The following is a 1153433-nucleotide window of genomic DNA, read 5'->3' as shown; positions in this document are numbered from 1 at the left end:
AGAACCTTTGTATGAGGGACTAGACAGAGCTTAGAGACAGAGAGAGAAAAAAAATCCAGTTTTGAACAGGTACAGAGAAGAAAGCTGTGGAAAGCGGCCTGAGAGGTAATGAAAGTTGCCACCGAGGCAGGCTTTGGAAAAGGATTCTGAACAAATGTCCCTAACAAGAAAAATGTCTTTGTAAATGCAAGTATTGCCTTGGCCTGTCTGTCAAGTGGCATGAGAGCAGCATGGTTATTTAAAGTGATGTTTAATGGGAACTAGTGTGTTTAGGTTAGGGGTTTCCTCCGGGTGCTCCGGTTTCCTCCCACAGTCCAAAGATGTGCAGGTTAGGTGGATTAGCCATGATAAATTGCCCATAGTGTCCAAAATTGCCCTTAGTGTTGGGTGGGGTTACTGGGTTATGGGGATAGGGTGTAGGTGTTGACCTTGGGTTGGGTGCTCTTTCCAAGAGCTGGTGCAGTCTCGATGGGCCGAATGGCCTCCTTCTGCACTGTAAATTCTATGTTAAACTGCATGTTAGTGTTCGAGCTGAAGTCAAAGTTTAAATGTTTTATTTTCCTTTGTTGTAATGAAGTTTGATTATAAAATAATCATGCCCCATTTCTTATATTACCACCCCTGGAACAAATTGATCATTCCGCATCACATTAAGATTTTAAAACATTATGGCATCTGGTCCAGTCTTTTAGCCACTGTTAAGAGCTGACCAGGTGTCCGTTAATATCTCCCAACACTGACACGTTCCTCTTCACTTCACCCATTTGTAAGGTATCCTTCATTATGGTGCAAAAATACTAATGAATCATAGGAATGAGAACAATAGATTGAGAAAACAAATATAGAGTTGCATTTATAAACTTTTGTGTGTGCATCAATGCAGTGGCAAGGCAAAAGGTGGACAATACAGCTGGAGTCTCTGACAGATCCTTGTCTATCTCCAGTCAGAAGGAATGTAGAAGGTAGAAGTGCACCTCTCCAAGAGTAGACAGTGACTCCCAACTCTCTGTAAAGAATCTCTGAATTGTGTATGTATGAGCGTATCCTGAGTCTCCCTTGCACTTAACGCATTGCACATTCCGTCCTATCCTTCATGTCTTTCCATATGCTACAGCTTGTCATCAGTTTTCTCATCATCCTCCTCTTCTGAAGATGCCCCATGCTCCATTTTACATACTCATAGACCAGGGCCTCCTCTCTCTGCACCACGAGGTTCTATGGAACACAGTAATGGTGTTACAAAGCTGAAGTTAATGGCCTGGATCTTTGACAGCAATTGTGCTCAGTGGAGCTATGGTGTTCATTTTGTTCAGTAAGCAATGAACAACAGGTAGCATGAGGCCATAAACTTGGTTCCTTATGACTCACTCACTTGAAAGAAACAACTACTAACCTCAGACCAAATTTTCCAGATGAGTTCCTCAACAGAATCTCAGCCATTGAATAAGAAGAACTGGAAAGACCTCTTGGGGAGAATGTAGAAAATTCTGACCATGAACTGGCTTGGATCATCCTCCATGGACAATTCTGAGCTTGCTCCAGAACCATCCACCACAGACAACTCTGAGTCAATGGATCAACACAACATGGAAGATCCTGAGCAAGTCCCAGAACCATCCAACATGTATGGCCCTGAGGTGGCCCCTGGACCATCCATCCCTGAGCCAACCTGTGGATCATTCAACATGGACAATCTTGAAACATCCCCAGGACCATTGGATGATCCACTACAGATGAACCTAAATCTGATGAGGAACATCATTCTGCCAGACATGCAAGAAAGGTGGCACAACAGGATATTATACAGCCGCCAAGCGGATAATGGCACACAACACAAAATTACTTCTGGCTGTTGATATTGGAGGTGGTGTGGCTGTCCCAGCGTCAGCATTTGACTGCAGGAAAAATGACTCATCAAATGTGTGGTGTGGCGCGGACCGCAGATAGGAATGACTACACCATTAGAACTCCTAAGGGGATTGTGAAAGGCAAATTTACCTTTGTATTTTTGCAGTACTGTGGACTGAATGCCGAAGAACTTCCATCAGAACAACTCAGCTTTTGTGAGATTATACATGCTGGTGTTGGGCAAGGCTTCAAGAGATGTCACTGCAGGAGTAGCTTCTTATCAAGACAATGTTCCTGCTTCAAAGCAGGTCTCCTCTGCAATGGTTCTTGCATTACCCGCAAGTCCTGTGACAACGTTGACCAGCGCTGGCATATTAAATATGTATGAATTATATTGATGCTGTTTTTGTAAGCATCGAAATATAAGCAATTTGAATGACTTCAGTGTAAATTGAATGAAATATACCAGAACATAAAAAAGATTTTGAAATGTTTGGATTTCACAATGAGTCTGAAATGTACATTGAATAAAGGCACATTATGCATTGTGAATTGTTCTTTTATTTGCTTTTGCTGCGTAGTATTCATTGATGAATATAAACTCTATCTGAATGGTTTGGTTACAATACTGGATGAAACATAAGAGAACAGGAAACAGAATTAAGCAGATTCTACATGTGTGAATGACATTTTAGTTTTTGTTCATAGAAGTTGGCCATTTTATGAACTGGGTAGTCAAACTGCCTGTTTCACGAACTGTGCCCATTTCAGGAAATGAGCAATAAAAACAGAAAATGCCAGATAAACTCTGCATGTCTGGCAGCAGGAGAGAGCAACACGATTAACGTTTCAAGTCCATACGACCCTTCTACAAAACTGAAAATGGACAAAAATGTAATGAATTATATAATTGGAGAGGGAAGTGGGCAGAATGGAAAGTCAGTGATAGATCGGAGCTCAGGACAAAGCAATGGGGGTGAACATGGTAAAAGTGAAAAACGGAAATTCGTTGGAGAGAGCAGAACCAGGACGGCATTCCTGGAAGATAAATAGCAGTGAATTAAACATTCAAGTAAAAGAAAAATACTGTGGATGCTGGAAATCTGAAATAAAAATAGAAAATGGGCAATTTGATTGGCCATTTCATGAAATAGACAGTTTCCCAAATTGGGTGTAATATATAAACATATATATACTTGCATATTATACAAATTGAAACTCATTATATTATATTGATGATGTGTTCCACAATAGTCTCTTGGGTGGTTGATGGCAGAAGGTAATTTTTTTTGCTCGACTCATTATTTAAGAAACAGATTTTTAAAACACATTTGTTATGATCCTGGACCAGACTCCCAGGTTTTGAAAAAAAAACCTTTCGGTCAGACTTTTGGTCAAATCTGGTGATAGACCAACAATGTGTTGTGAAGAGTTTGAGATTCAGGGCACCTACAAGATACTATGGATTTTGAACAAAGAAAAACAAAATTTACTTTACAAGGTCGCAACATAAAACAATTTACAAGATCTATCTTTTACTCCAATATTCAGGGTACATTTCATGTACATATGAATTAACAGGCAAAATGTGGTCAAACACACCACACTGCACAATAAATAGCAGATCCAACCAAGACAAACTTCACGGATTTCTCAACAGGTGTCAGAAAACACTGAGTCAACCAATCTAGTTGAACCATTGTTTCTCTCACGAGGAATTCCAGTCTTCCCCTGCACAGATCTAAAGTTTCCCCAATTGGATGGTATCAACGACAATTTGCAGGGTTTTGTCGCTCAACATTCTGTTGGCCAGGGTTCCCAAGTATGTACTCAAGAACCAACTTCAGCTCTTTGGCCGCACCAAACAGAGTACTCCTGCTCCAAGGAGGTACCTTCATCACAAACAGCCCGGAGCACAAAGGCACCAATCTTCTTAGACGTTAAGGGCTTTTCCTGAGCCATCTTTGATTGTCAGTGCTTCTCCTGAGGCCTGCCCACTTGAAGTCTTTAAACTGCAACCCTGTTTCTGCTTGGAGCCTCTTCTTATGACCCCTTCCTTTCTTAATTTAACTGAGACCTCTCCCTGTCCCATACTCTGTCCCCTGCCTGAAAATTCTCTTTTAGGGCCTTTTCCTGTCCCCATTGACTTTGCGATTCCGCCATGTCCCCTAGCCCTATCCCCTACCTGGGATACTTGTCTGCAATGGTGCACCACTCACAGTCACATGACACAGGTTTGTGCACTGTTTCCAGTTTTACACAGGTGCACTGGTATCAGGATATCTGAGCCCTTTAACTTCCGGAGGAGAAATACAAAGCAGAGCGTTTGTGCCATACCCGCTGTTGCTCACTGTGGATGCACCAAAATTCATGGCCTGCTAGGAATTGTAGTTCTTTACTCAAAGAACAGAAAATGCTGAATTGCACATATGCAGCCCACCCCTGGTCAATGCCGTGGATACACTAATGTCTGTTGGGACTTGGAGTTCCTAACTGCTCTCGCTGAGAAGGTAAGTTGGCATTTGTAACACAATGTGGAGCCTATGGGTGCAATCTACTGGCCGTGTTGCGTTCTTGCTTGAGCGCAATGTGGCCGGTAGATCCTGGGAGTGGCCTCCCACGGGCTTCCAGGCAGCTTTCACACGTCGTGGGATATGCCCAAATCCCACGAGGTGTCAAAATCAGAATCCCACCTAAAAGGGGCATGGCCAAATGGCACACGCCTGAGTAGGGTTTAAATCTACTTAGGTGAGTTCACCTGATATCTATCGGTCTCACAGGACCTACTGGCCTCCCCAGTGGGGTACAGCCGGGCGCCGTTCAGTACTGATCCACACAAACGTGGAACTGGCAGAACGGCACCTGAGGGGTCTCCCAGACGATCGGAGGCCCCTTGGTGGTCAGTGCAGGGTGGTTCCCTGGTCCTCCCCCTGAAACGCGGCCTCCTTGACACTGCCCAGCTGGCACATTGCCAAGATGCCCAGGTGACACTGCCAAATTGGAAGGAGCATTGCCAGGGTGACAGTGCAAGGGTGCCCAGGAGTCAGTGTGGCACTGCCAAGGGTCAGGACCCGAGCAGGGCCATGCCCATGAAAGGAGGGTGGATGGGGGTTTGAAGGTTGGGGAGGGTGCATGACATGTACTCAGGGGCCTCTGGGAGGTTGGGGGGTAAATGGTGGGAATCCTGGAGGGGGAGGCCTGTAAGGGGCATGGGGGCCTGAAGAAGTGGAACCCATACCGGGGTGTCCTGACTTGGGGTGGGGTGTGGGGCAATGGCTATCCACAAGCTCACTTAGAGATGGGGACACCCTTTCAAAATGGCGATCCTGGAGAGGGTGGGGGGGGGGGCTTGTAAGAGGGCATGAAGGCCTGAAGAAGGGCCTATAGCAGGATATCCTGATTTGGGTTGGGGGTGTGGGGTAATGTCCATGTGTGTGAGGGTGACATTGCTCATGAGTGGGGGACCCACAAGCTCACTTAGAAATCGGGGCACCTTTCAAAATGGCGGTCCAATCTCCAGAGTTCAGCTCCCTAGTGTCGAAAAAAATTCGAAGTGTGGGCTAAGCCGGTGAGAAATCCCCCAGGGCCCAAAAAGGTGACTAAGCGTCATTTATTAGTGATGTGGAATTCGCCGGGGAAACTCCTTGCAAAACCTGCCACAATGAACTTGGAAATTTTTCCATTAAATTTCCCCTATTTTAAATTCCCCCTATTTATGTCTCATTGGCTGATATCAGGACTGTTACTGAGAGAATGTTTGAAAGCTTTTCTACCTCAGGCATTTCAGGATGAGTCATGTTCTAAACACTGCTTTCCCAGTTGGGCTGTTTATTTAAGATATGCAACTTTTAGGAAGGATGTGGAAGCTTTGGAAAAGGTGCAAAGAAGATTTACCAGGATGTTACCTGGAATGGAGAGTAGGTCTTACGAGGAAAGGTTGAGGGTGCTAGGCCTTTTCTCATTAGAACGGAGAAGTATGAGGGGCGACTTGATAGAGGTTTATAAGATGATCAGGGGAATAGATAGAGTAGACAGTCAGAGACTTTTTCCCCGGGTGGAACAAACCATTACAAGGGGACATAAATTTAAGGTGAAAGGTGGAAGATATAGGAGGGATATCAGAGGTAGGTTCTTTACCCAGAGAGTAGTGGGTGCATGGAATGCACTGCCTGTGGAAGTAGTTGAGTCGGAAACATTAGGGACCTTCAAGCAGCTATTGGATAGGTACATGGATTACGGTAAAATGATATAGTGTAGATTTATTTGTTCTTAAGGGCAGCATGGTAGCATTGTGGATAGCACAATTGCTTCACAGCTCCAGGGTCCCAGGTTCGATTCCGGCTTGGGTCACTGTCTGTGCGGAGTCTGCACGTCCTCCCCGTCTCTGCGTGGGTTTCCTCCGGGTGCTCCGGTTTCCTCCCACAGTCCAAAGATGCGCAGGGTAGGTGGATTGGCCATGATAAGTTGCCCTTAGTGTCCAAAATTGCCCTTGGTGTTGGGTGGAGGTGTTGAGTTTGGGTAGGGTGCTCTTTCCAAGAGCCGGTGCAGACTCAGGGGGCCGAATGGCCTCCTTCTGCTCTGTAAATTCAATGATAATCTATGATTAATCTAGGACAAAGGTTCGGCACAACATCGTGGGCCGAAAGGCCTGTTCTGTGCTGTATTTTCTATGTTCTATGTTCCAGAGTTTTTGGTGACAAATTAAGTTTTCCACCGTGACTCAGTGATTCGCCTGTCTCGTGTTTGCACTTTCCATAGGGATCTTTCTAATCTGTTCAGGAAGTGAACCCTGGAATGCTCCTGGCAAAGTATTCTTATCAGTCTATTTCACAATATATTCCGATTCTGAAAAATAAATTTGGCTCTTTTGCAGTGTACAGTAGTAACTGAATTGGAGCAATGGGGATACAATAGCTTACTAATATTGTCACTGGACTAGTAATCCAGAGATCTAGGGTTCATGCTCTGGTGACCCAGGCTTGAATCCCACCATATCAGTGGTGAAATATGAATTCAATAAAAATCTGGAATTAAAAGTCTAGTAAAGTCACCATAGTGCCAGATGACCAAAAGCTGCTTTTTCCTTTGAGGGGGGAGAGCTGACTGGTGGTGATTTAACCTAAGGGTCACCATTCCTCAGGTGAGGGGCAAGGTTGAGAAGGCGGGGCATTCATGAATAACCCCAGCTGGTACAGGCCCCTGTCTAATGATGACTATGAAACCAATTGTGATAAAAACCCTTTGGTTCACTAATGCTGTTTAAGGAAGGAAAATTGTCATTGTTAACTGGTCTGGCCGACATGTGACTCCAGACCCAGAACAAGGTGGTTGGCTCTTAAATATCCCCTGAAATGAGATTTCCGGTGACGGCGGGCGGGAGGCAGCAGCATACTGGAGGGCTCCCACTCGGGAATAGGAATTTTGGAGTTTTAACACCCAGTCCCGGGAGCAACGGAGGCTGAAAAGGCTGTGAGAAGGCACAGGGAGGAGAAATGTCCAAGTTTGGGAGGAAAACGGCCATGAAAAAGGGGGTTAATGAAAGTCCGCCGGGGAGTGAAAATGTCAGCGCAGGAACTGTAAGGAAAGCGGAGGCTGGAGCACCAGGGGAGGCCGCATGGCTCACAGCAGAAGAAATGACCAAGGTGATGGCTGTGGAACTTGAAAAACAGGTCACAAAACACATGGAAGCGATGAAGAAGGAATTGAGGGCGGTATTGAAAGTGCTGGTGGAGGAGGCGATTGCCCCGGTGTGGGAGACGGTATCAAGCGCAGCGGCGGAGGTGCGGGAGCAAGGTGAGACACTGAAGGAAGTGGAAGAGGCATTATCGCAGCACAGTGATCAACTCACCTCGATGGGGAAGGAGATGCGGAAGGTGATAGAGACTGTCATGATATTCAAACACACACATCATGATGGACACACTAACAGGCAAATCAGAGTACACAACACCACAACCAATCACAGACAAGAACACCAACCACATAAAAAGCATGAGCACGACACCTGGTGGTCAGTAGGTCTGGGGAGAAGGGAACAAGAAAGAGCTGTTAAAACATCACAAGCAGGGAACCCCCACGTGCAGAGTGCAAAGACCAAACTGTAAATAGTAAGTTTAAATAAAATAGCGTTGTACCATATGCAATCATGTTGGCTCATCTGTGTGTCAGAACACCCAACACCACAGAGACCAAGAAGGGTCTGCGAGCCAAAATGGAAGACCTGGAAAACAGATCCAGTCGGCAGAATCTGAGGATTGTGGGTCTGCCCGAAGGGGTGGAAGGCCCGAGGCCGACGGAGTATTTTGCCACGATGTTGGCGAAGCTATTGGGGGAGGGGGACAATCCCTCCCGATATGAGCTGGATCGGGCTCATCGGTCGTGGAGGCCTATACCAAAGGCGAGTGAGCCGCCAAGAGTAGTAACTCTGTGTTTCCGTAGGTATTGCGCGAAGGAGAAAGTCCTGTGCTGGGCAAAGCAGAAGCAGGTGGTGCAGTGGGCTGGAGATGGTGTATGCATATACCAGGACTTTATGGTGGAGCTGGCGAGGAGGCGGGCTGCCTTCAGCTGGGTTAGAGAAGGCACTGTACATCAGTAAGGTGCAGTGCGGCATAGTATATCCAGCTAAGTTGAGGGTGACCTACAAATCCAAGGACTTTTATTTTGGGACGGCGGAAGGAGCGGAGGAGTTTGCGAAGGCAGAAGGACTGTGGCTGAATTGAGAAGTGGCCATGTACCGATGTAGCCTCATGTAACTTTATTTTTTCACTGCGTGTTCGTGTATGTACTAAATGAGTAGTGCTGTATATATTTGGACAAGGGAAGAGATGGGACTTTCATTTGCAATGATGGTTCTTTGGGGCTTGGGTATGTATATTGGGATTGTGTGCTAAAGAAGATTTCTTGGTTTTCCTGGGACCGGGCAAGGGGGAAGGAGACCCGGGCGGGGGCCTCCACGCCGGCCAATAAATGGGAGTGAGATGGGGGAGGGGCTGCGGCCATCGGAGCCTGGTAGAACAGGTTTCGGTGAGTCCAGCCGGGGTGAAAAGTTGGGGGAAGGAACCGAGGTTGGGGGGGAGGAGTTTACAAGAGGAATTGGAGGGGAGGAGCCTGGGAGGGGGGTTAGGGGGGAGTGTCTACAATTCATGGGTGTCATTCACGGTACTCTTTCGGGGATTGGATGGCATTGCATATTGCGGGGGGGGGGGGGGGCGGGGCGTTAGGGGGTGGACTGTATATGTCAATGGTGACCACAGGCGATTCCTGATTCCTTTTTCTTTTTTCCACCTTGGAAGGGTTTGTTTTATTTGATGCTTATATTGTCAGGTGGGTCGTTGTTTGGGAAGGTGGGAGGATGGGATCGTTGTTGTTGATGAGGGGATTGACATTGTATTCGGTACCGTTTACTGTTGGGGTGGGGTGTAAATTTGAAGAAACCGTGAAAATGGAGAATAAAAATATTTATTAAATAAAAAATATCCCCTGAAATGGCTGAACAAGCCACTCAGTTGAAGGGTAATTAGGGATGCACGATAAATGCTGACCTAGCCAGTGACACCAACATCCCATTAATGAATTTTAAAAAGCTAGACTGTGACAACTGTTTTTCAAATGACTCAGACTACTTAAACCATCTTTTCCATTCCCGAGAAGACTTTCTCCTGCATGGGGACATGCTATTCAATGTAGTAATTTCATACAAGGTGTTTTATCAGCAATCTCACAGGGTAGAAAAATCAAACGACTCCTGAACAACAAAATGGAATGATTCAACTGAACTGTCAATGAGAGGTTTTGGAACCCTCAGATGTCTTTGTGTGACAAAGCTATTAAGAGGCAGGGTACAAAGACTGAATGGTTAGGAATTGTACCTGTGGGCCAAGGACTGGCCTAGGAGAGGTTATGGCTGACCGGCAGGGGAGGGGGGTGCGGTTCCCCCCCGACTAGGCTGGTCACGTGGAACGTTCGCGGGCTAAATGGGCCGGTCAAAAGGACCCGTGTGTTCGCACACTTGAGACAACTGAACGCGGACATGGCCATGTTGCAGGAGATATTTGAAGGTGGGGGATCAGGTTAGGTTTAGGAAGGGATGGGTCGGACATTTGTTCTATTCGGGATTGGACTTTAAAACGAAGGGGGTGGCAATCCTGGTCAATAAAAGGGTGGCATTTGAGGTGGGGAGGATAGAGGCGGACCTGGCGGGGTAGATTCATCATGGTTAGTGGGAAGCTGGAGGGAATGGCCGTGGTATTGGTGAATATATATGCCCCAAACTGGGATGAGGTTGAGTTCGTTAGGAGGGTGCTAGGGAAGATCGACTGATCGTGGGGGGAGACTGTAACACGGTCCTGGATCCGAGACTGGACCAGTCGAGTCCCAGGTCCGGAAAGGTGTCAGCTATGGCAAAAGAGCTACGGGGGTTTATGGAGCGCATGGGAGGGATGGACCCGTGGCCAAGGAGTAAGGAGTTTTCATTCTACTCTCATGTGCATAAGATGTACTCCCGGATAGATTTCTTTGTGCTGGACATAACGATGCTGGCTGAGGTGGTGGACACTGAATATTCAGCAATTGTGGTGTCAGACCAAGCAAGGGTAGACCTGCAAGTGAGCAAAGGGAAGGCCCAGCGGCAGCAATGAAGGTTAGATGTATAGCTGCTAGCGGAGGATGAGGTGTGTGAGTGGGTGAGGGAGGCCATTCGGGGATACATAAGGATCAATGATACAGGTGAGATCTCAGCAGGGGTGGTGTAGGAGGCACTGAAGGCGGTTATCAGGGGGAACTCATTTCAATTCGCGCCCATAAGGAGAAGGCTGAATGGGTGGAATTTGTAAGGCTGGTAGGTGAACTTTTACAGGTGGACAGGAGGGATGCGGAGTCTCCGGATGAGGGGCTTCTGAAAGAGCGTCAGAGACTGCAGCTGGTATTTGGGCTCCTGTCCACAGGTAAGGCGGAGGGACAGCTGAGGAGGGTGAAGGGAGCGGTGGATGAATACAGGGAAAAAGCCAGCAGGATGTTGGCGCATCAGCTGGGGAAGCAGGAGGCGGTGAGAGAAATTGGGGAAGTAAAGGATACAGGGGGTAGGCGGTGGTGGATCCGGTGGGGGTGAATGATGTGTATCGGGAAGTTTATAGGAGACTATACAAATCGGAACCCCCAGCTAGGAGGAGGGTATGAAGCGATTCTTGGGGGGTGGGGGGGGGGGGGTGCTAGAGTTCCCGAGGGATAGATGCGGAGTTGGTGGAAGGCTTGGGAGGCCCAATCGGGCTTGGGGAGATTATCGACGGATTGCGGGCGATGCAATCGGGTAAGGCTCCAGGACCTGATGGATACCCAGTCAAATTCTGCAAAAAGTTTTCCGGGCTGTTGGGGCCGCTCCTGGTAAAGGCTTTTAATGAGTCCAAGGAGATGGGAGTGCTCCCCCCAATGTTATCGCAGGCTTTGATTTCCCTTATTCTGAAGCGGGATAAGGATCCAGAGAACTATGAATCGTATAGGACGATCTCCCTTTTAAATGTAGATGCAAAATTGCAGGCAAAGATCTGGGCCACGCACATAAAGGATTGTGTCCCGGAGGTGGTAAGGAAGGACCATCACAAGGAAGGTTTGTGACAGGACATCACCTGACATCCAACATTAGACGGCTCTTAAATGTGATAATGATGCCAACGGAGGAGTGCGAAGTCGAGGTAGTGGTAGCCATGAATGCAGAAAAGGCCTTTGATTGGGTTGAGTGGAAGTATCTGTGGGATATCCTGGGAAGATTTGGGTTCAGGCAGGGATTCGTTGACTGGGTCCAGCTGTTATATCAGGCACCGGTGGTGAATGTAAGGACCAACCAGGTCCGGTCAGAATATTTTAGTTTATGTAGGGGGTGTTATGGGTGAGGGTTTAGAGAGCCCCAAAGTGTATCATGGAGTTCACCTGACCCACAACTTTTAATAGATTGTGGTATGGGGAGCACACAGCCCACTCTACAGGTGTGGGACAGCAGAAAAGGACAAGTATTTTTTAAATCAAAACAATGTTTATTCTATGAACGCAAGTTAACCTTTTTTAAAACAAACAGTGTACATCTAAGCAACCATTAATTCAAATACAACCCCAAAGACTACAACCCTAAGTAACCCTGTAAGCTGTCCTTTTAACATCCAAAATACTTAACAAACCTTCAAACAGGAGCACATTAGGTTTACATTCAATACTGAGACCTTTTACAATTCTGAGTTCATCAAATGATCCATAGATAGTGTTTGGATGGCAGAGATCAACAGTACAACTCTTTGTTTAAACTTCAGATGCAGCTCACTGAAAAACACAGACGCACCCAAGCTTTTCTCAAACTGAAACTAAAAAAGCAGAAGTAGAGCTCAGCTCCACCCACACTCTGACATCACTCCAGTAACATGAGCAGCTCCATTTCTTAAAGGTACATTTCTGAAACACCCATTTCTTAAAGGTACTCTCACATGACAGGGGACAAGACAGGAGTGTACACTCTCCCCACTACTGTTTGCCCTGGCCATAGAGCACTTGGCAGTGGCGCTTAGGTCATCGAACATCTGCCGCAGGATAGTGAGGGTGTGTGTGGAGCACAGGGTTTCACTTTATGCGGACGACTTGCTCCTTTGCATAACAGACCCGTTGGAGGGGATGGCTGGGATCATGGAGATATCGGAGGAATTTGGTCAGTTCTCAGGCTACAAGATAAACATGGGTAAGAGTGAGGTGTTCGCGATTCAGGCACGGGGCAGGAGAGGAGACTGAGAGAGTTACCGTTTAAAATGGTGGGAAGGAGCTTTAGGTACCTGGGGATTCAGGTGGCTAGGGACTGGGGTCAGCTCAATAAATTAAATCTGGGCAGGGCGGTGGAGCAAATGAAAGGGGATTTCCGCAGGTGGGACATGCTCCCGCTGTCATTGGCGGGGAGGGTACAGACTGTGAAGATGGCAGTCCTCCCGAGATTGCTATTTGTGTTTCAATGTCATCCAATTTTTATCCCTAAGGCATTTTTCAGGAAGATGAACGGGGTGATCTCGGGTTTTGTATAGGCTGGTAAGGCCCCGAGGGTGAGGAAGGTCCTTTTGGAACGGGGGCTCGGGATGGGGGGGTTTGGCCCTTCTGAATTTTATTAATTATTACTAGACAGCGAATATATCGATGATTAGGAAGTGGGTAGTGGGGGAGGAGTCGGTGTGGGAGAGACTGGAGGCAGCATCGTGTAAGGGTACGGGTTTGGATGCTTTGTTAACAGCACCTCTGCCGTTCTCGCAGGCTCGGTACTCCACAAGCCCAGTGGTAGTGGCAGCCCTGAGGGTGTGGGGGCAATGGACGCAGCACATGAGACTAGAGGGGGCATCGGTGTGGTCACCGATCTGTTCTGGGAGGGCTGGACAGGGGCTTTAAGAGGTGGCAGCAGGCAGGGATTGAGAGATTTGGTGATCTCTTCATTGAGGAGGGCTTCCCGCGCCTGGAGGAGCTAGAGGAGGAGTTTGAGTTGCCGGGTGAGAACGGGTTTCGGTACCTGGAGGTCCGGGACTTTGTCCGGAGGCAGGTTCCAAGCTTCCCTCGCCTCCCTCTAAGGGGATTACAGGATAAGGTCATGTCAAAAACAGGGGTTGGGGAGGGGAGGGTCTCGGAAATATATAAGGAATTGATGGAGTGGGAAGAGGTCCCAATCGGGGAGGTGAAGAGGAATTGGGAGGAAGAGTTGGGAAGGGAGTTGGAAGTCGGGTTATGGGAAAAAGGCCTTGGAGGAGAGTCAATTCATCCTCGTCGTGTGCCAGGCTTACCCTGATCCAGTTCAAGGTGGTCCACAGGGCTCATATAACTGTGGCCCGGATGAGTAGGTTTTTTGAGGAGGTGGAGGACAGGTGTGGACAGTGTGGGGGAAGGCCGGTGAATCATGTACACATGTTTTGGGTGTGTCCGAAGCTGAGGGGATTCTGGCAGGGATTTGCGAACGTCATGTCAGAGGTCCTGGAAGGGAGGGTTACTCCAATCCAGTGTAAAAGTAAAAATGGGAAAATATGCCATTTGAAACATGGAAGTCTGGCAATACCTGACCTAAGGGTACTTGAGAAAATGTAGGGAAAAATCCCACGAGGGTTAACAGCAGCTGCAAAAGAAGGTTTTGAAATGCAGATAGCCTTTATCAAACAGGCGTTAATAAAACAGCTTGTGACTATTCAGGCTGTAAACCTGATGCATGTCTTTTAAGTCACAGCAGATTGAACTTTTAGTTATATGGAAAAAAGCAATATTTCACACCTTTGAAGTTAATTATTTTAGTAAGCAGCTAAAAAAGAATTGCTAGGATCTTCAGTTGAATTGGGTAACAAATGTTTAGGTGTGAAATTCTGCTGACACCAGGTGAATATGGGAAGCTGGAGACAATGTGTCCACGAGAACACACGTTAACCCCAAATCAGAGTCAGAGTTCTGAGCTAAGGGCACTATTTGATAATAAAGCAACTTTAGAAGTGACAGGTACCAGATGTAATACCCCTCTAGGATCAAAGCACTTTTGAACATCACAAGGGAAACAATGTAATCAGAGTTCGATGAGCTGAGTCACGCTCAACATGAATACATACTCGTGTTAGAAATAATTCTGATTAAAGGTACCTTGTACAATCAAGAGTAAAATAAAGTTACTTTACGATAATGTCATATAAACTTAGTAACTGCTAGCCCTGAAAAGGGGGACAACCAGCAGAGTCAGCTCTCATAGCTGCCCTCGGTCATGGTAAGGATAGAGCACAGAAACCGAGCGGAACAGCGAATCCATCTGAGGAAGACCAAAAGCTAAAGAAGAGAGATTGTCAAGGTAGACCTGTAGGTATTTTCAACCAACCAGGAGAATCCAGAAACAAGATCTTTTTACTTTTCTGTAAAGGCAGTGATTGTATCTTTTAAAAGAACAAATATTATAATAAAATAACTTAAAAGTTTTTACCTGAAACAGTGGTTATTACAAAGTCTACTTTACTTACTTAGCAATGTGGGACCCAGGATCGATGCAACTAAGTGGTAAGTAGATAAAATTCTTCTATGAAGATATGGATTATACTGGGGAATAACTTGAAAATATAGATTGACCCGAATAGCACCCACCTAAGTCTGCGTAGGAGTCAGGGAGTGAGAATCCCTGTTCACCATTTAGAATGTCTTATTGACCCTTTTTGGTATAGGGGGAATTCTAAGAATAGTGGTGAGTTTTTTACTTCACCAGAGATGACAATATTTGGGGTGTCGGAGGATCTGGGGACACAGGAGGGGAGAGAGGCCGAAGTTTTGGCCTTTGCCTCACTGGTGGCCTGGAGACGGATTTTGCTGGGATGGAGGGACTCGGAGCCTCCAAAGTCATGCCTTTCAGCCCAAAGTGTTGGGTGTGGGCCAGTGACATGGCGGGGTTTCTCAGGCTGGAGAAGATTAAGTTCGCCTTAAGAGGTTCAATTCAGGGATTCGCTCGGAGGTGGCAGCCGTTCATCGACTCCTTTAAGGAAAACTGACCGTCAGCAGAAGGAGTGAGGGGTGGGTGGAGGCATGGCATTGTAGAATAAGAATAGGGAATCTAATATGCGGGCAGTCAGTAGGTAGGGTGGGGGTATGTTGGGTATGTTATTGTGATGTTGTTGCATGTGTCGGACCGCTCTGCTGCTGAGAATATTTAAATGTTAAAATTATAAATCCTTCAATAAAATGTTTTCTAAAAAAAAAGGAATTGTATCTGTTTTCTTGATCAGCAAGTCTGAAGGCTCCGATGATTGTTGCTTCTTACTTCTATATATTTTAATTTTCCACTATGCAACACAATGTTATCTTGATATTTCAGTATCTCAAAAACTTACAAAAGCAGCAAGATTGAGTGAAATAATAGATAAATAGACAAATGCAACAAGACCGAAGTTAATTGCAAAGGTTCTTGAGATTCATGTACAGTGCAAAACAGATTGTTTAATTCAATAATCGCCCATTATACACTTCTGCCAATATCACCCTACAAAGTCTGCTCAGTAAACTTTCATTAGTGATAAATTAAACAGAATACCAGCCGTGATTCCATGATCTGTTCATGAAATAATTATGGACGACAAAACCCATTTAACCCAGCTCATCTCATTTATCCAGTATGACTTCAAAAGTCCCCCATTCACTCACAGCATCCAATTGGCTGTAAAATGATTCCAGGGATTTCAAACTTAACATTTTTTTGACCAGTTCTCCGGCGAGCTATTGAACAAAAATGGAACCATGTGGCTGCACAAAGATGAAAGGCAAAAGTGAAGCACTATCAGTGAAACAGACCTGAAAGACTGGCTTTAAAACAGTCTTAGTAATACCATGGTAAAAGATCAACTGGCAAATAGTGATCATAATATCATTGTTAAGTTTGAAAGACTCCTATCACAAACAAGAAAACAAGAATCCTAAACTTAAATAAAGAATTGGCGAGGGTTGATTGGGTAATTAGACGAAAATATGTTGATGTAAATAAACAGTGGGAAGCATTTAAATAAACAATTTAAAATGTTCAACAAAAGTACATTCCATTGAAAACCAAGCAAAGATGATCCATGTGTGATTAAAAAAGCTTATTAAAATAGGAAAAAAGCACGAGCACATTAGAAGATTGGAAATGTTTCAGACATCAGGAAAGGGTCACGGAAAGTTTAATAAAAAGGGAAAAAATTGAATATAACTGTAAATTAGCCAAAAATACAAAAACAGGTTGTAAGAGATTTTGTAAGTATGTAAAAAGGATGAATAGCTAAAGGAAACATTGGTACCTTTAGAAGCAGAGACAGGATATATTATCATGGGAAATGAGGAAATGGCAGAGGCATTTTTTGTTTTCACAAGTTACATACCAGAAATAGACAGTAATCTAGGGGTCAAAACAAAGAACCAAGAATAAAGAACAAAGGACAAAGAAAATTACAGCACAGGAACAGACCCTTCGGCCCTCCCAGCCTACGCCGATCCAGATCCTTTATCTAAACCTTACTTCTATTTTTCAAGGGTCTACTTCCCTCTGATCCCCGCCCGTTCATATATCTGTCTAGATGCATCTTAAATGATGCTATCGTGCCCGCCTCTACCACCTCCGCTGGCAAAGCATTCCAGGCACCCACCACCCTCTGCGTAAAAAACCTTCCACGCACATCTCCCTTAAACCTTCCCCCCTCATCTTGAACTCGTGATCCCTTGTAATTGACACCCCCACTCTTTGAAAAAGCTTGTTGCTATCCACCCTGTCCATTCCTCTCATAATTTTGTAGACCTCAATCAGGTCCCCCCTCAACCTCCATCTTTCCAACGAAAACAATCCTAATCTACTCAACCTTTCTTCATAGCTAGCACCCTCCATACCAGGCGACATCCTGGTGAACCTCCTCTGTACCCTCTCTAAAGCATCCACATCCTTCTGGTAATGTGGCGACCAGAACTGCACGCAGTATTCCAAATGTTGCCTAACCAAAGTCCTATACAACTGTAACATGACCTGCCGACTCTTGTACTCAATACCCCGTCTGATGAAGGCAAGCATGCTGTATGCCTTCTTGACAACTCTATCGACCTGCGATGCCACCTTCAGGGTACAATGGACCTGAACTCCCAGATCTCTCTGTACATCAATTTTCCCCAGGACACTTCCATTGACCGTATAGTCCTCTCTTGAATTAGATCTTCCAAAATGCATCACCTCGCATTTGCCTGGATTGAACTCCATCTGCCATTTCTCTGCCAAACTTTCCAATCTATCTATATTTTGCTGTATTCTCTGACAGTCCCCCTCGCTATCTGCAACTCCACCAATCTTAGTATCATCTGCAAACTTGCTAATCAGACCACCTACACCTTCGTCCAGATCATTTATGTATATCACAAACAACAGTGGTCCGAGCACGGATCCCTGTGGAACACCACTAGTCACCTTTCTCCATTTTGAGACACTCCCTTCCACCACTACTCTCTGTCTCCTGTTGCCCAGCCAGTTCTTTATCCATCTAGCTAGTGCACCCTGAACCCCATGCGACTTCACTTTTTCCATCAACCTGCCATGGGAAACTTTATCAAACGCCTTACTGAAGTCCATGTATATGACATCTACAGCCCTTCCCTCATCAATTAACTTTGTCACTTCCCCAAAGAATTCTATTAGGTTTGTGAGTTATGACCTTTCCTGCACAAAGCCATGCTGCCTATCACTGATAAGTCTATTTTCTTCCAAATATGAATAGATCCTATCGCTCAGTATCTTCTCCAACAGTTTGCCTACCACTGACGTCAAGCTCACAGGTCTATAATTCCCTGGATTATCTCTGCTACCCTTCTTAAACAAAGGGACAACATTAGCAATTCTCCAGTCCTCCGGGACCTCACCTGTGCTCAAGGATGCTGCAAAGATATCTGTTAAGGCCCCAGCTATTTCGTCCCTCGCTTCCCTCAGTAACCTGGGATAGATCCCATCCGGACCTGGGGACTTGTCCACCTTAATGCCTTTTAGAATACCCAAAACTTCTCCATTCCTTATGCCGACTTGACCGAGAGTATTTAAACATCCATCCCTAACCTCAACATCCGTCATGTCCCTCTCCTTGGTGAATTCCGATGCAAAGTACTCATTAAGAATCTCACCCATTTCCTCTGACTCCACGCATAAATTCCTTCTTTTGTCTTTGAGTGGGCCAATCCTTCCTCTAGTTATCCTCTTGCTCCTTATATACGAATAAAAGGCTTTGGGATTTTCCTTAACCCTGTTAGCCAAAGATATTTAGCCCTCATTATTGCGCGTTTGAGATTTGTCCTACTTTCCCGATATTCCTCCAAAGCGTCATCAGTTTTAAGTCGTCTGGATCTTATGTAGGCTTCCTTTTTCATCTTAGCTAGTCTCACAATTCCACCCACCATCCATGATTCCCTAATCTTGCCATTTCTATCCCTCATTTTCACAGGGACATGTCTGTCCTGCACTCTAATCAACCTTTCCTTAAAAGACTCCCACATTTCAAATGTGGATTTACCCTTAAACAGCTGCTCCCAATCCACATTCCCTAGCTCCTGCCGAATTTTGTTATACTTGGCCTTCCCCCAATTTAGCACTCTTCCTTTAGGACCACTCTCGTCTTTGTCCATGAGTATTCTAAAACTTACGGAATTGTGATCGCGATTCCCAAAGTAATCACCGACTGAAACTTCAACTACCTGGCCGGGATCATTCCCCAATACCAGGTCCAGTATGGCCCCTTCCCGAGTTGGACTATTTACATACTGCTCTTAAAAACTCTCCTGGATGCTCTTTACAAATTCTGCTCCATCTACGCCTCCAACACTACATGAGTCCCATTCAATGTTGGGGAAGTTAAAATCTCCCATCACGACCACCCTATTGCTCCTACATTTTTCTATAACCTGTCTACATATTTGTACCTCACGCTCGCTTTTGGGAGGCCAGTAGTAAAGTCCCAACAATCTTACTGCACCCTTCCTATTTCTTAGCTCTACCCATATTGCCTCAGTGCTCGAATCCTCCATAGTGCCCTCGTTAATCACAGCTGTGATATCATCTCTGACCAGTAATGCAACTCCTCCACCCCTTTTACCTCCCTCTCTATCCCTCCTGAAGCATCTTTACCCTGTTGCTATTTAGTTGCCAATCTTGCCCTTCCCTCAACCACGTCTCAGTAATACCAATAACATAATATTCCCAGGTACTAATCCAAGCCCTAAGTTCATCTGCCTTACCTGCTACACTTCTCGCATTAAAACAAATGCACCTCAGACCACCTGTCCCTTTGCATTCATCATCTCTTCCCTGTCTACTCTTCCCCTTAGTCACAATGAGTTTATTATCTCGTACCTTACTGGCTTTAGTTGCTGCCTCTTTACTGACCTCTAACTTCCTAATCTGGTTCCCATCCCCTTGCCACATTAGTTTAAAACCTCTCCAACAGTGTTAGCAAAAGCACCCCCTAGGACATTGGTTCCAGTCCTGCCCAGGTGTAGACCATCCGATTTGTAATGGTCCCATCGCCCCCAGAACCGGTTCCAATGTCCCAAATATCTGAACCGCTCCCTCCTGCACCATCTCTCAAGCCACGTATTCATTCTGACTATTCTTGAATTTCTACTCTGACTGTCTCGTGGCACTGGTAGCAATCCTGAGATTACTACCTTTGAAGTCCTACTTTTTAACTTATCTCCTAACTCCCTATATTCTGATTGTAGGACCTCATCCCGTTTTTTACCTATATCGTTGGTGCCTATATGCACCATGACAACTGGCTGTTCACCCTCCCCCTTCAGTATGTCCTGCAGCCGATCTGGGACATCCCTGACCCGTGCACCCGGGAGGCAACATACCATTCGGGAGTCTCATTTTCGACCACAGAACCGCCTATCTACTCTCTTTACGATTGTGAACAAATATATACAATGTGTGCTCCAACCTCTGTAACTAAACTGTGGCCTGGATCCGTACCAACCTAACTGGTGTCTAACTTCCTGGCCTTGCAGGCCCTAAAGCTACGTCTTGATGGATCCCCAGATGGTATAGCAGAAGTGGAGACGGCCTGCTGTGATTTCCGCCCTGCTGCCTGGGTCCCCGTTGGCGGCTATATTTTGGAACGACCGGGCCTGGATGGGTCATGCAGTTGCTCGGGTGTCCCGGGTGGACAGGAATGGGGGAGCCCATGTCTGTGATGTTTCAACACCTCCCCTGCGGGAGTCACCGGCACGGGCCCCAATGCCACCTCCTCCCTCGGGGTGCCCGATCGTCCCTGGGCTACTCCATGGGATGAGGGTGCAAGCGGAGCTATCCACTGAGGCTGCCAGTCCTGGAGGCCCGCTCTGGGCTCGACCAGGGTCTGCACGCTCATGGCCATTGAGCACAGGGAGTGAACCATCTCCGTCTGGGATTGCGCCACATCATTGACTGCGCCACCACCTTCTGGGTTTGTGTCTAACATCAGCCAGTGACTGCGCCATCTCCCTCTGGAACTGGGCCACCTCTCTCTGTGTCTGCGGCATGTCGGCCAGCACCTGGGCGATGCTGCCGACATTCCCAGCCATGGCCTGCTGTGACTGGACCACGCTAAAGAGTGCTGCTGTGAGTTCCAGGTGGTTCTTGCACATGGTTGCCTATGAGGTGGCAACCCTGTCCTGGGCCTTGGCCAGCGCCTGCACAGAATACCCCAGGACTTGGACATGCTGATCCATAGTCAAAACCGTCGCCCCCAATGCATTTACCGTGGACGCCACCTGTGCAGTGTTGGCCTGGGTGGCACGCATGGTCGGCACCACCGCCTGCTCCTGCGCCCGGTTGGACTCCTCCAACTGCACCTGCAGGTAATGGATGCTCGCCAACAACCCCTCATGTCATCCCTGGCTCTACGACTGATGTAACGGAGCATCTGTGTGGTGCGCACCAGATAGTGTCCCAAGAGCCTCTTCACCAAATTGCCCAACCAAGGTGAATGTCTCTGGGATGGTGGAGGGTGTTAGAGACAGCTGTGACGGGAAGTCAGTGCCATCCTCAGACTCGAGCTCCGGGGTGTACGAAGTCTTGGGTCGAGGGCTGCCATCCGAGCTGCTCTCGCCGTTCGTGCTCGGCTCGTGGAGGTGCTCTGGCTGGGGCAGGGGACACCAGATGGACCCTGCCCATTTCCAGCGGGTTCTACAAGACACAAGACAAGGCACATGGTTAGACTGCGGGCCAGGAAGTGGTGGGATGGTGAGGGTGGGGGTGAGGGGTTGGTGGGGGTGGGGGGGTGAGGGTGGGGGTGGTAAGGATGGGGGTGATGAGAGTGGAGGGTGAGGGTGATGGTGTGGTTTAGGGGTTGGCGAGGATGGGGGTGAGGGTGGAGTTGAGGGGGTGGTGAGGGGTAAGGGTGGGGTTGAGGGTGGTGTAGGGGTGAGGGTGGATGTGATGGTGAGTGTGATGTGGGGTTGGTGTAGGGGTGAGGTGGTATTCGCGGGGGTTGACACGGGGAATCACAACTCAGCAGAGTCTTGCTTCCTCGCCCGCAGCTGAACACCACCCCGGCGACCTCCCTTTCCTCCGGGCTGTCGACTATGTCCAGGGCTCTCTGCTCTGCCATGGTCAGGGGCCACAGGTCCAGCAGTCTCCCTCCAGTCTTCGCCCGCTCCTGGCGGTTATGGGCGGTCTTCTCCTAGAGGGAGGAGCAAATGGAAAACGACAGTGTTCGTCAGCCCAATGCATGCAGGCCTGGGGGTGGGTAGCTGGTGGCCTCAGTGGCCAGGGCACCCGGCCATGGCGGCCGGTATGGGTGCTGGCATGTGGTGCAGGTTGGGGGTTCCGCCCCCCTCCGGGTTGAGGGGGGTCGGGTGACGGGTGTGTGGGACGGAGTTAGTGCTAGGGGCCCAGTGTTGCCTACACACCCTGGCAGCACTTAGGAGGTTGTGCAGTTTCTTCCGGCACTGCTGGCCGGTCCGGACAGTGTTGCCCATGGCGCTGACCGCCTTCGCCCAGGCATGATTGACAGCGGCTGACAGCCTCCTTCCCAGGTCGGGATACAGGGTCATCCGCCTCTCCTCTGCAGTGTCCAGGAGGGTCTCCAGCTCGGCGGCGAAGGGTGGAGCTGGTCTCCTCTTTGCCATCTTGTTGGCTGGGATGGTGTGTGTGGGGAGTGCAATGTATATATATATGCGGCTGTAACTTGTCAGCCTCCTGAGTATCAATTGCAAAACCTACAAATCCCGCACCGTTTTTCATTGGAATCGATTGTGTTCCATGTGGCGCATCCGGTGTTAGCCCCTCAACAGTAGCAGAATCGGTCCAGGTGCAGCACCGGTTTTGCTGTCATGGATCTCTATGTTTCCTGCGCCGGCATCAACACTTACGGCTGAATTGTCCGCCGTCGGGATTCTCCATTTGGCCGGCAGCCTGGGGGTTTCCCGACGTTGTGGGGCTGCCCCACAGTGGGAAATCCCATTAATCAGCTGGCGAAACGGAGAATCCTGATGGTGGAGAAACCCGCCCTTAAGTCTCTGAAATGGAGAATCCAGCCCAAGATTCTTTTAAAAACAAGATCTACGAATGTTTGATTTCTTATCTGCCTCCTTTTGCATCACATGCTGGAATGGGTATTAACGGTGTTGGTTTGATTCGTGTCTGAGGTTACCCTATTACCAGACATGTGTGACATGTACAGCAAAATTCAACTACATCTTTATGCAGTCACGGTCAATAAAAATATTTTAAAATGTTTGCTTGAGTTTTCCATACTCCTAGATGATCCCGTACTGTAACCTCATGCGCTATCTGTAAGACATCCTTTCTATAGCCCCTGGTAATACCACTTGATGAACTTCTGACTCTTGGCAACCGGAGTGCTTTCCTCCAAGAAGTCACCGTCATTAATGAAAAACATTAACTCGTGATGTTGCTAACTTGTGAGCCTGACAAATCTTAACTGTTTGTTCCAAACACAGCTCCGATTCTCTCAGCAACCATTCCCTCAGCTTAATTTTATTCACACCAAACACAATCTGGTCCCGAATCATGGAAGATTCCACCGCAGAAAAATTATAGGTTTTAGCTTTTAACTTTAAATCAGTGGTGAAATGATCTATGGACTCTTCTGTCTTCTGTAAACGTGATCTAAACACATAGCGTTCATGAATTAAATTTTTTCTGGGAGTGCAATGTGCAACAAATCATCGAATCACTTTGTTAAATCTTCATCATTTGCAAATGTAAACATATTAAACCCAGCAATTGCTTGGGCCCTGCCGCTGTCAGGAGTATCGCTACCTTATGCAAATCTGATTGATTTCCTAAATTTACTGCAGTGAGAAACAGATTACATTGTTGTTTAAACACACGCCAATTGCTATCCACATTACCATGAAATCTGAAACTCATTGGTGGCTTCAATGACTCCATGTTGTAAATTCTTGCAGTCTGCAAAATCTTCAAATCTCTGTGGACCTCTGGCAGGTTGTTTCTCAGGGTTTAATACCATCCAACTCTGGTACCATGTAATGTTCTTGTCAGATGGCCTGATTTATATTACAAGAACACTTGTAGCTAAAGCTGTAAACAATTTATTAACATTAATGTGGTCAAATATATACAAAACAGATGAATAACAGTATTAACATGCACAAGCAACCTAGTCAGACTCTAACATTCACGTATATACTAATGAGACGCCTCGTGGTCAGTCGGAGAATTGCAACACAAACCATGATATCACTACAACACCCACCTCATAAAATCCACATCATCCCCAATTCAGGGCATAAACATTTACGAGGACCATTGGCATCCTCTCCAGTTTCCCATTGACCACCACATATCTACCCCCCGATCGGCCACAATACTCCCCATCTCAAATGTCACCCTCCTGTTAATCAACACGGCCACCCCTCTCGCCTTCACATCCAGCCCCAAATTAAACACCCGCTGTGATGAATGATATCTGTGTACACATGTACCTTTAATGTGTATGCCCCTTTAAGACCGGGTTTGGAGCCCTGGGGGACTCCGCCTCTGGCTCCGCCCCCAGGGAACTGTATATAAGTTTACGTTCAGTGGGCAGCGTGCAGTGAGCACACTTCTCGGCAGCTGTCTGGTTCTCTGATAATTAAAGCCTTTGAATTATCAATCTTCTCTCCTAAGTCGTAATTGAGGGTATCTGAATTTACTAACCAGACTACATCAAGATGGACAGCGGTCTAAAGCCGGAGAAGCTCAATTTGGACGCTTGGTCGACGGAAGCCACTGAAATTTTTAAATGCTGGCTCCGGTGCTTTGAGGCCTATCTGAATTCCTCAGAGACTGAAGTTGACGGACCTCGCAAGCTGAGCTACTACATGCCCGGGTGGGCCACCGACTATCCTCCGTGACCGAGAAAGCTACGACGTACAAAACGGTGGTCGAAATCCTACGGAAGCACTTCGTGAAGCCGATAAACGAGGTACACGCCAGACATTTGCTCTCGACCTGCCACCAGCGCTCCGGAGAAACGCTAGATGAATACATGGAGAGACTCACCGCGCTCGCCAGGAACTGCGACCATAAAGAGGGGACGGCAGAAGTCCACATGAACTTACATATTTGTGATGCTTTCGTGTCCGGTATCCGATCCACGTACATCCGGCAGCGGCTCCTAGAAGACGGAGCGAAGGACCTCCAAGGCACGGTAACGCTCGCCTCTTCTCTGGATGTGGCCCACCATAATCTACGCACGTACTCCGCGGACCTTGCAAACCCCAGACTCGGCCACGCTACAGGCCTGCGCCGCACGGCGACCCGCTCACACCGGGGGCCCCCCATGCTATATCTGTGGACAAGGCCAGCACTCACGCCAGCGTTGCCCGTCCCGCTCCGCTATCTGCAACGAATGCGGAAAGAAGGGGCACTTCGCGAAGGTCTGCCTGGCTGGGCCCAAAGGCCAGAAACAAAAGTCTCATCGGGCCCAGAAATCGAACTCCCTGGACCACAGGCCCCGCAACGTTTTCTCCACGGTCGACCTAAAATCTGCTTATCATCAACTCCCTATCCGCCCAGAGGACCGCCCCTATACGGCCTTCGAAGCAGCCGGTCGGCTCTTCCACTTCCTCAGGGTCCCTTTTGGTGTCACAAACAGAGTCTCCGTTTTCCAAAGGGCGATGGATCAAATGGTGGACCAGTACGGCTTACGGGCTACATACCCGTACTTGGACAACGTCACCATCTGCGGCCATGACCAGCAGGACCACGACGGAAACCTGAGGAAGTTCCTCCAGACCGCCCGGGCCCTCAATCTGACATACAGTAAAGAGAAATGCGTGTTCCACACAACCTGGCTAGCCATCCTCGGCTACGTCGTGGAAAACGGGGTCCTAGGCCCAGACCCCGACCGCATGCACCCCCTTAAGGAACTTCCCCTCCCCCGTAGCCTCAAGGCACTCAAACGGTGCCTGGGACTCTTTTTCTATTATGCCCAGTGGGTTCCCAGATATGCGGACAAAGCCCGACCACTCATTAAGACCACGGTTTTTTCCCTGACGGCTGAGGCTCAGTCGGCCTTCAGTCGTATCAAGGCCAATATCATTAAGGCCGCCATGAATGCGGTAGACTAAACTATTCCCTTCCAGGTAGAAAGCGACGCATCAGACATCGCCCTGGCTGCTACCCTCAACCAGGCGGGCAGACCGGTAGCGTTCTTCTCCCGAACCCTCACCGCTTCGGAAATTCAACACTCTGCAGTCGAGAAGGAGGCACAAGCCATAGTGGAGGCCGTGCGGCACTGGAGGCACTACCTAGCCGGTAGGAGGTTCGCCCTCGTCACCGACCAACGGTCGGTCGCCTTTATGTTCGATAACGAACAATGGGACAAAATAAAGAATGATAAAATTCTGAGGTGGAAGATCGAACTCTCCACCTACATGTACGATATTACATATCGTCCGGGGAAGCTCAACGAGTCCCCAGATGCCCTGTCCCGCGGCACGTGCGCCAACGCACAAAAAGGCCGCCTGAGGGCCACCCACGATGACCTCTGCCACCCGGGGGTCACCCGGCTTGCCCATTTCATCAAGTCCTGCAACCTACCTTACTCCACCGAGGAGGTCAAGTCCATGACCAAGGCTTGCCTAATCTGTGCGGAGTGCAAACCGCACTTCTATCGACCAGACAATGCTCGCCTGGTAAAGGCCTCTGGGCCCTTTGAGCGACTAAGTGTGGACTTCAAAGGGCCCCTCCCGTCCACCAACCGCAACGCAACAGTTATTTCCTCACTGTCATCGATGAATTCTCCCGCTTCCCCTTCGCTGTCCCGTCCCGATATGACCTCGGCCTCCGTAATCAAGGCACTGCACAGCATCTTCACGCTGTTTGGTTTCCCCGCTTATATCCACAGCAACCGGGGTACATCGTTCATGAGCGATGAGCTGCGTCGATGTCTGCTCAACAAGGGCATCACCTCGAGTAGAACGACCAGCTATAACTCACGGGGAAACGGGCAGGTGGAGAGGGAGAACGCGACAGTGTGGAAGGCTGTCCTTCTAGCCCTACGGTCAAGACGTCTCCCAATCGCTCGCGGGCAGGAGGTGCTACCTGATGCCCTACACTCCATTAGGTCGCTCCTCTGTACGGCCACGAACGAGACCCCCTCACAACCATTTGTTTGTCTTCCCCAGGAAGTCCACCTCTGCGGTCTCGCTTCCACGTTGGCTGACGACTCCGGGACCAGTTCTACTCCGGAGGCACGTTAGGAGCCATAAGACAGATCCGCTGGTCGAGAGGGTCCAACTACTACACGCAAACCCTCAATACGCCTACGTCGAGCACCCCGACGGCAGGCAGGACACCGTTTCCCTGCGAGACCTGGCACCCGCTGGCTCGCCCACCGATGCCCCCCCCTCTACCGACGCTCCCCTCCCCGTGCCGTATGTCGACTCCGACAGCGCCCCCCCATAGCGCAACCCTCCGCCCAGCCGGCACGGCATCAATCACCCTAGTCACCCCGGATACCCCGCCTGCTCCAACGCGGGCAAAGGCTCAGACAACCGTGGTCCCGGATATACCACCACCGAGGACGACCGTATCCACTGCACCACCACCGGAGCTGAGAAGGTCGACATGGGCAATCAGACCACCCAAAAGACTGAACTTGTAATTCTCCTTCACCCCCGATGGACTATGTGTTTTTTTTAAACAGGGGGTGAATGTGATGAATGATATCTGTATACACATGTACCTTTAATACCTAGGCCCCTTTAAGACCGGGTTTGGAACCCTGGGGGACTCCGCCTCTGGCTCCGCCCCCAGAGAACTGTATATAAGGTTACGTTCAGTGGGCAGCGTGCAGTGAGCACACTTCTCGGCAGCTGTCTGGTTCTCTGAGAATTAAAGCCTTTGAATTATCAATCTTCTCTCCTGAGTCGTAATTGAGGGTATCTCACCCGCCCACTCATCCCTTCCTCAGTCTCGTCTGATCCCCCAACTTCAGGTGTGTCTCCTGTAAAAAACACCACGTCCGCCTTCAGACTCCTCAAATGCATGAACATATGCGACTGTTTAACTGGCCCATTCAGCCCTCTCACCATCCACGTGACCTGCCTGGTCAGGGGGCTACCCATCGCCCTCCCCTGCTGATCAGCCATACCCCTTTTTGAACCAGCCCCCAGCCCGCATCATGCGCCACTGTCCAGGCCTTCCGTCGGATATCCGCCGCCATCTCTCCCTTCCCAACTGCGCCACACCAACTGCATCCATGTCAGCAACCTTCCTCTTTCCGCTCCCCCCACCCCCAAACAAAGAACCAACCCCCTCCCCCTCCATGCCTTCCTCTTGACAACCAGCCAACTTCAATTTCATTAACTAGACCGCCCAGCTAGCATGGTGGTCCCCGCCCAAGGCTTCTGACTTTCCACCGCCCCCCCTCCAGTCCACTCTTGACCCCAACTCCCAGCCACCAACAAACAAAGAAGAACAAAAGGCACACTCACCATTGCCACTCTCCTGTTCAAACCAACCCCAAAATACTGACCCCATACACTTTAACATAAGCACAAAGTTCCTCTCCAAAGTTCAGTGTCCTCACACTCCTCCCAGTCCATGGTCCCTCATAAAGTCCATCGCGTTGTCTAGCGAGCCAAAATAAAACTCCTGTTTCTATGATTCTAAATAATTCAGCGATCACAATATAAATTGCCTCTAAAGAATGAATGTCCTGAGTAAAGGGAACATTGATTTATGATTTTAAAAAAGCAATCCCAGTTTAAAACAACATTTTTTAAGATTGTAACTCAATGAATAACTGAAGGTTATTTTTTCAACATTTTTGTGACATAATTCTATGTAGAAGATATTATTTAAGGAGACAATTCATTCATCTGGTATAGTATTGAAGTTGTGAAGTGGAGACTGATAATGTTATCTGACATTTACTCTTAGTCTAAAGGGCTCATGCTTTCAGACAGCACACTGATGTTATAATATGACGAAATTCATAGGAATGTGGATGTGAAGATGAAAAAATGTAGCCAGAAGGGTGGAGCAGAAAGATTTAAGATTGAATGCAGATTTTTTAAACATAAAAAATCCTTCAACATGCAACTATGATTAATAAGAATGTTTGGTGGTTTTATCAGATGTAAAACTCAAATCAAAGAAAGCGCTTTTAACTGTGCTGTATTATTGGGTGGGATTCTCCTGCAATCGGCGGGATGACACGAGGCTGGCGCCAAGAACGGCGCGAACCACTCGGGCGTCGGCCCAACCGGAAGTTCCGTAAACCTCCGACCCAGATGGGGCTAGCAGCGGAGTGACGCCATTCGCGACGACGTCACCGTCACAGATGCGCGCCGTCATTGTCAACACAAATGTGCGGAGGCTCCTCAATGTGATTATGATGCCCTCGGTGGAGGGGGAAGCGGAGGTAGTGGCAGCTATGGACGCAGAGAAGGCCTTTGATCGGGTGGAGTGGGAGTATCTTTGGGAAGTGTTGTGGAGATTTGGGTTCGGGGAGGGGTTCGTCAGTTGGGTCAGGCTGCTATATAGAGCCCCGGTGGCGAGTGTGGCAACGAACCGGCGGAGGTCGGAGTACCTTCGGCTGTACCGGGGGACGAGGCAGGGGTGCCCCTTATTCCCCTTGTTGTTTGCACTGGCAATTGAGCCGCTGGCCATGGCACTGAGGAAGTCCAAGAAATGGAGGGGATTGGTCCGGGGGGGAGAGGAACACCGGAAGTCGTTGTACGCCGATGACCTGTTGTTGTATGTGGCGGATCCAGTGGAGAGGATGGCGGAGGTCATGCGGATCCTTAGGGAGTTTGGGGACTTTTCAGGGTAAAAACTCAACGTAGGGAAGAGTGAGCTCTTTGTGGTGCATTCAGGGTACCAGGGAAGGGGGATAGACGAGCTACCGCTGAAGAGGGCGGAAAGGAGCTTTCGGTACCTCCGTATCCAAGTAGCTAGGAGCTGGGGGGCCCTGCACAAGCTCAATTTGACACGGTTGGTGGAGCAGATGGAGGAGGATTTTAAAAGATAGGATATGCTGCCACTATCACGAGCGGGTAGGGTGCAGTCGGTCAAAATGACGGTCTTCCCGAGGTTTCTCTTTGTGTTCCAGTGCCTTCCCATTATGATCCCCAAGGCCTTTTTCAAATGGGTAAGCAGGAGCATCATGGGATTTGTGTGGGTGAATAAGACCCCAAGGTGAAGAGAGTGTTTCTGGAACGTAGCAGGGACAGGGGGGGGGCTGGCGCTGCCGAATTTGTGTGGCTATTATTGGGCAGCCAATGTGGCGATGATCCGTAAGTGGGTAATGGGGGGAGAAGGGGCGGTGTGGAAGAGGCTAGAGATGGCGTCCTGTGTGGGCATGAGCCTGAGGGCGCTGGTGACGGCACCGCTGCCGCTCGCGCCGACAAGGTACACCACGGGTCCGGTGGTGGCGGCGACGCTGAAGATCTGGGGGCAGTGGAGGTGACACAGGGGCGAGGTGGGAGCCTCGGTTTGGTCCTCGAATCGGGAGAATCATCGGTTCGTCCTGGGAAGGATGAATGGGGGGTTTCTGAGCTGGCATCGGGCAGGGATTAGGACAATAGGGGACCTGTTCATTGATGGGACGTTTACAAGCTGAGGGGCGCTGGAGGAGAAGTTTGGGCTACCCCTGGGAAACGCTTTCAGGTACATGCAAGTGAGGGAGTTTGTGAGGCGGCAGGTGAGGGAATTCCTGCTGCTTCCGGCACGTGGGATTCAGGACAGGGTGATTTCGGGTGTATGGGTCGGAGAAGGCAAGGTTTCGGCGATTTACCAGGAGCTGAAGGAAGAGGAGGAGGCCTCGGTGGAGGAGTTAAAGGGCAAGTGGGAGGAGGAGCTTGGGGAGTAGATAGATGAGGGTCTGTGGGCTGATGCCCTGAGTAGGGTTAATTCTTCCTCCTCTTGCGCCAGGCTCAGCCTAATACAGTTCAAAGTTACTCACAGAGCGCATATGACAGGGGCAAGGTTGAGTAGGTCCTTTGGGGTGGAGGACAGATGTGGGAGGTGCTCGGGGAGCCCGGCAAATCACGTGCCGGCACTGGATGGGTTTTGGAGGGGTTTTGTGAGGACTATGTCCAAGGTGGTGAACGCCCGGGTCAAGCCGAGCTGGGGATTGGCATTATTTGGGGTATCGGACGAGCCGGGAGTGCAGGAGGCGAAAGAGGCCGGTATTCTGGCCTTTGCGTCCCTGGTAGCCCGGCGTAGGATTTGGCTTCTATGGAAGGATGCGAAGCCCCCTAGTGTGAAAGCTTGGATCAATGACATGGCAGGGTTCATCAAGCTGGAGAGGATAAAGTTTGCCTTGCGAGGGTCTGTGCAGGGGTTCCTCAGGCGGTGGCAACCGTCCCTAGACTATCTCGTGGAGCGTTAGGAGGAGGTCAACAGCAGCAGCTCGGGAGGGGGGAAGGGGGGGAGCGGGGGGTTGCTTTTGGGGTGGCGTTTGGGTGAAGGTGGGGGTTTTTCCCTATTTGTGTTTTTAAATGTTATATGAGGGTTATTGTAAATGGGGGAAATCCAATGTATAATTTCTGATTGTTGTGTTCTTGTTTCTTTCTTTTTGTTGTGGGGGCGGTTTTGTTGAAAATTTGTTGAAAAATTTGAATAAATATATATTTTTTAAAGTTGACCAATTAACGTTGTGTTGCGGTGATGGTCCTGCGGGGCCAAGCGCTGGACTGCTCACAGCTGTTGCCGCTCACTACCACACTTAAAAGGCGCAATCCACTGGCCGCGTTGCGCTCTGCTTGAGCATGATGCGGCCCGTGGATGCCAGGAGAGCCCTCTCATGGGCTTCCGGAAGTCTTCACGCCTCGTGGGATTCAGAATCCTGCTCACAAGGGGCAGGACCAAATGGCGCGCGTGAAGCTGGTTTTGAATCGACTTTGGCAAACTTACCCGATATCTACCAGCATTATGGGATTCACTGGCCTCCCCAGCAAGGCTGCAGCCGGGCGCCATTCAGCACTGGTCCACAGAAACGTGGACCAGGCAGAATGACACCCGGGGTGGTTAAGGTCAGTGCAGCGTGGCTTCCTAGCCTTCCCCCTGGAATATGGTGCCCAGGTGGAGCACTGCCAGGGTGCCAGAGCAAGGCTGCCCAGATGCCATGGTGACACTGCCATTGGTCCAGACCCAAGGGGGTCACCCTACATGGAAGGAGGGTGGAGGAGGGGTTTGATGGGTGGGAATGTGCAGGGCAGATAAGTAGGGGCCTCTGGGAGCTTGGATGGGTTATGAGTGGGGATCCTGGAAGGGGGGGGGGGTCACCTGTAAGTGTGCATGGGAGAGCCTGAAGAGGGGGGTCCCCAGGGATCACATAGCAGGGTGTCATCACTTCGGGGTGTGTGGGATAGTGCTATGTGTGTCAGGGGTGACATTGCCCATGTGTGGGGCAATGGGGGACCCACATGCTCACTTCGAGATCAGGACACCCTTTCAAAATGGCGCCCCGATCACTGAGTTCAGCTTCTCAGTGCTAAAAAAAATTCAGTGGCTAAACGAGTGAGAAACTCCCTAGGACCAAAAATAGTGACTCCTGGTGCGATCATCTCAAAAGGTTTCTAAGTTAATTTGTGGCGGGTTTTTCAGGGAGTTTCCCGCCGGCTCTGCCAGTGAGTTCCACACCGCTATTCAGTGACACTTAGTCACTTTTTTGGGCCCTGGGGAGTTTTATTCTTAGCACTGAGGAGCTGAACTCAGAAATTGGGCCGCCATTTTGAAAGGGTGCCCCAATCTCTAAGTGAGCGTGTGGGTCCCCACACTCCTGGGTTCCCCCATTCTTCAGGCCCCTTACAGCACCTCTCCCTTCTAGGCTCCCACCCGTCACCCCCATCAACCTCCCAGAGGCCCCTACGTACCTGCCCTGCACCGCCCCCCCCCCCCACCCTTCAAATACCCCCTCCAACCTCATTTCATGGGCATGGCCCCCCTCGACCCCGGGACACTGACAATGCCACCCTGGTATCCGGGCACCCTTGCACTGCCACTCCTGCCAACTTGGCAGTGCCATTCAGGCACCTTGGTAGTGCCAGATGGGCAGTGCCAAGCTGTCCAAGTTCCAGGGGGAGGGCCAGGCGGCTACTCAGGGGTCTCTGATGGCCCGGGGGACCGCCCTGAGTGCCGTTTGAGGGATAGAGAGAAAGTAAGCAAAGTTTGAAAGACTGTTAAAAATTGTACCGCTTGCTGAGGTGAGGGCTGCCAGGGCCAGGGGGAGTAGCAGGGAGTGACTCAGTGACAGCTCCTTGGATTCAGGAGTCGGGATTCTCCAATCCTGCGGCCAAGTTCTGACGCCGGTGTGAAAAGTGGCGCGAACCACTCTGGCGCAATGGGCCTCACCTGGCAGCTATCCACCCCTTCCTAGGGGGCTAGTACAGCGCCGGAGTGGTCTCCGCAGCTCCACCGCCCGAAATCCAGCGCGAGTCCGCGCATGTGCGACACGGGCGGCATGAGTTTGCGCATGCGCGCCATGGCCGGCGCGTGTTCGTGCATGCGCATGGGATCCCGTGTCCGCGCCAGCCCCCGGGCAATATGGCGGAGCCCTACAGGGGCCCGGCACGGAGGAACATAGGCCCCCACGGAACCAGCCCACCCGCCGATCGGTAGGCCCCGATCGCGGGCCAGGTCACCGTGGAGGCCCCCCCCCCCCGGGGTCGGATCCCCCCCCCAATCAGGACCCCGCAGACAGAACTCCGGGGTCCCGCCAGGTGGGACCATACGTAACCCCCGCCGGCGGGACTCGGCTGAACTCTGCGGGCACTCGGCCCGTCGAGGCCCGGAGAATCGCCGGGGGGGGCACTTTCAACGGCCCCCGACTGGCGCGGCGGTGATCCTGCGGGCACCCAAATATCGCCGCTGGAGATTTGGCGAGCCGGCATCGGGGTGGCGTGGCGTGATTCCCGCCGGGTAGGAAAGTCCCGGCCAGGGTGTCCCTCTTGGGATCAGACCCTGGCCCTGGCTACCTTTACTGCAGTATTTGTTTCGAACACACTCATTTGGTCCAAGTTACAGGCCCCTGGCGTCTCACTCTTCTGACTGCTCACTGTTTCCTGTACATGTTGACAGAGCTTCTGGGCATTTGGAAGTCCATCACGGACTCCTTCTGGAAACCCTCAGGCCCCAGCTGACCCATCAATGGGGTGGGCCTGGCCCAGCTTAATCAGTGGTACACCAGGAGCTGGCACTCAGTGCACTCATCAGAAGCGCTGTCCCATTGCAGGGGAAGCAGGAGAATAGCAGAGCTCATCCCAAACAAAGGACACATGCACCGTGGCCTTTGGCCCCCTCCCTGGCACACTGCCCCTCTCAGGGCAGAGGCCTCACCAGTGACACTGTCAGCTGTCCCACACCGCAAGACCACCAGCTGTCACTGAGCTCTGTCTGTCCACCGCGTCCATGCTCCTATCCATCCTGCCCTATGGTCAGGCTGTCACAACCTGTCTGTCATGCACAGGACCCACATCACACTGTAGTTAAGCACCCAGCAAGGACGTTCGGAGGCAGCCATGAGCTGAGTAGTCGCACGAAAGGTGGCTCTCTCTTGCGAACCTCTTACCAGGCTCTTTTAACCCATCAAAAGGACACAAAAACACCAGGAAATTCCCCAGCCTCCCCCTCAATCAATATCCAACCAACCAAAATGCTGTTGAAACAACCGTGGAGCCGAAAAACAGCAAAAGTCGGGAAAGGAAGACCCCAACCTCAGAGGGATAAACAGTGCGAAACCGAGCGGAGGGTGGTGGACACATCTGGGTCGCCAACACATATGCTGCCCACCCGTCGATGGAGAAACTTATGGAACTTCTCTCAATGGACCGCCAGAAACACAGAGACTCAATAAAAGAGAACCTTATGTTGGCCATGAGGTCGGCAATAGAAACTGCACTGGCCCCCATAAAGGAAGCGATAGACTGAACGGAGCAGAGACTGGAGGTCCAGGAAGCGATGGGGCTGGAGCTGGAGAAACCGCATCGCCTCTCTCAAAGCTGAGGTAGCAAGATTGGTAACGACCCAGACAATGCTCAAGGGGAGAGTTGACGATCAGGAGACCAGGTCTCGTCAACAAAACCTGAGAATTGTCGGGTTACCAGAGGGCACAGGTGGCAGGAACCCAACAGAAACATCCTGAAGAGCTTGGGAAACTGATCGTAGAGGAAGGCTTCGTGAAACCCCCAGAGGTAGACCGGGCCCACAGGACATTGCGGAAAAAGCCCAAATCTGGAGAACCACCACGGGTGATAATCGAGAAACTATATACGTTTCAGGACAAAGACCAGTTTCCTAACTGGATGAGGAGCACGCAGTCATATAAGTGGGAAGGACACACAATCTGCATCTACCAAGACATTGGAGACGACCTGGCCAAGCAGAAGGCGGAGTTTAACAAGGCCAAATTGGCACTTTTAAAGTAAGGTACGGTTTGGCATGTTGTACCCGGTGAGACTTTGGGTCATGTTCTACAGCAAACAACTCTACTTCAACATGCCAGAGGAAGTGAGCGCGTTCATTCAAAAGAACGGACTTGGAAAGCAGTGATAAGAGACAATCAGGAACTCTTAACATTGGCTTTCTTTGTAATCCTTAAACCTACCCAATCTAAGGAGGGGAAAGGGCACCTGTACTTAGGGATGAGAAGGGGATGGTGGAGATGAAACGGAAAAAGCGCCGAAAGAGCTGCTACCAGGGGGACCCCCACACTAATGTGGGGGTCCCCCTGGTAGCGATGTATCTCCCTAAAGGGAGGATGCGCCTGGTAGAAGGGGGGGGGGTGCAAAATCGTAATCCGGGGAGAGTAGGGGGCACGGAGGAGGCAGATTGGGGGGGAAGGAATAGGGGCATGGGGAAAGGGTAGAGTGCAAGGGCAGATGGGCTTGGGGGGTCGAGGATTAGGTGGGGGGAGTCTAGAATGTTGGTTACAACAGGTTGCACGTGGAGATGGCTGGAAAGAGAAAAAAGACAGCGGTCATCCTGGATGATCCATGAACAAAGGGAATCCCCGGCATGCAGGAGCACGTCCACCAGGTAAGCAAAACTGATCCCACAGGAGGCGGGGGGCAGAAATCCCCCATCAGGATAATTACCTGGAATATGAGTGGACTAAACGGGCGAGTGAAAAGATCCTGGTCTGGATTCTCCGTTCTGGAGAGTAAGTCTCCACGCCGGCGTGAAAACGGTGGTGTTTTACGCCAGGAAAACTGGCGCAAAACTGCCACCAATTCCCTGTTCCGGGGGGGGGGGGGGGGGCTAGCAGCTAGGCAGCATCGAGCACCCGGCTGGAGAATCACCGGGTCTGTGGCCGCGCCGTGCTTCATGGCAGACGCAGCCCGCGAACCCGGCCCGTGAAATAGTCCCCCCCTCTTCGGTCGGCTCAATCGCCCCGGACCGCCCCACCACAGTGCCCCCAGCCCAGAATAATGCCCCACCTGCCCACGGATTGGCCCTCCTCCGACTGTGGTGGCACTGGACTGAGTCCGCAGCCGCCGTGCTGAGTTCCCGAATGGGGATAGTGGTGGTGGAGGGGGTATGTGGATGGTGGTGTTGGAGGGGGGTATGGGGATAGTGGTGGTGGAGGTGGTATGAGGATGGTGGTGGTGGAGGGGGGTATGGGGATAGTGGTGGTGGAGGTGGTATGGGGATGGTGGTGGTGGAGGGGGGTATGGGGATAGTGGTGGTGGAAGGGGGGCATGGGGATGGTGGTGGTGGAGGGGGGTATCGGGATAGTGGTGTTGGAGACCCAGACTGTAGGGAACTCGGCTGGTCGGGGACGGAGCAGGCGGGGCGGGCCTCAGCCCATGTTCGGAGGCCGTGGATACGGCGCGCGGCGCACTCTTAGAGTACGCCACCTTTCAGCGGGCGGAGCATCGCGAACGTGACACCGCCCCCGATTTCGTCATCATCAGGGATTCTCCGTCCTGTCGCCGAACACGATTTTAGCGTCGGGGATCGGAAAATCCAGCCCCCCGAGACTTCACCCAACTAAAAAGCCTGAGGGTCGAAATAATCTTCCTTCAAGAGACACAACTGAGGGAGAATGGCCGACTGAGGGAAAGAAAAAGCCGGATGGGACAGACGTTTCAGGCATGTTTTGAAACAAGGACAAGGAGGTTGGTCATACTATTGAACAAAACGACAGCCTTCACAGTGACAAACAGTGTGACTGACCCAGGGGGCCAGTATGTGATGGTGAGTGAGATCCTGGAAGTGACACTGGTGGTTCTTGTGAATATGTACACCCCCAACTGGGATGACGGTGACTTCATTGAAAAAGCAATGGCAGAAATCCCCAACCTCAACTCCCACCAACTCATCATGGGGGGAGAATTCATTTGTGTACAGAACCCAATGACAGACCCGAATCAGGGAAAACAATTGGGCATGGGGAAAGAACTAAACACCTTCATTGAGCAGATGGGGTGTTGGACTCGTGGAGGTTCAACCACTCAAGGGAAAAGGAGTTCTTCTTCTCCCATGTGCACAAAGTCTACTCCCGCATTGGCTTCTTTGTCGTTGGTAAATCAGTGCTTCCAGAGATAGTAGGGGTGGACTACTCTGCAATAGTAATCTTGGACCATGCGCCAGATTACATGAACGTGAGGTTAGAGACGGGTTGGACCCAGCAACCCCCCCATGGAGGCTGGACACAGTTCTTCTCACCGACAAGGTTTTCTGCGATGAAATGTCACAAGCTACTGACATTTAACTTGCAAGGTATTTAATTTGCAACCAAAATGGGGAGGTCTCACCCTCCACATTCTGGGAGGCACTGAAGGCAGTGATAAGGGAAGGGAGAAATAAAGCATACAGAGCTCTCAAGGAAAGGGCGGACTGATTCCATATTGGAAATGGGTCAACGGTACTCCACTTCCCCAACCGTGGAGCTGCTGGGGGAGAGGAAAAAACTACAAATGTAATTTGATCTGCTCTCCAGTGAAGTGAACCAGCTCCGCCAAAGACGGAGGACCTTTTATGAGCATGGATACAAGGCCAGCCGCCTGCTGGCTCACCAGCTGAGAAAGCAGGCAGCCACAAGGGAGATAGAACAGGTGCGGTACAGGAATGGCAGGCTAGTCACAGCGCCAAATAAAATCAACCTTTGCAAACTTTAGCCGGGAGGCCCCCGGAGGGGGACTCGAAGATGAAACAGTTTCTCCACAGGCTGGACATTCCAACTGTGGGGAGGAAAGCAAATGGACTGGAAGCACGCTAGGACTGGGGGAGGACATGGAGAGCATCAACTCCATGCAGGCGGGCAAGGTACTGGATCCGGACGGATTCCCAATGGACTTCTATAAAAGTAGTGGCCCTGCACCTATGCTGTTCTCTAAATCTGAATAAAGATTGTAGACTTCCAGTTAACACAAATACTTTATTCAGAGGGTTCGTTCTGTTTCCAGAGCTCAACTAGATGTAATACAGTCAAGAGATATCACCAGTGAAGCTCAGGTAAACAGCCTATGCTGAGCTGTCTCTGTGTGCTGCTGCTCACTAGCCCTGTGCTTCTTAAAGAGGCGGATCCTCCCTTGGGTCGGACCCTTTATACCCGTCTCTGATGCTGCCCTCTAGTGATGCTGTGGCTGTTACATCTGTCAGCAGTCCCTGGTGTACGTGCAGATGTACAGATCACTACAGCGCCTGCAGGAGATGTCAATGATTCTCTGTCGAGAGGGGCCCTGTCCCCAGGCCTCGATATCGCTGATTTCTAAAAGCGATAAGCCAATGGAGTGTATGTCACACAGACCCATCTCGCTTCTGGACACTGAAAAATCCTGGCGAAGGCAATGGCGAGGTGACTGGAGAGTTCCTTTCCAGAGTTGTCGCGGAAGATCCGATGGAGTTTGTCAAGGGCAGACAGCTAAGGGCGAACATCAGATGGTTGCTGAACATGATTATGATCCTTCCCGGGGGAGAGGCACCAGAAGTGATCATTTCCCTAGGCACAGAGAAGGCCTTTGACAGGGTTGAATGGAGGTACCTCATGGGGGTGTTGGAACGGTCTGGGTTTGGACCAGTGTTCACCATGTGGGTGAAACTATTGTATAGCACTCCCATGGTGAATCTATGGACAAACGGCATCAACCCTGAATACTTCCTACTGCAAAGAGGCATGAGACAGGGATGCCCATTGTCCCCACTGCTATTTGACCTGGCAATCAAGCCACTGGTTGTCGCCCTCAGGTCATCAGAGGGGTGGAAAGGTGTCCATAGGGGAAAGAGAGAGCAAAGAGTTTCACTCTACTCAGATGACCTGGTCCTTTATGTCACAATCCCCGAGCCAGCATGAAACGAATAATGGAATTCCTAAGGGTGTTCAGAGCCTTCTCGAGTTACAATGCTAACCTGAGCAAAAGTGAAATCTTCAAGAACGGCATGTGGCGCAGTGGTTAGCACTGGGACTGCGGTGCTGAGGACCCGGGTTCGAATCCCAGCCCGGGGTCCGTGTGGAGTTTGCACGTTCTTCCATGTCTGTATGGGTTTCACCTCCACAACCCAAAGATGTGCAGGTTAGATGGATTGGCCACACTGAATTGCCCCTTAATTGTAAAACAAAAATAATTGGGTATTCTAAATTTTAACAAAAAGTGAAATCTTCCCTGTGAACCCCCAGGAGGGAGAACCAGAGCTGCCGTTCAAACTGACCCAAACCAAGTATTGATACCCGGGGATCCAAATAGCCCATGACTAGACACAAATCCATAAGTGGAACCTGTTGAGTTTACTGGAGGAGGTAAAGAGAGACCTGCGGGATGGGACTCATTCCCACGTTCCCTGACGGGACGAATGCAGACAATAAAAATGAACGTGCTGCCAAGATTGCTCTTCCTATTTAGATCTCTCCCGATCTTTACTCCAGGGCCTTTTTCATAAGGTAGACAAATTATTTATGGCGTTCTGTGGGCAGGAAAAATCCCCAGGATCGTTAAAGCGTCCTGCAATGAAGGAGGAATATGGGGTCTTGGCTATGCCGAACCTCCTATTGTACCGTTGGGCAGCAAACGCAGAAAGGGTATGGGGATGGGTAAGAAAGCCGTAGGCAGAATGGGTGCGAATGAAGGAGACCTGCTGTATGGGGACAGCCCTCTGAGCACTGGCCACGGCCCCATTCCCATTGCCCTGCAGCTAAATACTTGGCAAACCCGGTGGTGGTGGCTACGCTAAGGACCTGGAACCAGCTCAGGCACTGCTTCAACCTTGGTGCAATGTCGGCTGCGGCCCTCATCTGCAAAAATCATACTTTCATCCCAGCAACAATAGACACCTCCTTCAAAACGTGGACACGGGGCGACGGGCTAGTGACAGTAGAGGACCTGTACGGACATGGTAAAATAGCGCTCCTGGGGAATTATCAGAAAAGCTCCAACTCCTGAAAGGAAACAAGCTCCGATTGAGGAACTTCCTCCGCAAGGAGACAGAAATATTCCTCCAGGTACCTGGACACACCCAACCTCTACTGGACAGACTGCTAGCATCGGACAAATTTGGACAGCACGGGACCTCCGGTGGCGCTCGTGGGCAGAGCGGCCGCGTTAGGAAGAGGATCCCGCCAGTCAGTGATATCCCGGTCTTTTTCGGGGGTTTCCCCGTTGTTTTTTGAAACCGGATTTCTTCGGCGTTTGGGGCCTGAGGGGCAGGTGCCGGGTCGGGCCTGTTTGCAGCCGGTGAGGTGCCCCTCGGGAGTGTCTGGCAGCCGGAGGAGCAGGGGCATCGAGCCCGAAGTGAGAGGCGGGGATGGAGCTTGGCACGAGGTGAGGCCCGAATCCAGGACACGATGTAGAGGGGGAGCAGAGCAAATAGGGTGGCTCCCACTGAAAATGGATGTTTGAGAAGTTCGAAGGGTCCGGTCCTGTGGGAAGAGATTTTTTTCCCCAATTTTTGGAAAAACGCGGGTTCGTCGTTGAATGAGAGGACCAGTAAAAGCGCTGACAAGGTGGCGGATGCCAGGCCGCGTGGTGGGGCCGCACTACTTATGGTGGAAAAGATGACCGAGGTGATGGCGGTGAAGCTGGAGAAGCGGTTGGCAAGGCACATGGAGGCGTTGAGGAAGGAGATGGCAGTCGCACTGAAACCATTGGTGCAGGAGGCAATAGCCCCGGTGAGGGTGGATGTGGCAAAGACATCGGCCGAAGTGAGAGAACTAGGTGAAAAAAGGAAGGAAATGGAGGAGGCCGTGTCGCAGCACAGCAACCAGCTCACCTCAATGGGGGAATGAGCTGTGGAGGGTGGTGGAAGTCAACAGAGGACTCGGGGCAAAGCTCGAGGACTTGGAGAATTGTCGAGGAGGCACAATCGGAGAATTGTGGGCTTGCCCAAAGGGAAAGAGGGCTCGAGGCCAACAGAGTACTTTGCTAAGAGGCTGGCGGAGTTGATGGGAGTGGGTGAAGGCCCCTCCCGGTATGAACTGGACCGAACTCATCGGTCGTTAAGGCCGAAACCCAAAGTAAATGAGCCGCCAATGAAGTGTTGGGTGCTCTGAGATACAGATGAACCAACACGGTTGCGATTGGTACAACGCAGTTTTATTCCTTTAAACTATTTATATAACAAACTTGGTACTCAGCACGTGGTGATTGTGTGAGTCTCTGGCTTTGAGGTCCTTGCCCTGTGCCGTCTCCTGATGGACTGCCCAGGAAGTGTCGTGTTTCTTGTTTTGTACTGTGTATGCTCTTGTCTGTGATTGGCTGTCGTGTTATGTGTGCTAATTGGTCCGTTGCTCTGTCTATCATTATGTATGTGTGTATGTGCTGTGATGTTCACCTGAATACCATGACAGCCAAGAGCAGTAATTATCTGTTTCCATAAATACCACATGAAGGAGAAGGTGTTAAGCTGGACGAAGCAGAAGCTGGAGGTGCTGCTGCTAGAGTTCGGATGTACCAGGACTTGACGGTGGAGTTGGCGAAGAGACGAGCGGCGTTCAGCCGAGTGAAAGGCGGCACTGTACAACAAGGGGCTGCGATTTGGTATGGTATACCTGGCAAAGCTGAGGGTAACGTACAACGCCAAAGACTTTTATTTTGAAATGGTGGAGGCAGCTGAGACGTTCGTGAAGGCTGAAGGCTTAGGACAGAAGTGAAGAGTGGAGCTGGAAGAGAGATTGTAGACTGTGATCGGGGAGCTGAAAAATGTTATAACTTTCTTTTCACTGACCTGTATTGTAACTTACTTGACTTCACATTGTTATAGAGTTTAAGTTTTTCTTTGGTTTGATTGGCACTTTTGTTCCCTTTTTTATTGTTGCAACGGTTATATGTTATTTTATTGAATTGTATGGGTTAGATTGTTTTTCTTTTTCTTCTGGAACATGGTGGGAGGGGAAGGTACGCCTGGGGGGTGGGGGGACAGTGACACCCACGCTAGCTAACTAAAGTCGGCTAGTGAACGGGAGGGGAGGTGAGAGGAGGGCTGCAGACATTGGAGTCTGGTTAGCAGGTTTCGATGGGCCTACGAGGCGAGCAAGTGAGGGGGGAGGAGCGATACTGGGGGAGATTTTTTTTGAGGGGAAGTATGGGGGGGGGATTCTGGGAGGGGATTCATGTTAATAATGGATAGGGGCGGTTCAGGCTCATCGGGCAGGGCCCGGTGGTATGATGATGGTGGATAAGAAGGGGTGGGGGGGGGGGGTGAGACCCCCAGTTAGGATAGTCATGTGGAACGTGTGGGGGTTAGGAGGTCCGGTCAAGAGGTCAAGGGTGCTTGCGCATCTTCAAAGTTAGAAAGCCGATGTAGCAATGCTGCAGGAGACTCACTTGAGGGTGAAGGACCAGGTGAGACTTAAAAAGGGCTGGGTTAGTCAGGTGTTTCACTCTGGATTTGACGGAAGGGCTCGAGGGGTAGCGGTAAGGGCGAGCAAAGGGGTATAGTTCCAGATGGAGAAGGTGGTTGCTGGTCAGCGGGGTAGGTATGTGATTGTGACAGGGGCATTGGAGGGGAGGTTAGTGGCGCTGGTAAGTGTATTTGGGACGATGTGGGATTCGCAAAGAAGGTGTGTGGGGCTGACTTGGACTCACACAAGCTGATAGTGGGGGGGGACTGGAACTTGGTGCAGGAGCTGAGGTTCGACAGGTTACGGCCGCGCTCGTTGGTCCCGTCAGGGGGGGGCAAAGGCATTGGCTGGAAATGGTGGAAATGGGAGGGGTGGACCCTTGGAGGTTTCTGCACCCGAGGGAACGGGAGTACACATTTTTCTCAGTGGTCCATAAGGTGTGCTCGCGGATTGACTTTTTCGTGGTGGGGAAGGGGCTGTTGGCTGGGGTTAAGGGATCGGAGTACTCGGCAATTGCAATATCAGATAATGCTCCGCATTGGGTGGATATGGAAGTGGAGCAGAGGGTGGTATAGAGACCCGGGTGAAAATTAGATGTGGGACTGTTGGGGGAACGAGGGTCCTGTGACAAAATTGAAAAAGTAATTGAGGAATATGTAGGTTTCCATTGCACGGGTGAGGTGTCGAAGGCGGTTATCTGGGAGGCTCTAAAGGTGATGGTGAGGGGTGAGGTGATCTTGTTTAAAGCTAGGCTAGACAAAGAGGAGAGGTTGGAGCGTCAGAGAGTAATAGATGAGATGCTGGAGTTGATAGGAAGCGTGCAGAAGATGGGGACCCAGCGAAGAGGAAGGAACTACAGGCGAGCGTTGACCGACTATCTACCAGGAAGGCTGTATGCCAATTGCGGCGAGCAAGAGGTGTAGTTATGAACATGGAGAGAAGGCGGGGCAGCTCCGGAGGGAGGCTGCGGCAAGGGAAATTGTCCAGGTGCGGGACAGGGCAGGGACGTTGGTGGTAGCTCCAGATCAGATTAACAATGTCTTTAAGGAATTCTATGAGAGGTTGAACAGATCAGAGCCACCTGGGTGTGGTCGGGAGATGCAGGAATTTCTAGATGGGCTGGAGTACCCGAGGTTAGGGGAGGGGGATAGGGCTACATTAGAAGGGGTGATAGTGGAGCAGGAGATAAAAGATGTGATTGGGAGGATGCAGTCGGAGAAGGTGGCAAGGCGGATGGGTTTCTGGTGGAATATTATAAAAAATTCAAAGATAAGCTGATGGTGGGGATGTTTGAGGAGGCGATAGGGAAGGGGGTGTTACCACAAACCTTGGGGCAGGCATCGATTTTCCTGTTGCTTAAAAGAGATAAGGATCCGATGGAGTGTGGGTCGTATAGGCCCATATCACTTTTAAACGTGGACGCAAAGATAATGGCGAAGGTTCTGGCAGGTAGGCTAGGGGACTGTCTCCCGAAGGTGCTAGGTGAAGATCAGACAGGGTTTGTGAGAGGGAGGCAGCTCTTTTCGAACATTAGGAGGGTATTGAACATGGTTATGGCACCAGTGAAGGGGAAGGAAACAGAGGTGGTTATGGCATTGGACGCAGAGAGAGCGATAGAATGGGGGTACTTGATGGCAGTTCTGGAGCGGTTTGGGATTGGACCAAGATTTGTGGACTGGGTAAAGTTATTATATAAGGAGCCGAGGGTGAGTGTCCGCACAAATAACATCAGCTCGGGATACTTTCCTCTCCACCGTGAGACTAGGCAGGGATGTCCTATGTGCCCCCTGTTGTTTGCACTCGCGATTGAGCTGTTGGCCATCGCATTGAGAAGTTCGAGGGTATGGAAAGTGACAGTGTGCGGGGGGGTGGTGGGGGGAATGAGCATAGGGTGTCCTTGTACGGCGATGATTTGTGTTATACATGTCAGAATCGAGTGTGTCAATAGGGGGAATACTGGAGCTGCCTCAGGTGTTTGGGTCTTTCTCGGAGTACAAACTAAATCTAGACAACAGTGAATATTTTATGGTGTCTCGGCCGGGGGTGGGGGCGGGGGTGGGGGCAGGGGTGGGTGGGGGGTTGCCAAATCCGTAGGGCAGGGACTCACTTTAGATACCTGGGGGAGCAGGTTGCTTGGGATTGGGGGGGTCTCCGTAGGTACAACATTTCTAGTTTGGTGGGGAGTGTGTAAGCTGATCTGGCAAGGTGGGGTGGTCTCCCTAAAATGACTGTGTTGCCGCGATTTCTGTTTATTTTCCAATGCCTGTCGATTTTCCTGCCAAAGGCATTTTTTAGAGAGATTGAAGGGATGATTACCTTGTTCATATGGGGAGGAAAGTGGCCAGAATTAAAAAGGTGCTGCTACAGAGAGGATGGCAGGCAGGGGGTTTGGGTCTTCCGAACCCGATGTATTATTACTGGGCGGCAAATGTGGCGAAGGTACGGAGCTGGGTCAGAGGGATTGACTCCCAGTGGGTCAGAATGAAGGAAAGTTTGTGTAGAGGGTCGAGGTTAAAGACAGTAGCAACAGCATTGCTCCCGACGGAAATATTTAGGGAGTCATGTAGTAATATCTTTGTTGAGAATTTGGAGGCAATTTCGGGAGCACTTCAGGTTGGGAGCAGGGCCAAGAGAAATGCCGATTCGCGGGAACCATAGATTTGAGTCAGGGAAGTGGGATGAAAATTTTCGGAAATGGGAGGAGAAAGGAATTAGGATACCAAAAGATTTGTTTCTTGGGGGTCGGTTTGCAGGATTGAAGGACTTGGGAGTGAAGTATGGGTTGGAGCAGGGGGAAATATTTAGATACATGCAGGTTCAAAACTTTGCCAGAAAGAAGATACAGGGCTTCCCGGTAGAGCCGGCCTCCACTTTGCTGGAGGAGGCGCTGACGACAGGGGGACTGGAGAAGGGGGTAGTGTCAGTGGTTTATGGGGCTATTTTGGAAGAGGAGAAGGCCTGCTAGATGGGATCAAGGCAAAGTGGGAGGAAGACCTGGGAGAAGGTATGGAGGTGGGGTTCTGGTGTGAGGTACTCCGGAGGGTGAACGCCTCCACCTCGTGTGCACCTCACATGAGGGGCTGATACAGCTGAAGGTGGTGTATAGAGCGCACCTCAAAAGGGCGAGGATGAGCCGGCTCTTTGAGGGGGTAGAAGATGTGTGTGAGCGTCGCACGGGGGGCTCCGCAAACCACGTTCATATGTTTTGGTCCTGTCCAAAGCTGGAGGATTACTGGAAGGTAGTTTTTAGGGTAATCTCTAAAGTGGTGCACGGGAAACTGGACCCGGGCCCTCGGGAGGCCATATTCGGGGTGTCGGACCAGCCAGGGTTGGAAACGGGTGCGGATGCAGATGTTGTAGCCTTCGCCTCGTTGATCGCCTGAATGCGGTAGCTGTTGGGATGGAGAGAAACCTCTCCACCCTGTGCCCTGGTATGGTGGGAGGATCTGCTGGAATTCTTGACTCTTGAGAAGGTCAAATTTGAACTGAGGGGAAGGATGGAGGAGTTCTACAATTCATGGGCGTTATTCATTATGCACTTTCGAGAGTTGGATTACATCGAACATTGGGGGGTGGGAGCTGGGGGGGGTTGGGGAAGGGGGACGTACTGGATGTGCTAATGGTGACTATGTGCGGTTCCTGATCCCTTTTTATTATTTGTTTATGTTAACATGCGGGCTGCTGTTTGGGGGTTTGGTGGGAGGATGGGATTGTTGTTATTGATATGGGGATTGACATTGCATTTGTTACTGATTATTGTTTATTGTTGGTGGGTGTAAATTTGGGAGAAAATGTGAAAAAGGAGGAGAATAAAAATATTTTAAAAAAAAGAATTAGGGCAGCACGCACGATGCCTACATCCTGGCGCACTCGTTAATCAAGTTCAAGGATAGGCCCAGGTAGGTCACCATAGTCTTGACCCATGGCTGGCAGCACAGTAGCATGGTGGTTAGCACAATTGTTTCACAGCTCCAGGGTCCCAGATTCGACTCCCGGCTTGGGTCACTGTCTGTGCGGAGTCTGCACGTTCTCCCCGTGTGTGCGTGGGTTTCCTCCGGTTGCTCCGGTTTCCTCCCACAGTCCAAAGATGTGCAGGTTAGGTGGACTGGCCATGCTAAATTGCCCTTAGTGTCCAAAATTGCCCTTAGTGTTGTGTGGGGTTACTGGGTTATGGGGATAGGGTGGACATGTGGGCTTGGGTAGGGTGCTCTTTCAAAGAGCCGGTGCAGACTCGATGGGCCGAATGGCCTCCTTCTGCACTGTAAATTCTATGTAAATTCTATGGCTGTGACTTTTTGACCCAAGGCTTCCACCACGAATGTCACCCATTCAATATTGGCCTGGGTACCATGCATTGCCGGCACCGTCTCCTGTACCTGAAGGTGGTTGGACTCCTCCAATTGCCCTGCAGGCGCTGGCAAGTTGCTGACACCCTCCTATGTAGGTCCTGACTCTGCGTATGCATCTCCACCAATGATGGGACCATTCTTTCCTGTTCAGATTACAGCTGGTCCTCAGATTCGACAGCTCTCCCTCTGTCCGCTCCCTCAGGAGTTCCTCCCTCCATCTTATATGTTGCAGCATGTGTGACGTGTGCACCAGAAGCTGACCACTGAGCCTCTTCACTAAAATTCTCCAACGAGGTGATAGCCTCTGAGATGGTGGAAGGTGCAGGTAGCAGCAGTGTCCAGGGGCGAGATTCTCCGACCCCCCGCCGGGTCGGAGAATCGCCGGGGGCTGGCGTGAATCCCGCCCCCGCCGGTTGCCCAATTCTCCGGCACCGGAGATTCGGCGGGGGCGGGAATCAGTCCAGCGCGGGTCTAGCCCCTCAAGGTGAGTTCAAGATGCGGAGGATTCCGCACCTTTGGGGCGGTGCGATGCCGGACTGATTTACGCCGTTTTTGGCGCCGGTCGCCGGACATCGCGCCGATGGTGGAGAATTTCGCCTAGAAGTCAGTGTTGTGCCAAGACTTGTCCACCAGGGTGTGCTGGGGTTATAACTGGGGGAGAGGTACCCCAGATGGGCCGGCTTGGTCTGATGGCGATCCCGCAAGACAAAAGACAAGAGACATAGTCGGATCTTGGCAAGGAGTGGTCTGGGGGAAAGGGGTGACTCACTTGCTATAGAGATATCATTTTGCATTAGGGGCTCACTTGGTTGTCGCATGCCGACCTCTGCCTCAGAGATAGCCCTCTCCTGAACCTCCCCAGCTATCTCCACCGCTCTCTCTGCTCTGTGGTTGTTAGAAGTCTGGGACAGCCTCTCTGGCCTTAGCCCCATCCCTTCTGATATGGGCCATTTTTGCTCCCTGTGGCATGTCCTGAATGGCGTCCCCAACGGGAACACGAACGCGAACCGCATGCAGTTCAGTCTCGGCATCAACACTTCGAGGTGAATCCTCCGCTAGTGGGATTCTCCGTCCCGTTAGCAACGCAGCCCTGCCTGCAGGTTTCCTGGTGGTGTGGGGTGTCCACAATGGAAAATCCCATTGATAGGAATGGCAAATCCTGCTGCCAGTGACAGCACGCCGCTGAGAAACACGCAGCTGGGGTGGCGGCGAATTCAACCCTTAGTCTCCCAAATGGAGAATTGCGGCCCTTGTACTTCTCATATGAGGGGTGTACATTTTTTGTCTTCATAAAGGATGTAGGAAGGTCTTGCTGTGAATGGAAAGTTCATTCGTCTCCCACTGTCAAATACTATGCCAAATATAGCTCACCACTTATGCAGAGTAAAGCTTTGATTTAAACTCGGTTAAAAAAAATGCGCTGTAGTCCCAGCCTCTGAAACTTGCTCCCAATTGGATTTTTCTATTTCCATAATTTTCTATACAGCCATCAATATGGCCTGTCAGAGAAATTGTCAACACATTCAGAAAATTTGGATACTTCTTAGAATATAGATTCATGAACATTCTGAAGTGATACAAAGCCTATTCCAGGATACAGGAAGCTCTCATCCCAGTGGTTTTGCTTGGAATGAAACTTTGATGAAAAGATTAAGGCATGATCTACCGGTTGTTCACGCCGCAGTGATATTCCGGTCGAATGGTAAATCCCGCTGGCAGGATGCCTCCGCTGCTGAAAAATACACGAGGGGTTAGTCGATAAATCCCGCCTTTTGTTCCAAAGAACAGTATACCCAATTCTCTCATCTAACACCAATAGTGTAAGTACAGAAATGATATAGAAACATAGAAAACAGGAGCAGATGGTGGCCATTTGGCCCTTCGAGCTTGTTCCACCATTCATTATGATCATAGATGATCATCAAGTTCATTACCCTAATTTCGCCTTCCCCCCTTGATCCCTTTAGCCCCAAGAGCTATATCTAATTCCTTCTTGAAATTACACAATGTTTTGGCCTCAACTCCTTTCTGTGGTAGTGACATTACTCTCTGGATGAAGAAGTTATTCCTCACCTCAGCCCCTTATCCTCAAACTATGACCCTAGTTCTGGACTCCCTCGCCATCGGGAACATTCTTTCTAAATCTACCTTGTCTAATTCTGTTAGAATTTTATAAGTTTCTGTGAGATCCCCTCTCACTCTTCTAAACTTCAATGAATGTAATCCCAACCAACTTGTCTCTCTTCATAGGACGGTCCCACCATCCCAGGAATCAGCCTTTTAAACCTTCGCTGCACTCCCTCCATAGCAAGATCCTTCCTCAGATCAGGACACCAAAACTGCAAACAATGCTCCAGGTGTGGCCTTATCATCAATGCCCTATTCAATTGCAGTAAAACATCTCTATTCCTATACTCAAATCCTCTCACTATGAAGGTCAACATACCATTTTCCTTCTTTACTACCTGCTGGTCATGCACGCTTACCTTAGCGACTGATGCACGATGACACCAAGGTCTCACAGAGTATCCACCTCTCTCAATTTTTGCTATCGAAGCGGATAATCTCACATGGATCCACATTATACTGCACCTGCCATGCATTTTTCCACTCTCAGCTGGTCTAAATCTCCCTAAAGCATCTCGGCATTCTCCTCACAGCTCATCCTCCCATGCAACTTTGTATCATCTGCAAATTCATATGAACATTTCTGACATGCAAGAAGAGGGTTTTTGTGTCAATGCAACTCTTGTGTGGTAATCAAGGCCATTTAAAAAATGATTTTACCATATTATTCAGCCTGTTTAAGCCCTAACTTCGTAAGTGGTTCTCTGTTGATATTACAATATGTTTCATTAATTTCTTTAGAATATTTTTATTTAATCACTATGGCTTGGGTTCTAACCCCGTTGGAGTCATTTTGATTTCTTCTGTGGGATGAGCTAGTTTTTCACAGCAATATTTGAGGGAGGGGGAAGTATGGGGGTCATAGCTACCCACTTAAAATTCTAACCATGTGCAAAATTATTTTGCCTGAAATAGATCAGTCTAACTTCCAGTGCACTGATGTGAAGCTAAATTAATTAAAATGAGCTCATTAATATAAACTCACTGAGAATTTATGCGTGTGATATTGAATATCAGACTTAATTCATGATTCTAATTCAACCTTAGCGATTATAAATAGCAGAAATAAAACTTTGCCTTTAGATCAAAAAAACCCTTTATTTTAACAACGTGCCTTCCACCACATTGTCTGTTTCAGGGGAATGATTTTGCTTCTGCTTTATAATCGGATTATTTAAGAAATAGCTCTGTTGGAACACTGCAGTTCCTGGAATGGCCCATTTGAAAACTTCCCTTTCACAATGGCCCGTTGTCTGTTCCTGCCAAGTAAACGCTGTGTCAGCTGCTGTATTTTAAACTTGTAATGTGTTGAGTTGCTGTTTACAACGGGCCAGATGTTGCTGGGGTAGGGCTTAACTTTCTGCAGTGTGCCCCAATAGATGTTTACTGCGCTTTAGTAGACCATGAAGGGAGTCCGCACAGAGTTGTTGAAAGAAATAAAGTTTTATAACTATTAATTACAAGGCACAAAATATCCCACACCCCCCTTGAATGGGAGAGCTCTTTTCAGCAAGGCTTTAATAGGTTTAAGGTGAGAGGAGAGAGATTCAACAGGTAAGGTAAAGTCACCAGAGTCCCAGATGACCATAGGCTGCTTTCCCCTTTGAGGGGGAGAGCTGACTATTGCTGATTTAACCTGAGAATCACCACACCTCAGGCGAGAGGCAAAGTTGAAAAGGCGGGGCCTTCATGAATCACCTCATCCGGTACAGGAATTGAACCTGCACTGCTGACCTTGCTCTGACATCACAAACCAGGTGTCCAGCCAACTGAGCTAAATCAGCCCCAACAACCTGGAAGCTGAAAGCTGTTTCTGCACATGTTTGAAAACCATTTCCTGTGACCTGCGCCATGCTCTTTCTTGGTCTTTCTTCAAAAGTAGGTGCAGGGGGCCATCATTGTCGCGAGATTCGGGGTGAATAGTTCACTAACCCTGTTCACTTCCATTCCCTGGATTTCCTGCACCCCTCGTTCAGCACTTTCACGTGATAGGGTAATTTGCACACTTACTGCAGGTTTAAGGACCGATCGTGACATCTCGCTAGATCTCGTCTCATGGGGCGTAACGATCATCGGGAATTCCGGGACAGGCCACTCGCGGGATTTACCGACCATGTCCTGTCCCGATTCCGGCGGGACACGATGGATTAATCGCACCCATAAAATAAAGAGAGAGTGAGAGGGAGAAGAAACAGAAAAGACAAGTAAGACTAAAATGTAAAGCTTTAAATTTAACCTTTTAAAAATATTTACCAACAATTATTTACATGAAAGAATGAGTCGAACAGTTTGAATGATTCCCTCTAGCCAGAGAGATTGATAGACATTCCGTTCATAATTACCATGCTGTTAAAAAGGTACTTACAATTACATAGACTTAACTTTCTGTGCAAGTTTAACAGGTGATTAATGTGCAAATGTAACAATTCCTTTAAAATAACCAGGAGACTAAGGGTGGGATGGTGTTTAAAGAAAATGCCGGTGAGGCATAGTTGACCAGGTTCGAGAGACATGCAACTCGTGGCTTAAACTGTCTTAAACTGGCTGGCCAATTTGTACATTAATCATGATGCACATCCTTTACACACCATTATTTCTGAAGAAAGATCTGGTAAGTCCTTGTTGATAATCTTTTAGTGACGAATTATATCACAGTGCCAACCTCTCTCTTTCTCTTTCTCTCTCGCCCTATATAACATATGGTAATATATCTGGGTTAAAATTTCACCAAAGCCTGTAAAGTTGTATTTTTCTTTTGTTAAAAAAAACTCAAATTGCTTGGATGGGCACTATTGCAAGTGAATCTCCATCTCTTTTCATACTGAAGGAAAATAAAGATGCATAAATATAAATTGAAAAAATACCTTTAACATAATAGCAAGACTTGAGATGAAAATGAAAATGAATGAAAATCGCTTATTGTCACAAGTAGGCTTCAAATGAAGTTACTGTGAAACGCCCCTAGTCGCCACATTCCGGCGCCTGTTCAGGGAGGCTGGTACGGGAATTGAACTGTGCTGCTGGCCTGCCTTGGTCTGCTTTAAAAGCCAGCGATATAACCCAGTGTGCTAAACCAGCCCTGAAAAGCTGAAACTCTCGAGACAAAAGTCCAAAAATGCATTGTTCAAAATGAGAGGCAGTTTCACTATGAGTGACTCTTATTTATGCACTTCTGCATTAGTGTTGGAAACCTAGTGCTTCTCAGTGAACTTATGCTTCAAATTGGAAAGTGATCAATGATTTCTGGAAGATATCTCATTTAATTAATCGTGACCATTTTCATGGCACAGGATAGAAATATTAAACAAACACCTCTGCTGGCTAACAATTTACTGCAATGTGGCTCACATGTGACACATTGGAGATCTGCCTTCTTTCAAATCATAAAAATATGAGGGGTACGAAAGTGGAATTGTTATCACATGTTTTTTGGTTGATATGTGTGTCGTTAGAACAACAAAATGGCATCTGCAGTGCACATATATGCTTACTAGGGCTGTCAACACTGCAGAATTGCCTTGGAGTCTCCAGGAATTGCAGGTCCATTTCTTAGGATACTGCTTTGAGAGACACACAAGATAAAGCAATCACACAGATGTTAAAAAATGTGTTGGGTGGGATTCACCATTGGCTGACACCAAAATCAGGAAACACGATTGGGCAGAGAATCGGTTCCGACACCAAAATCGCGGCGGGCACCGATTTCACGCCAAATCGCAATTCTCCGTCGCCTCGACATTGGCGTCAATGCATTCTAGATGCATGTACAGTAAACAACGTTGACTTATCATTAGTGGGCCTGACCAGGAGGCCTCTGCGATTCTCTGCCTCCAATTCCTGAGGCGAGGTTCACTTGTGCTTTTAAAAATTGTGAAACCGACGTCGTGGCTGATAGGGAGAGAGAAGGGATCAGACACAGAGAGGCGTGACCACGGGCTGTCGGGCCGGACACTGACTCAGCTGGCTGGAATGGGGGAGGGGGGGTGATGGGGGAACAGGCCGTGTGGCCGGGGTGATGGTCCACGAGACTGGGGCGGTGCCCAGGCACCGACCGCCATTGCCACGGCCTGCAAGGCAGCCATCTTGCTGTGCACCGCACTGACCATCCACCTTGGCCCTGGTTCTGCAGAACGACACTGGCCATATGGGTGCCCCCACCCTGCCACCTCCCCACCCTCACATCACAGCTCCACCAAACCCTCCGCCATACCACCACCCCAGTGCCACCCGCTGGCGGGTTATCACGCGGCCCACCCCAGGGCGACGCTCACAGTAGCACCGAAGTGGGTGCCGGATGGGGCCGTGGAGCGTACTGCTGACAAGGGCAGTGGCAGTCAATGGTACGACCTGGAGCTGCCCGAGGAGGAAGCTGCAGCAGCGGGGCGTACCCCAGAGGAACAGGAGGCAGCCGCCCAGGATGGAGAGCCGGCCGCCCAAACGGCTGAGAAGGAAGAGGTGCAAAGGAGGCATCGCACAAGGCCTCGCGTGTACCGGCAGTGCCTGTTAGATGAGGACCTGCCAGGCTCTGGCTGAGCAGGGGGAGAGTATAACATATCTGACAGATCATGGAGCACCTAGTACCGCAGGGGGTATGGGGGAGGACACCCGCTCCAGGTGGCTATCAAGGTGATGGTCACCCTGGGTTTTATGTCATGGAGGGGGTCCTTCCAGGTGTTGAGTGGGGACCTGTCCGGAATCTCAGACAGCTCGGTGCATGCATCCGTGCTATCACGGAGGCCCTATATGCCCTGTCAACACAATACATCCACTTCAATGTGGACTGTGCCCACCAGGATGACCAGGCAACAGGGTTCACTGCAATCGCCTACATGCCCAGGGTCCAGGTGGTGAGCGACGGGCTGCGTGTCCCCCTATAAGCACCTGCAGATGACGGGCCGTTTACACAAACCGAAAGTGGTTCCACTCGATGAATGTACAGCTCATATGTGACCATCAGATACGCATCAGATACGTCTGTGCCCGATACCCGGGCAGTGTGCACAACGCCTTCATCCTAGCACACTTGACGATTCCTAACATGTTAGAGATGCCCCCCCCCCACCCCCCGGGCTGGGGGGTTGGGTCCTGTTTGACAGGGGTTATCCACTGTTGTGGCTGATGGCACCTATCCGGAATCCACAGATCGGCGCTGAGACCTGCTACAATGACGCCCATGCAGCGACCAGGGTTGTGACCGAGCGGTGCTTCGGCATCCTGAAGATGCGGCTCAGGTGCCTGGACCGCTCTGGAGAGGTCCTCCTGTATGGCGCTGAGAGGGTCGCCCGCATCGTGGCTGTCTGCTGCATCCTCCATAACATCGTGCAGCAGAGGGGTGATGTGCTGGAGGAGGAGGATGAATGTCAGGCCCTCTCCGACGAGGAGGATCCGGGACAGGACGAGGATGCGCAGACATGGGGTACGGGAGGCCGAATGACATGTACACCAGGATCAATGCGTACGGGACGCTTTGATTGCCTCCAGGTTCACCGACTGGTGGGTGGGGGGGGGGGGGGGGGGGGGGGGAGACTGGCAGGCACAGACACACCATATACGAGTTTGTGCCCTAGCCTTTATAACTTAAACTGTGCCCTGCACCCGTGCCAACTTAGCTGGTGTCTAACTTTCTGGCCTTACGGGCCCTAACACTACGTCCAGGTGAATCCCTAGACTGCACATCATAGGTGGAGACGGCCTGCTGCGATTCCTTCCCTGTGACCTGGATCCCCATTGGCAACCGTCTTCTGGTTCGATTGGGCCTGAATGGACCTGACTGCTGCTCGGGCGTCCCAGGTGGCATGGAGCTGTCCTGTTCTGCCTACTGCCCACTAGATTCGCCAGGGATAGGGCGGGGGAGTCCGAGATGCTGCAGTGTTCCGGCACCTCCACTGCAGGAGTCACCGGAACAGGCCCCATGACCTCTTCCTTGAACATGCTGATTTCCAGGCTTTGGACATGCTGATCCATAGCCAAAATTCTCGCCCCCAATGCTTCCACCATGGTCGCCACCCATGCGATGTGGCCTTGGTGGCACGCATTGTTGGCACCACTTCCTGCTCCTGCAGATGATTGGACTCCTGCAACTGCACCTGCATGTTCTGGCTGCTCGCTGACAACCCCTCATGTAGTCCCTGGCCCTGTGACTGCATCTCCACGATCAATGGGATTGTCATGTAGTCCCTGGATCTGCGCCTGCATCTCCACAATCGATGGGACTGTCCGTTCCAGAAGCCCGAAACCCGTCTGGAAGGCAACCAGTCTCTGGGGTTGGCCTGTCGTCCGGCCGTTCACCCCCTTGGGTGTTTCTACCTCCACCTGATGTACCCGAGTAGCTGTGTGATGCGCACCAGAGGGATCCCAGGAGCCTCTTCACTAAAGTGCCCAACTGATGTCTCTGGGTGTTGAGACAGCTGTGACGGGAAATCCCTGCCATCCCAGGACTCGAACTCCAGGGTGTCCTGGGTTATGGACTCCCATCTGTGCTGCTGCCCTCGTCGCTGGTCAGCACACAGGGGGAGGGCTCAGGCTGTGGCACTGGCTGGGGGCAGGGGACACCAGAAGGACCCGCCCCATCACCAGCAAGTCCTGCAAGACACAAGACAAGATGCATGATTAGACCCTGGGCCAGGGAGGGTGAGTACGGGTTGTGGGGGTGCTGGTGGTGGGGGTGAGGGTGAGGTTGAGGGTGGTGTGGGGGTGAATCTTTTTGGACATCCTCCACTGTACTTCTAGGCTGTCAATATCTCTTTGCAATGTTATGCCATCATCGAGGCTGTAAAAATACCACCTAACTTTGTATCATCTGCAAATTTGGATATATGATTTTCTAAGCTATCATTCAAGTCATTAATGAATAGTGTGAATAATTGAGCCCCCTGTGGTACACAACTAGTCCCCTCCTGCCAATTAGAGTTATTACCCATTATCCCCACTCTCTGTTGCCTGCTACTCAACCAATTTCCTAACCATGTCAATAACTTCCACCTTAGTTAACAGTCTCTGATGTGGGACTTTATCAAATGTCTTCTGGAAGTCCATATAAATGACATCCATGCTGGCTCTTCCTGATTAACTGAACATTTTTGAGGTGTTCAGTTACCTCATCCCTGATTATAGGCTCCAGCAATTCCCCCACACAGATGTTAGACTAACATGTCTGTAATTCCTTGGTTTCCCCCTTTCAACCTTTGTAAAAAGTGGAGTGACATGAACAATTTTCCAATCCAGAGGGACAGCTCCTGAATCTAGGGAACTCTGGAAGATTATAGTTAGAGCATCTACAATGTGTTCCCCTACTTCCTTTAATACTCTCGGATGGAAACTGTCAGGTCCTGGGGATTTGTCACTCTTTAGTTCGATTAATTTGCTAGTTACTGAGGCAGTACTGAGGACAATTGTATTAAGAACCTGTCTTCCATAGACTATTAATTTTTTGGGGACTTCTGGCAAATTATCCTCCTTTTTGACTGTAAATACTGAGGCAAAGTAGTGTGGTGGTGTGTATTAGGGGTATTAAGGTACCCTGTGATGCCGAGAGGCTATTGGTGGATAGACGCTGGGTCCCGATTGGAGCAGCCGCCTGCTGGCTCCACCCAGTAAGGCGGAGTATAAGAGCCTGGGTTCATAGGGTAGTAGTCATGGGCGACTTTAACTTCCCAAATATTGAGTGGAAACTCTTTAGATCAAATAGTTTGGATGGGGTGGTGTTTGTGCAGTGTGTCCAGGAAGCTTTTCTAACACAGTATGTAGATTGTCCAACCAGAGGAGGGGCAATATTGGATTTAGTACTGGGTAATGAACCAGGGCAAGTGATAGATTTGTTAGTGGGGGAGCATTTTGGAAATAGTGACCACAATTCTGTGACTTTCACTTTAGTAATGGAGAGGGATAGGTACATGCAACAGGGCATGGTTTACAATTGGGGGAAGGGTAAATACGATGTTGTCAGACAAGAATTGAAGTGCATAAGTTGGGAACATAGGCTGGCAGGGAAGGACACAAGTGAAATGTGGAACTTGTTCAAGGAACAGGTGCTACGTGTCCTTGATATGTATGTCCCTGTCAGGCAGGGAAGAGATGGTTGAGTGAGGGAACCATGGTTGACAAGAGAGGTTGAATGTCTTGTTAAGAGGAAAAAGGTGACTTATGTAAGGCTGAGGAAACAAGGTTCAGACAGGGCATTGGAGGGATACAAGATAGCCAGGAGGGAACTGAAGAAAGGGATTAGGAGAGCTAAGAGAGGGCATGAACAATCTTTGGCGGGTAGGATCAAGGAAAACCCCAAGGCCTTTTACACATATGTGAGAAATATGAGAATGACTAGAGCGAGGGTAGGTCCGATCAAGGACAGTAGCGGGAGATTGTGTATTGAGTCTGAAGAGATAGGAGAGGTCTTGAATGAGTACTTTTCTTCTGTATTTACAAATGAGAGGGGCGATATTGTTGGAGAGGACAGTGTGAAACAGATTGGTAAGCTCGAGGAAATACTTGTTAGGAAGGAAGATGTGTTGGGCATTTTGAAAAACTTGAGGATAGACAAGTCCCCCGGGCCTGACGGGATATATCCAAGGATTCTATGGGAAGCAAGAGATGAAATTGCAGAGCCGTTGGCAATTATCTTTTCGTCCTCACTGTAAACAGGGGTGGTACCAGGGGATTGGAGAGTGGCGAATGTCGTGCCCCTGTTCAAAAAAGGAACTAGGGATAACCCTGGGAAATACAGGCCAGTTAGTCTTACTTCGGTGGTAGGCAAAGTAATGGAAAGGGTACTGAAGGATAGGATTTCTGAGCATCTGGAAAGACACTGCTTGATTAGGGATAGTCAGCACGGATTTGTGAGGGGTAGGTCTTGCCTTACAAATCTTATTGAATTCTTTGAGGAGGTGACCAAGCATGTGGATGAAGGTAAAGCAGTGGATGTAGTGTACATGGATTTTAGTAAGGCATTTGATAAAGTTCCCCATGGTAGGCTTCTGCACAAAGTAAGGAGGCATGGGATAGTGGGAAATTTGGCCAGTTGGATAACGAACTGGCTAACCGATAGAAGTCAGAGAGTGGTGGTGGATGGCAAATATTCAGCCTGGATCCCAGTTACCAGTGGTGTACCGCAGGGATCAGTTCTGGGTCCTCTGCTGTTTGTGATTTTCATTAATGACTTGGATGAGGGAGTTGAAGGGTGGGTCAGTAAATTTGCAGACGATACGAAGATTGGTGGAGTTGTGGATAGTAAGGAGGGCTGTTGTCGGCTGCAAAGAGACATAGATAGGATGCAGAGCTGGGCTGAGAAGTGGCAGATGGAGTTTAACCCTGAAAAGTGTGAGGTTGTCCATTTTGGAAGGACAAATATGAATGCGGAATACAGGGTTAACGGTAGAGTTCTTGGTATTGTGGAGGAGCAGAGAGACCTTGGGGTCTATGTTCATACATCTTTGAAAGTTGCCACTCAAGTGGATAGAGCTGTGAAGAAGGCCTATGGTGTGCTCGCGTTCATTAACAGAGGGATTGAATTTAAGAGCCGTGAGGTGATGATGCAGCTGTACAAAACTTTGGTAAGGCCACATTTGGAGTACTGTGTACAGTTCTGGTCGCCTCATTTTAGGAAGGATGTGGAAGCTCTGGAAAAGGTGCAAAGAAGATTTACCAGGATGTTGCCTGGAATGGAGAGTAGGTCTTACGAGGAAAGGTTGAGGGTGCTAGGCCTTTTCTCATTAGAGCGGAGAAGGATGAGGGGCGACTTGATAGAGGTTTATAAGATGATCAGGGGAATAGATAGAGTAGACAGTCAGAGACTTTTTCCCCAGGTGGAACACACCATTACAAGGGGACATAAATTTAAGGTGAAAGGTGGAAGATATAGGAGGGGTATCAGAGGTAGGTTCTTTACCCAGAGAGTAGTGGGGGCATGGAATGCACTGCCTGTGGAAGTAGTTGAGTCGGAAACATTAGGGACCTTCAAGCAGCTGTTGGATAGGTAAATGGATTACGGGAAAATGATATAGTGTAGATTTATTTGTTCTTAAGGGCAGCACGGTAGCATTGTGGATAGCACAATTGCTTCACAGATCCATGGTCCCAGGTTCGATTCCGGCTTGGGTCATTGTCTGTGCGAAGTCTGCACGTCCTCCCCGTGTCTGCGTGGGTTTCCTCCGGGTGCTCCGGTTTCCTCCCACAGTCCAAAGATGTGCGGGTTAGGTGAATTGGCCAATGATAAATTGCCCTTAATGTCCAAATTGCCCTTGGTGTTGGGTGGAGGTGTTGAGTTTGGGTAGGGTGCTCTTTCCAAGAGCTGGTGCAGACTCAAAGGGCCGAATGGCCTCCTTCTGCACTGTAAATTCAATGATAATCTATGATTAATCTAGGACAAAGGTTCGGCACAACATCGTGGGCCGAAGGGCCTGTTCTGTGCTGTATTTTCTATGTTCTATGTTCTCCCAGCAGCCGCATTCTGTAACTGTGCTGCTGGGGAACAAGTCTGCATAATAAAGCCATCATTCGACTCCTTCACATCTCGTCTCGTGAGTAATTGATTGTGCTACAAGTAGTTGTTCAACATGTCTGCTATTTCCCCAATACCACTGACAATATCTTAATTTTCAGCTTTTAGTGGGCCTACATGGCTCTTCACCACCCACTTTTCCTTTATATAACTGGAACATTTCTTCTTATTGATCTTGATGCCCTTGCAAGCTTCCTTTCATAATTTCTTTTAGTAGCTCTTATGAGCTGCTTTGTGACCCATTGCTGGTCCTTGTACCTATCCCATTTGTCCGGATCTGTGCTCCGTCTTGCATTTTTGCAAGCTCTTTCTTTTAGTTTATGCTGTCCCTAACCTCTTTAGTTGTTCATGGCTATTTTCTTGTTAAGTGGAGCCTTTTCCTCATGGGTATATACTTGCTCTGTACCTCATGGAATATTTATTTAAATATTCTCCATTGATCTTCAGTCGCTTGACCCATTAGCAGACCTTACCAGTTCACCGTGGACAGTCTCTGTCTCATCCCGTTAACGTCAGCCTTACCCAAGTCGAACATTCTAGTATCTGAAACGTGCTTTTCACTTTCAAACGCTACACTGAATTCACTGAATTCAATCATGTTGTGATCACTATTTGATAAATGTCCGCGCACAGTTAGGCTACTAATTAAATTGGGCTTCAGTCATAACTAAATCTAATATTGCCTGTACCCTTGTTACGTCTAGAACATATTGCTGCAGGAAACTATCCCAGACACATTCCAGAAATTCACTCCCTTTATGTCAGGTGCTTGTCAGCCTCTCCCAATCTCTGTGTAAGTTAAAATCTCCCATTAATACTACACTGCCTCTGCTACACACTTGCCTAATTTCCAACTTTATACAATCGAGCACCTCAGAACTGCGACCAGGAGGTCGACACACAATACCCATTCCTCAGTTAATTCCTCAGTTCCACCCATGTGGTCTCCACTGAATGCTTTCCCCTCATTATATCCTCCGTCACCATCGAGGTGATAATATTTTTAATCAGTAAGGCTGCTCCACCCCCTCTACCATACTTGCGGTCTCTCCAAAAACTTTATAACTGGACATATTAAGTTCCCAGTCCCAACCATCCTGCAGCCATGTCTCTGTTATGGCTACTACATCATAATGTTCAACTTACATTTGCGCCAGCAACTCATCTAGTTTATTTCTTACACTCTATGCTTTTGAATAAAGAACTCTTAATTGGTCCTCTGATCTGTCCCCCAGCACTGATGTCTTATTTGCTTATTTATTGTTTTTCACTTTTGGTTTAACCAGTATACTTGTTGTAGTTTGCAATTAGCTGCAGTTCCTGATGTTAGGTTCCTGACTATTTCTTTACTCTCTGCCTTACTACTTGTTTTTTGAACTGTATTGCGTTTCCCTGAGGTCCCCCCCCCCCCCCCCCCCGCCACCCCTTGCCACCCCAATTTTCTACTTAAAATCCTTGTGACTACTCTTTATTCTTTCCGCTAGAACATTGGTCCCAGATCGGTTCAGCTGGAGACGGTCCCAACGTTACAGACCCCTCCTGTTCCAATACTGATGCCAGTGCCCTATGAAATGGAATCCCTCTTTCCCGCACCACTCCTTTAGCCTACTTTCCTAATTTTCTCATCTCTATGCCAATTTGCACGTGGCACGGGAAATAATCCAGAAATTATAACCTTTGAGGATCTGTTCTTTAATTTTGTTCCTAGTTCCTAATATTATCCAAACAGGTCCTGTTTCCTAGTCTTGCCTGTGCTGTTTAATTATAGAATTTTCACTGCAGAAGAAGGCCATTCGGCCTATCGAGTCTGCACCGGCCCTTGGAAAGAGCAGTGTACTTAAGTCAACACGCCCACCCTATCCCCGTAACCTAGTAACCCCACCTAACTTTTTTTTGGACACTAAGGGGCAATTTAGCATGGTCAATCCATCTAACCTGTACCCGGAGGAAACCCACGCAGACACGGGGAGAAAGTGCAAACTCCACACAGTCACCCGAGGCCAGAATTGAACCCGGGCCCCTGGAGCTGTGAGGCAGCAGTACTAACCGTTTGTCTTAACGTGGACCACAAAAACTGGATTCTCCCCCTCCCACTCCAATATTGTTTCAAGTTGGTTAGAGATGCCCTTCATCTTGGCACCGGGAAGGCTACATAACATGCGGGACTCTCGGTCCTGCTTAAAAAGAATTGTAATTATAGAATCCCCTACCACTTGTCTTTTTGCTTCGCCCGCACTAGCCAGAGTACGGTGGATACCAGGACATTGATTAAATTTAAGGAGGAGATAGACAGATTTTTAATTAGTAATAGGTCGAAGTGTTATGGAGAATGGGCAAGAAAGTGGAGTTGAGGCCATGATCGTATTGAATAGTGGAGCAGGCTCGAACGGCTGAATGTCTACTCCTGCTTCTAGTTCTTGTGGTCATTTGTTACAGCTGCATTGCAAGCAGTGCAGGCAAACTTTAAATGGTACTGATCACCATTCTGTTGACCCATCCAGCTGGTGAACAGCAAGGTTAATATTGGCTGCCCACAGTAATCAATGAAATGAACAAGCAGCAAGAACGAGTGTGGTCAATAGTATTTCACTATTCTCAGACTTATTTTCAAACGGATCCAATTTAGCCCCGGAGATCTTAAATTTCTTGATGGGAGTTCATAGCATGCCCATATTATTACCGTCTCTTAATGGTCTCCTGAACTTACTGCAAGAACTGTCCATTTCTCTGCATTGGACAAACTGAACAACTTAACAAAAGTAATGCCCACTTCAAAGGGGTTCAGCGACCCTGACTAGGTGACTTGCTAAATATGTATCACAGATAACTGTAAATAACATTCTGAACCAGTTATCATTAGTCCGTCAGAAACTGGCAGGTTTTTCTGCAGCTAAGCTGCTTCAAATTGGAAGAGACATCCAGAAGAGAAAATGTCAATATTTTGGCCATTTGATCAAAGCTGAAAGGTTACAGGGATCTCCTCTAGAGGGTAAAGTGGAGGGCAGCTGAAAGAGGGTCAACCTGGGCATTGTCGAATGATGGATCTCACAGAGCGATAGTGGACGTGTGAGATCCAAGGCAGATGAGTGTAGCATACCACAACAACAGATGTTGTAGCAGCAGTAGCTACAAGCAGCAGCAGCAGCAGGTTGTGATGTGGGTCAGAATGTCCTGAAGTTCCCCCAAGGTGTTATATAAATCTACATTCTTTCATCATTTGCAATAATGCTTTCAAAGTAAAAGTGACTTTTTTGCAGTATTTATACATTTCATTCATTAGCCAGACCCTCTCTCAAAGATGTTATCCTGTTCTCTGTGGGAAGTATTTTATAAAAGGAGGAGTTAAAACCATTAATGTTTCAAACACAGCAGAATACCACTTGGCCCACTGTATTTTACAACTCCTTTGACAGAGTAATCCAAAACTAACCCCAGAAACCGGCTCTCTCCCTATTACCCTGGCACCTTATCTTGCTCAAAATATTCATCCATTTTCCACCTCAAAGCTGCCTTGATATCTGCTGCAACCACACTCTGTGGCAATGCATTGTTTGCTCCACTCAGAATCATCACAACCTCTTTCCAAACTTTCTAAATGACAAGTTTCAATGAATGACTCATAATCACTGACTTTCCAACTTGACACAATAATCCTTCCTTCGTGACTCGATCAAAACCCTTCATAATTACAAAACAAATTATGGGTTGCATTTTATGGCTGTGGGGCGGAGGGTGGGCGGGGGGTGATGCTTAGAGGGCATACTGCTTGCCCCACCAGCCCCTCTCCCTGCCAGAAGAAAATCTGATTGGTGGGCAGCTCTACATGTCGCAACCGCACCAGAACTCAGCAGCAGTGCTGCTGGGTCTGCCAACAGGCCCATGGACATCAAAGATAGACACCAGACCCAAGTAAGTCCTGGGATTATAGGGTAGGTTGGATCCAGTACCCTAGAGAGGGGTGCAAGAGGGGTGGGGGTGGATTTTGAAGGCCAAACAGAGGGTCATAAGATGAGGAGGGGGGTAACATCTAGATGCGGAGGTGCCCTTAATTCTCAGCACCAAATATGTTTTTTAAAAGCCTTCTCATTCTTGCCTGCTTGCCACTGTCCAGCACAGCATGGCAGTGGAGGCATATTGAACGCCTTATGTGGGCAATAATTGGCTACTTAAGGCTCTCAATCAGTCTAAGTGCAGGTGGGCTGGTGGGCGACTTACCTACTCCCTGCTATTAGTTCATGTGGCGAGACAGCTGGTTTGTGATGCAGCGCGAGGCCAGCTGCGTGGATTCAATTCATGAAGGCCCCTCTTCTCAACCTTGCCCCTCACCTGAGGTGGGGTGATCCTCAGATTAAATCACCACCAGTCAGCTCTCCCTGTCAAAGGGGAAAACAGCCTATGGTCATTTAGGACTATGGCAACTTTAACTTTACCCTGTATTACACAGATCAGGTTATGAATGGGTGGGAAAGTGAAGGACTAGCTATCTGACGTATTTGATGCACCCCTACCCTTTTGAAAAACAGTGTTATAAGTTCCGTTATCTTAATTATGTCCCATATGTTCTGGGCGTGTTCAAGACTGAGGGGGCTCTGGCAGGGGTTCTCGGATGTTATGTCCAGGTACTGGGTGTGGGGGTGGCCACAAGTCCGGAGGTGGCGATATTTGGTGTGTTGGAAAATCCGGGCATCATTGTGGGAGGAGAGACAGATGTATTGGTCTTTGCCTCCCAGAGATGAATTTTGTTGTGTTGGCGGGACTCGGAGCGGCTGACGTTTGTTGTGTTGGCGGGACTTGGAGCGGCTGAAGTTTGTTGTGTTGGCGGGACTCGGAGCGGCTGACGGCATGGGTGTGGGTGAGCCACCTGGCAGAATTCCTACGATTGGTGAAAGTAAAGTTTGCTTTGCGGGGGTCAGTCGAGGGGTTCACCTGGAGGTGGAAACCATTCATTGATTTCTTCAAAGAGGATTGAGGAGTCAGTAAGGGAGGGGGTGGTTGGGAGGGGAAGAGGGAGTAAAAATCGGGAAGGCGGATTGTGAGGGGTTGTGGGTATTGGGAGAGGTTGGGGATTTATGGTTGATGTTTTGGTCTTCTGATATTTTGTGTATATATGTAAATAACTTTGAAAGGGGCAGCACAGTGGTGCAGTGTTTAACACAGCAGCCTCACGGCGCGAGGTCCCAGGTTCGATCCCGGCTCTGTGTCACTGTCCGTGTGGAGTTAGCACATTCTCCTTGTGTTTGCGTGGGTTTTGCCGCCACAACCCAAAGATGTGCAGGGTAGGTGGATTGACCACGCAAAAATTGCCCCTTATTTGGAAAAAATAAATTGGGTACTCTTAAGTTTATATGAAATGAAAAAATAAAAAGCATTGAATAAATATATATTTTTAATTGAGTGGCATTGCCTTTCTAAAATAGCTTCCATTCGACATGCACACATTTCAGTAATGTGGCCTGTCTCCTACGGCTCTGTTTCTTGTATTTTTAAAAAATAATCTTTATTGTCACAAGTAGGCTTACATTAACACTGCAATGAAGTTACTGTGAATAGCCTCTAGTCACCACATTCTGGCACCTGTTCGGGTATTCAGAGGGAGGGAGAATTCAGAATGTCCAATTCACCTAACAGCTTCCCGTTCGGGACTTGTGGGAGGAAACCGGAGCACCCAGAGGAAACCCACGCAGACACAGGGAGAACGTGCAGACTCTGCACAGGCAGTGACCCAAGTGGGAATCAAACCCGGGTTCCTGGCGCTGTGAAGCAACAGTGCTACCCACTGTGCTACCGTGCTGCCCATCACAACTTTATTCTGAGCTTTGCTGCTCCTCCCCACCCCCCTTTTTCAAAGGAAGAGGAATCTGGGCAGGACATTTATTTTGATCGTCTGTATTCTCCCTGAGAGGGAGAGTGGGACTGAGCCCAACCTTTGCAGGTCTCCTTGAATTTCCTCCATCAGACTCATCAAGTTCCATTTGTGGATCCATGTCCAGTCGTAGGCTACTTGGATCCCCAGGTACCGGAATTTGGTTTGAGCTTGTGTGAGCAGTGGTCTCTCCAGCTCTGTCCCTCTCCCTTGCGGATTCACCAGGAGGATTTCACCCGTGGTCAGGTTGGGTTTGTTGCCCGAGAAGGCTCCAAACTTCTTTAGGAGCTTTATAATCTTTCCCGTGCTGGCCTGGGGGTTTGAGATGTTGAGGAGCAGGTCATCCGCGTAGAGTGAAACTACGCTCTCTGTCCCCCCTCTGGATACCTCTCTAGCCTTTCATCGTTCTGAAGATGATCAATAGTGGCTCGATTGCCAGAGCAAACAGCCGTGGGGACAGCGGGAATGTCTGCATTGTGCGCCTGTGCAGTTGGAAGTATTTCGAGCTGGTAGTGTTTGTCCATACGCTCGCCATGGGAACGCTGAACAGTAGTTTCACCCAAATGGCGAACCCTGGTCTGAATCCAAACTGTTCCAGCACCTTTATGAGGTACTTCCACTCAACTCTGTTGAAGGCCTTTTCGGTATCCAGAGAGATGATCACTTCTGAGGTTCTCTCCACGTATGGGATCATTATCACATTCAGGAGGCGGCTGACATTCAATGTTGTCTGCCTGACCTTGACAAAGCCCATCTGGACCTCCGTGACTACCTCTGGTACTCAGCTCTCCAGCTGCTTAGTCAGATTTTTGTCAGGATTTTTGCATCTATACTGAGCAGCAAGATGGGCCTGGAGGACCTGCACCCAGTCAGGTCTTTGTCCTTTTTGGGTATCAGCGATATTGAGGCTGGTGCGAGTGTAGGAGACATGGATCCCCTTACTAGCGTGTTTGCGAACATCTCCTGCAAGTGCGGGGCCACTGCTGTCGCGAATTGTTTGTCAATGTCTGCCGGGAATCCATCTGGTCCTGGTGCCTTTCCCACCTGCATAGAGCTGATACTCTCCATGACCTCTCCCAGTTCTAATGGTGCTGCCAGGCCCATCTCCTATCCTCTCCCACATCTGGCATGTCCCGTCCGAACTGCTTCATCCCCGAGTCCCCGGTTTGGAAGCATACAGCCCCAAGGGGTAGAAGGTCTCGGAGGCCTCATTGATCCTTTCCAGCATGGCGACTGCCGTTGTCCCAAACCAGCGCTATTTCTTTTGTGGCTCCTGCTTCCTCAGCTGGTGAGCCAGCAGGCGGCAGGCTTTGTCTCCATGCTTGGAAATGGTTCCCGTTTCTGGCAGGGGTGCATTGCCTTCTTCGTGGAGAGCAGGTCAAAGTCCATTTGTGGTTTCTTCCTCTCCACCAGTATCTCTACAGTCGGGGCTGCAGAGTACTGCCGCTCCACCTCCAGTATGAAGTCAAGCAGTTGTTTCCCAGCCACCCTCTCCTTCCTAACTCTACATGCTTTGTATGCAATAATTTCTCCCCTTCAGTGTCTTGCAGAATGTGGAGGGCGAGACCTCCCTATTTGGTTGTTGGTAACGACCCTGTCCATGGCCTGTGATATCCTTTTGTAGAAAGCCTTATCGGCAAGGAGGGCCATGTTCAGCCTCCATGGGCCCGGCCCATCTCCAACCTCACATGCATGTAGTGTGGATCATGGTTGGAGATTACGATTGGGGAGTACTCCAATCCCACTATCTCTGGAAGCACCGCTTTCCCCACTACAAAGAAGTCAATCCTGGTGTAGATCTTTCTCCCCCGGATGTGTGAACCTTCATGGGTCCCATCTTAGTTCCTTTGCTATGTTTGATTTTTTTTCCCCAATTTGGGTTTTGATTTGTCTGTCCATGGGTCCTGTACACAGTTAAAGTCCCCGCCCCATGATAAGTCGTTTGTGTCTATGGCGGGGATTTTGGCCATGGTCTTTTTCACAAATTCCGCGTCAGCCCAGTTGGGAACCTACACGTTTACAAAGACCACTGGTGCCCTTCCAGGACACCATGAACCATGACGTGCCGCCCCACTTGGTCCATAACCATATCGCCGCTCAAAATGCTTTTCTCTTACTGAGCAGTATGGACACCGCACCCCCCCTCCCCCTCTCCACCTCCCCCCCCCCCCCCCCCCCACCCCCACCAGCCCATATCCCGTAGCACGAATGATACGTCTGTCCCACCCAGCTCTTTCTTACCCGCAGTTGGTCCTTCTCCTTCAGATGGGTCTCTTGGAGAAAGACTATGTTGGCTTTCAAACTTTTCAGATGGGTGACGGCTCTGGATCTTTTCACTGGGCCGTTAAGCCCCCTGATATTCCAGGTGACTATCCTGATGGATGGTTTCTGCCCCCTGCCTCCTGCGGGATCAACCATGCTTACTTACCTGGTGGATATGCCATGCAGTCCGGGGTTTCCCCGTATTAGGGGGCCTCCCAAAATGGCCGTGGTCATGGTATTCACCATAAGGCCAGGCCCCTGCGCTGCGGGATTTCCCTTTGTGCAGGGACTACCCAAGATGGCCACCAACTATGTATATGCCATGTGGGTAAGTCCCTGAACTCTGGGTTTCCCTTTGTTTGGGCACCCTCCAAAGTGGCTGCTTGCGATGCCTTTGTGTTCCTTGCTGCCATATGCGATCTGTCATAGCCTGAGTCCCCTGTCACTCTGCTATCCCCACTGGGTCTGTCTCCCTCCCCCCTTCCTTCACTCCCCCCGTCCCTCTGAGTGCCCCCCTTAAGCCATTCCCCTCCTGTTTACCCACCTGTTCTCCCCCATCTGTAGTGTTCTCCCCCCCCCTCCCCCTCATCGCCAGGCACTCTTTCTCCGACAGGAGATGTGCCGTGGCTCCCCCCTCGCTCATACTTCCTAGTTCTAGCTTACCTGCTAGTTTGGTGGTCACCCCAGGGGCCCCCCCAAACGCTGCATGTCTTCTCACCCTTCCTCCTCCTCCTCACCCCATCCCGCACCATGCTGCTCTCGCCCCCTCCTTTCGGAGGCTTAACTCCAGAATTCAAAACGAGGCGATACAGTCCGCCGCAAATACTTTCTCAGTCTCGATGCACTGAGGTATCTGGTTCAATGCCGGTTCCATTGTTATCTTCCCAGCCCATGTTTGTGGACAAACCCATCTATGTCTGCCGGTGCAGTGAAATAATCTTCCTTTTCCTGCAAAGCCATCCAGAGCTTGCTAGGAAAAAAACATGCCAAACCATACATCTTGATCTTCGACTTTCCCTTTTAGTGTCCCTGCGTCGCCACAAACCTAGTCATCTTCATCTTTAGTTCGGTGATCAGGTCGTTCTGGTTGGTCGACGCCTTCTCCAGCTCCTTGATAGTTGCTTCCTGAGTCTCCAGCTGCCTTCCTACCTTTTCATGTGCCGCCTGGAGGGTGACCAGTGCCTCCGCTATTGCCACTTTAACCGCTGCCATCATCTCTATCTTGATGGCCTCATTGAGCTCCTGGTGTTTTTGTGCTTGGAACTCCCTCCATCAGGGGGAGGAGCCTTGTGTGTGATCTGCCGGTCCTTCCCGTTCAGCTGTGGCCGGGACAAGAAGCCCCGTGTGCTTGCTATTGCCTCGGTCTTTCTCTCCTAGCTTTCACTGCTTTTGCTGTCTTTTTGGCCCCTGGAGTTGCCGCCACTTGGCATGTCATGTCCTGGTGGTGTTGGAGGAGGGTGAGGGGTTTTTCTCCCAGTTTTAATGGGCTATTTTGGGTTTACAATACCTAAATTCGAGTTTTCAGGAGGAGAGCCATCTTCCGTGTGTCCGCTCAGCACATCCCCGTCACCGGAAGTCATGTCGCCATTTTACAGCTCAATGCTCCAGCATACTTAATCTCTTAACCACATACAGCTGAACATGTAGAACAGCAGAAGGACCCCTTGCTGCCTGACCCAGCAGTTCTATTTAAAAGGTGAGTTGTTGATTGATTTCAACTTGTTGTTGCTGTGGTTAGATGTGTATTTGTTGGAAGTAAAAAGGAAGTGGCATGACACATACTGAAGGAAGTTGCCCTGACGTCAAGGCGTTTGCACAAATTATTGGTTTACAAAAATGGGTGCAGTACTTTGCATCTCCTTGGACTACCACAGAACAAAATAAATGAGCACAGGGGACGCAGAACAGGACAAGCTGCTGGAAGAGAAAGGAGGTGGTGGGAGGGAGCAGGGTTTTGAGGAGGAGGCCATGTCCACCCTGGGTGTTCAAAGAGCAATTCTCTTACCTGGATCTCAGAGAGCACAGTGTTGCATCCGCAGGGCAAGGTCGGCATTGCCAATGGCTGTGTAGTTGAACATGCCCATATTTTTTATGCGTCTTGCTCCTTCCAGATTCAAGCTGGGCAGGTTGCAACATTCCAGCATAAGGGAAGTCACTGAAGTACTGTATTCCAAGAAAGCTGAATACATTTTAATCTCTCTTCCCAGAAAGAAGTAGGCAGAGCAAGCATGTGGTTACAGAGGATTGTGGGCTTCAACATGGTGCAGGGTACCATTGGCAGTGTGCACATCATAGGTGCTGCATGTCAACACTGAGGAAACTGAAAGGGATTCATTCCGTTACGGTAACCCCTCCAAGACCTTTAGACAACCATCTGTTTCTTTTTTTTTAATAGACATTTTATTGAGGTATTTTTGGTATTGTAACAACAACAAAATAAACAATGTACATGAAACTATAAACATAGTGCAAAAGTGTCTCCCTTTCTTACAGGTCCCACCTTTATTAACCCCCTACTCTAAGCTAAACTAACCCCTCCCCCCTCCCTTCTGCTGATGATTAATTTTCCACGAAGAAGTCGACGAATGGTTGTCACCTCCGGGCGAACCCTAACAGTGACCCTCTCAAGGCAAACTTGATTTTCTCCAAACAGAGAAAGCTAGCCGTGTCCGATAGCCAGGTCTCCGACTTTGGGCGCTTTGGGTTCCGCCAAGCTAATAGTATCCGTCTCCCGGAAACCAGGGAAGGAAAGTCTAGAACATCTGCCTCTTTCTCCTCCTGGATTCCCGGGTCTTCCGACACCCCGAAAATCGCCACCTCTGGACTCAGTGCCACCCTTGTTTTTAACACCGTGAACATGACATCCGCAAACCAAAATCCCCTAAGCTTCGGACATGTCCAGAACATGTGGACATGGTTCGCTGGTCCTCCCGCACATTTTGCACATCTGTCTTCCACCCCAAAGAATCTGCTCATCCGGGCCACTGTCATGTGAGCCCGATGAACGACCTTGAATTGCATCATGCTGAGCCTGGCACATGTTGCGGACACATTGACTCTACTCAATGCGTCCGCCCAGAGACCATCCTCTATCTCTCCTCCCAGCTCCTCCCCCATAAATTCCTTGTAAATGTCAGAGACGCTCCCTTCTCCTACCCACCCTCTGGAAACTACCCTGTCCTGAATCCCCCTTAGCGATAGGAGCGGGAAGGTTGACACCTGTTCATGCAGGAAGTGCCGCACCTGCAGATACCTGAATTTGTTTCCCCTCGCCAACCCAAACTTCTCCTCCAGCACCTTCATACTCGGAAAGCTCCCCTCTATAAACATATCCCCTTCCTCTCAATCCCTGCTCTCCGCCATATCCGGAACCCCCCATCCATACTTGCCGGGGAAAACCAGTGATTATTACAGATTGGGGACTAGACCGATGCTCCCTCTGCTCCCACATGTCTCCTCTATTCCCCCCAGACTCTCAGGGCCGCCACCACCACTGGACTGGTGGAGTACCATGCCGGTGGGAACAGCAGAGGCGCAGTTACCAACGCCCCCAGACTGGTGCCCTTGCATGAAGCTGCCTCCATATGCTCCCATCCCCTACCCCACCACCACTTCCTGATCATGGCTATATTCGGACCAGCCCCTTGAGGCTCTCAGAGCAATTGCCAACGGCTCTAAAGCAAGCGCGAACAACAGTGTGGAGAGGGGGAATCCCTGTTTCGTCCCCCGGTGCAGTCTAAAATAGTCCAATGTTGTGCTATTCGTCCGTACGCTTGCCACAGGAGCCTGATACAGCAACCTGACCCAGTAAATAAAGCCCAGCCCAAATCCGAACTGTCCCAGTACCTCCCACAGATAATCCCATTCTACCCGATCAAAAGCCTTTTCTGCATTCATTGCGAACACTACCTCCACCTCCCTACCTTCCAGGGGCATCATGATCACGTTTAATAACCTTCTTACATTGGCCACCAACTGCCTACCCTGAACAAACCCCGTCTGGTCCTCCCCAATAACTCCGGAACACAATCCTCAGTCCTGGAGGACAACATTTTGGCCAGCAATTTGGCATCCACATTCAACAGGGATATCGGCCTGTAGGACCCACACAGCTTTGGTACCTTGTCCCGCTTCAGAATCAGCGAAATCGTGGCCTGTGACATCGTCGGGGGCAACACCCCTCTTTCCCTTGCCTCATTGAACATCCTCATCAACACCGGCCCCAATATCCCAGAGAACTTTTTATAAAACTCCACTGGGTACCCGTCCGGGCCCGGGGCCTTACCCGCCTGCATGGCCTTCAGACCTCCACTATCTCTTCCAACCCGATCGGGGCCCCCAGCCCTTCTACCAGCTCCCCGTCCACCTTTGGGAAATTCAGCCCCTCCAAGAAGAGCCTCAACCCCTCCGGCCCCGTAGGGTGTTCCGACCTGTACAGCCTACTGTAGAAATCCCTAAACGCCTTATTCACCCCTGCTGAATCTCCAACCAGGTTCCCATCTCCAACATTTACTCACCCTCAGGCAACTGGACACGAACATGACCAGTTGGGGCCAGCTCGGGTAGATCCGTGGCATGAGCGTCGTATGTGGCCTTCTGTTGGGCCCGTGACTGCTGTATTTTCTGTAAGACCGTGAGGTGGTCAGGGTCTGGAACATGGATGGCTGGAACTGTGGTCCTCAGAGTGCTAGTCATGAGCATCTGCGCTGGAGACAACCCAGTGGACAGTGGGGTTGCCCTGTATGCCAGCATTGCCAGGTTGAAGTCAGAGCCTGAGTCTGCAGCTTTGCACAGCAACCGCTTTACAAATTTGGACCCCTTTCTTGGCCTTCCCGTTTGACTGCGGGTAGTGAGGACTGGAGGGTACGTGACAGAAGTTGTCGGACTGTGCAAAATCAGAGCATTCCTGGCTGTAAAAGCAAGGACCATTGTCGCCCATTACCGTGAGCGGAATCGCATGCCTGGCGAACGTTTCTTTGCAGGCTTTGATTAACGCTTTCGATGTGAGGTTGGACAGTTTCACCACTTCTGGGTAACTGGAGAAGTAGTCGACTAGGAGCTCCTTGGCGAGGAAAAGGTCTACACCTACTTTGGACCACGGAGAGGTCACGATCTCTTGCTGTTGCAGCGTTTCCTTGGGTTGAGCTGGTTGAAACCTCTGACAGGTAGGGCAGTTGAGGACTGTGTCGGCAATGTCCTGGCTGATGCCCGGCCGATAGACCACCTCCCGAGCTCTGCGTCGGCATTTCACGACCCCAAGGTGACCCTCATGGAGTTGGCTCAACACCATAGCCCGCATGCTCTGAGGAATTACGATCCTATCGAGTTTCAGAAGGATTCTCTCCACCACAGTCAGGTCGTCTTTTACGTTATAGAACTGGGGACACTGTCCCTTCTGCCAGCCATGGGTAAGGTGCTGCGTCACGCGCTGCAGCAGAGGATCCTTGGCCGTCTCCTCACGAATTTGGACCACCCGTTCGTCAGAGGCCGGAAGGTTGGTGGCACACAACTGCACTTGCGCTTCTATGTGGCAGATGAAGACACTTTGTTCACAAGGTGTGGTAATGGACCTGGATAGGGCATCTGCAACGATCAGCTCTTTGCCTGGCGTGTAGACAAGTTCGAAGTCGTAGCGGCGTAGCTTAAGAAGAATTCGCTGTAACCGAGGTGTCATGTCATTTAAATCCTTCTGGATTATATGGACTAGAGGCCTGTGGTCCGTTTCTACCGTGAATTTTGGCAGGCCATAAACGTAGTCGTGAAACTTGACTATCCCTGTCAGGAGGCCCAGACATTCCTTCTCAATCTGAGCGTACCGTTGCTCAGTGGGCGTCATGGCCCTGGAGGCACACGCCACTGGAGCCCAGGATGAGGAGTCATCGCGCTGAAGGAGCAGCGCCCAATGCCGTCCTGGCTTGCATCAGTCGCTATCTTGGTTTCCTTGGTTGGGTCGGAGAACGCTAGAACCGGGGCTGTGGTGAGCTTTGCTTTCAGCTCACACCATCCAAATGAGCACTTGGCCCTGTTGAGCTGGAGACCATGTTCATGAATTCTCTGGAATATCTTCTTGAGGCGAGCGATGTGTTCCTGGGGCATTGTGGACCAGATAATTACGTCGTCAACGTATACTCGCACCCCTCGATGCCCTCCATCATCTGCTCCATGATGCAGTGAAATATTTCGGAGGCAGATATGATCCCAAAAGGCATCCGGTGGTAGCAGTAGCGACCGAATGGGGTGTTGAACGTGCTCAGCTTGTGTCTGGACGCGTCCAGCTGTATTTGCCAAAAACCCTTGGAGGCTTCCAGCTTAGTAAAGAATTTGGCATGAGCCATCTCACTGGTCAACTCTTCACGTTTTGGTATCAGGTAATGCTCCCGCATGATGTTGCGGTTTAGATCCTTGGGATCAATGCAAATGCGAAGCTCCCCTGACGGATTGTTTACGCAGACCATGGAGCTGACCCAGTCTGTTGTCTCTGTGACCTTCGATATGATTCGCTGGTCTTGGAGGTCCTGTAATTGCTTCTTCAGACGATCCTTGAGGGGTGCCGGCACCCGGCGTGGTGCATGAATTACAGGGGTGGCGTTCGGCTTGAGCATGATTCTATATCGGTATGGGAGCGTGCCCATTCCATCGAACACACTGTGGTACGGCGTGATAATGTCATCTATGTCGGCTTGCAAGTTTCGATCAGGCGAGGCCTTCGCCGATAATAATGACATGGTGTGGACTCGCTGAACCAGGTTCAGGAGCTTGCAGGCTCGAGCACCGAGCAGGGACGCTCTGTCAGGCCCGACGATTTCAAACTGCAGTGTTGCCTTGACCGCCTTGTTGGATACCCCTAGTTGACAGGAGCCACTGGCAGCTGTAGCATTGCCTTTGTAGTCAAGGAGCTGGCAGGCCGGTGGAAGAATGCTTGGTCTGGCGCGGATGGTGTCGTGGTCGGATTTTGAGATGAGGTTCGCTGATGCGCCGGTGTCCAGTTTAAATCGGATGCGAGCCTTGTTAACTGAGAGGACAGCACACCACTCGTCGTCGGGATCCACACTGAGGATCGAGAGGCGTTTCGCCGTTGTGGTGGAAGGCAGCGCATGTGTAGTTATGATGCCCACCCGGTATGAGGACTTGAGGCACTCAGCATCAATGTCTGTTGGGCTGTCGGGATCGGAATCTGGCATGCCTTGTTGTACTGAGCGGACACTTCAGCGCCGCAGCTGGGATCGCTGGCTGCTGAGCGGTGGAGCAGAATTGGAAAGGGCTGCGTAGTGGCCAAGGTTGCCACACTGTAGACACCGCCGTCCTTTTGCCGGACATTGCCGCTTTAAATGGGCGGAGCCACAATTCGGACACGTCATGCCGGCGATGTCAGCGCGTTCCATGCGCCATCGCGCATGAGCAGTGCGGTTGGTCGATGTATGCACCTGCGCAGTCGGGTTGTCGGGCTCGTCGTCCACTCGGTTGTGGCGTGCATGCGCAGGGACCCGGGAAAAGCGCGTGAAATGGCCACTCTTCTTGATGTTCAGGCCCTGCATTTGTGCAATGGCCTGCACCTGTTCTGCCTCGTGGGAGGCCAGCTTTGCAGTTTCTGCCGCCCTGACGTGGAAATAACGATTCTTAGCATGCTCATGGACATCACACGTCTCGATAGCGACCGAGAGGGTCAACTGTTTGACTTTCAGGAGCTGCTGCTGAAGGGAGTTGGAGTGGACCCAGAAAACGATCTGATCCCGGATCATAGAATCAGCCGTCGAGTCATAGTTACATGACTGCGCTAGGATGCGGAGATGGGTCACGAAGGACTGAAAAGGTTCATCCTTACCCTGAAGCCTCTGCTGGAAAATGTACCGTTCAAAGCTCTCATTCACCTCAATGTCGCAGTGGCTGTCAAACTTCAGCAGGACTGTTTTGAATTTTGTTTTGTCTTCGCCGTCAGCGAACGTAACGGAGTTGTAGATGTGGATGGCATGGTCCCCCGCGGTGGAGAGAATAGCGCGATCTTCCTGGCATCCGATGCTGCTTCGAGGTCGGAGGCCTCGATGTACAAAAGGAACTTCAGCTTGAAGATTTTTCAATTGGCGCTGAGGTTGCTGGAGATGCGGAGCTGCGGAGGAGGCTGGATGTTTTCCGTTTCACCGGATGGCTGCTTGCTGGTCAATGCTGATTCACTCGAGGTAGGTCCGTCAAGATCAGTATCACGCTGGTACTATGATGTGTTAGGCAGGTAGGTTCGCTGTGGACTGCACTCGATGCAGGGAAGCTAGAAACAGACGTCTAACACGGGAGAAGATCCAACACTGTTTTATTCAACGATAGAACTGATATACATATTCAGCTGTGGGTCGACACTATACTGAACTGACTGGAGACCTTTTAGTAGCCTGACTAGACTTACTAGCTACCGCATGGTGTTTGCACTTGCTAGCTCGTGGATTCTGACTGTCTCAGGGGCTGGGTCCCGAGAGAGCGGGAAACCTAGTGCCCTCTGACTTTATAGTGGTAGTGTCCTGTCTGGTGATTGGCACTGTGTTGTGTGCTTACTGGTCATCCTGTGTGTCAATCACTGCCTGTCTGCATCTCATTATATACATGAGTGGCTATAATGACACAAGCCAGGGTCAATAACTGTTTTAAAGTCCCCTCCCATGACCAACTTATGCGAATCCAGGTCCGGTATCTTCCCCAGCATCCTCTTTATAAACTCCACATCATCCCAATTTGGCGCATACACATTTACTAATACCACCTGCACCCCCTCCAGTTTCCCACTGACCATAATGTACCGACCTCCCACATCCAAGACTATTCTACACGCCTCAAACACCACCCGCTTATTGATCAGGATCGCGGCCCCTCTAGTCTTGGAGTCTAGTCCCGAGTGAAAGACCTGACTGACCCAGCCTTTCCTCAAACTAATCTGGTCAGCTATTCTGAGGTGCGTCTCCTGCAACATTACCACGTCCGCCTTCAGTCCCCGAAGATGCGCGAACAGACGTGCCCTCTTGACCGGCTCATTTAACCCTCAAACATTCCAGGTGATCAGCCTAGTTGGGGGCCTCATTGCCTCCCTCCCCTCGCCAATCAGCCATCCCCTTTTTTGGGCCCGCCTCCAGCCCATGCTCCGCGCCATCACCGGCCCGCCCCCAGGCAGCCGCCGCCCCCAACCTCCTCTCTGTCCTTAAGCCCAAGTCCCTTCCTCATCAGCAGAACATTTACCCCCGCCCCCTCCCCTAGTAACAACACTCTGGAACCCAACCCCTTTGTGGTAAACCATTGTTGCCCCCTGTATTAGGTGATGGATCCCCTGTATTAGGTGATGGACGATAGGACAGGTTCACCGGTAGTCCCTGCCTGCTGGCTCCACCCAGGAGGCAGGGTATAAATATGCGTGTCCTCCAGCCAGCAGCCATTTCACCAGCTGCTGTGGGAGGCCACACATCTGATAGCAATAAAGCCTCAGTTGGATTCAACTATCGTCTTTTGTCCAATTGATCGTCCCTCGATTTATTTCTATCAGATGTGTGGCCTCCCACAGCAGCTGGTGAAAATGGCTGCTGGCTGGAGGACATGCATATTTATACCCCGCCTCCTGGGTGGAGCCAGCAGGCAGGGACTATCGGCGAACGTGTAGTACAGGTCCTAAAAAAGAACAGAAAACCAAACAAAAAAGCATGAACGTTGCAGCAAAGTTCAAAAGTTCTCAGTCCATCACCAGTCCTTTCCTTTTCGCGAAGTCCAGCACATCCTCAGGCAACTTGAAATGAAAGTGCTGTTTCACGTACGTGACCCAGAGACGGATCGGATACAACAGTCTGGACTTCACCTTTTTCTTAAAAAGGATCGACATAATCTGGTTGAAGCTTGCTCTTCTCCTGGCTACATCCACACTCAGGTCTTGGTAAACCCGCAGGATACTGTTGTCCCACTTACAGCTCCGTGTCTGCTTGGCCCACTGTAGAATACGCTCCTTATCCAAGTACCTGTGGAATCTCACCACCATTGCCCTCGGGGGGGTCTCCCATTCGCGGCTTCCTCACAAGTGCTCTGTGAGCCCTGTCCAGCTCCAAGGGCCGGGAGAATGCCCCATCCCTCAGCAGCTTCTCAAACATGTCTGCGATGTATACCCCAGGGTCCGCTCCTTCGGACCCCTCCGGGAGACCAACGATTCTCAAGTTCAGCCAGCGGGACTTATTCTCTAGGTCCTCCACCTTCTCCAGGAGCTTCTTCTACTGGTCTCTCAGCATCTCCACCTCCAATTCCACCGCAGTTTGATGTTCCTCTGCTCAGCCAGCACCGTCACTACCTTCTGATCTTGGGTGTCCAATCTAAGCTCCAGCCGCTCAATTGACTCTTTTATCGGGTCCAAGCAGTCCCGTTTCTGCTTAGCAAAGCCTTCCTGAATAACTTGCATCAGCTGCTCCGTTGACCGCTGGGTCGACAAACCAGAGTTCCGGTCCTCCGACATGCTGTTTCCTGCTGCAGCTTCAGCCCAAGCCTTCTCTGTCTTTCTGTTTCTGCCTTTACGAGCACTTCTCTTCCTTCTCTCCATGCACTGATGTGGGAATTCAGTACACAATTATCTCTGTCATCAGTTTTACAATTCAAGTCCGGTAGAAAATCGGGGGAAAAGGTCCAAAGGTCCGATCAGCGCGGGAACCACCAAATGTGTGACTTACTCCTTCATAGCCGCCACCGGAAGTCAACAACTATCTGTTTCTCACAACACCACTGCCTCGATGGTGAAAGAACCTGTTAGAGAACTAAGGCGTTCCACCGGACCTCAGTCGTCACCTAATAAGCTGACCTTATGAAAGACTGTAGCCTACCACCCCATTTTGTGTTGCTACCCTCATTGTAAATAGTTACCCGTTATCTTGTATCTAACATATAGCATTGTGGAACTTCAGGGCGGAGGGCGGAGGATGTGGTCCCTTTAAGGGGCAATCGTTCACGGGTCACGAGACCCACCCAGGGCCTATCATGGGGGAGAATGCAAACCATGGGCAATAGGAAGAAAGTGTGGGGCTCGGTGAACAGGGGCTCATTGAGTGTGGGCCCGGGAGTCAAGGAATAACGTATATTTCAACTGCTGTTCCTGTACATTATTTAACTTTGATGTTTAATCAAATAAGTCACTTTGTGATTCAAGCAGCTCCTTGTTGATATCTCGCGCTATTACACTGTATTACTAAGCTTCAAATCTAATTATTTTAAATAACCATTATCTAATTTCTCGTTTCTGGCAATAACACGTTTGTAGCACAGAAAATGGAATATTTTGTTGTCTCACACATTCTAATTAATGGATGTAGCATGAGAACATTAGAGAAATCTGTTGTTGCCTGGATGATGTAATTGTGAGCCAATCACAACAAATAAGCATCAGGTGATTTGTAGACAGTCACTGGTTTATAACAAAAGCAGAAAATACTGGACAATCCCAGCAGGTCCGACAGCATCTGAGGAGAGAGAATTGGAGCTAACATTTCTAGTCGGGATGATTCTTTGTCAAAGCAGGCGGCACAAACCCACTGGTTTATAGGTTGGTTGCTTAGGTAGTTGAGAAATCAATTTGAAGGGCCAAGCCTCATTGAGCAAGACTTCACTGGAATTGAAGAGAGTAGGAGGGAAGACAAAGGAAATAAAGAGATAATGATTAGATAACACAAGGTTCATTTTTTTTTAAAGTAGTTAGTTTTACTTAAATTTTCATTCCAGCAAATAAAACTTTATCTGCCATTGACATAATGTCAACAAACATATTTTTGTAATGAATAAAATTACTATCAAAAGCATATCCTGATGTGCCTGAGTGCAGTGCCATTGTGAAGATCCTGGCACTGATTTACTGCCATTCCTCTGGGGGTTTACAATAAGACCTTTGATCAATTAATACAATTTATGTGATATATTGAGTGGTTGGAATATAGTAATTAAAAAGAAGTTTCCCAAAGCATGCGGCATGGTGGCACTGTGGTCAGCACTGCTGCCTCAAAGGCAGCACGGTGGCACAGTGGTTAGCGCTGCTGCCTCATGGCACCGAGGTCCCAGGTTTGATTCTAGCCCTGGGTCTCTGCCGGGTGGAATAATTTTTTTTTAAAAGCACTGCTGCCTCACAGCTCCAGGGTCCTGGGTTCAATTCTGGTCTCGAGTGACTGTGTGGACTTTGCACTTCCTCCCCATGTCTGCGTGGGTTTCCTCTGGGTGCTCCAGTTTCCTCCCACAATCTAAAGATGTGCAGGTAAGGTGGATTGGTCGTGCTAAATTGCCTGTTAGTGTCCAAAATATTAGGTGGAGTTTCTGGGTTACAGGGATAGGGTGGAGGCATGGGCTTAATTGGGTGCTGTTTCCAAGGACCGGTGCAGACTCAATGGGCCGAATGGCCTCCTTCTGCACTGTTATTCTATGATTCTATCAAGCAGGCATCATGTATTCTTTCAAAACAGATGATAACAATAAATTTAAAAATCATAGAATAAACTGCCAAATCAAGGTCTTGTGCTTTAATAAATGCTAAAGCACTACCCTCAATATTTGTTCACTGTGCAGATGTAAATTATTGATCTGTAAGTGGCTGAATAATTTTATTGATATTTCTTAATTAGGAAACAGTAAACACGATGCAAGCAGATTCAATGCCTCACAGTATGAATACACTGGTAGCAATGCATGTATAAAGAACAAATCTAAAGTAGTGTTTCTTTAAAATATGAAGTGTATGAATTTTGGAAAAGAACTTGTAGGCCTTCAAACTATATTTTCCATCCATAATTAGATTTTTTTAAATGTGCAATGGCTTGGTAGAGAAGCCAGAGCAAGTTCAACAATTTACCGCCTCAAAGAAGAGTCTTGAAAATAACATGAGGATATGAATCTCCAAGCAGCCATTTATCTAAGTTTCTGAGTAACACAGATTTGAAGAGCATTTATATTGTTATGAGTTCAAAGACTGTCTCCTCTAATGTCTTTATTGAACTGAATGTAAGATAGTTCCTCCTCGCCCTGGTCCTCATGGCAGAGATCACATGACTACAGCACACCAATGAGGACATGTAGTAATGATTGCATTTCAAACTCAAACAGCCCTCTTTTCATAACTAACAGCAGACACAAACATCCCCCTTTTCCAAACAAACAAAAGGCAAATTTGCATGCACCATCATGCAGAACTGTGAGTTACCCAAGTTACCCACTATACTACAATTATTCACATGCACTATCAAGCTGTTCATTATTCTTCTCAGTCTCTGCACATGCATTGCACACATAGTTATTAAATCGTGCAGGTTCATGGAATTAGATAATGTCTCTATTTCAATTGTACAAGATGCCATCCTGCATTGTCAATTCATTCTGATATGCCAAACATGCTCTTGTTACCACAGGTATGTCCTTGATGCTCCCAGGCTATCTTTTCATCACAACCTTGTGCAATGCTAGGAGCATCTTGTTGGGTAGTTTGCTTGATTTCAGCAAGATGCTTGTCTCTCAGATTAGTTGGGTGCGATTTAATGGGGAAAAAACAGAGTTCCATTTTCGGTGCATTTAGTTGGGTGTTTCTCAGCACTTGCAGCACCGAAAACAACCCCACTATTAAACAGGACTTACATTCATTTCCTGCACTGACAAGTTCAGCTCATCAGTTCAGGAAGAGAGCGGGGTACCATTTTTAAATGCTGTCCCGATCTCTTGACCCCCCCGACCACCAAGGACCCCAGCCACCCCAACACCCTTACTTACTGATAACGGGGTCCTCGAGCCCCCCTCCCCACCTCATAAGGGCAGGGTGCTCCAGGGTCTGATCCCTGGCAACTTGGCCCGCTGGCACTTCCAGCCTGGCACCCTAGAGTGCCCTAGTTGGCCTGGCAAAGCCAACTGACTGGCCTGGCAGTTCCCAGGGTGCCTGTGTGGCACTGTCAGGGTGCCTGGGTGGCACTGCCAGGGTGACAGGTTGGCAGTGCTGAGGTACCTGAGTGGCATGGGGGGTGCCAAGGTACCACCCTGCCCAGAGCACGACCACCCAAGGGCCTCCGATTCCGAGGAGAATTCCCCCAGGTGCCGTTACACCTGGTCCATGTTTGTGTGGGCCAGTGGGTAAATGGCATCACGGCAAGGTCTCCAAGGAGCAGGCGTTTGAACCCAGGCCTTGGGAGACTCCAGCACGAACATATTTATGTGAGCTTAACTGCACATTTCAATATGCAAATCTGGATCCCGCCCACTGAGGGCCAGATCCAGATCGTGGTCTTGCAAGATCTTGTTAGATATCATGAGGCGTTTTGAGTGTCGTAAATCTTGCGGGGGGCCTCTTTGAGGCGGGGTTTACTGGCCTCCTTGTGTCACGGAATCAGGCTTGACAAAGCTGTACAATCATGGCCAATGTCTCAGCAGGGTTTGTGATTTCCAGATCATGTTGAGCTGCTGATTCATTCTGAAACTGGAAGATTTCACATTGTGTTGTAGCATCCTTAACTTTCTTCATGGGGGTACTGCTCTCAACAGCATTTTCGTGATATACATATGTTTCCCGTTCTGTTTGTTTGTCATGTCCAAATACAAATACTACCTCTGTGAACAAAGTAACATTCTTTGCAGACAGTTTGAAGCCCATAGTAGTGGTCTGAGAAAAATGCTTTAAAGTGTCTTGTGGTTGGACTTCACTGTTAGTGTATCTCTCCCATGCAGATTTGGCGAATCACTCAACAAAAACAATAGCCAGGCAGTTTTTCTTGATCTGAGCGTAGAGTCATTCCGTTTGGGTGCCAATGACACTGGTTATCCTTACTGCGTTAGGGTTGCTCCAAGACTTGTCTCACTGGCATCTCACTGCAAGGTGACTTCTTCATTGTCGTCATAATACTTCAGCACAGACGTTGTCACCACTTGTTGTTTGACTTTAGTGAACGTTGCTTTTTGTTCTGTCCCAATACTACTTTGGCAATGAGCTTCGTAATGGTCTAATACTGACGACAAATTAGGCAAAGATTTTTTCACGAATCCAATAAACTATTGCACTTTCAAATCTATTGTGCATTGCTGCTGCAGACCTCACCTTGTCAGGATCTAAGTGAAGACCTCTTGCCCTCCGTACATGACCTATGTACTTGACTGCAGACATCTTCATAGAATCCTTACAGTGCCGAAGGAAGCCATTCAGCCCATCGAGTCTGCACCGACCCTCCGATATTCCAGTTTCAATCTTCAATTGAAATTTTTTCTTCTTTACCTTCATCTGGAAAGTCCTTGCTAGCAGTTGTAATGAATCCTGATCATGGTCAGCTTTGGCTACTTCCACTGTCTCCACATCCAGAGACTAGTAGATCACCCACTATGGCATCCACACTGGGCAAGTTCACTGGCTACCTGACACTTTGTCAGCTTCTGGAGCCATGGAAATGCTAAATGTCATGCACAACCATTTGTATCTCTTGAATGTAGTTAGAAAGCTGCCGCTTTCATCCAGCTTTACATAATGACCATCCTTCGTATCGAGTGCAGTAAAGATCTTTGCTTTGGCAAGTTGTGGCAAAATTCCTTCTCTGGTTGACATGGGGTAATGCGATCTATTCAGTGCTTTCTTTAGATTTTTGGGCCTGAGCATACTTGCCGCTTTCCAGGTTGATGCTGCCATGCTGCTAATCCAGTCTGCAGGAGTTGTCACTTTCTTGATTACTTCCTTCTTTTCTAGCTCTTATTGTTTTTTTAGGCTTGACTTGAGAGTAGCTGGAACTCTTCTTGGCAGATGTTGACTTGGTCTTACACTCTCATATGCAAATACTTTTGAAATGGTATTCATAGAATCCCTACAGTGCAGAAGGAGGCCATCAAGTCTGCAGCGACCCTCGAAAGAGCACCCTTCCTAGGCCCAATCCCCCACCCTATCCCTAACACTTGGACACAGGGGGAATTTAACATTGCGAATCCACCTAACCTTCACACCTTTGGACGGTGGGAGGAAACCGGAGTAGCCGGAGGAAACCCACGCAGACACGGGGTGAATATGCAAACTCAACACCGACAGTTACCCATGGTCAGAATTGAACCCGGGTCTCTGACCCTGGCAGTGCCACCATGCCGCCCCTCCTGACATCCAAATCCTCTAAAATCCTCTAGCATCTGTTCAGCGGTCAATGGTCTTGTGTGCTGTGACATGTTGTAAGTCTCTTGTGGCACGTTTAGGATTACCAGTCCAAGCTTTAGACTTGCTCCAGCTGAGATGATTGGCTTCTGTGTATCATCTATGATCTGGAACTCCAAATCTTCATTCTTGCCATTGCATTAAGCGTTCAGGTTGATTTGCCCTATTAGTGTGAGTAGTGTGCCATCATACAGCCACCAACAAGGTTGCACAGTGGTTAGCACTGTTGCTTACAGCGCCAGGATCTCAGGTTCGATTCCCGGCTTAGGTCACTGTCTGTGTGGAGTCTGCACGTTCTCCCCGTGTCTGTGTGGGTTTCCTCCGGGTGCTCTGGTTTCCTCCCACAAGTCCCGAAAGACGTGCTGTTGGGTAATTTGGACATTCTGAATTCTCCCTCCGTGTACCCGAACAGGCGCTGGAATGTGGTGACTAGGTTCTGTTCAAAGTAACGTCATTGCAGTGTGAAGGTAAGCCTACTTGTGACAATAAAGATTATTAAAAGATTCTTCTTATTATTATTATTAACCTTACTTTCAAACCCTTCCCTTTTGAATTGCTACATTGAGCTACTTTGTACAGGTCTATGAAGGCCATAATGTTGCCTGACACACGAGAGTCTATCTGATGCGTCACATTCATCTTGATTCTCTTCTCCTGCGGTCATCATTCTAACAGCCACAAACCATTTATAACCTATAGATTTGATGGAACCAACCTGTTGGTTGAGCAGCCTTCTCAAAGGTCAACCCTCGGAAAGCAACTGGCCCGGATGGGGTACCCGGACGGGCACTCAGGTCTTGCGCAGATCAGCTGGCAGGAATATTTGCAGACACCTTCAACCTCTCTTTACAACAATCTGAGGTCTCTATCTGCTTCAAGAAGACGACCATCATCCCTGTACCAAAAGAAAGCCAAGGAGCGTGCCTTAATGACTATCGTCCAGTGGCTCTGACATCCATAATTATGAAGTGCTTCGAAAGGTTAGTCATGGCACGAATCGATTCCAGCCTCCCGGATTGCCTTGATCCATTGCAGTTTGCCTACTGCTGCAACAGGTCGACAGCAGACTCCATCTCCATGGGCTGCACTCAACACCAGAACAGCAAGGTAACAAAGACACCTATGTCAGACTCCTATTTATTTACTACAGCACAGCCTTCAACACCATTATTCCTATGAAACTGATCTCCAAACTCCGTCGTCCCCAAACTGCGACTAGATCCTGAACTTCCTAACCCACAGGCCACAATCAGTAAGGATAGGCAACAACACCTCCTCCACGATCATCCTCAACACCGGTGCCCCACAGGACGTCCTCCAGGACGGCCCCTACAAACTTACCTTCCAAGGTCCCGCTGTGTGTGTGGTGAGTAATCCATGCTGGCGGGACTGGACAAAACTTGTCGGCCACTCGGCCCATTGGGGCCCGGAGAATCACCGTGGGAGGCCGCTGTCAAAGGCCCCTGACCGACATGGCGGCGACCCTCCCGTTGCCCGAAAAACGGCACCAGAGAATGGGGAAGCCGGCATCAGGGCGGCAGGACGGGATTCACGCCACCCCCCCCCCCCCCCCCCCCCAGGGATTCTCCGACCCGGCGCAGGGTCGGAGAGTTCCAGCCAAGAAATTAAACTATGTTCATAGTTTCCTTTTGAACAAATGCATTGCTGGTGAACTCTGAGGAGTGTTCCCGTAAGATGTTAGGAATTTGTTCATTCTTCTTGTCAATGCCCCTTGGACCTTTGACACTTTGATAGAATGTTCAAAGAATGAACAAAACGCTCGGCAAATCCATTTGTTGCAGGATGGTATGGAGCTGACTTTATGTGTGTATACCATTTCCCTTCAAGTCGTCTTCAAACTCCTTCAAAGTGAACTGAGTATCATGATCACTTACAATCTGCCAGATGTTCTGAATATTTTGTCCAGTCTTTCAGTGGTCTGTTCAGTCATCGTTGACTTCATGATCGTGACTTCAAGCCAGTTAGAGTATGTATCCACAATCACTAAGAACATATGTTCCCCCCCACTGGACCTATATAATGTGTTCTCTGCCACGGCTGTGTCGGCCATTCCCATGGATGTAATAGTTGTAACGGTGAAGTGCTCCTTAGTTTTGCACAGGATTGACATTGCCGTACTTTCTCTTCAATTTGAGAATCTAATCCTGGCCACCAAAAATAACTGTGCACTAATTCCTTCATCCTCACCACACCAGGATGTCCCTCATGCAGTTGGTCAAGGACTTTACTACGCAAGCACAGAGGAATAATCAAATGGATTCCCCACAATGCTGCACTGTCAATTCAAGTTGCCATGTGATGTAGGGCTTGAGATCTGGATTTTTCCTGTGAACGTCTGGCAGCATTCCTTTCTGGACCACGTCCATCACCTTCTCCATCATTGGATCAGTTCTTGTGTATCTCTGAACTTGAGATGAAGTCACAGGTACATTATCCATGAACAGGAAATACAGGATGTTCACAAAATGTCCTTCAGAGTCATTCTTGACTTGTAATGGCAATCCAGACAAAGCATCAGCATCTGCATGCAGCACTGACTTCTGTAAGGCATCTTGGGCGAAATTCTCCTACCCGCCCCGCCACATTTCTGCCCCGACCGGCCAGCGGGAGTCTCCATAACACCGGCCGGTCAATGGGGTTTCCCATTGTGGGGCAGCCCCACGCCGTCGGGAAACCCCCAGGCGCCGGCAAAACGGAGACTCCCACCGGCGGAGAATGACGCCCCATTTATCTCATTGTATGCACTTTTGTATTCTTCTGACCAGTGTCATGCCTGTTTGGCAAAGGTGTAAAGGTTTCAATCATGTTGCTAACCATAATAATTGATCAATTCTAAAAGCACCCTTAATTGTGCCGCATTTCAAGGACTTTGTGCTTCTAAGATTGTTACCACCTTCTTCGGTTCCTTGTGTAAGCCATCTTTATTGATGATATGACCCAGATATTTTATGGATGACTTGGAAAAAGTCACACTTTTTCTTTTTAACTCTCAGGTTGTGGCTCTGTAACTGCTTCAGGGTAGCTTCTAAATTGTTCCTGTTCATCTGAACCGATTCCTAGTATGTCATGAGGCCGGCATGGTAGCATCGTGGTTAGCAGTGTGGCTTCACAACGCCAGGGACCCTGGTTCGATTCCCGGCTTGGGTCACTGTCTGTGCGGAGTCTGTGCTCCGGTTTCCTCACACAGATCCCGAAAGACGTGCTTGTTAGGTGAATTGGACATTCTGAATTCTCCCTCTGTGTACCCGAACAGGCGTTGGAATGTGGCGACGAGGGGCTTTCACAGTGACTTCATTGCAGTGTTAATGTAAGCCTACTTGTGACACTAATAAATACTATATTATCTAAATAACATTGCACCCCATTCAGCCCACTTAGAATTTGATCCATAGATCTGGGAATAAGTGCAGGAGCAGATGCCATTCGAAAATGAAATTTTCTGTAATGAAACAGCCCTTTGTGCGCCATGATGGTGAGTAGTGGCTGTGATTCGGCAATCACCTTCCTCTGCAGATACACCTGTGAAAGATCAATTAGCAGTTCCCTATAAATATAGCTGACCAGTGCAGTAATAGCTTGAGGAGTGAAGCAGTAGGGAAGTGCTACTACTGTATATATGTAATTGTAAATAAAGTTATTTCTTTTGACTCTACAAACTCGTGCTGGATTCTTCGTGGCCCTCACACATTATTAGTTTAGTCTGTAATCACACAGTCCCAGATAATCCTCTCTCCAGATTGTCAGACCGATCGTATGACCCAAGATGCAAGATGGGACCCAGCACAAGTTCCATTGCCCTGACATCCTAAGGGAATTACCTGGGAAGATTGAACTTCCAATGGACCATTCCCCTACTTTCAGGGCCCTCCGTGAGAGTGCCTGAGCTAGAGTTGGAGATTTCAGACAGTTCCGTGGGACTTACCTGTGTAATTACCCAGGAAATTCTCAACACATAGAAATCCTCATCTAACTCCTGAGTAACTACAGAACTGACAGTCACATCCATCACTCCATCAATCCAATTAGACCTCGCCCCAACTGTCGAACTACCCTCGGCCAGCCCTGACGACCCACTCAACTGACTAGCTCCTGGCCTCACTACCTGACCTGACCACCCACCTCTGGAGCCACCGAACACCTTCCCAACTCTCACATTGCTCAGCTGCCTACCCACCCTGTCATCCACTCATTCATCCATTCATGAACATTCATCCATTCACTAACTTTCAAACTGAACCTTTCGACTTGCCATATTGCTGGTGCCGAAAAGTGGGATATCTTATCTTTCCCTGGCGCTACAATGCTGTGACAGGGGTCTGACTGGTCTCTACATTTTTGTAGGTGCTGGGCTTGGGAGATCCAACAAGAAATGCAGAGCAGTGTCTCGACAAGGAAAAGTACAAGCACATCAGCAATCTAACGATGACTGCCATTTTGCAGAAGATTCAGGCCAAAGTATTTGGTCTTGAAGACTGAAAATATCAGGAATTCAATGCTAGAAGGCATATTCCTTTTTAACTAATATTATCTTCTTCGCTTTTGTTCTTTATAACCCATTAAGATTATCAACTCAGTATAACCTCATTTTCAATGCATACAATGAGATGAGTTGGCCTTCCTCTGCATCAAGTTCCTGTAAAGGCCTTCATAAATTGTTGCAACATTGAGTTACATATGGATGCCCTGAATAATACATTGGCAGAACTCAATCACTCAGAAACCTTTTGCTCACTTCCTCTGGGAACTGGATTAAGATTTTACAAGTGGGTGGGTAACGACTTCACAAAGTTTAAGCTATCTGACATATTTTGCAATATTTGCAGCATTGGCCTCCCTCAGCTGATGCCAACCCCAAAGTAAATTTACTGGATTTCTTCAGGCTAACAATCAGAATGAATCGTTATTTCCTGTTACTTTCCTCTGGCAAGTTTTTTTTAGGGTTGATGATAGCTACACAAATCCCATGGCTCGGGGAACAGAGGAACCTCGGAATAAATAATAGGCTATTCTACCCCTTGTGGCCTGTTCTGCTTATCAGTTAAATTATGGCTGATCTGTATTTTAACTCTATCTTGCCATCTTTGTTCCATAACCCTGAAAACCCTTGTACAGTAAAAATCTATTAATTTCAGTTTTCAGAATTTCAATTGACCCTTGGCCTAAATCGCTTTTTAGAGAGGAAGTTCCTGATTTCCATTACCCTTTCTGTGAAGAATTGCTTGCAAGCATCGCCCATGAACGAGCTAGTTCTAATTTTAGTGACATGCCTCCTTGTGCTGAACTCTCCCTTCAAAGGAAATAGCTTCTTTCTAACTGCACTACCACACCCTTTAGACATGCTGAACACCTCAGTTAGGACCCATGATCTTCTATCGTCAAGGCACGACAAACCTACTCGATGCAGCCTATCCTCATAATTTAACCCTTGTCATTATCATTCTGAGCCTCATTTAATCCAATATGAAAGGAGTTAATGATGATAATATCGACCACCAAAAGAGATGATGGCCGTTTGGTTACTCCAAAACAGTGGGGCACAACACGGGCAGGGAGTGCATATTGGGAAATCAGTCATGTAGTTTCCTGAGGATGGTTTCAACACAGTTAAAAGTTATTAATAGCTGAAATTGTGCATTAAAGCTAAATAGTAATGACAGATTACTTTTGATTCTTCCTCAGTAGTTTCACTGTGACTAGTTTTACTGTGTGTCCTCAAAGGGGAAGTATATTCTATTGAACTTCCCTATTATCTAAAATGCCAAAAATGAAGAAACTGTTACAGTACTGCCATCAATCAGTTGGTCACTTGTATAAATTTGAACTGTAGCTTAAAAGCAGACTTTAAATTTTTTTCTCTATTTGTTTTTTCCACCCGCTTCCCCAGGCTTGACGGCACATACACAAGGTGGGTCGGATATGCGTGAGTACAGCCATGTGCTATCAACCTCCGTCAGCCACTATCAGGCTGCCTCCTTTTGAGTAGACTCCGGCCCAACCTTGCTAATTAACTAATTTAATCACGACAAATGTTGTGCCCTGTAAGTTGTTTGGAGTATGTTGAATGTGTACTGCAGCTCTGCTCTCTTAATTGTTTGATCCTTCTTACCATTTCATATTCCTCTATGAGGCCAAAATAGTCAAATGTTGCCCCAAGATCTAATGGATTCCAACAAGAATTTACACCACGTGCTAAATGCCCAAATTCTTCAAATGGTATTTGACACTTGCTGACATTTCTCAGCTGAGCCTTGATCTCCAAGTCCTGAACCAGTAATTATTAGGGTGCCCCTTCAACTGGCCCAAAAATGCAGTCATTGACTCCTCCTAAAGCCCTCCCCTGGCGTTTTTTTTGCAAAGTTATTTTTCGACTGCGTCATTCCATCTGGCTGTCGAATACAATTCTATTTCGAGACCATCTTCCAACCTTCTCCTGTTACCATCCAAGACTCTCCTATTCTCCTCCGTGCTCACCATGTCCCTGCTCCCCCCCCACTTGAATCATGAAGCCCATCATTCTTGTCAATATTCTTGTCCACAGCATTGAACCATTTTCTCCCGATGTCCCCATGTCGACCTCACCCCTCCCCATCTTGAGGCCTTATGCACAGTGACCTACAGGGATACTCTCTCCATGAGAGAATCTACTGCCCCCTTCTTATTTATCAGTTGCCAATTTATAGGCTGAAAATGTCGCCCTGAGGACCTAAATGTGTGAAGGCCTGACCACGCCCTGAACACCATGCTGTGCATGGCATAGGCAGGCATTCCATCCTCCTCTTGGACCAGGAACAAGACATGTGTGCCAGGCATCGCCCTGGAGCATGGTCCTCACTGCCCCAAGGTTGGCTTTAAATTCTGCCCCCAACAATGTGATCCGCACAGCCCCAAGACTGTCTTTACATTCTACCCCTGACAATGTTGTCCCGCTGCCATCAATGGGTTTTTCTGTTGTTTGCACCCTCAGCCGCCGGTGAACTCTGGTCAGTTTACAATTGGAGCCAGGCTATTAGAATAATGAAATGAAAATGAAAATCGCTTATTGTTATAAGTAGGCTTCAAATGAAGTTACTGTGAAAAGCCCCTAGTCACCACATTCCAGCACCTGTTCAGGAAGGCTGTTATAGGAATTGAACCGTGCTGCTGGCCTGCCTTGGTCTGCTTTCAAAGCCAGCGATTTAGTCCTGTGCTAAACAGTCCCAACAAGCCATGTGTGAGATTCTATTGTCCATTATCACTTCCACACAACTGCTCTGGCACTGAAAATGAACTGTTATATTTGTGGTGCATATCTTTTAGGTTTGAGATTTTTTTCAAAGAAAACAAAATAGTTTTAAACTTTTTAGTTCTCTCTCTCTTAATCCAATCCTTTTCATTTATTTTTCTGTTCCTGATTTGACATTGAATTCATAATTCTAACCTGCAATTTCGTACTTTTCATTTCATCACTCCTTCAAGCTGATTGCAGTTGCCTACCCTGTTGAGTCAAGTTCAAAATAGCCCGTAGAAGATGCTGCATTGTTTCCAACTCATATTTAGAGCAGTATTTTTGTGTAGATTAAATGAGCAAGGGCAACTCTAACAGATGTTTGTCGGACTAGAACAAAGAACAATACAGCACAGGAACAGACATTCCGGCCCTCCAAGCCTGTACCGGTCATGACATCAACTTTGGCCAAAACCCTCAGCACTTTCTTGTGCCATATCCCTCTATACCCATCCTATCCATGTGTTTGTCAAGACGCCTTTTGAACGCCGTTAATGTATCTGCTTCCACAACCTCCATCCTCTGCGTAAAAAACCCGTCTCACACATCTCCTCTAAACTTTGCCCCACTGACCTTAAACCTATGTCTCCTGGTAACTGACCCCACCACCCTGGGAAAGAGTGCCTGCCCACCCACTCTATCCATGCCCCTCATAATCTTGTAGACCTCTATAAGGTCACCCCTCACCCTCTTGTCGTTCTAACGAAAACAGTCCGAGTCTATTCAGCCTCTCCACATAACTAACACCCTCCAGACCAGGCAACATCCTGGTAAACCTCCTTTGCACCCTCTCCAAAGCCTCCACATCCTTCTGGTAATGTGGCAACCAGAATTGTGCGCAATATTCCAAGTGCGGCCTTACAAAGGTTCTATTCAACTGTAGCATGACTTGCCAGTTTTTATACTCGATGCCCCGTCCAATGAAGGCAAGCATTCCGTTTGCTTTCTTGACTACCATGTCCACTTGTGTTGCCACCTTCAAAGATCTGTGGACCTGCACGCCCAGATCTCTCTGACTTTCTATATTAATTTACCATTTACAGTATATTTCCCCTCTACTAGAGGGGAAATTAGACCTACCCAAATGCATTACCTCATATTTGTCCGGATTAAACTCCATTTGCCATTTTTCTGCCCAAGTCTCCAACCTATCGATGTCCTGCTGTATCTTCTGACAATCCTCAGCATTATCTGCCACTCCACCAACCTTGGTGTCATCCGCGAACTTACTAATCAGACCGGCTACATTTTCCTCCAAATTGTTTATGTATACCACAAACAACAGAGGCCCCAGCACCGTCCCTGTGGAACACCACTAGTCACAACCTTCCATTCAGAAAAACACCCTTCTGCTGCTACCCTTTGCCTTCTGTGACCGAGCCAGTTCTGTATCCATCTTACCACCTCATAACTGATCCCATGTGACTTCACCTTTTGTACCAGTCTGCCATGAGGCACCTTGTCAAAGACTTTACTGAAGCCCATGTAAACAACATCCACCACCGTCCCCTCATCAATCATCTTGTCACCTCTTCAAAAACCCGACCAAATTAGTGAGGCACAACCTCCACTTCACAAAACCATGCTGTCTTCACTTATGAGTCCATGTGTTTCTAAATGGGTGTACATCCTGAACCTGAGAATTCTTTCCAATAATTTACCTAATACCCACATGAGGCTCACCGGCCTATAGTTTCCAGGATTATCCCTGCTACCTTTCTTAAACAGCGGTACCACATTAGCAATTCTCCAGTCTTCTGGGATCTCACCTGTAGCCAATGAGGATACAAAGATGTCAGTCAAGGCCCCAGCAATTTCCTCCCTTGTTTCCCTCAGTATTCTAAGATAAATCCCATCTGGCCCAGGAGACTTTTCTACCTTAATATCTTTTAAAAGATCCAATACCTCTTCCTTTTCGATGTTAACATGATCCAGACTGTCCACACACCTTACCCAAGAATCATCTTCCACAAAGTCCCTTTCTTTAGTGAACACTGATGCAAATTATTAATTTAGTACCTCGCCCATTTCCTCTGGCTCAACACATAGATTCCCCCCACTGTCCTTAAGTGGTCCAATCCTTTCCCTGGCCACCACCCTGCTTTTTACATATGAATAAAAAGCTTTGGGATTCACCTTAGTAGGAACTTGCCAAGGACTTTTCATGACCCCTCCTAGCCCTCCTAATTTCCTGCTTCTGTACCTTCCTACTTTCTTTATACTCCTCAAGGGTTTTGACTGCTCCCACCCTTCTAAACTGTACAAACGTCTCCTTTTTCTTTTTGACGAGGTTCACAATATCCCTCGTTATCCAAGGCTCCCTAAACTTACCTACTTATCCTTCATTCTCTCAGGAACGTGACTTTGCTGAATCCTAATCAACTGTCGCTTGAAAGATTCACACATGTCCAATGTTGATTTACTATCCAACAGCCGCACCCAATCCAAATTCTTAAATTCCTGTCCAATGTTGTCATTATTTGCCTTTCCCCAGTTTAGCACCTTAACGCGAGGCCTACCCTCATCCCTGTCCAAAAGTACCCTAAAACCTACGGAATTGTGGTCACTACTCCCAAAATGTTCCCCTACTGAAACCTCAACCACTTGTCCAGGCTCATTCCCCAATACCAGATCCAGTACTGCCCCTTCCTTAGTTGGGCAATCTACATATTGCATCAAGAAGGCTTCCTGGATACACCTTACAAACTCTGCCCTATCCAAACCTCTAGCACTAAGTGAGTCCCAGTCAATATAGGGGAAATTAAAATCCCCGCCCACAACAACCCTGTTACTTTTGTACCTAAAACAGCGTTTTTTGAGTTATCACATATTCATCGATACGTTCATGAGATATAGGGGCAGAATTGGGCCATTTGGCCCATTGAGTCTGCTCCACCATTCAACCATGACTGATCACATCCTAGCCTTAACTCCAACATCCTGCCCATTCTCCATAACCCTTCAACCCATCACCAATTAAAAATCTGTCCAACTCCCTAAATTTACCCGTTGTCCCAGCATCCACCGCACACTGGGGTAGCAAATTCCACAGATTCACAAGTAGTTTCTCCTTAAATTCATTTTAAATTTGCTACCTCTTATCCTGAGACTCGTTCCAGATAAATATATGCTGATCCAATTTCTAAGCTTTAACGTAATTTTATTGAATACATAGCTTATCTATTAATCAGAAATGTCACCACTGCTTTTGAAATGAAATGAAATGAAAATCGCTTATTGTCACAAGTAGGCTTAAAATGAAGTTACTGTGAAAAGCCCCTAGTCGCCACATTCCGGTGCCTGTTCGGGGAGGCTGATACGGGAACAGGCAAAATTTTTAAGACTCTTTCATCCTTTTCCAATTATGTGGCCATGGCATGGGATTATTTTCTTGCCTGTTTAGTTCAGAATATCCCAGTAAGAGTGGGGGGTAAATCGAAACATCAGCTCTGACAATTAAATTTAGATTTAAATGTAAGTTTGTATCGAGACCACCCAGCCAGAAGAAACTTGGTACAAAGATTAGCTCAAAATAATTGATTTGCTAATTAAAGGCATTTCAGAATTTCATTAGTTTCAAAATAATCTTTGTTTTATATACTAAATTAGCGTTATGTTAATGTTGCACCATTGGATTATATTGAATTATTAATAAGATGTTTTATTATTGTGGAGAAGTGTGAAGATACTGATGTTGTTGTACTTTTCAATACTCCATATACACCAGAGGCCTTCTCTAGGGCAGCATGGTAGCACAAGTGGATCGCACTGTGGCTTCACAGCACCAGGGTCCCAGGTTATATTCCCTGCTGGATCACTGTTTGTGGGGCGTCTGCACGTTCTCCCCGTGTCTGTGTGGGTTTCCTCTGGGTGCTCCGGTTTCCTTCCAAAGACATGCAGGTTAGGTGGATTGGCCATGATAAATTGCCAAATAAAGGTGACCAAAAAGGTTAGCTTGGGTTACGGGGATAGGGTGGAAGTGAGAGCTTAAGTGGGTTGGTGCAGGCTCGATGGGCCGAATTGCCCCCTTCTGCACTGTATATTCTATGTTCTTTCTATCAAATGTTGTCAACTTTTGTAAGCTATTAAATACTATTTATGTGGTAGTGAGTTTTGTTGGTTGGTATCTCTGTTTTGCTCTATTAGCTTTTCTGTGCAAGCTGGCTATTTTAAGAATTTAAGTAGAGTGTTTCCTGTTCTGTGCTCTTGCAATGACGAGCATAATTTCAAGGGCTTTGCTCAGGTTTCCTGAACCCGTTTTGGATTATGTGGGTGGGTGTTTGAGCTTGACATGAACTCACATGATTCGCTTCTGGGTTTTTTTCACCTCAACCTTGCTTAAATGAAAGAATAGGTGCAGCAGTTCTGTTGTGAACACACTTGTGGCTGCTTACTTTATCTTGACCCATCTATTCACTACGTTTTTCCTTTGGTTTGCTTTTGGGCCAGCAGGTAAATGGCCTTTTTCTTTATTCTCCTTTTAATCCTTCATGGAAAGTGATAGAAAGTAGGAAGGGCAATTTTACGAAATCTGACTTCAAAGAGGCTGATTATACAATCAACTGGAAAATCTGCTACAATTTCTAAACGTGGCACTCCTGATGTTTGCAAACAGGGATAAACAGTTGTGTATATCTCCGATGAGCAGGCAGGCTGACAAGTGATGGTTTCGTTAGTTACCTGAAATTCAAAAGTGTGGAAACAGAATTTCAATTTTCAGTTCCCCGACCACAAGTCTCATTGCACAAATTGTGGAAGTGAAAATTTTGAGAGAACTATCGCACAAATAGATGTAATTATCAATCTTTTGTGAATGTTTATACACCACTTCATGTTTTCTTTTTGTCTCTTTCAGTTGTGGTCAGTCAATCTCAGTTTTGCGCAAGTGCTACAAACAGCTGATTGCATTAACAGTGTTACATTACAAAAATGTAGCAAAATGCTTCATAAGTTCATTAAATGCTCATAAAGTAAATCAAAGGTGTTTTGGTCATAAAAAAACCTGGTGATTCCAACAATTCGTTGTCTTCTGTTTTCCCCACAAATCCACTTGTAAGTCCCTATCTTCCAAACACTGTCTCAACACAAGTTTGCCCGTTGTTTGCAGCACAGAGGGCTAATTTGTCTTGGTCCAATTTTCAGATCGGTGCTCCTCTGCTGAATTTGGATAGGCTTCAATCATGAGGAAAGCTTGCCCAAAGAATTTTACATGTTGCATACTTGGCTGGGTATCAAAAAATCTGGGAACACAGCTGCACTTCAAGGTTTACAGTTAGTCATCAAAATGCAAGCTGTCGTGGGCGCGTAATGCTTCAGTTGAAGTTTGGGCAGCAATGCTTCATCACTTGCAGAAGAGTAAAAGGCCTAGTTACCATAAATGCTCTCCAGGAGAGTGATTCAATTTGGTGCTGAAGACCACCATCCAGGCAACGGACAGTTGTAAGCTGCAGCAAGGAAGGTTACTGACAAGAGTCCATGCAGTTACCCATGTCTCCTGGATATGATGGAGACATTTCCTGGAGGAAGGCACAAGTGAATGTGTTGCTCCACTTTGTACATTTTCTTGTCTTTCTCATCGAGCACAGCCCTAAGTTTGGGAATTCCTGCACACTCAGAGCTAACACTGCAAATATTATGTACCACCCTTCTTCGAGGCAATGTCCAAGGTTGTGGGGGTGAGGGTGGAGCTGTGCCGAGAGTGGCAATCTTCGGGGTATCAGAACAGTCAGAGCCACACATGGGGAAGAGGGCCGATGCCCAAGCTTTCGCTTCCCTAATCACACGCCAGAGAATCCTGCTCGGCTGGCGATCAGCAGCACCACCCACAGCTGTAGACTGGCTGGCAGACCTGCCGGAATCTCTCCATTTGGAGAAGATCAAGTACACCATCCGAGGGTCGGAAGAAGGCTTCCTCAAAGCATGGGGGCAGTTCGTCGGCCTGTTCCAGGACCTGTTTGAAGCCAACAGCGACTAGGGAAAAAGCGAGAGACAGGAGAAAGCAGACACGGATACACAACTCCAAGGGGAAGGGGGGAGGAGGATACTCATGGGAACTACAGGAAGAAGCGTCGGGGTGGGAAGGGGGCAGGAAGGCCCCCCCCCCCTTGAACCCACAAGGCTGGCAACAGAAAACATAAAGGGGGGAGGAGAGAATAGGAGCTGGGGAACACAACACCCTGAACAAAAGAGGGGGGTGCCAAGGAGGGGGGGCAGGGAGTGGGGAAGGGGGGTTGGAAACACCAAGAACGATTATATGTACATAAGAACAGCATGTGCTGTAAATATTGAATGTAAAGTTTTACTGTGCATAATTGGAAATGCCAATAAAAATATTTTTAAAAAAGTATTATATACCACCATGGTACTTTTGCACACATCCTTTCATTGTGCCAAAGACCACTTGGCAGTGGAAGTGGCAGCTGCTTAGGTTTATATTGAAGACATTCCTCTACAATTTGGGGGATTCTCTTGCATATCCCTTTTTTGCCATTCCCCTCACCACTCCCGCATTTATTTATGAAATAAAAATGCGGATCCTGTGTAACTTCAAATGAAGGCATCATGGTTGCTTCCTGGATAGCAGGTGCTGACATATATGTATATAGTGACATTTCTGTGATCAGATACCCACTTGACTATTAATTGATGTAACAGGTCATCAAACCGCTTTTCGGAGCTCCAATGCTCACATGGAGGGCAACTGTGACCTCTTCTGTAATTGGGGGAAGCCTATCATCTGGTGAGCATTCTGCATTTGTCCACCTGGTATTTCACAGGAAAAGTGATAAAGGTGTTGCCCTTTTTAATTACCATGTCTACCCGTTGTTTAATACAGATATGACTGTCCCAGGTGTTTGGAAAGATCTGATAGGAGAATATGTTTATGCTTGGGTAGCATTACTTTTACAGGAAGTGCTGTTCCTGTTCCAAATGCTTTCTGCAGATGATCCTACAGCAGATGACACAACAGAGTCTGTCTTGTGGAGTGGGAGTAGTAAATATTGGCTGGGATTCTCTGTTGCCTGATGCTACAATTGGGAAAGGCGGTTGGGCGGCGAGTCGGCCATGATGCCAAAGTCGTGGGTGGCGCCCGCCAGAATGCCATGCTCCAGTGCTTCGACAGCAGCATCAATGCGTTCTACTCCGCACTGTTGATGCCGCCCATGAGTGCCAACCAGGCTAACACCATACAGGTGGCATCCACAGTGGAGGCATTGGGGTCGAGGTTGGGGCTATGGATCAGCATGTCAAAGGGCTGGGACATTTTTTGCAGTCGCTGGCCGAGGCCCAAGTCAGGGTTGTTGCCTCACAGGCAGCTATGTGCAAGAGCCACCTGGAAATTGCAGCGTCGGTTCTGAGCGTGACCCAGTCACAGCAGGCCATGGCTGAGAACATCAGTGGCATTGCCCAGGCGCTGGCCAACGTGGCGCAGACAAAGAGGAAGGTGTCTCAGTCCCAGAGGGAGATGGTGCCGTCACTGGCTGATGTGACACAGATAGGGAAGGTAGTGGCACACTCAATGAGTAATGTGAAGCTGTCCCAGATGGCGATGGTTCACTCCCTGTGCTCCATGGCCATGAGCGTGCAGATCCTGGCCGAGACCACAGCAGGCCTCCAGGACTGGCAGTGCCTGGGCGTGAGGGAGCCTCAAGGATAGCTCCATTCACACCCCCATCCGATATAGTAGCCCAGGGGCCATCAGGCACCCAGAGGGAGGAGGAGGTGATGGGGCCCATGCTGGTGACACCCGTAGGGGAGGTGCTGGAACATCGCAGCACATCGGATTCCCCCCCACCCCCTGTTCCTGGTTCATCTGATGTGCAGCGGGCAGAACAACATGGCATCATGCCGCCTGGGACACTCGAGCAGCAGCCGGGCCCATCCAGGCCCAGTCACCCCAGAAGGCGCCCGCCAACTGGGACCAGGTCACAGGGCGGCAATCGTTGCAGGCAGCATCCACGCCAGATGTACCGTCTGGGCATCCACCTAGATGTAGTATTACAGCCAATACGGCCAGAAGGTTAGACACCACTTAAGTTGGCACAGGTGCAGGACACAGTTTACTTAGATATGTGGTGTCTGTTCCCCTGGCCAGTTTCCCGCCCCCCCCCCCTTCCCCCACCCAATTGGTGAACCTGTAGGCGATCAGAGCGTCTCATACGAGTTGGCCCTGGCGCACACGTCGTGCGGCCTTCCGAGCCTGCCTGGGCTCCATCTCCTGCTCATTGCCACCCTCCCCCACATCCTCCTCGTCTAAGAAGCTTGGGTTCCATCCTCCTCCTCCGGCACATCACCCCTCAGCAGCGCGATTTTGTAGAGAATGCAGCAGGCCGCCCTCTCAGCTCCATACTGGAGGATCCCTCCAGAGCGGTCCAGGCCCCTGACCACATCTTCAGGAGGCCGAAGCACAGCTTGATCATACCTCTGGTCGTTGCATTGGCGTCATTGTAGAGGGTCTCGGCATCGGTCTGTGGTCCCTAGATTGGCGTCATCAACCATGACTGCACTGCTGTGGATAGCCCCTGTTGCACAGGAGCCAAACCCCCAGCCGAATCGTCGAGTGCACCAGAATGAAGGCGACATGCACACTGCCCAGGTATCAGGCACAGGCGTGCATGATGTGCAGCTCATGGTCACATGTCAGCTGCACGTCCATCGTGCACAGTGGGCTAAACAGCTGGCTTGGAATGCAGAACAATGGCAGCAGCGCAGGTACAATTCCCGTACAGACCTCCCCGAACAGATGCCGGAATGTGGCGACTAGGGGCTTTTCGCAGTAACTTCATTGAAGCTTACTTGTGACAATAAGTGATTATTATTATTATGATCGAGTGGAACCCCTTTCGATTGACAACTGCAGGTGTTTGTCGGGTGACATGCATCCCTTCGATCACTCCCTGGACCTGGGGGCATGTCGGCGATGGCGGCAAACACTGCGGCTCGGGCACCTTGGTGGGCTCGGTCCACATTGAAATGGATGTGTTGAGCCGACTGGGCATTTAGGGCCTGCGTGGCGATGTACCTGTGCACCAAGGTTAGTGAGATCCTGTACAGGTCCCCACTCAGCGGCTGGAAGTAGCCCGTGGCATAAATGTTCACCTTGATGGCCACCGGGAACGGATGTCATTCCCCCATTGCCAGGTGTGCCATGATCTGGCAGATATGTCGCACTGTCTCCCTGCTCAGCCGGAGCCTTCAGCGGCATGCCCGGTCCGGCAGATCGTTGAATGACAGGTGCGGCTGGTACACGCGAGGCCTCATGCGGCGCCTCCTTTGCACCTTCTCCTCCTCGGCCTGTTGGGCAGCCGGCTCTCCATCCTGGGTGGCTGCCTCCTGTTCCTCTGGAGCACAGTCCACTGCTGCACGCTCCACTGCTGCAGCCTCCTCCTCCTCGAGCAGCTCCAGCTCGTACAGCCGCAGGGCATCCCCAGGGCTGCAGCAACTAGCAGGAAGGCCACCATTGCTGGTTGAATTCCAATAGCCATTGTCTGCGGGAGATGAAAGGCCGACTTGTTAACATGGTGCCTGGCGCCGTGGGGGCCTCTGGCCCTGGCGCCCATCCCTGATGCCAGAGGTACCATTGGCTGGCACTGCCATTGCAAGCGGTACACTCCACGGCCCCCGCCCGGCACCCCCATAGGGGTACAGTGGCCGTTGCCCTTGAGTTGGCCGCCTGATGCCCTGTCTGTGGGTGGCAACCGGATGGGGGTTATGGCTGAGGGTGGGTTGTGGGGTTAGGGGCCGGTGTCGCTCAACAGAACCAGGGGCCAAGATGGGTGGTCAGTGTGGTGCATAGCAAGATGGCTGCCTTGCAGGCCGCAGCAAAGGCGTTCTGTGCCTGGACATCGCCCCAGTCCTGTGAGTGTGTGTGTGTGTTTGGGGGGGGCAGGGGTCACCCGGGGGGGTGGGGTCATCCAGTGGGGGGGTCACCCGGGTCACCCTGGCCACTTGGCCTGTTTCCCCATCATGCCAGCCCCTGGCCTGGCTGGGCACCCCCACCCCAGCCAGTGTCCGGCCCGGCAGTCCACAGAATCTCCTCTCTCTCCGTCATCAGTCACACTGCCGGTTTTGCGATTTTTAAAAGCACAAGTGCACCACGCCGTTGGGAACTCGGCCCATTGGAGGCGGAGGATCGTAGAGGCCCCGGAGAATACTGAGTCAGGCCCGCAAATGATATGCAAACGGTGTTTACTGTACATGTTTTCGGGACCGCATTGATGCTGCTGTCGAGTCGAAGGAGAATAGCGATTTGCGTCAAATCGGGGCCCGCCGCGATTTCGGCGTCGCAACCGATTCTCTGCCCAATCGCGGTTCCTGATTACGGCGTCGGCCGACAGAGAATCCTGCCCCATTGGTTTAAGTTGGGGGAGATGGATGGGATGTACGGGAAGTGGAGGGAGTCGGGCTTCGAGAGGGTGAGCAACTTATATCTGGGCGGACAATATGCAGGTTCAGTTGAGCTGTGGGAGAGGTTTGAGTTGCGGAATGGGAGTGAATTTAGATATATGCAGGTGCAGGACTTTGCAAGAAAGGAGAGGAAAATGTTTCCCAGGTTGCTGGGGTATACTCTGCTGGAGCAATTGGTGCTCCCGGATTAGTCGGGAGAAGGTAGGAGTGGAGATATATACAGTGTCATGATATGCACTCATGCACATAATGAGATACAGACAGGCAGTGACAGACACCCAGTACAGCCAATCAACACACAGGACAGAACACAACCAATCACCAGGCAGAACACTAGAAGGTGGTCTCCCACTATAAAACACACGAGGCATCAACACTCTGCCTCTTTCCACCGGTGACAACTGGAGTGACAGTCAGGGTGTATATATCAGTTAGCACCTTCTACATGTGGCTCAGAGCTAGCCTGGTCTAGTTAGTATTAGTAAGCACACTAAGATTAGTCGAGTGTCAAACCCACAGCGAACTGTGTGCACTGCTTAACAAGTTCAATAAAACGTATTGAACCAGCACCAAAGTTTGGAGTCTACTTTCAAGTACAACTGCATCCAGTTGCAGTCCGTGTTACCCCAGGGTGATTAACACGGCACGGTACCAGTAGTCTGCTATCTCTAAGTGGTTTACCTCGAGTGATTCCGTGATGACCAGCAAGTGCCTTCCAGCGGTATGGAGAAGATCCAAGCCCCTCCACAGCTACGGATCTTCGACAATCTCGGCGCCAATTGGTGGGTCTTCAGGCAAAGGTTCCTTCTCTACATTGAGGCCTCTGACCTCGAGGATGCGTCCGATGCCAGAAAAATCGCGCTGCTCCTATCAACTGCGGGGGACCAAGCCATCCAGATTTTCAACTCGCTTAATTTTACCGATGGCCAGGAGAAGACCAAATACAAGACCGTTTTGGAGAAGTTTGACAGTCACTGTGAAGTCGAAACAAACAAGACCTTTGAGCGCTACATCTTCCAGCAACGCCATCAGGGTAAGGATGAACCGTTCCAATCCTTTCTAACTCATCTCCGTATATTAGCGCAGTCCCTCAATTATGCTGCAACCGCTGATTCCATCATCAGGGATCAGATCGTGTTTGGGGTGCACTCCGATTCATTGCGGGAGCAACTCCTCAAAATTAAGCATATGACCCTGCCAGTCACAATCGAGACGTGTAAAGTGCATGAACAGGCGAGAAATCAGTACTCCTGTTTCAAATCGGCAGAATACGAAAAACTTGCCTCCCACGAGGCAGAGTGTGTACAGGCCATCGCCCAGATGCAGCGCCTCAGTATCGGTGAAAGCGGCCATTTCACGCGCTTTTCCTGGGGCCCCACACATGCGCAACACAAACGGGAGAACGAAGCGGCCTAAATCCAAACTGCGCAGGTGCAAACGTCGGCTGACTGCACTGCGCATGTGCGACGACGCACGGAGCACAACGACATCAACGTCATGACGTGCCCGAACTGCGGCACCACCCACTTAAAGTGGCAATGCCCTGCAAAAGGCAGACGATGTTTAAATTGCGGGAAGCCTGGACATTATGCAGCCTTGTCCAGCGCTCCCATTTCCAACGCAAGCGCGTTCGATGTGTACAGCAAGGTTTACTGGATTCTGACCCTGGTAGCACTACGGATCCAGAGGACGACTGCCTGGAGTCCCCCTATCGTGTGGGCATCATCACTACATGTGAGTATGCCTCTTCAAATTCAGCAAGACGCCTATCTATCCTCAATGTGGAGTCCGTGGATGAAAGGCGTGCTTTCATACAAGTTAATCAATGCAGCATCCAGTTCAAGCTGGACACTGGTGCTTCTGCCAATCTCATCTCTCAAGCTGATTTTGACCACATTAAAAAGCAACCCAAAATTCTTCCGCCAGCCTGCCAGCTCCTCGATTATAATGGCAATTCCATAACTGCACTAGGATCTTGTCATCTATTCGTATCCAACAAGACCATCAATGTCACACTGCGATTCGAAATCGTCAAGCCTGATAAGGCATCCCTGCTCGGTGCCCATGCATGCAAGCTACTCAACCTCGTACAGCGGGTCCATGCCATGTCTTCTTCCAACGTGGATCTTCAGGCTGACATTGATGACATCTTTGCTCAATATCCGGATGTGTTTGATGGAATGGGCACTCTGCCATACTACTACAAGATCCTACTCAGGCCTGATGCCACGCCTGTAATCCATGCACCATGCCAGGTGCCAGCTCCTCTGAAGGAACGTTTAAAGGCGCAGCTGCAGGAGCTCCAAGACCAGGGCATTATCTCCAAAGTGATGGAACCGACTGACTGGGTCAGTTCGATGGTCAGTGTGAAGAAGCCCTCAGGAGAATTGCGGATATGCATAGATCCCAAAGATCTTAACCGAAACATAATGCGGGAACACTATCCGATCCCAAAGCAGGAGGAACTGACCAGTGAGATGGCACATGCCAAATTCTTCACGAAGCTAGATGCATCGCGTGGTTTCTGGCAGATACAACTGGACGAGTCCAGCTCTGCACGTTCAACACACCATTTGCCGTATGCCGTTCGGCATTTTCTCAGCCTCTGAAATCTTCCACAGGATCATGGAGCAGATGATGGAGGGCATTGAGGGTATGCGTGTCTACGTAGATGATGTAATCATATGGTCCATGACCCCCGAGGAACACATATCTCATCTCAAACAAGTCTTTTGACGTGTCCATGCAAACGGCCTCAAGCTGAACAAGGCCAAGTGCTCCTTTGGCATGTCAACCATCAAGTTCTTGGGCGACCAGATATCCCAGCAGGGTGTGCGACCAGATTCGGACAAGGTCAAGGTCATTCACGCTATGAAGACCCCGGAAGACATGAAGGCGGTACTACGCTTCCTCGGAATGGTGAACGTCTTGGGAAAATTCATTCCCAACTTGGCCTCACATACCACGGCTCTCAGGCATCTGGTGAAGAAGTCGAGTTAAAGGCAAAGCTCACCACTGCTCCGGTACTAGCGTTTTTTGACCCAGAGCGGGAGACACAAATCTCCACGGACGCAAGCCAGGACGGCATTGGTGCGGTGCTCCTCCAGAAGGATGACTCCTCGTCCTGGGCTCCAGTTGCTTATGCGTCAAGGGCCATGACTCCTACTGAACAGAGGTATGCCCAAATAGAAAAAGAGTGCTTTGGCCTCCTAACCGGCATTGTAAAGTTCCATGACTACGTCTACGATCTACCAACCTTCACAGTGGAGACTGACCACAGACCCTTGGTCCATATCATTCATAAGGACAGGCTTCAGCGCATTCTCCTTCGACTCCGAAGGTACGATTTTGAGTTAGTATACACACCAGGCAAGGAGCTGATAATTGCGGATGCCCTGTCCCGCTCCATCACCTCGCCCTGTGAACAGATTGACTTCATCCACCAAATTGAGGCACAGGTGCAGCTGTGTGCCAGCAACCTCCCGGCCTCAGATGAATGATCAGCATTCTTGAAGAGACTGCCAAAGACCCTCTTCTGCAGCGAGTAATGCACCAGCTTGCAAATGGCTGGCAAAAAGGGCAATGCCCTCAGTTCTTTAATGTGAAGGACGACCTGACAGTTGTCGAGGGGATCCTCCTCAAGCTAGATTGTATTGTTATTCCTCACAGCCTGCAGAGCTTAGTGCTCAAACAAATCCACGAGGGACACCTAGGTGTCGAAAAGTGTAGGTGCAGGGCCCGGCAGGCTGTCAATTGGCCTGGAATCAAACAGGACATATCCAACATGGTCCTCAACTGTGCGACCTGCCAGCGTTTCCAGCCTGCTCAAACAAAAGAAACTCTCCAGCAACACAACATCGTGACCTCTCCGTGGTCCAAGGTGGCAATCGACCTTTTTCACGCCAATGGGCGTGACTATGTGCTCATCATAGATTACTTCTCAAATTACCCGGAAGTTGTGAAGCTGTCAGACCTTACATCAAGGACAGTCATCAAGGCCTGCAAGGAGACATTTGCCAGGCATAGTATTCCACTCAGTGTCATGAGTGACAATGGTCCCTGCTTCCACAGCCAAGAGTGGTCCAATTTCGCCAAGTCGTACCAATTCAACCACATCACCTCAAGCCCACACTACCCACAGTCCAACGGGAAGGTCAAGAAAGGGGTCCATATAGTGAAGCAACTGCTCTGCAAGGCTGCGGACTCTGCTTCTGACTTCAACCTTGCGCTGTTGGTGTACAGGGACCCCCTCTGTCCACCGGTATGTCTACGGCTCAACTCCTCATGAATAAGAGACCTGCGGACGACTGTTCCAGCCGTACACTTACCAGACCTGGATCACCTCCCAGTGCTGCAAAAGGTGCAGCAACTCAGGAACCGGCAAAAGCTGACATACGATGCTCATGCTACCGATTTGCCTGTGCTATCTCCGGAAGATGCTGTTCGGATCAAGCTACCTGATGGAGGCTGGTCAGCTCCAGCTGTTGTTGTTCGACAGGCTGCTCACAGATCATTTGCAGTTTGTATGGCTGATGGCTCCATTGTCAGGTGCAACAAAAGGGCGCTGCGCAAAGTTGCCTGCCCACCACCAGGTCCTACCTAGAACATAGAACATTACAGCGCAGTACAGGCCCTTCGGCCCTCGATGTTGCGCCGACCTGTGAAACCACTCTAAAGCCCATCTACACTATTCCCTTATCGTCCATATGTCTATCCAATGACCATTTGAATACCCTTAGTGTTGGCGAGTCCACTACTGTTGCAGGCAGGGCATTCCACACCCTTACTACTCTCTGAGTAAAGAACCTACCTCTGACTTCTGTCTTATATCTATCATCCCTCAATTTAAAGCTATGTCCCCTCGTGCTAGACATCACCATCCGAGGAAAATGGCTCTCACTGTCCACCCTATCCAATCCTCTGATCATCTTGTATGCCTCAATTAAGTCACCTCTTAACCTTCTTCTCTCGAATGAAAACAGCCTCAAGTCCCTCAGCCTTTCCTCATAAGATCTTCCCTCCATACCAGGCAACATTCTGGTAAATCTCCTCTGCACCCTTTCCAGTGCTTCCACATCCTTCCTATAATGCGGCGACCAGAATTGCATGCAATACTCCAAATGCGGCCGCACCAGAGTTTTGTACAGCTGCAACATGACCTCATGGCTCCGAAACTCAATCCCTTTACCAATAAAAGTTAACACACCATATGCCTTCTTCACAACCTGAGTGGCAACTTTCAGGGATCGATGTACATGGACACCGAGATCTCTCTGCTCATCCACACTGCCAAGAATCTTACCATTAGCCCAGTACTCTGTCTTCCTGTTATTCCTTCCAAAATGAATCACCTCACACTTTTCTGCATTAAAATCCATTTGCCACCTCTCAGCCCAGTGCTGCAGCTTATCTATGACCCTCTGTAACTTGTAACATCCTTCCGCACTGTCCACAACTCCACCGACTTTAGTGTCATCTGCAAATTTACTCACCCATCCTTCTACGCCCTCCTCCAGGTCATTTATAAAAATGACAAACAGCAGTGGCCCCATAAACAGACCCTTGTGGTACACCACTAGTAACTGGACTCCAGTCTGAACACTTCACATCAACCACCTTCTTCCAGCTAGCCAATTTCTGATCCAAACTGCTAAATCTCCCTGAATCCCATGCTTCCGTATTTTCTGCAGTAGCCTACCGTGGGGAACCTTATCAAACGCTTTACTGAAATCCATATACACCACATCAACTGCTTTACCCTCATCCACCTGTTTGGTCACCTTCTCAAAGAACTCAATAAGGTTTGTGAGGCACAACCTACCCATCATGAAACCGTGTTGACAATGTCTAATCAAATTATTCCTTTCCAGATGATTATACACCCTATCTCTTATAAACCTTTCCAAGATTTTGCCCACAACAGAAGTAATGCTCACTGGTCTATAGTTACCGGGGTTGTCTCTACTCCCCTTCTTGAACAAGGGGACAACATTTGCTATCCTCCAGTCTTCTGGCACTATTCCTGTTGACAAAGATGACTCAAAGATCAAAGCCAAAGGCTCAGCAATCTCCTCCCTAGCTTCCCAGAGAATCCTAGGATAAATCCATCCGGCCCAGGGAACTTATCTATTTTCACCCTTTCCAGAATTGTTAACACCTCCTCCTTATGAACCTCAAGCCCTTCTAGTCTAGTAGCCTGAATCTCAGCATTCTCCTCGACAACATTGTCTTTTTCCTGTGTGAATACTGACGAAAAATATTCATTTAGCGCCTCTCCTATCTCCTCGGACGTCAAGCACAACCTCCCACTACTGTCCTTGACTGGCCCTACTCTTACTCTAGTCATTCTTTTATTCCTGACATATCTATAGAAAGCTTTAGGGTTATTCTTGATCCTACCTGCCAAAGACTTCTCATGTCCCCTCCTGGCTCTTCTTAGCTCTCTTTTTAGGTCCTTCCTAGCTAACTTGTAACTCTCGAGCGCCCTTACTGAACCTTCATGTCTCATCTTTACATAAGCCTCCTTCCTCTTGACAAGTGTTTTGACTGCCTTAGTAAACCACGGTTCCCTTGCTCGACCACTTCCCCCCTGCCTGACAGGTACATACTTATCAAGGACACGCAGTAGCTGTTCCTTGAACAAGCTCCACATTTCCATTGTGCCCATCCCCTGCAGTTTTCCTCTCCATCTGATGCATCCTAAGTCTTGCCTCATCGCATCATAATTGCCTTTCCCCCAGATATAACTCTTGCCCTGCAGTATATAACTATCCCTTTCCATCACTAAAGTAAACGTAATCGAATTGTGGTCACTATCACCAAAGTGCTCACCTACCTCCAAATCTAACACCTGTCCTGGTTCATTACCCAGTACCAAATCCAATACGGCCTCGCCTCCCGTTGGCCTATCTACATATTGTGTCAGGAACCCCTCCTGCACACATTGGACAAAAACGGACCCATCTAAAGTACTCGAACTATAGCGTTTCCAGTCAATATTTGGAAAGTTAAAGTCTCCCATAACAACTACCCTGTTGCTTTCGCTCCTATCCAGAATCATCTTTGCAATCCTTTCCTCTACATCTCTGGAACTTTTCGGAGGCCTATAGAAAACTCCTAACAGGGTGACCTCTCCTTTCCTGTTTCTAACCTCAGCCCATACTACCTCAATCGACGAATCCTCATCAAACGTCCTTTCTGCCACCGTAATACTGTCCTTGACTAACAATGCTACCCCTCCCCCTCTTTTACCACCTTCCCTGAGCTTACTGAAATATCGAAACCCCGGCACCTGCAAAAACCATTCCTGTCCCTGCTCTATCCATGTCTCCGAAATGGCCACAACATCGAAGTCCCAGGTACCAACCAACCCATGCCGCAAGTTCACACCTTATTCCGGATGCTCCTGGCATTGAAGAACGCACACCTTAAACCACCTTCTAGCCTGCCGGTACACTCCTGCAACTTTAAAACCTTACTCATGACCTCACTACTCTCAACCTCCTGTATACTGGAGCTACAATTCAGGTTCCCAAGCCCCTGCTGAACTAGTTTAAACCCTCCCGAAGAGCATTAGCAAATTTCCCCCCCAGGATATTGGTACCCCTCTGGTCCAGGTGTAGACCATCCCATTTGTAGAAGTCCCACTGAGCCCAGAATGAACCCCAATTATCCAGAAATCTGAAACCCTCCCTCCTGCACCATCCCTGTAGCCACGCATTCAACTCCTCTCTTTCCCTATTCCTCGTCTCGCTATCACGTGGCACGGGTAACAACCCAGAGGTAATAACTCTGTTTGTCCTAGATCTATGTTTCCACCCTAGCTCCCTGAATTCCTGCCTTACATCCCTATCCCTTTTCCTACCTATGTCGTTGGTACCTATGTGGACCACGACTTGGTGCTGCTCCCCCTCCCCCTTAAGGATCCCGAGAACACGATCCGAGACATCACGCACCCTGGCACCTGGGAGGCAACACACCAACCGCGAGTCTCTCTCGTTCCCACAGGATCTCCTATCTATCCCCCTAACTATGGAGTCTCCAATGACTAATGCTCTACTCCTCTCCCTCCTTCCCTTCTGAGCAACAGGGACAGACTCTGTGCCAGAGACCTGCACCCCATGGCTTACCCCTGGTAAGTCCCCCCCCCCCCAACAGTATCCAAAGTGGTATACTTGTTACTAAGGGGAACGACCACAGGGGATCCCTGTACTGACTGCTTCCTCCCAGCCCCTCTCACCGTCACCCATCTATCTTTATTCTTCAGAGTAACTACATCCCTGAAGCTTCTATCTATGACCACCTCTACCTCCCGAATGATACGAAGTTCATCCAGCTCCAGTTCCCTAACGTGGATTCTGAGGAGCTGGAGATTGGTGCACTTCCCACAGATGAAATCAGCAGGGACACTGTCGGCATCCCTCACCTCAAACGTACTGCAGGAGGAACATTGCACTACCTTCCCTGCCATCCCCTCTCGATAAAAAAAGAAAAAGAAAGAGCTTACCTGTTATTCACTCTCCTTCTCAGCAAGCACTCACTCAGCAACCTCTGCGCCCTGCACGATAACACCTGAGGGAAAATAAAATAAAATCTACTTACCAGTCACCAGCCAATCCCTTACCTGTAGGCTGTTGCGTCACGGTTCAACTTCTTTCTACTTCTACCTGACCTCGAGCCTTCCTCTTGATCTTTACAGCATTTGGGTTTTTTTGGTTAGAGGAGGGGGCAGGGAGGGAAACACTGAAGAAGTGTTTCGGGTTTAAGTGTCACTTGACAACAGCTCCTCCACAAACCACCTTCAAGTTAGGATGACCACAACGGAGGTATGCAAATTTCCCTTGCAACAGCCAATCAGCAGCTCCGCTCTACTGCCGTCTGCTGGATGCTTGTCTTCACTCGAACAGCTAGGGTCTTTTCCATATGTTGTTGTCCCTCCTCCGGACACCTCGCACCATGAGGCCACCAATCTGGCAGCAAGCCCGCCTGTCAAGGCGCCGTTGTCCCCACCTCCACCTCTCAGGTGGTCGACAAGGATCAGACGCAAGCCCCAAAGATTGGACTTATAGACATTCATCTTGTAAATTTTGTTCTGTATCCGCACGCTAGACACCTCTTATGTATATATTCATCCACTCGCTTTCATCCACTCGCCATTGAATGTAAATAGTTCTACATGTAAATACAGTTGCATATGCTCCAAGCAACCAACATTTTTTTTTTTAAAAAGGGGAGATGATATGCACTCGGAGAATACTGAGTCAGGTCCGCTAATGATATGCAAACGGTGTTCACTGTACATGTTTTCGGGACCGCAATTGATGCCGCTGTCGAGTCGAAGGAGAATAGTGATTTGCGTCAAATCGGGGCCGCCGCGATTTCGGCGTCGCAACCAATTCTCCGCCCAATCGCGCTTCCTGATTACGGCGTTGGCCGACAGAGAATCCTGCCCCATTGGTTTAAGTTGGGGGAGATGGATGGGATGTATGGGAAGTGGAGGGAGTCGGGGTTCGAGAGGGTGAGCAACTTATATCTGGGCGGACAATATGCAGGTTCAGTTGAGCTGTGGGAGAGGTTTGAGTTGCGGAATGGGAGTGAATTTAGATATATGCAGGTGCAGGACTTTGCAAGAAAGGAGAGGAAGACGTTTCCCAGGTTGCTGGGGTATACTCTGCTGGAGCAATTGGTGCTCCCGGATTAGTCGGGAGAAGGTAGGAGTGGAGATATATACAGTGTCATGATATGCACTCATGCACATAATGAGATACAGACAGGCAGTGACAGACACCCAGCACAGCCAATCAACACACAGGACAGAACACAACCAATCACCAGGCAGAACACTAGAAGGTGGTCTCCCACTATAAAACACACGAGGCATCAACACTCTACCTCTTTCCACCGGTGACAACTGGAGTGACAGTCAGGGTGTTTTTATCAGTTAGCCCCTTCTACATGTGGCTCAGAGCTAGCCTGGTCTAGTTAGTATTAGTAAGCACGCTAAGATTAGTCGAGTGTCAAACCCACAGCGAACTGTGTGCACTGCTTAACAAGTTCAATAAAACGTTTGAACCAGCACCAAAGTTTGGAGTCTACTTTCAAGTACAACTGCATCCCGTTGCAGTCCGTGTTACCCCAGGGTGATTAACACGACATACGGGAGCAGTGACAAGGATCAAGTGTAAATGGGAGGAGGAGCTGAGGGAGGGGGATAGATGAGGTGTGTTGTGAGGCTGTTAATGCTACGTCCTCCTGTGTGCTGACGAGCTGGATTCAGTTTATGACTTGGGCAAGGACGAGCAGACATTTTCATGGGGTTACTGACGAATGCGAGAAGTGCGAGCGGAGGCCGGTGAACCATACGCACATGTTCTGGGGCTGTGAGAAGTTGGAAAGGTACTGGGAAGCGGTGATTGGCACGTTGTCCAAAATTGTTGGGGTGAAGTTCAGGCCGGACCCAACGGTGACGATCTTTGGGGTATCGGAAATGCCGCTGCTGATAGAGGGAAGGGGAGCTGATATTGTGGCCTTATGCTCTCTAATTACTCGGCGGATGATCTTATTACACTAGAGGGTGGATACCAGGGGTGGCAGCCTGGCTAGGGGACCTGTTTTGCTTTCTACAATTGGAAAAGATCACATTTGAGTTGAGGGGATCAGAGGAGGGTTTTAAGGCACGGTGGGGTTTGTCCATGACAACCTTTGAGGAATTATTCATCATGGGGTAGGGGGTGGGGGAGGGTTGGGGTAAAATGGAGAAAACTGTACAAACTGTAGGTTATTGATTGCGTTATTGTGTATGTTATTGTTATTTTTATACATGTTTGTAATAAAATACATTAAAAAAAGTGGAGACCTGTCCTGGATCTCACAAAGCTCGGTGCACACATGCATCAATGCCATCACGGAAGCCCTATATGCCCGGTCGGCACAATAATAAAAATAATCTTTATTATTGTCACAAGTAAGCGTACATTAACACTGCAATGAAGTTCCTGCGAAAATCCCCCAGTCATCACACTCCGATGTCTGTTTGGGTACACTGAGAGAGAATTCAGAATGTCCAATTCACCTAACAGCACGTCTTTCGGGACTTGTGGGAGGAAACCGGAGCACCCGGAGGAAACCCACGCAGACACGGGAAGAAATTGCAGGCTCCACACAGCCATGACCAAGCCGGGAATCGAACCTGGGACCTAATGCACGATCAATTACACAAAGATGAGAGTAGGATGTAATCAAGGCTTTATTACACTGAGATGTGTGGCCTCCTACAGCAGCTGACGAAATGGCTGCTGTACTGGGAGCACACATATTTATACTCCGCCTACTGGGCGGAGCCAGCAGGCAGGGATCTACCCCCGTACCTGTAGTACAGGGGCCTTACCGTAAAGCACCAATATCAACATCCTACATATACAATATATACATCAGTGGTGACTACCACATTCACCCTCTGTTAAAAAAAATGAGTCTGGCGGGGGTGGTGGAGAACTATATACAGAAAGTTGTGTTTTAAAAGTACAGATAATATTACAAATTCAGGCGGTCCGGTGCCTTGATCTGTCGCTGAGCGTGCCGCAGTGCTGGTGGCGACTCAGGCAGCAGCTTGGTCTTCGGTGGCTCCGGGAGCGTGTCGAAATCCTCTTCATCCCCGGGTGTGAGCAAGGGGTGGACGGATTGTCCCGGAGCGGGGGCTGCAGTGGGGTGCGCCGGGGGAGGGGAGGGTGGCGCCGGGGCGGGGGAGGTGTGTGTGGAACCAGCTGGTGCCAGGTCCCTGAGGGAGACTGTCTTGTCAGCCGTCGGGTTACGCTACGTAGGCGTACTGCGGGCTGGCGTGAAGTAGCTGTACCCTCTCAACCAACGGGTCCGCCTTGTGGAGTCGAACGTGTCTACGGAGGAGAAGGGGTCCTGGAGCTGCCAGCCATGTCGGGAGTGAAACCCCGGAGGTGGATTTCCTAGGGAAGGCCCTCCAGACCGTCCCATTCTCCCTCTCCATCTGCCCGTTTCCCCTGGTGTTGTAGCTGGTCGTCCTATTCAAGGCAATGCCCCTGTTGAGCAGGTACTGGCGCAGCTCATCATTCATGAATGAGGATCCCCGGTCGCTGTGGACGTAGGCGGGGAAGCTGAACAGAGCGAAGATGGTGTTGAGGGCTTTAATGACAGTGGCAGGCACCATGTCGGGGCATGGGACGGCAAAGGAGAATCGGGAATATTCATCGACCACACTGAGGAAATACGTGTTGCAGTCGGTGGAGGGGAGGGGCCCTTTGAAGGCCACGCTGAAGCGTTTAAAAGGGCGGGAGGCCTTCACCAGGCGCGCGGTAGAAGTGCGGTTTACGCTCTGCGCAGACCTGGCAATCACTGGTGATTGCCCTGACTTCCTCGATGAAGTAGGGCAGGTTGCGGGCCTTGATGAAATGGTAAACACGTGTGACTCCTGGGTGACAGATGTTGTCGTGCAGGGTCCGGAGTCGGTCCACTTGTGCGCTGGCACATGTACCTCGGGATAGGGCATCGGGGGGCTCGTTGAGCTTACCGGGGCGGTACAAAATCTCGTAATTGTAGGTGGAGAGCTCGATCCTCCACCTCAAGATTTTATCGTTTTTGATCCGCTGTGTGTTATTAAACATGAAGGCAACCGACCATTGGTCAGTGAGGAGAGTGAATCTCCTGCTGGCCAGATAATGCCTCCAATGCCGCACAGCGCTAACAATGGCTTGGGCATCTTTTTCGATGGAGGAGTGCTGAATTTTGGAGGCATGGAGGGTGCGGGAAAAGAATGCCACGGGCCTGCTTGCCTGGTTGAGGGTGGCGGTCACAGCGACGTCTGATGCATCGTTCTCGACTTGGAAGGGGAGCGTCTCGTCGACCGTGTGCATCGCAGCCTTGGCTATGTCAGCCTTGATACGGTTAAAGGCCTGATGAGCCTCGGCCGTCAGAGGAAAAACAGTGGATTGACTGAGTGGGCGGGCCTTGTCCGCATAGTTTGGGATCCACTGGGCATAATACGAAAATAACCCCAGGTATCGTTCGAGGACCTTGGGGCAGTGGGGGAGGGGGAGTTCCATGAGGGAGCACATGCAATCGGGGTCGGGCCCCAGAACTCCGTTCTGGACCATATAGCCGAGGATGGCTAAGCGGTTTGTGCTGAACACGCACTTCAGGCTACTAGACTAGAAGGGCTTGAGGTTCATAAGGAGGAGGTGTTAACAATTCTGGAAAGGGTGAAAATAGATAGGTCCCCTGGGCTGGATGGGATTTATCCTAGGATTCTCTGGGAAGCTAGGGAGGAGATTGCTGAGCCTTTGGCTTTGATCTTTAAGTCATCTTTGTCAACAGGAATAGTGCCAGAAGACTAGAGGATAGCAAATGTTGTCCCCTTGTTCAAGAAGGGGAGTAGAGACAACCCCAGTAACTATAGACCAGTGAGCCTTACTTCTGTTGTGGGCAAAATCTTGGAAAGGTTTAGAAGAGATAGGGTGTATAATCAACTGGAAAGGAATAATTTGATTAGACATAGTCAACACGGTTTCGTGAAGGGTAGGTCGTGCATCACAAACCTTATTGAGTTCTTTGAGAAGGTGACCAAACAGGTGGATGAGGGGAAAGCAGTTGATGTGGTGTATATGGATTTCAGTAAAGCGTTTGATAAGGTTCCCCACGGGAGACTACTGCAGAAAATACGGAAGCATGGGATTCAGGGAGATTTAGCAGTTTGGATCAGAAATTGGCTAGCTGGAAGAAGACAAAGGGTGGTGGTTGATGGGAAGTGTTCAGACTGGAGTCCGGTTACTAGTGGTGTATCACAAAGATCTGTTTTGGGGCCACTGCTGTTTGTCATTTTTATAAATGACCTGGAGGAGGGCGTAGAAGGATGGGTGAGTAAATTTGCAGATGACACTAAAGTCGGTGGAGTTGTGGACAATGCGGAAGGATGTTATAAGTTACAGAGGGACATGGATAAGCTGCAGCACTGGGCTGAGAGGTGGCAAATGGAGTTTAATGCAGAAAAGTGTGAGGTGATTCACTTTGGAAGGAATAACAAGAAGACAGAGTACTGGGCTAATGGTAAGATTCTTGGCAGTGTGGATGAGCAGAGAGATCTCGGTGTCCAGGTACATAGATCCCTGAAAGTTGCCACTCAGGTTGAGAGGGTTGTTAAGAAGGCGTACGGTGTGTTAGCTTTTATTGGTAGAGGGATTGAGTTTCGGAGCCATGAGGTCATGTTGCAGCTGTACAAAACTCTGGTGCGGCCGCATTTGGAGTATTGCGTGCAATTCTGGTCGCCGCATTATAGGAAGGATGTGGAAGCATTGGAAAGGGTGCAGAGGAGATTTACCAGAATGTTGCCTGGTATGGAGGGAAGATCTTATGAGGAAAGGCTGAGGGACCTGAGGCTGTTTTCGTTAAAGAGAAGAAGGTTAAGAGGTGACTTAATTGAGGCATACAAGATGATCAGAGGATTGGATAGGGTGGACAGTGAGAAGAATAAGGAGGGAGGCAAAAGAGGCGGGGGAGTGGCACTGTTAATTAGGGAGTGCATCACAGCTGCAGAAAAGGAGGTAGCTGAGGAGGGTTTGTCTACTGAGTCAGTATGGGTGGAAGTCAGAAACAAGAAACGAGCAATCACTTTATTGGGAGTTTTCTACAGACCCCCCAGTAGCAGCAGAGAGATAGAGGAACAGATTGGGTGGCAGATCTTGGAAAAGTGCAAAAGTAACAGAGTTGTTATCATGGGTGACTTCAACTTCCATAATATTGACAGGAACCTCCTGAGTGCAAATGGCTTGGATGGAGCAGATTTTGTCAGGTGTGTACAGGAAGGGTTCCTGACTCAATATGTAGATAGGCCAACTAGGGGGGAGACCATATTGGATTTGGTGCTCGGCAACAAACCAGGCCAGGTGTCAGATGTCTCGGTGGGAGAGCATTTTGGTGACAGTGACCACAACTCCTTGACCTTCACCATAGTCATGGAGAGGGATAGGAACACACAGTATGGGAAGGTATTTAATTTAATTATACTGCTATTAGACAGGAGCTGAGGAGCATAAAGTGGGAACAATTGTTCTTGGGGAAATGCACAACAGTAATGTGAGGGTTGTTTAAGGAGCACTTGCTGTGCGTGCTGAATAGTTTTGTCCCACTGAGGTGAGGAAGGAATGGTAAGATGAAGGAGCCTTGGATGACAAGAGAAGTGGAGTTTCTAGTCAAGAGGAAGAAGGAAGCTTACATAAGGTTGAGGAAGCAAGGATCTGACTCGGCTCTCGCGGGTTACAAGGTAGCCAGGAAGAAACTCAAAAATGGACTGAGGAGACCTAGAAAGGGGCAAGAAAAAGCCCTGGCGGGAAGGATTAGTGAAAATCCCAAGGCGTTCTACATTTATGTGAGAAATAAGAGGATGATCAGAGTGAGAGGAGGGTCGATCAGGGATAGTGGAGGGAACTTGTGCCTAGAGTCTAAGGAGATGGGGGAGGCCCTAAATGAATACTTTGCTTCAGTATTCACTAGAGAGAGGGACCTTGTTGCTCATGAGAACAGTGTGAACCAGGTTAATAGACTCGAACAGGTTGATATTAAGAAGGAGGATGTGCTGGAGATTTTGAAAGCATCAGGATAGATAAGTCCCTTGTGCCTGACGGGATATACCCAATGTTACTATGGAAAGCGATGGAAGAGATTGCTGCGCCGTTGGCGAAGATCTTTGCGTCCTCACTCTCCACTGCAGTAGTACCAGATGATTGGAGGGAGGCAAATGTTGTTCCCCTGTTCAAGAAAGGGAATAGGGAAATCCCTGGGAATTACAGACCCATCAGTCTTACGTCTGTGGTGAGTAAAATATTGGAAAGGTTTCTGAGAGATAGGATTTATGATAATTTAGAAAAACATAGTTGAATTAAAGATAGTCAGCATGGGTTTGTGAGGGACAGGCCATGTCTCACAAGCCTCATTGAATTCTTTGAGGATGTGACGAGACACATTGATGAAGGTCGGGCAGTGGATGGGTGTATATGGATTTCAGTAAGGCACTTGATAAGGTTCCCCATGGTAGGCTCATTCAGAAAGTTAGGGGGCATGGGATCCAGGGAAAGTTTGGCTGTCTGGATACAGAATTGGCTGGCCAAAAGAAAACAGCGAGTGGTAGTGGATGGAAAGTATTCCGCCTGGAGGTCGGTGACTAGTGGTGTCCCGGAAGGATCTGTTCTGGGACCTCTGCTCTTTGTGGTTTTTATAAATGACTTCGATGAGGAAGTGGAAGGGTGGGTTAGTAAGTTTGCTGATGACACGAAGGTTGGTGGAGCTGTAGATAGTGTTGAGGGTTGTTGCAGGTTACAACAGGACATTGACAGGATGCAGAGCTGGGCTGAGAAGTCGCAGATGGAGTTCAACCTTGATAAATTTGAAGTGATTCATTTTGGAAGATCGAATTGAATGCTGAATACAGGGTTAAAGGCAGGATTCTTGGAAGTGTGGAGGAACAGAGGGATCTTGGGGTCCCCGTACATAGATCCCTCAAAGTTGCCACCCAGGTTGATAGGGTTGTTAAGAAGGCGTATGGTGTGTTGGCTTTCATTAACAAAGAGCCGCGAGGTTTTGCTGCAGCTTTACAAAACCCTAGTTAGACCACACTTGGAATATTGTGTCCAGTTCTGGTTACCTCATTATAGGAAGGATGTGGATGCTTTGGAGAGGGTGCAGAGGAGATTTACCAGGATGCTGCCTGGACTGGAGGGCATGTCTTATGAAGAAAGGTCTTTTCTCACTGGAGCAAAGGCAGAGAGGTGACTTAATAGAGGTGTACAAGGTACTGAGAGGCATGGATAGAGGGGATAGACAGAGACTTTTCCCCAGGGTGGAAATGGCTGTCACAAGGGGACATAATTTTAAGGTGATTGGAGGAAGGTATTGGGGAGATGTCAGAGGGAGGTTCTTTACACACAGAGTGGTGGGTGTGTGGAATGCACTGCCAGCAGAGGTGGTGGAGTCAGAGTCATTAGGGACATTTAAATGACTCTTAGACAGGCACATGGACAGCTGTAAATTGAAGGGGTGTAGGTTAGGTTGATCTTAGATTAGGATAAGTGAAGGGCCTGTACTGTGCTGTACTGTTCTATGTTCGAAATGTTAAATTTCAGTTTTTTCATCCCCGCATGATTTTGCTTTGGTGCCTGTCCAGTTTTCTGGCAGAACTGGAGATTTTCAAACGCTTCTTCATGGGACTGCATATGTTCCTGAAAATTTCCAGAAGGAAAATAGAATTTGAATTCTCTCTCTTTTGTGTGGCAGGTTCCACTGAACGTTCCTGTGAAGCCAATTATTGAATGTTAATGACACGGTATAAATTTTACATCAGACTGTTTCGCTTGTTCAGCTAGCTTGATGCTTAATTATGATTCCTTTCTATATCCCCTCAATTTTCTCCCCTTTTTTCACTCCCTCTAGCATTGGCAGGTGTGGGGGCTGGCAGGTGGATAGAGTGGTAGATGGGTGAGGAGGCTAGGCAGGTGAGTGGAGTAGTGGGGTCAGCAGGAATAGTCAGATTGAGTAGTCGGGTTGGGTGGAGAGGTAGTCGGGTGGTCTGGGGGGATAGCATGATTTGAAAGGGTACCAGGGTCAGGTTAGGGTGATAGTCAGGGAATCCAGGATGGAGGCTGGTGGTCGGAGTGAGGGTTAGTCAAGTGCGTGAGGGTATAGTCAGGTCCGGTTGAGATGTATTCAGGTAGTCGGAAGGGGAGGATGGTTTGGGAGGGGTAGTCGGGTAAGGGGATAGTTGTCAGAGGGTCCGGGTGTAGTTGGATGGTTAGGGGCATAATCAGGTCATCAGGAGCTGTGGCTGAATGGGTGAGGTCTTTGTGGGTGGTCAGGAGTGGTGGTAGTTGGGGGGTTGGGGGTTAGTCGGATGGTCAGAGGTCAGTCAGGTCATGATGGGTTGTGGAGTCGTCAGGGCATGTGGTCAGGATATGTTTGGTAGTCATGGGCTCAGGAGATGAGTTGAGGTAGTTGGCAGGTCAGAGGTTAATTGAGCGTGAGTGATTGTTAGTTGCCCAAGAGTTAGTCTAGGTTTAAAGCTGTCTGACGTTTCCTGCGTAACGAGACAGAAAAGTCCCGCAAAACTGTTCTCTATCTTAGAATTGGAGACACTCGCAGAGTGTCCCAGAGAGCAGTGGATTACCCATCGAAAGTTCAAACTTCCTGGGAAATTCCCACAGAGGTCAGCATATCAGGATTTCTACAAGGTCCAGATGCACATATTGGGTCAAACATCTGGGGCGAGATTCTCCGACCCCCCGCCGCGTCAGAGAATCGCCGGGGGCTGGCGTGAATCCCGTCCCCACCGGTTGCCGAATTCTCCAGCCCGGATGGGCCGAAGTCCCGCTGCTAGAATGCCTGTCCCGCCGGTGTGGATTAAACCACCTCTCTTACCGGCAGGACAAGGCGTCGCGGGCGGGCTCCGGGGTCCTGGGGGGGGCGCGGGACGATCTGGCCCCGGGGGGTGCCCCCAGAGTGGCCTGGCTCGCGATCGGGGCCCACCGATCCGCGGGCAGGCCTGTGCCGTGGGGGCACTCTTTTCCTTCCGCCTTCGCCACGGTCTCCACCATGGCAGAGGCGGAAGAGACCCCCTCCAATGCGCGGGGATGCCGTGAGCGGCCGCTGACACTCCCGCGCATGCGCCGCCCGGCAATGTCATTTCCGCGCCAGCTGGCGGGGCACCAAAGGCCTTCCCCGCCAGCTGGCGGGGCGGAAATCAGTCTGGCGCGGGCCTAGCCCCTCAAGGTTAGGGCTCGGCCGCTCAAGATGCGGAGGATTCCGCACCTTTGGGGCGGCGTGATGCCGGACTGATTTGCGCCGTTTTTGGCGCCGGTCGGCGGACATCGCGCCGATTACGGAGAATTTCGCCCCTGGTCTCAAACGATCTGGAGATCGGAAGATCTGGGCCAATGTCTTGGAAAATGACAATTAATTGTATCACTGATGTTCAGGATTATTTTTCAAACCATTCTTGTAACATCAGAACAATACGGTGATCCCCCTTGTGGACAATTTTGTAAATCCACTTACTGTATTGTGTTGGTTGTCAGTATGGTTGAAGAGGATAGCTCACTGAGATTTGTTACAGACCACATACATACAGGCTCAGCGTGACTTGGGGCAGGCAGTCTAGTTCTCTTACTTGCACTGTGTGATGATGTAACAATGTCCTTGGTTAAAAATATGATTTCCTATCATGGAAAGTTGTTTCCCATAAAAATGCATACTTATCCAAATTTCTATGAAATTGTATTTTTGTTGCTGTCAGATTCTGGGAGATCTGTCCATGTGCCAGTTCCTATCACCATTCTAAATCTAGCTTTCCATTCCAGGAACAAAATTGCAGACTTAGGTTTTTGAAGTCCATAGCACTCTATTCTTGAGATGACACGAGAATATTTAGGGATGTCTCGCATTTATGTAAACCAGTTCTCTCAGAAATGCCTCACAGTTCTTAGCAATGAACATATTTGAACTTCAGTGCCTGCAACAAAGGCACCTAAAAAGGTATTTGAACATATTGTGCCTGCATCAACATAGAAGGCTTGAAATAAATCTTGCATCAGGCAAAGTAACCTTCTCAGACACAATCCTGGAATAAGAGCATTTACACAAGGTACCATCCATCAGACTCAGATTGGTTATTTCCATGGAGCCTTGTTTTACACCTAAAAATATATTTTATAAATGGCATGTTGGAATGGAAGAGTCAAATATGAACTGTCGGGGTGGAAAGAGGGGGCACCGGTTAAAACTAGTAAATGAAAGATTTGAATTGATGTCTGGAGGTGCTCTGCAGAGGATGATCAACATGGGAATAGAAGTTCAGATAGAGCAACAAAGGAGGCACGGGAGGTAATTCTAGGTGGCATATTAAGATCAGTTGAGTGGCCTTTCTCATACAATATGGCTGTAAGAAAAGATTTCACAGTATTTAAGTTGGAACCGGGGTTTTAATTGTTTAATAGATAGCACTTATTATTTAATAGACTGCATCAATATATGAAGGGGATACAGGTGGCACTGTTTTATTGTTGGAGAAGTGATTACTGAACACAATAAACTGGGAGTCAAAGAAGTCAAGACGTGTTTCCTACTTATTATATTGTTTAAAAATTTTTTTTTAGAGTACACAATTATTTTTTCTCCAATTAAGGGGCAATTTAGCGTGGCCAATCTACATCATAATTGAAGGTTCTTTTGTTTTTCTGCCTCCGTAGATAGTTCAGGCAATGTCCTATTTGGCCCCCCTCCATCAACATCCCGACTCCCTCCCTCCCCCCCACCCTCCTTGTAGCACCATCGATCACACACGAGGCGAGACGTAAAGAACTTCAATCGAGGCTTTATTGAGCAGACTTGTTCAGACACGTTCCCCAGCAGCTCAGTCACAGAATGCAGCTGCGGGGATTAAACCCAGGTTCTTATACCCCTCCTATCTGGGTGGAGCCCAGTAGGTGGAGGATCCAATCGGGATCCAGCATCTGTCCTCCAATAGCTCCTCGGCATTCCTGGTGTACCGTATTACCCCTAATACATACCACCACATTCTCCCCTTGTTAAACAGGAACGCGGCGGGGTGGTGGGTGGTATGGTGGTCGGGGTTTACAGGGTCGGCTCCTTAACCATTGAACTATATACAATCTTGCCGCTTTTACTGGGCCACCGAATTATTCACATTTTACCCGATTTGCAGCGTTAACTATTTACAACAATGCCGCTTTACTGGGCCACTGAATTATATACATCTTAAGTCGATTCGATGAGTCGAGATGGTGCTCTGGTCGCCCTTTCCGATCGTCTCAGCCCGGGTGGCGGTGGTGGTGCTGGCTCGGGTCCGGTCGACTCTGGGAGCATCGCGCTGTCCCCTTCTGTTTCCTTACTCCTGGACAGGCCTGGGAGGAGGACCGATCCCCCCGGGAAGGGGGTGGCTGTGGGGTGCATCGGCGGGAGTGAGGGGGATGTGATTTGTGTTGGGAGGGGGTGGGGAGCTCCGGCGGGCGCCAGATCCCGCAGAGAGATCGTGTCCTGTCGGCCGTCTGGCCACGTAGGCGTACTGCGGGTTTGCGTGGAGTAGATGTACCTTTTCCACCAGTGGGTCTGATTTGTGCGCCCGCACATGCTTTCGGAGCAGGATGGGTCGCGGGGGCCGCCAGCCAGGTCGGAAGTGATGTTCCAGAAGCGGACCTCCTAGAGAAGACAAAGAGGCGCTCGTGAGGCGTTTGGTTAGTGGTGGTACACAGCAGGGACCGGATAGAGTGAAGGGCATCCGGGAGGACTTCCTGTCAGCGGGAAGTTGGGAGACTCCTAGACCGTAGGGCCAGTAGGACGGTCTTCCAGACCGTTTCGTTCTCCCTCTCTACCTGCCCGTTCCCCCGGGGGTTGTAGCTGGTCGTCCTGCTCGAGGCTATGCCCTTGCTGAGCAGGAATTGACGCAGCTCGTCACTCATGAAGGAGGACCCCCTGTCGCTATGGATGTAGGCGGGGAAACCGAACAGGGTAAAGATGGTGCCGAGGGCTGTAATGACCGTGGCCGCGGTCACGTCGGGGCAGGGGATGGCGAAGGGGAAGCGGGAGTATTCGTCAACGACGTTAAGAAAGTACGTGTTGCGATCGGTGGAGGGGAGGGGGCCTTTGAAATCCAAACTGAGGCGTTCAAAGGGACGGGACGCCTTTGTCAGGTGCGCTCCATCTGGCCTGAAAAAATGCGGTTTGCATTCTGCGCAGATTTGGCAGTTCCTGGTGACTGTTCGGACGTCCTCGACGGAGTAAGGGAGGTTGCGAGCCTTTATGAAGTGGTAGAAACGAGTGACCCCCGGGTGGCAGAGGTCCTCGTGGAGGGCTTGGAGACGGTCCACTTGTGCGTTGGCACAAGTGCCGCGAGATAGGGCATCGGACGGCTCGTTCAGCTTTCCGGGACGGTACAAGATCTCGTAGTTGTAGGTGGAGAGTTCGATCCTCCACCGCAGGATCTTGTCGTTTTTTATCTTGCCCCGCTGTGCATTATCGAACATGAAGGCTACCGACCGTTGGTCAGTGAGGAGAGTGAATCTCCTACCGGCTAGGTAATGCCTCCAATGTCGCACAGCTTCCACTATGGCCTGGGCCTCCTTTTCCACTGAGGAGTGGCAAATTTCCGAAGCGTGTAGGGTCCGGGAGAAAAAGGCCACGGGTCTGCCTGCTTGGTTGAGCGTGGCCGCCAGAGCTACGTCGGACGCGTCGCTCTCGACTTGGAAGGGGAGGGACTCGTCGATGGCGCGCATCGTGTCCTTTGCGATATCCGTTTTGATGCGGCTGAAGGCCTGGCGGGCCTCTGTCGACAGGGGAAAAGTAGTGGACTGGATTAGTGGGCGGGCCTTGTCTGCGTACTGGGGGACCCACTGGGCGTAATAAGAAAAGAAGCCCAGGCAGCGTTTCAGGGCTTTGGTACAGTGGGGGAGAGGGAACCCCATGCGTTCGGGGTCGGGGCCTATCACTCCATTACGCACTACGTAGCCAAGGATGGCTAGACGGTCGGTGCTAAACACGCATTTTTCCTCGTTGTAGGTGAGGTTGAGGGCGTTACGGGTCTAGAGGAATTTGCGGAGGTTGGCGTCGTGGTCCTGCTGATCGTGGCCGCAGATGGTGACGTTGTCGAGGTACGGGAACATGGCCCGTGCTGGTAGACCATTCGGTCCATATCTCGTTGGAAGACCGAGACTCCGTTCGTGACGCCGAATGGAACCCTTAAGAAGTGGTATAGCCGCCCGTCTGCTTCGAAGGCAGTGTACTTGTGGTCACCGGGGTGAATGGGGAGCTGGTGGTAGGCGGACTTAAGGTCCACGGTGGAGAAGACCTTGTACTGTGCAATCCAATTGACCATGTCGGATATGCGGGGAAGAGGGTACGCATCTAGCTGCGTGTACCTGTTGGTGGTCTGACTGTAGTCTACGACCATCCTTTGCTGCTCCCCTGTCTTCACTACTACCACCTGGGCTCTCCAGGGACTATTGCTGGCCTGGATTATGCCTTCCTTCAGCAGCCGCTGGACTTCGGACCTGATAAACGTCCGGTCCTGGGTGCTGTACCGTCTGCTCCTAGTGGCGACGGGTTTGCAATCCGGGGTGAGGTTCGCAAACAGGGAGGGCAGTTCGACCTTGAGTGTCGCGAGGCCGCAGATAGTCAGTGGGGGTATAGGGCCGCCAAATTTGAATGTTAAGCTCTGGAGGTTGCATTGGAAGTCCAACCCCAGGAGGGTGGGAGCGCAGAGGTGGGGAAGGACGTACAGCCGGTAATTTTTGAACTCTCTGCCCTGCACCGTTAGGTTTGCGATGCAGAATCCTTTGATTTCAACGGAGTGGGACCCCGCCGCCAGGAAAATCTTTTGGGTGCTTGGCCGAATTATAAGGGAACTGCGTCTTACCGTGTCCAGGTGAATAAAACTCTCCTTGCTCCCCGAGTCGATCAAACACGGCGTCTCGTGGCCGTTCACCAGCACCTTTGTCGTTGTCGTCTGGAGCGTCCGGGGCCGCGACTGGTCGAGGGTCACCGATGCCAAACGTGGTTGGTGTATCAGATCGTTGTCTTCAGGCAGTGTGGAGCCGTCCACGCCGGGGTCCTTGCCTGTCAGCCAAGCTGGCGGCGTCCATGGATCGCACGCGGTCGGGGGTGGACAAAATGGCCGCTCCCATGAGTCGCACGCGGCCGGGGGTGGACAAAATGGCTGCTCCCATGGATCGCACACGGCCTGTGGGTAGGAAGATGGCGGCACCCGTCCCCCCCCTCGTGGTGTCCGGGGTCCAAAATGGCGGCGCCCTTTGGCCGCCCGTGAGTCGCTGGGGGGGTTGAGCCCGTGGTCCCATTTGTTCCCCGGAGATAGCGGCGACCCCACGGGACTGGCACACCGCTGCGTAGTGCCCCTTTTTACCTCAGCTTTTGCAGGTGGCCGAGCGGGCCGGGCAGCGCTGGCGGGGGTGTTTTGACTGCCTGCAAAAGTAGCAGCGGGGCCCCCCCGGGTGGTCTGGAATTCTGGCTGCGCACGCTTGCAGAGGGGTTGGGGTTGCCGGGGGGTCGGTCGCGGCGGGGGTCCACGGAGCCCAAGGGGTTGCAGCTCGGTCGGGGGCATAGGCGCGGGCGTTTTGGGAGGCCACGTCGAGGGAGGCTGCGAGGGCCCGTACCTCTCTGAGTCCGAGAGAGTCTTTCTCTAAAAGTCTCTGGCGAAGTTGCGACGATGCCAAACCATCGACGCATACGTAAGCGTCTCTGATCAGGAGCTCCGTATGTTCATTCGCCGTAACCGCTGGGCAGTTACAGTTTCGTCCCAGGATCGTTAGAGCGTTGAAGAAATCGTCTAGCGATTCCCCGGGGATTTGTCGTCTCGTCGCGAGCTGGTAGCGTGCGTAGACCTGGTTGACGGGCTTAATGTAGATCTCCTTCAGCAAGTTGATCGCCTCTGGGAATTCTTCCGCGCCCTCGATGAGTGAGTAGATTTCGGGACTCACCCTGGAATGCAGGACCTGCATCTTCTGGTCTTCTGTTGGTCTGCCGGGGGCCGTTCGGAGGTATCCCTCAAAGCACGCCAGCCAGTGCTTAAACGCGGATGTTGCGTTTGCTGCGTGGTGGCTGATTTGCAGGCACTCCGGGGCAATCCGGAGCTCCATAATCCTTTTTAAGTCTGCTCAATAAATTGTAGCACCTTCGATCACACACAAGGCGAGACGTAAAGAACTTCAATCGAGGCTTTATTGAGCAGACTTGTTCAGACACGTTCCCCCAGCAGCTCAGTCACAGAATGCAGCTGCGGGGATTAAACCCAGGTTCTTATACCCCTCCTATCTGGGTGGAGCCCAGTAGGTGGAGGATCCAATCGGGATCCAGCATCTGTCCTCCAATAGCTCCTCGGCATTCCTGGTGTACCGTATTACCCCTAATACATACTTTAGTTTAGTGCCTGTACTATTTGTTTTTTGTAGAAATGTGTTGTGAATTGTTCCCCTTACATTGGTACTGAAGGGAGGATACCCTGGGCATGATTCTCTGCTCCCGCGCCATTTCAGAGAATCGCCTGGGTCGCTAAATTTTCCCGCGATGCCGGTCTGACGCCCTCCCGCGATTCACGGAAGCAGCCAGATCGGCACAATCGCGTTTTGCGCGGCGCGGTCCAGTGAATCGCCTGAGACAGCCAAAATGGCGATTCACCGGTACTCCCGCGATTCTCAGTGCCGGATGGGCCGAGCGCCCTGCCCAAAATGCCGGGTTCCCCCCGGCGCCGTCCACACCTGGTTGCTGCCGGCGGGAACAGCGCGGGAACACTGGGGGGGGGGGATCCTTCACTGGGGGGGGGGGGCCTCAAATGGGATCTGGCCCGTGATCGGTGCTCACCGATCATCGGGCCGTCCTCTCTGAAGGCAGACCTCCTTTCTTCCGCAGCCCCGCAAGATCCGTCTGACATCTTCTTGCGGGGCGGACTCGGGGAGGACGGCAACCACGCATGCGCGGGTGACAGCAGTTATGCGGCGCCGGCCGCGTCATGTATGCGGTGCCGCCTTTACGCAGCGCCAAGGCCTGGCGCGTGTAAATGATGCGGCGCCGCTCCTAGCCCATTATCGGGCCCTGAATCGGTCGGGATAGGGGCCGTCTCGCGCCGTCGTGAACCTCGACGTCGTTCACGACGGCGCGAACACTCTTGTCTCCATTTCAGAGAATCGCGCCCCCTGTTTCTCCAACACAAAATTAATGTTTGTACTGTTTGGCCTTGTAAAATTTTTTTTTACTGTTTAAGATATGGCCAATCCACCTAACCTGCACATCTTTGGGTTGTGGAGGTGAAACCCACGCAGTCATGGGAAGAATGTGCAAGCTCCACACGGATAGTGATCCAGGGCCGGGATTCAAACCCAGGTCCTCAGCGTCGCAGTCCCAGTGCTAACCGCTGTGCCACATACCGCCCTACTTATTATCTAGTTACCATCAGAGCTTAACAATAGGTCTCAGGGCAGCACGGTGGTGCAGTGAGTAGCACTGCTGCCTCACGGTGCCGAGGTCCCAGGTTCGATGCCGGCTCTGGGTCACTGTCCGTGTGGAGTTTGCACAGTCTCCCCGTGTTTGCGTGAGTTTCACCCCCAGAACCCAAAGATGTGCAGGGTAGGTGGAATGACCACTCTAAAAATTGCCCCTTAATTGGAAAAAAAGAATTGGGTACTTGAAATTTTTTAAAAAAACAATAGGTCTTGACATTTTTAGCTAGTGAGCAGTGATTATAAGAACATAAGAACATAAGAACTAGGAGCAGGAGTAGGCCATCTGGCCCCTCGAGCCTGCTCCACCATTCAATGAGATCATGGCTGATCTTTTGTGGACTCAGCTCCACTTTCCGGCCCGAACACCATAACCCTTAATCCCTTTATTCTTCAAAAAACTATCTATCTTTATCTTAAAAACATTTAATGAAGGAGCCTCTACTGCTTCACTGGGCAAGGAATTCCATAGATTCACAACCCTTTGGGTGAAGAAGTTCCTCCTAAACTCAGTCCTAAATCTACTTCCCCTTATTTTGAGGCTGTGCCCCCTAGTTCTGCTTTCACCCGCCAGTGGAAACAGCCTGCCTGCATCTATCCTATCTATTCCCTTCATAATCTTATATGTTTCTATAAGATCCCCCCTCATCCTTCTAAATTCCAACGAGTACAGTCCCAGTCTACTCAACCTCTCCTCGTAATCCAACCCCTTCAGATCTGGGATTAACCTAGTGAATCTCCTCTGCACACCCTCCAGTGCCAGTACGTCCTTTCTTAAGTAAGGAGACCAAAACTGAACACAATACTCCAGGTGTGGCCTCACTAACACCTTATACAATTGCAGCAGAACCTCCCTAGTCTTAAACTCCATCCCTCTAGCAATGAAGGACAAAATTCCATTTGCCTTCTTAATCACCTGTTGCACCTGAAAACCAACTTTTTGCGACTCATGCACTAGCACACCCAGGTCTCTCTGCACAGCAGCATGTTTTAATATTTTATCATTTAAATAATAATCCCTTTTGCTGTTATTTCTACCAAAATGGATAACCTCATATTTGTCAACATTGTATTCCATCTGCCAGACCCTAGCCCATTCACTTAGCCTATCCAAATCCCTCTGCAGACTTCCAGTATCCTCTGCACTTTTTGCTTTACCACTTATCTTAGTGTCGTCTGCAAACTTGGACACATTGCCCTTGGTCCCCAACTCCAAATCATCTATTTGGATTATAGATACAGAGGAGTAGATACAGAGGAGGGATGTTTGGAATGGTTATGATGATTATAGACCATAACCTTGAGACATTAATGTTATTTTCACTAATATAGTCATTATATTTTCCATTATAAACATATGTAGGAGCATTTCCTTTAGCATTCATAGTAGTCCTGCTGATTATGATAGTTGTGGTACGAAGTGGGGATGTGCGATAATAAAGGATGTTGATACACCATAGGAAACTGTTTTGCTTTTTGTCTTCGGTTTTAGTGTACTATCTAGTCCAGAAAGCTCAGCATGCTACACTTTGTTATGGGATCTTGGTCAGATGGTCAATGATCTGGGTAATGTGGCATATATTTGTCCCTAAAATACTTCAGTGTAGCCAGATGGATTTTTAAAGATAATCTGATTACTTTGTTTTCACTTTTACTGACACCAGCTTTATAGTTCGAGTTTCTAAAAAAAAACAGACTTCTAATTCTCAAATTGCCACAGTGGGATTTGGATTCAGACTAACATACTAGCCAAGTCACATAAACACTGTTGCAGTACAAAAAAAATTAAATTAGATTTAAGCAATCAAAATAAATCTTCTTCCATTCCAATGTAACAGTCTCTACTTCTATATTCCCTTAAAACCTGGCACTTTTGTTTCACTGAAGTCAAACTGTTAACATGAATTTTATATATTAGATACAATCCTTGTAAATTAATTACAAACAAGCAACATACTTTGAAGAACAAAAGCTTAAATGTGTAAAAAGTGTGTTCAGAGAACAGGCAATGAAAAAGTAGTGGCATAAATATCCTTTAAAAATCCATTCATTTTTATTTACTAATCCCCTTCTTCCCTGTTCCATTGCCGGTTAAAGTGTTAGTATTGGGGATGGAATCTTCCCATTGCAGTCACCCAGGGTCAAGATCACGCGCTCCTGGGTTGGTACAGAATACATTAGATGTGAAGCTGATATGTACCTCAGTTTTATTTAGTAGTCACCACTGTTGTATTATATTGTATATACTGCCCTGCATACGAGGGTATTACGGTAAGCCCCTGTACTACAGGTACGGGGGTCGATCCCTGCCTGCTGGCTCCGCCCAGTAGGCGGAGTATAGAAGTGTGTGCTCTCCGAACATTCGGCAGCAGCTGTAGGAGGCCACACATCTCTGTGTCATAAAGCTTTGATTACTCTCTACTCTCGTCTCGCCGTAATTGATAGTGCATCAATTTACCAATCTTTGTTTCATATCTTTACCAAAGAAATGGATTAATCTGTCTTGAAAATTTCAGTTGAACTCCAACACTCACAGTATTTTGAGGCTGGTCAGTTCCAGAGTCTTGATGTGTTTTTGAGTAAAGAAAATGTCTCCTAATTTCACTCCTTAATGGCCTGACTCTAATGTTAAGACTTTGGCTATGGATTCTCCAACCACATGACTGTAGATGAGACTATTATAGATGTGATGATATGCATAATGTAAGTTTGTACATAATGTTACGCATGACCTCCGACCACTAGATGGCGATGTAAACTCATCACGTCACCATGTGCTCTGGAGTAGGGGGTTGATTGTGCTGGCATATTTGCAGTAGTTCCACAAGAGTTGTTTCGCATTAGTTGCCTATTAGTTAATTTATCCTAGTTATCTTATCACACAAATAAATTATTTTAAACACTATGTTCTGTAGTATATCCTTCATTTTGGCCAGACTGCAGCACATGACAATAGATAATGTGGCAACAGCTGACTTGCCAAATGAATACTTTGAACCCATTTTCACAGCAGAGGAACAGAACAAAATACCAGCAGTACAAGGGAATCTGTAAATCACAAGAGGAGGAACTGAGGGGATTAAAATTTGTAAAGATGGCAAATGGGTTTTACAGTTGTTATGATCACAACCGGTGCTATTGTTGAGCAAGGCAAACCTCAGAGTAAAGTCTGACTCACTAATCAGGTGGGGTGTCGGAACTGGGGGGAGGGGTACCCCTGCAAGGCTGGGTCTGGGTGTTTAAATAGTTACTCTAGAGTTTGCAATCTATTTCTCTCTAACTCATTCAGATTAACTATCAGGGTAAAACTGGCAGAACCATCCAAAGTTAACGATTTAAATTGTTTCTGTCAGCTGGTTCCCAGCCCAGTACATTTGTCTGGAGTAAATTCTCTCTTCTGGGCAATTGGAGGGTTAACCCTTGCATGGGAACTTCCGAGAGGGATTCCCAAGCACACCATTGGGGTATCCCCCAAATGCGACATTGGGGAACCAGGAAGTTGGGGAACCAGGACGTTGTGGGCCTTTGAAAGGTTTATTAAAAATAAGAAGATCTTAGAAGGTTTTTAGGGTAATCTCTAAAGTGGCGGACGTGAAACTGGACCCGGGCCCCCGGGAGGCCATATTCGGGGTGTCGGACCAGCCGGGGCATGGAAACGGGTACGGAGGCAGATGTTGTAGCCTTCGCCTCGTTGATCGCCTGAAGGTGGATCCTGTTGGGATGGAGATCAACCTCTCCACCCTGTGCCCTGGAGTGGCGGGGGGACCTGTTGGAATTCTTGACTCTTGAGACGGTCAAATTTGAACTGAGGGGGGAGGATGGAGGGGTTCTACAATTCAAGGGCGTTATTCTTTATGCACTTTCGAGAGTTGGACTACATCGAATATCAGGGCGGAGTGGGTTGGGAGAGTTGGGGGGAGGGGGGCTGTATATGTTAATGGTGACTATGGGTGATTCCTGATTCCTTTTTGTCATTTGTTTATGTTAACATGCGGGCTAATGTTTGGGGTTTGGTGGGAGGATGGGATCGTTGTTATTGATATGGGGATTGACATTACATTCGTTACTGATTATCCACCCTGCATGTATCCTCCAGGATTACAGGTACCTCCAGGATATACAACATTCTTCCAACTGATGCTCTCGCCGCATCCTGAAAGCCACACACAGTGCAATGCGCCACCACATGAAGACACTCGACATCTCTCTCCAGCAGCACCGTCTTACTCTCTGTCAAAGCTGTCCCTGTCCCCAGTTTCATTTCATCCTTCGCATCATTCAACGTCTTAACTAGAATCTTTTCCTGTTTCTTACAGATGGTAAGGAACGCAAGCTTCAACAACTCATCAACACCACAGCCCATCCTAGGCCCTGCACCAGTCCCAATCCCTCGTACCCCATTTCTCCCAGTATCAACACCACAGCCCATCCCAGGCCCTGCACCAGTCCCAATCCCTCGTACCCCATTTCTCCCAATATCAACACCACTGCCCATCCTCGGCCCTCCACCAGTCCAATCCCTCGTACCCCATTTCTCCTAATATCAACACCACTGCCCATCCCAGGCCCTCCACCAGTCCCAATCCCTCATACCCCATTTCTCCCAGCCCCAGCCCTTGCCGCGTGTTCATCATACCCTCCGACCTTCCCCTCTCTGAGGCTGAGCGTGCTGTTCTCCGCAAAGGACTCAGCTTTGTACCCTTACGTCCCCACCTCAATGAATTCCGGGCTCGACATGATGTTGAACTCTTCTTCGCCGCCTTCGTCTCCTTGCCCACTTCTTTGGGAAAGAATCCTCTACCCGTTCCACTGATCCTTTCATGTTCTTCCAACATTCTGCCTCCAAGTGGGCACCCCCACCCCCCCCACCCCCCACCCCCGCCCCACCGCCGAGGACAATTACCTGCCCTTGATCTTTTCATTGAGAACTGTTGACGGGACATTGGCTGTCTTAATTTTTCTGCCCCCCTCGCCCATTCCAACCTCTCTCCTTCCGAACTCTCTGCTCTTCACTCCGTCAGGTCTAACCCCGACTTTGTCATCAAACCTGCCGACAAAGGGGGTGCTGTTGTCATCTGGCGCATTGACCTCTACCTCGCAGAGGCTGAGCGCCAACTCTTAGATACTTCCTTTCACCTCCCCCTGGACCACGACCAGACCACTGAACATCAAGCCATTATCTCCAACGCCGTTAGCGACCTCATTTCCTCCGGATGCCTTCCCCCTACGGCTTCCAACCTCATAGCCTCCCAACCCCGGACAGCCCGCTTTTACCTACTTCCCAAAATCCACAAAAAGGACTGTCCCGGCAGCCCCATTGTGTCAGCATGCTCTTGCCCCACTGAACTTATTTCCTCTTACCTTGACTCCATCCTCACTCCTCTGGTCCATTCCCTCCCCACCTACACCCGGGATTCCTCTGCTGCCCTGCGTCATATTGACAGCTTCCTGTTCTCGGGCCCTAACCGGATTCTATTCACCATGGATGTGCAATCTCTCTACCCCTCCATCACACACCAGGATGGCCTGAGAGCTCTTCGCTTCTTTCTCGAAAAGAGGCCCGGCCAATTCCCATCCACCACCACTCTCCTCCGCCTGGCTGAACTTGTTCTATCTCTCAACAACTTCTCCTTTAACTCATCTTACCTTCTCCAAGTCAAAGGTGTAGCAATGGGTTCCCGCATGGGTCCTAGCTACGCTTGCCTTTTTATGGGGTATGTGGAACATTCCTTGTTCCAGGACTATCCAGGCCCCCTCCCACAACTCCTTTGCCGATACATCGATGACTATTTTGATGCCGCTTCATGCTCTCGCCCGGACCTGGAAAAATTCATCAACTTCGTTTCCAGTTTCCACCCCTCCATCACTTTCACCTGGTCCATCTCAGACACTTCCCTTCCCTTCCTTGATCTTTCTGTCTCCATTTCCGGCAATAGACTATCCACTAATATCCACTACAAGCCTACTGACACCCACAGCTATCTGGACTACAGCTCTTCGCACCCTACACCCTGTAAGGACTCCATCCCCTTTTCTCAGCTCCTTCACCTCCGTCGCATTTGTTCCGATGATGCCACTTTCCAAAATGGTGCTTCGAAAATGTGTTCCTTCTTCCTCAACCGTGATTTCCCACCGACAGTTGTGGACAGGGCCCTCAACAGTGTGCGGTCCATCTCCCACGCCACTATCATAGAATTTACTGTGCAGAAGGAGGCCACCCGGCCCATCGAGTCTGCACCGGCTCTTGGAAAGAGCACCCTACCGAAGGTCAACACCTCCACCCTATCCCCACAACCCAGCAACCCCACCCAACACTAAAGGCAATTTTGGACACGAAGGGCAATTTATCACGGCCAGTCCCCCTAACCTGCACATCTTTGGACTGTGGGAGGAAACCGGAGCACCCAGAGGAAACCCACGCACACACGGGGAGGATGTGCAGACTCCGCACAGACAGAGACCCAAGCCGGGAATCGAACCTGGGACCCTGGAGCTGTGAAGCAATTGTGCTATCCACAATGCTACCCCCTCCACTCCCTCCACTCGCCCCCACTATCCTCGCCCCCTCCACTCCCTCCCAGAACAAGGATAGAGTCCCCCTCGTTCTCACATTTCATCCCACCAGCCTCCGTATGCAAAGCATAATCCTCTGCCATTTTCTTTTTTTAAAAATTATTTTTATTCAAATTTTTATCAAAACATAGCTTTTGCATAACCATTTGCAACATTTAACATAACAAAATAAATGTTAACCATATATACAGAGAAAAGAACAATATTACGTAACAATTAACCCCTCCCCCCCCAGGGCGCTGCTGCTGCTGACCTTTACTGCTCTCCTTGAAAGTCGAGGAACGACTGCCACCTCCGAGAGAACCCCGCCATGGACCCTCCCAAGGCAAACTTTATTTTCTCCAGACTGAGAAACCCAGCCATGTCACTAATCCAGGTCTCCACACTCGGGGGCTTCGAGTCTCTCCAGATTAAAAGGATCCGGCTCAGGGCTATCAGGGAGGCAAAGGCCAACACGTCGGCCTCTTTCGCTTCCTGAACTCCCGGATCGGCTGACACACCAAAGATCGCTATCTCTGGACTCGGCACCACCCGCGTGTCTAAGATCTTGGACATTGCCTTAGCGAATCCCTGCCAGAATCCCTTAAGAGCTGGGCATGCCCAGAACATATGGACATGATCTGCAGGACTTCCCGCACACCTTGCACATTTATCCTCAACCCCAAAGAGCTTGCTCATCCTGGTTGCCGTAATGTGTGCCTGGTGGACCACCTTAAACTGGATTAAGCTAAGCCTGGCACATGAAGAAAAGGAATTGACTCTGTTTAGTGCATCTGCCCACAGGCCCACATCCAGCTCCCTGCCTAGCTCCTCCTCCCACTTGCCCTTAAGTTCCCCCACTGGGGCTTCCTCCACCTCCTGTAGTTCTTGGTAGATGTCCGACACCTTCCCCTCCCCTACCCAGGTGTCGGAGACCACCCTATCTTGTATCCTGCGTGGGGGTAGCAGCGGAAATGACATCACCTGTTTTTTGAGAAAGGTGCGTATCTGAAGGTATCTGAAAGCATTTTCAGGGGGCAAACCAAATTTCTCTTCAAGCGCTTTCAGGCTGGGAAAGGTCCCGTCTATGAACAGGTCCCCCATCCTTTTAATGCCTGCCCTATGCCAGCTTTGAAACCCTCCGTCTATCTTGCCCGGGACAAACCTGTGATTGTTGCGTAACGGTGTCCAAACTGAGGCTCCCTCCACCCCCCTGTGCCTTCTCCACTGACCCCAGATCCTTAGTGCCTCCACCACCACCGGACCTGAGGAGTAACGGGCCAGCGAGAATGGCAGAGGTGCCGTTACAAGTGCCCCTAGGCTGGTGCCTTTGCATGAGGCCGCCTCTAACCGCTCCCGTGTCGACCCCTCCCCCAATACCCATTTCCTAATCATGGCTATGTTAGCCGCCCAATAGTAGCTGCAAAAGTTTGGCAGCGCCAGCCCCCCCCCCCCCTCCCCCATCCCCTCTAGTGGGTCCGAGATGTACAGGAGCAGATCATCCGCACAAAGCGAGACCCGATACTCCTCCCCCCCCCGAACCAACTCCTGCCAGTTCTTTGACGTCCGCAGCGCAATAGCCATCGGCTCTATCGCAAGGGCGAATACTAACGGGGAGAGGGGGATCCTCCGCCATTTTCGCCAACTCCAGCGTGATGCCTCCACCAAAACCATCTTCCCTTCACTCCCTCTGTCAGCATTTCACAGAGACCATTCCCTCCGAGACAATCTAGTCCACTCCTCCACCATACCCAGTACCTCTCCTATCACTCATGGCACCTTCCCATTCAATCGCAGAAGGTGTAACTCCTGCCCCGTTACCTCTTCCATGCTTAACATCCCAGGCCCAAAACACTCATTCCAGGTTAAGCAGCGTTTCACTTGCATCTCTTCTAATTTGGTCTAGTGCATTCGCTGCTCCCAATGTGATCTCCTCTATATCGGAGAGACCAAATGCAGACTGGGTGATTGCTTTGCTGAGCATCTTCGGTCTGTGCGCATTCAGGACCCAGACCTTCCCGTTGCTTGCCATTTTAACAAAAGACCCTGCTCCCATGCCCACATGTCTGTTCTTGGCCTGCTGCAATGTTCCAGTGAAGCACAACACAAACTGGAGGAACAACATCTCGGGCGCAATTCTCCGACCCCCCGCCGGGTCGGAGAATCGCCGGGGGCTGGCGTGAATCCCTCCCCCCGCCGGTTGCCGAAGTCTCCGGCACCGGATATTCAGCGGGGGCGGGAATCGCGTCGTGCCGGTTGGCGGGGCCCCCCGCGCGATTCTGCGGCCCGAATGGGCCGAAGTCCTGCCACTAAAATGCCTGTCCCGCCGGCGTAAATTAAACTACCTACCTTACCGGCGGGACAAGGCGGCGCAGGCGGGCTCCAGGGTCCTGGGGGGGGCGCGGGGCGATCTGGCTCCGGGGGGTGCCCCCACGGTGGCCTGGCCCGCGATCAGGGCCCACCGATCTGCGGGGGGGCCTGTGCCGTGGGGGCACTCTTTCCCTTCCGCCTCCGCCACGGTCTCCACCATGGCGGAGGCAGAAGAGACTCCCTCCACTGCACATGCGTGGGAAGCTGTCAGCGGCCGCTGACGCTCCCGCGCATGCGCCGCCCGGAGATGTCATTTCCGCGCCAGCTGGCGGGGCACCAAAGGCCTTTTCCGCCAGCTGGTGGGGCGGAAATTCATCCCGCGCCGACCTAGCCCCTCAAGGTTGGGGCTCGGCCCCCAAAGATGCGGAGCATTCCGCACCTTTGGGGCGGCGCGATGCCCGTCTGATTTGCGCCGTTTTGGACGCCAATCGGCGGACATCACGCCGTAACCGGAGAATTTCGCCCCTCATCATCCAGTTAAGCACACTACAGCCTTCTGGCCTGAACATCGGATTCAACAACTTCAGATGATCAGCTCTACTCCACCTCGACCTATTTGTTTTCATTTCATTTAACTGTCTTTTACCATTTCTTTCTTTCCCACCTTTCCTTCACCTTTCTCCTCTTTGCTTCCCCCTTCCCCTCCCCCCACATCTACAGTTCATCCTCTGATGTTAGTTTCCCTGCCGTTTGACCTTTCACATCTTTTGTTCTCTCTGGGGACTGCCATTAGCACTCTTTCCCCTTGGTTTCTGTGGCTATGACTCATCTTTCATTCTCACTCCACAGTATAAATATTTCCCACTTTCTCTGTCTGTTTGCTTTGACAAAGAGTAATTGGACTCGAAACGTTAGCTCTTTCCTCTCCCTGAAGATGCTGCCAGACTTGCTGAGATTTTCCAGCATTTTCTCTTTCGTTACTGATTATTGTTTATTGTTGGTGGGTGTAAATTTGGGAGAAAATGTGAAAAAGGAGAATAAAAATATTTTTTAAAAATAAGAAGAGTTTAAACATGCAAGATCAAAATTACACAGTTTAACAATCTTACAGAACAACAACCCCTCCCCACACTCCCAAAAAGTACACAATTAAACTACATTTTGGCAACAAGCGCCATTAAAAATCCAGTTTTATTTCCTAACTAAAGGAATTGTTGTCACTTTAATCAAGGTACATCTGACGACTTCCAATCTGGCACGGAATTCCGAAAGGAGATTCAAAAAGAAACTTTTCTAAAAAACAAATACTCTCCTGGCTGCCTGCGCTTCAACAGCAGCAGCTCACACACAAAGGAATTGGTCTTCTGGGATTTCCCCCACAGCCTCCCCAACTCAATTAAACATCCTTCCTTAAATATCTTTTTCTTCTTTCATCCCAGTTTCCATTGACCTCAAACAGCTTTTTGAACTTAACTTCTCCAAATATGAAAATATTTAATGTTTTCTATTTTGTCCGGACTTGAGTGTCAATAAAATTCCACTGTTTACACATGAAACCGTTGTGAGATGCAAATGTTCCTGGTCACCTCTGAACTCCCTTTTGAAATTCAACAGCTGAAAACGCATTTCCCACTTACCTCACAATGCAACATTTTACAATCAACTAACTTACATATCACTCAGACTAACCTTAATCGCCTTCTCCACTGTAAGGATTCTATGGAAAAATTGGAATAAAAGATGAGTTAGGAAGGTAAACTCCCCCCCCCGCCCCCCCCCATGACACATGCTACGGAGAACGAATAGGCTAGGTGGACGTGAGCAACGAAAATCTGCCTGCAGAACTGATTAGACAGCTGTCTGTGATAAATGAGAGGCTGAAGCTCGCGTTGTTGCCTTGTGTGTGACGGAATCAAGGTAGCTGCTGAAAATGCGGTTGCAAAGTATGCATACAGGAAACGCCCATTCGTAGAAAAATGGCGGGTTTTCTATTGTGGGCCCTTTGATGAAAAAGGTGAGCGATGGAGCTTCTATACTGCGTGTTTTGACTATTTTTCTCAGGCAAACAAAATGGCAGAAGATAGTATGGTGCTCACTTTCCTGAGTGTGATGGGGAGGGGGTGAGAGCATTTAATTTCCTCCATAGTTATTGCAACCTGAAAAGCCAGGCATTAAGACATAGAAGCCGATAGTAGATTTTTCGCTGAGACTCTTGGCAATTGCAGAGCGCTTTAGATTCCATAAAAGAAACCAATAAGACAGGGATGCAATTTGTGGCTATGCTTAAAAGACGTGCAAAATATTGTGAGTTTGGAGATATGCTGAATTACATTATTCAGGATAGATTGTTTATGGTTCACATAGCGAAGCAACACAAATATTTGCTAAATTAGAGTAATCTTAACCTGCAGAAGGCTATGGAAATTGTTGTTTCATGGAGCTGACTGCAAAGGAAGCTCAGGAAAATGGCTGCTGAATCGACACCCAAGAATCTCGAGATTTGTACATGTTAACGATGTGCGAAGCGAGGGCATTCTGCCGCTGAATGTTGGTGTAAAGACATGATATCCTCAGTATAGTGTCCTCGGCCCAACCATCTTCAACTGCTTCATCAATGACCTTCCTTCCATTATAAGGGAAGATGTGGGCATGTTTGCTGATGATTGCACAATGTTCAGCACAATTCACAACTCCTCAGATAATGAAGCAGTCCATGTCAAAATGTAGCAAGACATGGACAATATCCAGGCATGGGCTGACAAGTGGCAAGTAACATTTGCACCACACAAGTGCTAGGCAATGACCATCTCCAATCAGAGAGAATCAAACCATCGCCCGTTGACATTCAATGGCATCAATGAATCCCCCACTATCAACATCCTGGGGGTTACCATTGACCAGAAACTGAAATGGACTAGCCATATAAATACTGTGGCTACAAGAGTATTTCAGAGGCTAGCAATCCTGTAGCGAGAAACTCACCTCATGACTCCCCAAAGCCTGTCCATCACCAAAAAAAGCACAAGTCAGGAGTGTAATGGAATACTCCCCACATGCCTGGATGACATGTTCGACACCATCCAGGACAAAACAGCCCACTTGATTGGCATGCCTTCCACAAACATTCAAACCCTCCACCACAGACGCACAGTAGTCAGTAGCAGGAGTGTGTACCATCTACAAGGTGCACTGCAAGAATTCACCAAAGTTTCTTAGACAGCACCTTCCAAACTCACAACCGCTACCATCTAGAAGGACAAAAAGCAAAGTCACTCACCATCCTGGCTTAGAAATATATCGCCGATCCTTCACTGTCACCAGGTCAAAATCCTGTAACTCCCTCCCTAATAATACCTACACCACATGGATTGCAGCGGTTCAAGAAGGCAGCTCACCACCACCTTCTCAAGGGCAAGTAGGGATGGGAAACCACTGCTATCCGAGCCAGCAAAGCCCACATCCCAAAAACATTATTTTTTTTAAATGTCAAAGCCGTTGTAAAAAAGGACACAAAGAGCATGGCTGCAGGGAAAGAAAGCAAGTTCTTAGTAAAAATAAGGGGCAAGAACAAATTACGACAGCATTTAAACAAAATAAAAGGAGAAATGTCCATGCTGTCCAAAAGGATCAAGGGAAACAAAGTGACTCACAATGAGAGAAGGAATTATTACTGAATGTGCTAGCCGTAGTACACATCAACATAATGGATAGCCAGTAAGGATGGAAGTTGACACTGGGGCAGCAGTTACATTGGTGCCAGAGATTGTTTACAAGGAGAAAATAAATATTCCCTTAAGGCCGTCAATGAAAGTGCTGAAGCCAGACACAGGAGAAGTGGTTCCACTGAAAAGCTGCATTAAAGTAGCTGTGTAACTTAATTGGCAAACAGCAGATTTACATGTAGTAAAGGGAAGCTATCCAGCGTTGATGGGTCTAACATGGCTGGAGCCGAGTCAATGGACCTGAGCCAAAGTAAACATGATGACCAATGGAGAATCTGGCCTTGTGAAAATTTTAAACAAGCACGTTGTTGTTTCAATGGTGCATGAGGGAGCATGAAAGACATTACAGTTAAACTGAAAATAAAAGAAGGAAGCCAAGCAAAATGTTTCAATGCAATATGCTATTAGGCCAAAGGTAGAGGCTGACTTAGAGCACGGGAAGTCCGGAGTCTTGGAATCTGCCAGCATCAGTGAATGGGCCACGCCAATAGTTCCAGTCATCCAGACAAATGGATCTGTGAGGATTTACGGGGACCTCCAGGTCACCATAAATCCAGTGTTATGTGCTGAGCAATACCCATGACCTCACACTGTTTGCGGGATTGGCAGGAGGCCAACATGTCATCAAAGTTGATCTGAGCCAAGCTTACTTACAGATGAATGAGGACAAGAAGTCACCGAAACTTCTGAGAATTGGGACACAAAGGGTTGCGCCGGCAGCGAAGATTGCCATTTGGTATCGCACCAGCTCCTGCATTTTTTCAAAGAGCAACGGATCAGATCCCGTGTGAACTGTACAGAGTCCAGTGCTACCTGGATGAAATCCATCAGTGGAAGACATGAAGAGGAATACTGTTAAAATCTGGATGTCACTCTCCAGAGATTGGGAAACTATGGTCTGAGAGTCCGTAAGGACAAGTGTGAGTACTTCCAATCCTCCGTTCAATATTTGGGACATGAGATTAACGCTTTCACAAATCTCCTTCAAAAGTTGAGGCCATGACAGAGGCGCCTGCATCTCAGGTTACATCATAACTGGTTACTTTCCTTCCTGGGATTGTTGAACTATTATGCAAGATTTGTCCCAAACTTGGTAACAATTCTGAAACAATTATAACCTCTTGTACTAGAACAAGAAATGTAAGTGGGTGGATCATTGCAATAACGCTTTCATGCATAGCCAAAGAAGCGTTACTTAAATTTGAAGTTCTCATGCACGTTGATCCTACACTACCCTGACAGCTTGTTGTAATGCACCTTCTTATGTTGTAGGAGTGGTGGTCTCTCACATCTTGCCATCAGGTGAAGAAAGACCCATTGATTTTGCTTCTCGAACCTTGAGCAAAACTGAAAATAACTATGCCCAGATTGAAAAGGGAGCATCAGTGATACATTTTGGAGTAAAGAAATTCCATCAATCCCTGTACCTGAAAAAATTCACATTATTGAAAGATCATCATTCATTAACTATCATTTTTGGACTACACACAGGAATTCTGTCACTTGCCGCAAGTGGAGTGCAAAGACGGATATTGCTTTTGTCTGCACATACTTATACCATTAAGCATCAACAGTCAAGTCTACATGGTAATGCGGATGGATTTTCAAGGTTACCACTGCCAGCTGGTTTGTCAGATTGTTCAAATGGGAATATCTTCTACCTTGAACAAGTAGACAACACACCAGCTACTTTCCTCCAGTGAGGAAACATACTCAGAGAGATCAGATACTCTCAAAGTGATGGATATGGTGTTACGAAGGAAGATTTCAGAACCTAACCTGAAAACGGACTACGACAGGAGATTGGAGCTGTCAGTACAGTCAGGATGTCTTCTATGTGTGCTCAGAGTAATTATTCCGCCACCATTGAGGTGTTAGAGAAGCTATATGAGGGTCATTGTGGAGTTGTATGCATGAAGGAAATAGTGTAAAGTAATTTCTGGTGGCCTGGACTGGACGCAGAAATTTAACAGAAAGCTAGAACTTCCTATGCGAAGGTAAGAAACCTGCCACCTTTAGCACGGCTGCACCCATGGGAATGGCCTGAAGAGGCTTGGCAATGCATGCATGTGGATCTTGCAGCACCTTTTGCAGGGCATATGTTCTTGGTAACAGTCATGGTCGAGGCACATACCAAGTGAGCCAGAGGTTGCTGTGATGAAATCTACCTCATCAGAGAAGACCTTTGCGAAGCTAGAGGAAGTGTATATTTGTTTTGGATATCCTGAACAACTGATAAGCAACCAGGGACCTCAATTTGTCTCACAAGAGTTCAAAGGTTTCTTACAAGAGAATTGTATTCAACATGTTAAGTCTGTACCGTACCACCCTGCTACTATTGGATTAGCAGAACGTTTAGTCCAAACTATGAAACATATCTTCAGAGCAATCAGGGAACAATGTTCACTGATCAAATGTCTTAACAAGTTCCTTCTAGTGTATAGGAATACTGCACATTCCATGACCAAGGCCTATCCTGCATTACTAATAGTGAAAAGACAATTACGTCTGCGTTTGATCTGTTGAAACCTCCGAAAACACAAAGCAATTGGGCAATTGCAACAGCAAGTACAAATGGAACAGTGGGAAAGCAAGGCAAAGCATCACGTTTTCACAAAAGACAAGGAGTTTTGGCTAGGAATTACTCCACAGGGGAGAAATGGGTTCCCGCCACAATCTTTGCAAAGACTGGACCAGTCTCTTAAACTGTCCAGACCAGAGGTGACGTTATCTGACCAGTTGCTGGCTGGAAGGAGGAATTGGGGTCTGCAGAAGATCTAGGTTCGATCCCACAAAATCATGAATTGACTTTCCCTACGGCCCTGACACTAACAGATATTGTTGAGGAAAGCAACACCTCACTTCTGATCAGACACAGGGACAACCTCTAGTTCCTACTTCAACGGCAGTTAAACCATACCACCAATGTGAAGAAGATGCCAGAGGTTCACTGTCAACTGTTCCAAGAGCGGCGATCTCCAGACCATCTGACTTGACCATTGTTCATGTTGAACTTGTTTTGAACTTGCTGGGAATGTTCAATTTAAGGGGGGAGAAAATGTTATGTACTTACATTAATTCTTATTAGCTCCATTGAAGCTCTGTTGTATTAATGTATTCACCGGAAGTGATGTCATCAGTCCTAGCGAGGGAAAGCGAGAGAGAAGAACTGCCATGGAAGAGATAATACATTGTAAATAAAGCTTCTTGTTTTAAACCTCCGTGCTCTCTAGTTTTGCACTTCTTTTTTTTTAGAAAACATTTTATTGAGCATTTATAATTTTAACATTCTAAATAGCAGAGCGGTCCGACACACGCAAAAACCCCACAATAACATACCCAATTTCCCCCCGCCCTAACTCCTAGCTACCCATATATTAGATTCCCTGCACTTATTCTTCACTTCCATGCCTCTCCTTTCCCCCCACCCCCACCCCCACCCCATTCCCCCACCCCCCCCCCCCCCTTCTGCTGACAGTCAGTTTTCCTTAAAGAAGTTGATGAACAGCTGCCACCTCCAAGCGAACCCCTGGATTGAACCCCTTAAGGCGAACTTAATCTTCTCCAGCCTGAGAAACTCTGCCATGTCACTGATCCACAGCCCTGATTTTGGAGGCTCCGAGTCCCTCCATCCCAGCAAAATCCGTCTCCGGGCCACCAGGGAGGCAAAGGCCAAAACGTCGGCATTTCTCCCCCCCCCCCCTGGGCTCCCGGATCTTCTGACACTCCAAATATTGCCACCTCTGGACTCGGAGTCACCCTCCCTTCCAGGACCTCTGACATGACATCTGAGAATCCCTGCCAAAATCCCCTCGGCTTCGGACATGCCTAAAACATATGTACATGATTCGCTGCACTTCCCCCGCATCTCCCACACCTGTCCTCCACCTCCTCAAAAAACCTACTCATCTGGGCCACAGTCATATGAGCCATGTGGACCACTTTGAACTGTGGAACAGGCTAAGCCTGGCAAACGACGAGGATGCATTGACTCTCCTCAAGGCCTTCTCCCAGAGTCCGACTTCCAACTCCCCTCCCACTCTTCCTCCCACTTCCTCTTCACCTCCCCGATTGGGACCCCTTCCCACTTCACCAATTGCTTGTATATTTCCGAGACCCTCCCCTCCCCAACCCCTGTTTTAGACATGACCTTATCCTGTAGTCCCCTTAGAGGGAGGCGAGGGAAGCTTGGAACCTGCCTCCGGACAAAGTCCCGTACCTGCAGGTACCAAATCCGTTCCCACCCGGCAACTCAAACTCCTCCTATAATCTCTCCAGGCTCGGGAAACCCTCCTCAATGAAGAGATCCCCAAATCTCTCAATCCCTGCCCGCTGCCACCTCCTGAAGCCCCCGCCTAGCCACCCCGGAGCGAACCAGTGATTGTCACAGATCGGTGACCACACCGAAGCCCCCTCCAGTCACATGTGCTGCCTCCATTGTCCCCACACTCTCAGGGCTCCAACTATCACTGGGCTTGTGGAGTACCGAGCCGGCGCGAATGGCAGAGGTGCAGTTAACAGAGCCTCCAGACTCGTGCCCTTGCAAGATGCCACCTCCACTCGCTCCCACACCGACCCCTCCCCCACTACCCATTACCTAACCATCAAAATATTGGCCACTCAGTAGTAGTTAATAAAGTTCCTCCCTTCCCCCGTCCTCACTCAAGAAGGACCTTCTTCACCCTCGGGGTTTTCCCGGTCCATATAAAACCCGAGATTGCCGCATTCATCTCTTAAAAAATGCCTTAGGAATGAAGATTGAAAGATACTGAAACACAAACAGCAATCTCGGGGGGACTGTCATCTTCACAGTCTGTACCCTCCCCGCAATGACAGCGGGAGCACGTCCCACCTACGGAAGTCCTCTTTCATTTGCTTAATCACCCTGCCTAAATTTAGTTTATGAAGCTGACTCCAGTCCCTTTTGTGGTGAATGTATAATTACGGATAATTCACCAGTGCACTGTGTTATGTTATTAACCCTGTGGGCTCTACCTATGGGCCATTGTGTGGCTTCACCCACAGGGGATATGTTGGGGCATGTACGAGCACCGCCCATGGCTCCACCCCCTTTACAGGAAGTATAAGAGCTGCTGACCTTCGGGGCCGCCTTCAGTGTTGTACCGGTCACAGGCAGGCTCAGTTCTAAGCTGATTAAAACCACGGTTTACTTCTCCACGTGTCTTCGAGTGAATTGATGGTCGCATCACCCTTGCCACCTGAATCGCCAGGTACCTAAAACTCCCTCCCACCACTTTGAATGGCATCTCCCTCAGTCTCCTCTCCTGCCCCCTTGCCTGGATCACGAAGACCTCGCTCTTGGTCATGTTCAGTTTGTAACCTGAGAACCGGCCAAATCCTCCAGCATTCCTATAATTCCTGCAATCCCCCCAACGGGTCTGTTATATCAAGTAGCAAATCATCCGCATAGAGCGAGACCCTATGTTCCACCCCTCCCTCTCACTATCGCCTGCCAAATGTTCGATGCCCTCATCGCCATTGCCAAAGGCTCTATGGCCAGGGCAAACAGCAGTGGGAGAGTGGACACCCCTGCCTTGTCCCCCTACCCAGACTAAAATACTTTGATCAAACCCGGTTGGTCCTTGCATTCTCCACCGGTGCCTGATATAACAACAGGACCCAATTCACAAATCCCTGCCCAAACCCAAACCTTCCCAGGACATCCCACAGGTAGTTCTACTCCACCTGATCAAAGGTCTTTTCTGCATCGATGGCCACCACCACCTTGACATCACGTCCCTCCGCAGGCATCATTATCACATTTAGGAGCCGTCTAATATTGGATGTCAGGTGTCGTCCCTTCACAAATCCCGTCTGGTCCTCCCCGATTCCCTCCGGGACACAATCCTCTATGCACAGAGCCAAAATCTTTGCCAGCAATTTTGCATCCACATTCAACAGGGAGATCGGCCTATACGACCCACAACCCTTATCGTGCTTCAAAATAAGGGAAATCGATGCCTGCGATAACGTTGGGGGGAGCACTTCCAGCTTCTTGGACTCATTAAAAGCTTTTACCATGAGCGGTCCCAACAGCCTGGAAAACTTTTTATAAACCTCATCCGGGCATCCGTCAGGTCCCGGGGCCTTACCCGATTGCATCGCCCACAGCCCGTCTATAACCTCTTGAATCCCAATTGGCCTCCCAGACCCTCCACCAATTCCTCAATATCCTCGGGAACTCTAGCCCCCCCAGGAATCGCTTCATACCCTCCTCCTTGGCTGGGGGTTCTGATTTGTACAATCTATTGTAAAATTCCCGAAACACATCATTCACCCCCGCCAGATCCAAAACCACCTTCCCCCCTGTACTTTTACTTTCCCAATCTCTCTCGCCGCCTCCTGTTTCCTCAACTGATGCGCCAACATCCTGCTGGCTTTTCCTCATATTCATCCACCGCTCCCTTCACCCTCCTCAGCTGTCCCTCCGCCTTACCTGTGGACAGGAACCCAAATACCAGCTGCATTCTCTGACGCTCCTTCAGAAGCCCCTCTTCCGGAGACTCCGCGTACCTCCTGTCCACCTGTAAAAGTTCACCTACCAATCTGTCTAACTCCGCCCGCTCAGCCTTCTCCTTATGGGTCCAAATTGAGATGAGTTCTCCCCTAATAACCGCCTTCAGTGCCTCCCAGACTACCCCAGCCGAGACCTCACCTCTGTCATTGATCTTTCTATATCCCCGAATGGCCTCCCTCACCCGCTCGCACACCTCCTCCTCCGCTAACAGCCCCACATCCAACCTCCATTGCGACTGCTGGGCCTTTCCTTTGCTCACTTGCAGGTCTACCCAGTGTGAGGCGTGGTCTTACACCACAATTGCTGAATATTCAGCATCCACCACCTCAGCCAGCAGCGTTTTGTCCAACACAAAGAAGTCTATCTTATATACCTTGTGCACATGGGAGTAGAATGAAAACTCCTTACTTCTTAGCCTCCCGAATCTCCACGGATCTCCCCCCCCCCCCCCGCCCCTCCCCCTCCGCCGCCCCCCCCCCCCCGCCCCCCACCACCCCGCCCCCCACCACCGCGCCCCCCCCCCCCACCCCCCAGCATGCGCTCAATGAACCCCCGCAGCTCCTTTGCCATAGCTGATACCTTCCCAGACCGGGAACTCGACCGATCCAGCCTCGGATCCAGGACCGTGTTCAAATCTCCCCATAATCAGTTGATGTGAATCCAGGTTCGGGATCTTCCCCAGCACCCGGCTGACAAACTCAACATCATCCCAGTTTGGGGCATATATATTTACCAATACTATGGCCATTCCCTCCAGTTTCCCACTAACCACAAAATATCTACCCCCCGGGACCGCTTCTATATTCCCCACCTCGAATGCCACCCGTTTATTGACCAGGATTGCTACCCCCCTCGTTTAAAGTCTAATCCTGAATGGAACCCCTGCCCAACTCATCCCTTCCTTAACCTAATCTGGTCCCCCACCTTCAAATGTGTCTCCTGCAACATGGCCATGTCCGCCTTCAGTTGCCTGAAGTACGCGAATACAGGGGCTCTTTTGACTGGTCCATTCAGTCCCCGAACGTTTCATGTGACCAGCCTGGGCCCTGCCACCCCCCTCCACCCCCACCTGCCCCCCATCCCTCCCACCCCCCACCCCTGCCGATCAACCATAACCTCTGCTATGCCAGTCTGCAGCCAATGTCCCGCACCTCCCCTGGCCCGCCCTCAGGCAACTACGGTCATCAACCCTCCTCCTCCTCCACCTTGAAAGTCCCCTCCTGTCAGCTGTCTAGTCCCCCCCTTCCCCTCCCCCTCCATTCCCCCCCCCCACATCGGTCTTCAGCTCACGCATCTTACCCCTCACTGGTTCCCTTCTCCCCCGCTGTTAGTGCAAACAGTTGAAACAAAAGGCAAGAAGCAAAAACAAACAAACGATCCTTCCCAAGGTCTGAGCACAGAGGCCCACCCCTCCTCCCTTAACAAATTACTAGATACCAGCCTAACCCCAAACAGAACCAAAAAAACCGGAAAGAAACATGCAAAACCCCCGAAATAAGTCCGAACAATACAAACCCGAAGTTTTACAAAACATATTTCAGTTCTCTTCAGTCAAAGTTCACGGTCCTCCTTCTCCTGTCAGCCTATTCTCCTTCATAAAGTCCGCAGCCTCCTCCGACGAGCCAAAGTACAACTCCTGGCCCCCATAGGTCACCCAAAGGCGGGCCGGGTACAGTAGTCCAAACCTTCTGCCCTTCTTGTACAGGGCCGACTTGACCTTATTAAAGCTTGCCCTCCTCTTCGCGAGCTCTGCTCCCAGGTCTTGATACACCCGAATCTCAACATCTTCCCACGTACACCTCCTCGTCTGCCTGGCCCACCTCATAATGCATTCCTTGTCCAGGAACCAATGTAATCGTACCACCATCGCCCTCAGCGGCTCAACCCCCTGGGGCTTGCGCATCAGTGCCCTGTGGGCCCGGTCCACCTCCAACGGTCGATCAAACGCACCTTCCCCAAGCAGCTTCTCCAACATCTTCCCCACATATGCACCAACATCTGATCCTTCAATTGCCTCCGGCAGACCCACGATCCAAATGTTCTGCCTCCGAGAATGATTTTCCAGGTCCTCCACTTTCTCCAGCAGCCTCTTCTGCTGGTCTCGCAGCATCCCAATCTCTGCTGCCATCGAGGTGGACTGTTCCTCCTGCTCCCCCGCCAGCTCCTCCAACCTCTGGATTGCCTGTCCCTGGTCTTCCAGTCTCATTTCCACGCGGTCAACCACCGCCTTGATCAAGTCCACCGCCCGGGCCAGCACTCTCCCACTGTAGGGTGAACCTCTCATTTAAGACCCTCACCAACTGGTCCATTGACCACTGAGCTGACGGGGTCCGACCCTGTTCATCTGCCATCCCCACACGCGTTGTCCGTTCCTCACTCACCATCATCTCCTGGTTCGTTCTTTTCCGATTACTTCTGGACCGCAGCTCCATAAATTAGGGGTCCCTTTCTTCTGTTCCTGCTTCTACACCTTTCCTCTACAAAAGTTCTGCAACAATCCGGCGTAAAGGCCACAAAAAGGGCACCATGCACGGGATCTGCCAAATGTGCGACCACTCACTCCATGGGCTCCAGCGGAAGTCTAGTTCACACTTCTAAAACACATCCAAAATGCATTGCTATTATGACTCTGCTCTTTCCAGTCAATGCGAAAATGAAAATTTCCCATTATAACTACACATTTTTTTGTTACATGCTCTCTTGAACTCCATACTTATTAATCTCTACCACTATATCATTCCTGTCAGGACTCCCACATCACTCTTGCATTCTTTGCAGTTGTTATTTCTACCTAGAGAGCAGAATTTAATCCAGGCAACAGGGGTCTCTCCTACTGGTTAGACAGCCTCTGTTGGAGAAACTCAGGTAATATGCACTCAGTGCCCATTAGGCATGTAACTAGCAGCAGCAGGCCTTCCCCAGGATATAGGACCCCAGAACAAAACTCGCCCCCTCCCACCCGCCCGAGAACTGTTGGCCTATCAGAGGCAGAATCTCTCCATCACCTGTCAGCGCCACTGGGACTGATGGAAAATGGTGGCAATGCACCCACCAAAGGCCTGGGATTGTCAAAGGACCTAGCCCACAAGTAAGTGAGGGCAAAATGTGTTTTGCAGGGAGGGGCTGCTGGTTGGTGGGGGTGGTGGGGGATAAGTGTTGCTGTGTGGTAAACCACTGTGTTCCGGTAGAACCTGCACTACAGGTTCACCTGGGCCCCTGCATGCTAGCTCCTCCCAGGAGCCAGGTTATAAATATGCGTGGCCTTCAGCTCGCAGCCATTTTGTCAGCTGCTGTAGGAGGCCACACTTCAGAGACTAATAAAGCCTCAGTTTGAATTCAACTTCGTCTCCAGCCAAATTGATCGTGCCTCAATTTATTAGTATCTTATTCAGAAGATGGACCGCTGGATTAAAGGTAGACAAGTCTCCTGGCCCTGATGGGATGCATCCCAGAGTGCTAAAAGAGATGGCTAGGGAAATTGTAGACGCACTAGTGATAATTTATCAAAATTCACTAGACTCTGGGGTGGTCCCAGAGGATTGGAAAGTAGCAAACGTGACACCACTGTTTAAAAAAGGAGGTCGGCAGAAAGCGGGTAATTATAGGCCTGTAAGCTTAACTTTGGTTGGAGGGAAAATGCTGGAATCCATCATTAAGGAGTAAATAGCGGGGCACCTGGAGGGAAATTGTCCCATTGGGCAGACGCATCATGGGTTCACAAAGGGTAGGTCGTGTCTGACTAATTTGGTAGAATTTTTTGAGGACGTTACCAGTGCAGTAGATAACGGGGAGCCAATGGATGTGGTATATCTGGATTTCCAGAAAGCTTTTGACAAGGTGCCACACAAAAGGTTGCTGCATAAACTAAAGATGCATGGCATTGAGGGTAAAGCATGGGTAGAGGATTGGTTAACTAACAGAAAGCAGAGAGTGGGGATAAATGGGTGTTTCTCTGGTTGGCAACCTGTAACTAGTGGGGTCCCTCAAGGATCAGTGTTGGGCCCGCAGTTGTTCACAATTTACATAGACGATTTGGAGTTGGGGACCAAGTGCAATGTGTCAAAGTTTGCAGATGACACTAAGATGAGTGGTAAAGCAAAAAGTGCAGAGGATACCGGAAGTCTGCAGAAGGATTTGGATAGGTTAGGTGAATGGGCTAGGGTCTGGCAGATGGAATTCAATGTTGCCAAGTGTGAGGCTATCCATTTTGGGAGGAATAACAGCAGAATGGATTATTATTTAAACGGTAAGATGTTAAAACATGCTGCTGTGCAGAGGGACCTGGGTGTGCTGGTGCACGAGTCACAAAAAGTTGGTGTGCAGGTGTAACAGGTGATTAAGAAGGCTAATCGAGTTTTGTCTTTCGTTGCTAGAGGGATGGAGTTCAAGACTAGGGAGGTTATGCTGCAATTGTATAGGGTGTTGGTGAGGCCGCATCTGGAGTATTGTGTTCAGTTTTGGTCTCCTTACCTGAGAAAGGACATATTGGCACTGGAGGGAGTGCAGAGGAGATTCACTAGGTTGATCCCAGAGTTGAGGGGATTAGATTATGAAGAGAGGTTGAGTAGACTGGGACTGTACTCATTGGAGTTTAGAAGGATGTGGGGGAATCTTATTGAAACATATAAAATTATGAAGGGAATAGATAGGATAGCTGCGGGCAGGTTGTTTCCACTGGTCGGGGAAAGCAGAACTAGGGGGCATAGCCTCAAAATAAGGGGAGGTAGATTTAGGACGGAGTGTAGGAGGAACTTCTTCACCAAAAGGGTTGTGAATCTCTGGAATTCCTTGCCCAGTGAAGCAGTTGAGGCTCCTTCTTTAAACGTTTTTAAGAAAAAGATAGATACCTTTCTAAAGAATAAAGGGATTCGGGGATATGGTGTACGGGCCGGAGAGTGGAGCTGAGTCCATAAAGATCAGCCATGATCTCATTAAATGGCGGAGCAGGCTCGAGGGGCCAGATGGCCTACTCCTGCTCCTAGTTCTTATGTTCTTATTAAACCAGATCGACTGCAGCTGGATCCACATACAAGCGATGCCAGAAAGGACTTCCAGCACTGGCTAGCTTGTTTTGAAGTGTATATCAACGCGGCGCCGACCCCTGTTCCAGAGGCTCAGAAGATTCAAATCTTGTACTCCAGACTCAACTCTAAAATCTTCCCGCTGATCCAGGATGCGCACAATTACGCTGATGCTATGACTCGACTCAAAGAGAGTTATGAGCAGAAGACGAACACGCTCTTCGCCAGACACGTGCTCGCAACGTGTACTCAACTACCTGGTGAGTCAATCGAGGACTTCTGGAGGGCCCTGATCCTACTAGTTCGGGACTGTGACTGCCAGGACATTACAGCTAAGGAGCACTCAGATCTCCTTATGAGGGACGCTTTTGTAACTGGGATTGGGTCCGATGTTATCAGGCAGCGGCTCCTAGAAAGGGCCACGCGCGACCTCGCAGAGACTAAAACACGAGTGCTTTCCAAGACGGTCGCCCTGCGCAATGTACAGTCCTACGCCCCCAACCGCGCGGCCCACTCCTCCTACACTTCATGGGCCCCACAGGCAGCCGCCCCAGCGGGGGCGCTACCCACCCCGTAGGCCTGCGCTACGCGCCAGCCAGTGATCTCCGGGGGGCCCCGATGCTATTTTTGCGGCCAACAAAGACACCCCCGCCAACGCTGCCCGGCCGTGCTGCCCTTTGTAAGGCCTGCGGGAAGAAGGGCCACTACGCAGCGGTGTGCCAGGCCCGCTCAGCGGCAGCCCCCACCCCCCCCCCCGGTCATGGACAATGGGCGCCGCTATCCTCCGCAGGCCATGTGCGAGCAATGGGTGCCACCATCTTCTCCCCTGCACAACACGTGCGTTTCATGGGCGCCGCCATCTTGCTCCACCCCTTTAACGTGCATTCCATGGGCGCCACCATTTTGTGACTCTCAGGACCTCCGGGCGCCGCCATCTTGTCCACCCCGCAGCAAATGGAGACCAACGACGTTTCAGGACCCCGACGCAGTGGCCGCCTCACTACCCGACGATCCGCCACGACTCACATCCATGGTAATCGACCAGTCCAGACCACACACTCTGACCAACGCATCCACCACTGTGAAAGTCAACGGCCACGTGACCTCCTGCCTACTGGACTCCGGGAGCACCGAGAGCTTTGTACATCTTAATACGGTAAGGCGCTGCTCCCTTAAGGTACACCCTACCAATCAAAGTATCTCCCTGGCCTCCGGATCCCATCGCGTAGCGATCCGGGAGTTCTGCACGGTCACGCTCACTGTCTAAGGCGTAGAGTTCCACGGTTTTCGCCTCTACTTCCTCCCTAACCTCTGCGCTGCACTTATCCTTGGCCTGGATTTTCAGTGCAACCTCCAGAGCCTGACCCTTAAATTCGGCGGACCCTTACCACCCCTCACTGTGTGCGGCCTTGCAACCCTAAAGGTCGATCTTCCTTCCCTCTTTGCCAATCTAACTCCAGATTGCAAACCCGTCGCCACCAGGAGCAGACGGTACAGCACCCAGGATAAGGCCTTCATCAGGTCCGACGTCCAGCGGTTGCTTCAGGAGGGAGTCATCGAGGCCAGCAACAGCCCCTGGAGAACTCAAGTGGTAGTGGTTAAGTCTGGGGGAAAAAAATCAGATGGTCGTGGACTACAGCCAGACCATCAACAGGTATACGCAGCTCGACGCGTACCCCCTCCCACGCATATCTGACATGGTTAACCAGGTTGCACAGTACCGGGTCTTCTCAACGGTGGACCTGAAATCCGCTTACCACCAGCTCCCCATCCGTAAATCGGACCGGCCATACACTGCCTTCGAGGCAGACGGCCGGCTATATCACTTCCTTAGGGTCCCCTTCAGCGTCACCAATGGGGTTTCGGTCTTTCAAAGGGAGATGGACCGAATGGTCGACTGGTACGGCTTGCGGGCCACGTTTCCGTACCTCGACAATGTGACCATCTGGAGCCATAATCAGCAGGACCGCGACGCCAACCTCCCTAAATGTCTCCGCACCGCCATTCTCCTCAACCTCACGTATAACAAGGAGAAGTGTGTGTTCCGTACAAACCGCTTAGCCATCCTCGGCTACGTGGTCCAGAACAGAGTTCTGGGGCCTGATCCCGACCGCATGCGCCCCCTCATGGATCTTCCCCTCCCCCACTGCCTCAAGGCCCTCAAACGCTGCCTGGGGTTCTTCTCGTATTACGCTCAGTGGGTCCCAAACTATGCGGACAAGGCCCGCCCACTCATACAGTCCACTCATTTCCCCCTGGTGGCAGAGGCCAAACAGGCCTTCGCCTGGTTCAGAGCTGATATTGCCAAAGCTGGAATGCACGCTGTAGGCAAAACACTTCCTTTCCAAGTAGAAAGCGATGCATCGGACGTCGCCCTTGCCGCCACCCTCAACCAGGCAGGCAGGCCCGTGGCATTCTTTTCCCGCACCCTCCAAGCCTCCAAAATTCAGCACTCATCCGTCGAAGAGGAGGCCCAGGCTAACGTTGAGGCTGTGCGACATTGGAGGTATTACCTGGCCGGCAGGAGATTCACTCTCCTCACTGACCAACGGTCGGTAGCCTTCATGTTCAACAACACACAGCGGGGCAAGATCAAAAATGACAAAATCTTGCGGTGGAGAATCGAGCTCTCCACCGATAACTACGAGAATAAGTATCGCCCTGGCAAACTCAACAAGCCCCCAGACGCCCTATCCCAAGGTACATGTGCCAGCACACAGGTAGACTGTCTCCGGACCCTGCACGACAGCCTTTGTCACCCGGGGGTCACACGGTTGTACCACTTCATTAAGACACAAAATTTGCCCTACTCCGTCGAGGAAGTAAGGACAATCACCAAGGACTGCCAGGTCTGTGCGGAGTGCAAACCACACTTCTACCGGCCGGACTGCGCACACCTGGTGAAGGCCTCCCGTCCCTTTGAACGCCTCAGCATGGATTTCAAAGGCCTCCTCCAACCGACACACGTATTTCCTCAGTGTGATCGATGAATACTCCCGTTTTCCCTTCGCCATCCCATGCCCCGGACATGACGTCTGCCACCGTCATTAAAGCTCTTAATTCTATCTTCACTCTGTTCGGTTTCCCCGCCTACATCCACAGTGACAGGGGATCCTCATTCATGAGTGATGAGCTACGCCAGTTCCTGCTCAGCAGGGGTATCGCCTCCAGCAGAACGACGAGCTACAACCCCCGGGGAAACGGACAGGTAGACAGGGAGAATGGGACGGTATGGAGGGCCGTACAGCTGGCCCTACAGTCCAGAAATCTCCCAGCCTCCCGCTGGGAAGAGGTCCTTCCTGATGCACTACATTCCATTCGCTCATTACTTTGCACTGCTACTAACAGTACACCGCATGAACATCTTTTTGCCTTCCCCAGGAAGTCCACATCCGGGGTATCACTCCCAACTTGGCTCACAGCTCCGGGAACCGTGCTTCTCCGTAAACATGTGCCGCTCCACAAGGGGGACCCGTTGGTGGAAAGGGTGCACCTGCTCCACGCAAACCCACAGTACGCCTACGTGGCGTTCCTCGACGGCCGCCAGGATACCGTCTCCCTCAGGGACCTGGCACCAGCAGGTTCCGCCCCCACACCACCTCCGTCGCCCCTGGCGCCACCCTCCCCTCCCCCGCCACCCCATTACCCCCCCAGGACTGTCCGTCCTCCCCCTGCCCACCCCCGTTGATGAAGAGGATTTTGGCACGCTCCCGGAGTCAACTTCGACCACGACAGCACCAACATCGCCGGCTCCACTTCGTCGATCCCAGAGGACGATCAAGGCGCCGGACTGGCTGAACCTCTGACCTGCCCACCGGATGGCCAGAGACATTTTTTTTCACTGTCCTGTAAATATTAAAGATTGCGAATTGTATATAGTTATCCATCACTCCCGCCGGACTCAATTTTAACAGGGGGTGAATGTGGTAAACCACTGTGTTCCTATATTATGGTCTGTACGGTAGAACCTGCACTACAGGTTCACCTGGGCCCCTGCATGCTAGCTCCGCCCAGGAGCCGGGTTATAAATATGCGTGGCCTTCAGCTCGCAGCCATTTCGTCAGCTGCTGTAGGAGGCCACACATCAGATACTAATCAGGCCTCAGCTTGAATTCAACTTCGTCTCCAGCCAAATTGATCGTGCCTCATGCTGTAAGAAAGGGCAGGGGGTGGCTTACAGCAGGCCACTCTTCCCGATACTGGGTCTTTCAGACACAGAGTTCCTTTGAATGAGGGATCACCCCATGGGAGACTGCAGGCAACCCTGACAGGTTTTTGCTTTTCCCCTTTCCCACGTGGCCACTCCGCTGCCCGCCATTAGTTGTACACCAGTGGTATTAATTATCAATTAAGGGCCTCAATTAGTGACTGGGCAGGAAGGCCATCCATGAGCCTTCCAATCCTGGACTTCAAGGCAGGACAGTAGCAGGGTACCACCCTCATCAACCCACCCAATTGAATGCCCCGACTCCAAACTTGCCACTGGAGGAGGGCATTAAACCTCACCCTTTGTGTATCCCATGCCTGCTCATCTGCTCTGAAATATTTTCTTTCCAGTGCTGATTGAGTGGGCAGAAGCTACCTGTCTTTGAAGTTTTTCTGTCATCAGGAATAAATGCGGATCCCAATCCGATGTTCGGGCAGCCACCACCTATAATGAACATTCCCCGTGGCAGCCAATACCAAAGCCGCCAGTAGAAGCACCGTCCAATTAAGGGCAATGCTTGATCTGACCCTATCTCTGGCAATATCACCCGGAGGTGACATGGGATCAGATAACCGATTTGATGTACAAATTTACAAATGTCCTCCCAATTTCCCCCCTTCTGAACCAGTTTCCATGGGCTGGAAAGATTCTACCCTATGTCCTTTCTTAATATCACGATTCCTCTTTCTTTCCAAATTTCCCTGTCCTTTCTGAAGATCCCACCGCCTGGAATATTTATCACCTCGTTGTGGCCAGTTCTATAATGGCTCTTACTTCACATCTTTTAATTGGGTAAATACTTGAAGAAGAACAATTTTCAGGGAGATGAAGGTAGGAGAATGGAACATAGAACACAGAACATACAGTACAGAAGGAGGCCATTCAGCCCATCGAGTCTGCACCAACCCATTTAAGCCCTCACTTCCACCCTATCCCCGTAACCCAATAATCCCTCCTAACCTTTTCTGATCACTAAGGGCAATTTAGCAAGGCCAATCCACCTAACCTGCACGTCTTTGGACTGTGGGAGGAAACCGGAGCCCCCGAAGGAAACCCACGCAGACACGGGGGGAACGTGCAGATTCCACACAGACAGTGACCCAGCGGGGAATCGAACCTGGGACTCTGGCGCTGTGAAGCCACAGTGCTAATCACTTCACTGGATTGCTATTCAAAAGAACCAGTATAGATTCAATGGACCAAATGGCCTCCTTCTGTGTTGTACCAATCGATGATTCTAATTTAGCTCAGAAATGTATGAGGATAAGGTCAAGACTGGACTATTCAGCACCTCCAGACTGTTCCAGCACCCAACCAGAGCAAGGCTGATTTGCAGCCCAGCTCCACTCACCAGCCCTGGCTCTGTCCTCACCCCCAAATATATCTATAGTTAGCCTCTAATTTAGTTTGGAATTGTATAATCATAAGGATAAGATGAGACAATTTAGCCCCTTAGCCCTGAATAATTAAATCATGGTTGATCTATATCTCAACTCTATCAACCTATTCAATAATCCATTGACAAGGGAAAGCACGGTCATGATGGAGCACATGCATCGTTACATCATTATCTAATGTTGGCCCAGTGAGCAAAATGTATGATGGCAGGAGCAGACACAAAATAAAAGCATTTCTTTTTTTAAAAAAAATAATTTTATTGAAGTATTTGCAAAATTTTTATAACAACAAACACAATAATAACATAAACATCAACATGGTAAGAAAAATACATTTCCCACCCAACCCCTTCTGTACATCCCTCAACCATATTGCGCCTACCCCGCCGCACCCCCCCCCCCCCCCCCCGCCCCTTTGGAATACTGCTTCTGCTGACATTTTAATTTTCCCCGAGAAAATCGATGAACGGCTGCCACCTACGGGAGAACCCCAGCATTGACCCTCTCAAGGCAAACTTTATTTTCTCCCGTCTGAGAAACCCAGCCATGTCACTGACTCAAGTCTCCACACTCGGGGGCTTCGAGTCCCTCCGCATTAACAAGATCCGTCTCTGGGCTACCAGGGAGGCCAAGACGTCAGCCTCTTTCACTCCCTGAACTCCCAGATCTTCTGACACTCCAAAGTTCGCTCCGGACTCGGCACCACCCGTGTGTCTAGCACCCTGGACATTGCTTTTGCAAATCCCTGCCAAAACCCTCTAAGCTTCGGGCATGTCCAAAACATATGGACATGGTTAGCTGGGCTTCCTGCACACCTCGCACATCTATCTTCTACCCCAAAAAACCTGCTCGACCTCGCCGCCGTCATGTGTGCCCGGTGGACCACTTTAAACTGTATTAAACTGCGCCTGGCAAATGATGAGGAGGAATTAACTCTGTTGGAGGCGGAGGAAACCCCGGTGGAGGAACTGAAGGGCAAGTGTGAGGAGGAGCTAGGTGGAGAGTTCCCGTACCAGCCCTCCCGAACAGGCGCCGGAATGTGGCGACTAGGGGCTTTTCACAGTAACTTCATTGAAGCCTACTCGTGACAATAAGCGATTTTCATTTTCATTTTCATTTCTTAGGCCGTCCGCCCACAGACCCACCTCTAACTCTCCACCTAGCTCCTCCTCCCACTTGCCATTCAGTTCCTCCACCGGGGTTTCCTCCGCCTCCAACAACTCCTGATAGATATCTAATACCTTCCCCACCCCCACCCAGGTACCGGACACTACTCTGTCCTCTATCCCCCGTGGCGGCAACAGCGGGAAAGTCAACACCCGTTTCCTCAAAAAGTCCCGCACTTGCAAGTATCTGAAACCATTCCCCGGCGGCAACATGAACTTATCCTCCAGCGCCTTCAGACTGGGAAAACTCCCGTCTATGAATAGATCTCCCATCCTTCTAATTCCTGCTCTCTGCCAGCTCCGCTACCCGCCATCTATCCTGCCAGGTGCGACCTATGGTTATTGCAAATCGGGGTCCAGACCGACGCACCCTCCACCTTCTTATGCCTCCTCCATTGCCCCCAGATCCTCAGTGCTGCAACCATCACCGGGCTAGAGGAGTAACGGGCCAGCGAGAACGGCAGAGGTGCCGTTACCAATGCTCCCAGACTGGTGCCTTTACATGACGCTGCCTCCAACCGCCCCCATGCCGACCCCTCCCCCATCACCCACTTTCTAATCATCGCTATATTAGCCGCCCAGTAGTAATTGCAGACGTTCGGCAACGCCAGCCCACCCTCCCCCCGACTGCGCTCCAACAACACTTTCTTCACTCGCGGGGTTGTATTCGCCCACACAAAGCCCAAAATAATCTTGTTCACCCGCTTGAAAAAGGCCTTAGGGAATGAAGATGGGGAGGCACTAAAAGACAAACAGAAACCTGAGGAGGACTGTCATTTTCACGGCCTGTACCCTCCCCGCCAACAATAGCGGGAGCATAGCCTATCTTTTAAAGTCCCCTTCCATTTGCTCTACCAGCCGGGTTAGGTTGAGCCTGTGTAATGCCTCCCATTTCCGAGCCACCTGTATTCCCAGGTAGTGAAAGCTCCTCTCTCCCACCTTGAGCGGCAGCTCCTTCAGTCTCCTCTCCTGCCCCCTTGCCTGGATCACGAACAATTCACTTTTTCCCATCTTCAATTTATACCCTGAAAACCTGCCAAATTCCCCCAAGATCTGCAGAACCCCGAACGAACAGCAACGGGGAGAGGGGGCACCCCTGCCTCGTCCCTCGGTGTAGCTTAAAGTACCCCGACCTCAGCCGGTTTGTGCACATGTTCGTTACAGGCGCCTGGTAAAGCAATCGCACCCAGTCAATAAAAGCCCTCCGTCAATAAACCCAAACCTTCTCAGCGTCTCCCACAGATACTCCCACTCCACCCGATCAAAAGCCTTCTCCGCGTCCATCGCAAACACCACCTCCGCCTCCTCTCCTTCTGAGGGCATCATAATTACATTTAAAAGCATCCGGACATTAGCATTGAGCTGTCTGCCCTTAACAAATCCAGTTTGGTCTTCCCCTATCACCCCCGGGACACAGTCTTCTATCCTAGTGGCCAGAATCTTAGCCAGCAGCTTGGCATCTATGTTCAAAAGCGAAATCGGCCTATATGACCCACATTGCTCTGGATCCTTCTCTTGTTTAAGAATGAGTGAAATCGAGCCCTGCAACATCATTGGGGGGAGGATTCCCTTCTCTCTAGCCTTATTAAAAGTCCTCACCAGCAATGGGCACAACATCTCTGAGGACTTCTTATAGAATTCTATCGGATAACCTTCCGGCCCCGGAGCCTTGCCCGACTGCATGCCCTCCAGTCCTTTAATAATTTCCTCTGCTTCAATCGGGGCCCCCAGCCCCTCCACCAGGTCCACCTCCACCCTCGGAAACCTCAACTGATCCAGGAACTGCCTCATCCCTTCTGCTTCAGCCGGGGGTTCCGACTCATATAATTTGCTAGAAAATTCTTTAAAAACTTTGTTCACCACCCCGGGTCCAAGACCATGTTACCCTCCATATTCTTTACTCTCCCAATCTCCCTGGCCGCCTCTCCCTTCCTCAGCTGGTGCGCCAGCATCCTGCTCGCCCTTTCCCCGTACTCATACACCGCCCCCTTTACCTTCTTCAACTGTTCCACTGCTTTCCCTGTGGTGAACTCAAACTCCGCCTGTAGCTTCCGCGCTCCCTCAGGAGCCCAGCGTCCGGGGCCTCCGCATATCTCCTATCCACTCGAAGTATCTCCTCCACTAATCTCTCCCTCTCCGCTCGTTCCTCCTTTTCTCTATGGGACCGAATCAAAATTAGTTCCCCTCTTACAACTGCCTTCACAGCCTCCCAAACCGTCGCTGCTGATACCTCTCCTGTGTCACTTGTTTCCAGGTAATTCTGGATGGACTTATTCACCCGCAGACCGCTTCGTCCACTAACAACCCCACATCCAGTCTCCACAACGGGCGCTGCCCTCTCTCCTCACCCAACCGCAAATCCACCCAATGTGGGGCATGATCAGAAACTGCAATTGCCGAATATTCCGTCCCCGCCAATAAAAGCATTTCTGTGGTCAGGTGAAACTTGCCCTCTTCAGCTGCCTTCCAAAACAGTCAACGATGCACAGGTAACAAACTGTTCGTCAGAGAATAAATTCTTCCTGAATACCAGGCGGATGAGTCAATGTACATTAGAGCACGGGACTGTCCCACCTCCCATCCACTCTTCACACGCTGATTAAATATCAGATAACACTCACATCGGAAAGCAATTGAAATGAATGATGCTGATAATCTAACTTGTGACAGTGAAGTCCTTTAGACAATAATTCTGGTAGTAACTTCCTCATATCAATAACTGAATTTACCTCAACGTTAACTCATGATCATATTGTCTCTCATCGACTTGGTGCTCAGTGAACATGACTAGAATTATGACCAGATTACTGCAGTAGAAGGCTCTGGCGCATACAGGGTTAATGTGGGACTGAGTACAGTACCACCCACGTGGGACTGAGGGGTGTAAGAAGACACCTGACCCAGGGCCAGCCTGGAGCTGGACACAATTGGGTGAAGGCCAACAATGGGGTCAGATCCATACCTCTACCTTCTACTATAAATATTTACATAGTTATGAGTTATTAATAAAGACTTGCTGTTAACATACTTCAGGCCATGAATTCTACTTCCTGGTGTCCGAAGAAAGATTCTTCAATTATAGAACTCCTTTTTAAAAAATATTTTTATTAAAGCCATTTTGCATATATATGTAGAAATATCAGAAACGAAAGCAACAGACACACAAACACCAGACAACTGATAACAAGCTTGCAGCTCACCCAACCCCCTTATTCCCTCCCCGAAACAAAGGAAAAACATGAAACCCCTGACCACCTGTGGTGAACCACGTATTGCTACTATATATATATTTACCATTACTCGCTTTTCGTCCTATTGTTATCCACCACTGTATATATGTTCACTGTTGTTCTTATTCACTGTTACTTACTGTTGTTGTGTTGATGCTTCTGTTGGTTCCGCCCCTCGGGGGAGGTATATAATTGGCAGACCTGTGGCCAGCTCTCAGTGCGGGAGCAGCAGCAGGCTGGCATACTTCTTAGCTTATTAAAACCACTGTTCTCTTCTCCAACTCGACTCGTGTGAATTGATGGTCCATTACCACCACATACCCCCGCTGCTGATGCTTTAATTCATTTTAAAGAAGTCGATAAACGGCTTCCATCTTAGGGTGGACCCCTTCTCCGCTCCCAGTAAGGCAAATTTAACCTTTTCCAAGTGCAGGAATTCTGCCAGATCGCTCACCCATATCTCCGCCTTTGGTGGCTCCGAGTCAAAAAAGTCTGTCTCCGGGCTATCAGGGAGGCAAAGGCCAAAACTTCGGCCTCTCTCCCCACCTGGACTCTTCCAATACTCCAAACATCACCACCTCCGGACTCGGGGCCACCCCTACGTCCAAAATCTTGGGCATGACATCAGAGAACACCTCCGAATCCCCTCAACGTTGGACATATCCAGAACATATGAACGTGATATGTAGCATCCACCCCCACCCCCCACATCAGCCACATCTGTCCTCCATCAAAGCATTCCAAACTCGTCCTGTTTGTCCAGAAACTTGCCATCGGCGCCATGTACAGCAGCCGAAGCCAATCCATGAAGCCCTGCCTCAAACCAAACCTGCCCAGCTTCTCCAATAATTACGCCCATTCGACCCGATCAAAAGCCGCCCCTCCGAGTGCACCATAATAACTTTGAGCAACATGTCCACATTTGTCATCAGCTGCCGCCCCTTATGGTCCTCCCCTATCACCCGCGGCACACAGTCCTCTATCTGCTTCACTAACACCTTCGCTAACAACTTTGCATCCACATTTAACAGCGAAATCGGGCGGTATGACACACTACTCTGGGTCCTTATCCTTCTTTAAAATCAACAGAACAAATGTCTGCGACAACATGGGGGGGGGGAGCATCCCCCTTATGCTCGACTCATTATACATCCCCACAAGCAGCTCCGCACCAAACGTCTGATAGAACTTGGCTGGGAACCCATCCAGCCCCAGAGCCTTCCTCGTCTACACCAAATCCATGCAGTCCATCACCTCCCTCAACCCAATTTGGGGTCCTAATCCTTGCATCTTTTCCTCCTCCACCCTCAGGAACTCCAGCCTATCCAAGAACCGTCTCATACCCTCCTCCCCAGGCAGAGGCTCCAGCTCATAAAGCCTTATGAAAAAGGCCTCAAATAGCCCATTCACCCCCTCTGGGTCCAACACCACCTTGCCTCTCTCATCTCTCACCCTTCTGATCTCCCGCGTCACTGCTTGCTTCCTGCTGGCTTTTCCCCCATACTGATACACTTCCCCTCTGGCCCTCCGCAATTGCTCTATCACCTTTCCTGTGGACGCCAACCTAAACTCCATCTGGATCCTTTGTCGCTCCTTTAATAGCGCATCCTTTGGCACAACCGAGTACCTCCGGTTCACCCTCAAAATCACCTCCACTAGCCTCACACTCTCCTCTTGTTGCACTCTCTCTCTCTCTGTGCCCAAATCAAGATGAATTCACCCAGTGAGGTGCATGGTCAGAGACCATGATCGCCGAATACTCCGAATCGGTTACACCCGCCAACAGGGTCTTATCCATTATGAAAAAAGCAATCCGGGAGTACACCCGGTGCACGTGCAAAATGTATGAGAACTCCTTTGCCCAAACCGCCACGGGTCTGCGCCCCCTCCCCAATACAGTCCATGAACCCCGCAACTCCTTCGCCTAGCCGAAACCTTCAAAGACCTGGGACACAACCAGTGCTACCTTGGATCCAGAATCATGTTAAAATTGCTCCCCATTATCAGCCTGTGTGTCCCCAGGTCTGGAATCTTCCCCAATATCCGCCTCAAGAAATCCAGATCATCCCAATTGGGGCATAAACGTTCACCAGAACCACAGCCAGCCCCTCAAGCTTCCCACTAACCATCATGTATCTGCCCCTGGGGTCAGATTCAAAACTGCCGAACTTGAAGGTCACTTTCCTGTTGACCAGCACCACCACCCCCCTCGTCATCATGTCCAAACCCGAGTGAAACACCTGCCCCACCCATCCCTCTCCCCCACCACACCCCTTCCCATAACCTAACAAAGAACTAACCCATTCACCCCCACCCCAATGCAAACAACAAGGGGGATAAGGGGCACCCCTGCCTCGTCCCCCGGTACAGCCGAAGGTACTCCGACCTCCGCCGGTTCGTAGCCACACTCGCCACTGGGGCTCTATATAGCAGCCTGACCCAACTGACGAACCCCTCCCCGAACCCAAACCTCCGCAACACTTCCCAAAGATACTCCCACTCCACCCGATCAAAGGCCTTCTCCGCGTCCATAGCTGCCACTACCTCCGCTTCCCCCTCCACCGAGGGCCTCCGCACATTTGTGTTTAGCTGCCTACCCTTCACAAATCCCGCCTGGTCCTCATGAATCACCCCCGGGACACAGTCCTCAATTCTCGTAGCCAGCACCTTCGCCAGCAACTTAGCATCCACATTGAGGAGTGAGATTGGTCTATACGACCCACATTGCAATGGATCCTTGTCCCACTTCAACATCAAAGTAATCAGCGCCCTGGACATTGTCGGGGGCAAGGTCCCCCCCTCCCTCGCCTCATTAAAAGTCCTCACTAACAACAGGCCCAGCAGGTCCATGTATTTCCTGTAGAATTCAACTGGGAACCCATCCGGCCACGGGGCCTTCCCCGCCTGCATACTCCCCAATCCTTTAACCAGCTCCTCCAGCCCAATCGGCACCCCCAAACCAGCCACCTCCTCCTCCTCCACCCTCGGGAACCTCAGCTGATCTAGGAATCGTCGCATCCCCTCCTCCCCCGCTGGGGGCTCAGACCTCTACAGATCCCCATAGACGTCCCTAAATACCTTGTTTATTCTCACCACACTCCGCACCATATTCCCCCCTCTATCCTTAACTCCACCAACCTCCCTCGCTGCCTCCCTCTTACGAAGCTGATGTGCCAGCATCCGACTCGCCTTCTCCCCATACTCATACGTCGCCCCCTGCACTTTCCTCCACTGTGCCTCTGCTTTCCCTGTGGTCAACAGGTCGAACTCCGTCTGGAGGTTCCATCGCTCCCTGAGTAGCCCCTCCTCGGGGGCCTCTGCATACCTCCTGTCCACCCTTAAAATCTCCCCCACCAACCTCTCCCTCCCCTCTCTCTTCTCCCTGTGGGCCCTAATGGAGATTAGCTCTCCCCTGACCACCGCCTTCAACGCCTCCCAGACTACCCCCAGCTGCACCTCCCTGTTGTCGTTGGCCTCCAAATATCTTGCAATACACCCCCGCACCCGCCCGCACACCCCCTCATCCGTCAACAGTCCCACATCGAGGCGCCACAACGGGCGCTGGTCCCTCTCCTCCCCCAACTCCAGCTCCACCCAATGCGGGGCGTGGTCCGAGATGGCTATGGCCGAATATTCCATTCCCTCCACTTTTGGGATTAGCACCCTACTCAAAATGAAAAAATCTATCCGGGAGTAGGCTCTCTGGACGTGGGAAAAGAAAGGAAATTCCCTGGCCAGCGGCCTGGCAAACCACCATGGACCCACTCCCCCCATCTGGTCCATAAACCCCTAAGCACCTTGGCCGCAGCCGGCCTCTTACCCGTCTTGGACCTAGAGCGATCCAGTGCTGGGTCCAGCACCGTGTTGAAGTCCCCCCCCCCCCCATTATCAAGCTTCCTACCTCCAGATCCGGAATCCGACCCAGCATGCGTTTCATAAATCCGGCCAGTTCATCCCCAGTTCGGGGCATATACGTTTACCAGTACCACCCGCACCCCCTGCAACCTACCACTCACCATCACATATCGACCTCCATTATCCACTACAATATTCATTGCCTCGAACAACACCCGCTTCCCCACCAGTATTGCAACCCCTCTGTTCTTCGCATCCAGCCCTGAATGAAAGACCTGCCCTACCCATCCTTTTCTCAGCCTAACCTGATCTGCCACCTTCAGATGTGTCTCCTGGAGCATAACCACGTCTGCCTTCAGTCCCTTTAAGTGCGCGAACACCCGGGCCCTCTTGACCGGCCTGTTCAGGCCCCTCACATTCCAAGTTATCAGCCGGATCGGGGGGCTACTCCACCTCCCCCCCCCCCCGCGCGCCGACTAGCCATCTCCTTTTCTAGGCCAGCCTCCACCCCCCCTCTTCCTCCGTGGGGCCCTGCCCCTCCAACACCGACGCGTACACTCTCCCACAGCCCACACATCAAACCCATTCACCCATCCCCACCCAGCACTCAAACAAAAAGAACATTCCCCAAACGCGGTAAACACAGTAAACATCCCCCCACGACAAACCCTCAGTTTGAGTCCAACTTTTCAGTCTGTATAAAGTTCCATGCCTCATCAGGCGTTTCATAATAGTGGTGCCGATCTTGGAACGTGACCCACAATCGCGCTGGCTGCAGCTTCCCGAACTTCACCCCCTTCCGATGGAGCACCGCCTTAACCCGGTTGAAACCCGCCCTCTTCTTAGCCACCTCCGCACTCCAGTCCTGATAAATTCGGATCTCCGTGTTCTCCCACCTGCTGCTCTGCTCTTTTTTGGCCCATCTCAGGACACACTCTCTGTCCATAAAGTGGTGGAACCTCACCACTACAGCCCTTGGCGGCTCGTTGGCTTTGGGTCTCCTTGCCTGGACCCAATGAGCCCCATCCAGCTCCAGGGGCCTCGGGAAGGCTCCCGTGCCCATCAGCGAATTGAGCATCGTGCTCATATATGCCCCGGCATCGGGCCCTTCCACTCCTTCAGGGAGACCCAGAATCCGAAGATTCTTCCTCCTCGACCTATTCTCCAGGTCCTCGAATATTTCCGCCCACCTCTTGTGCAGCGCCTCGTGTGCCTCCATCTTCACCGCCAGGCCCAAGATCTCGTCCTCGTTCTCCGAAGCTTTTTGCCGCACCTCCCGGATCGCCGCCCCCTGGGCCTTCTGGGTCTCCACAAGCTTCTCAAGCGCCGCCTTCATTGGCGCCAGCATTTCTGTCCTCAGCTCCTCAAAGCAGCGTTTCAGAAAATCCTGATGCTCCTGCGACCACTGCGCCCACGCTGCTTGGTTTCCACCCGCCGCCATCTTGCTTTTCCTCCCTCGCACTTTTCGCTGCATCAGGATCACTTTTTAACCGCTCCACTCCTGGTCCAATCCATATAATGTCGGGGGGACCTTGCTGTCACCTTCCCACACTGGAAGCCGTCGAACAATTGCCGTTGGGGCCCCTCTGAAGAGCCCAAATGCCCGTTCCTGGCGGGAGCTGCCGAACGTGCGACCTATCTAGGCATAGCCGCAACCGGAAGTCTCTGTGCCCACATTTCTATGCAAAGCACAACTCCAAAGTTCAATGTCCTCACATTCCTCCCAGTCCATGTTCTCTCATAAAGCCCTTCGCTTCCTCTGGCAAATCAAAATAGAACTCTTGTTTCTGGTACGTGATCCACAGACAAGTGGGGTACAGAACCCCAAACTTCACTCCCTTGTAACCTGCTCCCAGGTCCTAATAAATATGCAACTCGCTCTCCCAGGTGCGCTTCTTTGTTTGCCTCGCCCACTTCATAATCTGCTCTTTGTCGTGAAAATGATGCAGCCTCACCACCATTTGTGGTAGTCGCCACTGTTGTATTATATTGTATAGATGGATATTACGGTAAGGCCCCTGTACTACAGGTACGGGGGTATATCCCTGACTGCTGGCTCCGCCCAGTAGGCGGAGTATAAATGTGTGTGCTGCACGAACAGCAGCCATTTCATAAGCTGCTGTAGGAGGCCACACATCTCTGTGTAATAAAGCCTCGATTACATTCTACTCTCGTCTTCGCGTAACTGATAGTGCATCAATTTATTACACAGAGATTTTTCAGAGATGGACCTCCTCATCAAGCCGGATCGCCTGCAGCTGCATCCTCAAGCAGAGAACGCCAAAAAGGACTTTGAACATTGGCTGGCTTGCTTTGAAGCATACATCGGGTCGGGGCCAGACCCAATCTCAGAAGCACAGAAGCTCCAGATTCTGTACAGGCGGCTGAGCTCCAACACTTTTCCCCTCGTCCAGGACGTGCCTACCTACGCAGGTGCCATGGCGCTACTGAAGGAGAATTACGCTCAGCAGACTAACAAGATCTACGCCAGGCACCTCCTATCCACGCGGCACCAACTTCCCGGTGAGTCTGTGGGGAAGATATCTGGCGTGCCCTGCTCGCCCTGGTGAGAGACTGTGATTGCCAGGCCGTTTCGGCCACTGAACATTCAAACCTCCTGATGAGAGACGCATTCACTACAGGCATAGGGTCTGACTACATCCGCCAGCGCCTCTTAGAAGGGGCCACGCTTGACCTCGCAGCGCCCAAGAAACTAGCGCTCACGCTCACGGTCGCCTCATGCAACGTAGAGGCGTATGCCCCCAACCGCACGTACATCGTGGATCCCGCCAGCGGCCACCCCATCGTGGACCCCATCAGCGACCGCCCTCAGCCAACCCCACGCCTGCGCCACGTGGCAGCCAACCAATCCCGGGGGACCCAAGTGCTACTTCTGCGGACAGACAAAACACCCCCGACAGCGCTGCCCAGTGCAGAGCGTGCTCTGCAAGGCCTGTGGCAAGAAGGGACATTTCGCTGCAGTGTGCCAGGCCCGCTCAATCGCCGCTATTGTCCCGGCACCCCCTACGTGCGGCCAGTGAGCGCCGCCATCTTCCTCTCCTCAGACCACGTGCGGCCCATGGGCACTGCCATCTTGCTCCACTCACAACATGAGCGGCCCATGGGCGCCTCCATCTTGCTTGCCTCAGAACCAATAGGCACTGGCACCTTGCCTGCCCAAGGACACGTGCTGCCCATGGGCACCGCCATCTTACCCCTGCCCGTCGGGCACCTCATCGAACCGCTCATTGCCTGCAACTGCCCACGACCAGCCTATTCTCGACATTGTCACAATCGACCAGTTCAGACCGCACAGCCTCGCGACCGCTTCGACAAAGGTGAAGGTCGACGGGCACGAGATATCCTGCCTTCTGGACTCCGGAAACGCTGAGAGCTTCATCCACCCCGATACGGTAAGGCGCTGCTTCCTCGCAGTACACCCCGCTAACCAAAGAATCTTCCTGGCCTCCGGATCCCACTCCGTGGTGATCCGGGGGTACTGCATCGCGACCCTCACCGTCCAGGGCATAGAGTTCAGCGGCTTCCAGCTCGACGTCCTCCCCAACCTCTGCGCCTACCTTGGTACTCAGCCTGGACTTCCAGTGCAACCTCCAGAGCCTAACCCTGACATTCGGCGGGCCCCTACCACCCCTTACTGATTGCGGCCTCGCGACCCTTAAGGTCGACCCACCTTCCCTGTTTGCAAACCTCAACCCGGATTGCAAACCAGTCGCCACCAGGAGCAGACGGTACAGTGCCCAGGGCAGGACCTTCATCAGGTCTGAGCTCCAGTGGCTGCTGAGGGAAGGTATCATCGAGGCCAGCAACAGCCCCTGGAGAGCCCAAGTGGTAGTGGTGAAAACTGGGGAGAAAAACTGGATGGTCGTTGACTACAGTCAGACCATCAATCGGTACACGTAGCTCGACGCGTACCCCCTCCCACGCATATCTGATATGGTCAATCAGATTGCACAGTACCGGGTCTTCTCGACAGTGGACCTGAAATCTGCCTACCACCAGCTCCCCATCCGCAAGGCGGAGCGCCCATACACTGCGTTTGAAGCAGACGGCCGCCTTTACCATTTCCTTAGCGTTCCCTTCGGCGTCACCAACGAGGTCTCGGTCTTCCAACGGGAGATGGACCGAATGGTTGACCGGTACGGGCTGCGGGCCAGTTTCTCGTACTTGGACAACGTCACCATCTGCGACCACAACCAGCAGGACCACAACGCTAACCTTTCCAAATTTCTCCACACCGCCGCACTCCTCAACCTAACCTACAACAAGAAGAAGTACGTGTTCAGCATGAACCGATTAGCCATCCTCGGCTCTGTGGTTCAGAACGGAATTCTGGGACCCGACCCCGATCGCATGCGCCCCCTCATGGAACTTCCCCTCCCCCACTGCCCCAAGGCCCTCAAACGATGCCTGGGGTTCTTTTCGTATTACGCCCAGTGGGTCCCAAACTATGCGGACAAGGCCCGCCCACTCATTCAATCCACCGCTTTCCCACTGATGGCCGAGGCTCACCAGGCCTTCAACCGTCTCAAGGCCAACATCGCCAAGGCCGCGATGCACGCAGTCGACGAGACGCTCCCCTTCCAAGTCGCATCAGACGTCGCTCTGGCCGCCACCCTCAACCAGGCAGGCAGGCCCATGGCATTCTTTTCCGGCACCCTCCATGCCTCCGAAATTTGGCACTCCTCCGTCGAAAAGGAGGTCCAAGCGATCGCTGAAGCTGTGTGGCATTGGAGGCATTACCTGGCCGGCAGGAGATTCACTCTCCTCACTGACCAATGGTCGGTTGCCTTCATGTTTAACACACAGCGGGGTAAGATCAAAAATTATAAAATCTTGAGGTGGAGGATCAGGCTCTCTGTGGTATTATCGGGTATTGCTGTACCTAAGAGGCTGATGACCATTGGTTAAACCTAGGAGTTTATCAGGTATTGCTGTACCTAAGAGGCTGATGACCATTGGTTAAACCTAGGAGTTTACCATTGGCTGTTGATACGTAGCTCCGCCCTGACAGGCAGAGTATAAGAACTGGTGCCGTCCCAGCAGCCTTCACTTTCTGTACCGAAGCTGCTGGGGAACAAGTTCTAGTCGATTAAAGCCTATTAGTTATGAAATCACTTCATCTTGAGTGTAATTGATCGTGCATCAATTTAATCGACTAGACTTAAGCTGGAAGGATGGATCTCCGAATCAAACCGGAGTGCCTACAACTCAGCCCCCACGCGGAGAACTCGGCTGCAATATTTAAACACTGGCTGGCGTGCTTTAAAGGCTACCTCGAGACAGCCGGAGGCACCCCCTCAAAAGGACAGAAAATGCATCTCCTGTCCTCAAGGGTCAGCCCTGGGATCTACACCCTTATCGAGGAGGCAGAGGACTATGATGCCGCGATCGAACTGTTAAAAGGACATTATATCCGCCCTGTAAATCCGGTCTAAGCACGTCACCTGCTTGCAACTAGACGGCAAAGCCCCGGGGAATCGTTGGATGATTTCTACCGGGCACTACTGGTGCTGGGCCGAAACTGTGGCTGCCCGCAAGTTTCGGGGAGCGAGCACACGGAACTTTTAATCAGGGATGCCTTCGTAGCAGGTATGAGCTCCTCAGAGATCGGCAAAGGACTCCTAGAAAAGGACACCCTAGGACTTAGAGAGGCAGGGGCCCTGTCAGGCTCCATGGACGTAGCCACCCAAAACGCGCAGTCCTATGCACCTGACTGCGCAGCGGCCCCCTGGGCTGCGTGGCACCCCGCAGCGGCAGCCCCTCAGACCTTCCCCCTGACTCCGCAGGCCTGCGTTGCGAGATGGCCCGCTAACGTCGCCGGGCCCCGCTGTTTCTTCTGCGGGCAGGCAGATCATCCCCGCCAGCGCTCCCCGGCCCGCACCGTCACCTGCAAAGGGTGCGGCAAGAAGGGCCACTTTGTGGGGGTCTGCCAGGCCCGCGCCGTGGCCGCGGTCTCCAGCTACTCCAGACAGCCGCGGCAACCCCCCCTTCAGGCCCCGACCGGCCAGCGCTCACCGCCACCCCCCTATCCTAGGGCCACCTGCGACCCATGGTCGTAGCCATCTTGCCCCCCCGGACACCACGCTGGACGGGTGGGGGCCGCCATTTTGTCCATCCCCGCCGCCATCTTGTCCATCCCCGGCCACCATGTGCGACCCATGGGAGAGGCCATCTTGGATGGGGCCCCAGGCCCCCAGCACGGCCGACTACACGCTGCCCAATCAGAACTCGCAACTGCTTCATCTGGCCTCGGTGACATTGGACCAAAGTCGACCTCGGACACTCGCAACAGCAACAACGACGGTCTTCATCAACGGCCATGAGACGTCTTGCTTGATTGACTCTGGGAGCACGGAAAGCTTTGTTCACCCTGACACGGTAAGGCGCTGTTCACTTGTTACCCACCCTGTAAACCAAAGGATTTCCCTGGCCTCCGGGTCACACTCGGTGGAGATAAAGGGGTTCTGCCTTGCGAACCTCACTGTCCAAGGCAGGAGATTCAACAATTTCCGCCTTTATGTCATGCCGCACCTCTGCGCGGCTACACTCCTGGGGTTGGACTTCCGATGTAACTTGCAAAGCCTGACCTTTAAATTCGGCGGCCCTAGACCCCCCTTACTGTCTGCGGCCTCGCGACCCTTAAGGTCGACCCGCCTTCCCTGTTTGTGAACCTCACCCCGGATTGCAAACCCGTCGCCACCAGGAGCAGACGGTACAGTGCCCAGGACCGGACCTTCATCAGGTCAGAGGTCAAAAGGCTACTGGGGGAAGGGGTCATCGAAGCGAGCAACTGCCCCTGGAGGGCTCAAGTAGTGGTGGTAAAGACCGGGGAGAAACATAGGATGGTCATTGACTACAGTCAGACCATCAACAGGTTTACGCAGCTGGACGCGTACCCTCTCCCCCGTATAGCCGACCTGGTAAACAGGATCACGCAATACAAGATCTTCTCGACGGTGGATCTCAAGTCCGCCTACCATCAGCTACCCCTCCGTGATAGTGACCGCAAGTACACTGCCTTCGAAGCAGATGGGCGGCTCTATCAATTTTTAAGAGTTCCCTTTGGTGTCACTAATGGGGTCTCGGTCTTCCAGCGAGAGATGGACCGAATAGCTGACCAGTACGGCTTACGCACAACGTTCCCATATCTGGATAACGTCACCATCTGCGGCCATGACCAGCGGGACCACGACACCAACCTCCGAAAATTTCTCCAGACCGCGCACCTCCTTAATCTGACCTACAATAAGGAGAAATGTGTGTTTAGCACCGACCGTCTAGCCATCCTAGGCTACGTAGTGCGAAATGGAGTTATGGGCCCCAACCCGGAACGCATGCGCCCCCTTATGGAGTTCCCCCTCCCTCACTGCCCCAAGCGCTGCCTCGGGTTTTTCAGTTATTACGCCCAGTGGGTCCCGAACTACGCAGACAAAGCCTGACCCCTAATCCAGTCCACAACCTTCCCCCTGTCGACGGAGGCCCGCCAGGCCTTCAGCCGCATCAAAGCAGACATTGCAAAGGCCACGATGCACGCCATCGACGAGTCCCTCCCCTTCCAGGTCGAGAGCGATGCGTCTGACGTAGCTCTGGCGGCCACCCTCAAACAAGCGGGCAGGCCCGTGGCCTTCTTCTCCCATACCCTCCATGCTTCTGAAATTCGCCATTCCTCGGTCGAAAAAGAGGCACAAGCCATAGTTGAAGCTGTGAGACATTGGAGGCATTACCTGGCCAGCAGGAGATTCACTCTCCTCACGGACCAACGGTCGGTTGCTTTCATGTTCGATAATGCACAGCGGGGCAAGATTAAAAACGACAAGATCTTGCGGTGGAGGATAGAACTCTCCACCTTTAACTACGAGATTTTGTACCGTCCAGGGAAGCTAATCGAGCCTCCTGATGCCCTGGCCCGCGGCACTTGTGCCACTGCACAAGTGGACCGCCTCCGAGCCCTCCACGAGGACCTCTGCCACCCGGGGCTCACTTGTTTCTTCCACTTCATCAAGACCCGCAACCTGCCCTACTCCATCGAGGAGGTCAGGACAGTCACCAGGGACTGCCAAATCTGCGCGGAGTGCAAACCGCACTTCTACCGGCCAGAGAGGGCGCACCTGATAAAGGCTTCCCGTCCCTTTTAACGCCTCAGCATGGATTTCAAAGGCCCCCTTCCCTCCACCGAGCGCAACACGTATTTCCTGAACATGATTGACGAGTACTCCCGGTTCCCATTCGCCATCCCCTGCCCAGACATGACCGCAACCACCATCATCAAGGCCCTCCAGGGTATCTTTACACTGTTCGGTTCCCCCGCGTACATACACAGTGATAGGGGGTCATCCTTTATGAGTGACGAACTGCATCAATTCCTGCTCAGCAGGGGCATTGCCTCAAGCAGGACGACCAGTTACAATCCCCGGGGAAACGGACAGGTGGAGAGGGAGAACGGAACAGTCTGGAAGACTGTTCTACTGGCCCTATGGTCCAGGAATCTCCTAGTCTCCCGCTGGCAAGAGGTCCTCCCGGAGGCCCTCCACGCCACCCGATCACTGCTCTGTACAACTACCAATCAGACACCTCATGAACGTCTCCTTGTTTTCCCCAGGAAGTCCTCCTCCGGGTCCTCGCTCCCAACCTGGCTAGCGACACCCGGACCCATCCTGCTTCGGAAGCACGTGTGGGCGCACAAGTCGGACCCGTTGGTCGAGAGGGTCCACCTGCTGCACGCTCACCCCCAGTACGCCTACGTGGCGTTCCCTGACGGCAGGCAAGATACAGTCTCCCTCCAGGACCTGGCGCCCGCCGGAACCCCACGTGCACCCCAACCACCACCCCCACCCCCACCCACCCCACAGCACCTCACTGGAGGGTCAGTACTCCCGCAGCTCCTGCCTCGGCCTGCCCACCCACCGACCGCAACACGTACTTTCTTAATGTGGTTGACGAGTATTCCCGATTCCCCTTCGCCATCCCATGCCCCGATATGACATCTGCCACCATCATCAAAGCCCTCAACACCATCTTCGCTCTGTTCGGTTTCCCCGCCTACGTCCACAGCGACCGGGGATCCTCATTTATGAGCGATGAGCTGCGCCAGTACCTGCTCAACAGGGGCATTGCCTCGAGCAGGACGACCAGCTACAACCCCAGGGGAAACGGGCAGGTGGAGCAGGAGAATGGGATGGTCTGGAGGGCTGTCCAGCTGGCCCTACGGTCCAGAAATCTCCCGGCCTCTTGCTGGCAGGCGGTCCTCCCCGACGCAGTTCACTCCATTCGGTCGCTCCTGTGCACCGCGACCAACGAAACTCCCCATGAACGTCTCTTTGCCTTCCCCAGGAAATCCACCTCCGGGGTTTCGCTCCCAACGTGGCTGGCAGCTCCAAGACCCATTCTCCTCCGCAAGCACCTGCGGCTCCACAAGGCAGACCCATTGGTTGAGAGAGTACAGCTACTCTATGCGAACCCGCAGTACGCCTACGTAGCGTACCCCGACGGCCGCCAAGACACAGTCTCCCTCAGGGGTCTGGCATCAGCTGGGCCCTCCCCCTCCCCCCTGCCCTGGCGCCATCCACGCCTTCCCCGGCGCACCCCACCGTAGCCCCTGCTCCAGGGTAATCTGTCCTCCCCTTGCTCCCACCCGGGGATGAAGAGGATTGCGACACGCTCTCGGAGTCACCGAAGACCAAGCCAACGCTTGAGTCGCCACCAGCACTGCGGCGCTCTCAACGACAGATCAAGGCGCCCGGCCGTCTAAATTTGTAACCTTCTTTGTAATTTAAAATCCAATCTGTATGTATATAGTTTTCCACCACCCCCGCTGGACTCATTTTTAACAGGGGGTGAATGTGGTAATCACTACTGTTGTATTATATTGTATATATGGGTATTACGGTAAGGCCCCTGTACTACAGGTACGGGGGTAGATCCCTGCCTGTTGGCTCCGCCCAGGAGGCGGAGTATAAATGTGTGTGCTCTCCAAACAGCAGCCATTTCGTAAGCTGCTGTAGGAGGCCACACATCTCTGCGTAATAAAGCCTCGATTACATTCTACTCTCATCTCGTCGTAATTGATAGTGCATCACCATTGGTCCCCACTTGCAGCCTCTTCCTCAGGGCATTGTGCGCTCGATCCACCTGACGAGGATGGTCAAAAGCCCCTCCCCCATCAGCTTCTCCAACATGTTCGCCTCATATTTGGCAGCCTGCGCTCCTTCAATACCCTCAGGCATTCCCATCATCCAGAGATTTTGCCTCCTCGAATGAGGTCAATCGATCCATGTGATCCCCCATCAACTCCTCAATCTTCTGGATTGCCAGGTCCTGTGCCACCTGCCTCTGCTCCACCCTAAGTGACTGCACCACATTAGTCAGGCCTTGGAGGCCTCCTTCCTTTGCTATGGGAACTTGTTGTTGAGAAAGTTCACCCGCTGCTCTGTAAACAACTGGGCAGGCTGCGCTGTCCCTCCTTCTCCGCCATAGAACATAGGACGATACAGCGCAATACAGGCCCTTCGGCCCACGATGTTGCACCGAAACAAAAGCCATCTAACCTACACTATGCCATTATCATCCATATGTTTATCCAGTAAACTTTTAAATGCCCTCAATGTTGGCAAGTTCACTACTGTAGCAGGTAGGGCATTCCACGGCCTCACTACTCTTTGCGTAAAGAACCTACCTCTGACCTCTGTCCTATATCTATTACACCTCAGTTTAAAGCTATGTCCCCTCGTGCCAGCCTTTCCATCCGCGGGAGAAGGCTCTCACTGTCCACCCTATCTAATCCCCTGATCATTTTGTATGCCTCTATTAAGTCTCCTCTTAACCTTCTTCTCTCCAACGAAAACAACCTCAAGTCCATCAGCCTTTCCTCATAAGATTTTCCCTCCATACCAGGCAACATCCTGGTAAATCTCCTCTGCACCCGCTCCAAAGCCTCCACGTCCTTCCTATAATGCGGCGACCAGAACTGTACGCAATACTCCAAATGCGGCCGTACCAGAGTTCTGTACAGCTGCAACATGACCTCCCGACTCCGGAACTCAATCCCTCTACCAATAAAGGCCAACACTCCATAGGCCTTCTTCACAACCCTATCAACCTGGGTGGCAACTTTCAGGGATCTATGTACATGGACACCTAGGTCCCTCTGCTCATCCACACTTCCAAGAACTTTACCATTAGCCAAATATTCCGCATTCCTGTTATTCCTTCCAAAGTGAATCACCTCACACTTCTCTACATTAAACTCCATTTGCCACCTCTCAGCCCAGCTCTGCAGCTTATCTATATCCCTCTGTAACCTGCTACATCCTTCCACACTATCGACAACACCACCGACTTTAGTATCGTCTGCAAATTTACTCACCCACCCTTCTGCGCCTTCCTCTAGGTCATTGATAAAAATGACAAACAGCAACGGCCCCAGAACAGATCCTTGTGGTACTCCACTTGTAAGTGAACTCCATTCTGAACATTTCCCATCAACCACCACCCTCTGTCTTCTTTCAGCTAGCCAATTTCTGATCCACATCTCTAAATCACCCTCAATCCCCAGCCTCCGTATTTTCTGCAATAGCCTACCGTGGGGAACCTTATCAAATGCTTTGCTGAAATCCATATACACCACATCAACTGCTCTACCCTCGTCTACCTGTTCGGTCACCTTCTCAAAGAACTCGATAAGGTTTGTGAGGCATGACCTACCCTTCACAAAGCCATGCTGACTATCCCTGATCATATTATTCCTATCTAGATGATTATAAATCTTGTCTCTTATAATCCCCTCCAAGACTTTACCCACTACAGACGTGAGGCTCACCGGTCTATAGTTGCCGGGGTTGTCTCTGCTCCCCTTTTTGAACAAAAGGGACCACATTTGCTATCCTCCAGTCCTCTGGCACTATTCCTGTAGCCAATGATGACATAAAAATCAAAGCCAAAGTCCAGCAATCTCTTCCCTGGCCTCCCAGAGAATCCTAGGATAAATCCCATCAGGTCCCGGGGACTTATCTATTTTCAGCCTGTCCAGAATTGCCAACACCTCTTCCCTACGTACCTCAATGCCATCTATTCTATTAGCCTGGGTCTCAGCATTCTCCTCCACAACATTATCTTTTTCCTGAGTGAATACTGACGAAAAATATTCATTTAGTATCTCGCCTATCTCTTCAGACTCCACACACAACTTCCCATCCCTGTCCTTGACTGGTCCTACTCTTACCCTAGTCATTCGCTTATTCCTGACATACCTATAGAAAGCTTTTGAGTTTTCCTTGATCCTACCTGCCAAATACTTCTCATGTCCCCTCCTTGCTCGTCTTAGCTCTCTCTTTAGATCCTTCCTCGCTACCTTGTAACTATCCATCGCCCCAACTGAAACTTCACACCTCATCTTCACATAGGCCTCCTTCTTCCTCTTAACAAGAGATTCCACTTCTTTGATAAACCACGGTTCCCTCGCTCGACGCCTTCCTCCCTGCCTGACCGGTACATACTTATCAAGAACACGCAGTAGCTGATCCTTGAACAAGCTCCACTTATCCAGTGTGCCCAACACTTGCAGCCTACTTCTCCACCTTATCCCCCCCAAGTCACGTCTAATGGCATCATAATTGCCCTTCCCCCAGCTATAACTCTTGCCCTGCGGTGTATACTTATCCCTTTCCATCATTAACGTAAACGTCACCGAATTGTGGTCACTGTCCCCAAAGTGCTCTCCTACCTCCAAATCCAACACCTGGCCTGGTTCATTACCCAAAACCAAATCCAACGTGGCCTCGCCTCTTGTTGGCCTGTCAACATATTGTGTCAGGAAACCCTCCTGCACACACTGTACAAAAAAACGACCCATCTAATGTACTCGAACTATATCTTTTCCAGTCAATATTTGGAAAGTTAAAGTCTCCCATAATAACTACCCTGTTACTTTCGCTCTTATCCAGGATCATCCTCGCCATCCTTTCCTCTACATCCCTAGAACTATTAGGAGGCCTATAAAAAACTCCCAACAGTGTGACCTCTCCTTTCATGTTCCTAACCTCAGCCCATACTACCTCGGAAGATGAGTCCCCATCTAGCATCCTCTCCGCCACCGTAATACTGCTCTTGACCAGCAGTGCCACACCTCCCCCTCTTTTGCCTCCTTCTCTGAGCTTACTAAAACACCTAAACCCCGGAACCTGCAACATCCATTCCTGTCCCTGCTCTATCCATGTCTCCGAAATGGCCACAACATCGAAGTCCCAGGTACCAACCCATGCTGCCAGTTCCCCTACCTTATTTCGTATACTCCTGGCATTGAAGTAGACACACTTCAAACCACCTACCTGAACACTGGCCCCCTCCTGCGACTTCAAATCTGTGCTCCTGACCTCAATACTCTCATTCTCCGTTACCCTAAAACTACAATCCAGGTTCCCATGCCTCTACTGCAATAGTTTAAACCCCCCCAAAGAGCACTAACAAATCTCCCCCCCAGGATATTTGTGCCCCTCAGGTTCAGATGTAGACCATCCTGTCTGTAGAGGTCCCACCTTCCCCAGAAAGAGCCCCAGTTATCCAGAAATCTGAATCCCTCCCGCCTGCACCATCCCTGTAGCCACGTGTTTAATTGCTCTCTCTCCCTATTCCTCATCTCACTATCACGTGGCACGGGCAACAACCCAGAGATAACAACTCTGTTTGTTCTCGTTCTGAGCTTCCATCCTAGCTCCCTGAAAGCCTGCCTGACATCCTTGTCCCCTTTCCTATCTATGTCGTTAGTGCCAATGTGGACCACGAATTGGGGCTGCTCCCCCTCCCCCCTAAGGACCCGGAAAACACGATCCGAGACATCACGTACCCTTGCACCTGGGAGGCAACATACCAAACGTGAGTCTCTCACGCTCCCACAAAATCTCCTATCTGTGCCCCGGACTATCGAGTCCCCAATTACTAATACTCTGCTCCTCTCCCCCCTTCCCTTCTGAGCAACAGGGACAGACTCCATGCCAGAGGCCCGTACCCCATGGCTTACCCCTGGTAAGTCCCCCCCCCCACAAGTATCCTCTTGTAAGTCCCTCTTACAGTTACCCATCTATCTCCAATCTTTGGTGTAATTAATTCCCTGAAGCTGCTATCTATGACCCCCTCTGCCTCCCGAATGATCCAAAGTTCTTCCAACTCCAGCTCCAGTTCCCTAACTCGGTCTTGGAGGAGCTGGAGATGGCAGCATTTCCTGCAGGTAAAATCAGCAGGGACACTGCAGGGACGCCATCTTTTCCTGTGTCGCACATCTATTAATCTCTTGGTCAAGCTGCTGCCTCCTGCTCGTCACACTCCTCGTCCGGTAAGCCATGAATTGGTCCCACCAGAGGAATATTACATTCCCTCAGTACTCATGCACCTTTTGCCATCAAACACCCCTCAGATCAGGTGGGGAAGAACCAGAAAAATTATACCTCATGCGGGAGCCCCGAAATGTGTGGCCACTCACTTCATGGCCTCACTCATAGAGCTCTTAATTCTTTGTATTTTCTTACATCACGTCCATTATGAAGCTCGATAGGTTTTTACAAATTGCTTAGTTTTTTAAAAATTCTTTCACGGAAAGTGGACATCACTGGTTAGGCCAGCGTTTATTGTCCATCGCAGATTACCCTTGAAAAGCTGGTAGCGATCCCTTCTTGATCCATTCATGTGGTGTAGGAACAGCCACAGTGCTGTGAGGAAGGCAGTTCCAGGATTTTAACCCAAGCGATCATGGAGGAACGGTGATATATCTCCAAGTCAGGATGATGTGTGGCTTGGAGGGGAACTTGCAGATGGTGATGTTAACATGCATCTGTTCCCCTTGTCCTTCCTGGTGATAGAGGTCACAGATTTGGAAGATGCTGTCAAAGGAAAAGAGGAAAATATTGCAGCTGCTGGAGATGTGGAAAAAAGACAGAACATGCTGCTGATACTCAGCAGGGTCTGGTAGCACCTATGGAGACAAAAACAAATGAATAGTTTTGTCATGATATCCAGATCAGTATATCATGGTGCAATCACACACACACTGATGGACAGGTAGTTGGACCAACCAACACACACATAACATCGCAGCCAATCACCAGTGAGAGCACACGCACTATAAAACAGGAAACACCACAGTTCCTGCTCATTCCACCAGGAGATAGCTCAGAGCACAGAGCTCACAGCGGCCACTCAGACATACACCATGTTCTGAGTGCCTCATCAAGATAGTGATAGGGCTGGGTCCACACGTTATCTGGTGAAGCACAAACCTAAGCCAGCAGTTAGTAGTTGTCGTTGTTTAAGACAATAAAACAGAGTTGTACCATCTACAGCCGTGTTGGGATCATTTATGCATCGGAACCCCCAACACAACAAGTTTCTGGTTGATGACCCCTCATCAGAACTTTACCATTTCCACGCAAGGCAGGAAAATGGGCAGGCAAGGAAAGAACAAAAAATGTCTGTGACAGGTTGGAAGGCCAGAGTGTTACTAAACCACAAGAAGAATGAGAATGAAAGGCAAAAATCAGATGGTCACAGCACTGGTAAAGAAACATAAGGGGCGAGATTCTCTGACCCCCCGCCAGGTCGGAGAATCGCCGGGGGCTGGCGTGAATCCCGCCCCCGCCGGTTGCCGAATTTTCCAGCACCGGAGATTCGGCGGGGGCGGGAATCGCGCCGCTCCGGTTGGCGGGCTCCCCCCAACCCCCCCCGCGATTCTCCGGCCCGGATGGGCCAAAGTTCCGCTGCTAGGATGCCTGTCCCGCCGGCGTGGGTTAAACCACCTCTCTTACCGGTGGGACAAGGCGACGCGGGCGGGCACCGGGGTCCTGGGGGGGGGGGGGGGGGCGCGGGGCGATCTGGCCCCGGGGGGTGCCCCCACGGTGACCTGGCCCGCGATCGGGGCCTACCAATCCGCGGGCGGGCCTGTGCCGTGGGGGCACTTTTTTCCTTCCGCCTTCGCCACGGTCTCCACCATGGCAGAGGCAGAAGAGACTCCCTCCACAGCGCATGCGCGGGGATGCTGTGAGCGGCCGCTAACGCTCCTACGCATGCGCCGCCCGGCAATGTCATTTCCGCGCCAGCTGGCGGGGCACCAAAGGCCTTTTCCGCCAGCTGGCGGGGCGGAAATTAGTCCGGCGCGGGCCTAGGCCCTCAAGGTTGGGGCTCGGCCCCCAAAGATGCGGAGGATTCCGCACATTTGGGGCGGCGTGATGCCGACTGATTTGCGCCGTTTTTGGCACCGGTCAGCGAACATCGCGCCGATACCGGAGAATTTCGCCCAAGGTGTATTCTACAGGAGGTGTAAATGGGAAGGCAGAATCACCAACAACGGCTGTCATCCCCCCAAAAAAGTGGAGGTGTTATGATCTGAGCTCTGTGTCTGATCTGGAAGGCTGTAAAGTGCCTAAATAAAAGATGAGATGTTGTTGTTCAAGCTTATACTGACTTTCATTGGAAAAACGTAGGAAGCCAAGGTCAGGAATGTCAGAGTGAGAGTGCGGTGGACAATTAAAATGACATGTAATTAGACTTGTGAGCTGAAAAAGGTGTTCTGCAATGCAATTACCCAATCTGCATTTTATCTCCTCAATGCTGAGGAGATCATTTGTCAGCAATAAATATTGTGTATTAAATTTCATTGAATTTTCTTTAAATTTCAGCTGAAAACTGCGATAATAGCACAGTTGTAAACATTTCAAAAGTTAGAATTATTATAATGCTTTCAATATTAGATGAAATTACTTTACCTTTGCAAAATAATTATTTGAGTGACATTACTTTGTCTGCTATTTTAATGAAGACACTTTTGCAAATTCAATGTTGAGATGTGGACATCACCTGCAAGCCTGGTATTTACAGTCTATTCCTTATAGTGTCTTTCAGTCACTTGCTTGGTATGTCATGGAATCATAGAATTTACACTGCAGGGGGAGCACGGTGGCGCAGTGGGTTAGCCCTGCTGCCTCACGGCGCTGAGGTCCCAGGTTCGATCCCAGCCCTGGGTCACTGTCCGTGTGGAGTTTGCACATTCTCCCTGTGTTTGAGTGGGTTTCGCCCCACAACACAAAGATGTGCAGGGTAGGTGAATTGGCCGCGCTAAATTGCCCCTTAATTGGAAAAAATGAATTGGGTACTCTAAATTTATTAAAAAACAAAAGAATGTACACTGCAGAAGGAGGCCATTCGGTCATTGAGTCTGCACCGGCTCTTGGAAAGAGCAATCTACTTAAGTCCACACCTCCACCTTATCCTGTAACCCAGCAACCCCACTTAACTAAGGGCAATTTAGCATGGCCAGTCCATCTAACCTGCACATCTTTGGACTGTGGGAGGAAACCGGAGCACCTGGAGGAAGCACATGCAGACACAGGGAGAACGTGCAGACCCCGCACAGACAGTGACCCAAGCCGGGAATCGAACCTGGGACCCTGGAGCTGTGAATCAACTGTGCTACCGTGTCGCCATGTCAGAGGGCAGTTAAGCATTATTCACTTTTGAAGGGACTGGATCAGATCACTGGACAAGTTTCCTTCACTAAAGTACATTGCTGAACCATTAACTGTTGTTTATGTCGCTCCCTTTTGAAAAGGGACTACTTCTACCTGACCATCATGACTTCTCTTACTACCAATCTTCTGAGATGTTTAGGCCAGTGTTTTTTAAATGTTTTTCCCGGGACCCATTTTTACCAACCGGCTGACCTTCGCGACACATCATTTTTGCTTACCTTTAATACGACAGGTGAGCCTACTTGGTCCTCATAATCGCACTTGTTTTATCATTCAATGTTACATTCCTGCTAAGAACTTCGGCTGATGATTAAGTTCTCGCTGTATCCTTTGGAAAAAATCAAGCAATTTGTCCTTGAACTTGCCATGCTTAGTCTTGAAATGCTTATGATGTTTTGAGTACTTCCCTGCATATAACACACGTGGGCTCTGCATCCCAATTTGCATTGGCACAATTAACAAAGTCATACCTCAAGAAATCATCTTTATACTGCTTTGTTCCCGTTTTCAGGTTTTTTTTGTTTGAAATGATCCATCTTCAGTTCTTCACAGTCCTGTTGCCTTGCTTGCCCGCAGCTGGAGGATGAATATGTCCTCCTGATTTTGCATCAAAAGCACAGACGTACACGGCACATGACATTAGTGTACGTTCGGGCGCATGACCTGCTCTCTGCTGCCGCTTCTGTCCCAAAGTCTGTATCAATCCATTTAAAATTGACCGATCGCTCCACCCTCCCATGATTCGTAGTTTAAAAAACCCTGTTGTACATGGTCATTTGTAACTGCACACAATAGAATGAATTATGGAACTGTCTTGAGAAGGAGTGCATTGTAATAGTGCTTTTTACTGGTTTTTGGCTAAAAGAATGTGAAATGCAATTGGCAATTTTGGTTAAACTGCTGACTGGTACTGTAACTGCATGCATGATTGCACTGCTTTGGTGCATGTATTTTAAATGTTGGAAGAATATGGAAATTAACAGCATAATAACTCTGCAGTCAGTTAATAACATGCCCATTAGTTCCAATGGATTACGTTAACATTTTAAAAAACGAACTTCTTGCTGCTGTTGAGTCGGATTCTACATATTCCCAAGTGTTGGCAAGTGACTATCTAGAACATTATTTCACAGCACTTTGCCACAATTAGCTGTTTTGCAAAGATTAAATGTTGATGTACTTTACATCAACAGGATAATTATAGTGCAACTGAAGCCTGCAACCTCATTCTGATATGTTAATGGAAAGTAAAAGCTTTGATCTGCAACAGATCTATGAGGGGGAAAAATAAACATATAACAGTGACTAAGCAATTGAATGGATTTAGTAGCAAAAGGACTTTTTAAAAAAGATCTGAACAGAATAAATATAATTAACGAATTGAAACTTGCTGCAACTACAAACAATTCGAAACATTTTATTTTCTGTCATATATTTTACACTTTTATTTCACCTTCGTATTCAAGAGTAATTAATCTTTTCAATGGCATTTCAGTCCATCAAGTTTCAACTCATCAAGATTCCATAGATCCAGCAGTGTAATGTTACACACCTCAGCTACCATTAGCACACCGTTTTCAAGTGAAAGAATGATTGAAATGAATCAGTCACTGCAGATTTGCTGATTGTAGGCTACCTGTATCAAATCTACTTTGTCTGTACAAACCATTATGGATCAATAAAAACAGAAAATGCTGGTGTAGTAGTAATCTCACTGGATTCGTGATCCAACAGCCTAGGCTAATGTTCTGGGGACATGGGTTAAAATCCCACCATTGAAACTGGTGCAATTTAAATTCAATGACTACATCTGTAATTATTATAAAATGATCATCGATTATCGTAAAAATCCATCTGGTTCACTAATGTTCTTTAGGGATGGAAATCTGTCAGACTCCCAATAATGTGGTTGACTCCTAACTGCCTCCAAAATTGTCTAGCAAGCCATTCAGTGCAATTAAAGATGGGCAACAAATGCTAGATTTGCCAGTGACACCAACATTCCTTGAAAAAAAGCTTTCCCTTTTCATACCTCTTAGTCTTGGCCAAATAAATCGACATTGAAAGAAACAGTTCAAAGAAAGAAAAACTTATTATAACATCAAAGGGATCAATCAAAACAAATACTCCATTAACAAACTCCGACTGAACTAATGCACTAGTGAGTCTTGGAGCTCAGCCAATTAGTCCATTTGTGAACTGATGGCCAGGCTTCTATTTTTCCAGATTATCTTGTTAGAAATGTTTGGCTGAGCTCCAAGAGCTATCAGTCTATACAGAGATCACAACAAAGGTCACAGACCTGAAACCTTAACTCTTTCCCTCTCCACAGATGCTGTCAGGCCTGCTGAACATTTCCAGCATTTTCTATTTTTACTTTATATCTTGAGGTATTCAATTTGCAGAGATGTTGCAAATATTTAGCGTGCACATTTTTAAACATAGTTCACACATTGGCTGCTGTTGCAGAGGTTTTGTTCCAAGATCAAAATGTCTGCCCCCAGGAGTAAGCAGTCTGGTGGATCTCTGCATTGAAAACTGGAGAGAGCAGAACTCAGGTCTAGAAGTACTGGGAAAGAGATCCCAGCTCTGGGTCACTGTCCGTGTGGAATCTGCACATTCTCCTTGTGTCTGCCTGTGTCTCACTCCCACAACCCAAAGATGTGCAGGGTAGGTGGATTGGCCACGCTAAATTGCCCCTTACTTGGAAAAAAAGAATGGGGTACTCTAAATTTATATTAAAAAATAAAAGTACTGGGAAAGAATCTTGGTATTTCGAAACACAAGTGGAGACTCAGGACTGAGAAACACTGACAGAGGTGGGAAAACAGGATCTGCAACTATTTAAACTGACATTCCAGCATCTGGGAGAATTGAAAAGTAAATCCCAGTATTAAGGAGGAGATCCCAGCAGATGGGAAAACTTGTGGGAGACACCGTAGGCAGTGGTTGCACTAATCCTTGGAGGTTGTGAGTGTGGTGATATGCCTGTGCACAGTTCTGTATATAGTTAGCAATGTGACCTCCAACCAGCTGGTGGCAATAGAGATCTATCACTTGACTTGAGACACCCGACAGTTGGTAATAAGACGTACAAGAGGTTGGTCGCACCTAGAGTAACTCCAGGAGAATTCACTGAATTCATTTAGTATCCATTGTCAGTTTTGTGGTTCGTTGGTTATCTTTCCACATGTTTGTCAATAAATCACCTTTCTAGTTAAACAATGAGGAAGTTCTGCATACATCATTACAATGGTTGGATCACAGAACACAACAGTGAGCACTGGAAGAGGATTCCAAAACTTTAGTATATTTCTGGAATGGGGTATCATGGTCCCGGTCTCGTCAAAGGATGGGCCTGCTTTCAAAGGAGTCTGCAGCATTGAGGGGTGGGGAGATGAATGGGAAAAGTGGTATTTTGGACAATCTGTGCTATCTTGCTATCTGCCCCAAGTCCATTCTAGATTCCTGGATCCATGAGGTTTTTGCTTTAATTCCCAGCCTGTTGGCACCTCCTCAAAACCTCTTGTTGCATTTATTCCACAATTCACATAGTTGTCATTTACCAGAATATTTACTGTCTGATTGCAATGTTAAAACAAGTTATATAATTAATCTCCTTAACTGAAATGTTCAAAATTCCATGGACGGGATTCTCCGTAGCCCGATGTTGGAATCAAGAACCGCGATCGGGCGAAGAATGGCTCCCTACTACGAAATCGGGGCAGGCGCTGGTTTGACACCGGTTTGCGGTGCTCCGCCCCCTCCAAATTGGTGTCATCGGGACGGGCACCGTTGCAGTCGCAACCCTGTTGGAGCATCATCAGCTGCTCTGCCTTCGATGGGTCTAGTTTCCAACGGCGCGGGCCATGTGTGCTCCCAGCGCTTGGGAGCCTGGTGTGTCAGCTGCGGACACTGTCCAGCACCGCCACACTTGCCTGCGATCTGTGCCGCTAACCAGGGGGCTTCTGCTAGGGCTGGAGAGAGTGGTGGGAGGTGGCCAGGAAGTGGGGTCGGGGTGGGCGGGTACGCGGTCCAGCATGGATGGCGCCATGTTTTCCGGCTTGACCGGTGCGTGTGTGGGGGGTGTAGGCATGCGCGGCTGCAGCTTGTCAGCCTTACCCGTGTGCAGCCCGGGACCCGGCGATTCTCTGACCGTCTTCCGTGCATTCCGTGGGTGTTTCACGCAGCACCGTTGCTAGCCCCTCACCGGTACTGGAATTGGAGAGGGTTTCGCTCCGATTTTCCCATTGTGAAACACCACGGGTCCTTCGTCAGCACTTAGCCTCAGGAACGGAGAATCCAGCCCCTTGTCTTTCAAAGGAGAAAAAGGCACCCAGAAGTAAGCGCTCTGGGATAATATGCACAGAAAACAATCCATATTTCAAAATTATGTTAGTAAATCTGTGCATTGTTTCTCCAGTAACAGTTATTCCCACCCTGATTCTCTTCGACTTTGTCTGTGTCTCGACTAGAGAGAGATTGTTCATCATGCCACCTTGTACTGTTTCTTTATCAGAACAAGTCAGATAAAAGTACAGATTTTGTTTTCCGAACAAACAGAACTGATTTTTAGACTAGAAAAGATGATTGTATGCCCTCAGAAGTGGTAATTGTCCCATTGTGGAGTTAGCTCAACACAAGGTCATTTAGGTATACATTGTACTATTTGTATTGGTTGTAGCTTTGTTTCAGATTTGTATTCAGCTGTAAATAAATGTTGGCTATTTTAACCTGTGAAGTCTGATATGTGTTTGAAATCTCTAATGGTCCTATGTTTGACATGTTTTCAGTGACTTTTGTTGGAGTCTTCTCAGGTTGGGTTAACATCAGCTTTATTCAAAACACAACAAAGAATAGCTACATCTCGAATGAGACTGCCGTAACAGCCTCCCCGAACAGGCGCCAGAATGTGGCGACTAGGGGCTTTTCACAGTAACTTCATTTGAAGCCTACTTGTGACAATAAGCGATTTTCATTTCATTTCATTTCATTTCAGAGGGAACCCGATCGTATTGGCCATGTGATCTTAAATCACTTCCCCAAGATGATGTGAACTGTCTCATTTACATATCCTCATTAACCCTTTACATTACAATAAGCTAATTGATTGTGCAGAGTGAAACTCTATTTAGGTATTCAAGTCGAGAATTACTATAAAAGGGTGAATTGGTAATCTTCAAATTGTTTAACTGGAAAGGACAAATTATTGGTAGAAGTGCAACTTTTGAAACTTAAGAGACCAGGTCCGTTTGTGGGAATTAACATGAAACTACGTGGAGGCAAAACAATTCTGGAAGAAACGTCAGATTGGATGGGACAGGATGCAGGATTTCCACTTTGGCATAAACACACGGGCTAGGATTTTCCTGTCAGCAATGACACGGTGGGATTTGCCACTAACTGCAGAAGGATTCTGGGCAGGATTGTCCGTTGGCTGACGCCGAAATCGGGAAACACGATTGGGCAGAGAATCGGTTCTGACGCCAAAATCGATTTGACGCAAAAGCGCAATTCTCAGTCACCTCGACAGCAGCGTGAATGCGGTCCGGAACGCACGTACAGTAAACACCGTTTGCACGTCATTAGTGGGTCCGACCCGATATTCTGCGCGGCATTCACGATTTCCAGCCTCCCTGGGCCGAGTTCCCGACGGTGCGGTTCATTTGTGCTTTTAAAAATCGTGAAACCGGTGTCGTGGCTGATGAGGGAGAGATAGGAGGCAGGACACAGAGAGGCACGACCTGTCTGGCTGGAGTGGCGGGGCTCTGCCATGGCAAGGGGGACTGACCAGGGATCGGGCTGTGTGGCTGGGGTGACCCCCCAGGGGACTGGGACGGTGCCCAGGCATGGACCGCCAGTGCCGCACCCTGCAAGGCAGTCATCTTGCTGCGCACCCACTGACCACCCACCTTGGCCCCTGGTTCTGCAGCGTGACACCGGCCATATGGAGGCTCCACCCCCCCCCCCCCAACCCACTGCCATAACACCCCCCCACCTGACATATCTGCCAGATCATGGCACACCTGGCGCCGTGGGGATATGGGGGAGGACACCTGTTCTCGGTGGGCATCAAGGTGATGGTTGCCCTGAACCAGTATGCGACGGGGTCCTTCCAGATGACGAGTGGGGACCTGTCCAGGATCTCACGTACTACGGTGCACGTGTGCATCCGCAATGTCGTGGTGGCCCTATATGTCCAGGCGGATCAACACATTCACTTCAATATGGAACGAACCCATCAGGATGCCTAGGCAGCGGGGTTCGCCGCCATGCCTCGGTCCAGGGGGTGATCGATGGGCTGCATGTGCCCAGAGGAGCACCTGCAGATGACAGGCCGCTTTAGACAAACAGAAAGGGGTTCCACTCGATGAACATGCAGCTGATATGTGACCATCAGCTGCGCATCATGCATGTCTGCGCCCGATACCCAGGCAGTGTACACGACACCTTCATTCTGGCACACTCGCCGATTCCTGACATGTTTGAAATGCCTCCCCTGACTGGGTGTTTGGTTCCTGGGCGACATGGATTATCCATCCGGTCGTGCCTGATGACACCTATCCGTAGGCCACAGACCGACGCGAACACCCGCAACAACAGTGCCCATTCAGCGACCAGGAGCGTGCCTGTAACTCCAGTAAGATGCTGAGAGGGTCGCCCTCATCGTGGCAGCCTGCTGCGCCCTCCACAACATCATACAGCAGAGGGGTGACTTGCTGGAGGAGGAGCATGAACAACAGTCCTCATTCAACAAGGTGGATGTGGGGAGAGGGGAGGGTGGGCAGGTCATGGGGCCCAGGTCGTCAAGGAGGGCCCCCAGCAGGGTGTGGGGGGTGGTGTCCGTGCCCATGGCCAGTTTCAGCCCCTACCTACTCAGTGGATCTGAAGGCGATCAGAGCGTCCCGGGCATGTTGGCCCTGGCACACACATCGTACACCCACCTTGCCGACCTGGGCCCCCTCGCCTGCACCCCCTCCATGATACATACCTGCTGCACTATGGCGTGTGGGCCCTGGGTTGGCAGTAACAGTGAGTCTGGTCCATGAGATGGAGGATGATGACAACGCGCTCTGCGATGAGCTCTGGTGCTCCAATCGTTTGGCAATGTCTGACTCATGCCACCGTAGCACTTTCCACCGTTCCTGCATGGGGGCTGACAATTCCATCACAGTCCCACAGAAACCCTGGGGTGACAGTTGGTGGGGTGGGGGAGGGAGTGGCCACCCTCAATGTCTGCCCATCTCCCCCCACCCCATCCCCTCTGTGGCCAGACCAGCCCACCCCTCACACCCATCTGACAGAGCACCGAGACAGGTAACAGTGTGAACAGGTGTTTAATATGACAACATATATACGGATTTGTGCCCAAGGCCGTATCGCTAAACTGCCCTGCACTTGTGCCAACTTAACTGGTGTCTAACCTTCTGGCCTTACGAGTCCTAACGTTACGCCTTTCTGGATCCCCAGATGGTACATCAGGGGTGGAGGCCGCCTGCTGTGATACCCGGCCTCCGTCCTGGTCCCTGTTGGCAGATGTCTTCTTGTGCGATTGAGCCTGGATGGGCCTGGCTGCTGCTCGGGTGTCCCAGGTGGCGTTGTGCCACCCTGTTCTGCCCACTGACCACCAGATGCGCCAGGGACAGGAGGGGGTGGGGGGAGTCCGAGGTGCTGCGGTGTTCCAGCTTCACCCCTGCGGGAGTCACCGGCACAGGCCCGATCATAAGATCATAAGACATAGGAGCGGAAGTAAGGCCATTCGGCCCATCGAGTCCACTCCGCCATTCAATCATGGCTGATTTCAACTCCATTTACCCACTCTCTCTCCATAGCCCTAATTCCTCGAGAAATCAAGAATTTATCAACTTCTGTCTTAAAGACACTCAACGTCCTGGCCTCCACTGCCCTCTGTGGCAATGAATTCCACAGACCCACCACTCTCTGGCTGAAGAAATTTCTCCTCATCTCTGTTCTAAAGTGACTCCCTTTTATTCTAAGGCTGTGCCCCCGGGTCCTAGTCTCCCCTGCTAATGGAAACAACTTCCCTACATCCACCCTATCTAAGCCATTCATTATCTTGTATGTTTCTATTAGATCTCCCCTCAACCTCCTAAACTCCAATGAATATAATCCCAGGATCCTCAGACGTTCATCGTATGTTAGGCCTACCATTCCTGGGATCATCCGTGTGAATCTCCGCTGGAACCGCTCCAGTGCCAGTATGTCCTTCCTGAGGTGTGGGGCCCAAAATTGCTCACAGTATTCTAAATGGGGTCTAACTAATGCTTTATAAAGCTTCAGAAGTACATCCCTGCTTTTATATTCCAAGCCTCTTGAGATAAATGACAACATTGCATTTGCTTTCTTAATTACGGACTCAACCTGCAAGTTTACCTTTAGAGAATCCTGGACTAGGACTCCCAAGTCCCTTTGCACTTCAGCATTATGAATTTTGTCACCGTTTAGAAAATAGTCCATGCCTCTATTCTTTTTTCCAAAGTGTAAGACCTCGCACTTGCCCACGTTGAATTTCATCAGCCATTTCTTGGACCACTCTCCTAAACTGTCTAAATCTTTCTGCAGCCTCCCCATCTCCTCAATGCTACCTGCCCCTCCACCTATCTTTGTATCATCGGCAAACTTAGCCAGAATGCCCCCAGTCCTGTCATCTAGATCGTTAATATATAAAGAGAACAGCTGTGGCCCCAACACTGAACCCTGCGGGACACCACTCGTCGTCACCAGTTGCCAGTCCGAAAAAGAACCTTTTATCCCAACTGACAGCCAATCATCAATCCATGTTAGTACCTTGCCTCGAATACCATGGGCCCTTATTTTACTCAGCAGTCTCCCGTGAGGCACCTTATCAAAGGCCTTTTGGAAGTCAAGATAGATAACATCCATTGGCTCTCCTTGGTCTAACCTATTTGTTATCTCTTCAAAGAACTCTAACAGGTTTGTCAGGCATGACCTCCCCTTACTAAATCCATGCTGACTTGTCCTAATCCGACCCTGCACTTCCAAGAATTTAGAAATCTCATCCTTAACGATGGATTCTAGAATCTTGTCAACAACCGAGGTTAGGCTAATTGGCCTATCATTTTCCATCTTTTTTCTTGTTCCCTTCTTGAACAGGGGGGTTACAACAGCGATTTTCCAATCCTCTGGGACTTTCCCTGACTCCAGTGACTTTTGAAAGATCATAACTAACGCCTCCACTATTTCTTCAGCTATCTCCTTTAGAACTCTAGGATGTAGCCCATCTGGGCCAAGAGATTTATCAATTTTTAGACCTCTTAGTTTCTCTAGCACTTTCTCCTTTGTGATGGCTACCATATTCAACATTGCCCCCTGACTCTCCTGAATTGTTGGGATATTACTCATGTCTTCTACTGTGAAGACTGACGCAAAGTACTTATTTAGTTACTCAGCTATTTCCTTGTCTCACATCACTAGATTACCAGCGTCATTTTGGAGCAGCCCAATGTCTACTTTTGCCTCCCGTTTGTTTTTAATGTATTTAAAGAAACTTTTACTATCATTCCTAATGTTGCTGGCTAGCCTACCTTCATATTTGATCCTCTCTTTCCTTATTTCTCTCTTTGTTATCCTCTGTTTGTTTTTGTAGCCTTCCCAATCTTCTGACTTCCCACTACTCTTTGCCACATTATCGGCTTTCTCTTTTGCTTTGATGCATTCCCTAACTTCCTTTGTCAGCCATGGCTGCCTAATCCCCCCTCTGAAAACCTTTCTTTTCTTTGGGATGAACCTCTGTCCTGTGTCCTCAATTACTCCCAGAAACTCCTGCCATTGCTGTTCTACTGTCTTTCCCACTAGGCTCTGCTCCCAGTCGATTTTCATCAGTTCCTCCCTCATGCCCCTGTAGTTACCTTTATTTAACTGTAACACCTTTACATCTGATTCTACCTTCTTTCTTTCAAATTGGAGACTGAATTCTACCATATTATGATCAAATAATGATCATCTCATTATGGGATGGGAACCGATGCAGGAAGTTGGAAGGTAGTAAAACAGGGACAGAAATAAAAGGCAGTAAGGGGGAAAGTGTAAGGCAGAGAAGCCATAGTCAAAAATCAAAAAGGGCGACAGTACAAGGTACAGTGACTGAGGGGAGCTCAGTGAATAGGACCAGGAATACTAAAAGGAATAAAACGGGAAGTGAAAACATTAATGGTAAGCGACACGGCAGGTTGTTACAGGAAGATATGGGTTCGACGACAAGGAAAATTAGGAGAAAGGTTAAGAGGAAATATAACTTGGGAGAGGTTACTGATCGAGGTGTTAAGATTCAGAACAGAGGTAAAAAAGCCAACATAAGTGTACTTTACCTGAATGCTCGTAGTATTCGGAATAAGGTAAATGAGTTGATGGCGCAAATCATCGTGAATGACTATGATTTAGTGGCCATTACTGAAACATGGTTAAAGGATGGTCACGACTGGGAGTTAAATATCCGAGGGTATCAAACCTTTCGGAAGGATAGAGTGGATGGTAAGGGAAGTGGTGTAGCTCTGTTATTTAAGGATGACATCCGGGCAACAGTAAGGGATGACATCGGTACTATGGAGGATAAGGTTGAATCCATTTGGGTGGAAATCAGGAATAGTAAGGCGAAAAAGTCACTGATAGGAGTAATCTATAGGCCACCAAATAGTAACATTATGGTGGGGCAGGCAATAAACAAAGAAATAACAGATGCATGTAGAAATGGTACAGCAGTTATCATGGGGGATTTTAATCTACATGTCGATTGGTTTAACCAGGTTGGTCAAGGCAGCCCTGAGGAGGAGTTTATAGAATGTATCCACGATAGTTTCCTAGAACAGTATGTATTGGAACCTACGAGGGAACAAGCGGTCCTAGATCTGGTCCTGTGTAATGAGACAGGATTGATTCAGGATCTCATAGTTAGGGATCCTCTCGGAAGGAGCGATCACAATATGGTGGAATTTAAAATACAGATGGAGGGTGAGAAGGTAAAATCAAGCACTAGAGTTTTGTGCTTAAACAAAGGCGATTACAATGGGATGAGAGAAGAACTAGCTAAGGTAGACTGGGAGCAAAGACTTTATGGTGAAACAGTTGAGAAACAGTGGAGAACCTTCCAAGTGATTTTTCATAGTGCTCAGCAAAGGTTTATACCAACAAAAAGGAAGGGCGGTAAAAAGAGGGAAAATCGACCGTGGATATCTAAGGAAATAAGGGAGAGTATCAAATTGAAGGAAAAAACATACAAAGTAGCAAAGATCAGTGGGAGACTAGAGGACTGGGAAATCTTTAGGGGGCAACAGAAATCTACTAAAAAAGCTATAAAGAAGAGTAAGCTAGATTATGAGAGTGAACTTGCTCAGAATATAAAAACAGATAGTAAAAGTTTCTACAAATACATAAAACAAAAAAGAGTGGCTAAGGTAAATATTGGTCCTTTAGAGGATGAGAAGGGAGATTTAGTAATGGGAGATGAGGAAATGGCTGAGGAACTGAACAGGTTTTTTGGGTCGGTCTTCACAGTGGAAGACACAAATAACATGCCAGTGACTGATGGAAATGAGGCTATGACAGGTGAGGACCTTGAGAGGATTGTTATCACCAAGGAGGTAGTGATGGGCAAGCTAATGGGGCTAAAGGTAGACAGGTCTCCTGGACCTGATGGAATGCATCCCAGAGTGCTAAAAGAGATGGCTAGGGAAATTGCAAATGCACTAGTGATAATTTACCAAAATTCACTATACTCTGGGGTGGTCCCGACGGATTGGAAATTAGCAAACGTGACACCACTGTTTAAAAAAGGAGGTAGGCAGAAAGTGGGTAATTATAGGCCAGTGAGCTTAACTTCGGTAGTAGGGAAGATGCTGGAATCTATCATCAAGGAAGAAATAGCGAGGCATCTGGATGGAAATTGTCCCATTGGACAGACGCAGCATGGGTTCATAAAGGGCAGGTCGTGCCTAACTAATTTAGTGGAATTTTTTGAGGACATTAACAGTGCGGTAGATAACGGGGAGCCAATGGATGTGGTATATCTGGATTTCCAGAAAGCCTTTGACAAGGTGCCACACAAAAGGTTGTTGCATAAGATAAAGATGCATGGCATTAAGGGGAAAGTAGTAGCATGGATAGAGGATTGGTTAATTAATAGAAAGCAAAGAGTGGGGATTAATGGGTGTTTCTCTGGTTGGCAATCAGTAGCTAGTGGTGTCCCTCAGGGATCAGTGTTGGGCCCACAACTGTTCACAATTTACATAGATGATTTGGAGTTGGGGACCAAGGGCAATGTGTCCAAGTTTGCAGACGACACTAAGATAAGTGGTAAAGCAAAAAGTGCAGAGGATAGTGGAAGTTTGCAGAGGGATTTGGATAGGCTAAGTGAATGGGCTAGGGTCTGGCAGATGGAATACAATGTTGACAAATGTGAGGTTATCCATTTTGGTAGGAATAACAGAAAAAGGGATTATTATTTAAATGATAAAATATTAAAACATGCTGCTGTGCAGAGAGACCTGGGTGTGCTAGTGCATGAGTCACAAAAAGTTGGTTTTCAGGTGCAACAGGTGATTAAGAAGGCAAATTGAATTTTGTCCTTCATTGCTAGAGGGATGGGGTTTAAGACTAGGGAGGTTCTGCTGCAATTGTATAAGGTGTTAGTGAGGCCACACCTGAAGTATTGTGTTCAGTTTTGGTCCCCTTACTTGAGAAAGGACGTACTGGCACTGGAGGGTGTGCAGAGGAGATTCACTAGGTTAATCTCAGAGCTGAAGGGGTTGGATTACGAGGAGAGGTTGAGTAGACTGGGACTGTACTCGTTGGAATTTAGAAGGATGAGGGGGGATCTTATAGAAACATATAAGATTATGAAGGGAATAGATAGGATAGATGCGGGTAGGTTGTTTCCACTGGCGGGTGAAAACAGAACTAGGGGGCATAGCCTCAAAATAAGGGGAAGTAGATTTAGGACTGAGTTTAGGAGGAACCTCTTCACCCAAAGGGTTGTGAATCTATGGAATTCCTTGCCCAGTGAAGCAGTAGAGGCTCATTCATTAATTGTTATTAAGATAAAGATAGATAGTTTTTTGAAGAATAAAGGGATTAAGGGTTATGGTGTTCGGGCCGGAAAGTGGAGCTGAGTCCACAAAAGATCAGCCATGATCTCATTGAATGGTGGAGCAGGCTCAAGGGGCCAGATGGCCTACTCCTGCTCCTAGTTCTTATGTTCTTATTTATCTCCTCCTTCCTCGGGGTGCCCAATGGTCCCAGGTCTACTCCATGGGATGCGGGTGCGAGCTGAGCGATCCTCCGAGGCTACCCCACCACCTGGCACTGCCAGTCCTGGAGACCCACTCTGGTCTCGACCAGGGTCTGCATGCTGATGACCATGGAGCACAGAGAGCGGGCTATCACCATCTGGGACTGCGCCGCATCACCCATTGACTGTGCCACATTAGCGAGTGGCTGGGTCATCTCCCTCTGGGCCTGGGCTACCTCCTTCTGTGTGTGCATCACATTGGCCAGCGCCTGGGCAATACCGTCAACATTCCCAGCCATGGTCTTCTGTGACTGGGCCATGCTTGGGAGCGCCGCTGCAATTTCCAGGTTGTTCTGGCACATGGCTGCCTGTCTGGGCCTCGGCCAGTGCCTGCACAGAATGCCCCAGGCCTTGGGCATGCTGTTCCAAAGCCAAAACCCTCACCCCCAATGCTTCCACTGCGGACACCACCCATGTGGTGTTGGCCTGGGTGGCACGCATGACCGGCACCACCCGTTGCTCCTGCACACGGTTGGACGCCTCCAACTGCACCTGCAGATACTGGATGCTCGCCGCCAACCCCTCGTGTAGTTCCTGGCTCTGCGACTGCATCTCCGCGATTGATGGGACTGCCCGGTCCAGAAGCCCGAAACCCGTCTGGATAGCAGTTAGTTCCTGGGGTCGGCCTGCCCTCCGACCGTCCGCCTCCTCGGGAGTTCGTACCTCCACCTGATGTACTGGAGCAGCTGTGTGGTGCGCACCAGATAGTGTCCCAGGAGCCTCTTCACTAAAGTGTCCAACCGAGGTGAGTGTCTCTGGGATGGTGGAGGGCATTCAAGACAGCTATGACGGGAAATCTGTGTCATCCTCCGACCCGAGCTCTGGGGTCTCCTGAGTCTCGGTCCAAGGGTTGCCGTCCGAGCTGCTCTCCTCGTCACTGGGGGGAGGCACACACACCGGGGCAGAGGGATACTGAATGGACCCGCCCCATCACCAGCAGGTCCAGCGAAACACAACAGGACACATGGTTAGACCATGTGTTGGGGGGGTGGTGGGGGTGAGAGTGGTTTGAGGGTGAGGGCGGAGTGGGGTGAGGGTGAGTGCGAGGGTGGTGTGGGGGTGAGGGTGAATGTGAGCGTGGTGTGGGGGTGGTTTTGCTGGGGGGTTGACACACATGGCATGGTGAACTGCAACTCAGCAAGGTCTCACTTCCTTGCCCGCGGCTGACCTCCACCCCAGTGACCTCCCTTTCCTTTGGGCTGTCAACCACTACCAGGGCCCTCTGCTCTGCCACAGTGAGGGTCTGGCAGTAAGCCTTACTCTAATGTGCAGATTCCCAAGGTAGCCGAGACTTTGGGATTCAATCCCTTTGCCTCGGGGACCTCGAGGGAGCCCCATTTGCTACTGGTCCTCACAAATGGAGAACAGCACTCGTGGGGGTCTCCAAGGGGATCGGAGGCCTCCAGCTGCATGTCCTTCCTCGGCACTGTGAGTGCTGGGCAACACGTGGCTACACGCGTTCGCTAGGGGACATTGTTCCCTTTTGGGAAGATCACGCCCTTAGTCTCCGGAACGGAGAATCCCGCCGCCTGTACTTACCTGAATCGTCGGCTGCTAGTTTCTGAACGGTGAAAACTTGCTTTGCTTGTTGTAACGGTGCTGAGGGTCGTCACAGTGAGGGTTTCCAGTGTGGCGCAATGCGGTGAAGCCATATCCCCAGTGACATTACCTGCTTGATGACAGATGAATTTTTAAAATGATCTTAAATATTTTAAAAAGCTGTGGCACTTTGTAAAGCTATGATCAACTATGATCAAGGATGTGCTGGCCTTGGAAAGGGTCCAGGGGAAGTTCACAAGAATGATCCCTGGAATGAAGAGCTTGTCATATGGGGAACGATTGAGGACTCTGGGTCGGTACTTGTTGGAGTTTAGAAGGACGTGGGGGGATCTTAATGAAACTTACAGGATACTGCTGGGCCTGGATAGAGTGGACGTGGAGAGGATGTTTCCACTTGTAGGAAAAACTAGAAGCAGAGGACACAATCGCAGACTAAAGGGACGATCCTTTAAAACAGAGATGAGGAGGAATTTCTTCAGCCAGAGGGTGGTGAATCTGTGGAACTCTTTGCCGCAGAAGGCTGTGGAGGCCAAATCACCGAGTGTCTTTAAGACAGAGATAGGTTTTTGATCAATAAGGGGTTATGGGGAGAAGGCAGCAGAATTGGGATGAGACAAATATCAGCCATGATTGAATGGCGGAGCAGACTCGATGGGTCGAGTGGCCTAATTCTGCTCCTTTGTCTTTTATTTAATTTAAATATTTCTAAAAGTTTTGTAACTGTATTAAAAGTCTGTCAGGGTCAGTCCCTCTCCTTTATCCCTCACAGCTCCTCTTTCCCTGCCCTCCAGTTCATTCTCCCTCCCTACCTGAACCTCCTCTCTACCATCCACCTCCAAAACCACAGAAAAATCTCCTCCAACAAATGCTGTTTCTGCCACTGGCAACACGGAGGATCCAAGGAGGAGGGGTGAGGAAGAATATTTTTATTGCCAATGATAACAGTCAACAACAAAGCCTTGGATTTCATTGCTGATAGTTTCATGTACACTGCCTGATTAATTTACTTTCCCTTAAATTTTTACTGTGACTGCTAAATACAAACAAAAACTGTTTTTTGAAGTAACATACCCGGCCGCTTTACGAATCGAAGTGGGGCAATCCGCAGGGGTTCCACACAACCTCTGGATTTCGGTACAAGTGAGCTTGCTGGAAAACTGCTGTCACTGTGTGCCTCAAAAGTGCCGAACGTGTCTTTGTACACGGCTTTCGAGAAAGGAAAATCCAAGGCGGAACATAACCCACGGTGGCACAGTGGTTAGTGCTGCCTCAGAGCTCCAGGGTCCAGGGTTCAATTCTGGCCTCAGGCGACTGTCTGCATGGAGTTTACACTTTCTCCTCATGTCTGCGTGGGTTTCCTCCAGGTGCTCCCACAGTCCAAAGATATGCACGTTAGGTGGATTGACCATGATCAATTGCCCCTTCGTGTCCAAATGGGTAAGTTAGGTGGGGTTACTGGATTAAGGGGACAGTGTGGGGGCCTGACCCTAGGTAGGGTACCGTTCCAGAGGGTCGGTGCAGACTCAATGGGCCGAATGGCCTGCTTCTGCACTGTAATGATTCTATGATTCCATAACCCACCCTTATTACATGTGTCTTGTAGAAAGATGCTTTTCAGTTGAACCAGTTTTGTTTAGCGTGCTATTTTTAGGAATGCATTGGGATTGCTAAATGCGAGATAGCTTTATTGATAAAATTGTCGTCAGTCCAAAGATGTGCAGGTTGATTGGGGTTATGGGGTGCGGGGATAAGGCAGGGAGTGGGCCTGGGTAGGGTACTCTTTCAGGTGGTCGGTGCAGAACCGATGGGCCGAACGGCCTCCTTCTGCATTGTAGGAATGATTCTATAATTAATTCTCTGACCTGAATGCTAATAGAAGACCTTTGGAATAGTTTTTAAAAGTTCAGATATTTAGGTGAATGTGGCGATTGAAGGAGATAACATAATGGCAAAGTACACTAATGTACCGGGACAGGGAAATGTAGATTTGTCTGTGCCCATGACTCTTCCAGACTGTAATAATGCTTTGTTTCATCATCAATTAAAAGTAGTCTGATGAACCCAGGCATTTTTCCATTTGAATAAACTTTGAAACTGTTAAGCTACAAAAACATAATTGAAGTTGATCTTCTGTTCTGTCTGTCCAATTTTGGGTGGGTCAGAAGTGGTGAGGGCAGAAAATCAGATCGAAAAGGCATTCTATAAACTCACCTCCTGCCATATGTACTGGATTGCTCTGTCTAAAGAATGTGTCGGTCTCAATATAGACATTGATGTTCAAATGATGTATTGTGATGGGAAAATGTATTGCAGCACGTTTCCTGTCATTGTTGTCAGTGATATTGGACTGGAGCAATATTACTCATGTTGCCATCCAGCTTTGTAACCTGATGTGTTGGGTATGCTGGGTCTGCGAGGACTGCGTTTACCAGAGCAGTGAGAGAGACACGCTACCAACACTTGTAGAAGTACAAATCTATTTTATTTAGCTATGAGCTGTTAAACATACTTGCACTGTGGGTTGACACTATGTTAGGTTGACTGGAGACCTGAGGCTAACCTGACCAGCCTATACTGCTAGCACATGGTAGATGTCTCAGAGGCTGCATCCCGAATGAACGGGAAAACTAGCGCCCTCTGGCTATATAGTGGCCGTGTCCTGTCTGGTGATTGGCTGCTGTGTTCTGTGTGTTGTTTGGTCTTTCAGTGTGTCAGTCAGTGTCTGGCTCTGCACCATCATATACTTGTGAGTATATTATGACATCTCCCCATTTTTGAAAAAAAAAATGTGTACGTGGCAATAAATAGTGGGGTATGTGAACGTTCCTGACTATGTGGAGAATATGTGAGCATATTTACAGGACTATATACAAAAATTCTAACATATTTACATGGGAAGGTGTCTAGTTTTAGAGAGTTCATAAATTCAGGCAGTTCATAAATTCAGTCTCTGTGGTGGGCGACGAATTCTGGTTGACCGCCGCAAGGGTGGGTCAGGGGCTGCCTGCTCTGGAATGGGCGGGACTGTGTGAGTCGCAGAGGGTGGCAATAGAAGAGGCAGATCTGTGAGCTCTTGGACGGGCCTGTCCTGAGGGCGAGGCAGGGCATCACGATCTGGTGGCGAGCGTGGAAGGAGCCGCAGTACCCGCCTATTTCAGTGAAGAAAAGAGCCATCCTGCATACGAACCAGGAACGACCTGGGGGCCACTTGCTTGATTACCACCGCGGCGGCAGACCAGACACCTTCAGGAAGTTGTACATGAACCTGGTCATCAGGAACGAGAGCAGGGAGATCTGTGGCGCGGGCGTCGTGCGCTGACTTGTGTTGGGCCCGAGACAGTTGCATTCGACGCAGGACCGGAAAATTGTCCAAGTCTGGGGCGTGTATTGCAGGCACCGTCATTCGTAATGTGTGGGTCATTAACAATTGAGCTGGTGACAGGCCAGTGGACAATGGAGTTGACCTGTAGGCAAGTAGTGCGAGGTAAAGGTCGGATCCCGCATGGACCGCTTTGCACAGGAGTCGTTTGACAACGTATACCCCCTTCTCAGCTTTGCCATTCGACTGGGGGTAGTGGGGACTTGAGGTGACGTGCGTGAAATTATACCACCGGGCAAAGTTGGACCACTCCTGACTAACAAAACACGGGCCATTGTCGGACATGACCGTGAGTGGGATGCCATGGTGAGCAAAAGTCTCCTTGCACGCACAGATGACCACTGTCAACGTGAGGTCATGCAGCCTAACTACCTCTGGGTAGTTAGAGAAGTAGTCCACTATGAGGACATAGCCCTGGCCTAGTGCATGGAAAAGATCAATGCCAGCCTTGGTCCAGGGGGACAACACCAGTTCATGTGGCTGCAAGGTCTCTTTTGGCTGAGCTGGCTGGAACCGTTGGCATGTCGGGCAGTTGAGAACGGCGTTGGCGATGTCATGGTTGATGCCAGACCAGTACACTGCCTCACGGGCCCGCCGTCGTCACTTCTCCACCCCCACGTGACCCTCATGGAGCTGCTCAAGGACGAGCTCCCGCATAATGTGCGGGATGACGATCCTGTCCAACTTTATCAGAATTCCATCTACCACTGCCAGGTCATCTTTGATGTTGTAGAATTGCGGACATTGGACCTTGAGCCATCCGTCTGTAAGATGGCGCATGACGCATGGGAGCAAAGGATCATTGGCTGTTTCACGACTAATCTGGATGAGTCGTTCGTCTGTGGCGGGCAAGTTAGATACGCAGAACTCAACATGAGCATCAATTTGGCACACGAAGCTCGACGGCTCGCAGGGCGTAGTGACAGAACGGGAGAGTGCATCGGCGACGATGGGCTCTTTACCCGGGGTGTAGACCAGTTCGAAGTCATACCGCCTGAGTATAAGGAGGATGCGTTGCAGGCGTGGCGTCATATCGTTAAGGTCCTTCTGTATAATGTTGACCAGTGGCCTGTGGTCCGTTTCGACCGTAAATTTGGGGAGTCCATAGACGTAGTCGTGGAATTTGACAATTCCCGTGAGGAGGCTCAGGCACTCTTTTTCGATTTGCGCATAGCGTTGCTCGGTGGGCGTCATTGCACGCGATGCGATTGCGACTGGAGCCCATGAGGAGGCGTCATCGCGTTGGAGGAGCACTGCTCCAATGCCGGACTGGCTCACATCAGTGGAGATCTTCGTCTCCTTGGCAGGGTCGAAGAATGCTAATACCGGGGCCTTGGTGAGTTTTGCCCTGAGTTCACGCCACTCTTGCTCGTGGGCGGGGAGCCATTGGAATTCGGTTGTCTTCTTCACCAGATTGCGGAGAGCCGTGGTGTGGGATGCGAGGTTGGGGATGAACTTCCCCAGGAAGTTGACCATGCCCAGGAAGCGGAGGACCGCCTTCTTGTCCTTCGGTGTCTTCATGGCATTGATTGCCGACACCTTGTCTGCATCCGGCTGCACACCAAACTGTGTATGTGGTCGCCGAGGAATTTTAGTTCTGTTTGACCAAAGGAGCATTTGGCTCTGTTGAGGCAGAGGCCATGCTCATGGATTCTCCGGAAGACACGTTGGAGGCAATCAATGTGTTCCTGCTGGGTGGTAGACCAGACGATGATGTTGTCTACATATACCCGCACCCCTTCGACGCCCTCCATCATCTGCTCCATTATTCAGTGGAACATCTCCGAGGCTGAGATGATGCCAAACGGCATCCGGTTGTAACAAAACCGGCCAAATGGGGTGTTAAAGGTGCAGAGCTTCCGACTGGATGCGTCAAGTTGTATCTGCCAGAACTCCTTGGATGCGTCCAGCTTTGTGAAAAATTTGGCGCGAGCCATCACGCAGGTGAGTTCTTCGCGCTTTGGGATAGGGTAGTGTTCCCTCATGATGTTCCGGTTCAGATCTTTGGGGTCGATGCAGATGCGTAGTTCTCCGGATGGTTTCTTAACACACACCATGGAGCTGACCCCGCCAGTTGGTTCTGTTACTTTAGATATGACGCCCTGGTCCTGGAGCTCCTGCAGCTGCTGCTTGAGGCAGTCCTTGAGGGGCGCCGGTACCCAGCGAGGTGCGTGAACCACAGGCGTGGCATTTGGTTTTAAAATAATTTTGTACGTGTATGGGAGTGTGCCCATGCCCTTGAAAACGCTGTGGTAGCGAGTGATGATGTTCTTCAGTTGTGTATGAAAGTCGGCGTCCGGCGATGCTGAAGCCTCAGCGGGTGACATGAAGTGAACCCTTTGGATGAGGTTTAGGATCTTGCATGCCTGAGCACCGAGCAGGGAAGCTTTAGTGGCCCCTACAATCTCAAAGGGCAGGGTTGCCTTTAAGGAATGGTGCAACTCCACAAGCTGGCATGAGCCACTGGCAGCAATGGCATCGCCATTGTAGTCGAGAAGCTGGCAGGCGGATGGAAGGATGATCGGCTTAACGTGGAGGCTGCCCAGGTCAGACCGCACAATGAGGTTGGCTGAAGCGCCGGTGTCCAGCCTGAATCGGATGCGTGATTTGTTGACCGTGAGGGTGGCACACCACTCATCGTCCGGATCAATGCTCATCACTGGGAAGGGCTTGGCCTTTTTCTTTTGAAGCACTGTGTGCTTGGTGATGATGCCCACCCAGAATGGGGATTTGTGATCCTCGGTGTCAGGGTCTGGAACCATGTCGGAGTCGGAATCGGTGACCGGTTGTTGTACGGTTCGGACGTCCCTGCGCTGCTGGTGGGAGCGACAGGAGGCAGGTGCTTGAGCAGACCTGCACAGGGCTGCGTAGTGGCCAAGCTTGCCACACTGGAGACAGTGTCGTGATTTCGAGGGACATTGCCACTTTAAGTCACAGTTGATCACAGTTTAAAATTTAAAAAAACATTTTATTGAAGTTTTTACAAAATATCAACAACAAAATGAAAAAGGAACCCAATAGAATGAAATACAAAACAAAATAAAACAACCCCCCATGCCCCCTCCCCTATACATAAATAATAAATTAACACCCCGAATTAACACATGGCAAACATAGCAAATATATACACCCCCTCAGATCCCCCAGTATAGACAAACAAAAATAAAATAGAACCCCCCCCCCCACTCCCCCCCGGGTTGCTGCTGCTGCTGCTGCTGACCAATGTCTACCGTTCTGCCGGGAAGTCCAAGAACGGTTGCCACCGCCTGAAGAACCCTCGCACCGATCCCCTTAAGGCAGATTTCACCCTCTCCAATTTAATAAACCCCGCCATATCGTTGATCCAGAATTCCACGCTTGGGGGCCTCGCATCCTTCCACTGAAGAAGAATCCTTCGCCGGGCTACCAGGGACGCAAAAAAGGCCAGAATACCGGCTTCTTTCGCCTCCTGCACTCCCGGCTCCCCTGCGACCCCAAATATTGCGAGCCCCCAGCCAGATTTGACCCTAGATCCTACCACCCTCGACACCGTCCTTGCTACGCCCTTCCAAAGTTCCTCCAGCGCTGGGCATACCCAGAACGTATGGGTGTGGTTTGCTGGGCTCCCTGAGCACCTAACACACCTGTCCTCACCCCCAAAGAACCGGCTCATCCTTGTTCCGGTCATGTGAGCCCTGTGCAGCACCTTAAACTGTATGAGGCTGAGCCTTGCGCACGAAGAGGAAGAGTTCACCCTCCCAAGGGCATCTGCCCATGTCCCCTCCTCGATCTCCTCCCCCAACTCTTCCTCCCACATAGCTTTTAGCTCCTTCACCGAGGCCTCCTCCTCCTCCTGCATCACCTGGTATGTTGCTGAGATCTTCCCCTCTCCAACCCACACCCCTGAGAGCACCCTGTCCTGTACCGTGCGTGGCAGCAGCAGCGGGAATTCCACCATTTGCCGCCTGGCAAATGCCCTTACTTGTAGATACCTCAAGGTGTTCCCTGGGGGGAGCCCATACTTCTCCTCCAGCTCACCCAGGCTCGCGAACTTCCCATCCACAAATAGGTCCCCCAACCTTCTTATCCCTGCCCTGTGCCACCCTGAAAACCCTCCATCTATTCTCCCTAGGTCAAACCGGTGGTTCCCCCATAGTCCACACCGAGGCCCCCACTTCCCCCATGTGCCGCCTCCACTGCCCCCAGATTTTGAGGGTAGCCGCCAGCACCGGGCTCCTGGTGTACCTCATTGGAGGGAGCAGCAGCGGTGTCATTGCCAGCGCCTCCAGACTCGTACCCTCACAAGACGCCATCTCCAGCCTCTTCTATGCAGCCCCCCCACTCCATCACCCACTTGCGCACCATCGCCACATTGGCAGCCCAGTAGTACCCACAGAGTTTGGGCAGTGCCAGCCCCCCCCCGATCTCTACTCTGCTCCAGGAACACCCTTCTCACTCTTGGAGTTCCTCGCGCCCACACAAATCCCGTTATGCTAGGAGCCACAGTTGTCGCACATCGTGACGTCAGAACGCTCAGTCCGCCACCGCGCATGCGCGGTGCGGTGCGGTCGTACGTAGTGCGCGCCTGCGCAGTTCGGTCTTCGGCCTTGCCGTCCCCTCGGTCTTTGCGCGCATGCGAGGGAGCCCGGGAAAAGCGCGCGAAGTGGCCGCCCTCATCCAGGCTTAGGCCCTGGAGCTGTTTGACAGCCTGCACCCGCTCTGCTTCGTGGGGGCCTTGCCACGCCGCCTCTGCCGCTTGAATGTGCGAGTATCGGTTAGTGGCGTGCTCATGCAGAACGCAGGTTTTGATGGCTATAGCGAGGGTGAGCTGTTTAACTTTGAGGAGATGATGGTGTAGGGGGTCAGAGTGCACACCGAAAACGATCTGGTCGCGGATCATTGAATCGGAGGTGGAGCCGTAATTGCAGGATTGCGCGAGGATGCGAAGATGGGTGAGGAAAGATTGAAAAGGTTCATCCTTACCCTGCAGACGATGTTGAAAGACGAAGTGTTCAAAACTTTCGTTGACTTCGATGTCACAGTGGCTGTCGAATTTGAGCAGGACTGTCTTGAACTTGGACTTCAACAACCTTCAGCGAATGTGAGGGAGTTGAAAATATGGATGGCGTGGTCCCAGGCCGTGGAGAGAAAGAGAGCAATCTTTCTGGCATCTGAGGCAGCTTCCAGGTGGGTAGCTTCGAGGTACAGTTGAAACTTTTGTTTAAAAATCTTCCAGTTCGCACCGAGGTTAAACAAAGAACAAACAAAGAAAATTACAGCACAGGAACAGGCCTTTCGGCCCTCCCAGCCTGCGCCGATCCAGATCCTTTATCTAAACCTGTCACCTATTTTCCAAGGATCTACTTCCTTCTGTTCCCCGCCCGTTCATATATCTGTCTAGATGCATCTTAAATGATGCTATCGTGCCCGCCTCTACCACCTCCGCTGGCAAAGCGTTCCAGGCAACCACCACTCTCTGCGTAAAAAACTTTCCATGCACATCTCCCTTAAACTTTCCCCCTCTCACCTTGAAATCGTGACCCCTTGTAATTGACACCCCCACGCTTGGAAAAAGCTTGTTGCTATCCACCCTGTCCATACCTCTCATAATTTTGTAGACCTCAATCAGGTCCCCCCTCAACCTCCTTCTTTCCAACGAAAACAATCCTAATCTACTCAACCTTTCTTCATAGCTAGCACCCTCCATACCAGGCAACATCCTGGTGAACCTCCTCTGCACCCTCTCTAAAGCATCCACATCCTTATGGTAATGTGGCGACCAGAGCTGCATGCAGTATTCCAAATGTGGCCGAACCAAAGTCCTACACAACTGTAACATAACCTGCCGACTCTTGTACTCAATACCTCGTCCGATGAAGGCAAGCATGCTGTATGCCTTCTTGACCACTCTATCGACCTACCTTGCCACCTTCAGGGTACAATGGACCTGAACTCCCAGATTTCTCTGTACATCAATTTCCCCCAGGACTCTTCTATTGACCGTATAGTTCGCTCTTGAATTAGATCTTCCAGAATGCATCACCTCGCATTTGCCTGGATTGAACTCCATCTGCCATTTCTCTGCCCAACTCTCCAATCTATTTATATTTTGCTGTATTCTCTGACAGTCCTCCTCGCTATCTGCAACTCGACCAATCTTAGTATCATCTGCAAACTTGCTAATAAGGCCACCTATACCTTCGTCCAGATCATTTATGTATATCACAAACAACAGTGGTCTGTGCACAGATCCCTGTGGAACACCACTAGTCACCTTTCTCCATTTTGAGACCCTCCCTTCCACCACTACTCGCTGTCTCCTGTTGCCCAGCCAGTTCTTTATCCATCTAGCTAGTACACCCTGAACCCCATACAACTTCACTTTTTCCATCAAACTGCCATGGGAAACTTAATCAAACGCCTTACTGAAGTCCATGTATATGACATCTACAGCCCTTCCCTCATCAATTACCTTGTCACTTCCTCAAAGAATTCTATTAGGTTTGTAAGACATGACCTTCCCTGCACAAAACCATGCTGCCTATCACTGATAATCTATTTTCTTCCAAATATGAATAGATCTTATCCCTCAGTATCTTCTCCAACAGTTTGCCTACCACTGACGTCAAGCTCACAGGTCTATAATTCCCTGGATTATCCCTGCTACCCTTCTTAAACAAAGGGACAACATTAACAATTCTCCAGTCCTCCGGGACTTCACCCGTGCTCAAGGATGCTGCAAAGATATCTGTTAAGGCCCCAGCTATTTCTTCCCTCGCTTCCCTCAGTAACCTGGGATAGATCCCATCCGGACCTGGGGACTTGTCCACCTTAATGCATTTTAGAATACCCAAAACTTCCCCCTTCCTTATGCCGACTTGACCTAGAGTATTTAAACATCCATCCCTAACCTCAACATCCGTCATGTCCCTCTCCTTGGTGAATACCGATGCAAAGTACTCATTAAGAATCTCACCCATTTCCTCTGACTCCACGCAAAAATTCCCTCTTTTGTCTTTGAGTGGGCCAATCCTTTCTCTAGTTACCCTCTTGCTCCTTATATACAAATAAAAGGCTTAGGGATTTTCCTTAACCCTGTTAGCCAAAGATATTTCATGACCCCTTTTAGCCCTCTTTATTGCGCGTTTGAGATTTGTCCTACTTTCCCAATATTCCTCCAAAGCTTCATCAGATTTAAGTCACCTAGATCTTATGTATGCTTCCTTTTTCATCTTATCTAGTCTCACAATTCCACCCGTCATCCATGGTTCCCTAATCTTGCCATTTCTATCCCTCATTTTCACAGGGACATGTCTGTCCTGCACTCTAATCAACCTTTCCTTAAAAGACTCCCACATTTCAAATGTGGATTTACCCTTAAAGAGCTGCTCCCAATCCACATTCCCTAGCTCCTGCCGAATTTTGTTATACTTGGCCTTTCCCCAATTTAGCACTCTTTCTTTAGGACCACTCTCGTCTTTGTCCATGAGTATTCTAAAACTTACGGAATTGTGATCGCTATTCCCAAAGTAATCACCGACTGAAACTTCAACCACCTGGCCGGGATCATTCCCCAATACCAGGTCCAGTATTCCCGAGTTGGACTATTTACATACTGCTATTAAAAATTCTTCTGGATGCTCCTTACAAATTCTGCTCCATCTACACCTCCAACACTACATGAGTCCCATTCAATGCTGGGGAAGTTAAAATCTCCCATCACGACCACCCTATTGCTCCTGCATTTTTCTATAATCTGTCTACATATTTGTACCTCTACTTCATGCTCGCTTTTGGGAGGCCTGCAGTAAAGTCCCAACAATCTTACTGCCCCTTTCCTATTTTTTAGCTCTACCCATATTGCCTCAGTGCTCGAATCCTCCATCGTGCCCTCCTTAATCATCGCTGTGATATCATTTCTGACCAGTAATGCAACTCCTCCACCCCTTTTACCTCCCTCTCTATCCCTCCTGAAGCATCTATACCCTGGGATATTTAGTTGCCAGTCTTGCCCTTCCCTCAACCAAGTCTCCGTAATACCAATAACACCACATTCCCAGGTACTAATCCAAGCCCTAAATTCATCTGCCTTACCTGCTACACTTCTCGCATTGAAACAAATGCACCTCAGACCACCTGTCCCTTTGCGTTCATCATCTCTTCCCTGTCTACTCTTCCCCTTAGTCACATTGAGTTTATTATCTAGTACCTTACTGGCTTTAGTTGCTGCCTCTTTACTGACCTCTAACTTCCTAATCTGGTTCCCATCCCCCTGCCACATTAGTTTAAAACCTCTCCAACAGTGTTAGCAAAAGCACCCCCTAGGACATTGGTTCCAGTGATGTAGAGCGGCGGGGGAGGGCAGACGCTGTCCATACTACCGGATGGCTGATCGCTGGTCGAAGGCAGATTATTTGAGGGTTGGTCCATCAAACTCTAACATCACGTACTGGTACAATGATGTGTTGGGTATGCTGGGTCTGCGAGGACTGCGTTTACCAGAGCAGTGAGAGAGACAGGCTACCAACACTTGGAGAAGCACAAATCTATTTTATTTATCTATGACCTGTTAAACATGCTTGAACTATGGGTTGATACTATGTTAGGTTGACTGGAGACCAGAGGCTAGCCTGACCAGACTATACTGCTAGCACAAGGTAGATGTTCGTGTTACTGATCATGGGCTCTGGCTGTCTCAGAGGCTGCATCCCGAATGAGCGGGAAAACTAGTGCCCTCTGGCTATGTAGTGGCCGTGTCCTGTCTGGTGATTGGCTGCTGTGTTCTGTGTGTTGATTGGTCTTTCAGTGTGTCAGTCAGTGTCCGTCTCTGCACCATCATATACTTGTGAGTATATTATGACATAACCCACAAGAGTATAATTGCAGACTGATTCGCCACTGATGGTCCTAGGTTTGAAAGATTTTGAAAACATGAATTCGGGCACAGAGGAATCGGCTCAGGTTTTCCTGCAACTGCCTATCCCAACTCCACCCGTTCACACAAATGTGAATCCCAACTCCACCCGTTCACACAACTGTGAATCCCACCTCCACCCGTTCACACAACTGTGAATCCCAACTCCACCCGTTCACACAACTGCGAATCCCAACTCCACCCGTTCCCACAACTGTGAATCCCAACTCCACCCATTCCCACAACTGTGAATCCCAACTCCACCCGTTCACACAACTGTGAACCCCAACTCCACCCGTTCCCAAAACAGTGAATCCGAACTCCACCGTTCCCACAACTGTGAATCCCAACTCCACCCATTCCCACAACTGGGAATCCCAACTCCACCCGTTCCCACAACTGTGAATCCCAACTCCACCCGTTCCCACAACTGTGAATCCCAACTTCACCCGTTCACACAACTGTGAATCCCAACTCCACCCGTTCCCACAACTGTGAATCCCAACTTCACCCGTTCACACAACTGTGAATCCCAACTCCACCCGTTCACACAACTGTGAATCCCAACTCCAACCCGTTCCCACAACTGTGAATCCCAACTCCACCCGTTCACACAACTGTGAATCCCAACTCCACCCGTTCCCACAACTGTGAATCCCAACTCCACCCGTTCCCAGAACTGCCTATCCCAACTCCACCCGTTCCCACAACTGCGAATCCCAACTCCACCCGTTCCCACAACTGTGAATGCACAACTGCCTTTCCCAAGGCCACCCGTTCCCACAACTGTAAATCCCAACTCCACCCATTCCCACAACTGTGAATCTTAACTCCATCCATGCCCACAACTGCCTATCCCAACTCCACCCGTTCCCACAACTTTGAATCCCAACTTCACCCGTTCCCACAATGGTAAATCCCAACTCCACCCATTCCCACAACTGTGAATCCCAACTCCACCCGTTCACACAACTGTGAATCCCAACTCCACCCGTTCCCAAAACAGTGAATCCGAACTCCACCCGTTCCCACAACTGTGAATCCCAACTCCACCCATTCCCACAACTGGGAATCCCAACTCCACCCGTTCCCACAACTGTGAATCCCAACTCCACCCGTTCCCACAACTGTGAATCCCAACTTCACCCGTTCACACAACTGTGAATCCCAACTCCACCCGTTCCCACAACTGTGAATCCCAACTTCACCCGTTCACACAACTGTGAATCCCAACTCCACCCGTTCACACAACTGTGAATCCCAACTCCAACCCGTTCCCACAACTGTGAATCCCAACTCCACCCGTTCACACAACTGTGAATCCCAACTCCACCCGTTCCCACAACTGTGAATCCCAACTCCACCCGTTCCCACAACTGTGAATCCTAACTCCACCCGTTCACACAACTGTGAATCCCAACTCCACCCGTTCCCAGAACTGCCTATCCCAACTCCACCCGTTCCCACAACTGCGAATCCCAACTCCACCCGTTCCCACCACTGAGAATCCCAACTCCACCCGTTCCCACAACTGTGAATGCACAACTGCCTTTCCCAAGGCCACCCGTTCCCACAACTGTAAATCCCAACTCCACCCATTCCCACAACTGTGAATCTTAACTCCACCCATGCCCACAACTGCCTATCCCAACTCCACCCGTTCCCACAACTTTGAATCCCAACTTCACCCGTAACCACAATGGTAAATCCCAACTTCATCGGTTCCCACAACTGCCTATTCCAACTCCACCCGTTCCCACAACTGTGATTCCCAACTCCACCTTTTCCACAACTGTGATTCCCAAATCCACCCGTTCCCACAACTGTGAATCCCAACTCCACCTTTTCCACAACTTTGAATCCCAACTCCACCCGTTCCCACAACTGTGAATCCCAACTCCACGCTTTCCCACAACTGTGAATCCCAACTCCACCCGTTGCCAGAACTGCCTATCCCAACTCCACCCTTTCGCAGAACTGCCTATCCCAACTCCACCCGTTCCCACAAATGCGAATCCCAACTCCACCCATTCCCACAACTGCGAATCCCAACTCCACCCGTTCCCAGAACTGTGAATGCACAACTGCCTTTCCCAATTCCACACGTTCCCACAACTGTAAATCCCAACTCCACCCATTCCCACAACTGTGAATCTTAACTCCACCCATTCCTACAACTGCCTATCCCAACTCCACCCGTTCCCACAACTTTGAATCCCAACTCCACCCGTTCCCACACGGTAAATCCCAACTCCATCGTTCCCACAACTGCCTATCCCAACTCCACCCGTTCCCACAACTGTGAATCCCAACTTCACCTTTTCCACAACTTTGAATCCCAACGCCACCCGTTCCCACAACTGCCTATCCCAACTCCACCCTTTCCCACAACTGTGAATCCCAAATCCACACGTTCCCACTACTGTGAATCCCAACTCCACCTTTTCCACAACTTTGAATCTCAACTCCACCCGTTCCCACAACTGCCTATCCCAACTCCACCCGTTCCCACAACTGTGAATCCCAACTCCACCCGTTCCCACAACTGTGAATCCCAACTCCACCTCTTCCACAACTTTGAATCCCAACTCCACCCGTTCCCACAACTGTGAATCCCAACTCCACCCTTTCCCACAACTGTGAATCCCAAATCGACACGTTCCCACGACTGTGAATTCCAACTCCACCTTTTCCACAACTTTGAATCTCAACTCCACCCGTTCCCACAACTGTGAATCCCAACTCCACCCGTTCCCACAACTGTGAATCCCAACTCCACCCGTTCCCACAACTGTGAATCCCAACTCCACCTCTTCCACAACTTTGAATCCCAACTCCACCCGTTCCCACAACTGCCTATCCCAACTCCACCCAATCCCACAACTGCCTATCCCAATTCCACCCGTTCCCAGAATTGTTTATCCCAACTCCACCCGTTCCCACAACTGTGAATCCCAACTCCACCCGTTCCCACAACTGCCTATCCCAACTCCACCCATTCCCACAACTGCCTATCCCAACTCCACCCGTTCCCAGAACTGCCTATCCCAATTCCACCCGTTCCCACAACTGTGAATCCCAACTCCACCTTTTTCACAACTTTGAATCCGAACTCCACCCGTTCCCACAACTGTGAATCCCACCTCCACCCGTTCCCACAACTTTGAATCCCAACTCCACCCGTTCCCACAACTGTGACTCCCAACTCCACCCGTTCCCACAACTTTGAATCCCAACTCCACCCATTCCCACAACTGTGAATCCCAACTCCACCCGTTCCCACAAATGTGAATCTCAACTCCACCTTTTCCACAACTTTGAATCCCAACTCCACCCGTTCCCACAACTGCCTATCCCAACTCCACGCGTTCCTACAACTGTAAATCCCAACTCCACCTTTTCCACAACATTGAATTCAAACTCCACCCATTCCCACAACTGTGAATCCCAACTCCACCCGTTCCCAGAACTGCCTATCCCAACTCCACCCGTCCCCAGAACTGTGAATCCCATATCCACCTATTCCCACAACTGTGAATCCCAACTCCACCCGTTCCCACAACCGTGAATCCCAACTCCACCCGTTCCCAGAACTGTGAATCCCAACTCCACCCGTTCCCACAACCGTAAATCCCAACTCCACCCGTTCCCACAACCGCGAATCCCAACTCCATCCGTTCCCACAACCGTGAACCCCAACTCCACCCATTCCCACAACTGTGAATCCCAACTCCACCCGTTCCCACAACTGTGACTCCCAACTCCACCCGTTCCCACAACCGTAAATCCCAACTCCACCCGTTCCCACAACCGCGAATCCCAACTCCACCCGTTCCCACAACCGTGAATCCCAACTCCACCCGTTCCCACAACTGTGAATCCCAACTCCACCCATTCCCACAACTGGGAATCCCAACTCCACCCATTCCCACAACTGTCAGCCCCAACTCCACCCGTTCCCACAAATGTGAATCTCAACTCCACCTTTTCCACAACTTTGAATCCCAACTCCACCCGTTCCCACAACTGCCTATCCCAACTCCACGCGTTCCCACAACTGTAAATCCCAACTCCACCTTTTCCACAACTTTGAATTCGAACTCCACCCATTCCCACAACTGCGAATCCCACTCCATCCGTTCCCACAACTGTGAATCCCATATCCACCTATTCCCACAACTGTGAATCCCAACTCCACCCGTTCCCACAACCGTGAATCCCAACTCCACCCGTTCCCAGAACTGTGAATCCCAACTCCACCCGTTCCCACAACCGTAAATCCCAACTCCACCCGTTCCCACAACTGCGAATCCCAACTCCATCCGTTCCCACAACCGTGAACCCCAACTCCACCCATTCCCACAACTGTGAATCCCAACTCCACCCGTTCCCACAACTGGGAATCCCAACTCCACCCGTTCCCACAACCGTAAATCCCAACTCCACCCGTTCCCACAACCGCGAATCCCAACTCCACCCGTTCCCACAACCGTGAATCCCAACTCCACCCGTTCCCACAACTGTGAATCCCAACTCCACCCATTCCCACAACTGGGAATCCCAACTCCACCCATTCCCACAACTGTGAGCCCCAACTCCACCCGTTCCCACAAATGTGAATCTCAACTCCACCTTTTCCACAACTTTGAATCCCAACTCCACCCGTTCCCACAACTGCCTATCCCAACTCCACGCGTTCCCAGAACTGTAAATCCCAACTTCACCTTTTCCACAACTTTGAATTCGAACTCCACCCATTCCCACAACTGTGAATCCCAACTCAACCCGTCCCCAGAACTGCCTATCCCAATTCCACCCGTTCCCACAACTGTGAATCCCAACTCCACCCATTCCCACAACTGTGAATCCCAACTCCACCCATTCCCACAACTGTGAATCCCAACTCCACCCTTTCCCAGAACTGCCTACCCCAATTCCACCCGTTCCCACAACTGCCTATCCCAACTCCACCCGTTCCCACAACTGCGAATCCCAACTCCACCCATTCCCACAACTGTGAACCCAAACTCCACCGGTTCCCACAACTGCCTATCCCAACTCCACCCGTTCCCACAACTGTGAATCCCATATCCACCTATTCCCACAACTGTGAATCCCAACTCCACCTGTTCCCACAACCGTGAATCCCAACTCCACCCGTTCCCACAACTGTGAATGCCAACTCCACCCGTTCCCACAACCGTAAATCCCAACTCCACCCGTTCCCACAACCGCGAATCCCAACTCCACCCGTTCCCACAACCGTGAACCCCAACTCCACCCATTCCCACAACTGGGAATCCCAACTCCACCCGTTCCCACAACTGGGAATCCCAACTCCACCCGTTCCCACAACCGTGAACCCCAACTCCACCCATTCCCACAACTGTGTCCCAACTCCACCCGTTCCCACAACTGTGTCCCAACTCCACCCATTCCCACAACTGTGAATCCCAACTGCACCCGTTCCCACAACTGTGTCCCAACTCCACCCATTCCCACAACTGTAAATCCCACCTCCACCCGTTCCCACAACTGTGTCCCAACTCCACCCATTCCCACAACTGTAAATCCCAACTCCACCCGTTCCCACAACTGTGAATCTCAACTCTACCCGTTCCCACAAATGTGAATCCCTACTCCACCTTTTCCACAACTTTGAATCCCAACTCCACCCGTTCCCACAACTGCCTATCCCAACTCCACGCGTTCCCACAACTGTAAATCCCAACTCCACCCGTTCACACAACTGTGAATCCCAACTCCACCCATTCCCACAACTGTAAATCCCAACTCCACCTTTTCCACAACTTTGAATTCGAACTCCACCTTTTCCACAACTTTGAATTCGAACTCCACCCATTCCCACAACTGTGAATCTCAACTCCACCCGTTCCCACAACTGTGAATCCCAACTCCACCCGTTCCCACAACTGTGAATCCCAACTCCACCCATTCCCACAACTGTGAATCCCAACTCCACCCATTCCCACAACTGTGAATCCCAACTCCACCCGTCCCCAGAACTGCCTATCCCAACTCCACCCGTTCCCACAACTGTGAATCCCAACTCCACCCGTTCCCACAACTGCCTATCCCAACTCCACCCATTCCCACAACTGCCTATCCCAACTCCACCCGTTCCCAGAACTGCCTATCCCAACTCCACCCGTTCCCACAACTGTGAATCCCAACTCCACACATTCCCACAACTGCCTATCCCAACTCCACCCAAAACTCAGGTTTTGCACTGAGTGCTGAATTTGGTGCTTTTTGAGTGCGATAGTGAGAGTTTGGTGACCGAGGGAGTATAAGGCTTCATTTTTATCTAAAGTTTAGTCTTTCTTTTATTTAGTTAATTAACTTAAAAGTTGCTGTTTGGTTTAGAAGAAGGTGAATTTTCAATCAGGTTTAAACAGGCTTCTACTTCTGGGCACTTGCAGCTGGAGCTTGTTAATTAGTTAATTGGATTAGGCCAGTTTTTCAGAGGCTAGATTCACAGTATAAAAGTGATCCCCTACAATGCAGACTTTGTTTGCACTGCGTGCTGAATTTGGTGCTTTTTGAGTGCGATAGTGAGAGTTTGGTGACTGAGGGAGTGCTGAATTTGGTGCTTTTTGAGTGCGATAGTGAGAGTTTGGTGACCGAGGGAGTTAGGTGAGGAGGGAGTAAGGTGCTCCTTTCATTTTGTTTCCGACATTTCCGCAAAGAGTGTGAAGAGAGCCAGGAGTTTACAGGAAGTGTAGCTGACTGGGAGCAGAGTCGGAGGGCGGAGATCTAGTTAGTCCACACAGCAGCTATATTCTGTAAGGTAAGAGGGGATGGAGGCTAGGCCAGTTACATGCTCCTCCTGTAGGATGTGGGTGGTGAGGGATACCACCGGTGTCCCCACTGACTATACCTGTGGGAAGTGCACCCAACTTCAGCTCCTCAAAGACCGTGTTAGGGAACTGGAGCTGAAGCTGGATGAACTTCGGATCATCCGGGAGGCAGAGGGGGTGATTGAGAAGAGTTACAGGGAGGTAACCACACCCAAGGTACTGGACAAGAATAGCTGGGTTACAGTCAGGGGGAAAAAAACAAACAGGCAGACAGTGCAGGGATCCCTCGTGGCCGTTCCCCTTCAAAACAAGTATACCGTTTTGGATGCTGTTGGGGGGGATGACCTACCGGGGGAAGGCCCTAGCGGTCAGGTCTCTGGCACGGAGTCTGGCTCTGGGGCTCAGAAGGGAAGGGGGGAGAATAGAAAAGCAATAGTTGTAGGAGATTCAATGGTTAGGGGAATAGATAGGAGATTCTGTGGTCGCGAGCGAGACTCCCGGAAGGTATGTTGCCTCCCGGGTGCCAGGGCCAGGGATGTCTCGGATCGTGTCTTCAGGATCCTTAAGGGGGAGGGTGAGCAGCCAGAAGTCGTGGTGCACATTGGTACCAACGACATAGGTAGGAAAAGTGGTGTGGAGGTAATAAACAAGTTTAGGGAGTTAGGCTGGAAGTTGAAAGCCAGGACAGACAGAGTTGTCATCTCTGGTTTGTTGCCGGTGCCACGTGATAGCGAGGCTAGGAATAGGGAGAGAGTGCAGTTGAACACGTGGCTGCAGGAATGGTGTAGGAGGGAGGGCTTCAGGTATTTGGATAATTGGAGCGCATTCTGGGGAAGGTGGGACCTGTACAAGCAGGACGGGTTGCATCTGAACCAGAGGGGCACCAATATCCTGGGAGGGAGGTTTGCTAGTACTCTTCGGGAGGGTTTAAACTAATTTGGCAGGGGAATGGGAACCGGATTTGTAGTCCAGCAACTAAGGTAGCCGATATTCAGGACGCCAAAGCGTGTAATGAGGCAGTGGGGAAGGGAACACTGACAAAGGAGAGTATTTGCAGGCATGGAGATGGGTTGAAGTGTGTATACTTCAACGCAAGAAGCATCAGGAATAAGGTGGGTGAACTTAAGGCATGGATCGGTATTTGGGACTACGATGTGGTGGCCATCACGGAAACTTGGATAGAAGAGGGGCAGAAATGGTTGTTGGAGGTCCCTGGTTACAGATGTTTCAATAAGATTAGGGAGGGTGGTAAAAGAGGTGGGGGGGTGGCATTATTAATTAGAGATAGTATAACAGCTGCAGAAAGGAAGTTCGAGGAGTATCACCCTATTGAGGTAGTATGGGTTGAAGTCCGAAATAGGAAAGGCGCAGTCACCTTGTTAGGAGTTTTCTATAGGCCCCCCAATAGTAGCAGAGATGTGGAGGAACAGATTGGGAAACAGATTTTGGAAAGGTGCAGAAGTCACAGGGTAGTAGTCATGGGTGACTTTAACTTCCCAAATATTGAGTGGAAACTCTTTAGATCAAATAGTTTGGATGGGGTGGTGTTTGTGCAGTGTGTCCAGGAAGCTTTTCTAACACAGTATGTAGATTGTCCGACCAGAGGAGGGGCAATATTGGATTTAGTACTTGGTAATGAACCAGGGCAAGTGATAGATTTGTTAGTGGGGGAGCATTTTGGAGATAGTGACCACAATTCTGTGACTTTCACTTTAGTAATGGAGAGGGATAGGTACGTGCAACAGGGCAAGGTTTACAATTGGGGGAAGGGTAAATACGATGTTGTCAGACAAGAATTGAAGTGCATAAGTTGGGAACATAGGCTGGCAGGGAAGGACACAAGTGAAATGTGGAACTTGTTCAAGGAACAGGTGCTACGTGTCCTTGATATGTATGTCCCTGTCAGGCAGGGAAGAGATGGTCGAGTGAGGGAACCATGGTTGACAAGAGAGGTTGAATGTCTTGTTAAGAGGAAAAAGGTGACTTATGTAAGGCTGAGGAAACAAGGTTCAGACAGGGCATTGGAGGGATACAAGATAGCCAGGAGGGAACTGAAGAAAGGGATTAGGAGAGCTAAGAGAGGGCATGAACAATCTTTGGCGGGTAGGATCAAGGAAAACCCCAAGGCCTTTTACACATATGTGAGAAATATGAGAATGACTAGAGCGAGGGTAGGTCCAATCAAGGACAGTAGCGGGAGATTGTGTATTGAGTCTGAAGAGATAGGAGAGGTCTTGAATGAGTACTTTTCTTCTGTATTTACAAATGAGAGGGGCCATATTGTTGGAGAGGACAGTGTGAAACAGATTGGTAAGCTCGAGGAAATACTTGTTAGGAAGGAAGATGTGTTGGGCATTTTGAAAAACTTGAGGATAGACAAGTCCCCCGGGCCTGACGGGATATATCCAAGGATTCGATGGGAAGCAAGAGATGAAATTGCAGAGCCGTTGACAATTATCTTTTCATCCTCACTGTCAACAGGGGTGGTACCAGGGGATTGGAGAGTGGCGAATGTCGTGCCCCTGTTCAAAAAAGGAACTAGGGATAACCCTGGGAATTACAGGCCAGTTAGTCTTACTTCGGTGGTAGGCAAAGTAATGGAAAGGGTACTGAAGGACAGGATTTCTGAGCATCTGGAAAGACACTGCTTGATTAGGGATAGTCAGCACGGATTTGTGAGGGGTAGGTCTTGCCTAACAAATCTTATTGAATTCTTTGAGGAGGTGACCAAGCATGTGGATGAAGGTAAAGCAGTGGATGTAGTGTACATGGATTTTAGTAAGGCATTTGATAAAGTTCCCCATGGTAGGCTTATGCAGAAAGTAAGGAGGCATGGGATAGTGGGAAATTTGGCCAGTTGGATAACAAACTGGCTAACCGATAGAAGTCAGAGAGTGGTGGTGGATGGCAAATATTCAGCCTGGATCCCAGTTACCAGTGGCGTACCGCAGGGATCAGTTCTGGGTCCTCTGCTGTTTGTGATTTTCATTAATGACTTGGATGAGGGAGTTGAAGGGTGGGTCAGTAAATTTGCAGACGATACAAAGATTGGTGGAGTTGTGGATAGTAAGGAGGGCTGTTGTCGGCTGCAAAGAGACATAGATAGGATGCAGAGCTGGGCTGAGAAGTGGCAGATGGAGTTTAACCCTGAAAAGTGTGAGGTTGTCCATTTTGGAAGGACAAATATGAATGCGGAATACAGGGTTAACGGTAGAGTTCTTGGCAATGTGGAGGAGCAGAGAGATCTTGGGGTCTATGTTCATACATCTTTGAAAGTTGCCACTCAAGTGGATAGAGCTGTGAAGAAGGCCTATGGTGTGCTCGCGTTCATTAACAGAGGGATTGAATTTAAGAGCCGTGAGGTGATGATGCAGTTGTACAAAACTTTGGTAAGGCCACATTTGGAGTACTGTGTACAGTTCTGGTCGCCTCATTTTAGGAAGGATGTGGAAGCTCTGGAAAAGGTGCAAAGAAGATTTACCAGGATGTTGCCTGGAATGGAGAGTAGGTCTTACGAGGAAAGGTTGAGGGTGCTAGGCCTTTTCTCATTAGAGCGGAGAAGGATGAGGGGCGACTTGATAGAGGTTTATAAGATGATCAGGGGAATAGATAGAGTAGACAGTCAGAGACTTTTTCCCCGGGTGGAACACACCATTACAAGGGGACATAAATTTAAGGTGAAAGGTGGAAGATATAGGAGGGATGTCAGAGGTAGGTTCTTTACCCAGAGAGTAGTGGGGGCATGGAATGCACTGCCTGTGGAAGTAGTTGAGTCGGAAACATGAGGGACCTTCAAGCAGCTATTGGATAGGTACATGGATTACGGTAAAATGATATAGTGTAGATTTATTTGTTCTTAAGGGCAGCACGGTAGCATTGTGCATAGCACAATTGCTTCACAGCTCCATGGTCCCAGGTTCGATTCCGGATTGGGTCATTGTCTGTGCGGAGTCTGCACGTCCTCCCCGTGTCTGCGTGAGTTTCCTCCGGGTGCTCCGGTTTCCTCCCACAGTCCAAAGATGTGCGGGTTAGGTGAATTGGCCAATGATAAATTGCCCTTAATGTCCAAATTGCCCTTGGTGTTGGGTGGAGGTGTTGAGTTTGGGTAGGGTGCTCTTTCCAAGAGCCGGTGCAGACTCAAAGGGCCGAATGGCCTCCTTCTGCACTGTAAATTCAATGATAATCTATGATTAATCTAGGACAAAGGTTCGGCACAACATCGTGGGCCGAAGGGCCTGTTCTGTGCTGTATTTTCTATGTTCTATGTTCATTCCCACAACTGCCTATCCCAACTCCACCCGTTCCCAGAACTGCCTATCCCAACTCCACCCGTTCCCACAACTGTGAATCCCAACTCCACCCATTCCCACAACTGTGAATCCCAACTCCACCCATTCCCACAACTGTGAATCCCAACTCCACCCGTTCCCACAACTTTGAATCCCAACTCCACCCGTTCCCACAACTGTGAATCCCAACTCCACCCATTCCCACAACTTTGAATCCCAGCTCCACCCGTTCCCACAACTGTGAATCCCAACTCCACCCATTCCCACAACTGCCTATCCCAACTCCACCCGTTCCCACAACTGTGAATCCCAACTCCACCCATTCCCACAACTTTGAATCCCAGCTCCACCCGTTCCCACAACTGTGAATCCCAACTCCACCCGTTCCTACAAATATGAATCCCAACTCCACCCGTTCCCCCAAGTGTGAATCCCATCTCCACCCGTTCCCACAACTGCCTATCCCAACTCCACCCATTCCCACAACTGTGAATCCGAACTCCACCTATTCCCACAACTGCCTATCACAACTCCACCCATTCACAGAACTGCCTATCCCAACTCCACCCATTCCCACAACTGTGAATCCCAACTCCATCCATTCCCCCAACTGTGACTACCAACTCCACCCGTTCCCACAACCGTGAATCCCAACTCCACCCGTTCCCACAACTGCGAATCCCAACTCCACCCGTTCCCACAACTGGGAATCCCAACTCCACCCGTTCCCACAACTGGGAATCACAACTCCACCCATTCCCACAAATGTGAGCCCCAACTCCACCCATTCCCACAACTGGGAATCACAACTCCACCCGTTCCCACATCCGTGAATCCCAACTCCACCCATTCCCACAAATGTGGATCCCAACTCCACCCGTTCCCACAACTGCCTATCCCAACTCCAACCATTCCCACAACTGCCTATCCCAACTCCACCCATTCCCAGAACTGCCTATCCCAACTCCACCCGTTCCCACAACTGTGAATCCCAACTCCACACATTCCGACAACTGTGAATCCCAACTCCACCCGTTCCCACAACTGCCTATCCCAACTCCACCCATTCCCAGAACTGCCTATCCCAACTCCACCCGTTCCCAGAACTGCCTATCCCAACTCCACCCGTTCCCACAACTGTGAATCCCATATCCACCCATTCCCACAACTGTGAATCCCAACTCCACCCGTTTCCACAACTTTGAATCCCAACTCTACCCGTTCCCACAACTGTGAATCCCAACTCCACCCATTCCCACAACTGTGAATCCCAACTCCACCCGTTCCCACAACTGTGAATCCCAACTCCACCCGTTCCCCCAAGTGCGAATCCCATCTCCACCTGTTCCCACAACTGCCTATCCCAACTCCACCCATTCCCACAACTGTGAATCCCAACTCCACCCGTTCCCACAACTGTTAATCCCAACTCCACCCGTTCCCCCAAGTGTGAATCCCATCTCCACCCGTTCCCACAACTGCCTATCCCAACTCCACCCATTCCCACAACTATGAATCCGAACTCCACCCATTCCCACAACTGCCTATCCCAACTCCACCCATTGACAGAACTGCCTATCCCAACTCCACCCATTCCCACAACTGTGAATCCCAACTCCACCCGTTCCCACAACTGTGAATCCCAACTCCACCCGTTCCCACAACTGCGAATCCCAACTCCACCCGTTCCCACATCCGTGAATCCCAACTCCACCCGTTCCCACAACTGGGAATCCCAACTCCACCCATTCCCACAACTGGGAATCACAACTCCACCCATTCCCACAAATGTGAGCCCCAACACCACCCGTTCCCACATCCGTGAATCCCAACTCCACCCGTTCCCACAACTGGGAATCCCAGCTCCACCCGTTCCCACAACTGGGAATCACAACTTCACCCATTCCCACAACTGTGAATCCCAACTCCACCCATGCCCACAACTGTGAATCCCAACTCCAACCATTCCCACAACTGGGAATCACAACTCCACCCATTCCCACAAATGTGAGCCCCAACACCACCCGTTCCCACATCCGTGAATCCCAACTCCACCCGTTCCCACAACTGTGAGCCCCAACTCCACCCATTCCCACAACTGGGAATCACAACTCCACCCGTTCCCACAACTGTAAATCCCAACTCCATCCATTCCCACAACTGTGAATCCCAACTCCAGCCGTTCCCACAACTGTGAATCTCAACTCCACCCGTTCCCACAATGGTAAATCCCAACTCCACCCGTTCCCACAACCGTGAATCCCATCTCCACCCGTTCCCGCAACTGTGGATCCCAACTCCACCCATTCCCACAACTATGAATCCGAACTCCACCCATTCCCACAACTGCCTATCCCAACTCCACCCATTGACAGAACTGCCTATCCCAACTCCACCCATTCCCACAACTGTGAATCCCAACTCCACCCGTTCCCACAACTGTGAATCCCAACTCCACCCGTTCCCACAACTGCGAATCCCAACTCCACCCGTTCCCACATCCGTGAATCCCAACTCCACCCGTTCCCACAACTGGGAATCCCAACTCCACCCGTTCCTACAAATATGAATCCCAACTCCACCCGTTCCCCCAAGTGTGAATCCCATCTCCACCCGTTCCCACAACTGCCTATCCCAACTCCACCCATTCCCACAACTGTGAATCCGAACTCCACCTATTCCCACAACTGCCTATCACAACTCCACCCATTCACAGAACTGCCTATCCCAACTCCACCCATTCCCACAACTGTGAATCCCAACTCCATCCATTCCCCCAACTGTGACTACCAACTCCACCCGTTCCCACAACCGTGAATCCCAACTCCACCCGTTCCCACAACTGCGAATCCCAACTCCACCCGTTCCCACAACTGGGAATCCCAACTCCACCCGTTCCCACAACTGGGAATCACAACTCCACCCATTCCCACAAATGTGAGCCCCAACTCCACCCATTCCCACAACTGGGAATCACAACTCCACCCGTTCCCACATCCGTGAATCCCAACTCCACCCATTCCCACAAATGTGGATCCCAACTCCACCCGTTCCCACAACTGCCTATCCCAACTCCAACCATTCCCACAACTGCCTATCCCAACTCCACCCATTCCCAGAACTGCCTATCCCAACTCCACCCGTTCCCACAACTGTGAATCCCAACTCCACACATTCCGACAACTGTGAATCCCAACTCCACCCGTTCCCACAACTGCCTATCCCAACTCCACCCATTCCCAGAACTGCCTATCCCAACTCCACCCGTTCCCAGAACTGCCTATCCCAACTCCACCCGTTCCCACAACTGTGAATCCCATATCCACCCATTCCCACAACTGTGAATCCCAACTCCACCCGTTTCCACAACTTTGAATCCCAACTCTACCCGTTCCCACAACTGTGAATCCCAACTCCACCCATTCCCACAACTGTGAATCCCAACTCCACCCGTTCCCACAACTGTGAATCCCAACTCCACCCGTTCCCCCAAGTGCGAATCCCATCTCCACCTGTTCCCACAACTGCCTATCCCAACTCCACCCATTCCCACAACTGTGAATCCCAACTCCACCCGTTCCCACAACTGTTAATCCCAACTCCACCCGTTCCCCCAAGTGTGAATCCCATCTCCACCCGTTCCCACAACTGCCTATCCCAACTCCACCCATTCCCACAACTATGAATCCGAACTCCACCCATTCCCACAACTGCCTATCCCAACTCCACCCATTGACAGAACTGCCTATCCCAACTCCACCCATTCCCACAACTGTGAATCCCAACTCCACCCGTTCCCACAACTGTGAATCCCAACTCCACCCGTTCCCACAACTGCGAATCCCAACTCCACCCGTTCCCACATCCGTGAATCCCAACTCCACCCGTTCCCACAACTGGGAATCCCAACTCCACCCATTCCCACAACTGGGAATCACAACTCCACCCATTCCCACAAATGTGAGCCCCAACACCACCCGTTCCCACATCCGTGAATCCCAACTCCACCCGTTCCCACAACTGGGAATCCCAGCTCCACCCGTTCCCACAACTGGGAATCACAACTTCACCCATTCCCACAACTGTGAATCCCAACTCCACCCATGCCCACAACTGTGAATCCCAACTCCAACCATTCCCACAACTGGGAATCACAACTCCACCCATTCCCACAAATGTGAGCCCCAACACCACCCGTTCCCACATCCGTGAATCCCAACTCCACCCGTTCCCACAACTGTGAGCCCCAACTCCACCCATTCCCACAACTGGGAATCACAACTCCACCCGTTCCCACAACTGTAAATCCCAACTCCATCCATTCCCACAACTGTGAATCCCAACTCCAGCCGTTCCCACAACTGTGAATCTCAACTCCACCCGTTCCCACAATGGTAAATCCCAACTCCACCCGTTCCCACAACCGTGAATCCCAACTCCACCCGTTCCCGCAACTGTGGATCCCAACTCCACCCATTCCCACAACTGCGAATCCCACCTCCACCCGTTCACACAACTGTGAATCCCAACTCCACCCGTTCCCACAGCTGCGAATCCCAACTCCACCCGTTCCCACATCCGTGAATCCCAACTCCACCCGTTCCCACAACTGGGTATCCCAACTCCACCCATTCCCATAACTGGGTATCCCAACTGCACCCGTTGCCACAACTGTGAATCCCAACTCCACCCATTCCCACAACTGTAAATCCCAACTCCACCCATTCCCACAACTGTAAATCCCAACTCCAACCATTCCCACAACTGTGGATCCCAACTCCACCCATTCCCACAACTGTGAATCCCAACTCCACCCGTTCCCACAACTTTGAATCCCAACTCCACCCATTCCCACAACTGTGAATCCCAACTCCACCCATTCTCACAACTGTAAATCCCAACTCCACCTATTCCCACATCTGTGAATCCCAACTCCACCCATTCCCACAACTGTGAATCCCAACTCCACCCGTTCCCACAACTTTGAATCCCCACTCCACCCATTCCCACAACTGTGAATCCCAACTCCACCCGTTCCCACAACCGTGAATCCCAAATATTTTTTATTTGTTCATGGGACGTGGATGTCGCAGGCTGTGGCAGCATTTATTGCCCTTCAGGAGGCAGTTAAGAGTCAACCACCTTGCTGTGGGTCTGGCGTCACATGTAGGCCAGACCGGGTAAAGATGGCAGATTTCCTTCCCTGAAGGACATTAGTGAACCAGATGGGTTTTTACGACAATCGATAATGGTTTCATGGTCATCATTACACTTTTAATTCCAGATTTTTATCAAATTCAAATTTCACCACCTGAGGTGGCGGGATTTCAACCTGGGACCCCAGAGTACTCTGTGAACAACAATTGTGAACCCCAACTCCACCCATTCTCACAACAACTAAAAGTATACCAAAATTATTTTAATTAGGAGGATTTGAAAAATCTCAGGATTAATCCATGGCTAAGTGTATGGGTGCTCAGGCCGCCCTGGCCAGGTTAAAAACATAATGGCTGCCTTGAACCTAACTGGTCCAAAAATCATATGACTAACTCTTACTACCTTTTAATAACTTACTGACAATTCTTACCTCCTGCTCAGCCACTCTCCCGGCTTGCCATTTCCATCTCACTTGCCCATCCTCCCGCCTATCAACCTGCCCCTTGTCATTTCAGCTCGCTCACCCCTCACTTTGAGCAAGAACTTGGAGAGGGATGGCGGGAGGGAAAGAACCGGAGAGTTGGGGGAAGAGGTAGTGAGTGGGAGGATCAGGAGAGGCGGGTAAGCAATCTGCAAGTGGGAGGTCAAGCAGGAAATAGCAAATGGGAGGTTGGGTGAGGAGGTGGGTCAGGGATGGAAGTAGTGAGTGGGAGAGTCAGGGAAGCAGGAAGGTCAGCGACTGGAAGGAAGAGTTGGGGAGGGTGGGTAAGTAGTAGGGTTGGGGAGGGAGGTGACAAATGGGGGAGAGAATTGATGGGTCGGAGAGAGAAAGTCAGAGAAGCAGAAGTTTGTTTTGAAAAGACTGACCATGCTTTGCAACTGCGCAAAAACAAAAATACCGGCAGCGCTTTTGGGCAATTTACTGACTCACCTGAGGAAGGAGCAGTGCTCCGAAAGCTAGTGATTCCAAACAAACCTGTTGGGCTTTAATCTGGTGTTGTAAGACTTCTTACTGTGCCCAATTTACCAGTCACACCAAATGAAAATGCACTAATAAAGCACGTTTTAAACAGGGAAACCATTACAGTGTGGGTTTTTTTAAAATTTGCAATTCCCTTTAACAGCCTCTAGGTGCCACACTTTGTAAATGGTCAATCAAATCTTTTGCAGTATGAGTCAGAAACACTCAATATCTCATGACAGAAGTTTGGTCCTGGATTCATATTTTTATTGCTGGATTTATAATGACTGTGAGCTCATTAAATTTCTGCCGAAAATCAATTGATGATTCATTTCAGTTGGCTTTTAAACCAGATCTGCACTAAAAAAAAAATTTACATTCCAAACACAGTCAACAAATCACAGTCAACCAAAGATGCAACCAAATTGCAAACAATTTGTCATTTTTCACTTTTCTCCCCATAATATTAAAAAAAAATTTTTTTATTCTAACACAATCAATGATTCAAACAGGAATTAGGAGCAAAAGCAGGCAATTCAGCCCTTTGAGCCTGCTCCGCCAATAAACAATATACAACCAAGTTACAGTTTGTCATTTTCCCCCTTTCTCTCCTTAACTAACACAACACCCGTCTCCCCCCCGCCACACCCCAAAATGCCCCACCACCACCCACTGGCGACAATCAGATCCTTAAATAGAGACAGAAAGAGCCTCTGTCTTACATAAAATCCTGCTTCTGATCCTCTAAGAGCGAACTTAATCTTCTCCAGTTGTAAGAACTCTGCCATATCCCCCAACCGTGCCAATACCTTCGGCAGTGCTGCCAACCTCCATCCCAGTAGGATTCGCCATCAAGCAGAGTGGCAAAGGCCACAAGATCGGGCTCCTGCCCCTCCAGCAGTTGCAAAACACCGAAGATCGGCACCAAAGGGCTTGGCCCCATCCTCATCCCCACAATCTCTGACAGTGTCTCAATAGCTCCTGCCCTGGGCATTCAACAGGAAGACCTCACTCTTTGCCACATTCAGTTTTTACCCGGATAAGGCACCAAACTTTTCTAGTAGGTTCATTATTTTCCCCATACACTCCAGAGGATTCGAAAAATATAGCAACAGATGATCTACATGCAGTGACACCCCAGCTCCCTACCTCCGCTTTTAATACCCTTCCACTCTCTTGATGCCCGGAGCACAATAGCCAAAGGCTCAAAAGCCAGCCAGGGACAGTGGACATCCTTGTCTCGTGCCCCTATGCAGCCTAAAATACCCTAATCTCATTGTGCTCATCTTCACGTTTGCCATGTGGTGGCAGACAGCAAATGCACCCATAGAATGAACGTTGGCCCAAACAAAAACCTCCCCTGGATCGCAACAGGTACCTCCATTCTACCCGGTCAAAAACCTTCTCCTCGTCTATTGATGTAAAAGCATTCAGTGCTTTACTCTGAGACGGAATCATTACGACATTCATCAGCCTCCTGATGTTGCTCGATCATTGTCACCCCTTAACAAAACCTGTCTGATCCTCAGAAACCACCTCTGGCATACACCCCTCCAGCCGCCTCACCAGCACCTTAGCCAGCAGATTCACATCAGTACTTAACAGGGAGATGGGCGATCAGGTTGGAACAGGAGTTCTGTAGGAGTTAGAGTGTGAGGGCTCTGGTGCTGACCTTGTTGTTGATGGCTCCGAGGAAGTATACGGGGACTCCGGTGGTGGAGGTGGCAAATAAGATCTGGAATCAGTTGAGGAGGCACTTTAAGCTGGGCCACATGTCGGTGCTGACACCACTTATAGGAACCGCAGGTGTTTAAGCCAGGAGTGATGGATGGGATGTACAGGCGATGGAAGGAGGAGGGGTTGAAGCGGGTCAGGGATATGTTCTCGGAGAGGATATTCGCTTGGTTGAATGAGCTGCAGGAGAGGTCTGAGTTACCGAAGAGGAGTGAGTTTAGGCATTGGCAGGTGCGGGACTTTGCGCCGAAGGAGCTACTGATGTTCCCCCAATTATCGGAGTACACGCTGCTGGAGAAGTTGCTGCTCCCAGATGAGGTGGGGGAGGGCAGGATCGGGGAAATATACGGGTGGCTAAGAGAGCAGGGCAAGGTGCTGGTGGAAAGGGAGGGAGAGTTGGGGAGGGGGATAGTACGGTGGCTCTGGTGTGAGGCGATGCGGCGAGTGAACTCAATTTCCTCCTGTGCTAGAATTAGCTAGAATGAGGCTCAGATAAGCGGGTTCTTCCTGGGGGGTAACAGAATGATATGAGCAGTGTGGCGGGGTCCAGCGAATCATGTTCATATGTTCTGGGGCTGCGAGAAGTTGGAGAGCTTCAGGGAGGCAGTGACTGGGACCTTATCGAGGATAGTGGGGGCAGAGGTGAAGCCGAACCCCACGGTGGCGATCTTTGGGGTCTTGGACATGCCGGAGCTGCTGGAGGGGGAGGGGCCGATGTTGTGGCATTTGCCTCTTTGGTTCCCCGGTGACGGATTCTCTTGAATTGGAGGTTGGATATGCCACCGGGGATTGCGGCTATGCTGTGGGATCTGGTAAACGTGGATTCTCCGGTCGATCGCTGAATGCGATTTCAGCATTGGCGACCAGAGTGTGCAGGGGACAGTTTCAAAGATTGTGGATGTCACAAAACGTGTCAGTGTAAACTGTGAGGGGACAGTGTAGAACTTAAAAAGGACAAAGGCAAGTTAGTGGAGTGGAAAGATAGGGGGTAGATGAAGTTCAGTGAGGAGACGTGTGGAGGTAATGCATTTTGGTCGGAAGCACAAGGAGACACAATGGGCGCGCTTCTCCCAAAAATTTCTAAGTTCATTTGTGGCAGGTCCTGGAGAGTTCCCCACCACTATTCAATGACACTTTTTTTGGCTTGGAGAGTTTCTCACCAGTTTAGCCCACGCTTAGAATTTTTTTTAGCACTGGGGAGCTGAACTCAGAAATTGGGCCGCCATTTTGAAAGGGTGCCCCAATCTCTAAGTCAGCTTGTGGGTCCCCCACACCCAACACCCATGGACAATGTCACCCACCCCCCCACACACACACACATATGGGCACTACCCAACACCCCCCACACACACACACATGGGCACCACCCCAAACCCCCCCAAGTGAGGACATCCCTCTAGGGGATCCCCCCTGTGGTGGTATGTATTAGGGGTAATACGGTACACCATGATGCCGAGGGGCTATTGGTGGACAGATACTGCGTCCTGATTGGATCTGCCGCCTACTGGGCTCCACCCAGAAAGGCGGGGTATAAGAACCCAGGTTCTCCCAGCAGCCGCATTCTGTGACTGAGCTGCTGGGGAACAAGTCTGCTCAATAAAGCCTCGATTGAGTTCTCTACGTCTCACCTCGTGTGTTATCGATGGTGCCACACCCCGCTCCACCAAGCTCCCTGACAGGCCCCTCCCCATCCAGGACCCACACCAGTCAATCCCTCCCAACCTCCCAGAGGCCCCTACATACCTGCCCTGCACACCCAACGCTTCCAACAGCCCCCTCCACCCTCTGCCCCTCCATCCTCCTTTCATGGGCATGGCCCCCCTGGACCCTTGTCAGTGCCACCCTGGCACCTGGGCACACTTGCACTGCCACCCTGGCACCCGGGCAGTGCTACTGCTGACTCCTGCCCATATGTCAGGGGGAGGGCCAGGGAGCCACACTGCACTGACCCTGACCACCCAGGGGTCTCCAATGACCCGAGAGACCCCCGTGGTCCTGTTTTACCTGGTCTACGTATGTGTGGACAGTGCGGAACAGCGCACAGCTGCTGCCTTGCTGGGGTGGTTGGTGGACGCTGCGAGGCAGATAGATCCTGGGTAAGTTCGCCGAAGTCTGTTTAAAACTGGCTTCAAACTATTTGGAGTAGTGGACGAGCCGGGAGTGCAGGAGGCGAAAGAGGCCGGCATTCTGGCCTTTGCGTCCCTAGTAGCCCGGCGAAGGATCTTGCAAATGTGGAAGGAGGCGAAGCCCCCCAGTGTGGAAGCCTGGATAAATGATATGGCCGGATTTATCAAGTTGGAGAGGATAAAGTTTGCCTTGAGAGGGTCTGTGCAGGGGTTCTACAGGCGGTGGCATCCGATCCTAGACCATCTCGCGGAGCGTTAGAGGAAGGTCGGACAGCAGCAGCAGCAACCCAGGGGGAGTGGGGGGGGAAGGGGGGGACATCGTTCGTTGGGGGGGGGGGGGGGGGGGGATGAGAGCAAGAAAGCACATGAATGATCCGGAAACTGACATGTACGGGAAGAATCCAATATACAAAGTTCTGTATTTTATTGACTTGCCATGTTCATGTCTTGCCACGCAAGTTCTTTTTCTTTTCTTCGTTACGGGGGGGGGGGGGTTGTTTGTAAGGTGGAAAATATTGTTATTGAAAAATCCTTAATAAAAAAATATTTTAAAAATGTTTTTAAACTGGCTTCAGGGCACACCTTTGGTCCCACCACTTCTGGGACGAATCCTGACTTTGACGCCTCGCTGGACTTGGGTGAATCCCGCAAGGCGTGAAGACTTCTGGGAAGCCTTCGAGTGGCTCTCCCAGGATTCGCCGGTCGCATCGTGCTCGCGCGAGAGCACAACGCAGCTGGTGGATCGCGCTCAATATAAAATAAGCGGTTAAATTCTTAAGGGGTGCAGGAGCAGAGTAAGCTCGATGTTGTGTGCACAGACCATTTGTGGCTCTGGCTCTGCCTCTGCAGGAGGGGGGGGGGGGAATTATGGGCGGTGAGATTCACTTGTGGTTTTAAAATGTGGGAAACAGGCGCCGTGGCTGATGAGGGAGAGAGACAAGGTCGTTCATGCAGAGGCCACCCATCCTGCTGCTGGCAGGGTTGGTGGGGAGCCCTCTGCCAGCCCCAAGGGGCGATGGGGGTCACCAGGGGATGGGCTGTGAGCTGGGGCTGACCCCCCCCCCCCCACCCCCCACAGGGCCGGGGTGTCCAAGCACGAACCACCATTGCGGTGGCCTGCAAAGGCAGCCATCTCGCTACGCACCCCACTGAACGCCCAGCGTGGCCCCTGGTCATGCAGAGTGACACTGGCTGTATGGGTGCCCCCATCCCACCACCCCCCGCATCCCAGCCACCCGCTGGTGGGGCAGCACGGTGCTCACCCAAGGCCAACGCCCACAGTAGCCCCTGCATGAAAGCGCGAACAGGGGCCGCGGTGCATATCACTGGTATGGGTAGTGCTAGCCACCGGTAGCCTTGGCAGCAGGAATGGGCACTAGGGCCAGAGGCCCCCATGGTGCCGGGCACCAACGGAGCCAGAGGTGCAGTGGGCAGAATGTCAGGGGAACGGCTGGGGGTGGGGATGAGAAGGGGGGAGAACGTGCAGGGGCAGGAGCTACAGTGCAGACCGGCACCACTGCGTAGCCCAGTGGACCTGGTTGGGCACAGGGGTACGCGCCATGATAACATGTCTGACTTTCTCCCCCTGCAGAAAATGGACTTTGGAATTCAACCAGGCCTTCATCCTAGTCGCCGCAGCCCTGGGGGATGCAATGAGGCAGTACAAGCGGGTGCTACTCGAGGAGGAGGCTGCAGCAGAGGAACCTGCCCCAGCGGAACAGGATAAAAGCAAATTACTGCGGATGCTGGAATCTGAAATGAAAGAGAAAATGCTGGAAAATCTCAGGAAGTCTGGCAGCATCTGTAGGGAGAGAAAAGAGCTAACGTTTCGAGTCCGATGACCCTTTGTCAGGAACAGGAGGCAGCCGGTGAGGATTGAGAGCCGGCCGCCCAACAGGCCGAGGAAGAGGAAGGCCAAGGGAGGCGCTGCATGAGGCCCCGTGTGTACCGACAGCGCCTGTCCTTCGAGCATCTGCCGGACCAGGCATGCCGTCGAGCAAGGAGACAGTAGGACATATCTGCCAGATCATGGCACACCTGGCACCGCAGGGGAATGGGGGAGGACACCTGTTCCCGGAGCCGTCAAGGTGATGGTTACCCTGAACATTTGCGCAACGGAGTCCTTCCAGGGGCTGAGTCAGGACCAGTCAGGGATCTCACAGAGCTTAGTGCACAGATGCACCCGCAACGTCACGGAGGCCATATGCCCGGTCGCTACAGCCCTGGCACATGGTTGCTTGTGATAAGGCAGCCCCCTGCTTTGCCTCGGTCACCACCCGCAGAGAGTGTCCAAGACCTGATCCACAACCGATACATTTTCCCCCAAGGTCTCCACCATGGACGCAACCCGCATGATGTTGGCATGGGTGGCATGCATGGTTGGCACCACCTCCTGCTCCTGCAGGTGGTTGGACTCCTCCAACTGCAACTGCAGCCTCTGGGTGGTGGCTGACAACCCCTCCTGCAGATCCTGGCTCTGCGACTGCATCTCCAGTATAAATGGCACCATCCTTTCCAGAAGCCTGAAACCCATCTGGACGGCAGCTAGTCCCTGGGGTCGGGACGCCCTCCGACTGTCCGCCCCTCAGGGGCTCATACCTCAATCTGCTGTACCACTACATGTGTGTGGTGCACACCAGACAGTGCTCCAGAAGCCTCCTCACTAACATGCCCAACCAAGGTGAGTGTCTCTTGGGATGGTGGAGGGTGTTGGAAACAGTTGTGACAGGAAGTCAGTGTCGACCCGGACTGGTACTCCTAGGTGGTCTCGAGCTGCGGGTCGAGGGCTCCCGTCCATGTCCGTGCCCTCCTCTCTGCTCTCCTCCTGGGATTGGGATTGTGGTTGGGGTCGGGGGCAGGTGGCATGGGAATTGCCCGCCTCATCGCCAGGTGATCTTGAAGACTCAAAACGCACAGAGTTTTAGACAGTCGGATGCATGCAGCACAGGGAGTGGGTGGACTTTGTGGCCAGGGCACCGGACCATGGCGGCCGGTATGGGTGCTGGCAGGTGGTGCAGGGTGGGGTGCGGTCTACCCACCTGGAGAGAGGGAGGGTTATGGGTGTGTGAGACGGGGTTTAGTGCCAGGGGCACAGTGCTGCCTACTCACCCTAGCCGCCCTGAGGTCATGTCGTTTCTTCCTGCACTGCTGGCCGGTCCTGGCGGTGTTGCCCACGGTGCTCACCACCTGTCCCACCTGCACCCAAACCTGGTGCATGGCAGCGGATGGAAACCATCTCCGCACCCTGGGGTATAGGGTGGCCCACCACTCCTCCGATGACTCGAAGGACAGGCGCTGCCGGTACACACAGGGCCTCATGCACCGCCTCCCTTGACCTTCTTCTTCCTCGGCCTGTTGGGCGGCCGGCTCTCCATCCTCACCGGCTGCCTCCTGTTCCTGACGAAGAGTCATCGGAGGAGTGGCGGGCCACCCGTCGAGTAGGGTCTCCAGCTCAGCGTCTGTGAATCAGGGTACTGCTCTCTTTGCTGCCATTCTGTTGGCTGGGATGAGTGTGTGTGGGGGGAGTGAGTGTGAGTGCTTATATGCGGCTCCAGCTGGTCAGCCTCTTGAGTGTCAATCCCAAATCCAGCGAATTAGATACAGTTTTTCATTTGAATTCGTCGTGTTCCAGATGCCGCTGGTTCTAGCCCCTTAACGGTCGATGGAATGATCTGGAACCGGCGCTAATTTTGCTGTCATGGAACACCATTGATTCAGTCCCGGTGTCAACACTTCTGGCATGGAGAATTCCATCGCATAACTTTTTTAAAACATGCGGTGCGGAAAGATCGAATCATTCCAGGAATGATAATATAAGAAATAGAGCTTGATTCTTTTATAAGCAAACTTTATTAAAATAAAATAAAACAATACTTAAAAACTTTTACTTCAGCTCTAACACTAACAGATTACATGCAGTTTCTTAACCTTAACACACTAGATCTCATTAGACTATATTATCAGAAAATGCAGCTCTCATGCCACTGTCTCAGGCAGTCAAAGGCAACACTTGCATTTATGAAGCAACTTTCCTTCTGGTAGAGACATTTGTTCTGAACCCTTTTCCAAAGCCTGCCTCGGGGTCAACTTTCATGACCTCTCTGATTAGTTTTGCATAGCCGTTTATTTGTAACTGTTCATAAAAGTATTCCTCTCTCTCACTCTAAACTCTGCCCACCCTTCAAACAAAGGCTCCCCTCAGAGATGGCCAGATTTTAATCCTTATCGTTATCTTGGCTGCTTGGTCACTCCCGCTTATACAAAAGAACAGAGCCATGCCATTCATATGCAACTAACCTCCTCCCGATGGACAAATAGATAATCAGACAGGCGATGGAACAATGGCTAGTCATACAAGGTTGTCCCAAATGACAATCGATCTTGAGTGGATCATCCTGGCTGAACCGGGGCATCCAATGTATTTCCACCAATGAGGCCAAGTCTGAATGGGACAAGGCAACTCAGGCTGTGGGTGTATCCCTCTGACACTGCTACTAGCAGTCTTTCTAACCCCCAAATTTCCTGCTACATCTTGGACCTCATTTCTGGAACCAAGCTCTTAATATCTCCCTATCATAACACTCATTGAAAGGCTTTTGCTCATAGGACTTGTTCCAAGAGTGAGCAATTAATGCCTTGGATACTGTTTCCAACTATAAAGATCCAGGAAGCCCACAAAGGTAAGTTAACTGGAGTTTATTTAACGTCAAGGAAACAGCTGCATACAGCACAAATAGGTTCCAGCTGGGACTATGAAAGTGCCGGTCCTAGTATGGGACGGCTTTGAATAATTATAATAATCTCTTATTGTCACAAGTCGGCTTCAATGAAGTTACTGTGAAAAGCCCCTAGTCGCCGCATTCCGGCGCCTGTTCGGGGAGGCCGGTACGGGAATTAAATCCGTGCTGCTGCCTTGTTCTGCATTACAAGCCAGCTATTTAGCACACTATGCTAAACCAGCCCCTATTGGCAACCAGTTGCAGCTGGGCAGGCATCTGCCCACTAATTGGGAAGCTCATATTCTACGGGTCCCACAGGGAGATCAATTAGTGTATCGCCGTGGGCCTCGAAAGGGTTATTGCACCAAACACTTCTTTGTCATTCCTAGTACTTTGGAGTCTACTTAATTTGATCCACACTTCCAACTTCTCAACTTTCAGTTCAGCATGGGAGCCACCTAGGCAGCTATAACCTGGATATCAGGCAAGGAGCAAGATGAGCAGCGACACCAACAGCAGAAAAGCAACATGCTCTTCAACAACCTGCCTGTTTACAGTGGAGAAGGGGGAGAAACACTCAAGCTCACAGGAGACTAGAACCATAATACATGGTTAATGGAGGATCAGCTTCCTAAAACATGGCCAGTGCCTCAGAAGGCTCAGGCTCTAGCGTTCGGTGGCCACAAGTCATTTGCAGCCTCTTGGAAAGCTATCTGCCCAGTGGATCAGCTGGAAATGCAGAGCCATTGGCACTCAGTCAGTCATCACAAGCCTTCATTTCTTCACCTTTGACTCAGTCGAGGGAACTGCATGCGATATTTGTAGAAGTTGCAACCCGGAGTCAAAAATACATCTCACATCTGGGACGAAATTCTCCTACCCGCCCCGCCACATTTCTGCCCCGACCTGCCGGCGGGATGCTCCGTTACACCGGCCGGTCAATGGGGTTTCCCATTGTGGGGCAGCCCCACGCCGTCGGGAACCCCCCGGGCGCCGGCAAAACGGAGACTCCCGCCGGCGGAGAATTAAGCCCCAGGAGTGATAGCATATTTGCCAGAGATGGCAGTTATGAGCAGTTTGACTGATAAAGCCAGTCAGATTGAGCCAGTACTTGGGTTTGCCACTCTGGTCAACCTGAAGGAGTTATTGACTGGACACATAGCAAAGAAAGCACCCTCAGATCACCAACCCGAAAGCATTTCACTCCATCAACATCCAGCTCAAATGCAGTCACAAAATGTCATTATTTTGTGAGATTCACAGGAAGCCGACCTGATGCTTTCAACTGGATTATTCAAAGCTCCTCAAGATCTTCACAGCTTGAAACAGAGTAGCAGGAAAGCTCCAGGGAAACAAGGGATAGTCTTTGAATACATGGCAAAAAAACACCTGTGAGGAGACAAGACAATGACACCCAGGAAAGGTACAATAAAAAACATCTGACTGTGAATTCTAATAATATATGGTAAAGGAATAAGTCTGAAGCTTGATTTTACCTTAAGCAAGTTTATTCTCAGAGCACAATAGCCACCTCCTACTACTTCCTCACACACAACTGTGTCCATTTATACTCTTTTGGAGATTGAGCCAATGATCACCATCTGTCTTTAACAATAACAATGTGATTTGCAAAGGATGCATTGACAGGCTCCCCTCGTGGCTGCAGGCTGTGTTTGTCTGTGTGGGGTCACCCGACCAGACAGTCTGCCCCTCTTCTGCAGCTCGTGGCTGGGTGTCCCTGGAGAGGGAGCATGCAGTGCCCACAGGCACCCTTGAGACCTTCTGTGCCCAGTGAGCGGCGCAGATGTTGGATTGCTTTATCGGCCCCTCTTTTGGCATTTTGATTTGATGTTTTATAAGTTTCTGTTGCTGTTTGTTATTTTTGGGCAGTGCCCCTACCAGGAGTAGGTGAGGAATCGTATGCTTACTATTGTGCTATTGCTGTTTACTGGCTAGAGGCGGTGTACTTGCCTCCAGCTTCTGGGCCTCAGGTAGCTGGAATCACTGCCAGCACTGGCGAGGCTGAGGAGCTGTTCTCTCTCTCTCTCTCTTCTGCCATGCTCCGTGTCAGGGTGACTTTTCCGGTGGATTGTTATGCTCATTCTTGGGCATCCTTCCACTGATGTGGGTCTATTGCTGGATCTGCGGTAAGTGTGTGTGGGGGGTGGGGGAGAGAGAGAGAGCGCATGAGTTGACTAGGATGCTGGTGACCTTGTTCTATTGTCGGTTGTTATTGATTTCTGTTTGGAGGCTGTGTGTTTGTCAGCCACACCCCCATTTATCTATGGTCTAGCATCTGGAAGGGTGAGCGCCCTCGTTCTTCTGCCATTCCCAAGGCCAGGTACCACGGGGGAGGAGGGGAGAGTGGCGGGTTGACTTTGCCACTGATGTCTTTCTTGCAGTGTTTCATGTCATTGGGCTGTATTTTACTTTGTTTTTTTGAACTGTTATTAAACCAAAATATATCCCCTCTCTTTCTTTTAAATTAAAGCTTTAGAAAAACAAAATTCAAGAACATATTTTTTTTTTTTTTTAAATGGAAACCGTCCTGTGCTTTCACATTATAGATCCCAATGCCCACCATCACATTTGTAGATGTACATAATTACAAAACAAATCAATTAGTTATAACATAGGACGCCCCTCTTCCAACACATTTGGCAATTTGTGGAGCAGACGTTTCTTCAGTAAATCAGTCTGATTCTGCCAACACATTGTATCTGACCTAGATATCTCATTTTACCTTCAACATTTTTTTATGCTAACCAGGTCGATTCTTAGCCTTTTTTCAGCTACACTTTTCGTTCAGTGGGCTAGCACTCTATGGGCAAACCTTTCTCACTTTTCCCTATAATAATAATAATCTTTTATTATTGTCACAAGCAGGCTTACATTAACACTGCAATGAAATTACTGTGAAAATCCCCTAGTCGCCACATTCTGGCGCCTGTTCGCACACACTGAGGGAGAATTGAGAATGTCCATTTCACCTATTCATAGCATAGAACATAGAACATAGAACAATACAGCGCAGTACAGGCCCTTCGGCCCACGATGTTGCACCGAAACAAAAGCCATCTAACCTACACTATACCATTATCATCCATATGTTTATCCAATAAACTTTTAAATGCCCTCAATGTTGGCGAGTTCACTACTGTAGCAGGTAGGGCATTCCACGGCCTCACTACTCTTTGCGTAAAGAACCTACCTCTGACCTCTGTCCTATATCTAGTACCCCTCAGTTTAAAGCTATGTCCCCTCGTGCCAGCCATTTCCATCCGCGGGAGAAGGCTCTCACTGTCCACCCTATCCAACCCCCTGATCATTTTGTATGCCTCTATTAAGTCTCCTCTTAACCTTCTTCTCTCCAACGAAAACAACCTCAAGTCCATCAGCCTTTCCTCATAAGATTTTCCCTCCAAACCAGGCAACATCCTGGTAAATCTCCTCTGCACCCGCTCCAAAGCCTCCACGTCCTTCCTATAATGCGGTGACCAGAACTGTACGCAATACTCCAAATGCGGCCGTACCAGAGTTCTGTACAGCTGCAACATGACCTCCTGACTCCGGAACTCAATCCCTCTACCAATAAAGGCCAACACTCCATAGGCCTTCTTCACAACCCTATCAACCTGGGTGGCAACTTTCAGGGATCTATGTACATGGACACCTAGATCCCTCTGCTCATCCACACTTTCAAGAACTTTACCATTAGCCAAATATTCCACATTCCTGTTATTCCTTCCAAAGTGAATCACCTCACACTTCTCTACATTAAACTCCATTTGCCACCTCTCAGCCCAGCTCTGCAGCTTATCTATATCCCTCTGTAACCTGCTACATCCTTCCACACTATTGACAACACCACCGACTTTAGTATCGTCTGCAAATTTACTCACCCACCCTTCTGCGCCTTCCTCTAGGTCATTGATAAAAATGACAAACAGCAACGGCCCCAGAACAGATCCTTGTGGTACTCCACTTGTGACTGAACTCCATTCTGAACATTTCCCATCAACCACCACCCTCTGTCTTCTTTCAGCTAGCCAATTTCTGATCCACATCTCTAAATCACCCTCAATCCCTCTGTCAGTACATTGGACAAGTAGACCGCTATCTCTAGTTCTTCTAGCACTGGCAGGTTTCAGCAGCCAAGGTAAAGTTTTCTTGGCTTCTCAAGCCAATGGGGTACATTTATTACTCTTTCCCACCAGGAGAATGATTAACCCTGTTGTGCTAGAATATCCACCTGGATATTTGAAGCATTACTAAAAATGATCAACCCCATGTCATTTGGTTCATCCAAGGCTGGAAACTTGAGTGTGCATTTCTCCAAATGTAATTTCTTCAATGTTTTTCTTGCTCTCAGAACTTTCTTTACCAGAGAATGTATCATCATAGCTCTCAGCTCCAATTCATGCTACAGTTGTATAGAGCCTTGGTAAGGCCGCAGTTGGAATATTGCGCCACACTACCAGAAGGATATTGAGGCATTGGAGAGGGTGCAGAGGAGGTTTACCAGGATGTTGCCTGGTCTGGAGGGTGTTAGCTATGCGGAGAGGATGAATAGACTGGGACTGTTTTCATTAGAACGGTGGAGGTTGAGAGGTGACCTGACAGAGGTCTACAAGATTATGAGGGGCATGGATAGAGTGGATGGGCAGGTGGAAGGGCCAGTCACCAGGGGCATAGGTTTAAGGTCCATGTGGCAATGTTTAGAGGAGATGTACGAGGTAGGTTTTTTTACGCAGAGGGTGTGAGTGCCTGGAACACATTGCCAGGAGAGGTTGTGGAAACAAATATATTAACGCCATTCAAACGGTATCTCGACAAATACATGGATAGGATGGGTATACATGGATATGGAACAAGGAAGTGCTGAGCGTTTTGGCCAAGGGTGGTGTGATGACCGGTACAGGCTTGGAGGGCCGAAGAGCCTGTTCTTGTGCTGTATTGTTCTTTGTTCATGCTAGTAATAGCATCAGGTCTAGTCTGAATGCACAGCTAGTTCAACTGTTCCATCAAACTTCTCAATTGATCAGTTTCTTCCCTGGACGCTGGATCCTTTTTCTGTGAGGATCTGACCCAATTTATTGGGATGCGACTGCTATTTTCTGGACAAGATTTTTGATTCAATATCACTCCTGACCTGTTTTACTTAATGTCTAAATCTATATATTTAAAGGCCCCTGAAGCCTGATCACCTATTTATCAAATTCTACAGAATATCCCAACCGTAAATCATCAACGTGCAAGATAAAGATACCTGCTCGTTTCTCCTTATGTTACCAATAGAACATCGTAGGGTGAACATATAACTGGAAACAGCTTGTTTTCAAAAGGATCAACCTCAGGGAAAAATACTATGGGTGGGATTCTCCATTCCTGAGACTTGTAAGTGTTGACGCCAGGGCAGGATTTGTGGACTACTACGATGGCAGAACTGGTGCCGCAACATTCAGCAGAAATAATACCAAGCCCGCTTTCTGGATCGTTTGGCGGGAAATTTCCCTGCCGAGGCCATGAGTTCGTCGATTTCCCATTGGGAGGAAGCCGGAACGGCTCCTCGCATATCGGGGCGCTATTTTGACCGGCAGCCCTGATCTCCGCAACCCCCCCCCCCCATTTTCAGGCCCCTCACATTCTCGAGAGCCCTGGAACCTTGCCTCTAATGAGCAGGCCCTCCACCCCAACCCGGACCAAAAACCTGTTTAGCACAGGGCTAAATCGCTGGCTTTGAAAGCAGACCAAGACAGGCCAGCAGCACAGTTCAATTCCCGTAACAGCCTCCCCGAACAGGCGCCGGAATGTGGCGACTAGGGGCTTTTCACAGTAACTTCATTTGAAGCCTACTTGTGACAAAAGCGATTTTCATTTTCATTTCACCTGGCAGTGACTGCCTGGCACCCAGGCACCTTGGCACTGCCAGACTGGCACCCTGCCAGTGCCCAGTTAGCTAGGGGGAGCGCAGGTTACCACCCTGCCCTCGGCCATCTGGGGGGTTTCTAATGACTTGCAAGATCCCCCCGCCCCCCCCCCCCCCCCCCCCAGCCCCACTAGGTGCCATCACACCTGGTCCACGTTTGTGGAAACTAGTGCTAAATGGCACACTGTCAAGGTCTTGTAGACGCAGCTGTTGACTCCCAGGCATTGGGTGTAAGTGGCGGCTAGGTATTTAAATATGCTCATTTAAATATGCAAATCTGGATAACGCTCAGTGAGAGAGGGATTCATATGGCACTGGGCGGAGCAAGTTGGATGACTCACGATTTGGGACTCTAATGGGATTCACTCAGCCAGGCGCAACGTGGTGGCTGGATCACACCCGTGGAATATTCGGAGACAAGGGTCCTGAATCTTAATGAAGGAAACTATGATGATATGAGGCACGAATTGGATTGGAAAATATTACTGAATGGCATTACGATGGATAGGCAATGGCAAGCATTCAAAGTGCGCATGGGTGAGCTGCAACAATTGTTCATTCCTGTCTGGCAAAAAAGTAAAACGAGAAAGGTGACAAACCATGTCTTACAAGGGAAAATAGAGCTGGTATTAGATCCAAGGAAGAGGCATACTCATTGGCCAGGCAAAAATAACAGACCTGAGCAGTTTAAAATTCAGCAAAAAAAAGGACTATATTGATTAAGAAGGGGAAAATAGAGTACAAACTGTGCAATAAGGCTGGCTATCACATCTGGCTTTTCAGTATATACTGCAAATTATTTCCAACTCTTTTTGGTTTGCTTCTTTTATCAGTTTATCTTCCAATTTATTAGCAGTCACTAAAATCTCTATCATAAAGGCTTCTGCTTCTAGTGACATTTCCAGCTTGTTCTATAGTTCCATTTCTTGTCAGGCTCCAACGCCGACTTGCCCCCTCTCTCTTCCTGGACAGCTGCGACATGACCTTTCCTGCAAGCGATCAGAGTCATGATTCAAATTTGTGATCTTTACTTGGGATCATGGCAGCTTTCCGGTTCAGTGTCAGAACTGAGAGCGTGCTTCCTGGCCTTGCACATCCTTACATCATTTTCCAAATCCACGGGTCTTATCTCCTGACCTTGATCCTGCAGGTTTAACCAATGTTTATATTTCCCAGTGGCCTTTCCTATAATAGTGGCATCTCTCCACACATTGGCCCTTTCTAGCATGTATGTTGCCTTTGTTCCCACTTTGAGTTGTCCTTTGTGTAAATAGCCTTCTCCTCCACTTCAGTGTCACTTTGTTCATTGTCAATCGGTTCTCTATTTTCGGTGTTTGGCGCCTCATCATTTCTCAATACGTGCATATGTGAAGTGCACAGCCTCTCTTCAGTCCTATATCATGTTCCAAATCTATAAAAGGTATAGTCAGTGCCAATCACCCTTGAAGAATGAGTCCTCTCAGTTGATTCCCGTGTTGCGCAATTACTATTTTTCCTTCAGTGCCTGTCACGTTGCCAGGGAATTTCCATTCTTCCACACTTCTCTTCTGTAATATACCCTGAGCGGGATTCTCCGTCGGCTGATGCCGGAATCGGGAAACACCATTGGGCGGAGAATTCGGCCGAAGTTCGAGGCCAGCACCGGATGCCCGACAGAATGTCATGCTCTGGTGCCGCGAGAACAGCGTGAAGGTGTTATACGGCACACGTACAGTAAACGTCGTTGACATATCATTAACGGGCCCACCCCGGTATTCTCTGGGGCAACCACGATGCTCTGCCTCCCCCAGTGAGGTTCGCTTCTGGTCTTAAAAATGAGGAAACCGATGCAGTGGCTGCTGAGGGAAAGAGAGGAGGGAGAAGGGAGATAGGACATGTGCCCAGAGGCACGACCATGGGCTGCTGGTCCTGCCGCTGCCATGGCTGGCTGGCTGGGGGGGGGGGGGGGGCTGGGGGGGGAGGGGGGGGGCAACTTCAAGGGCCTGGAATAGCAGCAGGTGACCAAAGGATGGGACATGGCATCGGTGGTGACCTCCGGGTCTGGCGTGTCCAAGCACAGACTGCCATTGTTGAGGCCTGCGAGGCAGCCATCTTGCTGTGCACCCAACTGACCACCCATCTTGGCCCATGATTGCACAGAAAAACACCGGCCATGCGTGTGCACCCACGAACCCCCACCCCAACCCCTCCCTCCACCCCCACCCCCACTTACCCCCCCCATCCCCAATCCCTCCCTCCACCCCCACCTACCCTCCACCCCAAATCTCTCCCTCCACCACCCCCCCCCCCCACCCCCAACCAGCACACCCCACCTAGGCGCAACCCGCCGGTGCGGCATCATGTAACCCACCCAAGCGCAACGCCCACGATAGCTCCTACGTGAGGGCACCGGATAGGGGTCACAGAGCATACCTCTGGCATGGGTGGCGCCAGCCACCGGTACTCCTGTTGGCAAGGATGGGTGGTGGGGGGCAGAGGCCCCGCGGTGCCGGCCACTGACGGGGCCAGGGCTGCAGGGCAGAGTGTCGGGGGAAAGACTGGGAGTGGGTGTGGGGGAAGGAGGGGGACATGCAGGGGCAAGGGCAGGCGTGCATGCTGGGGCCACTCTGTAGCCCATTGGACCTGGTTGGCACGGGGTTACGCACCATGCTAACATGTCTGTCTTTTACCCCTGCAGTCAATGGATTTCGGAATTCACCAGGAATAGTTGCCATTGTGCTCGCTGCCACAGCAGTGGGGGAATGCACTGAGGCTGTACGAGCAGTAGCTGCTCGGGGAGAGCCTGCAGCAGTGGAGCTCAGCCCAGAGCAACAGGAACCAGCCAGATGCCTGGGCAGTGCCACCATCATAGGGATGCCCGAGGTCCAGGGGGTGATCGACGGGATGCATGTTCCCCTACGAGCACTGGCACGAGGGGTGGTCGACACAACTGAAAGGGGTTCCACTCCATGAATATGCATTGGTGGGTGGCCATGTGATGCACATCATGCATGTCTGTGCCCGATCCCCGGGCAGTCTGCATGGCGCCTTCATCCTGGCACACTTGACGGTTCCCGACACTTTCGATGAGGGGTTGGCTGCTGGGCGACTGGGCTATCCACTTTGGTCGTGGCTGGTGACAACTATCCAGAGGCCACAGACTGATGCAGACACCCACTACAATGAAGCTGATGCCAAGACCAGGATCGTGATCAAAGAGTGCATCGGAGTCTCGAAGATGCGGTTCAGGTGCCTGGACTGCTCTCCAATGTAGGAGAGTCTCCCACATCGTGGTGGCCTGCTGCGCCCTCCACAACATCGCACAGCACAGGGGCGACATGCTGGCTCATCCAACAAGGAGGATGTGGGAGGGGGCCAGGATGGGCAGGGCATGGGGCCCAGGCAGGCACAGGAAGCTGCACAATATGTGCACCAGGGCCGGGGCGCACGGGATGTTCTAATCGCCTCCAGGTTCACCGACTAGGGGGCCTGGCCGACGGCAGCAGGAACATTCCATTCCACCCCCACACCCCTTCCCCCGCATATCCTACCTGCCTCACTATGTGGTGCGGGTACTGGGTTGGCAGGAACAGCGGCTCTGGTCCATGAGATGGAGAATGATGACAACCTACTTTGCAATGAGCTCTGGTGCTCAGAATTGTTTGACAACATCTGACTCTTGCCCACGGTTGCACTATCCACCGTCCACCTGGGTGGTCCCTGCATGCGAGCTAGCCATTCCATCACACGTTTCCACTGAACTCAGGGTGGCAGAGGTAGGGACATTGTGGTGGAGAGGGATGGGGGGTTTGGGTATCGGAGTGGGGTGAGCGGTGGCTGACCTGGGGGTCCTGGCTGCTATTTCCCACCCCCCTCTCCACCACCTGCAGGCAGCCCAGCCCATTTCTCACACCCTTCTGCCAGAGCACAGAGGCAGTTTGCAAAGTTTGGGAACAGGTGTTTATTGTGAACAGGTGAACATGCATCTACAGATTTGTGCCCTAGCCCCTAACACTATTCTGTGTGCTGCACCCGTGCCAACTGAACTCATGACTAACTTTCTGGCCTACGGACTCTAACGCACCATCTAGGTAGTTCTTGAGACAGTACATCAGGGTGGAGGTGGCCTGCTGCCTGGGTCCCCTTTGGCGGCCATCATTTGGAGCGCTCGGGCTTGGATGGGCCCTCCTGTCTCTCGGGTGTCGCAGGAGGAGTGGTGCCACCCTGTTCTGCCCACTGCCCATTCCAGCACCCCCCCAGCGGGGGTCACCAGCACGGACCCCACCACCTCCTCTTACCTCGTGGTGCCTTATTGCCCCTGGGCTGCTCCTTGGAATGGAGGTGCGGGCGGAGACAGATCCGGAAGCTCCCTCGCCACCTGGAGTCCTGCTCTCATCCTGACCGGGGACTGAAAACCCATGGCCTCCTTCTGGGACTGTGCCACGTCCCTCTATAACTGGCTGTCAGCCAGCGCCTGGGCAATGCCGTTGACGCCCGCAGCCATGACCCATTGTGACTGGGCCAAGCTCCGGAGCGCCGCTGCAATGTCCAGGTGGCCTTGGTGCGTGGCTGCCTGTGACAGGGCTGCCCTGTCTTGTGCCTCAGCCAATGCCTGCACCGAGCGCCTCAGGAAGCCCTCCACCATGGATGCCACCCTTGCAGTATTGGCGTGGTTAGCACGCATGATCGGCACCGCCTCTTGCCCCTGCAGGTAGTTAGATTCCTCCAACTGCACCTGCAGGCGCCGGATAGTTGCTGACAGTTCCTCAGGTAGTCCCCGGCTCTGAGCCTGCATCTCTAGCATTGATGGAACTGCCCTTTCCAGACGTCTGAGACCCATCTGGACAACAGCTAGACCCTGGGGTTGGGATGCCCTCCAACCGTCCGCCCCCTTGGAGGTTCCTATCTCCACCTGATGTACTGCTGCAAGTGTGTGGTGTGCACCACATAGTGCCCCAGGAGTCTCTGCATTAACATGCCCAACTGAGGTAGGTGTCTCTGGGATGATGGAGGGTGTTGGAGACAGCTGTGATGGGAGGTCGGTGTCATCCCAGGCCTGGTGTTCTGGGGTGTCGCGGGCTGGCATTTGGGGACTCGTGTCGCTGTCTGTTGCTGTCTCCTTGCTGGATGTATCCTGAGGTTATGGCCAGAGGTGGGGGCTCCGCAATGGTGAGGTCCGATTGGCGCCCCCCAGTCTTCTCTCTCTCGCTGTGGTTATGCGCCGCCTTCTCCTGGTGAGGGCGGGGGGGGGGCAGATGGTGTCATTTACGAACAGGGCAGCTGGCCATGGCGGGCGGCAAGGGTGCTGGTACATGCACAGGGTGGGCTACGAGCAGACTGCTGGCGGGTGGGGTTCGGTCACCCTCCGGGTGGGGTGTGTGGGCGGGTATGGTTGTGTAGGACTGGGGTTGGTGCGAGGGGCACAGTTTCTGCCTACTCACCCTGGCCGCATTGAGGTCGTGCAGCTTCTTGCTGGCCGATGCTGGCGGTGGGGCCCATGACTTTCATGGCTTCTTGCGCCCATGCCTGGTGTATGGCAGTGGGTGGTTCCCCGTCTCTCCTCCACGGCCTCCAGCAGTTTCTCAAGCTCCGCATCTAGGAACCGCGGTTCCTCCGGGTGTCAATCCGCACCCCGATGAAATAGGCACCGTTTTCCATTGGAATCGCTCTCGTTCCATGTGGCATCGGTGCTAGCCCATTAATGGATCCTGAATTGTACAGGACCTGCGTCGATTCTGTCATCGTAGAACACCATCGATTCAGTCCTGGCGTCAGCACTTAGTCTCTGAAACAGAGAATCCAGCACCAGGTCTCTTTGTCTAAACTTTATTCCTGTTGGCCTCATGTGCCGTTAAAATTTGCCGAATTTTCGAATTACTCCGAAATCTCAGCTTCAATGACAATTTTCGAATTACTCCGAAATCTCAGCTTCAATGACAATCTTTGTTTTCATGCAATCCATTCACATTAGTATAAATAGTAGAGCTTTTTGGAGCAAGGGAAGCATCTGATAGGACCAAGGGCAACATTCGATTCCAGTTATGCACCAACTGGTATGGACTGTACCCTCCAACCATTTGAAAAAAGTTATTTGCATGTACTGCCTACGTCAACACCATCTGCAATTTACAATCTAGTTGATGAGCCCATATTTTATGTAACATAGTATAATCGCTGCATGGTTTCTCTCACAGACCATGACTGAATGGACTCAGCTACAGTGTGCACAACTATGATGTTCAAATTTTCATGTGTCTCAAAATGGCAGATGGAATATAATGTGGGAAAAAAACACTTTGGTAGAAGGAACAGAGGTGCTGAGTACTTCAAAGTGTGGATGTACAAAGGACCTGGATGTTCTTGTCCACAAGTCACAGAAGGCCAACATGCAGTGCAGCAAGCTATTAGGAAGGCTAATGGAATAGGCCTGTGGTAGCTCAGTCATTGTGTGTGTTTAAAGAAAAGATTGCCACAAAGGTTTTGCCACAAAGGCAGCCCCTCTTTCCGAACACCTAAAAAAGCAAGCCCCATGGGAATGGCTTCCACAGCACACGGATGCCGTGGATGCATTGAAACGAGCCCTCAGCACAGCTCCCGCATTACAGGTCCCAGACCCACTCACCCCATACGCTATTGAGGTTGCAACCACCGACCGAACACTTTCGGCCGTGCTCCTCCAGGAAAGACGCGATCGTTTAGGCCCTGTAGCCTATGCCTCACGAGTTCTCGATCCAGTGGAGCAAGCATTTTCTGCCTGCGAAAGGCACTTGCTCGCAGTTTTTTGGGCTGTTCAGTACTTTGCGTACATAACAGGATTCAACCCCGTAACCATTTTAACAGAGCACACCCCAACCCAACTTCTATTGGACGATAGTCTAAAGGACGGCACAGTCAGCCACATTCACGCAGCACGATGGACCCTACTCCTACAAGGACGGGAAATTAAGGTTAAAAGGACTAAGAGACACACGTTTCTCGCAGATAACTTACAGTACGCAGGCACCCCACATGAGTGTGAGATCATTACCACCAGGCACAACACAGAACCCTTTGTACCCAAATCAGCTCCCCCGAACGACATCCCAGAGACCCCAGCCCACAGACACAGACGCAGCTCTTAGAATTTATGTGGATGGCTCCTCCACAGTTTTAAATGGTGACAGAATCACAGGTTGTGGTACCTATGTAGACACGCAGGGACGCACGTTAGAAGAAATCTCACTGAAATTGCCTGGACATCTAGCTTTGTAGGCAGCAGAATTAGCAGCTGTAGCGTACATTGTAGAGCACCCCGACTCGTTCCCAACCCCAGCCGACATATACTCCGCCAGCCTATGTGTCTGCAATAGTTTAATGGAATTCCTATGGGAATCTAGATTTTTTTCCGTGGATGGAAAACACCTACCCTCAGCCCCATTACTCCAGCATATTCTCAGGACAGCAAAAGATCGTAAATACGGTATTGTTAAAGTTCGTAGCCACCATCATTCTTCCCCCCCTGGTAACGTTAAGACAGATGCCCTAGCAAAGGCAGGTTCCAGACACGGTCACTTTTGGAATCCCCCCGAGAGTGCGGTCCAGGTCTCACAGACCAATATTCAAGATTTAGCTCAAGCTCAAAAGGAAGATGGAAAGCTCAGGGAACTTTTAAAAGGTAACTTTCCAGCCCTCTACGATAAGTACAGAAACGCTTTAACAGCACACGATGGCATAATTTTAAAAGACGGTATTTATGTGGTCCCCACCCAAGATAGAAACCAAATTATCAGCCAATTCCATGACAACCATGGACACCAAGGGATAGATTCAACCCTTCCCACCTCAGACCTCTCTGCTGGTGGCCCGATTTAAAATCCAATGTAACGCATTACATTGAGAATTGTTTGATTTGCGCCCAGAACAATCCAGACAGGTATGCGAGGAAAGGTCAGCTCAGTCGCACCCGCCCTGTTAATGGCCCCTGGACGAATTTACAGATTGATTACATAGGTCCCCTACCCCCCTGCAAGAATGGTATGTGTTGGTGGCAATCGACACCTTCACGAAATGGGTGGAAGCTTTTCCATCTATAACTAACACGGCTAAAACGACAGCCAAGTTTCTAATTCAGCACATTTTCACAAGCTGAGGCCTTCCCCATGGTATAGAGTCAGACCAAGGCTCACATTTCACAGGACGCGTCATGAAAAATGTCCTCACAATTTTCGGCATCCGACAAAAATTCCACATCGCCTATCACCCCCAATCAAGCGGAATCATAGAGAGAATGAATAGAACGCTCAAGGCAACCCTCAGGAAAATGGTGCAACAGCACAACACCACATGGGACACAGTTCTCCCTTTTGCACTCATGTTCATAAGGAACACGGTATCGACTTCGACAGGATACACCCCCCACACCCTCATGACCGGACGACCCATGAAGGGAACAGAATACTTGTTAGGGCTTGATTTGGCCAGCCCCACAGTCACCGTCCTCACCCATGAGAAAGTGGTACATCAGATCCTCAAAAACGTTAAAGCAGCTGTTAGGCTTGGCACACAAAAGAAACAAAGTAAAGTATGTTTTGCTAAAAGGGTACACCCCACAGAATTTTCAGTAGGACAGCAGGTCATGCTCTCCCTGTACAAACCCAGTTCATCTCTTTTCCCAAAATTCGCAGGACCCTACTCCATTTCAGATAAAGTCAGCCCCTCCGTTTATAAGATCACTTATCCTAATGGCAAGTCAGGATGGTTTCACATAAACCAGCTTAAGGCTTATGGCACACAGAGCAACCACTCCCACCACATCTCACTCGCAGCAGCAGACGAACACGCCCCGCCCATGGATGACCTATTCCTACCCTCCCCCAACCAGTTCAGCCCATCCTCGGACACCACTTCGACTCCACCCCCAGAGGCACGACTCCGCCTCTCCCTTCATTCGACCAGCACCGACAGCGACAGCACTGATACATTAGACCTCATGGAACCGCCACACAATCTCAATTCTGCACCAGGCCCCACTCCCAGCGACTCCAAACAGGATGCGTTCAACCCCTTTGAGACCACTTACATAAAACCCCCTGAACCGGACCCACCGCCCGACGACTATGGATTACCCCCTATCGCCTCCAACCTAGACACTAAGCATTGGCACCGCGACAATTCCTACAGACTCATCCGTAACGGTGAGATGGACCCCACATCGCCCCAAGCAGCCTTGGCACAGCTACTCCAGTCACGAGTGTGGCAACCGAGAGAAGATGATGACTCAGACTCTGACTCCCACCAGACGAGTCCCTTTGCGACTCTTTTTGCTATAGAACAATGAGGTGTCCCGATGATGGTAAAATGGAACCGATTGAGATTTACGGTGTCCTTCTTTCTGATGGAGCCTGCCCGTTTTGTTATTTTAGTTTGCTATTTTTAAAAAATGTTGAATGTTTGCATTGTGTACGACCCTTTGATAAAGTTTATTCATGGCCCCACGCCACATTTTGATACAGTCATAACTACTCTTCTGATTCAACGGCAATCACAAGGGGCAGTTTTTCCACGACGAACACAAATTCTTTCCGTTCTTGTCCGCCCTGCCTGAGGACCCCCATCTGGTCAGCTACGCTCGCGTAGTGCACCTACGGCACTGGTCACCCTCCTACCTGGGGATTCCACCCATTCTTGGCCCATTCGCACCCCATTCGGAGCTTTTGGTTCGAAACCCTTTAACTGTTCTTTTAGTCTGTGGTTTAAAGAACGCTCTTTGCCACAAGTTGTGTTTGTTTTTCGGCGACCCTTATGTCGCTCTCCCACATGCTATTTACATCCCCAAACACTTGGATGAAACAATTTGCTGCTGGATGGAGAAATTGTCCGCCCACCCAGTGCATCGACCACACAGGCTGCGAGATAGCTCGCACTGTGACAGTATTTTCTTTTTCGGATGTCTTGTCCCCAAAAATATTTGGTTTTAAAAAGAGAAATGTTTTAAATTGAGGGAGTCACATATGGTGACAATTCTAATGGGCAATTGATAATAAAAGGAGAGACAGACAGACATATGAGATCTTAAACAAGGTAATAACAGATATTATGCTTGTGTCCACAGGAAATCCAAAACAACAGAAGACAGAGGAAGACCAGGGAAAAGAAGAGAACATGAAGACGGACATCATGACCTACATTTGGATCTTCGCAGGATCCTGACAGTTGCGCGCGGACGTGACCCCCCTGACCCCTACCCCACAGACCGTGAATGTTTCCCATCCCTGCCATACACTACACCCAGAGACAGCCACTGACACACCAACCTGGTGCAACATCCTTATAAAATGGTATTCCCTTTCATACATCGTAGACGCCCTATTAGTGATAGCAATACTCTGTAGTGTCATCCAGACACTGAGACTTCGGAAATGGCGAAGGAAAGCCTCCCGCACTCCGGTATATACACTCAGACCCCCTTTTTTCGGACTCCAGCAAACCCCCCACTCTCTCTAAGTAAATAAAGTGCATCGACTAATTTTTGTTTGTTCTAATAAAGAAAGATGTGAAATTCTGTACTTGACTGCCAAGATACAGAGAAATAGAATACTGCTATTATATAGTTTATACTGTTTGTAAATCCTTTTGATTGACTAAAGATAGTTTAAAGAAGGATAGTTAGAGGTTCCCGTGTTTTAAATGAAAAAGAAATGTAATGCATGCTTGAATTTTATAGCGCCCCTTAGAATCTTATAATGATGTGATGTAAATAAAAGCAATTTAAGTAAAGGTTCGAATCCGTAGGCCAGAGTAGGATAGAACCTGTCCTTGATTGCGGCTGCTCGACTTAGGCAGAGAACAAAGAAGATGCAGTAATATGATCCTTCACGCTTCGCGTTGAGGATCACAAGGAGGGCGTGTAGCCATCTGGGATGGCCACTTTCAGTATATAAAATGGACACTCACAGAGCATACAGGGAAAATGGACAATACAAAGTAAACAAGAAGGCAGAGCCTGAATGTATATTTGGAAGGCAGTCTGCAGACGGAACCGAAACTCTTGGCCGATTTGCACATTGATGTACATTGATAAACAAAGAACTAGTGCTCAGGTAGCCGATGCCGTCCCAGACATTCCGGCGCCACCACCCCAGCAAGAAGACACAAACAAAGCAAGGCCAACGGCCACTTAGGACACGCCCAGCCATCAAGGCACCCGCCCCTTTATTGTCTCAGATCGATGGCAGTGATCAAGAAGCTGCCCAATTAATTGGGACCAAGTTTAAGGCCCACCTAAAAGTGCGCGAAGCCCCTCCAAGTATAAGTAGGAACCTCCGCGAAAGGTTCACTCTCTTGGATTTGGCTCTCAAGCGGAGAGACCCTTCCACCAGCACCACCAGAAGCAAGTAAGTTCAAGTTCAACGCTTGCTACCAGACAGACGACCTTAGCTGTACTCCTGTTATCTCTTCGAACCCAACAGCCTCAGATCTTAACAACGGCCATTGTTCCTCTGACCTAAGTGGGCACCCGAAGTTAAGTACAGGTGTTAGTGATAGATATAGTTTAGCCTGTAGTGTTATTGTGCATGAGTAAATCATACTGTGTGTAAATAAAGTAGTATTGACTTTGAACTAACTAACTGGTGTATTGGTTCTTTGTTTTGTATTCGGTTAAAACCTTGTGGCAGTATCGAGAGATACCTGGCGACTCTGAAATCATACTCATAATTAGGATTAAGAAAGGTGACCTTATTAACTGCCATATTTATAGCAAGTAAACAGAGCAACACCTTGTAGCAATTTCACAACATGTCGAGTATGATTGGTGGAACGTACATTTCTGTGAAGCAGAATGTATGAGGGAAGATCCTGGAGTAAGAAAAATGGTAGAATGCTTCCTTTTTAATAATAATAATCTTTATTGTCACAAGTAGGCTTACATTAACACTGCAATGAAGTTACTGTGAAAAGCCCCTAGTCGCCACATTCCGGCACCTGTTCGGGTACCCCGAGGGAGAATTCAGAACGTCCAAATCACCGAACAGCATGTCTTTCGGGACTTGTGGGAGGAAACCGGAGCACCTGGAGGAATCCCACGCAGACACGGGGAGAATGTCAGGACTCCACACAGACAGTGACCCAAGCCGGGAATTGAACTTGGGACCCTGGAGCTGTGAAGCGACAGTGCAAACTACTGTGCTACCATGCTCATCCGAGATACAGGTTTTCTACCCCTCGAAAGGGAAAGATGGAGCATCAGCCTGCATATCTGAATAAACCTTTCACGGCTTGTCAAAGACAAGAGAATTGCATTGCCTCATCAGGTCGCAGTCTTTCCTTGTATTGTAGGCTTCTTTTCCTGCAATCAAGAAGAGGTTGATAAATGTCTGAATGGTTTCCTGTGGCTTCCTACAGCAATTTTCAATTGGCAACTGATGGAGCAGTAGGCATTGGGAGAGTCAGTCATGATCCCATCTTCTAAGTGTGAGAAGTCATCCATGAAGTGGAGGGAATAGAGGGGGGCAGAGCATAAGGTGTCATTCTTTGTGGACGACCTGTTGCTGTATGTGACGGATCCTCTCTCCAGGGCAGAGGAGATAATGACACTTCTTGAGGGTTTTGGCTCATTTTTGGGGTACAAATTGAACCTGGGTGAATCACCAAGGAGGGGAGCCGACCTGGAGAAGTTGCCTTTTTACTTGGCCAGGTCTGGTTTCCCTTTTCTGGGAGTTCGAGTGCCCATGACTGGGCCTTGTTACTGAAGTAAAATTTTGGGGACCTGGTTAAAGCAATAAAGGAGGCCCAAAAGAGATGGGATAACCTCCCGTTGACTTTGGCAGTGAGATCAGTCAGTCGAAATGAATATCGCCCCAAGATTTCTATTTTTGTTTTAGTGCCTTCCAGATTTCTTTTCAAAATCTTTCTTTGCGGGAGTCAATAAGATGATCCCGTCTTTTATTTGGGCGGGTAGGACCCCACGGATCCGTAGAGGGCGTTTACAAAGGGATAGGTTGTCAGGGGGCCGAGCGCTGCCCAACCTGTTATGCTGCTATTGGGCGGAACATCACCCAATGTGAACATTGAAAAGGTGCGGGGATGGTATAGAGGGACGGACTCCATGTGGGGGTGGATGGAGAGTGGCGACAGTAAAGGCACCAGTTTGACAGCATTGGTCATGGCTAAACTTTGATTTCTCCAATGAAATGGGCTGCCAATCTAGTGGTGGTAGCTACCTTGCAAATATGGGGTCAGTTTCGACGGCACTTTAAATTGTGGGTTATGTTGGTGCTGGCCCCAATTTGTGGAAACCATCATTTTGTGCCGGAGGTTTCGGATTTGTTGATCGGAGTTTGGAGGGAGGAGGGGTTCGACTGGTTTGGTGACTTGTTTGTGGGTAGTAAGTTTGCCAGTTTTGAGGAGTGGCTGGAGAGGTACAAGCTACCAGGACATTACCAGTTTTGGTACTACCAGGTGAGAGATTTTTTTAAATTATAAATTTAGTGTACCCAATTCATTTTTCCAATTAAGGGGCAATTTAGCGTAGCCAATCCACCTAGCCTGCACATCTTTGGGTTATGGGGCGAAACCCACGCAAACACAGGGAGAATGTGCAAACTCCACACGGTCAGTGACCCAGAGCCGGGATCGAACCAGGGACTTTGGCGCCCTGAGGCAGCAATGTTAACCACTGTGCCACCGTGCTGTCCTCAGGTGTGAGACTTTGTGCATAAGGAGGTCGCTTCCTTCCCTTTGTCTCCCCCCCCCCCCCCCCCCCCCCCCCCCCACCCCGGCCCTCATTGATGGACAAAGTCCTCTTCGTGGTTGATGAGGGGGGAAGGAAGGAATCGGAGATCTGTGGTCAGCTGGTGTCGACAGTGCACGTCCTGTTGGATGGAATTAAAAGGAAATAGGAGGAGGAGTTGGGCCTGGAGTTTGAGGGAGGGGTCTGGAACGAGGCTTGACATAGAGTCAACTCTGCCTCCTCATGTGCTAGGCTTAACCTGATTAAATTCCAGGTTGTGCACAGGACACATTTCACTCGGGCGCGAATGAATGGGTTTTTTACAGATGTAGATAGGTGCGGACGATGCTCTTGGGGCCTGATGCGCCACACACACATGTTCTGGTCCTGCACTCAGCTCGTGAGCTTCTGGGTCTCCTTCCTCAGCACCCTGACAAGAATTATTGGGATTGATTTAGAACCAGGCCTTTTGTGGCTATTTTGGGGATCTCAGACTTACCGGAGTTGCACACAGTGGTGAAGACAGAGATTCTTGCCTTCACTTCCTTAATAGCCCGAAGGCGACTTTTGTTTGGTTGGAAGCGTTCGGTCCCACCCAGTGCCGTCACTTGGAAAACCTCAAGTATGTAATGAGGGGGGTCAGCTGAAAGGTTCTACCCGAGGTGGCAGCCATTTATTTCCTATTTCAGGGAGTTGGTGACCACCAGATATTAGGGGGGTACTGAAGAATGGTTGTTGTTTTTCTTTGGGTTGTTGGGGGGCTGCAAGGGTTATAACATTGTTAACTTTTGTATGTCTATGAATGTAAAGATGCTATACTGGATACACCCTGGATCTCTTTAGCGGGCCACTTATTTCCCTTACATTCCATGTGACCAGCCGGATCTTTTTGCCGACCCCGCCCCCCCCCCACTCCTGCACCGCACCAGAGTTAGCCATTCCTGCCTCGTGAGGCAGTCCAGCCAGCCTTCGAAAAGGGCTGTCCCTCGTAACTCACCCTTCAACTAAGGGGAACAGCTGTTCCCTATCCATGTCCCTCATAATCATGCACACCTCGATCATGTCTTCTCTGCTCCAGCGAAAACAACCCAAACTCTCTCTTCATAATTAAAATGTTCCATCCCAGGTAACATCCCAGTGAATCGCCTCTGCACCCGCTCCACTGCAATCACATCCTTCCTATAATGTGGTGGCCAGAATTGCACACAGTACTCTAGCTGTGGCCTCACCAAAGTTCTGTACAACTCCAACATGACCTCCCTGCTTTTGTAATCTATGCCTCGATTGATAAAGGCAAGTGCTCCATAAGCCTTTTTCGCCACCTAATTAACCTACGCTTCTGCATTCAGAGATCGACGGACAAACATGCCAAGGTCCCTTTGTCCCTCGGAACATCCCAGTGTCAGGCCATTCATTGAATACTTCCTTGTCAAATTACTCCTTCCAAATTACACCTCATGCTTGTCAAGGTTAAATTCAATCTGCCACTTTTCTGCCCATTTGACCATCCCATCTATATCTTCCTGTAACCCAAAACACTCAACCTCACTGTTAGCCACCGAGCTAATTTTTGTGTCATCCGCAAACTTACTGATCCCACCCCCCCCACATAGTCATCTATGTCGTTGATATAAATGACAAACAATAGGGGACCCAGCACAGATCCCTGTGGCATGCAACTGAACACTGGCTTCCAGTCGCTAAAGCAGCCGTCTGTCTCCTCCAGCTAAGCCAATTGTGAACTCACCTTATCAAGTTATTCTGTATCCCATGTGCATTTACCTTCTTTATAGGTCTGCCATGTGGAATCTTGTCAAAGGCTTTGCTGAAATCTATGTAAACTACATTAGCTGCATTACCCTCATCTACACACCTAGTCACATGTTCACAAAATTCAATCAGATTGGTTAGGCATGACCTCCCTCTGACAAAGCCATGCTGATTATTCCAGCTCAAACCTTGCCTCTCCAAGTGGAGATAGATTCTGTCCTTCCGAATTTTCTCCGATAGTTTCCCCAACACTGACGTGGGACTCATTGGCCTGTAGTTCCCTGGCTCATCTCTACAACTGGCCTGTAGTTCCCTGGCTCATCTCTACAACTTTTCTTAAATAGTGGGACCCCATTAGCTGGTCTCCAGTCCTCTGGCACCTTCCCCAGAGAGGAATTAAACATTTGGGGGTCTGTGTCCCTGCAATCTCCTCCCTCGCTTCCCACAGCATCCTGAGACACAATTCATTTGCACCTGGAGATTTCTCCATTTTTATGCTTGCCAACACTTCTTTTTAAAAAAATATATATTTATTGAAGTTTTTTAACAAAACAATGTTTTCCCCTCTTACAAACAATAAACACCGCCCCCCCCCCGAACAAAATAACACAAAATCGCCCTGAGCAAGATATATACATGGTAAGATGATATATTTACATAACTTTATACACTGGCTCTCGCCCATTCGTGCCAGTTTCCCCCACCCTCCATGTTATCCCCCGCTCATCCGTCCCCTCAAGCAATCTCTCGTTCCCCCCTCTCCCCCCACCCCCCCCCCCCCCCCCCCACCCCGCAGGGTTGCTGCTGCTGCTGCCCGACCTTCCTCTAACGCTCCGGAGGTAGTCTAGGAACGGTTGCCACCGCCTGTAGAACCCCTGCGCAGACCGCCTTAAGGCAAACTTAATCCTCTCCAACTTTATGAACCCAGCCATGTCGTTTGTCCAGGCCTCCACGCTAGGGGGGCTTCGCCTCCTTCCACATTAGCAAGATCCTTCGCCGGGCTACCAGGGACGCAAAGGCCAGAATGCCGGCCTCTTTCGCCTCCTGCACTCCCGGCTCGTCCACTACTCCAAATATTGCTAGCCCCCAGCTTGGCTTGACCCGGACTTTCACCACCTGAGATATTGCTCCCGCCACTCCTCTCCAGAACCCCTCCAGTGCCGAACATGTCCAGAACACGTGGACATGGTTCGCCGGGCTCTCTGAACATCTTCCGCATCTGTCCTCTACCCCAAAGAACCTACTCAACCTCGCCCCCGTCAGGTGCGCTCTGTGAACCACCTTAAATTGTATCAGGCTGAGCCTGGCACATGAGGAGGAGGAATTAACCCTACCCAGGGCGTCAGCCCACAAACCTTCCTCGATCTCCTCCCCCAGCTCCTCCTCCCATTTACCCTTCAACTCTTCTGCTAGCGCTTCCCCCTCTTCTTTCATCTCTTGGTGTATCGCCAAAACCTTGCCCTCCCGACCCATACACCCGAGATCACCCTGTCTTGAGTTTCCTGTGTCGGGAGCAGCGGGAATTCCCTGACCTGTCGCCTCACAAAAGCCCTCACCTGCATATATCTGAATGCATTTTCCGGGGGTAGATCAAACTTCTCCTCCAGTGCCCCTAGGCTCGCAAATGTCCCGTCGATGAACAGGTCCCCCATTCTTCTAATCCCCGCCCGGTGCCAGCCCTGGAACCCCCCGTCCATCTTCCCCGGGACAAACCGGTGGTTACCCCTGATCGGGGACCACACCGAGGCTCCCACTGCACCCCTATGCCGTCTCCACTGGCCCCAGATCCTTAACGTTGCCGCCACCACCGGGCTCGTGGTGTACTTTGATGGCGAGAGCGGCAGCGGTGCCGTCACCAACGCCCCCAAGCTCGTTCCTTTGCAGGATGCCATCTCCATCCTCTTCCATGCTGCCCCCTCTCCCTCCATAACCCACTTACGGATCATCGCCATGTTTGCTGCCCAGTAGTAGCTCCCTAGGTTTGGCAGCGCCAGCCCTCCTCGGTCCCTACTGCATCCAGGGACCCTCTCCTTACCCTTGGGGTTTTGTTCGCCCACACAAACCCCATAATACTCCTACCTACTCTCTTGAAAAAGCCCTTGGTAATCACGATGGGGAGGCACTGGAACACAAACAAAAACCTCGGAAGGACCACCATTTTTACCGACTGCACTCTACCCGCCAACGAGAGCGGCAACATGTCCCATCTTTTGAAGTCCACCTCCATTTGGTCCACCAACCTCGTCAGATTCAATTTGTGCAGGGCCCCCCAGCTCCTGGCTATCTGGATCCCTAGATACCGAAAACTCCCCTCCGCCCTCCTCAGCGGTAGGTCCCCTATCCCTCTTTCTTGGTCCCCTGCCTGTAGTACAAAACTTGCCAACACTTCTAATACCTTATCATTCCCTCTGAAAATGTTCTCAAGAACCTCACAGTCTCGCTGAGTTCCATAACTACCTCCTCATTCTCTTAGGTGAAGACAGATGTGAAATATTCTTTCAACACCCTACCAATGTCCTTTGACTCCACCCACAGATTTCTCCCTTGCTTCCTTATGGGACCTACTCTTTCCCTCGTTATCCTCTTCGCATTGATATACTTATCGAATATCTTGGGGTTTTCCCTACTTTTGCCAGCCAGAGCTTTCTCATATCTCCTCTTTGTTCTCCTAATTGCTTTCTTAAGCTCTGTCCCTCACTTTCTGCACCTCACTAATGCGTCCGTTGATTTGCTAAACGCCTCTCTTTTCCATCTGATCGTACCCTAAATTGCTTGGTCTATTACTTGCTGTTTGGCACACAAATAGTCCTGTGTTGTAGCTTCACCAGGTTGACACCCCATTTTTCGGTATGCCTGGTGCTGCTCCTGGCATGCCTCCTGCACTCTTCAAAGAACCAGGGTTGATCCCCTGGCTTGGTGATAATGGTAGAGTAGGGGATATGCCAGGCCATGAGGTTGAAGATTACGGTTTAGTTCAATTTTGCTGTTGGTGGCCCACAACGCCTCATGGATGTCCAGTCTTGAGTTGCTAGATCTGTTTGCAGTCTATCCCATTTCGTAAGGTGGTAGTATCACCTCAATGTGAAGACGGGACTTTGTCTCCACAAGGACTGTGCAGTGGTCACTTCTACTGATACTGTCATGGACAGATGCATCTTCAGCAGGCAGGTTGGGAGGAGGAGGTCAAGAATGTTTTTCCCACTTGTTGGTTCCCTCACCATCTGCTGCAGTCCCAGTCTACCAGCTATATCCTTTAGGGCCCGGCCAGCTCGGTCTGTGGTGGTACTACCGAGCCACTCTTGGTGATAGATATTGAAGTCTCCCACCCAGAGCATATTCTGCATCCTTGCCACCCTCAATGCTTCCTCTAAGTGGTTTTCAACATGGAGGAATACTCATTCATCAGCTGATGATGGCCATTACATGGTAATCAGCAGGAGGCTTCCTTGCCCATGTTGGACCTGAAGCCATAAGACTTCATTGTGTCCAGAGTCGATGTTGAGGACTCCCAGGGCAACTCCCTCCTGACTGTATACTATTGTGCCACTGCATCTGTCCTGCCGGTGAGACAGGGCATACCCAGGATAGTGGTGTCGAGGACGTTGTCTGTAAGATATGATTTCATGAGTATGGCTAGTCTGTGAGACAACTCTCCCAACTTTAGCACAAGCTCCCAGATATTACAAAGGAGGACTTTGCAGGGTGGGCAGGGCTGGGTTTGCTATTGTTGTTTCCGGTGCATGGGGTGATGCCGGGTGGTCCATACGGTTTCATTCCTTTTTTACATTTTCGTAGTGATTGAAATTGCTCAGCCAATATGAATACAACCGAGGGGCTTGCTGGGCCATTTCAGAGGCCATTTAAGAGTCAACCACATTGCTGTGGGTCTGGAGTAAGGATGGCAAATTTCTTTCCCTCAATGACATTAGTGAACCAGATGGGTTTTTATGCCAATCAACAATGGCTTCCAGATATTTTATTGAGTTTTAAATTCCACCACCTGATGTGGTGGGATTCGAACCCAGGTCCCCAGATCATTACCCTGGGTCTCTGGATTACTAGTCCAGTGACAATACCACTACGCCACCGCCTCCCTGATTCAGCGGACTTGAAAGTAGCAAATTGCTCAGCCAATATGAACACATTAAAGAACGACAACTAACCTGTAGCATAAACCTGCGTGCCAAAGGAGGTAACAAGTACGTTCCCCAATCGGAAACCATTGCTTAATTGAGGGATTGACGCCTTACTGAAGGCCAGGTCTGAGGCATTCAAGACTGTCGAACCTGACCTATACAAGAAATCCAGGTACGACCTCCGCAAAACCATCAGGAATGCCAAGGGACAATATCAGACGAAGTTAGAGTCACAGACTAATGTCACGGACTCTCTTTGGTTGTGGCAAGGCTCAAACAACGTAACAGGCTACAAAGCGAAGCTGAGTAGAATCTCCAGCAGCAGCGCACCCCTCCCCGATGAACTCATGCATTCTATGCTCTGTTCAAGCAGGAAACCATCAAACCATTGTCAACTGCCCCAGCAGCCTAGGACACACCTATACCTACTGTCACAGCTTCCAAAGTCAAAACGGCCTTCTTGAAAGTGAACCCTTGGAAAGCGACGGACCCTGATGGGGTCCCTGGTCGTACACTCAGGTCCTGCGTGGGCCAGCTAGCGGATGTGTTTGTGGACATCTTCAACCTTTCCCTGCTCAGTTTCGAGGACCCCACCTACTTCAAGAAGACCGCCATTATACCGGTGTCAAAGAAGAACCAGGCAACGTGCATCAATAACTGTCTTCCGGTGGCCTTGACATTGATCATTATGAAATGCTTTGAGAGGTTGGTCATGAGGCACATCAACTCCATACTCCCAGAATGCCTAGATCAAAGAACAAAGAACATTACATCACAGGAACAGGCCCTTCGGCCCTCCCAGCCTGAGCCGATCCAGATCCTTTATCTAAACCTGTCTTCTATTTTCCAAGGATCTACTTCCCTCTGGTCCCCACACGTTCATATATCTGTCTAGATGCATCTTAAATGATGCTATCGTGCCCGCCTCTACCACCTCCGCTGGCAAGGCGTTCCAGGCACCCACCACCCTCTGCGTATAAAACTTTCCACGCACATCTCCCTTAAACTTTCCCCCTCTCACCTTGAAATCGTGACCCCTTGTAATTGACACTCCCACTCTTGGCAAAACTCGTTGCTATCCACCCTGTCCATACCTCTCATAATTTTGTAGACCACAATCAGGTCCCCCCTCAACCTCCGTCTTTCCAATGAAAACAATCCTAATCTACTCAACCTTTCTTCATAGCTAGCACCCTCCATACCAGGCAACATCCTGGTGAACCTCCTCTGCACCCTCTCTAAAGCATCCACATCCTTCTGGTAATGTGGCGACCAGAACTGCATGCAGTATTCCAAATGTGGCCTAACCAAAGTCCTATACAACTGTAACATGACCTGCCGACTCTTGTACTCAATACCACGTCCGATGAAGGCAAGCATGCTGTATGCCTTCTTGAGCTCTCTATCGATCCTGCGTTGCCACCTACAGGGTACAATGGACCTGAACTCCCAGATCTCTCTGTACATCAATTTTCCCCAGGACTCTTCCATTGACCTTATAGTCCGCTCTTGAATTAGATCTTCCAAAATGCATCACCTCGCATTTGCCTGGATTGAACTCCATCTGCCATTTCTCTGCCCAACTCGCCAATCTATCTGTATTTTGCTGTATTCTCTGACAGTCCTCCTCGCTATCTGCAAGTCCACCAATCTTAGTATCATCTGCAAACTTGCTAATCAGACCACCTATACCTTCGTCCAGATCATTTATGTATATCACAAACAACAGTGGTCCGAGCACAGATCCCTGTGGAACACCACTAGTCACCTTTCTCCATTTTGAGACCCTCCCTTCCACCACTACTCTCTGTTTCCTGTTGCCCAGCCAGTTCTTTATCCATCTAGCTAGTACACCCTGAACCCCATACGACTTCACTTTTTCCATCAACCTGTCATAGGAAACTTTATCAAACACCTTACTGAAGTCCATGTATATGACATCTACAACCCTTCCCTCATCAATTAACTTTGTCACTTTCCTCTGTAATTTGCATAACACCACAACCGGTCCACAGCAGATGCCATCTCCCTGGCCCTACACTCATCCCTGGTGCATCTCGATAACAAGGACTCCTGCGCCAGACTCCTACTAATTGACCACAGCTCTGCCTTCAACTCCATAATCCCAGCCAAGCTCATATCAAAGCTCCAAAACCGAGGAATTGGCTCCTCCGTCTGCAACTGGATCCTCGACTTTCTGACCCATAGACCACAATCAGGAAGGATAAACAACAACACCTCCACGATAGACCTCAATACCGGGACCCCACAAGGCTGCGTACTTAGCCCCCTCCTTTACTCCCTAAACACACACGACTTGTGTGGCAAAATTTGGCCCTAACTCCATCAACAAGTTTGCTGATGGCACGGCAGACTGGGTTGGATCTCGAACAACAATGACTCAGAGTACAGGACAGAGATAGAGAACCTAGTGGAGTGGTGTAATGACAACAATCTCTCCCTTAATGTCAGCAAAACTAGGAGCTGGTCATTGACTTCAGGAAGCAGTGTATCGTACACACCCCTGTCTGCATCAATGGTAACGAACTGGAGATGTTTGACAGTTTCAAATTCCTAGGTGTGCACATCACCAACAATCTGTCCTGGTCCACCCACGTCGATGCTATGACCAAGAAAGCACAATAGTGCCTATACTTCCTCAGGAAACTAAACAAATTCGGCATATCCACACTGACTCTTACCAACTTTTACAGATGCACCATAGAAAGCATTCCCATCTGTTTTATTCACTTTTCCAACCTCTTTCATCGGGCAGGACATACAAAGTCTGAGAACATGCAAAAACAGCTTCTTCCCTGCTGTTACCAGACTCCTAAATGACCCTCTTATGGACTGATCTGATCTCTTCACACATCTTCTCTATGGAGTAGTACTGCACTCCTGTATGCTTCACCCGAAGCCTGTGTCTCTGTATTTTCATTGTGTATTTATAAATGTCATATGTTTTTTTTTTCATGTATGGAATGATCTGTCTGGACTGTACACAGAACAATACTTTTCACTGTACCTCGGTATACGTGACAATAAACAATCCAATACCAACCCAACGACAAGATAAAGCCTTCTGTGTCTTATTTTAAAGAAGGCTATGCAATTCCAAAATAATAACATTATTCACAGATTGCATTTGTATCAGGCTAATCAAAGCTGGTAGTTTCAGAAACTGGTAAATCGATTGAACTGTGTGTTCAGGTCTACACTAGGCCTCAAACAACCATGCACAATCAATTTTCCTCATTCCTCATTTTTGTTTATGCTCTTATTTCATTAATAAAATGTTGCATAAAACCGTGAACGCTTATTAGACTCTGTGTGTTTTCTGCCCCAGGCCAAGGCAGACCACAGCGCTACAACATCCATCACACAGTGACATACACACACCAACCGTCCCGCCATCTGAGCCAACCAGCTCCCCCAAGAAATCTGAATTGCTGTGGCACCATACACTTTTACATGCATGCAGTTGCCTGGGGCTATGGATAATGATGGTGGAGGCTCAAATTTCTATCACTTGGTTGACCAGTAATCTTTCCCGTTCTTACCGCCTATGTTTGATGTATGTTGGAAGAATTTACAAGTTGATACCAGTTTGGGGGTATTATGAACACAACTTCCTGAAGTGAGACTTGAACCTGGAGCTTCTGGCTAAGATGTAGATGTGCTGTCCACTGTGCCACAAGATCTCCTTTCATTAAAATAACATTTACCAAATATACACGTTTGTGAAACATTGGTTTCAGAAATAAAAGCACTGCAATTTACAATCTTCTCCTGACTTCAGCCACAGCTCCACCTTCATTAGCTGCACAATGTGAGCAATTGTAGGTTCAGTGCATGCTGTTGATAATTCTTGCTTAAACTAGGAAGCAGAACCTAACATATAATTACTGGCAACAATTGTTAATATCAGGTTTGTATGTTGTAATGATACAACATACCACTGATCTCTTCACAAATTTTCACTCAGCTGGATTGCCTGTGGGCCTGCTCATTTCAGTCATATCAGTGACTGGAATAGGTAATGTAGTGTCCAGAATTGGAAATAACATAGTGGGAAATTTATTTTGAAAAGTCTCTGAACTTTACAGATGTTCCAGTTGTAGCAGTGAAATGAAAGTAAGTACGTCTGCTATCTTGATAGCTGCTGCAATGTACTGGAAATGTAAAGAGAAGATTAGGTCCAGTACACCTATATCAATAACTTAGAATGAGTACAGTGATTAAAAGTAGAAAGGGGAGGACATATAGAAAAATAGTAAAACATGTTGTGCAAAATAATTTATCAAGGATCTTTTCTTTGTTGCGTTTAATAGGAACATAATGCCATTCTTGTCTAAGAGTGCAAAGTGCTTTTCCCTTAAAATGAAGCAAGCAATGAGCATTCTTATCCAGTAACTATTAAACTCAATGAAACAGTTAACTGGAAATGTATACATGAATTCAGCTTGTTTTTCATAAGGTAGAAAAGGCTATGATTTCCTTGGTTTGGTTGATGAAACAAGTGAAGTTATTGTTTGTTGTAAGTGATCATAGTTGGTATTCCTCATTCACTTACTGACAAATATGAGTGTTCTTTTATCTTCATACTTTGGATTATTACTGCATACCAGAAATATATTCACACACATAACATGCTTTGATTGTGATCCTTATTGTTACATAATATAGTTTATGTAGCCAGATTTCTCACTATCTGCAGCACATAAATATGGAGGAACTGCATTTATGTCTTAATATACTGACACCGTGTTTCCTCTGTATTTTACAACAGTAGAAACCTTTCACAAATATCCCTCAGAGTTGCACTATTTATGTTTCCAGGCTGTACGCTGTTCGTGCAATTAGTGTAATTTACACCCAAAAAAGCATGATCTAATAGCTTCCCCTATCATTTCAGAAAAGTGTAACTGAGGATATGACCAATTGAAGAAGGCAGCTTGTACATTAGTCAATGTTTTCTGCAAACTCCTGGGCACCACTTCAATGGCTACAATCATCTTTCTTGCTGAGAAAACTTTCTTCTCTGAAGTCTGTGTTCATATCTTCCTGGCAGGGCATGGATATGCGCTTATACCATCTGACTAACTGGTGTATTTTCCTCTCTTGCCATTGTCCTCCCATATCAGCCTCATGCTGGCTTATACTCTGTGTATAGAATCATAGAATTTACAGAGCAGAAGGAGGCTATTCACCAGATTGAGCCTGCACCGGCACTTGGAAAGAGAACCCTACTTAAGCCCACACGTCCACCCTATCCCTGTAACCCCCCCCCCCCAACCTTTTAGGACAACTAAGGGCAATTTAATCCGCCTAACCTGCACATCTTTGGACTGTGGGAGGAAACCGGAGCACCCAGAAGAAACCCACGCAGACACGGGGAGAACGTGCAGACTCCGCACAGACAGTGACCGAAGCCGGGAATCGAACCTGGGACCCTGGAGCTGTGAAGCAACAGTGCTAGCCACTGTGCTAGCGTGCCGTATTACCAGGTCACAGTCAGAATACCAAAATGTGAATGTTCCTGAACTGGTGCTTTGCAGATTTAAACTGCTTTTTGTGCAATGTCCAGATATACTTCTTTCTGGCACCTTCTTGGTCTTTAACTATGATGCATATAGTTAGATAGAGACAGAGAGAGCAATGAAGGTTCAAGGTGCCACCTTGAAGTGCAACTAAAGCATGGTTCTCTTTCTGCACAGGGGCTGTAAAATGAATTGATCTGCACCATATGGTTTGATTCCATTGAGTGAGATTAAGTGAATGAACTGCATGGAAAGTTAGACAAAAGTCTGGAGTTGGCAGCTTTAGATTCCCCAGCCCGTGCCTTCCTTTTATTCCCACCTGCGTGGGTATCTTGTGCTGTGCCAAAGGATAGAGATTGGTGATGCAGAGTGAGGCCAGCAGCACGGATTCAATTTCCGTACTGGTTGAGGTTATTCATGAAGGCTCCGCCTTCTCAACCTTGCCCCTTGCCAGGTGTGGTGATCCTCAGATTATATCACCAGTCAGCTGTCCCCGTCAAAAGGGGAAAGCAGCCTCTGATCTTCTGGGACTATGGTGACTTTACCTATACTTATCATGGACAATCTTCTGCATGCAAAAGAGAAAGATGAATTATTGACATTGGCAGGGTGATACATAATCATACCTATACATCAGCAACCTTCCTATTGTGGATGTGATTTCAGAAACACATATCAAGCTTTTAAAATCTTCTTCGGCGATCACCCGCTAATGAGTATGTTTGTTCACCTTAGAAACTTTGTGTCACTGGTCTTGGGTTCGGTAGATCCTTACATGGTTGATGAGCCTGATCCAGGAACCGCATCTTCGACAGCACACTTGACAGATGTTTCTGGGAGGTGGGATTGGTTCCTGGTCTCTCGATCGCTGGTACTCCTTTCTCCTTTTTCAGGTCTCCTCTTGCTGTCAGGTGCCCTTGAAGAATTGTGTCACATCAATCAGGAGAATTCTCCAAGCAGGTCTCTTTTGAGCAAGGATTTCCCAGGAATTAATGCCTGGAAGGAGAATAGGATTTCAGAGTGTTATGAAAGGATTTAGACAAACTTTCAAAATACTGTGAGAAAATAGTGGTACAAGAGTAGAGGTCACATCTTTCAGGACTGATAAGACACTAAAAGAAATCTTGATCTGCTTGCTCAAGTAGATGTAGGATCCCAGAAGAGCAAAGACTTCTTCCAATGCCCAAAGCAACATTTCTCCCTGAGCCTACGAGTGGGATTCTTCGGTTACCCGTCCACATGTTTCTCTGCAGCAGGAGGTGGCGCACCATTTGTTGGCAGTGGGATTCTCTGCTCTCGCTGCTGTCATTGGGAATTCACATGAAGCCACCCCAGCTGAGAAACCCATGGGTGGGGGTACACTGCTGGCAGCAGCAGAAAATCCTACTGCCAGTGAATGGATGGAGAATTCCAGCCTACATTGCCCTAAGGGGGTATTGCAATCATATTAATCTTGCTCTGGAAAGGTAGATCATCTTTGTTGGTGGTATATTCATCCACTTTGCGAGGCTCTTTAGAAAGATCATTCTTTGTCTCCCTCGATCTCTTTCACCATCAAAAATCAGACTTTCTTAAATCATGATTTATTATGACATGCCCAAGATATTCCCACTGTCTCTTCCTGATTTTGGTCAACAGAGTTCTTGTGATCGTAGATTTTACTGACATCTTTTCATTGATAGTGTAGCTTGTCCAGGATATCTCCATTCTTCACCTTAAAAACCAAACCTCTGTAGCCTCAATTCTTCCTTGCATTGCTTCACTCACTCTGTATGTCAAAATTGGTGTGACATAGCATTCCAGGATACTCAGCTTTGTTTCCATAGCTAATTTTGAATTGATTACACTTTTCATTTTTTTGAAATGCATCATTGGCCATTGCAATACCTTGTCTTATTTCTTGGCCACTCTTTTCAACTGATGTTAGCGTACTTCCTAGGTAACAATATTTGCCTATGTACTCTTTTCATTCTTCACTGTGATCATACATTCTGATAGGACTATTTTTGGTCACTACTCAACATTTTGTTTTCTTATAATTTACGCTTGGTCCTTTCCTCTCACTTTCACAAACTAATATATCCTAAATCCGCTGTAGTTTCTCTTTAGGGTCAGCAATAAGAAAAGTATCATCAGCATATTTTACATTATTAAAGTTGCAATCTGCCAATGATCCAGGAAGGTTTTCAATTTTTAACCATCCAAATTGAATAAATCTGTTTAACCTCGCTTTGCATGTGGGATCTTGCTGTGCGCAAACTTGTTGCTGCATTTTGCAACATAATAATGACTGCTCTACAAAAGGGCATGCAAGGTGGCATTGAACTGCCAGTTACTTTTCCCTACCTTAAACAGTTAACCGACTAACATATTGAATTTTGAATCCATATCTCTATAAAATGCAGGCTTTTACTTGTCAGTGTACTTCGTTTTTCTGGAATAATCTGAGGTGCTGGTGGGCAATCTACAGCACCAGCCACCCACCCACCCATCTCTGCTTGCCAGCCGCCTCTGCTCCAGCAACATTGTGGACGAGGGGGGCAGTCAGTCAGAGAGGGCTTCCTCCGACAAATGTAAATCTCCAAGCTGCTGCAGTCTCAGCACCAAGCAAACAACTCCACTTCCCGAAAGGCACTGGAGCCTGGGTTTGGGGCGGATCAGACATGATGTCATTGCGGGAGCGAGCTCGCTGTGTTGAGCATCCTCACCATGGACTGGGCGTCCTCCACTGGCGGAGAGCAGCAGCATCTCCACAGGCAGCAGCCAGTCTGCTAGCGGATTGTGTAGCCCGGTGGCTGCAATCGCACCACCCAAATGACAAAGGCGTTGCCAGCTGCAAATGGGCGAAAATTGCACCCGCTCTCCCGCGCCCCTCCCCCGAGGATCGCCAGCTTGAATTGACGCCGGGGTTTAGGTTTGTATGGTGGGGGAGTGCAGACCCCCAGTGCGTTGCTCTGCCTGCTGTACTGAGTAATGATGCGGAACGGGTGCATTGCTTTATTGCAGACACAATACATTCAGTGAGGTGGCAGGCTATTTGATCTGCATCAAGAAGACTGCATTGAGCAAAGCAAAGGGGACCGGCTATAAAACAAAGCAAAATGTCTAAAGCCAAGATTTGCGAATCCGTGAAGGTAGTTGTCAGGTGTCGCCCAATGAATGGGAAAGAAGATGCGGGTGCTTGTGACCAGATTGTGGACATGGGTGTGAAATTGGGACAAGTGTCTATTCAAAACCCCAAAACCATCCCCACGGAGGTGCCCAAGACCTTCACGTTTGATGCCGTGTATGATAGCAGTTCCAAGCAGAGCGACCTGTACGACGAGACAGTCCGCCCTCTTGTTGACTCGGTTTTGCAGGGGTTCAATGGGACAGTTTTCGCTTATGGCCAGACAGGGACTGGGAAAACATACACCATGCAAGGCATCTGGGCCGAACCGGAGAAAAGAGGCATCATTCCCAATTCATTCGAACATATTTTCACTCACATATCGCGCTCCCAGGACCAGCAGTATCTGGTGAGGGCTTCCTATCTGGAGATCTATCAGGAGGAAATCCGAGACCTTCTGAACAAGGATGAGAACAAAAAATTGGAGCTAAAAGAAAAACCAGAAACTGGTGTTTACATTAAAGGTAAAGTATGAATCTGTGTTTTTTAAGATTGCAAAATCGAACATCAATTCATTTTACGAAGTATACAACAGATGAATAAAATGTGCAAGCAGTAGGCAATGAGACTGTGTTATGTGTTATGATCCTATCTGTTTTCTTCACGAGATTGAGAGGAGGATGGAGAGGGGAGGAGTCAGTTTCATCAAACAATTGACATTTTGTTGAGAAATTGAAAGGGACGCCAATAATTCCACTCCAACCCAGCATATTAATCATCCCTGTTTTGGTTTCAGGACAAACCTTGAGTCACCATTTTTTTGGGAGTCACCTAGACTTTGCAGAATTATCATAGACACAGACACACATAAAACATTTAGTTGGTTAGAGGACCTGTAATTGATTATTTTCAGAGGATATCCAAAATCTTTCTGGCGCTGTGATGGTGAATCAAACATGAGAATACACTTTTCGCTCTCAATCTGTTTGCGAGGTTCAGCCATGAATCAGCTGAAAAATACAGTTTGAATAAATTGGTACTCATGACTGTCATTTCCTGTCAGACTATTCGATATAATTCGATGGCCTCCGCAAAATGCTGACATCATTATGAATGGTATTGGCTCATTACCTTCAATTAAATGTTTCACTAATTGGTGGAACTGTCAATTAATTTGAACAATGGCTCAACTAACTGCAGTTGGACTGAGTTTTTGGATTAATTCCTCTTATTTTTACAATCCCGTGTTTGCAGTTCTCTTCTGGGATTCGATTAAACTGGCCCATTATCATTGTCAATGCTTCAGGGTGAGAGGGAAGAAGGAAGGCCAACAATTAACTATTAACTATACCAGTTCTGAAGAAAGGTCATTGGCCTGAAGTGTTAATTCTTGCTTCTCCCTCCACAGATGCTGCCTAACTTGCTGTGCATTTCCAGCACTTTTTGTTTTTATTTCAGATTTCCAGCCTCTTCACTATTTTGCTTTTGAGTGACTATTCTTCACTTGGCAAATAGCTTTAGTGCTCATGGGTGACTTGTGCTCACTTGTTCCTGATCCTGAGTGGTATAGGTCCAACTGAGAAACAACATGTTTGCGTTGAACAAATGTATGACACACTGACATGCACATTGACTTGGCCAGGACAAAGAAGTGAAATCAGCTCCATTGTGTTAAACAGATGTGGGTATAAATTTGTTGCCTAAACATCTGTCAACACTGTAATTATGGGGAGTTGATGGATTAATGATACTGTCACTGGACTAGTAAACCAGATACCCAGAGTAATGCTCTGGGGATCCAGGTTCAAATCCCACCACTGGAGATGGTGAAATTTGAATTCAATAAAAATCTGGATAGACCATGAAATCATTGTCGATTGTCGTAAAAAACCAGCTGGTTCACTAATGACCTTTAGGGAAGGAAACCTGCCACCCTTACCTGGTCTGGCCTACATGTGACTCCAGACCCACAGCAATGTGGTTGACTCTTAACTGCCCCCTTGAGGGCAATTAGGAATGGGTAATAAACACTGGTCCCGCCTGCGACGCCCACATGAACACATTTTTAAGAAATTACCCATAACCTGGTGTAAATTTTATGCATATTCTAAATATTTACAGTCTCATTCAATTGTGCATATTTTTCGAGAGAGTTTTGGCTGAAAGTGATAGTTCAGAAAAGCATTGGTATCTTTCTCTGTAGAGATCAAAGAAAGTTCACAGAAACATAGGAAAATCAGTCTACAGTTTGGGGCATATTTTCATTTTTTTCAATCTGGAATTTATTTTTGATAAGTGCCAAGTAATTATTTTGGTTGTTTTGTTTATTCAGAAATGATAGTTTAGATATCAAACAGGATTCTTTAAAAAGGAGGGATCCTCATTACTTGTCTCCTTTGTTGTCGCAAGATTAGTAATGGCACACAATTTAAAACATGTAAAGAAAGTGAAGCCTGTAACAGCACGTTTCCCCAGAGTGAGGATTGTAAACTCTTTAAGTTAAATGGAGAAACCTTGTAATTTAGGAAAGCAGCACTTTTATAATGAATAGTGGACAATGGGCAGGAAGTAGAAGAGAGCATTTGTAGGCAGATTATGGAAATCTGCAGGACAAGTAGGGTTGTGATAATTGGGGATTTCAATTACCTTAAGGTAGACTGGAAGGAGGGTAGAGTGTTGAACACGGAAGGGGAGACATTCCTGCAGTGTGTGCAGGAGAACCTTCTGGAACAGTACATTTCCAGTCCTACCAGGGATGAAGCTGTGCAGGATCTGGTCCTAGGAAATGAGGCAGACCAGGTTATTGAGGAGAAAATATGGAACAAAAAAGAGGCATATGATACATGTCGGAATAATAATAGCAATAGAAATCAGGAAGAGTATCTCAAATGCAGGAGAGAGGCTAAGGCTGAAATAAGAAAAGCTAAGAGGAAGCATGAGGAAAGGATTGCAAGCTGCGCTAAAACAAATAGTAAAATGTTCTTCAAACATATTAATAGTAAAAGATTATCGAAGGGTAGAGTGGGGCCCATAAGGGACAAGGAGGTAAGCTGCTCACTGATGCGGAGAGTATGGCAGTGGTACTAATTGAGTACTTCGCTTCTGTCTTTACCAAATTAGAAGATGGTGACAATGGCCCAGTTGAAAATGTGGGTGTTGAGCAATTGAACAATATAGTGATAGATTTAAAAAAGTTGCTAAAAAGGCTGGCAGCGCTCCAGGTAGAGAGGTCGCCAAGCCCGGATGGGATGATTGCTGAGAGAGGTAAGGGAGCAAATTTTCCAGGCCTCTCTCAACACAGGACTAGTCCTGGGGGACTGGAGGATTGCAAATGTGATGCTATTGTTTAAGAAGCGGGCAAAGGATAACCCAGGGAACTACAGACCTGTTAGCTTGACATCAATAGTAGGAAAACTGATGGCCATAATATGGGAAAAGATAACTGCACACTTAAGAGAAAAATAAGTTAATATTGGACAGTCAATATGGCTTTGTCAAGGACAGGTCATTCTGACAAATATAATTGAGTTCTTTGACAAGGTGACACATGGCAGTAGATGAGGGTAGTGCTGTAGATGTTGTAGATTTGGACTTTCAGAAAGAATTTGATATGGTGCCACATGGCAGTTGGTTAGCAAATTAGAAATGTTTAGGATTGATGGGTCCTTGGCAGCATGGATTATAAGTTGGTTAAGAGATCAGAAACAGAGGGTAGGACACTTGGGCATTTCCCAGACTGGAGATGAGTTGAAAGTGGTGTTCCCAAGACACCTTATTTACCAAGATGGCGCCGGAGCGAGGCGACTCTCTGCGAGCTCTCACAAACAGATCCACTTTTTACTTAACTTATACTCGTTCTAATCTTTTAGTTACATTGTATATGTTGTGTTGCCCTATTATGTATTTTCTTTTATTCCCTTTTCTTCTCATGTACTTAATGATCTGTTGAGCTGCTCGCAGAAAAATACTTTTCACTGTACCTCAGTACACGTGACAATAAACAAATCCAATCCAATCCTTATTTAAGGAAGGTTGTTAAAGCCCTTGAGAGTGTGCAAAGGAGATTTACTAGAATGATACCAGAAATAAGAAATTTTAAATATAAGGAACGATTGGAGAAATTGAGCTTCTTCTCCTGAGAGCAGAGATGATTAAGAGGTGACCTTATTGAGGTGTTCAAAATTATGAACAATTTTGACAGGGTAAAGAAGGTATTCTGTTTCCATTAGTTGGAATGTCAGTCACAATTTCAAGATGGTCAGCACGAGAACTAGGAATGAGGTGAGGAGAAACCTCTTTACTCAGAAAGTTGTTGGGGTTTGGAATGTGCTGCCTGGGAGAGTGGTGGTGGCGGATTCCATAGGAGGTTTCAAAAGAGAGCTGGATACATATTTGAGGCTTTTTCCCAGGGTAGAGGGGTCAATTACTAGGGGGCATAGGTTTAAGGTGCGAGGGGCAAGGTTTAGAGGAGATGTACGAGGAAAGTTTTTTACTCAGAGGGTAGTAGGTGCCTGGAACTCGCTGCCAGAGGAGCTGGTGGTAGCAGGGACAATAGTGACATTTAAGGGACATCTTGACTGTTGACATCTTGACAGGGGCTGTTTAGCACAGGGCTAAATTGCTGGCTTTGAAAGACCAAGGCAGGCCAGTAGCACGGTTCGATTCCTGTAACAGCCTCCCCGAACAGGCACCAGAATGTGCCGACTAGGGGCTTTTCACAGTAACATCATTTGAAGCTTACTTGTGACAATAAGTGATTTTCATTTTCAGAGGGAGAAATGTGATGGATGTTATACTGTTTAATAAGAGGTGGTGGAGCAAAGTAGGAGGTCATAGATCATAGAATTTACAGTGCAGAAGGAGGGCATTCGGCCCATCAAGTCGACACCAGCCCTTACAAAGAGGACCCTACTCAAGCCCATGTACCTACCCAATCCCCGTAACCCAGTAACCCCCACTTAATGATTTGATGCATGGCATTAAGGGGAAAGTAGTAGCATGGATAGAGGATTGGTTAATTAATAGAAAGCAAAGAGTGGGGATTAATGGGTGTTTCTCTGGTTGGCTATCAGTAGCTAGTGGTGTCCCTCAGGGATCAGTGTTGGGCCCACAACTGTTCACAATTTACATAGATGATTTGGAGTTGGGGACCAAGGGCAATGTGTCCAAGTTTGCAGACGACACTAAGATAAGTGGTGAAGCAAAAAGTGCAGAGGATAGTGGAAGTTTGCAGAGGGCTTTGGATAGGCTAAGTGAATGGGGTAGGGTCTGGCAGATGGAATACAATGTTGACAAATGTGAGGTTATCCATTTTGGTAGGAATAACAGCAAAAGGGATTATTATTTAAATGATAAAATATTAAAACATGCTGCTGTGCAGAGAGACCTGGGTGTGCTAGTGCATGAGTCACAAAAAGTTGGTTTGCAGGTGCAACAGGTGATTAAGAAGGCAAATGGAATTTTGTCCTTCATTGCTAGAGGGATGGAGTTTAAGACTAGGGAGGTTATGCTGCAATTGTATAAGGTGTTAATGAGGCCACACCTGGAGTATTGTGATCAGTTTTGGTCTCCTTACTTGAGAAAGGATATACTGGCACTGGAGGGTGTACAGAGGAGATTCACTAGGTTAATCCCAGAGCTGAAGGGGTTGGATTACGAGGAGAGGTTGAGTAGACTGGGACTGTACTCGTTGGAATTCAGAAGGATGAGGGGGAATCTTATAAAAACATATAAGATTATGAAGGGAATAGATAGGATAGATGCAGGCAGGTTGTTTCCACTGGCGGGTGAAAGCACAACTCGGGGGCATAGCCTCAAAATAAGGGGAAGTAGATTTAGGACTGAGTTTAAGAAGAACTTCTTCACCCAAAGGGTTGTGAATCTATGGAATTCCTTGCCCAGTGAAACAGTAGAGGCTCCTTCATTAAATGTTTTTAAGATAAAGATAGATAGTTTTTTGAAGAATAAAGGGATTAAGGGTTATGTTGTTCGGGCCGGAAAGTGGAGCTTTGTCCACAAAAGATCAGCCATGATCTCATTGAATGGTGGAGCAGGCTCGAGGGGCCAGATGGCCTACTCCTGCTCCTAGTTCTTATGTTCTTATGTTGACAAATACATAAATAGGATGGGAATAGAGGGATATGGACCCAGGAAGTGGAGAAGATTTTAGTTTAGACGGGCAGCATGGTTGGCACAGGCTTGGAGGGCCGAAGGGCCTGTTCCTGTGCTGTACTTTTCTTTGTTCTTTGTTCTTTTGAAAGTGATGAACTTAGAGGGCTGCGGAGATAGGGCTGGGGAATGGAACTAACTAGGTAGCTCTTTCAGGCGCTGATGCAGGCACGCTGGGCTGAATGGCCTCTTTCTGTGCTGTAAAATTCTATGATTCTATGGTAAAATGTTTTTATTCTTAATTTACAGACCTATCATCATTCGTAACCAAGAATGTCAAGGAAATAGAACATGTAATGAATGTTGGAAATCAGACCAGATCAGTAGCATCTACCAATATGAATGAGTACAGCTCTCGATCTCATGCCATTTTTGTTGTCACTGTGGAGTGCAGTGAGCTTGGACTGGATGGTGAAAATCATATCAGAGTGGGCAAGTTGAATCTTGTTGATCTAGCTGGCAGTGAGCGTCAGAGCAAAACTGGAGTTCAAGGAGAGCGTCTAAAAGAAGCTACTAAAATCAATCTTTCTCTTTCTGCTTTGGGCAATGTAATATCTGCCCTTGTGGATGGCAAGAGTACTCATATTCCTTACAGAGACTCAAAACTAACCCGCCTATTGGAAGACTCCTTAGGTGGTAATGCTAAGACAATTATGGTGGCCACTATTGGCCCGGCATCTTGCAATTATGAAGAGAGCTTAACAACATTGAGGTACGCCAACAGGACCAAGAATATTAAAAACAAACCAAGGATTAATGAGGACCCCAAAGATGCTTTGTTGAGGGAGTTTCAAGAGGAGATTGCACGATTGAAGGCCCAATTGGAGAGAAGAGGGATGCTGAGCAAGAAAAGAAGAAAGAGCCAAAGAAAAATCATTCTGGAAGGAGAAGAGATCACAGAGGAAGGAGAGGAGACTGAAGATAACATAGAGAGAGACATGGAAAATTATCTAAAAGAACAAAAAGAGACATTGGAAAAAGAGAAGGTAGCAATACAAGATGATCATAATTTGGTAGCAGAAGAGAAACAGAAATTGCTAGATGAGAAAGAGAAAATGATGGAAGATCTGAAGAAGGAGCAAGAAGCCACAGAGCAGCTCGCAGCCAAATTTAAGGTAGGCCAATGGACAACAGTGCTTTTAGATTTCAGCATTACAATCATATTGGATTTTTAAGTAAAACCTTACTAAAATCAGATTTCATGATACATTTAGTGGAGCATAGAAATTAGTGTTGTTTCACATCTTTTTTTACTTGCATTTGTTATCACTAATATCTCCAGTGTCTAATGTAGGGATCATTTTCAACTGTTGGATGTTTTTTGGATGTGACATTAAAATGGTATAATATGTGATAGTGGGCCGTTTAGCTTACATGGCTAGTATATGGTTCAGAATAACAGCCACGTCGGTTCGATTGCTATTCTAGCTAAGGTAAGCTTGAGAGTGGAAGGCAATGACAAACCACCGCTGAAAAAAACTGCCAAGAAAACAGCTTTGCATGCAGCATCAGCGGACAATGAGCCAATGACCTTTTGGCAGAGCACACATGAATGAATGAAATTAATATGTTATATGGAGGATACAGTGTTTCCATAACCAAATTCCATTATACAGTATTCCATTTCCAAGTACAATCTTGTAATCTTTTAGTGATGGATTATGCGTGTAATCCTTCAGTGACGAGGCGAATGTTCGTCTTCAGCTTCAGATGTTAATCTATTGAAGCTTCACACTCAAGGTTTATGAGATTGAGTCAATTCTTCTTAGAGATTGTTTCCCTGTAATCACAGTCACCTACAAATTGTTGTCTATTTCACAGGAAGGTGAACTCTGTTGAATTAACAGTGCATTTCTAAATTAGGCTTAGACTGATACACCGATTCAAAATGCTTACAGGATTTGTTTAGACAAAGTAAAATTCAAATTGTTTAATTTGTTTTGGCAAGTTGATGGTTTGTAGTTGGTGGTTTATGATTGATGATGCACTACTGCTGGAACTATATGTATTGAAAATAACAAAGCTGCATTACTCCCCTTCGCCTAATAATCCAGTATCAGTCAAATTGACAACACATTTCTGTCTTCATTATGATTTCACATGTTGGTAATGCAACAGACAATATACAGTAAAACATGATTTCTGTAAAATCCCACGTAGTATGGTAACCATGTTGTGTCCATCCTCTGGGAAATAAACTGCTATTTTATGATTCCCTTTTCACAATGATATATCTATAGATTTATTTCCTGATATATCTAAAGAAGTCCAACCTCTAAATATTTCACTTCAAAGATGTAGGGAGGGAGAGAATTTTAATACTTTTGAGAGCAGTAAACCAATCTGGTGTTAATAGGTGGGACTTCAGGCAGTGGTCTAGCAGCCATTTGTGGTCCAAGCCATAAGCCATATGGGTGGCTGATAGATTTCAAATGGTATCCTATATTTCCTACACTGCAATGTTTAGGTTAAATAGATGGCTCCTATTTCTTTAAGTGGAGTCTGTTTGGGAAAATATTTTTATTATTAAATTAAGATTTTATGAAGGTATGTCAGTTATGTATTTTGTACATGATTTCAAAGGAATTGCGATACCTAGGAGTGGAGTTTTGTTCCCACGGTAGAAGGGCATAGTTGGGAAATTTCCAAGCTTGCTGCCTCGGGGGAAAAGTGCCCTGAATAACGGGTTCTTAGTTTCGGGAGGGTGGGTGTGAGCTGGAGCCAGCTTGTTGTCTCTGGAAACAGCTTGGAAACAGCCACTGGGGCTACCAAGTGCCAAGGTGGGCTGGTTAAAAGATCCACCTCGGTGCTCTGGGACTTCATCCCAGTTGTTTTGTTTGATGTCAGACCCCCTACCCCTCAGCTGTCAGCCCCTCATCCCCCAACATGCCCATCCATGCCACTCCATGCCCCACCCATTCCCTTGGCCCCTTGCACCCTCCATGCTAAATTATGACCCACACATCTCTATGGGTAATTAAAGTCCCATCCCATCTTAGTGCCAATTCATGCGAACCCAAGCCATGCACACCATGCTTACATCCTCCATGCCAATTAACCCAGTTTTCTTTCAAGGACAAACATCAAGAGCCACACTGAGCTTTTTAAAAAATAAGTTCAAAGTGTCTATTACAGACTTCATTATGCACAAAAAAATTCCCTTTCATTAAAAGTCCTTTCAATACATTTAAATCCCCGTAAGTACTTAATCCTGTATAAAATCAAACATTTGAATTCATAGTTTGAAATCAAAGACAGCTATTCCCTTTATAACCTCTTGGAGATATAAATCAAACCGTGAATTTACAACCGCCCACTGTGATAATGATAGGTTATGGAAGCAGCCAAGCAATAATAGTACAATAATAATAGCCTTTAGGATTATGTCAACAAAAATCTATCTAAACTGCAAGCACTGATTTTCTTCATCTCGGGGGCACAGCAGGCTGTTTTCTTTTTAGAATATTAAGGGCAAGAGAACTAGATACCTGGAGAGTTCCACAGACCATATCTGACTTCTACAAGCATTCAATTGTGCTCTTAAAAATCGTAAGTCACATATTGTGGGAAATGGACCTTGCTCCAGCAGAAAAGAGGTGTGTTTGGACTCGGCGCTGAGTTCAAATGACCCTGCTGAGTTTGGATTTCCCATTTATGTGAATCACACCCGGTTTCCTTTCCCTTACCAGTGAAATATAATCTGACAGAAATGTGGATGAGACTTCCAGATCCAGAAAACTAACATCATTTTGGATAAGGTACTGAGTCACCACGACCCCGCGAAAATCCATGCCACAGTCCAGGGTCTTCTGATCCCATCCATGGTGGGAATTGGTGTGGCTGGGAGCAGAACATTTGGAGATCAAACAAAAATCCGTCGACTTTGGCTGGGAATTCCCAGTCCTGCCCACAGTCTTTCAAAATTTCTATCAGAGAAGTTGCATCTGACCCCCTTTGAACTTTGAATTCCTTCCAGCCTATGGCTAATTTACTTTACAGGTAGAACATTGCTTCATTCCACAGAACATAAAATAATCTTAATCTACTGTTAACAATCATATGATTTTTCTGTTTTGGGTTAAGACTTGAACAGGAAGCTTGCACTGGAAAGGTTTCTCCCCAGTGAATATGTTCTTGTTTGAACATGTCCTTACCTGCAAGTACCTCAGGGGCTTGGAAATGATTTCTGATTGTGCATCACAAAATGCTGCCTAAATGTTATGATGGAATAAGTAGTAGGCAACAAGTAATTAATATACATCAAAAATGTCACTCTTACTTAGAGCTTGCTCTAACAGTTGCTTAATACTTTTATTTTTAATGATGGTGTTCACATTTATCTTATTAATTGGAGCATATGGAAAAATATGGAAACTAGAACTAATTATTTGTGAGTTGTACATCTGCATCATGTATAAATATGATTGTTATGCCACCAGTTTTATTATCAAGTCAGCGGAATTTGGTGCCTCAGCATTTTCATATATATTGCTGACATTTTGCCATAATGCCATAAACCCCATCACGATATGTAAATTACATGGCGCTTAAATGAAAAGACTGAATGTATTAATAATGGTAAAAGATGCCTTCAGTACATTGGAAAGCAATTGATCAATACTTTTACACCAATTTTACAATGCTCTGAGCTGAGACTTCATTATTTATCTGCAAAGAATGATTAAGAAACTTGTGAGCAGTAAATATATAAAAGGATTAGAACTTTAAACAGTAATTTTTGTTTGAAAGTATGAAGATGGGTATCTTCCATCAAATCCTGGCATATAGAACTGGGTTTTGCCATAGAGGTGCCCAGGCTCTCTATCGGCAGGAGCTCAAGTCTGCAGCCATGTTCCCAGCCCTGGCTTATTTTCAGGGAGTTGGTTTTAGTGGGTGAAGCTATCCGCCCATGAAGGAACAAACTCAGCAGGTTAGGTAACATCTATGTTGAGTGAGAAACAGAGTTAGCGTTTCGGCAGCATTGAGAAAAGTTAGCGTTTCGGCAGAATTGGGAAAAGTTAGAGATATTTGTGCAAAGGATGGATGGGAAAAGAGCAGAAAGAAGGCCTGTGGTTGGTTGAAACTCAGGAGAGATTGAATGACAGAAAAACTAGACATCCAGGGCCAAAGGGAATGGAGATGGGGCCAGAAAAGAATCAAAGAAACAAAAGTCAGTGCTGCTGACTGAAAGAGAAATAAATTAAAGCAAGTGAAGAAAACAAAATGGAGGACCGGGGTTTACGGTCTGAAATTGGTGATTTTGCTGTTGAGCAAAGAAGGCTGTGAAGGGCCTAATTAAATTATGCCTCACAGGGACAGTGCAGTAGGCCAAGGACAGTAATGTCAGCCTGAGAGCAAGGTGGAGAATTTAAATGACAAGTTACCGGAACTCGGGGTCATGCTTGCGGACAGGACCGAGGTGTTCCGCAAAGCAGCCATACAATCTATGGTTGGTTTCCCCAGTGTAGAAGAGGCCACATTGTGGGCTGCGAAAACAGGAGACACGATTCAAAGAAATACATGTAAATCAGAAAGAGGAGGTGCAAGCACAGGAGATATAACACTTGCTCTTGTTTGTCCACTATCTTAGTTACCTTATTCTCTTTGGAATTTCTCTGCGGCTGTTCCCATCTTGTTTAAATTGACTCATTTAAAGCCAAGAATCGTTATCTTTGACTGCTTTGTATGATTTTTCATTCTTTCACTGGATGTGGGCATTGCTCGAAAGGCGAAAGGGATCTGTTTCCCACCCCTAATTGCCCTTGAGATCTCTTTTTCTCTGACTCTTTTCAACTGTTTGTATTGATCCTTGAAGTGATGTGTTCATTGGAGAGCATATATATGGAACAGAATTGATCTTCCTTTCATTGCTTCTCCTTTGGTCCTCTGTTCCAGTTTTGTGCTTTTAAATTGGCTTGTAATCATTACACTGCTACAGTAGTTTGGGGGTGTCAACATAAATTGGATGAAATGTTGAAAAAGCGTGCAACTTTCATATCAACCACAACAACTGAGGAGAAGCTGAAAATTAATGGAAACCTCAGCCTCCCTACTTCAAAATTAGAATATTCAAACAGTTTTAAAAGCAGCTGCTGGAGATATTGGGGCAATGTTTAACAACAATGATAACATTTTAGAAATCGTAATCAGGGACAAAATCAACAGATTTGTGTGAAGAAGAGCCAGCACAGCATGCTTGGCTAATTACAATTTTTGATGAAGTAACAGAGAAAGTTGATGAAGGGAATGCAATGGATGTTGTTGTGGTGACTTGAGTAACACACTGGAGGTGTCCAGTAGTAACAAAGGGGTATATTAACGAAAGGCAAAGGCTGGTAATTATACAGGCACAGAACATAATAGGATGGTCTTGACTTTGGCTCTGAGTTCCACATTGCCTGGCCAAAGGGCCTGTGCAAACTCACTATTGGCTGGGGTCACGTGCTCCAGCGAGATTGTCCCCGAACTGGTCACGTGGTATGCCAGGCCTGTCCCCATAAAAGAGCTGCACTAGCTTCTCTCCCTTCCTATGTCTTATTACATTTTACACAATAACTACGTACAGGTTCTATAAACATGGCAATGTGATTTTTGACACTCCTTTCATTAACATTCACCACGTGTGCCACAGGCCCCGACTGGGACACAATCCGTCTGGTTAACCATAGCGGCCCTGAGACAAAGTTACAAACCCAAACCAGGTCCCTCACCCAGAATGGTTTGTTGCCCCTCTGTGTAGCCAGTTGACATCTCTGGGACGCCTATCGTGCCTCCACTCCCCCTGCCAAGGCCAACACAATCTCCTGGGGTGGAGCTGGTACACTTTTCGGCAGGGGGAGTCGGATCAGTGCATCTACGTTTGCAATCTGTGTGCCTGGCGGGTGTTGGAACGGGTGTTGGGCCGCCAGCAGCAAGGCCCAACGCTGCACCCTGGCCAAGGCTATTGGTGGCATTGGTTTGTTTTCCCTCAAAAGGCCAAGTTGCGGCTTATGGTCGGCGACTATATCAAATCGCCACCTGGACACATATTGGTGGAATTTTTCACACTATAAATAACTGCTAAACCTTCTTTCTCGTTTTGAGCATAATTCCACTCCATTTCTGAATGGGTCCTCAAGGCAAAGGCGATGGGGCGCTCAGAACAACTTTTCATCTTGTGGGATATTACTGCACCCCTCCACTCCCACCCTGGGTGGCATGGTGGTGCAGTGGTTAGCACTGCTGCCTCACGGCACCGAGGACCCGGGTTCCATCCTGGCCCTGGGTCACTATCCGTGTGAAATTTGCACTTTCTTCCAGTGTTTGTGTGGTTTTACAACGGGTCGGGAGGATTGGCCATGTTATGTTGCCCCTTTGTGCCCAAGGGTACACAGGTTAGATTACAGGGATAGGGATTCCTCCAGATTAGACTGTACTCTTCAGGTGTGGTGCCGATGACTAACACGTCATTGAGGTAGACCATCACCGTGGGAATTCCTTGAAGGAGGTTTTCCATCATACGCTAGAAAATAGTGCAGTCTGACGCGATACCAAATAGACCATCATCCAAGGCTGGAATTGAACCCGGGTCCCTGACACTGTGAGCCAAAGTGTTAACCACCTTACCACCTTTAAGGTATTTATCGTGGCAGAATGATGGGACTCTTCGTCCAATTCTACAATTCTAATTGAAGTTATTCATGGCTGAGATCTAATTTCGAGTAGGTGATGCTTCCCGCCATCTTGGCGTAGGGGTCCTCAATCCGGGGGACCGGGTACCTATCCACTTGTGCAGCCTGATTTTATGGTTAATTTGTCGTTCCCACAGATTCTTAGGGAATGATCCGGCTTGAGAACGGGGACTATTGGGGCTGCCCACTCGGAAAACTGATTATGCCCAGTTCTTCTAATCTTTTACGCTCAGCTTAAACCTTCTGATGCAGGGCATCATACAAATTGCATTGAATCTGTATTGACATAGATTTTGGCTTTGACACCTTTAATCTGGCCTAGTTCACAGTGACGTCCTCATCTCAGGTCATCTTGAAGGGCACTGTTGTAAATGTAAACAATTTACAGTCAATTGAATCGGATTCGCTGTAACCAGCCCCTTGTACTGGGTCTGTGCCCTTCCACGACAATCGGGGGTAGATTGTCCTCGTGTTTTTTATAAGCTTCTGGTGTATTTGTGGTCTTAGGGATTTTCAAGGTTTCCCCAGTGTAATTGGAAAGCTCGGCTGTGATGCTGCTCAAATTCAAAGTTTGAGCTCCATCATGGATGTACTTGAAGGTCTGTTCCCCCAGAATGGTCACCAAGGCACTGGTGTCAACTTCCATTTTAAAAGCAAATTTCCGCGAATGCTGGAATCTGAAACCAAAGAGAAAATGCTGGAAAATCTCAGCAGGTAGGAAGAGAAACGAGCTAACGTTTCGAGTCCAGATGACCTTTTTTCAAAGCTTTGACAAAGGGTCACCTGGACTCGAAACGTTAGCTCTTTTCTCTCCCTACAAATGCTGCCAAACCTGCTGAGATTTTCCAGCATTTTCTCCTTAAGAACATAAGAACTAGGAGCAGGAGTAGGCCATCTGTCCCCTCGAGCCTGCTCCGCCATTCAATGAGATCCTGGCTGATCTTTTGTGGACTCAGCTCCACTTTCCGGCCCGAACACCATAACCCTGAATCCCTTTATTCTTCAAAAAACTATCTATCTTTATCTTAAAAACATTTAATGAAGGAACCTCTACTGCTTCACTGGGCAAGGAATTCCATAGATTCACAACCCTTTGGGTGAAGACGTTCCTTCTAAACTCAGTCCTAAATCTACTTCCCCTTATTTTGAGGCTATGCCCCCTAGTTGTGCTTTCACCCGCCAGTGACAACAACCTGCCTGCATCTATCCTATCTATTCCCTTCATAATTTTATATGTTCTATAAGATCCCCCCCTCATTCTTCCAAATTCCAATGAGTACAGTCCCAGTCTACTCAACCTCTCCTCGTAATCCAACACCTTCAGCTCTGGGATTAACCTAGTGAATCTCCTCTGCACACCCTCCAGTGCCAGTACGTCCTTTCTCAAGTAAGCAGACAAAAACTGAACATAATACTCCAGGTGTGGCCTCACAAACACCTTATACAATTGCAGCATGACCTCCCTAGTCTTAAACTCCATCCCTCTAGCAATGAAGGACAGAATTCCATTCGACTTCTTAATCACCTGTTGCACCTGTACACCAACTTTTTGCGACTCATGCACTAGCATACCCAGGTCTCTCTGCACAGCAGCATGTTTTAATATTTTATCATTTAAATAATCCCGTTTGCTGTTATTCCTACCAAAATGGATAACCTCACATTTGTCAACATTGTATTCCATCTGCCAGACCCTAGCCCATTCACTTAGCCTATCCAAATCCCTCTGCAGACTTCCAGTATCCTCTGCATTTTTTGTTTTGCCACTCATCTTAGTGTCGTCTGCAAACTTGGACAAATTGCCCTTGGTCCCCAACTCCAAATCATCTATGTAAATTGTGAACAATTGTGGGCCCAACACTGATCCCTGAGGGACACCACTAGCTACTGATAGCCAACCAGAGAAACACCCATTAATCCCCACTCTTTGCTTTCTATTAATTAACCAATCCTCTATCCATGCTACTACTTTACCCTTAATGCCATGCATCTTTATCTTATGCAGCAACCTTTTGTGTGGCACGGCTCCCCGTTATCTATCTCCTTGGTTCCATTTTAAAAGGTTTGCTGTTCAACTTTAGGATGATTTCAATTCGGGCCATCTTGTTCAACTGGACTGTGTAAAAATGGTACATTACGTCCCCCACTTCAGAGTTCCTCTCCACTATGTTCAGTGGCGCAGTGGACAGCTGATATTTTTTGCATTGGCGCGCTCTGCCTTGCGTGGTAACATGCTTGAATATGACCCCTACAATTACATCGGAAACACACAAACTCTCAACAACAGCAGGTCTCTTGGGGATTCTCCCCCCCCCCTCACTCCTCTGAGGACCGTACGTGTTGATCCTGCCACACGTCCTGTGGCCACAAACCAACAGATCGCGCAGCATATCACAAAGCGTGGTTGTGAACTCATCATGCTTAGCGAGTTGCTGAAGCCTGGCTATGAAGGCAGAGATGGACTTTTCAGGGTCTCTAACCCCAAAGTTGAACTTATGAAGTTGGAGGAAAAGCGAGGGCCTGGGGTTAGTGTTCTTTGACCAACTTGACTATCTGATCAAAGGTCTTTAAGTCGGATGCCTCCAGGGACGTAATGTTCCTTATTGGATTATAAATTTGGGCCCACAAACTGTTCACATTCTGCTTGTCTTTCCCTGTGATCACATTTGCAATGAAGAAATAGCCATTTAATGTACTGGCTCCAAATTTTAGCCACTGGTCCAATGGGCCCAGTTTCCCGATAATAGGAATTTTCACTCACGTTATAATAGTTGCCAACTCTCATTGGTCCTTCGTTCTTTTTCCAATTGCTCCTTCCTTCACCCCTCGAATCACAAAGTACTACTGGCTACGGTCGCACCTTTAACCTCGTTGCCAATATGGTGGCTCGAGAAACACACTGGAGGCTTCCATTGGTAATAAAGGGGTTTAGTAATGAAAGGCAAAGGCTGGTAATTATACAGGCACAGAACACAATAGGATGGGTCTTGTCTCTTAACTGCCTACCAGGGTCCACACTGCCTGGACCCCTTCGCCCAGGGCCATGCTCCAACTTGCTTTTGGCCAGGGTTTGTGCGCTCCAAAGCGATTGGACCTGAACCAATCATGTGGTCCACCAGGCCCGCCGACTTAAACGGGCCATGCCACCACAGTTGTCTTACTGTATTTTAAGAAAGGCTTTGATAAAGAACACATAAAAGGCTGGTTGACAAACTTGAGGTTCATGGACAAGGAGGGTCAGTGTCAACTTGGATGGAAAGATAGGCCTAAGGGCAGAAAACATTGAGTTGTGACAAATGTTTGTTTTTGAAAGTGACAGATGGTAGGATGGTAGACAGTGATATTTCCAAGGCTCAATGCTGCACTGGTGTTTTTGTCAATACATATAAATGACTTCAATATTGGTATGTAGAATGAAATTTCTAAATTTTCTAATTGCACCACATTTGGAAATGTGGCTAAAAACAAAATATATTGTTAAATTAGTGCAATGGGATATTGATTGACTAGAAGAACAGGCAGATGGAAAATTAATATGGAGAAGTGTGAGGTAATCCATTTTAAAGAAGGAATTGGGAAAAACAATATCGACTAAAGGGTGCAGTTTTAAAGTATGTACAGGGATAGCGGGATCTAGGGCTTCATATGCATCTTTGAAGTTGACAGGACATTGTGAGGGAGCAATTGGCAAAGCATATGGAATCTTGGGCTTGAATTAGAAAATTTGCTGTTTGAATTTTTCCAATTAAGGGCAATTTAAGTGGCCAGTCCACACACTCTGCACATCTTTTAAGTTGTGGGGGTGAGACCCATGCAGACACAGGGAGAACATGGGTGCAGGAGCAGAGGGCCCTGGGTGTATATGCGAGTAAGTCATTGAAGGTGGCAGGACAGCTTGAGAGAGTGGTTAATAAAGCATACAGTATCTTAGGCTTTTTTAATAGGTGCATGGGATACAAGAGCAACAATGATATGTTGAATTTGTAGAAGACATTTGTTCAGCCTCAGCTGGAGTATTGCATCCCGTTCTGGTCACTCCATTTTCAAAAGGATGTGAAAATATTGGAGAAAAGCTCCATGAGAATGATTCCATGGTTGAGGAGCTTCAGTTATGATGATAGATTGGAAAAGTTAGGGCTATTTTCTTTGGAGAAAAGAAGCCGTGAGGAGATTTGATACAGGTATGTAAAATCCTAAAGGGTCTGGAATTGATACTGATACTGTGAAAGGATCGGGATTGAGAGGGCACAGATTTGAAGTAATTGGCAGAAGAAGCAAAATCAATATTAACAAAGCTTTCTCACGAATCGAGAGGTTCAGGTCTGGAATGCACTAACTGAGCGTGCAGTGGAGGCAGGTTCAATCAAAGCATTCAAAAGATAATTAGACTTATCTGAGACGGAAGAAGGTGCAGGGTTACAGGGGGAAGGCAGGAGAAGGCATTAAGTCAATTGCTCACTCGGAGAGCTGCTGGAGACACAATGGGCCATTTGGCGGCCTGCGCAATAACAATCTTATGATTCTGTAATTCTGAATGCATAATTAAGTTCAAAAAAAGAAAATATAGGAGCTAAAATAGCCACAGTAGCAATGAAATTGAAACATGAGGGGGTGTGACATCAGCTGAGATGAATTTACATTTTGTAAAATTAATCCAAGTCCTCCATAGGTTGGATACCAAGAATAATTTTCATTTCTGCAACATTCCTCATGTGCTGAAACACATCTCCACATTCATTTTTATTGAGGAAAAATAGGAGACTTGAAACATGAAAAATAGAAAAGGGACAGGGTGAGCACACATTAAAAGGATAACATTTTGAAACCTGGAAAGGTGTGGGAAGGTGAGAAGATCAAGGGTCTTTTAGGAAAATTAAGGGATTTATGTTTGTATTAGTAAACATTTGACATGAAACATAGGTTTAAGTGGGTTTAATTTGCCGTTTTTGTGCTTGTATAATCTATAGTTAGATTCATGCTGGACAAAGGTGTTTGTGTGGGGGTTGGTTAAGTTCCAGCTGTGCTTCTATTGTGCTTAGAGAGGGCTATGGCATGAAGAATAAATTGGCCAGCAGAGGTATGCGGGCATTGCTTATCAACTGGGGCCTTGTAGGGTAGAGAAGCTTTTAAGTTTTACTTTAGCTAATTTGATTGCAGCACTCATAGCACTGTTGGAAGCAATTGATTTTAGAAGGCTAAAGAGGGAACATCTCTCTCAGCTTTTCCATAAGAAAAGCCATGCCATGGAGTAATGTTTTAGAGAACAGAAGCCGGAAATATAAAATCCAGCTGTTAAGGAAATTAGAGAAAAGAAGAGAAGTTTCCAAGAGGTCTGGAGATATGGAAAACTAGATTGCTGTTCAGTAATGCCACAGAGAGCTGGAAAGGTATTGGGTCATGAGAGGCCAGAAAGATATCTGCAGTAGTGCTAAGGTTTGTGAGGAAGTACTACAGTTTGGGATACTTTATTTGAAATAACTAGAAATCAGGGGCTGGACCTAAGAGTTTGTGTAAAAGCCTTTAAGAGAAAGGAAACCTGAAGGGAGTGGTGTAAAACTTTGATGGAAACAGCAGAGGGAAAGCATCATTTAAAAGAAGATTTGAAAGAGTGATATTTGAAAGCGGAATGTGAAAGCCGGAGTTCAGTGAGACAAGGTGGCTCACGGTTTAAGAATAACCTGGGGAGATTTGTAGGAGAAATCACAAATATTCACTTGGGTTCAGATGTGTCTTACCACAGTCATCTTGTGTGCTTAAAAGGGACTTTGTGTGTTACATGAGACCATTGTAGTTTAAGATGTGCATTGTAATCCATATTAACCTTAAAATCTGTGTGTAATTGTTAAGCTAAGAGGGGGGGAGTAAAGAAGTATTGTATAATAATCCAACTTTTCAGGTTTTCTTTGTGTTAAAATTAATTAGCGGTTCTGTGACTCCTCCACGTTTTATACAAAAGAAAGTAAATTACAAGGCGGTATTCTCCCCCCCGGTGGGAGAATCGTTGGGGCGCCGCGCGAATTGTGCCACGCCGCCCCGACCCCCGCACGCAATTCCCCCCCCCCCCCCCCACAGAAACCAGCGGCGTGCGATTCGCACCGGGCCGCTCGGAGAACCGGCGAGCGGCAATTCTCTGGCCGGATGGGCCGAGCGGCCGCTATGACACGAAGGTACCCGCCGGCGTCGTCCACCCCTGGTCGCTGCCGGCGGGAAATCTGCGGGAACGCTGGGGGGGCGGCCTGTGGGGGGGGGGGGGGGGGGGAGGAGGGGGCTCCTTCACCGGGGTGGCCTCCGATGGGGTCTGGCCCCTGATCGGGGCCCACCAATCGGCAGGCCAGCCCCCCCCCCACCCCCCCCCCCCCCGGGCCTACCTCCTTCCGCGCGAGGCCCCAGAACACCGGCTCCATTGGTGAGGGGCCGGTGTGCGAAAGATGTTCCCCGCGCATGCGCAGGATGGCACGGCCCAACTGCGCATGCGCAGGATGGGGCTGCGCCAACTGCGCATGCGCGGGTTGGCGTGGCGCCCATTTGGCGCCACGTAAGGACGCTGGAGTGGCGTGAATAGGTTGTGTCCGAGCCCTGTTTGCGCCGTCGTGAACGCCGTCACAACGCCGCGAACACTTGGCCTCAATATCGGAGAATCGCCCCCACAGTCTTTTAATCCAGGGTTCCATTCTGAGATCTTGACACCCAGTTATAACATCAACTGGGATTGTAACAGGTTCTTCCGAAGACTAGTGTGTATTGATGAAAGAGTGACCACTGATGGTAGAGAGCAAGAGATACCAGGGGTTTGTGAGGGACTAACTTAGTTTTTAACACTATTTTACCTGTTCACAGAACAACATTTTTGTGGCATTGTTAAATCAGTCATTTGATAATGGAGAACTTGAAGATTGCTGAAAAGAGACAAGGGGCTGTAATTTTCCAGCCATTGGGATTTTCTTTTCCCACTGGCAGTGCATCCCCGCCCATGGGTTTCCTAGCAGCATGAGGTGGCTTCAATAGGAAAATCCATTGACAAGCGGCGGGATTAGAAATCTCGCCGCCAGCGAATGCACGCCGCCGAGAAACATCCAGCTGGGCGTCCGGAGAATCCCATCCCATTTTCAAAGCTTTTTATCTTGCAGGATAAATGCAAGAATGTCAAATTTCAAATGATCAAAACAATTTATATCACAGAAAAAAAGGGATTCTGATCAGCCTGCATGCCAATTCATTGGCTAATGTAAGGTATTGCTATATGAAATTGAATAGAATATTTCATTTGAAAGGCTGTGAAGGGATTTAAAGCCCTTTTGAAGTGTATGTGGCTTTTGAGGAAGTGTGCGACACCTGTAACAGATGCTGCTTTAAACACATTTGTCTGAGACAGCAGTTTAGTGAAAATGTAGAGATTTTACACTGTACTGCCTGGACTGCTCTTCAGTTTTCAGGCAGGGGTGACTGATGGGGTGTCTGATGGGGGTCTCTGTTGGGGTTCTCTTGACGTTTCTGCTGTGGGTCTCTGATGAAGGGGTCTGATGGAGGGCGGTGATTGAGAGGGGGGGGGGGGAGAGGGTCAGTTGGGGGGTTGGTCAGGTCATCCATTATTACCAATCCATTATTTGGGGGGTGGGGTGCCCCTACTTGTAAGTGTAGGGGGGGTGGAGAGAAGAGGGTTTGCATTGTGGGGGGAGGGGGGCCTTCCAGTGGACTTGGGGGGGGGGCACCTCAATTATGCACTGATCCCCTTGACCCACCTCAGGGTCCACTGTGTCAGGGCCACGCTTTCCACGTTGTGGGGTTGGTGCATAATGGGGCGGTGATGAATTAGGCTTTTATTCTGGATCCTCCAGTCGCCATGGGTCGGGTAGCGCACTGAGACCTCCGGTAGGGGATCAGAGCATCGTAATGTCGCCAAACCTGTTTTTTTAATAACAATTATAATCTTTATTATTGTCACAAGTAGGCTTACATCAACACTGCAATTAAGCTACTGTGAAAAGCCCCTCGTCGCCACATTCTGGCGTCTGTTCAGGTCACAGAGGGAGAATTCAGAATGTTCAATTCACCTAACAGCACGTCTTTTGGGACTTGTGGAAGGAAACTGGAGCACCCGGAGGAAACCCACGCAGACACTGGGAGAACATGCAGACTCTGCACAGACTGTGACCAAAGCCGGGAATCGAACCTGGGACTCTGGCACCGTGAAGCAACAGTGGTAACTGCTGTGCTACCATGCTGCCATGACCCTTGTCTCTTGATGCGCTATTCTCCGCGGGAATTCCGATACCAACATCAGGCAATGGAGAATCCACTCCCAGGTATCATTCCAATAAATCAACATTACACTAGCTTCAAAGCCAGTTTATAGATACATGGACGATAGGAGCAGGAGGATGCCTTTTGGCCCTTCGAGCCTGCTCCGCCATTCATCACAATCATGGCTGATCATCCAACTCAACAACCTAATCCTGCTTTCTCCCCATAGTCTTTGATCCCATTCTACCCAAGTGCTATATCCAGCCGCCTCTTAAATATATTCAAAATTTTAGCATCAACTACTTCCTGTGGTAATGAATTCCACAGGCTCACCACTCTTTGTGAAGAAGTGTCTCCTTATCTCTGTCCGAAATGGTTTACCTTGAATCCTCAGGCTGTGACCTCTGGTTCTGGACACACCCATCATTGGTAACATTTTCCCTGCATCTACTCTGTCTAGTCCTGTTAGAATTTTATAAGTCTCTATGAGGTCCCTCCTCATTCTTCTGAACTCCAGCGAGAACAATCCCAACCTAGACAATCTCTCCTCATATGACAGTCCCGCCATCCCTGGAATCAGTCTGGTAAACCTTCGCTGCACTCCCTCGAGAGCAAGAACATCCTTCCTCATAGAAGGAGACCAAAACTGCACACAATAGTCCCAAGTGTGGTCTCACAAGGCCCTTTCCAATTGCAGCAACACATTCCTGCTTCTATACTCGAAACCTCTTGCAGTGAAGGCCAACATACCATTAGCCTTCCTTACCGCCTGCTGCACCTGCATGCTTGCCTTCAGCGAATGGTGCACAAGGTCCCGCTGCACACTCCCCTCTCCCAATTTACAACCATTCAGGTAGTAATCTGCATTCCTGTTTTTGCTTCCAAAGTGAATAACCTCACACTTATCCAAATTATGCTGCACCTGCCATTGGTTTGCCCACTCGCCTAACCTGTCCAGATCTTGCTGTAGGATCCCTGCATCCTCATCACAATTCACTTTCCCACCTAATTTGGTATCATCTGCAAACTTTGAGATGTTACATTTTGTTCCCTCATCCAAATCATTAACATATATTGGGGTCCCAGCACCGATCCCTGTGGTACCCCACTGGTTACTGCCTGCCAATTTGAAAAAGACTCATTAATCCCTACTCTTTGTTTCCTCTCTGCCAAACAGTTTTCTATCCACCTCAATACATTTCCCCCAATTCCATGCGCTTTAATTTTGCACAATAATCTCTCCTGCGGGTCTTTGTCAAACGCCTTCTAAAAGTCCAAATATACCACATCGACTGGCTCCCCCTTGTCGACTGTACTGGTTACCTCTTCAAAGAATTCCAATAGATTTGTCAAGCATGATTTTCCCTTCATAAATCCATGCTGACTCTGACTGATCCTGCCACTGCTTTCTAAATGTTTGGCTATAAAGTCCTTGATAATGGATTCAAGCATTTTCCCCACTACCGATGTTAGGCTTACTGGTCTATAATTCCTTGCTTTCTCTCTACCTCCCTTTTTGAATATCGGAGTGACATTAGCTACCCTCCAATCTGCAGGGACAGTTCCAGAGTCTATAGAATCCCAGAAGTTGACCACCAATGCATCCACTATTTCCAGAGCCACCTCCTTAAGCACTCTGGGATGCAGGTTCTCAGGTCCTGGGGATTTATCCGCCTTCTATCCCATCAGTTTTCCCAGCACCATTTCTCTACTAATGTTGATCTCCCTCAGTTCTTCCCTCTCACTAAACCTTACATTCTCCAACATTTCTGGGATCTGATTTGTGGCCTCATTTGTGAAGACAGAACCAAAGTATGTATTCAATTGCTCAGCCATTTCTTTGTCCCTTATTTTGCATTCCCCCATTTCTGTCTGTAGTGGGCCTACATTTCTCTTTACCAATCTCTTTCTCTTCACATATCTGTAGAAATTCTCAGTCTTTATGTTCCCTGCAAGCTTCCTTCTGTACTGTACTTTCCCCTTCTTAATCAATCCCTTTGTCCTTCTTTGCTGAATTCTAAACTGCTCCCAATCCTCAGACCTATTATTTTTCTTGGCCAATCTGTATGCTTCTTCCTTGTATTGGATACTATTTCTAATTTCCTTTGTAAGCCATGGATTGGCCCTCTTACCCCCTTTGCTTTTGTGCCAGACAGGAATGAACAGTTGCTGTAGTTCCTCGATGTGTTCCTTGAATGTTTGCCATTGTCTATCCACTGTCATCCCTTTAACTAACTCTCCCCAATCTATCAAGGCCAACTCACGCCGCATATCTTCACGGTTTCCTTTATTAAGATTCAGCACCCTAGTCTCCGAATCAACTACTTCACTCTCCATCTTGATAAAAAATTCTATCATGTTATGGTCGCTCACCCCCAAGGGGTCTCGTACAGCCAGATTGGCAATGATTCCCTTCTCATTACACAGTACCCAGTCTAAGATGGCCTGCTCTCTACATGGTTCCTCCACATATTGGTCAAGAAAACCATCCCGTATACACTCCAGGAATTCCTCCTCTACGGCATTGTGGCTAATTTGATTTGCCCAATCTATGTGAAGATTAAAATCACCCATGATCACCGATATTCCCTTATTACATGCACCTCTAATTTCTTGTTTAATGCCATTAACAACCTCACCAGTGCAGTTTGGGGGTCTATATATAACACTCACTAATGTTTTTTGTCTCTTGGTATTTCTCAACTCTACCCATACAGACTCCACACTGTCAGAGCTAATATCCTTTCTCACTATTGTGTTAATTTCCTCTTTAACCAGCAGTGCCACGCCACCACCTTTTATTTTACAACTGTCCTTCCTAAATACTGAGAACCCTGGGACATTCAGTTCCCATCCCTGGTCACCCTGCAGCCATGTCTCTGTAATCCCAATTATATCATACCCATTTATATCTATCTGCTTGATTAGTTCATCCACTTTATTGTAAATGCTCCGTGCATTAAGGCACAGAACCTTTAGGTTTGTCTTTTTCACAATGCTCGTCTTGCTCCCAATATTTTTCTCTACTGCCCTGTTTGAATTTTGTCCTTGGTTTTTCCACCTATCTGTTTTCTTTTTCACTTTTCTACCTTTTGCTTTTGTCCTTGCTCCCTCTTTCTCTGACTTCTTGCGTAGGTTCCTACCCGCCTGGCATATTAGTTTAAACCCTCCCCAACCGCTCTAGCAAATAGCCCCCCTAGGACATCAGTTCCAGTCCTGCCCAGGTGTAACCCATCCAGTTTGTAGAGGTCCCACCTCCCCCAGAACCGGTCCCAATGCCCCAGGAATCTGAAACCCTCCCCTGATCTTCTAAAGTGTGATTTCCAAAACTGAACATGTTCCAAATGTTGTCTAACCAGGGCTTGGTATTGCCTTCTACCCCCAGGTATTCCAGTCCTCTGGATATCCAATATTCCACCAGCATTTTCGATTATTTTCTGTACCTGTTCATGACAATTAATGATCCAAGGACCTGTTCTCAAGTGTCTTTGGATCTTTACTGTTGTTAGCTTTTTTCCAATTTAGAAAGTAAACTGTCCCATGGTTTTTATAATTTAAAGTGTGTAACCTTTCATTTGCCTGCATTAAAATCTATTTGTCACAGTTTGCCCATTCACTTTAACAAAGGGTCATCTGGACTCAAAACATCAGGTCTTTCCTCGCCCTACAGATGCTGCCAGACCTGCTGAGATTTTCCAACATTTTCTCTTTTGGTTGTCCATTCACTTAACCTATTAATAGTTCTGTAATTTTATGCTTCCATCTACATTGCTTACAGTATGTAAGTTTGTGTCTTCAGCAAATGTAGATATGTGGATTTCTATCCCAACATCGAAGTAATTAAGAAGTATGGTAAATCATTGAAGCACCCATTTGATTGGGACATCACTCGCCAATCATTCCAATTTGAATACCTACAGTCTCCGTGCACTCTGGCCAGAATCTTTTGCCAGTGTCTGCCACGGGTGAAAAAAGCGGCCCCGGTGGAAAATCCCATGAGGCCGCTGAAACAAGTTTTTAGATTTTCCCTTCTTTGGTGTGTCTCCTGCAGCAAGATCTCCAATGTCCCCTCATCAAATCCCCTCCCTGCCCGACTTACCACATATTTGTTGTGTAAATCATCAAGTAACATTTCTGGCACCATCAGCAATTCCGCTGAAACAACACGCTGCAACCTTTTAGGGCAGCTACCTCACCTGATTTTAAATGTCAAGCCAAATGTTTAAAGAAGATTCCCTGCTGCAGCCATCACAATGGCTGCTGGTTGGCCTAAGGGAGATATTTGCTGATAGTGCCAAAGCATTCCACAGCACCAGAGGAAAGCAAAGTATCATTAAAGAACTGGAGCCCTGAAAGTTTGCCACTAACTTTATTGATACTGACGAGGATCTAATGTCGGAGGCCACAATGCAGAAGAGGAAGGTCACCTTGTCGTGCAGCAGAGGCACTTCGCTGATGTTCAGCATCAGCTCCCTCTTCCTCTTCTTTTCTTATCTCCTGTACCTTCTCCTGACTGGGTGAGCTTGTTCCTTCCAGGACCTCAGCGTCCCCTCTGGAGGGACAGGTTATAGAGTGAAACAGACCACCACAATCCACGGTGGATGGTATTACAGGGCAGCAGTGAACCAGTCCAGGTGCCGAACTGCATCTTCAGAAGCCCAAAGGCTCGAATGGGGGTTGGAGTGAAGATCTGAGTTAGCTTGGACTGTTAGAGGAGGAAGGAGTCATGGCAGCTGCCAGAAAAATGAACACACACCTGACCAGTTAAACATTAAGGAAGTTGAAGTGTTTCCTTTTGATAAACCTCAGTGGGAAGCCATTGGGTAAATAGATGGCCTGTAATCAACAATGCCCTGCACCTGTGACAGTTTACCAATGGCAGAAATACCGTCTGTCCCTGCAAGGTCTTGTACATTGTGAACTGTCTAGCCCTGGCAAAGTGACCTGTGAGATGCAGTGCTATGCAGCCATTTATGTGATGCTACTAAGGACTGCATCTGATCTGTGGAAGGAGTCAGAAGTGAATAAGTTCATGGCCGCAATGACTTTGGTTACTGGTAGGCCATGGCAACCAGTACTATGAGAAGGACATTTTAGGTGATGAAGTCACTGATGTCTGTAGCTATCTGCTTGAAGTGATGCAATTTCTTGGGTCCTGGTCACCTTCAGGTCATTTTGTTGTCAGCATTTGATCTTTCTAAGGGAATGGCCTCCTTTGCCTTTCTACCCAGCCTTCCTCTACCATGCTCTCCTGCTGCTCAGGGTTCTGTCTTTCCTGTAGAGAGTGTTGCTCCTCATTGTCACTGGACCCAAAATCTGGCTATTGTTCCCCCATTGTCAGCTTCAATCTTCCATCTGAAAAGGTGACAGCTTCTTGCTCTTCCAATCCCATGATATCACAGGGAACTGACCCCATTCAATATCCTGGCAATGAGCGTCGACTCTCTCTGCCAAGTATGCAGCGCCAGAGGCACCTCCTTCTCAAGTGCTGAGGTTCCATTTTCCCCATTGAGCCTCCTATTGGGCCTGAATGTTGTCCTGTGGCAGCCTTGACTAACTCCTCACTCTGTACCCGCCTACGTTCAGTTGATTGCATACTGATAGCGACTGAAACCCATGCACCCTCTTAGATTTTCCGCCCTCGTTCTCCAACATGCTCTTAACGAGCTTTTTAACAAACTTAGTTGGCCTCAATTGAAATGAGAAGAGAATTCCTGTTCCACCCTTTTTTGCACTGGTGAGAATTCGGAGCACTAGAATGGTGTCTGCAAATTGACACGCCATCTGGTGTCAGTATTTCTGGTCTCCACCTTTGCTCTTGTCTTTTGCGAGGGCCAGCAAATTCAGCCCGTGCCTTCTGTATCTGAGCTCCAAGTTGTACGTGTATTTGCCATGCCTTCCATTTTTTGGAAGACGGAGATGTCACCCAGCAAGGATGTGCATATCAAAACATCAATTGCTGACGACTCAAATTTCCACGAGGTGCATCTGATGGGGAAGGCTCCCAAGTGAGGTCACGTTGGAAAATAGCCCGGTGTGACTTCTCATTACCATTTCATCAGTGAAAACCAATACATTTCTATCTCACGCTTATAACTGGGAGCTTATGCTCAACTACAATTTTTTGAAGCATTAAATCCACCACAGAATGGTGGGTGGCGTAGATAAGATGGCAGTTAGAACATAGTGTGCAGAAGGAGGCCATTTGGCCCATCGAGTCTGCACCGACCCACTTAAGCCCTCACTTCCACTCCATCCGCATAACGCATTAGCCCTCCTAACCTTTTTTTTGGTCACTGAGGGCAATTGATCATGGCCAATCCACCTAACCTGCATGTCTTTGGACTGTGGGAGGAAACCGGAGCACCCGGAGGAAACCCACGTAGACACGGGGAGAATGTGGGAACCCGCACAGATAGTGACCCAGCGGGGAATCGAACCTGGGACCCTGGCGCTGTGAAGCCACAGTGCTAGCCACTTGTGCTACCGTGCTGCCCAATTCCTTCATAAATTTTTGACTATGTTAAATATAAACAAGAAACTTGAGCAGCTTCTAGTTGCAGAAGTGTACCGGCAGGCAGGAAGGTGGTTTAAAGTGTGTCTTCTTCAATGCCAGAATCATCCGGAATAAGGTGGGTGAACTTGCGGCCTGGGTTGGTACCTGGGACTTCGATGTTGTGGCCATTTCGGAGACATGGATAGAGCAGGGACAGGAATGGTTGTTGCAGGTGCTGGGATTTAGATATTTCAGTAAGCTGAGGGAAGGTGGTAAAAGAGGGGGAGGTGTGGCATTGTTAGTCAAGGACAGTATTACGGTGGCAGAAAGGATGTTTGATGAGGACTCGTCTACTGAGGTAGTATGGGCTGAGGTTAGAAACAGGAAAGGAGAGGTCACCCTGTTAGGGGTATTCTATAGGCCTCCGAAAAGTTCCAGAGATGTAGAGGAGAGGATTGCAAAGATGATTCTGGATAGGAGCGAAAGCAACAGGGTAATTGTTATGGGGGACTTTAACTTTCCAAACATTGACTGGAAACGCTATCGTTCGAGTACTTTAGATGGGTCCGTTTTTGTCCAATGTGTGCAGGAGGGTTTCCTGACACAGTATGTAGATAGGCCAACGAGAGGCGAGGCCATATTGGATTTGGTACTGGGTAATGAACCAGGCCAGGTGTTAGATTTGGAGGTAGGTCAGCACTTTGGTGATAGTGACCACAATTCGATTATGTTTACTTTAGTGATGGAAAGGGATAGGTATATACCGCAGGGCAAGATTTATATCTGGGGGAAAGGCAATTATGATGCGATGAGGCAAGACTTAGGATACATCGAATGGAGAGGAAAACTGCAGGGGATGGGCACAATGGAAATGTGGAGCTTGTTCAAGGAACAGCTACTGCGTGTCCTTGATAAGTATGTACCTGTCAGGCAGGGAGGAAGTGGTCGAGTGAGGGAACCGTGGTTTACTAAAGCAGTCGAAACACTTGTCAAGAGGAAGAAGGAGGCTAATGTAAAGATGAGACATGAAGGTTCAGTTAGGGCGCTCGAGAGTTACAAGTTAGCTAGGAAGGACCTAAAGAGAGAGCTAAGAAGAGCCAGGAGGGGACATGAGAAGTCTTTGGCAGGTAGGATCAAGGATAACTCTAAAGCTTTCTATAGATATGTCAGGAATAAAAGAATGACTAGGGTAAGAGTAGGGCCAGTCAAGGACAGTAGTGGGAAGTTGTGCTTGGAGTCCGAGGAGATAGGAGAGGTGCTAAATGAATATTTTTCGTCAGTATTCACACAGGAAAAAGACAATGTTGTCGAGGAGAATACTGAGATTCAGGCTACTAGACTAGAAGGGCTTGAGGTTCATAAGGAGGAGGTGTTAGCAATTCTGGAAAGTGTGAAAATAGATAAGTCACCTGGGCTGGATGGGATTTATCCTAGGATTCTCTGGGAAGCTAGGGAGGAGCTTGCTGAGCCTTTGGCTTTGATCTTTAAGTCATCTTTGTCGACAGGAATAGTGCCAGAAGACTGGAGGATAGCAAATGTTGTCCCCTTGTTCAAGAAGGGGAGTAGAGATAACCCCGGTAACTATAGACCAGTGAGCCTTACTTCAGTTGTGGGCAAAATCTTGGAAAGGTTTATAAGAGATAGGATGTATAATCATCTGGAAAGGAATAATTTCATTAGAGATAGTCAACACGGTTTTGTGAAGGGTAGGTCGTGCCTCACAAACCTTATAGAGTTCTTTGAGAAGGTGACCAAACAGGTGGATGAGGGTAAAGCAGTTGATGTGGTGTATATGGATTTCAGTAAAGCATTTGATAAGGTTCCCCATGATAGGCTACTGCAGAAAATACGGAGGCATGGGATTCAGGGTGATTTAGCAGTTTGGATCAGAAATTGGCTAGCTGGAAGAAGACAAAGGGTGGTGGTTGATGGGAAATGTTCAGACTGGAGTCCAGTTACTAGTGGTGTACCACAAGGATCTGTTTTGGGGCCAGTGCTGTTTGTCATTTTTATAAATGACCTGGAGGAGGGCGTAGAAGGATGGGTGAGTAAATTTGCAGATGACACTAAAGTCGGTGGAGTTGTGGACAGTGCAGAAGGATGTTACAAGTTACAGAGGAACATAGATAAGCTGCAGCACTGGGCTGAGAGGTGGCAAATGGAGTTTAATGCAGAAAAGTGTGAGGTGATTCATTTTGGAAGGAATAACAGGAAGACAGAGTACTGGGCTAATGTTAAGATTCTTGGCAGTGTGGATGAGCAGAGAGATCTCGGTGTCCATGTACATAGATCCCTGAAAGTTGCCACCCAGGTTGCGAGGGTTGTTAAGAAGGCGTACGGTGTGTTAGCTTTTATTGGTAGAGGGATTGAGTTTCGGAGCCATGAGGTCATGTTGCAGCTATACAACACTCTGGTGCAGCCGCATTTGGAGTATTGCGTGCAATTCTGGTCGCCGCATTATAGGAAGGATGTGGAAGCATTGGAAAGGGTGCAGAGGAGATTTACCAGAATGTTGCCTGGTATGGAGGGAAGATCTTATGAGGAAAGGCTGAGGGACTTGAGGCTGTTTTCGTTAGAGAGAAGACGGTTAAGAGGTGACTTAATTGAGGCATACAAGATGATCAGAGGATTGGATAGGGTGGACAGTGAGCCTTTTTCCTCGGATGGTGATGTCTAGCACGAGGGGACATAGCTTTAAGTTGAGGGGAGATAGATATAAGACAGATGTCAGAGGTAGGTTCTTTACTCAGAGAGTAGTAAGGGCGTGGAATGCCCTGCCTGCAACAGTAGTGGACTCGCCAACACTAAGGACATTCAAATGGTCATTGGATAGACATATGGACAATAAGGGAATAGTGTAGATGGGTGTTAGAGTGGTTTCACAGGTCGGCGCAACATCAAGGGCCGAAGGGCCTGTACTGCGCTGTAATGTTCTATGTTCTATGTTCAGGGCCTCTGAGCCTCAAGACAGAATTGTTGACTATAGCTTACTACAAATGTTTTTTTCATTTTGTATGATATATGTGACATGTGTTGGACACTGGTTGTAGTTGATCTTTTATTGAGGAAGAGGGATGCTGGTGCTGATGTTGCTCTCTTTGGTTGGCTCTGAATATGGCGGTCAATATGGTCGCCTTCCTTAATTCTAATTACGTTTGCTCTAGAGTCGCCAGGTATCTTTTGATACCGCCACAAGGTTTAAAACCGAATACTGATCAAAGACTCGGTACACCAGCTAGTTAGTTCAAAGTCAATATTATTTATTTACACACACAGTTAATATCTACTCAAGCACGAAACGCTACAGACTAAACTATCATTACCGTTAAAGCCTATACTTAGCTTCGGGTGCCCACTCAGTCAGAGGAACAATGGCCGTCGTTCAGATCTGAGGCTGCTGGGGGAGGAAACCGGAGCACCGAAGTGGTGAAGGAGAACAGCTAAGGTTGTCTGACTGGTAGCGAGTGTTGACCTTGGACTTACTTGCTTCTGGTGCAGCTGGTGGAAGGGTCTCTCCGCTGTGAGAGCCAGGTCCAAGAGAGCGATTCTCTCTTGGGGGCTCCTTCTTATCCCCAAAGGTGCTTCGCGCTCTTTTGGGCGGGCCTTGAACTTGGCCCCAATCAATTGGGCCATTTCTAGATCATTCCTATTGATTTCACCCAATAAAGATGTGGGTGCCCTGATGGCTGGTTGTGTCCTAGGTGGCCGTTGTCCTGCTTTGTTACGGTCTCCTCTGGCGCCGGGGTGTCTGCCTTAGTATCGGTTACTCAAATGTTACTCTTTTGTTCCCGGAGATGGGCCATTAGTATGCTAACGGACCTACAGTTTTGGTCTTGTCTGGGAGCTGCGGCTCCAATACACAGACAAACTCTGAACCTGCTTGTTTTCTCAGCATTGTCCATTTTCCCTGCAATCTTTGCAAAGTGTCCATTTTGTAATCGGGAAGTGGCCATCCCAGATGGCTACACTGGTAGCTGTCAGCAGGTGAGATCAGTATGGAAATATGAAAGTTTTATGTTTCGAATGTTAGATATGGAATTAAGTATATATGAGAACAATTTTGGCATGAGTGGCTTAAATTCTTATTATGTTTATTATATTTATTATATCTCTGTTTTGTGCTGTTTTCTTTATAGCTAATCTGAAGGGGCACTAAATTCAGATTGTTCATGCCAATTTGTGGACACGAAGAGCTGCAAAATGGCATCCTCAGTCCGACACACGTTTGTGATGAATTGCGCCAAATGGCAGCCGGATGTATGCTGAGTGACATATCATGACATCAGAAGCAGATAATACTGATCTGATCTGATACTTGTGCAATGGAGTCCATGCTTCAGCTAAAACCCTCCCTAAACTTAGCACATTCCAGCTCTGTTTAAAGGGATTGTCAACTACTGGCAGATTAGTTACTGGTGGTAAGGTTAAGTCACCGTAGTCCCAGGTGACCATGAGCTGCTTTCCATTTGAGGGGAAGTGCTGACTGGTGGTGTTTTAACTTGAGGATCACCACACCTCAGGCAAGGGACAAGGTTGAGAAGGCAGGGACTTCATGAATAACCTCAGCTGATACGAGAATTGAACCCGCGCTGCTGGCCTTGCTCTGCATCACAAACCAGCTGTCTAGCCAAGTGAGATAAACTGCCCCCCAGGGTAAAAGAGTGTACGGAGCACAGGGTAAAAGAGCGTGAAGAGAGCAGCAGAGACACAGGATAAACGAACGTGAGAAGACTGGCAGAGACACACGGTAAAAGAGTGCGAGGAGAGCGGCGGAGACACGGGTAAACAAGCTTGAGGAGAATGGCGGAGACACAGGATAAAAGAGCACGAAGAGTGCGGCAGAGGCACAGGATAAGAGAGCGGTGGAGACACCAGGTAAGTCTCCATGGAGCGGAATCGGAGGCTGGAGCCAGAGAAGAATCCACAACATCATCTCCCTTGTCTGGAAGGGAGTATGCCTGATGGTCTCAGAGATTACTTAATTGTGACCACCTTCAAGAAAAGAGATTACAGAGGGATTTCCCTACTCTCCACCACAGGAAAGTTAATCGTGAGAATACTCCTTAACCACCTCCTCCCAGTGGCTGAAGATCTCCTTCCTGAGTCTCAGTCTTCTCCATCTTCCTTGCAGCAACACTCCACCCCGTCACCCTGAAGCTCCCCTTGGAGTGGAGCTAACCTACCAGATAAGTGGGAAACTGTTCAACCTCCAACACTTCCAGGCCAGAGCCAATACCACCCCAACCTCTCTCATTGAGCTGCTGTACGCACACGATGCCTGTGTGTGCGCACATTCAGAGGCTGAGCTACAAACCCTCGACGCATTCACCGAGGCATATGAGAGAATGGGCCTCAGACTAAACATCTGGAAAAGAAACGTTCTCTACCAGCGCTCTCGTGCCACACCAAACTGCCCCATACCATCAAGATCCACATATGTACAAGTGGCTGGGGGAGCAGGGAGGCGAGCGGGTGGTGGAGATCAAGGAGAAATGGGAAGCGGAGTTGGGAGGGGAGATCAATTGGTGAGAATGGAGTGAGGCATTAAGTAGGGTAAAAGGGACCTCCTCATTTGCAAGGATGAGCCTGATACAGATTTTTTAACAAACAATTTTTAATGATGTATTTTTGGCATAACTAACAACCAAGTACAAAAACAATAGAGTACAATGAACAGTAATCAAAAAGCAACCGCCGACATCCGTCCCTCCAAGGCCCGCCTATTTAACCCCCTACTCTATACTACCCTAACCCCACTCCCCCTGCTGATGATTAATTCCCCACGAAGAAGTCAATGAATGGTTGCCACCTCTGGGTGAACCCTGACACTGACCCTTCTCAAGGCAAACTTGATATTTTCCAGGCTGAGAAAGTTCGCCATGTCGGTTAACCAGGCCTCTGACTTCGGAGGCCTAGACTCCCTCCAAGCCAGTAATATGCGTCGCCGGGCTACCAAAAAGGAAAAAGCCAGAACATCCGCCTCTCTCTCCTCCTGGACACCCGGGTCATCCAACATCCCAAAGATCGCTACCCCTGGACTCATTTCCACCCTGGTCTTCAATACCCTGGACATGACATCCGCGAACCCCTGCCAATATCCCCTAAGTTTTGGGCACACCCAGAACATGTGGACATGGTTCACTGGTCCACCTGACACACTTGTCTTCCACCCCAAAAAATCTACTCATCTGGGTCGCTGTCATGTGCTCCCGGTGCACCACCTTAAACTGGATCAAGCTGAGCCTTGCGCATGCAGCGGTAACGTTGACCCTGCTCAGCGCCTCCGCCCATAGGCCGTCCTCCATCTCACCCCCCAGTTCCTCCTCCCACTTACGCTTCAGCTCCTCTGTGTGCGTCCCCTCCATCCCCATTAATTCTTTGTAGATGTCCGAGACACTCCCCTCCCTCACCCATCCCCTAGACACTACCCTATCTTGAATCCCTCTTAGTGGCAGGAGTGGGAAGGATGGTACCTGCCTGCGCAGAAAGTCCCGCATCTGTAGACATCTGAAGTCATTCCCTGCTGCCAACCCAAACTCCTCCAGTGCCCTCAAGCTGGGGAAGCTCCCTTCCAGAAACAGGTCCCCCATCTTCTCAATTCCCGCCCTTTGCCATACCCGAAATCCCCCAGCTAGGCTCCCAGGAGCGAACCGATGGTTGTCACATATTGGGGACCAAACCAATGCACCCACTGCACCAACGTACCTCCTCCACTGACCCCAGATCCTGAGAGCCGCCACCACCACGGAACTGGTAGAATATCTCACCGGCGGGAGCGGCAGCGGTGCCGTTATCAGCGCCCCTAAGCTGGTGCCCCTGCATGAGGCCGCTTCCATCCGCTCCCAAGCCGCCCCCGTCCCCACCACCCACTTCCTTATCATCGCAATATTGGCCGCCCAGTAATAATTACTAAACTTTGGCAGGGCAAGCTCCCCCCTTCCCCCCCCGATTCCTCTCGAGCATCACCTTTTTCATCCGTGGGGACTTACCCGCCCAAACAAAGCCCAAAATGATTTTGTTGATCCTCTTAAAAAAAGCCTGTGGGATGAAAATCGGGAGGCATTGGAACACAAATAAAAATCTCGGCAATATCGTCATCTTAGCCGACTGCACCCTCCCCGCCAGTGATAGCGGGAGCGCATCCCATCTCCAAAACTCGCCCCTCATCTGCTCAACCAGCCGGGACAAGTTCAACTTGTGTAACCAGCCCCAGTCGCACACCACTTGTATCCCCAGATATCTAAAATTGTCTCTCACTAACCTGAACGGTAACTCCCCCAGCCGACCCTCCTGACCTCTTGCCTGGACTACAAACATCTCACTCTTCGTCATATTCAGTTTGTATCTCGAAAACCAGCCAAATTCCCCCAGAATCGTCATAATCTCCCTCATCCTTGCCCCTGGATCCGCCACATGTAGGAGTAAATCATCCTCCGCATACAGCGATACCCTGTGCTCCAGCCCCCCACCCCGAACCAGCCATTTCCAGCCCCATGAAGCTCTCAGAGCAATTACCAGCGGCTCTGTGGCTAACGCAAACAGGAGAGGGGACGCCACTGTCTTGTCCCTCGGTGCAGCCTAAAATAGTCCGAGGTCATCTTGTTCGTCCTTACATTAGCTTCCGGGGCCTGGTACAACAGCCTGACCCAGTCGATAAAGCCCCTACCAAACCCAAACCATCCCAGCACCTCCCATAGATAGTCCCACTCTACCCGGTCAAACGCCTTCTCCGCATCCATGGCCACAACTACCTCAACTTCCTTTCTCTCCGGGGGCATCATAATCACGTTAAGCAGCCTTCTTATATTGGCTACCAACTGCCTACCCGTGACAAATCTGGTTTGGTCCTCGATAATCACCTCCGGCACACAATCTTCAATCCTGGAGGCCAACACTTGGCCAGCACCTTAGCGTCCACATTGAGCAACGAGATCGGCCTATAGGACCCACACAGCTCCGGGTTTTTATCCCGCTTCAATGTTAACGAGATGGTGGCCTGTGACATCATCGGGGGCAGCAGCCTCTATCCCTCGCCGTGTTAAAAACCTTAACCAGCAATGGCCCTAATATCCCCGAAACTTTCTTGTAAAATTCCACCGGGAACCCGTCTGGCCCCGGACCTTTACCCGACTGCATCGCCTTCAAGCCCTCAGATATTTCTTCGGCCCTAATTGGAGCCCCCAACTCGTCCACCAGCTCCCTACCCACCCTTGGGAAAGTCAACCTGTCCAGAAAGCGTTTCATCTCCTCGGGCCCTGTGGGGGGGTTCCGAGCGAGAGAGTCCGCTATAAAATTCCCTAAACACCCTGTTTAGCCCAGCCGAGTCCCCTACCAGGTTTCAACCTCCGTCGACCACCTTATCAATTCCTCTGGCCGCCTCCCTCTTCCTCAACTGCTGTGCCAGCATTCTGCTGGCCTTCTCTCCATATTCATACAGCGTCCCCCTCGCCTTTCTAAGCTGCTCTACTGCCTTGCCCGTGGACAGTACCCCAAACTCCGCCTGCAGCCTCCGACGCTCCCTTAACAGTTCCGCCCCTGGGTCACCACATACCTCCTGTCTACCCGTAGGATCTCCTTGATCAGTCGGTCCGTTTCTGCCCTGTCCGTCCTGTCCCTATGAGCTCGGATTGAGATCAGCTCCCCTCTCACCACTGCCTTCAGCGCCTCCCAGACCACCGCTGCTGAGACTTCCCCTGTGTCGTTGACCTGCAGGTAGTGCCGCATGCACTTCCCCACTCTCTCGCACACCGCCTCGTCCGCCAACAAGCCCACGTCTAATCGCCACTGCGGGTGCTGGAAGCTCTCCTCACTGGCCTGCAGTTCCACCCAGTGTGGGGCATGGTCCGAGATAGTGATGGCCGAGTCCACCACCCCGGCCAGCAGGTCCCTACTCAAAATTAAATAATCGATCCGGGAATACACTTCATGTACGTGCAAGTAGAAAGAAAACTCCTTCCCCGTCGGCTGCCTAAACCTCCATGGGTAAAGCTCCCCCATCTGCTCCATGAACCCTATCAGCTCCTTTTCCATCACTGGCACCCTCCCTGTTTTCGAACACGACCGGTCCAGGCCGGGGTCGATAACCGTATTAAAATCCCCTCCCATCACCAACTTGTGCGAGACCAGATCCGGTATCTTCCCCAGCACCCTCTTGATGAATTCAACATTGTCCCAGTTCGGCGCATTGACATTAACCAATACCACCTTCCTCCCCTCCAGCTTACTGCTCACCATAACATAACTGCCCCCCCACCATCCGAAACTGTTCTGCCGCCTGGAATTGCACCCGCTTATTAATTAAGATCGCCACCCCTCTCGTCTTGGTATCCAGCCCCGAATGGAAGACCTGACTGACCCAGCCCTTCCTCAGCCTAACTTGATCCGCCACTCTCACGTGTGTCTCCTGCAACATCACCACTTCAGAGCCCTCAGGTGCGCCAACACAGGGGCCCTCTTAACCGACTCATTCAGCCCTCTAACGTTCCAGGTGATCAGCCTGAATGGGAGGCACCGCGCCGATCAGCCATCCCCCTTTCTGGGCTCGCCCCCCGCCCATGCGCCGCACCGCCACCTGCCCACCTCCAGGTGGCCCCCACCCCCGACCTCCCCTCCATCCCCGAACCCAGGTCCCTCCCTCGTCAACAGAGTAACTTCCCCCCTCGCCCCCCTAGCAACATCACCGTATAAGCCAAACCCTGCCCCGTATTGAACCAATACCCCCCCCCCCCCCCAACTGTGCTTCCGTGGACTAGCTCACCCAGCTAGCCTGGTGACCCTCGCCTCCGGCGCCACAAAGTCTCCCACCTATTCCCTACTCCCCTCCCCCGCCCATCGAAAACTGCTTCCCGCATCAAACCAAAACCGAACAATCTCCTAATTACCATCAGAGACAGCCCAAGAGAGACAGAGACCCCCACAAGAAAACCCCTCCATCATACAATTTAAAGTAATGAAAGATTTTTAAAAAAAACCACCAACCTTCCCCATCAAAACACCGAAAAACCCAACAAAAAACAAATATCTTTTACTCCCCCATCTTCACCCCAAAAAAAGGGCAACAATCAAGCCATATATACATCGTTCAAAAAAAAGGAGAAAGATACCGCCGCTTAAGTCCAAAAAGTTCTCAGTTCTGCGTCAGACCCTTCTTCTTGGCAAAATCCATCGCCTCTTCGGGCGACTCGAAGGAATGGTGCTGGTCATCATGGGTGACCCAGAGGCATGCCGGGTAGAGGAGCCCGAACTTCACTTTCTTATTGAACAGGATCTCCTTCACTTGCCTGAAGCCTGCACTCCTTCTGGCCACCTCCACACTCAGGTCCTGATAGGTACGCAATATGCTATTGTCCCACTTGTAGCTCCTGGTACGTTTGGCCCACTAGAGGACACACTCTTTATCCAAAAATCTGTGGAATCGAACCACCGTCGCCCTTGGGGGATCCCCCGGCCGTGGCTTCCTCGCCATCGCCCTGTACGCCCTGTCCACCTCCCAACGGCTGGGGAAAAGCCCCTCCCCCAGAAGCTTCTGAAACATACTCGCCACAAACGCACCAGCATCAGCCCCATCAGGGAGACCGACAATTCTCAAATTCTGTCGGCGCGCTCTCCAGCTCTTCCACTTTTTCTAACAGCCTCTTCTGCTGATCCTACAGCATTCCCACCTCCAGCTCGACCACCGTTTGGTGCTCCTCCTGGTCCGCCAGCGCTTTCTCCAACTTCTGGATCGTCCGATCCTGGGCATCCAGCCTCTGTTCCATCCAATCAATCAACTCCTTTATTGGGTTGAGACAATCTCGGTTCTGTCTGGTGAAGCCCTCTTGAATGACCTGCATCAGCTCCTCCATCGATGGCTGGGCCGTCGCAGCAGGGGTCGGAACCTCGGCCATGTTAACTTCAGCAGCCACTTCTATCCAGCCCTTGCTTATCTTTCTGTTTCTTCCCTTACGGTCCCTTGGGGTTCTCCGTTCCATGCACCACTGTGTGGATCTAGTGCTTAAATGCCCGCACTTTGCAAATCAAGACTCCAAACCACGAAAATGTCAGGGAAAAAGGTCCAAAAGCCCAGCCAGAGCGGGAGCCACCAAGTATGCGACCTATTCCCTCATAGCCGCCACCGGAAGCAGCCTGATACAGTTTAAGGTGATGCACAGGGTGCATATGAATCTGGCGAGAATGAGTGGGTTCTTCCAGGGGGTAGCAGATGAGAGTGAGAGGTGTGGGCGTGGGCCAGCGAATCATACGCACATGTTTTGGGGTTGTGAAAAATTGGGACAATTCTGGGCGGGAGTGTTCGCGGTCTTAGCCAGGATACTGGAGGAGGAGGTGGACTCGAACCCTTTGGTGGCGATATTTGTGGTTTCAGAGAAGCCGGAGCTCATGGAGAGGCGGAAGGCCGATGTCTTGGCCTTCGCCTCTCTGATTGCATTGCAGCGAATTTTGCTGGAGTGGCAGTCGGCATCGCCACCGGGGACAGCGGCATGGTTGGGTGACCTGTATGACTTCCTGCGGTTAGAGAAGTTAAAGTATGAGTTAAGGGGCTCTTCAGGGGGGTTTGAGGAAAGGTAGGGGATGTTTGTGACAGTGTTTGAGGAGCTGTTCGTTGCGGGGGAGCAAAGGGGAAACATTTGTACAGACTGTATGGTTGATTGCTGAGAAGTATGTTTCCAGGGCTGTTTATTCGCTGTAACCTGTTTTGATACATGTTTGTAATAAAATTCATTTAAAAAAAAGAAAAAGAACCATCAAGATCCACGGTAAGCCCTTGGACAATGTGGATCATCTCCCGTACCTCGGGAGCCTCCTCTCGGTGCGAGCAGACATTGACGACGATATCCAACATCGACTCCAATGCGTCAGTGCAGTCTTCGGACACCTGAAGAACAAAGTATTTAAAGAGCGAGACCTCCAACCCAGCAACATGCTCATGGTCTACAGAGCAGCCATGGTCCCTGGTCTCCTGTGTGCATCAGAAACATGGATAATGTACAGCAGACACCTCAAATCCTTGGAGAAATGTCACCAACACAGCCTCTGCAAAATTCTGCAAATCCGCTGGCACGATGGGCGTACCAACATGAGTGTCCTCTCCCAGGCCAATATCCCCAGTATCGAGGCACTAGTCACACTCGACGAGCTGTGATGGGTGGGTCACATTGCCCACATGTCCGACACAAGACTCCCAAAACAAGTGCCTTACTCCGAGCACTGCAATGATAAGAGATCACTAGGAGGGCAGAAGAAATGCTACAAGGCCACCCTGAAAGCCTCCCTAAATGCACATCCCCATCGACACGTGGGAATCACTTGCCTTAAAAATTATCTGCGCAAGTGTCAGTCCCTTCGAATGCCACAGAGTGGAATACAAGGAGGCCAAGCATAAACAGCGAAAGGAGCGCACAGAATCCAGGGTGTCCCACCCACCCAGCTCATCAAGCACCACCTGTCAAACCTGTGGCAGAGTCTGTGGATCCAGGATTGGACTATTGAACCACCGCAGAACCCACCTCCCCGGAGTGCAAGCAAGTCATCCTCGACACTGAAGGACTGCCCAAGAACATGTTGCGGATGGATTTCTTCTGGCTGTTGCTGCAAATCCCTGAGGATTTTATGCTTTTTCCTTGTTCCAAGTTGGAAAGGTCCACTGGGAGATGTTTAGCAGGTGCTGAACATCTTTTTGTTGATTTTATAGCATTTATTGCACAAACCACTTGCTCTCAGATATGACTGCGCTAGTAAATGATCCATTTGAAATAAAACAAGGTTTGCAAAATTAACCGAAGGCATGCAGATCAGGATAAGCCGTGGGAAGAGTGAGGAGGATGGAGGGGGGGGGGGGGGGGGGGGGGGGTGGAGAAGGTCTTTCAGCAGGAGGTTACATCTATCCAGGATGTCCAGGAAGCAATATGCTCGCTGAACTTCAGTGAAGGTAAATTCCTGAGTTGCCTACACTTCAGTAAGGATGTCCTGATTGAAATTGACCACCGTCATGATGCCTTCATTCTGCGGCTCTCCATTGTGCCATTGGGGCCACGATAGAAAACTAAAAGATAGCTAGTGGGTATCAGGAGCTAACTGCTGACCACACACTGCTGATGATTCCAATCCACTCTTCCCCAGGTTGTGTCAATCTTTACTGTTTTCCTAGTTAGATTCACTTCCTGCATGATTGCCAGCAGCTACTCCAGTCACAATGCAGCTTTCCTTATGGACATGCAGGTTAACTTTAAGCAGTGCAGGCTAGCTTTAAGCGGTACTAGCAAATCGCCAAATTGGCCCTCTGCTGTCCAGCCAATCAAAGTGCGATTAGCACTGACTGGAAGCTAAAAATCATTGCATTGAAGCTGGTTGTGCTGCCTACATTGTAATACTGATATTTTTAAAGTTGCTCATTCTCGCTGAAACCTTGGTTTCCCATTATTTCTGGAATGTATTTTGTATCTTCTACCATATTAAAGCTTCTGTCTGATGTGTTTGGTAGGCTGGGTCGATGTGGACTGCACGTGATGCAGTGTGGCGAGAGACAGACCTCCAACACTTGATAAGATGCAACACAATTTTATTTAACATCTAAACTATTATACATGTTCAACTGTGGGTTGACACTACGCAGACTTGACTGGAGACCTGATACTAGCCTAACCAGACTTACTAGCTACCACATGGTGTTTGCATTGGCCAGCTCACTAACTCTGACCGTCTCAGAAGCTGGGTCCCGAGAGAGCGGGAAAACTGGTGCCCTCTGGCTTTATAGTGGTCGTGTCCTGTCTGGTGATTGGCTGCTCTGTTCTATGTGCTTACTGGTCATCCTGTGTGTCAATCACTGCCTGTCTGCACTCCATTGTATACATAGATGCATATTATGACACTGTAATTTCCTTATTCCCCATTATAATTTCACTGGTCACTACCTCGAATGGGCCCACATTGACCCCTTCCCTGGGTCCGGGCCCCCAGGTCAGCCACCGCTCACCGCCCCAGTACCCAGCCCCACCCCATCCCTCTCCACCCCAAACCCCCTAATCCCCCCACCCCCCTACTTCCGCTCTTTCCTTTAGCAGCCACTGCGCCTATTTCCCGATTTTTAAAAGCACAAGCGAACCTCGCCGTCAGTAATTACTTCTGGAGGCAGAGCATCGCTGAGTCCCGGAAAATACCAGGACAGGCCATTAAGGATATGCCAATGGCATTTTCTGTACCTGCGGCATAGACTCCATTAAGCAGCTGTTGAGGAACTGGAGCGTGGTATTCCGCTGGGCGCCCGCCTCGATTTTCAGCTGACGCGCGATTCCCTGCCCGATCGCGTTTCCCTATTCTGGCATTGGTCGGAGAATCCCATCCAATGTCTTGCTCACAGAAAAACTTACCAAGTTGCTTAATGAAAGGTGGAAACGGGATAAAAATGGACCTTGAGCCAAAGGAGATATTCGGTGGAGTGGACCTGGCCAAACAAATGTGTTTTAAGGTGGAACTTCAAACTGGAGAGAGAGTGAGAGCGTGTTGGGCTGGAATTGCTACTAATGACCACTAATCATGGGCAAAGGAGTGGAACAGAGAATTATGGTGATATAAGACTGCTGCAGTAGGTTCCATTGGTAAAAAGATTTAAAACAAGGACAAGAGTTTTAAATTTGAAGCATTGCAAAACAGGAAATCAACGCAGGAGCAAAGGGTGAGAAGGGCTGAATGCGATGAGCGCGAGCTTTGGCTGAATTGAAATACCAAAATACCAAATCCAGAAATGTGGCACATGGAAGGTCGTGAATGAATAGGAATCGTCGAGTGTGGGAGTACAAAAGGCATAGGTGGTTATTAACCTATGTGGTTAATTGTCTAAAATACTAAGGTGGAAGTAAGTCACCTTGCTGCTGGAGCAGTGAGACGGTTCGAAACCAAGCTTTAAGTCTAATAGTACACTGAGGTTGCTTACCAGTCTGGTTCGGCCTGCAGCAGCGACGAGGAAAGGAATAATATCTGTAATAAGGGCATAGAATTCACAAAGATGACAGTCTATATTTGGGGAGAATATGCTCATGCACCTTCCTCGTTCCCATCTTAGTCTCAGGCTCAGAAAGTTAGTGTGACTTTTACTTTCTAAATGTTCCGGTGACCACATACACAACTGCCTAATAATTATTTTCAGAATGGACGCTGTTTACATACAAAAGCCTCGCAAAACATCAGCACAGATATGGGGGCTGAACTCAAATAAACTGGAAACCAAAATTCCTGTCTGAATTTTAATTTAAAACTATAAAGAACGGCTCAGTAGGTTTTAATATAAAGGAGGAATTAGGGATGACTGCACATTGCAACACTCCTAAGGAGAAGTGACACTCACGGGAATTGCATTAGGGGTGGGGCGGGGGGGGGGTAAGATTAAGGGGATTTGGGGTGGAGAGGGATGGGTTGGGGCTGGGTACTGGAGCGGTGGCTGACCTGGGGACCCATAAGTGGGGGTGAGGGCGTTCGGGGCACTGAGCTGTTCTCGCACCTCCCCTTTGGGGGTCAATGGCATGAGCCCCATCACCACCTCCTCCCTCAGGGTGCCCAATGGTTCCCGGGCTACTCCTTGGAATGGGGGTGTGGCCAGAGCAGGCTGCAGGGGCTCACCCGCCACCTGACTCTGCCAGTCTTGGAGGTCTGCTCTCGTCTCGACCAGGGTCTCTATGCTCGCTTTCATGGAGCACAGGGACTGGGCCACCTCCCTCTGGGACAGTGGTATACCACTCCGTGACGGTGCCAGGGCCATTTGTGACTGGCTCAGGTCAGCCAATGCACTGGCAATGCCGTTCACATCCACAGCCATAACCCATTGTGACTGGGTCAAGCTTTGGAGCGCCGCTTCACTGTCCAGGTGGCCCTGGTACATAGCTGCCTGTGACCGGACATCCCTGTCCTGTGCCTCAGCCCCCTCCCGCACGGTGTGCCCCAGGCCTTGGATATCTTGACCCATGGCTGATACCTTTGTCTCCAAGGCCTCCACCACAGGCGCCACCAGTGCAGTGTTGGCATGGGTGATAGGCATGGTCGGCATCATCTACTGCCCTGCAAGCGGTTGGACTCCTCCAATTGTACCGACAGTCGCTGGATGGTTGCTGACAACCCCTCATGTAGTCCCCGGTTCTGTGTCTGCATTTCCAGCATTGATAGCCTGAGACCTGTCTGGATGGCAGCTAGTCCGACCCGGGGGTTACTACCCACATTTGATGTACTGTTGCATATGTGTGGTGCGCACCAGATAATGCCCCAGGAGCCTCTTCACTAACATTCCCAAACGAAGTAGGTGTCTCTGGGATGGGATGGAGGTTGTTGGGACAACTGTTACGGAAGGTCAGTGTCGTCCCTGGACTGGTGCTCCAGATTTTCGCAGGGCTGGTGCTTGGGGGCTTGCATCTCTGTCCAGTTCCACCTCCTCACTGGACATGTCCTGGGGATGTGGCAGAGGCAGGGGACCCCAGAAGAGCTGGCCTTGTTGCCAGGTGACCCTGCCATACATGACATATGGTTGGATCCCAGGTTGGGGTGGTGATGTGGAGTGGTGGTGTGCTGGGGTTGGGGTGGTGTGGGGGTGGTGGAGTGGTGTGGGGAAGGTGGGCTTTGGGGTGGTGGAGGGAAGGTGGGGGGTTGGGGTGGTGTTGGGGAGGTGGGGGGCTGGGGTGGTGTCGGGGAGGTGGGGGGTTGGGGTGGTGTCCTGGAGGTGGGGGTTGGGGTGGTGTCGGGGAGGTGGGGGGTCGGGGAGGTGGGGGGTTGGGGTGGTGTCGGGGAGGTGGGGGGTTGGGGTGGTGTCGGGGAGGTGGGGGGTTGGGGTGGTGTCGGGGAGGTGGGGGGTTGGGGTGGTGTCCTGGAGGTGGGGGTTGGGGTGGTTTTGTAAGGGCCCCGAAGAATCCAGCACGAGTTTTAAGGATACAAAATAATAACGTTTATTTACTATAACAATATATACATAACAGTAGCAGTAACTTCCCTTGCTACCTTCTCCTTCCTCCTGGTTCCTGGACTGGCCAGCTTATTTATAGTAGGAGTTTCTCCGCCCCCCTCATTGGGGAAGTTCATACTCCCATAGGATTGTGGGATAGTCATTAGTCCCCAGCCAATCGTCAGTAGGCAGGTTATAACATCCCTCCCCCCCAAAGTCCAAGGAATCCACCGTAGGCCCTGGCGAAGGAAGGCGTCAAACTCGTTTGGCCGCAGGCCGGACGCCATTTGAACGCGGCGCTAGATCTGGCGGCGTATAACGAGACGGAGACCGGCGCTTCCGTGATGAACGGCGCGGTTGTACATCCACGGCCTGTGGACCCGAGGATTCACCCTCTGATTCATCCTGTGTCTCCATCTCGGAGTCAGAGTCTGCTGCCTCCGTCATGTCAGCGTCTCTATCCCCATTCGGTCCCGTCACGACCTGCGCAGGCTTCGAGTGAGGCACCAGTGGAAGATTTGGAGGACTACTTTCCCTTGTTTCTGGTCTTTGCCGCTGTTGAACTGAGCTCCAGGGGCGGGGAATCTTTTGCGGGGATGATCTTCTGGACCGGACGTGGTCTACATGTTTTCGCTGGAGACGACCCTGGGCTTGCACTTGGTACGATATAGGGCCCGTTTGGCGAAAGATTACACCAGGAACCCATTGGGCACCACCAGCAAAATTCCGCACGAATACTGGGTCACCGGGCGCAAACTGCCGAATCGGACGATGCCGAGACAATCCCGGTCCCTGCTGTTCTTGTGTGCGGCGTACTTTTGCGCCAATGTCCGGGAAGACCATACTAAGGCGGGTGCGAAGTCTCCGGCCCATTAGGAGTTCTGCGGGAGCTACCCCAGTCACTGTATGGGGGGTGGTCCTGTACGTAAACAAAAACCAAGCCAGTCTCGTGTCCATTGATCCGGAAGACTGCTTCTTTAGGCCTCTTTTGAATGTTTGCACTGCATGCTCTGCCAACCCATTTGAAGCCGGGTGGTAAGGGGCAGTGCGGATATGGCGGATGCCGTTCATCTTTGGCGGGGGCGGTGTAGGGGAGGCGGGGGCGGTGGAGGGGAGGCGGGGGCGGTGGAGGGGAGGCGGGGGCGGTGGAGGGGAGGCGGGGGCGGTGTAGGGGAGGCGGGGGCGGTGTAGGGGAGGTGGGGGCGGTGTAGGGGAGGCGGGGCGGTGTAGGGGAGGCGGGGGGCGGTGTAGGGGAGGCGGGGGCGGTGTAGGGGAGGCTGGGGTGGTGTAGGGGGGGCGGTGTAGGGGAGGCGGGGGCGGTGTAGGGGAGGCGGGGGGCGGTGTAGGGGGGGCGGTGTAGGGGAGGCGGGGGCGGTGTAGGGAGGCGGGGGCGGTGTAGGGGAGGCGGGGGCGGTGTAGGGGAGGCGGGGGGCGGTGTAGGGGAGGCGGGGGCGGTGTAGGGGAGGGGGGTTTGGGGTGGTGTAGGGGAGGCGAGGGCGGTGTAGGGGAGGCGGGGGCGGTGTAGGGGAGGCGGGGGCGGTGCAGGGGAGGCGGGGGGCGGTGTAGGGGAGGCGGGGGCGGTGTAGGGGAGGCGGGGGCGGTGTAGGGGAGGCGGGGGCGGTGTAGGGGGGGCGGTGTAGGGGAGGGGGGGCGGTGTAGGGGAGGTGGGGGCGGTGTAGGGGAGGTGGGGGCGGTGTAGGGGAGGCGGGGCGGTGTAGGGGGGGGGCGGTGGAGGGGAGGCGGGGCGGTGTAGGGGGGAGCGGTGGAGGGGAGGCGGGGGCGGTGTAGGGGAGGCGAGGGCGGTGTAGGGGAGGCGGGGGCGGTGTAGGGGAGGCGGGGGCGGTGTAGGGGAGGCGGGGGCGGTGTAGGGGAGGCGGGGGCGGTGTAGGGGAGGCGGGGGGCGGTGTAGGGGAGGCGGGGCCGTGTAGGGGAGGCGGGGCCGTGTAGGGGATATCAGTTCTGTGGTTCACAAATACATATATTTCATCATGTCCTGAAAACTCAAATTGTCTGTCATTGTTTTTTGCTGTGCAAGAGTTAAAGCCAGACATGGGAATTGTCCAGTTAAGAAATCACTGACTTCAGGTCTGATGTCTGCTCAACATTAACACCTGGATAAACCAAACATTCAACCAGGTTAATGCCTGAATTGAAATATTAATAGATATTACAGCGAAAAGTAACAATGGACACAATTGGTAAATCACTGTAGAACTGTGAATGTGGTTTGGTATTTTGGGTTATTTAGAATCATTGTAATTAGCTTTTTGCATGAGAGGAGAAGGTAATTAAAAGTGCACATCTATCGGCACTTTGGAATAAAAAAACTACAATGAACAGATGTCTGTTGGTAAGTCTGCACTTGGAATTTTACATACAATTCTGGTCGCCACACTACCAGAAGGATGTGGAGGCTTTGGAGAAGTGCAGAGGAGACTTACCAGGGATGTTGCCTGGTCTGGAGGGTGTTAGCTATATGGAGAGGCTGAATAGACTCGGACTGTTTTCATTAGAAAGACGGACGTTGAGAGGTGACCTGGTAGAGGTCTACAAGATTATGAGGGGCATGGTAGAGTGGATGGGCAGGCACTCTTTCCCAGGGTGGAGGGGTCAATCACCAGGGGGCATAGATTTAAGGTCCGTGGGGCAAAGTTTAGAGGAGATGTGCAAGGCAGGTCTTTTACGCAGAGGGTGGTGAGTGCCTGGAACGCATTGCCAGGGGAGGTTGTGGAAGCAGATACATTAATGGTGTTCAAAAGGCATCTTGACAAACACATGGATAGGATGGGTATAGAGGGATACGGCACAAGCAAGTGCTGAGGGTTTTGGCAAAGGCTGGTATCATGACCGGTACAGGTTTCGAGGGCCGAAGAGCGTGTTCCTGAGCTGTATTGTTGTTTGTTCATTGTTCATGTGGTCTAGGTATGCCCACAGTGCTGGTAGGAAGGGAATTCCAAGATTTTGACCCAGCAACAGTGAAGGAATGGTAATATAGTTCCAAATCAGGATGGTGAGTGACTGAGGGTAACATCCAGGTGTAGAATCCCGACAGTGCAGAAGGGGGCCATTCGGCCCACCAAGTCTGCATTGACCCTTCAAAAGAGCACTTCACCTATGCCCATTGCCCTGCCCTATCCCTGTAATCCTGCACATTGATCATGGCCAATCCATCTAACCTGCACATTTTTGGACTGTGGGAGGAAATCGGAGCACCCGGAGGAAACCCACGCTGACACGGGAGAACATGCAAACTCCACAAAGTCACCAAAGGCCAGAATCAAACCTGGGTCTCTGGGGCTGTGATGCAGCAGTGCTAACTACCCTGCCGCCTGATAGTGGTAGTTATGTTCCTGTATATCTGATGCTCTTGCCCTTCTAGATGATAGAGGTCATGCGTTTGGAAGGTACTGCCTCAGGAGCTTTGGTGGGTTCCTACTTCAAAACTACTGAAGAAAATAATTTGAGCAAAAAGGATACACATGCTGATGAAGCCAATTATTACCATTGTTATGATTCCTGTGGGGGATCCATAAGTTTAGTAAATGACACCCCCAAATGACAAAATTACCAACGAGATTCCACTTTTTGTCGCATTTACTTTGACGTGAATCAGGACCAATGCGAATTGAACATGAATTAACCGGCTAATGATACTTTAAATAGAAGGGCAATTTCACTTTAACTTGTCGATACAACAAACATACATCCTACACAGTCACAAGCACCCCTATTACCTCCCACACAAGTGTGGTACCATGTGCATCAGGCAGAATTCTCTGTTATTATGACAGTGTCAAACTCAGGCGGAAAAAGCGGGATGCAGCCCGCTGACTTCCCTGCTGGCTTTTCCCATCAGATTTCCTGACACTAGTCAAACAAAATCATGGAGCTGGATCCCACGATGTCACGTTGGTGGGATGGGCCCTGAATGAGCTCATTCCCCCAGCAACATGGGCCTTCAAGAGATCAGGCTATTCCTTGTTATCTAAGAAAATTACAGTTGATTCCTTTTCAGTTGGTGCAAACTCTCAAACTTTTCAAACATTCTTAAAAACAATTACGGTCTCCACAGATATTTGAAAGAAATTTCTAATTTTCCTGACGACTGGTTCTGGTTCAAAGGCTATTACAGTTACCAGTTTTTAAAGATGATAAAAAAAACAATAACTGTTATTTCAATTCAACTTTAAAATCGTTTAAAAGTACTATTTGTGCTTTTGCAGTGAGCCTTGATGAGGGCTAACCCGAAGTTGCAGATAGGCTGGCACTAAAGTGCTACATCGACATCAGAGGAGAGACAAATCATTAACTGTAGGGTGCTTCAATTTCAAGTGTGCGTATTCTGTTCGACACGCCATCGGGCTTAGAAACTCACTCAAGCGTATACCTCAGTAATCAACACTCAGGATTTAAACAAAAAGCTATTTTGTGTTAACTGATAGTGTCTCCAGCTTCATATCGCAATGTACTGATGAAAGTGAGTTGCAACTTCAAATTGCTAAACAAATGATTAAAGTTGATACTATCTGCCTGACTCCAAGACTGAAAGGGAATATCAGATGTGGGTTATGGCTTGAAGTCATGGTTTGAGGTCAGATTACGCTGTTATCCTGTCTCAGTAGTTAATAAATGCCTCGTACCCCTTTGTGTTGGGCAGTCTGGATTCCTTTGTGATTGCGGGCAGCGGGAAATTAGAGAAAGAGACACAGGTTCACAATAAGCTCACAGGGGAGCAGCTAGGAGTTACTGGGGTAACTTTCACCTGCAGTGATTATGTTGTAGACTGGAGAATGGATCGCTAGCTTATTGTAGAACCCATGAAATGTAGGAAAGCACTGGATGGTACTTATTTTGTGCTTTGAGTGAATCCAGACACAGCTATTTCTCTGAATGATCACACGCTGTAGAATAAGACAATTGAACAATTCATATTTGGCCTTATCTTCCAGTTGTTCTCTTGACCTGCCATCAAAGAAATTGGTGACGCACATGAGCACATCCCCCTGACAACCCTGTGGTTGACCCTGCCCCCAAACCAGCACAACATCATGCCTCTGCCCCAGCATACCCTGGCATCCAACAACACACCCCACCCATTAACAGTAGCGGTGTCCAAGCCTCCCCCCCCCGCATGAAGCCTGCAGCTCACAATGCTCTCTCTGTCCCTGCAGGAGAAGTTGGCCTCCAACAGCTAGGAAAGGGCCAGACGAGCGGCGGGGTGGTGCCGGATATCAGAGTCCTCATCCCCTGCGAGGGGCGGGCCCTGGAGGGCACAGGGGGGCAAAGGACAGAGGGGTTATTGACATTTGAGTTGGCCTGCACCCCAGAGGTGAGTATCCACCGGCCCCCACCCAGATGACCTGTCACACCTGTGTTGTTCATGCCAGAATAATGATCCTTTCCTCCCAATGACCATCTGTTCAATCTCCTGCAGGATCTCCATCTGATGGTGCTGGCCCATCTGGGGTAGCACCCCCCCACACCACTACCACTACGCCATCCAAGTGAACACCTCGGAGAAGAGCTCTGAGGACGCCAACTTTGAGGCGTCACAAATGTCATCCCCTCCCCACCAGCCACACACGCACTCGGTTGATTAAAGTAGTGGACAGGCTTCAGGGGCACAACACAGCTGCTGATGTATCAGGTGGAGGCAGGAACATCCAGGGGAGACAGCAGTCGGAGGTCTGCTGGATCCCAGGACCCAGCTGGGTCCCAATCCGATGTCAATCTGGGCAAGGTTATCCCAGAGCTGATGCAAACGCTAGTCTGCGGCCGTGAGATTCAGAGGGGGATGTCAGTGACACTCCAGCGGGTCCATAGCCGATTGGAGGAGTCCCAAAGGCTACGGGCTCAGGAGATGGCGCCGGCAATGTTAGGGTGGTGACTGCAGTGAAGCCTGGAGCACAATGTCAATACCGCGAGTGGTGGTGTCTAAAGTGTTGTTCAGTCACTGATGGCCATGGCTGAGGGCCTCGACTGCATGTCCCAATTGCTGAGGAATGTGCCCCTGATGCAGGTGGACATTGACGAGGTGCTGCAGAGCATGGCCTGGTCACAAGAGGGGCGTCCCTGAGGCGTCGACACCGTGGTGCAGATATTGGGCAGCCACCAGCGCTGGCAGAGCCAGATGATGCAGGGACCTCTAGAGCTCACTCCAGCCGTCCTTCCATCCCAAGGTGACCCCCAGGGACAATGGGCACGGGCAATCCGGAGCCTCCCAAAGATAGATGACGGTGGTCACCTGCTCTCTCGAATCACTCCCTCCTTTTTTGTTCGTTCATGGGATGTGGGCATCACAGGCAGTGTCAGCATTTATTGCCTGTCTCTAAGGGGGCAGTTAAGGGTCAGCCACACTGTTGTGGGTCTGGATTCACATGTAGGCCAGACCAGGTAAGGACAGCAGATTTCCTTCCCTAATGGACATTCGTGAACCAGAATGGGTTTCAAGGTCATCATTAGACTTTTAACTGCAAATATTTATTTAATTCAGATTTCACCAGCTGTTGTGGTGGGATTTGAACCTGGGTCCCCAGAGCATTACTCCGGGGCTCTGGTTAACTAATTCAGTGACAATAACGCTATGCCACCCCCTCATGACAATGACTTGTTCCCCGGCGGAAACATTACTTGGACCGGGCGCATTTCCCTGCCCGGTTCACACACTCACCCTCTGGCTGTGAGGATGTCCCCAGTGTTGAAGCCAGCTCTTGGGTGTGAACATAGAACATAGAACATTACAGCGCAGTACAGGCCCTTCGGCCCTCGATGTTGCGCCGACCTGTGAAACCACTCTAAAGCCCATCTATACTATTCCCTTATCATCCATATGTATCCAATGACCATTTGAATGCCCTTCGTGTTGGCGAGTCCACTACTGTTGCAGGCAGGTCATTCCACGCCCTTACTACTCTCTGAGTAAAGAACCTACCTCTGACATCTGTCTTATATCTATCTCCCCTCAATTTAAAGCTATGTCCCCTCGTGCTAGACATCACCATCCGAGGAAAAAGGCTCTCACTGTCCAAACTATCCAATCCTCTGATCTTCTTGTATGCCTCAATTAAGTCACCTCTTAACCTTCTTCTCTCTAATGAAAACAGCCTCAAGTCCTTCAGCCTTTCCTCATAAGATCTTCCCTCCATACCAGTCAACATTATGGTAAATCTCCTCTGCACCCTTTCCAATGCTTCCACATCCTTCCTATAATGCGGCGACCAGAATTGCACGCAATACTCCAAATGCGGCCGCACCAGAGTTTTGTACAGCTGCAACATGACCTCATGGCTCCGAAACTCAATCCCTCTACCAATAAAAGCTAACACACCGTACGCCTTCTTAACAACCCTCGCAACCTGGGTGGCAACTTTCAGGGATCTATGTACATGGACACCGTGATCTCTCTGCTCATCCACACTGCCAAGAATCTTACCATTAGCCAAGTACTCAGTCTTCCTGTTATTCTTTCCAAAATGAATCACCTCACACTTTTCTGCATTAAACTCCATTTGCCACCTCTCAGCCCAGCGCTGCAGCTCATCTATGTCCCTCTGTAACTTGTAACATCCTTCCGCACTGTCCACAACTCCACCGACTTTAGTGTCATCTGCAAATTTACTCACCCATCCTTCTACGCCCTCCTCCATGTCATTTATAAAAATGACAAACAGCAGTGGCCCCAAAACAGATCCTTGTGGTACACCACTAGTAACTGGACTCCAGTCTGAACATTTCCCATCAACCACCACCCTTTGTCTTCTTCCAGCTAGCCAATTTCTGATCCAAACTGCTAAATCACCCTGAATCCCATGCCTCCGTATTTTCTGTAGTAGCCTACCGTGGGGAACCTTGTCAAACGCTTTACTGAAATCCATATACACCACATCAACTGCTTTACCCTCATCCACCTGTTTGGTCACCTTCTCAAAGAACTCTATAAGGTTTGTGAGGCACGACCTACCCTTCACAAAACCGTGTTGACTATCTCTAATCAAATTATTCCTTTCCAGATGATTATACATCCTATCTCTTATAAACCTTTCCAAGATTTTGCCCACAACTGAAGTAAGGCTCACTGGTCAAGAGTTACCGGTGTTGTCTCTACTCCCCTTCTTGAACAAGGGGACAACATTTGCTATCCTCCAGTCTTCTGGCACTATTCCTGTACACACAGATGACTTAAAGATCAAAGCCAAAGGCTCAGCAATCTCCTCCCTAGCTTCCCAGAGAATCCTAGGATAAATCCCATCCGGCCCAGGGGACTTATCTATTTTCACACTTTCCCGAATTGCTAACACCTCCTCCTTATGAACCTCAAGCCTTTCTAGTCTAGTAGCCTGAATCTCAGTATTCTCCTTGACAACATTGTCTTTTTCCTGTGTGAATACTGACGAAAAATATTCATTTAGCATCTCTCCTATCTCCTCGGACTCCAAGCACAACTTCCCACTACTGTCCTTGACTGGTCCTACTCTTACCCTAGTCATTCGTTTATTCCTGACGTATCTATAGAAAACTTTAGGGTTAACCTTGATCCTACCTGCCAAAGACTTCTCATGTCCCCTCCTGACTCTTCTTAGCTCTCTCTATAAGTCCTTCCTAGCTAACTTGTAACTCTCGAGCGACCTAACTGAACCTTCATGTCTCATCTTTACATAAGCCTCCTTTCTCTTGACAAATGTTTCGACTGCTTTAGTAAACCACGGTTCCCTTGCTCGACCACTTCCTCCCTGCCTGACAGGTACATACTTATCAAGGACACGCAGTAGCTGTTCCTTGAACAAGCTCCACATTTCCATTGTGCCCATCCCCTGCAGTTTTCCTCTCCATCCGATGCATCCTAAGTCTTGCCTCATCGCATCATAATTGCCTTTCCCCCAGATATAACTTTTGCCCTGCGGTATATACCTATCCCTTTCCATCACTAAAGTAAACTTAATCAAATTGTGGTCACTATCACCAAAGTGCTCACCTGCCTCCAAATCTAACACCTGTCCTGGTTCATTACCCAGTACTAAATCCAATATGTCCTCGCCTCTCGTTGGCCTATCTACATACTGTGTCAGGAAACCCTCCTGCACACATTGGACAAAAACGGACCCATCTAAAGTACTCGAACTATAGCGTTTCCAGTCAATATTTGGAAAGTTAAAGTCCCCCATAACAACTACCCTGTTGCTTTCGCTCCTATCCAGAATCATCTTTGCAATCCTTTCCTCTACATCTCTGGAACTTTTTGGAGGCCTATAGAAAACCCCTAACAGGGTGACCTCTCCTTTCCTGTTTCTAACCTCAGCCCATACTACCTCAGTAGATGAGTCCTCATCAAACGTCCTTTCTGCCACTGTAATACTGTCCTTGACTAAGAATGCCACCCCTCCCCCTCTTTTACCACCTTCCCTGTGCTTACTGAAATATCTACACCCCGGCACCTGCAACAACCATTCCTGTCCCTGCTCTATCCATGTCTCCGAAATGGCCACAACATCGAAGTCCCAGATACCAACCCCTGCCGCAAGTTCACCCACCTTATTCCGGATGCTCCTGGCATTGAAGAAGACACACTTTAAACCACCTTCCTGCCTGCCGGTACACTCCTGCAACTTTGAAACCTTACTCATGACCTCACTACGCTCAACCTCCTGTATACTGGAGCTACAATTCAGGTTCCCAAGCCCCTGCTGATTGTTAGCTTCTGCCTCTGTGGTGTTGACGCCTCCAGTGTTCAGGCAAAGTGTCCGGGTCTCATTGTTTATTTGGGGTGCCAAGCAATAATACTCGCCTGTGACCTGGCATGTCTACCCATAAAAATCCACTTGGGATCTGTGGAGGGCTCACATTACTAACATTGCCAATTCCCTATTAGCGAAAGTCATCAGCTGTGCTGTCAGAGGCCACCATGGTTAATGGGAGTTAAAGTGACCTGCACCATATTACCACGAACAGGACTGTCTTGGGGGTCTTCACTGAATGGACAGGCGGCAGCTGAAGTTGCCTCTGGTATGCGTGTACATGATTTGGGGGGTGGCATGTTGAATCCACGGCTGCTGAGCCTCTCGTTCCCCCATCTCAGAGGTGACCTACCACCAATGGTGGCCAGCCCCCTTCCCCTCCCCTCCAGGCCTGCCCCCTCCCTGTCCCCCCCCACCACACCTGGGGACTCCCTCACCTGCCCCAAACGCTGGGGCAATAGCCCCAGTGCCCCTGGGCTGATTGCCCGGTTCCCAAGATGGCTACTCACCTTTTCTGATGCCCACAGCAGCTATTGCACTTGGTTCGTGCTTTTACAAAGGTGTGCTAAAGGATGTCCCCGTGACCGCTCGCTGGGGAGCTGGTTAGATCACGGGAGGGAATTCCATAGGGGTCCTTCCCATTAATGGGATGGAATTGGCCTTAATTGGTGATTATTGGCTTCTCGCCACGTCACGTAGAGATCAGGATCTCGCCAATGGGAGTGGGCCGGTTAGATCAGAAACCAATTGGCGCCTGTCGTGGTTTCTGATTTTGGCCTCTCCTGCAATCTAACCGGCTCACGCGGATTCGCGCCCGGCTCGACCCGGCTGTCAGATCACGCCCTCCATTTCCACAGATGCCTGACCTGCTGAGAATGTCCAGATTTTTTCGTTTTTATTTCAGATTTTCAGCATCTGCAGTGGTTTGTTTTTATGATAGATAATGGGCAATATGGACACACCTAAAATGTAAGATGTTCGACCATTCACACAGATAACAAGCATTATTGTAGATTGTCTAAGACAAGTCCCGTGACCTACAGATGTTTTAACAGCTGACAGGAAGCCAGTGTGGTTTGCAGCCCTGTACAGCAGATTAAATTGGAGGGAAATAAAACGAGAAATGCTGGGTAATCTCAGCAGGTCTGGCAGCACCTGTGGTGATTCAAATCCTTATGGCCTAAGCCTGACCTGCTGAGTTTATCCAGCATTTCCTGTTTTTACTTCAGATTTCCAGAATCTGCATGTTTTGTTTTTAAATTGGAGGTTAAACTGTTTTGAACTACCCGGCCTCATTTGAATGCATTTGGTCAGCTGCTGCCCCACCTCCAGAAAAAAATGGGAGCTGGCCATGTTGGAGAACATGGGTGGGATTCTCCGAACCCCGCTGGGTCGAAACATCGCCGGGGGGGGGGTGGGCGGCGTGAATCGGCCGGCTGCCGAATTCTCCGGCGGCGGGGTTTTGATGGGGGCTGGAATCGCGCCGCGCCAGTCGGCGGTCGCTGGCAGCAGCCCCTCTGGCGATTCTCCGCCCCGTGATGGGCCGGGCGGCCACCTGTTTTCGGCTGGTCCCGCCGGCGTAAAACAAACCAGGTCCGTACCGGCGGGACCTGGCTCTGCGGGCAGCCAGCAGAGTCCTCGTAGGGGCACGGGGGGATCTGGCTCTGGGGGGTGCCCCCACGGTGGCCTGGCCCGCGATCGGGGCCCACCGATCCGCGGTCGGGCCTGTGCCATGGGGGCACTCGTTCCCTCTCCGCCGGCTGCTGTGGACCTCCGCCATGGCCAGCGTGGAGAAGAACACCCCTGCGTATGCGCTGGGATGATGCCAGCACACACTGGCGCTCCCGCGCATGCGCCAACTCGCGCCGGCCGGCGAAGGCCCTTCAGAGCCGGTTGGCACGCTGCCAAGCCCTTCCGCGCTGGTTGGCACGGCATCAAACCCGCCGGCGCCAGCCTAGCCCCTGAAGGTGCGGAGGATTCCGCTCCTTCCGGGCAGCCCGACGCAGGAGTGGTTCACCCCACCCCTCCACGCCGGTAAGGCCCGCCCCACTGGGTAGAGAAGAATCCCGCCCCAGAGGTTCAAAGGCTGCCCAGCAGCTACAGAATAAGATTGTCAGAACCCTGCTAATTCTGGGAAGGGAGAAGTGAGCATTGTTACAAGGATCTGACGGTAGATTTAGACTTGCCTTGTAAGGCCAGTAGGGGTAATCTCGCTCGTCTGCACTCAAGGAGGAGGTTTTATTTCATGCACCTTCAGTGGCCTTGCTGACGTCCCTACAGCTTCACTAGGCAAGGTGGACTTACAATCTGAGTCACTCCTCTCCTGTTCGGGGGATTCTCAGGAGCATCAGCAGCTATGAATGCAGAGGTTTTCTGAGGGAGATTCCCCAAGGGAGTTTTCAGGGAACCCAGTGCTGGCTATGGTAAAAATATGGAGGCAAATACAGCACCACTTCAAAGCTGAGAGGGTTGAGGAAGATACTGATCAGGGACAACCATATGCTTGAGCCAGGAAGGGTGAATGCCAGGTTTAGGGGATGGGAGGATAACGGGGTGGCGGTTATGATGGATTTGTTCCTGGAGGGGCGGTTTGCGACTTTGAGAAGTTAGTGGAGAAGCATGGACTCGCGCATGTGGAGGTGTTCAGGTATTTGCAAGTCCGAAATTTTGCGAGGAAAGTTTATTCGAGTTTTCAGGTTGCACCGCCCGTGTCGTTGGTGGAGTGGGTACTATAGCTGGCCGGGTTAAAAGAGGGTAAAACTTCAGGCATCTGTGGGAGGCTGCTGGCAGTGGTTGGGGCCTTGCTGGAAGGGATTAAGGAGAAATGGGAGGAGGAACTATGGGGTGAAGTGGAGGAGAGGTTGTAGTGTGAGGCCTTATGAAGGGCGAACGCCATGTCATCATGTGCAAGGCTCAGGCTCATACAGGTGGTGTTTCGGGCACACTTAATGAGGGCAAGGATGAGCCGGCTATTTGAGGGGATAGACGATAAGTGCGAGCAGGGTTCTGTCAGAGACAGCTGCAGTGCCTCATAATTGGCATAAGACAGGTGGCAGTTAGGGCCACCAATCATGTTAACTTTGCCTGTGATGATTTGAATCAGAATAAGTTGGTGCTTGGGACTGTGGCTCTGGCTGGCTCCCCATAGGTGCTGCATGCATGAGACAATTCTATCACCCAAAGATCACCAGGAGTATTCCTCAATCACGAGGGCTTTCACTCCAATCAAAGTACAGCTGGAGATTTCTGGACGCGTACATAAGATTGCCAAGGATCTTTGGCTGTTTGGATACGGAATTGGTTGGCCAAAAGAAGACAGCGAGTGGTAGTGGATGGAAAGTATTCCGCCTGGAGATCGGTGACCAGTGGTGTCCCACAGGGATCTGTTCTGGGACCTCTGCTCTTTGCGGTTTTTATAAATGACTTGGATGAGGAAGTGGAAGTGTGGGTTAGTAAGTTTGCCGATGACACGAAGGTTGGTGGAGTTGTAGATAGTGTTGAGGGCTGTAGCAGGTTACAACAGGACATTGACAGGATGCAGAGCTGGGCTGAGAAGTGGCAGATGGAATTCAACCTAGATAAATGTGAAGTGATTCATTTTGGAAGGTCGAATTTGAACGCTGAATAAAGAGTTAAAGGCAGGATTCTTGGAAGTGTGGAACCGAGGGATCTTGGGGTCCACGTACATAGATCCCTCAAAGTTGCCACCCAGGTTGATAGGGTTGTTTTTTAAAAATATATATATTTATTAAAGTTTTTTAACAACACAATTTTTCTCCCTTACAAACAATAACCCCCCCCACCCCGTAACAAAATAACAAGAAATCGCACTGAGTAAGATATACACATGGCAAAATGGTATATTTACATAGCTTTATACACTGGCTCTCTCCCGCACGTGCCAGTTTCCCCCACCCTTCATGTTATCTCTTTGTCATCCATCCCCCCAAGCAATCCCCCATTCCCACCTCCCCCCTCCCCCCTCCCAAGAATACTGGCCTCTTTCGCGTCCTGCACTCCCGGCTCGTCCACTACTCCAAATATTGCTAGCCGCCAGCTTGGCTTGACCCGGACTTTCACCACCTGAGATATTGCTCCCGCCACTCCTCTCCAGAGCCCCTCCAGTGCCGGGCATGACCAAAACATATGGACATGGTTCGCCGGGCTCCCTGAGCACCTTCCACATCTCTCCTCTACCCCAAAGAAACTGCTCAACCTCGCCCCCGTCAAGTGCGCTCTGTGGACCACTTTAAATTGTATCAGGCTGAGCCTGGCACATGAGGAGGAGGAATTAACCCTACCCAGGGCGTCAGCCCACAAACCTTCCTCGATCTCCTCCCCCAGCTCCTCCTCCCATTTACCCTTCAACTCTTCTGCTAGCGCTTCCCCCTCTTCTTTCATCTCTTGGTGTATTGCCGAAACCTTGCCCTCCCCAACCCATACAAAGAACAAAGAAATGTACAGCACAGGAACAGGCCCTCCGGCCCTCCAAGCCCGTGCCGACCATGCTGCCCGACTAAACTACAATCTTCTACACTTCCTGGGTCCGTATCCCTCTATTCCCATCCTATTCATGTATTTGTCAAGATGGCCCTTAAATGTCCCTATCGTCCCTGCTTCCACCACCTCCTCCGGTAGCGAGTTCCAGGCACCCACTACCCTCTGCGTAAAAAACTTGCCTCGTACATTTACTCTAAACCTTGCCCCTCTCACACTAAACCTATGCCCCCTAGTAATTGACCCCTCTACCCTGGGGAAAAGCCTCTGACTATCCACTCTGTCTATGCCCCTCATAATTTTGTAGACCTCTATCAGGTCTCCCCTCAACCTCCTCCGTTCCAGTGAGAACAAACCGAGTTTATTCAACCGCTCCTCATAGCTAATGCCCTCCATACTAGGCAACATTCTGGTAAATCTCTTCTGCACCCTCTCTAAAGCCTCCACATCCTTCTGGTAGTGTGGCGACCAGAATTGAACACTATACTCCAAGTGTGGCCTAACTAAGGTTCTATACAGCTGCAACATGACTTGCCAATTCATATACTCAATGCCCCGGCCAATGAAGGCAAGCATGCCGTATGCCTTCTTGACTACCTTCTCCACCTGTGTTGCCCCTTTCAATGACCTGTGGACCTGTACTCCTAGATCTCATTGACTTTCAATACTCTTGAGGGTTCTACCATTCACTGTATATTCCCTACCTGCATTAGACCTGCATACACCCGAGATCACCCTGTCTTGAATTTCCTGTGTCGGGAGCAGCGTGAATTCCCTGACCTGTCGCCTCACAAAAGCCCTCACCTGCATATATCTGAATGCATTTCCCGGGGGTAGCTCAAACTTCTCCTCCAGTGCCCCTAGGCTCGCAAATGTCCTGTCGATGAACAGGTCCCCCATTCTTCTAATCCCCGCCCGGTGCCAGCCTTGGAACCCCCCGTCCATCTTCCCCGGGACAAACCAGTGGTTACCCCTGATCGGGGACCACACCGAGGCTCCCACTGCACCCCTATGCCGTCTCCACTGGCCCCAGATCCTTAACGTTGCCACCACCACCGGGCTCGTGGTATACTTTGATGGCGAGAATGGCAGCGGTGCCGTCACCAACGCCCCCAGGCTCGTTCCTTTACAGGACGCCATCTCCATCCTCTTCCATGCCGCCCCCTCTCCCTCCATAACCCACTTGCGGATCATCGCCACATTTGCTGCCCAGTAGTAGCTCCCTAGGTTTGGCAGCGCCAACCCACCTCGGTCCCTACTGCGTTCCAGGAACCCTCTGCTTACCCTCGGGGTCTTATTCGCCCACACAAACCCCATTATACTCCTACCTAAGCTCTTTAAAAAGCCCTTGGTGATCACGATGGGAAAGCACTGAAACACAAACAGAAACCTCGGAAGGACCACCATTTTGACCGACTGCACTCTACCCGCCAGCGAGAGCGGTAACATGTCCCATCTTTTGAAGTCTTCCTCCATTTGGTCCACCAACCTCGTCAGATTCAGTTTATGTAGGGCCCCCAACTCCTGGCTATCTGGATCCCCAGATACCGAAAACTCCCCGCCGGCACCCCTGCCTCGTTCCTCGGTACAGCCGAAAGTACTCCGACCTCCGCCGGGTCGTCACTACACTCGCCACCGGGGCGCTGTAAAGGAGCTTAACCCAACTGATAAACCCTCCCCCGAACCCAAACCTACGCAGCACCTCCCAGAGGTACTCCCACTCTACTCGGTCAAAGGCCTTTTCCGCGTCCATAGCTGCCACTATCTCCGCCTCTCCCTCCTCCGATGGCATCATTATCACGTTTAAGAGCCGCCGCACATTCGTGTTTAATTGCCTGCCCTTTACGAATCCCGTCTGGTCCTCATGGATCACCCCCGGGACACAGTCCTCAATCCTCGTGGTCAGCACTTTTGCCAGCAACTTTGCATCCACATTGAGGAGCGAGATCGGCCTGTACGATCCACATTGCAGTGGGTCCTTTTCCCGCTTTAGGATCAAAGAAATTGTCGCTTCCGACATTGTTGGGGGCAGGGTCCACTCCTCTCTTGCCTCATTAAAGGTCCTCACTAGTAGCGGGGCCAACAGGTCTATGTACTTTCTGTAGAACTCCACCGGGAACCCGTCCGGCCCCGGGGCCTTCCCCGCCTGCATACTCCCCAAACCCTTGCTCAGCTCCTCCAACCCAATTGGTGCCCCCAAACCAGCCACCTCTTGCTCGTCCACCTTCGGGAATCTCAGTTGGTCTAGGAATCATCTCATCCCCTCTTCCCCTAAAGGGGAGCCGGGATCTGTACAGCTCTTCATAGAAGGCCTTGGATACCTCGTTTATTTTCGTCGCACTCCGAACCATGGCTCCCCTTCCATCTTTGATTTCCCCCTATTTCCCTCGCTGCCGTCCTCTTACGGAGCTGGTGTGCCAGCATCCGACTAGCCTTTTCCCCATACTCGTAGGTCGCCCCCTGCGCCTTCCTCCACTGTGCCTCCGCCTTCCCTGTGGTCAACAGGTCAAACTCCGTCTGGAGCCGTCGTCTTTCCCCAAGTAATCTTTCCTCCGGGGCCTCTGCGTATCTCCTGTCCCCTCTCAAAATCACCCCCACTAACCTCTCCCTTTCCATGCCCTCTGTCTTCCCCCTATGAGCCCTGATGGAGATTAGCTCTCCCCTGATCACTGCCTTCAACGCCTCCCATACCACCCCCACTCGCACCTCCCCGTTGTCGTTGGCCTCCAAGTATCTTTCGATACACCCCCTCACCTTCCCACACACCACCTCATCTGCCAGCAGTCCCACATCCAGCCGCCACAGCGGGCGTTGGTCTCTCTCCTCTCCCAGCCCCATTTCCACCCAGTCCAGGGCGTGGTCCGAAACGGCTATGGCCGAATACTCCGTCCCCTCCACCCTCGGGATGAGCGCCCTGCCCAGAACAAATAAATCTATCCGGGAGTAGGCTTTGTGCACGTGGGAGAAGAAAGAAAATTCCCTGGCCTGCGGTCTTGCAAACCTCCATGGGTCCACTCCCCCCATCTGATCCATAAACTCCCAAAGTACCTTGGCTGCCGCCGGCCTCTTTCCAGTCCTTGATCTGGAGCGGTCCAGTGCTGGGTCCAGCACTGTATTGAAGCCCCCTCCCATTATCAGGCCTCCTAGCTCCAGGTCCGGAATGCGCCCCAACATGCGCTTCATGAATCCAGCATCATCCCAGTTCAGGGCGTATACATTTACCAACACCACCCACGTCCCTTGCAACCTACCATTCACCATCACATATCTCCCTCCATTATTCACTACGATAGTCTTGGCCTCAAATGACACATCCTTTCCGACCAATATTGCCACCCCTCTATTCTTCGCGTCCAGTCCTGAGTGGAATACCTGTCCTACCCATCCCCTTCTTAACCTGACCTGGTCCGCCACCTTCAGGTGTGTCTCTTGGAGCATAGCCGCATCTGCCTTCAGTCCCTTCAAGTGCGCGTCCATTCCCTTTCGGCCAGTGCAGCAGCAACCCTTCCCCACCCCCCCCCCTCCCCCCCGCTAGACCCCTGTCTAGCTTTTTTGCTCCCCCATATCACTCCCGCAAGTCAGCTGACACCTGCTGACCCCGGCTTCCTCCGCCGTCCCTTTGGCCTCCCCGTGTGGGAGTCTCCCAGTCAATATGCATTCCTTCGTTACCCTTCCCGCCTTTCTTCCCGCGCACGGGGAAAACCCCACGCTTTCTAAAGCCTGCTACGCCCCCTCTGGCGCAGCTCCTATCGCGGCCTTGTCTCTCTCCCCCAGCCCATGTAACATTTCCTGCGCGTGATTGACCCCCTATATACAACAACCATCACACATCAACCCTCAAACATCCCCCCCACCCTCACAAACCCTCAGTTAGAGTCCAACTTTTCAGTTTGTATGAAGGTCCACGCCTCTTCAGGCGTTTCGAAGTAGTAGTGTTGGTCCTTGTATGTGACCCACAATCGCGCTGGCTGCAGCATTCCAAATTTCACTCCTTTCCGGTGCAGCACCGCTTTGGCCCGGTTGAAACCCGCTCTCCGCTTTGCAACCTCCGTGCTCCAGTCCGGGTATATTCGGATCTCTGCATTGTCCCACTCGCTGCTCCGCTCCTTCTTGGCTCATTTCAGGACCCTCTCTCTGTCCGTGAACCGGTGAAATCTCACCACCATCGCCCTTGGCGGCTCATTTGCCTTGGGCTTCCTCGCCAGCACCCAGTGTGCCCGGTCCAGCTCCAGCGACCTCGAAGGGGCCTCCGCGCCCATCATCGCCCCGATCATCGTGCCCGCGTATGCCACGGCATCGGCCCCCTCCACTCCTTCTGGGAGACCCAGGATCCGCAGATTCTTTCTCCTCGACCTGTTCTCTAGGTCTTCGAGTCTTCCCGCCCACCTCTTGTGTAGCACCTCGTGCCGCTCCACTCCCACCGCCAGGCCCAAGAGCTCGTCCTCATTCTCACTGACTCTTTTCTGTACCTCCTGGATCTTCACCTCGTGAGCCTTCTGGGTTATCCCTAGTTCTTCAATTACCGCCAGCATAGGTGCCAGCATCTCCTTGCACAGCTCCTCGAAGCAGCGCTTGATGAATTCCTGCAGCTCCGGCCCGCACTCCGATTTGTCCCCGGCCGCCGCCATTTTGATTTTTTCCCCTCGCTTCTCCCGCTGCTCCAATGCCGCTCCCCTGGCCGCCGCACCCCTGGTCCGGTCCACAAACGTTGTAGGGGGACCTCTCTCTTCACCTCCCCACGGGTTGTCCTCAAAAAAATTCCGTTGGGGCTCCTCCAATGAGCCCGAAAGTCCGCAATAGCGGGAGCTGCCGAATCGTGCGGCCCAGCTCCGCATAGCCGCAACTGGAAGTCTGATAGGGTTGTTAAGAAGGCGTATGGTGTGTTGGCTTTCATTAACAGGGGGACTGAGTTTAAGAGCCATGAGTTTTGCTGCAGCTTTATAAAACCCTGGTTCGACCACACTTGGAATATTGTGTCCAGTTCAGGCGCCTCATTATAGGAAGGATGTGGATGCTTTGGAGAGGGTACAGAGGAGATTTACCAGGATGTTGCCTGGACTGGAGAGCATGTCTTATGAAGAAAGGTTGAGGGAACTCGGGCTTTTCTCACTGGAGCGAAGAAGGAAGAGACGGGACCTGATAGAGGTGTACAAGGTGATGAGAAGCATGGATAGAGTGGATAGCCAGAGACTTTTCCCCAGGGTGGAAATGGCTGTCACGAGGGGATATAATTTTAAGCTGATTGGAGGAAGGTATAGGGGAGATGTCAGAGGTAGGTTCTTTACACAGAGTGGTGGGTGTGTGGAATGCACTGCCAGCAGAGGTGGTGGAGTCAGAGTCATTCGGGATATTTAAGCGACTCTTGGACAGGCAGTAAATTGAAGGGGTATAGGTTAGGTTGATCTTAGATTAGGATAAATGGTCGGCACAACATGGTGGGCCGAAGGGCCTGTAGTGTGCTGTACTGTTTTATTTTCTATGATCTGCTCTGATTCCTTTGTCTTGCAGCAGCCCACCCTCCCGGACCTCCTCATATGTGCAAGCAGAGGTATCAACTGGCTGCTTGGACTCAAAGGATACCCACTTAAAAGATGACTGATGACACCTCTCAGAAACCAAAGGAATTAGGCCCAGGTGTGATGTGATGAATACCATATCATCACAAGCTGTGTGATTGAACAGGCCACAGGCATGCTGAAGATGTGCCTCAGGTGCTTGGACAGATCTGGACGTTCAGAATGATTATGGTGTGCTGCACGCTGCACAACATGGTGCAGCAGCGAGGCCTGGACAGGGAGGAGAAACAAGATGCAGAAGACATACCCTCTTCAGATGATTATGAGTAGGAAGAGGGAGAGAAGGCGGAGGTGGAATGTAATACAGGCAGGACACCTCCAGTGATGCACATCGTTGACCGTGATGCCCAGATTACTGTGAGGGTCACTTAGGTTCCACCAGTGCAACCAACCAACAGCCATTTACACAAAACACTCCTACAAACAAACAAGCCTTCCTTTCACATCTCTCATTACTCATGTCTTCCCATTCATCATCACAAAACTGCCAGCCAGAACCGAGAATGAGCAAAATGGAGAAGTGATGGAAAGGAATAGCATTTAATTAAGTTCAAATCGACAACATAAACTCACTGTCATGTGTAACTCACCCATGTGTACACACATATGCAACTACAAATCCATAGCCTTCCTTTTTCTAGCACTTAAAAGTCCAACCACTGTTGTTATGGGCCAGGGCTTAGAAACTCCAAAGTGTATTATGAAGTTCACCTGACCTACAACCATTATGTTGAATTTGGCTAGGATGAGCACAAAAGCCTTCACAATTAGAAATATAAAGACACCACATAGCTACAGTAATCTATGTATAACACTTAATGAATTCCCCCTTGCTGTTCCAATTCAACAACAAAATCCAGTTGAATCAAATCCCCTTTTCAAGGGCATCGCCCAGCACATTGTATTCTCACTTGAATGGGACTGGTCCTTTTCCTGAAATATAATAATAATCTTTATAATAATCTTTATTGTCACAAGTAGGCTTATATTGCAATGAAGTTACTGTGAAAAGCCCCTAGTCGCCGCACTCCGCGCCTGTTCGGGTCACAGAGGGAGAATTCAGAATGTCCAAATTACCTAACAGCACGTCTTTTGGGACTTGTGGGAGGAAACTGGAGCACCCGGAGGAAACCCACGCAGACACGGGGAGAAAGTGCAGACTCCACACAGACCCAGCTGGGAATCGAACCTGGGATCCTGGCGCTGTGAAGCCACAGTGCTAACCACTGTGCTACCGTGTTGCCCATCCAGTTCCAACTAGCAGATTCAAACTCCTTCCAAAAAGCAACTATATCTTCTCAAGTTACAAAGGCATTCGCCACAACCAATGTGCTCTTTACTGGAACAGCTTTTAAAAGGAAAAGAGCGAAAAACAGGGAAACACTCCTTCTGCAGTCCAAAGCAGTCAAACTGAAACTAAAACCCTAAAAAAAAAACTCCCACCTGACAGCCACAGCCCAATGTGCTTCAAGTCATATGATACGAGACTAAACCTTTCTTAAATGGACACTCATATGACACTGTGGCTTCAGCAGAGGTAGTGACAGGCTGTCACATCCAAGCTCCTGGTGGCTGAGATGCTCTTAGCTGACATTATCTTGGCACCTGTCAGGAGATACAGCTCCACCTGCACCTATGAAGGGACACCAAGTCAGGAGGCAGTATATTGGGTACTGACTGAGGGTTGGGGTGCAATGGACACAACATACTGCCTTCTATCCAGTTGTTGGCTCAGTCGTTGACAGACATGGTTCATTTACTTTGGGGTTTCCCACTCTCTACCCTCCCCACCCTCATCACCTCCACCCCACCCATGCCGCTGCTCCCTGTGCATCTTCCCATTTCATCAGCCCAGTCTTTCATCAAGTGGCAGCAGTTCAGAATAGTTCATGCCCCTTTTCTATTGCAGCACTGTGGAGAGTGTCTCCTGCAGCAGCATAACTGAAACTAAGGCCCAATTTGAAGGCAGGGCCCAAGAGCAGTAGGCCAGACTGAGCGTGACGTTGATATCACGGTGCGCAAGAGGCAATGGGAAGTTTTCACTCTCTGGATCTAATATGGGAACCAGTTGGTGGCTGATGACTGGCAGGAGACTGTTGACCCAGGTTCATGGCTGAGGCTGAGGGGTGGTCGGGAGGTGATCATGTGGGGCAGGGAAAGAAATGTTTCTGCCCCAACTGATCTGCAAGGAAACCAGCATTTTAAAAACACTTCGCTTCCTGAGCCCCTTCTGTTTGCTGCCAAGTTTCTCTTGAGATTAAATTGCCTCCAGGTCCCATTTGCACGATACAACATTGCCTGTTTCGCACTTCTGAGGCTCTTGAATGCCTGTGGCCAATATCTTTCATTCCTCCTGAATCCTGGGAGTTGAATTGATGATGAATTGAAGCAGGTGGGGGTTGGGTTTGAACTACTCTGCCCTCACTTTATAATAATATAATAATTGCTTATTGTCACAAGTAGGCTTCAATGAAGTTACTGTGAAAAGCCCCTAGTCGCCACATTCCAGCGCCTGTTCAGGGAGGCTGGTACGGGAATTGAACCCGCGCTGCTGGCATTGTTCTGCATTACAAGCCAGCTGTTTAGCCCACTGTGCTAAACCAGCCCCTTTAACAATTTTCAACTGCATCTTTATATGATAACGTGGCACCAAACTAAGCCCTTTACAGCTGGCAGTATTGGTGTTGAAGCTCTGGAGAAGATCGCCATCTGTTTACCCAATGTGTCAAATGAAGATGCACTTCACAAGGCGAGTCGGAGAACCTATTGATATTTCAATGAATTTCTACATATGAAATTAGTATCGTGAAACAGAATAATTCACAATGCAATCATTTCACAGAATAATAAGTGCATTAAACAGCAGCATGGTAACAGTGACGGATCTAATTATTTCAGAATGTTACAGCAGCTAACATTTTTGGTGGAGACAAAGTTCATGTCCATGAGACATCCCTTTGTATCTATTTTACCTTGAGCTATCTGGTGCTTTATTATCACTGCGGTAGTGGTGTGATTAATGTGGGTTTGTTCTGTGTTAGTCTTATTGTTGGCTTTCTGAATTCCAACTGCATCACATACCGCTCGCATTCAGAACTGAACAAAGGTATCACATTTCATGACTGCAGTAATGGTGGCACAATTACAAATAAAAGCAGCTTTATTTCATTGCATGGCGCCATGTTCTGCTGACAACCGATATTGTGGTAAGAGCTAAGTTACATTATCTTTTCCACCCCCAGACAGAGTCTGACACATACATATCTTGACAATCATCAGTCGGTTAACCCTTTGAAGAGCTGAAGTGGCATTTCTGTACCAATATTAAATTATGTAAGCTGTTTTAGGTGGACACCAGGTGCTCGCCTGGTTAATCGTGAAACTGTTTCCCTGTACATTGTCCCACATCCCTCTTGCATGACGTAATGTATGCTATTTTTCTTTACCTTTCCCTCGTGAGAGACCCTGTGATAGTCCATATTTTTTATTGAGAAACAGTCCCACCAGCAAAAACAAACAGAAAGGGAATGTGAGCAGCCCCCACTTTATTGCCGCCATAATTAGGCCAGAGACGGGTGTTGGGATGGCTGGGATGAACATCAGACATTGTCCGTTTGAAGCCCAAGTTATTTTAACTCCTGGACTTCGCCTTTACATCCTGCTGCTCACCAGAAAGAGGCAGCTGGCTGGCTTCGAGCAAGTAAGGCAAAATGCCAGGGTCTGTGTAGCACAATCAATCACTCACGCGATGAGATGAGAAGGAGTCAAATGATGGCTTTATTACGCAGACTTGTTCCCCAGCAGCACAGTTACAGAATGCGGCTGCTGGGAGAACCCGGGCTCTTATACTTCGCCTTACTGGGTGGAGCCAGTAGGCGGCTGATCCAATCGGGACCAGGCGTCTATCCATCAATAGCCTCTCGGCATCACAGGGTACTGTAATACCCCTAATGCATACCACCACATTCACCCCTTGTTAAAAAGGAACCCGGCGGGGGTAGTGGGCCGTATGGTGGTAGGGGTTTACAGAGTCGGTACCTGGGATGCCACTAACACAGCGGCTATGCTCCGATATCAAACTACTAGCTCTATTTACAATGCTGCTTTTACTGGGCAACTGAATTATTTACAGAGGCATTTCTTGCTTTGTTATAAAGATTTGATGAGTCGAATGGGTGCCCTGGTCGTCCTCCCCGATCGTCTCAGCCCCGGTGGTGATGCAGGCGCTGGCTCGGGCCCCGTCGTCTCTTCCTGCTTCACTACCCCTAGGCGGGGCCGGGGAAAGGACCGATCCACCCGGGAAGGGGGCGGCTGTGGGGTGCGGCGGTGGGAGGGAGGGGGTGATTGGTGGAGTTCCGGCGGGCGTCAGGTCCCGCAGAGGGACCGTGTCCTGTCAGCTGTCGGGGTACGCCACGTTCTGAGGGTTTGCATGGAGGAGATGAACCCTCTCGACCAACGGGTCCGATTTGTGCACCCGCATATGTTTTCGGAGCAGGATGGGTCCCGGGGCTGCCAGCCAGGTCGTGAGTGACGTTCCGGAGGAGAACTTCCTAGGGAAGACAAGGAGGCGTTCGTGAGGTGTTTGATTTGTTGTGGTACAAAGCAGCGACTGGATGGAGTGGAGGGCGTCCGGGAGGACTTCCTGCCAACGGGAGACTGGGAGATTTCTGGACCGTAGGGCCAGCAGGACAGTGTTCCAGACCGTTCCGTTCTCCCTCTCTACCTGTCCGTTACCCCGAGGGTTGTAACTGGTCGTCCTGCTCGAGGCAATGCCTTTGCTGAGAAGGAATTGACGCAGTTCGTAGCTCCTGAAGGAGGACCCCCTATCGCTATGTATGTAGGCGGGGAAACCGAACAGTGTAAAGATGGTTCAGAGGGCTTTAATGACCGTGGCCGCGGTCATGTCGGGGCAGGGGATGATGAATGGGAAAAGGGAGTACTCGTTAACCACGTTCAGGAAGTACGTGTTGCGGTCGGTGGAGGGGAGGGGGCCTTTGAAGTCCAGACTGAGGCACTCAAAGGGACAGGATGCCTTTATCAGGTGCGCTTTATCTGGCCTGTAGAAGGGTTCGGAGACGGTCCACTTGTGCGTTGGCTCATGTGCCGCAGGATAGGGCATCGGAAGGCTCGTTCAGCTTTCCGGGACGATACAAGATCGCATAGTTATAGGTGGAGAGTTCGACCCTCCACCGCAAGATCTTGTCGTTCTTGATCTTGCCCCGCTGTGCATTATCGAACATGAAGGCAACCGACCGTTGGTCAGTGAGGAGAGTGAATGTCCTGCCGGCCAGGTAATGCCTCCAATGTCGCACAGCTTTCACTATGGCCTGGGCCTCCTTTTCCACTGAGGAGTGGCGGATTTCTGAGGCGTGGAGGGGGCGTGAGAAAAAGGCCACGGGTCTGCGCACTTGATTGAGGGTGGCCGCCAGAGACATTTCGGACGTGTCGCTCTCGACTTGGAAGGGGTGGGACTCATCGATCGCGTGCATCGTGGCCTTTGTGATATCCACTTTGATGCGGCTGAAGGCCTGGCGGGCCTCTGTCGACAGGGGAAAGACAGTGGACTGAATTAGCGGACGGACCTTGTCCGCATAGTTGGGGACCCACTGGGCGTAATAAGAGAAAAAGCCCAGGCAGCGTTTCAGGGCCTTGGAGCAGTGAGGGAGGGGGAACTCCATAAGGGGGCGCATGCGTTCAGGGTCTGGGCCTATAACTCCATTTTGCACTACGTAGCCGAGGATGGCTAGACGGTCGGTGCTAAACACGCATTTCTCCCTGTTGTATGTGAGATTCAGGGCGTTTGCGGTCTGGAGGAATTTGCGGAGGTTGGCGTCGTGGTCCTGCTGATTGTGGCCTCAGATGGTGACGTTATTGAGATACGGAAGCGTGGCCCGCAAACCGTACCTGTCAACCATTGGGTCCATCTCCCGTTGGAAGACCGAGACTCCATTAGTGACGCCGAATGGAACCCTTAAAAAGTGGTAGAGCCACCCACCTGCTTCAAAAGCAGTGTATTTGCGGTCGCTCGGGCGGATGGGGAGCTGGTGATAGGCGGAATTAAGGTCCACCGTGGAAAAGACCTTGTACTGTGCAATCCGATTGACCATGTCGGATATGCGGGGGAGAGGGTACGCATCCAGCTGCGTGTACCTGTTGATGGTTTCACTATCGTCTATGACCATCCTCTGCTTCTCCCCGGTCTTTACAACTACCACCTGAGCTCTCCAGGGACTATTGCTGGCCTGGATTATGCCTTCCCTCAGCAGCCGCTGGACTTCAGACCGGATAACGGTTCGGTCCTGGGCACTGTACCATCTGCTCCGGGTGGCGACTGGTTTGCAATCCGGGGTGAGGTTCGCAAACAGGGAAGGCGGGTCGACCTTGAGGGCCGCGAGGCCGCAGATAGTGAGTGGGGGTATAGGGCCGTCGAATTGAAACGTTAAACTCTGGAGGTTGCACTGAAAATCCAACACCAGGAGTGTGGCAGCGCAGAGGTGGAGGCGGATGTAAAGCAGGTAGTTCTTGAACTCCCTCCCCTGCACCGTGAGGTTCGCGATGCAGAACTCTTTGATCTCTACAGAATGGGATCCTGCTGCCAGGAAAATCTTTTGATTACTTGGGTGGATCGGAAGAGAACAGCGTCTTACCATATCGGGATGTATAAAACTCTCCGTGCTCCCAGAGTCGATCAGGCAGGGCGTCTCGTACCCGTTTATGAATACCATCGTTGTTGCCGTTTGGAGCGTTCGGGGCCGCGACTGGTCCAGGGTCACCGACGCCAGTCGCTGGTGCTGCATCGGGGCGTTTTCCACAGGCTCCGTGGGGCCGTCCATCCCAGGGTTCTTAGCCGTCAGCCAAGATGGCGGCGTCCACGGATTGAACACGTTCGGGGGTGGACAAGATGGCACCGCCCATTGATCGCACGTGGCCGGAGGAGCACAAAATGGCGGCGCCCATCCCTCCCTCATGGAGTCCGGGACCCAAGATGGCGGCGCCCGTTGGCCGCACATGGATGGTTGGGAGGGTTGAGTTTGGGGTCCTGGTTCTCCCCCGGAGATTGCGGCGACCCCCCCGGGCCTGGCACATTGCTACAAAGTGCCCCTTTTTGCCGCACCCTTTACAGAGGGCTGAGCGGGCTGGGCAGCGCAGTCGGGGGTGTTTCGCTTGTCCACAAAAGTAGCAGCGGGGCACCCCCAGGGTGATCTGGCACTCTGGCAGCCAGGCCTGCGGGGTGGGGGGGGGGGGCGTTCGGTCGCGGTGGGGGTCCACGGTGCCCAAGGGGCTGCCGTGCGGTTGGGGGCATAGGCACGGGCATTCTGCGATGCCACATCGAACGAGGCAGCGAGGGCCCGTGGCTCTTGGAGGCCTAGTGCATCTCTTTCCAGCAATCGCTGGTGAATTTGGGAAGAAGGCATACCTGCCACGAAAGCATCCCGAATCAGCAGCTCCGTATGTTCATGAGCCGAAACCGGTGGGCAGTTGCAATTTCTCCCCAGTATTAACAGCGCACTGTAGAATTCATCCAGCGATTCCCCGGGGATTTGCCGTCTCGTCGCGAGCTGGTGGCGCACGTAGACCTGGTTGACGGGCAGAACGTAGATTCCTCTCAGCATGGCGAGCGGCGCCTGGAAATCGTCCACGTCCTCTGAGAGTGTAGATTTCCGGGCTCATCCTGGAATGCAGGACCTGCATTTTCTGGTCTTCTGTAGGTACGCCAGGGGCCGTTCGGAGGTATCCTTTAAAACATGCTAACCAGTGTTCAAAAGTGGCCACTGAGTTTGCCGCGTGGGGGCTGATTCGCAGACACTCCAGAGTGATTCGGAGCTCCATGTTCTTTAAAGTCTGTGTAATAAATTGTAGCACAATCAATCACTCACGAGACGAGATGAGAAGGAGTCAATCAATGGCTTTATTACGCAGACTTGTTCCCCAGCAGCACAGTTACATAATGCGGCTGCTGGGAGAACCCGGGCTCTTATACTCCGCCTTACTGGGTGGAGCCGGCGTCTATCCACCAATAGCCTCTCGGCATTACAGGGTACCATAATACCCCTAATGCATACCACCACAGTCTGGAAATGCTCATCATAGTGGTATTGTCACTAGATTAGTAATCCAGAGAGCCAGGATAATGCTCTGGGTATCCAGGTTTGAATCCCATTAAGGCAGATGGTGAAATTTGAATTAAATAAAAATCTGGAATTAAAAGTCTAATGATGACCATGAAACCATTATTGACTGATGTTAAAACCCACCTGGTTCAGTAGCGTCCTTTTAGGGAGGGAAATCTACCATCCTTACCTGGTCTGGGCTATTCGTGTCTCCAGATCTACAGCAATGTGGTTAACTCTTAAATGCCCTCAAATATCCCAATAATACAAGATACCATAAAACATCCCCAGGCACCTCATGGGAGCAATTATCCAACAAATGTTTACATTCGAAAAAGTGACAAAAAGCTCGGTCAAAGAGGCAGTTTTTAAGAGGGAGTGAGAGGTGGAGAGGAGGGGATGTTTAGGGAGGAAAACCTACAGTTTAGGCCCTCAGCAGCATAAAATGTTTATCCCCATCTATCCTATCATTTCTTTTCAAAATCCTAAACCTTAATCTTCTCAGGGAATATAAGATTTGAAAGATTGTGGCTAAAGCAGTTGCAATTTCTTCCCATACTATATTTCAAACCCTGACGTGTAAACCATTAGATCCTGGGAATTTGTCCGTCATTAGCGCCATAATATTTTCGAATACTATTTTATTGCTAATGTAATCTTTCGTAAATTCCAGCCTTTAATTCATTATTAATTTCCCTGGCATGTTAAGTATTGTATCCTCTCCTTCTACTGTGAATACTGACAACAGAAAGTAATTACTGTAAGTCTGCCATTTCCTTATTCTCATTTGTAATATAACCTGCATCTGTTGTTAAAGGGTCCACAGCAGGGGCTGTTTAGCACAGGGCTAAATCACTGGCTTTGAAAGCAGACCAAGGCAGGCCAGCAGCACGGTTCAATTCCCGTAACAGCCTCCCCGAACAGGCGCTGGAATGTGGCGACTAGGGGCTTTTCACAGTAACTTCATTTGAAGCGTACTTGTGACAATAAGCGATTTTCATTTTCATTTCATTACCCCAATTACCATTTTTCTTCTAATATAGTTGTAAAAATGTTTTGATCTTAATATCTTTTGCATGTTTCATATTGCTTTTTGCAGCTATTACCATCATCTTTGTCTTCCTTTGTTGTTCTTTACAGTTCTCCCAGTCCCTGTGTGCACACTATTCTTTGCACTTGTATATTCACTTTATGATATCTCTAACCTCTTCTGTCAGCTGGCTGTTTTATTTGGTAAATAGAGCTCTTTCCATTGGGGAAAGAATGCAGTGATCCTATTGAGGCACGATCAATTGAACAAAGACTAGAGTTGGATACAACTCCGGACAAATGTGAGGTAATGCATTTTGGAAGGTCTAATGCAGGTAGGGAATATACAGTGAATGGTAGAACCCTCAAGAGTATTGAAAGTCAAAGAGATCTAGGAGTACAGGTCCACAGGTCATTGAAAGGGGCAACACAGGTGGAGAAGGTAGTCAAGAAGGCATACGGCATGCTTGCCTTCATTGGCCGGGGCATTGAGTATAAGAATTGGCAAGTCATGTTGCAGCTGTATAGAACCTTAGTTAGGCCACACTTGGAGTATAGTGTTCAATTCTGGTCGCCACACTACCAGAAGGATGTGGAGGCTTGAGAGAGGGTGCAGAAGAGATTTACCAGAATGTTGCCTGGTATGGAGGGCATTAGCTATGAGGAGCGGTTGAATAAACTCGGTTTGTTCTCACTGGAACGAAGGAGGTTGAGGGGAGACCTGATAGAGGTATACAAAATTATGAGGGGCATAGACAGAGTGGATAGTCAGAGGCTTTTCCCCAGGGTAGAGGGGTCAATTACTAGGGGGCATAGGTTTAAGGTGAGAGGGGCAAGGTTCAGAGTAGATGTACGAGGCAAGTTTTTTACGCAGAGGGTAGTGGGTGCCTGGAACTCGCTACCGGAGGAGGTGGTGGAAGCAGGGACGGTAGTGACATTTAAGGGGCATCTTGACAAATACACGAATAGGATGGGAATAGAAGGATACGGACCCAGGAAGTGTAGAAGATTGTAGTTTAGTCGGGTAGCATGGTCCGCACGGGCTTGGAGGGCCGAAGGGCCTGTTCCTGTGCTGTACATTTCTTTGTTCTTTGTTTGTTCTTTGTTCTTTATTGCTCTAAGATGTGTGGCCTCCCACAACAGCTGGAGAAATGGCTGCTGAATGGAGGACACGCATATTTATACTCTGCCTACTGGGCGGAGCCAGCAGGCAGGGACTACCAGCGAACCTGTGGTACAGGTCCTACCTTACATCACCTAATATAGGTGCAACAGTGGTTTACCATATTCACCCCTTGTTAAAATTGAGTCCGGCAGGGGTGGTGGAGAACTATATACAGCAATGAATTTATATTTACAGTATTTGATCAGAAAAAAAAATGTCTTTTGAAGTCCGGTGCCAGTTAGAGGTTTAACCGGTCTGGTGCCTTGATGTTCCGCTGGGAGCGACGTAGCGGTGGCGGCGATGTCGATGCTGGCCCGATGTTCGGTGACTCCGGGAGCGTGCCGAAATTCTCTTCATCCTCGGGCGTGGGCAGGGGAAGGACGGATGGTCCTGGTGGGGTTAATGCTGGGAGCGCTGGGTGAGAGGAGGGTGGCACCGGGACGGCGAGGTGTGCTTGTGTGGAACCTGTTGGTGCCAGGTCCCTGAGGGAGACAGTATCTTGGCGGCCGTCGGGATACGCCACGTAGGCATACTGGGGGTTGGCATGGAGCACCCTTTCCACCAACGGGTCCGCCTTGTGGAGGCGGACGTGCCTACGGAGCAGGACTAGTCCTGGAGCTGCGAGTCAAGTCGGGAGTGACACCCCGGATGTGGACTTCCTGGGGAAGGCAAAAAGATGTTCATGGGGTGTGTTATAGCGATGCACAGCAGTGACCGAATGGAGTGGAGTGCATCAGGGAGGACCTCCTGTCAGCGGGAGGCCGGGAGGTTCCTGGACCGTAGGGCCAGTTGGATGGCCCTCCATACCGTCCCGTTCTCCCTCTCTACCTGCCCGTTTCCCCGGGGGTTATAGCTGGTCATCCTGCTGGAGGCGATACCCCTGCTGAGCAGGAACGGACGCAGCTCATCGCTCATGAATGAGGATCCCCTGTCACTGTGGATATAGGCGGGGAACCCGAACAGAGCGAAGATAGTGTTTAGGGCTTTGATGACGGTGGCAGATGTCATGTCGGTGCATGGGATGGCGAAGGGGAACCTGGAGTACTCATTGACCACACTGAGAATATACGTGTTTCGGTCGGTGGAGGGGAGAGGCCCTTTGAAATCCACGCTGAGGCGTTCAAAGGGGCGGGAGGCCTTCACCAGGCACGCACGGTCCGGCCGGTAGAAGTGCGGCTTGCGCTGCGCACAGACCTGGCAGTCCCTGGTGATTGTCCGTACTTCCTCGACGGAGTAGGGCAGGTTACGGGCCTTTATGAAATGGTACAACTGTGTGACTCCCGGGTGACAAAGGCTGTCGTGCAGGGTCCGCAGTCGGTCTACTTGTGCGCTGGCACATGTACCTCGGGATAGGGCGTCTGGGGGCTCGTTGAGTTTGCCGGGGCGATACAAAATCTCGTAATTATAGGTGAAGAACTCGATCCTGCACCCCAAGATTTTATCGTTTTTGATCTTGCCCCGCTGTGTGTATTGAACATGCCCGCCTCGAAAGTGGTGCTTCTGCTGGCCGCAGATGTAACATCGGGACCCCTGGGGTGCGTGGGCTGGCGTGTGGTGCAGGCGTACTGGCTGGGTAAAGCCCCCGCTTGGGTGGCCGTCTGTGGGGTCCACGAGGGGTAGGAGGGGTGGGCCACGCGGCTGGTGGGGTAGGCCTGAATGTTACGTGAGGCAACCGTCATGGCGAGTGCTAGCTTCTTTGTTTCAGCTAGGTCGAGCGTGGCCCCTTCTAACAGTCTTTGGCGTATGAGGTCCGACCCAATCCCCGTTACGAACGCACCCGCATAAGAAGGTTGGAATGTTCGGTGTCCGTAACAGCCTGACAGTCACAGTCCCGGACGAGTGGGAGTCGGGTCTGCCAGAAGTCTTCTATGGACTCACCAGGGAGTTGAGAGCGAGTGGCGAGTATGTGCCTGGCGAAGAGCGTGTTTGTTTTCTGTGCGTAGTTTTCTTTGAGAAGCGTCATGGTGTCGGCGTAGTTCGGGGCGTCCTGGATCAGCGGAAACACGTTGGAGCTCAACCTTGAGTACAGGATCTGTATCTTCTGAGCCTCCGGAACAGGGGTGGTCGCTGAGTTGATGTACGCCTCGAAGCAAGCTAGCCAGTGATTAAAGTCCTTTTTGGCGTCACTTGATTGCGGATCCAGCTGCAGGCGATCTGGTTTGATTCGGAGGTCCACCTTTTAGAAAATCTTAGAGCAACAAACAGGCACGATCAATTGAACAAAGACTAGAGTTGGATACAACTGGGGCTTTATTGCTCTAAGATGTGTGGCCTCCCACAGCAGCTGGCGAAATGGCTGCTGAATTGAGGACACCCATATTTATACTCCGCCTACTGGGCGGAGCCAGCAGGCAGGGACTACCGGCGAACCTGTAGTACAGGTCCTACAGGTGCAACAGTGGTTTACCACACGTATATTAAGCTTAAATTCTTTTTTTTGAACATCTTCCACTGTTCATCTGTGGTTTTACACAAGAACAGTCTTGACCAAGTTACTGTCATCTAATGGAAGTAGCCTGAGCAAAATCCAGAATCTGAGTAACTTTTCGAAACTAACATTGAATTTGAACACATTATGATCACTACTGGATAAATGTTCCCTTTCTGTGAGATTATTAATTAAGCCTGGCTGATTGTTCCTATTATGAACTCTAATCTGGCTACCCTCTTGTTGATTCTAGAATGTATTGTTCCAGAAAACTATTTTGAATGCAGTCAAGAAATTCACTACCTTTCTGACTTGATCACCTGCTCATGCCTAGTTGTATGAAAATCCAAGTCTCCCAATATAGCAACTTTGATCTTGCTACGAGCCTCACTCATGTTTAAATTAATGTATTAAGTCATTTCATTGCTGCTACAAAGAAGTCAGGAGACAACGTCATTTACAGATTTATTCCTCAATTCTAACCATAAACTCGCTGATGATTTATTTCCCTTACCTACATGCTCACTTACTAATGCTGTAGTATTATCTGTGAATAATGAGGCTAACCCTTTTCCTCTTCCAGTTTCACTATTCTTTCTTAAGCCCTGATCACGTGGACTTTTTAACTCTCGCACAGTGATTTTCAAACATTTTTGCCCGTGACCCATTTTTACCAAATGGCCATCCTTCGGGACCCACGGCGGCCGACCTTCGGGACCCACGGCGGCCGACCTTCGGGACCCACGGCGGCCGACCTTCGGGACCCACGGCGGCCGACCTTCGGGACCCACGGCGGCCGACCTTCGGGACCCACGGCGGCCGACCTCCGGGACACACGGCGGCCGACCTTCAGGACCCACGGCGGCCGACCTTCGGGACCCACGGCGGCCGACCTTCGGGACCCACGGCGGCCGACCTTCGGGACCCACGGCGGCCGACCTTCGGGACCCACGGCGGCCGACCTTCGGGACCCACGGCGGCCGACCTTCGGGACCCACGGCGGCCGACCTTCGGGACCCACGGCGGCCGACCTTCGGGACCCACGCCAGCCGACCTTCGTGACCCCACCATTTTCTCTTGCCTTTAATGCGAGAGTTGAGCCTGGGCTAATATTCTACAGTCTACAGTAGCGAAGAATGAGAAATGACCCCATTGAAACAGGCATTATTCTCTCAGGATTCTACAGAGCAGATGCAGAATGTACATTTTCCTCAGATGGGTGGTTTACTGCCTGGGGATATAGTCTGCAAATTACAATGCGACGATTTTAGACATAATGAGGAGGAATTACTTAACACAAAGTATTGTGAATCTTTTTGATCTCTAAAATTCACTAACAAAGAGAGTTCTGCAGGCTCAGCCATTGAGCATATTCAAGGCAGATGCAGGAAGAAGTCCCAAAAGATGTGCTGTTGGGTAATTTGGACATTCTGAATTCTCCCTCTGTGTATCCGAGCAGGTGTCACAATGTGGCGAATAGGGCTTTTCACAGTAACCTCATTGCAATATTAATGTAAGCCTACTTGTGACAATAAAGATTATTATTATTATTATTATTATTAATTGAATTTCATAAAAACTCTTCTCCTGGGGCACGCATGAGCAGCGCGCCCGCATTTCTTTTAGCCGGTCGCGGCCGTCATTTTAAAAACTGCCCGCAGACAGCATTTGCGCCTGAATTCACGATCAGGACTGCTGCAATGGATAGCCCCATGACCCACCCGACACCCATCGGCAACCCACCCGCGGGTCGCGACCCCCACGTTGAAAATGCCTGCTCTAGCATGACTATTTTGCAGTCACGTCTCCGTAATGGCCACCATGTTACATCTTCTCAGCTGTATTTGGACCTCTAAATCACTCAGTTTATTTTTTATTCTGTGAGATTTTCATGTGGACAAGAAACCCCGACCTGTACTTCTGCCTTGATGTTGCCTTTCTTGGACCATTTAACTTAACATATTTCTTGGGTGGGATTTACCGACTGCCCCGCCACGTGTTTTTCGACAGGGGAAGTGGCCCGCCAGTGGGATCTACCGGATTTCCCGTTGACAGCACGCCTCGCCACCGGGAAAACCCATGCGCCAGTGTGGGACCGGGATTTCCCACCGGGGCGTGACCAGCTGGTAATTCCCCCCTCTTATTTGTCACTGCTGCAGTAGCTAGTTTAGTAATTTTAGTAATTACTTCACCTAGAAGTAAAGAACGAATGTAAAAAAAACAATGGCCTGATTCTTTTGAGCAGCTGCGCACCATGGTTCTCCTCACCTGCAGATGTTGTTCATCTCTTCCGGGATCTTGCGATCATGGCTATTGCTGAAATGCACAGCGCACGTCATCACGGGAGCTCTGTTGGAGTTCTGTAGAGACAGGGGAAGACAGGGCACACCCCTTTTTACAGGACTAGCTGCCGTATTCTCTCTGGTAAGTTTCAAGATACAGGGTGGGATTTTTCAGCCTATCCTTTTTTTAAAAAATGTATTTTATTACAAACATGCATCAAAACAGGTTACAGCAAATAAACAACCCTCAGGAAACATACTTCCCAGCAATCAACTATACAGTCTGTACAAATGTTTCTCCCTTTTTCACTCCCCCCCCCCCCCCCCCCCCCACTTGCGACAAACAGCTCCTCAAATACAGTCACCCCCCCAACTTTTCACAAACCCCCTGCAGAGCCCCTGAACTCATACTTTATCTTCTCTAATCGCAGGAGGTCATACAGATCACCCAACCAAGCCGCTGTCCCCGGTGGCGATGCCGACCGCCACTCCAGTAAAATTCGCCGCCGTGCAATCAGAGAGGCAAAGGCCACGACATCGGCCTTCCTCCTCTCCATGAGCTCCGGCTTCTCTGAAACCCCAAATATCGCCATCAAAGAGTCCAGATCCACCTCCTCCTCCACTATCCTGGCCAAGACCGCGACCATTCCCGCCCAGAATCTTCCCAATTTTTCACAACCCCAAAACATGTGCGCGTGATTCGCTGATCCCCGCCCACACCTCTCACGCTCATCTGCTACCCCCTGAAAGAACCCACTCCCTCTCGCCCGAGTCATATGCACCCTGTGCACCACCTTAAATTGTATCAGGCTCGTCCTTGCACAAGAGGAGGTACTGTTTACCCTACGCAGTACCTCACTCCACACTCCCCAATTGATCTCCCCTCCCAACTCCGCTTACCATTTCTCCTTTCCTGCCGGCAGGTCATCCAGTCCCGCTGAAGGTGACCCCCACCCGTGGTGGTTCCCAGAGGCTGGATGAGCGAGCCATGAAAAATGCCACAGACATCAGAAGGTCCAGAAGACCTTGCCGCCAGCCAATGGCAAGCTGCCTCTGCTGCCAAAAAACACGCCGGGGCGAGGTCGAGGGCGAGGGGGGGAGGAGATAATCTTGCCCACAGTGTGTGGACAGGGAACAGATGAGTGGAATGAGTAAGTGGGTGGTGAAGTGAAGTGTGCAGGTAGTAGGATTGCTAACTGCAACCTTTGGGGAGGATTGCACCCACCACATGGAGCAGATGCTCTAATTTGCCAGTCATTAAATAGAGAGTTCCTTTGTCCCCAGCCAACAGACCTTGTTTCATGTCTCCACATTATGCCATCTGCTGTGTATTACCAACTATCTCCTCCACATCTCCCCAATACCCTGGACACCCCCTTATAAGCCCCCACATGGCATGATATTAGGTTGGCACAGCATATCAGACTCCAATCCACTACAGTGGCTGCATGGCTAAGGCAAACACTGTGAGACTACCCTTCCAGCATGGCTTTTCATTCAAGGACAATTTGAAATCTGAGTGCAAAGAGATGCACCTGATTTGAATCACACCTAGTATTAACATAATTTGGAGAAAACTTACAAAATGTATGAAAGCAGAAGATCTGTGAGTACTTACCTTGGTTCAATTGTTCTCTAAGAATTGTTCAGTAGCTTTCTGTAAATCTACTTTATTACCTTCATTATTACAGGGATGACAGGGAATAATGTTTGGAGGTGTTCAGTGAAAGGTGATCTGTGTGAAAAGATCAAAAGTCCTGCCAGTCTTCAAAGTGCTGAAGGGCTGAAATCCGAATACCTTTGTGGAGGAGGGGGATTGTAGAAGAGAAGGGGTTAGCTGTGATGCTGTAAGAATTGGCTGAAATGTTTTTAAAATCTGTTTTATAAAGGAGGCCATATTTTCATGGAAATTAAAGATCTCTGCCTGACTCCATGTCTCGATCTTTCTGAATATGATGTACGTAATATCCCGCATGGAACGTACGGAGTGGGAATGCTTGCCTTTCTTGTTCACTTTGCGGAGTGCGAACTCCCCCTCCAGGGGCGGGTATCTCAATTACATGTATAAAAGGTCGGCCAACAAGGCAGCGACCAAAAGAGGAACTCAGTAGGGATCTACCGGGTAGTGTACATATCGTTTGTGTAAATAAAACTTTGTTTCTTATTTTACTTGGTGTGGACTCGCTGTGTCCTCATTAAAATATATTCATTTTATATTTAGTAGTTCTATCAAATGTAAAAGTAAGGTGATAATATCAAATTGGCACATCAGAGTGTCAGACCACTGCGCCACAGAGCAAAAGGTTTCAGCTGCTTCCCTACGGAGAAGCATTAACTTGAAGGGCTCATTTTTCCCTCTCGGGTGAAGTGGCGGAGGAGAAATTGACTGTTAATGGCAGAATTACCTACTGTGTGCTAGGTTAAAAGAAGTATTATGAGAGGCAGAGAGACAAGCCTTCCTCCTGAGCTACTTGGCTGCAAGTCTTATCTATAGAGAAAATGGTGAAAAAATGGAGGGTATTTAACTGGACATAAAATCATATGTCAAGGGAGAGCAGCTATTGTTGGTTTCATTTTTTAATTCCATACATTGCAGAGTAGTCCGAATCAATAATTTATAACTACTTTGGTTATTTGTTTTTTAAATTGAAAGCAATTTAAAGAAAAAAATTAAAATAATTTACAAGACACTCTCTGATGCTGAAAGTCTGTTGGTTGCCAAAGTAACCAACCATTAACCTGCTGACATGGTAGCTTCCCATTCCTTTTCAGGCTGTGTTTTCTACTGTATATAAAATTCAACGGAAAAGTAGATGCCTGTAAATCGAGTGCAGATGGAAGCTAATAATGGATCTCACTTCGCTTTTTGCAGCGTGTTTAATCTTCCTGTTACACTAAAATGTGTTTTGAATAGTAGTATAACAAAGACTGCTTTTAAGGACCAGCAGGACCATGGTAACTCAAGCACGAGGAAATCTCGTAGGACCATCACAGGAAGAAGGGAATAATGGGGATAAATAGAAAGATAAATTGGGTTAATGTGTTCAGAACGTTTATAATTATTTGAAGAAAGGGCAAGATTACTTTGTGTTAGTTCAGGATGGAAACACAATAGCACATCAACAAATAAATGACTTGAAGATAATGAAAATCTCAGTAAAATTGTGACTATTTTCCCAAAATGAATCGAAGCTTTCTAACAAATCATATTGTTGAGATTCTCTTTTCCCACTGGCCCACCCACAGGTTTCCCAGCGAACGACAAGTCTCCGAGAAACACACGGCTGGGAGACCGGAGAATCCAGACCGATGTCTTCATTTACAGGTGGCACAGTGGTTAGCACTGTGTTTGATTACCGGCTTAGGTCACTGTCTGTGCGGAGTCTGCATGTTCTCCCCGTGTCTGTGTGGGTTTCCTACGGGTGCTCCGGTTTCCTCCCACAAGTCCCGAAAGACATGCTGTTAGGTGATTTGGACATTCTGAATTCTCCCTGTGTGAACCCGAAAAAGCGCCGGAATGTGGTGACTGGGGGCTTTTCACAGTAAGTTCAATGCAGTGTTAATGTAAGCCTACTTGTGACAATAAAGATTATTATTTCTATGTAGTTCTTATTTGAGTGTTTTAAGAGAATATTAATGCCTAATGAACAATTACAATTAGATAATTCATGAATATTTGTTTGAAATTCACTGAATGTATGATTTCCAATAGGTAACCACAGAAGCATGGTAAATTCTGGGGCCCAGTGCATCAAAAACATTTGGTTCTTGCCCCCAATACAGGAATAATAACTTATCTCCCCCCCCCCCCCACCTCCCCAATCCACTAAAATACCATCATGTAATCAAATGCATGAAGAATCACGGCCACAGAATGTTCACTCAGCACATTAATAATATGTCATACCAAAAAATACTATGCTTAAATGAAACTGTTTGATATTTTGCTCCAGTGATTGTAAGCAGGTTTTCTGCATTTTGATGAGTTTTTCCAAAGTCTCCATATTTAGCTGGAGCTCCTTGGCAAAGGCTTCTTCGACTTGTACCTTAATCCACCCTGGACAACTATCTGATTACAGTTTCCTGTGCTATAAAGTCAATGCCTTTTTAAAATATTCATCCCCATGGTGTGTTGCACGTTGTCTGGGCGAATGTAATGTTGGGCTTTCTTCTTGAATCAATGTAGTCCATGTGGTGAAGGTACACCCATCGTGCTGTTAAGCAGGAAGGCAGTGCATATTGACACAATGATGAAGGAATGGTGTGGAAAGGTTTGGATAGTGTGTGACCTGGAGGCTATCTTGATATTAACATGCGCCTGCTGCACTTGTCCTGCTGGGTGGTGGAAGGAGAAGGTTTGGGAAGTGCTTTCAAGCTTGTCCATCAGTGCATAATGAAAATGTGAAACGCAAGATTGAAATATAATTTGTGCCGTAGGGTTGTATAAAATAGTATGAACTTCCCAGCAATCTCTGGTACAATAGGTTCCTTGTACTGAATGTGAATTCTGCTTTGATATATGATGATCATTGATGTATTAACTTGATCTAGATTAACACAAACAAAACTGAGAGGCAGGCACAGAGGTTGGAATCAGAACTTTATTTGAGGCTTCTTCTTGCTGCTGCGAGGTGTGATATTGACTGCGACAGATTGATGAAGATGGTTGCTACTTGACATTGCATCACTCCCTTTGATGATATAACTAATTCCATAAACATACCACAATGATTATATTCAAAATGTTAACAAACAAACTATATCTTAACATCCTCCTTTCCTTAAATAGTAACTCTATATAGTATTTATATCATTTATATGAATATGAATAAGCACATCTTATAAAAAATGACAACCATCACACATTTTAACATGAAACATTGAACTCGTAAAAGAAACATTTAGAGTGCCACTTTTCAAGCTGTTGCCTCTGTTTCGTATTGCCATCATTTTTCAGTAACAGCAGCAGCACATCTGTGGACGAGCATGCACTGCACCTTTTCAGCCCAAGGATCTTTATTCCCATCCCTTGTTTTCTGCACTCCAACATTTTTCTCTTCAAGTAGCCATTTTCCTTAATTTAGTGTGCTATTACCTTTGCCATAAGTCTCTTATGTTTTACATTACTAAATGCTTTACGAAAATCCATGGAAGCTACATCCCGAATGACAATGGATTCATCAACAGTGTCGTTAGATACAATGGCAGTCAGTAATATAATTGAACGCAAAACCTGGAGCATGAATTTTGAGCAGAGATTGTTGGATTGGTGTTGTAAAATGAGATGTTTGTTCATCCCTGAGCTCACTTGTTGCACAGTGATGCTTCCTTTACTTAGATCGTTAATAAAGCAAATATGCCACTTTTAGAGGGACAACTGCAATGTATGGTACTACTGCATTAGAAACAAGTGTGTTACAAAGTAACAACACCTATAGACTTGCTGATGATGTAATAAACTGTGAGAGCTATGAATTCATCTAATCCTGTGGAGCTGCCTTGAAACACAGTTATGCTTTGTTCTGCTAGCAGAGCTGAGGGGTGATCTGGCAGTCTGCAGATGCTGCAGACTATCACATGCCTCAGTGATAATACTTCATATGCCTCCAGAGTTACTAAAATAAGTGACTCATGCTGCAATGTATTGGTATTTTATCTCACTGTTTCAGAAAGCACCAAAGGGTAGATTTTCATCTTCACCGCCTGCCCAGTAACCCACCAGGGAAGAGTGCCTGCTTTTTATAGAACCCACCTGATTTTAATTCTACTGATCCCTGTAAAGGGAACATTCTCTACTTCACTAGTGTATCCCCCGTGGAGTAAAGCGGCAAAAAAAAAAAAAAATCAAAGGTGACATGTGGCTAAACTTTTTTACTCGGCGAGTGATTAAGATCTGGCACTGCCTAGAATGTGGTCGAGGCAGATTCAAACGGTGGATTTCAAAAAGGAATTGGATAACTACCTGAAGAGAAAAACATTGCAGGATCACGAGAAAAGGCAAAGAAGTGGGACCGGATGAACTGCTTTTCAGAGAGTTAAGAACATCAGGACGTGCTGAATAATCTACTCTACTCTGACCATTTTATTCCTTTGTATACCATAGAATTTACAGTGCAGAAGGAGGCCATTCGGCCCATCAATTCTGCACCAGCCCTTGGAAAGAGCACCCTACTTAAGCCCATGCCTCCACCCTATCTCCGTAGCCCAAATAACCCCAGCTAGCCTTTTGGACACTTAGGGACAATTTAGCAATCCACCTACCCTGCACATCTTTGGACTGTGGGAGGAAACTGGAGCACCCGGAGGAAACCCACGCATACATGGGCTGCAAACTCCACACAGAAAGTCACCCGAGGCCAAAATTGAACCTGGGTCCCTGGAGATGTGAGGCAGCAGTGCTAGCCCTGTAATGTTCTGTATGGGATTTCGTACAGGTCAATTTGCACAGACCACACTATGTAATTCGTGACTTAGGCTTCTAAATCATGTGATGCACAACTCTATTTCAAACAAAATAAATACTAAAGTCATGTATCTTTTTTATTGCATCCTTCCTGCAGCAGACTGTTAGATCACATTGAATTTACTTTTGAATGTCCTCAACTAGCCAAATGATTGTTTGTTCCATCCCTTTATTCCTCTGATAGTTTTGGATAACTAACGGAGCAACAGTGGACAGCCACATTACCGCCCCTTCCCCTCCTTCACCACCACCACCAAACAGCCTGCTCCACCCACCCACTGCGTGATCTCTACTTTACTGAGGCATTGCATTTATGAATCGAGTAAATTTACTGTAAATTGCACTTTCACTGACTTCATTAGAAACAACAAGGGTATTTATTAATAAGAAACTGTACAACAGTACAGCAGCCACATGGCTGCCCATAGTCTCCTTCATGTCTTTTACATGTCTATTTCCTAAGAGAGGACTCCATCCCCTGGGGTGATTACCCACTCTCAGTTCCAATTGGTTCCACAAAGCTTAAAGGGACAATCACCACAAATCACCACATCACTCGCCCTTTAACTCCTTCATCCAATCTTTAATAACTAAGTTACTCAGTCTGAAATTCTGACTGAACATCACGTATATGAGTTGAACAATTAGAAATAGAGGGTGGGATTCTCTCAGCCCAGGGCCGGGCCAGAGAATCCCCGCGACCGGCGCGAATCACCATTGGCGCCAGCGTGTTTGGCGCGGCGCCAGTCGGAGGCCGCTCCACGCGGGCCACCCCCCCGCCGATTCACGGCCGTCGTAAAAAACCCGAGTCCCACCGACACCGTCCACACCTGCTCTCAGCCAGCGGGAACTCGGCATGGAAGGGTTGGGGGGGAGAGGGGGGGGGGTCTGAGTCTGGGGGGGGCCTCCGATGTGTCCTGGCCCACGATCGGGGCCCACCGATCGGCGGGCCTGCCTCTCTGGCTGGGGGCCTCCGTTCTTCCGCGCCGGCACCTGTAGCCCTGCACCATGTTGCGTCGAGGCCGGCGCATTGAAGGGAGCCACTGCGCATGCACGCGTTGGCGCCGATGCCACTGTGCATGCGCAGATCCCGCAGTGCCTTGTTCACGACAGGATCAGCAGCTGGAGTGGCGAGAACCGCTCCAGTGCCGTGCTGGCTACCTGTAGGGGCCAGAATTGCTGTTACTGAGGCAGTGTTGACGCCGTCGAGAAACGCGACAGCGTTTGCGACGGCGTCAACACTTAGCCTCGGGATCACAGAATCCCACCCAAAGTCTTTGAGGATTTTTACTGTTTCTTGTAGAGCAACATAATTCTGCAATCTGAGATGCTTCTATAGGATTGACATTAACAGGAACTACAATAACCCCTTCTTGCACAAGCAGCTCATTACTACCTGCTTGGTAGCACAGTGGTTAGCACTGTTGCCTCACAGCTCCAGGGTTCCAGGTTTGATTCCCAGCTTGGGTCACTGTCTGTGTGGAGTCTGTACGTTCTCCTTGCATCTGCGGGGGTTTCCTCCGGGTGCTCCGGTTTCCTCCCACGAGTCCTGAAAGACGTGTTAGGTAATTTGGACATTCTGAATTCTCCCTCCGTGTACCCGAACAGGCGCTGGAATGTGGCGACTAGGGGCTTTTCACAGTAACTTCATTGCAGTGTTAATGTAAGCCTATTTGTGACAATAAAGATTATTATTATTATTCTAAAGAGACATCAGTTATGTCTACGATAAATTGGATCAGGTTCTTCGATGCTTACAGATTCTAAAATATTTCTTCATGGCAACACTGACTGCTAGAGCACCTCTCCACTCCTCAAGTGGTCCACGTGTTTATGAACAATCCGTCCCTCCATGCCCATTTGGTATGATAGGACCAAACTGTTTTGGCATCACCGTTGGTAAGGTCTGTCTCTGACAAAGTGTTAACTTGCTTCCATTCTGCATTTATCTCCTTGCCCGCCTTCTGGTATCTTGTGGTATTCACCACTATTGTATTGTATATGCCGCATTCGAGGGGTATTACGGTAAGGCCCCTGTACTACAGGTAAGGGGGTAGATCCCTGCCTGCTGGCTCCGCCCAGTAGGCAGAGTATAAATGTGTGTGCTCTCCGAGCTGCAGCCATTCCGGCAGCAGCTGCGGGAGGCTACACATCTCTGCGTAATAAAGCCACGATTACACTCTACTCTCGTCTCGTCGTAATTGATAGTGCATCAATTTATTAGGCAGAGATTTTACAACGATGGATCTCTGCATCAAGCTTGATCGCCTGCAGCTGCACCCTCAAGCAGACAACGCCAAGTCGGCCTTCGCACATTGGCTAGCTTGCTTCGAAGCATACATCGGATCTGCAACAGAACCACCCTCAGAGGCACAGAAGCTCCAGATCCTTTACACGCGGCTGAGCTCCGATATCTTTCCCCTCATCCGGGACGCGCCAACCTACGCAGAGGCCATGGCGCTACTGAAGGAGAACTACACTCAGCAGACCAGCAAAATCTACGCCAGGCACCTCCTGTCCATGGGGCACCAACTTCCCGGTGAGTCTGTGGAAGATTTCTGGCGTGCCCTGCACGCCCTGGTGAGAGACTGCGATTGCCAGGCCGTTTCGGCCATTGAACATTCTGACCTGCTAGATAGAGACGCGTTCGTTACGGGCATAGGGTCGGCCTACATCCGCAAGCGCCTCTTAGAAGGGGCTACCCTCGACCTTGCGGCGACCAAGAAACTAGCGATCTCGCTCACAGTCGCCTCACGCAATGTACAGGCGTATGCCCCCGACCGCACGGCCCACCCCTCTGGGGCATCGTGGACCCCGCCAGCGAACACCCCATCGTGGACCCCATCAGCGACCGCCCCAGGCCTGCGCTACGCAGCAGCCAACCAACCCCGGGGGACCCAAGTGCTACTTCTGCGGACAGACAAAACACCCCCGGCAGCGCTGCCCGGCGCGGAGCGCGCTCTGCAAGGCCTGCGGGAAGAAAGGACATTTCGCTGATGTGTGCCAGGCCCGCTCGATCACCGCTATTGTCCCTGCACCCCCCACGTGCGACCCGTGGGCGCCGTAATCTTCTTCGTCTCAGACCACGTGTGGCCCGTGGGTGCCGCCACCTTGCGCGCCTCACAAAGCGTGCAGCCCGTGGGCACCGCCATCTTGCTCGTCTCACAACACGTGCGGCCCGTGGGCACCGCCATCTTGCCTGCCTCAGGACATGTGCGGCCCATGGGCGCCGCCATCTTCCCCGCCTCAGGATCCCTGCTCGTCAGCCACCTCATTGGGCCGCTCATTGCCTGTAACCGCTGCCGACCAGCCGCGTCTCGCCTCCATCACGATCGACCAGTACCGGCAGCACAACCTCGCGACCGCTTCGACAAAGGTGAAGGTCGACGGGCACAAGATATCCTGCCTTCTGGACTCCGGGAGCACTGAGAGCTTCTTCCACCCCGATACGGTAAGGTGCTGCTCCCTCGCGGTACACCCCATTAACCAGAAAATCTCCCTGGCCTCCGGATCCCACTCCGTAGCGATCCGGGGGTACTGCACCGCTGCCCTCCCCATCCAGGGCGTAGAGTTCAGCGGCATCCGGCTCTACGTCCTCCCCGACCTCTACGCTGCCTTGCTACTTGGCCTGGACTTCCAGTGCAACCTCCAGAGCCTAACCCTGAAATTTGGCGGGCCCCTACCACCCCTTACTGTCTGTGTTCTCACGACCCTTAAGATCAACCTGCCTTCTCTGTTTGCAAACCGCACCCCAGATTGCAAACCCATTGCCACCAGGAGCAGACGGTACAGCGCCCAGGACAGGACCTTCATCAGGTCTGAGGTCCAGCAGCTGCTGCGGGAAGGTATTATCGAGGCCAGCAACAGCCCCTGGAGAACCCAAGTGGTAGTTGTGAAAACTGGGGAGAAAAACAGGATGGTCATTGACTAGAGTCAGACCATCAATCGGTACACGCAGCTCGACGCGTACCCCCTCCCACGCATATTTGATATGGTCAATCAGATTGCACAGTACCGGGTCTTCTCAACAGTGGACGTACAATCTGCCTACCACCAGCTCCCCATTCGTAAAGTGGACCGCCCGTACATCGCGTTTGAAGCGGACGGCTGCCTTTACCAGTTCTTAAGGTTCCGTTTGGCGTCACTAACGGGGTCTCGGTCTTCCAATGGGAGATGGACCGAATGGTTGACCGGTACGGACTGCGGGCCACCTTCCCGTACCTGGATAACATCATCATCTGCGGCCAGGACCACGCGCTAACCTTTCCAAATTTCTCCACACCGCTAAACTCCTCAACCTAACCTACAACAAGGAGAAGTGCGTGTTCAGCACAAACCGATTAGCCATCCTCGGCTATGTGGTCCAGAACGGAGTGCTCGGGCCCAACCCCGATCGCATGCGCCCCCTCATGGAACTCCCCCTCCCCCACTGCCCCAAGGCCCTCAAACGATGCCTGGGCCTCTTCTCGTACTACGCCCAGTGGGTCCCTAACTATGCGGACAAGGCCCGCCCACTCATTCCCTTCACCGTTTTCTCCCTGACGGCCGAGGCTCACCAGGCCTTCAACCGTATCAAGGCCGACATCAGCAAGGCTGCAATGCATGCGGTCGACGAGACGCTCCCCTTCCAAGTCGAGAGCAATGCATCAGACGTCGCTCTAGTCGCCACCCTCAACCAGGCAGGCAGGCCCGTGGCATTCTTTTCCCGCACCCTCCATGGCTCCGAAATTCGACACTCCTCCGTCGAAAAGGAGGCCCAAGCTATCGTTGAAGCTGTGCGGCATTGGAGGCATTACCTGGCCGGCAGGAGATTCACTCTCCTCACTGACCAACGGCCGGTTGCCTTCATGTTCAACAACACACAGCGGGGGTAAGATAAAAAATGATAAGATCTTGAGGTGGAGGATCGAACTCTCCACCTAAAATTACGAGATTTTGTATCGCTTCGGTAAGCTCAATGAGCCCCCCGATGCCCTATCCCGAGGTACTTGTGCCAGCGCACAAGTGGACCGACTCCGGACCCTGCACGACGATCTCTGTCACCCAGGGGTCACCCGCTTTTATCACTTCATAAAGGCCCGCAATCTGCCCTACTCCATCGAGGAGGTCAGGGCTGTCACCAGAGAATGCCAGGTCTGCGCGGAGTGTAATCCTTACTTCTACCGGCCAGACCGTGCGCGCCTGGTGAAGGCCTCCCACCCCTTTGAACGCCTCAGCGTGGACTTCAAAGGGCCCCTCCCCTCCACAAACCGAAACACGTACTTTCTTAATGTGGTCGACGAATATTCCAGATTCCCCTTAGCTGTCCCACGCCCCAATATGACGTCTGCCACCGTCATCAAAGCCCTCAACACCATCTTCGCTCTGTTCGGTTTCCCCGCCTACGTCCACAGCGACTGGGGAATCCTCATTTATGAGCGATGAGCTGCGCCAGTACCTGCTCAACAGGGGCATTGCCTTGAGCAGGACGACCAGCTACAACCCCCGGGGAAACGGGCAGGTGGAGTGGGAGAATGGGACAGTCTTTAAGGCCGTCCAGCTGGCCCTACGGTCCAGAAATCTCCCAGCCTCCCGCTGGCAGGAAGTCCTCCCCGACGCCCGTCACTCCATCCGGTCACTCCTTTGCACTGCGACTAACGAAACTCCCCATGAACGTCTCTTTGCCTTCCCCAGGAAGTCCACCTCCGGGGTTTCGCTCCCAGCGTGGCTGGCAGCTCCAGGACCCATCCTCCTCTGCAAGCACGTGTGGCTACATAAGACGGACCCGTTGGTTGAGAGGATACAGCTGCTTCACGTGAACCCGCAGTATGCCCACGTAGTGTACCCTGACGGCTGCCAAGACACAGTCTCCCCAAGGGACCTGGCACTAGCTGGGTCCCCCCCCCCTTTGCCCTGGCGCCACCCTCCCTCCCCCCCAGCACACCCCACCACAGCCCCCGCTCCAGGACGATCCGTCCTCCCCTTGGTCCCACCCGGGGATGAAGATGAGGTCGACACGCTCCCGGAGTCACCAACGACCGAACCGACCCTGAAATCGCCACCAGAACTGCGGCACTCGCAACGACGGATCAAGGCGCCCGGTCGTCTGAATTTGTAAACTTTTCCTTAAAATATTAAACACCTGAATGTAAATAGTTTTCCACCACCCCGACTGGACTCTTTTTTTAACAGGGGTGAATGTGGTAGTCACCACTGTTGTATTGTATATACCGCATACGAGGGGTATTACGGTAAGGCCCCTGTAATACAGGTGCGGGGGAAGATCCCTGCCTGCTGGCTCCGCCCAGTAGGTGGAGTATAAATGTGTGTGCTCTCCGAGCTGCAGCCATTTCGGCAGCAGCTACGGGAGGCTACACAGCTCTGCGTAATAAAGCCTCGATTACTCTCTACTCTCGTCTCGTCGTAATTGATAGTGCTTCAGTTCTTTAATTGCCCTTCTGGGGTCTTCCAGTGCCTCCTTTCTGAGGTCATTGTTGCCTTTTCCTTGAGCTCTTTATTGCTAATGGACCTTTTTTGAGAGTTGCCCTCTATCTGAGGTCTTCTCCCATATACTTGTCATATATCTGGGCGGCACGGAGCACAGTGGTTAGCACTGTTGCTTCACAACGCCAGGATCCCAGGTTCGATTCTCAGCTTGGGTCACTCACTGTCTGTGTGGAGTCTGCATGTTCTCCCCGTGTCTGCGTGGTTTTCTTCCCACATGTCCCGAAAGACATGCTTGTTAGTTGAATTGGACATTTTGAATTCTCCCTCTGTGTACCCAAACAGGCGCCAGAGTGTGGCGACTAGGGGATCTTTGCAGTAACTTCATTGCAGTGTTAAGGTAAGCCTACTTGTGACACTAATAAAGATTATTATCATAGCAGTTTGTTCCTTCTTATGCTTGTAGCTTAAATTCATTGCAACTTTAAATGTATTACCTCATTAAATGCATTGCTGCTTTAAGATTGTAATTGTTAAAGTCAACTGTCAGCAGCTGATGGTTTTCTCACTAAATGCGATTTTACAAAAAAAAAACAAGAGTCCCGTTGTGGACAAGTGCCAGGAACGACCCCGCTATCGAGTGCGATGTTATTTTCTCGGGCCTCGGTGGGGAAGGTCTTGCCGAGGCCACAATTACCTTCACTTCCTCCACTGAGGAGCTCCATGTGGGCAAAATGCCATCTTTGCACTGCCAGTTAAACACTCTGGCAGTGCCCCTGCCAGCAGTGCCTCCTGGACTCCTTGGCAGTGGCAGGCTGGCACCTAGGTGGCACTGCCAGGATGCCTGGGTGACGGTGCCAAGGTGTCCGGGTGGCTTTAGCAGTGCCAGGGTGCCACCCATGGACCTCCAATTGCCTGGGAGACCACTCCCCCCCCCCCCCCCCCCCCCCCCCCCCCCCCCAAACAAGTGCCGTTCCCATTTGTGGAGACCAGTGCTAAACGGCGCCCGGCCGTGATCTCCAGGGTTGGGCCATTAGATCCCACATTTAAATATGCGCTGAAGGCTGTGATTAGGGGAGAAAGACCTGGACACAGAAAAGGCCTTCAACAGACTCGAGTGAAAATACCTGACTGAGGTTCGACAGCAGTTTGGGCTAGTAGCAGTGTTCACCTCATGGGGAAACTCCTATACAATGCGCCGAAGCTGAGCCTATGAACCTACACCACCAGCTCTGAATACTTCCAGCTGCACAAACATTGTTGGAAGAGATATTGCTAATCATGAAACTTCCAAAGCTTAAATTAAAGCTGTTTGTGCATTTGTTCAAAGATGTAAATTATCTGGAAGAATTGATTCTGCATTATCGGCACAGTTTGGAAAAGAGTGTTCTTACTGGAGGGAAGGGCTGAGAAGTGTTGTCACAGTCAAACTTCTGTCTTCTCTGGGACTGCCTCTAAGACCACATGCTGATTTGTCAAATCAAAAAAGTAATTTTTTTGGCTCCCTTGAACACCTGAGCGATTTTGACGAGTTTCTCAAAGAGCATTTGAAAAGTTATCAATATTGGGGCTCAGGGAAGACCAGGGGCGGGATTCTCCCACACTTGGAGCGATGGCCCGGCGCCAAGAAGGGCGCGAACAACTCCGGTGTCGGGCCACTTGGAAGTTGCGGAATCCTCCGCACCTCCGGGGGCTAAGCCGGCGCCGGATGGATTGGCACCGTGCCAGTGGCGCCGAAGGGCCGTTGTGGTTCCGCGCATGCGCAGAAATGCCAGCGTGTTCTGGCGCATGCACAGGGGGTTCTTATCCGCTCCAGCAATTGGCCCCAATCGCAGGCCAGGCCACCGTGGGGGGCTCCCTGGGGCCAGATCCCCCAGAGGACTCCACCAGCCGGCCTCCCAGCCAGGTCCCGCCGTGTGGGACCATGTCCATTTCACGCCGGCGGGACTGGCCGGAAACGGGCAGCCGCTCGGCCCATCGGGGCCCGAAGAATTGCCGGAGGGGCTGCTGCCAACGGTCCCTGACCGGCGGGGCGTAAACCCCGCCCTCGCCCGAAAACCGGTGCAGGAGAATTCGGCAGCCGCAGCGGGGGGGGGGGGGGTTCACGCCACCCCCCGGCGATTCTCCGACCCGGCGGGGGGTCGGAGAATCCCGCCCCTCATTTTTAATGCACCAAATCTGCAATGACTTTGTCACTATAATGGCAGAAAGCTCAGAAACCAATTCACTGATGAAGTAAAAGATGGCAAGTACCATTCCATAATTGTTGATTAGGCATGAATCATGTGGACCAATTAACATTCATTTTAAGATATGTGACCAGCGATGGTGAAGTTGTTGTGCAATTTATTTGTTTTGTCCAGCTACAAGCCCACACTTCTGAATGTCTGGAGGCAAATGTTTTGCAAATCATTGCAAATTTAGGTTTGGATATCAAACATTGTTTGGACAGAGCTTTGATAATGCCGCAAATATGGCAGGAAACTATTCAGGTCAAAAGCAAGACTGAACAATACAAGCCCCTGTGCATTATTCATCCCACGTTCCAGTCATTCCTTGAATTTAACCTGCAATGCAGCAGCTGAATCCTGTGAAGGAGCTGTGCATTCTTTTGACTTAATTCAAAACGTGTATGCCTCTTTTTCGGTTTCCACACATCGGTGGAGTATGTTGAAATCAGGCTTTGAGCAGGCAAATGGAAAACATTTGATGGTCAAAAGAATTTGTGACACCAGATGGTCTGCTAATGCAGATGCTGTTTTGGCCTTGAAAATTAACTTTGCTGACGTGAAGAAAACCTTATCAGGCACAGCTACAATAAATTCAGAAAAACAGCATGCGAAAACTGAAGAGAAGTTGGAACAGTGTGATATTGCTCTTTTTACTATTTTGTGGAATTGTTACTTCAAATAATTAATGATGTCAGCAAATTGCTCCAAAAAATGGAAAATAAAATATTGAATGCTGCACAACTGGAAGCCTCTGTAAAAAGTGTTGTCATGGAAGTTCAAAATAACTATAGCTTGGATGAAGCAGAGGCACAAACATTAAAATAGTTTCTTCTGAGACATTTGATGAGAAGGGAACAAGATGCAGTAAGATATTTTTGCTAGAACTAGAGACAATGGGATCAATTTAAAAGGGAAAAAGAAGATCACCGTTGAGACTGTCAGCATTATTTTTGACACAGTCATGATGCAATTGCACAATAGAAGTGAGTCTTTAAAGAAAACTCTTGATTCATTTTGCGAGCTTTTTGACAATAGTGTAGTCAAAAGTGCTGAAAGCCACTGCAGTAAAAAATTAAGTGACTCTACTGGGTCGACATAGAGACATATCTTTTTGAAGGTGACGTGAAACAATTTGATAACTTTATCAAAAATGTGAGCTCTGTGCTTTGAGATCACCAGCTGATTTGTACAGACTAGTTTGTGATGCTTTGCAGGCAACCTTTAACTCTTTCCAAATGCGGAAACCATTCTGAAAATATTTTTTATAATACCTGTCACAAATGCTTCCGGTGATTGTTCTTTTCCTGCATTGAAAAGAGTTAAGTTATTTTGCAAAGTACGATGAGTCAGAAACATTTGAAAAATTCAGCAATATTGACAATTGAAAGCGCTTCTTTACAAGATATTACCAACAATGATGTGATTGATGATTTTGTAAAGAATAAGTGTAGAAAAATGGTATCTAAATTGACATGCCAACAAGGGATGAAACAGGAAAGTCTTGACAATCTGACCCTTTTTCAAAATGGACAATTGCTGTGTTGATGCAATGCCTGCAGCTGTTCTTATGCTGGTAGTTCCAACCACCATCTCGCTCAAAACTGGCCTTCAGAAAGCATCTAGAACAAGGAACAAAATCCTGCCAGACAGAGCCACCTGACTTGGAGTCATTTGACTCTATTCACATGAATCTATGCCAGGAACCTTTTTGATTTTTCTAGAGGATGTTAACTTTTATCTTTGAAACTGAATGAGACTCTGTGAAAAATAATGAATGGCAGCCTACGTATCTTATTGATTGGAGTATTTGCTCCTGCACTGGCTCATTCTGAACAAATCCTAATTGTGATGCATGAATTTTTTAAAGAAGAGTTGCTAAGCAATGTCTTTACTAGCTTTACAAGTCACTTATAACTTTCAAAGCAAATGATTTGACAAAAGACCTCTGACCATTCAAAGTTCTTCTAAATGCATAGCTTTCACTTCCTTATAGACCATAAAAGGACACACAAAATAATTGCAAAAGAAAAGAGCACTTTCAGATTCCTGCGGTAATAATTCTTTGTAACAGTTTGGGCTTGCTGCCTTGGAGCTCTCTGTTCGCAGTGATATCATCAGTTGATTCCTCCATCTTGTTTCTTGTCAGAAAGTCCCGTGTTTGCTCCCCTCAAAATTCACATTGCATTATTAACCATCTTTGCCATCATTCAGACAAGAGGTCAGCTTGGATTTCAGCAAAACAATTATTCACGCGGAAATGTTTTTACAAGTGAAGAAGCAGCGATCAACAGGTATTATTTTGTGGCTTCCACCTTCAGGTTCTGGGAGGTGGGAATGTGGGATGGGGGATGGGGTGAGGTTGGCAGGGGGAGGCCCAGAAATATCCCCACTAACTGTAAATCTGCCCTCTGTACACTCCCCAATGACCTTCAGTGAATCCTTATCCAAACGTAGCCTAACCGTTCTTAGCGTACTATTTGCTTGCCCACTCTTATGACACAGCTGTCATAGAGCTTCTGCAACTCACATCCTATAATCATGCAAAGTGAAAGGAACATTACCAGTAAAATTCGGACTATTTTTAGATACCACTTAAATAAGGGAAAATCAATGGGTGAGGGCCCTAATCAAGCAGACACATGGTAAATGAAGCTTTGGAAGCTCAGTATCACTTTATTTTTACAATTTTATTATGTGTGGATAAAATGTTACATCAAATTAGAAATCTATCTGCCTGAGTGTTGGACTGTATTCGTTGCACAACTAGAGCTACTGGTCCATTCCAACAATTCAGCCAGAAGTATAGCGGGTAAGGCAGATAAACTTAGAGCACTTATTAATACTTGGAATTACGATGTTGTGGCTACCACAGAAACGTGGTTAAAGGAAGGACAGGATTGGCAGCTAATCGTTGGAGGATATAAATGCTTCAGGAGAGATAGAGGGGGATGTAGATGGGAGAGTAGTATTACTGGTTAAGGAGAATATTATAGCCGTATTACAGGAGGACACCTTGGAGGGCTCATACAATGAGACAATCTGGATAGAGCTCAGGAACAGGAAAGGGGCAATCACAATGTTGGGTGTTTATTACAGGCCCCCAACTGCCAGTGAGAGATAAAGGAGCAGATAGGTAGAGATTTTGGATAGATGCAAAGGTAACAGGGTTGTTGTGGTCGGGGATTTTAATTTCCCCTATATTGACTGGGACTCACTTAGTGCTAGGGGTTTGGTCGAGGCAGAGTTTTGAAGGTGTATCCAGGAAGCCTTCTTGATGCAATATGTAGATAGTCCAACTGAGGAAGGGGCAGAACTGGATCTGGTATTGGGGAATGAGCCTGGACAGGTGGTTGAGGTTTCACTAGGGAAACATTTTGGGAGTAGTAACCACAATTCCGTAAGTTTTAGGGTACTTTTGGACAGGGATGAGGGTAACCCTTGCTTAAGGTGCTAAACTAGGGAAAGGCAAATTAGGATAACGTTAGATAGGAATTGAAGAATTTGGATTGGGTGCGGCTGTTGGATGGTAAATCTACATCGGGCATGTCTGAGTCTTTCAAGCGACAGTTGATTAAGATTCAGGAAAGTCACGCTCCTGAGAGAATGAAGGATAAGTATGGGAAGTTTAGGAAGCCTTGGATAAAGAGGGATATTGTGAACCTCGTTAAAAAGAAAAAGGAAACTCTTGTACTTTGCATTAGTGTTCACTAAAGAAAGGGACTTTGTGGAAGATGATTCTTGGGTAGGGTGTGTGGACAGTCTGGATCATGTTAACATCGAAACAGAGGAGGTATTAGGTATTTTAAAAGAAATTAAGATAGATAAGTCTCCTGGGCCAGATGGGATTTATTCCAGAATACCGAGGGAAGCAAGGGAGGAAATTGCTGGGGCCTTGATTGACATCGTTGTATCCTCATTGGCTACAGGTGAGATCCAAGAGGACTGGAGAATAGCTAATGTGGTACCGTTGTTTAAGAAAGGTAGCAGGGATAATCTTGGAGCCTCACTCCGGCAGTACGTAAATTATTGGAGAGAATTCTCAGGGACAGGATTTATACCAATTTGGAAACAAATGGACTCATAAGCGATAGACAGCATGGATTTGTGAAGGGGAGGTCATGCCTCACTAACTTGATGGTTTTTTTTGAGGAGGTACCAAAGATGATTGATGAGGGGTGGGCGGTGAATGTTGTTTACATGGACTTCAGTAAAGCCTTTGACAAGGTACCTCATGGCAGACTGGTACAAAAGGTGAAGTCACAGGGGATCAGAGGTTTGGTGGTTTGATGGATACAGAACTGGCTCAGTCACAGAAGGCAAAAGGTAGCAGTAGAAGGATAGTTTTCTGAATTCAAGGTTGTGACTATAGGTGTTCCACAGGGATCTGTGCTTGGGCCTCTGTTGCATGTGGTAAGTTTGCGGATGACACCAAGGTTGGTGGAGTGGCAGATGTTGTTGAGGATTGTCAGGAGATACAGCAGGACATAGATAGGATGAAGACTTGGGCAGAGAAAGAGCAAATGGAGTTTAATCCAGACAAATGTGAGGTAATGCATTTTGGTAGGCCTAACATAGAGGGGAAATATACAGTGAATGGCAAAACTCTTAGGAACATAGAAAGTCAGAGGGATCTGGGTGTGCAGATCCACAGATCTTTGAAGGTGGCAACACAAGCGGACAAGGTAGTCAAGAAAGCAGACAGAATGCTTCCTTCATTGGACGGGGCATTGAGTATAAAAACTGGCAAGTCATGCTGCAGTTGTGTAGAAGCTTGGTAAGGCCGCACTTGGAATATTGAGCACAATCCTGGTCGCCACACGACCAGAATGATGTGGAGGCTTTGGAGAGGGTGCAGAGGAGGTTTGCCAGGATGTTGCCTAGTCTAGAGGGTGTTAGCTATGAGGAGAGGCTGAATAGACTTAGACGGTTTTCATTAGAAAAACGGCGGTTGAGGGGTGACCTGATAGAGGTCTACAAGATTATGAGGGGCATGAATAGAGTGGATGGGCAGGCACTCTTTTCCCAGGGTGGGGGGGTCAGTCACCAGGGGGCATAGGTTTAAGGTCCGTTGCAGGTTTTTGACACAGAGGGTGGTGAGTGCCTGGAACGCATTGCCAGGGGATGTTGTGGAAGATCCATTAACGGCGTTCAAAAGGCATCTTGACAAACACATGGATAGGATGGGTACAGAGGGATACGGCACAAGAAAGTGCTGAGTGTTTTGGCAAAGGTTGGCACCATGACCGGTACAGGCTTGGAGGGCCGAAGGGCCTGTTCCTGTGCTGTATTGATCTTTGTAATCCAACCATCCCAGTTCCTGTTATTTAAATCATTTATTTATCTTAAAGGGGTACAGTCACTTTTGCTGTTTGCTAGTGTTTTGGGAAGAAAACTCGCTGACTGCTAATGTAGCAGTAGTCGTCAAACTTGCAAAAGAATTTACTTGCTGGATCATCTTCTGAATTGCCACCACAAACTTAAAAGTTCCTACTACAGCAGGTCTGTTGAAAATAAAATCCTCACTAGTGTTCTGATTGGTGCCACACACAAAAGATTAACTGGGAAAGTCAGTTAATGGGTCAGGCATCTTGACAGTCCATTGCTACTAATGATTTCAAGACTCCAGTTGTAGAATGTTGATTTTTTTTTTACATGGAACTATCCCTTCTGATAACGCAAAGAGACATAGGTTATGCTAGTCCCATGCTCTGAGAATGGATTTTGTTCTGCAATGGTATGCAGAATAACGATCATAATGTCTGAACTGATCTACAACACTGCCGTCTTTGTGGTGTGGAGCGGATAATGAGACTTTCACAGCAGCTGCAGAGGAGGCTGCATCATTAGCGCAAAAAACTGTTTTGAATGACCTTATTGCTGAGCACACTCAAAGAAACTCTTTTTTGGGTGCCAGCGTTCTACAGGCTAGAAGTGAAGGCAAGAGAAGTGTCAAACAGCATAACAGCATCCAGAACCAGTAAACATGATTGATCCAAACGCACTGGATGGCCAGTGTTAAGAAAATCATAGAATCACTACAGTGCAGAAGGAGGCCATTTGGCCCATCGGGTCTGCCCCGGCTCTCTGAAAGAGCACTCTCTGTTTCCCCATAACCCAGTAACCCCACATAACCTTTCCAACACTAAGGGGCAATTTACCATTGCCAATCCACCTAGCCTGCACATCTTTGGACTGTGGGAGGAAACCAGAGAGCCCAGATGAAACCCACACAGACAGAGGGAGAATGTACAAACTCCACATAGAAAGTGACCCAAGTTTGGAATTGAACCTGGGCCCCTGGCGCTGCGAGGCAGCAGTGCTAACCACTGTGCCACTGTGTCGCCCAACATAAATACTGTAGCTGACACAAATACAGCTGTGTGCCAAATGTGATTTACAAAATACCTGCATGAATAACTCCTTGACAGTGAGGGCCATTATAGGAAGGTATTAATCAGTCTTTTAAAGGTAAGATAATTAATTTAGTTGCCAGTGTTGCCATTGTTCCAAGAAAGACCAGGTGCGGTTGCAGCACTCAAACAGAGCACCTGGTCTTTCTCGGAAGCCCTCCAGAACAGAGACAGCCTCTTTTTTAAAAAGACTGCAGTTAGAAAGAACACCTGTTGAAAACAGGAAGCACTTCAGAGTTAGTGGACCCCTGCAGAGCTATAAAGCCAAACAATGGAAACCCCTCCATTGAAATTGCCTGGACCTGTCAATCAAGAGACTTATAAAAAAAGGTAATGGACCGTTAAATTGAAGATAAACAATGCAATTCAAAGCCTTTAGGCTTCTAAACATACACAGAGGCTTGCAAAAGTAAAAGGGGAATGAAATTGATTGTGAAAAAATTACTTCAAAGGTATGCAACATATTAAAGGGAAGGCTTTTACCTTCACCTGACAGTGCATTGATTTGACATGCTGGGGGAGATATCAAAGGGTTCCAACCTTTGAGGGGGAAGACTTTGAACTACAACTTGACACGCTGAAAGAGTTTAATAAATTTCAAAACTACAAAGGTGAGACCTGCCAAATGACCCCCATTCCTGGGAAAAACACCCGACCTGAGCCCCTCCAGCCCAGCCCAAGCCCACCTCTCCTGACAGCCCCACTCGGCACTCTGGAGTTAAGTGTAGAGAGGATGCTCACCCCTTGCACCCCCCCCCCTTCTTTCAGAGCTCAAGGATCCAGGTTGTCATTACCAAGGGATGGGGTCTGAAGGAGAGTACAGAGGGAAGTGGGGGGCTGAAGGGGGAGGGACTGAGGAGAGGAGGCCTGAACGTAGAGGGGTGTTGGAGGGAAGAAAAACCTCAAAGTCTGTTCTCGACTGCATGATGTTTGTAAAACTTTGTTTAATTCGGAAAAACTGTGTGCACACAGGAGAGATAGATTCTGCGACTATCCTGTAGCTTGCAAAAGTCAGCTCTGCCTGTCCTCAGAATTACAGGCATATATATTTAAAGTTTTTCGGAGTCACAAGCAGGTATTGACGTCACTGAATCATTCGGAACAATACAAAGTGATCAGTATGCATATTTTCTGGTGCCCGTAATGGGAAAACGATTAAAGAATACAATGTTTCCTTACAATCTCATGGGTTTGTACTTAACATATTTAACTTCTAGAAGAGGTGTGAATGTGTTGGACAGTGGATCCCTGAGACTTACTGGGGCCTCCTGTGTTTCCCTTTTCATATTCAAATGCTCTGTGAGATGATTAAATCATTTCCAATGTGGGTGACTTTAACCCCTTGCTTGCTGGTTTTCCCTTGGTATATGTTTAACCCCTTGCCTGCTGGGTTGCCCTTGACCTGTGCCATTACAATACTTTGAGACATCTTTATTATACAAATGCTGACACATATAGCAATTATTTCCACTAACAGGGGGGAGGGGGGTTGCTGAGCGGAGGCTGAATGGAGAAAGGGTCTGAAGCGGAGGGGGCATTTGGCAAGCACGTAACAGGGTGTCGCTCACTTGTGGCGATTGCCTTGCTAGCAATTGAGGGGGGAGGGGGAGGAGAGGCGAGCCTTCCAGTGATTGGAAGGGAGAGGCGGGAGCAGCAAAGCTATTCTGAAAATCGCTCCCCGATCTCTGAGTATCAGGCCTGTCAGTAAGTTTGTGCTCCACCCCTCCCAAATTCAGAAAAAAACCTGACCCTCACAAAAAAAGTTTCTAAGTATCATTGAATGGCACCTGAGCAGCATTCCCAGTGCCAGGAGGAAACACACCCGATTCCCCGCTGGCGGGAGCACTTCAAATCAAAACAGGAGAATCGCACCCCCTGTCTGTAAGAGAACACTGTGCCTGTGATGTAGGTAGTACTGGGTTGGGGTGGGGAGAAAAATTACTTCCCTGTTCTTGCACATTAACATTCAGGTGAAACAGCATTTAATTTAAGGGATAAAAATTGTTTCTGCTTGATTTGCATAATTTCTCCCAATTTCTCCCATCACATTTTCAAGTCTTTCTAGTTACTCGTTTTTTGGAGTACCTACATTTATTTGCAAATGACAGAGTGGATTAAGAGTTGGGAATTTCTTAGGTTTGTACTATGGGTGGATGTACAATCTGAACACTGTGGGAGTGAAACACTTCTTGTCGGCCTTATTAAGTGGATGTCCTGTTGACGCCATTGATTGAAACTTCCTGCATAGACATAGAATTTACAGTGCAGAAGGAGGCCATTCGGCCCATCAAGTCTGCATCGGCCCTTGGAAAGAGCACCCCACTTAAGCCCACACCTCCATCCCATACCCATAATGCAGGAACTCCACCCACCCCCTTTGGACACTAAGGTCAATTTAGCATGGCCAATCCATCTAACCTGCACATCTTTGGACTGTGGGAGGAAACCGGAGCACCCGGAGGAAACCCACGCACACACGGGGAGGATGTGCAGACTCCGCACAGACAGTCACCCAAGCCGGGAATCGAACCTGGGACCCTGGAGCTGTGAAGTGACAGTGCTAACCATTGTGCTACCATGCCGCCCACATCTGTGACAGTGGCCGCCCTTGATGTCAAACGCTGCCTGATGTCAAGGGCAGTCACTGTCACCTCATCACTTGAGTTCAACTCTTTTGTCCTTGTTTGAATCATAGAATTTACAGTGCAGAAGGAGGCCATTCGTCCCATCGAGACTGCACCAGCCCTTACAAAGAGCACCCTACCTAAGCCCTCATCTCCACCCTATCCCCGTATCCCAGTAACCCCACCTGACCTTTTTGGACACTAAGGGCAATTTAGCATGGCCAATCCACCTAACCTGCACATCTTTGGACTGTGGGAGGAAACCGGAGCATCCGGAGGAAACCCACGCAAACACTGGGAGAAAGTGCAGACTCGGCACAGACAGTGACCCAAGCCGGGAACTGAACCTGGGACCCTGGAGCTGTGAAGCAACTGTGCTAACCACTATGCTAACCGTACCCCCCTTGAATGAAGGCTGCAGTGCAGTCAGAAGCAGAGCCCTGGCAGAACCCAAACTGGGGGCGTTAGTGAGCAGGTTATTGTTGAGTAAGGGCCACTTAATACCACTGTCTGTGTCCCCTTCCATCACTTTGCTGATGATCAAGTGTAGACTGACTGGTAATTGGCCGGGTTGGATTGGTCTTTTTGTGGACAGGGCATATCTGGGCAATTTTTCACATTGCCAGATATGCCAAAGTTGTAGCTGTACTGGAACAGTTTGGCTGGGAATGCGGCAAATTCTGGAACACAAATTTTCAGTACTACTGCCGGAATATTGTGGCATCCAGTGCCTTCAGCCATTTCTTGATATCACGTGGAGTGAATTGAATTGGCTGGTCTGGCATCTGTGATGCTGGGGACCTCTGGGATAGGCCAAGATGGACCATCCATTCAGCACTCTAACTGAAGATTGTTGCAAATGCTTCAGACTTGTCTTTTGCCCTGGTATTCTGGGCTCTCCCATCTTGAGGATAGGGATATATGTGGAGCCTCCTTCTCCTGTTATTTGTTAAATTGTCTACCACCATTCACAGCTGCATATTGCAGGACTACAAAGTTTAGATCTGATCCGTTGTGGGATTGAGTAGCTGTATCTATCACATGCTGCTTCCTCTCTTTGTTATGCAAATATTCCTGTTGTATCACCAGGTTGACACCTATTTTTCGGTATGCCTGGTACTGCTGCTGGATGCCCTCTTGCGCTCTTCATTGAACCAGGGTTGATCTCCCAGCTTGATGGTAATGGTGGACTGGGGTATATGCCCAGCCATGAAATTGCAGATTGCTGTTGTATACAATTCTGCTGCTGATGGCCCACAGCGCTTCATGGTTGCCCAGTTTTGAGTTGCTGGGTCTGATTGAAATCTATCCCATTTTGCACGGAGGCAGAGCCACACGATTCGATGGCGGGTATCCTCAATGAGAACAGGGGACTTGGTCTCCACAAGGACTGTGCAAGGGTCACTCCTACCAATAATGTCATGGACAGGTGCATCTGAAACAAGTAGATTGGTGAGGATGAGGTAAAGTAGGTTTTTCCCAATTGTTGGTTCCCACATTACCTGTCGCAAACCCAGTCGAGCAGCTATGTCCTTAAGGACCCAACTAGCTCAATTATTGATGGTGATACCAAGCCACTCTTGGTGATGGACATTGAAGTCCCCCAGCCAGAGAACATTCTGCACTCTTGCCACCCCCACTGCTTCCTTCAAGTGGTGTTCAACATGGAGGAGTACTGATTCATTAGCTGATGGTGGATGGTACGTGATAATCAGCAGGAGGTTCCATGCCCAAGTGCCCATGTTTGATCTGGTGCAACCAGACTTCATGCAGTCAGAGTCTATGTTGAAAACTCTCAGGGCAACTCACTCCTAACTGCATACCACTGTGCCACACTCTGCTGAGTCTGTCTTGCCGATGGGCCAGGATATACCCAGGCTTTCTGATGGTGGCGTCTGGGACCTTGTCTGATAAGCATGATTCTGGGAGTACGACTATGTCAGGCAGTTGCTTAACTAGTCTGAGATAGCTTTCCCACTTTTGGCACAAAACGTTCGGAGGGGAGGACTGTGCAGTGTCGACAGGGCTGGATTTCCAGTTATCATTCCTGGTACCGCGATCGATTCAGAGTGCTCAGTCCAATTTCATTCCATTTTGTCGACTTTATAGCAGTTTGATACACCTGAGTGGCTTGCTAGGCCATTTCAGAGAGTGCTTAAGAGTCGACCACATTGCTGTGGTCTGGAGTCACATACAGGCAGACCAGGTCAGGGCAGCAGATTTCCTTCCCTCAAAGATTTTATGAACCTATTTCTGCAAATTAAGCTATGAGTAGCAGAACTTTGGATGACCTAAAGTTTACGAAGTATAGAATGTGGGAGACCAGCCAGGAGTGGTAACAAGGCGTAAATCACCATTTCAGCAGTAGATAGGTTGCTTTGGGGTAAAATTGGTCAATGTTAAAGAGGTGAATAGGCAGTCATATTGATGGCACGAGTATGAGGTCGGGAGCTCATCTCAGGATCAAATGTGACATCAATGTTTTGAACAGATTGGCTTAATCTCAGACTGTTGCCGGGGAAATGGATGGAGTCAATCAGACTGTTGCCAAGGAAAGGAATGGAGTCAATCAGACTGCTGCCTGGGAAAGAGATGAAGTCAATCAGACTGTTGCCAAGGAAAGGGTTGGAGTCAGTCAGACTGTTGCCAGGGAAAGGGATGGGGTCAATCAGACTGTTGCCCAGGAAAGGGATGGAGTCAGTCAGACTGTTGCCCAGGAAAGGGATGGAGTCAATCAGACTGTTGCCAGGGAAAGGGATGGAGTCAGTCAGACTGTTGCCAGGGAAAGGGATGGAGTCAGTCAGACTGTTGCCCAGGAAAGGGATGGAGTCAATCAGACTGTTGCCAGGGAAAGGGATGGAGTCAGTCAGACTGTTGCCCAGGAAAGGGATGGAGTCAATCAGACTGGTGCCAAGGAAAGGGATGGAGTCAGTCAGACTGTTGCCCAGGAAAGGGATGGAGTCAATCAGACTGTTGCCAGGGAAAGGGATGGAGTCAGTCAGACTGTTGCCCAGGAAAGGGATGGAGTCAATCAGACTGTTGCCAAGGAAAGGGATGGAGTCAGTCAGACTGTTGCCAGGGAAAGGGATGGAGTCAATCAGACTGTTGCCGAGGAAAGGGATGGAGTCAGTCAGACTGTTGCCAGGGAAAGGGATGGAGTCAGTCAGACTGTTGCCGAGGAAAGGGATGGAGTCAGTCAGATTGTTGCCAAGGAATGGGATGAAGTCAATCAGATTGTTGCCAGGGAAAGGGATGGAGTCAATCAGACTGTTGCCAGGGAAAGGAAATGGTTAGGGGACGAAGTTCGGAGTGGGGACCAAGAACAATATCTTCAATGTTCACAATAATTAATTGGAGGAAATTTCTGCTCATCCAGTTGTGTATGTCAGTAAAGCAGTCTGCTATCTCTCGAATGATCCCAGTTTTATGTTTCCAATTGGAGCAAAAGGAGATATTTCAGCGTACATTGGTAATGAATTACATCATTATACTGCCATATCAATAAAAGCCTTCTGGAATTCACTGGGAATTCACTGAGTAACGTTCTTTTATACATCAAAATATATAAAGAAATGATTTGTTGCAAAGCTTGTTGTTTTTGGAATGATTATTCTAATTCTGCAGTTGGGTGCCAGTCATTGATCTGAAAGTGCACGGTGAGTACCAGCATGCAATTTTACAGAACTCAGCAATTAGACTTCAACCGCAGACTTCAGGAAAGTAGATTAATAAGACCTGTCAGTCAAGCTCCTAATTGGCTCCCAGTTTTCTGTATTACATATGTCCAGCAAGGAGCCCACTCATGGGAGTTTTTTTTCTTGCCCACCTGGGGAACCTGCTGGACAGGCAGTACGGATCAACAGCTGCAGTTCCCCGCTGACCTCCCTTATAAATATCACAATCTTTAATTTAATCCCGTTCTCCTGAGCAGGCCAGATTGTTAGCAGACTGAAATTAGCAAGGTCCTTCACTAAATCTACAGATCAGAATCCCATGATACCACTGGCCCCTCGTTCTCCCCGTGTTTGCATGGGTTTCCTCCGGATGCTCCAGTTTCCTCCCACAAAGTCCCAAAAGATGTGCTTGTTAGATAAATTGGACATTCTGAATTCTCCTTCTGTGTACCCGAACAGGTGCCGGAGTGTGGCGACTAGGGGCTTTTCACAGTAACTTCATTGCAGTGTTAATGTAAGCCTACTTGTGACACTAATAAAGATTATTGAACTCTTCTTCTGTCGCCTCTGTCTCCGTGCTCACTTCTTTGGGCAGGAGTCTTTCCTCTGTTCAATGGATCCTTTCATCCGCCTCCAGTCTCCTCCCTTCACTTGGACACCACCCCTCCTGCTCTTGATCTTTTCATTGAGGACTGTCGGTGTGACCGTGGTCACCTCAATTTCTCTGCCCCTTTCACAGACTCCAGCCTGTCTCCCTTGCTGCACTCCGTTCTCCCAGGGCCAACACTGACCTTGTGATCAAATCTACTGAAAAGGGTGGCGCTGTTGTCACCTGGTGAACTGATCACTACCCCGTAGAGGCTGAACATCAACTCTCGGATGCTTCCTCCGACCTCCACCTGGAACATGACCCCACCAGTGAACATCAAGCCAGGACGGTCACTGAACTCACCCCTTCTGGAGTTCTTCCCTCCGCAGCCTCCAACATTATAGACCCCAACCCCAACTACCTCCTTCCCAAAATCCACATACAGGACTGTCCTGGCTGACCCATCATTTCAGCCTGTTCCTACCCCACTGAACTCATTTCTTCATTTCTTGAGTCCATCCTCTGTCCTCTTGTCCAGTTGCTTCCCACCTACACTCATGATTCCCCCATACCCGGCACTCACCCCACCCCGTCCCCGGCACTCACCCCCCCCCCCCCCAGGCACTCACACCCCCCCCCGTCCCCGGCACTCACCCGTCCCCGGCACTCATCCCCCCCCCCGGCACTCATCCCCCCGTCCCCGGCACTCACCACCCCCGTCCCCGGCACTCACCACCCCCATCCCCGGCACTCACCCCGCCGTACCCACCACTCATCCCCCCCCCCCGCCACGCACACACCCACACACACCTCTCCCCCACACACACAGACTGCGGCCACGCCATCACCTCTCCTGCGGCCACCCCCCAGGCCGTGACCTACCTCCACGCTGGATGGCGTCAACCATCAGCACCGGTTGATGGCATTAAAAAGGCGTTGGCGGGACTTCGGCCCATCCAGCCGGGAGAATATGGGCAGCCCGGGAGTCCATTGTCTCGCGCGCCCCCCCCCCTGCCATTCTTCGAGGCGGGCGCCGCAATTGACGCCCTCCGGAAGGCCGCTGCCCTAGACTCGACGTGTATGCTCAAGCCGTCAGGAGTCGCGTTAATGCCAGATTCATCAGTCGCATTCACAAGACAGCCCCGAACGTCACCCAAGCACAACGCAATGCCATCCGCGCTCTCAAGACCAACCGCAGCTTCGTCATCAAACCAGCAGACAAAGGAGGGCACCCTACGTGCTCTCATCCCACGTTCTCCCCGCATTGGAGATCTCTACTGCCTCCCGAAAATACACAAGGCGAACACACCAGGCCGCCCTATCGTTTCAGGCAATGGGACCCTGTGTGAGAACCTCTCTGGCTACATCGAGGGCATCTTGAAACCCATCGTACAAGGTACACCCAGCTTCTGTCGCGACACGACGGACTTCCTACAGAAACTCAGCACCCTGTTGAACCAGGAGCATTCCTCGTCACAATGGACGTCTCGGCACTCTACACCAGCATCCCCCATGACGACGGCATTGCTGCAACAGCCTCAGTACTCAACACCGACAACTGCCAATCTCCAGACTCAATTCTGCAACTCATCCGCTTCATTCTGGATCACAACGTCTTCACCTTCGACAACAAGTTCTTCATCCAGACGCACGGAACAGCCATGGGGACCAAATTCACACCCCAATATGCCAACATCTTCATGCACAAGTTTGAACAAGACCTACTCACTGCACAGGATCTTCAACCGACGTTATACACCAAATACATCGATGACATTTTTTTCCTTTGGATCCACGGCGAAGAATCACTGAAACAACTACACGATGACATCAATAAGTTCCATCCAACCATCAGACTCACCATGGACTACTCTCCAAAATCAGTTGCATTCTTAGACACACTCATCTCCATCAAGGACGGTCACCTCAGCACTTCGCTTTACCGCAAACCCACGGATAACCTCACGATGCTCCACTTCTCCAGCTTCCACCCTAAACACATTAAAGAAGCCATCCCCTATGGACAAGCTCTCCGTATACACAGGATCTGCTCAGACGAGGAGGAGCATAACAGACATCTACAGACGTTGAAAGATGCCCTCGTACGAACGGGATATGGCGCTCGACTCATCAATCGACAGTTCCAACGCGCCACAGCAAAAAACCGCACCAACCTCCTCAGAAGACAAACATGGGACACAACCGACAGAATACCCTTCGTCGTGCAGTACTTTCCTGGAGCGGAGAAACTACGACATCTTCTTCGCAGCCTTCAACACGTCATCGATGAAGATGAACATCTTGCCAAGGTCATCCCCACACACCCACTACTTGCCTTCAAACAGCCGCGCAACCTCAAACAAACCATTGTTTGCAGCAAACTACCCAGCCTTCAGAACAGTGACCACGACACCACACAACCCTGCCATGGCAATCTCTGCAAGACGTGCCAGATCATCGACATGGATACCACCATTACACGTGAGAACACCACCCACCAGGTACGCGGTACATACTCGTGCGACTCGGCCAATGTTGTCTACCTCATACGCTGCAGGAAAGGATGTCCCGAAGCGTGGTACATTGGCGAGACCATGCAGACGCTGCGACAACGAATGAACGGACATCGCGCAATAATCACCATGCAGGAATGTTCCCTTCCAGTCGGGGAACACTTCAGCAGTCAAGGGCATTCAGCCTCTGATCTATGGGTAAGCGTTCTCCAAGGCGGCCTTCAGGACACGCGACAATGCAGAATCGCCGAGCAGAAGCTTATAGCCAAGTTCCGCACACATGAGTGCGGCCTCAACCGGGACCTGGGATTCATGTCGCATTACATTCGTCCCCCACCATCTGGCCTGCGAAATCCTACCAACTGTCCTGGCTTGACACAATTCACACCTCTTTAACCTGGGGTTACCCCATCTCTGGATCTGTAAAGATTTAATCACCTGCTAATGGTCGCATTCCAAGCATTGTCTGGCATCTTTGAATTTGTCTATCTATATGTTTCTGGAACATACCTCTTCATTCACCTGAGGAAGGAGCAGCGCTCCGAAAGCTAGTGACATCGAAACAAACCTGTTGGACTTTAACCTGGTGTTGTAAGACTTCTTACTGTGCTCACCCCAGTCCAACACTGGCATCTCCACATCATGGCTTTAATCATTTACCATTGATAGTTTTTATTCCAGGTAATTATCACAGTTCTGTGCAGCACACATTTTAATAATAATAATCTTTATTCTGAATTCTCCCTCTGTGAACGCGAACAGGTGCCGGAATGTGGCAACTGGGGGCTTTTCATAGTAACTTCATTGCAGTGTTAATGTAAGCCTACTTGTGACAATAAAATATTATTATTATTATTAAGTGGGCTTACATTAACACTGCAATGACGTTACTGTGAAAAGCTCCTAGTCGCCATATTCCGGCGCCTGTTCGGATCACAGAGGGAGAAATTAGAATGCCCAATTCACCGAACAGCACGTCTTTTGGGACTTGTGGGAGGAATCCGGAGCACCCAGAGGAGACCCACGCAGACACAGGGAGAATGTGCAGACTGCACCCAGACAGTGACCCAAGCCGGGAATCGAACCTGGGACCCTGGCGCTGTGAAGCAACAATGCTAACCACTGTGCTACCTAGCCTAGTGCATTTCACTTAGCACAGAAAGATTTAAATTGTTCGGAATTGTGTAACTTTCAGCACTGTATGCCAATGAATAAACTTGAACAATTATGGTTTAGTCAGAGCTGGCCTTGTTTCACATAGAGGTTACGATGAGTGGTGCAGCGTGCAAGTGCGATCAATATGATATGCATTTGGAATACATTTTAACCAAACTTGTAAATATTTTTGGCAGTTGTTCTGTGTTGAAGGAAATTGTGGATTTGAAGTTGTGAAAATCAATGAGGACATCAAAGGTGCAATGTAGAACATTCATGTGCCAGTGTTCAGCTCAACAGTTAAATTACTCTATTAAGGCATTCTGCACAAATCAATAGTAAATAATACATGCGATAATTCTGCTTTAGATGCAACTTATGAACCAGCGCACTTTTCAGATAGGAATCTAGTTATGATCTTCAGTAGCTATGCATGAAGGAGCAATGACATCTGAATTTGATGTGGAAGATTTCCTCATATAAATCAGGGAAATATTGCAGGTTAAAGGGAAAGTTGAAAAATTGAGTGTTAAAATGCTGGATGCAGTGATTTATGAATTTAATTGGCCAGTGTTGCCATGGTAAAATATCTTTTGAGCTATTTTATCAGAGACAGCACAGCACATAATTGATATGTTAGTGCATAGCCAATTGTATCTGGAGCTGCAGCTTTTTTTGATAATCATTGTACAAGTTATAAAATAAATTGTGAACCCACTAAAAAAAAGAGATTTCAGCTGTTGCGTACCCAACCCGACAAGCCTGAACTGAAGCTTTTTGACTAAAAGGCAAAGCTTCTTGGAAATCCTCTAATGTGTTTCACCAGGGTAGGACTCGGGGACAGATTTACAATGAAATGCACCGTACCCAGGGACAGGGCTTCCAAACCACCGGGGGCCCTGAAATGATGAGCGAGTCTCTCCTAGTCAGTCAGGGACAGAACTACATTGTAATCGCTTCCAGAGTGTACATGCCGATCACTCTGCTGAACCAATCACAGAGGAGGGGGCAATTTTCTTAACAATTCACAGGTGGGAAGTACATTCCCCATGTGGCTGAAGGTGCTGTGTAATTCGGAGTGGCAGTACATAATAAGGGGAGACCCAGCCGGCAGTGCCTGATCGAGTTGTAGTTCTGACATGCACAGCAGCTGTTGCCACCCATCTTTCGGGAGTTCGATTCTGAGACAGCGTGAAGCCGAGTAGCTGTCATGTGGGTGGGCTGGAATTGGAGGTGAACATGTGTAAATCCCATCTGGGTGGCAGCAACCAGGAATGCTGCCGTTTACCCCCCTCTACCCCAATCCCCCTCCCTCATCCCCCTCCGTTACCCTAACCCCCCTCCTCATCCCATCCTTCATTCCCCCTCCTCAGCCACACATCCTCCCTCCCTACTCCCAACCCCACCTTCACATCCCCAAACCCCTCCCTCACAGGAAGCGAGGCCCGACCATCCATAAGGTTCAGGCCTATGTTTCAATATTGATTCAGGTGATTATCAATTTTGTCTGTGTTGATATTCACCCTCTCTCCCCCTACTATTACATATCTTCCTCACAATCACTGTGAACCAAATTATGTTTTAATAACACTATTTTCACAAATTATGCACATTCCAGCTATACCTTCAAAAGAGGTGTGGAAAAGCGAAACTGGTATGAAACAATCAGTGGGAGCTGTAAATTATTGGAATACATGGAGGACATTTTTCATTGTACTCAAAGAATTGGTTCCTTGCACTAATAATTAGCTCAACAGAAAGCAACAGGGAAGGTTTTTAAATACTGTTCGGTCTATTATAGTTTCTGATGATTACATACTGATTACATTATTTATCCAAGAAACTGCAATTAAAAATGGATTAATTACTAGCATCAGATTCATAATATTGAATAAGAGCTCATTCAGAATGGAATTAGCATGATAAAGTTTTGTCGGTGAGAAATAAGACCTGCCTCTGAAAGCATATGCATCTAGTGCATTGCCCATTTATTTCAATGGAGAATGGATGATTGGGTATTAAATGGATGAATATGTGACAGCCACCTCTCTTTCTTGTTGCACTTGTGTATCTCCCATTATCCATAATTGGAAGAGTGCTGGCAGTAGTAAAGATACTTGGGCTCTATACGCACATATTGAAATCCATACAACGTATATTTTTCATTCTTACTTGATTTCACGGGGCTGGAGTTTCATGAAGAAGGCAGGAAGAGTGAATCAGGAACGTTCCAAACCTATCTATGTTAAGGAGGTCCATACCTAGCATATTTCTGCTCTGGGGAGACCAGGTCAGGATGCAATCAGATCCGCGGTCTCCAGAGACAGGTCTGTGGCAGCAACAGAGCCTGATGGCGAGGTTAGCAGGCACAAAGACCTCTTCTGTTTACTGGAACATTGACCCAGATGTAATCATGACTGTCAGGCCCTCAAACCCGCAACCTTCTGGAAAAACTGACCAAGTTCAGTCTGCTTTTGTTGATATAGTTGCCAGATGGCTTAATAATAAATGCTTGGCTAAGCTCGAAGAAAGTCTCATGAACTTAGCTCAGTATGGAATATTACACAGTTGCAGACAGCTCACTTACTTTGTAATAAGTTGTTCATTGATGTGGTTTTTCAATTCCTACATACGTTTATTTACACAAAATTGAGAGGTGTGAGCTTTTTTGTCATTGATACTGTAATGATTGTAATTCATGGACAGTTTTGCGACTCCTCTGTGATACCATGAGCCATGTCTACTAAAGTAACAAGCCTGCTCCATAAAATTTGTGGAGGGTTAAAAATGCCCATCCTGGCAATGGAGCCAGCAAGGACAGGAGTGTTCAGGAAGGGTTGGCGACCCGTACCCTTATTTCCGTACAGGCTGAGGCTATTCATGAAGAGCCACCTTCTCAACCTTGCCCTCGCTTGAGGTGTGGTGATCTTCAAGTTAAATCACCATCAGTCAACTGTCCCACTCAAAGGGGAAAGCAGTCTATGGTAATCTGGGACTATGTCGACCTTATTATCCCATGTCAGCCAGAATTGCCATAAATGGGAAGGTGGAGCAGGAATTCCGCAATTGAATCCAAACCCCACTTTATGCCCACTTACCTCTGCTCCAACCTGGATGGAGGCATAAACACCATATGTAGATTAGGAGCTGGATTCTCCGTTTTGGAGACTGGTGCATCCGCCGGCACAGACCAGTGGTTAGTCTCCGCTGGTGCTAGGCATGGTGTCCATGTGTGATTCCGTCTCCTTTATGCATGGAGGAGAGCTCACCAGATTCTGTCGGAATCCTGTTATCAGGCCACCATTTTGAGCAGGTAGCCCCATACCGAGGTTTGGTGGCAGTCCCACCTCCCCCAATACCGCAAATCCTGCACTCCCTATCTTCTGACAAGTAAGGCATCTTCTCCTCCCCCCCACTCACCCTCATGCATGCATACTCCCCCAGAGCATGCACACAAGAGGGTGACCGAACCCTCTATGCTGACCCCCCCAAGCCCAAATCAGACCTCCCCATCAGAGACCAGTCATCAGACTCACCGTCAGACCCCCCCAACAGAGTCCCATAAGTCCATAAGATACAGGAGCAGAGTTAGGACATTCAGCCCATTGAGTCTGCTCCGCCATTCGATTATGGCTAATACGTTGCTCATCCCCATTCTCCTGCCTTCCCCCCGTAACCCCTGATCTCCTTATTAATCAAGGACATATCTATCTCCGTCTTCAAGGCACTCAGTGATTTGGCATGTGAAGGCACTAAATGCAGCAAAGGCTATGGGCCAGACAACATCCTGGCAGTTGGACTGAAGACTGGTGCTCCGGAACTAGTCTCGTCCCCCAGCCTGGGTGAACCAGCAATGCAAACAACATCAATCCGCCAATGTGGAAAATTGCCCAGGTAGGTCTTGTCCACAAAAAAACAGGAAAAATCTAATCTGACCACTTATCAACCCATCATTCTACTCTCAATCATCAGCAAAGTGATGGAAGATGACATCGACAGTACTATGAAGTGGCACTTAAGACCATAATAACCGTCTGCCAAAGTGGACAATTTCATATTTTCCCACATTATAGTCCTCTACCAAATTTCTGCCCTTTCACTTAACTTATCTGTATCCCTTTGCAGACTCTTTACCTCCTCTTGACAACTTAGGTTCCTATCTATATCAGTGTTGTGGGGAAATATTAAAACTAAGTTTTGAAAATATTGTAACTGTGGAAAATTCAAATAAAGAATTAGTTGGGTTATAGATGAAATACAAGCTTGTATTGTTCTGAGTTGTTATAACCTGCCTGCTTACCATTGGCTGGGGAAGGATCCAGACTGCAAATGTGCAGTACGTTAGATACCAACGTAAGTGCTGGTATGGAGCACCATTCAGATGTCACAATTCAAAACTTGTAAGCCAATTAGGAGCAGAGAGGGGGCGGTTCCAGAAAGTGCAGGTAAAAAATTCTTGGTGCTTGTGGTGCTTGCTCTCTCTTCTTTATCCTCTGATCAGCCTTAATCTTTGCCTTGTCTTGCCCCTTGTCCAAGCTGTTGGTCCGTACAAATTTGTTTGCCTCCGCCGGGGTGTTGGAATAGTTCTCTTTGTTCTGGTATGTGACCCACAGATGGCTGGGAACAGCATTGCACCCCGTTCTTGTACAGGTTCGACTTTACCTGATTAAAATCAGCCCTGCGTTTTGCCAGATCTGCCCCAATGTCTTGGTAAACTTGGATTTCAGCGACGTAGTCCGCTGCATCTCTGCCCTTGATACCTTCTGACAGGCCCACAATCCAAATGTACTGACGTCGGGACCTATTGTCTTGGTCCTCGCCTTTCCCCTTTAAACTCCCTTGGGCCACCACCAACCTTTTCACTTCTGCTTCCAGGGCAACGATCCTGTCGGCTCTGGTCCGTCGAGGCCTTCTCCAGGTCGGGGATTGTCTTTTCCTGTGCTTCTGAGATGGTTATCAGGTTATGCATATTTATTTCTATCTGTACTAACTATTCAACCATTTTGTTTTGAATGCTGCATGCATTCAGATACATGCTGCAGGATTGTCCGTCGGCGGGATCCTCTGCTTCGCCGGCAGCACACCTAAGCCCATGTTTTTCCCGATTGGCCACAATGGGAAACCCCATTGGTCGGCTGCCAAAATGGAGGATCCTGCTGACGGCGAGGGACCCCGCCAGAAAATGGGGTTGGCAGGATGGAGAATCCTGCCCAGGGACTTTATCTCTCTTTTTACCAATATTACTGTCATAATATACACCACTATATCATGGTGCAGACACACACTGATGGACACACAGTGGGACCAATCAACATACACAACACCGCAGCCAATCACCAGTGAGAGCACACGCACTATAAAGACAGGGGGCATCAGAGTTCCCGCTCATTCGAGTAGCAGCTAGCTAGGAGCACAGAGCTCACAGCCTGCAACACAGACATTCACCATGTGCTGAGTGCATCAACTGGTTAGGACAAGGCAAAGATCTTTAGTTAAAGCTGGTATCGTATTTACCCACAGTTCAAGTATGTTTAAATAGTTAACCTTTTAATAAAATAGTGTTGCACTACTTCAAGTGTTGGTGACCTGTATATGATCCAGAACACCCAACACAGCAATTACTATCTCTGGCCTTCTCTGCTGTTGCATTCTTCAGTTTGTACTCTCTATCCCTTCCTGCCACGTTCTAGTTATCTTCATCCTAACTGCTGCACTACTCTAGTACCTTGTTGTTACCCTTTGATTTAGCACATCTCCTCTCTCACAATCCCATCCCCTGACTATTTATTATTAAAAAGCCCTCTCTACTCTCCTTAGTTATACAGTTCTTTACCACACTGTGTGGTGGTGAGTCGTTTTAAGCATCAATTGTTCTTTTCGAGAAGGTTTGAACTTTATATCTTGCCTCTCTCAGCAGAAAAGGCTTATGTTAGCCATTGTGCTCCGCAGTAGGCACGTTTTCAAATAAGACATGCAGCAGTCACAATGGAAGCTGAGCCCATCAGCAATCATTGACCCTTAATTTATTTAACTGTGGAAGGTCAAAGAACAATCTGCTGCCTATAAGTTGCCACCTGCAGAGGAATAAATTGCGTTGCTTCAGTAACCTCTGGAGAGCGATGATCCCAGAGGTGTGAGAAAAAGATATTCAATTAGAAACTACACAATGCAGGACAATTTTTCAAAAAAATAGACACGGAGCAGGAAGCCATTGGAGGAAAAGCAAAATAATCATAGTAGCCTCTTTGGATCCTTTGGGATTGATGGAGAGATATACCGCGAATGAATGAATAAATAATTCAGATGAAGAAACTCATTTTTGATCAAAACACACGGATGGGGAAGTGGTGGGGGAGAGGGATTGGTGGGATGTGATACATTCATGTCTAACATTTGATTCGCTTTCGCACTAACTCGCACTTAACTGGATTGTGTTCCCGTTAGTGCTGCTGATACATTGAGTTTTTATTCAAACAGGAACACAGCAGCAATGCTCTTCGTAGGTTTTATCCTCAATGAAAGGGGCAGCATTGGTGCCAGATCAAGGGAATCAAAGTGACTGTTCAACAGCTTGCCCGCATATAGAAAAGCTTCTCAGTCTTTTATTACTCAAAATTACTTGCAAAGAACTTTGCAAAGTCAGAGCCATTGTTTTGTACAGTAAGACTACAAAATTTGTTTCTTTATTGAGCGTAATAGTGAAGTGTTAGAAGCTTGGTGCTTCTGAGCAATTCTCCCAAGTTACTTTTATAATGTGGAAGGGGATTTTTAAAAATGGCAGGGGGATTTCCTGTTCTCGCCAGTGGAATCTTGTGGCCCCACCGATGGCGAATCCCCGCCACGGGTTTCCCGGAGTCGAGGGAGAGGATTCAATGGTAAATCCCATTGACAGCAGCAGCACCAGAACATCCTGACACCGGCCACTGTCGCGGGCTGCCTCCCACCGCCAAGAAACACGCCGCAGGGGCACAGAAAATCCCTGTACTGTAAATGGAAAGCATTCTGAGTACAGATATTTTCTTCACTGTTATCATTGGTGCAACAAGTACTGCCACTTCTAATGGCTACTTTCCGCACACAGTATGTTGCCTTCTGCACATGTATTGCTGACACTTTCATTTCATTCCCATTTTTACTCTGAAGCACTGCCGAGGAATGTAATGTTGCTAAGTCCTAAGCCATTCCCTCCAGCATTATGAATAATAAAAATTTGCAGATACGTTGTGCCAAGTTGCATTTAATGAGAAAGAGCAAAGCATTGCAAATACTGTAAGTCTATTGACATGTGTCCAATTCACCCCAGCTCAGTACTCTTGGGACCAAATTCCAACCAAAATGCAGGTACAAATATCTTCCTGCAGAAATGTTAATGCAGAAGTCAGATACAACCTGAAATATAATAGGAGACTTCATCTTTAAATGTAATAATTTACCTGCAGCATTAACATTTAGAACGAAGCAGTGTAAATAAATGTAACAAACCCTCACTTGTATTCAGAAGGTCCTCTGTTGTGCACAAGACAATCGGAATTAATAACTCGCGGCAAAAAGTCATTGTGGTAGGGGATACACTGCACAATGCAACTATATTGAATAAGTACTGTGCCGTTGCTTTTAGTATACAATGCATTTTCACCTCAATGTAACTCGGATGTAATGTCAGAGAGGAAAGCAAAAAAACTGCTGACAGTTAAATCAGATATCATACTTTCTTACAGTGGCAAACAGGAACTCAATCACTGAGGAAAAATCATGAGTTTCAATTCCTACTTGTTCCTCTGGACTTGTTACAGTTCAAGGAAGTCTGAACAAAGAATACACATTTTCCACAGTCAAAGCTCGTGCCAACTGAGGTGTTTCCACATGCAGAATTTGTGATGGTGAACCTGGACTCTGGGAGGTTCCCTAATATGTCCACAGGGTTGATGTTAGGAGGCACCGAGGCTGACAGACTAAAGGAGCTTTATTAACAAGGTGTGTTGTACCAGCTGCTTCTATACTCTGCACAGTTACTCAAGCTGGCGATCGGTGACATCACCGGACCGCCATGCATATATCATTATACAGTGTTCAATGCAGCTTCAATGCTGCTTCTCAGAAATCAATATAAATACATAACACCTAATTAATCAACAAATGGCAAATCCCTGTGCCACGACGAGCTGAGTGTAAGGTGCCTGTCATGGAACAGATGTCAGTACTGTATGATATGGATGCCTAGGCTGCAGGGAGGGAGGTGGGGGGGGGGAGGGGGGAATAGTTCAGTGTTCCCTCTCAAACACAGATGTCCCAGGGGTCATCTTACACATAGGATCACAATTAAATCTTTAATTCTTTTTAAAAATGGCTTCTTTATCCAGGGTTCAAGGCTTCCCTATATCTTGTAGTTGCCAAAAGTTTGGAATAATTACACTTGTAGACACAAAACATTAAAACTTTCTTTGAATTTAGTTCACAGATCACACCACATGTGTGTCATGATATCCATATTAACATATCATGGTGCAATCACACACACACACTGATAGGTAGACGGACCAATCAACACACACGCAACATCACAGCCAATCACCAGTGAGAGCACACGCACTATAAAACGGGGAACACCACAGCTCGTGCTCATTCCACCAGGAGATAGCTCAGAGCACAGAGCTCACAGCGTGCCACTCAGACATACACCATGTGCTGAGTGCCTCTCTAAGATAGTGCTAGGGCTGGGTCCACAGGTTAGCTGGTGAAGTACGAACCACAGCCAGAAGTTAACAGTGGTTATTATACAGAATAATAAAACAGAGTTGTACCATCTACAACCATGTTGGTTCGTTTGTATATCGGTACACCCAACACGACATGATACCAGGATTGGAAACTCGCCAGCAACTGTGAGACCTACCTGCACCTCTTCAGAGATCCGCCATCCTGCGCCATGGACACCATCAGCCCGCCGCAGCCGCTCCGAATCGCTGGAAATCGCGGCGTCAACTGGAAGCTGTTTAAACAGCGCTTCCAGCTCTTCCTAGAAGCCACAGACAGGGAGAATGCACGGACACCAGGAAGATCGCCCTCCTCCTCTCCACGGCGGGGCAACACGCCATCCACATCTACAACTTCCTAGCATTCGCGGAAGGCGAGGACAAGACAAAGTACAAGACGGTCCTTCTAAAACTTGAGCAACACTTCTGCTTCAAAGTGAATGAGAGTTTCGAGAGGTACCTCTTCCAGCAGCGACTGCAGGGTAAGGATGAGCCTTTTAAATTTTTTTTGACACACCTCCATATCCTCGCGCAGTCCTGCGGCTATGAGGCCACCTCCGACTCCATGATTCGGGATCAGATAGTTTTTGGGGTCACCTCGGACACCCTACGCCAGCAGCTCCTCAAAATAAAGAGCCTCACCCTAGCCACCACCATCGAAAGCTGCGTCCTCCACGAAAACGCGACCAGCCGGTACTCCCAATTCCAGGCGGCCGAATCGGCACGGCAGGGGTCCAACGAGGCCGAGCGGGCCCAGTCGATCGAGTTCCTCCCGGCCCGCGGCCTGGATGAGGGCGGCCATTTTGCGCGCTTTCCGAGGCCTCCCGCGCTTGTACGCACCAAAAGAGGGGATGTCGACACAGAGGGACATGACGCACAGGCGCGCTCTATGCAGGACCGAACTGCGCATGCGCGGTGGCGCAACGAATGCCATGACGTCACGACGTGCGGCAACTGTGGATCCGCACACTTAAAGCGGCAATGTCCAGCCAAAACTCGACAATGCCTCCGCTGTGGCAAGATGGGCCACTATGCTGCCTGCTGTCGAGCAGCTCAAGCTGCCAACGCTCCGCAATTCTGCCAGCCTCGCAGGGACATGCGGACCATTCAGCCTCCATACACCGAGTCATACCCTGACGACGTACAGACCGGTGATACCGATGACCGGGAACCCTTCCGCGTTGCGGTAATAGACAGAAATCGGATGTCCCCGAATAGGACCCACCAGCCGATGCCAGTGCACAGCATTCATCCGGGCGATGAATGGTGTGCCACCCTAACGTTCAACCGATCACCAATCACATTCCGCTTAGCCACTGGTGCCTCCGCCAATCTCATTGCATGGTCAGCCTTCTACACCTTGAAGGTCAAACCACCGATTCGGCCATCCCACTGTCAGTTGGTCGATTACAACGGTAATGTTATCCCGGCCATGGGGTCTTGCCTGCTCGAGGTTGCACACAATTCATACACAGCCACACTGTCTTTTGAGATAGTTGGATCCTCGAAGGACTCTCTGCTAGGCACACAGGCGTGCAAGATCCTCCACCTCGTTCAGAGGGTACACACTCTGTCTCCAGAAGGCATGTCCGATTTCCCGGATGCAGACCTTAGGGCACAGCTCCACTCGCTTCTCGCCCACAACCAGGAGGTTTTCGAGGGCATGGGCACACTGCCCTACACTTACAGAATACGGCTCAAACCGGATGCCACCCTGGTCGTTCACGCACCTCGTAGAATCCCAGCACCACTCAAGGACCGCCTCAAGCAGCAGCTGCAGGACCTGCAGGACCAAGGAGTGCTTTCCCGGGTCACGGAGCCAACGCCATGGGCCAGCTCCATGGTGTGCGTAAAAAAGCCCTCCGGCAAGCTCCGGATCTGCATCGACCCGAAAGACCTGAACAACAACATCATGAGGGAACACTACCCCATACCCAAACGGGAAGAAATCACAAGCGAAATGGCCCGGGCTAAAATTTTTACCAAGCTTGATGCCTCAAAGGGCTTTTGGCAGATTCAGCTGGATCAGTCCAGCAGGAAGCTGTGCACCTTCAACACTCCCTTTGGCAGATACTGCTACAATAGGATGCCGTTTGGCATCATCTCGGCATCCGAGGTGTTTCATCGAATCATGGAATCGCGTGTCTTTGCGCGGATACGGGAACACGGCCTGTGCCTCAACCGAGCCAAGTGTTCTTTTGGCCAAACTGAGCTAACGTTTCTGGGGGACCACATATCCCGGTCAGGGGTGCGTCCGGATGCCGACAAAGTGACAGCTATTGCAGCCATGCCACAGCCGGTAGACAAGAAGGCAGTGCTATGCTGTCTCGGGATCGTCAACTTCCTGGGGAAGTTTATTCCCAACCTTGCCTCCCACACAACGGCTCTTCGCCACCTGGTGAAGAAGACTACGGAGTTCCAGTGGCTGCCCGCACACCAGAAGGAATGGGAGGAGCTCAAGATCAAGCTCACCACCACCCCGGTATTGGCGTTCTTTAACACTACTCGAGACACAAAGATCTCGACTGATGCCAGCCAGTCCGGCATTGGGGCGGTACTCCTGCAACGGGATGACACTGCATCATGGGCCCCGGTCGCCTATGCCTCGTGGGCCATGACCCCCACAGAACAGCGCTATGCGCAGATTGAGAAGGAGTGCCTGGGTTTGTTCACCGGCATAGATAAATTCCACGACTATGTATATGGTCTTCCGCAGTTCACCGTGGAGACCGACCATCGCCCCCTGGTCGGCATCATACAAAAGGACCTCAATGAGTTGACCCCTCGCCTCCAGTGCATTCTGCACAAGCTCCGGAAGTACGACTTCCAATTTGTCTACACCCCGGGGAAGGATCTCATCATCGCAGATGCTCTGTCCAGGGTGGTCAACACACCGCCCGACTCGGAGGGGTTCGTCTGTCAGGTCGACGCACATGTGGCCTTCACATCGGCCAATCTGCCAGCTACTGATGCACGTCTGGCTCACATTCGCCGTGGGACTGCGGCTGACCCCCTTCTACAACGTGTGATGCGCCACATGACGGAAGGGTGGCACAAGGGGCAGTACCCACAATTCTACAATGTCCGGGATGACTTGGCCGTCATTGATGGTGTCCTCCTAAAGTTGGACCGGATTGTGATCCCACACAGCATGCACAGGCTTGTCCTCGAACAATTGCACGAAGGCCATCTTGGGGTTGAAAAGTGCAGGCGGAGGGCCCGAGAAGCTATGTACTGGCCGGGCATCAGCGACGACATCGCCAACATGGTGCTCAACTGCCCCACCTGCCAGAGGTTTCAGCCGGCACAACCCCCTGAGACCCTTCAGCCCCATGAGTTGGGAACGTCCCCCTGGGCAAAGGTGAGTGTGGACCTTTTTCATGCGCTCGGCGGTGACTACGTCATTATAATTGACTATTTTTCCAATTATCCGGAGGTCATACGCCTGCACGACTTGACATCATCAGCTGTAATCAGAACATGTAAAGAAACCTTCGCTTGCCATGGCATTCCGCTTACCGTCATGTCGGACAATAGGCCCTGTTTTGCGAGCCAAGAATGGTCTTCTTTTGCCGCTTCATATGGCTTCACACACGTGACGTCCAGCCCTTTGCATCCCCAGTCGAATGGCAAGGCGGAAATGGGCGTCCATATCGTGAAGCGGCTCCTCTGCAAGGCTGCTGATGCCGGACCTGACTTCTGTTTAGCCCTGCTGGCCTATCGCTCGGCCCCACTGTCCACAGGCCTCTCACCAGCCCAGCTGTTGATGGGTCGCACCCTCAGGACTACTGTGCCGTCCATTCATGTTCCTAAACCCGACCATGCTCTAGTACTGCAAAGGATGCGACAGCAGCGTGCTCAGCAGAAGGTGGCACATGACACCCGGGCAACTGATCTTCCTGCCCTGGCGCCTGGAGACAACGTCCGCATACACCTACCAGACAGTGGCTGGTCGGCAACTGTCAAAGTTCTCCGCCGCATGGCTCCCTGCTCGTTCCTGGTTCGCATGCCTGATGGCTCCATTTGCCGGCGTAATCGGAGGCCCTTCGTCTGGTTCCGAGCTCGTTATGAGATCATGCACCGGTGCCACGCCCTCCTGTTGTCCCTGATGTCGACTTCGTGGAGCTTCCTGCCACTCTGCCTATTCCTCTATCACCCGTGGCCAGGCCCATTCCTCAGCTGGTGGATCCTGACCAAGCCTTGAGGCGGTCAACCCAAATTCATCGCCCACCTACTAGACTGGACTTATGAGCCTGTTTGCACATTGTTGCACAACAATTCAGTGAGTCCAATGTTAATGTGTTTCTCTTTTTGTCGTTCCAGGAGTTCTTTTTCGATATTTGATGATTGCACTTGTTTTGTTTGTGGTACAACCTCGTTGCTCTGTTGCACCTGACACCTTCCTATGTATATAGTTTAGCCTCATGTACATGTTGTAAATATTGCGCACACATACTCAGCCGCACTCAGTACACACCAATATTTATTACCACGTAGGCACATATTCTTGTGAAAAGGGGGGATGTCATGATATCCATATTAACATATCATGGTGCAATCACACACACACTGATGGACAGGTAGTTGGACCAATCAACAAACACACAACATCACAGCCAATCACCAGTGAGAGCACACGCACTATAAAACAGGGAACACCACCGCTCCCGCTCATTCCACCAGGAGATAGCTCAGAGCACAGAGCTCACAGCGTGCCACTCAGACATGCACCATGTGCTGAGTGCCTCACTAAGATAGTGCTAGGGCTGGGTCCACAGGTTAACTGGTGAAGTACGAACCACAGCCAGAAGTTAACAGTTATTATTGTACAGAATAATAAAACAGAGTTGTACCATCTACAACTGTGTTGGTTCGTTTGTATATCGGAACACCCAACACGACAATGTGCAAACTGATCTATTGTTGCTCAGCAACTGACTGTCATGCAACAGTGAGTGATGTGGCATTCTGGATATACCTGCACATAAAAATATGGCCGCGATTCTCCCCCAATGGCCTCCTTCTGCACTGTAAATTCTATGATTCTAATCAACGGGCGGGCTGTACCGGCGCCAAAGAGTGGCGTGAACCACTCTGGCGTCGGGCCGCCCAGGAGTTGCGGAATCCTCCAGCCTGCGCTGGAGTGGTGGCGCCACGCCAACCACCGCCGAAGGGCCGACGTGGCCGGCACGAGTTGGCGCATGCGTGGGAGTGCCAGCGTGTTCTGGCGCATGCGCAGAACCGCAGGTGTGATACCTGCGCATGCGCAGGGGGTTTCTTCTCCGAGCCAGCCATGGCGGAGCTTTACAGAGGCCAGCGCGGAGGGAAAGAGTACCCCCATGGCACAGGCCCGCCTGCAGATCAGTAGACCCCGATCGCGGGCCATGCCACCATGGGGGCGCCCCCCCAGGCCTGATCCCACCACGCCGCCCCCCCCCCCCTCCGAGGACTCCGCAGGCTGCCCTCAGAGGCAGGTCCCCCCGGTATGAACCTTGTTTATTTCACGCCGGCGGGACCGGCCAAATACGGGCAGCCGCTCGGCCATCAGGGCCCGGAGAATCGTCGGGGGGGGCCACTGCCAACGGCCCTCAACCGGCGCGACTTGATGCCCGCCAAAAATCCGGCACCGGGGAATTTGGCAGCCGGCGTTGGAGCGGGATTCACGCCCCCCCACCCCGGCGATTCTCCGACCCGGTGGGGGTCGGGGAATCCCGCCCATAGTTTCCAAATCTTTATAAATTATAGAACTATCTAATATCCCTGTTACCTCTTTGGGCGGGATTCTCCCAACGGGCAGCTATGTCCCAACGCCGGAGTACAAACGGGAGCCACAGCTGCCAATCCCGGCCTGAACCCAGCGCCACGGGGTCCATGCATGTGCAGTTGAGCCGACGGCAACTAGCGAATGCGTAGTGTCCTTCCCCGCGGCGTCCCCAACGCCAAATGGCGCAGGGCTACAGGAACCAGCGCGGAGGAAAGGAAGTCAGGGGCAGAGAGTCCGGCCCGCCGATCAGTGAGCCTCGATCGCGGGGCAGGCCACTACGAAGGCCCCCCCCCCCGGAGTCGGACCCCCCCCCCCACACACAGGCCACACCCGGAGCCTTCAGCGCTGAGCTCCCGCCGGCCCACAGCAGGCTAGAACGGCGCCAGCGGGACTCGGCTTTTTGTTGATGGCTGCTCGGCTCATCCGACCTGGAGAATCGGCGCACCGGTCCGGGCCAGAGAGTCGGTGCATACCCCGACCGGCGCCGCGCCGACTACGCCAGCGCCGATTCTCTGACCCGGCCGGGGGGGGGGGGGGGGGGGGGGGGTTGGAGAATTCCGCCCATGATGCCTGTATATATCCAGACATAATGTCCCAATCATTAACTTTTTTTATATTCAGTCTAAGCTAAGGATTAATGATCGATATTTAGAAAACTGAAATCCCTAATAATCTTTTATAGGTTTTATTCTTTTCTCAAAATAATTATTCACAATATTGCTTTGGTTGCAGAATGTTGTGCCGCTATCTCGTGGTTTTGGCATTTATTACTCAGACAGGAATGCATCTGTGCATAATTAATGAGGTTCCAAGCACTGATTCTTGTGTGGGATCCTGTCATTCGGCCAGCGGGAAAGGTGCTGCATGAGCTGCTTGCCAGTGCGCAGAGGGGAACCCCGTTTCACCGATGCGGAACTCGAGACCCTGCTAGATGCCGTGGAGGAGAGGGGAGTCACCCTGTTACCCGGAGAGCGAAGGAGGCTGCCACCCGTTGTCGTACAGCAGGCCTGGGCACAGGTGGCACAGGCTGTGAGTACAGTGGGTCCCACTGCCAGGACCGGCCAGCAGTGCCGTAGAATGCTGCACAATCTCCTCAGGGTGGCCAGGGTGAGTAACCAGCGATGTGCCCTGGGCACCAATCCCTGTTCCCCCATCCCCCCCCATCTTCTCCTCCCCCCAGCCCCCCCCACACGCACGCGCACACCCAGAAAGCAACCAAACTACACCCGCTAGCAGTCTACTCGCATCCCACCCTGCACCGCATGTCAACGCCCATATCGCCTGCCGTAGCCGGGTGTCCTGCATGCACAGGCCACTAGCTGCCCACCCCCTGTGCTGCCCGCATCCTGTGCATTTTCTGTCCCCCACCTCAGGAGAAGGTGGCGACAACCTCAGAGAGAGAGAGCAGACTCACCAGACCTGCAGCCCCTCACCACCATGGAGCGGTGGGCGTTGGATCTGGTCAATGGGCCCAGAGAGCGGGCAATCACCGAGTCTGAGGTCAGCATCGGGGAACCAAGTGGGCCCCCGCTGAGTTGCAGTATCCCGATGGCACGGGTGGCACCACCCCCACACCATCTCCACACCACTCCCCCACCTCCCCACCAAAGCTCCACACCACCCCTCCCCACTCCATCACCCCACCACCTCACCCCTCCCCAGCAACCCACCACCTCCACACTGCCCCTCCACCTCTCCATCAAAGCTCCATACCAACCCTCCACCTCCCCACCCCAGCGCCCCGCCACTTCCACACTGCCCCTGCACACCACCCCTCTACCACCCCACCCGCAATCCAACCATCCTGTTAGTGGAAAATACTACTACTGGAAAGTATAGCCCCGCATAATGGCAATGCAAAAACAGATTGCTCAACATTTTGTTCAAATTTGTGAGATACTTTGCCTTTCTGTGATAATCTAAGACCAACAAGCACTTTTCTGGTCTGAAAGTGGCAGTTATGGCCCATTTGCAAGTTTGTATGATACACAGTGATCATACACAGTGATCAATGATCTGATCGGGGTGTTCATCATTTTGCAGCATACTCCATTTCTTCCTCGCGCTTTCAAAGTGAGCAAATGGCTGGGGCCCTGTTTACAAGATTGCTGATAAACCAAGCTTATAGCAGGTGGAGCTAGAGGAATCCCAATGTGTATATGGACTAGTGAAGGTAGACTTGCAGCAGATAGTAGTGGAGAACCATTACAAGATTTCTCAATTAGCACATCAAAGAAAGGGAGTTCATTAGACTGCTTCATCTCAAAAATGAATTTGAGCGCCGGATGGAGTGGATTAAGATGTTTAAGGAAATCCTTACACACAGCTGTGGATTCAAAGATTGTGAGTGTATCTATCTGTCAAAAATATTCATGGGGTAGGAGGTAGGAATCATTCAATTAAAACCGCATTTCTGGTGGCAAGTGAAAAAAATGTTAGTGAGTGCTGGACATAGAGTGGATCGCACGGCTACACCATCTATTTGGGCATACATGGTGTCATTAGAACTGAACTTGACTGCACGAGTTGCTGAGTTCATAAGTTCAATTAATACACCACATTACAGTTTTCCCCACGGCTCTGGCAAATGATCAGTCCTCAACCAGCATCATCAAAAAATAGCAATTCTCAAGTCACTTACTCCTTGGGGAGCTTGCCTTGTGCAAACTAGCTGCTGCATTTACATTACAAGTGACTGCAGCCCAAAAACACATTGATTTTAAAGTACTTCGGGACATCCTGAGATTGTTAGATGGTATAATATAAATGCAAGCATTTATTTTTCCTTTTACATAATAACAGGGTCAGTCAGGTCAGATTTTCTATTAGTTTTCTTGTTCTTTGTACTCTTGATAATTGAGTTATTTGTAGTAAGCAGAGCCCTTGCCCTCCTTATTTTTACAGAGTGAAAAGTCTCCAAACAAGCTCCCCAATTCCTCCTATTTTTACCATCTCCAGGAAAGATATTTGCTGGACAGGGATATTTACCTTTTAGACTTACAAAATCTCTCAAGCCAACAAAGCAGTGTGCCAAAGAAGAGAACCAAAAGCATAAAATGGTGTAAATTTCAGATAGAGTACTTCAGTGTTCGTCTTGTGTGTGTTACAACAGTCATAAAATGAATAAACTACACTGAAAACAATAGAGTAAAGTATGTATTTTCAATGTTTCATGCCAGGCTTTGTCCTATGCAGATTGTGACAGATAATCAGAATGTGGTTATTTGAGTCTCCATTATAAATGGGGAAGATTAGTATTTCCATTGATGATCAAAGAGCAATAATGGAATCAGAATATCGAACAGGAGAGAAAATAGACTCTTCGGGTGGGATTTTCCACATGCCCCTGCGACGGTGGAGGAGGTCTGACGGTGGGGTAGCATGGATTCGATTCCGACCTCGGGTGGACTCTCTGTATGCAGTTTGCACATTCTCCCTGTGTTTGTGTGGGTTTCCTCCGGGTGCTCCGGTTTCTCCCCATAGTCCAAAGATGCGCAGGTTAGGTTGATTGACCATGCTAAATTGACCCTTAGTGTCCAAAAGGTTAGGTGGGAATCGACTCACCCCACTTTTCTCCAGAGCTCTGCAAATGTTTTCAAAAAATGAACAAAACCAGAAAGGAATTAATTACCAGTAGAACAACCTATAATCTGCTGAAAAGATTGTCGACTGAGATGATCTTTACATCGAGTAATAAAAAAAAGGTTGAAGAAATGAGGGAAACAAAGAACGTCCAAAAAGCCAAGGCATTGAGAGCTGCACAAAAGGACAAAGCAAGAATGGCACAACCCAAAACATTAATTTGCTTGTTGATTCCATACATGCTGACTGATCAACTGTTATTCCAGCACATTCAGATTTAGCTTTTTGGAAAGAAATCATATGTTGTTAACATTGATTTCAACATTAATTTGAGGGCCATTGCTGCCTATTTTGGTTTTCAGTGTCAGTTCTGCAGAAAGTCAACAGCAGTTTATCCCCCGACGCTGTTGTCATTCTTTTGTTGCGGACTGCTCATCGGTACACACTAATTCAGTGAGAACTCTATTTTCACGACTGTCATATTCTCAATGTGCCACAAGGTATGGAAGTGCCACACACTTGGGTTTCTCCCAAACACGATGCAAAGTTTATTCGGGAGATGTTGCTCATACAATACTAAAATGGAGAACTAAAGCCCACTCAAACACCCTGCTGACATCACTACAGATCATGTGACATTCCACCACCAGGGATGCATGACTTAAGTACACAACACCACTCCCTCTTTACTTCAGTACAAGTGACTATTTTTCTTAAAGTTAACATCAGACCAAATTATACATTAGAAACATTACTTTGCACCATTATCTATTTACATATATAACTTAACAGGACAGTCTCTCAGGTGGACGTCTGTTTCTTTTGGCTTTCGCGTTCTGGAATCTGTTTACTTGAGACTTTTGAAGTGTCTTCTTTTTCTACAGTAGGCGGTACTTCCTGTGAAGTTACTTCAGTGTCTGTCTCCATTGATGTTGAAAATTCCTCAGAAACAGAGGGTACAATTTGACAGCCTTGTCGTACCTGGTGAGAATCCATGTAAGCCAGTTCGATTGCGGGCACGGCCTAAATTGGGAACCTCATCAGGCGCCAAGTGATTTGCGATCAAACCGGCTCGCTCCCATTGGCAGATTCCGGGACTCGCTTAGGTGCGGCAAGAAAACAATAATCACCAATTAAGGCCAATTTCCATTTCATTAACAAGATGGTCGTCAATCCATCGGCCTCCGGGGAACGAAAAGACAGATTTCTGAGGAGCTGATCTAGCCAGCAAGCGCAGCTCCTCAGTGCTGAAAATAATTCTAAGTGTGAGCTTGCCCGGAGTGGAACTCGCTACGGGCCACAAAAATGACCAAGTGCCATTCGATAGTGTTAGGAGCTTGCCAACTTGGTCATCGAGGAGCTCACAGAAAACCTACCTCGCTACCGCACTTAGAACTCTGGGGCTGGTTTAGCACAGTGGGATAATTAGCTGGCTTGTAAAGCAGACCAAGGTCAGCAGCGCGGGTTCAATTCCCGTACCAGACTCCCCGAACAGGCGCCGGAATGTGGCGACTAGGGGCTTTTCACAGTAACTTCATTTGAAGCCTACTTGTGACAATAAGCAATTTTCATTTAATTTAATTTCAAATCGCGTCTAGAATCTGAATTTGGCTCTGTGTTTACTCTCTGATCAGCAGTATCACTGCTTAGATAAGGAATTACTTCTTGGGAAGTTTCAGTAATTTCACTTTGTGAAGCTAGTAGTTGGTCAGTTTGACGTCGCCAAACTCTTTCACCATCTATTTGAACGGTGTATAATATTGGACCTGTTTTTCCGAGGATAACTGCAGGTACCCATTTCTCATCGGTAGAGTAGGTTTTTGCTAGCACTCGCTTTCCCTGAGTGAATACTCGCTTTTTAGAATTTTGTTCCCTCCTAGCAATCTGTGCTTGTTGTCGTTTGACATCTCTGAAGTATCAGGTGGTACGAAACGTTGTCCTTAGCTTCCTTTAGAAAAACATCGTTGCTGGTGAACTCTGTGTCATTGAATGTGTGATGTTTCGTCATGTTATCAAGTTATTTATTCGTCTTGACAATGTACCGTGGTCCTTCGATGCCTTGATAACAATGTTTAAGTGACTATGAATCACTCGGCCAATCTATTTGTTGCATGATGGTCTTTATGAGCTGTATATATTTCCTTTTAAGTTGTCTTTCAACTCCTTGGAAGTGAACTGAATTCTATTGTCACTTATGACCTGCTGTAGTCTGGCAAATCTTTCAAATATTTAATCTAATTTCTCAATAGTTCTGTCATCATGGATTTCACAATCACTACTTCTGGCCATTTAGAGTGGTGCATTTGCAATCACTCGGAACATGTGTCCCTTGATTGGACCAGCATAGTCTATGTGTGTTCTCTGCAATGGTTGCGTTGGCCATTACAATGGATGTGTGCTGCGATCACCCTTGGGACACACTGTTCGAAGTCGCCGGTCGGTGCTGCGTGTGTCAAACATTTCATACACGTGGATAATGTACCTGTGACTTCCTCTCAAATACAGAGGTACACAAGAATGGATCCAGTGATGGGGAAGGTTATGGACCAGCTCGAAAAAGGAACAATAACAGATGTACATCGTAGAAATCCAGACCCCAAGCCCTACGTCACAAGAAGACTTGAGTTGACAATCCAGAGTGGAGTTTTATTAAGGGTAATCCAAGTGATTATTCCTCTCTGCTTGTGTAATAAAATCCATGACCAATATGAGGGGTATCCTGGTGGATGTGGATGAAGGAACTGACGCGCAGTTATTTTTGGTGACCAGGATTAGATGCTCAAACTGAAGAGAAATCTTGACAAAGCATTAGTATTTGCATGTTGCTACAATTTACAAAATTGAATATTATAAGTGTGCGGCAATAATATCAAAGACCATCTCTGTAATCTACAAGCTACTAAAGAAAGAATACCTTTATACGGTGCCAAAATTTCCGTCAAGGGTCGGTGATCTTCAAGAGTGTAAAATGACATCCATAAAGGTAGTGGTGAAACTTTCTTATTCCGAATGTGTTGCTGAAAGCTTCTTTTTCTAGCTGAGCATAATTCATTTCTGCGCTAGTAAGAGTTTGTGAAGCAATTGCTATCAGCCGTTTCTCTCCTGAAGGGATAATATGCGAGACAACTGCACCAACCCCATAGGCTGACACGACACAAGTAAGTTGTAACTTCAGCTTGGGATTGTACGAACCAATATCCACAACTTCTCTAAGGTTACCTCTTTATATGCATGTTCGCATTCTGTCCAGCGCTGTAGCTGTTTGGCACATAACAAAGTGTGTAAAGGCTTCAATCACGTTCTTAAATTTAGGACAAATTTACCGTAATAATTTATTGTTGTGTCACATTTTTACGTGGTGCTTCTAAGATTTCTATCATCTTTTCCGGTTCCTGATGTAAGCCATCTTTATCAATGATGTGACCCAGGTAGTTTATGGATGTCTTGGAGATTACTGTTTGTAGACGTTCCAGTGGAACTTCCAAGTTCTTCAAATGCTGCTGTTCACTTGAGCCAGTGATGAGGGTGTCATCTAGATAACGTTGTACTCCATTTAACCCACTCAGAATTTGATCCATGGATCTCTGAAAAAGAGTAGGAACAGATGTTATCCTAAATGGAAATCTCCTGTAAAGGAACGGAGCTTTGTGCGTCCCGATAGTGAATAGCGGCTATGATTCTGCAGCAACATTCATTTGTAAATATGCCTGTGATAGGTCTATTTTACTGAATTTCTGACCTCCAGCTAGTCCAGCAAACAAGTCTTCAATCAGTGGCAGTGGATAGTGGACTGTGCACAATACCAGTTTATAATTGTCTTAAAATCTCCATAAATCCTTACTGAACCATATTGTTTTAGTACAGGAACTATTCATGTAGCCCAATCATTTGTAGTAACTGGTTCAACGACTCCTGTTTAGATAGACTTTCTAGTTCTTCTTCGACTTTTGGTCTATGGCGTATGGTACGGTTTGGGCTTTGAGGAATTTTTTGGGACTGTTTGGCTTAATTTTGAGTTGGACTTCAACTCCTGTCATTGAGCCCAATGGATTTTCAAACACCATTTTATACGTTTCCAGAGGTTATTGTAGGTCAGGGGTATCAGGGGTGAGCTGGCAAGATGGATACAGAACTGGCTAGGTCATAGAAGGCAGAGAGTAGCAATGGAAGGATGCTTTTCTAATTGGAGGGCTGTGACCAGTGGTGTTCCACAGGGATCAGTGCTGGGACCTTTGCTCTTTGTAGTATATATAAATGATTTGGAGGAAAATGTAACTGGTCTGATTAGTAAGTTTGCAGACGACACAAAGGTTGGTGGAATTGCGGATAGCGATGAGGACTGTCAGAGGATACAGCAGGATTTAGATTGTTTGGAGACTTGGGCGGAGAGATGGCAGATGGAGTTTAATCCAGACAAATGTGAGGTAATGCATTTTGGAAGGTCTAATGCAGGTAGGGAATATACAGTGAATGGTAGAACCCTCAAGAGTATTGAAAGTCAAAGAGATCTAGGAGTGCAGGTCCATAGGTCATTGAAAGGGGCAACACAGGTGGAGAAGGTAGTCAAGAAGGCATACGGCATGCTTGCCTTCATTGGCCGGGGCATTGAGTATTAGAATTGGCAAGTCATGTTGCAGCTGTATCGAACCTTAGTTAGGCCACACTTGGAGTATAGTGTTCAATTCTGGTCGCCACACTACCAGAAGGATGTGGAGGCTTTAGAGAGGGTGCAGAAGAGATTTACCAGAATGTTGCCTGGTATGGAGGGCATTAGCTAAGAGGAGCGGTTGAATAAACTCGGTTTGTTCTCACTGGAACGAAGGAGGTTGAGGGGAGACCTGATAGAGGTCTACAAAATTATGAGGGGCATAGACAGAGTGGATAGTCAGAGGCTTTTCCCCAGGGTAGAGGGGTCAATTACTAGGGGGCATAGGTTTAAGGTGAGAGGGGCAAAGTTTAGAGTAGATGTACGAGGCAAGTTTTTACGCAGAGGGTAGTGGGTGCCTGGAACTCGCTACCGGAGGAGGTGGTGGAAGCAGGGACGATAGTGACATTTAAGGGGCATCTTGACAAATACATGAATAGGATGGGAATAGAGGGATAAGGACCCAGGAAGTGTAGAAGATTGTAGTTTAGTCGGGCAGCATGGTCGGCACGGGCTGGAGGGCCGAAGGGCCTGTTCCTGTGCTGTACATTTCTTTGTTCTTTGTTCTTGTCATTCTTTGAATCAACCAATGGATTCACCGCTCCTCAGTTGAGTTTGATTTTTTCCAACCATGTTATTACGGTGGCGGAGAGGATGCTAGATGGGGACTCTTCTTCCGAGGTAGTATGGGCTGAGGTTAGAAACAGGAAAGGAGAGGTCACCCTGTTGTGAGTTTTCTTTAGGCCTCCAAATAGTTCTAGGGATGTAGAGGAAAGGATGGCGAAGATGATTCTGGATAAGAGCGAAAGTAACAGGGTAGTTATTATGGGAGACTTTAACTTTCCAAACATTGACTGGAAAAGATATAGTTTGAGTACAGTAGATGGGTCGTTTTTTGTACAATGTGTGCAGGAGGGTTTCCTGACGCAATATGTTGACAGGCCAACAAGAGGCGAGGCCACTTTGGATTTGGTTTTGGGTAATGAACCAGGCCAGGTGTTGGATTTGGAGGTAGGAGAGCACTTTGGGGACAGTGACCACAATGCGGTGACGTTTACGTTAGTGATGGAAAGGGATAAGTATACACCGCAGGGCAAGAGTTATAGCTGGGGGAAGGGCAATTATGATGCCATTAGACATGACTTGGGGGGGATAGGTTGGAGAAGTAGGCTGCAAGTGTTGGGCACACTGGATAAGTGGAGCTTGTTCAAGGAACAGCTACTGCGTGTTCTTGATAAGTACGTACCGGTCAGGCAGGGAGGAAGGCGTCGAGCGAGGGAACCGTGGTTTACCAAAGAAGTGGAATCTCTTGTTAAGAGGAAGAAGGAGGCCTATGTGAAGATGAGGTGTGAAGTTTCAGTTGGGGCGAGGGATAGTTACAAGGTAGCGAGGAAGGATCTAAAGAGAGAGCTAAGACGAGCCAGGAGGGGACATGAGAAGTCTTTGGCAGGTAGGATCAAGGAAAACCCAAAAGCTTTCTATAAGTATGTCAGGAATAAAAGAATGACTCGGGTAAGAGTAGGGCCAGTCAAGGACAGGGATGGGAAGTTGTGTGTGGAGTGTGAAGAGATAGGCGAGATACTAAATGAATATTTTTCGTCAGTATTCACTCAGGAAAAAGATAATGTTGTGGAGGAGAATGCTGAGACCCAGGCTATTAGAATAGATGGCATTGAGGTACGTAGGGAAGAGGTGTTGGCAATTCTGGACAGGCTGAAAATAGATAAGTCCCTGGGGCCTGATGGGATTTATCCTAGGATTCTCTGGGAAGCCAGGGAAGAGATTGCTGGGCCTTTGGCTTTGATTTTTATGTCATCATTGGCTACAGTAATAGTGCCAGAGGACTGGAGGATAGCAAATGTGGTCCCTTTGTTCAAAAAAGGGAGTAGAGAGAACCCCGGCAACTATAGACCGGTGAGCCTCACGTCTGTAGTGGGTAAAGTCTTGGAGGGGATTATAAGAGACAAGATTTATAATCATCTAGATAGGAATAATATGATCAGGGATAGTCAGCATGGCTTTGTGAAGGGTAGGTCATGCCTCACAAACCTTATTGAGTTCTTTGAGAAGGTGACTGAACAGGTAGATGAGGGTAGAGCAGTTGATGTGGTGTATATGGATTTCAGTAAAGCGTTTGATAAGGTTCCCCACGGTAGGCTATTGCAGAAAATACGGAGGCTGGGGATTGAGGGTGATTTAGAGATGTGGATCAGAAATTGGCTAGCTGAAAGAAGACAGAGGGTGGTGGTTGATGGGAAATGTTCAGAATGGAGTTCAGTTACAAGTGGCGTACCACAAGGATCTGTTCTGGGGCCGTTGCTGTTTGTCATTTTTATCAATGACCTAGAGGAGGGCGCAGAAGGGTGGGTGAGTAAATTTGCAGACGACACTAAAGTCGGTGGTGTTGTCGACAGTGCGGAAGGATGTAGCAGGTTACAGAGGGACATAGATAAGCTGCAGAGCTGGGCTGAGAGGTGGCAAATGGAGTTTAATGTAGAGAATTGTGAGGTGATTCACTTTGGAAGGAATAACAGGAATGCGGAATATTTGGCTAATGGTAAAGTTCATGGAAGTGTGGATGAGCAGAGGGATCTAGGTGTCCATGTACATAGATCCCTGATAGTTGCTACCCAGGTTGATAGGGTTGTGAAGAAGGCCGATGGAGTGTTGGCCTTTATTGGTAGAGGGATTGAGTTCCGGAGTCATGAGGTCATGTTGCAGCTGTACAAAACTCTGGTACGGCCGCATTTGGAGTATTGCGTACAGTTCTGGTCACCGCATTATAGGAAGGACGTGGAAGCTTTGGAGCGGGTGCAGAGGAGATTTACCAGGATGTTGCCTGGTGTGGAGGGAAAATCTTATGAGGAAAGGCTGATGGACTTGAGGTTGTTTTCGTTAGAGAGAAGGTTAAGAGGAGACTTAATAGAGGCATACAAAATGATCAGGGGGTTAGATAGGGTGGATAGTGAGAGCCTTCTCCCGCGGATGGAAATGGCTAGCACGAGGGGACATAGCTTTAAACTGAGGGGTAATAGATATAGGACAGAGGTCAGAGGTAGGTTCTTTACGCAAAGAGTGGTGAGGCCATGGAATGCCGAACCTGCAACAGTAGTGAACTCGCCAACATTGAGGGCATTTAAAAGTTTATTGGATAAACATATGGATGATAATGGCATAGTGTAGGTTAGATGGCTTTTGTTTCGGTGCAACATCATGGGCCGAAGGGCCTGTACTGCGCTGTATCGTTCTATGTTCTATGTTCTACCAAATAAAGCAGGAACGTTTCCACGGGCTATGTGGAGAGGCAGCTCTGCTGTTTCTCCGTTTACTTCCACTTTTACCATAATGTAACCTTTTAGTGATACAACCTATTCTGTGTATGGCCTTAGGATAACATGTGATGTCTTTAATGGCAGATGCTTTAACTTCAGGTTCTAGATCGTCTCCGGTAGCAAAGATATAGCCGCACCTGTATCCACTTCCATTTTTGCAAGTTTTGGGAATACCCAGAAATGCTATCGGTCACCCTGTAATGACAAGAAACCTCGGCAGGGATTCTCCGCTAACCGGCGGGGCGGGCCTTACCGGCGTCGGGCCGCTCGGAAGGTGCGGAATTCTCCACACCTTCAGGGGCTAGGCCGGCGCCGTAGCAACCGGCGCCAAAGGGCCTCCGCCGGCCGGCGCGAGTTGGCGCATGCACTGGAGCGCCAGCGTGTTCTGGCGTGATCCCAGCGCATGCGCAGAGGGGTTCTTCTCCGCGCGGCCACGGCGGAATGTTACAGCGGCCGGCGCAGAGGGGAAGAGTGCCCCCACGGCACAGGCCCCCCCGCAGATCGGTGGCCCCGATCGCGGGCCAGGCCACCATGGGAGCCACCCCCCCCCCCCCCCCCCCCGGGGGCCAGATCCCCCCGTGCCCCCCTGAGGACTCCCCAGGCCACCCACAGAGCCAGGTCCCGCCGGTAAGGACCTTGTTTAATTTACGCTGGTGGGACTGGCCGAAAATGGCAGCCACTCGGCCCATCACGGAGCGGAGAATCGCCATGGGGGCCGCTGCAAATGGCCCCTGACCAGCGCGATGCGATTCCTGCCCCCGCTGAAAAACTGGCGCCGGAGAATCCGGCAGCTGGCGGCGGGGCGGGATTCACGCCGCCCCCCGGCGATTCTCCGGCCCCACGGGGGGTTCGGAGAATCCTGCCCCTAGTTTCAGCTCCTGAAGTTGTTTGGGTACATCATTTCCTGAGGGGTCTTGAACTTTATCTATCATCTTATAGAATCGACTAGTAGGCTTAGGTTTTCTTCCTTTTATATCATAGATTATTATAGAATTTACAGTGCAGAAGGAGGCCATTCGGCCCATCGAGTCTGCACCGGCTCTTGGAAAGAGCACCCCACCCAAGGTCAATACCGCCACCCTATCCCCATAACTCAGTAACCCCACCCAAAACCAAGGGCAATTTTGGACACTAAGGGCAATTTATCTTGGCCAATCTACCTAACCTGCACATCTTTGGACTGTGGGAGCAAACCGGAGCACCCGCAGGAAACCCATGCACACACAGGGAGGATGTGCAGACTCGGCACAGACAGTGACCCAAGCTGGAATCGAACCTGGGACCCTGGAGCTGTGAAGCAATTGTGCTATCCACAAGGCTGCCCCATGCTGGTATATCTTTGTGCTGGTGAAGTTTGCTGTGACCAGCATGCTTTGGCAATATGCTCTTTTTGCCACAGCTCTTGTACTTACTTTCTAGACTGAGTGTCCAACTTAAGCACATAGATGGCATTGTTGTACCCTTGCAGACTTGTTTTTGGCAATCGCCATCTTGTTGATCTTCGCTCCAGCTCCTATCTATGAAGCCTCTTTTGCTGCTAGCTCCATTGACATGGCAATTTCTACAGCTGATTTATGAGTTAAGTTGCTTACAGGAAGCAGCTTCCTCTGAATAGCTTTGTTGCGGTGTCTCGTGTTGCACCAAACCCACAATGTTTTGCTAATCTTCTTCAGGTCGCCACAAATTGTAAGATGCTTTCACTTTCCTTTTGGCTATGGCAGTGAAACCGAACCCTTTCTGAAATTATAAGTGGTCTGGTGAGAAATTCCCTTCAAGAATCTTCATCAGTTACTTGCAGCCTTATCTCCCAGCTTTGCTGGATGGACCAAGGTTTGCAGTAGCAGAAATGTTTTACGCCCTATCGAACTGAGAAATGTTGCAACCTTTAGGTTCTCCGATGTTTGATTAGCAACGAGGTAAAGTTGAAATCTCTCTTCACACGAGTTCAAAGTCTCCTTGTCTTCGTCAAATGCATCCATGGTGGACCTTTGCCCGTTATTTCCTATACCGGCTCCCAGGGTCTGTACTTCTTTCAACTTTTTTTATGTGTGATGCAAGAGGTCTCTTAATCCATAATGCAAAATAAAAATGTTTTTTCTTTTGCCTGGGCTGTGGTTTGTCTAATTTGAGCAGTAGCTTGCACAGAATCGGAAGACTTTTGAATCCCCATTCCCACAGCCCGTTTCACATCGCCAACTGCGTGATTCCTGCAGCCTGGAGTCTACCCACTTCCAACGGCAAGAAAGGTTTAGAAACTTCTGGAAACTTCCTCACGATTGTGCTTCGTTTTTTTTCTTCAAACCTTTCTGCATCACGGCTTTTCCTTTGTTTGACATTTGAGTCTGGTCACGAGAATCTTCTCCTATGCTCTCTTTGTTGCCGTTTTCACTTTTCTCGTTAACAATTTTAGTGCCTCGCCAGTTTTCTCTTGCCTCAATCCTCATCGCCAGTTTTCTCCTTTCTTATTTTCTCAATGTGCCGTAAAGAAAAAAGGTATGGAGGCGCCCCGCACTTGGGTTTCTTCCAAACATGATGCAAGGTTTATTCAGGAGACATTGCTCATACAACACTTAGGATGGAAAACTAAAGCCCGCACACACGCACTGCTGATATCACTACAGATCATGTGACATTCCAACAGGTGGGTTGCACTACTTAAATACATAACAATGGCATTTTAAGCACTTGATTTTAAAACAATTACAATGTGGCTAGTCATGAGTACAGACAATTCTGCGGCAGTAAAATTGATATCAATGTTTACAATTGGGCTTTGAATTTTTGTTTTCTAAATGACAATACATTTCTGATTATGTTTCTGAACTCTCATTACTAACCTGGAAAATTGTCTCTTTACCCTGTGCTAAAATTCTCAGTATCCTTCAGCCACACAGAATAAAGGATAATGCACAAATTACTGATGATGTGTTCTGCAGGGCATTTCTTTAGGATGGTTCTCTAACGCTCACCCATAGTACTTGGGGAGGGGTGGGGGGGTGTTTTAGGGCTTTTATCATTGTGAAAGAATACGAGTGAATTGGCATTTGCCGCAGTGAAGTACTCAGTCTGTATGCTTTCTGTAATAATTAGAATATTATGAATCACAAAATCCCCATTCCAAGCACTGTGTTGCGGCATCTGTTCCTTTCCCCTCCTATCAGGCACTTCTTCCATTGAGATATCTAATTAAGCAGTTGAGGCTACCAGTCAATTCAGTGACATGTCTAATTAGGGTCAGAGAATGAAAGGTCCTTGAGATGGAACTTGATGAAATGATCATTTCTGTCATGCTTTTGCTTTTGGAAATGTTTGGATTTAGATTTCCTCTGACAATTAACATCTTGTGCTGCAGCAGTACACAACCAAGCCTGGAAATTGCACTGTGCAATATGATTCCATGAAAAAGTAGCACATCTAGATCAAACTATTCTCGCTGCTACTTTAATAGAGCGGCTAATCTACAAAAACCAAAATTTTAAAGGAGTAGGGTAACACTGTCATTACAGTGAGTACTGCTCAATTTCTTAACCCCAAAGCTCATCCTACCCAAATCTGACCACATCCTTCCCTGATGTTCACATTTTTGTGCGTTTAAGTAGAGCCACTCTGGAAAGCGATCGGAAGTGATTTATTTCTTCCCACTCACTGATCAGACAGTGACCTCAGGTGCTACACTTACAGGAGTCATCAGCTTAGGACTGAGGCTTATTCCAATTAAATCATTAAGATCAACAACCAAGCGCCCTATTCAGTGTGGTTTACAGAGTCACTGCCAGGCTGCCCTTCTCACCTTCTATTTCTCGCTCGATTGAATTTTACTGACATTGAGAAATGTTTACCGTCTGTGAGAGGTTGACAAAAAAACCCTGAAGCATTGACTAAAACAAAGCAGAAAGCATAGAGCTTTTGAAAGTGAGCCATAATATGCTCTGGGCGACACATAAACCCAAGCCAAGGGAATTAATAATTGTTGAGACAGCCACTTTCTCCATTCCCAACCTGACTCCACAGTACAGGAATCACCGTAACCATTGGAATATTTGATCAACGATGTTGATAATAACTTTAAACTAACTTCAAATTTTTTTGAACTCGATTTTTTTTTGAAAGAATTAGTTGATACGGAATCAACTGGCTCAGCTGGGAGACTTGCACGTGTGAAAAACAAATCTCCTAATTTCAGTTCTTATTTAAGGTTTTGTTAATGATTAAACTGAGCCCTACAGTTCTATACTCCCAGTCCAAGGTATATAATTAGTTCAAGAAACATTGAGAGATAAAAACTCCTGGACTGCTAAATCCAATGTTAATAGATTTTTTAAAGACCAATTGTTAAGGCCACTCAGCAATGATAATAGGATTGATTAAAGTTGGGCGGCTCACCTGAAGCGTTTCCTTTACAATTGTGGCAATGGAAATGTAAAAATAAAACCAGAATATCTTTCTTCAAAATACACCTGTGTGTCAGAGTTCACTTGCTTCTACCCTCATCATATTCTATCTAAAAACTACATTTAATGTTGTCTCACCAGGCTGAATTTTCTTAGTCCCGTGGAGACAGATTTGGAGGTGGCAAGAACTAGGAAAATGAGTAGCTTCCCAATGCCTCTGAGGGAATTTCCCAGGAGTGGGCTAGAATAAAAATGGCAGCCTGCTCCATGGAAGTGAGCAGCTAATTAGATCAATTCAGGCCATATTCAGGGGCCATTTTCCAAACTTATGGGCGTCTGGCCAGAGGCTCCATGACCCAATAAAGGAGTTGCCAGAATGAAAGGCTGTGGCGAAACCAATCCTGTGGACCCGTTGTTGGCTGTTCTCTGCTGTGGACCCTCTGATTGAGCTTCTTGCCTCAGGTGAATGTTGAGGTGACCAATTAGCAGGTGCCTCCTCAAAGGTTGCACTGGTGGGTGCCCTGATGACAAGCCTGGGCTCAAAACATCACCGTATTGTCCCAACATTGGGGTCCTGTGCCTGCTGGACCATTAAGCTCTGAGTGTCTGTCGCAATAAGAGATTGACTAGAATCATTTTTCAAAAAGTACTCATGCCTGCATACCTGGTTCAATTGTCCTTTGCTCTCAATTCCACTTAAAATAAGGACTACATTTTATGCAACAACATGAAAGATTGACTGGTAACCTATTAAAAATCTTGGGCGGGATTCTCCACTCCCACGCCGAAGTGCTCACGCCGTTGTGAACGCCGTGGAGGTACACGATGGCGCGAAACGGCCCCGATCCTGACCGATTCAGGCCCCGACAATGGGCTAGGATCGGGGCCACGTCATCTACATGTGCCAGGCCTTGTCGCCGCGTAAAGGCGGCGCCGCATAACTGGCGTCACCTGCGCATGCGCGGGTTGGCCGGCGCCAACCCGCGCATGCGTGGTTGCCGTCCTCTCTGAGTCCGCCCCGCAAGAAGATGGCGGACGGATCTTGCGGGGCCGCGGAAGGAAGGAGGTCCTCCTTCAGAGAGGACGGCCTGACTATCGGTGGGCACAGATCGCGGGCCATCCCACATTTGAGGTACCCCCCAGTGCAGGATCTCCCCTCGCCCTCCGCAGGCCACACCCCCCCCCCCCCCCCCCCCCCCCGCAGTGTTCCCGCGCTGTTTCCGACAGCATCGACCAGGTGTGGACGGTGCCGGGGGGAACCCGCCGTTTTGACCTGGCTGATCGGCCCATCCGGGCCTAAGAATAGCGGGGGTGCAGGAGAATCGCCATTTTGGGTGTCTCCGGCGATTCTCCGGCCTGCATCCCGCGGAACTCGACCGGGTCGTTCCCGCCGCTTGGGAGAATCGCGGGAGGGCGTCGGACCGGCGTCCCGGGAAATTTTGGCGGCCCAGGCGATTCTCCCAACCGGCGCGGGAGTGGAGAATCTCGCCCCTGTGTCCATGGGCGAAATTCTCCTACCCGCCCCGCCACATTTCTGCCCCGACCGGCCGGCGGGAGTCTCCGTAACACCGGCCGGTCAATGGGGTTTCCCATTGTGGGGCAGCCCCACGCCGTCGGGAAACCCCCCGGGCGCCGGCAGAACGGAGACTCCCGCCGGCGGAGAATGACGCCCCATATATATGACGGAAACTGCTAATGTATACTTGTACTCTTGCCAATACCTTCTTCGACATAGTGTGCTGTAGTGTGCAAATTTTGTTTCTCTCAGCTCCTCAGCTGGTTCTATAAAAGAAACCTCTACAGTTCAACCAGTTCTGTTGTTTTGCTCCTTTTACACTTAACAATGATAATATTACATGAAATAAGGACAAAACATTGGACTTAAAAATGTGTAGATGAATTACATCACTGCATCCCATTTTATTAATAACCTCCCCCTCTAACCACACTTCACCTAAAGTGGACCCCAGAAGAAGTCAATTATATTTGTATTTGTGTATGTGGGTGTTAGGCATAAGATATAGCTTTAAGCTTAGATTTAATTTGTATTTCTGTATTTGTGTGTTAAGAAAGGGGGCACTTGAGTTCACTTTAAAAGATGCCTGCATTCTGATGAGGATTTACGATTCTTTTGTAAGGGCCACGAAGAATCCAGCAGGAGTTTTAAGGATACAAAATAATAACGTTTATTTACTATCACAATATACACATAACAGTAGCAGTAACTTCCCTTGCTACCTTCTCCTTCCTCCTGGTTCCTGGACTGGCCAGCTTATTTATAGTAGGAGTTTCTCCGCTCCCCTCATTGGGGAAGTTCATACTCCCATAGGATTGTGGGATAGTCATTAGTCCCCAGCCAATCATCAGTAGGCAGGTTATAACAGATTCTTAAAGGGAAGGTAAAACAAACACAAAGTCAAACAAAGCTGTGTTGTTGCTGAACAACAGGGAAATGGAGAGAGACTCACAGATGTACAAGGTGACCAGAGGAAGCAGCATTCCACAGTAAGTGCAAGAACAGGCAGGACATGGAAAAGGACAGATAGCAAGTCTCGAACTAAAGAAAAAGCCAACATCAGAGAGTGAGTGAAACAGGAAAAATATCAGAAGAACATCAAACATACGGTGCAGAAGGAGGCCATTCGGCCCATCGAGTCTGCACCGACCCACTTACGCCCTCACTTCCACCCTATCCCTGTAACCCAATAACCCCTCCTAATCTTTTTTTTAGACACTAAGGACAATTTAGCATGGCCAATCCACCTAACCTGCACGTCTTTGGACTGTGGGAGGAAACCGGAGCACCCGGAGGAAACCCACGCAGACACGGGGACAACGTGCAGACTCCGCACAGACAGTGACCCAGCAGGGAATCGAACTTGGGACCCTGGCGCTGTGAAGCCACAGTGCTATCCACTTGTGCTACCGTGCTGCCGTGCTTTGACTAGAAAGAAGACTTTCTAGTTAATGCAAAAAACAGGATTCTGGAACCAGTCCTGTTAAGTAAAGTGAAGAGTGAGAAGCAGAGGAAGGCTCCAAGTTTGAAGAGAGAGCTGCAAGGAACAGACTTAAAGCAAAGAGGCTTGTGAGAAGCCAGTAAATCCAAAGAGACAGCCAAAGGTCTGAAACTCTTTATTACGGGCCTGTGAAGCAGTGTTGTTCTGTTGGTATGGCTGAGTATCTGAGAGCGGAAGGCGAAGCTTGAATACACACGGCACTCCAGGGGCGAGGAACATCAGAAGGAGAGGTTGAAAATCTGGAGATGGACCCTTGGCAAAGACACCTGAGAGAAAGCATCATTTAGGAGAAAATTCCAAGCCGTCTCCTTCGAGAGTGGTGATTGGAAACCGTTATGTGACCAGTGAGACCAGTTCGCTCACAGTATGACAAGCATCTGGGGAGTGATCCGTAGAAGTTGTTTTGGGTGAAATCTGCCACTTGGTTTCAGGGCGAAATTCTCCGGTATCGGCGCGATGTCCGCCGACCGGCGCCAAAAACGGCGCGAATCAGTCGGGCATCGCGCCGCCCCAAAGGTGCGGAATCCTCCACCTCTTGGGGGGCCCAGCCCCAACCTTGAGGGGTTAGGCCCGCGCCGGACTAATTTCCGCCACGCCAGCTGGCGGAAAAGGCCTTTGGTGCCCCGCCAGCTGGCGTGGAAATGACATCTCCAGGCGGCACATGCGCGAGAGCGTCAGCGGCCGCTCACGGCATTCACGCGCACGCGCAGTGGAGGGAGTCTCTTCCGCCTCCACCATGGTGGAGACCGTGGCGAAGGCAGAAGGAAAAGAGTGCCCCCCACGGCACAGGCCCGCCCGCGGATCGGTGGGCCCCGATCGCGGGCCAGGCCACCGTGGTGGCACCCCCCGGGGCCAGATCGCACCGCCCCCCAACCCCCCCCCCCCCAGGACCCCGGAGCCCGCCCGCGCCGCCTTGTCCCGCCGGTAAGAGAGGTGGTTTAATCCACGCCGGCGGGACAGGCAACCTAGCAGCGAAACTTCGGCCCAAGAATCGCGGGGGCCCGCCAACCGGTGCAGCGCGATTCCCGCCCCCGCCGAATCTCCGGTGCTGGAGAATTCGGCAACCGGCGGGGGCGGGATTCACGTCAGCCCCCGGTGATTCTCCGACAAGGTGGGGGGTCGGAGAATCTCGCCCCAGATGTCTGGGTGTCTGACCACAGTTCGCCTATTGGTTTACATGGACTGTGTACTTACTGTGATCAATAGAATATAAGATAGATTTGGTAGCTTGCGTCATCCTTACAAGCCTGTGTATGTCTGTAAAGGTATAGTTAGGGTGGAGTAATGTATTATGGCTCATCTTTTCTTGTTAATAAATGGTTTATTCTTTTGTTAAAAGTACTTCAGCTGACTCCTATGACTCTGTTCAGTAGCTATTCTCCACGTTTCTAAACAAAAAAATAACATTAGGATCAATCAAGCTGGGTTCCATCCTAGGATCTGACTTGTCTGGTAGTGACATCAGCTGGGATCGCAACTGCATAGATAAGTTCAGAACAAATAGCAGTTCTTTAAAATTAATGTGGACAATATGCTTGTGTCCAATATTTCACCTGATTATACTGAGAACAATTAGGTTGTGGTGAATCCTGAGAAGTTTAATTTCTAATTGCAGCAGACTGCATTGGACCTGGATGTTAGGAGCTGCCATCAGCAGCGTTTAAATGTGAGGCTTTGGTTGAAATCCCAAATAGGTCCTGTGGAAAAGGTTGCTAACGTTTTCAATGTTGTTATTTTCTATTTACTTGAAACTACTTAGTTTACAATAATTGTGGATCTATTCTATCACCTATTATTTATTTGTAATTGGGATGAAAGAAGAATTGTGATTAAAAAACTGAATAACTGTGATGACATCCATTTCAGAATCTAACTCCCATGAATTGCCTTGTTAAATCTAGGGCAACACCTACTCCCTCCATTCTAATAATAAACCGAAGGGCTCAGCAAAGGACCAGCGAATCTCTTCGAATAGTCATTACACTGGGGGTGCTATTAGTGAGGTCAACATAATCTCCTGTGTGCTGGGTTCTCTGGAAGATCTGAATTGGACGAGCATTTTGCGTTGAATACTAAACGGCACTTCAGGGGCGGGATTCTCCGCAATCGGCGCGATGCCCGCCGACCGGCGCCAAAACGGCGCGAATCAGTCCGGCATCGCGCCGCCCCAAAGGTGCGGAATTCTCCGCATCTTGAGGGGCCGAGCCCTCACCTTGAGGGGCTAGGCCCACGCCGGATTGATTTCCACCCCGCCAGCTGGCGGGAAAGGCCTTTGGTGCCCCGCCAGCTGGCGGGAAATGATTTTGCCGTGCGCTGCATGCGCGGGAGCGTCAGCGGCCGCTCATGGCATCCCCGCGCATGCGCAGTGGAGGGGGTCTCTTCCGCCTCCACCATAGTGGAGACCATGGCGAAGGCGGAAGGAAAAGAATGCCCCCACGGCACAGGCTCGCCCGCGGGCCCCGATCGCGGGCCAGGCCACCGCGGGGGGTCGGAGAATTCCGCCCCATGTCTTTTATGTTTTTTTAGTAGTAAATGAAAGGCTAACAGTTGTCCATATTAAGTTAGGACACTGCCATTAAAATTAAGACTACTTAAAAATCAGTCTGCATATGAATCTTTCTCACTTTACACATCCAATCTTAAACAGGTTTTATTTTAAAAACTTTTTCATGTGCTTATAAATGGAAGGTTTTGCTTTGTGATGGGGCCAAATTCTTCAAAATACTAATTTAAAAATAGTCATCAACTAGAGACGCAAAATTGTACTTCTATTGCAACCTTTAATGAAAGCTGCAGATGTGTGATCGTGAGGTGAATTTTACTGGTGTTTTGGGGAGTGGAAGAGGTATATTGCTCACCCCGACTCCTTTTAGTAAAGTCAGTCTTAAACTGACCAAAGTTGAAAAAGACTGTCGGAGAGTGATAATATGCAGAGAGTGGGACCTACGCCCCTCGGGGATGGGAGATTCAGCCCTCGAGGGCTGCAGGCCAATTTGATTGGCCGGCAACTGAGTAGTCCTTAGTGGGTGCTGCTGGGAATACAACAGTTTTGAGGAGAAGGAACATGAATGCTGGTTGGGAAGGTGAATGTTTATTTTGGTCAGGGATGGATTGATGACCCTAGGTAGGGGGGAAGGGAGGGTTGAGGAAGAGGGGTGTCAGGTTCTCGAAGCCAAGGGGGAGGCATGAGGGAGGGGGCCATCTTGTAGTTTGCTCTCAATGGGCACAGCCCCCCCCCCCCACACACACACATAGGTTGTTCCCTCCCTTCTTTCCTGCTTTTAGCCATGGTCGGTGAAAACAAATGGGATGGTCTCTGTTATAACCCGCAAGAGACCAACGGGGTCAGACTCCCCATGAGTCTCATTGAGTACGTGTTTCCCCATGAGGAGTCGAGTGATGATATTGTTGACTGCCTGTGCAGCATCCATTTTCAGTGTAATCAAGAGACCAACATACCGTGTGTCTCCAGACATGAAAACATTTGAGGAGTTGATCATGTTAGTGGCAAACCATTATGACCTCAAGCTATCGGATACTGTTTTAACATGGCCGAAAGACGCCATGGGAGTCTGTAACAGAGTTTCTGACGGATCTGAGGAAACTGGCTGAGTTTTGTAAATATGGCCCTTCTCTTTCCGAAATGCCATGGGACAGATTGGTCTGTGGTGTGAATGACTTGGTGACTCAACGGATGTTGCTTGGCGAGCCACCGATGAATGTAAATAAGACTGTAGAGATCTCTCTCTCAAGAGAGAGTGCTGAGAAGGGTGTGCAAGAGTTGTAGGGAATGAAACTCCTGGTGTGCGGCACCCCCAAAGATGGGAAGCCCATCCTGGATGGAACACCACCGAGGTCAGGGCCAATGGTCCAGGGCCGAGTCGACCAGGCAGTACCCATCCTCTGAACCCGAAGAGGAAGAACATAGAACATGGAACATACAATGCAGGAGGAGGCCATTCGACCCATCGAGTCTGCACCGGCCCACTTAAGCCCTCACTTCCACCCTATCCCCGTAACCCAATAACCCCTCCCAACATTTTTGGTCATTAAGGGCAATTTATCATGGCCAATCCACGTAACCTGCACGTCTTTGGACTGTGGAAGGAAACCGGAGCACACGGATGAAACCCACGCAGACACGGGGAGAACATGCAGACTCCGCACAGACAGTGACCCAGCAGGGAATTGAACCTTGGACCCTGGCGCTGTGAAGCCACAGTGCTATCCACTTGTGTTACCGTGCTGCCCCTATAGACTCTGGATAATGCGGAACGTGTGGCCGAAGAATCCACAGGGAGCAGAAACCACGGGGCATTCAGTCAGCCCGCCGCTCCAGTAGAAGTAGGTGTCAATCCAGATCCCGCATCTTTCTCTTGGAACAGCCAAAGGATGAGTTCATTCAACTGAATTGCATGGCGGCACCCAAATTTCCCCCATTAGAGTCAGTCACCGTTCAAGCGAACAGCCATTCCTTGGAACTGGAATTGGACGCAGGAGCCGCAGTCTCAGTCAATGTGGCAGGCCAAAATTTGAGAAAATTAAATCGGGATTACAAAGTCTTCAATTACGAGTAACTGAGGCAAGATTGGCCACACACATGGGAGAAGCACTGGCCATAGCGGGGACTACGATGACCCCCAGTAGTCTACAAGCAACAGTCTGTAAGGTTACCACTGATTATACTAAAAGGACATGGGCCCAGTTTGCTAGGTCGTGACAGGCTGCAACATCTCCACCTTGATTGGCAGATATTGGGGAAATAGCCCAAGGTTTTCCAGACCGGCTTGGTGAAAATAAAACGAGCCATGGCGAAAATCCATGTAGACCCTGATGCACAACCAAAGTGTTTTCGGGCTCACCCAATTCCCTAAGTGCTGCGACAAAAAGTTGAGGCTGAACTTGAATGCCTGGAAGACTTGGGGATCATCCGGCCAGTTAAATTTGCCAACTGGGCAGCTCCGGTAGTCCCTGTCCTGAAACGAGACAAAGCTGTTCACCTTTGTGGCGATTATAAACTGACTGTGAATAGGGCCTCCAGATTGGACCGGTAACCGATTGAGGACTTACATACAAAATTGGCTGGAGGTCACTTGTTCACAAAGCTCGATGTGAGTCATTCTTACCTCCAATTGGAGTTGGACCCTGTGCCTCTGCAGTATGTAACAATAAATACCCACAGGGTGTTATATGAGTACATGAGACTGCCTTTCAAGATATCATCGGCATGTGCCATTTTTCAGCGAGTTATGGAGAATGTTCTGTGGGACTTGTCACGCGTGGCGGCCTATCTGGATGACGTGCTGGTCACAGGCATGACGAACCGTGAGCACATGAGCAATCTGGATCAGGTACTGCGTCACTTCTCAGAGACGGGCGTACGCCTCAAGAGAGTGAAGTGCTTTTTTTCATGGCAAAGAGGTATCCAGGGTATCGAGCAGACCGGGAGGGTCTATGCCCTGTGGAGGAAAAGGTGCGTGTCATTAAACAAGCCCCCACACCAGAAAGCACCACTGAACTACGATCGTTTCTGGGACCAGTGAACCAGTATAGAAAATTCATCCGGGGCCTCGCAACCATGTTAGTCCGCTACACGTCCTGCTTAAAAGAAATCAGGAGTGGCAGTGGAGAATGCCGCAAGAAGAAGCCTTCGCTAACGTAAAAAATCAGCTGACTTCATCCGGCCTGCTGACGCACAATGATCCCACTAAACTTCTCCTGATCACGTGTGACTCCTCGCCATAGGGCATCAGTGCCATTTTGTCACATAGGATAGACGGCGGTAGGGAGCAGTCGATTGCATTCGCCTCCCGAACACTGGCGTAATTATGTGCAGATTGAGAAAGAGGGTTTAGCCATGGTCTTTGCTGTCAAGACATTCCATCAGTGGGCTGAATTCTCCCGTTCCCCAGCCGCGTGTTTCTCGGTGGTGTGCCGTTTGCGGGGGCGGGAACCTCGGTTTCTGCTGCTTGTCAATGAGCTTTCCCATTGTAGCCACCCCACACTGCCGGGAAACCCGGTAAACTGGCACATGGCTATTCTTAGCCTCGACAGCCACAGGGTCAAAAGTAGGGTGATGGGAAGTCTTGGACATACGGAGCAACCAGAAGAGGAATTTTGGCAATTAAAGTGGGAAACTGAAAGAACGCGGATACACAGAGCAGGCACAAGTGGAGCGAATTGGAAGCAACGAGCAGACAGGCAGAGGCCACATCATTTTTAAAGATGAACTTAGATGCTCAGGGCGTTTCAGAATCATGATGATGGGCAATTTGTAGTGAGAAAAAAAGGTCAAATAGTCTCCTCTTTAAAAATTACCAGTAACGAATGTATGCAGACGTAAGCTATTTTCCTTTTCCAAGCCTGTTTTAATGGTGCTTTTCTGGTACATTAATCAAGTATTTCCAAACACAAACCACGGGATTCTCCGACTCCCCGCCAGGTTGTAGAATCCCGGGCGGAGCGGCGTGAATCCCATCCACCGCTCCGACGCTGGCTGCCGTATTCTCCGGCGCCGGTTTTTGGGCAGGGGTGGGGATCACTCTGCGCTGGTCAGGGGCCGTTGGCAGCTCCCCTCCCCCCGGCAATTCTCCGGGCCCTGAATGGCCGAGCGGCCGTCGGTTACTGGCCAGTTCGGCCGGCGTGAATTGGACATGGTCCCACACGGCGGGACCTGGCTGGTAGGCCAGCTGGTGTGGTCCTCAGGGGGGCGCGGGGGGATCCAGCCCCGGGGGGGCCCCCACGGTGGCCTGGCCTGCGATCGGGGCCCACTGATCTGCAGGCGGGCCTGTGCCGTGCGGCACTCCTTCCTTCTGCGCCGGCCTCTGTAGGGCTCCGCCATGGCCGGCGTGGAGAAGACACCCCCCTGCGCATGCGCTAGAATACGCCGGCCGGAAGCGCGGGACCACACGCGGCGCCAACCCCTCCGGTGCCGGCCTAGTCCCCGGAAGTGCAGAGGATTCCGCAACTTCCGGTTGACCCGACACCGGAGTGGTTCGCGCCTCTTTTTACCCCGGTGTCAGGCCATCGTGGGAATTCGGGAAAATCCCACCCAAAAATGGAACTTGGATACTCAAGTGTGATAGGTTCCTATGGACGGAATTCTCCAGCCATTGGGATTCTTTGTTCCCGTTTGCAGCACATCCCTGCCTGCAGGTTTTCCCGATAGCGTGAGGTGTCTTCAATGAGAAATCCCATTGAGAAGCAGCGTGAACAGAGAATTGCACCGCCAGTGAACGGCGCGCTGCCAAGATAAACGCAGCTGGGGGAACCAGAAAACCCAGCCCGATGTATCAACCATTGAACCCGGAGGTTTTCACAATAGAGCTATGAGAACAAGTTGATGGACTTCACTTGGAATGCCCTTAAACCCAAACAAAGCAAAACGGGAGGACCAAATAAGTTCATTTTGAAGTTTCATTTAGCTTTGATGGGCCTATGTATTGCCTGCTGACAAGAGAACTCCCATCACGGTAAAGATGGGGAAAATATTCGGAGATTACATTCATAGACTCGCAGTGCTTTGTGAGAAAAGGCTCACAGCAACTTCGTACTTGGTGGTACAGAACAACTGGACTGCTTTATTGTGCACAAAGCAGCATTTATCTGATGGATGGAGCAATGTGCATTGTGTAACTCATTGCAGCACACAGCCGATTTTCAGTTTAGGTGGGCATCAACTGGGCGAGGAAATTGCCTTGGCCTCCTGATGTTCAGGTCTTATTCCAACAAAATTTGTGAACTGACAGGGAGGGACAGGTTTAGAAAATCTTAATATACATCACAAAGCAGCGTCAGCATAGATAAGTTGGGTGTGAGTGGGGGCTTATACTGGGAGGGGATGAGGGATTGGCAATGGGCAGAACAACTTGAGTGGTGTGATTGAGGATGGTGGGCCAACATACAGTAACTCATGCAGGAAATTTTGAATCTTTTTAATGTGGCTTTCCGTGGTCTCTTGTCCAGGTGGCAGATCAGAATTGTACCGGTATCCTAAGTATGCCATAGCACCCTGACCTGAATGTTTCAATAAGGCTCGTCTGTCTCAGGCAACGGATTGGACATCTATTTCTGCTCCTAAACTGCAGTGAACGGGAAGACAATGCAAAGTATTATTTCTCTGGTATCTGTCTCACTATTAGTGCATGTTTTGGTGGGAGCATGGTGATAGTGAGATTTGAATCAACCCCATTATGTTATTCTCTAAGTCTGAATAAAGATTGTAGACTTCCAGTTAACACAAATACTTTATTCAGTAGGTTTGTTCTGTTTCCAGAGCTCAACTAAATATAATACAGTCAAGCGGTATCACCAGTGAAGCTAAGGTAAACTGCCGATGCTGAGCTGTCTCTGTGTGCTGCTGCTCACTAGCCCTGTGCTTCTGAAAGAGGCGGATCCTCCCTTGGGTCGGACCCTTTATACCCGTCTCTGATGCCCTCTAGTGATGCTGTGGCTGTTACATCTGTCTGCAGTCCCTGGTGTATGTGCAGATGTATGTACAGATGTACAGATCACTACACCCATATTTTGCAGGTAAAGAATACGGCAGTGCTGAGCTTGAAGCTTCCACGAGTCAGAATAGTCTCATTTTGCTGTATGTAAAACATTTGAGCCATTTTATATCCAAAGGAATCATTTACATCACCATGAAAGATAATATACTGCAGTACATATCTCTCCTTGGGAGCTTTCCGCTGCTGAAGCTGAGGAAGAAATAATCAGTTCTAAGTCACCCAGGAGCAATTATTGTGAAAACCTGTGAGTTCAATGGTTGATTGAGCAGCAACCTGGAAGTAATCAGCAATGCTGCATTGTCCACCGCAGAAGCTTCCTTTGTTTGGCCTCTTCATGGTTGGGATGCCGGATTGCAACCCAAGCTTCACGTGGGAGAAATTAACATGTCTTAGGGATGTTTTCATATTCATTGCTGCTTAACAAGTGGTGGATCAGTAAAATATGCAATAATGGCAAATTGCTGCTAAAAAAAGTTTTTTCTCCCAGGAGTACGGTACATGTGCAAAAATTAATTAATGGCAAATTATGGTCTGTAAGTCCATAGTCATATAAGCCACCCACTGTCTGTGCTGCTGCTGTTAGAAGACCACTGAAAGCACCAACACAGTCACATAGTCACAGCATCATGAAAGTCCTAGCACGGAAAGAGACCATTTGGCACCACACATTTGCTGAACAACCAGCACACAGTACAAAGCAAATTAACCCTCAGTTTTTTTTATTATTTGAATGTCACCTTGGCTCAACTAGAATGTGAGTTGAAGGTTGTGGACTCACTCCCCCCAGTCGCTTGTGCATATGGTCTAGGCTGTCACACTATTATAATAATGAAGGGATGCCGCATCGGGCAGGATCTTCCAGTCCTGCCGATAGCGATCAGACCCCCAATGGCGGCTTCCCCAGCTGCAGGATAGGTGAGCCGTGAAAAAAATCTAGACCTTGATGGGACCGGAAGATATCTCCAGCGACCAATGGCGAGCTACCTCCGATGTCTGAACCCGGGGGGGGAAATCCCAACCATCGCCATTCCCAGATGCACAGCCGAGTTTTCTCTCCAGATTTTCTGACGCTCTGAACAAAAATTTGGGTTTGTGGTTTACGCCGTCACTGTGGCAAGGTGGGGCCTGATAGAGTGGCAAAGTGGGCTCCCCAGAGATCTGGGCCCTTTCTTTAAACTCTGCATTGCTCCACACCCCACCCCCAATGGACATGGAGGACACCCGCGACAAGCACTGAGTTGTCTTCCTCCGCCCCCCACTCATAGCGCAAGCATCGGGGTCTCCCATACCCCACCCCTGCCCCCACCACAACAAAATCATCGGGGTCTCCCATTCCCCAGCCCTGCCCCCACCACAACAAAATCATCGGGGTCTCCCATTCCCCACCCCTGCCCCCACCACAACAAAATCATCGGGGTCTCCCATTCCCCACCCCTCCCCCACCACAACAAAATCATCGGGGTCTCCCATTACCCACCCCTCCCCCACCACAACAAAATCATCGGGGTCTCCCATTCCCCCCCCCACCACAACAAAATCATTGGGGTCTCCCATTCCCCACCCCTGCCCCCACCACAACAAAATCATCGGGGTCTCTCATTCCCCCCCCCTCCCCCCCCCATCACAACAAAATCATCGGGGTCTCCCATTCCCCACCCCTGCCCCACCACAACAAAATCATCGGGGTCTCCCATTCCCCACCCCTGCCCCCACCACAACAAAAGCATCGGGGTCTCCCATTCCCCACCCCTCCCCCACCACAACAAAATCATCGGGGTCTCCCATTCCCCATCCCTGCCCACACCACAACAAAATCATTGGGGTCTCCCATTCCCCACCCCTGCCCCCACCACAACAAAAACATTGGGGTCTCTGTGCCCTCCCCCTGTCCTGCCCCTACCAAAGCACAAGCATCATGGTTTCTCTTCCCTGCCCCCTTTCCACATGGGGCTTCCCCCCCCCGCCCCCTTTCCACATGGGGCTTCCCCCCCCCCCCTCCTCCCAGGGGAAACATAACAAGAATCCCCCTCTACCAATGGGGCTCCCCAGAGTGTCTGCACCTGGCACACCCCCAGCTCAGATTGGCACCGCCAGGTTGGTGCTGCCGGGGGCAGGGCCAACCTGTGCCGGGGGCATGTCCGTGTGGTCCTCCCCCCCCCCCCCCCCCCCCCCCCCCCACCTTCCCCCTGAAGCTGGGTCAATACTTGCCTTTGTACCCCAGGGCGATCCCCCGACCGATTCACACCTTTATACATCCGTTCTAAACCCCGCTGAGTTGGCGTCACATCGGCAAGGTATGAATATTAAGTCGGGGGGGGGGGGGGAGGGATTATGTGAGACGGGGTGGCTCATTAATCATAGGATCTCTTAAATGCATTGCAAAGGGTGACAACCCCATTCCATCACCTGTGAGGGTGGGGAAAATAAGGGATCGAGAGCCAGCGAGAATCCCGTTTCCCAACTGTTATAATAATTTACGTCCGCGTCCAATTTGTGATTGCGATGGACACCGATGTAAAATTACCCCAGCAAAGGTTTGGCCTCAATTGCTTTCTGTAGTAGAAGATTCCACTGATTCACCACTCTTTGGTGAAGAAATGTTTCCTCACCTCAGTTCTAAATGGTCTACCCCGTAAGGTGAGAATGTGACCCCTGGGGTGGGATTTTCCCCCACCCGGCGGGGCGGGGGGACCCGGCGGGATGGAGTGGCGTGAACCACTCCGGCATCGGGCCGCCCCAAAGGTGCGGATTTCCCTGTACCTTTAGGGGTTAGGCCTCCCCGGAGTGGTTGGCGCCCCGCCAGCTGGCGTGGAAGGCCACACCAGCTGGGGCCGAAGGGACTCCGCCGGCGGGAGTCCATACATGCGCGGGAGCGTCAGCGGCCGCTGATGTCATCCCCACGCATGCGCAGGGGGGGGCGGGTCACCTACCCGTCGGCCATCGCAGAGACCTACACGGCCGCCGCGTAGTAAAACAGTGCCCCCACGGCACAGGCCCGCCCACAGATCGGTGGGCCCCGATCACGGGCCAGGCCACCGTGGGGGTACCCCCTGGGGCCAGATCGCCCCGCGCACCCCCCCCCCCCAGGACCCCGGAGCCCGCCCGCGCTGCTAGGTCCCGCTGGTAAGGGACCTGGTTCAATTCATGCCGGCGGGACCGGCATAGCAGCAGCGGGACTTCGGCCCATCGCAGGCCGGAGAATCGCCGGGGGGGCCTGCCGACCGGCGCGGCGCAATTCCAGGCCCCGCTGAATCGCGGGTGCCAGAGAATTCGGCGGCCGGCGGGGGCGGGATTCACACCGTCCCGCGGCGATTCTCCGACCCAGCGGGGGGTCGGTGAATCCCGCCCCTGGTCTTGGACACCTACACCATCGGGAGCATCTTTCCTGAATTTACCCTCTCTAGTCCTGGTGGAATTTTACAGGTTTCAATGAGATACCCCCCCCCATTCTTCTAAACGCCAGTGAAAATAATCCTAACCGACTCAATCTGTCCTCAGCCATTTCACCCCCACCAAGCTGAGGGTCCCCCACCCACACCGAGCACTGGGGCGGCAATCCCAGCACCCCTTTGCACTTTGCTGGTCAGCAAACATGCCTACTCAGCTCCCCGCAGAAGCCCTTCCACCAGGTTCACGTTTTTTAAAAGGAGTATTAATCGGCGCCAACGTGAGCACTTACTGGGGAGGCCGTTGAATGACAGGAAGCCGTTGGATATGGGGGTCACTCCAGTTAATTGTATGGAAATAATTGGTGATAATTGGTTTCTCGTCACATTACGGCGAGATCCCAATTTCACCTGCAGGAATGGGCGGCTTGCATCGCAAACTGTTTGGCACCTGGCTCAGTTCTCGTTTTCAACCTCTCCCGCTATTCACTGGCCTCATTACGCTCGAGCGAGAGTGTTATGAGGCCGGAGAATTGCACCCGTAGTCTCCCAGATGGAGAATCCAACCCAGGGAATTTCCCCGGTATCATGAGCAGTATTTCTTTTTAGACTAATATCATCAATAACAGCTCAACTCATTTTCTCTGTGGTACCTGCTGTGTCAAAATTGGCTGCTGAGCTGATAGACCTAAAAATATTATTCACAGGATTGATTGATGTTCAAAAAGGAATTTATTTGCTGTGAAATGCTTTGTGATATACCTTGTACTAAAATCACGACCATTTAGAAGAAATACAATCGTTAAGTCTTGACATTCTTTTGGCTGCCTATTTTAAACCTCTTTCAAAATTTGAAACAGTTGAATAGATCAGGAAGATGTAAAATGAATGCAATAGTTTCTTGCTGTGCAGTTACAATTTCACACAGTCACAGAATAATACAGTGCGGAAGAGACCCTTCAGCCCATCGAGTCAGCACCGACCCATGAAAAACACCTGACCTGCCTACCTAATCCCATTTGCCAGCCCATAGCCTTGAATGTTATGCTGTGCCGAGTATTCACCCAGATATTTTTTAACGAATGCGAGGCAACACGTCTCTACCACCCTCCCAGGCAGTGATTCGAGACCATCACCACACTGTGGGTAAAAGGATTTTTCTTCAAATTCCCCCTAAACCTCCTGCCCCTCATCTTGAACTTGTGTCCCCTTGTAACTGACCCTTCAACTAAGGGGAACAGCTGCTCCCTATCCACCCTGTCCATGCTCCTCAGAATCTTGTACACCTCATTTGTACTACTCGTGTTTAATTGGAGGGAGTATTGAGAAAAAATGTATTTCAGTAGATTTTTATTCTGTGTTGGCTTTATTTCATCTATTCAAGAAATACAGTTTAGCATTCAGACAGAAATCCAATGTGGACATTCAATGCAGGAGTCAATACAAAGAAATCAAAAAGCCCTCTTTTAGCTAGTTTGACAATGGTTAATGACATGAACATGAAATAGCAGACGCAGAGTGAGTAAATATTTAATCAGTTGATCACTTATACACAAATTATTCCAAGTATTACTCAATTACTCTGCCACCAAAGGGTGCTACTCATTCCCTCTGATATTTCCTGTGAACATTCTGTAGGTCCATAGCTACTGGAGCTACAAGCAATGGTATTGCTGCCAGGAGAGCATTAAATGCACGGCCAGTCACATGCCCACTATATTGTACAAATCATAGCACAGAACAAGGCCATTTGATGCACCACATATGCCTTATCCAGTTGATCAGCTAGACCTATTTCCTGCCCTTTCCTCAATATCTTTAAGCACTTGTCCTCGTTCTTTACTCAGTCCCAGTCCCCTGCCTTTTCCCCATGCCCTTTGAACGTTTTTCTTTTCAAAAATAATCAATTTTTGTTTGTAATCCTTGTGCGTTCTGTTTCTAGCAACGTTTATGGGAATACTTCCAGTTTGGGTTATCCTCTGAACTGTTTTGGAGTAAATTTGGAGCAGGAAAAGGAATAAAATGTGTCCCTCACTAGTCCCTCAATCTGAAAATTTGCAGTTGGATTTTCCTCCTTAAAAGCATCAGCTCCGTCTAAGAACTGTCAGGAGTGCAATGTGTCTCATAATCAAGGATCAAGTAACAGAGCTAACTTCTTTGACCCATTTCCTCCCATGTCTGCCCTAACTAATTCCAAATCAAACCATGAAGATATCAGTGTCAGAGTTAAGCTGTCCTTGTGATAATCTTCCTCTCTTCACTTCTAAGTAATCATTTTTCTTCACAAGTGGATGTCTCTCTCCTGCCAAGATGTGGGGGGTGAAGAAGTGGCAGCAGTTGACATGTGGATCAGACAAATTTCCAAGTGAAGCTACCCAATAATCATTATAGCCAATCTCTTCATAGAAGACAACCCCTTATTATGTACAGCATAGAAGTTGTTGTTTAGCAGGGTGGGAGGGAAAATGGTGAGGATAACAGGGAGTCCACAAAGCGATGTACGAGTTGGGTGAGTGTGGGAGCATGGTGGATGGAAGATAATGTGGGAAGATGTGAGGTCATACACTTTAGTGGGAAAAATAAAGGAGCGGAATATTATTTAAGTGGAGAAAGACACAGAAGAGTTTGGTGGGCCTCGTGCATATGTCACAGGGGCTAGCACGCAGGTTCAGCGAGTAATTGGGAGGGAAGACAGAATGTTGGCCTTCATATCAACGGGAATGGAGTCTAAAAATAGGGAGGCCCTGCTAAAACTGCAGGGCACTGGTTGGACCATACCTGGAATGCTGTGAACAGTTTTGATCCTTTTATCGAAGGAAATATTTACTGGGATTGGAGGCAGTCCAGAGAACGATCGTTAGATTGATCCTGAATAAGGAGGGATTCTCTTAAGAGAAGTGGTTGAGTGGATTGGGCCTGTGCTCATTGGAATTTAAAAGAATAAGAGGAGACTTATTGAGACATATAGGATTCTCAGGGGGCTTGGCAGGGTAGATGCTGAGAGGATGTTTCCTTTTGTCGGAAGGTCTAGGGCCAGAGGGCATAATCTCAGAGTAAGGGGTCGCCCATTTGAGACAGAGATGAGGAGGAATTTCTTCTCTCAGGAAGTAGTGAATCTGTGGACTTCTTTACTGCGAAGAGCTGCAGAGGCTGGGTCATCAAGTATGTTCAAGGCTGTGGCAGCCGTTTGTCGACTTCTTTGGAGAAAACTAACTGTCAGCAGAGGTTGGGGGAGGGCGAGTTAGATTATTGTTTCGAGGAGGTGGGACTTGTAAGGGAGGGAGGCGATCTTTGCACTATATTTATATTTGTACTGTTTACTATTATTATTATAAAATTATAAATGCTTTAATAAAATGTTTTTCAAAAAAAAGTATGTTCAAGGCTGAGATAGACAGATTTTTAATCAGTAAGGGATTCAAAGTTAAGGCAGGTAGGTGGAGTTGAGGACTATATCAGATCAGCCATGATCTCGTAGAATGGTGGAGCAAACTCGATGGGCCTACTCCTGCTCCTACATCTTCTGGTCTTATAGCACACAAAGTGCAATTCTCCCTAATAGCAATAGTGTTTAAGTCATTGCATCATTTGAGAAATTGCATAAAGTTAAATCTATCCCAGTCAGCCAGCAAATTGCAATGTGTTGCCCCAGAATCGAGGTTGTTACTTTGCTATAGTCTGGACAGCTGACCAGAGGTGCCACCAGGACGAATGGTCACAGCCACAATATAAAAAAAGGTCAATGTGACTGTATCGTTATGATTGGTGAAGAATGTTTCCCTTCGCAACAGTTTTAGGTGTGTTGATAGGCAATTGGTATGCATGTAGCTGAAGATATAGCCAGCCAAATTGCATCAATCTCCCAATTAATTAGTTAAATTAGTAATTTTTTGACTACTTCTATTGTTGTGAACGAGCATTGAGAAACCGCCATTCTTCATTCGCCGGAGACGACTGTCAACTCACGCAGTAGAGCTGATTCCTGGTATCATTTTATTATTCCAGTAATTACAGACCTGGAAATCTGCTCCCATAGTATTTACTCTCAGAGATTCTTCTTTAATACTCCAAATATTTCATTTTCTAAACAATTCTGTGATGTATTATAAATGAATCTTCTTCATTATCTTCTCTAGGCTATGGAAAGCAAGCTGCTCATTGGAGGCAAGAACATCATGGACCACACCAATGAACAACAAAAAATGCTGGAGCAGAAGAGGCAAGAGATTGCAGAGCAGGTAACTGTTTTATTGACTATGGCTGCTCATGGAAAAGCATTACCCAAGTGTTTTGTTCGATTACTTTCATGAATAATGGATAAAATTTACAATATTCTTGACAATTAATGGTGAACAGAGTGTGTACAAGATACTGTTCATATAAATAATTTGAATTCTCCTGTATTTAGTCATGATATATAGATTTGCAAAGATATATTGATTAGCATTTCCAGTGACCTGCTGATCAGGCACTGCCTGGTCTCTCAGCCAGAGAGACGTGGACATGCCTAGTTTGTTTTTTGCTGTTCAGCAAGTTAATTTATCACTCTGGGAATATTATGTTTTGCTGCACCATCTGCTGACTAGCATAGGAGGTGCAAATCTGGCGGGTTTACCAGTCTTGGTTTTAGTTTATTCACCATTCCCCTCCCCCTCCTCTCCCCACCAATGGGAAATGTGCATGTGTGGATATTGGGGTTCATACTTCTTTGGGATGGGGCACATTTCCAGAATAAAAACACAGGGGGGAATTTTGAAGTTGGCAGGAGCCAGAAATCTCTGTTCTCAGCACGGGTTTAAGAATGAAATTTCATTTTTCATCTGCCGAGCTGGCAAGTTAGCACTATTCACTGTGGTTTCCACACCTTCTGCAGCCAGCTACCTGGATGATAGAGGGGTCCTGGCTTCATGGTCAATGGAGGAGTTCAAGTGGTGATCACAGGCATTTGGGATATCTCAGAAGATGGAATGTTGGTATAAATATATCAGTAACCTTTGCCAGTTGCACCAGCTTGCCCTTACAAAACACCGTGTTTTTCTGCCTCAAGAAGCAACCATCCCAACCGAGACACCTGCTGGATTTAGTAAAATGACACAACCTGGCCCGGTCAGTGACGTGTGTAAATACGGCAAATCTTGATTTCCCTCCCCGCATTTTGGATTTTCAAACCCAGGGTGAGGACAAGATTGTGTTTGGCTGACATTGTCCCCAATCAAACACTCACTGGCTTGACTCATGTATGAAATACAGCTAACTGGGTGAGGAGCATTGAGAGATAGCAAAATGCATCTCAGATGCTCTGGTCTGGAGGACAGTTAGGTGCTAAATGCTCTTGAACACTGCCATCAGACCTCCAATTTGTCTTTCTGGGTGTGTGGAGTCACTGATTCAAACCTGCCCTATGAATGGAGTATGCTTCATGTTCCAGTGAAACTGACACACCACTCCAGTGGTGCCTTCAATGCAGACACAGTGTCCCCAATACTGCTGTAGAAGGAAGAGTAACCCCAGTATTGCACTTTGTCGATCATTGATCTCCGAGTTTACACATCGGCGTGATACATAGTGGTTAGCACTATTGCTTCACAGCCCCAGGGTCCTAGGTTTGATCCCGCTTGGGTCACTGTCTGTGCGGCGCCTGCACATTCTCCCTGTGTCTGCATGAGTTTGCTCCAGGTGCTCCGGGTTCCTCCCGCAAGTCCCGAAAGACGTGCTGTTAGGTAATTTGGACATTCTGAATTCTCCCTCTGTGCACCTGAACAGGCGCCTAAGTGGCGACCAGGGGATTTTCACAGTAACTTCATTGCAGTGTTAATGTAAGCCTACCTGTGACAATAATAAAGATTATTATTATTATTGCTTAAATACCCCATGAGTTCTAGGCTTTATAGCTACAGAACCACAAGCAGCCTTCTCTTTGTCATCCAGTTTCAAGGGTGGCACATTATCACCAACCTCACAACTGTCTTATTCCTTCATGCTCTCCGAATCGCCTTGTGTCACATCCTTACTAATACTATCAAAAGTATTCTCTGGGTGAAGGAACTCTGAATTGGTGCAGAGAAATGAAGATCAAGCGAGACAGGGGTGGGTTGTGGCAGAGGAGTACCGGACACAAGGGGCATATTTCACAGAAGCAAGAGCGCATGAGGCAGGTGAATAGCGAGAGAAACCAAAAATGAGAGCCGCGCCGGGTGCCAAAGGTTCGCCATTCAATCGCCCGCTGCAGTAGGTGAAATTGGGATCCCGCTGTAGCGTGGCGAGAAACCAATTATCACCACTTACCCCTATTTCCGTACAATTAACAGGAGCCATCCCATATCTTATGGCATCCCACGATCCAGCGGCCTCCCCAGCAAGTGGTCACTGATTAGTACTCCTTTTCAACCTGGTGGGTGGGCTGCTGCGGGGAGCCGAGGAGGTGAGCAGCCATCTTCGCTCACTGGCAGTGAGCCCGCAGGCACTGGGCATACTGCCCCTGTGCTGGGGGTGTGGCAACCAGGGAGTTCAGCCCCAGTTGGGAGTGGGCTGCCATGGGGGGCAGGGTTGGGGGGAGGGGGTTCCATTGGGGGAGATGGGGGTGGGAGCACTGATGGGGGCGAGCGGTCGATCGTGTGTGGGTCCTCCATGCCAACCCTTGGACCATGTGATCTCTTTCCGGGGGCAACCCTCATCCCTGCCTGTTTGCCCAACGGCTCCCACTAACCAAGAGGCCTCTGGCTAATAGGGAATTGCCAATCTGGTTAAGTGGGCATTTCACAAGTGGATCGCCATGGGTGGGCGGGCCACCTATCATGCGGGCTCGTTGCGTAGCATCCCAATCACACCTTGATTCATGGGCCATGCTTGAACACTGCGGTAGACAGTACCACTGACTCAGTGGCGAAACTTTGATCGCCCAGGGGATAGGCCCCAGCCCCGGGCACATGTCCACGGCTAGGTGTGGCCATTCAGCCCATCGAGTCTGTATCGACCCTCCGAAAGGGGGGGGCAGAGCGCCGGGAATCTTGCGACGGTTCCCGCTCAATACCACACTTAGAAATCTTTTCGGAGAATCTCACCCAATGTTTAAACAGGAGCTGATTGTGGGTTTGGCTCTAATCTCTCCTCTTTCATCTTTGATGCACGATCAATTAAACTCAAAGGCGAGGTTGTAACATAACTGAAAGCTTTAATAGACTAGATCTGTTCCCCAGCAGCTTCGGTACAGAATGAGGGCTGCTGGGACGGCACCGGTTCTTATACCCTGCCTGTCAGGGCGGAGCCACATACCAAACAGCCAATGGTAAACTCCTAGGTTTATCCAGGTCTACAGCCTCTCGGGTACTGCAATACCTAATAATACCACATTCACCCCCTGTTAAAAAAGAGTCCGGTGGGGGTGGTGGCCAGTGGTTACAATTGCATCTAACATGGTATGATCAGATATGGAGGTACCGTGATACCGCCTTACAGGGTTGTCGAGAATATTTACAAGCGTGGAAGATATATACAGTCAGTGTTCATTTACAGTTTCAGTTGCAGTGAAGCAATCAGTCGGTTGGGTGGCCCGGTCGTCCTCCTGGATCGTCTGGGCTTCGGTGGTGATTTTGGTGGGGGTCCAGGCGTCTGCGACTCCGGGAGCGTGGCTTTGGCCTCCATGGCAGCTTCGTCACCCCTAGACGGCGCTGGTGGGGAAAACGGTTGACACGAGAGGGGGGCCCCTGTAGGGGGCGTCGGTGGGTGGGAGGGCCTAGGCAGGAGCAGCGGGATGACTGACCCCCCCCCTGTGAGGTGCTGTGGAGGGGGGTGGGGGGGGTGGGGACAATGGTTCGGGTGCGCGTGGGGTTCCGGCGGGCGCCAGGTCCCGGAGAGAGACTGTATCTTGCCGGCCGTCAGGGAACGCCACGTAGGCGTACTGGGGGTTAGCGTGCAGCAGGTGGACCCTCTCGACCAACGGGTCCGACTTGTGCACCCGCACGTGCTTCCGAAGCAGGATGGGTCAGGGTGTCGCTAGCCAGATTGGGAGCGAGGTCCCGGAGGAGGACTTCCTGGGGAAGACAATGAGACGTTCATGAGGTGTCTGATTAGTAGTTGTGCAGAGCAGCGACAGGATGGTGTGGAGGGCCTCCGGGAGGACTTCTTGCTAGCGGGAGACTGGGAGATTCCTGGACCGTAGGGCCAGTAGAACGGTCTTCCAGACTGTTCCGTTCTCCCTCTCTACCTGCCTGTTTCCCCGGGAGTTGTAACTGGTCGTCCTGCTTGAGGCGATGCCCTTGCTGAACAGGAATTGACGCAGTTCGTCGCTCATAAAGGAGGACCCCCTATCACTGTGTATGTACGCGGGGAACCCGAACAGTGTAAAAATACCCTGGAGGGCCTTGATGACGGTGTTTGCGGTCATGTCAGGGCAGGCGATGGCGAATGGGAACCGGGAGTACTCGTCAATCATGTTCAGGAAATACGTGTTGCGGTCGGTGGAGGGGAGGGGGCCTTAGAAGTCCATGCTGAGGCGTTCAAAGGGACGGGAAGCCTTTATCAGGTGCGCCCTCTCTGGCTGGTAGAAGTGCGGTTTGCACTCCGCACAGATTTGGCAGTCCCTGGTGGCAGTCCTGACCTCCTCGATGGAGTAGGGCAGATTGCGGGTCTTAATGAAGTGAAAAAAACGAGTGAGCCCCGGGTGGCAGAGGTCCTCGTGGAGGGCTCGGAGGCGGTCCATTTGTGCGGTGGCACAAGTGCCGTGGGACAGGGATGGGAGGCTCGTTTAGCTTCCCAGGACGGTACAAGATCTCGTAGTTGTAGGTGGAGAGTTCTATCCTCCACCGTAAGATCTTGTCGTTCTTTATCTTGCCCCGTTGTGCATTATCAAATATGTATGCCACCGACCGTTGGTCAGTGAGGAGAGTGAATCTCCTGCCGGCCAGGTAATGCTGCCAATGTCGTGCAGCTTCTACTGCTGGGACGGCACCGGTTCTTATATCCCGCCTGTCAGGGTGGAGCTACATACCAAACAGCCAATGGTAAACTCCTAGATTTACCCAATGGTCTACAGCCTCTCGGGTACTGCAATACCTGATAATACCGCAATCTTCCTTTTCATTATAACACTTGTCATCTTTTGTGTTATCAGTGGAATCCACAACCATGTAGTTGTACTTCTGTTCCCACTCGTCATCATCACTTTCCTCCTCCTCATCTTTCTCTTCTGTTCCCATAGCTACTTGCTTTCCTTATTGCAGGAAAGGAAGGCAAAAGCCAGGAATGAGTGACCAGTTACCGAGACAGAAAAGTAGTGGACCGTATACATGTGAGGTACTTCACAAGTGTGGGTATCCAGTCACTAAGATAAAGGTAATGTCGTCATAGTCCCAGATGACCATAGGCTGCTTTCGCCTTTGAGGGGGAGAGCTGACTGGGGGTGATTTAACCTGAGGATCACCACAGCTCAGGCGAGAGGCAAGATTGAGAAGGCGGGTCCCTCATTAATAACCTCAGGCACTAACCTGCTGCTGACGACATGCCACCCACCTCGCCATTCCGTACAGCAAAAGCAGAGTAACACCCACGAGCTCCCTGGCCTTATCCTCATAAAATCTGAGATAATTTCAGCTGCACATTTCTTGCAGCAAGAGTTTATAAATTAGCTAGCCATTGAGCTATGTGGCATGGGATCATGGGAGAGATGAAATACGAGATACGGTGCTATCAGTTTTTAAAGGGGAGCAAGGTGTGTTAGGGTTGTACTTCTGTTAGGGAAGAATGGTAGACATTTTGTAAGATCATGAGTCAGTGCATCTCCAAAGTGTTACAACCCTCATGGAGGTCACGGGGTGTGGATCATCAGGTTCCCGTGACCTCAGCTGAGTACGAACTTCCCCGATAACGCAAATTGGCCTCCCCTTAACAAGGAGAGCCTGCATAGTATAAAAAACCCCAGCCTAAATGAAGATCGTAGTACGAAGTCTTCCAACACCAGGTTAAAGTCCAACAGGTTTGTTTCGATGTCACTAGCTTTCAGAGCGCTGCTCCTTCCTCAGGTGAATGAAGATCGGGGCAGAAGAACCCTTTGGGGAGTGGAATAGAGAAATTGCCTTGTATCATTAAACCCAGTTTTGTATCCTACCTACTGTTTCTTTGTGGTCAGTCTGTGTGGATTCCACACAAATACCTTTAACCAGAGTGCATTATGAAGAGTTGGCTGTACGCTTGTTACTTTCAAAGAACACATTTGTGTCTGATTCGCCCGGAGGCAACCTGCTCTATTCGGGTAATTTAATGTCTTGTGGCACTGGTTTGCTGTTCAGGAGATGGGATGAGCGACTTGTCAATCCGTACCAGGACCACCGACCACCAGATGGCACAAGTGATGTTTCTGGCAAGTTTGCTGTAATGGACACCCAGAAGTCAGTGTCTTTGGATTTCAGTTTTGTCTAGGTAGGTTGGAAGTTAGAGTCTGCGATTGTCCTCGGGCTGTGTGCCGTATTTTGCTGCCTTGATTGCCTGCATGTGCCAGCTGCTTCTTTTTTAGACATTCAAGATGATTTATGAGACATGCAGCTAAGCTAGCTGACAGACAAGTGAGTGAGCCAAGCACTCTTCCATCACGGTTGCTACTGCATTCTTTATTCTTATACTTTTGAAGTCACAGCTTTGTGAAAACTGCATTCTAATTGTCTAATGTGGCTCATTAAACTACACCTATTTTAAATGGAACTTAAATCAGTCACTGCTGCAAAGGATGTGCAGCTAATGATGGCGAGATTATTGGAAAGTGCAAATCTTTATTTAATTGGCGCAAAATGGCACAACTCATCATCTTCAAATTTTTCTGTCAACATCTTTGTGAAAGGAGACAAAAATGTAGGAAGTTCAAAATAATAAACATGTCAGCAATGATAACACACATTTTAACAGAACCTGCTGTCAAGAGTGTGATTGATTTGAGTTGAACGCTCTGTACATCACGCATTCCAATGACATCTGGTAGATTGGGTTACATTAGGATTAGGGCAGATATCTTGCTTTAATCTCTTAGCCTTAATTTTGATTTTGATTTTTCTTTGAACCCCTTCCGTTTCTCATTTTACTTGCCCAGACAAATTCATTGCGATTTACTGGGCTTTCAAGATGTCTGTCCTGATCCAAAGCAAACTGGAGGGGGCCTGCCAGATCTGCGGCCCCTCACCACCGCAAAGCGGGCATTGGACCGGGTCAGTGGGCCCGGAGCGGGCCGAGGCGGAGATGGAATTTTGTCATCGGGGAACCATGTGAGCCCTGCTGCATTACGGTGTCCCTATGCCACACGTGACACCACCTTCCACACCACACCACCATCCCCAAACCATCCACCGCCCCCCACCCCAGCACATTCTCACCTCCGCACAATCCCTCCACCTCCCCACCCCAGCATTCCAACATCTCCACACCGCCACTCCACTATCCCCAGCCGCGATCCTACCATCTGTCATGTCTTGTGTCTTGTCCTTTTGGTCCCCTCCCCACCTCCAACCCCAGGACACGTTGAGCGATGAGGCGGGTGCGAACCCCAAATGCCAACCTGCAACACCCCGCAGCAAAAGTCCAGGGACGACACCGACTTTCCATCACAGCTGTCTCCAACACACGCCGCCATCCCAGAGACACTCACCTTGGTTGGGCATTCTAGTGAAGGGGCTCCTCTGGCACTATCTGGTGTGCACCACACATGTGCAGCAGTACATCAGGTGGCGATACGAACCTCTATTGGCGGACAGTGGGAAGGCAGCCTGACCCCAGGGACCAACTGCTGTCTCGGGCTTCTGGAAAGGGCGGTCCCATCGATGCTGGAGATGCACACACAGACCTGGGGACTACATGAGGAGCTGACAGCAACCATCCAGCGCCTGAAGGTATAGTTGGAAGAGTCCAACCGCCTGCAGGGGCAGGAGGTGGTGCTGACCATGCCTGCTACCCAGGACAACACTGAACCGGTGGTGTCTGCGATGGAGGCCTTGGGAGCAAAGGTATCAGCCATGGGTCAAGATGTCCAAGGCCTGGGACACTCTGAGCAAGCAATGTCCGAGGCACATGATAATACGGCCCTGTCACAGGCAGTTATGTACCAGGGACACCTGGAAATTGCAGCGGCACTCCAGAGCTTGGCCCAGTCACAAAGAAGGCAGAGGGGTGACTTAATTAAGGTGGACAAAAAAAATTTTTTTTTCTTTTTTTTTAAATTTAGAGTACCCAATTATTTTTTTTAACACTAAGGGGCAATTCAGTGTGGCCAATCCACCTAACCTGCACATCTTTTGGGTTGTGGGGGTGAAACTCACGCAGACATGGGGAGAATGTGCAAACTCCACACGGATAGTGACCCAGGGCCGGAATTCGAACCCGGGTCTTCAGCGCCGCAGTCCCAGTGCTAACCACTGCGCCACATGCTGCCCGAGGTGGACAAATTTATGAGGGGAAGAGATAGAGTGGACAGAATAACATTGTTTACCTTGGTGGAGAATTCTAGAACCAGAGGACATAGATTCAAGATAAGTGGCAGAAGGTGTCGAGCGGACGTGAGGAAGAACTTTTTTTTGCAGAGGGTAGTGGGAGTCTGGAATTTGCTGCAGGAGTTGGTGATGGAGGCAGAGGCCTTAAACTCATTTAAAAAGACCTGGATCTGCACCTTAAGCACTATACGGTACAGGGCTATGGACCAGGTGCAGAAAGGTGGGACTGGAAAGGGCGCCTGGGTGTCCTCGGGCTGGCATGGTCAAGATGGGTCAAATGGCCTCCTTCTGTGCTGCAACTTTTCCATGATCCTACCAGGTGGTGGGGGAGCCCCCAGAGCTCGCTCTGGCCACACCTCCGCCCCAAGGAGTAGTCGGGAGGTCATCAGGCACCCCGAGGAGAAGGTGATGGGGCCTGTGCCGGCGTCCCCTGCAGGGGAGGGGCTGGAACATCACAGAGCCTCAGACTCCCCCCTCCTTTATCTGGTGCATCTGATGGGCACGGGCTTAACAGGGTGGCACCACACCTGCTGGGACACCCGAGAGACTGCTGGGCCCATCCAGCCCAGACGCTGCAGAGGATGGTCACGAAAGAGGACGCAGGTCACAGAGTATCGAAGCAGGTTGCCTCCACTCCTGATGTACCGCCTGCGGAACCATCTGGATGGATCGTTAGGGCCCATAAGGCCAGAACGTTAGATACCAGTTAAGATGGCACGGGTGCAGCACACAGGATAGGGTTGGGGCTAGGGCACAAACTGGTAGAAACATGTGAACCTGTTCACAAAATCACCTGTTCACAAACGTTCCAGCCTGCCTCGATATTCTGTCAGAAGGGTGTAAGAGATGGGCTAGGCTGGGCTTGGCTGACTGTAGAGGGGGTGTTGGGGAGGAAGGGGATGGGCGGCTATTGGAGGTGGACACTGGCCAGTGCTCACAGGTCAGCTACCATACATCTCCCTGTACCCGGCCTTCCCTTCACGTTCCCTCCTCCGCCGCTCAAAGGGTTTCATGGGACCATGTGATGAAATGGACAGCTCGCATGCAGGGATCACCCAGGTGGACGGTGGAAAGTGCGACCGTGCGCAGGAGTTAAACGTTGTTGAACGCTCCACAGCTCATCGCAGAGCGGGTCATCATCATCCTCCATCCCATGGACCAGACACGCTGTTACTACCAACCCAGGGCCCACACCCTGTAGTGAGGAATGTAGGAATCACGGAGGGGGTTGCAGATGCAGGACGGGGGACGGGACCGGGGGGGGGGGGGGTGGCCATGGCGCACACCTTGTGTTACCTCCTGTGCCTGCCCGGTCCCCATGTCCTGCCCATCCTCCTCATCGGACGAGGTCGTTCATCCCCCACCTCCAGCACATCGCCCCTCTGCTGCGTGATGTGGAGGATGCAGCCGACCACCATAATCTGTGAGACTCTTACTGGACGGCCCCTTAAGAGTGATCCTGAACCACATCTTCAGAATGCCAATGCACCACTCGATCACGGGCCCGGTCGCAGCATGGGCGTCGTTGTATCCACATTAGTCTGTGGCCCACGGATAGGCATCATTCGCCATGATCGCAGTGGATAACCCCAATTGCCCAAGAACCAGCCCTTCACCTGGGAGTGCGCCTCGAATATGTTGGGAACCATCGCGTGAGCTGCGCATATGTACATCTCATGATCACACTCCAGCTGCACGCTTATGGAGTGGAACCCCCTTTGGTGCGTGAATTCCACCCCCTCATGCGCCCATGCTCATAGGAAGACATGCGTCCCGTCGATCACCCCCTGTACCTGGGGCATCCCGGCGATGGCAGTGATCCCTGCTGCCTGGGCAATTTGGTGGGCTCGTTCTACATTGAAGCTGGTATGTTGTACCGACCGGGCATATAGGGCCTCCATGATGGCATGGATCACATGTGCACCTCTGTGCCCAACCAGGTCCAACCGGCTAGACAGTGGTCCCAGCCTGCACTGCAGCCCCTGCCCCCGCATAATCCCCCTCCCGCCCTTGTCTCCCATCCCCAGCCATTTCCCCTGACACTCTGCTCTCCACACTGCACCCCTGGACCCATCAGTGCCTGACACCAAGATGGCCTCTGGCCCAGCACCCATCCCTGCCGGGAGGGGTACCGGTGGCTGGTGCTACCCATGTAAGCAGTGTGCTCTGCGGTGCCCGTCTGGCCTGAAGGACCTAATGTTGGCGTCCCCCTTGGGTGGGCCATGTGCTGCCCCGCCGGCAGGGTGGCGCCCGGTTGTGGGTGAGGGGGTGGGGGCACCCATACGGCCAGTGTCGCTCTGCTGAACCATGCGCCAAGGTGGGCAGTCAGTGACTGCCATGCAGGCCGTGGCAATGGCGGTCCGTGCCTGAAGACCCCAGTCCCAGGGGACACACCCCAACCCCACAGCCCACCTCCTGGTCACCCCCTGCTACTCCACCCGGCCGGCCCTGGTGGATGCTCCCCACCCCTCCCCCGCCAGCGCTGCCAGTGGCAGGACCAGTAGCCCATGGCTGCGCCATTGGGAACATGTCCTACCTCCTCTCTCTCCCTCAGCAGCCGCGGAGCCTGTTTCCCAATTTTAAAAACCACAATTGAACCTCACCATCAGTTATTCCTCTTGGCAGAGGCGGAGCATCGCGGGAGCCCTGGAGAATACCGGGGTGGCCATGTTAATGATATGCCAATGGCGTTTACTGTACGAGCGGCATAGAATGAATTCACACCGCTGTCGAGGCACCGGATCATAGCATTCCGTTGCCGCCGGCCTCGATTTTCAGATGATGCGCGATTCTCTGCCCGATAGCGCTTCGCAATTCCGGCATCGCTGGATGGAGAATCCCGCCCAAGTTTTTATGTCTGTTGATTATAGCACACTAGTTAATGCCCTGTCAGAACTTTGAGACATTCATTAAGCCTTTTAAAAAAACATGCACTGAAATTGAAGGCAAACTGGGCACTAAGAATAGCACAAAGAAATTTCAGGCAACTTTACATTCAAAATAAGCGCATGAAAGTCTGAGAAAAAGGGATAAAATGACAGGAAAGTGAAAATTTATGAAATTCTGTCAAATAGCCTTCATACAGAAATGGAAAATGCAGTATTTACCAGTAGACATTCTACTCTCTTTAAATAGAAACGGAGAGAACGAGAAATACAACAGCAGGTGTTGCTACGAGATGAGGAGACAATGGAACTGAAAGACACATACACCTCACTCCAACAAGAAGTAGAAATTAAAACCAAGAAGCTGAAAAAGGTGAGAAAAAAAGTAAGAAATGACTTAATTCTTTATCTATTACTCTGACATTTTTTTTCAATTAAATGTTATTGATTTTTCTAATGTGTTGGAAACCATTGTATAAAGGAGTTACAGCCTCCTTCATCAAATTACATGAAAAAAAACTAACCTGAAAAACTACAACATTTAGAGGAAGCAGTGGGGTAGTGGTATTGTCCCTGGATTAGTAATCCAGAGATCCAGGATGATGCTCTCGCGACCTGGGTTCAAATCCCATCACGTAGATGGTAAAGTTTGAATTCACTCAAAATCTGGAATTGAAAGACTAATGATGATCATGAAACTGTTGTCAACTATTGCATAAATAACAAAAACCTAGAATGCAAGTGCATTGGGTTATTGGGAAGGCAAATGGCATATTCCTTTATTTGAAAGGAAATGGTGGCATAGTTGGTTAGCACTGCTGCCTCAGAGCGCCAGGGACCAGGGTTCAATTCCGTCCTAGGAGACTGTGTGGAGTTTGTATGATCTCCCTCTGTCTGCATGGGTTTCCTCGGGGTGCTCCGGTTTCCTCCCGGGTATGGAGGGATTTTCCAAGGAGGAGAGGTTAAGTAAGTTGGGCATGTATAAATTAGAATTTGGAAGAGTAATAGGTGACCTTATTGAGACATATGGTATTCTCAGGGGGCTCGACAGGGTAGATGCTGAGAGGATGTTTCCACATGGGGCGAGTCTAGGGCTAGAGGGCATATCTCAGAGTAAGAGGTCGCCCATTTAAAATAGAGATGAGGAGGAATTTCTTCTCTCAGAAAGTAGTGAATCTGTGGAATTCTTTACTGCGAAGAGCTGTAGAGGCTGGGTCATCAAGTATGTTCAAGGCTGAGGTAGATTTTTAATCAGTAAGGAAATCAAGGATCATGGAATCAGACGGGAAAGTGGAGTTAAGGATTGTCATATCAGATCAATCGTGATCTCCTTGAATGGTAGAACAGTCTTGATGGGCCGAGTGGCCTACTTCTGTTCCTACGCCTTATGGTCTTATAGTCTGACTGGTGATGCATGCAAACCAATGTACCAAACGCTGTGATGAAGAAAATTTACAAGTTGTTGAAGTCTGCTCTATAGGTCACAAGCTTCAATAAATCTACAAAAATTATTTCAAGATCACACACATTGGATTCAGTGACATTTTCACCAGTTCCTCTCCAGCAGCTCATATATGAACATATATAAAATGGTCGTAATAGCATAGCTTGAGGAAGCTGATTATTTAAAGGTGAGTATAACATTTCATTGTTTCTGCAAAGTGGAATAACCCCCACGTGACCCACGGGGACGACCCGATTGATCACCCCATGGCGCTTATGGAATATGAGCTCCCCCACTGATGGGCGGAGGCCTAACAGTGGGGCTCGTTAAAACCTATAAGTAAAAGCCAGCCAGGAAAGGAACAGACTTTGGGCGAGAAGGGATGTAATAACCCCATGAGACCCAAAGGAATAACTCGATTGATATCCCCAATCAATAAGATCATGGCTGATGTGGCTGTGGTCTTAGTGTCACTTTCCTGTATGCAACCCCCCCCCCCCCCCCCCTCCCCCCATAACCCTTGAATCGCCTTGCCTCACAAAATCACTCTATCTCTGCCTTGAATAAATTGAAAGACCCAGCCTCCACTACATTCTGCGAAGAGAATTCCACACACCAAAGACCTTGTGGGAGAAAAGGTTCCTTCTCATCTCTGTCCTGAAGTGGAAACCTCTTATTTGCAAACAATGTACCCTAATTCTAGCCTCACCCACAGGATGAAGCATCCTTCAGGTATTCACCCTATCAAGTCCACTCAGGATTTTATATGTTTCAATCAGGTTACCTCCTATTCTTCTAAACACCAATGGGTAAAGGCTGAATCAGCTCAACTTTCATTCATAAGACAACCCCTTCATCACAGGAATGAGTCCAGTGAACCTTCCTGAACTGCTTTTCAAGCAATTATACCTTGTTTTAAATAAGGAGACCAAAACTGCACAGAGTACTCCAGATGTGGTCTCACTCATGTATTATACAGCTATAATAAAACTCCCCTAATTTTATATTCTTGCAATAAATGCCAAGATTTCACTTGCTTTTCTAATCACTTGTGTACCTGCACAATGACTTTCTGTACCAGAACATCTAGATTCCTCTTTACCGCCAAGTTCTTAAATTTTTCTCCATTCCTTTTTTATATTCTTCCTGCCAAGGTGAACACATTCACAACTGCCCTTGTTATACTCCATCTGCCAAACCTATGTCCCTTTGCTGACTCGCCACCTCCTTTTTGACAACTTACTGGAGTCAATGGGAATCAGGGGGGAAACTCTCCACTGGTTGGAGTCATACCTGGCACAAAGAAAGATGGTTGTGATGGTTGGAGGTCAATCATCTCAGCTCCATGATATCACTTCAGGAGTTTCTCAGGGTAGTGTCCTAGACACAACTATCTTCAGCTGCTTCATCAATAACCTCCCTTCCATCATAAGGTCAGAAATGAGGATGTTTAAGGGTGACTACAATATGTTTAGCACCATTCGCAGTCCATGACCAAATGCAGCAAGACCTGGACAATATCCAGGCTTGGGCTGACAAGTGACAAAATACTTTTGTGCTATACAAGTGCCAGGCAATGACCATCTCCGATAAGAGAAGATCTAACCATCGCCTCTTGACATTCAATGGTATTACCATCGCTGAAGCCCCACAATCAACATTTTGGGGGTTACCATTGATCAGAAACTGAACTGGACTAGCTATATTAATACTGTGGCTATCAGAGCAGGTCAAAGGCTAGGAATCCTGCAGCGAGTAACTCACTCACCCCCCCCCCCCCCCCCCCCCCCCCCCCCCCCCCCCCCAGTGTGTACCATCTACAAGATGCACTGCAGTAACTCACCAAGGTTCCTTAGAAACCCACGACCACTACCATCTAGAATCTAGAAGGACAAGAGCAGCAGATACCTGGAAACCCCACCACCTGGAGGTTCCCCTCCAAGTCACTCACCACCCTGACTTGGAAATATATCGCCCTTCCTTCACTGTCGCTGGGTAAAAATCCTGGAACTCCCTCCCTAACAGTACAGTGGGTGTATCTACACTTCAATGTTCAGTAAGGCAACCTTCTGAAGGGCAACTAGGGAAGGGCAATAAATACTGGCCTAACCAGCCATGCCCACAACCCGTAAATACATTTTTTTAAAAATTCCTACCTGGTGTCATCGGCAAATTCAGTTACCATATATCAGTGTCTTCAGCGATGGATTGTAAATAGTTAAGGACAGCACTGATCCCTGTGGCATTTCACAAGTTACAGCTTGCCAATGCACTGGGAATTTTCCAGAATCCAATGAATTTTGGGAGATTATAATCAATGCATCTGAAATATGTGCCTTTTGAGACCCTAGGATGCAGGCCATCCAGTCCTGGGTACTTGTGAGCCTTTAGGTCTAATAGTTTTCCAAGGGCCCTTTCCCTGGTGACAGTGATTGCATTAAGTTTGTCTGTCACATTCACCTCTTGATTTTCAGGAATCTTTGAGACATTTTCTAAGTCTTCTACCATGAAGACAGATACAAAATACCCAAATAAGTATCCTTATCTTCCTGATTTGACCATGTGTCCTTCTGGTTTAGCACAGTGGGCTAAATATCTGGCTCTTAAAGCAGACCAAGGCAGGCCAGCAGCGTGGGTTCAATTCCCGTACCAGCCTCCCCAAACAGGTGCCGGAATGTGGCGACTAGGGGCTTTTCACAGTAACTTCATTTGAAGCCTACTTGTGACAATAAGTGATTTTCATTCATTTCAAAGAACCTTTCTTTCTCTCTGGGACAAATATTTTCTGGGTGTTATTAATATCTCCTTAAAAGTCTGCCACTGGAACTATACTGTGCTACAATTTAACCTAGTTTCTTTGTTCACCTCAGCCACTCTCTTAATATTCTCATAGTTACTTTTATTTTGGTTTAAAACACTAGTTATGGACCCATATTTCTCCATTTAAAATTGAACATGAAACTATATCATGTGATTGTTGTCACCTGGAGGTTCCTTTTTCATGAGGCTATTGATTAATCCTGTCTCATTACACATTACTAGATCTAGGGCAGCCTGCTCCCTGATTAGCTCCAGAACACACAGCTGTAAGAAATTGTCCCAAAAACACTCTGTGAACTCAGTTTCCAGGCTACCTTTGCCTATCTGATTTTCCAAATCTACATGTAGATTAAAGTCACCCATAAGATCTTCTCTCTGTGCGGATCTAATGACATCCTTAATTAACAGCGCTACCCCACCACCTTCTCCTAGCTTCCTGCCATTTCGATATGTCAAATACCCTTCAACCTCAGGTTCAGTCTTAGTCAGTTTTCAGCCATGCCTTTGTAATGCCTATCAGGTCATACATATTTATTTCTATCTGTACGCACAATTCATTCCTTTTGATACAAGTGCTACATGCAACCAGATACAGGGACTTAAAATCATTTTTTTGTCATCTTTAGCTTCATCTGCTGGCTGTTTCTTACAATTGTCCGTGCTATCTCTTCTCGTCACGCTCTGGAACTCATTACCCAAATTGCTGCCTGTCTCTATTGCTTTGTTGTTTTCCTTCACTGGGGCTCAGCAGGTTAGAGGCAGAATTCCAGGCTTCAATAATCAGAATTTTTCCTGTCAACAAAAGAGACAGAAACTAGAGTTAGCAATGGCCATTTAATAATCTGCATCTCGTGTAATAGTAATAAGATTTATCACTGGAGTGAGCTGGTTCCAAGATTTCCCCAGTGTTGGACACTAGACCAAGGGTTTTCATTTCTGATGAACTCCTGGGTTATTCCCCTATATCTCTTCTCATTTTAATCCTTCTCCCTACTGTTTAGTCGCAAGCTCTCTGCACTGCCCTGGTTATGAGGTTCAAGCATGGTTCAGTTGTACAATTCGAACTTTCCCGCTTTCGTTCTGTGATGTTAATACAATTGATTGTCAAGTAGTGATGGTTCGATTCTCTCTTGTTGGAGAAGACCATTGCCGGGCACTTGTGTGGAATGAATTTTACTTTCCACTTACCAGCTCAAGCTTGAATCTTGTCCAGGTCTTGTTGTATATGGGCATGGACTGCTTCAGTATGTGAAGAGTAGCAAATGATTCTGAACATTGTGTGAATATGGGCAGCACGGTAGCTTCACAGCGCCAGGGTTCCAGGTTCAATTCCCCGCTGGGTCACTGTCCGTGCGGAGTCTGCACGTTCTCCCCGTGTCTGTGTGGATTTCCTCCGGGTGCTCCGGTTTCCTCCCACAGTCCAAAGATGTGCAGGTTAGGTTGATTGGACATGCTAAATTGCCCTTAGTGTCCAAAAAGGTTAGGAGGGGTTATTGGGTTATGGGGATAGGGTGGAAGTGAGGGCTTAAGTGGGTCGGCGCAGACTCGATGGGCTGAATGGCCTCCTTCTGCACTGTATGTTCTATGTAATATCCTCACCTCTGACCTTATAATGGAGGAAAGGTCATTGATGAAATAGTTGAAGATGGTTGGGTAGGGCACTACCCTGAGGGATTCCTGCACTGATGGTTGGGGACTGAGGTGATTGAGCTCCAACAATCACAACCATCTTCCTTTTTGTTAGATATGACTCCAACCAGAGGAAAGTTTCCCCCCTATTCACCTTGACTTCTGTTTTGTTAGGGCTCCTTGATACCACATTTTGTCAAATGCCGCCTTGATGTCGGGCAGTCACTCTCACCTCACCATGTGAGTTTTGCTCTTTTGTCCATGTTTGGACCAAGGCTATAATGAGATCAGGAGCTGAGTGGTCCCAGCGAAACCAAACTGAGCATCCATGAGCAGATTATTGCTGAGTAAGTGCTGCTTCGTAGCACTGTGATGACATTTGTCATCATTGAGGGTAGATCAATGGGGTGGTAATTGCTTGAGTTGGATTTATCCTGTGTTTAGTGTAGATAGATTATGGATTGACAAAGGAGTCAAAGGTTATGGGGGCAGACAGGAAAGTGGAGTTTAGACCACAATCAGATCTGCCATGATATTATCAAAGGCAGAGTAGGATCGAGGTGCTGAATAGCTTATTCCTGCTCCTAATTCTTCTCTTCTTGCTAGCTCCACATAATGCTCTTTTCCAAGTTGATGCCAAACTCCTCCATGCCCTTGACAATGCCAACAGGTTTTCTGGCAGGCAACTAAATGCACCAAGCGTTCATTGTACATTCCCATCAGTCTTTTCTGTATGCTGCCCCATTAAAGTCCTCATCTCAGTCTCCTGCAGCAGAATTTGTGTGTGACCCTCCCACCTTGGCACCGTCCCTCTCAAAGCTGCAGGCCACTCATGCCGGGTGGCTCACCACTTGCAGACCTCATCTTTATGCGGTGCCAGTATCTGAGCTGGTGGTTGTGAATGACAGTGTTTCATCATCACCAGTGTTCTGCTCCCTTTGTATCTCACCAGTCCATGTCCCTGAGGCAGTTTTTGATATTCTAGGAGGGTAACGATGAAATGAGGGAACAAGGGTAAAGTAAGAGGTTCTGGTAAGGAACATCTTCTAATGTTTCGACCCAGCCACACTGGCCGTAGCCTTAGTTGCACTATTTCATTGATGGCCAATACCATGTAGCGCAGCCAGTCTTTTGCTGGTTAGGTGTTGTTTTGTGGGGTATGTGCTATCGTGTCCTCCAAGAGAGAGGGATGTGTGTTAGTGATTGTGATGCAATTTGTTTGGATGATATGCCTGCCACAGTTGAATAGCTTGCAGTGTATTCTGGGTGGAGGTTTGCAGCAGTGTAAAATGTTTGTAAATGAATGAGGCTATGAATGAGTTTTGCTCGATGGAGACTGCCGGTAACGAAGTGAAGGTGGCAGGGGTGGTGTGGGTGTTGTGGTGAATCCTGCATTGCAACAAAGTCTTCAAACTAGACTGCAAACATTGACAATCTTAGCTGTCTGCTCCCTTTACCATTTCAGTGTCTGTCTGGTCGATGCCTGATCCTTTGTGGACAGAGGACCTCTATCTGCCTGTCTATCTCCTGCACCAGTGTCATGCCAGATAATTTTGAAGCACACTCTTTCGTCTGTAGCACCATTTGTTATCTTCATCCTTCTCAGAACCTCTTCCCCAGCCACTTCCAGTATCTGCTGTAGCCAAGTGCACCCACACCACTGTAAATGGTGCAGGTTATCTTCAAATAGAGTCAGCCTTGCACACAGATTGTTACCCCCCCCCCCCCCCCCTGCTGAGGTGTGCAGCTTCTCAGCAGCGTGTTTGGTGCTGGGTTACATGCAGCTGCCATTATGATTAGCTGGCTCCATATCTGCTGGAGTGTGGCTGAGTTTCTGCCAGGAGAGCTACAGCTTCAAATTGAACACCTATCAGCAGAGACTGTCATTTATGAAAAACAAAGGAGTCCAGCCAAGCAGCAACTGCTGCTGTGTCTGTCATCTTTCTCCAGTTGCACTAAAAAAAAAGTTCCCACTGCTGGCTACAGCAAACGAAAAAGAGCAAGAAACGTACCAAGAGAAACCTGCAATAATGATACTTGGTGCTGTCTGTCCGGACTGTTCGATAGGTCTGTGGGTTGATTTACTGGCCAGAGTCTGATGATCTGGACATACGTGAGATTTGCAGAGGACTGAATCGCATGGCACACCAATGATTCGTGGTTGCTGCAACAACAGAAACAGTGGGATGAGGCTGTGACACGAGATATTTAACACACTTCTGTTATGTAAATAATGTTAAAATTCTTACTGGGGGAGGGGAGAGGGGGCTTTGGGCGAATTATCTCTAGACCAATTCAACATATTCGGATCAATGCAATCATAGAGTCCCTAGTGCAGGAGGAGGACATTCGGCCCATCGAGTCTGCACCGACCCCCAGAAAGAGCACTTTACATATATCCACTCTCCCACCCACCCTGCCCTATCCCCGTAAACTAACCTGCTGATTCCCGGACACTAAGGGGCAATTTTGCATGGCCAACCCACCTAACCTGCGTAACTTTGGGCTTGCCTATAGTGCACAGAACTCAAAATGCTTCAATCCTGTAGTTGAGTGTTGTACTACTTTAAATTACTCTTGCTATGTATAATCAGTGAGAGGTCTATAACCACCCATCTTTCACCAGTTTCTCCAGACTTTTATTTTATTAAGCTGCAATTTAGCGTGGCCAATCCACCTTCTCTGCACATCTTTGGGTTGTGGGTATGAGACCCACGCAGACACAGGGAGAATGTGCAAACTCCACACGGACAGTGACCCAGGGCCAGGTTCGATCCCAGGTCCTCAGCACTGTGAGGCTGCAGTGCTAACCACCGTGCCACCGTGCTGCCCTTCAGTTTCTCCAGACTTAACCCAAGTTGGGAATGACAAAATCTATACCAGTTTTCACTGAATAAACATTTCCAAGTTCTTTGTCAGGCTATGTGGAAATCCCAGTGAGAAATGTTTGTCTGCGATTTTATAGTCATTGTGAGCTTTGGTTTGTGATCAGCCTCACTGGAGAGATTGTTTTTATCAAGGATAGAATGGGATTGCATGGGAGGGAAGGAAGGAATGAGCTGGAGATCATAGAAATTATAGAACCCCTATAGTGCAGAAGGAGATCATTCGGCCCATAAAGTCTGCACTGATCTTTGGAATGAACATACTACCTGTTCTCCCTGATCTATCCCCGTAACTCTACCTAACCTTCACATCCCTGGATACTAAGGGGAACTTTATCATGGCCTATCCATCTAATCTGCACATTTTTGGTTTGTTGGATGAAACTGGAGCACCCGGAGGAAACCCACGCAGACACAGGGAGAACGTACAGACTCCACACAGACAGTGACCCACGGCTGGAATTGAACCAGGGTCCCTGGCACTGTGAGGCAACAGTGCTAACCCCTGTACCAGTGGCATGAGCGGGATGCTTTTGCCAGAATGAAACGTTTTGATTCATTTAAATGATTGGAGTCTTTGATTAAAGAATAACCAGAAATCCTAGGCTGGATTCTCCGGTCGCCGACAGCAAAATCGCTTTCAGCAAATGGCCAGGGAATCTGAGTTCCCAACCAAATCGGGGGCGGCGCCGCTTTCGCGATGCTATGCCCCCTCCGAGTACGCTGCGTCACGTATTGACGGCCGCAGGACATTTCCTGAGGCCCGCCCCTGATGCTTCATCCTGACCGGCCGAGTTCCCGATGCCGTGGGTCGCGTGTGGTCTTACCCGTCGGGGACTCGGCGTGAAGGCTGCGGACTCAGTCCAGCGTCGCCACAGGCATAGGAGGGCCGACCCGCGGACAGGGTGGTGGGGGGGACATTATTCGGGGCTGGGGCCACTGTGGTGGAATCGTCCGAGGCACATGAGCCGGCCAAAGGGGGGAACTATTTTGCGGGCCAGGTCCGTGAGCAGCCGCCACCATGTTGCGCATACACGGCCACGAACCCGGCAATTCTCCGGAACGTATCGGCAGCTAGAGCCGGGTGCTCTACACTGCCGTTCTGCGAGCCCTCAGCAAAACGCGGAATCGGTGGCCATTTTGCGCCTTTTTTTTGGGTGTAAAACCCCACGGTTCTCACGCCGGCGTGGGGCCATAGCCCCAGAATCGGAGATTCCAGCCCCCTATGTTTGAAGAAGTGCTGTGTTATGATCACAGCAGATGTTAATTGCTGAGCAAATCCCAGAGGGTAACTTGGTTTACGGGCCTTACCCTTTTTAAAATACTGAAAACGAGAAGGAAATGTACTGATCCCTGCATGCAAGACCATAGAACATAGAACATAGAAAAATACAGCACAGAACAGGCCCTTCGGCCCACGATGTTATGCCGAACCTTTGTCCTAGATTAATCATAGAAGTCCAGTAACACTTTCGGGATTTAAAAAATTAAAAGCAAAGTATTTATTAACCAGTAAAAGTAAACCATAAGTACACAAGATTACAGTTACACAATTAAAATTAGACTTACAAAGCATTGCCCCGCCCCCCCCCCCCCCCCCCCCCCCCTCCCTCCACCGCCCCACTCAAAAAGACTCCCGACTTGCTGGGACTCACAAGTAAACACCTTCCAGGCAACACACTAATTTTAGAAATCCAGTAATATCACCTAAGGCAAAGTTAGTGTCACTTTAATAATGGCTTACCATACGACCTCTCAAATTCACTTCCACTCTGCTGTGGAAATCGAAGAAATCTTCAGACAAAAGACTGCTTTTCGCAGCCCAAGACTTTCCTGGCTCGACTGAAAAGCTGATTCAAACTTTTCATCTTCTCCCAGCCCAGAGCTGTTTCTAGCAGGTCTTCCTCACACAGCCAACCCCTAAGCTCTCCACAGTAACACTGAAAAATTTCTCCCCCCCCCCCCTTCATCTCAAGTTCCATTGTTCTCACACCTCTTTGAAACTCAAATCCTTCCAAATATGAACTCTTTCATGTTTCCATTTTGTCTCTGTTTTTGGGTCAATAAAATGAAATATGCTGGACTGGATTCTCCGCCAGCGGGATGCTCCATCTTGCCGGCAGCCTGGGGGTTTCCCGACGGCGCGGGGCTGCCCCACAATGGGCAGCCCTATTGACTGGCAGCGTAACGGAGAATCCCGCTGGCATGGTGAACCTGAAAGGTGGCATGGCGGGGCGGAGAATCCAACCCGCCCTCTTTGTTTGGAACTTCTGCAAGATGCAAAATGTTTCTCATCACCTCTGACTTCCCGTTGATATTCAAACAAACTCCCAATTTATCTAAAAATGCAAATCTTCGATCCAACTTATTTATTTGTACCTCAAAGCCATAATATCACATGACAAATCACAAACCTAACACTTGTATTTTATCATGTCCTAAACCTCCCAGACAATCTGTCTCTAGTAAACTTCCCCCAGCTTAATTAAATAATTTGCACACGCATACACAGACACGCACAGCCTTCTTCACAGATTAACACAATATTCTTCCAAAAGATTTTTTTTTAAATCCATTCTCACAACTGTTGTAATAACGGTACTAATTTTTGCCACAAATGTTTTGCTGGTCTCGGCTAGTGAGAGATTATCAAGGTCCAATGGTGCTTTGGTGCACTGCAGCGTCAGGATCTAGTGCCATAGTTTCAGTCTGCTACCTGCTGAGTTTCTGTTTTTAGCTGCACTGTAGATGAAAAAAATACTGGAAAAAGGGGTGAATAAATTAATGTTCCCCATGCCTTACTCCTGCAAACGCAGACCATACATAATGGCACTGGTGGTATCATCCTCCAGATGCAATGAAAAAGCTAAGAAGGCCAAAGAGAGCAAGTGTTCAAAGCTAATAATAATAATCTTTATTAGTGTCACACGTGGGCTTACATTAACAGTGCAATGAAGTCACTGTGAAAATCCCCTAGTTGCCACACTATGGCGCCTGTCCGTGGGAATGAACTTGCAGTCTGAAGCATTGATTCCCCAGCCACTCCATCATACTGTTTGGGGGGAAAAGTACAATTGGAGCATTTTTAATAAGGATTAGTATTTGGATGGCAATCATCAGTAATAATTCTCCTTCCCTAATCCATGTAGCAGTAACACCCCAATCATAACTCTCCAACTGCAGTCCCAGCACAGACAGGGTTCATCCCTGTTATGTGTATGATCCATCTGGATCGGTAGCCAATATCTAGCGAATGAAGTTATGAAAATACCTCATACTATAAACTCCACTGTTGCTTTCAAATCGGTATCCCGCGTACTTTTGATCTACAGACAGTGTTGCATTTTCTACTTTGAACAAGACAAAAAGTGTTTTGTGTGCCAGGTGTAAATAGCTTTTGTTAACTAAGGAATTTTCTGATTCAGACACAACAAAGGCACACACAGCCCAGTCCGCTCTGCAAAACCGTGCTCGCTAACACCTGGGGACTCGTGCCAAAATTAGGAGAGATGTCACAGAGACTAGTCGAACAACAGCCTGACATAGTTATACTCACGGATTCATACCTTACAGATGATGTCCCAGATGCCACCTACGCCATCCCTGAGATGATTGCTCCACAGTGGTTTTGCAAATGAGAGGGAATGGCCATGAGAGTCCTCAACATTGACTCTGGTCCCCATGAAGTCTCATAACATCAGGTCAAACATGAGTAAGGAAACTTTCTGCTGATTACCACCCACCGTCCTCCTTCAGCTGATGTATTCCATCATGTTGAACGCCACTTTGAACAAGTACTAAGGATAGGAAGGGCATGGAATGTACTCGGTGTGGGACACCTGAATCTCCATTATCAATAATTGCTTGGTAGCGCCACTAATGACTGAGCTGGCCGATTCCTGAAGGACATGTCTGCCAGACTGAGTTTCAGTAAATGGTTAGAGAGTTAAGAGGGAAACACCTACTTAATGTTGCTCTCACCAATCTACCTGTTGCCAGTGCATCAGTCCATCATAGTATTGCACAATCGTTGTGGAGACAAAAAAACATCTTCACACTGAACACACTCTTCCTCCATTGTGATGTGTGACATTACCACTATGCCAACGAGATAGCTTCAGAACAGGTCTAGAAGCTCAAACCTGGACATCTCTGAGATGCTTTGGGCCATCAGCAGACCTGTGTTAAACCACAATCTGTAACCACATGGCCCAGCATATCCCACAATTTACCATCGTCACATAGCCAGGGGTCCAACCTTAGGTCAATGAAAAGTGAAGGAGAGCATGCCAAGAGCAGCACCAGGCTATAGCTAAAAATGAGGTGCCAACGTGGTGGAGTTACAACACAAGATTACATGCATGCTAAACAGCGAAAGCAGTATGCTGTAGACATAGCTAAACAATTCTACAACCAATGTATCAAGGCTCTGCAGTCCTGTCACATCCAGTCATGAATGGTGTTGAATAATTAAACAATTGACTGGAAGAGGAGGCCCTATAAACTCCCCATTCTCAATGATGGAGGAGCGCAGCCCATCAGTGCAAAAGTCAAGGCTAATGAATTCCAAGCCATCGTCATCCAGAATAATTGAATGGGTGGATCCATCTCAATCTGGTCTTGACGTTCCCACCAACATAGACGCTAGTCTTCAACCATTTTTATTCAGTCCACATGATATCAATAAATAGCTGAGCACATTTGATATAGCAAATGCCATAGACCCTGACAACTTATTGCTGTAGTGCTAAAGACTTGTGCATCAGTGCTGTCTCTATCTCTAGCCAAGCTGTTCCAATACAATTACAACACTGGCATCTACCTGACAAATTGGAAAATTGCCCAAATATTCCCTGTCCACAAAAAGCTGGACAAAGGCCAGTCAATTTAACATCAGAGCTGGGTACGGTTTTAGAGGCAATAGTCAGGGAATACATTACCAGGCCCTCAGAGACGTATGAGTTAATTAAGGAAGCCAGCATGGTTTTATAAAAGGCAGATTGTGCTTGACTAATCAAATTGAAGTTTACAATGAAGTAACAGAGAACATTGATGATGGAATACAATGGATACTGCCTGTATGGATTTTAAGAAAGTGTTTGACAAAGTATCACATAAAAGGCTGACTAACAAAATTGAGGCTCATGGAATAGGAGGATCAGGTGTCAGTTTGGATAAAAATTGGCTTGAGGACAGAAAGCAGCAAGTCCTGATTATTTTTCAAATAAGAGTATGGTAGACAATACTTTCTTCAAGAGTCAGTGCTAGGACCACTGCATTTTTGATATATATAAATGACATGGGGCGAGATTCTCCGACCCCCCCACCCCCCCGCCGGGTCGGAGAATCGCCGGGGGCGGGAATCGCGCCGCTCCGGTTGGCGGGCCCCCCCGCGCGATTCTCCGGCCCGGATGGGGCAAAGTCCCGCCGCTAAAATGCCTGTCCCGCCGGCGTAGATTAAACCACCTACCTTACCGGCGGGACAAGGCGGCGCGGGCAGGCTCCGGGGTCCTGGGGGGGGGCACGGGCCGATCTGGCCCCGAGGGTGCCCCCACGGTGGCCTGGCCTGTGATCGGGGCTCCACCGATCCGCAGGCGGGCCTGTGCCGTGGGGGCACTCTTTCCCTTCCGCCTCCGCCACGGTCTCCACCATGGCAGAGGCGGAAGAGACTCCCTCCACTGTGCATGCGCAGGAATGCCGTCAGCGGCCGCTGACGCTCCCGTGCATGCGCCGCCCGGAGATGTCATTTCCGCGCCAGCTGGCGGGGCACCAAAGGCCTTTTCCGCCAGCTGGCGGGGCGGAAATTCGTCCGGCGCGGCCTAGCCCCTCAGTGTTGGGGCTCGGCCCCCAAAGATGCGGAGCATTCCGCACCTTTGGGGCGGCGCGATGCCCGACTGATTTGCGCCGTTTTGGGCGCCAGTCGGTGGACATCGCGCCGTTTCTGGAGAATTTCGCCCATGATATTGGATTCCAAAGGGAAATTTCATAATTTGCTGATGATGCCAAACTTGGAGGTGTGGCAAACAGTGAGGATGATATTAAGTGATTGCAATTAAATAGGTTAGCAGGATGGGCAGACAAGTTGCAGATGGAATTTAATACAGAGTAGCGTGACGTGTATTTTGAAAGGAGGATAGGGAAAGGAAATACATATTTAATAGCATAGTTTGAAAGAGTGTGCAGGGACAGAGGGGTGGTGGGGAGAGGGGAGTGCATGGTGGACGTCATGTGCATCGATCTTTCAAGGTGGCAAGACAGTAGTTAGCAAAGCATATGGAATCTTTGGCTTCATAAATAGAGGTATAGCGTACAAATGCAGGGAAGTTATTCTGATATGGTTATACTTCATAAAGCTCTGGTTCGGGTATTGTACCTAGCTCTGGTCACCATATTGTAGGAATGATGTGAAGGTTCCTGAGCGAGTGCAGAGGAGAACAGTTCCAGGGGTGAGCGAATTTAGCTATATGTTTGGGTTGGAGAAGCTGGGATTTTTCTCTTTGGAGAAAAGGAGGTTCAGGGGAAATCTGATAGATAAGTTCTTATAAGTTAAACATTAACGAATGACGCAAGGACTAGGGGACACAGATTTAAGGCTTTGATCAAAAGACATGGAGATACGGGAGGAAGAACTTTTTTTAAGCAAGTATTGACCTGCAACTCGCAACCCGCGAGTGTGGTGGAAGCAGAGGTAACAAATAATTTCAAAAGGAAACTACTGGCACTTGAGGGAAATAGACTTGCAGGGCAATGGGGATAGAGTAGGGGGATGGGAGCCAGCAGACTTGACGGGCTAAATGGCCCACTTCTGTGCCACATTTTGTGGGGGTGGCAGAAGTCCTGCATAACTGAAAGTGTGTGCGACCCCACATTAGCATGCCCTGGGCCACATTTTGCCAAAAACAGTCAATTGAGCGGCTGCTTCAGGGCTGCCGTCCCTATTAAGGATGGCAGACTGTGCCAAGAACTGCCAGGATTGACTGGTACCCCAGACACCATTGGTGAACCATGCTAGTAGCGTTGGCCACATTCACGATGCAATTCTGCAACTCATCAAGGCTTCTTTGCCAGCATTTCCCAAACCCACATTCTCTATCACTCAGAAGGCCAAGGGCAACAGGCACATGTGAACCTCCAAGCCACGCGCCATCTGAATTTGGAAATATATTGCCATGTCTTCATCATTGCTGGGTTTAAATCATGCAAACCCCTCCCTAACAGCACATACACCACATGCACTGCAATTATTCAAGCAGATGACTCACCTATGCTTCTTATCAGCAATGCCCACATTGTGTGAACCTAGTAAAAAAAATGTCCTTTTATATTTTCCACACAACCTACCTGACTTCTAATGAACCAACTGCTATCATTTTTGTTAACTTCCCCACATACCATTGAGCTTTGGGAGATTTCTGCAATACTTTTGGCTGTCATCCACCATCTGTTCAGGAGGTAAATGCTCATTATGTTAGTAATGATGTAAAGAAACCTGATGCACGATTAATTGAACAAAGACTAGAGTTGGATACAACTGAGGCTTTATTGCTCTAAGATTTGTGGCCTCCCACAGCAGCTGGCGAAATGGCTGAATGGAGGACACGCATATTTATACTCCGCCTACTGGGCGGAGCCAGCAGGCAGGGACTACCGGCGAACCTGTAGTACAGGTCCTACCTTACATCACCTAATATAGGTGCAACAGTGGTTTACCACATTCACCCCCTGTTAGAATTGAGTCCGGCGGGGGTGATGGAGAACTATATACAGCAATGAATCTATAGTTAAAGTATTTGAGCAGAAACAAAAATGTCTTTTGAAGTCCGGTGCCAGTTAGAGGTTTACCCGGTCCGGTGCCTTGATGTTCCGCTGGGAGCGACGTAGTGGTGGCGGCGATGTCGATGCTGGCCCGATGTTCGGTGACTCCGGGAGCGTGCCAAAAGCCTCTTCATCTTCGGGCGTGGGCAGAGGAAGGACGGATGGTCCTGGTGGGGTTAATGCTGGGAGCGCCGGGGGAGGGGAGGGTGGCGTCGGGCCGGAGGGGTGTGTGTGTGTGGAACCTGCTGGTGCCAGGTCCCTGAGGGAGACAGTATCCTGGTGGCCATTGGCATACTGGGGGTTTGCATGGAGCAATTGCACCCTCTCCACCAACGGGTCCGCCTTGTGGAGTTGCACGTGCCTACGGAGCAGGACTGGTCCTGGAGCCGCGAGCCAAGTTGGGAGCGACACTCCGGATGTGGGCTTCCTGGGGAAGGCAAAAAGACGTACATGGGGTGTGTTGATAGTGGCGGTGCACAGCAGTGACCGAATGGAGTGGAGTGCATCAGGGAGGACCTCCTGCCAGCGAGAGGCTGGGAGATTCTTGGACCGTAGGGCCTGTTGAACGGCCCTCCACACCGTCCCGTTCTCCCTCTCTTGCTGCCCGTTTCTCCGGAGGTTATAGCTGGTCGTCCTGCTGGAGGTGATACCCCTGCTGAGCAGGAACTGACGCAGCTCATCGCTCATGAATGAGGATCCCCTGTCACTGTGGATGTAGACGGGGAAACCGAACTGAGTGAAGATAGTGTTTAGGGCTTTGATGACGGTGGCAGACGTCATATCGGGGCATGGGATGGCGAAGGAGAATCTGGAGTACTCAACGACCACACTGAGAAAAGACAGTGTTTCGGTCGGTGGAGGGGAGGGGCCCTTTGAAATCCACGCTGAGGCGTTCAAAGGGGCGGGAGACCTTCACCAGGCACGCACGGTCCAGCCTGTAGAAGTGCAGCTTGCACTCTGCACAGACCTGGCAGTCCCTGGTGATTGTCCGTACTTCCTCGACGGAGTAGGGCAGATTGCGAGCCTTGACAAAATGGTACAACCGTGTGACTCCCGGGTGACAAAGACTGTCGTGCAGGGCCCAGAGTCAGTCTACTTGTGCACTGGCACATGTACCTCGGGATAGGGCATCGGGGGGCTCGTTGAGCTTGTCGGGGCGATACAAAATCTTGTAATTATAGGTGGCGAGCTCGATCCTCCACCTCAAGATTTTATCATTCTTGATCTTGCCCCGATGCGTGTTGTTGAACATGAAGGCTACCGACTGTTGGTCGGTGAGGAGGGTGAATCTCCTGCTGGCCAGGTAATGCCTCCAATGCCGCACAGCCTCAACAACAGCTTGGGCCTCTTTTTCGATGGATGAGTGCCGAATTTCTGAGGCATGAAGTGTGCGGGAGAAGAATGCCACGGGTCGGCCTGCCTGATTGAGGGTGGCGGCTAGGGCGACGTCCGATGCGTCGCTCTCTACTTGAAAGGGCAGTGTCTCGCCTACTGCGTGCATCCCGGCCTTGGCGATATTGGCTCTGATACGGGCGAAGGCCTGTTGTGCCTCGGCCGCCAGGGGAAAGTGTGTGGACTGTATCAGTGGGCGGGCCTTGTCCGCATGGTTTGGGATCCACTGGGCGTAGTATGAGAAGAACCCCAGGCAGCGTTTGAGGGCCGTGGGGCAGTGGGGAAGGGGAGCTCCATGAGGGGACACATGCAGTCGGGATCGGTCCCCAGAACTCTGTTCTGGACCACATCGCCAAGTATGGCTAAGTGGGTCATGCTAAATACTCACTTCTCCTTGTTGTAGGTGAGGTTGAGGAGAGTGGCGGTGTGGAGAAATTTGGCAAGGTTGGCATCGTGGTCCTGCTGGTCATGGCCGCAGATGGTGACGTTGTCGAGGTACGGATAGGTGGCCCGCAAACCGTACTGGTCGACCATTCGGTCCATCTCCCTTTGGAAGACCGAGACCCCATTAGTGACGCCGAAGGGAACCCTGAGGAAGTGATGGAGACGACTGTCCGCCTCGAAGGCAGTGTATGGACGGTCCGATTTACGAATGGGGAGCTGGTGGTAGGCAGATTTGAGGTCTACGGTTGAGAAGACCCGGATCTGTGCAATCTGATTGACCATATCAGATATGCATGGGAGGGGGCACGCGTCGAGCTGCGTGTACCGATTGATGGTCTGGCTGTAGTCCACGCCCATTCTGTGTTTCTCCCCAGTTTTAACGACTACAACTTGGGCTCTCCAGGGGCTGTTGCTGGCCTCAATGCCTTCCCGAAGCAGCCGCTGGACCTCGGACCTGATGAAGGTCCTGTCCTGGGTGCTGTACCGTCTGCTCCTGGCGGCGACGGGTTTGCAACTGCGGTTAGGTTTGCGAAGAGAGAAGGTAGATCGACCTTTAGGGTCGCGAGGCCACACACAGTGAGGGGTGGTAGGGGCCTGCCGAATTTGAGGGTTAGGCTCTGGAGCTTGCACTGGAAGTCCAGGCCTAGTAGTAGAGCAGCGCAGAGGTTAGGGAGGACATAGAGGCGGAAGCCGCAGAATTCTACGTCCTGGACCGTGAGTGTGACCATGCAGTACCCCCCCGGATCGCGACGGAATGGGATCCGGAGGCCAGGGAGATTCTTTTCTTGGCGGGGTGTACCGCGAGAGAGCAGCGCCTTACCGTATCCGGGTGTATGAAGCTTTCGGTGCTCCCGGAGTCCAGCAGGCAAGAGGTCACGTGGCCATTGATTTTCACGCTGGTCGAGGCAGTGGCCAGGTTGTGCGGACGAGACTGATCGATCGTCACTGAGGCGAGTCGTGGTCGGTCGTCGCTGGCATCGGATGATGGGGAGCCTGGGGGACCCAGGTCCTGGAATGCTGTCGGTGTCCATGCCCCTGGGGGAGACAAGATGGCGGCGCCTGACGATCCTGCGGGGGACAAAATGGCGGCACCCATGGGCCGCACGTTTCGGGGGTTGGACAAGATGGCGGCGCCCATGGGCTGCACGTGGACTGAGGGAGGGCAGATGGCGGTGCCCACTGGCCGTGCGTGGTCCGGGGAGATGAAGATGGCATAACGATGAGTCCGAATACAGGAGGGAGATAGAGAACCTAGTGGAGTGGTGTAGCGACAATAATCTCCCCCTCAATGCCAGCAAAACTGAAGAGCTGGTAATTGACTTCAGGAAGCAAAGTACTGTACACACCCCTGTCAGCATCAACGGGGCCGAGGTGGAGATGGTTAGCAGTTTCAAATTCCTTGGGGTGCACATCTCCAAAAATCTGTCCTGGTCCACCCACGTCGACGCTACCGCCAAGAAAGCACAACAGCGCCTATACTTCCTCAGGAAACTAAGGAAATTCAGCATGTCCACATTGACTCTTACCAACTTTTACAGATGCACCATAGAAAGCATCCTATCTGGCTGCATCACAGCCTGGTATGGCAACTGCTCGGCCCAGGACCGCAAGAAACTTCAGAGAGTTGTGAACACCGCCCAGTCCATCACACGAACCTGCCTCCCATCCATTGACTCCATCTACACCTCCCGCTGCCTGGGGAAAGCGGGCAGCATAATCAAAGATCCCTCCTGTGGTGTTGGGTGCTCTGGTGCACAGATGAGCCAACACAGTTGTATGTGGTACAACTCTATTTTATTTTAACTCTTATAATACAGTTCGTTCTGGATACTCTGCACGTGTTGGTTGCCACTGCCGACCCAGTGGGACTGCCACGCGATCCATTCCCTGTCGCCGTGGCATCCGCCGTCACCCTGAGCGTGCCATCACCGAGGCCGCGACACCGCCCGTCCGGAGCAAGGTCTGGCGTGCGCAAATCAGAGTCGGCGCTTGGCTGCTCCCCATCTGGAGTCCGGTCTGCCTTCCGTCGATGCCCCCCGTCCGGAGTGCCAACAGGTTCACTGGAGGCAGCCGAGATTCCCTGAAGCTGCACTTCTGGAGTCGGAACATGCAGGAATGCACCAACCAGTGGAGAGGGTCGAGCCATCGAGGGTGGAAGCGGTGCGCCGCCACCGCAGTCGTCAGTGGTCCCACCGTGATCGTCGAGTGCCTCGGTACGCACTAGGCGAGGTCTGTCACCTTGCACCTTTTGCATGGGAAGTGGGATGCTGTCGTCACTCGTCTCACATCCCGTGGATAGATCCTCATTAGCAGCTTGCTGTTCACTAGGGTTGGGTAAATTGTCAGAGTTTTCATCTGGTGGTGCACACCATGTCGGTGGACTGTCATTGTCTTGCCGTTGTCCTTCATTTGGGCTTTTCTTCTTTGGAATTTTAAATCTTCCCCCAGACATTGCAGAACCTTGTTTATTACCCCAAAATTCTCCCATATGTATGGTCTCGAATATAGGATCCAATGTTTCTATCGACATTGTACTATTTTCCAAAGAACATTCCGTTTCACTTTTCTTCTCAGGTACCTCATATGTATCTTTGTCTAATGTACATGCCTTCTTGCTGTTCACGTGAGCATGGCAGACTTGCATCGTCTGCCGCTGGTTGGTCAGGAGAGGTTGCTAGACCCTCATGGTCTTGTTCCTGCAAGGACTGCACATTGGAGTCTTGCGTTGCTTCTATCGTGGAGGCTGTCCACGAGCTCTCTGTGGAGGCTTGTGACACTGGAGTCACTTCTTGTTCGTGCAAGGACTGCGCTCTGGAGTCTTGCGTTGCTTCTATCGTGGAGGCTGTCCACGAGCTCTCTGTGGAGGCTTGTGACACTGGAGTCACTTCTTGTTCGTGCAAGGACTGCGCTCTGGGGTCTTGCGTTGCTTCTATCGTGGAGGCTGTCCACGAGCTCTCTGTGGAGGCTTGTGACACTGGAGTCACTTCTTGTCCGTGCAAGGACTGCGCTCTGGAGTCTTGCATTTCTGCAATTGTGGAGTCTGTCCACGAGCTTGCTGTGGAAGCTTGTGACACTGGAGTCACTTCTGGTTCATGCGAGGACTGCACTCTGGAGTCTTGCATGTCTTCTTTCATAGAGTCGGGAACGTTGAGCGGGACGTGGACCACGCTCTGTGTGGCAGCAGGGCACTCTCCGTGTGCTTGCACCGCTCCCTGTCTGTTAATGTCAGGCTGCAGCATCATCCGGTACTGATAAGTTGGAACGTCATATCTGCTGGATTGAAGATCCTCAAATCCGAAAAATGAATCCGCATCTGCGTCGGATTCAATGTGGGGGCCGCCAATGTGCAACACGAAAGGTTCGTCCGAGTCATAGTCGTATAGGACCACGGAGCTATCATTGGGCTCGCGAGGTCCGGAAACACTGTAAAGATCGTCATCGAAGTATTCAAGGTCGGAATCATCGGCTTGTGCGTAGGTAACTGCTTGTCGGAGGGTTCTTCGGAGGTCAAATTCATCTCCTGGGTCAATTTGCGGCAATGTGCTGTCATTCCAGGTGAGGGAAGGTTGTTTTACAGCTTTAACAGATTTTTGTTTTTTTGATTTGGGACGTTTCCCTTTTAAATTGGATTTGGGACATTTCCCCTTTAAATTGGTGCAGTCTGGGGCCTCTGACATCCTGACGCTCGGTATGTAGCACGTAGGAAGCGACTGCGCATGCTCAGATCGCTGTTCCTTTACCGATGGCCGTTTTCTTGACTGCGCATGCGCAGCATCTCGCGCATGCGCAAACGAAACTTCCGGTTCTGCGCACTGCTCGCGCAACTGTGCTAGCGTGATACCTTTAGCAAGATGGCCGCCAACCTCGGCCCAGCCCTCTCTCAGGCCCGGGATTTCGACCTCTGGGAATTCGGGCTCCGGGATCCCAGCCACGAGGTGAGTACTGCAGCTTTTCTTACCTTTACTTGCCGATTGGATTGCGTTTTCTTCACAGTACTTGGAGAATTTGTCCAGGACTGCCTGGTAATCGTACCTTTGCTGCCTCCTGAAGAACCTGAACCTTGTGAATATTTCTCTTGCCCTTGCACCGGCGATGGTGAGGAGAAATTCAATTTTTTCGCTATCATCCAGGTCTTGGAGTTCAGCTGCCACCAGGAACAATTCGAACCATTGCCGGAATCGCCGCCAGTTTTCGCGGAGATCGCCATAGCACTGGAGCGGCTGCGGAACCGGAAGCTCTATCATTTTGCCTGGGCACTGCTGGTTGTCTGTGTACACTGAGGTATGCCGGCAGGTATCGATCCACTCCTGTACCATGTGGTGTTGGGTGCTCTGGTGCACAGATGAGCCAACACAGTTGTATGTGGTACAACTCTATTTTATTTTAACTCTTATAATACAGTTCGTTCTGGATACTCTGCACGTGCTGTCTCCCTGAGTGTGTTTGGTAACAGATCTGTCCTGGTCCTCCTCTGCAGCTAATACTGACCACCGGGGGTCGTGTCTGTGCTTTTATATCTTTCTGTCATTGGTTGTGGTGTTGTGTGTTCTGATTTGTCTGTTGGTGTGTCTATCATGATGTGTGTGTTTGAATATCATGACACCTCCCACCCGGCTTACTCACTCTTCCAACTTCTTCCATCGGGCAGGAGATACAGAAGTCTGAGAACACGCACGAACAGACTCAAAAACAGCTTCTTCCCCACTGTCACCAGACTCCTCAACGACCCTCTTATGGACTGACTTCATTAACACTACACCATGTATGCTTCATCCGATGCCAGTGCGTATGTAGTTACATTGTGTGCAGGAGAACCTTCTGGAACAGTACATTTCCAGTCCTACCAGGGATGAAGCTGTGCAGGATCTGGTCCTAGGAAATGAGGCAGACCAGGTTATTGAGGAGAAAATATGGAACAAAAAAGAGGCATATGATACATGTCGGAATAATAATAGCAATAGAAATCAGGAAGAGTATCTCAAATGCAGGAGAGAGGCTAAGGCTGAAATAAGAAAAGCTAAGAGGAAGCATGAGGAAAGGATTGCAAGCTGCGCTAAAACAAATAGTAAAATGTTCTTCAAACATATTAATAGTAAAAGATTATCGAAGGGTAGAGTGGGGCCCATAAGGGACAAGGAGGTAAGCTGCTCACTGATGCGGAGAGTATAGCAGTGGTACTAATTGAGTACTTCGCTTCTATCTTTACCAAATTAGAAGATGGTGACAATGACCCAGTTGAAAATGTGGGTGGTGAGCAATTGAACAATATAGTGATAGATTAAAAAAAGTTGCTAAAAAGGCTGGCAGCACTCCAGGTAGAGAGGTCGCCAAGCCCGGATGGGATGATTGCTGAGAGAGGTAAGGGAGCAAATTTTCCAGGCCTCTCTCAACACAGGACTAGTCCTGGGGGACTGGAGGATTGCAAATGTGATGCTATTGTTTAAGAAACGGGCAAAGGATAACCCAGGAAACTACAGAACTGTTAGCTTGACATCAATAGTAGGAAAACTGATGGCCATAATATGGGAAAAGATAACTGCACACTTAAGAGAAAAATAAGTTAATATTGGACAGTCAATATGGCTTTGTCAAGGACAGGTCATTCTGACAAATTTAATTGAGTTCTTTGACAAGGTGACACATGGCAGTAGATGAGGGTAGTGCTGTAGATGTTGTAGATTTGGACTTTCAGAAAGAATTTGATATGGTGCCACATGGCAGTTGGTTAGCAAATTAGAAATGTTTAGGATTGATGGGTCCTTGGCAGCATGGATTATAAGTTGGTTAAGAGATCAGAAACAGAGGGTAGGACACTTGGGCATTTCCCAGACTGGAGATGAGTTGAAAGTGGTGTTCCCAAGGCACCTTATTTACCAAGATGGCACCAGAGCGAGGCGACTCTCTGCGAGCTCTCACAAACAGATCCACTTTTTACTTAACTTATACTCGTTCTAATCTTTTAGTTACATTGTATATGTTGTGTTGCCCTATTATGTATTTTCTTTTATTCCCTTTTCTTCTCATGTACTTAATGATCTGTTGAGCTGCTCACAGAAAAATACTTTTCACTGTACCTCAGTACACGTGACAATAAACAAATCCAATCCAATCCAATCCTCAATGAACAGAAAAAACAGATAATCTAGTCATTATTTACTCGGCCATGATCATAATGAATGGTGGAGCAGGCTCGAAGCGCCAAATGGCCTCCTCCTGCTCCTATTTCCTATGTTTCTATCACATTGCTATTTGTGGGAGCTTCCTGTGCGTAAAGAGGCTGGCATATTTCCTGCATCACAAGTGACTACACTTCAAAACACTTTATTGGCTGTAAAGTGCTTTTGGGCATCCTGTGGTCATGAAAGGTGCCACATAAATGCAAGTTTCCCTTTTGTACGTGTATAGCCGTTATTCATGTTGTACCCGAATGAATCATTCTTTCTCAGTTGCTGCACAGGCTTAATGATTCATAAAGGAACTGGCGCTCCTCATCAAATTAACTCATCTGCTTTAACACAATGCAAGTGGCACGGTCTGTTGCAGCTCTGTGGACAAGAAACGCTTGAGGATAATCTATCTTGGTTAGCGCTGAAATCAGTACTTAAGCCATTTTTCAATTTTACAGATGAAAGAATTAGGTCAGCTGCTTTGGCTTTCTCTTACAGATCAAATCCATGAGTGGCATGCATATGGTACTAAAGTTAGGAATGAACTTACAATCAGGGTTTGAAGGTTTTGGTGTAATTCTGCCAAACAAAATTCTGTTACACTTCGACAAGATGATCAGCCGTTAAATGCTTGTGCATCTGTAGGGGAAATCATATGAAAGCTTGCTGTTGAAAGTAAGCATTATTATAAATATGATCTGTAATTGCTTGTAAATACTTAGTTATCTGGAAAAAGATTAAAAGTTTGATGAATCATCTCATATTTTAGATTCTACTACCTTTTCGGAATATAATAATTAACACTGGTGAAAATGATTCCCTTCTCTCTCATTCTCATTATCCCACTAAAGCTCTTCGCAAAACTTCAGGCTGTGAAGACTGAGATTCAGGATCTACAGGATGAACATGTGAGGGAGCGACAGGACCTCGAGCATACACAGAATGAACTGACACGAGAGCTTAAACTCAAGTAAGTCTCAAGGTCTTTGGTGACTTTATCTCTTCAGATGCTGGCTTTCTTCACAATAGTGGGGAGGAACAGAATGACATTGCCCAAGATCTGTGCATCATTTGTTGTTGGGTACCTACGGCAGCAGTACTACTGCCATTATAATTAGTTCAACAATAATTAATGTCTCCCCCTGCTGGATCAATTTCTAATGTGCTTTGATGATAATGACCTTGATGAGTTCAAAACGTGTAAAAACATAGACCGCAACATTCAATTGAGCCAAGCTCTCACATTTTCCGTGCTTTGGTTGCAATTCTCATACCAAAATAGTGTCTGAGTATGTGCACTTCTGGTATGAGCTGCACTGGATGCATGTTGGTTATGTCATTGGCACGGGTGATGGGAGTGTGAGTTGGAAGTATGCAAACTTGACAGATCATTCAGTGTGTAGCCATTTTTGCATTTACTTAACCTCATGCATTCCTGAACATGCATTCAGGAGCAAAAAGGATCCCTAACTCCAGTACTACTTAAAGGGATTATCACCTAGTTTTATTTCTACTGGCTTCACTGAAATAGCAGAGAAGTGTTTGATGGTTTCTTCTGTTAGTTGAAATGGCCACAGTCTACAGGGAGTGATGAAGGCCTTGGTTGGAACGTCAAGGGTTCGGCTCAGATGATACACCCAGTCCTGGCTGTAGTAGTTTTATTCCCCTTGACATGCAGCATGACGGGGAGAATGAGCAGATGCAATGCGGAGGTGGACAAGCTTCTGAAAGTGGTAGGAGAAGGAGCAGGAGAGAAGTTCTCAGCTGGAGACCATATGCAGCTAGGGTCTTCAGGGAGAATCTCTCTTTACTCATCCTCAGCAAGACACAATGGGAGGGATTTTCTGCCCCCCCCCCCCCCCCCCCCCCACCCCCGTCCGATTTTGTAGTGACAGAGGCCGCTCGCCATTGGACGATGGCAGGATCTTCCAGTCCCGCCGCTGGCACTGGGGTTTCCCATTGTTCGCATCCTCTGCCAACGAGAAACCCACAGCGCGAGGAAGGGGATCACTGTCTGGCAGACCGGAAGATCCCACCGTGGGAATGTCCAGAAAATCCCACCCAATGTGCACGATATCTACATTTCAGCTGCAGATAGGGGTACTCACTGAAATGTACATTGCTACCTGAGAGCAAGGCTTTACAAACTGGTATCCACAACCATAATGGAAGCAATCTGTCTTTGTGTGCCGATAAATTGAAATTGCCTGACTTCAATTTGAACTTCCGCTGAAGATCCGTAACACTGGGTGGCTTCTGTTTGTGCTGCAATCCTCGAGTGCGCTCATAGAGTTGGTCACCACTACCACACTGGAATGAATGGGCTCCAAGCGCTGCACAAAGTCCTGTGCTCAGTTATATCCAAGCTCTCCATGCTCCTTGTTCAGTGACAGTCGGCTTTCTCACAGAGCTGCCAGTGCACCAAGTAATTCTGTGTGCATACCCATCAGCCTTTTTCTGTACCCACCTAATTTAAATCCATATGAGTCCTCAAACTCCTATGTGACCTCGTCACCTGGCAGGCTGGCATTTATTACCCCTTGGTATTGGCTACAGGCCACTCATTTATCAAAAAATCATTCAAGGCATGTGGGTCTCGCTGGCTAGGCCAGCATTTACTGTCCATCCCTAATTTGCCTTGAGATGTTGATGAACTGCCTCTTGAACCGCTGGAGTCCATGTGGTGTAAGTACACACAAACTGCTGTTAGGGGGGGTAGTTTTAGGATTTGACCCAGGAACAATTATATATTTCCAAATCAGGTGATGAGTGGCTTGGAGGGGAATTTCAAGATAGTAGTGTTCCCATGCATCTGCTGTCCTTGTCCTTCTAGCTGGTGGTGGTCATGGGTTTGGAAGATGCTGTCTTAAGGAGGCATGGTGAGTTCTTTGCAGTGCATCATGTAGATATTACTCACTGTCGCTACTTTGTGTCGATGGTTGAGGGAGTGAATATTTATGGAAGGGGTGTCAATTAAGTGGACTGCTTTGTCCTGGATGGTATTGGGCTTCCTGAGTGTTGTTGAAGCTGCACTCATCCAGGCAAGTGGAGCCTTGTATATTGTGGACAGGCTTTTGGGAGTCAGAATGTGAGTTATTTGCTGCAGGATTCTTAGACCCTGCCCGGCTCTTGTAGCTAGAGTATATATATATTGCAGACCAGTTTAAGTTTCTGGTCAATGGTAACCCCCAGGATGTTGATTGTGGGGGATTCACTGATCTTAATACCATTGAATGTCAGGGGACAATGGTCAGATGTTCCCTTGTTGGAGATGGTAATTTGTGAGGTGCGAATGTTATTTGCCCTTCATCAGCCCAAACTTGGATATTGTCCTGATCTTGCTGCATTTGGACATGGACTGCTTCCGTATCTAAGGAGTCACGAATGGTACTGAACATTGTATAATGATCAGCGAACATCCCCATTTCTGACCTTATGATGGAAAGGAGATTATTGATGAAGCAGCTGAAGATGGTTGGGCCTAGGACATTACCCTTAGAAATCCCAGAGCTGAGGTGATTGACCTCCAACAACCACACCATCTTCCTTTGTTGTGGAGAGTTTTCACCATGATTTCCATTGACTCCAGTTTTGCAAAAGCGCTTTAATGCCCCACACAGTGAAATGTGGCCTTGATGTCAAAGGTAGTCTCTCTCACCTCATCTCTGGAGTTTAACTCTTTTGTCCATGTTAGAACCAAGAATATAACAAGGTGAGGAGCTGAGTGACCCTGGCAGACCCCGAACCGAGCGCCTTTGAGCACTTTATTGCTAAGCAAGGGCTGCTTGATTGCACTGTTGATGACCTCTTCCATCACTTTACTGATGACCGGAAGTAGACTGATGGGGTAGCAATTGGCTGGGTTGCATTTGTCTTGTCTTTGTGTACAAGACATACCAAGGCACATTGCTGGGCAGATGTCAGTGTAGCTATACTAGAACAGCTTGGCAAGGGGCATGGCAGGTTCTGGAGCACATGTCTTCAGTACTATTGCTGCATTATTATCAGGGCCTATAGTCTTTGCAGTATCCAGCTTTCAGCATTTATTGATATTATGTTGAATGAATTGAATTGACTGAAGACTGCATCTCTGATGCTAGGGACCAACCACTTGGTCCTTCTGGATGAAGACAGTTGCGAATGCTTCAGCCTTGTCTTTTGCACTATGTTCTGAGCTCCCACATCTTTAAGGATGGGGATATTTGTGGGGCATCTTCCACCAGTAAGATGTTTAATTGTCCACCAACATTCACGGACGGATGTGATAGAACTACAGAGCTTAGATATGATAAGTTTGTTGTGGAATCATTTAGCTGTGCCTATCGCTTGTTTATGCTGTTTGGCATGCAAGTAGTCCCTGTGTTTTAGCTTCCCCATGTTGACACCTCATTTTTCGGTATACCTGGTGCTCTGGCATGCCCTCCTTTTCACTGAACCAGGGTTGATCCCCTCACTTGGTGGTAATGGTAGAGTGGGGGATATGATCAGATCACAAATTGTTGCTAAATACAATTCTGCTGCTGCTGATGGTGCACAGCGCCTCATGGATGCCCAGCCTTGCGCTGCTCGAAGTTTTCAATACAGCACAGCGGTAATGCCACACAACACGGGGTCACACCATGTGCACATTCCAGATGTAGGTCACCTTTTAAAGTTCATGCAGTGTCAATAACTGAGCTGGTGACTACAGGTTGTGAGATCAACTGTTCCTGATCATTGGTCTTTCCTGCCTTTTCCACTTCTTGTTGGGAGAGTTGGTGGAGATGTTTCGGATACCAAGGTGTAATGGGTTTCATTTTTGCAAATCAGGGATTTTGTGAGTAAGGAGCTGGCCACATTTCTGAGGTTGCTGCCCCATCATTGCTTGAAAAGATTGTGGTATGGATTCTCTGTTTTTGGGACCATGACCCACGCCGGCGTCAAAACTGTGGACTTTCGCGCCAGAAAAAATAGCATGAAAGGGCCACATATTCCTAGCCCTGCAGGGGGCTAGCAGGGACCCGGCAAAAAACTAGCAGCTTTTGCTGCAGATACCGGCCCCCACACTTCCAGGTGGCCTCCACCTAGTCGCCACACTCCGGCGCCTGTTCGGGTCACAGAGGGAGAATTCAGAATGTCCAATTCACCGAACAACACAGGTGGAATTCTCTGATAATGGGGCTATGTCCCCACGCCAGCGAGAAAACGGGCGCAAATCACGATTCTCCATTTTGAAGGGGGCTAGCAGAGCCCCGGAGTAGTTCATGCAGCTCCCACTGTCGATATGGAGCTCTACACTTCCGGCCGCAGGTTCGCGCATGCTCGTGGCTTATGCCTGCGGCGGCCCCGCGCAACATGGCGGACCCACACAGCGGGCCGGCCCCAACAATATAGCCCCCTCCAGATCGTGCACGCCCACTGATCGGTGGCCCCCGATCGCGTGCCTGGCCATCCTGGAGCACTCCCCCCGGTGACGGTCCCCCGCCCCCCCCACCAGGGCGGCCACGGACTCTGTCCGCAGCTGCCACTCCGAGTGCCCGCCGGGTGGAACCATGAGTGAACCACGCCAGCGGGAACTCGGCCAGTTGCCGGCAGAGAATCGCCATGGGGGCCTCTCTCAATGGCCCCCGACCGGTACCACGTCGACCGCACGTGCGCGATTGGCGGCAATTCTCCAATCCCCGGAGAATCGCGGGAAGGCGTCGGACCCAATCGCAGGTGTGACGCCCCATTCTGCGCCCCACGCCAAGTGGAATTGCGGCGCGGAGGCTCGAAGAATCCCGCCCCACGTCTTTCGGGACTTGTGGGAGGAAACCGGAGCACCCGGAGGTAACCCACGCGGGCACGGGGTGAACGCGCAGACTCCGCACAGACAGTGACCCAGCGGAGAATTGGACCTGGGATTCTGGAGCTGTGAAGCCACAGTGCTAAGTAGTTGCAGGTGTCAACGATGCGGGTTGTTTTGTTATGGGTTATCTTTGTTTTACATTATAATTATAAAGTGGGGCATGTGGGATGTTCAAAGGAATGGAGGTTTTTTGTATTGTGGCAAGGTTATAAAGATGATTGCTTCATGTGTTTTGTACATAAATTGAAAATGCCTCAAAAAAGAAGATAGAAGTTGCAAAGGAACTTGTAGGAGGAGTAGCAATTTACAATTACAGTGGGTCAGGAATATTTATTTTGAGGAAAGCAGGAATCACAGTGGTTTAGAAAGGTAACTAATGAATGTCAGTTGGCACGGGGTGGTGACAGGAAAGTAGAATAATGGCCATCGGTTTAATGGGAATGGAATCAAGGAGGAGATCCGTTTCCTGATGAGCTTGGAGGGGCAATGTGAGTGTGGTAGTACCAGGTATTGTGGTACCTGCGAGGCTGATGACCATTGGTTAGACCCAGGAGTCTACCATTGACTGTATTATGTAGCTCCGCCCTGAAGGCGGGGTATAAGAGATGGTGCCGTCCCAGCAGCCTTCACTTTCTGTATCGAAGCTGCTGGGGAAAAGGTTCTAGCAGATTAAAGCCTTCAGTTATGGAATCACTTCGTCGTGAGTGTAATTGATTGCGCATCAGTGAGAAAAACTCAAAACCGATGTGAGCTCAGGAATGAGAGAGCCTGGGGGAAGGTTTGGCTTGATGGGAAAGGAGAAGGCAGTGTGGAATGAAGTAATTTCGGGTTTAAAATACAAGCTAGGTCTGGTGATATAGAGTTAAATAAATTGTACACCATATATGTTCAAATCCTTATTAAGCCTGTACCCATTACTTGGCTTGATTTTTCTTTCCCTTCTATTTGGCAGTGTTTCTCATTTTAGCCATTTAAAAAAAAACAAATAGTGCCTCCGAAGACAATTAAATATTAAAATATATCTCTTAATACCAGCATTGCAAAATAACTGCTGTGTAAGCTGCTCAAAATCTCCCCTGTCCTCCTTGTTAATATTAGTCAAATCGCCTGAGAGCTATTCGTGTCATTTGATGATATACGTTTATACATACAACTGGTTTAAATTTTAGATTTTACTCAACATCAGGGGCTGGATTCGCATGTGTCCTTTGGGGCGAGCTCTTCGGGCTTTTAAGCAAGGCAGGGAAAGTGGGGAGGAGAGGGAAGAACTAATTATACCGTTGTGCTAGGATGAAAGGCAGAGAGATTAAATGACAAAAATTACAATAGTGAAACTTGAACTCGGTGTTGAGTGCGGAAGCTGTAAAACGGCTAATTGAAAGACGAGATGCAGTTCCACAACAATTTCAGATCATAACATAGAAACCTAGAAAATAGAAGCAGGAGGAGGCTATTCGGCCCATCGAGCCTGCTCCACCATTCATTATAATCAATGCTAATCATCAAGTTTAGTGCCCTGATTCTGCTTCCCCCATATCCCTTGATCCCGTTAGCCCCAAGAGTTGTATTTAATTCCTTCTTGAAATTATACAACATTTTGGCCTCAACTACTTGATGTGGAAGTAAATTCCACAGATTCACCACTTTCTTGGTGAAGACATTTCTCCTCATCTCAGTCCTAAAAGGTTTACACCTTATCCTCAAACTATGACCCGAGTTCTGGACTTCCCCACCATCGGGAACATTCTTTCTGAATGTACCCTGTTTAATCCTGTTAGAATTTTATAAGTTTCTATGAGCTCCCCTCTTACTCTGCGAAACTCCGATGCATATAATCCTAACTGACTTAATTTCTCCTCATATGACAGTCCTGCCATCCCAGGAATCAGCCTGGTAAACCTTTGCTGCACTCTATATCAAGAGCATCCTTCCTCAGATAAGGACACCAGAACTGTACACAATACTCCAGGTGTGGTCTCACCAATGCCCTATACAATTGCAATGAAACATCTCTATTCCTATACTCAAATCCTCTTGCTAGGAAGGCCAACATACCATTTGCCTCCTTTACTGCCTGCTGGAGCCGCGCGCTTACTTTCAGCAACTGATCCACAAGGACACTAAGGTCGCTCTGAGTGTCCACCTCTCTCAATTTACACCCATTCACATAATAATCTACCTTCCTATTTTTGCAACCTCACATTTATCCACATTATACTGCATCTGCCATGTATATGCCCACTCACTCAGCCTGTCCAAATCCCACTGAAGCATCTCTGCATCCTCCTCACAGCTCACACTCACACCCAACTTTGTATCATCTGCAAATTTGGAGATAATACGTTTAGTTCCCTCGTCCAAATCGTTAATATATAATACGAACAGTTGGGGTCCTACTACAGATCCCTGCATTAACCCACTAATCACTGCCTGTTTTTAATAGCAGCAGTTGGTGGTGACTCTACCTTCCCATTAACATCTCCTCAAACCACATATTTTGTTCCTTTAGTTGTCCCATTACCAACTGTTTCTGCTTTTGTCATTTAATATCTCCAGCCCATTACAGACCTTCCCATTTGCTCTTTCCTCCTCCTAATGCCTTTACCCGTCTTGCTTAAATTTTATAAGTACTGTCAGTTCTGATGAAGGGTCACCGGCCTGAAAATCGAACTGTTTCTCTCTCCACGGTTGTTGCTAGACCTGCAGTGTATTTTCAGCAATATTTGGACATATTATGAGAAAAACATACTTAACTTTTATCTTGTTTACTAATTAAATAATACAAATTTGTTTACTAATTAATAATAATGCATATGTAATTCGGCCTGATTAATAAGGTGGCCGAATGTAAGGAGCATCACCAAGTTAAAAGCTCATCTAATTTAGAAATTTAAATGAACAGGAACCTAATTTTCTGAGGAAGGTTTGACGATATTAATCCTTTAAATAGCGGTCAAACTCAACAAGTTATTTGCTTTTCTATAAATCTGAATAATATGCTGTACAAAATTGAACAGGTAATATACCAATTGAATAGGTATTCATTTGCAGAATATTGAGCGCAATTAAAGTCTATATAGTGGTAATTTAAGACCATAAGACATAGGAGCGGAAGTAAGGCCATTCGGCCCATCGAGTCCACTCCACCATTCAATCATGGCTGATTTCAACTCCATTTACCCGCTCTCTCTGCATAGCCCTTAATTCCTCGAGAAATCAAGAATTTTGTTTTTATATTGCTGCTGGAAACCTCCACAACTCAAAAAGTGCAAAGATCTGTTAACTTTGTTCCTTATTTGTAACCAGGTGGAATATAATATATGTCTAAAATAATTAATTTAAAAGTCTTAGAATTTCATGCTTTGAACAAGATCTTCCAAATTTGACAATGAGGTATTGAATTCTTGTGAGAATTCTCACCTGAAAGTGTTGTTTTGCAAAAATTGGCCTGGGTGCAGGGATACTAATAAAAGCCTTTCCAGTGGAACAGTTTGTCATTGATGGCATTTTATTTTTGTTGAGAAGTTCATTATCAAATGGGCTTATTTCTAAGAGTCTGAACAAAGAACAAAGAACAAAGAAATGTACAGCACAGGAACAGGCCCTTCGGCCTCTTCAAGCCCGTGCCGACCATGCTGCCCGACTAAACTACAATCTTCTACACTTCCTGGGTCCGTATCCCTCTATTCCCATCCTATTCATGTATTTGTCAAGATGCCCCTTAAATGTCACTATCGTCCCTGCTTCCACCACCTCCTCCGGTAGCGAGTTCCGGGCACCCACTACCCTCTGCGTAAAAAACTTGCCTCGTACATCTACTCTAAACCTTGCCCCTCTCACCTTAAACCTATGCCCCCTAGTAATTGACCCCTCTACCCCGGGGAAAAGCCTCTGACTATCCAGTCTGTCTATGCCCCTCATAATTTTGTAGACCTCTATCAGGTCGCCCCTCACCCTCCTTAGTTCCAGTGAGAACAAACCGAGTTTATTCAACCACTCCTCATAGCTAATGCCCTCCATACCAGGCAACATTCTGGTAAATCTCTTCTGCACCCTCTCTAAAGCCTCCACATCCTTCTGGTAGTGTGGCAATCAGAATTGAACACTATACTCCAAGTGTGGCCTAACTAAGGTTCTATACAGCTGCAACATTACTTGCCAATTCTTATACTCAATGCCCCAGCCAATGAAGGCAAGCATGCCATATGCCTTCTTGACTACCTTCTCCACCTGTGTTGCCCCTTTCAGTGACCTGTGGACCTGTACTCCTAGATCTCTTTGACTTTCAATACTCTTGAGGGTTCTACCATTCACTGTATATTCCCTACCTGCATTAGACCTTCCAAAATGCATTACCTCACATTTGTCCGGATTAAACTCCATCTGCCATCTCTCCACCCAAGTCTCCAAACAATCTAAATCCTGCTGTATCCTCTGACAGTCCTCATCGCTATCCGCAATTCCACCAACCTTTGTGTCGTCTGCAAACTTACTAATCAGACCAGTTACATTTTCCTCCAAATCATTTATATATACTACAAAGAGCAAAGGTCCCAGCACTGATCCCTGTGGAACACCACTGGTCACAGCCCTCCAATTAGAAAAGCATCCTTCCATTGCTACTCTCTGCCTTCTATGACCTAGCTCGTTCTGTATCCACCTTGCCTGATTAGGATCATTGGTGGCAGAGTGGCATACCAGCACCAGTCATGAAGTCACTACAGTAGGAAAGAGTCTTCAGAAGGACTCAGCCCTGACAGAGCAGTTCTGGGATTGAAGTGGCAGCATACAATTTTTGGTATGAAAGGCATCACTCAGATGTGCATTAACTTCCTAGAGCCACCGTTGTTATCTGCAGGGGAGTGTTACCCAATCAGTTCTATCTCATTTAAAGCAGAGCTCAAGTAATCTCTACCATCACTTCAGATATGGAACATCATTTGATGCTAGACCTTGCATTTACCGACACACTGGAAAGGGCTCAGCACTCCTGTGTGCAAGGAGTTAGAACATAGAAAATACAGCACAGAACAGGCCCTTCGGCCCACGATGTTGTGCCGAACCTTTGTCCTAGATTAATCATAGATTATCATTGAATTTACAGAGTTCGACCCACTGTTCTAGTCCAGACACCGTAAGTATGCTGAAAAATCATCCACATCACCAATTAGACATGGAAGTCCAGGCAAAAACACAATATATTATTCAATCGAGTGAATCGGGTATCGCTTTTGTGACTTAACATTGAAACCACTGTTAGTGTCTGACTATCATCAATGCTAATAATAATAACTATTCTGCTATCATCTTAGCTCTCCCTAACTCACGCAGCTTGTTAAGTGAAAATATTTCATACTGGTTAATCTGTTATAGCAACAAAATCACATTTAAATCATGCACAAACATAAACTAAAAAGTTGATTCTACCTAACTCTAACTTGACAAAACCCAGGAAGTCAGGCATTTAAAACATATTTACTCACCTTCCTGCAGATTCCAATCCAAGTTGCTGTTCTGAGTGGGTGAGAGGAATCTCCAAAAGGCAATGGGGAACTTCCCTAAATATGCAGATCAGGCTCCAATGTCATTATCAGGACCTGACTGTAATTTTCACTGTGGGCCCTGTGTTCTCGCCACTAGGTCAATCTGGCATCAAGAGGAGCTGCAGCCAGAAAATACTATGGTAGCTACTATTTTCTAAATTTGCTTGTGGACCAGGAGGAACAGGGGTGTTCTTCGAAGCCCCACGAGGAAACATGGGTGTCCTCTGCCTCAAGCTTCCCTCTTGACTGAGACCATTCCCTTGTGCCCCAGTAGCTCCTGCCTATTTACAGTGGGTTCAAGAAGGAAACTGATGGAACCTAGACCTTTGAGTTAAAATCTCTTGAACTTTGATCATAACATTTACAGAGCAGAAGGAGGCCATTCGGCCCATCGAGGCTGCACCGACCCTTGGAAAGAGCACCTTACCTAAGCCAATACCTTCACCAGATCCCTACACCACCACTCTATCCCCGTAACCCCACCTAACCTTTTTTTTGGACACTAAGGGGCAATTTAGCATAGCCAATCCACCTGACCTGCACACCTTTGGACTGTGGGAGGAAACCGGAGCACCCAGAGGAAACCCACGTAGACACGGGGAGAATGTGACCCAAGCCAGGAATCAAACCTGGGACCCTGGAGCTGTGAAGCAACTGTGCTACCGTGCTGGCCCATTTGTGTTGTGGAATGTTTGCGATTTCTGTCCAAGAACTTGGGTGAGTTTAGTACCGGCAGCAACCACTGCCCCCCCAGTGGTGCTGCTGAGCACAGAAGAGCTGCTGGCCTCTGATTGGCTGGCAGCTCTTGGCAGGAGGAATTTCAACCCCAAGGTTTTTGATTCCGTGGGAAAGCTCACTGCTGGCTTGAGCGGCAAAAGATGCAGCGGGCCTTCCCAAAAAGAGGGCAGTTGAGTCCCATGCAAACTCCACAAGATTCTGTCCAAAATGTTGATAGCACATAGAATGGATTTCGAAGTAGAATATTGTGGATAAAAATAAATGTATTTCTTTATTTTATTAAATTTAGAGTACCCAATTCATTTTTTCCAATTAAGGAGCAATTTAGCATGGCCAATCCACCTACCCTGCATATCTTTTGGGTTGTGAGGGCGAAACCCACGCAAACACGGGGAGAATGTGCAAACTCCATACTGACAGTGACCCAGAGCTGGGATTCGACCTGGGACTTTGGCGCCGTGAATTGTGGATAAAAATAAGTGAAACATTGTAGAAAAAGCAGGATAGGCAGTAAAGTATGTCTGAATGGACAGGAAAAATGGCAAATGACCAGACTGATTAGTACATAAGTTGCAATCTACCCACTTTATTTTTGTATCCTACCTCTTGCTCTATTATTTCCATCTTCTCTAGAGATCAACCCCAACTATACTTGTGACTCCTGAATGTTGTGCCCTACAGTGTGTCATACTTCTTTCTTTTCTTCCAGCTCAAGGATCTTCTCATTCTTCTTGTTCCAACTAATTTTCAATCTGTATCTGTAGCATCATAATACAAATACCTGGAGTCTTCTTCTTACTTCAGGATTCAAGGTCCAGTTTTCACATCTGTGTCACGTTGTTAAGCACATTTAACACTTTAAGCATTTTACTTCTTGTCACCAGCTTAATATTGCAACTGCACAGACACACTTTTGTTCGTCTCTTTTACAATTGTTATTCTCTGTTTAACTTCTTTGTTGCTTCAGCCATCTGATATTACTGAACTGTTGAAGTGAACTATTATTTTGACTTGCTCGACATCCATATTATTCACTCCCAAGGTCAATTTTTGAGGGTCCTCTTTTTTTGTGATTTACCTTTGTCTTTGCATTTATTTTGGATCCGTCTTACAAGTTTTGCTGACATATTTGCTGAAATAATTTGTAACGTATCCTTTGTCTCCATAATCAGTACTTTGTCATCCACGTCTACTACATCCCATAATTAATGCGATAAAAGTTATCCCAAGGTTTGATGCTGTACAACCCAAGAGGGAAAAGTTCAGACGGATCTTCAGCTCATCTCATGCCTTTGCCTTATTCAGGTACCTGATTATAGAAAATTTTATTCCACCGGAAGAGAAAAACAAGATCATGAACCGGCTGTGTTTTGACTGTGAGGAGGATCAGTGGAAATTCCTGCCTTTAGTGCCTGCTGAAAAGTGAGTGTAATTTGAAATAATGTAGATGCAGAAAACGTCCTTTTCATCTTTTAAAAAAAATCTGGAACGAATGAAACAAGAACAGAGCATTCGGGAAAAACTCAGCAGGTCTGCAGCATCGGGAAGGAGAGAAAGCAGAATTGACGGCTGGAATTCTCCGACTCTTTGCTTGGGGCGGAATTTTCTGGTCCTGCGGGCAGCACACCCCCATGACATGGGATGGCTTCACTGGGAATTCCAATTAACAGCCACGGGAGCGGCTAACTACGTCAGCAGCGAACGCCGTGCTGCCTCCTGCCACCAAGAAACACGTGAGTGGGCGAGAGAACCCCACCAGAATTCCAAGCACTTTTGGACTGACAGAGAGCCAAATGGACTCAAAACATTAACTCTGCTTTCTCTCCTGACTGACCTGCTGAGTTTTTCCAGCATTCTCTGTTCTTGTTTCACTTGCCAGTATATGTAGTATTTTGCTTGTTCTGGAATAAACGAATGCCGAAGAAAGAAAGGGAAGCAAATTGCAAGCACTGAGTATAATAAACGTTGTCCTTATTTTTTTTTTCATTTCCAAATAATTTTATTGAAGAAAGTTTGACATATCAAGGAAGCGACAGAAGTGTGTAGAAAAGCTGCTTGCAAATCACGTCCAGGAACATCAAAAATAAGACAATAAATGTATATTTTTTTTAAGTCACAAGAATTAAACTAAAGCTTCATCCAGGCTCTGGAGACAGTCTCTGATGACTGGTGTGCTTCATGTTCTGAAACAGCACAGAAATGGCAACTAAATGTAGTCATCCCAAACTCAGAGACTGGCATGCTGAGAAAGGAAGGTCCTTATCCTCTGCAAAAATACCGGACGGGATTTTCTCAGCCCCGGGCCGGGCCGGAGAATCGCCGTGACCGGTGTGAATCGCACCACGCTGCCCCGACGCCGGGACGCGAGCGGAGAATTGGTGCTGGCCAGGGGCTGGCCGAACGGCCGTACCAAAAAACCTGAGTACCGACGGCGCTGTTCTAAGCTCGTCTTACCCGGCGGGACCTCGGCGTAGAGCGGGGGGGGGGGGGGGGGGGGCGACCCCAGGGGGGCCTCCGCTGTGGCCTGTCTGATCGGGGCCCACAGATCGACGGGCTGGCCTCTCAGGCTGGGGGCCTCCTTTGTTCCGCGCCGGCCCCTGTAGCCCTACGCCATGTTGCACCTGGGCCAGTGCGGAGAAGGGAGACACGCGCATGCGCGGAAATCGCGCCAGTCCCACTGCGCATGCGGGGACCTCGCGGTGCCTATCTGACGCCGGGATCAGTAGCTGGAGCGGCGTTCATCACTCCAATGCCATGCTGGCCCCCTGTAGGGGGTCAGAATCGCTGCTCCTGAGGCCATGTTGACGCCGTCGGGTAACACGACGGCATTTACGACGGCGTCAACACTTAGCCTCAGGATCAAAGAATCCCGCCCACTATCTTCACACTGTCTGGCACTGGAGCTCTCCTTTTACGAGTGATTTCGGCCACCAAATCATCAACTGTACATCGACACAGTGTGCTTTCAACTGATCTGTCCATCCACATTTAGTGAGCTTTGCTCGGAGAAACTTTTTCAGGTGTTTTCGTTCTCATGTCTCTATAAAACGTCTGGTTTATTTTTGCTCAGAGTTGGGCATCTTTATTCATTTCAGAAACCTAGTAACTCTCTCTCTCCACAATACCGTTGTCCTAAATCTTAATTGTAACTCTAGTTTATAAGGCGTTGGGGGTAATTCTTCCAGGTCACACTCCTGAAGGGGAACATTTCCTGCTGGAGCTGACCATCTCCAATGATAGAGAATCTGACCATCTCCAATAATAGAGAATCTGACCATCTCCAATGATAGAGAATCTGACCATCTCCAATGATAGAGGGCTGGATACGCGCCCTCGCACCCTCGCGCCGAAACCGCAGCCGGCGCGGGGGCAGAGAATCTGTCCCCGCAAGAAATCGGGACCGGCGCCAGTTCCCAGATTCTGCGGGCCCCGAAAAGCGGCGTACTTGGGGAGTACACTGCGCCGCCTGCGAGCTACCTGGGGCCATTGCCAGAGGCCCACTCAGCCATGCTCCGCCCCCGAAGTCCTGACGGCATGTAACTAATGTGCACCAGCCAGTCGGGAAAGTAGGGTGGCCGCTGCGGACTTGGTCCGCGGCCGCACTGGTCGGAGTGCAGTGGTGGAGAGGCATACGGAAAGTAGGGCTTAGGCAACCAAAGGCAAACCGCCAATAATGCAATAAATATTGGCATGAATTCTCCGGCCAGTTCACTGGCTGCAACATTCTCTGGCTCGCTGGCAGCTCAACCCCACCCACGGGTTTCCTGGCGGCATGGGGTGGCTTCAATGGGAATTTCCATTGACAGTGGCAGGAGCAGAGAATCACGCCATTAGTGAATGGCGTGCCGCCGGGAAACGTGGAGAATGCTGCCCAATATTCAGGATGCTTAAGGAGTTAGAATTGGAGGGATTCAGATAACTCAGTGTTGTGGGGCTGGAGGGGATTAGAGGTAGGGAATGGCGAGGGATCCTGGAGGGATTTAAAAACAAGGTGAAGAATTTTAAATTCAGTGTGTTGCTTGACCAGAAGCCAGTGTAGGTCAACAACACGGGGGTGATGAGTGAACAGGATATAGTGTGAGTTATGTTGGCATCAGACTTTTGGATGACCCCATGTTTATGGAGGGTAGAATGTCTATGGAGATTAGAATGCTTCAATATTCGTCATATTGTTTTGGAGTTCAAATTACACACAGTGCACTGACTGCTGTTTTACTAAGGTTTTATATTGATTCACCATTATTTTTCATTCTATACTATTTTATATCTTTTGCTGTAGAACCCAGTATTTGTTTTTATGATCTTACCCATTTGATACTTTTCAGTCTATGAACCCAAGCCCTCAAATCTCTCTGTGTTTCACATCATCCAGCCTTCTCCATCTCACCATTACTGGCAGTAATATTGACTTTGGGTGTGGAACAGGTGATAGCCACTCAGCAACCCTTTGCACACATATTTTGATCATTTCTATTTCCATTAACATTAACAGAAAGACCCTTCCTGATCGTGATTGCTACACCCCAATTGGCACCGCTGCTACCCTCCTTTCCGGTCCCTTTCAAGGACTTCAATGAGGCTGCTTCTTGGGCTGCAGTTGCCCGACCTTTGAGTCCTCTTCTCTGGCAAGCTGCCTGGGGGTATCCGTTTGGTGTTTACAGCTCGCCAGCACAATAATAATGGAAGCCTGAAGCATGCTAATTTTTGGGTCGGCTCAATTTTCTATGCCGGAGAGTTTGATTGCAGGATTGCCATAAGTGTGGGCTTTGTTACCAAAACAGCAAATGTCGGAAACCCACAGAATGTCCTTCTGCATCTGTGAGTGAGCAGATAAGCTAAGTCTTTAGTCAGAACTAGACGAGCTTTGATGTTGTTCATTTTAACAGTAACATTTCAAGAGTTTATTGATAAAGTTTTATTTCGTTAATATTTAAACAAAATTAAAGGCCAGCCCTAATGTCAGCCTTATGAAAAGGTACTATCATTTCAGATCTGTTGGTTATTGTTACAGTTCAAATAATATTGTGAAAGCTTAATGTTGAAAATCCTTCAGTGAAATGCATGGGGCTGAGGGCTTCAGATCAGTTTTAAGAACTGTCATTACTCAACTCTTCTGTGATCTGTGTTCTTTTTATCAGCCATCAAATGAAGAAAAGATCTATGTCTGCAGTTGGCTATAAGCGACCAATCAGTCAGTATGCTAGAGTTGCTATGGCAATGGGTATTCATCCCAGATACCGGGTAAGTAATAAGTCATGTACTAAGAGATTAGCGGGACTGTGGAAGCCATTAAATATGACACAAAAACAGCCTTATTCATGCCAATCCAGAAGCTGGTGAACAAGACTTGCAAATTAATTGTTGAATAAAGAAAATCTATTTCACAATGTATGTTAAGAGGTTTCCATTGCTGTGAAATGCACATAAAAATTTGTTATCATACCAATATTAATATTGCACGCAGGCTTTCAAAATAGAAGCTCTTCAAAGGGATTAAAATATTTATCAACTCAACAAAGATCAAATAGAAATAGGTCATCCATATTATATGCGTTAAGAACAGCTTTACTGCAAATTGTTTCAGAAAATTTTCTGTTCATAATATCCTGGCACTTTGATTGTGGAGTACGTTATTTCTTGCACCCAAACCAATGGAGGTAATCAAGTTGCTAATGTTGACCTAATGCATCCTTGATCTTCCTGTGTACCATTTGTTATTGTGGGTAACGTGTATTTTGTAAGGGCCCCGAAGAATCCAGCACGAGTTTTAAGGATACAAAATAATAACGTTTATTTACTATAACAATATATACATAACAGTAGCAGTAACTTCCCTTGCTACCTTCTCCTTCCTGCTGGTTCCTGAACTGGCCAGCTTATTTATACTAGGAGTTTCTCCGCCCCCCTCATTGGGGAAGTTCATACTCCCATAGGATTGTGGGATAGTCATTAGTCCCCAGCCAATCGTAAGTAGGCAGGTTATAACAGTGTAAAACAATCTCGACAAGACGCCTGTGACACTTACACATCATACCAGATTACCTTTGTTGTCAGTGCTTGATGTATTATCAATGAAAATGTTTTAGTTTCTGTTCTGGAATTGTCACATGCACTGTAAACTGCAGTTCAGTTCCTGACTGCACTGTACTGGAACATAAGAACATAAGAACTACGAACAGGAGTAGGCCATCTGGCCCCTCGAGCCTGCTCCGCCATTTAATGAGATCATGGCTGATCTTTGTGGACTCAGCTCCACTCTCCGGCCCGTACACCATATCCCCGAATCCCTTTATTCTTTAGAAAGGCATCTATCTTTTTCTTAAAAACGTTTAAAGAAGGAGCCTCGACTGTTTCACTGGGTAAGGAATTCCAGAGATTCACAACCCTTTGGGTGAAGAGGTTCCTCCCACACTCCGTCCTAAATCTACCTCCCCTTATTTTGAGGCTATGCCCCCTAGTTCTGCTTTCCCCGACCAGTGGAAACAACCTGCCCGCATCTATCCTATCTATTCCCTTCCTAATTTTATATGTCTCAATAAGATCCCCCCGCATCCTTCTAAACTCCAATGAGTACAGTCCCAGTCTACTCAACCTCTCGTCATAATCTAATCCCCTCAACTCTGGGATCAACCTAGTGAATCTCCTCTGCACTCCCTCCAGTGCCAATATGTCCTTTCTCAGGTAAGACCAAAACTGAACACAATACGCCAGATGCGGCCTCAATTGCAGCATAACCTCACTAGTCTTAAACTCCATCCCTCTAGCAATGAAAGACAAAACTCGATTAGCCTTCTTAATCACCTGTTACACCTGCACACCAACATTTTGCGACTCGTGCACCAGCACACCCAGGTCCCTCTGCACAGCAGCATGTTTTAACATCTTACTGTTTAAATAATAATCCATTCTGCTGTTATTCCTCCCAAAATGGATAGCCTCACACTTGGCAACATTGAATTCCATCTGCCAGATCCTAGCCCATTCACCTAACCTATCCAAATCCTTCTGCAGACTTCCGGTATCCTCTGCACTTTTTGCTTTACCACTCATCTTAGTGTCGTCTGCAAACTTTGACACATTGCACTTGGTCCCCAACTCCAAATCGTCTATGTAAATTGTGAACAACTGCGGGCCCAACACTGATCCTTGAGGGACCCGACTAGTTACAGGTTGCCAACCAGAGAAACACCCATTTATCCCCACTCTCTGCTTTCTGTTAGTTAACCAATCCTCTACCCATGCTACCACTTTACCCTCAATGCCATGCATCTTTAGTTTATGCAGCAACCTTTTGTGCGGCACCTTGTCAAAAGCTTTCTGGAAATCCAGATATACCACATCCATTGGCTCCCCGTTATCTACTGCACTGGTAACGTCCTCAAAAGATTCTACCAAATTAGTCAGACACGACCTACCCTTTGTGAACCCATGCTGCGTCTGCCCAATGGGACAATTTCCCTCCAGGTGCCCCTCTATTTCCTCCTTAGTGATAGATTCCAGCATTTTCCCTACAACCGAAGTTAAGCTTACCGGCCTATAATTACCCGCTTTCTGCCAACCTCCTTTTTTAAACAGTGGTGTCACGTTTGCTACTTTCCAATCCTCTGGGACCACCCCAGAGTCTAGTGAATTTTGATAAATTATCACTAGTGCGTTTACAATTTCCCTAGCCAACTCTTTTAACACTCTGGGATGCATCCCATCAGGGCCAGGAGACTTGTCTACCTTTAGCCCCATTAGCTTGCCCAATACTGCCTCCTTAGTGACTACAATCATCTCAAGGTCCTCACCTATCATATCTTTATTTCCATCAGTCACTGGCATGTTATTTGTGTCCTCCACTGTGAAGACTGACCCAAAAAACCTGTTCAGCTCCTCAGCCATTTCCCCGTCTCCTATTATTAAATCTCCATTCTCATCTTCCAAAGGACCAACATTTACCTTAGCCACTCTTTTTTGTCTTATATATTTGTAGAAGCTTTTACTATCTGCTTTTATGTTCTGAGCCAGTTTACTTTCATAGTCTACCTTACTCTTCTTTATGGCTTTTTTAGTAGCTTTCTGTTGTCCCCTAAAGACTTCCCAGTCCTCTAGTTTCCCACTAATTTTTGCCACTTTGTATGTTTTTTCCTTCAATTTGATACTCTCCCTCACCTCTTAGATATCCACGATCGATTTTTCCCCTTTCTACCATCTTTCTTTTTTGTCGGTATGAACCTTTTCTGAACACTGTGAAAGATCGCTCGGAAGGTTCTCCACTGTTCCTCAACTGCTTCACCATGAAGTCTTTGCTCCCAGTCTACCTTAGCTAGTTCTTCTCTCATCCCATTGTAATCGCCTTTGTTTAAGCACAAAACACTAGTGTTTGATTTTACCTTGTCATCCTCCAACTGTATTTTAAATTCCACCATATTGTGGTCGCTCCTTCCAAGAGGATCCCGAACTATGAGATCATTAATCAATCCTGCCTCATTACACAGGACCAGATCTAGGACCACTTGTTCCCTTGTAGGTTCCATTACATACTTTTCCAGGAAATTATCCCGGGCACATTCTATAAACTCCTCCTCAAGGCTGCCTTTACCAACCTGGTTAAACCAATCGATATGCAGATTAAAATCTCCCATGATAACCGCTGTACCATTTCTACATGCATCCGTTATTTCTTTGCTTCTTGCCTGCCCTACCATCCTGTTACTATTTGGTGGCCTATAGACTACTCCTATCAGTGACCTTTTCGCCTTACTATTCCTGATTTCCACCCAAATTGATTCAACCTTGTCCTCCATAGCACCAATATCATCCCTTACTATTGCCTGGATGCCATCTTTAAACAACAAAGCTACACCACCGCCCTTACCGTCCATTCTATCCTTTCGTATAGTCTGATACCCTTGGATATTTAACTCCCAGTCGTGACCATCTTTTAACAATGTTTCAGTAATGGCCACTAAATCATAGTCATTCACGATGATTTGCGCCATCAACTCATTTACCTTATTTTGTATACTACGAGCATTCAGGTAAAGTACACTTATGCTGTTTTTTATGTCTTTGTTATGAATCCTAACACCTTGATCAGTAACTTTTCGCAATTTATTTTTCCTGTTACCCTTTCTCCTAATTTTCCTTGTCTTTGAACCCATATCTCTACATAATAACCTGTCACGTAAACTGCTGCCTTGATCTCCATTAACCATTATACTGTCCATAGCTTTACACTTCCCTTCCCCCAACTTGCTAGTTTAAAGTCCTTGTGACCAACCCATTTATCCTATTCGCTAGAACACTGGTCCCAGAATGGTTCAGGTGAAGACCGTCCCAACGGTACAGGTCACTCCTGCCCCAGTACTGATGCCAATGCCCCATGAAATGGAATCCCTCTTTCCCGCACCACTCCTTTAGCCACGTGTTAACTTCTCTAATTTTCTCAACCCTATGCCAATTGGCACGTGGCTCGGTTAGTAATCCAGAGATTATAACCCTGGAGGGCCTGTTCTTTAATTTAGTCCCTAGTGTTTGATAATCCCCAAACAGGTCCTCTTTCCTAGTCTTACATATGTTGTTAGTCCCAACGTGGACCACAACAACTGGATCCGCCCCCTCCCTCTCCAAAATCCTTTCAAGCCGATCAGAGATGTCCCTCACCCTGGCACCGGGCAGGCAACATACCATGCGGGACTCTCGATCTGGCTTACAAAGGATGCCATCAATCCCCCCAATTATAGAATCCCCTACAACTACCACTTGTCTTTTTGCTCCCCCCTCTTGAATGGCTTCCTGTACTACGGTGCAGTGGTCAGTCAACGCATCCTCCCTACAACCCTCTTCCTCATCCACACAGGGAGCAAGTACCTCATACCTGTTGGACAAGGTCAAGGGCTGAGGCTCCTCAACTCCTAAACTCAGGATCCCCCTACCTGCCTCCCTTGCAGTCACACCACTCTGTCCCTGACCACTGTCCGAATTAACAGTACTTATTCTACCAGGTGTGACTGCCTCCTGAAACAAAGTGTCCAGGTAATGTTCCCCCTCCCTGATGTGCCACAGTGTGTGCAGCTCGGACTCCAGCTAATCAATTCTGAGCCAAAGTTCCTTGAGCAGCCAATACTTACTGCAGATGTGGTCACTGACGGTCTCAATGGGATCCACCAGTTCCATCATCATATAGCAACAGCACATCACCTGTCCAGCCATATTCAACTAGTTAATTAATTTAAATATTTTTTTTTAAAAATTCTTTATAGAACCTCAAGGATAAACCCGAACACCAACAAAAACACAGTCCTCTCTCGCCTCTCACCCAAACTCAGTCACTCACCTAAACTCAGATGCACTCTGTTCCAATCAGCACTCAGTCAGTCACCTAAACTCAGATGCACTCTGTTCCAATCAGCACTCAGTCACTCATCTAAACTCAGATGCACTCTGTTCCAATCAGCACTCAGTCACTCACCTAAACTCAGATGCACTCTGTTCCAATCAGCACTCAGTCACTCACCTAAACTCAGATGCACTCTGTTCCAATCAGCACTCCGTGACTAAAGGCACTCCTGCCACACCTTTTGTGCACTCACCTCTCCCAGCACTGTCCCGGCTCTCTCCTCCCCCGCTTTTTAAATCTCCCGGCTCTCTCCTCCCGCGCTTTTTAAATCTCCCGGCTCTCTCCTGCCGCGCTGTATTCGCTGTCCCGGCTTTCTCCTCCCGTGCTTTTTAAATCTCCCGGCTCTCTCCTCCGGTGCTGTTTTCGCTGGAACCTTCTGCACTTGGCCTCAGAGCTTGCATATACTTGGTGCACTCTAATGCTGGCAGGAAATGTTGATATTCAGATAGGATCACGTTTTTAAAGGTGAGCCCCTTGTGGTTTGAATGCCCAGAATAGGTACCTGGCAACCTTCTGCTTCTCGGCTCCTTTACACTCATAATCTGTTTTCACCTGGTGGGCACACTTCAAATTTACCAGCCAAATCTCCTCATCTGGATATCCTTGTGCTGGTGTTTGTATGTTGAGAATAGCCTCTTCAGCCCCATCACGTTGGATGTAGAAATTTCCCATCATCTGGGAAAAGCAAGCTCAGCATTCGGCAATCTCAACCAGAGGCTGTGGAGAGTGAATCAAATTTGTCTCAAAACAAAGGACGAAAGTCTATCAGGCGGTAGTTTTCATTTGGGTTTTGAAATGCAATCATGTAAGAAAGCTCCTTTCTGACTTTCCATAGTCATGTGACCTCTGCCATGAGGCATAGGGCTGGGGAACAATCTTACATTTGGTTCAAGAAAGATATTGCACTGGAAGCACTCCACTTCCTTGAGCTCACAATCGTTCTGATATCACCTCTGTATGGCTGTGAGGCATAGTATTACATAAAGCAAGTAGATCAGTTCCACCTTTGCTTCATACGAACAGCCTGCAACATCAAGTGGCAGGGCAAAATCCCTAACATCAAAGTTCTTGCAAGATGCCACATACTTGGTGTTGTGATACTGCTCATCAGAACTCAGCTTTACTGGGTCAGCCATGTGTTTTTTATGGAAGATTCGCACTTATCAAAGGCAGCATTTTACAGCCAACTGAGTATGGAAACCCGCACCATCACAAACTCAGATATGAAGACATTCTGAAAGTCAACGTCAGAGCTTGTAAATTGGACACTGTGACATGAGAAGCATAACCCAGGACATATCCAAATGGTGAAGTTTTTGTTCTTAAGCACTCTCAGCATTTGCGAAGAACAGATCCTGGCCCCTGCTGGACAGGCAGGCATGTCGCCAAGCCAATGCCTTCACCCACCCCTCCGCAGGTGACTTGCTATGTAATATTTGCAATCAGATCTGAAAATCAACATTTGATTCAACATCACATGTGAGACGACGCTAACCCAGATGGTGAACAATTAATCTTCTTGCTGAAGACTCATTCATTCAAGTGACAAAACAATCCATTGATGTTCGCCACGGATGGAGTGGGTGCTACTTCGAGTGTTATGAGGTAATGGGTGCAACAGAGCCATACTCCAGTTTCTTTGGGGGCTTTGAAAGAAACAGAAGAAGACCATACATGGTGGCTGAAATGCAGGGCATAATTCTCCCGATTGGAGACTGTGCTCCCGCCAGCAGGAAAACCGGACTACTTTGTGTTGACGCTAGGAACTAACCCAACTTGAAAAAAATTAACCTATTACCGGGGTTTCTGTGTCATTCATTGGAACACCAGGGTTCCCACTGGACCTGAGAGTCTCTCTTGACGGGTCCCGCTTCTCAGAGATTGGAGCACTATTTTTAAAGCACGCCCCAATCTCAGAATGCTGTTACAGCCTCCTTCAAATTGCTGGCAATGCCCCCCGAACCTAATCACTGGCAACGACACCCTCCCCCTTAGTCCCCTCATTCAGCCCCATCCCCAGTCCACTCTCAGTCAGCCACCCCTCATTTCCCCCCTAACACCCCTCCCACACCCAACACCTGGAAGCTCTTGAGAACAAAGACATAACCTCTTAGTAAGCAATGCGATTAGAAAAACAGCAGCACTGCTGAGTTAATGGAACCCCTCTAGAACTATATAAATAAAGAACTATAATCCTCCCTTTGAAGCTGCCTGCACTTGTCAATCAAAAGCTTGTAAAAGGCAATGCTCCATGAACTAAATGTAAACAATGCAGTTCAAAGCTATTAGGCTTCCCAGCATACAAACAGGCTAGAAAGGTTAACGGGAAATTAAATTACTGTGAACAAATCACTTCAAACGTTTCCACCACGTTAAAGGGAATATTTTTACCTTCGTGTCACAGTTCTTTGAACTAGGCATACTGACAGACAGCTTAAAGTGTTAAGGCTGCAGATGGGAACACTGAGTATTTATTATTTATTATACACTGAGCTTTATTATCAGAGAACTGTATTTTAGAGATACTGACAGACCGGGTTTAAAGGCTGCAGATGGGAAGAGCAGCTAAATGACCCCCATCCCATTAAAGATCCCTGACCTAAGCCCTTCCAGCACAAGCCCCTCTGACCTGCATCTCCCAAGAAGGACCCCTCTCAGTACCCTGGAGGCAATTGTAGGGAATACTCACCCCCTTGCCACCCCTCGAACTGCAAGGTGCCAGATTCCTGTTCTTCAGGACTTTCACCAATTTACGCCATCAGGACTCCCAGCTGGGGAGGAGGGTTCCAGGTGGCAGGTGAATCGGGCGTCCTGCCCCTAAATTAGATTCAAAACAGATATAATTAACTATTTGCCTGTTCCCGCCGGGTCTGGGCGGGAACCTCGTTGGGGACATTGGGAAGGTCCTCAGAGACAGCGGGCCGGCTGGGAGAACTCGCAACGGATTTCACTACTGGGGTGAAACCTGTTTTTGGCGTATTCATCGGGAAGTGTTAGGGTTAGGTGATCAGTCGGTGTGATTCATATGACGGGATACGGGTTTTGGAAGCATATTTCAGGGTCGTGCAGGACATTGAAATTGTGAACAGTCTAAATCAGCCTGAGACAGGACCATGCAGGATACTGGGGTATTTGAGGGCTGAAGATGATCTTTAGTCTTTCCATCCTTTAGTGAAGCTATTGAGAGTTGGGACAGAAAAGGAAGGTTTTGTCTCACTTGGCAATGGCAAGGGAGGAAGCAACAGGAGCAACTGAACACCAGTGAAATCCATGAGGTCCTTGCAATAGTTGATAAGAGCACGAGGGGCGGTTGAATAGATGATAGTTACTGGTGAAATGAAGCCAAGGGCTATCTCTTCCTTCCAGATTGCTCTTCGAGTTATGGGCCATTTTGACAGAGAAATTGTCATTTAGATCTGCCCTTGGATGCCTAAGTTAGTGGTGAACTGAGGATGCTTCAGATTGCACCTCTTGGACTTGAGGGAACAAATATGGAGATCACACTAAAGGAAATTACTTAAATAAGAGATGGTGAAAGTAGTATTTGGAAGTAGGGTATCAAAAGTGGAAATTAAGGAGTGTAAGAGCAAATCGGCAGCACATATTATGAACGGAGAGTGAAAGGATAAGAGGTATTGAAGCCAGGAAAGCATTTGTGAACCACCAGGGAGAGTTTCTCCCAGGTGGATGCAGAAGGAAGTTGGCTTAGCGGAGGATGGCGAAGAATACAAGAGATAGACTTGTCATTAATCTTAGACCATGAGAGAGGAGAGGCTGCAGGGGAAGGCAAGCTTCAGGAGATGCCTGTGAACTGAACATGCACTGCTCAGGTTAGGTGAAGTGAGCTGTGAAGGTACAATATTCTTTGACCAACCAGAAATTAAGTTATGTGGCTGAATTGTATTCTTGCTCAGATGCACTGATTTGTAGTAACTCGAAGCTCCACTTTCACTAATCTATATGCAGCAATTTCACATTGCCTCATGCCCCACAGTAGTTCTACTGCCCTGTATTTCTGGTAAGCTTTGATACTGATGCTCTGCAATTCAAAAGGAGCACTGTGGAATAAAATGATTTCTGTGTTGTATTATAGGTACATCCTATAAGGCACAGTAGGCTTGTATGTAGGGTCATGAAACTGGCAAGCTCCCATGTTATTGAGTATATTTCACATGTTCATCAGAATATCGCAGGTAGTGCAGCAGCCACATGGGGAAAAAAAGCATTGAACGTCTATCAGTCCCCTTCACCATGACGCCAATCTACCTCAGCATGACTTCAGTTTCTTCTGGAGATTAAGCCCAGGTTAGACCTGAACCTCACTATCAACCCTGAAACCCCCCCCCCCCTCCCACCAACCACTCACCGCCCGACCCCACCCAAAGCACCCCTCACAGGTGGATTTACTTCCAGCGGCTAAGAATTCAAAATGGCTGCATTCATTAGGCATTGGGGGCCGGTTTAGCTCAGCTAGACAGCTGGATTTATGATGCAGAGCAAGGCCAACATTGCGGGTTTGATTCCCGTACTGGCTGAGGTTATTCATGAAGACCCGCCTTCTCAACCTTTCCCCTCACCTGAGGTGTGGTGATCCTCAGGTTAAATCACCACCAGTCAGCTCTTCTCCTCAAATGGGAGAGCAGCCTATGGTCACCTGGGACAATGGCAACTTTACCTTTTACCTAATTCCCTAGCAAAACCTATGTCAGAAGCAGAGGAATTCCTGGACTGCTCCTTACCTAAGTCACACCCTTTTGATTTGGGGGCTGATGTCCAAGTGAATGGAAATCACACCTTTGATAAGGTACCAAGGCTGCTCTCATCAGAGGCAGAGGCTTGAGGTTGTGTCTTGGCCTAATTCATAGTCCTGCTACACTCTTACCTGATTAATGGTGGAAATGCCCTAGAAGGCCTGTGGATCTTTGGACCCAATACATGTAATTGTCATATCTTTTAATGGTAACCGTGAGAAGAGTTTCTTTGAGATGCATCGAGCCCAGTTCGAAAATGCTAACTCTCATTCCAGAGCATGTACCGTTTCTTTTAACCAATTTAACTCTGACCCACTAGAGGGTTCAACCCGATCTCAAAATTAATGTAAAAATAACCAAAAGCTGTTTTCAAAATAGTCTGAAAACCATTACAGTGCTATTGAAGCACCTTCATTACAAAATAAAACTTGTATAATTAACTTGAAAAATTGCTGAGTTTTTGGTCATTTCATTCAAGGAATAACTGTTTGAATTTTAATGAAACCTTGGATAACATTTCCCAAATTAACAAAGAAGCTGATGCCGGTAAATTAGGAGCAGGCAAAGTTTTTTTTCAAAGTGTCCCAACTGGTTGTTATTCATGGTTTTTGGAATATGATTGCCCATATGCATCAATAAATTATACTGTATCAGCTTGGCCTTGCAAAGAGAACTGACATCTTTAAAACAGTATTGTATCGCAGACCGCTCTGGTTGCCGCTAGCAGCTGACCTCTGCTAAAATAACAACTCCCAGATTCTAAAAGGCTATTTATCTGACGCCACATGTTTTTTGACGATTTGTGATTGGAGCATCATGATCAATAACAGCAGAATTTCTGTCATGTCTTCCTGTTGGATAAGCCTTCCTGATCGATGCACAAAATCAGAAAACTCCGCCCTCCTCGATTTTGTCAGTGCAATACTCAAACTAGATTGGCTGTTGCTCCTCATAGCGGATAAGAAGAATAAGTGGCTGTTGCTCCAGCAAGTAACTGGAATCAGTGGGAACTATTGTGTGGGTTTGTTTATCTTGAAGATTGCTTTCTTTGTCTATCAGTGTTTATTGGGAAGCAGAATGAGATCATCCTTAATTTTAATCATCTTTTGTGTCTTGTTTTTTTTTCCTTTTGATCTGTGCAAATTTTGGCATGAAGATTAAACTTGTTTTCAGATAGGATAACCAATGAGAACAATTATGCCTAGGTATTGTACAGTGGCTGGTTAGTTATTGATTGGATACCGAAGGCACTTACAGAACCTGAAGTGGAATCAATTCAACTGCCACTTCCTCTGAGTCAGAAGGCCATGGGTTCACACCCCATTCTAGGTGGCTGGTTTTCACTCACTTCACCCAGCATTGGTGGGATACAACTACCTCAAAATGGGGGCAGTGGCCAAACTGATCAGTATGATGATGTTGGGCCCACTGGTAGGTAAACAAAGTGCCTGCCTGTTTCAAGCGATAGGCCCATTTTAACGTGCAAATCACGTGGGTGATGGAGCAGAAGAAGCCAGGCTACGATAAGTGTGATAGTTGTGAGGTCCAGAGAAACAGCAGCATCTGCAGAACATGACTTCTTCCACGATCATGACCATGCACCCTGCAAGTACCTTCTTGTTGGCTGAAGCAGCTGCTGTTGGCCAACCTTGATCCAGCAATCTACATCAGCCCCTTGTTTGCGTCCTTTCCTCACTGCCCATTGGACACCAATGATCTTCAAACCAACTTAAAAACCCACTTAAATGTGCTGATGCCGGATCTAACTGGCTCCCAGTATGTACCCGCCTCCTCAAGGAGACCCAGGTGCCATTTAGTACTGGTTCACACAAACATGGACCATGCGGAACGGCACCTGGGGGGTGGGGGGCCGGGGGGGGTCTGCCAGGACATTGGAGGCCCCTGGATGGTCAGGGATAGGACAAGGTGGTACCCTAGCTCTCCCCCTGGCACCGGGGCACCTTGGCACCACCATCCTGGCACCTTGGCACTGCCACCCTGGGTGGCACTGTGAGGCCAGCAGGAGTAGTGCCAGGGTGGCAGCGCCAGGGTGTACGGGTGCCAGGGTGGCACTTCCAAGGGTTGGGGCCTGAGGGGGGCCAAGCCCATGAAAGGAGGGGTGAGTGTCAAGGGTGAGGAGATGAACAGCGGGTATGAAGGGGCCTCCAGAAGGTTGGGGAAGGTGAAGGGTGGGGGTCCTGAAAGGGGCGGGGATTGCTTAAGGGGGTGTGGGAAGGCCAGAAAAGAGGGGGCCCTCTGCAACTCCATTGCAGGGTGTCCTCAATTGGGGGATGTGGGGTAATGCCCATGTGTGTGAAGGTTGACATTGCCCCCGGGTGGAACATGTGGAGAACCCTCTTGGAGATCAGGGCACTCGTTCAAAATGGTGGCCTGGTCTCTTAGGATCAGGTCTACCCAGCGAGTTCAGCTCAATGTGCCCCAAAAAATGACGAAGTGTGTTAGATAGTGGTGGGGAACTCAATGACAGAGCCGGGAGAAACTCCCGGCCAAACCCGCCTGAAAATAACACTTAGAGCGCGATTCAACTAATTGGGAACAAAGTTCCACAGCATCCGCAATTAGCTGCCTATTTCCCAGCACTCGCAACTCCGAGAAACACATGACTCGACAACGTGGCTCGCGTTGTACAAGGGGCCTCAGCAGGGAATTTTGTACACTGAGGTGCTCCACTCGCCGGAACTCCCCAGTGGAGCGAGAGATCAGGACGCTATTTGTAAATGGTATCCCGATTGCCGAGTTCCTGAAACGACCCACGGCACACCCCCCAGCCTGAATACAGGCACCCCCAGCCCGATTGTGCACAGTTAGAAAATGCCAGCTTGGCACCTTGGCAATGCCAACCTGGAACCCTGGCAGTGTTCATGCCAGCTTGCCAGAGCACCAGGCTAGCACTGTTAAGGTGTCAGGCTAGCACTGCCAGGGTGCCCAGGTGGCACCAGCAGTGCCAGGCCACCACCCTGCCCAAAGGGCAATGATGGATCTCTGTGTCTATTCGGAACCCTGGATATCCGTTATCCCTTCTCAGTTCCCAAATAACAGAGGTCAAGTCTGTGCTTTTTGGCAAAGTCCACTTGTACTTTATTTGTCAGCTGTGCCACTGGTAAACTTATTTTCAATACAACATTTAGGGAGTTCCGACTAGCCCTGCAGCAAGATAGTCAGGTTGATTGTCTTTAGCGAATACAGTAGTTGAGTTTTCATTCAATTACAGATCTTGGTAATTCTTCAAATCATAATACACAGGATAACATACCTAAGTGATTTAAACAAAAGAAAGATGGCGATTAGCAAAAGCAAGCAGCAAAGAAATAGGTTTCAGAAATATAAATAGGGTGATTCTGGAATGGGTTTTTCCAACCCAGTAAGTGATTCTTAAGGAGATTATTATCTTAATGTCTGGCCTTTTTACTTCTGATTGGCTTTAACTAATTTATAATTCACTCATTTCGACCAAACTGTCTGTCCATCAATTTAAGAGATATATGTATTTAAATATATTGGTGCCAATTTCCCATTCCATCGCTTGCCAATTTAATTAGAGAAACACAGTTTTCGTTAAGAAATTATGAGCCCTAGACTGGTTGCTACTATAGAAACGGGACTACTCGGACTGGACAGCCGCCCAGTTTTTACCATACAATGGGGCCTATTAGCTAGTTGACGTCAGTGACCTTGTAGCCTCAAGCAACTTGCAAAATGTGAAACCTAAGAAAGAAATTAAAGAGTATTATCTGGATTAACCCTTAGTGGATTCCCAGCTATTGTTGCACTGAAGTAATGCTTAATATGATTATAGTTAATTATTCTTAATGCGTTCTTAATTAAACCTCTATCATCTTCCCTTACTCTCATGGTTATAGCTGACCAGAAAAGTCAATTTCTATCAAAGTTGGGTGCTTCCAATCGCCTGCGAGACACCCACGAGTGCCATTTTGTCTGGTCCCTGTTTGTGGTGACCAGTACCAAATGGCGCTCGCCCAAGGGGTGGGATTCTCCGTTTCTGAGACTAGGTATTAATGCCAGCGCAGAATCAGCGGACTTCTACAACAGGAAAACCGGCGCCGCACCTGCACCAATTCTGCTACTATTAAGGGGCGAGCACCAGTGCCGCGTGGAACACAATCGATTCTAATGAAAAGTGGTCCGTGATTCGCTGGGCCCGTGATTGATACTTGGGAGGTTGACAAGCTGCAGCCGCATTGCATTCCCCACACACACTCATCCCAGCCAACAAGATGGCACTGGTTGTGCTGGAGCTTGCCCATACAGCTGATGGGTCGGCTGGCGCCAGAGGGAACCCAAGAGGGTGCCCTGGGGAGACACACATACGACCCGTGGCCCTAAGTGCACAGTGCGCTGTTCACGGTGTGCGCAACTGCATGGCTGCCTTGCCAGCTGCAGCAATGATGTTCTGTGCCCGTCCATCCTGACCCCACAGCTCACCTCCTGGCCACGCCCCCACTACTCCCCTTGGCCCTGGCAGAAGCCCCCCGGCCAGCAGCACAACTGTGAGCTGCGTAGATCCTGGGAGCGGGGCCAGCTTTCATTGGTGACGCTGAGGCGAGCTGACATTCAGGTGCATAGCGCCCATAGGTATTAGTGTACCTCCCCAACCCTACAGCCATTAGCAGGTACATTGACAGAGGCTTCTGGCAGCCACATCTGACCCCTAGACTTTTTTTCCTCTTTATTCTTTCATGGGATGTGGGTATCACTGGCAAGGCCAGCATTTGTTGCCCATCCCTAATTGCCCTTAAACTGCGTAGCTTGCTAGGCCATTTCAGAGAACAATTAAGAGTCAACTGCATAAAAGCAAATGACTGTGGATGCTGGAATCTGAAACCAAAGAGAAAATGCTGAAAAATCTCAACAGGTCTGGCAGCATCTGGAAGGAGAGAAAAGAGCTAACGTTTCGAGTCCAGCTGACCATTTGTCATTACAGATGCTGCCAGACCTGCTGAGATTTTCCAGCATTTTCTCTGCATCCCTGTTGGTCTGGAGTCATAAGTAGGCCAGACCAATTAAGGAGGGTAGATTTCCTTCCCAAAAGGTGCATCGGTGAACCAGATGATAGCTTCTTGCTCACTATTACTGAGACGAGCTTCATATTCCAGATTTATTAATTGAATGTAAATTCCACCAGCCTCCATAGTGGGATTTGAACTCGCGTTCCCCCAAGCATTAGCCTGGGCTTCTGGATTACTAGCCCCTTGACGTTACCACTACTCCTCCATCTCCCCCATGTGCTTGACTGCACAATCATCTCCCTGACAGAGTTTCAGCCCCATAAACATAGAGCCTTGAAACCCCTACCCACTTACTTTTGTTTACGGTTCGGTTGTTGTTGGGAGCTGGGTGGTGGCGTGGCCAGGACCAGAGAGCTGCTGGCTATTCATTGGCCGGCAGCTCTTGAAGACAGGCTGTGGTGGAAACAACAGAAAAAAATGAATTAAAAAAAAAACCACAAAACAAAAGGGTCTAAAATTGTTGGACTCATTGTTGAGCTCAGAAGGCTGTAAAGTGTCAATTTGAAAGATTAGGTGCTGTTGCGGAACCTTGCATTGAGTTTCCTGGGAACCCTGTGGCAGGCTGAGGACAGAAAAGTCAGAGTGAGAGCAAAGTGTAACATTGAAACGACGAGCAAGTGGAAACTCAGGGTCATGTTTGTTTTTTGCCCGTTCTGTTTTCTCTAGTCTTGTATAGATCTGAAAATATATCGAATGTGATAATGGTACATTACATGTTGCTTAATTATACTCTGAAAAGAGAAGATATCATGCAATTAAATACTTTGCTCAAAATCCAGTTCCAATCATTCATTCATTACTTGAGTCGTGCTTGGTGTATTATCACTGTTTCATATCCCAGTGCTTCCCCTGATATCGTAACCTCTTTGTAACCTCAGTTGCCTCGGCCCCAGGCTCTGGATTTCTCTCCCTAAACCCGCCATCTCTCTACATCTTTTCCTCCTTTAAGATATCGCTTAAAAGTCACTTCTTTGACCAAGTTTTTTATCGCCATCCCTGATATTTTATCAGGCTTGGTATCAGATTTTGTTTTGACATTGCTCTTGTGAAGTGCATTGGGACGTTTACTATGATAAAGGTACATGTTGTGAAGGAATGTGCTTGGGGATAGAGGTGCCTCTTGACTTCCTTTTGCTGGATAATAAATTCACACCATGTCTGACACTGTGGTGGTCAATTAGCCCTCGACCCCCTTCCTTCTGGTTCTCCATGGGTAACATAAATCAGACATCTGGATAACAAGGATGTTTATTCATCCCAGGAGACAAGCTTCCACTCAAGTTTCATAAAATGATGTACACTAAAAGTGCTCTGACATTACGATGAGATTTTCCCCATCCATAGGCTCTCCCCCTCCCCCTTCCATTCTAAGTGCGGGAAACACCCCTCGCTCCCCCGTCCCGGCCCTGCCCCCTCCAGTCAGCGCGGGAAAACCCCCGCGCTTTCCACCTACCCGGCCCCGCCACCTCTGATGCAGCTCCTTTTACAGGCCCAGTCCCTTCACCCCCGACTCGGGCCTCCCCCTCCCCCGCGGGGCCCCATCTCAATCTCACCTCAAGGCCGGCCACCACCCCTGTTCCGTTTACCTACCCCCCTCCAAGAGCCCCCACGACCAACCCAACCAAAACAGTGCCCAACCCGCCCCAACCATCCTCACCGACCTGAAAGAGAAAAACACAGAAAAAAAGAAACCAGGAGCAAAACAAAGGCCCCCCCTCAAAAAAAATAACATATCAGCTGCAGTCCCCGAACGCCCATCCCGACCCTCAATCTGTGTCCAACTTCTCGGCCTGAACAAAGGCCCAAACCTCCTCCGGAGACTCAAAATAATGGTGCCGGTCCTTGTAGGTGACCCACAGTCGCGCCGGCTGCAACATGCCAAACTTCACCCCCTTCCTGTGCAGCACCGCCTTCGCTCGATTGTAACCGGCCCTCCTCGTCGCACTCCAGTCCTGGTATATTCGAACCTCCGCGTTCTCCCACCTGCTGCTCCTCTCCTTCTTGGCCCACCTGAGCACACACTCCCGATCAACGAACCGATGGAACCTCACCAGCACCGCCCATGGAGGCTCGTTAGCCTTAGGCCTCCTTGCCAGCACTCTATGGGCCCCTTCCAATGCCAGGGGCCCCTGGAAAGACCCCGCTCCCATCAGCGAGTTCAACATGGTGACCACATAGGACCCCATGACCGGCCCATCCAGCCCCTCATCCGCAGATTCTTCCGCCTCGACCGATTCTCCATCTCCTCGAACCGCTCCTGCCATTTCTTGTGGAGCGCCTCCACCTTTACCACCAGGCCTAAGATCTCGTCCTCGTTGTCGAAGATCTTTTGTCGGGCCTCGCGGATCGCCACTCCCTGGGCCATCTGTGTTTCCAGCAGCTTATCAATAGAAGCCTTCATCAGCTCTAGCAGATCCGCTTTAATCTCTCTGAAGCAGCGCTGGATACCCTCCTGCTGCTCCTCCGCCCACTGCATCCACGCTGCCTGGTCTCTGCCCGCCGCCATTTTGTTCTTCTTCCGTCGCACCTTCTTCCGGTCCACCACCACCATTTTAGTTGCCCCGCTCCTAGTAGAAGCCATATACTATCGGGGAGCTGTTATAATCTCCTTCCCACGCCCGGAAACTTCGAAAAAGTCCCATTGGGGGCCTTGAAAAGAGCCGAAAAGTCCGTTTATGCGGGAGCCGCCGAATGTGCGGCTTAGCTCCGCATAGCCATAACCGGAAGTGATTGGGTCACCCTCATGTGTGCTGTGAGGGGTGTGACCCATTATTCCCAGGATGCCCCTCTTTGCGCTCCGTTCCCTACCCGATCAGGATTCCAGATCGGAGCAGCGTTGAAAAGAGAATTCCGACCAAAATATCTGTTCACTGCATTCCTCATTTCCTCATTTCCCATTATTAATTCTCGAAGCTCACTCTCTCGAGGAAACATGCTCACTTCAGTTACTATTTCCCTGTTCAAATACTTAGAACATAGAACAGGACAGCACACTACAGGCCCTTCGGCCCACGATGTTGTGCTGACCATTTATTCTAATCTAAGATCAACCTAACCACCCCTTCAACTTACTACTGTCCATGTGTCTGTCCAAGTGTCACTTAAATGTCCCTACTGACTCTGACTCCACCACCTCTGCTGGCAGTGCATTCCACACACCCACCACTCTCTGTGTAAAGAACCTACCTCTGACATCTCCCCTATACCTTCCACCAATCACCTTAAAATTATGTACCCTTGTGACAGCCATTTCCACCTTGGGGAAAAGTCTCTGGCTATCCACTCTATCCATGCCTCTCACTACCTTGTACACCTCTATCTAGTCACCTCTCTTCCTTCTTCGCTCCAGTGAGAAAAGCCCTTGCTCCCTCAACCTTTCTTAATAAGCCATGCTCTCCAGTCCAGGCAGCATCCTGGTAAATCTCCTCTGTACCCTCTCCAATGTTATGGGCCAGAGTTTAGAGAACACCAAAGTGTATCATGGAGTTCACCTGACCCACAACTTTTAATGGATTTCGGTTATGGAGAGCACAAGGGCCTACTTTACAGATGTGATGCAACAGAGATCTAAAGTACTTTTAAAACAAAACCATGTTTATTTATCAATCCTGTTAACATTTTATAAACTCACAGTTCCCACATAAACAACTATCAACACCAATAATCCGCACAGATACAATATTCTATAAGTAACCCTTCATAACTTTCCTAACAATGTCCATAAGACCAAAAGACCCTTTTACAGAAAGACAACAGGTTTAAATTCTCTGCTGAAACAGGTATTACTTTGAAATCCTCAAATGATCCGGAGACAGTCTTTAGATTGCAAAGAGAGATCCTTATACAGCTGTTTGCTTTGCCTGCAGCTATACAGCTCCCAAAATGAAACTAAAACACACTGGCTACTCAAAAACGAAAATAAAGCAGACACCCACACTGGCATCACTGCAGCTATTTGATAAACACTCATTTCTTAAAGGTACACCCACCACAGCTATTTGATAAACAGCCATTTCTCAAAGGTACTCTCACATGACACCAAAACATCCACATCCTTCCTATAATGAGGCGACCAGAACTGGACACAATATTCCAAGTGTGATCTAACCAGGGTTTTATACAGCAAAAGCTCACAGCTCTTAAACTCAATCCCCCTGTTAATGAAAGCCAACACACCATACACCTTCTTAACAACCCTTTCAACCTGGGTGGCAACTTTGAGGGACCTATGTACATGTACCCCAAGATCCTTCTGTTCCTCCACACTTCCAAGAATCCTGTCTTTAACCCTGAATTCAGCATTCAAATTCGACCTTCCAAAATGAATACTTCACATTTATCGAGGTTGAACTCCATCTGCCACTTCTCAACCCAGCTCTGCATCCAGTTGATGTCCAGCTGTAACCTGCAACAGCCCTCAACACTATCTACAACTCCACCAACCTTTGTGTCATCGGCAAACCAACCCACCCTATCACTTCCTCATCCAAGTCATTTATAAAAACCACAAAGAGCAGAGGTCCCAGAACAGATCCCTGTGGGTCACCACTGGTCACTGACCTCCAGGCGGAACACTTTCCATCCACTACCACTCGCTGTTTTCTTTCGGCCAGCCAATTCTGTATCCAGACAGCCAACTTTCCCTGGATCCCATGCCCCCTAACTTTCTGAATGAGCCTACCATGGGGAACCTTATCAATTCCCTTACTGAAATCCATATACACCACATCCACTTCCCGATCTTCATCAATGTGATCCGTCACATCCTCAAAGAATTCAATGAGGCTTGTGAGGCATGACCTGCCCCTCACAAAGCCAAGTGGACTATCTTTAATCAAACTATGTTTTACTAAATAATCATAAATTCTATCTTTCAGAATCCTTTCCAATATTTTGCTCACCACAGACGTAAGACTGACTGGTCTGTAATTCCCAGGGATTTCCCGATTCCCTTTCTTGAACAGGGGAACAACATTCGCCTCCCTCCAATCATCCAGTTCTCCTCCAGTGGAGAGTGAGGACGCAAAGACCATCGCCAGTCTGTAGAAATTCAAACTGTGTGGGCGGGATTCTCCGACACCCCGCCGGGTCGGAGAATTCCCGGGGGCAGCGTGAATCCTGATTCGACACCGGCTGCCGTATTCTTCGGCGCCAGTTTTCGGGCGGCGGCGGGGTTTATGCCACGCCGGTCGGGGGCCGTTGGCAGTGTGTCCCCCCGTCTCCCCCGGCAATTCTCCGGGCCCTGATAGGCCGAGCGGCATTGTTTCCTGGCCTACCCACCGGCGTGAAATCGACATGGTCCATCACGGGGGGATCTGGCTTGTAGGCTGGCTAGGTGAGTCCTCTCGGGGGGCGGGGGGCACGGGGGGATCCGGCCCTGTGGGGGGCCCCCCACGGTGGGCCACGATCAGGGCTCACCGATCTGCGGGTCGGTCTGTGCTGTGGGGGCGCTCTTTCCTTCTGCGCCGACCTCTGTAGGGCTCCACCATGGCCGGTGCAGAGAAGAACCCCCCTACACATGCGCAGGAAACATGCCGGCCGGTCTGCGCATGCACGGAACCACACTGGCGGTTCTTGGCATGCACCAACTCGCGCTGGCCCTTCAGCACCGGTTGGCGCAGCGTCAGCCCCTCCGCCGCCGGCCTAGCCTCCGGAAGTGCTGAGGATTCCGCACCTTCCGGTTGGCCCGGAGTGGTTCGCGCTGCTCTTGGCGCTGGCGTTGGGCCATCCGGCCAGTTGCGGGAGAATCCCGCTCTATGTTTTTATATTTCTAGCTAACTTTCTCTCATACGCTAATTTCTCCCTCCTAATTACTCTGTTAGTCATTCTTTTAAATACACTCTAATTTTCTGACCCATCTCTCATCTTCACAGAATTGTATGTCTTTTCTTTCAATTTGGTACGAGTGTTAGCGTCCTTCGTTAGTCATTCATCTCCTAGAGACTTTTTTACTGGAATGTATCTTAGCTGAGTGTTGTGATATATCTCCTAAAATGTCTTTTACTGCATCTCTACTCACCTATCCCATAACCTAATTTCTCTGTTCGTTTTAGCCAGTTCCAGCTTCATACCCTTGTAATTACCTTTATTTAAGTTTAGAAACTACCCTTAGGCCCATACTTCTCTCCCTCAAATTGAATGTGAAAATCAGTCATGTTATGATAACTTCTCCCTCGAGGCTCCTTTACTATGAAATAATTAAATAATCCTGCTTCATTGCACACAGCCACCTCTGGAATAGCCTGCTCCCCAGTTGGCTGTAGGGTGTGCTGCGAAGAAATTGCCGCAAAAACCTTCTATGAATTCATTTTCCAGGCTACCTTTGCCAATCTGATTCATCCAATCCATATGTAGATTGAAATCACCGATGATTATTGCAGTGTCTTTCTTGCAATCCCCCATTACTTATTCTTGTACAGCCCACTACCTGTCCTAAAATGATGATGTTAGGAGGCCAGAAATTATTCCCACAAATAACTTTGCTACTTTTTACCTCTAACCAAACGTATTTTACATTCTGACCTTAAGAACTCCATCATCTCACACTATTATACTAATGCCATCCCTAATTCACAGAGCAACCCCAGCACCTTGTCCAAGCTTCCTGTCCATCAGAAATGTCAAGTATGCTTGAATATTCAGGCCCCAGCATTAATCCCCTTGCAGCTAGATCTCTGTAATTGCTATCGGGGCATATATATTTATTATAATTTGAGCAAAGGTCCCAGGGACACAATGTAAGATCTTGGGCAAGAGATGCAGGGAGAATATGAAAAAGAGCTTTTTTTAGCAGCAAATGCTGATGACCTGGAATTCACTGCCCACAAGGCTGGCAGAAGCAGAAACAATCAATGATTTCAAAAAATTGGATGGGCACTTGAATGACATAAAGTTGCAGGGTTAAGGGAATCGAGCAGGAGAGTGTGATCGATTGGATTACTCCGTGGATAGCTGCTATGGATTTAATGGATTGAATGGTCTCCTTCTGTGTCGTAAATGACTCCATCTTGGATGCTCTCGGCGAAACTGAATGCAATGGGCTCAGCCATAGCTCTACCCATGAAGTTTGTGCGGCGCCTGTCACAAAGGGACTGGGTGCAGAGTAATCGCGCAAGGCGATTCCCAGCCCCAATATTGGACCAAATCAATTTCCAGAATTTGCTGTTTCTATGTCAGTTGCAGCATATGCACCATGTTTCTTTTGAATTATTTTATGTACTTGGTGTACTTTGAAATAACATCCAGATCATTGTGACCTCTGAGAACCATCATAGTGGAATATGAGAAATTGACTTTATCATCAGTACAGTGGAATTAAACCTTTACAAAAGTTAATTTAAGGGATGTGGGCCTCGCTGGCTAGACCAGCATTTATTTTTTACTGCATAGATGATCACTGCAGTTCACCAATCTAAAACCAAACCTGGATTCTGCAAACTTCATCTGAAAGCACATTTGCTTTTTTTGTTTTCAGCAATATAGATCTGTTGCTTTCTGCCAACAATATTGGATCATTTGACATCATGTCCACATTGCTGTATTTAGACCTGCTATCTTACAATTTGTTATGATGTGTCCCATTTGTCTCACCATTCACACATCGATATTTGAATACCAACCTGTCACTTAAGTGGCGTAGAGACATTGAATGAGATTTGACACAAAATTGGACAGTGACTTGCTCGCCTCCAATTTTGGCTTGTTTCAGAAATTACGTTCCATGTGTACATCTGTAAACAATGAATCATTCAAATGGCCCAGTAACAGTGTGTAGCTGTGCCAAAACAGTGCAATTCAGAAACACAGAAGTAGATTCACTTCTTTGCCAGTTGGTTAGCCACGAGGTACCATGGAGAGATGTTCAGTGCTCGTCAGCGCGTTGCTCACAGGAAAAGGACTTTTTTTGGCACGTCATCTTCTGTCTTTCACTGCTGTCTGGTTGAAGGACACAAATGGTGCACAATGTTTTCAGCTTACATATTGACCTGAATTTTCCCTCCTGGCCAGGAATGCAGAGTCAGGACAATCCCAAATCCAACGCTGGAGAGAATAGCCCAGAAAATAGCTTTTACATTCCTGGGTGAGTTTGGAGGGGGGAATGTTGGTGAAAATGGGAGTCGTGGCTACCACTCCCAGGAAGAGTTTGGAGGCTGCAGAGGCAGGCTGGGCAAAAGGAACCTCAATGCTCCTGAGAAAAAGGAATAAAACAAAATACAGCCCTCACACCCTCTCACTCCCCAACCCCCAACAAAATCCTCAAGGGGCTTGATAGAGTGGATGCCGTAACAGCCTCCCCGAACAGGCGCCGGAATGTGGCGATTAGGGGCTTTTCACAGTAACTTCATTTGAAGCCCACTTGTGACAATAAGCGATTTTCTTTTCATTTCATTTCATGCTGAGAGATTGTTCCCACTGATCGCTGAATCTAAAACATGGTTGCACAGTCTCAGGGTAAGGGGGCGATCATTTAGCACTGAGATGAGGAGGAATGACTCCAAAAGGTCGTGATTCTTGGAATTCTCTACCCCAGAGGGTTGTGGATATTTTAGAATCATAGACTTTTATAGTGTAGAAGGAGGCCATTCAGCCCATCGAGTCTGCACAGCCCCTGGAAGAACACACCACTTAAGCCCACACCTCCACGCCATCCCCGTAACCCAACCTAACCTTTTTGGACACTAAGGGCAATTGAGCATGGCCAATCCACCTAACCTGCACATCTTTGGACTGTGGAAGGAAACCGGAGCACACGGGGAGAACGTGCAAACTCCGCACAGCCAGTGATCCAAGCCAGGAATCAAACCTGGGACCCTGGAGCTGTGAAGCAACATTGCTAACCACTGTGCCTCCGTGCTGCCCCGTTTTGGACAGCTGAACTTAAACTTGTGTACAGTTGCTTCCATGAACCACCGATGTGCTGTCTAAAGCCCGACCTCTCCGCATTGCTTGTGAAATTAGTGATGGCTGAGTTCAGGGTGGGACCCCTGCACTCATTTTCACAAAGATGGAGAGTCTTTCCATCTGCGCTGATTCAGAGCTAAGCCAGTTGTTGGAATAATTTTACTCTTTCTTTTATAATTGTGTTCATCAGCATCAACTGCTTTATCTGGGAATCAGAAATGCAAACATAAAATACTGGAAATAGAGCAGGTCTGTCAGATTTGAAAAAAAGGGGCAGACTTAGTCAGAACCAGAGAATGGATGGAATATCGAACAGACAATGAATTAGGCACGATGACCTCTGCACCTTGATTTAAAATATTTCTACCCAGCAAGTAAAGCAAGTGCTAAATTCAAAAACATATTCAGTCGCACGCATAACGGAGATCTCAAATCTGTGTTCACTAGCTCCCTCTGCTGTGTAATGTGAGCACAACAGATCAAAGAACAATGTTGAGCTACACTATTAAAGAAAGTAAGAAAGAATTGAGTTCTGGGGCAGGATTCTTCGTTTGGAATTCTCCGTTTGAGAGACTAGTGCTGACGCCGGGACTGAATGGTGGGTGTTCCACTGTCCCGATGGGGGGGGTGCCTGCTGGAGCCATTCAGGACATGCTAGCACTAGCGCCAGATGAAATTAGTGCAATTCCAACACTGGCGTGTGATTCGCTGGGGGTGGGAATGGTACCCGAGAGGCTGACAAGTTGCAGCTGCATATCAGCACACATCACACACTCTCATTCCAGGCAAGAAGATACCACCCTGGAAAGCAGCACCCGAGATTCGTAGAGGCAGAGCTCGGATTATTGCTGGATGCCATGGAAGGGAGGTGGGACACCCTGTTCCACGGGGAGGGTAGGAGACTGCCACCCGCTGACGTCAACGGGGCCTGGGCGAAGGTGGCAGTGGCCATTAGCCCGGTGGGCCCTACTGCCAGGACCGGGCAGCAGTGCTGAAAGAAGATGCATGAACTCCTCAGGGCAGCACCTCCGTGTCCCTGGCGCCACCCCTGCCCCACACACCCCAACCCCGCACCTAGAAACCCCACACCCCTCCCCCACCCCCCATGTGGCCCCCACCAGGTGAACCGAAAGGTAGTGCTGGGTGAGGCCAACCAAGGTGAGTCATCACCACTACGCCCCTGGCACCACCCCCGCCCCATGCTCCCGTGGCCCATACCCCCACCGAACCCCACATGCCGGTAGTCTACTTGCGGCCAACCCTGCACCACACGTCAGCACCCATACCGCCCCCCCATGGCTGGGTGCCCTGCATACACAGGCCATTAGCTGCAGACCCCCTGTGCTCCCCACGAAACAAGTCTCACACTGTGCATCTCTGTCCCCCCTCAGGAGATGGCGGCCTACAGAAGACCTGAGGGGCCCCGCTGGACAGCGGCCCCTCACCGACGCGGAGCTGAGGGCGATGGGCCTGGTCGTCGGGGTGGGAGAGCGGGCAGTTGTCGAGGCCACGGTCGGCATGGGACAACCAAGTGCCATGCATTGCGATGTTCCTAGAGCACGTGACTCACTCCCTGCACCACGCTTACCCGCGATCTCACCATGCGACCTGTCTTGTGCCTTGCAAGGCCACCTCCGACAAGGCGGGACCGTCCAGGGTCGCTCGCCCCCAAGCCGCATCCCCGTGACTCACCTGGTGAGGAGACTTGTCCGTCCGGGGCCCCTAACCCCAATTCACAACCCCATAACCCCCATCACTGACTTCTCGTCACTGCTGTCACCATCCCAGAGACACTCACCTCGGTTAGGCATGTTAGTGAAGAGTCTCTTGGGGCACTATCTGGTTCGCACCACATACAGAACTGCATCAGGTGGAGGTAGGATCCCCTAAGGGAGCGGAGAGTTCGAGGGCAGCCCGCCCCAGGGATTAGCAGATATTGTGCTTCTGAAAAAGGTGGTCCCATCAATGTTGGAGATGCAGGTGCAGAGCCGGGGACGACATAGAATCATAGAAGTTTACAGCATGGAAACAGGCCCTTCGGCCCAACCAGTCCATGCCGCCCAGTTTTTACCATTAATCTAGTCCCAGTTGCCCGCACTTGGCCCATAACCCTCTATACCCATCTTACCCATGATAGACATGAGGGGGTGTCAGCAACCAGCGCCTGAAGGTGCAGTTGGAGATGTCCTACTGCTTGCAGGGGCAGGGGCAGTGCCGATAATGTGCGCCACCCAGGCCAACACTGCAAAGGTGGAGTCTGCAGTGGAAACCTTGGGTGCGAGAGTCACGGCCATGGGTCAGGATGTCCAAGTGTGCCCATGGCGGATGATGCGCAGGAGAGGGCAGCCATTTACCAGGGCCATTTGGACATTGCTGCGGCAATCCAGAGTGTGGCCCAGTCACAACGGGCCATGGCTGCAGATGTTGAGAGCATTGGTCTGACAGTGGCTAATCTGAACTAGTCACAGTGACTGGCAGGGTCACTGACTGATGTGGCACAGTGGGCTAGAGGGGTGTGGCACACTCTGTGTGCTCGATGGCTTCAAGCATTGAGACGCTGGTCGAGATGATAGCAGGCTCCAGGACTGGCAGCGCCAGTGTCGACAGAGCCACTGGAGTTCACTCCCACTGTGCCCCTGTCCCAAGGGGCAACCCAGGAGCCATCGGATACCCCGAGGGAGGAGGAGGTGATGGGGTCTGTGCCAGTGACTCCCACAGGGAAGGTGCCAGAACACCACAGCGCCTCTGAATCCTCCCCCATACCTGGCGCATCCGATGGGCAGCAGGGAGAACCACACCATCTGTGACACTCAAGAGCTCCGGGCCCATCCAGGCCTGGTTGCTCCAGAGGACGGTCGCCAAAGGGGACCCAGGTCACAAGAAACACAGCAGGCCACCTCCACTCCTGATGTATCACCTGGGGAGCCATCAAGATGGAGCATTAGTACATGTAAGATTAGAAAGGTAAATACCAGTTAAGTTGGCAGGGGTGCAGCACATAAGGTGGTGTTAGGGGCAGGGGCACAGTTATTATACACAGCACTGTCACAAATAAACACATGTGTACCCTTGTTCCAAACTGCCTCGGCCCTCTCATAGAGATTGCCATAGAATTTACAGTGCAGAAGGAGGCCATTCGGCCCATCGAGTCTGCACCGGCTCTTGGAAAGAGCACCTTACCCAAGGTCAACACCTCCACCCTATCCCCATAACCCAGTGACCCCACCAACACCAAGGGCAATTTTGGACACTAAGGGCAATTTATCATGGCCAATCCACCTAACCTGCACATCTTTGGACTGTGGGAGGAAACCGGAGCACCCGGAGGAAACCCACGCACACACGGGGAGGATGTGCAGACTCCGCACAGACAGTGACCCAAGCCGGAATCGAACCTGGGACCCTGGAGCTGTGAAGCAATTGTGCTATCCACAATGCTACCGTGCTGCCACAATCTATCTGTAAAGTGTGAGGGATGGGCTGGGTTCAAAGGGTTGGGGGGTGGGAGACTGGCGATGTGGGGTGCAGGTGTTTTAGAATGGCATGAGCCAGGGCCCCAGGACAGTCAGGGGTACCCCAGAGATCACCCTCAGAACAGGATCAGACATGTGGGGGCGCCATGTGGTATGGCCAACCCGGTGAGTGACGCCCCCCCCCCCCAGACCCCATCCCCACCCGCGCCTCCCCTGAAGGTCTGTGGGCCCGTGTGAAGGAGTGGCTAGCACACATACAGTGATCACCCGGGCGGACAGTGGAATGTGACACCAGGACAGGAGTCAGACTCTGGTAAACTCATCACGGAGCGGGTCGTCATCGACACCCACCCCACCCCAAGGACCAGATCCGCTGATACAGACAACTCAGGGCCAACACCCTGTGGGAAACTTGGAGTGGGGTTGAGGTGCTGGGGTGGGGGTGCTGGAGGGAGGGGGAAAGGGGGGCGGATGGCCATGGGGGTTGGATATGTCAGGATAACACGGGATGTTTGAGCTGCCGGTGACCAGGCCCCCGAGCCAGCGAACCTGGAGGCGATCAGATTGTGTCTTGCGAGGCAGCTGTGGCGCACATGTCGCGCGGCCTCCTGTGCCAGCCCGGGCCCCATGTCCAGCCCATCCTGGCCCTCCTCAGCATCCTCCTTATCGGAGGAGGCATGTGTTCCTCCACATCCACCTCCAGGATGTCGCACCTCTGCTGCGCGATGTTGTGGAGGAATCACCAGGCCACCATGATGCGGAAGACCGTCCGCGTGCTATATTGGAGTGCCCCACCAGAGCGGTGCAGGCACCTGAACTGCTCGATAACACAGTTGGTGTATGTCCATGGTTGTAACAGTTCTCCACATCAGTCTGGGGCCTCCAGATAGGCATCATTAGCCACGACCGCAGCTGATGTTGCCTCCCTGGTGCCAGGGTCCAGGATGTCTCCGAACGGGTAGAGGGCATCCTGAAGGGGGAGGGCAAACAGGCAGAGGTCGTTGTACATATTGGTACTAACGACATAGGCAGGAAGGGGCATGAGGTCCTGCAGCAGGAGTTCAGGGAGCTAGGCAGAAAGTTAAAAGATAGGACCTCGAGGGTTGTAATCTCGGGATTACTCCCTGTGCCACGTGCCAGTGAGGCTAGAAATAGGAAGATAGAGCAGCTAAACACGTGGCTAAACAGCTGGTGTAGGAGGGAGGGTTTCCGTTATCTGGACCACTGGGAGCTCTTCCGGGGCAGGTGTGACCTGTATAAGAAGGACGGGTTGCATCTAAACCGGAGAGGCATAAATATCCTGGCCGCGAGGTTTGCTAGTGTCACACGGGAGGGTTTAAACTAGTTTAGCAGGGGGGTGGGCACGGGAGCAATAGGTCAGAAGGTGAGAGCATTGAGGGAGAACTAGGGAATAGGGACAGTGTGGCTCTGAGCCAGAGCAGAAGAAGTTGCTGAACACAGCGGGTCTGGCGGCCTGAAGTGCATATGTTTTAATGCAAGAAGTATTACGGGTAAGGCAGATGAACTTAGAGCTTGGATTAGTACTTGGAACTATGATGTTGTTGCCATTACAGAGACCTGGTTGAGGGAAGGGCAGGATTGGCAGCTAAACGATCCAGGATTTAGATGTTTCAGGCGGGATAGAGGGGGATGTAAAAGGGGAGGCGGAGTTGCGATACTGGTTCGGGAGAATATCACAGCTGTACTGCGGGAGGACACCTCAGAGGACAGTGAGGCTATATGGGTAGAGATCCGGAATAAGAAGGGTGCAGTCACAATGTTCGGGGTTTACTACAGGCCTCCCAACAGCCAGCGGGAGATAGAGGAGCAGATAGGTAGACAGATTTTGGAAAAGAGTAAAAACAACAGGGTTGTGGTGATGGGAGACTTCAACTTCCCCAATATCGACTGGGACTCACTTGGTGCCAGGGGCTTAGACGGGGTGGAGTTTGTAAGGAGCATCCAGGAGGGCTTTTAAAATCAATATGTAGACAGTCCAACTAGGGAAGGGGCGGTACTGGACCTGGTATTGGGGAATGAGCCCAGCCAGGTGGTAGATGTTTCAGTAGGGGAGCATTTCGGTAACAGTGACCACAATTCAGTAAGTTTTAAAGTACTGGTGGACAAGGATAAGAGTGGTCCTAGGATGAATGTGCTAAATTGGGGGAAGGCTAATTATAACAATATTAGGCGGGAACTGAAGAACATAGATTGGGGGCGGATGTTTGAGGGCAAATCAACAGCTGACATGTGGGAGGCTTTCAAGTGCCAGTTGAAAGGAATTCAGGACCGGCATGTTCCTGTGAGGAAGGATAAATTCGGCAATTTTCGCGAACCTTGGATGACGAGAGATATTGTAGGCCTCGTCAAAAAGAAAAAGGAGGCATTTGTCAGGGCTAAAAGGCTGGGAACAGACAAAGCCTGCGTGGAATATAAGGAAAGTAGGAAGGAACTTAAGCAAGGAGTCAGGAGGGCTAGAAGGGGTCACGAAAAGTCATTGGCAAATAGGGTTAAGGAAAATCCCAAGGCTTTTTACACATACATAAAAAGCAAGAGGGTAGCCAGGGAAAGGGTTGGCCCACTGAAGGATAGGCAAGGGAATCTATGTGTGGAGCCAGAGGAAATGGGCGAGGTACTAAATGAATACTTTGCATCAGCATTCACCAAAGAGAAGAAATTGGTAGATGTTGAGTCTGGAGAAGGGTGTGTAGATAGCCTGGGTCACATTGAGATCCAAAAAGACGAGATGGGTGTCTTAAAAAATATGACGGTAGATAAGTCCCCAGGGCCTGATGGGATCTACCCCAGAATACTGAAGGAGGCTGGAGAGGAAATTGCTGAGGCCTTGACAGAAATCTTTGGATCCTCGCTGTCTTCAGGGGATGTCCCGGAGGACTGGAGAATAGCCAATGTTGTTCCTCTGTTTAAGAAGGGTAGCAAGGATAATCCCGGGAACTACAGGCCGGTGAGCCTTACTTCAGTGGTAGGGAAATTACTGGAGAGAATTCTTCGAGACAGGATCTACTCCCATTTGGAAGCAAATGAACGTATTAGTGAGAGGCAGCACGGTTTTGTGAAGGGAAGGTCGTGTCTCACTAACTTAATAGAGTTTTTCGAGGAGGTCACTAAGATGATTGATGCAGGTAGGGCAGTGGATGTTGTCTATATGGACATCAGTAAGGCCTTTGACAAGATCCCTCATGGCAGACTAGTACAAAAGGTGAAGTCACACGGGATCAGGGGTGAGCTGGCAAGGTGGATACAGAACTGGCTAGGCCATAGAAGGCAGAGAGTAGCAATGGAAGGATGCTTTTCTAATTGGAGGGCTGTGACCAGTGGTGTTCCACAGGGATCAGTGCTGGGACCTTTGCTCTCTGTAGTATATATAAATGATTTGGAGGAAAATGTAACTGGTCTGATTAGTAAGTTTGCAGACGACACAAAGGTTGGTGGAATTGCAGATAGCGATGAGGACTGTCGGAGGATACAGCAGGATTTAGATTGTTTGGAGACTTGGGCGGAGAGATGACAGATGGAGTTTAATCCGGACAAATGTGAGGTAATGCATTTTGGAAGGTCTAATGCAGGTAGGGAATATACAGTGAATGGTAGAACCCTCAAGAGTATTGAAAGTCAAAGAGATCTAGGAGTACAGGTCCACAGGTCATTGAAAGGGGCAACACAGGTGGAGAAGGTAGTCAAGAAGGCATACGGCATGCTTGCCTTCATTGGCCGGGGCATTGAGTATAAGAATTGGCAAGTCATGTTGCAGCTGTATAGAACCTTAGTTAGGCCACACTTGGAGTATAGTGTTCAATTCTGGTCGCCACACTACCAGAAGGATGTGGAGGCTTTAGAGAGGGTGCAGAAGAGATTTACCAGAATGTTGCCTGGTATGGAAGGCATTAGCTATGAGGAGCGGTTGAAAAAACTCGGTTTGTTCTCACTGGAACGAAGGAGGTTGAGGGGAGACCTGATAGAGGTATACAAAATTATGAGGGGCAAAGACAGAGTGGATAGTCAGAGGCTTTTCCCCAGGGTAGAGGGGTCAATTACTAGGGGGCATAGGTTTAAGGTGAGGGGGCAAGGTTTAGAGTAGATGTACGAGGCAAGTTTTGTACGCAGAGGGTAGTGGCTGCCTGGAACCCGCTGCCGGAGGAGGTGGTGGAAGCAGGGACGATAGTGACATTTAAGGGGCATCTTGACAAATACATGAATCGGATGGGAATAGAGGGATACGGACCCAGGAAGTGTAGAAGATTGTCGTTTAGTCGGGCAGCATGGTCGGCACGGGCTTGGAGGGCCGAAGGGCCTGTTCCTGTGCTGTACATTTCTTTGTTCTTTGTTTGTTTGATAACCCCTGACACCCAAGACCCAACCCCTCACTCAAGGGAATGCCACGAAGGTGTTAGGCACCGGTGAGTGTGCCAGGACAGATGTGTTGTCCATGCTGCCTGGTTACCGGGTGCAGATGTGCACGAAGTGCAGCCGGTGGTCACACACCCACTGCATGTTTATCAAGTGGAACCCCGTCCTATTGATGACCCCTCATGCACCGGTGCCCATAGGGCGACATGAATCCCATCGATCAGCCCCTGGACCTGGGCCATGCCTGTGATGGCGGCGAATCCCACTGCCCTGGCAACCTGGTGGGCTCAGCCACAGTGAAGTTGATATATTGTGCCGCCCAGGTATATAGGGCATCCATGACGCAGATGCACCTGTGCACGAATGGCTGTGATATCCCAGACAGGATCCCATGGTGTAAAGGTTAAGGGTGACTGCACCTTGATGTCCTCTGGCTGTACCCTCCATATCCCCGAGGTTCCACCTGCGCCATCATCCAGCAGAGATATCGCTCGGACTCCCTGGTCAACTGTAGTCATCGGCAACACACTCGGTCCAACAGCTTCTTGAAGAACAAGTGTGCCAACATACATGGGATGGGGGCTCCTTCCCCCTTCCTCCTTGGCCTGTTGACCCCTGCTCCTCTGGGGCAGGCTCCTGTTCTGTTGGGTACTTCATGAGCAGTTCCTGTTCGTGCAGCCTCAGTGCATCTGCAAGGACCGCCACAGCCAGGCAGATCCCAACCATTCCTGGCTGGACTCCAAAATCCATTGCTTGCAAAGAACCCTGACTGGAAGACCCTCAGATGATAGACCCCTGTCTGGAAGACCCTCAGAAGATAGACCCCTGTCTGGAAGCAAGAGAGCAGTCCAAAAAGAGGCAGTAAAAAAAATCACTGCTTTGACACTCACCTGTGCAATAGGCATCGCTACCTCATTTGCCTGGCTCAGGCAGATCAAATACACAAAGATGAGAGTAGGATGTAATCGAGGCTTAATTACACTTCTTTATTAGCCTCCTAAAGCAGCTGATGAAATGGCTGCTGTACTGGGAGCACACATATTTATACTCCGCCTACTGGGCGGAGCCAGCAGGCAGGTATCTACCCCCGTACCTGTAGTACAGGGGCCTTACCGTAAAGCACCTATATTAACATCCTATATATACAATATATACATCAGTGGTGACTACCACACTCACCCCCTGTTAGAAAATGAGTCTGGCGGGGGTGGTGGAGAACTATATACAGAAAGTTGTGTTTTAAAAGTACAGATAATATCACAAATACAGGCGGTCCGGTGCCTTCCTATGTTGTTGAGAGCGCCGCAGTGCTGGTGGCGACTCCGGCGGCGGCTTGGTCTTTGGTGGCTCCGGGAGCGTGTCGAAATCCTCTTCATACCCTGGTGTGAGCAAGGGGAGGATGGATTGTACCGGAGTGGGGGCTGCGGTGGAGTGCGCCGGGGTGGGGGGAGGATGGCGCCGGGTCGGAAGGGTGTGTGTGTGGAACCAGCTGGTGCCAGGTCCCTGAGGGAGACTGTGTCTTAGCGGTCGTCAGGGTACGCAACGTAGGCGTACTGCTCGTTAGCGTGAAGTAGCTGTACCCTCTCAACCAATGGGTCTGCCTTGAGGAGTCGAACGTGTCTACAGAGGTCAACGGGTCCTGGAGCTGCCAGCCATGTCGGGAGCGAAACCCCAGAGGTGGACTTCCGAGGGAAGGCAAAGAGACGTTCATGGGGGGTTTCATTCGTCGCGGTGCACAGGAGCGACCGAATGGAGTGAAGTGGGTCGGGGAGGACTTCCTGACAGTGGGAGGCCGGGAGATTCCTGGACCGTAGGACCAGCTGGACGGCCCTCCAGACCGTCCCATTCTCCGCTCCACCTGCCCCTTTCCCCTGGGGTTGTAGCTGGTCGTCCTGCTCGAGGCAATGCCCCTGTTGAGCATGGGACGGCAAAGGGGAATCGGGAATATTCATCGACCACACTGAGAAAGTACGTGTTGCAGTCGGTGGAGGGGAGAGGCCCTTTGAAGTCCACGCTGAGGCGTTCAAAGGGGCGGGAGGCCATCACCAGGCACGCACGGTCTGGCCGGTAGAAGTGCGGTTTACACTCCGCGCAGACCTGGCAGTCTCTGGTGATCGCCCTGACATCCTCGATGGAGTAGGGCAGGTTGCGGGCCTTAATGACATGGTAAAAACGTGTGACCCCTGGGTGACAGATGTTGTCGTGCAGGGTCCGGAGTCGGTCCACTTGTGCGCTGGCACATGTACCTCGGGATAGGGCATCGGGGGGCTCGTTGAGCTTACCGGCATGATACTAAATCTCGTAATTGTAGGTGGAGAGCTCGATCCTCCACCTCAAGATTTTATCGTTTATGATCTTGCCCCGCTGTGTGTTGTTGAACATGAAGGCAACCGACCGTTGGTCAGTGAGGAGAGTGAATCTCCTGCTGGCCAGATAATGCCTCCAAAGCTGCACAGCTTCAACGATGGCTTGGGCCTCTATTTCGACGGAGGAGTGCCGAATTTCGGAGGCATGGAGGGTGCGGGAAAAGAATGCCATGGGCCTGCCTGCCTGCTTGAGGGTGGCGGCCAGAACGACGTCTGATGCATCGCTCTCGACTTGGAAGGGGAGCTTCTCGTCGACCGCGTGCATCGCGGCCTTGGCGATGTCGGCCTTGATACGGTTAAAGGCCTGGTGAGCCTCGGCCGTCAGAGGAAAAACAGTGGATTGAATGAGTGGGCGGGCCTTGTCCGCATAGTTTGGGAACCACTGGGCGTAATACGAAAAGAACCCCAGGCAACGTTTGAGGGCCTTAGGGCAGTGGAGGAGGGGGGAGTTCCATGAGGGGGCGCATGCGATCGGGGTCGGGACCCAGGACTCCATTCTGGACCACATAGCCGAGGATGGCTAAGCGGTTCGTGCTGAACACGCACTTCTCCTTGTTATACGTGAGGTTGAGGAGAGTGGCGGTGTGGAGAAATTTGGCAAGGTTGGCGTCATGGTCCTGCTGATCGTGGCCGCAGATGGTGACATTGTCCAGGTACGGGAAAGTGGCCCGCAGCCCGTACCGGTCAACCATTCGGTCCATCTCCCGTTGGAGGATCGAGACCCCATTGGTGACGCCGAAGGGAACCCTAAGAAAGTGGTAAAGGCGGCCGTCTGCCTCGAACGCAGTGTATGGGCGGTCCGCCTTGCGGATGGGGAGCTGGTGGTAGGCAGATTTCAGGTCTACTGTCGAGAAGACCCGGTACTGTGCAATCTGATTGACCATATTAGATATGCGTCGGAGGGGGTACGCGTCGAGCTGTGTGTACCGATTGATGGTCTGACTGTAGTCAACGACCATCCTTTTTTTCTCCCCAGTTTTGACCACTACCACTTGGGATCTCCAGGGGCTGTTGCTGGCCTTGATGATGGCTTCCCGAAGTAGCCGCTGGGCTTCAGACCTGATGAAGGTCCTGTCCTGGGCGCTGTACCGCCTGGTGGCGACGGGTTTGCAATCCGGGGTTAGGTTTGCAAAAAGGGAAGATGGGTCAACCTTAAGGGTCGCGAGGCCGCACACAGTAAGGGGTGGTAGGGGCCCGCCGAATTTCAGGGTTAGGTTCTGGAGGTTGCACTGGAAGTCCAGGCTGAGTAGCAAGGCAGCGCAGAGGTTGGGGAGGACGTAGAGGCAGAAGCCGCTGAACTACACACCCTGGACAGTGAGAGTGGCGATGCAGTACCCCCGGATCGCCACGTAGTGGGACCCGGTGGCCACAGAGATTCTCTGGTTAGCGGGGTGTACTGCGAGGGAGCAGTGCCTTACCGTATCGGGGTAAATGAAGCTCTCAGTGCTCCTGGAGTCCAGCAGGCAGGAGATCTCGTGCCCGTTGACCTTCACTTTAGATCAAGCAGTCGCGAGGTTGTGTGGTTGACACTGGTCAATCGTGACTGAGGCGAGACGCGGCTGTTCGTTGGCGGTTGCAGGCGATGAGTGGCCGGATGAGGTGTCTGACGGGCATGGGTTCTGAGTCGGGTAAGATGGCGGCGTCCACGGGCTGCACGTGTTGCGAGTCGAGCAAGATGCCGGTGTCCACTGTCCGCACATGGTCCTCGGAGGGGAAGATGGCGGCGCCCACTGGCTGCACGTGGGGGGTGCCGGGACAATAGCAGCGATTGAGCGGGCCTGGCACACTGCAGCGAAATGTCCCTTCTTGCGACAAGCCTTGCAGAGGGCGCTCCGCACTTACCTTCATTTCCTGCTCGTCAGTACAGGAAGAGAACAGGGCGCCATTTCTAAATGCCGCCCAGTTCTCTCAAAGCCCCATCGCAGCCCCATCTTACTTATTAAGGGGTCCTTGAGTCCCTCTCACCCCAACTCATAAGGGCAGGGCACCCTGCCACCCAGGCACCTTGGCACCGCCAGCCTGGCATCCTGGCAGTGCCCTAGCCCGTCTGGCAGTTCCACCCAGAGTGGCACTGCCTGTGTCCCCAGGTGACAGTCCCAGGCTGGCGGTGCCAATGTGCCTGGCTGGCAGCGGGAGTGCCCCCAGAGCCCAACCGCCCGGGGACCTCCGATGGCCTGGGAGACTCCCCAGCTGCCGTTATGCCCGTGTCGAAGTATTGCAGGGCTGACACAGGAGCTCTTTGATTAAGTTTTATTGACGTACATATGGAGGGCAAAGCCGGTGGGATGCACTGGCCTTACTCTGAATTATCTTAGTAAGCAGAAACATTTACAGCTTGATTTAACCAATAGGATTAACAGATACATTTTAAGCCTTTAATTGATTGTCGCATATGCCAATAATATCACAGTTAAACTTGCATTTTAGACCAAGGAAAGGATAGTAATTCTAACCAATAGAAAGCGATAGAAAATAGGGCAAATGGACCAATAGAAACATTAGCGCTTTCTATCCTTCTTTCACATACTTATCTTCCCTTTGACCTGAAGGGAATGGTAGTTTACTGAGAAGTGCATCTTGCTATGACTACTTCCATCATTCTGTCTCCACAGACTTGCGTCATTCACTGAGAACCAGTTTAATGTGGATTCCATTCTAACTTATGTCCTTCACTTCTCCAGGATGCATGAATTTCATACTAACTCATGGCCCTTGCTCAGAAACAGTATATCATGGATTCCACACCTGGTCCATGTTTGTGTGGACCAGTGCTAAACGGCGCCAAAGGGCGGTCTGCCAGGTGCTGGCACTCAATCCCAGGCCTTGGGAGATTCTGGCGCAGACATATTTAGTCAGGCTAACTGCTTACTTAAATATATGTAGCGCACAAAGACTCCGAGAGACGAATAGAGTGAAGTCGATGAGGCTTTATTAAGCGTGACTGTTCCCCCGCAGTTCAGTAGTAGACTGGCCTGCGGGGGAGGACTCCTGGTTCTTATACTCTGCCTTCAGGGCGGAGCTAGAGGTCAACGGCCAACCAGGACCCGGGATCTGTCAGCCAATGACATCACGGCTTCACAGTCCCACATGACCCCTAATGCATACTACAACAATATACAAATCTGGATCCTGCCCAGTGAGGGCGAGATCCTGATCGCGACGTCTCGCAAAAATCTCATTTAAATCTCACGAGGCGTCCCGAGCGTTGCAAACGACCTCGTCACATCCCGAGTCATGCTGATGTTCTAACAATTTAGAACAATCCAACGTGTTATTTCATTTCCTGTTGCCTAACCACCTGTTAAAACGGGATGAATTTCTGTTAATTATTGGATGTAGGCTACATTGATAGCCATTGATACAATGGTAATAATGGGCTCACTCACACTGCCAGCACAGTTGATGGGCTTAGCACAATTTTCCAGTGTGAACCTTTGCCCTCTGATTAACAGGATACAAAGACAAGAACAGTTTGGTTTAGTGCACATGTGGTTAGTGGTACAAGTCCAACATATAACAAGTGACAATTAAAATGAAAACAGTAAATGTAGGAAACTCTCAGCAGGTCGGGCAGTATAGAGCATCAAGTACAACAGAAAATCACTGGCGAAGGTATAGGAAAGATTGACTAGAATTATACGAAAACTGAAAGATTGCACCTATCAGGAAAGGTTAGATAGGCTGAGGCTCTTTTATCTATAAAAGGGAAGACTGAGAATGACTTGATTGAAGTCTTGAAGATTATGAAATGGTTTCATAGGAAAGACACAGAACTGGATTTTGTTGCAATAACATGGGCCTTTCCCACTGGTTGGAGAACAAGCATGAACTGGTGTCACTTCTGAAGGGGAGTTCTGACACAATTAATTGCCAACCAGGCACTTAAATGGCTAGCACTGGACCTTCCAGGCAGTCCAGCACCGCAGTGAGGCAGCAATCCCATCCCAAGAGCAGCTGGTCAGTCAGCCAGCCATTAATGCACTGAAGCCCACTCCCAAGATCGATGCTGGGCCCCTGGACACAGGTGAGTGGGGAGAGGATTGCTGGCGGGAAGTGACAGGGGGTTTGGAGGCAAGAACAGGGGGTGGCTTTCTGCGCCCCCCCCCCCCCCCCCCCCCATCCCTCTTTCCCAATGCCAGGTTTATCAATCGGTCACAGAGTGCCTCAGAACATAGGACATCCTCCTGCAAGTTCACAGGTCAACCCAATAGAGTTCACTGGGTTTTCTTGAGCCACAGGAACATCATGTGAGGCTCGCTAAGTCTCTAATCTACTACTAAATTCTGGTGGACTCAGACAATTGGCTTTCGGTGGCTCATTTTATGAGCCAAATTGCCCTCCCAGTGCTGGCAAGTGGGATTCTCATTTTGGGGGCATCCTGCCCCCATGTTAACTGGGGACAGTTTTCCTGATATCAGGAATCCAATACAGGCGCTTCCACCAATTCTCTCAGCCTCCCCTGCCATCATACCTGCTCTGGTAGGTTCAACTAAATCCACCCCAGAATATTTCTATTTGCATGTGAGAGTAAAGCTAAAGGCCATACATATAAAATAGTCACTAATAAATCCAACAGGGAATTCCAGAGAAACATCTTTACTCAGAGAATGTTGGAATATGGAACCTGTACCTTGGACCTAAGACACATCCCTGAGCAGCTCTTGCAATAATATCCTGGGACTGAGGTGATTGGGCTCCAACAACCACAACCATTTTCTTTTGTGCCAAGTATGATCCAACCAGTGGCGAGTTTCCCCCTAATTCCCATTGATTTCAGTTTTGCTGGAATTCTTTGATACCACACTTGGTCGAATGCTGCCATGATGTCAAGGGCAGTCACTCTCACATTCACTTTGAGTTTAGTTCTTCTGTCCATGTTTGGACAAAGGTTGTAACTTGGCCAGGAGCTTAGAAAGTGCTGTCACACATTTACTACTGACAACACTTTCCATCATTTTGCTCATGATTAAGAGGTCACAGGTCACAGATATAGGTTGAGGCGAGAGTCATCAGTAACATAGTCAGGAGATTGTCAAGGCCCATTATCTTAGTGCCTTCAGCCACTTCTGGAAAGCACATGGACTGAATCAAATTGGCTGGATTGGAATCTGTGATGCTGGGAACCTCCAGAGTAGCCGAGATGGATCATTCACATGGTAATTCTGGCTAAAGATTGTTGCAAATACTTTAGCCTTGTCTTTTGCACTGATGTGTTGGGCTCCCCCATTATTGAGGATGGGGATATTTGTGGAGCCTCCTCCTGTTAGTTGTTCAATTATCCACAAGCATTCATGACTGAATGTGACAGAACTGCAGAGTTTTGACCTGATTCCTTGATCAATTTAGCTCTGTATATTGCACGGTGCTTGCACTGTCTGGCATACAAGTAGTCCCGTGTTGTATCTTCGCCTAATTCTTTGGTATGCCGATCCTGGGGTGCCCTCCTGCACTCTTCATTGAACCAGGGCAGATCCACCAGCTTGATAGTAATGGAAGAGTGCTTGCTGTTCTGCTGTTGCTGATGGCCCACAATGCCTCATGGATGCCCAGTTTTGAGTAGATCTGTTCTGAATCTATCCCATTCAGCACGGTAGGAGTGCCACATAACACAATGGAGGTTATGCCCAGTGTGAAGATAGGACTTTGTCTTCACAAGGACTATGCGGTGGTCACTCCTACCAATAATGTCATGGTCAGGTGCATCAGCAACAGATAGATTGGTGAGAGCAAGGTCTAGTAGGTTTTTCTCCCTTGTGATTGCCTCACCCATCTGCTGCAGGCCCAGCCTAGTATATATCCTGTAGGGCTCGGCCAGCTTGGTTATAAATGGTGCTATCAAGCCACTCTTGATGATAGACATTAATATAACCACCAGAGAACATTGAGTGCCCTTGCCACCCTCAGTGCTACCTCCAAGTTGTGTGCAACATGGAAAAGTACTGATTCATCAGCTGAGGGTAGAAGTTGGGAATCATCAGGAAGTCTCCTTGCTCATGTTTGGCCTTCTGACAAAAGATTTCCTGGGGTCCAGAGTCAATGTTGAGGATTCACAGGGCAGCTGCCTCTCAACTATATACCAGCTGCCATTCAGAGTTCTCCTAGCTTCATTTTGATGACTTTATAAGCAACAATTAGAGATTCTGCTCCCACAAAACCTTCCCAGAAAGCTTGCAGCTTTGTTGGTGCCTGGTGGATCATGGCCCAGCTAGTTTCTAAGCATTTTGTTGTTTTTCTGTAGCAAGTACAGTGGGAATATGCTAAAACAAGTGTGGTATTTTGTAGCACTGATGATGCAGTTCAGAAGTGATGCAGAACTGGAGTATAACTTGTGATTCTGTTCCCTATCTGGTTTAGGCTGAAAACATTCTTTTCTTGGAATTAGACATGGCAACACCAACAGTTTTTGAGCTGGAGATCCCACGGTCACGGTCACTACAAGGAGCAACTGGAGGAGAGCTACATCATAACAGTTCCATTTTTCCAGATCGGTCAGCCAGTGCAAGGGTTAGGAAATCAAGATCATGGTGAGAACTTCATAAATCGAAACAGTCGTTTCATTATAGAGTAAAATTCACTGAATCCCTTATGAGAAATGTTTCTCATGCAGCCAAAGAAGCAGAGGAATTTAGTCGCAATTATCATCATGTTAAGCTAGCGTTTATCATTCTTGCCTGAATTGCCAATGCCACCATTGTAAACTTGATAAAAGCAGCAGGAATCCAGGAAGTGTTTTCACAAGTCATGAGAAAATAAAATAAATTAGGTTCTGGAAAAGAACATTTAGTTCAATCAGCCTTTAGCTTGATTTTCAACTTCACTGAGCTACCTTCTGACTGAATCTTTCTGGGCAGCATGGTAGCACAGTGGTTAGCACTGTTGCTTCACAGCTTCAGGGCCTCGGGTTCGATTCCCGGCTTGGGTCACTGTCTGTGTGAAGTCTGCATGTTCTCAGTGTCTGCATGGGTTTCCTCCGGTTTCCTCCCACAAGTCCCAAAAGACGTGCCTGTTGGGTAATTTGGACATTCTGAATTCTCCCTCTGTGACCCGAACAGGCGTCAGAATGTGGCGACTAGGGGCTTTTTACAGTAACTTCATTGCAGTGTTAATGTAAGCCTACTTATGACAATAAAGATTACTTTACTTTCTGTTTTCACAGACATGGAAACCCTGATCTTTCCTTCCTGTCTCCTTGCACCCCCAGTCTCTGAACCAGATTTCCCGTCCAAACGACCTTGTTTGAACATAGCTATGCTAAATTCCCTCCATAAGGCTTTTTGTTTGAAATTGGTCCCGTTACGACCCATGGATCCATTTGTCTTGTCAATTGTCTTTCCTCTATAAGGGAATCAGTATTTTTAGATATTTTTGTGTGTTTATGTATGATCGCACCTGTGTGGGGGCGGGAATGGGGCGGGGGGGGGGGGGGGTTGCGGTGTAGTGAGCTTTGGTTGGCTAGAGATTTTTTAACATTTCAGATATACAATGTTTAAGGATTTATACATTTGGTCCTGCTTAAGAACAGGGACAGAATCCTTTTGGGAGATATTAACAGGTCACATAGATCAATTCAAGGGCCACATTGAACAGCAGCCCATGTGGAGCAGATAAAGGGGATAGACGGATCCATGTAGCTCAAGTGCTGCGTCAGCTCTGTGCTGCTGGGGGGCTGGGGTTCAGAGACTCCCCAGGAGCCATTAGCTCCATTCTGCGAAGAGTTGGGACTAAGGGAAACGCAGAAGCAAGAACTGCTCTGTGCTGCTGAGGAGATTGGGGCTTGGGGAAGCCCAGAAGCTGTTTTTGACAGCAGCACCATGGCTGAGAAGCTGGGACCTTGCTTGTGTTTAGACATTTTGAGTAACCTGGCCATCACAGGGGACGCAGTCACAATAGTAAGTCAGCTCAGCTGGGAAAGACATCAAGAAGGCTGGACCTGGGATTTGGAAATCTGGAAGGCAGATTTGAGAGCGATCTGGATTGGTGTGCCTTTTGGGAAGAATTATACCCATGGAACTAAAGTGGAGTAGAGCTGCTGCCTGATGAGGGTCAAACTTGCTCTTTGAAAGAGAAGAGCTGAACTCTCTCACAGGGGTGGGATTCTCCATTTGGGAGACTGTAGGCAGGATTCTCCATTGCCCGAAGCCGATATCATAATTGCTCCACTCCCGATGGGCCAAGTTCCCAACTGCGTGGGACACGTGTGGCCTCAGTGGTCGAGAGCCTGTCGTAGTGGCTGCGGACTGTGTCTAGCGCCACCATACTTGGCCGGGCTCCATGCCGATGGCCGGGGGGGGGAGGCTTCCGTGAGGGCTGGGGGGACTGGTTGAGGGAGGCCAGGGTTTAGCCTCTAGGATCGCAGATGGCACGTCAGTCCACGCACGGCCAGTGCCATGTTGCACGGCGGGACCGTAGCAGGCCGTCAGCCGTGTGCATGCGCAGCCCAGACCCAGCCATTCTCTGGCCGTTTTCAGCGCAGAAGCCGGGATTTGCACCCGGTGCTAGCCCCTCATTGGTCCCGGAATAGGTGAGGGGTCGGCGCCACTTTTTCTATTGCAAACCTCCTGCGAATTCTCCGTTTGAGCCGACACGTAGTCGCTAAAATGGAGAATCCAGCCCTATGTTCCCCACCGGAGTTGAATTACTACTGATTTGTGCTCTTGCTGGGAGATCAAGAAGGAATTCAATATCCTTTGCCATACATTTTGAGCAGGCAGCCCAATAGCGAGGTCCCGCAACTGGCCACCACCCCGCCCCCACATCGCGGATCAACCCCCCCATCCCCCCATCATTGCAAAGCAGCCCTCCAGCCCCGGATTTTCTGGGTGCACCCGTTCCCCCAATTACAGGGCTGACCTGACCCACCCCCTCCCAGGGAGCCCCTAAATAGGGAGACCTTGCAGGGACCCTCTAAATAGGGAGACAATGCCCCCCCCCCCCCGCCCCCACAGAGATCACCCAAGGAACTAACCCCCCAGAGAGACTGCCTAACTAAAGGGACCCCCCAAAGAAACCTCCTAACTAAAGGAATCCCTCCAGTGACTCCCTAACTAAAAGAACATCCCCATAGACCTCTAATTAAAGGAACCCCACCCCCACAATTCCCCCTCCAGAAAAGAGACCCCTGTCTGGAAATTAGAGAGCAGTCCACACAGGGCAGTGAAGAATATTCATGTTGTAACACTCACCTGTACATACACCTGCTGGCTCTGACACAAGAAACACCACATGTCAATTCCTGGAAAGATAGACACAGTGGCCTGTGTTTAAATCCTTCAGATCCTTTAGCTACAAGCCATTCATTCATTTCTCTTAGTGGGCTGTGATTGGCAGTTTCCACAAACACATATGTGAGCCTCGCTTCATTCATCTCCCTTCATGAATGAGTAACTCTGAAATGCTGTAACCACAATGTTTACAAACATTAACCACTTCAAAGAGAATTAAGTGCATTCCAATCACCTCCCTTCAGTTTTAGTGACTTTGAAGTGCTGAACTGGAAATTGACAGGGGTCTCCCTATTTACGTAGTCTCTGTGGGGGTCTCCCTATTTAGGCTCTGTGGGGTTTCCTTTAGTTAGGGTGTCTGTGTAGGTGGTCTCCCTATTTAGGGGCTCTCTATAGGGGTCTCTCAATTTAAAGGGTCTTTGGGGGTTGTCTTCCTAGTTAGAAGGTCCCTGAGGGGGTCTCTATTTAGGGGGTCTCTGGGGTGGTCTCCCATTTTAGGGGGTCTCTGTGGGGTAGTTGGTGGGTCTGATAGGGGAGGGGTGGGCAGTTTGTACATTGTCGGGGTGAGGATGGCCCTCAGATGGACCTTGGGGGAAACTTCCTTAATGCGTTACCCTCTTGGCCCACCGTGAGGTCCACCACGTCAGGGCCACGCTGGTAAATACCATTAGAGGTCCTCACCCATGCGATTCAGGGACCAGAGAATCATGCAGGCCTGGAAAATCTTGTGCCAGACCACTGGTGAGCAAGCGCGAACCCCGAGCCTATCGCCAGCGGGGCAGAGCATCACAAATGGATTGGCACTTACCGGCTTGAGTCTTTAAGGAAATGTGACTCACAGTGATGACTGACATCTGGGTGGGTTGCTGAGAAATTTGGGGGAACTTATCTTGGTTGTGTCTACCATTTAATATGTAGTTTACATAAGAACATAAGAACTAGGAACAGGAGTAGGCCATCTGGCCCCTCGAGCCTGCTCCGCCATTTAATGAGATCATGGCTGATCTTTGTGGACTCAGCTCCACTCTCCGGCCCATACACCATATCCCCGAATCCCTTTATTCTTTAGAAAGGTATCTATCTTTTTCTTAAAAACGTTTAAAGAAGGAGCCTCAACTGCTTCACTGGGCAAGGAATTCCAGAGATTCACAACCCTTTGGGTGAAGAAGTTCCTCCTAAACTCGGTCCTCAATCTACTTCCCCTTATTTTGAGGCTATGCCCCCTAGTTCTGCTTTCCCCGACCAGTGGAAACAACCTGCCCGCATCTATCCTACCTATTCCCTTCATAATTTTATATGTCTCAATAAGATCCCCCCGCATCCTTCTAAACTTCAATGAGTACAGTCCCAGTCTACTCAACCTCTCGTCATAATCTAATCCCCTCAACTCTGGGATCAACCTAGTGAATCTCCTCTGCACTCCCTCCAGTGCCAATATGTCCTTTCTCAGGTAAGGAGACCAAAACTGAACACAATACTCCAGATGCGGCCTCACCAACACCCTGTACAATTGCAGCATAACCTCCCTAGTCTTGAACTCCATCCCTCTAGCAATGAAAGACAAAACTCGATTAGCCTTCTTAATCACCTGTTGCACCTGCACACCAACTTTTTGCGACTCGTGCACCAGCACACCCAGGTCCCTCTGCACAGCAGCATGTTTTAACATCTTACCGTTTAAATAATAATCCATTCTGCTGTTATTTCTCCCAAAATGGATAGCCTCACACTTGGCAACATTGAATTCCATCTGCCAGACCCTAGCCCATTCACCTAACCTATCCAAATCCTTCTGCAGACTTCCAGTATCCTCTGCACTTTTTGCTTTACCACTCATCTTAGTGTCGTCTGCAAACTTTGCCACATTGCACTTGGTCCCCCAACTCCAAATCACCTATGTAAATTGTGAACAACTGCGGGCCCAACACTGATCCTTGAGGGACCCCACTAGTTACAGGTTGCCAACCAGAGAAACACCCATTTATCCCCACTCTCTGCTTTCTGTTAGTTAACCAATCCTCTACCCATGCTACCACTTTACCCTCAATGCCATGCATCTTTAGTTTATGCAGCAACCTTTTGTGTGGCACCTTGTCAGAAGCTTTCTGGAAATCCAGATATACTACATCCATTGGCTCCCCGTTATCTACTGCACTGGTAACGTCCTCAAAAAATTCTACCAAATTAGTCAGACACGACCTACCCTTTGTGAACCCATGCTGCGTCTGCCCAATGGGACAATTTCTCTCCAGGTGCCGCGCTATTTCCTCCTTTTGTGGTGTGTATGACCACAGTTTGTCTGTTGATTCATGCTAACCTCATGTTAATTCTGTATGTTAGAGTATTAGCTGTTTGCTTTGTTACCTTGTATGTCATAATATTTATTCTGTTTATTTAAAACCTTGGAATCTTGATGGTTTATTCTGTGGGACTTCCTGGTCTCCAACAGGATTGTGACAAAATTGCCGGTCTCACCATAATAAAATTTGTCTGGGATTGTAACAGCTCCCTATTTATTCCACATACCTGTAAATCAGGTATTTTCATGATGGAGCTGCCCATAAAGATAGTCAGACCATTGATAAACCTACATTGTCACTTTCATTCCAACCCAACTGCTAATCTTGAAGGAGAGAAACACTCAAGTGCAAGACAGGAGATAGGGGGCGGGATTTAGCACCGAGAAACACAGTGCTCCAAAACGACACCCACATTAGATATGGGGCCTCAGCAGGGAACGCGCGGTCAAGGCCACACATAGCCCTATTTTGTGCACTGAGGAGCTCCGCTCGCAGGAACTCCTCAGTTTAACGCGACATTGGATGCCATTTTTAAATGGCGTCTCAATCTCTGGAGCCCCCAAAGTGGCCCCCGACCACCCCAAGCCCCAAAGCACAGTGGGAGGGTCCCCGGGGTCCCACTCACTCCTCCCCCCAATATCCATGCAAGGCCCGCATCCCACATCAGCCCGCTCGTCACCACACAAATAAAATCTGGCACCCTGGCAATGCCCCTGCCATCTGGCAGTGTCACTTGGCCCTCGCCAAAGGTCTCCAAGGCGAAGGGGATAGATCCCAATGTCTTGGGTACCTCGGGAATCTGCACATTAAAGTGAGACGAGCTGTTTTGCTCTAATATGCAGATTTGCCAAACAGTAATCCTGCCCACAATGGGCAAGATTTACATCACAACATCTCACGAGGCGTTGCAAGATGGGTAGATCCTGGGAACCGTGACTATCGGCCACACCCCGCGACTTGCTGCTTTTTAGGCGAAGTGTGGCCGTTGGATCGTGCCCATCCTTTTAAATCATCTTGTCATCTTGAAAATAAAGAATGAAGCTAATTGTTTTTCAGACATGTCTTTAACAACCATAAGGTATTATGAAGCGCTTTACAACAATTAAGTACTCATAGTCCTATTTCTGTAGGGAGTACAGCAGCCAATTTGCACATAGCACGACCCCATGAGATAATGACCAGATCTTGTAGTACTGTTGGTTGAGGGATAAATATTAGCCAGGACATGGGAGTGGGGGGATAACTCCTCCTCCTCTTTGAATCATGCCATGAGATTGTTTATATCCATCTGAAAGGACAGGAGGATTGAGGCCTCATTTAATATGTCATCTGTAAGACATCACCTCCAACAGAGCAGTACTCCCCCAGTACTGCACTGGAGTGTTAGCCTAAATTGTGTGCAAGTAGGATTAATTTAAAAAATAAATTTAGAGTACCCAATTATTTTTTTTCCGATTAAAGGGCAATTAGTAACTTCATACCTGTGACAATAAAAGGTTATTATTATTATTTTATGTGGCCAATCCACCTACCCTGCACAACTTTGGGTTGTGGGGGTGAGACCCACGCAGACAAGGGAAGAATGTGCAAACTCCACACGGACAGTGACCGGGGGCTAAGATCAAAACCAGGCCCTCAGCATCGTGAGGCAGCTGTGCTAACCACTGCACCACCGTGCCGCCCTGTGCAAGTAGGATTCTTGCAAGTTTTTGGAATAAGTTGTATTTTATTTTGATAATGAAGCATGCAAAAATGAAATTAATATTAATTGTCACTCTTTATTTTCTAGGTCCAGGCCTGAGAGAAGAGTACCTTCCTCCTCTTCCTTCTCCTCACTGGCTTCAGGCCCTCAACTGTTCTCTCATTCACATGGGATGGTGCCACAATGAGGAATACTGAGATATCTGTGCCTGTTCTAACTCTTTATCTTTTTCTTCCCTTCATCCGATCTCGCTATATCTCTCTGTAAATGGGTCTTGTTTCTCATTTTCACCAAATATCGCTGTTATTTTCAATCTTTGTCTGCTTTGCTGCATTGTTTCACATCCTACACAGTGTGGTGCACAGCGTCGAAGAAACATGTTTTGAGACTTGTTGCCCTGTTCAGGCTTTATCAAGAATGACAAGAGTTTGAGAATCAAATGTTGTGAGCACTACCAGACCTTGAAATTGGTTCATAACAGAAGTAATGCTTGAATAATTGGTCATTTTTTTTCTTTTTTTATTTGCTGAACTTTCAAGCTCATTCCCATCTCTCCAGTATAATAGAGCCATTCGCCCAACACTATTTACTTTGAAAATCTGACCCGAAAAAAGATGTGTCCTGTCGAGCAGAAAGCAGCAGATTGCCTGCTAAGTTTATTTCTATGAACAGAAATGTTGCTTTGTAAATTTGTTGGACTTTGTTTCTTAATTGAATTGATGTTGCTGTTATTCCACAAACGATTTCAAGATATTTAGTCGCAGGTACTGTTGTAACTGAAAATGAGGGTACTTTACGTTATTGTGGATTAAAATAAATACGATGTACCCGAGAACTTTAACCTGCATTTGCATGACTTCATGTTTTTTTCCAAAAAGACTGAGGTTGTGATACAAATTAAATTGTCTAGATACAGGCTGATTGTGAAAATCCTACCTTGTGCAAGCAATTTGTTCATAGCGACCATCTGTAAAGTAATATTTTTGCTTTTGTCACTCACTATGTAACGCAACCGCCACTTCTTTGAGTAATTATTATCCATGCATTTTGGTAAAGCAGAAGAAACTGGTATAATTCTGTATTACTGAAACCGTGACATTATTAACAGGCTCAGACAGTTGCTTTGCAGTTCTAAAGAAGTAACTGCATGGTGCATTAATCTATTTCTGATTGTAGAATGTACAGTGTATCAAAACCAAAAAAAACTAGGCTGTGGAGCGAACCCAGTGTTTCTGGGATTTAGGAAGGAACTCAAACGTTGTGCTTTGTAGGAGCTTTCTGCCCAAGTGGCACTGTGCCTCAGACGGAGGATTGCATTGTCAGTTAAGTACATTTTCTACAGCTTCTGAGACAAAACTGTTCATACTTAAAGTATTCCATCAGAATGCTGGGAAAAACCTTTTCATGCCCATTGGCACCTGCAATATTCACTGCCTGACCTTTACAACTGTGGGAAGGTCACAGGTAGGACGGAGTCATGGGAGGTGAAAATAAGCAAGTATGTCAATATCGGCAAAGCAATAGTGCAGAATCATTTGATTTTATGAGAATCATACCAGTTGCAAGCAGCATGGTGTCCTGGATTAGTTGGATTTAGACTTGATTTTCCATTCTATTATCAAGTTCCTGGTCTTGAAAGCTTTGTCGCCCAAGTTTCCTAAACTCAACTCAAGCAGAAAATTCACCATTCTTACACCACTGCCAGTCCTCTTGGTGGACAACAAAAAGAGGCATTGCTGACATCATCTTGGCTGCAGAGGGATTGCTGACTCAGGAAAGAGAACATGGGGGAGGAAAGGGCAATCCACTTTCAATACAAAAGCAAGCTTGATTCAATGAGCTGTTAATATCGGCAGCCTGTTTTAGCTATTTTTGTATAACATTGGGCTTCTTTTATTTCCAATGTGTGGCGAATTTGCGGGGGGTGGGTGGGTTCTATGCCCTTTTGAGCATGCTTGAAAGAAGAGATACTGGGCGGGATTCTGGGCCGCGTCCGCCCGATGACCAGAGAATTCCACCCAAGGTCAATGGACTTCTCCATTGTCTCACCGTGGCGTTCTTGCGGCGGGCGGGGCAGAAGAATCCAGCCCACAATTTCTTTAAGTAGTTAGCATTTTGCTTCTTCACATTGCCAGAGTCGGTTAACAGTAAATGACACAGATTCTTTTCATAGAAGCTAGAACATAGAACATTACAGCGCAGTACAGGCCCTTTGGCCCTCGATGTTGCGCCGACCTGTGAAACCACTCTAAAGCCCATCTACACTATTCCCTTATCGTCCATATGTCTATCCAATGACCATTTGAATGTCCTTAGTGTTGGTGAGTCCACTACTGTTGCAGGCAGGGCATTCCACGCCCTTACTACTCTCTGAGTAAAGCTTTCATATTGCTGCTTTAAACTGTTACTCCGTGATTGTATATCCGTGACATACTGCAGAAAATTAATTCAATGTTTTTGCACATGCCCTGAGAGCATATTCTAGCTCTGACCTAAGCTTTCAATTTCAGTTACCATTTACTTCGATTACATTTCATTGGATCAATTAATCAAATAAATCGATGTCGACTGCACACCCTGGCATTGATCAGATGGACCATAAATGCACAATAAATACAATATTACAACCTACTGACTGATTCAAATTGTAAACTGTCAAAGAGAAAACATCATTTTGATTGTTCAGCAGAGGCTCATAAATATTGTGGTTTGATTTTCTTATGACAATATAAGCACATCTTTGAATAAGTTAGTTTACAAGGTAAAATGACTGATAATAGCTCACAAAAATATAATTCGTATGACATTCCTTTATTCCACGTTGGACAACTATTCAGGTGAACAAGTGAACAACACCTCCATTAAAATAGACTGAAACATCTGATAGACACATTTGGCAGGATCTACCGGCTGTTGAAGCCGGTGGGAAATTCCGGTCCTACGCCAGCGCACGGAATTCCCGGCGATGAGGGGTGCTGTCAATGGGAAATACTGGTGACTTGACAACGGTCCTGCTGACGCGCCGCTTCCACCCTCAAAAAACACGCAGCGGAATGGTCGGTAAATCTCGCCCATTGAGTGTTCATCCAATTTTATTGCACTTAATGTGACTAATTTGCAATCACAAGTGACTCATTTAGTCTGCTAAACGAAAACTAACTTTAATTAATTAAATATATCCCTTTCATTACAATGTCCACTTTTCCTCCCATTTTCTTTTTCGATTGTGGTATTTAGTTTTTCTTAAATTTGCGGTGCATATTTATTGAGGCTACCTGGTTACCATGACATCCTGTTTTTGCAAGGAATTATGGGTCCATCAATGATGCGTAGCCCTAAAGCTTTCATCTAATTATTTAAATGAGCATGCATTGAGTAACTAGGATGGGCTTTATACAGGAACAATGTTGCTGCTATAATTTGTCCTTGATTCTTAGTCTCATGTCATGGCAACCAAGATATGAGAAAATTTAGTAACCAGAAGAAGAAGGTACAACTTTGAGGAGGTATTGAGAGTTTTTCTGTAGAACAATCTGTCTTGGTGTAAAGTGTTTGTCACATTATTTTACAAAATAATACAGGATAATAGCAATGTTTTTGTGAAAGAAATCTTCATATCTTGCACTTAATCCAAGTGGATTTGTTTCACTGATGGAACTGTCACTGATTTTGTCTGGTGTGAATAATTGACCCCAGTAAAATTCAATTGCAATTCCAAAGCTGTAAGTTTCATTTCAGAAAAGCCTTCGCACAACCTCTTCTATAATTTCAGTCATGACCAATAGGACTTGCTTTGAGTGGAACCACACAGCTCAGCTAATGTTTAAGCATCCAGGTAATGCTAGAAAGGGAACCTGGGCGGAATTCTCCGCAATCAGCGCGATGTCCGCCGACCGGCGCCAAAAACGGCGCAAATCAGTCCGACATCGCACCGCCCCAAAGGTGCTGAATCCTCTGCATCTTGAGGGGCCGAGCCCTCACCTTGAGGGGCTAGGCCCGAGCCGGACTGATTTCCGCCCCGCCAGCTGGCGAGAAAGGCCTTTGGTGCCCCGCCAGCTGGCGCAAAACTGACTTTGCTGGGCGGCGCATGCACGGGAGCGTCAGCGGCGGCTCACGGCATCCCCGCGCATACGGAGTGGAGGGGGTCTCTTCCGCCTCCGCCATGGTGGAGACCATGGCGAAAGCGGCAGGAAAAGATTGCCCCCACGGCACAGGCCCGCCTGTGGATCGGTGGGCCCCGATCGCGGGCCAGGCCACCGTGGGGGCACCCCCCGGGGCCAGATCGCCCCGCGCCCCCCCCCCAGGATCCCGGAGCCCGCCCGCGCCGCCTTGTCCCGCCGGTAAGAGAGGTGGTTTAATCCATGCCGGCGGGACAGGCATTCCAGCAGTGGGACTTCGGCCCATCCGGGCCGGAGAATCGCCGGGGGGGGGGCCCGCCAACCGGCGCGGCGCGATTCCCGCCCCAGCCGAATATCCGGTGCCGGAGAATTCGGCAACCAGCGGGGGCGGGATTCATGCCAGCCCCATGAGAATCCCGCCCAAACTTATTTGCATCAAACTTTCCAAGGAACAAACCTTTTGAATACAAAGAATATAACTTTATGGAAAATGCTTCCGACCTCAATAACTTTCTTTCAACACTTGAGAGAAACAGGACTGAAACTTAATAAAGGAAATCATTTCACCATTATTTTTCCTTAATATTCATGAGCTCGCATTCAGTATCTCTACTCTCAAAGTTATTAAACTGAGATAAAGGGTGCAATTCTCTGGCTTCATTGCACTCTCGCTCAAGCGTAAAGAGGCCGGTGAATAGCAGGAGAGGTCAAAAACGAGATCTGCGCCAGGTGCCAAACAGCTTGCAATGCAACCGGCCTGCTCCCATAGGCAAAAGTGGGATCTCGCCATAGCGTGGTGACAAACCAATTATCACCACTTAAGCCCTATTTCCATACATTTAACGAGAGCGATCCCATATCCAACGGCCTCCCCAGCAAATGTTCACACTGACACCGATTAGAACTCATTTTGAAAAATGTGAACCTGGCGGAAAGGCTTCTGTGGGGAGCCAAGGAGGTGAGTAGCCATCTTTGTTCACAGGTAAAGATTCTGGGGGTGCTGGGCTTGCCACCCCAGTGCTCTGTGTGGGGTGGGGGACCCCAGCAGGTGTGGGTCATCATGTGGTGGGGGGCAGAGCTCTGGGCAAAGGGTCTAGGGGTCAGCTTGCATTGCAGAAGGAAGTGACAGGCATCATAATGGTTTTGCAAAAAGGTGTTTAATGTGTTGTGCAAATGCCACTCCAGATGGTGCCACCCCCCCCTCCCCAAACCCCACCCTCCTCCCCACGCCCTAACTACCCCCTGTGCTTTCAGTGATCCTCGACGTGCTGGCCCTTCAGGCTCCACCACTACTTCTTGCTGTTTCCTCAGGATGCACATCAGAGGTGGAGGCTGCTAGCTGCTTACTTCATCCCGTGGCCTTCAATGCCCCTAGCGGGGATCCTCTGGGGGCTCTGGGCTCACTTGTTGTCAGCACATGCACAGCTGTGCTGCCCTGTTCCATATACTGACTGCAAGACGCGACCTCATCAGAGGGATGGAACCTGGGGGAGCTGCTGGCCACTCCATGGGACAGGTCTGTTTTGGCACCCAACACCCTCTCCTCCCGACCAGTGCCCTTAAGTCCCTGGGGTTCACCTTTGGATAGAGGGGCAGCTGGTTCGAGCCCCGACTACCCTTGCATCAGCTGGCTCTGCCAGCCATGGCGGTTCCCCATGGTCTGCACCATTGTGCCAACACCCTCAGTGATGCTCCTCAGTGACTGGGCCATGCTCTGCAGTGCCTGGTCCACATGCAAGTGGAACAAGCTCCGCAGCACCTCAGCCATGCCCATCTGAGAGTGGGGCCTATCTGCAGAACCTCCTCAAAGTCAGCCTGGTGTTCGGTGACATCCCCCAGCATTCTGCCGAGACCCTTGGCCATGGCCATCATCGACTGGGCAACGCCTTGGACACCTTCACTCATGGTGCCGACATTGTGCACCAGGCTTTCTACTGCAGTCGTCATCCTAACAGTGTTGGCCTCGGTGCCACGCATTGCCGGACACATCTCCTGCGCCCTAGCCTCTGGGACTCCTCCAAGCGGCTATGGATCTGCTGGAGTGATGCTGACATCCCCTCTGAACGCCATGTTGGCCCCTATCAGCTCCGGGTACCTCTGTACCACAGGCTCAGCATCAGGCTGGGACCCAGCTGGTTCCTGGGATCCAATTGCTGTCTTGCCTGGGAGTTCCTGCCTCCACACCGAGGTATATGCATTTGCGCTGGTGGAGGGTGGGGATCACAGCTGAGCCGCAACAATGGTTGCATCCTCGGAGCTCTCCCCTGAGGTGTTCTCCTCAGAGTCAGGTTAGGGTGCCACACGGGATGGGCTAGTATTGTCGCCTGGAGGACCTGCGGGAGAATGGATATATGGTCAGTGGGAGGGATGGGTCAGTCAGTAAGGCAATAACAACTCATGTGTGACAGGACCTACGGATGGAGCCCGGTGGTTCCTCACCTCTTGGTTGACCCATCTATCCTCGACCACACCGGTCACCTCCAGGGCCCGCTCCTCGAAGGAGGTGAGGATTCTTCTGTCTGGCACCACTCCACCAGTCTGGGCCCTCTCCCAACGATTATGGGAGAGCTTTCCCTGAGGAGACACAGAGAGGGCATCATTAGCCACACACGTGGTTCACTGTGGTGGGAGAGGGAGTGTGAAGGCGGGGTAGGTGTGTTTGAGGGGGGGGGAGGGAGGGCTGGGGGTTACATGGGGAGTTGGGAGGTGAATGCTCTCTTGAGGTGGGAGTCGTTGGTGTCTACTCACTTGTGCTGCCCAGTGTTGGTCATTGACCTTCCTGCACTGAAGGCAAGTTCTCCTGGTCACACCCCCCGAGATGACAGCTGCTGCCACCTCATCCAGGCAGCACTGGCTGCCTTGTGGCTCTCCCTCCAGGACCCTCAGGGGAACAGGCCATCCCTCCTGGCCTCCACCATGTCTAGGGGTCTCCCCAGATCAGCATCTCCAAATCTTGGGGCCGGTCTCCTCGGCGCCGTTGTTGCGAGCTGGTTGAGGTTGTCTGAGCAAGTGCAGCTGAAGTGCTGCTCGCCCTTGTTAACAGGAGACTGGCGAGCGCGGTACCGGCGAATCAGCTGGAAAGCCTTCATTTGCGACGAGATGCCCGTGAGGCCTCATTAAGTGGACCAATTAACGTTGAATTGCGCTGCCGGCCTCGCTGGGCTGAGCACCGGGAAGCTCGCGACAATTCCCGCTCGTTACTATACCAAGACATTTTTCCAGAGAATTGCGTCCAAATGCTTTGAATCAGAACTGGAGAAATCTCCCAGTAAGTTTCGACCTGAATTATATCTTGGGTCTCCGTTGGGTGGAGAGGGGGTAACATTTTCTGTCATGAAAGCCAACCTTAACAGATTCAGTTGTCTTATCGTTGGTGTAATGGGCTATGCATGACTTACCTATCATAAATAAGCAGTATGGGTGTCATTATTATACGGCCAGCAATAGTGGATGTCCTTGTAAGACTATGCTGCCTGGTCTCTCAAACCCAGCACAAATCTTGAAATCTTTGGCTGCATTGCGCACAATCTTCAGTCCAGGGGCTAGTTTAGCACAGGGCTAAATAGCTGGCTTTTAAAGCAGACCAAGGCAGGCCCGCAGCGTGGTTCAATTCCTGTACCAGCCACCCCGGACAGGCACCGGAATGTGGCGACTAGGGGCTTTTCACAGTAACTTCATTTGAAGCCTACTTGTGACAATAAGTGATTTTCATTTCATTTTTTCATTTCCATTGAAATCAATGGATGGAAAAACACATGTCGAGGGTAAGCCAATTTCTAATATGTGTGGATTGCAGTTTAGGCTCCACCAGCAATGCACAGTCCTGCAACATGCATCCTTTAATCTAAGCAGATGAAGCAATTGTTGCTGAACCTTAAACCATCACAAACACAAACCATGAATTGGATTATTAACTGAAAGGGAAGAATGTGTAGGGCTATGGGAAGAAGGCAGGAGAGCAGCACTCGGTGAATCACTCGATGAGAGAGCAAGCTTTGACAGAACAGCTGGATGGTCTTGTGCTGTAACTATTCCATGCTATGGACAGTTTCTTAAGTTTGTAGTCATTCCATGGAATTACAAATTTGCAGCAGAAAAGGGCGATCATTTGGCCCAACACAACTTTAACAATTCTTTGGAATAACTATCTATTTAGTTCCATTCCTTGTCCTTACCCCGTTACTTTTTCATTTTCTTTTCAATGTGGTATCTACTATCCAATTAAAACCTATTATGGATTCTGCTTCCATTAGTGTTTTTGCTCATTGGGTATTATTCCATTTTCAAATTATTCTTTGTGCAATAATTCTGGAGGGGAATTGCTTCTTTGATCCAATTGGCAATTCCATTGCAAACTGAGCCCCAAATTATGCCTATTTTTAAAAATGTTTGATCTCCCAAGTTTCAGATCAAATTCATTTGTATATTGCTGAATGCAAAGCCTGCCATGAACTAGTGCAATTAAAAATAATTTAAAGAAGTAACATTTTACATTGAAAATAATTTGTTGACATGCTTAATGTGTCTGGGTTATGGGCTTAATATGGGGCTGGTTTAGCACAGGGCTGGCTTTTAAAGCAGACCAAGGCAGGCCAGCAGCACGGTTCAATTCCCGTACCAGCCTCCCCGAACAGGCGCCGGAATGTGGCGACTAGGGGCTTTTCACAGTAACTTCATTTGAAGCCTACTTGAGACAATAAGCATTTTCATTTCATTAATAGTAATAATTTGGTATTTGATATTTAATAAATATTTTTTGGTATTTAATCATTGAAACAAATAAACATCTTAAATCACGGTATCAATCAACCAACTGTCAGTAACTTAATTTTAAATCAGTAAAATGACTCATTGAAAATATATAAAAGAATTTTCTAGTTACACTGGGGCACAGCAGTTCTTTTTTCTTAATTCAATTAAAGACTTTTCAAAATGTAGCTTTTAGTGACCCTGTGCCCGAACAAGCACAATGGTGATTAATCTACCCTGGGGACGTGGCCAATTTTGTGGGTGAAGCCACCTTCTAGAACGATCTTTTTAAAAATAGTGTTAAATATTTCTGCATGTACAGTCAGGGACTGTATGTAGGTGCTCAGGAAGGTGACTCACCAACACCTTCTCAAGGGCACGTAGGGCTGGTCGATAAATGCTGTCCTAGTCAGTGACACGCACATCATGTGAAAGGATTTTTTTAAACGCTAGTTGCACTGAATGCAATTTAACCTTCACATTCTTTGATCATCTGCTAGTTATGCTGATATTAGGTGAATTGTGCCCAGAAACTCAACGCAAGTTGAGAGAAATCTCCAGGCCAAAATCTTCTAACTTTCCTTTTCATTTTCTTGGGATGATCTTAAATTTCTGCCCTCGAGTTACCGAATTGCTGACCACAGAGATTATTTTTTCATGTTTGCTTCATCAAAACCTCTTCGTATTTTGAACCTTTCTATCCAATCTCCTCTTAACCTTTGCTGATTTAATGTAGTTTTATTACTTTGTTGATTTCTTCCGACCGAATGATTCTGTAAAGCTGGTTGGAAAATTTATTTGTGTAATGTGTATTTGGGAGCATTAGATCCTTTAAACCCTTTCTCAAATCAGAAAGTCTGTGAAAATGCAAATGGCCGCTAAAAACATAAAACCCTTTCCCATGTTTTTCACCCTACCATGAAATACTGAATGTCCAAATTGGTATTTTATTTGAAAATATTCCCGGCAAAATTCTTTTGTCTTTTATTATCATCTCTGTTTGAGATGATGAAAGTGTGATCATGAGATATGGAACTGAAAAAGCAGGAATTAAGTCCTTTCACAAAAAATAAAATAGATTAAAGAATTTGAAGGGTAACTTTTAGAATGTTATTGAACATTCATGTATATGTTTAAATGCCTGCACACTTGTTTTTAGATATTGTTGCTCATTTATACTTTTGGTACTTGCTGCTGTTGGACAAACAGTCATACTTATTCTGTTCAAGATGCGAATCCTGGAAATCATGACATCTTTTAAGACAGAAAATTATTGTATGCCCTCGTCAAGGCCACACATAACCACTTTATGGAGATATGTGTGATACAGGAGCCCGCTGAGTAGGCAATGCGTTGGTTAAAATGCACTGCTGCGGGGAAAATAATGAAAAGAGATAGTAAGGTGAACTTTTTTTTAAAAATCAATAGTGAATTCCTTATTGCATTACCCATTAAATAAAATATCTGCCAGTGTTTACAAGTGGCTGAGATGTGGAAAGACGTAGTTACTTTGTAACAATTGTAAAAGAATATCATCAACATAGGCCAACATATGTTTTCACTGCGTTTTCAAACAGCACAAATAAAGAACAATTCTTCATTCATAAACATTCTTGATTTAAATTGCCAGTTCTATTTAGAGCATGATTCAGACTGGATAATGGTTAACCTCACAAAGTGCTTTTTAATTTAAAATGTATTCTTTGTAATACCAGAGTGTAAATACTGTATAAAGATGTTTGGTGTATTAATAATTTGTATTTTTGGCAGATTTGTAATAGTGACAGATTGTTCTTTTCTTTTAACATTATTTCTTTATGACGTGCGAACAAGAAATATTGTCAATGATCTTCAGACTTGTAATGAAATAAGCATATGCTGCATGTGAGCAAACGTGTACAGAGGGATACTTTGTGGGTGAGTACTTTGAGGAATTTTCATACAAGGAATCTCCTTAAAGACATACTAAATTAGAAAAACACTTTCAATAGTGAACACTTTGAAGAGAAAATTGTTAAAATGTAAACAGCTAAAAACAAATGCCATTTGTAAATTGTATGTTTTCTATTTGTTTTATGTTTTGTCAATTATAAAACTAGCACAACATGTTTTGTACTTCAAAAGTTATGTTTGAAGACGTGTTTTTTTTACTTTTTGAAACAGTTTAAGATATATTTTGATGTATCAATGAAATCATCAGCTTTCTCTTTCCTTGGTCCTTGAACTAGCCAACGATGTGCTCCTGTGCTTTGTACAAACTGGTGAAGTGACTTCCCATGTTGGAATGTCATCAAGTAATTGCACACGCAAAACAGGACCAACTGCAAAAGCAAGAAAACTTTACAAAATACTGGGAATTTTTCTAGTCGGTGTTTAACTGTAATCATTTTAGTACTAGATGTGGGGAGTTGGGAGGAGGGTGGAGTTTGCGGGGAAGGGATGGTTAGAATACTGATGTTAAGAACTGACATTGAACTAACTGGGGGGGGGAGGGGGGCAGTTTATTGGCTTGTCTCTGAAGTAAGGGCCTAGAACATGTGTGGTAGAGTACTAAATCTCAGCTCAACATCAAGAAACCTTAGAAAAGGAAAAATAAACTACATGGGAGTTCAATTGTGTAAGTTGACAAAATGCATCAAAAATAAAACTTTCTTATGGACATATATTTTCAGACCATCTTTTGCAGAACATGATCTCATGTGAAAATGAAGGCTTAAAAAAATATTTCATTTTCATGAGCGATACTGTTCTGGAATCAGTATCTTTAATAAGATGAATCAGATCCAGTCCAGTGGCAGACTACGTAATCCAAAATCCTGAACAAACCTCAGCAGAAGCATAAAACATTTAGAGGTGTCACTCTGAATACAACACTAACTGGGAAACATGATCATTCTTCAAAATATGAATAAACAAATAGCAAAATTGTGTAACATAATAAGTAGTACTGGTGTCCTTACTTATGTCCAGTCGTATAGTCACCAATTTCCAGAATTTTGGCAGTTTATTGAAAGTGAGTAATCATGTCTTCTTTAGGCATTTATATAATGCACTACAACAACATGGTTCTGGTTATTAATTAGACATTTCTATTTAAAACCAAGTTAATTATTCTGGAACTTGAGAACCAACAAACAGTTGTGTGACAAGCCTCAATCTTTAATTAATCACTAATTGGTTGACCGGTGTGGACAAACAAAACTGGCACTTTGTCACTGCACAGTTACAGTCGATCTTCTCTCTGTGGAATAGTCCAGTGTGAAAATTAAAAAGATCAAATAACCAAAAAGTTAAAGAACACAAAACACTGCCCTGGTCTAGATGCTGTTGTTTGTGTAAATCCAAAATTTTACCAACATATTAACAGTTGTGATTTCACCGTTGGGATATCCACTGTTCCAATTTTGCTGTAAGAGAACTAAATACTACATGAGAATTCTGCATTTATTTGTTGGCATGTACAATACCAAGAGAGTTTGCATACTCAGGAATTAACAATAGTGTTAAATATTTCTGCAAAAGTAAAGACTGTGGTAGTGTGAAATCTGTTTTATATTTTTCACCATTCAGTCTTAAAAGTGCTTATCATGTGCTGGTTGCACTTTTGCTGCATATTTATTTGTCTCAGGAGAATATGTTCCAGTCAGCAAGTGGTACATTTAAGCCACAAAACAAGCTGTGTGATAGATACCAATGATTTATTTGTCAAAGAGCCTGGTTGAGTTACAGTGTTATAATGGCACTGTAAGGTAAGTTCACATAGTCACAAAACAAGCTGACCACGTTTAATAATTAGGAGATGCCTTTTCCAACAGCATATCCTGTTGACTTGAGTTGATAAACCCTAGTTCAATTCTCACTTGAAGCATTGGAATATGTGTACTCATTCAAAGAAATGCAAACATTTGTTGTGAGTTAAGAGCCACATTTTAAATCTGTAAAGTTGACAGTCCCACAATAAAGTCTTAACTGAGCTAAATTAATTTGCAGTAACCTACTGAAAAAGACTAGACGTGGTAGAACACAGAGTCTGATTCTTTGCTGTTTACTACTAAAATGGTAAGAAGTTGACCTGTAATGTGTTATTCAGTTATGCAAAGTTTAATATAGGTGTTATAAGGTTCCTGTGCAAACAGCTATCCAAATTGATTGGGAGCGTGAAGCTGGAAACTCCAAGAACTGGGAGTTAGGTTCCAATGCCACCTGCTCTGACAAAGATTGTTCTGGAATATTTAACAGTCGCTTCAATACTTTGATATCTGCGTGAAAAACTTGAATTGGGATGTTTTGGTAGAAACACGGCAAGATACCTTTTGTGATCCAGAAAATCTGTTAGATTAGGAGGACATGATTCAAATCTGTTCCCTGCTAGCAACAATCCAATGCAACATTGAAATAAATTTCCCAAATTCAATCAGGCCACCTGGGTGCAGATACACCATGGGAATTAGTGCTACTATCACCATGAACAGTTAAAGCAAATGCACCACTGGTTCAGTGTAAGATGTGGTATGGTTCTTTTGGAATGGGAAAATCTGCTTTGAATTTATTGAGCTTATTTTGTAATAACTGACAATGTTGCAGTGTGCATCTGATGTTCTACAATTCTGTTCCTACAATTTCTGGTTGGGCCGAATGGCCTGTAACTGTTTCATATATCCAATTGTTCATCTTTTGCGTGTGTTGTTAAAAATAAGCCATGTATCAAATGAGGTGTACAGTGATTAGATTTCATGGCAGATGGGTATTTCCCCCTTGGCACTGTTTGTTATGGCCTGAACTTAGACCAAACATTTGCACCTGAGTTACTTGGATATGTAATAGCAATTGGCTGAGATTTTGTATGGTAGCCTGACCTTGTCCATTTCTGCTAGAATTTTACTCCCTTGTTTAACAACAATTTATTTACGCTGCCGTAAAGCTTGTTATGATGCTGAATGCTGGTTGGGACTTGAAATACCCTTTTAGCATTGGAAATAATTTGAGCAGAATAAAATCAGACAAACAATCAAAACGTCTCTGTATCTTCATGTCATTTTTTTTGGATTGGCTGTGGTACTGTATTCAAATATCATTGAAATATTTGTAAAATTACATATCTGGGGCGCGATTCTCTGACCCCCCACTGGGTCGGAGAATCGCCGGGGGCCGGCGTGAATCCCGTCCCCGCTGTGTCCGGAATTCTCCGCCAACGGAGATTCGGCGGGGGCGTGAATCGCGCCGCGCCGGTCGGCGGGAAACGCGCCGGTCTGCGGACCCACCCCCGGCGATTCTCCGGTCCGCGATGGGCCGAAGTCCCGCCGCTGTCAACCCACGTCAGCCGGCGTGGATTGAACCACCTACCGTACCGGCGGGAGCAGACAGTGCGGGCGGGCTCCGGGGCCCTGGGGAAGGCGCGGGCCGATCTGGCCCCGGGGGGTGCCCCCACGGTGGACTGGCCCGCGATCAGGGCCCACCGATCCGCAGGCGGGCCTGTGCCGTGGGGGCACTCTTTTTCTTCCGCCTTCGCCATGGTCTCCATTATGGCGGAGACGGAAAAGGCCCCCTCCACTGCGCATGCGCGGGGATGCCGTGAGCGGCCGCTGACGCTCCCGTGCATGCGTCGCCCGGCGAAGTCCTTTCGGCGCCGGCTGGGGTGGCGCCAAAGGCCTTTCCCGCCAGCTGGCGGGACGGAAATCACTCCGGCGCGGGCCTAACCCCTCAAGGTGAGGGCTTGGCCCCTAAAGGTGCAGAGAATTCCGCACCATTGGGGCGACCCAACGCCAGACTGATCCGCGCCGTTTTTGGCGCCGGGTAGCGGACATCGCGCCATTTGCGGAGAATCCCGCCCCAGGTTTGTAACTGGAAAGTCCCCAGGCCCGCCAGAAAATGGGCGAGAATCACTCCGGACTTTTTCCTTAAAAGTCCAGGGTGATTCTCCATTTTCCAGGTGGCTAGCAGAGCCCCGTCGTGCGTCCCGCAGCACTGGCTGCCGGCGGGGTCCTGCTGTCCAGACCGCGTGGCCGCACATGCGCATGGCAGCTGCAAGCGGGTCCGCGCATGTGCGCGGCGGCCAACCTCGGTGCGGATGCCACCGACATGGTGGAGCCACACAGCGGGCCTGCGCAGAGTAAGGTAGGTCCCCCCAGATCGCGATGGCCCGCCGCGGGTCCCAGCTCCCGCTCGGTGGTACGAGATGTAAACCACGCTGCCGGGAGTTCAGCCGGTCGACCGCAGAGAATCGCCATGGGGGCCTGTTCAAATGGCCCCCGACTGGCGCCGCGTCGACTGCGCGCGACTGGCGGGTCCACGGAAGCGCCGTTGCACCAGATTTCTGGCGTGAATGGCTATTCTCCACCCCCACTCCGGGTGCAATTCCGGCGCGGAGGGTGGGAGAATCCCGAAGTTTGTGGTCAGTGGCAAAACAAGGGTGTGTGCCATTGGCCTCACAGCAAGTGTTGCTGGGAAATCTAGTGATTGCTTTAGTGAGAATTTCACATCTATCACAGTGCAGAGATGCTGAGACTGAGTTCCGTGTTCTTCACAGGGCATTCCCAGTGTGGACATTCCCAGTGTGGACATTCCAAGTGTGGAACAGCAATGATGTCATCAGGATGTTTAACCAGCCAATCACATTAAAGGATTTTCACAGACACTCAACCAGGAAACCAAAAGCAGTAAAATAAAATCACATTTACAAATTTTTACATCAAACAAATTAAAGATTAGGACATACAAATGGGGTAAAGCTAGAAACTAAAATATCCTGACATTCTTTTAAGGAAAGGAAAAAAAGCTCAAAAATCTACTAATTAATAATTTAACACCTCTCCATGACGATAAAATTATGTTTTAGGGCCGATACAAATCTTCTTCAAATTTTAGTATTCACATCACCATTAAAAACTCAACTTCATGTGAATGGACAAGATGTAACTTTCCTTGGGTTTCTTACAGTGATGTGGACAGGTGGGAAGTTAAAATTCTCATGGATTTCTTTGCTCGTCGACTCCGGGTTTAGGACAGACACAATGCAGTCTATGTGCATGTCTAACATCCTGAACTTGCAGTCAGTATCAGGGGAGTAATGACGACAAATGCACTTCCAGTGGCTGCCATGGTGTGACCAATTGCACACAGGGTGGCTCCTGGGTGGAGGTGTTGGTTTTGGCACTTTCTGCCCATTTGATAGATGATTTTTGGTGACAGAATATGAGGAGAGAGGAGCGTTGTGGATTCTCCACCAATGTGGAATGAAGAATGTGGGCGGGATTCTCCGATTGCCGACGCCATAATCGTGTTCGGCGTTTGGCCGGAGAATCCCTTTTTACACTGATGCTCTGCCCCCGCAAAAACGGCACACTCGTACGCTGCATACCATTGGGATGGCCTCAGGACATCACCTGAAGCCCTCCCCCGATTTTCCGTCCCCTCTGGGCCGACTTCCCAATGGCGTGGGACAAGTGTCCTCTCAACTTTCGTAAACCTGGCCTGGCGATTGCGGCTGTGTCCAGCGCTACCACAGTTGGGGGGGGGGGAGCCATACCACTGGCAGGTGGGGCTTCGGGAGGGGTCTAGTGGGGGTTGGTCCGGGGGTGGCGAGGGATTGACAGGGGCGCAGTTTTTGACAGGCCGGGTCCACGCGCAGCTGGCGTGATGTTGTACGGTGCGTCCGCCGCAGGCCGCCGCCACGCACAATTGCAGCCACGGACCCAGCCATTCTGCATCCGTTTCAGCAGGTGAAGCGGGCTTTACGTGGCGTGGCTGCAAGCCCCCCACCGGACAGAACATTGGTGTGGGGGTGCCACTGACGTTTTGGTCGTAAGACCAGACGCATCCTCTGGACAGAGCCGCAGAATCAGAAAATCCAGCCCGAGGTACCACACCCAGAAAAAGTTGGTGAAAGCCCTAGCTCAGGAGTTGAAGGAGCCTCGTGGTGCAGCAGTATTGGGAAAGATGGAGGGGGTAGGAGCCACCATGCAAAGAACAAAGAACAAAGAAATGTACAGCACAGGAACAGGCCCTTCGGCCCTCCAAGCCCGTGCCGACCATACTGCCCGACTAAACTACAATCTTCTACACTTCCTGGGTCCGTATCCTTCTATTCCCATCCTATTCATATATTTGTCAAGATGCCCCTTAAATGTCCCTATCGTCCCTGCCTCCACTACCTCCTCCGGTAGTGAGTTCCAGGCACCCACTACCCTCTGCGTAAAAAACTTGCCTCGTACATCTACTCTAAACTTTGCCCCTCTCACCTTAAACCTATGCCCCCTAGTAATTGACCCCTCTACCCTGGGGAAAAGCCTCTGACTATCCACTCGGTCTATGCCCCTCATAATTTTGTATACCTCTATCAGGTCGCCCCTCAACCTCCTTCGTTCCAGTGAGAACAAACCGAGTTTATTCAATCGCTCCTCATAGCTTATGCCCTCCATACCAGGCAACATTCTGGTAAATCTCTTCTGCACCCTCTCTAAAGCCTCCACATCCTTCTGGTAGTGTGGCGACCAGAATTGAACACTATACTCCAAGTGTGGCCTAACTAAGGTTCTATACAGCTGCAACATGACTTGCCAATTCTTATACTCAATGCCCCGGCCAATGAAGGCAAGCATGCCGTATGCCTTCTTGACTACCTACATGCGAATAACATATGCCAGTAAACGGAAGCAGTGTGGTGGTGGTGGTTGCTATGAGTAGCCAGAGTGGGGGGGATGGAGGGGGAGGTTAGAGGTGGGAAGCAGAGAGGAAAGTGGGGATTGGGTTGGTGATGTAGATATTATTTAAGTTAGTGTTATAACCTGCCTACTGACGATTGGCTGGGGACTAATGACTATCCCACAATCCTATGGGAGTATGAACTTCCCCAATGAGGGGGGCGGAGAAACTCCTACTATAAATAAGCTGGCCAGTCCAGGAACCAGGAGGAAGGAGAAGGTAGCAAGGGAAGTTACTGCTACTGTTATGTATATATTGTTATAGTAAATAAACGTTATTATTTTGTATCCTTAAAACTCGTGCTGGATTCTTCGGGGCCCTTACAAAACTGGCGACGAGGATGGGATAGAGACGCTGACATGACGGAGGCAGCAGACTCTGACACCGAGATGAAGACACAGGATGAATCAGAGGGGGAATCCTCGGGTCCACAGGCCGTGGATGTACAACCGCGCCGTTCATCACGGAAGCACCGGTCTCCGTCTCGTAATACGCCGCCTGATCCAGCGCCGCGTGCAAATGGCGTCCGACCTGCGGCCAAATGAGTTCGACGCCTTCCTTTACCAGGGCCTACGGTGGATTCCTTGGACTTTGGGGGGGGGGGAGGGATGTTATAACCTGCCTATTGACGATTGGCTGGGGACTAATGACTATCCCAAAATCCTATGGGAGTATGAACTTCCCCAATGAGGGGGGCGGAGAAACTCCTACTATAAATAAGCTGGCCAGTCCAGGAACCAGGAGGAAGGAGAAGGTAGCAAGGGAAGTTACTGCTACTGTTATGTATATATTGTTATAGTAAATAAACGTTATTATTTTGTATCCTTAAAACTCGTGCTGGATTCTTCGGGGCCCTTACAAAAGTTAGACTCAGGGGAAGATGGAGGGGCGGCCATTTTGTATGTTCTCAAGTCTGTTGAGGAATAGATAGTTGAGTGGATCGTAGGTCAGGGGATGGTGGTGGGCCTCAATAGGTGGGGGGGCTCGAAAGCCCCCGGTGAGGATGGTAACATGGGATGTCCAAGGGCCAAACGGACTGATTAAAAGGTCAAGGGTATTTGCGCATTTATAAAGTCAGTTGTGGTTTTTCCGCAGGAAATGCACTGAACGGTAAAAGACCAGATGTAATTGAGGAAGAGGTGGGTTGGACAAACATTCCACTAAGGGTTTGATTTAAAGTCAAGAGGGGTTGCGACCCTGTTTAGTAAAACGGTGACATTGTAGTGTAAAGTGAGGTGTGAGACCCGGGGGGGTAGGTTTGTGATGGTGAGTGGGATGCTGGCGGGGGTGTCGGTGATTTTGGTCAACATGTACACACCCAATTGGGTCAACATGGATTTTATTAAGAAATTGTTAGTGTCCATTCTGGATTTGGACCCCAATAAGTTAATTATGGGTGACTTTAATTGTGTGCTGGAGCCCAGGAAAGAGTTAATGAGGCTTTTGAGGCCTTTTTGGAGGGATTATATAGTTCTGGCCTGGGGAGGGTGGGATACAGGGTACATTTTGGATGGGTTAGTGCAGTGGTTTTCAAACTTTTTATTCCCAGGACCCACTTTTATCAATCAGCCTAGCTTCGGGACTCACTGGCTGACCTTAGCGACACGCCATTGTTCCTTACCTTAAATGTGACAGATGAGCCTGCTTGGTCCTCACAATCTCACTTGCTTTGTCATTCAATGTTACATCTCTGCTAAGGACTTCATCTGGCGATTTAAGTTCTCGTTGCATCCTTTGAAAAAAAATCAAGAGGTCTGTCCTTGAACTCGCTGTGCCTTTGAAATGCCTTTGAAGCTTTGAGGATTTAAACATTCATTTTCCCGTACTTCCCTGCAAATAACACACATGGACTTTGCATCCAGAGGCGAAATTCTCCGTAATCGGCGTGATGTCCGCCGACCGGCGCAAATCAGTCCGGCATCGCGCCGCCCCAAAGGTGCGGAATCCTCCGCATCTTGACCGGCCGAGCCCTAACCTTGAGGGGCTAGGCCCGCGCGGGACTGATTTCTGCTCCGCCAGCTGGCGGGAAAGGCCTTTGGTGCCCTGCCAGCTGGCGCGGAAATGACATTGCCGGGCGGCGCATGCGCGGGAGCGTTAGCGGCCGCTCACGGCATCCCCGCGCATGCGCAATGGAGGGAGGGAACAGGGAAAGAGTGCGCCCACGGCACAGGCCCGCCCGCGGACCGATGGGCCCCGATCGCGGGCCAGGCCACCGTGGGGGCACCCCCCGGGGCAAGATCACCCCGCGCCCCCCCCCCAGGACCCCGGAGCCCGCCCGCGCCACCTTGTCCCGCCGGTAAGAGAGGTGGTTTAATCCACGCTGGCGGGACAGGCATTCTAGCAGCGGGACATCGGCCCATCCGGGCCGGAGAAACGCCGGGGGGGCCCGCCAACCGGCGCGGCGCGATTCCCGCCCCCGCCGAATCTCCGGTGCCAGAGAATTGGGCAACTGGCGGGGGCAGGATTCACGCCAGCCCCCGGCGATTCTCCGACCCGGCGGGGGGTCGAAGAATCTCGCCCCAGATTTGCATTGGCACAATCAACAAAACCACACTTCTGAAATCAACTTTATACTGCTCTGTTCCCGATTTCAGTATTTTCTTAATGGGTTGTTCACCAGAGGACCTGGAGGTCTGTAGAGAGCTAACAGTAGTGCTGATTTGTCCTGCCATGGACTCTCCTGAGCCGATCTCTCCAGCAGATTCAATCGTGAGATCCTGGCTTGTTTATGTCTCTGGCTTTCTCTTCCTTATAACAAAATAATCCATCTCCAGTTCTTCACACAGTGATGTTGCTTGCTTGCAGCTAGCTACAAAACGGAGGAATCTCACCTCCATGAATTCGCGCCCAAAGCACGGACGTACAGGGTGCATGACATCAGCGTACGTGACGGGTTCTCTCTGCCTCCGCTTCTGGCAGAAAGACTCCATCGTGGGGACTTCCGGGTGCGGCAATGACCAGCTAAGTCGCACGTTTCGGCAGCTCCCGGTGGAACGGACTTTTGGGCTCTTAATAGGAGCCCCAACGGCAATTTTAACGGCTAAAAATACTGTGCGGTAAACCAGAAGGGAATTCCCCCTGGACACAGATAGAAAAAGGAGAGGAAGGTGGCCGGATTGCGGAGGATCCTCTAGAGCAGCGGCAAGGAAAGCAAGCACAAAGCAAGATGGCGTCGGAAGGTGGCCATCTAGTATGGGGCCCTGACCAACAAGAGTTCCTGCGGCGCTGTGTGGAAGAACTTGAAAAGGAGATGAAGAAGGAGCTGCTGGCCCCAATATTACAGGCGATTGAAGGGCTAAAGGAGGAACAAAAGACCCAGGAGCAGGAGCTTCGGGTCGTGAAGGCAAAGGCCACTGATAATGAAGACGAAATACAGGGTGGTGAAGACAGAGATGCACGAGGCACAACACAAAAGGTGTGTGGAAAGGCTGGAGGTGTTGGAGAATAATGCGAGGAGGAAGAATTTAAGGATTCTTTGTCTTCCCGAAGGTGCGGAGGGGGCGGACGTCGGGGCATATGTGAGCACGATGCTTCACTCGTTAATGGGATCGGAGGCCCCGACGGGCCCATTGGAGGTGGAGGGAGCTTATCGAGTTATGACGCGAAGACCGAGGGCTGGAGAAATACCTCGAGCCATAGTGGTGAGATTTCTCCGATATAATGACAGAGAGATGGTCCTCAGATGGGCGAAGAAAACTCGGAACAGAAGGTGGGAGAACGCGGTGATCTGCGTATATCAAGATTGGAGTGCGAAGATGGCGAGAAGGAGGGCAAGTTTCAATCGGGCCAAGGCGGTGCTTCACAAAAAGAAGGTCAAATTTGGAATGCTGCAAACTGTAAGGTTTTCGGGCAATTCGGCCCTTTTTGGACTGCCCAAGAATAAAACCCAGAGACTGTAAACTGACTTTTCTGCCAAGAGAACGTAACCAGATTTCCCAGCAGGCTTGGTCCGCTGAGCTGAGTAGGGGCATAGGTATTTACAAACCCCCCCCTAGGAGCTACAAGGAAGAAGGAGCCAGACAACGAGATAAGATTAACACACAGACAAAGGGGCACGGGAATACACAGGGGGCCTGCCTGCAAGCAGGACAATGGGATGGTCATAGCCCCATGCAGATGTAAATGACTTGGCCTCCACCAGAGCAGAATCCAATTAACACCCCATCAACATAGCAAGGTGAGAATAGCAGCCATCTCCGGAGCAGCTGGAAGACTTTTGAAAATCTTCACAAGAGAGCTTAACCTTGTTATCCTAAAAAACAGACTGTCTGGGCTCAGTATCTTGCGCTGGAAAAGCCCCTTGAAGATAAGCGGTAGAAAACACCAAGTTGGAGGCGGACCTGGGGGAGGTACTCCAATCTTGACAGAAGCCACCGGCAGGAACTCACTGGGAGGAGGGGGCGGAGTCGGCGCCAAATTCAAATCGCGGCAGGTCTGCCTGGCTGGAAGGAGCGGACCTGCGAGGAATACCCGGAAGCAAACAGCTCTGACCGGCTCAAAGGGGGCGGGACCAGCGGGAACTTTAAACTTGGACTGATACAACGCAAAGGAGGAGGAAAACCCGGAAGTCGACAGCTCTGACCGGCTCAAAGGGGGCGGGACCAGCGGGAACTTTAAACCTTACCAATTCAATGCAAAAGGGGGCTGGCCGAACACAGGAAAGGGCCAGGTAAAACGAATATAAAAGGGGCTGTGTTTCGATTGAGGGTCTCTTGGCTTGACCTCTCCACCTTTGACTGTAAGTACCCTGCAGCAGCTTGCGAAACTCCCTTGACTTTGATAGTGGTTGAGGCTTTGGGGAAGGGGACTTGATTTGTGTTCTGTGTCATTGCTAAAACTGTGTAACAATAAGATTTTTCGTTGTGTCCGTTATAGTACTTTCTGAATAGACTTAGTTTGTGTTAGAGTTTAAGATTTTATTATAATTTCTTCTGTTTGATGATTTTGACCTGGGTTTTGCAATAAACCTTGATTTGCTGATAATTGGAGTCGTTTAAATTCTTCAATCTCTCACCAGCGATCTCTGACCAAGTCATTGTTAAAATATTCCTCACCTTAATTCCGGGTTCAAGAATCTAGGGTCATCTTGAGCGATTCACTCAGGACAGGCTGCTGGTTAGGTAATAAACAGCAGTGTCCTATTCTCTCTCTTGGGAAAGCTACTCCAGCGAAGTAGGAACCGGGTGGGTGTTGCACCACCGGCAAGAGAGAGAATCACCTGGGCATTGGTAGGGGTCTGGATATCTGTGTGATATAAGCCTCAGGCTTCCGGTTAGGGATAAACGGCAGGCTTGATTCAGTGCTCTCTTCCGTGGAGGTGTCCCAGTGCGGCATCCCCTGGCCTCTGAAGTTTCAGTGCCAGCTGGAGAGAGACACACACAGATACTCAAACCCCAGATATCGGCCCAGTAGTGGAGTAGCAGAGATGGCACCCTCTACAATGGCGACCGCGGCAGGACCCCGGTGGTTTGGAGTATGTGACTTGGCAGAGGGGGTGAGGGAACGAAGTAAAATGGAGGAGAGAATCTCCTCGTATTTGTGGCAAAAGGTCAACCTCACCAAACCTTGGGTCTCAGAACTAATCAATGCGGAGCAACCGGTAATGGCAGCGGCTGCATGGACAGAAAGTAAGGCGCACAAAAAACACTTGGAGAAGGCAGTTTGGCTGGTTTGCCTGTCTCAGCAGGTAGTCAACACAGATCAAAGGATCAAAGAGTTAGAGCAGGAGGCTAGCGCAGCGGAACGACTGCGGGAGGAATTGGCAGAAATGAAACAGGAAAGCGAGTCTAACCGGTGTGAGGACTATCTCCACTGCCAGATAGTGGAGGGTAAAGAAAAGGAACGGAGGCTCCAGGAACTCTATGCTCGGAGTACAGAGCAGTGTAGGAAGCTGGAGGGGAAGTTCCGGGACATCCAGGCAGCGTACCGAGTGGCTCGCGAGGAAGTAGGGGACTGTGCCCATGGGCCGTGCCAGGCACGAATAACGGAGTTGGAGGAGACCTTGTCCAAGTTCAGGGGACAGATACACCTGGTAGGTCCAGGGGGGTTCCCTAGGGGCAAGGTACTCCTCGCAGCGGATGATTCCCCAAAGGCCAAGGGGAATAGACCGCCTCCTAAGGCACCGGGATTGTGTCAGGGTCGGCAGGGGGGGATCGGACTGCACGTTCAGGGGCAAGTCCAAGGGGGGTCGGCAGGGTACCCCCAGCTGGCGGCGTGTCCGCCTGGTTTCGTATGTGGGTCCCCATGGGATGGGGACAGACCGCTGCCTGGGATGCCGGTGATGGGGCCGGGTCAGCAGGTAGGGTTTGGACCGCCCGGTCAGGGGCAGGTCCAAGGGGGGTCAGTGGTGTATCCCCAGATAGCGGCGTCTCCTATATGGGTAGTTAGCCCGGGGACAGGGGGGCTACCCAACGGGGCAGGAGAGCTGGACAGTGGGGAGGAGGAGCAGGAACCCCAGGTAGGGCGGATGTGCCCTGTCAGGCAGAGAAGGTATGGTCCCCCAGCGGGGCTGGCAGATAGGGGACTGGTTGAGGGCGACATTATCATTCCTCATGGGGCATCCGCGCTCAGGGGGATGGTGGCCCACGTTCCCAGGCTAACTCCAAAAGGGGATCCGTCGCTTCATTTTATGGAGGTGGAACAGGCAGCCAGCATTAATGACTGCGACGAGGGGGAGCAAATAAGGATGCTCCTGATGACCCTAGATGCACAGCTATGCAGGACAGTGACCTCTGGGAATGGGGGAAGACCTGACACATGGGCGGCAGCACAGACTGCTGTTCTGGAGGCGATGGGCTTGAATCTGGGGAGCCCTTTCATGAGGGTGGGGGAAACCAAGCAGCAACCAGGGGAATCTCCCACCATGTTCGCAGACAGGCTGTGGACTGTCTATATGGAGGCATGCGGGGTTCTCGCGGATAGACGGAATTTAGGGGAAAGAACCGCCCACTGGCTGAAGACCCTAGTTGCCAACTGTCTCCCTAACGTTAGGGCAAAAGCCGAACACTGGTTCGACCCGCAGACCCCGGCCCTTAATGAGGAAGAGGTCCTTAGGAAACTTACCCTCGCATATCGTAATGGGGAGAGGGGTGAGGACAAGCCCCTTAAGGGTAAGGTGCACGAAATCGTGCCAGCAGCCCCTAAGAGAGAGTGGAAGCATGAGGGCACCCGGACCTCCGACAAGAGACCGGTATGCTACGGGTGTGGTAAGGCCGGGCATTTCAAGAGGGAATGTAAAAACCCTAGCAAGCAGGAGAGGGCTCCCGCAGTAGAGAGTCAGACCCCGGCGGTAGGAGCAGCTGCCCCGGGAACCATCGAGATAAGTAAAATTTTAGCCCTTTTGCAAGGCTCAGGACAGGTGGCAATGGCAACGGGCCAGGGCCTGCCCGCACCCACACCACAAGAACCCGTATGACTACCCAGGGAGCAGCCTCAGGAAAAGGGGAGCGCAGGGGTAGTTCTAGCCCCAGACCCTGGTCCGGTCCAGGTGCAGGGTCCCATTCTGGAGGCTTCCTCAGCGGCTATTTGCAGTTTAAATCCCTTAAGGTGGGACCCATGCGAACGCCACATCAGTCAATTTAAATTGTTCCACCCCATAAGGGCAAGAAAGAGCAAGGTGGGGGGAAGACTGGGGGTGGTAGTGGAGAAACCCCCCGTAGAATTAACGACGGTGGGGGAGGTCCCTGACTCCACGGTCACACAACCGGTGACAAGGTGCTGTCCCGAAGGGGCTGTCCCAAAGAAACCGACCGTGCTGCAAGCACCCAGCCCAGGGACAGTAACGATTCCCAAGCCCTTACCTGTGGGTCAGGTAGCCTGCCTTAGTATAGAGGCTAAGGAGGCGGAGGAAGTGGAGGTATCACCTTGGGCTTGGGAACCAGTCGGGGGACGAAGGAGCAATCGGGTCTCCAAGCCCCCGGTAAGATGGTCCCCATCACACCTCCCTAGAACCCGGTCCCGCAGTAAGGGGGCCCGAGTAGAAGGGAGCGCTGAGGGATCACCGAACCCTGTTGGGGAAGGAGAGGCAAGGGGCAGCCCGAACCCCCGGGAGGGGACGGTCTGGCCCGAGCCGTTGGACCAAACAGGTGAACTGCCCCAGTTTAGCGGGGCACAGTTTTAATTTGGCCACCCGGAGACGGGTGGCATTGTATATATCATTTTCCCCCTGCTAGTTCTAATTAGTGTGTAGTGGTGTGTGGATTATTTAGGATTGTGGGATCACAGAAGCGCCTAGTGCAATGGTATAATGATGGAGCAGCAGGCACTAGGACCCTGGTGGAGCCGGGCTGTGGACACAGAACCACAGACAGGCTGCGGCAACTTCAAAGCGGGAGCTGCTGCTGCCGCCGGATAGCAGCAGGCACTAGGACCCTGGGGGAGCCGGGCTGTGGACACAGAACCACAGACACGCTGCGGCAATTTCATGTTGATTTCACAACTTCAAAGCGGAAGCTGCTGCTGCCGCTGGATAGAACCCATGCACTTTAAGGTAGGTAGGGCTGTAGAGGCAAGGATGTGTTTTGTCTGTTTTACAGATGGGGCACCCGACGATGTGGAGCTTGCTGATGATCTTGGCGATGGTGGGACCGGGAGAACTCCGCAGAGGCGAGACAGAAGAGTCCTTCGACTGACCGGGTTAGGGTGACTGAGGGCAGGCGGGTGTGTTTAACCTGTGAGGGGGACGTTCCTTTGGGGAGATGGTGGTGGCCCAGGAAGCTGAGGCTGGACATGAGGGATCGGTCCTCGGACTGGGAACGCCTGGACAACAACACCTACCGGACCATCACGGGGTCACCGGGTAGGATCACCGTTTGCTGGGATAAGTGGTGGGCTTCTGACCAGGGCATTTATTTGTGTTTATGGGGGTCTACCAAGGCATGTCCACAAGGGGCATCGATCACTTTTGTTAGGCGGTGGCAGAACCCAGGGAACGGGATGAATTGACCGCAGTGGGGAGGGATGTGTAACGCCCAGGGAAGGGATGACTGTAAAAGCTACCGAACTGCTGGTTCAGGTAAAGCGACCCCTGCCCACAGCCCAACCGATCGACCCTCACAACTGTCCGATCACCACCAGGGGGGCCTGAGAATGGTTTAGTGTTTGTCCCCACAAAGAAAATGTTGTACAAGGGGGTACATTATGCTGTCGCCTCAGTTGGACTAAACCTCTCAGCTGCAGGTATCGACGACGGAGGAAAAATGAAGAGCCTTCAACGGGAAGAAGCGAAGTGCAGCCCACAAAAGAGAAGCCGTCGTGTAATAAATAGAGTCACATGTAAATAATTGTATGGATTCGCGGGTTTCAGTTACTTGATTGTGATATATGTACAGGCACCCTTACGTTTGGGGTTCCGGTGAAATGTGTGTATGTTACTGTGTGTTTGAATTAAGTATGGTCTTGTCTTTCCCTTTCAATGAAATTAGGGGTAGCCTAGATTAAGGGAACTGTCTTGGGACTTGTAGTTTCGCATGTTGTTGAGGGGGGGCCTACGGTCCACACAAAAGGAAATAATTGCCCTTCACCTGTGTCGATACGGTCCAAGCAGGTAGGGACGTATCGAAGGGGCATCTGTAAGGTTTTCGGGCAATTCGGCCCTTTTTGGACTGCCCAAGAATAAAACCCAGAGACTGTAAACTGACTTTTCAGCCAAGAGAACGTAACCAGATTTCCCAGCAGGCTTGGTCCGCTGAGCTGAGTAGGGGCATAGGTATTTACAAACCCCCCCCTAGGAGCTACAAGGAAGAAGGAGCCAGACAACGAGATAAGATTAACACACAGACAAAGGGGCACGGGAATACACAGGGGGCCTGCCTGCAAGCAGGACAATGGGATGGTCATAGCCCCATGCAGATGTAAATGACTTGGCCTCCACCAGAGCAGAATCCAATTAACACCCCATCAACATAGCAAGGTGAGAATAGCAGCCATCTCCGGAGCAGCTGGAAGACTTTTGAAAATCTTCACAAGAGAGCTTAACCTTGTTATCCTAAAAAACAGACTGTCTGGGCTCAGTATCTTGCGCTGGAAAAGCCCCTTGAAGATAAGCGGTAGAAAACACCAAGTTGGAGGCGGACCTGGGGGAGGTACTCCAATCTTGACAGAAGCCACCGGCAGGAACTCACTGGGAGGAGGGGGCGGAGTCGGCGCCAAATTCAAATCGCGGCAGGTCTGCCTGGCTGGAAGGAGCGGACCTGCGAGGAATACCCGGAAGCAAACAGCTCTGACCGGCTCAAAGGGGGCGGGACCAGCGGGAACTTTAAACTTGGACTGATACAACGCAAAGGAGGAGGAAAACCCGGAAGTCGACAGCTCTGACCGGCTCAAAGGGGGCGGGACCAGCGGGAACTTTAAACCTTACCAATTCAATGCAAAAGGGGGCTGGCCGAACACAGGAAAGGGCCAGGTAAAACGAATATAAAAGGGGCTGTGTTTCGATTGAGGGTCTCTTGGCTTGACCTCTCCACCTTTGACTGTAAGTACCCTGCAGCAGCTTGCGAAACTCCCTTGACTTTGATAGTGGTTGAGGCTTTGGGGAAGGGGACTTGATTTGTGTTCTGTGTCATTGCTAAAACTGTGTAACAATAAGATTTTTCGTTGTGTCCGTTATAGTACTTTCTGAATAGACTTAGTTTGTGTTAGAGTTTAAGATTTTATTATAATTTCTTCTGTTTGATGATTTTGACCTGGGTTTTGCAATAAACCTTGATTTGCTGATAATTGGAGTCGTTTAAATTCTTCAATCTCTCACCAGCGATCTCTGACCAAGTCATTGTTAAAATATTCCTCACCTTAATTCCGGGTTCAAGAATCTAGGGTCATCTTGAGCGATTCACTCAGGACAGGCTGCTGGTTAGGTAATAAACAGCAGTGTCCTATTCTCTCTCTTGGGAAAGCTACTCCAGCGAAGTAGGAACCGGGTGGGTGTTGCACCACCGGCAAGAGAGAGAATCACCTGGGCATTGGTAGGGGTCTGGATATCTGTGTGATATAAGCCTCAGGCTTCCGGTTAGGGATAAACGGCAGGCTTGATTCAGTGCTCTCTTCCGTGGAGCTGTCCCAGTGCGGCATCCCCTGGCCTCTGAAGTTTCAGTGCCAGCTGGAGAGAGACACACACAGATACTCAAACCCCAGATATCGGCCCAGTAGTGGAGTAGCAGAGATGGCACCCTCTGAGATTTCTCCGATATAATGACAGAGAGATGGTCCTCAGATGGGCGAAGAAAACTCGGAACAGAAGGTGGGAGAACGCGGTGATCTGCGTATATCAAGATTGGAGTGCGGAGATGGCGAGAAGGAGGGCGAGTTTCAATCGGGCCAAGGCGGTGCTTCACAAAAAGAAGGTCAAATTTGGAATGCTGCAACCGGCAAGACTGTGGGTCACACACCAAGGGAGGCACCACTACTTTGAGACGGCAGAGGAGGCGTGGACATTTATTGTGGAGGAGCAGCTGGAATAGGCGGGCCAGAAAAAGAACGTTTGGGACAAAGTGGTGGTGTGATTACGTGGGGTGAAGGGGGGGGAAAAAGGGGGAAGGGATGATTTCTCAAGTTGTTAATCTTGCGACCCTGTAACTTTTTTCTCTTCCCCATGTCGTGGGGGGGGGGGGGGGGGGAGGGGGGGGGGGATGAGGAATTGTGGGCGCCGGCCATTAGGGGTGGGGCCAAGTGGGAAACGCGGGCTTTGTTCCCGCGCTATGGTAATCATGGCGGGAACAGGGAAGCAGGAAGGAGGGGGCCTCGCACAGTGGGGGCCGAGGTCACAGGGGAAGCCGAGGTCAGCCAGAGTTTGCTGACTTCTGGGAGCAACATGGGGGGGTGCAATTACGCTAGAAGAGGATCTAGCGGGGGGGGGGGATTAACTGGGTTGCTGCTGCTGGGGAGAAGGGGGAGCTGTTACGGGGTGGGGTGGTCGAGGCGGGAGGGTGCCGTCGGGGGGAGACACGGCTACGTGGGAACCGGGTGAGGAGCTGGATTAAAAAAGGGGATGGCTAGTCGACAAGGGGGGGGGTAAAGAGCCCCCCAACCCGGCTGATCACGTGGAACGTGAGAGGGCTGAACGGGCCGATTAAAAGGGCAGGGGTACTCGCACACCTAAAGAAATTAAAGGCAGATGTGGTTATGTTGCAGGAGACGCATTTGAAACTGATAGACCAGGTCAGACTACGCAAAGGATGGGTGGGGCGGGTGTTTCATTCGGGCTTAGACGCAAAGAACAGGGGGGTGGCTATATTAGTGGGGAAACGGGTACTGTTTGAGGCTAAGACCATAGTGGCGGATAGTGGGGGTAGATACGTGATGGTGAGTGGCAGATTGCAAGGGGAGGCGGTGGTTCTAGTGAACGTATATGCCCCGAACTGGGATGATGCCAATTTTATGAGGCGAATGTTGGGATGTATCCCGGACCTAGAGGCGGGAAAGTTGGTAATGGGGAGACTTTAATACGGTGCTGGACCCAGGGCTGGACAGATCGAGGTCCAGGACCGGGAGGAGGCCGGCTGCAGCTAGGGTGCTCAAGGACTTTATGGAGCAGATGGGAGGAGTAGACCCCTGGAGATTTAGCAGGCCTAGGAGTAAGGAGTTCTCGTTTTTCTCCTATGTCCATAAAGTATATTCACGGATAGACTTTTTTGTATTGGGAAGGGCGCTGATCCCAAAGGTGACAGGGACGGAGTACACGGCAATAGCTATCTCGGACCACGCTCCACATTGGGTGGACCTGGAGATAGGGGAGGAAAAAGAACAGCACTCGCCCTGGAGAATGGACATGGGACTATTGGCAGATGAGGGGATATGTTTAAGGGTGAGGGGGTGTATTGAAAGGTACTTGGAGCTTAACGACAGTGGGGAGGTTCAGGTGGGAGTGGTCTGGGAGGCGTTGAAGGCAGTGGTTAGAGGGGAGCTGATATCTATCAGGGCACATAAAGGAAAGCAGGAGGGTAGGGAAAGGGAGCGGTTGCTGAAAGAACTTTTGAGGGTGGGCAGGCAATATGCGGAGGCACCGGAGGAGGGACTGTACAGGGAAAGGCAAAGGCTACATGTAGAATTTGACTTGTTGACTACGGGTAATGCAGAGGCACATGGAGGAAGGCACAGGGTGTACAGTATGAATATGGGGAGAAGGCGAGCCGGTTGCTGGCCCACCAACTGAGGAAGAGGGGAGCAGCGAGGGAGATAGGGGGGTTGAGAGATGAGGAGGGAGAGATGGAGCGGGGAGCGGAGAGAGTGAATGGGGTGTTCAAGGCATTCTACGAAAGATTATATAAAGCTCAGCCCCCGGAAGGGAAGGAGAGAATGATGTGCTTTCTGGATCAGCTGGAATTCCCTAAGGTGAAGGAGCAGGAGAGGGCGGGACTGGGAGCACAGATTGAGATGGAGGAGGTAGTGAAAGGGATTGGGAGCATGCAGGCGGGGAAGGCCCCGGGACCAGACGGATTCCCGGTGGAATTTTATAGGAAGTATATGGACTTGCTGGCCCCGCTTCTGACGAGAACCTTTAATGAGGCTAGCGAAAGGGGGCAGTTGCCCCCGACTATGTCAGAGGCAAAGATATCGCTCCTCCTAAAGAAGGAAAAAGACCCGCTGCAATGCGGGTCCTATAGGCCCATTTCTCTTTTAAATGTGGATGCTAAGATTCTGGCCAAGGTAATGGCGACGAGGATAGAGGACTGTGTCCCGGGGGTGGTACATGAGGACCAGACTGGGTTTGTGAAGGGGAGACAGCTGAACACGAACATACGGAGGTTGCTAGGGGTAATGATGATGCCCCCGCCAGAGGGGGAAGCGGAGATAGTGGCGGCGATGGATGCCGAGAAAGCATTTGATAGAGTGGAGTGGGATTATCTGTGGGAGGTGCTGAGGAGATTTGGCTTCGGAGATGGATATATCGGATGGGTACAGCTGCTGTTTAGGGCCCCGATGGCGAGTGTGGTCACGAATGGACGGGGGTCTGATTATTTCCGGCTTTACAGAGGGACGAGGCAGGGGTGTCCCCTGTCTCCGTTATTGTTTGCACTGGCGATTGAGCCCCTGGCCATGGCACTGAGGGGTTCCAGGAAGTGGAGGGGAATGTTTAGGGGAGGAGAAGAACACCGGGTATCTCTGTATGCGGATGATTTGTTGTTGTATGTGGCGGACCCGGTGGAGGGGATGCCAGAGATAATGCGGATACTTGGGGATTTTTGGGATTTTTCGGGGTATAAATTGAACATGGGGAAAAGTGAGTTGTTTGTGGTGCATCCGGGGGAGCAGAGCAGGGAAATAGAGGATTTACCGCTGAGTAAGGTAACAAGAGACTTCCGATACCTGGGGATTCAGATAGCCAAGAATTGGGGAACCTTGCACCGGCTTAATTTAACACGATTGGTGGAACAGATGGAGGAGGACTTCAAGAGATGGGACATGGTGTCCCTGTCACTGGCGGGTAGGGTGCAGGCGGTTAAAATGGTGGTTCTCCCGAGATTCCTCTTTGTGTTTCAGTGCCTCCCGGTGATGGTCACAAAGGCTTTTTTTTAAGAGAATCGAGAAAAGCATTATGAGTTTTGTGTGGGCCGGGAAGACCCCGAGAGTGAGGAGGGGGTTCTTGCAGCGTAGTAGGGATAGTGGGGGGCTGGCACTACCGAGCCTAAATGATTATTACTGGGCCGCCAATATTTCAATGGTGTGTAAGTGGATGGGAGAAGGGGAGGGAGCCGCGTGGAAGAGATTGGAGAGGGCGTCCTGCAAGGGGACCAGCTTACAAGCAATGGTGACGGCACCGTTGCCGTTCTCACCGAAGAAATATACTACAAGCCCGGTGGTGGTGGCAACATTAAAAATTTGGGGGCAGTGGAGACGGCATGGGGGAAGGTGCGGTCCCCGATAAGAAATAACCATAGGTTTGTTCCGGGGAGAATGGATGGGGATTTGGAGCATGGCAAAGAGCAGGGGTAGTACAATTGAGAGATCTGTTTGTAGATGGGACGTTTGCGAGTCTGGGAGCGCTGACGGAAAAATATGTGTTGCCCCAAGGGAATGCATTTCGGTATATGCAACTGAGGGCTTTTGCGAGGCAACAGGTGAGGGAATTCCCGCAGCTCCCGAAGCAAGAGGTGCAGGATAGAGTGATCTCGGAGACATGGGTGGGGGATGGTAGGGTGTCGGACATATACAGGGAAATGAGGGACGAGGGGGAGATCATGGTAGATGAGCTGAAAGGGAAATGGGAAGAAGAGCTGGGGGAGGAGATTGAGGAGGGGCTGTGGGCTGATGCCCTACGTAGGGTAAACTCGTCGTCCTTGTGTGCCAGGCTAAGCCTGATACAATTCAAGGTTCTATACAGGGCGCATATGACTGGAGCACGGCTCAGTAAATTTTTCGGGGTAGAGGATAGGTGTGGGAGATGCTCGAGAAGCCCAGCGAATCACACCCACATGTTCTGGTCATGTCCGGCATTACAGGGGTTCTGGGTGGGGGTGACAAAGGTGCTTTTGAAGGTGGTGGGGGTCCGGGTCGAGCCAAGCTGGGGGTTGGCTATATTTGGGGTTGCAGAAGAGCCGGGAGTGCAGGAGGCGAGAGAGGCTGATGTTTTGGCCTTTGCGTCCCTAGTAGCCCGGCGCAGGATATTGCTTATGTGGAAGGAAGCCAAACCCCTGGGCGTGGAGACCTGGATAAATTACATGGCAGGGTTTATAAAGTTAGAACGGATCAAGTTCGTACTAAGGGGTTCGGCTCAAGGGTTCACCAGGCGGTGGCAATCGTTCGTCGAATACCTCACAGAACGATAGAGGGAATGAAAAGAAAGAAAGACAACAGCAGCAACCCAGGGGGGGGGGGGGGGGGGAGGATCCGGGCGGGCTCGTAGGGATGTCATTGTATATGTATAGACATTTGTTATAGGTAATGTATATTGGACTGTTGGATTGTACTTTTGGAGAGTAACTATTTTTGACAAGGCAGTTGTCATTTAGTTTTGTTTTTGTTTCTGTTTATATATTATTTATTTACTTGTTTAAAACTGGCCACTGTTATTTATATTGCTTTATTGTTGTTTAAAAGAAAAACCATGTACTGTTATGTTTGGCCAAAAAATCTTGAATAAAATATATTTTTTTTATAAAAGAAAGACTCCATCGTTTGTATTTTAAGGCTGGCCATGGCCGGCATTCTCAATTTAAAAGACGATCGCAGCAGGCATTCTTTTTCTTTGATTGAAACTTTATTTCCAATCCCTGATTTTTCCAAGTTTATGGCTTTTTCTACTGAAAATTAAAGCAACTTCACTTAATCATTTCCATCATTACATTGAGACCCAAACTTTGTTTTAAACAATTCCCATTTTTTTAGAAATTTAAACAAGTATCGAAACAAGCACAATATTGTTTTTACTTTATAAAATATGACTTTAGAAGAGATGAAGTAACTTGTCAAACATACTGTCACAATATTTCTTACTGGTTCCACTGCATTGCACTATCCAAATATCCAAGCCATCTTCTTCTCCATTCTCAACAAAAGCACTTACTTCCTGGTTTCCGGAGAGCGGCAACACGAAGTGATGACCGTGTAGATTTCTTCCAGTGTTGACAAACGTCAGCCGTTTTGGCTGGCCTCATTTGATCCATATTCCTCGCTGTCAAACCTGGCCTTGCTTCCCTCTCACTGTCCAGTAGCTGTTACTGTTGTCAGATGCATCCACCACAGTCACAAACTGCTGGTTACTTCCCGACCCATACTTCACACCGTGGGATTGCAAGTGGATGTTGTGCCGGCCATTGAGCAGCTTAGCCACAGCGCCGCAGGACACATACTGCTGATCAGTGGCAGAGGACGAGCCAAGCAGCGCGCAGAGGGCGAACGCCAGAACGGAGCTCCAAGCTGGAGCCACCACCGTTAGCATTGTGTGTGCACCTGCCGTTCCATCAACCCCTGTGTTGCCCCACCCCCACACGCGCGTGGTGACCAGCACACAGCCTACCCGCGGCTGGCATTCTTATAAGCCCATCATGGCTGTTGGACACTTCCCCCGTGATTGGGAACACATAGTGGAGGAAATGGGGTCGATGCAGTCGGGGAATATGCCGGGGCTGGATGGCTCCCCAGTCAAATTTTATAAACAGTTCTTGGGGGAATTTGCCTCACACCTCCTGAGTATGTTCAATGAGGCACTGGAGAAAGGGGAGTTGCCAGGTACGGTGGCCAGGTACCGTGGCACAGGCCTCGATTTCTTTGATTCAGAAGAAAGATAAAGTTCCATTGGATTGTGGGTCTTATAGGCCCATTTCATTGCTAAATAAGGGCGTGAATATTCTGGCCAAGTTGCCGGCAAGGCGATTGGAGAGGTGTGTGCTGGAGGTGATATCAGGAGATCAGACGGGGTTCGTGAAGGGGCGGCAGCTGTCTAGTAACATTAAGAGTCCAGCAAGGTTCCGGGGGTGATAGTATCAATGGATGTGGAGTAGCCCTTTGATCGAGTGGAATGGCGATATTTGTTTGAGAGTCTGAGGAGGTTTGGGTTCAGACCAGCGTTCGTGGCATGGGTATAGTTACTTTATGCCTCCCCATGGTGAGTGTGCGAGTGACTGGGATGGATTCAGGTTACATAGGAGAACGAGGCAGGGGTGCCCTTTGTTGCCATTATTGTTTGCGCTGGCCATAGAGCCTTTGGGGATTGCGCTCTGGGTTTCAAAGGTGTGGAGTGGGATTGTGAGGGGGGCAGAAGGTGTCGTTGTATACCGACAACCTACTGCGATATGTGGCGGACCCGTCGGAGAGCATGGGCAGAATTATGGACCTGCTGGAAAATTCAGGGCCTTCTCTGGGTACAAATTGAATGTGGGAAAGAGTGAGGTCTTCCTGGTGAATCATTTGGGAAGGGGGACTGATGCACTATCAATTACGACGAGACGAGAGTAGAGTGTAATCGAGGCTTTATTACGCAGAGATGTGTAGCCTCCCGCAGCTGCTGCCGAAATGATGCAGCTCGGAGAGCACACACATTTATACTCCGCCTACTGGGTGGAGCCAGTGGGCAGGGATCTACCCCCGTACCTGTAGTACAGGGTCTTTACCGTAATACCCCTCGTGTGTGGTATATACAATACAACAGTGGTGACTACCACATTCACCCTCTGTTAAAAGAGTCCAGCGGGGGGTGGTGGAAAGCTATTTACATTCAGGTGTTTATCATTTTAAGGAAAAGTTTACAAATTCAGACGATCGGGCGCTTTGATCCGTCGTTGCAAGCGCCGCAGTTCCGGTGGCGATTTTAGGGTCGGTTCGGTTGTTGGTGACTCCGGGAGCATGTCGACCTCATCTTCATCCCCAGGTGGGACCAAGGGGAGGACGGATCGTCCTGGAGTGGGGGCTGTGGTGGGGAGCGCTGGGGGGAGGGAGAGTGGCGCCGGGGCAGAGCGGGGGGGGGGGGGGGGGGGGGGGGGGGGAGGAAGCCAGCTGCCGTCAGGTCCCGGAGGGAGACTGTGTCTTGGCGGCCGTCGGGGTACGCTACGTAGGCGTACTGCGGGTTCGCGTGAAGTAGCTGTACCCTCTCAACCAACGGGTCCGCCTTGTGTAGCCGCACGTGCTTGCAGAGGAGGACGGGTCCTGGAGCTACCAGCCACGTTGGGAGCGAAACCCCGGAGATGGACTTCCTGGGGAAGGCAAAGAGACGTTCATGGGGAGTTTCGTTAGTCGCAGTGCAAAGGGGCGACCGAATGGAGTGAAGGGCGTCGGGGAGGACCTCCTACCAGCGGGAGGCTGGGAGATTTCTGGACCGTAGGGCCAGCTGGACAGCCCTCCAGACCGTCTCATTCTCCCGCTCCACCTGCCCGTTTCCCCTGGGGTTGTAGCTGGTCGTCATGTTCGAGGCAATGCCCCTGTTGAGCAGGTACTGGCGCAGCTCATCGCTCATGAATGAGGATCCCTGGTCGCTCTGGATGTAGGCGGGGAAGCCGAACAGAGCGAAGATGGTGTTGAGGGCTTTGATGACGGTGGCAGACGTCATATCGGGGCATGGGATGGCAAAGGGGAATCCGGAATATTTTTTTTTTTTAATAAATATTTTATTGAAAATTTTTGGTCAACCAACACAGTACATTGTGCATCCTTTACACAATATTATAACAACACAAATAACAATGACCTATTTTATAAACAAAAAATGAATAAATAATAAATAACAAAAATGAAAACTAACCCTAATTGGCAACTGCCTTATCACAAGTTTCACTCTCCAAAAATATAATTTAACAGTCCAATATATAATTATCTGTCGCAACGGCCTATACATATTATACAGTATATATTAACAACCCTGAGAGTCCTTCTGGTTCCTCCTCCCCCCCCCCCCCCCCCCCCCCCCCCGATCCTGGGCTGCTGCTGCTGCCTTCTTTTTCCCATTCCATCTATCTTTCTGCGAGGTATTCGGCGAACGGTTGCCACCGCCTGGTGAACCCTTGAGCCGACCCCCTTAGAACGAACTTAATCCGCTCTAGCTTTATAAACCCTGCCATGTCATTTATCCAGGTCTCCACCCCCGGGGGCTTGGCTTCTTTCCACATTAACAATATCCTGCGCCATGCTACTAGGGACGCAAAGGCCAAAACATCGGCCTCTCTCGCCTCCTGCACTCCCGGCTCTTGTGCAACCCCAAATATAGCCAACCCCCAGCTTGGTTCGACCCGGACCCCCACTACTTTTGAAAGCACCTTTGTCACCCCCATCCAAAACCCCTGGAGTGCCGGGCATGACCAAAACATATGGGTATGATTCGCTGGGCTTCTCGAGCACCTCGCACACCTATCTTCCACCCCCAAAAATTTACTGAGCCGTGCTCCAGTTATATGTGCCCTGTGTAATACCTTAAACTGAATCAGGCTTAGCCTGGCACACGAGGACGACGAGTTTACCCTGCTTAGGGCATCTGCCCACAGCCCCTCCTCGATCTCCTCCCCCAGTTCTTCTTCCCATTTCCCTTTTAGTTCCTCTACCATAGTCTCCCCTTCGTCGCTCATTTCCCTATATATATCTGACACCTTACCATCCCCCACCCATGTCTTTGAGATCACTCTGTCCTGCACCTCTTGTGTCGGGAGCTGCGGGAATTCCCTCACCTGTTGCCTCGCAAAAGCCCTCAGTTGCAGAGACCTGAATGCATTCCCTTGGGGCAACCCATATTTCTCGGTCAGCGCTCCCAGACTCGCGAACTTCCCATCCGCAAACAGATCTTTCAGTTGCGTTATTCCTGCTCTTTGCCACATTCCATATCCCCAATCCATTCCCCCCCGGGGCAAACCTATGGTTGTTTCTTATCGGGGACCCCCCCAAGGTTCCAGTCTTTCCCCTATGCCGTCTCCACTGTCCCCAAATCTTCAGTGTAGCCACCACCACCGGGCTTGTGGTGTAGTTCCTCGGTGAGAACGGTAATGGGGCTGTCACCATAGCCTGTAGGCTAGTCCCCCTACAGGACGCCCTCTCTAATCTCTTCCACGCCGCTCCCTCCTCCTCTCCCATCCACTTACTCACCATTGAAATATTAGCAGCCCAATAATACTCACTTAGGCTCGGTAGTGCCAGCCCCCCCCTATCCCTGCTACGCTGTAAGAATCCCTTCCTCACTCTCGGGGTCTTCCCGGCCCACACAAAACCCATGATGCTCGTTTCAATCCTTTTAAAAAAAGCCTTCGTGATCACCACCGGGAGGCACTGAAACACAAACAGGAATCTCGGGAGGACCACCATCTTAACCGCCTGCACCCTCCCTGCCAGTGACAGGGATACCATATCCCATCTCTTGAAATCCTCCTCCATTTGTTCCACCAACCGCGTTAAATTTAACCTATGCAATGTGCCCCAATTCTTGACTATCTGGATCCCCAGGTAACGAAAGTCCCTTGTTACCTTCCTCAACGGTAGGTCCTCTATTTCTCTACTCTGCTCCCCTGGATGCACCACAAACAACTCACTTTTCCCCATGTTCAAGTTATACCCTGAAAAATCCCCAAACTCCCCAAGTATCCGCATTATTTCTGGCATCCCCTCCGCCGGGTCTGCCACGTATAGTAGCAAATCGTCCGCGTACAAAGATACCCGGTGCTCTTCTCCTCCTCTAAGTACTCCCCTCCACTTCTTGGAACCCCTCAACGCTATCGCCAGGGGCTCAATCACCAGTGCAAACAATAATGGGGACAGAGGGCATCCCTGCCTTGTCCCTCTATGGAGCCGAAAATATGCAGATCCCCGTCCATTCGTGACCACGCTCGCCATCGGGGCCCTATACAACAGCTGCACCCATCTAACATACCCCTCTCCAAAACCAAATCTCCTCAACACCTCCCACAAATAATCCCACTCCACTCTATCAAATGCTTTCTCGGCATCCATCGCCACTACTATCTCCGTTTCCCCCTCTGGTAGGGCCATCATCATTACCCCTAACAGCCTCCGTATATTCGTGTTCAGCTGTCTCCCCTTCACAAACCCAGTTTGGTCCTCGTGGACCACCCCCGGGACACATTCCTCTATTCTCATTGCCATTACCTTGGCCAGGATCTTGGCATCTACATTTAGGAGGGAAATAGGTCTTTAGGACCCGCATTGTAGCGGGTCCTTTTCCTTCTTTAAGAGAAGCGATATCGTTGCTTCAGACATAGTCGGGGGCAGTTGTCCCCTTTCCTTTGCCTCATTAAAGGTCCTCGTCAATACCGGGGCGAGCAAGTCCACATATTTTCTATAGAATTCGACTGGGAATCCATCCGGTCCCGGTGCCTTTCCCGCCTGCATGCTCCTAATTCCTTTCACCACTTCTTCTACCTCGATCTGTGCTCACAGTCCCACCCTTTCCTGCTCTTCCACCTTGGGAAATTCCAGCCGATCCAAGAAGCCCATCATTCTCTCCCTCCCATCCGGGGGTTGAGCTTCATATAATTTTTTATAAAATGTCTTGAACACTCCATTCACTCTCTCCGCTCCCCGCTCCATCTCTCCTTCCTCATCCCTCACTCCCCCTATTTCCCTCGCTGCTCCCCTTTTCCTCAATTGGTGTGCCAGCAACCTGCTCGCCTTCTCCCCATATTCGTACTGTACACCCTGTGCCTTCCTCCATTGTGCCTCTGCAGTGCCCGTAGTCAGCAAGTCAAATTCTACATGTAGCCTTTGCCTTTCCCTGTACAGTCCCTCCTCCGGTGCTTCCGCATATTGTCTGTCCACCCTCAAAAGTTCTTGCAGCAACCGCTCCCGTTCCTTACTCTCCTGCTTCCCTTTATGTGCCCTTATTGATATCAGCTCCCCTCTAACCACCGCCTTCAATGCCTCCCAGACCACTCCCACCTGGACCTCCCCATTATCATTGAGTTCCAAGTACTTTTCAATGCACCCCCTCACCCTTAGACACACACCCTCATCTGCCATTAGTCCCATGTCCATTCTCCAGGGTGGGCACCCTCCTGTTTCCTCCCCTATCTCCAAGTCTACCCAGTGTGGAGCGTGATCCGAAATGGCTATAGCCGTATACTCCGTTCCCCTCACCTTCGGGATCAACGCCCTTCCCAGCACAAAAAAGTCTATTCGCGAGTAGACTTTATGGACATAGGAGAAAAACGAGAACTCCTTACTCCTAGGTCTGCTAAATCTCCACGGGTCTACACCTCCCATCTGCTCCATAAAATCTTTAAGTACCTTGGCTGCTGCCGGCCTCCTTCCAGTCCTGGACTTCGACCTATCCAGCCCTGGTTCCAACACCGTATTAAAATCTCCCCCCATTATCAGCTTTCCCATCTCTAGGTCCGGAATGCGTCCTAGCATCTGCCTCATAAAATTGGCATCATCCCAGTTCGGGGCATATACGTTTATCAAAACCACCGTCTCCCCCTGTAGTTTGTCACTCACCATCACGTATCTGCCCCCATTATCCGCCACTATAGTCTTTGCCTCGAACATTACCCGCTTCCCCACTAATATAGCCACCCCCCTGTTTTTCGCATCTAGCCCCGAATGGAACACCTGCCCCACCCATCCTTTGCGTAGCCTAACCTGGTCTATCAGTTTCAGGTGCGTTTCCTGTAACATAACCACATCTGCCTTAAGTTTCTTAAGGTGTGCGAGTACCCGTGCCCTCTTTATCGGCCCATTCAGCCCTCTCACGTTCCACGTGATCAGCCGGGTTGGGGGGCTTCCTACCCCCCCCGCCTTGTCAATTAGCCATCCCCTTTTTCCAGCTCCTCACCCGGTTCCCACGCAGCTGTATCTCCCCCAGGCGGTGCACCCCCGCCCATCCCCTCCCATACCAGCTCCCCCCTCTCCCCAGCAGCAGCAACCCAGTAATTCCCCCCTCCCACCCCCCCCGCTAGATCCCCCGCTAGCGTAATTACTCCCCCCATGTTGCTCCCAGAAGTCAGCAAACTCTGGCCGACCTCGGCTTCCCCCCGTGACCTCGGCTCGCACCGTGCGACGCCCCGTCCTTCCTGCTTCTCTATTCCCGCCATGATTATCATAGCGCGGGAACCAAGCCCGCGTTTCTCCCTTGGCCCCGCCCCCAATGGCCAACGCCCCATCTCCTCCACCTCCCCTCCTCCCCCTATCACCACCTGTGGAAGAGAGAAAAGTTACCACATCACAGGATTAGTACATAAAACTCCTCTTTCCCCCCTTTTTAAACCCCCTCTTCGCCCCCCACATTCGCCCCACCACCTTGTTCAAACGTTCTTTTTAATAACCCGCTCATTCCAGTTTTTCTTCCACAATAAAAGTCCACGCTTCATCCGCCGTCTCAAAGTAGTGGTGCCTCCCTCGATATGTGACCCACAGTCTTGCCGGTTGCAGCATTCCAAATTTTATCTTCTTTTTATGAAGCACCGCCTTGGCCCGATTAAAGCTCGCCCTCCTTCTCGCCACCTCCGCACTCCAGTCTTGATAAACGCGGATCACCGCGTTCTCCCATTTACTGCTCCGAGTTTTCTTTGCCCATCTAAGGACCATTTCTCTATCCTTAAAACGGAGGAATCTCACCACTATGGCTCTGGGAATTTCTCCTGCTCTCGGTCCTCGCGCCATCACTCGGTATGCTCCCTCCACCTCCAACGGACCCGCCGGGGCCTCCGCTCCCATTAACGAGTGCAGCATCGTGCTCACATATGCCCCGACGTCCGCTCCCTCCGCACCTTCAGGAAGACCAAGAATCCTCAGGTTGTTCCTCCTTGCGTTGTTCTCCAGTGCCTCCAACCTTTCCACACATCGTTTCTGATGTGCCTCATGCGTCTCCGTCTTCACCACCAGGCCCTGTATGTCGTCCTCATTCTCGGCTGCCTTTGCCTTCACGACCCGAAGCTCCCGCTCCTGGGTCTTTTGTTCCTCCTTTAGCCCTTCGATCGCCTGTAGTATCGGGGCCAACAGCTCTTTCTTCATTTCCTTTTTGAGCTCTTCCACACAGCATTTCAAGAACTCTTGTTGTTCAGGGCCCCATGTTAAACTGCCACCTTCCGACGCCATCTTGGTTTTTGCTTGCCTTCCTTGCCGCTGTTCTAAAGGATCCACTGCAATCCGGCCACTTTCTCCTCCTTTTTTCATCCGTATCCAGGGGGGATTCCCTTCTGGTTTACCGCACAGTGTTTTTAGCCGTCAAAATTGCCGTTGGGGCTCCTATCAAGAGCCCAAAAGTCCGTTTCACCGGGAGCTGCCGAAACGTGCGACTCAGCTGGTCATCGCCGCACCTGGAAGTCTGAATCCGGAATATTCATCGACCACATTAAGAAAGTATGTATTTCGGTCGGTGGAGGGGAGGGGCCCTTTGAAGTCCACGCTGAGGTGTTCAAAGGGGCGGGAGACCTTCACCAGGTGTGCTCGGTCTGGCCGGTAGAAGTGCGGTTTACATTCCGCGCAGACCTGGCAGTCTCTGGTGATAGCCCTGACCTCCTCGATGGAGTCGGGCAGATTGCGGGCCTTTATGAAGTGATAAAAGTGGGTGACCCCTGCGTGACAGAGATCGTCGTGCAGGGTCCGGCGTTGGTCCCCTTGTGCGCTGTCACAAGTACCTCGGTTAGGGCATCGAGGGGCTCGTTGAGCCTACCGGGGCTACACAAAATCTCACAATTGTAGGTGGAGAGCTCGATACTCCACCTCAAGATCTTATCATTTTTGATCTTACCCCGCTGTGTGTTGTTGAACATGAAGGCAACCGACCATTGGTCAGTGAGGAGAGTGAATCTCCTGCAGGCCAGGTAATCCCTCCAATGCCGCACAGCTTCAACGATAGCTTGGGCCTCCTTTTCGACGGAGGAGTGCCGAATTCCGGAGGCATGGAGGGTGCGGGAAAAGAATGTCACAGGCCTGCCTGCATGGTTGAGGGTGACGGCCAGAGCGACGTCTGATGCATCGTTCTCGACTTGGAAGGAGAGCGTCTCGTCGACCGCATACATCGCGGCCTTGGCGATGTAGGCCTTGATACGGTTGAAGGCCTGGTGAGCCTCGGCCGTCAGGGGTAAAACGGTGGAGTGAATGAGTGGGCGGACCTTGTCCGCATAGTTAGGGACCCACTGGGCGTAGTACGAGAAGAAGCCCAGGCATCGTTTGAGGGCATTGGGGCAGTGGGAAAGGAGGAGTTCCATGAGGGGGTGCACGCGATCGGGGTCGGGCCCTAGCACTCCGTTCTGGACCACTAGCCGAGGATGGCTAATCGGTTCGATCTGAACACGCACTTCTCCTTGTTGTAGGTTAGGTTTTTTAAAAATATATATATTTATTAAAGTTTTTTAACAAAACAAAACAATTTTTTCCCCTTACAAACAATAAATCCCCCCCCCCCGTAACAAAATAACACAGAATCGCGCTGAGCAAGATATATACATGGTAAGATGATATATTTACAGAGCTTTATACACTGGCTCTCGCCCGTTCGTGCCAGTTTCCCCCACCCTCCATGTCATCCCCCGCTCGTCCGTCCCCTCAAGCAATCTCTCGTTCCCCCCTCCCCTCCCCAGGGTTGCTGCTGCTGCTGACCGACCTTCCTCTAACGCTCCGCGAGGTAGTCTAGGAACGGTTGCCACCGCCTGTAGAAGCCCTGCGCAGACCCCCTCAAGGCAAACTTAATCCTTTCCAACTTTATGAACCTAGCCATGTCGTTTGTCCAGGCCTCCACGCTAGGGGGCTTCGCCTCCTTCCACATTAGCAAGATCCTTCACCGGGCTACCAGGGACGCAAAGGCCAGAATGCCGGCCTCTTTCGCCTCCTGCACTCCCGGCTCGTCCACTACTCCAAATATTGCTAGCCCCCAGCTTGGCTTGACCCGGACTTTCACCACCTGAGATATTGCTCCCTCCACTCCTCTCCAGAACCCCTCCAGTGCCGGGCATGACCAAAACATATGGACATGGTTCGCCGGACTCCCTGAACACCTTCCATATCTGTCCTCTACCCCAAAGAACCTACTCAACCTCGCCCCCGTCAAGTGCGCTCTGTGAACGACCTTAAATTGTATCAGGTTGAGCCTGGCACATGAGGAGGAGGAATTGACCCTACCCAGGGCATCAGCCCACAAACCTTCCTCGATCTCCTCCCCCAGTTCCTCCTCCCATTTACCGTTCAACTCTTCTGCTAGCGCTTCCCCCTGTTCTTTCATCCATTGGTGTATTGCCGAAACCTTGCCCTCCCCGACCCATACACCCGAGATCACCCGGGGCAGCACGGTAGCCTTGTGGATAGCACAATTGCTTCACAGCTCCAGGGTCCCAGGTTCGATTCCGGCTTGGGTCACTGACTGTGCGGAGTCTGCACATCCTCCCCATGTGTGCGTGGGTTTCCTCCGGGTGCTCCGGTTTCCTCCCACAGTCCAAAGATGTGCAGGTTAGGTCGATTGGCCGTGATAAATTGCCCTTAGTGTCCAAAATTGCCCTTAGTGTTGGGTGGGGTTACTGGGTTATGGGGATAGGGTGGCGGTGTTGACCTTGGGTAGGGTGCTCTTTCCAAGAGCCGGTGCAGTCTCGATGGGCCGAATGGCCTCCTTCTGCACTGTAAATTCTATGATAATCACCCTGTCTTGAATTTCCTGTGTCGGGAGCAGCGGGAATTCCCTGACCTGTCGCCTCACAAAAGCCCTCACCTGCATATATCTGAATGCATTTCCCGGGGGTAGCTCAAACTTCTCCTCCAGTGCCCCTAGGCTTGCAAATGTCCCGTCGATGAACAGGTCCCCCATTCTTCTAATCCCCGCCCGGTGCCACCCTGGAACCCCCCGTCCATCTTCCCCGGGACAAACCGGTGGTTACCCCTGATCGGGGACCACACCGAGGCTCCCACTGCACCCCTATGCCGTCTCCACTGGCCCCAGATCCTTAATGTTGCCGCCACCACCGGGCTCGTGGTGTACTTTGATGGCGAGAGCGGCAACGGTGCCGTCACCAGCACCCCCAGGCTCGTTCCTATGCAGGACGCCATCTCCATCCTCTTCCATGCCGCCCCCTCTCCCTCCATAACCCACTTACGGATCATCGCCACGTTTGCTGCCCAGTAGTAGCTTCCTAGGTTTGGCAGCGCCAGCCCTCCTCGGTCCCTACTGCGCTCCTCAAACCCTCTCCTTACCCTCGGGGTTTTGTTCACCCACACAAACCCCATAATACTCCTACCTACTCTCTTGAAAAAGCCTTTGGTGATCACGATGGGGAGGCACTGGAACACAAACAAAAACCTCGGAAGGACCACCATTTTGACCGACTGCACTCTACCCGCCAACGAGAGCGGCAACATGTCCCATCTTTTGAAGTCCACCTCCATTTGGTCCACCAACCTCGTCAGATTCAGTTTGTGTAGGGCCCACCAGCTCCTGGCTATCTGGATCCCCAGATACCGAAAACTCCCCTCCGCCCTCCTCAGCGGCAGGTCCCCTATCCCTCTTTCTTGGTCCCCTGCCTGTAGTACAAAAAGCTCGCTCTTCCCTACATTGAGCTTATGGCCCTAGAACTCCCCAAACTCCCTCAAAGTCTGCATAACCTCCACCATCCCCTCCATTGGGTCTGCCAGGTACAGCAGCAGGTCGTCCACGTATAGCGACACCCGATGCTCTTCTCCCCCGCGGACCACCCCCCTCCATTTATTAGACTCCCTCAGTGATATGGCCAAGGGTTCGATCGCCAATGCAAACAGCAGGGGGGACAGAGGGCACCCCTGCCTCGTTCCTCGGTACAGCCAAAAGTACTCCGACCTCCGCCGGTTCGTCACCACACTTGCCACCGGGACGCTGTAAAGGAGCTTAACCCAGGTAATAAACCCTACCCCAAACCCAAACCTACGCAACACCTCCCAGAGGTACTCCCACTCAACTCGGTCAAAGGCCTTTTCTGTTGTAGGTTGTAGACCATGCAGACGCTGCAACAACGAGTGAACGGACATCGCGCGACAATCACCAGGCAGGAATGTTCCCTTCCAGTCGGGGAACACTTCAGCAGTCAAGGGCATTCAGCCTCTGATCTCCGGGTAAGCGCTCTCCAAGGCGGCCTTCAGGACGCGCGACAACGCAGAATCGCCGAGCAGAAACTTATAGCCAAGTTCCGCACACATCCGGGACCTGGGATTCATGTCGCATTACATTCATCCCCCACCATGTGGCCTGCAAAATCCTACCAACTGTCCTGGCTTGATGCAATTCACACCTCTTTAACCTGGGGTCACCCCTATCTCTGGATCTGTAAACACTTAATTAACTGCAAATGCTCACATTCTAAGCATTGTCTTGCATCTTTGAATTTGTCTATATATATGTTCCTGGAACAGACCTCTTCATTCACCTGAGGAAGGAGCAGCGCTCCGAAAGCTAGAGTTTGAAACAAACCTGTTGGACTTTAACCTGGTGTTGTAAGACTTTGTACTGTTGTAGGTTAGGTTGAGGAGTTTAGCAGTGCGGAGGAATTTGGAAAGGTTAGCGTTGTGGTCCTGCTGGTCGTGGCCGCAGATGGTGACGATATCCAGGTACGGGAAGGTGGCCCGCAGTCCGTACCGGTCAACCATTCGGTCCATCTCCCATTGGAGACCGAGACCCCGTTAATGACGCCAAAGGGAACCCTAAGGAAGTGGTAAAGGCGGCCGTCCGCTTCAAACGCGATGTACGGGCGGTCCACCTTGTGAATGGGGAGCTGGTGGTAGGCAGATTGTACGTCCACTGTTGAGAAGACCCGGTACTGTACAATCTGATTGACCATATCAGATATGCGTCGGAGGGGGTACGCATCGAGCTGCGTGTACTGATTGATGGTCTGACTGTAGTCAACGACCATCCTGTTTTTCTCCCCAGTTTTCACAACTACCACTTGGGCTCTCAAGGGGCTGTTGCTGGCCTCGATAATACCTTCCCGTAGCAGCCGCTGGACCTCAAACATGCTGACGGTCCTGTCCTGGGCGCTGTACCATCTGTACCGTCTGGTCTTGGTGGCAACGGGTTTGCAATCCGGGGTTAGGTTTGCAAACAGAGAAGGCGGGTCGACTTTAAGGGTCGAAGACCGCAGACAGTAAGGGGAGATAGGGTCCCGCCAAATTTCTGGGTTAGGCTCTGGAGGTTGCACTGGAAGTCCAGGCCGAGTAGCAAGGCAGCGCAGAGGTCGGGGGAGGACGTAGAGCCGGAAGCCACTGAACTCTACCCCCTGGATGGTGAGGGCGGCAGTGGCCAGGGAGACTTTTTGGTTAATGGAGTGTACCTTGAGGGAGCAGCGCCTTACCATATCGGGGTGGATGAAGCTCTCAGTGCTCCCGGAGTCCAGAAGGCAGGATATCTTGTGTCCGTCGACCTTCACTGTCACCGACGCGGTCACGAGGTTGTGCGGTCGGGTCTGGTCGACCGTGATGGAGGCGAGACGCGGCTGGTCGGCGACGGTTACAGGCGATGAGCGGCCCGATGAGATGGCCGACGAGCAGGGATCCTGAGGCGAGGAAGATGGCGCCGTCCACGGGCCGCACGTGTCCCGAGGCAGGCAAGATGGAGGGGCAAGATGGAGGCGCCCACGGGCCGCACGTGTTGTGAGGCGAGCAAGATGGCGAGCAAGATGGTGGCGCCCACAGGCCGCACGTGTTGTGAGGCGTGTCATACTATCCACTCATGTATATAATGAGATGCAGACAGGAAGTGATTGACACATAGGATGACCAGTAAGCATACAACACAGCACAGCCAATCACCAGACAGGACACTACCACTATAGAGTCAGAGGGCACTAGGTTTCCCGCTCTCTCGGGACCCAGCCACTGAGACAATCAGAGTCCACGAGCTAGCAAGCACAAACACCATGCGGTAGCTAGTAAGTCTGGTCCGGCTACTACAAGGTCACTAGTCAGATAGTGTCGACCCACAGCTGAATATGTACAGCAGTTCATCTACTTGAACAAAACAGTGTTGGATCTTCTCCTGTGTTAGACGTCTGTTTCTAACTTCCCTGCACAGAGTGCAGTCCACATCGAACCAACCTGCCGAACACATCATGGTACCAGAATGATACTGATCTTGACGGACCTACCTCGAGTGAATCAGCATCGACCAGCAAGCAGCTATCCAGCGAAATGGAAAACATCCAGCCTCCTTCGCAAATCCGCATCTCCAGCAACCTCGGCGTCAACTGGAAAATCTTCAAGCAAAAGTTCCTCTTGTACATCGAGGCCTCCGACCTCAAGGCAGCATCGGATGCCAGGAAGATCGTGTTACTTCTCTCCACTGCGGGGGACCACGCCATCCATATCTACAATTCGCTTCCGTTCGCCGACGGCGAAGACAAAACGAAATTCAAAACAGTCCTGCTGAAGTTCGACAGCCACTGCGACATTGAGGTGAATGAGAGCTTTGAACGGTACATCTTCCAGCAGAGGCTTCAGGGTAAGGATGAACCTTTTCAGTCCTTCTTGACCCATCTCCGCATCCTCGCGTAGTCATGTAACTATGACTCGATGGCTGATTCCATGATCCGGGATCAGATCGTTTTCAGGGTCCAGTCCGACTCCCTGCGGGAGCAGGTCCTTAAAATCAAACAGTTGATCCTCTCTGTCGCTATCGAGAGGTGCGTTGTCCATGAGCATGCCAAGAATCGTTACACCCACATCAGGGTGGCAGAAACTGCAAAGCTGGCCTCCCATGAGGCAGAAAGGGTGCAGGCCATTGCACAGATGCAGGGCCTGAGCATCGAGGAGAGTGGCCGTTTTGCGCGCTTTTCTCGGATCTCTGGGCATGCGCGTCACAGCCGAGTGGACGACAAAACCAAAAACCCGACTGCGCAGGTGCGTACGTCGGCCGACCGCACTGCGCATGCGCGATGGCGCACGGATCACGCTGACATCAGCATCATGACGTTTCCGAATTGTGGCTCCGCCCACTTAAAGCGGCAAAGTCCGGCAAAAGGACGCAGATGTCTCCAGTGTGGCAAGCTTGGCCACTACGCAGCCCTCTGCAGATCCACTCCACAGCTCAGCAGCCAGCGATCCCAGCTGCGGCACAGAAGTATCCACTCAATACAACAAGGCATGCCAGATTCTGATCCCGCCAGCCCAACAGACCTTGATGCTGAGTGCCTCAAGTCTCCATATCGGGTGGGCATCATAACCACACATGAGCTGGCCTCCACCACACCTGCGCAACACCTCTCGATCCTCAGTGCGGATCCTGACGACGAGTGGTGTGCTGTCCTCACAGTTAACAAGTCTCGCATCCGATTTAAACATCTCACAATCTGACATCGACACCATCCGGGCCCGACCAAGCATTCTTCCACCGGTCTGCCAGCTCCTTGACTACAATGGCAATGCCTTAGCTGCCAGTGGCTCCTGTCAACTAGGGGTATCCAACAAGGTGATCAAGGCAACACTGCGGTTTGAAACCGTCGGGCCGGACAGAGCGTCCCTGCTCGGTGCTCGCGCCTGCAAGCTCCTGAACCTGGTTCAGCGAGTCCACACCATGTCATCGTCACCGGCGACAGCCTCGCCCGATGGAAATTTGCAAGCCGACATAGACGACATTATCACGCAGTACCACAGTGTATTCGATGGAATAGGCACGCTCCCGTACCGATACAAAATACTGTTCAAGCCGAATGCCACCCCTGTAATCCATGCACCACGCCGGGTGCCGGCGCCCCTCAAGGATCGTCTAAAAAAGCAACTACAGGACCTCCAAGACCAGGGCATCATCTCGAAGGTCACGGAGCCAACAGACTGGGTCAGCTCCATGGTCTGCGTAAAGAAGCCATCAGGGGAGCTCCACATTTGCATTGATCCCAAGGATCTAAACCGCAACATCATGCGAGAGCACTACCTTATCCCGAAACGTGAAGCGTTAACCAGTGAGATGGCTCATGCCAAATTCTTCACTAAGCTGGAAGCCTCCCGGGATTTTTGGCAAATACAGCTGGACGTGTCCAGTCGCAAGCTGTGCACGTTCAACACCCCGTTCGGCCGCTACTGTTACAACCGCATGCCTTTCGGTATCATATCTGCCTCCGAAGTGTTCCATCGCATCATGGAGCAGATGATGGAGGGCATCGAGGGGGCACGAGTATACGTGGATGACGTGATCATCTGGTCCACAACGCCCCAGGAACACATCGCTCGCCTCAAGCAGGTCTTCCAGCGAATTCATGAACATGGTCTCCAGCTCAACAGGGCCAAGTGCTCATTTGGTCAATCTGATATAATGTTTCTAGGCGACCACATCGCGCGGCAGGGTGTGCGGCCAGATGGCGACAAGGCCCTGGAGATCAACGCCATGAAGACCCCGGAGGACAAGAAGGCGGTCCTCCGCTTCCTCGGGATGTTCAACTTTCTCGCGAAATTCATTCCCAATATGGCATCCCACACCACAGCCCTCCGCCATCTCGTCAAGAAGTCAACGGAATTCCAGTGGCTGCCCACACATGAAGCGGAATGCCCCAAGGTCTTTGCTGAAGGCAAAGCTTACCACAGCCCCAGTTCTAGCGTTCTTCGACCCAACCAAGGAAACCAAGATATCAACTGATGCAAGCCAGGACGGCATTGGGGCAGTGTTCCTCCAGCGAGATGACTCCTCACCCGGGCTCAGTGGCATATGCCTCCAGGGCCATGACGTCCACTGAGCAAGGGTATGCCCAGATCGAAAAGGAGTGTCTGGGTCTCCTGACAGGAATAGTCAGGTTTCATGACTACGTTTACGGCCTGCCGAAATTCATGGTGGAAACGGACCACAGGCCTCTAGTCCACATAATCCAGAAGGATTTAAATGACATGACACCTCGGTTACAGCGAATTCTTCTTCGACTCCGCCGCTATGACTTCAAACTTGTCTACACGCCAGGCAAAGAGCTGATCATTGCAAATGCCCTATCCCGGTCCATCACCACACCATGTGAACAAGGTGACTTCATCTGCCACATAGAAGCACAAGTGCAATTGTGTGCCACCAACCTCCCAGCCTCTGACTAACGGGTGGTCCAAATTTGTGAGGAAACGGTCAAGGATCCTTTACTGCAGCGTGTGATGCAGCACCTTAGCCATGGCTGGCAGAAGGGACAATGTCCCCAATTCTTTAATGTTAAAGACGAGCTGACGGTTGTGGAGGGAATCCTTCTGAAACTCAACAGGATCGTTATTCCTCAAAGCGTGCAGGCTATGGTGCTGCGTCAACTCCATGAGGGTCACCTTGGAGTCGAGAAATGCCGACGCAGAGCTCGGGAGGCAGTTTACTGGCCGGGCATTAACCAGGATATTGCCAACACGGTCCTCAACTGCCCTACCTGTCAGAAGTTTCAACCGGCTCAACCCAAGGAAACGCTGCAACAGCACGAGATTGTGATCTCTCCATGGTCCAAAGTCGGTGTAGACCTTTTTCACGTCAAGGGCTGGTCGACTATTTCTCCAGTTACCCAGAAGTGGTGAAACTGTCCAACCTCACGTCGAAGGCGGTCATCAAAGCCTGCAAAGAAACGTTCGCCAGGCATGCGATACCGCTCACGGTAATGAACAACAACAGTCCTTGCTTTTACAGCCAAGAATGGTCTGATTTTGCACAGTCCCACAACTTCCGTCACGTTACCTCCAGTCCCCACTACCCGCAATCAAACGGGAAGGCCGAGAAAGGGGTCGATATTGTCAAGCGGTTGCTGTGCAAAGCTGCAGACTCAGGCTCCGACTTCAACCTGGCAATGCTGGCATACAGGGCAACCCCACTGTCCACTGGGTTGTCTCCAGCGCAGATGCTCATGAATCGCACTCTGAGGACCACAGTTCCAGCCATCCATGTTCCAGACCTTGACCACCTCACGGTACTACAAAAGGTGCAGCAGTCCCAGGCCCAACAGAAGGCCACATATGATGCTCATGCCACGGATTTACCTGAGCTGGCTCCAGCCGATCATGTTCGCGTCCAGTTGCCTGAGGGCGGTTGGTCAGCCACAGCTGTTGTTGTCAAACAAGTTGCCCCGAGGTCTTTCATTGTTCGCATGGCTGATCGCTCCCTTCTACGGCGCAACAGACGGTCATTGCGAAGAGTTCCACGCCCACCACCTGACCGCAGTGCTCCGCCGGCTTTCATGCTTCTCCGGACGTACCCTGCCACGAGGCCACCGATCTGCCAGCGATCCTGCCGGCCCACGCGACCACCGCAATGGCAGCGATCCCATCTCTCCACGTGCAGGCGGCTCCTGATCCACCTCTGCGGCGATCGACAAGAATTCGCGCCCGCCACAAAAACTGAATCTGTAGACTTCACCTTTGTAAATTTTTGTGAGTGAATCTCTTGTAAATATTGCTTAGTTTGCCAGTTATCTGCACTATCGACACCTTCCCATGTATATACGTTTGTTCAATCACCGTTTGTATATCGTCAGGCATATATATATACCTCAGTATTTATTTAATTTTTTAAAAAAGGGGAGATGTCATAATATCCATTCATGTATATAATGAAATGCAGACAGGCAGTGATTGACACATAGGATGACCAGTAAGCATACAACACAGCACAGTCAATCACCAGACAGGATACTACCACTATAAAGCCAGAGGGCATTAGGTTTCCGGCTCTCTCGGGACCCAGCTACTGAGACAGTCAGAGTCCATGAGCTAGTAAGCATAAACACCATGCGGTAGCTAGTAAGTCTGGTCAGACTATTACAAGGTCACTAGTCAGATCAGTATAGTGTCGACCCACAGCTGAATATGTACAGCAGTTCAGCTAGTTGAATAAAACAGTGTTGGATCTTCTCCTGTGTTAGACGTCTGTTTCTAACTTCCCTGCATTGAGTGCAGTCCACATCGACCAACCTGCCTAACACATCAAGACGAGCAAGATGGCGATGCCCACAAGCCGCACGTGGTCTGAGGCGAGGAAGATGGCAGCGCCCCCAGGTCGCACGTGGGGGGTGCAGGGACAATAGCGGTGATCGAGCGGGCCTGGCACACAGCAGCGAAATGTCCTTTCTTCCCGCAGGCCTTGCAGAGCGCGCTCCATGCCGGGCAGCGCTGCCGGGGGTGTTTTGTCCGCAGAAGTAGCACTTGGGTCCCCCGAGGTTGGTTGGCTGCTGCGCAGCGCAGGCCTGGGGTTGGCTCCGGGCGCTCGCTGATGGAGTCCACGATGGGGTGTTCGCTACCGGGGTCCACGATGCCCAGGAGGGGTGGGCCATGCGGTCGGGGCATACGCCTGTACATTGCGTGAGGCGACTGTGAGCAAAATCGCTAGTTTCTTGGTCGCCGCGAGGTCGAAGGTAGCCCCTTCTAAGAGGCGCTGGCGGATGTAGGCCGACCCTATGCCCGTAATGAATGCGTCTCTAACCAGCAGGTCAGAATGTTCAGTGGCCGAAACGGCCTGGCAATCACAGTCTCTCACCAGGGCGAGCAGAGCATGCCAGAAATCTTCCACAGACTCACCGGGAAGTTGGTGCCGCGTGGACAGGAGGTGCCTGGCGTAGATCTTGTTGGTCTGCTGAGTGTAGTTCTCCTTCAGTAGCGCCATGACCTCAGCATAGGTCGGCGCGTCCTGGATGAGGGGAATGATATTGGAGCTCAGCCGCGTGTAAAGGATCGAGTTTCTGTGCCTCTGAGGGTGGTTCTGTCGCAGATCTGATGTAGGCTTCAAAGCAAGCTAGCCAATGTGCAAAGGCCGACTTGGCGTTGTCTGCTTGAGGGTGCAGCTGCAGGCGATCAGGCTTGATGCGGAGGTCCATCGTTGTAAAATCTCTGCGTAATAAATTGATGCACTATCAACTACGACGAGACGAGAGTAGAGAGTAATCGAGGCTTTATTACACAGAGATGTGTAGCCTCCCGCAGCTGCTGCCGAAATGGCTGCAGCTCGGGGATCCCACACATTTATACTCCGCTTACTGGGTGGAGCCAGCAGGTAGGGATCTACCCCCGTACCTGTAGTACAGTGGCCTTGCCGTAATACCCCTCGTATGTGGTATATACAATACAACAGTGGTGAATACCACAGGTACGAATCTTGGGGCTTTGCCATTTAGGGTTCCGGTATTTGGGGATGCAGGTTGTGCATGATTGGGTAACGATGCACAGATTGAACTTATCAGGGCTGGTGGAGGGGGTTAAGGGGGATTTGAAGAGATGGGACACTTTGCCGTTGTTCTTGGCAGGGAGGGAAGCCATAAAGATGGCCGTGTTGCCTGGGTTCTTGTTTATCTTCCAATGTCTACCAATCTTTCTCCCGAAGACCTTTTCCTGGAGGATGGATGGACTGATCTCCAAGTTTGTTTGGGCAAGCAAGACGCCGAGGGTCAATAGGTCCCTTTATACAGAGGAAGAGGCAAGTTGGAGGAGGAGGGCGGTTAGTGCTCCCAAACCTGCTGCGCTGGGCAGTCAATGTGGAGAAGGTGAGACAATGGTGTGCAGAGGGGGGGTCGGAATGGGTGTGGGTGGAGAAGGAACCCTGTAAGGGGTCGAGTTTAAGGGCTCTGGGTTCCTACTTTTCCCAGGGAAATACACTAATAGCCCGGTGGTGGTGTCATCATAAAGATCTGGGGCGAAATTCTCCCCCAACGGCGGGATGTCCGCCGACTGGCGCCAAAGCCGGCGCCAATCAGACGGGCATCGCGCCGGCCCAAAGGTGCGGAATGCTCCGCATCTTTGGCGGCCTAGCCCCAACATTGAGGGGCTAGGCCGACGCCGGAGGGGTTTCCGCCCCGCCAGCTGGCGGAAATGGCGTTTGTTTCCCCGCCAGCTGGCGCGGAAATGCGGCGCATGCGCGGGAGCGCCAGCGGCCGCTGTCAGTTTCCTGGTGCATGCGCGGGAGCGTCAGCGGCCGCTGTCAGTTTCCTGGTGCATGCGCGGGAGCGTCAGCGGCCGCTGTCAGTTTCCCGCGCATGCGCAGTGGGGAGAGTCTCTTCCGCCTCCGCCATGGTGAGGCCGTGGCAGAGGCGGAAGGGAAAGAGTGCCCCCATGGCACAGGCCCGCCCGCGGTTCGGTGGGCCCCGATCGCGGGCCAGGCCACCGTGGGGGCACCCCCCGGGGTCAGATCGCCCCGCCCCCCCCCCAGGACCCCGGAGCCTGCCCACGCCGCCTGGTCCCGCCGGTAAATACCAGGTTTGATTTACGCCGGCGGGACAGGCAATTTCTGGGCGGGACTTCGGCCCATCCGGGCCGGAGAATCCAGCGGGGGGTCCCGCCAACCGGCGCGGCCAGATTCCCGCCCCCGCCCAATCTCCGGGAGCGGAGACTTTGGCGGGGGTGGGATTCACGGCGGCCAACGGCCATTCTCCGACCCGGCGGGGGGTCAGAGAATGACGCCCCAGGAGTCTGTTATGGAAGCATTTTAAGTTGGGGCGGGCGTCAGTACTGGCCCCGCAGTGCAGGAATCATGGGTTTGTGCCCGGACAGACGCGATGTATGAAAGGTGATGGAGGGCAGGGGTAGGGTGAGTGAGGGGCCTATTTTTGGAGGAACAGTTTGCAGATTTGGCGAAGTTTCAAAAAAAATTTGAGTTACCAAAGGGGAGTTTAGGTACGTACAGGTGCGAGACTATGTTTACCAAATACCGTTACTGGAAAAGCTGCTAGCGCCGGACGAATGGGGGGGAAGAGAAGATCGGAGACATTTGTGAGTGGTTGGGAAAGAAAGCAATCGCGTTAACAGAAAGGATTAAGGGCAGGTGGGAGAAAGAGCTGGGGATCGAGCTCGGCTGGGGGATATGGAGTGAGGTATTGCATCATGTCAATTCAACTTCCTCGTGTGCAAGGATGAGCTACATTCAATTCAACGTGGCGCACAAAGTGCACATAGGATGGAGCCAGATGAGAGTTTTTTTTTCCTGGGGTAGAAGATCTTTGTGAGAAGTGTGGGTGGGGGCCCAGTGAACCACACCCATATGTTCTAAGGGTAAGCAAAACTGGAGGGTTCAGGGAAGCGGTGTGTAAGACTCTGTCGGAGATAGTGGGGTTTGAAGTAGTGCCATGCCTCTTGGTGGCGAGTTTTGGGGTTTTGGAGTTGTCGGCACTACAGGAGGGGAATAGGGCCAATGTGGTGGCCTTCGCATCCCTGATTGCTCAGCGAAGGATTTTGTTGAACTGACAGTCGGCCATACCGCTGGGGGTGGCGGTGTGGTGGGGGGCCTACACGAATTTCCGAACCTGGAAAAGATCAAGTTCACTCTAAGAGGGTCAGAGGAAGGGTTTTATGCACAGTGGCATCCCTTCCTATCCATGATCAAGGACCTGTTTGTCGTGGGGGGAGGGGGTGGTTAAGGAGGTGGGTACAAGGGAAAATGGTTACAAACTATGTTTAACTATTGTGGTTGCAAGTGGTTTTTGTAAACTAACCTTGTTTGAGCTTGGAATAAAATATATATTGTTTTAAATGAAGGCAAATGCTGCCAGTTGACCATCAATGATCATCCACCTCCACCGACCCCCCCCCCCCCCCCCACCCCCCCCCACCACCACCACCATACACACACACACCCACCCACCACCAAACACCCGTAAAATATGGGGCGGGATTCTCCGACATCCCGTCCGGGGTCCTCAGGCGGGCGCGGGGGAATCTGGCCCCGGGAAGTGCCCCCACGGTGGCCTGACCCACGATCGGGGCCCACCGATCCGCGGGCGGGCCTGTGACATGGGGGCACTCTATTCCTCTGTGTCTGCTGCTGTGGTCATCCGCGATGGCCGATGCGGAGATGAATCCCCCCTGCGCATGCGGTGAGATGACACCAGCACACGCTGGCGCTCCCACACATGCGCCGGCTGGCAGAGGCCCTTCGGCGCTGGTTGGCGTGGCGTCAAGCCCCTTCCGCGCTGGTCGGCGGGGCTGCAAAGCACTCCGGCGCCAGACTAGCCCCTGAAGGTGCGGAGGATTCCGCACTTTCAGTGCGGCCCGTTGCCGGAGTGGTTCATGCCACTCCTTCCCGCTCCCGGAGTTGCCCACCCTGCCGGTTTTCGCAGAATCCCACCCATGGTCTATGTTTTTTTAAAAGACAAGAGTTATTTCTCCTCCTGCCACACTGAGCCACATCGGAGCAGTTAAGGCCTAGGTCTGGACTATGCTGGCTGATTTTTAGCAAGGACAGCGGTAGCAGTGCAAAAATATACGTGGCCTTTTGTGGTGAGTAAAAATAAGCCAAAACCTGACTGTAAGTGACCCCTGCTGGAAAGTGCTGGAAACTCACTCTGCGAAAATCAATTTAGAAACAGCTATAATCCAGCTGACATTGTTGTTGCAATGGGTTCTTGTACCAATGTCAACTGTTTGGGTTTTTGTGTAGATAGCCAGCTGCTTTAAAGTCCTGTTTGTGTAACAGCATTTTAGACTCCGTACTGTGGGCAGTACCTTGTAGTTCTTGTGCATTTGTGTAATTGTACATACTAATGCCATAGTTTCTATGCAACAGATTGTTTTGCCCTGACAAAATTTGACACAGAATCACACAGAAAATATTAGGGGACAGGTTTCAAAGATTGAGGGCTCAATTCAATTAAATGGGAACAAAGCCCCACACAATAATATTTATTGCCACAAGTAGGCTTACATTAACACTGCAATGAAGTTACTGTGAAAATCCCCTAGACCCCACACTCCGGCGCCTGTTCGGGTCACAGAGGGAGGATTCAGAATGTCCAATTCACCTAACAGCACGCATTTCAGGACTTGTGGGAAGAAACCGGAGCACCCGGAGGAAACCCACGCAGACACGCAGACAACGTGCAGATTCCGCACAGTCAGTGACCCAAGTCGAGTATCGAAACTGGGACTCTGACACTGTGAAGCAACAGTGCTACCATAGCGAGTGCATTTAGCTGCCTGTTTCCTAGCGCTTGCAGTGCCAAGAACACATGGCTATACAACGCCACTCACGTTAAATAAAGGGACTCAGCGGGGAATGTGCAGTCGAGGCTACACACAGCCCCGTTTCCTGCACTGTAGTGAGGGATCAGGACGCCATCTTTAAGGGCCCCCGATGTGAACACCGACTCCTCCCAAGCCCCAACACACTTGAGAGGGTCCACCCACCCCCCCCCCCCCCCGCAACACTCGCGCAGGGTACCCTCGGCCCGATCACCAGCACACAAAAATGCCAACCTGGCACCCTGGCAGTGCCCCTGTCAGCTGGCAGTGCCACCTGGGCACCTTGGCAAAGCTAGGCTGGCACTGCCAGGGTGCCATTCTAGCAATGCCAAGGTGCCCAGGTGGAACCTGTAGTGCCAGGGTACTACCCTGGCAAAAAGGCATGCACCTGGGAGCCTCCAGTCAGCTGGAAGACTCCCATAAGTGCCGTTCTGTCTGATCCCCGTTTGTGGGGACGAGTGCTGAAGAGCACTTACCCAAGGTCTTTGCGGCAAAGTGGATAGATGCCAACACCTCGGTTACCTCGGGAAACTGCATATGTGTGTGAGACTAGGGGCGAGATTCTCCGACCCCCCGCCGGGTCGGAGAATCGCCGGGGGCTGGCGTGAATCCCACCCCCGCCGGTTGCCGAATTCTCCGGCACCGAAGATTCGGCAGGGGCAGGAATCGCGCCGCGCCTGTTGGTTGGCCCCCCCCCGCGCGATTCTCCGGCCCGGATGAGCCAAAGTCCCGCCGGCGTAGATTAGACCACCTACCTTACCGGCAGGACAAGGCGGCACGGGCGGGCTCCGGGGTCCTGGGGGGGCGCGGGGCCATCTGGCCCCAGGGGGTGCCTCCACGGTGGCCTGGCCGGCGATCGGGGCCCACCGATCCGCGGGCGGGCCTGTGCCGTGGGGGCACTCTTTCCCTTCCGCCTCCGCCACGGTCTCCACCATGGCGGAGGCGGAAGAGACTCCCTCCACTGCGCATGCGCGGGAATGCCGTCAGCGGCCGCTGACGCTCCCGCGCATGCGCCGCCCAGAGATGTCATTTCCGCGCCAGCTGGCGGGGCACCAAAGGCCTTTTCCGCCAGCTGGCGGGGCGGAAATTCGTCCGGCGCGGGCCTAGCCCCTTAAGGTTGGGGCTTGGCCCCCAAAGATGCGGAGCATTCCGCACCTTTGGGGTGGCGCGATGCCCGTCTGATTTGCGCCATTTTGGGCGCCAGTCGGCGGACATTGCGCCATTTCCGGAGAATTTCGCCCCAGTTGTCTCACTCTAGTTTGTAGATTTGCTAAAAAGTGATCCTGCCCACAATGGGCAGGATTTACTCAGAATATCTCACGAGATCGCGTTAGATCTCGTGAGACGTCACAAGCCTGGTAGATCTCGGGAGTGGGGTCTCTTGGCTTTTATCGGCCACACTTTTCAGGCGCAGCGTAGCATTTGGATCGCGTTCAGAGAGTTGGAGAGTTGCTAAAGCCACGGCTACCAACAATGGGACAAGACAGATCAGTGATGTGCAAAAGGCCCTTATTGGGAGAGCACAGAGAATTTGGAGGATGGTAGAACTGGAGGAGATAACAGAGATATGGAGGGAATAGTAAACAAGGAAGAGAATTTTTTAAACCATGGCAATTTTGGACCAGGAGACTGTGTAAATTGGTGATCACAAGGCTGATGGGCGAATGGGTTTTGGTGAAATTTAGGATCAAGGCAGCAGAGTTTTCGATGACCTTTTAGGGAAGCAACCTTGCTATCCTTACCTGGGAGGGCCTCTCTATGTGGTGCTTTTGTATTGAACTCTTAACTGTCCTTCAAAGTGACCTAATAAGCCACTCACCTGGATCTAACTGCCAACAGTCATAAATAATCAAGAAAGGCCACCACTATTTTCTTGACTTAGAGCAATTAGGGATGGACAATAAACACTGGCCATGCCAGAGACATCAAACTCCAAGATAAATTTTTTAGCCCGACTGATGATCTATATGGCCCAAAGGTTTCTCGACACATGTAAACATGCACACTGTATGGAAGTAATTTGTTTCATTTTCACATGATGGATCGTAGCAAGACATTCATCATGAATGTAGCAAATGATTATCTATTTAGGCAGCCCCAGGAGAAGCAGCTTTATTTGAATCTATGACTGCTTCGCAACACTGATTATCACTTCTGCGATTGACAGTCCCAGCTGTTTGGTGTGAGTTACATCACGCATTAAGCTGAATCCCAATTAACTGTAACTGTGAAGGTGAAATGTCCCATATTACACAGTCGTATCTGAAATCCAGGAAATACAATATCACAATGACCGCCAGTTCCTCTCCTAGATCAACCTTTGGCTTTTTTTCAATCTGCTTGTGACTTGGCAAATGGAATCTGCTGACCATGGTTTCCTCGCTGCTGGGTAACAATGAACTTGTGCTGAGCTATCACGTTCCAGTCTTACAAGAGCAATTTCCGGGATTATTCGCAGCAGAAAATGACGAGATGAAAATGATTTTCATTTTGGAATGAGGTTTTGCATGTTTTCATCAGGTCACCAATTAGAGTTAAATAAAAAACAGAAAGTGCTGGAAATACGCAGCACGTCTGGCAGCATCTGTGGAGAGGGAAACAGTTTTTCTGAAGCGTATAGAAGGTTGGAAGGATATTTGATGGAGGTGTACAGGTTATGACAGGTTTAGGTAGGTTATTAAAATCAATCTGTTCTCATTAGCTGATGGTGTGAGGTCTGGGGATCACAGATATGAGGTTTTGCGCTAGGGCTATGAGGATTTGTGAGGAACAAAAGTTTAATTAGTGAGTTGTAATGATTTAAGGTAATTTACAGACTGCTAAAGTGGTCGAAGCAGAGATAATCAAGACTTCAAAAGGAAATTGAATGGGCACTTGAGAGAAATGAACTTCAGCTCCTGACCTCATCACTGCTTGGTTCAAACAGGGACAAAAGAGCTGAACTCCAGAGGTTAGGTGAGAGTGACTGCCCTTGACATCAAGGCAGCATTTGACCGAGTAGAGCATCAAGGAGCCCGACCAAAGTCAATAGGAATCGGGGAAAGCTCTCCACTGGCTGGAGTCATACCTGGCACAAAGGATGATAGTTGTGGTGGTTGGAGGTCAATCATCTCAACTTCAGGACATCACTGCAGGAGTTTCTCAGGGTAGTGTCCTCGGCCTAACCATATTCAGCCGTTGGTCTATGCCAGCCACATATAAATACTGTGGCGACAAGAACAGGTCAAAGGCTGGGAATTCTGCAGCGAGTAACTACTTCCTTACTCCACAAGGCGTGTCCACATTCTACAAACCATAAGTCAGGAGTGTGATGGAATACTCTCAACTTGCCTCGATGAGTGCAGCTCCAACAAAACCCAAGAAGCTTTACATCATCCAGGACAATGCAGCCTGCTTGATTGCGACCCCTTTCACCACCTTAAACATTCACTCCCTCCACTGAAGCACAGTGGCAGCTTTGTGTACCATCTACAAGATGCACCGCAGCAACTCACCAAGCCACATTTGGTGGCACCTTCCAAACCCGTAACCTCTACCGCAGATGCTAGGGATCACCACCACCTGCAAGTTCCCCTCCAAACCACACACCACCCTGACTTGGAACTATATCACCATTCCTTCACTATCACTGGGTCAAAATCTTGGAACTCCCTTTCTAACAACACTGTGCGTGCATCTGCACTAGGTGGACTGCAGCAGTTCAAGAAGGCAGCTCAAACACTGCCTTCGCAATCGCAAGTAGAGATGGGCAATAAATGTTGGCCTAGCCAGTGAAAAAAATGAAACCAATTTTTAATTAATTTTTGATATAATCTGTAATTATCATCAGTAACTATGATCAGTTTAAGATGTAGCAGAATTTGGGAATGTAGATAGCTGAGGGTGTCTTCAATCTGAAACATTACAAGGCTGTTCCTTTGACTTTAACATAGTCACTATTTTTGTGCAAGTTTACAGTTGGTTATCCAGATTCCATAAAGAAGAAACGTTGAGATCCTGTGTGCTGACTTCTTTGGGAACTCAACTAATATTGAAATTATGCTGAAATTTGGAAAATGTTTTGCATCATTACAACTACTTTGAAATTTCAGGATAAAAGTTTTATCACATTTCTGATATTTATTTCTGCCGGCCACTGATACAGGTGGTATCCTACACATAAGGCTGGCCCCTCACCCAGGTTTATCAATAATTCACCAGCCTGCTAGAAGCACGAGACAGAAATACAGGCTTATCTCATTATTAGATAAAATAATTACTTGAATGCAGCCAGAAAACTCATTTGAGAAAATGATCGGAATGCTCAGATTGTGTTGAATCTATCTGAACAGCAATGCCAGCATTTGAGGCAGCAAGTTCACATTGAATGGGATACAGGAACAGGCCCAACTTAACCAAAAACTGAGACAGGTCAAACTTTAGTAACAGAGGTCTGTCTACTGTGCTTCTGCTGAACATCAAGAAATTAATAGGCTGAAGAGTAGTATTTAACTGGTTTGAGAAATTGCTGATTTTTAATAGATGGGATCGATGGTACATCGAATTTCTATGCTGCAGCACTAATTGTTCAGATGCAAATATGTTACTCGATCATGAGGAAGAACAGCTCAGCAACAAGTGTCACAACAAGGGCAACATGGTAGCAGAGTGGTTAGCGCAATTGCTTCACAGCTCCAGGGTCCCAGGTTCAATTCCCGGCTGGGTCACTGTCTGTGCGGAGTCTGCATGTTCTCCTCGTGTGTGTGTGGGTTTCCTCCGGGTGCTCCGGTTTCCTCCCACAGTCCAAAGATGTGCGGGCTAGGTGGATTGGCCATGCTAAATTGCCCTTAGTGTCCAAAATTTCCCTTAGTGTTGGTTGAGTGGGGTTACTGGGTTATGGGGATAGGGTGGTGTGGGCTTGGGTAGGGTGCTCTTTCCAGGGGCCGGTGCAGACTCGATGGGCCGAATGGCCTCCTTCTGCACTGTAAATTCTATGACCTATGATCTAAGCAGTGAACTCATTGGCTGGAATTTTATGTTGGTGGTGAGCTTGGAGGCAGGAAGGCAATACATTGGGTGAAAGCTTGTTGATGTGTGGGGGTCTCGCCTGCCTGCTGGAGAGCTGGCGAGAGACCCGCGCTGCCTCTTTTTGGGAAGGCCCACCAAACTTTACACCTGTCAGGCAATGGTAAGCCAATGGGTTGGCATTCTCCTGGAATCCACACCAGGAGCAGTGTTTCCCTTACTGAGAGCTGCCAGCCAATCAGAGGTCAATAGTTCACAGGGGACCCACGGGGAAAGGTGTGGCCTCTACTGGAATGATAGGCACCACTGCCCCAGGATCGCAGAACGATCCAGGCCACATGTAAGTAGTTTGGAGGTGGTGGATAAAGGGCACTGGGCAGGATTGGCTCTCTGCACTGCCCCACTTGTCTGAAATGCTACCTCAGCCTTCCCTGACTAGTCAATTTTGACTAGAGCTAAACATCAGTGCCACTGATTGGAGCCAAATACTTCACCAAATGCGAAGAGGGGCAGGAGAGGAAGGAGGACCTCCTCGTGAACCTGCTCCTGGGCCCGACAAAACTTGCCATAAACAGATCCAGGCAGCGGGTGACTGAAAGGGGTCCTCCAACCCGACTGTCTGCCCTTCTTTCATGGCTTCATTTGTGGCCAGGTGTCCCTGAGAAGGGGCATGCAGTGTCCACAGGTACCACCGATACCTTTCGTGCCCAATGGGCACCACAGGGTCTGGGTACTTTATTGACCCTTTTAATCACATTTCAGTTTAATGTTTTAAATCTCATTTGTGTTTTGTTTTTGCTTAAGGCAGTACCCCTTTAAGGGGCTGGACTTTTAATTTGTCCCTCAGTTTGTTCAATTTAGTTGATTTGATTCAATTGAAATAGTTGGAAGTGTAGGCTCCAAGCATTGAACTCCAATGCCCATACAAGCATTAACATTGCACAGATGACACTGATGTGTACCCTTATGCAAGGCACGATGGTGTCTTTCATCTCTCACCCAGTTCAATGTCATGACGGGGCATCTTTTGAGATCCCCAGTCTCGCAACTCAAACTTTTGTCACCCCTTGTTACGGACATAACAATCAAACTCTTAAATTATTGGGGGTTTGCGGCGGGTGAGTGGGGGTAAGGTGCCACTGAGACTGTCAAAAGTCTGTGCGTCTCGTCCAGATGGAGTTGAGAAGGACACTGTGGGGATTTGCCAGTGTGTGAGGGGAGGGTGTGAAGTTTAATGAAGAGGCACTCACTAATGGAGAGGTGCCTGGGTGGAGGTCCCATCGGCATGGAGGGCTGAGGGCCAGGTCTCCGTCAGCAATCCTCACTGCCCACTTTGGGGTTCTCTTCTTTTCAGTGCATGATTCTGGCGAATCATGGAACCTGTTGAGTTTTCTTTCCTACTCTTAACTCTTGAGCAACAGCAGGGATAGCGACAGAGACGTACCGCTGCATGCAGCCAGGACCAGCGCCCTGAAGAGGAGGGGGAGGCTGGACCCATAGCTGTTCTGGGAGCTGCACCACTGATAGCGGAACCCAATAGAAGACACTACTGGCAAAGGGTCTTCCAACGTCGGAGATGATGGAGTTTCAGTGCAGAGAGGACTACATCTGTCCCGGGATGGTGCACCACCATTTGCCATGTCCTACAAGAGCTGGCACCGCAATGAATGGGAGGACACCAATGCCCATGACCGTGAAAGTTACAGATGCTCTGAACTTCTATGCGAGCGGCTCATTTCAGGGCAGCACCGGTGACCTGTGTGGCATTTCCCAGTCAGGTGCACACAAATATATAAGGCGGTAACAGATGCCCTTTGTGCAAGGCTCACATATATATATAAACTTGGATCGGGACCAGGAGAGCCAGGATGCTAGTAGGCATGCCCGATGTGCAGGGCGTGATAGACTGCACCCACATGATCCTGCGGTCTCCATGAGGGATTCTGTTCCCTCAATGTCCGGATAGTTTGTGACCACACGATGCTCATAATGCAGGTGTGTGCCTGTTTCCTGGGAGCGTCCATGACAGTTACATCTTGGGGTGCTCGCAGATCCCTGATCCCAGAGCAGCCGCTAAAGGGATGAGGCAGGGGTACCCACTCAGAAAGTGGCTGGTGATGCCAGTGCAGAGGCCACAAACACTTGAGGAGGCTCGCTACAATGAGGCTCATGCATCAGTGCACGTGCTAGTCGAGCCGGCAATTGGACTGCTCAAGATGTGATTCGGATGCCTGGACTGGTCGGGGGGGGGGTGGCCTCCAATAATAATAATAATCTAATAATCTTTATTAGTCTCACAAGAAGGCTTACATTACACTGCGATGAAATTACTGTGAAAATCCCCTTGTCGCCACACTCTGGCATCTGTTCGGGTAATATGCCCCCAGAGGCTGTCCCCCATCATAGTGCTCCGCTGTGCTCCCCACAACATGGGGCTGCAGAGGGTAGATCAGCTGGATCAGGAGGAGAAGTGTGAGCGCCACATCTCCTCGGATAAGGAGGAGGTTGAAGAGGACAGAGAAGGAGGAAGAATGACCTCGGGCACGGCTAGAGCCCACATGGGCAGGAAAGGTCGGGACACACTTAGCTTCTCGGTTTGGGGATGACCAGGACTAGGGAGTGATGACGTCTCCCACCGTGAGGAGTAACACCTCATCAGTGCTTTGGTGTTGTTTCTCATGATGGTGCCCATTTCCATGGGCTGGGTGCTCAAGCTATTGGCCAGACTCTGCGGCAGAATGATAATGACTTGCATTGAATACAATGTGATGTTCCTCTCTTCCTCAATGATATGTCCGACTCCTGCCTGACAGAGGGCTGACCGTGCCCTGCCAATGAGGGGCTTATCACAGAGTCTAGAGACACATTCACCTGCTGCAGCTCCCTTCGAGGTCAGGGGTCCTGGTGTGTTCCTCCAACTACATCCAAGGTGGGCAGCCTCTCTACACTTTGTCAGTCCATGGCACCCTCATCACTGGAGAAGAGTGGCAGAAATTAGAGGCCTGAACGTTGATGCTGTGGGAGGTTGCCATCAGCCACACATCTTTACTGAATCAACAGTGTGGGAAGTGGGAGTAACATGGTGCTGCTGTTCTCACTCCACAGGGAAGAAACGCCGAGTGTGTGGGGATTTGCAGAGCATGGCGCCATGAAATGACAGGGTGAAGGATCTGCTGGTGAACAAAGTGATGTTTAATAAAAGTGTTATATTTCAATGGTATCACCATTAAAGAGGCAGCACGCCTGTCACCCACCCCTCTCAGACTTAAGACTAGGTTTACCCATGCTGACTAGGTGCCTACAGTTTATCAATCTTCCTCACCCTGATATCACACCTAGGTGTATCTCCAGGATCCACAGCTGAGGTTGAGGTGGCCTGATGCCTTCCACACCTTGTTGCCTGAGATTAGCTTGGCTGGTGCCCCCGAGGGGGTTTGGACCTTGAGGGTGTGGGCCTATCTTTGGCCAGCACAGGTGTTGTAGTGTTACCCTCCTCGGTATGCTGGGCTGGATCGTGTCGCTCACAGGGACGGAGGGTTGTCAGATGGGCTGGACATCCCTTGCTCCGCAGGGTGGAGGGACCCGGGCTGCGCTCCTGCCGGTCGTCTTCTATTTGGATGCCGGGGGTTCCATGCTCCTCCATAGCATATAGGAGCAAGTGGAGTGAGATCCAGAAGCCCCGCCATCCTCTGGTGCAGACACTCCAGGATTCCCCCTAGTGCTTGCGCCATGCATTTGAAGTTCATGTCCTCAGCCATGGAGGTCATGAGATGGGCCATGGAGCAAACATCTCCTGCCATTGAGTGCATCTCCTGCACCAAAGTTTCCACTGGGCACCCCACCCTTGCAGTGTTGGCCTCCTTGCGTAGGAGTGACGGCACCATCTCCTTGGACAGAAGGAGATGGGTATCCTTCAGTCAGCCTTTCACTCCAAGGAGAGATAAGGTCATCCCTTCCTGATGTTCGTGACTCTTCCTTTACAGCTCCAGCAGCTCTGGGACGACTGGACCCAGGGGCACATGATCGACCAGGAACGAGCAGAGTCCTGGGCTCCCACATCCCTCCAAGAGTTGGTTCCCTGGGATATCCCTGCCTCCGCCTGCAGTGGATCTTCAATTATGAGGTGCTCACCAGCGAGTGAACCAGCAGCCTGCCTATTACTTAATCTCGAGGTGTGAGTATCTGCGCTGGTGGAGGATGTGGGTGACAGACGTGACACCTCTTAAATGGTGGCGTCCGGGAAGTTTCCATTGGAGCTGCTCGTGTATGTGGTATCCAGAGGGTGCGAGGATGGTCCGGGCTGGTCGACTGATTGCTCTGCAAGGGAAGGGTGATGGCATTAGTGCATCATGGGGGATAAATGATGGGACAATGTTTACTCACATGAGGCTTGAAGAATGACCATGTGTTCTGCAGCTTCTCACTTTTGTCTGCAGACCCCACTTTGCCCTCTGCACAAGGGTGGTCTTGCTCCTCCCCAGCCAGCTCAAGGGCTCTTTCCTCAAAGGGGGAGAGGCTTCTGAGCTTGCGTGTAGCTCTGAGTGGCTGCGCTTGCTTACACCTGTTATGCTCAAGGTTGTCCTCTAATGAGACAGATGGCGAGAGTGTAGGCGGGAGTCCTGTTAGTTCAGATGAGGTGTGGTATGGGACTTGAGTGGGAGCGGGGCTGTGAGGAGCAGAATGGGGGAGACAATGAGGTTTGGGGTGAAGGGGCAAGAGGGTCTCTTGAAAGGTGTTGGCAACTCACGAAGTGGCTGGGTAAGAGGTTCACCTTGGAGGTGCCAGCGGTGTGTGACAGGATGCAGTGAGAAACTGTAGGAGACAGTCTTACCCTGGCCCCGTGAAAAAGTTCATTCATTTTTCTGCAGCACTGTTGTCCTGTCCTCTTCTGTAGTAAGTTGGCACTGACTAAGGCTGTCATTGCCTCCCATTCGTGGATGGTAACCTTGCTGGATGGATGTCTGTGTGACTGTGGATAGAGGACATCCCACCTCTGCTGCACAGCATCCAAGAGCTTGGTCAGGGCTCCCTTTGTGAATCGTGGTGTTGGCTTCCTGGCAGCCATCCTCCCTAATGTATCTGGAACAAGTGTGAGGCAGGTGTTTATATGGAGCTCCCCGTTAGTTTCATAGATCAAGCTGCCCCAGGGTGAGCGAATCAGCGAGAGGCCACCACGAGCGCTGCGTGATTCACACGGTGAAAATTTTTTATTAAAGAGACTCAATATTCAACGAGATTTCCTGACTTCAGCGCCAGTGGGATTCACAATGCTTTTCACGGAACTGACACTTTGCCAAATTTTGGTAAGATTTCACCCATGAGTGAGATTCTCTGGCCTCCCCATGGCGTTTGTCTTGGTGGTGGGAGGCAGCCTGCCATTGGCCAGTGGCAAGATCTACTGGTCCCATGGCTGACAAAGGGATTTCCCATTAAAGCCACCCCATGCCTCTGGGAAACCCGCGGTGAGAATGAACCGTCGGCGGGACTGGAAAATCCTGCTGGCATGAACAGCCGGAAGATCTCGGTTTATTATATTTGCCACCTTAAGCCGCGTCTTCTCTCCATCAATGCAATAAGCAATGAGTCAATGAGTCAGCAGAACCTGCAGGTGCACAACCCACTTCAATCTCTGACACACTCTGCATTATCTATTCCTTGCAATCAGCCCATCTGTGCCCACGATTTTCTGTTAAATCAGATAATCCCTCCAACCTTAATTTTTCTTTTCCCCAATTCAGATTCTGCTTCCTCATTAATGGCCTTGTCTGACTTGCTTGTCTTTACCACCTGCAGAATTGCTGCAGCAAATTATACACTGTAGGCCAACATTAATCTGGCATGGGGGTGAGGGTTGTGAGTAGATTGGGTGTCTGATCTTCCATCTTTCCATTGGAGCTAATGCAACATCTCGGTTCGATCATATCCGTTGCTCTACTGTTTCTCATTTTTTTAAAAAGTCATGTGATGCCTTATTTTATTCTGCTTTGAATCTAGGAAATGCTCAGTTCCCACATGCAAAGCAGTGAAAAGGTGTGAAGAACTGTGATGAAAGGTGTCCATTCACTTTGTGAACAAGGCTGAAAAGGTATAATGAGACCTCAGCTTGAATTGGAGCTGTGCCCAGAATAATTGAGCCTTCCAAAGAACAAAGAACAAGAACAAAGAAAAGTACAGCACAGGAACAGGCCCTTCGGCCCTCCAAGCCTGCGCCGACCATGCTGCCCGTCTAAACTAAAATTTTCTACACTTTCCTGAGTCCCTCTATTCCCATCCTATTCATGTATTTGTCAAGATGCCCCTTAAATGACACTATCGTCCCTGCTTCCACCACCGCCTCCAGCAGCGAGTTCCAGGCACCCACTACCCTCTGCGTAAAAAAGACTTGCCTCGTACATCTCCTCTAAACATTGCCCCTTGCACCTTAAAACTATGTCCCCTAGTAATTGACCCCTCTACCCTGGGAAAAAGTCTCTGACTATCCACTCTGTCTATGCCTCTCATAATTTTGTAGATAAAATTCCAGTTTTGTGTCCAGCTCCACTCCGTTAAGCAGATATGAAAGGAGATCATCAGTATTAATATGGTGCCATAAAAGTTAATAACTTTTTATTGCCGATATTTTACACCATCTTCTGAAGTGACAGTCGGAATGCCTCACAGCCTTACGCTGGCAGGGGTGGCACAACAGCATACCAAAGAATAGGGTCTGGGCCTATGGTACGCTGGGTTGATTTAAGTGATCTGCATATCTGCAAATATGAATGGGTTCAGGCCAGGTCAAGCAGAGCACATTTAGGCCGACCTAAACATGACACATTCCCAGGTGGAGGGGCAGAAGAAAAATCAGCACTCGGAAGTCTTTTTAAATTTAAAACAATTCAAACCAACTTCATCCCTGAATGTAAGGTTTGTAAAATCTATATTGTTCAAAGAAATCCTCTATTTACACTTCTTCTGTTTTGAAAAAGCAATTGCAGCCTTGGAGGGGGCCCAGAGGAGGTTCACTGATCCTGTGAATGAAGGACTTAAATGCTTAGCGGTTGAGGACTCTGGGTCTGTACTCAATGGAGTTTAGAAGGATGAGGGGGATCTTATTGAACTTACAGAACACTGAGAGGCCTAGATAGAGTGGCCATGGAGAAGATTTTCTACAAGTAGGTGTCATGATATTCAGGTAAACATCATAGCACATACATACAGACAGACTGATGGACAGATCAACGGACCAATCAACACACACACAACACGACAGCCAATCACAGGCAAGAACATACACAGTACAAAACAGGGAACACAACACTTCCTGAGCACTCGAGCAGGAGACAGCTCAGGGCACAGAGCTCATAGCAAGCCACTCAGACATCCACCATGTGCTGAGTGCCACTACAAGATAGAATTAGGAATAGGTCCACAGATTCAAGGGTTATGATCGAACCTCAGTAAACCGTTTACCACTGTAAATAGACGTTTGAAATAAAACTGAGTTGTACCATTCGCAACTGTGTTGGTTCGTCTGTGTAGCAGAGTAGGGAGGGACAAGAACCCAAGGGCACAGCCTCAGACTGAAGGGACGATCCTTTAAAACTGAGATGAGGAGGAATTTCTTCAGCCAGAGCGTGGTGAATCTGTGGAACTCATTACCACTGAAGGCTGTGGAGGCCAAATCACTGAGTGTCATTAAGACAGAGATAGATAGGTTCTTGATTAAAAAGGGGATCAGGATCACTTCTCGGCCTTTTGGCTAAGATGAGCGTGAGGTAAGGTGCAATGCCTGGATCTGGTCTGTCTCTCTTGTGAGGACCATGAATTGCATTCAATTTGAATTGGTCTTTGGAGCAGGCAAGAGCTGGATTAGGGGTTTGTCCCTGTCCACACTGAGCTCTGACTTTGTAACTCTGAAAATGAATAATAAAAACAAAATAAGGGGATCAGGGGTTACGGGGAAAAGTCAGGTGAATTGGGATGAGAAACATATCAGCCATGATCGAATGGTGGAGTATACTCAATGGGCCGAATGGCCTAATTCTGCTACAATATCATATTATAGACTAAAAGCATGGGCGGCAGGGTGGTGCACTGGTTAGCACCCCTGCCTCACCATGCCAAGGACCCGGATTCGATCCTGGCCCTGGGTCACTGTCCGTGTGGCGTTTGCACATTCTCTCAGTGATTGCGTGGGTCGCACCCCCACAACCCAAGATGCGAAAGGTAGGTCAATTGGCCACGCTAAATTGGCCCTTAATTGGAAGAAAAGAATTGGGTACTCAAAATTTATAACAACATTTTTTTTCTAAATTATGGTCTAATTGCTATGTCTCCCAAAGGGAAAGTGATTTTTGGATCATTTTCTCCTCTATCATTAACTGCAATTATCTTGATAAAGAAGCTTCTGTAGCTGCCGAGTTCAATTCTTTAAACTTAGCCTTGTCTTCTTCTCTGCGATCTCTTTTCATCCCAGTTAATATTTCCTTTATTGCTGGTCCTGTGGTGAATTCATTTCAGTTTTTTGAGGATATAATTCATGGGGTAGATAAAGGAGATGTAGAATACTTTAATTTCAAAAAGGCATTTTTAAGATGCTGCGAAAACATTAATACGCAAAATAAGAGCTTATGGAGCTTGGGGTAATATGTTAGTCTGGATTGGTTAATGGACAGGAAGCAGAGAGTTTGCATAAATGGGACATGTTCAAGTTGGCAAGCTGCGACTAGTGAAGCATCAGATGCTCTGATCTCAAAGCAAAGTGACAGGCATCCCTCTGTCCTCACCCCCCCCCCCCCCCCAAGGAAATTACGCCCTCCCCCTCGACAGAAAAGGGGAGCACTCCCTATCCTTGACCACAGAGGGACAACCTCCCCACCAACACTAAATGCTCGAGTCACCCTCCCCACATCCTACTCTGCAACCCCCTCATTCACCAGGAGCAGTTCCACGTTCCCACCACAATCACCGGCATCAGTCCCCCCCCCCCCCCCCACCCCAAGTGAGCACTACTTCACTATGGGGGTCACCAAAGGCCCTGGCCCATTTATTATCCCCTTCAGGCCCCACCTCTTGGCAGTGCCGAGCTGAAACTGCCAGGGTATTGGGGAAGTGTCAGGCTACTGTCCAGCTAAGTCCCTGACTGCCCAGGCCGACAAAGGCCTCCAAGTCCCCTTGTGTTGTCATCACCCCTATCGAGAGAATTAAACAGTGGCTACGTGAAGGTCCTCATTGAGGAACCTTTGGACTTGAATATCTGAGTTGTGCCAGCTGTTTCTGTGGCAGAAAATTACCTCCAATACAGGCATGCTGTTCAGGCATAAGAGGTTGAAAAAGACCCACCATGAAAAAAATGCAGTCAGATTGAGCACTTGCTCAAAAGAGGAACCACTCCAGAGTTAGTGAACCATGAAGTGTGTAGGAGCATTTTCAAGGACTGAGTATTGAACTGACTTTTACGTGGGGTCCCTCCCTCTTAGTTACAGCTCAGCGAAACACAAAGACCTGCGGACAGTGAATGGTAGAACCCTCAAGAGTATTGAAAGTCAGAGAGATCTAGGAGTACAGGTCCACAGGTCACTGAAAGGGGCAACACAGGTGGAGAAGGTAGTCAAGAAGGCATACGGCATGCTTGCCTTCATTGGCCGGGGCATTGAGTATAAGAATTGACAAGTCATGTTGCAGCTGTATAGAACCTTAGTTAGGCCACACTTGGAGTATAGTGTTCAATTCTGGTCACCACACGACCAGAAGGATGTGGAGGCTTTAGAGAGGGTGCAGAAGAGATTTACCAGAATGTTGCCTGGTATGGAGGGCATTAGCTATGAGGAGCGGTTGAATAGACTCGGTTTGTTCTCACTGGAACGACGAAGGTTGAGGGGCGACCTGATAGAGGTCTACAAGATTATGAGGGGCATAGACAGAGTGGATAGTCAGAGGCTTTTCCCCAGGGTAGAGGGGTCAATTACTAGGGGGCATAGGTTTAAGGTGAGAGGGGCAAGGTTTAGAGTAGATGTACGAGGCAAGTTTTTTACACAGAGGGTAGTGGGTGCCTGGAACTCGCTACCGGAGGAGGTGGTGGAAGCAGGGACGATAGTGACATTTAAGGGGCATCTTGACAAATACATGAATACGATGGGAATAGAGGGATACGGACCCAGGAAGTGTAGAAGATTGTAGTTTAGTCGGGCAGCATGGTCCGCACGGGCTTGGAGGGCCGAAGGGCCTGTTCCTGTGCTGTACATTTCTTTGTTCTTTGTTCTTTGACACATCAACTCTGGTTAAGGCGGCTTTATTTCCAGGTTTGGTCAACGTACGAGGGAGGGTGATTTGCATAAATGCCAAAACCACCATGCTTTACATTGGTTCAGGTGCCACAATTATACAATGTTCCAAAAATCAATAGCCCACCCCAGTTGGATTCGATCCAATCCTCAGAACTGTCAATTTTACCTTAGCCAATGAAGTTTACTTTTGGCAGCATGATGACTGTGATCAGCTCATGGTTTAACCTCATCGTGCCATCTCTTGTTTTTCAGGACTCTTGTATCCGTTAGACCATAAAACAGTCATAGGAACAGAATGAGGCCACTCGGCCCATCGAGGCTGCTCCGCCACTCAATCATGGCTGATATTTTTCTCATCCCCATCTTCCTGCCTTCTCCCCATAACCACTGATCCCCTTATTAATCAAGAACCTATCTATCTTTGTCTTAAAGACACTCAGTGATTTGGCCTCCACAGCCTTCTGTGGCAAAGAGTTCCACAGATTCACCACCCTCTGGCTGAAGAAATTCCTCTTCATCTCTGTTTTAATGGGTCGTCTGAGATGGTGTCTTCTGGTTCTAGTTTTTCCTACAAGTGGAAACATCCTCTCCACGTCCACTCTATCCAGGCCTCGCAGTATCCTGTAAGTTTCAATTAAATCCCCCCTCATTCTTCTAAACTCCAATGAGTACAGACCCAGAGTGCTCAACCGTTCCTCATACGACAAGCTCTCCATTCCAGGGATCATTCTTGTGAACCTCCTCTGGACCCTTTCCAAGGGCAGCACATCCTTCCTTAGATACGGGGCCCAAAACTGCTCACAATACTCCAAATGGGGTCTGACCAGAGCCTTATACAGCCTCAGAAGTACATCATTGGTCTTGTATTCTAGCCCTCTCAACATGAATCAGTTCTGGGTCCTCTGCTGTTTGTGATTTTCATTAATGACTTGGATGAGGGAGTTGAAGGGTGGGTCAGTAAATTTGCAGATGATACGAAGATTGGTGGAGTTGTGGATAGTAAGGAGGGCTGTTGTCGGCTGCAAAGAGACATAGATAGGATGCAGAGCTGGGCTGAGAAGTGGCAGATGGAGTTGAACCCTGAAAAGTGTGAGGTTGTCCATTTTGGAAGGACAAATATGAATGCGGAATACAGGGTTAACGGTAGAGTTCTTGGCATTGTGGAGGAGCAGAGAGACCTTGGGGTCTATGTTCATACATCTTTGAAAGTTGCCACTCAAGTGGATAGAGCTGTGAAGAAGGCCTATGGTGTGCTCGCGTTCATTAACAGAGGGATTGAATTTAAGAGCCGTGAGGTGATGATGCAGCTGTACAAAACTTTGGTAAGGCCACATTTGGAGTACTGTGTACAGTTCTGGTCGCCTCATTTTAGGAAGGATGTGGAAGCTCTGGAAAAGGTGCAAAGAAGATTTACCAGGATGTTGCCTGGAATGGAGAGTAGGTCTTACGAGGAAAGGTTGAGGGTGCTAGGCCTTTTCTCATTAGAGCGGAGAAGGATGAGGGGCGACTTGATAGAGGTTTATAAGATGATCAGGGGAATAGATAGAGTAGACAGTCAGAGACTTTTTCCCCAGGTGGAACACACCATTACAAGGGGACATAAATTTAAGGTGAAAGGTGGAAGATATAGGAGGGATATCAGAGGTAGGTTCTTTACCCAGAGCGTAGTGGGGGCATGGAATGCGCTGCCTGTGGAAGTAGTTGAGTCGGAAACATTAGTGACCTTCAAGCAGCTGTTGGATAGGTACATGGATTACGGGAAAATGATATAGTGTAGATTTATTTGTTCTTAAGGGCAGCACGGTAGCATTGTGGATAGCACAATTGCTTCACAGATCCATGGTCCCAGGTTCGATTCCGGCTTGGGTCATTGTCTGTGCGGAGTCTGCACGTCCTCCCCGTGTCTGCGTGGGTTTCCTCCGGGTGCTCCGGTTTCCTCCCACAGTCCAAAGATGTGCGGGTTAGGTGAATTGGCCAATGATAAATTGCCCTTAATGTCCAAATTGCCCTTGGTGTTGGGTGGAGGTGTTGAGTTTGGGTAGGGTGCTCTTTCCAAGAGCTGGTGCAGACTCAGGGGGCCGAATGGCCTCCTTCTGCACTGTAGATTCAATGATAATCTATGATTAATCTAGGACAAAGGTTCGGCACAACATCGTGGGCCGAAGGGCCTGTTCTGTGCTGTATTTTCTATGTTCTATGTTCTATGAATGCTAACATTGCATTTGCCTTCCTAACTGCCGACTGAATCTGCACGTTAACCTTAAGAGAATCATGAACAAGGATTCCCAAATCCCTTTGTGCTTCTGATTTCCTCAGCATTTCCCCATTTTGAAATTAGTCTATGCCTAAATTCCTCATTCCAAAGTGCATAACCTCACACTTTTCCACATTGTATTCCATCTGCAACTCCATTGCCCACTCTCCTAGCCTGTCCAAATCCTTCTGCAGCCAACTTGCTTCCTCAATACTACCTGTCCTTCTACAGATCTCTGTATCATCTGCAAACTTAGCAACCGTGCCTTCAGTTCCTTCTTCCAGATCATTAATGTATATTGTGAAAAGTTGTGGTCCCAGCACAGACCCCTGAGGCACACCACTAGTCACCAGCTGCCATCCTGAAAATGACCCCTTTAAACCCATTCTCTGCCTTCTGCCAGTCAGCCAATCCTCTATCCATGCCAGGATCTTACCCTTAACACCATGGGTTCTTAACTTATTTAACAATCTGCTATGCGGCACCTTGTCAAAAGCCTTCTGGAATTCTAAATAAATCACGTCCACAGGTTCTCCTTTGTCTAACTTCCTTGTTACCTCAAAGAACTCTAACAGATTTGTCAGACATGACCTCCCTTTGACAAAGCTGTGACTCAGCCCTATTTTATCATGCATCGTTAATTTTTATTTTTTTTTTATATTTTTTTATTCTCCTTTTTCACATTTTCTCCCAAATTTACACCCACCAACAATAAACAATAATCAGTAACAAATATGTCAATCCCCATATCAATAACAACAATCCCATCCACCCACCAAACCCCAAACATTAGCCCGCATGTTCACACAAACAAATGTCAAAAAGGAATTAGGGATCACCCATAGTCGCCATTGACAGCCCCCCTACCCCCAACCCTCCCACCCATCCGCCCCAACTAATGTTCAATGTTATCCAGTTCTTGAAAGTGCATAATGAATAATGCCCATGAATTGTAGAACCCTCCATCCTTCCCCTCAGTTCAAACTTAACCTTCTCAAGAGTCAAGAATTCCAACAGGTGCCCCTGCAACGCCAGGGCACAGCGTGGAGAGGTTGCTCTCCAACCTATCAGGATCCACCTTTGGGCGATCAACGAGGCTACAACATCTGCCTCCGCACCCGTTTCCAACCCTGGCTGGTCCAACACCCCGAATATGGCCTCCCGGGGGCGCGGGTCTAGTTTCACGTGCACCACTTTAGAAATTACCATAAAAACCTTCTAGTAATCCTCTAGCTTTAGACAGGACCAAAACATATGAACGTGATTAGCAGGGACCCACCCGCAACGTTCACACACATCCTCTACTCCTTCAAAGAATCGGTCCATCCTCGCCCTCGTGAGGTGCGCTCTGTACACCACCTTCAGCTGTATCAGCCCCAACCTCGCACACGAGGTGGAGGCATTCACTCTCCGGAGCACCTCACACCAGAACCCCTCCTCCATATCCTCTCCCAACTCTTCCTCCCACATTGGTTTGATACCTTCCAGTCTTGCCTTCACCTCTTCCAAAGTAGCTCAGCAAACCGCCGACACTACCTCCTTCTCCAATCCCCCTCTCGTCAGCACCACCTCCAGCAATGTGGAGGCCAGCTCCTCCGGGAAGCTCTGTATCTCCTTTCTGGCAAAATCTCGAACCTGCATGTATCTAAACATTTCCCCCTGCTCCAGCCCATACTTCGCTTCCAGCTCCTTCAATCCTGCAAACCGACCCCTAAGAAACAAATCTTTTAGTGTCTTAATCCCCTTCTCCTCCCATTTCCGAAAATTTCCATCCCACTTCCCTGGCTCAAATCTGTGGTTCACCCGACTCAGCATTTCCCTTGACCCTGCCCCCAAGCCGAAGTGTTAGCGAAACAGCCTCCAAATTCTCAATGAAGCTATTATTAGCGGACTCCCTGAGTATTTCCCTGGGGCCATCGGGAGCAGCGTTGTTGCAAGTGCTTTCAATCCCGACCCTCTACACAAAGTTTCCCCCATTCTGACCCACTGGGATTCAACCCCTCTGACCCAGCTCCGCACTTTCTCCACGTTCGCTGCCCAGTAGTAATACATCAGGTTCGGAAGACTCAAACCCTCTGCCTGCCTCCCCCTCTGTAGCCTTTCTAACTCTGGCCACCTTCCCTCACCATATGAACAAAGTAATCCTTCCCTCACTCTCTCTGAAAAAGGCCTTTGGCAGGAAAATCGGCAGGCATTGAAAAATAAACAGAAATCGCGGCAACATGTTCATTTTAACCGCCTGTACCCAACCCCGCAGTGACAGAGGAAGACCATCCCACCTTGCCAGGTCAGCTTTCACTCTCCCCACCAAACTAGAAATGTTGTACTTGCGGAGCCCCCCCCCCCCCCTCCCCCACCCACTCCTGGGCAACCTGCTCCCCCAGGTATCTAAAGTGAGTCCCTGCCCTACAGAATGGCAGGCCCCCCACCCCTGCCCCCACTCCCGGCCGAGACACCACAAAATACTCACTCTTGTCTAGATTTAGTTTGTACCCCGAGAAAGACCCAAACACTCGAAGCAGTTCCAATATTCCCCCTATCGACGCACTCGGTTCCGACATGTATAACAGCAAGTCATCAGCATACAAGGACACCCTATGCTCTACCCCCTCCCCCCTGCACTATTCCTTTCCATACCCCCAAATTTCTTAATGTGATGGATCTCGTCTTTAATAATGGACTCTAAAATTTTAGCAATGACCAAAGTCAGGCTAACCAGCTTATAATTTCTCATCTTCTGTCTCCCTCCCTTCCTAAATAGTGGTGTTACATTAGCCACTTTCCAGTCCCCTGGGACCCTTCCTGCCTCCCGTGATTCCTGAAAGATCACCACCAATGCCTCCACAATCTCCTCAGCTATCTCTTTTAGAACCCTGGGGTGTAGTCAATCCGGTCCAGGTGACTTATCCACCTTCAGATCTATCAGTTTCCCCAGAACTTTCTCCTTAGTGATGGCCACTGCACTCATCTCTGCCCCGTGGTTCTCCTGGAGCTCTGGCATCCCACTGGTGTCTTCCACCGTGAAGACTGATGCAAAGTAACTATTCAGTTCATCTGCCATTTCTTTGTTTCCTATTATTACTTCTCCAGCCATGTTTTCCAGTGGTCCAATGTCTATTTTTGCCTCTCTCTTACCTTTTATATATTGAAAAAAACTCTTCCTATCTTCTTTTATATTGCTAGCTAGCTTGCACTCATATTTCATCTTCTCTCCCTTCATTGCTTTTTTAGTTGCCGTCTGCTCTCTTTTAAAGGCTTCCCAATCCTCTGGCTTCCCACTAATGCTCGCCACTTTGTATGTTTTTCCTTTTGCTTTTATGCTGTCCTTAACTTCCCTCATGAACCACGGATGCCTTGTCCTCCCCTTATCATGTTTCCTCCTCCTTTGGATGAATTGTTGCTGTGCCTCACGAATAACCCCCAAAAGCTCCTGCCATTGCTGTTCCACTGTCTTCCCTGCTGGATTCCTTTTCTAATCAACTCTGACCAGCTCCTCCTTCATGTCTTTGTAGTTACCCTTATTTAATTGTAATACTGTTACATCTGATTGCAGCTTCTCCCTCTCAAACTGCAGGGTAAATTCTATCATATGTGGTCACTGCTCCCTAAGGGTTCCTTCACCTTAAGATCCCTAATCAAGTCTGCCACATCACACATCACCAAATCCAGAATTGCCTGTTCCCTGGTAGGCTCTGTCACAAGCTGCCCCCCCCAAAATCTCTTAAACATTCCACAAATTCCTTTTCTTGGGATCCTGATTTTCCCAGTCCACCTGCATATTGAAGTCCCCCATGATTATTGTAATATTGCCTTTTTCACATGCCTTTTCTATCTCCTGATTTATTTTCTGCCCCACATCCTGATCTTTTTACCTTTGCGATTCCTCAACTCTACCCATAGAGATTCTATGCCTTCTGATCCTATATTGTTCCTTGTTATTGATTTAACTTCATTCCTTACTAACAATGAAACCCCACCCCCATTGCCCATCTGCCTGTCCTTTCAATAGGACACATATCCTTATATATTTAGATCCCAGCCGTGATCCCCTTGCAGCCACGTCTCTGTGATGCCCACAACATCGTACCGGCCAATTTCAATGTGTGCAACAAGCTCATTTACCTTGTTCCGTATACTACGCGCATTATGGTACAACATCCTCAATCCTGCATTGACCAACCCCTTCTCACACTTGTCACTTTTTTTGCTCTGCCTGAGGGTGATGTTCTCTTATTTTTGTTCTCTATTTCCCCTTCAGTTATGACACCTTCTCAGCTAGTTCCCACCCCACTGCCATATTAGTTCAAATCCTTCCGAGTGACACTAGCAAACCTCCCAGCCAGGATATTGGTGCCCCTTGAGTTTAGGCACAACCTATCCTTCTCGTACAGGTCCCACCTGCCCCTGAAGAGATCCCAATGGTCCAGAAATCTGAAACCCTTCCTCCTACACCATTGGTTTAGCCACGTGTTTAGTTGCACTATCCTCCTATTTCTAGCCTCACTGGCACGTGGCACAGGGAGCAATTCTGAGATTGCAACCCTGGAGGTCCCGCTTTTTAGCTTACTGCCTAACTCCCTGAACTCATTTTGCAGTGCCTCATCACTCTTTCTGCTTATGTCGTTAGTACCTATGTGTACTATGACCTCTGGCTGCTCATCCTCCCCTTCAGGATATCCTGTGTTCGTTCAGAGACATCCTTCACCCTGACACCAGGGAGGCAACACGCTATCCTGGAGTCTCTTTCACTTCCACAGAAGCGCCTATCTGTGCCCCTTACTATAGAGTGCCCTATAACTTTTGCTCTCGTGCACTTTGCCCTCCCCTGCTGAGCAATAGATACCACTGTTCTGGCTGCTGTTGTTTTCCTCTGACAGGCTATTCCCCCCCAACAGTATCCAAAATGGTATACCTGTTGGAGAAGGGGACAGTTACAGGGGATTCCTACACTGACTGCCTGCCCTTTCTAGCGGTCACCCATCTGTCTGCCTGCACCTTGGGTCTGACCACATCTCTATATGTCCTATCTATGATGCTTTCTGCCAATCCCTCCTTTGAAAGAGCCTGCAGCTGTCAATAAAGAGGTGTTCAAAAGTTCACGGGCAGTGAAAGGGAATGTAAACAAAGCACTTCAAAACTTTTCAAGGCAACAGAGCGAAGGCCTTCACCTACAACCTGACAGTTCTTTGAAATAGACATGCAGGGAAGAGTTCAAAGTTTTCAAAGCAGCACACAGAAGATTAGTCACGCAGCCCCTATCCCGGGGGAGACCCCTGGCGGTGTTACCAACAGGCCACCGCATTCAACTTTAATCTCACTACTGAGATTAAAATGAATGCAAATAAGTTCTCGTCAGGTTCTCGTCCATTCTGGGCAAGGGATCCTGATCATGCCAGCTGGAGTGGGCTGGGAGCATCACGATCTGATTAATGCCTCGCGCAAATCCTGTTTCACCAGCCCAGCGGAATGGGTACCTGGGGCTAATGGGGCCAGTGAATCACCGCCTATGTCCTATGACCACTTTGCCTCCCTTCCCCCTTCAGAAGACATAGGACTCATTCAAATGGTGTTGGGGAGGTGGGGGAGGGGGAGTGTGAAGGAAGGGTGGGATCCAGCTTCGGCACTGAGGGAATCAGCAGCCTCCACAAATCACATGCATGTCTGAGCCTTCCCCTTGGAAGGAATGATCAATGAACCAAATTCCAATGCTCCAACTGATGTAACATACAGCTCCTCTCAAGCATTCTCTTCTTTGAGCAGGAGAAGCTTTGTCACAATCGTGCTGAACGCGAGAAGGCTGGAGGGAGAGGGAAACAACATCTGAGGACTTTCACTTTTGTTTGAGGAGAGGGCATCTGAGCTCATGGGAGTGGAGCACAAAAGAGCCAGTGAACGGCGATATATTTCCATGACAAGGTGGTGAGTGACTTGGAGGGGAACTATAGCCATCTGGGATGGCCACGTCCCGATTACAAAATGGACACTTGCAAAGAATGCAGGGAAAATTGGACAATACCGAGAAAGCAAGCAGGTGCAAGGTTTGTCTGTTGATTGGAGCTATAGCTCCCAGACAAGACCGAGACTGCAGAACCATCTACATACGAATGAGCCATCCCCGGGAACAAAAGGGTAACATTTAGGTAAACAATGCCAAGACAGACACTCCAGCGCCAGAGGAGACTAAAACAAAGCAGATCAACGGCACCTAGGACACGCCCAGCAATCAGGGCACCCACCCCTCTATTGGAGGAAAATCGATAGGAACGATTGGGAAACGGCCCAATCAATTGGGGCCAAGTTCAAGGCCCGCCCAAAAGCACACAAAGCCCCTTTTGGGTATAAAAAGGATTCCCCAAGAGAGAATTGCTCTCTTCGTCTTGGCTCTCAGCGAGGAGAGACACGCCAAAGCTGCTCCAGACCAAGTAAGTTCCAAGTCAACGCACACTACGAGATAGACGCTCCTAGTTGCTACCCTGTAAACAGCTCAACCCAGCAGCCTCAGAACCGAGCAATGGCCATTGTTCCTCTGACTGAGTGGGTGCCCGAAGCTAAGTATAGGCTTTAATAATAGTGGTAGTTTAAGTTGTAGAGTTTTACGCATGAGTAGATTTGACTGTGTGTAAATAAATGAGCATTGCTTTTGAACTTACTAACTGGTGTATCGAGTCTTTGATCAATATTCGGTTTTGAACCTTGTGGCGGTATCAAAAGATACCTGGCGACTCTTGAGCAAACGTTATTAAACAGAGCCAAATTAAGAGACAACAGCAAGTTAGCAACATTTACTGGCGACATCTGACGGGACTCGACTTAGAAGTGGCCTAACCACTCCGAGAGAACCCAAATTTGAATTGAGAATCCAGTTGGAAACAGAAAAACTACAAGCGTAAGAGCAGTACTGATCAAGCCTCCGAGATTCGGAAGTGTGTTAATGCATGCGTACTAACAGGGATACAAGGTAAACTGGAGAGATTTTGTTGCGTAAAACTGTCGGGAGTTTTGTAGGCCGGAAATTAGCGTAAACCGTACCCGTGTGTACATCACCACTTTATCACCCCCTGTTCCAAATTCAGTAGAGAACCTAGATAGAGAAAATGGCAATGAAGGCAATGGAACACCTTATGAACCCCCAAGGAATTCAAGGTCGCAGCAACCAGTAGAGTAGGACAATGTCCCGTTTGGGATGATGAGATCAGGAAATATCTCAAAGGGAAAGGATGGCCCATTTGGAGTGAGTACTGCGCCAATTACGAAACAGGTCCCGGGAGTATAGGGCATACTTGGTGGGAGAACCTGTCAGAGGTACACAAGAAGAGCTTAGGGAAAGCTAGCAAGCCGATGGCAATCGTGTCCTGTTTGGCACAATTGCGAGGCACAGAGGAGGTCGTTAGGACGCTCCGTAGAGAGATAGAGGAGAGAGACAGAAGTAGTGAGGTAGACGTGAGCGAAGTAGAGAAGGAGAATAGAGATTTGAGAGAGCAGTTAGCAGCAAGGGACAGAGAGGCGGATGATGCCAAGAGGGCACACCAGTCTTGTCTTGTGCATTTGAGTAGCTTCCAAACGCAATACGATAAGGCCTACCAGGACACATAACGTGCGGTCTTGGTAAGATAAGAGACCGAGCAACAAGTTGAGAAATTGCAGAAACAGTGCAATGATCTGAAAGCAGCCCTACGAGCACTCCATACTTCCACGACGGAACAAAGGCAGAGCTCCGTAGACCACGCAAAGTGCCGGAAGCAAATTGCAGAATTGCAAACTCTGCTTTCCGTTCAAAATGGATTTCAAAGCACATTTGGACCACAATTAGATCAGGAAAACGGCCCGACTGGCAGGAATTGAACATGGGACATGTACGCAGGAAAAACCCCAGAAAAGGAGAGCGCCCCAACCCCCGACTGAACAGGCAGAACACACCCCCATGAACCCTGTAACCACACACCGCAGGGCCACAGCAGAAGGAGATGCAGATTTCCTTTACACAACCCCGTTAACCATGACCCAATTACGGGATGCGTGTGGAAAAATTACACTGTTCCTTCCCACATCAGACCCCCACCAATTTTTCACGAAAGTCGAACAGCACGCTACCATGTACGGCCTGGACGAAAAGGAGCAAGTGAAGCTCACAGTTTTAAGCCTCGACCCTTTAGTCATGGCAGCCCTTCCCGACCGACAGAATGTAGGAGGAGGCACACTCCAAGAGATGCACATAGCGATCCTTGATGCGATCGGCTACAACAGAGGAGACTCCGTAGAAGGCCTAAACAAGTGAAGGCAAAAGAAGACAGAGCACCCCACAGTGTTTGCTGGACGCTTGTCGATACACTTCACAGCAGTTTTCGGAGAGTTAGCCCGCGCCCATTTGTCCCCAGATAATATGGCCAAATGGACTTGAATCCTAGTCTCTCACGTGACAGACGCAGGACAGAAAGCTTGCGCAAATTATGACCCCCTCAGACGAGGCCCACAATGAAAAATGGGTTTTGAAGAAATTGTCCCCACACTTGGGAGCAATCAGTCCAAAGCAAAACCGCATTTATTAAACCCGATGAAGAGCAGGCAGATATGAATCCAGTTAAAGCGCCCCAGAACCCCGCATGGGTAAATGAGGGCAGGAACAGCTCACCCCAGCCCAAAGCTCAAGAATGTTGCAATTGTGGACAGTTAGGACACTTTGCACGAGAGTGCAACGCGCCCCAAAAGCAGCAGAGAAAACAACAGACAGGCACCCTAAACAGGAATAGGGCAAAGCCAATCCATAGCGTTAGCACCCATTCAGAGAATACAGACATGAACGGCACCGACTGATGGTGTTCTGGTTCCCCAACTTGGGTAACGTCCAGGATGTTGATTGTGGGGGATTCAATGATGGTAATGCCATTGAGCATCACGGGGCGATTGTTAGATCCTCTCTTGTAGGAGATGATCATTGCCTGGCACTTGTGTGGCACAAATGTAACTTAACACTTGTCAGCCCAAGCATGGATATTGTCCAGGCCTTGCTGCATTTGGACATGGACTGCTTCATTATCTGAGGAGTTGCGAATGGTGCTGAACATTATACAATCACCTGTAAACATCTCTACTTCTGGCCTTATGATGGAAGGGAGGTCATTGATGAAGCAGCTGAAGATGGTTGGGCCTATGCCACTACCCTGAGGAACTCCTGCAGTGATGTCCTGGCCTGGAGCTGAGGTGATTGACCTCCACCACCATAACCATCTTGCTTTGTGCCAGGTATGACTCTAACCAGTGGACAGTTTTCCACCTGATTTCCATTGACTCCGGTTGAGCTAGGGCTCCTTGATGTCATACTAGGTCAAAGGCTGCCTTGATGTCAAGGGCTGTCACTCTCACACCACCTCTGGCATTCAGCCTTTTTGTCCATGTTTGAACCAAGGCTGTAATGAGTAACCCTGGCGGAACACAAACTGAGTGTCCGTAAGAAGGTTATTGCCAAATAAGTGCCACTTGATAGCACTGTTGAAGACTACTTCCATCACTTTGCTGATGATGGAGTATAGACTGATAGTGCGGTAATTGGCTGAGTTGGATTTGACCTGTTACTTGTGTACAAGACACACCTGGGCAATTTTCCAAATTGCCGGGTAAATGTCAGTGCTGTAGCTGTACTGGAATTGCTTTGCTAGGGGTGCAGCAAGTTCTGGAGCACAAGTCTTCAGTACTATTGCCAGAATATTATCAGGGCCCATAGCCTTTGAAGTATCCAGCGACTTCAGCCGTTTTTTAATATCATGTAGAGTGAATTGTATGGGCTGAAGACTGACATTTGTGATGCTGGGGACCACCGGAGGAGACCGAGATGAATCATCCGTTCGGCACTTCAAGCTGAAAATTGTTGCGAATACCTCAGCCTTGTCTTTTGCACAGATGTGCTGGGCTCCTCCATCATTGAAGATGGGGATATATGTGGCACTGCTGCCTCCTCCAGTGAGTTGTTCAATTGTCCTTCACCATTCACAGCTGGATGTGGCAGGACTGCAGAGCTCAGATCTGATGCGTTTGTTGTGGAATAGCTTCACTCTGTCTATTACTTGCTGTTTGGCACACAAGCAGTCCTGTGTTGTAGCTTCACCAGATTGATACCACATTTTTAGATGTGCCTGGTGTTTCTCCTGGCATGCTCTCCTGCACTCTTCACTCAACCAGGGTTAATTCCCTGGCTTGGTGGTAATGGTAGAGTGGGGGATATGCCAGGCCACGAGGTTGCAGATTGTGGTTCAGTACAATTCTGCTGCTGCTGATGGCCCACAGTGCCTCATAGATGCCCAGTCTTGAGCTGCTGGATCTGTTCAAAACCTATCCCTTTGAGCATGGTGGTAGTGCCACACAGCATGATGGAGGTTTTTAAAAAATATATTTTTTTATTCTCCTCCTTTTTCACATTTTCTCCCAAATTTACACCCAACAATAAACAATAATCAGAAACGAATGTAATGTCAATCCCCATATCAATAACAACGATCCCATCCTCCCACCAAACCCCAGACATTGGCCCGCATGTTAACATAAATAAATGACAAAATGGAATCAGGAATCATCCATAGTCACCATTAGCATATACAGTCCCCCTCCCCGCAACCCTCCCAGTCCCCAATCCCCCTAATGTTCGATGTGTTCCAATTCTAGAAAGTGCATAATGAATAACGCCCATGAATTGTAGAACCCCTCCATCCTTCCCCTCAGTTCAAATTTGACCTTTTCAAGCGTTAAGAATTCCATCAGGTTCCCCGCCACGCCAGGGCACAGGGTGGAGAGGTTGATCTCCACCCTAACAGGATCCGCCTTCGGGCGATCAACGAGGCGAAGGCTACAACATCTGCCTCCGCACCCGTTTCCAAACCCGGCTGGTCCGACACCCTGAATATGGCCTCCCGAGGGCCCGGGTCCAGTTTCACGTGCACCACTTTAGAGATTACCCTGAACACCTCATTCCAGTAATCCTCCAGCTTTGGACAGGACCAAAACAGATGAACGTGGTTTGCGGGGCCTCCCCTGCAATGTTCACACACGTCTTCTACCCCCTCAAAGAGCCGGCTCATCCTCGCCTTTGTAAGGTGCGCTCTGTACACCACCTTCAGCTGTATCAGCCCCAACCTTGCACACGAGGTGGAGGCGTTCACCCTCCAGAGCACCTCACACCAGAACCCCTCCTCCATACCCTCTCCCAACTCTTCCACTTTGCTTTGATCCCTTCCAGTGGTGCCTTCTCCGCTTCCAAAATAGCCCCGTAAACTGCCAATACTACCCCCTTCTCCAATCCCCCTGTCATCAGCACCTCCTCCAGCAACGTGGAGGCCGGCTCTACTGGGAAGCTCTGTATCTCCTTTCTGGCAAAGTCTCAAACCTGCAAGTATCTAAATATTTCCTCCTTCTCCAGCCCATACTTCGTTCCCAGCTCCTTCAATCCCGCAAGAAATAAATCTTTTAGTGTTCTAATTCCTTTCTCCTCCCATCTCCGAAAATTTCCATCCCACTTCCCGAGCTCAAATCTATGGTTGCCCCAAATCGGCATTTCCCTTGACCCTGCCCCTAACCCGAAGTGCTGTCGGAACTGCCTCCAAATTCTCAATGAAGCTATTACTACTGGACTCCCTGGGTATCTCCCCGGGGTCGTTGGGAGCGGCGCTGTCACTAGCACCTCAATCCCGACCCCCTACACACACTCTCCCCATTCTGACCCATTGGGAGTAAACCCCTCTGACCCAGCTCCGTACCTTCTCCACATTCGCCGAAAATGATGGAGGGTTGACAGCTTCCACAGTTTCCACTCGCACATCTGTTATATTTTCTCTATTCATCTCCTTTCACGATTGAGTAACTCTCAAGTGCTCTAACCACAACGTTTATAAACATCAAGTACTTCAAAGAGAGTTACGTGTTTTCCACTCGCCTCCCTTCATGCTTGAGTGATTTTGAAGTGGTCAGCTAGAAATTGACAGCACCTAACTCTGTTTGAAGTGGTTGATGTTTATAAACATTGCAGTTAGAGCATTTCAGTGTGAAGGAAGATGAATGTAACAGAAATGACAGCTATGCGTGTGGAAGCTGTCAATCACAGCCTGGTAAGAGAAATGAATGAATGGCTTACGGCTCAAGGATCTGAGGGAATTTAAACACAGCTGTCTGGTTTTCTCTTTCCAGGAATTCACAGATGGTGCTTCTTCTGTCTGAGCCAGCAGGTGCATTTCCTAGTTGAGTATTAAAACAGTAATTCTTTTCATTGCTTCTGTCTGGACAACTCTCTAGCTTCCAGACATGGGTCTTTTTTCTGGGGGTGCTTCCTGACAGGAGTCTCTTTTCTGGATGTCTATGTGGGGCACCTTTATTTAGGCGGTCTCTGGGAGAGCCTCCTTATAAAAGGGGTCTCTGGGGGGGTCGCTTTATTTAGGGGGTCTCTGTGGCGGGGGTCTCTTTATTGAGGGAGTCTCTGGAGGGGTTTTCCTTAGTTGGGGGAGTCTCTGTGGGTGGTCTCTTCATTGAGGGGATCTCTGAGAGGGTCTCCTTATTTAGGGGGTGTCAGTGGGCGGTCTCTTTGCTTCGGGGGGGGGGGGAGTCTCTTATTTTACCGGTCTCTGTGAGGGTGGGCGGGTCGGGTCACTCCCGTACTGGGAGGAGGGGGAACCCAGAAATTCCAGGGGTGGACAACTGGATAGCGATACTGGGAAGAGGGGGCTGAATTGTGATGCGGTGGTGTGGCCAGCCATGGGACCTCATCGCTATTGGGCTGCCTGCTGAAAATGGCAGTCCAATGGCAGGATTCCCTAGATTTGGATGGTGAAGGATTGTGAATTTGGGAATACAAATAACGTGCAATTCAGCTCCGTCGGGAGAACAGTCTCCCAAATGGAGAATTTCGCCCTTGATATTCCAAAGGACTTGGGTGCGCTTGTGGAAGCAATACAGAAAGTTAGATTGCTGCTTCCAGTAAGCAATTAGGAAGGCAAACGGTATGTGAGTTCCTATTGCAAAGGGTTTGGAGAACAGGATTTAAGATCGTTGTACAATTGTACAGAGCATTGGTGAGACCACGGGCGGGATTCTCTGTCCCGCCAGCTGGCCAATGGGGTTTTCCATTGTGGGCGGACCCACCCGGTCGGGAAATCCCCGGCCATGGGTGCGCTGTCGGCACAACGGAGAATCCCGACAGCGGAGAATCCAGCCCCACATCTGGAATGCTGGGTGGAATTCTCCATTCCCCTCTACAAAGAAAAATACCGATCTGGTGGAGAATCCCACGTCGGCCCAAAATTCTGGAATGACGCAGGCGGCAGACCCATCCCAGTATCTGGTCCCGGCCACAGCGGGCGTCCTGCACCGTGCCGGTGGGAACATGCAAACAACTCATATTCACTCATTTGATCCGATTAATGGGCTGGAAGCCTGAATTTACACCCCCCCGTTATTCTCCACCCCTCCCAGCAGGGAGTCACACAGGTGCGATTTGATACAAGTATTTACAAACAGGGTAGTGGCACGATGAACTTTGAGGGGAAGCAAGGAGGTAAGTACTTTTTTGATCGTCGTCAGACTTGCTGGCGAGTGTAAGCCTGGATCTCTGGGATAAATGGAGACCAACTTGGTGGTAATGGTGTGGACTCGGGGTTTCTCCCTCGAGATTGGAGTGCTGTGGCTGAACCACACATTTCTGCTGTAAAAAATGAGCAACTCACCCATTTGGTGCTACTGACGGTTCCTGACTGTTTAAGCTGTTGACGGCTGGCACGGTGGCACAGTGATTATCACTGCTTCCTCACTGTGCCAGGGACCCGCGTACAATTCCAGCCTCAGTTGACTGTGTGTAGTCTGCATGTTCTCCCTGTGGTGATAAGTAGATTGTCATTGTGCATCTGTATGTACATAATAATATCTGTATAACTGTTGTAATTCCAGCATCCGACCACCAGGTGGCGGGAGTATGCAGACACGTGATCCGGACACAATGGTGGCATTTTACGACAGACAAAACGGTGTAAAACGGCCACCGATCCTCCATTTGGCTGGGGGCTAGGATCAAGGGAGCGTAGAGCACCCGACTCCAGCTGCCGACACAGCCCGGAGAATTGCCGGGTCCGTGACCGCGCATGGGCATGGCAAAGGGTCATCTTGACTCGAAACGTGACCTCTCTTCTCTCCCTACAGGTGCTGTCAGACCTGCTGAGATTTTCCAGCATTTTCTCTTTGCCGTGGATCACTTGTTGTCTGAGGTTTCATCAACCTCACTTGGCGGCTGCAAAATGTTTCCAGCTCCACCACAGTGGGAGAGGGATCCGTTCCGCTGGCCGGGGGGGCTTCGGCAGGGCTGGGGGGGGGGGAGGGGGGGGGGGTGCGGGGGGGGGGGGGGGGGGAGGGGGGGATTACAGGGGGGCACTATCTGGCAGGCCAGGTCCGCGCGCAGCCGCCGCCATGTTGTACCAATTGTGTCCAAATGTTTACAAGTCTTAAATGGTACCTTCTATGAACACAGTCTTCATTATCATTTCAATGAGAATCAAGCCACACAACATCAAATATCAACGATGGACTAGTTTTGTCTCACAATAAAACCTTGTGATTCATGCTTGTGCTCCATTGTGTCATGACAACCAGTACTTGATGCCATGACAACCATGTTATGCAGACACTTCAACTTAAATGTGGCTGGGTATTACTTTTGCAAATATAATTATTTGCAACAGATTCAAATATTTTACACGTGACTGTAATAAATCTTGAAGAAACAACAGTTTCTGACCTAGGTTTCAGCTTAAAAAGTCAGCTTTTTATAAAATGAATATATTTTTTGCAGCGAATATATATGAACAATAAGCTTACCAGAGTTTATCTCTTTTTGCATTTCACATTGCACAAGAATAACAATGTGATTTTTGAGCATACATTTTATGTACACTATTTGACTTCTGAGTGTTATAGGGGGCACAAATAGACAGAAGGAGACATTATACATCAATTCACTGTGGGGTAAATTTCATGCTTATTTTAGGATACACATAATCAATGGAATACAAATCAGATGGATTGCACAAAGGGCTGATTGATCTGCTCCACCAGACTGCAACATGGGCAGTGGCGGTGAAAATCTGCCCTTCCATTTATGCATGGATTCATATCATAGCCTTTTGGCATGCCCCAATGTTGCTTTTGAACTTAAGAACAGGTCATGGTTCGCCATGGACCAGAAGGTATATGGGAAATCATTTTGCAAGCAGCCTTGCAGATTACCAAATGTATAAGAACAAAGAACAAAGAAAATTACAGCACAGGAACAGGCCCTTCGGCCCTCCCAGCCTGCGCCGATCCAGATCCTTTATCTAAACCTGTCACTTATTTTCCAAGGATCTACTTCCCTCTGTTCCCCGCCTGTTCATATATCTGTCTAGATGCATCTTAAATGATGCTATTGTGCCCGCCTCTACCACCTCCGCTGGCAGGTAGCTATAGGACTATAGGAATTTGTATATGGTCATGTTCTGTTGAACAAAGCTTCTTGGCCTGCTGTTTTGTGATGGAGGAAGTTATAAATGGAGTATGGTTACCATTAGATAATTTCCTGCTTTATTGTGTGCACATTTATTGTAACTTCCTACCACATGGGCCTGTGGTAAAATAAAAATCTCTTTCTTGTCTCAACCAGTTAAAATGTAACATTAATGAATGTGACAACAGCTGTACACATGCAGTGGGCTGAGAACTGGAGGAGCTTGTGACCGTTTGGTGGTGGATGGGGTGCCAATCAAACGGCACTAGTAGCCTCAGGCCAGCAAAAGCAACAGGCACACAAAGCACAATGCCCTAAATCAAACTATGAGGAGCTGAAGAACAGAAGAGTGGACGCAGGCCAGAAACAGGTGCATGATGATACCCCAAGACAAGGGAAAGGCGCGGCGGTCACGGCGAGTGAGGCAAGTTGCTTTTTAGACACCAGACGAACATGTTGTGTGAGATTGTGAGAATGGGAGACTGTGCGGTGGGGGGGGGAGACTGTGAGGGGATGGTGGGGATGCAGGGGAAGAATGTGAGGGCCTGGGGGTGGGGGGGGGGGGGAGGGGGGTAGGAGAGTGTGTGAGGGAGTTGGGTTGCAGCCTTGCAGAGAGGAAGAGTGCGTGAAGGCGGGTTGCATTATGGAGGGAGAGAGAAGTTGTGATGGGATTGGGGGTCCACGGGAAGTGAGAGTATGTGAGGATTTAAATTCAGCAATTATTCTTACAGGTGCATTTTTACAAGTTAAAAAGCAGTGATAATTTTGTGTATTTTTGTGGCTTCCGCCTTTGCGTTCTGAGGTGGGGGAGCAGGGTAAAGCGTGGGCCCCCAAAATCGTGTAAATTGTCCTCTGCCTGGGATGTTGATAATGGAGATTTAATGATAGTAACGTCATTGAATGTCAAGTGGAGGTGGTTGGATTTACTCATGTTGGAGAGGGTCATTACCTACAACAAAGGTTACTTGCCATTTATTAGCCCAAGGTTGAATGCTGTCCAGGACTTGCTGCATGTGGACACAGACTGCTTCAGTATCTGAGAAGATGAGAATGGTGCTGAAAATTGTGCAATCATCAACGATATCACACCAGGGAGATATTAGGAAATTGGGTTCAGAAATGAGACCCCAATGTAGCAGGTAATTTAGAGATTAAACAGACTGAGGGCGGGGGGGGGGGGGGGGAGCATTCTAGCACAGAGTCAGAGGGATACACCCACACCTGGCCGAGTTACATTGCCCCAGTCAGACTTAAACTCGTTAGTGCGAATACACAAGATGACCCAGATCCATTGTTCTTCGGGACACTCCTGTCTGATCAGCTTTTAGTCCATTACAGAGTCGGATGGCCTCTTTGTTCGTCAATGGGAGGTTAGTTGCATATCATAAGCATGGCTCTGTACTTTTGTATAAACGGGAGTGGGCAATCAAGCAGCCAAGAATCAATCAAGCCTGGAAACCTCAGCAGAGAACCTTTGTTTGAGAGAGAGTGGAGCTTAGAGAGATAGACAGAAGGAATACTGTTTTGAACAGGTACAGGAGAAGGCTTTGGAAATCAACCAAGAAGGTCATGAAAGTTGCCACCGAGGCAGGCTTTGGAAAAAGGGTTCAGAATGAATGTCTCTAACAGAAGAAAAATAGCTTTGTAAATGCAACTTTGCCTTTGTCTGCCTGTGAAAGTGGCATGAGAACTGCATGTTCTGTTACAGTGTTGTTTGATGGTAACTAGTGTGTTAAGGTTAAGAAACTGCATGTAATAAATAAATAATCTTTATTGTCACAAGTCGGCTTACATTAACCCTGCAATGAAGTTATTGTGAAAAGCCCCTAGTCACCACATTCTGGCACCTGTTTGGGTACACAGAGGGAGAATTCAGAATTCTCAGCTGGTCAGGAATTGAACCCATGGCCTCGTTCTGCATCACAAACCAGCTGTCTAGCCCACTGAGCTAAACCAGCCCCCTAGCTAAACCAACCCCCTGTTAATCTGTTATTGTTAGGGTTGAAGTTTATACGTTTAAATATTGTTTTAGTTTCCTTTAATAACATTTGTTTACTAATTAACCAGGCGCTATTTCTTACATTATCACTCCTGGAATGAATCAATCTTTCCAGACGGTCCCAAAACTTTAAAAGGTTATGTCTCTGATTCAGCCTCTTCGCCACTGTTGAGAGCTGAGTAGGCGTTTGTAACAGCGAACATCTCAACTTCTGACCTTATAATGGATCAAACACCTGAACATGGTTGGCTCCAAGACTATGGCCCTGAGGAACCTTTGCAGTGATCTCCTGAGAATTGAGATGATTGACCTCCAACAACCGCAAACATCTTCCTTCGTGCGAGGTACGTTCTGCTCTTTTATCCATGTTTGAAATTATGTCAAGAACTAAGTGGCCCTGGTGGAACCCAAATTGAGTGTCAATGAGCAGGTTATTGCTTAGTAAGTTCCGCTTGATAGCACCATCAACTACCCCTTCCATCACTTTGCTGATAATTGAGAGTAGACTGATGTGGCGGTAATCGGCCGGGTTGGATTTGTCTTGCTTTTGTAGAAAGGACATACTTGGACAGTATTCCACATTGCCAAGTAGATGCCAGTGTTGTAGCTATACTGGAACAGTTTGGCTAAGGAGGCAGCTAGTTCTGGAGCATAGTATATTCAGCTCTATTGCTGGAATGTTATCAGGGCAAATGGCCTTTGGAGTATCCACTCCCTTCAGCCATTACTTGATACAATGTGGAGTGAATTGAGTAGGCTTAAAACTGGCACTTGTGATGCTGGGGACTACTGAAGGAGGCCGAGATAGACCCATCCACTTGACATTTCTGGTTGAAGATTGTTGTAAATGCTTCAACCTTGTTTTTTGCACTAATATCTGGACTCCCCCATCATTGAGAGTGGGGATATTTTTGGAGCCTCCTCCTCCTCCAGATAGTTGTCTAACTGTCCACCAACATTCAATACTGGGTGTAGTAGGACTGTGGAACATAGATCTGATTTGTTAATTGTGGGATCACTTAGCTCCTTCGATCATTTTTGTTTTTGCTGTTTGTCCTTCAAGTAGCTTCATCACATTAAAACCTCAGGGTGGTGCACCACCCTCAAGAGTACCCTGAAGACCTCCCTTTTTGGACATGACTAAAACATATGTGGTTTGCAGGGCTCCTCCCACGCGCTCACATACATCCTCCACCCCCTCAAAGAGTTGGCTAATCCTCGCCCTTGTGAGGTGCACCCTATATACCACCTTCAAATGTATCAGCCCCAACCTCGCGCACGAAGTTGAGGCATTCACCCTCCGGAGCACCTCACACCACAACCCCTCCTCTATGCTCTCCCCCAACTCTTCCTTCCACTTCGCCTTAATCCCCTCCAACGATACCTGGTCCTCCCCAGATTCACCCTATAAATCGCTGACACCACCCCCTTCTCCATTCCCCCTGTCGTCAGTACCTCTTCCAACAATATTGTGGCTGGTGCCACCGGAAAGCTCTGTACCTCCATCCTGGTGAAATCTCGGACCTGCATTTATCTAAACATCTCCCGCTGCCCCAACCCATATTGCTCACCCAGCCTCGCAAACCGGCCCCCAGAAACAGATCCTTTAATACTCTAACTCCCTTCTACTCCCACCTCCGAAAACTCCCATCTCACTTCTCTGGCTCAAACCTATGGTTCCCCCGAATCGGCATTTCCCTTGATCCCGCTGGTGCAACTGCCTCCAGATCTTCAACATCCCCTAATATTTTCCCATGGTCATCAGGAGCGGCGCTGTTGCCAAGGCCCTCAACCCCAACCCCCTACACAGACTCTCCTCCATTCTAACCCACTGGGAGTCCCTCCCCTCTGACCCAGCTCCTCACCTTTTCAGCATTCGCCACCGAGTAATAATACAGTCAATTCGGGAGGCCAACCCCGCCCCCCCCCCCCGACTGCCATCCTCTTTGCAACAGCACCTTGCGAATCCTAGCCACCTCCCCCTCCCCCCAAATAGATAAGGTAATCATCCTCTCCATCTCCTTAAAAAACCCTTTTGGCAAAAACATCAGCAGGCACTGAAAAATAAACAAACACCACGGCAACACATTCATCTTAATTACCTGTACCCGACCCGCCAATGACAAGGGAAGACCATCCCTCCTCCGCTTTCACCATCCCCACCAAACTAGTAAGATTATACCTACGGAGCCCTGCAAATCCCATGCCACTTGCAACCCCAAGTATCGAAAGTGGGTCACCGCTCTAGGAATGGTAGCCATCCCACCCCTGGTGGGTTTGCGATAAACTATTTGCTTTTGTCCAAATTTAGCTTATACCCCGAAAATGACCCAAACACTTGGAGCAGCTCAAGTATACCTTCCATCGACACACTCGGTTTTGACACGTACGATAACAAATCATTTGCATACAAAGATATCCTTTGTTCCACAACCCCCCCCCCCGCGGACTACCCCCCTCCACACCCCTAAACACCTCAATGCGATGGCCAATGCCTCAATCGCAAGCGCAAACAACAGGGGGGGACACAGGACTTCCCTGACTGGTCCCTTGGTGCACAGCAAAATACCACAAATTCATACTATTCGTGTGGACGCTTGCCTTTGGCTCCCTGTACAGTAATCTTACCTAATCCACAAATCGCAGCCCAATCCCAAACCGCTCTAAAACCGCCATCAAATACCCCCAATCTACCCAGTCAAACGCCTCCTCGGCGTCCAGCGCCACCATCGCCTCTGTCTCCCTCCCTTCTGGCACCGGTGCCATAACTTTGTTTACTACCCTTCTAATATTTGAGAAGAGCTGTCTCCCTTTCATAAACCCTGTCTGATCTTCCCCTACCACCTTCTGGAGGCACTCATCCAACCTACCCGCCAACACCTTCGCATCCACATTCAAGAGTAATATGGGCCTATACGACCCACACTCTATTGGATCCTTATTTTTCTTGAGAAACAATGATATCGAGTTCTGCCTCAAAGTCTGTGGCAACACCCCCTTTGCCTCCTCAAACATCCCCACCATCTGCGGTGCCAACTTATCCCTAAATTTCTTACAGTACTCTACCGGAAACCCATATGGCCCTGCTACCTTCCCCGACTGCATCCTCCCAATCACTTCCTTTATCTTCTGCTCCCCTATCGCCCCGCCCAATGTGGCCCTATCCGCCTTCCCCAACCTCAGGTCCTCCAAACCATCCAGAAATTCCGGCAATCCCAATCCCCCCCCGGTGACTTCGACCGATACAAGTTCTCATAAAACTCCTCACACACCGTATTAATCTGGTCCGGGGCCACCACCAATTTCCCTGTCCGATCTTGCAATTTCCCTCACCGCTGCCTTGCTCCGAAGTTGGCCTGCCAGTATGTACTCTGCCTTCTCCCCATACTCGAAGACTGTTCCCGTCACACGCCTCAATTGGTGCACCGCCTTCCTTGTGGACAGCCATTCAAAGCTCGCCTGCAACTCATTCCTCTTTTCCAACAGTGTTGATCCACATCCTCAGCATACCCCCTGTCTACCTCCAACATCCTGTCTATCAACCTTTGCCGCTCCACACTCTCCTGCTTATCCACCTTTGCCTTAAACGATATCGCCTCCCCCCTCACCACCGCCTTCAAAGCTTCCCATACCATTGCCTTTGAAACCATCCCCATACAATTAAACCCCATGTACCTCTCAATTACTTTCCTAATCTTATCACAAAACCCCAACAGCCCCACATCTAATCTCCACCTCGGTCTCTGCACTGCTCCCTTCTCCAACACCAATCCACCCAATGCGGTGCATGATCTAATATCGCAATTGCCGAATATTTCAACCCCTTGACCCTGGCCAACAGTGCCTTCCCCACCACAAAAAAATGTATCCGCGAATAGACCTTATTAACCGAAGAGAAAAACGAATTCTCCCACTCCCCCGTGTGCAAAAACCTCCAACAATTTCCACCATTAGTCAAGCCAATGCCTTCATTGCCCCTGCCTGGGTAAGCAATCACGGTCGCGAACTGTCCAATCTTGGTTCCTGCACCAAGTTCCAGTCTCCACACACTATCAACTCCTGTGAATCCACACACACCTTCTTTACAAACTTGGCCCCACACACCTTCTTTACAAACCCTACATCATCCCAGTTGGGACCATACACACTTACCAGTGCCACCAACCTCCCCTCTAATGCCATCACTATCACATACCCACCGCCCTGATCCGCCACCACTTTCTCCATTTGGAACCACACTCTTTTACTAGTGGACAGGCTTCTGGGCACAATCTGGTGAGCACCACACACACCTGATGCAAATCAGGTGGAGGTGGGAATGTTCAGGGGGCAGCAGTTGGAGGACAGCTGGATAGCAGGACACAGCTGGGTCCCAGCCAGATGTTGAGCATCTGGCCCAGGTTATCCCAGAGCTAATGAGATACAAAGAGGAATGTCAGCGACACTCCAGCGGGTCCATAGCCCATTGAAGGAGTCCCAAAGGCTGCGGGTGTAGGAGATGGTGCCAGCAACCTGTGACACCGAGGCCAACACTGCTAGGATGACGACTGCAGTGGAAAGCCTGAAGTACAATGTCAGCAATATGAGTGTGGTGCCCAAGGCGTTGCTCAGTTATTGATGGACATGGTTGAGGGCCTTGACAGCATGTCCCGGTCACTGGGGAATATATCCCGGACACTGGTGGACCTTGCCGAGGCATTGCGGAGCCTATCCCGGTCTCAGGTGGGCATTGTCGCGGTGCTCCAGAGCATGTCCCAATTGCTGAGGACCCTATCCCAGATGCAGGTAGACATTGGTGAGGCACTGCAGAGTGTGGCCTTGTCACAGAGGCCAATTGCAAAGCCAGTGCATTATGCTGCAGATAATGGGGAGCCTCCTGGGCTTGCCAAACCAGATAATGCAGGGGCCTCTGGAACTCAATCCAGTTGCCTCTCTGTCCCAAGGTGACCCCCAGGGTCCTTCCGGCCACTGATCGGGGTGGGGGAGGGGGGTGCTGGAGGCCAACCCGGAGTCTCTCTACAGGGAGATGATAGCAGACACCAGCTCTTTGAGTAACCTCCCCCCCACCCCCGACAACGTCACATCTTGGGCTCAGCGGGCATAACAGCGAGGCATGTGCCACTGGCAAGCCCTCCAGAGGACACCCGCTGGGACATAAATGGGTAAACAGCAGGCTGACTCCACCTCTGATGTACAACCTGGGGACACGCCTAGATGTACCTGCAGAGCACAGAAGGCTAAGAAGATTGAGGATTACTGAGAGGGCACTTGGGGGAAGGGGGGGGGCAGGGGGGGAGGCACCATCAGTAGCTTGGGACAGTTAGGGTCATGATTGTACACCATTAAAATACGTTACACCTGAGACATGTGACACCTCTGTCATTCCGCACTGCGGGTCGGCCTGCACCCTTCTGCCCTCCGCGCTCCTCCGGCCCCAGCCCCCAGGGCAAGGTGGTCCTAGATCTGGCCCCCCCCCACCAAAGGCATACCATGTGCAGGTGAAGGGTCTGAGCACGCTGTCAGCAGACAGACAGGAGTCAGATTATGGCGTAGATTGAGAAGCACCAGAGCTCAGCTCACAGTGGGTTATCATCACCCTCTTGCCTTGTATATTGACCCTCTGACAGTGCTGACACAGGCCCATCAGGTGAATTGGACATTCTGAATTCTCCCCTGGTGTACCCGAATAGGCGCCGGAGTGTGTTAACTGGGGGATTTTCAAAGTAACTTCATTGCAGTGTTCATGTAAGCCTACTTGTGACACTAATAAAGAAAATTATTATTGATATAAAGGCACAATTGTAAGGGATTGTGCAACACATTGTGGGTTAATTTATTAATTCTAGGCACATTGGAACAGATCTACATGGACAGAAAGCTTGGAGACATCAGGGGCGAAATTCTCCCCCAACGGCGGGATGCCCGCCGACTGGCGCCAAAGCTGGCGCAAATCAGACGGGCATCGCGCCGGCAAAAAGGTGCGGAAGTCTCCGCATCTTTGGCGGCCTAGCCCCAACATTGAGGGGCTAGGCCGACGCCGGAGGGATTTCCGCCCCGCCAGCTGGCGGAAATGGCGTTTGTTGCCCCGCCAGCTGGCGCGGAAATGCGGCGCATGCGCGGGAGCGTCAGCGGCCGCTGTCAGTTTCCCCGCGCATGCGCGCGAGCGTCAGCGGCCGCCGAAAGTTTCCCGCGCATGCGCAGTGGGGAGAGTCTCTTCCGCCTCCGCCATGGTGGAGGCCGTAGCGGAGGCGGAAGGGAAAGAGTGCCCCCACGGCACAGGCCCGCCCGCGGATCGGTGGGCCCCGATCGCGGGCCAGGCCACTGTGGGGGCACCCCCCGGGGTCAGATCGCCCCGCGCCCCCCCCCAGGACCCCGGAGCCCGCCCACGCTGCCTGGTCCCGCCGGTAAATACCAGGTTTGATTTACGTCGGCGGGACAGGCAGTTTCTGGGCGGGACTTCGGCCCATCCGGGCCGGAGAATCCAGCGGGGGGTCCCGCCAACCGGCGCGGCTGGATTCCCGCCCCCGCCCAATCTCCGGGAGCGGAGACTTCGGCGGGGGCGGGGGCGGGATTCACGGCGGCCAACGGCCATTCTCCGACCCGGCGGGGGGTCGGAGAATGACGCCCCAGAGTTGTAGCGTTGTGTGTCTGTCAAGTCTTGCTCCCAGACAAAATGAAACTGAGATTGGATCACATGACACACTTCCATTAAAGTGATGGCATGCTGCTATCCCTTAGAACCATACTACAACATTGTCGACACATTAAATGAGCACGGTAACACAGTGGTTGGCACTGTTGCTTCACAGCTCCAGGTTCGATTCCCGGCTTGGGTAACTGTGTGTGCGGAGTCTGCACGATCTCCCTGCGTCTGCGGGGTTTCCTCCGGGTGCTCTGGTTTCCTCCCACAAGTCCCGAAAGATCTGCTGTTAGGTAATTTGGACATTGTGAATTCTCCCTCAGTGCACCCAAACAGGCGCCGGAAAGCAGCGGCTAGGGGCTTTTCACAGTAACCTCATTGCAGTGTTAATGTAAGCCTACTTGTGACAATAAAGATTACTTTACTTTCTGTTTTCACAGACATGGAAACCCTGATCTTTCCTTCCTGTCTCCTTGCACCCGCAGCCTCTGAACCAGATTTCCCGTCCTAACGACCTTGTTTGAACATAGCTATGCTAAATTCCCTCCATAAGGCTTTTTGTTTGAAATTGGTCCCGTCACAATAAAGATTATTAAATTAAATTAATTTACAGCATTTGAGCAGTTATTAAATTGAAACATTTCATTTTTATGGCATCTATAGTATGTTACAACCCTGCCGTGGGGGCAGCACGGTAGCATTGTGGATGGCACAATTGCTTCACAGCTCCAGGGTCCCAGGTTCGATTCCGGCTTGGGTCACTGTCTGTGCGGAGTCTGCACATCCTCCCCGTGTGTGCGTGGGTTTCCTCCGGGTGCTCCGGTTTCCTCCCACAGTCCAAAGATATGCAGGTTAGGTGGATTGGCCATGCTAAATTGCCCTTAGTGTCCAAAATTGCCCTTAGTGTTGGGTGGGGTTACTGGGTTATGGGGATAGGGTGGAGGTGTTGACCTTGGGTAGGGTGCTCTTTCCAAGAGCCGGTGCAGATTCGACGGGCCGAATGGCCTCCTTCTGCACTGTAAATTCTATGATAATCTATGATCTATGAAAAACTCAAAAATGTTCTTTGCTTTTAACATAGTGACTGTCAGATTTAATGTACAATGTGACTATTGCCACATGATTTGACTTAGACCAATGTTCCCCATATTTGTTCCCACTGTGGCCCCATTTTAATGCTTGTAAATTGGCAGGACCCCAGAGTGTTTTAGTGAGTGGGGTGGGGGGAGGGGGCATTGGTTTGCTAAGAGTTGAGAGTGGGGGGGGGAAGGCTGTGTAACCAGCATTGTTATCATATTGGTTGCAAGTTATGTTCCCCAAGTGCTCCATACATGAGGGTTGTTAAGTGGCAGCATTAAAATAATTTATGTTGCAGGGGCACAGTAAGTTTTGTATACTTAATAAACCATGGAGCGGCAAAGGACTGTACCTCAGAGCACACATGCTGTCTTGCTCCGCATATAAGTGCACAATAAAATAAATGATGTCAATAAATAAATTATGGACGGCACGGTGGTTAGCACTGCTGCCTCATAGCGTCAGGGATCTGTGTTCGATTCTGGCCTTGGATGACTGCTTATGTGGAGTTTGCTCATTCTCCCCGTGTCTGTGTGGGTTTCCTCCTTGTTGTACCCTCAATAACGACGCTTAGAGAGTAAAACAGTAAAGAAGGCTTTAATAAGCTAAGAACTAGCCTGGTGCCGAGACGGGTGCTAACTGGGTGCCGCCCACAAGGCGGCCCCTTATATACGGCTCCCAGGTGGGCGGAGCCAGAGGCGGAGTCCCCCAGGGTTCCAAGCCCGATCTTAAAGGGGACATCACCTTACATGGTGACAAGGGTACCGTAGTATAGTAACCGTTCATCACACTCCTATATTCCAAAGATGTGCAGATGAGGTGGATTGGCCATGCTAAATGGTCCCTTAGTGTCCAGGGATGTGCAAGTTAGGTCGGGTTACAGGGATAGGCTGGGGTGGACAGGGAGTGGACCTGGGTAGAGTGCTCTTTCGGAGGGTTGGTGCAGACTCAATGGTTCAAAGGACCTACTTGTGCATTGTAGGTCTATGATTTTACCCCCAAAGAACAGGCAGTTGAAATTCAGGCACTAATGTATGCTAGATACTTGTAACAGAAGTATCGCCAAATCTCAAATTCCTAGGAGGGCACATCACCAAAATTCCTAGGAGTGCACAGCACCCAAAAATCTGTCATGGTCCATCCATGTTGACACTACCAGCAAGAAAGCACAACACGCCTATACTTCCTCAGGAAACTAATGAAATTTGGCATGTCCACACTGACTCTTACCAACTTTTACAGATCCACCATAGAAAGCATCCTATCTGGCTGCATCACAGCCTGGTATGGCAATTGCTCAGCCCAAGTCCACAAGAAACCTCAGAGAGTCGTGAACATCTCCCGCTGCCTTGTTAAAGCGGGCAGCATAATCAAAGACCCCTCCCACCCGGCTTACTCACTCTTCCAACTTCCCGGGAGGTTAGGAAGGGTTATTGGGTTATGGGCATAAGGTGGAACTGAGGGCTTAAGTGGCTCGGTGCATGATGCACTATCAATTACGACGAGACAAGAGTAGAGAGTAATCGAGGCTTTATTACACAGAGATGTGTGGCCTCCTACAGCTGCTGCCGAAATGGCTGCAGTTCGGAGAGCACACACATTTATACTCCGCCTACTGGGTGGAGCCAGCAGGCAGGGATCTACCCCCATACCTGTAGTACAGGAGTCTTACCGTAATACCCTCGTATGCAGTGCAGTATATACAATATAATACAACAGTGGTGACTACCACATTCATCCCCTGTTAAAAATGAGTCCAGCGGGGGTGGTGGAAAACTATTTACATCCAGGTCGTCATTAAAATTTCAGAGAAGGTTACAAATTTAGACGGTTGGGCACATTGATCCGTCATTCAGAGCGCCGCAGTGCTGGTGGCGAGTTGTCGGTGACTCCGGGAGCGTGTTGACATCCTTTTCATCCCCGGGTGGGACCAAGGGGAGGACGGATGATCCTGGAGCGGGGGCTGTGGTGGGGTGCGCTGGGGGAAGGGAGGGTGGCGCCGGGGCAGAGGGGGGGGGGGTTGTGTGGGGATCCAGCTGGTGCCAGGTCCCTGGGGGAGACTGTGTCTTGCCGGCCGTCGTGGTACGCTTCGTAGGCGTACTGCGGATTTGCGTGGAGTAGCTGTACCCTCTCAAACAACGGGTCCGCCTTGTAGAGCCACACGTGCTTGCGGAGGAGAACGGGTCCTGGAGCTGCCAGCCACGTTGGGAGCGAAACCCCGGAGGTGGACTTCCTTGGGAAAGCAAAGAGACGTTGATGGGGGGTTTTGTTAGTCGCCGTGCACAGGAGCGACCGAATGGAGTGAAGTGCGTCGGGGAGAACCTCCTGATGGCGGGAGACCGGGAGATTTCTGGACCGTAGGGCCAACTGAACGGCCTTCCAGACCGTCCCAATCTCCTGCCCGTTTCCTAGGGGCTTGTAGCTTGTCGTCCTGCTCGAGGCAATGCCCCTGTTGAGCAGGTACTGGCGCAGCTCATTGCTCATAAATGAGGATCCCCGATCGCTGTGGACGTAGGCGAGGAAACCGAACAGAGCGAAGATGGTGTTGAGGGCTTTGATGGTGGCAGACATCATATCGGGTCATGTGTTGGCGAAGGGGAATCTGGAATATTCGTCGACCACATTGAGAAAATATGTGTTGCCCTTTGAAGTCCACGCTGAGGCGTTCAAAGAAGTGGGAGGCCTTCATCAGGCGCACACGGATGGCCGATAGAAGTGCAGTTTACACTCCGCGCAGACCTGGCAGTCTCTGGTAATAGCCCTGACTTCCTCAATGGAGTAGGGCAGATTGCGGGCCTTAATGAAGTGATAAAAGCGGGTGACCCCTGGGTGACAGAGATCGTCGTGCAGGGTCCGGAGTCGATCCACTTGTGCGCTGGCACATGTACCTCGGGACAGGGCATCGGGGGCTCGTTGAGCTTACCGGGGCAATAAAAAGTCTCGTAATTAAAGGTGGAGAGCTCAATCCTCCACCTCAAGATCTTATCATTTTTGATCTTACCCCGCTGTGTGTTGTTAAACATGAAGGCAACCGACCATTGGTCTGTGAGGAGAGTGAATCTCCTGCCAGCCAGGTAATGCCTCCAGTGCCGCACAGCTTCAACGATCGCTTGGACCTCCTTTTCGACGGAGGAGTGCCGAATTTCGGAGGCATGGAGGGTGCGGGAAAAGAATCCCACGGGCCTGCCTGCCTGATTGAGGGTGGTGGCCAGAGCGACGTCTGATGCATCGCTCTCGACTTGGAAGGGGAGCGTCTCATCGACCGCGTGCATCGCGGCCTTGGCGATGTCGGCCTTGATACGGTTGAAGGCCTGGTGAGCCTTGGGAAACCGGTGGAGTGGATAAGTGGGCGGGCCTTGTCCGCATAGTTAGGGACCCACTGGTCGTAGTACGAAAAGAACCCCAGGCATCGTTTGAGGGCCTTGGGGCAGTGGGGAAGGGGGAGATCTATGAGGGGCGCATGCGATCGGGGTCGGAGCCCAGAATTCCGTTCTGAACCACATAGCCGAGGATGGCTAATCGGTTCGTGCTGACACGCACTTCTCCTTGTTGTAGGTTAGGTTGAGGAGTTTGGAGGTGTGGAGAAATTTGGAAAGGTTAGCGTCGTGGTCCTGCTGGTCATGGTCGCAGATGGCGACGTTATCCAGGTACGGGAAAGTGGCCCGCAGTCCGTACCGGTCAACCATTCGGTCCATCTCCCGTTGGAAGATCGAGACCCCGTTAGTGACGCCGAAGGAAACCCTAAGGAAATGGTAAAGGCGATCATCCGCTTCAAACGTGCTGTCCAGACGGTCCGCCTTTCGACTGGGGAGCTGGTGGTAGGCAGATTTCAGGTCCACTGTCGAGAAGACCCGGTACTGTTGTTATTGAAAATATGGAAAGATGTGTCATTTGAAACATGGAAGTCTGGCAATATCTGGTCTGAGAGAAACATGAGAGAATACAGGGCAAGATCCCACAAAGGGTTAACAGCAGCTGCAAAGAGCAGGATTGTAAAATGCAGATATCCTTGCTCAAGCAGGCTTAGCAAACAAGACACATAGGATTTTGAATGAAGCCAAAAACAATGGCTCACACCTTCATTGAAAGTAACTATCTTAGTAAGCATCTGGAAAAGAATGGATGAGGTTCAGTTGAATTTGGTGATAGTTTTAGGTGTGAAAATTTGCTAATACCAGGTAAATTAAAGAAAACTGGAGACTATCAGTCTACGAGAAACATAATTCAAAGCCAAAATCAAAGTCAAAATTATGAGCTGAGGACACAATTGGAAAATAAAACTATAGAAATGACAGGAATTAAAAGTTACACCTCTTGAAACTAAAGCATTTTTGAATATCACAAAGGACACAATGTAATCAGATCTATAAAATGAGGTTATGTCAAAATGAATACTTAGTTGGATTAGAATGTTTAGATCAATGATACTTTTTACAATCAAAGAAAATAACGCTTACTTTACAATAAAGTCATAAAAACTTAATAACTGTTAGAAAGAGAATATAAACTGAGAGACCAGAGCAGGAACTACCAGAACCAGAACTCAGAACTCAGAGGGAGAGCGGGGAGAAGTAGAGAAGGAACAAGCAGCTCAGAATCAGATTACAGTCAGCTCAGCCATGGGAAAGAGACAGGGCAAAGCAGCCGAGCTAAAACAGCTAATACATCTAAGGAAGACTAGAACTTAAAGAGTAGGCAGAGTCAGCTCAGAGATAGCCAGCAGAGCCAGCTCTCATAGCTCTGTACATGGGAAAGATAGGACACAGCAACCGAGCTCATTAGCGAATACATCTAAAGAAGACCAGATTTTAAAAAGAAGAATTGATTGTCAAGTTGGGCCTGAAGGTCCCTTCAACCAACCAAAAGGACCCAGAAGCAAGATCTTTTTCCTTTCTGTAAAGAAAGTATTTGCAGCTTTTAAAAGAAAAAATATAATAATAAAATAACTTAATTTAACCTGAAATAGTGGTTATTTCAAAGTCTTCTTTACTTACTTAGCAATGCGGGACCCAGGATCGACGCTACGAAGTGGTAAGTAAATGAAATCTTCGGTGAAGGTATGTGTTATACCGGGGGATAACTTGAAAACATAGTTTGACCTGAATAGCACCCACTGAGGCCTGTATCAGAGTCGGGGAGTGAAAATCCCTGATCACCATTTCGAATGTGAGCCCTTTTTGGTATAGGGGGACTTCTAAGAATAGTGGTGAGTTTTCAAAAACACTGTGCAATCTGATTGACAATATCAGATATGCGTGGGAGGGGGTATGCGTCGAGCTGCGTGTACCGATAGATTGTTCGACTGTAGTCAATGACCATCCTGTTTTTCTCCCCTGTTTTCACCACTACCACTTTGGCTCTCCAGGGGCTGTTGCTGGCCTCGATGATACATTCCCGCAGCAGCTGCTGGATCTCAGACTTGATGAAGGTCCTGTCCTGGGCGCTGTACTGTCTGCTCCTGGTGGCGATGGGTTTGCAATCCGGGGTGAGGTTTGCAAACAGAGAAGGTGGGTCGACCTTAAGGATCGTGAGGCCGCATACAGTAAGGGGTGGCAGAATTACAGGGTTAGGCTCTGGAGGTTGCACTGGAAGTCCAGGCCGAGTAGCAAGGCAGCACAGAGATTGGGTAGGACGTAGAGCCGGAAGCCGCTGAACTATACGCCCTGGATGGTGAGGGTGGCAATGCAGTACCCCCGGATCGCTACAGAGTGGGATCCGGAGGCCAGGGAGATTCTTTGTTGATTGGGGTGTACCGCGAGGGAGCAGCGCCTTACCGTATTGGGGTGGATGAAGCTCTCTCCGTGCTCCCGGGGTCCAGAAGGCAGGATATCTCATGCCCGTCGACCTTCACCTTTGTCGACGCAGTCGCGAGGTTGTGCGGTCGGGATTGGTCGATCGTGACGGAGGCAAAACACGGCTGGTCGTCGGCGGTTGCAGGCGATGAGCGGCCCGATGAGGTGCCTGACGGGCAGGGGTCCTGAGGCGGGGAGGATGGCGGCGCCCACGGGCTGCACGTGTCCTGAGGCAGGTAAGATGGCGCAGCCCTCGGGCCGCATGTGTCCTTGGGCAGGCAAGATGGCTCCGCCTATTGGTTGTGAGGCAAGCAAGGTGGCGGCGCCCACGGGCCGCACGTGTTGTGAGGGGAGCAAGATGGCAGCACCCACGGGCCGCACGTGGTCTGAGGCGAGGAAGATGGCGGCGCCCACTGACCGCACGCGGGGTTGCAGGGACAATAGCGGCGATTGAGCGGGCCTGGCACACTGCAGTGAAATGTCCATTCTTGCCGCAGGCCTTGCAGAGCGCGCTCCGTGCCGGCAGCGCTGCCGGGGGTGTTTTGTCTGTCTACAGAAGTAGCACTTGGGTCCCCCGGGGTTGGTTGTCTGCCGCGCGGCGCAGGTGTGGGGTTGGCTGGGGACGGTCGCGGATGGTGTCTACGATGGGGTGGCCACTGGCGGGGTCCACGATGCCCAGCCGTGCAGTCGGGGGGCATACGCCTGTATGTTGCGTGAGGCGACTGTGAGCAAGAGCGCTAGTTTCTTGGTCGCCGCGAGGTCAAGCGTAGCCCCTTCTAAGAGGCGCTGGTGGATGTAGGCCGACCCTATGCAGTAATGAACGGGTCTCTCATTAGCAAGTTAGAATGTTCAGCGGCCGAAACGGCCTGGCAATCACAGTCTCTCACCAGGGCGAGCAGAGCATGCTAGAAATCTTCCACAGACTCACCGGGAAGTTGGTGCCGCGTGGACAGGAGGTGCCTGGTGTAGATCTTGTTGGTCTGCTGAGCGTAGTTCTCCTTCAGTAGTGCCATGGCCTCTGCGTACATAGGCGCGTCCTGAATGAGGGGAAAGACATCGGAGCTCAGCCGCGTGTACAGAATCTGGAGCTTCTGTGCTTCTGGGATTGGGTCTGTTGCAGATCCGATGTATGCTTCAAAGCAAGCTAGCCAATGTGCGAAGTCCTTTTTGGCGTTCTCTGCTTGAGGATGCAGCTGCAGGCGATCAGGCTTGATGCGGAGATCCATCTTTGTAAATTCCCTGTGTAATAAATTGATGCACTATCAATTACGACGAGACAAGAGTAGAGAGCTATCGAGGCTTTATTACACAGAGATGTGTGGCCTCCTACAGCTGCTGTTGAAATGGCAGCTGTTCGGCGAGCACACACATTTATACTCCGCCTACTGGGCGAGCCAGCAGGCAGGGATCTACACCCGTACCTGTAGTACAGGGGCCTTACTGCACTCGTATGCAGTGCAGTATATACAATATAATACAACAGTGGTGACTACCACAGTGCAGACTCGATGAGCCGAATGGCCTCCTTCTGCACTGTATGTTGTTGTGTTGCCCGTTTATGTATTTTCTTTTTGTTTTCTTTTCTTTTCATGTACTAAATGATGTTTGAGCTGCTCGCAGAAAAATACTTTTCACTGTACCTCGGTACACGTGACAATAAATTAATGCAATCCAATCTCTCCGAGGTTCGTGTAGTAAATACCGCTGCTGGGTCAAACTCAAAGCAGCAAAATGGAGGCCAGCTTCAGTCGACCAACCAGATTAGTTCTATCCAGGTGGCCCATTGCAAGAGTTCCAGTTGGCTGCTACTCAGCTGTCAGATCTTAGACCTTGCAGCCCCAGTTTTGTCCAGTGGCTCCATTGGGGGTCACAGCCCACAATTTGGGAATCCCAGAATTAGACTTTTCAAATCTAATGATTTAAAGGTGAAATAATGATGAACCAGCACGCAGTACCTAAAGCAAAACTATGCTTTTTGGAGACCCTGGGAACCCCAAAGAATATGCACAACACTGCATATGAGCTCTGAATGGTGGTTTCATCTTGAAGAATTTTATTTTAAATTTGCTGCCAGCTCCTTAAACAGAAGCGGGTGCTGGGACGGGGGAGTGGCTTATAGGTGTACAACATTACAGACTGGTCCAATTAGGCTCAGCCAGCTACCCGCCATATCCCCCCCTCCCCCCCTCCTCCCTCCACCAAAAAAAAAACTGCTTCGGGGTGAATTGCAGATTGGTAAAAATGTCACACATATGAAGAAAACGCCTAAATCAGTCTTCGCAGCAGGTTCATTCCAGTGCAAAGTCAGCAGCTCCTTCCCTCTTCAATCTTTGGACGCAGTGTCATTTTGCAGGGTGCTGAGCTGACTTCCTGTACTGAAGCTCTCCTGCTGGAGTCGAGTGGGGTGGGGTGAATTTGGGTCTGGCATTCTGTGGGTGCAGTTAGAGATGCATTGGGAGGGAGGGTAATCGAGCAAACTCTCATGTGGGCAAGAGGAAGGAGTGGAATGATAAAAAGGCTGGGGGGGGGGGGGGTGAGGGTAGTTGTTGCAGCGCAGGGGGTGCATTGGGTGAGTACATCCTCTTGTCTGGCTGCTCCTGTGTGTGTGAATGATGTTATTTCCTGTCTTACTGTACATGACGTGTGTGTGCACCCTGGCTGTGTGTCTGGGCGGGCTCTCTGGATCATGTGTGAGTTGGGGGGGGGGGTTGTACAGTAAAGCCAGCAGCAATATGGCAGCAGCGGCGGGCTGAGGCCGGCCTGTCACTCACGCAGACTGACTTGACTGAGCGAGCGCTGGCGCTGCATTACTCAGCTCCCCACCCACCCCGCACAAAGTCTCCGTCACCTTCACCAACTGTCAGCCTTGCCGACATGAAGGAGAAACAGAAGAAAAAGAAAGGACGAACCTGGGCGGAGGCAGCACGAACGGTAAAAAAAAAAGCAAACAACAACAACAACAAACAAATATCAATTGCGAGGCTTCTCTTCCCCCCCCCCCCCCCCCCCCGATTTTTGTTTTGCGCGGGGTGGGGAGCGGAGATGTATAATGTATATTAAAAAAAACTTTGTACATGACGGCGTGTGCGAGCGTGGGTGTGTGTGTACGGGTTCATGACCTACTCCTACTGGAGAAACGACAGCCATCATTTACTGTCAAGGCCTCCCTTTAGGCCGGGAAGTTGTCATTTTAATTTGATTTTTTTGAGAACCAACTGACCGCCGCAGAGGCCAACGGTGCCGGCGGCTGCCGGCCTCGGAACTGTCAGCTTGAGCTTCCCCGTCTCCTTTTGTTGTCCTGACACAAGTCACCTCTCGTGCGAAAATAAAATGCTCGCCAGGAGCGAAAAAGGATTAATGGATCCCTTTTGCGAGCTACCTACCCATGGTCTTCTGTCATGAGGTTTTAAAAAATAAATAGTAACGCTTTTTTTGCGGGTTTTCTTTTTCGTGGGTGTGCAAAAATAAAATTTGAATTTGAAACATCAGGCCATTTCTCCCAAAATGGGGCAGTTTTTTTTTTTTGCAGCTGGCCTGCTTTGGATGAATGTAAAATCCTTGTGTGTACGTGTAGGCAGCATGTATCATGTGGTTGGATTGAAGCAGCAAAGCTGAGCTGCTGGAGACTTGCCCCTTTCAAGAACAGCATGTCACTGCGTTTTGCCTTTGACGTCAGTGTGTAGCAGATTAGAGGTTGGCACCTAATCGATGCCACAGAGCAAAAGATACACTTGACAGATAACGTGGGAACAGACTGGGGTATTCTTGCAGGCAACTCCTCTGCACTGTGGTTGCTGGTGAAGTATCAGGATATGTGCAGAATGTGTGTCGCTTTCAGTTTCTGTCGTTCGAGGTGCCTCAGCTTGAATTACTTGTTGGGAGATCTGAAATATAACGTACCTTCACCATAATAGTCATGAATAGATAAAAGTAGTGGATCTCCCTGTTGTCAAGATCAATGATAGTCTTCTGGTGAAACATGGTTCTAAGAGAGGGGATAATTGCACCAAGATTTGCAACCATTTTTGGTACTCATTTTAAGACACAGATTCTGTCCACATTATCTTCCATTATAAATTATTTCGTCCACATTTGCAATAGATACCATTATAAATTTGTCATGCTATCATTGCATCTATCTACCGATGCTTAATACCCCACACAGGCAGGAGGCTACAAGTACAACATGCCAACTTTACATAGCCAGTTTCTATTGTAATGGCAAACATAGCATTTCATAATGGATAAAATGATTGACACAGAGTGTATGCGGTCCTGAGATTTTCAACATATTATTCTAGTTGCATTGTGTGCATTGGTACACGATGCTCAGAATTGCAACTACATAGGAGTTGTGAGGTACATGACTCGTACAAAAAGAATGGGGAAACATATCGCCCCTTATTTGCTCCACTTGGTTGCACCTATGGTGGGTGTTGACATGTTGTAGTGTTCATTGCATCAATCGGGCTGAATCAGTCACCCCCCCCATAAGTCCAGACTGATGTTCAGCTAGTTACCCGTATCCTCCTTGAGGACTACAGGACCTGGAATGATAGAATATTTGGGAACAAAGTTATCCTGGAGCTGCAGAAGTGGCTTTACAAGACCAATGCTGCAATGATATCAGAGCAATGGTACAGATCAACTAGCAATTGCAAAGTGAAGCCAATTAGACCAAGGATCTTGAGTCAGACCCTTATTTTTAACCATTTAACTGTGGAGCAGTTTCAGTATCTTTCAGCCAGGTCATCAGTTCTGGTTAATTGGTATTTGACATGTCACATTTTGACCTATGTGTATGTTTTAAATTTGCTAAGTTTGTGATTTTGTTTCTTAAAGGCATGTTAAAGGTGACTTTATTCAGTCTGTAAATTAGCTGAGCAGAATTTAATTCAGTGAGTTTGAGTTAGATGGGGTTTCCTTGAGGTGAGAATATGCACTTTTCGACCTTTCGGTTATTGTGCTGAAATCAAGGTCTTGTTTTTCTTTGCAACAAAAAATAAAATTAACCAATGAATGCTGTAATGAACTTGGTTGAGTGCTTTTATTGTGATTTTGCTTTTGACTACAGAATAGCATCTGTTGATAAACATATAATCACACCTTAATGCTCCAACGGCATTGTGTTGGTAAAACTAGCCCCAATCTAATAATTGCTTATTTAGAATATTTATTTTTGAGACAGTTTTGTACCATGTTTCTGACCAGATCTGCAGGACAATCAATATCCACATTAAACTGTGTTTATAATAGAGGTTTTCAAATGATTATATGTAGTTTTCACATTTCTGGCATATAATTCTAAAACAAATTCTGATCTATGAGCATTGGTAACAAAGCTAATTCAGAACTAATCAACAGTGTAGAGTTTGGAAGGATTCAGATTGAATAGCAATTGGAAGATAAATAATACTGATAAATGTGGATTGGCAAGACGGTGCTTCAGAGAGGGTAACAGTCGGGGTGGTGGGGGGGTTTGGCTCCTCCGAATCTGATGTATTACTATTGGGCGGCGAGAAGGTGCGGGGCTGGGGTAGGGAGCTGGTGGGTGAGGATGGAGACAGGCTCTTGTAGGGGGTGGGGGGCACTGGCAACGGCACCGCTCCTGTTTGCCCCTGGGAAATTCTCGGGTAGTCCAGTGGTAGTAGCCACACTGAAGATTTGGAGGAAATTTCTGCATCATTTAAAGTTGGGGGCGGTGTTGAAGCTGATGCCAGTTCGTGAGAATTATGGGCTGGATTCTCTGGTCGCCGATGCCAAAATCACGTTTGGCGACCTGCCGGACAATCCAAGTTCCTAACCAAATCAGGGGTGGTGCCGCTTTCGTGATGCTCCGCCCCCTCCAAAGCGGCGACTCTAGGAGTATGCCGCGTAACGTATTTACGGCCTCAGGATGTTGCCTGAGGCCCGCCTCCCGATGCTCCGCCCCCAACCGGCCGAGTTCCCGACAGCGTGGGACGCGTATGGTCTCACCCGACGGGAACTTGGCATGGCGTCTGCGGACTCAGTCCAGCGCCACCACGGGCGGGGGGGGGGGAACATTATTCGGGACAGGGAGCACTGCGGGGTGTGGTCCACGGTGCGCAAGCCGACCAAAGGGGGGGACTATTTTGTGGGCCAGGTTCGTGAGCGGCTGCCTCCATGTTCATGGCGCGACCACTGCAGGTCACCGCCATGCACATGCGCGGCCACGGATCCGCCAATTCTCCAGGGCATATTGGCAGCTAGAGCTGGGGACTCTACGCTGCCGTCCTACTAGCCCCCAGCAAAACGGGGAATCGGTGTCCTTTTTGCTGGGGGCTAGCCGGCGTGGGCACATAGCCCCAGAATCGGAGAATCCAGCTCCATGTGTTTGAGCTGGTGATACTGGATGGTAGGTTTCGGTGATGAAGGTGGGGGGGAATGGAATGAAGGACCTATTTTTGGAAGAATGGTATGCGAGTTTGGAGGAGTTGATGGAGAAGTTTGAAATTCCGCAGGGGGGGGGGTACGGGACTTTGCAAGGAAGGCTTTACCGATGTTTCCGGTGACACCTCCCTCCTCGTTGCTGAAGGGGGTGTTGTAGGTAATGGGGTTGGAAAGGGGGGGTCATCTCGGCGATTTATGGGAGGATTTTGGAGGAGATTTTGGTGTTGCTGAAGGGGGTTAAGGCCAAGTGGGAGGAGGAGTTGGTGGTGACATTGGAGGAGGGGTTGTGGTGTGAAGTGTTGCGGAGGCTGGGGTTAATACAGTTCAAGATGGTGCACAGGGTGCACCTGACAAGGACGAGGATGAGCCGGTTATTTGAGGGAGTGGAGGACACTTGCAAGTAGTGTGGGAATGGTCCGGCCAACCATGTACATATGTTCTGGTTCTGCCCGGAGAACTTTTGTGTCTTTTTCAGCACCATATCAGCTATCTTGCACTTAGATCAGGAGCCCAGTCTCCTGGGGACCATACTTGGGGTGAATGACTTTCTAGAGCTGCAGACGGAAGTGGGAGCAGATGTTTTCACCTTCGCCTCGCTGATTGCTCGCAGGCGGATCCTGTTGGGGTGGAGGTCAGCCTCTCCACCCTGTGCCTCAGTGTGGCTTAGGGACCTGATGGAGTTCCTGTATTTGAATAAGGTTAAGTTTACCTTGCGGAGGGTGACTGAGGGGTTCCACAAGAATGATAGAATCACTACAGTGGAGAAGGAGGCCATTCGGCCCAGTGAGTCTGCACCAATCCTCTGAAAGAACACTCTACCCAGGTCCACACCACTCTTGTATCCCATAGACCCCCCAAACCTTTTGGACACTAAGGTGCGGAATGGTCCGCATCTTTGGGGGCCGAGCCCCAACCTTAAGGGGCTAGGCCCGCGCCGGACGAATTTCCGCCCCGCCAGCTGGCGGAAAAGGCCTTTGGTGCCCCGCCAGCTGGCGCGGAAATGACATCTCCGGGCAGCGCATGCGCGGGAGCGGGAGCGTTAGCGGCATTCCCGCGCATGTGCAGTGGAGGGAGTCTCTTCCGCCTCCGCCATGGTGGAGACCGTGGCGAAGGCGGAAGGGAAAGAGTGCCCCCATGGCACAGGCCCGCCCGCGGATCGGTGGGCCCCGATCGCGGGCCAGGCCACCATGGGGGCACCCCCCCGGGGCCAGATCGCCCGCGCCCCCCCCAGGACGCCGGAGCCCACCCGCGCCGCCTTGTCCCATCGGTAAGGTAGGTGGTTTAATGTACGCCGGCGGGACAGGCATTTTAGCGGCGGGACTTCGGCCCATCCGGGCCGGAGAATCGCGCCGGGGGTGGGGGGGGGCGACGCCGCCAACTGGCGCGGTGCGATTCCTGCCCCCGCCGAATATCTGGTGCCGGAGAATTCGGCAACCGGCGGGTCGGGATTCACTCCAGCCCCCGGCGATCCTCCGACCCGGCGGGGGATCGGAGAATCTTGCCCCAGACATCTGTTGAGTGGTTAATGCTAACAATTACCACAGTGAGTGCTGGGTGAAGTTGAGGACCAATGCAGGATGAGCAATTCTGCTTGTGAGAGGTGCTACCCCTCCCCTACTGTTCAATAAAGTAGGCAGTCAAGGAGGAGATCTCTGAGAAGCATGCAAATTATTCAATTAAACCAGGAATACTAGTTCAAATTATGGCAGGTGAGCAGGATATTAATTTTAAGCTAGTGAAAACTAAGTTTAAAATCACTATTGGGAAGAATCTTTTTACTGATGAAGTGAAAAATTATTCAACGATCTGTCATGTTGTATACGAGATACAAATATAAATCGGCCCCTGTTGCCTCACTCATGGAACTCTTATTGTTGTTTATTTGATCTTAGTGTCTCATCAGTTGCTCATTGTTGTGCTTATTGTTTTCAGGAAAAAACACATTATTTTCTAAATGGAATTGGTGAGTTTTTGCCAAGCCCAAATTCCCGAACAGAATGTGTTTACTGTATCGTCATGTTATTGTTGCCTATACTGCAAGTGCATTTGTTTCATTGTGTACTCTGATTTTATACCAAACTGGTTTGGTCAGCCTAACTTAGATTAGTTGCCCTGTATCCTCACAAATGGTCCAGAAATTTTAGAGCTGATCACAATTTCACCCATGCCAAATTTGACAAGGCTGTATGGAGCACAAGAATTGATTAAACCCTCAAAAAAAACATGAGTCCACCTAGTTTACCTTCTTGTTGGCCACATTATACAATGATAATGGAGTGGTTGCATCATCATGGCAGCCAATCTCTATCATTAGTCTGCAACAGACAGCGATGTGGCACAAGGAAAATCCTAGTGGTGCCCCCCCCCCCCCCCCCCCCCCCCCCAAACATGGTGAGTAGATGACTTGTGAATTTACCTTCTTCAAAGCACAGGCTGTGTCCCTTGATTCTGGGCAAGGTGAAATTGTTATAAAAACAGAAAAATGCTGGTCTGACAGAATCTGGGGAGAGAGAAACAGAGTTGACGTCTTGAGTCCGTATGACTCTTCTTCAGAACTGAAGAGGGATATAAATACAATGAATTATGACCAGACAGGTGATACAACGTTTGAAAACAGCACTTTTGACATGCTGCATTTTTCTTCAACCGAGATTTGCTCTTACTGAGGTTGATAGGGAACTCAACTGTGTCCGGACCATCTCCTGCATCTCTGCCCTCAACCCTTCCCATCCCTCCCAGAACCATGATTTTTTCTTGTCCTCACTTTTCACCTGACCAGCCTCCGCATTCATAGGATCATCCTCTACCATTTCCGCCTACTCCAGCATGATGCCACTGCTAAACACATCTTCCCCTCATTCCCCCATGTCAGCATTCTGCAGGGACCACTCCCACTGTGATATCATGATCTATTCGCCCATCGCCCCAAGCCCTTCATCTCCACTCCACAGCACCTTCCCATGCAATCGGAGAAAAACCGTCCCTTTACTTCGTCCCGCCTCATTGTCCAGGGGCCCAAAGATTCTTTTCAGGTGAAGGAGCATTTTACCTGCACCTCCGTCAATTTGGTCTATTGTATTCACTGCTCCCAATGTGGTCGTCTCTACATTGGGCAGACTAAAAGCAGACTGGGTAATTGCTTTGCAGAACAACCTTACAGTTATTTGCCATTTCAACTCAGCATCTTGCTCTCATGTACATCCTTGGCCTGCTAAAATGCTAGTGATGCCCAATGCAAACTGGAAGAACAATACCTCATATTTTAATTAGGCACATTACAGCCTTCTGAACTCAACATTGAGTTCAACAACCTAAGACTGTGAATTTCCCCCTCCACCTTGACCCTATTTTTGTTTTTTTGTCTCCATAGTTTGTCCCAATACAACCCCACCGGTCACCTGTCATTTGTTTTTCAGTTTTGCTTTCAGTGAGCACTGACCTCTGTTCTCCCACTAACACATTCTGTGATCCCACTTTATGCCACTATTATCATTTCTTCAGTCCTTAATGCCATCATTAACACTCCCTTTGTCTTTGTTAATATCTCCTTAGCTCCGACCAATCCATGAACTTCTATTCCGCCCCACCTTCCACCACCTCCCTTTCTAACTATATCATTCATTACATTTCTATCTCTCTTCAGTTCTGAAGAAGGGTCATATGGGCTCAAAACGTTAACTCAGTTTTTCTCTCTCCACAGATGCTGCCAGACCTGCTGAGTTTATCCAACATTTTTTGTTTTTATTTCAGCTTTTCTGCATCTGCAGTATTTTACTTTTATCATAAGGGTGAAATAGTTTATCGTGGCCTACATTACCTAGTCCTTTTATAACCCAAAAAAAGCAATTATATCATTTCCAGTGACAATATGGTTGATTTACATAATGCTCATAATCCAATCCCTTCATCCCCATAATCATTTTGATTGCTGTCTTCCGTAACCTCTCAGTTGCTGTTTCATCCCTCTTGTATGCAGTGACTGGTATGGGACATAGCATTCGAGGTTACAGCCATGATTTGCAAAGTGACAGGATTACATTATGAATTCAGCTCAGTATTGTTCTTTCAATACATCCCAATAACTGATTTGCTGAAAAAAGCAGTGGGTGTGTGTTTCCAGAGAGCTGCAAGTTTTGAAAAGAGCTGGGTGTGTGTCTGTGTTTGCAGTGAGCTGTATCTCTGCCATGAAAGTCTACCTCTGGATCATTTGGGTGATTTAAAGTAAAGCCTTTAACCTGATGTGATTTTGTTTAAAGGTGTTAAGTCTCTTGGAAGTTTGAAGGAACCTTTTAAGGAATTATTTACTGTTGCAATATTTTCTGAGTTATTTTTGAAGTAAGGGGTGTTAAGAGATCAAATGTTTATTTAAGATGTTAAGTTGAGTTCATGGAATAAACAAGAGTTTTGTGTTTTAAAAAAAAAACTGATTTGCTCAAGATAAAAGCAAATTACTGCAGATGCTGGAATCTAAAACAAAAACAGAAAATACTGGACAACCTCAGCAGGTTTGACAGCATCTGTGGAGGGAAAAGGGAACTAACGTTTCGAGTCTCAATGACTTTGCCAAAGAGTTATCCAGACTCGAAATGTTTGTTCCTTTTTCTTGCCACAGATGCTGTCAGACTTGCTGAGATTGTCCAGTATTTTCTGTTTTTGGAATTGATTTGCTCTCTTCACTGCTGACGAACATTGTTGCGATAGTTTGAATGAAATGAAAATCGCTTATTGTCACAAGTAGGCTTCAAATCAAGTTACTGTGAAAAGCCCCTAGTCACCACATTCTGGCGCCTATTTGGGGAGGCTGATACGGGAAATGAACCCGCGCTGCTGGCCTGCCTGGGTCTGTTTTAAAAGCCAACTATTTAGCCCTGTGCTAAACCAGCCCCGATTGTCAATTTATTGTCACATCAGAACCTCCAAATCTCTTTAATATTCCATTCGAATATTTTTCATGGAAGTACGTAAATTTATTTTTTGTTGTGTTTTTGATATTAAACTATGTTTCTCTTTTCTTTTTTGGTTTTCCTGTCCATGGACTAACCCTGGGTCAGGAGAGTTGGTCATCTTTAGCTGCACCTTTCCATTCTGAAACAAGCTGTGAGCTTGAGAGTGGCATAAGCTGGCTTCACAATCCTGGCTAAACTTGAATCTCACAGATCCAAACCCATGTCTTGTTTCAACATGGGGATCCCCCATTTCACCATCCTGATTATTTGGCAAAGTTATGTTACTTCTTTTATGCTATTTATTATTAACATTGAAATATGTTACACAAAGTAGTAGCTCACTCACTTATCATCCAATATAAACAATGAAACTGGAGGCTATATAATTTGTCGTAAAGAACCAGTAACTGTGCCAGGACTGGCAACTTAGGTGAGAACATAATCAGAAAAGATTGGGAAGAAAGCAGGAAGTGCAGTAGATGTACTAATTAGAGGTAAGATAATAGTGGTAGAAAAACTGACAACGAACAGAAGGTTGGAAACAGAATCTATATGGCTTAAAATAAAAAATAAGAAGGGATTGATATTGCAAATGGGATTAAAATAAAAAATAAGAAGGGATTGATATTGCAAATGGGAATGCACTACAGACAACCTGATCATGAATAGGGGATAGAGGAAGAAATATGTTAGTGAGCAAAGGACCTAGATTAATAATCATGGGAGGTTTTGACTACCACAAATAAACTGAAGAGGTCCAGGGAATTGCATTTTTACATTGTGTGCAGGACTCTTTTTTTTTAAAATATAGAATGTGAAAAATCCAGTATGAGATGGAGCACTGCTAGATTTTAAATGGGAAATGAACAAAAACAGATAAGAACAACTAAATTTAAGGGAATAATAATAATAATCGCTTATTGTCATAAGTAGGCTTCAATGAAGTTACTGTGAAAAGCCCCTAGTTACCACATTCCGGTGCCTGTTTGGGGAGGCCGATACGGGAATTGAACCCACGCTGCTGCCTTGCTCTGCATTACAAGCCAGCTGTTTAGCCCACTGTGCTAAACCAGCCCCCAATAGCTGGGAATAGTTGGGCATTGGAAATGACAGCATAGTAAGATATAAAATAAAACCTCAGAACAATGGTAGAAAGACAAAAATCAAACTAATAAATTCGGTGAATGAAAGCTCATTTTCAGGAGATGAGAATGAGACTAAGGAAAATAAACTGCAAAGTTTACTGACAAATAGAAATAGAGAAGCAGTGGGAAATACTTAAAATGGTGACCCAAAAAAACCCAAGAACAAATGAACCAGTAGTGATACTGAACAAAGAAAGAAAGAGAAAACAGAAGCTAATAGAAAAATAAAGTTTAAAAAATTTATTCTTGGGATATGGGTGTTACTGGGAGGTCCAAGTATGCAAACAGCAAAGGAATGGATGATATAAGGCAATAGAGGCTAAGAAATAATTAAAAACAAAGGATGGTAAAAAGAAGCCACAAAAGTACATTTTCAAGGATTCTAAAAAATATAGAGCAAAGTATGCTACAGACACATGAATAACAAAATTACAATCAGGAGTGGAGAGGGCAACTAAAGGATATACATGGTGAACACATAGGCATTGACAGAAATATTGAATAATTACTTTGCCTCAGTATTTATCAGGGAGATTAATATGGCAGCCATGATATTAGAGCAGAGATCAAAAAGAATTTAAATACATTTGAGTAGAAAAGGGATGGGGGAAATTATAAACCAATCAAGTTTAGAAAGAATAAATGCCTGGTCAAGAGGGATTCCATCCACCCACATAAAAAGAAGATAGAGAGTGGAGGCACAACTTTATTTATATTAAAAAAATCATCAGAGAAGTAAATAGGTAGACAGCTATTGTAGTTCCTGCATATATTAAGGGAGTTGGCCCAAGTCCAGGGAACTATAGACCAAGCAGCTTAACATTGGTCATAATAAAGTTAATGGAATCCTTAAATAGTGATGAACGAGAACAGATCCAGTAGAGATTCCAAGAGGAAAGGTCATGATTGTCTAACCCTATTGAATGAATTGAAGAAGTAACAGAAAATGTAGATAAGGGTGATGAAGACAACATCATATATTCAGATTTTTAAAACCCCTTGATAAGATACTTATAATAGACCACTGACAAAGGTTAAAACAGCTGGAATCAGCGGACAAGCAGTAGAATGCATAGAAAGCTGGTTACAAAACTGAAAACTGAGAGTAGGGGGTTAAAAGTGGTTACTCACATTGGTAAATGGGAAGTGGTGTTCCACTGGGATCAGCCTGGCAGCATTTTTGTTCACCATTTACAAAAATGATTTGACTTGAATCGGAAGTGCAATTCCAAGTTTTGCGGATTTGTGAATATAGAGGAGGACTTGAAGATATTTGCTAAATTGACATATAATTGGCAAGTGAATTTCAGTATAGATAAGTGTGAGGTAATACATTTTGGTAGGAAGAATAAGAAGGCCGCATACACCTTGGAAAATAAGTGCCTAAATGAGATAAAGGAATAGAAAGATCTGTGTGTACAGGTACAAATCACAAAAAGTCATGTAGGTGAATAGGCCATGAAATCCAGCCCAACACTGGGGTTCAATTCTAGAGGGACATAGCAGAGAGGTTATGTTAAACTTATATCGAGCTTTGGGCAAGGCTGCACTTGGAGTAATGTGAACAGTTCTGGCCTCCATTATAAAATGGAGACACATGTGTGTGTGTGTGTGTATACCTGCATAGAACATAGAATGATACAGCGCAGTACAGGCCCTTCGGCCCACGATGTTGCACCAAAACAAAAGCCATCTAACCTACACTATGCCATTATCATCCATATGCTTATCCAATAAACTTTTAAATGCCCTCAATGTTGGCGAGTTCACTACTGTTGCAGGTAGGGCATTCCACGGCCTCACCACTCTTTGCGTAAAGAACCTACCTCTGACCTCTGTCCTATATCTATTACCCCTCAGTTTAAACCTATGTCCCCTCGTGCTAGCCATTTCCATCCGCGGGAGAAGGCTCTCACTGTCCACCCTATCTAACCCTCTGATCATTTTGTATGCCTCTATTAAGTCTCCTCTTAACCTTCTTCTCTCTAACGAAAACAACCTCAAGTCCATCAGCCTTTCCTCATAAGATTTTCCCTCCATACCTGGCAACATCCTGGTAAATCTCCTCTGCACCCGCTCCAAAGCTTCCACGTCCTTCCTATAATGCGTTGACCAGAACTGTACGCAGTACTCCAAATTCTGCCGTACCAGAGTTTTTTTACAGCTGCAACATGACCTCATGACTCCGGAACTCAATCCCTCTACCGATAAAGGCCAACACTCCATAGGCCTTCTTCACAACCCTATCAACCTGGGTGGCAACTTTCAGGGATCTTATCAAACGCTTTACTGAAATCCATATACACCACATCAACTGCTCTACCCTCGTCTACCTGTTCAGTCACCTTCTCAAAGAACTCGATAAGGTTTGTGAGGCATGACCTACCCTTCACAAAGCCATGCTGACTATCCCTGATCATATTCTTCCTATCTAGATGATTATAAATCTTGTCTCTTATAATCCCCTCCAAGACTTTACCCACAACAGACGTGAGGCTCACCGGTCTATAGTTGCCAGGGTTGTCTCTGCTCCCCTTCTTGAACAAAGGGACCACATTTGCTATCCTCCAGTCCTCTGGCACTATTCCTGTAGCCAATGATGACATAAAAATCAAAGCCAAAGGCCCATCAATCTCTTCCCTGGCTTCCCAGAGAATCCTAGGATAAATCCCATCAGGCCCCAGGGACTTTTCTATTTTCAGCCTGTCCAGAATTGCCAACACCTCTTCCCTACGTACCTCAATGCCATCTATTCTAATAGCCTGGGTCTCAGCATTCTCCTCCACAACATTATCTTTTTCCTGAGTGAATACTGACGAAAAATATTCATTTAGTATCTCGCCTATCTCTTCAGACTCCACACACAACTTCGCATCCCTGTCCTTGACTGGCCCTACTCTTACCCTAGTCATTCTTTTATTCCTGACATACCTATAGAAAGCTTTTGGGTTTTCCTTGATCCTACCTGCCAAATACTTCTCATGTCCCCTCCTTGCTCGTCTTAGCTCTCTCTTTAGATCCTTCCTCGCTACCTTGTAACTATCAATCGCCCCAACTGAAACTTCACACCTCATCTTCACATAGGCCTCCTTCTTCCTCTTAACAAGAGATTCCACTTCTTTGGTAAACCACGGTTCCCTCGCTCAACGCCTTCCACCCTGCCTAATGGCATCATAATTGCCCTTCCCCCAGCTATAACTCTTGCCCTGCGGTGTATACTTATCCCTTTCCATCACTAACGTAAACGTCACCGAATTGTCACTGTCCCCAAAGTGCTCTCCTACCTCCAAATCTAACACCTGGCCTGGTTCATTACCCAAAACCAAATCCAAAGTGGCCTCGCCTCTTGTTGGCCTGTCAACATATTGTGTCAGGAAACCCTCCTGCACACATTGTACAAAAAAACGACCCATCTAATGTACTCGAACTATATCTTTTCCAGTCAATATTTGGAAAGTTAAAGTCTCCCATAATAACTACCCTGTTACTTTCGCTCTTATCCTGAATCATCTTCGCCATCCTTTCCTCTACATCCCTAGAACTATTTGGAGGCCTGTAGAAAACGCCCAACAGGGTGACCTCTCCTTTCCTGTTTCTAACCTCAGCCCATACTACCTCGGAAGAAGAGTCCCCATCTAGCATCCTCTCCGCCACCGTAATACTGTTCTTGACTAGCAGCGCCACACCTCCCCCTCTTTTGCCTCCTTCTCTGAGCTTACTAAAACACCTAAACCCCGGAACCTGCAACATCCATTCCTGTCCCTGCTCTGTCCATGTCTCCGAAATGGCCACAACATCGAAGTCCCAGGTACCAACCCATGCTGCCAGTTCCCCTACCTTATTTCGTATACTCCTGGCATTGAAGTAGACACACTTCAAACCACCTACCTGAACACTGGCCCCCTCCTGCGACGTCAAATCTGTGCTCCTGACCTCTGTACTCTCATTCTCCCGTACCCTAAAACTACAATCCAGGTTCCCATGCCCCTGCTGCTTTAGTTTAAACCCCCCCAAAGAGCACTAGCAAATCTCCCCCCCCCCAGGATATTTGTGCCCCTCAGGTTCAGATGTAGACCATCCTGTCTGTAGAGGTCCCACCTTCCCCAGAAAGAGCCCCAGTTATCCAGAAATCTGAATCCCTCCCGCCTGCACCATCCCTGTAGCCACGTGTTTAATTGCTCTCTCTCCCTATTCCTCATCTCATTATCACGTGGCACGGGCAACAACCCAGAGATAACTACTCTGTTTGTTCTCGTTCTGAGCTTCCATCCTAGATCCCTGAAAGCCTGCCTGACATCCTTGACCCCTTTCCTACCTATGTCATTAGTGCCAATGTGGACCACGACTTGGGGCTACTCCCCCTCCCCCTTAAGGACCCGGAAAACACAATCTGAGATGGACTACAGCGGTTCACAACCTTCTCAAAGATAATTAGGGATAGGCAACAAATACTGGCCTTGCAAATAATCCCCACCAGCTATTAAAGAAAAATGTTAAAAATTCTGGCCTCTTGTGCATGCCAATTTCTATTGCTCCATCATTGTGGCTGTGCATTGGTTTGACAGTGTGGAAATTCCTCCTAAAAATTCTCTTGCCTGTCTACACCGCTTTTATGTAGGTTGCTCCTCAAAATCTCCTCTTCACCCATGAGATTGGTCACGTGTACTAATATCTTGTTTTGGCTCAAATTCTGTCTGAATAATCCTATGAAGTTCCATAAGACCTTTTGCTATGTTAAAGAAGTTATATAAGTGCAAATAAAGGCAGAATACTGTGGATGTTAGGAATCTCGGCCTGAATTCTCCGGCAGTTCGCTGGCGGCAAGATTCCCTGGTCCTGTCGGCAACGCACCCCCGCCCACGGGTTTCCTGGTGGCTTGAGGTGGCTTTGGTGGGAATTCCCATTGACAGTGGTGGGAGCACAGAAACCCGCTGCAAGTAAATGGCGGATCACCACCTGCTGCCGAGAAACACGTGGCTGAGAGGCCGGAGAATCCTGCCTGAAATAAAAACTAGAAAATGCTGGATAAACTCAGTTGGTTTGACAGCATCTGTGGAGAGAGAAACAGTTTTGAGTTCATATCACTCTTCATAATTGAGTTCTGTAGAACAGTCATATTGGACCCATAACTCCAACTCTGTTTCTCTCTTCACAGATGCTGCCAGACTTGCTGAGTTTATCTAGCATTTTCTGTTTATATAAATGCAAGTTGTTGTTGTTGTTGAACCAGTACTGGATTTTGACTTAGCCAGATGGAGAATGAATGGCCACAAGAAACCCAGAATGCCAAGTGCCACCAATGACAATTTATTATTCTTAAACATTGAATGAGAACATCGCTGTCAAGACCAGCATTTGTTGCCCATCCCCAATAGCTCTTGAGAAGGTGCTGGTGGGCTGCTTTCTTGAACTGCGGGAATCCACCTGGTGTAGATGCACCATAGTGCTGTAAGAAAAAGAGTTGGGTCTTGGGACACCATCCTGCGGAATTCCTGCAGCAATATCCTGGGGTTCAGATGAATGGCCTCCAACAACCACAACCATTTTTCTCCTACACCAGGTATGACCCCTACAGTGGAGCGTGTTCCCCCTGATTCTCATTGACTCCAGTTTTGCTATGTCTCCTCGCTGCCAGGCTCCGTCAAATGCTACCTCGATTTCAAGGACAGTCACTGTCACCTCACCTTTCGAGTCCAGGTCTTTTGACCATTTTTGGACCATGTTTGAATGCTATTAAGACGGAGATGAGGAGTAAATGTTTCTCCCAGAGATTTATTGGTCTGTGGAATTCTCTTCCCCATAGAACAGTGGAGGGAGGATTATTGAATGCTTTTAAGGCTGAATTATATTCTTGATTGATAAGAGAGTCAAAGGTATGGGTGGTAATCAGATTAGAACTAATTGGACCTGACTGAACCCAAAGGTTATGAGTAAGTGGAACTTGATAGCACTATCGCTGAACCCTTCCATCACTTTGCTGAGGATTGAGAGTGCACCGATGGGGCAGTAATTGACCGGATTATATTTGTCCTGCTTTTTTTGGAGAGGACATATCTGGCAATTTTCTACATTTCAGGTAGATACCAGTTTTATATCTGTACTGGAACAACTTATCAAGAGATGGGGCTAGTTCTGAAACACAAGCACTAGTTTGAAGCGCAAGTACTACAGCTGGGATGTTGGCCATTAACTTCTGCTACTTTTGGTGACAAGCTTGGAGTCATAGAACATGGAACATAGAACATTACAGCGCAGTACAGGCCCTTTGGCACTCAATGTTGCGTCGACCTGTGAAACCACTCTAAAGCCCATCTACACTATTCCCTTATCGTCCATATGTCTATCCAATGACCATTTGACTACCCTTAGTGTTGGCAAGTCCACTACTGTTGCAGGCAGGGCATCCCACGCCCTTACTACTCTCTGAGTAAAGAACCTACCTCTGACATCTGTCTTATATCTATCTCCCCTCAACTTAAAGCTATGTCCCCTCGTGCTAGACATCACCATCCGAGGAAAAAGGCTCTCACTGTCCACCCTATCCAATCCTCTGATCATCTTGTATACCTCAATTAAGTCACCTCTTAACCTTCTCTCCAACGAAAACAGCCTCAAGTCCCTCAGCCTTTCCTCATAAGATCTTCCCTCCATACCAGGCAACATTCTGGTAAATCTCCTCTGCACCCTTTCCAATGCTTCCACATCCTTCCTATCATGCGGCGACCAGAATTGCACGCAATACTCCAAATGCGGCCGCACCAGAGTTTTGTACAGCTGCAACATGACATCATGGCTCCAAAACTCAATCCCTCTACCAATAAAAGCTAACACACCGTACGCCTTCTTAACAACCCTCGCAACCTGGGTGGCAACTTTCAGGGATCTATGTACATGGACACCGAGATCTCTCTGCTCATCCACACTGCCAAGAATCTTACCATTAGCCCAGTACTCAGTCTTCCTGTTATTCCTTCCAAAATGAATCACCTCACACTTTTCTGCATTAAACTCCATTTGGCAACACTCAGCCCAACGCTGCAGCTTATCTATGTCCCTCTGTAACTTGGAACATCCTTCCGCACTGTCCACAACTCCACCGACTATAGTGTCATCTGCAAATTTACTCACCCATCCTTCTACGCCTTCCTCCAGGTCATTTATAAAAATGACAAATAGCAGTGGCCCCAAAACAGATCCTTGTGGTACACCACTAGTAACTGGACTCCAATCTGAACATTTCCCATCAACCACCACCCTTTGTCTTCTTCCAGCTAGCCAATTTCTGATCCAAACTGCTAAATCACCCTGAATCCCATGCCTCCGTATTTTCTGCAGTAGCCTACCGTGGGGAACCTTATCAAACGCTTTACTGAAATCCATATACACCACATCAACTGCTTTACCCTCATCCACCTGTTTGGTCACCTTCTCAAAGAACCCAATCAGGTTTGTGAGGCACGACCTACCCTTCACAAAACCGTGTTGACTATCTCTAATCAAATTATTCCTTTCCAGATGATTATACATCCTATCTCTTATAAACCTTTCCAAGATTTTGCCCACAACAGAAGTAAGGCTCACTGGTCTATAGTTACCGGGGTTGTCTCTACTCCCCTTCTTGAACAAGAGGACAACATTTGCTATCCTCCAGTCTTCTGGCACTATTCCTGTAGACAAAGTTGACTTAAAGATCAAAGCCAAAGACTCAGCAATCTCCTCCCTAGCTTCCCCGAGAATCCTAAGATTCCATCCGGCCCTTGGGACTTATCTATTTTCACACTTTCCAGAATTGTTAACACCTCCTCCTTATGAACCTCAAGCCCTTCTAGTCTAGTAGCCTGAATCTCAGTATTCTCCTCGACAACATTGTCTTTTTCCTGTGTGAATACTGACCCTGGAAGTATAGAAGGTTTTAGTTTAAACGGGCAGCATGGTCGGCGCAGGCTTGGAGGGCCGAAGGGCCTTTTCCTGTGCTGTACTTTTCTTTGTTCTTGTTCTTTGTTCCCTTGGATGGTGTTGTGTTGGACGTGGAGGGGCGGAGTGTTGGCTGTAAGTTATGATTTAGTGAGTGTGAGTATGCTTGACTAGTCTGGGACAGCTCTTACAATTTTAGTGCAACTCCCTAAATGTTAGTAATGAGGATTCGCAGGGTCAATTGAACACCATGTACCATTGCCTAGGTCCATGCCCGTGCAGTTTTATTCCTTTTGTCTTTTCTGTAGTGGTTTTGTACAATTTTCTTTAAATATGTTTTATTACCAACATGTATCAAAACAGGTAACAGCAAATAAACACCCAGTGAATCATACTCCCCAGCAATCAACTGTACAGTCTGAACAAATTCCCCCTCCTCCCTTCTCCTCGCGACAAACAGCTCCTCAAACACGGTCACAAACATTACCCTCCTTTTCTCAAACCCCTCTGCAGAGCCCCTTAACTCCTATCCCCCCCCCCCCCCCCCCCCCCACACACGCACACACACACACACACACACTATCCTGGCTAAGACCATGAACACTCCGGCCCAGAATCCTCCCAATTTTACGCAACCCCAAAACATGCGCGTGATTCGTTGGCCCCCGTCCACACTTCTCACACTCATCTGCTATCCCCTGGAAGTACCCACTTATTCTTGCCCAAGTCACATGCACCCTGTGCACCACTTTAAACTGCATTAGGCTTATCCTTGCACAGGAGGAGGTCCCGTTTACCCTACGCAGTGCCTCACTCTATACTCTCCAATTGATCTCCCCTTCCCATTTCTCCTTGATCGTCACCACCAGCTCACTCCCCTGCCCCTGCAACCACTTGTGTATATATCTTCAATTAGTCCAATAGTTCCATGGTCACCATGACTGAGACTAGCTTTTAACTCCAGGGATGCGATTTACCAGCTGCATTGTGCCTGACCAGGGGCATGATGCAGCTTGTAGATTCCGGGAGGGCTTTCTGACGGCAATTAATCCCCGCAAGATCTAACGTGATCTTGTGAGACATCACGATCTGGATCCTTACCACAATGTGTGGAATCCAATCTCGCAGGCTGAAGTCCACTTGGAAGCTGACTTACCTCTGCCTTTGCAGGATCAAACAGCCACCCAACAGCTACCGGCCTTGCCGAGGAGACTCCAGCCGGGCGCCGTTCAGTACTGGTCTCCACAAACGGGGACCAGCCACAATGGCACATTGGGGGGTGGGGGTCTACCAGGCAATCGTAGGCCCCCAGGTAGTTTACCTTTGGGAAGGGTGGCACCCTGGCACTGCTGGTGCCACCCAGGCACATTGGCACTGTGAGCCTGGTACCCTGGCAGTGCCAAGTGGGCACCCTGGCAGTACCACCCTGGTGCTAGCTTGGCACTTCCAGGGTGCCAGGTGGGCGTGAGATCGGGGCGCCTTTGAAAAATGGCCATGCAGGAAATGCGTCTAAGTGCGGCCTCGCCGTGACGATCCCCTCCGGAGCACAAAACCAAGGTAGAGTGCAGGTAGATGGTGGGGTCACTCCCATCCCTACAAGTCTCAGGAATGACCCTGCTAATCCTGCCGAGAATGGCACTCTGATTTATTTTGGTTAGATCGCGCCCCAGATGTATTAATTAATTAAATTCTGCCAGCTAATGCAATAGGATTTGTTTCTATCTCCTCAGAGCATTAGCCTGGGCCTCTGGATTACTTGTCCAGCGGCAGTACCACTCTGTCACCATCTGCATTTTGTCATTGTTGGCGTTAGCCCTCCGGCCCTTTTGTAGAATATATTGCCGTGACTACAGATTATGTATGTTTTGTGGCCAAATAGTATGCCAGTAAAGCTCAGCAGCTGCTTATGGGTAAGGATATGATCAACATTTATACCATCTATAACTGTGTTTTTCAAATTCTTTTTCCGGAGATAAAATCTTTACCAACTGGCCGATCTTTGCGACCCACCATTTTTGCTTACCTTTAATGCGACAGGTGAGCCTGCTTGGTTCTGCCTTCCTTTGCCATTCAATATTACATTTCTGTATGGGTTGTTTATCAGAGACCTTGGAGCTCACACCAGCATTGCTTTGTCCTGCTGTGGACTCTCCAGCGAAGCTCTCTCCAGTAGATTCAGTTGTGAGAACATGTTTGTGTCTCTACCCTCTCTTCCTTAGTCCAAAAAGACCCAACTTCAGTTCTTCACGCAGTCCTGTTGCTTGCTTGCTGGCAGCTACAAAATGAAGGAAGCTCTCCTCAGTAATTTCACGCTCAATGTACGTGATGTCAGTGTACTGGGCATGTGATCTGCGCTCTGCCACCACTTCTGGCGGGAAGACGTATCAATTAAAATTTTTTTTAAAAAATCTGCTGGAACAGCGTGCCGCCGTACTGAGGAGGCAGTCTGCCCCACTAGGCTCCAGGCCTGCACACTGCTACATCTGGCTGAGGGGGCACGCATGCACGGGATGGCCGGCATTCTTGAAAGCCAGTCGTGGCTGAAATTTAAAAAAAAAAAAAAAAAGAATTTTGAGTACCTAATTCATTTTTTCCAATTAAGGGGGAATTTAGCATGGCCAATCCACCTACCCTGCACATCTTTGGGTTGTTGGGGCGAAACCCACGCAAACACGGGAAGAATGTGCAAACTCCACACGGACAGTGACCCAGAGCCAGGCTCGAACCTGGGACCTCGGCGCCATGGGACGGCAGGGCTAACCCACTGCACCACCGTGCTGCCCCTGTGGCCGACATTTTTAAAAGCTGGTTGCGGCTGTTGGGCACTTCTTCCTATGATCAGGACCGCCATGACCGATCGCTCCACAATCCTCCCGACACCCTGTCAACTTTAGATACTGGTTGCTGTCTTGAGCTGCAGCTGCTCTGATATGGTGTTGACTGGAGTTTGTGAGGCTGCCAATGTTTGCTGGCGGGGGTGGTTTTGGGGGTAGGGTTTGGTGGAGAAAAAGAATAGGGGAAGGTAAGGGGAATCCAACAACTATGTTACCCCTGATTGGAGGGATTGGGGAGGGGTACGGGTGACAGCATGGAAGGGATGGTTGGTGGTGCTAGTGGTATGATTGCAGGGCAGCAGGGCTTGGTGGAGAAAATAAAAAACAGCAGCTGGTAGAGGAAGCTAACAACCAAGTTAACTTGGCAGGGGTGGGGGTCTGGTTTGCGGGGGGGGGGGGGGGGGTTAGGAATGGAGAATGAATTTCACCACAAATGTTTTGCTCATCTCTGTAGTTTTCCTGTATAAAATGACTGCTTAATATTTATATGTGTAATGTAATTAAGGCTCACAGGACAAATTCATCTAATGCTTTCCAGGACTGAATTCTAACATTTGAAAAATATCAATCAGGATTGCAGGCTAACCAGCATATTGTCACCCAAATTAGCTCCATGCTTTTATTAAAATCTCTCCCCCTGCCTCTTAAGACATTCTTCGCCTTGTACTTCACCAGCACATTCACTCGATTATCTTCCCCCATTTCTGTCACCTGATCCTGCCTCAAAAAATATCTTTTAATGTGTTTCTGCTTTCAGGAAGGACTGTACCTACTCTGATATTCTGGTGTACTCTTCTAGCAGCCTTACAGTTAGGCAATGGAATGCAGAATGAAAGAAATTCTGAGCACCTTCCTGTGGTATCATCAAAAATGCATAATTTGCACACCGATGTATATGCACACACCATTGTGTGCGACAGCAATTAACATAAACTTTTTCCAGTTTGGTCTGTTGTATTTGTCATTCATGGAGCGATCAAACAGTGGGATGACCAAACACAGATTGGGTGACCACTCTGCAGACCACTTGCATTTTATCTGCAAATATACTCACATGGTAAACCCCATATTATTCCCACTTTCCGTCTTTACTCTCCCATGAAGCTTAATTAAAGCGTCAGAGAAATTATGGTCAGTTTTAACCAGCGCACCTGCTGGCTATGCGATGTTAGCTTGAGACTCCGCCATTATGAGGTTGGGGCTGTATTTATTTGCTGCCAACTAGGCAACCTACTGGAGGTTGCCAGTCACGAGTAACTAGAATAATCAGTTGATTTCCATTACTGAGCCATTTGACAGCTGGAATCTAGGATGGTGGTGGGGAGTGAATGAGTGATGCTGTTGTGAGGGTGGTTTCAAATAGGCTTGTTATTAAATGAGGGTGCAAGGATTTCCGGGTGCGGCCATGACCAGCTAAGTTGCACGTTTCGGCAGCTCCCGGTGGAACGGACTTTTGGGCTCTTAATAGGAGCCCCAACGGCAATTTTAACGGCTAAAAACACTGTGCGGTAAACCAGAAGGGAATTCCCCCTGGACACGGATGGAAAAAGGAGAGGAAAGTGGCCGGATTGCGGAGGATCCTCTAGAGCAGCGGCAAGGAAGGCAAGCACAAAGCAAGATGGCGTCGGAAGGTGGCCGTCTAGTATGGGGCCCTGACCAACAAGAGTTCCTGCGGCGCTGTGTGGAAGAACTTAAAAAGGAGATGAAGAAGGAGCTGCTGGCCCCGATATTACAGGCGATTGAAGGGCTAAAGGAGGAGCAAAAGACCCAGGAGCAGGAGCTTCGGGTCGTGAAGGCAAAGGCCGCTGAAAATGAAGACGAAATACAGGGCCTGGTGGTGAAGACAGAGATGCACGAGGCACAACACAAAAGGTGTGTGGAAAGGCTGGAGGTGCTAGAGAATAATGCGAGGAGGAAGAATTTAAGGATTCTTGGTCTTCCCGAAGGTGCAGAAGGGGCGGACGTCGGGGCATATGTGAGCACAATGCTTCACTCGTTAATGGGATCGGAGGCCTCGACGGGCCCGTTGGAGGTGGAGGGAGCTTATCGAGTTATGACGCGAAGACCGAGGGCTGGAGAAATACCTCGAGCCATAGTGGTGAGATTTCTCCGATATAATGACAGAGAGATGGTCCTCAGATGGGCGAAGAAAACTCGGAGCAGTAGGTGGGAGAACGCGGTGATCCGCGTATATCAAGATTGGAGTGCGGAGGTGGCGAGAAGGAGGGCAAGTTTTAATCGGGCCAAGGCAGTGCTTCACAAAAGGAAGGTCAAATTTGGAATGTTGCAACCGGCAAGACTGTGGGCCACACACCAAGGGAAGCACCACTACTTTGAGACGGCAGAAGAGGCGTGGACATTTATTGTGGAGGAGAAGCTGGAATAGGCGGGCCAGAAAAAGAACGTTTGGGACAAAGTGGTGGGGTGATTACGTGGGGTGAAGGGGGGGAAAAAGGGGGAAGGGATGATCTCTCAAGTTGTTAATCTTGCGACCCTGTAACTTTTCTCTCTTCCCCATGTCGTGGGGGAGAGGGGGGGAGGGAGGATGAGGAATTGTGGGCGCCGGCCATTAGGGGTGGGGCCAAGTGGGAAACGCGGGCCTTGTTCCCGCGCTATGGTAATCATGACGCGAACAGGGAAGCAGGAAGGAGGGGGCCTCGCACAGTGGGGGCCGAGGTCACTGGGGGGAAGCAGAGGTCAGCCAGAGTTTGCTGACTGCTGGGAGCAACATGGGGGGTGCAATTACGCTAGAAAAGGATCTAGCGGGGGAGGGGGGGGATTAACTGGGTTGCTGCTGCTGGGGAGATGGGGGAGCTGGTACGGGGTGGGGTGGTCGGGGCAGGAGGGCGCCGTCGGGGGGAGATACGGCTACAGGGGAACCGGGTGAGGAGCTGGATTAAAAAAGGGGATGGCTAGTCGACAAGGGGGGGGGGGGGGGGTAAAGAGCCCCCCAACCCGGCTGATCACGTGGAATGTGAGAGGGCCGAACGGGCCGATTAAAAGGGCACGGGTACTTGCACACCTAAAGAAATTAAAGGCAGATGTGGTTATGTTGCAGGAGACACATTTGAAACTGATAGACCAGGTCAGACTACGCAAAGGATGGGTGGGGCAGGTGTTTCATTCGGGGTTAGACGCAAAGAGCAGGGGGGTGGCTATATTAGTGGGGAAACGGGTACTGTTTGAGGCAAAGACCATAGTGGCGGATAGTGGGGGTAGATACGTGATGGTGAGTGGCAGATTGCAAGGGGAGGCGGTGGTTCTAGTGAACGTATATGCCCCGAACTGGGATGATGCCAATTTTATGAGGCGTATATTTGGACGTATCCCGGACCTAGAGGCGGGAAAGTTGGTAATGGGGGGAGACTTCAATACGGTGCTGGACCCAGGGCTGGACAGATCGAGGTCCAGGACCGGGAGGAGGCCGGCTGCAGCTAGGGTGCTCAAGGACTTTATGGAGCAGATGGGAGGAGTAGACCCCTGGAGATTTCGCAGGCCTAGGAGTAAGGAGTTCTCGTTTTTCTCCCATGTCCATAAAGTATATTCACGGATAGACTTTTTTGTTTTGGGAAGGGCGCTGATCCCGAAGGTGACAGGGACGGAGTACACGGCTATAGCTATCTCGGACCACGCTCCACATTGGGTGGACCTGGAGATAGGGGAGGAAAAAGAACAGCACCCGCCCTGGAGAATGGACATGGGATTATTGGCAGATGTGGGGGTATGTTTAAGGGTGAGGGGGTGTATTGAAAGGTACTTGGAGCTTAATGACAATGGGGAGGTTCAGGTGGGAGTGGTCTGGGAGGCGTTGAAGGCAGTGGTTAGAGGGGAGCTGATATCTATCAGGGCACATAAAGGAAAGCAGGAGGGTAGGGAAAGGGAGCGGTTGCTGAAAGAACTTTTGAGGGTGGACAGACAATATGCGGAGGCACCGGAGGAGGGACTGTACAGGGAAAGGCAAAGGCTACATGTAGAATTTGACTTGTTGACTACGGGTAATGCAGAGGCACAATGGAGGAAGGCACAGGGTGTACAGTACGAATATGGGGAGAAGGCGAGCCGGTTGCTGGCCCACCAACTGAGGAAGAGGGGAGCAGCGAGGGAGATAGGGGGGGTGAGAGATGAGGAGGGAGAGATGGAGCGGGGAGCGGAGAGAGTGAATGGGGTGTTCAAGGCATTCTACGAAAGATTATATAAAGCTCAGCCCCCGGAAGGGAAGGAGAGAATGATGTGCTTTCTGGATCAGCTGGAATTCCCTCAGGTGGAGGAGCAGGAGAGGGCGGGACTGGGAGCACAGATTGAGATGGAGGAGGTAGTGAAAGGGATTGGGAGCATGCAGGTGGGGAAGGCCCCGGGACCAGACGGATTCCCGGTGGAATTTTATAGGAAGTATATGGACTTGCTGGCCCTGCTTCTGACGAGAACCTTTAATGAGGCTGGGGAAAGGGGGCAGTTGCCCCCGACTATGTCAGAGGCAACGATATCGCTCCTCCTAAAGAAGGAAAAAGACCCGCTGCAATGCGGGTCCTATAGGCCCATTTCTCTTTTAAATGTGGATGCTAAGATTCTGGCCAAGGTAACGGCGACGAGGATAGAGGACTGTGTCCCGGGGGTGGTTCATGAGGACCAAACTGGGTTTGTGAAGGGGAGACAGCTGAACACGAACATACGGTGGTTGCTAGGGGTAATGATGATGCTCCCGCCAGAGGGGGAAGCGGAGATAGTGGTGGCGATGGATGCCGAGAAAGCATTTGATAGAGTGGAGTGGGATTATCTGTGGGAGGTGCTGAGGAGATTTGGCTTTGGAGATGGATATATCGGATGGGTACAGTTGCTGTATAGGTCACCGATGGCGAGTGTGGTTACGAATGGACGGGGGTCTGATTATTTCCGGCTTTACAGAGGGACGGGGCAGGGGTGTCCCCTGTCTCCGTTATTGTTTGCACTAGCGATTGAGCCCCTGGCCGTAGCACTCAGGGGTTCCAGGAAGTGGAGGGGAGTGTTATGGGGAGGAGAAGAACACCGGGTATTTTTGTATGCGGATGATTTGTTGTTGTATGTGGTGGACCCGGTGGAGGGGATGCCAGAGATAATGCGGATACTTGGGGAGTTTGGGGATTTATCGGGGTATAAATTGAACATGGGGAAAAGTGAGTTGTTTGTGGTGCATCCGGGGGAGCAGAGCAGGGAAATAGAGGATTTGCCGCTGAGTAAGGTAACAAGAGACTTCCGGTACTTGGGGATTCAGATAGCCAAGAATTGGGGAACCTTACACCGGCTTAATTTAACATGATTGGTGGAACAGATGGAGGAGGACTTCAAGAGATGGGACATGGTGTCCCTGTCACTGGCAGGTAGGGTGCAGGCGGTTAAAATGGTGGTTCTCCCGAGATTCCTCTTTGTGTTTCAGTGCCTCCCGGTGATGGTCACGAAGGCTTTTTTTAAGAGAATCGAGAAAAGCATTATGAGTTTTGTGTGGGCCAGGAAGACCCCGAGAGTGAGGAGGGGGTTCTTGCAGCGTAGTAGGGATAGGGGGGTGCTGGCACTACCGAGCCTAAATGATTATTACTGGGCCGCCAATATTTCAATGGTGTGTAAGTGGATGGGAGAAGGGGAGGGAGCGGCGTGGAAGAGATTGGAGAGGGCGTCCTGCAAGGGGACCAGCTTACGAGCAATGGTGACGGCACCGTTGCCGTTCTCACCGAAGAAATACACTACAAGCCCGGTGGTGGTGGCAACATTAAAAATTTGGGGGCAGTGGAGACGGCATAGGGGAAGGACGGGAGCCTCGGTGCGGTCCCCGATAAGAAATAACCATAGGTTTGTTCCGGGGAGAATGGATGGGGGATTTGGAGCATGGCAAAGAGCTGGGGTAGTACAGTTGAGAGATCTGTTCGTAGATGGGTCGTTTGCGAGTCTGGGAGCACTGACGGAAAAATATGGGTTGCCCCAAGGGAATGCATTTCAGTATATGCAACTTAGGGCTTTTGCGAGGCAACAGGTGAGGGAATTCCCGCAGCTCCCGACGCAGGAGGTGCAGGATAGAATGATCTCCGAGACATGGGTGGGGGATGGTAGGGTGTCGGACATATACAGGGAAATGAGGGACGAGAGGGAGATCATGGTAGATGAGCTGAAAGGGAAATGGGAAGAAGAGCTGGGGGAGGAGATTGAGGAGGGGCTGTGGGCTGATGCACTACGTAGGGTAAACTCGTCATCCTCGTGTGCCAGGCTAAGCCTGATACAATTCAAGGTTCTACACAGGGCGCATATGACTGGAGCACGGCTCAGCAAATTTTTCGAGGTAGAGGATAGGAGTGGGAGATGCTCGAGAAGCCCAACGAATCACACCCACATGTTCTGGTCATGTCCGGCATTATTGGGGTTCTGGGTGGGGTTGACGAAGGTGCTTTCGAAGGTGGTGGGGGTCCGGGTCGAGCCAAGCTGGGGGTTGGCTATATTCGGGGTTGCAGAAGAGCTGGGAGTGCAGGAGGCGAGAGAGGCTGGTGTTTTGGCCTTTGCGTCCCTAGTAGCCCGGCGCAGGAATTTGCTTATGTGGAAGGAAGCCAAACCCTCGGGCGTGGAGACCTGGATAAACGACATGGCAGGGTTTATAAAGTTAGAACGGATCAAGTTCGTATTAAGGGGTTCGGCTCAAGGGTTCACCAGGCGGTGGCAACCGTTCGTCAACTACCTCACAGAACGATAGAGGGAATGAAAAAGAAAGAAAGACAACAGCAGCAACCCAGGGGGGGGGGGGGGGGGGTGGGGGGGAGGATCCGGGCGGGCTCTTAGGGATGTCATTGTATATGTATAGACATTTGTTATAGGTAATGTATATTGGACTGTTGGACTGTATCTTTGGAGAGTAACTATTTTTGACAAGGCAGTTGCCATTTAGTTTTGTTTTTGTTTCTGTTTATATATTATTTATTTACTTGTTTAAAACTGGTCACTGTTATTGATATTGCTTTATTGTTGTTTAAAAGAAAAACTATGTACTGTTATGTTTGGCTAAAAAATCTTGAATAAAATATATATTTTTTTTAAAAATGAGGGTGCAAGGATCTAGGTGTATATGTGCATAAGTCATTGAAGGTAGCAGGGCAGGTTCAGAGAGTGGTTAATAAAGTATACATTATTCTAGACTTAGGAGATTATGTTGGACTTGTATACGACACTGGTTCAGCCTTTGCTGGAGTATTGCATCCAATTTGGGCACTGCACTGTAGAAAGGATATGAAGGAATTGGACAGAGTGCAGAGAACATAGAACATAGAATAGTACAGCACAGAACAGGCCCTTCGGCCCTCGATGTTGTGCCGAGCTTTGTCCGAAACCAAGACGAAGCTATCCCACTCCCTGTCATTCTGGTGTGCTCTATATGCCTATCCAATAACCGCTTGAAAGTTCCTAAAGTGTCCGACTCCACTATCACAGCAGGCAGTCCATTCCACACCCTAACCACTCTCTGAGTAAAGAACCTACCTCGGACATCCCTCCTATATCTCCCACCCCGAACCTTATCGTTATGCCCCCTTGTAACAGCTACATCCACCCGAGGAAATAGTCTCTGAACGTCCACTCTATGTATCCCCCTCATCATCTTATAAACCTCTATTAAGTCGCCTCTCATCTTCCTCCGCCCCAAAGAGAAAAGCCCTAGCTCCCTCAACCTTTCCTCAAATGACCTACCCTCCAAATCAGGCAGCATCCTGGTAAATCTCCTTTGTACCCTTTCCAATGCCTCCACATCCCTCCTAAAGTGAGGTGACCAGAACTGCACACAATACTCCAAATGTGGTCTCACCAGGGTCCTGTACTGTTGCAGCATAATCCCATGGCTCTTAAACTCAAGCCCCCTGTTAATAAACGCTAACACACTATAGGCCTTCTTCACGGCTCTATCCACTTGAGTGGCAAACTTCAGAGATCTGTGGACATGAACCCCAAAATCTCTCTGTTCCTCCACATTCCTCAGAACCCTGCCGTAGACACTGTAATCCGCATTCAAATTTGTCCTACCAAAATGAATCACCTCGCACTTATCAGGGTTAAACTCCATCTGCCATTTTTCAGCCCAGCTCTGCAACCTATCAATCTCTCTTTGCAGCGTCCAACAGCCCTCCACCTCATCCACTACTCCACCAATCTTAGTGTCATCAGCAAATTTACTGACCCACCCTTCAGCCCCCTCCTCCAAGTCATTGATAAAAATCACAAATAGCAGAGGACCCAGCACTGATCCCTGTGGTACACTGCAGGTAACTGGTCTCCAGTCTGAAAATTTTCCATCCACCACCACCCTCTGTCTTCTGTGTGATAGCCAGTTACTTATCCAATTGGCCAAATTTCCCTCTGTCCCACACCTCCTTACTTTCTTCATGAGCCGACCATGGGGAACCTTATCAAACGCCTTACTGAAATCCATGTATACGACATCAACTGCTCTACCTTCATCTACACACTTAGTTACCTACTCAAAGAATTCAATCAAATTTGTGAGGCAAGACTTACCCTTCATGAATCCGTGTTGACTATCCCGGATTAAGCTGCATCTTTCCAAATGGTCATTAATCCTATCCCTCAGGACCTTTTCCATTAACTTACCGACCACCGAAGTAAGACTAACCGGCCTATAATTACCAAGGTCATTTTTATTCCCTTTCTTAAACAGAGGAACAACATTCGCCACTCTCCAGTCCTCTGGCACTATCCCCGTGGACAGTGAGAACCCAAAGATCAAAGCCAAAGGCTCTGCAATCTCATCCCTTGTCTCCTAAAGAATCCTAGGATATATCCCATCTGGCCCAGGGGACTTGTCGACCCTCTGGTTTTTCAAAATTGCTAATACATCTTCCCTCAGAACATCTACCTCCTCCAGCCTACCCGCCTGTATCACACACCCATCCTCAAAAACATAGCTCCTCTCCTTGGTGAACACTGAAGAAAAGTATTCATTCAATGCCTCTCCTATCTCTTTTGACTCCATGCACAAGTTCCCACTACTGTCCTTGACCGGCCCTAACCTCACCCTAGTCGAACAGTGCAGGAAAGGCCATTCAGCCCATCAAGTCTGCACCGACAATAACTACCCTTTATCTCATTTTTCAGCACTTGTTACCGTATTATTTTTTCAAATGTAATTTCTTCACTATTGTGTATTCTTTTTTCATTTTAATAAAAATAAACTTACTTGATTTCATCTGTCTCCTATTAATTGAATTTGGATTCTATTTATTTTCTACAAAAAACCAACAACATCCAAAATCCGGTACAGAGTCAGTTCTGAGGTTGCTCGTTTTGAGACATTGCAGGATTAGTAGCTGATTGCCACGGGTCTGCAGTTCAAAAATTTGTTTGATATTGTGAAAAGTTTAAAAAAAAATTCTGTACCTTGTCTCCTGGAAATAGTTGGTAAAAGCTCTGTGAAAACTAACATGATGCTCGTGACTTGCAGTCAGAAGTTGCATCTCCTTAAATGGCCATAGTTGCCTGTGAGCAACTGTAAGATATGGACTGTGACCAGAGTTTATTTAGCCACTTTCCAGTGCCCCAGCATTGAAATCCCAGCATGAGGGGCAAGGAAGGATGATGATAATCACACTGAACAATCCCAATTTTTCCCTCCATTCAACTGCTAATCATTGTCCTGCCACAATAACAGATCATCAGATTCCCCTGTCCATTCACCTGTCCCAACATGCTTCACAAATATGGCCACCGCTTGTCAAACAGTCAACCTTAGTAATATGACATCCTTTAAATGTATACCAGTGTGACAATGCATTGTTCAGTGCGCGGTTCCACTGACTTGCAAACTCTCATCTGTATCATGACTACACCATTAAACATATGGCCACAGATTCCAGTTTAATTGTAAAAATACCAGATATCTGAAGTGTTTTTTGTTGAATAGTATTCATGCTCCATAGGAGCAGTTCCAGTGTTACTGGTTTATTAGCCAATTGAATTTTATTTCAAGCCACGTATGCTCATATGTGTTCAGAGGAAACTATGGTAAAACATGGTCTTTTTGACCTGAACACTGCCAATGTTATGGTGGGCAAGTGGGAGAACATCTGTGGACATCACCACACCTGAATGAATTTGTTTGATGTGTCAGTTTAACCCCCACCATAAACGCTTATATCCACACTTATTTAACTTTATAAAGGGAATTGGAAAATAAGGGGAATAGATTAAATTGGATATATCTTTCAAAGTGGCAGCACAGACTCATTGAATTGAATAGCTCCTGTACCTCAATATTCTATACTTTATATGGAAACTGTCTATAACCTATGCTGTAATTATGCCATTCTGCCAGCTGTAGCACTGCAGAATATTTTACTTCATCTCCCAGCTCCTCTGTTTATACTGCAAACGTTCCTGCAATCAACTTTGCTTCCCAAGTTGAGCCAAGTTTTGCTATTTTACTACTAAGAATATTAACTTCAGGAATTACACAAAACTAAGGTTATAATGTATGATTTTGAAATATTACATCGTCATACCCTAACGCCGTTGCTGCTTGCCATTTAGCTTCTCAAATAATGAAGCAGTCGTGTCCGCTTGCAGCAAGATAACCATCAGGCTTCACATATAAGTGGCAAGTAACATTTGCACCACACAAGTGATAGGCAATGACAATCTCCAACAAGAGAGAATCTAATAATTTCTCCTTGTCATTCAACACTATCATCGCTGAATCCCCCACCATCAACTTTGTGCTGGTTCCCATTGATCAGAAAGATAACTGGATCAGCCATGTAAATAATGTGACTACAAGAATAGGTCAGAAGATGAGAAATCTGTGGCAAGTAACTCACTTCCTGATTCATATCCACCATCTACAAGGCCCATTCGGGAGTGTAATGGAATATTTCCCAGTTGGCTCGATGGATGCAGCATCAAAAACACTCGAGGCTCAGCAGCATCCCGGATAAAGTAAAAATAAAAGCTAATTACTATGGATTCTGGAATCTGAAACAAAACCAGAAAATACTGGACAATCTCAGCAGATCTGACAGCATTTGTGGAGAGAGAACAAAGCTAACGTTTCGAGTCTGAATGACTCCTTGTCAAGGCTCCTGGATAAAGTAGCCTGATTGATTTGCACCCGATTCATCATCTTCAAAATTCACTCCCTACGCCACTGTCACACAGTGGCAGCAGTATGTGCCATATGCAAGATTCACTGCAGCAATACGCCAAGGCTCCTTTGGCAGAAGCTTCTAAACCCATAATCTGGACCACCTGCAAGGGCATCAGTTACATGGAAGCACCGTCACCTGCAGGTTTCCCTCAAAGTCACAAACTAAGTAAACTTGATGCAACTGACAGGTGAAGAATGTGTAAGTGGAGTCCATTAGAAGCACTCCATTCAGGTTTGCAGGATTTTTAAGGTGATATGACAGTCTTTGCTTCCGAATCATAGAACAGTTCAAAACAAGATCATTTGACCCTTTGAATCTGCATTGACTCTTTTGAAGAGCAATCCAGTTAGTCACACTCGTCTGCAATTCCCCGTATCCCTACAGTTTTTTTTTAAACTCTTTCAGGTATATATCTATATCCACCACCCTATCGGGAAGCGTATTTCAAATTTTAACCATTCATTGAATAAAAATGATTTTCCTTGTGTTGCCCCGTATCTAAAGCGGATTGGAACATTTTGGCAGCACCTCTGCGATTTCTACACTTCCTTCCCTTTAGCAACCTTGGTCACATTCCAATCATACAGGGTGATGCATCCACTTTAAGTGCTGCTAGCTTTCCTTGTACCCCACCATTTATCTATTTTTATTTCATCAGTATTTCAGCAGCTTCCATGTTTGCCGCTGCTTTGGAAAAGTCCTGTCCTTTAGTAAATACCGATGCAAAATACTCATCTAATACATCAGGCATGCCTCTGTCCCCAACAGTATTTCTCCATTTTGAGCCCTAATCAACCTCCCCACCCTTCTGACAACCCTTTTACTGTTAATTTGCTTATGGACCACTTCTGCATTTCCCTCTTATGTCAGCCATCAATCTATTCTTGTACAGTCTTCTCTCCCCACTTATTTCCTTTTACACTTCTCTTCTGTACTTTTTATATTCAGCCTCATTCTCCCTTGTATTATCATTGTTAAATGCCCCATTTTTCTGATGCCCCCTATTTCTGGATTCTTTCAACCTCCAGGGAGCTCTGGTTTTTATCCTCCCTTTTCTCTCTTGTAGGAATGTACTTATACTGTAGCTAAACCATCTTGCCTTAAAGATCAGGCATTGCTCCATTTTGCTCTGCTTACTAGCCATTGCCTCCAGTTTACCAGGACCAGAACGTCCCTCAATTTGCTGAAATTAGCCCTCTTCCAGTGAAGTATTTTTATTCTAGATTACTCCTGATTTTCTTCAATAATTAACCTAAACTTTACAATAATATAATCACTATTCCCTGACTGTGATATTCTCCACTTGACCCACTTCATTCCCAGGATTAAATCCAGCAATCATAGAATTTACAGTGCAGAAGAAGACTATTCAGCCCATCGAGTCTGCACCAGCCCTTCGAAAGAGCACCCTACCTAAGCCCCCACCCTATCCCTGTAACCGAACCCAACTCAACCCTTTTGGACACTAAGGGCAATTTAGGATGGCCAATCCACCTAACCTGCACATTTTTGGGACTGTGGGAGGAAACCCACGCAGACACGGGGAGAAAGTGCAAACTCCGCACAGACAGTGATCCAAGCCGGGAATCGAACCTGGGATCCTGGAGTTGTGAGGCAACTGTGCTAACGACTAGGCTACCGTGTCGCCCGCCTTCCTCATTGGGCAGGAAGCGTATTGATCACGGCATTTCTCCTGAATACACTTCCGAAATTCCTCTCCTTCTCTGCACTTTGCACAATCATTGCTCTCTTCAGTATATTGGGGGTATTTATTATTATTATGACTATAATAATTATCGCTAATTTGTAGTTCCTGCACTTGCCTCTCAGTAGTTTTGCTGAAAATCAGGGCAGCATGGTAGCACAGTGGTTGGCACAGTTGCTTCACAGCTCCAGGTCCCAGGTTCGATTCCCAGCTTGGGTCACTGTCTGTGTGGAGTCTGCACATTCTCCCCGTGTCTGCGTGGGTTTTCTCCGGGTCCTCCGGTTTCCTCCCACAGTCCAAAGATGTGCAGGTTACCCTGGCAGCAGGCAGGCAGTAAACCATAAAGTCTCACATTAATAGTAGCAGAATTCCCTGTCTGTCTCTCTGACTATTGAATTCTTAATTAATACAGAAGTAATAATTCTGCACATCACCCTGTGCAGTCTTATAATGCTCCTGTAAAACACCTTAGGGCAGGCATGGTGCCGGCTTGGGAATGCAAACCTGTGGGGTCTTGTCACCCTCGCTGACATTTGATGTTGAATAAGAGTGTCCCTAGGCTTCTGGGTGGCCACCCACTTACTAATCTGGCTGTGGGGTGTGTGGTAGACCGTATTATATATTTTACGGTAACTGTGTTGGAGGTACTACTGTATTAGAGATATGTGGGTAAATCCCTGTCTGCTGACTCCTCCCTGTGGGCGGTATAAAGAGATGTTCATCCCCGGCTGCAGCCATTTTCTGTTACGAGCTGCTGGGGAATACATCTTGTCTAATCAAGCCTTTGATTATTCTCTAATCTTGCTTTCGCAATAATTGATTGTGCATCAGGGTGGCCATCTCCTGCAACCTGTGATCCAGGAAACTTAACCAAATTACCGTGAATCCAGCTGCTTGTCAAGCTCAGGCACCCTCAGCATTACTTTTGAGCTGCTGGAAGCACTTCCTGCAAACATGGGCATCCAGGACACACAGGGTTGTGAGGTTCCCACAGGACACAGGAATTGCAGGCTGCGGGACGTGGCAGTCCCTCCAGTCAAACTAGAAACTTAATATAATCTTCGGTTTAAGGTTGTACATATAATTTTTGTTACTTAGATCCAAATGACACTACAATTTTTCTACTCACACCTGAACGCAGTTTACAACAACAAGTTATATCTATATTAATAATCTTTATTGTCACAAGTAGGCTTACATTAACACTGCAATTAAGTTACTGTGAAATTTCGCCACACGCCGGCGCCTGTTCGGGTACAGTAAAGGAGAATTCAGAATGTCCAAATTACCTAACAGCACGTCCCCGAACAGGTGCCGGAATGTAGCGACTAGGGGCTTTTCACAGTAGCTTCATTTGAAGCCTACTTGTGACAAGCGATTTTCATTTTCATTTTTCATTTTCTTTCGGGACTTGTGGAAGGAAACATGAGCACCGGAGGAAACCCATGTAGACATGGGGAGAACATGTAGACTCCAGACAGAGAGTGACCCAAGCCGGGAATCGAACCTGGGACCCTAGAGCTGTGAAGCAACCCACTGTGCGACCGTGCTGCATATAGCACCTTTAATGCAATGAAACACCCTAAGGCAGAGTTTTAAAAACTTTTTTGCCCGGGACCCATTTTTACCAACCAGCCACCCTTCGGGACCCACACCGGCCAACCTTCGTTACCCACGCCCGCCGACATTTGCGACCCACCATTTTCTCTTACTTTTAATGCGAGAGTTGAGCATGGGCTTATATTCTACAGTCTAGAGTAGCAAAGAATGAGAACTGACCTCATTGAAACCGACATTCTCTCAGGACTCTACAGAGCTGATGCAAAATATACGTTTTTCTCAGATGGGTGGTTTACTGCCCGGGGATAAAGTCTGTAAATTACAATGCAACGATTTTAGACATAGATGAGGAGAAATTAGTTAACTCTTAAAGTATTGTGAATCTTTTAAATCTCTAAATTCATTATCAAAGAGAGTTCTGCAGACTCAGCCACTGGGCATATTCAAGTCAGATGCAAGAAGACCGAATTGAATTTTTAGAAAAATCTTCTCCTGGGTCAGCGAGCTGACATCAGGAGGAGGCAATGTTTCTCTCTGGGCATGCAGAGCAGAGACACTAGAACAGGTTGAGGGAAGAAGTAGTTCTAGACCAGAACCTAGTGGTGAATTGTTTTAATTTATACAAGCTCTTCCAAAATTTGAGGAAAAGGACGTGGAAGCATTCTTTATTTCTTTTGAAAAGGTAGCTAAACAGATGAAATGACCAAAAGAAGTTTGGACATTACTTTTACAAAGTAGACGGTTGGTATAACTAGTGAGGTGTATTCATCATTGTCGGAAGGGGTACATTTAGATTATTATGTAATAAATAAAGCTATCCTTTGTGTATATGAATTTGTTCTTGAGGAGTATAGGCAGAAATTTTGAAATGCAAGAAAACAGCCAGGACAAACTCATTGAATTTGAGAGGTTGAAGCAAAATAATTTGACCGTTGGATATGGGTATTAAAGATAGAGAGAACATTTGAAGCCCTTAGAGAGATGATTCTTTTCCAAAGAATTTAACGATTCATTCGCTTTGGTTATTAGGACACATGTTGAGGAACAAAAAGTTAAAACTGCTAGACAAGCAGAAGAGCTGGCCCATAGAACCAAACCTTTTTCCTGATATCCTGGCCGGGATTCTCTGAGCCTCCGCAGCGCAATCGCGCTCATCGCGGGGGTGGAGAATGGGATGTCAGACCCGCAATCGGGTCCGACGTCTTCCCGCGATTCTCTGGGGACCGTAAAATCGCCGCCAATCGCGCATGGGCAGTCGAAATGGCGCCGGTCAGGGGCCATTAAAAGAGGCCCCCCTGGCGATTCTCCGCCAACAACTGGCCGAGTTCCCGCTGGATCGCTCATGGTTCTACCCGGCGGGAGCTCGGAGTGGGGAGTGGCAGCTGCGGACCAGTCCGCAGACACCCTGGTGGGAGATTTGTCACCTGGGGGGGCCTCCAGGACGGACAGGCTCGTGATCGGGGGCCACCGATCGGCGCGCGTGTGCGCGTGAACTCGGGGGGGGGGGGGGGGCAATATTGTCGGGGCCAGCCCGCTGTGTGGGTCTGCCATGTTGCGCGGGCCCGCAGCCGGAAGTGCAGGGCCCCATATCGGCAGCCGGAACTGTGAGGACTACTCCGGAGCCCTGCTGGCCCCCTTCAAAATGGAGAATCAAAAGTCCAGACTGATTTGCGTCTGTTTTTTCGCAGGCGTGGGGACATAGCTCCATTATCAGAGAAATCCACCCCCTTATCATCATGAGACGGATAGAACGTGGGCATGATAAAAGAAAACAAATAGTCAAGAAAGATATGGAACAGTTGGGAATGGTCAGGAAGTGTCACCTTTGATCAAAATGGAAGGGTGGAAGTGACATTCGGAAGCCTACGTGTCTCCAATGTAACAAAGGGGGATATATTTGGGAAGACATTTGGAATTTAAATGGATGGCCAGTTTCAGTAGTAGAAAAGGAAGCATCTGAAAAAGAAATGGCTGTTATAGCTGCAGCTGTAGTGCAGTGAAATGTTCTCTTTCAGAATCAATGAGAAAAGGGAATAGGTCTCAAGATAGTTCCTAGAATTTATTTAGCACTGGTAAGTCAGGCTATTTGAGATTCTGATGTTTTTAAATATTGTTGTTAATTAAGTTAAAAGCCCAAGGTGTTAAGGGTAAGATCCTGACATGGATAGAGGATTGGCTGACTGGCAGAAGGCAGAGAGCGGGGATAAAGGGGTCTTTTTCAGGATGGCAGCCGGTGACTAGTGGTGTGCCTCAGGGGTCTGTGCTGGGACCACAACCTTTCACAATATACATTAATGATCTGGAAGAAGGAACTGAAGACACTATTGCTAAGTTTGCAGATGATACAAAGATCTGTAGAGGGCCAGGTAGCATTGAGGAAGCAAGGGGGCTGCAGAACGACTTGGACAAGCTAGGAGAGTGGGCAATGAAGTGGCAAATGAAATACAATGTGGAAAAGTGTGAGGTTATGCACTTTGGAAGGAGGAATTTAGGCACAGACTTTTCTAAATGGGTAAACGCTCAGGAAATCAGAAGCACAAAAGGATTTGGGAGGGAGTCCTTGTTCATGATTCTCTTAAGGTTAACGTGCAGGTTCAGTCGGCAGTAAAGAAGGCAAATGCAATGTGTAGCCACCTGGGTTGGCCACTTCCCGACTTAAAATGGAGATCCGCAAAGAATGCAGGGAACTTCAGTCAAGCCAGGAAAAACAAGCAGGTGCAAAATTTTCTGTGTATTAGAACTTGCAGAAACCCAGACAGCACTGAAAGTAACAACCATCTGCATATTAATGAGCGATCCCCGGGAACAATTGGAAACATTTAAGGTAAACAAGGCCAAGCCAGACTCCTCGGCGCCAGCAGGAGCCAAGACCAAGGAAGGCCAACGGACACTTAAGAACCGCCCAGCGATCAGGGAACAGCTCCAGTATTGGAGAAATCGATCCAAGTGATCAGAACTCAGTCCAATCACTTGGAACCAGGTACGGGGTCCGCCCCGAATGGCGCGAAGCCCCTGGGGACTATAAAGTAGAGTCCCCAAGTTCAATTCGTCCTTCTTGGCAGGGTCACTCAGCAGCTCGAAACAACCCTTGACAGTGACCTGCCTAGCCGCTGCATCAACCAAGTAAGTCTCCAGTCAACGCACGCTACGAGATAGGTGCTCCTAGCTACCAGTCTATACTAGCTTTGAATCCTGCAGACTCAGAATCGAACAAAAGGCCATTTGTTCCCCTGAACTGGTAGTGATAGAGATAGTCTAGTAAGTAGAGTTTTATGCATGAGTAGTGATTGACTGTGTATAATAAACGTGTTTTGATTTGAAACTTACTAACTGGTGTATTGAGTTATTGATCAGCACTTGAACTTGAACCTCATGACGGTATCAAAAAGATACCTGGCGACTCTAGAGAAAAGGTTATAGAAACAGGGCAAATTAAGTAAAGACACAACGAGCAACATTTAAGAGCCAACCAAAAGTTAGCAACAAATGTTAGCATTCATGTTGAGAGGGCTAGAATACAAGACCAAGGATGTACTTCTGAGGCTGTATAAGGCTCTGGTCAGACCCAATTTGGAGTATTGTGAGCAGTTTTGGGCCCCGTATCTAAGGAAGGTTGTGCTGGCCTTGGAAAGGGTCCAGAGGAGGTTCACAAGAATGACCCCTGGAATGAAGAACTTGTCGTATGAGGAACGGTTGAGGACTCTGGGTCTGTAATCGTTGGAGTTTAGAAGGATGAGGGGGGGATCTTATTGAAACTTAGGAGAAACTAGAACCAGAGGACACCATCTCAGACTAATGGGGCAATCCTTTAAAACAGAGATGAGGAGGAATTTCTTCAGTCAGAGAGTGGTGAATCTGTGGAACTCATTGCTGCAGAAGGCTGTGGAGGCCAAATCACTGAGTGTCTTTAAGACAGAGATAGATAGGTTCTTGATTAACAAAGGGATCAGGGGAGAAGGCAGGAGAATGGGGATGAGAAAATATCAGCCATGATTGAATGGCAGAGCAGACTTGATGGGCCGAGTGGCCTCATTCTACTCCTATGTCTTATGGTCTTATGGTCTTTTGTTGCAAAGCAAGACGTTTCCCTTACTTGTCGAACAAAATAAGTAAATTAATAAAAATTTTGAGAGATAAGGAGCAGATGAATCATTGATGCTGGCCGATGATTGTAGGGGGCTGTTTAGCACAGGGCTAAATCGCTGGCTTTGAAAGCAGACCAAGGCAGGCCAGCAGCACGGTTCAATTCCCGTAACAGGCTCCCTGAACAGGCGCCGGAATGTGGCAACTAGGGGCTTTTCACAGTAACTTCATTTGAAGCATACTTGTGACAAAATAAGCGATTTTCATTTCATTTCATTTTCATGACACAATTTGTATTCCAGGAAGTTTTATGAAGCAAAGGGTATCAATAAGAGATATTAATGGATGTGATGAACCTGCCTCTTTGCATTAAGTTAATTTAAGAAGTAACTTTGTAAACGGAATTGTTACTGTGGGAATTATTCCTAAATTACCGATTGGGGAAAAATAGATTTCATCCTCGGTAATATTTTGGCTTTTGGAGACAGTAATGTGATGACAATTGTATTGCAACAGGCAGTTGATCAGGGTGATCTTAAGCCTTTGAAAACTACTGTAGAGAAAAATTAGATAACAAATAATTGAAGGAAAACATGGTTCACACAGAAAATCAATTTTCATGTATGAGAGAGGAGTTTACGAATGAAAAAAGAGAACTGATGAGAATAATTGAGAATCAGTCAGAGAAAGTGCAACATTTGACTGAGGATTTAAACTGTCTAAAGGATAAACTTGTCAAAGGTTGATCTTCAGTTCAAACATGGTGAACTTCAAGCATCAGAAGCATTTATGAAGTATCATGAAAAATGCCTTGAACAAAAAAAGGAGTTTCTGTTCAATCAGAATAATTGGTTGAATGCAGAATTAAAAAGCAAAGCTAACAAACTGTTAGAATATAGTCGTGGGACTTCCGGTGGTGGCTATGAAGGAGTAAGTCGAACATTTGGTGGCTCCTGCTCTGGTCGGACATTTAGTCCGTTCCCCCTTTTTTCTACCGGACTTGGATTGTAAAATGGATGTTCGTGGCAATTGTGTACTGAATTCCCACTTCGGTGCATGGAGAGAAGGACTAGAAGTGTTCGTAAGGGCAGAAACAAAAAGATAGAGAAGGCTTGGGCTGTAGCTGCAACAGAAGACAGCAAGACCTCTGGCTTGTCGACCCAGCAGTCAATGCAGCAGCTGATGCAAGTCATTCAGGAAGGCTTTGCTACGCAGAAACGGGACTGCTTGGACCCGATAAAAGAGTCGATTGAGCAATTGGAGCAGAGATTGGACGCCCCGGATAGGGCCGATCCAGAAGGTGGAGAAGGTGCTTGCTGAGCAGGAGGAACATCAGGCTGTGATGGAGTTCGAGGTGGGGATGCTGAGGGACCAACAGAAGAAGCTCCTGGTGAAGGTGGAGGACCTAGAAAATAGGCCCCGCCGGCAGAATCTAAGAATCGTCGGACTCCCGGAGGGGTCCGAAGGATAGGACGCTGGGGCATACATCGCAGGCATGTTTGTGAAGCTGCAGGGGGATGGAGCATTCTCCCGGCCCTTGGAGGTTGCTAGGGCTCACAGAGCACTCGCGAGGAAGCCACGAATGGGAGACCCCCCACCGAGGGCAATGGTGATGAGATTCCATAGGTTCTCTGATAAGGAGCGCATTCTACAGTGGGCTAAGCAGACACGGAGCTGTAAACAGGAGACTAGCATCCTGCGGGTTTACCAGGACCTGAGTGTGGAGGTGGCCAGGAGGAGAGCAGGCTTCAACCAGACCAGGTCGATCCTTTTTAAGAAAAAGGTGAAGTTTGGACTGTTATACCCAGCCCGTCTCTGGGACATGCATGAGGATCAGCACTTCTACTTCGAATCGCCTGAGGACACGTTGGACTTTGCGAAAAATAAAGGGCTGGTGATGGATTGAGAACTTTTGAACTTGGCTGCAACATTCATGTTTTTGTTTTTTCTTTTTGTTTCTCTGTTTTTGTAAAAAGTTTCCCATTTTGCGTTTCATGGAGGATGTTTGTGATGCCGTTTGCATTGATTTGGATCCAGCGGCAGAGCTGAGTGAGTTAAGGTTTTTATTTGCACTGTTGGGGGATGGAGGGGTGCTTGGTGTTTTTCTGTTGGGCAATTGTGTGTGAGATTGTTTGATGTTGGAGTTTGTTTGTATGAGCGGGGCGGCGGCGGCGGTGGCGGCGGCGGGTGGGGGGAACAATATGTGGGAGACTATCTGGCGCCGGGGATGGGGGCCACCAAGCTAGCTGGGCGAGCTAGCTCTCTGAAGCGCAGTGGGGTGTGTGCATATGTTTGGTTTAGTAAAAGGGTTGGGTTACAGAGTGTTGTTACTGGGGGGGAGGAGGGGTGAATGTTCTGCTGACGAAGGAGGGACTTGGGCTGAGGGACAGAGAGGAGGTTGGGGGTGGGGGCTGCCTGGGGATGGACCGGTGGAGGTGCGGAGCACGGGCTGGAGGCGGGCCTAAAAAGGGGGATGGCTGTTCGGCGGAGGCGTGGGGGGAGGGCAATGAGCCCCCCAACTAGGCTGATCACCTGGAATGTTCAAGGGTTAAATGGGCCGGTCAAAAGGGCACGTGTGTTCACGCATCTTAGGGGATTGAAGGCTGCTGTGGTAATGTTGCAGGAGACGCACCTTAGAGTTATGGACCAGGTTAGACTGAGGAAAGGCTGGGTCAGTCAGGCCTTTCACTCGGGACTAGATTCAAAGACTAGAGGGGTCGCGATCCTGATCAATAAGCGGGTGGTGTTTGAGGCGGGTAGAATAGTCTCAGATGTGGAAGGTCGGTACATTATGATCAGTGGGAACCTAGAGCGGGTGCAGGTGGTATTAGTAAATGTGTATGCGCCAAATTGGGATGATGTGGAGTTTATAAAGAGGATGCTGGGGAAGATACCGGACCTGGACTCGCACAAGTTGGTCATGGGAGGGGACTTCAACACAGTTATAGACCCTGGCTTGGACTGGTCAAGTTCGAACATGGGCAGGGTGCCAGCAATGGCAAAGGAACTAAGAGGGTTCATGGAGCTGATGGGGGGGGGGGGGGGGGGTGGATGGGGGGGGGGTGGATGGGGGGGGGGGGGATGGGGGGTGGTGGATGGGGGGGGGTGGATGGGGGGGGGTGGATGGGATTGGGGGGTGGTGGATGGGATTGGGGGGGGGTGGTGGATGGGATTGGGGGGGGGGGGTGGATGGGATGGGGGGGGGGTGGATCCATGGAGATTTGGGCAGCCGAGAGTGAAGGAGTTCTCCTTCTACTCACATGTGCATAAAGTGTATTCCAGGATTGATTTCTTTATTTTGAGCAGGGCCTTGCTGGCTGGGGTGGTGGACACGGGTACTTGGCGATTACAATCTCAGACCATGCTCCACACTGGGTTGACCGGCAGGTTAGTAAAGACAGTAACCAGCGCCTGCACTGGAGGTTGGATGTGGGACTTTTGACTGACGAAGGGGTGTGCGAGCGGCTGAGGATATGTATTCAGAGCTACCTGCAAGTCAATGACATGGGGGAAATTTCAGCAGCGGTGGTGTGGGGGGAGCTGATCTGGATCCGGGCCCATAGGGAGAAGGTGGACAGGGCGGAGACAGACCGACTGGTAAAGGAGTTACTACAGATTGATAGGAGGGATGCAGAGACCCCGGAAGAAGAGCTTTTAAGGGAACGGCGGAGGTTACAGGCGGAGTTTAGCTTGCTGACCACAGGGAGGGCGGTGGAGCAGCTGAGAAAGGCGAGGGGGGCGATCTACGAACATGGAAAGAAGGCCAGCAGAATGCTTGCACAGCAGCTTAGGAAGAGGGAGGCAGCTAGGGAGAGAGGGAAAGTAAAGGACGGAGATGGGAAGCTGGTTGGTGATTCAGTTTAGGGCGTTCAGTAAGACGTTTAGGGATTTCTACAGCAGGCTGTACAGGTCGGAACCCCCTATGGGGCCGGAGGGGATGAGGCACTTCTTGGAGGGGCTGAATTTCCCAAACGTGGACATGGAGCAGGTAGAAGGGCTGGGGTCCCAATCGGGCTGGGGGCCCCAATCGGGCTGGAGGAGATAGTGGAGGGCTTGAAGGCCATGCAAGCAGGTAAGGACTCGGGTCCTGACGGGTACCCAGTGGAGTTCTATAAAAATTTCTTGGGGATATTGGGGCCGGTGTTGTTGAGGATATTCAGTGAGGCAAGGGAAAGAGGGGTGTTGCCCCCGACGATGTCACAGGCAACAATTTAGCTGATTCTTAAGCAGGACAAGAACCCGGAGCTGTGTGGGTCCTACAGGCCGATCTCCCTGTTAAATGGGGATGCCAAGATGCTGGCCAAAATCTTGTCCTCCAGGATGGAGGATTGTGTTCCGGACGTTATTGGGGAAGACCAGACGGGGTTTGTTAAGGGCAGGCAGTTGGTGGCCAATGTCAGAAGGCTGTTAAATGTGATCATGATGCCCCCGGAAGGTAGGGAGGTGGAGGTAGTGATCGCAATGGATGCAGAAAAGGCTTTTGATCGGGTAGAATGGGACTATCATCTGTGGGAGATACTGGGACGGTTTGGATTTGGGCGGGGCTTTATTTACTGGGTCAGGTTGCTGCATCAGGCTCCTGTGGCAAGTGTACGTACGAATAGGACAACATAGGACTATTTTAGACTGCACCGGGGGACAAGACAGGGATGCCCCCTCTCCCTACTGTTGTTTGCGCTGGCTAGAGAGCCTTTGGCAATTGCTCTGAAAGCCTTGAAGGGCTGGAGAGGACTGGTCCGGGGGGGGGGGGGGGCGGTGAAGCACGGGGTTTCGCTCTATGCAGATGACCTGCTTCTGTACGTTTCGGACCCAATAGAGGGGATGGAAGAAATCATGAGGACCCTGGGGGAATTTGGCCGGTTTTCGGGGTATAAGCTTAATATGGGAAAGAGTGAGATGTTTGTGGTCCAGGCGAGGGGACAGGAGAGGCGACTGGGAGAGCTGCTGTTTAGGTTAGTAAAGGGAAGCTTCAGGTACCTAGGCATCCAAGTGGCGCGGGAATGGGACCGGCTGCATAAATTGAATCTGGCCCGGCTGGTGGACCAAATGAAGGATGATTTTCGGAGATGGGACGCGCTTCCATTGTCTCTGGCTGGGAGGGTGCAAACGGTGAAGATGACGGTCCTCCCGAGATTCCTATTTATATTTCAGTGTCTCCCCATCTTTATTCCGCGGTCATTTTTTTAAGCGGGTCAACAGTGATCACGGGCTTCGTCTGGGCGGGTAAGACCCCGTGAGTAAGGAAGGTAATGCTTGAGCGGAGTCGGGGAGAGGGCAGGCTGGCGCTGTCAAATTGTAGCAACTATTACTGGGCGGCTAATATAGCCATGATCAGGAAGTGGGTGGTGGGGGACGGGTCAGCATCGATGTTTATGGAGGCGGCTTCATGTAAGGGCACCAGTTTGGGAGCGTTGGTAACTGCGCCTCTGCCGTTCCCGCCGGCACGGTACTCCACCAGCCCAGTGGTGGTGGCGGCCCTGAGAGTTTGGGGCCAGTGGAGGCGGCATGTGGGAACAGTGGGAGCATTGGTCAATTGATGATAATCACAGGTCTGCCCCGGAGAATATGGATGGAGGGTTCCGGTTATGGCGGAGAGCGGGGATTGAGGGGATGGGGGATATGTTCATAGAGGGGAGCTTTCCGAGTATGAAGGCGTTGGAGGAAAAGTTTGGGTTGGCGAGGGGAAACTAATTTGGGTATCTGCAGGTGCGGGACCTCCTTCGTAAACAGGTGTCAACCTTCCCACTCCTACTGCGGGATTCAGGACAGGGTAGTTTCCAGGGTGGGTAGGAGAAGGGAGCTTCTCGGACATTTAAAAGGAGCTTATGGGGTCGGAGGAGACGCAGACGGAGGAGCTGAAGCGCAACTGGGAGGAGGAGCTGGGAGGTGAGATACAGGAAGGTCTATGGGCAGAAGCATTGTGTAGAGTCAACGCGTCTGCAACATGTGCCAGGCTCAGCCTGATACAATTTAACGTTGTTCACCGGGCTCACATGACAGTGGCCCAGATGAGCTGATTCTTTGGGGTGGAGGACAGGTGCACAAAATGCGCGGGAGGACCGGCAAACCATGTCCATATGTTTTGGACATGTCCAAAGCTTGGGGGATTTTGGCAGGGGTTTGCGCATGTCATGTCCCCGGTGTTAAAAACAAGGGTGGCGTTGAGTCCAGAGGTGGCGATGTTCGGGGTGGCAGAAGACCTGGGAGTCCAGGAGGAGAAAGAGGCAGATGTTCTGGCCTTTGTTTCCCTGGTAGCCTGGAGACGGATACTATTAGCATGGAGGGACTGAAAGCCCCCGAAGTCGGAGATCTGGCTATCGGACATGGCTAGCTTTCTCTGTTTGGAGAAAATCACGTTTGCCTTGAGAGGGTCACTGTTAGGGTTCACCTGGAGGTGGCAACCGTTCGTCGACTTCTTTGCGGGAAATTAAACGTCAGCAGACGGGGGAGGGGGTGGGGGTGGGTGGGGGGAGTAGTTTAGATTAGAGTAGGGGGTCAATAAGGGTGGGACCTGTACGAAAGGTAAATGGCTTTTGCACTATTTTTATGGTTTCATGTATATTGTTCATTTTGTTGTTGCCACTATACCAAAAATACCTCAATAAAATGTTTATTAACAAAAAGAATATCTTCATGAGAAGGAAAATTAGATTTTTGAACTTCAAAGCAAAATGGATGAAATTAAGAAGAAGGTGGATGATATGGAGTATCACAATTCAAAAGGTTTCTGTGAATTAAAAGCTCATTGATAAATACTGGTACAGTTGAGGAAAGTGTGGTACTGATATGTCAAAGTCAGTAATAAACAATTAGAAAACAACTGAAGTTCTTGTAAAATTGGAACATACGTATTGTCAGCCAGAAGTGTTTACATTAGAAGATGATCTTTCTAAGTCAATGACAAGAGACACTGATTTAAAAATGCTTGTCGGTGATACGACACCAGATGTAGTAGTTAGAAGAAAGCCAAGTGAACAGTTCGCCAAGACCATTCAAACTCTTCTGGGAACTGGACTGAGATAGTTCAGAACTTGTGCAATAAAGTTGAAGGATACGAACGAACTATGAAACTTGAGAGAGGAAATTATTGACATGGCTCAAACAAAATTGAAAATAACTTGTTTGAAATGAGACTTGGAGAAACAACAAGATCACAAAAAGTTACAAGAACAAACAAAGCAAGAATACAATACTATTTTGAGGGAACATAAGAAGCATCTTAACAACATTCCTGAAACAAATAAAAGAGATTTTGACAAGAGAAGAAAAAAGATGTTAATGCACAAAATTATATTTTGACTGTTAAATCGAAATGCAAATTTACAACATGTGCATTTAGAAAGTGGGTGGTGCGAATGGAACTATGCCTACAAGTGAAGAAAAGGACAACTGCACTGCAGACATAATTTAAACATTTATTTCCTGAGTTGAAAACTGAAACCAGAAGAAAAAGAAACACAAGACTTGAGTATGATAATGTTACCATGTCGAAAGGACAGAGGGCCCAAGGCCAACGCAATACTTCGCTAAGAAGTTGGTGGAGCTGATGGGGGAGGGTGAGAGCCCCACCCTGTACGAGCTAGACCGAGCTCATCGGTCATTAAGGCCGAAGCCCAAAGTGAACGAGCCGCCAAGGGCAGTAATTATCTGCTTCCATATGTTTTGCATGAAGGAGAAAGTATTAAGCTGGGCGAAGCAGGAGCGTGAGGTGCTGTGGGATGGTACTGTGGTTCGGATCTACCAGGACTTGACGGTGGAGTTGGCAAAAGACGAGCGGCGTTTGGGCGAGTGAAGGCGGCTTTGTGCAAGAAGGGGGTGTGATTTGGTGTGGTGTACCCGGCAAGTTGAGAGTAACATATAACGCCAAAGACTTTTATCTTGAGACAGCGGAGGCGGCTGAGGCGTTCGTGAGGGCAGAAGGCTTGGGACAGACCTGTTCGCGAACAGACGTGAAGAACGGAACTGGAAGAGAGACTGTGGGCTGTGTTTGAGCGGCTGGAAAATGTACAAATGTTACAATTTTCTTTTTACTGATTTGTATTGAAATTTATTTATCTTTGCATTGTTACAGAGTTCAAGTTAATGGCGTTCTGTTTTGCGACGGTTAAATGTTATTTTACTGAATTGTAGAGGTTGGATTGTTGGGTTTGTTTTGGTGTTTTTTTCTCTGGGACTGGGTGGAAGGGGGCGAGAGATCTTGGCGGGGGGAGCCACCCGCACTAGCTAACTAAAGTCAGTTAGTGAACGGGGGTGAGGTGAGAGGAGGACTGCGGACGTTGCAGCCTGGATGGCAAGCTTCAATGGGCCTACGAGGCGAGCAAGAGGGGGTGGAGGGATGGATGTTGGGGGATGTTTTTGTAGGGGGGGTTCATGGGAGGGGGGGAAGGGGTTCGATGTTAACAATGGTCAGGGGCGGGTCAGGCTTATGGGGCAGGGCCCAGTGGTATGGTGATGGTGGATAAGAAAGGTGGGGGGGGGGGGGTGGGGGGGTGGGGGTGGGGGGGTGGGGGGGGTGGGGGGGGGGTGGGGGTGGGGGGGGGGGGGTGGGGGTGGGGGGGGGGGCGGTGAGAGACCCCCAGTAAGGATAATCACGTGGAACGTAAGAGGGCGAGGAGGTCCGGTCAAGGGTGCTTGCACATGTTAAAAGTTTGAAAGCCGATGTAGCAATGCTGCAGTACACTCACTTGAGGGTGAAGGACCAGGTGAGACTTAAAAAGGGTTGGGTTAGCCAAGTGTTTCACTCCGGATTTGGTGGAAGGGCTCGAGGGGCAGCGGTGCTGGTCAGCAAAAGGGTACGCTTCCAGATGGAGAAGGTGGTGGCAGATCAGTGGGGTAGATATGTGATTGTGGCAAGGGCGCTGGAGGGGAGGTTAGTGGCGCTGTTAAGTGTATACGGTCCCAATTGGGACGATGTGGGATTCGCGAGGAAGGTGTTTGGGGCTATTCCCGACTTGGACACGCATGAGCTGATTGTGGGGTGGGGGGGGGGACTAGAACTTGGTGCAGGAGCCAAGGTTGGACAGATCACGGCCACGCTCGTTGGTCTCATCACGGGGGGGCGAAGGCGCTGGCTGGGCTAATGGTGGAAATAGGAGGGGTGGACCCTTGGAGGTTCCTGCACCCAAGGGAACGGGAGTATTCTTTTTTCTCAGCGGTCCATAAGGTATACTCGCGGATCGACTTTTTTGTGGTGGGGAAGGCTTTGCTGGCTGGAGTCAAGGGGTCGGAATACTCTGCAATTGCAGTGTTAGATCACGCTCCACATTGGGTGGATATGGTGCTAGAGAAGGGGGTAGCGCAGAGACCGGGGTGGAAACTGGATGTGGGGTTTTTGGGGAACCAAGTGTTCTGCGAGAAAATTAAAAAGGTAATTAAGGAATATGTAGGTTTCAATTGTACGGGTGAGGTGTCGAAGGCAGTCGTCTGGGAGGCTCTAAAGGTGGTGGTGAGAGGTGAGGTAATTTTGTTTAAGGCCAGGGTGGATAAAGAGGAGCGGTTGGAGCGGCAGAGGGTAATAGATGAGATGTTGGAGGTAGATAGGAGGTATGCAGAGGATGGGGACCTGGCGAAGCTGGAAAAGAGGAAGGAACTACTGGCGAGCTTTGACCGACTGTCCACCAGGAAGGCGGTGCGCCAACTGAGACGAGCAAGGGGTGCAGTTTACGAACAGGTCAACTCCGGAGGGAGGCAGCGGCAAGGGAATTTCTTCAGGTGAAGGATAGGGCAGGGAAGTTGGTGGGGGCCCCTGTACTGATTAATAAGGTTTTTGAGGAGTTTTATGAGAGGTTGTACAAGTCAGAGCCACTCGGGGGAGACCATGAGATGCAGGAATTTCTAGATGGGTTGGAGTACCCGAGGCTAGGGGAGGGGGACAGGGCTACATTAGAAGGAGCAATAGTGGAGCAGGAGATAAAGGATGCGATTGGGAGGATGCAGTCGGGGAAGGTGGGTTTCCGGTGGAATATTATAAAAAATGTAAGGATAGGTTGGCACCCCTGATGGTGGGGATGTTTGAGGAGGCGATAGGGAAGGGGGTGTTGCCGCAAACCTTGGGGCAGGCATCGATTTCCCTGTTACTAAAAAAAGATAAGGATCCGACAGAGTGTGGATCGTATCGGCCCACATCACTTCTGAATGTGGACGTAAAAGTGTTGAATAAACTCGGTTTGTGGTTGAATGAACTTGGTTTGTTCTCACTGGAACGAAGGAGGTTGAGGGGCGACCTGATAGAGGTCTACAAAATTATGAGGGGCATAGACAGAGTGGATAGTCAGAGGCTTTTCCCCGGGGTAGAGGGGTCAATTACTAGGGGGCATAGGTTTAAGGTGAGAGGGGCAAGGTTTAGAGTAGATGTACGAGGCAAGTTTTTTACGCAGAGGGTAGTGGGTGCCTGGAACTCGCTACCGGAGGAGGTGGTGGAAGCAGGGACGATAGTGACATTTAAGGGGCATCTTGACAAATACATGAATAGGATGGGAATAGAGGGATACGGACCCAGGAAGTGTAGAAGATTGTAGTTTAGTCGGGAAGCATGGTCGGCACGGGCTTGGAGGGCCGAAGGGCCTGTTCCTGTGCTGTACGTTTCTTTGTTCTTTGTTGTACTGGCGGGTAGGCTGGTGGAGTGCCTTCCGAAGGTGATAGGGGAGGATCAGACTGGGTTCGTGAAATGGAGGCAGCTGTTTTCAAACATTAGGAGGGTTTTGAACGCTGTTATGGCACCGGCGGAAAGAAAGGAAACAGAGGTAGTTATGGCATTGGACGCCGAGAAGGCGTTTGATCGGGTAGAATGGGGGTACCAGATGGCAGTGCTGGAGCGGTTTGGGATTGGACCAAGGTTTGTGAACTGGGTAAAGCTATTATATAAGGAACTGAAGGCAAGTGTCCGCACAAATAATATCAGTTCGAGATACTTTTCTCTCCACCGTGGGACGAGACAGGGATGTCCTATGTCCCCCCTGCTGTTTGCACTTGCGATTGAGCCGTTGGCCACCGCATTGAGAAGTTCGGGAGCATGGAAAGGAATAGTGCGGGGGGGGGGGGGGGGATAGAGCATAGGGTGTCCTTATATGCCGACAACTTGCTGCTGTATGTGTCGGAGCCGAGTGCGTCGATCGGAGGAATATTGGAGCTACTGGTCTTTCTCGGGGTACAAGTTGAACCTGGACAAGAGTGAGTACTTTGTGGTGTCTCGGCCGGGGGTGGGGGCAGGGGTGGGGGGGCTGCCATTCCGTAGAGCAGGGACTCATTTTAGGTATCTGGGGATGCAGGTTGCCTGGGAGTGGGGGAGGCTTCGCAGGTACAACATCACTAGTTTGGTGGGGAGAGTGAAAGCCGATCTGGCAAGGTGGGATGGTCTTCCTCTGTCACTGGCAGGTCGGGTACAGCCGGTTAAAATGAATGTGTTGCCGTGATTCCTGTTTATTTTTCAATGCCTACCGATTTCCCTGCCAAAGTCTTTTTTCAGGGAGATTGAGGGAAGGATTACCTTATTCATATGGGGAGGGAAGGTGGCCAGAGTGAGAAAGGTGCTGCTACAGAGAGGAAGGCAGGCAGGGGGTTTGGGTCTCCCGAACTTGTTGTGATACTACTGGGCGGCGAACGTGGAGAACGTGCGGAGCTGGGTCAGAGGGGTTGATTCTCAGTGGGTCAGAATGGAGGAGAGTTTGTGCAGGGGGTCGGGGCTGAAGGCACTTGCAACAGCGCCGCTCCCGATAGCTCCGGGGAAATATTCAGGGAGTCCGGTAATAATAGCGTCATTGAAAATCTGGAGGAATTGTCGCCAACACTTCGGGTTGGGTTTAGGGTCAAGGGAAATGCCGATTCGGGGGAACCACAGATTTGAGCCAGGGAGGTGGAATGGAAATTTTCGGAAATGGGAAGAGAAGGGGATTAAGACGCTAAAAGATTTGTTTCTTCGGGGTCGGTTTGCAGGATTGAGGGAGCTGGAAGCGAAGTATGGGCTAGAGCAGGGAGAAGTGTTTAGGTACATGCAGGTTCGGGATTTTGCCAGGAAGGAGATACGGAGCTTCCCAGAGGAACCGGCCTCCACATTGCTGGAGGAGGTGTTGATGACAAGGGGACTGGAAAAGGGGGCAGTGTCAGCGGTGTACGGAGCTATTCTGGAAGAGGATAAGGCACCACTGGAAGGGATCAAAGCAAAGTGGGAGGAAGAGCTGGGAGAGGTTATAGAGGAGGGGGTCTGGTGTGAGGTGCTCCGGAGAGTGAATGCCTCCACCTCGTGTGCGAGGTTGGGGCTGATACAGCTGAAGGTGGTATATAGAGCGCACCTCACGAGGGTGAGGATGAGCCGATTTTTTGAAGGAGTAGAGGATGTGTGTGAGCGTTGCGGGGTGGGGGTGGGGGGGGGAGTGGGGTGGGGGTGGTGGGGTGGGGGGGGTGGTGTGGGGGGGGTGGTGGGGGGGGGCTGTGTAGATTAAGGGTGACTACGGGTAACCCCTGATTCCTTTTTGTCCTTTGTTTATGTAAACATGCGGGCTGAAGTTTGGGGGTTGGTGGGCGGATGGGATCGTTGTTATTATGGGGATTGACATATCTCGCTGATTATTGTTTGTTGTTGATGGGTGTAAATGTGGGAGATAATGTGAAAAAGGAGGAGAATAAAAATATTTTTTAAAAAAAAGATAATGTTACCTTGTATAGGTTCTGATGATGCTGTTAAGTTATTGTCTTTCATTTGGTTAAATCATTGTAATTATATACTATAACGTGTAATTGTGAATGAAGAAACATTTACTTGCATGATGTAATAAGTTATGTGGTTAGATATTTGACATATGTTTGTATAAAGTGGATGAAACATTATGTAACGAAATCATTATGGTTATGATGATTTCTTTCATTCAAAGAGGGAGGTGTCAGGAAAATAAAGGTTGTTTTAAAGGATTTATATTTGTATTGGTAAATATTAGAAATAAGGTATAGCTTTAAGTGCCTTTCATGTTTCTGTGCCTGCAAGGATAAAACCTATAGTTAGATTCATGCTGGACAAAGGTGTCTTGTGTGGGGTTGGTTTCAATTCCAGCTGTCATTCTATTGTGCTTAGAAAGGGTTACAGTGTAAAGAGTAAGTCATTGCTTAGCAACAGGAGGCTAATGTATTTGGAGAATGACACGCAGGAACACTCAATAAAACGAACTAACAAAACTTTATTGTGGTATGTTCTCTCTCATATCTGCTGCTTCTCTGTTTCACACTCTATATCGCATTACTTCTTTGCATACGTTGCTATAGCAGGGATCTATGGTGAGCTAAAGGGACAAATATATATAATTTCCTCCCACCCTTAATTAAAAAAATCCCCAAAAGAAGTTCCGCATGAACAGTAGTCAATACGTTTCACCACTACTATAAATTTAAGCAGTCTAGAGGTCGTTGCTCTTGAAACAGTTGACCGTAAACCTCTGCCGTTTTCATCTTCACATTGATATCACTGATGGTTGGTTTAACTGGCATTGACATAGGAACTGGAGGTTGTCTCTGTGCCTCAACAGAGAGTGAGATGTTGACTTCCTCAGTGATATCTGGTGGTGTTGGGGTCACAGGAAAGTCTTGACTTGGTAAGGCTGAACCCCAATTCTCAACTGTATCAGTATTTAACAATGCGTTTCTAATTCACAGAAAACTTTTGAAATGCGACACTCCATACCATCCATCTTCTTCTTAATTTCCTCCATTTTGCTTTGAAGTTCAAATTCTCAGGCTCCAATTTTAGCGGATGTGTCTTTTCAGTCAGTAACTAGACTGCATGTCTCCACTAGATAATGTCATCTGAGCTCTGGACAGTAGAGGAAACAGGTGCAGTTTATGTAAGGACAGTGGCAGGAACCCATTTCTCACCTGTGGAGTAATTCTTAACCAAGACTCCTTCGGCAGGATTCTCCAATAATGGGGCTAGGTCCACACGCCCATGAAAAAACATGGGCGATTCACTTACCTGGAGGGGCCTAGCAGGGCCCCGGAGTGCTCCTCGCAGCTCCGGCTGCCGATACGGGGCCCTGCACTTCCGGTCGGGGGTCCGCACATGCGCACAGCGGCGGCCTCCGTCGGCAGCCCCCCGCGACATGGCGAACCCACACCGGCACCAAAAACATAGGCCCCCCCCCAGATCGCGCGCGACTGTGGATCTGTGGCCCCTGATCGTTAGCCTGGCCGTTCTGGAGGCCCCCCCCCCCCCCCCCCGGTGAACGATCCCCCCGCCCCCCCACCAGGGTGGCACGGACTGAGTCCGCAGCCCCCACGCCGAGTTCCCGACGGGTGTGATCATGAGAGAACCACGGTGTCGGGATTCAGCCAGTTGACTTTGGAGAATTGCCGAGGGGGCCTCTTCAATGTTTCCCGACTGGCGCCGTGTAGACCGCTCGTGCGCGATTCGCAGCGATTCTTCGAGGACCGGAGAATCGTGTGAGCGGCATCGGACACCGATCTCGGGTTTGATACCCATTCTCCGCCCCCGCGCAGATCGCGATTTTGGCTCGGAGAATCCCACCCATTGTCCCTGGTCGAAAACTCTGTGCTTAAATCATTGTAATTATACTCTTGGTTTCTTTTATGGAATCTAAAGTGCTCTGTGATCACCAGAGGTTTAGGTGAAAAATGTGTCCAAAGATGTGCAGGTTAGGTGGATTGGCCATGATAAATTGCCCTTAGTGTCCAAAATTGCCCTTAGTGTTGGGTGGGGTTACTGGGTTATGGGGATAGGGTGGAGGTATTGACCTTGGGTAGGGTGCTCTTTCCAAGAGCCAGTGCAGACTCGATGGGCCAAATGGCCTCCTTCTGCACTGTAGATTCTATGTGCTTGCAAAACTTCCACAATCTGCTTGTACATTTTAGTGCTTGGCTTATCAGTTTGCACAAGACTGCGGAGGCGATGAAACGTTTTTCCTCCTGACACGCTTCGGAAAGTGGACACCGTAATAACTTCATCTATTTTGTTCGGCGGTGCAAAACAGTCAAATCACTCATTATAAGAGCTCCATAGCTCCACATTCTCACTAAAGGCTCCAACAATGCCAAAAACTCCCTTCACTTTTACCACTTTGCACGTTTCCATACAAAATATGCATATTTTGTAACCACGTTTTCAGCAGCTACTTCAGTTTTTCTATTTACATGAGGCATTTAAACTTATTAGTCAGCTCTGAAATTTATTTTCAGAGTATATTTTACTCACGTCCACACCAGTCAACTCAGAGACAGCAATGCGGCGTGCATAAGTGAGAAGCTTTCCTTTTCTGACTTTTATTTGTTTAACTTCTTCTGAGTGGTTTTGCACGTGCACATCTGCGAACCCATCCTTATTACCAGTTATGTATTTGGAGAAAGACACTCATGAACACTCAATAAAACAAACAAAAAAGCTTTATTACGGTATGTTCCCTCTTATAGCTGCTTCTCTGTTTTCTGCTCTACATCGCATTACATCACTTCCTTACATACATGACTACAGCAGGGCACTACGGTGAGCCAAAGGGACAAATAAATAACAGAAAGGGCTTTCCTTTGTTATTAGTTTTTTTTTTTTAAATAATATTTTATTGAAAATTTTTGGTCAACCAACACAGTACATTGTGCATCCTTTACACAACATTGTAACAATACAGATAATAATGACCTTTTTAAATTTAAACAAAAACAACAACAAATAAATAAATATTAAATAACAAAAAATAAAAACTAGCCCTAATTGGCAACTGCCTTGTCTCAGGCCACCCCCCCCCCCCCATCCCCCCCCATCCCTCCTCTCCCCCCCCCCCCCCCCCCCCCCCCCAAGTCCTGGGCCGCTGCTGCTGCCTTCTTTGTTCTCCCCTATCTATCTTTCCGCAAGATATTCGACGAACGGTTGCCACCGCCTAGTAAACCCTTGAGCCGACCCCCTTAGGACGAACTTAATCCGCTCTAACTTTATGAACCCCGCCATGTCATTTATCCAGGTCTCCACCCCCGGGGGCTTGGCTTCTTTCCACATTAGCAATATTCTGCGCCGGGCTACTAGGGACGCAAAGGCCAAAACATCGGCCTCTTTCGCCTCCTGCACTCCCGGCTCTTGTGCAACCCCAAATATAGCCAACCCCCAGCTTGGTTCGACCCGGACTCCTACTACTTTCGAAAGCACCTTTGTCACCCCCATCCAAAACCCCTGTAGTGCCGGGCATGACCAAAACATATGGGTATGATTCGCTGGGCTTCTCGAGCACCTCGCACACCTATCCTCCACCCCAAAAAATTTACTGAGCCGTGTTCCAGTCATATGTGCCCTGTGTAATACCTTAAACTGAATCAGGCTTAGCCTGGCGCACGAGGACGACGAGTTTACCCTGTTTAGGGCATCTGCCCACATCCCCTCCTCAATCTCCTCCCCTAGCTCTTCTTCCCATTTCCCTTTTAGTTCGTCCATCATAGTCTCCCCTTCGTCTCTCATTTCCCTATATATATCTGACACCTTACCGTCCCCCACCCATTTCTTTGAGATGACTCTGTCCTGCACCTCTTGTGTCGGGAGCTGCGGGAATTCCCTCACCTGTTGCCTCGCAAAAGCCCTCAATTGCATGTACCTGAATGCATTCCCTTGGGGCAACCCATATTTCTCGGTCAGCGCTCCCAGACTCGCAAACTTCCCATCCACAAATAGATCTTTCAATTGCGTTATACATGCTCTTTGCCACATTCCATATCCCCCATCCATTCCCCCCGGGGCAAACCTATGGTTGTTTCTTATCGGGGACCCGCCCAGTGCTCCGGTCTTTCCCCTATGTCGTCTCCACTGTCCCCAAATCTTCAGTGTAGCTACCACCACCGGACTCGTGGTATAGTTCCTTGGTGAGAACGGCAATGGGGCTGTCACCATAGCCTGCAGGCTGGTCCCCCTACAGGACGCCCTCTCTAATCTCTTCCACGCCGCTCCTTCCTCCTCTCCCATCCACTTACTCACCATTGAAATATTAGCGGCCCAATAATACTCACTTAGGCTCGGTAGTGCCAGCCCCCCCTATCCCTACTACGCTGTAAGAATCCCTTCCTCACTCTCGGAGTCTTCCCGGCCCAAACAAAACCCATGATACTCTTTTCTATCCTTTTGAAAAAAGCCTTCGTGATCACCACCGGGAGACACTGAAACACAAAGAGGAATCTCGGGAGGACCACCATCTTAACCGCCTGCACCCTTCCTGCCATTGACAATGCTACCATATCCCATCTCTTGAAATCTTCCTCCATCTGTTCCACCAATGCGTCAAATTTAGCCTGTGCAATGTGCCCCAATTCTTAGCTATCTGGATCCCCAGGTAACGAAAGTCTCTTGTTACCTTCCTCAACGGTAGGTCTTCTATTTCTCTACTCTGCTCCCCTGGATGCACCACAAACAGCTCACTCTTCCCCATGTTCAATTTATACCCTGAAAAATCCCCAAACTCCCCAAGTATCCGCATTATTTCTGGCATCCCCTCCGCTGGATCCGCCACATATAGTAGCAGGTCATCCGCATATAAAGATACCCGGTGTTCTTCTCCTCCCCTAAGTATTCCCCTCCATCCCTTGGAACCTCTCAGCGCTATCGCCAGGGGCTCAATCGCCAGTGCAAACAGTAATGGGGACAGAGGACATCCCTGCCTTGTCCCTCTATGGAGCCGAAAATATGCCGATCCCCGTCCATTCGTGACCACACTCGCCACTGGGGCCCTATACAACAGCTGCACCCATCTAACATACCCCTCTCCGAACCCAAATCTCCTGAACACCTCCCACAGATAATCCCACTCCACTCTATCAAATGCTTTCTCGGCATCCATCGCCACTACTATCTCCGTTTCACCCTCTGGTGGGGCCATCATCATTACCCCTAACAACCTCCGCATGTTCGTGTTCAGCTGTCTCCCCTTCACAAACCCAGTTTGGTCCTCATGAACCACCCCCGGGACACATTCCTCTATTCTCATTGCCATTACCTTGGCCAAGACCTTGGCATCTACATTGAGGAGGGAGATTGGTCTGTAGGACCCGCATTGTAGCGGATCCTTTTCCTTCTTTAAAAGAAGCGATATCGTTGCTTCTGACATAGTCGGGGGCAGTTGTCCCCTTTCCTTTGCCTCGTTGAAGGTCCTCGTCAGTAGCGGGGCGAGCAAGTCCAAATATTTTCTGTAAAATTCAACTGGGAATCCATCCGGTCCCGGGGCCTTTCCCGTCTGCATGTTCCTAATTCCTTTCACCACTTCTTCTACCGTGATCTGTGCTCCCAATCCCATCCTTTCCTGCTCTTCCACCTTGGGAATTTCCAGCCGATCCAAAAACTCCATCATTCTCTCCCTCCCATCCGGGGGTTGAGCTTCATACAATTTTTTATAAAATGTCTTAAACACTTCATTCACTCTCTCCGCTCCCCGCTCCGTCTCTCCATCTTCGTCTCTCACCCCCCCTATTTCCCTCGCTGCTCCCCTTTTCCTCAATTGGTGTGCCAGCAATCTGCTCGCCTTCTCTCCATATTCATACTGTACACCCTGCGCCTTCCTCCATTGTGCCTCTGCAGTGCCTGTGGTCAGCAAGTCAAATTCCACATGCAGCCTTTGCCTTTCCCTATACAGTCCCTCCTCCGGTGCTTCCGCATACTGTCTGTCCACCCTCAAAAGTTCTTGCAACAACCGCTCCCGTTCCTTACTCTCCTGCTTCCCTTTATGTGTCCTTATTGATATCAGCTCCCCCCTAACCACCGCCTTCAACGCCTCCCAGACCACTCCCACCTGAACCTCCCCATTGTCATTGAGTTCCAAGTACTTTTCAATGCATCCCCTCACCCTTAAGCACACCCCCTCATCCGCCATTAGTCCCATGTCCATTCTCCAGGGTGGACGCCCTCTTGTTTCCTCCCCTATCTCCAAGTCTACCCAGTGTGGGGCATGATCCGAAATGGCTATAGCCGTATATTCCGTTCCCCTCACCCTCGGGATCAATGCCCTACCCAACACAAAAAAGTCTATGCGTGAATAGACTTTATGGACATAGGAGAAAAACGAGAACTCCTTACTCCTAGGTCTACTGAATCTCCACGGGTCCACCCCTCCCATCTGCTCCATAAAATCCTTAAGCACCTTGGCTGCTGCCGGCCTCCTACCAGTCCTGGACTTCGACCTATCCAGCCTTGGTTCCAACACCGTGTTAAAGTCTCCCCCCATTATCAGCTTTCCGGTCTCTAGGTCTGGGATGCGTCCTAGCATTCGCCTCATAAAATTGGCATCGTCCCAATTCGGGGCATACACGTTTACCAACACCACCATCTCTCCCTGTAATTTGCCACTCACCATCACGTATCTGCCCCCGTTATCCGCCACTATAGTCTTTGCCTCGAACATTACCCGCTTCCCCACTAATATAGCCACCCCCCTGTTTTTCGCATCCAGCCCCGAATGGAACACCTGCCCTACCCATCCTTTGCGCAACCTAACCTGATCTATCAGTTTCAGGTGCGTTTCCTGTAACATGACCACATCTGCTTTAAGTTTCTTAAGGTGTGCGAGTACTCGTGCCCTCTTTATCGGCCCGTTAAGCCCCCTCACGTTCCACGTGATCAGCCGAGTTGGGGGGCTTCCCACCCCCCCCCCCCTTGCCGGTTAGCCATCATCTTTTTCCAGCTTCTCGCCCAGTTCCCACGCGGCTGTATTTCTCCCAGACGGTGCCCCCCCGCCCATCCTTTCCCGCACCCACTCCCCCCTTTCCCCAGCAGCAGCAACCCAGTAATTCCCCCCCCCCCCGCTAGACCCCCCGCTAGCGTAATTACTCCCCCCATGTTGCTCCCAGAAGTCAGCAAACTCTGGCTGACCTCGGCTTCCCCCCGTGATCACGGCTCGCCCCGTGCGGCGCCCCCTCCTTCCTGCTTCTCTATCCCGCCATAATTATCATAGCGCGGGAACCAAGCCCGCGCCTCTCCCTCGGCCCCGCCTCCCATGGCCAACGCCCCATCTCCTCTCCCTCCCCACCTCCCCCCATCACCACCTGTGGGAGAAAGAAAAGTTACCATACCGCAGGATTAATCATACAATCCCTCTTCGCCCCCCCCCCCCCCACTCGTCCCACCACTTTGTCCAAACGTTCATTTTCGTAGTCCAATCATTCCAATTTTTCTTCTACAATAAAAGTCCACGCTTCATCCGCCGTCTCAAAGTAGTGGTGCCTCCCTTGATATGTGACCCACAGTCTTGCCGGTTGCAGCATTCCAAACTTTATCTTTTTTTTGTGAAGTACAGCTTTGGCCCGATTAAAGCTCGCCCTCCTTCTCGCCACCTCCGCACTCCAATCTTGATAGACGCGGATCACCGCGTTCTCCCATTTACTACACCGAGTTTTCTTCGCCCATCTAAGGACCATTTCTCTATCCTTAAAACGGAGAAATCTCACCACTATGGCTCTGGGAGCTTCTCCTGCTCTCGATCCTCGCACCATAACTCGGTATGCTCCCTCCACCTCCAACGGACCCGTCGGGGCCTCCACTCCCATTAACGAGTGCAGCATCGTGCTCACATATGCCCCGACGTCCGCCCCCTCCACACTTTCAGGAAGGCCAAGAATCCTCAAGTTGTTCCTCCTTGCGTTATTTTCCAGTGCCTCCAACCTCTCCACAGATCGTTTCTGGTGTGCCTCCTGTATCTCCGACTTCACCACCAGGCCCTGTATGTCGTTTTCATTCTCTGCTGCTTTCGCCTTCACGACCCGAAGCTCCTGCTCCTGGGTCTTTTGTTCCTCTTTCAGCCCTTCAATCGCCTGTAATATCGGGGCCAACAACTCTTTCTTCATTTCCTTTTTTATCTCCTCCACGCAGCATTTCAAGAACTCTTGTTGTTCAGGGCCCCATATGAAACTGCCACCTTCCGACGCCATCTTGGTTTCTGCTTGCCTTCCTTGCCGTTGTTCCAAAGGATCCGCTGCAATCCGGCCACTTTCCTCTCCTTTTTCCATCCGTGTCCAGGGGGAACACCCTTCTGGTTTACCGCACGGTGTTTTCAGCCGTTAAAATTGCCGTTGGGGCTCCTATCAAGAGCCCAAAAGTCCGTTTCACAGGGAGCTGCCGAAACGTGCGACTCAGCTGGTCATCGCCGCACCCGGAAGTTTTGTTATTAGTTTTAACTAGAGTAGTTGGTAACAGGACACTGGGAAGTTAAAGCACTCAACTCTGCCAGGAGAAGCTGGACAGCACAAGGGGATTGTAAAGATGCAAGCATCCTCAGGAGCAAGATACAATTTAGATAACCAGGGAATTGGGACAGAAAGAATTTCTCAAGACGACTTAACAGAGACCAAGGTATTGTTCATAAGAATTCAAGGAAGAGTCAACAAAGTGATCTGAGTTAAAGAGACAATTGCAGGAACTATTTTTAAAGTGGGACAGCAGACTTCAGATGGAACACTTGATGTCATTTTAATACAGCCGAGGAATTGAGAGTTAAAACAATTATGAACAGTTTCTACAGCAGTGAACACAAAGAAATCCTAAAGGGGTTGATGTAGAATCTTGGACTGGATCTGTTCTTTAAGGTGGAGCAGACTCTGTTTAAAAGAGTCATTTGTAAAATCTGGATTGAATTTCTGAATGCAAACAGCTAGGAAAAGCAATATTCTGAGAGAGGATCGTAAAGCATGGTTTTAGAAGTGGAGTTTTGAAACTCTCATGTGACAATCATTTTGGGGTGATTCTGAGGAGAAAGCCACAGACACTAACTTGCGTTCAAAGCAGTGTGTATTTGACCACAGCCAATCTATGTGCTTAAAAAAGGGCTTTGTGTTAATAGGACCATTGTAGTTTAAAATGTACTTTGTAATCCTTGTTAATCTCAATCTGTGTATAATTCTTAAAATAAGGAGGGAGTATGGGAGTATTGTATAATAATACAACGTTTCATTTTTAATAAATGTTTTTTCATTGCTAAAACTAATTAGTGGTTCTGCGACTCTGTTCCTCCACGTTTTATTTAAAGAAATGTAAATGTTACGGTCTTTTGAGCCAGGGTTCCATTCTGGGATCTTCCTGTCCAGTACATTGACTGGGACCGTAACAATCCGTAATCTTTCTCATATATTTGAGCTGCTTTGGCAAAACACTCTATTACTTTGACAATATCTCTCTCCTTTAACCTTCATCACCAAGAAGGCCTTGAGTAGCAATGTCACAGGAACACCATCAGCTCCAAATTCCCCATCACGCCATATACTGCCCTGACTTGGACAGATATTGCTGTTGCTTCATTATTCTGAATTATTTTCTTAAAGGCATTGTGGGAGGATCATCGCCACAAGGTTTGCAGTGATTCAAGGGCAAGGCCAGCCATTACCTTCCCTGGATATCGAGGGATAGGCAATAAATGCAGGTTTGCTAGCATCACCACATTCTAAGAAAAATATTTTAAACTTAATGCAGTGAAACTGTGCTTGGTAATTTCACAACATGAAGGCAACACATTAACATATTACAGACACTAAAGGATACCAGGTACTATCAAAATAGCGAATTTACAATTAGTAATATTTATTTGATGGGGAAAATAGTTTAGCATTTTGGCACTCTGTTTCCAGAGGAGTACAGAAAGAACTGTCCAAGGATGAACATTGAGTTCATTCGAACTTCTTTGAAATGTTCAGTACATTTTTGGGGGGAGAACTTTGTAATTGTCCACGGTTACCAAAAATTAAGATGTTAGGTATTAGGACATTTGGGTGTGTGCTCCCTTACTCTTGAAACAAACTCATAAAGTGAAAGCAGATCTGTGTTACTGATGTTTAAACCAGACTTGTCTGAAGAACTTTCCATCGGTTCTGGCATGCAAGTCATATGACTTCAGATCATCTACAGAGGGTGTCTACTTAAATACCAAAACTGACGGAAATATCCAAGACCAAGGTGCACAATGTCTTCTAATGTCCTCATCAAAGATTTGCTTGATACTGGCAATGCTGCACCTGTATTCCATACTGAGGAACACCTTCAATAGCAAATGGACATTTTCCATGCCTATAAAGGGTTTGGTTTGACCATCAGCATCAGGAAGACCAATGTTACCATACCGCCATGTTTTAGCATTGACAGTGTGGTGCTGAAGGTTGTTGATAACTGCAGGCTCCGCAATCACCAACATTCTGTCAATTGATACTGAAATCAATGTACACATTGCAAAAGCTGCAGCTATTATGTCCAAGCTAAGTAAGAGTTTGGAACAACATCAACCTGACCGAGAACACCAAGCTTGCACCCTCAACACACTCCTCTACAATGATGAGACTGAACAAGGTATGCTAGGCTGGAGAAAAGTTTGAGCAGTTTTCACCTTCACTGCCTCAGACATACCCTGGACATAGCTTAGCAGGACAAGGTAATCAACTCTAAACTCCTGGGGCATGCTAATTCATTTGGCATACAGTAATTGATAAACCGGTGATGTCTGCGCTGGCTTGGCCACATTCATCAGATGGATTATGGCCATATACCCCAAGACCTTATGTATGTTGAACTGGCCACTGGGTCAAACTTCCTGGGCATGCATACCTCCATGACAAGGATACCTGAACGTGAGATATGAAGATGGTGGACATCGACTCTGATAACTGGGAGACAGTGGCTGATGGCCATGACCTATGGAGGCTGACAATTTGAAGGGTCATTGGAAAAGCTCAGCTGGCCGAGAAAAGGTCCAGAGGAAAACCGAGACCAGCAAATCGAGCACTTGCTCAGCTCACTGTCTGCCCCTGCAGCAAATGTGGCAGACAATGCCATGCTGGAGTGATGTTCCTGAGCCACACCAGGCCATGGTAACACAGAGTTGACCATCTTGATGCAAACCATTATCTTACAAGATGGAAGGCTACCACGACATTGTCTAAATGCTAACTACATTAGAATCGGGAAGGTAGAATTATTAAACTGTGGGACCTCGTAAATCGAGCTCATGTTGGAAGAATGAAAGTCTGAACTCACTGCTATTTTGGAAGTAAATTTGAGAAACTGTTAGTAAGCATGAGTACACAACATAAGAACGCAGCAATTCAGGGCTAATTAGAAGCCTCATCAGAGACCACAAAAATTGCAATTGTGAATGAAAATCACAGTGGCGGGATTTTCCAACCATTTCTGCCAGGGAGATCTTCCGGTCCTGTCGATTGCGACTCCGTGCTGTGGGTTCCCCGACAGCAGAGGGTGCAAAAAAATGGGAAATCCCATTGACAGGGGCGGACGTAGAAGTTCCTACCGCTGGCCAATGGCGGGCCATCTCCGCTATCATAGAGCACGGTGGGGGGTAGGAGGGAGAGGGGTGGGAGGTGGAAACTCCGCCCAGTGCTTTTCACTGGCATCAATCAACTTGGACCTTCCTCATTTCACATCCTTATGTTCCATCTCATTGACATTTTTGTATCTTTGTCCATTCTCATTGCAGGCTGCCATTGCTCATTACGCTTGAGTTGTCTTCATCCAATTTCCAGCACTTCAACTGCCCCTTACCTAACTGTTCTGGAAACCAATGTCCAGTGGCGTACCACAGGGACCTGTGCTGGGTCCCCTATTATTTGTCATTTATAGAAATTACATCGATGACGATATTATTCTGTGATTCTGTTCTGTAACTCCTTCCCATTCTATGTAGTTTTGACTCCTTCTCCTTTCAGCCATCCAGTTATTTATTTAAACCTGCATTCATGAAGTACATACTCGCCCTCTCCCATTCAAATTACTAGACATCCAACTTTACTTTCTTTCCTCAGTGCTTGTCAACATTATTAACACTGTCTCTCTTTCCCTCCTTTGTATATATCGCCTTCAAAACTTCTATTTTCACTACTCAAGAAATCACCAAATACCTCTCCATCTCAAACCCTCTCTAAAGCCCCGAATATATTGTTGCCTTGCAACTATGATTCGATCTCACTCACCACTTGTTATTTAAATCCCTTTGGCTAAATGTGGCAGCAAAACAGCACTGATAAGTTAGATCCATTGTGAATCTGACTCTTGATGAGGTATGTCAGTAGCAAATGAAAAGAAAAATCGATGACTGTCTTGCTGAACCTAACTTAGTAATTTCCCTCTGCGTTATATCTGTGCCAGCGCCCTCCTTTCTAATTCTAGATTTCCCATTGCTTTCCTTCGTCAGTTTCTGTTTGTTCAGTCACCATGGTCCCTCCATTTTGCCATCTCTCCTGATTTGGATACAGAAGTAAAGTTGTGATAGCTCTAGCTTTGTGCTAATGCCCCACACAGTTTTTTTTTAAACTGCTCGATGGGAAGGATGTGCTCATGATGGCCGTGACCGGTGGAGGTCATGAATAACTCATGAATATGAACTATGAATTAGCACTTTTTGAACTAGGATGCAATTGAATCGTATACCTGACACCCTTGTTGCAGAGCTTGTGGTTACTCTCACCAGCCAATCATAATTTAGTATATTCTGATTTTGTAACGGCGCACAACTAAGTCCTCCAGATCTTTGAGAAAATGTAAGTTGATCTAAAGCATGAGGTTGCAGACAAATCCTTCAATTGTTCTGCTCTACAGGCAATATGCTATTAGTATTGATACTTTATTTGTTGCTGATTGAAAAAATTCTTTGTAAAATATTTTTGACCTTTATAACCTTGCAAATACTTTGAAACTTGCAATTACTGTTGACATGAAAAAAGGCATGCACTTTAACATCATCATATAAGATATTTTCATGTCAACTTCGCTGGCTGAATACTTTGCATTCAGGTGGAATACTGTATTTTGGATCATTATTGAATTGGGCGAGAGGAGCTGCAGAGTCAGATTCAGAGTTAAGATATTGAATGTAATATCTATTCTATGGAACCAATTTTGCGGAGTCTTTAAATGGTAGTGAGTACAGAACTTGTGAATCCTGACAAAAAAGGTGCTGTATGTGATTGAGTCAGGAGTAATGTGAAAGCTGTCTGTCACAAACATTTTGGAAACTCTTAATAGTAAGCATAAGGAAGCTCAGAAGTGAGATCCATTTATTGTAACAGTCCATGTTATATTATGCATTTTATCATTGTATGAATAGCTATAAAATTATATTAACATGAAACAACTGCACAGTAGTTATTAGCAGTAGTCATCAGCAACTCTAATTCAACTGATATTAATTGCCTAATAATTTCATAAGAGGTAAAATGAAGTGCTGAATTTTAACAACAGCAGTCTCTAATTGGACAGAATTAAAGCTTCCTCATTCCATTACTCAATTTTCAGGAAGTTCCCCAGCTTTATTTTTACTTTATCCACCTGGTCTGTTTAATGAGAAGGGATTAATTAATGACCTCATAGCTAAGGATACTTTAGAGAAGAGTGACCATTGCATAATAGAATTTCAATTTAGTTTGCGGGCGAGAAACGAATTTCACGGTAGAGGATTCTAGTCCAATCCCAATAGTAATGCAGAGGTAATAGAAAGGTGGGAACTTCGAACAATCAGCATCAATAGGGAAAAAATACAAAACAAGCTATTATGATTGGAGGCAGAAAAGTCCCCAGGGTATGTTTGCCCACATCCTAGGGTCTGAAAGGAAGTGGCGGCAGAGATAGTGGATCCATTGGTTATAATATTCCCAAATTCCTTGGATAAGGAGAAAGTTCCAGTGGATTGGAAAAATGCTAATAAAACGCCCATATTCAAAAGGCAGTGAGGCAGAAAGTAGGAAACTATAAATATTTAGTTTAACATCTGTCATTGGTAAATTGTTAGAATTCATTATTAAGGAAGTAATAACAGGACATTTGGAAAATAAAAAACTAATCCATCAGAGTCAGCTAGGTTTTATGAAGAGTAAATCGTGTTTGACTAATTTTCTATAGTTCTTTGAAGATATAAAAAGCCAAGTGGATAATGGGGGTCCTGTAGATGTAGTGCATCTAGACTTCCAGAAGTATTTGAAAAAGTACCACACAAAAGCTTAATACGCAAGGTAAGATCACATGGGGGTAGGGGTCATTTATTAAGTTAGATAGAGGACTGGTTAACCGACAGAAGGCAGAGAGTCAGGATAAATGGGTCTTTTTCTAGTTGGCAGATGTAACTGGTGGTGTACCACAGGGTTTATTTCTTGGGTGCCAACTATTTACAATTTATATTAACGACTTGGATGCAAGGATAGAAGGTACAATAACCAATTTTGCAGATGACACTAAAATAGGTGGGATGATAAGTTGCAGTGAGGAAATAATACATTTATAAATGGATATGGATAGGTTATGTGAGTGAGCCAAAATTTGGCAGATGGAGTTTAATGTGAATAAGTGTAAGGTTATCTATTTTGGTTGGAAAAATAGAGAGGCAGTTCAGTGCAGAGGGATCTGGGTGTCCTCGTGCATGAATCACAGAAAACTAGTATGCAGGTACAGCAGGTAATAAGGAAAGCAAATGTAATTTTGGCATCTATGGCTAAAGAAATTGTGTATAAATGTAGAGAAGTGTTGCTTCATCTATACAGGCATTGATGAGACTGCACCAGTATATAGTTTTGGTCCCCTTATTTGAGGAGGGATGTAGTTGCATTTTCGGCATTCAGAGGAGATTCACTAGATTGATTCCAGAGATGAAGGGGTTTGTCTTATGAAGAGAGATTGAGCAGTTTAGGCCTATACTCTCTTGCGTTTAGAAGAATGAGAGGAGGTCCAATTGAGGTAAAGAAGATGATAAAAGGTATTGACAAAGTAGATATAGAGTGGATCCAGAACAAGAGGTAATTGTTTTAGGATAAGGGGTCGCAGATTTAAAGCAGAGATGAGAAGAAATTGCTTCTCTCGTGAATCTGTGGAATTCAGTACCCCAGAGTGCAGTGGATGCTGGAATATTGGGTAAATTTAAGGAGGAGTGAGACAGATTTTTAATTAGTCATGTGTTAAATGGTTGATGGACCTCCGGTGGCAACAGGGGACCTCCGGTGGCAACAGATGGTCACACATAAGATAGCTCCCGCCACGGTCTTTGGTTTTTGGACTTTTTTTAATGTGGTTCCTGGTATTTTGGTTATCAAAATCAGCCCATCATATGGGATAAGTAATTTGTCAGCGAAAATATGTCAAAATTCACGAAGAGGTTGGTGGCAAGAAGATTACAGAGGGTAATGCTTCGACGGAGCCTGAAAGCCCGCGAAGCTTAGCAGGAGGAAAGGTGGCGGACCCGGCCTTGGGTGTGGCTGCTCATATCATGCTGGACTTGCTGATGGGGTCATGGCGCAGGAGTTTGATAAACAGTTTGCGGAGCATTTTGATGGAAACCCTCAAGCAGCCAATTAAGGAGGCACTTGCCCGATTTGGGAGAAGCTGAAAAAGATCCCGGAGACTGTGAAGGAGCATGGAGATGTGCTGAAAAGTCTGGAGGCGGCCTTGTTTTGGCATGGTGATTGAATCACCTCATTGGAAGCTGAGATGCTGGTGGTGGAGGAGAGGAACAAGATCCTGAGGGCAAAGGTGGATGATTGGGAGGACAGTTCGAGGAGATAGAACCCCCGAATTGTGGGGTTGCTGGAAAGGGTGGCGGGCCCAAACCGACTGAGTACCTTTCTCAGATGTTCCCGTCAAGCTTTTGGGGACGGGATGAGTGAATGTCCCCTCCAGAGTTGCGTCAGGCCCACTGAGTACTCTGAGGAAGGTGTAGGCGTTGATTATTGGATTCCACAGAGAAGGGACGGGTTCTGCAATGGGTCAAAGTGAATCGGACTCGGCATTATCTGGATATACCCGGATGTCGGAACGGAGTTGTCGAAGCGGCGTGTGGCTTTTAATAAGGCAAAGTCAGCGCTGTTCAGAAGTGGAGTCAGGTTTGGACCGACGAGGCTGAGAGTGATTTTTCAGTCGAAAGATTATTTTTTAAATATATCAGAGGAGCAGAGGCTTTTGTCAAGGAGTGTGGGCCTGGACTTGATGAAATGGATTCGATTGGGACGTTAATAGGAATGGTAGGGAGGGGTTTGTTTGAGATGTGTTCTCATAGGTATCTGTTGTATGTTTGGGACTGAGGGGGCTACGATTGATGGGGTAGTGGCCAGGGTAACAGTGTGGGGAATATATGGCCCCCAGGGGGCGTTTAAATATCTTAAAGATGTTGGGTTTGGATACTGTTCTGTATCCGGGACGGGCGAGGGAGCATTGTCTTTCTTCACTCTTTGAATAGACATCCTGGTTGCGGGTGTGCGATTACCGTTGCTAGCTGTAACGTTTTAGCGAGTGAACGGGAGTGAGGTGGGGGGAAGGGACAAGGTTCAGTGAGCCTAGCTTGTTTGCTCGATGGCGGGGGTGGGGGAGGGGTGTGTGGAAGAGAGATGGGAGGAAGTTGTTTTTTTGGTCTAATCTTTTAAGTGTTATGGGGTGTTCAGAGAGATGGGGAGGGGTAGGGATCTGAGAGGAACTAAGGGTTTTTCTTTGTCTCGCATTAGGGGCGGGGTTGCTGGCTGCGTTGGGTGTGCCCTGGGCCCGGGCCTACTGGAGGTGGTGATCTTTGCCTTCTATCTTTAGGAATTGGTCACAGTCAATGGTTCGGTGGGGGAAGGCAAGGGGGGTTTGTGGTTTCGGTTTTTTTCTTTCAAGGGTTGGGGTTTGTAAATGGTATTTCATTTGTGTGGATTTGATTATTTTGTGTTGTATAAAATGAAAACTTGAATAAAAATATTTATTTTAAAAAAAGTAATAGGATAAATGATTATGGAGAACGGGCAGGAAAGTGTTGAGACAGAGATGAGATGAACCATGATTGTATTAAATAACGGAGCAGACTCGAAGGCTGAATTGCCTACATCTACTCCTACTTCTTGTCAGGAACCACATAGCGATATGCTCATTCTCTTTCTAAACTGCTGCCATCAAAAGAACAAGCACTTCAAATTTTATTGATATGATCATGATGGATATTTATAGTTTAGGTGAATCAACACTTCCTAATTTTTTACATAAACCATGTATGGAGATGACAGTTGGTTAGGTTGCCAAGCATCACAAGTATTAAAAAAAAATTGCATTTTGTTGTTGACTTTTCTCTGTGCTTAAGCCAAACATTTTTTTACAGTAAATGACCAAGAAAACCACAACCTATTTATCATGCTGGAACACTCAGACCAGGTCAATATGTGTGTCTTGTATCATAGATAGTTACAAAAGTTAAAAGTGTTGTGCAAGCTTTCCAGGACAAATAGTGATGTATAATAGATGGGGCTATTTATTAAACATCACTTAATGATGCTTAATGATGCTTGGATGTATTGGTCAATTGCCCTGGTGTGACCTTCCTTCTCCATCATATTGCTGGACCAATGGGACTTTCTTCTCTTTGCCAGATTTTCCATGTATTCTCCACCCCTTGCTATTGTGCTGCAACAATTTACACATCCTCTGTGTCTTGGATGCATTTTTTAATTTCTCTAATTCTCTCCTTGTCACACCGTTAGTACTTCCGTTATTTAATTATCTCCTGCCCTCCATCTGAATTTGGACAATTTGTTTTGTTTGGGCCCTCTTTCTCTGTCTCTGATCCACCTGATACACTGTTCATCTGCAACATCTCCCAGTTCTGATGAAAGACCATCGAAAGGAAACTCTAACACTAACTTCCTCTTCACAGATCTGCCTGACCTGCTGCGTGTTTCCTGCATTTTCTGTTTTTATTTCAGATTTACAGTAATTGCAGTTTTTGCTTTCTTTCCTGATGTATATAACACTTGTTTCAGAATGATCTCTGATTAAGCTGCATCTTGAATCACAATGAAAGCTGCACGATATGAACAGAACTGGATTTATTCATGTAAGTGAACAGTCATCATGCATTAAAAATCATCTGTGTGGTATTGGCAGTGAACTTTTCTGTCAAACGTGAAGCTATTGGGAAATCATCTGCTAAAGTGTTTTATATGGTTTATTTATTTGAAGAGGAGCTACTAGAAATGCAAAATCTCTATTTATGTAGGTGTAGAATGAGAGAATTGTTTAATAAATAGCATAGTAGCATAGCAAAATTTTGGGAAGGAGAAAACAAATGGTTCATCTATCCACTCCTACTAAACCTCGGAATGTTTTACTTTTTGCTATGATTGGGGAATTAATAACTCTGTATTCCATCTTGTAATAGGAATTCATACAGTCCTTTTTAAGTCTTTGCCATTGCTTCTAGTTCACGCTTCGTCATTAATCTCTTCCACAATTCTATCACCTGCTTACTAAATAAAATGTGACTTAGGTTTCTTATTTTCTTTCAACATTCAATTTTCAAATATCCTAAGGCCTCAAATTCTGTGGCTGACAGAAGAACTTTCCTGAATCCAAATTCTCCATTGCACTGAAAATCACGAAGACTTCACTGCTCCTCATTTTTATTGAATAAAGTTCCACCGTACTCAAACTTTCCCATGAAACCACTTCTTTACTACCTCCAATAATTCAACACCTTTCCTGTAATACAGATATTAAAGTGACATACAGCATTCCAGATGTAATCTTACCAAAGCCAATTATGACGCGAACATCACCTCCTTAGACTCCTTAGTACCAGCATTTTATTTGCTTCCTTCATTCACTGATAACACCAAACTGAAGTTTTACCAACCTTTCTATCAAAACTGCTCGATCTCTTTCTTGCTTTGCTACATTAATCATTTCTTGTATAATCTATCTAATCCTATGACTTCGTACTCAGTCATCTTGAATTCCGTATTTCATCTTTCTGTCCTTGGCCTCGCCTGTCCAGATCCCTTTTGATGATCTATCCTTATTGGCCACTGTAATAAAATCTGTACCATATTCAAATTTAGATACCTTCAATAACTTTGCACCCACTAAATTGGTCATAAAAATATTAAGAAGCACACCAACCTCAACAGCAACACCTGTAGGGCTCTACTGGTAAGGAATTTATACTTTTAATACTCACTAAAGTCATGTACCCTTTGTTATCGACCATTCAGCCATATAAATTTGATTACAATCCTGGACAAAACTGGACAGAAACCCCAATATTTTTAAATTTTTAAAAGAATGCGAGGAAAGGATACCTCGTTCCAACAGTCATTTCATGCAAGATAAGGATATGGTATATTAAAAGAAACTTTATTACTAACATGGTATCAAAATATCTTTAACATCACACAGAAAAGGCTTATAATTACCCCTTAAACAATGCTAATCAATACAGTGACACAATAACCCTTAATGCTATCTTTATTTTCACTCAAACAGCAAAACCATCTCGGGTCCCCAATCCACTTTTAAATACAGTTAGCACTCAGGAATACTTGCTGCATAGAGATGTCTTGAATACTCCATGCAAAGGAGAGATATTTTAAGGCTGCTTTAAAAGGAAAACCCTGACACCCTGTCAGAATAATGCAGAATCTCTGGCTGCATTTATTCAGAAAAACATCTCGGCTTACCTTCTAGCCAAAAACAAAAACTCTGAAAACTTTAACATCTGAGTGCTTCAACCGCTGGCGTCTCTCATTAACTACATCTTCTCACTAAACTGAACACAATGTCGCCAATTAGCTACTCCGCAGGAAACCCTCTTAATATAAATAAAAGTCCATTCGCCCAAACTTTAACAATGCTTTAATTGCACCTCTGGCTCCAAAAGGCCTAGCTGTCTTGCAAATCAGGATTTTAAAAAGCACTACTGCAGCAGTCATACACACACCAACCCAGGCTTTTAATCCTTACTGCACCAACTACATATAATACAATATACCTGAAAATCCTACATTCATCACACTGTTCATTAAGTACAGAAGGTGCAGCAATGATTGAGCTGAGGCAGCCATGCAAATCAAGGCTAAGTTATTTCAACCTCCCATTGTTTAACTGCTACCTCATTGCATTAATACTTTATATTGGGACTTAGGCATTCTTCCCGCTGTGTTGAGAGTATCTTGTACTTTTAATGTGTCATAATTTTTGTTTCCATTCAAGATCAAGAGAAAATCATTCCTCTGTGGTATTTCTAAGTAATTTCCATTACACAAATTCTGAAGTTGAGAAGACTTGAACTGGATTGTATTTATTTATTGTCACGTGTACCGAGGTACAGTGAAAAGTATTGTTTTGCATACAGTTCAGCCAGACCATTCCAGACATGAAAAGAAAATACATAGGGCAAACATAAAATACATAATGTAAATACACAGACACAGGCATTGGATGAACCATACAGGAATGTAGTACTACTCAGTAGAGAAGATGCGTGAAGAGATCAGATCAGCCCACCAGAGTCGTTTAGGAGTCTTGTAACAGCGGGGAAGAAGCTGTTTTTGAATCTGCGTGTTCTTGGTCTATTGTATCTCCTGCCTGATGGAAGAAGTTGAAAGGATGAATATGCCGGGTGGGAGGGGTCTTTGATTCTGCTGTCCGCTTTCCCAAGGCAGCGAGGTCTTTAAAGGAGGTGGTAGGTGTCTCGCCCTTGGCTAGAGAGCTGGTAGAGCCTCATGTTGCCTCCTTTGGGGAAGCCTGGCCGCATTAAATGTGAATCGGGCATTTAACGGAGTAGCAGCAGGTCTTCCCTGGGATTATTCCCTGGGGGTGGAATTCCCACCTGCTGAGAGCTGCCGGGCAATCAGAGGCCAGCAGTTCTTCAATGATCGGCAGCACCACTGGGAGACAGTAGTTTCTACCTGTATCATACCACCCAGAGCACCATGGATCCAGACACAGGTCCGTGTCTGTGTGTGGGGGTCACAGGGAAATCACCTCAAATGCAGAGTGTGCAAGAGTGGTAGTGGGTTCATGTACCCTCATGTTGATCAGAGTATTAGCTTAATCATTAAAACAACAACATCCAACCAATTTAAGCAGCAAAAATCTCATGACAGTGAGTGTATTTTGGCTGAGTATCTGAAAACATAGATTATCAGTTTGGTCAAATATGTGGGGCAAGCAGTTGGCAGCAAGGGCAGGGGTGGTGATTAATGGAAGCCCCACCCTTTCCTGATGCTGTGTTCTTCGATCAGGCACGGAGTAGCTTTGAATATGGGATCCCCCTGGGAGCCCGTAAGTAGTCCTGACAGGCTTTGCTTTTCCAGACTTCCAGCATGATTTGCCCGACACTGGGTAAATATGGATGGCGGTGGGAAACGTCCATTTAATATGCATTAATTGCCTACTTAAGGGCCTCAGTTGGTGACCGGTTGGGAAGGCTGTCCATGAGTATTGTGAGAGACTTAATTGGGGCAGTGGGAGAAAGGTGGTGGGATCAAGGAAAACCCAAAAGCTTTCTATAGGTATGTCAGGAATAAGTGAATGACTAGGGAAAGAGTAGGACCAGTCAAGGACAGGGATGGGAAGTTGTGTGTAGAGTCTGAAGAGATAGGCGAGATACAAAATGAATATTTTTCATCAGTATTCACTCAGGAAAAAGATAATGTTGTGGAGGAGAATGCTGAGCTCCAGGTAAATAGATTAGATGGCATTGAGGTACGTAGGGAAGAGGTGTTGGCAATTCTGGACAGGCTGAAAATAGATACGTCCCTGGGACCTGATGGGATTTATCCTAGGATTCTCTGGGAGGCCAGGGAAGAGATTGCTGGACCATTGGCTTTGATTTTTATGTCATCATTGGCTACAGGAATAGTGCCAGAGGACTGGAGGATAGCAAATGTGGTCCCTTTGTTCAAAAAGGGGAGCAGAGACAACCCCGGCAACTATAGACCGGTGAGCCTCACGTCTGTCGTGGGTAAAGTCTTGGAGGGGATTATAAGAGACAAGATTTATAATCATCTAGATTTATAATCATCAGCATGGCTTTGTGAAGGGTAGGTCATGCCTCACAAACCTTATCGAGTTCTTTGAGAAGGTGACTGAACAGGTAGACGAGGGTAGAGCAGTTGATGTGGTGTATATGGATTTCAGCAAAGCGTTTGATAAGGTTCCCCACGGTAGGCTATTGCAGAAAATACGGAGGCTGGGGATTGAGGGTGATTTAGAGATGTGGATCAGAAATTGGCTAGCTGAAAGAAGACAAAGGGTGATGGTTGATGGGAAATGTTCAGAATGGAGTTCAGTCACAAGTGGAGTACCACAAGGATCTGTTCTGGGGCCGTTGCTGTTTGTCATTTTTATCAATGACCTAGAGGAAGGCGCAGAAGGGTGGGTGAGTAAATTTGCAGACGATACTAAAGTTGGTGGTGTTGTCGATAGTGTGGAAGGATGTAGCAGGTTACAGAGGGATATAGATAAGCTGCAGAGCTGGGCTGAGAGGTGGCAAATGGAGTTTAATGTAGAGAAGTGTGATGTGATTCACTTTGGAAGGAATAACAGGAATGTGGAATATTTGGCGAATGGTAAAGTTCTTGAAAGTGTGGATGAGCAGAGGGATCTAGGTGTCCATGTACATAGATCCCTGAAAGTTGCCACCCAGGTTGATAGGGTTGTGAAGAAGGCCTATGGAGTGTTGGCCTTTATTGGTAGAGGGATTGAGTTCCGGAGTCAGGAGGTCATGTTGCAGCTGTACAGAACTCTGGTCCGGCCGCATTTGGAGTATTGCGTACAGTTCTGGTCACCGCATTATAGGAAGGACGTGGAGGCTTTGGAGCGGGTGCAGAGGAGATTTACCAGGATGTTGCCTGGTATGGAGGGAAAATCTTATGAGGAAAGGCTGATGGACTTGAGGTTGTTTTCGTTGGAGAGAAGAAGGTTAAGAGGAGACTTAATAGAGGCATACAAAATGATCAGGGGGTTGGATAGGGTGGACAGTGAGAGCCTTCTCCCGCGGATGGAAATGGCTGGCACGAGGGGACATAGCTTTAAACTGAGGGGTAATAGATATAGGACAGAGGCCAGAGGTAGGTTCTTTACGCAAAGAGTAGTGAGGCCGTGGAATGCCCTACCTGCTACAGTAGTGAACTCGCCAACATTGAGGGCATTTAAAAGTTTATTGGATAAACATATGGATGATAATGGTATAGTGTAGGTTAGATGGCTTTTTTTTCTGTGCAACATCGTGGGCCGAAGTGCCTGTACTGCGCTGTATTGTTCTATGTTCTATCCTCAAATGGAGTTGAAGCCCAAGGTCAGCCATGATTATATTGGACAATGGAGTGTGCACAGTGGATGGTGTGGTCTACTCCTGCTCCTATTTCTTGTATTCGTCACCTTCCTGCAGGATTAAATGCCCAGCCACCCCCTCTGCCACCAAACACACTACAGGAGTGTGCATTACATTTCACCCGTAGATGATAATTTCAAAAGGTTGCCTCATTTACTTTTCAGTCTTATTCAAATTCATGATTTATTTTACAGTCTCACTCAAATTTCTCCAACAATAATAAGTTTCATTGAAACCTGTCAGTTGGGAATAAGACACCAATGAAAACACAAATTCTAAATGTCGCATTAATCTTTGGTGACACATTTTAATTACCAATGGAACCAAGATCCTGGCTAATGCCTTCGCTCTCTGCTCGGCGAGGGTGAGAGCCCTGAGGTCCGGGACACCCCCTCTGGTCTTCTCCCGCTCTGTTCTGTTATGGGCCACCTTTTCCTAGGGGCGCATAAAGGTTATGGTGAGACGCATGGAGGCGAGTTGCCTATCGCTGGTGCATGTGTGTGCCAGACACCTAGGCAAAGAGGACTACAGGTTAAGGTTTGGTGCAGGGTGGATGTGAGGGAGATGCAGGCAGATGCGTTTTGATTGGCCTCGATGGGAGTGGGGATGTGATGTGGGGAGTGAGGGACGGGAGTGATGCCAGGGGAACAGAGGTGGTAGCTCGCCCAAGCTGCCCTAAGGAACCCGTTCATCAGTCAGCCTGGTGAGGCTCACAGTACTGACCACCTCGGCCACCTCAGTCCAGGCCCAGTTGCCGACTGCAGGTGGGAGCCTCATGCCCACCCTGAGGAAGAAGGTGGCTGCCTCTCCTCCCTCGCATCCAACATTGTATTGAGCTCCGGGCCAATGAAGCGTGGTGCTGCTCTTCCCTGGGCCTTCTGCTTGGCTGGAATGTGAGTGTGTGGGGAGTAGAGTGCTTAAAAGCAGGTCCAGCTTGTCAAACTCTTCAGCCCCAATTCCAGTCCTAGCGAATCCGCCGCTGCAGGGAATGAGAATTGTTCTGGATTCACATGGGCAGAGTGCTGACCTATTAGCATGTTCTGAATTGCCCCAGAAATGACGCCCCCAATGAGAACATGAATCGTAGGCATCATCACTTAGTCTTGCAAACGAAAAATGTTGCCTATTGTGTACTACTACAGAGGAGCTACTAGTCTACAGATTCTAACATATGGTAATGACAGAACCATCAGGGGCAGGACCCAGAAAGTCTACTTTCAGGCGTGTTTGGCGGGGTGATTCTCGGCAGCTGCAGTGCTGATAACCCACTATTCAACAGCGCCTTTGCTGATTTCTTTGGCCTCGGGAAGTTTCTCCCCGCTGAGGCTGCACTTTGATAGATTTCCTGCTGATGAGCTGAGCTCACCAGCAGGAATGGCTACTCGCAGATCAGCCCGCCATTTTGATTGGCAGGACCAATCCCCCCCCCGTCCTCTTTCTGGACCCCCAAACCTTGTCTAGGCCACTGGGAACACCCCATCCCTCCCTCCTCCAATTGGCAAAGCCACCCCCAGCCCGGCCGACCCCTGACAGTGCCACCCAGAACCTGGACACCTTGGCATTGCCAACCCGGCATCCTGGCAGTGCCACCTGGGCACCCTGGCAGGTTGGTATTGCCAGGATGGCAGTGCCAGGGTGATAAGGGGAGTATCGGGGTACCGCCTTGACCTGTCTCCAACCACCCGGGCATATCCAATGGCCTACGAGATCCCCCAAGGTGCCGCTACGACTGGTCCACGTTTGTGTGGACCAGTATTAAACGGCGCCCTGGCGAGGCCTCGCAGGCATGGCCGTTGAGTTCTGGGCGCCAGTATTTAAATGAGCCTTTAGGCTCAATTAAATATTCAGATCTGGATCTCGCCGAGATCAAGTTCGTACAGGGCGGACTAAGTCGGATGGCTGGCGATCGGCCCAGCGCCCAGTGTGGGGCCCGATTTGGGGCTCTCACTTGATGCACCTCGGATCCACGCCAGGTGCAACGGGGTCGCTGAATCATGCCCCAGGTTTGACCATACTGGTATTCTATGTTATCAGAACTTAAACCAAAATACACTCACCATCCCAAAATATTTGGTCTGCTGTTTAAATTGGCTGTCCGACGTTATTTTAATGATGAAGCTTCTATTCTTCATCAACATATTGGGGTGAATTCTCCACCTCCCCAGCTGTGTGTTTCTTGGTGGCGTGCTGTCGATGGCAGTGGGATTCTCTGTTCCCGGAGGTTGCCAATGGCATATCCTTGCCAGGTTTGCAGTTTGTTTCTAGTTGAGCAGTTAGGATAAGCAGAATGATCTTCCTTATCCATCTCCATCTTGAGATGGTGGGGTAGTGGTAATGCCACTAGACTAGTAATGCAGAGTCCCAGATTAATGCCCAGAGGACACGGGTTCACATCCCATTATGGCAGTTGGTGGAATTTAAATTAAATGAGTCAATCTGGAATATAAAGCGAGTCTCACTAAAGGTGACCAGGAAACTATCATCGATTGTTATAAAATCCCATCTAGTCCAATTAGTCCTTCAGGGAAAGGAATCTTACCTGGCCTGGTCATGTGACTCCAGACCCGTCTGAAATGGCCTTACACACCACTCAGATTGAGAATGGGCAACAAATGCCAATGAAGCCCGCATCCGATTTAAAGAAAAAAGTACTTCAAACCTCAGTTGATTTCAAAATTAGCGGGCAGTTTCTTGATTCACATTCCATTTTGTTGTTGTGTGTCTTGAGGCTGATTCGCACATCTTTTAACTTTTTTGTGCCTTTTCAATGCCTGATTGAATTGACTTTTTCAAATCATTTAACACTTAAACTTATTTGAAGATTTTCACAAAACTCATTGGTGAAGGTTAAACCTCCGTAGCTCCTCTTTGTATGAGAATTTAATATCTTTATTTCCTGACGTTGACCTGTTGTTCTCCCTTCTCAGTATTAAACATAGAACACACAATGCAGAAGGAGGCCCGCCGGCCAATCAAGTCTGCACCAACCCACTAAAGCCCGCACTTCCACCCCATCCCCGCAACCCAATAACCGTCCCTAACCTTTTTGGTGAATAAGGGCAATTTAGCATGGCCAATCCACCAAACTGCACATCTTTGGACTGAGGGAGTAAACCGGAGTACCCGGAGGAGACCCACGCAAACAAGGGCAGAACGTGCAGACTCCGCACAGACAGTGACCCAGCGTGGAATCGAACCTGGGGCCCTGGCACTGTGAAGCCACAGTGCTATCCGCTTGCTACTGTGCTGCTCCAGCATTGTTTTAGTCAGTCCTTTAAAGGGTAGGTCTTCCTTTTTGGTTCTTTCCAAGGATATCTTTCTGGAATCTTAATCTGTCTTTTCTCTTTTCAGATGCTGACGAATCTGCAGTTTATTTCCAACAATTTCTAGTTTATTTTAGACATTTTAGCATTTGTGTGTTTTTGTTTCTCTTACGTTGCTGAATGAGTTTTGCTAATTAGTTTCTAGAATTACATAAACACACCAGCCCAGAAGTTAATATCAGCTGACAAAAAGTTAACATGTTAATGTACATATTCCTGCGTGGGTATTTTAATGGCAAGTGACTCCATTTAAAATAAACCTGGTCACGTCTCTGTTAAGATAGCAGAAGAATGTCAGACAAAAGCATTTCAATTTCATCAATAATATCAGAAACATTTCTAGGACATTGTGCTCAAGGGCACGAGGTTAGTTACTGCAATCCTGGTTGTCAAACAAAACTAGAACTGGAGAATTTTGCATTAGCTTGAACTCGCATCAGTGCTGGGGAAATATCTTGTGAGCATTTTGCAGGATGCTACTAAGGTTCATCCAAAGAGCCCAGTGACTAAGGGTTAGCTTGAAATTAGAAGCAAAGGCTCATGGCTCACTAAGCTGTTGAAATTCTGTTGTGGAAGTAGCTAAGTTTGTGGAGGAGGTTGTACAATGGATATAATTGAAAAGGATTTTCAAAAAGCATTGATAGATTTCTTTATCTGAAAATTTTGAAGATGGAATTCATGGCATTATCCAGTTTGATTGAAACCCTGTGTTAACCAGCAGAAGAATAGTTCGCTTTGTAGCTTGTTCGTTAAAGGTTTGGAAGAAAGTCGTAGAATTAATAATAACAAATAGATGGATTGCAGCGGTTCAAGAATAAGAATAAGAATCTTTATTAGTATCACAAGTAGGCTTACATTAACACTGCAATGAAGTTACTGTGAAAAGCCCCAAGTCACATTCCGGCGCCTGTTTGGGTACACCGACGGAGAATTTAAAATGTCCAATTCACCTAACAAGCACGTTTTTCGGGACTTGTGGGAGGAAACCGGAGGAAACCCATGCAGACACAGAGAGAACGTGCAGACTCTGCACAGACAGTGACCCAAACGGGAATCGAACCCAGGTCCCTGGCGCTGTGAAGCAACAGTGCTAACCACTGTGCTGCCATGCCGCTCACCATCACCTTCTCAAGGATAATTAGGGATGGGCAACAAATGCTGGCTTAACAGCGACACCCACATCTCGTGACTGAATAAAAAAATTATAACTTGAGGGACTTGGAAAAATACGAGAACACAGCAGTAACATATATATCGTAAGTATAATTCAGACAAATGCATTATTGTTCCAGTAACAGTATTGGTTGTCTGTTTTCTGTCCACCTTTCTTGAAATTTCTGCAATGTTTATCTTTTATAGCATCTCTATTTCCCTCCTATCTCGTATCCACCCTCAGCGCCATGAGTTTACAGACAGAGTACAAAATGCCAAACGTTAAGAACAGACTTCAAATGAATTAAATGTTTGATTATAGTTCAGACTAGAACTGCAAACCTCGAGGTTGACTTGAAAGATAAGTGATCACAGAGTAGTGGACCCTAGTAAAAATGAGCTCTGTTAAACCTCGTCTAAGTCTGACAGTTCATGCTGACTTCCCTATCTGAGGTTGGTTTCATGTAACTTGGAAGTTGTAAAAGAAATGTTGGGAAATTACACTTGTGCTGATTGCGATGACCTTATTTAACTTTTGTTCACCCCTGACAGTATGGTGGAAAGATTTTGGGATTGCAAAAACCTTGTATTTTCTGATCATAACTTAATTAAAATAAAATAAAAAATTGCTGGAAATGCACCAGGCCAGTGATTATCAGTAAAGGAAAAAACTTGTGTTTCAGGTTTACACCCATCATTAAACCTGAAGACTTAACATTGCACAGGTATTTTTGCTGGTTTTCTTTTAAACAATAAAAGTAAAAAGGGAGTGGGGTGACAAAGAGCACTACTAGACTCTCAGAGTAGGTTAACAACATGGAGAGAGGCATGTGGATGCGAGACTACGCCTGAGTGAGATGTAGATTGAATGAAGAATTTGGTTAAGGTGGGAATGCAGTGCAGTGGGGTAAATAGGTGCTCCTTTTTCTCATTTTTCCCAGCCTCCAGTGGTTGGTGAGTTTTTGTTCTTGATTCCAAAGTAGGTGAGTGCATCTTCCTATTACTTGATCCGTGTAAGTTATTAATTAATTGACTACTTAAATAAATAAAGCTGGACAGAAATGGCACGGATGGTGATATGCCATAACTGCAGAATCTGGGAATCTGCGGAATGCACTACTAACCCAGACAAACAGATTTGCTAAGCGTGTCTGCAGTTTGGGCAACTTTGGCTTTGAGTTGCTGAGCTGGAGTCTGAGCTGAACTGACATTGTGGTTCATCAGGGAAGGGGGGGGTGGGGGGGGGGGGTGTTACCTGTACACTTGGTTCCAGGAAGCAGTCACTTCCCATAAGTTAAGCAGAACCTTAGAATTGGTCAGTAGTCAGCGACAGGAAGATTTGACTGAGAGTCAGGTCAGTAATGGAAACCAACATGCAGTGATTGGATTGGATTTTGTTTATTGTCACGTGTACCAAGGTACAGTGAAAAGTATTTTTCTGTGAGCAGCTCAACAGTCATTAAATACATGAAAAGAAAAGGAAATAAAAGAAAATACATAATAGGGCAACACAAGGTACACAATGTAACTACATAACACCGGCATCCGATGAAGCATACAGGGGTGTACTGTTAATGAGGTCAGTCCATAAGAGGGTCGTTTAGGATTCTGGTAACAGTGAGTCTGTTCGTGTATGTTCTCAGACTTTTGTATCTCCTACCTGATGGAAGAAGTTGGAAGAGTGAGTAAGCTGAGTGGGAAGGGTCTTTGATTATGCTGCCCGCTTTCCCCAGGCAGCAGGAGGTGTAGATGGAGTCAATGGACTGGAGGCTGGTTCGTCTGATGGACTGGGCTGTGTTCACGACTCTCTGAAGTTTCTCACGGTCTTGGGCTGAGCAGTTGCCATACCAGGCTGTGATGCATCCAGATAGGATGCTTTCTATGGTGCACCTGTAAAAGTTGGTAAGAGTCAGTGTCGACATGCTGAGTTTCCTTAGTTTCCTGAGGAAGTGCAGGCGCTGTTGTGCTTTCTTGGTGGTAGCGTCGACGTGGGTGGACCAGGACAGATTTTTGGAGATGTGTATCCCTAGGAATTTAAAACTGCTAACCATCTCCACCTCGGCCTCCTTGATGCTGACAGGGGTGTGTACAGTACTTTGCTTTCTGAAGTCAATGACCAGCTCTTTAGTTTTGCTGGCATTGAGGGAGAGATTGTTGTCGTTGCACCACTCCACTAGGTTCTCTATCTCCCTCCCGTATTCTGACTCGTCGTTATTCGAGATCCGACCCACTGTGGTCGTATCGTCAGCAAACATGTAGACGGAGTTGAAACCAAATTTTGCCACACAGTTGTGTGTGTACAGGGAGTATAGTAGGGGGCGAAATACGCAGCGTTGCGGGGCCCCGGTATTGAGGACTATTGTGGAGGAGGTGTTGTTGTTCATTCTTACTGATTGTGGTCTGTGGGTTCGAAAGTCGAGGATCCAGTTGCAGAGTGAGGAGCCAAGTCCTAGGTTTTGGAGCTTTGATATGAGCTTGGCTGGGATTATGATGTTGAAGGTGGTGTTGGTGTAGCAGCCTCAGCCCCTGATTTTTCCAACAGGCACGAGGTGCATTCTACCTGTGTGGTTGAGGAGAAGGAGTGCAAGATCGATCAGTGGGATGAACATGTCACCTTGGTGAAAGATGCCATTCAAGTGGGGGGATGGGGGAGCGAAGAGGACTGTGGTAGTGATAGGAGAGAGCATAGTCAGGAGGCAGGTATTGTTCTCTGCAGTCAGGAAAGCTGTTATACCTGCCTGGTGCCAGGGTTAAGGACATTGCCTGGAGGGGAACTTGCAGTGGGAGATGGAGGATCCAGTGGTCATAGTCCATGTAGGTACCAACGATATAGATAGGACGAGGAAAGCGGTTGTTAGGGGCTGAACTAAAAAGCAAAACCTCTGGATTCTTACCTGAGTCACAAGCAAATTGGTGTATGGCAAATAAGATGAGAAAGATGAATACATGGTTCAAAGATTGGTGTGGCAGAAATGGGTTTTGATTCATGGAGCACTCGCGCAAGTATTGGGGAAAATGGGGGATGTACTGTTTGGATGGTCTTCACTGGAATCGCCAGTGTTCTTCTGGCAAATCATATAACTAGGGCGGTAGAGATAGCCTTGAATTAAACAATGGAGGGGAGGGAACATTGACATTCAACAGCATTACAATTACTGAATCCCCCATTATCAACATCCTGGAGGTTACCATTGACCAGGAATTAAACTGGACCCGCCAGATTAATACTGTGGCTGCACGAGCAGGTCAGAGGTGATGAATCATGTTATGAGTAACTCACCTCCTGACTTCCTAAAGGCTATCCACTATATGAAAATCGCTTATTGTCACAAGTAGGCTTCAAATGAAGTTACTGTGAAAAGCCCCTAGTCGCCACATACCGGCGCCTGTTCGGGGAGGCTGTTACGGGAATCGAACCGTGCTGCTGGACTGCCTTGGTCTGCTTTCAAAGCCAGCGATTAAGTCAGAATTGTGATGGAATATTCTCCACTTGCCTGGATAAGTGCAGCTGCAACAACACTCAGGAATCTTGGCACCATCCAGGACAAACCAGCCCACTTGATTTTCACCCCATCCACAGACATTCCCACCCTCCACCATCACTGCACAATAGCAGCAGTGTGTACCATCTACAAACTACACAGTAGGAACTCAGCAAGGCTCTTCAGACAACTCCTACCAAACCCAGGACCACTACCATCTGGAAGACAGTAGAAGTCTTACAACACCAGGTTAAAGTCCAGGTTTGTTTTGAATCACTAGCTTTCAGAGCACAGCTCCGTCCTCAGGTGAATGAAGAGATGGATTCCAGAAACATTTCTATAGACAAAGTCAAAGATGGAAGACAAAACTTTGAATGCAGGTCTTTGCAGATAATTAAGTATTTACAGGTCCAGACGGAGCAACTGGAGAGTGGGATAATCACAGGTTAAAGAGATGTGAATTGTCTCAAGCCAGGACAGTTGGTAGGATTTCGCAAGCCCAGGCCAGATGGTGGGGGGTGAATGTAATGCGACATGAATCCAAGGTCCCGGTTGGGGCCGTACTCATCTGTGCAGAACTTGGCTATGGGTTTCTGCTCGGCGATTCTGCGTTGTCGCGTGTCCTGAAGGCCACCTTGGAGAACGCTTAGCCGGAGATCAGGGGCTGAATGTCCTTGACTGCTGAAGTATTCCCCGACTGAAAGGGAACATTCCTGCCTGGTGATTGTCGCGCGATGTCCATTCATCCATTGTCGCAGTGTCTGCATGGTCTTGGCAACGTACCACGCTTCGGGACATCCTCTCCAGCAACGTATGAGGTAGACGTCGTTGGCCGAGTCACACGAGTATGTACCATGTACCTGGTGGGTAGTGTTCTCGCGTGTAATGATGGTACCCATGTTGATGATCTGGCAGAGATTGCCATGGCAGGATTGTGTGGTGTCGTGGTCGCTGTTCTGAAGGCTGGGTAGTTTGCTGCAAACAATGGACTGTTTGTGGTTGCACGGTTGTTTGAAAGTAAGTAGTGGGGGTGTGGGAATGACCTTGGCAAGATGTTCGTCTTCATCAATGACGTGTTGAAGGCTGCGAAGAAGATGTCGTAGTTTCTCCGCTCTGGGGAAGTACTGGACGACGAAGGGTACTCTGTCGGTTGTGTCCCATGTTTGTCCGTGTTTGTCTTCTGAGGAGGTTGGTGTAGTTTTTTGCTGTGGCACATTGGAACTGTCGATTGATGAGTCGAGTGCCATATCCCATTCGTACAAGGGCATCTTTCAATGTCTGTAGATGTCTGCTACGCTCCTCCTCGTCTGAGCAGATCCTGTGTATACGGAGGGCTTGTCCACAGGTGATGGCTTCTTTAATATGTTTGGGGTGGAAGCTGGAGAAGTGGAGCATCGTGAGGTTATCCGTGGGCTTGTGGTAAAGCAAAGTGCTGAGGTGACTGTCCTTGATGGAGATAAATGTGTCCAAGAATGCAACTGATTCTGGAGAATAGTCCATGTGAGTCTGATGGTGGGATGGAACTTATTGATGTCATCGTGTAGTCGTTTCAGTGATTCTTCACTGTGGGTTCAAAGGAAGAAAATGTCATTGATGTATCTGGTGTATAACGTCGGTTGAAGGTCCTGTGCGTTGAAGAGGTCTTGTTCAAACTTATGCAAGAAGATGTTGGCATATTGAGGTGCAAATTTGGTCCCCATGGCTGTTCCGTGCGTCTGGATGAAGAACTTGTTGTCAAAGGTGAAGACGTTGTGATCCAGAATGACGTGGATGAGTTGCAGAATTGCATCTAGAGATTGGCAGTTGTCGGTGTTAAGTACTGAGGCTGTTGCAGCAATGCCATCGTCATGGGGGATGCTGGTGTAGAGTACCGAGACGTCCATTGTGACAAGGAATGTTCCTGGTTCAACTGATCCATGAAGTGGTGGTACAGATAGTCGATGCATTGGCTATAATCTTCCAAAATTCCTTTGTGTCTGGAAAAGTTCCAACGGTTTGGAAAATAACTAATGTAAAACCTTCATTCACGAAAGGGAAGCAGAAAGCAGGAAACTATAGTCCAGTTAGCCTAACAGCTGTCATAGCAAAAATGTTAGAATTCATTATTAAGGCGGTTATAGCATGATACTCAGATAATCATGGTTTCATCAAGCAGAGCCTACATGTTTTTGTAAAAGGGAAATTGTGTTGAAGAGTTTTTTGACCAAGAAATATTCAAAGTCGATAAAGGGCAACTGGTAGATGTGGTGTACTTGGATTTCCAAAAAGCATTTGATAAGGTACCACTTCAAAGGTTACTACACAACATAAGAGCACATGATGTAGGGGGAAACATATTAACATGGATAAATGATTGGTTGGCTAACGGGAAGCAGAGAGTGAGGATAAATTGATCTTTTTTTGAACCAGCAAGCTGTAACTCGTGGAGCTCTACAGGGATCAGTGCTGGTTCTCAAATATTTACAATCTATATCAATGACATAGATGAAGGGACAGAATGCATGGTAGCTAAATTTGCCTATGACACCAAGGTAAGTAGGTAAGTAAGTTATCAAGAGATGGTAGAGAGCCTGCAAAGTGATACAGACAGGTTATGTGGGTGGCACAAATTTGACAAATGGAGTATAATGTGGATAAATGCAAACTTGCTCATGTTGACAGGAAGAATAGAAAAGCAGTATACTATTTAAATGGAGAGCGATTGCAGTACTTGATGAGACACAGGGATCTGGCTGTACTGGACAGAAAGTGAGTGTGCAGATACAGCAAGCAACTGGGAAGGCAAATGGAACTTTGGCATCTATTGCAAGAGGAACATAATGTAAAAGAAGGGAGACTTTACTGTAGCTATACAGGGTCTTGGTGAGCCATTTTAAAAACAATTTCGCAAGGTGTGGTGATGTTGGCTAGATCAGCATTCTCATTGCCCCTCCTCAATTGCCGTTGAAAAGATGGTGGTGTGCCACTTTCTTGAACCACAGCCGTCCATGTGATGTAGATATGCCCACAGTTCTGTTTGGGATGGAGTTCCAGAATATTCACCCAGTGACTCTGAAGGAACGGCAATATATTTCCAAGTCAGGATAGCATGTGGCTTGGAGGAGAACTTGCAGGTTGTGGTGTTCCCATGCTTATGTTGCCCGTGTCCACCTTGATGGTATAGACCGCAGATTTGGAAGGATGCTGCCGAAGGAGCCTTGGTGAGCTGCTGCAGTGCATCTTGTAGATGGTCCATACTGCAGGTACACACCACTGCCTCTGTGTGTCGGTGGTGGATGGAGTGGATGTTGAAGGTGGTGGATGGGTGCCGGTCAGGCAGGCTGCTTTGCCTTCGATAGTTGCCGTGCTTCTTGAATGTCGAGAGAGCTGCACTTATGCAGACAATTGGAGAGTATTGTATCACATTCCTGAATTATGCCTTGTAGATGGTGGACAGGCTTTGAGGAGTTGGGAGGTGAGTTACTCACTGCAAGATTCCCTAGCCTCTGACCTGCTCTGGTAGCCACAGTATTTATATGGCTAGTCCAGTTCAGTTTCTGGCCAATGGTAAGCCCCAGGATGTTGATAGTAGGGATTCAGCAATGGTAATGACATTGAATGCCAGGGCACAATGGTTGAGTCTCGCTTGTTGGAGGTAGTCATTATCTGTACTTATGTGGCATGAAGATTACTTATCAGCCCAACCCTGAATATTGTACATATTGCTACATATAGACTCAGAATGTTTCAGCAGTTGGAATGGTACTGAACATTGTGGAATGATCTGTGAATATCCCCACTTTTGACCATATGATGGAGGGAAGGTTACTGAGGAAGCAGCTGAAGATGGTTGGGGCTTGAACACTACCCTGAGGAACACATGCAGTGATGTTCTGGGACTGAGATCATTGACCTCCAACAACCACATCTTCCTTTCTTCTAGGCATAACTTCAACGAGTGGCGTTTCCGCCCTGATTACCATTGATCTCAGTTTTGCTCGGGCTCCTTGTGATGCAACACGTGGCCAAATGCAGCCTTGATGTCAACTCTCCTCAGCTCTGGAGTTCAGCTCTATTGTCCTTGTTTGAACCAAGGCTGTAGAGTGTTTTGTGAACAGGACATACCTGAACAATTTTCCATATTGTTCGGCAGATACCAGTGTTTTAGCTGTACTGGAACAGCTTGACTATTGGCACAGCCAGTTCCAGACTGCAGGTTTTCAGTACTACTGCCGGAATGTTTTCAGAGCCTATGGCCCTTGAAGTATCCAGTACCTTCAGTCATTTCGATTCACTCCACATCACATCAAGTATTGGCTGAAGACTTATATCTGTGATACAGGGGGCCTCGAGACGAGCTGAGGTGGATCATCCACTTGGCACCTCTGGCTGAAGATTGTTTAAAAAAAAAAAAAAAATGTTTATTCAAATTTTCCAACAACATTTTTAACAACCGCCCCCCCCCCCCCCCCCCCGCCCCCCAATAACAAAAAGAAAGAAACCTAAACACAACAGTCAAAAATTATACAAAACTTATACAATGGGTTTCCCCCATATACAGTAACCCCCCATATGACATTCAAAGGTACCCATAGGGAAGCCCCCCCCACCACCCACCTGAATTCCCCCCCTGAAAGAGACCCCCCCTCCCCCCCCCACCCTTGGGTTGCTGCTGCTGCTGGCCTCCTCCTAACACTCCGCGAGATAGTCTAGGAACGGTTGCCACCACCTGAAGAACCCCTGCACAGACCCTCGTAAGGCAAACTTTATCCTCTCCAGCTTAATGAACCATGCCATGTCATTTATTCAGGCTTCCACACTGGGGGGCTTCGCGTCCTTCCACAATAGCAAGATCCTCCGCTGGGCTACCAGGGACACAAAGGCCAGGATACCGGCCTCTTTCGCCTTTTGCACTCCCGGCTCGTCCGTTACCCCAAATAGTGCCAAACCCCAGCTCGGCTTGACCTGGACTTTCACCACCTTAGACATAGTCCTCGCGAAACCCCTCCAAAACCCATCCAGTGTCAGGCACGACCAGAACATGTGGACGTAATTCGCCGGGCTTCCCGAGCACCTCCCACATCTGTCCTCCACCCCAAAGAACCTACTCAACCTCGCCCCTGTCATATGCGCTCTGTGAATAACCTTGAATTGTATTAGGCTGAGCCTGGCGCAAGAGGAGGAAGAGTTTTTTTTAAAAAAATATTTTATTGAAAATTTTTGGCCAATCATCACAGTACATTGTGTATCCTTTACACAGTAATATAACAATATAAATAACAATGGCCAGTTTTATAAACAAGAAATAAATAATATATAAACAAAAACAAAACTAAATGGCAACTGCCTTGTCCCAGATAAATATTCTCCAAAAATATGTTTTAACAGTCCAATATACAATTATCTATAACAACAACCTATACATATTATACTTATATATTAACATCCCTGAGAATCCCTCTGGTCCCCCCCCCCCCCCCCCCCCCACCCCTGGGTTGCTGCTGCTGTCTTCTTCTTTTCCATTCCCTCTATCTTTCTGTGAGGTATTCGACGAACGGTTGCCACCGCCTGGTGAACCCTTGAGCCGATCCCCTTAGGACGAACTTAATCCGTTCCAGCTTTATAAACCCTGCCATGTCATTTATCCAGGTCTCCACACCCGGGGGCTTGGCTTCCTTCCACATCAACAGTATCCTGCGCCGGGCTACTAGGGACGCAAAGGCCAAAACATCAGCCTCTCTCGCCTCCTGCACTCCCGGCTCTTGTGCAACCCCAAATATAGCCAACCCCCAGCTTGGTTCGACCCGGACTCCTACTACTTTTGAAAGCGCCTTTGTCACCCCCACCCAAAACCCCTGTGGTGCCGGGCATGACCAAAACATGTGGGTATGATTCGCTGGGCTTCTCGAGCATCTCGCACACCTATCCTCTACTCCAAAAAATTTGCTAAGCTGTGTTCCAGTCATATGCGCCCTGTGTAACACCTTAAATTGTATCAGGCTTAGCCTGGCACACGAGAACGATGAGTTTACCCTACTTAGGGCATCAGCCCACAGCCCCTCCTCAATCTCCTCCCCCAGCTCTTCTTCCCATTTCCCTTTCAGCTCATCTACCATAATCTCCCCCTCGTCTTCTCATCTCCCTATATATGTCTGACACCTTACCGTCCCCCATCCATGTCTTTGAGATCACTCTGTCCTGCACCTCCTGCGTCGGGAGCTGCAGGAATTCCCTCACCTGTTGCCTCGTAAAAGCCCTCAGTTGCATATACCGGAATGCATTCCCTTGGGGCAACCCATATTTTTCGGTCAGCGCTCCCAGACTTGCAAACGTCCCATCTACAAACAGATCTCTCAATTGTGTTACTCCTGCTCTTTGCCATGTTCCAAATCCCCCATCCATTCTCCCCGGAGCAAACCTATGATTATTTCTTATCGGGGACCACACCGAGGCTCCCGTCTTTCCCCTATGCCATCTCCATTGCCCCCAAATTTTCAGAGTAGCCACCATCACCGGGCTTGTGGTGTATTTCTTCGGTGAGAACGGCAACGGCGCCGTCACCATGGCTTGTAGGCAAGTCCCCCTACAGGATGCCTTCTGCAATCTCTTCCACGCCGCTCCCTCCTCTTCTCCCATCCACTTACATACCATTGAGATGTTGGCGGCCCAGTAGTACTCACTGAGGCTCGGTAGCGCCAGCCCCCCCTATCTCTACTACGCTGCAAAAATCCCTTCCTCACTCTCGGGGTCTTCCCGGCCCACACAAAACTCATGATACTCTTCTCAATCCTTTTGAAAAAAGCCTTCGTGATCACCACCGGGAGGCACTGAAACACAAAGAGGAATCTCGGGAGGACCACCATTTTAACCACTTGTACCCTCCCTGCCAGTGACAGGGTTACCATGTCCCATCTCTTGAAGTCCTCCTCCATCTGTTCCACCAACCGCGTTAAGTTTAACCTATGCAATGTACCCCAATTCTTGGCTATCTGGATCCCCAAGTAGCGAAAGTCCCTTGTTACCTTCCTCAGCGGTAAGTCCTCTATTTCTCTGCTCTGCTCCCCTGGATGCACCACAAACAGCTCACTTTTCCCCATGTTCAGCTTGTATCCTGAAAATTCTCCAAACTCCCCAAGTATCCGCATTATCTCTGGCATCCCCTCCGCCGGGTCCGCCACATACACCAATAAATTGTCCGTGTAAAGAGATACCCGGTGTTCCTCTCCTCCCCTGAGTACTCCCCTCCACTTCCTGGAACCCCTCAATGCTATTGCCAGGGGCTCAATCGCCAGTGCAAACAATAATGGGGACAGAGGACATCCCTGCCTTGTCCCTCTATGGAGCCGAAAATACGCAGACCCCCGTCCATTTGTGACCACGCTCGCCATCGGGGCCCTATACAGCAGCTGTACCCATCTAATATACTCATCTCCAAAGCCAAATCTCCTCAACACCTCCCACAAATAATCCCACTCCACTCCATCAAATGCTTTCTCGGCATCCATCGCCACCACTATCTCCGCTTCCCCCTCTGGTGGGGGCATCATCATTACCCCTAGCAGCCTCCGTATATTCGTATTCAGCTGTCTCCCCTTCACAAACCCAGTTTGGTCCTCATGGACTACCCCCGGGACACAATCCTCTATCCTCATTGCCATTACCTTGGCCAGAATCTTAGCATCTACATTTAGGTCTATAGGACCCGCACTGCAGCGGGTCTTTTTCCTTCTTTAGGAGAAGCGATATTGTTGCCTCCGACATAGTCGGGGGCAGCTGTCCCCTTTCCTTCGCCTCATTAAAGGTTCTCATCAGTAGCGGGGCAAGCAAGTCCACATATTTCCTAAAAAATTCGACTGGAAATCCATCCGGTCCCGGAGCCTTCCCCGCCTGCATACTCCTAATTCCTTTCACTACTTCCTCTATCTCGATCTGTGCTCCCAGTCCCACCCTCTCCTGCTCCTCCACCCTAGGAAATTCCAGCCGGTCCAGGAAGCACATCATTCTCTCCTTCCCATCCGGGGGCTGAGCTTCGTATAATCTTTTATAGAATGCCTTGAACACTCCATTCACTCTCTCCGCTCCCCGCTCTATCTCTCCTTCCTCATCCCTCACTCCCCCTATTTCCCTCGCTGCTCCCCTTTTCCTCAATTGATGGGCCAGCAACCTGCTCGCCTTCTCCCATACTCATACTGTACACCCTGTGCCTTCCTCCACTGTGCTTCTGCAGTACCCGTTGTCAGCAAGTCAAATTCTACGTGTAACCTTTGCCTTTCCCTGTACAGTCCCTCCTCCGGTGCCTCCGCATATTGCCTGTCCACCCTCAGAAGTTCTTGCAGCAACCGCTCCCGTTCCCTACTCTCCTGCTTTCCTTTATGTGCCCTTATTGATATCAGCTCCCCTCTAACCACTGCCTTCAGCGCCTCCCAGACCACTCCCACCTGGACCTCCCCGTTATCATTGAGTTCCAAGTATTTTTCAATGCACCCCCTCACCCTTAGACACACCCCTTCATCTGCCATTAGTCCCATGTCCATTCTCCAGGGTGGACGCCCTTCTGTTTCCTCCCCTATCTCCAAGTCTACCCAATGTGGAGCGTGATCCGAAGTGGCTATAGCCGTATACTCCGTCCCCCTCACCTTCGGGATCAACGCCCTTCCCAAAACAAAAAAGTCTATTCGCGAATAAACTTTATGGACATAGGAGAAAAACGAAAACTCCTTACTCCTAGGTCTACTAAATCTCCACGGATCGACTCCTCCCATCTGCTCCATAAAACCTTTAAGCACCTTGGCTGCAGCCGGCCTCCTTCCAGTCCTGGACCTCGACCTGTCCAGCCCTGGCTCCAGCACCGTATTAAAATCTCCCCCCATTACCAGCTTTCCCACCTCTAGGTCCGGGATGCGTCCTAGCATGCGCCTCATAAAATTGGCATCATCCCAGTTTGGGGCATATACGTTTCCCAAGACCACCGCCTCCCCCTGTAATTTGCCACTCACCATCACGTATCTGCCCCCGCTATCCGCCACTATGGTCTTTGCCTCAAACATAACCCGCTTCCCCACTAGTATAGCCACCCCCCTGTTTTTCGCATCGAGCCCCGAATGAAACACCTGCCCCACCCATCCTTTGCGTAGTCTAACCTGGTCTATAAGTCCTCTTTATCGGCCCGTTCAGCCCTCTCACATTCCACATGATCAACCGGGTTGGGAGGCTTTTTACCCCACCCCCTTGTCGATTAGCCATCCCCTTTTTCCAGCTCCTCACCCGGTTCCCACGCAGCTGTCCCCCCCAGGCGGTGCCCCCCCGCCCACCCCACCCCATTCCGGCTCCCCCCTCTCCCCAGCAGCAGCAACCCAGTAACTCCCCCCTCCCACCCCCCCCGCTAGATCCCCCACTAGCGTAGTTACACCCCCCATGTTGCTCCCAGAAGTCAGCAAACTCTGGCTGACCTCGGCTTCCCCCGTGACTTCGGCTCGCACCGTGCGACGCCCCCTCCTTCCTGCTTCCCTATTCTCGCCATGATTATCATAGCGCGGGAACAAAGCCCGTGCTTCCCTTTTGGCCCCGCCCCCCCATGGCCAAAGCCCCATCTCCTCCACCTCCCTTCCTCCCTCCACCACCACCTGTGGAAGAGAGAAAAGTTACCGCATCGCAGGATTAATAACATAAAACTCATCTTTCCCCCCCTTTTTCCCCCCCTCTTCGCCCCCCATACTCGCCCCACCACTTTGTTTCAAACGTTCTTTTTTAATTACCCGCTTATTCCAGTTTTTCTTCCACAATAAAAGTCCACGCCTCATCCGCCGTCTCAAAGTAGTGGTGCCTCCCTTGATATGTGACCCACAGTCTTGCCGGTTGCAGCATTCCAAATTTTATCTTTTTGTGAAGCACCGCCTTGGCCCGATTAAAGCTCGCCCTCCTTCTCGCCACCTCCGCACTCCAGTCTTGATATACGCGGATCACCGCGTTCTCCCACCTACTGCTCCGAGTTTTCTTTGCCCATCTAAGGACCATCTCTCTGTCCTTAAAACGGAGGAATCTCACCACTATGGCTCTAGGAATTTCTCCTGCTCTCGGTCTTCGCGCCATCACTCGGTATGCTCCCTCCACCTCCAGTGGACCCGTCGGGGCCTCCGCTCCCATTAACGAGTGCAGCATCGTGCTCACATATGCCCCGATGTCTGCTCCTTCTGCACCTTCAGGAAGACCAAGAATCCTTAAATTATTCCTCCTCGCGTTATTCTCCAGCACCTCCAGTCTTTCCACACATCGTTTATGGTGTGCCTCATGCATTTCCGTCTTCACCACCAGGCCCTGTATATCGTCCTCGTTCTCGGCAGCCTTTGCCTTTACGACCCGAAGCTCCCGCTCCTGGGTCTTTTGCTCATCCTTTAGCCCTTCGATCGCCTGTAATATCGGGGCCAACAGCTCCTTCTTCATCTCCTTTTTAAGTTCTTCCACGCAACATTTCAAGAACTCTTGTTGTTCAGGGCCCCATGTTAAACTGCCACCTTCCGTCGCCATCTTGGTTCTTGCTTGCCTTCCTTGCCGCTGCTCCAAAGGATCCACTGCAACCTGGCCACTTCCCTCTCCTTTTTCCATCCGTTTCCAGGGGGGATTCCCTTCTGGTTTACCGCACCGTGCTTCTAGCCGTTAAAATTGCCGTTGGGGCTCTTATTAAGAGCCCAAAAGTCCGTTCCACCGGGAGCTGCCGAAACGTGCGACTTAGCTGGTCATCGCCGCACCCGGAAGTCCAAGAGGAGGAAGAATTAACCCTACTCAGGGCATCAGCCCACAGACCCTCATCTATCTCCTCCCCAAGCTCCTCCTCCTACTTGCCCTTTAACTCTTCTACTGAGGCCTCCTCCTCTTCTTTCAGCTCTTGGTAGATCGCCGAAACCCTGCCTTCTCCAACCCATACACCCAAAATCACCCTGCCCTGAGTCCCCTGTGCCGGGAGCAGCGGGAATTCCCTCACCTGCGGCCTCACAAACGCCCTCACTTGCATATACCTGAAAGCATTCTCCGGGGGTAACCCAAACTTCTCCTCCAGCGCCTCTAGGCTCGCAAACGTCCCATCTATAAACAGGTCCCCCATTCTTCAAATCCCTGCCCGATGCCAGCTCCGAAACCCCCCATCCATCCTTCCCGGGACGAACCGATGGTTCTCCCGAATCGGGGACCAAACCGAGGCTCCCACCTCGCCCCTGAGTCGTCTCCACTGCCCCCAGATCGTCGCCGCCACCACCGGACTCGTGGTGTACCTTGTCGGCGAAAGCGGCAGCGGTGCCGTCGCCAGCGCCCTCAGGCTCGTGCCCACACAGGACGCCATCTCCAACCTCTTCCACGCCGCGCCTTCTCCCTCCATTACCCACTTACGGATCATTGCCACATTGGCAGCCCAATAATAGCCGCACAAATTCGTCAGAGCCAGCCCTCCCCTGTCCCTACTACGCTCCAGAAACACCCTCTTTACCCTCGGGGTCTTACTTGCCCACACAAAACCCATGATGCTCCTACCTACCCGTTTGAAAAAGGCCTTGGGAATCATATTGGGAAGGCACTGGAACACAAAGAGAAACCTCGGGAGGACCATCATTTTAACCGACTGCACCCTGCCCGCCAGCGAAAGTGGCAGCACATCCCATCTTTTGAAATCCTCCTCCATCTGCTCCACCAACCGTGTCAAATTGAGCTTGTGCAGGGCCCCCCCAACTCCCAGCCACCTGGATCCCAAAGTACCGAAAGCTCCTTTCCGCCCTACTCAATGGTAGGTCGTCTATCCCCTTTCCCTGGTCCCCTGGATGCACCACAAAAAGCTCACTTTTCCCTACATTGAGCTTATACCCCGAGAAGTCCCCAAACTCCCTTAGGATCCGCATGACCTCCGCCATCCCCTCCACTGGATCTGCCACAGACAGCAACAGGTCGTCCGCATATAGCGACACCCGATGTTCCTCTCCCCCTCGGACCAGTCCCCTCCATTTCCTGGACTCCCTTAGTGCCATGGCCAGAGGCTCAATTGCCAATGCAAACAACAAAGACCACAGGGGGCACCCCTGCCTCATCCCTCGGTACAGCCGAAAGTACTCCGACCTCCGCCGATTCGTAGCCACACTCACCACCGGGGCTCTATATAGCAACCTGACCCAGCTGATGAACCCCTCCCCGAACCCAATCCTCCGCAGCACTTCCCAAAGATACTCCCGCTCCACCTGGTCGAAGGCCTTCTCCGCGTCCATAGCTGCCACTACCTCCGCTTCTCCCTCCACCGAGGGCATCATAATCACATTGAGGAGCCTCCGCACATTGGTGTTTAGCTGCCTGCCCTTTACAAATCCCGTCTGGTCCTCATGAATCACCCCCGGGACACAGTCCTCAATTCTCGTAGCCAGCACTTTTGCTAGCAACTTAGCATCCACATTGAGGAGCGAGATCAGTCTATACGACCCACATTGCAGTGGGTCCTTGTCCCGCTTCAGGATCAGAGAGATCAGCGCCCTGGACATTGTCGGGGGCAAGGTCCCCCCTCCCTTGCCTTATTGAAAGTCCTCACTAGCAACGGACCTAGCAGGTCCACGTATTTCCTGTAAATCTCGACCGGGAACCCATCTGGCCCCGGGGCCTTCCCCGCCTGCATGCTCCCCAATCCTTTAACCAGCTCCTCCAGCCCAATTGGCGCCCCTAAACCAGCCACCTCCTCCTCCTCCACCCTCGGGAACCTCAGCTGATCCAAAAATCGTTGCATCCCCTCTTCCCCCACTGGGGGCTCAGATCTGTACAGATCCCCATAGAAGTCCCTAAATACCTCGTTTATTCTCACCACACTCTGCAACATATTCCCCCCGCTATCCTTTACTCCACCTATCTCCCCCGCTGCACTCCTCTTACGAAGCTGGTGTGCCAGCATCCGACTTGCCTTCTGCCCATACTCATTCGTCGCCCCCTGCGCTTTCCTCCACTGTGCCTCTGCTTTCCCTGTGGTCAACACGTCAAACTCCGTCTGGAGGTTCCGCCGCTCCCTGAGTAGTCCCTCCTCGGGGGCCTCTGCGTATCTCCTGTCCACCCTTAAGATCTCCCCCACCAACCTCTCCCTCTCCCTGCCCTCTCTCTTTTCCCTGTGGGCCCTGATGGAGATTAACTCTCCCCTGACCACCGCCTTCAGCGCCTCCCAGACTACCCCCACCTGCACCTCCCCGTTGTCATTGGCCTCCAAATATCTTTCAATGCACCTTCGCACCCGCCCACACACCTCCTCATCCGCCAATAATCCCACATCCAGACACCACAGCGGGCGCTGGTCCCTCTCCTCTCCTAACTCCAGCTCCACCCAGTGCGGGGCGTGGTCTGAGATGGCTATGGCCGAATACTCCGTTTCCTCCACTTTCGGGATTAGCGCCCTACTCAAAGTTAAAAAAATCTATCCGGGAGTAGGCTCTATGGACGTGGGAAAAGAATGAAAATTCCCTGGCCAGGGGCCTGACAATCCTCCATGGATCCACTCCCCCCATCTGGTCCATAAACCCCCTGAGCACCTTGGCCGCAGCCGGCCTCTTACCCGTCTTGGACCTAGAGCGATCCAGTGCTGGGTCCAGCACCGTGTTGAAATCCCCCCCCCCCCCCCCCCCCCCCCCATTATCAAGCTTCCTACCTCCAGGTCCGGAATCCGACCCAGCATGCGTTTCATAAATCCGGCATCACCCCAGTTCGGGCATATACATTTACCAGTACCACCCGCACCCCCTGCATCCTACCGCTCACCATCACATATCGACCTCCATTATCCACTACAATATTCATTGCATCAAACGACACCCGCTGCCCCATCAGTATTGCAACCCCTCTGTTCTTCGCATCCAGCCCTGAATGGAATACCTGTCCTACCCATCCCTTTCTCAGCCTAACCTGATCTGCCACCTTCAAATGTGTCTCCTGGAGCATAACCACGTCTGCCTTCAGTCCCTTTAAGTGCGCGAACACCCGGGCCCTCTTGACCGGCCCATTCAGGCCCCTCACATACCAAGTTATCAGCCGGATTGGGGGGCTGCTCACCCCCCCCACCCCTGCCGACTAGCCATCTCCTTTTCTAGGCCAGCCACATGCCCGCGCCTCCCGCACCCTCCAGTCCCCAGGACGGCGGACCCCCCCCCCGACCATCTCTCCTACTTCCAGCTCCCCTTTGGCCAATGCAGCAGCAACCCTATACCCCCCTCTCCCCCACCCCCTCCCCCTGCTAGATCCACATCTAGCCCTTTTGCTCCCCCCATAACACTCCCGTAAGTCAGCTGACTCCTGCTGACCCCGGCCTCTCCCGCCATTCCATTGACCCCCCCCAGTGTGAGAATCCCCCCTCCCTGGCAGTCAGTGTGCGCTCCTCTCCAGCACCGCCCCTCCCCCCCCCTCCCCCCACCCCCGTCCTTCCCTAGCGTGGGAAAAAGCCCGCGCTTTCCTGAGCCGGCCCCGCCCCCTCTGGCCTCCTTTTGCGGCCTTACCCCAATTCCCCATCCCCGGGTCTCCACTCCCCCTCTTCCTTCGTGGGGGTCTGCCCCTCCAAGACTGACGTCCACAGTCTCCCCATCAAATCCCTTCACCCATCCCCATTCAACACCCAACCAAAGAAACATTCCCGAAACGTGATAAACACCATATACACAGTAAACATCCCCCCACAACAAACCCTCAATTTGAGTCCAACTTTTCAGTCCGTATCAAGCTCCATGCCTCATCAGGCGTTTCAAAATAGTGGTGCCGATCCTGGAACGTGACACACAATCGCGCTGGCTGCAGCATACCGAACTTCACCCCCTTCCGATGGAGCACCACCTAAGCCCGATTGAAACCAGCTCTCTTCTTAGCCACCTCTGCACTCCAGTCCAGGTAGATTCGGATCTCCGTGTTCTCCCACCTTCTGCTCCGCTCTTTCTTGGCCCATCTCAGGACACACTCTCTGTCCGTAAAGCGGTGAAACCTCACCACTACAGTCCTTGGCGGCTCGTTGGCCTTGGGTCTCCTTGCTAGGACCCGGTGAGCCCCATCTAGCTCCAGGGGCCTCGAAAAGGCTCCCGCGCCCATCAGCAAATTGAGCGTCGTGCTCACATATGCCCCGGCATCGGGCCCCTCCACTCCTTCAGGGAGACCCAGAATCTGAAGATTCTTCCTCCTCGACCTATTCTCCAGGTCCTCAAATCTTTCCGCCCACCTCTTGTGCAGCGCCTCATGCGCCTCCACCTTCACCGCCAGGCCCAAGATCTCGTCCTCGTACTCCGAGGCTTTTTGCCGCACCTCCCGGATCGCCGCCCCTTGGGCCTTCTGGGTCTCCACTAGCTTCTCGATCACCGCCTTCATTGGCGCCAGCATTTTGGTTTTCAGCTCCACAAAGCAGCATTTAAGAAACCCCTGCTGCTCCTGCGACCACTGCGCCCATGCTGCTTGGTCTCCACCCGCCACCATCTTGTTATTTCTCCCTCTCACTTTTCGCTGCTCCAAGATCACTTTTTTCACCGCTCCACTCCTGGTCCAATCCATATAATGTCGGGGGGACCTTGCTGTCACCTTCCCACACTGGAAGCCGTCGAACAATTGCCGGTGGGGTCCGTCGAGAGAGCCCAAAAGTTCGTTCCCGGCGGGAGTTGCCGAACGTGCGACCTACCTAGGCATAGCCGCAACCGGAAGTGACCTGGCTGAAGATTGTTGCAAATGCTTCAGCTTTGTCTTTTGCACTGATATGCTGGGTTCCCCCATCATTGAAGATGATGTTGGTGTGTTGGTAAAGTCACTGGACTAGTAATCCAGAGGCCCAGGTTAACGTTCTGGGAATCTGGATTCACATCCCACCTTGTCAGTGGGTGGAATATAAATTCAATTAATAAATTTTCAATATTAAGCTGTTCTTAGTAATGGTGACCATGACAACGATCATCAATTGTTTTAAGAACACACACTCTTGAGGGAAGGAAATCCTCAACCACCGTGACTCCAGACCCACAGCAACACTGTGGTTGACACTTTTTAAAAATTCAACAAATTTTCAAAAGTTTTACAATTCATAACAACCCCACAAAATCCCCCAGCCCACCCAACCACACCTCCCTCAACAGTCAACGGTAACCAACTCCTGAAAGTGCACGATAAACAAACCTCAACAATTGTAGAAACCATCACTAGCCCCCCTTGCAGCAAATTTCACCTTTTCCAGGGTCAGAAACTCCAGCAGTCCCCCGACCATACCGAAGCACAGGGTGGAGAAGCTGACCTCCACCCAACAGGACCCACCTACGAGCGATCAGCGAGGCAAAGGCTAAAACATCTGCCCCCACACCCGCCTGCAGTTTCGGCCGGTCCGACACCAGGGTGTCCAGGGGACCAGGTCCACATGCAGAACCCCTGAAATGCTGAACACCGTCCTCCAAAACCTTTGCAGCTTTGAGCAGGACCAAAACATATGTATATGATTCGCAGGGTCCCTCCCCTTCGAACAGTCGGCTCATTCTAGAATTTGTAAGGTGCTATTTGTAAGGTATACTATCTTCAGCTGTGTCAGTCCCAGCCTCGCACATTTGAGTTGAGGCATTTACCCTCCATAGCACCTCGTACCATAAATCCTCCTCCTGCACAACCCCCAACTCTTCCTCCCACTTCGACTTAACCCTCTCCATGGACACCCCGTCATCTGTAAATCACCGAAACAACCCCCCTCTCCAACCCCCCTGCTGACAGCACTGCCTCCAGCAATGAGGAGGCATGCGCTATTGGGAAGGTCGGGAAGACTTTCCTCGCAAAGTTCCACACCTGCATATACCTTATGCTTTCGCCCTGCGCCAGCCCAACTCCTCCAAACTCCCAAATCGCTCTTCCAGAAACAGATCCTTCATTTCCTTCATCCCCCTCTCTTCCCATCCCTGGAACCTTGCATCCATCCTCTCTGGCTCGATTCCCCCTAATCGGCAATCGCCTGACCCAGCTCCAAACCTAAAATGCTGTCTAAACTGCCTCCAGATCTTCAATGTGACCACTATCACCGGACTCACCATATACTCCCCTAAAGCCATCGGGAACGGCGCCATTGCCAGCACCATTCGACGATAAGACCATAAGACATAGGAGCAGAATTAGGCTACTCGGTCCATCGAGCCTGCTCCACCATTCAATCATGGCTGATATCTTTCTCAAAATCATTCTCCTGCCTTCTCCCCATAACCCGTGACCCCTTATTAATCAAAAACGTATCTATTTCTGTCTTAAAGACACTCAGTGATTTGGCCTACACAGCCTTCTGCGGCAAAGAGTTGCACAGATTCACCACCCTCTGGCTGAATAAATTACTCCTCATCTCTGTTTTGAAGGATCGTCCCTTTGCCTGAGATTGTGTCCTCTGGTTCTAGTTTTTCCTACTAGTGGAAACATCCTCTTCACATCCATTCTATCCAGGCCTCGCAGTATCCTGTAAGCTTCAATCAGATCCCCCCACATCCTTCTAAACTCCAACGAGTACAGACCCAGATCCTCAACATTCTGCAAACGACAAGCTCTTCATTCCAGGAATCATTCTTGTGAACCTCCTCTGGACCCTTTCCAAGCACCAGAAACACCGACCCCTTGCAAGAACCAGCCTCCATCCTCTCCCTGCTCTTTCCCTGATCCTTCTCTGCATTTTCCGCCCAATAATAATACATCAAGTTTGGGAGGCCGAGCCTCCCCACCTGCTGTCCCATCTACATTATCACCTTCCTAATCCTAGCCACCTTCCCCGCCCAAACAAACGAGGAGATCAGTCTATCCACACCCCTAAAATCGCCTTTGGCAAAAAGACCGGCAGGCACTGAAACAAGAACAAGAATCGAGGCAAAACATTAATCTTTACTGCCTGCACCCGGTCCACCAACGACAGAGTGAGATTGTCCTACCTCAGCAAATCAGCCTTCACCCGAGCAAATGTCTTTTCCGCATCCAACATCACCACTACCTCCGCCTCCCTTCCCTCTGCCGGAAAAAGTACCACATTCAACAGCCTGCTCACATTCAAAGACAACTGTCTTCCTTGTACGAACCCCGTCTGGCCCTCCCCAATCACCTTTGGAAGGCATCCCTCCAAACTTAACACCTTTGCCAATATCTTGACGTGCACATTCAGCAGAGATATGGGCCTATATGACCCACACTCCACTGGACTGGTCCTTCTTTAGCAACAACGAGATGCAGGCCTGCCCCATTGTTTGTGACAAGACACCCCTGACTATTGCCTTCTCAAACATTCCCACCATCAACGATGCCAGCCTATCTTTAAACCTTTTATAAAATTTGACGGAAACCCGTTGGGCTCCACTGCCTTCCATGCCTGCATCTTTCCAATCGCCACCTTCACCTTCACCTCCTCCTCCCCCACTGACTCCTCCAACCCTGCCCTCTCCACCTCCCCCAACCTCGGACACTCTAGCCCACCCACTCCTCCTCCGGTGGCTCCGATTTATACAGGTCCCTCTAGAACTCCTCAAACACCTTATTAATCTGTTCCGGAGCCACCACCAACTCCCCCACCTTGTCCCACACCCAAACTATCTCCCTCGCCGAGGCCTCCCTACTGAGGTGGCCTGCTAACATACTCCCTGCCTTCTCCCTGTATTCAGAAACAGTCACCCTCACCCTTCTCAACTGACGCATTGCTTTCCCCGTGAACAATAAGTCAAACCTCGCCTGCAACTCCTTCCTTTTTGCCAGGCGACCCGGGTCCGGGTGCCCAATATATACCCATTCATCTCCAAAATCTCTTCTATCAATCGTTGCCGTTCCTCCCTAACCTTAGCCTGAAACGAGATTACTTCCCCCCTCACCACCACCTTCAGAGCCTCCCAGACCACCAACTGCGAGACCTTCCCTGTGCAATTAAACCCCACATACTCCTTAATCACCTTCCCTGTCTTGTCACAGAAGCTCCGATCCACCAGTAACCCCACATCCATTCTCCACCCTGGTCTCTGGGCTGCCCCCTTCTCCAAAACCACATCCATCCAATGCAGGGTGTGATCTGAGATCACAATTGCCGAGTATTCTGTCCTCTTTACTTCGGCCAACAGCGCCGTTCCCACCACAAAATCCTCCCCTTGTGCTTCCCTTTCCCCCCTTGATTGTGTCAGCGAGCACGACTGGGAATTGTTCACCTTCGGTTCCAGCACTATGTTCCAATTTCCTCCTAGTATAAGCTCATGGGTATCCTGATCCGGATGGCACCCAACATTCTCTTCACGAACACCACATTGTCCCAATTGGGGCCATATACACTTACCAACTCCACAAACCTCCCCTCCAACGCACTCGTCACTATCACGTACCTGCCCCCCCTCGTGAGTCACCACCTTCTCCATCTTAAACCTCACCCTCTTGCCCACCTCCCAAACCCTACTATCAAACCCCGAATAAAACACCTGATTCTCCTAAGCCTCACCTGATCCTTCATCCTCAAGTGGGTCCCCTGCAGCATCACCATATCAGATTTTAAACTCTTCAAGTGCTACAAAACTCTTGCTCTCTTCACCGATCCCTCTAACCCTCTCATGTTCCCCGTCACCATTCTGACCAGGGGGAGGTCTCACCCCCCCCCTTCCCTCCTATCCACCATCACCATTCCCCAAGCGCTGCCCATCCGGCCAGGCCTGCCCAATCCTTTTATTACTATCAACCCCCCCCCCCCACACACACACCCAGAATCCCCCATCCACTTCCTTAGCAAACACCTCACCCAGTATCGATTTCCTCCATCTACCTTTCACACCACACAGGTCCATCGAAAGTTGCTCGACCAGACTCCAACAACTATGGTCCCTCCCCCCACCACATTCCCGTTCACTAGCCAACCTACATTCGTTAATGTGGAGGCCCCTGCCAGAGCCACCTCTCTCCTTCCTCTGACCCGGCCCCAAGTGCCCAAACGTCACCTCCCTCGAACCAAGAAACAAACCAGAACCGCACTCCTAAGGAATGAAGGAAACCAAAACCCAGAACATATGCAAACAAAGGCCCCCATTCAAGAGACAGAAAACAAAACCCCAATCAAATAGAAAACCCTCCATAAGAAAAATACAATCCCTGTCCCCACCAACCAAGTCCAACTCCCAACTCTCATCTCAGTCCCAGTCCTTCAGCCTTAACGAACGCCTCCGCCACCTCCACTGTCTCAAAATAAAAATCCCTCGAATTGTGAAGCTTTGCTGGATAGACCACACCAAATCTCTGCTGCCGTACATTGCCGCCTTCACCTGTTCAAAGGCCATCTGCCTTCTCGCCAGCTCTGCCGTCAGGTCTTGGTATATTCGTATACCAACGCCTTCCCACTTCACATCTCGTCTCTGCTTCGCCCAGCTCAAGACCTTCTCCTTCAGGTGGTAGCTGTGAAAGCAGACAATAACCACCCTTGGTAACTAATTTTCTTCGGCCTGAGCGACCGATAGGCTCTGTCCAATTCGTAGCGAGAAGGATTTTCCCCATCCCCCATCAATGCTGCAAACATCTTTGCAATGCAGTCGGTCGGCCTTGGACTCTCCATGCCCTCAGGCAGGCCCACAATTCTCAAATGTTTCCTCCTCGACCTGTTCTCTAGGTCCTCCACCTTGGCTCTGAGCCCTTTGATGATCTCCACAACCCTCCACAGCTCCTCACCCATCGAGGTGAACTGGTCGGTGTGATGCGACTGAGCCTCCTCCACACCCTTCAACTTCTTGCTCCCACACCTCGACCGGCATCTTCATCACTGCTGCTTTTACCGGGGCAATCGCCTCCTCCATCCAATCTTTCATTGCAGTCATAATCTCCCTCCAAAGCACCTCCAGATGCTTGGCAAACAGCCTCTCAAACTGCACCGACATTACCTCAGTCAGAGTTTCCCCCCTGAGGGCAAGAGGCCCCACCTGACAACCCAACCCCGGCCATCTTTCTTCCTGCAGGACTCACAGCCCCATTCGACGGCGGACTTTTGGTCGCCCCCTTCTTTCCAGCATCCTTCTTCTGGGGCTTCAACATTTCTTGTCTTCCTTATGACTTCCCACACCGCCTCATCCACAAACTACCCCTGAAACTGAGCATAATAGTCCACAAACCAGAGACATGTGGAGGAGCCACCTAACGTGCGACTTCCACCTACATGCCGCCACGGGAAGTCCCATGGTTGACTATCAACTGCCCTCTGAAATGGCCAAGCAAGCCACTTGATTCAAGGGGCAATTGAGGATGGGCAACAAATACTGACCTTGTCAGCAACCTCCACAATCCATGAAGGAATAAACAAACAAAAAGGATGTTTATGAATCATGAGCAAGTGTAGTATACATAACAGTAATTGCAACAGAGGCTGAGGAACTGGAAGAAAGGAATGAATTATTAAGAGGTAGTGTGGTAATTGTTAGAGACAGTGGCTTTCTAATGGATATCTGGTAACCCAGAAGAGGTTTGACATTTTGGATGTTGGCCTGTATTGGCGAGAGGGAAAGTGAAAATCCGAGATGGACTGTGTAAAGGTCAAGAATGGGTGGAAATTGGAGCACAGTTAAATGTTTTTTCATGATCACAGTGAGAGCAGGAAGCAAAAATCCACATGAGTCACCAGTGTAACAGGAGGAGATAAATAAGGGAAACCTGAGTAGCATTGAAACAAAGAATGTTCCACATAGCCTAAAAAAGGACCGTCTCCCATAGCAACATCTTTTAAGTGGAGTAAGTGAGTAGAGTTAAAGGTATTTATTCAAGGTAATGCCAAGCAGAAGAGGAGGTGGACAGTGACTGCTTGGACTCCGATTCAATAAAAAACAGTACTCCTGACCTACAACTGGTCATTTTCCAAGAGGTGAAAGAAACTACGAAAAGAAGATATGGTCTGGAGAATGTGAAATAGCCTCATTAGCAGTGGGTATCAGAGGGATCCTGCATGTAAAGGGGCGAGACAAGACCAGGGGGAAGAAAATGGGACAATTTCCAAGATACAGGAAAGTTAATTCAGCAAATGTCAATAAAGGTATGTCACAAGAGTACTAGTAATGCATTTTGAGGAAGAAATTGAAACAGGGGGTGTGGAGCGTGGAATAAATCAGGTGAATAACAGATTAAGTTCTGAGTTTAGATGACAATTCAGATATTTTTATATTGATCTGCAGAATGCACCCATGGCCTGTGCTCTTCAACAATGCTGTTTCCTCAAAGGTCAACAGGAGAATTAAATTATGTAGCATGTTTACTATCTTTCTTTGAATTTTAGAAGTCACCCATTTTATTACTATCCTGTTAGTCGCCATGAGCGTGATTCTCCGAAATGGAGACAGAGTGTTCGCGCCATCGTGAACGCCGTCGCCTTTCACGATGGCACGAAACGGGCGCGGGCACTACCGATTCTGGCACCCATAGGGGGCCAGCACGGCACTGGAGCGGTTCACTCCACGCCAGCCTCACTTCCCGGCGCCAACTGGGCGCCGCACCAACCCGCGCATGCGCAGTTGAGCTGCGCCAACCTGCGAATGCGCGGGGGACTTCCTGAACGTGCCGGCCCTGAGGCAACATAGCGTGGGTGTTCAGGGGCCGGCTGCGTAATAAAATAGGGTGGGTCTGGAGAGGCCGGCCCGCCGATCGGTGGGCCCCGATCACGGGCCAGACCCCGTCGGAGGCCTCCCCCAGTGAAGGAGTGCTTTTCCCCGCCCCACAGGCCGCCCCCCCCGACCCAACGCGCAGAGTTCCTGCCGTATGCGAGCAGGTGTGAACGAGCCGGAGGGACTCTGCCATTTCCGCGCGGCCGCTCGGCCCATCAAGGCCGGAGAATCGGCGGCCCGGCTGTGGACAGCGGCCCGCGACCGGCGCCGCACCAAACACGCCGGCGTAAATGGCGCCGATTCTCCGCTCCTCGGAGAATCGCCTGCCGGCGCCAGATCGGCGCTGCGGGAAAAAATGGCGCGAACGGCGACTCTCCGATACAGCACAGCGGGGAGAATCGCGCCCCTTCTCTCCTTATCTCTTTACTACTATTTGATTTAAAATACTTATTAGTAATAATCTTACAAATTATTTAGGTGAGAGATTTGTGACTTATATAAGACTGGCCAATATAAATTCTTCTTCTTAACCAAAGATGTGTATCGTACTGTGTTTTAGGTAACCTTCGCTTCCCTTGGAGAAAACCTCATTAACGAGGTGTATCAGCTGGTGCTAACCAGAAGAAAGGTGTGGCGATCAATTCTGCAACACGCTCTCACAATGCTGCAAGAGTAGATCTACAATATGTGTGGATGACTGGATCCTGCAAGGTTATTCTGGGTTGTCCATGAATTGAAGACTGCAGTCTCAGAAAAAAAGCCATAGGGGCACTTGGAGAAAGTTAGCAATCAAAAAACAACAATTTTGTTTATTAGTTATGAAATATTGAAAATCAGGGAATAAAGAAAGTTTGATTGGGAAAGGCATTTGTAGGCAGCAGATCATGTGATGAAAGCCACCATGAATGCATTTACCTAGAGTTGTCAGCCCCCGATCCCGCATGTATTACTGCTCTTATCATTTGCAAAGTTTATTACCATAATGTGGGTGAGGTTCAATGATCATGTCGTACTTTGAGCTGAAATCTGGGAACATCTGGAGCAACTAATTACTCATTTGAGCAGCCAGGCTTTCAATTCTAATGCACAGGGAATATGATTTCTGGCACAATATCAAATTAAGAGTGACACTGTGGTCTCTCGATGATTCACTGCTTCCATTGCAACCCATGTCAGAGAATTAGGTACTGCTGTTGTACTCAGTGTGGTTTGTCAGATTAACTGTGGAAGATCATCTATTTCCTTACGCTATTTGTGTTTCTAGTCTCAATGAAAGAATTGTTACAGTGCAGAAGATGGCCATTTTGACCCATTGTATCTGCACCAGTTCTCCTCCCTCAGTGGGCTGTAAACAATCCTGTTTAGTGATAAAAGAAGGAATCCGCATTAGCAGTAAATGTACGTGGGAAGATGACTTCCTGTGCATCTAGATGGACAGAAGCGAGAGGAGCATTTTGTAGCTATACCCACACCCGTCACTGAGAGATGTAGATGCTGTCATCAAGTAATAGACTTCTATAGAGCATGGTGTCCAACTTCTTTTCCTGGCAGTGTTAACTCAGGAATTAGGAGTAGGGAGAATATGCAAACTCCACACGGACAGTGACCCAGAGCCGGGATCGAACCTGGCACCTCAGCGCCTTGATGCAGCAGTGCTAACCACTGCGCCACCGTGCTCCCCCATGAGAGAGGGATAGGTTGTGTTGAGGAAGTGCGTAGGCTGCAGAAGAACTTGGACAGGATAGGAGAGTGGGCAAAGAAGTGCCAGTTAGAATACAATGTGGAAAAGTGTGAGGTTATGCACTTTGGTAGGAAGAATAGAGGCATAGGCTATTTTCTAAATGGGGAAAGGCTTTGGAAATTTGAAGCACAAAGGGACTTAGGAGTCCGAGTCAGGATCCTTTTACGGTTAACATGCAGTTTCAGTTGGCAATGTTAGCATTCATTTTGCGAGGACTAAAATACAAGAGCAGGGATGTACTGCTCAGGTTCTGGTCAGACCTCATTTGGAATATTATGAGCCGCTTTGGGCCCAGTATATGGAAGGGGGAGGGGGCCCAGAGGAAGTGTATCTAAGAGTCCAGCGGAGGTTCACAAGAATGATCCCAGGAATGAAGGGCGTGTCATATGAGGAGAGATTGAGGACTCTGGATCTGTACTTGATGGAGTTTAGAAGGATGAGGGGGGATCACATTGAAACCTACAGGAGACAGAGAGGTCTAGATAGAGTGAATGTGGAGAAGATATTTACACGAGTAGGAAAGACTAGAACCCGAGGGCACAGCCTCAGACTTAAGGGACGACCCTTTAAAACTGAGCCAGTGTGGTGAATCTGTGGAACTCATTGCCATAGAAGGCTGTGGAGGCCAAGTCACTGAGTGTCTTGCAGACAGAGATAGATAGGTTCTTGATTAATAAGAGGATAGGGGTTACTGGGCGAACTGGGGATGAGAAACATATCAGCCATGATTGAATTGCAGAGCAGACTTGATGGGTCAAGTGGCCTAATTCTGCTCCTAGATCTTATGCTCTTATGGCCTAAGATTCGAATACTCAAGTACTCAAGCCCAGAATTTGAAATTGAATGGACCATGTTCTGGATTTTTCTGCTCGTAACCTGTGTAGGAGCGTTTTCAGGGACTGAGTATTGAGCTGGCTTTTACGTGGGGATCTTCCCTCTTAGTTACAGCTCAGCTAAATACAAAGACCCGCGGAGACAACAACTGTGATTAAAACTGCTTTATTTTCCAAGCTTGGTCAATGTACGAGGGAGAGTGATTTGGATAAAAGCAAAAACCACTCTGCTTTTCATTTTCAGTTTCAACAGTGATACAATTTCCAAAAATCAGTAGCCCACACCAGGTGGACTTGACCCTAGCCTTGCAGCTGTAGATTTTACCTTGACCAATGAATTTTACTTTAGGCAGCATGGTAACTGTGTGATCAGGTCGTGATTTAGCCCCATCCTGTCCCCTGGCCATCTTGTTGTTTTTCAAGACCCTTGCTGTCTCTTGCTCTCCCCTATTCCCATTTCTGTAATCTCAGTTGGTTCCTGCCCGTACCATGGTCTGTCTGAGCACAGGATGCTGGAGCTACTGATCAGAACTGCTTATTGAGCTGGCTGTGTTATTGCTGACCACATAATTTCTGTCTGATTCTGTCTGCCTTCAGAATGTGGTCAAGTTAGCAAGCTTAAATCCATTGCGGCCACTACTATTAGCAATAATTTAAATGCTTGTTACTGCTAAGTTCTAAGAATACATGTTTAATGGTTAATAATGATTACTGGGTATACTTTCTGTGATTAGTTGCAGTCCTCTAAACTAACTTATGTAGAGCTATTCTAGGGTTATCCCAGCTATCCGGTTTTAAGGGATCTCATCTCAGGACCCCCCTTCAACCTGTTCCACAACAGCATAACTGAGATTGTGAATTTGATGTGTTGAGGGTTCACAACAACGCATCTCCATTCTGCCGTGTTACAGATATGGATATACAGCACTGTCACCATACCTGTTGTTTTGAATTATTTTGTCTACTCCATTTATGTTTTTGAAACAGTATTGACATTTCTGAATGGAACTTTCCTGGGCCTATGAGTTCTGTACATTTAAATTGTGGACAGACTTTGACATTTGGCTCCAACAAGACGTAATGAAATAGAAAAGCTGCCAGTTGTTATCATTTCTTATTGTACATGGAATTCTGCAACTCGTTTGTCAATGATTAACTTAAGATTTGCTGGTTTAATTTTTAAACTTTTATCACTTCCACTCCACTATTGCATGTCTGCGAACAAATGTATGCAGTTCAGAATGACAGTAAGAGGAGTGAGGCTGCAGTTTCTCAGTGATGGACTGAGATTGGTTATCCTTGGCACTGTATTCTTGAATTAACAACTGAAACGGCATGTGGCATCATCATGTATTCACAAAATTAGCATAAGGTAAGTGAACCTTCTGAAAACGTTTGCTCGTTTGAATGGTAGATTTTGCAAAGTATGCACTTTCTAATGTGATCCAGAACAATTTGAAAGGGATTGTTCTTCAATTTAAAAATGACTTTCCCTCAGAGTTTCTCCCCTTTTCTCTGGATTTTGCTGACTCTTTTGTCTCAATTCTTACGGGGGAGCAGAAAATATACATGCTGCCCAGTAGGGGACAATAAATCCAGCAAGGTTGGTAATGTGGGGGCCCTGCTCACTTTAACTCGTTAGATTATTTCCAGAGACCCACTCGATACCCGGGCAGATTGACTGCCTGGTTGGCAGGTGGCAGTGAGTATCTAGTGGCAGGTGGCAGTGAGTATCTAGTGGCAGGAGGCAGAGAGTCAGTGGATGGATGGAATCCCCTGGAGCTTTGAATTGTTGTTGGGATTTGGGGTGGGGATTGCAGTAGTTTGCTTTCAACCAGAAATTATGGAAATGCGAGGGGTGGAGATGCGCAGAAGATCATTTAGATGTTGGGATTGTAAAGGCCTTGAGAAATCTTTGGGGTTCCTCCTGCACCTCATAGCCCACAAAGAGTTCAGAAAAAGGTAACGTTTTAAAACTTACCTGAGTCTCTCTTTTTGGATTGGATTGGATTTGTTTATTGTCATGTGTACCAAGGTACAGTGAAAAGTATTTTTCTGCGAGCAGTTCAACGGATCACTAAGTACATGAAAAGAAAAGGAGATAAAAGAAAATACATAATAGGGCAACACAAGGTACACAACGTAACTAGATAACACCGACATCGGGTGAAGCATACAGGGGTGTAGTATTAATGAGGTCAGTCCATAAGAGGGTTGTTTCGGAGTCTGGTAACAGTGGGGAAGAAGCTGTTTTTCAGTCTGTTCGTGCGTGTTCTCAGACTTTTGTATCTCCTCTCCGATGGAAGAATTTGGAAGAGTGAGTAAGCCGGGTGGGAGGGGTCTTTGATTATGACTTTGATTTTTAGAATTTTAACGGCTTATATGACAGTTTCTGCCCTGATGAAGGGCACGGAGGGGTGTTGGGGGTGGTGGGTTTGATCGTACAGGGGACGAAGATTATTAAAACTGAGACTATTCGTTCCTCAGACCCTTTTGACTTTCCAGCACTTTGGCAAGGTGACTATGCTTTCTGCATTATTCTAAGAGAGCGTTAGCAGAGTGTTCAAGCAAGGAACCCATTTCTGTTGAGTCCTATTGTCTTCACCTGTCATCTAAACCCAATCACTTTGCACCAAGAGCTCAATGGATTGTAATCATAAGTAGAAACACTAGCCTTTCCCGTCCTTACACTGGCAATCTGAAGGCAATTACACTACTCAGTTACCATTTTAAATGTTTAAAAGTACGATGGGTGGAATCATTCCCTCCTGCCATCAGTGGAATTTGTGGTGGGTGGGAGCCAAAGACATGGCAGGATGTAAAAAATCGACATCGGTAAATGAAGCGAGGATCTTCCATTGCAGACGTTCGTAGTGAGTTAATGGAGGTTAACATTGCCACTGGAGCTCAGCAGGAACCCATTTTGCATCTCAAGCATTCTTATTAAAACCTCAACAGACCAGAATTGTGTGCCCCCAGTAAGTCTGGTTTTAGAATGCAATTTTGATGCTAATTGATGACTACCATAATTTGTACGCTAAACCAGAAGTCTGTATGTTCAGTACTCAAGCTCTGTTTAGCAGCTATTTTCATGGAGCAATATATTTGGGTTCCATGCACCCACTTTCACTTAAGGTGTGGAGTGCACTGGCTGGCGCAGAGTGCTCAGGACCCGATGGAAAGAGCGCATGGGTTCTCGGATATGACACCAGAGTCCTAATGGAGAGCATCCAGAGGAGGAGGAATGTCCTGTATTTTTAATGGGAAAGGAGCCTATCTTGCCCTCCTGCCCCTCTTTCCTGCAGCACCTGGTGCTTCTCTGTCTAGCCTCGTATCCTCCGCCCATACCTCCTGCAGACCAAATGGGACCCTTAGAGTGATAGCATGACCAAGCACCAGACATGCCAACCTCATCCCCTCATAAAACAAGAGATAAACGCTTAACAAAATCAAGAAACTTGTAACTAGACTCCAGAGAGATCACTGCAGAGCAATCCAGAAGCTGAAGCACTGTTACTTTGCTGAGCTTGAGTTTGAAACCTGAAGCTGCCCTTTTCCAGGCTTTCCTGTAGCCTGAATCACAGCAGTGCAGCCGTTAGGAAGCCATGACTCACTGCTGTGTTCAAATCAACAACTAATCGACAATTGCCTCATATGTAATACTATTGAAATCAAACAACTTACCAACTGTACCATGAGCTGCCTGAGATTACTATTGAGGTTAACATGCAACTGCCATGAATTCACTGAATTTTGCTGTGATTCAAACAGCAATTAATCCAAAATTTAAACACAAAGGTTGATTTCTAGAAATACTACTAGGCAAGGGACAAGCTTCAGGCTTTACATAGTCTTGGCAAGTCTGGCAAGAAGGCAGTTTCAAGATCACAAAGCAACATGCTTTGGCAGCTCCCACTTCCTGACTTTCCTGCAGTCAGCTCTCCAGAGTCAAGGGTACATATGTGCAGACCCGAACCGGATGTGCAGTCCCGAACCGGATGTGCAGTCCCGAACCGGACATGTGCGCAGAATGATTGCGAATGAACCTGAATTTGACTGAGAAATCGAACCTCTTGTGATCACTTGTCTGATGCCCTCCATACCCTGGTGACGTCCGTATGTTGTCCAATATGGTAGAGCAGCACAACCCTCACCGTTTCAGGGTGAAATCCTCAGAGAACTTCCAGAATAAATTTTTATAAAATGTTGGTGAAGTCAACAAAGTGTCCCAGAAAATATGCAGATGTGTTGCAAATGTTCTCTTTACACCAAAAGTGAAAAGCCTTTAGGTATCATTGAATCCCGACAATACAGAAAGAGGCCATTCAGCCTATTGAGTCTGCACCAACCCTTTGAAAGACCACCCTACGTAGGCCCTATCACCTGCCCTGTAACCTTACCCTAAGGGACAACTTAGCATGTCCACTCCACCTAATCTACACATCCTTGAACTGTGGGAGGAAACCGGAGGAATCCCGGAGGAAGCCCACACAGTTGCATATTCTCTCCGTGCCTGCGTGGGTTTTCTCCGGGTGCTCCCGCAGTCCAAATATGGGCAGGTTAGGTGGATTGGCCATGGTAAATTGCCCCTAAGTGTCCAAAGGTTTGGTGGGGTTACAGGGATAGGGCAGGGATTCGGTCTGTGTAGGGTGGTGTTTCAAATGGTCGGTGCAGACTCAATGGACCGAATGGCCTCCTGCACTATAGGGATTCTATGACACGGGGAGAAAGTGCAAACTCCACACATACAATCACCCAAGGTGGAAATCAAACCCGGGTCACTGGCGCTGTAAATATAATAGCTTCCTGCTTCGCCCACCCGCCTCCATGTGTGTACCCATTCCAATACCAGAGTGAGACAAATTATGTGTTCACTCATGTTCATGTTACTGAACAATTCAGTTGCCTGATTTTTGTAACATTTCTTTCTGGGAAGTTTCTCAACTTCATGCTATCAACCTAGTGTACGGGGAATTGAGACGAGAGATCCATGTCCTCTCTTATCTCATCGAGACATGTGTGTACACCTAGCTCAGTGGATCAAGACATGAGCACTTTCACACTCGGCTTTGAAAATCAATCAGAAATTAGCTTAAAATTTAAGTGAATCTTTGCACAATCCATTAACAACAGACAGTCTCCCTTGTAAGAAGAACATATTGGCAAAACAAGTCAACATTTACATATATGGGGTTGTTTACCATTTTCAGAGCTTGTTCCGCTCCACTGCACAACAGTGGGTTAAACATCTGGAAAAAGATGCTTGAACCACACGCAAGTTAAATTGTAATTTCCCCCTAATAGCAGCTGCAAAATTCTTTTCAAATGCAGCCTTTTAAAGTTGACTGTTTCTAAGCCTGTGGTGGATAGCTTTCAGTCCTACATTATTGAGGCTGCTTCAGTAACTTGTCTCTGTAATTTGAGAGAGAAGTTTGTTTTAGTGACTACTCAACAGATGGAAGCTGGATTTGGCTGGATTTGGAGGGCTCACTGTACATTTTTCTCCTCAAACAATGCAGCCTATACCGTTTAGTTTCTCAATCATTTGCTCGATGTGAGGAAGATGAGATGTTTGAAGGACATCAGGTTTTTCTTTTAGTGCTTTTTTTTCTTGGAGATTACAAAAAACTGAAAAACAACAGGCGCCTGGAAAGCAGCCAGCTGCAACATTATAACGTTTGAAAATACAAAAGGGCTTCAAGGACACAGTGTGCTGCTGGTGTAATGCTACAAATTTGGAGTGCTCGGTATTGTCAGCAGCACTTTCCCACAGGTTGGTTAAAAAAGTTTTAAATGATTGATATGTCACTCCACACAATTTGATAGTATAAGCAGTTCAGTTTAACCTTTTGTGGACTTCTACAGCCTATCTGTCTAGCAAAATAAGTTTAATGGTGCTGTGGATGGTAATGGTGCGAGTTCAGAATTTTACATTTTACTTGGTCTTGTTTATGAAGCAGAGACTTGTCACATGTCTACAAAGGAGTTTTCATTATTGTCTGTAATCCTTAGCATTTATATGTGCTTTTAAAAGAGTAGTTTATGTAAGAACCAGCAAACTCAATTTAAAGGTAGGCCACATGGTGATACAGTGCACAATTTCTATTTCCGGATAATGTCCTTGTTAAGGTTAAACATAATGATTGTCCTGGAATTTTGAACCTTAATTCAAATTCTGATTTTACCTTCTTAAGAAATGTTTTAAGAAAACATTTGACATTGTAGCAATCAAAGAATATCTCCTTTAGTTGTGTTTGTACTCTACAAAACAGGTTAGAGTTGAGCCCACAGATTAAATAGATCCAATCTGGCTAAAATCTGAGATTTAAATTGGTGCAATTCAGATTCAGAATTTGGACCTCCTATGTGATTTATTTATTTCCATTTCCTTTCATTAAAATTGGGACCAATTGTATTCATTTTTGTAAATAATAATTTCTGTTATTAAATTAAATGCTTATGTTCCTTAGAATGCATATTTTGTTTTTCCTGTATATACAGCCCAATTAACAGTATACGCTATTGCATTATGCCTTGTGTCATTCCTAGCTATTGCACGTTGCTTTTTCTCAAAATTGTGCCAGCATACTTTACCCATTTTTTTCACTTTGTTGGCACTTTTGTATTTACTTTTGCAGTTAATTTATATGAACCCCAGTAGGCTGTTCAATTTGCTAACATCCTGGTACTTCATAGCCATTTAAAACTGAGTCATACCAAAAAAAAACAATGTAGTTTAGTAATAAATTATGTGAATTAAGATACACTTGTGATCGTAATGATGAAGAGGAAGCTCTCTCATGGAGGTGCAGGAGAACATCATGAACAACCCAGGTATCATCTTTCCCATTGTGTTACTGCAATTGGTCGAGCAAATCATAATCATAATCTTTATTAGTGTCACCAGTAGACTTACAAAACACCGCAATGAAGTTACTGTGAAAAATCCCCTAGTCGCCACACTACGGCTCCTGTTCAGGAACATGTCAATGTTTGAGTAACCGTGCTGGGTGTGGAAGACTTTCCAGATTGTTTAATAATAGCCATTGTTAATAAACTTCAGATATAATTTTGTGACAAATGTATTTTAAAAGCTGTCATGGGAGGTGGTATTAAAGAGTTAACTAAATTTATTTTTTCACAGTAATAATAAATAGGGCTGGAAAATATCAATCCCTACAATGCAGATTGTTATATGATAGTTCAAAATCCTATTTAATTGCAGTAAGTGCCATATTAGATTATAATGTTGGAGTTACATCAAAAGTAGATGACAGCATTTTCTTTGCACATCAAAAAATATGCTGTCACTACTTTGATTTTTTCAGTGAAGAATCGGGAGTGGTTACTGTAGCCTAAATAAATATAATTTTTTTTTAGTGAAAACGGCAATCAGAACATTGAAGTGTAAAATTCAGGTTTGGTGACTTGTACGTCACTGCGCTAGTTCCGAACAATTTGGATGATTTTCTTTCAACTTATTGTGGTATGTGAAATATTTATGAATGGGTTTTGAGAACATGGGAAGGCTGTATTTTTTTTGGTTAGTCTTTGTTGCCAATTTTCTCCATTGCCTTCCTCTCCTTGCATAGATACAATCCCACAGGTGCTTGCCACTGACCAGCTCAAGTGACCACCATTTGTGTATGTCTGTTAGTTGTTAAACTCTATTGGATAGGCGGGGAAGATTAATACCAATTTATCGGACATTTGCAATGCACATTTCCAGCTGGTGATTAGGAATAAGAACCCTGATTGATTTTCTCCTGTGTAATTTGGGACACTGACACCACACAATTAATGCATTCAGTTGCCACCCTAGTTACAATCAGTTAGCTTAGTGCAGACTCAAGTCAAATTTCCTAATTCTGTTTTCTCAGTAGTTGAACTTTCTCAAGAATGCAGCCAAAAATAAAATATTTTTTACAAAAGGATTCCCCTAAAAACAAATCGATGAATTACTGGGCAGCACGGTGGCATAGTGGTTCGCACTGCAGCCTCACGGCTCAATCCCAGTTCCGGGTCACTGTCCATGTGGAGTGTGCACATTCTCCCCGTGATTGCGTGGGTCTCACCCCCACAACCCAAAAAGATGTTCAGGATGGGTGGATTGGCCATGCTAAATTGCCCCTTTACTGGGTAAAAACGGCGAGCGACGATTTTCCGAGCGGCCAGCCGTGATTCTCGCCGCGCCGGTTTGGGGGGGGGGGCGGGAGAATCGCGTGCGGGTGCCGGCGATTGTCCCAGCTGGCGTAGGGGGGAGAATTCCACCCATTGAGTTTCCAGCAGTTTTTGGCGGGAATAGATGTATTCAGTCACACACAAGCTGAGCCTTAACTTGATCAAGAATTCAAACAGAAAGAAGCATGACGGTTCTTTGCTGTGTTTGATCTGTGACTCAATCTATGACTGTACATTATGGTTATAATGTTTTTGGTCTAGTTCTCGAAAAAACACATTCATTCTTCTTGGGCGGGATTCTCCGACCCTCCGCCAGGTCAGAGAATTGCCGGGGGGGCCTGAAACCCGCCCCCTCCGGGTGCCGAATTTTCCTTTGCCAGGAATTTGGCGGGGTCGGGAATCGCACCGCGCCGGTCGGGCCCCTCCGTAATGGGTTGAGTGGCCGCCCGTTTTCAGCCGGTCCCTCCGGCGCAAATTACAACAGGTACTTACTGGTGGGACCTGGCTCTGAGGGCGGTCTCTGGGGTCCATGGGAGGGGGGGGGGGCGCGGGGGGACCTGGCCCCGGGGGGTGCCCCCATGGTGGCCTGGCCCGTGATCAGGGCCCACCGATCCGCGGGCGGGCCTGTGCCGTGGGGGCACACTATTTCTCCGTGCCAGGCGCTGTAACAGTCCGCGATGGCTGGCGCAGAGATGAACCCCCCCCTGCGCATGCGCTAGGATGACGCCAACACACGCTGGCGCCCCGTGCATGAGCCAACTCGCGCCGGCTGGCGGAGGCCCTTCGGTGCCGGTTGGCGTGGCGCCAAGCCGGCGCGGCGCAAACCATTCTGTCGCCGACGTAGCCCATGAAGGTGTGGAGGATTCCACCCCTTTGGGGCGGCCCGACACCGGAGTGGTTCACGCCACTCCTCGGTGCCGGAGTGGCCCGCCCCGCCGGTTCGCGGAGAATCCCGCCTCTTGCCTCTGCTGAGAGTTATGTGTGCATGTGATGTTGAAAAACAGTTGACCTACTCATTCAGCTCAGTGTGGGTTCAGATTGGCTGCCATATTTGCCAACAACCCTCCTTGTGAAAATAGTGTACTGTGTGAAGTCTTTAGAGATATTTTGCACGAGCCACCTGATAAATGCAAATATTTTAGCTTCTGTGACGAGTGTAACTGTTGATCACTAATTGCAGTCAGTGAATAAAGTTTAGATTTTAGATCTCGTGGGCACCAGTTTGTTCACAATTTTGAGCATTTAAATATTTCAAGGCTTTGGAGAGAGTGCAGAAGAGTTTCCCTAGAATGTTACTAGGCATTAGTGACTTAATTATGTGGAGACTAGATAATCTGATGGTTCTCCAAAGAATAGAGAAGGTTAATGGGATATTTAGCAGAGTAGTTCAAGATTGTGAAGATTTTTTTCAAAAGTATATTTATTAAGATTTAACATTTTAAAGAATTATGCAATAAAGTTACAAAATAATACCAAAAAAAGCAGCTTAATATACATGAGTATTGAGTGGAACAGGAGAATGATATCGCCCTCCAGCAATGCCCTACCCCCTATGGGCCAAGTTCCTGACCGTGTGAGTGACGTGTGGTCTGTGCGGTCGGGAACCCGGCGTGGCGGTTGTGGACTGTGTCCAGTGGCGCCACACCTGGCCGAGATCCGTGCCGCTGGCCGAGGAAACCTCCCCGAGGACTGGTGGGGAGTGGCCAGGTGGTGTCCTGTGGGGTCGTGGATGGCGGGTGAGGTCCGCGCGCTAGCCCCTCACCGGTCCCGGAATCGGTGAGGGTTTGGCGGCGATTTTCGGCTCGTAAAACACCCGCATATTCTCCGTTTGAGCTGACACTTAGCCGCTTAAATGGAGAATCAAGCCCATGGATTCTTAAATTCAATAACTTAAAAAGAAACAAAATAAATAATTAAAGCCAAAAAAAACTTGAAACCGATTAGCTCTAACTGGGTGGGCTATCCTCAGTCTAAGCGAGGACTGAACTAACCCTGCCAACCCAACCAAACACCCCTCTTCCCCCGCCTCAGCCCCACTCATCCTCCCCAATAACCTTAAGGAGTAAAGCTGAGCACAAATGACATTCCTCATAATTAACACAAAATGATGTGAAGGATCAGGATAATCAACGATACGGGGCATCACGCTCACATTTCGCACCTCCCTGCAGGAACAAAAGAGCAACAAAAATCAACAACATTGTCGTGTTGGGTGTTCTGGTTTACAAACAAGCCAACAATGCTGGAAGTGGTGTAACGCTATTTTATTAACTGTTCAATTATGCTAACATACTGTAAACGTGGGTATAAGCAATACCAGCTTAACTGTGGACCCTTTCCTATCACTAGCTATGGTGAGGCACTCAGCACATGGTGAATGTCTGTGATGCAGGCTGTGAGCTCTGTGCTCTGAGCTGGCTGCTGCTAGAATCCGCGGGAACTCTCCTGTCCCCTGTCTTTATAGTGCCTGTGCTCTCACTGGTGATTGGCTGCGGTGTTATGTATGCTGGTTGGTCCTACTGCATGTCCATCAGTGTGTAGGTCTGCACCATAATGTACTGATGTATATTATGACATCCCCCTTTTTTACAAAGAACATGTGCCTATGTGAGGATAAATAACGTGTAATGAGTGTATCTGCAGTATTTACATAACTATGTACGTGAGGCTAGTCTATATACACGGGAAGGTGCCTGGTGCAGAAAAAAGAAAAACAAGGTGTTACACCAACAACAAAACCAATAACGAATGTTATAAACAAACTAGTGAAATGCTGAAACAGGATGAAAGAACAAAGCATTGAGTCCAAAATTGTAAGGCTCATAAATCAAGTCTCTGTGGTGGGCGACGAATTCGGGTTGACCGTCAGGGTGGCACACCACTCGTCGTCCGGATCAATGCTGTGCACCAACAGCGGCTGGTGCTTTTGATTCGGGGACAGCCTGTTCTTGGTTATGACAGCGACTCGAAAAGGCTCCCTGTCCTCGGTGTCACTGGTCTGCATGAAGTCAGGATCGGACTCGGTGAAGGTGGGTTGGATTGCCCGAACATTCCTGCGAGGCTGGTTAAATCGTTGTGAGTTGGCAGGCTGGGCTGCTCGACAGCAGGCAGCATAGTGGCCAAGCCTGCCACAGCGTAGGCACTGTCGCGATTTTGTAGGGCATTGCCGCTGTAAGTGGGCGGAGCCACAGTTGCCGCACGCCGTGACGTCAGTGTGTTCGTTGCGCCACCGCGCATGCGCGGTACGGTCTTGCGTGGTGCGGGCCTGCGCATCGCGTTCCTCCACGTCACCGTCCCCTCGTTTGGCGCGTACAAGCGCGGGTGGCCTCGGAAAGCGCGTGAAATGGCCACCCTCCTCCAGACTGCGGCGCGGGAGGTGTTCGATCGTTTGGACCAGTTCCACCTCATGGGGCCCTTGCCGCACCGTTTCAGCTGCCTGTATGTAGAAGTACCAGCTGGTGGCATTCTCATGCAGGACACAGGTCTCAATGGCAGTCGCTAGGGTTAATTGCTTAACTTTAAGGAGCTGCTGACTTTAAGGAGAAGCTGTTAGTGTCATTCTACATGTGTAGATAGGTGTGGACCACATGGCATATTGTGTATCTGAGTCTTCAGGGACAGAAGTTCTCTTATATTTTGGAGGAAATTGGAACACCCATTAAATGGAGTGACTGTAACTTGCACCTGTCCTATCAGCAGAATGATGTGGCTATCAGCCCAACAAACTGGATTTGGGTCAGTGCTAAAGAATATTTAAATATTTAAATGTACATCACAATGTGTGCAGCACTGTGGAGTGCTGTTTTAACTGTTGCTGATGGACCATGTTAGTATAGGGATTCTCTAATATAGAACCAACATTGTTTCGATGCCAATGAAATTGAATGATTTGAGACATCATAATATCATTTTCAAACTAAACCAATGTCCGTAACAGTTTAAGTTTGAGCACAAATCTTTGTATAATCATGTGGTAGTGTGCTTTTTGATATATTTAATATCAAGTTGTATTTCTTGTATCCAATAGAAGGCTTTATGTTACTGGCAGAAAATAATCAGCTTTCTCTGGAGTGGGAGACTAATAAATCTTCCAGTTTAAACAAACTTGATTACCTACCATTAGAGCAGGACTGAAGAAAACTTTTTTAACATCTGCCTTTTCTCTCAAATGTTTATTGTGCAAACTCATATTGTGCAATATCATAGTGAATGTTATTTATGGCACAGCCTCAGTGAAAATGTGACATTCAGTTGATATTATCGTACCTGGCATTATTTTTTAATGCTTTCAGTATGACCCTCCCAGAAACTCAAGTGACCTATTTACCTAAAACACAGCAAACACAGGAACAAAGAAAACATCATTTGACGGATTAAAGTTCATTGCTGTATTTCATACATTGATGACCTTTTTTCGTGACATTTAAAATAATCAGAATTTTTTTTGCCTCCAGTATCTTGCTTCTCAGATTTTTCAAATATTCATCACTCTTGAGTAAGTATATTTTTCTTTGCATTGATTCCAGATTTACTTTTCACTTCATTCCATGTCTTCTGGTTCTACATATTTCGGGCAGAATTAAATTTTGCACCCAGAGATGGGCTGGGAGGTGGAGGGACCCCTATATTCAGGCAGGAAGGTGTGAGATGGGGAGCCTGTCACCTTCCTGATTTCACCCCCACTTCCCCCCATTAAATCTGTGGAGGGGAGGATGACAGACAGCCTTCCTGTCCAGAAGCCTCAACCCACCACTGGTGGGCCGCATTCCACCACTGCTGGCTTTCAACCTGCGAAGGGTGGAGGCCACACCAAGTGGGCAACCTGCCAAAATGATGGCAGATATGCATACAACCTGTTGGGCTGCTCCCCCCTCCTGGATAGCCCAAGCCAATGGGTTGATGAAGTGTGAAGATGCTTACCTACCCGTAAAACTATAATACCCAGCTATCCCCCAACCCGCCTTCCCCATCGTTGGGTCTCCCCGATTGGCCCTGACAATCCTGTCTTCACTCCAGGCTTAAGTGACAATCCTGCAGTATTGGCAGTCACCACCAATTCTGTGGTGAGGACTCCTGACACCAACCAGGTAAATACCTGATTGGTGTGGAGGTTCAGCAGAGTGGTTGCCATTGTCTCTTCAGCCGGTGAACTGCAATAATCATTAAATTCCGCCCTTGGTGTCCTTTAAAGTAATTACCTGTTTTTAAAATCATCTTCCTGGCTGTATTGGTCATGGTTCCATGAATCTTTACATGACGTTATGAAGACAAACATGTACCCATCTCTGGGGCATGCAATTCTTAGATCAAGAGTAAGAATAGAACATATTTTATTCACTAAGCATCCTCAAAATAATTTGTATTCTGATTAAGGTTGGCACAACAGTTCACGGAGTTAAAAAGAGTAGAGTTAGTGATGTTGGTCATATCAGCTGCAGTAGCTTTTAATAAATCTAAAAACATTTTTTTTTTTATTAAATATTTTATTGAAAATTTTTGGTCAACCAACACAGTACATTGTGCATCCTTTACACAATATTATAACAACACAAATAACAATGACCTATTTTATAAACAAAAAATGAATAAATAATAAATAACAAAAATGAAAACTAGCCCTAATTGGCAACTGCCTTCTCACAAGTAACACTCTCCAAAAATATAATTTAAGTCCAAAATATAATTATCTGTAGCAACGACCTATACATACTATACAGTATATATTAACAACCCTGAGAGTCCTTCTGGTTCCTCCTCCCCGCCCCCCCCCTCCCCCCGATCCTGGGCTTCTGCTGCTGCCTTCTTTTTTCCATTCCGTCTATCTTTCTGCGAGGTATTCGACGAACGGTTGCCACCGCCTGGTGAACCCTTGAGCCGACCCCCTTAGGACGAACTTAATCCGCTCTAGCTTTATAAACCCCGCCATGTCATTTATCCAGGTCTCCACCCCCGGGGGCTTGGCTTCTTTCCACATTAGCAATATCCTGCGCCGGGCTACTAGGGACGCAAAGGCCAAATCATCGGCCTCTCTCGCCTCCTGCACTCCCGGCTCTTGTGCAACCCCAAATATAGCCAACCCCCAGCTTGGTTCGACCCGGACTCCTACTACTTTTGAAAGCACCTTTGTCACCCCCATCCAAAACCCCTGTAGTGCTGGGCATGACCAAAACATATGGGTATGATTCGCTGGGCTTCTCGAGCACCTCGCACACCTATCCTCCACCCCAAAAAATGTACTGAGCCGTGCTCCAGTCATATGCGCCCTGTGTAATACCGTAAACTGAATCAGGCTTAGCCTGGCACACGAGGACGACGAGTTTACCCTGCTTAGGGCATCTGCCCACAGCCCCTCCTCGATCTCCTCCCCCAGCTCTTCTTCCCATTTCCCTTTTAGTTCATCTACCATAGTCTCCCCTTCGTCCCTCATTTCCCTATATATATCTGACACCTTACCATCCCCCACCCATGTCTTTGAGATCACTCTGTCCTGCACCTCTTGTGTCGGGAGCTGCGGGAATTCCCTCACCTGTTGCCTCGCAAAAGCCCTCAGTTGCATATACCTGAATGCATTCCCTTGGGGCAACCCATATTTCTCGGTCAGTGCTCCCAGACTCGCGAACTTCCCATCCACAAACAGATCTTTCAGTTGCGTTATTCCTGCACTTTGCCACATTCCATATCCCCCATCCATTCCCCCCGGGGCAAACCTATGATTGTTTCTTATCGGGGACCCCCCCAAGGCTCCAGTCTTTCCCCTATGCCGTCTCCACTGTCCCCAAATCTTCAGTGTAGCCACCACCACCGGGCTTGTGGTGTAGTTCCTCGGTGAGAACGGCAATGGGGCTGTCACCATAGCCTGTAGGCTAGTCCCCCTACAGGACGCCCTCTCTAATCTCTTCCACGCCGCTCCCTCCTCCTCTCCCATCCACTTACTCACCATTGAAATATTAGCGGCCCAATAATACTCACTTTGGCTCGGTAGTGCCAGCCCCCCCCCTATCCCTGCTACGCTGTAAGAATCCCTTCCTCACTCTCGGGGTCTTCCCGGCCCACACAAAACCCATGATGCTCTTTTCAATCCTTTTAAAAAAAGCCTTCGTGATCACCACCGGGAGGCACTGAAACACAAAGAGGAATCTCGGGAGGACCACCATCTTAACCGCCTGCACCCTCCCTGCCAGTGACAGGGATACCATATCCCATCTCTTGAAATCCTCCTCCATTTGTTCCACCAACCGCGTTAAATTTAACCTATGCAATGTGCCCCAATTCTTAGCTATCTGGATCCCCAGGTAACGAAAGTCCCTTGTTACCTTCCTCAACGGTAGGTCCTCTATTTCTCTACTCTGCTCCCCTGGATGCACCACAAACAACTCACTTTTCCCCATGTTCAATTTATACCCTGAAAAATCCCCAAACTCCCCAAGTATCCACATTATTTCTGGCATCCCCTCCGCCGGGTCTGCCACGTATAGTAGCAAATCGTCCGCATACAAAGATACCCGGTGTTCTTCTCCTCCCCTAAGTACTCCCCTCCACTTCTTGGAACCCCTCAACGCTATCGCCAGGGGCTCAATCGCCAGTGCAAACAATAATGGGGACAGAGGGCATCCCTGCCTTGTCCCTCTATGGAGCCGAAAATATGCAGATCCCCGTCCATTCATGACCATGCTCGCCACTGGGGCCCTATACAACAGCTGCACCCATCTAACATACCCCTCTCCAAAACCAAATCTCCTCAACACCTCCCACAAATAATCCCACTCCACTCTATCAAATGCTTTCTCGGCATCCATCGCCACTACTATCTCCGTTTCTCCCTCTGGTGGGGCCATCATCATTACCCCTAACAACCTCCGTATATTCGTGTTCAGCTGTCTCCCCTTCACAAACCCAGTTTGGTCCTCGTGGACCACCCCCGGGACACATTCCTCTATTCTCATTGCCATTACCTTGGCCAGGATCTTGGCATCTACATTTAGGAGGGAAATAGGTCTATAGGACCCGCATTGTAGCGGGTCTTTTTCCTTCTTTAAGAGAAGTGATATCGTTGCTTCAGACATAGTCGGGGGCAGTTGTCCCCTTTCCTTTGCCTCATTAAAGGTCCTCGTCAGTACCGGGGCGAGCAAGTCCACATATTTTCTATAGAATTCGACTGGGAATCCATCCGGTCCCGGGGCCTTTCCTGCCTGCATGCTCCTAATTCCTTTCACCACTTTTTCTACCTCGATCTGTGCTCCCAGTCCCACCCTTTCCTGCTCTTCCACCTTGGGAAATTCCAGCCGATCCAAGAAGCCCATCATTCTCTCCCTCCCATCCGGGGGTTGAGCTTCATATAATTTTTTATAAAATGTCTTGAACACTCCATTCACTCTCTCCGCTCCCCGCTCCATCTCTCCTTCCTCATCCCTCACTCCCCCTATTTCCCTCGCTGCTCCCCTTTTCCTCAATTAGTGTGCCAGCAACCTGCTCGCCTTCTCCCCATATTCGTACTGTACACCCTGTGCCTTCCTCCATTGTGCCTCTGCAGTGCCCGTAGTCAGCAAGTCAAATTCTACATGTAGCCTTTGCCTTTCCCTGTACAGTCCCTCCTCCGGTGCTTCCGCATATTGTCTGTCCACCCTCAAAAGTTCTTGCAGCAACCGCTCCCGTTCCTTACTCTCCTGCTTCCCTTTATGTGCCCTTATTGATATCAGCTCCCCTCTAACCACCGCCTTCAACGCCTCCCAGACCACTCCCACCTGGACCTCCCCATTATCATTGAGTTCCAAGTACTTTTCAATGCACCCCCTCACCCTTAGACACACCCCCTCATCCGCCATTAGTACCATGTCCATTCTCCAGGGTGGGCGCCCTCCTGTTTCCTCCCCTATCTCCAAGTCCACCCAGTGTGGAGCGTGATCCGAAATGGCTATAGCCGTATACTCCGTTCCCCTCACCTTCGGGATCAATGCCCTACCCAGCACAAAAAAGTCTATTCGCGAGTAGACTTTATGGACATAGGAGAAAAACGAGAACTCCTTACTCCTAGGTCTGCTAAATCTCCACGGGTCTACACCTCCCATCTGCTCCATAAAATCTTTAAGTACCTTGGCTGCTGCCGGCCTCCTTCCAGTCCTGGACTTCGACCTATCCAGCCCTGGTTCCAACACCGTACTAAAATCTCCCCCCATTATCAGTTTTCCCATCTCTAGGTCCGGAATGCGTCCTAGCATCCGCCTCATAAAATTGGCATCATCCCAGTTCGGGGCATATACGTTTACCAAAACCACCGTCTCCCCCTGTAGTTTGCCACTCACCATCACGTATCTGCCCCCGTTATCCGCCACTATAGTCTTTGCCTCGAACATTACCCGCTTCCCCACTAATATAGCCACCCCCCTGTTTTTCGCATCTAGCCCCGAATGGAACACCTGCCCCACCCATCCTTTGCGTAGCCTAACCTGGTCTATCAGTTTCAGGTGCGTTTCCTGTAACATAACCACATCTGCCTTAAGTTTCTTGAGGTGTGCGAGTACCCGTGCCCTCTTTATCGGCCCGTTCAGCCCTCTCACGTTCCACGTGATCAGCCGAGTTGGGGGGCTTCCTACCCCCCCCCCCCCCTTGTCGATTAGCCATCACCTTTTTCCAGCTCCTCACCCGGTTCCCACGCAGCTGTATCTCCCCCAGGCGGTGCCCCCCCGCCCGTCCTCCCCCATACCAGCTCCCCCCTCTCCCCAGCAGCAGCAACCCAGTACTTCCCCCCTCCCACCCCCTCCCGCTAGATCCCCCGCTAGCGTAATTACTCCCCCCATGTTGCTCCCAGAAGTCAGCAAACTCTGGCTGACCTCGGCTTCCCCCCGTGACCTCGGCTCGCACCGTGCGACGCCCCCTCCTTCCTGCTTCTCTATTCCCGCCATGATTATCACAGCGCGGGAACCAAGCCCGCGCTTCTCCCTTGGCCCCGCCCCCAATGGCCAACGCCCCATCTCCTCCACCTCCCCTCCTCCCCCCATCACCACCTGTGGGAGAGAGAAAAGTTACCACATCACAGGATTAGTACATAAAACTCCTCTTTCCCCCCTTTTTAACCCCCCTCTTTGCCCCCCACATTCGCCCCACCACTTTGTTCAAACGTTCTTTTTAATAACCCACTCATTCCAGTTTTTCTTCCACAATAAAAGTCCACGCTTCATCCGCCGTCTCAAAGTAGTGGTGCCTCCCTCGATATGTGACCCACAGTCTTGCCGGTTGCAGCATTCCAAATTTTATCTTTTTATGAAGCACCGCCTTGGCCCGATTAAAGCTCGCCCTCCTTCTCGCCACCTCCGCACTCCAGTCTTGATAAACGCGGATCACCGCGTTCTCCCATTTACTGCTCCGAGTTTTCTTTGCCCATCGAAGGACCATTTCTCTATCCTTAAAACGGAGGAATCTCACCACTATGGCTCTGGGAATTTCTCCTGCTCTCGGTCCTCGCGCCATCACTCGGTATGCTCCCTCCACCTCCAACGGACCCGCCGGGGCCTCCGCTCCCATTAACGAGTGCAGCATCGTGCTCACATGTGCCCCGACGTCCGCTCCCTCCACACCTTCAGGAAGACCAAGAATTCTCAGGTTGTTCCTCCTTGCGTTGTTTTCCAGTGCCTCCAACCTTTCCACACATCGTTTCTGATGTGCCTCCTGCGTCTCCGTCTTCACCACCAGGCCCTGTATGTCGTCCTCATTCTCGGCTGCCTTTGCCTTCACGACCCGCTCCTGGGTCTTTTGTTCCTCCTTTAGCCCTTCGATTGCCTGTAGTATCGGGGCCAACAGCTCTTTCTTCATTTCCTTTTTGATCTCTTCCACACAGCATTTCAAGAACTCTTGTTGTTCAGGGCCCCATGTTAAACTGCCACCTTCCGACGCCATCTCGGTTTTTGCTTGCCTTCCTTGCTGCTGTTCTAAAGGATCCACTGCAATCCGGCCACTTTCTCCTCCTTTTTCCATCCGTATCCAGGGGGGATTCCCTTCTGGTTTACCACACAGTGTTTTTAGCCGTCAAAATTGCCGTTGGGGCTCCTATCAAGAGCCCAAAAGTCCGTTTCACCGGGAGCTGCCGAAACGTGCGACTCAGCTGGTCATCGCCGCACCCGGAAGTCCAAATCTAAAATTTTTTGAGAAAACCATAGCATCTGTCGCAGTGCTAATTGCCAGTGTGATCTGTCCAAAAACAGCCCATTTAAGTGCAGACTGTTCAAAGCAGCTTAGTTTGCAGTTTATAAAGCAGTCTGATCATATTTTGCACATTCAGCAATCATGTTTAGTAAGAGTTATGGAAATTCAAATGGTTTGCCTTGTGGACTAAAGGACACCTGGAATCTGGGGCGGGATTCTCCGACCCCCGCCGGCTCTGAGAATCACCGGGGGCTGGTGTGAATCCCGCACCCGCCGGTTGCCGAATTCTCCAGCACCGGATATTCGGCGGGGTCGGAAATCGCGCTGCGCTGGTCGGTGAGCCCCCACCCGGCGATTCTCCGGCCCGCGATGGGCCGAAGTCCCGCTGCTGGAATGCCTGTCCCGCCGACGAGAATCAAACCACCTCTTTTACCGGCGGGACCAGGCGGTGCGGGCGGGGTCCTGGGGGGGGGGGGGGTGGTGTGCATGCGGGGCGATCTGGCCCCGGGGGGTGCCCCCACGGTGGCCTGGCCCGCGATCGGGGCCCACTGACCCGCGGGCGGGCCTGTGCCGTGGGGGCACTCTTTTCCCTCCGCCTCGGCCAAAGCCTTCACCATGGCCGACGCAGAAGAGACCCCCTCCCCTGCGCATGCGCGGGGATGACGTCACCAGCCGCTGACGCTCCTGCGCATGCGCGGACATCCGCCGGCCGGCGAAGTCCTTTCGGCCCCAGCTGGCGTGGCACCAAAGGCCTTTCCCGCTGGCCGGCGGTGCGCCAACCACTCCGGCACAGGCCTAGCCCCTCAAGGTGAGGGCTTGGCCCCTAAAGGTGCGGAGAAATCCGCACCTTTGGGGCGGCCCGACGCCGGAGTGGTTCCCGCCACTCCATCCTGCTGGGACCCCCCGCCCCGCCGGGTAGGGGAGAATCTCAGCCCTGGTGTCAATTGTTTGGTCAGCACATTGAGTGTTCAGTTGGGCAACTCCTGAGAGATGTGGTGAGGGGCTGAGAAACCTATTCACAATGTCTCCAAACCTGGATGGAATTGAGTTGGCCATCCCTCAGCCACCTTGAAGACGAGGCTATGGAGATGCTGGTGAGTCACTGCTCTGTCTGTGGGAAGATGCTACAGTCCATGCAGCTGGTTTGTGGGTGTACATCTGCACTGTTACCATGGCATTCCTGTGAAACTGTAGAGATCCAGTGGCTTTCACACCATCTATGTCCCTTGACTCCTAAGAGAGTGTCATAGACTTCTACTGCACAGAAAAGGTCCTTCAGCACATTGTGTCTGTGCCGGTTAAAATACAACCAGCTAACTATTCTAATCCCATTTTCCAGCACTCGGCCCATAGTCTGTATGCCTTGGCATCACATGTGCACATCTAAATACTATTTAATTGTTATGAGGGTCTCTGTCTCCACCACCTTTTCGTACAGTGAGCTACAGATTCCTACCACCCTCTGGCGAAACCTTTTGTCTCACATCTCCCCCCCCCAAAAAAAAACTTTTATTAAAATAAATGTAAAGTGCCCAATTTTTTTACAATTAAAAAGCAATTTAGCATGGCCAATCCACCTATGCTACACATCTTTGGCTTCTGGGGGTGAGACCCATGCAGACACAGGGAGAATGTGCAATCTCCATATTGTCAGTGATCCAGGGCTGGGATCGAACCCGGGTCCTCAGCACTGTGAGGCAGCAGTGCTAACTACTGTGCCACCATGCCGCCCTACCTCCTGCTTCTTACCTTAAATCTATGCCCCCTGGTCATTGATCCCTCCACCAAGGGGAACTATTTCTTTGTGTCTACTCTATCTATGCCCCTCACAATTTTATACATCTCAATCATGTCCCCTCTCAGTCTCCTCTGCTCCATGGAAAACAACCCCAGTCTATCTAATCTCTCTTCATAGCGAAAACGCCCCAGCCCAGGCAACATCTTGGTAAATCTTCTCTGCACTCTTTTCAGTACTATCACGTCCCTCCTACAATATGAATTCTAGAACTGTGCACAAAGTTCTAGGTGTTGCCTAACTAAAGTTTTATACAGTTCAAGCATAACCTGAAATAAATGGTGCTTTAGGATAAGACTGTACAGATGTCTCAAAGCTAGCTCTGCTGCAAGTCCTTGATCCGCATCATTTGCTTGCCCACTTCCAGGCACCAGTTTAGATACTTCCATCAGACAGGATTAGGTAGTGTTGGTGGTCGCACTGGTTGATTCAAAGACAAATAGCGACTAGATGAGAATGTGCCAACTTACCAGCAGAGACTGGTGATAAGGTTGGCCATAGGTTTGGAGTTGTGGGACCTGGAGCACAAGAGTTGGGAATCCAATATCCGTATTGTTGGTTTAAATGGTAATGATCTCCAGCAGCTTTAGTGAGCACATGGAAGATTCCAGAATGTGTTGGGAGCTACAAGAAGTCATTATAGCGGGGAAACACAGCAGAAATTATTTCTGTCTCGAAATACATTTATAAAAGCAGTACATTGATTTTACAACAGAATGTTGTCAAAACAACAACTACATTCTGGACAACATAATATTGCCATTATCTTTTAAAGCTATTTTGTCATTTGAGGCTCTCTTGTCAATATTGAAGTAGGATTGGGGGTGGGAGGGATTGTTGGTGCGTTGAAAGCTTTTAGAAGCTGGAATATTTGACTTCACATTCCCTTATGCAGGCTCTGATTTATCATAATCTGAGCAGTTATTACTTTGCATAATTTGCAAAAATGGAGATGGAACATAATGTGCAGTTGGAGAATCTAGTTGTTTTCACACCACTTCTACACACTCCCACATACCCACCCCTTGTCTGGTATTGCTATGTCTTGTTTAGGGTACAACCTGTGCATCAGTACCACAAGTCATATTCGAATATAGTATCCTGGATCTCGATCTGATCTGTTTTGCTCAATTCCATTGTTGTTACTGATGGTCTTCTGAACAGTTGTTCAATGTGCACAATGTAAGCAAATCATGACAGCTCTTTGTGTCTGTCTGTCTAATCTATCTATCCATCTATCTATCTCTTGCACTCTGTGATTTCTCAGCCCTACAATGGGGCATTCAAATAGGAACATGAAGCTTGGGATCAGGTTAACTTTGAACATAAGTAATTAACCTTGTATTACTGTGCTAATTTACTATTCATAAATAAAGTAATCTTTCACATCGAGCAAGAGTGAAGATGGGATAATTAAGTTGTTGGAGCTCTCCATGGATATTGCCAATTTTCCCATTGCAACTTGATTTTTAAAAAATGTCAGACAACACTATTGTAATTTTTGCAGCGTGCTGTGGACTTACTTTATATTTGAGTTCCAGTTTACTCCAGTGCATTCTCATCTGCACCTGAAAGTAAATTTTCTTGGTTTTGTATTCATGGTTTGTTCAATAGACTAACAATTAACAAAGTGTTTCAAACAAGATTTATTTAATATTTTGTCTTGATCGCAAACCCATGGGTGAGGTTTAAGGTTCATAGTGCAGGGCATCTTCGTAGCTTGCTTTCTCAGGATGCTACTCTTGATGAAGGGGATCACCTGGGACTTTGGCAACTTTACTACTTTAATCTGGTTGAATATATCCGTGCATGCATCCAAAGAACTAGTTCTGTCAATGGCTAATTCTATGATCATGTTTGGAAGCAGCATGGCATCTAAAATCGAACTCAGGCTATTATCTTTACCACCCTGCTGTATAGCACAGGTGTTATATTGACAACACAACAAAGCCCTGGAATATTTCCACCAAAGATACCTATGGTCCATTATGAGATTTCAATGGCAGGACAAAATCGCAAAAATCAAGGTCCTCCGCCATATTGGGCTCAACCGAATGGAGACCAGCCTCCAAGAAATTCAATTTAGATGGACAAGCCTTGTCTCCCACAGGGACAACTGTGGAACTCCCAAATAGATCTTCTGTGGGGAAGGTGGCGAGAACACATGACACCCTAGAAAGGAACATTACAAATTTCTGCATTGTAAGCGACCTCTTTGTAGTCTCGTTGGAAATACTGTAGCTGACTGACTACAAGGCAAGCATTGAAATTTGGTGCAGCATATTTTGAGGAACATGTACCAGAGGCGGACGGAAACTTTGTGGGGCCCCACGGTCCCTTTCATTTCTGGGCATGCCCAACCCTCAATGATGTCACCCCCCCAATAATATCACTCACCATGGATATCACCCCCCAATGATGTCACCACCTCCCCACAATAATGTTATGCCCCTCCAGACTCCGCCCACCTTCGCCCCACAGAATGCAAAGGCACAAGCCACAAAACTACACAAATTAATCATTGTTTTAATGATTTTTAACTTATAAAAACATGTCTTCCAGTTTTGCCATCCTTCCAGTTTTACCGCCGTCTCCAGCTTTGCCACCCCCTCCCTAGCTGTGTCCCCTCTCCAGTTTTCCCCTTCCTCCAGCTTTGTCCCCCCCCAATTTGTTTCCCCATCCTAGCTTTGCTTCCTATCCCAGCTTTGTCCTTATCTCACATTTACCCCACCCTCCTCCTAGCTTTGTCCCCTCACTCCTAGTTTTATCCACTCTCCCAATTTTATCTCATTACAGGTTTATCCTATTCCAGCTTCGTCCCTTCTCCCAGTTTTTGCCAGACCTCTTGCAGTTTTGCCCCTTTTCCAATTTTGCCCTGACGCACACCTCACCTTGACAGCCTTGCTTTGCTAGTGCCTGCCAACCCTCTCAGCCCTGGCCTGTGATTTTACATCCCCCAACGGCCTCGCCTTGCTGCTGCCTCAGGCTGCCTGGCTTTGGCATCGGGTATCCAGCCCTCCTCGGTCCTGGCCTGGGGGTCAAGTAGCCCTGCTACTCCCTTAAACGACCAGTGCCTCGAACATCACCTTGCTCAGTGAACCTGCCTTGCTGCCTGGCTTTAAGCTCGCCTGCCCAGCATGGGCCTGGGAATCGAGTCACTTTGCCTCACGCTGACTCAGCCTGGCTATGACCTTGCCTGTCTACCCCTCCGAAGTGTTAGACGTTTAGCTGCTGTTGTATAAAGAGTCAAAGGTTCTGCTCCTTTTCAAAAAACACCTTTATTTCACTTCAACAGACTCTACACAAAACTTTTATCTTCACATCATCTGACACAAAGGCCACCTGAAGCCTCTTTGCATATCAGTGTCAATTATTGGATACTTAACATAAATGAGACAACAAATTGGAATGTCTCTTAACCCATTACTTAACACTAAGTCCTGGCCTTCGGGTCAAGTCACCTCCCCGCTCCCCTCGATGACCAATGCCTTGTACATCACCTACCCGGTGCCTATCTATGGCTTTGTCTGCCCAGTCCTCCTCAGCCCTGGCCTGAGGGTTGCTCTCCTTGGCAACCTTGCCCACTGCTGGCTCAGCCTGCCTGGCTACGGCTTCGCCTGTACAGCCCTCCTCAGTCCTGGTTTGGGGTCAAGTTACCCGGCTGCCTGCCTCACACCTCACCCCACTCAATGAAATCGCTTTGTTGCCTGTCTATGGCCTCATCTGCCCAGCGCTTGCCTGAGAGTCAAGTCGACCTTGTTCCTCTTGACCCTGCCCCGCTGCTGGCTCAGTCTGCCTCGTTGCTGGCTTCGCCTGCCCATCCCATCTCAACCCTGGCCTGGGGGTCGAGTCCTTTGCAATTTCCACTTCACACCTTCCCTTCCCCGATGACATTACCTCGTTGCTGGCTGCCTGGCTATGGCTTGTCCTCCTCAGCCGTGATCAAGATCGAGAACGTGCTGCTTTGTTCGCAAACATACTGGAGATTTTCACCTTGGCTGCTGCCTCTCCACCTCCTCGTCAGCTCAACAACTTCGGATTAGTGCTTTCCTGTTCTCAGGGGACTCGACCAGGCTCACTGAGCCTATCAGCAGCAAATACAGTGCTATCAGACTCTGATTGGTTCCCTGGAATTGCCCACTGACACCGGTCAGCACGGAGCCACCCCATTGATCGAGGCCCTGCGCCAAGGCACATGTGTTTAATTGTAAGTCTTCCATGTATGCCAAACTTGCAATATCCAACATGCTCCGAGGAATGCCAGAGGTATTAAAAATAATTTGTTTTGATGCCTGGACATTCATTTTCATATAAGAGCAAGTATTTGGCTTTATGTACTGTTAGAATTGCGTAATGACAATTAAAATTGGTGGAAAAAACCTGTAACACACAGATTCCATAAAAATATGGCATGTAAAATTCTTTAGTTTAAAGATTATTTGACTTGTTAGCAGAACTGGAAACAATGCGCTGTTTTGAACTCCATATTGCCCACATTCAGAAGGATGGCTGCCAAGAAATGTTACTGAAGAAATTATTATGTGTTTATGCTTGTGAAGAAAATATTATACAGTTCGTTATGACACTCAAGACTAGTCAAGATTCTTAGACTGAAGTTATATAGCAAGTCCTCCTTTAAGTTGCACTACTTGAAGCTATTTCGCTTTAAGGTTGTTTGTTTGTTTGGGCCTTTTTTCACTTCATGTCGCTGTTTTTGTTTTTGCGTCGCCTGCATTCTTCATACCTCCATGCTGACGGACAACTGCTGCATGTTCTGAACCACCGCCACTGTCACCAGAGGAGAGAGCAAGGTCTGAGATCCGGAACAGGAGCACAAGGCACATGTAGCTGCCAATAGAGTAATGAAGTGTGAGTAACCCGGAACAGGGAGTGTGGAGCTAGCAAGGCCTGTGGCTCTATTTCCCCCTTTCTCCTGCCCCACTGCTTTCGTGGCTTTCTGGCTGTCCAAGAGATAGAGACGTGCAGACTGGAAAAGGAAAGTGCTGAGCTGAGTTTCAGGCGTGCTGTGGCTGAAACACAGAAGCTATGCAACTCAGGATGTACTTGGATGATTTAGCATTATCTTATTTGAATTTCTACATTACTCTGGAATATTGAGATTTATTTTAGTTTGCAAGTTATTCCAGCTAGTAATACACAGTGCTGTATGTGCATGGGACAATATTTCAACTTGTACATTATTTTTCTGGGAAAGAAATATCTGAAGGAACTCTGGTTTAACATTGATTCATAGGGGAACCCATCATTCACTTAAAGTCACGATTTTCAGAAACACGGCCACCAGTTGAAATGAGGACTTATGTAATTAAAAGGGCATTACATTACAGTCAACGCCCACTGTTCGTGGATGTTTCAATCCCATGAACTCTCACGAAGTGTGAAATCGCAAATGGCAAACTTGCACATGTACATGCATAGAGTTGGCACGTGCGCAGTGTGAGCTTCCTATGTGGGAATGACATGGGAAAGGTGAAACTTTAACATTCAAAATTGTGGATGAGTGACGTTTTGAGGCCACAAACCGTGATTATGTGTGCAATTATATTCACATGGGTAAATTAATTTGCGATAAAAGGGGTCGCGAACGATGGGAGTGAACTGTATATTAGTTATTCCATGCCACATGACAGTCCTCTGGCCAGATATTTCTGCAAATATCAGTAATAAGGAAAACATAGTTAAACGTATTTTCTCACTGCTTAAAAATTACTGTGATTAACAAATGCCTGCCACTCTGCCAGCATGTAGTTATAAATATTGAAATTGCTCCAAGGGATGTTGGGGTAGTGATGGAAACACATTGAAAATGTTTTCTCTTATGTCTTGGAGCATTTGGTTTTAGTTTATGAGGTAATCCCTGTATAGTAAGCATGATCTCAATGCCAAGCCAAATAATATTTTTGTTTAGGAAAGCAAATTAAATTGAAAGGACAGGAGAGTTTTCAATAATTGCTCCAACATGCGTAGTTAGTTTGGCCTATATCAGAGGAGAGAGCTATGTCTGTTGAGTGGACTGCTGGGGTTGATGAAGTAAGATTGTTAATTTAATGATTCGAAAAGTTGCAGTGCATGTTTATATTGATGTTGTTTCGACCCCGGGAGGGGGAAGCGGAGATGGGGCATTTTGTTTCGACAGGCTAGAATTCCCGAAGATGGAGGCGAGGAAGGGACAGGGACGGTACATCTGGGATTGCAGGAGATATTGGAATCTGTCATGTGAGAGTACCTTTAAGAAATGGGTGCTTAAGAAATGTACCTTTTAAAAAATGGGTGCTTATCAATGATGTCAGAGTGTGGGTGGAGCTGGGCTGTCTGTCAGCTTTTTACTTTCATTTTTGGCTGTTTGCTGCAGGGTGTGTTTTAGTTTCGTTTTCAGTGTTGGAGCTGAAGCCAGACAGAGCAGGAGTACTGTTGATCTCTCTGCCATGAAAAGACTAGCTCTTGATCATTTGGTGAATTCAGAATTATAAATGTTTTCAGTAGTGAATGTAAACCTGATGTGCTTTTGTTAAAAGGTGTTTCTTCTGTCTTCTGGATGTTGTTTGGGAAGTTATTAAGGATTACTTAGTGTTGTATTCTTTGGGGGTTGTATTTGAATTGATGGTTGCTAAGATGTTCAATGTATGTTTCAAAAAGGTTAACTTGAGTTCATAGAGTAAACATTGTTTTGCTTGAAAATTACTTTTCCATTTCTGCTGTACCACACCTGTAGAGTGGGCCGTGTACTCCCCATACCACAATTTAGCCGCATGTTTGCCGGTGCTCGTAATGCATGACTATTCAGTGCAACTCGTGTTGTATAGGGGATCTGAACGGGGAAGGCACGGGTGAGGCTGCACATAGCCCCGTTTTGTACAGTAGAGAGCTCCACTCGCCGGAACCCCCAGTGTAGTGAGAGATCGGGACTCCATTTTTAAATGGTTTGCCGATCTTCGAGGCCCCTGAAGCGATTCCCCACCACCCCCTTCAGCCTGAACATACTGTGGGAGAGTCCCCGATCCCCTGCACTCCCTCCCCCAACACCCAAGCAGGGTACCCTTTGGGAGAATCGCGCCCTAATTTCTAAGTTTCTTTGTGGTGTGTTTCTCAGGGAGTTTCCCTCCGTCTTTACCTGTGAGTTCCCCATTGCTATCCAATAACCCTTAGGACGGGATTCTTGGGCCACGCCCGATCGGGGAATCTGTTCCGATGGTGAAATCGTGGACGACGCCAGTTTCATGCTAAATCGCAATTCTCCGTCTCCTCGACAGCAGCGTCAATGCTTTCCAGAACACATGCACAGTAAACGGCATTGGCATTTCCTTAGCGGGCCCAATCCGCATTCTCCGGTGCCTCCGCGATTCTCCGCCCCCAATAGACCGAATTCCTGACAGCGCAGTTCACTTGTGCTTTTAAAAATTGTGAAACAGGTGCCGTGGCTGCTGAGGAAGAGAAAGGGGGCGCGGAAAGCATCCAACATCACCATAGTTTGCTGGCAGTTGTGCTGCTAACCCGGGCTTCTGCCAGGGCCTGGGGGAGTAGCGGGGGCGGCCAGGAGATGGGCAGTGGGGTCGGGGTGGACAGGCATGGAACACCATTGCCACAGCCTGCAAAGCAGCTAGTAGCTGCGCACGCCGCTGGCTGCCCACTGTGAACTTAGGGCCATGGATCAGAAAGGTGTCCCCCGAGGCCACCCCCTCGATGCCCTCTGGCCCCAGCCGACCCATCAGTCGTTTGAGTGCGCTCCAGCGCAATCAATGCCATCATGTTGGCTGGGATGGTGTGTGTGGGGAGTGAAGTGTGGATATGTGGCTGCAGCTTGTCGGCCTCCTGAGTGTCTATCGCGAATCCACCGATTCCGGCACCGTTTTGCATTGGAATTGATTGTGTTCCCAGTAGTGCCGGTGCTAGTCCCTTAACAGCTGCTGAATCAGTCCAGGTGCGGCGCCAGTATTGCTGTCATGGAAGTCCACCAATTCTGCCCAGGGTCAACACTTAGTCTCAGGAGCGGAGAATCCAGTTGATGATGTTTTACTCTCATTACTTTTGTTACCTAGATCTCCAAAGCCCCTCGGTCTGTGAAGTGCTCCTGTTGGTGTCCTATAGTATTTTAACAGTGCAGTTGAGTATACAGTAGCCAAAGCCAATAAAAAGAATGATTTATTAACAGCATTGATCAAAAATTGTTCTTCTGAGATATAGATCACCGATAATTGCTGTTTCCTCTGGATCATTATTTTTGGATCCCTTTATGCTATAAATAACTGCTTTTTGTCCTTTCTTGTGGTAAACCTCATGAATCCGACGACTGATCCCATACTTCATCATGGCCATTCAGTTGAATTTACAGGGGTTTGCATTGGTGGAATTGAGAGCCTTTCATTAAACCAAATAAACAAGCCACTTGGATAGCAGAGCTATATGCATTCCAAGTGCTCGAAAAATAAGCTGTTGAATACTTCTTTGTGTTTTAAAATCAAATGTGTCACAGCTGATTTTCTGTCATATTTGGTGTAATTTGGCCAAAACTAACATGTTACCTACTCTTGACACGTGTGATATATCATACTTTCCATCACAAATTCTGGCAAAACACTACAACAGCTAGAAATCGGAAATGAATGCAGAAAATATTGGAACACTCGGCGGTCAGGCAGCATCTGTGGAGAAAGGAACGTAAGGTTAACATACCAGGTTAACAATTATTTTCTTCGAATAACATTTTATGTATCATCTTTTATGTAGCAGAACATCCCAAAGGGCTTCAAGGATGCAGAGAGGAATGGACTCCCAGCAGTTAGAGGAAGTCGAGAGAGGTGATCAATAGCTTGGTCAAAACAAAGTATTTTCAGAGGCGTTTAAAGGCAGAGAGAGAAGTAGAGAGGCAAAGGGATTTAGGTATGAAGTTGCAGAAAATAAGACTGAGACAGCTGAAGACAATGCCGACAATAATGGAATGGAGCAAGCATGGAATTCACAATAGTTCAAAATTAGAGGGGAGGAGGGGACATAAAGCTGGAGAAGGGTGCAGAAGAAAGTTGGGGTCAAGTCTTGGGAGAATTTGTTGATGAGGATAGGTATTTTACAATTTAGATTTTATGGGACAGAGAACAATGTAGCCCAATGAGGATTGGATGAATGGGCCATGAAGCAACACAAGATGTCATTACCAGCTTTTATACCTTTTCTTTGGTATACACAGATAATACGCCTGTAATAATTGAGATAATGACAGATTTCACTATTTTATTTGCACCATATGCATACATTTAAAAATATATATATATATTTATTAAAGTTTTTTAACACAATTTTTCACCCTTACAAACAATAACCCCCCCCCATAACAAAACAACAAGAAATCGCACAGAGCAAGATATATACATGGTAAAATGATATGTTACATAGCTTTGTACACTGGCTCTCTCCCGCACGTGCCAGTTTTCCCAATCCTTCATGTTATCTCTTGCTCCTCCACCCTCCCAGGCAAGCCCCCCCCCCCCCCCCCCCCCCCCCCCAGGTTGCTGTTGCTGCTGACCGACCTTCCTCTAACGCTCCGCAAGATAGTCTAGGAACGGTTGCCACCGCCTGTAGAACCCCTGCGCAGACCCTCTCAAGGCGAACTTAATACTCTCCAGCATTATGAACCCAGCCATGTCGTTTATCCAGGCCTCCACGCTGGGGGGCTTCGCCTCCTTCCACATTAGCCAGATCCTTCGCCGGGCTACTAGGGACGCAAAGGCCAGAATGCCGGCCTCTTTCGCCTCCTGCACTCCTGGCTCGTCCACTACTCCAAATATTGCTAGCCCCCAGCTTGGCTTGACCCAGACTTTCACCACCTGAGATATTGCTCCCGCCACTCCTCTCCAGAACCCCTCCAGTGCCGGGCATGACCAAAACATATGGACATGGTTCGCCGGGCTCCCTGAGCACCTTCCACATCTGTCCTCTACCCCAAAGAACCTACTCAACCTCGCCCCCGTCAAGTGCGCTCTGTGAACCACCTTAAATTGTATCAGGCTGAGCCTGGCACACGAGGAGGAGGAATTAACCCTACCTAGGGCATCAGCCCACAGACCTTCCTCAATCTCCTCCCCCCCAGCTCCTCCTCCCATTTACCCTTCAGCTCCTCTACCAGCGCTTCCCCCTCTTTCACCTCCTGGTATATTGCCGACACCTTGCCCTCCCCGACCCATACACCCGAGATCACCCTGTCTTGAATTTCTTGTGCCGGGAGCAACGGGAATTCCCTCACCCGTCGCCTCACAAACGCCCTCACCTGCATATATCTAAAAGCATTTCCCGAAGGTATCTTAAACTTCTCCTCCAGTGCCCCTAGGCTTGCAAACGTCCCGTCAATGAACAGGTCCCCCATCCTTCTAATCCCCGCCCGATGCCAGCTCTGAAACCCCCCGTCCATCCTCCCCGGGACAAACTGGTGGTTACCCCTGATCGGGGACCACACCGAGGCTCCCATTGCACCCCTGTGCCGTCTCCACTGGCCCCAGATCCTTAGCGTTGCCGCCACCGCCGGGCTTGTGGTGTACCTTGTCGGCGAGAGCGGCAATGGTGCCGTCACCAACACCCCCAGGCTCGTTCCTTTACAGGATGCCATCTCCATCCTCTTCCATGCCGCCCCCTCTCCCTCCATCACCCACTTACGGATCATCGCCACATTTGCTGCCCAGTAATAGCTCCTTAGGTTTGGCAGCGCCAACCCTCCTCAGTTCCTACTGCGTTCCAGGAACCCTCTCCTTACCCTTGGGGTCCTATTCGCCCACACAAACCCCATAATACTCCTACCTACTCTCTTAAAAAAGGCCTTGGTGATCACGATGGGAAGGCACTGAAACACAAACAGAAACCTCAGAAGGACCACCATTTTGACCGACTGCACCCTACCCGCTAGCGAGAGCGGTAACATGTTCCATCTTTTGAAGTCCTCCTCCATTTGCTCCACCAACCTCGTCAGATTCAGTTTATGTAGGGCCCCCCAACTCCTGGCTATCTGGATCCCCAGGTACCGAAAGCTCCCCTCCGCCCTCCTCAGCGATAGATCCCCTATCCCTCTTTCTTGGTCCCCTGCCTGTAGTACAAAGATCTGACTCTTCCCTACATTGAACTTATAGCCCGAAAACTCCCCAAACTCCCTTAGAGTCTGCATGACTTCCACCATCCCCTCCATTGGATCCGCCACGTACAGCAACAAGTCATCCGCATAAAGCGACACCCGATGCTCTTCTCCCCCTCGGACCACCCCCCTCCATTTCCTAGACTCCCTCAATGACATGGCCAAGGGTTCGATCGCCAATGCAAACAACAGGGGGGACAGGGGGCACCCCTGCCTCGTCCCTCGGTACAGCCGAAAGTACTCCGACCTCCGACGGTTCGTCACTACACTCGCCACCGGGGCTCTGTAAAGGAGCTTAACCCAACTGATAAACCCTCCCCCGAACCCAAACCTACGCAGCACCTCCCAGAGGTACTCCCACTCTACTCGGTCAAAGGCCTTCTCCGCGTCCATAGCTGCCACTATCCCCGCCTCTCCCTCCTCCAATGGCATCATTATCACGTTTAAGAGCCGCCGCACATTGGTGTTTAATTGCCTGCTCTTTACGAATCCCGTCTGGTCCTCGTGGACCACCCCCGGGACACAGTCCTCGATCCTCGTGGCCAGCACTTTTGCCAGCAACTTAGCATCCACATTGAGGAGCGAGATCGGCCTGTACGATCCACATTGCAGTGGGTCCTTGTCCCGCTTTAGGATCAAAGAAATCGTCGCTTCCAACATTGTCGGGGGCCGGGTCCTCTCCTCTCTTGCCTCATTAAAGGTCCTCACTAGTAGCGGGGCCAACAGGTCTACGTACTTCCTGTAGAACTCCACCGAGAACCCGTCCGGTCCCGGGGCCTTCCCCGCCTGCATGCCCCCCAAACCCTTGCTCAGCTCCTCCAACCCAATTGGTGCCCCCAAACCAGCCACCTCTTGCTCCTCCACCCTTGGGAATCTTAGTTGGTCTAGGAATCGTCTCATCCCCTCTTCCCCCGCTGGGGGCTGGGATCTGTACAGCTCTTCATAGAAGGCCTTGAGTACCTAGTTTATTTTCGTCGCACTCCGCACCGTGGCTCCCCTTCCATCTTTGACTCCCCCTATTTCCCTCGCTGCCATCCTCTTACGGAGCTGGTGTGCCAGCATCCGACTAGCCTTTTCCCCATACTCGTAGGTCGCCCCCTGCGCCTTCCTCCACTGTGCCTCTGCCTTCCCTGTGGTCAACAGGTCAAACTCCGTCTGGAGCCGTCGTCTTTCCACAAGTAATCTCTCCTCCGAGGCCTCTGCATATCTCCTGTCCACTCTTAAAATCTCCCCCACTAACCTCTCCCTTTCCATGCCCTCTGTCTTCTCCCTATGAGCCCTGATGAAGATTAGCTCTCCCCTGATCACCGCCTTCAACGCCTCCCATACCACCCCCACCCACACCTCCCCGTTGTCGTTGGCCTCCAAGTACCTTTCGATGCACCCCCTCACCTTCCCACACACCACCTCATCTGCCAGCAGTCCCACATCCAGCCGCCACAGCGGGCGTTGGTCCGTCTCCTCTCCCAGCTCCAGTTCCACCCAGTGCGGGGCGTGATCCGAAACGGCTATGGCCGAATACTCTGTCCCCTCCACCCTCGGGATGAGCGCCCTGCCCAGAACAAAAAAATCTATCCGGGAGTAGGCTTTGTGCACGTGGGAGAAAAAAGAAAATTCCCTGGCCTGCGGCTTTGCAAACCTCCATGGGTCCACTCCCCCCATCTTATCCATAAACCCCCTAAGCATCTTGGCCGCCGCCGGCCTCTTTCCAGTCCTTGATCTGGAGCGGTCCAGTGCTGGGTCCAACACTGTATTGAAGTCCCCACCCATTATCTGGCCTCCTACCTCCAGGTCCGGAATGCGCCCCAACATGCGCTTCATGAATCCAGCATCATCCCAGTTCGGGGCGTATACATTTACCAACACCACCCACGTCCCCTGCAACCTACCGCTTGCCATCACATATCGCCCTCCATTATCCACTGCGATAGTCTTGGCCTCAAATGACACCCGCTTCCCCACCAATATTGCCACCCCTCTATTCTTCGCGTCCAGTCCCGAACGGAATACCTGTCCTACCCATCCCATTCTTAACCTGACCTGGTCCGCCACCTTCAGATGTGTCTCTTGGAGCATGACCACGTCTGCCTTCAGTCCCTTTAAGTGCGCGAACATTCGGGCCCTCTTCACTGGCCCGTTCAGGCCCCTCACGTTCCACGTTATCAGCCGGATTGGAGGGGCTCTCACTCTTCTCTTCCCCCCCCCCCCCCCCTCCCCCCCCCCCTGCCGACTAGCCATCTCCTTTTCTAGGCCAGCCCCGTGTCCGCACCACCCTCACCCTCCAGTCCCCCACAGGGGGGACCCCCGCCCCGACCACCTCTTCTGTGTCCCATTCCCTTTCGGCCAGTGCAGCAGCAACCCTTTTTCCCCCTCCCTCCCCTCCCCGCTAGACCCCTGTCTAGCTTTTTTGCTCCCCCCATATCACTCCCGTAAGTCAGCTGACACCTGCTGACCGCGGCTTTCCCCGCCGTCCCATTGACCTCCCCGTGTGGGAGTGTCCCAATCAGTATGCATTCCTCCATCCCCCTTCACGCCTTTCTTCCCTAGCGCGGGAAAAACCCCGTGCTTTCCAAAGCCTACCCCGCCCCCTCTGGCGCAGCTCCTGTCGCGGCCTTGTCTCTCTCCCCCAGCCCATGTAACATTTCCTGCGCGTGATTGACCCCCTATATACAACAACCATCACGCATCAAACCTCAAACATCCCCCCCCCCCCACCCTCACAAACCCTCAGTTTGAGTCCAACTTTTCGGTTTGTATGAAGGCCCATGCTGATTCAGGCATTTCAAAATAATAGTGTTGGTCCTTGTATGTGACCCACAATCGTGCTGGCTGCAGCATTCCAAATCTCACTCCATTCCGGTGCAGCACCGCCTTGGCCCGGTTGAAACCCGCTCTCCGCTTTGCAACCTCCGTACTCCAGTCCGGGTATATTCGGATCTCTGCATTGTCCCACTTACTGCTCCGCTCCTTCTTGGCCCATTTCAGGACCCTCTTCTGTCCGTGAACCCGTGAAATCTCACCACCATCGCATATGCATACATTTTTAAAGTACATATGAGCATACAAACATACGAAATGGGAACAGAGGTAGGTAATTCAGCCCCTCGAGCCTGCTCCACCATTGAATAAGATCATGGCTGATCTGTTTCTGTTTTGAAATCCACATTCTCATCTATCCCTGAGAGTCTTAGATTCCCTGACCTAACAAGAATCTATCTACCTTTGCCGAAAAAAAATATTTAATGACCCTGCCTCCACTGTCTTCTTAGGCAGAGTTCCAAAGTTGCACAATCCTTCACAAAAAAAAAATCTCCTATCTCTTTCCTAATAGATCGAACCCTAATTTTAAAACCACATGCAAAACAATGTGCAAAATTTTAGTTTTCCCAATTAAGCAAAAATGGAGTGGCTCCATTCCTGCCTGTTCCCAATTTTAACCCTGCTGGTTTCGCTGGTGGATGAGGTTGCCCATTGAACACATGCAGATGTTTTGTTTCTAAATGCTAATCAGAGTGCCAAGATGTAGCTTTCCCACCAGGTTGAAGCAGATAAGCAGCTGGAAGGGATAACAAAGATCAAGGAAAGTGCAAAACTTTGCTTTGTGGAGAAGAAGACCCTGGATTCTCTTTCATGAGTTCCTTCATAAAATATCTCTTTATATCTGCCACTTAGCTGCAAATATTGGGGTGCATAGGTTCATCTGACATTTGACTGTTTCAAATCTCTTGTGACTTTGCTGTTTCTGTAATCTCCTCCAGCCCACCAAACTTTAGATATCAGGTTAGATATCTTCTTGGAGACAAGAAGGCTAAGAGGAGATTTGATAGAGGTGTTCAAAATCATGAGGGTGCTGGACAGAGTAGAAAAGGAGAAACTATCCCATTCGTAAAAGGATGAAGAACGGGAGGACACAGATTTGCAAAGGAAGTAAGTGATGTGAGAAGAAAACTTTTTTAAACAAGTAGTTAGGGTCTGGAATGCACTGCTTGGAAGTTTTTTTAAAATTCATTTACGGGATGGGTTAGTGCTGATTAGGCCAGAATTTATTGCCCCTCCCTAGTTGCCCTTCAGAAGATGGAGGTGAGCTGGCTTCTTGAACCGCTGCAGTCCCTGAGGTGTAAGTACACCCACAATACTGATGGGGACGGAGTTCCAGGATGATGCCCCAGCGGTAGTGAAGGAGCGGCGATATATCATAGCGCCAGGGACCTGGGTTCAATTCCTACCTTGGGTCACAGTGTGTGTGGAGTTTGCACGTTCTCTCCATGTCTGCGTGCGTTTCCCCCGGGTGCTCCTATTTTTCCCCACATCCTAAAGATGTGCAGATTACATGGATTGACCATGCTAAATTGTCCCTTAGTGTTCAAAAGGTTAGATTGGGTTATTGGGGTACAACGATAGGTGGATCATGGGCCTAGATAGGGTGTTCTTTGAGATGGTTGGTGCAGACTCGATGGGCTGAATGGCCTCCTTCTGCACTGTAGTGATTCTGTGATTCTCCAGATGGTGGTGTTTCCAGGTATCTGCTGCTCTTGTCCTTCTAGATGGTAGCAGTCATGGGTTTGGAAGGTGCTGTCTAAGGAACCTTGGCGGGTTATTGCAGTGCACCTTGTAAAATGGCTGCCAAACTTCATTGGTGGTGGAGGGTTTGAATGTTTGTGGAAGGGGAAGAAATCAAGCGGACTCCTTTTTCCTGGATAGTGACGAGCTTCTTTAGTGTTTTTGGAGCTGCTCTCATCCAGGCAAGTGGAGAGTATTCCATTACACTCCTGACTTGTGCCTTGTAGATGGTGGACAGGCTTTGGGAGGTCAGGATGTGAGTTACTCACCTTTGGATTCATAGCCTCTCACCTGCCCTGTTAGTCATAATATTAATGTGGCTAGTCTAGTTCAGTTTCTGATCAATGTTAACCCCCTGGATGTTGATTGTGGGGGAGTTGGCGATGGCAATGCCATTGAATGTCAAGGGACGGTGGTTAGATGCTCTCTTGCCAGAGATATCCATTGCCTGGCACTTATGTGGCGTGAATGTAACTTGCCACCTGTTAGCCCAAGCCTGGATATTGTCTAGGTCTTGTTGCATTTGGACATGGACCGCTTCATTATTTGAGGAGTGGTACATTAGTGATGCAGTATCGAGAACCAGAGAAACAATAGTTACAACTGGGATGTGTGGCTGGAAAGTATTCTACAGTGTGAGGTTGAAGGCCTTGTTGTATTGGGTTACTGGAGCAATGCCACAGAATCTGGTTTAGAATTTTACTTTTCTTCCATTGACAACTTTACAAAACAATTAACATCATACCAGTGTTTCATGATTTTATGTTCTGAGTGTCCGCTTGCATCAATTTATTGTATGTTTGTCTTTGGATTAGTAGATGGGAGTTTGCATATCTTTTAGGAGTGACGTCCATAAATCTGGTAGACTCTCTAATGTGGTGCTGAGGAAGTGTTGCATTGTTGGAAATCCACCCTTCAGATGAGATGTTAAACTGAGGCTCTAAATTTGATGACATTCTGTTCACATTGTTTTATCTCTCTATGATTACAATTTGATAGATCACTGCTCAATATGAAAAGATGACTTGATATGGTAACAGCCTTCCCACCTACTTCCTTCCTTTCTCTTTTGGCTTTTTCTTATGTTACATGGGAACCACCTGCATATCAACCATAATATTTTGGAGGGATTTTGCTGATGGTTTTATAGGTGGATGCCATTCCTACTGTAAACCCTGCCCATTTATCCAGGTTGGTGACCAACCCTGAAAAATGTACCGGTATTAGTTTTCCTACATCACCAGCAAACTCTGGTGTTTTAAAATATATTGGACTTAACATTAGTAATTAGGAAATTAGTCATTATGACCCTTAAAACAATGCATTTTGCAGCTCTGAGCAACTTGTTCCTGACTCTCAAACAGAATACATGGAAGTAAATAGAAGTTGCCGGACAGAAACATGCCATTTGGCCCTTTGGCAGACATGGAGGAGGCAGTGCAACTTATTGTAAAATATTTCCCTGAGACAGCAAAAGTCTTTGGCCTTAATGTTAGCGTATAATACAGATGTGCTGTACTGACCATGGCCCTGAGGAAATTAAAATCCACCACAGATTAGCAATGATAGCTGCAGACTCTACTAGAACAGTTTACCCAATCGAAATAGCATTAGCTCAAATGATGCCATCATCAACATGTCATAGAGATTTGACTCTCCAAGGCTGACAACTCCTTTGACTGCCTCTCGAAGAGTGTCCGGCGAATTCATTCACTTTGGATTACTAAAATCCAAATATACAGAGTGGTAATGGGGGCAGAATCATGGGTTCTGTACTGAAAACAAATGTGACTGCTGACACACTTCCGTCAATGCTGTCTCCGATCCATCATGAACATCAAATTGCAGGATTGTGTCACAAACAATTAAGTCATCATTGGAGTCCGTTCTATTGTGTAGGACACGCATGGAGAATTCAGAATGCCAAAAGCAGCGTTTTATAGTAAATCATGCTCTGGTAAGCAAGACTGAGATGTAGCTTGCAAACACTTCACAGACTAGCTGAAAAGACTAACATTGACCAATGGGTTTGGGAGAGGCTGCAGACAGAGATGGTTGGTGCACAACTAGGGAAGCAACCTGCAAGTTCAAAACAAATGGATATGATATGAGGCGATTGAAAAAAGGTGCAGATAATGAAAGGAATCTGCTTATCCAGAGACCCTCCCCAACCTAGAGTCCTGTGTCTCAACTGTTCAAGAGTCTGCAGAACAAGAATTGCCGTCCAGTCACTGTTGATCGTTCAACCACCAGAGACAACGCTTCCCATGATCTTCACCAGTGAAGAAACTGCCATCTACGTCACAGCACTGAAACATGCTATTTGCCCCAATCAATCCATATTTGTGTTTATAGACTTAAACGAGTATGCCCACCCTGTTCTGCTATGTCTTTATTCCCTATTCCTGCCATCATCTGGATCATCGTTATCTCTTCCAGTTCCTCCTGCTTACATCTCTGAGTATACCCTCTGACACTCACTGGATAGTGTATTTGGGTGCTTGATTTGGGAAGGTACCATGACAGTCAGGGGTGGAAATGATGCTGTGAAGCTGCCAGGCTTCTCATCAGATCCTGCTTTCTGTAAAAGGTCGATGTCCATGAGGAACACAAAAGGCCACTCAGTTCAGGAGAGTGCGCTCTTGGAATGATAGTTGACATTTCAAATAATTAGACTATCCAAGTATGGAAGCACTTGCAGTATTAGAGGCAAGCCATTCTATTATCAGCTGAATCTGACAGCTCTCCTCCAAACTTGATATCTCCTACTGCCTCCCTGGCGTGTTTGCTGGAAAGTTTTAAAGCTTCCTATCGTTCTTATCAATGGGCCTGAAGGTTTTCCCCACTTCCACCCACGGCACGTGATAGCCACTGATTGTGGATGACCTTTACCTTTGTAAAGAACATGAAGATATTGAAAACCTTGGGATTAGTACAAAATTGAACATCACCAAAGTATCTGCAGACATTCCATTGTCATTGTGCTTTCAGGTGCAAACTACGTGATAATTGCGTTGACTCAGACACAACAAGCGGGATTCTCCGCAGCCCCGCGCGAAATCGCGTTTGGCGCGGGGGCGGAAAATCGATGTTTACGCGGGAATCGTGCCCGGCGCAGCTCCCCTGATTCTCCGATCCAGGGAGAATCGCTTGCACACGGATTACACGGCACGGCTGGGTGGCCATTGACAGAGGCCCCCCCCCCAGTGATTCTCCAGGCAAAACTGGCTGAGTTCCCGATGGCGTGGTTCTACTCACGTATTGCTGGTCGGGAACCTCGGGTGGCGGCTGCGAACTCAGTGGGTGGGTGGGGTGGGGCGGCGCCTCATGGCCGGTCAGGGCAGCGATCGGGCGGGTCGGATCCGCGGGCGCGCGCCATCTCGGGGGGGGGGGGCCTACATTGGCGATGTCGGTCTGAGTCCGCCCCGCGCTGTTGCAGGCCGCCACCGTGCACATGCATGGACTCCCGACCGGAAGCGCGGGGGCCCTTATCCGCAGCCAAAGCTGCAAGAAGTACTCCGGGGCCCTGCCAGCGCCCTGCAGGTAGGAGAATCGCTCTTGACTTTTTTAAAGAAAGCAAGAATGAAATGCCAGCGTTTTTACACCGGCGTGGGGACATAGCCCCATTTTTGGAGAATCCAGCCCCACAATTCTTGTATTCCGAAGGTGAATAAGGAACATTAGATGGATTTGAAAGGAATGTGCTGGTTGAGAGGCTGGGATACCATGAGCACATTAAATGCCTCATTCTTTTCTTCACTTATCCTGTGTGGCTGTAAATGGTATAGCGATAAGTTCAGTTTTCAGCATTACTGCGCAGGTACTCTGATGTTCACTGACTTTGGTGAGGTAATTTATAGCATTTTCAGGACTATTTTGCCATTTGTGAGGTGTTTGATGTTGCGTGATTGCCATCCTGTCTTTGTTCCGCGTAGCCTTACCCTCCCTGCCTTTATCTTCTTCATAGAACCTTCTGAGAATCATGAGGCCTTGACTACTGTAGACAAGCTGAATGCTGGTCCATTTTCTGCAATTCTCTTTCACTATGCTCTCCCTTTCTCTCTGCCCTCTTAACAGTTGGTTGCATTCTAGCTCCTTGAGCTACGTTTCTCTCCTATATTGTGTCTAAAGTCTGTTAAATAGTGGGATTCCTGGTTTTAGTCTATCTTGCTAATTAAATGTAAGCATTTAGGTACTGGAGTCACAGATTATCTAAAATTGGTGGTCAAGAACTCAAATGATTTTAAGGTTTATTAAGAAGCAAAAGTTTAGAACTGATGCATAAGCTAAATAGATAGAATCATAGAATTTACAGTGCATCGAGTCTGCACCGGCCCTTGGAAAGAGCACCCCACTTAAGCCCACACCTCCACCCTATTCCAACAACCCCAGCTAATCTTTTTGGACACTAAGGGCAATTTATCATGGCCAATCCACCGAACTGCACAAGTTTGTTGGACTGTGGGAGGAAACTGGAGCACGCGGAGGAAACCCCACGCAGACAGACACTGGGAGAATGTGCAGACTCCGCAGACAGTGATTCAAGCCGGGAATCGAACCTGGGACCCTGGAGCTGTGAAACAACAGTGTTACCCACTGTGCTACCGTGCCGCCGTTAGGAAATGCATATGACCCATGACAGGTGAGAGTAGTTTACTGACGCTGGAGAATGAGTTGACCCCTGTAGCTTGTGGCGGCTGACTTCTGCTCAGTGGTCGTAGTGTTAGGGAACTCTTTCCCCTGATCTTCCTCCATCTGGAATTCTCCGGCACCGGAGATTTGGCGGGGGCGGGAATCGCGCCGCGCCGGTTGGCGGGGCCCCCCCCCCCGCGATTCTCCGGCCCGGATGGGCCGAAGTCCCGCTGCTAGAATGCCTGTCCTGCCGGCGTGGATTAAACCACCTACCTTACCGGCGGGACAAGGCGGCGCAGGTGGTCTCCGGGGTTCTGGGGGGGGCGCGGAGCGATCTGGCCCCGGGGGTTGCCCCCACGGTGGCCTGGCCCGCGATCGGGGCCCACCGATCCGCGGGCGGGCCTGTGCCGTGGGGGCACTCTTGTCCTTCCGCCTTCGCCACGGTCTCCACCATGGCGGAGGCGGAAGAGACTCCCTCCACTGCGCATGCGCGGGGATGCCGTGAGCGGCAGCTAACGCTCCCGCGCATGCGCCGCCCGGCAGTGTCATTTCCGCGCCAGCTGGCGGGGCACTTCCGCCAGCTGGCGGGACGGAAATCAGTCCGGCGCGGGTTTAGCCCCTCAAGGTTAGGACTTGGCCGGTCAAGGGGCGGAGGATTCCGCACCTTTGGGGCGGCGCGATGCCCGACTGATTTGCGCCGTTTTTGCCGCCGGTCGGCGGACATGGCGCCGATACCGGAGAATTTCGCCCCATGTCTCTTATCCAAAGCAAGTCGTGTTGAATAGTTATGGGTTTCTTGGCACTGCGGGTGCTGGGAAACAGGCGGCTAAACGCGCTCGCTAGGGAACTTTGTTCCCTTTTGGGAAGATCGTGCACAAGGTCATGCATTAATTTACCTCATCCGATTTGTTAGCCCTTACTTGACATTTGTATGAATAAAATGCTTTCTATAGATTTCAGAATATGAATATAGATGCTTGAACCAGGCGACCTTGACATTCCTAGGGACTGTTTGTGTTTTTCCAGAAAGAGAAGAGAAACGACTTGTTTGGGCCTTGTACCATGTCGACCAACTCCCGAAGAATTCTATCATAGTCTTAAAAAGTACAATTTCTTGCAAAATTTCACCCACTCCTCCTTGCCAAAAAGATGCATCTAAGGTCAGTGAATCACATGACTGGGTGGAGGTCCTAATCCCCCAATAGAACAAGAAAAATCCAGGCCCGTATCTTTGTACTGCGATTTCATTCGCTTTATTCTTCAAGCTTTTCTGGTTGTTCTGCAATAATTTCCTCCTCCATCTGATTTGTTCTTTTCGCCATTTGCTTTACGGCACCTTCTGCCCATTTGGTTTCCTTTCTGTTTCTTCATTTGTTCTTTCTCTTTGCCTCTCCGGCACGAACTGCCCTCTCAGCTGGAGTGGTGGTTGCAGCCTTACTTAGCTTAAATAGCTTCTGATCTACTGCCTCAGGAGCCTGAACCTTTCCTTCCTACACCATTTCTGATGGTCATGTTTCAATTTTGGTGCATTTTGAATACACCGTACATTGGTCAATCCTGAATGTGCCAGTTCTTTGAAAAAAAACCATCCAATTAGTCCCCTGCTCTTGCCCCATAGCTCTGCTCATCTCTCCTTTCAAAAGTTTCCACTGTCAGGCAGTACATTCCAGATCATAATAGCTTGCTTCATTGAAAAAAAGTCTCCTCATCCTCTCAGGTTCTTTGCCCAATTTCTTTATTCTGCGTCATCAGATAACTCCTGACAGTGGAAACAGTTTCTCTTCTACACCCCTCAGTATTTTGTACACCTCCATTAAATTTCCCCTGAACCTTCTCTGCTCAAAAGAGAACAACCACAGCTTATCTAGTCTTGCCACTTAACCAAAGTCTCTCATCCTTGGTATCAATCGAGTTCCCTTCCCGAGGCATTGAAATCCTTCCTAAATGTGATGCACAGAATTGGATAAAATGGGTAGAATTTTGTTGAGGTAATGGAGGTCCCACACACTGGTTTGAGAGCCGGTGGGAGCCCTGTGTCGTCTTTACAAGTGCAATAAGGCATTTATCGAGGCAGCATGGGACTCCCACACAATCAAGTCCTCAGTCAGGCAGAAATTCTGTCCATGAGAGCAGTTGTTCAATCTGAGGTATGCAGCTCTCTCACCAGGGGTTGTCGCTGGGTCCCTGGAAGCAAGTGTGTAGGATGCGATGGGTTGCGGGGGAAGGGAGTCGCTGGTGTGGGGGGGGGCGGTTGAATGGGGGTGGGGGGGTAGGGGTTCAATGCAAGGGCAAGAAAGTGGCTACAACATCTGCCTCCACGCCCATTTCCAACCCCGGCCGGACCGACACCCCGAATATGGCCTCCCAAGGGCCAGGGTCCAGTTTCACGTGCACCACTTTAGAGATTACCCTAAAAACCTCCTTCCAGCAATCCTCCAGCTTTTGGACAGGACCAAAACATATGAATGTGATTTGTGGGGCCCCTCCCCTCAACGTTCACACCCATCTTCTACCCCCTCAAAGAGCCGGCTCAGCCTCACCCTTGTGAGGTGTGCTCTATATACCATCTTCAGCTGTATCAGCCTCAACCTCGCGCACGAGCACCTCACACCAGAACCCCTCCTCTATGCCCTCTCCCAACTCTTCTCCCACTTTTCTTTGATCCCTTCCAGTGGTGCCTTCTCCTCTTCCAAAATAGCCCTGTAAACCGCCGACACTACCCCCTTCTCCAGTCCCCCTGTTGTCAGCACCTCCTCCAGCAACGTGGAGGCCGACTCCACCGAGAACCCACATACATTTAGTTGAACATTTGAGCTAAGATAATTTACCTAGAAAGAAACTTGCATTATTGACAGCAAGAGCAACTGACAATATGAAAAATATTCTGGCCACAAAAAGGATTAAATATATATTGTGAAAGAAGTGGAGTGAAGCATAAAGTAGTAGAACATTAATTAAGAAATAGAAATAAACATATCAAGTAAGGGAAAACATGCACCAATATGAAGAGACATTAAAGTGGAACAAAAGAGAGATTAAAAGGAACTGACTAAATGTCGAACCATGAATGAAAAGTTTAAAAGCATAAGACAGAAAGCAAGCCAGACTAAAAAAAAAGGAAATGGCAGAGATTTTGTTAAGGAAATGGATTAAAATAAGTTGATCAGATGATGCAGAAGATCCAAATTTGTTTTCTTTTTGTTTGTTTCAGTGGCAGTTTATTTTTAGTCCTCTTACAAAATTTGCAGGGCTATGGGGAAAAGGTAGGGAGTTAGACCAGCTGAGCTGCTCTTGCAAAGAGCATTCTGGATATGTACATTGCAGTCGAATGCAAACATGACATGGACACAATGGGTGAAATGTTTCCATTTGTGCAAGGTCGGTGCATGTAAAAAGGTAAATGTCACCAGAGTCCCAGAGAGCCATAGGCTGCTCTCCCCTTTGAGAGCTGACTGGTGGTGATTTATCCTGAGGGTCGTCACTATCATTTATCGCATTTATCGAGGCAGCATGGGACTCCCACACAATCAAGTCCTCAGTCAGGCAGAAATTCTGTCCATGAGAGCAGTTGTTCAATCTGAGGTATGCAGCTCTCTCACCAGGGGTTGTCGCTGGGTCCCTGGAAGCAAGTGTGTAGGATGCGATGGGTTGCGGGGGAAGGGAGTCGCTGGTGTGGGGGGGGGGGCGGTTGAATGGGGGTGGGGGGGGTAGGGGTTCAATGGCGAGGTGCAAGGTTGAGCCTTCATGAATAACCTCAGCTAGTATGGGGATTGAACCCACACTTTGGCATCACTCCACATCACGAACCAGCTGTCCAGCCAACTGAGCTAATCGACCTCCACTAACCACTAGGTAAACTAAGCAGTTGCCCAGAGTGGCAATATTTGGATGACAGGGAGTAAAAATCTGAATGAACTATTCATGAAATTATGTAAGTAAATAAAGGGGTTTCAGCAGTGGGAATGAATGATCTAGCTCTACTGGATATACACATCCACAGGTACTGACATTGATGTAGATTTTCTCGTACTTGCATTTCAGTCTTTCCTAAAATTTCATATTATACCCTCGTTTTGTTTATGTGGCGATGCGCAGATTTGTATGTCTAACTGCGAACCAGTAAATAATATCAAAGAGCGTAACTTAGTCTATGCCACTCTGTCCTGAGTGTAGATTACGCATAATATAATCAAGTAACTATTGCAGGAACACATAGGTCAGAATGTGACTCTCCAGATACGAGGGCGTTGCTTTTAAAGGGTGCACCGATCAATGACCCCCCCCACTCAACACGCACAAGTGTAAACACCACACGTGCAACCAACCCCCCCCCCCCCCCCCCCCCCCCCAAATCCATGGGTAAACCTCCCAAGGGATCTCCACAGAGGTGCCCCCAGGCACTGCACAGGTACTGGTACTGTCCGGTCATGTCCCTCTCCCCCTGGAGGCAATTCTTACCTGTGCGTCTCTGGTGGGTTCCCTTCATCTGGTTCCAGTTTATGAAAAGCAGAGTATTCCAAATGTGGGGGGTTAATATGGTGGGGAAGCCCATTAATTAAATGAAAATGTATTGAAATTAAAACAAATCAGTCTCTGTTATAAAATTTTCAGTTGACCCAGCCGTAACACCTTTTTGAAGGAGAATGTTTCAGGTTCCCCCTATCCTTTGCGTGTGGAACTGATTCCTGACATTACTCTTGAACATCCAAGGTCTAATTTGAGGACAGTTTCTATTAACCCTATCAACTGCTTTAATAATCTTGAATACCTTAATTAGATCATCCCATGATCTTCTGTACTCCAAGGAATGTAAACCTGTATATATGCAACTTGTCCTCATAATTTAACCCAAACTGTTAAGTGTTTCAGATGTAGCATACATAGATCAGCAGACTGGCCCCCAAAAGTTGTCAAAAAGAGTTTGTGGCCTTCCAATGCGCTACCTACAGAAAGCAATATTTCTCCCTGAGGTGTCTGTCCCCAAGGCATACGAATACAACTCTTGTGTTGTCGGCCCTTTGTTCGGGTTGGTGGTATTGTCATGTGAGAGTCCCTTTAAGAAAAGTGTGTATTATCAAATGGCTGCAGTGATGTCATTGTGTGGGTGGAGCTGGAATGTGATTCTGCTTTTTACATTTGTTTTGAGTTGGAAGCTCTATTTGGCTCTGTGTTTTAGTTTTGCTTTCAGTTGGGAAGCTGCATTCAAACCAAGCAGATGTATACTGGTCTCTCTCTCTGTATGTTAAACAAGCTGTTTAGATCACTTGATAATTTAAAAGTGATAGCTGTTCTCTGTAGAGAATTCAAACCTACTTTCTTTGTTAAAAAGTGTTTTGGCTTATGGATGTTGTTAGGAAAGTTACTACGGGTTACCTATAGACTACTGTATCCTTTTGGGGGGTTGTCAGTGTTTATGGGTTTATAAAATGTGAACTGGATTCATAGAATAAACATTGTTTTGTTTTAAAAATACTTCAGATCTCTGTTGCATCACACCTGTAAAGTGGGCCCTTGTGCTCCCCATAGCCAAAATCTATTAAAGTTGTGGGTCAGGTGAACTCCATGATATACTTTGGTGTTCTCTAAACCTTGGCCCATAACAGTATAAAAATAATCTTTAGTGCCACAAGCCGGCTTACATTAACACTGCAATGAAGTTACTGTGAAAAGGGTGGAATTACTTTGCGGTCAGTGTCCTTTAATGTCGTGCTAACACGCCACTTTGTGTTCACTCCTCAAATTTCCTTCACACTGACCACCATCACCACCAGGGTGTTACCATAGTGTTCATATACAATTTAAAATGTTCTCTCTGGTTACCATTAAATTTTGGAAGGGCACAATATATAATTCTGTTGTTGAGTGCAACAGTTCAGATATTGTACAAAGATTTCACACCATGATATTCTATTAAAATCCTCAAGACATCTATGAGTGACAGTCACAATGACATTTTCATTCTTCCAAAAAACAGCATATCAGTTTTTTGGTCTCTGTCATTGTAACAGTAGAGGGCAGAATTGTCTGGTGTATAAATTCTTAAAGCTATTTATCTGAAGTTCTTCCACTCTTATTTTTTAAATTATTGTGTCTTCTGGGCTCCTTTGTTAAAGTCCTTTGTGGGATGAAGCAAATTTTCTGCAGTTCTTGAAATAGTTATTTATTTTTATGAGGAATTATTTCTTCAGTTGTGCCTTTGTAACATGATTCATAGGAATCTATCAGACCTTACACTGTATGGATACTGTATAGGTTGAAATATTTTTCAATGTTTAGAGGTTTCTAGCAGAAAATTAAATTCTCCTTTTTTAAATCATTGATGTACAATATATGACAAAAGGGGTTGGGGAGGGACACAGGACGTGATCATTGCGTGGAGCGGCAATCTTTAAAAAAAAAATATATTTTTATTCAACAAATTTTCATCATACAAATGAAAAACAAGAATAACCCTAACAATATATAAAAGGAAACAATCACACCCAAACCCAAAAAGCTCCCCACCCTTTCCCCCGAAACCCCCTCAGCAGTCTATGGTAACCAACTCCCGAAAGTGTATAATGAACAAACCCCAACAATTGTAGAACCCCTCCTTCGCCACCTCTCAACTCAAACTTCACCTTCTCCAGGGTCAAAAACACCAGCAGTTCCCGTGCCATGCCGAGGCACAGGGTGGAGAGACTGACCTCCACTCCAACAGGACCCGCCTACGAGCGATCAGCAAGGCGAAGACTAGAACTTCTGCCTGCAACTCGGGCCGGTTCGACACCTCGGAAATGGCTTCTAGGGGACCGGGCTCCACATTCAAAAGTAAAACCCCCGAGATCATGCTAAATACTGCCGTCCAAATACTTTCCAGCTTAGGGCAGGACTAAAACATATGGACATGGTTTGCGGGACCCCTCCCACATCACTCACAGACATCCTCCAGCCCGAACAGTCGGCTTATCCTTGATTTTGTGAGGTGCGCCCTGTGTACAACTTTCAGCTGTATCAAGCCTCAGCCTCGCACACGGGGTCGAGGCATTCACCCTCTGCAGCACCTCACACCGCAATGCGGAGCGTCAATCTAACAATTATAGCTCTTCAAAAGATCTGGGCGCTATCTGTTGGAAATAAATGAATATGCCACCTGTAAATGGCACTAAAAACAGCCTCTGAACAGTTAAAAGATTGAAATAATTTGGTTAATTAATTAATAGTTGTATATTTCAGATGAGGGTTCACTAGTTAGAGGACATTCTTCAAAAGCAGTCATTGGAATCATGCCCATAATTACTATAGATAAAATGAGGCCACACCTGAGGTTTCCAGATTATATGTACCGAAACATGTATATGCACTGTACCAAATCTTTGTTCTTTCTGGAAATATATCAGAAAGGAATAGACCATTTACTCAGAGTTTGTTCTCTGTGGGTGTTCGGAACTTCAAACTGTAGGATAATCAAATGTGTTTTGCAGCTAGAATTACAATGCTTTCTTTAACGATGTTCCATCATTGAGCAAATTCTTGTGTACAGTAGTGTCTCCTTTGTAGCAATATATTTGTTTTTCAAATCAGTTTGGTTAAGTGATTTTTACTTCATATTTGAAGATTATCACTCTGTGAAAAGAATAGTGAAAGCAGTGGAAACATTTCAGGGTTTTTCTGGCTTGTGTTGTCCTGAGGTGATGCTTTATTGATTTAAACAAAGGAAGGTCTTGCATTTGTGTAGTATCTCATCACTTCTCCCAGGAAACGTTTTGATATTCAAACAAGGAGCAGTCATTTCACACAGCAAGGTCCCAGAAACCATAATGCGTTGACCAGTTTCATCTGCTTATGGTGTTAACTGATAAGATTGGTACGAATGAGGAAACCCCTTCAGACCATTTTAGCTGTACAGAAAAAGCTTACAATCCTTTTATAGTTTAAACATAGGAATTAGGAGCAAATGTGGGCAATAAAGCCCTTTGAGCCTGCTCTGTCATTCAATCAGATCATGGCTGATCACTTCCTGGTCTCAAATCCATATCCCTTTAACCTGTTTTTAAAAAATCAGAAATATATCTATCTTCTTCGTGAAACCATTTAACGACTCCGCATTATGGGGCAGAGAGTTCCACAAATTCACCACCACCTCCAAGAAGTAGTGCTCATCTCAGTTCAAAATCTACTGCCTCAACCTATATCCATTATCTCTTTAATCTATCTTCGCAGTTTAGATGAAGTAAGGATCCATATTTATATCTAATATTTCTTATACTGTAATTCTGTGAGATTACCTTCTGGGCTCCTCCTCTGAAAGTGAAAAATGGCAGGTTTCTCAGTTGCAAAAGGAACATTAACCAGGACATCAGTTGCACTCCCTACCCTAATGAGACCATTAACATCCAGGTTGATTACTGGAACAGGCAGATGGATCCTTTGGCCTGAACGTTTGCCCATCGGGTGTGTGCACTCAGTGGGCCTAGAAGCAGGCGGGACGCACGCTTCTGGCTGCAATCGGCACTGGAACGCATTTTAACAGCAGCGTGAAATGCGCGCTTGGAAAGACTCAGCATTGCCGAAGAGGGTGAGCGCCGAGCAAAGTGCCTGGTGCTTCAAATGGGCTCCCTCAAGGGGACAGCCACTGAGGAACCGTCTCAGGGAGCTACAGACCTGTACAAAATAAATCCCAATGGAAAAACACTGTTAACACTGTAGGCAGCACTTTGGAGTGCAAACCGCAGTGTACAGGCACCTTTTAAATTTTTATTTAAGCCCTGACATTTCATCCATTCAATATTTCTAAACTTGCAGACAACATTGAGCTAAAAAAATTAGATCAGATCGGCCACGTTCATCGGCATCTCATCCATAGTAGTGTTGTAGAACGATTCAATGTCACGCAGCGTCCGTCTGTCCTCTTCAGTGATTAGGTTTATGGCAACACCCTTGCGTCCAAAATGCGCTCCGACAGGAAGGATGCAAAGAGGCTGCAGGGTGACTTTCATAGGCTGGCTGATTGGACAATTACTTGGCAAATGCGATATAATGTGGGTAAATATGAGGTTATCCACTTTGTAGCAAAAACAGAAAGGCAGACTATTATCTGTATGGTGGCAGTTTAGGAAAAAAGCAAGTGCAACAAGACTTGGGTGTCATGGTGGAACAGTCGCTGAAGGTTGACATGCAGGTACAGCAGGCGGTGAGGAAAGCTAATGGTAAGCTGGCCTTTATAGCGAGAGGATTTGAGTATAGGACTGGGGATGTTTTGCTGCAATTATACAGGGCTTTGGTGAGGCCACACCTTAAATATTGTGTGCAGTTTTGGTTTCCTAGTTTGAGGAAGAACATTCTTGCTATTGAGGCTGTCCAGTGAAAGTTCACCCGACTAATTTCCGGGATGGCAGGACTGACATGGAGAAAGACTGGATTGACTGGGCATTTACTCACTGGAGTTCAGAAGAATGAGAGGTGAAATGAAATGAAATGAAAATCGCTTATGGTCACAAGTAGGCTTCAAATGAAGTTACTGTGAAAAGCCCCTAGTCGCCACATTTCCGCCGCCTGTTCGGGGAGGCTGTTACGAGGTGATCTCATAGAAACAATAAAATCCTGATGGGACTGGACAGGCTAGGGCGGGAAGAATGTTCCCGATGTTGGGGACGTCCAGAACTAGGGGTCACAGCCTAAGAATAAGGGGTAAGCCATTCAGGACTGAGATGAGGAAGAACTTCTCTCAGAGAGTTGTGAACTTGTAGAATTTTCTACCACAGAAAGCTGTTGGGGCCAGTTCGCTGGATATATTCAAGAGGGAACCGGACGTGGCCCTTGTGGCTAAAGGGATCAAGGGGTTTGGAGAGGAAGCGGAGGTGGGATATTGAATTTGCATGATAAGCCATGATCATATTGAATGGTGTTGCAGGCTCCAAGGGCTGAATGACCTTCTCCTACTCCAATTTTCTATGTTTCTATGGATTGAGGTTGCAACAAAACATAAAGGGCGCTTGGCCAATCTGCCTGCTGGTCAACCGTAAAACTAGATGGGTCACGTAAAATTACTTTCAACTAACCCTTTCATGGACTAAATTGCCTGCTTGGCAGTTTGCTGGTGCGCTTCCGACACTTGCACATGCCCAATGTCTTCTTGTTCAATTTCACGTGCTTCCGGAAGGGGCACATGCGAGTAAGATAAAATTCTGACCTTGATTTAAAGTCTCAACCAGTGGATGGAATCTCCAATACAGCAAATAGTATTCAATGACTGTCAACTTATTTTACGTTCTCGAATTCTGCAGTGGAGCGCAGTCCACAATCTTCATCAGCGGTGAGGGTGCTACCAACTGAGTCAAGCTGCAGCAAGCTATCTATCTATATTAATACTTGTATCCAGGTTTTCTACTTCCTGTATGGATTCCCCTTGCTTCCTATCATCAGTCTTTGTCAGTCACATCTAAACGTTCGATATTTTTGTTGCCAGCATTTTGCTTTCATGTGTTATTGATTGACTGAAAGTAAAACAACAGAAAATCAAAACTGAAGGTAAGGAACAACCATGACAAGTAAAGCTAGAAAGCGGCCAGTGGGAAACAGCTAAGATCTTGTGGGAAAAAAATAAACCCAAATGACCAGTCAGAGGAACTGTTACAATCCCAGTTGATGTTATAATTGGACAGGAAGATCCCAGAATGGAACTTTGGCTCATAACACCGTGGCCGGGACAAGTCCTGGCCAAATGTTGACGCCGGCGTCAAAACCGGTGCGAGCGACGCCGGCGTCAACAGGCCTCTAGGCCCAGTTATTCCCCCCTTCCTCAGGGGCTAGAATGGCGCCGGAGTGCTGTACGCTGCTGCGGCGCCGAAAGCCGGCCTTACACCGCTGGAGCGGGTCCGCATATGCGCACCACGGCCGGCTCGGGTCCGCGCAAGCGCGCCACAGCCGGCCCCCCGGGCAACATGGCGGAGCCCTACAAGGGCCCGGCGCGGAGGAGCATAGGCCACCACCCCCCCCCCCCCCCCCCCTGGAATGAGCGCGCCCGCCGATCGGTAGCCTCTGATCGCAGGCCTGGCCACTGTGGAGGCCCCCGCCAGAGTTGGCTCCCCTCACCCCCCACCAGGATGGCCCCCGCAGCCAGAATGGTGAAGTCCCGTCGGGTAGGACCATACGCGAACGACCTTGGCGGGCACTCGGCCCCTCGAGCGCAGAGAATCGTCACGGGGGCCACTTTCAATGGCCCCTGACCGGCGACGCAGTGACCGCACTGGCGCGATTGACTGGAGAATCGGCGGCCCGGTGTCGGAGCGGCGTGGCGGGAATCGTGCGGTCCCCCGGCGATTCTCCGACCCGGCGCAGGCTCGGAGATTCCCGCCCCGTAACTTTTACTTTAAAAAAAACTTGCTGGAACGGTCACGGGACCGCTAATTAGTTTAAAAAAATGATCAAACATGAAAAAATTGGATTATGATACAATACTCCTTTACTCCCCCCTAATGTTTAGCAATTATGCACAGATTTTAAGATTAACATGGATTATAAAATACATCTTATTCTCCAACAAAAACAGAAAATGCTGGACAATATCAGCCGGTCTGACTCTTTGTCAAAGCTACAATGGTCTCATTAACACAAAGTCCTTTTTAAGCACACAAGATGACTGTGTAAGACATCCCCCCCTCTCTGAACCCAAGTGAATGACTGGATTTCTCCTCAAAATCCCCTCAGATGATTCTTATACCATGAGCCACATTGGCTCACTGAACTCTGACTTCCACGCCATGAGGCAGCAATGCTAACCACTACGCCACCATGCCACCCTCACGAGCCTGGGATGGAGCTGACTTCTGGAACTTAGTTGATATCCTATTGCCTCCCTAGTTGGGACGCTCCTTATTTGATTGAGCAATTTTTTCATCAACGATGGTGAGCGTACGGTGTGGAAATATGGACTGACAGCTGGGTCCTGACCCCTTGTTATACTATGATCCACTCCTGGTAGTTGTCTGTCCTTTTTGTTGAGATGGGAGGGGGATAATGAATCCATGATTAGATCCTGCAGGGTTACAGATGTGTCTGGTATCCAAGGGAAGGAGGTGAAGGTGTGTCAGTGGTGTATCTGGTGCTGCTGGAGTTGAGGGAGATGTGTATATTGGTGCGTGCCCAAATATAACGTGAAAATTCGATCCTGAACTGCTGTGATCACTGCCAGCAAGCGCCACATGGGCAGGTGTGCACCATTTTACCATGTTTTCATGGCTGTACCCTGTTTCTTCCTTTTTATCTGGTGGGATTTTTAGAGGTATAAATTGTGTTTAATGATTGTATTGACCCAGTTGTACTGTTGTTCTCCCATTCCCTTCTGTATTCCAGGATGCTGAGCCGGTATTTCTCCTGTGGTATTGCACCTTCCTGTGGGTTTGTTGCGTCGCTGATTAAAAATGTAAATCGTGAATAAATATAATTTTTTGTTTGAAAACTCACAGGTGTGGAATACGCAATTTTCCAGGATGTGTCAGTAGCATTTCGTAGAGTGATTTCTCAGCTTCTCGTAGTATCTGCTTGTCTCTTTTTCAATTATTTTTTGAAGAAATGTTGAATAAACAATATTTAAAGCTTTAGTCAGATGAAGCTTAGTTTGACTCTTTTTTTAACAGCAAGATTTTTTGTGTGTGAAAGGGAATGCTCAAGGAAAAGGAAACAATTCCTTTTCAAAAGTCCCCTTGAACTGTAGAGTACATATTTCCGGCAGCATTGTTTTCCTTATTGAATTCTAACTATTTCATTATTTATATTTCACATTGATAAGTCAAACATTTTCATGCTTTTGAAAATTATTTGAATATAAACTGACAGTGAATTTAAATAGATCTTTATCCAATCTGAGAAACACAGGCAGTGATAGGGGTGGATTCAAATTTGCCAGTGGCTTTCTGATGGGTAGGTTAGGGAAGGAATTTGGTGCTGATTTGGGGTTGAAAAGGAAGGGGGCTGACTGGAATTTACTAATGCTGGTTGGTATGCTGGTTCCTTGCCATTTTCTTGGAAGCCTGCAGAATGGCTACATTTTTAAAATTTGTTCACAGAATGTGGGCATTGCCAGATAGGCCAGCATTTATTGCCCATCCTTAATTGCCCTTGAGAAGATGGCGGTGATGAGTTGCTGTCTTGAACTGCTGAAGCTCATGTGGTGTAGATACATGTGCTATTGGGGGGGGGGGGGGGCGGGGAGTTCCAGGATTTTGACCCAGCGATAGTGAAGGAACGGTGATATATTTCCAAGTCAGGGTGGTGAGTGACTCGGAGGGGAACCTCCAGGTAGTGGTGTTCGGGTGTGTGCTGCTTTTTGTCCTTCTAGATGGTAGTGGTCATGGGTTTGGAAAGTGCTGTCTAAGGAGCCTTGGTGAGTTCCTGCAGTGCATCTTCTAGATGATGCAAGCCGCAACCACTGTGTCTCTGTAATGGAAGGAACAAATGTTTGTGGATGGGGTATCAAACAAACAGGTTGCTTTATCCTGGATGGCGTTGAGGTTCTTGAGTGTTGTTGGAGCTGCACTCATCCAGTCAAATGGAGAGTATCCCATTACACTCCCGATTTGTGCCTTGTTGATGGTGGACAGGCTCTATTAACTCTATTAAGTTCCTCCTCCTCAATTGTGGTTTGGCAGCTGTGGTAATTTCTTCAGTTTAGTTATATAGGAAGTGCTGAGTCTTGAGGCACTCTCTCTTACCTGCAATGGCAGGCTACAGCTCCTTAATTTCTGGAGGACATCTTATTGACCTGTCCACTTCAAGAGCCTGCCCGCCAATTTATCCATTCTTCCAGAATTATGTCAGCTGACTGTTTCTGACATGGTGTGAGGTTTGGACCTGGCATTGATCCCAAATCAGGATCCTGACCTCAATCAGAGAATTCTGTCATGGAAGCAGTCCTAGGGACAGAGGTGATTCAGTTGAACACACATCACCATGCTTGTCAATGATGTTGCAAATCAGTAGCTTGGAGATGAGGAATGAGGAATGGGTTGAGGTGTCCAGGGTAAATCCTTTGGTGACTGGTGGTGATGGTACTGAAAGAAACAACATCAGTTCTGGTGATTGAGGTGTGATTATACAAGACTGAGGAAATATTTAACGAGAAATCAAATGCTTGTCTTCACAATTCTGTTATTTGCATTTCAGCAGAAGAGAAATCAAAAAAAATTCTGTGGTTCAAATTAGTCGTTCATTTTTTTCTGATGGAATTGTAGAATGTTGCAGAACAGAAACCGGCCATTTACTCCATGAAGTTAAGCTAGTATTTTTCTCTACATTTTAATCTCATTCTCTATCTCACTACTCCTATCTTTAATATTCTTGTTGAAGGGGTTGCATATTCTTCTTGTTGAAGCCTGGTATTTCTCAAGCATGGCATTACATCAAAACCATCAGAAATCATATTTCCACACTTCAATATTACTTTTCCCTATCTTCAATACCGTTCTTGTTCCTTTTCATAGATCAAAGGTTTACATTAGCTATTGTATATACCTTGAGGTAACAAATAAATGATTGTGCACCTCAATGTGAATACTTATACAAATCAGAATCTAAAGGAAAACAAACTACAATCTGATCAGGAACTTGTTTTTTGTTGAAATTTTTTGTTTAAACAGATTTGTAACATTTACAGAGAAAAAAGAAGGCCATATACAAAAGCCTTAACATATTGAAAATGAACAGTGGGAAAGAATAAACATATTAATAAGGCACTTCCCCTATCAGCTCTGTTTGCCCATGCCCCACGTGTTCAACTAAACTAATGTGGCTCTAACCCTCCTCCCCCCGGGTGCTGCTGCTGTCGGTTTCCTACACTGTTCCCTGCAAGCGGCTTCCTCCCCCGGGGGATCCCTGATCACCCCCACCCCCCTTGCCCACTTAAGTCTTCTCTGCTCTCTTTCCCGGCTGTGTCCCCCCCCCCCCCCCCCGAGGCTTGACCTGCCAGGTCCGCCCTGCGCTTGGCCCTAGCCCGCCCCTTCTCCTACTCTCCCTGGTGCCCCCGACCTACGCTAGCTACGCTGACCCCTGCCCTTGGCGCCTGACTGTCTCCCGCCCAAGTGCTCGGGCCCTCCCCCCACACACCAAGGACCCATTAACCTGATTGTATCTCCCCGTGCCCTTTCAAGTCCCTTAACCCGTCCCAAGCCCATCCCCCCCATCAGAAGCCCCGCTCTCCCGCCAAAAGTTGCCAAGTGCAGGGCCCCCCTTGCAGGGCCTCTCTCTCTCTCTCTCTCTCTCTCTCTCTCTCCCCCCCCCCCCCCCCCCTCGTTGCAATCTCCCTAAATCACCCTAAGCAGTGCGCCCTCCAGTCCCCGCTCTCTGTCCAGGCTGAAAACAATCTTAGATAAAACATTACAGTACAGGATAATTTAACAGACCACCGCCACACAAAAGCTCCGTGAGCCCAGAGTCTTTTAGTTCAAGTCCAGCTTCTTCTTTTAATAAAAGTCCATTGATCAGGAACTTTTCAAGTTCAACCTAACTGGCTGCCTCAATGAAGAGCTTTCTATCCAAAGAGGAACAAACGTCAATAGGGGATGGGCATGTTCGGTGCAAGTAATCCTTCCACCTGTATTCTTTTGTTTATTGAAAAGCAGAACTCCTTTTTTTCTCAGAGACACTGTCTGGTAAATCAAGTTTTTACTTGCATTCACAACTCTAATAAGATGGATTATGTATGATTATACCAACGTTCTCTTGTTTTTAAACAGTTTTTTTCAAGAAGGAAATAGCATTTGACTCTGCTTCTTTCAACAGGCACCAGAATTTGGCAACTATTTGAGTGAAGAAACATTCCAATCACTCAGTCACTTGTCAAACTCTAAATTCAATTTCTTAAAAGTGGAAATGATTTCTCATCGCACACTAATTAAACAAGCATATCCAAATTGGATTTCTGTGTAGACTGCTCTAGCTTTGCAGAGCAATAGTTTGCCCCAGCGCATTTTACTGATGTAAACTACTCATCAGAATGAGTTATGCCAATGAAAACATTTTACTTCAAGTTTTTGTGTTCCTGTTTTCACTGGTGGAACAATTGCCATCTGGAGTGAATCTTGAAGTAGGAAATAACATTTGTACAAGAATATCTTCAGGATCAATTTTGTCTGGTACTGCTCGTAACTCATTCTTCACCTATAAATCTTGATCGAACGCAATCTCCCTTGAACTTGAAAATCTCCGATTCCTATGGATGTTGCAACAGCTGTTAACATTTCATATGACCTTAGAGCCTGGTACTGATCTGTCAATCTTCTCATCAAGCTTAGTCCTCACTTGATCACCAGATATTAGCTTTGGGTATACTCTAACTGAATATCGCTTGTTAAAGCAATGCTGGTAATCGTACATCTTTGTTGGCCTATTTAATCAGTTTTCTGCTTGGTTATGTTGGCTTCAGACTTTTGTCCAAAAATAGGCACCGTAGTTTTAATTTGTTTTCTTGCTATTAACTCCATTGGGCTTTTATCTATAGTTGCAATGAAAGTTGTTGTGTAACAACTCTCTTGTTTCAGAATTCATTTTATCCTCTCAGCCTCTTTATTAACCTTTGTATAATAAGGCGACTGGTCTGAGTTTCAAACACAGGAAACTTTGCATTCCTTAATAGGTGGTAAAGTCCTTAAAACTACCTCAATAGACAATTCCTCATATTTCCAAATCGTTGAGCACAATTCTCCCCAAAAATGACTAAATGTCAATTTGTAGAAGTTTAGCGGTGGGATTTCTGCTGGATGTTTGGGTGCGATCCAGACCGGTATTCCCCCTCACTTAGGGCGCGATTTAATGGATAAGTTCCTAAGGGCGTGATTCTCCCCCAAAATTTCTAAATTCATTTGTGGCGGGTTTTTCAGTGAGTTTATCCCCGGATCTGCCGGCGAGTTCCCCACCGCTATCCAATGACACTTCGGGCGCGATCCTCCGACCACGGTGTGCTGGAAAAACATCTCGCGGCAGTGCAGCGTGGCCGGTAAAAGCAGGGAGACCCCGCTCCCGGGATCTACCCAGCTCGCAACGCCTCGTGAAATTCAACGCAATCTTGCGAGACATTGCAAGGTGAATCTGCAGATTTGAGCAAGGCAGTAAGCTGTACTCTAAGGTGCATATTCCCGAGGTACCTGTGGCTTTGGGATTCAGTCCCTTTGCCTTGAAGACCTCGGGCAAGCGCTGTTTGGTACTGGACCCCACAAATGGGGATCAGACGGAACGGCACTCGTGGGGGTCTCCAAGGGGATTGGAGGTCTCCAGCTATATGGCCATTGGTAAGGGTTATGGGTGGTCGGTGGGGCAACCGTGCACGGCACCACCATGCCAACCCCAGGATTGTGTGTACTCCTTCCAGGGGCAACTCCTGTCTCTGCCCTACTGACCACCCATAACCCCCTCCGACTGCCAAGGCCTCTGGTCGTGTGGCTGATGGCTAATGCTAATAGGAAATTGGCAATTGTGGTTAAGTGAGCACTTCACACAACCCAAGTGGATTCCCGTGGGTGGGTGGGCCATGTAGCATGTGGGAGTCATTGCCTAGCATCCCAATCACACCTTGATGCATTAACACTGTGCTTGAACCCTGCGGGAGGCAAACATACACACACAGCAGCCAACATCCAAACACGCAGGGGATGGGACACAGCTCCGGGGACATGTCCACGGCCGGAGGGTGAGTGAATGCCACGGGAAAGGGGAGCTGCCTGGAGAGATGGGCCAATGTATGGAAGTTGGGCGGAAGAAAGTGACAGAGACTTCATACTGGTTGTATACAGGGGTGTTTATTGTGTTTTACAATTCCCCACCCTCTCAATGGTGCTGCCCCCCCCATCCTCTACCCCTATCCCCTGGTGCCCTCTGATCCACAATATGCCTGTCCCTTCGAGCTCAACCGCTACTTCTAGGTGTGTCCCCAGGATACACATCTGAGGTGGAGGCAGCCAGCTGCTTACCTCGTCCCGTGGCCTTTGATGCCCCTGGCTGGCATCTTTTGAGGGCTCTGAGGCCAGAGGACCCCGGTTCACTTGTCAGCGGCACATTAGGGGCAGCACGGTAGCCTTGTGGATAGCACAATTGCTTCACAGCTCCAGGGTCCCAGGTTCGATTCTGGCTTGGGTCACTGTCTGTGCGGAGTCTGCACATCCTCCCCGTGTGTGCGTGGGTTTCCTCCGGGTGCTCCGGTTTCCTCCCACAGTCCAAAGATGTGCAGGTTAGGTGGATTGGCCATGATAAATTGCCCTTAGTGTCCAAAATTGCCCTTAGTGTTGGGTGGGGTTACTGGGTTATGGGGATAGGGTGGCGTTTGGGTGGGGTGCTCTTTCCAAGAGCTGGTGCAGACTCGATGGGCCGAATGGCCTCCTTCTGTTCTGTAAATTCTATTCACAGCTGTGCCACCCTGTCCCGTGTACTGGCTGTGAGATACAGCATCATCAGAGGGGTGGAACTCGGGGGAGCTGGTCGCCACCGTTGTCACTCCATGGGACGGATCCGGATTGGCACCAGGTTCCCCCTCCTCCCGCTCGGTGCCCATAGGGCCCTGTTGTTCACCTTGGGATGGAGGGGCAACTGATTCGAGCCCCAGCTGCCCTACATTATCTGGCTTTGCCAGCCCTGACGGTTCCCCATGGTCTGCACCATCGTTTCGACGCCCTCGGCGATGCTCCCCAGTGATTGGGCCATGCTTTGCAGCGCCTCGACAATGCCAACCTGCGACTGGAACAAGCTCCGCAGCGCCTTGGCCATTCCCATCTGAGAGTTCTCATGTTCTCATGTTCTGCAGTATCTCATCAAAGCCAGCCTGTTGCTGGGTCACATCCACCAGCGAGTTGACATTCTGCCAAGACCCTCAGCCATGGCCGTCATCGACTGCGCAAAGCCTTGGTTACCTTAACTAATGGTGCCGGTGTGTGCACCAAGCTCTCCACTGCGGTCCCCATCTTTGCAGTGATGGCCTTGGAGCCACGCATTGCCGGCAACATCTCCTGCGCCCGTAGTCTTTGGGACTCCTCCAAGCGGCTATGGATCTGCTGGAGTGACTTTGACATCTCCCTCTAAATGTCACGGCTGCACCCCAACGTCTCCATCAGCTCCAGCATGACCTCTTCCACAGGCTCTGCATCAGGCTGGGATCCAGCAGGGCCTGGAATCCATCAGACCTCCGACTGCTGTCTCGCCTGGGGATTCCTGCCTCCATCTGATGTACATCAGCAGCAGTTTGGTGCTCACCAGATTGTGCCCCAGAAGCCTGTCCACTAACATTTCCTACCAAGGTGCATGTATCTGCGCTGATGGAGGGTTGGGATGACAGCTGTGACACAACTATTACGGTGGCATCCTCAGAGCTCTCCTCCGAGGTGCTCTCATGTGAGGCTGGAGAGGGGCCACCATCGATGGGCCGGTGCCGTCGGCTGAAGGACCTGTGGGAGAATAGATATATGGTCAGTGGGAGGGATCGATCTGTCAGTAAGGCAATAACAAGTCACATTTGGCACATTCTCCGGGTGCAGCCTGGTGGTTCCTCACCTCTACGACATCCGTGTTGGTGACCGCCCTGTCTGCGGCTACATAAGTCACCTCCAGGGCCCGCTCCTTGAAGGTGGTGAGGATTCTTATGTCTGGCACTCCACCATCAGTCTGGGTCCTCTCCCGGCGATTGTGGGAGAGCTTTTCTGAGGAGACTCAGAGAGGGCATCGTTAGCCACATGCCTGGTTCACATTGGTGGGAGGGGGGGAATTGGGACGGAAGGATTCGGGGGGGGGTGTTGAAGGGGGAGGGTTGGGAGTTGCTGGAGAGTTGGGGGGTGGGTGCTCACATGGGACGGAAAGGTCTCTGGGGAGTGGGGGGGGAGGGGGGGGGGGCGCGGGGAGGACTTAAAGTCAGCTCACTCGTATTGCCCGATGTAGGTCGTTGACCTTTTTACTGCACTGGAGGCCCGTCCTCCTGGTCACATTCCCGGCACTCACAGCCGTCGCCACCTCACCCAGGCGGCACTGGCTGCCCTTTGGCTAACACTCCGGGATCCTTGGGGGAACAGGACATCCCTCCTGGCCTCCACTTCGTCTAGCAGCCTCTGCAGATCTGCATCTCCGAATCCTGGGGCCGGTCTCCTGGGTGCCATTGTTGTGAGCTGGTTGGGGTTGGTTGAGCAAGTTCTGCTTAACTGCTGCTCGACCTAGTTAGCGGTGGGCTGGCGAGCGCGGTGCCGGCGAATCGGCTGGTGAGCCTTCATTTGTGCGAGAAGCCCGTGGGGCCTCGTTAGGTGGACCAATTAACATTGAATAGCATTGCCGCCCTCGCCATGCCGAGCGCCAGGAAGCTTGGAATCGCATCCTTAGAATGTTTTTTAGCACTGGCAGCTGAACTCCGAGATCAGGTTGCCATTTTGAAAGGGTGCCTCAACCTTTTAAGTGAGCTTGTGCCCACCCATGGGTAATGTCATCCTCATACACATGGGCACTACCCCACACCTGTCATGGCCCCAACCTCCCAGAGGTCCCTTTTTACCTGCCGTGCACCCCCCTACCCTACATATCCAACCTCCCAGACGGCTCTGGCTGCCCTGTGGCTTACCCTCCAGGACCCTCGGGGGAACAGGACATCCCTCCTGGCCTCGTTCATCTTAGGACCCTCCCTAGTATCTGCACCGATTTTCCCGCTGAGCTGTGTGAGCGTGTGGCTGGGCAGCATTCAGGAATATGCCGTCTAGGGAACAAAGAGACATGGTCCCTTAAACATCAATGCCTGTATGACTAGTTTTAAAGGGACCACACAGCCGTGCATAGCGAACAGAAGTTAGAGGAAACAATGATCTGTGCACAATTGAGGACAAAGCCTTACTTTATTGCACCATCTGCTAAAAACAAATTCCTCTGATATCAGTTAACTTCACAGTTCAAAAAGAGATCAAACGTTTGTCTTCATTCCCATATCTTGGAAATTGCTGTACTGATATGTCAGACTAAAATTTGGTGGCTTTTAATTACCTGTCAACTGTCATACCCATCAAGAGGCCTTTCCATTGCAGCAATAATGAAGGCACCACCGATAATGATACACCCATCTTTATTTATCACTGATGCAAGAAGAGATGGGTTAAGAAGTCTCCACACTGAGGTCTTGTTTTTACCAAATACATTTTTTTGCGATTTTATTTGTAGTGATTTTGCTTTCCTCAGCCAATCCTCCTGCTAGCATACTTATCTATTACTGAATATGAAAAGTGGCTGAAAGACTTGAAATGAAGGCCTGGATATTTCGGCCCTTTCCACTGACGAGATCTTCCAATCCTGCCGAAAACAACACTACCCCCCATGGTGGGTTCTCCGGTGGCACGAACAGCAGGAAAACCTGCTGGGGAGGGCTGCAAATCCTTGGCCGGTTAGTTTTCTAACCGATATAAAGATTAAATTTGTTTCTGGTCTTTCTTTATCCCAACGAAGAGTGAGCTGAAACGGTATTGCAAAAGCAAAGGCATTCCTTTGTTATGGGGTGGGGTTGGATAATTCTGCTGGTGGGACCAGGTTTGGCAGAAAACCTCACTGGTCTCTTTGTTCTGTGATTTCTTGTATGATATTTCATTATTGTGCAAGGAGAGCCTTAGTTTTGCATAAAGCAATTAACTGTCAAAGGTATTTCAGTTTAATATTGAGCATTACAGCTAGATTAGTTCAATAGTTCTTGGATAATTATACACCTGGTACTTTCTAAAAGCATTTTCTGTTGATTTAGAACTTTATTAAACTAATCTTGATGCACTGTTTCATCAATTGTAAATCTAATACATTGTAACTAATGGCACAGTTAATGCAGTTTGAAGTTGCACTCAATGGCAATATCATTATCCACTTGAGGATATTTCCATCACATTAAAAACAATGTGTGAAAATGTGAAGTATTGATTGAACTGTTCCATTCAGCCTAAACTTGTGAGACAGTAAATAAGATGCATTTAAATTACCCACATATCTTGTTAATTTATCTGGAAATGTATAGAATGAAAAAACTAATAGTACCCCACACCCAAAAGGTTAAAATTTGAATGAGTTTCTATTATCTTCCAAATTCATTACTGAAAATGCTATTATTTGCAGGAATTGTAAACTTACAGCCAAGTTTGTAACCTGTCAAGTCTGCACTTTGTTATGTGTAATTCCAGAGTTCTCGTCTAGTGTCCAGCAAATAAAGGAAATTTGCTTTTTGGTGAATAAATGTAGAACATTAAAGTATTAATTGGACCTGTGTAGCTTGCCCTTTTGTGAGAATTCAAACCTGCACCTGGGAAAGGAGTATTCACAGTAATTTCTGTTGATTTGTTTGGCAGTGTGAGGATAGGAAGCGAGGCTCCTTGGTAGAGGTTCTTTGGCTACAATTGCATAGATATTTTCACAGTAACTTCATTGCAGTGTTATGTAAGCCTATTTGTGACACTAATAAAGATTATTATATTCATTAAGAATGGAATTAAACATGTCAACCAAACCAAAATGGAAATGTGAGAAGAGGTGTTTAAGAAACTGTTCAGCCATGTTGAATGCTGCAGAGTTTGAGAAAAATGTGAAGGAAAAAGCACCATAATCTCATAGAATACCATCCATGACGACCATTAGTATCACTTGTGCTCTGTGAGAAAGATTGAAACCTCACTAGTGCAGTTCAATTTGATTGCGAAGAATTGAATTGCTATCTAATGCAGAGTTCCAGAAACACACATTAATGGGACTAAAGAAATTTGTTGTGAAAGGACGCTTTTTCTGCTATATCCAAGTAGTTTGATTCACCAGTATGACATCAAAATAAGGACATCTGAAGCGTATGCATTAAAATTTAAATGCAGGGAGGTACCAAGCAGTGCTTACTGTTCCTTTTCTTTGATTGAACATATAATTCAGTCGACAACCATCAGTTAAGGTCACAGAAAGGAAGTAACTTAGAGATGGAAATTTTGTGATCTGGCATCAGTTCCGTTGTTTGCCACATACAAGATCATTCAACTAAGAGGTCTTTCTTGAAATTTATGTAGCACTACATAAAAATTGTACTTTAAATTTGAACAATCATGAGATAGACATTCCTGAATACACATTGATAAAAGGAAAACCCAAATGATGGAGACCTGAAATGAAAACCAAGGCAAAGACGTTTGCCATGATGGAGAAAAAGCCAGAACCGCCTGAAAATCGCAAGACCCACTCCCCTTTTTCACAGGTGTGGGAATGGGGAAGGCGCAGTTGTACATGGGCGTTTTATAGAGGCAGCTGGCCAGGTAAATCATCAGCTGTCTCCACTGAAGTGGGACTTTGGTAGCCTTAGCATGTGGAACCCAAAGTGTACAGATTGGACAGAGCAGGTATGAACTTTATGGATTTGTTTGAACAGCTAGGGTATACCTTTGGAGAGCTATGGTACTCCTATGTATCAAATCCCTGGACCCCTTTGGGGGAGGTCAAGTGCCCTTTGGGGAGATACAGTGCCCTTTGGAATAGTTAAAATTAGCCATAAATGTGCATAAACTCATTATTGTTAAGCTCTTTGAAAATGTCAATATACCTGTCAAAATCAACTGTCAAAAGTGTCAGAAGCACCTGTTAAGAGGCCCCGTCAAAGGGGACTACCAAAAAAATCAACAGGAACTGTAAAATGTGTAAAGAGGACATGTCAAAGGCATCTAACAAAGGGAACTATCAAGCTGTCAAGACTTTAAAAATCCCCACCCTTTAAATCTTTAAAACACCCCAAATATTTTAAAAATAAAGTGATGGGTAAGCTGTTGTCACTCTGTTGTCACAAGCTAAGGTTTCCATTTCTAGATTTTTTTTTTAACAAACAATTTTATTGAGGTATTCAGTGGAAAGGGTTGAACAATCCAGGCCTTCATTTCAAGTCTTCCTTAGTTGTTGCGCAAGCATTCTACTGACCTTCTCCCCATGCTCAGAAATCGCTCCTTTTACCTTTCTAAGCTGCTCTACAGATTCCCAAATTTGGCCTGCAGCCTCTGTCGTTTCCTGAGTAATTCTGGCCTCGGGGGATTCCATGTAACTTCTGTCCGTCCGTAGAATTTCCTTAATCAGTCGGTCCGTCTCTGCCCTACCTGTCCTGTCCCTGTATGCCCGGATTGAAATCAGTTCCCCTCTCACCACTGCCTTCAGTGCCTCCCAGAGCACCGCTACCGAGACTTCTCCAGTAATTCTGCATGCATTTCCTCAGCCTCTCACACAAAGAACAAACAAAGAACAAAGAAATGTACAGCACAGGAACAGGCCCTTCGGCCCTCCAAGCCCGTGCCGACCATGCTGCCCGACTAAACTACAATTTTCTACACTTCCTGGGTCCGTATCCCTCTATTCCCATCCTATTCATGTATTTGTCAAGAGGCCCCTTAAATGTCACTATCGTCCCTGCTTCCACCACCTCCTCCGGTAGCGAGTTCCAGGCACCCACTACCCTCTGCGTAAAAAACTTGCTTCGTACATCTACTCTAAACCTTGCCCCTCTCACCTTAAACCTATGCCCCCTAGTAATTGACCCCTCTACCCCGGGGAAAAGCCTCTGACTATCCACTCTGTCTATGCCCCTCATAATTTTGTAGACCTCTATCAGGTCGCCCCTCAACCTCCTTCGTTCCAGTGAGAACAAACCGAGTTTATTCAACCGCTCCTCATAGCTAATGCCCTCCATACCAGGCAACATTCTGGTAAATCTCTTCTGCACCCTCTCTAAAGCCTCCACATTCTTCTGGTTGTGTGGCGACCAGAATTGAACACTATACTCCAAGTGTGGCCTAACTAAGGTTCTATACAGCTGCAACATGGCTTGCCAATTCTTATACTCAATGCCCCAGCCAATGAAGGCAAGCATGCCGTATGCCTTCTTGACTACCTTCTCCACCTGTGTTGCCCTTTCAGTGACCTGTGGACCTGTACTCCTAGATCTCTGATACTTTCAATACTCGTCCAGGCTCGTGTCCAGGACTGTATTAAAGTCCCCGCCCATGATCAGCTTACACGAGTCCAAGTCGGGGATCTTCCCTAGCATCCTCCTAATAAAATCCACATCATTCCAATTAGGGGCATACGCACTGACCAGCACTACTCTCACTCCTTCGAGCTTACTCCTCACCATAACGAACCTGCCACCCCCATCCACGACTGTGCCCTCCGCCACAAATTGTACCCTTTTATTAATCAGGATCGCAACCCCCCTCGTCTTAGAATCAAGCCCCGAATGAAAGACCTGACTGACCCAGCCCTTCCTTAATCTAACCTGGTCTGCCACTTTCAGGTGCGTCGCCTGCAGCAAGACTATGTCTGCCTTCAGAACCCGCAGATCTGCGAACACACGGGCCCTCTTCACTGGCCCGTTTAACCCTTTAACTTTCCAGGTGATCAGCCTGGTTGGGGGGCACTTCGCCCCCCCCCCCCTCTTTGCCGATCAGCCATCCCCTTTCCTTGGCCAGCCCCCCAGCCATGTGTTGCGCTTCATCTGGCCCGCTTCCTGACCGGCTCCACCCATGACCTCCTCACTGTTGCCATGCACTGTTTCCATCCCCGTCAGCAGAATGACGCCCCCCCCCCCCCCCCAACACCGTACTATCACCTAACCCCTGCTCTAATCTAACTATATGCACACACCCCACCTCGGCTTCCGTTGACTAGCCCCACTCAGCTAGCCTGGGGCTCCAGCCTCGGCGCCAGCGCATCTCCCACCCATTGTTCCCAGTCACCCCTCCCCTGATCCATTCATATCACTTCCCCAGATCAGCCCTACTTAAGCAAACACACTATCCAAGTCATAAATAACCCTTCCCATACAGACACAGAAAAAGATTGCACAATGTTCCCCTGAAGCATCCATTTTAACCCAACCCATTTAACTTTTCTTTATTATTTCCCCCCAGCCAAACTCCAACTAATCAAAGAGCCCAAACAGGAAATATTCAGGTAAACCACGCAAAAAACACACAAAAAAAACCACATCCCTACCACCTCCCAACACCCTAAAAAGGTTGAAAAAAGAAGCAACAAAAACAGACCCAAACATGCAGGCAATTTTCAAAATGGGAGAGAAACCACATATACTTAAAAAGTTCAACATGAGTCCAAACTTCCTCAGCTCAGGGCCAGCCCTTGCTTCTTAACAAAGTCCATCGCCTCTTCGGGTTCCTCGAAATAGTGGTGCTGACCCTTGTACGTAACCCACGGATGCGCCGGAAAAAGCAGCCCAAATTTCACCTTGTTTTTATACAGTAGCTCCTTCACCTGCCTGTAGCCTCCCCTCCTGGCCACCTCAGCGCTCAAATCTTGGTAAACACGCAGGGTGGTATTGTCCCAAGTACAGCTTTGTGTGCTCTTTGCCCAGTGCAGCACCTGTTCCTTGTCCAGGTACCTGTGAAAGCGTACCACCATCGCTCGTGGGGAACCCCCTCATCACGGCTGCCTCACGTGCACTCTGTGTGCCCTGTCCACCACCGGCAGGCGCGGAACACCTCGTTCCCCAGCAACTTCTGAAACATACTCTCCACATACGCGGCAGCATCTAGCCTCTCTACCGCCTCCGGGAGGCCCACGATTCTCACGTTCTGCCAGCGAGATCTGTTGTCCAGGTCCTCCAGCCTTTCCAGAAGCACTTTTTGCTGGTCCCTCAGCCTCCGAATCTCCACATCCGCCACCGTTTGAAAGTCAGCCTGCCCCTCCACTGACTTCTCCAACTGCTGGAGCTTCTCAGCCTGATCATCCAGTCTTTTTCCCATTCGGTCAATCGACTTCTGTAGCGGCTCCAAGTTGTCACGCTTCAGAGCCAAAAAGCCCTCCTGCATAGTCTGCAGCAGCTGCTCCATTGTGGGCTGGGCCGTCGGCGCCTTGCTCTGAACACCAGCCATGCTGGTCTCTCTCACAGCCTCCACTGTGCCCTTACTCGACCACTTCTTCTGCTGTTTACGGTCCCTCCGGCTTCTTAGGTCCATACAATTCTGTATGGGTCCTGTGCCTGAGCACTATTGCTTTCCAGTTTTGCGCTCAAAAGCGCAAAAAAGTCGGGGGAAAAGGTCCAAAAGTCCAACCAAAACGGGAGCCACCAAATGTGCGACCTACTCCCTCATAGCCGCCACCGGAGGTCCCATTTCTAGATTTTGACTGTAAGTCTGATTTCACAACCACCCTTAATCACAATAGGGTGCCTGCTATTTCACAGTCTGATTGACAGCTACAGGCGGTTATAGATTCTTTGATGTTGAACTGTGAATTTCAATGCTTGATGTGAGAGATTTTGCATGTGAATGAAATGTTTGTTGTTATATTTTATTTAGTTATCTAAATGTAGCGAATAGGTTTTTGTGAATGGGAATATTTTCCCAGTATTGTGAAGTCTGCATTAGACACTTAGAACTTTATTTTGTAGAACGTTATTGTGCCTCCTCTCTGCATGAGCCCTGAGGCCTGTCCATGGTGGATACTGGGTGAGTTGGCATAGTAGATACAAGATGAAAGGGTAGTTGGTAGGACTATGGCTTGGCATGAGTTGGCTCTAACTTTACAGAGGGGCTATAAAGGATTGTGGGATGAGTATAGGGGCATCGGTTGACATGGAGTTAAAATAGTCACGGGAGTGGGTGGAGGGCCACAGGTTGCCATTGGGGTATAAAGGGCCATGGGGGTGAGAGGATGTTTCCATTTGTGGGAAAGACTAGAAGTAGGGGACACAGTTTGCAAATAAGGAATTTCCCATTTAAGGCGGAGATGAGGAGAATTGATTTTCTTTGAGAGTCATGAGTCTTTGGAACTCTCTTCCTCAGAGAGTGATGGAGGCAGGCTCATTGAATATTTTTAAGTTTAAGTAAGATAGATTCCTGATTGACAAGGGAGTCAAAGAATATAGGAGATAGAAAGGAAAGTGGAGTTGAGGCCACAATCACATCAGCCATGTTCTAACTGAATGGCAGAGTTCAAGGGGCAAATGGCCTACTCCGGCTGCTAATTTATGTGTTCGTATGACGGTGGGTGGAGGGGCACAGGTCGGCATGGAAGATATGAGGGTCAATAGGCATGGGTTGCATAATTTGACATGGGGTCATGAGGGGCTGTAGGGTTTTTTAGGGGCATACCTTGGCATGAATGGCTGTGAAGTGTGAGTGGAGGGCATGTGGAGGCATGGATTTACGTGGATGGAGCATGGGTTTGTGTGGAGGAGTGAGAACTATGTATGTTTTGGGTTTTTTTTTTGGACACAGTGGTGGAGCCCAGAGGCAGACCTTCCACCTAGCCGGCTCCTGCACCCAGCAGCCTCCTCACTTCTCCTGGGTCGCTCACTCTGACTTCCAATCGAGCCTGAAAATCAATTTTTACAGGTCGGGTGCACTGAAACCTGAATTTTCTCGTCTCTGCTCACCCGGCCTGGGAGCAAAAGTTCTGGAAATTATAACGGTAAGTTAGATGGCATCTGAAAGAGAAGAACGTTGTTTTTGGTGAAATCTCTCAGCAGAACAGAGCAGAATTCCATTTTGATAAATGCTCTTATGCAAAGTGCCTTGATGTATTCAGATACTAACTGGCTGCTTTTTGAATTTCAAGCCTTTTTTGTTTTTATTGCTACTTTACACCATTCTCCAATTAAATGAAAAGAAAACAAATGTCCGGTGTGTAGATTTCTTCCCTTTGTTATATCTTGTCTCCTACCTATGGCAAATCAACTTGACAGTCGCTATTCTGATTTGAAGTGTTACAGAATTCCGCAGATTGTTGCAGAATGTGTTTATGAAGTTCCACTATATATTGTTTTCTCTTCACACTTAACAACTGTCATGAATTTTCTTTGTATTTTATTTTTATTTTATTTCTTTTCATGTACTTAATGATCTGCTGAGCTGCTCGCAGAAAAATACTTTTCACTGTACCTTGGTACACGTGACAATAAACCAAACCAAAGACCCTCCCCTGTCCCCACACAAACCTTTATGTTTCTCCATTCCTGTCCTTAAACAGTGTTAGATGGTAGATTCATGCCCAGGCCTCGCAATGCCAGTTTCTAGGTCAGTGTAAGACCACAAGAAATAGGAGCAGAATTAGGCCACTCAGCCCATTGAGTCTGCTCTGCTATTCAATCATGATATTTTTCTCATCCCCATTCTCCTGTCTTCTCCCCATAATCGCTGATCCCCTTATTAACAAGAACTGTCATGATATTCAAACACACACATCATGATAGACACACCAACAGACAAATCAGAACACACAACACCACAACCAATGACAGAAAGATATAAAAGCACAGACACGACCCCCGGTGGTCAGTATTAGCTGCAGAGGAGAACCAGGACACATCTGTTACCAAACACACTCAGGGAGACAGCACGTGCAGAGTATCCAGAACGAACTGTATTATAAGAGTTATAATAAAATAGAGTTGTACCACATACAACTGTGTTGGCTCATCTGTGCACCAGAGCACCCAACACCACATGGTACAGGAGTGGATCGATACCTGCCGGCATACCTCAGTGTACACAGACAACCAGCAGTGCCCAGGCAAAATGATAGAGCTCCCGGTTCCGCAGCCGCTCCAGTGCTACGGCGATCTCCGCGAAAACTGGCGGCGATTCCGGCAAATGTTCGAATTGTTCCTGGTGGCAGCTGAACTCCAAGACCTGGATGATAGCGAAAAAATTGAATTTCTCCTCACCATCGCCGGTGCAAGGGCAAGAGAAATATTCACAAGGTTCAGGTTCTTCATGAGGCAGCAAAGGTACGATTACCAGGCAGTCCTGGACAAATTCTCCAAGTACTGTGAAGAAAACACAATCCAATCGGCAAATAAAGGTAAGAAAAGCTGCAGTACTCACCTCGTGGCTGGGATCCCGGAGCCCGAATTCCCAGAAGCCAAAATCCCGGGCCTGAGAGAAGGCTGGGTCGAGGTCGGCGGCCATCTTGCTAAAGGTATAACGCTAGCACAGTTGCGCGAGCAGTGCGCAGAACCGGAAGTTTCGTTTGCGCATGCGCGAGATGCTGCGCATGCGCAGTCAAGAAAACGGCCATCGGTAAAGGAACAGCGATCTGAGCATGCGCAGTCGCTTCCTACGTGCTACATACCGAGCGTCAGGATGTCAGAGGCCCCAGACTGCACCAATTTAAAAGGGAAATGTCCCAAATCCAATTTAAAAGGGAAACGTCCCAAATCAAAAAAACAAAAATCTGTTAAAGCTGTAAAACAACCTTCCCTCACCTGGAATGACAGCACAGTGCCGCAAATTGACCCAGGAGATGAATTTGACCTCCGAAGAACCCTCCGACAAGCAGTTACCTACGCACAAGCCGATGATTCCGACCTTGAATACTTCGATGACGATCTTTACAGTGTTTCCGGACCTCGCGAGCCCAATGATAGCTCCGTGGTCCTATATGACTATGACTCGGACGAACCTTTCGTGTTGCACATTGGCGGCTCCCACATTGAATCCGACGCAGATGCGGATTCATTTTTCGGATTTGAGGATCTTCAATCCAGCAGATATGACGTTCCAACTTATCAGTACCGGATGATGCTGCAGCCTGACATTAACAGACAGGGAGCGGTGCAAGCACACGGAGAGTGCCCTGCTGCCACACTGAGCGTGGTCCACGTCCCGCTCAACGTTCCCGACTCTATGAAAGAAGACATGCAAGACTCCAGAGTGCAGTCCTCGCATGAACCAGAAGTGACTCCAGTGTCACAAGCTTCCACAGCAAGCTCGTGGACAGACTCCACAATTGCAGAAATGCAAGACTCCAGAGCGCAGTCCTTGCACGGACAAGAAGTGACTCCAGTGTCACAAGCCTCCACAGAGAGCTCGTGGACAGCCTCCACGATAGAGGCAACGCAAGACTCCAGAGCGCAGTCCTTGCACGAACAAGAAGTGACTCCAGTGTCACAAGCCTCCACAGAGAGCTCGTGGACAGCCTCCACGATAGAAGCAACGCAAGACTCCAGAGCGCAGTCCTTGCACGAACAAGAAGTGACTCCAGTGTCACAAGCCTCCACAGAGAGCTCGTGGACGGACTCCACGATGGAAGGAACGCAAGACTCCAGAGCGCAGTCCTTGCAGGAACAAGACCATGAGGGTCTAGCAACCTCTCCTGACCAACCAGCGGCAGACGATGCAAGTCTGCCATGCTCACGTGAACAGCAAGAAGGCTATAACAGCCTACCATGCTCCACTACACAGCAGCATGAACATGACGGTCTCTCATGCTACAATGAAGGGCACAGCGCTGAAGACTGTTCAAGCCCAACTGAAGACAAGCCAAAGGAATCGCCTCGTCCAAGCCCGAAGAAAAAAGGTTTATGCGCTGACCTTCAGGATCATTATAGCCGAACAGAGATTAATAATGCTGCACGGCCACAGAAGGATGCTGAGGATTTGCTAACAAAATTAATTGAATGTTTAACTTGCAAGGAGCAGACTGAGAATTGCCAGTGTTTTAGTACGGATCGAAAAAATGGACAAGACATTGATCCTCAGGTAATGGAAATAACACAACCTGAATCATATCTACAGCAGGGACAAATGTCTCCCTTCAACACAACACCGCAAAATCCCAACTTCGGAGACCAGCAGTTAGTCAGTAATGACTCTTCAAACCTTGAGGGGAACATTAATTGCATTGAACCTATACACGCTCCACTGATTATTGAGCAGAACATTGGAGCAAGAATCCTGAGGACACCGACATCGAGTAGCCAGATAACGAATTTAAAACCCACAGCAGTTTCAAGTGAACCAAGTGTGCTTTCCACTAATGGTGAAGATGCAGATAAGGTCGACCCGATTATCCATTGTACCACACTAACCCCAGTGATTAAGCAGTTATGTATGGGGAGTATAATGTGGGCAATTGAGAACAGTAAAAGAGAGACTGTGACCATGCCAGTCCCAGCAAAATCAGACCCAGAGACCATGAAGGCATGTACATTAGACAAAGATACATATGAGGCACCTGAGAAGAAAACGGAATGTTCTTTGGAAAATAGTACAATGTCGATAGAAACATTGGATCCTATATTCGAGACCATACCTATGGGAGAATTTGGGGGTAATAAACAAGGTTCTGCAATGTCTGGGGGAAGATTTAAAATTCCAAAGAAGAAAAGCCCAAATGAAGGACAACGGCAAGACAATGACAGTCCACCGACATGGTGTGCACCACCAGATGAAAACTCTGACCATTTACCCAACCCTAGTGAACAGCAAGCTGCTAATGAGGATCTATCCACGGGATGTGAGACGAGTGACGACAGCATCCCACTTCCCATGCAAAAGGTGCAAGGTGACAGACCTCGCCTAGTGCGTACCGAGGCACTCGACGATCACGGTGGGACCACTGACGACTGCGGTGGCAGCGCACCGCTTCCACCCTCGATGGCTCGACCCTCTCCACTGGTTGGTGCATTCCTGCATGTTCCGACTCCAGAAGTGCAGCTTCAGGGAATCTCGGCTGCCTCCAGTGAACCTGTTGGGACTCCGGACGGGGGGCATCGACGGAAGGCAGACCGGACTCCAGATGGGGAGCAGCCAAGCGCCGACTCTGATTCGCGCACGCCAGACCTTGCTCCGGACGGGCGGTGTCGCGGCCTCGGTGATGGCACGCTCAGGGTGACGGCGGATGCCACGGCGACAGGGAATGGATCGCGTGGCAGTCCCACTGGGTCGGCAGTGGCAACCAGCACCGGCGGTCCAAGATGGACACACCAATTCGCGCCATCGCCAGACGTTGATGCGAGCAACAATTCTCTCTCCAAGGCGACATGCTTCGACGTTTCTCTACGGAGTCGCCCTTCCGGCACAGCAGGTGGCCGGAACCAGCGTACACGGTCTCGGCCAACTTCCACATCTGGCACAGTCATCGCCTTGCATGATATTAGTGATGGTGCTACTTCGATGGCAACGACCCATCGGCTACAAGATGCCGTCCACCACAAACATAAAAAGAAAAAGACTCCACCTTGTTCCTGGCATGCAGGGCGGATGGATTGGTGCGTAGGCGCAATCAGCGAGCTTTGCGCCGCCTTCCACGCTCGCAACTGAACCGTACGCACACGCCGGATCCTCCACTGGTTCCCAAGGATGACTTCGTGGAGATGCCACGGATCATGCCCCTTCCATCGCCACCAGAACCAAACCACAGCCAAGGCACCACTAACAAAGATGTTGAATGTTATATTTGCACGAATGAAAAAACCAAGCACTGCACGAAGTACAACAAATGGTAAAGTAGAGACTTCGGCAACAGCATCACCTCCAACAGTCCAAGGTGAACCAGTGTGACCCCAAATCTCCACAGCTGAACCGGCTTGAGGACCAGCCCATTCTTGAGGCGGTCACCCATTAGATTGGACTTATAACGCTGTTCATACGTTCAAAAAGTCAAACACTTCTGTATTATAACCTGTTGTTGTTTATTGTTCCAGATATCGTCTGACCAGACCAATGTTCAAGTTTTTTTTTTTCTCTCGCATCCAAGTTTTGTTATGGTACAACCTTGTTAGTGTGACGCACCCGACATCGCCCCATGTAAATAGTTACGTCATATACACACGCTGTACATAACACACACACACACTCTTCGATGCACTCACGACACAATTATATTTATAACCACGTAGGCACATATCTTTGTAAAAAGGGGGGATGTCATGATATTCAAACACACACATCATGATAGACACACCAACAGACAAATCAGAACACACAACACCACAACCAATGACAGAAATATATAAAAGCACAGACACGACCCCCGGTGGTCAGTATTAGCTGCAAAGGAGAACCAGGACACATCTGTTACCAAACACACTCAGGGAGACAGCACGTGCAGAGTATCCAGAACGAACTGTATTATAAGAGTTATAATAAAATAGAGTTGTACCACATACAACTGTGTTGGCTCATCTGTGCACCAGAGCACCCAACACCACAAGAACCTCTCTCTGTCTTAAAGACACTCAGTGATTTGGCCTCCACAACCTTCTGTGGCAAAGAGTTCCACAGATTCACCACCCTCTGGCTGAAGAAATTCCTCCTCATCTCTGTTTTAAAGAATCGTCCCTTTAGTCTGAGATGGTGTCCTCTGCTTCTAGTTTTTCCTACAAGTGGAAACATCCTCTCCACGACCACTCTATCCAGGCCCAGCAGTATCCTGTAAGTTTCAATAAGATCCCCTCTTATCCTTCTAAACTCCAACGAGTAATAATAATAAAAATACTTTTCACTGTACCTCGGTACATGTGACAATAAACCAAACCAAAGACCCTCCCCTGTCCCCACACAAACCTTTATGTTTCTCCATTCCTGTCCTTAAACAGTGTTAGATGGTAGATTCATGCCCAGGCCAGACCCAGAGTCCTCAACCGTTCCTCATACGACAAGCTCTTCAATCCAGGGATCATTCTTGTGAACCTCCCCTGGACTCTTTCCAAGGCCAACACATTCTTCCTTAGATATGGGGCCCAAAACTGCTCACAATACTCCAAATGGGGTCTGACCAAAGCCTTATACAGCCTCAGAAGTACATCCCTGATCTTGTATTCTAGCCCTGTTGACATGTATGCTAACATTGCATTTGCCTTCCTAACTGTCGACTGAACCTGCACGTTAACCTTAAGAGAATCTTGAACATGGACTCCAAAGTCCCTTTGTGCTTCTGATTTCCTAAACATTTCCCCATTTCGAAAATAGTCAATGCCTCCATTCCTCCTTCCAAAGTGCATAACCTCACACTTTTCCACATTGTATTCCATCTGCCAATTCATTGCCCACTCTCCTAAGCTATCCAAGTCCTTCTGCAGCCCCCCTGCTTCCTCAATTCTAACTGTCCCTCTACAGATCTTTGTATCATCTGCAAACTTAGCAACAGTGCTTTCAGTTCCTTCTTCCAGGTCATTAATGTATGTTGTGGAAAGTTGTGGTCCCAGCACCGCCCATTGAGGCACACCACTAATCACCGGCTGCCATCCTGAAAACGACCCCTTTATCCCCACTCTCTGCCTTCTGCCAGTCAGCCAATCCTCTATTCATACCATGGACTCTTAACTTATTTAACAATCTCCTATGCGGCACCTTGTCAAAGGCCTTATGGATATCTAAATAAATCACATCCACTGTTTCTCCTTTGACTAACTTCCCTGTTACCTCCTCAAACAACTCTAACAGATTTGTCAGACATGACCTCCCCTTGACGAAGCCGTGCCGCCTAAGTCCTATTTTACCATGCACTTCCAAGTACTCCACGATCTCACCTATAATAATGGATTCTGAAATCTTATCAATGACCGAAGTCAGGCTAACTGGCCTATAATTCCCCGTCTTCTGCCTCCCTCCCTTCTTAAACAGTGGTGTTACATTAGCCACTTTCCAGTTGTCTGGGACCCTTCCTGCCTCCAGTGATTTCTGAAAGATCACCACCAATGCCTCCACAATCTCCTCAGATATCTCTTTTGGAATCCTGGGGTGAAGTCCATCCGGGCCAGGTGATTTATCCACCTTCAGACCTTTCAGTTTCCCCAGAACCTTCTCTTTAGTGATGGCCACTACACCCATCTCTGCCCCCTGATTCTCCTGGAGCTCTGGCGTCCCACTGGTGTCTTCCACCGTGAAGACTGATGCAAAGTAACTATTCAGTTCCTCTGCCATTTTATTGTGTAGCTGCAGCCTCGGGTGCTTAACCCTAAGACTTTTTTCTTCTCCATCCTTTTTTTGGAAGGAAATGCCTGGCCTAAGTTCAGAAATGTTCCATCGTGGCGTGGGGGTGGTAGGGGATTGATACTTATGATACACTGCCACCATGATGTCGAGCAGTCAACTGTAAAATCTTCCACTGTCTGGAACTTAAATCGGTGCTTGTCTTTATGATGAGTACTTATTTACCCTTTAACATTCTGATACCATTCCAAGATTAGTCAGCAGTTGAGATTTTTGAAGAGAAAATGTGCCAGTAGGTGACACTTGATTATACAGACTTACATACATAATATTATGTAGGTTAGAGGCACAAAGACAGGTCACTTGGTCCAGCAAGTCCATGCCGGTGTCTATAATCCACTCAAGCCGACTCCCATCTTTCCTCATCTAAATGTATCATTGTGGCCTTTTATTCTTTTTTCCCTCAGATACTTGCCTAGCTTCCTTTAAATATATTTGTACTATTTGCTTCAACCACTCCTTGTGGTAACACGTTCCATATTCTCATCACTGTTGGATAAAGACGTTTCTTCTGAATTTCCTATTGGATTTCTTGGTGACCATCCTATATTGATGGCCTCTAGTTATGCTCTTCCCTACAAAAGGAAACTTTTTTCTCTGTGTCCACTTTATCAAAACCTTTTAAGGATTTTAAAAACCTCAATTAGGTCACCACTCAACCCAGCTTCTCAACCTTTTCCATTTCTGGTATCATCCTTGTAAATCTTCTTGGCACCTTCTCAAGTATCTCTATATCCTTTTTATTATATGACGATCAGAACTACATATAGTACTCGAAGTGTGGTTCAAAAAAGGTTTGATACAGATTTAGAAGAACTTCAAGCATATTTTCAATTCTCGCCTTCCAGAAATAAAGTTACGTGCTTACTTTGTTTCTTTTGATAGCTTTACTAACCTGTGGTGTATATTTTAGTGATTGGTTTATTTGCATTCTGAGATCCCTTTTTACTTTCTAGGAAATAAGTGACCTACCTATTAATCCTATCAAAATGTACTACCTCACATTTATCTGTGTTGAACTTCATTTGGCAATTATTTGCCCATTCTGTAAGTTTATTAATGTCCTCCTCTAATTGCTTGTCCTCCTTGGTATTGACTGTCCTCCCCTTTAATTTCAGGTGATCCGCTAATTTAGAAATTTTACTTTGGATTCTAAAGTCTAAATGGTTAATGTAAATTTTGAACTGCAATGGACCCAGCCCTAACTGATTGAGAAGGCAAAAATAGAATACAAGAGTAAGCTTGCAGGTAACATAAAAACTGACTGTAAAAGTTTCTATAGGTACTTGAAGAAAAAAAGATTGGTGAAGACAAATGTAGGTCCCTTACAGTCAGAAACGGGAAAGTATAATAGGGGACCAAGAAATGGCTGAGCAACTAAATACGGAATTAAAATTTTTAAAATTTTCTTTACTAGATATGGATGTCGCTGGTTAGGCCAGCATTTATTGCTCATCCCTAGTTGCCCTTCAGAAGGTGGTGATGAGTTGCCTTCTTGAATTGCTACAGTCCTTGCGGTGTAGGTACACCCATTGTGCTGTTAGGGAGGAAGTTCCACAATGTTGCCCCAGCGACAGTGAAGGAACGGGGATATATTTCCAAGTCAGGGTGGTGAGTGATTTGGAGAGGAACCTCCAGGTGGTAGAGTTCCCAGGTATCTGCTGATCTTGTCCTTCTAGATGGTAATGCTCGTGGGTTTGGAAGGTGTTGTCCAAGGAACTTTGGTGAGTTACTGCAGTGCATCTTGTAGATGGTAGTACACATGGCTGGCATTGTTCATCAGTGCTGGAGGGTTTGAATGTTTGTGGAAGGGGGAGCAATCAAGCGGGCTGCTTTGTCCTGGATGGTGTGGAGCTTCTTGAATTTGACGATCTGCACTCATCCAGGCAAGTGGACAGTATTCCATTACACTTGTGCAGGCTTTTGGGGGGGGGTCAGGAGGTGAGTTACCAGCCGTAGGATTCCTAGTCTTTAACCTGCTCTGGTAGCCACAGTATTAATGTGGCTACTCCATTCTGATCAATGGTAACCCCCAAGATGTTGATTTGTGGGGAATTCAGCGATGGTAATGCCATTGAATGTTCAGGATCGGTGGTTAGATCCTCTCTTGTAGCAAATGGCCATTGCCTGGCACTTGTGTGACGCGAATGTAACTTGCCACTTGATTCTGGCTTCACAAATGAGGACACAAATCAGATACCAGAGATGTTCGGGAACTCAGGGTTCAATCAGAGGAAGGAACTGAAGGAAATCAATATTAGTAGAGAAATGGTATTGGGGAAATTGATGGGATTGAAGGCTATTAAATCCTCAGGGTATGATAATCTACATCCCCTTAAGGAAATGGCTCGAGAAATAGTTGATGCATTGGTGGTCACCTTCCAGGATCCTATAGACTCTGGAACAGTTCCTGCAGATTGGAGGGTGGCCAATGTAACCCCATTATATAAAAAGGGAGGTAGAGAGAAAACCAGGAATTCTAGACCAATATGCCTCATGTCGGTAGTGGGGGAAATTCTAGAATCCATTATCAAGGATTTTATAGCAGCGCACTTCGAAACAGTGGCAGGATCAGACAGAGTCAGCATGGATTTATGAAGGAGAAATCATGCTTGACAAATCTACTGGAATTCTTTAAGGATGTAACAAGTAGAGTTGATGAGGGTGAGCCAGTGGGACTGGTTTATTTGGACTTTACGAAGGCTTTCGAAAAGGTCCCACATAAGAGAAAAGCGTGCAAAATTAAAGTGCATGAGATTGAGGGTAGTGACGAATGTAATATAAAATAATTAGTTAAATATTAGTTACAGTAATGTAGATGTAGGCCAGTTTAATTCTAGTGAGTTCACAAAAGACAAAGGACGGACTTCCGGGTGTGGCGATGACCAGCTAAGTCGCACGTTTCGGCAGCTCCAGGTGGAACGGACTTTTGGGCTCTTAATAGGAGCCCCAACGGCAATTTTAACGGCTAAAAACACTGTGCGGTAAACCAGAAGGGAATTCCCCCTGGACACAGATGGAAAAAGGAGAGGAAAGTGGCCGGATTGCGGAGGATCCTCTAGCGCAGCGGCAAGGAAGGCAAGCACAAAGCAAGATGGCGTCGGAAGGTGGCCGTCTAGTATGGGGCCCTGACCAACAAGAGTTCCTGCGGCGCTGTGTGGAAGAACTTAAAAAGGAGATGAAGAAGGAGCTGCTGGCCCCGATATTACAGGCGATTGAAGGGCTAAAGGAGGAGCAAAGGACCCAGGAGCAGGAGCTTCGGGTCGTGAAGGCAAAGGCCGCTGAAAATGAAGACGAAATACAGGGCCTGGTGGTGAAGACAGAGATGCACAAGGCACAACACAAAAGGTGTGTGGAAAGACTGGAGGTGCTGGAGAATAATGCGAGGAGGAAGAATTTAAGGATTCTTGGTCTTCCCGAAGGTGCAGAAGGGGCGGACGTCGGGGCATATGTGAGCACGATGCTTCACTCGTTAATGGAATCGGAGGCCTCGACGGGCCCGTTGGAGGTGGAGGGAGCTTATCGAGTTATGGCGCGAAGACTGAGGGCTGGAGAAATACCTCGAGCCATAGTGGTGAGATTTCTCCGATATAATGACAGAGAGATGGTCCTCAGATGGGCGAAGAAAACTTGGAGCAGTAGGTGGGAGAACGCGGTGATCCGCGTATATCAAGATTGGAGTGCGGAGGTGGCGAGAAGGAGGGCAAGTTTTAATCAGGCCAAGGCGGTGCTTCACAAAAGGAAGGTCAAATTTGGAATGTTGCAGCCGGCAAGACTGTGGGTCACACACCAAGGGAAGCACCACTACTTTGAGACGGCAGAAGAGGCGTGGACATTTATTGTGGAGGAGAAGCTGGAATAGGCGGGCCAGAAAAAGAACGTTTGGGACAAAGTGGTGGGGTGATTACGTGGGGTGAAGGGGGGGAAAAAGGGGGAAGGGATGATCTCTCAAGTTGTTAATCTTGCGACCCTGTAACTTTTCTCTCTTCCCCATGTCGTGGGGGAGAGGGGGGAGGGAGGATGAGGAACTGTGGGCGCTGGCCATTAGGGGTGGGGCCAAGTGGGAAACGTGGGCTTTGTTCCCGCGCTATGGTAATCATGGCGGGAACAGGGAAGCAGGAAGAAGGGGGCCTCTCACAGTGGGGGCCGAGGTCACGGGGGGAAGCTGAGGTCAGCCAGAGTTTGCTGACTTCTGGGAGCAACATGGGGGGTGCAATTACGCTAGAAAAGGATTTAGCGGGGGGGGGGGGTTAACTGGGTTGCTGCTGCTGGGGAGAAGGGGGAGCTGGTACGGGGTGGGGTGGTCGAGGCGGGAGGGCGCCATCGGGGGGAGATACGGCTACGTGGGAACCGGGTGAGGAGCTGGATTAAAAAAGGGGATGGCTAGTCGACAAGGGGGGGGGGTAAAGAGCCCCCCAGCCCGGCTGATCACGTGGAATGTGAGAGGGCTGAACGGGCCGATTAAAAGGGCACGGGTACTCGCACACCTAAAGAAATTAAAGGCAGATGTGGTTATGTTGCAGGAGACACATTTGAAACTGATAGACCAGGTCAGACTACATAAAGGATGGGTGGGGCAGGTGTTTCATTCGGGGTTAGACGCAAAGACCAGGGGGGTGGCTATATTAGTGGGGAAACGGGTACTGTTTGAGGCAAAGACCATAGTGGCGGATAGTGGGGGTAGATACGTGATGGTGACTGGCAGATTGCAAGGGGAGGCGGTGGTTCTAGTGAACGTATATGCCCCGAACTGGGATGATGCCAATTGTATGAGGTGTATGTTGGGACGTATCCCGGACCTAGAGGCGGGAAAGTTGGTAATGGGGGAGACTTCAATACGGTGCTGGACCCAGGGCTGGACAGATCGAGGTCCAGGACCGGGAGGAGGCCGGCTGCAGCTAGGGTGCTCAAGGACTTTATGGAGCAGATGGGAGGAGTAGACCCCTGGAGATTTAGCAGGCCTAGGAGTAAGGAGTTCTCGTTTTTCTCCTATGTCCATAAAGTATATTCACGGATAGACTTTTTTGTTTTGGGAAGGGCGCTGATCCCAAAGGTGACAGGGACGGAGTACACGGCTATAGCTATCTCGGACCACGCTCCACATTGGATGGACCTGGAGATAGGGGAGGAAAAAGAACAGCACCCGCCCTGGAGAATGGACATGGGATTATTGGCAGATGAGGGGGTATGTTTAAGGGTGAGGGGTGTATTGAAAGGTACTTGGAGCTTAATGACAATGGGGAGGTTCAGGTGGGAGTGGTCTGGGAGGCGTTGAAGGCAGTGGTTAGAGGGGAGCTGATATCTATTAGGGCACATAAAGGAAAGCAGGAGGGTAGGGAAAGGGAGCGGTTGCTGAAAGAACTTTTGAGGGTGGACAGACAATATGCGGAGGCACCGGAGGAGGGACTGTACAGGGAAAGGCAAAGGCTACATGTAGAATTTGACTTGTTGACTACGGGTAATGCAGAGGCACAATGGAGGAAGGCACAGGGTGTACTGTACGAATATGGGGAGAAGGCGAGCCGGTCGCTGGCCCACCAACTGAGGAAGAGGGGAGCAGCGAGGGAGATAGCGGGGTGAGAGATGAGGAGGGAGAGATGGAGCGGGGAGCGGAGAGAGTGAATGGGGTGTTCAAGGCATTCTACGAAAGATTATATAAAGCTCAGCCCCGGGAAGGGAAGGAGAGAATGATGTGCTTTCTGGATCAGCTGGAATTCCCTAAGGTGGAGGAGCAGGAGAGGGCGGGACTGGGAGCACAGATTGAGATGGAGGAAGTAGTGAAAGGGATTGGGAGCATGCAGGCGGGGAAGGCCCCGCGACCAGACGGATTCCCGGTGGAATTTTATAGGAAGTATATGGACTTGCTGGCCCCGCTTCTGACGAGAATCTTTAATGAGCCTAGGGAAAGGGGGCAGTTGCCCCCGACTATGTCAGAGGCAACGATATCGCTCCTCCTAAAGAAGGAAAAAGACCCGCTGCAATACGGGTCCTATAGGCCCATTTCTCTTTTAAATGTGGATGCTAAGATTCTGGCCAAGGTAATGGCGACGAGGATAGAGGACTGTGTCCCGGGGGTGGTTCATGAGGACCAAACTGGGTTTGTGAAGGGGAGACAGCTGAACACGAACATACGGAGGTTGCTAGGGGTAATGATGATGCCCCCGCCAGGGGGGGAAGCGGAGATAGTGGTGGCGATGGATGCCGAGAAAGCATTTGATAGAGTGGAGTGGGATTATCTGTGGGAGGTGCTGCGGAGATTTGGCTTTGGAGATGGGTATATCGGATGGGTACAGTTGCTGTATAGGGCACCGATGGCGAGTGTGGTTACGAATGGACGGGGGTCTGATTATTTCCGGCTTTACAGAGGGACGAGGCAGGGGTGTCCCCTGTCTCCGTTATTGTTTGCACTGGCGATTGAGCCCCTGGCCATAGCACTGAGGGGTTCCAGGAAGTGGAGGGGAGTGTTTGGGGGAGGAGAAAAACACCGGGCATCTTTGTATGCGGATGATTTGTTGTTGTATGAGGCAGACCCGGTGGAGGGGATGCCAGAGATAATGCGGATACTTGGGGAGTTTGGGGATTTTTTGGGGTATAAATTGAACATGGGGAAAAGTGAGTTGTTTGTGGTGCATCCGGGGGAGCAGAGCAGGGAAATAGAGGATTTACCGCTGAGGAAGGTAACAAGAGACTTCCGGGAGTACTTGGGGATTCAGATAGCCAAGAATTGGGGAACCTGACACCGGCTTAATTTAACACGATTGGTGGAACAGATGGAGGAGGACTTCAAGAGATGGGACATGGTGTCCCTGTCATTGGCAGGTAGGGTGCAGGCTGTTAAAATGGTGGTTCTCCCGAGATTCCTCTTTGTGTTTCAGTGCCTCCCGGTGATGGTCACGAAGGCTTTTTTTAAGAGAATCGAGAAAAGCATTATGAGCTTTGTGTGGGCCGGGAAGACCCCGAGAGTGAAGAGGGGGTTCTTGCAGCGTAGTAGGGATAGGGGGGCGGCTGGCACTACCGAGCCTAAATGATTATTACTGGGCCGCCAATATTTCAATGGTGTGTAAGTGGATGGGAGAAGGGGAGGGAGCGGCGTGGAAGAGATTGGAGAGGGCGTCCTGCAAGGGGACCAGCTTACAAGCAATGGTGACGGCACCATTGCCGTTCTCACCGAAGAAATACACTACAAGCCTGGTGGTGGTGGCAACATTAAAAATTTGGGGGCAGTGGAGACGGCATAGGGGAAGGACGGGAGCCTCGGTGCGGTCCCCGATAAGAAATAACCATAGGTTTGTTCCGGGGAGAATGGATGGGGGATTTGGAGCATGGCAAAGAGCTGGGGTAGTACAATTGAGAGATCTGTTCGTAGATGGGACGTTTGCGAGTCTGGGAGCGCTGACGGAAAAATATGGGTTGCCCCAAGGGAATGCATTTCAGTATATGCAACTGAGGGCTTTTGCGAGGGAACAGGTGAGGGAATTCCCGCAGCTCCCGACGCAGGAGGTGCAGGATAGAGTGATCTCAGAGACATGGGTGGGGGATGGTAGGGTGTCGGACATATACAGGGAAATGAGGGACGAGGGGGAGATCATGGTAGATGAGCTGAAAGGAAAATGGGAAGAAGAGCTGGGGGAGGAGATTGAGGAGGGGCTGTGGGCTGATTCCCTACATAGGGTAAACTCGTCGTCCTCGTGTGCCAGGCTAAGCCTGATACAATTCAAGGTTCTAGACAGGGTGCATATGACTGGAGCACGGCTCAGTAAATTTTTCGGGGTAGAGGATCGGTGTGGGAGATGCTCGAGAAGCCCAGCAAATCATACCCACATGTTCTGGTCATGTCCGGCATTACAGGGGTTCTGGGTGGGGGTGGCGAAGGTGCTTTCGAAGGTGGTGGGGGTCCGGGTCGAGCCAAGCTGGGGGTTGGCTATATTCGGGGTTGCAGAAGAGCCGGGAGTGCAGGAGGCGAGAGAGGCTGATGTTTTGGCCTTTGCGTCCCTAGTAGCCCGGCGCAGGATATTGCTTATGTGGAAGGAAGCCAAACCCCCGGGCGTGGAGACCTGGATAAACAACATGGCAGGGTTTATAAAGTTAGAACGGATCAAGTTCGTATTAAGGGGTTCGGCTCAAGGGTTCACCAGGCGGTGGCAACCGTTCGTCAACTACCTCACAGAACGATAGAGGGAATGAAAAAGAAAGAAAGACAACAGCAGCAACCCAGGGGGGAGGATCCGGGCGGGCTCTTAGGGATGTCATTGTATATGTATAGACATTTGTTATAGGTAATGTATATTGGACTGTTGGATTGTATCTTTGGAGAGTATTTATTTTTGACAAGGCAGTTGCCATTTAGTTTTGGTTTTGTTTCTGTTTATATATTATTTATTTACTTGTTTAAAACTGGCCACTGTTATTTATATTGCTTTATTGTTGTTTAAAAGAAAAACTATGTACTGTTATGTTTGGCCAAAAAATCTTGAATAAAATATATATTTTTTAAAAACCAAAGGACAAAGGATTTCAGCAAGCATGGCAAGGAAGCGGGGCAGTAGTGTATTGTGATTTATAGAAAACTGGTTGACAGACAGGAAAGAAAGAAAAAATTGGCAGGCAGTGAGTAGTGGCGTGCCGCAGGGATCGGTGCTAGGATCTCAGCTATTCACAATATATATTAATGATTTAGATGAGGGAACAAAATGTAATTCTCCAAATTTGCAGAGACACAAAGTTGGGTGGGAGGGTGAGCTGTGTGAGATGGATACAGAGATCCTTCAGTGTGATTTGGACAAGTTGAGTGAGTGGGCAAATGAATGACTGATGCAGTATAATGTGGATAAATGCGAAGTTATCCACTTTGGTAGCAAAACCGAGAAGGCAGACTATTATCTGAATGGTCATAAATTAGGAGAGGGGAATGTGTAACGAGACCTGTGGTGTCCTCGTACACCGGTCGCTGAAGGTAAGCAAGCATACAGGTACAGCATGGTAAAGAAGGCAAATGGTATGCTGGCCTTAATTGCGAGAGGATTCAAGTACAGAGGTAGGGATGTCTTATTGCAATATACACAGGGCTTGGTGAGGCCACACCTGGAATACTATGTGCAATTTTGGTCTCCTCCTCTGAAGAAGGATGTTCTCGCTCTAGCGGGAGTGCAGTAAAGGTTTATCAGACTGATTTGTGGGATGGCGGGACTGACGTATGAGGAGAGATTGAATTGGTTTGGATTGTATTCACTGGAGGGGGGATCTCATAGAAACCTGTAAAATTCTAACTATGAGACAAGGTAGATGCAGGAAGGATGTCCCCGATGGTGGGTGTCCAGAACCAGGGGTCAAGTCTGAGGACAGTGCGGTAGCACAGTGGTAGCACTGTTGCTTCACAGCTCCAGGGTCCCAGATTTCATTCCTGGCTTGGGTCACTGTCTGTATGGGGTCTGCACATTCTCCCCATGTCTGCGTGGGTTTCCTCCCACAAGTCCCGAAAGACGTGCTGTTAGGTAATTTGGACATTCTGAATTCTCCCTCTGTGTACCCGAACAGGCGCCGGAACGTGGCAACTAGGGGCTCTTCACAGTATCTTCATTGAAGTGTTAATGTAAGCCTACTTGTGGCAATAAAGATTATTATTATTAGGCTACAGGGTGGACAATTTAGGATAGAGATGAGGAGAAATGTCTTCACTCAGAGAGTGATGAGCCTGTGGAATTTGTTGGGCGAAAGGGATCAAAGGGGGGAAAGCGGATTAGGCTATTGAGTTGGATGATCAGCCATGATCATAATGAATGACAGAGCAGGCTCATAGGGCTGAATGGCCTCCTCCTGCTCCTATTTTTTTGTTTCTATAACCGTTGTGGAACATCACTTCCCACCTTCCATTCCGAATAACTCCCACTCCCCGCTTCTGTCTTGAAGCCAACCAGCAATCCATTCTGCCACTTGTCCCTGACCCCAAATTTCCTGACCTTATTCATTAGTTTATTAGGGGCATCTTATTAAAGGCCGTTTGGTAATCCAGATAAATTACATCAATATCATCATTATAGTTTAATCTCTCTACTACATACTCAAAAAATTTAGTAATATTCATTGAACAACAAAATTTTCCATTTTGAAATCCATGTTCGCTATTCAGTATTGGAATTTATGGAGCAGGCTTGAAGGGCTAAATGACCTACTTCTGCTCCTAAGTCCTATGTTCCTATATTCTATTTTCTCCTTTTAGGAAGGATTCCGTTATTTTTCCTATCACTGATGCTAAATTACGTAGTTTAGAATTCCCTGGATATGTTCTGTCTCTTAATACAGAAATGACATTAGATATTTGCCAGTTCTCTAACACTTCTATTTTTAGCAAATTATTAAATGTGTAATGTCTTTGCCATCTCATTCCTTGATTCCTTTGAAATACATTGATGCAATGCATTCAAATCATGGGCCTATCCTCTTTGTGTTTGATTAGTTTATTCAATACCCTTTTTTACTTCAAATGCACCTACCTTATTGCACTTTTCATCATTCAATGTAATGTCTACCTGTTCTATCTCTGGTAAATGCCAAAACAAATTAATTATTTCATGTTTCATAATTGTGTTACGTTGTATTATTCTGTCTGTTCCTTAATGGTCCTATTCCCATTGCAGTCTCCTTTTTTATTGACGTGCATCCAAAATATTTTACTGTTTTGTTTTATGTTCCTTGATAATTTAATTTCATAGTTCCTCTTTTCCTCCATCATTGTGTTTATTTACTTCTCTCCTAATCTTTCTGAATTTTCTCTCATGATACGTTAAGTACAAAGACAACAGAAAAATGCATGACTCTTTCCTGAGTTGTTTCCTTATGTTTTTATTCACCCATGGAGTTTCACTTAATTTTTCCTTTTCTTTCAATGGAATATATTTCCCTGCACTCTGGAATAATATTTTAAATATTTCCCATTCTTGTTCTACGTTGTTTTTTGCCAATTTTATTGTCTATTTTATTTTCCCAAATTCTATTCTCAGCCCCTCAAAACCTTTCTCCAATTTATTAACTCTTTTTTTGCCATACTTGTGTCCTTGGGCGAAATTCTCCCCCAACGGCGGGATGTCCGCCGACTGGCGCCAAAGCCGGCGCCAATCAGACGGGCATCGCGCCGGCCCAAAGGTGCGGAAGGCTCCGCATCTTTGGCGGCCTAGCCCCAACATTGAGGGGCTAGGCCGACGCCGGAGGGATTTCCGCCCCGCCAGCTGGCGGAAATGGCGTTTGTTTCCCCGCCAGCTGGCGCGGAAATGCGGTGCATGCGCGGGAGCGTCAGCGGCCGCTGTCAGTTTCCCGGCGCATGCGCGGGAGCGTCAGCGGCCGCTGTCAGTTTCCCGCACATGCGCAGTGGGGAGAGTCTCTTCCGCCTCCGCCATGGTGGAGACCGTAGCGGAGGCGGAAGGGAAAGAGTGCCCCCACGGCACAAGCCCGCCCGCGGATCGGTGGGCCCCGATCGCGGGCCAGGCCACCGTGGGGGCACCCCCTGGGGTCAGATCGCCCCGCGCCCCCTCCCAGGACCCCGGAGCCCGCCCACGCCGCCTGGTCCCGCCGGTAAATACCAGGTTTGATTTACGTCGGCGGGACAGGCAATTTCTGGGCGGGACTTCGCCCCATTCGGGCCGGAGAATCTAGCGGGGGGTCCCGCCAACCGGCGCGGCCGGATTCCCGCCCCCGCCCAATCTCCGGGAGCGGAGACTTCGGCGGGGGCGGGGGCGGGATTCACGGCGGCCAACGGCCATTCTCCGACCCGGCGGGGGGTCGGAGAATGACGCCCCTTCTCTATCATTATGTTAAAGTATATTACATAATGGCCACTATTACCTAGATATTCCCCTATGTTTACTTCTCTTACCTGCTCTAGTTCATTCCCCATGACTCGATACAATAGCAAATTTTCCTTTTTGGGCTTTTAACATAGTGGGTTAGAAAGGTGTCTACTAATCTTGGAATGTTATCAGAATGTTAAAGGGTAAATACCCGTCATAAATACAAGCATCTACTTAAGTTCCAGACAGTGGAAGATTATACAGTTGACTGCTTGGCATCATGGTGACAGTGAACTCAGTGAACTTCAAGCCTGCTCCATAAAATCCAATACTGAATAGCGAACATGGATTTCAAAATGGAAAATTTTGTTGTTCTCTTATCTTCTTTATTAACCTCTTCTGTCCAATTAATATTAGGATAATTGAAATCCACCATGATTGTTAATATATGTGATTTACTTAATTCCTTAATGTGTTTCCATATATCTCCCTTCCACTGTTATGTAATCTGTAAACTATACCTATTAGTGTGACTGATGCTTTATTGGGCAGAATTTTGGATTGCGGATACTTGTGACGGGCATGATAGTTGACGTGTTTCTGCTGGGTGGTGGGGTGGATGAATATCTGCGACTTTCTGCTTTTGAGCAGAAACCCTCCCACCAGTTATGAATCCACAAGGAGCTCGGTGAATTTTGTAGCAAGACGGGTAAGAAGTTGCCCGCTCACTGTAACCTCATGGAATTGAAGGTCCTGACACAAATTCACTCATTATAGGTTAGTTTTACCCTGTTTTGTTTACGTTTACCTTGCTTTTGTTTTTTTTTAGGTCTGTCCCCATCTTACTCATATAAAGACTTTATTTCCTCTTTATTTACCCTTTCCACTAGGACGCGGGTCACATCTTGTTCAGGTGGAGTCCATCCAATTGTTACAGCTCCTTCTTGTTTCAGAACTGGTACCAGTGCCCCATTAACAAGAATTCTTCTTTCCCACACCAGTTCTTTAGCCACATGTTAATTCTCCTGATTGGGAAAAGATCCAGAGATTATTACCCTGGAGGCCCTGCTATTTAATTTAGAGTTTAACTCCTGATAGTCTTCCAACAGAAACTCTTCCTGTTTCTACCAATATGTTTGTTGTAACTTGAACCACAACAAGCAAATTTACTCCCTCCCTTTCCAAGTTCTTCTCTGGTTGCCATGAGATATCCTGGGCGCGATTTTCTGAAATGGAGACAGAGTGTTCGCGCCGTCGTGAACGCCATCGAGGTTCACGGCGGCGTGAAATGGCCCCTATCCCGACCGATTCAGGGCCCGAAAATGGGCTAGGAGCAGCGACGCGTCATTTACGCGTGCCAGGCCTTGGCGCCGCGTAAAGGCGCCGCCGCATACATGATGTGGCCAGCGCCGCATAACTGGCGTCACCTGCGCATGCGCAGGTTGGCCGGCGCCAACCCGCGCATGCGTGGTTGCCGTCCTCCCCGAGTCCGCCCCGCAAGAAGATGTCAGATGGATCTTGCGGGGCCGCGGAAGAAAGGAGGTCTGCCTTCAGAGAGGCCGGCCTGACAATCGGTGGGCACCAATTGCGGGCCAGATCCCATTTGAGGGCCCCCCCGGTGCAGGATCCCGGATCCTCCCCCCCCCAGCATTCCCGCGCTGTTCCCGCCGGCAGCGACCAGGTGTGGACGGCGCCGGGGGGAACCCACCGTTTTGGGCAGGCCGCTCGGCCCATCCGGCACTGAGAATCGCGGGGTACCGGTGTATCGCCATTTTGGCTGTCTCGGGCGATTCACTGGACTGCACCGCGCAAAACGCGATTGTGCCGATCTGGCTGCTTCCGTGAATCGCGGGAGGGCGTCGGACCGGCGTCGCGGGAAAATTTGGCAACCCAGGCGATTCTCCAAACTGGCGCGGGAGCGGAGAGTCGCGCGCCTCCTATATCTGGGACATTGGACAGGCAACACACCTTCCGGGATTCTCATTCTTGGCTGCAAGGATACTATCTATCCCCCAAATTATAAAGTCTCCTATTACCAACACATTTCTATTCTGTTCTAACTGCCTCCTCCTCCGGTCAGCCACTGTGCCTTGGTCTGCATTGTAGCTGTCCTCCCTGCGGTCTTTCGCCTTATCCTCAGATACCAAGTGCAAACACGATATCTGAAAAAAAGTGAATGTAGCATTTCAGTGAGTTATTAAATTTTAGATTTATGCTGCCTATGTCAGTGCCTGCACCAAGAAGGATAAAATATGACTGTCCTTTCAGGTAAAGGTTTTACAGTTGATATAAGAAAAGATCATCTTTGTTTGTTCAATCCATATGGACAATTATGATTTGTTCAAGAAGGAGAATTGCTATCTTTTAAGCAATTTTCACCTTGCGATGTCATTCTGCTCAAATGATCCAACTCCACAAAAATATATCAGATCTCTTTCTATGAATAACGCACTTGATTCTTCATCTTCTGTCGTCAGCTGCAGACAGGGATTTTACTTCTGAGTTTTATTTTTATTTTCCTTATTATGTCTGAAAAAGTTTGTTTTATTTCGATCGCAGTCCTATAATTTGACAGACATTTTAGTTTTAAAAAATCACTGCCAATATATTTTTTTCTTTTAGCTTTCAGTATTGACAATTTAAGACTTATTCCAGGCAACTTGCATTTGGTCCCTGATTCTTGTCGGCCCCTTACTTCAGGATCTGTGTCCATTTTTATGAATCATTGCAATTGACTGATAGCCAATATACTTTTAATTATCTTTCAATTCTGAATAGCTTTCAGAAATGTGAGGTCAGCCCATATTTCAGCGCGATTGCTTTTTCCATGGGATACTATCCTACCACAGGAATGTTCATGTTTGATTCTTTCAAGTTTAAAAAGATCTTGAGTTCCAATTCATCAAAAAAGTCAAATAAATAATTGAATTTAAATAGGAAACATCCCAGGAAAGAATCTTAGGCTGAACAACATTCTTTCTAACTCTTGGATGGGGGTGGCGGTGGGTGTGGGGGGTGGGGGGGGGCGGGGTGCGAGCGCAGGGGGGAAGCCATCAGGTTTCTCTATGTCCCAGCAGATTCCTCCCTGGCATCACTTACAAATTTGCTCATTTGTTAGATATTTTCCGTGTCATTGTGGGGACAAAGGGCGTGTGTTGTATTAGGAGTGGACTGCAAAGCACTCTTTACTGGACTTTGGACTATAAACGTGAAAATTCACATTCTTGAGATAAGTAGTCGGTTTCATTGACGTACAACTTGACTTGCCTCATGGGTGAAGGCAAATCTTGATTCTGTGATCTTTGAGATTCTATCAAAGAATAAGGGAGTTGATATCCACGGTAGGTAACTAGCATTATCTATCATCAAAATTGTTGAGTGAACTTATTGTGTTACTGTGTTTGCAGTTGTTTTTCTCATTTCTGCTAAAATGAACTTTCACTTAAAATGAATACATTGTGATACCTTAGTCTGCAAGAGCTCTTTTATGTTTCATATTCAGTATAAACAATGCAGTCTTATTTCATTAAGTGGAAGTGTACCCCTCTGATAAGTTTGGATTTTCTCTTAATAAATTTGTTTGAAAGGCAGTTTCATTAACTGTACAGCAGTTTATAAAAACATTTTAATTTGTATAATGTCACATGTGTATATCATTATATCTCTGTTGACTACCATATCTTAGTCATGTTTTATGGTTTAATAATGTCATGCGTTTAAAAAATCTTATTATGTTAACTAAAGCAGAATATTTCACAGTTAGCTTTTGGATTATTTAGATATGTACTGGATACGCCCTGTAAGTGTGGTTACCACCCAGGAATACACATTAGAAGCTGACATTGCTGTACATCTTTATCAGGTACTGGAGAAGTACCCAAACACACCAATGAGCCACAAGGAGATCCTACAAGTCATCCAGCGTGAAGGACTCAAGGAGATCAGGTGAGTGCTTTTACAGTCTCTCTTGTAAATGACAGTCTGTATAAAACAGAATAAAGTCCTTCCGTTTACTGAGTTGTAGACCTATGTAATTACATACATGTATTCCACATGAGAAAAACAATAATACATTTCTCAAGTGCAGGTGAAATTTACACATCCCAGAACATGTTGCCCCACAACCACACACCCTCTCCCTGCTTGAGACCCAGCAATTGGCTTTGTGCTCTGTTTAAGCCACAAATAACATCCTCTTTGACTGTGATTGCAGCTTGCTGTCCCTCATTATCCGTCGCAATTTATCCATTGCCTTTAACATTGTTAATCATTCTGCCCTCCACAAATATTTCTCCTCAGCAATCATTCTGCAGCTTTCTTCTGGTTTCATTCTGTAGCCAGTTAAAATGGCTAACTCCCGATTTAAAATGGCGAACGGCAAAGGCTGGTGGGAAAGTCAGCCAACAGGACACAAACAAGCAGCTGCAGGTTGAGTGTGTATTTACCTCTGGAAAGGCCAGACAAGATCGATACCGGCAACCATCAGCATAACAAAACACCAGCCATCTGCATATTAATGAGCAATCCCCGGGAACAATGAGCAACATTTAGAAACATAAAGCAAAACCAGACTCTTCGGCGCCAGCAGAAGCCTACACAATGGGAGATGAACGACCACCTCAAGACCGCCCATCGATCAGGGAAGCGCTCCAGCATTGGAGAAAATCGAACCAAGTGATTGGGACAAAGTCCAATCACTTGGAACCAAGTACAGGGTCCGCCCCGAAAGGCGGGAAGCCCCTGGGGACTATAAGAATCAAGCCCAAGTTCAAATCGCCCCGCTGCTTCTCTTCTGGACCAGGTCACTCAGCAACGCGAACCAACCCTTGACAGTGACCGGCCCAGCCATCGCTGATATCTAGTAAGTCTTACTTCAACGCTCGCTACGAGATAGGCGCTCCTAGCTACCAATCTGTACCAACTTCGAATCCCGCAGGCTCAGAACCCGAACGAAAGGCCATTCGTTTCCCTGACCTGGTGGGCCAGTTCCAAGTTAAGTATTGGCCTGTTAGTCGTAGAAGTAGCTTAGGCATAGAATTTATACATGAGTAGTGATTGCTGTGTATAATAAATGTGCTTTGATTTAAATCTTACTAAGCGGTGTATTGGATTATTGATCATTACTCGGACTTGAACCACGTGGCGGTATCAGAAAGATACCTGGGGACTCAAGAGCAAAGGCGATAAAGCAGGGCAATTAAACTAAGGCAAAAGTTAGCAACATTTATTTGGCGACTCCGGTGGGACCCGATCTAGAAGTGGAAAACCACTCCGGGAGAACCCAGAATTTGAATTAGAGATCCAATTGGAAACAGAAAACCACAAGTGTTCAAGCAGTTCTGATCAATAGTCATAATTCGGAAGTGTGTGATATGCGTAACTAACAGGGCTATAAGGTAAAACTGATAGATTTTTGTTGCATCAAAACTGTCGGAAGATTGTATATCGGAAAGTAGCGAAAGCCGTACCCCTATTTACAGCACCGCCTTAGCTCCCCTGTTCCAAATTTAAAAGAAGCATTCGGAAAGGAAAGATGGCACTGCAGGCAATGCAGCGCCTAATGAACCCTGAGGAATTACGGTCGCAGCGACCAGCAGCAGTAGAGTGGTACAATGTCCCATTTGGGAGGACGAGATCAGGAAATATCACAAAGGGAAAGGATGGCCCCTTTGGAATGAATTCTGTGATAACGAGGAATCAGGTCCCGGGAGTATAGGACATACTTGGTGGGAGAACCTGAGCGAGATCCACAAAAAGAGCTTAGGGAAAGCTCGCAAGCCGATGGCAATCGTGTCCTGCTTGGCACAGTTGCGAGGCACAGAGGAGGTCGTTAGGACGCTCCGGAAAGAAGTAGAAGGCATACATCGGATGAGTAAGGTCGATGTAAGCGAGGTAGAAAAGGAGAATTTAGACTTGAGAAGGAAATTGGCAGCAAAAGATGGAGAGATGGATGACGCCAAAAGGGCTCACCAGTCTTGTCTGCCACACTTAAGCAGCTTCCAGTCTCAATACGAAAAGGCCTATCAGGACACGTAACGTGCAGTCGTGGTACGAGAGGAAATGGTAGAGGCATTACAAAACAGGTAGAGGCATTACAAAAACAGTGTAGTGACCTCAAGGCAGCATTAAGAGCACTCCATACTGCCACCACAGAACAAAGACAAAGCACATTAGATCACGCAAAGTGCCGGAAGCAGATTGCAGAGCTGCAATCACTGCTTTCTGTTCAAAAAGGTTTTCAGGAAACCTTTGGAGAAAGATTAGATCAGGAAGATGGCCCTGATTGGGAAGAATTGAACGAAACAGCACAGAGATATGTTCAGGGAACATGTGTGCAGGGAAAGTCACAAAAGAGAAAAGCGCCCCAACCCCCCACACAGCAGATAGTTCAAGCTCCAATGAACCCAGTAACCACCCACCGCACAGCCACATCAGACGATGCGGAATTTCTATATTCCACCCCCTTAACAGTGACCCAATTACGGGACGCGTGCGATAAGACCACACCGTTCCTCCCCATCTCAGACCCCCACCATTTCTTTGCCACAGTTAAACATCAGGCGACCATGTACGGCCTGGATGAGCGAGAGCATGTAAAGCTCGCCGTTTTAAGTTTAGACCCGTCGGTAGCAGCAGCCCTTCCCGACCCACAGAATGTAGGAGGAGGCACCCTTGCAGAAATGCATACCGCGATCCTGGATGCGATCAGGTATAACCGGGGTGACCCCGTAGATGGCCTCAACAAATGTAGGCAAAAGAAATCCGAGCACCCCACAGCATTTGCTGGACGCCTGTGGATTCACTTTGCAGCAGTCTTTGGAGACTTAGACAGTGCCCATTTGTCCCCAGACAACATGGCCAAATGGACCCGCACCCTTATCTCCCATGCCACAGAAACAGGACAGAAAGCCTGCACGAGTTATGATCCCTTAGAGGAGGCCCATAACGAGAAGTGGGTAGTGAAAAGATTGTCCCGCGCTTGGGAGCAATCTGTTCAAAGTAAACCCTCAGTTAAGAATACTGAGGCGAAGCAGGCCGGTGCAGATATGCAGGCAGTAAAAACAACACACCACGACCCCGCATGGGTGAATGAGGGAAAGAACAGCCCCCCACCCAAGTCACAGGAGTGTTACAACTGCGGACAGTTGGGACACTTCGCAAGAGAGTGCAATGCCCCTAAAAAGCCACAGAGAGCCCAGCAGACGGGCACTCTGAGTAAGAAAAAGACAGAGCCCATTCATAGCGTTAGCGCCCGTTCAGATCAGACGGACCTGACCGGAACGGACTGACGGTGTTCGGGCTCCCCCAGTTGGGTCTGCGACACCCTTTGCGATAGGTCCGGAAGACCGGTAGTTGCAGCAAAAATTCGGGGACAGCCCATCGAATTTCTCTGGGACACAGGAGGCTCCCGCACCACAATAAATTCCTCCACCCTGTTTCAAAAAGACACGTGGCCCACTACAGCCACTATCACCCTCAGCGGCTTTACAGGCCACTCACAGCAGGGACACATCACAGCCCCTGTACCCATTCAAATCGGTACCATCACCACCAAGCACCCCGTAGTTTTAGTTGACCTGCCCCACACAGCAGAACATATTCTGGGAATCGATTTCATGAATTCCCACCACCTTTCATTCGATCCAGTCAACCAGTGTGTCTGGAAGATGGCAAAATCCGCAAGAGCCCCCGCAACGCCCAACATCGGAGAGTACATGAACAAAATTAGCGCAGTAGGCGAATTCTGGTTCAACCCGACCGCGCTTAGTATGGACAAGCAGGTTAGGGCAGTTCTGCAAAAGAACAGGGCAGCATTCGCGACCCACAAGCACGACTGTGGACGGATGACTGGCTCCGTACAAGTAACAGGACCTGTCCCGAGACCCCAAAAACAGTACGGATTTCCCCAAGAAGCAGAGGGAGAAATCTCCAAGTTAATAGAAAGCTTATTAGAGCAGGGCGTACTTAGATCAGTAGCCTCCACTAATAATGCCCTGATTTGGCCAGTGAGAAAGCCCGATGGATCATGGCGACTGACCATCGATTACCGGGAACTCAACAAAGTCACCCCCGCAGCAGCCCCCACAGTAGCAACAAGTCCTGAGACCATGCTCAAGCAGGGACTCAATTCCCGATTCTTTGCGGTTTTGGACGTCAGTAATGGATTCTGGTCCATTCCATTGGCAAAGGCGTGCCAGTACAAATTTGCCTTCACCTTTAAAGCACAGCAGTACATGTGGACATGCCTGCCACAAGGCTTCCACAACTCCCCCTCCATTTTCCACCGACAGCTGGCAAATGGTTTAGCCAAGTTTTCTCGCCCCGAATGTCTGGTACAGTATGTAGACAACCTACTACTGCAGACAGACACCAAGGAAGAGCACATTGACCTTTTGTCTGAACTCCTGGAACTACTACACTCAATCGGTTGTAAAGTCAACCCCAAAAAGGCCCAGATTTTGGAAGAAAAAGTGATATATTTGGGAACAATGATCACACAAGGTAAACGCGAGATCGAGCATAAAAGGATTGACTAGATTGCTAAATTGCCCCTTCCCCAGAACGTTTCAGCCCTCCGGTCATTTTTAGGACTGGTTGGCTACTGCCGAAACCACATTGACGGTTTTGCCAGCATGGCAGCGCCCCTCTCAGACCTCCTAAAGAAGGGAGCCCCCTGGGAATGGCTTCCGCAGCATACGGATGCTGTGGACTCTTTAAAACAGGCACTCATAGCAGCCCTCGCACGACAAGTTCCAGACCCGCTTTCCCCTTACGCCATAGAGGTAGCGACCACAGACCGCACCCTTTCAGCCGTGCTCTTCCAGGAACGGCACGACCAGTTAAGGCCCGTAGCTTACGCCTCCAGACTTTTAGATGCTGTGGAGCGGGGATTTTCAGCCTGTGAGAGGCAACTGCTCGCAGTATTTTGGGCAGTCCAGTATTTTTCATATATTAACGGACTGAACCCCATCAATTCTCACCGAACACACCCCCACCCAACTTTTACTGGACGGACGACTCAAGGACGGTACAGTTAGTCAGATTCGAGCAGCGAGATGGACCCTTCTCTTGCAGGGACGGGACATCACTGTGAAAAGGACAAAGACACACACCTATTTAGCCGACAACTTGCAGTACCCCGGAAACCCCCATGAATGCGAAATTATCTCTCCACACCATGACACAGGCCCCTTTATCACTAAAACACCCCCCAGAAAGATAGCTAGTTGAACCCAGAGCCCCCAGCACACGGACACGTGTGAGCCCATAAAGATCTATGTGGATGGATCTTCCACAGTCTTGGATGGGAAGCGCATAACAGGTTGCGGTATATATGTTGAGGGCGCGTCAATATCGTTAAAACGACCCGGACACTTAGGCGCGCAGGCAGCAGAGCTCGCGGCCGTCGCATATATAGTTGAGCACCCAGATTCCTTCCCCAGCCCAGCAGACATATACTCGGACAGCCTCTATGTCTGCAACAGCCTCACGGAATTTCTGCCCCTGTGGAAAGCAAGAGGATTTGTTTCCGCAGACGGAAAACCCCTCCCCTCAGCCCCATTGCTCCGTCATATTTTAGAAAGAGTCCAGAACAGAACTTATGGGATAATCAAAGTCCGCAGTCACCATCGTTCCTCCCCCACTGGAAATGTGAAAGCCGACGCACTGGCTAAAGCAGGTTCCAGACACTGATACTTTTGGACACCCCCCGAAAGCGCACCAGTGAGTGCAGTTCAGGTCTCACAGACAAAGATCGAGGATCTAGTGGAGGCCCAGAAGCAGGACAGCAATCTCAGGGAGATTGTAAAAGGAAACTATCTAGCACCCTACGAGAGATTTAGAAATGCACTGACCACACATGACGGTGTGGTGTTAAAAGACACCCTTTATGTGGTTCCTGAACAGGACAGGAATCAATTGATTTGCTTGTTCCATGACGGTCATGGACATCAGGGAATCGATCCCACTACAGCCCATCTCAAGCAGCTTTGTTGGTGGCCGAATTTGAAGGACGATGTAAACCATTACATAGAAAATTGTCTTATCTGTGCCCAGAATAATCTGGACAGATATGCCAAAAAGGCCCAACTCAGCCACACACGACCAGTTAATGGCCCCTGGACTAACCTCCAGATCGATTTTATAGGACCATTGCCCCCTTGCAGGAATGGCTATAAATATGTACTTGTGGTGATTGACACATTTACAAAATGGGTGGAAGCATTCCCAGCCCGCACAAACACGGCAAAAACCACAGCCAAGATTTTGACCCACCACATCTTTACAAGATGGGGACTCCCCCGCAGCATTGAATCAGACCAAGGTTCCCATTTTACGGGACGTGTCATGCAGAACGTCCTCACGATATTTGGCATCACCCAAAAATTCCACATAGCATACCACCCACAGTCGAGTGGTATTGTGGAGCGCATGAATCGGATTCTAAAATCCACCCTCAGAAAAATGGTCCAGCAGAACAACATCACTTGGGACTCAGTTCTCCCTTTTGCGCTGATGTTTCTGCGTAACACAATTTCTATTTCCACAGGTTACACCCCACACACCCTCATGACCGGACGCCCCATGAAAGGCACAGAATTTTTGTTAGGTTTGGACTTGACCAGCCCCGAGGTGACGGCCCTCACACACGAGAAAGCAGTACAGCAATTAGTGGAAAATGTTAAAACTGCTCAGCTAGCAGTCGCAGTAAAATTGGGCACCAGAAAGAAACCGAGCAAGGCTTGTTTCGACAAGACAGTGCATGCGACTGAGTACAGTATAGGACAGCAAGTGAAGCTCTCTGTATATAACCCCAGCACATTCCTGTCACCAAAATACTCACGTATGTATTCCATTGCGGATAAAGTAAGCCCTTCCGTTTATAAAATAAAGTACCCCACTGGTAAGACTGCGTGGTTTCATATAAACCAGCTGAAGGCATATGGAACACAGTCGAACCACGCACAGCACGGCATGCTTGACGCAGCACACCACACCCCGCCCACAGGCAACGTAACCCTACCAACCCCCAACACGTCCGGCCCAGCCACGGACTCGACCTCGACTCCACCCCCGAAATATACACTCCGCCCTGAAACGCCCACAGACTGCAGCAGCAGAGACAGCGACTGTGACTCGGACGATAGCCACAGCACGCCTCCCTACTATCCCCATGCAACAGGACCCACACCCAGCGTTTCCGACTACGATCCAAGTGATCCCTTCATGATCACTTTCCTAAATAAACCCCACCACCGACCACCGAACCACACTGACGACCCCGATTTTATCCCCACACAACTAGACACCAATTATTGGCACCGAGACAACTCGTTCCGACTCGTCCGCAACGACGAGAGCGACCCCACCTCACACCACGCAGCCCTTTCTGCCCTCATACACTAAAGAGTTTGGCACCTGGGAGAAGAGGTCGACCTTGGGTCTGACTCCCAAACCGAGAACCCCTTTGCGACCCTGTTCGCAACCAAGAACTGAGGTGTCCAGATAATGTTTTAAAAGGAACCGCTTGGGAGAAGTGTTGTCCTTTCTGATGGAACCTGCAGAATGTTTTATGTTGTTTGTAAGTTTGTTAAATGTTGTATATCCGACAGGAGAATTTTTTCTCACTGCCCCACGCCTATTCAGCCAAAACCTCTGAGGACTTGCCTACAGAGACTCACCATTGCCAGACACCGGTTCAGCAGAAGCCTCTGAGAGCTTGTCTGCAGAGACTGGTTAAGGAACCAGACGCCCGTTCGTAACTGCCCTTCTGGTTCGAAGGATAGAACCACTACGGCAGCCCCACCACGATGACTACATTTCTTTTTGCCCGTTCTTGTCGGTTGCTCAGGTAGTGGAGAAACGGCTTGGGACCCGCCCTGCCTGGGAAACCCCCTCTGGTCAACTACGCTCGGGTAAGCGAGATACGGCATTGGTAGCCGTCCTACCCGGGGACTCCATCCAACTCTTACCCGTCGCGGCCCATACGCACCTCATTTTGGCACTTTCAGTTCAAAAAGTTTTGTTTTGTTTAGGTAACCTTTAGGTTGCCAACCACATGCTATTTACATCCTGAAACATTTGGATGGTAAATTGCACAGTCTGCGAGACGGCTCGCACTGGTTCATTATTGGGAAGCGTGTCTTGTCCGAAAATTCGATTTTTGGAAAAAAAATGCGGGATTCACACATTGTGACCAATTATAAAGGGAGTAATTGGCACTACAGGAAAGACACACTATCGTACGAGATATTAAACAAAGATAGTTACAGACACTCTGCTTGTTTTCACAGAACGGCAGAAGCTCCAGGACCGGAGAATAGAAGAAAGAAAAGGAAAGAGAAGAGCCATGAGGACTTCCTTCATATGGATCACCCTCATGTATATGGACTTTTGGTTGCGCGTGAACGCGAACCCCATGACTTCAAGCCCCCCCAGCCGTTAATGTTTCACTTCCCCGCAGTACCCAGAACCCAGTCACCAGCAACACCACATCATCCTGGTGTGCCAGGTTTATAACCTGGTACTCTCTGTCCTATGTAATCGAAACATTACTAGCATTAGCGATACTCTGCTGCTTAGTGCAGACTATGCGTCTACGGAAATGGAGAAGGAGAGCCTACCGCGCTCGAACCCCAGTATATAGGATCAGATCCCCTATGTTCGGATACGACCAGACCCCCGACCTCCGCGATCTATAATAAAGTGCATTCACTTGCGTTTATTGTAAATAAAGAAATGTAAAGAACTGTTCACGAGCAAATTGTATGATCCTGAGCTTGACTGCCAAGCCAGGAAAGACTGTGTATAAAATGCTATGATTTTGTTGTATGATTGAGGAAGGTAGGATAATGAAATGTTTAAGTGAGTGTAGTGTATTAAGAATAGTTAGAGGTTCCCAGTTTATTGTTTTGTAATGCATGTCCCTGTTTGACATAGCGCCCTTAGAATAGTTAGTTAATTTTTTGCATAGCTATGGTCAGTGCAGAGGCCATGAAGGAAGTGTCCCCCCAGGTCAGGGAATGGAAAGCAACATAGTTATGTGATCCTTCACGCTTCGCGTTAGGATCACAAGGAGGGAATGTAGCCAGTTAAAATGGCTAACTCCCGATTTAGAATGGCTAACTCCCGATTTAAAATGGCGAACGGCAAAGACTGATGGGAAAGTCAGCCAACAGGACACAAACTAGCAGCTGCAGGTTGAGTGTGTATTTACCTCTGGAAAGGCCAGACAAGATCGATACCGGCAACCATCAGCATAACAAAACACCAGGCATCTGCATATTAATGAGCAATCCCCGGGAACAATGAGCAACATTTAGAAACATAAAGCCAAACCAGACTCTTTGGCGCCAGCAGAAGCCTACACAATGGGAGGTGAACGACCAGCTCAGGACCGCCCATCGATCAGGGAACCGCTCCAGCATTGGAGAAAATCGAACCAAGTGATTGGGACAATGTCCAATCACTTGGAACCAGGTACAGGGTCCGCCCCGAAAGGCGGGAAGCCCCTGGGGACTATAAGAATCAAGCCCACGTTCAAATCGCCCCGCTGCTTCTCTTATGGACCGGGTCACTCAGCAACGCGAACCAACCCTTGACAGTGACCGGTCCAGCCATCGCTGATATCTAGTAAGTCTTACTTCAACGCTCGCTATGAGATAGGCGCTCCTAGCTACCAATCTGTACCAACTTCGAATCCCGCAGGCTCAGAACCCGAACGAAAGGCCATTTGTTTCCCTGACCTGGTGGACCAGTTCCAAGTTAAGTATTGGCCTGTTAGTCGTAGAAGTAGCTTAGACGTAGAATTTATACATGAGTAGTGATTGCTGTGTATAATAAATGTGCTTTGATTTAAATCTTACTAAGTGTTGTATTGGATTATTGATCATTACTCGGACTTGAACCACGTGGCGGTATCAGAAAGATACCTGGCGACTCAAGAGCAAAGGTGATAAAACAGAGCAATTAAACTAAGGCAAAAGTTAGCAACAATTCAAAATAATCTTGGCCAAAATTGGATGCTACATATTCTCCATAGATTTATCCAGTGGTACCAACAGTGCAATCCAAGGATCCATCCTTCGCCCTTTCTCTTCATTGGGCATTCATTTTACGAAAAACAAACGGCAAAGTGTCTTATTGAAAGCCGGTGTGTTTCACTCAGAAATAGAGCAAGGTTTTATGACCAAATCTTCTGACACTTTGTCAGAAAAAATCAGTGGACGTGGTGTGCATCGTCCCTCTGGCAGGACCTCATGGAGCCGGCAAGCCCAGCTACACAGGAATCAGAGTGCCATCCTTAAAGGGTGCCCCAATCTCCCACCCCCCACCCCATGGCCATGGAGGAAACCCCATAAACCCCAAGGTGACACCCTCCACCATGGAGGTATGAGGGGCACACACCCCCCTAATTCTTCAGCGCGCACCCCCCTCCTCCCACCAGACATAAGGGGAAGTCCCCCATTCCCCAATGGAGAAGGGTTTGCCCCCTGCTACTGCACCCTCTCTGAGCCGTCTGACTCTGCCCAGCCTTGGCCCTCAATCCCAGGGCCTCAGGGCACCTCCACATTCCCCGGCATGGTCATCATGACTGTTTTCAATTTTAAATAACGTAATGTGATGTCACCGGGCGGAACATCACATGGGGCTGGAAGGTACGGCATGTTGACTTATATTTTAAAATATTTAAATTGGTGCAAGCCCAGAGGGGAACATCTCATTCTGAGATCCCGCTAGGGCAAATCCTGTTATGGTATACTCGTGAGAGTTAGTGGCCATAAAGGGATTTGCATGCGCGTCAAACGAGCCCAGAAAATCAAGCCAATTGTCTCTCCGCTTATCCCAGTGAGATCATCTGGAAGCATGGGATTGGTTCCTTTTGTATGCTGATGGCACACCGATTTACCTTTCCACCTTCTTCCATGATTGCACTGTTTTGGCATACCTATTCAGTTGTCTTTCCAACATTACGATTTAGATGAAACAAACTTTCCTCCAGTTCAATGAAGGTAAACCTTAAGCCACCCTTTTCAGCTATTGGTAACTCCTCAGGGCTCCTTCCTATAACTGTATTTAACATGACTAAGTCCAGTGATGAGTAGCCTCAGCATCATGCTCTGATCCTTAGTTGAATTTATTTTCCCACATCAGCCTATGAATAGGACCACCACTTGTCATTATCAAAGTATCATAGGTGTCTGTCCTTATCTTGCTGCTTCGAAAACTCTAAACAATGGGCAAGATTCTCTGGCCGCACCACGGCATATTTCTCGGCAGCGGGAGGTGGACCGCCATTGGCCGGCGGCAGGATCTTCTGGTCCCGGCTGTTGTAAATGCGATTTAACCCACCCCATGCCGCTGGGAAACCCATGGGAGGGGTGCGCCATCAGCGCGACTGGAAGATCCCACTGGTGTGAACAGCTGGAAGACCTCACCCATTGCATTTGACAGCTTGTTTTCTCTCACTTCCTTCTACCTTTAACAAACCACAGCCCATTCAGTGCCATTGTTCAAATTGTTAACCATTCAAGGCCTTAGTGGCATCAGGCTCCACTGCCATCATGCCTCATCAAAAATTAACTTGCAGATCTTTGTCCTGGCCTTCAAATGGCCTCACCCATCCTACTTCAGTCACTCTCTTCATCCCTATGTCTCTGCTTTTACTCCTGTGTTCTGGACTACCGCTTATTTTATGTCTTAATTGCAACAAATTTGACTGCTCTAGCCATTCTGAAAGTACTTTCTGGAACTCTCTCGCTTAACCACTTTGCCTTATCTCCTTCGCTTTTGCTTTCAAAAGCTAAAGACCTGCCTCCTTAACTCCTCATTCTGCACATTCTTTTTCTACCTCTTGTTGTCCATTTTCTCCTCTCAGCAATTAACTCTGGAATCTCTTTCTGATATGCCCAGTGCTATATACGTGTACATCACACTCTGGTGAGGTGGGTTAAGAGAGGAGTTTTTAAATGCTTTGTCATTGTTATTTCTGTATTGACTCCTTTGGGTGTTTGTTTAAAAAATGAATAATTCTACTGAAATATTATAATTTTTAGTGCAATGTAACACTTGAAGATACAATACACACAAAGTATTCCCAATGATGATAAGTGTATGAAAGAGAAGAGAGTAGCTAAAGTGAATGTTGGTCCCTTGGAGGAAGAGACCAGGGAGTTAATAGTGGGGAACACAGAAATGGCAGAGGCACTAAATCAATATTTTGCTTCAGTTTCACAGTGGAGAACACTAATGCCATCCCAATAGTAACAGGGAATGCAAAGGTAATAGAAAGGGAGGAACCTAGAACAATCATCATCAATAGAGGGAAAAGTACAAAACAAACGATTGAGATTGAAGGTAGACAAATCCCTAGGGACTGATGGCCTACATTCTAAGGTCTTGAAGGAAGTGGCAGCTGAGTTAGTGGATCTGTTGGTCATAATATTCAAAATTTTCCTGGATGAGGGAAAGGTTCCAGTAAATTAGAAAAATGTTAATGAAACGCCTTTATTCAAAAAGGAGTCAGAAAGAAGGCAACTAAAGACCAGCTAGTTTAACATCTGTCATTGGGAAATAAAATCCATTATTAATAATGGAAGTAATAACAGGACATTTGGAAAGCCAAAAGGCAATCCATCAGTTTCAGCATGGCTTTATGAAGGGTAAATTGTGTTTAACTAATTTGCTAGAGTTCTTCGAAGATGTAACAAGCCAATTGGATAATGGGGATCCTTTAGATGTTGTGTATCTGGGCTTCCAGAAGGTATTTTGCCACAAAGAAGGTTAATACACAAGGTAAAATCAAATTGGAATTAGGGGTAATTTATTCGTTTGGATAGAAGACTGGCTAATCGACAGAAGGCAGAGAGTCAGGATAAATGGGTCTTTTCTGGTTGGCAAGATGTAACAAGATGACCTGGGCAAGCCTGACCCACGTACCTGGGTTCCAAGCCTAGATGCATCCTGATGATCAGACCAGCTGCAGTACTAGAAGTGGCTACCACTCCTGGTGGTGCTACTTGGACTGAAAATCTGCCAGCCTTCTGATTGGCTGGCAGCACTTAGGATCTTGCTCTTTAGGGGATTGGATGCAGATAACCGACTGTTGGGCATAGAATTGCATCAGGGCTCCCAAAAATGGCTGTGTCAGGTTTGTCCCTGCTGCTGCCATTAAATTCAATACATGGAATATATAGCACAGAAGGCAGCCATTTGGTCCATTGTGCCAATGCCAGCTTTTTTTATAGAGCTATCCAAATAATTCCATTACCCTGCTATTTCTCCATATCCTGCATATGTTTCCCATCAAGTATTAACCATTGTCTTTTGAATGTTACGTTCAAAAGTGCATCCAGATCCTTTCAGACAGTGCATTCCAGATCATAACAACTCACTGTGTAAAATAAAAAGATACCTTTGTGTCTCCTCTGCAGCAAATCCAATGCCTTACCATCCTACTTAAAGTGTGGTGCCCAATGTTGGACACAGTACTCCAGTTGAGGTCTAATCAGTGGTTTTAAAGTTTTAGATTCTAGTCTCAGAATCAAATACATCACTCTCCATCTTGATGAAGAATTCTACCATATTATGGTCACTCATCCCCAAGGGGCCTCGCACAACTAGATTGCCAATTATTCCTTTCTCATTTCACCCAGTCTGGGTTGGCCTGTTCTCTCGTTGGTTCCTCAACCTATTGAAGAACCAAATATACACTCCAGGAATTCCTTCTCCAGTATTGTTATTAATTTCATTTGCCCAACCTATATGAAGATTAAAATCACCTACATTTACAGATCCTCCTTTATTGCATGTGTCTCTAATTTCCTGTTTAATGTCATGCCCAACATCACCACTAAGTTTGGGAGTCTATATATAAGCTCCACAATAGTTTTTTTTACCCCTTGGTGTTTCTCAGAGCTTCCAATATAGATTCCACATCGTCAGAGCTAATATCCTTTCTCGCTATTGCGTTAATTTCCTCTTTGACCAGCAATGTACTCCACTGCCTTTTCCTTTTCTTTTTTTTTCTTTTTTTTTTATTCTCCTCCTTTTTCACATTTTCTCCCACATTAACACCCATCAACAATAAACAATAGTCAGCAAGATATGTCAATCCCCATAATAACAACGATCCCATCCGCCCACCAACCCCCAAACCTCAGCCCACATGTTTGCATAAACAAATGACAAAAAGGAATCGGGGATTACCCATAGTCATCCCTAATCTACACAGCCCCCCACCCCCTCACCCACCCCCCCAACTAATGTTCAATGTTATCCAGTTCTTGAATGTGCATAATAAATAGTGCCCATGACTTGTAGAACCCCTCCGAGCTTCCCCTCAGTTCGAACTTAACCTTCTCAAGGGTCAAGTATTCCAACAGGTCCCCCCCGCCACGCCAGGGCATTGGGTGGAGAGGCTGCTCTCCATCCCAGCAGGATCCGCCTTCGGGCGATCAACGAGGCGAAGGCTATGATATCTGCCTCCGCTCCCGTTTCCAACCCTGGCTGGTCCGACACCCCGAATATGGCCTCCTGGGGATCCGGGTCCAGTTTCACACGCACCACCTTGGAAATTACCCTAAACACCTCCTTCCAGTACTCCCCTAGCTTTGGACAGGACCAAATCATATGAATGTGATTTCTCCCCCCCCCGCAACGCTCACACACATCCTCTACTCCTTCAAAAAATCGGCACATCCTCGCTCTCGTGAGGTGCGCTCTATATACCACCTTCAGCTGTATCAGCCCCAACCTCGCACATGAGGTGGAGGCATTCACTCTCCGGAGCACCTCACACCAGACCCCCTCCTCTATAACCTCTCCCAACTCTTCCTCCCACTTTGCTTTGATCCCTTCCAGTGGTGCCTTATCCTCTTCCAGAATAGCTCCGTACACCGCTGACACTGCCCCCTTCTCCAGTCCCCTTGTCGTCAACACCTCCTCCAGCAATGTGGAGGCCGGTTCCTCTGGGAAGCTCTGTATCTCCTTCCTGGCAAAATCCCGAACCTGCATGTACCTAAACCCTTCTCCCTGCTCCAGCCCATACTTCGCTTCCAGCTCCCTCAATCCTGCAAACCGACCCCGAAGAAACAAATCTTTTAGCGTCTTAATCCCCTTCTCTTTCCATGCTCCCGAACTTCTCAATGCGATGGCCAACGGCTCAATCGCAAGTGCAAACAGCAGGGGGGACATAGGACATCCCTGTCTCGTCCCACGGTGGATAGAGAAATATCTCGAAATGATATTATTTGTGCGGACCCTCGCCGTCGGTTCCTTATATAATAGCTTTACCCAGTTCACAAACCTTGGACCAATCCCAAACCGCTCCAGCACTGCCATCAGGTACCCCCATTCTACCCGATCAAATGCCTTCTCGGCGTCCAATGCCACAACTACCTCTGTTTCCTTTCTTTCTTCCGGTGCCATAACAACGTTCAAATCCCTCCTAATGTTCGAAAACAGCTGCCTCCCTTTCACGAACCCCGTCTGATCCTCCGCTATTACCTTCGGGAGGCACTCCTCCAGCCTACCCACCAGTACCTTCGCCAACACTTTTACGTCCACATTCAGAAGTGATATGGGCCGACATAAGACATAGGAGTGGAAGTAAGGCCATTCAGCCCATCGAGTCCACTCCACCATTCAATCATGGCTGATTTCAACTCCATTTACCCGCTCTCTCTCCATAGCCCTTAATTCCTCGAGAAATCAAGAATTTATCAACTTCTGTCTTAAAGACACAACGTCCCGGCCTCCACCGCCCTCTGTGGCAATGAATTCCTCAGACCCACCACTCTCTGGCTGAAGAAATTTCTCCTCATCTCTGTTCTAAAGTGACTCCCTTTTATTCTAAGGCTGTGCCCCCGGGTCCTAGTCTCCCCTGTTAATGGAAACAACTTCCCTACATCCACCCTATCTAAGCCATTCATTATCTTGTAAGTTTCTATTAGATCTCCCCTCAACCTCCTAAACTCCAATGAATATAATCCCAGGATCCTCAGACGTTCATCGTATGTTAGGCCTACCATTCCTGGGATCATCCGTGTGAATCTCCGCTGGACCCGCTCCAGTGCCAGTATGTCCTTTCTGAGGTGTGGGGCCCAAAATTGCTCACAGTATTCTAAATGGGGCCTAACTAATGCTTTATAAAGCTTCAGAAGTACATCCCTGCTTTTATATTTCAAACCTCTTGAGATGAATGACAACATTGCATTTGCTTTCTTAATTACGGACTCAACCTGCAAGTTTACCTTTAGAGAATCCTGGACTAGGACTCCCAAGTCCCTTTGCACTTCAGCATTATGAATTTTGTCACCGTTTAGAAAATAGTCCACGCCTCTATTCTTTTTTCCAAAGTGCAAGACCTCGCACTTGCCCACGTTGAATTTCATCAGCCATTTCTTGGACCACTCTCCTAAACTGTCTAAATCTTTCTGAAGCCTCCCCTCCTCCTCCATACTACCTGCCCCTCCACCTATCTTCGTATCATCGGCAAACTTAGCCAGAATGCCCTCAGTCCCATTATCTAGATCGTTAATATATAAAGAGAACAGCTGTGGTCCCAACACTGAACCCTGCGGGACACCACTCGTCACCGGTTGCCATTCCGAAAAAGAACCTTTTATCCCAACTCTCTGCCTTCTGCCTGACAGCCAATCGTCAATCCATGTTAGTACCTTGCCTCGAATACCATGGGCCCTTACTTTACTCAGCAGTCTTCCGTGAGGCACCTTATCAAAGGCCTTTTGGAAGTCAAGATAGATAACATCCATTGGCTCTCCTTGGTCTAACCTATTTGTTATCTCTTCAAAGAACTCTAACAGGTTTGTCAGGCACGACCTCCCCTTACTAAACCCATGCTGACTTGTCCTAATCCGACCCTGCACTTCCAAGAATTTAGAAATCTCATCCTTAACAATGGATTCTAGAATTTTGCCAACAACCGAGGTCAGGCTAATTGGCCTATAATTTTCCATCTTTTTCCTTGTTCCCTTCTTGAACAGGGTGGTTACAACAGCGATTTTCCAATCCTCTGGTACTTTCCCTGACTCCAGTGACTGTTGAAACATCATCACCAACGCCTCCACTATTTCTTAAGCTATCTCCTTTAGAACTCTAGGATGTAGCCCATCTGGGCCCGGAGATTTATCAATTTTTAGACCTCTTAGTTTCTCTAGCACTTTCTCCTTTGTGATGGCTACCATATTCAACTCTGTCCCCTGACTCTCCGGAATTGTTGGGATATTACTCATGTCTTCTACTGTGAAGACTGACGCAAAGTACTTATTCAGTTCCTCGGCTATTTCCATGTCTCCCATCACAAAATTACCAGCGTCATTTTGGAGCGGCCCAATGTCAACTTTTGCCTCCCGTTTGTTTTTAATGTATTTAAAGAAACTTTTACTATCATTCCTAATGTTACTGGCTAGCCTACCTTCAAATTTGATCCTCTCTTTCCTTATCTCTCTCTTTGTTATCCTCTGTTTGTTTTTGTAGCCTTCCCAATCTTCTGACTTCCCACTACTCTTTGCCACATTATAGGCTTTCTCTTTTGCTTTGATGCATTCCCTAACTTCCTTTGTCAGCCATGGCTGCCTAATCCCCCCTCTGATAACCTTTCTTTTCTTTGGGATGAACCTCTGTACTGTGTCCTCAATTACACCCAGAAACTCCTGCCATTGCTGTTCTACTGTCTTTCCCACTAGGGTCTGCTCCCAGTCGATTTTCATCAGTTCCTCCCTCATGCCCCTGTAGTTACCTTTATTTAACTGTAACACCTTTACATCTGATTCTACCTCCTTTCTTTCAAATTGGAGATTGAATTTGACCATATTATGATCACTGCCTCCTAAGTGCTCCCTTACTTTAAGGTCTTTAATCAAGTGTGGCTCATTACAGAACACTAAGTCCAGAATGGCCTGTTCCCTCGTGGGCTCCATCACAAGCTGTTCCAAAAAGCCCTCCTGTAAACATTCAATGAATTCCCTTTCCTTGGGTCCACTGGCAGTATTATTTACCCAGTCCACCTGCATATTAAAGTCCCCCATGATCACTGGACCTTACCTTTCTGACATGCACTTTCTATTTTGTGGTGCATCTTGTGCCCCTGGTCCTGACCACTGTTAGGAGGCCTGTACATAACTCCCATTATGGTTTTTTTGCCTTTGTGGTTCCTCAACTCTACCCACACAGACTCCACATCATCCGACCCCATGTCGTTTAGTGCTATTGATTTAATTTCATTCCTAATTAACAAGGCAACCCCGCCCCCTCTGCCCACCTCTCTGTCTTTTCGATAGGTTGTGAATCCCTGGATGTTTAAATGCCAGTCATGAACCCCCTTCAACCATGTCTCTGTGATGCCTACCACATCATACCTGCCAGTCACAATCTGGGCCACAAGCTCATCTACCTTGTTCCGTACACTGCGCGCATTTAAATATAGCACCTTTAATTCTCTATCGACCGTCCCTTTTTGTTTTCTTAGTGTGGTGGACCTTGGTTTACTGAGCCTTTCCATATACTGTGTCATATTTTGTGGGATGGGGACTATTGTAACCTCTCCTGAGTTCTGTCTTTTCGTGCTTTTTTGTATTCCTAAGCAGCTACGCTTCCCACTGATTACTTCACCTCTTGGTTCCCTGACTTTCCCTTCCCCCCCCCAATCTTTAGTTTAAAGTCCTATTGACCACCCTATTTACTCTTTTCGCCAGAACACTGGTCCCAGCTCGGTTCAGGTGGAGACCATCCCAATGGTATAGGTCCCCCCTGTCCCAAAACTGATGCCAGTGTCCCATGAAAAGGAACCCCTCATTCCCACACCACTCTTTCAGCCACGTGTTAACTTCCCTTATTCTTGCCTCCCTATGCCAATTTGCACGTGGCTCGGGCAGTAATCCGGAGATTATGACCCTTGAGGACCTGTTTTTTAGTTTGAATCCTAGCTCTTTATAATCTCTAAACAGGTCCTCTTTCCTAGACTTGCCGATGTTGTTGGTACCAACATGGACCACAACAACTGGATCCTCCCCCTCCCTCTCCAGTATCCTTCCAAGCCGGTCAGAGATGTCCCGCACCCTAGCACCGGGCAGGCAACATACCATGCGGGACTCTTTATCCTGCTCACAAAGGATACTATCTATCCCCCTGATAATAGAATCCCCTACAACTACAACTTGCCTATTTACTCCCTCCCTTAACGGGCAGCACGGTAGCATTGTGGATAGCACAATTGCTTCACAGCTCCAGGGTCCCAGGTTCGATTCCCGGCTTGGCTCACTGTCTGTGCGGAGTCTGCACATTCTCCCCGTGTGTGCGTGGGTTTCCTCCGGGGGCTCCGGTTTCCTCCCACAATCCAAAGATGTGCGGGTTAGGTGGATTGGCCCTGATAAATTGCCCTTAGTGTCCAAAATTGCCCTTAGTGTTGGGTGGGGTTACTGGGTTATGGAGATTAGGTGGGGTTATTGGGTTATGGGGATAGGGTAGAGGTGTGGACCTTGGGTAGGATGCTCTTTCCAAGAGCCGGTGCAGACTCGATGGGCCGAATGGCCTCCTTCTGCACTGTAAATTCTATGTAATCCCCTTGAATGGCCTGCTGAACCATGGTGCCTTGGTCAGCACACTCCGTCGGATCCTTATCTTTTTTTAGTAACAGGGAAATCGATGCCTGCCCCAAGGTTTGCGGCAACACCCCCTTCCCTATCGCCTCCTCAAACATCCCCATCATCAGGGGTGCCAACCTATCCTTAAATGTTTTATAATATTCCACCGGAAACCCATCCGGCCCTGCCACCTTCCCCGACTGCATCATCCCAATCGCATCCTTTATCTCCTGCTCCACTATTGCTCCTTCTAATGTAGCCCTGTCCCCCTCCCCTAGCCTCGGGTACTCCAACCCATCGAGAAATTCCTGCATCTCACAGTCTCCTCCGAGTGGCTCTGACTTGTACAACCTCTCATAAAACTCCTCAAAAACCTTGTTAATCAGCACTGGGGCCACCACCAACTTCCCTGCCCTATCCTGCACCTGAAGAATTTCCCTCGCTGCCTCCCTCCGGAGCTGACCTGCTAACATACTCCTTGCCTTATCTCCATGTTCATAAACTGCACCCCTTGCTCGTCTCAGTTGGCGCACCGCCTTCCTGGTGGACAGTCGGTCGAAGCTCGCCTGTAGTTCCTTCTTCTTTTCCAGCTTCGCCGGGTCCCCATCCTCTGCATACCTCCTATCTACCTCCAACATCTCATCTATTACCCTCTGCCGCTCCAACCTCTCCTCCTTATCCACCCTAGCCTTAAACAAAATTACCTCACCTCTCACCACCACCTTTAGAGCCTCCCAGACGACTGCCTTCGACACCTCACCCGTACAATTGAAACCTACATATTCCTTAATTACCTTTTCAATTTTCTCACAGAATACTTGGTTCCCCAAAAGCCCCACATCCAGTTTCCACCCCGGTCTCTGCGCTGCCCCCTTCTCTAGCACCATATCCACCCAATGTGGAGCGTGATCTGACACTGCAATTGCAGAGTATTCCGACCCCTTGACTCCAGCCAGCAAAGCCTTCCCCACCACAAAAAAGTCGATCCGCGAGTATACCATATGGACCGCTGAGAGAAACGATTACTCCCGTTCCCTTGGGTGCAGGAACCTCCAAGGGTCCACCCCTCCCATTTCCACCATTAGCCCATCCAGCGCCTTCGCCCCCCCCCCTGATGGGACCAGCGAGCGCGGCCGTGATCTGTCCAACCTTGGCTCCTGCACCAGATTACAGTCCCCCCCCACAATCAGCTCATGCGTGTCTAAGTCGGAAATAGCCCCAAACACCTTCCTCGCGAATCCCACATCATCCCAATTGGGACCATATACACTTAACAGCGCCACTAATCTCCCCTCCAATGCCCCTGTCACAATCACATATCTACCCCCCTGATCTGCCTTCACCTTCTCCATCTGGAAGCATACCCTTTTGCTGACCAGCACCGCTACCCATCGAGCCCTTCCATCAAATCCGGAGTGAAACACTTGGCTAACCCAGCCCTTTTTAAGTCTCACCTGATCCTTCACCCTCAAGTGAGCCTCCTGCAGCATTGCTACATCGGCTTTCAAACTTTTAAGATGTGCAAGCACCCTTGACCTCTTGACCGGACCTCCTAGCCCTCTCACGTTCCACGTGATTATCCTTACTGGGGGTCTCTCACCCCCCCACCTTTCTTATCCACCATCACCATACCACCGCGCCCTGCCCCATAAGCCTGACCCGTCCCTGTCCATTGTTAACATCGAACCCCTTCCCCCCCCCTCCCAAGAACCCCCCTACAAAAACATCCCCCAACATCCCTCCCTCCACCCCCTCTTGCTCGCCTCGTAGGCCCATTGAAGCCTGCTATCCAGGCGCCAACGTCCGCAGTCCTCTCACCTCACCCCCGTTCACTAACTGACCCTAGTTAGCTAGCGCGGGTGGCTCCCCCCTGCCAATACCTCTCGCCCCCTTCCGCCCAGTCCCAGAGAAAGTAACACCAAAACAAACCCAACAATCCAACCCCTACAATTCACTAACATAACATTTAACCGTCGCAACACAGAACGCCATTAACTTGAACTCTGTAACAATGCAAAGAGAAGTAAATTTCAATACAAATCAGTAAAAAGAAAGTTGTAACATTTGTACATTTTCCAGCCGCTCAAACCCAGTCCATAGTCTGTCTTCCAGTTCCGCTCTTCACATCTGTCCCACGCCTTCTGCCGTCACGAATGCCTCAGCCACCTCCGCTGTTTCAAAATAAAAGTCTTTGGCTTTATATGTTACTCTCAACTTTGCCGGGTACACTACACCAAATCGCACCCCCTTCTTGTACAAAGCCGCCTTCACTCACCCAAACGCCGCTCGTCTTTTTGCCAACTCCACCGTCCAGTCCTGGTAGATCCGAACCGCAGTACCATCCCACAGCACCTCACGCTTCTGCTTCGCCCAGCTTAATACTTTCTCCTTCATGCAAAACTTATGGAAGCAGATAATTACTGCCCTTGGCGGCTCGTTCACTTTGGGCTTCGGCCTTAATGACCGATGAGCTCAGTCTAGCTCGTACAGGCTGGGGTTCTCCCCCTCCCCCATCAGCTCCGCCAACGTCTTAGCGAAGTATTGCGTTGGCCTTGGGCCCTCTGTCCCTTCGGGCAAGCCCATAATTCTCAAATTGTGCCGCCTTGAGCGGTTTTCCAAGTCTTCCAGCTTTGATCGGAGCCCTCTGTTAACCTTCACCACCCTCTGCAGCTCGTCCCCCATCGAGGTGACCTGGTCGCTGTGTCGTGTCACGGCCTCCTCCACCTCCTTCATCTTCTCGCCCTGCTCTCTCACCTCGGCCAATGCCTTTGCCACCTCCACCCTGATCGGGCCAATTGCCTCTTCCAACAATGACCTCACCACAACCACCATCTCTTTCCTCAGGATCTCCATGTGCCTCACCAAACGTTTTTCCAGCTCCACCATCACCTCGGTCACCTTCTCCACCGTAAGTAGTGCGGCCCCGCCTTGCAGTTCGACTTACGCCATCCTGTCAACACTTTTGCTTTTGCTCTCTTCTCCTTCGGCGGCGAACCCGTGTTTCCTCCTTTCTTTGACGCTGCTTTTCGCATGTTTTAGCGGCTTATTGTTTTTTATCTTCTTTCCTTTCTCCTCTCTCCCCCTTCACCCTCCTGCCCTTCATCAATCTGACATTCTTCTTTTTTGAAAAAAAAACTTTTACCAAACTTCCATAAATCTTCTTTCTTTCTCCTCTACATTCACCTGGGACCAGGCTTCATCCTTCTTCTTCCTAGGTGGGAGCCATCCGACGTGGAGCATCCTCCCTATATGGCGCTCGGGCCTGTCGCGACCTCTTCGAAGCTCCGCCCCCGCTGCTCTGACCTGCCGGGCCCGGCACCTCCGCCGCCCGACACCCGCGCGGGGTTCTTCGCCGGCTTTTAAACCGGCCCCGCTGGCTGCTCGTGGCGGCCCCAAAGGCCGATGATAGTGGGCGGGGGGGGGGTGCGTGAAGGCTCGGGGATTTCCCCGAAATCACCGCGAATCGCGGCCACCGGCGGGAGCTCTTTTTTTTGCGGCCGCCCTGCTCGCCCACCCCACCGGAAGCCGCCTTTTCCTTTTCATCTGTCCTTTTTAAATGTTCAGTTTCCATCCCTGGTCACCCTGTAGCCATGTCTCCATAATCCCGATTATATCATACCATTTACTTCTGTTTGTGCGATTAATTCATCCACTTTATTGCAAATGTGCTGCACCTTAATGCACAAAGCCTTAAGGCTTGCCTTTTTAACATTACTTATCCCCTTTCCACTGTGGTCCTATTTGATTTCTCTGTCTATCACTTTTCCTGTTCCACTTTCTGCCTTTTGCTTTTGTCCTTCCATAGGTTCCCATCCCCCTGACATTTTAGCTTAAACATTCCAACCACTCTTGTAAATACTCTTCATAGCCATCAGTCCCGATCCTGCCCAGGTGTATCCCGTCCAGTTTGTACTGGTCTCACCTCCCCCAGACCTGCCTCAGGAATCTGAAACCCTCCCTCTCACACCATCTCTTCAGCCTTATATTCATCTGATATATCCTGCAATTTTTGCTCTGACTAGCACAAGGCACTGGTAGTAATCCTGAGATTGCTACCTTTTGAGGTCCCACTTTTCAACTTACTTCCCAACAGCCTATATTCTGCTTTTAGGATCTCATCCCTTTTATAACCATGTTGTTTATACCAAAGACCACTGGCTGTTCACCCTTGCCATCCAGAATATCCACTGGCCGCTCTGACACATACTTGACCCTAGCACCAGGGAGGCAACGTACCATCCTGGAGTCTCGTTTGCAGCCTCAGAAATGTCTATCTATTCCACTTGTATCCTCTATAACTATTGCATTCTCACACTTTTTACCCCTTCCCTGTGCAGCAGAGCCAACTGTGGTGCAACAAATTTGGCTGTGTTTTTTTTCTCTGAGAAGCCATTCTCTTCAACGTTATCCAAAAACTGTTTATCTGTTTTTCAGAGATATAGCCACAGGAGATTCCTGCACTGTGTGCCTAGTCCTCTTGCTCTGCCTGGTGGTCACCCATAAGACATAGGAGCAGAATTAGGCCACTCGGCCCATCGAGTCCGCTCCACCATTCAATCATGGCTGATATTTTTCTCATCCCCATTCTCCTACCTTCTTCCCAAAACCCCTGATCCCCTTATTGATCAAAAACCTCTGTTTTAAAGACACTCAGTGATTTGGCCTCCACAGCCTTCTGCGGCAAAGAGTTCCACAGATTCACCACCCTCTGGCTGCAGAAATTCCTCCTCATCTCTGTTTTAAAGGATCGTCCCTTTAGTCTGAGATTGATTCCTCTGCTTCTAGTTTTTCCTACAAGTGGAATCATTCTCTCCATGTCCACTCTATCCAGGCCTTGCAGTATCCTGTAAGTTTCAATAAGATCCCCCCTCATCCTTCTAAACTCCACCGAGTACAGACCCAGAGTCCTCAGCCGTTCATCATACGACAAGCTGTTCATTCCAGGGATCATTCTTGTGAACCTCCTCTGGGCCTTTTCCAAGGCCAGCACATCCTTCCTTAGATACGGGGCCAAAAACTGCCCACAATACTCCAAATGGGGTCTGACCAGAGTCTTATACAGCCTCAGAAGTACATGCCTCGTCTTGTATTCTAGCCCTCTCGACATGAATGCTAACTTTGCATTTACCTTCCTAACTGCCGACTGAACCTGCACGTTAACCTTAAGAGAATCGTGAACAAGGGCTCCCAAGTCCCTTTGTGCTTCTGATTTTCTAAGTGTTATGGGCCAGGGTTTAGAGAACCTCAAAGTGTATCATGGAGTTCACCTGACCCACAATTCTTAATAGATTGTGGTCTGGGGAGCACACGGCCTGCTCTACAGGTGTGGTACAGCAGAAATGGAAAAGCATTTTTTAAAGCAAAACAATGTTTATTCCATGAACTCAAGTTAACCTTTTTAAAACATAGTGAACATCTTAGCAACCATTAATTCAAATACAACCCCCAAAGAATACAACACTAAGTAATGCTTAATAACTTCCCAAACAACATCCAGAAGACAAAAGAAACACCTTTTAACAGAAGCACAATAGGTTTTTTATTCACGATTGAGAACATTTATAATTCTGAATTCACCAAATGATCAAGAGATAGTCTTTTCATGGCAGAGAGATCAACAGTACACCTGCTCTTTCTGGCTTCAGCTCCAACACTGAAAAAGAAACTAAAACACACCCTGCAGCAAACGGCCTAAAATGAAAGTAAAAAGCTGACAGACAGCCCAGCTCCACCCACACTCTGACATCACTGATAAACACCCATTTCTTAAAGGTACATTTCTTAAGCACCCATTTCTTAAAGGTACTCTCACATGACATAAGCATCTTCGCATTTAGAAAATAGTCTATGCCTCCATTTCTCCTTCCAAAGTGCATAACCTCACACTTTTCCACTTTGTATTCCATCTGCAACTTCATTGCCCACTCTCCTAGCATGTCCAAGTCCTTCTGAAGCCCGCCTGCTTCCTCAATACTACCTGCCCCTCTACAGGTCTTTGTATCATCTGCAAACTTAGCAACCATGCCTTCAGTTCCTTCCTCCAAATCATTAATGTATATTGGGAAAAGTTGCGGTCCCAGCACCGACCCCTGAGGTACACCACTAGTCACCGGCTGCCATCCTTAAAAGACCCATTTATCCCCACTCTCTGCCTTCTGCCAGTCAGCCAATCCTCTATCCATGCCAGGATCTTAACTTATTTAACAGTCTCCGATGCGGCACCTTGTCAAAGGCCTTCTGGAAATCTAAACAAATCACGTCCGCTGGTTCTCCTTTGTCTAACTTCCTTGTTACTTCCTTGTTACACCCATTCCCTTCTTACTTGTGGAATTTTAACCTACGGTGTGACCACCTCTCTATACACGTCCCCAGCTGCTGCTCCAGCTCCGAAACCCGGGCTTCCAGGATCTGCAGCTGGAGACACTTCCTGCACATATGCTGGTCCCAGACACTGGAAATGTTCCCGGCTTCACTCATAGAACAGGAAGAACGCAACACGGCTTTGAGCGCTCCTGCCATGACTTGCTCCTTTAAATTAAATCTTTTGGAAGATGCTTATTATAAAATAATATCAGTTATTCCAGGACTCTTATTCGCTGGTGCTTGTTACTACAGATTATAACCCTTCCAAACTATAAACCACAAAAAAGACCTTACAAACTATATGCAATAAAAATAGCAAATATTTACCCAGCCATACTCACCCAATAGCAGCTTCCACTTGCCCCAAGTCACCTTTGAATTTCTTTTTTTTTCCATTTAGGGGCATCCACCTACCCTGCATATCTTTGAGTTGTGGGGGTGAGACCCATGCAGACACGGGGAGAATGTGCAAACTCCACACAGACAGTGAGCCAGGATTGAACCCCGGTCCTTGGTGCCGTGAGGCAGCGTCACCTTTGAATTCTGATGTCACCTCAGGAGCTCCAAACTAGCACTGCGCTCTCAGTCTCGTTCTTTCTCACGCTCTTTTATCTCCCGGCTCCGCTCTCAGTCTTGCTCTTTCTTGCGCTCATTTATCTCTTGGCTCCTCCTCCCAAACTACTTTACCATGATGCTGACTGAAGGACACACTTCCCAGGCATCAATCAGCTACTTTCCCGTGTCCAGCATTCCTTTCTGAATCCTGACGTCATGTCAGGAGCTTCAGTCAAGGTTCGCTGCGCGATCTTTTTAAAGTTTCCCCCTGCTCCAATCAGCTGCCCCGCCCCCAGCAGATTCGCTTTCTCTCCAACCTGCAATGCTCTCTGGCACTTTCCCAGGACATGCTTCACGGCGATGCTGTTTGCTGTGTACTTACCCAGTGAATGCCCCATCATCTACATCCCGCAAGCTACCATTGACCAGAACTTAATGGACCAGCCAGCTAAATACTGTGGCTACAAGAGTAAATCAGAACCTGGCAATTCTGCAATGAGTATCTCACTTCCTGACTCCCCAGAGCATATCTACATTTACCAAGCACAAGTCAGGAGTGTGATGGAATATTCTCCACTTGCCGGGCTGAGTGTGCTCCAACAGCACTCAAGTGGCTCAACATCATCCACGACAAAACAGTCAGCTTGATTGGCACCCAATCCATTACCTTAAATATTTCCTCCCTCCACCACTGATGCATAGTGGCAACACTGCGTACCATTTACAAAATGCATGGTAGCAACTTGTGAAGGCTGCTTCGACTGCACCTTCCAAACCTGATACCTCTACCACTTTGAAGGACAAGGGCAACAGTTCATGGGAACATCACAATCTGCAGGTTCCCCTCTAAGCCACACCTAACACTGACTTGAAACTATCTCACTGATCCTTTATTGTTGCTGGGCCATAGTCCTGGAACTCGCTCCTGAACAGCACTTTGCAGTAGCTACACTACATGGATTATAATGATTCAAGAAAGTAGCTTACCACCACCTTCTTGAGAGCAATTAGGGATGGGCAACATATGCTGGCTTTTCCAGCAACCCTCACATCCCATATACAGAAAAGCACCTAGGGTACATCCCATCTTGACAGGTGACTTTCTACTTTGAGAACTTCCAACCTTTTTAGTATCTCCTCTTCTTCTATTTTTATCCTACCCAATATTATTGCTGCATCCTCCTCCACTCCCAAATTGGCACCAAACAGTTTTCCGCTGAAGACAGTTGCAGATTTCCTTTTTGGTGTCTAAGTGGCTCCACCAGTCTTCCTTTGATTACCCTTTTAATATTCGTATGTTCGTAAAAGCTTTGGCGTTCCCTTTCATGCTAGCCATGATTGTTATATTTTAATGATAATTCAATATTATTACCAGCTTCATTTTTATTCATAGATTTTTAAAACTGAATTCAAATCGTCCAAACTGCCACGGAGGGATTTGAATTCCTGTTTTCTGATTAATTGTCCTGTTGATATTGTGTGACCACAATAATATGTTCTTCATGGCATTATAATAAATTGCTCCTCAAATCTATGAAATTAAAATTTCAGAGGAAAAAGCTAGCACTATTCAAATGGTAAATCTCATAATATTCTGAAATATACTTTAGGATGATCTGTGGTTTTTATTAAATATTTTGGAAGAACAAATAACTTGTTTCTGATAAAATTTCTAATTAAGGATCTTAATTTCTGAGTAAAAATCTTTTGTATCCCAGATCCTGAGGCTTCATCTTACAATCTACACTAATTTATTTTTTGCAATTGAGATACCTGTTTGACATGCCAAGTGTAATATCCAGCATGGTTGAAAATTGTAGGAGAGAAGGAAACAGGTGATGAGGTGACACCATATTAGGAGTTAACAAAAAACCTATAGATTGAAGAAGGGAAAATAAACCTTGAGAAAGGTATGTGCTTTCACAGTTGATGTTTGAATAGTATGAGTTAAAATAGCATGGTGCAATCAGTACAGTAAAATGCAAGGAAACCATGTAGGATGGCACTTTAAGCTCCGAAGAAACCAGTTAGGAATGTTTAAAGGAGCGCTGACCATAGTAACAGTGATGAAATTCGAGAACAGAAAGGTTGCATTAGATAAAGCAATTGAAGACCAAGGAAAAGAGAAGGATTACTCACGTTATTTTCAAATTCCAAATGAGGCAATTTTGTGAAACTTCCAAATTCTTCTGATGATGTTTATTATGCAGTTTGTTTCAGATTTGTAGATTCAGCACTTCACTTGCAGTTTCCACAGATTGGTAAGATGTTGCTGTTCAAAACTTGTGACCCAAGTTAAAGCACTCAAATGGCACCATTAAATGAGTGCAAGTGTGTGTTTTTTAAAGTGAGACATTAATTTTTCACTTTTATTCTTTACATTTACTGAGAAGAGGGGTGACAATGCCAGCCGGCAAAAGGAAGAGTACAGATAGTACAAGGACCAGCAAGGGAAGTTAGGTCGACAGCAGTTTAATGAGATTTGGTTTGAGAGAGAAGCAGATGGGCCTCATGAACAAGACAAACTTGGAGAGGAGGAACAGGAGATAAATGAGAGAAGTATACAGATTTGGGGCTAGGGCAACAGGGACTGAACTTGAGGAACAATTGACTTAGTGGGCAGAGGCAGATGAATGCCCATAATTCCAGTGACAAAACATCCTTGAGCACATTACACGTTGTTGAAGGTGAACATGGGAGCGGCTGAAGTGAGGTTCGCAAGCAGATGCTTTGTCATCGCCCTCTCAGATAATTCTGGAGTAGTGAGTAGTTTTGTACAGCAGTGTGAGGTCCATTACAGCTGATTCTTTGCAGTGGGAAAAAGAAGCTTGACTTTATTTGCATTTCAGAATAATTTTGGAATAGTGAGGAGTTTTGGCAGAGAAGAGGAGCCCAATAGTGCTGAATGTAACCCAGCAAGATCTGGTGATGAATAGCTAAACCAATTGTGTGCCAGGTACGTTCTGCTACCCTTGGACTTGGGGAACCAAGGTTGGAGCTCAATCAAGTAACCCTCCCATGTGACAGTAGCAAACCTCGAAGCCAGGATATTTAAGGTCTTCCGGTTTAGATGCAACCCGTTCTTCCTGTACAGGTCCCACCTACCCCGGAAGAGATCCCAATGGTCCAGATATTTGAAACCCTCCCTCCTACACCAGCTGTTTAGCCACGAATTTAGTTGTACTATCTTCCTATTTCTAGCCTCACTGGCACGTGGCACAGGAAGTATTACATCCCTCGAGGTCCGTTTTTTAACTTTCTACCTAACTCCCTGAACCCGTCATTCTGCCTGCAAATGTGTTCGTACCAATATGGACTATGACCTCTGGCTGGTCACCCTCCCCTTCAGAATTCTCCCTGCCCATTCAGAGACATCCTGGACCCTGGCACCAGGGAGGCAACATACCGTTCTGGAATATGGAGGAGCAGCAAAAAACCCAGATACTAGAATGGAGGAGAATCAGCAGAGAATACAGTCTCAATTGGAGGCTGTTTTAAGGTTCAGAAACCAGAGAAAAATGGACTCTAGCCGAGGAGAAAATAGATTTCTATCCAAATCCCATTCAGTAGCAAAATAAAGCTGAGGAAGCATTAATGCATTGAAATACGGAAAGAATACAGCCCAACCACCAGGTTGGAATAACTAAGGAGCAGAGCACAGTGAAATGAAATGAAATGAAATGAAAATCGCTTATTGTCACAAGTAGGCTTCAAATGAAGTTACTGTGAAAAGCCCCTAGTCGCCACATTCCGGCACCTGGTCGGGGAGGCTGGTACGGGAATTGAACCGTGCTGCTGGTCTGCTTTAAAAGCCAGCGATTTAGCCCAGTGTGCTAAACCAGCCCGACAGCAAAAAAAACATTAAATAGAAGTTAAATAGAATTCTGTTACATGATTTCACAGTCAGTGAATGTTCTGGACAATAGTTATAATTGGGCATGCTTAATTCAATCAGTATTACATAATATTACCCAGTATTTAAAGCACTGAATTGGGGGCACAAATTAAAACATGGGGCTATGATGTCATTGCTGTCACTGAGACATGGTTGAGAGGGGGACAGGATTGGCAACTTAATATTCCAGGATACAGGATCTTCAGGCGAGATAGGGAATGAGGTAATTTTGATCAGGGAATCAGTTACAGCGGTACGGAGGGACGACATCTTTAAAGGCTCTTCAACTGAAGCCAAATGGATAGAACCAAAAAAAACAAAAAAGGAGCAATCACGTCATAGAATTTACAGCAAGTACACAGGAATCATAGAATTTAATTGCAGAAGGAGGCCATTCGGCCCATCGAGTCTGCACCGGTCCTTGGAAAGGGCACCCCAATTAAGCCCACACCACCACCCTATCCCCATAACCCAGTAACACCACCTAACCTTTTTTGGACAGTAAGGGTAATTTATCATGGCCAATCCACCTAACCTGCACATCTTTGGACTGTGGGAGGAAACCGGAGCACCGGAGGAAACCCACGGGGAGAACGTGCAGACTCCGCACAGACAGTGACCCAAGCTGGAATCGAACCTGGGACCCTGGAGCTGTGAAGCAACTGTGCTAACCACTGTGCTCCCGTGCTTCCCATTACTGGGAGTGTTCTATAGACCCCCTAACAGTCCGAGAGAAATAGAAGAGCAGGTATATAGGGATATTTCAGAGAAGTGTTAAAATAATCCGGTAGTAATAGTGGAGGATTTCAACATCCCAAATATTGTGTGCAATTCGTCCATCGGGAGACTAATTCTCGACGCCGGAGTGAAAACCGGAGTGCTCCCAGCCCCTATTCTCCCGCCGCCCCTGGGGGAGGGGGGGGCTAGGAGCGGCGCCATGTCATTTATGCACGCCAGGCCTTGGCGCCGCGTAAAAGCGGTGCCGCTTAAATGACGTGTCCGGCGCCACGTAAATGACGCAATCCGCGCATGCGCAGGTTGACCAGCGCCAACCCACGCATGCACGGTTGCCGTCCTCCCCGCGGCCGTCCCGCAAGAAGATGTTGGATGGATCTTGCGGGGCGGCGGAGGAAAGGAGGTCCTCCTTCAGAGAGGCCTGCCCGCCAATCGGTGGGCACCAATCGCGAGCCAGACCCCTTTTGAGCCTCCCCCCCAGTGCAGGAACCCCCCCCCCCCTGCCACAGGCCACCCCCCCAGCGTTCCCAAGCTGTTCCCGCCGGCAGCGACCAGGTGTAGATGGCGCCGGTGGGAACCTGTCGTGTTGGGCAACCCGCTCGGCCCATCCGGGCCGGAGAATCGCCGCTTGCCCGTTACAAACGGCAAGCGGCGATTCTCTGAGCAGCCAGCCGTGATTCTCGCCGCACCGGTTTGGGGGGGGGGGGGAGAATCGCGTGCGGGTGCCGGGGCGGCATGGCAGGACTCGCGTGGCGCCCGACGATTCTTCCACCCGGCGTGGGGTGGGAGAATTCCGCCCTATAACTGGGATAGCCAGAGTGTGAAAGGTTTAGAGGGAGCAGAATTCGTAAAATGCATCCAGGAGAACTTATTTAAGCCAGTACGTAGAAGGTCCTACAAGAGACTTGGACTTAATTTTCAGTAACAAAGCTTTGCAAGTGGTTGAAGTATCAGTGGGGGAGCATTTTGCAGACAGTGATCATAACTCTGTTAGATTCAAGATTGTTATGGAAAAGGACAAGGGCAGGCCTGAGAACAACGTTCTAAACTGGGGGAACACCAATTTTAATAAGATCAGATATGATTTGACCAGAGTGGTCTGGGGGCAGACACTTTTAGGTACATCTGTGATAGAACTGTGGGACACATTCAAGAAGGAAATGGAGAAAGTACAGGGCCAACATTTTCCAATCAAGAAAAAGGGTGGGACCCACAAATCCAATGAACCCTGGATATCGAGAGCTATAATGCACAGGATTAGGAGAAAAAGCGAGGCTGATGGTAGATATCGAGGGCTCAAAACACCAGAAGCCCGAGAGACATATAGAATGTGCTTGAAAAGGAACTTGAGAAGGAAATTAGGAGAGCAAAAAGGGGACATGAAAGGATGACAGTAAAAATAAAGGAAAATCCTAAGTTGTTTTAAAAGTACAATAAGAGTAAAAGGATAACTAGGGAAAGAGTAGGGCTCATTAAGGACACAGTGGTAATTTGTGTGCGGAGCCAGAGGATATAGTTAGGGTTCCAAATGAATACTTTGTCTTGGTGTTCACTCGTAACAGGGATGGTGTGGGTATAGAAATCAATGAAAAGGACGAATAAAATTAAAGAGATTAACATAGACAGAAAACTAGTGATTCAAAACAAACCTGTTGGACTTTAACATGGTGTTGTAAGACTACTTACTGAACATAGACAGAGGAGGTTCTGAGTGGTCTGGCAGTCATTAAAAGTAGACAAATCTCCAGGACCAGATTAAATGGATCCCAGGCTGTTGACTGAGGCAAGCGGGGATATAGCAAGGCCACTGGCAATAATTTTCAATTCTTCTCTTGCTACAGGAGAGGTGTCGGAGGACAGGAGGATAGCCAATGTGGTACCTTATTCAAGCAGGGAGGAAGAGATAAACCAGAAAACTATAGGCCAGACTGTCCAACCTCTGTGGTGGGGAAACTATTGGAAACAATTCTGAGAGACAGGATGAATCTGCATTTGGAGAGGCAGGGATTAATCAAAAAGTCAGCATGGTATAATTATGGGGAGGTCATGTCTGACCAGCTTGATTGAATTTTTCGAAGAGGTGACCAGGTGTGTAGATGAGGGAAATGCATTTGACGTAATTTACTTGGACTTTTGATACGGTCTCACATGGGAGACTGATAGCAAAGGTGAGAGCCCAAGGGATCCAAGAAAATTTGGCAATTTGGATCCAAAATTGGCTGAGTGGCAGGAGGGAGAGTGTGATGGTTGAAGGTTTTTTTTCTTACTGGAAGCCTGTGTCCAGTGGGGACCTTGCTGTTTGTGGTTTATGTAAATGATTTAGAAATGAATGTAGGAGGGTTCATCAGTAAGTTCGCAGATAATGCAAAATTTGTTGGAGTGGTAGATAGTGAGGAGAATAGCATCAGATTAGAGGAGCATATAGACGGGCTGATCAGATGGACTGATCAGTAGCAATTGGAATTTAATCTGGATCGGTGAGGTGATGCATTTGGGTAAGACTATCAAGGCAAGGGAATACATGATAAACGGCAGGACCCTGGGAAGCACCGAGGATCAGAGGGACCTTGGCATCTTGTACACCAGTCCCTTAAGGTAGCAGAACAGGTGGAATAAGTGGTCAAGAAGGCATATGGTATACCTGCCTTTATTAGCTGAGGCATAGAGTTTAAGACCAGGGAAGTCATGCAAGAACTGTTTAAAAAAATTGGTTAAACTATGGTTTAATCGGGGGATTCACTCTCGACTGAAGGCCAGGTCTGAGGCGGTCAAGACAGGCGACCCTGACCGATACAAGAAATCCAGCTGCCACCTCCACAAAGCCATCAGGGATGCCAAGAGACAATATCAAACTAGAGTCACAGACGAACGACACGGACTCTTGTCAGTTGTGGCAAGGCTTAAACAACATAACAAGCTACAAAGCAAAGCCTAGTAGAATCTCCGGCAGCAAGGCACCCCTCCCCAAGGAAATGAATGCATTCTATGCTCGTTTCAAGCACAAAACTAACAAACCTTTGTCAACTGCCTCAGCAGCCTTGGACACACCCATGCCTACCGGTACAGCTTCCGAAGTCAGATCGGTCTTCTTGAAAGTGAACCCTCGGAAAACAACGGGTCCAGACGGAGTCTTTGGTCGTGCAGTCAGATCCTGTGCGGACCAACATGGCGGGATGTGTTCACGGACATCTTCAACCTCTCCCTACTCTGTTCTGAGGTTCCCACCTGCTTCAAGAAGACCACCATCATGCCGTTACCAAAGGGGAATGAGGCACGCGCCTCAACGACTACCGTCCAATGGCCCTGACATCTATCATTATGAAGTGCTTCGAGAGATTGGTCATGAGGCACATCAACTCCGTACTCCCAGAATGTCTTCATCCACTGCAATTCGCATACTGCCACAACCAGTCCACAGTAGACACCATGAGCGGGATTCTCTCTTCTGGGGACTAAGTCCCCACGCCCGCCGGAAAACGGGCGGGAATCACTCCGGACTTTTTCCTAGAAGGTCCAGGCTGATTCTCCGTCTTCAAGAGGACTAGCAGGGCCCCGGCGTGCGTCCCACAGCTTCGGCTGCCGATAGGGCCCTGCAATTACACCCGCGCGGCTGCTCATATGCACGGCAGCCGGCCGCGGGTCCGCGCAGACGCGCGGTGGCCATCTTCGCGCTGGCCCCCGCGCAACATGGGTCCTGACAGGGGTCCGGCGCAGAGGAACATAGGCCCACCCCGGAATGAGCGCGCCCACCGATTGGTAGCCACCGATTACGGGCTTGACCACCGTGGAGGCCCCCCCGGAGTCGGGTCCCCCCGCCCCCCACTACCAGGACGAGCCCCCGCAGTCAGAACGCAGAGGTCCCGCCGGGTGGGACCACATGTGAACCATGCCAGCGGAACTCAGCGGGCACTCGGCCCGTCGAGCGCGGAGAATCGTCGCGGGGGCTGTTGCCGGTGGCGCGTCGACCAAATGCGCGCGGCTGCCGGCGATTCTCCGGTCGCTGGAGAATCGCATGCCGGCGTGGGAGCCTATTTTGGGTAATTCTCCGTTCCCGTGCCGAGCGTGATTTCGGCGCGGAGGGTCGGACAATCCCGGCCCATCTCCCTGGTCCTACACTAAGCCCTGGAGCATCTCGACAACAAGGACTCCTACGTCAGATTCCTATTCATTGACTATAGCTCTGCAGTCAACATCATAATCCCAGTCAAGAACATATTCAAACTGCAAAACTTGGCTCCTCCCTCTACAATTGGATTCTCGACTTCCTGACCCATAGACCACAATCAGTAAGGATAAACAACAACACCACCTCCACCTCCTGTACTCAATACTGGGGCCCCGCAAGGCTACTTGGCCCCCTACTATGCTCCCTATACACTCACGACTCCGTAGCAAAATTTGGCTCCAACTCCATCTACAAGTTTGCTGATGACACACCCGTAGTGGGTCGGATCTCGAACAACGATGAGTCAGAGTACAGGAGAGAGATAGAGAAATTAGTGGCATGGTATAATGACAACAATCTCTTCCTCAACATCAGCAAAACTAAAGAGCTGGTCATTGACTTCAGGAAGCAAAGTATCGTACACACCCATCTGCAGAATGTTCCGATGCTGAGACGTCCAGAACTAGGGGTCACAGCCTAAGAATAATGGGTAAGCCATTCAGGATTGAGATGAGGAAAAATTTCTTCTCTCAGAGAATTGTGCATTTATGGAATTCTCTCCCACAGAAAGCTGTTGGAGCCAGTTCATTGAATATATTGAAGAGGGAGCTGAATGGGCCCTTCCGGCTAAAGGGATCAAGGGATCTGGAGAGAATGCGGGAGTGGGATACTGAATTTGCATGATCATATTGAATGGTGGTGCAGGCTCGAAGGGCCGAATGGCCTACTACTGCACATATTTTCTATGTTTCTATGCATCAATGGTGCCAAGGTGGAGGTGGTTGACAGCTTCAAATTCCTAGGTATTCACATCACCAACAATCTGTCCTGGTCCACCCACGTCGGCGCTACAACTAAGAAAGCACAACAGCTTTCTCAGGAAACTAAAGAAATTCAGCAAGTCCAGATTGACTCTTACCAATTTTTACAGATGCACCAAAGAAAGCATCCCATCTGGCAGCATCACCGCCTGGAATGGCAACTGCTCAGCCCAAGACCATAAGAAACTACAGAGAATCGTGATCACAGCCCAGTCCAGCACGTGAACCCGCCTCCCATCCACTGACTCTGTCTACACCTCCTGCTGCCTTGGGAAAGTGGGCAGCATAATCAACGACCCCTCCCACCCAGGTTATTCTCTCTTCCAACCTCTTCCATCGGGCAGGAGATACAAATTCTGAGAACATGCACTAACAGGTTGAAAAACAACTTATCCGCTGTTACCAGACTCCTGAATGACCCTCTATGGACTGAACTGATCTCTCCACACATCTTCTCTACTGAATTGTCCTACATTCCGTATGCTTCACCCGATGTCTGTGCCTATGTATGTACATTGTGTATTTATCGTTTGTCCTATATTTTTTCATGTATGGAACGATCTGTCTGGACTGTTCACAGAACTATACTTTTCACTGTACCTTAGGAATGTGACAATAAATCAAATCCAAGTTAGGCCAAAGCTACAGTATTATGTGTAGTTCCAGAATCCACATTGTAGGAGGGATGTGATAGTACTGGAAAGGGTGCAGAGGGGATTTACCAGGATGTTGCCTGGGATGGAGTGTTTTAATTATGGGTGGCCCGGTGGCACAATGGTTAGCACTGCTGCCTCACAGTTCCAGGGACCCGGGTTCAATTCCGGCCTCGGGAGACCGTCTATGTGGAGTTTGCACTTTCTACCTGTGTCTGTGTGGGTTTCCTCCGGATGCTCCGGTTTGCTCCCACAGCCCAAAGATGTGCAGGCGAGGTGGATTGGCCACACTAAATTGCCTCTAACTATCCAAAGGTTAGGTGGGGTTACTGGGTTATGGGGATAGGATGGAGGCGTGGGCTTAAGTAGGGTACTGTGCCGTGTGCTCTGTTTCACGGAGACATGGCTCACTCCTGCTTCACCGGACTGTTTCCTACAACCAGAGGGCTTCTCAATCCACCGTATGGACCGCACAGCAGCCTCAGGCAAGGCTAGGGGAGGTGGTGTCTGCCTCCTAATCAACACCTCCTGGTGCCTAGATGTAGCAACACTGGCGAGTTTCTGCTCCCCGGACCCAGAATACCTGACACTAAAATGCCGCCCCTACTACCTTCCGCGGGAGTTCAGCTCCGTTATCCTGACGGCAGTTTACATCCCACCCCATGCGAATGTGAAAATCGCACTGGATGAAATATTCACCACTACAAATAGCCTTGAAACGAAACATCCCGAGGCCTTGTTCATTGTAGCTGGGGACTTCAACCAGGCCAAGCTCAAGAGCGTACTATCAAGTTACCACCAACATGTCACCTGTTCCACCAGAGACCCAAACATCCTGGACCAATGTTACACAAATATCAAACATGCCTATCGCTCAATCGCCTGCCCAAACTTTGGAAAATCTGACCACAAGGCTGCACTCCTGCTTCCGGTTTATAAGCAAAAATTGAAGCGGGAGAATCCGTCAAAGAAAGTCGTGCATTGTTGGTCTGAGGAATTGGATGATCTCCTACGAGTCAGTGTACTGGTCAGTATTTAAAATCTCTGCGACCAGCCTGAACGAGTACGCCACAACAGTAACTGACTTCATTAGTAAGTGTGTAGAAGACTGTGCCAAATAAATAAATCCGCGTGTTTCCCAACTGGAAACCCTGGATGAACAGGGATATCCACTGATGCTGAAGTCTAGGTCTGAGGTGTTCAAGTCAGGTGACCCTGACCTATACAAAAAAGCCAGATATGATCTAAGGAAATCCATCAAAGATGCCAAAATACAGTACTGGACCAAGCTCGAGTCCTAGGCTAGCCACACGGACCCCCGCCGACTATGCAAGGTCTGCAAGACATAACGGGCTACAAGATGAAGGCATGTAAAATCAACGGCTCCAACGCAACCCCTCCCTGGTGAGCTCAACGCATTCTATGCACGCTTTGAACAAGAGGTCAGCGAGAGCAAGCCCTCCACCCAAGAAGCCTCGGATGAACTTGTATCTGAGATCACCATTGCAGACGTCAGAGCAGGCTTCTCGAAGGTCAACCCTCAGAAAGCCACTGGCCCGGATGGGGTACCCGGACGGGCACTCAGGTCTTGCACGGATCAGCTGGCAGGAGTATTTGCAGACATCTTCAACCTCTCTTTACAACAATCTGAGGTCCCTATCTGCTTCAAGAGGACGACCATCATCCCTGTACCAAAAGAAAGCCAAGCAGCGTGCCTTAATGACTATCGTCCAGTGGCTCTGACATCCATCATCATGAAGTGCTTCGAAAGGTTAGTCATGGCATGAATCAACTCCAGCCTCCCGGATTGCCTTGATCCAGTACAGTCCGCCTACTGCTGCAACAGGTCCACAGCAGACGTCATCTCCATGGCCCTGCACTCCCTGGAACACCTAGATAACAAAGACACCAATGTCAGACTCCTATTTATCGACTACAGCTCAGCCTTCAACACCATTATTTCTACGAAACTCATCTCCAAACTCCGTGGCCTTGCCCTCGGCTCTTCCCTCTGCAACTGGACCCTGAACGTTCTAACCCACAGGCCACAATCAGTAAAGATAGGCAACAACACCTCCTCCACGATCATCCTCAACACTAGTGCCCCACAAGGTTGTGTCTTCAGCCCCCTACAATATTTCTTATACACCTATGACTGTGTGGCCAAATTCCTCTCCAACTCGATTTTCAAATTTGCAGATGACACCATAGTAGTGGGTCAGATTTCAAACAATGACGAGACAGAATACAGGAATGAGATAGAGAATCTGGTGAACTGGTGCAACGACAATATGTCAACAAAACGAAGGAGATTGTCATCGACTTCAGGAAGCGTAGTGGAGAACATGCCCCTGTCTCCATCAATGGAAACGAAGTGGAAAGGGTCGAGAGCTTCACGTTTTTAGGTGTACAGATCACCAACAACCTATCCTGGTCCCCCCATGCTGACACTATAGTTAAGAAAGCCCACCAACGACTCTACTTTCTCAGAAGACTAAGGAAATTTGGCATGTCACCTACGACTCTCACCAACTTCTACAGATGCACCATAGAAAGCATTCTTTCTGGTTGTGTCACAGCTTGGTATGGAGTCTGCTCTGCCCAAGACTGCAGGAAACTACAAAAGGTGGTGAATGTAGCCCAATCCATCACGCAAACCAGCCTCCCATCCATTGACTCTGTCTACAATTCCCGCTGCCTCGGAAAGGCAGCCAGCATAATTAAGGACTGTACGCACCCCGGACATATTCTCTTTCACCTTCTTCCGTCAGGAAAAAGATACCAAAGTTTGAGGTCACATACCAACCGACTCAAGAACAGCTTCTTTCCTACTGCCATCAGACTTTTGAATGGACCTACCTCGTATTAAGTTGATCTTTTCTCTACACCTTGCTATAATTGTAACATTATATTCTGAAGTCTCTCCTTCCTTCCCTATGTTCGGTATGCATTGTTTGTACAGCATGCAAGAAATAATATTTTTCACTATATACTAATACGTGTGACAATAATAAATCAAATCAAATCAAAATCTTTCCAGCGGCCGGTGCAGACTCGATGGGCCAAATGTCCTTCTGGCCTGTAAATTCTATGCTTCAAAGAGAGATTGGATAGACTTGGATTGTATTCCTTGAAGCAGAGGAGATTGAGTGGGGACATGACTGGGATGTATAAAGGTATGAGGTTCGAGGATAGAGTAGACAGGAAGAAACTTTTCCCCTTGGTGGAGGGATCAATGACCAGGGGACATAGATTTTAGGTGAGGGGCAGGACATTTAGAGGGGTTGTGAGAAAAACCTTCTAACCCAGAGGGTGGTGGGAGTTTGGAACTCATTGCCTGAAAGGTTAGTGGAGGCAGAAACATTCATAACATTTTAGATGTATTTAGATGTGCACTCAAGATCATAGGGCATACCAGGCGATGGGCCAAATGCTGGAAAATAGGAATAATTAGGTCGTTGTTTTTCACTGGTCAGACGCGATGGGCCGAAGGGCCTTTTCTGTACTGGATGAGTCTACGACTCTGACACTGAAACAGGCCATTTTGCCGACCTGGTCTATGCAGGTCATAGATTATCATAGAATTTATAGTGCTGAAGGAGGCCATTTGGCCCATTGAGTCTGCACCGGCTCTTAGAAAGAGCACCCTACCCAAGCCCACACCTCCATCCTATTCCCGTAACCCCATTCAACCTTTTTGGACAGTAAGGGCAATTTAGCATGGCCAATCCACCTAACCCGCACATCTTTGGAGGAAACCGGAGCACTGGGAGGAAATCCATGGGGAGAACGTGCAGACTCTGCCAAGACAGTGACCCAAGCCGGAAATTGAACCTGGGACCCTGGAGCTGTGAAGCAACTGATCTAACCACTATATTACTGTGCTGCCCTGGGTGTTGGAGGAAACCAATACAGCTTCAATTCCACTTTTCATCCAGCTACCCATATCCCTTGATTCTTTGGGAAACCAAAAATGGTCTAACTCTGCCTCAAATATATTCAATGATGGAGCATCCACAAACCTCTGGGGTAGCGAATTCCAAAGATTCACACCATTTGAGTGTAAAATTATCATTTAACATTGAATTTAATCGTCTGTTCCAATACTTTAAAAAGCCAATGTTTAATTGATCTATATTTTCCTAATGTAGTTCAATGATCAAAGTTTCCAATCTGTATCACTTTATTAACAAAATATTGGGAGTGTTATTCAGGAATAAATCTATTAACGTTTTCAAAGGATGTCAATTTATCATCGTGGGGAATACATGACAAGCACTTAATTGCAGCTGGACCAGATTAAAGATAAATTCTCCAAAATAGATCACCAATGAAATTAAAAGAGAAGTCAGGTGGTTTCTCTTATGACCCATTTAACATCCAATCTGTTAAAATGAAAATTACCCATTACGCTTCTGTCAAGTGAACAAATCTTTCTGTAATCCGTTACTATATGAATGCAAGTTATTGTTGTTGCAGTGGTAATATGAGATCTGGAGAAGGAGATCTATCATTAGGGGTTGGGATTTTATGCTTGGCTCCAGATATCTAATAAAATCAATGTTGTAAAAGATAAAGTGGTTCTAGCTGAGCAAGGAATGGACAGCTTAGCAGTGTTCTGTGCTGATAAGCTATGCAGTTTTTAGATCCATCATTGTGCAAAGTGTCTTTCTGATGAATCCAAGCCAACCTGATTAGATGAATGTAAATGTCCTGTGGCATTATTTGATGTAGTGTAGGAAGTTTCACAGAATCATGGAATTTACAGTGCAGAAAGAGGCCATTCGGTCCATCGGGTCTGCACCGGCCCTTGGGAAGAGCACCCCACCCAAGCCCACACCTCTACCCTTTCCCCGTAACCCAGTAACCCCACCTATCCTTTTTGGACACGAAGGGCAATTTAGCATGGCCGATCCACCTAACCTGAGCATCTTTGGACTGTGGGAGGAAACCGGATCACCCAGAGGAAACCGACGCAGCCACAGGGAGAACGTGCAGACTCCGCACAGACAGTGACCCAAGCCGGGAATCAAACCTGGGACCCTGGATCTGTGAAGCAACTGTGCTAACCACTGTGCTACCGTGCCGCCCCTGTCCTGGGAATTATTCTTCCCTTCAACAAGAACAGAGGAACTGGTCATTCATTTATTTGATGTTTTTGGACCTTCACTATGGTCACATTTGCGATTATGTGTGCTTGTACAACAAAAGTGACTGGACTTCAATATTGCAAAATGATTACAGGTGAGGAAGACCAGTGGAATTTTTCTATCCAGTATGGTCCTAATTTCTTCCCATTTTAGATTTAATTGCTTCTTAAAAGACTGTTGGATTTTCACCTTCGTTAAGGAAATCCTTTCCGTTATGTTCGTCACTTTGGGAAAAATATTTTCCTGACATTCTCAAATTTGCCTTAACTCCATTTGTACCTGCACCTTCATGTCCTACTCTCACAATTTAATATTTTGGACCTATCCCTTCTGTTTTCCTGAGCTATGGGTCCCCTCATGGGGCAGTCCAGAACTAGGGGCTGCTGTTTCAGAATAAGGAGTCCCCATTTATGACAGAGGAATTTATTCTCTCTGAAAGTCATTCATCTTTGGAATTCTGTACCCCAGAGGGCAGTGGATACTCACTTATTGAATATAGAGAGACTTACAAGGGAGTCAGGTGTTATGGGAGCCAGGCTGGGAGTGGAATCAAGGCTTCAATCATATCAGGCATGATCTTATTGAATGGTGGAGAAGGCTGGAGGGGCCAACTGGCCCAAGCCTGTTCTGAATTGATGGGCTCGATGTTGCACACCTCAAAAAGTTCATGTCTAACCTTCTGGGCTTTAAAGGCCTATCAAATCTTTCCAGTCTCTCCTTATCGTCTAGTTTTTGGCATTTCACATCTTCATCTGTGGGGGAGAGCTCACCAAATTCTGTGGGAATCTCAGTGTCAGGCTGCCATTTTGAGGTCATGGGATGTACCCTCTCCTACCCAACACTAATCTTGCCATCCCCCTGCTGAGAAGAAGGGCAATCCTCCCCCCCCCCAACCCCACCATGGGAATAATGGGTCCCGTCCCCCCCTTCCCACAACATGCACGCATGAGAGTGACCTGACTCCCATCACAGACCCCCATCAGTGACACCCATCAATCAATCCCATCACTCACCCCGATCAGTTACCCTCATCAGAGTCCCCCCATCAGGCATCCCTGCCGGAAAGCTGAAGAGCAGTCCAGGCAGTCCAGTGAAAAATAACTGCATTTTCACTTACCCTTCCCTAACATATGCTGCCTCAGTTAAAAGTGTTCAAAGCAGCAACTGCTACAAGTGTCAGAGGCTTCCTGGAAGCCAAGTACACTTGAAAGGGCTTCAAATCTCCTGACAGCAAAACTCCCATTTAATTTCACACAGCAATACATTCCACTAGCCAGTGATTAACAGTTTTATTGCTCCGGGGACAGGTGCTTGGTGGATTGTATATCTATCTTTCCCTTCACACTTGAATGCATCTCCATTTCACTTTTTTTTAAAGACCATAAGACATAGGAGCAGAATTAGAACACTCGGCCCATCAAGTCTGCTCCACTATTCAATTGCGGCTGATAATTTTCTCATCCCCATTATCCTGCCTTCTCCCCATAATCCCTGATCCCCTTATTAATCAAGAACCTATCTATGTCTGTCTTAAAGACACTCAGTGATTTGGCCTCCACAGCCTTCTGCGGCAAAGCGTTCCACAGATTTGCCTTCCCTGGCTGAAGAAATTCCTCCTCATCTCTGTTTTAAAGGATTGTCCCTTTAGTCTTTGATTGTGCCCTCTGGTTCTAGTTTTTCCTCCAAGTGGAAACATCCGCTCCACATCCACTCTATCAAGGCCTCCCGATATCCTGTAAGTTTCAATAAGATCCCCCCTCATCCTTCTAAACTCCACCGAGTACAGACCCAGAGTCCTCAACTGTTCCTCGTGCGACAAGCTGTTCATTCCAGGGACCATTCCAGTGAACCTCTTCTGGACCCTTTCCAAGGCCAGCACATCCTTCCTTAGATATGGGGCCCAAAACTGCTCACAATACTCCAATGGGGTCTGACCAGAGCCTTATACAGCCTCAGAAGTACATCCCTGGTCTTGTATTCTAGCCCTCTCGACATGAATGTTAACATTGAACAAAGAACAAAGAAATGTACAGCACAGGAACAGGCCCTTCGGCCCTCCAAGCCCGTGCCGACCATACTGCCCGACTAAACTACAATCTTCTACACTTCCTGGGTCCGTATCCTTCAATTCCCATCCTATTCATATATTTGTCAAGATGCCCCTTAAATGTCCCTATCGTCCCTGCTTCCACTACCTCCTCCGGTAGCGAGTTCCAGGTACCCACTACCCTCTGCGTAAAAAACTTGCCTCGTACATCTACTCTAAACCTTGCCCCTCTCACCTTAAACCTATGCCCCCTAGTAATTGACTCCTCTACCCTGGGGAAAAGCCTCTGACTATCCACTCTGTCTATGCCCCTCATAATTTTGTATACCTCTATCAGGTCGCCCCTCAACCTCCTTCGTTCCAGTGAGAACAAGGATTGCATTTGCCTTCTTAACTGCCGACTGAACCTGCACGTTAACCTTAAGAGAATCATGAACAAGGACTCCCAAGATCCTTTGTGCTTCTGATTTCACAAGCATTTCTCCATTTAGAAAATAGCCCGTGCCTCCATTTCTCCTTCCAAAGTGCATAACCTCACACTTTCACCATTATATTCCACCTGCCACTTCTTTGCCCACTCTCCTAGCCTGTCCAAATTCTTCTCCAGCCCCCTGTTTCTTCAATACTACCTGTCCCTCTACAGATATTTGCATCATCTGCAAACGTAGCAACAGTGCCTTCAGTTCCTTCTTCCAGATCATTAATGTATATTATGCAAGGTTGGTGTCTTAGCACAGACCCCTGAGGCACACTACTAGTTACCGTCTGCCATCCTGAAAAAGACCCCTTTATTCCCACTCTCTGCCTTCTGCCAGTCAGCCAATCCTCTATCCATACCAGGATCCTACCCTTAACACCATGGGCTCTTAACTTATTAAACAAAATTTTGATGCCAATCACAATGTTTATAAACACTTGCTATGATTGACAGCTCCTCACCTGATCAAAAGGAGCTAAATGATTTCATTTCCTCTTATTCACAGCAGAAAACACTTAGTTGCTTTTGATGTGGTCCAGAGTTGTCAATCATAGCAAGAGAGTTTATAAGCATTGTGGTTGGCATCAAGGCAGAGTAATGTAGATGCATTCAAGGGCAGCACGGTAGCCTTGTGGATAGCACAATTGCTTCACAGCTCCAGTGTCTCAGCTTCGATTCCGGCTTGGATCACTGTCTGTGCGGAGTCTGCACATCCTCCCCGTGTGTGCGTGGGTTTCCTCCGGTTTCCTCCCACAGTCCAAAGATGTGCAAGTGAGGTGGATTGGCCGTGATAAATTGCCCTTATGTCCAAAATTGCCCTTAATTTTGGGTGGGGTTACTGGGTTATGGGGATAGAGTGGAGGTGTTGACCTTGGGTAGGGTGCTCTTTCCAAGAGCCGGTGCAGACTCGATGGGCCGAATGGCCTCCTTCTGCACTGTAAATTATTTGATAATCTATGAAAGCATGAAGGGAAATATAGATAAACAATCCATCAAGCACCTGTCCTTGGAGTAATAAAACTGTTGAATATATTAATGATTTAAAGTTAAATGTAGGAGGCATGCTTGGGAAACTTGCAGATGACACAAAAACTGGCCATATAGTTGATAGTGCAAAGGATAGCTGTTGTCACCAGAATTATATTACTTGTTTAATTGAGTGGGCGGAAAAGGAGCAGGTGGAATTTAATCCAGAGAAGTGTGAGGTAATACATTTTGGGAGGGCAAACAAAGCAATGGAATACACAATAAATAAGAGGATTTTGGGAGGTATAGAGGAAGTGAGAGACCTAGAAGTGGACATCCATGGTTTCCTGAAGGTGGCAGGGCAGGTGGATAATGTGGTAAAGAAAGTATATGGAATTTTTTTCCTTTATTGGATGAGCTATAGAATACAGAGGAGAGATGTAATGATGGAACTGTATAAAATGCTGGCTAGGTCATAACTGGAATTTTATGTACAGTTCTGGTTGACATATTACAAGTTGGACATAACTGCTCTGGAGAGAGTACAAAGGGGATTTACAAGAATATTGCATAATTGCAGCTATGCGGAAAATTTGGATAGATGGGGATTCCATAGAATCCCTGCAGTGCAGAAGGAGGCCATTCAGCCAATCAAGTCTACACCAACCCTCTTAAAGTGCACCGTACCGAGGTCCACTCCCCCACTCTATCCCTGTAACCCCACCTAACCTGCACATCTTTGGACAGTAAAGGACAATTTAGCATGGCCAATCTACCCAACCTGCACATCTTTGTTTTTTTCGTTGAAACTGAGGAAGCTGAAGGGTGACCAGATTGAGGTTTACAAGATTATAAGGGGCCTTTATCGAGTCGACATGGATGCCCTGGTTCCCCTAGAAGTGAAACTTACCAGGCGGCTCAAATTTTAGGTGATTGGTGGAAGGATTAGAGGGGATATGTGGAAAAACCTCTTTACTCAGAAGGTGATGGGCGTTTGAAATTTGCTGCCTAGATTGGTGGTGAATCCCTCAACTCATTTAAAAGATACCTGGGGCGGGAGTCTCCCCTACCCGGCAGGGCGGGGGGTCCCGGAGTGATGGAGTGGCGGGAACCACTCCGGCGTCGGGCCGCCCCAAAGGTGCGGAAGGGCCAAACCCTCACCTTGAGGGGCTAGGCCTGCACCGGAGCGGTTTCCGCTCCACCGGCTGACTGGAAAGGCCTTTGGTGCCACGCCAGCCGGGGCCGAAAGATCTTCGCCGGGCGATGCGGGTCCGCGCATGCGCGGGAGCGTCAGCGGCTGCTGACGTCATCCCCGCGCATGCGCAGGGGAGGGGGTCTCTTCCGCCTCCGTCATAGTGAAGACCATGGCGAAAGCGGAAGAAAAAGAGTGCCCCCATGGCAGAGGCCCACCCGCGGATCGGTGGGCCCCGATCGCGAGCCAGGCCACCATGGGGGCACCCCCGGGGCCAGATCGCCCCACGCCCCCCCCCAGGACCCCGGAGCCTGCCCGCGCCACCTTGTCCCGCCGTTCAAAAGGTGTGGTTTAATCCACACTGGCGAGACAGGCATTCCAGCAGCGGGACTTCGGCCCATCGCGGGCCGGAGAATCGGCGGGGCTGAGCCCACCGACCGGTGCAGCGCGATTCCCGCCCCTGCCGACCGGCGCGCGCGATTCCTGCTCCCGCCGAATCTCTGGTGGCGGAGACTTCGTGACACGGCGGGGGCGGGATTCACGCCAGCCCCCGGAGATTCTCCGACCCGGCGGTGGGTCAGAGTATCCCGTCCCTGGATCTGCACCAAAGTGCTGTAACCTGCAAGGCTATAAATCAAGTGCTGGAAAGTGGGATTAGAATGGGCAGCTAGGTTTTATTTTTTATATTTCTGCCGTCGCTGACACTGGGCTGAATGGCCTCTTTCTGGGCTGCAACGTTTCTATTGTTCTAAAGAGCACAGTGTGTCAGTGGTCGGATCATGATGCATGTTAGGATACAGGGAACAGAATTCTGGATGAGCTCAAATTTGTGAAGGGTACAAGTAAGGATGCTTGAATTAAACTCGGACTTTTTGTTTTAAGTACCAATTGCTTTCCCGTCAGCACTTTTATTCACAATTCTGTAAAACTGTTTTGTATGCTTTATCATTAATATTTTTTTTTAAATCCATTTTTACTTTTTATTCGCTTCCTCTTTTTTCACACAACATATATTTGCAAGTAAAACTTAGGACAAAGACATTCCTCTTTGTTTTATTGCCTTTCCCTCATGCAGCAGTAGAAATATGGCGAGGCAATCATCTGTAGTAATGCATAATATCCGCTCCAGCTGCAAATTATTAGTAATCCATTCTTATTCACCATTGACCAATATGCCTGCACACATCAGCCCTATTGGTCAATGCTGTCTCCGGTTCTTCGCATTCCTAATTAGCTGGCAACATCCACAACACAACTTAATTCTGTGTTCCAAGGCATTATTCAAGTAAATATACTGCAGCACAATACATAGACCTTGGTGCACATTTCATGCTCCATTGCTTGTATCACTAAAACCTTAATTTAAAAAGTAGTCATAATTCCACTGATGGGTATTTTTCACTGTTCCCTGACTTAAATGGGTGGGAGAAAACCCCCTGCAGTAATGGATGTGTGGAAAGTTACCAATAAAGGCAAGGTTCACTTAACATGCCTTAGATGACTGACATTGCTAATGCATATTTTTGAACTGAGTGACCATATTGCACTTGTGACCATTTTTGAGTTATGTGGTCACCTTTCTCTGTGGATCAATAAATTCCACCGAATATATTAATAAACACAAACATCACTGGAGAAATTATGAGGAGAAGATGAGTCACACAGAGATTTAATGGTGGCAGAAAGAACATTGAAGGAGCTGGAGGTTTCAGAAAGACACAAATCATGAATTGCTGCCTCCATTTTTTAAACAAACATTTTCTCAGACATCATACTTGAATTTCTTTTGTATTAGATCATGCAGTGAGAGACTCAAAGGTCAAGTGGTTAGTGTTTTTATTATAGTGCATGGTTTAATCAGTTCTTGAGGAACCAATTACACGCTTGGCCAGACCGGGTGTGTATATGTAACCTTCCTCTGTAAGATGTTGCAAAATGCGCACTTTGTGGTTGAAATGCTTCAATTTGTATTTCTTTGCTCCATCCCTTCCAGCGAGGATGAGAGAAGATTAAAAAATGCTGCTTAAATATGCACGCTGCGGATTATAGTTTGCCCAGCATGGTTTTATTAAAACAAACACTTTTTACAGCTATGCAATCTTAATGTCTGCTTTCAGAACATTTATACTTATTATGCCAGTGATAACAGTAATAAGTAATTATTATAAAAATTATATATTGCCTTATTTTCCTGTTACCCTAATGATGCATCTTGTAACAGCTAAATGTTTGTAGTCAACTGGTAGATAGATCTGTGCATTATTCCCATTAATTGTACATGAATATGTGGGCTGAATAGAAGTGCCCTCCAGTGCACCACTTGACCAGCACAGGGAACAATAATGTTGCACATTTGCCTCTTAGAAGACTGTGGATTTGAGCCCCATTATAGAACTTGGGCACCCAATTGAAAAGCTGTCACTCCAATGCAGTACCGAGGGAGTGTTACACTGTCAGAGGTGCCAGCTGGAACTTTCCGGCATTCCAGTCCCGCCAACAGCGCACCCCTGCCACAGGTTTGCTGGCAGCCAGGGGTGCATTCAACAGGAAATCTTATTGACACTGGTGGGACATCCGCCGTGAGCCATTGACAGGCCAGCTCCAGTCATCACAAAACACAAGGCAGGTTCCCACTAAATTCCGCCCATCATCTTTTGGATGACGTGTTAAACCAGGGTGCTAGATGCCCACTAAGGTGGACCTAAAAGTTCCCATGGCACTATTTTGAAGAAGACCAGGGGAACTATCCCCAGTGTTCCAGTCAATATTTACCCAACAATCACTATCACAAGACTATATCATCTATTTGTTATCACACTGTTGTTTGTGGGAACATGCTGTGTACAAATTTTTTTTAAAAATATGTTTTATTGAAATTTTTTTCCCAAACAACAATTTTTCCCCTCTTACAAAGCAAACGCAACAATAACAATACAGAAATCTTTAACAATACACAAGTAACAAAACCCCTTTATCTTTGACCTAAACTAAACTAAACCCTCCCCCCTCCCCCCCCCTTCCCCCTGGGTTGCTGCTGCTGGTCATCTGTCTTCCCTCTAACGTTCCCCTAGGTAGTCGAGAAATGGCTGCCACCGCCTGGTGAACCCTTGAGCCGATCCTCTCAGGGAAAACTTTATCTGCTCCAGTTTAATGAACCCCGCCATATCATTTACCCAGGCCTCCAGTCCGGGGGGTTTTGCCTCCTTCCACATGAGTAGGATCCTGCGCCGGGCTACTAGGGACGCAAAGGCCACAACGTCGGCCTCTTTCGCCTCCTGCACTCCCGGCTCTTCCGCAACTCCAAATAAAGCCAGGTTTGACCCGAGCCTTCACCACCCGCGAAATCACTCCCGTCACTCCCTTCCAATACCCTTCCAGTGCCGGGCACGCCCAAAACATATGTGCGTGGTTTGACGGGCTCCCGCCACACCTCCCACATTTGTCCTCCACTCCAAAGAACCTGCTCAATCTTGCTCCCGTTATGTGTGCTCTATGTAGCACCTTAAATTGAATCAGGCTAAGCCTGGCGCATGAGGAAGAGGAATTTACCCTGCTTAGGGCATCAGCCCACATACCCTCCTCTATCTCCTCCCCTAGTTCTTCTTCCCACTTTCCTTTTAGTTCGCCCACCGACTCCTCCCCCTCTTCCCTCATCTCTCAGTAAATCTCTGACACCTTGCCCTCTCCGACCCACACCCCTGAAAGCACCCTGTCCTGTATTCCCTGTGTCGGGAGCAACGGAAATTCCCTCACCTGTTGTCTAGTAAACGCCCTCACCTGCATATATCTCAAGAAATTTCCCCGGGGCAACTTATACTTTTCCTCCAATGCTCCCAATCTCGCAAAAGTCCCATCTATAAATAAATCTCCCACCCTCCTAATTCCCAACTGGTACCAGCTCTGAAATCCTCCTTTCATTCTTCCTGGGGCGAACCTATGGTTGTTCCTGATTGGGGAACCCACCAGGGCTCCCCGCACCCCTCTCTGTCGTCTCCACTGTCCCCAGATATTCAATGTTGCCGCCACCACCGGGTTTGTGGTAAACTTTTTAGGTGAGATCGGTAGCGGCGCCATCACCAGCGCCTCTAAACTCGTCCCTTTACAGGACTTTCTCTCCAGTCTTTTCCACGCCGCTCCCTCACCCTCCATCATCCATTTACGTATCATTGCCACATTGGCGGCCCAATAGTAATCGCCCAAGTTCGGTAGTGCCAATCCTCCTCTGTCCCTACTACGCTGAAGGAACCCCCTCCTTACTCTCGGAACTTTCCCTGCCCACACGAAGCTCATGATGCTCCTGTCTATTTTATTAAAAAAGGTCTTGGTGATTAGTATAGGGAGACATTGAAATACAAATAAGAACCTCGGGAGGACCATCATCTTAATTGCTTGCACCCTGCCCGCCAGCGATAGAGGCTGCATGTCCCACCTCTTGAAGTCCTCCTCCATTTGTTCTACCAACCGTGTCAGATTAAGTCTGTGCAAGGTTCCCCAGCTCCTAGCGATCTGAATCCCCAGGTATCGGAAGTTTCTTTCCACTTTCCTTAGAGGCAAGCCTTCTATCTCTCTACTCTGGTCCCCTGGATGTATCACAAATAATTCACTCTTCCCCATGTTTAGCCTATACCCCGAGAAATCCCCGAACCCCCTCAAAATTAGCATAACCTCTATCATCCCCCCCGCTGGGTCCGACACGTATAACAATAGGTCATCCGCGTATAACGAGACTCGGTGTTCTTCTCCCCCTCTAATCACCCCTCTCCATTTCCTGGAGTCTCTCAACGCCATGGCCAGAGGTTCAATTGCCAACGCGAACAACAATGGAGACAGCGGGCATCCCTGTCTTGTTCCCCGATATAGTCGGAAATACTCCGATCTATGTCGACCTGTAACTACGCTTGCCGTTGGAGCCCCATAAAGAAGTCTAACCCAGCTAATAAACCCGTTCCCAAACCCAAACCTCCTTAACACTTCCCATAAATACTCCCACACCACCCTATCAAATGCCTTCTCAGCGTCCATTGCCGCCACTATCTCTGCCACCCCCTCCACTGGGGGCATCATTATCACCCCTAATAGTCGTCGCACGTTAACATTCAGTTGTCTCCCTTTTACGAACCCTGTCTGGTCTTCGTGCACCACCCCCGGGACACAGTCCTCTATCCTCGATGCCAGTACCTTTGCCAACAATTTGGCGGCTGTGTACAAATTGACAGCTATGTTTCCTATATTACAACAGTGACTGTACTTTCGAAGTACTTCATTGGCTGTAAGGCATTTTGCCATGTCCTGTGATCAGGAAAGGTACTGCATAAATGCAAGTCTTTCTTTCGAACAGATTAAAGCCTGAGAAAACATATTTGCCAGCTTCTACTTAACAATATGATTGGAACGGACTTCCGGTTGGGGCTATGCCTAGGTAGGTCGCACGTTCGGCAGCTCCCGCCGGGAGCGGACTTTTGGGCTCTTCAGAGGGGCCCCAACAGCAATTGTTTGACGGCTTCCATTGTGGGAAGGTGACAGCAAGGTTCCCGACACTATATGGATTGGACCAGGAGTGGAGCGGTTAAAAAAGTGATCCTGGTGCAGCGGAAAGTGAGAGGGAGGAAAAGCAAGATGGCGGCGGGTGGAGACCAAGCAGCGTGGGCGCAGTGGTCGCAGGAGCAGCAGGAGTTTCTTAAACGCTGCTTTGCGGAGCTGAGGACAGAAATGCTGGCGCCAATGAAGACGGCGATTGAGAAGCTTGTGGTGACCCAGAAGGCCCAAGGGGCAGCGATCCGGGAGGTGCGGCAAAAAGCCTCGGAGAACGAGGACGAGGTCTTGGGCCTGGTGGTGAAGGTGGAGGCGCACGAGGCGCTGCACAAGAGGTGGCAGGAAAAATTTGAGGACCTGGAGAATAGGTCGAGGAGGAAGAATCTTCGGATTCTGGGTGTCCCTGAAGGAGTGGAGGGGCCCGATGCCGGGGCATATATGAGCACGATGCTCAATTCGCTGATGGGCGCGGGAGCTTTCCCGAGGCCCCTGGAGCTGGATGGGGCTCATTGGGTCCTGGCAAGGAGACCAAAGCCAACGAGCCGCCAAGGGCTGTGGTGGTGAGGTTCCACCGCTTTATGGACAGAGAGTGTGTCCTGAGATGGGCCAAATAAGAGCGGAGCAGCAGGTGGGGGAACACGGAGATCCAAATTTATCAGGACTGGAGTGCGGAGGTGGCTAAGAAGAGGGCTGGTTTTAACCGGGCTAAGGCGGTGCTCCATCGGAAGGGGGTGAAGTTCGGGATGCTGCAGCCAGCGCAATTGTGGGTCACGTTCCAAGATCGGCACCACTATTTTGAAACGCCTGATGAGGCATAGAACTTTATCCGGACTGAAAAGTTGGACTCAAACTGAGAGTTTGTCGTGGGGGGATGTTTACTGTGTTTACTGCGTTTGGGGAATGTTCTTTTTGTTTTGGTGCTGGGTGGGAATGGGGGAATGGATTTGATGTGGGGACTGTGGGAGAGTGTGGGCGTCGGCGTTGGAGGGGCAGGGCCCTGCGGAGGAAGAGGGGGGGTGGAGGCCCGGGGATGGGGAGTTGAGGTAAGACCGCAAAAAGGAGCTGCGCCAGAGGGGGCGGAGCAGGCTCAGGAAAGCGTGGGCTTTTTCCCGCGTTAGGGAAGGATGGGGGCGGGGCCTGAGGGAAGGGCGGTGCTGGAGAGGAGCGCACAGTGACTGCAAAGGGGTGGGGGTATTCTCACACTGGGGGGTCGATGGAATGGCGGGAGAGGCCGGGGTCAGCAGGAGTCAGCTGACTTACAGGAGTGTCATGGGGGGAGAAAAATGGCTAGATGAGGATCTAGCGGGAGGGGGAGGCGGGGGAACTGGATTGCTGCTGCATTGGCCAAAGGGGAGCTGGAAGTAGGAGAGGTAGTCGGGGCGGGGGTCCGCTGCCTGGGGGACTGGAGGGTGCGGTAGGCGCGGGCACGTGGCTGGCCTAGAAAAGGAGATGGCTAGTCAGCAGGGGGGTGGGGGGGCGAGTAGCCCCCGATCCGGCTGGTAACTTGGAATGTGAGGGGCCTGAACAAGCCGGTCAACAGGGCCCGGGTGTTCGCGCATTTAAAGGGACTGAAGGCAGACGTGGTTATGCTCCAGGAGACACATCTGAAGGTGGCAGATCAGGTTAGGCTGAGAAAGGGATGGGTAGGGCAGGTCTTTCATTCAGGGCTGGATGCGAAGAACAGAGGGGTTGCAATACTGGTGGGGAAGCGGGTGTCGTTCGAGGCACTGAATATCGTAGCGGATAATGGAGGTCGATCTGTGATGGTGAGTGGTAGGTGGCGGGTGGTGCTGGTGAACGTATATGCCCCGAATTGTGATGATGCCGGATTTATGAAACGCATGTTGGGTCGAATTCCGGATCTGGAGGTAGGAAGCCTGATAATGGGGGGGGGAGATTTCAACACGGTGCTGGACCCAGCATTGGACCGTTCTAGGTAAGAGGCCGGCTGCGGCCAAGGTGCTCAGGGGGTTTATGGACCAGATGGGGGAAGTGGATCCATGGAGGTTTGCCAGGCCGCTGGCCAGGGAATTTTCCTTCTTTTCCCACGTCCATAGAGTCTACTCCCGGATAGATTTTTTCATTTTGAGTAGGGCGCTAATCCCGAAAGTGGAGGGAACGGAATATTCGGCCATAGCCATCTCGGACCACGCTCCGCATTGGGTGGAGCTGGAGATGGGGGAGGAGAGGGACCAGCGCCCGCTGTGGCACCTCGATGTGGGATTGTTGGCGGATGAGGGGATGTGCGGGGGTGTATTGAAAGATACTTGGAGGCCAACGACAATGGGGAGGTGCAGGTGGGGGTAGTCTGGGAGGCGTTGAAGACTAGGGGACAGCTAAACTCCATTAGGGCCCACAGGGAGAAGAGAGAGAGGAGGGAGAGGTTGATGGGGGAGATTTTAAGGGTGGACAGGAGTTATGCAGAGGCCCCCGAGGAGGGGCTACTTAGGGAGCGACGGAACCTCCAGACGGAATTCGACCTGATGACCACGGGGAAAGCAAAGGCACAGTGGAGGAAAGCGCAGGGGGCGGTGTGTGAGTATGGGGAGAAGGCGAGTCAGATGCTGGCACATCAGCTTCGTAAGAGGGAGGCAGCGAGGGAAATTGATGGAGTTAAGGATAGAGGGGGGAATACGGTACGGAGTGCGGTGAAAATAAACGAGGTATTTAGGGACTTCTATAGGGATCTGTACAAGTCTGAGCCCCCAGCGGGGGAGGAGGGGATGCGACGATTCCTGGATCAACTGAGGTTCCGAGGGTGGAAGAGGAGGAGGTGGCTGGTTTGAGGGCGCCAATTGGCCTGGAGGAGCTGGTTAAAGGATTGGGGAGCATGCAGGTGGGAAAGGCCCCGGGGCCGGATGGGTTCCCGGTTGAATTCTACAGGAAATGCGTGGACCTGCTGGGCCCGTTGCTAGTGAGGACTTTTAATAAGGCGAGAGAGGGGAGGACCTTGCCCCCGACAATGTCCAGGGCGCTGATCTCTTTGATCTTGAAGCGGTACAAGGATCCATTGCAATGTGGGTCGTATAGACCGATCTCGCTCCTCAATGTTGACGCTAAGTTGCTGGCGTAGGTGCTGGCTACGAGAATTGAGGACTGTGTCCAGGGGCTGATTAATGAGGACCAGACGGGATTTGTGAAGGGTAGGCAGCTAAATACAAATGTGCAGAGGCTCCTCAATGTGATTCTGATGCCCTCGGTGGAGGGGGAAGCGGAGGTAGTGGCAGCTATGGACACGGAGAAAGTCTTTGATCGAGTGGAGTGGGAGTATCTTTGGGCAGTGTTGCGGAGGTTTGGGTTCGGGGAGGGGTTCATCAGTTGGGTCAGGCTGCTATATAGAGCCCCGGTGGCGAGTGTGGCTACGAACCGGCGGAAGTCGGAGTACTTTCCGCTGTACCGGGGGACGAGGCAGGGGTGCCCCTTATCCCCTTTGTTGTTTGCACTGGCAATTGAGCCGTTGGCCATGGCACTGAAGGAGTCCAGGAAATGGAGGGGATTGGTCCGGGGGGGAGAGGAACACCGGGTGTCATTGTATGCCGATGACCTGTTGTTGTATGTTGCGGATCCAGTGGAGGGGATGGCGGAGGTCATGCGGATCCTTAGGGAGTTTGGGGACTTTTCGGGGTATAAACTCAACGTAGGGAAGAGTGAGCTCTTTGTGGTGCATTCAGGGGGCCAGGGAAAGGGGGATAGATGAGCTCCCGCTGAAGAGGGCGGAAAGGAGCTTTCGGTACCTAGGGATCCAGGTAGCTAGGAGTTGGGGGGCCCTGCACAAGCTCAATTTAACGCGGTTGGTGGCGCAGATGAGGGAGGATTTTAAAAGATGGGATATGCTGCCACTCTCACTAGTGGGTAGGGTGCAGTCGGTCAAAATGACAGTCCTCCCGAGGTTTCTCTTTGTGTTCCAGTGCCTTCCCATTTTGATCCCCATGGCCTTTTTCAAACGGGTAAGCAGGAGCATCATGGGATTTGTGTGGGCGAATAAGACCCCGAGGGTGAAGAGAGTGTTTCTGGAGCGTAGCAGGGACAGGGGTGGGGGCTGGCGCTGCCGAATTTGTGTGGCTATTATTGGGCAGCCAATGTGGCGATGATCCGTAAGTGGCTAATGGAGGGAGAGGGGGCGGCGTGGAAGAGGCTAGAGATGGCGTCCTGCATGGGCACGAGCCTGAGGGCGCTGCTGCCGCTCTCGCCGACAAGGTACACCACGAGTCCGGTGGTGGCGGCGACGCTGAAGATTTTGGGGCAGTGGAGGCGACACAGGGGCGAGGTGGGAGCCTCAGTTTGGTCCCCGATTCGGGAGAACCATCGGTTCGTCCCGGGAAGGATGGGTGGGGGGTTTCGGAGCTGGCATCGGGCAGGGATTAGATGAACGGGGGACCTGTTCATCGATGGGACGTTTACGAGCCGAGGGGCGCTGGAGGAGAAGTTTGGGCTACCCCCGGGACACGCTTTCAGGTACATGCAAGTGAGGGCGTTTGTGAGGCGGCAGGTGAGGGAATTCCCGCTGCTTCCGGTACGTGGGATTCAGGACAGGGTGATTTCGGGTGTATGGGTTGGAGAAGACAAGGTTTCGGCGATTTACCAGGAGCTGAAGGAAGAGGAGGAGGCCTCGGTGGAGGAGTTAAAGGGCAAGTGGGAGGAGGAGCTCGGGGAGGAGATAGATGAGGGTCTGTGTGCTGATGCCCTGAGTAGGGTTAATTCTTCCTCCTCTTGCACCAGGCTCAGCCTAATACAGTTCAAAGTTACTCACAGAGCGCATATGACAGGGGCGAGGTTGAGTAGGTTCTTTGGGGTCGAGGACAGATGTGAGAGGTGCCCGGCAAATCACGTCCATATGTTCTGGTCGTGCCCGGCGCTGGATGGGTTTTGGAGGAGTTTTGCGAGGACTATGTCCAAGGTGGTGAACACCCGGGCCAAGCCGAGCTGGGGATTAGCATTATTTGGGGTATCGGACGAGCCAGGAGTGCAGGAGGTGAAAGTGGCTGGTATTCTGGCCTTTGCGTCCCTGGTAGCCCGGCGGAGGATTTTTCTACTATGGAAAGATGAGAAGCCCCCTAGTGTGGAAGCTTGGATCAATGACATGCCAGGGTTCATCAAGCTGGAGAGGATAAAGTTTGCCTTGCGAGGGTCTGTCCAAGGGTTCCTCAGGCGGTGGCAACCATTCCTAGACTATCTCACGGAGCGTTAGGTGTAGGTCAGCAGCAGCCCATGGGGGGTGGGGGGAGGGCGGGGGTGTTTCTTTTGGGGTGGCATTTGGGTGAAGATGTTTTTTTTTCCCTGTTTGTGTTTTTTAATGTTATATGGGGGGGTTATTGTATATGGGGGAAATCCAATGTATAATTTCTGCTTGTTGTGTTCTTGTTTTTTTATCTTCTTGTTGGGGGGTGGGGGGGGAGTTGTTGAAAATTTGTTGACAAATTTGAAAAAAAATATATATTTTTTAAAACGATATGATTGGAACATTGTGAGTTGCATTGCCAATTGTAGTGTACCGATTCACAGTAATACCTGAATTAATAGTCATATCTGTTTTGTGATGAGAATAGTGGGCAGAAAGAGTTAACAGGAGACCATTCTGTTGATTAGCACAGGCCAAGGCCTATCTATGATTAGAGATAATGTGGAAGATATCAGGAGAAGTTGTAAGTGGGAGGAAAAGTAGAACTGAAAGATCTTTGAAAGTGGCAATTACAAACGTAGAAGTTATTTCAAGTTAATTACCATATCATAACAGAGCTCTAATTATTGGTTAGGAAAAATAATTGCAAGTTAGAAATATTTGCTCGTGCCATGAGATTGGAAATGGAAATTGCAAACTCATTTGGCTTTGCTGTAGAAAATAGCCGTGGAAAGTGGCAGTGTCATTTCCATCCACCTGGAGGACCATTTGAGCACAGTAGGAAGAGCTGCCTCTCTTGTTGCATTTTTCTCACTCAAACAAATTGACCAGTTCTGGCAAACACACACATCCCACTGCAAATGATAATATCAATCTAAATCAAGTTAGCATCTAATTTGAATTGGCGCGTTAAGGCCAAGTGTTACACCATCCATTTCTTCTTCCCATCTTTTTCTAGTGCTGTTCCTCCTGGTTCGAGTTGAAGGATGGATAGAGACATTGGTATGGGGGGATGGGGGCTGGAGAATCGGGCATTGGGCAGAAAACCAATTTTACGCCTGGCGTCAAACCTGTTGTGAGTCTCCCGGCCTACTCCGCCAGACCAGACGGGTTTGCTGTCCAGGCCCAGCAGGAACATGCAAAGTCCTCATATGTATTCATTCGAATGTAATTATTAGGTTGGAAGCCTCCTGCGAAGCTCCCACATTGTTTTCATTTAATTTCACCTTCCCTTTCTCGGATGCTCTTGAGAGCAATGAGACAGCCTCTTTTTAAAAAAACTGCGGTTAGAAAGAACATCTTCTCAAAAGAGGAAGCACTTAAGAGTTAATGCACCCCTGTAGAGCAAATAGACAAACAATGTTAATCCTTCTTTGAAACTGCACGCAGCTGGCAATCTTTTGAAAGGCTATGATCTGTGAAATTGAATGTAAGCAATGTAGTTCAAATCTTTTAGGTTCTTAGGCATGCACAAAGCATTGGTATAAGAAGAATTCAGCTCTTTACTGCAACAGTGTGTACATAAAGAACCTAGAAATGTGGGAAAATGATCTGTAAGTTTCTTTATTCTAGAAACATAGTCAAAATGGTTTTTGATCCTGTATTGTAATTTGGCAAAAATCCAACCCAATGTTTGCACTCAATAGGACTCGAAAGTAATCAAGCTTACCGAGTGCTAAATTCAGTAATAATACTGGCAACAGTGGGAAAAATTAGAAATGTATTTGACGGTAACATCTGTGACTCAATCGGTATCAGTGGCAAGGATTCTTTATATTTGACAAATTCACTTAATACAGGTGTGGAAGCTGTGTATATTGATTCCTACACACAAGTTGTATTCAAGTTAAACAAGAAAAGGAAGTTTTATACGTCGTAAAAAGCCAGAGCGTAATGTTGCAATATGTGAAATGTTATCGTTTCTAATCACTGCTACTTAGTATAACTGCAAAGTGTCAGAGAATCTTATTCCTCCTAAAGAGATTATGACTGCATTGGAGAGTTTTATGAGATTTTTATTCAGGCTTGGACATGTAAGAATGAGAGAGTGTCATTGTACTTGTTGCCAATAAAGTAACTACTCAGTAGTGTGGTTACTGGTTCCCCAAACAAGTCTAGACACAGATCTGACGTTCTTTAGTTGTCACTGCAACAACAAAAATGCCAGTTACCACCATGTCTGAGTTTGTTGCGTTCGAAATGTTAGGGCTAGTAACATGTAAAATACTAGGTTCTAAACAAGGTACATGAACTAGACCCCTCGTGTTTCAGACCTGAAGATCTGAAGTAAGTTTTTTAAAATTTCTAATGTGTAACTTTCAATTTTTTGGCGCATATATGTGATACTTTTCCTATTGACTGCTCTTGTCTCAGTTATGTCTGAAGAGAAGTGGGTATCTCACTGAACTGCAGTACCAGTGGTTTTTTTTGAGCCATTACCAGTGTCAATAGAAGTCTGTGAATGGTAAGTGCAATTGTAATAAAAGTAAATACTTCCAACTGTTTTCATTGTTATGTCTCTGTTTTCTGATTAATTTGATTTCATACCTGGATTTTATCATCATTTTATTGATGCTTGTTTACAGTGATTAAGGTTACTATTTACAAAGTTCAGGAGCTCTGTTTCAGCATGGCTTATTGCAATTAGTGGTTAGCAGTTTAACAGCTGCCTGCCTATCTGAATGTGCAGACAGACAAAAAATCCGAGAAACTGCCAAGATTTGCATATGTGAAGAAGTGACATTAGATACTAGTTGTTTCGTATGATATATATTAAAAGCCAGTTTGGAGGCTGCTTAACGTCTGTAGCTTCTGATATAATTGAGGTGAATAACTTGTGAACCTTGTGTGTTCTCTCCACGCCACCACCCCAAAACACCTTTAAAATACATATCAAATTTTTAGTTTTATTCACTAACATTATGGGGAATGAGGTGGGAAACATAACTTCACAAAGAAATAGAGAAAACACAGGACTTCAATGGAATGGTGTCTTCTAGAGACCTGGCTGAGAATCCTTTAACCCTCAGGGCTGCAGGGAGTCAAAACTGGGAGCTGATGAGAGGGAGAGAAAAGCAAAGAAATAAGGAGTTAAGTTATGTGGGTACGAAAATAAATAGTGAAGCAAAAATAAAGAACCAGTTGAAAGATTAGGAATGAAGAAGTAATAATAATGATCTTTATTAGTGTCACAAGTAGGCTTACATTAACACTGCAATGAAGTTACTGTAAAGGCCCCTTGTTGCCACACTCAGTCGCCTGTTTTGGTGCACTGAGGGAGAATTCAGAATGTCCAATTTACCTAACAAGCACGTCTTTCGGGACTTGTGGGAGGAAACCGGAGGGCCCGGAGGAAACCCATGCAGACATGGGGAAAACGTGCAGACTCTGCACAGACAGTGACCCAAGTCGGGAATGAACCCAGGTCCCTTGCACTGTGAAGCAACTGTGCTAACCACGTGCTACCGTGCCACCCCAAATGAAAATTAGTGTAAAAAAGGAATGCAGACCGAAGAAGCTATTATATTAACCCCTGTAATGCAAAGCCCATGCACTGGTTCGATTTGTCAATGTTAACAACATTCATTGAACTACAAAAGCAAATGACTGTTTAGAGCATTTGACAATGTAAAAGGGCATTGAAGAAATGGAAACAGGTTCAGTGCTGCAGATCTCTTTGTCAACCTTTATTGTTCTTTCTCTGTCCCTTTTCTGATCAGAGTCTATTAATCCCACCATATTTCAACCTTCTGGACCAAAACAAAGCGTCAAACCTCATATAGCCAGGTGATGAAAGATGGAACATTAGAATATTTTCTTAATTCTCTTACAGGTTTTTATTTAAAGACTTGCATTACACACCGTGTAACTTTTTCAAACACCTCTTTCCGAGTGTCCCTCACACTCCATCCCCAAATAATACCCATGCATACATAACACTCAGTGGATATACAATTAACACACTAGATGTGGTCATCACTTCTTATATCCAGCTTTTGGGGGATCGAGCAGTTTTTCTGAAAAAGGGAGCACAATAGAAATATATAGAATTGGGGAGCTGAAACAAAAGTTGAAAGCACTACTCTAAAATATGTCCTTCCTAAATTCTCCCTATCTACAAAGGAACAATATCCTAACCTTTGACAAATTACATCATAAAATATGTGCAACTCAAGACCACTGAAGTATTGTAGAACATATCTGCTGAGAAAGTAGTAGTGAAGTGCTAATAAAAATAAGTCAATTAAGCCTCATAAAGTTATAGATAATTTTTTGCAAGCTTTGGGATGCTGATGTCGGGCCCAAATGGGGGCCCTGAACCGACACATGAGGGATGTCTTCCCTGAGGTAGTCTCCTAATTTTCTGCCTCCGCAATCGCTGTCCTACCAGGAGAGATGGAGCTGCTGAGGCAGGTTGGAGACTGCGAGGGCACTTAAACATTTTGATTGTTTGGGACCTTGAAGTAGAGGGGAAACCTCTTTGGATGAATCATTGTGATCCCCTGGTCTCTGTATGGAGTGGGGGAAGGCATTTGGTCTGCCGACAGTAAAATGCCAGCAAGGCCACAAAAGCACCTTAAATTGGGATTTTAATGACCTCAATTGGTTTCTGCTTCCGTGGAGAGGCAGCTGATTCTATTCCCTGCCCACCCCTGGGAAACTTTCCTGGTTACTTCCTTTGGTGAGTAAGCCGTTTCCAATGTGGTTCTTCCCAATTTCCCAGGCCCCCTTCCTCTAAGCCCACCAGCCCGCACTGGGAAAAATCAGCCAAGCTTTTGGCCAGGAATTCACCTATTAATTATGTTCTTTATAGCGACATTTTCACAAGCGTTTTAATTTTTTTGGAACTCTAAAGCTGCTATCAGTCGTGTTACTGTTTTGTTGCTGTCTCTCACATATGCGTAAAGTTGAAGGTATCTACTTGAACAGGAATGTGACTCATATACATTACTCACCAGGATGTGTGGGCTGCTCGTAAAATGTTGATTGCAAATTGCTGTTAATGTCAAAGCTGCCAACATTATATAACAAAGTAACTGAGGATGATGCAGACTCATTTGGCAATAATTATGTTGGAATGGAAGTAGCAAAATGATAGTGCGGAAAGAAAAATGGACATTTCAGTTAGTTTGAGGTCCTTCATTTCAGGATAACATTTACTGGAGAATTGAGTAGTTTTGTTTTGTCATTTATTCAAAATTTAAGTTGTGAAATCAACAATGAGCAATATTGGGTTGGGGATCCAATTTAAGGCCACCGTCCCTGATTGGTAGGTAGGATGTCCTGGAAAGGCTGGCTGTGCTCAAAGTTGAAAGGTCACCTGGCCTAGATGGCTTACATTTCATGTTTCTAAGGGAAGTGGAGATTTCTGAAGGGATTATCACAATATTTGTATCTTCCCTGGATATAAAGGAGAGATGGGGGTGGGGGAGCACCAAAGGAGTTGATAGTGACAGATGTGAAACCATTGTTCAAGAAGGGAGAGATTCCTAGTCGCTAAAAGGTGGTCAGCTTATCACTCAGCAGTGATGAGTAGGTTTTAGAAACAATAATCAGGGGAAAAATTAACAGGCCCTTTGAGTGGTTTGAGTTGATTAAGGAGACCCAGCATTGATTTGTAAAAGCAGATAATGTTTGACCAATCTAATTTAACTTTTTGATGAAGCAGCAGTGAAAATTGATGAAGGAAATGCAATGAATGATAACAGTATGAATTTTAAAGAAGAGTTTGATAAGTGCCACATAAAACGGTAGCACAGTGGTTAGCACTGTTGCTTCACAGCTCCAGGGACCCGGATTCGATTCCCAGCTTGGGTCACTGTCTATGCGGAGTTTGCGCGTTCTCCTCGTGTCTGTTTGGGTTTCCTCCGGGTGCTCCGGTTTCCTCCCACAAGTCCCGAAAGACATGCTGTTCGGTGAATTGGACATTCTGAATTCTCCCTCAGTGTATTCGAACAGGCACCATAGTGTGCTGACTAAGGGATTTTCACAATAACTTCATTGCAGTGTTAATGTAAGCCTACTTGTGACACTAATAAAGATTATTATTATAAAAGACAGGCCAGCAAAATTGAGGTTCATGGAATAGAACAGTGAGTGTCATCTTGGGTTAGAAATTGATTTAAGGTCAGAAACAAGTGAGTCGTGGTAAATTGTTGTCTTTCTCAATGGAAAATGATAGACTGTGCTGTTCCACAAAGGTCAATACAAGACCACTATACAAACTACTTTGATAGAGTCATAGAGGTCCACAGCACAGAAAATGCCCTTCAACTCGTTGTGTCTACTCTGGTGAAACATCAACATCCTAAGCGTTCTAATCCCATTTTCCAACACTTGGACCATAGCCTTGTATGTCTTGCAATATTGGGTAAAATGTTTTAAAATTCTAAAATTTGTCCATGATACCAAACTTGGAGGTGTGTTAGACAATATGGAAGTTACTAATCAACTGCAACAAAACACAAATAGGCTGGCAGAATGGACAAACAAATAACAGATAAAATGTAATACATAGAAGTGTGAGGTGATGCAATTTGGCAGATAGGAGAAGAAAAGATAATATAGATTAAATGGAAAAGATTGTGCAGAGGCATATGGACCTGTAGATTCATCTGCATAGATCTTTGAAGGTTCAGGAAGGAGGTGTGAAGGTCCTTGAGAGAATACAGATAAGATTTAGCAGAATTGTTCCAGGGATGAGAGATTTCAGCCACCATGTTGAATTAGAGAAGCTGAGGGTTTTCCTCCTTGGAGCAAGAAGATCTACTTACTTAGGATATTTGGCACTAAGACGCTATTGTGAGATTATGACAGGTTTTGATAAGGTAGACAAAGAACAAAGAAAAGTAGAGCACAGGAACAGGCCCTTCGGCCCTCCAAGCCTGTGCCGACCATGCTGCCCGTCTAAACTAAAATCTTCGACACTTCCGGAGTCCGTATCCCTCTATTCCCATCCTATTCATGTATTTGTCAAGATGCCCCTTAAACGTCACTATCATCCCTGCTTCCACCATCTCCTCCAGCAGCGTGTTCCAGGCACCCACTACCCTCTGTGTAAAAAAACTTACCTCGTACACCTCCTGTAAACCTTATCCCTCGCACCTTAAACCTATGCCCCCTAGTAATTGACCCCTCTACCCTGGGGAAAAAGTTTCAAAGAAAAGCTGTTCCCCTTAACTGATGGTAGAAGAACTAGGATTAAGGTTTTGGGCAAGGGGAGCTGTGAGGAAGAGGACTTTTATGCAGGATGTGGTAATGACTTGGCATTTGCGACCTACGAGGGTGGTGGAAGCAGAAACGATCAATGATTTCAAAAGGAAATTGGACAGATACCTGAGAGAGATAAACTTGCAGGACCACAGGGATAGAGTGGAGCTCTAGTACTGATGGGATTGGTCGACAGAGAGCCGGTGTGGACTCGATAGGTCAACAAGCCGACCCCTTCACGATAAATGTCTATGACTGTATGACATTGTAAGTCTTTCAGAGCTGTGAGGACTATTGCAGCTCACCCTGTTTAGGAGCAGGATATCTTCTGACAACAACTTGCAAATTTCTCTGTTTAGCTACACTTGTGCGATTGCCAGAAGCAGCTGTCTGATTTAATCCATATTAACAGTGCATGCTAAGCACCTCACTGTTATTCCCAACACAAAATCTGGGTCAATAGAAATAACTTCATAAATACAAATTTGGCTGTTCTTTTGTAATTTAAGTTAAAGGCAATTCTTTGTAAAGAAACAAAAATTTGGAAATCTGAATTTCATTATTGCAATTTTCATTCTTCACTTATATTGCACAAATAGTTATTTTAATGTATGAATTAAACTGTCTGTGAATAACTTTAATGATGAATGTGGCATAACTTTTAATATCTTTATCAACGGTATGTATTTGTAATATAAGTGAGATATCCACTTTCATTTTAATGGTGCTGATTTAAATGCTCGGGCAAAAAGGTCTATTTATATATAAGTTCAAAACACATACAGAGGAAATGAAGGATGACATCAGGTGCATTATTGTTTTTTATTAGTATATATTATTCCAAGCTTTTCCTGAATCTGTTTATCTATATAAGTCAAGTAATCTCATTTTTATTTTATTCCCCACCATTTGTCCTTTAAAAAAACCTCATCCATATTAAATTACAGAAGGTAAGAAATTAGGTCTGTAAAAAACAGATCTTGATTTCATGCACGACATCATTGTTGCATGCATTTAGCGGACCTCATTAGTCATATAAATGAAAGGGAAAGGACTTGAAAGTAATCATGGAACTGTTGGCTTTGAAGAACATGGTCATTAGTTTCATTATTTTGATGTATGCTGAAGTCTGTGGCTGCCTATTCTGGCTTTTGGTACATTTTGATGTGCATTTGCTTGTGGGTCTAAATGTTGCTGTCAAGTCACTGCAAGCCCAGCACGGATAAGCAAGAATCTTCCACTTCAGGTTTTTGCTGGAGTTGTTCTTGGTCTTCCTCCATGCTGTACGCTACAGGCCTATCAACAGACTGTGAGTTTGATTTTGCGTATCTGTTTATAATATTGGTTTATTTATTCTTATGGTGTTGCAGTAGGTGTGTGTACATAAGTTACAAATAGGAAATGGCCAGAAGTGAATTAAGTGCAAAACCTTCCATTAATTTGCACTTAGTATTGATAGTTTTCATAGTCTTTGTATGAAATAAACCAAGTTTAAAGTTCTTCCGCATGATTAGGAACAAAGTATCCTCATGCAAATCTTGTATTTCTTTATTAAATTCTAGGAAGATTATTACATTCAGAAAGTAGGTTTGTGCTTTTCTGAAATGGACCACAAAGCCTCTTTTCTACCTTAAGTTATTTATATATTTCAAACCTGGGGCATATACTTTATTACGTTCGAATGTTTGTCAGATCAACGGCATCATAAGGTTTTATGAAAGCGTTTGACAAAATACTACATAAAAGTCTGGTTAACAAAATTGAGGCTTGTGGAATAGGAGGGTGGGTGTCAGCTTGATTTTAAAAATTGGCCCAAGGACAAAAACCAGCGAATCATGATAAATCATGATTATTTTTCAGACTGGAGGATGGGAGACAGCAGTGTTCATCAAGGGCAGTAACATGTCCAATTCCTTCTTTGATATAAAGAAATTATTTAGATATCAGAAGACAGAGTAAAATTTCAAAATTTGGCAACAATACCAAACGTGGAGGTGTGGAAAATGTTGAGGATGCAAGCAATTGACTGCAACAGACTTGGCTAGAATAACAGATTGGGCAGATTAATGGCAGATGCAGTTTAATACAGTGAAGTGTGAGGTGATTTTGCCAAAAAGGATAGGGAGAGGCAATATAGACATAATGACATCGTTTTAAGGAATGTGCAAGGATAAAGGAACTTGGAGCTATATGTGCATAGATTTTGACGGTGGCAGGACATATTGAGCGACTAGTTAACAAAGCATATGGGATCTTGTGCTTCATAAATAGAGGTATTGAGTACAAAAGCTGGATGTTACACAGAATATACAGAAAGCTCTGGTTAGGCCACAGCAAGAGTATTGCACCTGTTTCTGGTCACCACAATTTAGAAAGATGTAAGGGTCTTTGAGAGGGTGCAATGGAGAGTTACCAGAATAGTTCCAGGGATGAGGGAACGTAGCTATAATATTAGTTTGGAGAAATTGGGTTTGTTCTCCTTGCAGCAAAGAAAGTGGAGGAGAGATGTGATAGAGGTGAACAAGAATAAACAGGTTTATGTTCCCATGAACTGATGGTACAAGGACTGGGGTCAAAGATTTAAGGTTTAGGGCAAGGTAGAACTTTGTTTACACAGCAAGTGTTAATCATCTGGAACTCTCTGCCTACAAGGGTGTGGAATCAGAGACGAATCAATGATTTCAAAAGAAAATTGAGTGGGCACAAAAGAGAAAAAAAGGTGCAGGGCTCTGAGGAGAGGGAAGTATTGAACATGAAACACTGTGAGCAGGTGGCGTGGAAAGTTCAAAGCACCTGGCAATAAATATGACACATTGTATGGTTCAGGTAATATAATTAAATAAATAGTTGTGAAAGTAAATTTTTAAAGTAGCCCAAATATTTCAAAAAATGCTTATACTGATTTTTTATTTTTTATATTAGAAGCAAAAGTATTGTCATGACTTATATTCAAAAGCATACATTATTTGAATTATCCTAAAACAAAATGTCTTCTTTTTAGTACAAGAACTTTATTTGGAAAATTTCTGTTCCCAGCTTGCCATCTGATTTTTCTTTGGGGTGGGGTGTGTGTGGGGGGGGAAATGGGTGGCTCCAAATGTCTCAAAATTTTCCAACCCTTGTAGTGAATGGAGGTACTCGAGCACAAATTAAGTCTCATGCTTTATGTTGTTGGAGGAGGGAAAGTGATGCAACATGACAGGTCTTTGTTCTCAACACATTCCTTTTATAAATAGTGAACTGCATATTTTATTGAATATGTGTCAATATGTATGATATAGATATAAAATTAATATTTTAGCCCCCAGGCTATGGCCACACAAGAGAATGTATTAAAATTTAGAGTTTTACAAGCCTAGATACTAGAGGGTATCTGTTTTGTCAAAAGAATGTTTCTTCAAGTCAAGATCTCAGATTTACAATGAGTAGTCGGGCTAGCTTTTACTGCTTTTGGGAGGGGAGAGTTCCACATGTCTACCACCCTTAAAAGGTGTTTCTTAACTGAATGACCTGACTCTCATTTTAAGGATATGTCCCATGTAATAAACACACTCAGAAGCAGCAAAAACCTCTCTGTATCTACTCGCTGATTCTTTCAAAATCTTTAATATCTCAATCAAATCACTCTTTATTGTATTCCAGAGAATACAAGCCTGGTTTGTTTTATTGCCCTTTAGTCATTTAATCCCTGGAGCTCTGGTAACATTCTTTCCAAGACAAATGCATCCTTTACAAAGTACGGTGCCCAGAACTGTACCCTAGATTTGGTTTAACCAAGGCTTTGCATTGTTGGACCAAAATGTCCTTCCCTTTATATTCTAGCCCCAGAAGATTAACATTCCATTTGCTTTTCTGAATACTTTTTGTTCCTGCCAACCTGGGCGGCATGGTGGTCCAGTGGTTAGCACTGCTGCATCACAGCGTCAGGGACCCGGGTTCGATTACGACCTTGGATCACTGTCTGTGTGGAGTTTGCACTTTCTCCCCGTATCTGCGTGGGTTTCCTCCCACAGTCCAAAGATGAGCAGGCCAAGGTGGATTGGCCATGCCATAATTGCCCCTTCGGGTAGGGTTGTAGGGATAGGGTGGGGGATTGGGCCTAGGTCGGGTGGTCTTCTTTTGAAGGGTCGGTGCAGACTTAATGGGCCGAACGGCCTCCTTCTGCACTGTAGGGATTTTATGATTCTAATAATAATAATAATAATCGCTTATTGCCACACGTAGGCTTCAATTAAGTTACTGTGAAAAGCCCCTAGTCGCCACATTCCGGCGCCTGTTCGGGAATGCAGGTATGGGAATTGAACCCGCGCTGCTGGCATTGTTCTGCATTACAAGCCTTTGTTTAGCCCACTGTGCGAAACCTGCCCCTGTTCTATTCTACGATTCTATGACTATATTTTCATGATCTGTGTATGTTGACCTCTAGATCTCTTTGGGCCTTTATTGCTCCTAGACTTTCACAATTTACTCATTATGAAATCTAGAATGGCGTGTCCTCTGCATGTTTTTGGTTCAAGAACACATTCTCGAAACTATCGAGAATACGCTCAAGAAATTCACTATCTTTCTGACTTGAGCTGCTCTGCCATTACCCATCTATACATAAATTAAAGTCTCTCATCATGGAAACAATTCTGCTTTTGTTACAAGCTAGTCTAACCTCAGAATTAATATATTCTTCCCACTCTATTGCTGCTATCAGGATGAGTATGGACAACTCCCACCAGTTTCTCAATTCTCTATAAAGACCTAAAAAGCCTGGAATATGTAACTCCCAATCATGACTGGCTTGCAGGTATGCATCTATATGACCACCTCTTCATATATTCTAAACTGTATGTGAATCTCTAATTCCCTGAAGATGGAACAAAGATTTGGGGCAGGATTCTCTGTCCCGCCCACGGTTTTCTGGTGAGGTGCACCCCGCAGACAGCAGAATCATCCATCCCGTCAGCTGGCCAATGGTGTTTCCTATTGTGGCCACCCCCACGCTGTTGGGAACTCCCCGGGCGTGAGTGCGCTGCCGGCAAAGCGGAGGATCCCGCCGACAGAGAATCCTGCCCATTGGGTTTCTATTGCAGAGAAATGTAAATTGAAGAAATTAAGTAAATCTTGTCCAAACTGCAACATGTGGGCCTTATGTGACCTTGACCTCCCTCATCTCCATCTCTCGGCAACTCAGGAATATTTAATCATGTCCTATTAGAATTCTGTACATCCAGACATAGGAAAGTCTGTTCTCTATGTTGCTGGCGCTTTAATGGATCATTCCTGAATCAGAGTATCATTATTTAATCACAGCAGCAACTCATGAAGTTCCCACATTAAGACATTTTTATGCAACACCTTTGATTGTGTAGTTTACCCCACTTTCACAGGACTAACTTTACTTATTTCACAATTGTATTGAGCACAAATGGCTTTGACACAAACCTTTGGAAGTGACAAGTTTATCCATTCTCTGGTCATATCAAGAGTTTCAATAGGCGTTCCTCCGATTCCAGCGTCTTACTACAAATGCTTCTAGCATTTGTATATAAACACTTGCACCTCCATTCATGAACCATTTATTTCTGCTTTTCTGTAGTTCCTGATGTTATTTTGTTCTGTCCAACATAATATATATCTATGCACATTTGTTAACTCCCTTGAATCCTATGATCCATCTTGTCTTGGATCCAGCTGCCCCTCTTGTCCTCCTTTTCACAATCTACCCACCACCCACCCACCTCCTTCCAACCCTTTTACTTGGCTAGTTGGAATGATTTTTAATGGTCTCAATGTTCCCAATAAGTTTCTTTGCTCTTATTTGACTGAGGCTGCCTCCGGAGTTCGCGATGGAAGCCGCCAACAACCTTGGACCCCAGAACAGCAGTGGGTCGGGTTGCAACTATAGGTAGATCTTCCAGATTCAGTGTCATAGAGGTGCCCCACCTTCCAGCCTCACAGTGTTGCACAGTATTTCCATGTGGTCCATCTTCCGTTCTAAGTGTTTCTGGAGATCCATCTTCTTTTTCAAGAGGTCCATTTTCTTTCTTCAACAGTGCGTCAGTGATGTTGGGCATCTTCTCAATATGACACCCAGATGTGATGTCAGGACATTATGCCTGCCTTGCCATGGAATGCGGCGCAAGTACCCTGGGTGTATAATTAACGCGGTTTGGGCCAGAAGATATGGCTTGGCTCCCCACCGGCCTCTGCAGCGGGAAACACTTGCTGTTCGCCCCTTGTCACCGGAGTTATTCCCATCAGCAGAAAAAGATTGAGGCAATGACAAAAGAGAGCACAAGAAAGTGACTTACTGTAACCTTATAGACATGTCAATCAGATAAAGTTAGCACTTCTCTGCAACTGTGTCAATGAACTGACACATTGGGAGGGATTCTCCGCGATCGGCACGATGGCCTGACGCCGACGTCAAAAGCGGCGTGAACCACTCTGGCGTCAGGCCGACCGGAAGTAGCGGAATTCTCCACACTTCCGGGGGCTAGGCCGGGGCTGGAGGGGTTGGTGCCACGCAAGCCGGCGCGGAATGGATTGCGCGAGTTAGCGCAAGCGCAGAACCGCCGGCATGGTTCCGCGCATGTGCAGAGCGGCCGGCGCATGAGCAACGGTGTGTTTTCTCCACGCCGGCCATGGAGGAGCCCTACAGGGGCTGGCGCTGAAGGAAGAAGTGCCCCCACGGCACAGACCCGCCCGCAGATTGGTGGGCCTCGATCGTGGGCCAGGCCACTGTGCCCCCCGGTCGGATCCCCCCCCCCCCCCTCCCCCGAGGACCGCACCAGCCAACTTAACTGCCAGGTCCTGCCATGTGGGACCATGTCCAATCCATACCGGCGGGACTGGCCGCTCGGCTCATCGGGGCCCGGAGAATTGCCGGGGGCGCCGCTGCCAATGGCCCCTGATGGGCATGGCCTGAATCCCGCCCCCGCCCGAAAACTGCCGCCAGAGAACACGACAGCTGGCTTCGGGACGGCGGGGCGGGATTCACGTCGCCCCCCCAGGGATTCTCTGACCCGACAGGGGGTCGGAGAATCCCGCCCAATTTTTTTTAAGGCTCGGATGGACAGATGTATGTGTCTCTCTGGGAATTAAGTGATATGTGGATCTTGGGCTTGAAGCCCAAGATGAGCCATGATCCTACAGAGCATGCTCGATGGGCCGTGTGGTCTACTCCTATTGTTTGTGTTCTCAAGATTGGGTGACAGCAGTCAAAAGGGCGTGTGGCTGACTGAGGGAGGTAAGGTCAAGGATGATAGAGGGAGGGTCAAGGATGATGAATGGCAGGTTGATGGTTAGGTGAAGTCAGTTCCACTGTGCTGGGGAATAGCTCAAGAATCAATGTTAGCTGGTCAAGGGAATGGATAGAAGGTCACCAAAGACAGAGAAAGGTGATGGAATTGATGTCACGGTTGATGGAGGGAAGATCAAAAGTGATTGAGGGAGTATGCAGGGTGATGGTGCAGCGTTACTGTGTGAGTGTCCATGGTCATGATTGCGACAATGAGACGAGTTCTCTGCAGTGAACTTCAAGGATGGAATTGACCATGGTGATGTGGGGGGAGATCAGGGTTTGCCAATGCTAAGTCTAGGTCTCTTCATTAATCAAAAGCGCCCAGGACAGGAGGGAGAGCCAACTGCTGCCATCCCTGGGAAACAGGACCACCCACTGTTCCCAGACAGCCTTGAGGAGAAAGCGCAGGGAGACATCACTGAACTGTAGGGCCACACTGTGATCAGACATTTGCCACTTTTGTATGAGGTGGCAGCAGCTCCAGGGATCCAGATGGTAGGTGAAGATAGGGAGCAGCAGCTGCAATTCTCAAAATTTCCTCTGCACCGGGAACAAAGCTTCTGCCTTGTAGGCAATGATGATGTGAACCTTGAAAATTGGTAATGGTGGTGGTATCGACTTCCTGTATGTTCCCGCTGCATGATTCACCGCACTTCCTGCACATGAATGCCCATTTGGCAGGCCACCACAAAATCATGTGTGGCCACCTGTCCCACCTATGAGCAGAAGTGCTGCATACTTATGGCTCTGACAATGACAACCTCAACGCCACCAGCAGATTCCACCTGCTGTGTGCAAATTTGCTTTCCTTACTTAAGAATTTGCATTGAAGACAGTTCAGTGAGAATTCACTCTGTTGGACCCTGTGATGAGGGGGTTGTGCTATGGGGAGATGTGAGTAAGTTGGGTCTATATTCTCTGGAGTTTTGAAGAATGAGAGGTGATTTCATTGAAACATGCAAGATTCCAATGGGGCTTGACATAACAAGGCACTGTGAGGTTGTTTCCTCTGGCTGGGGAATCTAAAACACAGCAGTCTCATTTAGCACTGAGATTAGGGGAAAATTCTTCATTCAAAAGGTTGTGGATCTTAGGAATTCTCCATCTTGGAGGATTATGTATACTCCATCATTGAATATACTTGAGGCTGAGGGAGACAGATTTTTGTTCTCTCAAGATTTAGTACAAAAATCTATCTACACACACATATCAATTGATTAATGATCTCATAGTTCGTGATCCTCTTGGAAGGAGCGACCACAATATGGTGGAATTTAAAATACAGTTGGAGGATGACAAGGTAAAATCAAACACTAGTGTTTTGTGCTTAAACAAAGGCGATTACAATGGGATGAGAGAAGAACTAGCTAAGGTAGACTGGGAGCAGAAACTTCATGGTGAAGCAGTTGAGGAGCAGTTGAGGAACAGTGGAGAACCTTCTGAGCGATCTTTCACAGTGTTCAGGAAAGGTTCATACCGACAAAAAAGAAAGACGGTAGAAAGGGGGAAAATCGACCGTGGATATCTAAGGAGGTAAGGGAGAGTATCAAATTGAAGGAAAAAAACATACAAAGTGGCAAAAATTAGTGGGAGACTAGAGGACTGGGAAGTCTTTAGGGGACAACAGAAAGCTACTAAAAAAGCTATAAAGAAGAGTAAGGTAGACTATGAAAGTAAACTTGCTCAGAACATAAAAGCAGATAGTAAAAGCTTCTACAAATATATAAGACAAAAAAGAGTGGCTAAGGTAAATATTGGTCCTTTGGAAGATGAGAAGGGAGATTTAATAATAGGAGATGGGGAAATGGCTGAGGAGCTGAACAGGCTTTTTGGGTCAGTCTTCACAGTGGAAGACACAAATAACATGCCAGTGACTGATGGAAATAAAGATATGATAGGTGAGGACCTTGAGATGATTGTAATCACTAAGGAGGCAGTATTGGGCAAGCTAATGGGGCTAAAGGTAGACCAGTCTCCTGGCCCTGATGGGATGCATCCCAGAGTGTTAAAAGAGATGGCTAGGGAAATTGTAAATGCACTAGTGATAATTCATCAAAATTCACTAGACTCTGGGGTGGTCCCAGAGGATTGGAAAGTAGCAAACGTGACACCACTGTTTAAAAAAGGTCGGCAGAAAGCGGGTAATTTTAGGCCTGTAAGCTTAACTTTGGTTGGAGGGAAAATGCTGGAATCTATCATTAAGCAGGAAATAGTGGGGCACCTGGAGGGAAATTGTCCCATTGGGCAGACGCAGCATGGGTTCATAAAGGGTAGGTCGTGTCTGACTAATTTGGTAGAATTTTTTGAGGACGTTACTAGTGCAGTAGATAACGGGGAGCCAATGGATGTGGTATATCTGGATTTCCAGAAAGCTTTTGACAAGGTGCCACACAAAAGGTTGCTGCATAAACTAAAGATGCATGGCATTGAGGGTAAAGTGGTAGCATGGGTCGAGGATTGGTTAACTAACAGAAAGCAGAGAGTGGGGATAAATGGGTGTTTCTCTGGTTGGCAAACTGTAACTAGTAGGGTCCCACAAGGATCAGTGTTGGGCCCGCAGTTGTTCACAATTTACATAGATGATTTGGAGTTGGGGACCAAGTGCAATGTGGCAAAGTTTGCAGACGACACTAAGATGAGTGGTAAAGCAAAAAGTGCAGAGGATACCGGAAGTCTGCAGAAGGATTTGGATAGGTTAGGTGAATGGGCTAGGGTCTGGCAGATGGAATTCAATGTTGCCAAGTGTGAGGCTATCCATTTTGGGAGGAATAACAGCAGAATGGATTATTATTTAAACGGTAAGATGTTAAAACATGCTGCTGTGCAGAGGGACCTGGGTGTGTTGGTGCACGATTCGCAAAAAAGTTGGTGTGCAGGTGCAACAGGTGATTAAGAAGGCTAATCGAGTTTTGTCTTTCATTGCTAGAGGGATGGAGTTCAAGACTAGGGAGGTTATGCTGCAATTGTATAAGGTGTTGGTGAGGCCACATCTGGAGTATTGTGTTCAGTTTTGGTCTCCTTACCTGAGAAAGGACATATTGGCACTGGAGGGAGTGCAGAGGAGATTCACTAGGTTGATCCCTTGGTTGAGGGGATTAGATTATGACGCGAGGTTGAGTAGACTGTGACTGTACTCATTGGAGTTTAGAAGGATGCGGGGGGATCTTATTGAAACATATAAAATTATGAAGGGAATTGATAGGATAGATGCGGGCAGGTTGTTTCCACTGGTCGAGGAAAGCAGAACTAGGGGGCATAGCCTCAAAATAAGGGGAAGTAGATTTAGGACCGAGTTTAGGAGGAACTTCTTCACCCAAAGGGTTGTGAATCTCTGGAATTCCTTGCCCAGTGAAGCAGTTGAGGCTCCTTCTTTAAACGTTTTTAAGAAAAAGATAGATACCTTTCTAAAGAATAAAGGGATTCGGGTTATGGTGTACGGGCTGGAGAGTGGAGCTGAGTCCACAAAGATCAGCCATGATCTCATTGAATGGCGGAGCAGGCTCGAGGGGTTAGATGGCCTACTCCTGCTCCTAGTTCTTATGTTCTTATGAACTTGATCTATGGGCAGGATTCTCCCTTCCCCACCGCTAAGATTGGGAATCCTGATTGAATCAGAATTTACAGTGCAGAAGGAGGCCATTCAGCCCATCTAGTCTGCACTGATCCTTGGAAAGAGCACCCTACCCAAGCATATGCCTACATCCTATCCCTGTAACCCCAAAACCCCACCTGACCTTTTGGACATTAAGGGGCAATTAAGCATGGCCAATTCCCCTAATCTGCAAATCTTTGGACTGTGGGATAAAACCGGAGCACACGGAGGAAATCCACGCAGGCAGTCACCCAAGGCGAGAATTGAACCCGGGTCCCTGGAGCTGTGAGGCAGCTAACCACTGTGCCACCATGCCACCCCGTTGCAGAGAATCCTGCGTTGGGCCAAGAATGCGGTCGGCGCCGGGAAGCAGGCCCATGCTCTGTCTCGGCTCCCACCCTGTCGGCTGTAGCGGACCACCCGCCCACGACGGCAGGAACGTGCAAACATTTATTTTTAAATTTAGAGTACCCAATTCATTTTTTCCAATTAAGGGGGAATTTAGCATGGTCAATCCACCTACGCTGCACATCTTTGGGTTTTGGGGACGAAACCCACGCAAACACAGGGAGAATGTGCAAACTCCACACCGGCAGTGACCCAGAGCCGGGATCAAACCTGGGACCTCGGCGCCGTGAGGCAGCAGGGCTAACCCACTGCGCCACCGTGCTGCCCCTGAAACATGCAAACAGTTGATTTGCATTGATTTGGATGCAATTAACGGGCTGGAAGACCGAATCTTCCCCCCCCCCCCCCTCCTCCCGCAATTATGCTCTGACCCCCCCTAAAGGGTGGACTTTAGTGTAAGTGCTGCCAAGTGCATTCTTGGCGGGATGGACCACAAGGGGGGACCAACACATTGCTCATGTACCCCTCTGCCACTGCCAAGTTGTAGAGGGAGGGTTCCCCAAGGTTCCTGAGGTAGGGTGGCCTCGGGCTGCAGTTAAGGGGTTGACCCTCCCCCAGGATTGGGGTGGCGTGTTCAGACTGCCCCTTCCAGCCCTGGGCAACCTGAAGATCGCTCTTGGCATAGTGACGGAAGACCTTCATCGTGGTCTGGCCTGTTTAAACTCTGAAGCGGCCTTGAGAACTGATGAGCAGATCAGACAGTTCAGTGAAGAATCAAACCAGGAACACTTTTCCCTTTCCTAATATCAGGGGCTGGTTTAGCACAGTGGGCTAAACAGCTGGCTTGTAATGCAGAATAAGGCCAACAATGCGGGTTCAATTCCCGTACCGGCCTCACTGAACAGGCGCCGGAATGTGGCGACTTGGGCTTTTCACAGTAACTTCATTGAAGCCTACTTGTGACAATAAGCGATTATTATTATATCTGCTCCTGCAGTCGAGGGTGCGGGAGGGAGGAGAGGTCACCATCATCCATGAGTGGTGTGGTGAGCTGATTTTATTTCCGTGGCGGGTGGGAGGATGCCCCTCCTTGATGAGGGGTTAGTGGCGCTCTCCCCGTCAAAGGGGGTGGGGGTCAACATTTGCATTGTGGAGGGGAAAGGGGGGGCAGCCAAAACGACAACCAAACCCCAGTAACTGCAGTTAACCGGCATGTTCAGCACTACGCATACATATTTCTGCATAGTCAAGCCAAGAGAAACCGGTGATGCTCCTAGCATCAGTGGGACATGGTCCCAATTCTCCACATTGACTCCGGAGTGGAGAATCCCTGTAAAAGTTTATAGATATTGCAACAGCAATGAACAGAATAGGTCTGACTGTTTCCTGCTATTGAAGCACAAGGTGCGGGATTCTCTGATCCTGAGGCTAAGTGTTGACGCCGTCATAAACGCCGTCGCGTTTCCTGACGGCGTCAACATGGCCTCAGGAGCAGCGATTCTGACCCCTACAGGGGGTCAGCACGGCACTGGAGCGACGATCGCCGTTCCAACTGCTGATACCGGAGTCAGATGGGCGCCGCAGGTCTGCGCATGCGCAGTGAGACCGGCGCCAATGCGCGCATGCACAGTGGCTCCCTTCTCCGCGTTGGCCCAGACGCAACATGGCGTAGGGCTACAGGGGCCGGCGCAGAACAAAAGGGACCCCCAGCCCGAGAGGCCGGCCCACCGATCGGTAGGCCCCGATCGCGGGCCAGGCCACAGCGGAGGCCCCCCCCGGGGTCGGACCCCCCCCCCAACCAGGCCATCCCTGGATGCATGCACGCCGAGGTCACGGCGGGTAAGACCAGGTGTGAACGGCGCCGGCGGGACTCGTTATTTTTGCATGGCCACTCAGCCCATCCCTGGCGGAGAATCACGCGGCCCCCGACCCGTGCCACACCGACTGGTGCCACACCGACCGCGCTGGCACCAATGGCGCCGATTCTCCCATCTCTCCGGAGAATCGGCGGGGCGGCGGCATGCGATTCTCCGGTCTGGCCTGGGCTGAGAGAACCCCGCCCAGGGTATAGAGATAAATACATGGTGACGAGGTTAAGTATCCTCCAGCTTCTGAATTTTGATAAAGGATCACCATACTCTTCTCACCCCCCCACCCCGCCCATATTGAAAAGAAAACGATACATAGCTGAGGCAATACATTTTTCTTTACATTTTGGTAAATAGGTAGCGAAAGTTGATTTTGAGCTCTACTTTAAATCCCGCATCCCTGCCATCCCCTGCCTCTACCTTTAACTAAGTTCTTCCATCGCTCAAACATTTATCCATGTTGATGACTTTGATAACTTTGTACTCAATTGTTTCAATATCTTCTTTTCTCTCCTACGATTTTCCACCTCCACAAACTCCAACTTCTCCAAGCCAAAAGCAAAACACTGTGATTGCTGGAAATCTGAAATAAATGCTGAAAATACTCAGCAAGTAATGCATCAGTGAAGAGAGAAATATACCTAAACTTTCCCACCTGAGGTGAAACCAGTTTGTGTGTGTGGAAAATCCTCGCAACATGCTTGAGCACCAATATCTCAATAAGCTCAAGCTCACTTGGCAGGCCACTGCTGACATTTGCAGCCGCCTGGAACAAGATCTCCTTCCTGGTTGACCAAATTATGGCCCCATCATTCTGACAGGAACAAAATCCGAAAAATTCCATCAAACATTTCAGGTCGATGGCCTCCTGTCAGAATGGGAAGATATTGACCTGAAATGTTAAGTGTGGGTGGGATTTAATGGATAAATTTCGAAGTTCATTTGTGGCGGGTTTTTCAGAGAGTTTCCTGCTGGCAAGTTCTCTACCGCTATCAAATGGCACTTATTTGTCACTTTTTTGGACCCTGGGGAGTTGGTCACCGCTTTAGTCCGCAATTAGAATTCTTATCAGCACTAGGGAGATGAACTCCGATCGGACCGCCATTTTGAAATGGTGCCCCGATCTCTAAGCAAGTTTATGTTCCATGGGCAATGTCACTCCCACACACATGGGCTCACAGGGAGCAACCCTGGACTACCCCTGGCCACCCAGGGCCTCAGATGGCCTGGAAGACCCTCCGGGTGCCGTTCTGCCTAGTCCACGTTTGTGTGGACGAATACTGAACAGCGCCCAGCCGTCGCCTCGCTGGGGAGGCTGATAGATCCCTGGAGTAAAGTTAAGGAGGAGTTAGATAAATTTTTAATTGGTAATGGATTGAAGGGTCATGGACAACGGGTAGGACGATGGAGTTAAGGACACGATGACACCAGCCATGATCGTATGGCGGAGCAGACTCGAGCATGGCGTAATTCTGTTCCTATATCTTATGAAATTATGTGAGGCCGATAGATCCCGGGTAAGCTCGCCTAAGTAGGTTTAAACCGTACTTATGAAAGTGTCATTTGGCCAGACCCACTTTGGGCAAGATCCTGACTGCGACGCCTCGCGGGACTTGGGTAGATCCCGGGAGGCCTGAAGGCTGCCGGGAAGCCTGCGGAAAGCCTCTCCCGGCATCTACCAGTCACACTGCGCTCGAGCAAGAGCGCAACGCGACCAGTAGATCATGCCGTGTGTTTCAATTTAAACAGATGCTGCCAGACCTGCTGAATATTTTCATCTTTTTCATTTCTCTAAAAAATAGCCACCATTATTCTATCCCACACTAAAATCTCCTTGTCCATCTACCTTGTCCTAGTTAACCCACATTTTCTCTCTGTGCCTCAGTCAGATTTCTCCACAATCTCACCAAACTCCTCATCATATATTCTCCTTTGGGATAATGTTACCAGTTTGCAATCTCAGGGCATGACCTTCCCAAAAGGGAACAAAGTCCCCGAGCGAGCCCTTTCAGCTGCATGTTTCCTGGCACTCGCAGTGCTGAGAAACACATGGCTACTCAATAAGATTTGTGGTGAATAAGGGGTCTGAATGGAGAACACACGGCCGAGGCCATACATATCCCCATTTTCAACAATGGAGAGCACCAGCAGTATCAGGGCACCACCCTACCCATAGGGCATGCAACTGGGGGCCTCCAAACCCCTTGGAGACCCCCATGAGTGCCATTCCATCTGGTCCCCATTTGTGGGGACCAGTACCAAATGGCCCTCGCTTGAGGTCCCCAAGGCGAAGGGATTGAATCCCAAAGCTTCAGGTATCTTGGGAATCTGCACATTAGAGTGAGGCTTACTGCCTCGCTTTAATATGCAGATTTGCTAAACAAACCTGGCAGCATTTCACGGGATTGTGTTGAATCTCGCAAGGTGTTGCGTCTCCCAGCTTTCAACGGCCACGCTACGCCACGGCGAGATGCTTTTCTGGCACGGCATGGCCGGAGGACCGTGCCCTCAGTATGGAGTCAAAAATCTGAATTTGTAATATGTCCTTCTGGTGAGCAAGGAGCTGTGCTAGAAGAGTAAACTTGTAAAGCGACCCCGTATGGTTTCCAAATTGACCGTAATTGTTTGGATCTAACATATCAATTTATTGTTGTCTTCATAAGAAGAAATGTTGTAAGTCTGCTAAGTAATGTTTCCACTGTAGCTTGATGTCTCATTTAATTGGGTATTTCTCCAGGTAGCTGGTGCATCATCTTTTCTGGCAGTGTTTGGCTTGCTTATGGCAAGAATTTAATCAGATTTTAAATCAAGGCTGATCACATAAATAGCTCTGAGTGAAACACTTACGTGCAGTTTTTATTCACAGTGTGATCCAGCAGGATTTCTGCATCAATTTTGTTTTCCAACTTGCACAAATGACTAAAATTTACATCTGGTATTTAAAGTGATTGATCTTTGCAATAGAACAACCTGACCATTTTTGGGGAACTGAACTATGACGATCAGTTTACTTTTAGCCTTCAAATACACATTTGGACATTAAGATTATTAATTATACCTATATTACTTCAAATTCTAGACATGGTTCACACATTGTTAGTGTACGCTAAACTGTTGGCTATAAATTCCCAAATGGCATGAAAAGTGATTGAATCATTACCTCCATTGTGTTTTACATGCTAGACACTTTTAACTGCTAGTTGGAATATTTTGTCATGGGATTGTCATGGAGATTGACAGCCACCAGTTTGAAGTACTGACAAGTCTTTTGCAGTTTGGAAAACTTCAAAGTGGTAGAATTGATTAAAATCTCACCTTTGATTTTATACATGAGTTATGACAAACTATTTTAATGACCAGGACCCATTTTCCCACAGTATATACTGTGCAAACTGACAATATCTATAACTCATAATGTTGCTTTTTCTTTGTTACCAAACCCCAAGCCCCATCTCCTTTCCTGAATGTATCACTGGTTATGCCTTCAAGTGGCCACTATTGATTTGCGAATCTTTGCAGTACATAGGAGGTACATCCTAGTTGGTTGAAGACAGTTCTTTGACAGATAAACTTGTTGAATGCTCGGGAGATTGATTAGTAAAGTTCAAGACACGTGAAAAAATATTTGTCAACTTTTTGACTTGTAGAGAATTGCAAATAAAGAATATGAAACTACAGTTTACTTCCTTGCATTTTGTGTTTGTAAGCAAATATAATTTGTCAAACATATAGCTTGAAAAATCATAAAGTAATGCCATCTTTGAAGCTCTAACATTTTAGGCGCAATTTAACAAAAACATTTCTAAGTGTAATTTTGGGCGCGATTGGTGGATTGATTATTGACAGTTGGTAAGATTTAACAGCACTTAGTGCCGGAAACGATCTCCTCGCCATTACCACCTGTCTCGCAATCTGATTCTCCAGACTCATGCCCCAGCATCTCACCGCTAATAAGAGGGAGCTGCTTTTAAACACTTCCTCACCACTCACCCCCAGTCAAAACACAAACATAGCGGCATGCAGACCTGCTCCTTGCATTGGAGATGCCAACCTGGGGTTGTCCGAGGAGAGAGCAGTCACCAACAGTGAGGTTGGCCTGTGCTGCAGAGCTGAGGATCCACTGCCCCTTCACCCAGATGACCTGTCTCAAGTGAGTTGTTCATGTCAGACAAAATGATCCTTCCCTCTCACTGACCACATGTCTCGCAGGAACTCCATCTGATGGGACTGAGCCATCCGGAGTCGATCCCATCCGCCACCCAAGAGACACCTCAGACGAGACCACCATTGGTGCTCTCATCCCCACCTTCCAACAGCACAGAGAAACACTCCTCAGTGGGTGACATTACTGGGCAGGTTCTGGGGCACTATCTGGTGAGCACCACACAGATGCTGATGCACATCAGTTGGAGGCAGGAGCATCCAAGGGAGTCGGACATCAGAGATCTGCTGGATCCCAGGACTCAGCTGAGTCCCAGTCAGATGCCAAGCCTTTGGACAAGGTTATCCAAGAGCTGATGCAGATGATAAGACACAGCCGTCAGATTCATGAGGGGATGAATCTCTGCCTCTCTCTCCCCTTCCTGCAGCTCCCAGCAGCAGACAGTCAAAGGCAGAAATAACCATACCAGAAAGTAACAGCCAAAATAGAGCACAGCAGAAGAGAGAAAGAGCATCCATTCTCCCTCTCCAGCACTGGTAGCAGGCCAGCTTACATCCTCCCCATGCCTTATTCCAGGCCGCAGAAGCAGAAGAAGCAGCAGTAAACAAACTAACAGCTTCAGGCATTTTGCAGCGACAAGCAATTAGCAGACACAAGCTGCAGCTCTAAAGTGCTCTCATAACTAACAAGGCCAATTCCTCATTAGCAATAGCCTTCAGCTGTGAAGCTAGAGGCTGCTCACAGTCAAATGGAGTTAAAGTGATCTTTAGCATAGAACCAAAAGCAGGGCTCAGTCCTGTAAGTGTTTGGTAGAACAGACAGGCAGCAGCTGTAGTTGCCCCTCTTATGGGTATCCACAATATTTAAAGGTGTCTTGAAGGCCTCACAGACAAAAAGGAATCAGGAATCACGCATAGTCACCATTAACACATACAGTCCCCCTCCCCACTAATGTTCAATGTTATCCAATTCTTGAAAGTGCATAATGAATAACGCCCATGAATTGTAGAACCCCTCATCCTTCCCCTCAGTTCAAACGTAATCGTCTCAAGAGTCAAGAATTCCAACAGGTCCCCCCGCCACGCCAGGGCACAGGGTGGAGAGGTTGCTCTCCATCCCATCAGTATCCGTCTTCAGGCGATCAAAGAACAAAGAAATGTACAGCACAGGAACAGGCCCTTCGGCCCTCCAAGCCCGTGCCGACCATACTGCCTGACTAAACTACAATCTTCTACACTTCCTGGGTCCGTATCCTTCTATTCCCATCCTATTCATATATTTGTCAAGATGCCCCTTAAATGTCCCTATCGTCCCTGCTTCCACTACCTCCTCCGGTAGTGAGTTCCAGGCACCCACTACCCTCTGCGTAAAAAACTTGCCTCGTACATCTACTCTAAACTTTGCCCCTCTCACCTTAAACCTATGCCCCCTAGTAATTGACCCCTCTACCCTGGGGAAAAGCCTCTGACTATCCACTCTGTCTATGCCCCTCATAATTTTGTATACCTCTATCAGGTCGCCCCTCAACCTCCTTCGTTCCAGTGAGAACAAACCGAGTTTATTCAATCGCTCCTCATAGCTTATGCCCTCCATACCAGGCAACATTCTGGTAAATCTCTTCTGCACCCTCTCTAAAGCCTCCACATCCTTCTGGTAGTGTGGCGACCAGAATTGAACACTATACTCCAAGTGTGGCCTAACTAAGGTGATCAATGAGGCAAAGGCTACAACATCTGCCTCCACACCCGTTTCCAACCCTGGCTGGTCTGACACCCTGAATATGGCCTCCCGAGGGCCCGGGTCCAGTTTCACCTGCACCACTTTAGAGATTACCCTGAAAACCTCCTTCCAGTAATCCCCTAGCTTTGAACAGGACCAAAACATATGAACGTGATTTGCAGCCCCCCCCCCCCCCCCCCCCCCCCCGCAACGTTCACACACATCTTCTACCCCCTCTAAGAGCCGGTTCATCGTCTCCCTTGTGAGGTGAGCTCTATATCCCACCTTCAGCTGTATCAGCCCCAACCTCGCACACGAGGTGGAGGCGTTCACTCTCCGGAGCACCTCACACCAGAACCCCTCCTCCCAACTCTTCCTCCCACTTTGCTTTGATCCCTCTAGTAGTGCCTTCTCCTCTTCCAAAATAACCCCGTAAACCGCCGACACGACCCCCTTCTCCAGTCCCCCTGTCATCAGCACCTCCTCCAGCAATGTCGAGGCTGGCACTACCGGGAAACTCTGTATCTTCTTCCTGGTAAAATCTCGAACCTGCATGGATCGAAACATTTCCCCCTGCTCCAGCCCATACTTCGCTCCCAGCTCTTTCAATCCTGCAAACCGACCCCCAAGAAACAAATCTTTTAGTGTCTCAATCCCCTTCTCCTCCCATTTCCGAAAATGTCCGTCCCACTTCCCTGGCTCAAATCTGTGGTTCCCCCAAATCGGCATTTCCCTTTACCCTGCCCCCAACCCGAAGTGTTGGCGAAACTGCCTCCAAATTCTCAATGAAGCTACTATTACCGGACTCCCTGAGTATTTCCCCGGGGCCATTGGGAGGGGCGCTGTTGTTAGCGCCTTCAATCCCGACCCACGACACAAACTCTCCTCCAATCTGACCTCCTGGGAATCAACCCCTCTGACCCAGCTCCGCATCTTCTCCACATTGGCCGACCAGTAATAATACATCAGGTTCGGAAGACCCAGACTCCCTGCTTGCGTTCCCCCATTTAGCAGCACCTTTCCAACTCTGGCCACCTTCCCTCCCCATATGAACAACGTAATCCTTCCCTCAATCTCTCTAAAAAATGCCTTTGGCAGGAAAGTCGGCAGGCATTGGAAAATAAACAGAAATCGCTGCAACACATTCATTTTAACCGCCCATACCCGACCCGCCAGTGACAGAGGGAGACCATCCCACCTTGCCAGATCAGCTTTCACTCTCCCCACCAAACTAGAAATGTTGTACCTATGAAGCCCCCCCCCCCCCCACCACACACACACACACACACACTTCCAAGCAACCTGCACCCCCAGGTATCTAAATTGAGTCTCTGCCCTATGGAATGGCAGACCCCCTACCCATGCCCCCACCCCGGCCGATACACCACAAAATACTCACTCTTGTCCAGATTTAATTTGTACCAAGAAAGACCCAAACACCCAAAGCAGTTCCAATATTCCCCTATTGACACACTCAGTTCCGACACATATAACAACAAGTCATTGGCATATAAAGACATCTATTCCCCCCCGCCGCACTATCCCTTTCCATACCCCCAAACTTCTTGACGTGGTGGCCAACGGCTCAATCGCGAGTGCAAACAGCAGAGGGGACATAGGACATCCCTGCCTCGTCCCACGGTGTAGAGAAAAGTATCTCGAGCTGATGTTATTTGTCCGGACACCCGCTCTTGGCTCCTTATATAGTAGCTTTAATTCTCACTATTTAACCGGAGCACCCAGCTCCGTGCCAGGTGCAACACAGTCGTCAAATCACACCCTTTGTAAATTTCTGGCCCACTTGTATGTGTGCTGCCATCACAGATCTGGCCTATGTTTGTGCACTGGCATTACAGGCTTGGATGACCCAATATTCCCAGCAATCTCCACTGCAACAACATTTCATTTATTTGAAGCAGGTGTTGCTTTAATTCACTAGAACAAAGAACAAAGAAAAGTACAGCACAGGAAAAGGCCCTTCGGCCCTCCAAGCCCATGCCAACCATGCTGCCCGACTAAACTACAATCTTCTACACTTCCCGGGTCCGTATCCCTTTATTCCCATCCTATTCATGTATTTGTCAAAATGCCCCTGAAATGTCACTATCGTCCCTGCTTCCACCACCTCCTCCGGTAGCGAGTTCCAGGCACCCACTACCTCTGTGTAAAAAAACTTGCCTCGTACATCTACTCTAAACCATGCCCCTCGCACCTTAAACCTATTCCCCCTAGTAATTACCCCCTCTACCCTGGGGAAAAGCCTGACTATCCACTCTGTCTATGCCCCTCATAATTTTGTAGACCTCTATCAGGTCGCCCCTCAACCTCCGTCGTTCCAGTGAGAACAAACTGAGTTTATTCAACCGCTCCTCATAGCTAATGCCCTCCACACCAGGCAACATCCTGGTAAATCTCTTCTGCACCCTCTCTAAAGCCTCTCCACATCCTTCTGGTGTGTGGCGACCCGAATTGAACACTATACTCCAAGTGTGGCCGAACTAAGGTTCTATACAGCTGCAACATGACTTGCCAATTCTTATACTCAGTGCCCCGGCCAATGAAGACAAGCATGCCGTATGCCTTCTTGACCACCTTCTCCACCTGTGTTGCCCCTTTCAGTGACCTGTGGACCTGTACACCTAGATCTGTCTGACTTTCAATACTCTTGAGGATTCGACCATTCACTGTATATTCCGTACCTGCATTAGACCTTCCAAAATGCATTACCTCACATTTGTCCGGATTAAACTCCATCTGCCATCTCTTCGCCCAAGTCTCCAAACGATCTAAATCCTGCTGTATCCTCTGACAGTCCTCATCGCTATCCGCAATTCGACCAAACTTTGTGTCGCCTGCAAACTTACTAATCAGACCAATTACATTTTCCTCCAAATCATTTATATATACTACGAACAGCAACAGTCCCAGCACTGATCCCTGCGGAACACCACCAGTCACAGCCCTCCAATTAGAAATGCACCCTTCCATTGCTACTCTCTGCCTTCTATGACCTAGCCAGTTCTGTATCCACCTTGCCAGCTCACCCCTGATCCCATGTGGCTTCACCTTTTGTACCAGTCTACCATGAGGGACCTTGTCAAAGGCCTTACTGAAGTCCATATAGACAACATCCACTGCCCTACCGGCATCAATCATTTTTGTGACCTCTTCGAAAAACTCTTATCAAGTTAGTGAGACACGACATCCCCTTCACAAAACCATGCTGCCTCTCACCAATACGTCCATTTGCTTCCAAATGGGAGTAGATCCTGTCTCGAACAAAACCCGCTGTTTTCAGCAACATCTCCCTGTCTGCTCTTCCTCAGAGCCATACTGGCCCTATTCCCTAGTTCTCCTTCAATGCTTTCACCTTCTGACCTCTTGCTCTGGTACCCACCCCCCTGCCATACTAGTTTAAACCCTCCCGTGTGACACTAGCAAACCTCGCGGCCAGGATATTTATGCCTCTCCAGTTTAGATGCAACCTGTCCTTCTTATACAGGTCACACCTGCCCCGGAAGAGCTCCCAGTGGTTCAGATAACGGAACGCCTCCATCCTACACCAGCTGTTTAGCTGCTCTATCTTCCTATTTCTAGCCTAACTAGCAGTGTTTATTCAGCAAGAGGAGTCACATCACTTCCTGACAATGGTAAAGAGAGGTGGATATTTGCTCCAGCTTTGAATCTGCGGAGTCATTTTAGGTGCTAACTGCTTTAGATGTCCTTTAAGGATTGAAGAGAACTTTTTTTTTGCTCAACGTATGCCTGTCAATATTTCAAGGACCCAGGAACTTTGCAGGGTCCAAACTAGATGACAAAATCTGACTTTTGATTAAGCATGTATCATATTCTCCCAACAAAACAAGAGCTCTTTCATTCAGTGCAGAAGATAACTTGTGCGTCATTCTCCGACCCCCCTGCCGGGTCGGAGAATGGCCATTGGCCGCCGTGAATCCCACCCCCGCCGAAGTCTCCGGTACCGGAGATTGGGCGGGGGCGGGAATCGGGCCGCGCCGGTTGGCGGGACCCCGCGTTCAATTCTCCGGCCCGGATGGGCCGAAGTCCCGCCCAGAAATTGCCTGTCCCGCCGGCGTAAATCAACCTGGTATTTACCGGCGGGACCAGGCGGCGTGGGCGGGCTCCGGCGTCCTGGGGGGGGGTGCGGGGCGATCTGGCCCCGGGGGGTGCCCCTACGGTGGCCTGGCCCGCGATCGGGGCCCACCGATCCGCGGGCGGGCCTGTGCCGTGGGGGCACTCTTTCCCTTCCGCCTCCGCTACGGCCTCCACCATGGCGGAGGCGGAAGAGACTCTCCCCACTGCGCATGCGCGGGAAACTTTCAGCGGCCGCTGACGCTCCCGCGCATGCGCCGCAGGCAACAAACGCCATTTCCGCCAGCTGGCGGGGCGGAAATCCCTCCGGCGTCGGCCTAGCCCCTCAATGTTGGGGCTAGGCCGCCAAAGATGCGGAGCATTCCGCACCTTTGGGCCGGCGCGATGCCTGTCTGATTGGCGCCGTTTTTGGCGCCAGTCGGCGGACATCGCACCGTTGGGGGAGAATTTCGCCCCTTGTGTGTACTTTGTGACAAAATAGTTGTGCTGTACTGTACTCTATTTATGATACCACAGCAACCTTTATAGTCAGTAGATTTTTCATCAACTGTACATCCTTGAAATGTTCATTCAGTTTTTATCATCAGCAGTTTGTCAATTGTGATAAGCAAGAGCACAGTAATCAATATGCAATTAATTTATCTGCTAAATATGCAGTGATTTTGATTATCATGTTCTGTAAAGCAAAGTATAAAATGAAACAAAAGCCTGACAAAAATCATCTCATCTGGACCATAAAACTAACCAAGTATAAATGTATATTTTTCTTTCACCACAAGGCTATAACATAGAATTATATTTTTGAGAGTGTATGTATACATTCACAAAGGCTTTGGTCCTGATTTGTTGTAGATCCAGTTCCAATGGCATCATTATCAGGAAAAATGGTAATGATCTTTGATTGACAGATCAATTTATAATTCTCAATTAATGAAACAAACACAATTGTGCACATGTGTAAATAATTGCACAGCAAAACAATAGTTGCATAACATTTGTGATATTCAATTACACAGTGGGCAGGACGCTCCGTTTGGGAGACTATGTACTCCCTCCGGAGCTGAGAGCACAAATCAGGAAGCAATTCCCAATCCTTGCCATACAAATTTAAGGGAGTGACCTGACCACCCACCACCACCCCACCCAACCAGGGGCCTCCAAATAAAGAGACCCCCTCCAGAAGAGAAATCTCTGTCAGAAAGTCTGTGGGGGTTTCTTTATTTAGGGGGAGCGTCTGATAGAAATGGGTGAGCTGGTTTTGCATTGTGGGAGTGGGGGTGGCCCTTTGATGGACTTTGCCTTGGCCCACCGCGAGGTTCACCGTGTCCAAAACACACTTGTCAGGACCAGAACTAATTCTCGTCCACCTGATTCCCGGCCCAGAGGACCGGATAATATAGGGCTGGATTCTCTGCTTTTGAGGCTATGTCCGGAGCATGTGTCTATCCTTACGATGAAAAGGTTAGTGCCACCCCCACACCGATGCACCGCCCGGTAGAGGGCTCGTAGTAAACCCCCCGGCGTTCCCGACAGAAACGGCCAGAGAATTGCTGGATCCATGGCCGTGCATGTGCACGGCGACGACCTGCAGCAGTCGCGCCGTACACCATGGCGCCAGCTGCGCGCGGATGCGGCCTGCCAGATAGTGCTCCCCTGTAAACCCCTCGCCACCCCCACCAGTCCCCGCCGAAGCCCCCAAGGCCAGCGGAACGGCTCTCCCCCCACCGACTGTGGCGCCGCTAGACGCAGTCCGCTGCCGCCATGCAAGGTTGATGGAAACTCAGTTGGTCCACCGGGGGCGGAACATTGAGCGAGGGCCTTCAGGTCCTGAGGCCGTCCCAATGACGTGCAGCGTACTCACAGATGACGCTGTTTTGGAGCTGGCGGAGCATCCGAAAACAGGCGCTGCCCCCGATTTCGGCATCAAAAGGGATTCTCCACCCGATCGCTGAATACGATTTCAACGTCGGCAAGCGGAGAATCCCGTCCAGAGTGTCCGGCCCGGTAATTAGATCAAATGTGTCTTAATTACCGACTTTCATCCTCCTGCTGAGGTGGAGCACGAACCTCGATCCCGATGGTAGCGGGGGACTGGGGCATCAGAAATGGCATTGATTCCGTTTTCTCCCCTGGATGCTGGATTCTCTGATACATCGGGAACTTCGCTACCGATGGCACGAGGCGGAACATCCAGCCCAGTATCAATTCCATTAAGATTTGTCCATCAGAGAGTTAAATCCTTCTTGGTGAAATGTTTCATTTTCCAAGGGTTGGAGCTGTTGAGACAGGTGCTTTAGTCAAGCTAAACATTAGAAATGTTCAGAAAAACAGCAAACTATAAAAGGATAAGTCCTTGATTTGTGGATTGAATTTGAGGAACAGCCTGTTAGGGTGTTGAAATTTTGAAATGGGTTATGTTGAATTAATTTGAGAGCCAAGGCACAGGCCAGAACTTAGTTAGAATATAATTGCGAAATGACGGCTCAATTTAGTGTTTTTTTCATAATTAATGTTCACAGATTGAAAGTATCTGGAGAGAATTTATATTAATCGTTATAGGTCATGAAGTACAATTAATTGTCAGATGGCCCCTGTGGAGGATTATGATCAGCATTTACAAAGGTTGTGCACTATATGTTGGTAATGATATCCATTGAAGATAAAACTGGCTTAAAATCCTTTTGCCTCATGTTTCAGGTACTTAGTACCTGATTTGCGTTTTAGCACAGAATGACCTGCTTGGCATAACAGCCAGGTGCCATCAAATATTACTAGGTCGCGCCCTGATATGGACTAATCATTGCAATGATGAGGATTGTACACTTGCTTTTCAGTATTTTGTTCAGGTAAGTGAGTTATTGAACACTGTAATATCTATCCAGATCAAATTGATCTGACAATAGGGAAGCATAATGGGTTGTAAGTTTTCTTTGAAAAGCTCCTCCACATACTGTCTGAATTTGGTAATAGTTTGGTAAATGTTGCAGCCTAGGTAATAGCCCTAGGCTGCAACAAATGTGGAGGGAAGCTACTTGTACCAATTTTGTAAAAAGAATTCTGCAAACACCAAGTTAAAGAACTAGAGTAAGAAAGATTGTAGCATGCTGAGTGATGAGCCAATGAATTGGAAGTGCTGAGGAATGGCAAATTTATTTAAATGCTAATTGGATTTTAAAATGGTAGATGGTAAGGATTCCATATTGAAGCATTAAAGGTGGCTACACAATAAAGATAGAGGACTTGTGGTGAGGTGGGTTAACAGCTCAGCCTCCAAAAGCTACCGGTTTGAGTCCCATTCGAGTCCATCATGGCCATGGAAAGTGCATTCATAAACAGGTTGATTGTCAAAAGGCCAATGGCACACAGTAAAAGCAGGAGATATTCCTGGTCAGCCATGTGATGGCTCCAACATTTTCTTTATCTGTTCATAGGATGTGGCCATCTTGGCTGGGCCAGCATATATTGCCCAGCCCTAATTGCTCTTGAAGCAGCAGTTTAGAGTCAACCACATTGCTGTGGATCTGGAGTCACATGTCGGCTAGACTAGATAAGGACGGCAGATTTCCTTCCCTAAAGCACATTAGTGAACAAGATGGGTTTTTGCAACAATCAACAATGGTTTCATGGTCATCATTTAAATTTTCCACTCTGTCCAAAGCGACCTTCGATCACACCAGCGACTCATGTCGAACATTTCGGCCATTTAAAGACATCATGATGTCCAATGCTTGTGTTCCATGAACGAATAAAAAGAAAGTTGGAGCCTCTGCCGTCATTATCCACAGCTCCAGACTACAATATTCATGTAAAAGTGCATGTTACCACAGCAGCTTGTACTCTGTTATCTGTAACATACACACAATATAGACGTATCCATTAGTGAAGATTGAAAGGATTATGGCATAATTGCTAATCATTCAGTGAACGTATCAGAGGCTGCAGTCAACAAGACTAATTAAGAAATTGGATACATTTCAAAGCCATCCATTATAAATCAAGGTAAGTTTCTTTTTGGTTTTCTTTCTCCTTCCTTCCAATACAGGCTCTAGAAAACTGTCTAGTAATAATTCTTGATGATGTGTATCACAAGCTTTCAATCCTTGAGAGGTGTCACAGTTGAGCCTGTTCCAGTCATTGGTTAATGTTCATATTTGTACACAGCATGACTCACTGATTGTTGAGCAATTGCTATGGTTGTTTATTCCCAGCTATGGTCCAGAGACATTCAAATTAATATTTTAATTCTGTCAGTTTAATTCTCTGTCCTACTCCCAACTGAATTCTCTGTCCTTTGCCTCCTACACTTTTCCAATGAAGCTCAATGGAAGTTGAGCAACAACACTTCATCTTTCAGTTAGGCACTTTGCAACCTTCCAGAATAAATATTGAGTTTGACAATAACCAATCATAACCACAGTTCCCATGTTTGAGACAGCTGTTGTGGTAATTTAATCTTTCTGACTTTCTACTCTATTATAGATCTTCCCTTTTGTTCTTCCCTCCTCTCCCTCCATACCCCACATCCCTGCTTTCCCTGCTTCTGTACTTAATGAAAACCTGTTATATTTAACATGTACCAGTTCTGATGAAAGGTCATCAACCTGAAAGAATTGGCAGGAGTTTCTCTCCGGTGGGAAACAGTAAGCCGGACCGCTGCAGGTCCTGAACCCAAAACTGCGGTCAGGGGGAGCTGTCATAGTTTTCACAATTAAGCCCTCTTAATTATTCAGTAGACGGGTTTGCCATTCAATAAAGGAATGCCGGTAAGCACTCGATGCTGGAAACCAATCAGAGTCTTACCAGCTTGAAAGGAGCAACGGGATGCTCTAGAGGATAAGGAAGAGAGGGGGTGTATCAAGGTGAAAGGGACTATCTTTCCCACTCTTTTGAACTCAGGTTAAAATTTTGATCTTGCAGTTGGATCACCAATGGTATGAACTCTGCACAGCATCCTGTGGCTGCTCTTTCACCCAGGCAGGCAAGGAAGGCCTCTAGATTCATCTGGAGCACTGGTCTCCCGCTCTACTGCTGGGAGATGACCTCTGGGCAGTTAAACTTCCTCCTTTAAATGTACTCCGTAGACTCTCCACATGTTGTGTCGGCCATCCATCCTGTGAGTTGGGCCGCCCTGCCGACCCCTCTCACTGCCATCCCATCTCTTCATAAATTTAACGTTGGGTGTGAAAGCCGCTGGGAAACCAGGCAGTGGGGTTATTTTAGCATTCACAACCTCTGCTCCTGGCCCTGACGGAGGCTGAAAATCTAAGTCCAATAAACTCCATTTTTGTCTCCACAGTGTCTGCCTGATCTGAGTATTTTCAGCATTTTCTATTTTTTATTTAGCAATTCTGAAGTTAGATTAGAGATTCAAAGATTGTTTATTTCCCCACTGAATGGTGGAACCAGCTCTGAGTGGAAGCTGGACTTGGGTATATTATTTTAAAATGCTGCATGTGTATAGTCAAGGAAGCAATTGAGAGATTTAGGATGGACACACGTTATCAATAATTGTATAGATCATTATGGCTCCATTAGTGCTGGCACCACGGATAAGACACTTAATGGAAGTGGGAGCCCCCAAAAAAGGAGGAAGAACAAAGGGGAGATAATTGGCAGAACAAAATGAAAGAAAGAAAATTAGATAAAAATAGAAAATGGCTGTAACACAATCCAGGTGGCTTGCAGCTGAAAGAGAGGGAGAATGTTTCAGGAGTAATCTTTCAGGAAAACATTCAAGCATCAGATAATTTGCTTGCTGCTTCTGCTTTCTCTGTACAAAAAGACAAATGAAATGAATTCCTGCAGCTTGCGCCAACAGGACTGGTTTAGCACACTGGGCTAAATCGCTGGCTTTTAAAGCAGGCCAGCAGCACAGTTCAATTCCCGTACCAGCCTCCCCAAACAGGTGCCGGAATGTGGCGACTAGGGGCTTTTCACAGTAACCTCATTGAAGAGGGGCTGTTTAGCACAGGGCTAAATCACTGGCTTTGAAAGCAGACCAAGGCAGGCCAGCAGCACGGTTCAATTCCCGTAACAGCCTCTCTGAACAGGTGCCAGAATGTGGCGACTAGGGGCTTTTCACAGTAACTTCATTGAAGCCTACTTGTGACAATAAGCGATTTTCATTTTCATTATATTCCAATTTTAAAGCCCACTCTTAGAATTTAACAAAGCCAAAGAAATGCTAAAAGCAAAAACAGAACAATCCGAGCAAGGTGTAGCACTTACTGGCACAGCAATTTGACTCCATGGTGATTCAGAAATTAATAGCTTCCATAATCCAGCTAGTTGGTTATTAAAGCTATCCCTTCTTCCATATCAGCATGTAGCATGCTCCCAAAATAAAAGAACTCCAGAGTGTACTGATGAGCAAACCAGCCATATCCAAAACACGCACAACTTACGAAAGAAAGCCGATAGAAAGTTATTTGAAAATAAATCTGTCAGAAATATGAAATCCATAATGCCCACGCAAATCAACCTCCAACAACTAACCCTGTTTTAGAAATGTATGATTGAGAGAAATTTTAAGATTGTTCAAAAAAATAAATGACCTTGAAAAAGAAATAAACTACAAATCCTGGATAGGCTGAAAATAGAAAAACCATCAGTTTATGAAAAGAGAAAATATGTTAATGTTCCATGTGTTAATCTGTTACCAAATTGGAAATTGGAAGATAGGTCAACTTATTAGCAGTATTGAACCAAAGGGAGAAAGATCAAACGAAAGGCAAAAATGAAGGGTCCTGACTGCTGTCAGAGAACATTGTTGCCTTTTCAGTAAAGAAGCATATTGCTAATCTCAGGTTTGGCATCTACCCAGAAATTAGTTCAAGATTTTCCTGAATGATGGCCCGGAAAGATTTTAATGGAATTGAAACAAAACTTGTCTTTAATATAGAGAAGTGCCCTAAGGTGCGTTACAGAGGTATAATCAGACAGACAGAAATGGATGGCGAGCCAAAGTAGAAGATAGGGCGAGCAAAAAGCATGATCAAAGAGGTGATTTTTAAGGAGAGCCTTCAATAGAGGCTGATAGCATGGTGGCGAGGTTAGGGAGGGAATTCCAAAACTGAAGGAACAGCCACCACTGATGGGATGAAGGAAAAGGGATGCACAAAAGGTGCACATCACAGAGATGAAGAATTCCAAGGGGGTGGTGCTGGGTCTGAGAAGGTTGACAAGGTGGAGAGAATTAATTCAAAACACAAGGATGGTCATTTCAAATAGCTGCTTTGAGACCAGGAACCAATGGACATGGGGTATAGGTGTGTAGGGCCACCGGTAAGGGTATGAAAAGAGCTGAAGTTTACAGAGAGTGGAGGACGGGAGAATGACAGGAAGAGTACTGGAAAAGTTGAGTCTGACAGTGACAAAGGCAAGAATAATAGTTTCAGCAACTGTTTGCTCAATCCAGGGGAAAACATTTGCAGGTGCCTGATGACACTTCCTACAGGAAGGACTTAAGTTTTGTCAGCTCAAATATTCTTCCATAGATACCATCAGCAAATTAGTGAATTTTAAAGATTAATTTATTGACAAATTTTCATAAACATAGGGTTGCCAAATATGATTAAATGTATATCTGGAGGCTTCATCACATGGCTTTCCCGCACGCTCCAGCCAGTACTCGGCCACATATCAATCATTCTTCCTACGACAACTGAAAAACAAAAAGATTCATTACTGAATTGGATGATGTTTGACTGTTGACCAAAGAGCCTTTTTTTCCTCTCATTTTCAATATTTTTACAGCTGTTAAAAAGAGAAATTAAAAGAAAATAACGAAGAAAATCCATATATTTTAATGTTCTGATTACTTTTCCCCAGCATTACACACAGTCGTGTCCTGGATTTGGATCTTCAATTCCTGGAGACTCCAGGCTAATCTTGGAGGCTTGGCTACCCTGCATACACAAAATATGGAAGCTATTCATGCTTTTCTTTGCACCCAAGTTGATGCCAACAGCTTTCCTGTAAATAACTTGAATATTAATCCCAGTAACCTGCTTCAGATACAACACAAGGCATACTTGGCAACTTGTGACATCTCATTCTTTGAAATATTAATATTTAGTCCTTTTCGAGAAGAGTTGCAGCAGATTTTTACCAACATTTCTGGAACTAATTTTGTTTTTGACATGTTATAGCCATTTTTTGACCCAAGATGCTTGCCATTTTGCCTGAGTTAGAAGTGAAAGCATTTCAGAGAGCTTCTGAAAATTCCAAAGATAGGTTGGATTTTGCTTATTTGGAACAAAATCCAACCTATCTTTGGAATTTTCGGAAGCTCTCTGAAATGCTTTCACTGTACCCTTCTATACCCTTAAGGACAAAAGTACCTTTCTGACTGTACTATAATTACTCAGAAAATCTCATCAGAGTGGATATGAATTACAGCTAGATTCTGGCTGCAGAACAAGGCATTAATAGGCAAGGTTGGCACCCTGTAGTACTGTACTTTCTTCATGAAAAATACATCAAAGAACTTTGTAATCACAGTATCTTGACTTACAAATGTTCCAAGCACCACATTCAATTGATGTTATTTCTGTTTCTCCTAGTGGCACCTCTCCATTGGCTTGCTTGAATGCTATGCTTCACACAAATTCTAGGGGAGAAGAAGGTATTTTCTATAAGGTACCTGGCCGCATGGGAGTCTATACTTTGAAGGTGAGTTTTTCTCAAAGAAACACAATAATGCTATCTTCTAAAACTAGTTTGTGTACTTGGAGGAGCAACGGATAGATTATAAACTATTGTAATTCTGCTTTCATTTTAAAAAATTATTAATAATAATCTTTCTTCGTGTCACAAGTAGGCTTACATTAACATTGCAATGAAGTTACTGTGAAAATCCCCTAGTCCCCACACTCCGGCACCTGTACGGGTACACAGAGGGAGAATTCAGAATGTCCAGTTCACCTAACAGCACATCTTTCGCGGCTAGTGGGAGGAAACCGGAGCACCCGGACGAAACCCACGCAGCCACGGGGAGAAGTGCAGACTCCGCACAGACGGTGACCCAAGCCAGAAATCAAACCTGGGACCCTGGTGCTGCGAATCAACAGTGCTAACCACTGCGCTACCATGCCGCCCAGTTACCAGTGATAATCAAAGTAAGAAGAAGAGTGTCGGGGGAGGGGGGGGGGGGAAGCATTTTTAGGATAAGAAGCCTCATGTCAGGTGTAAAATGGCGGATACAGAGTAAGCTCACTTACTCAGCCCTCATAATGTTATTTTAATCTGCCATTGGTAGAACAATTCACTATTTCACCAGTGCTAATTTTTCCATTCCCTGTATCCTTATGGTAGCCCTGTGAGATTTGGTACTAATTTATAGATGGTTTTGTGTTCCAAACTCATAACCACAAGGAACTGGGTTGAGATAACTTGGGATCTGGTGCGGGTATGATTTCAAAATCATGGAGTGGGATTCTCTGAACCCCCGCCGGGTCGGAGAATCCCTGGGGGGGGGGGGGGGCGGCATGAATCCCGCCCCGCCGCTCTGACACTGGCTGCCGAATTCTCCGCCGTCAGCTTTTGGGAGGGGGCAGGGATCACACCGCACTGGTCGTGGGCCGTTGGCAGCGGCCGCCCGTTTTCGGCCAGTCCCACCGCCGTGAAATAGACATGGTCCATCCCGGCGGGACCTGGCTTGGAGGGTGGCTAGCGGAGTCCGCGGGGGTGTGCGGGGTGATCCGGCCCGGGGATCAGAACGCTAGCGGTTCTGCGCATGCGCCAACACATGGCGGCCCTTCAGCCTAGCCCCCGGAAGTGCAGAGGATTCCGCAACTTCCGGGTGGCCCGACGCCGGAGTGGTTCGCGCGCTCTTGAAGCCGGCATCAGGCCATCGCGCCAAGTACGGGAGAATCCCGTCCATGGCCTCAGATGTTGTCTCAAATCCTGACGCCTCCAGGACAGTTCAAAATTTTGACGGGGTTGGAGGTGGGAGATGGGGATGAGAGGTGGCATGGGGAAATGGGAATGGGAAACCAGCTCACCTCCCACTAATGACCCGATAAGTTTCTTTTAAGAACTTGGAAACTAGCTGGAGAGGCTGAGGGTGGGTATTTCAACGGGCAAATCAGCAAACTCAAACAGTCTGGTATACGTTAGTGCCCAGGTGTAGGGTTCAATCTCAGCAAAAGTATTTCTATTTGTGTAAGTTTAATAGACCAACTTGCACTTTACCTTTGCGTGCATCGCCACTTTTCTCTGTTATAGCGCCTGGCCCTTTGAGGTGCTGTCTGTTCTGTTCAACAAAGCAGCAGCCCTAACATGGCTGCTTCCTGCCTTTGCAATTGGCATCAGGCAGAACACTCACCTTGATGTGATTGGCATCGCTAATTGGCCGTTGAATTTGCCTCCTACCCAATCAGGGCATTTATATTTAAATATAGCATTGAATTAGCGATAGGGTTGGGACCCGAAATTCATCCCAGTGTCGGGTTCCGGACCTTGCTTTGAAAATCTGGCCCATTGTGTTGATTACTGAAACAATCAAATTTACTAAATTAATTTCATGATTATATACTGCAAGAGTACTGGAAGATGACGTTTTATGCTATTCTACAAGTACCTAGTTTCTCCACTGGTGCTGTCAGAAGCAGAAATCAGACCGTTCTCACAAACAAAATAATCGTCTTTGGGTTGTTCTCATGCCCCTCCTGTCGGCTGACTCAGTATACAACCACATCACTCCACAGGTAACGCATGACACAGAATATTTGCCTCCACATTAATTAAGTCCCAACTCATTTGATTACATCTGGAATATCATTGATTGTTACATGTTTGATAAAATTAACTTCAACTCCAGAATTAAATGGAACAAGGGTTGAAGATAAATCTACTATATTATATTGTATCTAGAATAAGCTTATGCACATTTACGTTCTCCGGCTATTTAAATTATTTCTGTCATTGTCCAGTTTATTTGACAGTCTTGCTCATTTGTCCCCAGCCAATAACAATTGAAACCAGTAGTCAGTATCTCTAAACTATATGAGTTCAGAAAATCAGGAACAGGGGAGGACATGTTAATCTATTTAAACCAATCGAATGGTGTAATATGTGCTGCTTTGTAATATCTGGGTGAATATTTGAACAGGAGTTACTTTTAGGAAAAATAACACATTTAATAATTTTCCTTTTTAGCAGATCCTGAAGATTTGGGAAATGGTGGGGAAATAGGTTTTTTTTTCGGTTTAGCAAACCTTAATTCCATTGCAAACAGAGGGAGAATTTCCTCAGGGCTTCTCCCACTCTGCTACCAAGACGTCAGAGCAAGTTTGTCAGAAACCCTATTTACTCACGTAAATCCAATTTGCATGCTTAAACAATATTTCTGACAAATCTATTGTGGTGGATGAGGAGATGCTCCACGGCAATTGGCTGTCAGTAATCTTCTGCCGACTATGTAACGCAGCTTTTCAAAAACAACCATTATTGCTCATTGCCAATTAATCTCAGATAAAGTAAGTAATGAAATCAGAGCTCTGAACTACAGTAAGTAATATTGCCTCCCTCTTTTGGTTCCTCAGAAGGATGTCCCAGATGAAATGAAGGAGCTGTCTGAGATGTGGGATGACAGCAGTGATGCTCAATCAGACTCGCAGAGCACAGAGAGCAATGAGAAAAGAGAAAGAAAGAGAAGTAGGTGGAATTTGGAAGACGTTTCAAAGTTGAAAATTAATCAGGTGGCCTCCAAAACTATTAACTTCTTTGTTGGGATGAATAAATTAACCTGTGGCTCTTCACTGTGCCACATTTGGTGGCAGGGTACATTTAATCAGGTGGGAGGATAATGGGCAGAGATCCCACTGCCTACCTGCTTTGATCTGTTGCCATTCTTTTCCTGTGTGGCTCTGCTCTAACTATGGCAATCAGTGAGTTTGCCCTCCTTTCTTTTGAGATCTATGTTCTAATGCTCAGAGTCGCCAGGTATCAAATGATACCACCACAAGGTTCAACTGGCTATCAATCAAAGAGCCAAACACCAGTTAGTTAGTTCAAGGTCAAGGGTACTTTATTTGCGCACAATTAGTCATGCAACATAAACGCTACTAGTTAACTACACCTATCGACTAAGACAACCTGTACTTAACCTCAGGCACCCGGCTTAGGTCAGAGGAACAGTGGCCGTTGTTCGATTCTAGATCTATCAAGTCTGGAGAAGTAACTGCTGCTCAGCTGGGCTAATCCGTCTGGTAGCGAGCGCTGAACTTGGACTTGCTTCTGGTGGTGATGCGATTGGACATGGACGTTGCCGGGACGCAAGGTCCAAATGAGGACGAACATATGGCGGACTCTCTTCTTATACTTAGGGGTTTTCACGCTCTTTTGAGCGGTCCTTCAGTTTGGAACCCACTAATTGGGTGATCCCTGATCACTCTGTTCGATTCCTAACCAATAAAGGGGCGGTGCCTGAATGGCTGGGCGTGTCCCAAGCGGTCACTGACCCCGTTGTTTACGCTTCCCTTGAACAGGGAGTGGCTCCGAAATGTCTGGGACTGTACCGGTCGCTCGAGTACCAGTCCTTTGTCTTGGTGGAGATGGGCCATCAAAAGCTAATCGACCCATCAAAATGCTAATTGGTCGGAGTTTCAATACCGTCTGGACTCCTTGTTTGCAACTATACATTTCAGGCTCTGGGCCTGCCTGAATCTTGCTCTGTCCATTTTACTCGCTAGGCTTTGCGAGTTTCTCTGCTCCTGGTTGTAAGTGGCCATCCCAGATGGCTACACGCCGTCCTCTTGATCCTCAACGCGAAGCATGAAGGATCACAATACTGGGTCTTCTCCTGTCCTCTGACATGCCGGGTACCCTCAATCAAGGACAGGTTCTACCCTACTCTGTCCTATGGGTCAAAACACTTACCTAAATTTCCCTAACACATATCTAAAAATTCCTAAGGGGGCATTTAACATTCAATCCTATATTCCATTCTCCTTATACAAAAAAAGGGAACCCCTAACTGTCTCTAACTAGACTATACTCATGCTGCTATTTAACAATCAAATAACTTATCTTACAACACAAATAATCCAATCGCAGTATCACATTCCTTCTTATCACTAACATTCATATCCAGAAAAAATAGCTTTTATTAACGAAACAACAACCGCGGAATTTATTAAAGAGAAAGGTTCAGAAAGAGTGTGGGGTTTGCTGGAGTCCGAGGAAAGGGGCTCTAAATGTATATACTGGAGGGCGGGAGGCTCTCCTTCTCCATTTCCGCAATCTGATCGTCTGGATGAGACTGCACAATATGGCTATCACAAGTAAGGCTTCCACTGTGTATGACAGGGAGTACCATTTAATGAGATTCTCACACCATGTGGGGGTATCAGTGGCTGGGTCTGTGTGTGGTGTAGTGTCCGGGCTGGGGGTGTTGTGTTGGGTAGTCGCGTTCTGGGCCTGTGTGGTGAGGGAGGTAGAGGTAGGTAACGCGCGCAACTGGACTGTTCCAGCGACGATCATGATGCAGATCATCAGGTTCGTCTTCATTCTGTTCATGCTTTTCTCCGTCATTAAGTATCTTCGTATCTTCCTAGGGGTGCAAGCATAATATCTGTTATTATCTTGTTGCTTAACATCTCGTTTGTCTGTCTGTTTCTCCTTAACGTCAATTTCCCATTAGAATTGTCACCATATGTGACTCCTTCATTTTTTTTTAAAACAACCATTTGCGGAGAAAAGAAATCCGAAAAACATTCTGTCACAGTGCGAGCACACTCGCATCCTGTGTTTGATGGCTGAGTGGGCAGACAATTTCTCTGTCCTCTGCAAACTTGTGTTTCCAACCAAGTGATTCTGACATGTAAATAGTAGGTGGAGGAGGAATAGCAACTGAAGGGGCAAAGTGCATTCTTTAAACCACAGGAATGAAAAAGAACAGCAAAAGAGTTTCGAAAACAATTCTCCGAATGGGGTGCATATGATCCGCGACAGGGCAAGAATGGGTGGGATCCCCAGGTAGGGCGGTGACCAGTGCCGTTACTCCACTACCCGAGCTTGGATGACCAAATGTATAAGGGGTCCTCAGGCAGGGCGGGGATAAGTGCCGTTACTCCACTGCCTGAGTGACCTTCCAAGAACGGTACGAATTTGGAAGTATATGGGCTCCAACAAACTTGTTTCCTTAACTGCCATGTGGCGTCAGAAGAGTAGGTATGACTGTATCAAGAAATTATCTGTAAGGCTGAGACACACAATCGTTCAAGAGAGAACATACAACATTTAAAAACAAACTAAAGATAAAAGTTGGCAGGTTCCATCAGAGTGTAGGACACCGTAAATCTCAATCGGTTCCTGACTCTCATCATCTGGACACCTCAAGGTTCCATTCCAAAAAGAATCTCAAAGGGGTTACCATGGTGAGAGTCAGACTCGGAGTCATCACCATCTCCTGGGTGCCAAACTCGTGCGTGGAGTTTTCGTGCTAATGCGGTGTGTGCCGATGTGGGGTCCATTTCATCATTCCGTGTCAGACGACAGGAATTATCGCAGTGCCAATGTTTCATGTTCCGTAGGGCGGTCGGGGCAAAGGGGTGTCGGTACCGTCGGGTGGTGGGTCAGATTCCGGTGTGGGCAAATAAATCGTCTCAAAGGGGCTGAACATATCATGGTGGGTGTCTTTGGGGCTGTAGTGACTGGGGCCTGGTCTGTATGTCCGTTGTTCGGGTCTCTCAGGGGCGTCAGTTGTGCTGTCGCTGTCGCGAGCAGCCAAATCAACCGTTAGGGTGAAATTTGATGCTGGGGGCGGGGTCAAGGACATGTCTGTGGATGTGCTGCTGCTGCTGGGGGAGGGGGGATTGGGTCGTCAGTGGACGGGTCTTCATTGTCTGCCATTGCCAACGAGAGGTGGTGCGAGTGGCGGCACTGCGTTCCATAAAACTTAAGCTGGTTTACATGGAACCATCCTGACTTTCCATTAGGTTATGTGATTTTATAAACTGAGGGGCTTACTTTGTCTGAGACTGAATATGGTCCTGCAAATTTAGGGGAGAGGAATGAGCTGGGGTTGTATAAGAGATCATCACTTGCTGTCCGACTGTATACTCTGTCGGGTGTACTGTCTTATCAAAGCAGGCCTTACTCTGCTCGGATTTAGCGCCTAGTCGAACAGCTGCAGAGATCTGTGCTGCTTTAACATTTTCTAACATGTGCTGGACTGCTTTCTCATGGGTCAGGGCGGTGACTGCGGGGCTGGCCATATCAAGACCAAATAAATACTCGGTACCATTCATGGGTCGTCCGGTCATGAGGATATCCTGTCGAACTCGACACTGTGTTTCTAATACACATCAGTGTGAATGGGAGCACTGTGTCCCATGTCGTGTTGTGCTGCTGCACCATTTTTCTAAGTGTGGCCTTTAGTGTCCGATTCATGCGTTCCACAATGCCGCTGGCCTGCGGGTGATAGGCAATGTGAAACTTTTGCTTTATACCAAAAATTGTCATGACATTTTTCATGACCCTGCCTGTAAAGTGCGAACCTTGGTCCAATTCAATACTACGGGAGAGTCCCCATCTAGTAAAAATTGCTCGGTTTGGATCTTTGCCGTGGCTTTGGCTGTATTTGTTCTCGAGGGGAAAGCTTCGACCCATTTCGTAAATGTGTGATTACCACCAACACATATTTGTATCCATTTCTGCAGGGGGGGGAGGGGACCAATATAATCTAACTGAAGATTTGTCCACGGGCCGTTTACAGGGCGGGTGTGTCATAGCTGGGCTTTTTTCGCATATCTATCCGGGTTCTGTGCACAAATCAAGCAATTTTCAATGTAATGGGATACATCAGTTTTCAAATCAGGCCACCAGCAGAGGGGTCTGAGGTGGGCAAGGGTTGATTCAATCCCTTGGTGTTCATGTCCGCCATGGAATTTGCAAATGATTTCATTCCTGTCCTGGGTGGGGACTACATAAATGCCATCTTTTAAAACGATTCCCTCATGGATCGCTAAAGAATTCCTAAACTTTTCGTAGGGAGCTGAGAAGTTTCCTTTTAAAATTTCCAACAATGTCTCGTCTTCCTTCTGTGCCTGGGCTAAGTCTTGGATGTTAGTCTGTGAGACCTGAACTGCATGTACTGGGGCACTCTCGGGGGTTGCCAAAAGTGGCCATGTCTTCGCCAGGGCGTCAGCTTTCACGTTAGCGGGTGGGGAGGAACGATGGTGACTTCTTACTTTAATTATGTCATATTTTCTGCCTTTAGCTGTCTGGAGGATGTGATTGGGTAATGGCGCTGAGGGTAGAGGTTTTCCATCGGCGGAAATAAATCCTCTAGATTCCCACAGGGATAGGAATTCTGTCAGGCTGTTGCAGACGTACAAACTGTCTGAATATATATCTGCTGGGGTCGGGAACAAATCGGGGTGCTGGACAATGTAAGCAATGGCTGCTAACTCGGCTGCCTGCGAACCTAAATGTCCAGGCAACTTTAATGCAATCTCTTCTAAAGCGCGTCCCTGCGAGTCCTCCACATAAATCCCACATCCTGTGATCCTTTTTCCATCAAAGACTGTGGAGGAGCCATCTACATAAATTCTCAATGCTTTGTTTGTGGGCTGGGTCGTCGGTGGTTGGATGCCTGTCTTTTTTGGTACCGACTTGGGAACAAAGGGGCCTGTACTGTGCTTGGGGGCAATGATCTCGCACTCGTGTGGGGTTCATAGTGCAAATTGTCGGCCAGAAAGGTGTGCGTTTTTGTCCGTTTTACGGTAATGTCGTGTCCTTGTTAGGAGTAGGTTCCATCGCGCTGCTCGAATTTGGCTTACTGTGCCGTCTTTTAGTCTGCCGTCCAATGAAGTCTGTGTCAGGGCGTGCTCGGTCAAAATGGTGATGGGGTTGAGTCCGGTTATGTACGAGAAGTACTGTACCGGCCAGAAAACTGCTAGTAGGTGCCTTTCGCAGGCTGAATATCCCTGTTCTACTGGATCTAAAACTCTTGAGGCATAGGCTACGGATCCTAAACGATTGTGCCTTTCCTGCAGGAGTACGGCCGAAAGGGTTCGGTCAGTGGTCGCTACCTCTATTGTGTATGGGGAGTGTGGATCTGGGGCCTGCAAAGCGGGGGCTGTGATTAGGGCGCGTTTCAACGCATCCACGGCATCCGTGTGCTGTGGAAGCCTTTTCCATGGGGCCTGTTTCTTTAGGAGCTCGGAAAGTGGGGCTGCTTTTGTGGCAAAACCGTCGATGTGGTTTCTACAATATCCAACCAGTCCTAAAAATGACCGGAGTGCTGTAATGTTTTGGGGCAAGGGCAATTTTACAATCTAGTCTATGCGTCGATGTTCTATTTCACGCTTCCCATGCGTGATGACCGTACCTAAATATGTGACCTTTTCCTGGAGGATTTGGGCTTTCTTGGGGTTAATTTTGCATCCAATTGTGGTGAGTAGTCCTAATAATTCCGAAACAAGCGAAATGTGCTCCTCCTTGGTGTCAGTCTGTTGGAGCAAGTCGTCCACATGCTGAACAAGGCATTCAGGGCGGGAAAATTTAGATAAGCCGTTTGCCAATTGTCTGTGAAAGATGGAGGGGGAGTTGTGGAAGCCTTATGGAAGGCACGTCCACGTGTACTGCTGTCCCTGGAAAGTGAACGCAAATTTATACTGGCATGCTTTGTCCAGCGGTATGGACCAAAAGCCATTGCTGATGTCCAATATGGTGAAAAGTTTTGACTGGAGTCCCTGTTTTAACATGGTCTCGGGACTCGTGGCAACGGTGGGGGCTGCTAGGGGAGTCACTTTGTTCAATTCCCTATAATGGATGGTCAGTGGCCATGAACCATCTGGTTTTCTTACTGGCCAAATTGGGGCATTGTTTGTCGATGCTACGGGTCGAATCACTCCTTGGTTTAATAAACTTTGGATTACTTTAGCTATCTCTCCCTCGGCTTGCTGGGGGAAGCCGTATTGTTTCTGGGGCTTGGGATCGGGACCTGTAATGTTAACCACTCCTGGGATTTTGCCGCAGTCGTGCTTGTGCTGGACAAACGATGCCTTATGTCTTTTCAAGACCTCACTGACCGTCTTGTCTGTGGTAATGGTTTGTGGATCAAACCAGTGCTCTCCTACTGAGCTGATTCTGTGTGCATAATCTCCTAATGTGAGCGTGATGGGGGATCGTGCTGCTCTAGCCATTTTCCATATACATCTATTAACTGGGTCGAACGAAAGGTTGTGTGCGCTCATGAAATCTATGCCCAGGATGGGTTCTGCTGCCTGGGGTAAATCTACTAAAATGACTGAGTGTTGTGTTTGAATATTGCCAATCTGTGCATCCACAGGGGCTGTGATGTGTCCCTGCTGGAGGTGACCTGTAAAGCCACTAAGGGTAATGGTGTCCGTAGTGGGCTATATCTCTCCCTGGTACATGGTGGAGGAGTTTAACGTGGTTCGGGACCCTCCTGTCTCCCAAAGGAACTCTATTGGGTGTCCCCGGACTGTGCCTGCAACTACCAGTCTTCCGGACTTATCCCAAAGGTGTGTCGCAGACCCAAGTTGGGGAGCCCGAACACCGTCAATCGGTGCCGTTTATGGCCGAATTATCCACTCGAGCGCTAACACTGTGGATGGGTCTGCCATTGCTTCAAGGGGGGGGGCGTTTGCGTGCTGATTCCTTTGCTGCTTCATGGGGGCATTGCATTCTCGTGAGTAATGTCCGCAATCATAACATTCCTGTGCTTTAGGGTGCTGCGCTGTACCTCTGCCTTCATTCACCCATGCGGGGTTATGGTGTGCCCTTACTGGATTCATTGTGGCGTCTACTCTCTCCTGCTCTGTCTTTCTCTGTATAAACTGTTCCCAAGCTCTCGACAAGCGTTTTAGAACCCACACTTCATTATGTGCCGGGTCTGAGGGGTCGTATCTGGCACATGCCTTCTGTCCTGCCTCTGTGGCATGGGTTACTAGGGTACGGGTCCATTTGGCTGTATCGTCTACTGATAAACGGGAGCGGGCTAATTCACCAAACACCGCGGTAAAGTGGATGCAAAGACGTCCAGCAAACGCTGTTGGATGCTCTCCCTTTTTCTTTTTTTTCTTCTTTGCTCCCTGAGCGTCTGCAAGCGACTTTCTCTCCTGGGGATCCCTGGTCACCCCCCCCCCCCCCCCCCCCGCCCACTTAAGTCTCCTCTGCTCTACTTCTCAGCTGCTCCCCCCCCCCCCCCCCCCGAGGCCTGACCTGCCAGGTCAGCCCTGTGCATGGCCCTAGCTCGACGCTCCTCCCACTCTCCCTGGCGCCCCCTGACCTACGCTAGCTATGCTGACCCCTGCCATTGGCGCCCGTCTGTCTCCCACCCTCCCCACACACACCAACGACCCATTAACCTGACTGTACCTCATTGTGCCCTTTCAAGTCCCTTAACCAGCCCCTAGCCCATCCCCTATCAGAGGCCCTGATCTCCCGCCAAAAGGCAAAAGGTACTAAGTACAGGGCCCCCTTTGCAGGGCCCCTCTCTTCCCCCACCCCCCTCCTCGTTGCAATGTGTACACCCCCCCCCCCCCCCTCCTCGTTGCAATGTCCCAAAAACACCCTAAACAGTGCGCCCTCTAGCCCCCGCTCTCTGTCCAGGCTGAAAATAATCTTGGATAAAACATTACAGTACAGGATAATTTAACAAACCACTGCCACACAAAAGCTCTGAGAGCCCAGAGTCCTTTCGTTCAAGTCCAGCTTCTTCTTTTAATAAAAGTCCACTCCTAGTCAGAGCAAGTTAGGTTAACAGACCGCCGCCACTGTACAGCACTGAAAAAGCTAAGTGCCCGTTAGTTCAAATCCAGCTTCTTATCTTTAATGAAAGTCCAAACCTGTTCTGGTGTCTCAAAGTAGTAGTGGAGTTCCTAAAACGTAACCCAAAGCTTCGCAGGATACAGCATTCCAAACCTCCTTTTTGTAGAGGACTGCCTTTACCTTGATGAATCCTGCATGCCTCTTGGCCAGCTCCATTCCCAAGTCCTGGTAAATGCGCTCCTCGCAATTCTCCCATCTGCTGCTCCTCTCCACCTTGGCCCATTGCAGCACACGTTCCCTGTCAGCAAGTCGGTGAAAGCGGGCCACCAAGGCCCTCGGTCGGTCGCCCGTCCTGGGCTTCCTTGCGGGGGCTCTATGCGCCCCATCCCACTCCAGGGGTCGGGGTAAGGTCTCCAAACCCATCAGCGCCTCGAGCATACCCTTCACGTATGCACCCACATCCGATCCCTCACAGCCCTCGGGGAGGTCCACGATCCTCAAATTCTGCCTCCTGGCTCTGTTCCCCAGCTCTTCCAGCTGCTCCTGCATCCTCCTCTGGCGGGCGTTCAGCTCCTCCACCTCGTGCTCCAGCTCCGTTACCGTGTCCGCCTAGCTGGAGAGCTTCACCTCGACCTCTCTGAGCGCCTTCTCTTGGACCCTGTGTCTCGACCATTCGGTCCATTACCCCTCTCATCGTGTCCAACGTGTCCCTCTTCAGTTCGGCGAAGCAATTCCTGAAGAACTCCATCTGTTGCTCCCTTGGCCAGTGAGCCTCCGCTCCCTGGTCCCTGCAGTCCGCCATGCTTCCCCGCCCGGTCTGGGGTCCCCGCTGCTCTCGATTCGATCCTTGCCGCTCCACTCGACCACTTCTGGTCCAGCTGTCCATACCCCAGGGGGAAAGCCTCTTCCCTATCGTCCCCTCCACCGATTCAGGTCGCCAGGTACCAAAAAGGTCCGTTGCAAAAGATCCGTTTGCCCATCGCGGACAGGAACGATCCGACCTGCGACCTGCTTCCTCGAGGGTGCCACCGGAAGTCTGCTCTCCCTTTTTCTGTCGGCACCGGTTGAGTCCCTCTACCGGATCTCCTCTGTTATAGCCAATGGCGTCTAAAATGGCTGTTTTCATCTCTTGGAGGCTACCTCCTCCTACATTTTGTGGGTCGGGAAGGGCTGAACTAAGGCACATAACTATGAGCATTACCTCTTCCTGCTTGTCTAAACCGTACATGAGGGTCTGTTGCTTCACGAGTTCGAAAAAGTGGTGGGTCTGATGTGGGGTGGAAAGTCTCAATCTTATCGCGGGCATCTCTTAACTGGGTGATGGTTAATGGGGTTGTATACACAAAATCGGGCTGGTTTTCCGTGGTGACCCTGAGCTGTGTGGTGATGGGTTCATTGGGTTGGGTGCTGCCTGTGCTGTCGGTGGTGCGGGTGCTTTCCTTTTTGGGGCCTGGGGGGCTCTATTCTGGTTCTCTGTCTCACTTACGTACCGTTGGGCCGTTTCACTGAGTTCCTGCCAATCGAGGCCGTCTTCCTGATCTAACTGTGGGCCAAAGGTGTCTCTGAACCCATTCTGAACAAATAGCAGGGATTAGAATTTTGCAATTTGCTGCCTGCACTTGGCAGGATCCACCGAACTCTGCCTCTGTTCCGTGGTGGAACTGTGGAGTGCTCGGAGGGCTGCCTTCAAATCATCGCATTGTTTCCTCAACTGTTCTACCTGGTTCTCTGTTTCTTCTCTTACCATTACAGCACGTTGCGTGTCCTGGTGAGCCTCATCATATTGAATCTGGAAGCTGCTGAGGTGGGCAAGACAAGATTGATGTGCCCCTTGACATCATCCGTCTCCTTGTCCTTCGCCGCGAGCTGCTCCCGGAGCTGCACATTTAATCTATCGCTTTCACTAATGTTTCCTTCTCTGCTTCTCTCCTTCTCCTCAAGCTGTCTGCGGAGCGTCCTCACGACCTCCTCTGTGCCTCGCAATTGTGCCAGACAGGACACGATTGCCATCGGCTTACGAACCTTACTTAAACTTTTCTTGTGAATCTCGGTCAGGCTGTCCCACCAAGTCTGTCCTATGCTGCCAGGATCTGTTTCCTCATTTGCGCAAAATTCCGACCATAGGGGCCATCCTTTCCCCTTTAGGTATCTCCTAAGCTCTTCTTCCCAAATGGGACACTGTTCTAATCTGTTGGTCGCTGCGACCTCGGGCTCTTGTGGACGCAGAAGGCGTTCCATTGCCTTCATGGCCATCCCTACAATTACTTCTGTCTCTGCCGGAAATTTGGAACAAGGGGGAATAAAGCGGTGGTGCAAACACGGGTACGGCTCAAGCTATTTCCTGGTTTACGCAACTCACGAAAGTTTCACGCAACAAAATCTATCGAGGGGACTTATATCCCTTTGTTAGTCCGCATGCAAATTACACACTTCCGAATTTTGGAGATTTGAGCGATACTGGTTTCCCTTGTGGTTTCTTTTACTTTGCCAATTTGGATTCTAATTCAAACGCTTTTGTGGGTTCTGTCGGACTAACGCGGTCACTTCTGTGTCGAATCCCACCAGAGTAGCCAATAATTGTGACCTTTTTTTTCCTGTTATAGCTCTGCTCTAACTATGGCAATCAGTGAATTTGCCCTCCTTTCTGTTGAGATCTATATTCTAATGCTCAGAGTCGCCAGGTATCAAATGATACCACCACAAGGTTCAACCGGCCATCGATCAAAGAGCCAAACACCAGTTAGTTAGTTCAAGGTCAAGGGTACTTTATTTGCACACAATTAGTCATGCAACATAAACACTACTAGTTAACTACACCTATCGACTAAGACAACCTGTACTTAACCTCAGGCAACCGGCTTAGGTCAGAGGAACAGTGGCCGTTGTTCGATTCTGGATCTATCGAGCCTGGAGAAGTAACTGCTGCTCAGCTGGGCTCATCCGTCTGGTAGCGGGCGTTGAACTTGGACTTGCTTCTGGTGGTGCTGCGATTGGAGATGGACGTTGCCGGGGCGCCAGTGTTGATCCCCAAATTTCTTTCTCTGTCAGTCTGGCCTCAATAAAAGTTGAGATGGATTCGCACGTAAAAAGAAGTTATTTATTTAGCTTGCAAGCTTGATTCATTTCATAGAAATATAAGAGACATCCAGTTTCCTATATCCCAGAAAGCGAATGAACAAAGAAACAAAGGGATCTCTGCAAATCAATTCAAATGGTATCAAGTTTCACATACTCGACGGACATAGGTCAGCCTATGTCCCTCCTGACCTGTTCGATCTATTCTGATTGGCTCACTTCCAATCCCTTTCTCTGGCCCCTATCAATGCAGCATCACTCTCATAGACACACCTCTTCCTGCTTTTTCCATGCGGTTTCAAACCCCTTTGTCCCTAACTGCCAGAATCAAAGTGGCTTATTTCTACATACATTAACTAGTATCTCTAAAGTAACTATTTTATATCACATTCGTCACCAGGTCCAAAAGAGGACGAACATATGGCGGCTCTCTTCTTATACTTGGGGGTTTTCACGCTTTTTCGGGCGGTCTTTCAGTTTGGACCCCACTGATTGGGTGATCCCTGATCACTCTGTTCGATTCCTAACCAATAAATGGGCGGGGGTCTGGATGGCTGGGCGTGTCCCAAGCGGTCACTGACCCCGTTATTTACGCTTCCCTTGAACAGGGAGTGGCACCGAAATGTCTGGGACTGTACCGGTCGCTCAAGTACCAGTCCTTTGTCTTGGTGGAGATGGGCCATCAAATGCTAATCGGCCCATCAAAATGCTAATTGGTCGGAGTTTCGATACCGTCTGGACTCCTTGCTTGCAAATATACATTTCTGGGCCTGCCTGAATCTTTCTTTGTCCATTTTACAATGGCTTTGCTAGGCTTTGCGCGTTTTTCTGCTCCTGGTTGTAAGTGGCCTTCCCAGATGGCTGCAGATCCAATTAAGTTGGTCGTTGGAAGGCCCATGGAAGGTCTTCCTACCCTGCTGCCAATTGAGTTGCTTAACTAGTCCATTAATGTGCATTTACAGGCCTGAAATTGCCACAACTGGGTAAAGGGGGCTCCGCATGCGGGTTGCTTGCTGGCTCCTATGGGTGTCCCTCATTCAAAGGCATCCAGTGCCTTATCGAGGGACTCAGCTTTGGGAAGAGAGTGGTCTGCTGTGAGCCATCCCCTTGCCCTTTCTGCTGATTGACCCTTCTCAGTCCCTCGCAATCTTCTCCCCTCACGCCAACACTCATCTGTGGCCCGGGATCCAGCAACAATACTAGGCCTCATGTGAGTTTTGTACCGGCAGCAGCCACCACTTCCCTGATGATGTAGATATTCGTTGGCGCTGCCGGCCTGTGATTGTCAGGCAGGATTTCCGCCCCTGAGATTCTTGATCGTGGGAAGGCCAATACATAATACAGTGAGCCTTTCCTAAAGTCGCTACTCAAAGCTCTTGCTGGCTCACATGCCACCAGAGAAGAACCCCATCAACTCTATTAAATACCAGTTTCCATCTGTCATGTCTGTGAAATTGGAACTAAAGTTCAGGCTGATTAAGTGCCATTATCTGATAATTATCACTTCTGTATGAGATGTAAGCACATAAGCGATCCAATGGCCACGCTGCACCCAAAAAAAGATCTCGCCGGGGCGCAGCGTGATCAATAAAAGCCGGGAGACCCTGCTCCCAGGATCTAGCTGTCCCGCACTTTGTAGGCGGGATTACTTTAGAAAATCTGCATGTTAGAGCGGGACAGCTAATATGCAGTTTCCCCTTTGCCTCCGAGACGTTGAGCGAGCGCCGTTCAGCACTGCTCCCCTTTGGGCACGGTGGTAACCTGGCACTGCTGGTGCTACCCAAGCACCCTGACAATGCCATCTAGGTGCCAGCCTGGCACTGCCAAGATGCCCAAGTGGCACTGCCATCCAACAGGGGTGCTGCCAGATTCGCACTGCCAAGGTGCCAAGCTGGTATTTTTTGTATGCTGCCGATCAGGCCAGGGGTGCCCTGCGCGGGTGTCGCGAGGGTTGTGGAGGGGGGGGGGGAGCGTGGCCAATTGTGGAGCTTCTCGATGTAGAAAATGGGGCTATGTGCGGCTACGGCCGCGAGTTCCCCGCTGAGGCCCCTTATTTAATGCGAGTGACGTTGTATATCCGTGTGTTTCTTGGTTGAATCACACCCAAGCTGTCCTATCACTCCAGGGCAATGCCAAATTCATCTAGGCAGAAGATATGGGTGTGACCTTTTAGGATGGTGGAGGCTGACACATCCCACCGACTTTGACAGGCCCGCTGCTGATGAGTCTTGATTGGCAGCAGGCAGGACTTGTGTCCTCAACTGTATTAAAGTCACACCCTGGAGAGCCTGTATGGTCTTTTCAATTCTATTCATTCCTATGTAATTCCCACATTGGCAGTTCCAAGGTTGAGCTAGTTTTAGGAGGAGCTCTGCACTCTATCTGACATTCTCCCGTGCGGCTCATTTAAATGTGTCCAAGCCTGACTTTACCTGCGCCCGTAAACTAACAGCCTCCTCAGCGAGGCCTGGAACAGGCGCTGTTTAGTACTGTTTCACCCAATGCCGGTGAGGAAATCCCCTCCAAACCAGCTCAAAATTGCACTTAGGGCGGGACTGGTAGATCCTGCTGGCGGGCCACCTCCGCCGTCGAAGAACACATGGCGGGGTGGTGGGAAAATCCCGCCTTTTGAATTTCTTTGGTTGAATTGTGCCCTGTGTGTTGCCACAGCAACTCATACTTTTTGGGGGTCCGATTAAATTAGTCAGCTGAACGGCCAACGTGGATCAGTCTGGTGCCAACAGCATGGCATTTGATCCCCGTTTTGTCTGGGGTAGATTCAAGACCTGCCTCTTTGCCCTGCCAGTTGTGGAGATTGCAGTGCTATGCATCAGACCTGCCTTCGGGCAGAGAACTCAAGAAGATTAAGTTTCTGGAAGAATACCGTTCTCCTTTTGCATATGGTGCTATGATTTTAGGCTACGCTGATTTATTGACTAACTGAGTAAAATTTGCAATTAAGAGATGAATTATGGCAACAGTTGGAATTGAGTCAGTGCACATGCATTTCATTCAGACCTCGCTCCACAAAGGAGTGCTAGCAATATTGCAATAATTGACAGTTGGGTAAGTTTATCTTTAATAACTTAATCTTCCTGCTGTGCAAGATGGGTCATGTCTGTAATATGCTGGTATTGCATTGAGTGAGCCTCAGTTTACAAGATTTCCTGATTTCTATACATGTCAGAACATTCCGTAACAAAAATAATTGGGTTGCATTACCCTACAGTATTGTTCTTTTTGAATTTAATGCACTCTTCACAAGCCCATTTCTTTTTAATATATATATTTTTAAGTATGCAAAATGATGAAAGGATTCTCATTAAAAGGGAAGGAGAGACTTGCATTTATATAGCACCTTGCATAGCCTTGAGTGTTCCAAAGCACTCTATAACCAGTGAAATACTTGTGAAGTGTGGTCACATTGGGCAGGAGCCTTCGGTCCCCTAGCCACATGTTTCCCGTTGGCAAGCCATTCACTGGAGGCGGGATTCTCTCTTCCCGCCTGTTGTCAATGGGATTTGCCATTGAAGCCACACCGCTGGAAACCCGCAGGCAGGTGTGCACTGCCAGTGGAAAAAGAGAATCCCGACGGCAGGAGAATTACAGCCTGATGCGCAATCAATTACTCTCGAGACAAGGTGAGTCATAACTAATAGGCTTTAATCTGCTAGAACTGTTCCCCAGCAGCTTCGATACAGAAAGTGAAGGCTGCTGGGACGGCATTGGTTCTTATACTCCGCCTCACAGGGCGGAGCATATGTACATCAGTCAATGGTAGACTCCTGGGTCTAGCCAATGGTCATCCGCCTCTCAGGTACCGCAATACCTGGTATTACCACACAGCCATTGTAATTACAGCAATAATAACTTACAATTATATAGCACCTTTAAGATATAAAAATGTCAGAAGCTGCTTCATAGCAGCATTATCTGCAAACATTGACACTGAGCTACATGAAGAGAAATCAGGGTAGATGAGGAAGGAATTGTTTTTTTAAAGTAGCAGAGAGGTCTGGGGAGGTAATTCCAGAGCTTAGAACCTCAGCAGCTGACGGTACAGATATTAATAATTAAAATAGTTTTAAAATACAAATGGTCTAATTGGCGAGGCAGTGTGCTTGACGCCCAATTAGTAGCACCATGAACCTTAAGAAGGCAGGAACTGCCTGGCACCAGCGGCAAAGGTACATGGCAGCCATTTTGGAGCACCTGCTGCCTTGCTGATTAGAGTGAGCAACTCCTCAGAAGGACATGGAGGTGGAACAAGGTTGGAAGAGGCCATGGAAAGGAAGGTTGGAAGCAGCGATCCGTGCTAGTTAGCACTATAGATTAGATTTCTCCCGTGGCAAAACCACACCATGCACTAACTTGCTCAACACTGTTTTAACTCGCTTGGAAAAGCTTTGAAAATTTAAATCCCTAACGTGCAGGCCCCTTAACAAATTCCTGAAGGAGCTTAAGGGCCTGTTCATTGGTGGTGGCCGTGTTACCTGCTTCCTATAACACACCACCCCCAACCCTTGCATTTTAGACACATTCCCTCTCTGGCATCTTTAAGAGTAACTAAAAGGCCTCTTTCTGGTCCTCCACCCAAAAAATGAATGTTGCCCATACAAAATGTAAATAAAGCTGTTTCAATTGCTAGAATTGAAATATATTTGGCATGGGTTCCATAGCTACTGATTTACAGTGTTTCAGCACATTTCTCTCCTCTGCATGTTTGTTTGACCAATAGAGCTAGTGGACGGTTGAACAGTCAACTGACAGGGAGTTAGTGACTTGACTTCCAATCCATGAAACATGGTCAAGTAGGTGATGGTGATAAAATGGGTAATAATAACCTGTATAATATTAGTGACATCATCCAGTATTCCTAAATAAGCAAGTTTGTCTTGCTTGGAGTGCATAGTTCATCATGCAATAATGAACCTCTTCACATTCCCTGTACCTTCTTAAATTCAATATCTCTGTTGTAATACTAACTGGGAATATTTTGCGTTTTTGATTGGAATTTTTTTGCTGATTAGTAAGAAGGCTACTCTTGAAATGTAAGCCTGCATTGCAGGGGTAAACGGGCAATGTTTACTCAGTGTATCTTGACAGAAAGTAAGCATAAGAGAAGCAACCGCAAAGTGAAGTACTTCTAGCAAGTTACCAAAAAGATATCCATTTTATTAAATGTTTGTCTGTTAGTTACACAATCCCTTACTCGTACATTGATTTGGATCGAAATTATCTAAAAAGCTGTTTGTCTCATGTCAGCAAATTACTTCATGTAAACTGTGTATGGGTCTGAATTTGCTGTCAAAGTATCAATGAGGTTAATGATACATGATGATGGTATTTATGGGTAAATGGTACAATAACGTCAGGCAGGGAACAAGTGCACAGTTGAGCTCAAATATCCAGAACTTACTGTTCAAGTTGTGCTGCTCTGCCATTAACCTTCCTAAAGTGACATTTCACTGTAGGTCTCCATTCATATTCATAGAATCCATAGATATTCATTGAATTACATGAAGTTGTTGTATTTATGTAGTAGATATGAACCAAACTAACCACAGAAAGTTAAGTCATGACATTACAAGCATAAGTGCTCTTTTGGCAATGTGAAAATTGTTAATTACGATGAATCAGCCTTTCTAGCACTGACAACAAATTATTACAGATGAGAAGGCTCATTCTTTCAGCTATTAATTTTTGTTGGAGATCTTAAAAATTCAATTGTTTTTATTTTTTAATCTTTCCTTTTTCTCACTCTCTGAATCCAATCTTTCTGTCCCTTTCTTTTTCTCTTTATGTACAGGTTTGGTGTTGAAATTGGCCACTCTAATTTCTACATTTTTCTCAGTCCTTACACAGTTAATTTCTCAATTCTTCAATCTTATTACTTAAAGATAGAACCTGTTGCTTGACCCATTCATTCAGGTTCCAGTTTCCCTTGCTGTGCCGTTATCAGCTTGCACTGGTGATGCAGAAAAACGTTAGAACCTCAACATACCCAAATAATTCTTAACAAATGCCAGACACCATTAAGCTCTACTGCTACGTCAAACATTGTCCATTATCTCCATCAAAACTAACAAAACGAACCACAGAAAGTTGTCTTATTATTAGCAAAAGTACCCTTTTAACAATGAGATAACTGTGCATCACCCTCTCATTATTTGAAGTACCAACTGTTGTTGGCAATCTTAAAAATGTAACATTAGAGAGATCAGCTTGACTGCTTCACGCATGATCAAACCAGTTGGAAACCTCACTGACGTGACCTCACATTGGCACAATGTGAATATTTAGTGAGGTGGTAGGGGGGCAGCTAATAACATTCAAATGTATTAAAATTTATTAAAATGAGATACATGCCCTTTTGCCAACTGGCCAACCTTCACAACCCACGCCGGCCGACCTTCGTGATCCACGACACGTTTGCATACCTTTAATGTGACAGGTGCACCTGCTTGGTCCACCTGATCTCACTCTAATCAGGTTCACAGGAGGAGAAGGCATTGCGAATATCAGGTGCAAAATTCAGCTGGTTCCTTTGAGCCATCTTCATCTTTATGAGAATGGAAAATCGAATCTCGTTGTGAACGGAAACAGCAACAAAATGCTAGTTTTACTCAGTACTGGATACTCCTGGTAGATGCTACTCCCGAATGCTGACAACCTCATGGACTTGTGTGTTTTTAATGTGCTCTCACAGGTCAGGTGCAGCAGCTCAGTCTCCTAATTTGGAGTCAGCTGTGAGTTAATAATTGGCTCTGGGGTCTAAAACTCAAAAGTATTTTCTGCCCACCTCTGCTCTTTCAAAATCTTAAACTTCTCCTGTGGAAAGTAGCAACAGAAACTGTTGATCAGCGCAGCCAGATGCGACCGAATAAGGTCTGCCAGTCTATTGGAAGTTCCCTTACTAACACTGTTTTCTTCGATATACTGTAGCAGTGTGGGCAACATATAGTGGTTTTGATTTTGTACTTGCACTCGCTAAACTTATAATGACTTTTGGAAAGCATCTATTTCTTCACAGTGCCCAAGAATCATAATCCTTCCCTTGCAATTTGAGGTTCAGTTCGTTTAGAATTTAAAAAATGTCTGCAAGGTAAGATATAGTTTGCATCCAACTTTCATTACCAAACAAATCAACCAGGGGGGACAATTTGTCAAGGAGGAAAGTGCAGATTTCATACCTCAGTTTGTAAACTCCGCCAAGCACCAACGTACCTCTGAGTGGAATAATAAATGTGTGTGCTCAGCCTCGAAAAGCTTGGTATTGAATGTGCTGTATTTAATGAAATTCACAACTTGCACAATTTCTTTCAACACCACTTCAAGATCGGATGAAATTGCTTTTGATGCCAATGCTTTACGGTGAATAAAGCAATGATTCCAAACAATGTCCTGACCAGTTGCCTCCCTAATACTCATTTTAACTCCACTGTTTGTCCCAGTCATGTAGACTGCCCCTGCAGTGAACCCAGTTGAGCCAGCACTTGCCAACCACGTAACTATTCAACACTTCAAAGATCTGTGTGAAAATCGTGCTGGTTGGTAATGTCAAGTAGCACACCAAATCTTCAACAAATTCATTGTGCCAAACATATCTAATGTAAACTATCAAGGTTGCACCATCTAACATCAATACTTTCATCCAATTGTATTGAGAACTCCTGTGTTTTTAAACGAGAAATAAGCTGTACTTCTAAATTCTCAGCAAAATCCCAAAATCACTAAGGTTCAGTTTTTCAGCTGACCTCTCATCTAGGACCATGTGAGCCATATCTAAAGCTGCAGGGAGAATTAATCTCTCGGCTACAGTGTGGGGCATTTTCTCTTTAGCTACACATTAAGCTATCATGTAAGAGGCTAATTGTGCTTTTTCATTCAATGTAGTATTTCTGTTGAGGACTTCAGCTGATGATTTCAGTTTTCGCTGCATCCTTTGAAAAAAAAGGTTTTTGTGCTCCCCATACTTACTTATTCTTCAGATGCCTTTGCAGTTTTGAAGATTTTAAACTCTCGTTCACATCGGCGTTGCACCCTGATTTGCATAATTAGTACAATTAACAAAACCACATCTCAAATCATTTTATACTGCTTTGTTCCCGATTTAAGTGTCTTCCTTGTTCACCGGAGGCCGCGTGCTCTGTACAGCACTAACACTAGCACTATGTCCTGCCATGCCCTCTCCAGAAGATTCTGATCTGAGATTCTGGCCAGTAGGTACACTGCCTATTTGCGTCTCTGGTCGTCTCTTTTTTGTAACAAAGTGACCCATGTTCACAGTCCGCTTACCTTACTCGAACCTGAAAGACGTTCGCCACCAAGTGATTTTGTGCCAAATGCTCGTACATACATGGTGCTTGGTGCCAAATGTATTTGGAGGGCGTGCTGACCTGCTTGATTTCTTTTGAACTTTGTTTCAAACGTGAAGTAATTGTGCAATTAGCTGTACTGTGCAGCATGTTGTTTTCATGCAGCTATGGTTGCTTTCCTAACAAGTATGGTACAGTGGGCAGAACTCACCAGTCCCTCAGCCGCATTTCTCGGCGGCGCGCCGTTTGCTGGCAGCGAAACCCACTGGCAAGGGTGCGCTGTCGGCGGGAAGAGTGAATCGCGATGACCGGAGAATTCAATCAGTATTTCTTTTGTCACTAACCTTTCAGCCTTCAGTTTTAAACAGAATGCTGTGGCTCCAACAATTTGTATTTAAATAGTGCCTCCTGTCATGATATGCAAACATGCAACCAATGAACACTCAGAATAGGACACAACCAATGGGCACTCAGAGGTGGCATCACCACAAGGGGGCATGACATAAACACTATAAAAGGGATGAAGCACTCACACCCGGCCTCTTTCCACAGACAGACATCTAGAGAGTTAGACAGGGTTGATCAGCAGCATCACACCCCAGCACGTGACTTAGAGCAAGCTGGTACAGTTAGACTGAGTTACTACAGTTAGATTAGCAGAGAGTTAAACTCATTTGAGAAGTGTGTTAATAGTTCAATAAACATGTTGAACTCATTTCAGAGTCTGGAGCATCCTTTAGTTAAGACTGCATCAAGTAGCAGCCTGTGTTATCCGAAGCAGCATAACACAACATGATACCAGGAGTGACTGTTCAATCTATTTAGCTCAAATCAGCAAGATCCGTGACAACCAGCTACTGCATACAGGCACAATGGCCAAGATTCAGGCTCCTCATCAGCTCAGGACCACCGGCAATCTTAGTGCCAACTGGCAATCTTTCAAGCAGAAATTTCAATTATACGTGGAAGCATCCGACCTCAATGGCGCGACCGATGCACGGAAGATAGCTCTTCTACTCACCACTGCGGGTGACCATGCGATAGAGATCTTCAACTCCTTTCACTTTTCCGAAGGGCAGGAGAAACGAAGTACCAAACCATCCCGGAAATATTCGACAGCCACTGCGAGGTGGACACCAACAAAATCTTGAGCGCTACATCTTTAAGCAGAGGATGCAAGGTAAAGACAAATCCTTCAACTCCTATCTAACTAACCTTAGACTGCTAGCTCAATCCTGCAACTTCGGTGATATCACTGACTCCATGATCAAAGACCAAATCGTTTTTGGAATCCACTCTGATCCTCTGCGAGAGCAATTGATGAAAATCAAGTACATGACCCTGCCAGTCACGATTGAAACGTGTACTGTGCTTGAGCACTCTAAAAATCGCTATTGACAGTACAAAATGGCAGAAAGTGAAAAACAAGCCTCCCACAAGGTGGAGAGTGTTCAGGCCATCTCCCGGATGCAGTGCCTCCACATTGACGAAAGTGGCCATTTCGCGCGCTCTTCCCGGGGCCCAACGCATGCGCAATGCGATCTGGAACACGAAGCGGCTGAAAACCACACTGCGCCGGTGCAGATGTCCGAGAACCGCACCGCGCAAGTGCAACGACGCACTGAGCGTCATGACACCGACGTCATGACGTGTGCGAACTGCAGCACCGTCCATTTTAAAAAGAACTGCCCTGCAAGAGGCAAACGCAGTTTAAACTGTGGGAAACGAAACCACGATGCAGCCCTGTGTAGATCTGCACCACCAGTCAGGAGCCAGCGCTCCCAATTCTGACAGCGGCGCATCAGAGGTGTGCAACACCGAATGCATGACTCTGATCCAGGCAGTGCGACGGATCCAGATGATGAATACCTGGACAACACTTGCCGGGTGGGCATTATAACGAAGTGCGAATACGCCACACCGGACACATCGCGAGTCCAATCAATCCTGGCCTTGGATTCCGAGGATGAATGGCATGCAGTGATGAAGATCAACCACTGCCCCATCCAGTTCAAATTGGACATAGGTGCCTCCGCCAACCTGATTTTGCAGGTGGGCTTCAAGAGAATCAAGAAGCCCCCCACAATCCTTCCAGCTGCCTGCAAACTCCTGGACTACAATGGAAACGTAATCAAGGCACTGGGGTCCTGCCATCTGCAGGTGTCCAGCCGACACACACAAGCAAGCTTACGCTTCGAGATTGTTAAACCAGACAGGGCGTCCCTGCTAGGTGCGCACGCGTGCAAGCAACTGAACCTCATTCAAAGGGTCTACACCACGACGCCGTCCTATTCAGATCTTCAGGCCAGCATCGACGACATCCTAACCCAGTACCCAGATGTATTTAGCGGGATGGGCATGCTGCTCTACGAGTACAAGATTCTACTGTGGTTTGGTGCCAAGCCATTGGTCCACGCACCACAACGTGTCCCTGCTCCACTGAGAGAGCGCCTGAAGGCAGAGCTCACGAGTCTACAACAAAAAGGCATCATCTCCAAGGTCACTGAACCAACCGACTGGGTCAGCTCGATGGTGAGCGTAAAGAAGCCTTCGGGGGACCTACGCATCTGCATTGACCCCAAGGATCCAAACAAAAACATTATGCGGGAACATTATCCCATCCCGAAGAGGGAAGAAATCACGAGTGAGATGGCACACGCGCGCTTCTTCACAAAATTGGACGCATCCCAAGGATTTTGGCAAATTCAACTTGAAGAATCCAGCAGAAGGCTCTACACCTTCAACACGCCTTTTGACAGATTCTGCTACAACCGAATGCCATTTGGCATCATCTCGGCATCAGAGATTTTCCATCGCATCATGGAACAGATGATGGAGGGAATAGAAGGGGTTTGTGTCTACGTTGACGATATCATAATCTGGTCCACAACCCCAGAGGAACATGTGTCGCGACTCAAGAAAGTATTCCGACGCATACATGAACATGGCCTCAAGCTAAACAGGTCCAAATGCTATTTTGGGACATCCACGCTGATGTTCCTGGGCAATCAGATTTTGCAGCACGGTGTGCGCCCGGACACAGACAAAATTAAAGCCATCGAGGCAATGAAAGTCCCCGAGGCCAAGAAGGCAGTACTGCGCTTCCTGGGAATGGTCAATTTCCTTGGTAAGTTCATCCTGAATTTGGCCACACACCACGGCCCTACGCAACCTGGTGAAAAAAATCAACCACCTTTGAGTGGAAGGCGGAGCACCGAACAGAGTGGCTAGAGCTGAAAGTCAAGCTCACCACTGCACCCGTCCTTGCATTCTTTGACCCAGGCCGAGAGACCAAGATATCCACAGATGCGATCAGGGTGGCATTGGGGCGGTGTTGCTTCAAAGAGACGACACGTCATCCTGGATATCAATAGCATGCGCGGCACGGGCAATGACACCCACTGAGACCAGATATGCGCAGATTGAGAAGGAGTGTTTAGGTCTTCTCACCGGCATCCTCAAATTTCATGATTATGTCTACGGCTTGCCAACATTTACTGTTGAGACGGATCATAGGCCTCTGGTCCACATCATCCAAAAGGACCTGAACGAAATGACGCCTCGTTTGCAGAGAATTCTGCTCAAACTCCGGAGGTATGATTTCAATTTGGTGTACACGCCTGGCAAGGAGCTCATCATCGCCGATGCATTGTTCCACTCCGTCAACTCACCCAGTGAACCACTGGAGATTATCCAGCACATTGAATTGCAGGTACAACTGTGTGCAAGCACTCTCCCGGCAACAGATGAGAAGATCGTTCTCATCCGAGAAGAGACCGCCATAGACCCCCCTGTTGCAGCGAGTCATCCACAACCTCAGCAATGACTGGCAGAAAGGGCAATGCCCTCAATTCTACAACGTCAAGGACGACCTGACGCTGATCGACGGCATCCTGCTCAAGCTGGACAGGATAGTCATCCCGCTACGTCTCCAGAGCACGGTGCTGCGGCAGATTCATGAGGGACATCTGGGCGTCGAAAAGTGCAGGCGCAGGGCCCGGCAAGCTGTCTACTGGCCCGGCATCAATCAGGACATCATGGACATGGTCCTGAACAGCGAAACCTGTCAGAGGTTACAACCAGCGCAGAGCAAGGAGACGCTCCAACCACATGACCTAGAGACCTCTCCGTGGTCCAAGGTTGGCATTGACCTATTCCATGCGAATGGTCGTGACTATATCTTAATCATCGATTACTTTTTGAACTATCCTGAGGTGCTGAAGCTGCCAGACCTCATGGACCGTCAACAAAGCATGTAAATAGAATTCTCATGGCATGGCATCCCGAACACCACCATGAGCGACAATGGCCTGTGCTTCCACAGTCGAGAATGGTCCACGTTTGCCAAGAGCTACAATTTCAGGCATGTCACCTCCAGTCCAATGGCAAAGTCGAAAAAGAGGTGCACATCGTTAAGCAGCTCATCCGCAAGGCCTCGGACTCCGCTTCCGACTTACACCTTACACTACTTGCATACCGGGCGACTCCCTTGTCCACTGGCATGTCACCAGCTCAACTGCTGATGAACAGGGACCTGCAGACGAAGCTTCCAGCCATACACCTTCCCAACCTTGATCACCTCCGGGGCTGCAGAAGATGCAGCAGCTACGCCACAGCCAGAAGTAGGGCTATGACGCACATGCCACCGATCTGGACGTGCTATCCCCGGCAGACACGTTTAGGATCAAGATACTGGATGGTGGGTGGTCTGCTCCGGCTATCGTTGTTCGATAGGCCACGCCCAGATCCTATGTCATACGTATGACTGATGGCCCCATTGTGCGAAGGAATCGAAGGGCACTGCGAAAAGTTGCTTGCCCAAAACCACTTTCCCCCCCATTTCCACATGTCGAATTGCCACCTCGAACCACAAGACCACCAGTCGTGTCTCCCACTCGTCTATCAAGACACCGTCATTCCCTCCACCACCTCTCCGGCAGTCGACGAGGATCAGCAAGCATCCGAGACTGGACTTCTGAGCATTTGTTTTGTTTGTTCTGTTCTGTGTTCCTCAGTCAGTCACATTAGACAGACACATTCGCATGTATATACATGTTAAAAAAAAGGGGAGATGTCACGATATGCAAACATGCAACCAATGAACACTCAGAATAGGACACAACCAATGGGCAGTCAGGACACTCAGAGGTGGCATCACCACAAGGGGGCATGACATAAACACTATAAAAGGGATGAGGCACTCACACCCGGTCTCTTTCCACAGACAGACATCTAGAGAGTTAGACAGGGTTGATCAACAGCATCACACCCCAGCACGTGGCTTAGAGCAAGCTGGTACAGTTAGACTGAGTTACTACAGTTAGATTAGCAAAGAGTCAAACTCATTTGAGAACTGTGTTAATAGTTCAATAAACACGTTGAACTCATTTCAGAGTCTGGAGCATCCTTTAGTTAAGACTGCATCAGGTAGCAGCCTGTGTTATCCGAAGCAGCATAACACAACAACTCCAATCCAATAAGATGTCCTATGTGTTTCACATGGGGAAGGAGGCACAAGCAGCAATAGAAATGTGATCAAGTGCATAGTCAAAAAGATTTTGAGGAGACTTTTCAAATCGAGGAGTAAAGCAGAACAGCAAAGTGGTTCTAGATGGAGTTCAAGATGATTAAACATTTGGCCACCTCATGAAAAGTACAAAGGGGATAATTTAGGTGAACGTAGACTTGGAGGATCAAGCTGCACAAATACCACCTGACCAGCTGAGTATTTCCAGTATTTTCTGTTTTTATTCCAGGTTTTCAACTTTTTAGTATTTTACTTTTGCTTGAAGGACCTGGAATGTGTACTGAGAGATACAGCGGGAGGAGGTTGCAGAGCTCTTGCGTTTTTTTTTCTCTTTTGATTTTGTCTCGCATACTGATAATTATGAACATTAACTGCAGTGTTTTATGAAATTAGTTTAGTGTTCTTGAAAAGGGTAGTAATAATATTTCAAAATGGTTTAAATCGGCTAGTAATGACCAAGAAGAAATGGCATACTGTGGCTTTAAAAAACTGACTTCCTGCGGGCCTCTGGATTGCGAGCTCTGAGTCACAGCTGCGGCTGATTGAAGATGGTTGTAACTGTTGAATGTGGTTACTGGGGCTCCAAGATGTCATCAGTAACAATGTAAGTCTGCAATGTGGTATAGAGTATGTACAGAGATGTTGTTACTGCTTCAACAAGCGAAGCCATCTTCTGCGTTTGCATTTTATACACGTTCATGCCTCAGTAGAGATAAGTAGGAGTGGTTCGAAGAGCTGTTATTAGATCAGAACTTAATAAAGATTAAGAAAAGACATTTTAAACATTTACAAAATTTTACTGTGTTCTATTTTCAGTGTTCTATTTTCGATATCTTGACCTTGACAAGAAATTACCATTTGGAAACACCATGGGTGGGATTCTCTCAGCTCTGGGCCGGGCCGGAGAATCCCCCCGTCCGGGCCACGCCGCCCGACGCCAGCATGCGGTTCTCTGCAGAGCAGAGAATCGGTGCCATTGGCGCCGGCGTGGTTAGCGCGGCGCCGGTGGTCCGCTCTATGCAGCCGCCCCGCCGATTCTGGGGCCGGGATGGGCCGAATGGCTGTCGTGGAAATGCTGAGTCCCGCCGGCGTCGTCCACTCCTGCTCTCAGCCGGCGGGAACTTGTAGTGGATGTATCACTGGTATTTAACTTTTCACTAGAAAAGGTTATTGATGTGGCTTGACTATATTAATAGTAAAAATGCAAGACTGGGTTTTATTTTTCCCATTTTACTGACCAACACTTTGAAATTAAATTCTAGTTTCATACTGGCAAATATCTATTTTGTTCAAAGTCGAAAGTTTGGTTGACAACCGTGGTCAGCGTTAATCCGGGATCTGTGCATCTTTTAATTAAACCATGAAAATATTGTGACATGAGTACTGTATTAAGCATGAGGGACCAGCCAAGTAAGCTGAAATTGCCGTTTCCAGTCCTGTGCATTTGTGTATTCCTATCAACACTTCCAAGTAGTGCTCAATTGCGTTCTTTCTGTTGCTTAAGTCTTGAATCCATCTGCTGGATAATGTCTTTGCCACAAAATTGGCAAATTGACAAGTCGGCTAATAAACGTATATCAAGGGAAGTTGTGATACTATTTGGAACAGCAGGGATGAGTTAACAAAAAAATGTACAATTTTTCTTTAGTGTTGACTTCCACAGAGAGCCAGTTGAGTTTGGTAGGTTTAGTGGTGGTGTGTGAAATTTAACATGCGCATAAGTTTATATCAGCAAAACTGGTTATAATGGAAAGGAAGTTAAAATGTATGATGTGACAAAAGTATAACAATAGCAAATCAATTTGTGCAGACAGGAAGTGTGGCAAATGTATGATGTTTAATATACTCGTGTGAGTTTGTATGTGTTATATAATAAACTGCGTTGGAAGTCAAGACAAAGTGTAGTCATGGGGTGAAGTGAGGTGGTGGGTGAGAAGGTTGGGATCAGGGCTCAAGTGTAATTTAGCCTTCATTTAAAGGTCAGATATTTTGTCCTTATTTCTGTGCAATATTTACAGTTTAAGCATGTGGCAACTGAAAAGAAACGCAGAGTTGGTTGAAAAAGGTGATGTCTTTCAGCAGTGCAGGCTTGAGAGCTGAGTTCTGCAAAAATAAAGTGTTACAGCATTGTCATCGTGGGCGGGTATAATTACAGCACTAAGTTTAAATAGGCTATTTCTGTGGTAAATGCGGACTTGAGTTTATAATGCTGACTTCAATTACATCTGAAAGCAATGGTACAGCTATGTATTGACCTTGAACTCTGCTTCACATGGAGGCCAAATCAGAATTTGCAGACATTAGATTATTTTTCTGTCGAATTCTGACAGCATAATGGGTAGGGAGTCAGGAAAGAGTAGTCAAGTGGGGGAGACTTAATTGGATCACTTGAGGAAGGAAGCAAATGCACTGTTGCCAAATTTTCAGACTTTGCAAGGGATACAACAGTTTGCAAAGAAATATTTAGGTTAAGTAAGTGGGCAAAAAGTTAGCAGATGAAGTATAGGGTGGGATTTCCTGGCTGTCAGGCTGGCGAGAAGGTCAATTTCAAGGTCAAGGGTTTCCCGGCGATGGGGGTTGCTGTCAACGTGAAATCGCGTTGACAACGGCGGGACCAGTAAATCCCGCTGGCGCGCCTCCTCCATCGCCGAAAAACATAGGTAAAGTAAATCCCGCCCATACTGTGGGAAAAGGTGAAGTTGTTCATTTTGGAATGGCGAACAAAAGAACAAAGTATTATTTAAATAGAGAAAATCTGAAGAAAGCTGCAACACAAAGGGATTTGGGGATACTTGTGCACAAACACAGAAACTAGCACACAGGTGCAACAGGTAATCAGGAAGGTGAATGAAATGTTGGCCCTTATTTCAAGAAGGTTGGAGCATTAGAGTAGGGAAGTCTTGCTGCAACTGTAAAAGATACTGGTGAGCCCACATCTGAAGTACTGAGAGTGGTTTTGGTCCCCTTATCGAGGGATAGATATTGGGCGGGATTCAACGACTGCATTGCCTGGCGCTGAGCTGGGCTTAATGGGTGAATTGTGCGAGAGCCCCAAATCGGGCCCCGTGCTGGGCTCTGGAAGTGACCCAGATCTATATATTTAAATAAATATATGGACACTGTATGTATCCCGCGCCGTGCCTGCAAGACCTCTCCAGGGCGCAGTTTCGCACTGGTTTCCACAAACGTAGACCAGACACTTTGGGTGCACGGGGACAGGGCAAGGTGGCAATCTGGCATTCCCCCTGGCACCCTGACATTGCCAACCTAGCACCCTGGCATTACCACTCTGTGCCAGGGCACTTCCAGGGTGTCCGGGTGCAGATTGACACTGCCAGCATTTGGGCCTGGGGGGCGGGGGCCTTGTCTATTGGAGGAGCGATGAGCGAGGGTTCAAGGGCCTTGACAAAGTTAGGGTGGTCGCAAAAGCGTGTGTGTGGTGGGGGGGGGGGGGGGGCTGCCATTTAAAATGGCACCCCTGCGAGATTGACTGAAGCTTGCCCTTGACAGGAGAAACTCCCCGAGACTCAAAAAACTGGCAAAGTGCCGGTATTTAGCAGAGTGAATCTCGTTGCTGCTGCCGCCAAGAAACACCCGCAAACATGCCCAAAAGTGAACTTTGACTTTTGTTTGCTGAATCGCGCCCATTATTTCATTGGAGGTAGTTTAGAGAAGATTCACTTGGATGATTCCCAGTATGGAGGGATTGGGCTGATTTCTCCCAACCCGCCAGCCGCAAGAACGCTACTGGTGAGCCGCATACAATGGACAACTCCATTGACCTCGGATGGGATTCTCTGGTCGCCGGGCGGACGCGGCTGGAGAATTGCGCCATTGTCTTTTGAGCAAAGGTTAAACAGATGGGACTGTACTCATTGGAATTTAGAGGAATGAGGTGATGGAAACATGCATCTACTGGCCGAGTTGCACCCGAACGCGGGATCTACCCAGCTCGCCACATTCGTGAGATCTAAGGGGATCTCGTGAGACATTGCGATATGAATCCTGCCCATTGAACGGATCTCAGTGTAGGAAACGGGACTAAGTTTGGCATCAGCAGGGCATTCCCACTGAGGCCCCAGATTGCAACCAAGTCCCATTAGATAACGTGATGTTTTTATGTCCTGCGAGCACAGGGAAACACCCAGCTAAGTGAGTTCTGTTGCATAAAGAGAACATATCTTTGGACTGGATGGCTTATGAAAATTGAATGACTCATTTTTTTTTAGAATTTACAGTGCAGAAGGAGGCCATTCGGCCCATCGAGTCTGCACTGGCCCTTGGAAAGAACACCCCACCCAAGGCCATGCCTCCACCCTATCCCCGTAACCCCACCTAACCCCAAACCTGCACATCTTTTGACTGTAGGAGGAAACTAGAGCACCCGGAGGAAACTCACACAGACAGGGAGAAAGTGCAAACTCCACACAGACAGTCATCCGAGGCCCGAATTGAACCTGGGACCCTGGAGCTGTGAGGCAGCAGTGCTAACCAGTGTGCCATCTTGTCCAATAGGGGATTCTGTTGCAATTTGGTTAGATCGCACCTATAGGATTTTTATGGGGCTTGACAGGGTAAATGCTGAGAGGGTTTCCCACTCATGGGAGAGTAGGACCACAGGGCACAATCTCAGAATAAAGGGGTGCCAATTTAAAACTGACATGAGGAGGTATTTATTCTCTCAAAGGGTTATGGGTCTTGGAACTTCTTGCCACAGAGAGAAAAGATTTTTTCCGAACTAAAATGGGAGTTAAAAGTATGAAGCAGAGTCCTTGTATATATTTAAGGCTGAGATAGATAGATTCTTGATCAGTAAGGAAATCAAGGATTACGGGGATAGGGCTGGAAAGTGGAGCTGAGGAATGTCGTCATATCAGCCATGATCCTATTGAATGGTGGAGGAGGCTCGAGGGGCCAAATGACCTACTCCTGTTCCTATTTCTATGGTCTTTATCACATCTTACAGTGGCTTCATCTTTCCATGAGGTCCAAAAGAGAAAGAAAGATCATGAGACAGTGCATCACTTCCTGTTACAATGTATACTGTCTCATTAGCATATTACACAATTAGGATTAACATAATAATAATCTTTATTGGTGTCACAAGTAGGCTTACATTAACACTGCAATGAAGTTACTGTGAAAACCTTTTATATTAAAAAGGGTTGCACATGTAACTGAATCGTCATTTTAGAGTCATGCATTCTGTCTTTTTTAATATTCTCATATTTGGTCGTCGTGTGCCATGGTGTCATGAGTTAACCTTGCATGTTCTTCAAAATGTTGCTGCCAGTTTGCTGTGAAAGTGCAAGCTGATAACGTGACAGTGAAGGAAACGGAGTGAACAGAGCAAGCAACTGCATGCCCCCTTAACCAATCAGGTTGACGAATTGTGAAATTACCAGTGCAAGGACTGAAAAGGAAGTGTAGGGTGAATTAATGCCAAATCAGGTACAGAAAGAGAATTGGGGGTAGTGGGGGGAGGGGGGGGGGGGGGGGGGAGGAAAGAGTGACTTAAGAGAAAAAGGAAAAATAAAATATATATTTTGCATTTAAAAAAATCTCCAACAGCTATTTGTAATTAATTAAAGAGGTTGACTAACCTCAGAAATCGAACGCATTTTGCGTTGTTAAAAAGATAGTTCTTAGACTGACATGGATTTAATTTCTGCGATGAGTTTAGTTTATATCTGCTGCACAAGTACATCATGCAGTTCACTGAATTGAACCATTACCTCACCATTATTTTGACAGCAAATTATGAGCTACCAAGTTCCTATGACGGCTTATCACATTGTAATAATACACTACCACCAGTAGGAGCACTTAGTGTCATAACTGGCCAGAGGGTGTGTACAGGCTGAGAAGTTTTCATGGGCAGTTCCGATTATATGCGTAAAATTAGGAATTTATAATGGAGCAAATGACAGCAAGTGTGACAAGAATGTGATAACAAAATTAGGTTTTGTAGACAGGATGTGTCCACAGATGTATGAACATGGCAATTGCTGTTGACAATGTCCCTGATACACTTCCTAGGTGAGTACACAGCAGGCATTTACTAGAAACCAACACCTGTGAGTACAAAGTGTTTTCAAATGCAAGATACAGGAAGTGAATACAATGCACTGAATGTACTTCCTGCTCTCCTCCCCCCACCCCTCCCACGTACACACACATTCTAGTTCCTCATTCAGTAACCTGGTTGAGGATTGTTTGTCAAGACTTAATGTAGCTAATATTGGCAATGTATTTTAGAACATTAATTCATAGAAAATTACTGCAAAGAGGATGCCATTTTAACTTGCATGTTTCTCTTCTGTGTATACAGATTGTTGCATTTCAGAACAAGTGATTTGATAGTTCAGCAGTTTAACATTCTGTAGACTTGAAGATGTGAATATGAATCAAAATTATGAATACTGTTTCCTTTATTTTGTCAGACATTAAGTTATTATCTTCAGTTATATTAGGCTTGAAAAGAGGCAGAGAAGAAACTAGCTGTCTGCACTGGCTTGGCACCTCTGAGCAGATATGGAGATGGGCCAAGTAATCAAAACCGTCCTAGTCAGATAAGAGAATCCACATTCAGATGACCGACCATTTCTATGTATATGGGGAGGAGACGGTGCAATTCAAGTCATTTTAAAGCAAGAGCAATATACAGGTTTTTGTATCAGTCAATGTCAAGAGAAAGGTATAATCTTTAAAGTTGCTATTTATTCCTAAGGCAATGGATTCCATTGCACGTTAAAACTTTTCACAAAGTGAGAAAATTATCATTTTATTCAGCTCTATAGCATTAGCAACATGACATCATTTATTTCATATACTTGCTACAGGAAGCTTGCTGATAAAAATCAACACCCGCTTCCTTATAAGTACAGAAATAAAGTCACAGAAAGCGGAAATGTCACTTTTTTTTCAAAGAAACACTTTAATTTTGCTGACATAAAATGCAATACTGTGCTGTTCAGCCAATGAGCTCAACAGTTGGAAACGGCAAAAAAAATAAGCAGCACGATAGCAGCTTCAACCGTTCAGAAAAGAAAATGTTGAATAAAAACTTTTACTCTGATCAGTACAAAGGTAAGGAGCATTGATGTTTAGTGGGAAACTTGTGCAGTTTAGTAAATCGACTGTCTGTTAAAGTGACTAATGTTTTGAAGGAGGCAAAATGCCATTTGTCGTGCCCGGTGTGGGTGGAACCCAAACTCAAGTTTTATTTAGTCATGTTAGCTCTGGGAGTCTTCTTTCAGACCTGCAAAAGAAATCTGACAATTTTTTTGTGCAGAGCTGCATTCTTTTTTTTACTAACGCTGATTAAAAGCTGAAAGATGTCTTATTTCATTTCTGCGGCTTGCTTTGGAAATTTAATGACCATATAATGATCTGAATTTACCATGGACCTGAAAATGACCAAATCATTCCAGAAGTGACACTGCAGCTGTGAAATGCCTTAAAATGGGACAGGATATGCTTTATGGGAGAAATACGTCAATTTTTAATTTTGTGGAAGTTTAGAATAACCCCAAACAATGCTTGACAGTCCTGCTTTGGCATCTTTTCTATACTGTGCCTAGTATAGTACAATATACAACCATACTCCTTTTCCGAATTCATATGTTCCTTACAACTGGTACTATTTTAAGAAATCAACCTTCCAAGGTCTTGTACTTAACTGTAATAGTCTGTGTCCTGTGTGTTCACAGCAGCACCCACCCATAAGGATATTACTTTGATATTGGTAGCAACAGCCCAATAAAAGAATTTGCCACCTTCAGAATTACACTTCCTTTTTATTGGCCAGAATGAGAAGTTCAGTAACTAAGTAAACATTTGTGAACCTTGACCTCTGAAATCATTTAAAAAGAACAAATGGGGAAGCAGATCGTGGGGAGGGGGTTAGACAGTAATGTTGTAATGGGTGCAGTTCACTTGTGTTTAAAATTCTGCACACACTCCAACTTCCAAGAGTCAAGGTCCAGCTCATTTCAAAGAGGTTTTGATTTGTCGAAGTATTAAGGTAAGGGATATTTATAGGACTGTATTATGTGAAGTTGAACTCAGATGAAACCAGGTTTATCTTTACCTGCAGTATTACTTTTCAGGAAGTAGTTGTTGATTTCCCTCTCTAGCCTGTCAGCTAAATACATTAGGCTTGACTTTGAACTTCACAGATTTGATTTCACATTTGTGCTGATCTCAGCCAGGGCAGCATTGCAACCCTGCTATTGGCCTTCACATATATAAATGAGGGAAATGAAAAATTATGCACGCAGTCTGCTTCAGTTTGATATTCAGTGACTTTTGCTGGGAAGTTTGTATGATTGTCAATTGCAACAAGATTACATTCCATATGTCTTCCATGATATAAATATCTCGGCAATATTATTAATGGCCACTCATGAATAACTGGGTGAGGCACGACAGGTGCCGTTGTCAATCTTGTGTGAAGATTATCACATCGTGAGTCAGCACCTAGAGAAAAGAGACTTATTCATGTGTTGACTCCCAGTTTTTGCTCGTCCTCTGCTCTTGCCCACGTCGCTGTACAAGCACAACATAATTAGGCTGTGGTGTGATGGAAATAATATGTGTCTAAATTCTGTTCTATCAGATGAGAAAAGTTAGTACTTTAGCCACAATTTCTTATTTAAAGGCACATGACTTCAAGTGCAGTCTTCCTGCACACTGCTGCAACTCAATCTCTGATGATTTCTTTTGTAAAGCCAGCAATACTTGATAACTGAGATGACACAACATGTAAATGTACATCGTGGTCAGCCCTGAATATTAGAGCAGGAAGGCCCAGGTCAGTTTGCCAGTTGAGTCATGTTGGTGAGGATGCTGCATTTAAACTCAGCATCTTGAGACTGAGGAAGAAAATAATGCCAATTCGGCTCTATTTAACTTGAGTGTGTGGATGAGATTGCACTCAGCTTTAATAATATTGATGTGTCAATAGTCATATGATGCTCATAACCAAAGTCAGGAGCCAGGGGACTACCTACACGATGAAGAATAATCCTGTTGAAGTTGTTGCATAAAAGGGAGAGTAGAGGCAAGTAAAGGAAACTGATGGTAAAAAGTTGAAGTTTCTTTTTTAAAAAAAATATATTTATTAAAGTTTTTTAACACAATTTTTCTCCCTTACAAACAATAACCCCCCCCCGTAACAAAAAAAAACCGAGAAATCGCGCAGAGCAAGATATATACATGGCAAAATGATATATTTACACAGCTTTGTACACTGGCCCTCACCCGCACGTGCCAGTTTCCCCAACCCTTCATGGTATCTCTTGCTCATCCACCCTCCCAGGCAGTCCCCCCTCCCTCCCCCCCGCTCTCCCAGGACGTCCCCCCCCCCCCCCCCCCCCCCCCCAAGGTTGCTGCTGCTGCTGACCGACCTTCCTCTAACACTCCGCGAGATAGTCTAGGAACGGTTGCCACCGCCTGAAAAGTTGAAGTTTCAACAAACACTCCCAAGTTCTGCTGATTTGTTTTTATGGCATCTATGTTTCCAGGGATAGTTTATTTAAATTGAATATTGCCCAGTCCTGTCTAAACTTTATAATCCTCTATATTAACCATGTTAAGTGGTACAAATCTACATGAGGTTAAATTAATGACCGGTGTAAAGCAATACCTTCACAACATAGAATGCAGCTGTTCAAGATGGTGACTCACCACCACCTTCTTAAGGGCAATTGGGGATGGACAATCCGCAATGGTCTTGCCAGAATAAAAAATATTAAATTTGGCAAGTCACCACATTTGAATGGTTAATTTGTGTATCTAAGCTGCTCATGAACATGCTGAAGCCAGAGTGTGGATATGATTTTTGTCTCTCATGGTTTCTGTTATGCACATTGAGCTTTGCTGGTCTAATGGCTTCATGCAGATTCTAACAGAAAACTCATTATGGTGTGGCTAAACAATGCCTAAAGCAGATTGCCCATTCAGGTCAAAAGGGTTAGGAAACAGTGCATGGTGCTGAAATTCCACCGGAGTTTCAGTGGTGCCGAAATTCCACCGGAGTTTCAGTAATGCAGTGTCATAACTTTAGGAAACCAGTCGTTCTCTGGGTACATGGCTAAAACAGTGGGTTATGCCTGTCTCCTGCTGGAGTCCAGGCCAGGGACTGGTTGAATCCCCGTGGAATTTAATTCAGTCTGTAATTTTGTTGAGCTCATCACAAATAGGATGATATCTTCTGATAACTCATTCTCACTTCTCTTTAACACCTGTCTATTAGCAGCAAATGATTTTTAACAGTATAACTGCTGTTATATTGTATGTTATATCCCGATATCTGGATGTGCATAAATTTTGCTTACTATAGAGTTTTATTTGTTTGAATTTCCACTGCATTTGGATCCTCTCCCTCCGTTGGCAATCGTCAGCATTGTCCCAGGCCTTTGCAGATGCACAATGTGACTGGCCCCTAAAATCTGTATAAAAATGCTCAGAGGTGCCATGTCAGCGAATTTTTAATCCATTGCGGTGTGTAAGTCCCACTTTCAGCTTAAGCCTTTCCCCCAGGGCAGCATGGTGGCGCAGTGGTTAGCACTGCTGCCTCACAACGCTGAAGTCCCAGGTTCGATCCCGGCTATGGGTCACTGTTCCTGTGGAGTTTGCACATTCTCCCCCTATTTGTGTGGGTTTCACCCCCACAACGCAATGATGTGCATGGTAGGTGGAGTGGCCATTCTTTTGAGGTCCACCAATAAAACAGAAGAAAGGAAACAAACAGGGACAAAGCAAAAAAGGGCCGCTCTTGTTAGTGGCACTGCCCGAACATAACAAAGATCAACGGAAACTTCGAAACATCAAATAAGAGTGCAATTAAAGGGGTCAATAAAGCACCCCAACCCCTGCGATGCCCACCGGGCATGGAAGGCCTCGATGGTTCCCGCGGGCACTGCGTGCTCCCTTTCTAGGGACGCCTGGCCGCGATTATAGCGCGGAAGAGGGGCAGACAGTCTGGCCGGATGACCCCCACGGTCGCCCGCTGCCTGTACCTATAAATGTCGCACTTCCCCAGGACCAGGTTCACAAGGAGGTGCTAGGCGGATTGGCCAAGCTAAATTGCCCCTTAATTGGAAAAAATTATTTGGGTACTCTAAATTTATTTTTTTTAAACTTAGGCCTTTCCCATAATTAACTAATAATATTTGTTGTCACAAGTAGGCTTACATTAACACTGCAATGAAGTTATTGCGAAAAGCCCCTAGTCGCCACATTGCAGCGCCTGTTCAGGTATACAGAGGGCGAATTCCAAATGTTCAATTCACCTAACAAGCACGTCTTTCGGGACGTGTGGGAGGAAACCAGAGCACCCGGAGGAAACTCACGCTGACACGGGGAGAACATGCAGACTTCGCACAGACAGTGACCCAAGCCAGAATCGAACCTGGGACCCTTTCGCTGTGAAGCAACAGTGCTAACCACTGTGCTACCTTGCCGCCCAAAAAGCTAACCAATATCAGGAACTTGTGCCTGGGAAATGAGGGATGCTTATTTGCATTATTTTTGAACGATTTCTCTTACTTGTGGTAAATAGATGAACATTTGAAAGAATGGTATGAAGCAATCAAGCAACCATGACCTTTCACTTTGTTTTATCATCTGACATTCAGCTAAGTGTGACCTATTTTCCTTGTCACATGCATTACAGAGCTATGCAGGTCAAGAACATCTAACACAATGTATAATTTACGAGCAGACCTGGCAATTCTATCTTGCAAGCTATTTTTTTTCATTAATATGAAGCACCATTTAATCTGGTTTAAGACTAGACTTTTTAATGGTTTTAGTTATGGCCTGTTGCTCAAAATTTACAAGCATTTGATAAAAACAATACAGCTATGCATCAATTGGTGACAACAAAATCTTTATATTCCTGTGTTTTCCTGTTTTGCTTCTTGCTTACATGCTTTTAGAAGGGAAAAAATGATTGGTTTGATGTTGAAATGACTGAAGAGGAGGGAGCTGGCAATAAAAACAATGGCCACGTGACATCAAAGGTTCAACATCACAATGATGTGAATATGAGTGTGCAGAGCAGAAGATCGTAGTTTTGAACGAACTGTATGGTGATGAAGTATCTTCCACACGTTATAAAGAGAATAATTAATACCAATTGTAATTTGAATGTATCCATCTAATTTCAATGTTTAGGTTTTAGCATAAACCAACAGAGCAAAGTTAACTCTTAGATTAGACCACCTGAAGTGCCTAATTTTTAAAAAATAAATGTAAAATAAACTTTATGGTTCCATTATGCCCCAGCTTCTTGACAGTCATTGTCTATGAGATCAAATGTCAGCGTGTCTGTTATTCATATTGAAGAATTGTGTTGGAATCTATTGACGATATACTGGTAGCAGTTGTGTTTCTTTTGTTGTTCATTATTTTCTGCTGATCATGGTGTTGTGCTTGCTCTACAATACATACATGATGTTTACCCTCAGTGGTTAACAGTTGTGATGTGATGATTTCAAGATAATTTAATTTATGACTGGAAAATAATACTAAAATGCTATCAATCAGTAACTCAAGAACGATTGTCAAGTTGAAAATTTGATGTTGATCTGTTTACAGAATGGATTTCATTTTATGAATAGATTAATTTTCCATTCCTTTTTCCAAGTTTCGTCCAGATTATCACCTCAACCAGCCTCACCTCAGGCAAGCTGCCCTTCCCCTTCCATCCCACAAAATAAGATTATGTCTCCATCCCAGAAGCACAGCAAGAAGGCACTCAAACAGGTCAGTAGCTTTATTATTGCAAATTGCTCTCCATGTCTTTGCAGTGATTCCATAGACACCCCAGACTTGAGATATTTTTCCAGAGCCGGAAGAAAGCCCAGTTAATTAATTCCTGCGATTTAGCAGGATGTTTGTCAATTTAAACTCTTAGCTGACTGTATTACAATTGGATGCTGTTAACTACAGATGAATAAGTAAAATTATCCACCTTTAATTCAGCAGACTCTGTTGCGAGCAAGGTTTTATCTCCACTGTTTTGTAAGAATCTAATATGTAAAGAAGTTTAGTCATATTAACCCTTAGAATAATTTTATATTATTTATATAGTTAGCTAGAATTTTTCAAAACTCTATGGGCGAATTCTCCCAAGTTCCCACAGTTGTGGGAGGAGTTTATGATGGGAGGCCCAGAAATCGATTTTGTAACGGTGTGAGTTACAACGGGCTCTTCCACTGGTGCTTGCCATAATGGGTCGGGAAAGCCACCAGAGGCGAGCGTAAACCTCATTTGCATCCTGTAATTGTAATCCCATGCCAGTTTCTCCATAATTCTGGCATGAAACACGTTTGGAACAACAAGGCATGCAGATGTCGGGACTCACCTAAACAAATGCTGTGGATGCCTCTTGAGTTTGGGATGGAGGTCGCTGGCGATGCTGGAACATCATAGCAATGGGTAGGGGAACATCGTGGACCTTCCAGATTTGGTGTCCTGGAGGAGGTCAATCTTCCAGCCTCAGGATGTTCCTGGAGATCCAGCTTCACCTTCTTTCTTCAATATTGGGTCAGTGAGGTTGGACGCCTTTCAGTATGGCACCCGGACACAACAGCGGACTGCACACCATCCAGTGGCCTCGCCACTGAATACGGCATAAAACACCCAGGTGCATAATCAATGATTATGGGGCTGGAAGATCTAGCACAGGCATTGTCAAACTCGGGGACGCGACCCACAGGTGGGTCGCCGGTGGGTATCGGGAGGGTCGCGGAACCATCCATCGCGGCCCTCCCAATCGCGCAAATCTGCCGCAGCAGCCGTCTGTTAATAACGCCGGCTGCAAGCGGCCTTCAAAATGGCCGTGAACATGTAAAAAAAAATGCGGCTGCACTGCGCATGCGTGCCAGATCATCGGTGCGCATGCGCAAAACTACGCGCATGAGTGCCGATGATCGGGCACACATGCGCAGTGTGGCCGCTTTTATTTTAAATGGTCGCAGCTTTTTGTTTTACAAGTTCTGGGGGTTTTTATTCATTTAATTTTTATTTTTCCCAGTTATTTTATTCATTTTTCTCTGGGATAAATGAGATTACCGCTTGGAGACTGGTTGGTCAGCTCTCACGCTCGTGGGCAATTGCCCGTGAAGTGTGGGGTTTGAGTTGGATGATGTTTCCCTGTTATCTATGTAATTAGCTCTGATGGTTCTTGCTTTTTCATCCTTCTTTTTCTCTTCTGGGATGCCTTGTAGGCTCAGGCCCCTGTTGCATCTCCTACTTTGTCGTTGCTTTTCCCCTGAGATACCGAGAGGTGCAGTTTAATTCTGGCCATGTTGAGGCCGGCTTGCCGGTATTCGGGTTGTTTAGAAGTGGGTCTGAATGCGCGAGGTCCACCATGTCAGGGCCTCGCTGACCACAAGTGATCCGTGCCCACGTGATTCCCGGCCGCAGGGACAAGGGAATTACGGGAGGCCAGAGCATAGGGTGCCGGGCCCGCTAAATAAATGCAAATAGGTCATTAAGATCCATTTGCGATCATTTACCTCAACCCCGCCCGGCTCCGATCTCGATTTACGCCCGATTCTCTGTCCCATCGGGGAACGCATTCTGGGTGACCTGGGACGGGGAATCCTGTACATTGGCTTTAGTCTTCCCAATATTGATTGAGAGGAGATCTCTGAATGTCAGACCAGCAGTCTGACAATTTAGAGACTGTGGAAGATTCACAAGAGTGGTGATAGAGCTGGATGTTTTCAGTTTATATGTGGAAACTTGCACAGTATTTTCAGATGACGCCACCGAGGAGCAGCATGAGAAAATAGCAGAGGGGGGATGGTCAAGGACAGATACTTGGGTTTTGCCACAGGCAATGGTGCAGGAATGGGAAGCGAAGCCATTGTAAGTGATCCTCTGGCAATAATTTGATAAGAATGGAACAAAACGAGTTAAGATCCCACCTAATTCAAAAACGATGGAGGGCATTTGGTGGAGGATGGTGAGGTCATCCATATCATTGGCTGAAGACAGTTCTAAAATCTTACGGAATTTGAGTTTTTAAAAAAAATATTTTTTATTAAGGTTTTTTAACAACACAATTTTTTTCCCCTTATAAACAATCCCCCCCCCCGTAACAAAATAACACAAATTCTCCCTGAGCAAGATATATACATGGCAAGATGGTATATTTACATAGCTTTATACACTGGCTCTTGGCCACGCGTACCGTTTCCCCCACCCTCCATGCTATCTCCCGCTCGTCCATCCCCTCAAACAGTCTCTCGTTCCCCCCCCCCCCCCCCCAGGGTTTCTGCTGCTGCTGAACGACCTTCTTCTAACGCTCCGCGAGATATTCTAGGAACGGTTGCCACTGCCTGTAGAACCCCTGTGCAGACCCTCTCAAAGCAAACGTAATTCTCTCCAATTTTATGAACCCCGCCATGTCGTTAATCCAGGCCTCCAGGCTAGGGGGCTTCGCCTCCTTCCACAATAGCAAGACCCTTCGCCGGGCTACTAGGGACTAGGCTACTAAAGGCCAGAATTCCGGCCTCTTTTGCCTCCTGCACTCCCGGCTCATCCACCACTCCAAATATTGCTAGCCCCCAGTTTGGCTTGACCCGGACTTTCACCACCTGGAATATTACTCCCGCCACTCCTCTCCAGAACCCCTCCAATGCCGGGCATGACCAAAACATATGGACATGGTTCGCCGGGCTCCCTGAACATCTTTCACATCTATCCTCTACCCCAAAGAAGCTACTCAGCCTCGCCCTCGTCAGATGCGCTCTGTGAACCACCTTAAATTGTATCAGACTGAACCTGGCACACGAGGAGGAGGTATTAACCCTACCCAGGGCGTCGGCCCATAGCCCTTCCTCAATCTCCTCCCCCAGCTCCTCCTCCCATTTACCTTTCAGTTCTTCTACTAGCGCTTCCCCCTCTTCTTTCATCTCTTGGTATATTTCCAACACCTTGCCCTCCCCGACCCATACCCCCGAGATCACCCTATCTTGAACTTCTTGTGCCGGGAGCAACGGAAATTCCCTCACCTGTCGCCTCACAAAAGCCCTCACCTGCATATATCTAAATGCATTTCCCGGGGGTAACTCAAATTTCTCCTCCAGTGCCCCCAGGCTCGCAAATGTCCCGTCAATGAACAGGTCCCCCATTCTTCTTATCACCGCCCGATGCCAGCCTTGGAGCCCTCCATCCATCTTCCCCGGGACAAACCGGTGGTTACCCCTGATCGGGGACCACACCGATGCTCCCATTGCATCCCTGTGTCTTCTCCACTGGCCCCAGATCTTTAGTGTTGCTGCCACCACCGGGCTTGTGGTGTATTTTGTCGGCGAGAGCGGCAGCGGTGCCGTTACCAACGCCCCCAGGTTCATTCCTTTACAGGACGCCATCTCCATCCTCTTCCATGCCGCCCCCTCTCCTTCCATAACCCACTTACGGACCATCGCCACATTTGCTGCCCAGTAGTAACTCTCTAGGTTTGGCAAAGCCAACCCTCCTCTGTCCCTGTTGCGTTCCAAGAACCCTCTCCTAACCCTCGGGGTCTTATTTGCCCACACATACCCCATGATACTCCTACCTACTCTCTTGAAAAAGCCCTTGGTGATCACGATGGGGAGGCACTGAAACACGAACAAAAACCTCAGAAGGACCACCATTTTGACCGACTGCACCCTACCCGCCAACGAGAGCGGGAGCATGTCCCATCTTTTAAAATCCTCCTCCATTTGGTCCAACACCCTCGTCAAATTCAATTTATGTAGGGCCCCCCAACTTCTGGCTATCTGGATCCCCAGATACCGAAAACTCATCTCCGCCCTCCTCAGCGGTAGGTCCCCTATCCCTCTTTCTTGGTCCCCTGCCTGTAATACAAAAAGCTCACTCTTCTCTACATTAAGCTTGTAGCCCGAGAACTCTCCAAACTCCTTCAGAGTCTGCATGACCTCCAGCATCCCCTCCATTGGGTCCGCCACGTATAGCAGCAGGTCATCCGCATATGGCGATACCCGATGCTCCTCTCCCCCGCGGACTATCCCCCTCCATTTCTGAGACTCCCTAAGTGATATGGCCAAGGGTTCGATCGCCAATGCAAACAAGAGGGGGGACAGGGGGCACCCCTGTCTCGTCCCTCGGTACAGCCGAAAGTACTCCGACCTCCGCCGGTTTGTCACTATGCTCGCCACCGGGGCGCTGTAAAGGAGCTTAACCCATCTAATAAACCCTTCCCCGAACCCAAACCTGCGCAATACCTCCCAGAGGTACTCCCACTCTACTCGATCAAAGGCTTTTTCCGCGTCCATAGCTGCCACTATCTCCGCCTCTCCCTCCTCCGATGTCATCGTTATCACGTTTAAGAGCCGCCGCACATTGGTATTTAACTGCCTGCCCTTTACGAATCCCGTTTGGTCTTCGTGAATCACCCCCGGGACACAGTCCTCAATCCTAGTGGCCAGTACCTTCGCCAATAGCTTAGCATCCACATTGAGGAGCGAAATCGGCCTGTACAATCCACATTGCTGTGGATCCTTGTCTCGCTTTAGAATCAGGGAGATTGTCGCCTCCGACATTGTCTGGGGCAGGGTTCCCTCCTCTCTTGCCTCGTTGAAGGTCCTCACTAGTAGCGGGGCCAACAGGTCCACATATTTTCTATAGAATTCCACCGGGAACCCATCCGGCCCCGGGGCCTTCCCCGCCTGCATGTTCCCCAAACCCTTACTCAACTCCTCCAACCCAATTGGTGCCCCCAAACCAACCGCCTCCTGCTCCTCCACCCTCGGGAACCCCAGCTGGTCCAGGAATCGCCTCATTCCCCCTTCCCCCCCTGGGGGCTGGGATCTGTACAGCTCTTCATAGAAGTCCTTAAATACCTTATTTATTTCCATTGCCCTTCGAACCGTGGCTCCCCTTCCATCTTTGATTCCCCCTATTTCCCTCGCTGCCGCCCTCATATGGAGCTGGTGCGCCAGCATCCGACTAGCCTTTCCCTCGTACTCGTAAGTCGCCCCTTGCGCCTTCCTCCACTGTGCCTCCGCCTTGCCCGTGGTCAGCAGGTCAAACTCCGTCTGGAGCCGTCGCCTTTCCCCAAGTAATCTTTCCTCCGGGGCCTCTGCGTATCTCCTGTCCACCCGCAAGATCTCCCCCACTAGCCTCTCCCTTTCCATTCCCTCTATCTTCTCCCGATGAGCCCTGATGGAGATCAGCTCTCCCCTGATCACCGCCTTCAACGCCTCCCATACCACCCCCACTCACACCTCCCCGTTGTCGTTGGCCTCCAAGTACCTTTCAATACACCCCCTCATCTTCCCACACACCACCTCATCGGCCAGCAGTCCCACATCCAGCCGCCACAGCGGGCGTTGGTCCCTCTCCTCTCCCAGCTCCAGTTCCACCCAGTGCGGGGCATGGTCCGAAACGGCTATGGCCGAATACTCCGTCCCCCCCACTCTCGGGATGAGCGCCCTGCCCAGAACAAAGAAATCTATCCGGGAGTAAGCCTTATGCACGTGGGAGAAAAAAGAAAATTCCCTGGCCTGCAGTCTTGCAAACCTCCATGGGTCCACTCCCCCCATCTGATCCATAAACCCCCTAAGTACCTGGGCCGCCGCCGGCCTCCCTCCCGTCCTTGATCTGGAGCGGTCCAGTGCTGGGTCCAGCACCGTATTGAAATCCCCACCCATTATTAGTCCTCCTACCTCCAGGTCCGGAATGCGCCCCAACATGCGCTTCATAAATCCAGCATCATCCCAGTTTGGGGCGTATACATTTACCAACACCACCCACGTCCCTTGCAACCTACTACTCACCATCACATATCTCCCTCCATTATCCGCTACGATAGTCTTGGCCTCAAATGACACATGCTTTCTCACCAGAATTGCCACCCCTCTATTTTTTGCACCCAATCCCGAGTGAAATACCTGTCCTACCCATCCCTTTCTTAACCTGACCTGATCCGCCACCTTCAGGTGTGTCTCTTGTAGCATTGCCACATCTGCCTTCAGTCCCTTCAAGTGCGCGAACACTCGAGCCCGCTTCACCGGCCCATTCAGGCCCCTCACGTTCCACGTTATCAGCCGGATTGGAGGGACTCTCACCCACCCCCCGACTAGCCATCTCCTTTTCTGGGCCAGTCCCTTGTCCGCGCCTCCCTCACTCTCCAGTGGGGGACCCCCGCCCCAGCCACCTCTTCTGTGTCATGTTCTTTTTCGGCCAGTGCAGCAGCAAACCCCCCCCCCCCCCCGCTAGATCCCCGTCTAGCTTTTTTGCTCCCCCCATATCCCTCCCGTAAGTCAGCTGACACCTGCTGACCCCGGCTTCCCCCGCCATCCCTTTAACTCCCCCGTGTGGGAATCTCCCAATCAATGTACATTCCTTTGTTCCCCTTCCCACCTTTTTTTGCCGCGCTCGGGAAAGACAACCCCGCGCTTCCCAAAGCCTGCCCCGCCTCCCATGGCGCAGCTCCTGTCAAGGCCTTGTCCCTCTCCCCCAGCCCATATATCCTTTCCTGCGCGTGGTTGACCCTCTATGTACAACAACCGTCATACTTCAACCCTAAAACACCCCCCTCCCACACAAACCCTCAATTAGAGTCCAATTTTTCAGCTAGTATAAAGGTCCACGCCTCTTCGGGCGTTTCGAAGAAGTGGTGTTGGCCATTATGTGTAACCCACAGTCGCGCTGGCTGCAGCATTCCAAATTTCACTCCTTTCCGATGCAGCACCGCTTTGGCCCGGTTGAAACCCGCTCTCCGCTTAGCGACCTCCGCGCTCCAGTCCGGGTATATTCTGATCTCCACATTGTCCCACTTGCTGCTCCGTTCCTTCTTGGCCCATTTCAGGACCCTCTCTCTGTCCGTAAACCGGTGAAATCTCACCACCATAGCCCTTGGCGGCTCTTTTGTCTTGGGCTTCCTCGCTAGCACTCGGTGCGCCCCATCCAGCTCCAGCAATCCCGGGGGGGCCTCCGCACCCATCAGCGTCCCGATCATTGTGCCCGCATATGCCGCGGCATCGGCCCCCTCCACTCCTTCTGGGAGACCCAGGATCCTCAAGTTGTTTCTCCTTGATCTGTTCTCCAGGTCTTCGAGTCTTCCCGCCCACGTCCTGTGCAGCGCCTCGTGCCGCTCCACTCTCTCCGCCAGGCCCACGAGCTTGTCGTCGTTCTCACTCACTTTTTCCTGAATCTTCACCTCTTGGGCTTTCTGGGTTGCTCCAAGTTTTTCCACCATTGCCAGTATAGGTGCCACCATCTCCTTACGCAGCTCCTCGAAGCAGCACTTGATGAACTCTTTCATCTCCTCTCTGTCCATGGGCGCCGCCATTTTGTTTTTTTTCTTCTTTCTTCTCCCGCTGCTCCAGGGCCGCTTTCCTCGCCGTTTCACTGTGGGTCCGGTCCATGCAGGTCTGTAGGGGACTTCCTCCGTTCTTCCCCACGGGTTGATTTTTTTTTTAAAGGTCCGTTGGGGCCCCGTTAGCGGGCCCAAAAGTCCGTTTCTGCGGGAGCTGCCGACTCGCGCGGCTTAGCTCCGCATCGCCGCGACCCGGAAGTCTGAATTTGAGTTTTATGAGACCTAGATAGTTGAACAACATCTCAAGTTTCTCACTTGCTCCTGACTTCCTTTTTAGTTGATACTACTCAATCGATGTAAAGGCAAAAGTAATGCCCTGGCCCTCTTGAACCCGCAGCTGGTGCTGCAAATTTAATCTGATTATTTGGATTAAGAGAAGAATCCAAAGATAGCAATTTTGCCCAGAGCAATGTTCATCAAGCTTATAAGAGGTATGATAGAGTAATGCAACAGGTAGTGGAGCTCTGCAGCAATGTGCTCAGGTCCCTGTAATTTCCAATCAAAATTAGTCCCGTCTGAGGGGCCGAGAAAATAGAACAATAGAAACAGAGGATACAGCTACACATTTTCACAAGGATTTAAATTAGTAATGCTGTTGCTCAGATAAAACTACTCTTCCAGTCAGTAAGCCTGACTCACATCATGGAGGCCAAGTGTTTTTGCTCCTTCATTTTCTTCAATATTTTGGCATATGAGTCACTCTTATTATCTGGACTCTGTTTTCTTTGCTGTTTGTTTGTGGAAGCTTCCTTGGGTTATCCCAAATATATTTAATAATTTAACACTCAGGTTCCCTTCATATTACAACTGAAGACCATACTTAACAAAACAATGTGTAATAGAGATGTTTTGTATGAAATACCTTCTTCAAAATTCTGCATACCAAGCTCTACTGCAAGCACGTTCCGAATTCATATCCACCTTGTTCTCAGATGGTCCTTCTATCTTGGATTCTAGACGTGGTACTTAGTTAGTAGGCAGACTGTAGTCATACTCTGATATCTGTATAACACTTGTTTATTACTACTATCACCAAACAGGTTGCAGGGTAGGCAGGTAGTTCCGAGGCATGGTGCTCCAACCTCTTGCTCTCTCTTTCTGAAGTTCAACACATGACCGACTGTAAGCCTTTCAGGAAAAGATGAAGAAATGATTTCCCAATGAAATTTCGGGAGGGCTGCCTACTTCCTACAGGCAGCAGTAAGAGCCCACACTTCTCTGTGTGATGCTGCTCCACTCTGGGCAATGGGAAACATTTCTGAGACTATGGAGACAAGACTGCACCAACTTCTGTACTCAGACAAATTTCCTGTCGGCGATTAACTCAGGGACAAGACTGCTGTACAGAATTGTGCAGCTTCAGAAGTGTTAAAGATTCTGCTGCAGCTTCTGTGCTGACATCCAGCTCTGGAGGGGACAAGTCTTTCAGCTGGGATTGGAGGATGGATGTCAGTTGACTTTCACCCCTGGAAGGTACCAGCTCTGGCAGCGTGATCCTCTACAGACGCTGACATGAAATCAGGCAAGGCATTCACTATGTAAGACTAATCATGGACAACAAGTGAATAAACTAGGCAGTACTTTGGTAGGTTCAGTGAAACAAAGATCTGAATGCCGCTCAGGTACTAGAAACACAGCTGACTCCTCTAAAAAGACAACAGAGACTTACTTCATCAACTGAAAAGACAAATGAAACTCCAGGGCCTCATCCTCCAACAGATCATTCAGTGCTACAACAGCTTCTTTCACATCACTTGCTTGTGGCAAGTTCCCATTCGGGTGCAGCAGGTCTTCATGCGGATGGTCACCGTTTGCCACAGTGCCTTCGATATCTGCAATTTCTGGCCTTACTTCAGGAAGAATTGAGAGATCCATAACTTCACATTCTCTGTCTGGTGTTTAGTGGATTGGGTCTCCGTGAAAGAAAGGAATTTGCTGCTGATTGTATAAACCTCCTCAGCTGTTGAAGTCTATATTTCCACTGGTTCTAAATAAAGTGTAGTAGATTGTTCCATGAAAGACAGTGGCTGGGATTCTCCGAGCTTTCGCGCCGAAATCATGCTCGGGGGGGGGGGAGAATGTGGCGTCAGACCTGCGATCGGGTCCGACGCGAATCGCCGCCAGTTGCGCGAGGGGGGTCGATGCGATTTCAGTTGGGGGCCATTGAAAGAGGCTCCTGCGGCGATTCTCCGCCGGCAGCTGGCCGAGTTCCCGCCGGCGTGGTTCTAACATGGTTCCACTCAGCGGGCACTCAGAGTGGCGGATGCCACGGCTGCCCTGGCGGGGGGCGGGGGCATCTGTCATCGGGGGGGGTCCTCCAGGACGGCCAGGGTTCCGATCGGGGGCCACTGATTGGCGGGAGCGTGCGATCTGGGGGGCCTATTTTGTGCAGACCGGCCCGTTGTGTGGGTCCGCCATGTTGCGCGGGGCCACCGCCGCAGGCGGCCGTCGTGCGCATGCGCGGACCCACAAGCCGGAAGTGCAGGCCCCATATCGGCAGCCGGAACTGCACAGAGCACTCCGGAGCCCTGCTGGCCCCTTCAGGTAAGTGAATCGTTGGGCCAAGGCGCCCGTTGACACCGGCGAGAAACGCTCCGGTGTTTACACCGGCATCAACACTTAGCTGCCGTTTAGGAGAATCCCGGCTAGTGAGTTGTTAATCTAGTGGACACAGCAGGTTTTTCCAGGATTTTTAGAAGTACCCAAACATCGTCACTCAATAAGGATGCACATTGATTGTGGAAAACATACAGAGAATCAACAACCTGTTACCTCTTCCAGCAAAGTGGAGCAATAATTGGAAGGTCTGTGTCTTCTGGACCTTATAATTTGATGTCTGATGGACGAAGATGTATTGGCTGAAGCCAGTTGCGAACATCAGCTAGTATGTTGACAGCAGCTCCAGAATTTTAAAAGTGGTATCAAAGCCTTTAATTTTCACTGTAACTGACCAGTTGCCTGGCCTAAGACAATCAACTTCCTATAGGACTTCTGTAATTTTGTCATTATCTTGATTTTCCAATTTTTTTGGACGGGGTGTGTTTCATAAATGCATTCTTGTCTTCTACCTCAATTAAAGTTGTTGGATTTACAGAAACACTTGAAATGTCCAGTTTTCCTGCACTGGAGGCATTCTGTGCTTGGTGCTGGGCAGCCCTGGCATCTAGGTTTTTTTAAGATGGCTGCCAGTCTGGAGTTTCCTGCTCTTTTGCCTGCTTTGGCGGGCTTCTTTGTGAGTGGACTGCTGCCTGTGGGCCTACCCATTCAACTGAGTCATGCCTCATGCCACTTTATAGCCCAATTAAATTCTGTAAGCTTGCATGGTCGGCCTGCCTCGCAAACTGGACTACTTGATCCAAAGTAAGGTCATTTTTAGTCTGCAGAAAATCGGAAGGTTTTGTATCCTGGATACCCATGACTATGTAACCATGGATTAGCTTGTTCGCCCCTCACTTGAGGAGGAGTCCTGCCTCAGGGAGCTGCTGGTCAATCTAAGCTCTAGTACCAGCAGCGACACTGGAGCGGTTCCCAGAATCAAAGTGCCTGGTTGCCTGTTCACTGGGAAGTCTGGCGACTTGCAGCAAAGATGGGAGGGGAGGCTCACTGGGGGTTGTGAATTGAAGGGCTAGTGGGGAGGGAGCACCCGGGGGGGGGGGGGGGGGGGGGGGGGGCCATAGATATTTGGAGGGTGGTGGTCACCCGATGTCAAAAAGAGGCCAGTAATGGAGGCACCCCTCTTGCCCCTGCTCAAGTCCTGAGCACGAAGATCTGCTGGGCTGAGTATTGTACTGTTTATTTGACTCTTGATGGTGTATATTCAGAATAATTTAGATTTTTGTTTAGTTCTGAAGCGACTCTTTAAAACTAGTTGGCGGGATTTTCCGGCCATTCCCGACAATGGGATCTTGTGGTCCCGCCAACGGCAACCCCCTCCCCCCCCCCCCCCCCCCCAGAGAGCGCCACCGTTTCCCGGGCAGCGGAGGGTGTGAACAATGGGGAACCCTATTCCAGCTGCCAGCCAATGGCGGGCCGGCTCTACCGCTGCAAAACACGTCGCAGGAGGTGCAGACTATCCTGCCCAGTGAGTATTTTGATACTGGCAACGTTTTTATATGCGGTCTCTTACTTACCTCTTTGGTCGTAATAGCCATTTTTAAAAAAAAAACATTTTATTAAGGCATTTATGATTTTATGATAACAAAAAATACAAATACAAATGTAAACATAATTCAGTACATAACACCCCGCCAACCAACAACCATACCCAGCCAACATGGCTTATACACACAATTCCCCAGTCCCTCCATCTCCTCTCGCTGATCCCGCCTGAACTAAACTAAACTAACTCCCCCTACCCCCCACGTTCCCTAAAACCCTCCCCTCCTCCTATTGTATCTGCTAACAGTTTAGTTTTCCCCAAAGAAGTCGTCAAACGGCTGCCACCTCCGGACAAAACCTAACATTGATCCTCTCAGGGCGAACATAATTTTCCCAAGCCTGAGAAACCCAGCCATGTTGCTAACCCGTACCCCCGATTTTGGGGGCTCAAATCCCTCCAGGATAATAGGATCTGTCTCCGGGCTACCAAGGAGGCAAAGGCCAAAATGTCAGCCTCTCTCGCCCCCTGGACACCCGGGCCTTCCGACACTGCAAAGATGGTTGTAATAGCCATTTTGGAAATCCTTTAAGCTAATATGTATTACGAGCTATAATTTCTCGATTCTGTCCTGACTATTGCAACCAACAATTAAAAATTATTCTAATGATGCCGTCATCCCACTTAAAATGAAATGATAAACGGTCGGCATGACAGATTTCAAATGAATGTGTTCAGATAAGTGACAGTGATTGCTGAAACTTGTATGTTGAATGAAAGTAAAAAAGCTCAAAACAAGAAATTAGAATTGGAAAGTGGACAAGTTTTTTTCTATTTTACAGAGAACAAAGTCATCTATCATGTTCATGTTGTGTCCGGGATCATAATTTAATAATATTCTTCGATGCCATTTGCATCAATGCTTTCAGCATTTGACGAGCCTTTTCTAAAAACACTTCCTTGTGAAGATGTATCCCTTTACTATAACTGAAACAGAGCATGTGTGCACATTGACCTTGTGCTAAGGTATTTTGGCTATTGGAGCAGCTAATCACTGGGCCTGCTTCAGTAGAAAGTACTGCTATATGTGCAATTTTTACTCTAACGGGCCCCAAAAGCGAACGTCGACAACCACTGGGATGTGTGAGTGCCAAGGTGGGCTGGTTAGAAGAGCCGCCTTGGTTCTCTGGGACTTCCCACTATTGTTTTAGAAGTTGTTAGACTCATCCCTCACACCCTTTTATCCCCTACTAATCCTCCATGCCAACTCCTGCCTCCATCCACTCCCATCCTTATTATATCCTCCATGACAACTGCACAGCCACTCATCCAGTGCCAAACATGAGCAAACTTCAGGAGCCATGTGGACATGAACAAAACTCCTAACAATCTAATACATTGCTTGTTCCTGCACACTTGATGGTGAAAAAGTCTTCCATTCCGGGCGGTGCAGTCGTTACCACTGCTGCCTCACGCCGTCGAGGACCCGGGTTCAATCCCGGCCCCGGGTCACTGTCCGTGTGGAGTTTGCACATTCTCCCCGTGTCTGCGTGGGTCTCACACAGAGAACCCCAAAAATGTGCAGGGTAGGTGGATTGGCCACGGTAAATTGCCCCTTAATTGGGGAAAAATAAAATTGGGCACTTTAAATTAAAACAACAGCTCCCATTCATAAAATCTTTTAGCAGTTAGTCTCTTAAAAAACAAATTTCTATTCAGTCCCCCACACAAAGACAGCAACTCCTTTGATAGCCTATTTAAGCTGTCAATCAAACAGTGAACTCTGAACCTCCTGCTGACATCATTTATAAAGTCATAATGATGGCTCTTGAGGAAATGTCAACAAAAGCTGTATTGAAACTGCATGACCACATGCTACCTTGTTCCTAACCTATGCCTGTCAATCAAAACAGTTTTCAAAACTCTCAGTAACAGCTGCAGCCTGTTTTTCTTTAAGTTTAAAGAGAGGGTCATTTAAAACAATTTTGTATCATGACCATCACAGAGATATCTGCCTGGAGTGTTTACATCTATTCCATCAGTTCATGTCTCCCACACTGTGGGTTAAGACCCATGCAACAGACATCCTGGGCGGGATTCTCCACCGGCGCGATTCTCCGTTTTGCTGGCGCCCGGGGGTTTCCCGACGACGCGTGGCTGCCCCACAATGGGAAACCCCATTGACCAGCCGGCATAACGGAGAATCCTGACGGCTGGTTGGGGCAGAAATGTGGCGGGGCCAGGCAGAGAATCCCGCCCAATGGGTTCTGTTTTAACTCTCAACTAATATTGACTGGATGCCCGCCCCCTTTATCCTAGCAGGTAAACTGATTTTGGCTAGAAATGGAGACGGGACTTCCAAATCCAGGCCCTGTCCTCCATTTGTGAAGACCCACAAAGTCTTCCCAACTGCAAAAATCTGGTCCAATCTGTGTAAGAACTCCTCATTCACATTTGGGACTTGGTTGTTGAGTTGACTTGACATCTGTTAAGAGTCATCTCTTGGTCTGTTACATCAAAGGATTTTAAAACAACTTGAGGTTTTATGAATCTCTGAGGAAAATCTGTTACAATTAAGGTATTTTGCAGTCTCATTGAGAAAAAGAAATATCATCTGGTATGTTTAAATGTTTTTTTAATGCACTTTCTCCTATTAATAGACACTTCTCAACTGACTACAGAAAACATTTTTCCAACCCACAGGCCCTCAAACAGCAGCAGCAGAGAAAGCAGTGTCGGCCTGGCTTACCAGTGTCGTCCAACCCAAGGCTGCTACTGAAGTCTGTAAAAGCTACTGACCAGACAGCTTCCAAGACTGGTATGCTTTAAGTAGTTATTTCCCAAAGATAGTTCTGTGTCCTTTGCAACAATAAAATATAGTGAACCTTTTCTTCTTGAATATGTCAGTTTTTTCCCAGATGTTTTATGTATATCGGTGAAGAGATGTACATAAAACAATTGTAGTAAAACCCTGGGCGGGATTCTCCCGCAACTGGCCGGATGGCCCGACGCCAGCGCCAAGAGCAGCCCGAACCATTCCGGCGACGGGCCGACCGGAAGGTGCGGTGTCCTCAGCAATTCCGGGGGCTAAGCCGGCGCCAGAGGGGTTGGCGCCGAAGGGCGGCGCGTGTTGCCGCATGTTGCCGCATGCGCAGAACCGCCGGTATGGTTCCACGCATGCGCAGACTGGCCGGCGTGTTCCTGCGCATGCGCAGGGGGTTTCCTCTCCGCGCCGGCCATGGCGGGGTTCTACAGAGGCCGGCGCGGAAGGAAAGAGTGCCCCCATGGCACAGGCCCGCCTGCAGATCAGTGGTCTCCGAACGTGGGCCAGGCCACTTGGGGGGGCCCCTCCCCGCACCCCCCTGAGGAGTCACCTAGCCGGCCTGCGAGCCAGGTCCCGCCGTGATGGACCATGTACATTTCACGCTGGCGGGACTGGCCGAAAACGGGCGGCCGTTCGGCCCATCGGGGCCCGGAGAATTGTCGGCGGTGCCACTGCCAACGGCCCCCGACTGGCGCAGCGTAAACCCCACCCCCGCCCGAAAACCGGCGCCAGAGAATACAGCAGTCGGAGTTGCGGGGCGGGATTCACTCGCCCCCCAGGGCTGTTCTAGATCTGGTGATGTTTAACAAGACGGAATTAATCAATAACATCATAGTAAAGGCATCCATAGGTAGCAGCGATCATAACATGATTTAATTTTGTATTGAGGACAGAGCTGGTGAAAGTGAAATGTAAAATTAGGTTTAGGGATAGGTCAATAAAAATGCAGTGGCAGTCATTTAAGAAGCTATTTCATAATTCTGGGGGAAGGATTCACCAGCCGTGGCCAACTAATGACGTTAAAGATTGTAGCACGGTGAAAGACAAAGTGTACAATTGTGCAAAGATTAGGGATAAGTCAGAAGATCGGTCCAATTATAAAAACAGCAAAGAATGACTAAAAGAATAATAAGGCGGAAGAAATTGAAGTATGTGGGGAAACTAGCTAGAAAAAAACAGATAGTAAGAGTTTTACAAATATTTAAAAAGTAAAGTGTTAGTCCTCTAGAGAATGAGTCAGGGGAATTAATAATGGAAAATAAGAAAATGGTGAATTAATTGAATAGATATTTTGCATCTATCTTCACAGTACAGGATGCAAACAACATCCCAGAAATAATTGTGAATCAAGGGCTGGGATTCTCCCCTACCCGGCGGGGTGGGGGGGGGGTCCCGGCGGGATGGAGTGGCGGGAACCACTCCGTCGTTGTGCCATCCCAAAGGTGCGGATTTCTCCGCACCTTTAGGGGCCAAGCCTTCACCTTGAGGGGCTAGGCCCACGCCGGATTGGTTGGCGCGCCGGAGGGAAAGGCCTTTGGCGCCCCGCCAGCCGGGGCCGAAAGGCCTTTGCCGGCCGGCGGAATTCCGCGCATGTGCGGGAGCGTCAGCGGCTGCTTACGTCAACCCCGCGCATGTGCAGGGGGGGGCGTCTCTTATTCGTCGGCCATGGTGAAGGCTGTGGTCGAGGCAGAGGGAAAAGAGTGCCCCCACAGCACAGGCCCGCCCGCAGATCGGTGGGCCCCGATCGCGCGCCAGGCCACCTTGGGAGCACCCCCCCGGGGCGAGATCGCCCCGCGCTCCCCCCCCCCCCCCCAGGACCCCGGAGCCCGCCTAGTTCCGCCGGTAAGAGAGGTGGTTTGATTCTCGCCGGCGGGACTGGCATTATAGCAGCGGGCCTTCGGCCCATCGCGTGCTGGACAATCGCCGGGGGGGGGGCCCGCCGACCGCGTGGCGCGATTCCCGTCCCCGCCGAATGTCCGGTGCCGGAGGATTCGACAACCGTCGGGGGCGGGATTCATGCCAGCCCCCAGCGATTCTCCGACCCGGAATCCCCCCCATGAAGTGAAAGGAAGGGAAAATCCTGAAACAAAATGCAATCACCAGAGAAAGTGTATTGAGAAAACTATTATAACTAAAAGCTGACAACTCCCTAGGTCCTGATAAACTTCTTCCTAGTAGCTGATGAGCTAGCAGATGCATTTGTTTTTATTTCCCCAAATTCCCTAAATTCTGGAAAAATCTCACCAGATTGGAAAATAGCAAATGTAACTCACCTATTTAAGAAAGGAAGGATACAGGAAACTGCAGGCTAGTTAGCTTGACATCTGTTGTAGAGAAAATACTGAAATCTATTATGAAGAAGGTTATAGGTGGGCAATTGGAAAATCTCAGTGCAATCAGTCGAGTCATCATGGGTCTGTGAAAGAGAAATTGGGCGGAATTTTAATGTTTTGTTTTAAAAGTATTGGCTTAGGCGAATGAAGTGGTGAGCCCAACCCTTTGAGAAAAAAGTTGCCGGAGGCCAATCCCAGGCTGTCATGCTGGCAAAGCTCACCACACCAGCAATCCCGGCCTTCCTTATTCTTTTCTAAATGTTTTTATTGGAGATTTTCATTTATGACAGGTGAGTCTTTGCTTCATATCATGCCATCTTACAATTGCGTCCTTCATAACCGAGGTTATAAATAATTTGCATCTTGTTGCTATACAAGTGGTCAAAATTTACATTAATGTTATCAAGGATATCTGGAGAACATTAAAAAAACAAAAGAAACACATGGAATGAACTACTGAGATAAAACAAAAACATTACAACAAAAAAAGGTAGTCTTTTTACATTGTATTAATACCATTTGTATAAATGTATACGGATACCTTCATTTTCTGAGCCCTTTTTACTTTTATATCATTTCATGAGACAACGTGCAATTTACATTTTAATCGGCACTACCTTGGTGCACAGAACAGATGGCATATTTCCCCTTTTCCTCGCTGTGGAGTTCCCTCTTCCCTCCCCACCCCCTCCCAACTCTGGCCCCCTATCTTGCCTCCCCTCATCCCTCCCCCCTCCATCTCTAGTTGTTCCCCCCCCCCCCCCTCCCCCCGGCCCTTGCTCCCTTCTCCCTTCCTTGCCTCCCCTCTCTCCCCTTGTTGCTGGTCACGAACAGGTCTTCAAAAAGGCTGGTGAATTGTTTCTACGTACAGTGAAATGCTTTATCTGATCACCTAATTAGAAGAACCCATTCATGTGTGCCTTGGTTAGGTGCTCTCTGTCCACAACCTTTAACTGCATTTGGCTCAACCCTGTGCATGTGAAAGTGGATTTGACCCTGTGCAGAGCTTCGATCCAGAGTCCTCCCCCTATCCATGCTAAGCTTCTCCTCTCATTTTTCCTGCGTTTTACTCAAGGCCCTTATCCCTTCAAACAGTTGTCCGCATATGTCACCACATTTACCTCCCCCTAGCAAGTCTGTCCAGTAGGGTGTGTATCTGGGGAACGTCGTGGTCTCCTTGCGGAGAAAGTCTCACACTGCAAGTACCGAAGCTCGTTCCCTTTAAAGAGCATGAGCTTTTCTGTTAGCTCCCCACAGGGTCGCTACTCTGCCGTCCACGTACATGTGCCTCACTGTCAGCCCTCTCTCCACATTTTGATGGTGGCCTCTATTTTTGCCGAAATAAATTTATGGTTCCTGCAGATGGGCGCTACAACAGACATGCCACTGAGTTTGAAATGGTGTCTGAATTGGTTCCAGGTCCTTAATGCGGCTACTACCACCGGGCTCCTTGAGTATTTGGTTAGGGGGCTGGGAGTGAGGTGGTGGCCAGCGCCCGGAGGGACGTCCCCGCACATGAGGCCTCCTCCATCTCCATCCATTCCGCATTCAGCTCTCCCAACCACCCCTGCATTCTCTATATGTTCGCTGCCCAGTGGTAGAATAGGAGGTTCTTCAGAGCGAAGCCTCCCATGCGTCACCCTCTTTGTCAGATGGTTTTTCGTATCCTAGGACTCTTTCCCGCCTAGACAAAGGCCATGGTCAGCTTATCAACCTTGGTGAAGAAGGATTTGGGGATGTAGATTGGGAGTGATCTGAATGGGAAGAGGAACCTCTGCAGCACCTTCATTTTTATCATCAGCATTCTTCCCACCAGGGAGAGTGGAAGCGAGTCCCATCTCCATGGGTCCCTCTTCACCTCCCCCACCAGGTTGGATAGGTTCCACCTATGGAGCCGCGTCCAGTCATGGGCTATCTGGACCCCAGGTACCTAAACTTGGTTTGGGCCAGTTTGAAAGATATCGGCCCCAGCTCTGTTTCTCTCTCTTGAGGGTTCACCTGGAAGATTTTGTTCTTGCTCAGGTTCAATTTGTATCCCGGAAGGCTCCGAGCTCCTTCAGGAGATCCGTTATCTTGCCCATGCTGGCCAAGGGGTTTGACACGTAGAGCAGCAGGTCATTGGCATACGAGTGAAACTCTGTGCTCCCTGTCTCCTCTCTGAATGCCCATCCACCCCTTCGCTGATCTAAGAGTGATGGCAGTGGCTCAATTGCCAGTGCAAACAGCAGTGGGGACAACGGGCATTCGTGCTTCTGTGCAGCCGGATATATTCTGAGCTGTGGTATTCATTCGTACGCTTACCATGGGAGCACTGCACAGAGGTTTCACCCCCCGAGGTGAACCCTGGTCAAACCATTCAATCACTTCCATAAGGTACCTCTAATCTACTCAATCAAAGGCTTTCTCAGCGTCCAGGGAGACGATCACTTCTGGTGTCCCTTCCCCAGGTGGAGTCACGATCATGTTCAGCAGGCTGTTGTTCGCTGTTAGCTGCCTGCCCTTGACAAACAAGATCTGATCTTCCGCGATCACTTCTGTCAAAGAGCTCTCCTGTCGCCTCACCAAACCTTTCGCCCAGACTTTGGCGTCAGGAGTGAGATGGGTCTCTATGACCTCACTCTGTCGTGTCTTTGTCTTTTTGGGGGATCAGTGAGATCGACGCCTATGCCAGAGTGGGCGGGAAGACCCCCTTCGGCAGCAAGTCATTAAACATCTTGCAGGTGTGGGGACAGTGCTGCCGTTAACTCCTTATAGAAGTCCACAAGAACCTGTCTGGTTCCGGTGCCTTCCTTGACTGGGTGGAATTAATGCATTCCATGATCTCTTCTAGTCCTAGCGATGGTTCTAGTCCCTGACTCTTTTACTCCCCCATGACTGGTATGTCCAGTCCGTCAAATAATTGTTTCATCTTCGAGTTCCCCCCCGGAAGCTCGGAGGTGTACAGTCCCCGGTAAAAGTTTGAGAAGGCCCTGTTGATCTCGTCTGGGGCCGTGACTGTCCTACCGCTCCCGTCCCTTACCTGTGCTAACTCTTGAAGCAGCCTGCTTCCTCAGCTGGTGAGCCGGCAAGTGGTTGGCCTTGTCTCCATGCTCATAGAAGGTCCCCTGTGTCCGGCAGAGCTGCTTCACTTCAATGGAGAGCAGGTGAAATTCCATCTGCAGCTTCTTCCTCTCCACCAGCAAATCCACGGTCAGGACCTTGGAGTACTGCTGATCCACTCCCAACGTGAATCATAGAATTTACAGTGAAGAAGGACGCCATTCGGCCCATCAAGTCTGCACCAGCTCTTGGAAAGAGCACCCCACCCAAGTCCATACCTCCACCCTATCACCACACCTCCAAACCATTTTTGGACACTAAGGGCAATTTAGCATAGCCAAACCACCTAACCTGCACATCTTTGGACTGTGGGGGGAAACTGGAGCACCCGGAGGAAACCCACGGGGAGAACGTGCAGACTCTGCACAGACCCAAACCGGGAATCAAAATTTGGACCCGGGAGCTGTGAAGCAACTGTGCTAACCACTGTGCTGCCATACTGCCCCGGAGTCGATCAGTCGTTGCATAGTTGCCCTATCCTTCCTATCTCTAAGAGCCCTTTACGCTATTCAGTGACTGCCAGAACGTGGTGACATCCCCGCTTTGGTTGCAGGATATATACCCGTCGATGGCTTGTGATATTCTTTTGCAAAACGCCCTTTCAGCGAGGAGAGCTGTGTCTAGCCTCCATGGAGAGAGCTGGGCCTGGCCCTTCTCCAACCTCATGTCCATGTGGTGTGGAGCATGGGATTACTGTTGCGGAGTATTCCGCCCGTACTACTCCTGGAAGCATCAATTTCCCCACTCAGAAGTCTATGTGTGAATAGGCTTTGTGTATGTGGGAGAAGGAGAACTGAATCTCCATGGGTCAAACCCCTGCCTCCCTGGTTTGTTGCTCTACTCCCCTTCTACCAGGTGCTCCCTCCCTCCATCCCGGGAGGTGCGTCCTTCTTACTCCTTTCTTACTCCCGTGCACCAGCTTGCTCACTAGTGTAGCGGCTCCCCCCTAAAATCTGGTTCTATTGTGACCTACCTAAAGGATTCTCCCTCCCCCACCGCCCAAGTCTCCAAAAAGAGTTACCCCTTTCCCCCTGGATCGTTAAAGTCCTCATTGTCCCTTAGTGCTTCCTCCTGAGCTCGTTTTTTCGGACAAACTCATTTGTGTCCTCCGGCGAGTCAAAATTGAGTTCCTTATCCCGGGTATGTGAGCCTTAGTCTGGCCGGGTACAGCACACCGAAAAGCACCTTACTCTTAAAAAGCGCGGTTTTGGCCCCATTAAATTCTGTCCAGCGCTTGGCCAGGTCTGCTCCAACGTCCTGGTACAAGCAAACAGTGTGTCATTCCCACTTGCACGACCGTGTGTTCTTCACCCACCTCAGAATCCATTCTTTATCCTGGAACCTGTGGAGCCTCACTATCATTGCCCGTGGTGGATCCACGACTTGGGTCTCTGCCAGAGCAACCTGTGTGCCCAGCACATCAGCTTCTCCATCACCGCTGCATCGGTGTTGGCAATCCCGATGCTCGGTTTTGGGCCGCCACGTGGGTCACCCTGTTCAGGGGTCGGGGTTTTCCTCTCTGCTCTTACTATTTTTGTGGCCTGATTGCTGGTCGACTTTCCTTTTTAAAGGACACCACAATCTAACATAACTAAAATTAAAAACAATGATCCCGCTCACGCACACACGGAATCTCACCCTGCACACACATGAAGAACTTCCTCGAGGAAGCCCCTTTGGCACTGCCCCCGTAGTGGCAAAGGGCAGGAACAATAGCATCGCGTGATCTCGCCGGCACAAATCCCGTTTTAAGACTCTCGAATGATTTTATGTCCCTGGAAAGCGAGTGCAAAATCCCAGCCATTATGCTTGACTAATTTATTAGAGTTCTTTGAGGAAGTTGCAGGCAACATTGATAAGGGGGAGGGGCCTATAAATGCAGTTCACATCAAAGGATTATGGTGTAAGATGTAGCATATGGATAGAAAATTGGTTAGCTAACAAGAAGCAAAGACTAGGCATAAATGGGTCATTTGTACGGGGATGCCCAAAAAATCACAGATGGCCAAGAGGTTGGGTTGGAAGAGGGCAGGTTTCGACTTCCGCTTGCGGCTATGCCTAGGTAGGTCGCACGTTCAGCAGCTCCTGCCGGGAACGGATTTTTGGGCTCTTCAGAGGGGCCCCAATGGAAATTGTTCAACGGCTTCCAGTGTGAGAAGGTGACAACAAGGTCCCCCCGACAGTATATGGATTGGACCAGGAGTGGAGCGGTTAAAAAAGTGATCCTGGTGCAGCGGAAAGTGCGAGGGAGGAAAAGCAAGATGGCGGCAGGTGGAGACCAAGCAGCGTGGTCGCAGGAGCAGCAGGAGTTTCTTAAACGCTGCTTTGAGGAGCTGAGGACAGAAATGATGGCGCCAATGAAGGCGGCGATCGAGAAGCTAGTGGAGACCCCGAAGGCCCAAGGGGCGGTGATTCGAGAGGTGCGGCAAAAAGCCTCGGAGAACGAGGACGAGATCTTGAGCCTGGCGGTGAAGGTGGAGGCGCAAGAGGCGCTGCACAAGAGGTGGGCGGAAAAATTTGAGGACCTGGAGAATAGGTCGAGGAGGAAGAATCTTCGGATTCTGGGTCTCCCTGAAGAGGTGGAGGGGCCCGATGCCAGGGCATACATGAGCACGATGCTCAATTTGCTGATGGGGGCGGGAGCTTTCCCGAGGCCCCTGGAGCTGGATGGGGCTCATCGGGTCCTGGCAAGGAGACCCAAAGCCAATGAGCCGCCAAGGACTGTAGTGGTGAGGTTCCACCGCTTTATGGACAGGGAGTGTGTCCTGAGATGGGCCAAAAAAGAGCGGAGCAGCATGTGGGAGAACACGGAGATCCGAATTTACCAGGACTGGAGTGCAGAGGTGGCTAAGAAGAGGGCTGGTTTCAACTGGGCTAAGGCGGTGCTCCATCGGAAGGGGGTGAAGTTCGGGATGCTGCAGCCAGCGCGATTGTGGGTCACGGTCCAAGATCGGCACCACTATTATGAAACGCCTGATGAGGCATGGAACTTTGTCCAGACTGAAAAGTTGGACTCAAACTGAGGGTTTGTCGTGGGGGGATCTTTACTGTGTTTACTGCGTTTGGGGAATGTTCTTTTTGTTTTGGTGCTGGGTGGGGATAGGTGAATGGATTTGATGTGGGGGCTGTGGGAGAGTGTGGGCGTCGGTGTTGGAGGGGCAGGGCCCCGCGGAGGAAGAGGGGCGTGGAGGCCCGGGGATGGGGAGTTGGGGTAAGGCCACAAAAATGAGCTGCGCCAGAGGGGGCGGGGCCGGCTCAGGAAAGCGCAGGCTTATTTCCCGCGTTAGGGAAGGATGGGGCGGGGCTGGGGGGGGAGGGTGGTGCTGGAGAGGAGCACATACTAACTGCCAAGGGGTGGGGGGATTCTCACACTGGGGGGTCGATGGAATGGCAGGAGAGGCCGGGGTCAGCAGGAGTCAGCTGACTTACGGGAGTGGCATGGGGGGAGCAAAATGGCTAGATGAGATCTAGGGGAGGGGGGGGATCTGGGTTGCTGCTGCATTGGCCAACGGGGAGCTGGAAGTAGGAGAGGTAGTCGGGGCGGGAGTCCGCAGCCTGGGGGACTGGAGGGTGCGGGAGGTGCGGGCACGGGCTGGCCTACAAAGGAGATGGCTAGTCGGCAGGTGGGGGGCCCAGAATTGGGATGATGCCGGATTTATAAAACGCATGCTGGGTCGGATTCCGGATCTGGAGGTAGGAAGCTCAATAATGGGGGGGGACTTCAACACGGTGCTGGACCCAGCACTGGACCGTTCTAGGTCCAGGACGGGTAAGAGGCCGGCTGCGGCCAAGGTGCTCAGGGGGTTTATGGACCAGATGGGGGGGAGTGGATCCATGGAGGTTTGTCAGGCCGCTGGACAGGGAATTTTCCTTCTTTTCCCACGTCCATAGAGCCTACTCCCGGATAGACTTTTTCATTTTGAGTAGGGCCCTAATCCCGAAAGTGGAGGGAACGGAATATTCGGCCCTAGCCATCTCGGACCACGCCCCGCATGGGTGGAGCTGGAGATGGGGGAGGAGAGGGACCAGCGCCCGCTGTGGCACCTCGATGTGGGATTGTTGGCAGATGAGGGGGTGTGCGGGCGGGTGCGGGGGTGTATTGAAAGATACTTGGAGGCCAACGACAACTGGGAGGTGCAGGTGGGGGTAGCCTGGGAGACGTTGAAGGTGGTGGTCAGGGGAGAGCTAATCTCCATTAAGGCCCACAGGGAGAAGAGAGAGGGGAGGGAGAGGTTGGTGGGGGAGATTTTAAGGGTGGACAGGAGGTATGCAGAGGCCCCCGAGGAGGGGCTACTTAGGGAGCGACGGAACCTCCAGACGGAATTCGACCTGTCGACCACGGGGAAAGCAGAGGCACAGTGGAGGAAAGCGCAGGGGCGGCGTATGAGTATGGGGAGAAGGCGAGCCGGATGCTGGCACATCAGCTTCGTAAGAAGGAGGCAGCAAGGGAGATAGGTGGAGTTAAGGATAGAGGGGGGAATACGGTGCGGAGTGCGGTGAGAATCAACGATGTATTTAGGGACTTCTATGGGGATCTGTACAGGCCTGAGCCCCCAGTGGGGGAGGAGGGGATGCGACGATTCCTGGATCAGCTGAGGTTCCCGAGGGTGGAGGAGGAGGAGGTGGCTGGTTTGGGGGCGCCGATTGGGCTGGAGGAGCTGGTTAAAGGATTGGGGAGCATGCAGGCGGGGAAGGCCCCGGGGCCAGATGGGTTCCCGGTTGAATTTTACAGGAAATACGTGGACCTGCTGGGCCCGTTGCTAGTGAGGACTTTTAATAAGGCGAGGGAGGGGGTACCTTGCCCCCGACAATGTCCAGGGCGCTGATCTCTTTGATCTTGAAGCGGGACAAGGATCCATTGCAATGTTGGTCGTATAGACTGATCTTGCTCCTCAATGTTGACGCTAAGTTGCTGGCGAAGGTGCTGGCTACGAGAATTGAGGGTTGTGACCCGGGGGTGATTCATGAGGACCAGACTGGATTTGTGAAGGGCAGGCAGCTAAATACAAATGTGCGGAGGCTCCTCAATGTGATTATGATGCCCTCGGTGGAGGGGGAAGCGGAGGTAGTGGCAGCTGTGGACGCGGAGAAGGCCTTTGATTGGGTGGAGTGGGAGTATCTTTGGGAAGTGTTGTGGAGATTTGGGTTCGGGGAGGGGTTCGTCAGTTGGGTCAGGCTGCTATATAGAGCCCCGGTGGCGAGTGTGGCAGCGAACCGGCGGAGGTCGGAGTACTTTCGGCTGTACCGGGGGACGAGGCAGGGGTGCCCCTTATCCCCCTTGTTGTTTGCACTGGCAATTGAGCCGCTGGCCATTGCACTGAGGAAGTCCAAGAAATGGAGGGGATTGGTCCAGGGGGGGGAGAGGAACACCGGAAGTCGTTGTACGCCGATGACCTGTTATTGTATGTTGCAGATCCAGTGGAGGGGATGGCGGAGGTCATGTGGATCCTTGGGGAGTTTGGGGACTTTTCGGGGTATAAACTCAACGTAGGGAAGAGTGAGCTCTTTGTGGTGCATTCAGGGGACCAGGGAAGGGGGATAGACGAGCTACCGCTGAAGTGGGCGGAAAGGAGCTTTCGGTACCTCCGTATCCAAGTAGCTAGGAGTTGGGGGCCCTGCACAAGCTCAATTTGACACGGTTGGTGGAGCAGATGGTGGAGGATTTTAAAAGATGGGATATGCTGCCACTCTCACTAGCGGGTAGGGTGCAGTCGGTCAAAATGACGGTCCTCCCGAGGTTTCTCTTTGTGTTGCAGTGCCTTCCCATTTGATCCCCAAGGCCTTTTTCAAACGGGTAAGCAGGAGCATCATGGGATTTGTGTGGGCGAATAAGACCCCGAGGGTGAAGAGAGTGTTTCTGGAGCGTAGCAGGGACAGGGGGGTGCTGGCGCTGCCGAATTTGTGTGGCTATTATTGGGCTGCCAATGTGGCGATGATCCGTAAGTGGGTAATGGAGGGAGAGGGGGCGGCGTGGAAGAGGCTAGAGATGTCGTCCTGTGTGGGCACGAGCCTGAGGACGCTGGTGATGGCTCCGCTGCCGTTCTCGCCGACAAGGTACACCACGAGTCCGGTGGTGGCGGTAATGCTGAAGATCTGGGGGGCAGTGGCGGCGACACAGTGGCGAGGTGGGAGCCTCCCGATTCGGGAGAATCATCGGTTCGTCCCGGGGAGGATGGATGGGGGGTTTCGGAGCTGGCATCGGGCAGGGATTAGAAGAATGGCGGACCTGTTCATCGATGGGACGTTTGCTGGCCTAGGGGCGCTGGAGGAGACGTTTGGGCTACCCCCGGGAAACGCTTTCAGGTACATGCAAGTGAGGGCATTTGTGAGGCGGCAGGTGAGGGAATTCCCGCTGCTTCCGGCACGTGGGATTCAGGACAGGGTGATTTCGGGTGTATGGGTTGGAGAAGGCAAAGTTTCGGCGATCTACCAGGAGCTGAAGGAAGAGGAGGACGCCTCGGTGGAGGAGTTAAAGGGCAAGTGGGAGGATGAGCGTGGGGAGGAGATAGATGAGGGATTGTGGGCTGATGCCCTGAGTAGGGTTAATTCTTCCTCCTCTTGCGCCATGCTCAGCCTAATACAGTTCAAAGTTACTCACAGAGCGCATATGACATGGGCGAAGTTGAATAGGTACTTTGGGGTGGAGGACAGATGTGGGAGGTGCTTGGGGAGCCCAGCACATCACGTACATATGTTCTGGTCGTGCCCGGCACTGGATGGGTTTTGGAGGGGTTTTGCGAGGACTATGTCCAAGGTGGTGAATGCCCGGGTCAAGCCGAGCTGGGGATTAGCATTATTTGGGGTATCGGACGAGCCGGGAGTGCAGGAGTCCCTGTAGCCTGGCAGAGGATTTTGCCACTGTGGAAAGATGCAAAGCCCCTGAGTGTGGAAGCTTGGATCAATGACATGGCAGGGTTCATCAAGCTGGAGAGGATAAAGTTTGCCTTGCGAGGGTCTGTGCAAAGGTTCTCCAGGCGGTGGTAACAGTTCCTAGACTATCTCGTGGAGCGTTAGGAGGAGGTCAGCAGCAGCAGCAGTCCAGGGGTGGGGAGGGAGGGGGGTTTGCTTTGGGGTGGCGTTTGCGTGAAGGTGTTTTTTTTTCCCTATTTATGCTTTTAAATGTTATATGGGGGTTTATTGTATGTGGGGGAAATCCAATGTATAACTTCTGATTGTTGTGTTTTTGTTTCTCTTTTCTTGTTGGGGGGGGGGGGGGTTTGTTGAAAATTTGTTGAAAAATTTGAATAAATATATTTTTTTATGAAAAGGAAGAGGGCAGGTATCTTGCAGGATACTGAGATTGAAGGAAAGATTACCGAGATAGGGAGGGGCAAGGCATTGGAAGAATTTTAAAATAATTTTAAAATTGAGGCTTTCCTTAACCAGAAACCAGTATAGGAGTGATGGGTGAACGGGATTTAGTGCAAGTTAGAATATGGGATTGCCTCAAGTTTACAGAGGGAAAAACATGGAAAGTTGGTGAAGAGTGAGTTAGAATATGTCAAGTCTAGAAGTAAAATAGTCATGGATGAGGGCCTCAACAGCGGAAAAGCGAAAGAAAGGAATTGGGGGCTGGATTCTGTGATCCTGAGGCGAAGTATTGACGCCATCAGAAACGCCGTCGCGTTTCTCGACGGTGTCAACACGGCCTCAGGATCAGCAATTCTGGCCCCTACAGGATCAGCAATTCTGGCCCCGGCGCCTGGCCCCGGCGCAACATGGCGCAGGTCTACAGGGGCCGGCGCGGAAGAAAGGAGGCCGCCAGCCAGAGAGGCCAGCCCACCAATCGGTGGACCCTCCCGGGATCGAACACCCCCCACAGACCGCCCCCGACCCTTCAACGCCGAGGTCCCGCCAGCTGAGAGCAGGTGTGGACCGCGCCAGCGGGACTTGCCATTTTTACGACGGCCGCTCAGCCCATCCCGGGCCGAGAATTGGTGGGCCGGCTGCGGAGAATCGAGTGCTGTTGGCGGAGCGGCGTGGCGCGATTCGAGCCGCTCGCGGGGATTCTCCGGCCCTGCCCCGGGCTGAGAAATCCCACCCCAGATGCTGTTACTGAGATGTAAGGAGGCATCTTAAAGATGGATGTGTAGTTAGTAACTCCTCTCTGTCAAATATGGCACAAGGGTTGTGAACAGTCTGATTCACCGTCAAGCAGTTTGAATGAGGAGCGATGTCATCAATGGTTCGAAAACAGAGTTTGTGATGGTGATCAAAGGTAATAGCTTGAATCTTCACAATATCTAGTTGGAGGAAATTTCTGCTCATCCAGTTCTGGATATCAGACAAGCAGTCTGGAAACTGATTCTCTGTTTTTCAATGTTCGTCCAAGGGGCAGCATGGAGATGAGAAATAGGACAGATCCATGGATAGATTCTTGTGTGACAACAGTACAGGAGCTGGAAGAGACGCTATTGCAAGTGGTTCACTAGCTACACCTAAGAATGGAATAAAAACAAAATGCTAAAAAAATATTCAACTGGTCTGGCAATATCAGATCTAAGTGGTTTGTTTCAAGTTGTAACATTTGATTTTGAGGTGATGATGTAAACTGGCATTTAATGTTCATTCAAGCTGTGCCAAGGGAACTATTAAAAGAACCAGAAATGTGTTGGCAATTGAAAAATTGTTTTTGCCATAATTAATAGTTACAGTTCAATGCACGTAAAACTGTAACCATTGTATACATATTATGTACCATGTTTTAGTAATTTATATTAACTGCTTGTTACGAAATACTTAAAATGCATAGCTGTCCCATTTTGAATATAGTTTACTTTGTTAGCTATTGCCATTTGAAATATTTTGGATTTTAATTGATAAAGTTGGGACCAGAATTTGAATTTGGATCATCCAGGTTGCATCCAAAATTAATTTGAAATTCTCATTGAGTGGTACTAGGTTTACTTCACCTTCCTGGTGAATCACAATCTAAGAATGAAGTCCTCTAGCCAGAAATCGAGTTGCAAAATGACTAAAAAAATAGGTGAATGCATGTCATTGTCCAGCAAGAACTCAAGGGCATTGTAGTTCTTGAGGTGGTTTTAAAATATAAAGTTCTTGTATGTTGGGAAGAAAGCTCATCCCCAGATATGAGTGCAGACACACGTGCCTATAAACCTGAATAGAAAGCCCTGTCTTGGTGCTTGACTATAGTTTTTTATTCAAATAGCTTTTCATGTATACAAGGTGGAATTCTCCCCCCACACGCCGAGTGGGAGAATCGCCGGAGCGCTGCGTGTGTCCCGCCATGCCGCCCCGGCGCCCGCACTCGATTCTCCCCCACCCCCAAACCGGTGCTCCAAGAATTACCAGCTGGCCGTTGGGAGAATCGCCGTTTGCAACGGGCGAGCGGCAATTCTCCGGCCCAGATGGGCCGAGCGGCCTGTCCAATATGACGGGTTCCCGTGGCGCCGTCCACACCTGGTCGCTGCCGGCGGGAACAACGCGGGAACGCTGGGGGGGGCGGCCTGTGGGGGGGGCCTCAAATGGGGTCTGGCCCGCGATCGGTGCCCCAAATGGGGTCTTGCCCGCGATCGGTGCCCACCGATCGGCGGGCTGGCCTCTCTGAAGGAGGACCTCCTTTCCTCCGCCGCCCCGCAAGATCCATCCGACATCTTCTTGCGGGGCGGCCTATGTTCTCTTCAGTTTTCATATTCATTTAAAAATAACATTTCACATCTCATTGCAGGTTGGGAAATGAAACAATCAGATGGGTGTTCAACAAGTCCTCAGAATTCAACCTCCAGTTCATCATCATCTGGTAAAATGGAACAAACCCTGCCAGGACTGGGCAGGAAGCCCACTCAGAGGTCTGAGAGACTCAATGCAAGTGAGTTCAAAATAAGTCTCAATTTATGCATTTTATAGTTCTGTAAAAATAGAAAATACAAGAGAAAGTCACACAGCTAAACATATATATTTTATTTGTGAGATCATTGGAGTTAAGGCTGTAAAAGAACCATCGGTCTCCATTGTCTGCGGTACTTTTATTCACCTGTCAGTCTGGTGGAAAGGGAAGAAAATTAGATTTGGCCCTCTGATCTACATGCCCCCAGAACCCAAGCACAGACCCATTGCACACAGTTTTCAATGTTCAGGAATTCAGCAGTGTTACTGAGAAATGCAACTCTGCTGTCTCAGTGGTTCCTTGTTGACTTGACTGAAGTGATTATAAATCTGTGGAAAGAAACTGGTCATTGAAGTCTTGTTTCTCGAATTCACCAATTGGCAGATAAAAGTAATATTGAATTCTGACAATGACTGACGTCAGAAATTTAGGATAATAAAACTTGGAAATTCTAATGTAGGTTTTATAGAAGTGATTGAACACTTGCATTGGGTGTAACCTTGTTGGAACCTACGACTGTTCCAGCTTTTAAAAAATGTATGACATGTGTAAAAATGCTCCTGCAGAATTGCTGACATGGACTTTGAGTGATCTATCAAACCTTAAAGGTTTTATCTTGTAATTCTTGGGTGATTTATCAAGTTCTGAAACGTATTTATTATTTATTCGACCTTGGGATGTACATGTCGCTGGCAAGGCCGGCATTTATTGTCCTTGCCTAATTGCTCTTGAGAAGATGCTGGTGAGTCTCTGCCTTCAACCACTGCAGTCCATGTGGTGGAGGTACGCACACACTGATGTTCAGGATGGAGGTCTAGGATTTTGACCCTGCAACCGTGAAGGATCGGCGATATAGTTCCAAGTCACGGTGGTGTGTGACTTGGGAGGAGAGCTTTCAGGTGTTAGTATACACAGGCATCTGCTGCCTTTGTCCTACTAGCTGGCACAGTTTGCAGGTTTGGAAGCTACTGTCGAAGGCGGTCATGAGCTCAGAATTCTCCGTGCCAAACTATGCCCCTCCACCCACCCTGATGGCCCTTTATAGTGCCTTGCAAACTTAGAGTCAACTCATGCCAGCCCATGCCCATGCCCTTTGCCCTTTCACAAACCATGCAGTATCCACTGAGTAATATCCACCATGGGCAGATTTCAGCACCCATGTAGTAATTAGGTAAAATAAAGTTCTAAGTATCTCTTGCAGACTTCACTATATTGAAAAAACACTCTTATTCATAAAAAATATTTACTACATTTACATTCCTTCAACTAAATAAAGCCTTACTAAAAACAAATATTTTTTTATTTAAGTGCACGATCCCTCATAATACCAAGCATTGGAATTCATAGTCGCACATCAAAGTTTATAACCATTTACAGCTTTCAATCAAACTGTGAAATGGGCCTAACAGTAATGCATTTAGGCACTTTTTACGCACATTTATACTGCCGTTTGACAATTCCAAAGGGCACCTGACCTCCACCAGAGGATACCTTAACTCCCTCAAGGTGTCCCAGGAACAGATCCAAAGGGTTTTCCTGTCTAACCAAACAAATCCACAACGTTCAGATCTGCTCTGGTCTAATCTGCACACTCTGTGTTTCACACTCCTGGCCTACCAAAATCCCACTTCAGTGGAGAATGCTGATGATTTAAATGGTCAGCAGCCTCCGTAAACCAGGCATGCGTGAAATGCGAGCCGACTCCATTTCCACGCCCAGAAAAATGGGACGTGCTGTGTTCAGGGGCGGGACTTGAGATTTTTGACCACTCAGTGTCTTGGCGAAAATCTGGGCCTATGTTTTAGCAACATTGTAACATAACAAACATATGTTCTGTGTTTGTTATTTCTAGCAAAATTATAAAAGAATTCTTAAAGAACTCACAACCAGAGGCAATCTGCTTCCATGGTGTCCACGATAAGAAATGGAAGATTTGGCAAGGATTAATATGTTGATCCACACTTAATACCTTCCATGAAACTCAATCATTTGACCAAGCTTTTGACTGCCCTTCCTCATTTCCTGTCATGGCATCCATTTCTTCTCCAATATTTTGAAAACATTTTAGGCCTTTTTGTATACTAAAGACCCTATGTAAACCCAAATAGCTGCCATTAAGTAGAGAGAAATCAACCTTCCGTTCGCTCAATACTTGGCCTGAAGAACTCTTTGCGAGCACAGGATGTTGTACGGTAATTAGACACTACAGGGCCATTATGAGATTTAATCAACGAAAGGTCTTTCTTCTTTCAGCTCTGCTTGCACGAAATGGATAGTTCTATGTAGTATTCAGCTTACTAAGTTTAGCTTATTAAATATACTGACTTATAAACTCATAAAGTAGACAAAATTGTGTGACTAAGGTCAATGAGATTCCTGTAGAGTGTTTCTGTACTTAATAATTGCTGTTTAGTATAATAAGACTGTTCATTGTAAGACCGTTTTCATAAGGAAAATCCCTGCTGATGATGTATTGAAACTTGGACCCTCGAAAAAGAAGAAAAAGATAACTGTGAAGTTCTGCCAGACCAGTCAAATGGTTATGATAGTAGGAATGCTTGACTTCTATCAATTTAGTGCATTCAACAGATAGAAGCTAAATGGATGATATGCAAGGTTCTGATAACTATTTGAAAAATAAAGCAGCTGGTACACATTTTGGAATATATCTTTACACCATTCATAATTGTTAATTGGATAAATTGAGGTTAAGTTTATAGAGGTGGTGGAACACTTATTGGACAATGAGCACATCCCCCCCCCCCCCCGCTGTTGAACTAATTTTCCTTGAAGAAGTCGATGAACGGCTGCCACCTCCGAGTGAACCCCTGTAATGAACCCTTTAACGCAAATTTGATTTTCTCCAACCTGAGAAATCCCGCCATGTCGCTGACCAAACCCCCGACTTTGGAGGCTCGGAGTCCCTCCATCCCAGCAGAATCCGTCTCCGGGCCACCAGGGAGGCGAAGGCCAAGACATCGGCCTCTCTCCCCCCCTTGGGCTCCCGGATCTACCGACAATCCAAATATTGCCACATCTAGACTTGGAGTCACCCTTCTTTGCAGGACCTCAGACACATGACGTCTGCAAATCCCTACCAAAATCCCTTTAACCTCGGACACGCGCAGAATATGTGCACATGATTCGCAGGACCCCCCCACAGCGCCCACACCTGTCCTCCACCTCCTCAAAGAACCTGCTCATTAGGGCCGCAGTCATATGAGTCCTGTGGACCACCTTAAATTGGTTCAGGCTAAGCCTGGCACACAACGAGGATGTATTGACTCGCCTCAGGGCCTCCTCCCATAACCCAACTTACAACTCCCCTCCCAACTCTTCCTCCCACTTCATCTTCATTTGCCCTATTGGAACCCCTTCCCACTCCATCAGTTCCTTATATATTTCCGAGAACTTCCCCTCCTCAACTCCTGTTTTTGACATCACCTTATCGTGCAGCCCCCTTAGTGGGAGGCGCAGGAAGCCCGGGACCTGCCTCCTAACAAAGTCCCGCACTTGCAAGTACCGGAACCCATTCCCACCCAGCAACTCGAACTCCTCCTCTTGCTCCTCCAAACTCAGAAAGCCCTCCTCAATAAAAAGATCTCCGAATCTCTCGACCCCTGCCCGCGGCCACCTCCTAAAGCCCCCGTCCAGCCCCCCCGGAGCGAACCAGTGGTTGTCACAGATTGGTGACCAGACCGACGCCCCCTCCAGTCCCATGTGCTGTCTCCATTGTCCCCACACCCTCAGGGCTGCCACTACCACTTGGCTTGTGGAGTACTGAGTCAGCGAGAACGGCAGAGGTGCCGTTAACAAAGGCTTCAGGCTCGTGCCTTTGCAAGATGGCGCATCTACCCGCTCCCACACCGACCCCTCCCCTCCTACCCACTTCCTAACCATCAATATGTTAGCCACCCATATAATAGTTGATAAAGTTCGGGAGGGCCAGCCCCCCGCCCCCCTCACCGCACCCCCGCTCAAGTAGGACCTTCTTCACCCACAAGGTTTTCCTGGCCACGATAAAACCCATATTCGCCGCATTCATCTTCCGAAACGCCTTTGGGATGAAGATTGGGAGACACTGAAAAACGAATAGCAATCTCGGGAGGACTGTCATTTTCACAGACTATGAGCCAAACATTTGAAATGTCTCACGTAAAGATTCTGGCCTCCTTTGTCGACCAGCTGCAAGAAGTCTAACAATAGTTACATTTCTTACTCATGCACTTTCATAGCATTGAAAAAGATGAACTTGGCCTCTGAAGAATAGTTTTGATTAATGTTTGTTGCGGTGTTAGAGCATTGTGTTGAAAAAGGATCAGTTACATTTACATCGCCTAGAGGGAGATCCCAGAGTTTTACAAAGGTTATGGGCAGATTCTGAGCAGTAGGGAAGGAGAGATGATAAACACAATCAAAGAGATTTGTTTTTAGGAGGTTCCTGAAGCCAGAGAGAGAATGTGATGCTCAGTTGTTGAACAGGAGTGCATTGAGTTTTAGATAAAATCTATTCTTAAACTTACTCATATTCACATATGATCTGTTGTGTACTCATAGGATAATTGCAGACAATGTGAAAACAGGGGAATCAAATGTCAACTTCTGTGTTTCTATAAAATTGGAAAATTTGGGATACTAGGTCATATTTTATTGGGCTAAGATTTACATGTGTGACTCTTTATAAATAAATTTAAATAACAGTCAACCAACAATATTTGGATTATATATATCCAATCAGTAGTCTTTGTAGACAGTTGGCACAAAGATGTGACTGCCTTATCTGGCTTGAAAAGCATGGTGGCACGGTAGCACAATGGTTAGCACTTTTGCTTCACAACGCCAGGGTCTCTGGTTCGATTCCTGGCTTGGGTCTCTGTGTGGAGTCTGCACATACTCCCCATGTCTGTGTGGGTTTCCTCCGTGGGCTCTGGTTTCGGGGATAGGGTGGAGGTGTGGGCTTAAGTCGGGTGCCCTTTCCAAGGGTCGGTGCAGACTCGGATGGGCCGTATGGCCTCGTTCTGCACTGTAAATTCTATGTAAAAAAAAGTTTTTTAACACACTGAGTGATTGTGGGAGCTTCGTTCACACTTCTCCATCTGTCAGCGTTAATGGCCATAAAATCACAGCAGATCAGGAAGACCTCAGGTAGCAGGAATTCATAAAATCAGGTCAGTGACTTAAACTTGCATTCAGATATTATCTTAAAAGCTTTAAACTGGTATTCTGAAATACTAAGCTCATTGAGTGTAAAGGAATTGAGAATACTCTTAACTTATAGCTCTGAGGTATGAAATTCATTTTCATTCTTTGTTTAACTTTTAGGACAACTGAAAAGGACAAAAGCCACTGACATTGATGTGGAGACACCAGACTCCATTCTTGTAAATACAAACTTGCGGGCTCTTATAAATAAGCACACGTTTTCTGTTTTCCCTGGAGACTTCCAGCAACGACTGCTTTTCCTGCTTCCCGAGGTGGACAGACAGGTTGGTATATAGTCAATCAATAGAAATAGAGCTCTTGTTTTTGCCCACCAAATGCTAGAACCCACGTGAGCAACTGGTTTGTCTTCTGCTCTTGTAATGTTACTACACCCTCCTTCACCACTGTTCCTCACAGGCTCTGGCTCGATTTTCAGGACTGTGGTAGTAGAGGGCATTCTTGGAACTGTTTCATCACTTGAGATGCCTCTCCACAGTCACAGTTGACAGAATTTGTTTGGCTATATCCCCACTTCTGCATAATGGTTTTGCAGAGGCCAGCATGATCCTGAGGTGACTGGGGCACAGCCAAGTAGGCGAGGTAGACCAGGTTTGGTTGGCTCCTGATTGCAGGGGTTCCTCTGAGTCATTAAATATATTAACCAATCAGCAAAATGACAGCTGAGGGGCTAAGAAGTAGCCCCTCGATTTGAGCCTCTTTGTTGCTGGCTTTTTCTAGAAGAGAGGTGCATAGCTTACTGGTCTGCCTTGTTGGTTCTATATTGATGATACTTTCCACTTTAAGGCAGGTGTTTGTCCTCAAATCATCGGAATACAATTCGACTGAACTCATCAGATTCCACCTAGACACAGAGAATTTACAGTGCAGAAGAATGCCATTCGGCCCATCAAGTCTGCACCGGCCCTTGGAAAGGCTACCCCACTTAAGTACACACCTCCGCTCCATACCCGTAACCCAGCAACCCCACCCAACCCCTTTTGGACACTAAGAGCAATTTAGCATGGCAATCCACCTAACCTGCACGTCTTTAGACTGTGGGGGGAAACCGGAGCACCCGGAGGAAACTCACGCAGACACGGGGAGAACTTGCAGACTCCGCACAGAGAGTGACCTAAGCCGGGAATCGAACCTGGGACTCTGGAGCTGTGAAGTGACAGTACTAACCACTGTGCTACCGTGCCGCCCTAGAGAAAAGTGCTGCACTCAAATGCAGCCCAGTAGCATGAAGGAGTCAGGGTAAACGGCTTCAGAAGCACAAAACACCATCTCATAACATGATTTGATTTCCCTGTCCAAAGTTACTCTTGCAAATTTACTCATCGGCTGTTGCCTTTGGCCCCCAGATTGGAACTGCAGTTTAAACAAGGCAAATGCAAAACTGAGGGAAAATTGCCATATTTGAAAAGTTCTACGATATTTGTTGGGGCATGAGTCAAGACATGACAGCTACCAGACTAGAGACAACTTTGTGTGGGGAAAGATACCAGAAAATTATGAAAGTACAAAACAAGTCAGTCAGTATCTATAAAGGAAAAAATGGCATTTTGGGTTGGTAAACTTCAACAGACTGACTGCTAAGACACATCATCATTTTAGAAGGTGGTTGTAGAAAGAGAGGGAAATGTGATAGGTAAGATGATGTCAGACGAGAACCAACAGTTATACCAATCACAGAGGAAGTGAATGTGTTAAAGGGACTTTAAACAGCGAATAGAGAAACTTTGATGTAATATAAAAGAAAATCATTGAGTTAATGGAGATCTATAAATGAACAAAAGAATGTGTAAATGTTAGGGGCCAAGAAGGCACACGAGGTCCATGTCCATCCAAAGCATGAGAATTAAAAAAACAGAAGAGATGGGAAAGATTTTGGGGAAACATACATGCAAACACAGTGGATCCGTCAGATTTGAGAAGAGAGAAAGGGCAATTCCAAACCAAAGATCCAGACCACACAAGTGCTATGCTCTGCCAGAGGATCCCTGACCCAAATGTTAACCTTTCCAGAGACTTACCAACCATACCCACAGCATGAACACCAACAACTGTAAAGAAAATGAAGGATGCAGCGAAGATCTGATGTTATGTGCTCCCAGTTCCAAAGCCCTCACACGCTTTCACCGGAGGCTCGTTTGAAACTGGGCATGGGCTTTACCTGAATGATTCCGGTGAGCCGCAGCTGCCTGTCGGATTTTGTGAGGCAGCATGCTGGATTCCCCTAAACCAATGTGGGCTGGCTGTTTGGTCTGAGGAATAGGAGGGCGCTAATCATGGGTCAGCAGAGACCAGAAACAGTAGAATGTTGGCCTTGTGCGGTCTCATTACTGACCATAAGTCCCAAGTTCGATCCCAGCTCTGGGTCACTGTCCGTGTGGGGTTTGCACATTCTCGTGTATGCGTGGGTTTGCTCCCACAACCCAAAAGATGTGCCAGGTAGGTGGATTGGCCACACTAAATTGCCCCTTAATTGGAAAAAATGAATTGGGTACTCTAAATTTATCAAAATAAAATAAATAAAAATTACTGACCATAACATTAGCGAAAGGAACCAGAAAAGTGAGTAGAGTATGCTCATTGCATGCATTGCCCAGTTTCTGATGTCTTTAGCATGCACAAAGATCCTAATGTTAGTTTAAGTGGTCATCAGGAATGCTTGACTGTTGCTTTAATCCAACATGTCATTGGGTGTGTTCCATGATTAGACCATTTTTCTTCTGTTTTGCAATGGACATTGTGGGTTTGATTCTCAGTGCTCTGGCTGGCGAAACCAAATTCACCGAACATGTATAGTAAATATCTAAGGTGCCTGTTGGACTAGTAGGTTAAATGCTGTGTGATTTCACATCTGATGACGGTGGAGGAGCCTGATGATCAGAAAACACCATTTGAGGTTTGAAAATATAAACTGAAATTAAACATTGGGTGGGATTCTCCACACCCCGCCACTAAGATTGTGCCAATAACAGGATCAGCACCGGGCAGCAGACACGTCCCCAGTCCCGGGTCCCACCCCGCCTGCCGTAGCGGGCTTCCCACCTCGCATCGGCGGGAACATGCAAACAGCTCCTATGTATTTATTTGAATGTGATTGACGGGCTGGAAGCCCGAATCTCCAACTCCCTCTCCTCCCCATTATGTTCCATCCCTCCTCGTCGGAGTCAAGCAGGTGTGATTTGGTGCATGTATTTACAAATGGGATCCTGGAGCCATGGCCTTTGAGAGGGAGCAAGGAGGTAAGTACCTTTTTCATTGTATTCAGGCTTGCTGGGGTGTGTGCCTGGATCTCTGGTACAAGTGGGGACCGCTTTCGTGTCAAGGATGTGGACTCGGGATTGGGATGCCATGGCTGAATCCACTGTTGCCATAAAAGACTAGCAACTCACCCGCTTGGTGTTACTTAGTGACTGATCAAACTGTTGACTGCTGCCAATATCTTTGAAATGCTCTGAGGTCTCCTGATCATGTAGAGATCCATTTACCCACCCATCTGCAAACTCCCATGTATCCGCAGTATGATCAGGGGGATGGGCGTGGCCATGCTCAATCGCCGGACCACCAGGTGTTGGGACGCCTCATTGCACTCCTTAGATGCACAGCTCCACAGCAGAGGAAGCAAGAAATTAACAGAGATAACCCACATAAAGGACACAGTCACCGGTGGCTGCTGGAACCCTCCCTGGCACACAGCTCCTCGCAGAGTAGCAGCCTCACTACTAAGGCTATCAGCTTTCCCACTCCGAAGAACCAAGTGAATTCTCCAGCACTGCAAGGTGAAACATGCCCCATTGGTCTCACACGGTATAAGTGTATGGATCCCAGACCACCCAGGAAACCTGAACAACTCCTTGTCACAACTTCTGTGTTAAACACAGGCTCCATATCGCACTGCAGCCAAGCTCCAGCAAAGGCACACAACCCACAGTGACCCCCATCTGTAAGACCTGTCTGCACCAGTCTTTTAGCTTAGAGCCGCATGTCTGTACAGTATAACCATCTCCACCACACACCAGCTCCAACATTCTGGTGAAGAGGCACAAGGCTCATCAATGAGGATACCCACAGTCGACCCCACTGGGAGAACCAGGACAGGGACCACAGAGCTCATCACTAACACCTGTTGTTGACCATTTTATAGGGACAGGCAGTGAGGACAGAGGATTTGCACACCAAGGGCCGGGTGAAAGTCACTGATGGGGACAGGGCTACAGTGTCAAGTACATGGGGCGGGATTCTCTGATCCTGAGGCTAAGTGTTGACACCGTCGGAAAGCCGTCACGTTTCTCGACGGCGTCAACACAGCCCCAGGATCAGCAATTCTGGCCCCTACAGGGGGCCAGGCCACATCGGAAGCTCCCACCCCGAGGTTGAACCCCCCCACAGGCCGCCACCCTACCCTTCAACACAGAGGTCCCGCCGGCTCAGAGCATGTTAGAACAGTGCCGGCGGGACTCAGGTTTTTTTTTTACGGCCGCTCGGCCCATCCGGGCCAGAGATCACTGGGGGGTGGGGGAACAATGCAACTCCAAATATAAACATATTGCATAAATCCTCTCTATACCCTAACAAGCCCATCCTACCCTAAACAGAAAATAGCCTAACTTCCCCCCCCCCCCCCCCCTTTAAAATGTTTTGCCTTTGCTGACAGTTCATTTTCCCCGAAGAAGTCGACAGGCGGCTACCACCTCCGGACCAACTCTAGCTTGGACCCTCTTAGGGTGAACTTGATTTTCTCAAGACTGAGAAACACAGCATGTTGCTAACCCAGGTCTCCAATTTCAGGGGCTTCGAGTCCCTCTACGCTAGCAATATCATCTCCGGGCTACCAGGGAGGCAAAGGCCAAGATATCAGCCTCTCTCACCCCCTGGTCTCCCGGATCTTCCGACACTCCGAAGAATCGCCTACTCTGGACTCGGCACCACCCGTGTTTTTAGTACCGTGGACATGACATCTGCAAAACTCTGCCAGAATCCCCTAAGCTTCGGGCATGCTCAAAACATACGGACATGATTTGCTGGCCCCCTCACACACCTGTCCTCTACCCCAAAAACTTGCTCATCCAGGCTACCGTCACCGGCGAGAACAGCAGATGTGCTGTTATCAATGCCCCCAGACTTGTGTCCTTACACAATGCCGCTTCCACTCGCTCCCACACCGACCACCCCCCAACTACCCACTCCCTAATCATGGCTATATTTGCCGTCCAGTAATAGTTGCTAAAGTTCAGCAGCGCTAGCCCACCCTCCCCTCAACTACACTCCAGCAACACTTTCTTCACTCGCGGGGTTTTACCCGCCCACACAAAACCCAAAATCACCTTGTTTACCCGTTTTAAAAAGGCCCTTGGGATAAAGATGGGGAGGCATTGGAAAACAAACAGAAATCTGGGGAGGACCATCATTTTCACGGTCTGTATCCTCCCCGCCAGTGACAGCGGGAGCATGTCCCACCTTCTAAAGTCCTCCTTCATTTGCTCCACTAGCTGGGTCAGATTTAGCTTATGTAGTGTCTCCCATTCCCGTGCCACCTGGATTCCCAAATAACAGAAGCCCACCACTCTAAATGGCAAGGGTGGTCCCACCTGCCTGACAGTCTCTGTTTCTCCCCCTCCCGCCACACAGAAATGGAATTTTGAACTCAGCCTGCCATGCTAGCTCTCTACCTGGTCGCTGCTGCCGTAGTGGATGCATGGTGGCAAGAGTCCCAGGGAAGACCCTGTACGACAGGAGCCTGCCCGGAACATCAGGGGCTAGCCGGTGAGGCTCAAGTGTCAGCTGACCTCCAGGCCGATGAGGAAGCACGAAGGCGGTGACACATCAGGCTATGTTTCTACCATCGGCACTTGTCCTTCGAGGACCTGCATGACCACGTGTGCTGCTGTCGACTCCTCCTCACCAAAGAGTCCGTGCACGACCTGTGCCAGATGATTGCTCACCTGCCATCTGGTGGTTGCCGTCAACTTCTATGCATCTGGCTCCTTCCAGGGCTCGAGTGGGGACATGTGCGGGATTTTTAAAAAATTTTTTTAGTGTACCCAAATATAATTTTTTGCCAATTAAGGGGCAATTTAGTGTGGCCAATTCACTCACCCTGCACATCTTCTTGAGTTGTGGGTGTGATACCCACACAGACACGGGGTGAATATGCAAACTCCACACGGGCAGTGACCTGGGACCGGGATCGAACCCGGGTCCCCAGCGTCACCATGCTGCTCCTTGTGCAGGATTTTGCAAATATCCACGCATATGTGCATCCGAGATGTCACAGATATCCTATTCATCCAGGCAGTTGTCAACATTCACTTTAACCTGGGCCAGGTCCACCAGAATGAAATGAAATGAAAATCGCTTATTGTCACAAGTAAACTTCAAATGAAGTTACTGTGAAAAGCCCCTTGTCGCCACATTCCGGCGTCTGTTCCGGGAGGCTGGTACTGGAATTGAACCGTGCTGCTGGCCTGCCTTGGTCTGCTTTACAAGCCAGCGATTTAGCACAGTGTGCTAAACCATGCCCTGGCTGCTGGATTTGCGTCATCGCTGGAATGCCCCAGTTTCAGGGGTTATTGATGGCACACATGTCGCCATGTGACATGACATGTCACCCTGTTTTGCCAGCTGCCGATCAGATGTGCCACTGTCAGGTGGGGGGAATTCAGAAGGGCCCCATTCCTTCCTCCTCCCTCTAGATGCTCGCTGGCCCCCAGGCTTCTTCATGGGACGGAGGGGCAGCCAGAGTGAGCTCCAGAGGCCTCAATGTTATCTGGCACTGCCAGTCCTGCAGGCCTGCCCTGGTCTGAACCATGGTGTCGATGCCCACAGCCATGGTGCTCTGTGACTGGGACATGTCCCTCAGCGAGTGAGTCATGTCCCCCTCTGTGACTGGGACATGTCTCTCAGCGAGTCAGCCATTCCCCTCATTGTCTCGGTCATTTCCCTCTGTGACTGGTTATGGTCAACCCGGCCAATGCTCTCAGTGCCCTCAGCCATGACCCTTTGTGAGTGGGCAACACTCTGGAGAGCCGCAGCAATGTCCATGTGCACCTGGGGCATGTCCGCCTGAGGTTGGGCCCGCCTGTCCTGCACCTCAGCCATGGACAGCACAGTGTGACCCAAGCCTTGGACGTCCTGACATTTGGCTTTGATTTCTAGCTCCAGGCCTTCCACCGCAAAGCCGCCCTTTCAGTGTTGGACTTGGTTCCATGCATTGCTGGCACCATCTCCTGTGCCTGAAGCCGAGCCCGAACTCCTCCAACTGTTATACAAGCACTGGAATGTTGCTGACATCTCCCCCTGTAAACTCTGAAACTGCATCAGTGATGGGATCATCTTTTCCAGAGGTGTGACATCTGTCTTGGGGGCAACTGTTCCCTGGGATCAGGCAGCCTTCCGACCTGCCGCTCCCTTGGAAGTCCCTTTCTCCACCTGATTGACTGCAGCATGTGTGTGGTGTTCACTAAAGAGTGACCCTGGAGCCTGACCACTAACATGTCCCATCAAGGTGATAGTTTCTGTGCTGATAGATGGTGCTGTTGATCACAGCACCGAGAAGTCTTTGTCATCCCCGAAGCTCTGTATCAGGAGGGTCTGGAGGAGGGTGCTGCGACCCCGGATGGCTTGGCGTCATCTGGTGAGGATCCTGCAAGATCAACATGGTAGTACAGTTGCTTCACAGCTCCAGTGTCCCAGGTTCAATTCCTGGCTTGGGTCACTGTCTGTGTGGAGTCTGCACGTTCTCCCCGTGTCTACGTGGGTGGGTTTCCTCCAGGTGTTCTGGTTTCCTCCCCACAAGTCCTGAAAAACATGCTGTTAGGTAAATTGGACATTCTGAATTCTCCCCCTGTGTACCCGAACAGGTGCCGGAATGTGGCGACTAGGGGCTTTTCACAATAACTTCATTGCAGTGTTAATGTAAGCCTACTTGTGACAATAAAGATTATTATTATTTATTATTATTATTAAGACAAAGGACATGGGGTCAGCTCTTGGGGGGGTCAGGAATGTGGAAGATGAAAGACTCACTTGAGATAGAACATCTGGATAAAGTTATATTGGACCCTCATTTCCATGGCGCATGCCGAACTCCATATCACCACTCAGCTCTTCAATCTCCCCCACAAGTTCCATGGCCCATTTTTCAAAGGGGTTGAGCACGCATAGCTCCGGCATGCCTTCGCCCTTCTTCTGATGCTCCCTTCGTTATTGCCTCGCTTTATCCTTGGGGACACAGAAAGGACATAGTGAGATGTCAGCACACCAGTTTTATGGAAGGGGTTTCTAACTGGTGGCATATTGGGCAAGGTGCCTGGCCAAAGAGGGCAGTGCACGTGTTGGAGGTTCCTGAGGGACATGTTGGTAGGTGGAGTGTTACTGACATATAAGGGTTTAGGGGCAGATGTCAGGGATCAAGGATAGAAGTGATGCCAGGCTCACACAGGTGGTTAATCACCAAAGCTGCTCAAAGGTGATTATTCATCTTCTTCGTGTATTGCATGCCGGTCCTCTTGGTAAGGCTGCAAGCACTCACTGCCTCTGCCACCTTGTCCCAGGCTTGATTCATTATGGCTGGCTGGTGTCTCCGCCCCACCCTGGTGAATAGGGTGTCCCTCCTCTGCTCAACTGCGTCAAACATCCCGTGGATGTCCACATGATGGCAGCCTGGTACAGGTTTTTTGGCAGCCATCTTCTTGGCCTCCCCAGCGCTCCTAGCGGCAATGCAAAAATGTTCTGATTCTGCGCTAGCAGGAGCACATACGTCTGGATTCTCTGTTTCACCGGCAGTGGGGCAGATTTCCCGACGGTGTGGGGGTGCCCACAATGGGAAATCCCATTGGCTGGCTGCCGAGATGGAGGATCCAGCCCTAGTTTATGAAACGGAGAATTTCGCCCATTGACTTTGGCAGTAGTGTGTAATATAAGCGAGATTCAACCGACAGTATGTTTCACACCCTGCCCATTTTTTTCCCTTTGAAGAGAATAGAAAATAAAGTCGGGCAGTGTGTGAAATTTGCGGACGAATTACTATTAGCTGTTTTGCATTGCCACCAAAGTCAACGTTCACCTCCTGCGTTTTTAATTTTTTATCTGCCCTGGATAAATACAGCGGTTATACACCGAGGCTCCTTCTCCAGAATGTACATGTGACTGCCTTTGCAATACTTTTTTTTATTTATTTTTACAATTAAGGTCAATTTAGTGTGGCAAATCCATCTATCCTGCACATCTTTGGGTTGTGGGGTTAGACCCACGCAGACACGGGGAATACTTTTGATCCAATGTGTTTTAATTTTTCCTGTAGGTGGGTACAGATGGTTTGATGCGTTTGAGCACCTCAGCACTGAATAATGAATTCTTTACTTCTGCAGCCCAAGGCTGGAAGGAACGGTTATCAGAAGGTGAGTAACTTATGTCAATTAGCAAAAGAAAATGGTAATCCGGTAAAAATGTACAATTCGGATTCCTCCGCCTAAAAGAAGCACACAGTAGTTATCCATTAAAATATTGAATTTGAGCCCGGTGGTGGTGGCAGCCCTGAGGGTGTGGGGACAATGGAGACAGCACATGAGGTTGGAGGGGGCATCAGTGTGGTCACTGATCTGTGATAATCACTGGTTTGTTCCGGGGGGACTGGACGGGAGCTTTAGGAGGTGGCAGCGGGCAGGGATTGAGAGATTTGGGGATCTCTTCATTGAGGAGGGTTTCCCGAGCTGGGAGAGATTAGAGGAGGCGTTTGAGTTGCCGGGTGGGAACGGATTTTGGTACTTACAGGTACGGGACTTTGTCCGGAGGCAGGTTCCAAGCTTTCCTCACCTTCCCCAAGGGGATTACAGGATAAGGTGATGTCAAAAACGTGAGTTGGGGAGGAGAGGGTCTCGGAGATATACAAGGAGTTGATGGAGTGGGAAGGGGTCCCAATCGGGGAGGTGAAGAGGAAGTGGGAGGGGAGTTGGATGTTGGATATGGGAAAAGGCCTTGAAGAGCATCAATTCATCCTCGTCATGTGCCAGGCTTAGCCTGATCCAGTTCAAGGTGGTCCACAGGGCTCATTTGACTGTGGCCCGGTTGATAGGTTTTTTGAAGAAGTGGAGGACAGGTGCAGACGCTGTGAGGGAAACCCGGCGAATCATGTACACATGTTCTGGGCATGTCCGAAGTTGAGGGGATTCTGGCAGGGATTTGCGGACGTCATGTCAGAGGTCCTGAAAGGGAGGGTGACTCCGAGTCCAGTAATGGCAATATTTAGGATATCGGAGGATTCGGGGGGGGGAAGATTAAGTTCGGCTTGAGAGGTTCAATTCAGGGGTTTGCTTGGAGATGGCAGCTGTTCAGCGACTTTTTTTAAGGAAAACTGAACATCAGCAGAAAGAGGGGAGAGGAGGAAGGGGGGGGGGAATGAGAGGCATGGCAGTGTAAAATAAGAGACAGGGAATCTAATATACGGGTAGTTAGGAGCTAGGGCGTGGGGGAGTTGGTTATGTTATTGTAATATTGTTGCGTGTGTCGGGCCACTAGGCTGTTTAGAATGTTAATTTGTTAAACTGTGAAAATTACAAATGCTTCAACAAAACGTTTTCTAAAAAAATGTTTTCTTTAAAAAAATATCGAATTTGATTTGCAGCTCTTTTATGCCTTGCGTAGTATGTGTCATAGCTGTCAGTGAGTTATGAGTGTCTCCCTAGTCTAATCAATGTGTGGTGTACTTGTGTCACTTGTAAAATAGAACTATATTGCATTTTTTAAATTTCAAAAGTTTCCAGAATAATATGGTGTAAAACTGCTGTAATACAGGAAAATGTGTTGCATGTTCCATCATTTGTTTTAAGTTGAATCCTCAACCCATTGTAATATCCATTTTCTGCAAAACCTCCTCAAGCTCACATCCGTGCATCCAGTCTAAACCAGAATAGGGCAGCATGGTGGCACAGTGGGTTAGCCCTGCTGCCTCATGGCGCCGAGGTCCCAGGTTCGATCCCGGCTCTAGGTCACTGTCCGTGTGGAGTTTGCACATTCTCCCTGTGTTTGCGTGGGTTTCACCCCAAAGATGTGCAGGCTAGGTGGATTGGCCACACTAAATTGCCCCTTAATTGTAAAAAATAAATTGGGTACTCTAAATTTATTTTTTTTTAAGTCTAAACCAGAATGAAAACTACCTTTTTTAAATTTAATCTTAGAGAAGCAATGTGAAAGGTAAGCAGTTGTTAAAGCATTTTTTTCTTATAAAAGTGTCAAATATGTGGAAACGTTGGGATAGGACTGTTACAAGTACAAGACATGGACCTTCTCTGTGTGAATTGCTACATGACGAGTTTTCTTGTCAAATGAATTAGTATGACAAGATTCCAAAAGAAAATTAAGCAATTCCCAATGTGGATGCAGTGGTAGCCCCAAGCAACCCAGGAATGTGTCTGACTGTTACAGAATGAGATTTGGGAGATGATCAATCACCCAGCCTCTGTGGGGGGAATGATCCTTAGAGGGAGTGAAAGGAAGAAGAAGTATTTTTTCAAATAACAGATTAAAAACAACAATTCAGTTTGCAGTCGGTAAATCATTTTCGTAACTGTTCATGGCTGGAGGTAAGAGCACTAGAGTTTTTGTGCTGAGGTCGGAGGCCTGTATTTGCAGAAGCTTTGAATCTGCAACATGACCAGCAAGAGAAGTTACGGCTGCAATGTGGGGATGAAGAAGAGGGTTCTCACAGATGGCCCTGCCCACCAAGGGTTTTCCGTTACCACTTTCTCTGACCAAGGAGCAATACCTGATGTGACTCAGTTTCAACAAGGCGATGGTCACTGAACTATATCGCAACCCTACAATCTGACCTAGAGCTTCATATTAAGGCAATGATGGCCCTGCTGGAACATTTCTCAGTAACCTATTCTTAAGGCATCTGGGAGGTCATGGAGGCCATCTATTCCAGTAGACAAGAGTACATCATTTTCCCCGCTCAGCAGAGACAAACTGGATGAAAGTGCATAAGATAAAGATGCATGGCATTAAGGGGAAAGTAGTAGCATGGATAGAGGATTGGTTAATTAATAGAAAGCAAAGAGTGGGGATTAATGGGTGTTTCTCTGGTTGGCAATCAGTAGCTAGTGCTGTCCCTCAGGGATCAGTGTTGGGCCCACAACTGTTCACAATTTACATAGATGATTTGGAGTTGGAGACCAAGGGCAATGTGTCCAAGTTTGCAGACGACACCAAGATAAGTGGTAAAGCAAAAAGTGCAGAGGATACTGGAAGTCTGCAGAGGGATTTGGATAGGCTAAGTGAATGGGCTAGGGTCTGGCAGATGGAATACAATGTTGACAAATGTGAGGTTATCCATTTTGGTAGGAATAACAGCAAAAGGGATTATTATTTAAATGATAAAATATTAAAACATGCTGCTGTGCAGAGAGATCTGGGTGTGCTAGTGCATGAGTCGCAAAAAGTTGGTTTACAGGTGCAACAGGTGATTAAGAAGGCAAATGGAATTTTGTCCTTCATTGCTAGAGGGATGGAGTTTAAGACTAGGGAGGTTCTGCTGCAATTGTATAAGGTGCTAGTGAGGCCACACCTGGAGTATTGTGTTCAGTTTTGGTCTCCTTACTTGAGAAAGGACGTACTGGCACTGGAGGGTGTGCAGAGGAGATTCACTAGGTTAATCCCAGAGCTGAAGGGGTTGGATTAGGAGGAGAGGTTGAGTAGACTGGGACTGTACTCGTTGGAATTTAGAAGGATGAGGGGGGATCTTATAGAAACATATAAGATTATGAAGGGAATAGACAGGACAGATGCGGGCAGGTTGTTTCCACTGGCGGGTGAAAGCAGAACTAGGGGGCAAAGCCTCAAAATAAGGGGAAGTAGATTTAGGACTGAGTTTAGGAGAAACGTCTTCATCCAAAGGGTTGTGAATCTATGGAATTCCTTGCCCAGTGAAGCAGTAGAGGCTCCTTCATTAAATGTTTTTAAGATAAAGATAGATAGTTTTTTGAAGAATAAAGGGATTAAGGGTTATGGTGTTCGGGCCGGAAAGTGGAGCTGAGTCCACAAAAGATCAGCCATGATCTCATTGAATGGAGGAGCAGGCTCGAGGGGCCAGATGGCCTACTCCTGCTCCTAGTTCTTATGTTCTTATGCACATGGATTCAGGGTGCCATGCAAGTGACTCTGTGGGCCCATAATGTCAATGAAAAGAAGTACAGTTAGCATAAGAGCTACGTTGCTATAAATTTGCAGCTGGTGTGCGGCCACTCAATAGTTCATTTTCGTGAATTTCCCTTATCCTAACAACATCAGGATGCATTCATTATGTGCCAATCAGCCATGCCCACTATCTTCAGGCCTTCATGGAGGCCAAGAAGCTGGCTCTTCAGGGACAAAAGCTACCCCCTGCATATGTGGCTGATAAACTCCTGAATTACCCGATCACACAAGGGCAGTGGGAAAATGATGAGAACCAAGAAACCATGAGAAACATTGTGGGGCAGATAGTTGGCTTGTGCGAGCAGCAGTTTCACTGCCTTGTCCAATCTGGGGGGCAGAGCCCTCCAGCATGCGCCGGAGTGGGTTTTGAAATTTATCATGGTCATCCTTAAAATCTGCCACCATCAGGACACAGCCATTGTCCCTAGGAGTCCAGAGGCCGCCTCAGTGTAGGAGGAGAAAGAAGAGGAAGAGAAGGAGGCAGAAAGAATGCATCCCGGATCCCCTTGCTCTGGAGAGGGTGTCACAGAGCGCTTTCTCTGACTCTTTTCAATGAAGCTACTTCCCTTGACAAGCTTGGAGCCACCATTTCCCACTTTTACATCCTTCTAAAATGTCCCATCACATCAACCCATTGGCTATCATCCTACAATAAAGAACAGCCACAAAACCTTATTAACATCTTATCCAAAAGCGGTTCCAATTGTACAAACAGAAGTGAATTACCTAGTGCTCCTTTGCCCATGTCCGTAGTATGGTTTGTGGAAAGGCATGATTTTTGTATGAGGGAGGTCACAGATGACCTTGCAAAACAACTTTGAGCAACCCTAAGCCTTCAGTGTGTGGCTTCAGATTGTAAGACCTCAGCATGGCAGCAGGAGTCTGAGCTGGTCTAGCAGGAGAGTCGTAGCAGAGGAACTGGTGGAGTAAAATGGCGGGAACTCAAATGCTCTGAACCTTAGAGAGGACAGCAGGTTCATATTGCATGGTGCCACAGCCCCTTCCTCAGGGAGGCACTTTAGCATCAAAGTAATCTGTTAGAATACAGATTGCTGGACAGCCACAAGACCTACAGCCCCTTGAGCACTGAGATCTGCACCCATGATGGCAGGTGCCTGAGCCTGCAAAGCAGCAAGTATAGATCTTGTAACTTGAGTCTGAACTGGGGCTGGATTAGCACACTGGGCTAAATAGCTGGCTTTTAAAGCAGACCAAGGCAGGCCAGCAGCATTGTTCAATTCCCGTACCGGCCTCCCCGAACAGGCGCCAAAATGTGGCGACTAGGGGCTTTTCACAGTAACTTCATTTGAAGCCTACCTGTGACAATAAGCGATTTTCATTTTCATTCATTTCATTCAACTTCCATTGCAGCACTGAGACATTGGGTGACTTCTGCCAATGCTGCAGTGGAAGTTGAGACAGCAGTCACCAGACACTGCATCACGGCTGTGTCTGCCAGTGCAGTCATGGAGATGACCAGCACTTCCAGGGTGGAAAGGATGGGCTGCAAAATCTATGCAACACACTGTGCCACATTGTAGCCAGACACCTCCATGTGCCTTGAAAGTGACAGGAGCTTTTGAATGTAAAGCAAGAGGCCCATGGTTACACCTCCTGCAGTTTGGACATTGTGTGAGGATGAGGTGGGACTTCGGAAGGGCCATAAGGCAGTAACATACCATCATCATCATCAATGTCTTCCGCCACATTGAATGCTATTGGCTGTATTCGAGCCAGCCCCGTGATTCAAAGTGTCATCTTTCATTTTCTGTTAGATATAAATCTTATTCCTTTGACATTCACTTTACATTTTCCCCTCCCATTTTTGTCCTTCTTTCTTGGACCAAATCTAATATATGTTACTGTGTGGATAGGTGGTAACCAAAGCTCACCAACTGTTCCTCACCTAGTTTCCAGGAAGTATAGACGAACGGCTTGCGTTATTTCCACATTAATTTAATTCTAGTTTTCTTCCCCTTTGTGAGGAAGCAGCTTGAACTTGCATAGCTCCTACCTGGATGATTCAGTTTATATTGGGAAATAAGTATGTGAGCAATATTGTCCAGAAACACTTGAACTGACACTTTTGTGCTTCGCACATTACTACATTGGACCACAGGCTAACCTGGGATTCCTATTGGGTACCCGCATTGTTACACTTTGTAACAACTTTAACTGGTAGCTAGATTGTAAAAAAAATATGTTCTCCAAGTCGTTGGTTTAGAATCATCTTGTCAGAACTGAAACATAAAAGTCTCCTTGCACTGACCGTTCCTTTCAAATTTTCTTTTGAGGATCACTGTTTCCTGTCGCTAATAGTTGGCCTGCATTCAACTAGGCGGTTAAAACATAACAGTGTTATTACCATTGAGTCCAAGCTTCTGAATAATGTGCTGCTCAGGTTTTACTACAGGGCACTGTCATGTGAGAGTACCTTTAAGAAATGGGTGTTTATAATAGAGTGAGTATATAAGTATCTGTAGTGAGAGTACCTTTAAAAAATGGGTGTTTATTACTGCAGTGATGTCAGAGAGTGGGTGGAGCTGGGCTGTCTGTCAGCGTTTTACTTTCATTTTAGGCTGCTGCAGGGTGTGTTTTCGTTTCGTTTTCAGAGCTGGATAGCTGCAGTCACAGCCAGAAGGTGTATTAGAGTCTCTCTCTGTAACCTAAAGACTGTAAATCGATCCTGGTGATTTAAAACTAATAACAGTAGTGACTTTAACCTGGTGTGCTTCTGGTTAAAGGTGTTTTAAGATTTATGGATGTTAAAAGGAAAGCTTAAAGGATTACTTAGTGTTGTATTCTTTGGGGGTTGTATTTGAATTGATGGTTGCTAAGATATTCACTGTATGTTTTAAAAAGGCTAACTTGTTCATAGAATAAACAGCATTTTGCTTTAAAAAATCCCATAACAGCACAGATTCAAAATAATGGACAAAAGGAGATGGGGGGCGCGATTCTCCTAAATGGAGATTAAGTGTTCGCGCAGTGTTCCCGCCGGCAACGACCAGGGGTGAACGGCGCCAGCGGGACCCTGCCGTTTCTGCGCGGCCGCTCGGCCCATCCAGGCCAGAGAATCAGCGGTCCGGCCGTGGACTGCGGCCCGCAGCCGGCGCAAATGCCGTTGATTCTCCGCACCTCTGAGAATCTCGGGGCGGCGTGGCGCGGTTGCGGCGATTCTCCGGCCCGGCGCGGGGCGCCCGTGATGTGAGAAAAATAATTTTCACCCAGAGGGTGGTTGGAGTCTGGAACAAACTTCCTGAAAGGGTGATGGAGGCAGATTCGATCGCGGTATTCGAAGGGGAATTAGATTGCTATCGGAAAAGAAAGAATGTGCATGGCTCGGGGGATAAGACAGGGGAGTGGGATAGGATGGAATGCTCTTTCAGAGAGCCAGTGCTGTCCCAGTGGATTATAATGTGCAGTTTGTATTTTTATGGAAGGTGTTTAGTGGCTTGCCATATTGCAAATTTTTAATATCTATCAGGCTTGGTTTCACATTCATCAATGTCTGATTTGCTGGGACAGAGATGTAATGCTATAATTAGGGCTACCACCAACACATTATTTCTCTGTTGTTAATGAATGATTATTCAGCAATGGATTGTGAAGATACATCCTGTGGTTTACTGATAAAACATTGCTATGATTTCTTCTTCAATTGCAGGTTGATAGGTTGTGTAATGTCCATTTCAAGTAAAAAATATTCCCAGTCATGTTGATTGAGTGTTGCTAGGTAGAATTTGTATCTTGATAGAAAGTTGCTAATTTTTTTAACAAGTAAAGATTATTAACAAGATTTCCTCAGAGGTAACTAATTCTGAGAAATGCCTCCAATTATTTCTTAAAATAAGTTTAGAGCACCCAATTATTTTTTTCCAATTAAGGGGCAATTTAGCCTGGCCAATCCACCTACCCTGCATATCTTTGGGCTGTGGGGGTGAGACCCACGCAGGCATGGGGAGAATGTGCAAACTCCAGGCGGACAGTGACCCAGTGCCGTGATCGAACCTGTGTTCTCAGCGCTGTGAGGTGGCAGTGCTAATCACTGCGCCACCGTGCTGCCCTAAATACCCTCAATTATGTTACCTGGTTTAAAAAGCAATGTGCAGCACACATGCTTGTACATATGTAAACATATATATATAAAAAATCCTTGAATAGGTAACGCTGTTATGCCTATTGATAATACTGAAACCGCGGACGGCATCCTGGCTTAGTGGTTAGCACAGCTGCCTATAGGCTAAGGAGCCGGTTTCAATCCCAGCCCCGGGTCACTGTCCGTGTGGAGTTTGCACATTCTCCCCATTTCTGCATGGGTCTCACACCCACAGCCCAAAGGTGGATTGACCACACTGAAATGCCCCTTGATTGGAAAAAAATAATTGGGTACTCTAAATTTATTTTTAAAAAGATAATGCTAAAACAGCAATGACTGTTGTTCTTACTGGCTTTATATGTGGCACTGCATTCAGTGCAAGAATGCCTTTGTTTCCTTGCCTCAGATGGGGTTGCTGCATTGTCTTTCTGCCTGCTAGAACAAACATAGCTCAAGGACCTGTCACTTTCTTTTCCTAACCATGATCTAGGGCATGAGAGATTTAGCAGTAATATATTCAATGTCTTGCATGTACGTGCAATTCCTTTAGGTGTGATACTTCCTACAACACCTTTGTCACACAATATCCATCACCTGCGTCTGTCCTGCGTCTGCGTTTGTATCAGTTTTCTTAATCCTTTTAATGCAGTAATAACTAGTTCAGAGCTTGTCCTCACTGAATATGCAAGCTCAGTGATGCTGTACTCCATTTACTACTTAGATAAACTTCAATCTGGCTGACTGATGAGTTACTTGATACTCAAAGCCTGGACGCCTTGATCCTCCAGCAATTTATTTTATAATTCCCCACTCTTCACTGCCAGCTATTCACCCATCTAATTTAGGGCATGAAGCGGCTGACAAAGAACAATACAGCATAGGAACAGGCCCTTCGGCCTCCAAGCCTGTACCGGTCATGATACCACCCTTGGCCAAAACCCTCAGCACTTCCTAGTGCTGTATCCCTCTATATACATCCTATCCATGTATTTGTTGAAATTCCTTTTGAACGTTGATTCCACAACCCCCCCTGGCAGCGCCTTCCAGGCACTCAACACCCTCTATGTAAAAAACCTGCCTCGCAACTTTCCCAGTGAAGTCCCCCCTCCGCATGTTAAATTTATGGGCACCTACTTGTTTCCTACAGCAATGTGTCATGGAGTCAACCAGGGAACATGCTATCTTGGATCTGGTAATGGGTAATGAGGCATGTTTAATAAATGACCACAAAGTAAAAGAGCCCCAAGAAAGTAGTGATCATAACATGATAGAATTTAATACTCCATTTGAGAGTGAGAAACTTGGGTCAGAAACAATTGTGTTTAACTGAAAAGGGAATTACAATGGAATGAGGATAGGGGGCGAGATTCTCCGACCCCCCCGCCGTGTCGGAGAATCGCCGGGGGCTGGCGTGAATCCCGCCCCCGCCGGTTGCCGAAGTCTCCGGCACCTGAGATTCGGCGGGGGCGGGAATTGCGCCGCGCCGGTTGGCGGGCCCCCCCGCGCGATTCTCCGGCCCGGATGGGCCGAAGTCCCGCCACTAAAATGCCTGTCCCGCCGGCATAAATTAAGCCACCTACCTTACCGGCGGGACAAGGCGGCGCGGGCGGGCTCCGGGGTCCTGGGGGGGGCGCGGGGCGATCTGGCCCCGGGGGGTGCCCCCACGATGGCCTGGCCCGCGATCGGGGCCCACCGATCTGCGGGCGGGCCTGTGCTGTGGGGGCACTCTTTCCCTTCCGCCTCCGCCACGGTCTCCACCATGGCGGAGGCAGAAGAGACTCCCTCCACTGCGCATGCGTGGGAAGCTGTGAGCGGCCGCTGACGCTCCCGCGCATGCGCCACCCGGAGATGTAATTTCCGCACCAGCTGGCGGGGCACCAAAGGCCTTTTCCGCCAGCTGGCGGGGCGGAAATTCATCCGGCGCCGACCTAGCCCCTCAAGGTTGGGGCTCAGACCCCAAAGATGCGGAGCATTCTGCACCTTTGGGGTGGCGCGATGCCCGTCTGATTTGCGCCGTTTTGGGCGCCAGTCGGCGGATATCACGCCGTTTCCGGAGAATTTCGCCCCTGGTTAGCTAAAGTAGACTGGACAGATAGATTAGCAGGAAAGATAGTAAACAAGCAGTGGCAGACATTTAAGGAGGTAATTTATGACCCTCAGCAAAAATATATCCCAGTAAGGAAGAAAGATTCTAAGAGAAGGATAAACCAACCATGGCTAACCAAGGAAGTTAAGTATTAAGTTGAAAGAAAAAGCATATAAGGAGGCAAAAGTCAATGACAACACTGGGGTAAATTCAGAATCTAGCAAAGGAGGACTAAAGATGTAATGAGAGAGAAAATAAACTGCAAGGGCAAACTAGTGAGGATTATAAAATATATACAATTTTAATTATTTACAGAAAGGAAGGGGAGGTCAAAGTGAACCTAGGCTTCTTAGAAAATGAATCTGAGGAGATAGTTATAGGGAACAAGGAATGGGATGAACAGTTAAACAGATATTTTGCATCAGTCTTTATGCTGGAAGATACTTCAAACATCCTAGTAATACTAAGGAATACGGGGAAGTAATTAAATACCATCATCATCACTGGAGAAGTAGTATCAGACAAACTAATGGGGCTGAAGGCAGATAAGCCCCCGGATCTGATCGCTTGCATTCTAGGATGCTAAAAGAAGTATCTGCAGAGATAGTGGATGCATTGGTTGTAATTTTCCAAAAATACATGAACTCTGGAGAAGTACCGGAGGATTGGAAAACTGTCAATGGGATGCCCCTATTCAAAAAGGGAAGCAAAAAGCAGGTAATTATAGTTCAACTAGCCTAACATCTATTGTTGCAAAAATGTTGGAATCAATTACTATGGAAGTAATAGCAGCACATTTGGAAAATCATAATGTAATCAAGCAGAGTCAGCATGGCCTCATGAAAGGGAAATCGTGTCTGACTAATTTATTAGAGTTTTTCGAGGAAGTCTCAATCAGAGTGAACAGAGGGGAACCAGTAGATGTGCTGTATTTGGACTTCCAGAAGGTGTTCGACACAATACCTCATAAAAGGTTAAGTCATAAGTTAAGATCCCATAGTATTGGAGGTAGTATATTGGCAGGGATAGAGAATTGGCTGGGGCGGCACAGTGTCACAATGGTTGGAACTGCTGCCTCCGGCGCGGAGGACCTGGGTTTGAATCCTTGCCCTGGGTCACTGTTCGTGTGGAGTTTGCACATTCTCCCCGTGTTTGCGTGGGTTTCACCCCCACAACCCAAAGATGTGCAAGGTAGGTGGATTGGGCATGCTAAATTGCCCCTTAATTGATTTTTTAAAAATTGGATACTCTAATTTTTTTTTTTAATGGATAAAGAATTGGCTAATGGGCAGGACAAAACAAGTGGGGATAAGGGGTTCTTTTTCAGGTTGGCAGCCTGTAAACAGTGGGGTTCCACAGGGATCAGTGTTGGGGCTGCAACTCTTTAAAATATATATTAATGACTTGGAGAAAGGACGCAAATGCACGATCAGAAAATTTGTAGCGGAAACAAAAATAGGTGGAAGGGCAAGTTGTGGGAAGGATACAAACAATTTGCAAAGAGATATTGATAGGTTAATTAAGTGGACAAAAAGTTGGAAAATGGAGTATAATGTGGTAAAATTGAAGTAGTTCATTTTGGAAGGGGGAAGAAAAGAACAATATTATTTAAATGGAGAAAAACTGCAGAAAGCTGAAACACAATTTTACTTGCGGATACTTGTACATGAAACACAGAAAGCTAGCGCACAGGGGCAGCATGTAATCTTTTTAATTCATTTTTAGGGGGTGTGGGCTTCGCTGGCTTGACCAGCATTTGATGCCCATTCCTAATTGCCCTTGAGAAGGTGGTGGTGAGCTGCATTCTTGAACTGCTGCAGTCCATGTGATGTAGGACTGCTAGTAGGGAGGGAGTTTCAGGATTTTGATGCAGCAACAGGGAAGGAATGACGATATAGTTCCAAGTCAGAATGGTGAGTGTCTTGGAAGGGAACTTCCAGGTGGTGGTGTCCCCATGTATCTGCTGCCCTTGTCCTAGATGGTAGTGGTCTTGGGTTGAAGGTGCTGCCTAAGGAGCTTTGATGAAACCTGCAGTGCATCTTGAAGATGGTATACACGGCTGCCACTGTGAGTCGGTAGTGGAGGGAGTGAATGTTTGTGGGAGGTGTGCAGGCTGCTTTGTCCTGGATTGTGTTGAGCTTCTTGGGTATTGTTGGAGTTGCACTCATCCAGTCAAGTGGAGAGTATTCTATCACACTCCTGACTGTACCTTGTAGGTGTGACTTTGGGGAAACAGGGGATGAGGTACTCGCCACAGGGTTCCTTGCCCCTGACCTGCTGTGGTAGCCACAGTATTTATATGGCTAGGCCAGTTCAGTGGGAACCCCCAGAATGTTGGTAGTGGGAGATTCAGCGATGGTGATGCCATTGAAGGCCAAGGGGAAATGGTTTGATTCTCTCTTATTGGCGATGGCCATTGCCTGGCACTTGTGTGGCACTAATGTTACTTGCCACTTGTCAGCCCAAGCCTGAATATTGTCCAGGTCTTTCTCCATTTGCACGTGACTGCTTCAGTGTTCGAGGTATTGCGAATGGTGATGAACATTGTGCGATCATCAGCGAATATCCCCACATCTCACATTATGTTGGAAGGAAGGTCATTGATAAAGTAGGTGAAGGTGGTTGGGCCGAGAACCCTACCCTGAGGAACACCTGCAGTGATGCCCCGGGACTGAGGTGACTGACCTCGAACAATCACAACCATGTTCCTTTGTGCCAGGTATGATTCCAACCAATGGAGAGCTTTCCCTTAATTCCCATTGACTCCAGTTTTGCTCGGACTCCTTGATGCCATACTCCGTTAAATGATGCCATGATGTCAAGGGCAGTCACTTTCACCTCACCTCTGGTTCAGCTCTTTCCATGTTTGAACCAAGGCTGTAATGGGGTCAGGAGCTGAGTGAACCTGACAGAACCCAAACTGAGCGTCAGTGAGCAGGTTATTTCTAAGTAAGAGCCACTTCATAGTCACTGAATACAGAGGAGCAATGGTTTGATTCTCTCTTACTGGAGATGGTCATTGCTTGGCACGTGTGTGGCCCCTTGTTAACCCCTTCCATCACTTTACTGATGATTGAGAGTAGACTGATGGGCCGTCTTTGGCTGGGTTGGATTTGTCCTACTTTTTGTGTTCAGGATTTATCTGGGCAATTTTCCACATTGCTGGGTAAATGCCAGTGTTGTTGCTGTACTGGGACAGCTTGGCTAGGGGTGCAGCAAGTTCCGGAGCACAGGTTTCCAGGACAATTGCTGGAATATTGTCAGGGTCCAAAGCCTTTGCAGTATCAGTGCCTTCAGTTGTTTCTTGATAGCATGTGAAGTGAATCGTATTGGCTGAAGACTGGCATCTTTGATGCTGGGGACCCCCAGAGGAGACCGAAATGGGTCATCCACTCAGCACTTCTGGATGAAGATTATTGCAAATGCCTCAGCCTTGTCTTTTGCACAGGTGTTCTGGATCCTCCATCATTGAGGATGCAGATATTTGTGGAGCCTCTTCCCACAGTGAGTTGTTTAATTGTCCACCACTATTCACGACTGGATGTGGCAGAGCTTAGATCAGGTCCATTGGTTGTCGGATCGCTTAGCTCTGTCTTATCACTTGCTGCTTATGTTGTTTGGTATGCAAGTAGTCCTGTGTTGTAGCTTCACCAGGTTGACACCTCATTTTTCGGTATGCCTGGTGCTGCTCCTGGCATACCTCCTGCACTCTTTATTGAACCTGGGTTGATCCCCTGGCTTTGTAGTTTTGATAGAGTGGGGAATATGCCGTGACATGAGGTTACAGTTTGTGGCTGAGCACAACTCTGCCAGTGGCCCAAAGCACAGCATGGATGTCCAGCCTTGAGTTGCTCGATCTGTTCTGAATCTGTCCCATTTAGCACGGTGGTAGTGCCACACACACAATGGAGAGTATCTTCAATGTGAAGATGGAACTTTGTCTCCATAAGGACTGTGCGATGGTCACTCCTATCAATACTGTCATGGACTGATGCATCTGTGGCAGGCAGGCTGGAGAGGATGAGGTCTAGTGTGTTAGAAGCATACATAGAAAATAGAAGCAGGAGAGACTATTTGGCCCTTTGAGCCTGCTCCGCCAATCATTATGATCATGGCTGATCATCAAGTGCAATACTCTGATTCTGCCTTCCCTCCCAAACCCCTTTATTAATTTAATAGTAAAATACATTCCCTCTTGTTGGTTCCCTCGGGGATCCAGTCTAGCACTTATGTCCTTTAGGACTCGGCTAGCTCAGTCAGTAGTGGTGCTATTGAGCCACTCTTGGTGATGGACATTGAGTCCCCTACCCAGAGTACATTTAGTGCCCTTACCACCTTCAGTGCTTCCTCCAAGTAGTGTTCAGCATGGAGGAGTACTGATACATCAGTTGAGGGGAGATGGTAATCAGGAGGTTTGCCCTTGTTTGACTTGAGGCCATGAAACTTCATGAGGACCAGAGTTGATGTTGAGGATTCCCAGGGCAACTCACTCGACAATGGTTTTCATGGTTTAGTTCCAGATATTTATTAGATTCAATTTCCACCATCTTCTGTGGATTTTGAACGCGGTCCCCAGAGTGTTACCCTGGGTCTCTGGATCACCAGTCCAGTGACAATATATATGCCACTGCCTCCCCATTAAATCAGGAAGGCGAATGGAATGTTGGCCCTTATTCCAAAGGGGTTGGAGTATAAGAGTAGGAAGTCTTGCTGCAACTGTACAAGGTAGTGGTGAAACCACATCTAGAATACTGTGTGCAGTTTTGGTCCCCTTATTTAAGGAAAGATATTGGGCGAAATTCTCCGGTATCGGCGCGATGTCCGCCGACCGGCGCCCAAAACGGCGCAAATCAGTCGGGCATCGCGCCGCCCCAAAGGTGCAGAATCCTCCGCATCTTGGGGGGCCGAGCCCCAACCTTAAGGGGCTAGGCCCACGCCGGACTGATTTCCGCCCCGCCAGCTGGCGGAAAAGGCCTTTGGTGCCCCGCCAGCTGGCGCGGAAATGACATCTCCGGGCGGCGCATGCGCGGGAGCATTAACGGCCGCTCACGGCATCCCCGCGCATGCGCTGCCAGCGGGTCGGAGAATGGCCGTTGGCCGCCGTGAATCCCGCCCCCGCCGGTTGCCGAGGGTCTCCGGCACCGGATATTCGGCGGGCGCGGGAATCGGGCTGCGCCGGTCGGCGGGCCCCCCGCTTGATTCTCCGGCCCGAATGGGCCGAAGTCCCGCCGATAAATTGCCTGTCCCGCCAGCGTGGATTAAACCACCTTTTGAACGGCGGGACAAGGCGGCGTGGGCGGGCTCCGGGGTCCTGGGGGTGGCGCGGGGCGATCTGGCCCCGGGGGGTGCCCCCACGGTGGCCTGGCCCACGATCAAGGCCCACCGATTCGCGGGCGGGCCTATGCCGTGGGGGCACTCTTTCCCTTCCGCCTCCGCTACAGTCTCCACCATGGCGGAGGCGGAACAGACTCCCTCCACTTCGCATGCGCGGGAAACTGTCAGCGGCCGCCGACGCTCCCGCGCATACGCCGCCCCGAGATGTCATTTCCGCGCCAGCTGGCGGGGCAACAAAGGCCGTTTCCGCCAGCTGGCGGGGCGGAAATTCCTCCGGCGTTGGCCTAGCCCCTCAATGTTGGGGCTCGGCCCCCAAAAATGCGGAGCATTCCGCACCTTTGGGGCGGCGCGATGCCCGTCTGATTGGCACCGTTTTGGGCGCCAGTCGGCGGACATCGCGCCATTTCGGGAGACTTTCGCCCAGGATTCTTCAGGGGTTTGACAGGGTAAATGCTGAGAGGATGTTTCTCCTCATGGAAGAGTCTAGGACCAGAAGGCATTGTCTCAGAATAAAGGAGTGCCAATTTAAGACTGTGATGAGGAGGAATTTCTTCTCTGAGGATTGTGAGTCTCTGGAATTCCTTACCACAGAGAGCTGTGGGGGGCAGAGTCCTTGGGCTGGATTCTCTGCACCCCGACGCCAAAATCGCGGTGGTGCCGGGGCGGAGAATCCATTCCCCGCACAAAATCGGGACCCGCGCCGGTTCCCCAATTCTGCGGGCCTCTAAAAGGAGTATGGTGCGCCACACAGCACCTACCTGCGGCCATTGCTGGAGGCCCACTCCGCCATTCTCCGCCCCCAACTGGCTGAAGTACCGACGGCGTGGACCACTCGTGGTCCTGCCGGTCGGGAAACTAGCGTGGTGGCTGCGACCACAGCTGCCCTGGTCGGAGGCGGGCCGATCATGAGCAGGGGGGGCCTGATATGCGGCCAGGCAATGTTTGGGCGGGCGGTCAGGTTCGGGCACGCGGCCGATCAGGGGTCTATTTTTAATGTCCAGCTCCGCAATCTGAGTCTGTAATGGAGTATAGCGTGTGGCTGGAGGCTACCACCATGCGCATGCGCGTCCTCCGACCCGGAAGTGCAGGGGCCCGTATCTGCATCAAAAGCTGCTAGTTTTACGCCGGGTCCCTGCAGGGCTAGGAATATGTGGCCCTTTCACGCCAATTTTTCTGGCATGAAGTCCACAGCTTTTACAACGGCGTGGGGACGTAATCCCAAAAACAGAGAATCCAGCCCCTTGTGTATATTTAAGGCTGAGATAGACAGATTCTTGATCAGTAAGGAAATGAAGGATTGTGGAGAAAGGGCAGGAAAGTGGATGTGAGGAATGTCTTACCAGCCATGATCCTGTTGAATGGCGGAACAGGTTTGAGGGGCCGAACAGCCTTATCCTGTTCCTATTTCTTATGGTCTTATGACAGCGAAATGTTCCTGGAAATTGGAAAATAGAAAATACAGGAAATACTCTGCAGGAGTGACAGCATCTGAGAGAGAAAGAGTTCATCGCCGGGGCCTGGCGTGAATCCCATGAGTCTCCGGCACCAGAGATTCGGCGGGGGCGGGAATCGCGCGCGCCGGTTGGCGGGCCCCCCCGCTCGATTCTCCGGCCCGTATGGGCCGAAGTCCCGCCGCTAAAATGCCTGTCCCGCCGGCGTAAATTAAACCACCTACCTTACCGGCGGGACAAGGCAGCGCGGGCGGGCTCTGGGGTCCTGGGGGGGGCGCGGGCCGATCTTACCCCGGGGGGTGCCCCCACGGTGGCCTGGCCCACGATCGGGGCCCACCGATCCGCGGGCGGGCCTGTGCCGTGGGGGCACTCTTTCCCTTCCGCCTCCGCCACGGTCTCCACTATGGCGGAGGCAGAAGAAGAGACTCCCTCCACTGCGCATGTGTGGGAAGCTGTCAGCGGCCGCTAACGCTCCCGCGCATGCTCCGCCCGGAGATGTCATTTCCACGCCAGCTGGCGGGGCACCAAAGGCCTTTTCCGCCAGCTGGCGGGGCGGAAATTCGTCCGGCGCCAACCTAGTCCCTCAATGTTGGGGCTCGGCCCCCAAAGATGCGGAGCATTCCGCACCTTTAGGGCGGCGGGATGCCCGTCTGATTTGCACCGTTTTGGGCGCCAGTCGGCGGACATCGCGCCGTTTCCGGAGAATTTCGCCCCATGTTTCAGGTTGATGGCCTTTGCCAGTTCTAATGATTGATCATTTATTTGAAATTCTGGGTGGAATTTAACTCCTCCCCCCCCCCCCCCATCCAACCCTATAACCTGCCAGACATCAGCTGGGAGGCGGGGGATACGTATAATCGGATGGGAAGATGCGAGGTGGCAACCCCATAACTTACCCCTGTTTCCATTTAAGTTATGGGCGGAGGATGGGTTGAAGACGTCCTTCCTGCACAGAGGCCAGTTGAGGCCACTTTATGAAAGGAATGGCTTAGAGGTATTGTCACTGGATGAGTAACCTAGAGACCCAGAGTAATGCACTGTGAATCCAGGTTCAAATCCCACCACTGCAGATGGAGAAATTTGAATTCAATCATAATCTAGAATTAAAAGTCTAATGATGACCATAAAACCATTGGATAGTTGGGAAAAATCCATCTGGTTCACTAATGTCCTTTAGGGAAAGAAATCTGCCATCCTTACCTGGTCTGGCCTTCATGTGACTCCAGAAGGGTCAATTAGGGATGTGCAATAAATGCTGGCACAGCCTGTGACGCTGATGTCCCATGAACAAATGTTTTTAAAGGTCCAACTGCTGCTAGTATTCCCCAGTGGCTGACAGGGGCCACTCCATGTGGAGATGCCTGTAATCTGGTGCAGGAGGGCACTCCAACTTGAGCCAGGGGGCGGGATTCTCCGAAATGGAGACAAAGTGTCCATGCCGTTGTGAACGCCGTTGCGTTTCACGACAGTGCGAAATGGGCACAGGCGCTACCGATGGCGCTGGAGCGGTTCACGCTGCACCAGCCTCCCTTCCCGGCACCAACTGGGCGCCGCGCCAACCCGCGCATGCGCGGGGGACTTCCTCAACGCGCCGGCCCCGACGCAACATGACGCGGGAGTTCAGGGGCCGGCCACGCAACAAAATAGGGCTGGGGCTGGAGAGGCCGGCCCGCCGATCAGTGGGCCACGATCGCAGACCAGACCCCATCGGAGGCGCCCCCGGTGAAGGAGCCCCCTGACCCTGCGCGCAGAGTTCCCGCCAGCTGCGAACAGGTGTGGAGGACGGCGCCGGCGGGACTCTGCCGTTTCTGCGCGGCCCATCATGGCCGGAGAATCGGCGGACGGCCGCGGACAGCAGCCTGTCACCGGCGCCGTGCCAAACACGCCGCGCAAATGCGCCGATTCTCCGCTCCTCGGAGAATCGCGTGCCGGCGGCGTGGTGCGGTTGCTGCGATTCTCCGGCCCGGCCCGAGGCTCGGAGAATCCCGCCCAGGGTTTCCATTAGTACTCATGTTGAACACCACTCCTGGTGACACAGGAGAACTGCTGTCTCTGCTTGGCTGGCAGCTTGCAGAGGTGGGATATCCACCCTGATGATGACAAGAACCCCTGGGTCCACTACCTCCAACTCACCCTCACCTCAGCATCACGATCAAATCTCATTCCTCGGACAGCCCTGATATCTTCCCTCACGACCTGTCTGTAAACAGAACGGTGTTTTTGATTTTTGATTTCCTCTCTATAAGTAGTGCCGTATTTTCTCCAACCTCAGTTTGGGGTGATCCAAATCTCTATTAATAACCCCACAACAAATTCGAGAAAGGATTAAATTGATAGTTTGATTATTTTATACATTAAAAAAACAGGGGAAGAAGGTTTGCAACATCTCCCCCATTTTTGCATTCATACAATAAAAGAAGGATAAGGGAAAGAAAGATGTACAGGGCAGAGACAAAGACAAAATAAGAATGATTGTTTCACCCGAGTCCAGAATCAAAAGCCCAATGGTGCATTCCTTCAGAAAGGTTAGCAGTTTTAAGCTGATGCAGGGTAATCCACTTTTCCAGTAATGCTGACTTCCATGATGGGAGAAGCACGTAGAGATGAATTGGTCTCATCGTACAAAATTCAGACACTCCAGTAGAAAATGTTGATAAGGGCCAGATAATTTAAACCTGGTCCTGCTGCTGTTTCGGTGATGGAAGATGGAAGACAGCCTCTTTTAGCTTCAAGGCAATATTACAGGCTCTAGCAGCTTGGGGGATTATGTGATATAAAGGGCCTTTACGCATTTCTTTGCAATTTGATTTCTGCAGTTGCAGGAGGCATTGGCACATTTTTAGAGATAACTAGGCTGCTGTGCTTTCCTGAAAGCTGGACATTCCTTTTATGTGAGTTGTAGCCACTCATGGCTTCAGTCAATTTAAAGCCTTTGTCCATTACAGTTAAAAAAAATAATGTTATCAAGCAGCTAGGATGATTGATATATATATATATATATATAGTGTGTGTGTGTTTATGGTTTATATGATATCTATATTTTTTCTTTCATGCCTCCTTGGCATGACACTACCCTCACCCTCTTTCTTGGATATAGGACTGCTCATCTGAACCATCCTCTCCTTTTGCTGCTTTCCAATTAATGGGCCAGAAAACTGGCACTGACGTGAATCATAGACACACAAACATAGTATTAACTCTTGACCTGCTTTCATGAACTGAAAGACTATGGGACAATTCCAACATAAACTCCTTGTTGGGATACAAATAGGCTCAGCAGATGGTGGTTTCACACCCCACTTGATTTTAATCTTTGATGACTTTTTGGGAATTGACTCTCAATGCCTCTATCTATTTAAGTGATAAAATGACCCAGGGACAGAATTGTTGATGACCCTCCATCATGTGAGCTGAACATTCAATACTTGTCCTTTTTGAATATAAAATAAAACCAGAAAATGCTGGATAAACTCATCAGGCCTGGCAGCATCTGTGGAGAGTGAAACAGAGTTAACGTTTCAAGTCCGTATGACGTCTCCAGAGCTTTTTTCTTTTCATGTCATTTCTTTATCTCTCTCAAAACAGACTAAGCAATCACTTAGTGAGAGAACGGTTGATACAAATCGATAACCCACTTGATTTTAGTCTGATGAATGTACAGAACAACAGACAGAATGGATCTAATTCACTAAATTTATCTTCATGCAATTATATAAAATGGAGACACCATGCTTCCTTATGAAATTGAGTCATATATCGCTGAAACAAAATAATTCCTCACTGTTCGTCCTGCAGTCCAACCTTCTCACAACTATTAATGCCTGACTGCCTCATAGCATCCAAATTTAAAACCTGACATCCTGTGTCTATATCTTTTATCTCTTGATGCTCACAGCTAAAAATGGAAGGATTATTAGATGACATGCTAAGCATCTGGGATTTATGAACCTTGCAACACAATGCTTGTGAATCATTTATGAGTTATCAAGAGAAGTTAGTGAATACCTCATTACCTACAATTCACAGAGAAACCAAAGTGAGCTCATTAGCATCTTTTCATCTTATCTCATTTCACTCATTTCAGATATTTTGGGCGCTCGATTCGGGACGCTACCGCTAAATCTCGTGAGAGGCCTCGTGAGATCTTACGAGATCTTGCAGGACATCGCAATCTGGATCCTACCCATAATGGACGAGGCCTAAATTTGCATATTCAAGCAAGCAGTTAGGCTCCCTTGAATGTGGCTACGCCGGATCTACCAAGCGCCCGGGATCAAATCCCCTCGCCTTGGAGACCCCGACCGGCACCGTTTGCACAAATGTGGACCAGGCGTACCGGCACATGAGGGGGCCCTGGGTGGTCAGCCTCTGGGCAGGGTGGTAACCTGGAACCCCTGACGCCACTTGGACATACTGGTAATGCACGCATCTGTCATCCTGGCAGGGGCACTGCCAGGATGTCATACTGGTAGTGTCAAGCTTCCCAGGTGGTATTTTGCCCGTGCTGTGGATTGGTCCCAGGAATGCCCTGCCCCTATGAGGTGGGGCATTCGGGGAGGGTCCGCAGTCTGCCTTGCAGGTCTAAATGGTGCCCCAATCTCTTCCTGCACTGGTGAGCGGCACCCGCTAGGCATAAATCAGCGTTTAAACATGCTCAGCCTATTTCAAACCAGACTGTTCCAGCTCCAAGATTCTGCGCCCCCTCCGGCACAGTGTGAGGCCAGCGGGAATCAGTCCCGGACTCAACGGAGACCAGATGTGATGACCATGCCAAGGGGCTGCGCGGCCATTGGAACAACCAGGTGGTCGGGGACAGGGGCACTACCCCCTGGCATCATAACAATGCCAACCAATGCTTCCCCCCTGTGGTAGTATGCATTAGGGGTCATGTGGGACTGTGAAGCCATGATGTCATTGGCTGACAGATCCCGGGTCCTGGTTGGCTGTTGATCTCTAGCTCCGCCCTGAAGGCGGAGTATAAGAACCAGGAATTCTCCCCGCAGCTCCAGTCTGTTGCTGAACTGCGGGGAACGAGTCACGCTTAATAAAGCCTCATCGACTTCACCTCTATGCCTCTCTCGGGAGTCTTTGTGCGCTACAATTTATTAAGCGTGCTTAAAGGACTATGGAGCTCAGGATCGTCCCGGAATGCCTGAGGATCAGCCCCCACGCAGTGAACTCAGCAGCAGTTTTTAAACACTGGCAGACTTGTTTCGAAGCCTACCTCCGAACGGCCCCCGGCCGGGTCACAGAAGACCAGAAACTACAGGTCCTGCACTCGAGGGTAAGCCCGGAAATTTACCCTCTCATAGAAGACGCAGAGGATTTCCAGACGGCGTTCGCAGCACTAAAGAGCATCTATGTTCGCCCAGTGAACCAGATCTACGCACGCTACCAACTCGCAACGAGACGGCAAAGTCCCGGAGAATCGCTAGACGAATTCTACGCCGCGCTGCTAATTTTGGGACGGGCCTGCAGCTGCCTGCCGGTAAACGCGATTGAACACACGGACATGTTAATTCACGATGCGTTTGTGGCTGGTATGAACTCTCCCCAAATCCGCCAAAGACTTTTAGAAAAAGAGTCGCTAGGACTCTCAGAGGCACGGGCCCTTGCAGCCTCACTAGATGTGGCCGCGCGAAATGCCCGCGCCTATGGCCCCGACCGCGTGGCAGCCCCTTGGGCTCCGTGGACCCCCGTCGCGACAAACCGCCCCCCCCCCCCCACAGGCTTGCGCGGTTCAGCGGCCAAGTCGCCCCGGGGGAGCCCGCTGCTATTTCTGCGGCCAGGCGAAACACCCCCGGCAGCGCTGCCCGGCCCGCGCAGCGATTTGCAAGAGCTGCGGGAAAAAGGGCCATTCCGCGGCTGTGTGCCGGTCCCGGGGGGTCGCCGCTGTCCCCGGAGAAGAAGGAATCCTGCGCGTTCCAAACGCTCCCCAGCGCCCCATGTGCGACCCGCAGGCATTTTGGGTCCCGGCCACCACGAGGGGAGGAGGGGCGCCGCCATCTTGGGACCCCCCAGCCCTGCGCGACGCATGGGGGCGGCCATTTTGTCCACCCCCGCCGCCATCTTGTGACCCCCCAGCCATGTGCGATGCATGGGGGCGGCCATTTTGTTCACCCCCGCCGCCATCTTGGACGGCAAAAATGGACCCCAGCATCGATGGCTCCACGGGGTTCGAGGAAGACGCTGAAGCACTACGACCACGTCTGGCCTCAATGACGCTGGACCAAGCACGGCCCCGGACGCTCCAGATGACGACAACAACGGTGCTGATCAACGGACACGAGACACCATGCCTGGTTGACTCCGGGAGCACAGAAAGCTTCATCCACCCCGACACGGTAAGACGCTGTTTTTTGACCATCCGTCCCAGTGCGCAAAAGATTTCCCTAGCTGCAGGATCCCACTCCGTACAGATCAAAGGCTTTTGCATAGTGACCCTACCGGTGCAAGGGAGGGAGTTTAAAAACTACAGGCTCTACGTCCTTCCCCAACTCTGCACGCCCACATTACTGGGATTAGACTTCCAGTGCAATCTGCAGAGCCTAACTTTCCAATTCGGCGGCCCAATACCCCCACTCACTATCTGCGGCCTCGCAACCCTCAAGGTTGAGCCCCCATCCTTGTTTGCAAACCTCACCCCGGATTGCAAACCCGTCGCCACTAGGAGCAGACGGTACAGCGCCCAGGACCGGACATTTATTCGGTCCGAAGTCCAGCGGCTACTGAAGGAAGGCATAATCCAGGCCAGCAATAGTCCCTGGAGAGCACAGGTGGTAGTAGTAAAGACAGGGGAGAAGCAAAGGATGGTCATAGACTATAGCCAGACCATCAACAGGTACACACAGCTAGATGCGTACCCTCTCCCCCGCATATCCGACATGGTCAATCGGATTGCCCAATATAAGGTCTTCTCCACCGTGGACCTCAAGTCCGCCTACCATCAGCTCCCCATCCGCCCAAGTGACCGCAAGTACACAGCCTTCGAGGCAGACGGGCGATTATACCACTTCCTAAGGGTCCCATTTGGCGTCACAAACGGGGTCTCGGTCTTCCAACGGGAGATGGACCGAATGGTTGATCAACAAGGGTTGCAGGCCACGTTCCCGTATCTCGACAACGTAACCATCTGCGGCCACGATCAGCAGGACCACGACGCCAATCTCCAAAAATTCCTCCAGACCGCTAAAGCCTTGAACCTCACGTAAAACGAGGACAAGTGCGTTTTTAGCACAAACCGGCTAGCCACCTTGGGATATGTAGTGCGCAATGGGATAATAGGCCCCGACCCCGAACGTATGCGCCCCCTCATGGAATTTCCCCTCCCTCACTGCTCAAAAGCCCTAAAACGCTGCCTGGGGTTCTTTTCATATTATGCCCAGTGGGTCCCCCAGTACGCAGACAAGGCCCGCCCCCTAATACAGACCACGACCTTCCTTCTGTCGACAGAGGCTTGCCAGGCCTTCAGCCGCATCAAAGCGGATATCGCAAAGGCCACGATGCGCGCCATCGACGAGTCCCTCCCCTTCCAGGTCGAGAGCGACGCCTCCGATGTAGCTCTAGCGGCCACCCTTAACCAAGCGGGCTGACCCGTGGCCTTTTTCTCCCGAACCCTCCACGCCTCAGAAACCCGCCACTCCTCAGTGGAAAAGGAAGCCCAAGCCATAGTGGAAGCTGTGCGACATTGGAGGCATTACCTGGCCGGCAGGAGATTCACTCTCCTCACTGACCAACGGTCGGTAGCTTTCATGTTCGATAATGCACAGCGGGGCAAAATTAAAAATGACAAGATCTTAAGGTGGAGGATCGAGCTCTCCACCTTCAAATATGAGATCCTGTACCGTCCCGGAAAGCTGAACGAGCCGTCCGATGCCCTATCCCGCGGCACATGTGCCAACGCACAAATTAACCGTCTCCAAACCCTCCACGAGGACCTCTGCCACCCGGGGGTCACTCGGTTCTACCATTTTATAAAGTCCCGCAACCTCCCCTACTCCGTGGAGGAGGTCCGTACAGTCACAAGGAACTGCCACATCTGCGCAGAGTGCAAACCACATTATTTCAGGCCGGATGGTGCGCACCTGATCAAGGCTTCCCGCCCCTTTGAACGCCTCAGTCTGGATTTCAAAGGGCCCCTCCCCTCCACCGACCGCAACACATACTTCCTGAACGTGGTGGACGAGTACTCCCGTTTCCCCTTCGCCATCCCCTGCCCTGACATGACAGCGGCCACAGTCATTAAAGCCCTTAGCACCATATTCACACTGTTCGGTTGCCCCGCATAGGTCCATTGCGACAGGGGTCCTCCTTCATGAGTGATGAGCTGCGCCAGTTCCTGCTCAGCAAGGGTATAGCCTCGAGCAGGACGACCAGCTACAACCCCCGGGGAACGGGCAAGTAGGGAGGGAGAACGGCACGGTCTGGAAGACCGTCCTACTGGCCCTACGGTCCAGGGATCTCCCAGTTTCACGGTGGCAGGAGGTCCTCCCGGACGCCCTCCACTCCATCCGGTCGCTACTGTGTACCACCACTAACCAAACGCCGCATGAGCGCCTCCTTGTCTTCCCCAGGAAGTCCTCCTCTGGAACATCGCTGCTGACCTGGCTGGCGGCCCCAGGACCCATCTTGCTCCAGAAACATGTGCGGGCGCACAAGTCGGACCCGTTGGTCGAGAGGGTTCACCTCCTCCACGCGAACCCGCAGTACGCCTACGTGGAGTACCCCGATGGCCGACAGGACACCGTCTCCCTGCGAGATTTGGCGCCCGCCGGCAACACACACACCCCCTCGACACCAATCACCCCCTCCCTGCCACCGGCGCACCCCGCGACAGCCCCCTTCCCGGGAGGATCGGTCCTCCTCCCAGGTCCGACCAGAAGTGAAGCTGAAGCAGAAACCGTAAAGCTCCCGGAGGCGACAACACTGGAACAAGCACCACCACCACCGGGGCTGAGACGATCGACAAGGACGACCAGACCGCCCGCCCGACTCGTGGCATCGGTGTAACACTAGAATGTTGTGGACTTTAACGAGAATGTTGATCTCTAGCTCCGCCCTGAAGGCGGAGTATAAGAACCAGGAATTCTCCCCGCAGCTCCAGTCTGTTGCTGAACTGCGGGGAACGAGTCACGCTTAATAAAGCCTCATCGACTTCACCTCTATTCCTCTCTCGGGAGTCTTTGTGCCGCTACACCCCCCCCCCCCCCATCAGTCCCCACCCCCAACCCCAGCAAAACAAAAACCTAAGCTTGTTGCCTTCAGAAACAAAGGAAAATCCCTTCGTAGGTAACCGGCTGCAGCCATCTCCCCCACTCCGCTCCAGTTAACTGGCTAAACTGCTAGCAGGGTGATCCCCACCAAGGGTGAAATCAAAGTCTTTCACACAATGAATCAACAAACGGCTCCCAATGCATACCCAACTTTAATACCAAATATTGTAGCCCCCCCCCCACACACACACACCACACAATCCATGCCCACCTACAAAGTAACTTGCCTCCTCCAGCACATCAAAGTACTAGTCTCCGTCTCTGAAGGTAACACAGAGACGAGCCGGGCACACCATCCCAAAACATAGGCTGCTCTTGAAGAGCACCCCTCCCATTCATGTTAAATGCTGTACACCTCCTCACCAACTTCACCCAACACCCTGATACACTCCGATGGGATGCCCCTCCTATCCACACTCCCGACCGCCCCCCACCCATTATTCCAGGCAACGACGGAACTTGACCATGATCGTTGTGGCAACCCTGATCCGGGCATCTGCACCAGCGACCAAAGGGCCCAATCCAACCCAGGAGGGACCAAAACAAAACCCTGCCCCTCCAAACATCCTAGAGACGTAATCAGTGGCGAGTGACCTTCCAGACACTGAGGCAGCCCAACAGTTCTTAAATTCTGCCATCTGGAGTTATTTTCCAGGTCACCGACCTTGGCCTTTATCGCTTTTCTTTCCTCCGCCAACAATGCCATCTCTGCCTGCAAAGAAACGATCCGATTGCTGTGATTAGTGAACACCTCCTCCACCTTCTTCAAGGTCGCTCCCTGTAACTCCACCCACCTGATCCAGCCTGTCCAAGGTTGTATGAATAGTTGCCATAGCCCTCTCACAAGAGGCTTTTCTGTTAAGCCTACTTTTCGGAATATTCATCTCAAATACCTTCATCAAAGTCTTCAGATCTCACCTGGTCCTTCTGTTTGCTACTCTCTCTAAGCTGTCAATGTCTGTACCTTTCATCTCTCACTGCCTTTCAGTTCCTGTGGTTTTTGGAGATCATCTGAGGAGCAGCAAAGGTCACAGATTGATTGGTGATAATGAGAACGAATCAGCAAAGCAAAGAGCTGAGCGGCACGCCAGTGAGGAACAATGGGAAAGTGCAGAATGGGCTGAAAGTAAATGAGAATTAAAAAATACAAAAGAATAAAAGGATTCACCAAAAACAAACAGGAAAGCAAAGAAATGCCCAACCTAGAATCCACCAATAAATGGATTAAGAATTGACACCTTAGTTTCTCATCTGTAGTTAATATTGATCACACGAGTGAGAATCATGACAAAAGGACAGGCCGTCATCACTGCCATTACTGCCAACTCTAATATCAACACCACCACCAGCTTGCACCATACTTAAAACAAACCTATTTATCAATGATTCAGAATCGGTAGTGCTAGATAAATATATAAATCCTGTTTGCAATGGATCTCTAACAAGCCTCATGATGCATCACGAAGTGCAGAAGTTCTACCCTGACACTGGTGCGAATATGGTCAGCAATCCTGGTGTCAGCAAATTTTAATATTGCCTGACAAGAGACAGACCCAAGCCTCACCAGCAGTTAATTACTTATGATGAGAAAATATACGCTGAGGAGTTTGCAGGACCAGATGAAGGAACTACTTGTAAGGCTTTCAAAGCTTGACGGCTCGTAAAACCTTCATGTGGCAGAATTATGTTTTATGACTGGAGAATTCTGCAATCCATGTATACACTTTCTCTATTAGAACTCCGTAAGAGAAGTGATACAAATTCCCCAATAGCTCTGAAATAAATCAGTGTATGACTGAAAGTAATAATGGGTGCAATCTACCAGCTGTTCACGCCGGCGGGATATTCCAATCCCACCCCGGCACACGGGTTTTCCAGCGATGAGGGGTGCTGTCACCAGGAAATTCCATTGACAATGGCAGGGTAGGTAAATCCCCCTGGAGGACTGCCTCTGCCGCAGTAAAACACGCGGCGGATTATTCGGTAAATCCCATCCATATATTCTATTCTCAAACCAGAAAAATGGCACACCAGTCAGTCACGGCGAAAGTTAACTACAAGAGGGGAAGTAACAATCATTAGCCCATTAATGCAGTCAGGGGACGCAGTAGAGAAATGTTGATCCCACTCCACTACATCATTTGTAAAATTTGGGAGGTTCTACACCCACAGTTATTTTATGCAGAACACCCTGCTAATGGACATAGATCAAAAAGATGTCAATTTTCTGGTATTCCACCCTCCCAGGATATATTTACAGAACAGTAAAGGAGAAGGATGACTTGCATTTCTCCAATGCTTTCCCTCCATAGGAATTGGAAACAAGGAAGAATCAGAGAGGGGATTCATTCCAAGGCTGCAGCATCCTCAATAGCCTGGACAGTCAGCTGAAATATCTTTTTTTTTAAATGTATGACAAGTTTTGACTATTTCATTTCACTTATTTTTGTTCCAACTTACCTCTCAAGCAGAGAATGGAATAGAGCTTTTCATTCGCTTTGAAACAAAAATTTGAGAAAACTGTTGTACTGTTTCTTCTTTGAACCCTTAACTTGTAAAAACCAGTAGTATTATTAATTCTTCAAATACATTTCTCAAACAAACTCAAAACTACTTCATGTAGTACATGATGTGGAGATGCCGGCGTTGGACTGGGGTGAGCACAGTACGAAGTCTTACAACACCAGGTTAAAGTCCAACAGGTTTGTTTCGATTTCACTAGCTTTCGGAGCGCTGCTCCTTCCTCAGGTGAATGAAGAGGACCCTAACCCTAATACCTCTTCATTCACCTGAGGAAGGAGCAGCGCTCCGAAAGCTAGTGACATCGAAACAAACCTGTTGGACTTTAACCTGGTGTTGTAAGACTTCGTACTGTCATGTAGTACAAACAGACACTTATCTAAAGAAACACAAAAAGTCCCAAAACCAGTGGTGCATTGTGGGCAGCGCAGTAGCACAGTGGTTATCATAGTTGCTTCACAGCTCCAGGGTCCCAGGTTCAATTCCCGGCTGGGTCACTGTCTGTCTGGAGTCTACACAGCCTGCGTGGGTTTCCTCCGGATGCTCTGGTTTCCTCCCACAGTCCAAAGATGTGCAGGTTAGGTGGACTAGCCATGATAAGTTGCCCTTAATGAGCAAAAAGATGAGTTGGGGTTACTGGGTTATGGGACAGGGAGGAGGCATGAGCTTAAGTAGGGTGCTTTTTCTAAGAGCCGGTGCAGACTCGATGGGCCGAATGGCTTCCTTCTGCACTGTAAATTCTATGATTCTACTTTGCCTGCTTATGCCAATTCTCAAAATATCTAGGTTGAATGTAACTGTTCTTTCCAAAATAGGACATTTCTGACAAATCACTATGAGATCTTGAGTAAAGAACACTCATATTATGATCCTCAGGATCCAATGGAAAAAAATTGATGAACAAAATGTAACTTTTTATAACTTTCACTGTAACAAACCAACTAAAATCAACATAATTCAAAAGGTAAATTTCACTTTAAATAGTTAATATAGCTAAGATGCACCTCACGTAGTTACAAGTACTTGCATCACTTCCTGAACAAATGTGATACCACGTGCAATCTCAGTCTTCCCAACACAGCTTCTGGTACAAATCTCCCACTTCACACTAAATGGAGTTGGTCCTCGAGTCGCTTTCACCAGCAGCTATATTCCATCGGAAGTTCCCGGATTTGGCTGACACCCAAACAGCACACCCCTGCAGAACCTCCCCAGCTAGAATCCCCAGAGATTTCCTTCTCCTATCGTTTTATACAGTCTCGTTGGCTCTGGAAAAACATAAGCAGCAGCAGTGGTCATCTACAGTCATAAATTCCTTATCTCAGTCTTCAGCTCTCTGTCCATTCCAACTATTTAATACACACAGTAGCGCAGCCCCCACTCTATTCTCAGAGTCCACTCCCTGCTTTTTCACTGGGCTGACTTCTGAACTGCAGGTCAGAGACAAACTATAATTTGATCTTGCAATTAGCTGTCTATTTTCACTTTTCTTTATAACATTCTTCCCCATGTCAATCTCAGGTCACATGGGCATTTCTCAGAACCGTTTGCTCGGAAATCCAATTACACCCTTTTCAGAACTTTCACCTGGAAAACAGGGACACTTCACAAAAAGACAATACAGGCTTTTCCTAAGGCACAAAGGTCATCGTACAAGCAATTCAGACATTTGTGTGATGCTCCTCCCAAAATGTTGCCGCAATATGCTTGATATTGAGAGCATTCGGCCACATGTTTGTTGCATTTATTTTTTATATGTGGCCAAAGTCATTTTCTCCATCTCAGCAGTATGAAATCCAATTCCATTAAGAATTTAAGTATCCCAGTATTTATTTTGAAGTTGTGAATTAATTTTGCTTCTTTGAAAATCAGCTTTTCCCATAAGAGCCATAGTTCCACCCTATGTGTGCAACATTGACCAGTGATCTGCTATGTCTGTCTGTGAACTTGTATTCATTCTCAGAATGCGAGTTGACCATTCAATTCCTCAACCTGTTCCACCATTCAGTTGGATCATCCTTATCTAACAAAAATCTATTGATTTATGGCTTGGAAATTGCAACTGACCTAACAGCGACAAAGCTTTTAAGGGATGAGTTTGAGATTTCTACCAACCTTTGTGTGAGAAAGTGCATTCTAATTTCACTCTTAAATAGCCTCACTCTAATGTTAAGATGATGTCTTTTTCTGGATTCCTGGACCAGAGAATACAGTTTCCACATCTAACCTTTACCTACATTTTGTATATATCCTGCCGAATCCAATAATTTTATGTATTGGGTGCCTGGAACTCGCTGCCGGAGGAGGTGGTAGAAGCAGGGACGATAATGACATTTAAGGGGCATCTTGACAAATACATGAATAGGAATGGGAATAGAGGGATACGGACCCAGGAAGTGTAGAAGATTGTAGTTTAGTCGGGCAGCATGGTCGGCACGGGCTTGGAGGGCCGAAGGGCCTGTTCCTGTGCTGTACTTTTCTTTGTTCTTTGTTGATTAAAGCAGCTCTAACTTCCTAAACCCAAGGCAATGCATGACAGGTTTCTACAACCTGCCCTCATAATTAGGATGAGGATTATTGTGGTAGAGAATAGAGTCGCCAAATAATGTTGCTGATTTTGCCTTAGTTCAATTGCTCTGTTTTATTACCTTTGCTCTTGAGTCGCCAGGTATCTTTATGATACCGCCACGAGGTTCAAGTCCCAGTAATGATCAATAATCCAATACACCGATTAGTAAGATTTAAATCAAAGCACGTTTATTATATACAGTAATCGCTACTCATGCACAAATTCTACGTCTAAGCTACTTCTACAACTAACAGGCCTATACTTAACTTTGAACTGGCCCACCAGGTCAGGGAAACAAATGGCCTTTCGTTCGGGTTCTGAGCCTGCGGGATTCGAAGTTGGTACGGATTGGTAGCTAGGAGCGCCTATCTCGTAGCGAGCGTTGAATTAAGACTTACGATTTCGATCTTCACTGCTCCGGTCACGGTCAATTCAATGTTGGTTTGTTGTTGCTGGGTGACCCAGGCAGGAAGAAGAGCGTGAAGCGAGCGAAGAGGTGGAGAAGAAGAGAGCGATTTGAACTTGGGGCTCAATTCTTATAGTCCCCAGGGGCTTCCCGCCTTTCGGGGCGGACCCTGTATCTGGTCCCAAGTGATTGGACTTTGTCCCAATCGCTTGGTTCGATTTTCTCCAATGCTGGAGCGGTTCGCTGATTGATGGGCGGTCTTGAGGTGCTCGTTCACCTTTTGTGTAGGCTCCTGCTGGCGCCGAAGAGTCTGGTTTTGCTTTGTGTGTCTAAATGTTGCTTATTGTTCCCGGGGATTGCTCATTAGTATGCAGATGGCTGTTGTTTTGTTATGCTGATGGTTGCTGGTATCGATATTGTCTGGCCTTTCCAGAGGTAAATACACAGCCAACCTGCAGCAGCTGGTTTTTGTCTTGTTGGCTGACTTTCCCATCAGCCTTTGCCGTTCGCCATTTTGAATCGGGAGTTGGCCATTTTAAGTGGCTACAATAGGAATAGGTTTCTTTCTTAAATTTTGTGATAACAGTAAGTAGCTGGAAGACGTTGGGCTGAATTCTTCATTCTGGAGACTAAGTATTGACGGCGTTGTGAAAATGGAGTTTTACTCCTGAAAATCCTGGAAAAAAGGGACACAAATTCTGAGCCCTGCAGGGGGGCTAGCAGGGACCCGGAATAAATCTTGCAGCTTTTGCTGCAGATATGGGCTCCCACACTTCCGGGTCGGAGGCCGAGCATGCGCATGGCGGCGGCCTCCAGTGGCCACGCCGTGCTCCATGGCGGATTTGGACCGCGGAGCCAGACCCGAGAAAGAGACCCCTGATCAGCCACGCTCCCGACCCTCAAACCCCGCACAAGCACCCCCCCCCCCCCCCCCGCCTTTCAGGTCCCCACTGGCCTCCGATCAGGGCGGCCGTGGACTGAGTCCGCAGGCACCTCGCGAGTATCCCAACCGGCAATAGCAGATTAGTTCCACACCGTCGGGAACTCGGCCGGTCGGGGACGGAGAATATCAGAGCAGGCCTCTGACAATGGCCCCCGGCGGCGCGGTGTACTCCCCGATGACACCACTTTTCGGTGCCCGGAGAATCGCTGGACCAGCGCCGGGCCCAACTTTGGCGTCAAACTGGATTCTCCGCCGCGTGCTGGCCGCGATATCGGAGTCGTGGTGTGGAGAATCCAGCCCAGTGTTCTTGCTGAGTTGTCCTTTGTTAGTTCGGTGTTGCACATCGGTCAAAATCTTACCCTGTAATTATAATGTGAGATATCATCATTCTAACATTTCATACGCTTCTCTGAAATTCCTACCTCAGAAATTTTAGGAGCACTGTTAGTTCGTACAAAGTAAATTGGTTGACGCCTCAACTCAAGTGGTGGAGATGAATTTCATACAAATGAGTTAAGTCTTTTTCTGCTAATATTCCAACACCTACTTTCCAGGCCTAAATATTTATATTTTTGGCTACTTTGAATTTAAATTAATGGCTCAAGTTTAAAGTCAGCGACACTGGGCTGGATTCTCCGATTTGAAGACTAAGTGCTGACGCCGAAATAGTGGCATTTTCCAACAGAAAAAAGGCAGCAAAAGCTGCACCGCTCCTCCGTTTGGTGGGGGACTAGCAGCCACGCGGCGTAAATGGCTCCTCCCCCCCCCCCCCCCCCCACCCCAACTGTGGCGGCGCTGGACTCAGTCCGCAGTCGCCACGCCGGGTTTATGAAACAAAAAAAGGATAAATGTTGCACGTCATCAGGAACTCAGCCCATCGGGGGTGGAGCATCGGGGCAGGGCCTCAGGTGACGCCCTTAGGCCGTCCATACGGCGTGCGGCGTAGTTTGAGGGGGCGAAGCATCGCAAAAGTGGCGCCGCCCCCGATTTCGGCATAAACGGGGATTCTCCAGCCGAACACGATTGCAGCGCGGCGACCAGAAAAACCCGCACACTGTTTTTGCTTAAAGGAAATCAGTTTATGCTGTGCTGTGTTAAGAATAAAACAATTCTGCTAAGTTGTTTGGATGGGAAATCATTCACTTCCATGCTTCATATGACCAGCTCAATTTATGTAGAGGGAATTTCTAAGAGTGAAGTGGTTCCAGTTTTTATATTTGGGCTAAAGAAAATTGTCATATTTTGAGGTGAGCTTTTTTTTAAACTGAAGATGGTGGTCATGGAAACAGCACCCAAATGTTAGTTTGAAATCTTTATTCAATAACAAGCAGAGAGACAGATTGTTTACCTCTACTCGACTCTGTTCCTCCTGAGACTAGAACTGTATTAATTTCTCTGGTACTAAATATTTCTTCCTTTTTTTTAGTGCATTTGAATTTCCAGATGACAATAAAAACGCCGATCGATACTCTTTGCAAATCCAAGCAGATTCTAGCCAACCAGCAATCAAATCTGTTTTGGGTGTCAAAAGATCAGTTTGTTTTTCAAGGGAAAATGTTCCTAAAATACCTATCTATTTTAAAAGTGACTGTTGATAAAGTGAATTTGAATATTTAAGTCAGGTAAATCTGGTAAATCAGAACTGTTACAACGCCCTCAGGGGTCAGACGCTATATTATATACGGTTTCCCCTCATACAACTTGAAGTACAAACTCTCCAGGTGACTCCCCCCTAATTGGGAGGAATCTCACAGGATATAAACCCTGATCTGGGAGCAGGTCGGGGAGGGTGACCCTGCGGGGTGAGGAGTAGTATAATTGTAGCATTGTGAGTAGAGTAAATAAACTTAGTTGTTATCCTGCCCACCTGGTGTCGTATGAAGTCCTTACCTTTGGCTATCACATTGGCGACAAGGATGGGATTCGAACCCACGCGTGTAAAACCTGACGGATCCGTCCGACTCTGTGGCGATTACAAAATGACCGTGAAACGGGTATCCGCCTCGACCATTACAAAGACGTTTACAAAGCTCGATATGAGCCACACATACCTGCAGCTGGTGTTGATCCAGGATCCCAAAAATTCGTAACGATTAACACCCATAGGGGTTATATGAGTATACCCGGTTGCTGTTCGAGGTTTCCTGAGCCTGCACGATTTTCCAGCGCGTCCTGGAAAACATATTAAGGGGTTTGCCAAGGGTAGCTGTATAACTCGATGAGGTCCTAATTATAGGCACCTCCGAAAAGTAACATGTGGCCGAAGTCCTCGAGAGGTTTGAACAAGCCGGCGTCAGCCTCTGAAGTGAGAAATGTGTTTTTCAACCTCCTGAGGTCACTTACTTGGGTTACCTGGTGGTCATCCGGGGCCTCCACCCGATGGAGGACAAGGTGCTGGCAATCTGACTGGCCCCCATCCCTCATGACCCGACGGAGCTCCTCTCCTTTCTCGAACTAGTCAACTACTACAGAAACTTTATACTCAGAATGGCCATGTTGCTCAACCCGCTCCACCAGCTCTTAAAGAAAGGGCAACGATGGGACTGAGGCCCTTTGCACCACAAGGCCTTCCAGGAGGTCACGCGGCGCCAACGTCAAACTACTGACACACTTCGACCTGTCAAAGCCAGTGCTCTTACAGAATCGAAGCCGTCCTGGCGCACCGGATGCCCGACGGCTCAAATCGGCCAATAGCCTTCACTTCCCATATGCTCGCCGATGTCAAGCAAAATTACGCCCAAGTTGAGAAGCAAGGTTTGGCCATCATTTTTGCAGTACGTTTTGGGTGCACCTTCACAATTTATACATACTACAAGCCCCTGCTGGGATTATTTAAAGAGGACAGGGTGATCCTGCCAATCGCATCTGCCTGGATCCAACGGTGGGCTTTGCTACTAGCCGCCTATTAATGCACCCTGGAGCACAAAAATATCACAAGCCGACATGTTGAGCCACCTGCCCCTTTCCACAAAACCACCAGTACCCGCTTCGACCACGCAGGTAATCGCCGTCCTCCATTTCATGGACATCTCACCAGTCACGGAGGCTCGTATCTCGGAGTGGACCCGGACAGGCCCACAATTGTCACAGGTCCGACACATGGTTCAGTAGGGGCCCAGCATAGATCACTGCCGGACGATCTGAGGGCTTACATCATGTAGCTACACCAGAGCTGAGAGTAGAAGACGGCTACGTTTGGTGGCCCTGGATGGATTAAGAGAATGGCCCGACACTGCGGCCCTTGCCAGGAGCACCAGCAAGCCCACTTGTGACCCTGATACACCATGGGAATGGCCGGGGTAACAATGGTATCCACGTAGACTTCGCCGGCCCACTCCAGGGGTCCATGTTCCTTATTCTGGTAGATGCAACCACACGGACAACAGTAGACAGGCTATGACACATTTCTAGCATACACGGAATACCCGAAGTCTAGGTGACTGATAATGGGACAGCGTTCACCAGCCAAGACTTTGCTTCATTCATGGCTGCGAATGGAATCCAGCACGTGAGGACTGCCCCATACCACCCGGCCTCCAACGGATTGGCCAAGCAGGCTCTCCAGACCTTTAAGCGGGCCATGAAAAAGATGATCGGCAGGCGTTGGGAGACATGGCTGGCTTGTTTTCACTGCAGCTACCATACGACACCGCATGCCACTACCGGGGTTGCACTGGCGGAATGACTCATTCGACAACAGCTCAGAACTCGCCTCAGCCTCGCATACCCCGACCTCGTTGCACAGATCCGTCAATGGAAGGATCTCTCCAAGATAGACTCACATTGGCGGTCACCACAACTTACTTTTGAGCTGGGCGTCACGGTCTACGTGCAAACCTTCGGCGCCGGCACCACATGGATCCCTGGTATGGTCCTCAATGCAACGGGCCTGGCCTCCTACGCAGTCCAGTCGCAAGGGAATAAAGCCAACCGCCTCCTTAACCACATTCTACGACACACACAAGAGTTTCTAGAGTTAAGTTAGGGTGCGCCGACCAGGGTCCGGGCACAATCCCCTTGACAGCCAAGGAAGATCCCCAAGGCACCGCTAGGACCAGAGCACCACCCACCATCGCCGCCGCCTGTCAGACTTCAAGAAGCCGAGGTTACCGATGCACCCATGGGGCTGTCCAGTGATTCCGACATGGACATTGGCCTACCCGACGACAGCATACTGGTACCATTTGCACCAACACCTTTGCCGGTGGGGTGGGGGTGGGGGGGGAGAGGTGTTACAACCCCCTCAGGGGCCAAACCCTATATTGTACATTGTTCCCCTCCTACACCTTGGTTTACAAACTCCCCAGGTGATTGGGGGTGCAGTGCCTCCCCCCTATTTGGGAGAAACATCACAGGATATGAACCCTGACCTGGGAGCAGGTCTGGGAGGGTGACCCTGCAGGGTGAGGAGTAGTGAAATTGTAGTATTGTGAGGCAGAGTAAATAACCCTAGTTGTTATCCTGCCTACCTGGTGTCGTAGTCCTCACCTTCGGCTATCACAAGAACATTTCAGATTCCCATTTTCTTATTAACCTTCTGTAAAGGAGGCTGAGATGAGAGCATTTACACCACTTCAGTGCACGCTGTAAAGCAGATTCATAAACTTGCTGCATTTCTATTGCAGGAGAGTTCACTCCAGAGATGCAACTGAGAATACGACAAGAGATAGAAAAAGAAAAGAAGGTGGAACAATGGAAGGAAAGCTTTTTTGAGAATTACTACGGTCAAAAGTAAGCAAATTAATCAAGTGTTGATTTCTGTTTATTGATATATACTGTCTTATGAGGGTAATACTGTATTCAGTTTCTAGGAAAGGAATTCCTATTCAGTCATTCATGGCACTGTTATATTGCAGGTGCTAGTTTCAGATCTGCAGTATGAGCCAGCAGTTCTAATTAAAGAGCAGTTTTTTTTTAATTGTAAATTAAACATTTTATCGCAGTCAGACAAAAGAAACCTGTATTTAATAGTCACTAATAATTAACTGTAACATTTTCTATTACATTATATACGACAGTTACAGCTTCCAGGTTCACATCTGCAGGCTATAAGCATGTCCTCAACATTCAGAGGCGTAACCTCTATGGAGGGCATAAAGCAGAACTAGATTTTTCAGATAAATAAGGAAAGGCACTTGAAAGGCACATACTAACCAGTAATCTTCAAAAAGCATATTGATTGTCTGGAGCTCAATATCCAATGAATCATTATTTGTGCTGCACGATAACCCGACTGGCTACAGCACTAGCTTTAAATTAAGACAAGTAATCTGTGGGTGTTTATAACTATTTTTATTTTTTGAATAATTGAGGTGCAATTTAAGTTATTTCTTATTTGTGCAGGCTTAAAAGTACATGCTCTTGCATACATGTTTAAAAAATCATGCAGATACCTAAATGTTTTTTGACGCTTTTTTTTGCAAATAACTTCAACATTTTGCAGTTCCGGCATAAGTCTGGAAGATTCAGAGAAGCTGACTGCCTTGCCGAATATTGTTAAGGATTGTCCACGCCTTCCATCTAAACAAGCTCCTCTGCAATCAGTCACCGAAGAAACTTCCATCAAGGCAGAAACACCAATTGAGCCAAAAGGAGAAACTGACAACAAAGCAATAACCAAAGAAGCAGGGATGCTAAAAGTAGAAGAAAAGGATGAAGAAACAAAGAAATTAGCAGCCTCTTCAGAACAGTCTGGCACCAAATCAGCTCCAGTTATTAAAAACCATGAAGACGACAGATCCTCAGAGATTGGTAACCTGCCTGAGAAGAAGGTGGACCTTGACCATATTATTTCAGCGTCGCAGCACGATAATCAAATTTCAAAAATAGGCTCTGTTATCTCTACAGAGACTGAACCCTTGGTACCTAAGCCAAAATTAGACCAAAATGAGTCCAAACTGCAGCTGAAGCCGGAGAGTTCAGAAACATTTGAAGATAAAAAGCCTGAAGTTTCTGAATCAGTGAAGAGCAACACCAATGAGTCTTCCAAACAAGACCAAGTCCTAAATTCCACTGAGCAAATGGAGGTTACTGCAGAGGGCCTGAAGAGGAAGTCTACCAATGAAGGAGAGTCTCTGCTCAGCCCTGAGAAAAGACCCCGTATTGTGGACCACCAGTTATTTCGGACCCCACCGAAGGACTTTCCCAAAAACAAAGATGAGCCACATGAACTCAAAGTCCCACCACTTAAGGTAATTAACATCTTGTTCTTTACATATTCCAGGTCCAATTCGAGGTGCAACACAATGGCAGAATTCTGTCAGGCCAACAGGATGTCTCCCGTTGTTCGGAGAACCGGCAGGCAAACCCCTCAGTTTCGTGGGGGATTCAAGTGCCTTTAAGGCACTTAAGTGGCCACCATTGGATTTTCTCTGCATTGAGGTCCCCAGCTGAAGTCCCACCCTCCAGGAGCTGCTGGCCAATCAAGCTGGCAGTTCCTCATGCTGCCACTACCAAGGGGAGTGGTGGCGACTGACAGCAATGAACCCACCAGAGGCCTAGGATCATCGTACAGCCCCAGACCAACTATGAGTTATGGCAGGATGGGGATTGCAAGTTTAGGGTCATGGGAGGAGAGTGTAGGGCAAGTCAGTGGCCAGCTACCTGCCCAATGCCAGGTTCTCTGAGCGAGCACAGAGTTCCTAATAGCGAGGAACCCCCCCCCATCCCCCCGGCATAAACTCCCCCTAACAGACTTTGCTGGCGGCCTTTTGACAACATGGCAAAGTCACATGGCTTTCGTTTGATCCCTGAGCCACCACTAAATTGTGGTGAGTTTGGATAATGACTGTCAGATGACCCATTAATGAACCTAATTGACATCCAACGGTAGCCAGAATCCCTCGTCAGCACCTTCCACCCTCCAAATTAATCGGATGCTTTTTGCCGCTGCTAGGAGACTGGCACAGGGCCTTTCCCACCATTAAGTGGGCCCAATTGCCATAACTCCTGCCACGAGAGGCTGCATTAAGTCAATTCCAATGTTCCAGAAAGCCCCTTGGTGTACACAATGTGACTTATCCATAATGTCACTTGGAAAAAAGATGTATTTGGAGATGTCGGACTTTCCGGGCCTGGCAGGCGTGACAAGCCAGTCCAAAATCCATTGACTTCGGCGGGACCTGAAATTCCGTCTTTGGGCAGGGCTGGAAAATTCCAGCTGATGTCATGAGGACATACTGGTTAAAAGACGGTGGTGAAACTGTAATAAAGAGTAATGTCTACTTGTGTGGAATCAAAGGATGATACACTTTTAAAAGGAGATCATTCAGCTCATCTTACCCATCCCGGATCTTTGAAAGTATTGTGCAATTAGCCCACCTACCTGCTCTTATACCGTAGCACAGTAAATCTTTCCTTTTCAAGTATTAATCTAATTTCCTTTTGAACTTATTATTGAATGGGCTACCACATCCCTTTCAGGAGTGCGTTCTAGATCTTAACAACTCACTGCATGCAAACTGTTCTTTCATATTGCTTCTGGTCCTTTTTACCAATTACCTTAAATCTGTGTCCTCTGCCTACCAATCCTTCTGCCACTGGAAACAATTCCTTGAAATTGACTTAGAAGTGTTCGAAATTATGAAATGATTTGCTTTCAAATCGTTCCTGAAACTATTCTGCCAAAAGGAGAGCAATCCCAGTTTATGTAGTGTCCCATTGTAAATAAAGTCTTTCCTCCCTGGTACCACCTCCTCACCATCTTATCATAGATTATCATAGAATTTACAGTGCAGAAGGAGGCCATTCGGCCCAACTAGTCTGCACCGGCTCTTGGAAAGAGCACCCTACCCAAGGTCAACACCTCCTCCCTATCCCCATAACCCAGTAACCCCACCCAACACTAAGGGCAATTTTGGACACTAAGGGCAATTTATCATGGCCAATCGACCTAACCTGCACATCTTTGGACTGTGGGAGGAAACCGGAGCACCCGGAGGAAACCCACACGCACATGGGGAGGATGTGCAGACTCCACACAGACAGTGACCCAAGCCGAAATCGAACCTGGTACCCTGAAGCTGTGAAGCATAAAGGCATCACCTAACGCGTGGCCTTGATATCTTTCCTGAAGTGTGATACTCAGAATTGCCGCAATACGATAGTTGGGGTTCAATCTTGTTTTATGAAGATTTAGCATGACGTCCTTGCTTTTGTACTCTGTGCCTCTAATTATAAAGCTAGGAATGAAAATGCAGTATTCTGGAAGTGGGCTCAGATAAAAAGTTAGTCAGGAACTATGGGTGCGATTTAACAGAAACGTTTCTACGGGCACAATCCGACGGCCATGCTGTGCCCAAAAAGCAGCTCGCCGCGGCGCAGCATGGCCATAGAAAGCTGAGAGACCCCACTCCCATGATCTACAGCGTTCGCCATGCCTCCTGAGATACAACGGGATCGCATTTGATCTCGCGAGTCGTGGCAAGCTGCGCAAATCCTGGAAGAGGTCTCTCCAGGCATCTACTGGCCGTGTGGTGGCCCGTTCGGATGGGATGTGGCTGGTAGATAGTGCCCTTTGTCATTTGTTTGGGCCCTGAGGAGTTTTCCTCTGGGCTAGCCAACACAGAGAAGTTTTTTTCGTAACTGGGGAGCTGAACTCGCTGGCCAGGCCAGCTCTTCAGTGGTCGGTCCTCCAGTTTGAAAGGGTTCCCCAATCTCCAAGTGAGCTTAAGGGTCCCCCACACTCCCCACCCATATGGGCATTACTCCATACACGCCGCCCACAGTGAGGATCCCCAGCTATGGACTCGTTGATGACCCCACCTTTCAGGCCTTCCCATGACCTCTTACGGGATCTGTTTCCACCTTTCAGGAACCCCACCCATCACTACCCCCAACCTTCCGAAGGGCCCTTCATACCCGCCCTTCACCCCCCCCCCCCCCCCCCCCACCACCACCACCTTTCATACCCCCCATATCCCTCCTTTCATGGGCATGGCCTCCATAGCAGTGCTACCCAGGAACCTGCCAGGATGCTGGCCTGGCAGTGCCCGGGTGCCAGGGGGAGAGACAGGTTGCCACCCTGCCCTATTCCTGACCATCCAGGGGCCTCCACGGGCCTCGGAGACCCCCCAGTTCCGCCTGGTCCACGTTTGTGTAGACCAGTGCTAAACGGCTCCCAGCTGGGATCTCCTTAGGGAAGCCAATAGATGCCGAGAACCAGTTAGATCTGGTGTCAGCACAGTTAAGTGAGTTAACTGTTTAAATCTCACGAGGCGTTGTGGCCATCTGGGATCCCAAGGGAGGCCTCTCCTAGCATTTACTGGCCACGTCCTGCTCCAATTCCGGTGGGACGTGGCCGGTAGATTGGCTCTTGGTATTTTCAGTTTGTTTTAAATGTCAGTAGAGTACTGGAAAACCTGATGCTTAAAAAACTATATGCAACTTTAAGACATAAATCCACAAAACATTAGGTCAGCTTTCATGGGTGACCACCTAAAAGATCGACAAATAACTTGCCCCTGCTCCCATGGGCTACCCTGCAGCCGTTTAATGCTTTGAGGAGCATTAAACAGCTTGAGACAGGCTTTCCACCCCCATCTGGAGAGGACGACCCACATTAATAATAATAATATTAATAATCATTTATTGTCACGAGTAGGCTTCAATTAAGTTACTGTGAAAAGCCCCTAGTCGCCACCATCCTGGCACCTGTTCGGGGAGGCTGGTACGGGAATTGAACCTGTGCTGCTGGCATTGTTCTGTATTACAAGCCAGCAATTTAGCCCACTGTGCTAAACCAGCCCCTACTTAATGCCATCCAAGTACTGCCAGCAAATCGCATTAGCCAGCAGCTTTCTGGCCCCAGCAGCCTCACTGGGAGTGGTGCGCACCGCTGAGATTGCACCCTGTCACCAAGAAGAACCAGGAGCTAGCTAACATGTAAGCCAGATGGGGTGGTTGTGCAAGGACCTCTTAGGTCAGGATAGGAGGCCCCGGCATGGGATTTGTACAGGGAGGGGGAAGGAGACAGGAGGGAACACTCTGGCGGGGATCTTTTCATCAGAAAAGGGGCCCATGAAGGAGGCGCCATTAGCCCACTTACCCACTAGAGGCCCAAGTAGGTTTACCTGCCGTCTTACCGCTCATCGCAACATCGAAAAAGTACAGGGTGAGATGTGGCCATTAATTGCCACTTAAGGGCCTCAATTTGCAGAAGGGCAGGTGGCATACCTGCGGCCTTTCCCGCCTGCCACCTGTTAAATTGCAGCCAGGTTGGCAGTGGGTAGGTGGCACAATAGGCATCCATGGAATTTTATAGGTTCCCCACCTGCAAATCCACACGCAGGGGACGGTAAAATTCTGCTCTTTTTTCCTACCTATTATCGGGTATTAAGTTCAATATGCTCATCGTTGCCCTTTTAATTTTCTTCTTTTAAAACCCTTACAGATTCCAGTCTCAAGAATCAGACCAGTGCCTACCCAGACTGGTCAGGTCTCTCCAAGGGCCACTTTTCCACTGCTCGTCACTAGTCCTGGGAGAACTGGAGCCAGGACTCTTGCAGACATCAAAGCTAAAGCTCAACTTGCCAAGGCACAGCGTGCAGCAGCAGCCGCAGCCGCAGCTGCAGGTGGAGCCGTTCCAGGCCCAGGTCCAGGGGGAGGGAGTGGAGGGGGAGGGGGGACTGGGCCTGGGATCAGTAGAACCTCAGGACAGGGGAGCACACTGGACCTGGACAGAACTGGAGGCAGGCGAGGTACTGGAGGGCCCCTGTTTGATAGTCCAGGACAACAATCCAGAAAGTGTGCAGAGGCAACGACCAAGGCCCCAACCAGTATGGATGCGAGAACACAATTACAGCAAGCCCCCTTGGCACAGTGCATATATGCAGGTAGCAATACAGACCCCAGCAAATCCACAACCACAGTTACAACACCAGCATTAATATTATCTAATGTACATACTACATCTGTGACTTCACTATCATCCTGGCAGACAACTCCAGTGACGACAAACAATGCTACAATAAAAGCCACTCCTGCTCCAATGCAGACACAAACAATAAACCAGATTTCCAATCCAACTTTGAGAGCAGTTTTGAAACCTGTACCTGGTTTCAGAAATTCTGAGTATGCAAAGGCAGGAACTCAAAGTTCAGGAAATGTTTCAGTGCACAGTATACCAGGGGAAATGAGTAAAAAGCCTTTGTTAGACTCTAATGTCAGAGCATCAAATGTGGACAAAAAGCTGCCTGCTAATACTCATCTGCCCTCCATTTATTTTGATACACAAAGACGCCATCAGGTTTCCGCTCCAGCCAATGTGTTTGTTACAGCAGCTGGTTCTATTTCTTTGGCGACTGAAGACACAGCTGGAACTCTGGAAGTGACCGCCCCAGTTTCTGAAACAATTACAAATGTAGAAAGCACGATAATTACATCTGCACCCTTATTTTGCACTTCACATGATGTACCTAGCCTTAAAACACAAGGGCCTGTTTGTGGAGCCATGCCAAAAACTGGTTCCTCCATCCCTGCCAATAACCCATTGGTTACACAGTTGTTGCAAGGGAAAGAAGTGCCACTAGAGCAATTCCTGCCTAAGCCTCTGACCAAAGTAGAGAATTCTGTATATCCGTTTCCTAAAACTTCACTCAATGATAAAATTAAGACATCACCTGATGACGCGTTAGTCGTATCCATGACTGTGGGAAGTGCCACCACTGTGATTCACAGGTCTGGTGAGTTATCTACTGACCTTATCAAAGGAAGACAATCTCAGACAATACCAGAACAAATTGTTGGATCAATTGATCAACACATACAACAGAAGTTGTTTGAACAGGCCTCAAAGCACAGTTTTACCAATGAAGAGCAACAAATCAGAGACAGTGATCAAGACTGCAGTAAACTAGAAATGTTCAACAGCACAACACAAGAGAGGATACAGCAGGCTATACTGAGCAATGTGCAGAGTCAAATCTTAGTTCCTGTGTCTTTACAGCAAGAAGTCAACAGTTCAGCTTTTCCCTCTGCATGTGCTTCAGTTGGTCAAAGATCGAGATTTGGTTTGATGGGGACAAAGTCTGCTCTTAAGCCAGCTGTATCTGGTCATTACCTTCTTAATACAGCTACCTATGGAAGAGGTTCGGTGAGCTGGAAGAGAGCTCATGTTCAGAGCACCCAGGCTCCTGTGTGTATAAATGGTCTGGTGGAAACATCTGAGAAGGATCTTAAGGAGGACAGAGCACAAGTTGATGGTAGCATTCAGGTACAATCAGAATCAATAAACAGATCAGTGTCCTGTCATCCTCCATCTGTATTAATAAAAACAGAGCAGGATCCCACCCAAATGGGCGATGCCATTGCCTGCCCTCGCATAGATAATTTGTCCAGTGGATATTTGAAAGTGGAAGCACCCACACATGAATATAGACACACAGGAAAGGAGAACACTCCTTTACTATCTCCTGCACAAGTGGCTGGTATATCTGTGACTAAAGAATTCTATCAGGGAATCCAGTCAAATTTAGCTCATGTTGGTGGTGGAAAATTGATGCAGAGTCACCAAGACCCTTATAGGATATCCAGCCTATCTGTAGGATTTCAACAGCCTACCCAACACCAACAAAAGTTTCCCCCTCATGGAAACCGTGCAAGTTCCCAGTTTGCATTTAGACCTGTTCAGAGTAGCAGTATAAATGTTCCTTCTGTTTCATCTGTTAACCATTGCTCCACAGTCACAGGAATGTCTGTGTATAGCCAAGTCTCAAACAACTCTGGAAATATGGTGTCATTCTCCGTTACTGTGACAACACTTCCTGCTGGTCAGTCAATAAATACGAGCAGCCAATCTTCCCAAACATTTCCTGAAGGTGGCAACATGGAGGACTCGCCCTCCAAATGTTATTGCAGGCTTAAAGCCATGATTATGTGCAAGGGATGCGGGGCATTTTGTCATGATGACTGCATTGGACCATCTAAATTATGTGTTTCTTGTCTGGTGGTACGATAAATAAACATGGTTTCCTTTATCTGGACTGGCATCTGCCATGCACAAGAGAAATGTTTAATCAGGAAAAAAGTTTATATCAAGTTTATTAAAAATGGCACCTTTTTCTAAGCTTCTTTGGCTGGTATGTGTTAAATGAGACAGAGTTTGCACTAAAGATCATGGTCAGATTTTATTGTTCTATTTTTTCAAACAAAATTTTGAACAGAAGCGAACAGGGTAACTAATAGAGAGTTGTTTGATATATTATTTAAATACCTGCTCATGTTAACGGGGGCCCAGTATATTTTAACTTTTTTATCCCCCATTGGCCTCTAATAAATTGATGTGAATAAGCAAATTTGAAATTTGCATAGCCAGAAAACACTGCATTTGCTGACAGAATTTCTCCACCCTGAAATAAGATTTGTGAGCATAAGTTACCCACTCTGGGGGCATGGTTAATGACCTTTCAACTTTTTACAATGGGTGGCTGGTTAGTTTCGAATCTGATCACTTTTGAACACAAAGCTGAATCTGCTTGTTAATTGCTGTGCTTAGTTTTAAATTTATGAGATTGGCAAATGTTAGAATACAGTTAATGCAACCGTAATGTCAACAAATAAAGTGTACTGTCAGATTGATAAGTCTCCAGAATTTGTGATGAACCGCAGAGCATGTGCTGACATCAAGTTACTGAAGAATGAACTGCACCGTTTCTTAATTTAAATCAAGAAAAACTCCACCAATCTTCTGGATCCAGCAGTAAATTTAAAATTGTTAACCATCAGATTGTATTTGAAAATCAGCAAAATCCAATTGAGTATAATTTTGAAAAGTGCAACTTTGCCAATGGTCAATATGTTTAAGAATGTCACAGTATAAGCATTTAGAAAAACCCATGATGGTTGCATTGTATATTTTCTCAGTATTTCTGAGCTGTTTTGATATCTCAGTGCAAGGAACAATGAGGAGACTATATTAGGATTTTAATCTGTTCCATTTCCAGAGAAATAAATATAGGATACATGACATTGAGGAATTTCCAGATTGTTAATTTCATACTTTAATGACTATACATGTCTTAAAATAATTATATCCCAATGTGTCTCCTTTTGTCACAGAAAATCTTTCCTAAATGACAAATTATTGATCCAAACCCTAGAATAGCATGTCGGACAAGCTCTGCCTCTGCAAAATGACAAACGTGACGCTTTTCTGACAGCTAAACATCTAGTACTTCCAGATGTCTCAATTTCTTGAGGATGGCATCATGCTGATTACCAAGTCAGTAGTAAACAGGACAGTTTAACATCGAAGTTCTGGCATACCAGTGTTCCCTAATCCTTTACACAGGCCAAATCCAGGCCCTGGAATAATTAATTACCTGTCAACAATGCTCCTCCAACAGTAATCGTGAGCACAAATGAAACCTGGTAACTGACTGCAATTGCCGATGACCTTAGTAAATTTGACTATGACTTTTGAAGCATGGGGCAGAAAGAATAGAAAGGTTAAAGACGGGTCATGCAGTGGACAACTTTTTTTCCCAAGGGGCAACAAAATAATCTGATTTGTTGAGAATGGCAGTTTTTTTAAAATCCCCTTTCCCTTGTATCATTGTTAAACAATAAAGTCTTTAGATGGGGAATATGCATACCAGCATACTGTAATTTTCACTCAACCATGACAGTAGCTTTACCAAGTTTTGGTTTTAATTTGTGTCAGTTTTGGTTTTAAAATGGCTGTAAAAATAGCACAAATCTTCTCTCTGCTTCTCGTTGTCTTTGAAGACATGTTAATATTCTGCCTTTTGATGCATATTTTTGAGGGTCTATTGAGTTAATAATGGAAAATATGTTTTTTTTTTAATTCGGCCTATATATAGTTTTTTAAAAAACCTTTTAAACAGATACCAATAGAAATCACTATTTTTTAAATAATTAAAGAATTTAAAAGATAAACAATGTTTCTTTTACTTTATATTGGTTGCACATCATGTTTTATGTTAAAAGGAAATAAGTGGCAAAATATTTCACATTTACTTCCCGACTAGAAAAAAAGCAAATAAATTCACCCAATAGCAGATATAAAGTTGCATTGTCAATAGCATTGAAAATACTCAATACGTAACTGTATCAGTAAATGGTCTATGTTGTCATAGAGGCAATTGAATTATTGCCGCATTATGCCACTTATAAAGAACATAGAATCTTTATTTCTGGTATTGTCTTTCTCGTTACAGATTATATTTTTCTCTCAAAAATTTTAAAAGCCTGTTCTTATAATGGAGAATGTACATTCAAAATATAGCTCCTGTATGAAATGTATTTTATCAACAGCAAATAAAGATAGCTGTTATATCATTTGTGTTTGTAATAATGCATAGTGTGAACTACATTTTATGGTTTGAAAAACCTTAATGAATTGTTTTAATAAGTATTTGAGCCGCACTGGGCTGTGAATGAGATCGGTTATAGATCTGAAAGTATATTCTGATCACAGGTATTTTCTTCTTCACGGAATAGTATATTTTAAATACTTTGGGGTGAAATTCATCTTGTGCGGATTGTGAAATTGGCGATGGCCTGTTTTAAATTATGCTCAACTTTCTTTTCCATTGAAGTCAACAGAAAAAGCAAATTGGGGTAATGTATCATGGGCAGACAATTTACTTTCACCTGTTTTGGGCTAATGACCTCTTGAATCCTACAAAGTACATAAATGTCTACAGTAAACCATTTCTATTTGGATTCTTTTTGCCCCTTCCATTATTTATGTTTTACAAGTTCACAATCAGACTCTGACTGGAATCTTGTTCTCTCACTGGTGGGTTGCTTGCAGGTGGAAAGGGATGATCGTGTACTGAGTCCTGACGCTTTGTGTTCTGGGTGGGAAGGCTGTTAGTCACCGTCCCATCCACCTCCTGTTGAGGCCCCTAAGTGACCGATTAATGACTACTAAGGGCCTCTCCTGCGGCCTGGTGGTATAGGTCACTAAACTGGTAAACCACAACTCCCCCACCCCCCCAACACGCAAACACAATCAATGTAGGCCTGGGCCACCCCACAATCCTGGGACTCCAGTGCCTGTCCTTCCGGCAGCAGCCATGGCATTCATACTGGCAGTGCTGAGTGCAAGAACTGCTGGCCTCTGATTGTCTCACAGCTCTCAGTAAGCAAGACTTCCACCCCTCCCCTCCCCCCCCCCCCCCCCAGGGTCTTGATTCCAGGGAAGACCCCTCACCCCTGCCTGATTGGCATGTGGTACAGTGGGCCTCCCCGGAAAAAGGCAGCACGTGGTCCTTCGCTGGTTTGCTCGTCAGCAGGTGAGACCCCCAATTCCACAACGAGGTTCCACCCTGTGTTACAATTGCCAAAATTATTTTGCACAAGAAGGTCACATTAAATGGACCATTTATCTGCTGTTACACATACATGACAAAATCTTGGGTATAAAACATAAAATTCAGTCATAGAATTTACAGTACAGAAGGAGGCTATTCGGGCCATCGAGTCTACACCGACCCCTGAAAGAGCAACCTACCTAAGCACACACCTTGACCATATGCCCATAACCCAGCAACCCCACCTAACTTTTGGACACTACGGGGCAATTTAGCGTGACCAATCCACCTAACCTGCACATCTTTGGACTGGGAGGAAACCGGAGCACCCGGAGGAAACCCACGCAGACACGGGAAGAACGTGCAGACTCCGCACAGACAGTTACCCAAGCCTGGAATTGAACCTGGGTCCCTGGCGCTGTGAAGCAACAGTACTAACCACTGTGCTACCATGCCACCGAGAACCATGTCAGGTGAGAACAGCAAAATATAAGCGGGCCTATTAAAAATACATTTAAATTCTTAATGGGAAGGTTTTCTTAGACTAATCATATGTCACAATTTCTAAATTTAATAAACACCTATTTTGTCATATCCTCCACATGAAGTCTAACAAATATTAACTCTGCCACTGATAAATATGTGTTGAAATAGGCTATTTTAAGTAAAGTAATTAACCCATTGCACTAAATGTGTTTGCCATTGCCGTGGGCCAGCACGGAAGAAGGTAGGCCCACCCCAGATCGCGCATGTCCGCCGACGGGTGGCCCCTGATCGCGGGCCTGGCCATGTGGAGGCCCCCCTCCCGCAGACTGTCATCATTGTCTACAGGAATAGTGCCAGAAGACTGGAGGATAGCAAATGTTGTCCCCTTGTTCAAGAAGCGGAGTAGAGACAACCCCGGTAACTAGACCAGTGAGCCTTCTGTTGCGGGCAAAATTTTGGAAAGGATTATAAGAGATCGGATTTATAATCATCTGGAAAGGAATAATTTGATTAGAGATAGTCAACACGGTTTTGTGAAGGGTAGGTCGTGCCTCACAAACCTTATTGAGTTCTTTGAGAAGGTGACCAAACAGGTGGACGAGGGTAAAGCAGTTGATGTGTATATGGATATCAGTAAAGCCTTTGATAAGGTTATCCACGGTAGGCTATTGCAGAAAATACGGAGGCATGGGATTGAGGGTGATTTAGTGGCTTGGATCAGAAATTGGCTAGCTGTAAGAAGACCGAGGGTGGTGGTTGATGAGAAATGTTCAGCCTGGAGTTCAGTTACTAGTGTGTACCACAAGGATCTGTTTTGGGGCCACTGCTGTTTGTCATTTTTATAAATGACCTGGAGGAGGGTGTAGAAGGATGGGTGAGTAAATTTGCGGATGACACTAAAGTCGGTGGAGTTGTGGACAGTGCGGAAGGATGTTGCAGGTTACAGAGGGACATAGATAAGCTGCAGAGCTGGGCTGAGAGGTCGCAAATGGAGTTTAATGCAGAAAAGTGTGAGGTGATTCATCTTGGAAGGAGTGACAGGAATACAGAGTACTGGGCTAATGGCAACATTCTTGGTAGTGTGGATGAGCAGGGAGATCTCGGTGTCCATGTACATAGATCCCTGAAAGTTGCCCCCCAGGTTGATAGGGTTGTTAAGAAGTCATACGGTGTGTTAGCTTTTATTGGTGCAAGGATTGAGTTTCAGAGCCATGAGGTCATTTTGCAGCTGTACAATACATTTGTGGCCACATTTGGAATATTGCGTGCAGTTCTGGTCACCACATTATAGGAAGGATGTGGAAGCATTGGAAAGGGTGCAGAGGAGATTTACCAGGATGTTGCCTGGTATGGAGGAAAGATCTTATGAGGAAAGGCTGAGGGACCTGAGGCTGTTTTTGTTAGAGAGAAGAAGGTTAAGAGGTGACTTAATAGAGGCATACAAGATGATCAGAGGATTAGATAGGGTGGACTATGAGAGCCTTTTTCCTCGGATGGTGATGGCTAGCACGAGGGGACATAGCTTTAAATTGAGGGGAGATAGATATAAGACAGATGTCAGAGGTAGGTTCTTCACTCAAGAGAGTAGTAGGGGCGTGGAATGCCCTGCCTGCAACAGTAGTGGACTCGCCAACATTAAAGGCATTTAAATGGTCATTGGATAGACATATGGATGATAAGGGAATAGTGTAGATCGGCTTTAGATTGGTTTCACAGGTCGGCGCAACATCGAGGGCCGAAGGGCCTGTACTGCGCTGTTATGTTCTATATTCTATGAGTGATCCCCCGCCCCCCACCAGGACGGCCACCGCAGCCGCGATGCCGAGCACCCGGTGGAACCATGCAAGAACCACGCCGGTGGGAACTCAGCTGGTCAACCGTGGACAATTGCCACAGGGGCCTCTTTCAACGGCCCCTGACCGGCACAGCGTCGACCGCGCACGGCTGGCGACCGGAGAATCGTGCAAATGCGTTGCGGGTCCAACACCCATTTCTCCACCCCCGGGCCAGGCGCGATTGTGGTGCAGGGGCTTGGAGAATCCCAACCATACTATCTGATGATGTTCATATGAATCAAAACACTTCCATAGCATATCGCACACATAACAAATCACCCAATCATACGTACTATGTTTACACAGCGTTTTTCAAACTTTTTTGTCCAGACCCCATTTTTACCAAACCGGCCGTCCTTAGCGACCCATATCGAACAACCTTCGTGACCCATGCCGGCCAACGTTCACTACCCACAACCACCCTCACCTCGCAACCCACGCTGTCCAAACTTTACGACCCACCATTTTCACTTACCTTTAAAGTGACAGCTGAGCCTGCTTGATCCTCATGATCTCACTTGCTTTGCCATTCAATGTTACATTTCTGCTAAGGACTTCAGCTAATGATGTAAGTTCTCACTGCATCCATTGAAAAAATTAAGAGGTTTGTCCTCGAACTCGCCATGTTTAGTCTCTAAATGACTTTGAAGTTTTCACGGTTTTAATCTTTCATTTGCCAATGCTTCCCTGCATATAACACACATACACAATTAATAAACCCACACCTCAAGAAAACCTTAGTACGAAGTCTTACAACACCAGGTTAAAGTCCAACAGGTTTGTTTCGATGTCACTAGCTAGTGACATAGAAAGAAACCTGTTGGACTTTAACCTGGTGTTGTAAGACTTCGTACTGTGCTCATCCCAGTCCAACGCCGGCATCTCCACATCAAGAAAACCTTCATACTGCTTTGTCCCAGATTTCAGCTTTTTCTTAATGGGTTGTTCATCAGAGGCCCTGGAGCTCACGCCAGCACTGCTGGCATCTCCAAAATGGAGGAATCTCTGGCCCCCAGAGCATGTGTACGGGGCACGTGACCTGCTCCATGCCCATGGTTCTGGAGTCAGGACTCGATCGATTTTCAAAAAGAATCTGCTCCTAAGTCAGCACACTGACATCAGGAGGAGGTGGTCAGCCTCACTGGGTAGGCCCACCCCAGATCGTGTGCGTCTGCCGATTGGTGTCCCCCGATCATTGGCCTGGCCGTCGTGGAAGCCCCCCCCCTCCCCCCGGAGACTGATCCCCCGCCCCCCACCAGGACGGCCACCATGGAACCATGCGCACTGCAGAGGGGTCACGCTTGCATGGGACGGCCGGCATTTCTTCACGCAATCGGGAACGCCACAACTGATGGCCCCACGGACGTCCTGACACCCATTCTCGGCCCATCGGTGGGTTACTACCCTGAATTTGAAAATGACTCCACTAATGCATCACATCCCAAGTTTGGTTCCCAACATTGATAACATGGGGTGTGATCTACCGGTCGCGTTACGCCCGAAAGGCAGCGTAGCCTGTAGATGCCAGGAGGTCGTCCTTCTGAGATGTACCCAGCTCATAATGCCTCGCAATATCTAAAGCAACCTCGTGAGACATCGTGATGGATTGGATTGGATTGGATTGGATTTGTTTATTGTCACGTGTACTGAGGTACAGTGAAAAGTATTTTTCTGCGAGCAGCTCAACAGATCATTAAGTACGTGAGAAGAAAAGGGAATAAAAGAAAATAGATAATAGGGCAACACAACATATACAATGTAACTACATAAGCACTGGCATCGGATGAAGCATACAGGGTGTAGTGTTAATGAGGTCAGTCCATTCGATAGCGAGGGGTTTCCCAGCACGCCAAGCACTTCGAGCCCTAGGAAACACCTGGCTAAATGGGCTAATTATGGGACTCTGTTCCCATTTGGGTAGATCGCGCCCACAATCTATGCAAATAAGGAAAGTTTCCATTCCATTTTTGTGCGGATAATATCTGATCAAACTAAACCATGCAAGTGAAAAGGAGACAAGCTGGTATTTTCTGGAGGAGCCTGTGTGGGTAGTATGCATTAGGGGTCATGTGGGACTGTGAAGCCATGATGTCATTGGCTGACAGATCCCAGGTCCTGGTTGGACGTTGACCTCTAGCTCCGCCCTGAAGGCGGAGTATAAGTACCTGGAGTCCTCCCCCGCAGGCAGTCTACTACTGTACCTGGCCGGCAGGAGATTCACTCTCCTCACGGACCAACGGTCGGTAGCCTTCATGTTCGATAATGCACAGCGGGGCAAAATCAAAAACGACAAGATCTTAAGGTGGAGGATCGAGCTCTCCACCTTCAACTACGAGATCTTGTATCGTCCCGGAAAGCTGAACGAGCCGTCCGATGCCCTATCCCGCGGCACATGTGCCAACGCACAAATTAACCGCCTCCAAACCCTCCACGAGGACCTCTGCCACCTGGGGGTCACTCGGTTCTACCACTTTATTAAGTCCCGCAACCTCCCATACTCTTTAGAGGAGGTCCGCACAGTCACAAGGAACTGCCACATCTGCGCAGAGTGCAAACCGCATTTTTTCAGGCCGGATGGTGCGCACCTAATTAAGGCTTCCCGCCCCTTTGAACGCCTTAGTCTGGATTTCAAAGGACCCCTCCCCTCCACCGACCGCAACATATACTTCCTTAATGTGGTGGACGAGTACTCCCGCTTCCCATTCGCCATCCCCTGTTCTGACATGACCGCGGCCACAGTCATTAAAGCCCTGAACACCATATTCACACTGTTCGGTTGCCCCGCATACGTCCACAGCGACAGGGGGCCCTCCTTCATGAGTGACGAGCTGCGCCAGTTCCTGCTCAGCAACGGGATAGCCTCGAGCAGGACGACCAGCTACAACCCCCGGGGGAACGGGCAAGTAGAGAGGGAGAACGGCACGGTCTGGAAGACCGTCCTACTGGCCCTACGGTCCAGGGACCTCCCAGTTTCACGGTGGCAGGAGGTCCTTCCGGACGCCCTCCACTCCATCTGGTCACTACTGTGTACTAGCACTAATCAAACGCCTCATGAGTGCCTCCTTGTCTTCCCCAGGAAGTCCTCCTCTGGAACGTCGCTGCCGACCTGGCTGGCGGCCCCAGGACCCATCTTGCTCCGAAAGCACGTGCGGGCGCACAAGTCGGACCCGTTGGTCGAAAGGGGCACCTCCTTCACGCGAACCCGCAGTACGCTTACGTGGAGTACCCCGACGGCCGACAGGACACGGTCTCTCTGCGAGATCTGGCGCCCGCCGGCAACACACACACCCCCCCGACACCAATCACCCAACCCCCCCCCTTCCTGCCACCGCCGCAACCCGCGACCGCCCCCTTCCCAGGAGGATCAGTCCTCCTCCCAGGCCCAACCAGGAATGAAGCCCAAGCTGAAACCGTAAGGCTCCCGGAGACGACAACACCGGAACAAGCACCACCACCACCACCGGGGCCGAGGCGATCGACACGGACGACCAGACTGCCCGACCGACTCGTGGCGTCGATCTAACAGTACAATGTGGACTTTTAACGAGAACATTTTGTCTATCCCTGACGATTACTGTAAATAGTTTGAAACAAAAAAAAACCTTGTACATACTGTTATAACATGTGAAAGTTTTCCTCCCAGGACCAGCCTTGTAAACCCTTACCACCATGCGAAGCATCACCCCGCTGGGTTCATTTTTAACAAGGGGTGAATGTGGTAGTATGCATTAGGGGTCATGTGGGACTGTGAAGCCATGATGTCATTGGCTGACAGATCCCGGGTCCTGGTTGGACGTTGACCTCTAGCTCCGCCCTGAAGGCGGAGTATAAGTACCTGGAGTCCTCCCCCGCAGGCAGTCTACTACTGAACTGCGGGGGAAACAGTCACGCTTAATAAAGCCTCATCGACTTCACTCTATTCGTCTCTCGGAGTCTTTGTGCGCTACAGCCTGCAAACAACAGATGCCATTTTACCCACCCAGGTCAAAGACGTGCAGCAAGTAAACTTAGACACAAACTGTAGGGTCACATAATTAATTTCTTTCTGAGCGTTTTCTATGAATTGGATCCCAAGCTTTCCAACAGTTACACGCCAGATATTCAGGAGAGATGCTGCAACTCGCCTTTAAAGCTTTGTCCAAAGGAGTCACACTACTGATGGCCATTGTTACAGAGTTGCTACAGACTATGTGGCAGCTTGCAGATTAGTGCACCCATCTACACCACACTGTGATACTTGTGAGCGTTGCTGGAGAGGCCTTGCAGGGTTATGTGAACACCTGAAAGGACTGGAAGAAGTTCATCTGCTAAGCATCTGAGCCATGTCCCTCAACGACTGGGACATGCTCTGGAGTGCATCGGCGATGTCCACCTGCGTCAGGGACACGTCCCCCAATGACAATTGAAACACCTTGCACCTGATACATGTGAAACCTCTGTCACATTATTCTCCAGAGCGCGCTGACCCACCCCCACCCTCTGTCGCCTTCTGCTGCCCCTTCCTCCCAGGCACAGTGGTCCTAGATCAGGAGCCTCCAATGCAAACAAAGTGCAGGTGGTGGGTGTGACCGTGCTGTCAGCACAAAGACAGGAGTCAGACTACGGCATCGACTGAGGAGCACTGGAGGTTACCACAAAGCAGGTTATCATCACTCTCCTGCATTGCATTGACCCGCTGACAGTGACGACACGGCCCATCACCCTGGGGTGATGTTACACAGAACCTGGGAGGGTGGAACAGGATAGTCCGGGGGGGGGGGGTAGTCAGGGAATGTGGGGAGGCGGGAAATGGTTGGATGCAGTCAATGGAGAGAGAGGGAAAGGAGGGGTTGTTTGAAGGGATTAGGGGGGAAGGGAGGGGAATAGGGGGTAGGGAGAGGGATTAAGCTGACGGACAAAGCCTCATCCTATGAGAAGTGGGCAAGGATGAAGGCCTCCCTTTCCATCTCGGCATGCTGGACAACCGCCAACGCCTGTCCTCCATCCCCTAGCTGCAGCCGTAGGTCCTCGCCAGGCAGCCCCTTTCCCATCTTCCTCAGATGAGACCGCATATCCCTCCTCCTCCTCAAGCATGTTGACCCGCTGCTGTGCCAGGTTCTGGAGAGCACGGCAGACCACCACAAAGCGGGAGACCCTCTCAGGGGTGTACTGCAGTGCACTACCAAAGCGGATAGGAATCGGAACTGCATTTTTAAAAATTATCTTTATTGAGGAATTTATGCATATCTACACATCAAAACACAACCAAAACCCTAACCAGCACTCCCCTGCCCGACCCTCCCAGCAGCGCCTCCACCCAGCCCCACCCCCCTGCTGACTTAACTGGCGTGTCCCCCCCCCCCCCCCCACCCGCCTCCCCAAGCTGACTTAACTATCCTGGATGAAGTCGATAAACGGTTTCCATCTCCGGGCAAACCCCCCTCTCAAGACGAACTTGATTTTTTTCCAACCGTAGGAAATCTGCGAGGTCGCTCGCCCACACACCCGGTTTCAGAGGCTTCGTGTCCCTGCATCCCAACAGAATCTGTCTCTGGACTGCCAAAATGTTGGCCTCTCTCACCACCTGGACTCCCGATTTTCCGACACTCCAAAAATTGCCAATTCGGGACTCGAATCACCTTCACCCTCAGCACCTCAGTCATCACATCGGCGAACCCCCGCCAAAATCTCTCCAGCTTCGGACAGGCCCAAAACATGTGGACATGTTTCGCGCGCTCCCCGCCCCCACGCACCACTCACAACTATCCTCCACCTCCTCAAAACGCATGCTCAATCTGGCCACCGTCATATCCGCCCTGTGGACCACCTTCAATTGAATGAGACTAAGCCTAGAGCTCGAGGAGGATGCATTCACCTTCCTCTGAGCCTCCTCCAATAACCCAGCCTCCAGCATCCTCCCTAGTTCTTCTTCCCACTTCCGCTTAACTTCTCCAATCGGGGCACCTACCCAGTCCATTCATTCTTTGTAAATTTCCGTCACCCTGACCTCACAAACCACAGGATGGCAGCCGGTGATGTGCCTCGGGGGTCTGTGCTGGGACCACAACTTTTCACAATATACATTACTGATCTGGAAGAAGGAACTGAAGGCACTGTTGCTAAGTTTGCAGATGATACAGAGATCTGTAGAGGGACAGGTAGTATTGAAGAAGCAAGGGGGCTGCAGAAGGATTTGGACAGGCTAGGAGAGTGGGCAAAGAAGTGGCAGATTTGATTTGATTTATTATTTTCACATGTGTTAGTATACAGTGAAAAGTATTGTTTCTTGCATGCTGTACAAACATTGCATACCGTACAGAGGGAAGGAAGGAGAGACTGCAGAATATAATGTTACAATTATAGCAAGGTGTAGAGAAAAGATCAACTTAATATGAGGAAGGTCCATTCAATAGTCTGATGGCAGTAGGGAAGAAGCTGTTCTTGAGTCGGTTGGTACGTCACCTCACACTTTGGGATCTTTTTCCTGATGGAAGAAGGTGGAAGAGAGTATGTCCGGGGTGCATGGGGTCTTTAATTATGCTGGCTGCCTTTCTGAGGCAGTGGGAATTGTAGACAGAGTCGATGGATGGGAGGCTGGTTTGCGTGATGGACTGGGCTACATTAACGCCATTTTGTAGTTTCCTGCGGTCTTGGGCAGGGCAGGCTCCATACCAGGCTGTGATACAACCAGAAAGATTGCTTTCTATGGTGCATCTGTAAATGTTAGTGAGAGACGTAGCTGACATGACAAATTTCCTTAGTCTTCTGAGAAAGTAGAGTTGTTGGTGGGCTTTCTTAACTATAGTGTCGGAATGGAGGGACCAGGACAGGTTGTTGGAGATCTGGACACCTAAATACTTGAAGCTCTCGACCCTTTCTACTTCATTCCCATTGATGTAGACAGGGGCATGTTCTCCACTACACTTCCTGAAGTCGATGACAGTCTCCTTCGTTTTGTTGACATTGAGGGAGAGATTATTGTCTTCGCACCAGTTCACCAGATTCTCTATCTCATTCCTGTACTCTATCTCGTCATTGTTTGAAATCTGACTCACTATTGTGGTGTCATCAGCAAATTTGAAAATCAAGTTGGAGGGGAATTTGGCCACACAGTCACAGGTGTATAAGGAGTATAGTAGGGGGCTGAGGACACAGCCTTGATGGAATACGATGTGGAAAAGTGTGAGGTTATGCACTTTAGAAGGAGAAATGGAGGCATAGATTATTTTCTAAATGGGGAAATGCTCAGGAAATCAGAAGCACAAAGGGACTTGGGAGTCCTTGTTCATGACCCTCTGAAGGTTAACGTGCAGGTTCAGTCGGCAGTTAAGAAGGCAAATGCAATGTTAGCATTCATGTTAAGAGGGCTAGGATACAAGACCAGGGATATACTTCTGAGGCTATATAAGGTTCTGGTCAGACCCCATTTGGAGTATTGTGAGCAGTTTTGGGCCCCGTATCTAAGGAAGGATGTGCTGGCCTTGGAAAGGGTCCAGAGGAGGTTCACAAGAATGATCCCTGGAATGAAGGGCTTGTCGTATAAGGGACGGTTGAGGACTCTGGGTCTGTACTCGTTGGAGTTTAGAAGGATGAGGGGGGATCTTATTGAAACTGACAGGATACTGCGAGGCCTGGATAGAGTGGACATGAAGAGGATGTTCCCACTTGTAGAAAAAACTAGAACCAGAGGACACCATCTCAGATTAAAGGGACGATCCTTTGAAACAGAGATGAGGAATTTCTTCAGCCAGAAGGTGGTGATTCTGTGCAACACTTTGCCGCAGAAGGCTGTGGAGGCCAAATCACTGAATGTCTTTAAGGCAGAAATAGATAAGTTCCTGATTAATAAGGGGGTCAGGGGTTATGGGAAGAAGGCAGGAGAATGGGGATGAGAAAAATATCAGCCATGATTGAATGGCGGAGCAGACTCGATGGGCCGAGTGGCCTAATTGTGCTCCTATGTCTTATGGTCTTACGGGAGATGATCTTGTTCAAGGCTAAGGTGGATAGGGAGGTACGCGGGGGACCCGGACCCGGGTCTCCGGGCAAAGACGAAGGAGTTGCAGGCGAGGTTCGACCAATTGCCCACGGGCAAAATTGGTGCATCAGTTGAGAAGGAGAAAGCAGGGTGTATGCTGGTCGATCAGCTCTGAGGGGAGGCCGCGGCAAGGGAGATAGTTCAGATGCGGGATAAGGCGGTGAAGTTGGTGGTGGCTGCGGAGCACATTAATAAAGTATTTGAGAAATTTTATAGGGACCTACATAGGTTGGAGCCGCCGGAGGAGGAGTGGGAATTTCTGGATAGGCTAGAGTATCCGAAGCTGGGAGAGGAAGAAAGGGCAGGGTTGGAGGAGCTGGTTGGGGAGCAGGAGATGAAGGAGACAATTGGAAGGATGCAGGCAGGGAAGGCGGAGGGGCCTGAGTGGTTCCCGATGGAATTTTATAAAATATTTAAGGACAAGTTGGCGCTGTTGATGGTGGGAATTTTTAAGGATGCGATGGCAGGGGTCTCCTACCTCAAATGATGGGAGAGGCTTCCATCTCGTTGTTGTTATAGAAGGACAATGATCCCGTGGAATGTGGGTCGTATAGGCATATATCTCTGCTGAATGTAGATGCCAAGATACTGGCAAAGGTGTTGACGTTAAGTTGGAAGGGTGTCTCCCGAAGGTGATTGGGGAGGACCAGGTGCAGTTCGTGAAGGAAAGGCAGTTGTTCTCGAATGTGAGGAGATTGCTGAATGTGGTCCTTTCTCCGGTGGACGGGAGGGAGATGGAGCTGGTGGTGGTGTTGGATGTAAAGAGGGCGTTTGATCGGGTAGAGTGGGGTTATGTGATGGTGGTACTGGAGGGATTTGGAATTGTGCCGAAGTTTGTGGCGTGAGTGCGGCTGCTATATAAGGAGATGATGGCGGGTGTGCGCACTAACAGCATGAATGCAGGCTATTTAATGCTGCACGGGGTACGAGGCAGGGATGTCCTATCTCCCTGCTTCTGTTTGCATTGGCTATAGAGCCCTTGGCCATTGCACTAAGGAGCTCAGGGTTGTGGAAGGGGATAGTGTGGGGAAGGGTGATGGAGCATAGGGTGTCCCTATACACAGATGATCTGCTGTTGTATGTTTCGGAACCGAGCACGTCGGTGGAGAGTATAATGGAGCTTCTCCAGAGATTCGGGGTATAAACTGAATCTAGGAAAAAGCAAGTATTTTATGGTGTCCCCGTTGGGAATGGGAGCGGGGGGGGTGCTGCCATTCCACTTGGCAGCAACGGTATTTGGGGTTATAGGTGACCCGAGATTGGGCAGGGCTTCGAAAGTTTAATTTCACTAGCTTGGTGGGGAGGGTGAAGGCTGACTTGCTGAGTTGGGACAATCTCCCTCTGTTGTTGGCGGGCCGGGTGCAGGCAGTAAAGATGAATGTTTTGCTGCGATTCCTGTTTTTATTTCAATGTCGGTTCATTTTTTTGCCTAACTCTTTCTTCAGATGGGGTGGACAGGCTGATCTCCTCATCTGGGGAGGGAAGCTGGCCAGAATTAGGAGAGTGATACTGCAGAGGGGACAGTAGGCTGGGGGAGGAGGAGGGAGGTTGCAGGGGGCGGGGGGGGGGTGCAGGGGGAGGGCGGGAGGCACTGGGTTTCCGAAACTTGCTGCATTACTGTTGGGTGGCGAATGCAGAGAAGGTGTGGGGCTGGAGCAAGGTTGGGGGGGGGGTTTGGGGGGGCGCTCTGTGGGTATAAGATTTAGGCGGGCTCTTGTAGGGGGTCAGGATTGCGGGTGCTGGCAATGGCACCGCTCCCAATGGTCCCAGGGAAGTATTCGGTGAGCCCGGTGGTGGTGGTCACATTGAAGATTTGAAGGCAGCTTACATAAGAACATAAGAACATAAGAACTAGGAACAGGAGTAGGCCATCTGGCCCCTCGAGCCTGCTCCGCCATTTAATGAGATCATGGCTGATCTTTGTGGACTCAGTTCCACTCTCCGGCCCGTACACCATATCCCCGAATCCCTTTATTCTTTAGAAAGGCATCTATCTTTTTCTTAAAAACGTTTAAAGAAGGAGCCTCAACTGTTTCACTGGGCAAGGAATTCCAGAGATTCACAACCCTTTGGGTGAAGAGGTTCCTCCTACACTCCGTCCTAAATCTACCTCCCCTTATTTTGAGGCTTTGCTCACTAGTTCTGCTTTCCCCGACCAGTGGAAACAACCTGCCCGCATCTATCCTATCTATTCCCTTGATAATTTTATATGTCTCAATAAGATCCCCCCGCATCCTTCTAAACTCCAATGAGTACAGTCCCAGTCTACTCAACTTCTCGTCATAATCTAATCCCCTCAACTCCGGGATCAACCTAGTGAATCTCCTCTGCACTCCCTCCAGTGCCAATATGTCCTTTCTCAGGTAAGGAGACCAAAACAGAACACAATACTCCAGATGCGGCCTCACCAACACCCTATACAATTGCAGCATAACCTCACTAGTCTTGAATTCCATCCCTCTAGCAATGAAAGACAAAACTCGATTAGCCTTCTTAATCACCTGTTGCACCTGCACAACAACTTTTTGAGACTCGTGCACCAGCACACCCAGGTCCCTCTGCACAGCAGCATGTTTTAACATCTTACCGTTTAAATAATAATCCATTCTGCTGTTATTCCTCCCAAAATGGAGAGCCTCACACTTGGCAACATTGAATTCCATCTCCCAGACCCTAGCCCATTCACCTAACCTATCCAAATCCTTCTGCAGACTTTCGGTATCCTCTGCCCTTTTTGCTTTACCACTCACCTTAGTGTCGTCTGCAAACTTTGACACATTGCACTTGGTCCCCAACTCCAAATCGTCTATGTAAATTGTGAACAACTGCGGGCCCAACACTGATCCTTGAGGAACCCCACTAGTTACAGGTTGCCAACCAGAGAAACACCCATTTATCTCCACTCTCTGCTTTCTGTTAGTTAACCAATCCTCTACCCATGCTACCACTTTACCCTCAATGCCATGCAGCTTTAGTTTATGCAGCAACCTTTTGTGTGGCACCTTGTCAAAAGTTTTCTGGAAATCCAGATATACCACATCCATTGGCTCCCCATTATCTACTGCACTGGTAACATCCTCAAAAAATTCTACCAAATTAGTCAGACACGACCTACCCTTTGTGAACCCATGCTGCGTCTGCCCAATGGGACAATTTCCCTCCAGGTGCCCCGCTATTTCCTCCTTAATGATAGATTCCAGCATTTTCCCTACAACCGAAGTTAAGCTTACCGGCCTATAATTACCCGCTTTCTGCCGACCTCCTTTTTTAAACAGTGGTGTCACATTTGCTACTTTCCAATCCTCTGGGACCACCCCAGAGTCTAGTGAATTTTGATAAATTATCACTAGTGCGTTTACAATTTCCCTAGCCATCTCTTTTAACACTCTGGGATGCATCCCATCAGGGCCAGGAGACTTGTCTACCTTTAGCCCCATTAGCTTGCCCAATACTGCCTCCTTAGTGATTACAATCATCTCAAGGTCCTTACCTATCATATCCTTATTTCCATCAGTCACTGGCATGTCATTTGTGTCCTCCACTGTGAAGACTGACCCAAAAAACCTGTTCAGCTCCTCAGCCATTTCCCCGACTCCTATTATTAAATCTCCCTTCTCATCTTCCAAAGGACCAATATTTACCTTAGCCACTCTTTTTTGTCTTATATATTTGTAGAAGCTTTTACTATCTGCTTTTATGTTCTGAGCCAGTTTACTTTCATAGTCTACCTTACTCTTCTTTATGGCTTTTTTAGTAACTTTCTGTTGTCCCCTAAAGACCTCCCAGTCCTCTAGCCTCCCACTAATTTTTGCCACTTTGTATGTTTTTTCCTTCAATTTGATACTCTCCCTCACCTCCTTAGATATCCACGGTCGATTTTTCCCCTTTCTACCGTCTTTCCTTTTTGTCGGTATGAACCTTTTCTGAACACTGTGAAAGATCGCTCGGAAGGTTCTCCACTGTTCCTCAACTGCTTCACCATGAAGTCTTTGCTCCCAGTCTACCTTAGCTAGTTCTTCTCTCATCCCATTGTAATCGCCTTTGTTTAAGCACAAAACACTAGTGTTTGATTTTACCTTGTCATCCTCCAACTGTATTTTAAATTCCACCATATTGTGGTCGCTCCTTCCAAGAGGATCCCGAACTATGAGATCATTAATCAATCCTGCCTCATTACACAGGACCAGATCTAGGACCGCTTGTTCCCTTGTAGGTTCCATTACATACTGTTCCAGGAAATTATCCCGGGCACATTCTATAAACTCCTCCTCAAGGCTGCCTTTACCTACCTGGTTAAACCAATCGATATGCAGATTAAAATCTCCCATGATAACCGCTGTACCATTTCTACATGCATCTGTTATTTCTTTGCTTATTGCCTGCCCTACCATCCTGTTACTATTTGGTGGTCTATAGACTACTCCTATCAGTGACCTTTTCGCCTTACTATTCCTGATTTCCACCCAAATTGATTCAACCTTGTCCTCCATAGCACCAATATCATCCCTTACTATTGCCCGAATGCCATCCTTAAACAACAAAGCTACACCACCGCCCTTACCGTCCATTCAATCCTTTCGTATAGTCTGATACCCTTGGATATTTAACTCCTAGTCGTGAACATCTTTTAACCATGTTTCAGTAATGGCCACTAAATCATAGTCATTCATGATGATTTGCGCCATCAACTCATTTACCTTATTTCGTATACTACGAGCATTCAGGTAAAGTACACTTATGCTGTTTTTTATGTCTTTGTTATGAATCCTAACACCTTGATCAGTAACTTTTCGCAATTTATTTTTCCTCTTACCCTTTCTCCTAATTTTCCTTGTCTTTGAGCCCATATCTCTACATAATAACCTGTCACGTAACCTGCTGCCTTGATCTCCATTAACCATTATACTGTCCACAGCTTTACACTTCCCTTCCCCCCAACTTGCTAGTTTAAAGTCCTTGTGACCAACCTATTTATCCTATTCGCTAGAACACTGGTCCCAGAATGGTTCAGGTGAAGACCGTCCCAACGCTACAGGTCCCTCCTGCCCCAGTACTGATGCCAATGCCCCATGAAATGGAATCCCTCTTTCCCGCACAACTCCTTTAGCCACGTGTTAACTTCTCTAATTTTCTCAACCCTATGCCAATTGGCACGTAGCTCGGGTAGTAATCCAGAGATTATAACCCTGGAGGACCTGCTCTTTAATTTAGTCCCTAGTGTTTGATAATCCCCAAACAGGTCCTCTTTCCTAGTCTTACCTATGTTGTTAGTCCCAACGTGGACCACAACAACTGGATCCTCCCCCTCCCTCTCCAAAATCCTTTCAAGCCGATCAGAGATGTCCCTCACCCTGGCACCGGGCAGGCAACATACCATGCGGGACTCTCGATCTGGCTTACAAAGGATGCCATCAATCCCCCTAATTATAGAATCCCCTACAACTACCACTTGTCTTTTTGCTCCCCCCTCTTGAATGGATTCCTGTACCACGGTGCAGTGGTCAGTCACGCATCCTCCCTACAGCCCTCTTCCTCATCCACACAGGGAGCAAGTACCTCATACCTGTTGGACAAGGTCAAGGGCTGAGTCTCCTCAACTCCTAAACTCAGGAGCCCCCTACCTGCCTCCCTTGCAGTCACACCACTCTGTCCCTGACCACTGTCCGAATTAACAGAACTTATTCCACCGGGTGTGACTGCCTCCTGAAACAAAGCGTCCAGGTAATGTTCCCCCTCCCTGATGTGCCGCAGTGTGTGCAGCTTGGTCTCCAGCTCATCAATTCTGAGCCGAAGTTCCTCGAGCAGCCAACACTTGCTGCAGATGTGGTCACTGACGGTCTCAATGGGATCCACCAGTTCCATCATCATACAGCAACAGCACATCACCTGTCCAGCCATATTCAACTAGTTAATAAATTTAAATATTAAAAAAAAAAAATTCTTTATAGAACCTCAAGGATAAACCCGAACACAGCCCTCTCTCGCCACTCACCCGAACTCAGTCACTCACCTAAACTCAGATGCACTCTGTTCCAATCAGCACTCAGTCACTCGCCTAAACTCAGATGCACTCTGTTCCAATCAGCACTCAGTCACTCACCTAAACTCAGATGCACTCTGTTCCAATCAACACTCCGTGACTAAAGGCACTCCTGCCACACCTTTTGTGCACTCACCTCTCCCAGCACTGTCCCGGCTCTCTCCTCCCGCGCTTTAAAATCTCCCGGCTCTCTCCTCCGGCGCTGTTTTCGCTGTCCCGGCTCGCTCTGCTCCCGCGCTGTTTTCGCTGTCCCGGCTCTCTCCTCCCACGCTTTTTAAATCTCACGGCTCTCTCCTCCGGCGCTGTTTTCGCTGTCCCGGCTCTCTCTGCCCCAGCTGTTTTCGCTTAGACAGCTTCGACAGCATTTTAAGCTGGGGGCCGGGTCAGAGGGGATGCCGATCAGGGGGAATCATGGGTTTGAGCCGGGGAGGATGGATGCGAGGTTTCGGGGATTGGATAAAAGGGGGATTAAGGAAATGAAGGATTTGTTCCTAAGGGGGCAGCTTGCGAGTTTAGAGGAGCTGGGAGAGAAGTATGGTTAGCAAGGGGGGAAGGGATAGGTACATGTAGGTGCGGGTCTTTGTGAGGATGGTGTTCCCGACCTTCCCGATAGTGCATGCCTCCTCTTTGTTGGAGGTTATGTTGTTGGGGGGAGGGGAGGGGGGGGCGGCGGTGGTTGCGAGGGGGGATCATCTCGGCGATTTACGGGATAATTCTGGAGGAGGATAGGGTGTCCATGGAGGGGTTTACGGCAAAATGGGAGGAGGAGCTGGTGGGGACGCTGGAAGTGGGATTGTGGTGTGACGTGCTGGGGAGGGTGAATACCTCGACTTTGTGCGTGAGGTTGGCGCTGATACAGCTGAAGGTATTGTACAGGATGCACCTCACAAAATCAATGATGAGCCGGCTGTGTGAGGGGGCGGGGGTGTCTGTGAGCGATGTGGGAGGAGCCCCGGGAACCATGTTCATATGTTTTAGTCCTCCACAAGCAGGAAAGGTTTAGTACAATCTCAGGGGTCTTACCTGTGGATGTGGAGCCCGGTCCCCTGGAAATCATATTTGGGGTGTCAGACCAGCCCGAGCTGCAGGCAGGTGGGGGGGTCGGGGTGGGGGGGGGGGGGGGTGGGGGGTTGGGGTGGGGGGGGTGGGGGGGTTGGGGTGGGGGGGGGGGCACGTGTCTTAGCCTTCACCTCGCTGATCCCTCATAGGCATGGTGGGGGGGACCTGCTGGAGTTTCTGACCCTGGAAAAAGTGGCGTTTGCGCTGAGCGGATGGTTCTACAATTGTTGGGGTTTGTTCATCATGCACGTTTGTGAGTTAATTACCGTTGACTGCTCAGGGTGGGAGGGGGGTTGGGAGATGTTGAGAGGCTCTTTGTTTATTTGGGGTTGTTTGGGGTTGTTTTTGTATTGTGAAAATGTTTACAATTTGTCAAATAAAAATGCTTTTTAAAACAAAGCAATAGCCTTGAGCTGTGCAGCCAGAGGCTGCTCATAGTCAAAGGGAGTTAACCTAACCTTCACCAAAAACCACAAAAAGCGCTCTGTCCTGGAAGTGTTTGTCAGTAGCTGTAATTGCCCCTCTGATGGGTATACACAATTTGAAGGATGCTCTGTGGGACCCACAGACGTTGGGCGCTTCAGCAGCCCCCCCCCCCTACTCAGCCCATGGGCGACCCCCGACCGATGCCACCCAGCCCCCCGACCAGGCCCATTTCCTCCCCCACCCCCTCGGTCTCCCCCACCCCCTACTCGAGCATTGGGGCAGCAGCTCCAGTGCCCCTTGATGCACGATCAATTGCACAAAGACGAGAGTTGAATACAACTGAGGCTTTATTGCTCTAAGGTGTGTGGCCTCCCACAGCAGCTGGCGAAATGGCTGCTGCACGGAAGACACACATATTTATACTCCACCTACTGGGCAAGCCAGCAGGCTGGGACTACCGTCGTACCTGTAGTACAGGTCCTACCATACATCACCTAATATAGGTGCAACAGTGGTTTGCCACATTCACCCCTGTTAAAATTGAGTCCGGCTGGGGTGGTGGAGAATTATATACAACAACTGAATTTTACATGTACAATTTTTGTGAGAGAAAAAAATGTCTTTTGAAGTCCAATGGACCAGTTAGAGATTCAACCGGTCCAGGGCCTTGATGTGCCGCTGGGAGTGACGCAGTGGTGGCGGCGACGCCGATGCTGGTCTGGCCTTCGGTGACACCGGGAGCGTGCCAAAATCATCTTAATCCTCGGACGTGGGCAGGGGGAGCACGGATGGTCCTGGGGGGGGGGGATTGCTGCCGGGAGCACCGGGGGAGGGGAGGGTGGTGCCGGGCCGGAGGGGTGTGTGTGTGTGTGTGGAACCTGCTGGTGCCAGGTCCCTGAGGGAGACAGTATCCTGGTGGCCGTCGGGGTATGCCACGTAGGCATACTGGGGGATTGCATGGAGCAAATGCACCCTCTCCACCAACGGGTCCGCCTTGTGGAGTCAGACGTGCCTACGGAGCAGGACGGATCCTGGAGCTGCGAGCCAGGTCGGCACAACACCCCGGATGTGGACTTCCTGGGGAAGGCAAAAAGACGTTCATGGGGTGTGTTATTAGTGGCGGTGCACAGTAGTGACCAAATGCATCAGGGAGGACCTCCTGCCAGCGAGAGGCCGGGAGGTTCCTGGACCGTAGGGTCAGTTGGATGGCCCTCCATACCATCCCGTTCTCCCTCTCTACGTGTCCGTTTCCCTGGGGGTCATAGTTGGTCGTCCTGCTGGAGGCGATACCCCTGCTGAGCAGGAACTGACGCAGCTCATCACTCATTGTGGATGTTGGCGGGGAAACCGAACAGAGCGAAGATTGTGTTGAGGGCTTTGATGACAGTGGCAGACGTCATATCGGGGCATGGGATGGCGAAGGGGAATCTGGAGTACTCATCGACCACACTGAGAAAATACGTGTTACGGTCGGTGGAGGGGCCCTTTGAAATCCACGCTGAGGCGGTCAAAGGAGTGGGAGCTCTTCACCACGCACGGTCCGGCCGGTAGAAGTGTGGCTTGCACTCCGCACAGACCTGGCAGTCCCTGGTGATTGTCTGTACTTCCTCGACAGAGTAGGGCAGATTGCGGGCCTTTATAAAATGGTACAACCGTGTGACGACTCCCGGGTGACAAAGGCTGTCGTGCAGGGCCCGGAGTCAGTCTACTTGTGCGCTGGCGCACGTACCTCAGGATAGGGCATCTGGGGGCTCATTGAGCTTGCCGGGGCGATACAAAATCTTGTAATTGTAGGTGGAGAGCTCGATCCTCCACCTCAAGATCTTATCATTCTGGATCTTGCCCCGCTGTGTGTTGTTGAACATGAAGGCTACCGACCGTTGGCCAGTGAGGAGAGTGAATCTCTTGCCGGCCAGGTAATGCCTCCAATGCCGCACAGCTTCAACGATAGCTTGGGCCTCTTTTTTGACGGATGAATGCTGAATTTCTGAGGCATGAAGGATGCGGGAAAAGAATGCCACGGGTCTGCCTGCCTGATTGAGCGTGGTGGCTAGGGTGATGTCTAATGCATCGCTCTCCACTTGAAAGGGCAGCGTCTCATCTACTGCGTGCATCCTGGCCTTGGTGATATTGGCTCTGATACGGGGGAAGGCCTGTTGAGCGTCGGCCGTCAGGGGAAAATGGATGGACTGTATGAGTGGGCTGGCCTTGTCCGCATAGTTTGGGACCCACTGGGCGTAGTATGAAAAGAACCTGTGGTACCCTCAATAACGACGCTTAGAGTGTAAACAGTAAAGAAGGCTTTAATAAACTAAGGACTAGACTAGTGCCGAGACGTGTGCTAACAGCTGAACTGCCCACAAAGCGGCCCCTTATATACGGCTCCCAGATGGGCGGAGTTCCCAAGGGTTCCAAGCCCGGTCTTAAAGGGGACATCACCTTACATGATGACAAGGGTACAGTGTTACAGTAACCGTTCATCACATTCACCCCCTGTTTAAAAAAGAGTCCGGATGAGTGAAGTGCCATCATAAGTCCATCTATCTCGGTGGCCAGATCGTACTCATCGACCTCCTCAGTTCGGTCGGTGGAGTGGCGGCCGATGGTGCGGCGGACATGGACGTCCTGGTTGAGGGTACGTCCGGGAGCATGGTGGTCGGAGCTTCGGTCCGGGTCGGGGCAGGGTAACAGGGCGCAGGGAGAATTAGCGGGGCCGGGGGTAGAGGTGCCGGCACCAGGGGGGGGGGGGCGTAAAGGGGGGGGCGCTTGGGAGAGCGCGCGGTAGGTGCTCACCAACAGGGGGTGGGGCCAGGAGGGGGTATGTTGTAGGGGGTGCCAGGTCCTGCAGGGGAGCGGCACGGGAAGGGGCGTCTGTAGTGGGGGATCCAGCGGGTGCCAGATCCCGGAGGGAAACCGTATCTTGCCTGCCGTCGGGGTACTCGACGTAGGCGTAACTGGGGTTGGCGTGGAGTAATCGGACCTTTTCAACCAGGCGGTCCGTTTTATGGCTCCTCGTGTGCCTCCGGAGAAGAACAGGTCCCGGAGCCATCAGCCAACGTGGAAGCGAGACACCGGAGGTAGACCTCCTGGGGAAGGCAAACAATCGGTTGTGAGGGGTCTCATTCGTGGCCGTACAGAGGAGCGACCTAATGGAGTGTAGGGCGTCCTGCCAGCAGGTAGTTGGGAGACTTCTCAACCGTAGGGCCAGAAGGACAGCCTTCCACACTGTCGTGTTCTCCCTCTCCACTTGCCCGTTTCCCCGCGGGAATAACTGGTCGTTGTGCTCGAGGCGATACCTTTGCTGATCACATACTGACGCAGTTCATCGCTCATGAACGATGTACCCCGGTCGCTGTGGATATAAGCGGGGAAACCGAACAGAGTGCAGATGCTATGCAGTGCCTTAATCACGGTGGCTGAGGTCATGTCGGGGCAGGGAATGGCGAATGGGAAACGGGAGAACTCATCGATAACCGTGAGGAAATAGGCATTACGATTGGTGGACAGGAGGGGCCCCTTGAAGTCCACGCTTAGTCGCTCAAAGGTCCCCGAGGCCTTCATGAGCCGAACCTTGTCTGGCCGGTAGAAGTGCGGTTTGCACTCTGCACAGATCTGGCAGGCCCTGATCATGGCCTTGACCTCCTTGGTTGAGTAAGGTAGATTGCGGGACTTGATAAAATGGACGAACCGGGTAACCCCCGGGTGACAGAGGTCATTGTGGATGGCTTGCAGGCGGTCGTCCTGCGCGTTGGCGCATGTGCCGCGGGATAGGGCATCTGGGGGCTTGTTGAGCTCCCCTGGTCGATACTTGATATCATACGAGTAGGTGGAGAGTTCGATCCTCCACCTCAAAATGTTATCGTTTTTTATTTTGCCCCCTTGCGTGTTATCGAACATATAGGCGACTGACCGTTGGTCGGTGATGAGGGTGAACCTCCTACCGGCTAGGTAGTGCCTCCAGCGCAGCACAGCCTCCACAATGGCTTGTGCCTCCTTCTCGACTGCAGAGTGTCGAACCTCGGAGGCGGTGAGGGTCCGGGAGAAGAACGCTACTGGTCTGCCTGCCTGATTGAGGGTAGCAGCCAGGGCGATGTCTGATGCATCGCTCTCTACCTGGAAGGGGGTGGTTTCGTCCACCGCGCGCATAGCGGCCTTGACGATATCGGCCTTGATGCGGTTGAAGGCCAATTGAGCCTCAGCCGAGAGGGGAAAAGTGGTGGTCTTTATGAGTAGGCGGGCTTTGTCCGCATACTTGGGGACCCACTGGGCGTAGTAGGAGAAGAGCCCCAAGCACCGTTTGAGGGCCTTGAGGCTGCGGGGGAGGGGGCGTTCCTTAAGGAACCGCGGTCGGGGTTGGGACCTAGGACCCCGTTTTCCACGACATAGCCGAGGATGGCTAGCCGGGTTGTGTGGAAAACGCATTTTTCCTCATTATAGGTCAGGTTAAGGGCTCGGGCGGTCTGGAGGAACTTTTTGAGGTTAGCGTCATGGTCCTGCTGGTCATGGCCGCAGATGGTGACATTGTCCAAGTACGGGTATGTAGCCCGCAAACCGTACTGGTCCACCATTTGATCCATCGCCCTTTGAAATACGGTGACCCCATTTGTGATGCCGAAGGGGACCCTGAGGAAGTGGAAGAGCCGGCCGGCTGCTTCGAAGGCAGTATAGGGGCGGTCTTTTGGTCAGATGGGGAGCTGGTGGCAGGCGGATTTGAGGTTGACCGTTGAGAAGACCCGGTACTGTGCAATCTGCTTGATCAAATCAGATATGCGTGGGAGGGGGTACGCGTCGAGCTGTGTGTACCGATTGATGGTCTGGCTGTAGTCCACGACCATTCTGTGTTTCTCCCCAGTTTTAACTACTACCATTTGGGCTCTCCAGGGTCTGTTGCTGGCCTCGATGATGCCCTCCCGAAGCAGCCACTGGACCTCGGACCTGATGAAGGTCCTGTCCTGGGTGCTGTACCGTCTGCTCCTGGTGGCGACGGGTTTGCAATCTGGGGTTAGATTTGCGAAGAGAGAAGGTGGGATTGACCTTTAGGGTCGCGAATCCGCACACAGTAAGGGTGGGAGGGGCTCTGGAGGTTACACTGGAAGTCCAGGCCGAGTAGTAGGGCACGCAGAGGTTAGGGAGGACGTAGAGGCTGAAGCTGCTGAATTCTACGCCCTGGACCGTGAGTGTGACCGTACAGCACCCCCGGATCGCCACGGAATGGGATCCGGGGGCCAGGGAGATTCTTTGATTGGTGGGGTGTACCGCGAGGGAGCAGCGCCATACCGTATTTGGGTGGATGAAGCTTTCGGTGCTCCCGGAGTTCAGCAGGCAAGAGGTTACGTGTCCATCGATTTTAACACTGGTCGATGCGGTAGCCAGTTTGTGCGGACGAGGCTGGTCGATGGTCACTGAGGCAAGTCGTGTTTGGTCGTCGCTGGTGTTGGATGATGGGGTGCCCGGGGGGCACGGATCCTGGAATTCTGGTGGTGCCCATGTGCCATGGGGGAGACATGATGGCGGCTCCTGAAGATCTTGGGGAGGACAAAATGGCGGTGCCCATGGGCCACCCATGGCGGGGGTTGAAAAAGATGGCGCCTATGGGCCGCACATGTTGCGCAGAGGGGAAGATGGCGGCACCCACTGGCCACGCTTGGTCTGAGGGGGAAGATGGCGGCACCCACTGGCCGCGTGTGGTCTGAGGGGGAGAAGATGGTGACACCCACTGGATGCACGTGGTCCAGGGAGGTGAAGATGGCGGCGCCCATTGTCCGTAAATGAGGGGGCTGGGGGCGATAGTGGCGACTACGCGGGCCTGGCACACCACGGCGATGTGCCCCTTCTTTCTGCAAGCCTTACAAAGGGCAGCGCGGGCCGGGCAGCGTTGATGGCCACAAAAGTAACATCGGGGACCCCCGGGATTCACTGGCTGGCGCGTGGTGCAGGCGTATTGGCTGGGTAATGCCCCCGCTGGGGCGGCCGTCTGTGGGGTCCATGATGCGTAGGAGGTGTGGGCCCCGCGGCTGGGGGTGTAGGCCTGGATATTGCGTGAGGCTACCGTCATAGAGAGCGCTAGCTTCTTTGTCTCTGTGAATTGTTGGTCACTGTGATTGTTGGTCAACTTCAGCTTCAACTCTGGGGTTCTTGGGATATTGTTTCCTTCCTTCTGTCATTCGGTTTTGTAGCTATGGCTACGATGTGATGTTGCCTGTAACCTGTTCTAGCAGACAGGTCCTACATCTGTGAAGGGAATATGTTGGGGATTTTGTTCCTCATTCATCCGGTCTTATTTGTTCCCATTCTTGTGATGACGACTATTTTACGCTGTACCTGCTGTACATTCCACCTCTATTTTCTGTTTAGAGACAGTTTTTGTAAAAAAACTGAACATTGCAATAAAAAGACTTAACATTTTTAAAATATGTTTCTATGAGACCCCCCTCATTCTTCTGAACTCCAGCGAATATAATCTGCACTGACTCAATCTCTCTTCATACGTCAGTCCTGCCATCGCAGAAATCAGCATGATAAACCTTCCCCGCACTCTATAGCAAGAACTTACTTCCTCGGGCAAGGAGACAAAACTGTACACAATATTCCAGATGTGGCCTCACCAAGGCTCTGTACAACTACAGCAAGACATCCTGCTCCTATACTCGGATCCTCTCACAATGAAGCCCAACATACAAGTTTCCTTCTTCACTGCCTGCTGCACCTGCATGCTTACTTAAAGTTGATAAGTCACCAGGTTAAGATGGAATGTATCCAAGGATGCTGAGGGAAGTAAAGGTAGAAATTGAGGTGACACTGGCCTTAACCTTCCATTCCACCTAGTATATGGGTATGATGCCAGGGGATTGGGGAATTGCAGATGTATCACCCTTGTTCAAAAAAGGAAATGAGGTTAAATCCAACAACAGTTTTACTTCAGTTCCATAAACCTTTTAAAAATGCAAAATCTGAGGATCATCGGCCTCCCGGAGGGGGCGGAGGGAGCTGATGCCACAGCGTTCGTGGCGGACCTGTTGATGCAGCTGATGGGGGCTGAAACCTGTCCGCGACAGCCGGAGCTGGAGGGGGCACACAGAGTACAGGCGAGACAGGTGCGTCCGGGGGGTCCCCCCCCACCCTCCGATGGCGATTAGGTTCCACAGGTTTGTGGAGAAGGAGCGGGTGTTGCAGTGGGCTAAGAGCAGCACGTGGAATAACAGTGTCCTTCGCATTTACCAGGACCTAAGCCAGGAGCTGGCCAGGCGGCGAGCAGCCTTTAAACAAGTTAAGGAGGTGTTGTTCAAAAAGCACGTGAAGTTTGGTCTGCTCTTCCCGGCCCGTCTTTGGATTACGCATCAGGGCCAACACCACTACTTCTCCGAGCCCGAAGAAGCGATGGACTTTGTGAGGGATGAGGGGCTGGTCTCGAAAAAAGGACCCACGGACACAAGCTAGGGTCCGGGAATTACTGTTTGAAGGGACGCCTACTGTGCCTGGACTGTAGGTCGACTGTTTACTGCTTTAAAGGTGCCTTGTGGTGTATTTCTTGTGGGCAGTGTTTGCTCCCATTCGAATGGCCTTTTTCCTTTTTTCTGTTGTTTTTGTTTCGGATGGGGGTTGTACGGGTACTGGGTTATTGCGGTGTTATATATATATTTTTTTTCAGCGCTCAGAAAGGGACGTGGGTTAACACTTTTCTGTGCACACAGCTGGAACTATATTGTACCTGGAGCAGCCTCGCGGTGCTGTTTGATGTTTAAATCTTGTTTGATCTTTCCCATCTTAGTGAGACTGCTCCAGTGGGTCGGAGTGGGGGAAGGTGTGCTGGGGAGTGGGGAGATGAGGTCGGGGAAACAATGGGAGTGAGACAAGGGGGCGCTGGAGCGATGAGTCACCGGGCTAGCAGATTGGCTAGTCAAGGGAGTCAGGTGGGAGGGAAGAATACAGCCAGTGGATGGCAGGGGTGGGGTTATCGGGGGATGTTGCTGGGGGGGGGGGCGGGGGGGGGGGGAGTTATTTTGCTGACGTGGGGGGGGGATCTGAAGTAGGTAATGGAGAGGAGGTCGGGGGTGGAGGCGGCCAAGAGGCGAGCCAGGAATGGCACGGCGCATGGGCCGGGGGCGGGCCCAAGAAAGGTTATGGCTGACCGGCGGGGGGGGGGGGTGGGGGTGTGGGGGGCGGGGGGGGGGGGGGTGTGCCCCTCAACCAGGCTGATCACCTGGAATGTCAGGGGCGGACGTAATTATGTTGCAGGAGACAAATCTGAAAGTGTCTGACCAGACTAGGCTAAGGAAGGGCAGGTCTTCCACTCGAACTTGGATTCTAAGTCCAGGGGGGTAGCAATTATGATCAATAAGCGGGTTCAATTTGAGGCGGAGGGCGTAGTCGCAGACGGCGGGGGCAGATTCCTTATGGTAAGGGGCAAGCTGGAGGGGAGAAGAGTGGTGCTGGTGAACATATATACGCCGAACTGGGACGACATTGACTTTATCAGAAGAGTGCTGGGGAACATCCCGGACCTAGACTCACGTAAGTTGATAATGGGGGGGGGCTTTAATACGGTCCTTGACCCGGGGCTGGACGGGTCATGTCCCAGTACAGGCAGACTCCTAGCAATGGCAAGGGAGCTGAAAGGGTTCATGGAGCAAATGGGGGCTGTGGACCCATGGAGAGCCAGACAGCTGACAGGAATGGGCTACTCGTTTTATTCGCATGTTCATAAAGTATATTCTAGGATTGACTTTTTTATCGTGAGCAGGGACTGTGTAGGGGAGGTAAAGAATACGGAATACTCGGCAATCACTATCTCGGACCATGCCCCGCACTGGGTGGACCTGCAGGTCGGGGGGGCGAATTACCAACTCCCGCAATGGAGGTTAGACGTAGGACTGTTGTCGGAGGAGGGGATATGTGAGAGACTTCGGAAGTGTATGCAAAATTACTTGCAGGTGAACGATACGGGGGAGGTTTCAGCAGCGACCCTGTGGGAGGCGCTGAAGGCAGTAGTGAGGGGGGAGCTGATCTCAATTCGGGCTCACAGGGTCAGGGCGGACAGAGCAGAAATGGACAGATTGGTTAGGGAAATTCACCGGATAGACGAGGAGCATGCGGGGTCCCCGGGGGAGGACCTACTCAGGGAGAGACGGAGATTGCAGGCGGAACTGGGGGTGCTATCCACGAGTAGGGCCGTGGAACAACTTAGGAAGGCGAGGGGAGTGGTGTATGAGCATGGGGAGAAAGCCAGTAGATTGCTAGCACAGCAACTCAGGAAGAGGGAGGCGTCCAGGGAAATAAGTAGAGTGGTTGATGGGGAGGGGAGCAGAGTGGAGGACCCGGCAGGACTGAATAAGGTATTTCGGGACTTCTATAGTAAGCTGTACACTTCAGAACCCCCGGAAGAGCCGGAGGAGATGAAAAGGTTCCTGGATGGACTAACCTTCCCAAAAGTAGTTAGGGGACTAGTGGACGGGCTGGGGGCCCCGATTAGAGCGGAGGAGGTATTGGGGGGCCTAAAGGCCATGCAGTCGGGGAAAGCCCCGGGACTGGATGGATACCCAGTAGAGTTTTACAGGAAGTTCTCGGAGATTGTGGGACCGGTCCTGACAAGGGTTTTTAATGAAGCAAGGGACAGAGGGACCCTGCCACCGACGATGTCGCAAGCCACCATCTCGCTGATACTGAAGCGGGACAAGGACCCGGAATCCTCCGGGTCATATAGGCCAATCTCCCTGATCAATGTGGAGCCAAGCTCCTGGCCAAGGTCCTGGCGATTAGAATTGAGGACTGCGTACCGGAGGTGATTGGGGACGATCAGACAGGGTTTGTGAAAGGCAGGCAGCTGACAGCTAACTTGAGAAGATTGCTTAATCTGATCACAATGCCCCCGATGGGCAAGGAGGTGGAGGTAGTGATGGCAATGGACGCTGAGAAGGCCTTCGACCGGGTGGAGTGGGGCTATTTGTGGGAGGTGCTTGGACGGTTTGGGTTCGGGGAGGGACTGGTTAATTGGGTCAGACTACTGTACCAGGCCCCAAAAGCTAGCGTTAGGGCGAACAGGATAATGTCAGATTATTTCAGACTACACCGCGGGACCAGACAGGGGTGTCCACTCTCCCTGTTGCTGTTCGCGCTGGCCATAGAGCCGTTGCCGATGGCGTTGAGAGCTGCGAAGGGGTGGAAGGGAATGACGAGGGGGGCGGGGGGGGGGGGGGGGGGGGGGCAGAACATAGGGTCTCTCTCTATGTGGACGACCTGCTTCTGTATGTGTTGGACCCACTGGCCGGGATGGAAAATATACTGGAAACATTGAGGAAGTTCGGCCGGTTTTCAGGGTACAAATTAAATATGGCCAAGAGTGAGATGTTTGTGGTGCAGGCAAGGGGCCAGGAGAATAGACTGAAGGAGCTGCCATTTAGGCTGGTGGAGGAGAGTTTCCGGTACTTGGGGATACAGGTGGCACGAGACTGGGGCATGTTACATAAGTTAAATTTGACGAGGGTGGTGGAACAAATGAAGAGGGAGTTTCGGAGATGGGATGCACTCCCGCTGTCACTGGCGGGGAGGGTGCAGACTGTAAAGATGACAATCCTCCCGAGATTTCTGTTCATCTTCCAGTGCCTCCCGATCTTTATCCCACGGTCCTTCTTCAAAAGGATTGGCAAGATCATCATGAGCTTTGTCTGGGCTGGAAAATCCCCGCTGGTGAAGAAGGCGATGCTTGAAAGGAGCCACAGCGAGGGGGGACTGGCATTGCCGAGTCTGATCAACTACTACTGGGCAGCTTGGGGGGGGGGGGGGTGGAGTTTAGAGTAGAGTAGGAGGGATAAATAGTCAGGTAGTGTCTAGGGGAGAGGAATGGGCATGTGCTGTATGGTTTGATTGAAGTATTGGTTTTATATTGATGTTTGCACATTTCTGTTATCTGTAACTGTTTACAATGCCAAAAAATACCTCAATAAAATTGTTTGTTTAAAAAAAAGCTTTTAAAAATGATAATCTGGGACAAAATTGAGAGTTACTTGAACAAATGTGGGTTAATTAAAGCCAGCACAAATTTGTTAGGGGCAAATCATGTTTAACTAACTTGAGTTTTTTGATGAGGTAACAGAGAGGGTCACCGAGGCTATTGCGGTTGTGTGGTGGACTTTCAAAAGGTGTTTAATAAAGTGACATTTGGCTTACCAACAAAGTTGAACCTTAGAAAATAAAAGGGACATTGGCAGCATGGATACAACACGGCCGAATGGCAGGAAACAGAGTAGTGATGAATGGTAATTTTTCGGAGTTCAGCAAGATGCAGTAGAGTCGGTATAGGGCCCACTGCCTTTTTCGATATATATATATTGATGATCTAGATTTGAGTATATAAAATACAATTTCAAAATGTGCAGATCACACAAAACTTGGAAGTATTGTGAAATTTGAGGAGGATAATGGTAGTTTTCAAGAGGCACAGATAGGCTGGTGGAATCGATGGGCTTGTGGCAGAGTAAACTTAATGCAGAAAAGTGTGAAATGACACATTTTGGTTGAAAGAAAGAAAAGCAACATAAAATAAAGGGTACAATTCTGAAAGGGGTGCAGGAAAGAGACACCAGGGGATGTATGTGCACAAATTGTTGAAGACGTCAGGGCAGGTTAAGAAAGTAATTAAAATGGTATATGGGATCCTTGACATTATAAATATTGGCATGGAGTATAAAAGCAAGGAAGTTGATTAGTCTTGGTTAAAAACACTGGTTCGGCCTCGACTGGAGAATTGTGTCCTTTTCTGGGCACTGCACTTTGGGAAGGATGTGAAGATTTAGAGAGTGTGCAGAAAAGATCTACGAGAATTGTTCTAGGGATGAGGAATTTCAGTGACATGAACTGATTAGAGAAGAGACAGTTGAGAGGAGATTTGATGGAAATGTCTAAAACCAGGAGCGATCTAGACAGAATAGATATGGAGAAACTGTTTCTATTCGTGAAAGGTCGAGAACCAGAGGACACCATTTAAGGTAATTGGCAAAAGAACCAATGGTGGCATGAGGGAAAACCATTTCAGGCACTGGGTATTTGGGATCTGGAAAGATCTGCCTCAGAGAATGGTAGCGGAAAGTTCCAGTTGTAGCTTTCAAAAGAGAATTTCCCAGCACCTGAAGGGAAGGATGTTGCAGGGCTACAGGGAAAGCATAGAAGAATGGGATTAGCTGAGTTGCTCTTAGTTTGGACGCCATGAGCTGAATTGCCTCTTCTGTGGTGTAACTATTCTCTGATTCAATGTTATGATCCTAGCATCAATGAGACAGTACGTCACTTATGGACAGCTGTAATGTGATGCATGGTGCTGCAGCGTCCCTACTTTACGTCGCCAATAATATTTACACTTGGAAAAACAAAATCAGAAGAAAATAAGTAAACTGAGCTAGAAAATGACACACTTGAACAGTTCAAGTATAGAGTGTTTTACTGCATTCAAGATGATCATCACTTTTATTTGAGAGCATGGACTGTTTTGCAAAGGTCGAGTAGATGAGCAGGGTGATCATAATTTCATATATTTCAAATATTTGCAAAGTTTATATTCTGTGTATTCTCATATGGCATGCAATATCGCAATTGCTGTCATTCTCAACACACAGCCCAATATTAAACTGAACAATCTGTGTATATCTCTGTTTGAATCTCCACCCAGAATATTAATGAGTTTTCCTTCACATATGCTTAAATAGATATTTATTTAGAGTTTAAAGAAATGCTTCACTGACATTATTCACTTAAATTTCGCAGTTCACGTTTTCATGCAATTTGTCGACTCCATAAAACTTAACATCCATGCATATAAAAGAAATACACTGCCATGGCAGTTTTAGGGTGACTGTAACATGAATTATTACTCAAATAGCAGAGGAGGCGTTATTGAGAATTTCACTAAGACTGTCTAAAACAGCAAATTGGCTGGCTTGTAATTATCTCTCCACATTATTCAAAAGCATTTTTAAACTCCCAGTAAATCTCAGACTGAACATTTAGATTGCTCCTGACAAGATTTCAACTGTATCTTATTCCATGGGTTGTCAATAAATTAGTTCATCGTTATCGAGCTTAAAACCCATCAAAGCACCGACCTAATTATTTCAATGTGCTGCGAGGGTAGATTTCAAGCCCTGCACTTTGATTGGATTTAAACATTTTGGAGCTGGTTTACAGATAGGAGGGCATTGTTGGAGCACGGTCCCCCTCAGCATCGTTGATATGAGCCTTTACCTATATCCTTAACGTATATACATTTTATTTAATTCTTAGGTCGAAAGATTAAATGTACAAGTTTCCCTTTACCTCCAAGTCTGTATCATCTATTCTTGAGGTAGGAATCATATGTCATGTCAGCCGAGGGCTCAGTTGTTAATACTCTTGCCCCCACTCAGGGATTGTAGGTTCTAGTCCTTCTCCAGGACTTCCATAACATGCCTACAGTGGAGGAGGAGGCCATTCGGCCCATTGAGTCTGCACCAACCCTTCAAAAGAACACCCTACCTAGGCCCACTCCCCGCCCTATCCCTGCAACCCCACCTAACCTGCACATCTTTGGACACTAAGGAGCAACTGAGCACGCCAATCCACCTAACCTGCATATCTTTGGATTGTGGGAGGAAACTGGAGCACCAGAAGGAAACACACGCAGGCACTGGAAGAACATGTAAACTCACAAAGATTGTCACCCAAGGCTGGAATTGAACCCGGGTCCCCGGCGCTGTGAGGCAACAGTAATAACCACTGTGCCACTATGAGGACACAAATCTCGACTGACATCCCAGCGCAGTACAGAGGGAGTATGCCCCAACTGGTTAACAACCTCCTTACCTTGCAGGTCAGCTGGGAGCAGGAGAGAGAGAGAGCCGGGACATTGGAAACAGCGTGGGAGATTTAAAAAGTGCGGGAGCTGCGAGGCAGAGCGGACAGTTTAAAAGTTCGCGGCCTGGGTGAGGTAAGTACTGTTTAACAACCTCCTTACCTTGCAGGTCAGCTGTTAGTTTCGGGAGATCAGCTGTTGGCTGACTGTAAATCAGGAAGGATACAAAAGGTGTGGCTGAAGTGCCTTTAGGAACAGAGTGTTGGAAGCAAACAGAGTGTATCTGAGTTTGGGTAAGGCTGAGTTCGGGTAAGAGGTGAGTGAGGGATGTGGTTTTTGGAGTTTGGTGTTTGGGGTTGAGTTTCCCCCCCCAAAAAAAATCCAATTAATTAAGTAGATTAATTAACTAGTTAAGGGAATTTGGTGCTCATCTTAAGGAGGTGCAGAGAAGCAGACCTGTGAGGGAGTATCGGGAGCAATTACATCACAGCCAGCAGGTAAGTGATTGGCTTGTGACTGGTAAGTGATTTCTCTCTCTTTGACTTTCTCTTAGCTGTGTAGTGTAGTTCAAATTTAACTTCAGGTTTAAGTCATGGCAGGAAAGCTCAGACCCGTGTCATGCTCCTCTTGTGAGATGTGGCAAGTCAGGGACCCTTCTGGTGTCCCTGACTCCTTCATCTGCAAGAAGTGTGTCCAACTGCAGCTCCTGTTAGACCGCTTGACGGCTCTGGAGCTGCGGATGGATTCACTTTGGAGCATCCGCGATGCTGAGGAAGTTGTGGATAGCACGTTCAGTGAGTTGGTCACACGGCAGATTAAAATTACTGAGGCAGATAGGGAATGGGTGACCAACAGACAGAGGAAGAGTAGGAAGGCAGTGCAGGGATCCCCTGCGGTCATCTCCCTCCAAAACAGATTTACCGTTTTGGAAACTGTTGGGGGAGATGGCTCACCAGGGGAAGGTGGCAGCAGCCAGGTTCATGGCACCGTGGCTGGCTCTGCTGCACAGAAGGGCGGGAAAAAGAGTGGCAGAGCTATAGTGATAGGGGATTCAATTGTAAGGGGAATAGACAGGCGTTTCTGCGGACGCAAATGAGAATCCAGGTTGGTATGTTGCCTCCCTGGTGCAAGGGTCAAGGATGTCTCGGAGCGGCTGCAGGGCATTCTGGAGGGGGAGGATGAACAGCCAGCTGTCGTGGTGCATATAGGCACCAACGATATAGGTAAAAAACGGGATGAGGTCCTACAAGCTGAATTTAGGGAGTTAGGAGTTAAACTAAAAAGTAGGACCTCAAAGGTAGTAATCTCAGGATTACTACCAGTGCCACGTGATAGTCAGAGTAGGAATGACAGGATAGCTAGGATGAATACGTGGCTTGAGAGATGGTGCAAGAGGGAGGGTTTCAAATTCCTGGGACATTGGGACCAGTTCTGGGGGAGGTGGGACCTGTACAAATCGGACGGTCTGCATCTGGGTGGGACCGGAACCAATGTTCTCGGGGGTGTGTTTGCTAATGCAGTTGGGGAGGGTTTAAACTAATGTGGCAGGGGGATGGGAACCGATGTAGGAAGTCAGTGGGGACGGAAACACAAGGCAGGAAGGGAGAGTGTGTAAAGCATGACCAGAGAAAGCAGGGCAGAGAGCAAGGAAAGTCTACATTAAACTGCATTTATTTCAATGCAAGGGGCCTGACGGGCAAAGCGGATGAACTCAGGGCATGGATGGGCATATGAGACTGGGATATTATAGCTATGACTGAAACATGGCTAAGGGAGGGGCAGGACTGGCAGCTCAATGTTCCGGGGTACAGATGCTATAGAAAGGATAGAACAGGAGGTAAGAGAGGAGGGGGAATGGCGTTTTTGATTAGGGAGAACATCACGGCAGTACGTAGAGGGGGTATATCCGAGGGTTCGCCCACTGAGTCTATATGGGTGGAACTGAAAAATAAGAAGGGAGAGATAACCTTGATAGGACTGTACTACAGGCCCCCAAATAGTCAGCGGGAAATTGAGGAGCAAATATGTAAGGAGGTTACAGATAGCTGCAAGAAAAATAGGGTGGTAATAATAGGGGACTTTAACTTTCCCAACATTGACTGGGACAGCCATAGCATTAGGGGTTTGGATGGAGGGAAATTTGTTGAGTGTATTCAGGAGGGATTTCTCATTCAGTATGTGGATGGACCGACTAGAGAGGGGGCAAAACTTGACCTCGTCTTGGGAAATAAGGAATGGCAAGTGACAGAAGTGTTAGTGAGGGATCACTTTCGGACAAGTGACCATAACTCCATTAGTTTTAAGATAGCTATGGAGAATGATAGGTCTGGCCCAAGAGTTAAAATTCTTAATTGGGGCAAGGCCAATTTTGATGGTATCAGACAGGAACTTTCAGAGGTAGATTGGGGGAGACTGTTGGCAGGCAAAGGGATGGCTGGTAAATGGGAGGCTTTTAAAAATGTGTTAACCAGGGTTCAGGGTAAGCACATTCCCTTTAAAGTGAAGGGCAAGGCTGGTAGAAGTAGGGAATCCTGGATGACTCGAGATATTGAGACTCTGGTCAAAAAGAAGAAGGAGGCATATGACGTACATAAATAACTGCGATCAAGTGGATCCCTCGAAGAGTATAGAGATTGTCGAAATAGAGTTAAGAGGGAAATCAGGAGGGCAAAAAGGGGACATGAAATTGCTTTGGCAAATAATGCAAAGGAGAATCCAAAGAGCTTCTACAGATACATAAAGGAAAAAAGAGTAACTAGGGACAGAGTAGGGCCTCTTAAGGATCAACAAGGACATCTATGTGCAAAGCCACAAGAGTTGGGTGAGATCCTGAATGAATATTTCTCATCGGTATTCACAGTGGAGAAAGGCATGGATGTTAGGAAACTAAGGGAAATAAATAGTGATGTCTTGAGAAGTGTGCATATTACAGAGGAGGAGGTGCTGGAAGTCTTAAAGCGCATCAAGGTAGATAAATCCCCGGGACCTGATGAAATGTATCCCAGGATGTTGTGGGAGGCTAGGGAGGAAATTGCGGGTCCCCTAACAGAGATATTTGAATCATCGGCAGCCACAGGTGAGGTGCCTGAAGATTGGAGAGTGGCGAATGTTGTGCCCTTGTTTAAGAAGGGCAGCAGGGAAAAGCCTGGGAACTACAGACCGGTGAGCCTAACGTCTGTAGTAGGTAAGTTGCTAGAAGGTATTCTGAGAGACAGGATCTACAAGCATTTAGAGAGGCAAGGACTGATTCGGGGCAGTCAGCATGGCTTTGTGCGTGGAAAATCATGTCTCACAAATTTGATTGAGTTTTTTGAGAGGGTGACCAAGAAGGTAGATGAGGGCAGTGCAGTAGACGTTGTCTACATGGACTTTAGCAAAGCCTTTGACAAGGTACCGCATGGTAGGTTGTTGCAGAAGGTTAAAGCTCACGGGATCCAGAGTGAGGTTGCCAATTGGATTCAAAATTGGCTGGACGACAGAAGACAGAGGGTGGTTGTAGAGGGTTGTTTTTCAAACTGGAGGCCTGTGACCAGTGGTGTGCCTCAGGGATCGGTGCTGGGTCCACTGTTATTTGTGATTTATATTAATGATTTGGATGAGAATTTAGGAGGCATGGTTAGTAAATTTGCAGATGACACCAAGATTGGTGGCACAGTGGATAGTGAAGAAGGTTATCTAGGATTGCAACGGGATCTTGATCAATTAGGCCAGTGGGCCGACGAATGGCAGATGGAGTTTAATTTAGATAAATGTGAGGTGATGCATTTTGGCAGATCGAATCAGGCCAGGACCTACTCAGTTAATGGTATGGCGTTGGGGAGAGTTATAGAACAAAGAGAGTTATAGAACAAAGAGATCTAGGAGTACAGGTTCATAGCTCCTTGAAGGTGGAATCGCAGGTGGACAGGGTGGTGAAGAAGGCATTCGGCATGCTTGGTTTCATTTGTCAGAACATTGAATACAGGAGTTGGGACGTCTTGTTGAAGTTGTACAAGACATTGGTACGGCCACACTTGGAATACTGTGTGCAGTTCTGGTCACCCTATTATAGAAAGGATATTATTAAACTAGAAACTAGAAAGAGTGCAGAAAAGATTTACTAGGATGTTACCGGGACTTGATGGTTCGAGTTATAAGGAGAGGCTGGATAGACTGGGACTTTTTTCCCTGGAGCGTAGGAGGCTTAGGGGTGATCTTATAGAGGTCTATAAAATAATGAGGGGCATAGATAAGGTAGATAGTCAACATCTTTTCCCAAAGGTAGGGGAGTCTAAAACTAGAGGGCATAGGTTTAAGGTGAGAGGGGAGAGATTCAGAAGGGCCCAGAGGGGCAATTTCTTCACTCAGAGGGTAGTGAGTGTCTGGAATGTGCTGCCAGAGGTAGTAGTAGAGGCGGGTACAATTGTGTCTTTTAAAAAGCATTTAGATAGTTACATGGGTAAGATGGGTATAGAGGGTTATGGGCCAAGTGCGGGCAACTGGGACTAGCTTAATGGTAAAAACTGGGCGGCATGGACTGGTTGGGCCGAAGGGCCTGTTTCCATGCTGTAAACTTCTATGATTCTATGATTCTATGAACCCAGTGATCAATGCTCCAAATCCATTGTTTTAAAATGTTTACTCAAGCAATAGATTGTGTTGCTTTAACGGGCTCTGTTTGCTTTTCTGTGGACTGTTGATGGCAAGGGAATACAATTTGCAAGGCAAGTACTCCTATATTACAGAGTCTAATGGGTTATGCTTTGCGATCAGTGGCTGAACACAATCAGGCCAATTTTTTGACCCACCCTCCTGCTCAGCATGGTTTCAGACTTTATTTGTGGTTCTCTGGCAGCGCCCTTGTAGATTATTGGCATGTTCAAACAACCTCAGCACCGAGACTGAGCTATATCTTGACCCTTGGAACTGGACAATCAGTGTGGTGGATCCTTGCTAAGTATCTCACATCACTTGCAAATTGAGGAGGTTTAAGAAGCTGTGGATTGTTTGGTTAACTGATGGACCCCGAATCACCTTGCATCTTAACACACCGAACACTGGGAAAACCAACACTGGCATAAAGTTGTTCATGTTTCTCACTTTTTCTGTAATTTATGAAATTGGATGAACCTTTCCAGCTTCTGGAACATCAGGTAGGTTCACTCTTGGATTCAGCCTTGGTCCCTCATCTAATATGCAGGTCTTTACATTGGCTTGACTTTTGCAGCTACAACCAAACCAGTTTGAATCACTTTATTATACCTAATGTGACACCTCAAAAAGTATCTCCCTTTGCTCCACAGTTAGATCAAGAATTGATCACTGGTGGAGTACGGTTTCTCATGGTCTTCATGTCCTTACTGTAGGCATTTAGAAGATTCATTGCCTTGCACTATTTAAATGTTATAATGAAGTGCAATTTTCTTTTGGATTATCTTGCTGAAAAATGTAACGTATCATTGCAAGCAGGGCTGGTTTAGCACACTGGGCTGAATCGCTGGCTTTTAAAGATGACCAAGGCAGGACAGCAGCGCAGGTTCAATTCCCGTACCAGCCTCCCCAAACAGGCGTTGGAATGTGGCGACTAGGGGCTTTTCACAGTAACTTCATTGAAGCCTACTTGTGACAATAAGCGATTTTCATTTCATTTCATTCATGATCATTGTGTAAGTCATAGTGAATGACTATATCCCAACAATTCTATAAGTTAAGACAGTTTTCAGGATATTAGTTGGCAGATTTGTGACTTGAGTATTTGCTAAATATTAAATAACTAAATATTACTTCAAGTATGCCTTGTATGTCACATGTTTACTGCATCGTAGGAATGGATACAGCTATTTTCCTTTGTTAATTGAGTCTATCTCTCAATTGATGTTTTATGGCTATATGTAATAAGTTAATGAAACACTGTTCTAATACTTTTTAAAAATTCTTAAATGGCAGCACACCTGACAAAGCAACCATTTATTGCCCATCCCTGGTTGTTCTTGCAAAGTAGATGATGGAAAACATAGCTAAGTAGCTGGCTAGGCTATTTCAGAGTTGAGAGACTGAGACACATACAAACCAAGCAAGGTAAGGAAGGGAAGAACCGGGGATTTTACAACAACCTTCCTGAACACTTTTACTGTCACGATAGAATTAAAACTCTCTTTCTCTACATTATTCGTTCAAGTCTGTGGATTACCAGTTCAGTAACATGACCACTATTTTACTTGCTTTTACTTTTTCACAAACAGCAAACAGAGGAAAATTGGGCCCTGTTTTCTAGAAAGGATTACAAATGAGTGCAACTCACCTCACAAAATACAAAATTGCAGTGTTTATACCAATTATAGAATCATATAGAATGTACAGTGCAGAATGAGGCCATTCGGCCCATCGAATTTGCACCAGTCCTTGAAAAGAACGCCCTACTTAAGACCACACCTCTGTCATGATATTCAGGCACACATCATAGCACATACATACATACTGATGGACAGATCAACGGACCAATCAACACACACAACACGACAGCCAATCACAGGCAAGAGCATACACAGTACAAAACAGGGAACACGACACTTCCTGGACACTCGAGCAGGAGACAGCTCAGGGCACAGAGCTCATTGCAGGCCACTCAGACATCCACCATGTGCTGAGTGCCACCACAAGATAGAATTAGGAATAGGTCCACAGAATCAAGGGTCATGATCGAACCTCAGTGAACAGTTCACCAATGTAAATAGTTGTCTGAAATAAAACTGCGTTGTACCATTCACAACCGTGTTGGTTCATCTGTGTGGCAGAGCACCCAACACTTCAACCTCCACTCTACCCCCGTAACCCAGTAACCGCACTTAACCTTTTTCTTTTGGACACTAAGGACAATTTAGCATGGCCAATCCACCCAACCTGCACATCCTCAGACTGTGAGAGGAAACTAGAGCACCCGGAGGAAATCCATGCAGACACGGGAAGAACATGCAGACTCCGCACAGACAATGACCCAAACTGGGAATCAAACCTAGGACCCTGGAGTTGTGAAGCGACAGTACTAACCACTGTGCGACAGTGCCACCAATTGCAGGAGGACTGCCAAAAAATGCCCGATGCAAGAACCAATTCGAAGTATTATTGTTGATGGTACAATTCCAAAAAGCAAAAAGATAATTGGTTTTACATTTATTTAATAATTAGGTTCTAGTAAATAGTTGGCACAATTTAAACTGGTTAATTTTGGCCAGGGCCTTTTATAGGATAGAGATTAAGCCACATACTTTGATATCACTAATTTATTTTTAGCATTGACAACCCTTAACCTATTTTGTTAAGGGAAATGCATAATACAGTTTTCTTTTGACAAAAAATTGAACTAAATATGAATGTTTTGAACTTGAGAATATATTTTGTCCCCAAGGATCTTTCTATGGTCAGGTTTGAAAATAGAACGAGGTCTTTGTAATCGGTCAATTGTTCAAGTATTTGTGAAGTCACATTCAATTTTTAAGGTTAGATTATATGAAGCTATCTGCAATCCCTGTTTGCCTTCCCTGCTGTGCAGGGCTCGGTTCTTTTAAAAATATCCGACTCAAATTCACTCAACCTGGTATTCCTGATAAGCAGCAGGAGGCAGACTTCACTGAAAGGCATCATGCAGCTAAGAATTGAAATTTACCAAATAGAAATGTATTTTCAGCTACAATTAATAGGAAGACTGTTCATGCATTCTCTTGATCATAGTGTCGCCAGCAGGACCAGCGTTTACTGATAATTGAGTACTTTGCTCGGGCATTTAAAAGGGCACAGTGTGTTAGACTGCAGTCACATATGGACAAGATTAGGTAAGGATGGCAGGTTTCCTTCCATGAAGAATGCGAGTGAGCGAGTTGGGTCCTTTGACAATCATTTATGATAGTTTTTACAGATACTGTATTGGTGGTGTCTACGACCCTGAAAGTGGAGCAATTCAGGACCCGTTAATGGGCTAGCACCCAGTCCCGGAGCAATTCAGGACCCGTTAATGGGCTAGCACCGGCACCACGTGAAACTAGTGCAATTCCAATGCAATACAGCGTCCAATTAGCCGGTGTCGGGATCGGCACTCGAGAGACCGACAAGCTGCAGCCACATATCAGCACTCCACTCCCCACACACACTCATTCCAGCCAATAAGATGGCACCCCGAAGAATGGCACCCTGCTGGATGCTGTGGAGACAGGTTGGACACGCTGTTCCCCATGGGGGAAAGAAGAATCTCTCCCCCCCCCCCCTCCCCCCCCCCCCACCCCGGACCCCGACCCCCACCCCCACCTCCGCCGCCCTATGGGCTCGATGGGACCGTTTGATGGAATGACCTGCTCGCTTACAGGGATCACCGAGGCGGATGGTGGAAAGTGCTATCAAGAGCAGGAGTCAAATGTTGTCAAACAATGAGGAGCACCAGAGCTCATCTCAGAGCAGGTCATCATCATTCTCCATACATGGACCAGACCCACTGATACTACCAACCCTTGTCGCGACCTGGGTGCCATTGTAGCTGCTATGGATCGGTCTGTGGCCTCTGGATAGGCATAGTCAGCCCCCACCAAAGAGGATAACCACTGTCGCCCAAGAGCAAACCATTCACTATTGTGTTGGGAACTTTCGAGTGTTCCAGGTTGAAGGCGTCATGCACGCTGCCTAGGTATCGGGCGCAGATATGCATGGTATGCATCTCGTGGTCGCACACGAGCTGCACGTTCCTGGAGTCTTACCCTTTTCAATTTGTGAAAGCCAGTCCCTCGTGTGGCGGTGCTCGTAGAGAACATGTATCCTGTCGATCATCCCCTGGGACATCCTGGTGATGGCAGAAAATCCCACTGCCTGGGCAGCCTGATGTGTTCGGTCCAGATTGAAGCTGATATATTGTGCCGACATAGAGTCTCTGTTACGGCGCAGACGCAGTTGTGCACCGAGGTTTGTGAGATCCCAGACAGGACCCCACTCAGCGCCTGGAAGGATGCTGTAGTGATTTGCATATCTGTATGTATACAAGGGGTATGTGTACAGACATGACAGCTAACTGATCACTAGATGGCAGCACTAGAAAGGGGTATGAAAGACAGACTCAAGCCAGGTTCCCAGCACTGTGGGGCCTCTGACCCCGGCACCCATCTGTGCTGGCAGGGGTACAGGTGGTTGGTGCTACCCATGCCAGCGGTACTCTCTGCGGCCCCCTTCTGGCTCCCTAGGATGTACTGCGGGCGTCAACCTTGGGTGGGCCGCGTGACGCCCCGCCTGCATTTCTCCCTCAGCAGCCACAGCATTTACTGTACAATTTGTATTCCCACACCGGCATGCGGCAGAGAACGTATTCACGTCGTTGTCAAGGCACCAGAGCATGGGATTCCATTGGGCGCCCGCCGCCAGCCTCGATTATTGGCTCACGCACGATTCTCCGCCCAATCGCTTTTCGCGATTCCGGTGTCGCTGGATGGAAAATCCTGCCCACCACCTTTTACTTCTGTTTATTTAAACTAAATTCAAATTCTCAAACTGCTATCATGGGATTTGAGCCTGCGTTCTCTAGAATATTAATTCATTTATCTGGATGACAAGTTGACTAAAATAGCCACAGCTCCCCTGGACTCACCAGTGTTTGTTCATTCCTCCACTCACTACGTTCACAAATATTATGGGTATTATCATGCAAGCAACTACACTCTGGCACAGGCTGCTGTACTGTGATTTGATCCTTTCCCAGGTTATTGGCATGCCAGTCCGCCTCGCCCTAAATTTTAGGTATATTCATCAAAATCTAATGACTGGTTTGCCCTTTTGGAAGTTACTTTATGCTGTGCAAGTTGGGGTCATTCTCTAAATTTAAAGCAAATTGACAAGCCCTGAAGAACGTGCTTCACTGACTAAGCCTCCTGAGGCAGAATCATCAGTGCTTCCAAATCGAGGATTGCTTGAAGTGAAGCTGTGTTCACTGTGGCTGTGAAGTGCTGGTTTACATCATTCAACTATCATTAATTCCAACAATTCTGTCATTTCATGCAATTATTTTTTACCCCACCAATGTTCTGCCCTTCTTTCTTTCATAGCATCCATAGAATCCCTACAGTGCAGAAGGAGGCCATTCGGCCCATTGACTCTGCACTTTCCTCTGAAAGAGCACCCTACCAGGTCCACTCCCCCACCCTATCCCTGTAACCCCACCTAACCTGCACATCCTTGGATATGAAGGGACAATTTAACATGGCCAATCCACCTAACCTGCACATCTTTGGACTATGGGATGAAACCGGAGCACCCGGAGGAAACCCAAGCAAGGGAAGAAAGTGCAAACTCTACACGGTCACCCAAGGCCGGAATTGAACCCGAGTCCCTGGTGCTCTGAGGCAGCTGTACTAGCCACTGTGCCACCATGAAATCCTTTCCTGATGAGTGTTACGCAGACTGGGTCTGATAGCTGGATCATGTCCAATATCTCACTCAAAAGACCATGTCACATATATGAATTTGATCATCGGGATAGCGGTGAAACCTCACTTACATCTGACACCAACACACAAACCATTCCTGGAACTTTCTTCTGATCTGCAAAACTAATGAAAATTATCCTCATTCATGAGCTCTTAATGATGAAAAACCTCAACAAAGAACACGTGTATTTAGTAATGTAAACTGCAGCAGCTCAATAATTATCCCCACAACTGGCTGGAGTTTGCCTTTTCCTTTGTATTTTTTAATGCTTGTTTTCTGCTGAAGACAACCTTTTATACTGGGATGGGTCCCATGGTCACCAAATGTTCATTCCTTGAATCCCGACCAACACTTCCTGCCCAAAAATAAGTGTTGCTGTGATATTTTACCCATGGAGCATGAATACATGCCAGTTCCTGTGCTCAGCTGAGACAACAAGGTTCAATCAGAGCTACAACCCTGGCTTTGGAATACTCATCATGGAGTAGTGCTGCAGCTATCACAGCTCTGTAGGCTGTCCAAATAATCCTCCCAGCTTGGCCAACTTGTTGAAGCTGGTCGGAAGCTTTAAGGAACTGGTTTATATGACGGATCAATTCAACAACAGATCAATAAATTGAGCAGGGGAAAGGACGAAGGACGAACAGTTCAGGATGCATGCCTTTATATATTGCAATACAAGACGAACTTAATTAAATAATTCGTGTCAGCCAAGGTGGAACCGATAAATTTAAGATGGGGGCCCCATACCTTACAGAATGCATCAGACTTACAGCGGACCACAGAGGTCAGGAATTCCAAAGGGATGCATTCCATAATTAGCTGATGTCAGTTTTGAATTGAAGGATATATGTCACTAATCCAGGAGCAAAGGATATTCTTACGAGCTGCAAAGTTTCAGATATTGTACAGCCATTTTTCGTTAGCATCAATAATTGTCCTATCTGGAAGACGCAGAATCAGGAACACAGGATCAGACTCTAAGGCTCTATCAAAAATCCTCTCCAGCTCCCTGACTACACTCTACCAATAGGATTGAATCTTAACACAGGTCCATAAACAGTGGGCTGGATTCTCCAATTCTGGGGCTATGCCCCACGCCGCCGTGGGAAAGGTGGCGTTTTACACAAAAAGAACTGGCACAAAATGGCCACCGGTTTCTCATTTTTGCTGGGGGCTAGCAGGGAGGCAGCATAGAGCACCCGACTCTAGCTGCCGATATGGCCTGGAGAATTGCCGGTTCCGTGGCCGCGCATGCGCATGGTGGCGGCTTGCAGCAGCCGTGCCGTCCTACATGGCGGAGACTGCTTGCGGACCCGGTCCGCAAAATAGCCCCCTCTTTAGCCGGCTCGCATGCCCCGGACCGCCCCACCACAGTGCCCCCAGCCTGTGGATCGGCCCTCCCCCAACTGTGGCGGCGCTGGACTGAGTCCGCAGCCGCCACACTGAGTTCCCGACGGTTGAGACCACACGTTTCCCGCACTGTCGGGAACTCGGCCGGTCGGGACAGAGCATTGGGGTGGAGGGCCTCAGGCAATGGCCTGAGGCTGTCGATACGTAGCATGGCGTACTTGATTTTGTCGGGAATTTGGATTCTCCAGTTGTTCACCGGACACGATTTTGGCTTCGGTTACCGGAGAATCCAGCCCAGTGTTTATAGTCACCCTCGACAACCAGGCACTTTGGGCATATTGGAGATATAGCACATTCAAACCTGAATATAAGACTGGACATTATCTGCAGACAGTGCAGTTTCTTTACCTCGGTCTCCTTCATCTATTGCAAACCAAAATTTTACTGGCACAGTCCCATATATTACCCCATGTCTCCTTCTTAATATTGATTGCCAAGTCCTTTTCCCAAGACTGCAAATCACCCAACGTGCTGATGCAGGATCTAGAATTTAAAGTATCTTAGAACTTGCTAATTAATTATTTAGGCTCCACACAATTCAGGATTCTTTCCATTGTGGAAATTGAGGAGTCAAGACACAGAGTTGCTTTGTGGAGGATAAAGTGTCTAAATTGGAAATATTTTTTAAAAGTGTCTCTCGGGATGTCAAATTGATGACATAGCTGCTCAAAGGATGACAAGGAAGCTTCTCTGAACAAGTCTCCCAGCCTACAAATTTCTTTATCTCTCCAAGTATCGAATCCATGGTCAGGTGGAAAGTCTAGACTGCCCTGAATGAAAGAGGGAGAATGGAAGTCACTTTTGATCTCCCTTCTAGTCAACGGGCTAATCTCCATGCTCTAAGAGTATTAATAATAATAGGATTGTCCATTCGCATATTGCCCTCTGTAATCCATTCGCGTATTGCCCTCTGTAATTGTTCTGTATTTGTTTCCCCGGCGCCCAAATGTATATGTACCCCCCTAGTTTTCCCCCCCCCACAAACAGATGCCTACTTATGTGCTAAAAACAATACTGCCAATTGTACAGAGCTGCTGTTGTTGAGCGAGCACATAATACCCAACCAGTTATTTTATTCTAACATTTTTTTTGTTGTTGTTTGGGGTTTTTTTGTCGTGTTCCCTTCTCTTCTATGTATATTAATGTATTCTATTTTGTGTACAAAACGGTGAATATACTTTGTTCAAAAACCCAATAAAAAACATTTATAAAAAAAAAGTAATGGGAATGTCACACTTAGCAGAACCTTCCTTGAAGTCACCATAGAAGGATAAGACCTGCAGAGAATAAACTGACTGATCTGCTTCAATATTGAACCAAATAGATGAAAGGTCCTTCCTACCCCAATCCCTTATAAACCACAAACAAGAGGCCAGCTGATATTACCTAGTATTTGGGATACCCAGACCTCCCTTAGCCCCTGGGGGCTAAAGATTTAAAAACTCCCTAATGTTCCCAGTAGGAGTTTGGGGTCTAGGCGCTCCTGCTGTGGCCGAGGGTGAGTGAGCAGAGCGAGGTTTTCCAGCACAACTGGCTCTGTGGGCACTGTTTAAGGTGCCTCTGCCGTTCTCTCCGGCCAGGTACTCCACAAGCCCGGTAGTGGTGGCGGCCCTGAGGGTGTGGGGACAATGGTGGCAGCACCTGGGGCTGGAGGGGGCTTCGGATTGGGCACCGATTTGTGGCAATCCCCGGTTACTTCTGGGGGGGGGGGGGGGGTGTCCCGGATGGGGCGTTTCAGGGGTGGCATCGGGCGGGGATCGAGCGGTTTGGGGATTTGTTCATCGGCGGCTTTCCGTGCTCGGAGGAGTTGGAGGAGGAATTTGAGCTGCCCACTGGGAATGGGTTCCGGTATTTATAGATGGGGACATTGTTCGGAGGCAGTTATCCTTTCCTGACCTGCCGCCCCAGGGGTTACAGGATAAGCTGGTGTCAAGAACGGGGGGAGGGGAGGGGAAGGTGTTGGAAATGTATAAAAAACTGATGGACTGGGAGGGAGCCCCAATAGGGGCAGTGAAACGTAAGTGGGAGGAAGAGTTGGGTAGGGAGCTGGAGGCTGGGTTGTGGGAGGATGCCCAGAGGAGAGTTAATGCATCCTCGTCATGTGCTAGGCTTAGCCTTTAACAATTTAAGGTGGTCCACAGGACACATATGACTGTGGCCAGGATGAGCAGGTTTTTTGAAGGGGTGGAGGATAGGTGTGGGGGGTGTGCGTGTGGGCCTGCAAATCATGTCTGCATGTTCTGGGCGTGTCCGAAGCTTGGGGGATTCTGTCAGGGGGTTGCTGACGTTATATCAGAGGTACTGAAGGTGAAGGTGATCCTGCAGAAGTTGCCTTTTCGATGTTGGTGGCAGCCCAGGCACCTAGATGCTGGAGAAGGCAGCAGTGTCGACACAGGCTAGAGGTGGCCACCCATCAGGCCGAGGAGAAACCCGGCGATGGCCCAAGGTGTACAGGCTTCATTGATATTTCAAGGAGATGATGGACAGCATGTGCCGCAAGCGACTGCATCTCAATAAAGAGACAGTGTGGCACCTGTGCCACATCCTCGCGGACTTGGCAACTTGGCAACCCGTGGAGGAGGAGGATACCTGCTCCTCAATGGCCGTGAAGGTCACCGCAGCCCTGAGCCTTTATACCACTGGTTCATTCCAGGGCTGGAGCGGGGACCTGTGTGGTATGTCACAAGCTACATCCCACAAGTGCATCCGTCACGGATGTCCTCTCTGCCCGGGCAGCTGACTATATAAAATTTGAGGTGGACCAAGCCCAGCAAGGAGCCTGGGCAGCAGGATTCTCCGCCATCACCCGGATGTCCCAGGTCCAGGGGGTAATTGATGGCACGCAGGTCGCCTTGCGAGATCCGGGTCATCAGGGAGTGCCCTTCATTAACAGGAAGGAGTTCCACACCCTGAATGTTCAACTTATATGTGTGCATGACAGCTATATCCTGGGATATTCGGCGTCTTTGAGGACCACCCCAGGATGATGTGTTGGCTCTTGGGGGATAAGTGGTACCTGCTGAGGTCCTGGCTGATGGCGGCAGTACAGAGGCCGGAAAGCGAGGTGGAGACCCAATATAATGAGGCCCATGTTGCCACCCAGGCTGCATCTTGAGCAGTGCACCGGACTTCTCAAGATCCAGTTCCGATGCCTGGACCGCTCTGATGGTGCCCTGCAGTACATCAACCCCCCACCCCCCGCAGAGGACTCCCGCTTTCTGGTGGTCTGCTGTGCCCTCCAAAACCTGGCACAGCAGCGGGGTGACATGCCGAAGGAGGGGCGGGGCGAACGTGCGGCCTCACCTGAGGAGGAGAAGGAGGAGCCAGATCAGGACGGTGGGCGAGTTCAGGGAGGATTCGCAGAAGGAGCCGGAGGATGGAGAACAGGCGGCAGGTGGCAAGGGTCCAGCATGCCTGAAGGACCAGGCACACCCTCACCCGATTCTCATAGGACGAGGCTTTGTTCATCTCCTCCCAGTGTCTGTATAACATCACTCCAGGGTGATGGGCCTGTGTCGGCACTGTCAATACACAAGGCAGGAGAGTGGTGATCACTCGCTGTGAGGTAAGCTCTGGTGCTCCTCAGTTTCTGCCAAAGTCTAACTCCTGTCTTTCTGTTGACAGCGAACTCAAACCCATCCTCTGAATGGGGTCTGCATTAAGGCCAATTCTACCTTGGACCACTGTGTCTGGGGGAGGGGAGGGGCAACAAGGAATGGGGGATGCAGGCTGGTCCACTGTGAAGAGTAACGTGACAGAGGCTTCATATGTATCAGGTGTAGCATTTTTTAATAGTGAACATTTGACATTTCAATCCCCCGTCCCAGTGCCCACTAAGTGATCCTCAATCATCTTAACCTTTCGTGGTCTGGTGTTACATCTAGGTGTGGCCCCAGAATGCACATCAGAGGTGGCGGCAACCATGGGCGGCACGGTGGCACAGCGGTTAGCATTGCTGCCTATGACACTGAGGACCCGGGTTCGATCCCAGCCCCGGGTCACTGTCTGTGTGGAGTTTGCACATTCTCCCCGTGTCTGCGTGGCTTTCACACCCACAACCCAAAGATGTGCAGGGTAGGTGGATTGGACATGCTAAATTGCCCCTTAATTGAAAATAAAATTGGGTACTCTAAATTTATATTTTTAAAAAGAAGAGATGGAAGCAACCTGCGGCTTTCCATCCCCTGTGGCCTTTGATGCACTTGGTGGAGTCCTCTGGGGGGCCTGGAGCTAGACGGCCCCAGCCAACTTAAGATGTCACTGGCTTCGCCATGATGCCCTGTTCTGCCCTCTGCCCTTGAGATTAAGGTGTCAGGAGTGGGGGAGAGGTGGGGGGGGGATTCAGAAGAACTGGAGACCAACATCGTCTCCTTGGTGCCAGGTCCCGGATTGGCCTCCAGCGTTTCCTCCTCACTGACGGTGCCCATAGGGTCCTGGAGGGGTCTCCAAGGGATGGAGGAGCAGCTAGATTGAGCTCCAGGGACCTCTGTATCATCAGGCTCTGCCAGTCTTTGCAGCTCCCCATTTTCTGCACCATGGTGTCAACGCCCTCAGAGATGCTACTCAGTGACAGGGCCACGCTCTGCAGTGCCTCAGCAATATCCGCCTGCATCTGGGACTTATCTCTCAGCGACTGGGACATGATGCCAAGGGCCTGAGCTATGGCTATCACAGGCTGAGCCATGCCTTGGACGCCACTACTCAAGATGCTGACCTCATGCTGCAGGCTTTCCACTGTGGTCGCCACCTTCGCAGTCCTGGCCTTGGTGCCACGCTTTGTCGGCATCATCTCTTGCACCCGTAGCCTTTGGGACTCCTCCAATTGACTATGCACTCACCGGAATGTCGCTGACACCCCTCCTGAATCTCACGGCCATGTCCGAGCATTTGCCTCAGCTCTGCGATACCTTATCCAGAGGCTCGGCACCTGACTGGGACTCAGCTGAGTCCTGGGATCCAGCAGATCTCCAACTGCTGACTCCCTTGGACGTTCCTGCCTCCACTTGATGTGCATCAGCTACTATGTGGTGTTCACCAGAGTGTGCCCCAGAGGCCTGTCCACTAATTTCCACTGGAGTGTGTGTCTGCACTGGTGGAAGGTGGGGTGATAGCTGTGATATCTCGATGGTGGTCTCCTTGGAGCTCTCCTCTGAGGTGGTCTCTTGGGCGGCTGGGTGGGGGACTTCTCCTGATGGCCCGACCTCATCAGATGGAGGTCCTGCGAGAGAACGGGATTATGTCAGTGAGCAGGAAAGATCATTGTGTCTGGCATGAACAACTCAATTGAGTCAGGTCATCTGGGTGGAGGCCCAGTGGATCCGCACCTCTGCGATTCAGGCCAATCTCGCTGTCGTGACTGCTCTCTCCTTGGTCAACCCCACAATCTCCTGGGCCCGTTCCTCTTGGGGCTGAGGACTCCGATCTCAGGCATTCCACCCTTTTCCCGTTTATTATGGGCTATCTTCTGCGGGGACAAAGAGAGGGCTTTGTGAGCCACATGCTTGATTGGTCAGGGGGTGTCTATAGTAGGTGGCATATGTGGGCGCCGAACCTGGACATGAAGGGTTTGTGCTGCTGGGCTCGATGAAGATTGTTGGTCTTCTTCCTACATTGTATGGCGGTCCTTCTTGTCATGTGAGAGTATCTTTAAGAAATGGGTATTTATCAAATAGCTGCAGTGATGTCAGAGTGTGGGTGGAGCTGGGCTGTCAGTCTGTTTTTACTTTCGTTTTTGAGCTGGCAGCTACAGTGTGCATTTGGTTTAGATTTCAGAGTTGGAACTGCACCCAGCCAAACAAGGTGTAATTTTGACCTCTCTCTGCATGAAAAGAATGTCTTCCGATTATTTGCTAATTTAAAAGTGATAACTGCTCTCAGTAGAGAATTTAAATCAGTTGTCTTTGTTAAAGAGCGTATTTGTCTTATGGATGTTGCAAGGAAAGATTAAGGGTTACTTATAGAGTACTGTATTCTTTGGGGGAAGTATTTGAGTTGATAGTTGCTCAGATGTTTACTGTGTGTTTATAAAATATTAACTGGATTCATATAATAAACATTGTTTTGTTTTAAACGTACTTCAGATCTCTGTTGCATCACACCTGTAGAGTTGGCCCTTGTGCTCCCCATAACCAAAATCTATTAAAAGTTGTGGGTCAGGTGAACTCCATGATACACTTTGGGGTTCTCTAAACCTTGGCCCGTAATATTCTGTTCATGCTGCCCGCACTGGCAGCCGCTGCCACTGCCTCCCAGGTTGGTGGCCCTGCTGCTGGTCCTCCAGCTCCCTTGGGGGAATTGGATGTGCCTCCCATCTACTGCAGCCAGAAGCCTGGCCACATCGGCATCGCCAAAGCGAGGAGCAAGTGCACTGCTATGCTTGTGTGTGGAATGGAGTGAGTGGTGAGGAGGGGTTTAAAAGCAGCTCCCCCTTGTCAGAGGCAAGATGCTGAGGTGAATCAGATGGCGAGGCTGTCATTGGATAAAAATCCTGGAACTCCCTCCCTAACAGCACTGTGGGTGTACCGACTCCACATGGCCTTCAGTATCACAGAATCCCCACATTGCAGAAGGAGACCATTCGGCCCATCGAGTATGTACCGACCCTCTGAAAGAGCACCCTGCCCAGGCTCATTCCCTCGCCCCAACCCCGTAACCCACCTAACCTGTGGACACTAAGGGACAATTTAGCATCGCTAATCCACCTAACCTGCTCATCTTTGGATTGTGTGAGGACTCCGGAGCACTCGAAGGAAACCAATGCAGACACAGGGAGAACGTGCAAACTCCACACAGTCAACCAAGGTCAGAACCCGGGTCCCTGGCACTGTGAGGCAGCAGTGCTCACCATTGTGCCACCCTGCCGGCCCCAAGAAGATTCAAGATGGCAGCTCACCACCACCTTCTTATGGGCAATTAGGAATGGGCAACAAATGTTGGTCAGCGATGCCCATATCCTTTGAATGGCTAAAAAACTGAGAAAATTTGAAAATAATTTGTGCAATTTCAAACAGTTTCTCTTCAGCCAGATTTGCGACAGAAAACTATCCTTATTTCACTCTGATCTGCAGTTTAATTGGCTGGGCAGATTGTACTTCCCTTAATAATCTGGTTTGCTGCTAAAGTTTGTGGTTCTCTCAGAGCATAAGAATGATTGGAAATTGTAGATATGAAAAATGCAATGTTGTTGCGAATTAACCTTTTATATTTGATGAATCACTGCATATCATCTATCATTATCAGTACCTCATTAGCTTTCGTTGTTTTTCTCTTTCCCAACTCACATTAGAGTCACCACTGTAAATATCATCAACAAGAGACATTTCTGCCCAGGTTCTCAACATAGCCGGTGCCTGTGCTTCTGAGCAGTAATGTGTTGAATGCAGATTATTGCTCTGGAGACAAGAAAATCTCAGCTCTGCTCAGTGACATTAATAATTGCCTGTGACAGATGAAGCTTATGCTCCTAATGCAATTACTCGCACCTTAATAAGCTTTGCTTCAACCAGTAGAACAAAGGGATTCTTTTCCCCCCATCATTGTATTTTGATTATTGAAAAGCTTGCCTTCTCCTTATTAAGTTTATTTTTTCAGGAGAAGATCTGGAGGGCATCCTTAAAAAAGTCTTAATCACTTGATTCATTGAAACGTCCATGTTAACATTCTTTCTTATTTCATCTGATACTATTTGGAGTTTAGAAGAATGAGAAGTGATCTTGCTGAAACGTGTAGAATTCTGAAGGGGCTTGATGGAGTAGGCACAGAGAGGTTGTTTCCCCTGGATGTGCCACCTAGAACACGGGGGCTCTGTCTCAGGATTAGGATCAATCAGCTCGGACTGAGATGAGGAGAAACTCCAATCAGAGTGCTGTCAATCTTTGGACTTCTCTACCCCAGAGTGTTGCGGATGCTCCATCGTTGAGCATATTTAAGGCTGGTTTGAGCAGATTTTTGATCTCTCAATGGAACTGCGGAATATGGGGAGTGGGCAGGAAAGTGGGATTGAAGCAGAAGATCAGCCACGATTGTATTGAATGACAGAGCAGACTCGAGGGGGCTGTATGATTTACTTTTTCTCCTAATTCTTATGCTTGGAGTATAACAAAGTTAATTTTATTGATTGAAGGAACAATGAAAAACTGAGAGACAACCAATGTTGGTTATCTCTATATCTTGATTGAAGACAAAACAACTTGAACTGATCGAGTTTAATTCTTCTCCGCAAGGCTATATCACACCCCTACTTCCTAAATGAGAAGATAGTCCAATTCCTTTGTGAGTACATTCAATAAATTAGGTATTTACTAAATTAGCTGGTTGGTTGTTTGTATACTGATGGTTTCAGGCATCCAATGATCTAGTAAGTAAACTTCCACCCCTAATTTTCACTTTTAATGTCTTCAACCCTCTTTCCCTATTAATTCTCTTCACCACTTTTAAAACTTCAGTTATGTCTCTGTTCTTCAACAATAATTTATATTTATGCCACATGGCAGCATGGTAGCATCGTGGTTAGTTGCTTCACAGCTCCAATGTCCCAGGTTCGATTCCCGGCTTGGGTCACTGTCTGTGCGGAGTCTGCACATTCTCCGCATGTCTGTGTGGGTTTCCTCCGGGTGCTCCGGTTTCCTCCCACAGTCCAAAGATGTGCAGGTTAAGTGGATTGGCCATGCTAAATTGCCCTTAGTGTTCGAAAATGTTGGGTAGGGGTACTGGGTTATGGGGAAGGTGGGTGTGTGGGCTTGGTTAGGGTGCTCTTTCCAAGGGCCGGTGCAGACTCGATGGGCCGAATGGCCTCCTTCTGCACTGGAAATTCTATGATTCTATGAAATAATAAAATCATAGAATCCCTATAGTGCAGAACGAGGCCATTCGGCCCAACAAGCACAGACCCTTCGAAGGACCATCCTACCAAGGCACAATCCCCTGTCCTGTAACCCTAAGAGCAATTTTAGCATGGCCAATCCACCTAACCTTCACATCTTTGGAGTTTGCGAGGAAATCGGAGCACCCGGAGGAAACCCACGCTGGGAGACTAAACAAACTCCACACAGTCACAAAAGGCCAGAATTGAACCCGGATCCCGAGTGCTGTGAAACAGCAATGCTAACCACCGTACCACCGTGCCATAAGGCACTTCACCAGAGCATTATAAAACTAAGTGTGACATTGAGAAATAAAAGGAGATATCAAGTGACCAAAAGTTTGGTCAAAGAGGTGATTTTAAGGAGTGTCTTAAAAGAGGAAAGTGAGGTAAAGAGATGGAGAGGTGTTGGGAGAAAATTCCAGAGCTTGGGGCCTGCATGAACCTGGAAGCAAGGCCACCAAAATTGGGATGCATAAGAGGGTGGATTTAAAGGAGTGCAGATATCTCCAAGGATCTTGGTGCTGGAGAAGATTACAGACATTGGGAGGAGTGAAGGCATAAAGGGATTTGAATACAGGGATGGGAATTTTAAAATCAAGACTGTTGTTTGACCAGAAGCCACCAGTTAACAAGTGCAGGTGTGATGAGGGAATGGAACCTGCTGTGAGTTAAGGCACGAGCAGTAGAATTTTGGATTACCAATTTCCATCTCTCTGTTCTCCAATATCCTTGTCTCACATAAGCGCCATTCCAAAAATTCAACTTCTAAATTATCATTCTTAATCCATTCAACATCACTGTTGGTTCATTCCTATATTTATTGCCGTAATAATAAATGACAATCAATTATTATTAAATTATGGTTTTAAGCCGTTTTACTGATGGCACAGTGTGTTTTCGTATGGGGTCCTAGTAGGGACACTGTAATTGGATTCAGTTCACTTGCCTTCAGGAGAAGTAAAACACATCAGATTCCTGTTTGTGATCATTATCCAGTAAGCCTAACAGAAGAGTACATGAGCAATTATTGAATGACAGGATCTTGATCATGGTGCCCCAACAATAAAATGTCTGACACCCAGTGTCGAAGTACACATGTGCATAATATCCACTGGACAAAGTAGCAATGGGTGGCAACTCCATGGGAACTGTATGCTGGTTAAAAATTCATTTTCTTCAGCTGATGCGATGATAGGACAAAATTAGTGGGCCAAACAAATTTTTGGTATTCATTATTTCTTTCCTTCCCTAGCCTTGCCTCAGGTACCACTCCTTGTTGGAACTACATTTGATAGAAGCATTGCACATGGAGATTTATGATCAACTGTAATCTTCAGGTGAAGCAGGGTTCGAAGGTGGGAGATATTTGGGACAGGGTGTGCAGAAATCATTCAGTCCTCATTTTGCAATTGTATTTTTGTTCCTTTTTGTAATACATTACTTGATTTCATCTGACTGTTTAGAGTTAAATGAACCTGCAGCAATTTGTGAAGCAAATAAATAGATTTGGTTGCAACATTGCAATTTCTGAGCAATGTAAAATTGAGGCACTTTAGTCCTCAACACTGACAGGTACAATTACAGAGTGACACATTTACAAAGGCAGTTTCCAATAAAAATCTGGAACGAGGAATTTATAGCAAGAAATGATTGACACAAAAGTGCTATGAAAATATGGCAATGTGAAGTAAGATTTTGCAAGAAAAGTCTTCCATTTATTTGACAATTATTATGGCAATCTGAGTGGAATGAAATGAAATTAAATGAAAATCGCTTATTGTCACAAGTAGGCTTCAAATGAAGTTACTGTGAAAAGCCCCGAGTCGCAACATTCCGGCGCCTGTTCGGGGAGGCTGGTACGGGAATGGCCAGTTAATCTATTTTATTGATAGGACTGTGGGATGAATGTTGGTCAGGATGCTGGAATAATTCTCTGCTTTCCTTTGGATCATCCCATGGAATCTTTTATGTGGATCTGAACAAGTCCTCAATTTATCCCGCGGGAAGAACAGATGCTCATTGCTGACTAAGCTCCTCAGCATCTTCCTTTTAGCATGTTTTCATTTGCTTACAGTTAATTAGGCTAACCAAAGTCCAAGGAATTCAATAAGTTCCCTTCTCCAGAACAATGATGCTGTATTTATATCAGAGGATGAACAAATACTGGCGTAGTTCTGCTCCTGTTCTTTTGCTGCAGAAACTACCCCATGAAATTCAGGATGTTTTTATTCAAAAATTACTCTTTTTTAATAAAAATAACTAAGCAAAATTCAGGTGCTTCACCGAAGCTGATATCTTCGCCCCTGTATATTAACTAATACAGAGAATGGGTGCTTCAGCTGCGCAGCCCAGTATATAAATTGTGTGATTATGCACATTCCTCCTGCGTCTGCATGGGTCTCACCCCCACAACCCGAAAGTTGTGCAGGGTGGGTGAAGTGGCCACGCTAAATTGCCCCTTAATTGGAAAAAAAAAGAATTGGGTACTCTTAATTTACTTTAAAAAAGCGTGATTATTTCTACCTTCTGGGGACCACTAAACGTAAATATTTATTTTATGCTGCTGTCAGGTGCATTTGTCCTACTTTGATGGAGCTTCTTGCAGTTTTACAGGTCTTGCCAGCACCAGACTGGACGAGTGTTTGACAGTTTTGCAATATTTTGAAATAATTCATCACCTGGAAATGTTAATCTTTTTTTGCTAAGCCAGTCCATGTAGACTCTCCAATTTGGTGGGATAGGTGGGATAGTAAGTTGCAATGAGGAAATAAGAAATTTAAAAATGGATATAGATAGGCGAGGCGAGTGGGTAAAATTTGGCAGAAACAGTTTAACGTGGATAAGTGTGAGGTTATCCATTTTGGCCAGAAAAATGGAAAGGCAACTCAAATGGAGAGAAACTTCAGAGTGCGTCAGTGCAGTGGGATCTGGGTATCCTCGTGCATTAAAGCTAGCATGAATGTACAACAGGTAATAAGGAAGGCAAATGGAATTTTGGCATTTATTGCTAAAAGATTAGAGTATAATAATAGGGAAGTGTTGCTGCAACTGTACAAGGCATTGTTGAAACCGCACCTGGAGTATTGTGCACAGTTTTGGTCCCCTTATTTGAGGAGGGATGTAGTTGCATTACAAGCAATTCAAGGGCGATTCACTAGATTGATTCCAGAGATGAAGGGTCTGTCTTATGAAGAGAGGTTGAGCAGGTAAGGCCTAAAGACTCTTGTGTTTAGAAGAATGAGAGGAGATCTAATTGAGGATATAAGATGATTAAAGGTATTGACAAAGTAGACATAGAGCAGATGCTTCCTTTTGTGGGACAATCTAAAACTAGTCTGTGCTTTACTCCCAAAATCTCGTTAAACCGGGAAATTGTAGAATTTACTTCCTGGCTTCAAAAATAGTACCTCATCTTAGAACATAAGAACATAAGAACTAAGAGCAGGAGTAGGCCATCTGGCCCTTCCACCCTGCTCCGCCATTCAATGAGATCATGGCTGATCTTTTGTGGACTCAGCTCCACTTTCCCGCCCGAACACCATAACCCTTGATGTGGAGAAGCTGGCGTTGGACTGGGGTGAGCACAGTACAAAGTCTTACAACACCAGGTTAAAGTCCAACAGGTTTGTTTCGATGTCACTAGCTTTCGGAGCGCTGCTCCTTCCTCAGGTGCAGGTTCCTCAGGTTCCACATTCACCTGAGGAAGGAGCAGCGCTCCGAAAGCTAGTGACATCGAAACAAACCTGTTGGACTTTAACCTGGTGTTGTAAGACTTCGTACCATAACCCTTGTAAGAGATTGAATCCAAGAATATGTATGGGTAATGCTTTCGTACTCATTTTTATGTTGAGCCTGGTTCCTAGAGTATGTGAATCAAACAGGAACAAAACTAACAGGTTAAATTTAAAGGTAATAGATCTTTGGTTGAGAAAATGCCATGTTTGATTTCTAAAGCTTATGAAAAGGCGTGATTTTTAAAAAATATGCATAATTGCATGGCAAATACTCAGTATCGCATTTTTGCCAATGGCACTTTGATAGTATACTTATGAGGTGATAATATGGCATCATTTTCGAAGTTTTGAAAAAAATAAACACTCTACTGACATGACACCTTGGCCGCAATTTAATGGCCTCGTCGTGCTTTGCAACACCAGAAATGTCTCACGAGATTTAACAGAGTCTCCGAGACATCGCAATCTGAATCTCGTCCTCACTGGGCGTGATCCAGATCAGAATAATTAAATTAACTATTAGGCTCATTTAACTATGCATTCACACCATTAGTACTGGTTTCCACAAATGTGGACCAGTCGCAATGGCACCTGTGGGGGTTTCCCAGGTGGTTGGGACAGGGCAGGGAGGTACCCTGGCACTCCCTCTGGCAAGGTGCTAAGTTGGCACTGCCAGGGATCGGGCCTAGGGAGTCTTATCAGGTTTAAGGGGTGATGGGGTGTTCCCAGGGGCCTCCTCGAGGTGGGTGGGAGGGAGTTGGGAGGTTTGCAAATGGGGGTGCTGAAAGCATAGGGAAGATCAGGGCAGCCAGACAAAATGGCACCATGATCTGTAAAAAGCCTTTCCTGCTTGGCTCGCCAGGAGTAACTTACTCTGTGGCCTCGTCGGAGAGAAACTACCCAAGGCTAAACAAAACGGCAACGTGCCCTAGGATAGCGGGATGTTTCTCGGCCCTGCAGCCACCAAGAAACACCCCGCAAAATGCGCCCAAAACCGGAAATAGGGTTTTTTTTCCCAGTTAAATCCATGGGTTTATGTTGTACAAAATATTTTAGCTATCAAAGTAACATGTTTGAAACTGCTGAAAATATATAAGTTTCGAACCTTGATCCTCAACCAAAACTTCATCACCCCAGCATTAGTATTTTGTAAAGTGCATTTAGCGTTATGCAAACAGTAGTGGCGGCCATTTTGCACTAAGCAATATTCAACAAGTAATGAGATGAAATACCAGCTAATCTACTTTGAGAGGAGTATTAATCAGAATATGCTTCTTTTCCTTAAAAAACTGCCAAATAATCTTGAAATATTCACCAAATCACAAATATCTGTCCTCAAGTTATTGTCCAATTAAAGAACAATTGTACCTATTCAAGGGAGGAGCACTATTGCTTCTGGTGGCGGCCATGGTATGAACGTTCGCACATTAGGCAGCTCCCACTCGAGGCTGCTTTTATTCGTGGGGGGAGCTTCCCGAACTTGGGATTGGTAGAGGAGTATGAGTTGTCCAGCAGAAACGGGTCCGATACTTACAGGTGCGGAACTGCGTGAGAAAACAGGTGCCATCCTTTCCTGATCTGCTGCCCCCGGGGTTGCAGGATAAGGTGCTGTCGAGAACAGAGGTTGGTGAGGGCAGGGTGTCAGAGATATATAAAGAATTAATAGATTGGGAGGGCACCCCGATAGGAGTGGTTAAGCGAAAGTGGGAGGAGGAGCTGTGGGGAGACCTGGAGGCTGGGTTATGGGAGGAAACTTTGAGGAGGGTGAATGGGTCCTCTTTGTGCACCAGGCTGAATCTCATTCAATTTAAAGTAGTCCATAGGGCACATACGACGGTAGCTAGAATGAGTAGGTTCTTTGAGGGGGCAGTGTATGGGGGGGGGGGGGGGGGCGTGAACCATATTACATGTTTTGGGCCTGACCGGAGGGATTTTGACAGAGGTTCGCTGACGTGATGTCGGAGGTACTAGGCGTGAAGGTGGTCCCGAGTCAAGAACTGGCAGTGTTGGGCGTGTAGGAAGACCAGGGAGTCCAGGGGGCAAGAGAGGCCAACGTTCTGGCCTTTGCCTCTCTGGTTAGCCCAGAGACGGATCCTGTTGTGGAGGAGGGATGCGGAGACACCGAAACCGGGAGTGTGGGTGGGCGACCTCGTGGATTTCCTTAGATCGGAGAAAATTAAGTTCACCTTGGAGGTGGTTGGTGGAAGGGTTTGCCCAGAAATGGAAACCTTTTATTGATTTCTTCCAATATAACTAGGTCAGCAGCGTTAGGCGGCACGTGGCACAGTGGTTAGCACTGCTGCCTACGGCACTGAGGACCCAGGTTTGAATCCCGGCCTTGGGTCGCTGTTCGTGTGGTGTCTGCACATTATCCCCGTGTCTGCGTGGGTTTCACCCCACAACCCAAAGATGTGCAGGCTAGGTGGACTGGCCAAGCTAAATTGCCCCTCAATTGGGAAAAAAAATAATTGGGCACTTTAAATAAATTTTTTAAAAACCTATGTCAGCAGGGAGTAGGGGAGTGGGGGGGGGGGGATAATGAGAAACGGTGGAGGCGGAGAGGGTGGAGGGGCATGTTAGGGAGGGCAGATTGTGGTTGTTGGTTACCTATTTAGTTATGATGTGATCTCCTGATTGTTTTGATCTTGGTTGTGTTTGATGTTAATTTATAAATGCCTTAATAAAAATATTTTAAAAAGGGTTGAGCACTATTGAGTTCCCGGAAGCAGCCACACGGGAGGTGTTGGGAATGAAAGGTTTATTTACAGAGATACGAAATTACTATGTACACAGGTCCCGGAAGGGACTACCACACCAATCGCAAAGGTAAAAAGACCCTGATGGGAGTTATGTACAGGCCCCCCAGCAGTAGTCAGGATGTGGGGCAGAAAATAAATCAGGAGACAGAAAAGGCATGTGACAAAGGCAACATTACAATAATCTTGGGGGACTTCAATATGCAGGTGGACTGGAAAACTCAGGTTCGTAGTGGATCCCAAGAAATGGAATTTGTGGAATGTCTAAGAGATGTTTTTTTTGGAGCAGCTTGTGACAGCCTACGAGGGAATAGGCAATTCTGGATTTGGTGATGTGTAATGAGGATGGATTGGATTGGATTGGATTTGTTTATTGTCACGTGTACCGAGGTACAGTGAAAAGTATTTTTCTGCGAGCAGCTCAACAGATCATTAAGTACATGAAAAGAAAAGGAAATAAAAGAAAATACATAAAAGAAAATACATAATAGGGCAACACAAGGTACACAATGTAACTACTGTGGTATTATCAGGTATTACAGTACCCAAGAGGCTAAAGACCATTGGTTAAACCTAGGAGTTTACCATTGGCTGTTGGTATGTAGCTCCACCTTGACAGGCGGGGTATAAGAACCAGTGTCATCCCAGCAGCCCTCACTTTCTGTACCGAAGCTGCTGGGGAACAGTTCTAGTTGATTAAAGCCTTCAGTTATGTTACAACCTCGTCTTTGAGTGTAATTGATCGTGCATCAATTTAATCGACTACACTTAAGCTGAAAGAATGGATTTCAGAATCAAGCCGGAGTGTCTACAACTTAGCCCCCACGCGGAGAACTCGGTGGCGATATTTAAGCACTGGCTGGTGTGCTTTAAAGGCTACCTCGAGATGGCCGGAGGCACCCCCTCAGGAGAACAGAAACTGCATCTCCTGCACTCGAGAGTAAGCCCTGGAATCTTCACCCTCATCGAGGAGGCGGAGGACTACAATGCTGCGATTAAACTGTTAAAAGGACATTATATCCGCCCTGTAAACCAGATCTACGCACATCACCTGCTCGCAACCAGACGGCAAAGCCCCGGGGAATCACTGGAGGACTTCTACCGTGCGCTACTGGTGCTGGGCAGAAACTGTGGCTGCCCGCAAGTTTCGGGGAGCGAGCACACGGAACTTCTAATCTGGGATGCCTTCGTAGCAGATATGAGCTCCTCAGAGATCCGCCAAAGACTCTTAAAAAAGGACACCCTGGGACTGAGAGAGGCACGGGCCCTGGCAGGGTCCATGGATGTTGCCTCCAGAAACGCGCAGTCCTATGCGCCCGACCGCGCGGTGGCCCCCTGGGCTGCGTGGCATCCCGTAGCGGCAGCCCCACTGACCTTCCCCGTGTCCCCGCAGGCCTGCGCTGTAAGACGGCCCGCTAACTCTGTCGGGCCCCGCTGTTTCTCCTGCGGGCAGGCGAAGCATCCCCACACGCGCTGCCCGTCCCGCACCTCAACCAGCAAAGGGTGCGGCAAGAAGGGCCATTTTGTGGGGGTCTTCCAGGCACGAGCCGCGGTCTCCAGCGACTCCGGACCGCCGCGGCAATCTTCCCCTCGGGCTCCAGGCGGCCAGCACTCACCGCCGCCCCCCTATCCTAGGGCCACGTCCGACCCATGGGCGTGGCCATCTTTCCCCTCGGACACCATGCTGGACGGATGGGCGCTGCCATTTTGTCCATCCCCGCCGCCATTTTGTCCATCTCCGACCACCATATGCGACCATGGAAGACGCCATCTTGGATGGGCCCCAGGCCCCCAGCACGGCCGACTACACGCTGCCCGATCACAACCCGCAACTGCTCCAGCTGGCCTCGGTGACGCTGGACCAAAATCGACCTCGGACACCCGGGACTGCAATGACGATGGTGTTCATCAACGGCCACAAGACGTTTTGCCTGATCGACTCGGTAAGGCGCTGTTCACTTGTTACCCACTCTGTAAACCAAAGAATCTCCCTTGCCTCCGGGTCACACTCGGTGGAGATAAAGGGGTTCTGCCTAGCAGACCTCACTGTCCAAGGCAGGAAATTCAACAATTTCTGCGCGGCTACACTCCTGGGGTTGGACTTCCAATGTAACTTGCAAAGTCTGACCTTCCAATTTGGCGGCCCTATACCCCCCCTTACTGTCTGCGGCCTCGCGACCCTTAAGGTCGACCCGCCTTCCCTGTTTGCGAACCTCACCCCGGATTGCAAACCCGTCGCCACCAGGAGCAGACGCTATAGTGCCCAGGACCGGACGTTCATCAGGTCAGAGGTCCAAAGGCTGCTGAGGGAAGGGGTCATTGAAGCTAGCAACAGTCCCTGGAGAGCTCAAGTAGTGGTGGTGAAGACCGGGGAGAAGCATAGGATGGTCATTGACTACAGTCAGACCATCAACAGGTTTACTCAGCTGGATGCGTACCCTCTCCCCCGCATATCTGACCTGGTGAACAGGATCGCGCAATACAAGGTCTTCTCCACGGTGGATCTCAAGTCCGCCTACCATCAGCTACCCCTCCGTACTAGTGACCGCAAGTACACTGCCTTCGAAGCTCTACCAATTTTTAAGGGTTCCCTTTGGTGTCACTAATGGGGTCTCGGTCTTCCAACGATAGATGGACCGAATGGTTGACCGACATGGCTTACGCGCAACGTTCCCGTATCTGGATAACATCACCATCTGCGGCCATGACCAGCAGGACCACGACACCAACCTCCGGAAATTTCTCCAGACCGCAAAAATCCTAAACTTAACTTACAATAAGGATAAATGCGTATTTAGGACCGACCGCCCAGCCATCCTCGGCTACGTGGTGCGAAATGGAGTTATAGGCCACGACCCTGAACGCATGCGCCCCCTTATGGAATTCCCCCTCCCTCACTGCCCCAAGGTCCTGAAGCGCTGCCTCGGATTTTTCAGTTATTACGCACAGTGGGTCCTCAACTATGCAGACAAAGCCCGACCCCTAATCCAGTCCACAACCTAACCCCGCCAGGCCTTCTGCCGCATCAAAGAAGACATTGAAAAGGCCACGATGCACGCCATCGACGAGTCCCTCCCCTTTCAGGTCGAGAGCGATGCGTCCGACGTAGCTCTGGCCGCCACCCTCAACCAAGTGGGCAGACCCGTGGCCTTCTTCTCCCATACCCTCCATGCTTCCGAAATTCGCCATTCCTCGGTCGAAAAAGAGGCGCAAGCCATAGTAGAAGCTGTGCGACATTGGAGGCATTACCTGGCTGGCAGGAGATCCACTCTCCTCACTGACCAACGGTCGGTGGGGTTCATGTTTGATAATGCACAGCGGGGCAAGATAAAGAATGACAAGATCTTACGGTGGAGGATAGAACACTCCACCTACTACTACGAGATCTTGTACCGTCCTGGGAAGCTAAACAAGCCTTCCGATGCCCTGTCCCGTGGCACGTGTACCACCGCACAAATGGACCGCCTCCGAGCCCTCCACGAGGACTTCTGCCACCCGGGGGTCACTCGTTTTTTCCACTTCATTAAGACCCGCAACCTGCCCTACTCCATCGAGGAGGTCAGGACAGTCACCAGGGACTGCCAAATCTGCGCGGAGTGCAAACCGCACTTCTACCGGCCAGTGAGGGCGCACCTGATAAAGGTTTCCCGTCCCTTTGAACACCTCAGCATGGACTTCAAAGGCCCCCTCCCCTCCACCCACCGCAACACGTATTTCCTGAACATGATTGACGAGTACTCCCGGTTCCCATTCGCCATCCCCTGCCCAGACATGACCATCAAGGCCCTCCAGGGTATTTTTACACTGTTCGGGTTCCCCGTGTACATACACAGTGATAGGGGGTCCTCCTTTATGAGCGACGAACTGCGTCAATTCCTGCTCAGCAAGGGCATCGCCTCAAGCAGGACGACCAGTTACAACCCCCGGGGTAACGGACAGGTAGAGAGGAAGAACGGAACGGTCTGGAAGACCGTTCTACTGGCCCTACGGTCCAGGAATCTCCCAGTCTCCCGCTGGCAAGAAGTCCTCCCGGAGGCCCTCCACGCCATCCGGTCGCTGCTCTGTACAACTACCAATCAGACACCTCATGAACATCTCCTTGTCTTCCCCAGGAAGTCCTCCTCCGGGACCTCGCTCCCAACCTGGCTAGCGACACCCGGACCCATCCTGCTTCGGAAGCACGTGCGGGCGCACAAGTCGGACCTGTTGGTCGAGAGGGTCCACCTGCTGCACGCTAACTCCCAGTACACCTACGTGGCGTTCCCTGACGGCCGGCAAGATACAGTCTCCCTCCGGGACCTGACGCCCGCCGGAACCCCACGCGCACCCGAACCATTACCCCCCCCCCCCCCCCCCCAACAGCACGTCACTGGAGGGTCAGTCCTCCCGCCACTCCTACCTAAGCCATCCCACCCACCGACACCCCCTACAGGCGCCCCCCTCTCGGCCCAACCGTTGGCCCCACCAGCGCCGTTTAGGGGTGACGAAGCTGCCATGGAGACCGACGCCACGTTCCCGGAGTCGTAGACGTCTGGAACCCCACCAGAATCACCACCGAAGCCCAGACGATCCAGGAGGACGGCCAGGCCACCCGACCGACTGATAGTTTCACTGCAACTATAACCATAAACGTACACTGAATGTATATATCTTCCACGCTTGTAAAATATTCTCGACAACTCTGTAAAGAGGTATCACGGTACCTCCATATCTGATCATACCATGGAGATGAAATTTTAACCACTGGCGACCACCCCCGCTGGACTCTTTTTTTAACAGGGGGTGAATGTGGTATTATCAGGTATTACAGTACCCAAGAGGCCGAAGACCATTGGTTAAACCTAGGAGTTTACCATTGGCTGTTGGTATGTAGCTCTGCCTTGACAGGCGGGGTATAAGAACCGGTGCTGTCCTAGCAGCCCTCACTTTCTGTACCGAAGCTGCTGGGGAACAGTTCTAGTCGATTAACGCCTTCAGTTATGTTACAACCTCGTCTTTGAGTGTAATTGATCATGCATCAACTAAATAAGCATCGGCATCGGGTGAAGCATACAGGGGTGTAGTGTTAATGAGGTCAGTCCATAAGAGGGTCGTTTAGGAGTCTGGTAACAGCGGGGAAGAAGCTGTTTTTGAGTCTGTTCATGCGTGTTCTCAGACTTCTGTATCTCCTGCCCGATGGAAGAAGTTGGAAGAGTGAGTAAGCCGGGTGGGAGGAGTCTTTGATTATGCTGCCCGCTTTCCCCAGGGAGCAGGAGGTGTAGATGGAGTCAATGGATGGGAGGCAGGTTCGTGTGATGGACTGGGCTGTGTTCACGACTCTCTGAAGTTTCTTGCCGTCCTGGGCCGAGCAGTTGCCATACCAGTGTTGCTCGTTTTCGATTCCAACAGTGTCACCAATACTGTTGCTTATATTAATGATAATGTTGGTGAACTACAAGCCTTTCCCTTATATCGATCAAATGACCACACAACCAATTAGTTAGTTCAAAAGATGGTTTATTTACGTACACAAGGCTTATCTCAACATGCAAACACAATATCTACTATGAGTTAAACTACACCTATCAGCTACAATAACCTATACTTAACTTCAGGGCGACCGGCACTGTGCAAATGGATAAAGGCCTTTATCTAGATTTCACTTGACTGGTTCGAAGAAAGTGGCTCTGTCTCTGCTGGGCTCAACTGTCAGGTAGCGATCGTTGGTCTTGAATTTGGCCGGCTGTTCCTGCTGCAATTGGGTTAGCACAGGCCGGATCCAAAAGAGACAGAACACATGGCTGTGTCCTCTTTTATCCCTCTGGGATTTCGTGCTCTTTGGGGCGGTCCTTAACCTTGGACCCAATAGTTAGACAGGGTTCTGATCACTGTCTTCGATTTCGGCCAATAAAGGGGCCGGTGCCTTGGTAGCTGGGTGGGTCCTTAGCGGTCATTGACCTTGGCAGTTGTGCTTTCTGAGTAAAGGGAGTGGTGCCGATCAGCCTGTGGCTGTACCGGCTTCTTGATTGGAGTTCTATTCTCCTGGGAAAATGGGCCATTAAAATGCAAACGAGCAGGGGGTTTCGATCAGGTCTGGTTACCTGTGTTTCAAATACACATAGGCTGCGTATCTGTCTGAGTCCTGGGTTGGCCATAATTCCCATGGTCCTTTGCAGATGGCCATCTTAGATGGCTACACCAGGCTGTGATGCAGCCAGATAGGATGCTTTCTATGGTGCATCTGTAAAAGTTGGTAAGGGTCAATGTGGACATGCCGAGTTTCCTTAGTTTCCTGAGGAAGTATAGGTGCTGCTGTGCTTTCTTGGTGGTAGCGTCGACGTGGATGGACCAGGACAGATTTTTGGTGATGTGTACCCCTAGGAATTTGAAACTGCTAACCATCTCCACCTCGGCCCCGTTGACGCTGACAGGGGTGTGTACAGTACTTTGCTTCCTGAAGTGAATGACCAGCTCTTTAGTTTTACTGGCATTGAGGGAGAGATTGTTGTCGCTGCATCACTCCACTAGGTTCTCTATCTCCCTCCTGTATTCTGACTCGTCGTTATTCAAGATCTATGGTCATATCGTCAGCAAACATGTAGATGGAGTTGGAACCAAATTTTGCCACGCAGTTGTGTGTGTACAGGGAGTAGAGTAGGGGGCTAAGTACGCAGCCTTGCGGGGCCCCTGTATTGAGGACTATTGTGGAGGAGGTGTTGTTCATTCTTACTGATTGTGGTCTGTTGGTCAGAAAGTCGAGGATCCAGTTGCAGAGTGGAGAGCCAAGTCCTAGGTTTTGGAGCTTTGATATGAGCTTGGCTGGGATTATGGTGTTGAAGGCGGAGCTGTAGTCAATAAATAGGAGTCTGATGTAGGAGTCCTTGTTGTCGAGATGCTCTAGGGATGAGTGTAGGGCCAGGGAGATGGCGTCTGCTGTGGACCGGTTGCGGCGGTATGCGAATTGCAGTGGATCAAAGCGTTCTGGGAGTATGGAGGTGATGCGCTTCATGACCAACCTCTCGAAGCACTTCATTACGACTGAAGTCAGGGCCGCCGGACAGTAGTCATTGAGGCACGTTGCCTGGTTCTTCTTTGGCACCGGTATGATGGTGACAGACTTGATTAGGGAACTTAAGGTGAAAGAACCCTTAGGGAGCAGTGACCACAATACGATAGACTTTACCCTGCAGTTTGAGAGGAAGAAGCTGCAATCAGATGTAACGGTATTACAATTAAATAAGGGTAACTATAAAGGCATGAGGGAGGAGCTGGCCAGAGCTGATTGGAAAAGGAGCCTAGCAGGGAAGACAGTGGAACAGCAATGGCAGGAGTTTTGGGGGATTATTAGGGAGGCACAACAGAAATTCATTCCAAGGAGGAGGAAACATGCTAAAGGGAGGACAAGGCATCCATGGCTGACGAGGGATGTCAAGGACAGCATAAAGGTTAAGAAAAAGCATACAAAGTGGCAAGGAAACCAGAGGATTGGGAAGCCTTTAAAAGCGAGCAGAGGACAACTAAAAAAGCAATAAGGGGGGAAAGGATGAAATATGAGTGCAAGCTAGCTAGTAATATCAAGAAAGATAGGTAGAAATTTTTTCAATATATAAAAGTTAAGAGAGAGGCAAAAATAGACATTGGACCACAAGAAAATGTGGCTGGAGAAGTAATAAAAGGAAACAAAGAAATGTCAGACAAACTAAATAGCTACTTTGCATCAATCTTCATGGTGGAAGACACCAGTGGGATGCCAGAGCTCCAGGAGAACCAGGGGGCAGAGGTGAGTGCAGTGACCATTATTAAGGAGAAGGTTCTGGGGAAACTAAAAGGTCTGAAGGTGGATAAGTCACCTGGACCGGATGGACTACATGCAGGGTCCTTAAAGAGATAGCTGAGGAAATTGTGGAGGCATTGGTGGCGATCTTTTAGGAATCACTGGAGGCAGGAAGGGTCCCAGAGGACTGGAAAGTGGCTAATGTAACACCACTGTTTAAGAAAGGAGGGAGGCAGAAGGCGGGAAATTATAGGCCGATTAGCCTGACTTTGGTCATTGGTAAGATTTTAGAGTCTGTTATTAAAGATGAGATCGCGGAGTACTTGGATGTGCATGGTAAAGTAGGACTGAGTCAGCACGGCTTTGTCAAAGGGATGTCGTGTCTGACAAATCTGTTAGAGTTCTTTGAGGAGGTAACAAGGAAGTTAGACAAAGGAGAATGAGTGGACGTGCTTTATTTAGATTTCCAGAAGGACTTTGACAAGGTGCCGCAGAGGAGACTGTTAAATAAGTTAAGAGCTCATGGTGTTAAGGGTAAGATCCTGGCATGGATAAAGGATTGGCTGACTGGCAGAAGGCAAAGAATGGGGATAAAGGGGTCTTTTTCAGGATGGCAGCTGGTGACTAATGGAGTGCCTCAGGGGTCTGTGCGGGGATCACAACCTTTCACAGTACACATTAATGATCTGGAAGAAGGTACTGAAGGCACTGTTGCTAGGTTTGCAGATGATACAAAGATCTGTAGAGGGACAGGTAGTATTGAGGAAGCAAGTTGGCTGCAGAAGGATTTGGACAGGCTAGGAGAGTGGGCAATGAAGTGGCAAATGAAATACAATGTGGAAAAGTGTGAGGTTATGCACTTTGGAAGGAGGAATTTAGGCATAGACTATTTTCTAAATGGGGAAATGCTTTGGAAAGCAGAAGCACAAAGGGACTTGGGAGTCCTTGTTCACGATTCTCTTAAGGTTAACGTGCAGGTTCAGTCGGCAGTTAAGAAGGCAAATGCAATGGTAGCAATCATGTAAAGAGGGCTAGAATACAAGACCAGGGATGTACTTCTGAGGCTGTACAAGACTCCGGTCCGACCCCATTTGGAGTATTGTGAGCAGTTTTGGGCCCCGTGTCTAAGAAAGGATGTGTTGGCCTTGGAACGGGTCCAGAGGAGGTTCACAAGAATGATCCCTGGAATGAAAAACTTGTCGTATGAGGAACGTTTGAGGACTCTGGGTCTGTACTTGTTGGAGTTTAGAAGGACGAGAGGGGATCTCCTTGAAACTTACAATATTCTGCGAGACCTGGATAGAGTGGACGTGGAGAGGATGTTTCCACATGTAGGAAAAACTGGAACCAGAGGACAGCATCTCAGGCGATCCTTTAAAACAGAGATGAGGAGGAATTTCTTCAGCCAGGGAAGGTGAATCTGTGGAACTCTTTGCCGCAGAAGGCTGTGGAGGCCAATTCAGTGAGTGTCTTTAAGACAGAGGTAGATAGGTTCTTGATTAATAAAGGGATCAGGGGTTATGGGGAGAAGGCAGGAGAATGGGGATGAGAAAATATCAGCCATGATTGAATGGCGGAGCAGACTCGATGGGCCGAGTGGCCTAATTCTGCTCCTATGTCTTATGGTCTTATACCCGGGCCAGGTTTAAATACTCTGGTTTCCTCTCCTGCTGATAAGGAGGCTCCGCCCCTCAGCGGGGAAGCTCGTACTCCACGAGACTCATGGGGTGCCTAATCGGCCCAGCCCATGGGTCCAATGTAGGTTACAATATTCCTCTCCCCACAAGGTTCAAAAACTCGTCCAACAAAGGAGGAGGAGGGGGAAGGACGTCAGCACCTTTTAGCCTGTGGCTGCCTCTTGGGCGGAGAAAGGCCAAGCGGCAAATAGCGAGCTGGCGACTGACGTTTCCTCGTCGAATATTACAGCGGCTCCACCGCGGTGGTTGGACATCGGGAGGATCGGAAATGACCAGCGACGGAACTTCCATTACAGAATTGGAATCCTCAGCATTTCAGTGTCAAGTACCCTGTGGGATTGTGCCTCCAAAAGGGCATCTCGCATCACAGGGCTCCTACTGTGGAGATGATCGAGGTGCCTTTCGACTCCCGGTCCTGCATACGAACCAGCACGAGACAGGCCCGGTCTGCTGAACGATAGTGCCAGGAGCCCACTTGGCCCCGTCTCTGAAGTTGCGCATGTGGGCCGAGTCACCTGATACGAATTGCCTGGGTGGGGCATGCTCGACAGAGCTGCTCCTGTCCATGATGTACCTTCCCAGCGATGTCGGGAAACGCCAGGTTGTGACGAGTTCAAAGCTGACGTCCCATGAGAAGTTCTGCCGTGCCACGCCAATGGCGGCCTGCAGTGTGGAGCAGGAACAGAAAAGGAAGCACGCCATATGTGTGCCAAGGGACCCCGAGGTCTACTTGTTCATGTGACACTTGAAGGTCTGGACCACTCTTTCGGCCAGCCCATTCGAAGAGGGTGATATGGGGCAGTGTGTACGTTGCGCACATCATTCGTCTACAAGAAATTCCCGAACTCCGCACTAGTGAACGATGTTCCGTTGTCTGAGACCAGCACCTCCAGGATGCCATGCATACTAAAAGAGAGCTTGAACTTTCGATCTCGCTCTCATGGTCATTAGCGATATCCTGTGGAAGTCCATCCATTTGGAGTGTGCATCGATAAGGAAGAGGAACACGGACCCCTGAAAAGTGCTGGCAAAATCAGCATGGAAACATACCCAGGGCTGGCCCGGCTACTCCCAGGGATGGCACGGTGCCACAGCTGGGAGCTTCTGCTGCTCCTGGCACACTTTACATCGGAGGGCCAGCTGCTCATTCTGCGTGTCCAATCCTGGCCTACATAACTTTGGGTGGGCATCTTCATCTTAGACACGCCAGGGTGTCCATTAGGGAGGTTTTCCAAGGTGGGGCCTTGTCCCTTGTGCGGAATCACCACGCGTATTCCCCAAAGGAGTATACCGTCCTCCAAGCTGAACTCAGCGATCTTCGAGGTTAAAAACTTTCAGCTCACTGGGAAGATGCTGAACCCTGTACAACACAATATGATGAACGTTGGACAACAGGGGATCAATCTAAGTTCTTGCATGTATCCGGGCTGCTGTGCCAGGCAACATATCCGGAAAATGCATGGTAGCGATGACCTCATTTTCTCTGGGGGCGTCGGAGGCCTCGTTGGCAGTGGAAGCCTACTCAATGTGTCAGTGTTTGTGATCTTTGCTAGGCTGGTGCCCCAGTGTGCATTTGTACGCTGTCAATAAAAGGGCCCATTGTTGAATTCTGGCCAATGCTATAGGTGTGGTGGCCCTGTCCTCTTTGTGTAACCCCAACAACAGCCTGTGATCAGTCAATACCGTGAAACGACATTCATAAATATACAAGTGGAATTTCTGTATGGCAAAGTCCACAGCCAGACTCTATCTGAGCATAATTGTGCCACCTATGCCGTAAGGAGTGGCGTCGCAGGTGACCACGAACGGTTTAGCAGGATCAAAGTTGGTAAGCAACTGAGAAGAAGTGAACTGCCTTTTCACCTCAGCGAACACCGATTCCTGTGGCACTCTCCCCGCCCACTCCTGGCTCTTTTGGAGTAAATTGTGCAGTGGGCACCAACATATTTGCACGGACCTGAATAAACTTCCTGTAGTAATTTACAGGCTCCTGGTACAAACAGAGCTCTGTTATGCCTCCTGGCATGGGGGCCTGTTTGATGGCCCACGCCTTGTCTTCAATGGGGTTGAGGCCTCCCTGTCCACCCGGTAACCTAGATAGTTCACTTGTCGGGCATGAAGAATGCATTTTTCTCTGCAGAGGTGAATGCCTGACTCTACAAAGCAACAGACTACCTCGTTCAAGTTATTCAGGTGGTCCCGCTCAGTCATTCCCATGATCAAGACGTCGTTCAGACTGACCACTATGCACGGCAACCCCTGCAGAATATTCCCCATCATGCACTGTAAAATGGCACAGGCTGACAACACACCAAAAGGCAATCTCGTATAATTGTGCAGCCCCCTTCGCGTTTTATGCGTGTTTACTGTCACGTATCAACGAGACTCCGCGTCCAGCAATTGGAGGTATGCGTGGCTCATATCAAGCTTGGTGAATGAGTGACCCCTGGCCAATTTGGCATATAGGTCCCCAACCCATGTACATCGAATACCAGTCCAGCTTGGAGGTTAATTCACAGTTAATTTATAATCGGCGCAGACGTGAACCGTGCCATCGGGCTTCATGACAGGTACAACTGATGCCGCCCAGTCCACAAACTTCACCGGTCAGATGATCCCTAGGCCTTCAAGCTGACCGAAAACACCTCGGTTGTGCCGTAGGGTCCATGTGGATCCTTGCTATGGCACTGCAGATCGTCCCCAGCCCAGTCTGGAAAACCTGGGGTACTTCACCGACACTACGTTGAGGCCTCCCAAGCCCCTTTGGAAAACCTTCTGCCAATCAATGCGGTGGCATTGTAGAGAGTCGCAACCCAACAAACTGGGGTCATCACCATGCACCACGATCAGGGGCAAACAAACAGACTGCTGCCCGTAGACCACCAGGGTCACCGTGGTCCTTGCTATGGCCAGTGGTTCTCCGGTGTACGTGGCCAGCTGAGCCTCGGTGTCCCATCCTGAGCCTCTCAAAAATTTGCCTTCCGACAACTAAGAAGGCAGCACCTGCGTCTAACTCAATTAGTAATGGGTGGCCATTGGCCCGAACTGTGACACTAATGGGGGTGACCTTGGGCGATGCAACGCAGTTCAACTGCAGAAAATGATCTGTGGGTTCTTCCATAAAAAAGGACCGGGGCAAGTGGACAGTTCTAGAGGAGCAGCAGGAGAATGGACCATCCAGCATTCGCTACCTCCTGTGGCCTCTCCAACCGCATATCCCACAATGCCCGGGGCCTTTCTCTTTCTTTTTTTTTATTAAATATTTTATTGAAAATTTTTGGTCAACCAACACAGTACATTGTGCATCCTTTACACAATATTATAACAACACAAATAACAATGACCTATTTTACAAACAAAAAAATGAATAAATAATAAATAACAAAAATGAAAACTAGCCCTAATTGGCAACTGCCTTGTCACAAGTAACACTCTCCAAAAATATAATTTAACAGTCCAATATATAATTATCTGTAGCAACGACCTATGCCCCCCCCCCCCACCCGATCCTGGGCTGCTGCTGCTGCCTTCTTTTTCCCATTCCGTCTATCTTTCTGCGAGGTATTCGACGAACGGTTGCCACCGCCTGGTGAACCCTTGAGCCGACCCCCTTAGAACGAACTTAATCCGCTCTAGCTTTATAAACCCCGCCATGTCATTTATCCAGGTCTCCACCCCCGGAGGCTTGGCTTCTTTCCACATTAGCAATATCCTGCGCCGGGCAACTAGGGACGCAAAGGCCAAAACATCGGCCTCTCTCGCCTCCTGCACTCCCGGCTCTTGTGCAACCCCAAATATAGCCAACCCCCAGCTTGGTTCGACCCGGACGCCTACTACTTTTGAAAGCACCTTTGTTACCCCCATCCAAAACCCCTGTAGTGCCGGGCATGACCAAAACATATGGGTATGATTCGCTGGGCTTCTCGAGCACCTCGCACACCTATCCTCCACCCCAAAAAATTTACTGAGCCGTGCTCCAGTCATATGTGCCCTGTGTAATACCTTAAACTGAATCAGGCTTAGCCTGGCACACGAGGACGACGAGTTTACCCTGCTTAGGGCATCTGCCCACAGCCCCTCCTCGATCTCCTCCCCCATCTCTTCTTCCCATTTCCCTTTTAGTTCATCTACCATAGTCTCCCCTTCGTCCCTCATTTCCCTATATATATCTGACACCTTACCATCCCCCACCCATTTCTTTGAGATCACTCTGTCCTGCACCTCTTGTGTCGGGAGCTGCGGGAATTCCCTCACCTGTTGCCTCGCAAAAGCCCTCAGTTGCATATACCTGAATGCATTCCCTTGGGGCAACCCATATTTCTCGGTCAGCGCTCCCAGACTCGCGAACTTCCCATCCACAAACAGATCTTTCAGTTGCGTTATTCCTGCTCTTTGCCACATTCCATATCCCCCATCCATTCCCCCCGGGGCAAACCTATGGTTGTTTCATATCGGGGACCCCCCCAAGGCTCCAGTCTTTCCCCTATGCCGTCTCCACTGTCCCCAAATCTTCAGTGTAGCCACCACCACCGGGCTTGTGGTGTAGTTCTTCGGTGAGAACGGCAATGGGGCTGTCACCATAGCCTGTAGGCTAGTCCCCCTACAGGACGCCCTCTCTAATCTCTTCCACGCCGCTCCCTCCTCCTCTCCCATCCACTTACTCACCATTGAAATATTAGCGGCCCAATAATACTCACTTAGGCTCGGTAGTGCCAGCCCCCCCCTATCCCTGCTACGCTGTAAGAATCCCTTCCTCACTCTCGGGGTCTTCCCGGCCCACACAAAACCCATGATGCTCTTTTCAATCCTTTTAAAAAAAGCCTTCGTGATCACCACCGGGAGGCACTGAAACACAAAGAGGAATCTCGGGAGGACCACCATCTTAACCGCCTGCACCCTCCCTGCCATTGACACGGATACCATATCCCATCTCTTGAAATCCTCCTCCATCTGTTCCACCAACCGCGTTAAATTTAACCTATGCAATGTGCCCCAATTCTTAGCTATCTGGATCCCCAGGTAACAAAAGTCCCTTGTTACCTTCCTCAACGGTAGGTCCTCTATTTCTCTACTCTGCTCCCCTGGATGCACCACAAACAACTCACTTTTCCCCATGTTCAATTTATACCCTGATAAATCCCCAAACTCCCCAAGTATCCGCATTATTTCTGGCATCCCCTCCGCCGGGTCCGCCACGTATAGTAGCAAATCGTCCGCATACAAAGATACCCGGTGCTCTTCTCCTCCCCTAAGTACTCCCCTCCACTTCTTGGAACCCCTCAACGCTATCGCCAGGGGCTCAATCGCCAGTGCAAACAATAATGGGGACAGAGGGCATCCCTGCCTTGTCCCTCTATGGAGCCGAAAATATGCAGATCCCCGTCCATTCGTGACCACGCTCGCCACTGGGGCCCTATACAACAGCTGCACCCATCTAACATACCCCTCTCCAAAACCAAATCTCCTCAACACCTCCCACAAATAATCCCACTCCACTCTATCAAATGCTTTCTCGGCATCCATCGCCACTACTATCTCCGTTTCTCCCTCTGGTGGGGCCATCATCATTACCCCTAACAACCTCCGTATATTCGTGTTCAGCTGTCTCCCCTTCACAAACCCAGTTTGGTCCTCGTGGACCACCCCCGGGACACATTCCTCTATTCTCATTGCCATTACCTTGGCCAGGACCTTGGCATCTACATTTAGGAGGGAAATAGGTCTATAGGACCCGCATTGTAGCGGGTCCTTTTCCTTCTTTAAGAGAAGCGATATCGTTGCTTCAGACATAGTCGGGGGCAGTTGTCCCCTTTCCTTTGCCTCATTAAAGGTCCTCGTCAGTACCGGGGCGAGCAAGTCCACATATTTTCTATAGAATTCGACTGGGAATCCATCCGGTCCTGGGGCCTTTCCCGCCTGCATGCTCCTAATTCCTTTCACCACTTCTTCTACCTCGATCTGTGCTCCTAGTCCCACCCTTTCCTGCTCTTCCACCTTGGGAAATTCCAGCCGATCCAAGAAGCCCATCATTCTCTCCCTCCCATCCGGGGGTTGAGCTTCATATAATTTTTTATAAAATGTCTTGAACACTCCATTCACTCTCTCCGCTCCCCGCTCCATCTCTCCTTCCTCATCCCTCACTCCCCCTATTTCCCTCGCTGCTCCCCTTTTCCTCAATTGGTGTGCCAGCAACCTGCTCGCCTTCTCCCCATATTCGTACTGTACACCCTGTGCCTTCCTCCATTGTGCCTCTGCAGTGCCTGTAGTCAGCAAGTCAAATTCTACATGTAGCCTTTGCCTTTCCCTGTACAGTCCCTCCTCCGGTGCTTCCGCATATTGTCTGTCCACCCTCAAAAGTTCTTGCAGCAACCGCTCCCGTTCCTTACTCTCCTGCTTCCCTTTATGTGCCCTTATTGATATCAGCTCCCCTCTAACCACCGCCTTCAACGCCTCCCAGACCACTCCCACCTGGACCTCCCCATTATCATTGAGTTCCAAGTACTTTTCAATGCACCCCCTCACCCTTAGACACACCCCCTCATCTGCCATCAGTCCCATGTCCATTCTCCAGGGTGGGCGCCCTCCTGTTTCCTCCCCTATCTCCAAGTCCACCCAGTGTGGAGCGTGATCAGAAATGGCTATAGCCGTATACTCCGTTCCCCTCACCTTCGGGATCAATGCCCTACCCAGCACAAAAAAGTCTATTCGCGAGTAGACTTTATGGGCATAGGAGAAAAACGGGAACTCCTTACTCCTAGGTCTGCTAAATCTCCACGGGTCTACACCTCCCATCTGCTCCTTAAAATCTTTAAGTACCTTGGCTGCTGCCGGCCTCCTTCCAGTCCTGGACTTCGACCTATCCAGCCCTGGTTCCAACACCGTATTAAAATCTCCCCCCATTATCAGCTTTCCCATCTCTAGGTCCGGAATGCGTCCTAGCATCCGCCTCATAAAATTGGCATCATCCCAGTTCGGGGCATATACGTTTACCAAAACCACCGTCTCCCCCTGTAGTTTGCCACTCACCATCACGTATCTGCCCCCGTTATCCGCCTCTATAGTCTTTGCCTCGAACATTACCCGCTTCCCCACTAATATAGCCACCCCCCTGTTTTTCGCATCTAGCCCCGAATGGAACACCTGCCCCACCCATCCTTTGCGTAGCCTAACCTGGTCTATCAGTTTCAGGTGCGTTTCCTGTAACATAACCACATCTGCCTTAAGTTTCTTAAGGTGTGCGAGTTCCCGTGCCCTCTTTATCGGCCCGTTCAGCCCTCTCACGTTCCACGTGATCAGCTGAGTTGGGGGGCTTCCTACCCCCCCCTTGTCGATTAGCCATCACCTTTTTCCAGCTCCTCACCCGGTTCCCACGCAGCTGTGTTCCCCCCAGGCGGTGCCCCCCGCCCATCCCCTCCCATACCAGCTCCCCCCTCTCCCCAGCAGCAGCAACCCAGTAATTCCCCCCTCCCACCCCTCCCCCGCTAGATCCCCCGCTAGCGTAATTACTCCCCCCATGTTGCTCCCAGAAGTCAGCAAACTCTGGCTGACCTCGGCTTCCCCCCGTGACCTTGGCTCGCACCGTGCGACGCCCCCTCCTTCCTGCTTCTCTATTCCCGCCATGATTATCATAGCGTGGGAACCAAGCCCGCGCTTCTCCCTTGGCCCCGCCCCCAATGGCCAACGCCCCATCTCCTCCACCTCCCCTCCTCCCCCCATCACCACCTGTGGGAGAGAGAAAAGTTACCACATCGCAGGATTAGTACATAAAACCCCTCTTAAACCCCTCTTTGTCCCCCACATTCGCCCCACCACTTTGTTCGAACGTTCTTTTTAATAACCCGCTCATTCCAGTTTTTCTTCCACAATAAAAGTCCACGCTTCATCCGCCGTCTCAAAGTAGTGGTGCCTCCCTCGATATGTGACCCACAGTCTTGCCGGTTGCAGCATTCCAAATTTTATCTTCTTTTTATGAAGCACCGCCTTGGCCCGATTAAAGCTCGCCCTCCTTCTCGCCACCTCCGCACTCCAGTCTTGATAAACGCGGATCACCGCGTTCTCCCATTTACTGCTCCGAGTTTTCTTCGCCCATCTAAGGACCATTTCTCTATCCTTAAAATGGAGGAATCTCACCACTATGGCTCTGGGAATTTCTCCTGCTCTCGGTCCTCGCGCCATCACTCGGTATGCTCCCTCCACCTCCAACGGACCCGCCGGGGCCTCCGCTCCCATTAACGAGTGCAGCATCGTGCTCACATATGCCCCGACGTCCGCTCCCTCCACACCTTCAGGAAGACCAAGAATCCTCAGGTTGTTCCTCCTTGCGTTGTTTTCCAGTGCCTCCAACCTTTCCACACATCGTTTCTGATGTGCCTCCTGCGTCTCCGTCTTCACCACCAGGCCCTGTATATCGTCCTCATTCTCGGCTGCCTTTGCCTTCACGACCCGAAGCTCCCGCTCCTGGGTCTTTTGTTCCTCCTTTAGCCCTTCGATCGCCTGTAGTATCGGGGCCAACAGCTCTTTCTTCATTTCCTTTTTGATCTCTTCCACACAGCATTTCAAGAACTCTTGTTGTTCAGGGCCCCATGTTAAACTGCCACCTTCCGACGCCATCTTGGTTTTTGCTTGCCTTCCTTGCCGCTGTTCTAAGGGATCCACTGCAATCTGGCCACTCTCTCCTCCTTTTCCATCCGTATCCAGGGGGGATTCCCTTCTGGTTTACCGCACAGTGTTTTTAGCCGTCAAAATTGCCGTTGGGGCTCCTATCAAGAGCCCAAAAGTCCGTTTCACAGGGAGCTGCCGAAACATGCGACTCAGCTGGTCATCGCCGCACCCGCGGGGCCTTTCTCTTTCGATGGGGGGAGGGTTCCCACCTGGTTGTCGGGGTCCTCGGCCACCGGTCCAACCCCCAGTGGGCCGCCGTCCTGGGCAGAGAATTGGAGTTACCTGACCGAGGGGGTGCCAATCTCCAGGGAGGGGCACGCCCCAAGCTAAGGACCTCCATCGCTTGTAATTCCTGTACACCCTGCTCTGCACTTCCTGGTGACAGGGCGATTTCCGCAGCCTGTTTAAGGCCCAGCTGTAGCTCAGTGAGTAACTTTCGCTGGGTCACTTCTTATTCACGCCACAGACCAATTGATCTTGCAACATTTCAGAGAGGGCTGCGCCATATTTGCAGAACTCTGAGGCGCGCCAAGAATTCTGCTATGGGCTCATCAGGGGTCCTTTAAGTCGTATTGAAATGATAGAGCTGGATGATGACCGATGGCTTGGGGTTGTAATGCTCCGCCACTAGCGCGACCAGACCTGCAAAGGATTTAGAATCTGGTTCGGCGGGGTATGTCAGGCCCTTGATCATACTGAAAGTGGATGCTCCACAGCCATCAAGAAGATCACTGCCTGGCACTCATTCTCGACAATGGCGTTGGCCCGAAAAAAATAGCGCATCTGCTCGACATATTGGGATCAATCTTATACACCTGATTCAAATGCGTCTATCTTCACAAAGCACAGAGTCGTAACAGCGGACGAACTGTCCTCCAGAGTGTGGTAAACACCACTAGTAACACATTGCATGCGTTACAGTAGTGCCCATGTATTACAGGTACCATGGTAAATCCCAGCCTGCTGGCTCCGCTGCTCTATAAAAGTGTATGCTCTCCTCCGCTGCTCCCATTCTGGTTCCAGCTGCAGGAGGCAAAGCATCTTGTGCAATAAAGCCTCGATTGTTTCACCATTCTCGTCTCGTGGTAATTGACAGTACATCAATTTATTGCACAATATTTTAAAAGATGGACTTCCTAACCAAGCCTGATCGCCTACAGCTGAGCCCTCAAGCAGCCAACACCATGCCCACCCACGACCACTGGCTAGCCTGCTTCGAAGGCTACCTCAGAGCAGCCACTGAAGAACTCTCGGACCCACAGAAGCTACAAGTTAGGTTAATCGGCCTTGATAAATTGCCCTTTGTGTCCAAAATTCCCCTAGTGTTGGGTGGGGTTACTGGGTTATGGGGATAGGGTGGAGGTGTTGACCTTGAGTAGGGTGCTCTTTCCAAGAGCCGGTGCAGACTCGATGGGCCGAATGGCCTCCTTCTGCACTGTAAATTCTATGAAAGTCCTCTACTCATAGGTGAGCCCTGAAATTTTTCCCCTCATCTGGAATGCGCCCACCTACACAGAAGTGATGGCGCTACTAAAGGGACATTACGTTAAGTCGCTGAATCAAGTGTACGCCAGGCACCTCCTGGCCACGAGACGGCAACTCCCAGGGGAGACTCTGGACGATTTCCTGCGGGCTCTACAGATTCTCGGTAGGAACTGTGACTGCCAGGCAGTTTCAGCAGTCCAACACACCGAACTATTAATCAGAGACGCTTATGTCACGGGCATGAAGTCTAAGTGCGTCCGCCAGCGACTATTGGAAGGGGGTACGCTCGATCTTGCAGAGACTAGACAGCTTGCTATTTCACTAGAAGTGGCCTCCCGTAATCTGGAGGCCTACACCTCCGACCGCACGGCACCCTCGTGGGCATTGTGGAACCCACCAGCTGCCGACTCAAGCTCACCGCAAGCCTGCGCCGCGCGGCAGCCAGCCAACTCCAGAGGTCCCAAGTGTTATTTCTGTGGCCAGAGCAGACATCCCAGGCAGCGCTGCCCAGCGCGGAGCGCGACCTGCAATGGGTGCGGGAAGAAGGGCCACTTTGTTTCCGTTTGCCAGGCCTGGTCGGTCGCCGCTGTTTCCAGGCCCAGCATTGCTACACCCCCCACGTGTGATCCAGGGGCGCTGCCATCTTCTCCACCACAAGCCACGTGCGGCCCATGGACACCACCACCTTCTCCACCACAAGCCATGTGCGCCATGTGGGCGCCGCCACCTTGGACCGCACCTCAGGACCCCTGCTCATCGGGCCGTTTGCTGCCCGCTGATACCTGCCCACTGATCAGCCCAGGACCTCCCAACATCTTTCGCAGCTCGCCTCCATCATCCTGGATCAGTCTCGGCCCCACAACCTCACAACCGCTACGGCAACGGTAAAGATCAACAGGCACGAGACGACCTGCCTCTTTGACACGGGGAGCACAGAGAGTTTCATCAACCCTGCTACAGTAAGGCGCTGCTCCCTCCCGGTACTCCCCGTCACCCAGAAAATCTCCCTGGCCTCCGGATCCCATTCCGTGGAAATCCGGGGGTACTATGTAGTGACCCTCACCGTCCAGGGAGTAGAGCTCAGCAACTTCAGACTCTACGTCCTCCCCCACCTCTGTGCTGCCCTGTTACTAGGTCTTGATTTTCAATGCCACCTCCTAAGCCTTACTTTGAAATTCGGCAGGCCCCTGCCCCCACTCACCGTCTGCACCTCACGACCCTTAAGGTCGATCCACCTTCCCTGTTTGCAACCTCACCCCGGACTGTAAGCCCGTCGCCACTAGGAGCAGACGATACAGTGTGCAGGACAGGGCCTTTATCAAGTCGGAGGTCCAACGGCTTCTGCGAGAGGGGATCATTGAGGCCAGTAACAGCCCCTGGAGAGCTCAAGTGGTGGTAGTGAAGACTGGGGAGAAGCATAGGATGGTTATTGACTACAGTCAGACCATTAATCGGTACACGCAGCTTGACGTGTACCCCCTCTTACGCATATCTGACATGGTCAATCAGATTGCACAGTATTGAGTCTTTTCCACAGCAGACTTGAAGTCCGCCTACCACCAGCTCCCCATCAGCCTGGAGGACCGCCAATACACTGCGTTCGAAGCAGCTGGCCACCTCTATCATTTCCTTAGAGTTCCCTTTGGCGTCCCCAATGGGGTCTCGGTCTTCCAGAGAGATGGACCGAACGGTTCACCAGTCGGGGCTGCGGGCCACCTTCTCATACCTAGATAATGTCACTATCTGCGGGCACGACCAGCAGGACCACGACGCAAACCTCCAAAAATCCTTCCATACCACCAAACTCCTTAACCTCACCTACAATAAGGAGAAATGCGTTTTCCGCACCAACCGCTTAGCCATCCTTGGCTATGTTGTGGAAAATGGAGTTCTAGGGCCCGACCCCGACCGCATGCGGTCCTAGAACTCCCTCTCCCCCACTGCCCCAAGGCCCTGAAACGATGCCTGGGGTTTTTCTCATATTACGCCCAGTGGGTCCCTAATTATGCGGACAAGGCCCACCCACTCATCACATCCACAGTTTTTCCCCTGACGGCTGAAGCCCGCCTGGCCTTCAACCACATCAAG

General features: G+C 48.6%; 2 protein-coding genes, 1 long non-coding RNA gene and 1 pseudogene across 13 annotated transcripts; 2 read left to right on the top strand and 2 right to left on the bottom strand.

Moving 5' to 3' along the window:
* Positions 1 to 269803: 269803 nt before the first annotated feature.
* kif3ca (kinesin family member 3Ca) lies at positions 269804 to 533484 on the top strand. Of its 2 annotated transcripts, none has more exons than XM_072498979.1 (9): positions 269804 to 270735; positions 276629 to 277494; positions 432122 to 432223; positions 443585 to 443719; positions 468782 to 468900; positions 481344 to 481460; positions 485177 to 485279; positions 525684 to 525853; positions 532640 to 533484. In XM_072498979.1, exons 1-9 carry the CDS (start codon positions 270204 to 270206, stop codon positions 532737 to 532739), a joined length of 2244 nt encoding a protein of 747 aa, XP_072355080.1. In that variant the 5' UTR covers positions 269804 to 270203; the 3' UTR covers positions 532740 to 533484. The 2 variants fall into 2 exon arrangements, with proteins under 2 accessions (XP_072355080.1, XP_072355082.1); XM_072498981.1 differs by having other exon boundaries at positions 269805 to 270735; positions 443585 to 443707.
* Positions 482266 to 483131, bottom strand: LOC140411681 (transcription and mRNA export factor ENY2-like; annotated as a pseudogene).
* Positions 498249 to 642211, bottom strand: LOC140410632 (uncharacterized). Its single transcript, XR_011940699.1, has 4 exons — positions 641813 to 642211; positions 621591 to 621736; positions 551741 to 551851; positions 498249 to 498447 (listed from the first exon to the last, which is right to left on the bottom strand). It is a non-coding gene; the product is annotated as an uncharacterized lncRNA (long non-coding RNA).
* Positions 641612 to 1071890, top strand: asxl2 (ASXL transcriptional regulator 2). Of its 10 annotated transcripts, XM_072498970.1 has the most exons (13): positions 641612 to 641834; positions 711366 to 711439; positions 842577 to 842659; positions 938855 to 938963; positions 941837 to 941948; positions 979612 to 979730; positions 994106 to 994220; positions 1009350 to 1009490; positions 1014831 to 1014994; positions 1024024 to 1024120; positions 1061219 to 1061324; positions 1062037 to 1062784; positions 1066984 to 1071890. In XM_072498970.1, the coding sequence occupies exons 2-13, from the start codon at positions 711416 to 711418 to the stop codon at positions 1069546 to 1069548; spliced, it is 4383 nt and encodes a 1460-aa protein (XP_072355071.1). In that variant the 5' UTR covers positions 641612 to 641834; positions 711366 to 711415; the 3' UTR covers positions 1069549 to 1071890. The 10 variants fall into 10 exon arrangements, with proteins under 10 accessions (XP_072355071.1, XP_072355069.1, XP_072355078.1 ...); XM_072498968.1 differs by lacking the exon at positions 711366 to 711439 and having other exon boundaries at positions 842494 to 842659; XM_072498975.1 differs by lacking the exon at positions 711366 to 711439 and having other exon boundaries at positions 641617 to 641834.
* The last annotated feature ends 81543 nt before the right edge of the window (positions 1071891 to 1153433 follow it).

Source organism: Scyliorhinus torazame, chromosome 4 (genome assembly GCF_047496885.1).
Source record: "Scyliorhinus torazame isolate Kashiwa2021f chromosome 4, sScyTor2.1, whole genome shotgun sequence".
NCBI classification, from domain to species: Eukaryota; Metazoa; Chordata; class Chondrichthyes; order Carcharhiniformes; family Scyliorhinidae; genus Scyliorhinus; species Scyliorhinus torazame.
Note: the sequence above shows the minus strand (reverse complement) of the source record. Positions and strands in the feature narration are given on the sequence as shown.

Bases quoted from the DNA above. Each gene is read 5' to 3' on its own strand.
- kif3ca (XM_072498979.1), top strand. From the start codon at position 270,204: ATGTCTAAAGCCAAGATTTGCGAATCCGTGAAGGTAGTTGTCAGGTGT. The intron at 270,736-276,628 runs GTAAAGTATGAA...CTTAATTTACAG, and splicing joins AACTGGTGTTTACATTAAAG to ACCTATCATCATTCGTAACC. The intron at 277,495-432,121 runs GTAGGCCAATGG...TATCTTCTCTAG, and splicing joins AGCTCGCAGCCAAATTTAAG to GCTATGGAAAGCAAGCTGCT.
- asxl2 (XM_072498968.1), top strand. From the start codon at position 842,496: ATGTACTGGATACGCCCTGTAAGTGTGGTTACCACCCAGGAATACACA. The intron at 938,964-941,836 runs GTGAGTTTTTCT...TTGGTTCCTCAG, and splicing joins TGGGAGTCTATACTTTGAAG to AAGGATGTCCCAGATGAAAT. The intron at 979,731-994,105 runs GTCAGTAGCTTT...TCCAACCCACAG, and splicing joins GCAAGAAGGCACTCAAACAG to GCCCTCAAACAGCAGCAGCA.